This window comes from Motacilla alba, chromosome 2 (assembly GCF_015832195.1).
Source record: "Motacilla alba alba isolate MOTALB_02 chromosome 2, Motacilla_alba_V1.0_pri, whole genome shotgun sequence".
In the NCBI taxonomy this organism is placed as follows: Eukaryota; Metazoa; Chordata; class Aves; order Passeriformes; family Motacillidae; genus Motacilla; species Motacilla alba.
In genome coordinates, this window is record NC_052017.1 from 146,852,413 (window position 1) to 147,970,393 (window position 1,117,981).

General features: G+C 42.0%; 7 protein-coding genes and 1 long non-coding RNA gene across 36 annotated transcripts; 4 read left to right on the plus strand and 4 right to left on the minus strand.

The window, feature by feature from the left end:
• Positions 1 to 82,236: 82,236 nt before the first annotated feature.
• Positions 82,237 to 169,639, minus strand: KCNK9 (potassium two pore domain channel subfamily K member 9). Its single transcript, XM_038129206.1, has 2 exons — positions 169,032 to 169,639; positions 82,237 to 83,556 (listed from the first exon to the last, which is right to left on the minus strand). Exons 1-2 carry the CDS (start codon positions 169,612 to 169,614, stop codon positions 82,715 to 82,717), a joined length of 1,425 nt encoding a protein of 474 aa, XP_037985134.1. The 5' UTR covers positions 169,615 to 169,639; the 3' UTR covers positions 82,237 to 82,714.
• A 58,067-nt stretch (positions 169,640 to 227,706) lies between these two features.
• TRAPPC9 (trafficking protein particle complex 9) lies at positions 227,707 to 678,126 on the minus strand. 12 transcript variants are annotated; one of them, XM_038162115.1, is made up of 24 exons: positions 678,109 to 678,126; positions 674,878 to 675,478; positions 670,953 to 670,973; positions 665,106 to 665,251; positions 662,849 to 662,977; positions 658,935 to 658,961; positions 657,645 to 657,766; positions 655,838 to 655,963; positions 650,696 to 650,912; positions 648,026 to 648,169; positions 633,576 to 633,702; positions 629,887 to 630,032; positions 625,154 to 625,239; positions 617,775 to 617,901; positions 616,119 to 616,251; positions 614,273 to 614,436; positions 608,242 to 608,394; positions 598,454 to 598,578; positions 529,430 to 529,572; positions 518,477 to 518,587; positions 468,883 to 469,036; positions 460,046 to 460,136; positions 237,799 to 238,022; positions 227,707 to 230,786 (listed from the first exon to the last, which is right to left on the minus strand). In XM_038162115.1, exons 2-24 carry the CDS (start codon positions 675,459 to 675,461, stop codon positions 230,607 to 230,609), a joined length of 3,480 nt encoding a protein of 1,159 aa, XP_038018043.1. In that variant the 5' UTR covers positions 675,462 to 675,478; positions 678,109 to 678,126; the 3' UTR covers positions 227,707 to 230,606. The 12 variants fall into 12 exon arrangements, with proteins under 12 accessions (XP_038018043.1, XP_038017998.1, XP_038018015.1 ...); XM_038162070.1 differs by lacking the exon at positions 678,109 to 678,126 and adding an exon at positions 676,990 to 677,133; XM_038162087.1 differs by lacking the exon at positions 678,109 to 678,126 and adding an exon at positions 677,044 to 677,099.
• Positions 678,127 to 680,629: 2,503 nt separating this feature from the next.
• On the plus strand, positions 680,630 to 683,228 carry CHRAC1 (chromatin accessibility complex subunit 1). Its single transcript, XM_038129832.1, has 3 exons — positions 680,630 to 680,885; positions 681,505 to 681,631; positions 682,388 to 683,228. The coding sequence occupies exons 1-3, from the start codon at positions 680,748 to 680,750 to the stop codon at positions 682,531 to 682,533; spliced, it is 411 nt and encodes a 136-aa protein (XP_037985760.1). The 5' UTR covers positions 680,630 to 680,747; the 3' UTR covers positions 682,534 to 683,228.
• Positions 683,229 to 686,271: 3,043 nt separating this feature from the next.
• On the minus strand, positions 686,272 to 742,347 carry AGO2 (argonaute RISC catalytic component 2). 2 transcript variants are annotated; one of them, XM_038127313.1, is made up of 19 exons: positions 742,164 to 742,347; positions 724,928 to 725,123; positions 721,030 to 721,150; positions 715,140 to 715,321; positions 713,350 to 713,486; positions 713,082 to 713,216; positions 711,843 to 711,930; positions 710,987 to 711,134; positions 710,664 to 710,783; positions 710,411 to 710,533; positions 708,613 to 708,746; positions 706,128 to 706,312; positions 704,162 to 704,321; positions 701,422 to 701,512; positions 700,163 to 700,357; positions 698,875 to 699,009; positions 697,996 to 698,097; positions 697,440 to 697,639; positions 686,272 to 697,114 (listed from the first exon to the last, which is right to left on the minus strand). In XM_038127313.1, exons 1-19 carry the CDS (start codon positions 742,192 to 742,194, stop codon positions 697,006 to 697,008), a joined length of 2,592 nt encoding a protein of 863 aa, XP_037983241.1. In that variant the 5' UTR covers positions 742,195 to 742,347; the 3' UTR covers positions 686,272 to 697,005. The 2 variants fall into 2 exon arrangements, with proteins under 2 accessions (XP_037983241.1, XP_037983240.1); XM_038127312.1 differs by having other exon boundaries at positions 715,140 to 715,324.
• Positions 725,317 to 736,923, plus strand: LOC119697119. Its single transcript, XR_005255777.1, has 2 exons — positions 725,317 to 729,385; positions 730,744 to 736,923. It is a non-coding gene; the product is annotated as an uncharacterized LOC119697119 (long non-coding RNA).
• Positions 742,348 to 751,314: 8,967 nt separating the features above from the next.
• Positions 751,315 to 752,605, plus strand: RPLP1 (ribosomal protein lateral stalk subunit P1). The gene is made up of 4 exons (XM_038127566.1): positions 751,315 to 751,500; positions 751,605 to 751,679; positions 751,786 to 751,903; positions 752,485 to 752,605. The coding sequence occupies exons 1-4, from the start codon at positions 751,429 to 751,431 to the stop codon at positions 752,562 to 752,564; spliced, it is 345 nt and encodes a 114-aa protein (XP_037983494.1). The 5' UTR covers positions 751,315 to 751,428; the 3' UTR covers positions 752,565 to 752,605.
• A 784-nt stretch (positions 752,606 to 753,389) lies between these two features.
• PTK2 (protein tyrosine kinase 2) lies at positions 753,390 to 942,496 on the minus strand. 17 transcript variants are annotated; one of them, XM_038127548.1, is made up of 38 exons: positions 942,359 to 942,496; positions 928,063 to 928,121; positions 902,601 to 902,627; positions 884,527 to 890,068; positions 859,884 to 860,110; positions 847,592 to 847,758; positions 841,439 to 841,526; positions 828,159 to 828,238; positions 826,617 to 826,679; positions 821,950 to 822,004; positions 818,209 to 818,349; positions 817,413 to 817,490; positions 816,288 to 816,395; positions 815,227 to 815,344; positions 808,853 to 808,883; positions 808,044 to 808,096; positions 799,555 to 799,638; positions 798,378 to 798,395; positions 794,643 to 794,699; positions 793,263 to 793,283; positions 792,116 to 792,213; positions 789,276 to 789,360; positions 786,413 to 786,513; positions 785,011 to 785,126; positions 784,079 to 784,179; positions 783,097 to 783,186; positions 781,646 to 781,850; positions 775,452 to 775,563; positions 773,021 to 773,107; positions 771,703 to 771,840; positions 770,218 to 770,349; positions 763,356 to 763,418; positions 760,432 to 760,471; positions 759,666 to 759,772; positions 757,453 to 757,461; positions 756,024 to 756,179; positions 755,494 to 755,574; positions 753,390 to 754,650 (listed from the first exon to the last, which is right to left on the minus strand). In XM_038127548.1, the coding sequence occupies exons 4-38, from the start codon at positions 884,627 to 884,629 to the stop codon at positions 754,441 to 754,443; spliced, it is 3,423 nt and encodes a 1,140-aa protein (XP_037983476.1). In that variant the 5' UTR covers positions 884,630 to 890,068; positions 902,601 to 902,627; positions 928,063 to 928,121; positions 942,359 to 942,496; the 3' UTR covers positions 753,390 to 754,440. The 17 variants fall into 17 exon arrangements, with proteins under 17 accessions (XP_037983476.1, XP_037983477.1, XP_037983481.1 ...); XM_038127547.1 differs by lacking the exon at positions 942,359 to 942,496 and adding an exon at positions 941,372 to 941,453 and having other exon boundaries at positions 754,441 to 754,650; XM_038127549.1 differs by lacking the exon at positions 757,453 to 757,461.
• A 78,533-nt stretch (positions 942,497 to 1,021,029) lies between these two features.
• DENND3 (DENN domain containing 3) lies at positions 1,021,030 to 1,052,752 on the plus strand. Its single transcript, XM_038128387.1, has 23 exons — positions 1,021,030 to 1,021,215; positions 1,027,034 to 1,027,307; positions 1,027,853 to 1,027,968; positions 1,028,469 to 1,028,608; positions 1,033,956 to 1,034,067; positions 1,035,219 to 1,035,338; positions 1,036,228 to 1,036,446; positions 1,036,746 to 1,036,867; positions 1,037,324 to 1,037,479; positions 1,039,283 to 1,039,379; positions 1,040,669 to 1,040,772; positions 1,041,052 to 1,041,233; positions 1,041,808 to 1,042,329; positions 1,043,191 to 1,043,453; positions 1,043,928 to 1,044,098; positions 1,044,507 to 1,044,636; positions 1,045,125 to 1,045,232; positions 1,046,053 to 1,046,192; positions 1,047,380 to 1,047,540; positions 1,048,486 to 1,048,619; positions 1,048,785 to 1,048,900; positions 1,049,021 to 1,049,158; positions 1,051,272 to 1,052,752. The coding sequence occupies exons 1-23, from the start codon at positions 1,021,132 to 1,021,134 to the stop codon at positions 1,051,470 to 1,051,472; spliced, it is 3,810 nt and encodes a 1,269-aa protein (XP_037984315.1). The 5' UTR covers positions 1,021,030 to 1,021,131; the 3' UTR covers positions 1,051,473 to 1,052,752.
• The last annotated feature ends 65,229 nt before the right edge of the window (positions 1,052,753 to 1,117,981 follow it).

Below are 1,117,981 nucleotides of genomic sequence, written 5' to 3' on the forward strand. Positions count from 1 at the left end.
GGTGGATTGTAATACATCACCAAAATTTTAAGAACTTCAGAACTTTTTCTAACTTCAGATATCCAATTTTCATCATGTAAACCTCTCCTACCACAAAGTCCTCACCGAGTAGAATTTTCTCCTACTTGCTTTCCATTCCCCAATGTCCATCTTGGCTGTCCTTATCAAGGTCAACTTTAATTAGTGACTGAAGGTTGAGTCCTTTCATTAATCATCTAGAAAAGGGAGCAAACATCATATTAATGCAGTGGATTGTTGATACTAGGATGGAAGAGGTCACACCCAAGGGAGAAGGAGAATTAAATGCTAAGGAGAACAAAGAAATCATTTGTCTTCATGAAAAATATCCCTTTTTAACTCTTCTCCAACCTTTTCTACCTACTTTATTTCTTAGGTTTATTTTGTAAATCAAAAAGTCTTGTTAGGCATAGATCATGCTTTAATTTTATCCTGAAATACAATATTTATAATCCTAAACTCTAATCTGGATCCATTATGAGGTTTTTTGAGAACAGTGAAGCCACTGGTGTGGTACTTCATGTAACCAAGTAACCTCTCCTGAAGGGAGGTTAAGATTCAAATTGGTCTCATTTTACCCCACCTTTTATGCAAGGACAGATCAGGTCCATATGGAAAAACGGATTCAAACCAGAATGGCAAGATGAGTTGAAAGCAAAGCTTTTGGAGCCCATGTTTGTTTCCCTTATAGCGAACTCATTTATAGTATTTTAAACCAGAGGTAACATTTTATCACACCTCTTTGTAGCTTTTCACACAGACCTTACAGAGAAGAAGATACGAACTGGAGAACAAAGCATTGAGTCTAACATATTTCACATATCACCTATAAATACAACCAGTGTCCCCTTGGAATGAAAAACTGCATGGAAAGTACTGCTGCTACTACATTTATACCTGCCTGTATTGCAATTTCAGCACCCAATTTCTATGCAGACTATCATAACTATTTATATTGTATCAAGGCAAAGAGAAACAAGTAAATTACCTCGTTAGTCTTCGAAAGAGGGCATCTTTGGAGACCTCCTAGACAACAAAGCACAGAGGAAGATGAAAGGAGTGTTTTACATGTGTAAATGAATGTGCAAGAACAGGCCAGGTTTTTTTTAATGGTCTGCTTTGTACAGTTACTCTTCGATAATGTTTTCCAGGTCTCAGTTGAGAGTCAATGGGTAAACACAAAGTTATCATATCAGGGTACAAGTGAGACAAAAGGGAAACATTACCAGATAACTAATTGCCTAGTGGGTAGGAAATTCACTGTAAATGTGTATGAAGCTGCAATTTATTGCCGCAGCCAAGCTGATAATCTGAAGATGCATCTTTTTCATACATTCCTTTGAGGGAAACTTATAAAAGACTGGTTTTCAAAAGACAAGAGAAAAGAAAGACATGAGATCCTTGACACATTGTGACTCATGGTTTTTATTTTGCAGCCAGGCCTTCATTTTCCTTCTACCCTTCCCACACCACAGCACATGCATTTCAAAGGGGTCTCAGGGACAAGAGAGGAACAGATACTATGACAACTACTACATTTCAGCTTTATATTAATAAGATTGGAGATAAGCAGGTTTGCCATTCATCCATTCAAAAGGCTCCTTTTCATGTTAAAAGTAGACTGTGTATTACACTGCTAAGATCCATCACAGGTCCATCAAATACCCACAACAACCTTATGACTGATGCTGTCCCACTTTTTTCCCCTGTCCATCCCTGCTTGGCACAGTTAGAATTGCTTTCTGGAAGCACCATACCTAAGTATTTCAGAGGAGACCCAGTATTTCCATGGCATCTCCAGAGATCTTCCCTTTCGTGCTGAACTTAGGCTTCCCAGCAACTCCTCCTGGGAATGAATCCATGTATCTTACTTCCGTAAAAGCTCTTGTGTAACTTGATAGTTTGAAAGATCTTTTCATTGATCACAGGTACTCCTGTTTATCCAATTTTCTGGTCAATACACGACTGGAGTGTGCTCTATCAGACTGACTCTAGTGAGGTGCCTAAAGATTTGTTGACCCCTCCAGCACTCCCAGCTGGAGGTAAGTTTGGTTTGCAATGAAAGGCAATTAGTGAAGAGAGTTCCACCCAGCTTTACCACAGGTGATTAGGTAAAGAAAAACAAAAATGCCATTGCAAAAGTGTTGCTTGTTCGTGTTTTACTTTTTTGTCACATTAAACTCATGAAAGGAATGTAGATCCTCATCCTATTTACACAAAAATTATTTGTTTATTAATTAACAGCCCCCAGCAGAGTGGCTCATGACCTGTCATAGAGAGGATCTGGGCAGATAGAATCTGTTCCACCACAAACTGCTTAGGCAGCAATACAGCTGAAATCTCTGAGATGCAGCAACCCTGAGTATTTTTTTCAGAGAAGTACACCAAAAATCTATTGAGAGGATTTTCCTTCAATGCACAATTCCTAAACAAACACACTCCTTTTCCCACACCATTCTTCTCAACTGTTAGAAGTTTGGAATAAGCATTTCCAGTTTGATTTTTTTTTCCCTGTTTATGACAGTTTTGTTTTATTGCCATATGTCTTTGAAATGTCTTGGAACCTATGCTTATTCAATACATACTTTTGGCTGATGCCAGAAACGACATACCAGAAAATTCTGGAGAAAGTCCATGACCATGTGGTATCCTAATAGCGACCTGAAAATGTGAAGGCCAAGACTCATGTATGGCTCCAGAGGCATAAAGGAACTTTGTAATTCTTCTCCTGTCTTTTCTAATACCTTTTACAAGGTATAATACATTTAGCATTTGTAGCTAAAGGAGGCCTAGACATGATGTTTCAGTGTTATTTTAAGCCAGAACCATCCTGCCTGCAGCGGATCAGCTTTTGCTGGAGTGAAAACCAGAAAGGAATGTGTATCACAAGCTCAAAAGGGACAAGATGAACATCTAATATCAAGCTTGATAGATTCATCTCAGGCTTCACATGATTTATGGGGAATTTCAATAAATACTTTTATGGCCTTTTACTTTTAATTAGACACTTTTACTCGTAGAAGCTTTGAAAACCCCTGTGATTGAAGATGACAGTTTTCCAAATGACTTGTTTTTGAGAATTATCAGATACAATCAAGTCCTTAAAGCAAGAAGTGATATTGTCTGAAGTTTTAATTTGATCCTGTTGTCACTGCAGTTTAAAATAATAAACTCAGTGTAAATTAAAATAATTCCCTCTGTTTGCTGTCTGGCACAGGATAAAAGCCAAATGCTTTCCAGCATAAGTCTTCAGAGATTCTCTTTCTTTTTTTCCTAGTTTTTTTTTTTTTCCTGGATGCTAAAAATCTTTATTCCTATTTAATTTTTTTATTTTCACTGACAAGATTAAATACAAGTTTTGATAAGCAACTGGGCAGTACAGAGACCAAACACTTGTTGCTTTCCTGCCATAAAATAAGTTTGTGGCTCATTTCATGTTTGCTCTGTTGAGAAAGCACAACCTGGCAACTGAGGCACAGCCTTGGTAGCAACCAGATCTCCAGAACAGGCACCTGCACTTACCATAGTCCTAATGGCAATAAACAGGTTTCTGTATTTCCTATTCTATCCTCCTCACCTGTTTCAAACCCTATTGAAGGACTGATTTACACAAAAGTAAGAGAATATTATATCCACTTACTGCTCTCATTGTCTTGTATCTCTTGACCTTTGGAAATTTTTGGATGCTCTACTGACAGAAGAAAACTGCTTAGAATCAAGATATGCCAAAATGAAAGTGGAGTCCAGATACTCAAATTATCTTTTTTTTTTTTTTTTTAATTTGGTCATGAATTGTTGTAAATCTTAAACAGAATTCCTATGGGGAATCATAAAATCACAGAATGGTTTGGGTTAAAAGGCACCTTAAAGATCATCTCATTCCAGTCCCTTGCCATGGGCAGGGACACCTTCCACTAGACCAGGCTGTTCCAAACCCCATCCAGCCTGGCCTTGGACACTTCCAGGGATGCTGCAGCCAAAGCCTCTCTTGGCAACCTGTGCCAGGGCCTCCTCACCCTCACAGGGAAGAATTTAATCCAAATATCCAATCTAAACCTACTCTCAGTTTAAACCCATTCCCCTTTGTCCCATCACTCCATGCCCTTGTCAAAAGTCCCTCTCCACCCTTCAGGGGGGTCTCACCAGGGCAGAGCAGAGGGGCAGAATCCCCTCCCTCACCTGCTGCCCACAGTGCTTTGGATGCAGCTCAGGACATGGCTGGATTTATGGGCTGCAATAACATGGCTTACTTTGCTGACTATGACCTCAGTCTTGAAAATTATATGTTTGGAGCATTTAAAAGAACTTTCTGGGTTCTTTACCCTCTCACATAACCACTTCCAGACCTTTAGGCTACAGGACATAAGACTTCTTGCTTTAATTTTCCCATTTTTCAGCATCCCAATGGCTCTCTTCTACACTTTCTTCTCTCAAGAGGGGATGTATTCAACAGAAAAGTTCTTGTGTGTAGAAATCACTTAATTGCAGTTCCCAGTATTTAGGAAAATAGGCCAATTATAAGAGCATAACTGTCCTTTCTAGGCTGAAAAATTGAGAATGAAGACGTTTGTGAACACCTGGTAAAATTCATAGTTCTGGCTGCTTTGGGGAGTCACCGTACTTTCATTACAGTATTGGAATAAATGTTGTGCCTAATATTTCAAATATTCCTCTTCTCCAGTTGGGTATTAATCTTTCACACCTGTAATACTGTGTAGGAATTGAACATATTCATGGATAATGAGATCTTTGATCATGTAGGCAAATGTTATAAACTAAAATCTGCAGTTGGACAACCAAGCTAGGCTGAGATCCACAACTCAAGTACAGAAAGATTGGAATAGCAATTGCAGAGGATTCTAAAGCACTTACAGCAAAATCACAGTGATCTGGAAACTGTACTATCTCCTTCTAACAGATACATTCAGGGATGTCCATAGGTACTATATCATTCAGGTCAGGCCACCTGAATATAATGGTTCCTTTGGATGTTTTTATCCTGGCATCTGTCAGCCTGCAGTTGACCCTCATAATAATGTATAAATGCCTAAGTTTAGCTCCTTGTGCACTACAGTGCATGATTAAATCAGAAATGCCAGTTATGCTGCATGCAGCTGTGGTACTGGAACAGGAGAAAACTCAGCCTGTGAGATTAGAAGCATGGTAAAAGAAAGAGGAGATGTTCTCCTCTACCAGGAAAATCAATAATTGGAACTTTGAATTCTTCATTGGTTGCTACATAACTTAAATCATTTTTTAAGAACACAAATGTGAATGGGGAAAAATTAAGTTAGGACTCCTCTGGAAAGTGTCATGTTGCTCTGTTCCCCTGCATTGGTAAATGCATCCGATTCTATTTTGCACTTGTGTATTTGAAAACCCCTTTCTATCCTGAAGGATGAAAACAATCTGAATTACTACTTAGCAGAATTGCTACAAGAATGGCATGAATTTCTCTTCCACTGAGTATGAGAGACTTGTCACCGTGTCCTCTCAGTGTCCGTTCGGTCACTCCTGAGCAGCTCCGGCACGGCAGAAGGCGGGGGACACTCTCCCGTGCCCTGGGTACAGGAGGGCAGCCAGGGTTGTTAGGCCTAAGGCAAAGGAGATGCTAGCAGACAGTGGTGGAGGAAGAAGGAGCCGACCCTTGGCAGGGGTATAATCCAAGGTTTATTTTGGAACCCCAAGGAGCCATGCACCCCAGAGTGACCTGCTGCAAAGAACGCAGACTGAGCCCTTGCAACAGGTAATAAAGGGGGGTGAAACAAGGGAGGGATTCACAGAACAACCAATGGGGAGAACAGAGGGTGTGGAAACTGGGGAGACTGGCATGAAGAACCTCAAACTGGGAAGCACTTGAAGGAAGGGCCCTGGCCTTTGGCCAATCACTCGATGCCCTTGAGTGGACCTTCCGCCCTGGAAGGTTCTGGACAGAGGGGAGGGGATGCTGAGTGACTGACAGAGGTCCAGGGACGAGATTAGGGAATGATTCAGCAAAAACTCGGGGTGGTAGGTGGAGAATAAGGAGGATTGACATGGGGGAGGAGGGAAACAACTTGGGGAAAACCATTTAGGAGAGAACAGGGGTACAAAGATCGAACTATTACAACAGAAAGAGGGGTGATGTAAAAACACAATACAACAGAGACTGAAAAAATGAGCTGCCATTTATAGGAAGGATGTTGCTTTATTTGAAATATAAGTGATTATAATTGGTTAGACTATGATGTTATTACTTCTTTATAACAACCCTCTGAAGTGCCAAAGTTCCTTTTTTCATCCAGTCTGATGAATCTGGTGGAAGAGGAACTCCTAGGACACAGACTCATACAATTAATAACTCTGATGTACCATGTTTGGAGGAACTGCTCATTTGTACTACTCTCCAAGCATTTCTAGGCACTTCTTACCAACATGGTCCCATAAAGGACACAAAAATTCAAGTTGAAGGAAGTGTCACCTTCACCCCAGGTACTCAATCTCTCCAAAGAAAAATAATTCTATTATAACAATGCCAAGGAGGTTTCCACAATCAAACTGAAATCCCTTCAGGAAGGAGAACTAAATATTTTCCCTACCAATTGATTTGAAACCATCATGGTAGGAACATCCCTAAACGGTGTACACTGCTCTTCTTTCCAACAGTGAAAACAAGACAAGCACCAAGCAACATCAACACATTGTGTACTGTGCCTGACAGCTTTAAGGTCACATAGAGATGGTGACTCATTGGAAGCTCACCTATTAGTCCTCTTTAACTCTGTTTTTCAGCAAGTGCAAAGTCATTTACAGTGAGGAAAGAAAAAAAATCTCATTAGTGACAACCAAAGCAGGATAAGTGACCTTTCCTTGGCCTTTTGTCCTGGTAAGCATTGGTGCCCCAAACAGCTTCAAACTGTTTGCAAAATACTTGTGAACAAGTAACCATTCCAGAGTCTATTTTTGAAATCTCTGGCTCCATGAAAAAAATTAGCTGCATCCTGATTTCAGTGCCTTTGTAGCTGAGGCTTATGGTGTGTTATGAAATGAAGGTTATTGTCAGTTTTGGGGAACTTCCAGATGACAATCTCTCCAGTCAGTAAGGGGTATCAACAAGTTCCTTTCCAAACAGCATATTTTATGCTTTTTGGTTTCTGAATAGTTATAAAAGGCAAGAAGGAATTTTGTAGAATAAAAAAGATACCTCTATAAAATATTACTGGGTAGCTGATGTGCAAATTATTAATATAAAAATTACAGTAATAGGCATGTAAATCCTTTCAACTAGGATATGGATTATTGTCAGAGAGTAGGACAGCATTACAGAAAACTTCCCATCATCAAAAAAAAGCTATTATAGGTAAAACAGTATAGAATATTGTTTGGAATTACATTAAATTATACTGAAATCTTTAGATCACTTTCCTTTTGCATTAAATTTATTTCTTACACATTCCAATATGTAATTTTTGAAAGTACAGCTTTTTAGAAAAGAAGGTTTTGCAAACTGAACAGGACTAAAATTTAAAAGGCACAATATGTGCAGACATTTCATTTTAACTGGTGGCAGCTGTTTCACAAAGTGAAAGGCTGATCAAGCCTGTAATGGAAATAAAAGAGTCATGAAATGCACTTCAGTGCCATGGCAGGGAGAAGAACAAAGCAAGAGACTCTGAGTCGGATGAGCCTCAAGTAGTCCCTGCTGTAAACATAGATTTAACTAAGATGTATGAAATGGGGAGCTATTCACTCCTCTCACCAAAGCAAGAATTAAGTGACCCAAAAGTGTACTTGAGTTTACAGAATTTATCAGGGTCCCCATTGTGCCGGCCTGCATCTAATCAGTGTATTTTTTAACAGGACGTAAACCTGCAGTTTCTGCCTTATTCATACAGGACTCATTTCAGGAATCAGCAAGGACCTGGCGTGAGCAAACCTGAAGGTTTGTAATCTTCCTTTTCCATTTCCTCTGACTCCAATGTGCAAAACAAAGTTAGCAAAGCTCCAGGTCAGAACCCAGTGTGAAGCTTTCCTACACAACATACAGTACAGATTAAACCTAAAAACTAAGGTAGGGACCAGAACTGAAAACACTTGTAGCTTTTGTGTGGACCTGGATTCTGTTTCATTCAAGCCCTAATTGAAACATTAATCACAGTTCATTAAATGCCTGTGAACTGATATTTGTCAAACATTCCAGTTCCCTGAATTTTCCACGTGTCATTGTTTAAAAATTTAAATTTCTTTTTCGACTGGTTGCCACAGAGAAAGATAAATTATTAGCCCTGGAGAAGGATCCCATGGTACACTGCATGCTGGGACTTTCAGAGCAAGTTTCTGCTCCAGGGATCATGGCAGACACAGTGAGCTGTAGTTATTGATGGCATGTCTCTGCCTCCCCTTATGTGTTCCGTCTACAGAGTTATCGACAGATATTTGGCATTCTCCATCCCCCAACCTCCTTGTTCTGTACCAACAGAAAGGGCTTTCCACCCCCACAAAGATGATTGTCATGCTTGGCACCTGCTCCACACTGCCATGAACCAACCAGATTTACTCATTTTGAAATCTAATTAAATCTCTTACTGCCTTATTGGATGAATCATTTCATTTTTTAGTGACTTGTCCTAAGTTTCTTTCAGATCCTTCCAATCCAGAGAGAAAAATAAACCAACAAACAAAAAAGCTTGGAAACCAAAGTACTGGCACTGAAGTTTTGGGCTTGGTTTGAGCAAGTGTCTTGTAGTCTGACCTTGGGAACACGGTAAGAAGTCTGCCACTCCCTCAGCCTCGTTCCATGATCCAACAGTGAAGGTTGATCCCAAATCCCTTTTCTTTGAAGGTGCGACTTAAAATCTGTCAAATTCATAAAAATGTTCAATTTCACTTTTCATGCTTTGGGATTGGGCCCAAAGGCATTGTGGAACAACTAGATGAAGACCAACCAAGAAAAAAATCCCAAAGACAGTAACACAGTTCCAGTATAATTCCCACTGGAGGCTTGAAGCTGTTGGGGTTTTATTTTGTTCATCTTTTGCGCTTTTTTTTTTTGGTTTATTGGTTTGTTTTTTTTTTTTAATAAACTGAGTTAGAAGGCACCCACAAGATTCATCGAGTCCAAATCCTTGCCCTGCACAGCACCATTCCCAAGAATCCCACCATGTGCCTGAGAGCACTGTCCAAGCACTTGAACTCTGTCAGGATTGGTGCAGTGACCAATCCTGGGGAGCCTGTTCCACTGCCCATCCACCCTCTTGGTGAAAAATCTCTTCCTAATAACCAACCTAAACCTTCCTTGATGCTGCTTCTTGGCATTCCTTCATGTGTTGTCACTGGTCACCAGAGAGAAGATGTCAGTGCTGCCGCTCTGCTCCCCTAGTGAGGAGGTTGCAGCTGCAAAGAGGTATACCCTCAGTCTTCTCTTTTCCAGGCTGAACAGACCAAGTGACCTCAAGTGCTCCTCATTTGGCTCCTTTACCCTTCACCATAGTGCTTCTATGAGAAAAACATTGAATGAGACACCTGGGAACAGCTCACCTTGGAAGAGGCGACCTTTACTTGTAATTGTCACCTAGATGGGTTTTTTGGAAATTGCCAACCATTTTGTCTTAGTTAGCCATGTGCACAAAAAACCTACAGACAGACTAATTCCATACCATCCGTAATTATTACGGAATTTGCACTGTCTGCTCATACTGAGTCCTGGGCTGATACCTCCCTCCTCAAGGCCAGGCCCTTTGCCTGTGAGGAGATGAAAAATATCTGGAGTATTTCACTGACCTCCAAGGGGAATTTTCCAGAGGTACATTGCTTGCACTAACTCTTTATGCCTATGTGCATAAACTTGTGCATATATTATAGCAAATCTGGGAGAAATTCTGCTTTCTTAGATGTTTAAGTACCTTGGATATTGAAGTAAGTTAGGCCTGTAAGAAAGCATGTCACTTATGACTTAACTAAAATGCTGCTAAGTGTTGTTCTTTTGTTAAATACTAAGCTTGACTTTGAAGTCATAAGTGTTATTCATTTGTTACATTGTTAAGTCATAAGTTAAGTGCCGTTTCTTTTTTTAACTGTTAGGCTTAAGGTTTAAGTTAAGTTAAAGTACTGTTAAGTTTGGGTGCTGTTAAGCTTTTAGGATTTTATTTGGTTTTGTTGTTGCTTGTTTTTCCTTATTGTGCCTTAACTATCTTGTAAGTTGTTGAGTGAATCTTGTCAATGAACTTTGTTGTGCTGTCACTTAATATTAAATCTGGTTTTTGTTCATACCCTTGCCAACGCTTTTTTAAGTGATCTCAAACACTCAGTTGTAACACTCCCATTTCCATATAGACCTCCATGGGTCTCCTGTCACCTCTCACCTCAAATCTTAGCTACAAATACTTTCCAGCACTTCTCTAAATTTCCCTATTTTTAGCTTTTTTCTTTTTCAATACCAGGTGTCTTCCCTTAAAGCAGTAAAGCATTATGGAGTACCATTTGTATAAAAGCCAAAAATTTCTTTAAAGTTATGCCCAATTTTTGCTTTTTTGAGGATGGGGGTATTTTATGCCCAGAAGCTCATGATTTGAGGATGGATGTAGTTTAAAAGAGATAAAGAGAGCCAGGCACACAGCCAGTTTTAGCCTATTTTTGAGAGCTGACACCAGTACTTAATGCCAAGATTTTGCACTAAATAGGAACAGGATCAGACTTTTTAACCTAGTAAATTTCAATGAGATATATTTGCTACCAAATAATAAATACTTGCTGCACCTAATAGCTAAGTTAGTAATCATCTACTTTATCAAATTTTGAAGACTTTGCCTGAGCAGAGGATATTCAAATTATTTGATAGTATGTAATACTATAAAAAGGAGATTTTAAGGTGTGGGTAGAAGTTAGGCCATTTGTATAGAGGGCCTATATTTGGTAGGGCTCATGGGCAACACTGGGAGTTTTGATCAACAACCTGACAAAACCAGAAGAATTGGCAGAGGGAGAGTGGTCATGGGGGTGAGAAAGAGTTGAGTCCAGCAATGGGGGACTTGTAGGGAGGCAAAAAGTTCTGCAGACCTTTGGAGAGAATGACAAGAAGGTTTAACATGCTGGACTGCTGATTCTGGAGCTGACAGCCATCCTCTGTTGAACAGGGTTGTATCGTACTTTCTCTTCATTTTCAGCAACAATTGTCACAGTTCGTCCTTGCCACTGCAGTGCTATAAAAAGTTAAATATTGTTATTTAAACGCAGAGGGAGGGAGGGAAGTAAGACAGGTTTAGAAATCCACTGTTACAAAACCAGAAGAAACAGTGCTGGAGAGAGAGCCTAAAGGGAAGATTGTTCCTTACTGTACAAAAGGCTCCACCTGTGTCATCCCATCCCACTTGAATTCTTTCTCCTCAGCTGAAACAGAGCCATTATAGGGCTATATATAACCCCAGTGCCTGCATGAAAGGTTCATTTTGGTGGTGCTGCACCATCATCCTCAGAGCTGTTTAACAGCACAGGGTATCAGTCAAATATACCACAGGAAAGGAGATGATTTGAGGATAATGCATGAAATAGATAACACAATTGCAAAGCTGTTGGGACTTAATTATGGGATGCAAGCAACCGCTGCATCTCCACCACAGCCACCTGGGAACAAAGTGAAATGAATTATTTTCCATGTGCATGTCATACTGATGACTCTTTTCTATTGACACTCTTGATACTGGGAGCAAATTAGATTTTTCCCATTCCAGTACATGCTAACTGAAAGGTAATTTCAGCCTGTGCATATTCACAGACTAAACTAGAACCTGGCAGCTTTGAACAAAAGGAAGGAGAGAAGAACAAAGCTTTTGGCTTTTTTTTTAGATGCTACTGACTTCCTTGTGCAACAGACTGTTAAATCCTATTAGTAAAGTTTCCCCAGGAGTAGCTACAATAGTTGAGGAATGTGGCACTCTTGATTGCTGCAATGCTTAAATGTCCTAACATTTTGTTTGAGGACAATATTTTAACATTTTTTGATAAAATCAGTTGGAGGACAAAGTGTACCACCCTTGGGGCCTCTGAAGCCACCGAGTCAGACCAAACCCTTGAATGCTCTTGTTGTCACAGAGCCTGATCAGACATCAGAGGTGTCAACGGACAATGTCACCTGACAGGCTTTCAACAAAGCTTCTCCACATTTCAGTTCTCTAGTTATTTAACCTACTGGGAGACGGGAAGTTCCTGACAGAGGAGAAAAGAAAATCTCTCCTCACTGGTGATTGCTTTTGTAGAATTGACACATGCCTGTGTTTTGGAGGTCCTTTTAGTTGTAAAAAATGAATCACACAAGGAAACTCTTTATTCAGCTCTTAACTTGTTTCAACCATGACCTGAGCTGTTCTGTTTTAATACAAAAAAAAGTCAACATTTTTTTTTTAAAGAGTGGTTTGGCTTTAGGCAAAAGGAAAAAAAAATCACTTCATCTCCAGAAAAAAAAAAAACAAAGGCAAACAGAACAAAAGTGATCCATTAAAAAAATATTTCATACTGACCAATTCAGTTCTTCAGCACCAGTAAAGATATAGCTCTAAACCAGGTTTTCATATGTGTTCAAGCTGAAGTCAACTCTGTTTATGAATTCCATTTCTCTAAGAAGGGATATATTCATAAGGATTAAATAAGAGCTGGTACATAAAAATCACTGTAGGCATAAAAACCCACTTCAGCATCATAGTGACATTAACAACTACGCATTGGACTGGGGAAATTGAAGCAGCTCTTCATTTTCCTGAGCCTAAAAGTCTTACTTGTACAAAAATGAACACAAAATAAAGGCAACAAGAAATTGAGCATTATTATTTTCCAATAGCTATTCATTCAAAAAAGCATAACATCTAATGACATTGTGTTGGAAGAGCTGAACTAAATTTCTTGAAAAGATGAAGTGCTGCTTAGCAAGTCAAGGGTTTTTTGGTAGTCTATCACTTTGTACTAGTTTACCTTGCTTTGTTTAGAGACCTGCCAAAACTCAGTTTGGCAGTGATATTACCGTGTTTGACAAGTTCTTTTTACTCAGGCCTTTTGATTTTCTGTGACTCACTGATCATTTCTACCAATGTGGCAAGCTTAAAGACTAAATATTTTCTAGTGATGGATATGAAGGGGAAAAAAATCAAATACTGATTACTTGCAAATATAAAATAAAAAGTTGTCAGGCAAGGGCATAAGGAAGGAGACAGAGTTACTGTTCTGATGTATTAGAAGAAACCTATATAATTTACCTAAACTGTCTTTCGTGGAAATACAGAATGGCTTGGATTGGAAGGGATCTTTAAAGATCATCTCATTCCAGCTACCCTGGCATGGGCAGGGACATTTCTCATTTGATCAAGATGCTCAGAGCCCCATTCAATCTGGCCTTGACCACCTGCAGAGATGGGACACCCACACCTTCTCTGGGCAACCTGTGCCAGGGCCTCATCCACCTGATAGTAACAAAGTCTATCAAATATCACCTCTTTCAATATATTTAAAATATCATAGAACCCTATGGTATTATCTGAATTAGAAGTGACCCACAATAACCATCAAGTCCAACTTCTGGTACCACACAGAACACCCCAGGAATCCCAACATGTGCTGAGAGCGTTGTCCAAATGCTCTTTGAGCTCTGTCAGGCTTGGGGCTGTGACCATTCCCTGGGGAGCCTGTTCAGGGCCCAACCACCCTCTGGGTGAAGAACCTTTCTCTAATATCCAACCTAAACCCCTCCTGACACAACTGCAGACCAGTGAGTGTCTGTCCCTCTGCAAAGTTAAACTTAGTTTCTGTGGTGTATAGTTACAATCAAAATAACCTCTTGCAGACATTGTTTTCCTATGCATGCTTTTATAAGTGTGTTTTTCAGTCCATGTTTTCAACTTTTCAGCATTTTTTAGACGCTTTTCAGTATTTATAGACACCATTAGTGTGTCTGAACCTCACTGCACATTCTGAGTTTTCTTCACAAAGTATATTACTGTTAGCCGTAATTAGTAAACTTTGTTTAGTCTTCCAGAAGATCCATCTACTTGGATATCTATACCCAAAATACACCAGCACCTCTGACGGCAGGCATGTTCAGGAAAGACCCATCAGAAGGCAAGTGGATATGTACTATCTCCATTACATATTATTTGTATGAATGGTAGAAAGTGCTCAAGGGCCAAGGTTTGAACTTGAGCAGAATCCCAAGCACAAAATGAGTTTTTAAGGAAATGCTTTCCTCCAAAGACAAAAAAGATCAAGACCTCAATCAATGAAAGCAATTTGGAATACCCAGCCTTGCTGAGGGTTTTTATCACAGCTGGGAGAGCTGAGCAAGTGTCCTGAAACAGAGTGAATCTCTTCAAGGTGAATAAATATATGCACAGTCATAGGAGGACACCTTCCTTTCCTACCTTGTTACTGTGTAAATGATGAATTCCATCAGTACATATATCCTCAAATTTTACTGTAATAACTGTCTGGGTTTGAGGGTTTGCAAGAACCAAGCTAGCTAGAGAAAGATTTTCAAAGAGAATCTGCAAGAATAGAAATGGGAATGAATCCTTCACCCCATATTGGATCAAGAGATGTCAGAGGTGTGCTCCTCACCTGGTAGTGTAGGCTGGGTCCCAGTGAGACATTATTAGCCAGGGCATGGGACAACTGAATCCCCCTGAATGTTGTGACAGTCCCTTTGTTCAATCAGGTATCATTCAAATGTGTCTTTGTAAAGTCTTCAGCATAGCCTGGAGATGTTGCTCCTTTTTTTGTGTATGCCTCAGTTAAGTTTTGATACTAGAAGACTGCAATAGTGAGAAAGAAAAATATCTGCTTTTTAACCTGTCTGACAGCCCTCTGCCTTATTACAACCCTCAGGAATTTCTGATCATTGCAACAGATCATATTTGGGTAATTTTTTAACACTGATAAATGCTGATCAAAGACATGCTTCAGACAGTGAATGTCTAGTAAATGAAGGCAGATTTGAAATGTTCTCTAGAGCTCACAGGTTAGGACTTTTTATTTTAGAAGTACTATATGCTTCATTGCAGCCCTTCAATAACACACACACAAATAAATCAGGCAAATCAATCCCTAATGTGCTGGAATTATGCCAGTAATTAATCTGTTTAACTACTGGGACTGAAAGAACAGTTGAGAAAATACATCCCTTTTCACATGAAATATCAGTGTTGTATGTTAAGTTCACAAGGCTCTAACAGCTCTGTAAATATTTTGTAATTTAGTCTTGACAGCTGTAATTCTAGTCTCTGTACCTGACCTCTTCCATAACATGGGATGATTCATTGTGCTGAAGTCCTTCTGACACTTTTATCTGAAAAAAAGAAAAAGCAAAGGGAGAAAAGAGAAGAAGAGGCAACTGTGACTGTTTAACCTGGAGAAGAGAAGGCTTCCTAATAGTGTGTATAAATACCTGAAGGAAGGATGCTAAAAATTATTTAGACAGGCCCAGGTGTTGTAGTGTGTCATTTTTGTTGCAGATGATGTAAAGTTGGTATGTTCTGTTCACCCCTGTTCACTCCTGTTACATGGTTCTGCCCTGGTTCTCCCCTCCCCATCAGTTCATGCCAATCCCCTTATCTCCACCCCAATTGTCCTTATTTGTGATAATTCATTACTGTAACCCCTCCCCAGACCCCTATCCATCACTCAGCGTCCCCTCCCGTTGTTCCAGAATCTTCTGCTGTTCCCGTCGAGTGATTGGATTAGGAGCTGGTGTCCCGCCCCCAGTTCAAATGCATTTGTCACCCCAACTGTCATTCCTCTGTAGCCCCCCACCCCCCTGTTTCCTGATTGGACCTGGGTCCAGTTCCACCCCTGTTCTCCGCCCCCTTTATAACCCCGTGTAGCTAGCTGCCCGGGGTCCCCGGTCGGCTGGTTCCCCTGGTGTCCAATAAAATCGGATTTCTACCCCCGGACGGAGACCCTCTTTTCTTCACTTTGCCGCAGCTGCCTCTAACTATTCCAGCTAGGCGCTCTCTGGACACGGCAGTGCCTCCGGAGAGTGCCCCCCGGTGCTGGCTGTGTCGGAGCTAGCCGCCGTCGATCCTGCTCCCCCAGCCGGGAGCAGAGGGACACAGTGCAGCACCCAGGGTCAGACTCAGGGACAATGGGCACAAATTGAAACAGAGGAAGTTCTCTCTGAAAATAAGAATACATGGTTCTTACTGTGAGGGTGACCGAGCACTGGCGCCAGCTGCCCAGGCAGGCAGTGGAGTCCCCACCCTTGGAGATATTCAGAAGTTGATTGGACATTTGCCTTCTGGGCAACTCAATATTGGGGGACCTGTTTGAGCTGTTGAGTTGGACTATGTGATAGTCAAAGGCCCCTTCCAACATCACTGATTCTGTGTGAAAAGAGAGAATGGAAAAAAAAAAGGGGGCGGGGGGGAGGAGGGAGGGGAGGAGGAGGAGGAGGCGAAGGAGAAGGAGAAAGAAGAAGGAGAAGGAGAAAGAGAAGGAGAAGGAGAAGGAAGGAGAAGGAGAAGGAGAAGGAGAAGGAGAAGGAGAAGGAGAAGGAGAAGGAGAAGGAGAAGGAGAAGGAGAAGGAGAAGGAGAAGGAGAAGGAGAAGGAGAAGGAGAAGGAGAAGGAGAAGGAGAAGGAGAAGGAGGGCTGGTTTGTAAAGACACAATCAAGGGCAAATGCTCAGTTGGTCTAAATCAATCAGAGGAACTTGTCTAATAGTACCTATTTATTTTCTCTTCAACAAACACATTCCTGTCACATCATGTGGGAGCTCCCACGCAGTTCCACATTTCTCCTATTCTGATCAAGGATTTATCTCTCTTTGCTTATACAAGGCACTGACTGTCTTCAAGATACTAAGCAACCAAAGAGAAAACAAATGATTACATGGATCTGCTGAAGTAAAGAAAGAAATACTACATTTAGGAACATCCAACCCTCCATATCCTAGCAGTTAGAACACACAAACTATTAAAAACTCGGACTAGTGCCTAGGCCAGCTGATCTCTGTGCCCCATGTTCTCTCAGAAATTAAAGGGTACATCCTGCAAACTAGACATTCATCACCTACCATTTAAAACCCTATTACTTTATTCTGATTTATACTTGATCAATAAAATTAAAAGTACATTAACAATGGAAAAACATATAAATGTCTATTAATTTCCTATTAACCCATAACTTTAAGAAGGTACACCAAACTGCAGCCTATTCCTAATAAGCAAAGCATTAAGAATACAAGAGAAATATAGCAGAACACCTGATCATTAAACCATGATGATTACAAATTATCAATGCCATAATGACCCATCTTCCTTGGCATTAAAGAGTGATATGTTAATTCATCTATCCAAAGATTATACTCAAAGGCTTTGAATGGTCAAGTGTTTCATATACATAGAAGCATTATTGGTTTGGGTAGATTTTTGGAAGATGAGCTATGGAGTTAAAATATTTTCAATCTGTTTGTTCATATTCATTGCCTCCAACCTTCTTAAGAGAGATGTTTAGCCAAGCATTGTTCTATTTATTTTCAAAAGTATTTTAGAACACAGAGAAAATTCCAATGAACTCGAGTAAAATTCTTATGACCCAATATTTTAAAAGAAAAATGTGAGTAACAGCAATTGTAGCACTAATTTTTTTTCTGACATCTAGCCTGGGGGAGAAAAAAATAGCCTGAACAATGTATGAGTTGATTAATCAGGAATTTAAATGGCAATATGTAAATCAGAGTTCCATCATAGAATCATAGTATAATCTGAGCTGGAAGGGACCCACAAGGGTCATCAAGTCCAGCCCCTGGCCCTGCACAGGACAGCCCCAAGAGTCCCACAAGGTGCCTGAGTTGTCCAAACTCTTCTTGAACTCTGCCGGGCTTGGTGCTGTGAGCACTTCCCTGGGAAGCCTTTTCAGTGCCCAACCACCCTATTGAGGAAGAACCTTTTTCTAATAGTTATAATTGATCTTTTAAAAGAATATAGTGTATTTTTTTATTTAAGACAGCAGGCTCGGAAGAAAGACAATAATGTCAAAACAGTAGAAATCACTATGGCATTTGATTTTACACCAGAAACAACTTGTACAAGAACCAGGAGAATATGAAAACAATATGTAGATATTGAACTTTTTACAACCCGTTGACTGATAGTTTTTGACATGAAATTGCAAACAGAGTGTATATTTAGTTGGGTTTCTAAGCAGAAAATACTGAAAAGAGAGGTTACTGAGACACACAAAAAGAGTGCTTCTATCAACTGTCAAACTATTTATGCAAGAATAAAGAATAATGTATTGGCCCCTTTCCTCTTGGAAATTAGTGACTTTTGAAAAAATCATGACTTTTGAGTGTAACATAGACAGAAATGATAATAGGACTGTTAGATACACAAATTTAAGGATTTCTGAGTACGTGAACAGAAAATGCACAGGCTCTGGATTTGATAAAGTATCACAGCTACAGGATTGCTCCTTCTAGTTCAGGTCTGTACTCATCTGTTTCAGGGTGGTTATCAAAATTTTAGAAAGGTAACATGGGTAACTTACACTGCCCACCAGTTATCACATACAGATCTGAAAAATGATTTAAAGACTCCTCTATCTTTCAGGTAATCACACAGAAAGATCCATCCTAGACTAAAAACCTCAGACAAGAAATAAGCAATGAACTGTTAACAGGCAAGGTACTTAACCATCACAACAACTTATCAACAGTTATGATGGATTTTCTATCCCTGGAAAATTTTAAATAAATATTGAATGCTTTTCTGAAAGCTCCATCACAATTCAAGGAGAGTTAATGATCTTGGAAAAGGAATCACTTAAAGCATGTCCGATGGCTTGGTTAATGCATTTTACACTGGATAATTACTATAGTTTCTTCTGGCTTTAAAAGCTGCTACAGTAGGAAAAGTTAATATTCCAGAGTTCCAGAGTTGTAACCAGGGTTTGAGGGCCAGAATTTAGCATTTTCTTATTTACTTGAGAGGATGACTTGACTTGGGCGTCCATGATGAGACAGTGGCTTGTGAATTCTGTCATGGTTACTGGTTCTAGTATGCTTAGATAGGGAGATCTATCACTGCTCAAGCTTCTTTTACATTAGAAACCTGATGCTGAATTTTTTGAAGGCTGGAAAGTAGAATCCTTAGTTTCACAGAGAATCTTGACTTTAACATGAAGTCATGGTCCTTCAGCTTCTCTTTGGAAGTTCTGAAAATGGTCGAGGGAAATCTTAACCATCTGTTCAAGCTTTCTCTGTTACAGATATTGACATTTGTTAAAGGCAGCTCTGCTTTTCCAGAACAGCTCCCTGCTGTCCAGTCATTACTGCTCCAAGCCAACTAAACCTTATGAAACCTGGTTGTTTAACTCATCCTTACCATATAATTTGGATCTCTTTCCCAAGTAGCCACTTCTGGTTTCCACAAATATCCTCTGAGACCATGAGGAAAAAGTAATTGCATTTTCTCTGCTACAAATAACCAGCTGTTTATCCAAACTCGTTTCACACAGCTTCTACCTCCTTATCTTTACTTATCTTACCTGCCTATCTTATCTTTACATTGGAATGGTAAGTTCTTGGCTGTAAAGACAAATTAATCAATCAGCCAATGCAGGATATCTTCTTGTGAGGACCCTGATTTAATTCATAGACTCATAACATTGTTTAAGTTGGAGGGGATGTTAAAGATCATTTCATTCCAAGCCCTCTGCCATGGGCAGGGACACCTTCCACTAGACCAGGTTGCTTTAAGCTTCATCCAGCCTGGCCTTGAACTCTTCCAGGGATGGGGCATCCACAACTTCTGTGGACAACCTGTGCCAGTGCCTCACCACTCTCACAGGGAAGAATTTCTTCCTTATATCCAATCTAAGTCTATCCTTTTTCGGTTTAAAGCCATTCTCTCTTATCCTATCTTTACATTCCCTTGCCAAAAGTCTGTCCAGAAATCTTGTAGGCCCCCTTCATGTACTGGCAGGCCCCAAAAAGGTCTCCCTGGAGCCTTATTTTCTCCAGACTGAATAACCCCAGCTCTCTCAGCCTGTCTTTGCAGGAGAAGTTCTCCAGCCCTCTGATAATCTCATGGCCTCCTCTGGGCTCGCTCCAATGTCATTCCTATGCTGAGGACCCAGGTGGAATCTTACCAGGACAGAATACTGCGGGAGAATCAGTTCCCACAACCTGCTGGTCACCCTTCTTTTGCTGCAACTCAGGATTCAGTTGGTTTTTTGGGCTGCAAGTGCACATTGTTGTTTTGTTGTATTGCCAAGAGTCAGTAACTTAACAAAGTTCACGGAACTCACACTGTGAGAAATAATGCAGATCACATTAACATCTCTTTTTTTCCCTTAAGTATTCATTTAAATCAAATAAATCCACTCTGAAGCCTAATTTTGACTCTGTCAGAGATCTTTTATTATGTTATTATGATCACATGTAGCAGCATGAAATCAGTGATGTAAATCTATACGTAACACATGCTAGTTAATGGTTTTGTAAGTGTACTGAAAACTCAATCTGCTTCCAGAGGTTAACAATGCCTCAACATTTAAATCTATATCAAAGCATCCTTCCCACAAGCAGTTCCATGATGACCAGTTTAGTCAAACTTTGCTGTACATCTCATCTGCAGTGCTTAATGTATTCTAAAAAGCCAAGAATATGACAAACAGGAATTATTAAATATCACCAGCCTAGGTGCAAAAAGAGCTTTACAGAAATTACTGAAAGTACAAGAGTAATAAAGCCAAACCTCTCAACTCATGGGAAAATAATAATCCCTTTTATAACATTTCTGATATTTAGGGTTATTGGGGCTGGAATTACTTTGTCTTAGTTATTGATTTCCAAGCCTTCATGATCACTGTTCTTTAAACATTGCAGAGTCATACTGTGCTTTGCTGCAGACTCTAAACCAACAAGCAGCTGAAAGGCCACTGGAGTCCTGAAAACAAAACATTCCATGTGAGGTCTTTTTTCCATCTTCAACTGACACATGAAACTTCTGATTGAGCCCCCTTTCTTTATCAAAAGAAAAATTGCATCCCCCACCTACCTTTCTCCCTCTCTCCCTACCTCCAGCTTTCTGTTCAGTGGTTAACAGCAGTCTTTGTAGACATTTATTTGTTCCGTTATTAATCAGTAGGAGCAGAATGACTCACTCCACCAACAAACATGAAAGTCCTGCTAGGTCATCTGCCCTTCCCTCCACTAGAGCAGAAGGTATAAGCCTATGCTCAATTGGCCCAGTTCTTGATGCTCAAATCTCTCTATCTCCTCTTTTTTTCAGATTAATAGGCAAGTTATCCTGGAATTTTCTCCTTAACTGGTGATTTAGAAGCTCTCATTCTCACTTATAGAAATGGATAAATGAGCATTTCAGAGAATCATGATTTCAAGTAGGTGAAAACTGCACTGATGAAAGACCCTTCTATATTGCCAGGGTAGTCTCAAAGACAGTTTTGGGCTGTCTTTTTAGCACAATAAGAGTCAGTCTCAGAAATCTAAAACTGTCATAACATCCATTAGGACCTGGTACTCACAAAGCCAGAGGCTCCAGCCTGGTGTGTACTGGGACCATGATGCCCATTTGGAGCAGAGAGCTGCAACATCCTACACCCACAAGAGACATGGAGAACATGGCATAGCAAATAAAAGCTGCAGAAGAGCATCCAATATTTTCTTGTACAGAAAGCAAGAGTTTGCCATCTCTAAGGTGAGAATGCATGAAATTCCAGCTGTGCTGCACTCTGCACATCAATTCTTCCCATTGCCCTTCAAACTTCAGAAAAGGGAGATTTTTGTTTGTTCTCCTTCAAGAGCTATTCTCTTGATTAAGTGGCTCCTTCACATCCCCTGAATGAGGCTGCACTTGGACAGCAGGTGAGGGGAGACTGATTTTACATGAAGCCTGTGATGGGGAGATCCTTGACCATAAGGGGCATAGGAAGAGCATAATAATGATTATGGTCTTTTCAGTGGTCATTACACATATAGAAGAGAGGAAACTGTGGTATATCCAATGTGGTAGAAAGAAAACTGAAGCCATTACAGATATCTTAATTTCTGCTCAGTATTTAGCAGAAGTCTTACCACGCTTCAACCTCTCAGTCGGGTGAAATTACAATGCCCTATGAATAATAGATGAAGTGCTATTTTGATGATGTAAATTAGTATTAATGCAGAAGATTATTTTAATAGTGTGCATAAATGGAATTTTCAGTGCTGAAAGGAACCCTAATTAAATCTGATTCTTTCAACCATTCGCTGCTATGCCACTCAGCATTTTGGCAGGGGGGAGGCTGTTTGTTTTCTCTTAATACTTATTTCTGTCTCCTCTTTAAATCATTTATTGTTATATTTAGTCACTACAATCAAAAAGTAAAATAAAACCCTAATGATGAAGTCAAACAAGAAGCCTTTAATAATGCAGAGCACGCCGTACCAGAAGGAAAACATGACAGTACCTAGGGAGAGTCATACTGGGGACAGGCATGCTTTAATGCTAGGAAGCTGCAGAAACGACTTTCCATTCCTCTTGCTTGTTTGTAACAAAACTTTGGAATTTCATCAGCACAGAACAGCCAAGAGCTGTTCCTGCAGAAAGCCCAAGGGATTTTTCTGCCTTGACCTTCGCTTTGCCCGTTGCACACAACATATACAATGTGTACTGCTCAATGATATACATTCACCATTACCACATAATTGAAACACTGCATTAGGTCTGGCTTGGGAAAAACAGGCAGTCACATCACATCTTTCAAAGGTTTTTTGTCCCACAGGAATTTCTCATTCAGCAGGCATCTACCCAAAGCCTTGCTCACATAAGAGTGACTTCCCTATTTGTACTGACCTTCTGCAAGATCAAGTGCTTCTAAATAATATTTTCTAATCCATGTTCAGGAAAAGAATTATATCAATGAGATTACTGTACAACCTGTCACGTGCTGTGCTAGTCTTTTGAGCAATATTTATGACCATGTATTGTGGTATAAAACATAATGAACAATGACAAAATATCAAAGGCATATTCATCTGAAGAATCATTATTTATATGTTTTATGACAGGGGTGTTCCATAATTTATTGTAAAGCTGCTTGGTGTTGTAAATACATTGTGCAATAGTTTCTAATATATGTTCACAATACGTTATTGCAGCACTGAGATTAAAATCAGGTGTTTATTACTGAGGCATTTTTAATCTGGTACAAATCAAAAAGGAGAAGCCAGTAGTGACTCACCAGCTTGGTAGAAATTTGACTTAATGAAATACTTACATGAGAACAATAGTTGTTGTCAAACTGGAAGGCCATTGACAACAGACTGCAGAGCTTCAGCATTCAGGACACCATATGAGGCTTATTTCAAGTTCATTTCATTTTCTTTTGTTCTGATGATGTTGATACAGATATAAATGCCTGTTTACAGATAAAAATAGTTTTTTTAATCATTCCTCTGGATAAAGAAAGCCATGAGGAGTTTTTGTTGTTCTCCTGCGACCTTCAATGACATCTCTCTCAGGTAGGGAGAGAGGTTATCACCCCTGCATGTCCAGGCTGTCCTCCTCCATAGATGCCACTGGCTCCTCAAACCTGTCACCAGAGCAGGTGGCATCAGTGCACCTCAACCAGGTTCTGAAGAATTTTGAGAACTACACACAAGGCCATGGAAAACAGCAAAGAGGGGAAAAAACCCACTGTGATCAAGTCACAGGTATTTGTGCCATACACATCTATCCTCCAATCAAGTTATGCCTGTTTCTCCTCCTGAATCACATTTTTCTACTGAAGAGAACATCATTTTGAAGTGTGCTGCCTCCTCCAGATCCATCCCACCTTTTCAAGGATGCTCACAAAATTTGCCCCCGACCTCTTGATGGCCAGCTCAGCTTGCTCTGGGAAGGCAGCACTGCTCACTTGACTGACTTGCCACAGCACAAGTTTTTGGGGATTGCCCCCACCACCCCCTTAATGGCATCTAACCATTGAACTAGACTAGTAGAATAAGCAAATTAATGGAACAAGTGACACCTGGGTCAGACTTGGGTGTAAACACAGCATAAAGTGTATTGCAGAAAAAAGGTTCCCCAAGCAAACCAGTAAAATTCACAAGCCTCAGTGGGCTTGGGGAAATGTCAGTTCAGGTCCATCGCCAATAAATCTGTTTCAACACTAATATCTGTGGTCACATTTAATTTTCTTCTATGACTTGTGTTGTGTGACTGGGTTGTGCTTCCTCCGTGCTGTTCTTCAAGGGCCAGAACCAGGGTGAGATTTGTCAGTAAGACCTGCACCTTGCACAAAAATGGGAGGTTAAAATAATATGTGGCTAATAATTAACTCATCTTCTCATAATTTTAAACTCCTCATAACACTATATTAAAAAAGAAAGTGCAGTCATAGACCTAAAGGTATATCATTGCCATCAGTGTCATAAAATTGCCCTCAGAGAAGCAATGATGAGAACTCCAGCCTTGCATATTCTCAGCCAACTTTCAGGGTTTGTAATGTGTCACTGCTACTTGTATGCAGTCATTAAAGAGGTCATCTGACAAGACAGACCTGAACTTGGACTTCAATAATTTCATCATGGAAATTTAAGCTTCACTCAGATGCGTTGATCTGAAAGAGGCACTTAATCAAAAGGGATTTCTGCTCAGATAGAGAAAGCTGAGGTTATTCCAGTAATGGCTAAAAATATGGTTGTAGTGGCTGTGCATTTAATTGCACATCTGTTTGCAAGGTTATGATTTCCATTCCAGTTCACTGACATTTATTTTCAAGACACTTCCAATCTGATTAGAAATTCTGCATGTAAGTCTAGCAGCCACAAAACCCGGAAAGAGGTGTGTTGTAGCTGAAGATAAAAAGTGACATCTTAAAATGCTCCTTAACATTTTCCAAATACTCTGAGTACATCATCTCAGGAAACTTTGTTTCTTCTTTGACTTTCTTTTGAAATGTAGAGAAAATATTTTTTTGAACTAAACTGATTTTGATCTTCATTTCAAAAGTAGTTACTGATGAAATAATTTGTCTATTTTACTTTCACCTTGAATTTCACGATTAAGGTCTTTACATTTGGGTGTCAGCTCAAAAATTAAAGCCAAAAACCAGACACATGTGGAGGACAGCTGAGTCCTTTGTACTGCTCACCTCTCTCATCCAAGTAGTGGCATATTTTTGGAAGAAGATTTTGAAAACTTGTCGGTGTTTTTTATTGCAGTATTGTGTGGAGAAGGTGGGCAGATGTAATGTGCACTATTAAAAGATGATTTTGAAAATGTAAGGAATTAAATCTGACAAGGATGAAATTTTCTGTCCTTAGGATGGCCTGTGGTACCAAAGGAGTGCTGTCACCCTTAGCAGGGAATTAGGGGCCCTGGAAAGGTAACTCTTTCCAGTGCTCTATCCTCATCACTCAGGCAAGAGAAAGCCACCAGATGCTACTATTGAAACAAGCTGAAGAATGAGCATTTTCATGTCTTCCATTTACCTTGTGAATAGCAAGAAAATGTTTCCTTCCAATTTCTTTTGTTAGACTTTTAACCCATTTCCATGGGCATCATTCAAGTGAGTTCTGGGCTGTGTTGACAGCACCTGATGACTTGTCCAAGAGGAAGACAGCAAGTATGGGCCTTCCAACTTTTTTCAATTTCTCCTCAAATTTTCCTCCTACAGCTTCAATTTACATTGCTGTCATACTTCTAGAAATATGAATACCGTGCGTAAAAGTCACAATATATATTTATAGTTTTCAGACAATAAGTTTGCTGTTGCAAGGTGACCCTCTTCCACCAACTCAACATCTTCATTACATTTCCCTTTGGAGAAGCTTTCTGGTGGAAGGTTGCAGCTTCACGTTAGATTCACAAACATGAGTAGGACCAACACCAGCCTCAGATCTGGAGGTAAAGCAGTTCTTCCACACTGGCTGGTCTCCTGGCTAAAGAACCTTCCTTTCAACACGTTTTGGTCTTCCAAAGAGCTCAGAATGATGCTACCCGCTTCCTTTTACTCGTCATGCAAAGTGGCAAGGTAAAGGGCACAGATATCCAGTCTTTCCTCCCCTGACACCTAAATTGGAAATGCTTATTGTGTTCTTCCAGATCTCTTTCTTTGGCCTCATTAGTGGACCTTTTGTCAAAAGAATGCTGAACAAGCCTCTGGAAAATCAAAAGGCAGGTATCCTGAAGTAGGCACACTGATGGATACTTCAGAAATTACTTGTCCTTAGCTGTCTGCATTTCTAAAATTCAAATAATGATTGTTACTTACCTTAAGGGCATACTGGGAAGATAAATTCATTAACTGTGTTCAGAAACAGTATCTTTTGGCTCCTAATTTAAATTCAGTAGCCAATGCTAAGTTCCTAAATCAATATGTAGAGATGTGAACAAAAAAGATTTGTCTTTCAAAGGAGTTTGTGTCCATTCATCTCTCAGCAAGAACTCTCCTACTCTCTCTACTTTTAATTGACTCTGTTGAGAATTGGGAACCAAACCTCTGACCATTATTATCTAAATTTGTGTTTTTCAGAGGAAAAATTCAGCCTAAATAATGTGGCTATTATACTCTCCACAGCAGCAGCTATCCATGATTAAAGTGTTATTCTCATTAACTTTATTATAAGCCTCTGCAATCAGAAGATGCTTCACTAATGGGAACTTTCTGAGACTGCTTTTACTCTGATTAAATGTCTTTTGTGCATATTTGCAATTGCAAACATACATACATATATAGAAACATTTCAAATGTCCATGCCATGCTCTTACCACTGCAGAACCATGGAGTAATTTTATTTCCTTATTAAACAGACAGTACATTGTCTTTTCCTTTCTTTTATTTCCTCCCTATTTTCTGGCTCATCTGACCACAATATTTTCATATTATAGGAGGACTGGGGAGGATGTGACCTACATGTCAAATGCAGCTTTCCCCACTCCTCTTATTCTCACATTTCTGTTTGCATGTCAGCTTCATTCCTTTCAACTTCCTCTGAGATACCTGATGCTTTCAGGTGATGTCATTGGTTTGAGCATGAAGACTAAATTGTTAAATAAAGTATCACTATCATTCTTCAGGATTTCTGCCAGTTGCCTAGAGAGGTGATGAAAGAACTTCCTTCTTAGGTATAATTTGTCCCTTGGGATGTTTAGAAGAAGCTTTTGCCTCTCTCTGAATCACTCCAGATTGCTACAGGCAGACATAGGTGATAAGTGATCTCAGAATCACAGAATCAATTAGGTTGGAAAGGATCACTAAGATTAACAAGTCCAAACTTTGACTGAACACCACCATGTCACTAGACCATGGCACTGAGTGCCACATCCAGTGATGGAAACTCCACCACCTCTCTGAGCAGCCCGTTCTAATGTTTGACAGCCCTTTCTGTGAAGAAATCCCTCCTGATGTCCAACCTGAACCTCCCCAGGCACAGTTTTAGGCCATTTCCTCTGGTCCTGTCACTGGTTCCCTGAGAGAAGAGACTCACCCTGTCCCTCTCCTGTCAGGGAGTTGTAGAGAGCAATAAGGTCTCCCCTGATCATCCTTTTCTCCAGGCTGAGCCCTCCCAGCTCCCTCAGCTTCCCCTCATCAGACTTGTGTTCCAGCCCCTTCCCCAGCTCTGTTCCCTTCTCTGGACATGTTCCAGCACCTCAGTGCCCTTCGTGAATAGATGGACCCAGGACTGGACACAGGATTGGAGTTGTGGCCTCCCCAGTGTCCAGCACAGAGGGACAGTCACTGCCCTGGTCCTGCTGGCCACACTGGTGCTGTCACAGATGGCCAGGAGGCCACTGACCTTCTTGCCCACCTGAGCACACGCCGGCTCACATTCAGAATGCCCCATACATCAGCGTGGTGCAGAGTGCTGGAGTGGGGTTTTTGCTTTTGTCCATATAATTTTGCACTCCCTGCCCCCATAAGTACTGGAGGATGTCATGGCAAAGCCTTTGGTCTTCTTTGCATGCCATACTATAGCACTGGCAATTGATTTTTTATTATAAGTCTCATCACAGACTGTTATAAATGCTTTATTGGCCTGTGAAGGCATGTGGAATAAATTTTTATAGACTTTTCTGTACTACACATTTATTATATACTTGTTAATAACTGTAAGGAAATGAACTTGTTGAACCAACTAATCCAGTCCAGCATTTGCATGTTCACTTTGGTGTGACCAGTTCTTTAATCAGCCAAACACTTCCAATGGATTTTTCAATTCTCCTACAATTGATTTGTGTGCAAATACAACAATCTGGACAAGTCCAAGTGGTAACCACTTGGAAGTGGTGAACTTGCAGTACAGTCTGCACTTAGCTAAGCCACTTGAGTCCAGCTGTGGAAACAATCCCATTTCAGGGAGCATTTAAACACACAGAATAATTGCTTGAGAAGACTGGGATTATGATGGATTTGCAAGGATTTCCAGGACAAACAGGACACTGGGATAAGGCAGTCAGGGCTTCCCATGTTTACAGCTAATGGAGCACCAAGGAACTGTGTGACCAAAACTTGTCTTAAATGCATCAGAATGTAGGGAACTCATTAAGTAACCAGGCATAGATTTACTAGGTGGAAAAGGAAAAGCACTACCTTAGAAAGCATTCTACATTCCTGGCTGTGGTGTAACTCTAGCTGAATGTCTGAGTTGATGAATCAACAGCACAGATGGATCTGATCCCATCCCATGGTCACCTCCAGCTGTGTTGGGATTTTTCAGACTCATTCTGAAAGAAGATCTTTCAATTTCTATGGGTTCCATAATGCTAAAGTCCAGCAGCTTGGAGGATGGTCTTATTTTTTCCCCACTGTGTGACACCATGGCAAGTCTCTTTGTTTCTTTCAGTTCTATTTTTCTACACTATGAAATAGCACAAAACTCTACCCACCGCCAAGCTGTGGTAAAATCAAAGCAGTTTGTAAAATTCAGGTTTGTTTCTAAATACTCCCACACTTCATATATCATGGAGGGGAAATTGAAATTAATGTACCTGGCATTTTTCTTGGTTTCTGCTAAGATTTTTACCCTGGTTTTAACCCTTTAAGGTACTAGGTTAATACCTGGGCAACATCTGGCCAGTGGGAGGTTTGAATCCACAGCATTATTAGAATGAGGTGTAGCTCACTTTCTGATGAAAGAGGAATTATTAATGAGCAGACAGGGCACAAGCCAGACTAAACTTTTTATACTCCTTTACTGCCAAAATGTTGCTCTTGATAGCATCTTTCTCATGCTCCTCTTTATTTCCTCTTGGACGGTCAACAGCAGAAGCCCAGAGTGCAAGTCAGGTGATAAGAAGATTTCTCAGCAGGGTCTGAAGTCAAAAAAGATCCAGAATCACTGGAGCCAAAGCTGCAAAGATCTGCCAAATCTGTGCTTAGCCTAGCTCTCCTACAGGAAATTATTACCTGCCCTTACACCCTGCTTTCCATCTGGCTTCCCTTTGGTTCCCTAAGCAAAAAAAAAAAAAAAAAAAAAAAAAAAAAATTCTTCATTTATAATGGTATAAGCGAGGTGTCAATGACACTTTGAGAATTATTCTGTATTAAGTAGTCCACACACCCCTCAACAAAGTAGCTGAGAGAAAAGATCTTGAAAGGCTTTGAATTAAATAAGTGAAGACAAGGGGAACACGTCGCACTAGACGCTGATAAACAAACGAAGGCCAGATCTGAACATATGTCTATCACCATTGTCAAATGATTAAAGAATCACAATTTTTTCACTTTGGAAGAATGGATAAATAAGTGATGTTTAAAGCTTTAAACAGTGAGACCTGTGGTCTTACCTTTTATTGATTCAAGGGCTATTTATCTCCATGTATATTTCCCTGCAACTAAAAATGGTTCCTATTATATTCTATTCCTTTCAGAAAAAAAAAAAAAAATCAAACATATCCTGCCTGGGAGGAAAGCCAAAATGTTGAAAAGATATGATGAATGAGTGGAGACATTAGCTGAAGCACGAACACTGAACAAAAAATGCCAGGCATCGGCATGATACTGTTTTTATTGTCACTAGAGAATCTGAAGGCTAGCACTGGTTAAAAGACTTTTTTTTTTTACTTAATACTTAATTCTGTATAGACTGGGTGCTGGCTATTTTTAATTAGATGTCTATTGCTGTCACACCAGTCCCCAAACAAACAGGCTGGAAACCACAAAAGATACAGGGGATGTTATTAGCTGGTTCCTGGGATGCACAAAGGAGTTGCTCCATAGTGGCTCCAAAAACAGGAAGCCAACATTTTCTTCTTCCCCATGCAAGCTGAAATCTGCAGTCAAGAGAGGGTAATGGAAACCTTTTCCTTGCTGGACAATTTTCCTTGGTCACAAATCCCTTAGTCACTTGGCTCCAAAGCACAGCAAAGTTTTTTGGTGATGTTTCCATAGAACTTCAGGGTTTTTTTCAGTTGTGAAATACCCCACCATGTCTTTGACATTCAGAGATGATGTGGGTCCTGGGGGAGACTCACAACCCAGTAGAGACCGGGTGGGATGTGCCAGAAAGTCTAAGATGGAGCTGAGTACTGAAGTTTAAGCATGGGCATTAAATGAATTATGAGCAGAGTTTTGTCACTATCCCTTCATGCTGCGCATTCCAAATAAAAAGCAGCTCCTTCCATCCTACAGCAGTAAACAAAATTTGCTCTGTCCTGCTCATAGTTACCTTGATACAAATCTGTTGCCAGGAGAAGATGTGCAGCTGTGCTGGTACAGTGCTACAGCAGTCAGAAAATCAGTCTCCCACTAAATCCATTAAGATGCACATAGATCCTGGATCTGACACACATGTGGCCACTTTGATGCCCAGCCAGTGTCAGCTGGACTCTCCCTGTAAATCACTCCAGGTATTAACAGCAGACATTTTCTGTAAGAGCTGCCTGCCTGGAACAGAGAATAAATTCCTGCTCACCTTTAATCTCAGAACTTCAAGTCTGAGCTTGGGTGACACCTGTAAGTATCAAGGTTTCTGGAAGAACTTAGGTGGATCTGGAGGCACACAAATGTCTCAAGCTTGCTGGGTGCTCTTTCAGCAGCCTCTGTACCTCCATGTCAACTACAACTGTACCTGGGTGGCCTGGGAACTTTTCCTTGCTCTTGCCTTCCATCCTCACTCCTTTAACAAGTCACTCATTGTTATAATTTAATTTATCTGCTCTTTATGCAAATAAGAGATGTGTTTTACAGAAGGGTGAATTGTTCCCCTTTTTTGAGGAGTGCCTTAACAGCACTGTGTTTAGACAGGTTTCCCTAGGAAGGATGTCCACCCCAAGGAGTGTGAGAATAGAAAAGCTAGTGAGACTAACTACAGGGTTTTTAAAGCGTGCATCTCTGCTCAGAATGAAAGATGCATATAGATTATTGTCGGGTCTCCTGCCCACCCAGGGACGCCAGATGTGGAGTTTCACGTCCCGGATTGTGGTGACCCCAAAAGATGAAAAGTCTCCTCCAACCCGTGCCTTCAAAGAAAGACTCAGTAGTCTTCTGTTGTCTGTTCTTTAGGTAGTTTGTTGTTGGTTATCTAAAAGATTCTTCTCCTGAACTGCTGTGGCCCGTTCAGCAGGTCAGACAAAGGCACACTGCCCTCCCAGGAGGCTGGTGCCATCTTTTATATCATACATTACGTACTACATGTTTATACTTTTTCCCCAATGCCTACTATCTATATTGAATGGTGACTTTCTACTCTAAACCAATCTGTGAGTGCCAACATCACCAAAGACATGGAGGCTGGGAAGGAGAAAGAAAGAGGACAGGGCACACCCAAATCCCTCCATCTTAATAGTCCTTACCCCCATGTACAAAACTTGGACTCCTGCGTACAAGGCTTAAAACCCCCCTGTACAGCACTCAAAAATCCTTCCTTTCACTTCGTGATTATCTCTACTATGCTATCTAAACTTGTGTGTGTGGCTTGTAATTCTTCATACAGAGTTGGTAATTTGCTCCGTGGGCTAAGATCAAAACCCCACGTGTGTCTTTGGCTGCATGCCAGGGTCTCACAGCCCCCTGCCAGTGGCTCTGGCCATCCAGGGCACCCAGAGGGATGTCCTGGGTTCCCACAGATTATAACTAAAACCAGAGCTCTTTCTGAGCTTGTGCAGAGCTCAGGGCAGATCTGACTCCTCCGCAGTTCCTTCAAAAGACATGACAGCAGGTCTATCTGCTCAAAGTGCCCTATTCAATTAGAAAGGGGATAAATTCCAGCATCAAGGGGATAAATTATTTTCTATTGGTCTATATTTTGTTTTTATCAGCACTGTATCTGTATTTAGATATTCTCTGAATATCTAAACCAGTAATGCATGGAGCTCAACACAAGCCAGAAAGAAAAAAAATGGAGAGGTTTTAAGATCTGTGACTCTGTTGAAAGCCCAGGAGCTGCTCCTGCATACCTGTGCAGGGTTATTAATAAGGCCAAGATGTCCAGAGCCATTTTGGCTGGTGCCTGAGCTGCAGAATCACCACCTGTCAGCTCCGTGACCAATGTGGCCCCTGATAGCAGACTCAGCTCAGGCACACTTAGCTCACTGTCTGGGATGCATTTAGGCTCTTTGTTTTCTTTATGAGATGAGGATTTGCCAGCCCTAGTACTTCTATATACTGACAGCTTAACTGCTGATGTCAGATTTTGCTGAGAAATGAGTTAATTTATGATTGCATGAAATGTTTGTCAAAAAGACAAAACACTTGGATCTGTTGGCAGTATATAAAACTATAAATACTAGAGAACATAGTGACAGGAGCCAACATTTATTAAAATTATGGCCTGTAATGTTTTCAATAACCTCTTTCATTTGATTATTATTATTATTTCACATTGGGAGGTTTCTAAAACTGCATGATCCAGGCAGGCAGAGCATGCTTAGAATACAGGTGGGCAGCAAGTTCCAGCATGAAGGACTCAGAAAAGAAAGCAAGCAGAGATGGGAGAGAAGTCTGTGATCACACCTAGTCAGACTTCTCCACAGGAAAGTTCCACCACTCCTTCTGATAAAGGTGCTGCTCCTTATCCAGTGACTTTCTGATGTCTTTACTGCAGATTCTTGGATAGTAATCACATTTGAGTAACACTAGGAAAGTGAAGAGTAGGCTGATCTACTTCCTCCTGACCTTCTGAAACCACTCTGCAGAACTGAGCCCTTCTGGGTTTTTGCCAAGGGTCACAGATGCATTTGCCAGCCCCGGACAACTCCTGATCCATGAAGTCATAAGGGGTCTTGGTGCACTGAACAAGGTAGGGACTCTTTATAACAAGCTGTTCTTGTTCACTGCCGCCCTCCTCCTGCTTGTTTTGGATCCCAGATCACTCCAAGAAACAGGCTTCGCTTCAGCTGTGCTCTGTCCTTGCTATTTATGTCACTGATCAGGACTCTGATGGGCCACTCCTCAGACTGCTACACGAGTGGGGCTTTGCTGTAGTGAATCTCACACCGAAAGGCCCTTAAATAAAAAGCAGAAAAGGAATTAGATGTCCAGAGAAGGCAAGTAATTTACTTGAGAGGAAATTATGGCTGAACTGGTGACAGATCTTAGGTATCCTGACATAAAAATTGCTCCATATCTACTAATCCTGCAACTTAATGTTTTTCTCCCTGACCTCGTCTGTGTTCCATATTCATTCCTATTATATACTATTCCCTTTTTACCGGGGCCTTTCTCTCACTCCCAGGGAAATTTCCTGGACTTCATGCTCTTCTACCTCATTCTCTGCTTCACTAAAGTATTTTCCTGCTACTGGCCCCCAGTGAAAAAAACACTTTGGAATTAATTTCCTCACATTTTCATTAGAGTCTGCATGTCTCAAGCTGCTCTTGACCATTCTTGTCAAGAGCACAACCAAGGAACGAACCACCAGTATGAGACTGGCAAAATTCCAGACAGCACAGCATAGCACAGTCACTCCACTGTCAATACATGAGCCTTTCCACAGTATTGGCTCCAATTCTCTGTTTATATTTATTTCAAATAGATTGTCCAATCATTCCTTTGAGGGACTGTAGCATATTGCTCAGCACTAGACTTTTGTCATCTGTTGATACAATTCTCTTTCCATGAAATATGCAACTCCAGTCAGGCTCCTCTCAAATCCCATTCATGGCAATGTCATGAAGATATTTCAATTATTGAGATTGTTATGAATTTGTATATTGAACAATACTAAACTCTTCTGTTAATCTCAATATTAGCAAAAGCTTAGACAATTATTTCTTTTACACTAAAATTTTGAAGTGTGAAAGTGTCTGGGGAAAGCCTGGGTGAAAGATATATGTTTCTTTTTTACCTTTTGAATTGTTGGGCTCAATTTGGGCTCAATTTGGGCTCAATTCAGTTGCCCAAAAAGTGTGTAGTGGCTTTTAAGATGCCATTGACATCCAGGATTGCTGCACAGATATGCCCCAGGAGCTACAGGACAGGCAGGATGGGCTAGGAACTCTGAAGTGGTCGTAGATATTTTTCATCAGGCATGGTGGCCCCATTCCTTCTGAGCCTAAAACAGGAGTGTAACAGGGCACAATTTCAAGCTTAGCTTATCACATTTCCCAGTCTGTTATCTCCTGCATAGCTGGCAGGGAACAAACTGACATCACTGAGACCCCTCTGCCCCTTAGATCCTCAGCTGCCCTTCAATTCTGCTGCAGAAGAGAGCAACAACTCAGCATCTTAAAAAATCTTCTTTAATCCCTACAGCCAGCTGGGGTAGAGATCTGAGCAAGAAAAAAACTGTTCTGCCAGAATGTTTTCTAGGCTTTTCAGGAGAAATTGTGGCCATCACAGATCCTTTTCTGGCTTGTAGGGAGAAATTAATAAGATAAATGGCCAGTGTAATGATGTGGTCCCTTGATCTTGAAAGCATGAGCAGTCAGGTAAAGAAATTGCATTAGCATGAAACAGAGAGAGCTGCAGCAGTTAACCTCTTCCAGTCCTTAGAGGGTCACAGTAATGCTAAATCTGCTCTCCTTTTGGGAATATTGTCATGAAAGGGCACTATGAAGACATCACAGAGTTTCTAAGAGTTCCCAGAGACAGCCAGACCACTCAGGTCCTCAGGGGTGTGTCACTCACTCATGTTTTTAAAAGCGTTCATGATGCTAAACATTTCTCAAGAGGTCTGAGTGTCTCTCTACACAAGCTCCTTTACTAGCAAACTTTCACTTTTCCTGAGGCTTTTAGCTTAATACAGCAACAATCTTCAGTCATTCCATCTTACAGCACCAGAGAAATGGGGTTTTGTTGCCAACAGGAGAGCCAACACTGAGCAATTCTACTGGAGTTATGCAGATGCAATCATAATGAAAAATATTGCCTAACAAGCAAAGAAAATTAATAGGTGCTTTTAATTACACGATAGATTTGTCATGATGTGTCAGATTAGCCCTAACTAAAGGCTGAAATTCCATCCTGTTGCTCACTCCTGCTCTGCCTCGGCTGCCTTTGGCCCTTTCCAGAACCTCTTTTCCCCCCAGCACCCCCAGACGTGGAACCACTGGAGCCCTGTGGGACCATCAGTGTATGATACGGGGCAGCCCTGAACTCTCCTCACAGAGACCCCCTGCAGCCCCAGAGGCAGCACCAGGGCTTGTGCAGCTGGTACACATGAGAAGAAAAATCTTAAAATAGAGCTAAGCCATTTCGAGTTTAAGGAGAACTCTGGTTGAGCTTAAAAATCAATTATAAGAATATGATAGTAGCAGAACAAATTGATGGAAAATTACATAAGTAAAGGAAATTTACATTTTGTGGCTCTTACAGGATATTGATAACTTCCCTGTTTAAAGACAGGACTGTAAGGTAGGTTCAACTTCATCTCTTCAAACTGTGGTCTCACAGAGATGAACTCCAGATGTGCCTTGTTGAAGTGGCAGAGCTCTTATCATCTTCAGTGGGTGAAGGTCAGGAAAAATCCTTGAGAGCTTTAAGCAAACACAAATAAGTTTTCTTCTTAACTGGGCAATGATCCTGCTGCCCTTCACTAACCCCAGCCCAGTATCAGAGTATGGCAATGAGGCAAGGTAGACAACCACTGCACAGCAAGTCCTTCTCCTTGTGTGGACAAAGACTGCTTGAACCAAGCCACAAGGATCAGTCATAACCTCTCAGCTTGTTCCTCAGAGCAACTGTGAGTCAGACCCTAATTTGGTTTGCCCAGTGTTTGGTTCCTGCTGTGCTGCTGGGGCTCAGCAGAGTCGGATGCATGGCAAGTGGCTGAAGTAGTTCTCAAGTGGAGAAAAAGCAAGTTTAAAACACAGCAGACTGAAGAACACACTTTTGACAGTCAATCTGAGGTTCTCCTTGTGCCTGGAAGCCCTGTTTGGTGAGAAGTAATAGATTGGCAGAACACTTTAATATCACAGTTAGACAAGCTGGGCGTCATCAAGAAAGATTCCGGATGCTGAAAGCAGAGGGAAGGAAAACGTGGCAATGAAGTAAATAGCCCAGCAATGTCTCCTTCCTCCCTCAGTCCTGACAACAAGGAAATTAGCTTTGAAGGTTTTCAATACCACAATATGACTGAAACTCAAAGAAAACAATTCTCCTCTGAAATTGATCACAGTGCTTGCAAATTCCCCGCCCTGGATGGGGCAGGCTTCATCTGCCTGCTCTTTTATCTGTCTCCCGTGCAACTGTGGATATAAATTCTGCTTAAAAAAAAAAAAAAGAATAATAAGTGTTTTAGAACTTGTACTTCAGCCAAGATTCAATGTACTTTTCAACGTCAGCAAATTGGAAAATCTCAGTGTAAGTTGAAAGTTGAAATAAATGAGCTCTGAGATCTCTGCTTCAGTGGGAGGATTTGTTTTGTCTTTTCTTTTTCTTGGCTGGTTTTTTTTTTTTTTTTCTTTTCCCTGAGATGTCTTGCTTCTTTCCTTACCGTGTCATAAGCAAAAAAAATACCCAATACAACATTTGATGGTGTGGTCTGTTAAGGAAGATGAAGAAGAGGGCAAAATGACTGGCCAGGTAAAGGCATCACAGATAGGCACTTTCTAGTGAAAAAAGTGGGAAAGATCCAGCTGCTTCTGCAGGTGCCAGATCCAAAGACTCATTTCTAGACAGAGGAGCCTGGACTGGTTGCAGAGACTGCATTGTGAAGAGAAGGCATTAAATTCTATGAGGCAGCCCACAGGAAAAACAAATTACTCCCCCCACTCTCTGCACTGACCCTCTGTCTCCAGCCGAGACCTCCCAAAGGTTCATTCAGCCACTGTGAGATTCAGGATGGCAAATTCCATTTTGGTGGTTTTATAGTAGAAACCTTGCACTTGGGAAAATGCTCAGGGTGTCAGCACAGGGAAAGGATTTTCTGAAAGGGATTGATAAAAGCCACACATGAAAGCCAAGAGCACACATGCTAGGAGATGGGAAATGCCAAAGGCAGATTAATCCCTCTCATCTTCAGGATCTAAGTGTCTAAGTGCAATACTGACATAACCACCCTCCTTAAGATAGAAGCCACCTTTCAAAGAGACTGCTGGAAGTGCAAGGCTCAGCCTGGAATGCAGATGTGGAAGCCCATGTATGAAACCTCTGGGAATGCAAGCCAAGGTGGATCCCAATGATTTTATTTCCCTGGGAGCCATTTTTTCTCAGTATGATCTTGTCCCATACTGTTCCCCTCTTATGAAAGGTGAAGAGCCCTGACTGGGGCAGCAGCCAGGATTATGGAGTTAACACCAGGCTGAGCAATGCCAAAATATTATCAACTGTGCCAGCAATAAGAGGATGTTATTTTGAAGCTGTGGGGGGAAACACATATGGAAAAACAAGCAATGGTAATGAATTTCAAAAAGTAATTTAGTGCTACTTATAACAGGGGAGCACAATCACCCAGACTGACAAACAGTCTAATTGAGAGTAATTTATGAATAATAATTCCATCTAAATAGCCTGTGTGCATGTGTGTGTGAGTTTGTGCAAATACTGAATCTGCCTCGGCTCTTGGTAATCCTGTGAGTGCTTTGGCAAGGGGGCTAATGAACCATGAAGTACAGAGATCCAGTTGTCTGACAATGCTTCATAATAAGAACAGGAAACAAAGTGTAAAAAATGGGATGGGATATGAATGCAATAAATGTTGCTTGTTTTTCTACACTCAAATGAAAAGAGTGAGCCTCCAATGAGTGGAATTGTACCCGGCAGCACCGGAGGTGTTTCAGATGCATTCTTTGATCCGTCGTGCTCCTGAAGCAGAGAAGATTTTGTCTTGCCTCAGTTTTAAGGATCACACACCAAATTCCTTGTCGCAAGATTATTAAAAGTATTTTTATCTGTCATAGCAAAGTTATGAATTCTCTGAGAGGAGAAATACAGAAAAACAAACCCCTCCTATGATCTGTTGTAAAGCAGTGGTTGCACACCGAGCATCAAGTTTTTATATATTTTTGTCCCTGGCTCTTATCTCTTAAACAAGTGTTTCTAAGGACTATTAGATTTATAGTGCTGATAATGTGTAGAGCAATGCTTCTCAGAAAATTGCAGAAGGAAACAAAGGAAGAAAACATAGTTGGTTTCATTTTTTTCTTTCTTTGCAAGGAACACTCATTAAGAACTTTGCTGAGAGATTACAATGGTTTGGCTGGTGTATCATCTTTTTTTTTTTTTTCCCCCATTCAGATATGAGATGTACTCATATGAGAGCATAAATAGCACTAGAAGTGAAGAACTGCATATTTTTTACTAAATGTGGAAGAACCACTACTGCAGTGCTGAGTGCAGTTTTCTCATCTGCATTCTAGGATAACTAGAACAGGGCCTGACAGATATGACATGGAGAAACACCACGAGAGAACATCTAGGGTGGGCTTGGAAGCCAGGAGAGGCTTCTGTACAGGTTACATGAAGACTCATCCCACCTTCTTTTACCTCTGCTTCATATCAGTACCTCCCACTTTCTTTCTCTATAGTAACTTGGGAACATCCAGTTCCACTTTCTTTCACACAAGTAACTTGCACCCTCTGGTTGCTCCAGACCTTCTGTCCTTCAGCCGTTTATCTTCTTGTGACCATGGGATTTGTTTATTTCCTCCCCAAAAAGACTTTCAGCCCAGCTTCTTACAAAATAGCCTCTGCTAACATGCTGACAGCCACACTCAAGTTCCAGTGCAACATCCAGCAAGAATTCCTGTGGCCCTTCACTCCTCTTACAGCTGTCCAACCTTTCTTCACTTCCCACCTTCAGAGCCATCAGAGATCTTTTGCCAAGCTGAGCTTGCTCAGCTGTGCAGGGGTAAAAGAACATGGAAATGGCAAGAATATCTTACCTGAGCACCACAGAGACACTCAGCCTCTCCCTTCCAGTGGGATGGGGGAGGGAATTGGAAGGGTGAAAGAAAATTCATGGGTTGAGATAAAGAGATCTTGACAGACAAACAGGCAAAAACTGTGTGCACAAGAAGAGCAAAATAAGGAATTTGTTCCCTAAGACCCATCGGCAGGCAGATTTTTGAATTTCTGAATCACTTAATATTCTGAGTTGGCTGGTGCTCATAACACCAACCTTGGTGTTATGAGCACCAGGCTCTGGCCAGCTGAGCTCATCTCAGCCAGTTCTAGGAGAGCACAGCTTCATCTCACATGATGGTGGCTGAGGAAGACAAATGTCATCACTCCAAATGACCCTTTCTTCCTCCTTCTTCTTTCCTGCTTTATATGCTGAGCATGATGCCATATGGTATGGAATATTCCTTTGGACAATTCTTAAAATCATGGAATTGTGCAGGTTGGGGAAGATCTTCAAGGTCATCAAGTCCAAATACCACCTCATCAACCAGACCAGAGACTGAGCACCATATCCAGTCTTTCTTTACACACCTCTGGGGACAGTGACTCCACCACCTTCCTGGGCAACTCATTCCAATGTTTGACCACTCCTCCAGTGAAAAAATTTTTCCTGTCTAACCTGAACCTCTTCTGGTGCAGTTTGAGGCCATCTCCCCATTCTCTCACTTGCTGCCTGGTAAAGAGCCCACCCCTGCCCCTTTCAGGTGGTTGTACACAGTGATAGTTGGGTTAATCTGTCCTGGAAGTTCAATATCTTGTACATCACTGTGTAACCTACACTCTTGTCATCACAAATAAAAAACATGACACCAAACCAGCTACTGCGGAGCAAACTAACTCCAAAACAGCACCGAGCAGAATAATGAGGTTTCAGCCTATCTTCCCAATTAAGTGGCACTGATGTTACATGGGTGTGGAACAGGAAGAAGCTTTGAGGGAGGTAAACAGAAAAAAAAAGTGTTGTAAAAATGTAAAACCTGCAAAGACTTTCATCACCGAAGGTCTCCACACATTTTATAGAGACCAGTAGGAACCAGGTTCTTTACTTGTAACTTAATGCTTGAGAATCATTAGGCTAAAGAAGTATCTATTAGCCTTTATTTTCTTCAAAGGTGTAATTAGGTAGCTTCTCAGGACCTTTTTTTGGCGTTGTTTTCAATTATTTTGTTTGGGTTTGCTTTGGTTTTTTTTTTTGCAGTGTCTGAGACTCAGGCAGCTCCATAAAGAGATACAGACAAACACAGCAATAAATCTGACTTCCCTTCACTTAGTCCTCCATCTAGAGAGTTACTTTCTTGAATAAAATTAATCAAAACTTTTTTGGAAAACTGATTGGCTCTACCAAGTAATCATAATATGAGTAACTCAGATTTATTTCAAGCCACATTCTTCTTTACAGCTGCAGTAGAAGATGAGAAACAAGGAAAGGCAATATATATATATATATATATATATATCTACCTGTTCACATGCAGTAGCTCATGGTACTCAGCAGGAGCATCCAAAAATAGCCCACAGAATGGGGAAAGATATAAATATCTAGATATACAGATGCATATATACATCCAAAGCTTCAGAAAAAAAAAAATCTATTATTTCAAGTAATGCATCTAGGAGGGGGAAAAAAAGGATACACCTACATGATTTCTGGATTCAGACTTCTCAAAAGTAGAGAACAGCTGAGTTCTGAAGTGCACATTTTTTTAAGGGAAGTGAGGAATAGAAGTGGCATGATGAGAAGATGTTCTAGAAAGAGGCTTCAGTGGCTGGGTACCAGCTTGGAATTGTGTTGGATGAAGTGAGAGACAGCTCCTACCACACTGACCCCAAAACAGAACATACACAGGGAATGCTCAGTATTAGCAATGCCCTGGTGCTCTGCTTTCCCTAGAGGTCTGCTGGCATTAGTGGGATGATAAAGGAGTTTATGGAATGAAAATTCTTCTGGCAAAATATTGATCAAAAGCATCTCCTGTTCTCATTGCTTATTGCAGAAAATAACTGCCTGCTTGTAACCAAGCAAAGGAATTTGGTGAATACAGGACTGCATAAAGTCTAAAAAGGCATATTAGATGTGGGATGGGTACTCAGTATGAGCTCCAAACAAACCTAAAAAGAGAATTGTAAAGGATTAGGCACCCATCCTTCTTTGGTCCTTTTGCAAGTGCTGTGTGGCACCCTTACTCATGTCTGTATGCAGAAATCCATTAAGAAACACCCCAAGCTTTAATCACAATCTTTTAAATGACATTTGAACCTTGGATTTCAAGTTTGAAGCATGGAAATGAATCATGAGCAGAATTTTCCCTTCATTTCTCAGCTCCTCTACGAACCTTCCCTTCCCCCATCTCAACATCTTCAGTGAGACACAGGCTGTACTTGCAGAGCAGAAAAAGGCACCTTTTGATTTTTGGAGGAAAGCAAGCAAAAGTGAGCCATCAAGGCAGGACAGGACGTGTTCACTGATCTTGCACATTTTGACTGATCTCTTTGTCCCTTGTGTTTCTGCCTCAGCCTTCTCTCCTTGTCCTCAACTTTCACTGAAATCAACAGAAAGTCTCTTATCACACTCTGTTATTTGCAAACAGCAAGCTTGGAACATTTAAACATTTTCCCTTAAATGTATGTTCTGCTTGTGGAAAAGCAGGGTCCTTAGGAAATTTCAGCAAAATTGCTTCTGCTGTTTGAAGGAATAACACAAAGGGAAGAAGCAGATATTAAGTATTTTAAAGTAAATCTAGGGAAGTAAATCTTGCATAGACTTTAATTATTTCACTGTTTTCATGGCAATTCTCTAGCACCCTCATTCTCACCTCCACTCTTCACTTACCAGCAATGTCCTGTCCACTCTCCTTGTGCCTGATGAGCTGCAGTTTCAGCAGAGTATATTGCACAAAGTCTTTTGGTCCTTCTAGAACTTTCAGTCTAGCAAGGAAACTCCATCCCAGGTTTTGAGCCAAATTTTTCCTGAAGTTGCTTCTTTTGGCTGGAAGGGACAATTATGGGACTGAAAATAGGGACTTGGCATCCAGGTAGCCAAGAGGAGAAGAAGGGCCCAGAACCCAGCTAGGAGTGAAAATGTGATGAGGTGCCAGAGGACTGTAAGGAAGGAGAAGGGAAAAGCACTGGGATGAGCAAAGGATTGATTTCAGGCACTGCCACAGTCCCCAGAACAGCAAATACAATTCCCTGAGCCATAGGATTGCCCTGGGATCCTCCAGCTTGCTGTCATAGTCCCATTGAAAGTGGGACAGAAGGGAAAATATGCAGCCCACCTACCACATCATCACCAGCCCCTGCAGAACCCTCAAAGGAGGATGCAGGCTGGTTCTCTGCCATCCCACACAGCCAAAGGTGAATCTCTCTCTTCTCCTGCGAGACAGAGACGAGACTACTGCAAGAAATATGCCCTGAGGGCTTCTGGCAAATTACAAATGAAGTTTTCAGATTGACAAGTCTGTAAGAGACATAGACACAATCTTGTGCTGGGAGAGAATGGCAATAAAAAGCAATCGTGCTTTTATACTGCTGAGGAGAGGCAGTAGGCATTAAAAAATGCTCAGCCAGCAAACTGAAATAGAAACAGCAAAACACTTTTTTTTTTTCAAAATTCAAACCACCTCAAAGAATAAATTAACACTAGCCAGTCCTGAGATCCTCACCCCATCAGAAATGGCAGTGTTGCCATATTTGTTATTTCAGTAAGCTTCAAATGTTGGAATGGGGACCCTTAAAAGAAACCAGAGAATTTCAAGATGTGGTGGTTGTAAGTGCATTAGTTGTATAGATGGGGAGTTTTTTGCCTGAGATATTTTTAAAGACCATCAGAATTACACATCTATAGTTAGCACTGCTAGAAAAATTATCTGTCCAGTATATTTCAGACATCAAGTCTAAAAAGGAAACTGAGCGCCATGGAGAAAGTAATGAGTGCTATTTTGTACTCCATTCTGTATTTCAATCTAATATTTGATCCCACCTAGTTCAGTGACCAGTGAGAATAAAGATTTCTTAGTTACACTTTGAAATCTCAAGACCTGAGATGGGTAAGTTATGATTGCACTCACCGTGGAGAAAGGTAAAAAGAAGCCCTGAAGAACCACATTGCCAATGCCAGACTTGAGAATAAAGATTGCCAGAATTGAGGATAAAGATTGATGCCCAAGTGTTCTGCCTGTGGGTGAAGCTCAATAGCTCTGCCTTCAATATCCACTTCAATAAGCCAGAAGAAGTGGTTTACTCTTATTATCCCAAGAAGCACAAGCTTGACCAAGTGCAGGTTTTGTGAAAGCACATTATGTTGAAAACTAATATCACCAAGCAGTAAGAGCTACTTCAGGAAGAGCAAGTGTGTGCCAAAGTCTTCCTTTCACCTTCTTTTTTGACCTGAATGGAGGTTCCTGCTTCCTTCCTTGAAACACATCAACTTAGCATTCCTGCTTTTCTTACTTCTTATGGATCATTTTTGACTACCAGTGTAGAAAGAGATCTGGGACATGTTTTAGTCAACACACAAAATTCAAGTTCCTTAATGATTACATTGATTCAGGCTAGGATAGAGTTAATTTTTTTCATAGTAGCTCATGTGGTGACATATTTATGATGAAAATAATGTCAACAACACAGAGATATTTTAGCTATTGCTATTACACAACATCAAGGATTTTTCTGCTTCTCCTGTTGTCCTGCCATTGAGTAGGCTGGAGTGCACAGGAAACTGGGATGGGACAAGGGCAGGACAGTGGATAACAGCTGACCAAAGGAGTGTCCCACACCACACAGCTTCATGCTCAGCAAGCAGCAGCAGACAGAAGAAGAATCTTGGAGCCATGGAATCACAGAATATGCTGAGCTGGAAGGGACCCATCAGGATCATCAAGTCCAACTCCTGTCCCTATGCAGGACAGCCTGAGGGTCACACCATGTGCCTGAGAGCACTGTCCAAAAACTTCTCAAATTCTGTCAGGCTTGGGGCTGGCACTTCTCTGGGGAGCTTTTTTCCGTTCCCAACCCTCTGGGTGAAAACTTTCCTGCCATCCAACCTAAATTCCCCTGACTCAGCTTCATGCTGTTCCCTCCAGCCTTGTCACTTCTTGTCAAGAGAACGAGGTAATCAGTCCCTGCCCCTCATCACATACCCTTGTGAGAGTGTTTAGGACCATAATGAGGTCTCCCCTCAGTCTCCTCTTCTCCAGACTGAACAGACCAAGGAGCCCCAACCACTCCTCATACAGCTTCTCTTCCAGACACTTCATCATCCTTGTTGCTCTCCTTTGGACACTCTCTAACAGTTTAATGTCTTTTTTATATTGTGATGCCTAAAAACTGCACACAGGACTTGAGGTGAGGCCACACCAATGCAGAAGGAGGAAGAGAAATTGGCCATCAGGTTAAAATTTATAGGGGTTAGGGGACACTGACTAACAGTCAGTGTGCCCACAAAGCCATCTTTCATACTCATTTCAGTATAAATTCAGACTAAAAATTTAAAAAAAGAAGGTGTCACAATTTCTACCCATTTTCCTCATTTTAATTTAGAGAAACTATTTTTTGTCAGGACACAGAAGTTATCATCACTAATATCCAAGATCCCCAGGGCGTCTTTTAGAGAAGAGTGACTGCAAACATCTGTATTTGGCATCCCTGGAGGCTTAGAGTTCCACGAAAGTCAATACCTATCTCTCAATCTGTGATCATATTACTCATTAGAAGTCAACCAAAAAGGCAAGCCATGGGCCTAATGAGCCATGAATACTGTTCCAAATTGTGTGGGAAGAACAGTCATGGGACAGATCCTTCTGGTTTTGTTTACAAACTTCTAACTTAGATGCATTTTGCCTTGTACCTAAAAAAAAAAAAAAAAAAAAAAAAAAGAAAAAAAAAAGAAAACTAAAAAAAATCCTCAAAGAAAACAAAACATCAGAAAATTTGGTTTACTTTGTATACATAGGGCAGTGGAATAAGGAAGACATTAGGACTCAAATATCTACCCTACCAGCAGTGCTGCTTACAAAGAAATTATTCTGTTCTCACAAGATTATGAGCTTGGCTTTTAATAACATCTTTTATGAAGTACTGGCCCCTCTTCCCACAGGAAGGGACCTCCATTCATGTAAACTTTCCTTCACAACAGCATGTGCTAGGAGTATTTGATCTCATCTTCTCTTTTGCCGTTTCAATTGAAGGCTGAGGATGTCAAGGTTTTTGTTGTTGATTCTGTCAGCTGGGACTTGCTCTAAGAAAAGTCAGCTAATATGTGACTCACAACTGTGTGACAAACTTCTCAGGAATACCAGTGCTGCCCTTCCAGCCTGCTTTGTTCTAGTAGACAGGCCTTTTTTGAAGACATTGGGAAGATGTGTTTTCTTCCTGTGCCTCCATGTACCCTAAATTAGACCAGACAAGGACCAGATCATGGCATTCTGCATCCAGTCTTTACAATTTGGTCACTTGGTTACCCCCTGCCTGAAGCACATTTTTATTACCAAGGAAGACACAGCTCCTCAACCCAAATACAGAAAATATTCAAGAAGTGACTGCATATTAGCTCTGCTGAAGCTTTTGATTAGGCAATTCATGATCTTAGCAAAAAGACCCATCAGTTTGTTCTTGTCAAAGAGCTGCCAGTCCAAATCCTTGCTTTCATAGTCCTCTTGTATTATGGAGGTCTTGAAAGCTTTCTGTCATATCACAGCATTAGAATTCGCAAGACCTTTCCAGATTTAAAAAATGTATTAGTACTAAGCTCTCTCTCCCCCTTCCAGCCTCTCTCTTTCCCCTCACCTGTGCAGTTAGCCAGATGGTAACTAGGGCAACCTGGATTTATAGTGGGATGTGCAGACCATAAAGTCTTTTATAACTCTCTAACTCATAATATTTCTGTAAGTACCTGTACATAAACAAAACAGAAGGATAAGTGCTAGTCATGAATAATACAGCTATTCTCCAAGAAACCTTTACTGCGTTAAATGGAATATCCAAATCTTCCTCCAGATACAGACTTCACATCTCCCATCTCCAGAGACAGCTTTACTTCACGTTGGATATTTTCACCTCGTTCTGCCTTTAAACAATGAGTTAATCTTCAGGTAATTTATTTCCAAAATTCTATTTTATCATGGCCAAGCAAATATCTTCGGGGGAATCAAATCTGCTTGCTATAAAAATTAAACCCCATAAAATTTGGGATTTCATCCCTTGTTTCCTATTACTGGACAAGACTTTCTGCAAGAGGTAGTTTGAAGTCTAATGTCTCACACAGAACTAACACCAGAAGACAGAGGTGGGATCTGCAGGAGGTAGGGAAGTCATCCTTGCATGGATTCATACAGTTGTGGATAATATGAATAAATTTGGTCTCATATTCAAGTAGAATATGTCATTCTCATGTCCTGAAGCAGTGGAGTATTAATGCCCCACGAATGCCACAAGGGCAGTGCCCAAAGCAAAGGAAGATAAATTCATGTCAGGAGTGCACTTGAGGCAAAAAAAAATATTCATTCTGTTCTTCTCCTCCTCAATGCAGCTTTTTTGAGACCTGTTTCAATACATCTTATGGGTCACAACCAGAGTAGCAGAAACAAAGCACGTGGTTTCCATTATGCATCTGGACAGCATCAGCCTAGAACTAGAAACACTTGTCTTCTTTTCAGATTGCAAAATGAAAAGGCTCAAAAGAGGCAGAGAGCAGCCTGGGAAAGGTTATTCAAGGTTGTCCAGCTTTGGAGAAGCAGGTTGTTTATGCAAAATATTGCAATATGTCCTCAGCAGCTAATTCAGTGTCAACCTGAAGCCAAGGCAGTTGCTGAACTCAGCTCAGCAGTGTCTGCAGGTGACTGCATTCAGTAATGTGAGGGGCTCTGAACTCCTGCAGGGACTCACACAGTCCCAGGACTCCTGGGTGCAGCAAAACTCGCATTCAACCCAAATCTCCAGAGCAGCCTCAGTCACTCTTCATCTGTCCGCTCCTGCCTCATGTTGCTCTCCCCCTGCTTTATAGTCACAAGGTCTTTATAGCCAAATACATTTGGTACTGCCTTGCAGTGCTAAGCATTGCTTTGTGTATATACAATACAGATTTTGCATTTCCTTGCCCTGGAGAAAACTCCTTTGAGAACTGAAAGATGTGTGCAGTACCAGGGCATGTCTGTGTAGACAGACTTAGCCACAATTTGTCTGCTGCCCTTCCAGATTGTTCCCAGGGTCGCTGTTACCGCAGGAGCTTGTAGAGCACCAAGGGTCATAGAACCATAGAATGATTTAGGTTGGAAAGGGCCTTAAGGATCATCTCATTCCAGCCCTCTGGCGGGGGCAGGAACCCTTGCCACTAGACGAGGTTGCCTAGGCCTTCATCCAGCCTGGTCTTGTTTCTCAGTTATCAGAAACTCTCCACCAGCCACACATTCCCTCCCAGGCACTGCATCATCCACCTGCTGACAGCAAGAGACAGTGCAGGTCATCACCGGCACACTGAGGCTGTCTTCCAGATATTTGACCTCTGTACTAATAAAAGTGTGCCTATGGATGCCTGAATGATTCCCATTAATGAATGGGAATGCCACTTTGCAGAAAATACTGAAACAAAAACCCTGAAGCCTCCTGTTTTTATGAATGTGACAATATCCTTCCTATTCAAAATACCCTCGGCTGAATTTTGTTTGCAGAGACACCAGGGCTGGACAGAGCTCTGAACTCTGAGATGTCGATCAACGTCAGCAGTGGTTTGATGACGAAGTCTGCAGCTGTGATGCTCTGTGAACCAGGGAAATAAACCTCCTGGGATCAGGCACAGAAATGAAGCTGAGAAGTTGCTTGAGAAGCAGAGCAGTCAGTAGTGTAATGGCTTGATAGCCTGGGGATCATGCAAACGATGATGTCTGTGCTACACACAAGGAATCCCTTATCCCTTCTCCCAAATAAGGGCCTTTGACAGACTGTAACACTACATTATAAACAGAGATATTGTGCATCTGATGCCTTCTCTTTTATTGAAGCCCAGGATTATGAATGGTAAGTCATTTAGCCCACTTTAGATAAGCATCGCTTTCAAATCGGATTATAATTTGCAGAGACACAACATGTTCAGGGCAAAACCATGTCAGACACCAAGATAAGTACTGCAGGAGGCTCTGCTGCATGGTAGCTTTGCAGGCAAAAAAACCAGGGTACTGGGAACATTGTAGTAACACAGGAACTGACAAAAGAGGCCCTTTGTAAATCAACTTGAGACAAAGGTGAGCTATTAGACCTCCCAAGGCAATTGCCACAGAAAACTGGGGAAAGCTGTGCAACATGCAGGTCTTCATGGTTGCTTATGCTGCTTTGGCACACATATACATTATTAATGCTGCTGTTTTTAAGGTTTATTTTCCCTTGTGCTGTGTGGAAAGCTACGCCATTCTCCACTGTGCTGGTGACTGTCCTTTGAACATATTTTCATTTCCCATTTTCCCACAGGAAGCATTTGCCTATGTCCAGAGAACAAATAAAGTGAAGAGCTGCCAGCTCTGACTCAGAGGGGTGGGGGATGCCACAGGCAGCTTACCACAGGAAGCAAAGGTGAGTGTTTCTCTTGCACGGCATGCAGGCGGTCTCAGGCATTCCTCACAGCTTCACAGAAATTCTGGAATATTAATGAAAGAAATGCAGGTCTCCCTCCTGCCCCTGCTTCTCTCAGAGACGTTGATGAATGAGTCAGTGATGAGCTGCTGCTGCTGCTGCGTCATCACTGTAACCACTGGGGAGAATCCCCAGCCACAGGGAGAAGCTTAAGCCATGGAGTTACTCCGCAGCAGAGTGCTGAGGTGAGCAGGGCAGGATGACATTCAGCACTGGGCTCAGAAGCAATTCCCTGCTAGGATTAAGCTGCTTTGAAGAAGAGGTCTCCCCTTCCCCTGTAGGCCCTTCCTTGCCAAGCTTTGCATCCACAGCCTGATAGGAGAGTTTTGACTGTGGCATTTGAGCCTCTGATGCCATTGAAAAAGAAGGATGAAGGTGCACAGATTCACAACCCTGGTTCAGTTTATGTCCAGCCAGATGTGCAAAAACAGGAAGATATTGGGAGATTTGGATCCAGTTATTGGCTCTGCCAGAGCTTTGATTGACTTGATTAAACCAATGGTGCTCATTTCTTCTTAGAATGAGAATCACAGAATCACTAAAATTTAAAAAGACCTTGTCAACAAAACTATGGCATGAAGTACCACATTCAGTCTTTTCTTGAACACCTGCAGGGTTGGTGACTTCACCACCACCCTGGGCAGCCCATTCCAATGCTTGACAACTCTTTCCATAAAGAAATTCTTCCTGATGTTCAACATGAAGCTCTCCTGGTGCAGCTTGAGGCCATGTCCTCTTGTCCTGTCATTAATTTTCTGGGAGAAGAGGCCAACACCACATGGCTACAACCTCCTTTCTGGAGGTTGTAGAGTGATAAGGTCTCTCCTGAGCCTCCTTTTCTCCAGGCCATGGAATGTGGTTACAGAGGTCTGCCTGACTCCCATTAATGGATGAGAGCACCATTTTGCAGAAAATACTGAAAAAAAACCCCTGTAATAGAGAAGCCTCCTGTTTTTATGACTGTGACAATATCCTCCCTATTCAAAAAGCCCCATGGCTGAATGTTGTTTGCAGAGACACCAGAGCTGGGTAGAGCTTTGAACTCTGAGATGTCGATGTCAGCAATGATTTGATGATGAAGACTGCAGCTGTGATGCTCTGTGAACCAGGGAAATAAACCTCCTGGGATCAGGCACAGAAACAAAGCTGTAGGAGATATTTCCCTCTATCCTTGCAGGCACTTTTAACTATTGTTTAATCACCAACATACTGAAAACCACTGCTCAGGTGTCACCTAAACCTATGTGCCTTGGGAAGATAAGTTTCTTCCTGAGACATGGTCCAAAAAAACCCAATATTTGTCCATCATCTTCAGCTGGTGAACCATCCACAGAGCCAGGCCAAAGCAAGGCTATGGAATTGGTGTCTGAACCAGATTTGTCCTGTTCATCTTATTAGTAGGTTTGAAGTCTGGGTATGGTATTATCTTTTTGAAAGTCTTATGGCACAGGAACACTGGTGAATGTTTAGGGCTTTTTGTAGATACGAAGGGGAAAAGGAACATCATTGGCACCATCTGCATCTTTCTGAACTCCATGGAGTTATTCTGGGGAGTAGGAGACTCCTGCTTCTGGTAGTCTGTTGTCTTGCATTCCCAAGAAGAAATGCTAAAGGGCTTATTATCTATGTTTTTTATTATTATTAATATTTGAGCCAGGATTCTTTTCCTTGACCCGAGTCCTATTTCACTTTGGCACCTGCACTTGACTATTGAATTTTTCAAGGATTCTCCATTTCTCTATTGATTTATGAGATGAGAGGGAGTGACAAGCCTGACTAATCACTGTGTATCTCAGTCTGTAACATCAAACTTTCAGAAAGGTCAAGGAGGCCATGAGAGTCATGGTCCCTTAAGAATAATTTTGACATGGAAACTGAATTTATATTAGCCAATCCCACTTGCAGCAGCTTGAATTCCTGCCTGTTTTGGTTTCTGGCCTTCTGGTCCACCAGCATGCACAGAGTCCAGAAGTACAGATCCACTGTACTCAGTGTTTCTTCATATTGTCCCTGAATGAAAAAACCTCCTGTTTCAGTTCATTGCCTACAGCCAGTTTCTTCTACAGGGACATCAGAGTCCTGAAGTTTCGTGGGCCATCATAAGCAGAAAAGAAGACACAAAGGGGTTTGCTGAGCCCAGTCTCCCACTCCATGTGAGGGAAATGCTAATCCTTAGCCCTAGGGTAGTGTGAGGGTTCATTAGCTCATGTTTACATAGTGCTAGGCATTAATTATTAAGTCAAGCTACCATTGAAGGGAACAAAAGGCCTTGGCTTTCTGAATAATAGGGCAAGCATTTCTTGGAAGACTCCCACTGCCTCTTTGACAGATGCACAGTGTGACATGGCATGTGGGAAACTGCAACCGTGTTTTCCTTTAAGTCACATAACTAATTAAACTCATGAGATAGCTCAGGCTTCACTGACTAGTCTGGTGTTTTGGAAGTAATAGTGCAAAGCTTTGTGAATAGCTGAAACTCTGAATGTGAGGATTGACTGATGAAGAGTAGAAAGACAATATCACTAGGAAGCAAATGATGAGTATTTTTCTTCCAGCAATTTTTTGTGTGTGTCAAAAAGAGGAGACACAAAGAAATCAACATTTTCCTTTCATGGAGAAAACCCTGCACAAAGTTAGGGCTCCACTGAAGAATTTACTAAGCAATAAAAAAATCCAGCCCCTTTTCAGTAGAAAGTCAGTACTTTCACTCTGCAGCTGAGGAGAACATGGCTGCAGGTTTCTATTTGCTTCACAGATCCCTGGTAACTTCACTGGTGGATGAAACATTCTCATGACCAAGAGCACCTCATTAGCCTAAAATTTTCTGAAGACTTTCCTAAGTAACAGAAACAGCTGGGACTGTGCCATACCACTAGCTACCATTACTGCCCAGTTCTGGGGTTATCTCCTTTAAAGTGAAAAAAATCAGTGTCAGGGGTCAGAAAAGATCCTGACCTGGCTGTTCTAAGTATGCAGCATGTCTCAGCACAGGAGGTGACTCAGAATACTGTAAAGGGCAATGTTTTACAAAACAGGAGTATATTTCAACTTGGAAACACAAGGAGCTACCAAGTAATTGCCTACATGGGCATAGTTTCTGCTCTGAAAATCTTAAGTGATCTTCAGAGACATATTCAACATCTTTGTGAATATGGCTATGGTCACAATTTTATCACAAACTCTAATGCTTTGATGCAATTGCTTACAGCCCCAGCACCACCTGTCCTGCCAGATGATTTATCTTCACACACCTCTCCCTCTCCACCCTCTTCAACCTCATTTGAAAGGCAACCCCACAGCAAAACTCCAAAGTGACACCCTCAGAAACACCTGCATGGATAAACCACAGCCATCAAAGGTGGTGGGTAGTCCTCACCACCAAAGATGGTGCTGGCAGCCAGTACCATTTTTTTTTTTATTCTTGCCAGGGGAGTTCTAGTGCTCAGGAAGAATGTGGGAAATGTCCTTACTGTGATTATTCCTTGTTGCTTTTACCACTAGCACTACTGGCTATGCTGTATCACCTGCAGTAGTGGTAGTATTGGCAGAAGTAGTAATAGTAAAAAGAGCATTAAAAATAGTAAAAGGAGCATTATTCTTAGCAGGCAGAGCCACGACTTCAGCTTTTATCTGAAAAATAAATCTCTTAAGGGATCTCAGTTTAGTTGCACTGGCAAAGCCAGTTCAGTCTGGGGAGGGGGGACTTGCTAGTGATGCATGTGTGCTGGAAACTGTGGCATCCCTGGCACATTTCTCACAGGTACCAGCACGGTATCAAACAGCAACAGCACTTAGTCAGAGCTAACCCAGCAACATCAGAGATGGAAAACCAAAATGCACTCCAATGAGTAAGGCAGGAGCACCAGGAGACCCTCATTTGAAGCGTGCAGGCTCTGCTCAGATTTACTGCCACCAGTTAACTGGTTCTGTAAGGCAACCACTTATGTGTAACTGATAGGTAGTAAAAAGAATTATTTGATGATTATCCCATTGCCTTTCCATTACTGGCCTGACCTGATAAGAAGCAGCTCCCCTATCCATCACAGCTGTGACCATTCTAACTGAACTCATTTTTCAGACCACTATCAGTCGGCCTCAGCTATTTTTACTCCTAGATTTATGGGGCAAATTCATCCCCCAAATTCAATTTTCTTTGATGAAAGCTCTTCAGAATTTTTCTTTTCATCCTTTCTCCATTGTCTGTGAGTTATGCTTTACCTTCTCTGTCCCAGGTGTAAGTCCCAGAAGGTTATCTGCACCTGCAGGGATATTGCATTGCCTTCCTATATTTCTTTTTAACTACTGGAGTTATTATTTTCAGAAATAATATTTTTCATTCAAATGTCACTGTAAGCTGCAGGAAGCCCTAAAACAAGGAGGAATCTATGTTTGTGTATGTAGGTGGGTTTTCCTCCTCCCCAGTAGACCTTGGACCAGCTGGTGATCTGTGAATTTCTGCAGAATTGAGGACATCAGTCAATTACCTGCTGGAGGATGCTCCCATTCACTTGCATTACTGCTTCAATTATCCATTAATACTTGCAGCAGGCTTGGATACTGATATCTATGTTATGCACTTTGCATCAGTTTAAATAGCAAGGGAAAAAATAACTTCCACAGAAAGGAAGGGAGTGCTTAGGGAAAAGAAATTAAATTCCCCAATAACTCAAACACCTACTCAGTCAGAAAGGTCCCATCCTCCCCACCCCTGTCAGCCCTATGCAGGGATGTTGCTGCAAGCCCATTTCCCAGAGCTAAGTTTGGCTCTCTGGGGAAAATTTATCCACCTACTAATGCAAAAGCTGATGATTTATCTTGCAGAAGGGAGATAAACAAGGTAAAAATGCACAAGTCTGAGTAAGGCACATGTACTCCTTGGACAGCCTGGATTGCACTTAACAAACTAGACCAAATTCTGGCTGACCAAAAAAAAAAAAATAATTTTGAGGCAGAAAATTCAGCCCTACCCATAAAATACCTGCTGAGGGAGCAAAATCCAACATAGTCCAGAATTCTAAGTGCCCAGACACCAAAATTTGGGTTTGGCTATGATGTCTTGGCTTTAGCTCCCCTCTGCTTACAGTGCTGCTTGAATTATTAAGTTAGAGTGCTTTAATAATTTTGAGTGTTGCACTTTCCTCCTCAGGCAGCTCAACCTCAGCTGCTTCTGTAGTTTAACAAGCATTGAAGGTAAAACACCTCTCTAAACCCCCTTTGCAGTGCATAGTAAAGTGGGGAAACTGAGGAGGGATGGTATCCAGTGCTGCCAACCCTGGCAGTCAATGGTTTGGAGCCAGACCCAACTCCAGGGAACAGGCTGCTGAATCTCCTCTGCTCTTTGCATGGGTACAGGTGACTTAAAGCATAGGGACAGATCAGGAGGCATTAGTCCTTGTAGAGACCTACAAAAATCGTGTCAGGCCTGGAATTTGTGACTTGGAAGTTCCCTGACACCAAGGAATGCCTCTGTCCATTGAATCTGCAGCTGGGGTGGATGGAGACCCTCAGACCGGCAGTGCTGGGTTATGAGAGCATTGCCTGAACCCCAGGAGATCTGGCTCTGGCTTTTGTCTTCAGGACCAAAGGACCAGGGTCCCATGTGGTTTCAGGGGAAGCCTGTAAGGTATAGATATATCCCCTCAGTTGTGAGTTTTAAACGAGTTTATTTAATCTAGCCTTTTTTTTTTCTTCCACGAAGGAGTAGCTTTTGTCTTGATTTTAAACACCACAACTGCTTTTAAAGGAACAAATCTCAAAAAAACCCCACAGAGAAATATTTCTCTACAGTGACCAGATACTTCCTACTTCCACAGCAGATCTTAATTCTTTATGAAACTCATTTTCCTGCCCTGAGTGGTGGCAGAAGACAGCAGTAGAGCATCACCCCAAGCAGTCACTCATGATAATGTGTCATTATAAGGTACTGCTGTGCTGAAACAAAATAACCCCCCCAAATCCTCCCTTGCCCAATAAGATGTGGCCACAAGATAGACTTGTTTTAAAACATTTACAAAAGTTACTTGTGTTATGCTGATTCCCCTCCTCCACATAGCAGCAATTTGGTAGGAAAAGCAGTGACTTTGAAAGCAGCTGGTGGGTGTGGGATGTGGGGAGAAGAACAGGAGCCGTTTTGCTAGAGGGCAAGTAACTGTAAGTGTTAATTGATACCACACACAAAGATAAAGGCTTTTCTGCATGGATCCAGCCCTTGCACAAAGGGCCCTCTCTCCTTTCCCCTCTCTCCTTCCATCCCAGCAGTGCAGAGCAAGGCTGAGTTGTCCACCAAGGAGCTTCCTGAGCAGAGCCCACCCAGCTGCACTGGCAGTGAGCTGTTCCCCACCCAGAAAGGGGATGCTCTTGGATCTGGTACATCCCTCCCTTGTCCCACTGCTACTCCCACTCATCACCATGTGTGCTGAGTCCCACCCTCCCTGCCCTGTGTGAGGAGACAGACATGGAACCAGCTCATAACCTCTTCAGTGCTCCATTTCCCTGGGGAATACTGCTCAAGGGAATTATTCTCTGTGCCAGCACATTTGGTTCACTCCAGGGACAGTTATCTGCACATCTCCTGACAACCATGGGAGCTGGTTTCTCTATTCTCTGTGCTGTGGACCTTTGCTAGGACTAATCCTCTTCACTGCACTGATCTATTTTTCACTGAATTGGCTTTGACTGATTAAGGATGTAACTATTTCTCACACTGTCCTCAACCTTCTTAGCCTTGGCATCAAGAAATGTACAGAGACACTCAGGGAAAGAGCTGAAAGTCTCACAGCATATGCATCCATAATCAGGCCTGATACATCCAACTCCTTTTGTTTAATGATAACAGAATCAGCTCCAAAACTGCCTTATGGAAAAGCAGGACGGTCTCTGTGGCAGGTGCTGCACTCACTGATATTTTTTCTCAGGCAAATTGAAATAAATGAACTGCAGCCTCCCTAAACCCAGACAATTCATGGGCTGCTCCTGCTCCTTGGGCTCTGGGCCAAGCTACTCTTCCCAGGAGAGGACCATGTTCTCAGGACACTGTCTTAGTGGAGTGAGTCTCTTCCTGCTGTATCAGCTGTTTTCTGTGTTTCTGCAGTGATACCTTAGAATTCTTGCAGACTCAGTGGTCCCAACACAAAGCTCCTGGGTCTGCTGCACATCAAAGACCTTCTGGCTCACTGGTGGCCTTGAGAAGATTCTCCTTTCTCCCATGTACAATGCTGCCAGGCAGCCTGTGGCAGGTGAGGGGGTTACATTACCATTTTCTTGGGATTTTCCATGAATTGAGTACTGTTAGATCATCTCAGTATCTTCATTTTAAGGCCTGGCATGACAAAAGGATGGGAAGTCTTGGTATTAGCCCATTATCTCTAAATCTCTTCATTTCAAGCTGCACTAAGGTAAGAACAAATAGTAGTAATACCAGACATAGTGTGCAGTGCAGGAATAGATAATGCAGTTCACAGAGACATTTCTATAAATATGCTACTTTCTAGTCTAGCAGGTTTCAAAGTTTCTTTCACACTCTGTGATTCAGCTAATAAGCTGAAAGATGCTTCTCAGGCTTCTTATTCAAGGACTTGCACAACCCATTCACCATCTGGCTGCCTCACAAAAGGCAACCCAAGCATAGATCCCTTTGCTCTTTCATAATTTAAGTTTCAGATTCTTCAGATCCAACAATTTCTTACTCAATCAAGAAGAGTGCTGCAGCATCCCATCCCCACACCATGGCCTGACCCCACTAGCATTTGGCAGAGTAATGTCTTTTGGATGTAGCCTGGTGTGACTTCTGTTTGCTCAGATGGACAACACAGTTATTTAATGAATACTTCTTTGGTCAGGGGATAAATTATTAAGTCACTGTAGAAGAAAATTATCTCCCCCTCACAACAGCTATAGTCAAATGCCAGAGTGAAGCCTCGTCATTCCTCTCTAGACCCCACAGGGCCATGTAAATTGATGACCACATTTTATCCAGCTAAATAAATGTTACTGATGTGCGTGGCCTACGGTTGCATTCTGATCAAGACTGCAGTGAGCTGTTAGGGAATTTGTGATTAAATGATCCATGAATTCTAGTTTTGAGGGAAATCAGCAGAACCATTCCAGTCCCACTCTATCCACTCCCCCAACCACATGATAGCCTAGCTAGGCACATTCTTTATGGCAAATATGAGAATGCCATCAGAAAATACTGCCTGCAGAGAAACTCTGACCAGGACTCACACTGGACAGACATTCAGTTCTTTGAACATTGAGTGCAGAGTAGCTCATTACTGTCTCTGTGGGCATTACTTCTTTTTTTTTGGTATGTAATTTGCAAATGGACAGTTTATATCTCACCTCTTTCAAAGTGTATTTATTCTCTCAAATCTTGGACTTTATTGTCCATTTGCATTTTCAAAAGCTCGTTTCTCTAAGTCCATAAGATTGTGCATCATGATGCTAAAGGACTTTGCTCAGGGCCATGTCCCTTCAGATTTTGAATACCTCCAAGGATGGAGACTCCACAGACTCACTGGGTGACTTGTTCCAGAGTCTTGCTCCCTCAATCTCACTTCTTCCAAGAGAAATGTTTTATCTTATATTTAAATGGAATTTCCTCTATTTCAGTTTCTGTCATCTCCATTTTTCCTGTCACTAGACACCACTGAGGACATCTTGGACACTGAAAGATGCCTCCATTTTTTTTTTACTTCATCTCATCAAACATTTATACACATGGGCAAGGTTCCCCTGAATCTCCTTTTCTCAAGGATGAATATTTCTCTCGGTTTCTGCTCATATGTCAGGTGCTCCATCACCTGACCCATCACTGGGGCCCTTTACTGGACTCACTCCAGCATGTTCATGTCTCTGCTCTGCTGAGGAGCCCAGCACTGACACAGCACTCCTGTGGTTCCCATCAGTGCTGGAAGGAGGTGAAGAACCACCTGCCTTGATCTGCTGGCAGCACCCTGCCTAATGCAGCACTGGAGGCTGGTGGCCTTTTCTTTTTGCTTAAGGGCACTTTTCCAGCTCCTGTGCAACTTGTGCACCAGGACCCCAAGGGGTAGAACTTGGTGTTCCCTTCATTGAAATTCATGAAGCTCTGTCAGCCCATTTCTTCAGCCTGCTGGGGTTACTCTAAAAGGCAGCAGAACCCTCTGTTCTCTCAAATTTAACTCACAATTTTGTGTATATAATGTGGAACACCTGTATATCTCAAGCAGGACTTCTCAGTTCTACTCCTAGAGCCAGAAGAGTGAAAATTAGATATCCCACAATGTAACTTCAGGGGTCTAAATTCCTTATTAGTTGTGGTTCTGAGAACTGCTCTCCCTGTCATATCTCATTATCCTCCACTGCTCACTGAAAAGACCATATTTAAATATCAAAGCCCTGGTGAATACATTTTATTTCAGCCTCTGTATGTGTTAATATTATTAATGTTGAAATTCTGAGATTTCAGAAGAGATGGCAAAGGTGTCTCTCTGCCTCACACTCTCTGCACAGCCCTCCACTCACATGTCATTGGTTCTGCAAATATGAAAGCTCCATCCCAGTCCTCCACATGCCACAAAAGTATATCAACAATGAACTTTGAAAACAAGCCACCTTGCAGCTCATGTCATTTTAAAAAACTCTGTTTGGTTTTGCAATTTTCTGATTGGCTTGGCTCACTGAATGAGATTAATCTCTGTAAGGAGGAAGTGAGATTCTACTTCTCCCTTTACAGCTGGAGGACAGCATGAGGGCAGATGAGCACTTTTGTGAATCTAGGACAAATTTCTCTCCCTCCTCTGCCCTTTTCAGGAGCTCCTCTGGAAGGACCTCATTAGGAATTCTTACTCGTGGCAGCTTCAAGCCATCTGTTGCTACAGAAGAAAGTGTTTGCTGCAAGCATTTCTTTTCCTAAATAGTTACAGAACAGTTGGTGCTGTCTGGTGTTTGGGGTACTCCTGGAGGGTGGTCAGGTTCAAACACGACCTGTCTAGCCAGATACTTCCAGTCTTTTTTGCTAAAACACACACAGCCTCCAGATCTGGATGGATCACAGTGAATGCCAAATGAATCTACAAATGCCTTTCCTGAAATCAGAACAAACTTGGGCTCTTTCTAAATTTCTTCTCAACAACTAAAGTGGTCTCAACCAAATCATTTGCAGAACTCAGCTATTGCCAGTGATGTAGATTGCTGCCCACTTCAAAAGCTGTGGGTTTTTTTCTGCACTAGAGATGAAGACACAGCTTCCTTATCATGAGATGGAGCTGTGCCAAGTGTGTTTCAGTCTCACTTTTCTGATGGGTCATTCTGCAGACCAAGAATTTGTTTTGCCCTCCCTGAGCTTTAGACCCATGGGGATCATTTTGTGATGGGTTAAAAGGCTTAGCAGGACCTCAGACCCCAGCTAGTGCCTCCCTCTCTGGAAAAGTAAGTTCAGATTATACTTAAACTACTCACTATAATGAATGCCATCATTTGTTTTAGGAACCCCTCACAAAAGGAAGCATTCCCAGAGTGTGTCACCCTATAGGTAGAAGCACAGGGAAGGTGGGAGCATCACAACCAGCCTCTACCAGGAGTAACTAAAGAAGGAAACAAGCTCAGTGACCAGAGTCACTGTCCGAAGCACAAAGCAGTGGCTGTTCCAGGAGGCACTGATGGGAACACAGCTATGAAAACATGAAAGTGATAAATTAAGTACAGTAAGAACAAGAACAAAGGGAATGCTCCAGACTTCTTGGGACCCATAGCAGGACAGACTTTGACTTGTAGAATTCAGAAAATCAGCTACTTTTCCTCTTGGTAGCCAGTTCAGAGTTAACTACAATAGGTGGCCTATCACTATGGGTGATCTTGTAAGGGCTGATCCAAGGATGTTACTGTGAGGAGAGAGCTACAGATGGCTTCACATTGTGCTGTGAAGATTTTCATTCATTCATTTGCTCCCACATTAACAGCAGGGACAGTGTTACTGAAGTCTTGGCCACTTGAAATCTTGGCCCAACTTGAAAGTTCAGAAAAAAAAAATGTATTCATGGGTTTGACCCACTTAAAGAATAACCTTCATGTTTCCCACCTGCACAAGTTAAAGAGAGATCTTGTAGTGTTTTGCCCGGGGGGTTTCGAGCCAATCTGATGAGCTCTCAACACCCCAACACTACACCCCAGAATAGCTCAGCTTTCATTAGGAGGCATAAAAGGAGCAGGAGGCTGATATGACAGCATCAGGAACAAAAAAGGTTTGATAAAGGCAAAATAACAAACTCAAAGTGATCCAGGTGCCACAAGCTTGTGCTCCTGGTAAAGACACCTAACAAAAGCGATTTGGCTTCTTTGTTCTGTGCTTTTCTACTAAATGGCCCAGGTGGGACCTTTTGGCTTATGGCCAATTACCTGTCCCCAAACTTGAGGTGAAGTCCCCAAGGTCCTATCAGTGACTTTTCTACCTGATCACCGCGGGAAACTTCTGGGCTCTTTCCTTTTTGGGGGACAGAGGAAGGTTCTGTCACTCTGTCCATAGGGGGCACATTCCTACAAGATCTCAATTTCTTTCCCAAGTCACAGGCAAAATCCTCTTTTTATCATCTTCCCCAGTGAAGGATCCTAAGGTTCTGTGAAAGCTGCTGGGGCAAACCTTCCCCTCAGGGAACAAAAATTATAGTTTGAGAGAGGAGTGGTCTTAGCTGTAAGGAACTGGTCTGGGATTGAGGGCAATGTGAATGTTTCTCAGCTGTGTGATAGAGATGCATCTTTCAGAAATGTCATGTAATTTGTGATTTTATAAAATTATTATTCCAATATACTTATTTAATGTCCATTTTGTTTATTTCCCCACCTAGATCATTACAAGGAAATATTTTTCTATCTAAAGGCTTAGGACTTCAATGCATACTACTGCTACTACCACCAGCACCACCACCAGATCACTACATCTATTTTCACTGTTATTAGAGAAAACAATCCAATGCCTGTTATAACTCTGATCCTCTGATTTGTTGATTCTGTTCTACACCCCTCCCTGAATCAGAGAGTCTGTATAAATCAGCTTTCACCATGTCCTGTTCCAGGCACAAGGCTGGACTGGATGATCTCCTAAAGTCCCTTCCAAAGTGAATTATCATGTGGTCCTGTTATATTGCTCATCTGGCTAATGATGCTTGGATGACACATTTTATCTGAAGAGGTGACATATTTCTGGTTGTTGTGGTATCAAAGGCCTCCAATTACTGAAGTAAACAGTAAATACAGAGCTCAATCAGGGGCATTCTGATGTGTCAGCCAAGGGCAACGTTAAATCTGAGGAGCAGGGAGCAGTGGAGAAATTTGGCTTTCCCTACTCATTATAAACAAAATCTGTGAAACAGAATGATCTGCAAAAGGATGCAACAAAAGTAGCATCATTTGATTTGCCTTTCCCACAGACTAGGCAAAATAAAGAGTGTGAAAGGAAAAAGGAAGCTTTTTGAAGTGTCCATGACAGGGATACATAAAATAATGGAACAATTTAGAGTGGAAATGGAACTTGATCGTCCAACCTCTGAATAAAGCAGAGCCAACTTCAAAATTAGATCAAGCTGCTGAAGAGCTTTTCCAGTCAGACTTTGATTATTTCAAGGTTAGCACTGGGGCAACCTGTTCCAGGACTTGGCCATTCTCCTTGTGATGCCTTTTTCCCTGGATTTCACTTTCTGCTGTTCATGTCTGTTGTTGCTCATCCTTTTGCTGTACAGCTCCAGCTGGAGTCTGGCTCCATCCAACCACCCATTCCACGTGGGAATGGTCCCATCTTTTTAGTGCTGGTACAGCTCTACTGAAAATCAGTTGAAATGCCCTGGGCTAAAACAAAGGGATAAATCTACCTTTTCCTTCTGTGGATTCACAGGGTGTTGAAATTTTCTCCTCCTCTGTGTAATAATTCTACAGTGTCCCCATGTCATTCCCAGCTCGCTTTTCTTTACGCATGGATCTCAGCATTGCCTTTCATGATGCAGAGAGAAAGAACTGTTTAATACCTCATATCCCAGCATCTACTCTTGGTACCTCACTGGGATATTGCCATGGAAACAGGGGAAGTTTGAAATAAAAGCAAATACACTCACTTTTCTTATTTTTCAGTAGGGACTTCAAAATTTACTGCAGTATAAAAAAAGCCATGTGCCATCTGCTTATTGAAAATTGAATGCAAATATTTCTTTTCTTTCTTCTAGGGCAATAAATCACTGCCACAGTGTATCCCCTCAGAAGTATCCCTAGAGGTGGTGATGAGTTTTTGGGTAACTTCCTGTCCAGAAGTTAAGGTGATAAGGAACATCCTTGTCCTTCAGCCAGGGATGGAACAGATAAAGAACAGACTGAACCCAAATGGAAGGCAACATGTACTGGAGACAAGCAGAACAGCTGCTGGAACAGAATTTAGGCTCTGTAAGTCACACAACCTCCCAGCTATTTTGGGGGAAAGGTAATTTTATACTTATGATAGGACTATGCAGGAGAGTCTTCACAAACACACCAGTATCATTTTCCCCTCTGTGGTCAATTTTTTCTGTGGATCAATTGAAACATGCAACACTGAACTGGAGGGCTGAGTCCTCTGTTTGCAGCAGCATGAGGCTCTCAGCTCTTGTGATTGTGACTTTTTCACACTGCCTTCTAATAAGGGGCACCGGAGTATGGTTCTTGATAAAGTCAATGGAGATAAGAAGTTATAACATCTAACTCAGCTGGCTGGAGAAGATGATGAGTCTGTGTAAGGCAGATCTTCCTGCTGCGATCTGTACAGGATCTCAGATTCCCTTCATGTTATGTGCCACAGCAGAGACCTAAGTCCATGTTAGGAGGTAGCTAGAAGGAAGATCATCTCTTTTCTCATTCTTGATCTCTCTCCTTGTATTGAGATTTCTGCTGAAGATAACTTTTTTCGTAATTTTGCGTGTTGGTTCTATGACCCAGACACTTGCCTGTCAACAACCTGTCTCTCTGAGGTGGGGTTTTGCTCTCTGCACTGGCATCAGTGTTTTGCTACACAAGGAAATTTCCTGTCACTGGGAGAGATAGTCCAGACACACCACTGAACCTCTGACAGCTTTCCAGGGGAGAGAAAAGATGTGGCAATGCTGATGAGTGCAGTTGTTTCTTTGCCCCTGATCTCAACAGTCCTTTCCCCAATCAGTGGTTGAAGATATAAACATATAAAGTTATAAGTGGTTAAAGATATAAAGCTTATATCTCCTTATGAATTTCGACTGGCTCGAAAGTCAGGAGGGGCTGACTTACAACTTTTCTTTGGGTACAGGGTCACCACTTCCTCTAGAAGCAGAGGGAGCAGCACAGCCTCCTAGGTCTTGCACTCTGCACATAACTCTGCTTCACAAGCAGCTCACGGGGCTGCAGCCTTTGCAGGGCCATCCATCTCCTGCCTGACTTTGCCTCTCCCAGAGCTGTTTCGGGGAAAAAGAAGCAGTTGCAACCAGACTGTGTCTTCTGTTGCTGTTTCTCTGGTAATCAGACAGCTACACCAATAATCATGTCCTTACAACCCTGGCTCCTGCTTATCACAGGCTTGTCTGGGAAGGAAAGCCTGCTGTGCCCTGCTCACTCAGCCATCCATCACCTGGACGTCCTCAATGATTAATGTCTCCCTACCTGAGCCTGCACAGCTCTCCCTGCAAGGCACTGAAGCTGCTGCATGTGCAATGTTTTGGGCCCACTGGAGGATGGGTATGAATGATCATTACTAGCTAAGTCCAGGGTGCTATGAAAATGTCCATAAATGACTGAGATTTACACAAGATTTATTTTAACTGTGCTTTGGTTATGCTTTGTTTAAGCTTCCTCCTCATTCCCAGACACCAGGTCAAATCTTCCACTGTGTCCATTTGGAGAGATAGATCCATTGTGTCTGGAGAAGTGTTGTTGATACTGAGGGACTGTATTTAAGTCACTGCTATTATATCTATGGGGTAAGTCTTAAATGCAGGTGTCTGTTTTGTGTTACACTGATTCAAACACAGTCACAGTCTTGTTCAGGCTGGGAAGTACATCAAGATGTCTCTAGCCCAGACTTCTGCTTAAAATAGGAACAACGCTAAAGTCAGACCAAGTTGTTTACAGCTGTTCCTACATGGGTGCTGTGGTGGGTTAACCTTGGCTAAGAGACAACCTCCCACTCAGCTGCTCTTGCACTTCTCAACATGACACAATGAGGGGAAAGAAAGCCAAAACCAAGGGCCAGAAATATTGGGGACTGAGATAAAGACAGGGTGATCACTTATCTTTTACTGTCATGGGCAAAGTAGACTGAAACCAAGGTAACTAATTTATTGCAAGTTAAAGTAAATTTGGATTATGAGAAACAAACTGAAATAGCACATTACCCCCATACCTTTCCCAGCCCTGCCTTCACCTCTTCATTCCCAGTTTCTGAGGAGAGGAATGGGAATGAGGCTGAGGTCAGTCCTCCACAGCCTCTTTTAGTCACCCTTCACTCCTCACATCTCCCTGCTAGGAACCTGCTGGGTTGGCTAAACTCTCTTTGGGTTTTCAACCTGTGTAAGGATGGACCCTGTGAAAAGGTCTTGGAAGGAATATAATTTCTTATACACCAATTTCCCACAGAGCTGGAGTAGAGCAGGCCGTGTAGCTCCCCAGAAAATCTGAGGTAGAATAAATGCCTCTGTGTATTTGTCCAGAAACACACACTCAATCAGAACTGACTGGAAACTCCATACAGCATGGCCATGGGCTGAGGAGGGGACTGAGTCCCAGTTTTACAGCTCAGCTGCTACACAACAGCTCAGTAGGACCTTGACCTCCTGGTGGATGTGAACCTTCGTGCTGTCTCTCTGGCTGTGGGACATCTGGAGGGAGCTCGGGAACATCTCCAGATCATCACTTCCTTCAGCTGTTCCACTAAAAGCCAAGATATGCAAAATATGATGATTTTTTACAGCAAGATGACTGAATCCTTCTGTTTCTACAGCTCAATTAGCCCTGGACTATGTCAGGTTATCTAATGAAGCATAGGGAAGAAATGGCAAATTTGAAAATTCATCTGCTAAAAGAAACCACATGGTCACTCAATTGAGAGACCTTTGCTCCCACTATCAACATGGAATGAATTTAAATGATCAAAGGCAGGCTAAAAGGCAGGCTAAAATCGTCTTGAAATTATCCAAGTGCAATCAGTTGTGTTTGGGGTGCCACTGCCCAAGGGGCCTCCCAGAGCTCCCTCTTTAACTTAAACAGCATCTGGAACCTATTGTTCCTCTTGTTAGCAGGTCTGCCAGACTTGATGGACTTGTTTGCATTAGGGCTCCTGACAAGACGAAGTCTGGCAAAGCCCTTTTGGCCTACAGGCCATTGCAAGGAGGTGAAGAACATCCAAAGGACAACAAACACTCCATGATTTGTGTTCTAGATTCTTCCCTCTCTCTCTCTCCATCCCTCTCCCTTGGGGGAGCAGACACTAATCATTGCCTGCAGCTCTGGGTGATTAATTTAAATGATTTAGCACCTGGGGATTAACCTTCACACAGAGATCGATGTTTTGGCTGTTTCCTACATTATTACCCTTACAGCAATTACCTCCCACAGATACTTGCTCTTGTGCTAATGAGCCAGAAGCTATTAGCATCCACATCCTCTATCTACATGTTTTAATGTTGCAGGAAGGTTCTTTCATGGTGACCACAACTTCTGGACAGGTGAATTTATAATATGAGTAGAAAAGACTTTTCTGAAGACATTTCTGGAAGGAAAAAAAAAATAGAGATAGGGAAAATTGTATTAGCATAATGAAGAGAAGTGTGTTGTAAGCATAAACTCAGAGCAAAGAAGAGAATCAGACTTTGTTAATTGCTGCCTACCTCCCCCTTCTTTTTTACCACATCTGTATTGAGCTGAGTCCTATCTTAGTGGTGTTGGCTCTTACACTACCACCCATCTGTTTGTCCCATAGCCCCACAGGCTCTTGCATCAAAATATGGATTATCTTAACCCATCAGTCCAAATATTCTTCTTGTTCCCAGTAATATAAATTCAGTGAGTTGCTATCAGAATAGTTGTGAAATGCAGAGCCTGTACCATGTTAGTCAGAGCCCATGCACAGCACAGAGACAGACTAACAGACAAATACAAACTGGGATCACTTCTTCTGTGCAGTGCTTCACAATGGCAACATGAATCTAGAATTGAGGGACATTGTCTTCCTGCTTCAGCTCTGCTCCTTGTCTCCTTTTATCTCTTGGTAAAATTATTTCAACTGTCTTAGCAGCTCCCTTTTTATGCATGGAATTTCTTACATTTTATGAAGTAGAAATAACAAAAGAAAAGCACAGCAATAGTTGTGCTTGCTAAATATGACCCATCAAGAGGCATAACTCATAGTTTGAGATCAAAGTCACTCAGGTTGTGAGTTGGACTTTTCCCCTCTCATTTCTGTGTATAACACAGCAAACCTCTGTCCTAAAACTCCACAGATGTCAGCGTCTTGCTGTTTGCCTCTGCATCCAACTATTCAAAATGCAGCTGGTAACACTCATCAGACACTACAACAGTGAAAGAGATAAAAACTGTTGCTTCTAATCCACTGGGCAGCGCAGGACACCAGAGTATGGAAAGGACTCTTCTTCCTTGAAAAATCAGCTGGTGGCTTTTGTGGAGAGAAGAACCATCACATACCATATGTTCTCGTTTTGCTCAAAACTAAGCTTGAATATCACAGCTGTTGGTTGCTCCCTTTGGAAATACCAAGTTCATTCATGTGACCTGAATTTCCAGAGTGAAATTGGGGTCTATTGTGACACAAGACCATTACTGTAGGAAGTATGTAGGGGCAAAATTGATATTAAAGTAGGTTTTTTGCTGCCTCTTAACCTTGACTAGAAGGTAGAAGGGAAACATTAACTCAGTATAGACTGGGGTGGTATAGGTTAGTTGTTTCTATCGCTAGCATTTACACCTTAGAAACCAAATGACACATTCCTACCTTAGCCAGACCTGGGAGAAAAACGCTAGACCTAAGTCAGGACAAGTCATCTGAATGCATGACAAGTGTTAAAGCCAAGAGTTTTCATCAACAGCCACTATGAAAGTGGCACAGTGCATTGGCTTCATCTACAAGGACATTTGCTTCCTTTTCTTCAACAGTCAGCATTTCCCAGCAGTAAAATGCTGGAAGCCAGGATAGTCTGACTATAAAGTCATGAAATGGTGGTGTTTGAAGGCACCCTAAAGATCATCTAATTCCAGCCCCCCGACATGGGCGGGGACACCTTCCACTAGAGCAGGTTCCTCCAAGACCCATCCACCCTTGTCTTGAACACTTCCAGTGATAGGACATCCAGACCTTCTCTGGCCAACCTGTTATGAACCAATTTAAACCCAGAAGACAAAAGAAAGCTAAGCCTCTGTGAATAAAATGGATCAGACCCAGAAAAGTTTGAAATATACCCAAAAAATGTGATTAAAACCAAATGAGGTTAGATGTTGGTGCCAAAAAAATGATGTATTTGATTTAATAGTAAAAGAGGCAAAGAGAAAGAAAGAGAAAAGAAAGAAAGAAAGAAAGAAAGAAAGAAAGAAAGAAAGAAAGAAAGAAAGAAAGAAAGAAAGAAAGAAAGAAAGAAAGAAAGAAAGAAAGAAAGAAAGAAAGAAAGAAAGAAAGAAAGAAAGAAAGAAAGAAAGAAAGAAAGAAAGAAAGAAAGAAAGAAAGAAAGAAATAGGGAAAGAAGTGTGCATGGGGGGTGTGGGGATGAGGAGAGAGTGGCAGGGCTTAGGTGGAAGCATGCCACCCATCAGAGGGTCCCAGCAACCTCTCGTTGCTCCTCTCCATCTATTCTTCTTGGTGGTGAGGGTCTCCTGTCGCTGCTGCTGCACCACACTGTGAAGTATAGAATACCATGGATTAATATTAATTTTGGGCAGCTAGGAACAACCAGGTGCCTCCCTTAAGGGGGCTGAGTTTGACACTGTCCCTTGCAATGCTGAGGGGCTGTTTCATCATCTGCAGTGCTCTGGTGCAGGGTCTGGGGACCCCTTTGGAGGGGCCTTCAATGGGCCATGACAGCCCCTCTGCCTTGGATAAGCTTTTCCCTGGGAGGAAGGGACCCCTGCAGCTGAGCTGGTCTGCACAGCAGAGGATGAGAGGTCACTGCCAGAGGCTTTTCCACCACACTCCCCAAACCTTTTCCCCCCACCCTTTGGTGGGTCTGTTCGAGCCTGGCAGCTGATAACCCCAGGGCTGTGGTCTCCACCCCAAAGTGTTAAGACTGTGCTCAGTGAATGCATTCTTCTCCCCCAGCCCTGAGTTGTTGCTTTATCTTATCTCCATCAACCAGCATCTCTCAGTCAGAAGGCCTGTTCAGGGTGTGGTGGTCTTCTCTGCAGCTTTTGTAATACAGTTTTGCTGTAATATGCAAAGGTCCTTCATGAAGATATTTAAAGCATAAATTATAACATTCAGTCTCTGACAGAACCTCTGCTAGGGCCTCACCACCCTCACGATAAAAAATTTCTTCCTGATATCAGTTTAAATCTCTTTCAGTTTAAAGCCATTCCTCCTTGTCCTATCACCCCCTTGTTCCTCTCCAGCTCTCATGGTAGCCCCTTTAGTTCTGGAAGAGGCACTAAAGTCTCCTGGCAGCCTTTTCTTCTCCAGCTGAACCACCCCAAGTCCTTAACCTGAATTCACACCAGAAGTGTTCCAGCTCTTTTATCATCTTTGTGTCCTCCTCTTGACTCACTCCAGCATGTCCTTCTTATGCTGGGGGCTCCAACATAAGAGCTGGACACAGTGCTGTAGGTGGGGTCCAGAAGAGCAAAGTACAGGGGCAGAATCATGTCCCAGCAGCAAAATAGTCTTTTATACCTCTTTCAGTGGCTGAATTCAGACTGACACATTGATTCCAGGTCTTCCAGAGCTTTTGTTTTCTGCCCTTTAATCAAAAAACAGGTGTTTTCCTGGCTCTGAAAATCCTAGAAATATGATTGGTTTTGATTTTGGTTTTTTTTTTTTTAATTCCTCAACTCATTTTTTTAATAACAGAAATAAAAATATTTTCTTCTCTCAGTTCTAAATGTTTTATTTTCTGTTCAATTGGATATTGCTTTGTCCTGGGAGAGTGAGAGAGCACAACAGGGAAGAGCTCATTTATCTCTTCTGTACTACTCATTATTTTGTATACTTCCAGCACAATTCCCTCATTTGTTCCATCTCAAAAGTCACTGTTTTTACAATGGACAAGCTGAACTAAAGATATTGCCTTAGGTGAGAAAGATGCATAGATTTGGTCACAGCATGATTACAGACACAAACCTGTTTTCAGTGACTGAAATGTGTGGTTTGCTGTCAACCAAGCAAAATATGTACTGAGCAGGCTCTTGCATTTTTCTGCAGGATGCTTAATTCCTTTCCTCCTCTGAGACAGGACCCATGCACATGGCAGCAGCCAAACCCTAAAAAATCAGACTTTTATTCAAATTTATAAAGATATCTATAGCCTATAGATGAAAAATTGAAGTTTTTTTTCCCTTCATTTTTACTCCCATCCCCTGAAGTCTGACATTCCTGTGGTTGTTAAGCTCAAAATGCAAACTCTTCAAATTCTCCTGCACTACCTGGAGCCCTTTAAAATGTCTACTGGTCTATATTATTGATTGCTTAATTAATTACTCTGAAATGTTTTTGGAAAAGGAGCAAATAGGGTTCAACAACACTTCAGCTTTTCTGTGCGTGATAAAATATGCTTTCAAATACCACTCCAAAAAGAAAGAAATAGTTGATCTTAACTGCTAGAGATGTTCATAGAAATCATAGAATCATTTGGTTTTAAAAGGACCTTAAAGGTCACCAAGTTCCAACCCCTTGCCATGGGCAGGGATGCCACTGTCTGGACCAGGTTGCTCAGAGCCCCATCCAATCTGGCCTTGAACATTTCCAGGGATGGGGCATCCACAGCCTCTCTGGGCAATCTGTGCCACTCACTACTCTCCCAGTAAAGAATGTTATCTGATGCAGCCCAAAGCACAAGTGAGATTTCTCTGGTATCCTTTTCTCTGTGGTTACTGCTGGTTTTCTCCTTTCTGTACCGTAAGTAGTCCTGTCTTCACCAGAAGAACATGTCACATGCATCTTTTTTATTGTTTTAATGTAGGCCAAGCACTAAATAAAGATGTGTTGAACACTGACTGTGTACCAACACACAGGACTTCTTGGCTCTTCACCCATTTGTAAGTGAGACTCATAAACAGCAGGAGCAGGGGAAGGCTATGACAACAAACTCATCTCACTGTTGCCATAATGTCTCAATGTAGTTGGTGGTGAGGCCCTGCCAGAGGTGCCCAGAGAATCTGTGGCTGCCCCATCCCTGGAAGTGTCCAAGGCCAGGCTGGATGAGTCTTGGAACAACCTGATCAAGTGGAAGGTGTCCCTGCCCATGGCAGGGGACTGGAATGAGATGATCTTTAACATCCCTTCCAATCCAAACAATTCCATGATTATATGGTAACACATAGTTGGTCTGTGTTTTATCACTGCATGTTGTGGTAAATTTGCTGCAACCAGCTTTTTATTCTAATGATTATCTATTCTCACTGTACATGTAGATGTTTCCTTTCATTAAGGCTGCTGGAAGGAAATACGAAACCTCTCACTCTTTGTCACTGTGCAGCTGGGATCAGCCTCTGGACACAGCATCACCAAGAAGGAAAAACAAGGGGATTCTTCCCATTAGTGAGATGTTTTTTAAAAGTGAAATATTAACTCTGGCAACTTTCCCAGTCCTTGCATTTTAGCAGGGTGTGGTGAAGTGTGTGTAGGAGCCATTGTGGTGGTGCCTTCTCCCCCTGGGTGTATTATAATCTGAGAAAAACTCATTAGGTCTCAGTATTGATGAACAGCACCTGGGATGAGCCCCTCTTGAGTTTATCAGGAACACTGTGTGCTCCCAGGAACTTGTGCTGTCTAATGACTCCCTGCTTTTTTCTTTTTTCTTAATGAACAGCCTTGGAAACTTCTTTTTTTTTGCCTGAATAACAACCCAAGTGAGATGATATTTTTGTTCTCAAAATTTCAAAGAAAGCCACTGACCTGAATTGCAGCCAGGATGAAACATTGTTGTGACCAAAGCCCAGGACTTTCTTGTGGCCCAATAAACAGCAGCCCAAAGTGAGACCCTTTGAGCTCTCCTGGACCAGCAGCTCTCTCTGAGTGGACACCTCTCTGAAACAGAGACCTCTCAAGTTTCCTGTACTTAGGCGACTACAGAACAATGTCAAATCCCGGCCTGATACCCCAGTTCCTCAGCCCTTTACCTGCTGAGAACATACAAAGGCATCTGAAGTGAGGATTTTGCTCCCTTCAAGTGGAATTTTTCACAGGTACCTTGTACAGGCTCTCCATGTCTGTCTGCATGCAAGTGTGCATATGCCATAGCAAATATGGGAGAAATGCTGCTCTCCTGGATTCTTAGACACTTTGGATTTGTAGGTGAGGCCTGTAAATAAGTTGCTGTTGTGGCACAGTAAATCCTATGTGAATCCTTTGCTGAGTTGTTTAACTTAAGGTGTTAAGGTGCTGTTAAGTTTCATTTAAGTACTGTTAAGCTTAAATCCTGTTAGGTGCTGTTGGGCCTTCAGGCATATTCCTTTTAACCCTTACCCTTTACACCCTTTTGTGTCATCCCCACCCCACCTCTACATGGATAGTTTTGGGTTTATTTTGGTTTGCGTTGATTAACTCTGGATTTTTTTGTTTGCTTTCCCTTGGTGTGCCTTAACCATCTAGGAAGTGGTAGAGCGAATCTTGCCAATGATCATTGTAGTGCTGTCATTTCATATCAATCCTGTCTTCACTGATAGCTTTGATGGTGGTTCTTTAGGTGATCTTCAAAAATGCCTTCGCGACAAAATCACATAATTTAGGACAAAGTGAGGGCCTGTCCCTGGCTTCCCGCGTGACTTACCTGGATGGCAACAACAGCACAAGCTGCCCAACACTCCATCCCAAACAAGGAATCACCCTTGTTCCTCAAGGCAATGCCAGATAAAATTAGCATTGAGACCCACTTCCCCTCTTTCATTAGTCAGCACAGGATTAATCGTTTTGCGAGTGGAACATTGATCTCCTCAAGTCAGAAGTCACGCTTTTCAGTTTGATATCCTAAGATCCTGCCCTTTAGCTCCACAAAGTTTTAGATGGGGGGAGTCTCAACAGCTGACTCCAGCCCACCATGCACTGCCCATGACTCTGTCCTTATGCCTCCTCTAAGCCATTTGTTTTTGCTTATTCTGAACTGCAGTCATTTGGTAACAGCATTGTTGGGTGTTTGATGAAGGTTCATACTTCACTCTGCACGTACTTTTGTCAAAAAAGCTTTTATTGCAATGCAAAATATCTTCTGTATATGACATCTTTCTGCCCCCCAACCCCCTTAAATTTAATGAGTAATCCTTTCTGGGTTTGTACATTGTGATTCTTGTGTGTATGTATGAATATATATACATATCTATATATCTATCAATCTATAGATATTATATTAATACAATCATATATAAATCTGGACCTATATCATTTTATATATACACATATCACTGGATATATGTGTGTGTGTGCATATACATATACATACATTACATATACACTATATACACATATATGCACACACATACATATTGTATAATCATAAACATCTGTTGGTTGTCAAGGGACTTTTCTTTAACAAAATAAGTTCCATCAGTGGATTTTACTTCTGTAGTGCAATTTTACAGGAAGTTAACATTTCCACATTCAATATAAAAGAAACAATATACATTTGAAAACGTGCCATAGGATTTTTAATGAAAAAATTAGAAAAGTGCATTATTTTACAACACTACAGTAAATGATTCTTTTTTTTTTTCTCTGTAAAGACATTGTAAAATATATACAGGGTTGCGTAGTGCATTCATTACAAAAAAAAGATGCAATCCCTTGCATAAATTACATATTGTACAGGGGTTCGCTGTCTACTTGGACTTGTAAACATTTGTGTGATACAGTTTTCATTCTTTAAGTAAGCTGCAATACATCTTATTTTCATTTGACTGTTGTTGCATTCTGACTCCAGTACGGCATTCTAAGGCCATGTGTGAAGGCATCCTCTCCCATGACGGAGAAGGCCAGGAAAAGAAATGAAAACACAAAAGAGTCTTTAATTTGGTTCTTTGTAATCAAGTTATCAGTGTTTAACAAATCACATCTTGATGCTTATGACCTGATCACTCTCATTTGCTAGGACCAGCTCAACAACTATATTGAAGTTTAGAGGTCTGAAATGAGCAGAGAAAACAGCTTCCAGGAGGTAAATTCCAAGTGCAGTCTCCACAGCCAAGCAGCTCCTCTTTCTAGATGACCATACCCCTAATGCTCTGTGTGCTGCACAGAAAATGTATCAACCAGGGTAGAAATTTAGATTTTTGCTCTATCTCAGGCTGTTGAGGGCCTTTAGAATGCCGTCGATACACCGTCGGTAAGTCCGCATATGCACATTCAAAGAAGTACAAAAATGCACCAAAAAGTGTCAAGAGATCCAAAAGAGACACAGCATCACCACACACTCACAAACACACGCATACACGCACGCTTCTGTCTGAGCAGGAAGGCTCAGTCTCCAAAGTAGGATTCACAATTTAATTTCAACATGTATGTGTGTTTGGAAGAAATCCCAGAATTTCCATATAAACTCCTTAGGTCCCGAATTGAACACTTTTATCCCTGTTTCTCATAGATGAACAGTTTGTTGAAGTAAGAAATTGCACCTTGAAGAGACAGTATCCACATTCTTTTGGCCTACTGGAAACAACTGTTAAGCCCCCACCCCCCCTTTCCCCATTGACCTATCCAGCTCCAATTAATTTCCTTTGCCATCATGTCACTAGGATCAAAAGTTTTACTTGATATTCCTCAATGGCAACAAACAACCACACAAATCTTAACAAGTCAAGGGAAGAGGAAAAATAAATCATTTTTTTTTTCTTCCACAGTTCACTCCTGACCTTGCCAAAAAAAAAAAAGAAGAAAAAGAACAGATGGATTATTGGTTGTATTACAGGCAATATGCATTCTGTAAAAGAAAGACAGATTAGGTTTGCTTTTTAAAGAAAAAGCCATTGCCTCATATTTTCTGCTTATTTCTTAATTGTCAAAGGTTTGTAGTAGACAGGATTCTTTCTGAAGCATATATTAGCTTTTTTTTTTTTTCAGACAAGGTCAACCCAACAGTACTTACACTCAAACTAGCTTTGTGTGCATTAACAAAATTTGTGAAATTCCAAAAAAAAGCAGTGTTCAGAGTGGTACCCAAGAAATTATTTAATAAACCCAACTGCTAGATTAACTGTCTTAAACCTCTTGTGGCCTGGACACTGGGATCCTTCTCTTGTTATGCAGGTATTATGCTTGTCCTTCAATTAGCTGAATAATATTCCTGCACGAAGAATTTACACAGAAAGTATCTGCCACAGTGTAAATGCTGCTGAACAGTTGAAAAGGAGGAAAAGTGCCATGAAAAGATCATTAAGTTGTGTTGAGCAAAGCAGTTGTGTTGGCCAATGGTGACCACACAGGATTCTGCTCTTCCCAAGAGAATAAAAAGGGCACAATATCAACAATCAAGAGGAATCTCCCACTGCTGCCTCTGACTGCAGTGTCTCTCCATGTTGAGAAAATAGGCTAAGAAGGATCTTTTCTGGTAAACACATGGCAGTAATGAATTCTTCAAAGAAAAGAGAAGTCGCATGGGGATATCAGTCACCAAAGAGCAGCTGGAGCTTCAATGCTGAAGAACTTGAAAGGAATGTACAGTGAAGATAAAAAACCCAACTAATGACATTGCTAGGAGGATCTCACATACGTCTTTTGCCCCACTTGGCCAACCTTTTGGGAAGACAGCAGCTGCTAGAGAAATTGGAAGAATTTGGCAAAGTTTTGGTGGCCACAACCACAATGAATTGCTGTGACCTGGTCCCCAGATCCATTTGGATGACTGGCATAATGAAGACAATGGAATGTGCCCACTGCTGCATGCTGAACAAGAAACGTCAAACCACCCACTTCACCATTCAGAACGGGTTCTGAGAAGAGCTTCAGATCAGAAAGGTGAGGTTAAGGTGGTGGATACTTCACAGGAAGCATTGAAAGAAACAGCTGTAGATCTATCTGAAGGCACTGCCACCCAAGTTCCATGTCTGGGTTTCTAAGGAGAAACCTTAAAGAGAAATCAGCCCTCAGCTCTTGCCCAGTGTGCAAGTCAGATATCAGCCCTGAATTCAGTGGGAATTAAGAGCCTCACTGCACTGGTGCTCAGCTAAAATCCCTTCCCCAGATTCTTCCAACACGAGCTCCAGTCAAGATGCCAAGATGATGCTTGTCAGTAGGGCAGCTGAGGCATGACCCCCATGTCAGAAGTGATGTTATCAAATAAGCATTTTGGAAATCATTTTGTAGAGTTGCAGTTTCAGACTCTGGGAGGCCAAAATCATTCACACAGTCTACTTCAGATAATCTAATTAAATACTTTTATCAGATTAATTATCCTCTGAATGATAATTATGATTAAGGAGCTTCATACCCCCTCTGCAGGGAGAGCCAGCAATAATGAATAAATGTTACTTCTCTGAAGGTCAATTTTGATGACATTTTGACATGTAGAAACTGTCCAAACACAGTCAATACAGAGAGGTTTCTTTGCTATATTGTGACCTCCTGAACTCACTTAGAGAAGATCAGAATTTCCCACATATTCCTATGGCTCTGGGAAGGTGCTGCCAAAGATGGACAAGGATCCCACAGTTCAGGCCTTTAGGATTTGCTGCAGGCAGCAGGAAGGTTGGTGTAACTGATCTCTTCCTTGGAATAGGAGAGGGAAGGTGCTCTAGGAGACACAATTTTCCCTACTTTCCCTTTGACACTGGTGCTGATAAGGTGGTCTCACCACAACAATCCACTGCTCTATGAACCAGCCCTGGTCCATCCTTCCCACACCTCCTGCCACTCCTGCAGATGACAGGAAAATAAACTAAAGCCAGAAGGCTATGACGCTTTCTTAATGTGAAACTATGCCATGGACCTCACCAGTGACCTACAGACAATGAGCCAAACCACTGTGGCTTTTTACCTGCTTATTTAATTTGTGCTGGCCATTCTCCTGATGGCCTTCTCCCAAACCAACACTCTCCAAAGTTCTCCTCGTAGGATAATGCATTGCATCCCAGCCAGGGAAGAAACAGATCTCTCCCATTCAAGGTTATCCACGTTGTGTTTCCTACTTAATTCCCTACATATTGCTTTTAATCAATCTGTAGATTTCTTTTGTCAGTGGTAATTAGAGAGGAACATTTCCTTCCCCAGGGTGTAGTTGTGTAGCATAATGCTTTTCATTAATAGATGAGGGGGCAGAGTACAGAATGTGGTGATCTTGGGCCTGAACATACGTCCATGAAATGGCAAGCTAATGAGTTAATGTCTGAGTGGGAAAGGGGGGAGAGGGCGTAGAGAAAGCCAGAGGGTGGCTGTCTGTGAAATGGATCTCTCTTCTAGCCTCAAGTGTAGTGCTCTGGATACAGCAATTACTGCAAGCTGTTCCACAGGCCAGATAAACAATGAATCAAAGCCAGGATGGTGGTATCAGAACTCATGCATGAGGAAGATGCATTATGGAGCATAGTTTCAATTATTATATTTGCCAGCTCCACTTGTGAATTTGCCAGCTATGATAAATGTTATCATCCTGTTGTTTGCTCTGCATTTCTCAAAGTGAACTAAAAGACAACGCAGCTTGGAACTGTGAATATTAATTACCAATAAAACTGCAGCATTAATCTTTCCCCCACTACCCCTCCTTTTTTCCCAATATGTTGTGGGTGTTAATACATGGCAGCATTCCTTACCCTGTCAGAAAGCAAGGTGAAGGAGGACTTTGGGGTATTTATTAATTACAAAATTCAAGGAAGGAGAGACAAATGAAGGCTGAAGGCTCTAGGGGTAGTATTTCCAGCCTAAAATTAGCAGGAAGCTTTGAATTACTGGATTCCATAAAGCAAAATAAAGCTGCATAAATTATACAGGATGAGTGTTGGTTTTAGGTCTTACTACTTTCCCTTAGGTTTAGGAAAGACTGTTCATGGTGAGCAGTATTTGGAGGCACTGTATCTAGCAGTAAATAGAAAAAAAGTCTCAGGAAAAGGATACAAATAAAATTCCAGTCTCAGGAAAAGGGTATAAATCAGGACTCATTGCATGGCACCCAAATCAGCTGGCTTCAGAGGAAAGCCCTGCCTACCCAGGCTTTAGACAAGGAGAGAATTTGCTCATGTCCTCTTGTACTTGGGAGCACCAGGAGGAGGAAATAGCATCACTAACACAACATATCCCAGAAACCAGCACAGCTTAGGATGGGCTGGCTGAATAAAATCTTGTTTTAAATGGAGACAGCTGTAAAAACCTGACTGGAGAGACAGGACCTCCATGAATCTCCCATTAGCAGTTTTCAGTGGAACACTGGCGTAGGCCTTGACTGAGCAGAGGACAGTCAGTCTCCCAGACTGATTCTATGCAGATGAAAGCTCCACAGTCCTTCAGCACCACCTCACAGCCATTTCAACTGGAAATAACAGAACTACTCCTGCTTCTGAGAACAATTTCTTGTTTTCCTGACTTTCTTTTTGCCTTCCTACTACTTTTATGGGGGTGAAATTTGCTTTGCCATATTCATAATATGCATCAATAAAGAACTGAAAAATGCATTTTGGCAAAGGGTTTCCTCAGTTTTTCATGGTTTTCATTCAGCCTCTAGGCTCAGACTAACTGGCATAAAAGTCCCAGGGCACCTTCCATCCATAATCAATTTCTCTGTGTCCAATGCCATTATTCCATTTGTTTCAATTTTGGTGCAGTGTTATGATAGCCAATCCGTTTTCTACAATTTATCTTGCTGAAGTTCCCAAAATAAAGTTTTATTTAAAAACTTAGATGACAGCAGGCTGGTCAGAAAGGCATGATTTTCTTTTTCAGTTCCATGAGTGTAACACATCTCTGGCTGATGAGAGTAGCAGTGGTGTGATTCTCATTGTAATTTGTGCAATATTCCAGTCAGTAATAGTGTCTTGTTGAAATATGCATGAAAAAGTCCATAACATTAGTGTAATGGACACACTCCAACACATCTTTCTCATCCAGCTTCCTCATAAAGATTTTAAATGACTGTCTTAATTAGATCTTAATATTAACGGGAATATTACATAAAGCTAAATGAGGACATAAACTTCAGCTGAAAGCTACTTCTACCCAAACCCCTACCCTCTGCTCTGCACACACCAAATAGTTTTGGAACATTTTCATGCTCCATCTTGGTTCTACTGACTGCTCCTTTTTAAGCTTTTAGCAACAAATCAGCTTTATTTTTTCCTTAACAAAAACTTCCAAATCCATCAGAGAAAACAAGGAATTACCTTGCTTAAGGTCAGATTCACAATAATCTTGATTACTGCCCTGGCATTTCATTGATCAAAGCACTAGGGAACTAATGAGAAAATGTACAATAGAGTATATTAACTTGGTCACTTCCCTCTTTTCTTTTTCTTTTTCTTTTTCTTTTTCTTTTTCTTTTTCTTTTTCTTTTTCTTTTTCTTTTTCTTTTTCTTTTTCTTTTTCTTTTTCTTTTTCTTTTTCTTTTTCTTTTTCTTTTTTTTTAAAATAATGTCTGTTTGATCCTAATGAGCTGTTACAGAGAGTTCAAACAGAAGTTTATTGCTGAAGGTCATCTTCTCCATTCACTAACAACCAAGAAGCTATTTTGGACTCTTCTAGGAACATCCAAGGACCCCTTCTGGGGCTGCCCCACTACAGGTATCCCTGTAAAGCAGGTGCATGTACAAAGTTCTGGCAAAGCAGTGCCTGTTAGATCAGTCAGGATATTCCTTACACAGTAATGAAGACCAAGTGGAGACTTGTGCCTGCATTGTTCTATTAAGTTTCCTCTTGTTTCCATATCACAGCATGCTCAGTCAAAGCTATTTTGGTGCTTCACTGATCAAACTGATTTTTCCCTTTGATGATAATATGAAATATTATAGGATAATAGGGTTGTTATATAATCAAAGTCGACAGCAGGGAGCTAAATTTGTGTTGTTTTGATGAAGAGCACATTAGTGTGACATAAATAGACTAATCTGATTTATTATTATTATTTCTAACGCTTAATAATAGGGAATGGTAGGGGAAATGAGACTCTGGGGAATGAGAGTGCATCACAAAGTGATAGCAGACATTAGGATGTCTAGTCATAAGCAGCACCACTACTACCTGCTCGTAGCTGAATTTCAAAAGAGCGGGTAGCGAGCAAGAGAAGTTGTTCTGAAAGAGATTATATCCTAAATGGAATAAACCCAATAATGTACTAGCCTAAATATTCTGTGAAAAGCTGTGTTGTGAGAAGAAAACATGTAGGGCAATAAGAAGTCAGAGACAGAACTGACAAAAGTCAGTTCACCTTTCACAGACTGGTTTTTCATGTTTAACTGAAAAGCTGGGATTAACCTTGGCCAAAAGTTTCCCTTTCATGATTCAGTCTGTTCCAGTTCCAGACAGCCCAAGCCATTATTCACACATCAGTCAAGAACCATGAAAACAACTAAAGAGAGAGGCAGATTTTGCCTTGTGTTCTGATGTGCACATGTGAGAGTTCTTGTGTGTGGCTGCTCACAAAGCCAAGTCCTGCAAGACTTTCCTTGCAAATGACACATCCTGCAACTTCAAAATCCCATGTGTGGCAAAAATATATGTTGGACAGAATTGTGGGCTCTTCAGCCAGAAAACAAAATAAATAAGCATACTTGAAAATCCCAAGGAATGCAGATACATTCAAGCAAAACACTTTCAAACATACACACTCATTATAGCTTTTAAATTTAAAAGTATGGCTACAGACATCTACTCTGTCTCCTTCATATCAACGTACACAGATTTCTTCAGCTACATCTACAAACTTCAACTAAGCTAAAGCAGAGCTGTTGTAAAGCCACTGAGTTTTAATGCAGAGACTCTAAGTGGCAGATAACCCATGATATGCTGAGGTAAGTTTCTCCCCTGGTTAAACACCCCGTGTATTAAAATTGCCTCTTCATTTATGGTTCCAGAGGGAATATTTAGTAACAAATCAGCTAGAGTATATAAAGTTTTCAACCTCTCCAGTTGAACATGTTTTATAAGACATTTAAAGATGATTTTTTACATGCAGCAGAAATAATATTTTCTTCCTTTCTTAAAAAAAAAAGAAAAAAATCTATGCAATGTTTTATAAGATGCAACTGCTTTTTTTTCTTTTAAAAGATTTTTCTAAATGTCCTGTTAACAAAATTCTTCTTTGCCAGGCACAGAATTCAACTCAAATTCTGCAAAACCCCAAAATTTTCCTGCTTCTCTCCAGTGTCAAATACACCCAGCAGCTGTACATGATATAGAGGTGTATATTCCAGGCATATTTCTTATCTCCATAACAGGAAAAGAGACATACATTTATTTTCACTTCTGGGATAACAAACAAAGATGAAAAAAACTGAATTTTGAGAGCACTGTGAACCCTATGGGCTGTCAGGGGAAGCAGCTTCTTGGTGTGAAACACTGAGGTGGTTAACACATCCTGAAACTGCTTTTTTAGGTATTCTTGCTTTGATCCTTCTGCCATCAGCATTTGCCCTAGGACATGGCAGCACAGCATTGATACACCCAGCTTGCCCCACACATTACTCTGAAAAAGTCCATCCTCATCCATCCTCATTAAGAATCCTGTTAGTTCTTCACCAATCTTAATGGAGGATTTCATGCCACAGAGATTTCTACACCCAAAGGAAGCTGCATAACGGAGTCAAAGTCATGGATAACTTGCTTATCATTTACTTATTGAAAGACAGATGTGGAGAACATGAGCATATTTGATAGTTAATAATTTAAAGTCAAAGAGAAGACAACAGAGGAGGAATGACACTCCTTATTTCTCCCTATTAATGCTCTTTATAAATGCCTTTTTGAGAAGGTATCAACATCCATCAGCACACAGAGCTCAGAGCTGGGCACACACCATCTAAGGGTAAAAAAAGGATTATTGCTTTTGCACTGAGAGCACAGAATGGTAGAATCAGCAGGAGGTGATTAGTGCCAAAAAGAAATGGGTTTTATATGGCAAATTAACATGGAAAGTGATTTAACAGATAGAATTAAATCAGAGACAAAGGTGCAGGTTCATAAAACTCCCAGTCCTACCCTTGTAAAATCAAAGATAAATCTCCAAAAACACTAAATCCCATGTAATCACTGAAAATTCCTATTCTCTTAAAAGGGAGCTGGATTAGGCCTCTAATTAAGTTCTGTAAAGTCTGTTTGGTCCAGATGAACAACTGAGAGATGGACAATGTCCAAGGAACAACTCTATGACATGGTCTCAACATCCTCCACTACAACTTGCCAACACAACTGCTCCTGCTGTTACCCTTCAAACACTGGAGTAAAGCTATTTTTGCCTGTTACTGCTAAATGCATTTTGCCTTTGCCTAGCAAAAAAAAGCAATATCACATCTAATCTCACAAGTTCCCAGTGAGCCAAACACAAGATACTGTCCCTTGAATTCTTCCTGAGACCAACAAGGGCTTTCCATTATTTACAAATCAAAAGCATTTAGAGACAATCATCTTTATTTTTTTTTTATTTAAAAGAAGGAATGCCCTGTCACTATTATGTAAGAAAAAATATACATCCTCCTATTTATACCCATCTTTACCAAGCATTCCAAAAAATAGAAAATCCTATTCATGCAGGTAATTGCTGCACAAAATAATAATAATAATAATAATAATAATAATAATAATAATAATAATAATAATAATAATAATAATAATAATAATAATAATAAATAAATAAAATTAAAATAACAAAATACACTCTCCTATTCCAACAATTTTTTCCAATTTATCCTAGGAATTCTGCTTGCAAATTGTTGGAACAGTTGAAAATTATTAAATTAAATACAGTTAAATTAATATGATTATTTGCTTTTGATTATTAATTCCATTGCTAGTTTTTCTTGTGTTTTTATTATGCATACCAGTTTTACAAAGTGCATGCTTTTTTTTTTTTTGAAATTTTGAACTGGCAAGCTAAAATGATCCATCTTCTCCTGCCTTTTTTTTTTTTTTAATGTTAATACAATCTAAAATCTAGCATTAAAAAATTTACCATGATACACCTGGTATATTGACTGCTTATGGCGCATGCTTCTCTTGGCAAAAAAAAAAAAAAACAAACCAAAACAAATTGGCTCCCCTCCCACCCTCCCCGTTCCTTTTGGAAGCAATCTAAAAAAGCAGGCTGGAACACAACTGCTTCAAGGGCAAAAGAAAAAATAATACCTGATGCTTTAATTTTTGTCACATGGCACTGGTTGTGGAATTGCACACACACACACGCACACGCACCCGGCACTCACACAGGCACACGCACACACACTGCAACCTGCTCGTGAGGAAAGAAGTTTGTTAGGTCAGGAGTGCCAGTGGCACATGAAGGCTCCCAGCTGTGTGTGCAACTTTGGATTTGGTACCCACTTCACGTCACCTTGAATCCTCTGACATCCACCAAGGGGGTAATGTAAGGCATACTTTGCTGGAACAGTAATAATCCATGCTTCATGCTCAAGAGCTGAGTCTCAGAGGAGGACTGGCTTGCTCTACTCCCTTTGGCCTCGCTCCGTCTCACTCAAGGAACAAAAAACCCAAAACAACAGAGAACTGGGAAAAACAAGGAAAGCAAAATGAGACAAATCCCTTTAAATGGACTTTCGCCGTTTCATCAGCCTGTGGTTATCTGTAAAGCTGTGCAACCCAGGTGAGATGGAGCTGACAGGAGATGGGAAAAGGCTGTTTTTCAATGTGCTTGGCGAGATCTCCTCTATCTTGTAAGAGATGGAGTGAAAGTACTGGGGGTTCAGCTTCGAGCTGAACGAATTTTGGTGGGACACCACCCGGCTGGTGTACTCATGGGACCTGTAACACATGCAGGAACAAACTGACTGAAGGTCTGTTACTTCGGCCTTGTACCGTGGCCGACCATGCTGGGAGTCCTCTTGGATGTGGATAATCATGCTGTTGCGGTTCCCTGCCAGGGACGCCCGTTCCTCGGCATCCCTCCTCTCATCCTCACTGTTCATGGTCAAGAACCTGAGAACAACCAGATTTAGAAATGCCCCAATGACTGTCAACCCCACTAGAATGTACATAAAGCTAAAAGCCACGTAGAGAGGCTTCTTTTGAAGGGCCCCTTTGGTCTGCAGGGCCACATAGTCTCCAAACCCTATCGTAGTCAATGTTATAAAGCAGTAATAGTAAGCATGGAAAAAGCTCCATTCCTCGTACTGGGAAAAGGCTGCTGCTCCAATGCAGAGTGTCCCCATGCAGGAGAAGAAACCCACAGTGACCATGTTTTCCATGGAGACCTCGGTGCTCCTCATGCCACAGCACTTTTTGATGCGTTTCAAGAGGTACTTGACGAAGGTGTTCATGCGCTCGCCCAGGCTCTGGAACATGACGAGTGTCAGTGGGATCCCCAGCACTGCGTAGAACATGCAGAACGCCTTCCCCGCATCCGTCCCTGGGGCAGCATGTCCGTAACCTGGGAGGGGGGATGGAAACACACCACAGTCAGCAGGGCAGGGGATGGCCACGGTTCCCCCGCCACACGAGCCATGCATATCGCTCTAACGCCACAGCCAGATCCAAAGCTGAGGGGACACTGCAGTCACACCATCTTCCCATGTCTCCTCACCCACGCCCCGTGTCTGAAGTAAACAAGGCACAGAACAACAACGTTCATGCAGGAGTGGGAAAGGTGAAAGAATGAGCAACCCATTCTGCCTCAATATTCTACCTCAACAATGTAGAGTCTCCTAAACAAGGTTATATCACATTGATTACCTGAAGAAATTTCAGGTCTGTTCAGTGTCACAGGCAAAAGTGGAAACTTTGGAAATAGGTGGACTTTCCCAGTGTTTTTGAGAGTAGTTGGTGTTGCTCTGTCCCAAAACCAGAGTATAGTGATGGTATCCAAATTTTGTGTCTGCTGACAGCATGGAGTTAACAACATCCACAGGCCCACCAGCCAAAGAAATTCCTTTTAAACGCTCCCATATTGAATAAGCCTTTCTCCTAGACACCTTATGAAAGTTACTCATTGCTGGAACACCACAGGAATTTAGGGATTTAGTGCCCATTCTACCTTTACTTACTGGAAGAATAAACAACTTACCAGCTTGTGCCATAGTTTTACAGCTTTGACAGTTAGTATGGAAAAGGCAGTTTCATCAGGATGTTAATCTAATCCAAGAATAGAGGATGTACCACATTTCATAGCATAGTTTTCAGATGGTAAAATCATGGCTAAGCCTTTATTCTAAATCAAACCATAAGTGGGGGGCTGTTTGGGTTTTAAAATTATACCTTCTCAGACTACATTGCTTTAAAAATCTACATTTCTTACTGAGAAATTAAGAATTAATTAAAATTCTACTTCTTACTTAGCTGAGATTTTAAGAGACTGTACCAAAGTCTCCAAAATAAGATGGCTGGGACCCACTTGGCCTTTGTGTCCATTCACCATGCAGGTACCACTATCTAGAGTCCCTTTACAGTCAGTGAACAGAACTGTGTACTTCACAAGGGCAGTTCCTGTTGTGTACACAGAGATGTCTAAAACAGGTCAGCAAGTTATTCTCAGGAGACAACTATTTCTCTAAAATGATTATAATAGAAATCTTGGGACAGAACTCTGTTCAAGATTAATATACCTACATTTATGTATCTGCATGTGTTCTATGTGTCCAAACTCCTGTTACTATCAACAAAAATTCTATGAAAACAGGCAATAGTGAGTAATTTCACTGACCATCCCAAGTCTGGCAAGAAGAAATGACAGTTCTGACTGCTCATTGATCATGTTCATTAGGTCCCCATTAGACTGACTAGACATCTGTTGACCACAGAAGAATTTAGACACCCACAGCACTGGCAGACAACTACCTGTAAACAGCCAAATGAAGATATCCTAATCATGACAGTCACCTTGAGTGACTGCCTCCAGTGCAGCTGCCTGTATTGGAGACATGGAGGGTTTAAATCAGTTTTCCAGAAAGAATCATCTGGCTTTATACCAGACCCCTGAGATATCAGAATACCTCTGGCTGGCAGATAAAACACAGGGCATTCAGCAGACCCACACTCATACAGATCTGAAGCTGGAGGACAGACCTGACATGAGATACCACTGAGGCAGGACCACTGAGGAGCCCTGCCCATCACCTTCAGACTCAGGTCATGGACGTACTTCTCTGAGTTTTTCTAGTTATTTTTCGAAAATGTTGACACTGCACACCTCCTCAATCTCCTCTGGCAAAAAATTCCAGAAGTTCACTATCTGCTATGTAAAAAAGGTACATTTTAATTTCAAGGATATCTCCTTGTTTCAGCTAGAACACCTTAGTGGCAGAATTGAAGTTCTAAATCTTTCTTATCTACCACCTTCATGTTTTCAGCTAAACTCAGCTTTATCTCTGCTCTCAGCTTTTTCCTGTCTAAACTGAAGCCACAGCCTTTTTAACTCATATAGTAGAAGTCACATTTCATTGACAATTTCTGTGTCCTTCTCTGGATCTTCTGTAAATCTGCCACACCAGTGTTGAGGTGCAGAACCCAGAATTCTGCCTTCCTCTCAGGATGGGGCTGCATCTCAGAGTCTGCCCTTTTACTAGAACTACAACACAAACACCAGGTAACCTTAAAAATGTAAAGCAAGACTAGACAAGGAAAATAAAACAGGAAAACCAGCAAGAATCCCCTTCAAAAAGCAACAGGTTCATTCTTAGGTCAGTTGGTATTTGTTGATGGATGGGTTGTAAAAACCACTTTACAAAAGAAGCACAAGACTCAAAATAGGAGATTCTTTTCCAGGTTATAGAGGAAAGAGATTCACCTGGTGTATTAAGCCAGGTAGTCTGTTCATCATAAAAAGCAGTTTCCAAGGAAAAGGAAGTATCTTCACCAGATTGATGCTGGGTTAGTTCCACCTGACTGTCCCTCAATAAAGGCTATAATTGCCTCTCATTACTAAGATCAGCTTTTGAACTACAGGGGTGTTAATTAAACCAGGGACGCCTTCTTATTTTATAAGTTTAGTTACAGATTATAAAGAGAAGGAAAACTTCAGAAAATGTGATTTTCCAGATGGTTGCAGAGATGGCAGTTGGTGAAAACAACTTATACTTTGGGTTCTAAAAAAATATTTGGGGTAAAAAAGATATCTTTTGATCTCACCATATCCTTCTCATTAAATATATCCTCAAGAAACAGTTTAAGGACATAATAAAACATTAATGTTATGTGCTTGTATGTTTTCTCACAGTTGAATTTCTAAGATCTGTCACAGACTTTGTAATTATTTATCCTATAAGATACAAATATATCCATATCCCTGTTTTACAGGTAGGGAAGCACAGACACCAGCAGGCTTTAGTTTCCCTCCAATTCACATACATAGACAGAAAATCCAGAAATTCTGACTTCTACTCCTCCCCAAGTCATACTCATGTTCCCCAATATCAGAAAAATGTTTCTTATTGTATTTTCACCATGAATCTGGGGTAAAGAAAGGACTTAATTCATGAAGCTGGAATATGACTCTACAAATAGATTAATGTATAGAGGATTAGAGACACATATTTATCCTATGCAACATGGCTTTAAGGCACAGACACCCGAGCCATTGCCTTAAACACTCTGAAATGAGGGGTGTGAAAATACACCAAACACCAACCTAACTCTCCATTACTTAATCATTGCAGAACCTACCCAGCACTGTACAGAGTAATACATGGAAAGCAAACTGCAGCAGTGCATGATCTCTGAAAGTCAGTATTTTTCAAATCTAACACAAACCATTGCCTTCTTAACATCAGAAACTGCCTCTGGGAAAAAGGGGAAGGTGAATTATGGCCAGAGAAAGAGGGGCACAAAGGAGCAATAATGCTGGGAAAGGACACAGGTCACAGAGTCAGTCTCCAGGTGGTTGGGTTTTACTTGCATCAAGTAGAGGCAGAAGCAGAAGCAACTGCCTTGGCAGAAGATTCCAGCTACCAAAATTCTTCCTGATTTCCTCTACACAAATGTCACTGCCCTTTAGCAGAGTACAAAGAGATGACTTTGTGCTATCATTAAGAAATTTAAAGAAAAACAGAAACATTAATGATGACATCAGGGCTTCTCTCTCTACGGTGGTGAAGAAGAAAGGTCAAAAAGAAGACCTTAGTACTGGGTAGAGGAAATGCATCCCTTGACAAGCCACAGAGCTGAGGTAAGAGTGAGAAAGGTAAAGATGGAGCTCTATACTGGATCACACCTGAACAAACACTGCCCATCCTACTCTAGTATAGTAACTGGTTTGCTGCGGTGCCACAATGCAGCAAAGTGACCATAGCAGGCAGCTTTGTCTGATGTTTAATGAGATATCATTTGAATGATCAAGGAAAGTCTAAATAACTCTCATTCTGATTGGAAGCAATGTCATTAGTACTCTCCCTCACTTTCAAAACCCCTCCCAGCTGCTTAGGCTTTCAAGACAGAGGATCTGGGCTGGCACCCAGAAGTAAAGCTTGGCACGAAGAAATGTCATGTTTCAGTGTTACTTCTGGACTGTGAAGCACCAATATACCACAAAATCCATCTCCTCCCAGTCATGGAACAGCTGGGCTACAGACACCAAGCAGAACTGCAGGAAGGTGTAGGCAAAGGAAGAAAAGAATCGCACTGTAAGGGGTAGCTCCAAATCAGTACTCTTTTGGGGTTTTCCCTGCCTTTGGTTTTTCCAGACCTTGTCCATTCTCTGATGAAAAACTCTCAAAGAACATGTGCACCTACATGTAATTCTAGAAGAAAAAAAAAAGAATTCTATTTTTGTTGTTTGCCAGAGTGTAGCTATAAAGGTCTGAATAAAAAACACTTAGAGCCTTCTTCAACACTTATTTTCCTATGGTGTCTTTCAGATGAGACACAGAGAGAAAATACTCATTACAATCTCTATGAGGTCCAGCTGGGGAACACCCCAGTACATTTCTATGAGCTGTAAAGAGACATTGTCCTGGTGTACCAGCCCACAAGCAAAATGTGCAGAGGAACTCCGTGCACAGCTACCCTGAACCGACAGCAACCACAAGGACATGGCTGAGGAAGAGCAGCACAGGAATGCTATAATTACATTTGAGTTTTCCCCCAAGAATTCACATACTCAGCTTCATTATTTGGTGCTCAGGGATTTCTTAAGCCAGTTTTTGCTGGGCTTAGTACCACAAAATGGATTTCTCTTCCATGAGCTTGGGCATTGTCCCTTCCATGTCTTTGACATCCTGTGGCAAGAAGGTTCATAGAACAACCATCTGTTCTCTAAAAAAACTGCCATTGCTCCTTTACTTCCCTTTCATTACTATCATTTGATGGCAATGGGATCTCCTCCTATTTGGAAGAGACCAGAAACAACTATTCCCCATTCCCCTTCTTTGTGTCATTCATGATTTTATAGGCCTTTTATCCCCAAAAGTGCCAAGTTTCATTCAGGCCCCAAGCAAGTACCTCTGACACTTTGCAGCCTCATGTGGACAGAGCAGCTTGCTTAGATCTACATCAGTGATTTCTGCACCACACTCAGCTGCAGGGTACAGACAGGTCTCTAACATCTGTCCTGTCCTCCAACACAAATTCCCTGAAATAACACTTTGCTTCTAGGGCAAAAAGAATTTTAAACAAATTCATGCTATTGTAATGATACAGACTCCTCAGAATAAGAAAATCTATAACAAAAAGAAAACATTATGGGAAAAAAAGATCCTGCATATACTCGGTGTGTTGCATCTACATAGTAGCCATCTCCAACACTGCAAGGCAGTATCTACTCTAGCAGACTAAACTGGGCTCAAGTTCTGCCAGGGGAGCTTTAGGTTAGATATTAGAGAAAAAAAAAATAATGAAAAGGAATGTAAAGCATTGTAACAGATTGCCCAGGGATGCAGTGGAGTGTTCAGAAAACCTGGGAATTTGGCACTTGGACATGGTTTAATGGTAAACATGGTACTGGTGCTGGGTTGACCATTGGACTTGATCTTAAATGTCTTTTACAACCTTAACAATTCTGTGATTCTGAGGATGAATTCCACCACCAGCCCATGATGTCCACACTCTGTCATCAGCCCAGCCCATTATGGCTTCCCCTGGAATAACCAGCACTGTCCTAGGCAAAGTCCATGCCTGCTCCACACATGGAGGGTAACACTGGCCAGATTCCACTGGAAGAAGCACCCTCCTGGTGCAGTACATGTGTTTACCTATTTCTGGCACTCGGTGTAACATCTCTGTTGTCCTCTGTGTCCTATAAAACACAGGTCCTGCTTCACTTAGCAGCACAGATAGAGCCTGCATGGGTTTTCTGAGTGTTCCTCTGCATTGGGCTCTGTCAGAGATTGAGAGAGGTTTGTCTCTAGATGTGCATTTGTACCAGGCTAATGTTAAAAAATAAATAAAAATTAAAAAAAAAAAATAAAACCTGTGGCAGTAAAGAGTTAGTTATAGGTCATGCTCAGGCCAGAGTGTATCTGCAGAGCAGCTGGGCCTGATTCATATTCACATTCAATGTGTAACAAGTCTTGGATGTCTTGAATCTCAAAGCAATGCTCTACATTATTCATGAGGAATGCTTTATTTCTCTTAGGAGGAGGTTTCTCCCCTCATTCATCTACACATCATTCATCCCCATGATGGGCATTTGGGCCAGGAAAGGAATTAACTTCTCCATCCCTGTGACTCAAACCCTTCTTACTCATGCTGGCAGCAGCCCAGGCCAGGAGATAATGAAGAGAGGATAATGGCACCTGTTCTTCAGATGGGCAAGTGTAATTCAGATTAAAACATCTTCCTGATGTCACACACTTCACATCAGAGGTTCATCTACGTCAGAGAAACCGCCACAAGGATCAGGCTGTGTCTCTGCTGGATTTGCTGCTTGCGCTTTCAGCTTTCAGCAGAGAGAAGAAACAACGTGGCCTTTGTGGTGCAGATGAAAAAGATTTTCAGGAGGGATCAGAGAGACACTTCATCTAAATAACTGGTAGTAGTAACTCATTCACCAGGACAAAGACTTTCTCCTGTAAGGTAATCGAGAGCTGCTGTTACCTGGATGAGAGCTGCTGTGTAGCTACACCATCCTCCTGGCACATGGGCACTGCTGACTGCACCCTCTTCTCTCTTCCATGTATCCTGCTGCTTTTCTCTTCAAACATCTCCAGGACCTCTTTGTTCTTTTAATCCCTTGTTGGTTATCTCACTGTAGACTTCTGCTGAACAATCTCTCTTAGTTTTGCACATCCCACTCCATCCTCAAAGACAGCCTCCCCTTCCATGCTCAAAAGACAGTCTCTAATGTCAGGATAAAGCATGGCACATGTCTCCCTACAGGAACACATAGCAATACATGATACTATCATCTCCTGTTGTGAAGACAGGGACATCACAGGAGAGGAAAAAGAATCTGACATGCCCAGATGCAACCTCAAATCCTAAATCCTTCAACAAGCTTGGCAGGGCCTCTCATCCTGGCTCATCCCTGGTCTGTTACAATTGGTTCCATGTCTTGGCTGCTGAAGTAAGGTCATACAACCTTGGAGATGGCACTCACTGCTTTGTTTTACATCAAACCTGCAGAAGATCTCCTATTTTGGTTGGCAGGGATGCAACAGGCTTCCACTGATTATTTTTCTCCCCACCACAAGGAAAGACTTCTTTGCTTCTTGATCTTGAAACTTCCCAGATGTTCAGGGAAAACAGCTTCAAAATCACTCTGATAGGAGAGGCAGGCGCAGGCAACACGCAGCAAGAAAACGAGGAGGAAAAGGAAGAAACAGGTTCTCTCTGTGATCTCTGGGATCTGCTAAGAAGCGGGTGAAGACACTGCCAAAGCCAGCCTTGCAGGTGGAAGGCCACTCATGCACATTGTGAGGTGGGACAGACAAGAGTTTGACCTCAGGAGCTGCTTCTGCAGCAGTGGTTCCTGTGAGCTCACCAGGGGTGCTGAATGTGCTGCCTGTCAGCACAGCCAGCAGCAGACCTGAAGGGCTCATCCAAAACTGATGAGACTGGTAACTACTGACTCATTCCTCTGCCACATTTCCTCACTCCCTCTACTATCCTGGTCTGCAGCCATCCCACATTATCTCCTTCCTGAACCTGAACCTCCTGCTCTGGAGCATTAGTGGTAGCATTTTTTTTCCCATAGCTTCTCTTCCAGCCACACCAAGTTGCAGTAAATATTGGTATGGTGGATGCTCTGCATCACCCCAAATGCCTTTTGGCATCAGTTCCCAGCCTTGACCATTACCAGATGTGGCTAAACCATGTTCCACTGGAAGATTCAACTGGTGGAAAAGTACCGAGAGTGCTTGGGCAACTGCTAAAGAAGATAGCCCTGAGTTCTTACAGCCTCGATGGAGCAGGAACTGAAGCTATCAACTGTAACAGCATTCTGGGCAGTCCTCTTGAGGGTGGAACATGGGAAAACACGTTATGTTTCTCACACTGACTGGAATTATAGGGATCCAAAGGCAGAAATTTAGTGACACACAGCCATGCTCATTTCTGATTTAGGGTAGGACTTCTGGTTTGGCTGGTTTCAGCTGGAGATCACATGCAATACAGTCAGGTGTTCTCTGTAAGAAGTCGACCCTCTTGAAGAGATTTCTTTTGGATTCTCAAAGGATCAAGGCAAATAATGTGTCCCAGTCCCTGCAAGGCTCTCAGTAAGGTCATGTTCGTGAGACACTTTGGATAATTGTGTTTCAAAGGTTCTCAGACTGCTTAGACTGCATTTCCCTCCTCGTTCCCTGCCTGGACTCCACCAGTAGCATGCACAAGGGATGGCCTCTCCTCTTCCCTGCTGGATGCGTCCCTGGGGAGGTGAGGACACAAATCCATTCAGTTCCTTGGGGCAGAGCAGTTGGAGGTGCTGCTTATTCAGCACCCCTCCTGTCAGAGACTTGTGCCCAGGTAGTTTCAACATTCCCCCAGGTAGAAAGACCTGGGGACTTCTTTGCTTCCCCTGGAAAAGGTCTTGTATTCCTCCTGGACTTAGACCCCAGCAGGACACAGCTCCTCTCCTTTGAGACCAATTGTTTCTGCAAAATGCAAAAACATTGATTTGGTCACATTTGGGCCTTTCAAACACCCACTGGGTTATGGCAGTAAGGAATAGGTTTATGGGTTTAAACCAAGGCTTTAAAAAACTTTCCTTTTTCTAATTAGTTCAGTGTTTTTCTCATTTCTTGGTATGGGTGAGCCATCTATATCCATATCTCTGCCCATCTGGTTTTCCTCCACGATAACTTTGAAGCTGCTCACCAATTTCCACCACTTAGAAGAAACTGTAATGTGAACTTGATAGTGATCTGTTCTGCTGGGCCTGCCATCTGGTCAATCTGTGAATACACATAAAAGGGCCTAAAAATCAACACACACATAGTGCAGTCTCAGCTGCAGCTGGGATCAGCTCCTTCTCTAGCCAGTTACTGCAAAGAAACAGGAGCTGGAGGTCCTGCAAGTTGGGGTGAAGTGTAGAGGCATGGGAGAGAACTGCAGGAATAAGATGTCTCCATCACCTTATAAAACAGCCTGTGATAGAAATCTGCCTCCAAGGATGAAGATGCAAGTCAGGGTTTAAAGAGAACTGGGAATGTTTCTGAGTTCACAGGAAACCAGGCTTGACTACTGCTGCTCATCAAGGAACATCCTGTTTCTAGCAAAAGACAAAATTTGGAAGATGTTGCTTTAAATTAAAAAAAACCAAATATTTGAGACATCTGTGTTTGCTTGTGTTTGTTATTGTTTTACTTTTAAATGTGAATATTTCCCCTTTTTTCTGTTTAAAATTTACACTATAAAGTGTTTTACTAAAAAAGTAAACAAGAGAAAGTGGAAAACTTCAAATGGCCCCATGAAATCACAACCTTCTTGCTCATCTATCTGACACAGAAGATCTGATTATCTCAAACCTCCTCTTGTTGAACTTACCCTCTATTTTGACTGCTTAGATAGGAGATGTCTGCAGTCCCTGGCAATTCTTTTGAATAAGTTAACAGAAGAGCTGAGGTAATTTCCACCTGGTTTACCACCTCCCAAGAAATCAAGGATGCCAGCACTCACCAGTTCATTTTGTACAGATAGAACAGTATCTCAGCTCATCCTTAAAATTTCCACTGCTTCAGAAAAGAGGCTGGAAAGAGAGGAGAGGTTCCTCTCCAGCTCTGTGAGGAGACAACCATTTAAGCAGCAGTGATTCTGGTGTACCAGATTTGTGTCTGGTGTACCATTCCTGACTCCTCCCAAAACCAACAGCAGCTCTCTGCTGGATTTCCAGCTGGGCAGCAGTTGACAGCTGACTTCTGAGTCAATATTTTCCCACGAGCTCTATTTTTGACTGTCCCTGCACTCTTTTCCTCCCCTTTCTCCTCTCTGCTTGGTTCTCTGAATCAATCAGAGAACTGACCTGAGGCTCACATCATATCTAGTCCCAAGACAAATCATGCCCAGAACAAGTTCTCAATCTGAAGAGAATCATTGCAACCACTAGGAAAAGACTTTATCAGGTCATGTTATCCATTCCCAGGGGATAGCATATGATTGTTCCTTACAATATATTCTCCAGGGCTTTGTCCAGTTTTGTTTAAATGATTGAAATAACAGGGTTTCTGCTCTCTCCCTTAGGAAATTGTTGCGCTGTCCAGTAGATCCAGCTATTAGGAAGTTCTTTTTTGATACACAGCCTGTACTTTTCTTGTTCTATGCTGCCTTTTATGACGTTGTTCTTTTGTAGCCCTCAATCCAACACCCCCATAGCTCTCCATCACGGCTCACTCCTTTATACTTCTTGGAGGTAGTCACAGTCATTCCTCAGTTAATACTTAGTTATGAACAGAGCTCTTGGAGGCAGAGTCCTGCAGCAAGAAATACAAGAGGCATTCTACAACACATGCACACTTATATATACGATTCAGATTTTTTCTGTTTAGAAGCAGCTCCTTATATGATCACTTTTATTGCACTTGTCTGTGACCACTCTTGCTCTTCAAAAACTTTCAAGAGCTTTGCTAGAGCTGTGTGCATCCTTTCTAGCTGCAGAACTGTGGTATCAGGGTTATCAGCTCCCTGGACTGCAAAATATTTTCCTTTTTGCATAAGTTGATGTGACTGACCATCACTGTAACATTATGTCCTCACTGCATAGCAAACTTTACTTGGTGCTGTCATTTCTTTTCATCACAAAGGCTTTTTGCACTCCATGGATGTGATTGCAATAAACATTTTTTCCTTATTCACCTACATAAATTGACTACTTGGGCACTTTTAATGGTTTTCTGTAACTGATTTTGGTTGCTCACAGTTTATTGGCAATGACCTGAGTCTTCTCCATGAGGGGGGAAGATGAAAGACTCACCACCTGCAGAGCTGGGAGGATGATCCAAACAGCACTCCAAGGGATCAGGGGGAAATACATCAAGAAGAAGCACAGGAAATCATATCTTAACAAAAGACCAAAAATTAATGGGTTTCTTCTATGTTGTGATGATAAAAAAGAAGCATGAGAAACTTCTGATTCCACTTTATTTAAAGAACTAGTTCTTTTCAAACTACCAGGTCTGAGTCTTTGCAGGGTTAACAGGATCCTGCTCTCAGCTCTCAGTGTGACACTGCCAGGGCTTGAGAAGCTGTATCTGAACAAAAATCCTATTTAACAAATATTACCAAAGGCCAGCACAGAGCAGTGACTGAGATCATTAATGACGTAGCACCCACGTCCTCTGAAGCTGTGATGTCACTGTCCAGTGCAGTTCACAGAGTAATGTTCATAAATCCATGTGACATCAGGTGCTGCCAGGTCTGATAAAACACAGCACACCCAGCAAGAGACAGGGGGTGACACTCAGGAAAGTGGTTCAGATGTGTTTGCACTGAAGTAAAAACTTGCATTTTTCCTTCCACAACTTTCCTCTTTGTGCAGCTAAGAGACACACAAGAGCACAGACAACTTGCCAGGAATGTGTTGCTTGCTCATGGATCTGTTTCAATTTTGTGCTATTTCTACGGCAGATTTTTCCTATGTGGAAGATAAAAAAAGAGTATTTTCCCAACTTTTAAAAAAATATTAATAGGTCCATGGTATTTTAAGCAGATTCTCCTTTCTGCTGTTGAGAAACCAGGAATGTCCCCATCCTAAAAAGAAGCTATAGGGAGGATTACTTATTCCCACTGTGCTTTGGTTCAGTCCCTGCTAGAAAAACATGCCAGCAAATCAATTTAGAGACACAACTGTGTCTAGATAGAGCTTTCTCTGTTTTAGTCAAAGTTATACAGATACAAAACAGCTTCTTCCAGGGAAGTCTCTGTGTCAGCAGGTGAACTGCCAAGTCTGAAAGAATCAAAAATTCCTCTTCCCTCTCCTTTGTTTGTGATTCTCTATTGTGACCACAATAAGAAATTAGCCAGAATGACACAAGTTTTCCTGCTTCTAGAACTTTGCAATCACAGACTTCTTTATATCAGTTACAGCATTTATTGTACCCTTCTCTGAAGAAAAGCATCCCCAAACAGTATCTTCTGAATCTGGCTGGCTGCAGTTTTGGCCAAGGTTATCTTCCCTGCAGACACTCTAATTTTGCAGCAGTTTTATTAATTGAAACCTGGCTTTAATGATCTAACAGCAAAGTCAGTGGAATCTGTTGTAATTTCTACCATTACATCACATACAGGCTGAGCAGTGATTCAATTGGATTTCTAGATAGATTTAATTGAAAGCAATACATAGATTTCATTAAAAATAAAGAAAAAATAATGCTCAAATGCTTTGGGTTCAGTTTCTTTTATCAAGGTACATGTTTTGTTTTGTTTTGTTTTTTTTTCTCTTGCTATTGTTCCCCACAAAAAAACTTTATGCTTGAAAATACAAGCAAAGAGAGATGCCTCAATTATCCCCTCCAAATTTTAAAGTCTGTTCTGTCAGTTATCTTTGAAAAACTGAAATCATTCAATTAAAACTTCTGTGAAGGAAGAAGTTCAATTCTGATTGAGAAAGCATTTTTTTAAGCTGAAACCAAGCAAGATAATGGAAATATATTGCCCAATGGTCCTGGCCTGTCCAGCTTTCCACTGAACCAGTACTAACTTTGAGACACATCTGTCCTTGTACTTTAAAGACAGAAGAGCTGAGCTGAAACATGAAGGTCAAAGTTTTGCAACGTTGTTCAGCTTTGGATATGGGAAGATTTGCTGGAATTGCTGTATCAGGGTAATTACACCAGCCTAACTCACTGGGCTGGCACTTTCAAATGAAGCAACCTCGTACATTTTTCTGATAGCAACTTTGATCTCACAGAAGCAAGGACACACCAGGAGCATAGAGACCTTGGTACCTTTCCCCAAAAAGACAAAGCCAAAAGCAGTTCTCATGGGATGCTGTTCCAGGCATCAGAAACTACCCAACTAAAGTCAGGAAACTGAGCCTAAGAGATATTAAACCCAGAACTAGAACTCATTATGCATTGAAAATCTCCTTTCTAAAAAGACAGAGGTACACCTCAGTTAGGGCTCCCATCTCCATTAATCAAGTTGTAAGGCTGTCCCTAAACTCACTGCTCTTACAGCTAAAAGTTTTCCTGTTTTCAATCCAAACTTGTTCAAGATCTGATTCTTCTCATGAAAGTTTTCAGCTCAAACAGCAACCTATCCAATCTGCCTTTCCTACAGACTAATACAGATGAGCCATATCTCACCAGCCTAGTTTGTTTGTTTGTTTTTTCCAAGGAGGAATAAACCAGTCACAGCTAGTCTGTTGCATTAGACAGGGTCACTTTGATAGCATTTTGCACCTTTCCAGCTTGAATTCAATTTTCTTGGACATCAACAACCCAAATTTAGATACAGAGCCACAGAAATTCAATGCTGCATTTGTACAGACTTCAAATTGTATTTCATACAACTTTAGACAGCTCTGGTATACAGCACTGACACAAAACCTGAAATGAAGTACTGCATCTCAAACCTACCCGTCCTTGGTTCGTAGCTAAAAATCCATAGGATCTTATTTTGTCTTACAGTGATGAAAATAGAGTAATTTTTCTCGGTGTCTGTGAACTCACAGCACTGTAACTCAAGTACACATGACTTCATGATTTAACCAGAGGCAAGCATGAGCTAAGTGAGCTAAGCTCCATGTAGCATTAAACAGATGGATGCTAAAAAGAAACTTTCCATATACTGCAAGCATCTCTCCCTTGAAATGACCCATGAAAAGCAGGATGGGGTTCATGTGCGATACTCAGTCCTGAAGCTGACAGACATATCCCAATTAGTTCCTCTAAAAGTGGATCTGTTCAAACTCCTCAACACATTTCCAGTGCCCAGAAAATCCTTTTGCTGAGACCAGTCTGAGCTCTTTCACCTCCCCTTTTACTTCTTTCTTGTTTGCAGACCTTTACCTTTTCCCCACCAGCCCTGATAAGCACAGCAAGCGGCGAGATGGTGGGAGGCAGTAGAGTGAGACACCATTTAATGCACCTGACTAGGCATAATCAGAGCCATCCATCACTTCAGTTTTCTATTTCCAGCCAACAGGAACAGTCAAACTGAGTGGGAAGAAATGGGAAGTCATTTAGAAAAACTTCGTCAAACCCCTCACTATTTATTTTCTACTGGGTGGAAAACAATGACCTACTATATTATTTTAATATCATAACCAGCGTTTTTCATTTCATTTCATCGCTGAACTCCTCCATACAAGGTGGCTCCATAAATCAGACTGACAAAGTACTTCATGGAAGATTTCTGAGCAGTCATAAACATCATTTGCACAGCTTTTATACCTGAGAACCTCCACTGTGATCCAAGACCCTGCAGTGGCAGGAGCTATATAAATGACACATGAGATGGCCCCTAACTATTCACAATTCTGCTCTGACACACGGAATTACCATCTGCACTTTCCAAGCATGGATACCAGAGTGGGAGAAGGCCTAGTCATGAAGAATACATATCAGTCTGAGAGTTTAATATCCCTGTCCAAAAAGGGCTTTGCAATGACAGAAGTTATTGGTCTCTTCAACATGAGAGAAAAACCACTTAGAAGGGTTATTTCATAAAATCACACAATGGTTTGGGTGGGAAGGGACCTTAAAGGTCATCTCATTCCAATCCCCTCCCATAGTCATGGACACCTTCCACTTGATCAGGTTGGACAGGACACCATCAAACCTTCGACACTTCCAGGGATGGGGATCCACAGCTTGTCTGGGCAACCTCTTCCAGTGCCTTACCACTCTAACAGTGAAAACTTTCTTACTAATATGTAATCTGAATCTAAGTTTAAAGCCATTCCCTCTTGTCCTATTTTAAACTTCTTTGAGTAAAATATCCTCCAGAATTATTCCTGTTGAGATTTAAGTCTCTATTTCAGCTTCACTTGCAGGCTTTGAAGCTTTTATAAATAAGGAGCAGCACTGCTGAGGGTCTACTGGAGACCTAAAAGACATAGTGTGCCTCCACATGTCCCGTGCATCTCCAAGGGGCCTGAATTTACAGTGGGATTTATTTATCATCTCATGCTTGTCAGTCTGGGATTTGAGCTGCAAACACATGCTCTATTTTGGACTATCTGTAAGTTTATTAGAACAGTCTTGTGAAAGCCAAGTTTCCTCAGCTGCACATTTCTGGGAAACAATATATATTATCATAATAATGGTGGTGGGTTGACTTTGGCTGGCCACAAAGTTGCTTTCTTATTGTCCTCAACAGAATAGGGGGAAAAAGTAGGATTGAAAAATCTGTACCTTGTGAGGACGAATTGATTGATCAACAGTTGCATTCATGAGCAAAACATGCTCAGCTTGGGGAAGAGTGATTTCATTTGTTGACATTTACTCTCTGACAAGGTCAGTGAGAAAAAAGGCAAATCAAAAAACCCCTTATCCCTCCTTCTTCCTTCTTCCCATTCTCAACTTCAGTTCTTCATTCTCAACTCTTCTCTCTCCTCCTCTTCCTCTCCCAATTTGACATGAGGGATGGGGATTGGGGGTCGTGGTCAGTCCATAACACTTCATCCCTGCCACTCCTTGTTTGCACTCTTGCCCTTGCCCCAGCACAGGGTCCCTCCCATGGGATGTGGTCCTTACCAAAGTGCTCCAGCGTGGGGCCTTTCTCTGGGCTGCAGCTCCTCAGGAACTGCTACAATGTGGGTGCTTCCCACAGGGAAGCACCCGTCCTTCAGGAACAGACTGCTCCAATGTGGGTCCCTTATGGGCCACAGCTCCTGCCAGCAAACCTGCTCCAGCATGGGCTCCTTTCCATGACATTCCTGCCAGGAATTCCTGCTCCTGTGTGTGCCTGCCAAGGGCTAAAACTTCCTTCAGGGCAAATCCTTCTGCTCCAGCACTGAGTCCTCCAAAGTCTTCAGGGTGGGTTATCTGCTCTGGGGTGATTCTCCAAGGGTTGCAGGTGGATCTCTGGTCCTCCATGGACATCCATGGTCTGCACCAGAGGGATCTCAGCTCTGGGACCTGGAGCACCTCCTCTCCATCCTTCTGCACTGACTTTGGTGTCTGCAGAGTTGTTCCTCTCTCATTCCTCTCTCACAGATGCTCTCACTCCTCTCTCACAGATGCTGTCTGGCATTTTTTGCCCTTTCTTATATCAAGGAGGTGTCACCAGCATTGCTGACAGGCTCAGCTTTGGCCATGGTGGGTTCCATGTTGGAGCTGGCTGGAGCAGACTCTGTCCAACATGGGGACAGCTTCCCGTGTTTTCTCACAGAAGCCACCCCTGCAGCCAAAACCTTTCCACATAAACCAAATACAGACTAATAGCTGTTTTATATTTGCTTGGTTGCTTGCTTGCAACTCTTGGAAGTAACAACTTCACTTTCAGACTTGCTACCTCATTCATTGGTAGGTCTCAATTTGCCTTGCAAAGCCATAAACAGTTTGATAGAGCTCTTGTCAGCAGCTTCAAGTGCTCACACTGAGTCTGAAGCTGTTCCTGAGTCTTGAAGACCTCTGATTCCCCGGCTGTGTAGCAGCAGCAGCAGCAGCAGCATTATAAACCTGGCAAGGTTTCATTTATCTCTGCAGAGGACCAGCTCTCAGCTTCAAAGAACCTGTCTCAGGGAGAAGACTCCAGTAAGCACCAGAACAGCTACTGGGTAACCAAGCTGCTTTTCTTGGCATGGCCTAAAGACAGAAGCTCAAAATTTCCTTCAAAACAACAACATCAAAAAAGTATTTGACTACACTGAATCTCAGACTTCTGTACTCATTGGCCTGATTCTCCCATCAGTTCCTTTCAATTTCATTTCCACTCTTCACCCATTTTGTTGGTCATATCCATTCCTCTTCCTTGCCTGCTCCACCTATAGATCACTCCACTGCTGTTCTCGTGCCTTCACCCTACTTGTTTTCATTTGCTGTTATCACCTTCTTTGGTTCTGTTTTCCTTCTCTCTGTCACCCACTTTCTTTCATTCCCATCTGCCCCTTCTTCATTCTCCTCTGTCCAACTACAGCAAATACTTGCCTCCAAAGGCAATGCAGAATATTTAAGAGAACTCCATAACTTGTAACCATCCTATGCAACAGTTCTCCTGTGATGATAATTGCCAACTATAAACCATCAGCCTTATCTCAGCCGTCAAGTTAATTCTGGCGTGGGGCATTATGAAATTAGCCCTTCTTGGCAAAGCTGCTGGCCTTTAGCTTCCACAAGAACACAATTAAATGGTATTTGTGCAGTCAAGCTACAGCAAAGCTAAGAGGAGACAGACATCAGGAAGTTATTAGATTAGGAAGTAAAACAACTACTCCTTAGTTAGATCAAGCATTCAAACACATTATATAATATTTCAAAGGCAAAACAGGCAAAACAAAACCTCTCAGGCACTTTGCCTCCTTCCCTCCCTCCTTATCTAGGCTGTGAGGAAGCACATATCATAATAGAAAATGAGGAAAGTCATTACCAGACCTCCAGATTTTGGGTTTGTTCACAAGGTTACTTGTGCCACGCTGGGTTAACTCAGTGGGGACTCCAGAGCACAGACACAGCTTGAAGTCCTTCCTAATTAAATACACACACATACACCATAATCAGAGCTCTTTCTTCACCCCAGGGCAGGATCTTTGGCTCATATAAGTCAGCAGAATGCCCTGAGGAGCTACTTTGATTTATATTGGCTAAAAATCCAGTCCCAGAGCCTCTGTGCATAAGAGCATGTTTTAGAATAACTGGTGAGTATCTGAGCTTAAAGAAGCCTTCTCACACACAGATTTACGCCCTGCAGACTGGCACTTGTATGTGCATCAGTGGTAGCTCACGTTTTACCCCTTCTTCATATCAGCTTTTGATTAGATGGGCAATGCTCTGAAGCTGGTGCCCACAAGCTCCATCCTGCTGGGGCAATCACTCCCTCATGCAGTGATACAGTCCAAAAGAAATAAAATCAAGCAAATTTGCTGGGCATGCCCTTATTTTGTCTTCACAGATTTCCCCCTAATCATTGCATTTGGCATGATTTTGGAGAAAAGCTATAAAACATAAACCAGTTTACTTCTGGTTGGTTTGTTGTTTTTTTTTTCCTTCCGGAATCTGCGATGAGGTTTGCTCATACAAATTAGAAAAGTTAAACAATTGCTCAGCACCTACTAAACACCTGTGCCATGTCAAAAGTTAAGCAGTAATATCACCATCAGGGAAACAGGGATCCTAATGAGGTTCTTTAGAGCAAAGGAGGTGAGAGACATCAGCTTTAGGGTAGGATCTGCAGTCCTTTGGAGTCTGTCAAGGCCAAGTGTCCCAGGCACTCAAATCATTACACAGTAAAAACACATCCTCTGGGAACTGGGTTCAACTTCTGACAACCCACACAAGGTTTACATGTGAATCCTGATCAGCACAGCTCTGTTTCTCCACCCACCCACGGCCAAAGGAGCAGACAGGCTTAATTTACTGCTCTTTAAAAACAGATGCTGGCCTTCAATTCATCTCCATCAAGGGAAAAAAGTACCCAAGCTCCTCAAATGAAATGCCCTGCAGGATTTTGCCTGAGCAAATGTGAGATGGAGATTTGACAATAAAAAAGACATTTCATTTGTCTTATTAGTGGCTGACTACTGTGGAAGGTGTTCAATCAATTAGACTGATCTTGGTCTCCTGAATTATTGATACAGAGAGCTGGATTACACTCTAAAATGCTTTTAGTTTAATTGCCCAACCCATCATTGCTTCATTTTCCTTTTCTTATGTATATAAATTTATTTTTGTTGTTGTTTTGTTATTTAACCAAAGCAGTTTGCCAGCAGCTGACTCTGGCACTTTGCTGCTGTTGGAGGGAGCGAGCGCCGAGGGTGCAGCGGGCAGGGAACGGTGCCAGCATCCCCAGAGACCAGGTGGCACCTGGGGGGAGAACAGTGGCTTCCCATGATGAGAGAGACATGCAGAGGAGTCAGGGGGGCTCCTCCTTCACCTCATGCCCATTCTGTGCGTATTATAACTCTTGGTCCTTTTCCCTTACTTTAACTTCGTACACCGGCTCCTCTTCACTTTCTGCCCACTTTCCTCCCCTTGCCTTGCATGTAAAGTCATGGAATCACTGATCTTGGAAAGGATCAAATCCAACTTTCAACTAAATACCATGGTGCCCAGTAAACCCTATCACAAAGTGATGCATCTATTTGGTTTTTCAACACTTTCAGGAATGGTGACTCTACCACTTCCCTGGGGAGCCTGTTCAAGTGCTTAACCACTCTTTCAGTGAAGAAAATTTTATAAAAATTTTATAAAAATATCCAACTTGAACCTCCCCCTGGTGCAACTTGAAGCAACTTCCCCTCATCCTATCGCTGGCTGTGTGGGAAAAGAGTCCAACTCCACCAATTCCCATCAGGAATGCGACAGAGCACAGGACTGTCTTGGCCATGGCATTATCCCCAGCACCATCATGGTTCCCCCCAAAATTTCTTAACTTTCTTTGCTCATTATCCCTTTCCAACCTCAATGTCCTTCAGCCTCTTCTTGTGCCCCATTCTTCATCAGCTCTTAGACACTGTCCTCCATTTCCCAGGCTGTGCACATCATCTCTTGCTGAGGCACCAGGACATGAACAGAGACAGAATCACTGTGTTCAAGAGTGCTCCATATTTTATAGATTAAGAACAGGTTAAATGCCCTTAAAGCATGATTTCCTGCTACTCTTTTACAGGCCAACATAAAGTAGCAAGAGAAGCACAAATGGAGTTCTAAAAACATGGAAGTTTTTTCACAGTGAGAGAGGAAAAAGGGAAAGGAGGATGGGGAAAGAGCAAAATAAGATGGGAAAGGACATTAAAAAAGAGATTAAATGGGCAGAGCAAAGAGGGGAGAAAGAGAAAGAAGGATATGAAGAAAGAGGGAAAAAAAAAGGGAAAGCAAGAAGGAAATAAAAAGATGAGGGAACCTGGCCCACTAAAAATGGCAGATATGCAATGTGGATACTTGGAAGAACAAGAATTGTGGGTACCAGATGTGAAAGAGTGTTTTTGTGATAACAGGAACATGATATGGTCAGTATGCAGGGCTGAGGGATATGATCAGGGAGGGAAATTAAGGCACTAACCACAAAGCTGCAGAGCAGGTGAATGACACAGGTGAATAAACCTCATATGGGTTTAAAAGATGAGACCATGCACATAACAGGATCCATCTGAATATAATTCCTTTTCCAGGAAGTCATTGCAGATCTCTGCCACTGGATCCAGACATGACATGAGTTCTCTTGGAAACCATTTGGAAGATAAATTCTGGGAAATGTGTCATTTTGTGTTTTTCTAGATGGCAGGTGAAGAATTACTGTTATAAGTGATACTTTAGCTCAGCCCTTCCTAGATGTAATAGGCAATACATATTTTCCTCCTAAATCGGCATCAGAACCAGCAAAAAGGAATTTTATTTTAGACTTGGTTTAGATCAACAGTGAGGACACTATGGAAAAGTGTTTGATCAGATGTTCACTGCTATTGTTGAAATTAAAGGAAGGATAGGCAAAAACAAGTATCAAAGTCCTTAACTTCTGAAGCACAAGGGTGAAGAATTAAAAGGATTAGTAACTGAGTCATTGGAATTAAGAATGCAGAGATGGTAACAAAGGAGCTTGAGATTTCTCCATGACAAATTCACAAAGAATACCAAGATTAGAGTATAATAATGCTTATTGCAATACATCTTGCAACTTATTGCAAGATTACAGTAATACTTATTGCAAGGGAAGAATTGTCAGGGACATTTAAGAGGAGTAGGAAAAGGATAAATCAACAAATCCATGTCCAAGTCTTTATATGTAGGAATAATATGGCAATGGTCCAAGAAACATTGAAGCAAGAGAAGAGAGCTCTTTAGATATGTAAGGAAAGAAAGCATCTGGGTGACAAGGGTAGGATGAGTATGAGCTATACATTAGAATAAAGTGTTGTTTTGTTTCCAGCAGAAAGAAATTTAATTATTACTGGAAACTGGTAACAAGTCCTGAAAAACTCCCCATGTTCTGAAATGTATAACCTAAATATCCCTAGAAAGAAAGAAAGAAAGAAAGAAAGAAAGAAAGAAAGAAAGAAAGAAAGAAAGAAAGAAAGAAAGAAAGAAAGAAAGAAAGAAAGAAAGAAGGAAGAGAAAAAGAAAATTGCAGGTGTGTTTCTTATTGTACTTCAGTGAGATTAATTAATATGCTCCACAGGGAATCCCTCATGAAAATGAGGAATCTCAGATCTCAGCAGGCTGCAGACAAGGGACAGTGGTTGGGCAACTGGCAGAAGTGCCAAAGCCTTGCAGGAAAGAGGTCCCATCCCTGCAAGCACATGTGGAGTTACTCACAGTGGGGCTGATTTTAATTAATATTTCCATTACCTGGACAGAAGCAGGATGCCAGGGATGAGATGAACCAGATAGCAAGCCATGAATACTTGTGCAGTAAAGGAGAGGTCTTGTGGCTGATACCACCAAAAAGGGAAGCTGGAGCACTGGGGAAGTTTGCCTGATCACCAAGCACCCCTGAGCATACAGAAGGTGTCTTTGGGGGGCTGCCAGCTCCTTTCCAGGGGGTTCCCACAAAGAGACAAATTGTGTGGAAACAAGGAGATGCTTTGCTTACATCAAAGCATCCCAGAGAAGGATTTCATTCACAGTAAATCTCCTTTCTCAGCACTGGCAATTGCAAGGGCCTGGGCTGTTCTTGCATTTAATCCCCCTGATTGCCATTAGTCCCATTTTCCCATGTTTTAAGCACAGAACTGAGCTCAAATATCCTTTGAAACTACTGCAGTGTCTCCTCCTGTCTAAATTTGTTTCTGCCTGAGTTTGATCAGTGCCAGGACACATCCTGAGAGACTCAGTCTCACACTGCACTGACCTTGGCCATGCCTTGGGCCAAGGAACATGCACCCTGGCCACACCACCAGACTTAGGTTAGCCTCAGTCTTTGTGGCCCTGTTATCCCAAAAAGGCTGGTGCATGTTCAGGTCTCAGATCCTGGTGTATTCCCAATTCTGTACATTCTTCATGGCAGAAGTGCAGAGATGACAATTGCCTTGTCATGATGAAACTTTCTGGAAGCAGAAAGTTCTGCATTCTGAATTTGAGAGGGGAGTGCAGGTATCTGTGGGACTAAAGCCATTTGAAATTTTTCAGGAATATGGCATTATAGTAGATCAGATATACAATATACATATAATACACAGCATATCACATCAATTAAATATAATAGATAATATATTATATATATTTGGGCATAGTATATCACAGCTTGGACAGGTGTGCTCTTTCCTGGGAAGAAAAATTGACCAGATGGCCCAGCCCAGATAGTGGTGGTGAATGGAATCACATCCAGCTGGAATATGGTCACTAGTGGGGTTCCTCGAGGCTCAGTCCTGTTTAATATCTTCATCAATGATCTGGACAAGGAGATGAAGTTCTGAAAACCTACCCTCAGTAGGTTTGCAGATGAAACCCCATTGGGCAGGAGTGTTGATGTGCTGGAGGGTAGGAAGGACCTGCAGAGGGATCTGGACAGGCTGGATCAATGGGTTGGGCCCAAGAGGATGAGGTTCTGACCTTGTTTCAGCTGGGATAGAGTTAATTTTCTTTCTAAAAGCTGGGACAGTGCTGTGGTTTGTATTTAGTATGAGAATAATGTTTATAACATGCTGATGTTTCAGTTGTTGTCAAACAGTGTTTGTCCCAAGTCAAGGACTTTTCACTGTGTCTTGCTCTGCCAGGAGCAGGTGCACAAGAAGCTGGGAGGGAGCAGAATCAGGACAGGTAACCTGAATTGGCCAGAGGAATATTCCACACCATAGAACATCATGCCCAGTTTATTAACTGGGGGGGATTGGCTGTGAGGCACTGGTTGCTGCTCAGGCACTGCCTGGGCATCACTCAGTGGGTGGTGAGCAATGTTGTGGTGCATCACTTATTTTTATTGAGTGCGATTTCTCCCTTCTCTCCATTCCATTTCAATTACAATTGTAATAATTGCGACTTCATTACAATTTTGATCAGTATTATAGTTGTTCTTATGATTTGTGCTATTATGATGTTTTATTTTGTTTCTATTACTAAAGTGTTCTCATCTCAGCCCATGAGGTTTACCTTTTTTCTTTGATTCTCCTCCCCACCTGGGTGGCAGGAGCAGGGGTAATGAGCAGCTGTGTGGTACCTAGTTGCCAGATGGGGTTGAACCATGACAAGGTTCAACAAGGCCAATGCCAGGTCCTTCCCTTCAGTTACAAGAAGCCCTAGCACTGCCCCAGGCTGGGGACAGAGTGGCTGGAAATCTGCCCAGCAGGAAAGGCCCCAGCGGTGCTGGCTGACAGTGGCCAAACGTGAGCCGGCATGTGCCTGAGTCAGCAAGGAGGAGGGTGGCCTCCTGGCCTTCTGTGTCAGCACTGGTGTGGCCAGCAGGACCAGGGCAGTGACTGTCCCTCTGTGCAGGGCACTGGGGAGGCCACACCTCGAATTCTTGGTTCAGTTTTGGGCACCTCACAACAAGAAAGACACGGAGGGGCTGGAGCATGTCCAGAGAAGGGAACAGAGCTGGGAAGGGTCTGGAGCACAAGTCTGATGAGAAGCAGCTGAAGGAGATAGGGTTGTTCCACCTGGAGTAAAGGAGGCTCAGAAAAGACCTTCTGACTCTCTACAACTCCCTGACAGCAGGTTGGAGCTGCAGATTTGTCTCTCCTTCCACCTAACAAGTGTCAGAACAAGAGGACATAGTCTCAAGCTGTGCCAGAGAAGGTTTAGGTTGGGTATTAGGACACATTTCTTCACTGAAAGGGTGGTCAGGCATTGGAAAAGGCTGCCCAGGGCAGTGGTTGAGTCACCATGCCTGGAGGTATTTAAAAGATGTGTAGATGTGTCACTTGGGGACATGGTTTGCTTGGGACTTGTTGGGACTTGGCAGTTGGGTTAACAGACTGGATAATTGTAGAGGTCTTTTCCAACTTAATTGACCCTATGATTCTATTAATCTAGTGATAAAGAAGAACCTGAATGAATAAGTGCATGTTTGGTTAAAAATTACAGAAATATATTTTTTTAAATTGAGCGTTAAAGAAAATGAACCACATTCCCCCGAGCATCTTTCAAAATCAAGTATGACTCCCTTCTTACTGGGTTGGGGTTGAATCATTTTGTATCATGGGGGAATCCACACACAAATGTAAATTCTTTTTTGGAATTTAATTTGCAAATTGAAACCCTGATCTTGGCACAACACTCCAGCAGAGTTCAATAAAGGATCCCTCTGCAAAGCCAGGTACAATGAATGCAGCTTGATGTCACCACATGGCAGTGCAGCCCTGTCACTGTGACACCCCCGTACAATGGAACTCCCCAAACATCCAAATCCACACTCTTAGCCTGAGAGCACACAAAGAAGCCTGACCCAGACCTAAACTCCTCCTTGTGCTTGAAATATCAGGGTAGACATGCAGGAGAGGTTTTCTCACACAGAGCTACTGCCAAGCGTTTTCCAACACACATCTTCATATTACTTTAACTATTATGGCCACGACCCAAGGCATTTCCTGGGGATCAGAGAACAGCTGCATGTACTGAGCACACAGACCATTAATCCCAGACTGATAATGGTCAGTTTGAGCATCACAGCATACAAGATTCCCTACATCCTTGGCCAGGGTCTCCAGCTGCTACCACAGTATATATAAATACTACAAAAGCTCCTTTTGCATGAGCAAGCACAGAAGAAAAAAAAAAAAAAAAGGGGAAAAAAACAAACAAATGAGCACCCTCTATTCCTTGTGGGGAAAATGAAGGATACACAATGGATTGGCACTGGGGAAATGGTGCAAAGAGACGTCAGGACTCTAGGGAAGGCCCAGGATTTTTTTCAACATCCATCCTCTGCTCTCTCACAGCTTTGTGCATCACCCTCCCGGGATGCTGAGGGAAGCAGGTGTGTGCCATGAATGGGAGCCACCTGGGACCACACTGGGCTGTGCTCCTTCAGCTTAATAGTCCCTGTCACTGCACTGTGTGGATGGGAAAGCTGAGACTGATAAAAGTCCCAGTGGCTGAGATGAAGTCTTCTCCTGCCAGCCTTGGATTTTTCACTCACCTTCAAAGTGGATGAGTGAAAATATCAGAGAAGTGAATCTCTTACCGGCACTGCTCAATGAGGCTTTTATGATATTCCCTGTTCCCCTTGGAGAGATGCTTAGTACACTCTAGGGTGTTGAGGTACATTCATTTCCATTTCCAATTCTCTTTTATTTCCCATCTATCTCCTGGCTGCAATAAGCACACTCCTCTTTCTGCAAACAAAAAACCTTCCTCCCCAGCCATTTCCTCACAAAATGCCTTCCGGTGACCCCTAGCTGGCTGCTCCAAGTTTCATCAACACACCTGGGGTAGGAATGTAACTTTTCAGATTCCTCTTCCTCTCCTCCATCACCTCGAACAACCTTGCACCTACTTGTACTCGAGCACCTCGTGTCTCCAGAAAACTCTGCCTCCAGCCCCCTTTTCAACAGAGACGTGGTTTATTGTCCCCTAAGTAGCCCTTCACAGTTACTCTTCTCAATCAGCACTGGGTAATGGTTTCCAAGGGATCATAATACTTAGCAGCACAGTAATTGAATGATATTATTAACAGCAGTAGCATCTGTGTTGTCTGTTTAATTAACTGGAGAGCAAATGAGGCCCTAAGAGTCATTACTCTGATCCTTTATTGTTTTTCTAATGATGTGCTGCTTCTTACTTGATTATTGGCTAAGGATCCCCTTTACCAAAAAATTCACTTTTAATAAAATAATAACAAAAGAACTCTCTGCATACACTTCTGAATGACATATAACATTTATTACTTCTCTCAAGCTACAGATTAAATAACTGTAAACTTCTGCTCTAAATACTCCAAGTCCACCACCTCTACTACTCCCTGAGCGGCAGAAAGGAAAGGGGAGACACCATCCCGTGTTTCAAGGAATGAAAGAACAAAGCTCTAAAACATATTTTACTGCTGAGAAGCTGATAAAAAAAGCAAAGCTCACCCTGTGGTCATGCCTGGGGACTCTGTAGGGGCTGAAGGAAAGACCAGCTTTGGAGACTGCTGGACACAAAAAAACCAAAAAAAAACCCAAAAAAAAACCCCTCAAAAAAACCCTCTATATCCCAAAACTGTTCACAACATTTCATTCCACCTCTGCACTGAAAGGGATGAGGACCAAAGGAAACAGACATCCTCTCTATCCACAATTGGGCTGAATTAATGGGCAGTCTGACAGCAGCAGGTCCCATTTCTCCACTCAGAAACTCCTTGCATAGGTGGGGCAGCCATTCCACAGCAGCCCCAGCACTCATGCAGCCCTGCAACCCTGTCACCACACAGAGCCATCACTCCCTCCACACCCATTTAGCAGCCATCCTGGTCGGATGTTTGGGCTGAGGTTCACTGCTTGACAGCTGGTTATTGGCTTCTCTGCAAGGGGCATATGGAAATTTCCATGGAGATGATCCCAAATGCAGTTATTCAGCTTATCAGGAAGCACGGGCAGCTGGCATTAACCAAATTAGGAAAAAAAATCCCATCTCAGACAGGAAGGAGATCCTGCTCCTTTCATGCCTAAGATATTTGCTCCTGCAAAGTCTGTAGGTTAAGCTGAGCAGTGAAGGATGTCAGATTCAGCCATATACAGGTCTGGGGACACACAGATGTGTGTTACAGATCCTCTTCAACACCCAGGTGTGAGAGTCTTAACACTGTGGTAGCTTTCCTTTAACTTTACCTCGTGTAGCTGCTAAGCCCTGCTCTGGTGGCCACCACACCAACCACCCAGCCCCCTCTGCAGCAGGTGGCTCATGGAGGCTGCAGCTGAATGTCTGCCAGAGCCTATCTTCACACCAGCATCACACTAGCACTTTTGTATCCTCATGGACTTGGAGCCCTGGCTCTCCAGCTGCTAATTTGGAGACTTTGTGCTCAAACATGGGCCTTAGGGAAGACAGATACTGCCTCCTTTGATGTCATCAGTCAGCTCCACTGATGGAGAGGGAGGACTTGGCTCTGTGGTTCAGTTCAGGTTTTGGTGTGGTGCTTGGGAGATACTTTTCTACTGACATTTGTGGGACTGGGAACCAACACGGGATCTCTGAACATCAACTCTGTGCTTGGTTCCAAGTCCCAAGTGCACAATCTCAATGCACAACACCATCAGAACCAAGAGGACAAAGCTCATGAATGTCACACACCAGTGTCCTTCACCATGCAAAGTGCTCCAAGAAGACCCCACTTGAGCAGGGAGGATGGACTGGATGATACCACTGGGGTTCCTTTCAACATCAATCACTCTGCAATTCTATGTTTAGGACCAAGGATGAGGCTTTGAGTGCAGCCATAGAAGGAGAACTGCCTGTAACTCCATGATCTCAATGCAAAATCCTCCAAGAGTCATTGCCTACTTATCTGAATTGTCATTAAGGAGAAAAATAAACCCATTTTCTCCTCTGATGGTCTCATTCAGTTTAGCAGTATGTTTCATCAACCAACTTTTTCTTGCATGTATTAAATAAATACAGAATGAAGAATGAGCAGAAATGGATCCTGGGGCGTTAGAGAGATTGGGAAAATGACTGTGGCTAAGAATAAACAGGCACATCAAATGAGTGAGGAAAGAAAAGAAAATGTAATGTCTCTTGTCACCACTGGACCGATCCATCTCAGGACAAATTCACAGCTACTCCAAGATTTGCAGATTTAAAATGTTTGGTTTTTTTTTTTTTTATTAGGAAATTTCTCTGGAGCTCCAGGCTGACTCTTCATGAAACCAACTTCTTAGTAAGGGACTACTTTTTTAAACAGTTACAGATATTTCTGTCTCTGACTTGTTCACCTGGAAATTTTGATTCTTGTTCACAAGGGACTTATTTGTAATCACTGATTTGCTGCCATTCTCTCACTCCCTGAATCCTGGTGCAACAGCTGTTGGCTGACTCCTGCTCAGTGCATGAATGAAAAATAAATGAATGAACACATGAACTTGTGGTTTGCTGTAAATTTAGAATACAGCAACTCCTTCATACTGATTTAAACAACAGGCAGCACAAGAAACCAAGAAAGCTGCTCTTTGGTTGGAGTTGCTGAAGTGACTGCGGAAGAGACCTCAGACATTTCTTCATTTGGGTCTGAAGAAACATTATAATGTCAAATATTTTTGAAAAAGTGTGAAAAATCTCCAAAGCTGTGAAATAAATTTGACAGGTACAATATCTCTTGTGATTCAGATGGAGATAGAGACCCCCAACCATGAAACAGCTTCCCAGCAACACTTTGGGTACAGCAGGTTCCAGTATTCATTGGAAAAGGATAAAACGGAAAAGAATATGAATTGCATATGTATATATGAGCTTCAGAGACGGTACACTTCCAACAAAAGCCTAAATTATTAGAATAATTTATTTCAAGTCAGTCACTAACCGAGTGACTACAGAGAGTCTTGCCTTTCCAAATCTTCTCTTTATTGTCTCCATAAATTAGGAAGAGTGGTGTCTGTCCATCAGTAAGTAGAAATAGTTGTGGGATCTCTGAACAGCAAGCACTAGACATAAAAATGCTCAGATAAACCCTGCTGATTTGTGATCTTTCTCCTAAGAATCTTCCTTGTGATAGCTGCTTGGAAAGCCATCCCACTGGATTCTCCCAGCTCTTCTGTCCAGATTATTTGTGGACAAAGTACCCAGGGGTCCACACAACACATTTTCACATGCATTCCTATCCCATCAGCCTTGCTCACACAGATTTCTTTCTCCAGATGTCCATTTGTCCTTATCCCTTCTGTGCACTTATCCAGTCACAAACTGCCAACCAAGGGCCACATATTTCCAAGGGAGCTTATTCTCCCAAGTAACACATCTGACTGCAGATTTCTCCGTGCTCAGCCTGGTTTTGTTTGAAACCTTCCATGACTCTCCCTCCCTGCCCCATTACTGCTAAGCCAAATCATTTCCCCCTTTCTTTGGTTTTTTACACTCATTAAATTTTTGTAGCTAGATAGCACAAGCCCTTTAACTCATCCTTTGGACGTGCTCTCCAGATTTAATCCCTAACTAGTGTTTTACAGCGCCTTCCCACTGGGTTTTTTGTGCATTTCCTGGTATTTCCCTCCATTTCCAGGGGTTTTTTTATGGTAATGACAAAAGAAGGTCCAAATATCTGCCCTTACTAAAACTATAAGTAAGGAACTCCCTTTCTTAATAGGGTACAACACCTTCAGTCTCATCCTTTTTTCTTCCCAGTGCCTGTACTGGTGGTTTCTTCTCCCCACTCTGCTTGTGCCTGCAGGGAGTGTAGCACATTTTATATCCTGGTCTGAAGCCATCTACTTTCCCAGCACCTACAGCAATGCTGGAAGTCATGCCAAGAGTCCAGGGGGATTCACACACAAGCTGAAACCTCTAAATTTATCTATGTATCACCTTTCCAGTTGCATTCTGCAGAATTTAAGACTAAAGCATATAATGAAAACAGGAAAGGAATAAACAGGAAATAATCCAGCTCTGTGGGAGGGATCCAGGACAGTCCCCAAGGAAGGTGCATTCAAAGGAAGTCCCAGCTTCCTACCAAATAATGAAACAGGTGGCCATGCCACACACTGTGGAAGAGCCCAGCCATTGCCAACAGGCAGTGCAGGGAACCAGAAATCCTGGCTCACAGTCTCTGCTCTCCACGTGAAGCCACTGAGCAAAACTACATAATCCACTTAAGCACAAGTCTCATTTTATGATCTCTGGATGTAACAAGGTAGAGATCAGCAGCCTCATTGCCCATTTTTGAAAGGTGCATGGGGAAGAGCTGACTGACAGGGTTTTAAAGGGTGTTCCTCGCTGCATTTGTTGAAAGTGGTCATAATAAAAATGAGGAGAGAGCAATTCGCAACACAAGGAATACATTAGGCACCATAAACACTACACTGGAATCTGTAGGACTTTACCCAGCTGGAGATTGAATTTTAGGTAATTGATTTCCTGAAAACCCGGTCTTTGCCAAAATTACTATTTCACTGGCTGTTATAGGCAAACAGATAATTCAGCATATTTAGCAGATCTACTCAGGTACATCTGTGGGCAAGGGGAGCAGTAGGAAATAACCACCCACTGACACAGATCAGGGCTGAGCCCCTAACAGTGGCTGTGCCACAGGGTGTCCCCTCCCATTCCTCACGTCACCAGAGCTCTTCCCGAGTGACAAATTAGAGAGGGACAGCGCTCTCGCATTTTCTTGTGTTCCAGCTGGAGGGCCGTGTCACGTTCCTTGTTGCTCCTGGCCATGCAGGACATGGCCATCACAGCCTGTCGAGCCCTTCACCCCCTGGCTCCTGGCACTCTTATCTTCTCTGGCCTATCTCAGAGAGGGGCTCCAAACCAAGCGAGGACAAAGTCTGACTCAGGGCAGGGAAGGTCAGCCTCTGTCATGCCATGCTGATGATGCTGCACTGAAGGCTCCTGGGATGACATTAAATCAGTCAGCTTCCTATTTGTCTTTCCAGGGAGAAATGTCAAGCAAGGGATAGCAAGGATGTTTTGATGGCTGGGCATGATCTCTGCTTCCTCCTGGCATGTTCTGGCTAACAGGTTTGGCCACCACTGATTCCAAGTCTGGCCTGCATTTGCCCTATCCATTTTCTCCCTCCTGTCTCTTTCTTCCCATCTGTCCCTCCGTTTCCCTTCCCCTTTTCACAACAAGCTGCTCCTAGAGAGCTTTCCATGCACACAAGACAAGCACAAGTGCCTTTGAGCTTCCTGAGGGCATTGTCCAAAAGGTTTCAGCCCCTCCAAGATGCTGCAGGAAAACTGGCCACTTCCAAAGATAAGTAGCTAGCTCCTGTGCCCCTGAGCTGTACCAGCCCCTGGGCTTGCATGGGCAAACCCTCAATCTCCTCACATGCAGAACACTGACTGAGATACTTTGGCATAAAACCTTGAGGCCAATACTGCCTTTTGAGTAGATGATTGATATATTTCCCCAGTAGGGGTGTGTCAGATTCCAGGCAATTTCAAAAGGACCTCCATTCTGCTAGATGAGCTGATTCCTCTACCCAAAAGATCAGCAGCTCCTTGTTTACAACAGTTTGCTTTTACAGAGCAGGCACTCTCAGCTTTTGATTTAGCCTGTTGGAGACCCTGGTGCAGCTTCTCCCATGCTCTCTCCATGGCCAGCCAAAGACACCAGGAGACATCACGGTGAAGAAGATGAGGCTACAGCTACATTCCTATTCCTGCCTCCTCTACCACCTCAAAAAAAGCACTTCCTGTGGTAACCAGAAACAAAGATGACAACCTTACAGCTACACATACATACATACATACATACCTACATTCATAGCAATATAAATACATATATACACATATATATGCATAAATAGCTATAGATACTGTAGGAACCAGCCTTGCCACCAGCATCCTTCTCTCAACAAAGACATGACTGGTGTTGCAATCAGCTCAAAGTCTACAGTAAAACATTTTGCTGCCCATACAGCCACCCCTGCATCTCAGCAGCTCTGAAACAGGAACAAGGCTGTGTAGGTAGGAGCACTGCCAGTGAATGAAGGAGTCTGAGAGCCTGTGGCAGAGTCAGGAGCAGAACCCAAATCTGACAATTTTGCTGACATTTAAATCATACAAGCATTTCCTTCTGTTCAGCCACAGCCTAATTGTCTACTAAGCTGGTTAGCCCTGCTTTTTGCCCATGTCCTGACTCCAGATGACTGTCTCTTGCACAAAGCAACAGCATCTATCCAGCTTGCACTCAGCTTGCCTCCTCTGTGCTCTTCTTTAGGCTGCTCTCAGTGACTGCTGATCTCACTCAGATTTACCAAATCATTTTGAAATGCTGGGTGCTCTTTGCTTGGTAACCTCACAGCTGTCTCAGTGGGAACAGATTCAGGCCCTTAATCTTTGCTGATATACAAGCAGTATTTTTCTAAGCCCAATGCAATGAACCCTGTAGTCAAGTACCAGTCACCAGGTTCTTTATAACAGAAGAAATGTCTCTCCAGTGAAAAACAATCACTTTACACATTAAGACCTCCAAAAAATTTAGCTGTGTGTTACCATAAGGTAGATTTGGATTTCTACTCTGCCTCTACACAGGAAAAGCTGTAGTCACCCCTCTCCAGCTCTACCTGCTTAGGTACCTGTTAGCGCTATCTGTGCCACTTACATCAAGGGTGACCATAAGACAAAACCCTCAATGTTCAGCATTCTTGCCAAAATCTGCCAAATTCTGGCATCAACAGCCACGGAGGGCCATGGCATACATGCTGTCACTTTTAGTAATTTGTTTAGCAATGGTGTCTAAAAGCCACAGGCATAAGCCAAGCCCCTTTAGGCCTGGGGTTTGGTGGGTGCTAGAGCATGGCATGCTTTGGATTAAAACACATAAACTATGACTGGCACACTCTGACAGATGTTGGCAGATGAGTAAAGAAATTACTACTGTTTTCAGAGGAGGAAATACATTTTCATGCTTTTAGAGAACTTGGGCCAGCTAAAACAGTCACCAACAGCACTGACTGTGTGTGAACTCTCATCACAGAATCTCAGATTCACAGAATTATTTGGGTTGGAAAGGGCCTTAAAGATCATCTTGTTCCAACTCCCATGCCACGGGCAGGGACAGCTTCCACTAGACCAAGGTGGTTCACTCCTCATTAGCCTGGCCCTGAGCAGCTCCATCATTAAAGAAAAAAGAAGGGTTTGGGGAGCAGTATTGCTGACTGAATGTTAAGCACAGGACTTTACCTGCCTGGGCTAACACATTCCCATCACATTTTTTGACTTTGATAAATCTTGTCACATTTTCACAGGGAAGTAGAGACACAGTATTCACATATTGGCACAGAAGTAAATGACATGTAAACAGGATAAGCCCCACCAGGCTGTAAACTGGGTGATCTCTCCTGAAACCTATGGAAGTCAAAGTTTTGCAAAAAACAGGAAAAAAAAAAAAAAAAGCAGGTCTGCTTCATTAACATGCTTCTAGTAGCACCATTATCTGATAGTACTGAGGAGCTGTCTTTATGTAAAAACACTTCCATAATGGGTAATCAATATTCTATCTGGTAAGCTGTTTTTCTTTATCTATGGAGAAAGCATTTTGTGCTCCAAAATTGAGTTGTGGATGCCCCATACCTTGAAGTGTTCAAGGGCCAGGTTGAATAGGGCTCTGGGAAACCTGGTCTAGTGGAAGGTGTCCTGGCCCATGGCAGAGGGTTGGAACTAGATAATCCTTAAGGTCCTTTCCAACCCAAATTATTCTATGATTTCATGATCGATTCATAACCAGAAGTGTTATTGCTCACCTAGAAATTAGTCAGCTATAACTCTAAAACCTGACCACATCCACCGAGCAACAAGCTGTTCTGCATGCCCATCAAAAGACGTAACAGGAGGTAACAGATCGATTTCAGCACCTACCATGACAAGAGGACAACATTTAATTTCCCTGACCTCTGATGAGCCAGATTTCTTTCCCTGTCACATAATCTGCAATAAATAACCCATCAATCCTTTCGCTGCGTTGCTGCTGCAGAGCTGCTCAGTTTAACATATGCACTTTACTGTCCCTGTTGTATCATTTCACATTAGTCCACATTTAAAACCATATTTTCCATTGAAAATCTTGCTTGGAAAAAAATCCCTCACATCTCAAAATCTACATTAGCCACCGTCACCACTGACTCATCCCCCTGCGGCAAACACAAACTTGTCCTGGATAATCCTGTCTCATCTCCCTTTCATCTCCATCACTGTACTCCACTGCCCTTCTTGTTAACCCCTTCTTTGCTGCCCTCAGAGTTAATTTTTGAGTGTTAGATTGAATGGACTCTCGAAACTGTTTGAAGGGTGGCATGAGTCAAAAAAAAAGTCAAAATTTAATATTTCAGCAGAGGAAAGGAAAATCACCACCATACATTCACCAGCCCACTGTAGAACTATGGAATGGTTTGGAGTTGGAAGGGTCATTAAAGATGATTTAGTTCCAACACACCTGCTGAGGGCAGGGACACCTTCCAATAAACCAGGTTGCTCAGAGCCCCATCCAGCCTGGCCTTGAACACTTCCAGGGATGTCACCAAAGTAAAAACCAGAAGCAGCTGCTCTAAGCACTGCTCTAGGCAGTGCACAAGGAGAGCTGTGCTTGGCTTTCACCAGGGAAAAGAAATAGTCCTTTTTTTTTGCCACCTTTGAGCAGCTTTCAGGACACAAACATATCAGCATTTGGGAATCCAAAACTCATTGTTGCATTTCTATCACCTTTGATATTATCAAATATTATTGTTTTATTAGAAGTATAGAATGAAATTGATAAATTATCAGCAATAGAGATATTTAACTTTTGAAACAGAGAAGGTACTATTTTATAACTTGCACTTAGCAATTTCAACTTATCAGTGCTGAGAGTAATCCAGGTTCTCTGCCAGGCAACCCACTGATTTTGCCTCTAAACACAATCTAATTTCATACCAAAATTAAATATGATTTGACCCCTTCCATGCCTGCAACAGATGAGGAGTGGATGAGCAGCTCTACCTTCCCTAGACCCCTTCAACAGATCACTTACCTCGCACTGCATGGAAGACAAAGATGGCAAAGTACCCAAATTTCCCTGCAGGCATCAGATGCCTCCTCCAGCCCCCAGAGTCCTCCCTGGGCAGAGCAGGGAGGTGGGGAGGAGTGGGGAGATTTGCTCTCCTTTTTGTAATGGGCATAAACTGAAAAAGCCTCCTGGCAGATGAGTACATTAGTGAAGCACAACTTAGCAAACAGGGGAAATGCTTCACTGAGACAAATACAACATCCCTGAACCCTCCCTGAGAGTAAAGCAGCCAGCACCAGGAACAGCTGTTCACACCAAAATGTTTTTCACCTTTACCCTGGGTAACCTCTGGGTGATCACTGAATCTTGCCTTGGTGCTGAGAGAGGATGTCAAGGCCAGGTCCAGTACATCGTGCTCTACATGACTGATAAGAGACTTCCAAATTGTCTAAAGTAGTAATGTGATGATAAAAATCCTAATAATATCCTGCTCCCTTCAACCTCAATACACTATAATCTTATTTAACACATTGGGGGGAGAGAAAAAAAGAAAGAAATCTCGTAGTGAGCAGGCACCAGCGGGAATGTGGGCTAGGAAAGGATATTACAGTATCACTTCGGAGAGCACCATAAATAAATCTTCACCCGAGATGGGTGGGCAGATCAGCACAGTGCTCCACACAATATTGCACTGCTCTACACGACAGTGACTCATCAACTTCTCCACTTCTGATAATCATTCCAACCAGGCTTTCACTGCAGGAAGGAAGAGAAGCCAGAGAAGGGAACCATCTCCAAGCCTGGCTAGAAAGCATGGTCTGGCTGTCAGAGCCGAGAGCTGGGACACACAGGTCTGGATCCTGCCTCCTGTGATCATTTTCTGATGCACAGTGTGGATGGTGTCCAAGGGACAATGCCTGTGGCCAAACTCTCCAAGGCTGGGCTCCACAATACGAGAGAGACATGGAAATACTGGAGTGAGTCCAGCAAAGGGCCATAAAGGATGGGAGTATCTGACGCAGAAGAGGTTTGGAGAGCTGGGACTGTTCAGCTTTCAAGAAGAGAAGGGTCAGGGAGAATCTTATCTATATGTATCAATACTTGACAGGAGAATGTAAAGAAGACAAAGACAGACTCTTCTCAGTGGTGCCCACTCAGAGGGCAATGGGCACAAAGTGGCATCCAGGAAATGCCATTTTAACATGAAGAACATATCTACTATGAGAGTGGTCACTCCTAGAACAAGTTGCTCTGAGATTTTCCTTCCTTGGAGATATTTAACTTCCATCTGGATGTGGCCCTCAGGAACCACTGTCTAGCTGGCTCTGCTTGAGCTGGAGACGAGGTGATCTCCCAAGATCCCTTCAAACCTCCATGACTCTGATTTCACAAGTCTCACCCCACTTCATTGGCTGTTCAAGATTCTTAATATCACCTACAGATGGAATTAGCTGCTTAAAAGCAGATACAAGTTCAAATACCTGGTAGGCCTCACTGAATGCAAAACCCAGTATATTCACACATTCGTCTATAAGTTTCTGAGTCAACGTCTAGCCAGAAAAGCTACAGATGTTTGGCGTGTAAAGCTCATTTTATTTCTCTCAAAATATATTAATTCAGTCTATGAATCAAAGGTTTCCAGTGAGGACCCATTAGTCCCTGTAGGGGTGTTCTCTGGAGGCTCTCCATCTGGCAGAGACACCCTCTCACACCATCACTCTCCCCACTGGATTACAAATTGTCAAGGATTCCATATGAACACTTTCTATAGTGCCTATCACCATAGTAACCAGGCATTGTTCAGGAATACATATGCAAAGCAACACCCTCATGTACATCATGGACCACTCTGATTTTCTACTGTAGTTATAGAGTGCACCTGGTATAAGATACATTCACAGAGAACCAGATAGATTGAGAGCTCCCAAGATAACCTGTTGGTTTTTAATTTGTTGCCAACTTGGGTTTTCTCCCTTCTATACAGCTCTAACAGATCTCAGTTCTTTGACTCTACACTAGGAAGTTTTTAGGTATTTTTTTTTCTATTTATTCTCCTTTACCTTATGGCTAATGAATCTAGCATCTCCTTGTAGAACTGGGGCTGCCTCCTCTGCTCCTTGTACTTTTTCACATTGCTTTTAAACTCAGGTTTGGGTAGGACTGCAGCAGGCAGAACCAAGCCTTTAATCCTCCTCCTTTGCAGACTCCTCCATGCAATTCCCCTGAATGCATTATTTGGGTTGGTTTGTTTGTCTGTTTAAGTCATTTCCCTTAAGAGAAACATCACTGTTTTGTCTGTCCACAAGCCTAGACAGGTAATTGCATCTCCACAGAGCCCAGGATAAATGTGCATTCTGCAGGTTTGCTATCATTTTGTTTTCCTATTTCCACAATCTTCTGTTTGCTTAGAACAAAGAGACACTGAAGCCAGTTGGAGGCTTCCTATTGATTGCCAAAGCCACTGGGTTAGGCCTCCATTTCCCAACAAACTACACACTCCAACTATGCACCTCCTCAAGCTGAGAGCAAAATCCAACCAGCCTTTCCCCGCTTGTCTTTTCCACCTTTTTCTCCCCCAAGATGACAACTTTACAATTAGCCTGCCAACACATAAGCCAGAAAAGGGCATCAGGCAGCCAGCCCCTTAATTGGCAGCTTTCCTTCCCCAGAAGCAGCATTGACCCCAAGGCTCAGGAGGCTCCTGGGAGGAGCTGTGATGTGTGGATTAAGGGGACAGCTACAACTAGGGCCAGCCACCCTGTTTATAGGCATCTGCTGGCTAAATCCCAGCACCGTAGCAGAGTGAGCGAGTTTTTTGTTATCCATGCTTCCTTTAAAACGTCTCTTTGGATGCAGCACCCTGTACTCACCACCTAGAAGCAACCTGTGGGGTGTTTTATGGCAGTAGGACCATGAACCAGGACCTTGGCTGCAGTGAATCCTCTGAGCTCAGCTGAGGTCATGCAGTTACACCATCCCACGCCAGCTGAAAACAGAGCTTGGATTTTAGGGTGGCCTTAAAAATAATTGCTCTACTCCACACTGAGGAAATTATTTCTCTGTTATGAGAGTTGCTAGGATAACCCTGAGAACATAGATACATTGTGATGTTACCCCTCCATAACCTTATCTGGACTCCTCCAGTGACTACCTCTGATTATAGTTTTTTTCTATTTTCCACACAGTTTCCTTCCTTTTTGCTGCCTCACAGCATTTCTTCTCTCTTGCCCACGTGCACCTTCTACTAAATGGAGAAGGGGAATTTGACCAGACAGAAGTATGTAACACAAACCCTGCCACTCCTGCTGCCGTGCTCTTCAGCAGAAGAATGGGGTAATTAATACCCAGGGAAAGAGAGAGCTAGGCACAGCAATACATATCACTTCCTCTGGAAATTAGGAGCAGCATTTATACATTCAGAACAGCTATTTAAGGATGTTCACAGAAGCTTTATGGTTGTCTCCAAGCTCTGGAGAGCTCAAGTCATGATAAGAAAAGCACCTGGATTTCCAGGTGGGAGGATGCTAACCGAAATCCAATTTTAATACCGTACAGCTCTCTACAGTGTTTGCAGAACAATTTCTCTGCAAGAAAGCACGTACGAAACGAAATTTAGATGATGAGATACAAAGAATTTCTCAGCAGACCTTCACCTTCTGCAACTCTAAGCCCCATACAACAACAAACAGCATCACTGTCTCTTTCATTCTGTAGAAATACCTTGGATCTTGCATGACATCCAAATCAGGATTATCAAAGGATAATTTTCAGTCAAATTACTCCACCAACTCAAAGAGAAAGGTTCTCTTCTTCACAGGCAGGGAGAAACAGGTAGAGAGAAGACCCAGGCAGGGAACCCACATAAACCCCAGGGACAGCAATACCAGGCAAGGGGAACTGAGCCACAAGAGGACAGAGACAAGAACATGGCACTGCCCAGGAATGATCTCCAGGCTCTGTGCAGCATGAAGCAGCACATGGAAAGCCAAGGAGCAGCTGCTGTTTAACTGCAGCAAACCACTGCAATATCAGCTGGCTTGTCCCAAGGGATATGGGGAAGGAGGATGACCATCCTGGAACACTGATGTTGAAGGAGGCAGTTTCATGTCACATCTCCAGAGATAAATCCAGTTTACAAGATTTCCATGCCTCCATCACATATTTCTGCCTGCCTGCCTGCCTCCATCCCTTTCCCTGCTACAAGATACACCACACTTCCTCTGTTCTAGCACCCACGCTTTTAGGAGGATAAGTAAACAAACATGTTTATAAAAACAAGTCAATCATACCACATGATTTCACCATAACCTACTTACCTTTCCCTCACCTTTAAGCACAGGCATATGCATTTTTTAAGCTAGCTTTAGTTGAAAGCTAAAGCTATAAAAAGCTATGTATTAAAAGCTAAAGCTACGTAACTTTCCTATATCTTATTTATTAAAAACTACCAGTTCCAGTGATCCAAGCACTGAGACCACATCCAACCAACACTGGACAGGATAAAAGAGCAGTAAATTTCCAAATTCAGCTCTTGTTTTGGATGTTCACTTGTCTCACACCCCTTGGTTTTGAACGGTGTCTATCTAGATCTTCAGCTCTTAGACAAGGAGCTTTCTCTTCACATGACCACAAAACTTGCTTGCCCTTCAGCAGGGGCACAAAGGGGAGCTCTAACTCAAAGTTATGGGTCTGCAACACGAGGCCATGTCCCCCTTGTTGACATTCTTGTAAATGCAAGAGAGAACTGTACATTATCACAGAGCAGGAGTTTCACCCTAATGCTGCATTGCCTTGCAGGGATCTTGCTTCTGTCTGTGGGACAACCTTGAAAACTGAAGGAAAAGCCAGAATCAGCTGCTTACCCTGGATATTTAGTGTAATCATGCTGCAGGATCAAGAAGTTTTGAATCCTTGGCCCTGGCTCTTGGGCACTGCACACTGGGAGAAGCTCCCAATTCCTGGTGAAACACATTCCAAGAAGGAATAAAGGTTTTCTCTTGGTAACTCCACACCTTCCTACTTCTGACTTACCAAACATAAAACAAACATGTTTTAGCAAACATAAGTTGGTAAAATAACTACTGCACAGGTGGTCAGGACATCCTATGGGAGAAATATGAATCAAAGTGCCAGGAACTCCTGAGGGTAACTGTGCCTCCTTGAAATAGAACTGAGCACTCACAATGTCAGCACTCTAAGGAAACAATCTATGTTTTTTTGTTTTTTTTTTATCTCTAGATTGGCAGAATGAAAGACTAGGAAATATTAAGGCAAGACCAATATTAGTTGAAAATTTTACATTCCTGGCAGTGAGGGCTTTTGCTCATGTGTCACATGTGTGACTGCTCTTGTCTCTGGTCTGGCTCAGTTTTGCCCCCTCTCAGAGTCCAAGCACTTCAAGGCAAACACCTCCAGCCAGATATTTCCTGGATCCCTCTGCTGACTCTACACAGTGCCTCTAGGACAGACTATGCTCCTCCTTTTTCTTCTCGGCTTATTCAGTAGGCCCACAGCAGCTTTATGCCCAATTAGTAAAGCAATACCTCTGCAAGGCAATGTGGTCCAGCACAACCTCCCCTGGCTTTCTGGTTTTGCACAATTTCCTGCAGTTTAGAGTTGTCCTTCAGAGTAGTTCAAAGGCCAGGGCCATGCTGAAAGCCCCTGCCCAAGGTGTTTCCAGGGTGCTCTGTGGTGGGAACAAAATCACTGCTTCCTGGCCAGCTCCTGTGGCTGCCCCAGAAACCCCCCGAAGGTGCAGCAGAGTGGATGGGGAGGTGCAGTTTCAAAATGCCCAAAATCTCCCAGTGGCCCATCATCCATGGGTCACTGACATGGTTATTACAGCTTATCAAGTCATTAAACTTTATCATGCATGCCTAAAGAAAGGTCTGAGCTACACATCCACACACACCAGTGAAATCTGCAGACAAAAACCATCTTGATGTGATTAAGGCTGAAGAGCAATGACTGCCTTCAACCAGACTCTCCTTTTTTCCTAAGGTTTTCAAATTACGCACAATATTTCCAAGGGGGTTTTATTAAAAGGAGAGACTGATGCCTTTTAAAAACATATTTAGGGACATTAGAAAGTCCTTATCATTATTAAGAGAATCGTTCATTGGAAAAGAATGTGCTTGATTCATTTTAGAAATTATCCATGATGAAGGATTACTATTTTTGGATCATTGCTGGTATGAATTTGCATAAAAGCCCTGAAGTAAGGCTTATCCCCCACAGAGCACCCCAGAAACACCTGACCTGTCCACAGCACGTGTGGATGTTAATTCTAAGCACGACACAATGAGACACAGGGACAAACAGGCAGGGGAGGATAAAAAAGCCTCTTTGAAGGGTCAGGCATCTGCTTTACAGCCAGGCTGGACTCCCGGAAAGCTGGAATCGGTTGCTGCCATTGAATTTCTTCATGGTGTGACCAGAAAATTTTCTGTGCCTCAGCTCCCCAGTGATAATTGAAGGCTGGAGCATTTCCCTGCCTTCTCAAGCAAAGGGGACATGTGATCCCTGTGTCACATTTGATCAGTGTCCTAAGTGCTTATTTAGCATCCAGATAGCTCTTCCTTGTCCTGTTTGCTGCCTCTGCCATTAAGAGTACTGTGGAAAAAGGAGGTAAGGCAAGAAGACAGCAGGTGACTTCTCAGCACCAGCTGGAGGACTCCAATTAGTGTAGGGCTGGCCAGCAAGCACCATCATGGAAAAAAAGGCAGATCAGGTGCCTCAGGTGGTCACATCTTAACATGCACATCAAGCGACTTCAGCAAAAAAGAGAAATATAGAGAGCACATGTTCAGTTCTCCAGCAAGTGATCCCCACTGATGGTACAGAGCCCTGACATCTCACTCACAGCAGCATCACCATCAGCAAGCACCTTACAGCTCCCTGGAGCTTGCTGTTTCTCCCAGACCAGCGCACATGTGTGCACAGCAACATCCCAGCCTGTGGCATCACACCCAGGAGTGTCAGCTCATAGGCAATTTCTCATGGCATTCTTTAGCTTTGCAGGGATTTCACTTTGCAATTCTTAAAAAAAAAATAGATCTGGAGTTTTGCTGCCCAAGAGCTGGGATGAACAGACCTGCCCATGTTTCATTCTCAGTTTCAAACACTTCAGACTGAATGAAAACTGCAGTCACAGACGAGCAAAGCCTCACACCCCTGCCCAAGCATTTCAGATTGGTCTGGGACACCACACTGGGTAACTTCAAGATAGCCTGACCTAGAGCCCCAAACTGCCAACAAATCTGAACCCTGTGCAGTTTGGAAGGAGAAAACCCATGTTACAATCACTGCAGAGTGAAAATGATTTTGTGCAGAGCAGCACTCGTAAGCAGAGTGGTATTTCCATGGCATGACCTCCCTTTCCACTCCCAGTCTGAGATCAGTATGCACCTTGAATGTTCACAGCCCAAGAATTTCCCTTCCTTTAGAGTACTAAAGTTCTAGATCCTGAAACTACTAAATCCTTAATTAAAAAAATATAAAAAATATTACTATATAATATATACATTTTATTATACATATAGGCATACATTACAAAAGTATACATCTGCCACCAAGAAATACTTCCCCCAATGAGGTCCACAAATTTAAAATACAGCCTTTGTCATGCAGCTTCTGAACAGTTCTGTGAAACAAACTGCCTTTTACTGTCTTTGTAGTTTTCTGTACTCATTACTTCATAAAAAGGATTAAAACACAAAAAGCAAAACCAGAAAGGGGCAGACAAGCTCTTCCCTTTGAGTATTAATCCTATAAAATACGTCAGTTCTAACTTATCTTCTTTCCCTATGGATTCATTTGCAACATTTTCCCTCAAGCCTGTAAAGAAAAACTACATGCTGCTGATCATTGTCATTTTTTTCCTATTTTCACCACCAATCACTTTTAATCATTTACCAGCAATCCTGGCTAACTGGAGAGATCCCAGTTTGCTAGAGGTTAACACATGTTGTGTCCATTTACAAGAAGGGGCAGAAGCAGGAACCAGGGAACATGAGGCCTATCAACTTGACTTCAGTGCCAGGGAAGGTTATGGAGAAGTCCATCTGGAGTGCCACCATGTGACATGTACAGGACAACCAGGCCCATGTGACATGCACAGGACAACCAGGTGATCAGGCCCAGACAGCACGAGTTTATGAAAGGCAGGTCCTGCCTGACCAACATGATCTCCTTCTATGATCAAGTGACCACCTGGTGGCTGAGGGAAGGGCTGTGGATGTGTCTACCTGGACTTCAGTAAAGCCTTTGACGCCGTTTCCCAGCCCAGTCCTGCAGAAACTGAATTCCCATGGCTTGGATGGACATGGTCTTCACTGGGTAAAAAACTGGCTGGGTGGTCAAACCCAGAGAAGGGTGAACAGGGCTACTACACCCAGTTGGCAGCCACTCGCTCTTGGCTCCTGGTCCCCAGGGCTCAGTGCTGGGGCCAGTCTTGTTTAATATCTTTACTGGTGATCTGGACTAGGGGATCAAGGGCACCTTCAGTAAGTTCACAGATGGCACCCAGCTGGACAGGAGTGCCGATGTGCTGGAGGGTAGGAAGGCTCTGCAGGGGCATGGGGACAGGCTGGATGGATGGTGTGAGGCCAGCAGGATGAGATTCAAGAAGATCCAGGCCTGGGTCCTGCCCTTGTGTCCCAAGAAGCCCCTGTAGTGCCCCAGGCTGGGGACAGAGTGGCTGGAATCTGCCCAGCAGGAAAGGCCTTGGCGGTGCTGGCTGACAGTGGCCAAATGTGAGCTGGCATGTGCCCGAGTCGACAAGGAGGAGGGTGGCCTCCTGGCCTTCTGTGTCAGCACTGGTGTGGCCAGCAGGACCAGGGCAGTGACTGTCCCTCTGTGCAGGGCACTGGGGAGGCCACACCTCGAATTCTTGGTTCAGTTTTGGGCACCTCACAACAAGAAAGACACGGAGAGGCTGGAGCATGTCTAGAGCAGGGAATAGAGCTGGGAAGGGTCTGGAGCACAAGTCTGATGAGAAGCAACTGAAGGAGATAGGGTTGTTCCACCTGGAGTAAAGGAGGCTCAGGAAAGACCTTCTGACTCTCTACAACTCCCTGACAGCAGGTTGGAGCTGCAGATTTGTCTCTCCTTCCACCTAACAAGTGTCAGAACAAGAGGACATAGTCTCAAGCTGTGCCAGGGAAGGTTTAGGTTGGGTATTGGACACATTTCTTCACTGAAAGGGTGGTCAGGCATTGGAAGAGGCTGCCCAGAGCAACGACTGAGTCAACACCCCTGGAGGTATTTAAAAGACTGTAGATGTGGCACCTGGGGACATTTGCTGTTGGGACTTCGTTTGCTGTTGGGACTTGGCAGTTCTGGGTTAACGGCTGGATTCGGCGCTCTCAAAGGTCTTTTCCAGCCTTAACAATTTCATGGTTCTTTGATTCTACCATTCTTTTTCTCAACAAAAGGGTGATCAGACTCGATACAGCAGGTGGCACAGATGAAGCATTACTTCATCAGATTATTATTAGACACATCATTATTATTGGACACAGCTTCCTCCACCCATTCCTTAACTCAGCTGAGAAGGCTTTTCACTGTTGCAAGCCCTGCTGTGTGCTGCCTGAATCCCTTCTTTCAGTTGCCAGCAATTATGACCCTATGTCTAGAGGGTTAAATTGAATGCAGAAATCATCAGTGTGTATGGAACCTTTACATCAGTCCTTTTGAGCAGCACTGCCTTCTGCTTGGTTATACTGAAATTCATATTGGCAATTTTAATGGTTTATTAGGCTTTTATGGAGTTGCTTTTATTCCTCACAAATTTTCATGAACCTGATTCTGGGTGGAACTTGTTATTAACCTCTTCCCATGCAGAGAATTGAACTCTTGGCCCTTGTGTTTCTGTCCCTCCTCTTCACCATTGCTGAAGCTATGCCTCTACCTTCCTTCTTCCTCTATACTCACCAAATTCCATTAATAGCTTCTCGTAATGCATTTTTTTTTAAAAAGCGCCTTGAAAATCTAAATTAACTGTATTTGCCAGTCATCCATTATCTGCTCTGCTCTTAATCTTCCCAAAGAAATTGAGGGGTTATAAACAGCAGACACATAACATTATTTGCATTCAGGTGCTGCAGCCTTCTAAGACATCACCCAAGATTAGGTGGCAATGTGCTAAGCCTACATCTCTGTTCATGATCTTAGCAGATACAGAAATGCCAGTGAAAGGAGTTATCCCGACCAGGAAATGTGAATGAAAGAATGCGTGATTTTACCCTTAAAATCCACAGAGTTTTGCTACTTTCAACTTAAATTTGCCCTGGTGTTTTACTGCCTGTTCTTTAATTAATTTCTCAGTTATTCTTTCAGCAACTGAAATAAGACTGAGAAGCCTATGATTCTTTGGATCACCCATAGTTCATATTAAATAGATGGATACATTGGCCTCTCTCCAGTTCTTCCCAGTCAAATTATTCATCATAAATAGTATTTATTATGAATAAAGCCCCATTTTGGTTAGCAGAATGTTTGGGAACCATCCTGATTTTCTTTAAATGTATTGATTTTTTTATAAGCACTTGGCAAATAGAGATATTTGCAAATAATTTCCTGTTACTCTTTTCTTTTAATGGTTGGTTCCTGGTTGGTTCCCAGCATCCACAATCTTTTGTAACAATTTTATCAGAGAAGCAACAAACTACAGTGGAAAATCCTTGATCAATGATAAATTGATTGAAAATCATTGAAATTGATAAATTGAAGACTGGAAGATATCTTCCCAAGCCCTTTGGGGCTCTCAGCATACTTGCAAACAACATTAAGTGAACTAAGCAAAGCACAGTGAAATCAAGAGCTGTCACAAAAACCCAAGCTAAATATTTTAACTGCAGCATTATTCTGTTTCTCCAGCTGCCTTTGATGCATGGTTGTGCATTTTCCATGTGATACTGAACTGCTCAGCTCTTTCAGAACACCTCCATTTTCCTCACTGCCCTGATCTGTGCCTTTTGCCTCCTAAGGACCTGGTCCTTAGGAGCCAAAGCTGCACCCAGCCAACTTCACCAGGGTACAAGAAAGAAGTGCCCATGATGTGTTCCCTACTGAGCAGCAGCCTTAAAATCCCAATTTGTTCCAGTGCCATATTGATTTTGGCTCCCTTTCTCAATCTCTCTGTTGCCCTCCCCCTCTAATTATCCTACTGGCAAAGCATGAGCAAAGAAGGAAAAATTCTCCAAAATGGGATCCTGGATTACCTGCAGCCCCAGTGTCAGGAAAGTCTTTTAGTTGCTCTGATGTGATGCACTCACAGGGGAGACACTGTGTCAGAAACACTCTGCCTCACAGAGGGAATAGTTCAATGACACTCAGAAATTAAAACTCAGAAGAGGAAAGGGATTCCCTCCCACACATTTCTTCTCACCCTGTCACCCAAACCCTTTCCAATATGAACACAGCTTTGGAGTGAAGATTGATGCAAACAAGTGATTAAGCTCCTCTGCAGTCTGTGTATTACCATGGTCACCTCCCTTTCACCTTGACTGTCTGGTATTTAGTGTCACCACAGCCAGTCTGTAACTGGGAAGAAGGAGATGAATCAAGTGTTTATTAACCCAAACAGGAAATTAATTTGAAAATGGTGCATTTCTTAGAGGCCTGCAACGCTTTATGAGAAGCCTGATCATCTCTGCATGAATGAAGCATGTAGAAGGGGTTCCCACTGCAATGGAAAAGGGATCTGTAGTTTCTGGCTGCCTTGCCACAACACTCCAAGTCAGCAGCAGGAAGGTTGTATTTCACATTCATTTTTATATAAGAATTCACCGATAAATTGGGGAGCACATTACCACCTTCGATTTATTGTTACCATAAATTTTGTGGCTGCAGAATGGAACAAAACACAACAGTTAGGGACTTCATCTTAGGAAAAGTGATGTTGTGCAGCCTCCCTCAGTACTCCCTTATGGCAAAGCACAAAAGCTGAAGGGAGAAGGGGAGAGAAAGAAATATGGAAGAAGGGGAAATACTTGGTCCTGTTTGCATGCTGTTCACTGCCCCATTAAATCTAAAAACCTTCCTGGCTCTGATTTATTGCCATTTTATGGACCCAAGTTTTCCCCTGACTTCTAGCAGTAAAGTCTTTGAGGTTTCTGGTTGCACAGTTCAACAAGAGCCAGACAATTCAGGCTTTTATTAGCCAGTACTCAATCAGCATGTGTTAGGAGAATTTTCAGCTGGATATCTCACAGCTACTTGTCTGATTTACCCTGCAAGCAGATGTTCCGTCTTTCACAAGACAAACAGCTGCCTGACCATTCTGAGGGCTGGAGACCACTAATCAGACCCCAGCCGGCTTGGGCTGTGTCATTTTCACCCATTTACCCTTCTGTCAGGCAGCATGGCCCAAATCTCCAGTGCTAGTGCCTTGTGCACAGTTGAAGGACACCAAATTTTCAGCACTGACAAGTTTAAGTTGCCAGCTTTGGCCCCAGAACATTGTCTGGATTTGGCTTTTTGTGTCCCAGCTTGGTGATGCACAGCTGAGACAGCACATGGTGGAGAGGGCTGGATCTCAGAGAGATGGAAACAACCTGTGTCTCCAAGAGCACAGGAAGAGGTGGGCCCAGAGATGTGGGACAAGGAACTCCCATTGCTGCTACTTTCATTTTATCAGGGAGAAAGGGGCTGCCCAGGGGCCATGCTCTGAAGACCCTGCTCAGGTTTTACTCTTTACTTACTTACACTGTCTTAGAACTGGAAATCTAAGTAGGTATGTGGAAGGGTCAGCTCTCCTCATGTCTCTCTCTCTGTTTCTGTATAAGAAAATTCATATCAGATTAGATTTAACATCAGACTGACACATGGTTATCATGGGGGTTACAGCTCACACAGGGTGGTGGGTTGTTAAAGGAGTGAAATAGCACTCAGCCTTTTCCTGGAGGGCTTCCAATTTCTACAAACACCAGGCAACCAGACCTTCTGACACCAGGGAGGCAGTGAGTTGCTTTGGAGTGGAAGAAAAGCACCTCTACAACCATCAGGGCAAGTCAGGATCAGAAGTGAGAGGAAGATACAGCTGAGCTAATTTTTAGCCTGGTGCTTCAACCAGTCCTTCCTCTTTGCGACTGAGGAGACTCAAAGTTTTCCATTGGGCACATCACCCAGGGCTAAGAGAAGACACATGCTATAAAACCTGTATCCTCACAGGAATTTTTGAACTCTTTAGGTTAGTATTCACCTAATCTAGAAGAGCTAGAATATTCCCTTCCTTCAAACAAAAAGAAGCAAACTCAGCAATTTTATGAAGATGGAAAAGCATCAGTGAAGAGAATGAAATGCTGAACAGTTATGTGGGCATTGCTATGCCAAAGAGACCCCTACCTGATGTGACATTGCATTCTTCATGTTTCCAGTGAAGCCCACAGCTCAGCACAGAGACCAGCCAGCCCCCAGCCTCCTGCCAACCCTCCAGTGGGGCCTCAGCTCTGCATTTTCAGAGCAGACAGATCCCACACCCAGCCATATTCGGGATGACACCAGGTGTGTGCAGAGATCAGCAGATCCTAAAAGAAGACTGCAGGGAAAGCTGACTGGCCATCAGCACACAGTCTCATCTTCTGCAGAGACTCAGTGTCCCCTGCCTGGCGATGGCATGCCAGGCCTAGAGGACTGAGGTCAATGTTTTGCAGTCTGACAGTGGCTCAGGATCTCAGCTTGTAAATTTTCCATGGCCTATCAGCACCTCCACCAGCAACACTTCACTGGCCTGGCTGCATTAACCTCTTGACCTAGAAGGGACTTTTGTCTTTACTATTGCCCTGCCTCCCATCAAAACTCATCTCCCATTATTCCACTGCACTACATGGTGTCAGTAGTTCAGATCTCTCCAGGAGACATCTCTGGAATTGCAGATATTATTAAGCCACTGCTGGGTCAACTGCAACGCTGCACAGGGTTTCAGTGGTGCAGCAAATGAGTCAGAGTCAAACATGTCGTGCAGCTATTTTGGGTACACTGCAAAGCTCCAAGCGAGTCCACATGGGATGGAGGTGGAGAGTCTGTCCCTTGGATAAGGACATTGCCACTACCCAACCTGAGGAGCTGCCAGGTTCCCTCACTGCAGGGAACTTCCTCTGTCAAAGCCCATTTACAGGAGCAAAGCACAGTGAAACATCACTTCAGAGAGCCTGTAGCTCCTCTCCAGCCTGCACATGCCCATCTTGTAGTCTGAACTTGTAGCTACATGTTTCCATGTGGAGCTCTGGAACCCGAGAAATCCTCTACCAGAGACTTATTGTACAGAAAAATATTGGCGTGGTCATACACACCTGTAGTTAGATGGATGTAATTCCTTTTTGTAAACTGAACCCTTAGTTTTACAAAGAATCATAGGATGGTGGAGGTGGGAAGGGACCTCTTCAGGTCATCCTGTGTCCTTCCCTCACAGGACCACCCAGAGCCAGCTGCCAAGTCCAGTGGCTTTTGAACATCTCCAAGGAAGGAGACTCCACAACCACCCAGGCAGCACTTTGTCAGCATCACAGTAAAAAAGCATTTCCTGATGTTAAGATAGACCCTCCTATGGTCCTGTCACTGGGCACCACTGAAGAGAGCATGGCTCTATCCTCTCTCTATCCTCCCTTCTGGTATTTATACACCCTGGTGAGATTCTCCCTGAGCTCACAGCTTTCTCAGTCTCCTCATAGGAGAGAAGCTCCAGTCCCTTAATCACAATTCTGGTCCTTCTCTGGACTCTCTCCAGTATGTCTGCAGTTCTCTTGTACCAGGGAGACAAAAAAATAGACACAGGAGCCATGAAATTACCCACGATTCAAGATCAACCCCTTGAAATTACCTAGCAGGGCCAAATGAGCAACTGACCCTTAAGAAATCACCATCATCCCCCACTGTAAACTATTCCTAAATCTTCCCATCCCTTCATCTCTTAGAGATAATGTTACATCCTGTGGGTCACAGGCTTTGTGGAATACTTTGGAATGTGAGTCAGAGGATTTGAAATTCTCTTGCCCCCATCCTGCAGCTTCAAGAGAAGTTGAAGTTTCTGAGGCACGTTCAGGCATCTTTGTGCTTTGCATTTACCAGTTTCTTAGAGTCACTTTAATTTTGCTGGCTGAGACCTTGGCTTTGTTGTGGATATCAATTCTTGCACAGATGCTTCTTTTAAATAAAAGGGCACCCAAGACGTTGGCAAGTCTATAATTCTGTCATCTGACATTTAAATCAAAATCAATCTTTCTCTTTGCTCGTTAAACAAAGATAAACAGAAAAGTCCTGAGGTTCTCCAAGTCTCTAACCTAGGTGGGAGGAGGAAAAACGATAACTGTCCTTGCTTTCAGGAGTATCAGCTAACATTTCCCCCTCCAGCCCTGGCAAGCTTCCCTCTACCCGAGGAGGCAGAGGTATGGCTTTAATACTGCACCCACCCGAGGCACTGCCCAGAGCCAAGGGCAAGGCTGAACACATGGACTGGATGCTGTTCCCACGTAAGCACACATGAGGATTAACCTCACCAAGGTCACAGAGAGCCTTAGCTCCAGCAGTCATCTCCATGCAGAGTTACTTGATGGGATACCCAAAGCACCAGGAGGAATTACAGCACAACAGGATGCTGGGTCTCCTATGGGAGAGGCAAACCCTTCCCAGAGCTGTTTCAGCATAAGAAGGGGTGAAGCATCCACAAGCCTCAGTCACAGATACCAGTCAGTCCATTTTTGCACTGGATTTGGTTCAAGTTTTGGTATGGATGAAGCTATGTCTGGTTTTGACTCCTCTAATTTTGTTATGTCAGAGAAAGGCAAAATAATTAAGACCTAAGACTGTGCAATGAAATCCCAGTCAGAGGACCAAAACCAGAATAGCTGCCATGGTGGCTGCTTTAACTTTTTCCTTTACAGAACATTGGTAAAATGCTATTAAAACAAATCAGTTCTGTGATTTACACCAGGTAAGAACCAGGTTACCATGCACTGACTCAGAAAGAATTCTCCCTTGATTGCACAAAAGATGGGAATCTGCTCACAAACATTGCACAAATCAACCCCCATCAGATTTATTAGTGTCTCTGAAGGGTCTCTCATTTTGCCTCACCATGCATTTCACATTTCCCTTTTTTCTGGGATCCTAAAACCTCCAAGAATATTGCCTGTCACTCACCTCACATCTATTTCCCCATAATTCTTGGCTTGTTCTGTCCTTTCCTGTAACCCCAGGCAGTTCAAGGTTGAATTCTGTAATAACTCTCCTCTAGTTTAAACATGTTTGACACCTTTATGTTGGTCCCAGGTTGGTTACATTTGAATAAAAATGTGTTCAGGCACATTACAAACAGGGAGGATTTGTGAAAAAAACATGAAGTCTAGAACAATGACTTTTGGGCTATGTTAATTAACTGATCTGATAGCGGGAGACCTCTCTGAATTCTTGTGAAATCCATGAAAATAATTGTGTTATTGCAGAAATATTTTCTCAGCAAGCACCTCTCTATTTTAAGAAATAAAATGTGACACTTTACATATTCTCAGAACTTTAAGGGACACCAATATTTTGTGGTTCTACCCCTTACCCAGACATCTGACTCTCCTGGGGTTTTAAGAGACTTTCAGTGTTTCTTTTTTTCAAGTGAAAAACATTACAGATCCTAAACGAAAACACTGCTTCACAAAACAATCCAAATTCTCCTGTCCAAAAAGCACAGACAAACCCAAGGCAGCAGATGACAGTCAGCACAAATATTTCCTTCCATGGAAGCACTTTTTGACATATTCTCCAAGATATTGTGGGGTCTCTGAGGCTCAGGACTAAATCTGGCTATCTCCAGAGGATCCCACAGCAGACTCCTGGCTGCTGAGGATGTTTTTGTCAGACCTACCAACAGAAACACAGTGCTGAAGGTGTTTTTTAAAAGTCATTTTAAGAAGTGTTTACTGAGCAGAAATCCAGGGGAATTGACTCCATGCAACTGGCACAAGATTTGTACCTTAGGATCTCCAAGTGTAGTCCTTACAGAGATGGACTAACCAGATACCTCTGGCAGTAAGAAGGCTGAAAAAATGGCCTGAGACCCATAATGTGCTGGAACTTGAGTATTTATTTATCCAAGAGTAAAATCCAGGAAGAAAAAATGTAGGGTCCTACTACAGATCTCCACAGTCTGCTCCAAAATTAATACATGTGTCATACTTACATTATTAAGGAAAACAGATAAACTATTCTCTCCTGGTCTGTCTCCTCTCACGTATGCTATTTCTTCTTACACGATTACAGGGAATAATCTTATTATGACATTTCGACTGAGAGCCTGCAAATCTCTCAAATCTCTAGTTACAGAATGTCAGCAATTAAAAAAATGGCATTCAGTTACTCTGAATATCTTTTACACATGTTGAACAGAGAATAAAATAATTTATTTGGTTGTAGGAAGCAACTCTATGATAGTAAACAGCCCCTTTCTCAGCACCACCTCTGCTCTGGACTGTCTCAGAGCTGGTCCTGGGTCGGTATGGCAGCACCCAGGGGAGACAAGGATCAGGAGAATTTCTTTATGGCAGACCTTGCTCTCCATCAGCAAAAGATTTAATTCAGCTTCAAGCCTTCCCTTGGAGCTCAATTAAATCTTCACAGCCTGAAGCAGATGAACTGCTCCATTTGCCCGCGACTGTAGCTGTGACAACATCCCTAAAATCTTTACAGCAACTGTTCTTGAATGAACAGACCATGTTCCTCAGATTACCAGGGGGGATCAGCTGTGGGCCTAATCCCTCTTTTGTACCAGCAGGCAGAGGGCTGAGACTGCAGAAGCCCCATCACAGGGGTCACCTCACAGTGGCTGGAAAAGGCTGGTACAGAGAAACCCGACGGCGCAGGGTCCTTTGGTCAGGAACCAAGCTGGAACTCTTCCAAAGAGCACTGTGCAGAAAACTGAGGCAAGATGGGAGTAAGAAGGACAATTTTGGGGGAAGGGGCAGCAGACCAACCTTTCTACTCTTACCCCACACAAATGAAAAAGATGGCTGGTGCTGCTGAGTACAGCTAAACCCATGAATACAGCCAAAACCCCAAATCCAAACCTCTGTCCTGTCTTCAAAGGACAATTAATCCCACCTTCAAGCTGGAACAACCTCTGCCCGTGCCTGACACTGCTTACAGCCATGCAGCCAGAGGAATGGGAGCTGGAGACATGATGGCAAAGCCACTTAAATAGAATAAATATTGTTAATATGCAAAGGAAATGGTTGGCAGGCTCCGAACAGGAGAGGCGTTCTCGCGTGGTAATTGGGCTTGGCTGCAGCTCACAGCATCACACCCAGCCTGCCTTGCTAACAGAGGCTTTGCTGGTGCAGATATAATACCTTCACTGTGCAACACATAACAATACCCCAGGCTCATAATTCAATGGCTGATACACCCAGCTAAGCAGGGCCTTGGAGTGAATTCTTCTGAACATCAGCTGATTTTGCCACTGGCCAATTCATCCAAATGCAAAATTGTTGTGCCCAATCATTGTACACACGACAGCATTTCATCACTTGAGTTAACAACTAGCACTTCTGGAGGTATTTCTTCCCTCCCACCATTAACAATCCTCAGCAAGGATTCAGGAAGGCAGGCAGTGGGTACTGTCACAATTAGAGAGGGAAACAGGCAGCAGTTTTAAGCCAGTTGTCTGGAATGACCCAACAAAACAAAGGAAAGAAGGAGCTAAACTAAAAGGATATCCATCCCAAATGTACCCATTGAACCAGACTGTCAGGTCAGAGTCTGACCTTTCAGCAAGGTTTGTCTGTCCCTCTAAATGTTTATAGAGAGAAAGATAAAGACAGGACAACACCAGTGTGGCTACTCTGGCAGTTCTGACTTCTCACATGGCTTCCAGGAGAAACCTCCTCCTTTCAGCTTTTCAGAACAAGTTTTAATTTTGCTTCAAGTGCAGGAGGCTCTTTTTGTAGGGAGGGACAGATTTACTGGAGCACAGAGGTGCTCTGGCTGCCCCCACTCTCCTTTCCAAGTCCTGCAGTCCTGAGAGAGAACTCCATGAGATGCAGCTGTAGGGCCTGCAAGGCTTCCTGAGCTTGGCAGGCAGTGCCAAAAATGAAGATGATAAGGTAACAATGCATTAGTCACCCATTTGTGTAAGAAGTCATTATTATTGTAAATATAAATTGGGGAGCTGGGGAGCTGCTCTGCAGAAAGAGATTTGGGCTGGTGGCAAATGGAATGTGAGTCAGCAGTGAGTCCTGGCAGCCAAAAGGTTCTTCGTGGGCAGGGTGGTCAGTCATGGAACAGGTTTCCCAGGGAAGTGGTCATGGCACCAACCTGTCAGAGTTCAAAGAGTGTCTGGACAATGATCTTTCCTCCCATGGTTCAGTATTTGATAGTTCTGAGAGGAGCACGGGGTTGGAATCAATGATCTTTATAAGTCCTTTCATAACTGAGAGTCTTGAGTTTATTCCAAGATTCTGTGTCAGTGCAGGTCCTTCTAGGACTACTGATCCCATGTGTGGGACTGATTCCTACTGAGAACTTGGGGTGGGAGTTAGAACATGACTCACTGATACTCCTAATTGAAAAAGCAAACTGCAAGATTGGTTTCAATTTCAAACATATCATAATTTTCACCTAACATTGTAGTAGCACCCTTACTAGAAGAAAAAAAAAAAAAAGAAAAAAAATATCAAACCTCTTTGTTTGTCTTTGCTAGGATTCACTATTTAATTTCCTCTTCCCACCAAACATCATTCTGCTGAAGATACTAAAAATGGTCTCTTATGATTATGATAAAGTAGTGGCACTTCTGAATAGTCAAATCAAAGGAGAAAAAGAAGAGAAATGAATCTGTTGATGAAAAACTGAATGATTCAGGCAAGGGAATTGATTATTTAAGTCAATTCCATCAGAATGTGAATGTCACTGTTGTTCTTCAATTTTGCTTTCCTTTATTGAAACCTTATTGTCTGTAAAGTAAAAAAATCATTATCTTAACAAAATATCAATAGATTCTGCATCATTCCTGTGGAATTCTTTGGTCATTTTGAACACATTTTTTTACTACATACCTAAAAGAAGTACTTCAACATATATTTTCTCATGATTCTTATACTAAAACCTCCTTCAATTAGAAGCAGTGTATCTATCTGAAACATGTATTTTTCACAGTGTTCTATGCTTTTTACAGTCTTTGAGATGAAATGTATTAAAACAACATTTTCTTACTGTTTTATTAAACATCTTTTAACCAGAACAAAATATGATTTGTACTTACACATTAAATGAGGTACAGGAGTTGGGTTTTTTTTTCATAGTCATTACACAGGTCAAGTTTAACTAGATACTGGCTAATAAACAGCACTTTTGGAAGCTAATATATTATCATGAATGAGGTCCATGCATACTGAAAAGGTTTTATTTGGTATCATTGTCCTTTTAATCTAACACAGGATTGCTGATTATGATATTTGGATGTCATCACCACAACCTATTTATTTCTTGTTCACACATCACTGCCTGAAAGTCTGTTAATTTTTTATCATTTACCAAAAAATTTAGAAAATATACTTTAAAAAAGAAAAAGCAAGGCACTTCAACTCCATCCCCACTGAGCTCCATGGTTACAGAGAAGGAGGTGGGTAAGAAATGCCAGACCAGCCAATTTCAGATCAGTTCTGCTCCAGTAGATATTTTCCTGCAACAGATGTCAAAGCCTCTCTGATGTCCACCAGAATTATTCTGCTGTCCAGTAGCTGCAGTGACCCCAGGGCACAGCCTTCAGGGGGCTGAACTGACATCAAAAGTCGTGGCTGAAGAACATGCTCCAGCACTCCAAATTCCTACATAACTCCCACTGATTGGAAAAACATAATGTGCCTACCCTTTCCTCTCATGCTGATGGAGAACCTCCTGAGAGCATCTTGGAGATTTGCCTTGGGTGGCACACACAGCATGGAGCTCCACCAGAAAATATCTGCTTGCCACATGGAACATGCAAGTGTCCTGACAACATTTTCACTGACAGGGTTACTCATCATCTGAGCTTGAACTCAGACTCCCCAGATGGTCTCACACTGGCTCCCACTCTGCCTCAAATTGAGAGTAAATAAATTTACTATCAAGCGAAGAAACTCCTCACTGGACAAGAGGAAACCACCCCAAATGCCACTGCCTGCCCATTAAAAGCATTTAAGTGACTTAAATCCCATTGGGTGAGAGATTTCAAGCCTTTGCTCAAGCAGGACAGGTACAGTCAGACTGCATAAAATGGAGAGGGAAATACCAGAAAATAAACCTTGGTAAGTACACAGTCCATTGTAAAACTCTAGCCCAGGTGCCAAAAACAACTCCAATAGAGAATCCATCAGTCTGTGCATGTCCCAGCTGAATACATTAAAAAAAGAGGAAAGACTGTGTCTACGGCAAAGCAAATAGAAGCTGAGAAAGGAAAATGCCACCATTCTGAAATGGGAGCTCTTTACAAACAAATTGACACCCCCACAGCTCCCCAGCTGCACTTTGCTGTCTGTTCACTGACTTACCAGGGCTTGGCCAAGGCCTTGCTGACAACACAGAGACTTCTGCCTTCTCCTTCATCTCAGCAAGGCCAATGACACCATCTAAATGTCACTCTAATGTTAACCAAACACAGTGACACAGGCTTGGGAGATGAGTTCTGGCAATAGATTAGCTCCTGCTCCTATAATCCTTCACATGAAACATGTAATTTGAAGACCCCCTACAAAACAGAACACCAGTTTAGTGGCTGTATCATCCCTCTCTCCACAGCATCCAGTGGGTTGCCCAAAAAACCTCTTAAGGCTGACCCCACAGTCCCCACACTGCAGCGTAATTGATGTTGCTATTCTCTGCAGCTCGTTTTTCTTTGTCAAAATAACCCACCCTTTTGGGGAAGAAGGGAAGAGGAGTGGGATGGTAGGACGAATTGATCCAAAATTCCCCAGCAAAACCAGAAGAAAAACACAGGCTTAATCAATCACATCCCTCAAACCTGCAGAAATCCTGACAACCCAGCCAGAAATAAGCGTTACCTAGAAACATGAGAATGCACTCCCAAGAAGTGGGAGTTTGGTTTGGCCAGGAATCCAGAGTTAATAGGAACATCCAGCAGGAGGATGCACAAAAGGACTAAGCACAAGTGTCCCTCCTGCCTTCTATACCCTCCCTCCAGTGATGGCTTGCACTGAACCAGGCAGCCTAGATGACAAGTGTCTGTACACTCTCAGCCACTGGCAAATCTCTTTTAACCTGAAGCTTCTCCTAAAAAAGCCGACACCAAAAATAAAGTAGATAAAATTATTTAAGATACAGTTTGAGGCATTTTGTTTCCTTTCCTGTTTTGTGTTTTTGTTTGTTTGGGGTTTTTTTCCTCTTATCCCAAAGCCCACAACAGGTTTAACAACTGGTTGACCAGAGAGTACCTGGCACTGCAGTTTTTTGGTGTTTTTTTGTTTGTTTTTTTTTTTTATTGTAGGTGCTAATGGACACCTTATTCTGCAAATAAAACCCAAAATAATCTCCCCCAAAAAATTCTACAAAGCACCCATGGAGAGGGGAAACGGAGGAGGGGGCGCATTTTTGCTGATGATCAGAGAATCTTTCCTTACCTATGGCTTTATTGGGGAGGGAAAGAGAGGGAGAAGAGGTGGAAAGAACAAGAAAAGAGGCTTCGGGAGGCTGCCGGCGCGGGCAGGAGCGGATGAGCGGGATGAGCGGGATGAGTGGGATGAGCGGGATGCCGGCGAGCCTCTGGGGGGAGCTCGGGAACCGCGGTTCCCCCCCCACGGGGCCGTCTCTGCCGTGAAATTGGGAAAGGAGGGGAACCTTCTGCCCCTTTCCCTCTTGCTCGATTAAAAAAAAAAAAAAGGAAAAAAAAAGGGCCTTCTTCCCCAGGAAATTCAGTTTGCGAACGCAGGTATCTGCTTGACAGCGTTTTTTTCAGCTTGCTTGAATAAATAGTAAAAGGAGGGCTAAGCCAACTCCATTCAGCCCCTACAATGTTGCTCTCAACAACAGGGTCTCTTTTGGGTCATACCAGTTGTGCCTGTGATTGAGATCATGCACACGAGGACTAAGGCAGCCCACGGCATCCCAAGGCACCCCAAGCACTGCCATGAGTACCAGCAGTGATGCTGAAGTTGGTGGCACATTATCCATCAGCTCCCATGTCATGTCTCAGAGCCTCAGGAATTTTAAACGGCTTCTGAATTAATCAGTCTCAAAATCTTCTTCCCTCATCACTCGGCACCCATCCCATCTAATTCCATCAGTATTGTCAGTATTGAGGACCAGAGGAGTGTGTTCCTTTTTCTCAGTGGCACAAAGTTCTTTGAACAGCTCTTGCTCAGAAAAATCTACAGGGAATATGCATTAAGCATCCCCTCAGAGAAGGGGGGAAGTAAATCTGTGACCCTCCTATCCCCAAAGTCCTTGCCAGTCTGTGGGATTTAACTCTTCTGGTCCTTGATGATGGGAAAAGCCATGCTTCCCAAAAGCAGAGGAAAACAGGATGCCAGTATGTTCGTCCTCCACTTCAGTGGCTTTTGCTTCCAGAAGCCCTCCATTCATTGTGGCACTTTCTGATATAATTGCACCACTCTTACACTCTCATCAGCAAAGGCAAAATTAAAAACTTAAATCACTGATGAAATATAACCAGCATGAATATCCTGGTGAAAAAAAATGAGAGGCGAAATGCACACTTGTGATTGTTTTTCCAGAGTACTCCCTGGCCCAGAAAGGGAGGATAACAAATTGAATGAGATAAGGAACTCCAAAGAAAGGCATGAGAAATTATTTCTGTGTTGGAAAGAACTGGCTAACAAGGGGAGATTAAATCAGCCAATTACACATATTCTTGGACTAAATATAACCTATGCTGAGGACTTTGCAGCAGCCTCTAAATATTGGAAAGATGCAAACACTTTACTAGAGACAGTAAAACTACCAAGAACTGATGGAATTTATGAAATGCAAAAGGCCAGCTAAAAATTAGGAGCTGCCTCTAAACTCTGGGTTTATGCATCAGTGGAACAGTCTGTCGAGGAAAGCGATCTTTCCCAGCAGAAGCAAAGATTGAATTTAATGAAAACGTCTCTGAGAACAGTCTGACATCTGCGAGGATTCAGCCGGAATCAGCGGAGGAACCTTCAGACTCCGGCGTGCAGCTCCACACTCACTGCTTAGCATAGCATGTTTGCAAATTGTAATGCTGCTGGTACAACTGATACTGTGTAATTTTTCAGCAGCTCTGCACTAAGGGAGGGAAAAAACATCGCTCCAGCTACAAAAGGAAGCATCAGTGACAGATCCCTCGCTGAAGGCTTTTCATTCTTTTTTTCTAATATTCAGCCAGATGGATTATCAGCCCCTTTCTCTTGCCCCTGTGATCCTCTGGAAGGAAAAGGGCTGGAGACAGTCATTAGGGGTCTGGAAACTATCATGGCTGGCTAGGAGGCAGCTTTGCAGAAGAGGAACTGGGGTCCTGGTGATCAGCAAGTTGAAGAGGAGCCAGCAGCGTGCCCTTGCAGCAACTGGGGTTGACCACACCAGTTGCATTAGTGAGAGCATAAGGGGCAGGTCAGGAGAAGGGGAAGCCGTGTACCCAGAGGTGCACTGCAAAACAGGAGGCAATGGTGACAAGTTGCAGACAGAGAAACTCAAGTTTAAGGATCAAAATCTTTACAACAAACAGTTGACAGAGCTGTGCCATCTCAGCTGGGTAAAAGTCTGCCTTGGAGATGATCAAAATACAACCAGATAAGGCCCCAACCTAACTCAGGACTTGGGCTAATTGGAGGAGAGGCTTGGACTGATGCCCAACAGAGGGACCTTTCATCTTAAGCCATTCTGTGGTTCTACATAAGGAGCTTACTCAAACCCAAACAGAGCAAAATCAGGAGCAAATGCACTCAGAAGCACAAAATGGATTTAGAACTGCATCAGAAACAACCCTAAGAAATCCTTCTCCTTCCCCTCCCCATGAGACTGTTAAAGACCCCAATATCCACCCAAAATCTCAGAGGCACAAATGGAAATCTAATGCCACCTTTGTATGCTCACCTTTGAGAATCACTCTCTGAGCTGCTGCCTTCAGGACACAGCACTTCCCAGCCTTAAGATTCTGTATCATACAAGTGGGAATTCCATACAACCCTCCAAAAAGAGGAATAATACCTACAGACATACATAGAGGAGTTTGCCTCCTTCTTCACCACAAAATAGGCACAGATGCATCAGCATCGATGACCCACCACAGTGATCTTTAAATATGAGTGCAGGAACCAGGAAAAAGCTAGTAAGTCAACAGTTACCAACGTGTCAAAGTAAAAAACAATCCCTTTCTCAAGGTGGCATGTGCCCAAATTAATTCTTCTGGTTTTGTTCAGAGGGACAGGTTTTTTCTATCCTTAGCAGACTAAGGTCACTAGGTAGGGGGGAGAGATGAACTGTGATCTAAGCAGGCTCACATATCACCAATAAAGATGTTTCCCATGTGCTGATTGCAGGATATAACTGGGGGCAACAGTTGTGAGGGAGAAAGCACTGCTTTATTTCCAGAAGCCAGCTAAGTTTATGTGGTTGGCAGTAGGGAAAAATAGCATCACCCCTGTTGACTTGAAAACAGAGCAAACCCAGCCTCTAGAAGTCATTGAGGGGGAATAAACTTGGAGTCCCAAGATGCCTTTTGTAGAAGCACTTTATCATGGATAAACACACTTTGGAATGAGGCACTTCTCCCATCCCACCTTCTTTGAGTCAATGTTTTGTTTCTAGCAGAATAAGGAGCTTCTCGTGGTTTTTTGTTTGGTTTTTTGGGGTTTTTTTGGTGTTTTTTTTGGTTTTTTGTTTTTTTGGGTTGGTTTTTTTTTTTTGGTCTGTTAGAGAAGAACCAGCTTTTACTGAGTGCCCTCATTCCTACCTCACCAGGGACAATTCTGGAGTCCTTATGGCTTGAAAGCCAACTAAGAGTAAATGACTCCATATCATAACCTGGTCCCAAACCCATCACAGAGACGAACTGTCAGGCTCGTTCAACTTGGCTGAGTCACAACATCATTGCTTTCATCTTCATGATGAATCTCAGGGATAAAAGAAAAAGCACTACAGTTACATTATTCCTGCTCACAGAATATTGGAAAATGTATTAAATTACTTCACACTGGCTGAAGCAGAGTACTTGGCTCCCTGAAGTTTTTTGTAATGAAGTTCCTACTTCAATAGCTGTGGGTATGTTCTGGGGGAGTCCTCATCTGCTCATCAGGTCCCACCTGCCAGCTGCCTCCCCCCATATCCAGGATCCCTGCCACTGATCCAGCTTTTAAAACAATTTCTTAGGCTCCTTTCAGGGCTACTCTGGCATACAAGAGGCCATAAAAGGTAACTTCCTCGAGCAGATGTAATAATGAAACATATTCAGATTACCTTCTGGGGCTGCCCAGCAGTAACAACTCTTCCAGGAGCAGTCATTGTCCTGCCTACACACATCTAAGGCAGATTTGTGAGGACAGACCTGTTTCCATCACTTGAGCTGTACAAGGCATTCACTCTTTCCTCTTTCTCTCTGCCTGCTTAGATTTTACCAAAGAATGCAGAACTCAGGGTGCACTTCTGCATTCCTATTGCATTTTCAAGGGGCATATTAAGGTGCCTTCACTCATTTTGGGAACAAAATTGACTGCACTGGGTTTGTACTTAACTTTATCTCTACAAAGAGTTGCTGCTTCTGCTGGGAGACACACAGGACACACAGCTGGATTCCCTTGCAGCAGCAAGGACAGATATTGAATATACAGGCATTTGACAGTATTTTTTAGTTGAACTCTCAGTTCAGTTCTTTGCCTCCTCCCACTCAGGAACACACCACTTTTGTCATAGAGCATTCCTTCGGACCAGGATGAAATGTCAGGCTGAAAAGCACCATCATTAGATTGAATTCCATTCACAAAGGACTTGATCTCACCATCAAGCTTCCAAATATACCATTTCCTTCCCTATCCATTGAACTTGTTCCTCACTTTGCATCTTACTGAGCCATTTTCAGAGGAATAACATGAATCTCACCCAAACCTGTCTCTGCTACCAGACTGGTCCATCCACTCTTGTTCTCTTTGGAGCAATGACAGGTACAAAGAAGGACCACGCCAGAAAAAAGAGACTGACACAAAAACCAAGAGAAACTCATGCAAACACCATCACAACTGTGAACTGTTAAACCCAAGCAGCCACATTCTGCCACAGTCCTATTAAAGCACTGCTTTAGAAAAATAGGTCTTCATCACTCAGAAATAAAAAATCACAGGGCAGGAAAAGCATTCTCTTATGCTAGGCTTTAATACTCTCAGTTGTCTGTGAAACCTGAAGCCCAAGTTTTTCTGGGAATATTATGAATGTCTCAGGCTAGTGGCCAATTTTAGAGGCTATTGAATAGTTTAAGCAAGCATTAAGTGGCACTTATTTACAGCCACCACTGTTCACCTACTGTGTGCTGTATTAACCCTTTAGCATCAGACCCCAGGTAGAAATTCTATTAAATTCATGCAGCATAGGCTAAGGATCAAAAAGGCAGACTGGGACGGTGGAGGGTTTGGAGGATTAGAAGGGGAGCAGTTAGCTTGAGATATAATTTAAGAAAAAGAGTTATGCATGGGGAATGAGTCTGTTAGTGAGTGCTACAGCAAGAAAAAAACAGCCTGCAGACCACAAGGCTACGTTTTTTTCCAAGATTAGATCAGACCACTCTATCTCCTACTCTACCAACTACAGATTCTTTCATGCTTTGTTAAGTAGGATGATTTTTATGCTGTTTTATTCCTGAGCCACAAGCCAGCATAAAGAATAACTGATAATAAGCTATCTTTTTGATTATTCTGTTGTATGAGCTGGAGATACTATGAAATAAATGCCACTTATAACCTGATTGTGGCCACGTGAGACACCAGGCATTTCTCTGATGCAAGAGGACTTCCACCATGCTCTCATGAAGAAGACCCCCATTACTGCTAGCACATAATGGGGCATTTCTGGCTCTACCTGATACCAATCAGCTGCACTATTCCAGACCAGCTGCTTCCTCACAGCTCAAAGCACTTTGTAGTGTAAGCACTAACACAGTAGAGCAATAACTTGAGATGATAATTTAGGTTGCTGCTCTTTCTTAAGTGTCTGGATTTTTACGGGCTGTCTACCTTAATTCTCTGTTTCCCATTAAAACCTCTTTGGGGAGAATGAGCATGAATTTGTAAAAGAAAAAAAATCCAGGAATTTGGAGAACAGTAACAGGTGCATACAGAAATTGAAATAACACATTAGTTCACTGGATTTGAGTTGGGCTTCCAAATCCCCAGCCAAGCATCTATATATTATGTGCTCCAAAAATGCAGCAAAAGACAAGGAAAGGATTCATTCTGCAGACTGCACATGCAGGGGAAGAAAGAGGAACAAATAACTATATCACTTGTAGGAAACTGAGACACAGTCAAGTTTAAGGTAGAAGCAGAATGGTCCCGGGGCATCTGGTACAGAAATGTACATATTTTTGTCAAGTTAACAGAGTAAAACTCAAAACCTTTTCTCAGGGGCTTGAAAGATATGGTTGCCATGACTGTCACAGTTTTTTAATTCAAATTAAAAAATTGAGAATCAGTTCAGGGAACAAAAACCATCAAAAGCTTCCTCCTCATCTGATCACCATTCTACAGCATCCCTGCTCTCTCCCTTCTCCTCTCTCTTGTTGGATCCTTGCTGATAGAATGGCTCATTTTTAACAGCAAACAGAGAAAGTGCTCCTTCCCCACCTTCTCTTGCTCCAAGAAACCTCTGTTTATGATCCGGGGGATGTCTAATGTGTGTTAAGTGTTGAGTTGAAAAAAGAGTGTTGGCTTGGCTCTGCCCACATGCCAAAGTGCAGCTGTTGTGACTGGAAGAGCACAAAAATCCAAGGAAAAAGAAATGAAACAGCAGAAGCACCAGAAGAGTGTAGGCAAGTTTACCTGAGCACCAAAGACAGCCAGCTCCAAACATGGAGACACATCACCTACAACCCAAACCAGCAACTGCAAGGACATGTTGATTTGTCTTTATGGCAGATGGGAGCTGGGAAAGGGAACTTATTGGGACACCCTCATTTTCCTGGGGTATTATACCCCAGTTCTAGACCCAGGCTCCCAGAGGGTTGTGCCACCTGTTCCAGATCTACTCAACCCCCAGGGCTGAATGAATATTGAATTTGACTGTGCTGTTCCACCCACAGCCTCTCCAAGTCCAGGAGAAAAGCAAGCACACACCTTGCCCATGTTCTCGATGAGTCCTGTAACTAATGTGTTCCCTAAAAAGTCTCTTTTCCCCTTTCCCTTCACATTTCCATTGCAGCTGGCCTTGTGCCACAGCAGGGAAAAGCAGCACAGGCAGCAGCACAGAGCCTGTGACAAATCACTGCAGAAGCCAGGCAGCCCTGAGATGCCAGTCAGCTCTGCCATCTCCAGACAAAAGCAACAAGGAAGACAAGCGCTGAGATATTTCTATTCCACTATTGAGTTTGCCCTGGGCACTGCAGACTTTTTGTGGACTCCCATAGATTGTTCTCTCCCTTACCAGCAGCAGGACTCATCTTTCCAAGCTAGTGAGCCTGGTGTGCTTTCTGCAACAATAACACCACTGAAGCAATTAACATTTCCTCTTTAAGTTTTTGAGTCAAGGTAAAAGCACTCAGCCTGAAGAGTGTGGCTGCCATCAGAAAGGGCTGTTGTGCTTTTCAAGGGGCAAAGAGAATCCTTCAAATAGCTGAATACACGCAGGCATAGCAAAAGCTTTGAAATTAACTCACACAGTGAGGTTTGGAAGGCAGCACATAAACAGGACCAGATTAAGGATCCTGGCAATGCGCATCCTAAAAACAGGTGAAGGGGGCCAGCAGCAAGCCATGGATTTTCCACTCAGGAGCTGAAAAGGAAATTGTAAAGTCCAGGCAGTACAAATTAACCATCTATTTTTGAGCTGCTAAATTTGTTGCAAGCCCTGAAGCTTTTTGCTGTAACAAAACAGAGCCAGGTACAGAAAAGGTGAAGAAGCACTGTGCTACAACACCCCAGATGAATTCCAGGGTCCTGACACAGTTGGCAGAGCAGCCCCAGGAGAGGCGTGTGTCAGCACATCCAGGACAGCAGCCGTGCCATGGTCCTGTCAGGAGACACTGCTGTGCCTTCTAGCTGGCCTCTTTTCAGCACGATGAAAAGATGATGCCACATGCCAGGCAAAACCAGTCATGTGGATGGCTAAAAGTGTCTAACACATGGGGATCACGTGGAGTGAGATGCAAAGGAGCAGCTACACTGGGAAGAATCAAGAGCACAGCCAACCCTACCGTCCATGTGCAGGGCTGACAGTGCCCCAGCCCAGAAGGCACACAATGGAACATGAGGAACTCTCCATCTCTGCAGAAGGTGCTAAGGCAGGTGGGATCATATGAGGAGTAGATAAAGAGCCCTTGGCACGAGCCCTGGAGGGGGGCTGGGTGAGAGGGTGACTTTGAGCAATGTGAAAACCTGTCTGCCAGAAGTTGGACTGAAATCCACCAACTCATTCCACACAGCTCCCCAAACAGACACACTTCCTTTTCTTAGAAGCACAGATGCCTATATGTATTTAAATCACTGCTCTAGTCAGGGGTTGTACTAGCTGTAAATTTTGAAATTGGGGGTAGGGGAAAGGCACTGAAGATTCCAGCATGCAATTTTCTTTTTTTCCCTCTTATTAGATTATACCCTTGTTTAAGAACTAACTGTTCTTTTACTTGGTGTCCTTTTGGCAACCATCTCTACCTAGCAAGACGTGGGTGTGTGCACTCCCCCAAGTTCGCCTGTACTTGCATAGCAAGTTCAGATGAAATACAGCACAGAAATTGTACTCCTGCAGTCCAGGAGCAGGAGTATTTAGAGCAATTAATCACTAAAATGAAGAAAAGGCAATGACTGGCACTGTAGAGGAAGAGAAAAAAAAATGTTAACTTGGAGCACTACTGAAACGTGCTCAAAATACACAATCCAGGGAGGAAGCAGCACGTCTGCCTCAGCACTGCACTGATGGCAGCTGAACATCACAGGCACTTTGGAGTCGTGTGCTCACCATCAAAATTCTTCTCCGGGGCGGTGCGGCCACGAGAGCGGATTTGGCCGGTTCCTTCCTCCCCAAGGTAATTCAGCTCTCTGCGGCCACACAAGAAATAGTGACAATATTTAGTGCTCTCTGAGTGAGGTTTGACCTAAAGAACAGCTCCAGAAAGGTTTGTGGGGCCCTGCCCCAGGCTGAAGACAGAAGTATCAGCATGTCTGCCACACATTGCAGCAGCAGCTTCCCTCCTTAGAGGTCTGCTTCCAAACACCCAGAGCTGGAAGATGGCCACAAATTCAGCTGAAGTCATTAAGAAACCTCTGAGGTTGGAAAATTAGGATTGCAGATTATTGATCAAAGGCTTTAATGGCATAGGCCTAGTATTTCTATATTATCTAATCCTGCTGAGGCATTACTGTTCCCAAAGGCAAATACCTCTACAGGTCAGAACAGCACAAAGAGTTTTATGACTCTCTCATCAGAGTTTTAACCCCAAAGTTTGCTAAAGTGTCGGTAATCATTAAAAAGAGCTCTGCTACTAATGAGGCTGATGTGCAGAGAGCACACAAAACCTGTAGGTTCAGGCAAAACACTGCTGGGATGCTTTGACCCTGCCTGTATTGGAACTTTTTGAGCTGTGTCAACCTCTTATGTTGTATAAGACCATAATACAGATAGCTGTGCAGTGCAAATAGCCTGGGGACTTATGGTAGTGCTTATCTCTGGAGGCTTAAAAAATAAAATACATAGCTTCAGACTCTTTCAGAAAGGACAGTGCATCTTGAATCCAGATCCCTAGAATCATACATGGCATAAAGAAAACCCTCAGCAATGTCCAATTACCACCACCAGGGAAGGTCAGTCAAGTTGTGACTGTTCTAAACTGCACTTGTATAAGCTGGGATGTTCTATACCTGCAGGCTACTCTGTTCAGGGGGGATATCTTGGAAAAAAAAATTACAGCAAACCAAGGCCAGGACTTCAATTCTGAGCAGCACAAAACCTCAAGAAATTTTCCCTTTCTTCTCTACTAACTTTTCCTTTACCCACATCTCCAAGCTTTTCATGACCACACAACCCTGTCCCATCTTTTCCAGTTCTCTCTTCTCATCACCCACTTTCCCATCTGCAATGACATTTGTGCCAGCTGTGACTACAATTTTTTGGTTTCTTCAAATCACGTCTCCAGGCATTTTTCCTCACAGCATCTTGGATGCAAAACATGTCCCTGAACTAACCCACAAGCCCAGTATCTTTCCTGGGATAACTTCTTCATCTGATCAGTCATGGTGGCAACTAAGAGCAATTAGCAGAATATAACTGTTACTATTTTCCTCTCCCTTCATTCTACAACTTGTTACACTCATTTGCGACCTGTTTCAAAGCAACAGAAATTTCTCTAAAGCACAGACTTACTCCTGTGTTTTACAGGTATTCATCAAGTGAAAATCAACATGAGTTGGTACCTCATGAGTCAGCAGGCAGAAAAAGCAGTTTTAATGTACAAGAGACAGTAGCTTTCAATAATACTCCACATGGTGACTTCCCTACTCAGGTGTAACAGGAGAGAAAAATCTTCCCAGGCATGTTTCTGTGACAGCTGAAGAAGTGGATTACCAAAAGATTTGGAATTACCAGGCACCTGTACTCCTTTTTTTTAATAAACTGTCCTGAAAGGCATATTTTTCTCATGTTCTTCAATGACTTCACACTCCAACCAACCTGTTTTCTGAACCCATATTTGGCAGGTATGAGGTTCCTTGGCTTGGAAAGCAGCCTCCTAAGTGCAAGAGCTACTTTTGAAAATGGAGCTTTAGTTCTGTGGTCTTCTAGACACTTTTTTGAAATTACTCTGAATTTTGTGCTGGTAGGGAGCCCAGTGCAGCAGGGCTTGAATCCAAGGACAGGACCAATCATCCTGACTGGCTCTCAGTTTCAATGAGTGGCAAATCAGAAGAAAACTGACATCAAATCCAATTGCACATATAGCTGTGCTATTGTCACTGCCAAGTGGTGAGGCACATGATTCAGCACATAGAAGTTCACCTTCTTCCCAGGTGGGTCTTACAGTCTGTGCTGAATGTGAACCCCACCAGTAGCAACCCACTTCAGAGGGCAACATCTTAGCAGAGGGATGGTTGCAGCAGGTTGTGATTTCGGAGTGCAGATGCACTCTGGCACCTGGAAGGCTTCAGAAGAGAGCACACAGACACGGTTGCATGTAAGGTGGGTGCCTCCACTGAGTTCCCCATGTCAGTACCCCCCCAAACTTTTTGAAGGAACCATCAGTGATGCCAGATTTCATGTCACTGTCTCACCTCTGCCAACCCATGCTGAACTCCAGTCCATTGCACCACTGCCCCCCTACCCTTTCCTGAAACTACTGTGTTGAAGGGGTCACACAGCTCAAGCTCAGATGAAAGGAGGGGTGGGTGAGAAAGAGGTGGTACAACACCCAGAGCAGGGTGACAGCTTCTGCCCTGGCACACCCTGCCATTATTGCTGTCACGGTCGTGGCCACCAGCCAAACTGCAACAGCTGGCCCCCAACTCCAATTCCTGTTGCACTGGGGCCAAAGGAGAGCCAGCAGCCAAAACTGCACCACCTCCATGTCCTGAGTGCTGTCAGCCCTCTGCCAGGCCCTTGTGCCCAACACAGCCCCCAGACACCTGGAGGCCTGAGCCTTGTGACTGTGCTCAGCTCCAGTCCTCCCAAATCCATGCCAAGTCCCTCATCCACTAGCCATGACTACCTCCTTACCCCCAAACTTAGGAAACGTTCTCAACAAATTTTCCCAAATTAATGTCTTGCAGTCTCAGTGAAGTGGCATCTTCTAACAAAAATACTTCATCCCCAGACCTCCATCCAGCTCCGAAAAGCAGCAACTGGTTTCATGTACTGTTGTCCAGCTGGATATATAGAGCAGGTTGATCTTGGCACATGATTTTCACCTTTGCTAGGACACATGTTTCAGACTGGGAAGTAGACTCAGTCATCAGTCCATTCTCCTTGGCCCCTGCTTTGGTTTTTTTTAGTTATTTTAATCCTCTGCTTCAGTACAACAAAGGAAGAGAGTGGAAATTTTCCACTACCCCAGTGCCTGGTCCTGAGCTTGAAGTCTTCACAGTGACATGAAGATGGGAGGATGCTCTGCAGCTGAACAGAGATCTCTGTTCAAGCAAAGGTTGGTCCTTCATTAGATCAGCCCACGGGTGAAATGAAAGTGTGGTGACATTAGTGAGCACCCTACTAGAAGCAAAGAAAAGACTGCAGACCCACAGATGAGTCACAAAATCTGTCTGTTCCAGTGCTCTAATTACATTGCTCATCCAAGAAAAGCCTCTTTTGGAGCCATTAGGTCAGAATCTGTTCTCCCCTAGCTGTAAATCCCTCATAACTCAGTGAAGTCAATCGATTTGTATTGGTGTAAGCAAAATCAAGCACAGTGCACTTGCACAGCCTTTGATCTTTCTGTCTCTCTCTCTGAACACAAGCTCATAGAATGCCACTAAAGAGACAAGAAACCCAGGCCCCTGGGTCTCGTGCATGCTGCAGGCACTCTGAGCAGTGAGATCAATGCCAAGAACTGCAGGGAGGTGAAATAGAAGGCAGAGGAGAGACAAGAACCCTCTGTATCACCCTTCAGGATGAAAGGCTGTGGACCTCCCAGAGGGCCTATGGACACTTAAAGGGTTAAAGGGTTGGAGCACATCACATTAAAAGAAAATAAATTATCTATCTATCTATCTATCTATCTATCTATCTATCTATCTATCTATCAATCTATATTTCAAGTATTATTTTTCTAGTGGAAAAGCAAACACAGGGAGGCACAGCTCCTGTGGGTCTCCAGCACACTCAGCACAGCTTTGCTGATACATGGCACTAAAACTCCAGAAGACCAAAGACCATCAAGACCAAACATTTCTCTTTCAGGAAATCACCTGAGTGTAGGATTCCAAGCAATGGTCCATTTTGTCCTAATAGTTGTTTCCAGCTTCTTCCTCTTCTTCAAAGTCTCTACCAATGTCCTGTGCAGGAAATCTTGCCAGCCCCTCCTTGCCAAAGAGCTCTGCACTGTGAATGGAAGCAAAAGTCACCATCCAAAAGACACAGGAGGTTCCCTCAATATTAAGTGTATTAGACAGGCAACCAAAGAATGACACTGGGTCACAGGAGCATTTCCTCCTGTTAAATCTCACACAGCTTCTACTGAGATGTGCTCTTCTGGTTAGGTAGAGCATCAACCACCTCCTTGGTCTGCACCTCGACTCTTGCTTCCTGGATAAATAAGAGCATCAAGTTCTCAAGGGAACAGGAGAATAGGGAATGCTTACAGCACCCAAGAGCAGCTTGGCTTGAAGGAATTCAATAGGAAAGCCCACAAGAATAGCTTGAATACCACTGATTGTGTTGGAAGACATGAAGAGTAAAGGAAGGCCATGAGGCAAAGGCTGGAAAGCATTAGGATACTTCTCTCTCTCGGATTCCCTCCAAGCAGAAGAGCAGCTAAGGAAGACAAAGTTTTCAGAATGCAGAAAGCTGAAAGGCTGTCCCCTCCTCTTGGACATCCTGAACATAACATTAGTTCTCACACAGTGATTTCTTTAAGTTAGTGGAGATGACTCAAAAAAAATGGAGTTTTCAAGGAGTTTTTTTCTATTAATGTTGTAACACCACTAAATGTATATTGGTTTTGTATATATATTTACATTTCTTTGACTCAGTTAATGCTCTTTTGCAGGGTTCAAGGGGAAAATATCTTCTGTAATTTAACATAAATCTCTTCCAGGCCTTCTATGTCAGGCCTTGCGTTCAATACGCCATCTCCAAGTTCTGAAATTAGGTCCCCTGGGTTCTACATTTTCCACAGCACTGAAATGTGCACAGTATGATGTAGACAAAGACAGAGATATCTGTAATGGCTAATATGGAGCTGTATTGATTTTGTTGGTTATATGATGTTTGTTTACTTTTTTAAGCCCTGTTTGAGAACATTTTCTATTCCTTTCAGGCTCCTGACATATTTTCCATTTGCTACAGGAGCTAATATCGATGCTACACCATGTGTGTGTAAATTTGTTGGGTGAGTAGGAGGAGACGCTTCCTTCAAAATACAGGCTCTCCAGACCACATTCTGCACACATTTATCTTAGTTTAAAGTCAACAAATACACCGAAACAACCAAGTTTTGCAGCATTTACAGAGAAAAACTGATCAGAATCTGTTCCAGTCTGTCAGGATCCACCATTTTTGTCTGTTGGGAAAGCTGTGGGTGCTCTCTCCCACTCCCTGTTGTTGGGAGGGGGTGGGAACACAATACCACATGGGAATAAAAAAGCAGCTTTACGGTGAACTGATATATGAACAGGAATTAACAGGGTGGTGGGAAGGGGATGAATCAGCCAGTCCCAGGGAAGACAAAGAAATTTTTCAGACACTACCCTGGATGTCACCCACTCAGACACAGCATCTTTTCTTGGCCCCTGTGATACATCACTTCTTCCTCTCACAAAAAGCTAGTATTGCAGGATCAAGAAAACCTATGAAAATGGCCCTGCTAGGAGCAAATCAACTGATCCTACACCTAGCCAGTGGTGCACAGTCAGTTCATGAGTGCCAAGTCAGCCCAAGGAGTCCAGAACTCCTTCTGTGTAAATGAAGTTCAGTTCAGTGCTGAAGTCTAGAAAATATGGAACCCAACAAAAGTTTGGGCATCTACACTTCCAGAATTAGGGAAGCATTCATTCCAAGCTATGGAAGATAGAAGAAATACGTGGTCATTATCTCTGAGGTATCTATGTCACTCTTATGGTAAAAGACCCAGACTTGAAGGCCATGGAGGGGGAAAACACATTTTGAAATGCAAAAATGGAGGATGAACAAAGGCTTAGAGAGTTCTTTTGGGAAAAAAAGTGCATTTGGGCTTAAATCTGTGTGGTAAATTATCTGTTCTCCCCCTGGTGCAGGCAAGTAATTCCTCTCACTTTAATGGACAATTTTATGGCTGCTAATAACATTTGTAGCTTAGATAATGACAAGGATAATCAAATCTCATGCTTGAGGGCATAAACTGATTGCTGCGGGGGTTAGCAACAAAATCGCCATTGCCATATATTGCACAGGTGTATTATGGGATAGATTTCCTTCCTCCAAAGTAGAAAGGCATTGGTGTCTGCCAAGATAACAGATTGGATGATTGTCTGTGGTATGGAAATTGCTGGTTTGTATGCATGGGATTTAGGGAAAGAGGAGGAACCTCTTTGTTTCAGCATTACAGAATATGCAACCCAAAATGCCAAGTGAGCAGAGGCTGCAAGATGAATATTGATGCCTGTCCTAGCAGAACAGCTCTCTTAAAGCGAAATTCAGCCTTGACCATCACAAAGTCCACTGTCAGACAGCAAAGGTTGCTGTACATTCAGCACAGCATTTAGAAACATCCATTGAGTGCATAATCCCAGAAGTTGAGGGTTGGGAAAAACCCCAATAAACCATTTGACCTGTTGCAGGATGTTCAGATCCTCAGTCCATTACTTAGGGGTTACTCAGCTCAGCAGGCAGCTCCTGTAGAGCAGCTCTCAGCCCCCCATTCCTAGGAACACATGGCTGGAGGAGCCTCAAAAGGTAACTGAGCCCTTTCAAAACTGAGCATAACAAACCCGTGTGTTTTGGACAATTGTTAAACCACTGCAGACAAATATCCCACTACTGGCACTCTGGAGGTTCCTTACAGATCATGTTATAGCTTTTCTCACAGCTGATGATCAACCTACATCTGGGTATGTATGCAGAAAAAACTTATCAATGTCCTCTTTACAACAACCTTTCCCATGTTTGAAGCAGTTATTATTCCCCCCTTCACATATTTCATATAGACTAAACAATATCTGTCCACTTCACACTGAATACAGGTTAATTTTTCTTTCAGCATTTTGATTTTTCTCATCCTTCCACAAAACACTGTGTGCCTAAAACTACACTCAGTTTCCAGGCTGAAGCCTTACCACTTTATCAGCATGATGTCGTAGTACTTGCATCTACTAGTCAGTTTATAATTTTTTATATGTCTTTGATATTTTCTTCTTCAGTGTAATTCTGTGCACTTGACTTTATTGTATTTCATCATATTGATTCCAGACCATTTCTCCAATCTAACAAAATAGTTTTGTATTCTGCTCCTGTCCTCGCAGTGCTGGCCACCCCTCACAATTAATGTGTGTACTCTCTGTTCTACCAGGCAAGCCATTAATGGGAAACTTGAATAGTACCAGCCACAGGACAGACTCCTGTATGACTGCATATGTTATGTTATGTCCATCCAATTTGACAGAAAACCAGTGATAAATATTTCTGCATTTTTTTAATCATAGTGTGAAATTATCTGGTGGCAGATTTAGCAGAAGTGTGGGTTTGTATTTTCTGCCCCATTTACACCTGCACAGTGTATGTTTTTCACACATGTGACAAGCCCAGTCACTGTCCAGCCTCTGGTCCACAGTGTGTGTCCATCTAGATTTTACAGCCACCTCGCAGTTTAACCCAGTCTAGGATTTTCTACTGCAATTATGAGAGCTCTCTGCTATTATCATGCCACATATGTAATAAATGTCACAACCAACTGATTCCCCTTCCATCAGCTATCTGCTGGAATAAAAACAACCCAGAGAAGTCCAGCATGAGTTACTCAAGAAAAACTCAGGGTTGTTGCAGCTTGTCCCTAGGTACTTTCACGCCGATTAACAGCTTGGTCAAATATCTTTCTGAAGATCAAATTTAGGTTGACTGAGCATTAACTGCCCATGTTCTCTCCTGTCCCTTTTTTAAAGATAGGCAGCATGTTTGTTTTTCCCTGCAGCAGCCACTGGTAGGGCTGTTCAAACAGCAGCCATAAAAAGCTGGTGACACTGCTAACACCGAACAGTTGCTGCTAGAGAAGAGGTTTGATTCTTATCCTGATATTCAGCTGGAGACAGAATTGTAGAATGCACTGCTAGTCCCCCAGGGAAGTCCAAACCTTCAAAAAAAAAAAAAAAAAAAGACAAGATAAACGTACATAGATCCCAAGCAAGATCCAAGGCAAACTTCAAACAGCCCGTGTGTGTAGGGAACCATTAAAAATACAGGACAAGGAGGCCAGTCCATACCTTGCCGCAAGGCAGGACAGAATGCGTGGGTCATTCCTGACAGATGCTTGTCCATCCTGTTCTGCAAGACCTAGCAAAGAAGAGCCCAGGGCAGCCCCCACCAACACATTTCTGTTTCAAGTATCACTGCTAGAAAGGTCTTCTTTCTCTGTTGCCACACTAATACTTCCTCGCTGTTAATATTTCTCCTTATTCACTGTGCCACTCTCAAGGTCTTCAGGAACAGACCTGGAGTTTTGGTCACATTTGAAATGCTCCACAGGCTGGATTCTTGTCAAGGAGACCACAGAAATAGTTTTTAACTCCTCATCACCCAGCCTGGAGTCAGGCTCCATCTAGTTATCAAGATCAGGACCACACATCCCCGAGAGCCAGCAACTTTCACCATGACAGCTATTGCTGGACACTCAGAGCCAAGCTTGCATCCTGTGCCTCTTCCTCTTCAACACCACCAGCCTTTACCGTGTGTGATCCATCTTGGGAAAACAAAAACCTCCTGAAACCTTTAAAAAGAAATCTATGTTATACTGAAACGCCAGCAGCATACCTACATCATAAAGACGCTGATTTCAAACATCAGACAGCAACAGCAATGAAGCAAGTCTGAAACTTTATGAAAAATTGTCTCTGGTGCCAGTCCAGCAAGTCAAATCAGACCTGAATGCAACCCACACAGCATAAACTATCACAAGTACAAGAGTGGTACAAGGCCTTCTGAAAGAAGATATAAAAGGGGGTGGGTATCTGGGGAGAAAAAAAAATTAAGCCATTCTGAATCATACCTAGTGCTTTTCACTCATTAAAATAAACCTCTTGGATGTGCAATATGTTCAGTAACTGACTTGTAGCACTGCTAATTTGCCTATGTTAGCCTACATCTCTAGGTATCAACTCATGCTCTTTCCCCTGACTGCCAGAGTGCACTCATTAAGGCAAACACATTGCTGCTGAAGTACTAATTGTTTTGAAAAGTGCCCTTTAAATAAGAGGCCTTTTACCACTAGGCAGGATGTGTTTTAAGAGCTTAAGCCTTTGTTGCCAAAAGACTGGATGATAATTTTTTTGTTTGTCAGAGAAAAATACCAGAAATGAACTAAAGAGCTGACAGGGCATCAGTACAGACTAAACAGCAACCACCTCCTTCCTCATCCTGGGATCTTCATTCCCACATGGAACGGCAAAAAAGGGGAGAAACTCCAAAGTAGAGAGATTGGGAAGATCATTTAATTGTCAATTTATCAGTTGAAAGGTCAACTGAAGGGTTCAGGTTGAATCACTGGGATTTCCTGGTGCTTCCAATGGCACAGATCCAATGTTGCTGTTCTAACTATCAGTTGCCTAGAGCCAGTCCTATGTCATTCTAACACATCTAAGTAATACTAAAAAAAACAAAAAAAACCAAAAAAAAACAAAAACAGAAAGAAAAGAAAAGAAAAGAAAAGAAAAGAAAAGAAAAGAAAAGAAAAGAAAAGAAAAGAAAAGAAAAGAAAAGAAAAGAAAAGAAAAGAAAAGAAAAGAAAAGAAAAGAAAAGAAAAGAAAAGAAAAAAGAAAAGAAAGAACCCCACACAAACCAAAACCAAAGACATAGTTGGTGTCCACAAGCAAACAAACAGTAGATCAGGAACATTTTTAGAGGACATGTCAAAGTGATGGTGGGTGGATAAGTTTAAATGTTGGAAGAGACTTTCACTCCCCAAATGGTGGTCTCCAGATTACCACATCCCAAAATACAGAGGTTTTTTTTGCTCTTTGGCAGTCTGGGGCAATCCAGTTTTTTTGAAAGCCTAGTTTATGTGATGATCCTGAATAATGCTGAAAGAGCATCCTTCTACTGTTTCTAGTTCTCAGCAGAAAATACAATATGTTTTATTCTGTAAGGAACTCTTCTAAAATTCATGGTTTACTCTGGAAGCCCAAGAAGTCCCCAAAGGCCAGAAAAAATGTGAGCAAGCATTGAAACTTGAAGTCACATCTACAAGTATGAGATGTTTTTCTGATGCAAGATTGTAATGGAGAGTTCAATCATCTATATTTCATGAACTGTTTTTAAATATTCTTGATGCAGTATCTTACATGACACAGCCTGCATGCAGAGCCTTATGGTCAGGGCTCCACATCCTTCCTGGTGCTGGAATTCATTTTATTGCAGTACAGTATTTTATATGTATCCAGAGCAAAGTTAAATTGAGCACCAAACTGCAGATTTTTTAGAAATTATTACTGCTGCAAACACTGCTTGCACTGAGTGAAGTCAGCCTTGTTTCACCATAACAGTTCAAACTACTAACAACTAACAGCAACAGTTCATTAGTTCAAGTAATGGAGATATATCCCTTTGAAATAGGAATATTTGACACCTTTTCCTGCTGTGTCTGGTCCTGAGAAATACCATGTGGGTGTGAAATGCAGCAGAGTGACAAATCAAAACTCAAGTGGCTTAGGTTTGTTACAACATTTAATTTCTGACACAGTTCCCATAGCCCGTGTTGGTTTAAACACAGGAGGAGGACATCCTCTCCAGAGGACATCCTTTCCAGAGGACATCCTCTCCAGAGGATATCAAAAGAAAAGAGGGTGGAAGAAATAAAATATTCTATCTCCACCCAAAACACCCCTGTAATGAGTTAATGGTAGCACACATCTGAAATTGCTGACATTGTCAATTGCCTTGGGAGTGGATCTCCTTATTTCTATCTTCCCTTCAATATGTCAAGAATATCCCTAAATTGAGAGTCTGTGAGCATTTCCTTAGAGCTAATCTCCTGCACTACACAATTTGAGAGAGCTGCAGCAGGTTTCATTCATCAATCTGTGCCCTCAAGCTCTCTGTGAAATTTTTCTGCCTGAGAAGGAAGGTCCTCTTCTCTGATGGGAAAGCAAGGAGACAATCAGCTTCCCATCAGATGCATTTTAACCCCACTACTTGCCTGCTTTTCTCTGAAGCTCTTTTTTTTCTTCTGATGCAGGGAATTGAAAGGACAAAGCAGTCTGCTCCCTCCTAATCATCCTAATAAGTAACAAATACAGGAGCCCTTAATAGAGAGATTCCTTTCACTGGCATGCCCTAATCACCTCCATAATGAAAGCAGTTAAAGAGGATATTGAACCCTTTAACCAACTGATAACTGCCTAAGCCTCTTGCGGAAATTGGACAGGTATTAATAAAAAAAGTCATTGAACTCCTTAAAAAGAAAAAAAATTGCTAAGAAACTTCAGGGATTTTTTCCCTGAAACAGAAAAAATATAAGTGCACATTACACTTGAGAAAAAAGAAAAGGATCTCAGTCGATCAGAAAGTGATAGATCAGAAGAGATTGTTAACTGTCTGGGAGTCATGAAAGTAAGGACAACTGACAAACAACAAGAAAAGAACCACACACCACCAAAAAAATAGACTAAAACATCAACACTCTTCCTCAAGGTTTCTCTTTGCTCAAGTTTGAGCCATGTAAGTTTAGCCTTTCTCTTTCAATTAAAAAGATACAAATCAGCATAAATGTCAAAGTCCACTTCATTACTAAAAATAAATAAATCTGAAAATGCTTTTAAAGATATTTTCCATTAGTTGGTTTGCTGTACAATATAGCTCCTGGCATTGGAGTATTCTTGTCAAATAATGGCCTGATCCAAAACAACTGTGACTCAAAATATTTTCTCTGTTACTTATATAATCCTTGGATCAGGCCTTTATTTCTGGGTTTGGGGTTTTCGGTTTTGGGGATTTTTTCATTTTTTTGCCAAATATTATTTTATAGAGGAGGTGTCCATAGACACTCTCACTTTAATCAAAGGAAATGCTGCAGCTACAACACCAGCAATATCAATTTTAGTTGTAGCTAATCAAGTGAGAGATACCTGGTGGATATCGATAGCATGGTAATCTACCTAAAATCAGAAGATTCCATGGACTACAATCCTGAGAAAATAACAAATTATAATTGATTTGCATTGCAGCAATGTCCATGGGTGAAATTCCTGAAGGAGTCTATGGCTTCATCCAAAACTATCCAAAAAGAGGAGAACAGGCCTGCCACACACAGTAAACATCTGTTGCAAGTCCACAGTAACCTCTTAGCTCCACTTACAGGCATCAAGGACTCATTAGTTCTGCATCACCAGTAAGTGTCCTTGCTAGTATCTGTTAGAGGGGAAGGGGATCTTTCATGTGGCCTCTAACTATATCCAGCCCAGGACCTTCAGTAAAATCCCTAGCAAGTGGATATCTGATAGCCTAAAGAGCCTTTGACAGCAGACACAAAGTAATAACAGAGATTGGCCAGATAATTAGCCAGAACAGAACATGAACCTTCATGAAATAAAGCTCCAGGTTCTGCTATTACTGCATGTCTGGCTGCAGGAGTTCGCCAGTATCACCTTGAACTCCTTATGGATCTCTGACTTTGGTTCATCTCCACAGCTCAATCTGGCTGTAAACTTGTGCCATGTCATCCAAAAGAGAAAGAAGTGAGCACTTTGGCAATTAGAAATAGCTCCCAACCTGAGTCTTCAGAAAGTCATTTTCTCTTCTTGTTTCTAAACTGAGGATAATTTTTACACAGAATTGTTGTGAAGATGATTTACCTAATGTCAGTACAGCATTCTGAATATAAAGTTCTGTGCAGCTCCAGCTCAAAGCCATGAGAAAGGATTCAGCATTTATGGGGGAATATGCTCCGACACTGAAGGAACTGAACACCTCAGCTCACATGGCATTCGAGGAAACACAACAGCATTCTCGGCTGTCCTTCGTGCCAGATCAGCAGCATCTGTCCCAAAACTCATGGTGTCCAACAGGGAAGCTCTCCATTAATCAGTTTTCCTTTGGTCAAGCCTCATAGTTGTGAAGCTGTCCCAAGAAAAAGCAAAAGGGTTTTATTATTTTTATTTGAAGCAGGCATAAGCCTACTGCCAATAGCTACATTTCTTTCCTTATTCTTAGTCAAAAACACCTTCATTTGCTCCCAGTTCTGCCCTGTGAACCTCAGCTTGATATCCTTGTATCAGCAGGATTGTCTTCTTCAGCTAGCTTCTTTCCCAAAACACCAACACCTCTAGCTTCTAACCTTGACTGTGGGTAAGCACAGATATTACTATTCTTGCAAGGGTCCATAAATGGGTCTACAGGCTAGAAAAATAGTCAATAAGCAAAGACCATAAAGTGGAGAAAACAGAATTTCAAATACCTTTGTGGTTTTTTCTCTCAAGAAAAACAAGTTAACCCAAGAACTACTAGGTCTCAAGAAGTAGAGGGGGGAAAAAGGAAGATTCAGAAAATCATAGAACATACAGCTGATAAAGACTTCAAGAGGTCAGCCAGTCCATTTTCCTTCCCAAAGGCAAAAGCAGCTGCAGCTTATTCATTCCTGGGAAATTTTTTGTCTTATCTCTTTTTAAAGCAGCCTCCTTAGGGCAGTCTCTACCTGCACACAACCATCCTGACGGCAGGGAAGAGTTTTCTTCATGGTTAATCTAAATCTCACTTGCTTCAGATAAAGAAAGAAGTTATGAATAGTTAGGAGGAAGTGAAAGAGCACCAAATCCTAAAAAAACTACAAGACACTAATCTCTCCAGTTGTTAAATTAAGGGAATCTTCAGACACCTGCACCTAGCTCAGTGGCCAGATGTTTCTCAATATTTCTCCCAAACTGTTTTCCAACTCTTACTATTATGTTTGCACTGCCAAAAAGCCATACTGTGGGAAGTTGCAGCTCAACATCATTCTGAGCTGTAATTTTTACTTGTTTATTGGTGATTTTTAAAAAGCTTTTGCTGTAGCGCCTCTGGCAGTAATCTGAGGTATCATTGCAAAACCAGTTTTCAAGAACTCAAGAACTTTATCCAAAAACGTGAGCAAAGTAGCCTCAAAGTCTCCTTTGTTGGCAGAATACTATTCTGGTTTTGGTTTGTTTTTTTTTTTTTCCTAATTTTCATCAGACAAAGAATAGAGTGTGAAACAATCTTCCGGACTGTTCTAGTTTTGCAGGGGAGAAAAATCCCACACACAGTCCATCTTCACAGGGATCGCTGCAGCAGACCTCCTTCTTTGGAGATACCACCAGCAGATATTCAGGTCCTCAGCATCCAGTATTCTCCACTAAAGTTTCAGATGGCAAGAATGAAGAGATTTGTTACTTCAGTGCATCTACAAGCATTTGTCTCAGCAGAAAATCTTGCTCTCTGATTTCACCTAAATTTATTAATAATTGATTGGCTTAATCTACTCTGTGCTTGTTTGGTTTTTTAACAAGATATGACCTTCATGGTCCTAGCAAGTCATGAATGCCACAGTTAATTGACCAAAGCATTTGTGTCTTTACTCATAATCTCTTCCCTTACTTGTCTTGTTTTCTTCATTTTCTTTCTTTCCATTGCAGGTTGTCCATCTGCCACGATTCCCTACTCAAACCTTTTCAATGTGTTGGTTCTAAATATTACCATCCATCAAAAACCAAGAGCAGACTCAAAACACCAGAGGCTAGTCTTAAAAGAGGAGGAACAGACAAAATAATTCACTTGTGAGAACACTTCAGACTTTTCCTTACCCAAATTAGAGACATCACTGCATTACCAAGTTGGTGTTTTTACACCCATTTTATGAAAGGGTAAAACGATGCAGAGAAAGAACATGGAGACTCAACCGCTATCCCAAAATGGATTGAAGCATGTGTTTGCTTAGTTCATTAATGCAGGTTCAAACTCCCTGTCAGGACACCATCTGCCAGAAGTATGAAATGTCCTCATCTGGATGCAGACAGCTCCTGAGTGTTTGGCTACTCAGCAGCCAACCAGCTGTCAATAGGTGGATGTTCCGTTCACCATTACAGGTATTGCATGACATTCTTTTAAAAAAGTATTTTATCTGAATAGTTCACTCACTGCTTACAGTAGGCTGAAAACTGAAAACAGAGTCCTAAAAGCTACAAAAAGAGGCTCATAATTCACAGCACAGACTGACTTAATTTTGCTCCCCTTACAGTCACTTCTCAGGGAAAAATAAATTAATAACAATTTTCAATCTGTTTGTTGTTTCAGTTCATTTTAGGGTGTCACAAGCAGCTTTCGGTTCTTTACATTCTGCACAAGCCTCCGGAAATATTCAGTGTTTACTAGAGTTTGGTGGTGTTAAATCAAGTACAACTATCACCCTTTAAGGCCTAAATGATACAGCGATATCCGTACCAATAACACATTTTGACAGTGTTGACACCTGCTTACAGAGAAGCAGTTTAATGACCTATAGAAAAGGGCATTAAAACGTGCTAGAAATCCTAGAAATAACCCTTTGTTTTTGGAAGGTGGTGTTTTCATTCATAGTATCAAGCCTTTAGATGAACTCTGTGGCATATTCTACAGCATATCTCATAAAAGACAAATAGCTGGATGAAGAACTTCATTAAACCACTCTTTTTCATCATTTTGACTGTGCAAGTAGAAATGGATAGGAATTCATACTAGCTCACGCTGAAACAAGAACAGTCCTGAAATGAATGCAGCACCTGGTGAGAGCCAAAAAAAGCTTATTAACTCTTTTTGATCCCCTAAAAACTTTTACACAATTCAAACACAGCCAAAACTTTGTAGAAGCTGGGGGAGAAGAAGGGAAGGGAGAGAGGATTTTCTGCTAACTGATTTTAAGAGCAGACTCATCGAGTGTTGTAGCACCTGCTGTTGTCAACCTTTTCATTGTTGTGTTGGTTTAAAAGAAAAATTAAAAAAAAAAAAAAAAGGAAAGGAAAGGAAAGAAAGAGCAAGATCATTGCACCTGAGGAATAGAAACACGTGTTTTGCCCCAGGTTTAAAAAAAAACCCCTGTTTTCATATACTTGATTAGCTCTCGCTTTTTAATTTAATACTCAGCTTAACAAGTGAGCAGCAACCCCCAACCATCCGCCAATAAAAGCCAAATGCCATAGATTAGAGGAAATGAGAGACTTGACCAAATCTCAGTGCTTTGCCTTTTTCAGGTTTTCACGGTCCATTCCAAAGAGGTCTTTAATGATGCGTTTCCACGGGAAGCAACAAGCTGCAGAGCTTGCCCGAGGAAGACGGACGGGAGCCGAACCCGAGCCCCACAGCCTGAGGGCTCTGCCGGAGTTGTCCCTGTCCCTTCAGCCCCACAGCCAGAGGGCTCTGCCGGAGCTGTCCCTGTCCCTTCAGCCCCAGAGCCCGAGGGCTCTGCCGGAACTGTCCCTGCAGAACCACGGACTGGGGACACTGCCGGAGCTGTCCCTTCAGCACCATGGAGAGTAGACACTGCCGGAGCTGTCCCTGTCCCTCCAAAACCACGGACTGGGGACACTGCCGGAGCTGTCCTTTCAGCACCACAGACCGGGGACACTGCCGGAGCTGTCCCTTCAGCACCATGGAGAGTAGACACTGCCGGAGCTGTCCCTGTCCCTCCAGTACCATGGACTGGGGACACTGCTCGAGCTGTCCCTTCAGCACCACGAACTGGGGACACTGCCGGAGCTATCTCTCCAATACCATGGAGTGGGGACACATGCGGAGCTGTCCCTCCAGAACCATGGACTAGAGACACTGCCAGAGCTGTCCCTCCAGAACCATGGACTGGAGACACTGCCAGAGCTGTCCTCTAGTACTATGGAGAGTGGAGTCTGCCGGAGCTGTCCCTCCAGTATCACACACTGGGGACACTGCCGGATTTAGACCTTGAGTACCATGGACACTGCCGTGGGTGTCCTTTCAGCACCACAGACTGGGGACACTGCCAGAGGTGTCCCGTCAACACGGCAGCCTGGGGGCATTGCCGGAGTTGTCCCTTCTGCACCAGAGTTGCCAGAGCTGTCCCTTCAACCCCATGTCTCAGGGGCAATGGGCCACCTGTTCCATGATCTGGGGACACTGTTGGACCTGTCCCCTGGCACTGGAAGAGAAGCACCGGCTTCTTCCTGGCTACTGATGGGCCATGGCCAACCATAAACACCTTTGATTAAATTAAAGCCACAGCAGTTGAAATCAGCACAGCAAAGAGGTAATCGCTCCAGACATGTTGCTAGCATGGCAATATCACAGAGTACAATTAAGTTAGACATAAATTAGTCTGCAAGCATATGCATCTTGCTCGACTTCGTGGTCCGCCAATTTCTATCACTGTTTTGTCTGAAGGGACGTTTTGTGGAGATAGAGGTACCCTTCCAGATTAGGCAAGGTCTTTGTTCATTCTCTTTTAAAGGTCAGCCTGCAATGATATTTAAGACACACTTTTGCTGGAGTACCTACTGAGTAAAGCAGGTTCACCAAGGCACACCCCACTGTATGTGCTTCTGGAAGTCTGTCCAGAAGGTTTTAGAGGGAGAAAGATGTATATGAGAGCATACGCACAGATTTGAAAAAAAATAACCAGCACAAAATATTAATATGAACATTTTAGATCACTTCCCTGGACAACAAACATAAATAACAACTCTTTTCTTTCTAAGAACTGAAACAAAATAGGTTTTTGGGGTTTTTTTCCCCATCCGTGAGACAAATTAGTTTAGGATAAATAAGAAATTAAAAAAAAATCTTCCATGCTTACTTTTACAGACTAGCAGTAGATCAGATAACATAATGAAGCCACTTTAGTACTGAAGAGATGGTACAAAAAATAGAATTGCATTTGGCAAGATGCAGAGAGCAACTATTAATAAACTTTTGAAAGACGGATCAGATATCCTCCCAGAGCACAGCTTCCCAAGTGAACAATTGTTACAGAATGTCTGTAACTTTCTGCACCATTCTTTATTATCAGTCTTCCTCCCAGTGGTTCCCTGTTGCTATACACATTTTTAAATTTAAACAATTACACATCCCCAAGCACCTCTGCCTACAGAAATGCATTCTATCCTCTGCTGAGGTACTCCGAGCTTCCTAAACAAATCCCAGCCCTCTGAAGGAAAAAATGCTACAACTTCCCATGCAGGTTGTACTTGTTTATGGACAAAATACCATCCAAGCAGCAAACCACTGTTCAAACAGCCCTTTCTACCTGTCACCAACAGAGCTTAAGAACGCAGCAAGTATTGCAGGCAGCTCCTGGGCAGGAGTACAGGGCACCGTGAGTACACATGCGTGTGTGTGGAAGGCTTGTTGTAACACAGAGGAGCACGACAGAGCAGCATTCACTTAGCACACACAAGTGGCAAGAGACAGGCTGAGGAAGAGGCTCAGTGGTCAAAGGAGGAAAGAGAGTTCTGACATTGTAACCAATAGCAGGAAATACAAATCATCAGCCAAAGTTGCATTCTACTTTATATCCTATAACCTGATAATATTTGCATTTGTATTAATGATATTAATGATTAATAACAGAAAGGCAGAGGAAATTAACCCTTAAACATCTTATCCTTGTACGGGCAAATAGGCTTTATATTGTCAGATGATCTTTCAAAAGAAAATTTTTACTGCCTCAGGTAGAATTTAGTAAAATACAAACACAAGCAGACACTTTTCAAAGGGCAGTGGACAGCATGTTCTGCTGAAAACTCAGTATCTTCTGGTGGCAGTGTGAAAATTTCTTGTAACAGTCCCTACGTGGTAAAAAGACCAAGTCCTTCTTTATTAATAAGAGAGCTAATTTCATGTCCTGTTACGTATAATGCACTATCAAACAGAGTTAGAGGGGTCTTTTCAGACCTCCACAGATGTTAGAAGTTCTGGGAGAAAAACATTATTAACTGCCTTAGTAAATCCACCTTAAGGAACACAAAACCAGCATGAGTAAACCTGCAGATTCAGCCAAAGCCAGAGTTGTAGCACAGTTCTGAGTGCACTCCGCAGCCTCTAGTCACCGTGGTATTTATTTTTATGGCAAAGAAGCAAACTTTGTGACAAATTCTCAGTTTCATCTGTGGGAAGGAGGGAAGTACAAAGTGACAGCCTGTGGCTGCGTCCACTGACTGCCCCTTGACTGTCCTGGGAAGCTGGGCAGCATGGATGTGACAGAGGGCATAATTTTGCCTGGCAGACTATGTGCCCACAAAGGCAAATGTGACCTGTTGTCACACCAGATGCTCCAGTTGCAATAAAAACTCCAGGAACACATTGTCAATGCCCAGGGTTTGAGCGCAGCTGTAGGAACCACCACCACTGCCCTTGCCAACTCCAAAACAAAGTTTGCAAAAGCAGGTCTATCCATGCCTGGCTACATTTAGGGCTTTCCCACCTGATCCAGTTCCCATGCCGTCATCATTTTCATTCTCCTCCAGCTGCCTTTTGCCTAAGTTTTCCCTATGTCTCTTAAGGTGGAAGAAGGAGTGTGACAACAGGGCCTTCTTCCTGAGGGGAACCCCAGGAGTGTCACTCTGCCTCTTCCCTCTTCCTCCCTCTTCCTCTCCACCCAAGCCACAGCACCATGGTAGCCACCTGGCCAGTGCCAATGCCCCTAGCCAGACCAGCCCCACTCTTCTCCAGACACACAAGCGACAGAGGATCCATCTCCAGGAGAAGAGATGTGGGACACCCTCAAGTCCAACAAGTGCCTAAGAAGAGCATTAAATTATGCAACACGGGAGGGAAGCAAAAAGACTCATCCAGCACAGCTTGCATGCCACAGCCTCCCTGCCCCTCTCCCTTTTTTCCAGCCCGGGAAGTTTTTGCCCCAGCCCCGGCCATGGCCCCACAGGGTCTCCCCGAGGGGAGTCACTCACCGATGGTCGTGATGACCGTGATGGCAAAGTAGAAGGAGCCGGCGAATTTCCACTGGACTCCTGCGCGGTGCGGCTCGGACTGCATGATCACCAACTCCAGCTGCCGGTAGTCCTCGCTGGTGATGTTGTACTTTCCTTTGAGCCGGATCTCCTCGGCTTTGAGTTTCTCCTCCTCCCGCATCTCGTTGTCGGACTCCAGGGCATCAAAGACGGCAGCCCCGACCAGCAGGTAGGTGAACGTGCAGATGATGAGGGACAGGGTCCGCACGTTCTGCCTCTTCATGGCCGCCAGCAAGGGGCGAGTGAGGGGACCATGTCCCCCCCTGGCCGCCCGGGGTTCCGACAGGCCGCAGCAGCTACAGCAGGGGAGCAGCTGCCGGGGGGGCCGGCGGCGCCCGCCGCCGCTGCCGCTGCTCCGGGGCAGCTTGTGCTGCGGCGGCGGTCGCTCCCCGCCCGCCTGCTCGGGCTCCTGCGAAGAAGAGAGGCACAGGAGGCTGCTGGAGCGCCGGGACCAGGTGCCCTGAAGCCGGGAAACTCTGCGCAGGACCTGCCCAAACCAAGCCGTCCCAGTGCGCAGGGCCATCCAGGGCACCCCCCGCTCCTCCCCAGCACCGAGGCCAGGGGCAGGGGGTCCCCGCCGAGGGGCCGACAGCCCCGGCACGGAGTCCTGCGGCGGGCGGGTGCCCCCGCGAAGTTGGCGCGGCGGCGCGGGGAAGGGTCGCCCGCAGCCCGGGCGGGGCGCGGCGGGGAGGCGGAGGCCGCCGCCGTCCCAAGTTTCTTCAGGCGGAGCGGCGGGGCCGGGGGCAGCCGGGCGGCGGCAGCGCGCCCATCCGCGGAGAAGGAGCGGGGCGAGGGGAGGAGGGCTCCCGGGCTCCGGCCGTCGGGGACCCGACCCGCCCCGGCCCCGGCTGCCTGCGGGAGCGCCGGCCGGGAGGGTCGGGACGGGCTGGGCGCTCTATTCCTTCCGCCGCGATGCGCGGAGGGCGGCGGGGAGCCGGGCAGCTGCTGCCTCTGCTGCTGCTGATGCCTCTGCTGCTGCTGCTGCAGGTGGCCGCGGCGTGGGCAGCGGAGCGGCGTCCGGCGCGGCGAGGGCGGCGGCGGCGGTGTCAGGCGGCGGGCGCGGGGCCGGGGGCAGCATCCCCGGGCGCGCCGGGCCGCGCCGCCGCTCGGGCGGGAGGCGGGGGCGCCGGGCCGGCGGCGTGGCCCTGGCGGCGGGGAGCCGGCGCTCCGCGAGCGGGAGGAGCGGCGCGGAGCCGCCCCGGCCGGCGGGCGGGGAGGCGGCGGCGGCGGCCGCGGACCGAGCACCTGCCCGGGGCAGCGGCGGGGCGGGACGGCGGCGGGCGCTGGCTCCGGCCGCGGGCTGCCGGGAGGAGCGGAGAATCGCCGGCGGCTTCCCCGGAGAGCGCGTGAGGGCAGCTCGGCCCCAGACGGACACAAAGACGGAGGCGAGAAGAAAAATAAGATATATTAAAAAAAAAAAAAAAAAAAAGAAAAAAAAAAAGAAAAAGAGGCTAAAAGGAGGGAAAAATGAAAGGGTACTTTCACGGCTTCTACCCCGGCGGTCGGTACCGGGGCTGCTTTATTTAGGATGATTTTAGAACAAAGCCGTTAAGAAAAAGAGCAACCGTCCTCCTCCTCCTTCTCCCGGGCTCTTGACATCATCTCGGGGAGAAGCGAGCCCGCGCCCCGCAGCCATCGCCTGCGCCTGTGTGTGCGGGCGTGTGTGCGGGTGTGTGTGAGTGTGTGTGAGTGTGTGTGTGTGTGTGTGCCCGTGCCCGTGCCCGTGCCCGCTCCGGCGCGGGAGGCGGAATGCGGGATGCGGGAGGCGGGATGCGGAGTCCGCCCCGGCCCGCCGCGGGGAGCGCCTTAACCCCCTCGGCGCCGCCCCGGCAGGGAGCGGCCGCGGAGCTCCCCCGGCGCGGCTGCGGCTCCCGCCCCCCTTCCCCGGGCTCGGCCACGCCCCGGCCGCCGAGCGGGGCCGGGTGGCGGGCGGGGCGGGCTGTGCCGTCCCGGCAAGGACTGCCCGGAGCCGCGGCCGCCCTGGAGCCGAGCCGCCCGTAGAGGCCGGGACAGGTTTGTGCCACCTCCGCCGCCCCGGGGGACAGCGGCTCCGCGGCCCCACGCGCAGCTCTACCGCTCCGCGCACCGCGCCCCTCCACACACCGCCACGAACCGACACGCACAGGCAGAGCCCTGCACACCCCGAGCTTCACACGCCATCCCCTGCGCGCCCCGCGAAGCGCACCGCCGAACACGCACACACACAGCCCCACACACCCTCAGCGTCACACACCATGGCCCCCGTGCACACACCTGCACAGCCCTACACACCTCAAGCATCACACCCCGCAGTCACGCACCCCACAGTCACTCTCCACACCTGCACGTCGTGTGCTGATACTCCATGCTCACAGAAATCTACACATCGAAGTTCCACTCAGACACCCCACACACACACGCTGACCTCGACACGCTAAGTCACACATACCACAGCCCCACACACCAAAATTCCCTCGTGTCCCCAGCCAAATGTGCCACAGCATCACGCACTCCAAAACCTGCCCACACCACCACCCTCCACACAGCAAAGCCCCTTCTCCAGGCTCAGCGTCTCCCCCGAAGCACAGGCAGGCACTCTGACCCATGTCATGGGGGTGGAACTGGATGATGTTTAATGTTCCTTCCAACTGAAACCGTTCTGTGATTCTTTACTCGTTGCATACAACCTACATACACACAACAAAGTGTTCCCAATGGTTCAGAGGAGCCAGCCTGGTTCCAGATGGTCCATCCCCTGCCCCATGGCTCCTGAGCCACCACCCTGTGGAAGCTGCAATCCCTCATGTCCTCTAGCCACATCCTACCTCTCATTCACCATCAGGTTTCCAACGGCAGGTGTTACCACAGGAGCCTGAGGCTGCTTTTTTGTACTCCCTGAGACAAGGCTGACCATCCTGGTGTTGCCTTGCTCATAATTGCAGACACTCTCCTGCATAAGAGCTGGGATTTTCAACCTTACCCAGTGAAGGCTGAGCTGGTCCTGATTTCTCTGAGCCTCAGATTACATTCCCTTGGTTTAAGTCTTTCTCAAATCTTAGGACCACAGGGCTCATTACTGTAATTCTCCATCCATAAAAGCAACTCTGTCTGTCTCACTCGTAGTCTAAAGCCTTTGGAGACCCTTCCTGAGATATGAAGGGGCAAAGGGAGCCCAGTGCCTTGTAGGTGGATCAGATCAGAAGTCAATCTCCAAGACTGAAGCCCTCTGAAAGGTCCACCCTAAGGTGAGTGGATGAAGTTGGTCACAATGCCCTTTGGGAAACTCGTGGACGCAGGGAGGAGGAAAAATTAATTTCATCAATTCAGCAAACAACAGTTCCCCCAGGGCAAATTCTGAATCACATCACCTGAGAGTTACCAGAATTGTTACAGCACGACATGGAGCAAGGTCTCACCTGCCAAAAGAAGTGTGTACAGATCAGCAACAAAGGGAAGAAGGGGAAAGGTGGAGAAAAGAGGAAATATCTGGTTTCGATCAACTCCTTAAATATAAAAGTCTGATTACCTTTGCCCGTTTCTGATTCCTCAAGGGAGAGCAGGAGAAGAGGAATCTATAAATAGTTTGCAACACACAGAATCCTATAGCAAAGTTGCTGGGAAAGATCAATAGCATGATTCAAGGAGGGCTCCAAATTACATCTCAGGGGAGGGAGGTGCTGAACAGAATTGATAAATGAGTTGCAAATGCTGTGTGTGTTGTGTGTATCTAATTAACAGAGGGTGACTGGGATCAATAGCAAGGAAGGAGATGGTCTAAAAATAGGACTCAGGCAGGGACTGCAACCTGCGGGCAGCAGCTTGGATGGAAATGTCCCCTGGAGTAATTAACCTTTAGCTGAAAGTGATGGTTAACATGAGGCCAAAATGGGGCCTGTGGGCAGCTGGGAAGGGATGAGAGCTCTGTGGGACTTAGGGCACAGAGCAGTGTGACATTGTGGGGGTACAGGCACGGCCATGAGCTCAGAGCCTTCCTTTGGTCAGGCGACAGTGACAAGATGCTGATTGGTGTGGTGCTTTCTGGAGAAATATCTGAATATTGACATTTTACTGGGTTTTTGGAACAGAAAATACATGCTGTTCTGTGTACTCACAAACGTTTCAACATTGCTCAGGGAAAAGTAACAGTCATTATTTTAAACATCTATTTACTTCCATAAGAATCTGCAGTTTTCTTCTTTTTTGCTGACCCTGTTGCCAAGGAAGTACCCACCACTCTGAGGACCAGTCTTTGCTCATCCAGACTCAACACCATATACATATTTGAGCCTCAAAGAAAATAACTTGCAAAGCGGAGTGTCCTTCAACCCTTCCATCTACAACAGAGCTGTCAGGCAAACTCCTAGGGAGAAAGATTGATGTTGGGCAGGATGGTCTGTGGCTCAGCTTACGGGCTCTGCTGAAGTGGCAGGCTTCAGCCGAGTGAGGGGCAGAGACACTCCCAGGAACAGAAAGTTCATTTGCAGACTGAGTGCAGGATTTGGACCTGGGGTGTACAGCATGAATGAAAGGAAAGGAAACTGTCAAGAAGAATCTAGAAAATATCTCTGTCAGGAAAAGATTTGGAGGGGTAAGTGATGAGTGAAGAGCTTGTCTTTAATATAGACAGAAGTGACTAAAAATTCCTGGGCAATAGTTTTCTCCATAAGATTAAAATAATAATAATAAAAAAGATCTTTTATTCTGCTGCAGATGGAGCTACCAAACGAGCAAACTGTGTTTCCACCAAAAGGAATGTTAAGTCAAAGGGACAGCACATAACTTAGCTCCTCTTGGGTTAGTCTAATTTGTGGGAGAGAACACAGGCTGGAAGACAGCTCTGAGATGTGCAGTGGGTGCCCTGGCTGCGGACAGCTCTGCTAACCCAAAGTTGCGCCTACTGTCTCCACAAAAAGCCAAGTGGAATTTGAAATTTCCCATATTTTAAGTAAGAGGATATGGGTACTGTTGTATCACAGCAGCTCTCCTGTTTTACCTTGAGTTCACTCTGCAACAGAGGCAAGAGCCAGCCTCAAGGCACTTGGGCTGGGAGTTGTTCTCCTGTCCATCCTTTGGACTGTACAGAGGTTCTCCTCGAGAGAAATCTCATGTCTCTGTCTGTGCAAGAATGGACTGAGAGCTGCCAATCCATGAGCCATCTTCCAGATGAATCACAGGAATCACAACAAACCAGAAAAGGAAAAAAGCCCCCAAAACAAGAAAAATAACAGAAAAATATGATCAGTACTAGAAAGAAGACCTAACATGTTTATTTTTCAACACAGGTTATTAAGAAAGCATTTTCTTTCTCTGAAAGTGGTGGCATGAAGATGACCAGAACAGCAGTTCTGAGTCAGTCCAAGGTTCATTGAGCCCAGAAGCTCCTCATCCACAGAGGCTATACAGGCAAAAGGGAGAAATGCCAATGGAGCAAGTATGTGTAGTTCTTTTTCATCTCCTTAAGTACTCTCCCAACCTCAGACTACCTTAAATCAGTGGATTTTCTGAGTTCTCACTTAGTTGTTCTGTCCAGTGACTCACGACAGCGCTTTCTCCCAAGCACTTGTCCTCCCTCTTCCTGAACCCAGCTGAAACTATTTGCCTCCTCAGCAAAAATTCAAGCTGAGGACTGGTTGGATCGAGCTCTGAGCAACCTGGTCTCATTGCAGATGTCCTTGCCCATGTCAAGAGGGTTGGAATGAGATGATCTTCAAGGTCGCCTTCCAACCCAAACCATTCCATTATTCTTTGAAAAATTCTCATCCTTCCCGAAGATGAATGGATCAATGGATCTGTTATTCAGAGCAGGAAAAGTGCTCCCTTTTATCTGTTTTGTCCAAGCTTCCTTCAGTGGTCCCCAGGCCCTGGGCTGGAACAGAGAACACACTGCAATTTCTCCATGCCATCATGGCTTGGTGAAGATTTTGAAGTTCAAGGTAGCCCTGTTTTTAGTCACTCTTCCCAGTGCAGGGCCATAAAACGACATCTGCCTGTGGGTCTCCCATCTCTATTGTGTAAGAGGGAGAGAGTCCATGTGTACAGGTGAGCAAGGCAGAGGTGTAGCCCTGGCTCACTTTGCCCTATAAAACGTTTCTGGCCCTTTGGGGGATTTCTTTTAGTTACTACTATAAAAGAGTCACTGTGTTGGATTTTGCTGTGGATGTTCTTTAAAGTGACAATTCACAGAAGGTGGTCACGCACAAGGAGTAGTTGTTGTCATGCTGTTCACATGAGAGGAGGGCTGCAAAACTGTAGCAATTCCAAGACCTAATGAGTCTAGCAAAATATAAGAAAGACACTGCAATTTCAGTCATTAAGAATCACCAGAGGTCCCCCATAAAAATTCTTCCCTGCAATCTACAAAATTCATTCATTAAATGATCTGGCCATGAATGAAGTCTGTCCTTTACAATGCAGCTGCAGCAGTGAAGTAAACTTTGCAATTTTAAGAACTGGGAAGTGGCTCAGTTAAAGATGCAGTGCCTGACTCAAAGCCTGTCGCAGCCATATCTATCAGTTCTGGTGGCCTTTGGATCAGGCTGTTATCAGGAACACAAAGATTATGATGACAAGTATTAGTGACTGGATTGTGAGGAGTCAGAGTTCCCTTTAGTTTCACAGGCTCTCTTCATGTCCTTTGCTTCCGGCAGCTGTGTGCATTTGCACAGTCACTGAAGTGTTTGTGGACCATGGACTCAGTCAGCTGAGTGCAAGAGGAAGCTGAGCTCGGGTTACTGGGTGAATGCACCTGTGTCCTTAGAGCAGTAGCTCGGGAAAATGATGGAGGAGGGAACCTTCCCTGTGCAGCTCTCATTTTACTCTTTGTACCTTGCTCCCATTGATGTTCAAAGGAGTGCAACCTCTGTTGGATACACTCGGGCAGGACTCACATGATTCAAGATCCTTCCTTTCGCCAGGCAGTGTTTGTGCAGAGGCAGGTGGAACAGGGGACTGGTGCTTTAATTCTTGCCTCCATCCCCCCTGTGCCTGCAACATGACAGTCCTCTTGAAAATAATCAGCAGTGACAGAAAACATGCACGAAGAGCCTCATTGACTTAGGGAGAGGGTGCTTGTGTGAAGCAACTTCACATGTGGGAGAAAAAAAAAGAACAGAATCAGACCTACGCTTCATATTTTTCCCACACTCGTTTCTTTTCGCAGGGAATTCGCTCGTACTAAATCCACCTAGGTGGCAGGAATGTGAGCATCTGGTCCAACCTAAATAGTCTCTTCTGTTCTATTTTTATCCTCATGTATCATTTTTATTCTGCAGAGCCTGTGCGTGGCAGAAAGGGTGAGTTCACTTCTCAGTGTACAAGCCAAAGGTCTCTTCCAGAACTGCTGTGAGGGATTTGGAAGATATTTCACTCCAGCACAGAATTTATATATAGGCACAAAGCTTTCATTAAACATGAGCAGCCACGGGGACAGCATCAGTCTCTGACTGTAATGTATGCGTGTCTTGTAGGCACACTATAGAGGAGTGAGATGCTTGGGGGAATTAATGCAGCAAAGGTGTTGGATATGGATGCATTTCTTACTGAATCTACTCCATCTAAGTTTCCTGAGCCACTGTGACTTCCAGGTCTATTTGTAGATTGCCAAATGCTCATAGTGTGACTGTCACTTTTGCATTTACTGCAGCTGATGCCTCAATGTGGTATTTAATACATATTTTAAATTAATGATTCCCACACCAAACCTGCCCCTGCCTTGAGGCAAACCCTGGCAAGGTAAAAAGGAAGATCCCTGAACAGGTACAGCCCTTACCATTGTCACCAGAGGCAACTGAGCTACAAAGATGCAGAGCTCTGGGAGAGACATCTTCCTGCAGCAACGGGTACTGTATTTTGGTGCAACAATTTCTGAATGAAGTGGTGGAAAATGTGCATTTCATTAAAATCACCACTGTAGAAGGAAAGCAGTTGCTGAGGGGGCTTGCTAGCTAGTGCAGTAAGCTGCAACTGTTACTAATGGAATGCCACAGTAAAAGCAAAATAGGAGCTGTCATGTGTATTTACTGTGGAATTGTCCTTTTCTGTCCAGAAAAAAAAAAAAGCTTACAATATTTAGAATAATGCTGAATGAAATATGAATGAAATTTTCTGGTTTATTTTACTTCTCTCTTTTGATTGCTTGAACAGCAGGATCCAGCTTTTATCTCCTTGAAATAAATAGTTAACATATACTCATCCTTTTTATTTGGAAAAGATTGAATGGGGTCTCCCACTCCTCCCTCTAATTTTTTTTTTTTTCCTATTTGAGGACACATGAATACACTCACCCTCCAGTTTCCTCCATTATTTTTACAGTACATTTTGTTTTAAGATATTTTTTCTGGCCTCTTCTCCCATCGTTTATGACCTGACTGCCTCCCAGTAATGGAAACATTTCCATTACTGGGAAGAATTGGGTACCCAGCTGCAACCTTAGCCTAGATCTGACAAACTTCAATGGCACCTGGTGGGGTGTCCCCACTGCCTCCACTTGCAGCTCTTGCCAAGCTGCCTCAGTGGTCTATAGCCTGAATATTCCAACATAATCCCTGAATATTCCAGTTGTGGATGCTGCTTTGAACTCTACCTTAAGGCAAACCAAGCCAATCTGTTGTAGATCAAGTGGAAGAAAACTTCTTCCCTCATCTCCAGACATGCTGGAAGCGTCAGCTTTATCCCTTCAAATTCAGACAGTGGTTGGACTGACTAGCAATTAAAAAGCTGGTGCTAAACATTGTTATAACTGTATCTGACTGTGTTGAAATGGAAGCAAGACCATAGCAGCAGCTTAAACCTCAGCTAATTCGATTACATTTAGCTGTGCCAGGGTCTCTTACAGGTATTTTCCAAAATAAATTCCAACCTGTATGTACACAAAAAGCTGAACTGTTTCTTTGAAAAGAAGATTATAGGGTTACTGGTAGAGATCAGGCAGGATATTTACTGCAGTGGAAAACTTTCCTGAGAAACTCACTCAGGGCAAAGGCAGTACCAGCTCATGGAGACAATTTCCCACCACCTCATATTATCACTTAGCTTGAAACTAGAGGAGGGAAGGGAACCTTTAATAACTGCCCAGATCTAAAACCAATTTCAGTGCTCAAGACAGCTTGTAAACACACAATATGCTTTAAAAAGGATTGATGCTGAGCAAAGTGAGGTGCACATTTTCCTGCTGTTGAAGTCAAACAAAGCTCTTAAACAGCTTCCATTTTTGAAGGTGTGTAAATGACTATGTTGTTAAGAGCCTTCCTCTGTCTGAAGATGAGAGATTTGCTTCTTAGCTCTCTTACACACATTTAAATCAGGAATAACCCACTGAGAATTGACCTGGTATACATTTGTTATGAGAAAAGAATAGAAAAAAGAAATCCAGTGTAAAAAAAAATTCTAACAAGGATATAAATTATGATGACTTACACTTTTGGGCCAGGAGTTGAGATTCCTTTTAAAACCACAATTGATTGATGAAGCCTCACAACATGCCTGTGATTCAGTAAGTACTACACTCAGTTTGCAGATGGTTGCTCTGAAGCACAGCATTGTTATATGGTTACAAGCCCAGCGAATGAATTAGTGGCAGAGCATGAACCAAATGCAGATTGCTATATCCTGGTTATTACACAGCAGTGCTTTGGGACAGCATTTCTTCCTTGTGGCTGCTCCCCACACAGCAAGAATTTCTGTGGTTTTGTGTCTCTTTGCTACAAAAGTTGACAACTTAGCATGGTACTGCTGCTTTTATATCTTCATGGTGTCACATCTCATCATCCTGAGACTTTTCTTGACAATCCACAATAGCCCCAGGGTCTAATACTGGGCCTGGTATTTTTTAACTTAAACCTAAAATACTTGGATAAGGGGCAGATGCCTCCCCAGCAAGTTTGCTGATGACACAAAGCTGGGAGGAGTAGCCAATACCCCAGAGAGCTGTGCAGCCATGCAGAAGGACCTCATCAGGTGGGAGAGATGGCAGGGAAAAGCTGTCTGAAATTCAACAGAGGTAAATGGATCCTGCACCTGGGAAGGAATAATCAGGCACCAGCACAGGCTGAGAGCTGATCTGATGGAAAGCCACTCTGCAGAGAAGGACCTGGGGGTCCTGGTGGACAGCAGACTGTCCCTGAGCCAGCAGGGCCCTTTGGCCAAGAAGGCCCATGGGATCCTGGGGTGCATTGGGAAGAGCATTGCCAGCAGATCAAGGGAGGTGGTCCTGTCCCTCTACCCAGCCCTAGTGAGACACATTCAGAGGGCTGTGTCCAGTTCTGGGCTACTCAGGATGAGAGAGATATGGAGCTCCTGGATCTGGGCCACTGGAGGACAATAAAATATGATTAAAGGACTGGAGCATCTCTTACAAGGAAAGGCTGGGAGAACTGGGGCTGTTCAGCCTCGAGAAGATACAACTGAGAGGGGACCTCATCCCTGTCTGTCAGTGTCTGCAAGGAGGGGTCAGAGCATGGACCAGGCTCTGCTTGGTGTGCCCAACAATGGGACAAGGGGAGTGGGCAGGAACTGATGCCCGGGAAGTTCCACCTGGACATGAGGAATAATTTCTTTCCTGTGCAGTGACCGAGCACTGAACAGATTGCCCAGAGAGGGTGTGGGGTCTCCCTCAGAGGATATTCCAGAACTCTCTGGACACAATCCTGTGCCTGTGCTCTGGGGTGGCCTTGCTTGAGCAGGGAGGTTAGACCAGATGAGCCACTGTGAGCCACCCACCCATTCTGTGATTCTGTGATTCTGTGATTCTGTGATTCTGTGTAATGCATCTAAGTCACTGAAATAGAAGTTTAAAAACTGTGCTTACTAGAAGGTTTAGAGATGCTCAACTGCCAACCAGGCTCTGTAAGTCCATCCTGAAGGACCAGTCAAAAAAAGGGATGGCTGCCACTGATGGCTCACACTATAGATGTGCAAGACAAAAAAGATCAGTGGTAAGGGCAGAATGCACAAAGAGAGTGAAAAAAATGACAGCAAAGGTCATCATGCAGAGGATCTAACCTAGATGGGGGAAAAAGCTGACTGGAATGAAGATGTAGGAGACTGAGGAAGGAAGTGAACAGAGAAATTGGATGCTGAGGATGTGGGGCTAGGAGGGAGATGGTACAATCAGTCATTTGACACTGGGCAGAAAAAAACTGCGGTCAGAACTCAGAAAATGTTTATCAATGTCCACTTCAGCTGTGTCTGCAGCTTTTCCAGCTGTCTGGAGACTCTGGATGAATCCTCTTGGCATTTTTTCTTGAAGGCAACAAAGTAGAGGAGGGAACAGATAGCACCCACATTTTATTTTCCTCAAGGGGACAGGCAGTCTGTCATGCAGTGTTCCAATCCCAGGGTATTTTTGGGAAAGACACATTATGTCCAGTGAAGTTATCACTGGCCTGATACTGGCATAATAAAGTGGACTCTCAGACCTGAACTCTGTCCTGAACTGTGTGCCTTGAAGACTTCTGAGCACATCTCTTGCTAAGGCTTTTTTCTTGCATGGACATCACACTGCAGAGACTTTTGCCTTTGCTTTCATGTCAAGAGAAGACATGTGAGAAGAAAAAAAAGAGCCAAATCTCCACCAGCTCTTCAGTTTTCTGTTTCCAGTCTGCCTTAGTGCAGCTGAAGAACCCTTGTGTGTTCCAATATCTGAGGGGCATTAAAGCTAAAACACCTCTCAGCCATTCTCCTGAAAAGACAGTTTAGGAGGGAAACTTGATGTTTAAACAGACATTCCCTGAGATTAATTTTATGTCTGCAGTGGGTTCATTTCTCTACTGCTAAACTATAGTGGAAAGGCATCTTTGCAAGTGTCTGCAGACGCCTGCCTGCAAAGCAGAGCTTTGCATAAGCTTAGTAGCTTTTCCCCACCAGCAAAGCAAGCTGTCTGACTGCAGCAGGCAGCTTCTGCTGGGTAGCCACGCTGCTTTTAGGATTTGGTGCCAGCTTAGCTAGACAGTGGCTGCTCACACCTCCTCACACCCCGGGGCAATGTTGCTTGGCCAGTGAAAAGCTTGTGGTTAGTGGTGGCCAAGCTGCGTGACTGGTGCTGGCCCTGGTTCTCCAGTGTGTGCTCAGGGCACTGCTGGGCTCTTCCTCGCTGAACCTGCTCTAAAGCCACATTAAATAACCCACAAGGGTTGTAGGTCAAAAGTTTATGAGACAATGGCAAATGTTATTTCTGGCCTGCTGAGTCATGAAAAGGAGATGGGGAAGGAGGGGCTAGGGACTTTTTGGTTTTCTCTGAAGATCATGACTTGGCAAGGTTAAATAATTTCTGGCAGATTGAAAATACCCATTGGGCAGATCGGAAAGTCTTGCAAAAGCCTTTTTTGAGCAGACTGAAAAGGCAGAAATCTGAGCTCTGAATATGAAGCTGCTTGATAGCTTCATAAGACCACTTACTATCAATCTCATCCTCTTAGCACAGCAGAGGATGAGACAGCAGGGCACATGATTGAATGTTTTCCATATATTGTGAAATAAACTGCACTCCACTTCCTACTGCAGCAAGTGTCAGGTGTGCAAGATAAAACTGGGGCTGAGGTACACTCCAGACCGTGGCACATTCTGCATTTCAAGTATACACAGCACCATCCCTCCACAGGCTACACAGGACTGAATTCATCACACTTTCCAGCACACTGCTAAGTAAAACAGAAGACTGATACACTACTAATAGTTAAGGCTTCTTATAGCAGCCTCATCTGTTATCACATCCTCCGCCATCGTTCAACTTCTCCTCCCACCTCGCAGTTACTCTGGCCCTCGTACTCTGTTTATCTTGCTCTTCCTCTCCTGACTCCAAGCCTCTTTCCATGCTTCTCACTTTCCTGGATTCAGTTTGCCTGCTGACTCCTGATGCCACCAGCTCACACAAATCCTCAGGGAAAATCACTTCTGTCATGACACAGGACAACAGCTTGGGACGACCTTCATGGGGTGCCAGCAGAGGTCTGTGCTCCTGGCTCTGTGACATGGGACAGCTCTGCACTCCTCTGGGCTACAGCTTCTTCACTTATGGGAAGAAGAATCTTACAACCTTACTCAGGGCTTGATTCTCTGTGTGTTTTGAAGTCTGGAAAATCAAAGCTTGGTTTTGATGGAAATGACTGGTTTCACTGGCAGTTTGCATGAGCAGAGACTGAGAATGAACGAAAAGACATTTAGGATTTAGCCCAAAGCATCTATTATGAATATGTCATTAAATCCGTCCTAGCACAACTTCTGCAGTTAAGGAATAGAGTAGGAGCTCCAGGCCTCACCTGGAGCTGAATCTAGGGGATCTGAGGGGAGAGGGAGAATTTAATTCTATGTAAGATCACTATTAACTGACACACTGTCATGATGCTTTGGAGAAGAGAGAGGGGATGATTACAGAGGGAGAGCAGGAGCCACAAAATAGCACTTTTATTTTTCAAAACTCTCACATAGCTTGGCAGAACAAATGACAACAGAAGTTAAAACAGCACTTTTCAATTTTCCATTCTTTATTTCCACATGATGCTCCTGTGGAACTGCAATTAGGATATTTATTTCCCTGTCTTGTGCTTTTTCAACACAGAATGTCAAATGGTTCAGTAACAGATAGAAAAGCATGGCTCTTATCTCCCTATAAATGTAAAAGTGCATCTCTGTAGGACTAAATCCAGGTATTCATGATGCTCATAGTCACCATTACCCTATTACCCAATTGCCTTGCATTAATGGATTTCTCCTTGCATCACTCGACTGAGGAGAAATTCAGTGCATCTTCCAGACAGGAAACTGCATCTTAGAGAAATTACAGCATTGCCCACAGGAAACGTGTGCAGATCAGAAACCTCAACCAAAAGCAATGCAGACACAAAGGCCAAATCTGCTCCCCCAAGTACCTGTCCAGCACTTATGGGAACCAGATATCCTTGTGACTGTTCCCCAGTCAGGCCCACACAAACAAGATTTCAAACCACCATATGATAAACTCAAAGCCAAACCAAAATCTTTAGCTGACAGAAACTGGAGAAAATGCAGCTTCAAAGCTGCCAACAGTGTCATTTACACCTGCTGGGAATTTGACCCAATCCATTCTCTGCATCCAGTTATACAAACAATAAACCACTGAAATTGTCAGATATTATATACTTTAATGGGAGATCAAAGCAGTCCTCTAGCATGTAAGATCTTGGGGAATTTCTCCCTGCTGGATTGGGAAGAACAAAAATTCTTAATGTGAGGCAACCATTCTCTTTGTGCGATATTGCTAATAAGTTTATTAGAAACAGGGAATTTCTTTTGTAAGGAAACATGTTCTCATGAGAAATTTCTGATGAAGAAACTTTCCTCCAGCTCTGAATTCCCATCAGATACCATTCAGGATCTCCTGGTGAAGGTGCTGATTAACAGATGCTTTCCCAGACCCATGTTAAGTCTGCCTAGGGAATGGCAGCACCAGGCCCCAGCTCTTGTGGTGATTGCACCTCTCAGCTTTTGGGTAGAGGTGTTGACACAGCTCACTGCAGTTAACTTACTTCATGATAAAGACCAAAAATGGTTGAAAATAAAAAAAAATATTGGAAAATCTGGCTCTGCCATAAGGTTTGCAAAGCAGAAGTTCATCCACCTTCAAACATAGCCAGGCTTCTCACAGCCCCATGTCCATCCAAGCTCTAAATGAGCACCAAACAGGGAGTGACTGACACCCCTGCCAAGTCTGGGCACCAACATTTTGGCCTTCAGTGAGACCAGTGTTAAAATTTCTATGCCACAAGTTCGCTTAGGGAATTTAGATGATTCATATAAAGTCCATACACCTCATAAAGGGCTAGAGCAGACAAAGAACTCAGCCTGTGGCGGAGGAGGTACTTTGGTGCCACAATGGTTTACAATTGCAGTGCTTTGGTAATTCTGCTTCTGGTATTGAAGGAATTGTGTCATCCCATTTTCCTTTCTCTCTTAGAAACCTGTTCTCTGCTGACATTGTTGGAAGCCTGTTGTAGCTGTTAGCCTGTCACAGTGAAAGTATGGCTTTATTTATTTAAACAAACACACAAAAAGACAATCTGCATGCCTGCTTCTCTTCCTGTAGGAATTTGATCAAATTTAGCTTTACAAATGCAGAAATAATTCCATTCAGAAGAGAATCCAGAGATATTGTTGTCTGTATGATATCCAATGCTTTGTTTCAGAACTGCAGGAAACAGAGGCTCCATTTTTCAGCACCAAGATTCTTCCTGACTAAAAAAGAACCTGGAACCTTTTCACTAAACTTCTCCTGTTCTCCCAGCCTGAAGGTTTTTTCAGCCCTCTCTAGCTCCAGGTCATGTCTTTCTAGTGTCTTGTCAGCTTTCAGATTGTCTCACCTTTTCATTCCTATTTTCCTTTGCATTTGCTCATTATCTCTCCCTTCATTCTCAGCAACCTAGTCCTTAGTTAAAGTAAATGTCAACTTTTCTCTCTACTGGCATGAAATGATATTTTAACATTTATGATCTTGCTTTTCCTCAACTCATAATTAAAATGATCAAATTAGCTATTTCATTAAAGTCAATGGCCAGACTGCTAACAGAGCCCCTCTTTTAGTATAATTTAACATCAGCATACAGTGCAATGAAGGTGCCTAGCACTTAACATGTGCCAGCTGGAATAGTTACCAGTTAGCTCTGAACCTAACTGAAATAATTTGTCACTACTGAGCCAGCAAAGAGTGCTTTACACTGGTTGCTGCAGTTTAGTATCTGGGACCAAGTGTTCCAGGGCCTCCATTCAACAACACCACACATTAATTTGTCTTAGCTCCTGTTCCAGATGCCTGAATTCATCACAACAACTGATATGAACCAAGATTGCTTTAACCCACCTTCCTGCCCTCCTGCTCCATGTGGTGGCCCTTTGTCTGCTAATAGTAGTGGTTAAAAGAGATTCAAGGTCAATAATGGAGATCCCACTGTCCATGAAGGGACCCAGCACTGCTCTGCCTGTGGCCTCCTTAACTGTGAGACCCATCACAGACCCCTAATGCATGATCTGGAGAGAGCAGTTCATTTAAAATCACTTATTGACTCAGTGCCTTGGAGAGATCCATGAGGGTTACAGAAAGATGCTAAAACAGCTGTACTCTAATGAGAATGGGTCTGATTAGTGACACACATGTGCCAAAAATTTCCTTGAAGGGCTAGGTTAGCACACACAGGAGAATAAGGGCTTTGGTATTTAACAGGGTTTTCTAATCTTTGCCTATGCAGAAATGAATCACTTGATGCTTCTTTCTTCAGAAATTAACATCTCAGTACTGATAGCAACAACTGAACTGAGTGTGCTTTCTGAGACATTCAGTGTCCTTTTCTGAGTGTACCCCACAAAGGGTAAAACTAATTTTACACCAACAAGTCTGAATATTAATGACCATACTGAGGTTTTGCTGTTCCCAGTGTGGGAAAGGGGAGCAGGGACAGAGAGCTGAGAAGTCCCTTGAACAGCTAAACTCGGTGTTCAGCTGCCTTCAGGAGGATGGAAAACTACCACCCCAGTGCCCTACAGCAGCATTAGCAAACCCTGTCCCTCAGGGCTCCAGTGTCAGCCAGCAGGCAGAGTGCTCTGCACCACTGGCACCATTAAAGCCCATGACTCTGTAACTGTATATCCCCAAAGTCTATGCTAATCTCATCTGAAAAATCCTCCTTGGCAATTACGAGCATTGTAGAGACTACAGTAAACCACTCTGAAATTATTCTGCTATCACATTGCCTGTGCTATGGCCTGTGGAGAAGATTTCCCACAGAACAAAGGCACTGCAGTTTCAGTGGGACAGGGTGGGTTTTTGCTTCTTTGTCTGTGATGGTCTATATGGGAATCTTTTAATGCCATGGAAGTATTGGAAATTGCAGAAAGTCAAGGATATTTGAGACAGGATCTGTGAGGATTGCATGTGCACACAGTAGTGGCATTGGGGTATTCTGGAGAGGAGAAGCACTTAGCTGCAACAAGAAGCTTTAGAGACGTAGAAACTATACCATGCATTAAGTATGTCTGTTTACTCTCTTTACTTTTATGTTTTCATGTGTCCTGTCACAATGACATCTGTGCTGATGAATTTTGCCACTGGAAGCTAGGATAATATCCCATTGAACAATTTTATAAGTAGCTCTCATTCTGAAATAATTTTATCCAGACAGGTATTGCTTCCAATATTTCATATTTGCTGTTATTGAGGCCAAAGACTTCATTAACTCCTGGTGTGTGCTTATAGAAATGATACGGACAGATTCTTTTCAGGAGTGCAGAGTGAAAAGATGAGAAGAATCAGGCACAGGTAGCAGTAAGGAAAAAAATCTGCTATTTGCAAGGAAGCATTTTTCACAATGTTCCGGCTAAACACTGGAATGGGTTGTCCAGGCAGGCTGTGATTTGTCCATTCTTAGAGAAAAACCTCAAGGAAACTGACTCAGATATGGATTGAGTTTTGCATAGAGCAGGAGGTTGAACTAGAGGCCTCCAAAGGTACTTCCTAATCTACAGTAATCCCTGATTCTAAAATATATTTATAGGGAAAATGCATTGTCCAGAGTGTTTAGGCAAAGAGCAATACTAATTTTAAATGGCATGGAAGATGGATCTGAAGGCTTCTATACTTGAGCTCATGATTTTCTTCAGCCTTTGAGATGAAGAGTTACCAGGTTCCTTGTAAATGATGTCTTTTGGAAGGCAACATGTAATGCACTTCAAGAAGCTTAGACAACAAAATATAATTGAATCAATCAGCAGACAGACTCAGAATTTGGTTTCAGAGCTGTTTTTCCAGAACACTTTACTCTTAGATTTCCTGCCAACCAATGATGGAAAAGAAACAATGCACATAACATATGTGTGTAGGCAAAGCTGCTTGACCTTAGTCAATCATACATTCATAGAAAAGAGTTCATGATAGACAGTGGCAGAAATTGTTCAGCTTCAGCACATAATTTTAGCCATAACCTATTAATTGAAAATTAGTGCAGAAAAGAAAAAGAAAGAAAAAAAAGAAGAAAAAGGAACATTTATCAGAGAAATTATTGATGGCAATTTACTCTCCCAAAACTGCCTGTTCTATATCCTCCATTAATGTTACCCCACCTCAGAGCTTGGAGAAAGGAAGGCTGATGTGTATTAGCCAGGCTTCTATGTTAGCTGTCACTCAACAGATGAGGAACTCATTGTATTTGCAAACTCTGCAAGCAGATCACTGTAAGCAATCTTCAAGAACATGCACTTTGAATTCACTCTCAAGTAACTGTTGGCATGTTGGCAAATAGAACTGGCATGGTTTAATTTAAAGTTTGATTTATCATTGCTTTGATTGTGGACATGCGTGTTTGCCTTTTATTTATTCTAAATAAAAAGCTAAATTATTTGCTTTTCACTTAAGTCTGCACTAATATTTATAATGGCATCATTAGGTCATTAAGGCCTAAATAACAACTAAGTTCAGACAAAAACTATAAACAAGTTTGGATTTGCATTTTAAAAGCACCTGCTCTATCTAAGCCGTGATACATGAGGACTCTGCCTCACTCTGCCTTCCTCCAAAACTTGATTCTATGATTCTAAGGTTGGCAAAAAATGAAGTTTTACTCTAGGACACATAGGTTTTTGCACTGTGATTTAAAGGAGAGCTGAAAACACAATTAAAAAAAGAAGACACTCAATAAAATCTCTTCATTGGATAGATGGATCAGACAAACATATGGATGTGAACTCCTTTCAACAGAATTTCTTCACAAGATCCTGGTTATTCCTGAGCTTCATGACATCATTGAACAGGGATGAGACTACTCACAATTTGAACATCAGGGTCTTCGAATATGCCTCTAGCTGAGCTCCAAAAATTGCAGCAAAACATTAATCTATTGGATTGTGTATTCACAATTCTGCCAAGAATCCTGAAGGGCTCACAGTGCAGTTTCTATGATTTCCAACCCAAGCAGAAGTCAGCAGTGCTCTGAGAGCTGATCTGGTACTTCTGAACTGCATTTCTCATCAGTGGATCATTGTTATCCTGTGTTAGCACCTCCTGCTCCACATTTCATGTTCAGCCTGTCTCTCTCACAGCTATATCCCTGCACAAGTCCACTTCTTTTCAGGTGGCAGCAGCTTTTTCAGGAGGGACCCAAATTTTCTTCTGCTCATTATACCATCCCAGACATTGGCCAGAAGAGGATTCCTAAGAAAGAGAAAGAACTGAGTCAGCATGTGCTGACATTTGCCCATCTTCTGTGACTTTTCATCCAGAAATTCCTCAGGCAGGCATTGTGTGTATGCATGTAATAGTCCTCAGCACGTCTTCTTCTATGAATCTGCCTAATCACTTCTTGAACCCACATAAACTTATAACAGCATCCCATGGGAAGAAATTTCACAGCCTAATTCTGCATTACACAAGGGACAGTATCCTCTTGGTTTTGGCTCTGAACCTGTAGCCTGGTAGTTTCATTATTATCCCCTACTTCTGGTATTGAAAGAGAACATGAAGTAAACTATAATTTTCTCCATACCACTCAGGTTTTAAAAGGCCTCTTTAAAATTCCTCCTCTGCTATTCACTTTTAAGGGAGAAGATTCTTAGTCTTTGAATCATCCCTTACACAGTTATCCCTTGCTGTGTCACCTTTTCCAAGAAATTCAGGCCTACTGCACCTTTTTGAGATAGATGGGACACAACTCCATACAGTCATCATGATGTAAGTAATGTGGGGTCACAAATGTACAATGAAGTTCTTTTTTATGATGTCAACTCCTTTTTCCAACACCTGACTTGTATTTTTGACCTCTGTGGAGCAGCACAATTATGTTTTCTTGCAAAATGTTGCTTCTAAGTGAAATAACCAACTGCTCTGCACACACTCAAACACTTCTGTATCTCCTTTTGTCCAAGCCCTGCAAACCTGCCTTCACTTAGTTATCCTAATCCTGACCCAGTGGTTATTCCTGCATGTTGATCCCCCATAATCATAGAATCACTGAATGGTTTGGGTTAGAAAGGATGTTAAAAATCATCCAGTTCCAACCCCCTGCCATGGGCAGGGACACCTTCCACTATCCCAGGTTTCTCAGACTCCCATCTATTCTGGCCTTGAACACTTCCAGGAATGGGGCGGCCACAGCTTCTCTGTGGCTGTGCCAGGGCCTCACCACCTTCACAGTAAAGAATTTCTTCCTAATCGAAACCTTCACTCTGTTAGTTTAAAGCCATTCCCCCTTGTCCTAGCACTGCAAGCCCTTGTCAAAAACCCCTCTCCAGCTTTCCTGCAAGTCCTCTTTAGCTACCGAAGGAGGTAAATTGTGTCTTCTGTTCATAATGGTGGAGGATTGCTGCCTTTTTGCATCTACAGAACTCTGATATATCTCTAGTTAGTGGAATATTTTCTTTGCATAGTAAGAAAAAGTGAGAGTTTCTAGAGAGATTTCAAACTTACTGGCATCTTATAATTGAAAGGATGAAGCACCACCTGTAAAACACACAGAGAAATGTTCAACTGTGTGAACTAGAAACCCACATTATTTCTTTCTACTAAACATGTGTATAAATCAGGTTATTGCACACCATCCACCACATGGACATGCATTTCTGAGAAGTGCACGTGCAAGACCTGAAATGAAATTAAACTCAATTAAATAAATGAAATATGGATTAATGATTCAGTTGCCAGAATTTTGCATGGTACATAACAGAGAGGGCACAGACCAACACCATCCCTGAAAGAATCAGAGAAAAAGCAGATGTGCAAGCAACCAAGCAGAAGTTTAACAAGGTCAAGTTTGTTTCTCTGTCTCCCTGTCCAATGGCAGCAGTGGGAATGAAAACATATGGGAAAATTCAAAAATGTAGAATTTTTCTGAGGAAAAAAAACAACAGTAAGGCTACCCAGGCAGAGTGAGCAGAATGGAGCTCTGGATGCTCTTCAGCTGAGCTACGTCTTCTGTTATTTTCTTCAGCTGCTTTGTTTAGTTCAGTGCCCTGTTGTTTTTTGGGGTTTTTGTTGGGGTTTTTTTTGTGTGAAATATTGTTAAAAAGAAGTTGTGCTATAAGCAGTGATGGATTCACTGAAGCACAAAGCAAGGTGACCACCTGAGAGCCCCTTCAGTTACATGACCACTATAAATGTGGTTAATTTTGATCTTTCTTTAAATGCATGTCACCCATCTCTTCAGAGCATCTCTGAGCCTTTCAGTCTATGGAAAACAATTTTTTTATCACATTATAAAGACAGAATCCTTGAAAGGTTACATCTTAAGCTTATTATCCAGGCAGACATTTCAAAGTTTTGCAGAAGTGTGTTATGTGTAAGACTTACCTAACCTTAATCCTATATACAAAACAGAGTATTGCTTGACCCAAAATTCATCTAAACTGGCAGATCAAAAGTGGAACTAGAATTCTTCCTGATCTCCTTCATTATCTTTGTGTACTGTTCTTCAAATCCAGTTTATGCTGGAATATGCAGAGGTTATGACATGGCAGCCATTATGGATAAGAATTTGCCACCCACCACGGGGAGTGTGGCCATTCTGCAGATGGCTCCAGCCTAGACCATGCTGGCGCTGCTAGTTCTGTGATCAGGAAATGGGCAAAGTCCTCTAAATGCACATTTTCTAAGTGAAAGGATGATTTTTCTGCTAATAATTTTTCAATACTTCATTTAAATCATGATTTTGGATAACTTTGGGGAGTCATGAACCTCAGTGTCACAGAGATTGCAGACCAGCCTTCTAGATGTTACAACAGAAAGGCTTATCTTCTTTCAAAATACCTCCGATCCACAAAATATTTCTATTTTGTGGGGTTTGTCTATTTCTAAAAGTGGAGTTTTCTGTCCACATCTGATGAATGGAGAAATTAATTTGGTGAGCTCAGAGAATACTGGCAAAAAAAAATCTGTGTCTGCCAAACCCCTGAGCTGGCAAAGAATTTGCTGAGGACTTCAGCATGTTGCAGCTGGCCAAAGGCCTGTTATTTATCTAATTTATTGACAACAGTAATATTTTCCTTCTTTAGCACCAAGCTGAAAGATATCATAATGTACTTGGGCTGTGGCCCTGTGAAAGAGAGCAAAGATTGGATTTGCTCATCCTATGTCTTCCACAAAACTCTTGTCAGATTTTTTCACTCATCCTAAAAGCAAATAGTTCTGGTAGATATAAATCCTTGGTTATCTGGTTTAATGTAAGTTCCTTCACAGGTGATATCAGACTTTGTGTCCTTGGAATTTCCACTGGGATCTGACAAGTGAAAGTATTGCAGAAATTCTGAATACTGTGAAATGAGCTTAGGTGGATATTAGCCAGTCATCAAGAAGAAACTGAAGTCCTGGAAAGCTCAGGCAACTATCTCATCCAGCTATCCAGAGAGCTTACTGAATGCTGGAAGTCTGTGTTCACTTCTCTCTTCTGACTGAGAAGAGAAGCAGACTGGAGGTCATGTCTGCTGTCCATAAATGCACCTTCATGACTTCCAGTCTTTGGCTAAGGCGAGGGAGCAGCTCCATCCATTAGCTCTGTTGTAGTTTTTGGTATTGTAATTAAAAAAAAAAATACACTCAGTACAGGGACAAGAATGAAAATGAATCACCATTGAGTGATGAGTGTATTCTACTGGGAGGGAAAGAGTTTGAAGCTCCAGCTCTTCTTCAGAAGGCTGTGTGTTTTATCTGTTTGTGTGATGGACACTTCATCTCACATCCCAAGGCTTCCCCACTCCAGCACTGCACCAATTACCTGCCAATCAGACTATCAGTGTGTTAGTACACACACTTTTTTTGGATGCCACCTCTGGTTTCCATAGAAACTGTTTTAAGCCTCATCCTCTCTCTCAATTAGAACTTTTTATAATTTCTCCACCCTTATGAAATCATTTGTGGTTCCCATGGTAATCACTGAAAATTTGTTATCTCTCAAGTACTGCTTCTTAATCAGAGGCTTCACCAATGGCAATGTCCTGCTGGAGAAGTAGAAGGCACAAGAAGGTTCTAATCCTCTTTTGGAGTGAGTAGTGTGTCCTTTGCTCATTCTTAAGGCCAAGCACCATAAATCCCTTCTGAGCCTCCTAACTCTGACATCAAGGTTCTGGTCACAGTGGAGTTCACTGAGTGTGCTGCTCTGTCCCCATTTATTGATTGCAAAGATGATAGGCGCAGGCTTGCACTCACTTTGTCCAAAGTGTTTCCATAGGCCAGGTTGTCTCAACAAAGCTTGTAGGAGAATTCAGGTCTCCTGTGCTGAGTTTACCTCCAATCTAATTCCCTTTTCCCTGGAGCACCATACACTCTCCTATAAGACAGGTGTCAAAAGTCCAAATGCCCCGTGTACATTCATTTCATGTTCAGGTGTTTAACACACCATGCAGTCAATACAAACCAAATTTTATAAATTTATATATAAATATATATACACACATACACAGACTACATTTGTAGCACATTTTATTCACTCTCCTTCAAGCCTACAGCAATTTCCATGACTGTAAATATGCCAATGCATGATAATGTCCTACCACAGTCCCAGACTGAGGTTTGCTTTGACACTAAAAGCAGAGGTGCAGCTGATCTCAGCCCATTTTTTTCAAAAATCAGCCCACATTAGTCCTCCTCTACAACAGCCCTTGGAGTCCTGTTCTTACCCTGTTATCAATATTCAGAAGCAAGTCCCGTGGATGTTATCCTCTGGCCTTTCTGACTCAACTCCAGCATTTCAAGAACTTCTATCTTTATCCATCTGGGATGATAGCAGACAACTTTCCATCAAATACTGGTTGTACTTGCCTCTTACAGCTGATTCTGGACTTCTCCCTGCACTGAGTCATAAGAACCAAATTAACTGTGTTTCAAATTTTGGTTTAATCTAAAATACAGATACGTGTGTATTCATCTTCTGGATGTACAAGGCATAACTTGATGTGGTAAAATCCCATCTCCATCTGTTCTAGAGAAACCAGGACCTCACCCAGGAGTTTCAAGTTGAGAGGGCTGTAACCCTCTCAACTCAAGTTGAGGGTTAGTCACTCAAGTTGAGGGACTGTAACCAGCTATTATAATTTCCATCCAGCAAAAGCTGCATTGAATTTCTCCTTCCTCTTTAAAATAAGCAATACTTTTTGGAAAGATAGCCACTCTTGACTGAAAAAATTAAAGTGAAAGGACACCATTTTTCCTCTACAGAATTGTCCCAGGAGTTACTTGCTGGAGATTAATTTTTTGTTTGCGGTAAAATATGCCACATGTCACACATCCATCTTGCAGAAATTGTTGTCCTGTGTGTCCCTGTGTATTCAATTCCTTTTTGGTCCTGCTCCCTCAGCACAGTATAACATCCCACAGAGACACATATGACTTTTGGGGTTTTTTTTGGGGTTTTTTTGTTTTTTTTTTTTAGGAAGAATCTTATTGAGTACTTCAGATGTGGAATTTCTTTCTCAACTGACATTAATCAAGGATCTGAGCTGGTGGGATGTGATCTTGATGTGACTGTGTGAATACCACCATGCACTGGAGATAGTGCTTGTATTAGGACCTCGCCTCTGAAAGGGGGATCATCTGCGGCACTGTAGAAAGGGTTCATTGATGGACAAGGTGATAAATAACAGCAACCTCATGGAGAATTGCTCAATTTTGTTCATCAGATCAGGTTATTTCCTGCGCCCATAGAAACCCAAGGTTCCTAGTCTGTTCATGCCCCATGTCAGGACATGGAGATGTTGGAGCAAGCCCAGAGGAGGCCACCAGGATGATCAGAGGGATGGAGCAGCTCTGCCATGAAGAGTTGGGATTGTTCAGCCTGGAACAGAGAAGGCTTCAGGGTGACTCAATTTCAGGCTTCCAGTACATGAAGGGAGCTGACAGAAAAGATGGAGAGGGACTTTTTACCAGGGCATGCAGTGACAGGACAAGGGGGAATGGCTTCAAACTGAAAGACAGTAGGTTTAGATTAGGTTTCAGGAAGAAATTCTTTACCCAGAGGATGGTGAGGCCCTTGCACAGGGCGCCCCATCCCTGGAAGTGTTCAAGGCCAGGTTGGATGGGGCTCTGAGCAACCTGGTCTAGTGGAAGGTGTCCTGTAGCAGGGGGGTAGGAAATGGATGATCATTAAGGTCCCTAGCAACCCAAACAATTCAATGATTATCTGATTCTATGACTAGTACTAAGCAGGGTAGGATTTCATTTTAAAGCCATATGCACTATTCCAAACAACAGAAACTCAGAGTTGTTAAGACACATCAGAATTCAGAAGAAACTTCTGTAGCCTTTTGTATTCAAAAAGGCATTTGTGAAGCATTTGACATTTTGGTGTGTCAAAAAGGTTAAATGAATACCTGATAATCATGTAGCTGAACACTGGCATGCATTTGGAGGCATTTGGAAGCTATAGCAGATCAAAGAGCACCAAAAAACATTTCATTTATATGTTGAAAAGCCAGTGTGATGTCACACTTTTCAAAGGCCTTGCAAACAAGGCCTCAGAAGGAAAAAATTGTTGCAAAGGCTTATTAGCAGCTTTAGTAGACACTGACAGTAACTCCAGCTTGGAAAGAAAATGAGAATAATAAATAAAATAGAATTTTGTTGGCACTGACGGAGAAAGTCAGTAACTCATCAGAAAGAAAATTATTTTTCCAAAAATATCAGAGTTGCGTGTGGTTTCAGCTGATCTACTGTCTTCCCCTAAACAACACATTTTACTGAAAGAGCACATGTCTAAAAAAAAAGAATTAAGTCTCAAAAATCTTTCCCAAGTGCTTTGGAGGCTCCCGAGAAAGACTGGAATGCTGATGGCTCAAACAATTAGGGGGAACAAAGTAATGACCCAGGTGCAGAGGACACAGCCCCACCTCAGGCTACAGCTGGGTGTTGAGCAAGGTAAGGGAAGAGGCTGATAAGAGGCAGATCCTTTGAGGTAGGCATGCTTTTTGTCATGCCAAATTCCTTACACAAATGGCTCAGCTGAGAAAACTCTCCTCCAGGAAAGTGCTGGGATGGGCACACATAGCCTGGAGGTTCTCCTCCCTTCTGATGGGCCCCCATTGACCCAAACTCTGCTGGCTTGAGAGGCAGCTGTGGCACCTTGGGGGGGTGTCATGGACCATCAAAGACTCACAGATTGTTCCCTGATCCACAGCATTACATCATCCAGTTGGCACTCCACTCCTGGGTGTTCACCTGAACCTGAGTGTTTATAACCCATGGAAATTCGGTGTTCCCTTGGTTAATCCACCCCTGACAGATTGAGACTGGGACCATCACTTGTACCAACAGGCACGGAAACTGCACCAACCAAATCTCCTTGCGAGGTCCATGGGTAGTGAGATCCTCCTACTCCTTCTCTTTCTTTTCTTTATACATTTCTTAAAAGATAATTTTATGCTTTTATATTGCTATATTGCTATAGATAATAATAACCAAAATGGCTACATAACTGATTTTCATTGCAACCAAAGTGTTCTAAAATAAAACCTACATATCTATACTTACAAGCACCAATCATTCAGTGTTGTTTCACTCTAATCCACCTCAAGGGATCTATTAGCAGGAACCCGGTTTGCCCTTGCCTTCAGGGGTGGGTCACAACAGCTCTCAAGGCCAAGCTCTCAGAAACAGAAAGTTTAATGCATTTATCAGTATTCTGGCCCTGGGAGATGGGGAAGGGCTCTGTATACATGCTGTTTGTGTGAGGATACGTTTCACAGACAGTGATATAAAAACAGAAATACTTTTGTAATGGAAAACCTTGAAGAGGATCAAAGCTTTGCCATGTTTCTACATCTTCTCTTTTCCACTTTCCATGTCCATCTCTTTGAAAATCATTGTCAAAATTGACCTGTTGATACAAAGGGAGCTGATTTGGGCCCACCACAGTGTGATGTGTGTAGCACAGCCATCCTGCTTCCATCCCACTCTGCACTGCTTATTTCCACCTCACCCAGCCTCAGCTTTACCCCCTCAGAAGTACAGCCCAGACTGATGCAAAAAGAAGACAAAAAAAACCCTAGAGATTGCAAAATCAAACTTTTAATTAACATCTCAAATTCTAGTGGAGTGCTAGCATCTTAAATTGCTGGTGCTTAACAGCATAAGCAATTTCTGGTGCCTCAGCAAGGTTTGGAAATAAGAACTGGCAGAGGCAAATGGTGCAGATGAATATGCACCTCATTGACATGAAAAAAGGATATTACAGCTATTTCTTACCTAGAGGTAAGTTTCTCCAAGGCTGAATTAACAAAATGACAGTGCTCTGATTAGATTGCCCTGTTAGTTTTGCACTAAGGTCACTTATGAATCTCAGGATTTTTCATGAAAGATTCAGGCAACAAAACACCTGCCTGGTTTTCAGGATCCCAGATCCAAGAGCCAGCACTGATTCCTTGTTTTCATTGGTTCTTTACTCAGCACTGGGTGGTGGAGGGGTCTTCTGTCTTCTCAGAACTGAAAGCCTTGAAACCCCCCAACCCTCCCTGAAGAAGCAACATAGTCCATCATCCAAAAGCCATGGACAGGGGCTCTTTCCATTTTAGAGCAAAGCTGGAGCTCTTACAGATGTCAAGCTCTTTAACAGAGGTGTTTGGATCAGTGTTTTCCTCAAAGCAAGATGTATCTTGCCCTTTGTGTTATGTCTGTAATTACAGGCTTCAGAAGGAGAAGTCTTCACCCCTATTGTCAAAAGAAGAGGGGGCACAATCTTCATTGGTCTGCTGTAAAAGCACAAGCGGGCTGGTCTGCCCTGATTTCATGAGGAAAGGCGGGGGGGTCTGGGTTCCTCTCACTGCCTCTGTGCCTATTAAATGTAAAGTGTGTGATAAGCCCTTGGAGGAAGATCACAATCTGATCTGGATCCCAGATGGACCTCGGTGCTGATTCCAGCAGCAGAGCAGAACCTGGAAGACACTGCTCTAAAATAGTCACTGATAGATGTGTGTGCTTCTAGGGTGAGTTGAACACGGGATTTGAAGCTCATAATTCTGGGCTTGGAATCTTGCCTTCCGTGTTTAGATACTTACTGCAAGAGTCAACTCCAACTCCTCACCTTCCAATGGTACCTTTCTGAAGTCAGTGATTCTGCTGAGAAAGCAGATAACCTTTTATTCAGATCAACTTCTGAACTGAATCACCAGGCAGCAGCCATGGAAGAGGTGAAGCAGGATTCCAGCCAACAGCCTTAAGTCAGCTTGGGCTTCACAGGTTTGATGAGTTTCCCTGTAGGAAAACCCATCTCCACTGGACTCTGCATTGTCCCAGCTGTAGCTAAAATCCCAGTATTGCAAAGCCTGCAGTAAAATTCCAGTTGCAAGAATAAGTGTGCATTTACTTCTATAGAGCATGAGAGATTCTGCTGAAGATTTTACAGGTGGTTTTATTTACATCTGTGTCAGAGAGGTCAGAATCTCATCCAAAACATTCTGGTTTTTGTGTTGGCTAGCAAAAATGTTCACACTAACTAAATCTGTCCTATAAATCACCTTGACAGTCCTCATAATTCAACATAATAGGGTTCTTTGCAGAAAAAATTGTGTCTCAGCTGATGCAAGAGGATGGACAAGATAACCTAAGTGAGTTCAATGTCTATGAAAAATTAAATTCTCAACCTTATTCTTATTCCATTGAATTCCACCCATTCAGGAGCAGTTATATCCCAATCATTAAGGAGATTTCCCTCCATTAGATCTTCCAATCTCTTTGCTAGTCAGTAAGGTGCTGCAATCTCCTCCTCAACATTTTCTCTGTCTTTATTTTCTTTGCTCCAAGAGTCATTATTCTACATTTATCTGCACTGAACTGGATTTGTCACCTTTTTGCCCAATTACTTAAATGATCTAACACCTTCTATGTCTGACTGCATTGTTCCTCATGTTTACCTCTTCTCGCCCACTCCTGTCACCTAGAAGTCTTGCTTTCAATAATTTCCAAGTCATGTCTGCAAATAATAAAGCATTTAAAGAGCCATGGTATAACACTCATAGTGAAATGCCTTCTCACTTGAAACACAGAAAATACACACAATTTCAGTATGTTTTACACATCTTAGTCTGATGCCTTCCTGTCACTCTCTGCTACCCACAGCCTTCAGATGCAAAAGGCATCTTGAAGCTGCCAATGCAAACATTAATTTATGAGCTGACTACCTCAGGGTCATAAATCAAAGGAATATCTTCCACCTAACTGGACTTCCTAGGTTGTAAAATAACCCTATGGGTACATTGGTGGCTGTGAGGTTTAGTAATTATGCAGATCTTTTCTGCCAACTTGAAGTGGCAGGGAAAAGTGATGCAGTGACTTCCTTCAGAGCTGCAGCTTCCCACCCAGCTAGAGAGAACCCCTTCTCCTCACTGGTATGGCACATTCTAGGATAAAGCCAAGCTGGTCAGGTCAAGCTCTTCCTCATTCTCAAGGTAACATCTCTGCAAATCTTCTGAGAGAGATGTTTTTGACTGCAGAAAAAAATTGTTCTGATTTTTTTCCAAAAAAATGCATCAATATCATTGGCCCAGGAAAACTCATAGGAATTACATTTAGCCACCCACCAGCAACAGATTGGTGCAGAATTACCGTGCTGCTCTTTAAGAGTTTAAACAGACTAGGACAAACTTTGGACAAACAGCAATAAGCTATTAGAAAAGCTAATAAAACAAAAAGTAAAACATTTGCCATTATAGTATCATTGCTTCTAAGGTGTTTTTCTCCCCTGTCCTATAGATATTTAGTACAGAAAATCCTATAACATCCTAATTTCTAATTTTCTGCTCCAAAAATTCCCTTTCACACATGGGTCAGTGGTGGGTGGATGAGCCATCAGAAGATAACTTAGCTCCCAGTTTTCTTCTGGATCCTGGTCTTTAGACCGTTCACGAGGCAGAGCTTACCAAGATGAGAGACAGAGGAGGACCACTAGGTTGTGTCCCCCCACCAGAGTAAGGGTAGGCAGCTAAAGAGAAGCTGAGAGCTCAGCAAATTTCCTCGGTAGCTCTGTTTGGCTGCTTCTGCCCTAAAAACCAAGGAACCAGGATGAACAGCCCATCTCTGAAAAGCTATCTGGCTGCAGGTTTGAAAAGTTTGGAGTGTCTCCTGAGTATCAAATCTCATTAAAATGTGACCAATCACAAGAAGCTTATCCAAGTGGGAAACATCAGGGCACAAGGCATCTGAATTTGAAAACAGAAGAGGTACCTTCCTGATGTATTACCAAGGGAACCTTTTTCATAGTTTTAAAAGACATACTCCAGCAATTACAGTTCCTTGAAGGCTTCAGGACTGACCCATAACACATTTTACAATGCCTTTTATAATAAAATAACTGAAGACTATCACCTTTCTACTAGAGTAGTTAAGATGGACATCCTGGATTTGTGTTACAGATTTGTCCACATTAGAGTTGTAGTGAAGACCAGGATTTGCCTTGGAAGTGAATTTCTCAGTCACATTTGATGCACTTCCCTACACAGAATGGAAATGCACCTGAAATTTATTTCATTTTACATTAAACTGAACAAAATGAACTGAACCACCTCAGGCACTTGAGCAACAAATGGTAATAGATGAGATCAGATGCATTGTACTGTGTGGATGTCATGTATCCAGGTAGGGTTTCTTATTATTTTCTTGCTATGCTGGCAGTTTGGATCTGAGTTACATTTCCCCAGAAAAACACATCTGCTAGCACCTATAAGATCATTGCCACCTCCTGATGGAGGTGACATGCAAAAATATACTGACATGCAAAAAATCCCTGTCAGAAAAGACCAGTGAGGACATGATGGTGTGAGGACTCTGGAGTCTTGTGAACTCTGAAAAACATGTGAGAGGAGCTAGGCAAGGACGTTGCTGCTGGGGGAAAAATAAAAGGATAAAGGAGATATAGGGAAATCAGAAGGACACTGAAGTAATGAAGAAAAGTTTAGAGCGTGAAAGTGAGGTAAACAGTAGGAAGAGCTACAGGAAAGATCACATGGCAGATAAAGGATAAAAGATCACATGGCAGATAAAAGTTCTAGGCTGCTAGAGAAGAGGATACACTTTAAGGTAATTTCTGTTCCCTGTGGATGGACAAAACCAGTTATTTTTACTTTCAAATTAAATATCTTGCTCTGGACATGGACAACACTGTCTTCAATTTCAAAAGGCATGAAGAGTACAGCCTGGGTTAGCCCAACTCATTTGTTTTGGATGCCTGTTTAATGGATGGAAAGGAAGGAGTAGCACAAACACACAAACACCAAACTAACTCACCACAAATTCTGAGCACATCTCCTCCTATTCTTCACTTTGATCACTGAGCATTGTATTTAAATCAGATTGCAAAGTCTTCCAGTGTAGAAATCATGCCAAAACTATTACTTTTCTTCCCCTGAAATCCCTCAGCATATAATTTTCAGCTTTAAAAATGAACAATCTTTACCTCTACCTGTGAACCTGAGAGCAGGCAAGTGTAGCAGAGAAGAGCAGAAATCTGTGACACATCCTTCACTTGTGGTGATCAATAAATGAGATCTTTCAGCAGTTCATTTCAGTCTTAATTCTTCCTCAAGCTTCCAAACTTACAATGCCATGGATGAAAGGACCTCGAAACAAAATGAGTGAGCAGATATTTTCCCTTCCTTCCTTGACACCCTGCACAAACTCTCAAAGCCATGATGATTGTTTGCATCGTTAAGAGCAGCAATATTCAAATGACAAACATTATAAAGCTACCAATGAACTTGTTGAGGCTGCTGGAAATGCCTAGAACTGGCCAGTGCTACCGAACCCTAAGTCAAGCCTTTTCATATGTGTTTTTTAGAGCAAACTGTGGAGATATTGAAGGCATTGGCAAAGCCCGGCATTCATTCACAAATGAAGACCATTTCCCTCCTTCCCTCTGTCCTAATGGGAAAAGGAAGCAGGAGCAAAGCCCTTGGTTGGTTCCCCTGCTCCCTTTTGCAGTCAGGGCTGGTAGAACACGCAGTGGAGCCATGCTGCATCCCATTAAGGGTTGTAGCAGGAAACAGACTCTCCAGCAGCACCAGGGATTGTTCTCAAGTGCAGTAGCTAACAAACAGCTGAGAAGTTTCTGGATGAGCAGTTCACAGAGGCTGCAGCAGAGGTTACCAATTTGGTCAGCACCACTGTCTGTCAGCAGAGTTCTCTCCTCCCAGGCTCTCACTGCCCTGCAGATGCTGCTCATGGAGAGCCCAGGTCCCCCAGCACTGAAAACCAAGAGAACGGGGGAGCACAAGCCATGTGTCAGGAGACCAGGGAATTTGCTGGCTGTCCTCAGACTCTCACAAATTCACAGAACTGCCCATTTTTTTATTGTCGTCCTTAACAAATCTTTAGGAAGTATCTCTGTGGATTAGCTGTCCTTTGTTCTTTCATTGGATTTTGGAGTGGAATATCCCATAACTGTTGTTTCTTGTGCTGAGTATGTGCACCTCTAAAGAAACAGCACTTAGCAGTTCTTGCTTTCCCTGCCTGTTGGAGAAGAGAGGATCATCCTCATGCTTAACTCTTTCTGGAGCTCACATAGAAACTGGGGAAGGAACTGAATTTAATTTAGCAGGCTTGGGAGAAAGGATAATGTCGAGTCTTGAGGCACAGTTGGTGCTTCACCAGTTACCTCTGGAGGGCCATTTCAGCCTTCTGAGCACTGGGTAATGGCCATCTTGAAAGCAGATGGGGAAGGAGAGGTTAGGACATATGCAGAGAATGACTACCTGCAGGCTTGCCTGCTGTTAGTAAGGCACATCCAAGTTAAATTAACAGGCCTATTTGTTCAGAGCATCAGCAGAATTTGAATCTAGGAAGTCCAGAGTAACAATATAAACTAATACTCGAATTTGGTTGTCATATTCCATTTAGACATGTATTTTAACAGTAGGTAATTTCACCTAAGTTTATGTGAGTCCAAGTCTTATATTTCCCTGTAGAAATAATTTCCATGAGTATTCTCAAAATATTTTAACTCTTAGCTTTTTTAAAAAAATACTTTCTTTTTTTTGAGAGAGATATTTTTATCTCACAGAAATTTTTTTTCTATCACAAAATATGTGTCTTTGTTTAAAGGTTTAAGTTTATATAGCATTGTACATTTTTCTCCTAATCCTTGCACAATAAAAATTTTCCACTGGCACTTCACTGCATCTGGCTAGCTTGATGCTTTTGGAGGTTTGCAGTTTCTGTCTTCTTTTGCTTATTCCATTAAAAAAGTTGGAATTGGCCTGAAGTCCCTAGTAGCTTGAGTTAATTTGGGAAGAAATAGTGTCAAAAATTCCACCCAGAAATGATGCTAAACAAATGTTCAGGCAAGAAATTTTTCCTCTAAATATTTCATCATGACAGATTCCCAGGACACATTCCTGCTCAATCCCTCCAGTACTGGACTAATCAGTTACAAAATTCAGGCAAAATTAATTTCTAGTAACTTTTCCAGTTCACAGTGTAGATGTTTGCACCCAAGTGTTTGAACTCCCATGAAGGGCTCGGGGTTCAGGGTAACTCTGACCAAAAATGATCATTGCACCAAGGATAGTGAAATTTACCATGTCCTGATCTCCACTGGCCATATGGGACAGCTCTGCACTACCTTGAGAGGTTGTGGGGCTTGCTCAGGTGGGGATGGAATGGCTGAAATGCAGATTAACATATTTAGCCACATGTATTTTAGGGAATTTTACACCCAGTGTGAGAGAGGAACATGCTCAGGGTGGGTGGCATCATAGCAGGCAGACTCCAACACATCCCTCCTGAGGATGTGCAAACACATTTCAGCAGCTAATAATTAAAATTAATGGAGATGAATTTTAATAGCAGTAGCAGAAGGCACATTCCAGGCTCAAGGGGGATATCATGTCTGCTGTGGAACATCTGGATGCTCCACTTCCCAACAAATTGCAGGAAACTGGGCAAAAGAGCCCAGTTTTTTTCCATTTCCTTCTTATATCTTAGAGACAAATATTTTTTGCTAAAATTAAGGAAGAGGTTTTTGGGGAAAGAAATAATATTAAAAAAACCCCTCCAACTAACAAAAGACTAATTAAAAACAACAACAACAACAAAAAAAAAAAAAAAAACCAAAACAGAAAGACATTTCTTATAAATAGGCAGACAGAATATTTCAGTCAAGGCAATTAAAGCTATTCCATGGTTGTATGAAAATCTGGCAAAACTTTCAAAAAGAGGGGTCACACAGAAGTGGCAGTGTTGGGAAGCCTTATGGGCTGCACTGTGTGCTCTGACTGTTCTTGTTCCCAAATAGAGGCCCAGCTAAGATTTAAAGCCTCCCATTAAAATTGCTCCCATTTGCTCCTTAATTTTGAGAGGGGCTTTTCCATAGACAAGAGGTTAATAATAAGATACTGGAAAGGGTTCAGAAGGTGATTGCATGGCTTAGGTTAAACAAAGGTTTACTGTACACAATCATTTGCTGCTCTAATTGCATCCCAGTGTATCTATGTTTGATTACCCGGGTTTTCTTTCACAGCACCTTTAAATTGTTGTTCCACTACATGTGAAATGAATGGTACTTGGTATTTAAAATCACTGTATGCTGTGCAAACCACTAACAAGGGAGATATTCTTATTATGTATTTAATGGGATAAAGATCACCGTAGGTTATTGCATAAGAACCTTCCTTAGTCTGAAAGAAAAAAAGCTTTAAAAAATAAACAAATAGATTTTTTTTTGTGGAAAAGCCAGCTTCTTGAAAGTTTGTGGGATGCTTTATTTATGAATTGAACCCACCTAGGGAACCACTGTCTTTAGTTTTATTTAGCCCTGAAAGATCTTCTCATTCCAGGATGCGTAGGCAGGGCCTGACATCAAAACATGTGGGACTGCAGGGATACTGAGTCCCCTGTGTCAGTTTGTGTGGCATTTGATTGCACAGATCCATCCCTCTTCATTGCACAGAAGTCATGAGGGCAGATGCATCTGATTTACTTGCTTTCCCTCCAGAAGGGCATGTCTTGGTGTGGAATATTGTCCTTTTTTTTGGCATCAGTCAGGATGTTGCTGTAAGAAACACGCAAGGACCTTGAGACAGTTACTAACTGAGCCTGGGAAGCTGTTATGTGTCCCATAATGTTGTACCTAATGATGTTCTCCATGGTAATTAATGAATATAACAACTTATTTCTTTTTTTTTATTTTTTCAAAAAGCTACTATTTTCAGAGCTGAGGGACCCAAAGCTTGATATCTACTTACCAACATTTAGCCTGTACCTGAATGGAAGTGGACAGAGGTGCAGGGCAAACAGGGCTGACAGACACATTCAGCACACTGACCACTACCTGGCTGAGCTGAGTGTACCAGGAATGCCAAGAGGAGCTGCAGCATGAAACCAAATGGTTTCTTTTCAATTTTGGAAAAAAAAAAAACACCCAATGTAATTATGGAGCTCCACAAGCTCTAGATGAGGTCTTGCCTTTTTAAAGAACTCTGTGATGGGGAAAGCTACAGAGGGAGCAACAGGTTAAATGAACGGGCAACAGCAGCTAAAATGCAGCCTGAATAGATAAAAAGTAACACATGATGGAGGTGAATCGCCACTTTAAAAAGTTTAGCCCTAAATATGTCCTTGACTGTGTCAAATACCTTCAAAGGGCCAGAAGTTTTCCCCTTCAACATTTTTCTTTTTAGCTAAAATTATACCAGTACTGCATTATTATATTATCACAATGGCGTATTTTTTCTTTCCCTTTCTCTTCTCTCCCATACACAAAATCAATAGAAAGAAATATTGAAAATGCCCTATTTTCCCTCTTTTATTATAAAAAGACTTTTGCAGCAGCCAGAGGTTGTGGGGTTTATGATTAAGCAACACTGTTAACAGGGCCTAGACAGATAGGAACATGAAATACAACAGAAGGTTGAAAATTATAACTGAATTTAGGGCTGTCTGAGCCTTGATATTTCAATGCTGAATCCTTTTTTGAGTCTCTCATGGCCAGTGAAACAAGTTAATGGTGCTAGAAAGTGAAAAGTCCCTTTTCTGTTTTGTCTTTCAATAATTTAAGGGCATCTCCAGCAACCAAAACAAATATATTTATCATTGCACACAAAGCCTTTAGGCATGAACTTTAAAGAGGCACATTAGTGTCAATGCATCTGGTACACTGTCACTTTTCAGTTTAGTTTAACTCTTGCTTCTCCTTTTTTCCTGACACTTGTGTCTGAAGAGACATTACTTGATGCTGGAGTTTTTTTTCAGAAAAGAAAAGCAAGTTAAATACATATTATTTATATAAAAATACACAAGTGTGCAAAAATCTCTTGGCAAAATTCAACAGTTTGACTATGCAGAAGATTATATTCAACAGTAATAATGGATGCACTTGATCTAAGACCTGTGCAATAACATTGTCTCTTCCCTCCTCATCAGTCTGTTTGCATGTGGGCAGGGTGGTTTTATTCACTATAAAGAAAAAGATTGTGCAGATGAACAACAAAATAATTCCTGGAAGGAATTTTCTCAGATTAAGTAATACATGAAGGATTTGAGCAGCAGCTGTTTGTAGACAACAAGACAGCAAGCTTAAATCTGGAAGGAGTGAAAAGATATAACCATGCATAAGAATCCTTGTGTTTGATATCTTTTCAGAAGCCACATTTCATGGTGGAATTATATTATGGGGATCAGCTTGGGGCAACATTTGTTTTGCATCATTACATCCAGCAACCCACCCTAGATCATGAAGCGAGTCAAGCCAGCAGTAAATGGGAAATATTACTGCTCTGCATGTTAGCAAACAGTCCTGCAAAGGTGGATCCCAAAGTTCACAAACCCTTTTCTACAGAAGGAAAAATCAAGCAGAACATCTGAGACAAGGTCATGCAGTAAAGTCATTGCTCAAGGCAGACTGAGATGTCAGCACTTTTGGCTCTCAGAGTCGTGCTCTGAGTAGTGAACCAAACCCTCCCATTCAGCAAGAAGTGAAATGTTGGTGTCTGAGGAGCAGGGAGAGTTTGCCTTGGCACATCAGCAGCCCTGCAGGTTAATCAGGGTAACACCAGCACCAGTGGTGCTCCCAGAACCAAGAGATGCTGAACTGCAGCTGCAGTCTTGTGACAGCCTGCAAGGGTCACAGAGCCCCCAGACTCTGGGAGCCAGCCTGACCCTAAGTGGGTGGCCCACAGGGGAAGAGCACATCAGCATCCATAAGGAGTGCCTCCCAAAAACCAGGCTGATCTGTGGGGCAGCACAATCACCCCAAGCACATCCTCACTTCCATCCAGCAGACATTGGTGAGCAAACCCAGCGCAGCCAGTCCTGGAGCCAGGACGTGCCTGGCAGGACTGATTTTGCTGTCTTTAGCCCTAGTTTCAGTAATCAGTTCCCTTGGCTTCAGTGGCATCAGCCATTATTTACCTTACTGTGAAAGAAGCAGCAACACAGAGGAGGTTTTCAGTTTCCCACTGGAGTTTCTGTCTTGGACACTGTCTCGCAGCCAGGCAGAATTATCAATCTCTTCTCCCGAAAGCTCTCCTCTCAGGGCTGGAAATCTTGAGATGCTGAAGGTCAGGAGATTTAAGGTACATTGGCAGAGCTCTATATCTCCAGCTTGCATTATTCTGGGTGCTGGCCAATGCTATCAGTCTCTTGCCAAAAAGGAATAGCTATTATGGCATTGATTTTCTGCCACATAAAAAAACAGACAGAGTGACTTCTAGTTACATGCAACAGTAGAAAATGCTCCAGCCTTTTACTGCAAAAAAAGACTGTGTCTTGGTCTGTGTGTCTTGATCTGTGATGGCTGAGTCTAGACTAAAATGCTTTCAAGACCAGTTCTGCACAGAGGAATTAGAAAGTGTCAGTAGAAACAAATGGTATGCAAAGAGCAGATTTTAGAAGTTGTTACAGATTGATCCCAAATATCAGAGGTTCCCAGTGACAGCAAGAAAAATTGTTATAAAGCTAATAATTGTGCTGGAATGGTAACATTCCACAGCAGGTTCAGATCGGTAGGCTGTATCCATCATAGATGGATAGAGCTACCCCACAGCAGTGGGTTTTTTTCAGTGTTTCTCTGTTGAAAATTTTATCTGCTTATTAACAAACACAAGCCCAGTCCAGGCAGCACCAAACACTTCAGCTTTAAACAAACAAACAAAATCCATAGTGACAATAAACATTAGTCACTAAGTAATTCCTAAGCTTTGTTGACTATCCAGATCACTTGGCCTCTGAGAATATCTTTTCCTGCTGAATTTCAGGTATGTTCACCCTGTTTTGGATAAGAACCTATATAACCCAAGTTTTTTGTTTTATTTTTGGCATGTCTTTTTTTTTTTTTTTCCAGGACTTGGCCAGAGTGCAGAGGAAGAAAAAGTACAAAAGAGATGGAAAGAGAGAGAGAGAGACTTGACAGTAAAACACAGGAGATATCTAACCTGCTCTGAACCTTAAATAATCATCTACTTCAATTCAGTTTGAGCCATTGAGGACATGAAGGGTCATGTTTTATTCTTATTTCTACAGATTCAAAAAAGTCAGTGATAGCTTAAGCTCCCATTATACAAGCTGAAAATGAACCTGAATTCATTGTATCCAAAAGCAGCCTAATCCATTAAAAAAAAAAAAAAAAAGAGGAGCTAATTCATTTAGAAATTCACAGTGACTTCTGCTGCTTGTGGTTTGCAAATAATGTTGGACCTGTGTCAAAGAATAGAGAAAACATGAATACAACCAGCACTTTAACTCACGGCAGCCCCAGTTTAGGGGTGTGCTTCTGGCTTCACCCAGGGTAAGTGAAATAACCTCTTAATTTCTTTAGTTAATCTCAGATCATGACAAACTCTGTTTCCCAGCTCTTTTACTTTCAAAGGAAATTCAATTTCATGCACTTGATGCAATTTTTGGAGTTGTCTTCTGCAGGATCAGGGTCTGGAATTTATGGTCTTTGTGGGTCCCTTCCAATTCAGCACATAGTATGATTCTGTGGTTGGTTTGGCCCTGTATTTTCACACAGATCTGGTTCTCACCATCTCCCTGGTGGTAGCCACAGCAGCACAGACTGGGAGATGAATTCAGGTGGAGATAAACCTTCACGAATGACTATGAGCAGCTACAGATACTCCTTCAAACATTTCCATGCATCGAATCTCAAATGTATTTATCCTTTCCAGAAAGCTGGGCAGAGGATGCAAGGAGTCAGTATTCCCAGCCCCAGCATCTCCTCATGCTTGGACTCTCAGTCCCATGGATGTGCCAGTGTTGAGCCAGTAGCTCCTCTTTGCAATGCAAAAATGGGGAGAGGCTGAGGTCACCTCCCAGCTCTGTGCAGAGCCTCACACCTCCTTCATCCACAGGAGCTGTTTCTCAACCACAGCTCCAAAGGTTGGCTCCCAGCTCAGCCTGTATCTGTGACTCATGCTTTCAGCCCCAGCAGCTTTTAATTCAATCCCAGGTGTGCTGAGCACTGGCCATCATCACCAATATATGTGAAATGGTTGCATTAATCTAGTTACAACATGGGAAGGTAGAACAGAGTCATTTCTCAGTAATGAATCACAGTCATGGGGATTTGAACATGGGGATTGAAAGGAAATTAAAGTCAAGTTTCGTCTATGGCTCATTCTCTGGCCCAGCATCGCCTCAGACAGGAGAGGGATTTCTTTTTGTTCATTAATAGCAGGGGCAGATCCAGCACTGCTTCCTGTGGACTGCACCCTGTCCTGGACAGCAGTGACCACACGATGCCACTCAGGATTGGTGTTGGAAGTTCCTCAGCTGCTGCCCTGCAGTGCTGTGGCACCAGCGTGTCCTCTGTAACACAGAGAAAGCATCAGCTTCTGACTTCAGATGTAACAAGCCACAAACCTTGGATGAACCATGTTTCATTATAAAATCTCCATGAGAAAGAATCCTGAATTAAACCCCATGGTCCCTATCTGGTCATGACAGAGAGGGCTCTTCAGGGGTCCTGGTGCAGAAAGAATAAGGACATACCTGAGCAGCTACTTACCCTTGTAAGAACATAACAATTTTTGCTTTTTCTAGACCTCTGAATAATGAGCAACACAGTAATCATATTAAAAAGGACTTTAAGGGCATGACCAGCTGCATTCAGTGTCAAGCATAACAGCCCTTGGAAGTGCTTAGTCACACTTTAACTCCTGTTATTATTTTCCAAGCCTGTGTTTAACTCAGACAGAAATGTGGCTTTTTCTCACCCAGTGCAATATTTCCATGTTTAACCGTAACCTCCCACTACAGCAGAAGGGCAGGTGTTGCACCTTCTTTCATTAAGGCAAAAGACACAGGCTGATAAAATTGTCTCAAGGTTTCACATGATTGCTGCCTTCAAAACACCTATGCCCAGGGCTAACTTTTGCACTGATGTCCCTCTGATACTTTAGGTGGAGACCTATCCTGAAAAAATTTGCTTTACTAACTACTAGAGGACTCAGGAGCTCTAGGGACCGATAAAGCAGAGAGATCTCTGGAGGGTAAACACAGGATAAAGAAAGAAATACAACAGGAAGAGGAGAGAGATACTCTTGCACACGCCACTGAAGGGTGACAGCTCCTTTCCTAGATAATGTCTCTCAGTCCTAGCCAAGGGCTATTCTTTTGATCTTACAAGGCTGAAGATGTAGAATGAAGCCAACAGATCTGGGAAATCACAGTCCTAGAAAGGGGGAAGACAATATTAGATTAACAAATGGGTGATTGGCATCCATAAGAGTTCATATTATATTCATAAATAACAGGCAAAACTTTAGTGTCACCAAATGTTTACAGTCTTTACTGTGTAAATCCCCTCTGCTCTGAAGGTTTTTGTTGCTCTAGCAACAAAAGGGAGAGAAAGGAGAAAAAAGAGAAGGGGGAATAAAAGGAAGGACCAAAAAAAGATAGTCTAATTGATAGGAAAGTTCAGAAAATCAGAAAAGAGGAAAAATAAACTGAAAGGACTTGTGAAGATTTTTGATAAAAATACAAATATATATGTAAAAAATATAGCTGCAAATTCTCAAAAATATAAAACAGAATAGCTTTCAAATTAGTGTTTTCACAGCTGCAGGCTACAGAGTTTATTGCTTGCAGTATGAAACATAATGATGTGATGAGAAAAAAAATCTGAAAACTCTTCCATCCAGCCCTAGACAGACTGACAGCCCTGGAGATCAATGTCCATTAGTAAGTTGCTGACTTCATGCACAGCAAGGCAGAGCATGAAGTTCTCTGGTTCTCTTCAAATTTGGCTTAATTGGATCACCTACAGGATGAGAGGATAATTTAGCATGCATGGCCAGCCACATCTTCATTGCACCCCTGAGCCTAGAACAAAGGCTCTGGCTGGGAGGGTGTGGACATCCAAGCAGTCAGATGCCCTGGGACTATCTGTCCCTGTCTTGAGTCCCTCTGATCACACAGGAGAGGGCAACTGATCCACTCACTGTTGTTCTGAACTGTCTCCAGTCCTGTGGCTTAGAAGAAATGCCCTTGTCAGACTCCTTTCAATGGAATCCTAATGAGACTTCAAAGGGAAAGGACCAAGCTTCTACCTCCAAACCATTCTCCTTAGGGATTTAACCTAACCCAGCTGAAAGTAATGGGAGTTTTCTATCGTTTCAGTTGGTGCAGTACCAAATCTACATGGTCAGAGATGGGTTAGGGTCATAGAACACAGGTTTTGTGTTTTCTTCCCCTTGTCACTCAGGAACCTTGTCCTTACACAGAAACATCCTCCATCAGAGTCTCTTACTGGAGTTTGCTTCTAGAAAATTAAGAGGCCTTGGTTTTCTTAACAAATCATGCTTAAAAAAAAATAAATTGAGCCATCATGTGAAATTTCACAGATTTTCATTCACTAAAGTAACAACAAGAGCTACAAAGAGTTTCAGTTATCATTTAGAGGGGATAAGAAAATTAATGGTTTAGAAACTGGTTTCTCAAAGGAGGAAAGAAGCAGATCTATCATCTCATCAGAGAGAGACCCAGGGTCACTTCTATCCCCCAACAGGGTCACTTTTATCCCCCACCGCCACCCACCCCTGCCATGGTTTTGGTCTCTGGCTGCCCAAACAGATCTGCTGGCAGAAGTTTCCAGCCCAGCTTTGTCTGGGTGGCCCCTGTGCCTCAGTCAGTCCCTGCAGACCCTCTGGTCCCACCTCCATCAGCTGCTTCTTTGAATCTATTGACCATGGTGTCAGAGTAATGAGGCAGGAGTTGTCTGTGCAGCCACTGACTCCATTATCTCACACAATATCAGGAGTGAAAAAATGGCTGCTGGGTTTTTAATGGTCTGCCAGAAGAGCCTTGTCGATAATAATTCTTTAGTTGGGTTTCCTGGAAATTGCAGCCGTCTCCTCCGCTGCAGCATCTTGCAGTTCTGCGGGAAATAGTTCTGAAACAGCTTCTCCAGCCTTAGAAAAAGAAATAATGGAAGAAAAAGCAAATTTGTCCATGTTGAGCATGTCTTCCTCTCTCTTAAGCAACAATAAACGAGACTCTCTGGTTTCCTATCTCTCACTCCTGCCTTATTATTTAGGAGTCAGTACTAGCAAGACTCTCTCTGGTTCTCAGTTATAATTTTGGTTTTATTTGACTGATCCCAGCACACTCCTGGATCCCTGACTGCAGCTCGCTGATGCCCATCTCAGCAGCACCCTGTGACATGGGCCAGTCTCAAAGGGATGAGCAGCTGAAAATCCTGCTTCTGTCACCTTCCCTCTGAGCCCAAGTCAGCACAGCATCAGCACGTCCTGCTCCCCACAGAACCTTCCCCAGGTCCCATGCAATGCTGCCCGAGCAATAATTGCCTAAAAATCCCCACCCCTGCTGTAACTGAGCCTGTGCTGGGTTCTGTTATGAGAACTTGCTGTGACACTGTTAGCAGCTTTTTTCCCCCCTATGTTATTTTCTAAAAAAAAAAAAAAAAAAAAAAAAAAAAAAATAAATAAATAAATAAAAAGAGACCCTGGGTCTCTCTGCTGGCTTGTTCAGTGCAAAAGCAGTCTCATCTAAAGCTTGTATGAAATTTCTTGGGGGGGCAGAGACTCAGCTACTCAGCTGGTTTGAATCTGAGCTCTTCCTTTGACTACAGTGGACTCATGGCACATTACACCAAGTGCAGCTCTGATTTGAGGTATTTAACTCATTTCTTCTCTGGACGTCGTGCTGTCCATCTCCTGAGATATTTCTTGCAAGTTGTCCTTTAGTTTGGGTTCCAGGGGGACAAAAACTCTGCCTTCCATTATTTTAATGACAGGCAAAACTCTTCTAGGCATTTCTCACCACTAATCAAAAGAGACAGACTCTCTTACCTCAAAATCTTCAGTAAAAAAGCCTGTCAGGTAAAGCTGGAACTGCAAACAGTGTGTCACTGTGATTGCCTGGCCATTTGGCAAGGGCAGGGTCTGAGGGGTGAGGGTGGCCAAACTCAAACGTGGCACCTGTGTTTTGGGTCTCAGTGGTGGGAAAACAGGGCTGCTTTAGACCAGACAGACAGCAGACAAAAAGTCCTGCATCACCCTGCACAGCCAGCTGTGCAGCATGATATATTCTATTCAAGAAGCAGCTGTGAACCAGGAGGAGCAGTCTGAGGGGGGAGCACCTACAAAATTTCCAGACAGAAATGTTAATATCATCTATAGGATCCAGGGATTGGACATAGTGTGAGAATCCACTGATTGGACATACTGTGAGAAAAGAAAGGATTTATGTATGGCTTGAGTTAAAAAGATGGGAAATGGAGGACAGAAAGCATGCCAGGAATCATGGAATCATAGAACAGTCTGAATGGAAGGGACCCACAAGAATCCTTGAGTGGCTTTACAAAGGAAAACCCCAAGAATATCGCCATGTACCTGAGAGTGTCATCCAAACACTCCTTGAGCTCTGTTAGGCTTGGTGCTGTGGCCACTGCCCTGGGGAACCTGTTCCAGTGCCCAACCACCCTTTGGATTTTCAAATATCCAACCTAAACTACCCCTGACACAGCTCCAGCTGTGTCCTCGAGTCCTGGCACTGGTCACCACAGTGGGGAGATCGACATCTGTCCCTCCTCTTCCCCTCACAAGGAGGTTGTAATTGCAGTGAGGTCTCCCCTCAGTCTCCTGTTCTCCAGACTGATCAAACCAAGTGTCCTCAGCTTCTCCTCACACAAATTCTCCTCAAGGTCCTTCACCATCTTCATTACCCTCCCTTGGACACTCTTTAATGGCTTTGTGTCTTTCTTATACTGTGGTGTCCAAAACTGCACACAGGACCTGAGGGGAGGCAGGAGAAGACTGGGATAGTGGTTTTTGGGGGATGCTTGAGGGAAAGGAGTGTGGGACACATAGGAGAGCTACAGGAGGGAAGCAATGCTGGGTTCTTAGCTGGTGTCATGTGTCTGCCAAAGCAGGGAAAGGCATCCAAAAAATGGCAAGTAGTGGAAGGTAGGAGGAGCCACAAAAGGAGGCAAGGAAGAGGTGATGGGGAAGGGATTCAAGGTGGCAAAAGCAGATGGAGACATTTGTTCAGAAAGGAAATCTCCACCAATGCTCAGGAAGACAAGAGGAACCACTTCCAGAAGAAACAAATTAGAAAACAACACAATAACTTCCTCTGAATCAAAGAGCTTTTAGAGAAACTATGAATGACAGGACTCAATACGAGGTTGATTTTTGTGTGAATAAGTTCACCTTCTTTTAAGCTCTCAGGCTAAAACACCAGCTACTTGCAAGGCCTGTCAACCCCTCTCTCCTGTCCCCCAGCCAGCAGGCCAAACACATCATGTTTGATGTCATCTCTGTGCATGCAAAGCCAGAAAGGGCTAAAGATCTACTGTGTAGATCTCTAAACATTGACCATCTTTTAAACTTTACAGTCAGTCTGTTTTAAAACTGGTTACCACACAGCAAAGCTGGGAATTCTTTGCCTTGTCTTTTATTCTTCATTTCTTCCTGTTTTTTCTCAGATGGGGACAGACCCCTCACTGCTGAAGTCTCCCATTTACTTCCAGGCCTTCTGTCCTGGATCACAGTCCTTTAACAGGGTTAAACTCAAACCATTATAAAGCAAACTGAATTCAACATGCACATATTTGCCAGACAAATTTAATTTGCTTTCACTCAGTTAATTAGGATAAGCATCAATTCTCACATCAACTGTTTTGCATTCGTACACAGACACGGCCTCCTCTTCTTCTCCCTGCAATTGCCAGCAGAAGGCCAGCAGATTTGCAGCCATGCACCTCGTGGCTCCTCTGTGGCTCAGTCAAAACCATCTTCTGGTTCTCACAAGACTCTTCCTAGACTTTTATATCCAATACCTCCTGGAGAAGGCATCTCAGTTTTCATGGTCACATCTCAGGGCTTCAAAAAAAAAACCTACCAAAAAAAACCCCACAAACAAACAAAAAAAACCAAAAAAAAAAACCAAAACAAAACAAAAAAAAAAAACCAACAAAAACAAACAAACAAAAAAAAAAGCCAACCAAAAAAAAAAAGCTGACCAAAAATTGCTCAAGAAAGAAAGTTGTTAAAAAAGAAAATGTCATTCTTTTTTTTTTTTTTCCACCTTGCCCCAGACAGATAGCTTCAACCCTCTTGTAGGCCAGCACAGATTAGTTTAGAAAATCAGAAACAAGAAGTGGCCTAGAAAACATCCATCCCAGGACTTGGTAGTGCTGTTGTTGTTACCTCATCTCAGTGGCAGGGATAGTCACATGTACCTGTATTCCAGTGTCCTTCATTATGTGCCAAAGCACAGAGCCACAGGACACTCTTAATTTATTACAGTATTAATTTATCATTGTTATCATCCAAAGTTTCCTGTTTGCTGTATCTTAAGGCACTCCCAAAGAGTGGTTAATTCGAAGAGGGGAGCTCAGCTCACAATGAACATCTTTCTTTTTCAAAGTTTAAACATTATATAAAATCTTCACCTTTTCTCCCCCTTCTCCCCCACATGTTCCAGAGGCCTGAAGTGCAATATTATTGCTTTTAGCTGCACTAAGATCTGCAGAATAAGGCCAAATTCACTCATCTACCCTCATCAACTTAGCCCAGTTCTTCTAAGATAGATGCAAGCACACAGGAGCCTAAAGCACTGCAAAAGCTGAATCTTAATCAGAGATATTTGGTTATAGCAAGGTCCCAAGAACATCCTTACCTAGCGGCAACCTTTGTCTTTCAACCCTTCTTCCATGTGTTTTCCTTTGAATCTAAGTCCATACAGCTCCTTAATCAAATCACAAAATAATCAGCTCCTGATCACATTTTATGGGATAAATAGCACATGACCAGCATTAATCACTGATTAACCCCATGTGGGTGGCTAATTCCCAAGGACTTTCAATAAAATCTAGAAAGTGCTGTGTTTTCCCTTGAACACAGTAGCCTTCATCCAAATCAAATGGAATTTTTTTTATCACATCTAATTTGTTAACACTGCAGATCTCAGAATAGATATTGGCAATGCTGCTAATAAAAACATTTTAAAGTTATTACCCTCATTGAAGTCCTATAGGATTTTATTGTAGCTAATGCAATTCCCCCAGACTCTAATGGTTAAACCACACTTTTCAAATCATCTTACAGGCGTATCATTGCCATTATTGTACTTATTGGTTTCCTTAAATACCAAAACGTATCAAAGAGGAAAAAGGTTTTGTTTAAGCAGGTACATTTCCCACAAAACATTGTATTAACCACGCTCTAGCATAGCTCTAAAATCAATAGATTTATATCTGGGAGACAAAAGCAGGAAAGGTCAGGGCGTGGGTTATTGTGAACTGGTTGGTGATCAATCCTGGCTGAAGACATGACTTTCCAATTACCATACTACAGAAAACCCCAGCCCCCACTGCATTTTGTTGTGCTATGCTTTTCCCATTATGCAATGTAGTTTTAAGAAGTGCACCCTACAGATTTTGACTGCTTTGCTAATATTCTCATCAAGCCAAAGTGTTCAGTTGTTGCAGCACAGTGGGTGGAGGGGGGGAATATAATCTTCAAAAATAGATCCTAAAGTCTTTACTTAGATTGCAAAAAAAAAAATTCTTAAAAAAATTAAAAGAAATCCAAGCTACCACATACTCCCCCATTCATCTGAAAGTGATTTGTTGGCAAGAATAGAAATTTGGTTTCCAAGGTACAGTGAAAGAGCATAGAGACAGCCTGAGGAATGGGATAAATATGCCATATTTCTCAGTTACACAAGGTGCTGTAGCTAAGGGGAGAGGCAAAGGGGGTACCAGTATGAAGCTGCTTGCCTAAAACGTCCCAGAACATTTGCATGTAATGCCTTGTGTTGGAAAATGGAGTACAGGTGTGACTCACTGCTGAGGCAGCCGTGCCAGGCTCTGCACAGGCCCTGCAGGGCTCAGAGATCCTTTACAGCTTGCTCAGACAAATTCCATGTGCCAGCTGCTCCTTGGATGGGGACAGGCTCCCTCCAGCTTTCACAGAAGTGACACTTGCATTGCTTGTGATCCTTCAATGGGTCTGAATCCTGTAGGAATTTCTGGCAGAGCTGGTGCCTTTGCTGCAAAAGTCAGTATTTAGAGAGATGCAGCCCGGCATGGCCCTTTCACAGGCTGCCAGCTCTCCTTGCCTGCAGAAACACAGCCAGACCTTCCAGATGTGCCAAGGGACAGGGAGGGTTTCCTTATGCACCTGAGGCCAGGAGAGGGATGGTGAAAAGTTGGGTGTGAGGGGCATGAAACCCAAATCCTTGGGGTGGCTGCTCCCTACAGAGCCCCTTGCAAGAGGAGGGGGATTTAATTCCACCTGAATTTGCACAGGGCTCTGAGGCTCCTGCTGAGCCTGGGGCAAAGCAGCAGAGGCTGTGGGAGGGGGGTTTGGGTGAGCAGCCACTTCACATGCTGAGCTGCCTTGCTGCAGTCACAGCCTGTGGTGGGATGAGTTTCACTGGGACAGGAGCGTTCTCAGTGCTGCTTTCCATTGAGATGTCTGTTCCCATGCTCAGCCTGCAGACCAGAGGCTCTCCGGTGGATGCCCACCCATTGTTCAGCCTGCCTGGGCTCCTGCTGCAGCTTGGCCCTTGCCATTTCTCTTCACAGGGCCCCTTTTGCTCCTGTGCACCCAGAGGCTCCTGGAACCCAGCTGCAAAGGGGACACTGCCACCTCAGATGGCAAAGTGAGGCTAAACTGGACTGTGAGTGAGTCAGAAATGAGCAATAAGAAAACAACAGCAATGCTGGAGAGGAGAGAGCTATGTGCTTCAGGCTGCCATGGCTGGAGTAGCCGTGGGAAGGATCCAGGATGTGAAGTAAAAACCAGGCTAACTGTGCTGATCACTTTTTCATGCCCCATTGTGAGAATCACTTTGTGACCCAGCTTTCTTTGCAAAGTTCCTTCTCCAGACACCATTTTTAGCATAAAAAATTGCTTTAGCTGTCAATCAGTCAGTCAATCAATCAGCCTCATTGATGTTAAACCCTTACTCATACTGGGATATTACCTGGAAAATGATACAAAACAATGGATAGTGGCCATTCACCTTCTTCCCTTGAGGAATAAGAGATCTCAGCTCTTTCCTGTGCAGAGATGTCCCTCAACCCATAGTCCCCAGTCCACAACCCCTGTGAGCTTCTCCTCAAGCTTGTGGTGAAGATCAACCAAGGACAAGGAGATGCCCTGGATTCACTGCAGACATAACACCCAAAGACACTCATAGACACATATTTTCATCTCCTGTGAAGTATTTTTGCATTCCTGGTTTATCCCATAAAAACTCCCAGCCCTGGACCCTTTGGTTTTTGCAAGTGGGCCCAGCTGGAAGCACCTACACACTCCTGTGGTGGGGTGGGAAAAGATACCAACTTTCTGCGTGTCCTTCCAGCCTGTGGGAATGCTGGGGGGAAGAATGAAGAGTTTGAAAGGCATCAAGACCCAGACTTATGCTTCTGTGAACTGCCTACAGTGTAGCCAAAGCTTCTTGCTTTGGATTTGCAATTTTTTTGAATTGCATCCTGTAAGTCAGTAAAAGGAAAAAGAGACAGACATGAGACACTAAGCACATTTCTTGTGCCTCCACCTAAAACCATAGCACAGAAATGCCCCAGCTCAGTGATGCCCTGGATCCTGCATGGCAGTGGGCTGCACAGCACTGATCTTCCCCTTGGGCAGAGATATTTCTCAGGATTAATTTTGGGGCTGAGAGACCCCTTACCCAGCACCTGATGTCTAGAAAGAGATAAGAAATATTTCACATTTGGCTTACAAGTATATTGTATGCTGGCACCATATATAGAGCCATAGGTTAAGTATTTGAAGTGAAGTAAGTAGCAGAGTATTTGACCACTTTTTAAATCACTTTTGGAATCATTGTCAAATCACTGTCTAAACTATGGCCCAAATCATCACCAAAATCACCATTAAATATTTGCCAAATCATTGTCAACTCATTGTTAAATCACTGTTTCACTAACATTCAATTATTACTTAATCACCAATTGATTTTCACTCGTTCACCAATTAATTTCCATCTGATCATCATTTGATCATTAATAAAAACTTTAAGTTAACCCCATAGCTATGCCTTCTCATAATTCTCCTCTGATAGAAGTCTCAAGGGGACATGGTAAAGTAAAGCAATTTTGGCACATTTAGCCCCAAACCCCCCAGCTGTGCTCAAAGGTCACCTCACTGAAACACCACACTCTCTGTGGAGCTCTATTGAAGCTGAGCTGGAAATGCATATGATTCATAATACAGATAGCATCTAATGGTTGGGTTATTTTCCTTTAATAAACCTTTCCTGATCCAAACAATTTTTCCTTTCTGTGTCCCCACCCCTTATCCTGCTTCCGCCAATAAAGGCATTTCCTATTGCAGCTGCAGGAATGCTCCATCACTGCACCCAAATTTCCTACAGCCTCCCAACATTTGTCCTCTGAATCTGCATGAAGGCTTTCACACAGCTGAACAGTTCACAGAACAACTGGAGGAGAGCTCAGCAAGATGTTGAAAAGTCAACCAGCGGTAGCTGGGTCAGCTCTGCTCCTCCTTCCCTGGCAGCAGTGGTGTAAACCTCTGCAGGGAGTGGAGGAGGGAATAGGGCATCCCTAAGATGGAGCAATGCTCTGTCTCCCCTGGACTCAGCCATCACAAGTTTCATCTCCAAGCTTTCGTTTTGAAGCCCCTAATTTTCAGGGTGTGTTTATTGATTTGAGTCGATAAAGCATTGGGCAGGTCAAACAGCTTATTAACTTACAGGAGAGTTACATTGCATCCTGATTCCATAATTTAGATATTTTTTTGCAGAGCTATACTAGGTTTGGGTATTCAACCACCTTTTTAATTTCTTTTTTTTTTTCAGTGAGTGTGAACATGGGTTATTCCTGGGTGGAGGAACATTGTTGTTGCAAGCCTGGACTGTGCCCAGTCTCACCTGAAACATGGGGGAAAGGTGTAGCTCCAGTGACGTGGTGGGTGCTGTCATTTGTGTTTTGCTCACTGGAAAGGTCCCACCCAAGCCCTGTTTGCACTCAGTGAGCATGGGTGTCCCTCCTGTAGAGATAAGGGGGAGTGGGTGACACTGGGGTGGCACTGCAGGACTGGCAGTGCTCGTGTGGCCCAGGCTGCAGGATCTGGTTGGAGGGATCAGTGCAGGTGATTTCAGGCTGTGCTGTGCAACTCCTAGGGGAAACAGCAGCGCTGCTTTTCAGAAAGATTATTTTTCATTTGATTTCACTTTTTCTTGCCAGTAAAAGATTCCTGCTAACACTGAGCTTTTAAATTAAAGGGAGTTAATGAAAGTGTACCTGTGGTAACTATTACCAGGTCCCTTGTACATTCAACAGTCGCATTAAGATGATTTCTTATTATCTCTAAATCCATTCCAGAGGTATGTTCTTGCTGTTACAGCCCTCCTGTGCACCATTGCAGGTGGAGGTTTGCTGCCCAGCATGGCAGATAAAATACAGTCCAACTGTGTTGCTACAGCCCTGACATGGTTTTTTAATATTTTTTTTCTGAGACAGAGGAGCTGGGGCTTACCAAGAGTCCTGCTCAACCTTGCCTCTGGATAAAGCATATTCTTGTATCCACATCCCCTGGACATTCCTAATGCAAATAGATATTTCACCTAAAAGGAGAGATCTTTGTTCTAAGAACAGCAATGCAGTTTTCAGCTGAGACTGAAAGTGCTGTGTTGTATGAAACGATATCAAACAAGACAGAAATGGAATATTATTTTGGTATAGACAAGGCTGTCACAGCCTCTCCAGTCCCCTGAATGGACTAGGCAGGGTTTACTAGCAAGGCAGACTGTCCAAAATATACTTGGTGCATTGTCAGACACAGGCAGCCCATGAGAGTCACATTTTCACACAGCAGTTGCTTCATTTTGATGGAACCAGGCTTTTGTCCCTGGGCTCTTCTCTCTGATACAGATGGGGAGTTTTGCCGCTCTTTTAGTTTTGGTCCAATTCTGAGTAATTGATTGTTCCTAATTCACAATGCCTTTGGTTTCTTGGGAGGGATATTTCTTTACTGAGAGGTCAGGTCAAGCACAAGAAGCAGCTTCCTAGGGAACTGGTCAGTTCCCCAGCTTGTCAGTGCTTAGGAGTCATTTGGATAACGACCTTAATAACTTGCTTTAATTTTTGATCAGCCCTGAAGTGGTCAGGCAGTTGGACTGGATGATGGTCAGGCAGAAAGACAGGATGTTCCTTCCAATGGAAACAGCCTTCTTCTCTTCTCTTCTCTTCTCTTCTCTTCTCTTCTCTTCTCTTCTCTTCTCTTCTCTTCTCTTCTCTTCTCTTCTCTTCTCTTCTCTTCTCTTCTCTTCTCTTCTCTTCTCTTCTCTTCTCTTCTCTTCCCTATTGCTGTTGTTGGACCCACAAGCACAAGGTGCTCCACAAGCACAAGCTGAGGGTGCCTGGTCCATCTTCTCCCTTGCTCCTGTCATTGGGGCTGTTACCCACTCTGGCTGTCACTGCCTGCAGCTCCAGAGCCTCCTTTCTTAATGTGAATTACAGTATCCACAAGACAGAGGCTTGAAAACAGTTAGGAGTTGCCTTTTTATCTTCAGGTGGAAGTGAGAAAAAGAGCTGCTGAAGTGTTTCCTCCTGGGAAAAACTGTGGAACAAAAATAAACTTTAGGTCAAAGTAAGAAAAACCATTTCTACACATGTGTGAGACAGTTGTCTTTCACTCCTGAGCTCTGTGGGCTGGTCTGAGGAACTCTGTTCTTCTAGGCAGCAAGAATCTTCTTCCAGATCCCATCCCACCCTCCCTTGGACACAACCAATATTTGGGAGGTTCTGAATATGACAGAGAGCCACCACTGCTTTGGAGTGCCATGGAGCTGGGTGGGTGGCTGTGCCCATTCGCAGTGCCAGGGCCTGATGTGCCCTTCAGTGTTTGGAAGAGGAGCTGGAAACCCATCAGCAGTGCTGAGTGAGATGTGGCACTTATCTGAGCTAAACTTGCTGCATGGCAGCTTCACATTCAGCATGTCACATGTGGCACGGGGACCGAGTACAAAGATGTTGTCACTAAGCAACAAAACATGGATTTTGCAGGAGATAGTGAGGTGATACTAAACCTCCTCTCCTTCTGCCTCCTCTCCACTGCACCAAGGCCGCCAGAACCAGCCTTACCTGTGGGGAGCCAGCAGTGGACAAGAGTGTTGTGGATTAATTCAAACCAAATGTGCCAGGTGTGAAGGGAGAGGCCAGACAAGCAGGAGTCCGTCTTACTGTTCTCTCAGTGCCTGACCTTGGAATCAGGCAGGCAGCAGAGCAAGGCAGGAACTGGACACCATGATATGCATTAGAACATAGAGAGGGAAGATTCCATCCATGGCACAGGACTCTGAAGGACTATGAAGGACTCTGAGCATTCCAAACCCAGAAACCCAGGGATGAATGAATAGGAAAAATGGTATGGTCTACTTGCAGAAAAGAGACACTGAGAAGAGTGAGGAGCTATGAAATAAATAGATCTGATGTCAGAAAAAAAAATACCTTTAAACTAAAAATCTAAAGAAACTAGGGGAGAAAGAGGTTTGGAACCTAGCAAGAGAGCAGTGAACAAGACTGGTGCAGGGGCTTTTTTGGTATTGAAAGCTACATCTGCCGGGTCTGTCTGTCCCCAGCATTGCTGCCCTTTGCATTGCCACCAAAACAACCAGCCAATGTCCCCAGCACGACGAGCAGAGACAAACTGACCCCAGTGATGGTGATGGGTGGCACATTTCCATTAGTGTCCTGCATGTGCAAATAAGATTGAGCGTCACCTCCCAGCTGCCAAAACACTGCTGCCTTATCTACAGCACAGCCAGGGGGGCAGGGAACAGAGAGAGGGAAAATATGACCATGTTCATTCAGGAACAGCTCAAAAGGCCTCTCTGCTGAAGGTTTCATCAGGGCAGGTTTGCACAAAGCTGAGATAAAGCTGCAGCAGGTTTTCCTCTTCCCCTGGACATTTCACAAGGGTGCTCCCCAGGAGAGCTGCATTTCCCCATCATGTGGCTCCTTGCTGACAGGCTGCCTGGTGCCCTGCTCGCCCAGAAGGTCACCCTGCACCTGGCCCATGGTGGGTGTAGTGAAAAGGAAAAGTACTGGGAATGAGACACAGTCCTCATGTTTGTACCACAGCACCTGAAGTACAAACCTGAACCCCATGGAACTGTATCCTGGATGGGGAGGGAAAGGGGTTTGCTCTGTCTGATCTCCTAAGAAATGAGTCTCCTGTGCTTAGAATTGGGGTTCAGAGGTGTATCCCTGGGTCCTTTGAAACTTTTAAACATATTTGCTAACTTCATCCATGTTTGATGGAACAGGACATGGGGATTTATAGGACAAAGGGGAATGGTTTTAAACTGACAGGAAACAGGTTTAGATTGCTCATTAGGAAAAAATTCTTTACTGTGATGTGGTGAGGCCTTGGCAGAGGTTTCCCAGAGAAGCTGTGGATGCTGTATCCTTGGAAAAGTTGAAGGCCAGGCTGGATGGGGCTTTGAGCAATCTGGTCAAGTGAGAGGTATCTCTGCCCATGGCAGGGTGGTTGGAACGAGATCCTTAAGGTTCCTTCCAACCCAGTTCAATCTGTGGTTCTGATTTATCTCATCTGAATACACTGGTTGGATAAGTGAATGTCTCCATGTCAATTTATCACCCTGGCCTCTCTTTACAGCCACTGGCAAAAACCAGGCATTTCAGGATGGAAAGTTTTCTGATGCAGGGTGGGTGCCTCCTTACAGAGCCCCCTTGCCCAGTGGATTTTTTGGGAAGCACAGATTCTGTGGGTCCTGTTCATATCCACTGTTTTTTAATAAAGCGGTTTGTGGTAAGAGCATCACTGATCCCTCCTGTTGTTTCTCTCAACAGAGCTTGTGTGACCCCGAGCCCCCAGCATGGACAAGCTTTAGAGGATGTGATTTTATATTGAAACCAACAGCAGCAACACGAAAGGGAAAATCTGGTAGATTTACCCAATACTTGTGTTGAAAATAATATTCCAAAGCATTTGCACCTATTTTGTCTTATTTTATTGTGACATTTAAATGCACATTATCCATGGGCTTTGTTCTGACACCACATGCAAGAGGCTAATATTGATACTCAGTTAAAATACTACAGAGCTGGGCCAGGTCCCAGGGCCTTCCTCAAGAGACTTGTGAAGACTCAGCCCTGGCCAGGACTTCAGCCAAGAGAGGAAAGACAGGAGCATCTCCTTTCTCTTCCACTTGTGAAATGAGTCTTGTGACACTCAGCTCTGCACAGGAATGAGAGATGATGGATGGGATGGGATGGGATGGGATGGGATGGGATGGGATGGGATGGGATGGGATGGGATGGGATGGGATGGGATGGGATGAGCAGGCTTTATGCCTTCCTCCAGGATTATGGAGGATACCATGCTAGGGAAGGACAATTCTTACCTGGCCTGCCTTGTGCTGAGGGTCTGCAATCTTCTCTGGTGACATATTCCATGTAAGCAAATGGCCAGAGCTGGATGTAGGGTTCATTTTAATAAATTAAATTACCATGTTCAAGTCTTATTTCATGGCTCTTCTGTTCTTCTCTTTACTTAGTTTACATTTACATTACTTTTGCACTTGTGCTTTCTCCAGGGACCTGCAGGCATCCTGGCTGGCAAGGTGACATCCTGCTGGAGTGACATTCTTCTGCATCCCTGGAGTCCACACCCTCAAAACACACTAAACACATTTGCAGCAGATGGGAGCACATCCAAATACTGTATGTGTTCCATAAAACCTTTTAATTTTCAGGAGCCTGTGGCCTTTCTCAAGCCAGAGGTGAGGAAAAACACAATCATTATTAAACTGGTGAATTGAGAGTTGAGAGTGGGGGGGTGGGGGAATTGGTGTTGGTTTTTGTTGGTTCAGGGTTTTTTTAGGAACAAAAAAAAAAGGATGAAAGGGGCAAAAGTTCCCTGTTTCACAGTTCCTAAGGTCACACTTCATATTAAGGCTCCATTTATAAAGAGCACGTAATTCCTTGATACATGTTGAGGTGATTGATGAATCATTTATTGTGCATTGCTATTGAACTGTTGGTCTCCAGAGCTGTGATTTAACCATCTGTAATACCTGCAGCTGCCGTGGACACGGTCATCGATAACGCTGGAACACAAAGTATTTGTGTGCATAACGTGCTTACCACATCTAACATTTATGAATGCTTTATAAACAATTTATAAATGAAATCTTAATATACAGCATAACCTACTTTTAATGTTGTGGCAGTTACATAACCTGTTTCACCTTGATTCATCTCAGTTAACTTCGGGCACCTTGTGAAGGTGTCTCTCTTTATAGCCCTGTACCATTTCCTTCTGCATTTTTTTCCTTCCCTTCCTCCCACTGCTCCTTTACCCCTGTTCTGCCCCAAAGGTTCTGGTCTGGGGTGCTGCAACCTCACAGGCCCCTGTGTGATGATGCAGCTTCACATCAGCAACTCACTCACATGTGCACACACCAAAGGAAAACACTCCCCTGCCTTTTCTTTGCCCTTTTCAACCCAAACCCACTGCATGGGTTCAGTCTTGTGTGGCCACACAAAGAGGTGAATCAGGCAAAGGAATGGGCAGGGAATGGCACCTCTGCTCTGGATCTCAGCTGTTGGGAAAGGAGGTGGAAAGCAGATGCCTGAATCAGACCATGGCATCACTTCAGCCACTGGCCTGGACCAGTTTGTAAGGACATGGGCAGACTTTGGAGAGCAGAAGGGCCCAATTTCTGACACAGATTAGTGGTGACATCCTCACAGTCATTAACAAGATGCTCATTGTTACACTGTTTCAAAAGTTGGCCTGATTTCTCTCTGGCAGTGTCTACATTATCTTTTTCAAGCTGAATCCAGGCTGAAGAGGGGCTGAAGTTGCCCTTCTCCAGCCATGGCACCAGAGAATGCTGGGCTGTGACAAATTCTCTGCAGAGGATCCATCCCAGAAATGGTGCTGAGCTGCCTCGTTGTTAACAGATGCCTTCCCTTATGCCAAGTGGTCCCTGAGCAGCTCCTGAGGAGTTTTCCTGTGGCTGTGAAGATGGAGAGGCTGGGAGGATGGGCAGGCACCAGCTCTTGGAGGAGAAACACTTGGAAGAGCAACTGCAAGCAGGAGGTGGCTGAGCATTGCTTTGCCTGGTGCACAGTGCCGGGGACAACGTGGCTCGCCAGGCAAGTCTGTGCATCTGATTTACACCTCCAGGGTGCATTTCTGTGGTTGGTATAGCCACACACTGAGCACATCTTGGCCTGGAAGGATCTTCTGCACAGCCAGACTTGTATAAATGCAGTGCCAGATTTTGGTGAGATGCCTTCTCCCTGTGCCAGGGTTCCAGGGAGCCAGTGGTGATGGCCCAGGCCACACAATGGCATGTCAAATATCAAATATCAAATTTGCAGGTTTAGATGAAGATTGCACATCTGGGCACAGGGTCAGCAAATTTCCCAGGGAGTGTGTGACTGAATTAGCTGTCAAAAGAAGGCCTATTAATGTGTTATTAATGTGTTTCTATTGGTGTGTTTAACATTAGGCACATGCTTGGCTATCTGCTGAATCAGGAACACAGGGACAGGAAGGGAGCAGTGTATGTTGAATGGCATGTCACCTACACACAAAGTCCCACTGGTGTTATGGAGTTGATGCATTGTGAACACAGTGGCCTAAAGCATCCTTCCAACAAGAAACATCAGATTGTAACAAAACAGACAAGAACCTGTTCAACTGAAATAGCTCAAGATGCTTCAAGGAGAGCATCAAACTCCAGTTTAGCAGCTAAAATTGGTTTGAAGCATTTTTTCCCCAACGTGAACAAAGCATTAGGTAGGGGTCTAACAGAGATGCAGAGGAAGGAAAAAAAGAAAGGGACAAGTTGATCCTTTCTGTTGGGACCAAACAAAGAAAAGCAGAAAAGTGCAGTGAGTGGAAGAGTCAGTGGGAGGGATGAGGTGAGAAAGAGCAAGATGAGAAGCTGAGAGCTAAAGAGATGCTGAACAACCCAAGAACCCTGATCTAACCCCAGAAGGAAACAGTTGTCATGGAACACTTGACACAAAAATTTTATTCAGATCTTTTGCATCTTCTGTATTAAGAAAAGAGCATGAGTGTTTCCAAAGCTCTGTAAAGCAGCCACCTGTAGGAAAGCCTTCAAATCCCCCCTGTGCCCACACAGCTGAGCTGCACGCCCAGAGCTGCAGAAGGCTTGGTTCCATCGCAGGAGCTGGCAGCCAGCACTGCTCTGGGGTGTGCAGTGCCAGCAGGATGGATGCACAGCCCCACTGCAGGGGCAAAGTGCTCACACCCAGGAAGGGAGCCAGAGGACTCAAGGAAGGGAGGGTGCAGCTGGCCCTCACTGAGGAAACCTTAAGAGCTTCTAGATTTGGAATCCAAACACAGGAGCCCCAGGACTGACAGAAGGAGCTCAGGCAAGGCTTGGCATCAAATGGTTTTTAAGTGCTTACAGTCAGTCTTCTAAGACGGTCCTTCCAGCCTTTGAGCTTTTTCTTAAAGGATGGAAAGGACGAAAGAATCATGGAATGCTCTGGGTTGCAAGGAACATTTACAGGTCTAGTTCCAATCCTCCAGCAATGAGCAGGGATATCCTCAGCTGGATCAGGTTGTTCAGAGCCCTGTCCAACCAACCTTGAATGTTTCCAGGGGTGGGGCAGCCATCACTTCTCTGGGCAACCTGTGCCAGGGCTTCACCACCCCCAACATCAGTATTGGGACACATTGAGGCATTTCATAAAGTCACAGATTAAGCCAAGTTGGAAGGGAATCCAAAAGAATCAGCAAACTCCCACCCCTTCACAGGACCATCCCCAAGAGTCCCACCATGTGCCTGAGAGCATTGTCCAAACACTTCTTGAGCTCTGTCAGGCTCTGGGCTGCGACCCCTTCCCTGGGGAGCCTGTTCCAACACCCAGACAAAGGGTGAAAAACCTTTTCCTAATATCCAACCTAAACTTCCCTGGACACAACTTCTGGCCATTTGTTGCCTTTAACGTGAATGCCTCTCCCTCTCCTCAGCTGACAGGGAACAGGCACTGACACAGGAGCCACACTACAGAGCAGACAGGGTTCACCACCTCTGAGTTCATCTAGGAAGAGAAAGTCTGAGTGAGGCTGAAATTTCAGTTCCAGGGTCCAACACAGTCTTTCAGAGACACAATACAGAATCAAGAGATGCACATTATTATCAGCAAAAACACACAGCACAACCAAGAGCTACAGACTAAAGAGACTGGCAGAGGTGTAAATAACAAGCCACAAGTATTTATTCAGGTAAAGTTACATAACTTATGCTTCTCCAGTGCATTCATATATGGGATCGACATCTGCTCTCAGCAATGGCCATTTAAATTAGGAATAATTTATTGCAACCACTGGTTTGTATCAGATTTACAATAAACAGTTCAGCTCATCATGTTCAAAATAATTGCTGGGTGTTTCAGAGAAAGAAAATGAAGTTTTCAGTACCAAGAAAGGAAAGCAGATAAGAAAAGTATCATCCTTCTTTCAAGCAGTACAAGGACCTATCCTGACAGCAACCCCAGTGATTTTAAGCACCTTTCCCTCAACCCCTCTCCAAATTACACTAACACTTAACTATCTTCCTTCTGGACAAGTTAAAAATGATCCCCAGAAGGAAGAACTTCTTGTGTTTCATGTCCCTCACCCAAACAAGTAGAAGTCTGAGAAAATTGGGGAAGATATCATAAATGCCAAAAGCAACTAAGTGTCCAAGTTGACAAGGGACAGAGTAGTCTGCTATACAATGAACAGATAGACCTTTAAGGGTCAGCTCACACATAAGAACTTATATTTATGTGCACATATGGCAGATTTATAATGGCATATTGGATAACAAGAAAATATGCTGCCTGCTTTTCTTATAGTAAAACCTGTTCCCATTCCAACAGCTTCAGTGGGGTGTAGGTAAGGATCCTTCATACATAAAAGGCACAGCAATGTTGCATCCCAGGATAGGCTTCACAGGATAATAGCCTCTCTTCTCAGAGAATGCTGGCAAAAATTAATTAGAGAACAGTCCCTTAGCTGGGTAAATTGAAGCATCCTGACTACAACAGCATCTACTTTTCAATATTTTTTATTTCAATGTTGTCCTTTTAAAGCCTTAGCTGTATTCCTAGAATCTGCAGATTATCTTCTGAATAAAACCCAATTTGAATTTTACTCCAACAGTGCTGTGCAACATAGCACAGACATTCATGTCAAAACCAAGCTTTTAGAGAAGATGTACTGGTTTAGCTCCTGCTCTCCTTGGATCTCGTTTTTCTGGGTGTTGCCTATCCTGTGACAGAGAATTCAGCCTCATGGCACAATCTGGTCAGCCAAGCTCCACCAACACAGAAAAGCAGGCCCAACTCAGCTGTTGGACCCTCTTTCCAGGGGAGTCTCAGGCCTAGAGCCAGTCTAAGGAATAGTTTTGTTACTGGACCTCACTGGCACCTGACAGAGCAGGGAATCATTGCAAACAAATCCTCAGCAGGGCTCAGATTTTTATCAGGTCAAGACTGAAAACTTCCAATTTCAGGGCTGAGTCCAGAGCCACAGCTCAAGCACAAACATTGATAACACTGCCACAAGACAGGTTTTTAGAGATAATACCCTGCAGACACTGGAAATGCAGCTACCATGCTACAGCCACAGTTCCCTCCGGTTGGGAATATATTTAGGATGAACAGTCACTCGCAAGCATGCAATGAACGGGGTTTGGAGCACTATGGGAAACACCAATCACATGTAAAAGTACCCCTGGGCATGATGCAGAGAGCCAGAACTGAGCAGGAGGGGTCAGGCCAGGCATTCATGGGGGGCCATGTTTGCACGAATTCTAAAGAAACAAAGAATCTGCAAAGAGATTGTGCATGTAGATTTAAATCATGTAGAGCTAACTGGAGTGTCCCTGCCACATCTTGGTGTATCCACCCCCAAAAGCATACTACCACCAAATTTAACTGTGCATTTAAGAAAAGACTGGGATAGGTTTTAAACATATGGTCCACGAAATAGTGTATTAATCATACAGCTAAAACATCTCCCTGCTTTACATGGGGTAAAAACATGTCTCACTATACAGAAACATTATTCTGAAAAATAGGCTAAATTATCAGTATATTCAACAACTATTTTCACACTCAGGAATTCCATGGCCTTAACTGCCTAATAATTAAACTTAAAAAACCCCCAAACTTTAGGAAAAAAAAAAAAAAAGGGAAAAAACAGACACACTTAAAAAGTGGTGTATTAGTATGAAAAATCTGGTGAGAAGAATTTGCAAAAACTCATGAAAAGTTATATTAATGATCATCTGATTAATTCTGGTGGATCTTTAAGAGTCTGCAAATGTTTCAAGTGACTATGACTGTGTAGAACAGAACTGTGAAAGCCTAAATTCACAGCCAAGCCTTAGGCAGCCCAAAAGTTGCCTTATTTATTCTCTCAAGGACAAAACTCTTTTGCTCTTCTCTCTCCTTTCTAGTTCAGAGATCTGCCAAACTAAAGGCAGTGACTTTACCAGGAGCAAGTGGCACTGGGCTCAGGGGAGGGGGAGAATAACTGGAGGCTATTCTTACTTTCAGTAACACACTGAAAAGCACCACCGCTGCTATTTACTACCAAAGACACCAAATTCTCAGCAAACAAATGAACAAGAGCAAGCCAATGAACAAATCTAACAGAGATCTATATCCCAAGGGAACATGCCATGAGTCCAGCATAAACCAGGAGGAATTTCATACAGATACACAGATCTTACTGAAAAATGATCAAACAGGATTATTCAAACAGGATTTAAGACCTTCAAACACATTGCGAAATTCAGCCCTCAAGACTCTTTCAAACCACTGATATCAATGGAATATATTGAAGTATAATGCAAATAGTTTTAAAGGCTTTCTGAAAACAGAGGAAAACTTCAGCATGGTTATAATCTCTCTCTCTCTCTCCCTCTGAAATTAGCAAAAGCAGCTGTCCAAATGACTATCAGCCAATTCAGAAAGTGTTCAGCTGTTCCTCCAAAGTAGAGACTGTGTCCTGGGGTTGGACAGAAACAAGCTGGGGTCAAGCAGAGGATGTGCCAAGCATTGCTGTGTGCTGTGGGTAATCAAGTAGCACACAGTGCATTCACAGCTTAGCTGGGGCCACGGGCTCTGTGGCACGGATGTGGACACTGGGAAGGCAGAGCCAGGACAGAGGCAGCTCCCTGCTGCAGTTGTCTTCATGGAATTTGATATTCAGGTAGAAATCACCCGTGTAGAGGAAGAGAAGTGCTCCAAAGTACACAGAGTCTTTGGTGGGCTTTACCTGGCAAAGAGAATACAAAAATCAGTACAAATAAACCATCAACAAAGCAAATTAATTGCAGTTTGCAATTCATTAGCTCCTTCAAAGGGTCTCAGAGTACTCCCAATTCACATCTTAATAATGCTTTCATACAAAAAGGAGTAAACATCTCATCCCTATTCTAGTAAAAATGTTACTTTAAAAAATTAATCCTGTTATTCACTCATGCAGTAAATCTGTGCCACAGCTCAAAACAGAACATGAACCTTTAGGAGTAACTGATTCCAAAACAGAATTTGTTTAAGGTAGACATCACCCTAAATCTCTCCTTAGACTGTATTTACCAACATCTCTATTAAAGTTCTAAATCACATCTCTGAATTAATGTTAAAGACATGATTTAAACACCATTTCACAGCTTAGCAATAAGTTCATTCTGCCTTATTGCTGAGACACAGTCTGACTGCAAATTCAAATAATGAAGTTTAGCAAGAAACTTCCCAAAAACAGTAGCCGTCCTGATTTTACTTGTCCAAATCAAATATACAGAGTTCACACTGTTTCTACATTTATGTATCTTCCTTCACCACAAATCCATCTACAATCCATATCTTCACAACAAATAATATATCTCAGTCCATCATTTCAGCAAGACACTTCGGTAATTTCTAACTTTAACACTCCCACCACTGTTCAGCATGTGATAATGTTTGAATTAGTATCTGCTTCCACAAGATGTTAAATCCAGTTTCAGGATGCCTAGAACTGAGTTACAGCGAATGCAAAACACCAAACCAACACAGAGCCACTCCACTGGATGGAATTTTTCAAAAAATTGTGAAAAGGCAGCTTCATCCCAGGAGAAAAGTCCCAATAAAGGCTGAGGCTCTGAGACAGGTGATCATGGCTGTTCCCCACTACAAACAATTTCATGATATGGTAAACTGGGACCTGAACAATGGGGTGTGAACTGGGGAAGTACTCATGGACACCCTTTGCTGAAGGACAACTTGCCACTGCTCGGGAAGACCAGAACAGGGATGATGGGAAGGTCATGGTGGGGAAGAGGGGGAAGGCAAATGATCAACAGAAGAATTCAGGGGTGCAGGAAACTCAAGAATATTCCAGAGAGCTGAAAACTTCCAGCCACTACCTTCCATGAGGCAGATTCTCTGTAGCTTTCAGGAGTGAAGGGAATGAGCTGTTTCCATTTTCTCCAGTTCTAGCTTTTTTTTGGACTTTCACTACCGAGTTCTTTAGCCAGGAGACATCATCCTGTGCTATCCAGGAGCTAGCAGGAGACATCCCCTGGGCTACCAGTCTGCTTTGTTGGACCTCTCTAAACTGGAAGAAGTCCAGAGAGGGGCCACAAAGTTGCTGAAGCTACTGGAGCAGCTTTTGTACAAAGACAGGCTGAGAAAGTTGGGGTTGTTCAGCCTGGAGAAGAGAAGGTTGAGTGGAGACCTCACAGCACCTTCCAGTACTTGAAGGAGCAACAGAGAAGCTGGAAAAGGCTCTCTGTCAGGATCTGTAGTGATAGGACAAAGAGTAAGGGGATCAAATTTAAAGAGGGGAAATTTAGGAGATATATATGTATATATATATATATATATATATGGAAAAAATTCTTTACTGTGAGGGTGGTGAGGCCCTGGCACAGGCTGCCCAGGGAATCTGTGAATGCCCCATCCCTGGGAGTGTTCAAGGCCAGGTTGGGTGGGGTTTGCAGCAACCTGCTGGAATGAGATGAGCTTTAATTTCCCTTCCAACCCAAACTATTCTGTGTTTCTATGACTCTAAATTGCAGCTCCTGCACAAGGGCCTGTCTGTTCACAAGCAGCCACATCCTCAGAGCCAGGAGAGCCCTGGCTGCCTTTAGTTTTGGTGCTGAGCACTTCTGCTGACCTACAGCAAACTTGTATCGGCATCGTGTCATCCACATGAGGGATCAGAGCAGGCACAGATGTTCCCCTGACCCCGTCCTTGGCATCTCCCCTCCGCTCTGGGTACAAGTTCCTGCCCTCTGGCACTGCGTCTGGCCACACAGAACAACATCCAGTCATGTCCCCTCTTGCTCCCCTGTCCTTCTCCCAGGGCTGCCTGCCTGATTTCTGCCTCACTGAACTGATGTGGCCTTTCCTCCAGAGGAGAGCAGAGGCAGGCACTAATGCCAGCAGTGGGTGCAGGCAAACAGCAAATGAAGCCTCCTCAGCACCCTTAGCTGTTCCAAGCTCCCGGTCCATTTCTCCTAATCTGGCTGCACCATGAAGGAATGTCTGTAACAGCACAGCTCAGAGCCCTTGGCAAGCAGGAAGGTGGCTCCAGGCTCATCAGCATCAACACCAGACATCACATTCATGGTTTGGGCTCTACCCACATCTGTTGTGTCACCACCACTGTATCAACACTTGTGGATTGGAGAAGAAACAAGGGGAAGCAAAATGAGCTTGAAACCTTCGCTTTGCTCAAGTGCAGGTGGCTCTGCAGAAGTTACAAGATGTTTCCTTCAAAACAGGAACCAACTTTGGAAAGAAAGGCTGTGTCTCCAGTGGGGCTGCCTACAAACATTCCCAAAGATCAGACATTCCATTGCAGCAGTCAGGTCACTAGAGGGTCATATCCAGCCCAGCTGCTACACTAGGCACAGGACTAATTTTGAGGTTAAACCTACATTTAGGAGTCCAAGGTCCTACTACAAAAGGAAGATACCTGGTCAATGAGACAGTGGAGCAGACACAGAATGGTCTCCCTAGGCAGCCTGCAGAGCCAGAATAGAGTTGCCTAAACACAGGTTATGGGATGGCCTAAGGCCCTGAGACACCTCCACAGGACTGGGAAGATGCCCAGGATATCTTACAAGATTTCTGGCAGCATCTGGTGGCTGGTGGGATACCCACAGCACCTGTATGATAGCAAACATCTACTTTTAGGCAACTGAATCTCAGCCCTGTGTTAATGAGCCAGGTTCTACCTGCTGCAGACCACATCTCCATGGACTCATGGGAGCTTAGTGGGCCAGCACCCCGGGTAACCCCTCCTCATTCAGGTGTCTCACTCCGGAACTGAATCCACCCAAGTGTCTGTAAAGTGGATGTCCACATCTAAGCCAGCTGTTCAACACAAGGATTCACCTGATCAAATGCAGAATGAGGCAAATTGTCCTCTAAACTGCATAAGTCTGATGACTTGCTCAGCCACTCAGAGTGGCTTGTTCAGGTGGTCACCTCCATGGCTGGCAGGACAGTGCAGCCCACAGCCTGCAGTGCCTGACCCAGATCAGCTCCGAGGAACACAACTCGTGCTTGACCCAGACCAAATTCATGTTATCCTCCAGTCCAGCAGCACACAGCTCTGGTGGTGCCACAGTCCAGACCTGCGCCTGTGTATCTGTTGAATCATTCATCAGGATGCTGACATTCCTGAGCCAGGGCAGAGTTAAAACAGGCTTTATTAAAATTCCACCATTCATGGAAACAAAGATGAGCAGCTTGTACCTCAGAAAATAATGATCGAAAATCAAGGAAAAAAAAGTCCACATTACTCCTTTGTTCCACCAAGATAGAAGAAAAATTAAGTTTCTAGATGCATCCTAATCCTTCCCTGATTCAGGCTACCATGTGGGACTGCGATTGCTTAGAACTAATTACTACTTATTTATACTGCTGTAGTACTTAGGGAGCTCAGTTGGAGATTAGGGCTGGTGCCAGCTACTGCTCGCTGCCCCAAAGAGTTTACAGTGTGAATAAAGCAGTGCCAAGAAAAATAATTTGTTCCAGATGGGCCACAGAGGACCTGCCAGAAGTGAGCAAATGTTCACCATGGCTTCTGAGCTGATTCAAAATGACCATCTACTAATGAATTTCTCCTCATCTCCCACTACCAATCGCGTGATAACACACAGAGGAAAAAATCCTGCTTGAGGATAAGTAATGGCACAAGCAGGGACAACAAGAAAGGATGAGTGGCTGGGAGTTACAGGATTCTCCACAGAAGGCAATATTTTTTTCTTTTAATTTGGCATAAAAGCAACTCTGTCTGATCAACTAGGTATTCAACAAAAAATAGAGGTAATAATTAAGAAAATTTAATAATAGGGCAAAAGATAAACTTTATGTTGTAAAGCAACATAAAAAAAATCCTCTGTATTTTAATGGATAAGTTCCACCATGTTAACTCATGTTTAAAAAACACCCACTGAATAAAAAATGTCAAATATTTAAGTCATAATGGAGAAAGTCACTTTTTCTGTCAAATACAGAGAAAAGTAAGGTTAGCCAAATTAGAAGTTGAGCTTAAAAATGCAGACTTTACTTAATTTAAAATTCATAGAAATAACTCAATATCCTTCAAAATTTTCCAGAAAAGGCTTTGCTTTTTGAAGTATCATATCCAGCAGAGACTTTGTGACACAAACCCAGGCTGCTGCATCGAACTGAGGTAAAAGCACAAAGAGGTTAATAAGCATCATTACATTAAGTCCAAGATAAATCTTCTAACTTGGACTTCAAGCCACAAGAAAGGGAAATACAAAATTGTGTGACTTTTACCCTTTCAACAATTTATATTCACACTGCAAAGCAGCATGTGCATCCTCAAAATTGCCATATATGTCCCTTGTCTTTCAGGTAGCAGCAGAAACAGCTTTGAGACTTTTTAGTCTGGAATCAAAAATAACAGTGAATTTTTGAGCATGAGACTTAATATGAAACTAACATTTAGGAAGGCAGAGGGACCTGTTGGGGGTTTTTTATACCAATAATGAAGTTTCTGCATGACAAAAGAGTGAATTTTCAGGGTGTGAGGAGTATCTGCCCTTGCTGCAATACCTGATGCTCCCACTCGTTCTTGATCACGCACCAGTGATACGCCAAACCAGACTTGATTCTCCATCCTTCCTCCCACCCAGCTCAGCCCTGCAATAAATCATGTCAGCATCCTTGTGCCAGTGTCAGTGTGAAGTCAGCCCAATTAACTTAAACTGCTGACCAACGTGGTTTTTGCTAAACTGGACAACTTTGCACAAAAACAAGTTCTCTCAGGGTCTGTCCTGATGGGCCTGCAGGGGGAGAGGGGAGCATCTTTCACAAGCAGCTGGGAAAGGGCAGCACCTCAAGCCACTTCCACTAAACAAGAAAAATAGTCAAGTGCCCATGACCTCAGGTTAAAAAAATGATGGGGATATTTTTTACAACTTCCATACAGCAGCACTGAGTTGAAAAACAGCAGGGAATCTGGTCCAGTATCTCAACTTTTGTTAATAAAACAGAGAAACTCTGGTTGTTTTTCATCTCACACAGCCATGAGCTTCTTTGGTTTTTTAACCAGCTCCTATCTGACTCTTGGCCAAACTCAGAGCACAAGCACAATTCTGAGCATGGTGGTTCTTCCCCAAAGCATAAAATGCACAAACCAGGGCTTCCCCTCATCCCCCCCAAACAGGTGGAACTTCCTGAAATCTATTTTCTATTCCTAAATTAGTTATTCTGAGGGAAGAAAGGGCCTCTGGCAGACATAAAGGATTTTCTTCCACAATCAGGGCTCCACACCCCAAAGAACGCGACCAAGCACTTTCCCTAGGAGCCTGTGTAGTGTCAACAACACGCAGTGAATTGTAACACTTCTTGTCTAAGAGTCGACATTTTGTCCATTTCACCTTTTTGTATGGAAAGGAGGACAAGCAGCAGAAAACAATTCTATTTTTAACTTCTTGGGGATTGTGTTTACAGGAGAAATGTCAAACTACTGAGCAATGGGGCAAAGGCAGGGACCGTAAGGTATGAGAAGGCTGCCTGGGCAGGCACTAGAGATGTGACCTCCTGACTTTTTGCCCCATAGGAGACTCAATCAGAAGGTAAGAATACATCACACTGACATCTCCCTTTTCCCTCATTAGCCTGGAGGGTCAGGCCCTTTGGCAGCTGTGTATCCAAACACCACCACTCTGATTAAAAACTCCACATTGTCAGAACCAGAGTCAAAGAAAGCCATCCCTGGATGATTTCTGTTGGCATATTTAAATTATTCAGCTACAAGAATGTAGTTAGCCCCCATTAAAAATCAAGTTGATGGTATATTTCATGCTCATTAGCTTTTAGAAATATTTTCTTCTGTGATGCGTAATTGAAAAATATGCATCGTGACTGTCTCTGTGATTAACCTTTAATTTCTCTCTAACTAAAGTTCACTTATATATTTAATTTTGACAGGTACATTTGATTACCAATCTGAAGAGCTGACCTAAACAAAGGTCCTAAGCACAATCCCAAACACTCACCCCATTCTTCATGTTTATTTCATGAGAATAATTTTCATGCCAGGTGTTTTGTTGTTGTATTTTTGGGAGGGAAGGATGTGGGAGAGAGTAGTGTTATCTATATTTTCAGTGTCTTGCTTTAGGAGAAAAAACCTCCTAGGCTTGAATTTTCTAGAGAAATTGAAAGAAAAATCATAATCTCAATTGTTTTAAAAAGAGGCTCTTTTTTTGCCTCATTTTATGCATTTCTTTATGGTTTTATAACAGTATGCTAAGCATCCAGGAAATGAACCAGCTCATCAGATTGGCCATTAATGCTTAGCATTTTCTTTTTGCAGTCTGTTGTGTTTCCTCAGGACCTGACTAAAACTGATTTGCTGAGTTCCTTGGCTCAGCCTGGGGAATGTTTCTTATGGACTAAAGAAAAAAAAAAAGTTATTTAAAATCTATTACTGCAGGCTGTGCTAGGAGACTCAAGGGACTGGCAATATGGTATTGAACATTCAATCTAGGGTTACCCGTTCACATTCAGCCAGATCTGGAGTGACCAGAAATTGCTGCCTCTGATAATTCACTAGTGGTATACATGGTAGGAAATTGCAGTCTTAAACCATTTCTGAGAGACCATTCCAGATGAATGCAGCAGCACTGTTAGCAATAGCTGCCATAATCATGGGGCTTTCCAAAAATTAATCTGCTTTAAAATGCACAATAGAGTAACGAAGCCCCTTTCAAATGCACATCACTCCAAATCCTGATACTTGTGACCAAACAACTCACTGTATCGATGTGGAAGGTGTTGGACCCCACGAAGGTGATGGCATCCTGCAGCTCGTAGTTGTGCACCCCATTCTGGTAATCCTGGTAGGGCATCATGGTCAGAGCAAAAGGCCCCACGCTGTGCTTGCTCCAGTTGGTCAACTTCACCTGCAAGGGGACAGGGTCCCCCACCTGGCAGGTCACCACCACGTCGCAGTCACAGACCTTGCCATCAACCAGGATGTCTGCAAATCAAGGAGACACATCCTCATTAGGCTGGACACCTGCTTCAGAAACAGCATTAGTCTTGACAGCAGGCTCAACAAGGAAAAAGTAACCTCAATGAAACCAAGAGTGTGGGACTGTTAATTCTGGGAGAGAAAACCCAGTGCTGTGCTGTTGTGCAGGGCACCTACTTGGGAAAAAAACAGCTCATGAGGGTCTGATGTCTGTCCACAGCTGTTGAAAGAGCTATGAAAAAAACACAATTATGATCTATACACAGGCACCAGAAGATATCTTTTTAACCTCCTCACTTGAAGGCCAAAGCTACAGACCATTCCTCATGGTTCTGCAAATCAACAGCACTAGGTGAAGGGAAATACAAACAGGAACCATCAATACAAACAACAGCTAGAGAGATCCAGGGCTGGAGGCTCATGTTCATCTGTTACAGCCAGAATAAATCCTTCTGTGTGGAGGTGAGCTTTTGGAGCAGGACAGACATTGGCAGAATTTGCAATGTAATACATAAATTAAAATACTGATTATAAGGAAAAGAGGGATTTGAAAATTATACTGGAGTACTACAAGCTTATTCACTCCTTGCACTTTAAATCACTCTGGGATTTCTATTTTTAATTTTCTACTTTTCTTTCCCTTACTGGGACAGCAGAAAATATAAAGCCTCTAAATTGGTTACTGCTGGGACAATGACAGCTGGAGTAATGTGTCCATTAACCTTGCCCATTTGCTTATACAGAACCAAAATGTTTCATTATCAACACACTATGAAATTGCCAGTCCAATTCCCTGCTCTGAAAGGGATCCCAGTTGGGCAGCATTACTGTATTTTTCAGACGAGGGTTATCTCCAATGCACTATTAATACAGGAACATTTCTATTTCACTATGGGTTCATGTTCAGAGATAAGAGAAAGCCCTGGGCACATGTAAGAAAGCATCCTTTGTGTGAATACCTATCCCCACAATCTCATATGCCCATGAGGCATTTCCATCACTCCTGCTCCTCCTTAGATGCTTGCCTTTTGACATATATCATATTATTCCTCTGCATTGGATTTACATTAGTAATATCCTCTCTTCAAGGAAAGATACTATTTTTATGCTTCAGGAGTTTTCACAGGAAAAAAAAAATACACCAAAGGGATATTTTTTAACTTAGTTTTGTTTTGTTGCCTTGGACAAAAAGTGCAAAATGATGCATGTTCTTGTGATGCCCTTTAGCCTGGCAAACTGAACAAGCCTCAACGCGGCCACTGGATAAAAAATAAACTAAAGTTATTGCCAAAGAAGAAAAAAGTTCAGAAAGGAACATTTATTCCAGAGGTCAGGCCAGCAAAGCTGAGGTACCGAGATGAAAACCTCTCCTTGACCAAAGCTGCCCAAATGCAGCAGTATCAGACATGAGAGGTTTGGCAAAAAGAGCACAAAAAACCCTTCAGTGTTCAAGCTGAAGCTATCCAAAACCAGTGTTGGTGTCCCAGTTGGAACAGCCCCTGTTCCAAAATCTTTTTTTTTTTTTTTTTTTTTTTTTTTTTACAATTAGAACAGTGTTGAGAAGTCCTGGAGTGCTGTGTCCAGTTCTGGGCTCCTCATTGCAAGAGAGACGGGGACACACTGGAGAGACTCCAATGCAGGGTCATGAGGAGGATTAAGGGACTGGAGCATCTCTCCCATGAGGACAGGATGTGAGCACTGGCACTGCTCAGGCTGGGGAAGACTCCAGGGGATTTCAGCAACACAGATGAACACCTGGAGGGAGGGTGCAAAGAGGACAGAGCCAGGCTCTTTGACTCAGTGCTGCCCAGTGGCAGGATCAATGTGCACACACTGAAACACAGGAGTTTCCCTCTGACCATCAGAGGGAAATTTCTTTACTGTGAAGGTGGCCCAGCACTGGCACAGGTTGCCCAGGGAGGTTATGGAGTCTCCATCCCTGGAGATACTCAAAAGCCATCTGCACATGGTCCAAGTGGCTTTAGGTGGCCCTGTTTGAACAGGGACGGGACCATGTGATTTCCAGAGGTCCCTGCCCATCTCTGTGATTCTCTGAAAGGAAGTGACAATCACCACTGTATCTTAGGGAAAGGCTAGAAAGCCTTTATGGCATTGGATTTCTCCTGCAGCAGCACACTCCAATGCCATGGGCTGTCCTGCCCAACATGATCAATCTGCTTCTTGCAGTATTGCCCTAAGATCATGGAGGTGAAGTTGGGGTTATAATGGTATCCCATTATCAGGGATTAACTGACTTGGGTTTCCCAAAACACAAAGAATGTGTGTCTGTGGATAACCTTTATGCTTCCCCCATCTCCTGGAACAAAGCTGAAGTCCAGTTGCTTCCCTCAAAAGCAGCGCATTTATATCAACTCATTGCTTTACATCAGTTCATGTTTCCAAGCTTCTCCCTGCAAGGTGACTCCTTTCATTAACCAAAAAAAACCCAACAAAACAAAACCAACACATTTGTTTTCAGCTTCCTCCACCCAGTGGGTTTTACTGCTGTGCAAAGGGTTAGATCCTCAGTCCAGCACAAACCTTTGGAAATACTCCCTAAGCTTAGTGGATGAATCTATATTTTCAAGCTGCTCATCAATTGCCTTTTAACTTCAATGGTCTGCTGTAGGAATTGTAAATGAACCCTTTGCCCTCTATCTCTACCTTTGTATCTAATAATAGCTCAGAGCATTTCTTTCTAATATCTTCATGAGAAAATAGAAAATCCAAACAAAAGGGAAGCATTGAAGTCTGGCTCAACCAGATTAATTTTTTTTCTCATTCAAAAAAAAAAAATTCTTTTAGATTGATTTAAAAGTGTGTGCGTGTGTGTGTGTGTGTGTGTGTGCACATGTTTGTGTACATATTGAGAGATAATTTCCTTCCTTCCCAGAACACACTTCCCTCCTGCAGTACCAGAGCCAAGGATCTCAATGAGATGTCAGATGAGAGAGCACACATGGCTGGCGTGCAAAATACTATGGAAAGGAGTGTTTAAAAACAGCCCCCTTTCATCAGGGAGAACAGCTTGGTTTGACAGGCAGCTTTACTCCCTTCCTGACACAGAAAACATCTCATGGACCATACGGATTTGCTTTAATATTTTCATCCATGAGCAGAGGAAAAGCCATGTGCACAGGGTCCCGTTTCTGCAGATTCAGCTCCCTCACACAGATGGCATATAAAAGCTGAGACTGCTCACACCACTGCTGTGAGAGTGAATCATTACTGGCTTCAGAGTACAGGAGCTCTGAATCAGAAGATGCAGTCAGTAGCACAGAAATCAGTCGTGGCTGTATCTCCATCCTACAAAGATTCAGATACGAGAGAAACACCACTTGAGAAAATTAGAAGGACCAAGTTTAATTCCAACTGCATATATAAATTGTATTTTAAAAGTGGCAGCATAAAATCTGGATGACACAAGGGGGGGGGAGCATAAAGACCTAGCAATCTCCCAGACTCCTTTAATTAAATGTTAAATCATTTTTGAAATAATGCAACAAGCCAATAGAATACTGTCCTCCCCACCCCTTTTCTTGTTCATTTACCTACAATGCCCACTTGTGTTGGCATCCTTGGGTGCCAAAATTACCCTGCAATGCCTGACAGCCATGAAAAAAGGACAGACATTGTCTCTGCCACACAATAATGAACAGGCACCGGGCCTGTTTTTCCTCTAGGACCTTCCCTAAGTGATTATTGTATCAAGGGAGAAAATGTTATCCAACACATTTTGGAAGGGGGAGGATGAGGCTGCTACAACCACTGAGAAGGGTGATTGGAAAGCCTTGCTTTTTCATTGACAGCCTTTGCCAAGCCTTTTAGGATCTCCATGAATTAATCTTTAAGATGGAAAAACTGCTTCATGGCCCAGCTGATGGGTGATGCTTATTGCCAGCACAGGAAGTCTGTGAAAGACCATTATGTAAAAATAATATATCAGTATTCTTATAATGTCTTTCTTTCAGGACCTCAGAACTCTCAAGAAAAAGGAATTAATGTTACTATCAGGAAGACAGTGACTCTTCCACAAGAAAACATCATTTACCATCACCTGCCAGGTGCACTTCTGTCTACATCACCCAAAGGATCTGCTTGGAAATGAACCCCAAACATTAATAACATTTTGTGTTATTTACTCTGCTCATATTAACACACAGTAAGTTGTTCTTGCCACTTTGTCAAGTTCCCATGCAAGAACTCATTGGTCTCCCTGTATATCAAGAGTCCTGAGTCATGGCTAATTGCATTTTCACACCAAAGTCCCTCTTTGCCTCTGTCCAACTTTAATTTTGGAAAGCCACACACAAATACATTTAATCCCAGTGGAAATGCATATTCCAGCAATGTTTTCTCCCCTCACTCATTTTTTAGTTGATTTAAAAAAAAAAAAAAAGGCTGCAGAGAAAGGCAGGGTGGTTTTGCTGATCTTTACAGGGCATGGATGGAGAAATTTCCCTTTGGATATTTCCCTTTAAACTGGACGTTGAGTCCCCAGCTGATGCACTTGCACTGGCCTCTGCCATTCTCTGCAGCTGGGAACTTGGCCCAGGACTCTGAGCAAACACCTCACAGAGGAATGGCTTTGCACAAACAAGGTGGCCAACAAAACTCAAGGCATGAGATGCCCAGATGAGTAAATACTGCTCACATAAAAGAAAAAGCAGAAAATCAAGAAAATCAAGTCTTGCCTAGCTTTGCTGCTATAGTTAGGTGTACTCTGTCAATCAACCATTGCAATGGTTAATTAAAAAATACTAATTTTTTAATCATCTTGGTCTGTGAACCAGGAGAGCCATGGACTGGGGAGGGGAGAGGAGCAGCAGTATCCCTGACATCTCTGGATAATGTCCATCAGGTACTCTGATGGAGGAAAGCCAAAGACCCACAGCCCATGATGGAGTTGCTACAATAAAAATCTCATGGAATGATTCAGTTTTTGTGTGCTCAAAAAATTTAAAATGCTGATTAAAATGTCTGCCCAGGCCAGCTTTCCTTCTAAATGCCTTAAAATAACACAGAAAGGCCAGCCATGATGTCTGGAAAAACTTCTCTATATTTCTTATTTTTTCCTTAACCTTTTTTGCAAGAGTATTTGTTCAGGATTTTGCAAGGAACTTAACAATGAAAAGGGAATTATTTTGGAAATATTTTATTTGGAAACAGGTTAAATCAATTCTCTCAATTTCTGATCTTACATTTTATGCAGGTGCAGGAAAAGATCAGAAAGGAGGAAAAAATCTGTACTACAGGCAAACTCTCCGTACAGAGCAGTCTCCACACAAGCAAGTTTCCCATCCCTGCCCTCATGCTCTGTGTCAGGTCAGCAACAGATTTATCAGCCTGGTTTTTGGGGCAGCTCAGAGGAGCAGGTGACATGTGGCATTCTATTGAGACAACAGGACCCCTGGATTTTCCTGTGTTCCTCTAAAGTATGAAGGTAAACACTGTTTCTGTTTTCCCTCTTTGCACTTGTTCTCTCTAATGTAGACCAGTTTCCTTTCATTTTCCAAACCATTCCTGCAAATGATTTGCACACAGAGAGGCAGATTTGGTTACATTCACTTGTGCATGATGAGGTCCTGCAGCCCTGTCAGAGCTGAATACATCCATACAAAAGATATTTCTATGAATATAGAAACTGTGCTCCCTGTCACTTTCATCAGGAAAATGCTGAATGGTTATTGAATAACACAAGATCCTCTTAGCTACTTGCATTAAACCTTCTGTCTATGATTTGGACCTGCTCCCTGCACCAAACCTGAACATCTTAATTTGGAATAACATCCTCATATTCATTCACTGTTATACTGACACAATAGTGAGGCAAATCCAGCCCCTGCTGAACTCCCCTGCAGTCAGCAGTTCCAGAGCACAGAGGTATACAGATGTTTGTGTTGTAACAGCTTCAAACTACACAGATATCTCACCTTGTCAACCACTGCTAGTCCTGTCCTAAAAACTGCCTTTATACTCAGAGCCTGCTTCTCCAAACCCCCTGTGGACCTGAAGAGTTCAGCTCCTCTTTGGGTCAAGGCCTTTGGACAGTGATGAATGAAAAATACAGAAAAGGATATGAACAAACTATTGCAGCTTCCTGCAAGTACCAACAACCCAGAGACCTTCAGCCAACATCGGGGCATGAACCAGAAAACAGGAAAGTTGGCAGAGGATGGGATAACTGGACATGAATATAGGCTGGTGAAAGAGGCAATTGCTTTCACAAGACCTCTGAGCTGCCCCGTTCCTGGCAGACTTCCCATTCCCAAACATTTTAGAATTAAATTAAGGACTTTTTTTTTTTTTTTGCAACAAAAGCAATTAAAAACAAAAACACATTTAAAATATAGCTCTAGCAACAATAAGCAATTAGTGTTTGATAATTGTCCGTGTCTTCCTATTTAATCACTCTTTTGCAGTGCCCAGTATGCTGATGACAGATCCCAACTGGTCCCATTATCTTCCTTGCCAAATTGCTCCCAGTTTGTGTCTGCTCTTAACTCTGTGATGGCAAGGGGCTGAAGATGCTGCAGCATCCCCTGGGACGTGCTTGCAAAAGGATTCCTCAACCTTGTCATTTGCCCTGAGTAAGATTTCTTCCTCCAAATCAGAGCAATGTTTATGTCCAATTTTAAACTCCAAGACACGTGAGCAGCATTCAGTTTTAGCACTACTTGATCTTGGCCATGAACATCTAAATGTGGTACAACCTTCTTCCATTAACTCCAAAAAAGAGGGTCACGCTGGCTGAGGAGGGAAGCATGAACGTGACTCTGGGGTTTGACTGCCTCCAGCTTCTACTTGGGATCTTAAAACCTGAATGCACTTTAACCACAGATTTATTTCAGAAATGTGTCAGTTCAGTTTAACCTCCCTGATTTTGGTGGGAGTTATTTTACTTCACACATGCCTTTTATGACAGACATTTCTCCTTCCTTAAGAAACTGCTGGCACATGGATGGCACCTGCTTGTCTCATCCTCTGGCAGCCAAGATAACCTGTGATTTGGTGCTTTGCCCAATTTGCTATCAAGTGAAAAATCACTTCAGAGTTTATTCTGCTTGTGCCCAGTCCTAATCTAAATGCACAAGGGCAGAACCCTAAGATTTTAAGATGCTCAAAGCTCTGTGTTTTCCAGTAAGCCTGAGCTCCTTTTGACTTATTTTAAAATATTCCATGACATGGCCCCAGCTTGCTGAAATAGTCTCATTTATGAACATGGGCCAACCCTTTTTTGTCTGTTAATCACAAGCAGGTTTGACAAAATTTCTTTTTATTATATGCTACACAGACTGGAGGTCAGGCTGGCATACAGCGGGTGCTTTGTGTTTGAAATTTCACAAGCCTGGGATTTGCATGTTATTTTAAGTTATTGAAAACTTCATTTCTATAGCTTGTCTGTGTCAGGACTACTTTCAGAGCATTATAATCCAGCCCTGTTGGGGGAAAAAAAAAGGAGAGGGAAAAAAGCCCTATAACACATTTAAACAAAACTAAAACCTATCAGGAAGAACAATATAACACTGGTTTTGGTATATTGGCAGTTTTGTGCAAAACCTCTGCAGGAACTGAACTGAATCATAGAATACCCTGAATTAGAAGGGAACACACAAGGATCATTGATTCCAACTTCAGGGTCTGCACAGGACAAACCTAAAAATCACACCATGACATAACTTAACCTATAGTTCACTGAAAGAAAATCACCTCTTTCCTCACTGGTTGCTTAATGAGACTTTAAATTTTCTCCTTTTTTTCCTGCCATTCTGCAGTGATGGATGTTGGACAAACCTCTCCTTCAGTAGAAGAGATCGTGAAAAGCCTCATTCCAACTTTGTCAGAGTGTCTGACTTGTGGCTGCAAAAGTTAATGGTAAAAAAGGAGCCTATAGCACTTTGTGCTGTTTTGGGAGCATGTCTCAACCTCAAAGCAGGTTTAGTCTAGACAATGGATGGATTGCAGACCTCCAGGGAGTGTTACCTGCTCTAAAATCAGTGACAAGGGTGGTGATTGTGGCACGTTTGCCATGGAGATGGCAGTGAACTACAACTGCTCACAAGAGAAGTAATGCCTATTTAACAGCAGAGACAGAAAACTAGGCTGCTGTACTCAATTTTGAGCATGCGAAGCCCAATATGTGAGTTCAGTTACACAGCTTACTTATCCAAAATATCATGGAATTAGGCAATATAGAAGTGGATTTTTTTTCCCTGCATTTTCTACCATTTCAAGTGAAAACAGTATTTCCTGTGTTACCCAAACAACAAGCACACAGTAGTGCTCTGGATTCTCACAGAGGGAACACCTTACACCTCCCCCAGAGGGAGTTGGGTTTTTTTTTTTAAGTTGCTGGTTAAACTAATCCTATGTGCAGTATAATTGTCTTGTTTGAAGCCTGTAGGAAGAGATCTCTGAGGTAATGTCCAAAGCAGAAGGAACTCAAATGCAGGTGAGAAGAGAGATGAGACAGCAGTATCTCCATGCCCAGATGTACAAAGACACCAGTGCAAGATGCTTTAAGTAAAAAAAAAAAAGTTATACTGACTATTTGAAGAAAAAATTGTGGGTCTGTGACTCATTTTCCATACCTGTCTTTTAAAAAACCCATGAGACACTGCATGAGATGTCCAGGCCATAAGAATTTTTGTGTCTTCACAGATCAGTCACAGCCTGGTACGAGATAATGTATAACCCCCCATTAACAGGCAGGTAGATGATTTACCACATTTCAGTGGCTGTGTAAACATGAGCAGGAGGACACTAAGCCTCACAGGCCTCCTTTAGCCCAGCCATGACTGAAATGCACCGAGCTGAGCTAAATGAGGGCATCAAACAAGGCCAGGCACAGACACAGCCATCGTGGTGCTCTGTGCAGGACAGGGGTCACCTGTGGGTACCAGACCACCTGTGCCCAATGTCCACACCCTGAGGGTGCCCATTAAAATGAACATATTCTCCATGAAGTTTCTTTGAATTTCACTCACAGTGTATCTCAGTCTGATGACTCTTAATTGTTTCACTCGCCAATGGATTGTCTTATATTTTTCCCATTTTCCCTGTGTATGATTAGTTGTATGTATGAAATGTATGTATGTATGAAAAGTTCACTTTTGCATTAAGGCATGAGACAATAATCCAGGCAGGTGCAAGCTGGAAGCTCTCAAATCCTTCTATAACTTCTTTATTCTGGTTGCATCCTGCTTCTATATCATGACCTGTCTCAAGATCCAATTTGAATGCACAGAAGAACTGCAGTAATAGATATGTGTAGATGGAAGTTTCCAGTCATCCTCTGTGACACAAATCCATATTTTTCCTTGCTAGATTGGATATGAACACTCAAATAACAATCAAGCTTAGAGAAAACAAGAAATCTTTAAACCTAGAGTCATCAAACCAAACTACTTTTGGCTTTTCTCGGAGATATTTCTGTTAATAATTTACTACTTCTAAAACTGAACATGCTCAAAACCTAGCTCCTGAATTTTTCATGAAGTCCTTTTCTCCCCATACCTGTCTTAATTTCAGAAATAAAATCAGATTCCTTCCTGCCAATCTCAGCTTTCACTTTGACTTGATATCCTCTCATGACTCATACCTCCACAGCCTGTGATTAAATCCTGATGCCAGTTTCTAGAGAACTCCAAAACTGACCTTTTTGCTCTGCCTACACTGCCAAGCCCTCCTCTGAGATCTAACTGGATTATACACCTTAAAAATTAAAGTCACTTCATCTCTGCTTTTGAGACCTTCAAACTTTCTATTCTCCTGAAGCCCTTGCACCAAATATCATCCTCTAGGTTCATGACCTGGCTGTGTGCACGTGGCACCTTGCATGGATCTCATTCCCAGCTTTCCAGATATGGCAGTAAAGCTCAGCCCAGGCTAAATTCCCACATAATGACCCCATCTCTTCCTGTGCCAGCAGAAACCCATTGCTGAGGTCACACAGCTCTAACCACAGAAACCTGGTGATTGCTGCAGAGGTGGCAAATTGTGCTCACTGCTACCTGTGGGCTGCAAGCTGTGTGCAAAACTTCTTCTCTCTCATCACTCTGTTATATAATTTTTTCCTATTCCTCCTCCCTGCTCACCTTTTTTTTTTACATATACCATATATTTATTTATAGCATACAACAAAGACATACACAAATTTACATGTGTGTGTATATTTCTATATCTATATATATCTATATCTATATAAATATTAATATAAATATTATAACTATAACTATAACTATAACTATAACTATAACTATAACTAACTACAACTATAACTAAATATAAATATAAATATAAATATAAATATAAATATAAATATAAATATAAATATAAATATAAATATAAATATAAATATAAATATAAATATGTGATATAGATATAGATATACATAGATTATATAGATGCTATAGATATAGATATAGATTAGAAATAGATATGAATATAGATGATATAGATATAAAATGCTGGACTATAAGCACTCAGGGACAAAGACTATAATCTCTTAGGGACCACAATACTCATGCCCCTAAGAGCTTAGCAGAACAATTCGTATGGCACCTAGATACAGACCTATTTTCCTTGGATGTGAAGAGGCACTGCTAGAGAATCAGAAACAATTAAGTAAAAAAAACCCACCCAAACCTAATCCTAAATAAATAAAAAAAATTCTGTATTGATGTATTTCAGATCTCAGATCTGGTGGGGCAAGGAAGTGAGCACTGCACCAGCTTTCCATGTGGGGATACTGAAACATTTTAGAGAGAAGTTAACCTGGCCTGGGAAGTGAAGTAAGGAATTCTCACTAAGCAGAAATGAACTAATAAACTACCAAAAAGAACTAAGAGGAAGGTGACTTCCAGAAGATAGAGAAAAACATATTAGTTGTAAGTTTTCAAAATCCCCATGCTGGCTCACTGAGGTACCTGCTTCTTACAGGAATAACTCTTACACTAAACCAAAGGTAAAGCCTGAGGATTTACAGGACATGCAGGAAGAGTGTAAAGGGAATAAAAGAAAACCCAAGCACAAGGAAAAGTAAATTGAAATAAAAATAATGCTGTTTAAAAGAGAATTCTCTGAGAAAGGTCTTAAAGTAAGAGCCAAGAAATCCTTTCTTTCCCATCCCTGCATTTTGAGTGAAAGGAAACCTCAAATATCAGCACAACAGAGTGCACAGAGGATGAAAATTTTGTGTTTAAATAAAACTGCAAATATGACATTGTGGAAAGAGAAGAAAAGAAACACTGAGTTCAGCTAGACAGAGTAAAAAATTAAATCCTCTCCATAACCAAGACTGCAAGGCATGCCTTGGGCTTCATCTGTCAAGGGCTGCAAAGCATTCCTGCAAACCCCTCTCCTTTCCATTGACAACCCGGGTGCCAAAACCTTTTTCCATGCTCAAACCCTGCAACTGTGCTCCAGCCTGGAGAGCTGCTGGGGAAATGAGCAATGAGCAGGTGTCAAATTCCGTCCTTTTATCTCTGGCTTTAAAAGACAGACACAATTATGTGCAAATCAGCGTAGTGCGCCAGCTGATTAATTCCCTTTTCTAAGAATTATTTTCCCAAGGCTCTGTGCATAGGCCAGCCAGAGTTATCAGCTCATCTGCAGACACAGTATGGTGGCTGCTCCACCTTCTAGACCCATGGACGTAGAAAGAGAGATGAGAAATTACTAATTCCTCACCCTCCATGTCAGGCAAAGAGCCCTGCATCGTCTGACAAGGCCTCTCCGGTACAATCTTTGCCTGGTTTCTGTATTTTGAGATTATGCGGGTACATTTGATACACGTTAGTAGAATGCCTGGGAAATGAAATGAGATTGTAAAGTACAGGAAGTTGAGAAAGTTGAAAAAACTAAAGGTGAAAGTCTTCAAAATTCAGTGTATGGAAAGACTTTATGGCTTCTTCACTCTACCTCTGAAGTCACGTATCGTTCTGTGATTTTACACATGAAGTGCAAAGAACTGCATCGTGTTTCAACCTCCAAAACAGGAACAGAAAATCCTCCCAAGCCCTATCACCTGCAGAGACCAGATTTTTAACTTTATAAAAAATCCATGGATTTACATTAGCTAGGGGTCTGGCAAGTGATTTTTACTTAGCCATGCTGGAAAATAGAGTTGGGGGTTTTAAATTAAAAGAAAAAAAAGAAAGAAAAACAAAAAACAAATATAAAAGAAAAATAGCTTTTGATGGTTTGAACTGACCTAAGAAAGGAAGTTAGCCATATCATATCAAAAGGAAATTTTCCTTGCAGTCTTAATACAAAGCCTGAGTATATTTCCAGGGATCCTGGTTGCCAGCCCAGCCCCAGAAGTTGTGCCCCTGGGAGGGCAGTATTAAATAAAGCTCCTGATGCCATCTACATCAGTGCTGCTGTCTGCATGAGCACAGCTCCAAACTGTGCATGTGGGATACCCCTCAGTGCTAACTTATCACCCTTACATCCAAACCAAGAGAGGCTTTATATGCATCCTCATTATGCAAAGAGGCAAAGAGGACATGAGAGAGGATCATTTTGTCCTGATCCTTTCTAAACAAAAGTAGAAGTTTTCCGTGCCCGGAAAGTATTTTCCAGATTTTTTCAGGTCTCTAGCAACAGTTTAGCCTATGATTTTCCAAAAATATCTTTGAAGTAAGAGAGTGGAGAGAAGCTCATGAGTTGCTTGGAAAGTATATAAAGCAAACAGTGACATGCAATGGAAACTGTTCCCAAGAGCATTTGGACTTCAGCAAGTACACGGCGCTGGGAGTTAACCACTCTATTATGTGGGTTGTCTTTTCCAGCATTAATTTGTGAAAAAGTCCATCTTTTACACACTTGCAATCCAAACAAAAGAACAAATTAAGAGAACCAAGCACAGAAACCATGCTGGGCAATGGAGCGCTGCAGACAAACGCTGCCAGTAATCTATATTCACATTGTATTGCTTGAACTGACCCAGAATTAACTATGGCTGCCCTCTCCTGGAAAACTCTCAGGAACAAATGAAGTTCTCTCATCCATTTCCATTAATGGCATTAGCATGCTTGGTGGCAAGACCACAGCAGAACAACTGGATAATCAGCTACAAGGAAGCAGAAACAAGCAACAATGGAATGGAACTGTTTCTCCACAGAGGTCCTGAACAGATATTCCAGTCCCTCTTGTAAACCAGGGATACAACTGAGCTCACCAGAGAATGCAAACTGTGTTTCCTGGCTTTAGGTTTTAAAATGGATGTCAAATTTCAGGATGGGAGTAGGAAGAAAACAACTTGCAGTCAATTTATAGAAGTTCTTCATATTCAGACATCTGAGAGCTTTAGGAAACTTCATTGGAAATCTTGATCTCCTTGAGGTTCACTGATCAAATACAACATGAACCCACGAGCTCCAAGGGACTAAGTGCTGGCACCAGGCTCAGCAGATCATCCTGCTGGTATGTCTTTGTGCACATCTAGAGAGCTCCTGCTTCACTCTTCAAATAAAGATGGAATTTCCAGAACAAATGAGGATGGGCAAGGATGTTACTATGAGTCAGCAAAATATCCTGACCCATAGTCTCATTCCTGCTAGAATGCAGGAAGGGTGCAGGTGGTTTCAGCCTCCTACCCACAGCTACATAATCACCAATTAGGAAACCATTCACAGACCTTTCCTCTGAAGGCATTTTTTGGTTGACCTCATTCAGTAAGAATCTCTTAAAATCCCTTCTGAGAAACAATGGCATAGGATGATAATTTTGGAAGACCACTGGCCAAATCCAAGTTATTACTTCTTCCATAAAGGTATCACTGAGTCATATCTCATGTTAAGAGCACAGAATTACATGTTAATATTCTAGAAACATGGTGAGATTTCATTAGATTTAGTTATCAAATTGATACTATACTCAATAGAGTATAACTGATCAAAACAAATGAAAGGAAAGGAAAACCAGAGGTAAAGAATTAATAACCTTCATGAGAGGTTTGACTTTGAAAGTATTTTAAAAATTGCATCAATCTTAAACATCCATCAGAGTAGAATAATCTGTTAAATGAAGCATTTCAAAACTACAAAGTTCAATTCAAGCATTTTAGAAGCTCAGTAGTAAATGTTTACAAATGTAGGGTTTTGCTAAATTTTCTTCATTATTTTCCTCTTTATCCACGTTGTTCCTTCTGCATTTGCCTCTGACAGCATCTACAGTGCACCAGGCCCTACATGAAAACAGGCAAAATCTGTGCCCTTAAATAATCACTGTGTCCATAATGACCAGAGAAATCTCCATGTATGCAATGAGGCTTTTCAATTGCTGCATTCAATCTCCCTCAACGAAAAGTAGCTGTAATAGGAGGCAGATGCTCCCCAACAAGTCTGCCAGCTGTTGAAGCCATATCCAGATGTTGTGCCCACTGAACTCCAAACACACGACCTTTCAGGAAAGCAGGAACTTGTTCCCTGTCTTAAAAATGCTGAGCCTACATCTTTATCACTATAAAATGCAATAAAGTAACTCTGCTCCTGGGATTCCTTCACAAGTTCAGAACCACAAACCCACAAAACAAAGCACCAAAAATTACAGAAAAATAGAGGAGAATTGTGTTTGACAGGAAAGATCAATTCCAGTTGTCTTTAATAGCCTGAATGATATAAAACTCAGCTGTAGCATCCACCCTCTTGTTTTCCCAATTCTATTTGTTCCTGGGCTCCATTTTTACCTTCCAGAGCATGGCAGCCTCAAGGAAAAAAAAATGCTTTGTATGAGCAAAGGTTTATTTCCTCTGACACTTTTCTTTGAAATCTAATATAAATAAATATCACTATCTTCTCTGTATAAAAGACTAATAAAATTGTTAAATTGCTTGAAAATCAGGCAAGCTTGAGCTACTCTTAAACTAATCTAAGTATTTCTCTAAGAAAAGAAACCCATTTTTGCCACAATGTGCCAATGCTTGTTATTAACAACAATTTGAAAATGAATTATTCTTGAAGGTGTGGCACTAACAGGAACTGAATATTGTCTCACATCAAAGAACAACTACCAGTAAAGACCAGCAGGAGGTCCGCTGGTATTCATAAGTTTTATTTAATTTTTAACATCTCAAAGTCATTCAGCAGAATGGATTGCTGTCTTTACCATCCCAAAGCACCTCATTAAACAAGTCAGTTAATCAAGTATATTCTGCTAATGAGAAAACATGATTAAAAAAAATCCAGAGCAGTGGGAATGAGGAACAAAATTCAGGAGAAGGAAACATCCTTTCAACCCAGAAAAATGCCTGTGGTTCATAAAATGTAAGCTGCAGTTTGGTTAACAAAATATAAGTGATAATTATGTCTTCTGTGAGTAAACAGTAAATAACCTGGTCAAAAATACAGGGGGATACTTTCTGATAGGAGTCATGGGGATAATTTCTGTCCTGCCCACGGTTTGATGGTCCAGACAGGAAGAGTCTTCCAGCTTTATGATAAGATTCTGTAATTAATATACAGGACTGTACACCCTGTATGGCTTTGGAATTTGGGCTATTTGCATTTATTGAAAATTAATATTAGGACATTGCTGAACTCCTGATAGGTATAATTATCCATGTATGCATCCACTAGTTTTACAGGTAATCACACATTCCAGGTATCTGGTTCATTTTTAAGATAGCTAATTGATTACCTATTAGTAATAATTAATAATTGATTAACAGCTGGGAGCTATCTATACATAACAGCTACATCAGACACATTTAACCACAGCAACTTCCTTTGCCCTTTGACTGCACATTTGAGAGTCACTGTAGCATTTCAGATCTTGGGACTTCTCATGCATTCCTTACCCAGCCCTGTCCATAGCTCACTAAATATAGAATTTTCTTCTGAATTATGCCTGTCCAGAAGGACTCCTTCCTATTCCAGTAACAGCTTTTCTGTGCCTAAAAGTAAAAGGTCTGGTAATACCTGGAATATTTCTACCTGATACCAAGATGGAAAAAGGGCTTCATTTGCTCAGTCAGCCTTTCCCCTGCAAATGCAGGAGTATTCCGTGCACATATTTACTCATGCATTGTGAATTCATGGACTCACAATAACCCCAGCAATATATCTAAATATTTGAAAGCAACTGTGGCAGAATCACTTTGGAAAATCCTTCTGAGAATGGTGTGATGTTCATTTTCTTGCAGCCTGCTGAAATATTTACACAAATCTTTGTTCTGTGATGCAATTTGCCTGTTAATAATACTGAGCAGCAATCTACCTTTCCTAGACTTATCAAAATGATCCTAAATACTTGAATCCTGTAATGAGAATATGCATTGTCTGGAACTTTGGACTGTAATGTTCTCTTGGATCATTTGCAAGCGTGGCTCTTTATTGCTTGGCCATGGCATGAAATGCCATCAAAGCCAGCAAACATCATTTTCCTGACTGCCCACTCACCAAGTCCTGGGTAGAACAAAAATATGACACAGGCTTTACTGAGAGCCCTGGAAAACCACCTGCCATCTTTGGCTCTGGGAGCTGAGAAATTTGTCCTTTGCAGTCACAGGAATGGCCTTTCTGTTGAGATTTCCAGGAGAGAAAAATGCAGCTGTTAATTAATAAAACAGCCAAAGTTTATCTGCAAGTTGTTGCACTAATAAGCAGAGCCAGTATTATGATTGCAGCTTTTCCAGCTTCTCTGCTGCCTTGCAGAAAGAGACCTGGAGCAATGAAGGTAACAGTGATTATATGAAGTGTGTCCTAATACTCCTGAAAGAGTTATTATTCAGAAAGATCACTCAGGTTAAGGGGAGATAAAAATTCCTTTCTTCTCCAAAGACTAAAAATTTGTTTACTTGTCTAGTTGCTTTCTCTTACATTTCTCTCCTTTATCTTCACTGCATTGCTGTCATGGGTTTGTTAAATTGGCAGCACCCAAAAGATGCCTCAGGAATAAATGAGTCCCTACTGAAAGCTGGTGTCACACGTCTAACACACCAAAAAGTGGTGATCATGACACAAGACTGTTGATGGGTTCAAAGACAAAGTCTCAAAAGTGGCAAAATAGCCTGGCTTTATGTTCTGGCCCATCACTCTGGTCATATGACCCTGTCTTTGGATCCTGGCCCTGACTGCCTATGTTTCACTGCAAAAAAAAAATCACAGTTGCTACTTAGAATCACAGAATTGTTTTGGTCTGTAAGGCTGTGCCCCAATCTCCATCCATGACCATGGCCTTGGTTTTCCTCACACTCTGCCCTGCTACCAATTGGTCTCAAATGCTCTCCAGCTTCTCCTAAAATACCTGTTACCAAACCCAGCTCTCCAGAAAAGCACATATCTCAAACCAAGAATGAAAATTCAATTTTATCGTATAACTGCTGTCAACACAGCCACACAAAAAAATCTCTTATTCTGCATTCTGCATATTTTGTCTCAGAAAATTTTGTTAACAATAGAAACAACCAGTCTTATTAGTTCTTTAGGGAGCAAGGCAGGGAACAGGCATAGCACTGCTCTCCCCAGCAGGTAAAATTGGAGGACAATCAGAGCTCTGGTGCCTCTCGAGTCTTCTGGAAAAAGCTACAGATGTCTTTTGCTGTGTAGATTTCTCAGGTAATCCTCTACATAAACACAGCAAACTCTCTTCTCTGTAAATTATTTCCAGTCCCACAGAATGAGCTCGATAAAGCAAAGGAGGAGAAACAGCCAAATTTGAGATTGAAAAGACAGGTAATCTCCAACTGTAAGAGGACTATGATTGCTCCATGTAGAGTAATTCTTCTGAATTATCCAGTCTAGTTTCAACCTAAAAATGATGAGACTTCCACCATATCCTGCAGGAAATACCTCCACAGTTCAATAGATCTTACTGTCAAGGCTCCTTCAGTCTCAGTCTAAATGTTCCCATTCTAATTTTACACCATTACTCTTAGTTATAGCCCATATTCTGGCCTCAAAGTAATTCTACTCTCACATGGCGTTGGTGTCCTAATATTTCTATCCTCCTCTACCCTCTGGCAAAGGAAGACATTAGAAAAATACACTAGAATAAATTAAAATTGTCAGAAAAACCAATGAATGCCAGATAATTTTAAGATAAATACAATTAGGGCAGTTAAAAATGGAGGAGAACTATTAGATTACCGAATGCATCCCTGAATACAAGATACCTTAAATTAATCCAATATTAAATGTGATCTAAGACAAAAGGTCAAGAAGAATCTTGCATATCTTCTTTAATTTAGAACTTCCTGGCCTTTATACAATATCTAGAAATGCCAGCAGCACCCGAAGGTGTGTTAATTTATTTCTCAGAAACCCACTTAACTTCTTTCTAAAAAAAATGATGCACTTTGTCTTTCAGCAAACTTATCTCCAGTGGGAAGACCTTGGACAGGACTTAAGTTGCCTGTCAAGCCTGTGCTTTCTCCAAGCTGAGTGGGAAATATTTCTGTGCCTGTCTGCAGTCAGGTACAACTGCTGCATCCAACCTCATTTCAGCTGCAGTTTCAACAAACACACATGGGAATGCAGTACTGGAAGAATATTTGATTGTGTTTGTTTACCAACAGTGTTGATGCCAAGCAGCTCTGCCTGGCAAAAAAAAAAAAAAAAAAGAAAAAAAAAAAGAATTAAATTTGATTTTTAATAATTCCACAGCTGTGATAGGAACTGTGCTACAAGAAATACCATTTCATCATGAGAAGACAGATGGTCTTAATGAAACAGAGACACATCAAAATCTCAAACCTGTAATTCTTGTGAAAGTTATTTTAAAGGGAATAATAAATTTAAATACACATTCCCAAAGTCAGACCATGTACCATGACTGTGATCACCAGCAGTCTCACTTCAGTTTGATGTGGGTTTTTTTGTTGTTGTTTAGCTTTCTTTCTACCTGCATTAGTTCAAGATACAAGGAATTTCACTTTTTTTTCAACATAGCACCCTCAGAGAAGAACAGTAAAGTTGTTCCTAAACTTTTAAACTAATAAATCCCAGTCAATTTCCAAAATATCTAGCAGGCTTCAGTGTGTTCCAGTCTGCATTTACTTTTAAACATTTTTCTGAAAGACTCAAAAATTACTTTGAAAACATCAGACAGCTCAGTCCAGAATGAACTCTGTTCCTTTGAATGACATTGATTCAAATATCTAGACTCAAGAAAGCATTTTCATGTAACAAAACTCTTCATTTTGGGGTCAATTAAAAATAGATTCAGGAGCAAATAAGGTTCTTTAGCAACTTAAACAAAGCAGCAAAAAGCAGACATTGCTAACCACCGAGGGGAAACCAAAGTGTCTCATCTCTTTGCTAAATTACCTTCTCTTATTTCATTAGCAGCCTCTTCAGGCCTGTTGTGTGAGGGACATTTGCTGCCATGTGTAGTGATTTCAGAAAGGATATTTTCACTCTGCTAACCAGGCATGAGGAAGCCAGGCTGTGTTCAGGTGTCCCTTTTTTTGTCACTGGGGTGACTCTGCCCTTTGCTCTGTGAGACCTCACCTTGAGCTCTGGGCTTCCCAGCACGGGAAGGACCCTGCTGGAATGAGCCACCAAGTTGAGGGAGGGATGGAGCACCTCTGCTATGAGGACAGGCTGAGAGAATTGGGATCGCTCAGCCTGGAAAAGAGAAGGATTTGGGGTGATCTAATAGTGGCCCTTTGGTACCTGAAAGGACCTTGCGAGAAAAATGGAGACTTTTTCCAAGGTGATGGAGTAACAGGACAAGGGGGGATGGCTTCAAACTGAAGGAGAGTAGGTTTAGATTAGATATAGAAAGAAATTCTTTCCTGTGAGGGTAGTGAGGCCCTGGCACAGGCTGTCCAAAAAAAAAAAAATGCCCCATCCTGGGAAGTGTTCAAGGCCAGGGAGAGAGCTCTGAGTAACGTGGTCTCATGGAAGGTGTCCCTGCCAATGTCAGGGGATTGGAATGAGGCGATCTTTCAGGTCCCTTCCAATTCAAACCATTTTGTGATTCTGTGTTTTGCTTTGTGCTTCTTTGGCATCTCATTTAAGAGGTCATTGCTTTGCTATTTTGACTTTCAGGCACTATGAACAGCAAGCACTTCAATAACAATACTCTGGTTTTTATGGAAAAAGTAGTGTATACAGAAACAATGATGACACCCTCTACTTGGAAACTGCAGGGAAAGAGATCTGATAGATTATGAATAAGTGAAAAAAAAAGCTTTTATTCATGATGATAAAAGCCTGCAGAGTCCAGAACATCTTTTTCAAAAATTTCTTTTTTCTCAAGATATGTCTGGCAGACTGGAATAGCTGGAACCATATGCCCCAAACAGTATTTGGATTCTCACCAATCTTTGGAAGGTCAAAGGGATCAATTAAGATTTTCAGAATTTTAATCCAGGGCCAATTAAGTTTTGCAGCAAACTCTTAAACCAGGTCTGACCAGCATAATTTGGATATCAATTACAACTCTTTTGATTTGGATTTTGCAAATAGCCTCCTGAGTCATGGGCTGTGTTTAAGAAGCTGCACTCACTGTGTTGCCACACACTGCAGGAAAACACATGACTTTTTTGGTCATTAATTACTAGCCAAGTGATTGCTATTTCATATCAAAGTGAGAATTTAAAAGTCTCTAATATGTGTATGACCTTACAGACTTAGACTTCAAGGAGAATAACTGGCAAAGCCAGATGAGAATGGCAAAGAGAACACAAAGCACTGGGAAGAAACCAGCCACAACTCCATATTTATGACAATATATTTTAGAATCTCAAAAATATTTATTTTCTCTTCAGCTGGAAAGCCAGGTTGAATCCGGTCAAGGGTTTATTATTTATGTTAATAATATGAAAAAAAAAAAAAAAAAGCCCTGCTAATACGCCTCAGCTCTTCCATCCTATATGTCACAGTGACTTCTGTCTGTGAGAAAGAGAATTTTCCTTGAATTTCTTCCTGATCTTTCTTCAGAGAGAAAGGTGCCTGAGCCACTGCCAGCAGACCAAAGCAGAGCTGTGCTGCTGATGTTTGACTCTTCCTCAAGCAGTGTGCACCAGCTTCCCTCCACTCCTGTCTTGCACACAGGCTGAGATTTTGGGGAGCAGAGGAAATCCACTGGGCCCTGGAAATGAGAACAATGTTTTCCATCACCTGCTGGATAAAGGAAAGGCTGCATTGCCTTGGTGTCCTTCTGCAGCATTCTGTATCATTAAATGTTACACCACAAGGACTGGTAAGGGAGAAGCAGATGGCTCATGCCCTTCTGTCTTTTTACCTGTTTTCCAGGGGATGGTTCCCTTTTTATCCTCCTCCTTAGCAAAATAACTGTGTTCTGTCTGTGCCTCAGGATTCAAGTAATTTTTAGATGCTACATCAAGGCACTTACACTAAGTAGCTCATCAAATAAAGGGTTTAACAACTGGTATGAAAAAGGTACCTAAGTATCACTCCAGACTTAGAAGACCAGACTTTGTTTGGTTTTTTTTAATCTTCATAGCAGAAAAGTATCATCTGCTATAATAACAATTATTATTAAGCACAGCTATTAACATTAAAGTAAATTATTTCCTTTGCCTGACTAACCTATGGCTTCCTTTTCTCCAGCATTTTACCTGCCAACACAAAAAGACCACACACACTTCACAATCCTTTTTAAACTGATACTTTCATTTTTTTACTGTATTTTAAGGATCATATTAATTTTTAGCCATGTAAAGGTGAAAGCTCAATAAAAGTCATAAGTTGCACAGGGTCTGACCATGACATAATGGGGAGCTCAGGGAAACATTGTGCTGCAAAAATGTGTCTTTTTTCCCCAAAAAAGGCCTGGGCACTGTTGTTGCAGGTTTTACATGGAAGACATGAAGCCAAGAAGCTGCAACTTATTTTAGAAAATCATAGAATATCCTGACGTGGAAGAGACCCACAAGGATTATAGAGTTTAGCTCCTGGCCCTGAACAGGGCAACCCCAAGAACCACCAAGAATCTACAATTAAAATTACAATTTTCAAGGGAGCAACAGAGTTGGGGGGTGGAAGAAACCCTTTAGTTTACCTCAGATTCAAGCTGGATAAAGCAAGCTTTTCCTCCCTCTTAATCTGTCTTGTAATGATGCTTGCACAGTGCAGAGAATTATTTAATCCTGCCCCAGCAGCCACGGGGCTGGACTGGCACAGGAAATGCACATCAGCGGCCAAAGGGAGGATCAGATCACATCCCCCAGGTGCCTGGGGGTTTATCCCTGGACAAGCACCCCAATTCCTACCTCCAGAGAAACATCCCACCCCTATCCATAAAACAAAAAAGTTGGAAGGGAGGTGCTCCTACCACAAATAGCAGGGCTAAGGCAACATTCCCCCCCACCACAGTGTTAGATGAAGGGCAATTTTCCCATTTCTCCCATTGCTTCCAACATTTGCCATGAGCACTAATCCTGAGGGTGGAACATCCTAGCTCTTAGGGCTCTCAAATGCTGACTACCCTGCTCATTTTGACTAATAAAAATGAAAGCAAGCAGCACATTGAATGTATCCAGCCATTCTATATTGCTCACAAATTCCCCTGTATTAACATCTCATCTACAGTGCAATGATCTACAATTTTACAGCTTTCCAGCAGCAAAATAAGGCACTATTTGGAACATTCTGCAGAGTTATTTCACATCAAAATAATGGTACATTTGCAAACGGTTTTTCAATCCCTGGATAAGTTTTATCCATCTGCCCCCAAAACCAATCTGTCTTCAATTTTTTTAGCTGATCCTCGCCTATACAGCAGTATAACAAGCTCCAGTCTTCTACCTGCAAAATGAGCCTGTGATGAGGTACAAAGTTACAAAGGTACAGAAGAGATTTCCACGCAGTAGCGTACGTAAAGAATAGGGAGGAAAAAAAAATCCCATTACTTCTCATATTAAGCTGTTTTGCTCTTTCTTTTAAAATATCCCCTGATGTGCCTCAGGAGTTGCAGGGAGAAACTCAGGTTGCACAAGCATGGGCTGTACAACTCAATTACCAAGATCTGAAGGAAACTCGTGTCCTCAGACAGCATCTCTGAGGTTTCACCATGAACACTGCCTGATCTAATTAGGAAACACTCAGCATCTTCGTGGCAATTACTAAAGAAAATAATTATGACATGATATGACCACTGTCTTCTTTCAGCTGGAAAAGCAGCATAAAATGACAGGAAATGGAAGTCGGACAGGAATTAATAAAACAGCCTTGGGCAGGAGAGCAGAGAAGAGATGATTCCATGAGAACGCACAGGGTTTTTTTGACTGGAAAATGAGGAAAAAGTAGCACATTGCAAGCTAAGGACCAACAGAAAAAGAGTCCATTTAGTCATAAATGAGCCACAGACTCAACATAATAAAGCAGGTTATGCTTGCAGACAGATGCCTATCACAGCTTATTATAAGAAAAGACCCTTTATGGTGCCACGGTTCAGTTCATGGCTGTCCTACTGTCACATGCCTGCCCTCAAGAGATACCAGGTGACAATGCACTGACAATCCTACACTCATTAATGGCATGAATCAAATCTTTTCCAACACAGAAACTGATCTGAATCATTGAAAACACTTTGGAGTCCCCACAAGAGTTAATTTGGGGGTTACAACAGAGAACTGGAAAACAAGATGCTTTTAAGTGCAGCCCCAACCTTAATTACTGATCTACAGGAATTTTATCATGTGAACTTAACTGCCCTGCCTCAGTTTACTGATGAGTACAATATTAACAGGTGGCTCTAGGGTAATCAAAATATGGCAAAAACAATGCAGGTGATCAGTGCAGCGCTCATGCAATGCAGAGGTGTGAGTCTTAATTAATGTTTATAAAGAGCCTGAAGAACCTGAGAGAGCTGGCGCCAAGGGAATAGAAAGTATCATTACACTTATTTTGCAAAGAGGCATGAATATGTGATTATAATTTTATTACCCACGCAGATTTATAAGGAGGGTTTGAGCACAAAAGAAATTAAACTTTTTTGACACTTTCTCTGCAGCGCAGGTTCATTATCAGAGCCATGTATCAAATGAAAAATGTAAATTTAACAACTCACTCTTAAGATCAACTGTGAAATCATACCCAAACCCTCACTATCTTCAAGCAATGTATAAGCAAAACACTGTGTGACAAGAGTGTTTTAAAAGTCAGGATTGTTATGTGGTTACAGCATGACACAATCTCAGTACTTTCAGAGCATTCATTTACTGTAGCAGCTGTATTTTCCCCTATATTTTGATTATCTTGACATTTTCTAATCATGAGAGTTATAAAATTTAAAATTATATGGCAGGCTTGATAGGCTGCAGATTCACCACCTCAAGTGAAGTTACTTTTTTTATTAAATGTTAAATTACATTTCTACAGAAGCAGAGTTGTGGTTTGGTTAATTTTTGCTTTTTGAATGCTACCACAAATTTCTTCTGATAATACAGTGGTCTGAGTGACAGCAGAGAGATTTTTCTTTTCAATAATCCTTGTTAAATATTGACCAAAGATGCCAGTTCTGTCTTTCACCATTGAGATGAATTCATTTTGGCACAATAACAGCAGGGTGTTTTTTTTAGTATGGTTCCTAGTATGACTCAAAAGTTTCTAATCTGATCTTAGAATTTGCACAGATTTCTTTTTCCTCAGCAGCTCTATCAGTTTCAGGCATTTTAGGCAGGGTCTGAAATTTGGCTGGGGAGGTACAGCTGCTTTCATGTAAAGCACGATGCTTTTCCTTCTCAACCCAAATTCCTATAAACAATACTCTCTGTAAAATACTGTCCTCTGTATTTTTAATCAAGAATTTTTATCCAGACACCCTCCACGTTCCCTTTGCTGAGCAGTCCCATTTCCAGTACCAGGTTTACCTCCCAAGCTCCGTGTTCAGCTCAATCTCTAAAAGCTGTGAATCAACTCAGAGACAATTCTACCACTTTGCTTTCAGACAGATTTATGGCCCATCTGAAAACAATTCTCTAGCATGACCAGATTACCTACATCCTACCCTCTCTTCCTTTTCCGAAATTATTTGGCTAATAATAATGGTCTATCCCATGGTTTCAGTTAAGAATTTAAACTTTTAGTTTAACTTTTGAAGAGAGAACACTATCAAGCCTCACTTCTTTACAGATACCATTTGAAGTAGTCACTTTTTAAAATATATTTATTTAACTGCTTAATAAATAGACATAAAGGATTAAAAAATTATTAAAAAAAAACCAAAAAATTTGCATATCCTGACAAAGAAGCATCCCAATGTGGGATTACAGTCCTCCGTCCTGAATCTACAGCTCACACATTGGACAACGGTGTAAAAGACTTCTGTGTTTTGACAGATGAAATGTAAGAATGAAAACATATTTGAAGGCAGAAGGATTTGTAGGTTTTCAAACTGTAAATGAGCTCTGGCTTTGAACCCCCCTAACATCCCAGGGAGGAATGTGACCGCTATTAGACCTAGAAGCAGGACATGAATTTGGACATGAAGTTCAGCTCTCAAAAGGGGGTGTTTGTGTACAATGAAGTCTTCTTCTCTCTGCTTAAACAGCAAATAAAGTAGGTGCAGACATCAGGTGGATAAAAAGGACTAAGAACTTCAACCATTTCTCAGAAAACAACTCTTAGCAAATCTGCACTGAATACCAACAGAGAGCTTAAGCTGAGATTAACACACTGATTTCAGTGCTGAGAGTCATGCCAACCCTTGCAGCAAACACGTCTGAAATATTATTCCTTAGTCATATTTTTCAAGAGATCACAGGTTTAGTCAGGCTGACCTAAAGCCCCTCCAGAAAGACAATGTACTGAGAAGTCTTTTGCTTTTACTCATCCATATCTCTCCCCATGGATCAGCTCAGAAAAAGAAGTCGCAACGCAAAGTCTGCCTTGTTTGCAGAACTCATTCTTCCTGCATATATTTACAGTGACCAAACTCTTTGTTTAGACACAGAGTTTCACTCAAAATACAGCTACCTCAGAAGGCAAAAAGCAAGGCAGAAAGGGAAAGCAGATTATTAATGCTGTCTCTGAAGCAGAGCAGAATGAACTCCCTAAAATACTTAACCCATGAATAAGAGTTCTGATGGAAACATCATTACCCAAGACCTTCAGAGAGACCAACGTGGGATGGCCAAACGGTTACAGACACAAGGAGCTCAAAGTTAGATTGCCTTTGAAGTAATCAGATCACATCATTCTGTACTGTAATAAAAATACAATGCCTTGGAGAAATAAAGGAAGGAAAGGACTATTTTTCATTCTTTTTTGTTAGATCCTGTGGTGTCCTAGTAACAGAACCACAGCCCTTAAACTAACTGTAAAGCTTATGGCACTGAAGCCTCTCAAAGCCACTGCAACTACACATGTTTTATAGCATAGCAGAAATAACCTCATTTTACATTCTGTAAGGAGAGGAAGGTGGTTTAGAAATACATCCATTTATGTACTCATTTCTATTCTTGGCAATTTAAAAAGATCTACACAGTCAAAAGAGGATGGTGGGTAAGAGAAGAAATATCCTCTTCTACATATGAACAACCAGCCACATAAAGCATAAAAATGTGGATTGGGCACCAACTCTTCTTTATTTGGATTCTTAGGTCTTAATATTCCAGCTGCAACGCTTCAGGCTGACTTTGGATATACATAGTTGTGTCCTCTCCTAAATTTTAAAAGAAGCATTCAAAATATTTTGCTGTGTAATAGCAGCAGGATATGTACATTTCATAGCTTGGATCTCCAATCAGACTGAAAAAGCTTTATGAAGGAAAGATCATTAGCCCTACTTGATCATAAGAAACAGGTACAGAGGGGGCAATTTGCTTACATTTACATCACCACCAAATCCATGGGTGGGAATAGGACCCCCAAATTCCTCTGTCCCCTCTGATACTGCCTCTAACAACAAATTTGTTTTCAACACACATAAGAAATAATTGCTCGAAACTTCACGAAAGTAAAGAACTTAAAGCTAGGTAAAAATAATTTTATTCCTTTTTCTGCAGAAGAATGTCACCTTTTGAGGTTTGTTTTTATTTCATTTGTAGTTTATTCCCTTTCAGCATAGCAACCAACAGACTCATCACTCCTTTGAAGTCACTTTCTTTTTCCCACACTGGCATTAGCTACATAGACAATTCTTTTCTCCCCTTCAACAGGGAAGGGTGAGCTGTAGTAGAGCTGTGTGGCATAGATTTAGGATATTATTTGCTATGTCTCTGTAAATACTGTAGTATATCTACTGTCGCAGCTAACTTTCAAAGCAACACAATGATAAATAATAATGGATTTTCTAGGAATCATCAAAGTAGAGACAAGGAAGTACAGCCCTGCACAAAGCAGACTTCATTAAATGAAGCTGACAAGAAAAAAGGTAGAAATAAGTGAAATTTTTATGTCAAGGTGAAGAGAAGTAACAGAGAAGCTGCAAGAGTGGAGACCCTGAAATGTTCAATCTTCCAGTTGAAGATCAAAAAGGCAGGTTCCAGAGAGAAAGTGGTCAGTCTGTCAGCAACAGAGTAATGGGACAATGAAAAATAAGCAAGGTAAGAAGGAAACCTTGCTGGTCATCACATCAACATTGGTCAGATGTCACAACTGGAGATACCGGAGGTAGGAGGGAGACTGTGGGGATGAGCCACCATTCACCCTTGAGGCATTTGCACTCTGGGCAGGAAGAGGGAACAGACCAGACCTTTACTGTAGGTTTGCTGCAAACTGGCAGAACATAAATGGCATGTGCCAAAACCCAGCACACAAATTCTTATCACTCCATCGCTGGTGATCCTGCACCCCAGAGGCACATCCTGGACAGCAGGAAAGAACTGATCCCATTTGTCTGCAAGGCAGCTCTGCAGCACTTGGCCAACATTTCTGTTCATTACAGCTGCTCTGGTCAGGTCTCTGGCCATCTCATCTACCATCCAACCTGCTCTGACTGACTGCTGGTAACTTGAATGAATTTTCAAACTTTGTTTCTGCAGCTGCCTTCAGGCAAAAAAATGTTTTTCTTCAGTTAAACAAGTTTACCATGACACTGACTTTTCCTTTGCTACCATTTCTGACTTAACCAAATAGCATTTTTCTATGTTACTTGAATGGTCCTTAAAACATTCCCACAGGTGTTAAACCTACCTCTCTTAAAATATGTTTAATTGAATACAATGTAAGAATGACTGGAATTGAGCACTTGGAAAATGAACTACATCAAACACAATTTGTTACTGAAATACATGAATTTGTTACTCATTGCTACTCTTTTCAGAATAAATGTTAAAGATCTTTTCAAAATATTGGTTTAAGAATAAAACCAGCTATTGTCTGACAATGAGCCTGTGAAGTCTTTTCTTGATCTTTTCAAAATATTGGTTTAAGAATAAAATCAGCTATTGCCTGACAATGAGCCTGTGAAGTCTTTTCTTCTGTCCAGTTTGAGCTGAAATCCAGATATTTACCATCCAGCATCAGCCTGGTCATTCTCTTCTTGCTTTCCTTCCTCCACCTGCAAGGGCATCACATCACTTAATCTTTACCAACTGTACCAAAATGCTGTGGCCTATTCTGTCTCTGGAACATTTCCAATACTTTCAGAAAGCAGATTGCAGTGTACCAGTAATTGCAGTTAAAAAGAGTACATAGCTCCAGTAGCTGTTATTTATCCATTTGACATTCTTAAACATACACTTGGAATACCTACAGAGTTTCAACAAAGCTTCAGTGAAGTCTACACCTGCACTTAGTTTTTCATCCCTGTAATTTGCAGGTCAGTCTTGTGGTTTCTTTTATTGCCAATAATTAAGTGATTCAAGGTAGATTATTTCACTCATGAAAATTTACATTTTTTTCCAAGGAAACATGCCCTGGGAAAGTTGTGCTGCAAATCCTTCCCACTTGTTGTCTCTACATGGAAACTCCAAGCACATCCCCAGAAATCAAGCACCTTGCTCCTCACGGCTGTGTGCTGCATCACTGATGTAAAGGAAAAGAAGAAATGTGTTTTTTCACAGAGCTGTGGAGTCACTGAGGCTGGTAGGGACCTCCGAGCATCATCCAGTCCAACCTGTGCTCAAAGCAGGGTCAGCCACAGCAGCTTCCCAGGTTTGAACAGCTGCAAGGATGGAAAGTCCACAAACTCTCTGGACACCCAGTGTCAGCTTTCAGACACTCTCATTTTAGAAAAAAAGGCTTATTATGTTTAAATGGCATTTCCTGAATTTCCATGTGTGCCCATCACCTCTTGTCCTCTCACTGGATACCACTGAGAACCTGGCTCTCTCTCTACATCCTCCCATCAGATATTTATACACATGAATAAAATCCCCTTCTCTGGGGCGGCTTCTTCCTGCTGTCCAAAGAAGGCCTCATCTCCTTCTTCCTTCACTGTCATTCTGGGGTAATGTTCACCACTGCATTGCTCTGCTCTCTGAGAGTGACCCAGCAGCTCCCAGCTGATCCATCATCCATCTCAAGGCAGAGTTCCATTCTCATGCCAAATGCAAAACCTGCTGTGAATCCTCACTACCCTCCCTGTCATTCCTGTTCCTATTTTTTGCCCCACTTGGCCAGGAAGATCCTGTCTCTCTGTAGCCACCTTTGAGTCCCAAAGAAGATCCCATTTTCATGGAAGCTAGATCCTCATGGCTGACAACAGGGCTTACCTCCAGAATCTGTCCACTCCTTCTCTGGTCCTCCCCACTTAAGGAGAAAACAGAAAACAAAAATCTGGGCTGCATATTCTCAATCACAACCTGTGAAACCATCTGGAAATACCTGCTACGCTCCAGGTTTCCTTGACTGGATCACTGGAGCCCACTTAGAAGTGGACGTTTGCCCAGTGGCTGGACAGGCCTCAGCAGTCTACAGCACCCTAGAACTGAGCCCCTGGTCAGCAGAAAGCATCCCCAGAGTGGTCAGGCTGAGATGGGGGTTACAGCCCCCATGGGAAGGAGTCACCTGCTGCTATCAGCCACCCTGCTCTGGCTCAGATGCTTCACTGGGCAGAGCTCCCAGCCCCTCATCCACACCCAGAAGCTGCTCTGGAGCTGCAGGTGGAGCAGGAGCCTTCCTCCAGAGGCCAGAAGCCACAAGTTTCTGAGTTTGCCATCACAGAAATCTTCATTTCCCACTCTGATTAGCACAGACTCCCAGCACATCCTTCAGTACAGTTGGGAGTCCAAGTCTTTTGTATCTTCCGCATCTTGGAGAAGAACCAGTCACTCCAGAGAGATCTGGACCACTTCTGAACCAGCTGCTGCATCTGGGAGCTGTGCTTTAAGGCCCACAGCTAAATAGGCTTCTCCACAGCACCTGCTGAAAGATGCTTGATTTTCCCCAACTCTGATCAGGAATAGGTGGAAGAAGCTGTTAGAGCCTGCTGGAGGTTATCCTTTCCAACCAAAGCCAGCACCATGAAAATCCTTGAAGAGCTCCCAGGAGACCTCTGACAGCCCTAGAGGTTCCCAGGAGACCTCAAAGGAAAGCACAGAAACTGTTCATCTGTTGGCTGCTTCTTCCAGCTGCACTCACCTCCTGAATTTACTGCTGAAAGTGCCCTTTTTTTAATTTGGAAATAGAGGGAAGAGTACAACTTTAAAGATAAACAATACAAAAGCCATCAAGTGGAACCTTCTTAGTTCGTAGTGAAATAGAGTTGCTAAATCCTATCCCATCGCTGGCCCAGACAGTGAAAATTGACATTTACTCAGAAATACTGCAAATTTCTACATTGCTTTGACATTATCCATTTTTCTTGGTGCCTTTATTTTCCTGCGCAACCAACAGCTGTTACAAATCTCCGTGTGAAAAATAAAATGGAAATACTTGAATGATTTTTTAAAAGTGATGGGGGAAACAGAGAAACAATTAAGTTTGCAATGTTGCAATTATTTAAAACCCATCTACTGAAACTCAAACTTCCAAACATTAAGGGGCTGCTATGGTGGATCAATGAGGCATTACATAAACTCTACAAATGAGGTGCTGATTAGAAACTGCACTAGAGAGAACAGTATCTGAACTTCCCATGGAATAGAAAATGTTGGCAGACAGATGACTGATTTCCGTTCTATAATGCTGACATCACTAGTCCAGAAAGAAAGCATTTGTAGTTGTTCTGGCAGCAGTGGTTGTTACTCTTCTAGGACTCCAGGTGAAAGTAGAGATCAATCTACTGCAGTGCTGTATTTATGCCTTTTTGCAGTAAGTGAAGAAATATCCTATTCTCATCCTTCTGTCTTTCACATTTTTAAAATAAAAAGTAATTCCAAGTGTACCAATAACCTACAGCTGCTTCTTCTTCTTCTTCTTCTGGTTGATTGACTCAACATCAGCTTCTTTTGTGAAGAGGAGGCTGAGGGGGCCATAATCTCAGCCTACCACTATTCCAAGGGATTGTAAAGATGACAGAGACAAGTGCTTCTCAGTCATGAGCAGAAGATCACAATGGGGAGGTTCAGACTGGATATCAGGATATGATTCTTCACTTGCAGAGTAGTGAAGTGCTGGAAATGGTCATGGAGGGACCAAATCTCTGCCCCCTGGTCAAATCTCCAGCCTTAGAGGTATTTGAGACACATCACAGGCAAAGTTGGCTTGATACACTTTGGACTGCAGGACTTCCAGCAGCCTTGTCCAAGGGACATTTTCACCCCCTATGAGAGGGGCTTTGTGGTGCCTGCAAGGATTTCTGCCCAAACTGCAACCTGATCACTAGTGCCTTTCCCTCATTCTCTCAAGTCTGTCTCCTTTCCTCCAGATTTCACAAATTTGCAGGAATTTCATTGTCACTGAACTCTCTACCTCTCTATCAATTGCATGAAAAAATGCAAATTCAAAATACATTTGGGGAGACTGAAGGAGAAAAGAAATTCAGAAATGCAAACACGCTTTCTCTTTTTTTCCAGACAGGAATGATCATAGTTTTCGTTTTTCTCCCACAAAATGGTTCCAGGGGGCAGTGCCTGTGGTAATTCCTGTCCTTTCCAGGATGTCCTGAACAGAGATGTATAAAGGCACAGAACCACCATTCATCTTCCCAACACATGTACAGTCCTCCTCTCCAGAACACTTCTTTCTCTGAGACCTGTGGTGCCAACTCTACCAGACAGGATCCCAGACAGGGCAGACAACTGCTCTGACCTGCTATTGTAATTCCTATGTTCTGGCTCCCATGTGACATCTATTCCCATGACCTGATCTGCAAATCCAGATGAGGATATAGGGCAGGACAAAGCAGTTGGAACAGCACGTTATGACCTGCTGGTGGTATTTCTCCTCATGTAATGACTGAGTCGAGAAAAAAGTTACAGTGTCAGACTCTCCAAAATGCTAAAGCTGAGATCAAAGTCAGCAAATAAAAATGTCAAGTGAAAGATGTTCCTGTGCATCACAAATAGCAGCACTGTCAGGCAGTGAGTCCAGTGGGACAGATCTAGCTGCCCACGTTGGGAAGTTGTGAGGACAGAAGCTGGAACACTTCATGCTTCATGTATTTACCTGGTCATTTCCACACTTAATGATTAACACAACATGCACCCACACAGTGCATGAACGATGCCTGAAATACCAGCCATCACCTCAACTGGGTTGAGAAAAGAGAATTTTGGCTCACTTGGAAGAGATTAATTGTCCATTATACACTCCCAGACAGAGCTGCTGGCCCAATTGCTATGGGAAAGAAGACAGACAGAACTCCAGTGAGTCTTTTGAGCTCTGACTCCATTATAAAATGTCTTTTATTTATCACCACCTTTCACCAAAACCTCCTCAAACCTTCCATGCAAAAAAAAAAAAAAAAAAACAACCAAAAGTCCTTTGGGTTTCTTGACAGCAACCTGTCTTGATAACAACTCTAAGTGAGAGAGAACTGTTTGATCTCTTTTTGTTTCACTATTTGACAAGGTTGGCTTCTGCCTGGCAAGTGAGAGCAGCAGCACTGTGAATGCCATTCATTAATTTTCTCTTTTGGAAAGAAGTTGAGGCCAATTTCTGAGTGATGGTTAAGGCTTGTATGGGCACCATCTGTCCACAGGCACATCCCAGAGGAAGATCTCTGTTGTCACAAACTCCTCACCGACAGCTGAACATGTCCAGAGTTTTCTGACCCACCTTACTCTTTCCATTTACAGAGGGGGAAATCAGAAGTCTTGTTATGTTGAACCATTCAAAACCAGGCAGATCTTTTTGTGCCCATCTGAGACAGTGAAGTTTCAAGAGACTGACAGCATTCATCAGCTTCACCTCAGGGGTCCTGCTACAAAAAAATATCTAATGGGGTTTCCCCCTGGATTTGGGACTGTATATTGTGCATCACTCATCTTCTCTGCATCTTATTCCTCTCTCATTTTCATCGTTCTAATTATTCCTGGTTTTGTTGGTGGGATTGCTATTTCTATTATCATATTTTACTTTATTTCAATTATTAAACTGCTTTCATCTCAACCTATCCATCTCACCTTTCCTACTCTCCTCCCCATCCCCCTGGGGAGCGGGGAGTGCTACACGGTTAAACCGCAACAGAGATAACAACAGTACTTTGCTCATATTCTTTAAGACTCAGAGTCTTAGTCAGCTAAAACCCATTAGAAAACCACCCACGAACTTCCAATTCTTTTTTCTTTCTTTTTTTTTTTTTTTAAATCAAGAGACTAAAATCATCTTTGTCAGAGATATGCAAGAGAATTGTGTAATGCACGTTTTATTCTGGTTTTCTTAGCTTTTCCTACGCTTCTGAGCTCAAGCATCCCCATTTTCTCTATTCTTTGTCTCCTATTTGCACAAGTTTTTTTTATTCACCCATGAAATTCATTAGACATTATTGAACACAACTCTAAGCAAAACACACACCAAATAACGAACAGAGAAAAAACCCAAACAAGGATGAGTGAGCATAATGACTCACATGGGACAATTAAAACGTGTCTGTAATTATTATTAGTGCTAAAATTTTACAGCATGGCAATGAGTTAAAACCAACATACAACTAAAAAAAGCAAAGCAATGCAAAACCACCTTGACAACAAGCAACCATACAAAAAAGATAAAGAGCAACAGTGAATAAGTGAGTTGTGCTAAATATGTTCATTGGCTTCGCCATTATCAGCTAAACAAAATCCTATTTGCAATACAAGGCCTTTTTTCTGCAGTTCATTTCACTTCTGTTTTACAGGTTCCTGACTGAACACTTGGGATTTTCCCTTTGTGCATGACTCAATCCTTGCCCAAAAATATGCATGGGCACTGGGGAAAGCACTATTACTTCCTACATTCTCCTTATTATTTTTCCCCTAAATTTTACCTTGAAGTTAACCAGATTTTCATGTTCCTCCACAGTTATTAAATTAGGAAATCAGAGCAATGTGCATGCTTCCATCCTTTTGGGTCTCCAGCTGTTTCAACAACCTTTTTTTGTTAAACCATACAAGAACTTTCCTTCCATTCCTAAATTCAGGGCTTTATTCAGAATAATCTGCTCCCAGTAGCTAATTTAGGTATCACGACTGCTCTTCTGCACTGACAGCACAGCCAGCCTGGTCTGGCAGCGCTGGATTGTAGGTGGCCTGAATCACTGATCACTTTCCCAAATTCGGATGCTAAAGATAGGCTCCTGTAGAAAAACAGTCTGAATATGGCCCCACATCTCTGCCAGTTTTTCTCTCATGATTTGTGTTTGCCCAGTCCTGAGCCTCTCAACATCTCATCAAGGATGCTGCAAGAAATACTCATGACTTCAGTGTCTCTTTCCTGGAACTTGCACCGTAACCATGTCTCTGCTTCACAGTGTCTATCTCTCCTTCTTAATGCTTCCCTTGATTTAAATTATGCAATCCCTATTCGCAAATAATTTTTAGATCCTGTTTATATTCTATTTAATAAAATTTACAGAGTGTTGCTTAGAATGGGGCTGGTGCTTCACAAAGCATTACTGACCATGTAATCCAAATGCCCTCCCAGCAGGACAGAAATGCTCTCTCATTCAAGCCATCATCTCTGTTTGCCTAAGACTTTTTTCCCCCCTTTACATCTCTTCAAACTTTTCTGGTTTAGTTGAGCTGACTGTTAATTCATCTACTTTCTATTTGCCAGGCTTCGTTGCAGTCAAAGCAAACACAGTCAGGTGACTGACGTGAAATTTGGTCTGAAATACAAATGGCTGTGAGAATTTTAGTGCTTGATTCTGCCAGCCTTCATTCTAAGAAGAAATCCTGATTTATAAAAAAGGTCACCTTTGAATGAGCAGCAGCAATGCTGATAAAAATCTGCAGGACTGAGCCTTATAAATGCAATTTTTTTGCAGGTTATTTAGAGAGAACAAAACAAGCAGACAATCAGATTTAGACATCTGTTTTAAAGACAACTCTGCAAATTGTCTAGAGACCAAAATAGATTATTAGCAGGAAATGGAGTTTTCTTAATATTGAATTTGATCCTGCCCTACTGAAAATCAGTGGAATTTTGTCGCAGATTTTCATGTGAAAGGGACTTAACAAGCAACATATAGAAAAGCAGAGTTATAGGAACTGTCAAGGAGAAAGCTCAGTTAGGATAAACCTTCAATTTCAATATAAAAGCATTCTTGCCTGCGAATAAAAGAGAAACAGGGGAAGAGATAAATGTCTGAGTTGAGTGGAATTGCTGAATGCAGTAGTGGAACCATTCAGCTTTCTGCATAATCCATGAAGTACAAAAACTGAGGGAAAGCAAAGAAAACCCAAAAGACTTAGGTCCACAAGGGTGTGGTTCCATGCAGAAGTGTTCACATGGAAAGCACTGGTGCTTCCCTTAGTGATGCTATTTTCATTTTTGTATCGTCAAACAAAAATATCAGAATATTTTACCCATGTCAATTAATCCAGAATCCTTCTGGGACACATATCTTTATTACACCCATTTTTGCAGACTACAACGACACAGAGTTTGACTCATTAAAGGCCAGAAAATGAGTCAGCAAAGAAAAAGAACCCCAAAGCCCAAATCATCCACTGTCTGCGATAACCACTGAATAACCCCTCTCTTCATCACTATTCAGCCTTGGGAATAAAGTCACTTATCTGAGAAATAAAACTATTCCTTACTTGATGTTTGCCTTTTTCCTATGTTTGTTTTCCACTATGATTGCCTCCCAACATTTCCCAGCCTTGCACACAGACTGATGCACTTAATTTTGACAGATACAAAATCCGTCTTAAATCTGCTGCAGTGTTTATACTGGGATGCATAAAAATGACTTTGTGAAACAGAGTCTCGGAATAGAAAATGAGATTAAAAATATTTTGCACATGAAGATTTCTCTAGGCTATGAGAGAATAAGGCCATACAAACCTTATTCTCCTTCTCCAGATCGCCTAAAGGGGCCCCTACAGCAGAACTATTATCTTTTATCTTATTTTCTCCTTTCAGCATGTATTTTATTTTCTTCTGTCTGCTGACAATACCCCAGCCTCTTAATAGCTCCTGAGTTAACCTCCTAAAAAGATATTCTAGGGTAAGCCTTGTCAGTATTAGATTTGCAAAGGTTTAGAAACAGCTTGGGTTCTCTCTGTGCTAACAAACACTTAGTGATAAATGCCTTCTCGAGGAGTGTATTGCAGAAGTGATTTGGTCAGCGTATGAGCCAGTTTGCTTTACAAGCATGAACTTCCCTGGCCTGCCAGTATTACTGCAAAATAGAATCATTTTCCTAAATGGTTTCATTAAAGGGACATTGTGAGGCTGAATAGGAGCTATTGGATGAAAATGGACAGAGTGAATTTTTAGTCATGCCAAACCAGTCTGTGGCATCAGTCACAGAGGTTTCACTGAAAAAAAAAATAAAAAAAAAGAAGAAAAAAAGTCTCCATCGCTTTATTTGGAGTTGAACTCATTTGCAATGATTCTGAAAGATTCACTGCCACTGTGGCTACAGAGCCCTCATCAGCCATCATCGAGCCAATCTGTCAGAAGAACCCAGGATGAGTTATTGTCTGACAATGCCAAGACTTTCATTTGCTGTGGAAAATCATAATCTTCCCTCTGAACAATTCCCATCCAATTGCCCCCCCCAACTTATTCAACCCATACAAAGCCATGAAGGGAATATCAAGAAGGAAGAGCAAGCCACACAGAGCAACCACAGCCTCTCCTCGAAGGGGTGTCACACTGACCAGCAACAAATTCTGCATTTTAATGAAAACCAGAAAGATGAGGGCCAGGAGAGCATCATGTGAGACAGCTGTTGCTATTTTTAATGTACAGCAATGCTGGAGCACAGACTGTGCCTCCCATGCCTTGGGATTTTTCAACTTTCTCTGGAAGATGGGAGGATGGGATATCCTGAAGGAATTCCACCTACACAGTAATTTAACATGGCCCATGGGCATGGGCACTGGGATTTTTCTTGCTTTTTCTTTTTTTTTTTTTTTTTGTGCCTGAAGCCCACATTTAAATTTCTGGAAGACTGAAACATATATCCCTAATGTCTTCAGGCTGATAATATTGTGGTTGAGTGACACTTAGTGGGCTGTGACAAAAAGAGTTGATGATCTGTCCTTCATTTCTGCTGAATCTCTGTGTGCACTTCCACAGAGGAGGGTTTTTTGGTCTGGTACAATACACTTTTTCCTCAGACCTGTCCCATAACACAAGTGCAATTGCAAAGTCTTCCACATAGAAGCCTTATAAACAAATACAACCATTCACATCAATAGGATTCATCTCCTCAAACTGCAGCCATGCAAAAGAAAGATCCTCTCTAATTTCATGGAGATAAATATACTTGCAAATGTATTTCCACTCCTCTGTCCTGGGCAGCTCTTGTAGGATGGGAAGAACTGGCCTGGGACTGTATATCTCACTCCACTGACAGTGGACAGAGCCTTCAAATTAAAGGAGATTAATATCTATATCTATACCTACAGTCCACAAGTGAGCTAATTATGCACAAACTCCTACAGTCACAACCTTAACAGTAATTCAGTGGGCTGCTTTTTTTATTGTTATCAATATTTTGAAGGCACATTTCTAACACCAAATCCATTTTCAGATAGCATGGGCATAATAACAGTTCAGAAATATGTAGGTGTCACAAGTGTAGGTGGGGTTTCTGTAATTCATCTTGCTTCATATCCACTGTAAAGATAAATATCAATGCATGGCAATACTCTTGGAATTTGTTTATCTTGCTGCTGATTCATGGCTTATTGGTCATTAAAGGGAAATCAGTGGCATGAAGTTATATTTCTGTGTAAGTAGCAAGCAATGCCAAAATATAATGAGGACAAGCAGATATAAACTTTCCGTGGCCTAGGGAAAACACATGATTTAGCAAATGCGTGGTGTTATGCACAAACTCCCATAAAATAAAAGAAAGAAGAGAAAGAAAAAAGAAAAGGGAAAGAAAAAAGAAAAGGCTGCCTTATTTCCCTGGACTCTCAGCCACCTCTCCTTCCAGCTTGCTCTACATTACAGATCCCACATGCATCTCTGTCAAGACAGCCTATGTGGGCTCACTGAGAGCTCCTGTCATCCAGGCTGGGGACTGAAACAAAACTGAGAGACCAATAAATCATGCTACAAAAGAGAAACTCACACACCACATAGTGGGCTTTTTTCTCCTTCCTCTTTTGATTTCCCAATGCCTTTTTTTGGTCTTATGTGATGCATCTTGCAAAGGCATTTGGCAGATCAACAAAGCTCCTGCAGCAATACAATTAATCCTCATCATCCTTAGTGTGACTTGTGCTAGCCAACTAAATCTAAGATCATTTTCTTTGTGAAACGGGATTGGATCAAAACCCTGATATCAGAAAGTGACGGAACTTTCCAGAAGTTCACCAGAGTGAATTTTCTTGATATTAGGAGTTCCAGAATATGACCTCAAATATCTATTGATGGAACCTATCCATTCCATAGATTGATTGAACCTTCCAAGTACTGTGGGATGGCTTTTTTTTTTAGACTTAATTCTGGTGTTACCTGCAATAATAATATATTTGTGCAACAGCTGTACATCTGTGTAGTTAATGAATTATCAGAGTTGAATCAGGCCAGTCATTCACTGTGTCTGCTTGTCTAGATACTGAATTTGATAATAGACTGTGCTCTTAGCAACAGGATGAGTATTTCAGGATGGATATATTATGGGGGGAAAAAAACCTAAATGAGATGACTACTGACTACAGCACAGTCGGGGATGGGAGAAGGACTGATCCTTGGAGAGGGCTTTAACTGAGCTAAGCAGGAAGCTTTAGCCACACACAGGGTATATTCATAAAGTATAAAATAAAAACAAATTGGCACATCCTACCCAGTGTTTCAGTCCTGTTCTTAACAGATAATGATCAGTGCTAAAAATACATCCCGAAAAAAGACAGTCTGGGTACCAAAAGGTTTCTTACTTCCACGGAAAGCCTTTCAGAGGAGCCTCTTGCTGTGATGACAATCTCCAAGGAGGAGTTAAATCTCCAGCATTTTCAAGGGAACAATCTTAACCAATCTTAACAGTCATAAATTTTCTCCTCCCATGCAAAGCATCACTACCATGGCAAAACCCAAATTCATCTCTGGGCAATTATTCAAACCATTTTGCAGTGCTGGTTTTTTGGGGGGGTTGTTTGTTGGGTTTGGTTTGGGTTGGGTTTGGGTTTTTTTTTTGTGGTGGTGGTTTGTTATTTTTCTTCCTCTGTACTTCAAATGAGTTGCCCCACCCAGAGGCTGTTCAGAGCAGAGTACCACACTCCTTACTCCAAGTCCTGTGCTCTCAAATTTCAGATGCAATCACTCCACTCTGACCCCTGGAAGTGAGAGGAGTTGGACAGAAAAATCTCAGTGAAAAACAACTCAGAAGTGGGTGATATTTACAGGCAAACAGTAATTTGCCAAACCTGTGGTTGGGAGGCAATTTCACACATTGCTGTCCAGGATCCAAGGGCCTCTGTACCATGTTTTATGCAACTGCAGCTGAAAGCCTTTTGCACAGTGTGAACTGCCCAATTTAGTGCAAATAAGTTACTTTTCGTCCTATATCAATACCTGCCAATGTTTTAGCATAAAACGAAATGAGGATATTAAAGCTATTTCTTTTTCAGACAGCATCTGGTTGGCTATTGTGAAAATGCGAGGGTAGTTGTTCACATCCATTTTCCATTTAGCCTAAATTAGCCTTTTAAATTTAAAAATACCCTAGATTTCCTCAGTTTATAGTTTTTGCCTTTGATACTATTTCTGAACTGATGGAAACTTCAATCAGAATGTTCTTAACCTCTGACAAATTGAATATTGGGAGAGTATATTAAGCAGAACACAAAAACTAAATAGATTTTTGGAAGGGTTGTAAAAGGCAATAAACAAGCTAAAATAAAAGATAGTTGGAAGAAAAAGTAAGATTGATTTGTAAGAGATCTGATTTAGGGCCAGCACTCATTGAGAAGGAGTATCTTGTGTTATAACAAAAAAAAAAAAAAAGAGGTAATGATTAATGTTAAAATAATAGTTTCCATTTCAATTTGTGTGGGTACAAGTAAGTTTAAAAAATGTTATGCCTTCACAGTGGTAAATTAGTGCATTTTGCCCACACACATCTTTAAAAAAGAAAAAAAGATAAAGTCATAAAAAACACAATTTCCCTTTTGCAGTGTCTAGTCACCGAGCCAGGTGCAAAGTTTTAAGGCTTGGGATTCTCAGTGTTGTGTTCAGATCCCAGAATTAAATGACATCATCTCTTCTTTCATTTTCTTGAACCTAGATTCAAAAATACCTACTACCTCAGGGTGCCTGCTTCATACTGTCACACACATAACATTTTTACAGGTTACCTGCTTTTAAATCCTCACTCTGGCTGAGGCAGGGCTACAAAATTGAGCTGACCCAGACAATAATTATTGATAATCAGAGAGTTTCCTGCTTTCAGATGGGATGGAAGAACAGCAGTGACAGCCTGTGCCATGGCACTTCACTGTCTGCCTTTCCATTTGTGATCTGAATCTGTGTGCAATGCATGTGATTTAAAGATAATGGAAAATCTGGCTTCAGAGAGAGATGACTGAAAATATTTCTTTTTCCAAAAATATTTCAAAGAGATGAAACCCAGGAGGGTGAGCCCTGAGATCTAGCCAATATTTTCATTGAGAATTTAGGTTTGAGGAGGAGGGGAAAAATAATCTAAAAAATAAAGGTAAACTAATTCAACTTAGAAGATGCTACTGATGATTTGGAACAAACAATAAAATTCAACAGGATTTTGATGACAGCCCAAAAATCAGCAAAATGCAATTCACTGAAGAGGAGGACAAAATACCAACACACAAATCTTCAGCAAGAGAATGCAAATGTAAATATCTAGCTGCTAAAAAAAGAAACCTACCCAAAAACCTGGCTAGGGGATCAGCAGCTCTGGTTCAGACTGGGTAACCAGGCACAAGTGGCTTGTAAAGCAAAATACCAGAGGCTCCTCTGGGCTGTGCTGATGTTCAGGAGAGTCTGGGAGAGCATCACTCCATCCCAGGCAGTGCTGCTGGAGTTCCAGCACCAGCACAGCTTTGGGTTTGGCCCACACTGTGAGACTCAGAAGAGGTCAGTGGGAGAAGAGGTCAGAAATATGGTAACAGGAGAGGTAAGAGGCTTTCACTTCACCCATAGGGGGTGTGTTTAGTTATGCTAGAGAACAGGGAAAAGCTGTGAGGGAGAAGCCAGCTTCTACCAGAAAGGCTTTTAAACAGGATGGGAATGGAGACCACAATAGGGCTCAAATGTCCAGTGGGAATCTGGTGTTTATTACATCTTGAAAGTCTGTTTCAGGTAAGATTGTATTTAAATCTCAGCTCCTAGAGAGACATAAATTCCCGCTTCTCATATAAATTTTTAATGCACTTCCATTATTAAAGCAAATTTTATTCCAAGGAGCTTTGCCTCTAAAATTAATCAAAAGATTTTTGTTGTACTCCAGATGAAGCAAACGCAGAATTCCAGGAGCCTAACACAGAAACCAGACTTCTATAAATAGACCGTGTGGAGCCTGATTTGCTGCAAGTCAAGGGGGTAGGTCACATATCACATCATTCCAGTCTGATCAGCATTGGTCAGGTATTGCTTGAGAGGCAGCCCAAGATGGAAAGCAAATAGATTGATTCAGCACCGAGCTCAGAAACACACACTGCTATGAAATGAGAGCTGAAACGACATGAAATGCACTGATTTCTCTAGACATTTGAAAACAGAGTTTGAGGTGTCTTTTTTTCCTCCCCTCTCTGTTTATCATTCTGCATGCAAATGCTGAAAATAAAGCATGTTGGTTATGAATAGGTGGAAGTTATATCTCCATCCCAAACAGAATTATACCCTAAAGCATCTCTCCTGGTTCTTCCCAGTTTGGGCAAATTAATTCCTGTCAACAGCAGAGGTGTTTTGCATGACCAAAAACAACAGGAGCTCCAGCTGGGAGCACCAAACCTAATGGGCCATGCCCATGGTCTACCCTCTGTGCTAAGGCAAAGCCCAGCAAAGACCATGGAAGGGGTTTTCTGATTCTGCACCCAGTGTCAAGGCAGAGATGTTCAGCACAGCAGCACTCAGACATGAGCCAGTGAAGGGATGAAGATCTAAGGGAGGCAACAGCGAGGTGCAAAAAAAGTGTTTGCAGGTACAGAGAGGTCTTCTGCCTGCCCCTCCCAACTGTTGTGGGGTTACACACAGCCATGCTCACACTCATGAATTTCATGCTATGGATTTTGTTGAAAACAGGCTTAAAAATGCCATCCCAATCCTCTTTCCTTTTATTTGGTATGTGACAAATAGTCACATACCTAAATACAGAGCAAGATACCTTTAGTGAGAAAATCTTTCTCCTTGAGAGAAGGATTTTTGTCCAAAAATCAATTTTCTCATTAATTATTTGTATCAACAGAAATGCTGACACATCAAACAATTTACTTGGCTTCTTGTATATTAGCCTCAGGTGACAGCCTTTTGCTCAGTGCCCAGAAAAATATTTCAAAGATTTCAAAGCTGCTACTTTTGGGGACTTCTCCCCGAGACTGCAGAGATGAAGCAATTCCAGGCACCTGGCATTCAAACCACTGAGCTTCACTCACTGCTTTCACATCCTTTTCTTTCAACCCCACACTCAGAAAGGGCAGAGTCATTTTCTAACCCGCTGCCTCACAAACGGAGAGGAGAAAAAAGAACAATCATAACCTTTGCTTGAAGGTTTGTCCCACAAAATTTCTTTTGTGAGACTGAGAGAAAACAGAAGAGTAAAAACCTCCATGGATGCTACTTTGATCTTACATAGGAACCCATACACCCTCTGTCTGACTCCATTTTGGCCAGACAGGACTGCCTTTCCTCAATGTAGGAGACAGTAGAGAAGTTAGGTCACGTGCCTGGTTCAATTCCAGCTTCAATCCAAAGTTGCTCTTGACACAAAACCAGAGAAAACTTGGCAGCATCATCTCCCAACCTTGGGTTGAGTCCCGAGCAAAATTCCAAATGAAACACAAGGTCCCAGATCTGCACGGAGCCAACGAGAGAAAATGCTGGCTCTGATGCTGGCAAGACAAGCAGCCAAGTTTTGCTGATATCTACGTGGTGCTTCTCTTTCAGCTGCCCACAAAGAACTAATATTGCTTTTTGTGGGCTATTTGCCCTGTAAATTGGGATCTAAAGCCAATGAGAGGGAAGCAAAACTGGTGTCAAGCCTTGTGGCAGGGTCACCATCTCCCAAGTCACCAAGAGATCACAGCCAGCCTGCACTGGGCAGTGTTGGAAATCCCAACAAAGAGAACCAAAAGGAGAATTTCAAGAATGACTAAATAGTTGATCACATCAAAGAAAACAGCTTCATTTTAGCTCATGAGGATGGATGGATGGATGGATGGATGGATGGATGGATGGATGGATGGATGGATGGATGGATGGATGGATGACTATTCAAATTGTCTCTGTGTAAGACAGAGTATTGGGGGCTGATCGTTCCAGAACATTTCCGGCATGATTAGGCCAAAATCACCAGAACTGTGACATCTTTGCTCACATCAAGCAGGATATTTATACAGGGGTTGAAACAGTGCTCAGAATGAGTAAGGATGCCACATTACCACTTGATGCTTACCATGATTCAGCCCTGGCTGCTCCCTGAGATGCAAGGCAGGACTGGTAACCACCCAAAGTCAAAGCAGCCCCTCACAGGCCTAAGTGCCATGAAATCATAGCACAGATTACATTGCACAGACACTGAACAAGCCTGTGACCAGCTTCTTCTTCAAACACACACACTTTTTCATTAGCCTAAACTAAATGATGCCCACAGAATGGAGTCAGACCTCCATGGACAAGCGCTCAGGAGGACGATGTTCTCAGTGCATTACAGACTGGGAGGAAATTTTTCATTCCCTGGAAGTGGGCAGAGAATCAATAGCTCATTTTTCATGTTATGGTTATTATGCCCAGTGCTTCACAGGCATTGTGTCATATACAGCCTCTATAGCAACAGCTCAGATTCCTCACTCCTGTTTGCTCTATCAGTGGCAGTAATTGCAAAAAATCCCCAGGGTTCAGGAGTATTTAACTCCAGCTGGGAAATACAATAGTGGACCCAGTAAAAGTAAAGTAATAAAGAGAGGCCACACAAATATGAAAACAACTGCAGCATGACACCTTTCCAGTTCCATTAGAGTGACTACTCAGTGGCAACCTAGGTCCTCAAAGAAAGCATGTGGTAAATGGTTGGGGTTTTATTGAAAGTGCCTTTCACCATTCTCTGAGAATTGCTCCTGAGCACTGCAGAAACATCACAACACTGCATACACACTGCTTGTAGACATCCCCTGCATTCCTTGAGCAGCAGGAGGGCTGGGAAGCTGATAATAACTTAGAGCATGACTGTCCCCTCCCAGGCCTTCAGGCCAGGGCAGGGTAACCTCACCTCTGTATTCAACTTCAATCAACCTGTGAGTGCAAAATGGACATGCCGTGAGTATAGAGCTGAGAGCTGAGGGGAGGAAACTAATAGTGCCTGGTGAAACACACCAAGCTATGAATTATGAATCCCCCAGACCACAGCACAGAACTGAACTTTTTTTTTTTTTTTTTTGTCTTGCAAAAGAGCCTGAGACCTGACAGCTATGATAAACATTAAGACAGCAGACAGCAACAGTAGAAACAAAAGCAAGCAGGTTGCTAAATACCCCTGCAACGGGCTTGTCTTTCAGGTAAGAGAAACAGGCTATTGACTATAAAATGGCTCCTTGGTGGCAAAGACTTCCAAGCCACTTTAAAAATTATTGCATTGTTTGGGCTAGAAGGGACCATTCAAGGTTACCCAGTCCAACCCCCCTGCAATGATCAGGGACATCTTCTACTAGATCAGGGTGCTCATAGTCCCATCCAACCTGATCTTGAATTTTTCCAGGGATGGAGCATCCACCACCTCTAGACAACCTGTGAAAAATTCCACAAGCTTGTGGGTCAAGGGCTGATTCCAAGAGTACAGACCAGGGACTGGACCTGCAGCTCCCCCTGCACTGAGCAGGATTGAGATTGCAACAATGCATCATCAGTAGGTAAAACCACCCTGTCTTACAAAGATCTAATCCCAGCTCACATTCCCTATCACAGGTGAGCAATCCAGTGCTTGGTGAACTCTGCTTCCCAATGGTAGGGAGAGCCCAGATGAAAGGATCAAAAAGCAACGTTGCTATGAGCACTTGGCTGCCACAAGCCAGTCCCCCCTGTGGTCACTTTTCTGACACCTCCTGCTTAAAACCAAAAGGCAGAAGAATCACAAGGCCTGGCTTTCATGGGCTGTATTTGTACTGAAAATGGACATGGAGTGAGCTTCTGCCCTTGTGCTCCAGGGGAGGTTTCTGTCCCCACTGAGCTCCTTCAGGACACCCACGTCAGGCTGTGACAGCTGTACCACCCCAGTCACACCCCATCCTGCTCTGTCCCTGCAGCAGGTCCCTCCTGCACGTGCCAGGCTCTTGGTGCCAGGGAGGAGCAGGAGACAGCAACTTCTCTCACTTCACTGGGAAGTGAAAAAAACAATCAGAATGAAGAAGGCATTGAAGAAAGACCCCCCACCTGGCTTTCTCCACGTTCCACTGACTGCCAACTTCTGTTCAGGGCTGCTTTTCATTCAGTGCAGACTTGGGGATCTATAGAGGAGAATCCTTTTTTAAGAGCTGCCCTGGAGAGACAATGACAGGATACACTGCCACTGTTACCCCTCTACCTTCCATTCCTAACCTCTATAAAAGTTCCTCTGACACTCTGACAGCTTGTGTAGCAAATAGAAGTCATTTGCTACACCTTCAATTCACAACTATAAAATCCTAACATTTCTTATCTCTGCAAAACATACATATTCATATATATATATATATATATATATATATATATATATATATATATTCATTCTTATAAATATCCTTAAGTGTAGAGAAAACAAGAATATTTTATTTTCACCCAGATATACAGTAGGGAGGTTGAAGCTAGACCTAACAAACCTTTGCAGCTTAAATGGAAGTTGCCTGGTCGCATTTACAGGAATGTAGAAAACATTTTCATCAAATTCCTTATAGACCAGAAATGAAAAGCACTGATGATTGAACAGCAGCAAAAGAATGAGAAAGCTGGTTAGACTCTCATTTTCTCCTGACTACACAAGCAAATGATCTATCAATAAAACTAAAAGATAAAAATTGATAGGATGAAGCAGCACACACAGACCCTAATTCAATTAACCTGCAGAAATCTCTGCCAAGAGTTTCAAACCAGAGCTGATTTTCATGTGTATTAATACAGTTTTCACAGACTAGATTTGAAATGTCAGAATAATTTATAGCACCAGAGAGCAAACTGATGGTTGTCTCTGATCAAAAACCTGCAGCAATGTTCCAGCACTGTTTACAGTATTTACAATTGCTGATACACGTTTGTCTTCTGGTACAAATATTTAGCTTTGGCCACTGCCGGAGAAAAACAAATTTGGTCCTGAAAAGATGTTCTACTATTTGCTTTATTCAGTGTCTTTAAAAGGGCTATCTATGCATATAAATAAAGGATATTTGATGAAGGTTTTGCAGGCTCAGGAGAGGCCAGTTTTACCATCAGCCTGTGCTGAAGTGGTGATACATGTGCTCGACCCAGGTTGTGTTGGGCACTGTATTTCCAGGCAATGAAAGGGGCTGGAATGCCAAATTTCATTAATTCACTTTCTCCAGCAACTGCTTTAAAAGGATTTAGCGTGAGAAGCAGAGCACAAAGCTATCAGAAGACCACTGCACGAGTGAATAGAAATTGAAGACAAATGAGTTTCTTGTGAAATACTGCAATCACTTCTTTAAGCAATAAAGAGGTGGTTTGTTAAATAATAGACTAGAACAAGTCCAATAAAATGAAAACTGTCAAAGTACCCTTTTCAAAGTTGCTACATAATCTTCCAATTTTGCTTTCATTAGTAAACAGTAACAGATGATCAGATTCTATCGTCATCTTGTCTGGACAATATCTTAGCAGCATTTGAATACATTACAAAATGAAAGAATACCAGAAGAAGAAAATTTAATGTAATTACCACTTTCTGAAAATAGATTGTGCATAACATTCACTTAATATAGCTCAAATAAAGTGAGAAAGAAATCAAGGATGGAGAAACTGTTTCCCATTTAAGACCAGATACAAACAGCTTGTCCTAACCATCTCTTCAGCATCTACGTCCCTTCCCTGTCTCTTAGACCAAAAACTATAGCAAAATATAGCAAAACTATTTCTGCCAAAAGTAGCAGCATGTTATTGCCTGACCAGCAGCCTCAGCCTCAATCACCCAAGGATACTCTGGCTTCACTGGCTGCAGACCTTGAGTCAGATGAATCCTCTCCCTCAAATACTTTTTTTCCTTCACAAAAAGAGAATGAAAGGACAGAAAGTGAGAAATTTGCAGTAAATTGTGCTCCAGGGCAGCAGCAGCTCTGCCCTCGCACAATGCCCTGTGCACACAGAGAATATGTTTTCCTGCAAGCAGGAGAATAAAAAATGCCCAATTTCCCTCAAAAGCTTATGATTACTGTCCCATGTCCTGTCCCTGGCTCCCGCCCAGTCTCTTGTGACCCCCATCAAGGGTACAAGAAACCCTCTCTGTCCCACTGAGATCTCCACCTCTGCCAACTTGTACAACATAATTATTTCCTGAGGTTTCTGTCCTATTTCAAATACTGTTGAAATCAATCACTAACTTGAAAAATTACTGGGGACAGGCATACAGACAGCATTGCAGATACCAATTTCCTTAGGAAATAAAGCTAAAGACCAGCTTCCTGCCTGTATTGCCAGTTAGAAATCCCCCTTCCTTAACCCACGTGTCTCTAGCTCTACCTACAGCCATCCTAACTTACAGCCAAGCTAAAGAAACAAGGCACAGCCTTAGTAACATCAATCATTAACACAAGAGCAGCTGATAACGAAAGTGCACAATGTCCACGTATCTGTTTATCATTAGAACTGCAAATATCCTTTGGCCTTTTCTTTAAAATCCTTAACCAGCAGAGAAAAAAGGCACAGTTTTGGGGGAAGAAATACTGCATTGAGGCCTTTCTCAAAGCCCTCCACCCCTGATTGCAGAGAATGGTTTTTTGTCAATTTCTCAACTAGTCTTCACCTGTTGATCACAAACTGAAAGGCAGAATGGAAAAAAATGAACCATCACCTGGGTCACCATTATCTGCTCAGGGAAGTGATATTAGAGTCTGCTTTCATTTAGTTGACATTGAAAAGGTGCTCCACTCTAGCAAAATCAGCATGACATCCACTGGCAGAGGCTAAACCTGGAGGAATTAGAATGGGAAATTAAAGATGAATCATAGGGATGGCTGACGTTTAAAGGACATGGAAAATTCAAAGCTAAATATGGTATTTGTCTGAAAATCCTGTGGCACATCAACCAGAATTTAGTGGGTCCAGTGCAGAAAGGAAGTTGTTAAGCAGTAGCATGTGTGATATTTAGGAACAGAATGACCACAGCAATTCTCCTTCAGACCCAGTCACCAGATCTGTGAAAAGGAGAGAGAGAAGAGAAGCAGGATGCCTTAAAGGAGAAGAATACACTGGTCAAAACTCTATACCAGATTTTTGCAAAGAGATTTCACGCACAGTTTGCAATTCCGATATTTCCTTGATGTTTCTTGAACAGGAGATGGGCCATTGCTGACCTCCCTGTGCCTCAGTGCATGATGCCCGTGGCACTTAGAGCACCCAGTGGCACAGCAGAATTCTGAAATCCTGCATTTGGGGCACAGCCAAATGCACACCACACTGGTGTGCTGGGCAAACTGGTGGCTCACTGGGATCTTTGTTTTTACCACCTGTCAAGTGTGAAGGATGCCCTTGGGGGTTTTCTGTTTACTGCTTCAAGGTCTACTGCTGAACAATATTTCAGTAAAGTCATGTTACTGTTAACTCAGGAAACTTTTTCAGGGGTTAATTGTAAATCTTCAATACAAAAGATAAGACTGTCATTTTTTTTTCTAAAATAATAGGCTCACACTCTAGCAGGCATCTGCTTTGGAAATTAAACACCTTACTCAAAGTGAAGGCAAAACCCTTTGAGAAGAGAACAAAAAGCTTACTTTTTTTTCTTTTTTTTTACTGCTAAATTCTTTCAATGCTTTTCTTTTACTTCTCTGTTGAAATCCAGAATTAAAACAAAATTCTATATTATGTATCTCCAGTTTTATCAATGGACACCTTTAATTTTTGTTTGAAAGGTTGCTTACTTGCCACCCCGGATCTGAAAAGAATATACAAGATTTCTGCTGCATTGATAATCTACATGTCTATTGTTAGGGATAAATTTCAGGAAAGGTTAGATGACACATAACTTACTGGGAACCACTCTGTAGGATTGCAGGCAAGGTTACAGTAATGTCCTTTCAACAGGATAAATAACATATCCATTCACTACGAGCCAACCCTGTCATGTTACCTCATTTTAATCAGCCCTTTTATGATACAATATTCATGTGGAAATTGGGCTAAAAATACCCCCTGCCAAGGTGATTGAAGAAATAAAACTGAGAACTTTATTTTGCATATTTTAAGATCAGGTTTTGTCCAGAAATAATGTGGCATATTAATTTGAGATTCATGTGGGGAAGAGAGGGAATGAAAGCAAGGGGAGGGAAGGAGGAGACGGGCCAGGAGCTGTTGCCCATCCATCAATGATTAACCAGCCCGGGCTAAAGCTAACACCATCTTCTTGCACTCCTCAGAAGCAGTCATTCAGCACCTGTGATTGCATTCAAACAATCAAAATTAAAAAGCCAAATGCTGGGTTTGAAGGCTGGACAGTGACCACTCAGCAGCATCCACAGAAACCCAGGTGGCCAAGTCAGCCCTCGAGCTGGTCCTGGGTGTGTCGGTGGACAGACCTGGCACACATGCGCTTTCCTGGGAGAGGAAATATTGCTCCTGGGGATGTGTAAGGGGAGGAGGATTTCCTCTAACTCTAATCCAGACCAAACAGCAAAAGTCAGCTGCCAAGGGAGTCATTAAGAAGGAGAAAATAATCATCTTGGTCTATTTGAAGAGGTTTATAAAGGAAAGGAAGAAGCACTGGCTTTGTGCATGAAATCCACGCACAGCCATGGCATTACGTGGTCTCAGAGCAACTCCCCCAACGGGTCTCATTCTCTGCTTGCTCGGTTTACAAATCAAAACAAGATATTTCCTGTTGTTCATTCTGCAAGCCCAGCCTGGTGCACTGAAAGATCAGCCAGTGACCTTTTCCCCCCAGTATTCCATCCTCATCCCTGCACCGAGGAGTCCAGAGACACAACCAAGCTCTGCTTGATCCTTCCCTCTCATATTGGCTGTGCCACGCTGACAGCAAAGAAATTTGTATCTGTCAGGTTATTAAATTGATCTAAGTGAAAAGAATCACAGGGGACTGAGGCTGTGATGAGGTAGTTCTCTCCACAGCCACATGCTGAACACCTCCTCCTCCTTTTTCCCCAAATCCTTCAACCAAGCACACACAACCTCCTGTCAATCAAACTCATCTGAGGCTCAGTGTATTCATCTTCCACAGGCATAAGGACACATCAATATAATGGAGACCAGGACCAGTCCTGGCAGTTCCATACCAGAGGTTCTGTGAAGCTTTAAGCTGGTTTTTGAAAAGGCATTTTGTCAAGAATAACTGCAGCAGTACTTTTGACTTTTTGAAGCTGAACTGAAATACATGAGAGGTAATAGTAAACCAATTAGAACAAAATTGACTATCACACTGCATACAAAAATTACAAGATGATCCTTTTCTGCTTTTTTATGTAATAAATTCCACTCCACGACATTGTCATAGTACTCAGCAAAGAAAATTCTCATTCAGAAAGCCCCCATCGGACATTAAGAATTGGACTTTCCCACTTCAAGTAAACAGCCTCTATTTCCTCTATTATTTTCTTTTTCCTTGCATAGAAAGAAACTGAGCATCAGCAGAGTGGTGCTTCTGAGCATGAACTTATACAGAGATCCAAGGGATGTTTCTCAGGTCTCAGTTCTACAGCTGACACCATTTCCCATCTACACTTGGCTGATCAGATGCAATGAGCTCTCAGCAGGTTTGCAGATGGCCCCAAACTGGGGAGGAAACTGGGCAGGAAGAGCTGTCAAGGTGCTGGAGGATTTTGCTGTTCATAGAGACATCCAAAAGCTGGAAGAATGGGCTTCCAGAAACTGCACAAGGCCAGTTCTGCATTTGGGAAGGAACAATCTCAGGACAGGTGTCCAGGCAGCTAAATGCACACTGGATTGCTGCCCTGAGAGCCCAGTCTGCAAATTCTCTACTCAGCTGCTTCACCTGGGATACAATGTCCAATTCTGGAATGCTCCCAGCACAAGAGAGATGTTGACAAAATGGAACAAACTCACGTGGCCAGGGGCTGGAGCACACAATGGATGTGGAAAAACTCAACAAACTGGGAGAGGAGGCTCGGGGCTGCTCACCATCAGTGTCCTGACAATAAGGGGAGCTTACCCAGAAGACAGGCTAAGATTTTCTCAGAGGTGCAGAGAAGGAAAAGGGGCAATGGTTAAAAGTTTAAATGAAGGAAATCTTGATCAGAGATATGGAAAAAAAAATATGCACACCAGCAGAAATCTCCCTATCCATGGAGATTTGCTAAACGTGCTGGTGCTATCCAAGCAATATGACCTAGCCTTGGAGGCTAGAGCTCCTTTGAGCAGTTGGCTTCCAGAGTGCCCTTCCAAACAAAAGTTTTATATGATGCTCAATACCTAGATCTCCATTCCTGAACTTCTTTTTTTTTTTTTTTTTTTATGATGGCTGCTGCAGGAAAAGGCAGGCAAAGGAGTCAGCATTCCACCACTGCTTTTCAAAAAGAGAGAAGTAAGGGTACAACTTAGACTTGGCACAACTTATCTTTAAGGACTCCAGAAACAGAGAGACAGAAATAAAGCCAAAACCTACTGCTCATTAGAGATGAGGCAACCTCCCTATTTCTTCTGGTGTTAAGAGAAAGAGCACCTTCAGCTTCCACGCCACCAGAGTATCTCAGTCTGACCAAAAGCAGCTGATCTGCTGTGATTCAGTTCCCAGTTTTCCATCTGAGGGAATGAAGAAATAAAATCCAGAGGGCAACAGCAAGCCCAGAGACAATTATTATTTTCTTCACAACAGCAGCTGTGTCTCTATTTCATTGTGTCATGCTTAGATCATTTTGAAAACCAGCACCCCTGCTATGCACCCTGCTGCACACGGGGAGCTCATCCTGCAGCAGCACGACTTCAGCAGCCAAACAGTGGCAGAAAATCACTCCTGCTTTTCAAGTTAAAAAATTAGAGATCAAAGAACAGGGTGTTTTATAGGTCATGGTGTCAGATTCCAGGGCTCACAGTTATCAACAGGCTTTCTGAAGAACAGCACAAAGACACAAACCTGCACAGTGGTTTTATCTGGTTAGTCCAGAGAATAATTTCACTACAGGCTGGGCTGGGGAACCACAGCTCTAACTGTGCTGAAAACTTCCTATCTTGTACTTTTAATCTTTAGTAATTAAGCATCTGCACATTTTGCAACTACCTTTTGACAAAAGAGATAGATTTACTTTAAGAGCAATAGAGCATAAAAAGAAAAAATGTTCTTGGGATAGTATCCTACTTTTAGTATTTTCCCTCAAAAACACTTGTGTTTTAATGACCTCAACAAAGGTTTAAAAGAGAATTTACACCTAGCAAAATTATTTTTATAATTCCTGAATTTAGACTATATAGAGATAGATTAATGCCATTAAAATATTCAAGAGGAATGTAAAATCCTTGTAGAAATAGTCCCTGATGGAGCTCTGATGATCAGGACAGTAAAAAATGAAAAGCAGCTATTTGAGTATCTGTACCCCTTCTCATATGACTACTGACTGAAATAGTTATTGGGTAGCAAAAGTAGAATTACTTTTTCTTTTTATTCATAATAAAGTCACTCATATACTGGTGTAACAACACTTATTTTGTTCAGGGCTTTTAAGAAGTTTCCAGGGCATTAACATGATATATGAAACACAAATTCTTCTTAGAGGGAAATTTTAAAAAAATAAATAAAGAAAATTAAAAACCCAACAAAGCAAAACAAAACACCTACAGTTTTAGTGCCTTGTGGCATCCATCCCCAAAACTTGAACTTAAGGAAGCAGCAGCTGAACTAAAAGTTGGCCATTTCTTTGCAAAATTTTTCAGGCTGGGATCATAGATCGCGTTTCATTTTTATGGAAGATACACCCTTAGCAAAGAGGCATACCTAAATGTCTATAGGCTTTGATCCAAATTTAGCAACTGGAATAGCTGTGTTCTATAAAGCACAATATACACAGGCCTTCCACGTGGGATCTCTAGTAAATAACTTCTAAAGAGGCAGTCTGGAAACAGTAGGAAGGAAACAAACTCAGCTTCTTTGTAATAACAGAGCACCCCAAGGAAAGGTATTTCTGTACAGGTAGCAGAAAATTCAAGGAACAAGGAAAGCATAAAAATGAAATGGAAAGTTTCTGGTTAATCTAGCAGAACTACTTTACTAATTTTAACTCGTGAGTCAGAGAAATGTCATTTCTCTATTGACTAATCTGTTTGGAGCATCAAAACAGCTTTGGTTCTGTTATCAATTTACTTTGTTAAGTGATTAATTAGTTGGGGTATTGCATTCCTCTCTTTTCTTCATGCTTTATAATTTTAATAAGGTATCCAGGGGTGCAAAACTTCACAGAATCCCAGAATATTCTGAGTTTGAAGTCACTCTGCACAGGGCACCCCAACAATCCCACCCTGTACCTCAGAGTGTTGTCCAAACACTCCTTGAGCTCTGTCAGGCTTGGGGCTGTGACCACTTCCCTGGGGAGCCTGTTCCAGTGCCCAACCACCCTCTGGGTGAAAACCAGATAACCTTTTTCTAATATCTAACCTAAATTAAACCAAGGAAAAATCTTTGGGTTTTATCTGTGGAAAGACAGATTTCTGATAACTCATTGCCCTAACAGTAATATCTAAGTGAACTAGAAATTTAGGAAGGAAGATAACATGAACATTTTCAATTACTTCCTTTAAAACGTTGAGACTAGAACTAGACATGCAGTTCTCAACAAATGATGTTCTATAAAAAGTAACAATAAAAACTATAAAAAGTAACAATATTTTAAGAAAATAGCGGGCTATTAATTTTTCTACAAGCCAAACCAGGCCTTTGAAGCACAACCCAAAATTAGATGCACTAGGTACAACTTTTAATCTGTAGCACTCTGGGCCCCCTACAAAATATCCAGAATATTAAGAAAAGTATCCTAAAAATTCAAAAGAGGGAAGTTGCCAGTCATGCAGGGGGAAAACTGGAAATTCTGGGTTCAAAAGGGGCAAGTGGGGAAGAGAAGAAAACCTGTTATTCCTGAAATGAAACTTTAGAAAGAAATTCTTTCTCTTCCCTATTTCCTGCAGAAATAGCTCTTCAAAGGCCATCTTCATGCTCTTTGGGTGACCTTTCTGCCATTACATTTCACTGCCTGCCCTGAAGGATATCTTTTTAATATCTTGTTAAACGGGGAGGGAAACGTGCAACGAGCAAAACACTCTGAAATGGAGGCACTTCTGCTTCAGTAAATACTTCGAGGATATATAAAGTGCAAAAAAGGGTCTCTTATTTCCAAAGGCCAGAGATATTTATAGAGTGCTTTTTATCAGTGTGTAGGAAAAGTGGTTCCTATACAGTAAAAGAAAATGAAACAAGTGAGGGTTTTATTGACTGCTGCACATACTGTCAATGAGAATATCATTATTAATGCAACTAAACCCATGATTTTAAAATAAACCAATAGTGGCCAATTCCCTAAAGTCTTTGGACACAGCCTGACATTTTATTAGGGATTCCAGAATGCAGGAGGAGAGGCACTGCCCTGATCAAGCATTAAATGAGATATTTGGTTGGGAACATCTTTCAGTATCACTGTGAAATAACACACCGATCCCATTCACCTATAATGAACAGAAAAACAGCTTTTTCAAAAACTTAAAGATGATATTTTCTTTCTCACCCTCATTTGTCCTGCAGTGAGAATTTGGTTAAGCTTTTGTCACCTAACAATGCTTCCCCCGGTTCCTCCCCTTCCGTGGGACACAGAAAACTTGAAAGTCTCTTTTGTCTAGAAACTTTGTGCTACATTTTTTGCAAGACACCAAATTACCTGTATTCAGATAGCCTGCATTTCATATGTATCTTTTCTTTGGAAGAAAACCCTGACTAAGATTAACAGGCAAGCAGAACACTGGTTACTATTTTAAGGGCATTTTAAGGGGACAGAAATCAGGCTTTGACATTAGAACACCACTCGAGTCAGAAAGTTTATTTAAAAAATAAAATGTTGGGAGAAACAACAATGCAAAACCCCAAGGTCTATAACAGAAAAGATTTCTAACTCTCCACTTTCATCCCTTCTCATCTCCTCAGCAGCAGCAAATGCCTTGTGTGGTCCCTTCTGCCCAAGTGTGCTTGACAGGAAGGCTCTCAAGTTAAAAATTACTTTTTTTTAAATGGTAACTTTAAAAATAATTCATTCCCACAAATCTTTGGGACAGCCAGGGAAGAGAAGCAGAAAAGCAAAGAGGGAAAATTTACCACCCTCTGCATTCATAAAATGGATACTTAGAAACAGCAGGACAGTAAATTTCTCCAATTTCTCCACTTTGTAGCCTGGGGGCTCCAAGCCCATGAAGCAACCCAGAGTTGTGAAGCCCAAGACCTCTGCAATTCCTCTCCAGCATGGCATTTCTGGCCATGTGTCCCTTATAATCCAAGGCACAGCTCAGCCCAAGCCCAGCGTGGTGCCCCAGGCAGTTCCCAGCCAATTTGCTGATACAAACCTATGTTTCTCAGGATAGTGCCAAGGAGGTGCCTGAGGTGAGACACTGCTGTTAGAAAAAGCAAATTCTCCTCTTGCTCATGATCCTCCACACCTGGTGATCATTCAGTGATCAGCCTTGACTCCCTAGATCTTACCAGAAACATTTTGGGCTTAAAACAATGCTTCATTTCCCTTTTTTAGATATGTCTATCAAGTAAAGCTTTATATTCCACCCAATGCCTTCATTCCCTTGGACATTATAAATTTAAGGTTTAGCTCTCAACCTTAGACCAGACTGTAAAATAAACTTGTAAAAGGTTATTTCACTCCCCTCTAAATCAGCACTGGAATAAGAGGTAGAAGAATGCAGCTGACAGGAACTGCCCAGGACATCTCATCAAGTAATTGAACAGAGATGCAGTGATAATCACTGAAAAAGTCATGTACTAAGTTATTCAATCAATATTATGCTATTTATGAGTTACTGCTCAAGTATTTACAAATACTGAGGATAGTTCATCAAAAGACATTAAAATCCATGAGATTCATTGTTTCCTTAAGCAAAATACCTGTTCTACATACTTTAATATCTTTACGCTGGAATTGTCACTGAATCTATATATCCTTTTGAAAATAAAAATATCTTCTGCTTTCAAATTACAGCTCTCCCCACCTACGTGATTTTATGCTTTCAATAGTATAAATTACAACTTTCAATAGTCTGAACTTAGACTACAGATTTATTTTAGGGTTTTCAACATATGCTCTGACACACAATTAATTAAATTGACATTCTTTGCTATTATCCTTGTACTGATGTGCTAGCAAGTAAAAGCAAAACTTTTAGCACTTAGGAGAATATACTACAGGTATAAAGAGACATTTGCTTGGACTAAGAAATTATATAATTTAAATTAAATGGTTTTGAAGTGTTTTGAAGTGAGAATTTAGGTTTCTAGCAAAACATAAGGCTCAGGTTTGCTCTCTGAGAGAGACATGCTATTTTACTAGATTTTACTGCTGAATTATATTATAATGGGAAGATCATCCTGCACCCAAAAAGTGAATTATCTTATCTATAAGCCTAGACTTTGGATTTATGTCTTGAATTATGTCATGACTGATGGACACAGGTGCTCAGCTCCAGAATCCTGGTTCCCCAAAACCCAAACCAGGGTCCTCTTGGAGTGCACCGTGGCTTCCTTGCACCACTCTATGAAAATCATGAGATTTTAAATTTTTATTAGTCAGAAAGCATTTTTGAAGGTGACATTTGAAAACACCATTAAAGCCTAGATATGCATGAGATTGTCAAAGCAGAGTTGGGCATTTGGAGATTTTGTAGTGACAGTACAATGACTTGGACCTCTAAATAACCCAATTAAAATCACTGTCAAACAACTGCAATATGAAAGTGTTGAGATGTTTCCATGCAGTTCTGTGTGAAGGATCATAAAAACTGTTTCACAGACTCCCCTCCAGCAGCACCTCAGCAGATGTTCCAGGCCAGGTTGGATGGGGCTTTGAACAACCTGGTCTAGTGGAAGGTGTCCCTGCTCCGGCAGGGATTTGGAATGAGATGAGCTTTTATGTCCCTTCCAACTCAAACCATTCTGTGATTCTGTTGAAGGAATCACAAAAAAGTGCAGCTTACAATGCTGCAGGACCATCAGAAACCACTCACGGTGTGTGTAGATGGAACATCTCCCCACTCCATATCTTTAAAGTCCCATCTGGACAGTTTATTTAATCTTCACTTTTAGTGCAGCATAAAACCCTGTAAAAAGCAATGCCCAGAATGGGGGCCCTGAGGAAGCAGCACAAACTGCCTGTGGCTAGAACGACTCATTGTTTAGACTGTGGAGGGAGGACAGAGATGGAAAGCCATAAAAGTGATCCATGAGACTGAGTCTCTGGAAAACAATGTGTTCCTACAGCAAATCAGGCTTTTATCACACAAGATGTATTTCAGTGTGTGTAAAGCCATTCTGAAAAAAATTGCTTATGCTATTGAGCAATCAAGGGGATTTTTTTGGGTGCAGTTGCTCATCATTTCTGTTCATTGTACAGAGGGTGGAAGCACAAGCAGACCCTACCCCTTTGTTAAGTGTCAGCTTTACTTTGGCAATCCTCCCCATCAAACACTGGCAGCCACACAAATGTACCTCACCAGGACATGAGGCTGGAAAAGTGAAACCAGAGGTTTTAGAAAGCCCTCACCAATACCCTAATGACCTCTTCCCTCCCTAAAGGACCAATCCTCTATCAGAAAAAGGAGACCTAATATTGTGGCAGACCTGAAGAAAGAAAAATTCTCTCTTGTTTTTATCATCTGTGACTTACAGATTAACATTTGGTTGGTCAAGGGAAATGCAACACACTGGAGGATCTAGCTGTACATGCAAAATAAGCTCCCATCATTTAGAGTAAAAAAATTGCCTTCCTTAACCCAAAGTGGTACCCACTATTTAAAAAAAAAATATAGCTATGCATCTATATCTACATCTAGATCTATATCTTTATAATCTTTCAACCTGGGGATATCCAAAACCTCATTTAAATTACTGGGGTTATGTCCAGAATGCCAGAATGCACAAAAGTTTGCAGATCCCAGTTCAGAAATGAATAAGGGAGATTGCTGCAGTCCTCATTAACATGCTGCATTTCAGTTGGTGTCTTTCCCTTCAGGTAGTCACAGGCACAGCATTTTCTTCTGACTTCATTAATTTTTGCTGCTATCAGGTTTTGATTACTTTCCTCTGAGATATGCTCTTAAAGCCAACCAGTACAGTCACATTCTAGCAAAATCAGACCAACATCAAAGAAGCCTGTGTTTATGCCATAAAAGTCCACACAGTCCAAAATTATCCCCTCAGTGACAGCACCAAATCATCACACAGGGAGACAAGAGTTTCTCAGGAGCACGAGATGTCACAGCAGGGTTTTAATTTGTCCACTGGAAAATCCATTCTCAAGTCTTTACAGAAAAGTGATAGAAAGATAATAGATGTGAGACACTGGAGACAGATTGTATCATCTTTTCATGAAATTCATTCACATTCCAGTTCCTCCTTGTCACCCTGATTTTCTAAGACTTTGCTAAGCCTTCTGATGTTTGCGTTCTTGTAACAAACTCTCTCACACACAGTTCTGTAAACAACTTATGTTTTGCATTCTTTCATGGAGGAGGAGAGAATTGATGGACTCTTGGTCTGTCCAGTGTCATTGGAGAGGTGGCACTGTCACCCTCCAATCCACTGTCACTTTTGGAAAACTATAAATGTTGGAGTCAGAAAATAAAGGTCCCTCTTTTTTGTTCACCTGGAGAGCAGCAGTGTCCGTGTCGTCTTTTCGTGTCGTATTATGACACCTCCTTGCATTCAAACTAAACAGCCTTGCAAACCTGTGCTGTGCCAGCTGTCCCTGCTCACAGCAGCAGCTCCATGGATGTCTCACCCAAGTGCCCGTGCCAGGCCGTGTGCACTCAAAAAAAAAAGCAGTTATGCTCATCTTTGTCATCTCCCTGCTCTCTTTACTGTCAACAGCTGGAGTCTCTGTTTTGGTGTTTCGATGATAAATTCAGCTATCTTCTCTGCATGCCATGTCTACTGCAATAAGTCTGGGAGCTGTACAATAACAGCAACACCAAAAAAAAAAAAACAACAGACCAAAACCCAAAACCCAAAATATGTTTGCCATATAACCCATAATTACTGCTAGCATAGGACTACATACGTGTTTGTTAGGTAGACACATTTCCACTATGTGTTTTAACAAAGTTCAGATAGGTATAGATGAGTATTCCAAGAGAGAAACAAGTAACCACATAACTGATTTATTTAGGAAGTGAACAAATTCCCAGAGCACTGGGCAGAAGTTAGTTCATCCCCTGAGATGAATTCAGCTTCCTGAACTATGTAGTTGTCTTTATTTGTCACCATAGAAGTCTTATTAAAATTCAATTCAAACTTCTATTAAAATTCAACCAATCATGACATCAAACACCACTGTCTGAATTTATACAGATGCCTAAAGGAAAGATAAAGGCTGAAAAGCCTTATCTCCTTCAGTGTTAGACAACAGCCTGTCAGTCAGTTCACAAGTTTCTCTCAAAAGAAGTTCATCCCCTTGAAAAGGGCAGTTTAGTATGTGAAGGGAGCAGAGAATGAGAAACAACTCAATGTAAGAAGTCACAATAATTGACTGGGAAGTTCTGAAGAGAAAAAAAAAAAAAAAAAAGCAAGCAGATTTTTCTTGTTCCCTCCACTGACTAAGCAACAGAAATGCTGTCACAAATTACTGGTGCAGCAGGGATTTACAGGAAGAGGAATCCTTCCAGGTCAGACACTATCCATGCAAGAAGGTAGAAAAAGGAGCAAAGTCTATCACAGTTCAACCCAGCACTCCCATTTCCACATCTTCTCCTTTAAGACATTTTACCTCTTCAGGACAATGAAAAAAAACCAAAAAAACCAAACAAAACTGTAAGCCTTCTGGAAATCCAGAAGTTAATTTGTCCTTCAGTAAGAATTTATATAGTTCCTCTATTTTATATTATATTAAGTTCCTCTATTTTATATTATATTAGATATTCCATCACGCAGTTCCTCTCACCCATCCACAAAACACCACCCCAAAATCTAGCTGCTCTTTATAAAATGTGCTTGTGGCTACTGTTTCTTGAAGTCCTGATGAAGACAAGAGGTTTAATAGACAGCATTGCAGAGGAATTGTAGAGGTATCAGGAAAAAGTCTGTCTCTCAGCCTGTCAGAATACAGTTATACTGGATTTAAAGACAGCAAGGTCAGAGGCTGTAGCTGTACAGAGAAATTACTACATATTTTGCAAAATTAAACAGAATTCTGATTAGTAAGGAGAGGGAGATAGGGCTAAAAATGTTTCTTTAATGTCAGCTACTGAGAGATGGAAATGAGCAGGTCTCTGAGCATGCAGAGACACAGATCTCCTTGCACAAAGTCCATCATTTGGAAATGTGCACCCATCAAACCTCCAGCACTGGGGAGCAGAGAGCAGCATTCCCCTCAAGGCTGCCTTTGAAAGGCATCTTCCTACAAGCAGAAAAGAGCAGAAATACCATCAACTATCTACAGTTTACAGACTTTCAGTACAAAAACTGAAAGGGACTTTTTGTTCTGGGACTTTTAACTAGATCTCAGTATTTTCCACACGCTTGAGGGCAATTGCCCAAGTAAGGTCCACAAAGAACAACCAGAAGCCCCCTAGAGATGGAGAGCTTGGAGAAACTCCAAAGACAAAACTGTTCTTCAAAATGGTGAGTAATCCAGAACCATATGGATGATAGTCTGGATTAGCTGGACCCAAACATGCTACTGAAAGGGCCCACCATGATGTACAATTACCATGTTACAGATTCATACCTGAACTTAAAGGAAGCAGCCTCTGAAGCTGACGTAACCCAGGGAAAATGGGAAGAACAGGAGGGCTGAAGCTCCCTGAGAAATATGTCAGCGAAATATATTGATAATATCTTACTCTACTGGAGGTGCAAAAGCCTGAGATACAGTAGAGCTCTCAAAGTGCCCTTTTTATCCTCCTTGTGCATCCTTCAGGGTAGAGACTCTCTGCACAGTAATGGAAGGAGAGGCACGGCATAAGGAATTCCAGATGAGATCCTGGATGGGTAGATTTGCTATATAAATCCAAATCCTGCCACTGCCTTGTTCTGACAGGACACCCAGAGTGAGGCGAGAGGGAATCTTTCAGCTTGGACATCTTCCAGTCAGTTGGAAGATATTGCAGGGCCAGATCGTTTTCCCAGCACAGCCCAGAGCAGCCACATCTGGGGCTTTTCCTCCATCCAATCTACTGGGATTTGAGAAACCCCAGTTGCCTTCCTAGAGCTGAATGCAAACAACAGACAGCATAAAACAGAGAGGCCAACTTGTCCATGGAAAAAGTGCAGCCTGGCAGGAAGAAACCCTGGAGAACCAATGCCCTTCCCTGCTGTTTTGGAAGCAGCAGCACAGGAAAACCCTTTGGCCAAGATGATAAAAGTAAATTAGAACTAAAAGGGCATCGCCTACTTCTTTTTTCCTCAGCTGGACACCTTTCCACCACAGGCACAGAGTATTGGAAGGTTATTTTGTCTTGCCACTGAAAGCTTCTACCTCTTCAAGAGCCCATGCACAGCCTGGCAAGCAGACCATGCAGACTCCTGACATTACAGATTATTGGGTTTCCCACTGTTTGTTTTCCATCTCAGCCCTTCACAACGCCATCAATTAAAGGCTAAATTTATAACTGGTGTGTTCTTTGTAAAAGAAATTTACTCAACACTTCTCACTTGTAATGTGATTATTTTTTCTTATGGTCTCCTAAAGTGTTTCATGAAATTAAAAATTGCAGTTAGCTCCAAGACAGGAAAGAAATACTGGAGCTTATTCTAAGCAGCATGGCATCAACCTCCAATTACCGTAAAAAACTCCTTATTTAATATGTCAAGGCTAATTGTGGCAGCCCACCCAACACTTCCAAATAAATAATTAACAGCTGAATTTAGGAGCATGAGGTAATCAAGTTATCCACGGCGTATGACATGTTAAAAAAATGTATTGGTTTTATTTGAAAAGAGAGGAACCTTTTCATGAAGAGTATGCTATTTCTGCATGTGAATGTATATGTATGAGACCAGGAGAGGGGAAAGCTGGAGGAAGAGCCATTACTCACTTATAGCCCTAATTCATAGACATTTCAATGGAGAATTTATAGAGCAAGTAATCTACTTTTCCTCTCCTCCTGGTAAACTAGAAGTTAGGAAACTAAGAGGAAAGTGGGAGAGCATGTCAGAGTCTCTGTTTCTACTCTGATATGCATTTCGTTGCACCTAGGAAAGTTTAAATCAGTCCCAGTGAGGTCCTGTGTGGGAAATAGTTTCTAGTTATCTCTGGATTTCTCACAGCATCTATTTTTTTCTGTGAAGTAACACCCAAGCCTATTCTCACTCCCAAACTGGCTTATGATTTTGGATCACCAGACTAATTGGTTATTCCAACAATTCAATTTTCTACAAGAAAAGTGAAGTGCTGCTTTGATGCGCCTTCTAAAAATCCCAAAGTTACTACTTGGGACAATGTTGATATTGAGACCTACAATCCTTCTGGATTACCAAAAATTACTTCTTTATGAGAAGTCACATTAATCAAAAAAACAAATACAAAAAACAGGGGAGGTTCATAGGACACTGCTGCTGTGTCTCATGATGCTTTAAAAAGTTGTGCAGATCTGAGAGGGTCCATTGAAATACTGAACTTTGTGGTTTCACACACAAGTCCTCAAGTCAAGCTTCCATTCTGTCACCCTTGCTAGAACTGGTGAACCTTTACCTTCCCCAAATACCAGCCACAAGATTCATCTTCCCTCTGACAGAGAGCCGTGGTCAGGCTCTAGACATGTTTTTCAGTGTATTGCAGGGGTTGTTCCAAGTTTCTACATGAGATTATTCCAGGTTTTGTACAAGTTCTCATTAAAGGGACCTAGCCCTGTTTGTATCAGGTTCATAAGAGGCAAACACAGCAGAGAACATGGATTATTTATATGGAAATGTCCCCGTTCTACTCACATGTGCTGGAATCAAAAGTCTGTATAACACAAATCCTGCAGGTGTCCCAGGAAGCACTGAGTGACCCAGGTGAGGATATCCCCTCTTCAAGACTGCAAAAAACTGCTTCTCTCCAAGCCTTTTGCCCGATTTCTTTTTGGAATTCCTTGGGAAGAGCATTCAGCACTACACTCTGAATACTTTTAACAGACCAGTGCCAAGCCATTGCCCGTTACTTCCTGTGTTCCTATTTTGAGTACATTTATCTTTGTCGTAATAGTAGAATACAGAACTGAAATAACTCGATTTTCACTCTAAGATTTTTTTATGAAATATTTTGCAGGTTGTTTTTTTCAAATTATCACCAGCATCATGTTAAAAACCACTCCACCACTGAAACCCTTTTATGTAATGCTGTTGCCTTAGGAGACCGAACACATGGAGCAGGCTACTCATTCAGAAGGTGACTTTGTGCCAGTGTGTCACACAGCCAAGAAAGGACAAGATTTGCTTTTAATTTTTTCTAATGCAAAGTTTGTAATTGATCCTCTCCACATCAGCCAGTGTTTGAAGAGCTGATCTTTCCACGTTGAATTGAACCCTTGATATTTTATACAGATGAGAAGGTATTTTAACTATGCAAAATAAAAATATTTCAGCAACAGCAGATCAGGGGGTTAAATTCACCAAAAGTTATGATGCTTTCCTAATCTGCCTCCCTACAAGAGAAGAATTCATAGAGTTTTTTGTAAGTATTAGGTATAGCAAACCTTTACATTAGAGGATGGTGTATGTTGCCCTATCCTTGGAAGTGTTCAAGGCCAGGCTGGATGGGGCTTGGAGCAACCTGGGATAGGGGAAGTGTCCCTGCCCATGGCAGAGGGGTGGAATGAGATGATCTTTCAGGTCCCATTCAATCTAAACCATTTTATCAAATTTTTTTTGTCAAACTTTTCCTTCTAATGCCACACTGCATTAAAAAAAAAGTGAAATACATAAACAAGTGATAAGCAGAAATAAATAATTTACTTTTGCATTTGCCATTGGTAACAGTAAACCTATAACCACAATGCTGTTCTGATGTCAGAACAGAATGCAGGGCAGTAGGAGGCAGAAAAGAGGGGGGAAAAAAACCCTGGAGGCTGGTCCATTTTTAGTAAAAGGCTTTAAAAGCCCAATCTGTTTAGTTTATCAGAAAGATTGTAAAAATTACTTGATTAGTGAGTATCTCTATGGAAAGAAAATTAAGAGCAATAAAGGACTCTCTAGTGGAGAAAACTGTTACTAAAAGTAAGGGCTGGAAGATGGAGCAGAAATTGAAATTAGGCAGGGAAGAGGAGGATTATTCCTATCCTGACCTCTTCTGAAGACCAGGGCATTTCTACAACCAAACCTGAGCTTCTGAGCACAATGTATTAGCAAGGAGGGCCAGATAAGCTCCCAGAACAAGGAGGAGATCAGATTGAATGGCACCTTCTCACTGAACATGTTTATAAATCCCACGGAGCCAAGGAGACCCATTTGCAGGGGTGAGTGGGAAAGGAAGGAATAGCAGCAATAAGCTGGGGCTTAGAATGGGATATCAGAAAGTCTCTTGTCAAAACTGGGGAAAGAATCTGCCAGAAAGTGCACGCAGCAGCTGTGAAGGGCAAGGCTGGGAAGGCTGGGTGGGAGGACCAGGAGTGAAGGATGTGAAGGGTGAATGCAAATAACTGCAGCTCAAGCAATTACTGAAGGGACACCGGCAGGGAATGACAAGAGCAAGGTGGCTTCTTAAAGCAGGGAATATGGGGAATGAGCCCCTCCCCTGAGACAGGGATTCAATCCCTCATGGTTTTGTTTGTGTTCCTGCTCCTTAGTCACCTTCTGGGGGTGAGCAATGAGGGAGGGCAGGATCATAGAGATGGAGACAGAGCAGACAGAGACAAAGAAATAAGCCTAAAACACAAATACAAATTACAGCTTTTCTAGATATCATAGATATGAAATAAATGATATCTGAGTTGGTTTTGGAAAAGCAGGGAGTGTCTGACAGGGATCTAATTTTATTGGGTCAAAATAGCCATTAACAAAGAGTTCTCTACAGAAAAGGAGATAATTTCCAAAGATCTTCTTAAATGCAATGCTTTATAAAGAGACATCAGGTCCATATCAGCTTGTGTTAAATGTAAAAGGGAGGAAAGATCCAGTCAGAGGGCTGCGAGAACTAGGAGTTTTTCCATCTTCTTGGACTCAGAGCTTTTCATAAAACTGATTGACTGTTCACCCTCTCACATATATATTCATTTGGCAGCCTGGTTTTCCCAGAAAGCTATCTCAATTCAACAATGCCTGTGGAGCAGAGACAAAACCTGGAAACAGGGAATGATGGATGGTTTGCTGGTATGGCAGTGTAAGAATGGAATGGCAAGGGCCTCATCCAGACATCCTCACAACAAATAGAAGAGCATAAAAATATTCATTGCCAGCTAAGAAAGAAGGCAGCATCACAAAGCAAATGGGAGCTAAAGGAAGCCAGGCAGAGCAGTTTGAAGACAGAGGGGATGTGGAAGCAGGAATGGGAATGTCTGAACTGGTGCTACAACACAAAGGTGTCATCCCTCAGAAGACAAAAGCAGCATGTTAATCTTTGTATCAGGCAAGAGGCAGAAGCCAAAAGCAGTCTGCAGCTCCTGTGAGCAGAGCAGGGGCCTGAAGGCATTGCTGCTGCCCCTGCTAAGTGGAACTCAAGGTGCAGCCTCTGATTCCATTTCTGTGTTGTGCTTCCTATATTGTTTTATGTCTTTATGTCACCCAGCGGGTCTCAGTGCAAGCTGGTCTGTGGACCAAGAGATTTCACTAACAGCTGTTCCCTTCATTTTCCTTTTCCACATGAAATCATGTTGTGTGAAGTTATAGTTCCCCATGCAACTCTGAAGAATTTCTGGGAGCAACTCAGCAGTGGAAAGGGGTGAATTAGTTAACATAGACAACTTTCTCCAAATTTCTTCTTGGACAGTGAGCAGTACCCAAAAATTCACATGGGAAAGACAGGACCATTAGGCTTTCTGAAGCTTTGTTGTGTGAACTGGAGACTGTCAGACCCTACATCCCAGTCCACCTCACAGCCCAGTTCTGTAGTCCAGTTTGTCGGTGCAGATGTTATGGGAAACTTTGTCAAAAACTGCTCTCCTGAAATCCAGGGCAGTGAAACCACCATTCTTCTCATCTCCTCAGGATCCTGAACTCCACCATCCCATATCAACTGTAGCCAAGGCTTCCCTTGACTTTCACAGCCCTGACCATTTCTTCTTTGTATAAAGGGTCAGGCCCAGGCAGATCATGCCCACCCACCAGCTCCTCAATCACCTGGGTCTGGAAGCTGGCACCAATGTGCTCCATGAGCCTCCTGAATTACTTTTGTCCTGCTCTGATATCCCTCCAGCAGTTTTTGGGATGGTTAAGGTCCCCTGTGAGGACCAGTGCCAGTTTAGGTGAGGCTTCCTCCAGCTCCTTGCATAGGGACCCAGCACAGCATCTGCCCTCTGAACACATCCCAGCAGCTGCCAGCTGTCTCTTCACCAGTTTATGTTTACATCCTCCTGTCTAAACATACTGCACTACTTACAGCTTTGTTTTCTGTTTGGTATTAAAACCAGAGAGTGACAAAGTGCTCTGGTTTATCTTTCCTGTTAGCGACACTGGCGCTTCCCAGGTGCACTTGCAGGGATCTTCCTTAACCTCAGCTCCACATGGAGAATACAACTAGAAAAGGCTGTAGAAAAAAATATTAGGAAAATATTTACAAAGGAATCACAGAAGGAGATGTTTCTTGGCCATTGGTATTGTGGAGTGTCCTTGCCTCAGTAATGTTCCTTCCTTTTTTCCAGGACCATTCACCGTGAAATTAGCACATGCTTAGATTTGCATCTCTGTAGCCAAAAGCATGCTCTTTAATGTCTTTATTTTCCTTTGCTTTGAGAAATTCTGCAAATAAAGTGTTGTTTTAACAGTTTGCATGAAAACACAGCAGTGACTAAGATCCATTACACTACAGTTTGAGCCCAGACACCTAGAGAATTAGCTAAATGTGCACAATCTACCTCCTACGTAAGGGAAGATTATGGTTAACTCTCCTGAAGTCAATGCAGTTAAGTCAGTGTAAGGTAAGATAAACAGGAGTAAAGTCTACAGCATTATTTTTAAAAGGAGGAAATACAAAAAATAGAAGTAAACAGACCACAGTCTTTCTGCAAGAAAGCACAAACATCCACCTACATGAAGAAAAGTGCTGTAGGTGTGTGTTGGCCATTATTGATATAATTAGGAACTGTTTTTAAAAAATATGTTTTTACAGAGGAAAAGTTACATAGTAAAAATATGTGTCAGCAAGTTATGTCATTTTAGTTATGTAATTGAAAATTAAGCTTACATACATGACATTTTTTCTGTAGATAAATCTCACAGGATGCAGAAGATGAATATTACAGAATTTAATGTTGCTCTTAAAGCTATAATTTCAACATTTGATATCCTAAAAGTTGCAAAACTATTAGAGCTTTGTTTGAAAGAAGACACTGGTGGACCTTGCACACCTTTTTTAAGGTGTTTTCACCAAAACAAGGTAAACTGAATTAAATAAGCCATTTCTTTCATAGATAGCTGTGTACATGAAGAAGACTGGGATGAGCCCTGGAAGTTTTGTACTGGCAGCAGAGAGCAGAGCTGGTGGGATGGAGTGGGAAGGGCTGAAGGAGAGAAAGGTGGGGATCAATGGAGGTTAACAGATGAGCTCTGGCTGCAGTGGCCAGCCATTACTGAAGTGCAGGAGCAAAATGTGACCAGAGTGGCCAATTAAAAGAGATGAAAAACTGCTGAGGAAAGAACCAGACATTAATTTAAGAAGCCTGACTGTGAAGCAAACATATTCCAAGCTAGGAATGAAACTAAGTTTGTGGATAATAAAAAACACTGTAAATCTTATTAAGCAGGAAGTCTAAAGAGGCTTTTCTCTCGTTTTGTACCTAAGAGTCTGAAAATCATTGCATTATTAGATTAGCTTACAGAAAGGTAGTCATTCAATATCCCAATCTTATCCATGGGGAAAAATTTTTTGAAGAAGAAGATTTATAAAAACCACTGATGCCAGGGCCTATAATTGGAGAAGAAGGATGGTTTAGACCAGAGCTGGGATAACAAATGCTAGCCCAGGGAACTCAGACATTGAGTTCAATGGGGATTATAAAGCTTAATAAAAGGCAATACTAGTCAGCTCTGGCTCATTTTTTTCCCAGCATTGAGACAAGAAGGAGTTGCAAGTGCTGGCTGCAATTGTTCACACTCGCTGAACAGTTTCTCTCTGGCCTAATCAGAGTCAATGTCCATACCTAAAATGAGTTCTCACTCCTCGGTCCAAGTGGGACTGAAAGGCTGCATGAAAAGAAACAAATCAAGAAGGCAGTTCACAAGTGCAAGATAGAGTCACATTGCTCTGGTCAAGGACTTGGGGGACCCAGGCTTCTTTCCCTGCTCTGCCACAGTGTTCTTGCACACCTTGAGGCACGCCATGAATTCTCTCCCCTTGCTTCTCAGCTGCACAGCAGAGATAAAAGTTCCTCCCTAATTTAGGAGAGTGCTGTCAGCCAAACAAAAAACAAATAGGGGGTGCTGAGACATAACCACACTGTAAAACGTCAAAACTTAAAATTAAAAAATCAGGAAAGGACTTGTATTCAAAACAATGTTAAAGTACAAGCTAAATATACAGGTTTATTTAAACCACTGTGGAATAATTAAAAATTTAAGGGCACTTCAGTTTCAGCACATTTTCATTCACTGTCCTAAACAACATTTTGAATACAGCCAAAGCATGTTCATTAATTCCTAAAGATGCACATAAAATCCTGAAACTGTCAAAAGAGAAATTAGCTGAAAGGAGTCCAGGAATTGAACTTCCAAACTAGTCTGGCGTAGTTAGCACAGCAGAAACAAGACTCTACCAGGGGGTAAAAAGAACTTTTGATTTCATACCATTTTGTACCAAAATTCTCTTAACTATAAACGAATTTACCAGCTCAGTGTAATGCAAGCTACAAGCTTTGTCAAGTATTAATTATTCCTAAGTATTTAATACTTAAAGCAAACCAAGCATAGTCTCGACTACTGTGACTCACTCAGATGAAACAGAAAAAATTAAATTTTCCAAACCATCACTATACTATAACCAACCACCTTTTTTCAGGTGTTGAAGGATAGTCTTTGCAACCAGATACCAACATGGAGAGACAGTTAAATATTTTTCTATCTGCTCTTCACTGCTGAAATTTAATCTCATATGCTACATGCCAGCCATGAAGGTATTAGAGAGCTTCATGCCCATCACTTTTTAATCATATGTCTCTTGTACTTTCAACCTCTCCTAGTAAAAAAACCCTTGACATTGGATTTATCTTGGCAGCATTTCGGAGTTCTTTTTGGTTATTTCCTATATATCAGCAAACATTGCCTGCCAGGTTGTTTGTCTGATAGCCTCAATAATCTTAACAGTTGTTTTATTCTTTCTAATGTTATGCTTTGGTTTTGGTTTGCAGAGCTGTTTTCTAAAACTCTCTGTAGCATCAAACATGAGCAAAGCAGGGAAAAACACATAGACTTTAAGCTACTAAAGAAGCCTTAACCAAACTGATAAGCTGGCTTCCATCTGAAGGGTTCACAGATTTTTTAACTGATTGTCACAGCATAGGCTCTACCCAATATCCCACAAACATTCACCACCTACTAGCAGAGACAAACAACATTTTACCCTGCATTTACAGGACAGTATTTTGAATGGACCAGAAAAGATGCAGATTCAAGCACAGGATGTCTGGACCAGTCTCAGTGGGGTGTTCTCTTGAAGAGAAGTTGGTACAAGGCATTAATAAAGGCAGAGGGCACCTCTGTGTCCCCATTTCTGATGCTGCATTGTTGGCCCTGGCTGAACAACCTCCTGTAGTGTCAAGATATGAAACAATTCTGTATTTCTAGAATTTAAATGTAAAACATCCTTTTTTATCTACATAAAAAATAGAGGAAGAGAGGATAATATGCAGTTTCCTTCAGTAACAAGATCCTTTTTAAGCAAAGTTAATATATTCTAGTTAAGAAGTAATTACAAATTTTTGCTGTTTCCAGTTTTACTTCACGTTCCTCTTATTTCTCATTACCCAATCTTTGCATATATCACACTTATTGTCATTGATACCTCTCCAGAGGTTTTCTGTCATTTTCTGGTGAATCACTAACACAATGAACAATTTCTCTGTACCATCAATATTACAGAACACAGAATGGTTTGGGTTGGAAGGAACCTCACAGATCATCCTGTTCCAACCACCGTTCTATGGGCAGGAACGCTTTCCACTAGACCAGGATGGTCAGAGACTCTTTATTACAATTATATTTTAAAGGAAGCACAGAATCCACACACTGCATAACTTCACATTGTAGAAAATACTGAGGGGTTTTTTTCTGGTTGCTTTCTATATGCTGCAAAAGGCTGATTTTCCTCTGCTGTGTCATTCTCATTAATTTGCCTTCCAGGTTTTCCCATTTATTAACAAAAGGTCGAAATCACCTGAATGTGAACAGTCAGAATCCCTACAAGAGGTTTTGTAGGGATCCACCAAATCTCCATTCCTAAACCACACGACTTCAAAGAATTTTTTCCAGAGATAACGACAGTTACAAAATTAATTTTAATGAACTATCTTGGGATAAGTGGGAAACGTTCTGGCACCCCCTAAAAATACATTTTTTAATCAAGAATGGTAATGTCCTGGTAACAGCAGCTGTAAAACTTTTTTCCAAATGAATCTCCATCTTCCTTCATCCATTGTTTATGTCTTTGTAGTGCCTATGTTGCATCCTTTGTTATGTTTATATTCCTTGTAGACATTGATGGAGATCATAACTGTTAAAGGTATGAAGTAAGGAGTTATTTTCCTATAAGAGTTTTAAAATGGAAAAAGTTGTTGAGAGCCTCAGATCCCCTTCTGGCCCCAATGGTTCTTGGGTTTGTACTTTTTGCTTCAAATGTGCAGCCTAACATTGAACCCTAAGCTGATCAGAGATTTAAATCAACATATTCTCCTGAAATTCTCTTAAATTCACAGAAGTCTTCATTCAAAATTGGAGAAAAATATCCTAGCACTGACTGCAAGCAACTTCCTGGTGTGGTCACTTGCACATTAGTGCATCTCAAGGCATTGTATCAAGAGAACATTTCTTCCATAATTTTATTTCTGTGACTACCAAGTCTGCTCCAAGCTGTTCTGAGTGATTATCTAGCACTCATTTTCACTTTCTTAATAATAAGTTGACAGCATGCAGCAGATAAATTGATTCACACAGCCACAAAATTGATAAATTCTGAACTGGAAGGAGATTGCTGTTGCCATGCAAGTCAGCAGGAATCCTGAGTTTGCTTTCCTCCTCCTCTCTTCTCCACAAGCTCAGGCAGAAGGGACTTTGTCAAGAAAACTTTGGGAGGGATAAGAACAATTAGCAGAGGCACAAAACGCTTTCACAGAACAAATAAAAGAACAACTGTGCATGTATACACAGGGAAGAAAAAAGCTGTAAAAAGCTTTATCATCTAAAGCTCTCTTAAGGACCACATCTGTAGCGTGCCCATTCCAGAAAGGAAAAGTCTTAGCAATGGCAGGAGTGGGAATAAAGCAGGATGGCTGTCAAGCACCCACTGACTCCAGCAGCAAACCGGCTTTGGGGTGTCTCATAACCAACATGTTTTGATGATGAATCACAGAAAAGCTGACCAAGAACCTCACTGCTGAGATCTACAGCCACATAAATCATGGCCTCACCTTGAAACTGTCTTGAATAAAAAAACTGAAATTTTCCTTCCCTCTGCAGAGCCTGATATTGTTGCGTTACAGCTGAGGAGCCTGTGCCCCACTTTGTGGAATAAAGACTGTTTTTAAGCAAAATGCAGCTTTAGACTACTGTGGTATTTTTAGTGACTAAGAAAAACTACCAAAGGGAATTCCCAAGCAGTAATGCAATTTAGCAGGCTAATACTCACTTGTACTTAGAAAGAAAGCCATTAAATTATGTCAGCATAAAATATGCTGAAGAAATACTTGTAATGTAGGTACAAAAAACACCTGACACAAACATATTTAAGGAAAGCTGCCACCCAAGGAGACAGTGTTAGGGTTTAAGTTTGAATAAAAGCAATTTAAGGTACTTGATGTGTCCATACAAAGGCAGAGGCTTTTGGTAGTGAGAACAGAAGGCAAAGTATTGGGAAGAAACTATTCACTGTGAGGGTGCTGAAGCCCCGGCACAGGTTACCCAGAGAAGCTGCGGCTGCCTCTGGATCCCTGGAAGAGTCCAAGGCCAGGCTGGATGGGGCTTGGAGCAACCTGGGATAGTGGAAGGTGTCCTTGCTCATGGCAGGGGTTGGAACTGGATGATCTTTATGGTCCCTTCCAACCTAAACCATTCCATCAATCTCTTTCTGTACAGCCACTCTCAAGGAGCTGATGCACCTAAGGAGTCCATCCATACTTTCTAATACTTCCCTCACCTCTCAGACTTGAAGTGATTCTAAACTGCTTTCTAATTAAATCAGGATGTTATTTTTTCCTACATTTGCCCTGATTTAAATATTTGGTTAAATACTTTCTAATTAAGACAGGATAATATTTATATGAGAAGTCTGATACTTCATTGATGATATAAAGCGGTGAGATGCAGTTCTTTCCCATGGAACAGTCTCAGATCACAAGATTTTCAAAATTATAACTTAAAACCTGAAAGCCTGAGATTTATTCCCTCCCTGTTGACCTTAATAAATAAAATCTAAGAATTTCAAAACTTGGTGTCTGGAGTGAAGGAGCCTTTCTTCTTCAGAATATTCCCTCTAAAGATTACTTTTTCGAGGAAAAGCTGAAACAATTTCTGAAACTGTGATGGGTTAATTTTTCAGAAATGAAGCTGCACTGAAAACAGCAATGAAAATTGACATTTGACAACAGTATTACATTATTTAGTGCTGACATTAAACAAGTAATATCTTTTGCTGCCACTGCAAAGCTTTATATTGCATCTATCAAGCACTTTTCAGATTTCCAATGCAGTCAAAATGCTAATCAAGTTAAATAGTTACTGGGCACATCCTGATTTAACGTTTGCTTTGATTTCAGTACTGGCGAACTTCATATTTCTTTACTGGGCCTGAAGTTCAAAATACTGTATGGTGTCAGAGAGGAGGAGAAGGACCATAAGAACCCAGTTATCAGAAACATGAAGAATCAGCAATCAAGGGTCTAGAAATCAGCCTATTTGGACCCAAGTTTAACAAAAAGCCAGAGGTAGGGAGATGAATGTTAAACCACACAGACTTCTCATTTGCAAGATTAAATAAAGATAATGAAATAATGATTCTTTTTCCTTCTGCACAAACTAAGTCAGCCTCTGATCTCTGAATACTAGAATACTATCATTATTATGCTGCATTAATATGCAATATAATACTTTTCCACTATTTTGAACACTCTGCAGGAGTCTGGTGGTTAATATTCCATTTTAGAGAAGGCAACACTGTGAAAGGGATGGCAAGTAGCAGCCTCTAGACCACACAATAAGACAGAAGCATCTATTAAGGTAATTGCTTCATCCTCAGGATATTACAGCATGCTAATATTTCCCAGAGAAAATTCAAAGTCTCAGCCCCAACGCAGCATGAAAACACAGTGCCCAGCCCTAGCTCCTGGACAAACATCACAAACAGCATTTTGCTTAGGTACATGCAGAAACCACACAGACTCTGAGTGGCCAGCAGTGCCTGCCTGGTGAATCATCCCATTTCTGCAAGCTCTCCAGCTACAACAGCCAGAGCCTGAACCCCCTGTTTGCAGTATAATGAGCTATTAGCACCTTTGCTTCAGCGACTCACTGATAAGAGGTGTCCCAGCACAGCTCTTTGGGGTTGTAAATGAAATTCCTGCAGTTGACAGATGTAACCACGACAGGGCTGTCTGCTCCCACCGGCAAATATGTTGTTGCCCTGATTATTAAACTCTATAAACCCCACTGGGGAGAGTCATGGCCATCTAAGCAACTCCTATAAGGATCATCATCTATTTTACAGCTGATTTATGTGTTCCCTGTTGAGAAGTAACACCGTGTTTTTAACTGCAGCAGTTTGCTTGTTGATCTCACCACACTCAGAGCGTGGGTGTAAGAGGAGGACTGGGATGAGCCAGAGACCCTGGTGGGAGGAGGACACTGCACTTGACCTGACCACCCTTTTATTTTGTTTCTCTAATCAGTAGAATCACAGAATCATTAAGGGTGAAAAAGACCTCCAAGATCATTGAGCCCAACTTTTGACCAAACACAACCATGTCGACTAAACCAGAGCACTGAGTGCCACCTCCAGTCATTCCTTGAACACCTCCAGGGATGGTGACACCACCACCTCCCCGGGCAGAACCTTCCAAAGCCTGACAAACCTTTCAGTCAACAAATTCTTCCTGATTTCCAACCTGAATCTCCCCTGGTGCAGCTTGAGGCCATCCTGCCACTGGTCACCTGGGAGAAGAGGCTGATCCCAACCTGGTACAACCTCCTGCCAGGGAGCTGTAAAGAGCAATGAGATCTCCAATGTTCACATAAAGAAAAGAGTCAAATGTTGAAGACAAATGTATCTAAATATTTGAGATAATCTGACACAGAAAGTATTACCAGGAGTTTCTGCAGTAGTTCCTTCCATTAAGAAAAGGCAGCCTGAAGGCAAAGACATGCTAATTAAGGTATTAAATGAAAACTGAAGAAGGGGAAAGGCTACTACGGAGCACCTCTCACTGCCACACAGCAATCCACTGTCCAGCCACAAGAAAGAAGGAAATAAAATCTCAGTATTGCCCAAAGGATGAAGATAAGGCTCTGCTTGAGGGTGGGATAAAGGCAAGTCGTATTTTGGGAAAAGGTGGAGAAGGGAGACAAAATCCATCCTGAAGTGGGTAAAGGAGATGCCACTTAAAACCTATTAGAAATAGTGAAAAACAGTGACTATAAAAATTTCTCTGATATTTGGCAGCGCAGAAGAGCTCCCCATGAGATCTTATAACAGTTGAGAAACACAAACATGCCTACATTTGATAAGATAAAAAGTTTGAGTCCAAGCGATTAAACTGATTTGCCTCAGGCTGTTTGAAAGTTTCACAACCCCGGGGTGTCCACACAGAAACCTCCACCAAAAGCCAACCTCTGCAGGGTAAACTTCTCTGGCTGTCAGACTTGGTCTGCAAGATCAATGTAGCAACACAAACTTTTTCTGATCCTCATCCAGATCATCACACTACCCAAAAGAATAACTCCCTCTGAAAGAGCTGGTACCTTCACTTATATTTTTTGGAGCTAATCTGCACTCCACTGGTCTTCTTACTTCTTCTTCAGTAGGAAAAAATCAGCAATGAAAAGAAAATGCAAAGAATTTGTAAGCTTTATGTCACCATTTTTTTTTGATCCCTTTCACTTAGATTATGATTTTGTCTATGACCCAACCCCTAAATATTATATTCTAAATAACCTCTAAATTTTTCCTGGAATATGTGAGGTCATACTGTCCTCTTAATAACTATAAAATAAAACGTATCAAATACAAGAGCAAATACCAAAAAAATCCTTTTCTTTTACCAGATTCATTCTCATCTTTCATAGATATAAACAGAGAAGAGATTTATGTTTTCTTAGATTAAAAAAAAAAAGAAAACCACAAACCAAAACCAAAGAATAAAGTATTTTTAGGATATATTTTGGAAAGAATTGAAAATCACAAATCAGTGGTTCATTTTTTAATTGTACATCTTTTCCTGATACTTTGAGAATACATTAGCTCAGCAGTATCTGTAGTTTACAGTAGCAATTAGCATCCTGGGGAGTCAGCTGCAAATAACAAATTCATAAACAAAATAGAATTAATCAAGGGAAAAATTAAAATAAGGAGGAGCTTGCATAATCTTAGGATGACAGAACAACTAAGAGAAGCCCTTGCTCCAGGCAAGGATTAGTCTGTCAAAATTATAGTCAAATATTTAAACACACTTCTTTTTCTTTAATGGTTTCTGAAGTTAATGCAAGGTAATTATCTAATTAAATAATAACTATATTATGGTCTGTCTAACAATTAAATTCAAACCATAATCACCTTGCTAAACTTCAAGATGTCCTTGCAAATTTTTCATTTCAGTAAGAGAAGGTACAGAGGAGAGGCTCTTACCCATCAATTCATAGGCAGACAAAATAATGGAGAGAAGTGAACAAAATCCCAAAGCTGAACTGTTCCTAAATGTAAAGATGTGGAAGAAATGTCTTCTGCCATTACATGGCTAAATTATCAACTGCAAGTAAAAATCAGCCCATGCATTATTTTAGGTACACGAGATGGAAAGGGGTGGGGAGAGCACAGAGCTGCAATCTCACCTCTGCCAGCTGAAACCTACCCTTCCTAAAAGGAACCAGGCTGGCTTTGGTTAAGCCAGGCTTTTCTCAGGCAGTGCCCCCTCACTATCATGTGCAGGATATCAGGCTACAGCAACAGAAACAAATCCCACATGGATTTCTTTAAGCAGTGAGGGAAGAGGGTGGACAGAGAGAAGGCAAAGAGGTCACTTGGCTCATTTACCTTTTCTTACAGTAACAACTCACAACAGAAACTAGAGCCACAATTCTGAAATCCCAGAATTGTCACCCCTTTCATGCTGCTGCATGAAGGGACCACACACGTCCCAGTCTGCTAAAATGTCTGCCAAATCAGGCCAAGACCACTGGCCAGTCCTTTACCTGGCTCTGAGCTGGAATCTCAGACTGGGCAGCAATGCATTTCCACTGATTCCTCTATTCAACTATTCATATTATCAGGGCTATAATTTCACTGGCAATATATTGGGGTTTTTCGTTGTTCCCAATCCATGACAGTCTGGAAAATGCATTCCTTAAGGAGGATATTTTTAACAAAGCTCAGCATAAAACAGAGAAGAGATGGGGCTACAGCACTTCTGACCAGCAGACAACTCCCCCAAGAACACCAAGCTCAGAGATGTTTTACCAGCAACACACAACTTTTAGTTTGGTTTTTATTGGTTTTTTGGGGTTTTTTTTTTGTGAAGCTTACCCATTCTTTGTGTAGCAGTATTTACCAAGCATATTTATAAGGAGAAAACCACTTGGAAGAAGAGTACATGCAGTCTTCTGGAAGCTTGCTATGGTAAATTTAATTTACTTAGAAGTGCTGAAGTACTGACAAAGACAGAAATTGTAAAAAATAACCAAAAAACCAAACCAAAACCAGAAAGAACAAAGATGGAACAGAGATAGAATCATCTAAGCTTGTCAGAAAAGCAGGAAACACTGTCTTGGACACACTTTACTTGAGTATACCTTGCAAACTTACAGGAAAATTCACAAGTGCAAAGTTACATCCTTAAACAACAAGATGAGGCTGTTATTGAAGTGCTATGATTTGTTTTGCATCTCTATCAAAAACAGTTTCCCTTTAGAACATCCTATTGAAAGGCAGAGAAGGGCTCTGAAGTATTATTTTCCTTACATTTGTGAGAAAAAGCCTTTGTACTTATTATTTGTTGAGACCCACAGTATTTTAGGACTGCAAAGCTCACTTAGACTGCCGTTCTCGGACATGAAAGCCCTGAGAACAATTCCAAAACAGCAGAATTAATACAGTCTTAAAAGAGAAAAATCAATGCAGCATTTGTACTTCTTTTTTTTCCTTTTTTTTTTTTGCCCCCATGAGCACCAAAACATTCCCTAATTAGACTTCATAACACTGCTCTTGGCTAGGTAACAATTATCACTTCCATTTTACAGTGTGCTAACGAAGGAGTTTTGCTCAATTAGAAGTGAAAGGATCAATATCAGGCCATACCACATCTCAAAAGGACAGAGGCCACTGCAGCCTGAAGTGCCTCAATCCACTGGGTGACAAGATAAGGTGCAATTAGTTTTGCTTTTTCTCTGATCAAAGAGAGAAATTTCTAATGGACTGCCCTGCTCTGGCAGAATGTGCCACTATCTTTCCTCTTCGTAACAGCAAAATTACAGTCAAAAGAAACAATTTTCTACAAAGCAAGTCCTAAAGACAACAGTGCAGAAGCTATTTTGGCAGCTAATGCTCAATGTTTTGTGCTCCCTTTATTCTTACAGCAAAGGGTACACATTTCATCTGAGAAGTGGATGTGTACACAAAATGAAGATATCCCATGCCTTAGCAGAAAGGAAAGCAGATGAACCACTTTAAATTATAATCAATGGGAACAATAATCCTACAGCTAAGTCTTGATACTTCTCAAGTACTTTCATAAATTTTCAGAAGGGGCATTTCTACCACTTAAACTAATACAAAGCAAGGGATCAATACTACAAGGGTTTCTGTATTGCACCAGAGACTTGAAAAAATTCAACTTGCTTCTGTGCTTCAGCTCTTCCTATCTAAATTCTCTCTGCTCTCACTGGCCTTCAGTGACACACAGTAATTAAACGCACAAACTCAAATTTTTCAAAATATTTAAAATATTTTATTATTTGCACCATTTTATGCAAGGTATGTATCTTAAGAGTGTTTCAAGGATATTTATGAGCTCAGACAGAATGGATGGAGGCCTATAAATCCATGCTAGCCATGAGGAGCTATTTTAATTTCCCAGAGCCTTGTACTAACTGGGGCTGGCTTGCCAGGAAAACTCAGTACTGGGCAGGTGTTTCAATTCTTGGCTACAAAAATACTTCATCTTCCTTCTCCTCCCATTTCTTTCAGTCTCTAGCCTTCATTATAAATCTCTGCAAGGTCTTCAGAAAGCAGAGTTGGTCTGACAGTCAAACTGAAAGCCTGGAACTCTGTGGAATGTCCTGCACGGTAAAACCTCCTGAGCATTGTTACAAGAACCACCCTGCCCCACAGACTGCTCCATCAGTGTGTCTCACTCACCACTTGGGACAAGACCCAAAAAGGCAGCTGGGCCATCCTGGCTCCAGCAGGGAGCTTGTCAGTGCTGTCAGCTCAGGAGTTGTGCTCCACTCCATCATCTTCTGGCCGACTGTGATGCTCTTATAAACAAGGAGACAGATTATAAACTGACTTGATGGATTGTAATGATGGAAGTGACACACATGGAAACAACACTTTCTTCTAGCTGTGTCTCATAATCTCTCTCTGCCTTCCCCCATGACTTGATTTTTTTTCTATTTATTCTCTTCCATATGTTTCTGTGTAATGGAGAAAGCACAAATAAACTGCAAAGTACAAAAAGGAGAAGAGACATCTCTCTATAATTATAAATCTTGTTGTGTGATGCTTTGTATCTGTTGAGCATTTGGGGAAACAGATTTTAAGAACAGGTTCCATTAACAATAATGGGACAAGTTTTCAAAGTAATACAAGCTGGTGCACTTTGCAGGAGCAAAGGCTTCCATTACAGGCTTCAGGCAGTTTTTCCCTTTGCTCTGCTAAACCACTAAGCCTAAGGAGTAAAATCTTCAGTTTTTGCCAACTTCCACAGTGACAAAAGCTACAGAGTAAAACTCTGCCCAGGCACACCAATGACACAGTGTTGCAGTGAAAGAATAAACTGTGCTGCTTCCCAAGCAGGGTCAAATTCTGATCTCTAACACTGCTGGCTCACTACCTCTATATGGTGTCCACTAAAGTGCTCAAAATAGGCAGAACTACCCAAGAGAAGTTAATGGATGTCCAAAAGCATATTTAATTTGGCACAAGCAGCATGACAGAGGAGCATGTGAACCATCAGCAGACCCAGCTTTGTTATTTCCATGAAACAACAGATTCACAGTAATGGGTTTTAGCTTCCTTCTCATGAAGGAATTCTTTTGGACCGCATGAAGGAACAGGTGTGCACCTGTGTTCATGGAGATCTCTGAAGCCAATGGAAAAGATAACCCTGAGGTGTGAGGGTGAATGTGAAAAGATAATGTGAAAAGATAACCAGGTGACCCACTGTGGTCCCCTCACACCTCACCCATCCTGTGATTCTGTGATTATGCACTTTCCCCCTCTATCCTATTAACCTGGTGATCATTTTCATCTAAGAATTTGCAACCAGGCTCTACTTTTAATACGCAGAGTGCTAGAAAACACTTGTGGTAAGTCACTTTGCTTGAAATATTTCTAGTTATGCATGCAAATCTACTGAATTTCACAGAAGCTGGTGTACCATACCTCATCTTTACCAACATACATCTCCAATGCCCTTTTTTCCCTTAGTTCTTTAAATAATTTAACATATGAAATTGGAAGGTGCAGATATTTTTTAGTAAGTCAGAATTTCTTCACAAAACTCAAAGATGCTCTGATGACATTGGACGGGACAACTGGAAGCCAGCAACAAGCATTGCTGCAGCTCTCTCTTAGCAGGCACAGAGAAATTTTCAAATACATACCGAGGATGAAGCAGATACTGCTGTTGAAAAGTAAGTGCTTTGCTTAAGTTTGCTTGGTAAATTTCAGAAATGTTATCATTAAAAATTGAAATTAACTTTCAGTTGCTTGGGCTCTATATTCTGTTTCAAGTGTTTTAGATGCAGTGGTCTGGTTTTCATAAAAAATTCTAAATTTTTGCTTAAGGATGTTTCTGTATGATTGCCAAGTCTCCCTTTAAACTAATCTCCCCTCCCTTCCCATCAACTGTGGGATTTATCATTACTGCACTTATTAATTTTTAAAGGCTACCCTTCTTCACAGGAGCTAAATAGGAAAAAATGGGAAGGTGGAACCATGACAGATAATATAAATCTGGAAAACAATTTCCTTCTCCATTCACAGCTGCCAAAACTCAAAATACCCCCCTCTTTATGACTTCATGCACTGCTGGTGACTTACAAGCAAAGGAAGAATTCGTTCCCTTGCATTTCAACAAATATGAGGAACAGCAAATTGGCATGGATGCTTCTTTTCAGTAGCAGTCATCTTGTCTGGCCAAATTCACTTTTTCCTCCTTCTGTGGAGACAGAGAGATCTCCTGGCTGGCCCCTTTCCTACAGAGCAGAGCAATACAAATCCAGATGAGTCCTGTAACTTCCAAGCATTTTGTCAATTCTGAGCATCCTGCCAGTGATCAAACCCAAAAGGTTTCCTGCTGGAAATATCACCTGCACTGAGCTAGGGACAGTTCCTTTCCAAGTTCTGCCCCAGTTCTTTTCCATGACAAAACTGTTGCCATTTATTGTTATGGCATTTAGCAAAAGAAATTCCTGGACCAAACCCCTCTCGGTGCTCCCCTAAGGTGGTACTTTAATACAGATAAAAAAGGCAGAATAGTCTCAACAGAAATTAGAGATTGGTTTGCTTTTATGCAAACCACTGTCTTTGAGATCACGTTGTGGCCTACAGGACATTTGATGCCATTTTTTGATCCAAAGCAGTCGCTAAATTGCCGAATTTCTACCCAAAAGTCTTTTGTTTTGTTTTGGTTTGGTTTGGTTTGGTTTGGTTTTTTTTGTTATTTTCCGTCACATTTGAAATAATAGCTTAAAACCCTATGTGTTTTCTCTTTAGCCATAAGAAAACTTTCTTTAAATGAACCACAAAGTCCAAAGCAAGAAAAAAACTATTACAGAATCAGAGAATCACAGAATGGATAAGATTGGAATGGACCACAGTGGGGGCATCTGGTCCAGACTCAAATACTACAAATTCTGTTTAACCCTTTAAGGGTTAAATTATCCTGTTAAGTTCCCTTAAAAATAATTATAAATTATTAAAGCCTCTAAGTACATTTAAGCCGTGGCTGATGGTGCTCTATAACCAAAGGTATAACCTGAGCTGCAAGATCTATTTGCTTGTGCTTATTTAATAATAAGAAAAATACTATTTCTGTCTCCCATTCTGTTCAAAAGTAGAGGAACAAGTTTTACTCAAAGTTGAAAAGCCATGTATTAGCCTTCAGGCAGATATGAGGATGGGAAAACTTCTCCTCAGAGGAAAAATTCAGAATGGTTTAATGTCACAGTCAAAGAATTAGGATGGAAATATTCATGCAACCCTAAACATGAAGATTTTTGCAGTGCTTTTTGTAATCAGTATGGATGTATTTAGGTAAAATTTAATTTTCCAGGGCAATCATAAATGCCTCATTTTCCCAAGAAGCCTGAGGGAGACTGTATGTACCAGAGATAACAGAGAGATTGTATCAGAAGGCAATATCTTTGGATATAAATTACATGAGGAAGCACAGATGCAATTTCATCAAATATCACCTCCCCGGAGTACAGACAAGACTCGACCTCTTTCCTGGTGCACACTGAGCATCATCCTGGTGAATTTAGAGGGCTCTGGATAGCAGGACTCACAACTGCCCTGTTGCCCTGTTTCAAAATGTGCCCCTTACCTGCCAGGTGGTGTTGGGATTTCTCTGGGTAGGCTCAGCCAGGGCTAAAAGCTGCTGTGCAAAATAGGAAATGGTGCTGGTTTCAAAGTGTTTTACAGCACAGGTTGTATCCATATCTTGCAGCCCAGTTCACCCCTCTAGCTACGAGGCTGGATGCTTTAGCTCTTGGCTAGGAAGAACAACAATATCTGCAGCTTTTCCTAATATGGTTTTATTTCTCTCAAGAGAGGACAGAAAAAAAAAAATTGCCGTCATTTGGCAATTGTAAAATGATGTTTGGCCCAAAAATTACAAGAGAAATGCAAATATTTCCATGTTTTATGAATACTAAAATAACAGCCATTAACCAAGTAAAAAAAATGCTCTTTTATCCATCATCAACAGGGATACTCTCATTACTTGAAATAAAATACTGATGCCTCCTCATTCTCCTATTTCAGAGAAAGGCTGCAGTGCAGCAGTTCTAAAAATACTCTTTCTTTTTAATTTTTTTTTTCAGAATCTTCATGAGCACCTTTGAAATTTCTAGCTATACCTTCAATTTAGTATGTGGAAGAACAGGACAGTTCTGAGTACTGTTTCAGATCCTGGCAAACATCTTGGAAAGAATAGATGAGCATCCAAAATCACCAGCTGAGGAAGTGGGAGAAATCCCATGGCTAGATCTCAAGAGCAGATTAAAAATAAATACAAAGATAGAAGTCAGCTTTCCACAGAGGTGCTGGAGTAGGCCAGGTTTTGTTTCAGAGTCTCAAAAGTTTAGGTCTCAAAAACAGATAGAACTCCAAATTTAATTCCTTTCATTAATATCCACTCTTCAGACACACAGAGCTGGATGCCCATTGGTGTCCCACTCCTCAGGACTGGTAATGTTTTTGTGAACCAAACCACATCTACTCCAGGCCCCCCTGATGATGCACTCATCCAGGAAAAGAAATCCTTATTTAGCCCCTTTTGCCACTGAGTGTTTCTTTAACACAAGCAAATCTTGTTTTCATCTGCACAACATTTTAAAGACCAAATTTTCTTTTCATTGTTCTGCTGAAGAACATTCAAATCATGTCAACAATTTGTGTCTTTCTTTTTTCTGCTTTCCCCATCACTATGTTTCTCTTTTTAAAATCATCTTTAGTTGGATTAAAATAGAGTTTTTCTTCTTGTAAGATCAGCTTTTCACAGGGAACTCCCCAGCTTTAGAGTTTGGTCAGGCTGGCTCTTTCTACCTTTCTTTCCTGTCCAATGGAGACTCAAGAAAAGAACAGCAGGAAGTCGAAACACAAATGGAATAATGTCCTCTTCTGGCCAGTTGTGCTGGGCTGATCCAGTCTCATCCACACATAAGGTACCTCCAAAAGCAACTTCAGACAAATTTAGAGGAGACTGAACAGAAATTCCACCCCAGTCTTCTCAGACCTGTGGAGATGGCCATCCTTCACTGCTGCCAGGTTTAATGACTGAAACACAGCCCAACAAGCAGTAATCCATCACAGGATTAGAGAGGGAGATGGAAGAGAGCACCAGGATCGATGTTGAGAGGAGATCAGTTTCACCAACACTAGAGTGATGAGCCACCACAGCACCCAGAAGGTAAAAAGTTGTCAGAAGAACTGGATTACCTTTTAATTGTGGCCCTTGCAAGCATCTATCTGCAGACAAAGATGCAAAGTCATGGCAGTTTGCAGCAGTGGTTTCTAAACATTTCCAGCCACAAATTCTCCTCCCTGAGCAGTGAACTCATTTTCATTTACTCTGCCAGGGTCTTTCCCCCATTCTGAGGAATGCTGGTCTAGTGGGGATGCACAACACAACCCATCACACTCACAACTCATTTCTGGGATGCTGTATGACCTAAAGGCTTCCACCAGGCACAGGATGGTTTGACCTCATCTCTTCTGTGGAGATCAGAACCGTAACTTAAATCAAATTCTGATGACAAGGTTTTGACCCAGGGTAGAACACATGAGTGTGTGTGGGAGAGCAGCACAAATACTCATTGGAACATGGTTTCTCTTCTGAAGATTTTATAATTTTTAGTGGATTTTTGCTTTCCCTCAGCAACTGACTTGCCATTAAATAAAGTCCAATATTAGTACCCTCCACTCAAAATAAGGACTTCAACTGTTTGCTGGGCACTGTAATTAAAGCAAGTCTAAGCAGTCAGAGCAGCTCACAGTGCTCTGCCTTCCCTGCAGCCATTTGTTAACTGTGTCTGATCTAAAAAAAAAGATAAATAAACCCCCAAATGCAAATTTTACACATGTGAAAACAACCCCACATTGACGCCAACTAGCTGATTAGTATTTTAGATGCAGTAAAATAGAAAGGCAACTTCCTACAAGAGCCTTTCAAACCTATTTCACCAAAGTAAATCCAAGTCAGTCAGACTTTATAAACGTTCCATCCTCTTCCAAAGGAATGGGTTATTATTTCAATTCATAAAGAACATGTGGTGGAGATGCACATTTTGACCTTCAGAGAAGCAGGTGAGACTGTGGGAGGGCTGTGGAGCCACTTTATCTCTTGTCAAGTATTTTGAAAGATGCTTGAGCCCAGGTGTGTTCAGCTTTGCTCAGAAGACCCAGAAGAGCCTGGTCTGGGAAAAGTGAGTGGCAGGAACCATGGGCAAGCTGGTAGGACAAATTTTATGTTCCTATTTCATTTTACATCTACTTTCAATGAGAAGACAGAAAAAAATGGAGGAGCCAACAACCAAATTTTATGAAAGTTTATTCCTTAAATATTACTTTTGAGTTTTGTACTCACAGACGACACAATAATGGGGTGTGTCTATTGATGGGGGGAGACTACACTCAGTTTAGCACTATAACAGACTGAGAGACATTGCAGTGATATGTCAGGAAGGCTTGGTAGAGACTAAAATTAAAAGCAAGCCTCAGTAAATCTTAAAAATGGGATTGCTACATCAACAGCTTGATGTATAGCTTCTATTGTTGTTCACAGATAATAGTTATTTTCTGTACCTATGAAGTGCTTTCTGTATTAAAGTACTCCTGCCATCATAAAACACTTGTGAAAATTAACAGCCAACTTCTCTTCTGCACTGAATATTAATTACTGTATGAACATTTCTTGCCACACAGCTTTCAAAACATCTTCTCTCCTAGGATATTTAATTTCATGTGGAAAGCAATTTTTCATCAGCCTCCACAAATTAGGGAATGGAGAGGACATGGTGCATCTGACTGCCTGCCTGAACTCCGAGCAAGTGCTCTCCCCACTGTGAGTTACAGGGCTTGAAATGAAACATTAATTATGCTTTTTATTTATAAACAGGAATTGATCAAAGGACAGATATGGAACGGTAATGGTGGATGTCAGTGGTAGATGTCAGTTATTTATTTATTAATAAATGTTAGAGCTGTGAGGCAAAAGATGGAGCTGAGTTTAGTTAAAATGAAATGTTTCATATATGTCACTGGAGTGAGCATTGCCAATGCTGTCAAGATGGAAAAGGTTAAAATACAGGTATGAATGAATGTAGAGTGATCAGAATTAGAGTTACAGCAAGCATTGTAGGTGAGGGGGATTAATATCAAAAAGATGTTCAGGAGGAGAGAAAACTCTTGAAAGCAGCAACCTCAGAGCCCCCAGAGAACCAGCAGACAGTAACTCAAACATAGCCTTAAACTGGCCGAGACAGCAAGACCACTGGCTGCTTATGGAATACATATATTAACCCAAATTAGTTATTCTTGTTTGTCACAGAGGACTTCACATCAAAACCAGCTCATGCACTTCAACACATCTCAGGGCTGGAGAGGTTCAATGAGATTTCTGAGCACAGTCAACATTAATCATTCAAGAGATGAAGTGCCTAAATTAGTATGAAAGATACTGCAGTAAGTGCAGCTTGGCCAAATAATAATTAAATTACTACTGTGAGGAAAAGAAAAAAGACAGAACAACTGCACTGTACAAGTCCTTGGTTTGAGGAAGGGGGGAAGGATCCAGCAGAGTTGCCTCTCGCTGCTGCATCTCCTTCTGAACATTTCTCTATAGGATACAAGGTGAATTAAAACCTCCACTAGCTATTTTCTTTTTTTAGTCTTAGCCCTAGAAACATGTATAAACAACACTAAATCTTTGCTTCTACACATCCAAGTTGAGGTCGCTGAAAAATGTTTCCGAGATCAGCTTTCTCCACCCCTACTGAAACTTTACAAGGAATTTTTAAAGCTGTTCATAAAACACAATCTTAAAGTTCATACCTTATTTCCCTAGGAAAAGCAATTGAAATGATGCTCCATGCTATAAACTAATTAAGTTGCTGCTTCCTTTTACTTGAGTCAAATACGCAAACCTCTCATATTATTCTCATTTTCTTCCTGCTTTGAACTGCTATCAGATAGCCCAAATAAAACATTTTGCTGGTGAAAGCCTTAAAGAAAGAAAAGGAAAAAATGTATCAGCTTTTAAAATTGTTTTTATACAAAGACCCTTTCTTGTTCTTGATAGTATGTCTATAAATAATTAAAATACATGAACAGCAATAATAGCAAAATACTTTTCTTATAAGGCTTGAACTCAACTTTCTATCACCATGATGAGCCTCTATTTATCTTGCCTGTGGTAATACTTTATAATCATTACATAAAGAGGTCTATTTTAGGGAGGTTATATCTTTGATCTCTCATTATATACATAGAAATCACTTGCATCTGACAGATCCATTACACTTACACATGATACTCTTTGTCTGCAAACAAAATACTTATGGAATCATTTTGTTTCCTGTAGAAAAGTGCTTTCCCGCTTCTCTCAGCACATATCATGGAATCACAGAATGCTTTGGATCATTAAATTCCTTCCTTAAAGATCATTAAATTCCATCCACCAGCCATAGACAGGGACATCTTCCACTATCCCAGGGTGCTCCAAACCCCATCCAACCTGGTCTGGAACACTTCCAGGGATGGGGCAGCCACAGCTTCTCTGGGAAATCTGTGCCAGGGCCTCACCACCCTCTGGGTAATGAATTTCTTCCCAATATCCCAACTAACCCTGTCCTCTGTCATTGTGGAGACATTCCCCCATGTCCTGTCACTCCATCCCTTTTCCAAAGTCCCTCTCCACCTCTCCTGCATGCACTGGAATGGGCTCTAAGGTCTCCCCAGAGCCTTTCCTTCTCCAGGCTGAACAACCCAAACTCTCTCAGACTGATTCAGAAATAATTGAAAACACACCGTGAAAATCAAAGAGGGCACTGATTCCTCAGGCAAGCACGTAGAATCCATCACATAAATGTTTGTTATTTGTATTTTTTTTTCTATCAACTGACCCATAAATACATCAATTTAAAAAAACCCTGTCTTCAAACAAGGCATTCTAAGGCTGGTACAGTTTGTTGGAATTTTCTAGAAAGCAGAGAAAGTGAGAAAGGTGAAGGAGGATTTTTAGTTTGTCTTATGGAGGAAGCACACAGCCAAGCCCTTTGAAGCACAGGACTTGTTCCCAATACTGCTGAACCCATCTTGCCTCCAACACCACCTTTCCCATCATGTGCTTTACCCCCTCTTTCTGAGGCCTTGCCTTATGTAAGATCATTAAATTCTTCATGTATTCTCAGTCAACTGAAGAATTCTGGGAATTATTGACAGAATAAATTTCCAGTTGCTTTTCCCTCAATGTCTTCAGTAAATACCTTTAAATAGTTTGTGTTCATTATGTGCTTCACCTGAAAATAGCTACAGTGATAGTTACTAGACCACAAGGAAGACACATAGGGATAAAGCCAAGATGCCTTGATATCTTCTATCAAAATCTATCAAATTTTAACTACATATTCCAAAGGAAGAATGAGGTCAAGACCACTGGGAAAAGGACTTTCACAGGACCCATGCACCAAGGAAGAAGTATCATCTCAGTTTCTCATCAACCTGTCCATATTGAAGTGTCAAATTAAAAAAAAAATAAAATTCCTCTGCCTTGAACTTTGATTCCTGAACAAGAACAGCTCATGGGTTCCTCATGTTTCAATGGGTCCTGGAAATGCTGTGCTGTTTTATCTTTATTTATCCCACACAAAAGACATCCCCTGATTTAAGTCAGATTTAAACATGGTATTAAATGGGGAGAACTGCTGTTAGGATGACACAGGCTTATTTACATTAGTCCCAGATTGATCCCAATGATCTGCAAGCAGTTTCCTCTGATATGATGAACCATACTGACAAGATAGAATGAATGCTGCAAAGCACTTATTTACGTGCAAATAAATATGCATTTGCCACCAAGACTTTGTATAATATAAGCTCTAAACTCCAGAGACAGGGAAAATATGGGCCCCACTGGGGTACATGCTCTCTGCTAGAGTGTGACTAAATCTACTCTGCTGGCAGAGTAGATTTAATAACGTTCTTCTCCCTCCCAAGAACGTTATAAAGCTGCATTAACATCTTCAGGCAAAAGTCTCTACAAAAATGAAAAGGAATATTGTTTCTATTTTAGAGATGTCATAAAACCCTACAGCCAGCCACCTACATAGTAAGTACTTCCATTCATCTTGGTAGCTGAAACCCCAACATTCAGATCACTTCTAAGTTTAGAATAAAGTAGTATGGAAAGTTAAACACTTGAGGAAATTCAGGATTGCAATTACCTTAGTTAAAGTGCAATCCTGATTTATCACCCGATTCTTACCAGGAATCTTCCTGTCATCTTTCCAGAATGAATACAGATGACTGCACAGAAGGCTCAAGGCATATAGCAAATAATATGCACTACATGGATTTTGGAGAAGACATCCTTTCATGAATATATCAAAACCTAAACACTTCATTGAGAGACAAATTCATGTCTAGTAGAAGGGAAAGTAGAATGGAAAAGAAATCACCAGAAAAAGAAAGGTAAAAAATCTTTTCAGCACAAGGAATCAAACAAGCAGACCCAAGGAATCAAACCCAAGGAATCAAACAAGCAGACTGCACTTCCCAAAATAATTTAAATTCATATTTATGTTGCTGTTTTAGGTCTTTTTGCTAAACTACCTGAAAAATAGTTTTCAGGTAGTTTAGAGAACAGAGTTCATGCACAGAAACTTTAGGCAAAGCTCTGGTTTTATTGTTAATGTGGAATATGAAACAACAACTCATTGTTCATGACCAGACACTATGACAATGAGCAAATTTAAAATAGGCTCAGCACTGGTATCTACAGCAGCAAGAACTGGGCACGTTACCAGCACTTGCTGTACAACTGCTGCCTTACAGTTGTACTAACACTTAATCCTTACCTCTTTCAGTTCTCTTTTACAAAGCCTAAGTGTAAAATGGCACTAAATGCAGTGTGAAAACACAATAATTCCCTGTTGCCTTATTAAAACATTGACAAGGTTGCAGTGAGATGTGCTGGAGAGGCAGCTCTACAATGTTATTACCATGCGGTGGAAGGAAACCTTGTCTAGAAAGTGAGTTCATTGAGATGATATCTTCATATTTCTTCTGACTGATTACCTGTTCAATAAATAAATATATTCCTATTTTAAATAAACATGAAATTTGTAGATTCCTTCATTATTACTTAATCTCCATCAATAAAAGCTTTTCTGTAAAGGAAGGGCACAGTACCGGGCAGAGACTCACCAAAATCTTTCCAAATGCTGTAATGTCATAGTGGCAGCACAAACTACCCATAAAAGCACTTAAGCTGCCAGTACCCAGAACAGCACATAAAATCTAGGAAACTTATGGGAATTACACTGGTACTTACAGAAAAGCTTAGTACACTGACAAATTCCTAACAACATCAGAAAGCTCCATCACTGTCACCAAGCTGGACACATCATGGGCAAGGCCAGTGTTTAGGTGACACTGTACAAGCAGGAATAATCCACTTGAGTGACATCTTAATTAATGGCTCTTGAATTGCTGGGGAATACATGCATTATGCATTTCTCAGATACTTCAGAATTGTTAAATAATGTGGTGAATCCATTACAAAACCTGCCTGAAGTTCCTGCAAGTCTTTGAAAAGTTCCTGTAAGTCTTTCTGGTTACTGCTGTGATCTTTGATGCTGCACTGTCCCCTACACCCTAGGCATACAGCAGTATGTAGGCAGGGGCATGGCATTGCTGGGAAGCTGGAGGATGCTGTTAGCAGAAAAGGAACATGGTGAAATGGGTGAAATCAGTAAAAATGCTGGAGCTGATTTCAAGCTGCAGCTGCATCTGGTCTCCTGTCTCCTCCATCCAGACCTGGACCTGACCCCTGGGCTTCGTGCCTTGGCCCTGGAGCTGTCTCCAGGCTATGGATTTCCTGGGCTGCATGTGATGCTGAGCAGAGCCTCTGGACCCACTCCTGGCTCAGTCTCTGTGTGCTTTGCCATCACCCGTTCCAGGTGGAGCCGCTGGCCACCACGGCACCCTCTCGCCTTTGGAGCATCACTCCTCAACAAGAGGCACCTGAAATCCTCACAAATATTCCTGAAATGCTGCTGAGGACAAAGCAAACCTAGGGAAGGGCTGGATCCCATGTTGGGATCATGATGTGACACAGCAGTTGGTGCCTTGTTCCATGACTAAGGGCTGACAGATGCTGTCTGCTCCTTCAAAGTGATTTCATTGGAGTAACACTGCAAACCTGGAGGAGACATTAAACACTACCTGAGCCTGCTTTTGGAACAAAGAGCCATTAACTGGAATTCTCATTCTTATTAACCAGCAGCATGATTCTAATGTGAGGATGAAGAGGTCCCTGTTCCTGGCAGTCCTCAGGTTTGTGTGAGAGGCAAAGACCATCATTTCCCAAAACACTTACAGTGACAAAACTACCAAGTATGTAGAAATTAAAAAAGGCTTTTATCATAACTGACTATCATTTTGTTGTTTTAATTCTTCAGACAAATTTGGAAGACAAGTTCTGCTCTGTTAATATTTGTATAATCCTTTTTGCTCCTGGCCTTGTCATCCATCCTGATTCAACCAGCTTTCCAGGAAAGAAAGAGATTTACAGTAGGGACATCTTTCCATGAGAACAGGGGTGGTGGAACCTTAAACTGTGAAGTTTTTTAAGAAGCAGCACCAACATGGGCACATGTTATCAAGTTATTGATGTGCCAATACCAAGATGAATCCACTTTTTTTTATCTTTTTATTTTACACGTGGTGCCTGGCAACAAAGATGGAGATTCTGCTGCAAAGTTGTACTCCAAAATGGATTTTGAGTTGTAAAGCACACTTGGACAGTGGGAAAACTTGGTGAGAATTGTGATTCCTTCAGACTGTTTTTGCTTCTAGCTCAAATGTTTAACCCTTTCCTGTGACCAAAAGGGACAGTAGAATGCCCTTGCCTAGACAAACATAGTCTACATATAGAACATTAAAAATTCAGATGCGCCTCTGAGATAAGATTAAATCCACAAATTTATTTGAAAACTAGATTCTTTATTCAAAGGATAATTCATAAATGCCTTCAAGAATAATCATTCAATGCAATGAATATGGAATTAACAACACAAATCCATTGCTCATTTGTGACAATTTCACGGTGAACAGAGATGAAATGTCTTCCAAACCAAAGAGAGGATTTTTCTAAGATTAAAAGTAATATGTAGCTTTAAGTGAGTTAATATTTATGTTAGACCAGTGTAGCAAATCTAAATACACAAAGAAATGTAATTCAAGCTTTAGAGAAAACTGCAATTAAAAAATGAATTAAAATCAAATTAATCTTTGCCCTGTCCCAGTGTAATGATTTAATTGCAATTATGAAATCTGTAGCAGAAAATAATTCAAATGAAGAATAAATTATACATATAACTGAACAAAGGCAGAGAAAGCTGAAGGAGAAGTACAGCAACTCAACAATAAAAGGGCTTTGCTTGAGGTCAGTGCTTATTATTTGCCTTAGAGGTACTTGGGAGTCATCTGCACAGCAGAAGAAAACAATTTTATAGCAAACTTGTGAAGTTTTGAATGAAGTAGACTGGCATCTGGGAAAGGATATTTCCATAAACAAATGTTGACACGTGACAGATGGATAGAAGGGCTATTTGAGGACTACTGTATGCATTCATGCTTTTCATACCACATTTTTCTTTACAGGCTTCCTAGCAACAGAATTTCTAACTAAATCCCTCAGAAGCCACATGTTCTCTAAAGGACTCACTACCCTCCCCCTGAAAGAGCATTTGTGGGGGGAATTCAAGAAAGTCATTCAAGAAAAGTGAAAAATGCTCCTCCTGGTTAGCAGAGAAGTACATGAGCCATCTGAGCTGGTTGAGACGGAAAATTTTTTAAAATATCTTCCAGACAGGATTTGTTCCAATTGTGCCCCATTTTTTTTATTGATGCTGAGCCCTGAAAACATTTCCATTACCCAGGAGAGGACAAACCACGCATGGTGAAGGTGTGATTCCTGGAAGGTTCACACATGGTGAAGGTGTGATTCCTCAGAGGTTTCACAGGTTTTACTCTCAGGGCATGAGCCAGGTAAGCGCTGGCAGCAATGCTGAAAGCTGTGAGCACCTGTAGCTGTAAGCTCCTTGTTGGCCTCTATTTTGGCTTTTACATTTCCTCTGTCTGTCAACGGTGCTGGAGATATTGTCTGAGAATATTGGCTCAAACATGGCGAGGTTCAAGACCTGAAAGTGACATGAAGCAGCCCTGGAGGAAAGGGCATAAGGGAATGCCCAGGGAGTTGACTATGGAGCAGTAAATTTAAAATAATCAAACCACACAAGGTCTTCAAGGCATTAGACTACACATTTCCCCAAATGACAAGCACGCATTGCTTCCCTGCAACTGAAAAATAAAATGCTGCAGAAAAATCACTGGAGGAGGACGGTTACTTCCTTCATTTGCCAAAGGAACAGTGAAAAATAAAAAGCCAAACTATTCTGCTACAATCTGGTATTTCTGCAATTTTTTTCTAAATTTCAGAATGAAAGATGTCAGAATTGCACCACAGACTGGTCCTAGTAAGGTTTGACCCTGACTCCATCTCACATTTTTAACACATTGCAGCAGATATACCACTTGAAGCCATTAATTCAACCTGGAAAGAATATTTTGGAGTATCCAGGAAAATGAAAACAAGATGGGAAAAAAAGGGGATTATCATTAAATGCATTTTTATTTGTAGCCATGAAAACACTGGGTTGTTGCCTTGGAGTATGTTTATTAATATATTAATCCTTTTTTTTTCTTTTTTTTTTCAATTGAAGCCGCATAGGTTTTTATGGCGTCTCAACACACACAGCTCAAATAAGGAGACATTGGATATGAAAGGCATCCAAGTTAAAATCATGGTCTGCCATTAATTCACTAACAGAGAGCTACATGATTTTCCAAAGATCAAAGCATGCATTTTTAAGCCACGGAGTGTGAATTTATCAAGAATTACTCTTCATTCAGTGACACATCACAAGGATCCTTTCATGATTTAACCATGCACTGCATATGTGAACTTGCTCAAGTGCCAAATACTCTTATTACCTCAGCATGTACTTCCCTTAAAATCTTGAAGACACAAAGATGTTCCTCATAATCTCCTCACATGTGTGTTACAGGCATCTCTTCACCTTCCATTTTAACAAAGACATTATTTTAGAAGGCTCAAATGCCTTATTAGATTGTCCAATTTACACTGAAAACTTCTTATTTGCCACACAGCAATTTGTCTGGGGATTAAAACCCTTCAAATGGATAATTAGTCCTGTGCTTGCTCTTATTTCCACTCTGGACATGTTTTCTACAGAGTCAGGGCAATGCTTCATCCCACTGCCAGTTCCAGAGCCCTTTCTTGGCACGTTCCTGTTATTTTAATGCATACACCAAGAATGCACAGGCTGTCAATTTCTCTCAGAAGACACAGGGATCAAAGAGAATACTCTTCTCCTTCTAATCAAAACTAACACAGAGAAAGTACTATGCTGAAGCCTATATTGACTGTAGTCTTTTTTGAGTATTGTCAGCAAAATGTGGAAACAGAAATCCCTGGAAGCAGTGTGGGCACCCATGGATGTGGCAGCACAGCACAGTACACCTTGGACCATTCATTTACCCAAGTCCTTGCCATTGCCTCAAACACCCATTTACTTACATTAGAGCCAGCTCAGGTTTTTTTGCTCTAGTTTTGATAATTCATGTACTGGTTTTGATATATTATTGGGCATGTTTTCTTTTTCCTTTTTTGCCATGGATTTGGCCATGTCCTTTTATTGCCGTGGGACTTTCTGCCATATATTCATTACTATATGGGTCGTAATTTTTAGAGAATCTATTACTCTGTAGTTCACTGAGATATTTCTTAATGCCTGTCACAAGCAAAACTGTAAGTTTTAGCATTTAAAAGATGCAAGAAACCTCACAAACTTCTGGAATAATTTCTTGGATTTATGCCACTTGGTGCTTTTAAATCAGAGTGCTGATGACGGATGCATTCCCTCCCAAATGCTGACTGGGCTCATGACAGAGGTTTTTCATCTCAGGCTTCCAACATCACAGCATTTACAAAGCTAAAGACATCTCTCCATCCATGGTCACTCTCCTGGCAGACACCTCCAGCTATGTCAAGTCTCTCTACAACGATGTTTAACTTTTCCTTGGGTTTTTATTATCTAAAAACAACTTTTAGTGAAGATGCATTTGGCTACTTTACCACTGGGAAAGGAAAGCAATAAGGAATGGTGCATTCTTGACTGCTGCATACCTTCAGGGATCAGGTTTATAAGAACCACAAATTAAATGGAACAGATAAATGAAAATCCATCCGCTGTTGGGAAAACCAAGCCTCATAGCCCTGAATCCCCCAAAAGAAACTGTACAAATTTGTCTTCTGAATTAACATCAAAGGTTATGTGGAACAGACACCTATGATACCAAAATATGAGTGTATCACTGACTTTACCATGGTTCCAGCTGGTAAACTTTTGGGGGAAAGGAACTGTGACTTATTTTGGTGAATAGTAGAGCATAAAGTGATGCTGTTTGGGTTTTGCCTTTTTTTCTTTTCTATGTTCTCTGTATCATGACACCTATATTTGTAGCTCTGTAGCCTATTGTATTAGTGACTAGTCTTCCTGTACTTATCCTTGGTCTTTCCCTAGGCAGAAAGACAAAACAAATTCCAGATCTCCAAGCCCAAGGGGGTAGAAGGCCCTCTACTATCTTGGTTCTTCCTGGGAACCAAGGCTGAGAACAACTCATGGACTTCAAGATCCATTATCATGGACAAAGTCCAGCTAGTGCTGAAGGGGTCTCCAGAGAAGGGGCTTGACCTGGGGGGAATTGCATCACCACTTGTCGTCCTAATTGGTGCTTTTTATCAATTATGCTAATTTCCTAAAACCTATAAAAATGTACTCACCCCTGGGGGTGTGGGCTTTTGTGGACATCTTCCATAACTGCTCCTGAAGGCCTTCATTAAAGATCCATTTTTATATTACCTCCTCACTAAAACTATCTCAAGTTTCATTTTCAGGTTGGGCAAAAGGCAACAATAGCAATCAAAAAAAAAAAAACCCAGTATGTCCCCAAGTAGGACTTCAAAGACATTATATCAGTGGTTTTGTTTCAAATTAGTAAAGGAAAACACATGAAATAAAATGTATTTGATGTAATACTAATAACAGCTGAAAGTACCTGGACGGTGAAATTTAGCTTACCAGCAAACATATTTGAAAAACTATTCAAATTTACTCACTTATGTTTATCACAACATTCTGAACAAAAAAAATCAATCCCCAATTTAATTTTGCTGAGGAAGAAATCAAGTCACAGTTCAATGGCTCTTTCAAGGCCCACAAAGGCCTCAGTGAGAAGCTCCTCTTTAATCTCCCATCACTGGATAACCCATCTTCCTTAGTACACAGCTCAGTAAAGTGCTGTATTTAATCCCCTTCTCATTCAAAATATCAGAAGCTGGAACTTTGCTCTTTGTTTTGTGTTACAGATTTGCACCTTTGGTTTTGCTCTGAGAGAAATCCCAATTATGCTGTATTTGCCAACATCACACATAAAACTACAGTCTCTTACTGTATTCCTTTACTAATTTCCTTTAAGCTGAGCTTGAAGTTTACAGCTTGGCTGTGAAAAATGTAACTGGAATAATTTCTTCCTGAGGTGACAATTGGAAAAGAAGAAAAAATTACAGAGGAGGCACATGAACTTTTAATTGACTATCATGACAATTGTATTACCCCAGAGATACTCATTTGAAGAAAGAGTCCTGGCAATAAGACATTAAAACAACTATATTTTCTATGTCTTGGGGTATCTTTCATCAGAGGTTCTCAGTGCGTCTACAGTCATTCATTAATTAAACTGTAAGAGCTCCCAGTGTCATCAAGCAATTACTGCTTATCTCCCCTTAGTAAATACCAAATCAGGGACAGGGACAGTTAATTTCTAGGAAGACTTTCAATATGTCCTTCCCAACTGCCACTACTTTTATAAATGAATTAGGTTTCCTAGGTGGGTATTTGAGGCACTGATGAGTTGTATGTGAGGCAGAGAGAGACGTGAGGCACAAGCTGGTGCACACAAATGACTGAACATCCGAGGCAGCTCAGAGCCAAAGGAACTGCACAGAAGTGAACCAAAGGAGTCCCAAGATAACTCCAGCCCTCCCTATCTCATAAAATGCACAACAGCCCCAAGGTCCAAGGAAAGCTGCAATAATGGTTGAAACTCATAATTTCATTGATTTACACAACAGGTTACATCCTTATTCACCTTTTTTGGCTTCTGTGAACAATGCTTTCCTCAGGTTTTTCATTTTTTTTGGACCCAGATGCAAGCCTGTCATAAGATATTCTAGTAGCAGCAATGTCACACCCATCTCTGTTGTAGGATCCATATGCACTTCTAATACCAAAAACACGAAGTCCCCCCTCCTTCAAACAAGCCCAGAACGTGAATTCTCCTCCTGTCTGCTAACATTCAGCTTTGCAAAGTATTTTAGATGCAGTTTTTATGCTGGACTCATTATGTTTTTAATGTCCAAGAATTCTGAAGCCCTTGTAAACACCTTATGGTTTAAATAAGAATGTGTTTATTACTTCAGTTTAACTTTATTTAGACCTTTGCCACAAGTCAGAATTAAAAAGAGAAGACTGCTTTCCTCTGTCAAGTAGGTGTTTTAATCACCCTGAATGAGCAGAAGTATTTCTTTGGGGCAGATAAGTACTATAAGCATTGAGAGGTTCCAGGGCACAATGGTTTGCATATAATGTAACAGCCTTTTCAATTCAGGAAGCTGAGATTCGTATCTACATAGGACAGCAAAATTAATTTGGTGGCTTCAGTATAGACCTCTTGGACCTAATCAACATTCCAAACCTCTCTCAGAAACAATACTTGAGTAGTTTCTTAAATGAGAACCCAAATGAAATAACTCTGTAAAGCCTGAGGTGACAAAGCTCAAAGGGAACAGTCATTTCAGTTCATGATTATGTTTTCTATAGAAGAGGGAACAGAAATGCATATTAATGAGAATGAAGGGTTTGCAGAGAGATAACCTCTTCTTACAAACTTTATTTCATTTATATCATTAGATATCAAAAAGAGTCAGGCCATCCCTTTTGCACTGTTGTACTAGTTGCTCCAACTTTTCATCACCTGCTTCCAGACAACAGTGAAGATAGAGAAACTCAAATTCTGTTTCATCTTCACTGCTTAAAAGATACTGTGGATTAAGATCTTTTACCAGCACTAAGCAATGCATGACTCAAAAATGAGTTCCATAAACATTATCCCTCAGCAGGCTCCAGAGCAGATCTAAAGCCATTGGGACAATATGATACCTCAGCCTCCACCTGCCCCTTTATGGAGCCCTTTGAGTGGTACAGATAAAGAAAAAAAAAGTATAAAACATGTTCCTACTCACAATTTTAATCAAATGAAAATATTAAACTGGGGAGATCATTTCCCTTGTTTAAGGCCAAGAGAAATCATGGTCAGTGTAAGACTTAATGAAAATGAAGTTCTTAGAAACATAAAGAAACCTAACCAAATCCCATGTTAATTCTAATTCTCCTTACAGTTTTCAAAAAGGACAACTGAGAAATTTCACTTGTGTAAGTATGATGCCAAGCAATCATCAGCTGTGCAATAAATGGAGCAAGAGTGATAACTTAGCAGAGCCCAAGTGGATCAGCGAGGTGATCTTGTCTTACCCTTTAGCCTTAAGCAGTCACTTGGCACATGCATGGGATGTTTCCCATTTTTCATACAGAGCAGAATTTCCTCCTATCAGCAGAAACGAACATTTCTCCATCCTTTAAAAGCACTTTCCTTCATGTCTCTGTATTCTGTGTCAACACACTAAAAACTCCAACAGCAAGACAACAATCTCTGCTTCTGTAAAATAAACAGCAGGAAGCTTCCTAGCTTCTCCCATTCAACAGCAACAAATTAATTTTAGTCCCGCAGACCAAAGACACATTCCTGCTAAAGCGACCCTCGCTCGATGAAACAGCAAAGCCATTTTCAACACTGCTGACTCCTGGTTTGAGCTGCATTGCATCAAACTGCATTCTGTGGGGAAGCAGCCTACAGAAAGCACGATAGCAAGCTGGTCTCTAGGGCATCAACACCTGCCTTTTCATGGACCTCCCTAATGAAGAGTGTGGGCACATATGTGAAGGCAGCGTGAGAACTCATTGTGTCACAGAGGCGTGCTGTAAGCCAGACGTCTGAGCTACTTGAAAGTCCCAGCAAGTCTTTGTCTGAGAAAACAAGTAAATAGCTCTTTTTATTTGGCCTTTATTGGAATAATTGATGTTGCTATAGAGAACACAGTCATAAATTCGATCATCATTCTCTCAGAAAACCAAAACAATCTTTCTAAGGAACAATCTGAAAGCAAGCATAGTAATTTAGCAGATAGACTGAACATGACCATAACTGCAGAGAGAATTTACCTTGCAAAGAGCCTACAGGTCTAAATATATACATTTAAAATGGTACACAAAGCTACCATTCCCCAAAGGCAGTTCCAAATATCAAGTGAAAACAGAATTTTCAGATATCATACACTTCAAACATTGACTTTTGACAGTTTGTACTTACACAGGAGAAAATCATCCCAAAGAGCCGAGGTTCCAATTAAATCTCAAACTTTTTTATCTGAGAATCTGGTGGCCAAAGATCTCTTTCAACTATGGGCACAGTAACAGAAATGATTCAGGATACTTTTTTTTTTCCTACCCAAAATAACTTTCAGCAGATTTTCACAAAACTCTCTTGTTATCCACCCTTTTGAGCACAGATGCCAGTGACTCTTGGGGGGGAGTTGGTAAAACACCCTTAGACGCCCTTCTTGCCCTTTTCTTGCCCTTGCTTGCTTGAGTTCTGTCTTGGCAATCACTTGCTGCTTTTGAGTGGTGGATGAAGTTCACAGTTCAGACAAAGGCAGCTTGCTCAAGGCATTCTCCATTGGGGAAACCATCCACAAGGCCACTTAGACTCTCTTTTCCCCTCCTGATAGCAATTCATTTAAAGAAAAAAATTTAAAGGACTCCAGACTGCAAGGTGGATTTGAACCCATTATTATCCAGACAAAACCACCTCAACTGGAGCTTTCAGCTGGTTCTTTATAATCCCTTCTCTCAAGATGGGAAGATGTAACAATTTTCCTACCAGTATGTCTCAGAAACATGAAATTTCACTCATCTTTACATCCTCTGTCAGAAGGAATCTGTGGCTTCAGTACAAAAAACATCAGCAATGTAATTTTATGGAAGTAACATTTGTGGAAATCAGATGCTGAATTGCACACAAGACTCATTCAGACCAGCACTGCCTCTGTACCAGGTACTCCAGGAGGAAAGGAAAGAGCTTCATCCTCTGGTGCAGTGGAAGGGGGAGAGACAAAAACTGAGCAACAAACTTTTCATTCTTCTGCCATGGTCCCAAAAAACCTAGCATTTAAAAAAAACCTTGAATTTTCCAACAGAGACTGGAATGGTACTGAACTTTTTTTGAAAGTTTCTTCATAAAATACCAATGAAATAGAAAGTGAGTACCAGTTTTTTAATAAAAGTAACTTTACCCATTTCCCAAAAGTTTCTCAGTTTTCTGAAATACCACTCAGGTCAGCATAAAGTGATTTAATGAAGGTTCCTCTGCACCAAGCATTCCTTCCCAAACAGCAGGGAGAAGCTGGCAATCACCCCCTCAGCATGCCAGTGGCACAAAACTGGATTTTTATGGGTCTGCAGACAGGATCAGACAGAAAGAAACAAATTCTCCCTGGATGAGCCAATGGGAATTGCGTGTCAGCACTTCATGAGGAATCAAATTTCCTTCATTTACTACAAATCACATTATATTCTAGGAATTCCTGCATGAAATAGTCATTCCTCAGGCAAGGTCTCCATTTAGTCTTGCCTGAGGTAGACTCTGAGTCAGATCTTCAGAGCTGGGCTCCTGGGTGTTGGTGACACACTCGTAGGGGGAAAAGCCACTCCTAGCCACAATGTCACATGCTGATGAAGGGCAAAGCCCCTTAATTTCAACAGGAACATGGCTTGGGCACATCACTTCTGCCTTTTAGAACCAAAATGCATAAATAAGTATCTCAGGGAGTTCTTTAATTGGCAGTTCTTTCTCTGAAGAGAAGACTCGATCTGTTAGTAAAGCATTCTTGGTAAAAACTCTCAAATTTCTTTGCTCTAAAAGGGTAGAAAATCGAGTTTGTAGCTCTAGTCTGGCCTGCTTCCAAAACCTGAACATCTGCAAACTTTAAATCCCCTTTTTACTATAAACTCAAAACAGGCTTAACCAGGAAAGAGTTTGTACTGATTATTGAAGCCAAACAGTACTGGAAAAAAAATTAAAACCTGAAATACTAATTATTAGTGCACCCTTTCCTGAGACAAGAGTGCTTTGTAAGAACATGAGCAAAAATAAGAGTAATATCCAAAACATTACAATTCTGCTTCACATTTTGGGATTTTGATTTGTCAACAAGGGCTTGTGACTTTAACAGATGATTCAAAACCCAGGAAAAAACCAAAACAATAACTGTATTTCCTGAGGAACTTGCCCAAAGTTAAGACATTTATAATTTCTGCATATTAATGAAACAAACAAGACAACCTCATCTATTTTTCAGCATGTTAGAAAGAAAACAAACAAAAATTCTCCACTGCCTTTAGCTTTCCTTAGTCTGTCCAACAATTATGTTAGATAACTTTTCACTTCACAGTTAACCCTTGAAAGGGAACACTATTGATAACAACTATGAATATTCAAGATTTTTCCTTTCCTTTCCTTTCCTTTCCTTTCCTTTCCTTTCCTTTCCTTTCCTTTCCTTTCCTTTCCTTTCCTTTCCTTTCCTTTCCTTTCCTTTCCTTTCCTTTCCTTTCCTTTCCTTTCCTTTCCCTTCCCTTCCCTTCCCTTCCCTTCCCTTCCCTTCCCTTCCCTTCCCTTCCCTTCCCTTCCCTTCCCTTCCCTTCCCTTCCCTTCCCTTCCCTTCCCTTCCCTTCCCTTCCCTTCCCTTCCCTTCCCTTCCCTTCCCTTCCCTTCCCTTCCCTTCCCCCTTCCCTTCCCTTCCCTTCCCTTCCCTTCCCTTCCCTTCCCTTCCCTTCCCTTCCCTTCCCTTCCCTTTCCTTTCCTTTCCTTGTCCTTCGGAGTCAAAATCAAACAGATGCTGAGGATTATCAATGAAATCATAATCTGAATCACCACCACTGTGGAATCAAAGGACATGCCCCAATCTTGTCAAAGTGAGGTGTTTTATGCCATGTTCTGATATTTATACCCTTAAAAAGCAAACCTGAAGAGTGATGGAGTATGAAGGCTCGAGGGGAAAACGGACATCTACTCTTTTTCACACAAGTATTAATGGTCAAAATGTTTGGGGCTGTGTGCAGGAAGTGTTCATACAGAATGTCCAAGGCTTAGAAAGAGCATTACCTGGCACAGAAACACACTTCTGGTAACAGAAACCCAAATTTTACTAGCAAAAGCCCCCTCAAGAGAACCCTAAATATAATGTAGTGGAAGGCAAAGATAATTTCTGAGAAATTATTTCCCAATGGCTTCCACCAGAGAAAGAAAAGCAAGAGAACTGAAAACAGAGCATGCAGACCGGTCTTTGCTCTAGTCCTGTGGCAGAAAGACACACATTATTCTCAAATTCAGTTTCATTTATTTTCTGTAAGTTCTAATTACCACCAGTACTTTAATTACTGCATTTTGCAGAAGACCCATACAATAACCATTGAAAAAAGTCATTAAAGCTAATGAAAAATTCAATTCCAATGACTTCACTAGGTTGGCTTCCAAATTCAGCTTTTAGAGGCTTGGAATAAAAAACTTTGACAGTTTACATCATTAAATAATTGAATGTCATATAAATGTCCTCTTTTAGTCATCATTCATTTAATTATCTCCACTGTTGAAATAATGCAATAAGCCCATGCTGATCAGTATGACTTAGCACTTCCAAGTCCACATCTAAGAATACAAAACCAGTTATAGTATTTTTCCTCCAGAAAGTTCAATTTCAATTTCAGGAGTGCATATCTTCAATATACATGATTATTAGCTCCTACTGTTGGGTTCACCATTCAACTCAGACTATAGGAGAAATATATATTTACATATATAAAAAAATTTGAAGAGGGTAAGAACTGCTGACTTCAACTAGGGATTGAAATAAAGAAGGAGATGGTAAAAGCCAGATCAAACATTACTTTTTTTTTTCCTCTGTATCTCTACAAAGAGATTATTTTCCCTTTTCCAGTAACTTGTCAACCTTTTGTCCCTGGAGTGTTGTTGGTATTTCTTGTTTAAAACTCCATGGTAGCAAATTGATCACGGTTAGCCCAGATGTGGGATTTGAAGGTAGAAATACTGCTATAATTTTTTTTTTTAAAGTGTATGTGTATTAAAAGTTCATTCTGGAGTTTGTAAGATAGTGGTATCTGAGGTATTCTTGGAATGGATGACACAATACAAAGAAAACACAGTATTTTGTGTTCTACTGATTAGTACAGCCCAGTAAATGTGTATTTTATTATGATTTATTGGTCAGTAGTAATTTTCCCATTTATTATGATTTCAAGTAGCAGTATCTCTATATTACATCCATATACCAAAATATTTCAAACTACATTTACAGGAATTCCCAAATATGGATATATTTACATGTGTGTGCCACTGCCACAGGTTTCTGTCTGCAAAAGAGAGATGCTGTATGTGAAACAGATGTACTGCTCCTCAAAGCAGTAAAGTCACTTTTATTCACATTGAAAATAATCAAGCACGTGCTGGCTACCAGGAAGAATCCTCAAGCTTTTCCTATCCAAAAGGGACTTTTCTGCTTCTTACAGGTTGTCCACTTGCAACAAAAGAAACCTGGGACCTAAATCACCACCACTTCCTTTCAAGTATTTAATATTACAGCTTCATTCATCCCATTCTCTGAATTGTTTTCAGCAACTATAAAATGCAGAGTAACGACAATTTTTTAAGGAGATCAGGTTCACTGGTAGCATGGAATCAATAACCAACCAAGAGTCTGAGCCTTTGTGACATTCTTCCAATATTGTACTACCTCCAGTGAGGGATGAATGAAAAAAAAGTCTAAAGAAATCCTACATCCTTCTCTTTGATCACTGCAGACTTGTATCGAAGGACATCTCAATTTAGAAAGAAAATAAAACAGAACAAACAAACCAAATCTGTACAAAAGGTCTTGAAATATAACAGGCACAATTCCTGCCATCAATAAGTGTGGACTTCTTTAACCTCTGGAGAACTCAGCCTGTGGCATTAAGCTTGCACTGGGAAAAAAAATGCAAACTGTAGCATTGTTATTTTCAATCTAAGTCATGCAATGGGATGAATCATGTGCCTGAGAGTGGAGCAGAAAAACGTGTCACTTTCAGAAATCATTACCTAGGTATGATGGCTACAATGATTTCCCTCCAACATTACTGAGTAGTGAGGAGAACAACTGAACTTCACCTTCTTCTCATGATGGAGCAGCAAGTGCTCCTGCCAGTCTGCCTACTACACATAAAGTACTTAGGGCATGAGGAGTATTACCAAATTCAAGAATTCAGAGAGCAATCCCAGCCCTGAGAAGACCTGACACCAAGGATGGGTGAGCTTATCCAAAGATCATGCTGTCACTTCCACAGGTTGCACCATCTCTAACACACCCACCTGGCCCCAGCCCAGGGAGAAAATAGAATTTCTCAGAACTTGCAGTGGGACCTCTACAACACATGCCACCAGAATCCTCCAGTTCATCTGTGCTCACATGGGAACAACTTCTAGAAAAACATCAGGTGCTGAGTGCTGGTAATGGCAAACTCTTCATATGAGCGCCCCTGTGATTACTGAGTTGTTCTCTCATTTCAGAAAAGCAACCTGGTCCAAATCTGATGTCCAGCTTTAGACTCCAGTTTGGTGGATGGTTTCTTTGTCACCACCAGATTTTTTTCTCCAATTTTCCAATTCCATTCCTTGAAAAAGTTATGCACAGATTGTAATCAACAGCCCAGATCCTTGTCTTCCTACAACGAAATACACTGAGCTCCCTCCCAATCCTTTTAACACATTTTTCTAGTCATCTGAGCATTTCTGAATCTCATTCAATTTTTCAAAACTATTTATATTTTTCTTTATATCAACAGGCTAGATGTGACTATGATGGTCTAAAGATGTAAGTGCATCAACATCAGCTCACGTGTTGGGAACCCATACAGATTTAACAGAACATTTTAAAATCTTTATTTTAGAAGTATTACTTGACAAAAAAGGAAACATAAAAATCACCCACAACTGAAAATGTGCAAAGAGTATATATAAAATGGATATATATAGATAGATATATATATTTGGATTACCATATTCAGGTTTTATCCAGATTCCCATAATGCTGTTACATAAGTTAACTGGGAAAAGACTGAATTTAATGCACTGTGCATGATGTCTGCTGCCTTTAACAATGAAATCTTGCTGGTTAACGTTTTCTCAAAGGTTTCTTTGTAAGGAACGGGACCAGGTCAGAGAAGAGAATGGGCATAGACAACCTCAGCCTGGGAAACTGAAAACATGGACAGTGAGGTAAACCTCTAAGAAATAACAAGTCTTCCTTTGCATGCAAACACCTAAGAAAAATAAAAATGTCCACAGTCTATCACGACAAATTTATAAATAATTCTTATTCTGGGCTGGCAAGGGATAGCTGGTTAAAAGACACACATCAAACACATGCAACTGAGGCACTGTGACACACCATATGGGTGTAGACAGCCTGCCAAACCTGCATTATTCCATGATGCAAATTTCTTTCAAATCTAAAACATTTCTGACATCGAAGTATTTGTCCTGCCTTAATGGTAATTTCAAGTGATGAGCTTCTAACATGACTACAACAGCACAGTAGGAAACAATTGGAACCTTTTAACTTCACATTTTGCAGGAGTCATGTAAATTAAGTAACTCTGGTTATCACTCTCATAAGCAGCTCTAAATTCACTGATACCTGAAAAATTCTTCAAGTAATCAACAAGCTAAGTGAAAATATTTCTGTCTGATAGAGTTAGTTGCTCCCAGATTTGAAAATAATCATTTGGGTGCAGTGAAATGAAAGAGGCAATTGGAAACCAATTAGCTGAACTGAAAATGGAAATGGTTTCAGCCCCAGATCTGCAATCTTCACTGAGACTTGCATCAGTGTTCTTATTATATCTTATGCTTTGAATTGGGCTTCACGTGATGAAGAGCTGCAAACACTCCCTGGTTTAATAGAACTGGAGTATTTTATCAACAATGGCAGCAACACAACCACCACCGATGTTTTGGGTTATTTGCATTCCTGAGTTTACAGCTGTTTAGGCAAGTGGGATTTTGTCTATTTAGAGATATTAAATTCAGACTGGGCGTTTTCACCCAAGGCTGCTCCTGCACACTGTTAGAAGTTAATTCACCAATGGGATTTACCATACCTAATACAGCCAGAGTCAGGACACTAAAGAAAGCCTTCCTGGGCTTCCCACTTCCCTGGAATGGGCATTTGAAAAGCAGATATTTGGTCACAGTTAGGCTTAATATATTGTGTTAAGCAGCAGCACATGAAACACAATTATTTTTTGGAGCTGCAGAGATCTGTTAATGAGACATGGAAACATGGCCTGCTTGCCTTCACTTAATGAACTTTGCTGTAATGGTAACTGGTGAGTGATCTCCCATTCTTATTTCACCTCATGAGCTTTATCTCTTACTCTCTTCTATCTTGTTGAGGTAGAGGAGCAATTCAGAGGCTGAGGGGACATCTGGCAGCTGGTTAAGGTCGACCCACTACACACCTCCCCCAGGAAATGACTGCTCGTGTGCTAGATAAATTTAGTTCTGTGTGTGCATCCCTTCCACACACATCTAGAGTTCCAGTGTCACAGACTTCATCCTGAATGCACATGGTATTCCTCAGAGACTATCATGTGGCTACAGCCAGACAGAAATACTCCATATGGTGTTGCTACCGTACCTATAAAAAGGCTTTAACAAATTCTGACTTCATCCTGCCACAGAAGAAGTATGGAAATGTAATGCCTGCCACATTTTGTTGCTCTCAGCCTCTCCTGCAGTCTGTCCTCCTGTGTCTTTTCCTCTCTCATTCTGCACTAGGAGGCTGTGCTCACCTCTAGCAGGCATCTAAGAACATCCATCGCCCATCTGTTTGAGTTTAAAACAAGCTTTTTCTTCAATCTGTTGCTCATGCTGCCCATTGGCTCTTGGAAGAATTTTTCTGCTTTATCCCCTCCTTGAAGCATTTCCTTGGCTTCACAAGGGTGGTGCTGTTGACATGTTAGAGATCACTGCCTATTGTGGTGAGCCACAGCATCTCCTGGTTTTCTTGTGTCCTCCCCAGCTCATTCAGTAAATTCCTTTCATTTTTCACACAGATGGTTATTTCTGGACACAATCTCCTTTTTTTGTCTCTTTGCTTGCAGGGCACCAGTTATTCAGCAGGATTAGCAGGATTTCTAGGTTCCATGCTTGTACAAATAAGAAATAATAATTAATTGATTAGGAGTTTGGGAAAATAAATAAGCAATTTTTCCTTTTTAATGGGTATTTTTATGGTATTTTCTGTGGCATTTTCTTTTTTATGGTATTTTCTAATTTGTTTTCCCACTTTAGCACTTATTAATGCTTTCAAAAAAGATATTTTATTTTAGGTTTCTCCTTATTTTTCCTTTTTTTTTTAAAGAAAAATTATCCTAATACTAGCACTAAAACTATTTCTAAACATTAGAAAACTCTTCCTATACCTTAGACACAGACATGTGGAAATACAGTCTAGCTTGTAGATACCAATGGGATTTTCATTGTCAAACAGGAACAATTTATATCTGTGGCTAGTGGCTGGCTTTCCAAAATCCTCCCCAGGATTCATAGACATGGACAGAAAAAGCAGAACTATTTTAGGTTGCTGGAAGAAGGCCATTAGTCACCATGAGCACTTTACAGCTGGTGTACATTGCAGGGGCTGTAGACCAAATGAACCTTTAAAGGAGAGCAATTTTAAGCCTACTAAACTCAGACACATGCCAACTCATGAGGAAAAAAAAAATCTTGGAAATTAAGGAGAAAAAAGCTCTGTTAAATCACACAGCTTCTTGCTCAACATGTGCAAGAACCTCTCCTACAGCCATAAGAATATGGAGAATCCCATGGAAGGGCAAGTTAAATATTGTCCATTTAGAAGGTGCTAATGAGCTCAGTCAGTTCTAAATACATAGAATAAAGGGGGTTAGGGTTGTTGATTTTATGTTTGGGGGTTTTTCTAAGTTTCTGGATGCATAATTTCAGGTGGTATTTTACCTGAATTGTTGGTCGGCCAAATCTGTCATGAAAGATATTCAAGCTTAGTCAGAGGAGTAAAGGAATTCCAGGCTAAGCAGTCAATGGGAAACAAGAGAAGGAAGGTATGAGGCTGAGGCAGTATCAGCTGGATATTTCATTTTGGGGCAGGAAATACACTGAGGAGTTCAAGCTTATGAAACAGAAAAGGATTGGTCCATATATTCCCATGGTTTTTTTCTTAAATAGTGACAAAGGCCCTGCAGTGATGGGACAACCACAACTTTTCTTACAAGAGGGCCTAACATACAAAATTTTCCTTTTTTCTTTGGCTTTAAATTATATTCCTTTGCATCACATAAAAATTCATGGTCTACACTGCTGAAGAGCAAAACTGTAACAATAGAAAATAGGTATTGCAGGGGAAACAAAGGAAAATTGCTACTATATTTACAGAAATTCAGTATAATGCATTACAGCTACCTTTGGCAATGCTCTAGAGAGAGCCCTACAGAGCTGTCAACAGAGGCTTCAGCTTAGGAGATCTCATTTGTTTCGAAAATGATCTCTCTTTATCTGAGTAGCATCTGATTTCTGGGCTACAATTTAAAATAAAATATAATAAGGAAAGTTGCTCAACTCCAACACCTCCAAAGATCAAGGGAACAGAGAAAAGCAAACAAACAAGAACAGTTTAGCAGCCAGTTTCATTTACTTTCACATTTTCAGAAAACAAATTAGTGTTTTAATATTCCAGGGGCAAACTACAGTAGTTGAGCTGTCAGATTTCAAGACACACTCCGAAGCTGTTCCTCCTCTCAATTTTGTGTATTAAACATCCCATCTGGTTTGGGTCTGATCCAGCAAAACTAACCTGCATCCTTCAAATGTCCTTTAAAGGCTGCATGCTGGAGTTTTAATAACTTTATGAATATAATGTGTATTCTGCTCTTCCTACTCAAGGAATCGAGGGCTTGCTCATATTTCAGTGTTTAGCAGTTTGTGTGCCCCTTAAATCCTGCCCTCAGACACATTTAGGAATATTACAGAGCATTCCAGGTTTCCCAGAAGCAAATTCCATTCTGAAATTTTTATCCGAGACAATAAACATTCCCTAAATTACTTTAGTGCACAAAGCAACTATTTAAGTAGAGTTCTTCAAATGGTATCACCTTTTGGTATTACCAGTATAATCTCATTTATAGTTTATATGCACAGTGCTTGCACATTCCCTTCAACATTTAAATATTTATATACCAGCACTGCTCTGGGAGGGAACACATGCCAGTGGCTGTTAGCAGGATGTAAAGCAACATTTGGATTGGTAGCTAGTGCAAACCTTGCTTGACTTCTTAATAACCACCAAGATTTCATCACCATGCCACCCTAAAGCACGCTGCATGGCTGGAGTTGTTCCAGTGCCGTGTGCTGAAACTCACAGAACTGGGGGGGGGGAAACAAACTTAGTTCCTTAATACAGGAAGTAATTAAGGCAGAATTCAGCTGAGCAGATGTAGCTGGGTTTCAGCAGTTTTCAACCTCCCTCTGCTCCCCTCAAGGCTGGTGGGGGACACAGACATCCTGACCCAGACAACACAACAACTGCAACCTTGCCAGTGACTCCTTGCTACACTCCCAGTATTAAAGGCAGCCTCATACAACAGGATAACTCATGGACACAGGGTAACATGAATCTTTTCCTTCCTGATTCTGTTTGAATACATCTTCCTGTCACCAAATATCACCTGATATAATTTTAAAAATACATATAATTTTTTTCTTGGATGTTTATGCAAACAAATGAAGAGCCTCTCTAGTGATGCAGGGTTGCTACTTACTTTCTCCTTAACTACTCAAATCACAGACCCTGCTTTGAATGGAATAGATTTGTTGATTTGTTGGTTCTCTTCCACAGCCTATAGCAGCCTTTCTTCCAATAACCCTGCTTTGCACCTCTGATGCCAAATGGTGGATTGGTTTTGAGGGGTTTTTTTGGTGGTTTTTTGCTGTTGGCTAGAAATGGAAAGGGAAATAGTAATGTGTCATAATATACCTTCATCAAACAGTAAAATGTGATGTTAACCCTTCATATAAACTTTGGGCAGACCAGGAAGTAGGAAATTACAGGCATCGTCTTCCCTCTTTTATGGATTTCATGGAGCCATGCAGATCAGTGGGAAAATATCAGGCAGGAACATTTATAATTTCTGCAAAGATAATCTGAGATTTCAGGTTCTTATATACCAAGTGAAGTGACTTTGCTGCTACTCATGGTGCAGAGAGGCCAAACACCAAACCAGCAGTTTGGTTTAGAATAAATTCAACAGGAAAGTTGCTCAGATTTATGACTGTTTCCTTGGGGAGTTTGCTCCTGATTCACAGACATTACCATCAACAGGTAATATTATATCTTCTTCTCTTACCTCTTGTATGTCCCAGGACATTTAATTTCATTTCTTCCTCCTACTGAAACTCCAGTCCCTTGAGTTTGGACACAAATCTCCCCCACAGGTTTTCAGGAGATAAAGTTTATGGTTCTCCCTTTCCAAGGGTCACAGATGAATCTCTTCTGAGAGATGCTGGAAATTCAGCCTTCTAAAGGAGCTCCAATGGCCTCAAACACTAAATTGGTATCAAGAAATAAAGCCTGACCAGGCAGGTAAGAGCCATGGCAAGTCTCACAGGGTTAAACTCTCTTCCTCCCCAAAAGAGTTCATCCTCACAGCTCCTATTATTCCCTTCAAGGCTGACAAATTGTATGATTTGTGATTGCAGAGCTAGAACTGCTGGAGAGATCTTTACATATATAGATACTCTATTCCATATTGTCATTCTCCTTTTCTCCTGAAGGAGATGGAAGACAGGGATGGAAGGTGTGATACCTCAGCAGGAGCCAGCCACTCTGGGTCTCTTATTTGCCTCTTGCATCAGCAAAAAGCTAAAACAAGCCCCTGTGGGACAGGGTTAATGGCTCAAAATGGACTCATGCCTTTGATTTTCTGGCTTTGCTTCCTGAAACATTGGCTGGCAAAAACACGTTCCTGAGAGAGCTCAGCAAAAGGACAGCTTTTCCCCCAAAGTAAGTGCAATTCCAGATATAATTCAGAGCTAGAAAAACACACTGCAGAGACAAATCATTATCTAGAAATAGTGATTTAACTGCTTCAGGGACAGGAATTTCCCTCTAAATGAGAAGAACTAGCAATCAGGAGTGCCAGGAAAACTAATGGAGGCTCTAAAGACCCAAAGCTGAATGGTAGAAGCAACAAAACTTCCTCCACCAAGGTCCCTGAAAGAGTTGATTTACCCTTTTAAGGACCTATGAGCAACATGTAGAAGGCTACAAATGAAGTTATATGCTGCAGTTAATATCATTAATAATAAAACTCAATAGATTATATACTATGCTATAATAAACAAAGCACAAATCAAGAGGGTGGAAAACCATTTGACAAACTGAGTAACATCCTTGCTTGGTTCAGAGTAGTGTGAGGAAGAACCACACTGTGGTCACTTCCACAGGGAAATTTCCTGCATGGCAAAATACCAAAGCAGAACCTAACAGGGGAATGTCTACTTTGGGACCCTGTGGGAACAGGAAGAAAAAACCCCAGAATCTTTACCTCTATATTAATTATTTCTTAGTTTTCCTTCCCCTCAGTCCTAATATTGTTTTTATGCAACTATTTGCATTTATTAAATTATAATTTATTTCAGATCAAAAGGAAAATAAACATCTGAACGCCTTGTACTGGAAGAGAAAACCAATATGACAAAGAAAATTACTAATATGATAAAAAATTTATATCTAACCAAGGCAGAATATCAATCCTGCTGCTTCTGGCTCACATTCAATCTCATGAAGAGGCGGAATGAAAAAATTTAAAAATATATTAATAAGTAAAACCACCCCTGTTAAAAGCAGGATGCCAGGGCAAAAGGAGCCTAAGCAAAAGCACACTCTGAAAAATTTGTAGAAGCAGAAAGGGTAAGCAGGGTAAATATCAATTTTTTTTCCCTATCTATTTTTACCAATGAAAGTACTAATGGACCAAAAGGAGTCAAGAATAGCAAGTCCTTGGATATTTACTTCTTGCATTCATAGCCAGTGACAATCAGGTGCCTTAACTTGGTCTCATCGTGACTGGCAAATGGTCACAACCAGCTGAGAAGAAAAGCAGAGAGAGAGCCGGGAGAAATCTCTCACCTCCCCAGATTTCAGCAGCTCCAGAATCACTCCCATGGCTGGAGATCACTGATGTGACTTGGGAATGTTCACAGCTCTGCTCCACCCACCCAGCACAGCTACAGGCACGACACGAGCGCTCCATTCTCAGAGCCAGCTCTGCAATGTGCACAGAACTTCCAGGGCAATTATGTTACACGATGCTCTCAAATAAATTCAATTATTAAACAACACCATATGTCACTCCCCTCCAGCTGGAAGCACAGCATAGACTTATTTTGGTAAAAAGTCAAAACCTGCTGGAGGAAGTAGTATTGGGTGTGACTGAGAAACCTCACTCTCTGCTGAGGGATGGGGTGATTGTGTGGTTATAAATTTGGGTAAACTTTCACCTCCTCTCTGAGCACTTGCTCAATTTCTCTTTCATTTAACTCTCCCACCTGCAAAATGTTTGCCTATGTAAGTTCACACCTCTGTTCTTAAAATTACCTTCCTAGCCTGATAGTCTGGAAATATCCTTCCCTTCCTCCCAAGCTACCTAAGCTATTACTGCACAGAGTCATCCCCGCCACCCAACATGTCACCTCTAAAAACAGCACGTGCACGTTCTTGGCTCTTGATATTTGCTTTGTATCTTGGATTTTATTCCTTCTTGTGGCCCTTTGCTCCTTCTTGAAGCCACCAAGCCCACAGCCTTTCTTTTCTCCTCACTTTTGTTCTTATTGTTTCTCTTTTATCCTCCCTCAGTTTTCCACAAATGGAGCTGAAGAGTATCTACTGCTGCAAGGTTTTCCATTAAAAGACTTTTCATTACAGGAAAAGCTCAACAATTTGTATTGTATATAAACAAATTGTATATAAACAACTTTTAAAATGTCAAACACTTAACATGTTATAATCTTGAAACCAGTGCTTTATAACAAGAACAAATTTTGGATTCTTAAAACTATATTTTCCTCCTGTGCAGAAATCATTACCTGCAGAAGTTTTACAATTTCCTTTGGGGTTTATAAGGATACATATTATGATAATAAGGATCGCTGGCAGCATGGATTGGCAATTCAAAAGCAAGTTCAGATACTTTAAAGTCTGTATGACAAACACACTCTGGTATTAATCTTTTACAACCACCTGTTAGTTGCATCCAAATAGGTTTTTTTTTTTTTTTTTAATTTCTGAATTTGCCTTTATGTTTAAATTGTTAAAAATATAAAAAGGAAGAGGAACACTAAAGGGACCAGGAGCCTAAAGCACCACTACTTGATGCCAGAGTTTGAAGGTGGAGAAGTCAAAAATTTTCAAAAAATACTAGTCCCTGTTCACTCCCTACCTGTACTCCTCTGGTTATGAAACAGATACTCCATAGAAGGGGGGAATTACCTGTGCTATTCCCAACAGAAATTCCCAGGAAGGTTCACAACTCTGGATACCACATGGGATTTGGCAAATAAAATAAGGTGGAGAGAAAATAAAATAATAAAATAAATAAAATAAGAGGAGACAAAAAAGAGCCTTTCCAAGGGGAAGGCTCCTGATGAGCTGAGATCAGAAATCCAATTTCCAAAACTGAATCAAAGAGGCACTGCAAGTACAGGCTCTAAGCCAGAGATAAATGAATTTTACAAGCTACACCTAAGACAAGACCAGTAAAGTAAAGATTATTGTAAAAAAAAAAATTAAAAAAAAAAGAAAAGAGAAAAAAAGTTCTCTACAGAGAACATGGAGAAGAAAAGCTGTGAGTTATAAGGCTTCCAGAAGAGATATCTTATTAAATATTAAAGCAAGCCCATTATTCCCTTCTCCCTGCTAAGAAGTTCACTGAACACTGTAGATACAAGATCACCCATGAATTTAGGGTGAAGAGGCTGGAAATAAAAAACAAGCAATACCCTTAGAGATTCAGCCCCTTAAAATTATGAAAGATTTCTCAGAACTGGAAGAAAAAGATAAAGAACTGGCTACCAGCATGGCTATATGAAAAGAACCCTTAATTGATAACACTTCCAATCCTAAAACCCAGGCGCTGAATGCTATCTGACAAAAATGTCATTAGCCCTGGAATTTAAACACAAGGAGGTCTAAAACTTTACAAAGAAAATAGGGGAACGAGAAACAGCAAAAGACAAGGTAAAGAAAACAGTAGGATGCTAAGTTTAAGGCAAAAAATGAACAATGAGGCCATTCAGTTCATTAGGAATAGCAAGAAATATCTGATAACTAGTACAGAACAAACAGTAAAAGTTTTTGGACAGGTTTTTAAAGGATTATGTGGAACAGATACATCTTCACATAAAAGACAACCAACCCTGCTACGGATTGACACCAGTTTCAGTAAACACAAGAAGGTGAGAGGATAAGGCTGGATAATCCAGTTATACATGAGTTCATATCTGAATTTTACATGCTTTAAAAGAGCTTAAAACATTTATTAGTAGGTCTCTTTTATAAAATCTAGCAAGTAAAAACATTTCCTTCTCCCACGACTAAGGAGAGCTGTACACAGGAACTGGAACAACAGCTTGTTATATAAATCTGTTGATAAAAAATGTTGCTGCAGAAATGCTTACTAAAATGCCAACAGATAGAATAAAAGCTATACTAATTGGATTTATGCACTTAGAAAAGGATTTATGGTAAACAAAAAAACCCACAACTGCAGGTAATCGTAGGAGCTCCTTTAGGCTGCCTTAAAATATGCATTAAAAAAATCACTCCCTGTGATACAGGCACTGAAAAGTACAAGTGGTTTGAAAGACTAATTAGATAAATCCATCTGAGAAAGTTCAGCATGACCTAATAAACACAAAGCTGTGGATCCAACCTCTGGCTCAAAAAGTGCCCAGCATGCAGCTTTCCAAAAGTAGAAGGGCACTCATTTGGTAAAGTGTTGCTTTAGACCTGACATTTTATTCCCTAAAAAACCCTTAATGCTACTGGTCACTGTCAGAAGAGGGATACTGGGTTGGGGGACACCCCTGGTCTCAGTAAAACAGCTTTTGGCGTGGCTGCTCTTTCTACAACCCAAAAAGATGAAGAGAAGAATTGAAGTGCTCTAAAAAAATGTTTATTTTGCAGTGTAAATTTTGGGCACTTGTTTTTGGTTTGTATGAAGGCCTTACACCTGCTGAATGGAAACACAGGAGGGTCAGGGTGGGACTTCCTGATATGTGACATCCCAGAAGCCCAGACACAGAGGATGCTACTGAGAAGTTCAGCAGTAAAATGCAGGAAAAGGCTTGTTATTTATAGGTAGGCACCAGACAGAGAACAAAAGGGGCAAAAGGGCATCTCAGGTCTGAAAAATTCAGATCACTCTGTCTAGAAAATAAATGAAACCCCAGTTATTTTTCAATATGCCTTCACTTCCTTGCCTAAATATGAGAAATTGTGATCTCCTACTAAATAAGAGCTTTAAAGGTGGTATGATCTGACACTTTGGGGTTCCAAACCTCCCTGGTAAATTATAAGAAATCTTACTAAGAAAAATATCCAATATCCCAATTTTCCAGTGTTCTCCAAAGAAAAATGAGAAATAAATATGAAAGAGACCTCTGCTGACCCCCTTTTGAGGGACTGACATGCACAGACCAATAGTTATTTTTACTTGCTTCTAGACTAGAAACTTTTCAAACGTAGAAGGGATGAGCTTCTTCCCTTTCTGAAAACTTTCTGTGTTCTCAGAAATCCTCAGAGCTAAAACAGACCTCAGTTCCACCTCTCAGAGTAGCCAACTTCCCAGACTCTGTGTTGCAAAGGCTGAAATGCAGCCCTGCTCTGTGTTTTAAGGCGCTTCAGAAAACATCCAAACATGCTCAGGGTTTCAGTGTGTTTGTCACCTAACAAAAAAGTATCAACAGTAAAACAATGCAGAAAAGCAATCATTTGTCCTCTCACACAAACACTTGCTTCTAACCATGTGACCTTGCAATTTGCCCTGTTCAGCCTCAAATTGTCTACACTGAAAAACATGGAAGTTTTCTATTTCTTCCCCAAAATGCACTATTATGTTAAATATATCTGCAGATGAAGAACTCCATATTTTTCCTTTTTGCATTTTTTCCTGCTGAATTTACAGCATCAGGTGACAGCTTCCAACAACAGCTGGGCCTCTGAACTTCGGGAATAAATAATTTCTTTGGTGTGACTTCATTTTTAGAAGAGATAATCCTTTTGGGTTAGACCAGCTACCATGGCTACCACAGGTGTTTAGAGTTCTTCCCCACATCCTAAAGTAAAGCAGAGCAGTGATAATGATCCCATGAGTTAAAGATTGGCTTCATATTGAAAGGCATTGAGAAAGCAGATTCTACCAGGGCTCCAGAAAGTGATGAACCCTCTGTAAGGACATTTTCACCATTGCATTGGGAAGGTCTCAGTGAAGCCAAAGAGGTGATTCTGTATAGAGTGCAGCAGACATTTTCTTAAGCTGATGACTTGCCATGATGCAAATCTAGGACCTGTGTTTCTCAAGAAAACAACTGAAAGGGCTTTTTTGGCCTAAAAGAAAAGAGTAAATCTATCAGAATTTCTATTTTGTGTCCCAATGAGGAATAACTGAGAGACTTCCAAATCACTGCTGCCAAAATAGGAAACCATTTGAGATGGCCTGATGAGAAAGAGGCCACTGAGTGACCATTAGCCCCTGACATAAAGGATGTACATCAGAAAGAAGTGGGGACAATGACACACAAGATCAACTTGCAGCGTAGCTCATCCAACTATGCTATTTCCTTTTTGCTCTTATTTGTGCTGCAGACAATCTTTATTTTACTCAAATCTGCCACATGCCACCAGGCAGTGGCTTACCCAAGAAATGTGCAGTACTCACTGCTTAACACTACAGGACATTTTCATGAGAGCCACAAACACATTTCTATACAGGACTGACACACTCCACTCTAAAGATTGTCCTGGGCTCTTCCAATCCTATCCCACAGCCATGTTCTGAAGCACAACCTAAATTCACCCCAGCTTGGTACCTCTACTGTGAGAGCCAAGATCTGGAAGTTACTGCACTGCCTATGGCAAAGCAGAGCCCTCTGCTAAGGCACCCAAGCAGGAATCTTGTCCAAACAGAAAACCCACATCCCAACATTTTGACAAACACCATTTACACAGCACAAATGTGTGATTTTAGGGGTTTCCTCCAGGCATTGGATGAGTCAGCTAACAGAGGGGATTCTTTTCTGGTGGGAACTTAATTCTGTCCAAAGCCCTCTATACCAGACACCACAGCCAGTGTCCATAACCACTGGGTGCTGGCAAATGTGCTCAGTCTAGACTTACATACAAAAATCTGCCTGCAGAGGGATAAAAACATATTGCTGTTAATCAAGACAATGAAAACAGGACAAATTTCGTATATAAATAAATTATTGGAAATTTAAAAATAGGGGTAAGGGATATTCTAACTTTTCTGCATTTTCTAGTCATTACCATTTATTCAGTGACAAAAAAAAGCTTGACTTCTACACCTGGATATTCATAAAGCAGTGGAAGGAGTCACCACCAGGGACTTCCTAATTGCAATGAGAATTTCTCAACCTGTAGAATAGAAGGGACCATTTCAGAGCCACACCTCACCTTCTCCCAGTCCAGGAGTTCCACTAATAATTCCCATTGCCAGACATATTTTGCTGTCATGAATGAAGCAAGGTCTAAATGAACCCCTTGAATGTGGGTTTCCTCAGGAATAGGTATCCAAACTGATGGCATACACAAGTAGAAGAAAAGGAATAGCAAGGATGCAACATCATTAAACAGTGTCCTTCAAGGCATGACACTGACACCAAAATCGCTCCTGAAAATTGAATTCTCTCACTAATGTGCAAAACAGAGCACTCCATTTGGTAAAAGGGTGCTCAGAAATATTTAACATTTAAAACAGTTTGACTGCAGCACACACAAGACTGGACACACCAACCACACAAGATGTCACCCAATGAGGGCAGCTTTGGAAAGCTGAACCTGCTTGCCAAGTTTGATAGGGAGGACTTGAATCCTGGCCAACATGTTCTCTTCTCTCATCAGAAAAGTTTCAAGAGTCTCTCTGTATGCCCAGTGCAGCAGTGCTTTGTTTTCACATCAAACCCATAAAAGGGTGTAAGAGTTGTGGTGCTCGAAGCTCGTTTTGAGCTAATTCAAAGGACACAAGAGAAAAGGCTGCAGAGATGAAAAAAACTCTGCTGGTCATTTTCAACCAGCTGTGAGATCTGGCAATTGATTAGAAACCTTAGCTGAATATCGATGACTGACACAGGAAACAAAAGAAGGAGACAACTTTAAAGAAATGGAATTTCACAACATATTCAAAAATCCCTTTTCCTTCTACTTGTAAGTTTGAGGCCTGGAGGTGACCCTTCAGAACAACACGCTGTACTTACAGAAAAATAAATTTTTATATTTTTATATGAGGCTAAAACAGATCTAAGATTGAAAGTCTACAAAATTGAAAGGAAACATATGGCTGTTTCAAACTGTTATTAGCCTCATTCAACTTTATCATTAGCTCAACTCAGAGGTTAACACGTTACATATTTCAACTTAGCCAGTCATATCTGCTACAGGCATGCTGAATAAATATCATATAAATCACAGAGCCTGACAAGACTTAATAGAAAAAGCTGCTAAATTGACCTATAAATATAATGTATTACAATGCATCACCTGGTGTTGCCAGTTACTTGGAAACAGTGGAAGAATTGGGATGGTTGTCTAATACCCTCTTACGAGTTTTTTTACATGACTGTGGGGTGAATATTCAAAAACTTGAACCCAGGGAAGTAATCCCACAATCAATGTTTTACACCTGAGTTATCCTTCAATAATATGTTGAAATTTACAGCAAGACTCCAACACCTTTCCCTATTCTAATCTTCTCTGATCTGTCTTAAGCAACACTTCACCTCTTTGACAAGTGCATTTACAGTTATTTTAAAATCACTTTTTTGAAATCCAGCAGTTCTGCAAACCCAATTTGCTTTGAATCTCATTCCCTCTTTGCTGGGGTGGGGGAGTCAGAATTTAATATTCATGATGTGTGCTCCTGTAAGGGAGTATTTGCAATTCTTCTGATACATGTTACTGGGTTAATCATATTTTCTTTCTTGAAATGTATCTTTTGTTCCTACAAAGGTAATGAAGGAGAGTTACTCATCTCCATAATGAATCTTGAATTTTAATTAAACCTATTAGCTGAACATGTCAAATGTTTGTCACTTTCAAAGCAGCATAAAAATTACTCTTAGTAATAAATGTTACTTATTCCCATATTGCCCTGGATTATATTGCAGACACAATATCTATAACAAGATCCTTATGCTATTTTATTCTATATTAATATGATTTATTATGTTAGAACAATGTATTTTATTCACTCCTCTGCTCCACCAGCAGCACAAGGATAAATTGTGTTGTAGAACATGCTGGCATGTTCTGTACAGTACAGCCTGAAATAAATGAGTCTGCAATGACACAGACACACTTTCCCTTATCTCCCTTAACTTTGCATAACACACTCCAAATGCACTACTTATGCATCTCCTACTCTGCAACAAGTCTAGTCAAATGAACAATCCACATGAATAAACATAAGGATGTAAGAAAGCATTTGAAAGATCAGAGAACAAATTAGCAGGCCTTTGCCATGGTACCTGAATATCTGATAAAAGTACACAGTTTGAAGGACACTGTAGAGGAGAAGCAGACTCTACTTGGAAAAGTATTCCTAGACTAACAGCCTTACAGATTTCCATGCTATGCCATGCTTAGCACAACAGTTCTGATCTCCTCGAAAAGCTGCTGCTCCATGATCAACCCAGGATCTAAAGCTGATCTGAAACTGAACCTGTGTTACCATCTCCTTACAGAGCATCACCAACAGCAAAGAACCCACCAGTGCCATCAACACCAGTTAATTAACACAGCCCTACAGTTCTTAATGCCTCCAAGGGATCTGCAGACACCCAAACTATCTCCAAAGAGTCACTTTGGGGATAAGAAATCCATTCCTCAGATACAACAGCATCTGAAGGCTGAGGAATCACTGGCCGTGCCCTCACATCCCAAACAGCTTTGCCTTTGCTAAAAGAAATATATAGTGTTAATGAATTATTCCCTTAACTAGCTCCTGTATCTCCGGACATCCATTTTTTCCTTGGAAACATGGCAAGAGCACCAACAGTGTTTATAAAGTGAGATGTCATGATGGATGCAGTACAGGTAACTGCATCAAAGGGAACAGAAGAGTGTGTTTCCAACAATCCAGCACAGCCCTTTCAGGAAGGCTTTAAAGCCTCATGATGATGATGCACAGGCATTAGTTGGCTGTCTTTAGTGAACTGCCTTCTAGGGTCCCAAGGAATAAAAGCAGAAAAAACACTTTGCCACACAACTCATCATAAAAAAACTACATAGATAACAGAGCCATGAACAAGCTTTGAAGAGTGGCATAAAGCTCCTTTCTAGATAACTCCTTTCTAAGTAAAACTGGGAAAAATCCGGTTGTTTTTTTATTATTATTACTGTTGTTGTTGTAGTTATCATTATTATTATTATTATCTGATTGCTCCAGCTGACATAAACACAGTCAGCTTTCTGCATATTAATATGCAAGTGTGACAATGTCATTTTAGTTTTCATTACTATTAGTCTGTAGGGCAGGAGAAAAAAGCACATTAGCATTGAGATATTTGGCTGTTAGAAATCAGTGCTTTCACTCCTGTTTTGATGTGTTTGGTGTAAATGTAAATACAGAAGTGTTTTAATCAAGGAGGGGGATGATATGGAGTATTCCCTGTAGGTACAAGATAAATAAAAACTAACTGCCTTCACTGTGGGCTTTAGATTGTAACATAAAATACCCTGCTTTACTCTGTTAAAACATAACACAAACAATAAACAGGACTCTTTGCCTGGACTCCCAGGCAAGAAAATGTCACATGAACCATCTCTTTTATACAATTTTTGTCAGTCAACATCATCCCAGCTTTCTGAAAGGCTGGAATACAGAAACTCTAAAAAACATCAGAGACACTACCATAATTCACAATCTTCATGGATATATTCTTGTTCCATTACACCAAATATTGATTTGCTCTGTATTATTACAAATATTATGGAAGCTGCTTGACACTGATCTGCTTTGCATGCTGGCAATCAAAGAGAAGGAAGTGTATTGACCAAATCTATAAAGAGAAACATTTTTTTGCATTCAGATAATTTCCAGAGCAAAGTACGACGATGCTAAAGTTATAGAGATAAGGACAATCATGGATCTTCATATGGAAAAAAAAATCCATCTAAACTTCTTCCTCTTCTGATTAACTAAGTGCTAAAGCCAAGGTGGCCACATGGAAACTCTTGGAATGATTTGGAACTTCAGTGACACCCATAACATGCAGAATTACAATAATATGCAAAAATAGCCCTTAGAATGTGACTGAAACAGTAGAATTAGGAAAAAAATACACAGGAAATGTCTTATATCTAAATGAGATTACAGTAAATGAAAAGAGAACAAGAGTGGTATTTAACACTAAAACCAGATAAACATTGATGGGGACAGAAATAACAAGTTTTGGCCAAAGGGAGAATCAACCTCAGGCTGGCAGAACCGAGATTTCCTCTGCATTTTCAAATGCACCATGAACTCCCTGGTTCAGGCTCCAAGGAGTGGAAATGACAGAGGACAGACCTGCAGCTGTTATGGCAAAATACCCTGAAGGAACTCCAACAGGAGACACTGCTGGAGACCAGGGGAAGTGGGAGGGAGAGGAGGAACCAGACAACTTCTGCCAGATGCCTTGGGGAGACTTTCTCGCTTGCTCCAAGTGACAGTCACACATCCTCAGCTGAGTGCAGAGGCACATTACACATCTATTTCCATGGATCTCAAAATGATTAACTCCAACTTCCATCTTTACATAAGGCCTTTGCCTCTTTGCTCTCCAACATTTCCAAAACTTCTAGGAGGTTGTGTGAATTGGTCAGGAGACACCTCAAACAATTTTTTCTCAGTTATTTAATCAAGCTGACCATGGTCTTCTGTGGCCAACCCAGCATACACGTAATTTCACAGAACCATAAAATGGTTTGCGTTGGAAGGGACCTTCAAGATCATCAAGTTCTAACCCCCTGCTATGGGCAGGGACACCTTCCACTAGCCAAGGTTGCTCCAAGCCCAGTCCAACCTAGCCTTGACCACTCTCAGGGATGGAGCCTCCACAGCTTCCCTGGGTAGCCTGTGCCAGGGCCTCTCCACTCTCACAGGGAAGAATTTCTTCCTAATATCCTGCCCTCTGTCAGTTTGAAACCATTCCCTTTGTCCTATCACTCCATGCCCTTGTCTCCTGTTGCTTCTTTAGGTACTGGAAGGTATCCAAAGGTGTCCTCAGAGCCTCCTCCAGGCTAAGCCCCAACTCTCCGAGTCTGTCTCACAGCAGAGCTGCTCCAGCCCTCTGAGCATCCTCGTGGCCTCCTGTGGACCTGCTTCCACAGGTCAATGTCCTTTCCATGACGGAGGCTCTTGAGCTGGATGCCGTGCTCCAGGCAGGGTCCATTGATATACAATAGATACAAAGCATCTTTCCAACATCTTAACACACAAAACACTGCTCCACATAATCATTACGTGGGTAAGCTTCTATTGACTTTTAATAAACATCTTATGTACAATTTGATCACTTCTACAGCAGTAACAACCCAGGACAGACTTTGGAAACTCCTTCCAGGCTGCCAATCAATGCTGCTGGGCACTCAATTCAGACTAGACAAAGCAGGATAATCCTCCAATGGAAAAAAAAAGGCCAAAATTTGGCTACATTTTTGTTACAGCTATTAGACAGTCAACGTGCAACAGTTGTTGCAACGTCTTGCAGCTGATAGGTTTAATTAGCCATTGTCTGATACAGAGCCAAAACTATTTTAATCATCTGTCTTAAATAATTATTGACAAAATTTAAAAAGTACTCTGATCACAGAAAAAAAAAAAAGAAGGTAACAAGTAGCACTCATTCTCAATGCAACTCAAGTGGTGAAGGAAAAGCCCTCAACTCCTGCAGGAAGAATGATTTTTTTGAGGCAAGGACAATAGTTTAGACATGGAAATAGATCAGAGAAACTTCCCAGGACTTGCTCTGTGTGTCCAAATATAGACTGCCTTGAAATTCGTCATGATACTTTATAGCCACACAACTGATTTAGGAAATTCAGACCAGTCTGTCTGGAAACATTTGGAGAAAGGAAGATAAAGACATAAAATCTACAGTTACAGCCAAAAAGGAATAAATTATTTTCTGATCACCATGCTCATGAAGTTATCAACTGAAATATCTGCAATTAAATGAAACTCATTCATATTAAAAAAAAAACAACCAAAAAAAACCCAAAAAAAAAACCCCCAAAAACCCACCACTAAACCAAAAAAAAAAAAAAAAACCAACAAAACCTAGAAATATTAGAATGACTGGAGTCTCTCACTAAAGATACAAGTTCAGAGCAATATAAAACTTTTAGGAACAGAGATTTCAAGATTTCACACGTCCATGCAAGCCAATGTGTGGAGACGCAGTTCTGTTTCGGATGGACTGATAGAAAGGATGTAGAGAAAATGTTACAGATCCTCCAGCCTTATACAAATACAAACCTGCACTGCATTGCTTCTCTTCTTTTCCCTCTCCTCTTAAATATTCATTTACAGTAGGGAAGCAAACACTCTGTAGGCTAAAAGATGCTTGTTTCATTTTTCTTCTACAGAAGACACTGAGGAAGGATGCTACAATGATGATTCACTTCAAGAGAGGCAGATGGATGTTTTTGGTCTGATGATCTGATGTTGCACCACATACCAATGTTGATTAACTATTACTGCTTAGCATATGAAAAGACAGAGTCCAGAAGCACAGCCCATTCATTACTTTGCTAGTTCACATGTACTTTAAATAAAATGCTGCATCCTATCAGTGATGGATACAAAAAAAGTGATCAATGTACAGGCCTAATTATGCTTAATTTTCTAGAAATTATATGAGGGTTAGAATTAGGGAAATATTTTTCCTCCATGCACCAAACCATGCAGAAGCCCAAAGACAGCTGCCCTTTACTGACCTACCTTGTAAGAAAACAGGCAATACATGCATACATACGTACACCAGAAATGATCCTGAAAACTGTTTCTCCTCTCCCATTTCTTTGTCTTCCACAATGAAACTTTTCTGTTCTACACAAATATCAAAAGGTTTGGGTTGGAAATGGACCTTAAAGGTCAACCTGATCCAAGGTTACTGCCATGGGCATGGAAACATCTGTTCTGATAGAACTTCCCCAGATTCCACAGAATTCCCTGTGTGTACTTCACACCTCAGCTCAGGCAGGGCTCACACCAGGGATGTACAGACATGTGGAGCTTTTTTTGCTGGTTATGTCAGTCTGAATTTCTGCAGTATGCACGTGCATTCCACTGGCTGACAGGAAACAGAGTAAACGTGGGGGGTCTACCTGCACACTCAGGGGCTTCTCTTTCTGGCAATGAAGGCAGAGATGAGACAGAAGTGGGAATTTTATGTAACACAATGGTAAAAGAAAAGCCTTTTGGTAAGAATATAATCAGATGAGCTATATTCCTCAGGAAACTCTTAAACCTGAAGGATTAAGAAGTGTAAAATATGGATATATTTCTTTGGGAGGAAACAAATCACGCTTTGCTGTAGCTGTATGTTAATGCACTGCCTCACTTTCAATTTAACCCATTCCACTCAGACAAGCTCATGTACCTTTTGAGCTTCAGTAGGTGTGGAGGAGAGCCACAGAGTGTTAACATGTTAATATGCCCCCCCTTTAAAGGGGACAAAGGGAAAGCCACATTCAGGAAGCCACAGAAACACAGAATGGCTTGGGTCAGAAGGGACCTTCAAGATCATCGAGTTCCAACCTCCTGCCATGGGCAGGGACACCTTCCACTAGACCAGGCTGCCCAAAGCCCCATCCAGACTGGCCCTGAACACTTCCAGGGATGGGACAGCCACAGCTTGCCTGGGAAATATGTGTTGGTGCCTCACTACTCTCACAACAAAGAATTTCTTCCTAATATCCAATCATCTCTTGACTGAATATTGGATATTGATTGGTACCCTCTGTCATTTAAAGCCACTCCCCCTTGCCCTATCACTCCATGCCCTTGTCCAAAGTCCCTCTCCAGCTCTCTTGGAGCCATTTTAGGGACTGCAATGGGGCTCCAAGGTCTCCCTGGAGCCTTCTGTTCCTCAGACTGAACAGACCAAACTCTCTCAGCCTGTCTCCATAGCAGAAGTGCTCCAACCCTCTCATAAACTTTGTGGTCTCCTCTGGGCCTGCACCAGCATTTTGGGAGCCCCAGAGTTGGATGGTATCTATGTTAACAGAGCACAGGTATCACAGTCCTGCCTCCAGAGGTACTTTATTTTATAAATTTTTATGGCTTCTGCCTCATGAGCTCACCAACGTTTTAAATCTGTGCCTTGTGGTCTGGGAGTCTTGAACAAGACAACTTCCACAGACCTTGAAAATACAGGATCAGCCCTGAAGGGCCAAGTGCTGTCCACTCAATTGTGGCCCCTACATAAATGGTATTTTGAATACCTAATTCCTTGCATACCAAGCTGATATGGGGAGCTGGAGCACCTTCTGAAGATGACTCAGCACTGACTTTCCAGGGAAAGGTGTTCTGATATTGTATAGTGATGACAGCAGCACCAAGGGTGGGCACAGATATATTCACATCACATACAAGGGAAAAAAAGTGAAGCATCAAGAACACGATTAAATGAATAGATCAGACAGCAGAGGCTATTTTTAAAGTTCCAATAATAACCACCTATGAGAAAACAAAATAAAAGTGCTTTAGGAGATCAGCCCTAATATCAGCTGCCCAGCGTGCTCCTCAGCTTTAGGGACACAGACAACATAGAATGAGAATAAAAAAGCTATTTTGGTCATAGTTTTATGTACTTTAAGTTCTTGCCTTCTTGACACAATATAAACCATCCATTGACAAGGTAATTCTGCTGCCATACCTTTCCCTACCAGAAAACATTTGCTTGATATTTTTTAATTGATTATCCCGAGAAAATTCCAGGACTGTCTGCCTGATTTGGGATGAGTTTGCAATGCACTGAGATGTAGCAGTTTGATTATTAGGAGACCACATCAAACTAAGAGGTGCAATCACTGAGCACACAGCAGTTACTCTTCCCATGGAGCAGGGCTATGAATGTTATCCAGCTGCAAGTACAATCTAACACATGTACTCTACTAGTTGTAGAGTCTGCAAGCCTAAAGGAGGGTCAAAACAAAAGATTAAAAAAAAAAAAAAAAAGTCTTTCCACCCTAACTGCCAAATCCTGAACTTCTGTTTCTGTTCCTTGGAGACAAGCAGTAGTATTTCTGGGTTTGCAGAAGCAGCTCAGGAATGTGTGAAATATAAAACATGACTGGACAACATCCATGCAGCTCCATGCTGTACTTCAGTCTGCTGCCTCTTCCATGCAGAGCAGAAGGGCTTTTGCAGAGCTCCAGGGCAGGTGATCCGTGCCAGGCCAAGTGCAAACCTCTCCCAGACCGTGACACGAGCTGAACACATCACTGGCAGAGCTGCAGCCCGAGCACCGAGTGCTGAGTGCTGCCTAAAGCTCTCTCCTCCTTTTCCAAATGGATTAATTTTTAAAGATAACTTGCTTTTCTCTTCCAGCAGGGAAAGAGTGGGGACAGACTTCCAAAAATAGGCTAGCCTGTCACAACTGCTAACTGTCACACAATGCTGAGATTGGAGCTGATCTCTTGGGGAGGCGGCTGAGAACAGAGGGGAGTAAGGAAGCAAAGAGAAAGAGTAATTTCTCTTTCCATAGCCCAGCCAGAATGAAAATGAATAGGCAACCTGTAATCAATCACAAATAATACATAAGCCAAAAATCAGTCATTCTGAGTAAAAATACATAAACCTATCAGTTTAGCAGCATTTATTAGCACAAGTGCTATATTCTGCAGCATCAAAAATGATGCCTAAATGTACTCTCTGATTAAGGTCTCACCAGGAAAAATACAAGATTATTGCCCATTTAAACAAATTGATCCAGCAAATTAAACCAAAATGCTCTCTTTAAATTCAATTTTCAAAATCCTGTCCTAAAAAGGGTCCTGTCCACATGGCCTCTGCAGTACATAGACACTGAAGTCACAAGATGACTAGAAAAAATGTTTCAGCTTTTGTGAGATGAAGCTCCATTCAGATTACACAAATTGAAAGCTTATTTTAAAAAAATTATAATAAACCCACTTAAACCCAGGCAAAATTTGCCCAGTACCAAATATTTAAACTTAAAAGAGAAGGTAGGAAAAAAACTACAACTGCATCATTATTAAATGGATGAGAACATAATCTCATTCAACAGTGATCTTAGCTCTGTGCATTCACTTTATTAAGAGGTCTGAAAAGGAATATTTAAAAACAAAATCTTATTAGGAAAGTCTTCATCATCCTTGCTCATGTTTTTTCCTTCCCGCTGCATGCAGGAAATGTATTTTTTTCCTGTACAATCTTTGCCAATAAAATACAATTTTTTTTTTCATTGCCTGCCTTCGTCACATGTTGCTGTGGAACATTAAGCATGCACTTAGTTGAGCTGCAACACCAGGTGTTTTCTGATGCATCTGTGTAAGATGCTAATCTCAGCATCAGGACAAAAAAGTAAAAGATGACATAAAATTGGATATCATCACTAATTCATTAATTTAATCTCCCTTTTTAGGTTTAAAACATAGCGCACTTGTCTGCAGACAATAATAGGCTTTTGTTGTGTAGAGTCATGAAACACTGATTTAATAAGACAGAGATAGTGACCAAGGAAAATTATTTGATTTTTTTGAATGATGAGCATACCTAGAGGCCCCAGAAATGACATAGCCATGATTTTAGGGTCTGGGTACAAACTGTGCCAGTGTGGGCTCTGCCTGACAGCCCCTTCCTTTTGTGTGCTCACTTTTTTATTTGTATTTCTGAATACCACTCTCCCAAAACAGAACAGGCATGGGAGCTACTGTCACCCTGATTTTTTAAGACTTTGCTAAGCCTTCTGATGTTTGCGTTCTTGTAACAAACTCTCTCACACACAGTTCTGTAAACAACTTATGTTTTGCATTCTTTCATGGAGGAGGAGAGAATTGATGGACTCTTGGTCTGTCCAGTGTCATTGGAGAGGTGGCACTGTCACCCTCCAATCCACTGTCACTTTTGGAAAACTATAAATGTTGGAGTCAGAAAATAAAGGTCCCTCTTTTTTGTTCACCTGGAGAGCAGCAGTGTCCGTGTCGTCTTTTCGTGTCGTATTACGACAAGCTATATTTTATTATTATAATAATTCTTGAATCCTATATAAAGCATTGCTCTGCTCCAGACATGAATGTGCAGTACAAACACCAAATATTATCACTTTCCATGGATAAACACTGTAGTGCTCCCCCAGAGCTGCACACCAAGGGGCAGATCCCACACCTGGAGTCTGGGAAGGGACAAGAGAACAACAGCTTCAATTCCTGCTCCTCAACAGAAAGTTCTACTAAAGGTCTATGATAACCCATTAAAACAAGGTTGATTTGATAGGGAACACGGATGAGTAAGGCCTCTGGCAATGCACACCATCATTACAGTCATTGTAGATAACTGAGGGCTCTTACACAGGTGTATCACAGCTTTGTCCTCCCCTCCAAACTCCAATCATCAAAATAAAAGCCTACTTAAAGAAATAATAACCAGTGGCAATTTTTTTTCCCTTAATGTCAGATATAAAATAAAATAAATTCCAGTAAACAACTCTTGGACTGAAGGTCTGAAGAACAGCACATAAAAAACACAAGACACCTTTTCAACAAGCCCTCGCCGGGAGCTCTTTATTCTCACCCAGTGTTTATGGGAGCTTTTTATGAGAGCTTTTGTGGGGCTCATCCCTATCAGAGCAGACACAGCGATTACTGTCGGGGAGAGTGATCTAATAACACACATGGCACCTCGCTGGGAGCCAAAACACCCAAATATCAGCAGCAAAATATCAGCCAGATCACAAAACAGCCAGATGGGAACAAAACAGCAGCTCCCTCTGGGTACAGCAGGAGAAATCTTCTGCCATGAGGAGGTGACTGAAGTCCCAAGGCAACTATTTTGTTATCTAAAAGTGGCTTTCAAATTCAGACATTCTGCCCCAAGACCTGAGCAAAGCAGTGTTGAGGTGGCTGCATGGAGGTTTGTCACAACAGTTTTCAGATATTAACTCTCTTCTAGTACAAGTAGCTGAGGGAGAAAAAACAGATTTTACATGTATCACTGGCTCTTTGATAATCTCCTAATGGAAAATTAGACCTCACTTGGATCTTCTCTTTTTGTGTTAGGGATACCCATGCATTATTGGTGGGTTAATAGAAAGAAGAGGAAAGAAAAGCCAAATATCTCTGATAAAGTTATAAAAGACCATGGCTTTAAAACAACTGATTCTGCACAGAATAAGGCATCTAGAAACAATTACTGCAATTTCTTCCCTGATCTGAATCTCCTCAAAGGTACTTTTTCAGGCAGATGGCAAAGAAAAAAAATACTGAATGTACAACATGGCCATTACTTATCTCCTGAAACACCTTGGCAGCCTCAAAAATTGGCACATCCCATGGCTCCAGCTCAGGGACTGACCCTCACTGAGAACATCCATCTTATGCAGTCATCCTAATGAAGGAGCCAGCGTCAAGAAGCAAACTTTGCACTGGTGGAGAAAAACCTCTCAATTCCACATTTCTGGATGGAAGGGCAACTGGATTTCTGGATGGGAAAGACAACTCTTGGGGGCACACAAAAAAATGCTCTTCCACTTATTTTCTCAAGTCAAATCTAAAGGCTTGCCAAATTGCTTGGACACTAACATGCATTTACCAAAGCAAAATACTGATTCACTGCCCTCACTGGAACAGAATGATGGTTAATACTTTTTGCCAATTAGCTGCTCCTACCTTTCCATTACTGAGATAGCAGTACATGTATCACAAAGGGGTTTTGAGTGTATGACAAAGAGTTTTGGCTACTGAAAAATAGTGCTGCACAATTTGCAAACCCAGAAGGTTATTTCAAAACAAAATTGCCATGAAACACTGTCATTTAAATAATGAATGGCTATGCTTGCTTGCTTGATTTCTTTCTTCTAAAATAATTTTTCTTGCTTTCTGTCAGTTGGCAACAAATTCATCTTAACATTTGCATTTCAAGCAAGAAGAGAAATCCAGACAGTTGCCCCAAAAGGACTGGAAAATGTACTCTGAACTCTGCTATGTACAAAGCTACCAGAGCCATCCAAACTTAGCCATTAGTAGTTCACCAGGAATTCAGAAGGAACCCCAACTTTGCTTAGAGGATTTGAAAGTTGCTCTTCCCTCCCGTTTGAAAATGCTTTTCAGCCTCGTCCCAGTCTGCAATATCCATTCATCCAGATGAAAAAGGACACCTCATTCTGCTCTCTCCTCATATCCACACAAAGAGACACAAAATGTCCTTTGCATAATTTATGAGCAAAATGGCTCACATGGGGTCAAGTTTGTAGTTGCTGCACTGGGATTTTTTTGGTGGTGCTGTTTTATCACCAATAGTCACCATGGGAATCACAGGTCAAGTATTCAAGAAAAAAATGCCCATCCAAGAATCATCAAATAGGTCCAACTCTCATTATTTTTCAGCAATAAACCAAAAAATGGGCTCCACTGCTACCAGAGTTCTGTTTGCAACAGTCTACATTAAGTAAAAGAGAGATGTGGAAAGAAACCCTATTTCAATTGCTTGCACCACTACAGAGAGCAGGGCAATTTTGGGCAACAGATTTTAACCCTGCTAGTATGAAAGAACACAAAACTAGAGCATTTGTTTGGGCAGAAGGGAAAATAAAATTAACAACCCCCCCCCCCCCCACCGGGTTTTGTACAAATATTTGGCTATGAGATGCCTATGAAGCCAACTGGTCAAGCATTTTGTCTGATAATTTGAGTTTGCAGGCTCATGGACTCAAAGAATCTCCTTTAGAAACCATTTCAGCTGATTTCTTTGTGCACTGTGGGCATTTGTCAGAGGTCCCAGGCTGAAAGGCTGCAGCCTTGGCACATTCTCCTCCCTCCTCAAGTGGAAAGGAGCACAGAACAAGTCTTACTAACCCTAAATTCCACCCCAAAGGCAGCCTCATCATCCTGTTGCTGTTAACAGTAAAAGAAAACACAGTGCACAGACAACACTGCTCAGGAATAGCCTTGGATTTTTTTTAATCTAAGGTAATAATGATGTTAAATGTGATTACTTCACTGATTTATTACCACATTAGAGTTCACCATATATAATTTGCTGTGCACATTGGCACTTAACTAATGGTGTGTGACATAAAGAATCTGATTGGGAACTGGACACAAGAGTTATACAACTTCAGACACACACACGGGTATGAAGGCATTTAGAGAGACAATGAAGATCTCCACACACATTTCTACTCTTGACTCTCAGCTTACTGGGTGGGATGCCTTTAAAAACTGTGTCATTTAATCTCTGCCTCTAAGACAGCTTCCTTGTGAAAAGAGAGAAAATATTCAAAGGTTTTAATTATTTTTTATCATTCCCTGAGCATTCAGCGATCCCTCAGTGAATTATTTTCACTGCCTTCAAACAGGCAAAATAAATCCACCACAGGCTAACTCCTAACTCCCTCCCACCCACAAATAAATCCTAACTGTTGCCCACTTCCAAACACAAAAGAATAATAAACAGCAACACCACAGACTTTTAGGTTAAGCTGAAATGAAGAGAGATGTAACATTCAAAACTACTTTAAAATACGGGCAACATAAAAACCACAGAAAAAAAGACACAAGTTACAGAGCCACTTGTTGAAAAATATCTCATTGAGAAGTTCTATTAAAGATTAGCATGGAGGAAATGCAGATGTGAGAAAACAAGAGAATTCTTATCCACATTATTTAAAATGGCACAATACTTTTGTTATACACAAATATATACAAATATATTAAGACTGGTGAACTTGTACAGGCAGAGGGTGGGTGAGATGATCTCTAGAAATTGTCATCTTTGGAACTGAAATTATTCTATGGAAAGGAAGCAATGACTTTACGGGATGAACTGAGGGTGGTAAATCCCTGTGGAGAAAACATCCTCCGAGGTACTTGAATAATTTATAGCAGCATGGTGCAATGGTCACTCCTGGTAAAACTCTGCTGTATTCAAAGATTCCACCAATTCAGAAGTTTTAATCATTTTATATATTAAACTCACGTCTCTGCATTAACACAGCTTTTCAGAATTAAAAAGGTTTTCACAGTAGCATATCAAGTGGATGATTTTAATGGTCTTTCAAACACAGTGCCAGGCAGAGACTCAAGTGACATAGCTTTGAGGAGAGAAAGTGAATTTAGAGGCAGCTATTTATGTCTTTCTTATATTCCACTTTATTTCAAAATATAACACTAGTTCTAAGGGATTATAAATGCAACAATCTAACATTAATGCCTATTGTTTGAGTCTCTAATGAAGAAATTAAGCCCCAAATCCATCTGCAGCTTCATACACAATTGTCCTTTGCAATTTTTATCCATAAAGATGCTCTAACTAAGAATGACTTTTGGTTACATTTTTTCTCACAAACTAAAATAAATACCAAGAGAAGCTGGCAACATTCAAAACAATCATCCCTGAGCTCAAAACACAAAGATAACAGCCCCAAACAACAGTTATTAAAGAAAATAGGCAGAAAGCAGTTCTGTCATCAAAACCTGGAGGCCCAAGGCCATCATCACAGACAGCTACAGCACCCAGGAGGTGACAAAGGTGTGTATAAAACCTCTCACAGCTCTGAGTGTACCCAGCACCTCCAGCTGCTCAGAGCCAAGCAGGAAATAAACCAAAGCTAGGTAATAAACCCTGCCTTAGGGTACAAAATGTGGTGCAATTTTGTTCATGAGCATATTTAAACATGCACACCCCATCAGGTAAAAAATCCTTCCAGTTTCCAAGATGTGCTCTACAACCATTGCTCACTGTCACAATTGCTGCTCCTTTCTGACACGCTGCATTTTTTAACTCCTGTGAAATAAACTTATGGGCAATGACAGTCAAGATGAAAAACCAGTTTTTACCTGACTAATGAGAAGTCTGGTAGGAGCTCAGCCTGAAACCAGAACCTTCTCTGAGATGTTCTGCACACAGGTACAGTGTTCAGCACCTTCTATGTCAATGCATCAGGGCCCATTTTAGCTTAAAATAAACAGCTGCAGGCTCCCAAATCAACAATTCCAGCACAGCCTGGTAAACCTGGCAGTCAGATTTCAGTGATCTTGTTCCCATCTTAAAATACTCATCTCTGCTATGTTATACTATTTGCAAGGATACTCCTAAGACTGAATACTTGGTAAACCAAGTATTTAATATAGTATTGGTTTATAGTATTTACTATAAACCAATAGAATTTTCTTCCTTGGATTTTTCTCTGTGTGTTCACAGATTATTCTGCACACTGTGTGTAAGGATGCCTTTAAGCTCAGCAGCAGAAGGGCTCATCTCTCATGCACCACACTGCTCTGAGGAGACACAGCTTTTTTGTCTTCATGTTCATAGGACCTCTGGTCCTACTGGCCTCAGAAGAACAACTTAGGCACAGACATTAAATGTGCCTTTTATTACCTCACAAGAACGTGGCCAGTGATCAGGACCTTGCAGCACGCAAAGCAATTTTCTCTATTTTGTTACCCAGAAAGTCAATCAGTGAATGTAGTGACTTTCCTCTCAGGATTTGCATTTGTTTTTAAAAAACATGATTAATGGGTCTTAATGTAGCAGCAGCTCTTACACTTGACAGAAAATAAAAACTCAACCCAACACGCTCAACTTTAAAAAATGCATAAGGGTAACTAGAGCAAAAACAAAGCAGTTATCTTCTACAATGCCATCTCAGGTCTGCTCCCAGAAAGCATTAGCAAACTAAGATATATTTAGTAAAAATTAAGGTGGCACTATATGTCTGATTTATTCAAAAATCTCAGAGGAACTGGGGAAAAAAAAAAAGAAAAAAAAGAAGACTTTTACTTTCATCCCTGCTTTTGTGCTTCCTGAAATGTTAGCAACCATGGCTACCAGACGTCAGTGTGCTCTCATTTTCATCACCATGAGCTACCAAAAAGCAATGCATTCCCACTAAAATTTCTTCCCCTCTCTCTCTTTTTCTAAAATAGAAGCTTCACATAGTTCAGTTCAATCAGCACAATGGCGAGGTGACCCCACATATCCTGCCCTTTTTGCCTAAGAACTTGTGAAATCAGCACTCCTTAACCTGCAGGGTAGATTAAAATCAGGAACTACAATGGTAAAAATTCACAGAAACATAAAACAATAGAATGTCCTGAGTTGGAAGAGATCCACAAGGATCATCAAGTCCAACTCCTGGTATTGCACAGGACACCCCAACATTCCCATCATGCGACCAAGAGTGATGTCCAAACACTTTGTGGGCTCTCTCAGGCTTGGGGCTGTGACCACTGCCCTGGGGAGCCTGTTCCAGTGCCCAACAACCCTCTGGGTGAAGAACATTTTTCTAACACTCAACCTAAACTTCCCCTGACACAGCTCCAGCCATCCCTTGGGTCCTGTCACTGATCAGCACAGAGATCAGGGCCTGCCCCTCCTCTTCCCCTCGTGAGGAAGCTGCAGACCAGAACTGGGCAGCATCAGTCTTAAATAACCTTAGGACATTGGTCTTCAGTGACACCTGGACCAGCATAATCTACAAAAATAACAATGAAGCCCCTTTTCTTCAGTGTTCACTTACTTTGGAGACAAGAAAATTAATAAACAAATCACATAACCCCCTGGGAGATATGAACAGGGGTTGTACTTGCTGGGAGGTGAATTTTGATCACCTTCAAACACATCCTGGTTCTCCCATCCCAAGCCAGAGCAGCATTTGTGGGATAAGAGGCTGCCTGTCTCCTCTCCTCCCAGAATAAGCATCTGCAGCAGCTTAATTATCAAGTTACAAATAAACATATTCAGCTTGGTGCATACATTCAATTACAGATAATGAGCTCTAGACAAAAGCTATTGAACTATAACTGAAATTCTATGAGCCGGTACACAACAAACCAAGATTAAATGATATAGACTAAGGACAAGGAAAAAATATTCTTCCCTTGGAAAGCATGCAAAGTAAGGAGATTTTCTGGGGAAAATCTGACAAAGAGGTGATTGTCAATACCTATTATTTTCTCTAGTCTCATCCATTTTTCATAATGTTCCAGCAAAAGTTCAAGTGGTACTCAAATTGTTTCACTCTGACTGTTGCTGTTAAAATAAGATGTTTACAAATAAAAGCTTAGTGTTTGCTCAAAGTCCAACTTTATAGTACCATCAGGATGAACCATAATGTGCCACATGCCTGCAAATAAAAGCTAAGACAAAGTGAAGCCTGAAGGCACATTTTGGAAATTTCTGTAATTTTAAACTCTGCAGTGATACACCAAATAAACTCCAAGTATTAGAAAGTTGGGAAATTCAGACATACAGTTTACTTTAAAGGAAATGAAAACATCAAGGGTTCAGACAGGGAGAGATGAAGTCAGTGGAAAACCCTGACGTCTGTCCAATGCGTCAGGCACGGTCAGGAGCTGCACAGATTAATTTTCTCCAGCTTCAAGACAATTTACAAATGTACATAGAGTTCTTTGAACACATTATGACTAATGAATGGTCATGAAAATGTTTTGCTCTCTCAGTTTCCTGACATATGGGAATGTTCTTTACACAGGCTTTTTTCTTTATAAACTGAGTTTTCATTTGCAATGGAATGAAGATTCCAGGATTCTGCATGCAAACCTTATCAGAAATACAGTTTCTTTATCTCTTCAAAAAGGGCCTGTTGTAGTGTTCCATCTGAAAGGTTTGCTGTAATCCTTCATCCTGGATTTAGTTTATTTAGATTCTAAATATAAAATAATCTGGAAATGCTAACAGTTGCTTCTGCTCAGTATCTGCCCCGTGGCTGCAAGTTCATCATAATTGTTTATTTCGGACACGTCAGTTCAGACTGCACTCTCCTGATAGCACAAAATTAAAAACTCAAGTGCTGCCTCCTACTTCCAGCATAGCAAAACCCAGACACAGACAAGCAGGATGATTACAGATCACAAAGGGCTTTTGGAAGAGGTATTTCTCTTTGTTACTTATTGCTAGAGAAAATTGATTTTTCTAACCACAACCTGTAGCAAGCTTTCACAAGACTGAAGCTATGACCTTACAAGCACCCCAGTCAGCCCCTGGATAACCAGGGAGGGAGAGCGGGCAACACTGAACAAGTTCCAAAGTTGACTTCTTCCACATCAACAGGATGCTGAGAACTTGCTGCACAGCAAGAAGAGACAGGTTTTCCTCCTTTCCAGGGTAACTGCAAATTAGTGCAATCTGCCAACAGCCAAGGAAAGTTCACCTCATACAAAAGAACATCTTCCAGTAGACCTGGAGCATGTTACCCTGACAAAACCCAGCTGCTTTCTCATAACTCAGTTGTCAGATGGCCACTGTCTTGGAAAATATTGCTCTGTGAAAATACCTGCCTCCATCACCCACTGTCAGAATATTCCATATACAATGTTTCTGCATCTCCTCTTGGCGCCACCACACTATGCTGTTAGGGCTCTGGGGTCACTTTCTTCCCCTCTTTAGTGTTACAGCTGAGGACTGGAGCTGTATCTGGAAGCGGCCACAAGCCTGGCAGAGTTCAGGGAGTGCCTGGATGAGGCTTTAAGTCAAGTCATATGTTTTAGTTTTAGGTAGCTCTGAAAGGAGCAGGACTTGGACTCCATGATCTCTATGGATCCCTTCCAACTTGAGATTTTCTATGATTTTATTATTCTATATAACCCTTTTTCTGTTATGCAAACTCCAAAACTGTCAACTGACTCCTGTCATCCAGGACTTATTGAAGGGATGAAGAAATTTTTCTCAGAAGGTTTAGTCTGAATGATTACACAGAGTGAGAAAAACTTGGCTGGACAGCAAAAACAGAGCAAAAGAACACAGAGTTTTGGGTGAAAAGGAGTTGAATTTTCTTCATGTTCCTGTAGTAGCCATTGGCTGCTGCATGGCAGTACCCAGTGAATCAGACTTCCTAATGAGGTGGGAGTCAATCTTTTGCAAGGATAAGCTTTGGATTTATTTTTTCAGGTATTTTTACAGCATAGGGCATGGCTTGTCATTTCAAATGATCTGGTTTTCTCTCAGCTGTATCAATTCTTCTGCTCCAATCTTGGCACTGAGGCACTTGATGTTTATTACTCTGTGCCTGGCACAAACTGTGTGTTGTGTCCTGGGAGGTGAAACAGCCACACTCAGAGGGTGCAGCTGGCCTCACACAGGCTGAGGTTAAACTCAGCAATCAGTGTCAGCAGCTGAAGAACAGATCATCCAACAGCTCTTCTACAAGGTCAGGGATGAGTGATTGGAAGGATGGAGATAAATGTGCAGGAACTTCTGAGGCAACTGAGCCCCCTGATGGACAAGTGACATCTGACCTGACCCACTGCTGGCAGCACCTCTCTCTGAATGGGAGACCACCATGGGGTCACCAAAGGGTCTGCAGCTCAGAGGAAGCTGAAATTATATGAACATTTCATAAATACCCAGAGAAAAAAAAAATGTCTTCCAGCCCCATACAAAAGGCTGCTCTGAACAATGTAATATTGAAGGTCAGGGGGACAAAGCAATCAGTATAACCACAGAAGGGATTAACCAAACAGATCCTCAGGATCTATTATTGTTGTTCCCAAAAATACCTTCTGTCCCATGTTGATGCCTAAATCTTATCACCAGGCTGATTTAAAGCCATACTTTTCGGTCAGCCACATTTAAATCTGTTTTATACATCAAGTTAATTGTGGTGTATTCATGTCTCTATGGTATATTTCATATTTCTGAAAACTATCTTCTACTTATGACTATCCTGTTAGAAGACTCAAAAAAAAAAAAAAAAGGACTGAAAAAAAAAAAACCAAACCAAACCAAAAATACCCAAAAAGAAACAAACCACACACTTGCTACTCTAAATAATGTGCAAGCATCAATACCTAGTCATGTCTTGGTCCCATTACAATTGACATGCCCTTTTAAATAAACTATTATTAAGGCATAAATCTAGGAGTACTTGTGCTTCTAACAATCTCTGCTCCCAAAAAGGCTGCACTGCTTTTTCCTTCCTCAAATCTTTCACATAACTTAAATAAAACAGAAAAGCAATATATCTGCCGAATGAAACTACAGGGTAAATTCCATTAATTCACCCAAAAGCAAGACAACAGATGAGCACATGAAAGCTCTGAAGTAGGAAGACATTTCCTGAGACATGGGCAATGGGAAGAAATTGCAAAGATTCTTGTTAAAATTATTTTTCTTGAACTTAAATCTAGTTGTCACCAGTGATCCAAGCCTTGAGAATGCTGAAAACTCTTCCTCTAGTCCCACCAATTATCGTCACTTCATTCTATTTATAAACTGTGCTCATTTGTGCATTGCTTGTACAGAAGTGGAAAGGAACTTGAAGAAGCCAGAGATGGTCAGAACCAGGGCAAACCAATGTGGCATTTATTCTGCTATGAATAATATGCAGTGATGAACAGAGACAATGAGTGCCAAAGTGCCACGTCTTTGTCAAGAACTGAACTTCCAGCTCCTGATCCCTGTCACATTTTCAGGATGCAAATTTAGAAAGAATTTTGTGTTATACTTGTAAAGAGTTTGAGAAAAATCACAGTGCACTTTTAGAATGAATTCCCAGTAGTAACATCCCCATTTAACTAAAAAAAAAAAATCTACAAGATTAAGTCTTCTGCCACTGGAATGTGACAATGTCTGATGCAAACACTTTAAGGATGAAGCAAATTTATAAATGAGCTTCAAAACCTCTGAAACTCTCTGGAACAAAAAGCAGAACTGAAACACAAAAGGCTGAGGGCCAAGGTCCACAAACTAAAGTGAGGTGCAAGCCAAAAAGGTTTGATATAGGATTTTCATGGCGTTACATTCTGGTCAACAGAGGTTCAGGTAAGGAAAATCACCCTTTTAATACGAATTTAAACAAACCAGTTCTGATCAGGAATCTACATGATCTTAAAAGTGAGCTAAAGGTGCCACAAAGTATGTTAGAGGCTACATAGAGGGGAAAAAGAAGGCAATTTGCTTAAAAGCTGAAAAAATTAAAGCAAAGCAGAGAACGTGGGACTTGATTTGAGAGATGAGAGCCACACAGTTTTGGAAGTGAAGCCAAAGCTCTTGTCACCTGATCAAATGATGAGCTGGAAGCCATGTGTGAAGTGTTTGGTACAGTCAAACACAGGAGTGAGGATGTTCACTGCAGTGATTTCAGTTCCCACGGTGGCAGAAGGGTACAAAGAGTGCCAAGAGGGTCAATTAAGAACATTTATGAGCAGCTGAAGGACATTGCCACAAATCTCTCCAACAACCTGAATTCCCCAATGTCTTTTGCATCCTGTATCCAATGCCTGGGCACTACAGCAGCTGAAATAACACTGGGTAAAATAACACACAAGGGCACCTTAACATAAAAACAAAGGCCCAAGTCAAAATGCACACGTGAAAGAAGCTAATGTTACTCCCCTTGAACTGGATTTGGGGGATGCTTGCTCTGCTGTGGGGAAGAAGTGAAATTCAGACAGCCCAGCTACTGCACCCACAGCTTCTGTCATTAATATACACTACAGTAAAATTCTTAATTAAGGAACCTTAAATGCATTTTCTGCCTTTTCTCTAAGAGTTAGGTAAGTCAAAAAGAGATACAGCAAGTAAACCACAATAGAATCATACCCCCAACGTCTTAGAATAATTGGTTTTGAAGACTATTTCACTGTCCACATTTAATTTTTTTTAAAAGTCCAAACAAGTTAAAAATAGAAGAGCCAGCACAGTGCTGTTGTTTGATGTAATATTTGAAGGCAACTATAAACAGATCCACATTAGAGTATTTCCTCTCATCATCTAATTTCAGACTGGCTGGAGTCACACACCTGGATGGGAGGTGTGAAGGACACCTGGGCTGATGAGTTGCTGCTGCTGCATGGACCCCACAGATCCAGGGAAGCTCCAGAGGGGGGTCTGAGCTCAGCTGGGGGAATGTGTAGAGGTGACAGGTGCATATTTACATCCTACCCCTGACTGAGAGCAAAATCCTTTCAAACAGCAGGGAAGCAGTTTTGTTTCACTGGAAGTCACAATCCTAATTTGTCTCTGAGTGAAATGGAAGTGTCAGCCTTCCTGAGGAAACAATCACAGGGTAAAGTACTGGTTCTGCCTTTCTTGGATACTCCTAAAATGTGGGAATGTGCTTCTCCCACTGCCCCCAGCATGACAAATCTTAATCAGGAGCACCACACTTCTCCCACTGTTACATCTTTGGGACAAAAAAGGAACAATTACTCAAGAAAAAAGGGAAGGACAATGAAAGTGGTTGGGAGGTTCTGCATTACCTTCCAGGTAAGATCCCCAAAGCCTGGTATGTTGAAGAACCTCTACACTGTGGCTCATGACAACAATTTTGCTTTCAAACACACATGGCCCTTCTTCCAAAAAATCATGCAACTGGTGTGGTTAACCACTCCTGTAACAAATCACTCCTGCTCCCATCATTCAACAGCTTTGTCCAATCTTCTCTTCATCACTTCTGCTGATAATAAATCCTCTGCGTATTTCACAAGTAGTTTGGCCACAAAAATATTCACTTAAATTATCAGCAGTGTGATCTCGCCACTGGTACACATGTATTATTCATTACTACGCAATCTCAACAGCTTGCTCAACATGCCTGGGGCTTCTTTAACTTCCCACAAAAAGGCTGACAGAGAACTTTTTTCCCATTTTTAAGCACCCACAAATTCAGCTTAGTCTATATGCTAAAGATTTTCTGCTTCCTCTTCCCCCAGCTCCTGAGCAAAACAAATCACTGGAAAATCCATCAGGAAAAAGTTTGACTAAATGATTTCTAAATTCATCACCAGACTACAGTTTCAGTCTGTTGTTGGGATATGAGTAAACCTGACTGTGTTTGCACTCTTCTCTTTCTATGTGAATAAAGGACAAAGAAACAAAAATAAAATTTTGACCTGCTTTCTGCACAGGAATTAAAAATCCCCCCTGTATGATAGCAAAACCACTTTTGCTTCAAGAAGCAGAAATTTATAATGGGCAAAATTCTTACACAAGTACTTAGAAAGTGAGTACCACCACAGGAGAAGGGGAAGGACAGAGAAACATGAGAAACTTCATCCTGTTCAGGACAATCAGGCATGGACATCTTTTTCGAGGAAAAAATCTCTTGAGTAAAAACAAATCAGTATGACTCACTAGATCTCACTCACCTTGTAGTCACCAGATGCCTTCTCACTGCTGAACTTTGGAGCTCTCAAATGTAGATTCAAGCAGGGTAATGAGTGTTGCCAGGCTCAGAACAGCTTATTTCTACTTGCCACTCATTCCTGCAATTGTTTCTTCCTGAGGTGAACTCATCATATGAGCCACACTGAAACAACTCACCAGAATACCTTCCCCAAAGCTCTGCAGTAACTGATTCCTCCTGTTGCAAAGGAAACCAGGCTGCAAAGCAAGGCTCTTCTTGAGAATGAAAGCCATTTTTTCCCTCCTTTCATTACTTTAACTGCATCTTTGTCTTCCCCAGCTAGGACCTGTGAGTGCTGGCCTTCAGCTCCATGACCTTGCCATTCCAGTGTGCCAAGTTATTTCCCCAGGGATAACATGCTTTCTTCTAAGCCCTATGGGATGAAGGATTCTGGGCTGCCACCTCAAAAAAAATTCTTTTCTTTCCTATCCCTTTTCATCATTGTCCAGTAGCTCAGATAGAAGCCAAAACAGTATTTCCAAATAACTTTGCACACGCTGCCAATCTGTCGTGTCCCAGCGTGGCTGAGCAAGTGTGTGAGGATTGACTCTGTACCTCTAAACTCCATTTAGTGTTCTCATACACCAGTCAATAAGCAATTCACTCACAAGCACATACTAAAATGACATTGATAAAAAGCTCATGAATGTGATTCAAAAGCAATTGAACAGGTGAACAGCCAGGTGCCAGCTGTGTGCAGCCCATGGGAAGAAACATGAAGCATCTTCTCAAAAGCCTAAGTCTGGATTCTACTGGCAAATGGATTTACAGGAGGTTTTTTGCCTTATGAGTTTATTTCTAAATTCAAAATAGCTATTTTTGATTAGCCATCAATAATGCAGGATGCCGCTGAAATAACAGTTATTCTTTCTATTCCACTATGAAAAGTGCCAAGAATAAATCCTTCCATTTTTTATGATAACCGAGTAATGGAAAAATTCTACTAACCCAAAAGATATTACACTGAATCTCACTAACTCACTGATTCCAGCAAAGAAGCCTTTCAATGACAGCTCAAAGTCATATGGCCAATCAGGCAAAAAAACCAAAGTACTTCTAAAAATCAGAGCCTGTGTTTGTGGTCTGTCAATTAACAGATGACCAGGTTTTTGAACAGGTATTCAGTAAGTATTCTGACTTGCTTTTAAAACTAAAAAGAGCTCTTGTTGATTATATTAGCATCCCCCACTATTTGACATACAGGCTTGAACATTGTTTCAGCACATATGACAGTTCAGGTCAGGTCTGAAGAAGCAGGTTGTGAAATTCACATCAGTGACAAAAATAACTGGGTCTGTAACACACCTTGAGAACTGCCAGAAATGCCTGATTCTTATGAAGAAGCGTGATCTTTTTAAGCATGACTTTTGATGTCGTACAGCACTGCCCCATATGTCCAACCAAATGCCATTTTTAAACCCTGAGGATATATTTAGCACCACATACATCATCCTACTGTCGTCATTTCACTGAACAAAGCAAAAGACAGGATCATGCTAAATGATGCAGCCTCAGCTTGTGTCAGGAGCACAGCAGTGAAAGGACTGCAATACCAACAATGGCTAAAACGCAGCCAAGTAAGCTGAGGAAATAAGATGGCATGGTAGATATCAATGGATTTGAATTGTGAAGTCAAGAATAAAGAATGGAAACATAAAACACGCTGACATACGAACTGTATCTGCTCCTGACTAATCTCTGCTCCCCTGCCATTCGCATAAGGCACCATCTGATCTTTCAAGTTCCTGCATGCATGATGAGCTCTTGGCTACAGCCTGGGCTGGTACAGCCAAATCTTTGTGATTCCACCTGGGCAGGACAGAATGCAAGTTATCACTTCCGACTGGCACCATTTCCTACGCCCAGAGTGACCCTGCATGACAACTCTATGCCTCATTACACCAGCCAAGAAATTAATGTACATCACCAGCCCTGTAAAGCTTCCTGTCATCTCAGCAGAAGCTTGAATTATTTACCACAATTCAGAACAACTGATGAGTTGTTTTTTTTTTATTTTTGAGAGCAACATTTACTAAAGAATACAACTTAACTGTTTTGGAAAAAAAAACAGATCTCTTTTGTTATTCTTTACTCAATGTCCATCACAGCAAATCATTTTTTCATCTCACCTTCCTGCTAATAAACTGCCTTTCTGATGACTTTGGAGCCTCGTCCATCACTTCGTACCGGTTTGTAAAGGATGAGACCCCCTTTCCCCAACAAACTGGAGTGCACAATCCTTTACTGCACAAAAGGAGAATCAAAAGGTAAAGTCAAAAAATTCAGCCTACACTGAAGGACAGAAGCAAGCAAAACAGCTCTTGGCATCTACCCGAGTTCTAAAGCAGGCTTTAGAATGTGAGTTTTGTTCAGTTTTTAGGGAGGTATAGAAGGTACTTAGACACACTTCAGAGAGATACTTCACCATCAGATACTGCTGATCAATCCTAAGGGAATCATTTTGTTTTTACCTTTTACCCACAACAAAAACCAGTCTCTGTGTTGAGCAGTGTAAACAAAAATATCATCTAGTAAAGAACCAGCAGAGTGAACCGGTTTTAAAACCAGGAGCTTGAGAGGAAAGCAAAGCACAGCCAGGGCCTTGTGCAAGGAGTCCTTGATGCACTTGAGGTGTCCACACCAGACAGCTGCTATTTCCTATGGCTTCTGTTCAGAGCTTCCCCTAAGACACAAAATAACTTGTCCAAGCTGCTAAAAACCACCAGAGCAAAAAGGAGAAATGCCAAAGGATGTGTGTGCTCTGCCCCTCCATCCTCTCCGTCACAAGGTCACCTTCACTAAGCAAAAGCAGTTAAGCACTGGGGTTAACTTTGGACCTACAAATAGCTGCTTCCAAACACAAAATCATTAAGGTTGGAAAAGACCTCTAAGATCATTGAGCCCAAACATCAGCCTAGCAATTTCAGGTCCACCACTAAACCATGTCCCTAAGCACCACATCCACAACAACCAGACAAATTCTTCAGATTCTTCCCAAGTTCAATAGCATTTGGGGTCCTTTTCTTCAAATTTTTGTAAAACTGATAGATCTTTAAATGACATTTGAATCCTTCTCTGCTATTTTTAAACTTGGGGCTGGTTACCTGACAGGTTAAAACATAGTGAGAGTGAACAGAGAGTAGTAAAAGCCTAATTTCACAGGGATCAGTCAAAACAGACTAATAAATGCAGGGAATAACAAGTGAATTCATAGTACAGGTGTGCAAGAATGGGACTCTGCTCTCAGCTGCAATGATTGCCTAAAGACTTGACATTAAATGAAATTCCTTCTCATATAAATCACTTCAGTCAGAAAACATGTGCACCTTTCAAGTATTTGGAAAGAAAGCATGTAATTTTGTTTTATTCCTTGAATGTCCCAATTAAGACATTTCTACTAAATTAGCAAGGCATTTTCAGTATTGATTTGGGGGATTATTGTTAGCATTAGCTTGATACACACTTCATCCAGTTCTTCAAATCCAACATTAGCAAGGTTAGACTAAAAACAAAATCCATAGGTAGACTTTCTTGAATTTTTACTGTATCAAGGAAGGAGAAACACTACTCTTTTTTCTCCCCACGAGAGGTACTTTATTTCCCTTGTGCATTTTCAGAGAAAAAAAAAAGGAAAAAAAAAAAGGCTATTTTCATAGAATTGTCTAACAGAGCAAGCTCATTTTTGGAGCCCTAAAGGACAAGCCAAAGTTCTGCCCAAAGGACAAGGCAAGCCAAGCCACTCACCTGCTTCTCTGGATAAATCTGTTCTCATCACCAAGAATTTTCTGGTCCATAACAGGTCATTATGTTGTGTCAGTCTGGGAGATCATGGACTCACAGACCTTAAATGGTTTGGGTTGGAAGGGACCTTCAAGGTCACCTCATTCCAGCCCCCTTGCCATGGGCAGGGACACCTTCCACTATCCCAGGGTGCTCCAAGCCCTGTCCAACCTGGCCTTGGACTCTTTGAGGGATGGGGCAGCCACAGCTCCTCTGGGCAACCTGTGCCAGTGCTAAATCACAGGACATCAGATAATTCAGGGAACTTCATGATTTCACTTGTGTCTGCAGTGAAATATCCCCCCTGCTGGCTTTCTGGCCTGGGAGTTTCTCTTTGCAAATGCTAGGCCTGCGTTTGATTTTTATGAAGATTTAGTGCTCAACTCTCCCACAGTTTGCTCAGAGTTCATGAATCTTCAAACTTTTGACATGCATGGAAGATCACCTCTGAGGGACACGTTACCCACTACATCCTGTGCTACCTGCTGCTATAATTAGACGAAACTTCAGTTTCTCCTTCTCAGGACATGTCCTGCAGAATTTCCTGGGCAGTGGCATCCCCAGAGCTCCCATAGCTGCTTATTCTCTGCCTACACCTCTGACACACCTCAGGGGACTTTAAACTCTGCTCTTCCTGTAAGTGAGAGAAAATCCCAACTACAAAAAAACCCTTCATACTAATACAGAAAAAAATTTAAAAAGCCAGAGTGTGAAGATAGATTAATCCAGGTCCTCAACCACAGAGGGAGATGACTGAGAACTGCCACCAGCGCCCAGGTCCCAGCACACCTGAAGTTCACATGAAGGTCTCTTATCTCAATTCACACTTACCATCATCTTGGCAATCTCTTTGCAATATCTTCAAGGTTTCAGGGGTGAAACATCCAAATTTCAATTGGAAGAAGAACCACAGAGCAAATATGAAAGCAGGGCAAATCAAGGAAAATCTCTAATAGTAGTGGGAATGAGAGGATAGTCAATTTAGAGATAGGCAACACTGGGTACCAGGTACATTGTCAGAAAAACCACCAGTGATAGCAGCAATTGCCAAATATTCCAATTATTTCTGCCACCAGACAGCACAAATAACAAATGACTGAACACAAGTAAAGAACCTAACCACAGGAATCATCTTCTGGTCGTGACTGCCAGTTCCTTCAGATAACAAGGCTGAAAATTTCAGGACACGAGAATAATTTCTAGGGAGTCAGACAGACACCTGGGGCTTCAGATAGAGAATATATTCACAGCAGGAAGGGTGGAAGGGCAGAGCACAGCTGACAGTTTAAGGCACACAATCTTTTTCCTGTAGCACAAATATTTAGATATGCTACCCAGAATGCCCAGAAAAACATTCTTTATTAAGTGTGGCTTGATTTACTCTGAATTCAAATACATTTTCTCTTGTTATGCTATAAAACTGAATACTAAGAATACAAAATCACTGCAAGCCAAAAGCACAAGTACTGCATGTACCATTTACCTTGTGTATATACATTGCCTGTGTGTCAAGATGACATCTAATTTTTCATCTCATTTTTGGAAATATGAAATATTTAAAGCATAATCAACCCTTCCATCCTAACTACAGCAAAGTCAGGTGTCCCATGATGGACTTTGTCCTCCTCCTATCAGTTCTTTTGTTACATCTTTGCTGAAGAATCTTCCAAGTCCTTAACAACATCCTTTCTGAAGAACGCACTCCTGTTTGGAGAAGTTCCAGGATTCAGGGTAGCATTTTACAAACATGGAACATCACTGCTTTGAGAGTAACATGCTGAGATGAAACACTTCACCTGTGTTTGGACAACACTTTTATTTAATCACAGTAACTCAGAGCTGCCTGTGCCGCAGCAGAGTGAAAAGTATCACACCACTGATCCCAATTTTTAACTATGACAATATGTTTAGCAAAAAAATGTGTGAGGAAATGTTTAGGCTGGATATTAGGAATAGGTTCTTCACCCAGAGGATATCTGAGCATTGAACAGGCTTCCTAGGGCAGTGGTCACAGCACAAAGACTGACAGAGCTCAAGGAGCATTTGGGCAACTCTCTTGGGCACATGGTGTGACACTTGGGGTGTCCTGTGCAGGGCCAGGAGTTGGACTCAATGGTCCCTGTGTGTCCCCTCCAACTCAGGAGGAATGATGATCCTATATATACCAGTCTTGCTTCATTCTACATTTGTCTGCTGGTCAGACTTTGCTGGCTTCCAAGTCTTGTTCCATGCCTTCAGAAGCTTTTTTTTTTTTTCCCCAGTGGAACACATTAAAGTTTTCCTCTTGCCCCTCCAAATGTACATGCCATCAGACAAGGACTCTACCATCTTCTCAGGCCATTGACGAAGAAATTAATGCCAAAATTCTAAAATTTTATATGAACTTTTACTGGAAACAGGTTCTGAAGCACTTTAAACACTTCAAAATTATTGCATAATCTATACAACAAATTCTGCCCTTCCCTTCATACGTAAAAAGTTCTGTTTCTATAATAAGAGCCAGGGCATAAACCATGGTGATTTGGTGAATTTCAAGGCATAGATGCAACATGTAGACTATAGTTAGATATCAGTGCAGAAAACACACCCTCATTTTGTCTTGGGAGCTCTGCTGTGTCCCCAAAGGACACTTTGTTAAAACAAAGACTGCTTACTTCATTCAGCCATTGCTGAATAGTGGACCTTGTGAAGAGGTCCCTGGATAAATTCTAAAGAGAAAGCCCCATTCCTCTAGATTTTTAAGGACCTTTCAACTGTTTTGTTTTGGGTTCCTGACTTTAATATGTTAAAAAAAAAAATAAAAATCTTTAAAATAAAATTCAAATGAAAAATTAAAAGGCTTTGGTTTCATTTTTAAGGATTAGATAAATTGCCTGATAGTCTGAAGTGTGGAACATCCAGCAAGTCCCAAAATATTGTTTGGCACTGGACTGACCATAATTTCTACATGAATTTAGGAACAGAAGTGCATGGGGTCGGATTTTGGGTGAGTTTTGTTCAAATCCCTGGGCAACTTCACGGTACAAAAGATTTTACCATTCATAATTCAGCACTACAATATTTGTAAAATTGATTTACATTAATCTATTTGTAAACCTAAAAAATCCAATGCTACCAATGGAGTCCTTATGATTAACACAGTTGTGTCATACTTATGGGATTGCTGCCTTCCATACTTGAAAACCATTCAGGCAAAGCCAAATAACACAGTAAGATCAACGTTACAACTGAAAAAAAACCCCAGCCCAAACTGAAACAAACACCAAACCAGAAATAAAATGCACATGACCACAAAAAACCAGTAAATAGCCCATAGAGATGGAGGCTCCAGGGGATGCTGCCATCTACAAATTGCCTTATTTAAGATCAGCTGGTCCACAAAAATGACTGAAAACTTGCATGAAGAAAGGATATTTTAAATGGTTTTAACTAGCCATGTGAACACATTTTGAAAAGCACCAGCTTGTGTAGGAGTACACATGAGCAATATGGCAATTTTATGGTTGGACTCAATGATCTCAAGGGTCTTTTCCAACCTGAATGATTCCATGATCCTGTGATTGGTGGTGTGCAGCTACGGTGCTTCTCCTCAGCACCTGGCAAAGACACAGGACCAAAACAGTCCTTGGCATCAGGACTGTTGGGAATGACATCAAAGCACAGCGAAGACAGAGACACAACCCTTAATTAGCTCTGTCTTACTTAACAAAGGTGATAAAACCCAACAGAGAGGAGAAAGGAGCTGGTTCATATAGGTACACACAAAACCTCTTTGGCTCCTCACCTGGCACCTTGAGGCTCTAGGCTTGTCCCACATTTAAAACACAAATTTCACAATTCTGTAGAGAGCACCGAGGATGGTTTTTAAGAAGTACCAATGAGCTGTACTCAGTCCTTAATTTTTGGCACTGATGTGAAGGCTCCATTTGGTGATGCATCTGCAGTGCCGGGGAGGTGTTTGAAAGGTGGGAGAGAGGGTGATTTCCCTCCTCCAGCATATGCTGTGATTATTTGGTGATTTCAATACACATTCCAAACACCAGCTGTGGTCAACGGGACCTTCTGTTTCTGAGGTGTGTTGTGCTTCTGTGTGAATTGCTGCAGCTCAGGAAAAATCAAAGAATGGTTTGGGTTCAGAAAGGATCTTAAAGATCATTAAATTACATCCACCAGCCATAGACAGGGACATCTTCCACTATCCCAGGCTGCTCCAAGCCCCATCCAGCCTGGCCTTGGACACTTCCAGGGATGGGGCAGCCACAGCTTCTCTGGGCAACCTGTGTCACGGCCTCACCACCCTCACAGGGAAGAATTTCTCCTTAATATCTCATCTCAATCTCTTCTCTTTTAGTCTGAAGTCGTTCCTCTTGTCCAGCCACTCCAGGACTTATCCAAAGTCCCTCTCCAGCTCCCCTGGAGCCCCTTTTAGGCACTGGAAGCAGTTGTAAGGTCTCCCTGGAGCCTTTTCTTCTCCAGGCTGAACAGCCCCAGCTCTCTCAGCCTGAATTCCTAGTGGAGGTTCCCTACAGACACCTGATGGTCTTTGTAGTCTGTGCCACAAAATGCAGCTGATTTCTGTGTTGGAGCATTGTCAATGGGTGGAATTCATGCTCAGATGCACAGATTTTTGCAAAGCATGTATTTTTTTATCATCCGCTGCACTTTATGGAACTGTTGAGTATAAAACATAGCTACAAATGCTCCTTTCTATTATTAAATATTCTTTGTGGTCTGACTATGGTAATTACCACTGAACAGCATAGCAGCTATGTCCTAGAAAAAAAAAAGGTAAACTTTTTAAAATCTTTAGGTCCAATTTGCTTTACATGCTTTTGCTTCACTTTGTTTCTAAATAGGCAAAAACAAAACTTGTCTTTTCCTTTTTTTTTCCTGGAAATTCTGGTAGAAACTTTATTCTGTTTCCCTTTGTACTAAATACTGTAGATAAATAGCCTGAGAACAAATAAAAAGAAAAGAAATAATTCATCCTGTGATCCTGGATTCTGCTGACACCAAACTTTTTCCAAGAATATGCATTCCTACTTACAGTACTGTTAATTCCTGCAGCACTCTCATGTTTTGTTCATTAAGTTCCTTTTAGCACTGCTGTAGAGTTGGGGAAAAATGTATGCAAATGGAGCAGAAAACAGAGCAGGGACTACAGAAGTTTGCTAGTTTAACATGAAGCTCCAGGAGCAATAACATTTTCAAACAAATGCAACACAAAATCCTCCCACACCGCAGTGTAACAATCAATTTGTTTGCCCAGAGAACTTCTAAAGCTCTCATAAGGGAAGGAAAATCTAAGACAGACACCTCAACAATATCATGTGATGGAAATCCGTAGCAAAAGCTCCCTACAGCAAACTGTAGGCAAAAAAAAAGAAAGCTTCCAATGAATAGACACAAATTAATTCAAAAACAATAATTAGCAGTCCTGTCCTTATTTCAGTAACACTGACCCCTTTCACATGAGTTTTCATGCAAGGAATGCTCAAAATAAAGTACCAAAGTTGGGGTTTTTTTGCAAAGGGAAAAAATACTCAAAAGGGAAGATTTCTGAGAAAAACTGGGAAGCTGAACGAACATGGAATGCTCCAACAGTACCTTATTTAAGAAGAAATCTTCCCAATCTCATCCCCAATGCATGAACTGCACCATAAAACTGTGAATAAGGCCATGCTTCTATGCATGTGCCTACAAATTTAGCCATTTTCACAGAATAAATGAGAACATGGACACATTTGAGAGGAGGGAGAGCAGTTCATAGAGATACAGAAATAAAGTACATATAAAGCCACGAAGGGTGAAAATACTACCTCTGATACTAGAACCTGTACCCTGTTTCCCTTAAATAAAACTCCCTGAAAAGATGTATTTCATTATAAATTCTGTAAGTTTAAAAATAAATGGCTTCCCTGAAAGAGAAATCTTTAATAAAGACAGATGCTCTGCAGATGCATCAGTGCCTGTTCATTTTTCGTTCTTCTAATTAAAAGACCATTCTAACTCCTCGTTGAATTTTTCCCATCCCAGTGCAGTGTATTCCAGAGGAATGCAATAACACAACTTCACACACCCATCCAAACAGGATTTCACATCTGCCCAACAGGAACTTTGCCTCAGATTCCAATTTACTCCATAATGGATTACATGGCAGAGATTCATTCAGCTGATTTCCATAATGACAACAGTAGCTGAAAATAAGTACTTGCCTACTAAATGGAAATGTGACATCAATATTAAGGTAAACATGCGAGTCTGTTGAATACTTTATTGGCAACCACACTATTTTAGCTTCAAAATAAATTTTCCCTAATAGCAGCTTTTATTTCATTTCAAATCCATCAGCTCTTCTGGCTGCTAATTCCCAGAGCTGCCCCTTCAAGTTTTTAATCTTATCTTCATAGTGTGAAAGTGCTATGGACCAGCACTTTTAAACACAATGCAACAGTTTTTGAAAGCTATATAAATCGTGTGAAAGACTATCCTATTAATTCCCTTTCTTATTACCAATTTTTCTTTTTTATTTCCAGGTCTTGGAGACTTGAAAATTCAGTTACTCTGAGGGAAGGAAGAACTTCAATTTCACTGGGACCTCCCCTCTGGCTCTTGACATTTTCAGAGACCTGTGGGACAATACCATTCAGGTCAGCCCAGACATGGAAATTATGCTAAGCCTAAACCAGATCAATTTTAGTTTGTAGCTCTCAGATAAGGACTTTGTGCTCAAGGCATTTTACAGAGACATCAGCAAAACAAGATATCTACCTTCAGAGTATCAGACTGGTAGTACTAAGAAAACCCTGGCTGGAAAAAAGGTTGGTAAACTGATTAAAGAGCACCAGAGGGTAGAGAGGCAACTGGTTATTTTATTCTGCTCACAAGGACCAGTATCTTTGTGCCAGGTAGGAAAGAAATTATCCTGTGAGCTGTAAATAGACAACTTTCCTGGTTTAGATGCAAACATCTGCAAGTAGCAGACACAGAGGAACTGAAAACAAATATTTATTAGATAATTCCCAGAGTGCAAGCCTAATGTTTTATGGGACTTTTGTTTTTTAAACAATAATTCTCCAAGGAGAGAAAGGATTAAGATGATGCCAAATGCCACTAATAAGCCACTGCTGAAATGTTTTATTTATCTTCTCTGAGTTAGATGGATTGATCTAAGTATCTGGAAGTTATGAATATTAAAGATAAGCTAAAAAGCTTGTCTCTAAGGCAGCAAGTTCTTGCTGATAATGTAACCTTTGGCACCACTCTAATCTGGGCCATAAAATTGCACCAGCCATCTGGATCAGGATCTCCCTAGACCAGCCTCCTTTTCCCTCTAGTGGTGCAGTGGCAGCATCTCTCCAAGCCCCCTTAAAGGAGATGCCACACATGAAAACTCTTGCTTGCCCACTCCAGATAAAAAATTGAGTTTGTTGCAATAGATGATCTTACAAACATCTGCAACAGCTGCCTGGTCAACTCACACCACCAAATGACCTCCACCAGCTCATCCAACCCCCTGAACACCCATTTGAGACAGTGTCCCCGTCCCATCCATCTCCCCGAGCTCAGACATCGATGGCATTTGGTGCCACCGAGACACTTCTGGTATTTCACAGGCTCAAAAGTTTCTTGCCTGCATCCCATCCAAAAATAAACCTTCAAAGATATGAGTACCCTTGAGCTGTGCTCAATTCCTCCTTGTCACACATTTGGTTTGCTCAGAGAATTAATTGGCTTTGTGGAGCATGAAGAAACAGAAATGGCAATATGTACCTCAATTAGACTCTATTTTTAAAATAATTTTTAAACTTCATAAATTATGAGACTTTAAGGACTTTAACAAGTTTGCTCGATTCACTTTGATCAAACAAGGTTAGGGACTCATTATACCATACATGCAGCTGTTTAACAACATTCAAATACACCATCAAGTCAATCTTTCTCTAAGTGACTTCGCATCACACAGCAAGCAAATCTAAAAAGCCCTGTCATTTGCAACTGGCAGTCATCATTCTGGCAGCACTGTAAGAGGCTTTCTTAATTCCACTGGTGTTTAAATTCATGAGCCAAAACTCATCATAAATTGTCTTTTATGGCTGTCAAGAACAATGATGGATATTCTCTTATTTAGCCTTTTGTGACTTATTGGGAGCCTCTGAGTGCCTGAGAAGAGTTTGCTGCACTGAACAGTAGATTGAGACTCTCCTATTTTTATGCTGGAAAGACACAGCACATAAAGTAACAACCTTAGAGCCTGCAGTCAGAACCCACTGGCTCTTTAAAAGCAGACTTACATCAGCTCTTAAATCTTCTTATTGAAATTCTATTTATTAGAAATTCTTAGCATGGTGAAAATAGAGGGTGAATGCTCCAACTCTGAGAGAAAATGCCACCTTCTGCCAGAAAACTGAGGCTGCTTTGCCATGCTCTGCCAGAGCCTAAGGGGAATATAAATGGACTGAGGAGGAAACACATGATGTGTCACTGATAAAATAATCTGGCATTACAAAAGGACCAGCAGCTATGGCTCCACCAAGAGATCAATAAAAGTGCAAATAGCAGCCTCTTTAGAAATCATTGCTTTCCCTCCGATATGTGGTGACAAACTCTGTGACAGCATTTACTTCATGCTATCAGCCTCATTAAATAAAGCAGCCTGTCCCCATCCACCCACAAGGCTAACTCCAGAAGTCTATGGAAAATATTGATTTTTCTTGACTATGTTCAGGTCAACGATGCCATGCAATAAAACAGCTTAGGAAAACTATTCCCTTTCCAGCTCGTAATTAGAGCCTTGAAACCCTGTTTCTAGGTCTTGGTCTGAGATCTCTTGTCAATTCACTTTGACCTTAGGCAAGCAAATTTCAACACTGGGGAATGTGCTGCTTGCTGTAAAATGAGCAGAGTTAACTTCTCTCAGAAGGCTGCTTTGCTGGCTTTGAGACTTTTTGATCCTTTAAGTTTTAATGATGTGATAAAATGCATTTCAGTTTGAGTTTGTTAGATAAAACACATCCTCAAGTGAAATCATTACATGTGAATGATTATGCACCTGAGGATCTGTGCCAGGAATTGAGCCTCCCTGTATGTCAAGGAAGAGAAACAGGCTCTCCAGAGACACCCTGCACCATCAGTGAAACGAGTTTTTCCTGAATTGCCACTCCTGGGATGACCCACATATTTTCCTGGAAAGGATGAAGTTTAGAACAGCAAAGAGACACAGTTGAGAGAGTTAAATCTAGAAAACAAGAAAAAGCAATTTCAATTTCTAGGTTTAGGTAAGACACAGAACAATTTCCCTGCTATTGCAAGGACCAAAATCAGCCTTTTCCTGCTATCTGCTCTGTATAGATTCTTCATATACTGCACAAAGGATGGAGCCCTGAGGAACCAGCAGAGATATCAAAGCCCATCTTGCCACACTTTCCAAACAGACCCATCCCTAAGGAACGGATGTAGAACTTCATAAATTTTTTTCTGATTGGATTATCTGAGCCTTCTTTGATTATTTTTACCATTAATAGTGAGCATGTATAAACACCACTTTTTCTTCACTCCATACAGCAGCTGAAAGCTGGGGTAGGTGCACCCCACAACAACTACAAGAAGAACCCTTGAGTCACTCTACATTTACAGAAGGAAAAAAAAAAAATCTTCAGGTTCTGAAATATATTAATATGGAAACAGTTCAATGTTTTAAGAGAAGAAGTAGAAAAAAAAATGCTGGCCTCTTCAGCAGTTATTTAGTCTTTTATTGCTCTGCAAATTTAGACAGTGACCCATGGGTGTTTCCTGTGTGATTCCAAAATTAGGAGGAGAATCCTCTCCATCCTGAAGTGCTCAGACAAGCCTCAACAATAGAATCAAGGGTTCTGGTCTTTCCAGACTAGGACCATGCAAACATTGGTAATCCACATTATAAATTCAACCTGTTTCCCTCTCTTTCCTAATGCTGTCTGCTTCAATTTTTGAAGTAGACAGCATGAGAAGAACCTGAGTTTTGTGGCATTCCATGAGGTTATAACTTCTTTCTAGTTTAGGAGCTGAATATCGAAGGCTGTTACAAACATCAAGCATCCTTAACTACCTTGCACACAAAAAGATACACAAAGTCATGCAAAGTCATTGAGACATTTGGAGTTTGAGGATCAGCTCTGAAACAAGAAGAGCTATTATCTTGTTTCCCATTTCTGAGAATACAGCCTGTGACAGCAGTGTGTTGTGTTCTCTGTGATTTCAAGGTGATTTACTTTTCTTGGGCACTGCACACCCACCTGCTGAGAGTTAAACATTTCCATCTTTCTTTACCATTTGGGTGATCACATAGCTCTCAAAGGAGCTATGGTTTACATGTACCAAAAATATCCATCCAATTACTTGAAAGTAAATCTTGTTCCTTCTCTTCCTTATGGAAAACAGAGTAATAAAGGGGCAGTTTTTGAGTCCAAATGTTGGTGAAAACTCTATGTACTTTTTCAGGTTTGGCTTAATATTTTCCCAGCAGCTGCATCCCAAAAATTGTGTGCATGAGCTACACAGAGTCTCAAAAATATTTTGAAGACAAAAATACTATTTAGTAGTGAAGTACCAAAAATACCAAAATTTAAATCTTTAGATCTGATTTTTGCTAGATGGCATACAAGATGCACATTCAGGTTGTTAAACTGCCTCTTCAGGATATATTTATAGGATTTGTATCAGCAAAGAGCTCCACAGAGGCAGGGAGCTTGATTCCCATGGAAAAACACCTGCTCCTCCAGCCAGCAGAGCAAGGCACTCACTTGGGGTCTTATGAAACCTCCTGGTCAACACTGGGCTGACACCAACTCATTTCATACTTTAGGTCAATGCCACCATCCAAAAAGTGACAGGAATCCAATACAGAGACAAAAATAATAGAGTGGTTTGGATTGGAAGTGACCATAAAGATCATCTCATTCCACGCCCCCCACAATCAGGGACACCTTCCCCTATCCCAGGGTGCTCCAAGCCCAGTCCAACCTGGCCTTGAACACTTCCAGGGATGGGGCATCCATAGTTTCTCTGGGCAGCCTGTGCCAGGGCCTCCCCACCCTCACAGGGAAGAATTTCTTCCTAATATCCCATCTAAACCCTCCCTCTGTCATTTGAAGCCATTCCTCCTTGCCCTATCACTTCATGTATTTTTCCAAAGTCCTCTCCAGCTCCCTTGGAGTCCCTTTATGCACTGGAAGGGGCTCTAAGGTCTCCCCAGAGCTTTCTCATCCTCAGGCTGGGCATTCCCAGCTCTCTCAGCCTGTCTGAGCCCCAAAGACAGCTTTAACCTTGTCACCAGTAGCCATGCTGCCCACAGTGATGTCGGACCATGGGCTGATTCACCTCGCTCTCCTGGAATGATTCAATCACAGCATCAGCAAGAGCACAAAGACAAGAACTCTTTTTCCATCTCCAAACCACAAGTGCTGTCTGAGTGTGGCCTTTAGTACCATTGGAAGAGCTCTGAGTGATCCACCAGAACTGCTTTTTCTCCAGCAGTGAGAAGACAGTGTTGGCAACACAAAATCCCATTGCAAAGGCAGGATTTTTTTGGCTTCTCACCCCACAGGTACTCGACACCCCCAGCTGTGCAAAATCTTTATGTCCTGGTGTAAACAAAACCATTTCAACTAACAAAGTTCATGAGATTTAAAATATAGGACTAAGAATTTTTTTTTTACTGTTACAAGGTGCAGCTCTCAAAGCTGTTCAGAACAGCAAATGGCCACCAGCAAAAAGAAAGCAGAGAGAGATAAATAAAACTGCATCACCAAATGAAAGAGCAGCTCCTGAGTCTCTCCTTTTTGGGGTGCTTTCACCATAACTTGTTGCCATGAGCACACTAAGCCTAGAATATTTTTTTCATATTGATATGGAAAAAACCTGCATAAAGCACTACTCATAATGTAATGACAATGTACCTAGCTCATGAAAACTGTCCTTTCATTTAGCTTTATGAAATTGCAGGAAAATTAAGAGGTCTTGAATACAAACACAGTTCCAATATACTACACTGCAAGCAGGAGAAGAGCAGAAGCAAAAACATGAACATGCTGAAACATGAACAAGCTGAACATTTTTTTTTTTTTAAGCCATCAGGATTTGAAACTGATCCAAAAGAAAGTTAGTATTTGGTGAAATTTGAAATCAAAAGTAGAACTTTTAAAAAAGGCTGGTATATAGAATCTCTTCATTATTTGCCTGCAAAAAGCAATAGGATTTTGTGAAGGGCCTCTGGCACACAGTGCTGGAGGGATTTTTATCACCATCCTTTTCCTTCTAGTTTGTTGTGTGTTATCACACCTAGTGATGTTAAATGGCAGTATAAAAGCCATAAAGTCTGGTATATGGGGTGCAAAAGTAGACATGAAAAATGAGGAAAATAAGAATGTGATGGTTCAGCTCAGGTCCTTCCTATCAAGGCAAAGTATCAGCTAAATATAATAATAACAGCAGCCTTAATTACAACAGTCATCTTCAAATATTAGACAGCTTGACAAAGGGACAATCTAAAGGGGGTCAGCATCAGAGCAAAAAACAACTCACTGACTTTTAGGAAAGAAAAAAAAGTAAATGTTAACATGTAAACACAACTAAGACTATTAAACACTTCAAGATCTTCTGTATTGTCATTTGTCACTCAAATGCAAGCTGTGCTTGCTCTCAGCAAATCTTAAGCCATTATTTGAAGGAACTTTTAAAACAGCCTTTGAAACATCTCTCAGGTTGTTAAATTCCAACCTGATGAGGCTTTGGAGTTCTTTGTTTTCCTGTTCTCCCATTTATCCTTAGATACTTCCCTGTTTCTCAGCGTGTGCTTTCTGAAGAAAGGGTAAAAAATGAAAACTTTCTATTGCTCCTTTCTCTATATTCTGCAGAACCTTAAACATAACTTCACCATTTTAAAATTAGATGTCGTACTTGTAAAGCTTACTACACATTCCTGCTTCCACTGCTAATTAACAGCTTAAAATAAAGACATTCATGTTCTTCAACTCTGCTGGAACACAATTATAGAACAAAACGCCGTAGAAAAGTCGAAGTTACTGAGACAGGCTGTTACTAAAATGCAAAACCAAGCAGGAGAGTAACCAGCAATGTCAACTTGTCTATGAAGAAAATACTGGATAATGAAACTTAGAAGATATTTTGGGGACCAAAAGAGGATATCTATTGGAAGGAGAGTAAAAAATAATTGGAAATTGGTAGCAAAATGAGTCAATGCAAAGGAACAGCTCCTAACAGCACTGAATTCTTGTACTTTACTTTAGTCCTACTGAACATAACAGCTACAAAAAGCAGACTGAATATTTATAAGTGAACTGGCAAAGCAGCAGTTTTGCTTTGTCTTTTTCACTTAAAATCATCACAGTTCAAGAAGTGGTTCAAGGATGGAAGAAGTCTCATGAAAAGACCTAAAATCTTAAAAAAGAGGAAAGAATCAATCCGGTCATCCTAATGGAAAATGTCAAACCCAACAACTTTCAGGTTGATAGTTCTGCCAAATATTATTTATGTGCATAAAAGTAAAAGCTGTATCCTTTTCTGGAAGCAGCAACCTCAGAAACAAGTTAGCACTACTGACTTTGGGCCAGGGTGTTATACACTCAAGGATTTAAGGATGAAGCAGTTCAGATCAAAGACAGCACCTGGTAGCCCAGGGTGCAGTTGAAGTGTGGAGGTGCCTCAGACAGGAGGAAAAGCTACTGATATTTAGCTGCATCCATCCAGTGAGGGCTCAATTCCAATTTTTCAGCTAACAGGACAATAATCAGATGTTACCATCCAGGGCAACTTAAAATTTAGCAGAATGTTTTGAATAGTACGACTATTTAGGAAGCAAATCTCTTTCTGAATGGTAATGTGCAACACATGGTCAGGTTGTGAAAACAGCTCTTAAATCCCCATATTCTTCCTCTTTCCTAAGTGACCTTTTTTTTTTATTTCCCCTGTTTAAAAAATCCTTCCTGAGGCCTGGTGTCCTATGTCATTTCCCTGACCTTTTCCTTAATTCCCTGACAAATTTTCCTGGTGAAATCTGTTACTTCTAGGAAAGAATGAGAACAGAAGAGAGAGATGCAGTGCTGAGGTCTAACACAGAGAAGCACAGCCCGCACTCTGTGGCTGAGGCAGCCACTGCCAAGGAGTGAAGGAGCAGAACTCGAGTGGTGGAAGGTTTTGCTTTGTGCTTTATTTCCTCCTCTCAAGTAATGCAAGACAAGTTCTCAGAACACCACTGAAGTGGGGCTTCATTCACCCAGCACTGCTGTGTGTCCTTCTGGAGCCTCTTGGTTGTGAAGAAGCTGATGAAAATGAGGGAGCTCAGAGTTAGGGTTGACAGGGCCCTAAAGAACCAATTTCTTTCTGCTTTCTGCAGCTCCCACCTGACAGTGGGAATGGAGAATTAAACAGAAACAGATTTCTCCATTTCTTGAAGCTCAAGTCAGAACAAGTGCAACTCAGGAATCTAATTTAACACAATATTACATCTCCTAAAGAAGTGACCTGGGAGAAGTCTACTCCAACTTCCCATTTACACAGAAGAACTGCTGTACTTTGCAATGCTTGAACCACAAGCCTACAGAACATTAGCATTAAGAGAGAGCTCCAGTATTTTTCATAGAATGAAAAAATGGTTTGGGTTGGAAAGTACCTCCCATGGGCAGGGACACCTTCCACTACCCCAGGTTGCTCCAAGCCCTGCCCAGCTTGGCTTTGGACACTTCCAGGGATGAGGCCCTGCCACAGCTTCTCTGGGCACTTTCCAGTTTAGTCCACAGGTTTGAAAATCCATCAGCTCCTCTGCCATAGAAATAAAACATGAGGAATAGATAATCTCTAAGCACAGTGAAAGGCAAGAGTTTATTTTGGTAATTGATGCTTCATACAAGAGCTGGGCAAAAGAAACCCTCTAAGACCAAGCTCAGTGTTTCAATAGAGACTTTTTATTTTTAGTTTTACCTGATTTGAATGCTTAAGTGCAGCAGGGCAAAGGTGATGCTGTTGGATTGCCTGTACAGGCAACTGCCTCATTTCTGGAAAGCTGTAAGACAACACTGGGCTACTTTAATACAAATTCAAAGAAAGAATTATGTTATTTTTTCTGAAAGTACTGCAGCATGTACCCAGGTACAAAAATATCTGCTGCTTGGCTTCTTACATAAATTGAATGATAACAGCTAAATTATTTCTAAATATTCTATGAAAACTTTCCATTGTCATTCAAGACAGTTTCTTTAAGATGTCTGAACATTATTAAATGTCTTAGCATCTGTTTTTTTCTTTGGATTTTTTGATTTAAAAGCAAGCTTCTGGTAATGTTATATTCACACGTCAAACAGGTCTATGTGTTGTTCTGTAATTAAGCAAAATTTAATACCAGATAATTAAAATATCAGATTGCTAAGAACTGAGCTTCTTGAATATCTTATTTGCAAATAAAATGAAATTCTAAATAAATTCTTAATTGAAAAACAAGCAGCAAAGAAAGCAAATTTTCACTAAGCACTTATTCCAAAGTTTTGCTAAAACAATGCCAATCTGATTCTGAGGCTGATATGCTTCCAGTATGAACACTGCATCCTCTCTTATGGTTTTCAGATGTTAAAAATTACATATAATGATTAAAAAGCAGATCACTGAAGCTGAGTGCAACACAGGCCCTTGATAGATCAGTAGTTTTTCATATTTCTGCCAATTGCAACCACTCAATCACACACAAAAACGCCAAATCCGGCCAAAAAGAGAAATGTGTGTTTTCCATTTTACCTACTATTACAAACTTTTGCTTCTAGTAGGAAGAAAGGTAAACATGGGAATAAAAAAAAAAAAGAATCAGTAAGTATTCAAAATGTTTGTGTACATGAGAAGCCATTGTTTTAGATTTTTTTCTTGAAGTACTGTTTCTCAACTCTGCTGATGGAATCAATAGCAACTTCTCAAAATTGTGACAGATTTTTAAATAAGTAAGTAATGACAAGGTTTTTATGTTTTTTCTTCTACATGCAGAAGATAAGATGAAGGAATCCTAAAATTCAAAAACAAATACACTATTATGAAAGTAACCATTGATTTGAGAGTGAGCTATTAAACATACAGGAAGTCAAGGAAGAAATTCTGTTTATTAACAAAATAAAATAATAAAAGAAATAACCATATTATCCTCTGTTCCACCCTAGAATAATACTTTATCAGCAGTAAATAAAAAGGGAACTGAGAAATTTTCAGCCTTCTGCTTGCACAGCTTTAGTTAGACACAGAAATCAAGGTGTGGGCTGAATTTCACTGAATCAGTGAATTTATACTGACATAAAACTGCAATGAGACAGAGCTGAATGGGAACTATATTCCTGCAGGCTCAGCTATTTCACCTTCTCTAATAATACCTGTAGACCACTGAGCTGTTGACATATTTTTTCCCACTGGTAAGAAATGCTGATGGTAAGTATAAATATGTGTATACACATAGAGATTATAAAAATTTTAATTAATTCCACCTATAGCATCTTATTACATTTTTCTCTTACATTATGACACCTCTCCTGCAATTTTAATTCTGTTTTTAAAAGCTTATTTTTTATTCAGGCTGTACCCCTTCTCAAAGTTGTTTTGTTGTTGTTTTTTTAGTTTTGGTTTGTTTTGTTTTGCAAGAGGAAATCTGCAGCATGAATATTGTTCGGGCTTGGGCCCACTGAGCTATCTAACTTTTTATATTCATAGGGTACACACAGGACTAGGAGATGATCCATTCTTGGCAGCACACTCTCTGTATCACACACTAACATAGCATCAGAATATGGAATAACAACAACCTCAACCACAGTTCTTCATTGTTATTCACTACACGTGCAGAGAATCCATTTATTTCAAATTCTTTATGAATTCAACTCAATATGTTGCAAAACAGCCCTGAAAAAGCCTCAAGTCAAATTGCCTAAAGTAAATAAAGAAAAGCAAATTACTTTCAATTCTTTAAATTCTTCACCTTTACACTTCCTGCAAAAACACAAGGTTGTGCATATTGCCAAGCATCTTTTCACAATAATCAGTTTCAGTGAAATTGGAGATAAAACAAGATTAGCAGACTCTTCCATCCACTCCCCTGAAATATTAACAACTTCTGCGCATTTTCCAGTGTTTTCAAGCAGAGGAGAGAGTCCCACAAGCTTGGGCAGAGAGACCACTGCTAAGGTGACTTTTCGTGGGCTAAAGGTGACTTTTCGTGGGCTAAAGGTGACTTTTCAGTGCCTTCCTGTCAAAGTGCTAAATGAAAATCCTGCCTGGGAGTAGGATCCAGCTCAAGAGCAAGACATCTAAATTTAGTCAGCTGCAGGAAGGTTTGTCCACGTGCAGTTGGTGTTTCCAGCCCCATGGAATGGAGATGGAGCTACCAAAGCTGGTGATGTGCAGGAGGAGGAGGACAAAAACTCCTGGGAACTGCTCTAACACCTCCAACGTGTCACTGTTTAATATTCATCAGGCACCCAATCACACTGAAAAATCCCTTTAAAACATATCATAACATACCTATCATGCAAATTTTTGCACACATAACAGCATAATCTATCATATGCATTTGAAATTTGTTTGGTAAGTTTTAAGACATTTTCAAGTGCTGCAGAAGTATTTTATTTCTGGCAACTTCTCCCACTGTTAAGTCTGTAGATTGATCAACATCAGGCAATAAATTTGGACAGTGCCCATCAAACATAAGAAAAAGTCCGACCTGTTTGGATTTTCACCTCGTTATTCTCTTGTTGCTAAATGTAATGCTCATGAACATACCCCCTGCATTTCACATGCCAGGTTTGATAAAACCCCCTCCCTTCCCACTCTTCCACTTGCATAAGAAGCCACAATTTAATACCTTCAAAGAACAGCTGGCACCTTGTGGAAAACTTAAATAAAACATTCAGTTTTGAAGGAGTTTTCATCATGTTTGGTATGGGTTTTTTTATGGGCTTGTTCACGATGTATAACATCAAACTACTTGTTCAGGCAACACCTCTTTTAAAGGTCCTGCTCTCAAAGAGAACAGTGGTTTCTACAGCAACCAGATGTGAAGTCTTAAGTCCAAGATTAGCACACAAATAAAGCGAAGTGTGAAGGAAAAGGTTCCTTTCTACTATAAAGAACCAGAAAAAAAACATCCTCAATGAGGTATGGTGAAAGAGCTATACATAAAGTTTCAGGAACTTTATCAGCCACACCAATTTACCAAAAATTTCTTCAGCAGTTATATTGAATCATAAACATCCTCATCCTGTGTGCAACAAAAATTCTCAAAGTCAGCTCGTGTATCACATTTATTCCATGGATCTTCATAACTCAATATCTTAATGTATTTTTTTCCTGATTCTCTCCTTTTTTGGCATAACCAAGCAGAGTCAAATCTTTCTGGTGGCTCCAGTGTATGAGCAGTGTGCCACATGGAAAAAAAAAATCATATTTGGAGGAAGACCCAACCTAAGGAGCATCACTGGGGCTAGAGAGATGGCTTTATCAGAGGGACAGACATAAACTAAAGAGGTCCATGTGTCTGGACAATAATTGGAGCATCAAGATGTGGATGAGATGACAGCACTGAATGAGAAGAGAGCAGGGAAGGGTGCTAGAACATTTGCAAGGCAGTCATGGGGTTATACTTTTAAGCAGAGATTAAGCAGCTAATTAATTGATTAATCAAAACAATTAGCTAGATGTCAAATCACCACAGTGGCAAATTTAAAGTCAATTAATTCAAATATTCAAAAGAACAGCAAATAATTAATAAGGAATTAAAGAGTTTGTTAATTATGTGGCAGTAGATTAGTTATGCAGAAAACTAAGTGAGAAGCAATTAATTAATTATGCAGAGAATCAAATGAACCACAAAATATTTATGCAAAGAATCCCCACAAATGGGCAGTTTAAAAGCAGATGGTGGGAAAATGCTGGGGTATGTTTAAAAAAAAAAAAGTTTAATAAGTTTCAATTGCTGGCAACTGTAGTTAGCTGAGCTATTAAGAAAACCATTTGAAACAAGAATGGAAGTCAGGTCAGAAAGCAATTGACTGAGGAGAATCAGGCTATGGCAAAGACTCATGGAGGCTCTGGTTATTGACATCTCCAAGGGGCAGGTCTGCTTTAGAAACACAGGACAGTGAAACTCAAATGGATACTGCAGTAGACCTTTGTCACATTATTTTATTATCATAATGTCACCATATGCTTTGCCTCTCCCCTTTGCTCACTGCCCCAGTGCTGCACCCTGCACTGCTTCAGTTTGGACTAGAAGTTAATTAGGATTCATGTCTTACATTCATGTGCAAATTGTCGCGCATACAGCTGTAGTTTCAGACAAAAATAACACTCTGCACCAACATTATCTCCAAAATTTAACTCCCCCAACATGCTTTGGTTAAAATTGTAAATGAGCTGCATAAGGGAGCTGAGAAAAAGGCTCTGTTTACATCAGTAAAAGGCAGTGAGATTCACATTGTGGTGTCGGTGGAGCTGGAATGGAACTCACACAGATGTGATGCTACAAACTTCTCTGAGTGGTGCCTTCACGTTCAACCACAGATAATACTAGGCCTCAGTAAGATGAAATGTGTTGTCTACTGAGAAGAGATATTTCATTTCAAATGCCTGATTTATTTCTCAGAAGACTGAGATGAATTTTTAATGCTTCAGCTAATGCTGACTTATCAGGAAAATAGTTCCACTCAGATGGAAATGATCACAGGGCCGGAGCAGCTTCCTTATGGAGCCAGGCTGGGAGAGCTGGGAGTGCTCACCTGGAGAACAGAAGGCTCCAGGGAGACCTGAGACCCCTTTCCAGTGCCTAAAGGGGCTCCAGGAGAGCTGGAGAGGAACTTGGGACAAGGGATGGAGTGACAGGACAAGGGGAAATGGCCTCAAACTGAAAGAGGGCAGGGTATTAGGTATTAGGTATTAAGTAAAGAATTTCTTTACTGTGAGAATGGTGAGGCCTTGGCACCACTGACCCAGAGAAGCTGTGGCTGCCCCATCCTTCCCAGACAGCAAGATACAAGCTTTTCAAATGGAAAAAGAACTGCTAATATTTTTCCATACTTAAAAAATCTAGCCTGAAAATTTTCGTTCAGAATTTTAAATTGAAGAAATCTTTTCAGGAAAAACATTCACCCCGTTCCCCTCACACCCACAGACATTTAGAGAGGACACCATAAAAGCCTGACCTGATGTCTGGAGCTCCAACATGAAACACTTCAACAGTTGTGTGAAATTTGGGATAGAAGCACCATTTATCAAAGAAACATTTCACATGTTCAGGAACATGGTCAGAAACAATGCAGAGTTTTGCAAATCTGTACAGAGCAAAAGTGGAATAAATAAATGGTGACATAAAGCACCATATTAACCTCTCCTTGATTTAAAACTGACCCTCCACTATCATTTCAAGACAAGTCTCAACAGAAAGAGACAATCACCATAACTGAAAAGGCCTTTGTGCTCCCTTAATAGCTGCAATGAAAATCACTTTTAGGAGCCACAGCTTCATCACCTGGATGTTTTCTAGAAGTGTATTTGTCATTTAGGGTGACTCCCTGACAGGTTATATGCACTGCAGTGAAAAGCAAAGTAATTTTTATTTTTCTGACACACACCAGCCACTGAATGATGTCATAGGAATATAATCTGTAAACTCATCTTGGTATATAAAGGCATTTAGCAGAATTAGAAGGTATATTCTTATAAATGCCCTCACCCAGACTTCTCTCCAGGCACTGTGGTAGCCCCTTGCTCTGTTAGATGCTCAGTCATAAATAAGAAAGAAAATAAAACCAGTAAATGATACTTAAAATAGTATTTGAGATAGAGTGGAATGAGATTCTTGCCTCGTGGGGGGGAAAAAAAAAAATCAATATTATTTAACACATTTCTAGATTGCCAACCACCACAGCACATAGGAGCTTACAACAATAAAAATACATTTCAATACAGTACCAACAGCGAGCAGCAACAGAATCGATCAAAAGCTAAGTGAAATTCATGAGGCTTTGGTTTCAGCTTAGAAAGATCTCCTGTCCTCCCAGAGCAGCCTGCACAAAGGACAGTGGGCTCTGCCTAGAAACTCTCATGGTTACAGCAAAACTAAGGAAAGCCAGGCTACAACCAAGATTTAGTATCGAGAAAAAAATGTTATTAAGTGGAAGGTAAATAACTGAATGCACAGTACTTCCAAGTGACTCAAAGGTAACAAGAGATGGAAATGCCCCCCAGGTATTATTTTTCTAAAAATAATTCTGGATTCATCACAAGACTCCACATTTAGAGCTAGAAAAACATATACTACTCAGGGACAGTCACAAGAGATTTTTTTTTCAGGAAGATAAACCAAAGACATTCAATAAAAAAGCCTACTGACATCAAAGATCTTAATATCCCACTCTACTCTGCCTAAGGACTCACTTAGAGCAATGAGCATTTCCTAGATTTACAACTGAATTTTAAGTGAAAAATTACTTTCTTCCAAGTGCTCATTCATTAGTAGATGAGAAATAAGAAAAAAAAAAGTCATTGAATACCTTCTCATACCATGCTTTATCTGACTGGGAAACTACTTCTGTTTTCAGGGCATTTTATGGATGCATTAGTAGCATTTTACACATACCCTTAGTAATCCCCCCACAAAATACATGTCCACACTGCCGTGACTCTTAGCAGCTCTGAGCATATGAGGAAAAGGGGAAGACAGCCTCAACCTTCTGATTTAGATAAGGGCTGATGAAGTTTTCCCAGATATCTCTGCCCGGAAATGATGTTCAGATAAATTCTGAGGTAATTTTCCGTATACTGAGAGGCAAGTCTGAGCTACTGAGTCAATTTGGGTGTCCAGAAATTCAACCCCCAGTGCACAAGGACAACTCCATGGGCAGCAATTCCACATAACAGCAAACAACATCCAAAAGTGTGTGCTGACATTGCCGTGAGCCCAGAGACCTGTGAGGGAACATGCAAATACTACCTAATGCACAATGCAATTTCTCTCCCAAAAAATCCTGTAGAGGAACATGGAGACATGTTCACACCTTGAGTATTGTGTCCAGTTCTGGGCCCCTCAGTTTAGGAGGGACGTTGAGATGCTTGAGCGTGTCCAAAGGAGAGCAACGAGGCTGGTGAGGGGCTTGGAACACAAGCCCTATGAGGAACGACTGAGGGAGCTGAGGGTGTTCAGCCTGGAGAAAAGGAGACTCAGAGGTGACCTTATCACTCTCTTCAACTTCCTGAAGGGTGGCTGTGGTGAGCTGGGGGTCGGTCTCTTTCTCCAGGCTACAACAGACAGAACAAGAGGACACAGTCTCAAGCTGCGCCAAGGGAGATACAAGCTAGAATTAAGGAGGAAGTTTTTCACAGGAAGAGTGGTCAAATACTGGAATCATCTGCCCAGGGAGGTGGTGGAGTCACCATCCCTGGATGTGTTTAAAAAAAGACTGGATGTGGCACTTGGTGCCATGATCTAGTTGAGGTCTTGGAACATGGGTTGGACTCGATGATCTTAAAGGTCTCTTCCAACCTAGAAATTCTGTGATTCTGTGATTCTGTGACATGTGCTATGCACCTAATACATACACTGCAGCTGTTCCCCACCTCCTACGCCGCCAGAGGCTCTGCTGCTCTCCCCTCTGGCTCTTGATGGTTGCAGGACAAGCAGATCTCCCAATGAGCAAAGCCACATGGTACAGAGAATTGCAGGAGTGCTCCAGCCTCACCCCAGAACAGCCAAGGCAAAGCACAAGACTGGTGCCACCAGGAGGAGTAAGGACAGAGGCAGGGGAGGAAGGCTTTTAGCCTGCGGAATCTGCAGCTGGAGGTTCACAAACCAGAAAACTGAAACCAGGCAAAAATGTCCTCTATCCCATTTTACCCAGTCATAAAAGTGTTTAAATCAAAGTCAAGCTCCTCAGCCCAGTGTCTGATTCAATGCATGAAATGAGGTGCTTTTAGCCCTCAAGTTAAACAAAAAAATGATGAATTTTAGTATTAGACCTGGCAGTATGACACCACCCAGGGCAGTGACATCTTCTCACAACCCAAAACTTGGCTTTGCAATATGCAGAAGCAGAACACCTCACATTCTAGACCTCCAACTGGCCTCATGCCTTTTCCAGTTCGGCAGTCTTTATTAATATTATTAATACAAAGAAACATATGAGCCAAATGCTTTTATTGCTTTCCTAATCACCTTTATTGATATTTGCATGGAACCTGACTATTTTCTCAGTCCATCTGTTCCTGCTGCTCATTTATAATGTGAACTCTTAATTCTGCCTTGTTAGAACTGGCTCATATGGAGGTAATTACGTCAGCAAAAACAAAGGATTGTGATTTCTAGAGGAGAATGGGAAGCAGAAGCTACTATAGGCTTGCTATTAATGGCATTTCTAATAATCCTTAAATAGAACTGCTTGTACATACAGACCTTTTCAGGATGTATCGACTGCATTAAAAAGTCAAATAAATGTTAAACTAAAAAGCCAATCTTTTTTAAAAAAAGAGTAAAAATATTATCTCTTTTGACCTTTCTTGAATGCAGCCAGAGAAATAAGCAATAAGATCTGTGGTGTTTAGAAGACACCAAGCTAGTTTCACTACCTATGAAATGTTTAATTACACTCGCCAAGAAAGAATAATTTTTGACAGGATAAATTATATCTCCCCTATACCACCATGGGAGCAGCCCACTTAAACATTTGTATGTAGACTATTGATCGTGTGCTTCGTTGTGCCACGGTAAATCTGAGATTCAAGCCTGCTTCACACATCCTAATCCATATGTCCAATTTTATTTTTGAAATAAATATATATGAGAAGGACCTGAAAATTCCCTGAGCTCACATCAGGCCTATTCAAGAATCTATTTAATTAATTGTAGTTCATTTTTCACTGGGAAAATAAAATGGTATGTGTAAGACATTCACTACTTCATTAGCAACTTTCACATATTTCTAGTTTGAAACTTATTTCAATTTGCCAAGATAAATGCCTTGATTTTTCCTCTCTGCTTAGTAACAGCATGCAGGGTAATAGAAGCTGGGAAAGGCAGCATTTTTCTTTGAGCAAATTTTACTCAGCAGGATCCAAAACCTTAACTGGAGAAAATCACCATAATTTGTTGAACATGAAATGCTCAAGAAACACTGAGCCCCACCTTTCTGAGAAGTTCTAAAAAAAACCCCAAAAACCCAAACAAAGAAAACCTGTACTTTTTTTATTAGTGTGTTAGCCTGCAGAAGTTAAATTTGATTAGGGTAGTCAATAATGCTTGGAAATGGTGATACATAACCCCAAAGAGCTCTTTCCTAGAAAACTGAGCTGTAATGAATGAACCAGGCACAGCCGCAATGCAGAGCTCTCCCAACAGCCAGAGCTGAGAACTTCCCCACCAATCCTCTACACAGCAGCTGTGATTTCTTTTTCTAATTACAATTCACTCCCATCTCCCCCCCCCCCCAGCCCAAACTAATTTTAACCTAGCTTCTTGTTAATTAACTACGTTAATTGCTAATGCTTCTTGGCAAATTTAGCAGGTTTCTGCAAGCACTGGCTCTAATATCTGTGTCTAAATGCACAGTCATCCTGATAAAATTCATAAAAATCCCTCCCTCCAGCCTTTACGTACTTCTAATTCAAAAATCTATCTTCTCTTTACCTGAAACCTGGCTGTGAAGTCCCAGAAAATTCGCAGAAAATCACTGCTGAATACACTATAAGCCAGAAATTAATTGAGCACACCTCATGCTATAAAACTCTGGGATATTTTCTCCTCAGGGTCTCTGGATACGCCGTAGTCACTAATTTCTGAATTTATTAGGGGAAGAAAAATAACATGCAAGCGCAAACTAATTTTATCCAGCCCTGAAAATACATTATTAAGTACCGAATCTTCTCTGAGATTTGGAATTTAATGAATTAAGGTGTCCAAGTCACCTGTAATGGCATGGAGCTGAATTTAGCCACAACTATTATTGACTCAATGGAAGCCACTGGGATTTAGCTTCATTGAAAGCTGTTTGTTTATTTACTTAGGCTTTCAATTATTTATTAACCCAGCACTGAGCTAACTATAGATTTCAAAATGCTGCCTTTTATGATTTTAAATTAGCTTTTAAACACTTATCTGTGCATTACAGCAATGCAACCATAGAATGTCATCACCATGATGTTTTAGCAGGATTTTAGGGAAGGGAATCTTGCATCATCTCCCCTTTGATTAGCCAGGATCTCCCACCCCAAGAACTCAACATCTTGCACTGAGTAAGTGCTGTGGATACCCTTTCTTAACAAATACTTATTGAAAATAGTTGCAGAATGCTACTGCACAACTCAATATTCAAGTTTTGTGCTTTGAATGAAGGTCAAGAAAATAAAATCAGTAGACAGCAGCATCCCCCCTACTCTTGTCTTGCCCTCCTTCCTTGTGCACTTTGCACAAATCCGGAGCAGGACAAAGGGCTTTTAGGATATTTCTTTCTAGAGAAGCACATGCTTTCCTGCCATACTGTTCACTGCAGGGATGATCCTGCAGTACCTAGAAACAAGTGACCTCCCCGAGAAGTGTGGAAATCACTCCAAGCTGTGATTCCAATTTGTGCTAATAGGTATATCCAGGGGAAGCCATTCTCCCTTGCCTCCTTGCTGCTGTTCTCAGCACAGGACCACTTCCAGCATGTTCTGCCACGGGCTTTGTTAACCACAGCCCTGCACCAAGACTGGTGAGAAGGGGAAAAAATACTTGAAAGCATTTGAAAGCAACTTTAGAATGAATTCTTCAGCCACATAATAACAGCACTGGACCCTGGGAAACAGGAGCTGCCAACTCAACTAACAGGTAACTGAGTAAACAAGAGAGTGGAACTGCTGGAAAATAACTGCTAATAGGACTGAGAAGAAAAGTGACAACTTCATCTGCACCAGGACTCACATCCACAGCAACATGTTCTTGCAGCAGAACAAGCAGCTCACAAGTCTTAGCCCATAGGGTAATTAAAAGCTCTAAAAGCTACAAAATTTTCACTCACTCATTACAAAGTGACAACCATTACAGTATCAGAAAGGTGTCATCACTAATTTGTCTCTGCACCTCTTTGATAAGATAGGTTGTGATTTTAATGTATGTCTAAAAATACACTGTGTTTGCCCTCTCTATTCAATCTTTAGAACCAGTTTTCATGATTTTGTGTACTGTTTAAGTTTTTCCTGGTGGAGTTCAGAAATACTACTGAAACGTTTCCCCCTCAAATCCAGCATAAACCCTTCTTTCAGAAGGTTCCTTCAAAGCTGAGAGACCTCAACTTCCAGCAGAGAAAGGACTGGACTAGCATTAACACAAGAATTAACTGGGGAATAAAACCCACCCTAATTCAAAGCTGTCTTCTGAAAAATCTTCTTCACAGCTCATCAGTCCAGAACCCTGCCAAGCTTCTTCATTTTCTCGGACCTTAATCCGAGAAGAATAGCCAAATATATCAGCTGACCAAAATTAAGTGTGAGTTAAAGTAGCAACTAGACAGAAGCAGCTCACAGAATGCATCCTCACCACAAACATGAACAGCAGCAGTTGGCATTTGCCAGAATTGTCACAGCATGTGACTCCTGCCAGATTCCCTGAACAATTTTAATGTATAGCCATAGACAATTCCATGCCATTTCACAGTATAGGAGAGCTCTCAGTTTTTAGGTACAATAATAAATTAATAAACTTCAATATATGTATTTCACAAGTAGAGTTTCCCTTGTACCAAATCTCTAATAAATGTTCCAGTGTTTAAAACCCAGGTGGATTTTGGTCTAATTACCATTTATACTGAACTTTTTTTTTCCATAAAATATTTTGTGCACCCATTTTATTATTTTTCCTTTTAGCTACTTCCAAGAAGATATAAATTCAACCCCTAACACTAATAGGCAGAGTCTCCAAGGGTTCCACTTAACACCTGCACAAAAAGTACCAAATTAAAGTCATTGCATCCAGCTAAACTTCACAGCTTGTGTGAGATTCCTTGAACTTAACTACACATGGTTAAGTATCTGATATGTAATAAAATATCTTAGCTTACAAATAATGTGCAGATTTACTACTAGCCTGCCCAATATTTAGTTGCAGGAATACCTTAATTTATTACAGAATCACAGAAAGATTTGGGTTGGAAGGGACCTTCAAGATCATCTCATTCCAACCCCTGCCATCACTTCTGCAGGAACTTTCCTCAGATTGACAGAATTTGGCTTTCTCTTAAAAAAAAAAAAAAAAAAAAGGCAGGACAACAAAACCAAGAAAAAATCCTGTAATCTAAATATATCAATGCATCTAGTAAATAGCTCACATGATGACCATTAAAATCTATCACTGGAATATTACTAAAAACTATTGCAATATAAACTTTTGATGGATTATGCTGTCTAGAGTTTTATTCCACCATGGCAGCATACACTATCATACAATTTAAGAAAATACAGCAAAGGATATTAAATACAGCAGCATTGATCAGACAGTTCTGCCTTAGAAAAAAAAAGACCATAAAACTGAAATATGTAAACATTACTTCATTGTGATGGCCAGCCTAGGGCTGTAGAGCAAACCAACAAAGGGAAATTTTACTTATGTGCATCTAAATATGGGGACTATCAGATGATCAATAGTTACTTGCTTGCTATTTTTCTGTCTAAAGAATCATAACACAGTAATGGCTGCAGAAAAAAAAAAAAATCACTGCACAGGTTCATAAATTTCCCTAAAAAAAAAAAAAAGAAAAAAAAAGGAGGCACTTTATGCCTCAAGGCTGATGGTGATTCATCCTTAAATGTCCATCTAATCCCAAAAGGGGCTGAATCTCTCCCAGCCAAGGCAGTCATGAGCCTCCCTCCAAACCCAACAAGGTGAAGGGAGGTCCCTTCAAGGTCCCTTCAGCACCTGCTCAAGCCCCCGGCTCAGGTGTAACTTGGTGGTGCTGAGAGCCATGTGCAGAAGACCAAGGATCACCAAATTCTTTACATACAGTTCACTGGAAAGCTTCAGAAAGAAAAATGTTTGGATATTGCAGGAAAAAAAATCTACAGCTTTCTAAAATTATAGCTTGCTTATCAGTTCTCCACAGCAGGGAAACACACAGGGGACCTGTGGATTTGAAAAGATTAACACATGATCTGGGAAATGATTGAGTAGCATAGTTATGAAGTTTGCTGACAACAGAATATCATTTGGAATAATCAAAATCAAAAGTTTGCTGCAGCCTTGCACAAGGCACCCACGTGATGGGGAGATAAAATGGGAGCCCCCAAATGCACTGCTGGGGAGGAGATAAAGGATATGAGAGTGAACTTAAGCCCATGAAGAAGGGAGGGATGGGGGAAGGTCTTTTAAGATTTATTATTTTCTTTCTCATTATCCTACTCTGATTTCATTGGTCATAAATTACATTTTTCCCCCTGTTTCGCCCATGACAGTACCTGGTGAGTGATCCTCCCTTGCCCTTTTCTCATCTCATGAGCCTTTCATTATATTTTCTCTCCCTGTCCAGCTCAGGAGAGCAGTGACAAAATGGCTTTGTGGGCACCTGATGTCCAGCCAAAGTCAATCCCCCCTGGATAAAGCACCTGAGGGATGGGGTGATGAAAGAGCAGCTGGAATGCAAAGGGAAGCAGACAGCTCTGGACTGTGAGGGAAGCACTGACAGCCTCTAACTCATCACCACTCTGTGAAGCAGTCTCAGCTACATGGCCAACAGCTCTGTGAGAGCCACAGCACACAACACAAACCAATTATTATCGTGAGACAATAATAAAGGGAGCAGAAAAACAAACAAAAAAAAAAACTCCAAAAGGTATGACAAAAAAAAAAAAAAAATCAAAACCAACAGTACTTTCAACATGAGAAAAAAGCCAAGCATTTCCATTTTATAGCTGGTAAAACAGGAACTGATACAGTTGTATAAAATCAGGAATTATAAAATAAAGATGACAAGGGACTAATTCTTCCACAGTTCCACATGACACAACTGGGACACGAATACAGTTATCAAGTGACAAATGTAAAGCAAACCCTTGAAAATACATTTCAGACAGCACAGATGAGCTGTGGGACTTTACCACCACCAAATGCTATAGGGGCCATGAGTCCAGAAGCCCACAGAGACATCAATCTCACTTCTGGAGCATCACACCATTAGCAGCTATTAATTCACTGTAGCTGCAGATGAGAAAGTCCTGAACGTGTTGTTCCCAGAAGCTGGGAATGTAAATCCTGGCCATGTATTTATGGGAAAGGATCATGTGGCATTGTCCCTGCTCCTTCCACTCCCTTCTGAGCCACCAGCTGGGATTGGAAGCCAACTTGTGCCATGAGAAGAAATAAATCTGTGTCCTCCTCCTGCAGGGCTGCTCCTGTGTGCAGGTGAACAAAAACCTGCTGAAAGGCCCAGAAGGTGGACTGGAGTATCCCAAGGGGAACACAACTTAACTGGGAAGTTGAAAGGACACATTACACAACCCCATCCTCCTCCTCCCTGCTTCTGTCTGCAAAGGAGAGTCTGATTTTGATGGACTGAGCAGCCACCTCACTGATCCTCCCAGTTTAATACTCCAGTGCTGTGGGATCCTTTCCTATTCAATGGAAATTGGGTACTGAACCTCTAATATCACAGATCTATCTTCCTGCTCCTGGGGAACTTCAGGCAGTCTTTTTTTCCCCAAGAGAATATTTAAGGGCAGAAATGTGGTTTATGATACCAAATTGTCTGATGTTTACAATCTGTTTCCGTGTAAAGCTGATCATTTTTCCAAGCAATACTAAAGGAGAAATACAACAGATAGCAAGGGCTGGATAAATAGTCTCCTCTTCCAATTTAAAATCTATAGTATTTTACACAAAAGTAATTTTAACTGAAAGGAAAATCTAAGTGGTCATTCATCATTGGGCAGAAATGCTGTTATGAGTCTCCAAGTCTAAGAGCTGAAGCTGTGAGAGGCTGAGATCACTTTTCCCAACAAGTAAAAAATGCTTTCTTTAAGTACTGATATAAAATTCTGCTGCTTGGTACTTCCATTGCAACAACTTCCAAGAAAATTTTAAACCTGTGATAGATATTTAATAACATGGATACCTTACACATCATTAACTTCTGCTGACACTTTATCTTTTCCCCTCTTTTCCTTTAATAATATTTAAATTACAGAGAAGGATTTTAAAGTATCATTTCCCAGATCTTAGAGTACTACTGTTAATGTCTAATAGGTTTGCCAGCACTATTCTAATGAGATTTTGGGGATGATTCCTACTGTTGTAGTTGAGTTTAGACAGTTGAACAATCTGTAGGTAATTTGTAGGCAACTACTTCAGAAAGATGACAATTAAAAGACAGTTACTTGGAGAATGCTCAAATTCCCATTATTTTCTTTTTTTTTTTCCTCTTTGTAATCAATATGCAAATTTGGGCATTTAAAACCAGATGAGAATTAGAGAAAAATGGTACATGCATAAATAAAACAGGCACTGTGATTACACTCCCCTTTTAGTAAATGGCTTTTAAAGAATAAAATGCCTATAAAATGCACTGTTATAGTTTGTCTACAGTTTTGTCAGCATCATAATGGAAATAAATCTTCTGAGGGGATCTGAATTTTACAAGGAGAGTAGGCATGGGGCTGGTAAGAGATGAAATAAAGACAAGGGCAGATGGTTAGGCACAGAAAAAAGGCAAGAAGCTTGATGTAACAGAAGTGATGGACATTGCCTAAAAAACTAGAAACAAAGGGACTGTGAAAAAAATCAAAGTATATGTAGAATAGTCTGTTCCAAACAAGATGAGGAAAAAAAAAAAAAAGAAAGCCAAGAGAATATAATTTATATGGCAATAAAATGAAAATGAGGACCATCAGAGGCAGAGCTAAAGCCTCCATCTGATGATTCAAGCTGACATCGTGTTTGTGTGTCCAAGACCACTATAAAAGAATTCCACTAAGTGTTTAAGAGATGGATTAGAAATATTTCCATCTAGTAACACAGAAAACTTATTTCTAATCACATAAATCACTCTATTGTTCAACACATTAACACATTCAGTACCAGCTTATTTTTATAATAAGGTTGACCATCCTATAACATGGATAAGAAAAAAGACATTTTTGAAGCATATATTATCCATTACTACAATAACTCTGAGTACAGCTTCCAAGCTGAACGGTTACTTGTTTCAACACTCTTTATCATACAATTTCAGGATTCATTTTATCAGCAGTCTTCAATATGAGAACATCAATCAAGCTGCAATTTCCACTGGAACTCATTAGGAATTATGTACTAAAGGACTTGAGGAAGAGGCACACCAGTGCACCACACAAGACAAAGGTATTGTCCCTCAGAAAACTTAAAAAGCACCTAAAGGTCTATAATAAAATTGATGACTTCAAGAGTTTTTATACTGCTAAAAGATTTTCAAACCACAAGTCTTAAAGTTTTATGCACACAGTGAATGGCAGGAGGTTAAAAGCTCTTGTGACTCTCATGGATTTATAGTCTCACAAATGCAAAACAACCAGCTACAAAGAGACTGCTTGGAAGGACTGATACCAAACAACTACATCCTAATAAAAAGGGGAAGATCTCTTACATGTGATTATCAAAAGTAATGAGCTAAAACAAAAATAAAATCTAAAAAAATAGGCTGTCATATCACCTCCAGGTGCAGTTTTATCTAGGTGCATATTCTGACCATAGGGACCAAGCCAGTTCTCAGTAACAAAGGTGAAGAAAAGCTCTGATGTAGAAGAAGAGATTAAGAGATTGATTGATTGATTAATTGATTGATTTGAGTTCATGCTATTCAAAAAGGGACATTTGTAAGTAATGTCCCTGCTGCTTGGAAAATGTTGGAAATTGCAAATTTTCCATTTCAAAACAGCTGTAACGATGCACATGTAAAAAGTCAAATCTTCTCTCAAGAGAGAGTGCACAGACACATTTTAATCATTTACAGAGAAAGCAGAGCTTTCCACAGCAACCAAACAGTGCCTGTTAATGAAGAAATTCTCAAAATCCCAAAGATTATTTGAAAAGAGTGTAGTTTACAGAATAATCAAGTTATAGCTTGAAGTTGCTTTGAATCAATGTTTATATGTCATTCTGGAATTGCATAATTTCAGAGAAAACAGTGTAAGACTGTAATAATTTTAAATTTTAATTTTAATTAAGAAAAAATACTAAACATACCTTTTTCTCTAAATCCAGAAAACTTTCATTACATGGCCTGATGGGCAGGCCATCTTAGCATATGACATTAGAGGTGAAATCCTTGCTGTCAGTCACCCAAAAAATCAAATTCTTAAGAACTGAAGTAAAACCAGGATTTATCTCTGAGAACTTAAAACCACACCCATGGGATGGGTGATGTGTTCCAGTCAGGGAATATTCAGCACCTGTGGAAGCACCTAGAAATACACTGTCCAAAATTCAAATGGAAATTAAAATTGCTTCAGGAAAAGAATTCCTGGGTTTTATTCACATGGAGGAGAGAAGACTGAAAGCTCAGCAGCACCAGTTGCTGTATTTTGCAAAGATAAAAAGAAGCAGCAAAGTTCCCCTTCACCACAGCTACAGCTGAGTGACTCCCAGGAGTACAAATATTCAGTAATTAAGAGGGTCTAATCAGCTCCCAGGACCCACCTCACCATGTCATTTTCTTCAGACTGCCAATAAAGATGCCAATTACAGCTAAATATAACAGAACAAGATACGCTCTTGTGAAGTACAAAGAAAGATCACATCTCATTTCAAATTGGTCATCAAATAGCTAATAAATTCTAATGGGCTTTCATTGCTTTGATTTTGAATACAAGAGAATAAACTGCAGAAAAAAAGCTTTCAGATCAGTTGTACCACAACTCAGCCAACTCTGCCAGGTCTGGGAATGTGATAAATACATTATTTTTTCATAGAATCAGAGAATTCATGAAGGCTGGAAAAGACCCCTAAGATCAACTATTAACATAACACCGCCAGGTTCACCACTAAACCACGTCCTAAACACCATAAGGTAATTTACATTTAAAAAAATACATATGTTGAATTTCCTAACTTTCCCCAAAATAGCAATAGTAGGGTTGATAACCTACACCATCCTAAATGAAAGTGTGAAGATTGAAGTAAAATGCACAGCATTTCACTTTTTCTCCTTCAATCATCATGGTTCGTCCTGAAACTAAATTTAACAAATAAATAACACCCCACACACATTTTACCTGCTCTACTTATTGCCAAAAGTAATCCATCTTTACACACTGGGCAATTAAATATTGAACATAAAAGGTACTGACACTATTAGAGCTTCCTCCCCCTGGCTGAGTAGTAATGTGCAGAGCCTGCAATTTTATTTTTACTGAAGGAAGTCATATACCCCTTAAGGCTGCCACAGCACAGCTGCTAATCTTGAATACCTCTCTTACATCTGGATCAGTAAACTCCAAATGGGGATGAACAAACAAGGTAGGTGGTGGATTTTTAAAAGGCAAGTGAAACAAAAATAGAAGGATCTTTTTATAGTAAGAAAAGCCTGGGGGAGATCTCACCACCTCTTCTCTCTGCTGAAAAATGCTATTTGCTTTTTAATTAAAGCTTCTTCAGTCTCTTTTTGCAGCCCAATTTTCTCTGAGCGCCAGCATGTCTGAGGAGATGAAAAATGCACTGAGTAATGAATTTTAGATTTGAAGAAGTCAGCTCTAGAAATAAAAAAGGCCTCCACACATAGCCAAGATTTGAAGGTGAAGTGATTTAATGGCTGACTTGACTTATTATAATTATCATTATTCATGTTGTGGTGCCACCCAGAGGCTTTGTGTTAGGTACCATACCAATAATACAATTTCAACAATAAATCTGTTTGCAGAACTGTGCAGGGGTTGAAGAGCCCAGGCAGACTTCAAGCAAGAGGAAGAGCAGGGGAGTGGCAAGAGGTGGGAAGTGAAGCTCCAGCAGCTACCAGCACTTTATCCAGTATGGGTTTGCTTCTTAACAGGAAAGCAAACACTTCTAGGGAAAATAAAATAACTTGGCACAGGTGACTGTCCGTGGGAGCAAGGGAGAGAGGACACCAAGAGTGACACTAGGAGCAAGGGAGGTGGCTGTGGAGCAAACGTGAAGGGTTGGTATTATGTGGATAATTCATAATGAGTCAAAACAAAATGCAATGCATGGCAATGTTGGTATAATGGAATAGCAAAAGGCAATTTGATGCTTCAAGTGATTATCTTTAGGCTTTTTAATTTTAGGTTATTCCTTGCCCGGTGATAATGCTACACTTTCTTTGTAGTGAATTTAGCAAAACTCTTTGTGGGCAGCTGCCCACCACCTTTCTTACCCGAGAAAATCCACTCTTTATATAACTCTCCAAATAAATAATTAAAAATAATTATGTCAACATTCTGATTAGACATACCCAAACAAGATCAGAGTTGTAGGATGGGGAACAGCTTGAAAATGCATGTATAGAGGAGAGGGAGGAGTCAAGTTACTCTCATTAAGAAGGGTTTTTTCTGATATCTCAAATTATTCAGGCCATATCCTTCACTCTGCCAATCACAGAGCTTGTGCAAGCTTCTCACCAAAATTTAAATGCAATACAACTGATATGAAATTCAACTTTGCTAAATTGATAGAAATCTGACCTTAATTGTAGCCACAGCAAAAAATAAGCCAGTAACTTTCTAAGATGCTGTGGCTATGCCCTGGGAGCTCTGCAAGGTTTACTTATGTTTAGTACTAAGCCTCAGACTCTCTTCAAAGGCTATTCACATCTGTGATGAGAACAACTATTAAGATGCTTTGACCTGTGTGTTCATCAGATGCAACTAAAGAAAATGATAATATCACTAAAATAATTCCAATTATTATATCCAAAATCATGCTGTTCCACAAGTCCCTTGGAACTTGGCTGTGGGACTGTAAAGCAAAATGTTCTGTATTTGCCATGAGAGCCTAAACTCAGCAGCAGTTATATTTGTGTACATTTTCTGCTTCACTTCCTTTGACTTTATCACTGCTCATCATTCACAAGGTTTTTTCAGTCCACACTTGTGCAATCAGACGGTTATCAAGCACAAAAAATATTTAGCCACTTAACCAGCCCATCCTCTGTGTTTATTAAAAACAGGTGTCCATTTATTCTCACAGGCACTACTGGCTAAATAAAACATAACTGCAGCCACTAATTCCCAGATAGCCCTGTAAGGACATAAAGTCAATCATTTCATCCTTGTAAATTAAAGACTGGAAACAGCATACCAAACAACTAAAAGCCTAACAAACAGGCTGCTTTCATTACACTTCATATCAATAGCAGTTGTCAAAATGAAAAGAACCAAATTCAAGCTTCATTTGCTTCCCACAAGCCATTAGGAAATGTGTAAGTTTCTGTTTTGATATGCAAAGGAAGCCTTTATAGTCTCATAAATGTAAAAATAAAAGAGCTAATTTATGCACCCATCAACAATGGAGGATACATCTTGACAAGTTTATATGCCTGAACACACACCCACCAATTAAAATGGTGAGGATGGGTGATCACAGAGATTTCTGGTGTACCACACAGGGCAACCTCATGAGGCTGTCATGAAAATCAGATGGTCTTGCTCCTGGAGAAGACATCTGCTCCATCTCCTTTTCCCACATGAGTGTCTTGCTACACCTAATCATTTCTGAGACATTTCTGTCTTGTTGGACCTCAGAGGTTTCCACGGTGAAGCCACCACAGCCTCCCAAGACAACCTCTTCCCATAACTTTGTGGTTTTGTGGTTTTTTTCTGAATACACTGTATAAAAATACACTTTTCATAGAACTTTATTTCAAACTTTTTTTAACCAGAAAAACAGGAAATGTGTTATTTTTGTGCTGAGGTTAACCCCAGACAGCAAGCAGCCCTGCACAGCTGCTCGCTCACTCCCCTCACTGGGATGTGGGGACACCTGGATGGGCAGAACTGAGAAAACTCATGGGTTGAGACAAAGACAGATTAAGAGAGAAAGAAGAAGCTGTGAACACAAGCAAAGCAAACCAAGGAATTCATTCACCCCTCCCCATGGGCAAGCAGGTGTTCAGGAAAGCCAAGCTCCATCCAGAATGGGGACTTGGGCAGACAAACATCACCCCTTCCTCCTTCTTCCCCCAGACTCTACTGCTGTGCCTAACCTGACAGGGTTTATGGAATATCCCTTGGGTCAGCTGTCCTGGCTGTCCCCTCCCAAATCCTGTTGCATTCTCAGTCTCCACTGGCGGGGCAGAGAGAGGAACAGAAAAGGCCTTGATGCTCTCTAAGATATACCTAAAACATCCTCATGTTATCAACACTGCTTTCAGCACAAATACAAACCACCTTACAAGCCACTGTGAAGAAAATTAACTATCCCAGCCAAAATCAGTACAAGAAGTAACATGTTAGAGGGCTGTCATGTACCTCCTGGTCTTCTGTCAAGCCAAAAAAAGATTTTCTCATTCTGCTCTCAGATCCCACTGTGCAGATGTCTAATCAAAACCACAACTGAACTCTGAATTCTCTGCCTGCTAGAAAGGCACACCAGACAATCAACAAAGGCTTCTCTCCTTAACTCAGGAGATTTTCCTTGTTCCTATAAAAAACCCTTACATTTTTCACTCCAGTTTTTCAAGTAATTTCTCTCCCAGCTTTCCTGTATATTTAATGTCTTCTAGTCCACCAACAGGGTAGGTAATGAAAATACTCAGCAATACTTTGCTAAGCTCCATTCCATAAATCCTGCCAGTGTCAATGAACCACTCATAATTTGTCTACAGGTGGTTTTCCAAGGAATTCCACATTCCTGTACAGAAGAGTAATCCAAACCATGTTGTCTTCAGCTTCAAGTGTTATGAGAAGGAATGTCAAAAAGCTTGCTAAGCTCCCCAAAATACACAACCTCGTTCTTCTCTTTCCTTAGAGACTGTCACTTCCTCCTGCCAAACCAGATTTTTTTTTTTCTTGATCATTAATTTTTTTCTTGACCATTATTTTTTTTTCCAGCTCATTAATTTTATTCTCTTGTTTGAGGGTATTAATGCCTTTGACTGGTCTTCCACTCAAAAGGATAACAACAATTTTAATCTGTGTAAAAGTTCCAAATAATGAGGTGGACACACCAACACATCAGAACCTGTGTTACTGTCAGTTTGATGAGCAGCACCCATACAAAATTCACCAGAAGTGCCAAAAATTAACTCCAAGTAGAAAATTCAGCCGTTGGAAAGGGCAGAAACATGGTACATATAATAATCTTTACATCCCAGCCACTGCAAATAGGTTGTTGGCCACTTTAAAGTGTGAGTGCAGGGCTCATTCTTGGGGCACTCCTGGGTTATGCCTCCTTTTGCACAGAGCACTGTGGCTCTGCCACAAGAGACTATTTCAGAAAGACAGTAATAAGTGGCTTTGTAGGAACATAGATATTTTTGTGACTCAAGGTTTCTTGTCTGGCAATCATTGCAGATTAAACTGGCTGAGTGTGCACTTAGCAGGCCACTTTTTCAATTCTGTACCGTCACAAACCCTCAGGTTGATACAGGTGTCATAAAGAATGAACACAATATACCAAACCTAAACAAAGCATTACTTTAAAACATACAGATTTATGTTCCTGAACGAACACTAGCAAAAACCAGCTGCCTTATCTGAAAACAAATGTGCACCAGGACAGCTGCAAATTATTCCTGAAATATTATTTCTTTTTAATGCCATATTTTAATCAGATTCTTAGCAAGAAGTTCCAAGTGTCTTTAAGCTGGTTGTTTTGAAACAGAAAATCAAAGGGAATGAGAAGCACGAGTAGCACCAACAGACACATTCCAGTTCAAAAATTGGGATTTCCCAGGTGAGTGCAGCACTACACTACATAAATTAGCATGAGAATATGAAGGAGAAATAAGGAATGTTCTTGCAGAACTATTTAAAAACTTGGTTGTACACCCATCATCTCTGTGAGCAGAGCTTTGAAGAAGTGCAGGGATTTTAGAAAGCTGAGAGATTTTAGAAAATGCAGACTCCTTCCTGATGGAAAAAGAATTCCTTTTTGCAGAAATTCAGATGAGAGTGAGAAGAAAAGCATTTTTGTCCTGCATTTGTAAATTAGAATTCACACCAGTAAGAACTGAGCAAACAGGAATTTTTATGCTCTCACATCACAAGCACAGGTCTCCTTTAACACAGCTCACTCACTGGAGTTCTCACAGTGAAAAGGAGAGGAAATTTTGGGGTTTTGTTCATGAATGCTGAGTGAGGTGCTAAGAAAGTGTATCTTCAAGACAAGAGTTTTTGACAGAAAGCTGCTCAGCACACACTTCCCACTGCCTGGGAAGGACAGAGGGAGGCTGGGAAAAGCAGTGAATATTGGTTGGTCCCCAGTTCTGGTTTTTTCATGCTTATTCCAGAGTGCTGAAGAGTCCAGTGGTATCTCTTAAAAACTTCACCTTACAACGGTAAGAAGTTATAAATATTCAAGTTAAATTTACTATTTGCTGGTGAACACAACAAAATGCCAAATGCATTAGCCAGAATTTCAGAGGTTAAAATTTTATCAGGTAAACTTGACAGGTTTGATACAAAATTCAGAGATAACCATAGTGACCCATCTTGACACATCCTTCTGCTCCCAATTCTCTCCTAATCCCACGGCAAAAATTGCAGCAAAATAGATGTAGCAACAGTTTAACACTGCAAGACACCAATCCTTCCTTGGATTAATAAGAAGGAAACAATTTTATGAATCAGTACTTGCTTAAGAAAACCTGTGATAGAGATGTGATTCTCATGTGTGATGATTAATCTCATCAGGATGGATGAGAAGAAAGCCTTTATTGATAAACAATCATTTTTTTCATCAAAAGTTTTCTGTTGAAAGAAAGCAGACCTGAAAAAAATAACTTACATCCCATCTGGTTTAAAGCATATGGTTCTAATGCTACTGTAACAAATCTCGCTCAGATCCAAAACATTGCACACTTCAATACTTCTCCCTGTGCCATAGAAATTAGTTCCAGGGGAAAATCAACTGACACAAAGTGATTTTAGAGCAGGATGACATTTATAAAAGATTAATGTTCTGATAATTGATTGGCTGGGGCAAAACACAGAGCAACTCAGCTAAGTTTGAGTTTGATGACAATGCTTGCAGAGTGGAAAAGGCAAAACTCTTTGTGTATCTGACTCAGATTTGGTCAAGTGTATCACATTCCATAATAAAACAAGGTTTAGTCAATCACACCATCTCCAAATTAAGCTGTCCCTTTCCAGTAACTTTTTTTTTAAATACATTTTATTACTTCAGCCAAATTTGACAAAATGAGCAGAGTTCCTAAAGTATAATATTCTGAAGGGCTTCTCAAAAAATTAATGTTATAGAGGTGAGGAACTTCACCAGTTCTCAAATTAAGCTACATGAAAGAAGAAAGCAAATACCTTTTAGCTATTACATCCAAGACTTTCATTTTCAAGTATCCTCCTTCATCCCTGCCTACAAAGGAAAAAAGACATCAACCTCCCTGCATCTCCAAAATGTCACCTTCCAAAATCAGGCACACCACAGTTTTGCTCTCCCAGGATGTTCCAACGTGGGCCTGGGGAGACACCTCAGCATCATTTGTGCAGAACACTCTGGCAAGGTAAAGCAAAGATAACATTAATGCACATAAAAGCTGTTACTTGCTTTTTGTTTTGTTTTCTAAAGTGGCTGAAACGGAAATGGGAGAGGATCAGAGTTGGTTCAGGTCTGAAAAAAACACCTCAGAGTCCACAGCAACTTTTGTGTTCAGTTTCATTCTTCCATTCAGGGCACAAATGCAAAAGAAAGATAGTATTATTTTTAATTAAAGGGAAAAAAATGCCTGTGTCATTTTAAAAGCAGCATCTCAACAACACAAAAAAAAAAAAAAAAGTCTCTATTGAATCTTCCCCTTTATAACCAACAGAAAAACTAGAGACAAGATGTGGGACTTAAAACTTTTCCTCTGCTGGTTTCCAGCCAGCTGTCACCTCCTGTGCTGAAATTAGAAGTAACAAATACCTTCTATTAGTTATTAATTTTAAATCTTGTCCAGTCATTTGGAGAGTTGTTTCTAAAGTATTTATTAATACATTTTACTGCAACTCTCTCTTTCATTTTTTTTAAAGATCCAATTTGCATTTCCTTTGTCATTTCACCATGACAAAATCCCATTTATTTAGACCCTTATTGCCATGAAAATGACAAATACTTCAAAATAAATTTACTCAGCTAAGTTATTTTAATTAATGAACACAATTTGGACAGTTTTTTTAAGCAGTCCTAAAGAAAATACGTCAACTGCTCATTCTAGCAGCAGCCTGCAATAAGCAGCCACATTTTCCTAAAAGCAGAGCTCCAGAGTGAGGTCATATTTGCCAATATTCTGCCTCAGTCTGGGAAAGAAACCTTGCAGAACTTTTGACTGATAATTTCCCTTCCAAGGTGATTGATGCTGACCTTTCTGCCAAAGTCTGAGGTGCCATTTTCAGACCAGAGACTCCTTCCCTCAACATCCAGCAGTTAAGTTAATAATAATATTTTCCTGAGAACTAAACAGAGCACCCACAGCATCCTGTAATAGTTCACATTTGCAGCTCCAACTCTTTTTCCGCCTTGTGACATAGTCTCAAGTCAACACTTTCTGTTTTCCCTTTTCTTTTTTCCCCAAGAGGAATTCATGATGCTAATGAACACTTGGAAAATAAAACCCACTAATTAAGTGCTCTCTCATGCCACCTATAAAATGACAGCTCAGAGTCACTGGTTCAGCATCCTGGAAATCACTGAGGGATTATTCCACTTGGCACTCTGGGGGTGTATTACACATTATTAGACTTCAAGCAATACAAATAATAGATTTAAATACAACAGAATGTAATTTTTATCTTTGATTTGTCTACACATGCCAGGGACAACTGATGACTTCCAAACCTGCAGAGCAGAAAGGGCACTCTTATTTCAGGAGCTGAGATTACCAAAATGAACTTAAAAATTTGCAGAACTATGTGTTTCCCCAGGAAAAAATAAAAAATTATTACCAGCAAAGCATCCACCAGCATTGTTTCACCACCTCTTGAAATTTCTCATGACTAAAAAGAATGTTAAAAATTCCTATTTCAGAAAACAAGGTAAAATTATACTTTCTTCTTTTAGTTCTTGGGAAAACTGATTTTCAAATAAGGAAGTAAATACTGTTTTCTCTAAGCCCGTGTCACCCCTCACACAAATAACACAATTTGCAACAGGTCTGCAAGGCTGGAGCACTGCAATAAAACTCTCCTCAGCCTTCCCTAAAAATCTGGGGTTTATTAGAAGAGTTAAGAACTGGACTGCTTCCTGAAGAAAACAGGATTTCTTTATCTTGTCCCTTCCTGACAATTTAGGATGCAAAGAACACAGTGGCCTCTGCAATAATCCCTTTTTCCGTGCTATGCAAACCTGCCAAGGCAAATGCAGTCACTGCTTTCCCTCTGACACCCCAAACTGAGACATGGGTAGGATTTTTTTCTGCAATTTTTTAAAACTGTGGATGCATTTGACATTTATTTCAAAACCAGGAGCACTCACACAGGCACCCTCTTCCCCCTTAGCTCCCGAGAAAGCCCCAAAGAGAAGGAGCCGACAGTGGAGCTGAGGAAAAACTGAATTAATGCTTACAAGAACCACCTGCTTTGTGTCTCCAATTCTCTCAGCTTAATCAGAGCCTAGGGCAACGCTGCTTAATGTCAAAATAACCCACTCCCTTTGCTACCAAAATACATCAGTGGTCTGAAACCAGTGAATAAAACCCATTTCTATTATTAATGTTTATCTCATTCATTTCTATTGCCATCAACATTTGAAAACTTTTTCCTTTTTACTTTTTTCTCCTTGTAGGAGTACGCATTTCCTAGGAGTGCAAACACTGACAAATTGAAGGTAAAAAAAAGAAAAATAGATGAACACATAATACAATGGAACATCCACTGAGATGAGTACAAAAATATATATATAATTTATTTATATTTTATGAGAAAGAAGATTTTGTTATTTGCTTTGGGAATCAGGAGAAGCACTTACAAGGCCTCCTAAAACCTGCCCAAATGAAACAGCAAGAACCTGAAGCAGCTCCCACATCCCTACTCCATCCCCTGACTTTACAGCATATTGTTTTTACTTCTACTGATGCCTATTCCAGCAAACCTCACTTTAAGCACCTAAAACAAAATACCACACACATGTTAACAAACCATGCACCTTCCAGTGTAATTATGAAGGATTTCTCAGACTCTCAATCCAAAGTGATTATTTTATTACTATGGCTTCATAAAAATGAATGTTAAAAAAAAAGACAACATTAACATGAAAAAATAGTTGTAAAATACAAAAATACATACTATAATTTACTTTGTTTCAATTTCCTCTTGATAGGCAGTGCTGCAGGGACACAGTTTGATGTGTGAAGAGGAGAACAGGGAGAGGAGCATCCCAACTCTCTGCAGTTGCCACTTGCAGGCGTGAGGATCACGCAGCATTGTGGGGAACCCATCCAGCTGCACTGAGAGAAGTGCCAGGGTGTCACCTGTCACTGAGCTCAAACCTCTTCTACATAAAATAAATAAATAAATAAATTCAGGAATAGGGAAAGTAACCAGTACAGTAAAATAATCCAAAGCTGATTTTGTCGATATTTGGGCAATTTTGGATTTTTTAGAAAGCTTTAAACTACTTTGCAGACATTGACAGAGAACTTAGTACATGTGTTGTGTTTTGGTGTCCCTAACACTAGAATGAATCTGGGACAGATCCTGTGCCTTCTGACAGTGGTGAAACTTTAAACCTGAAAAGAAGAAAAAACACTTTTTTTAGTGGTTGAAGAACCCCCAATTTTCTACATTGCCTGTTGAAGAAAGGCCAGACTTTGTGCCAAGCTTTCTGAGCAGGGCATAAAAACCCAGTAAAACTCAGATGTACAGGGATAAACCCCCTTCAGGAGAGCAATCTCAGAATGCTGTCATGGGAAACCTTTGGTTGAATGTGAATCCACCACAGATACCCCTGGCAAGACCAAATTCCAAAGCTTCAGCTGTGCATGGGGGCTGCTAACCTCCAGTTCTGCAGGGAAACTCTGCCATGAGAACCATTCCATTTTTCCACACTGTCAAGAAGACACAGACTACACCCACAAGGTTTAAAATATTGACAGTTTTATAAAGGTTTCCAGTATTTAAAAAAAATAAATCCTGAGTACAGGCTAGGGTGGTTACTTGACTTCAAAACAAAATCATCTCTTATTTATTTCCCTTGTTGCACTGCACATCAACAAGAACCTCAAAATTCGGCATTATCCACCTAACATTCTGACCAAAACAAAGCAACATCAGCCACTGCCCGAGATATTGTTGAAAGAAGTTAAAAAGTACCTCAAAAAACAATTGATGGATGGCTTTGTGAACTTCCATGATACTTAAACAAGGATAGATCTTGCTGGAATTCTTCTCTAAAGTGAGAGTTGCTTTGTACAAGGGGATGAACTGATCGCTGGCCATAACAGAGAGGAGAATCCTTTTATTTTAAATTTATTTTTGCCTCCTGAAAGCTTCCTTGTTAATTCCTTGTCTTGGATGAAATATTACTGTAGCAAATTCTGAAATTGCAATAACATGCTGCAGTAGTAAAAGCCCAGTTTGCTGCAGGAGCTAGCAGGGAAAGAAAGGACAAATACAATTGCAAAGGCTGAACTGAGACAGGGCACAGCCCTCAGAACTTCTGGTGGAATAATTACAAATTTTCCTACAATAGGAGCCAGAAATTTTCTTTGAACAGAACTTAGATTTAATTTAAGGTCCTTTTCTGGCTGCAGATTCAGGTGACCAAAGGAGGTTATCGCTCACTAAGATTCTGAATGAAATTAAGACTTTTCCATACAATTTTAAATGAGAGCAGGGAGCCTGTTGGTTTAACACCAGCATGTTCTGACTGTGAAACAACTGCCCTTTGCTTAACTTTAAAAATAAGGGAGAAATGGAATGTTGAATTGAGCACTTTATATAAGAAATATTATTTTTATAAAATAAATATTATTTTGCTCACTCCAGCTTCCTGAAGTTAGGCAGGTGCCTAGATTTATGCCCTGGACTAAACTACTACATTGAACTTCATTTGATAAATTTAGTAAACTTGGTAAGTTTGATGGAAAAAATAGAAAAAAAAAAAGCCAAATGAGGAGACGATTAGCCAAAAGCTGAAGTTTGTATGTAATCAGCTGCTGTTAAACTCCACAGGCAATGCAAACCATGGTACAGCAGGAACTTTTTGTGCCCTTTTCACCCTTATATCCCTTGCATGGTCAGTCATGTGTGGTTTGTAAAATATGTAGTATGGTACGACTCTTGATACTACTACACATATTTCCACTTTCAGTTTCTATTCTGTCAATTCAGCTCCTAAAAGAGGAAGAATGGGGGAAAAAAAAAAAAAAAAAAAAAAAAAAAAAGCAGGCATGGAAATTATTTTTAGTCTAGCCAAAGAAAGCAGTAGTGCAGAGAAGATAAGCTCTCCTGGTATGTCATGTAAGAATTGGGTGCAGACAGAAAAAGCAAAATAAGCAGCCTATAGAAATACCTTTTTGATAGCTTTGCTGCAGTTACAGCCTGCCCAGAGCCCACAAAAAAGCCCAAGACAACTCAAGTCAGAGCAGCTCAGTGTGCACCAGGAGAAGATGGCTGAATGAGCATCCCTAAGAAAGAAGAGTTCACTCAAGTGTGAGACTGCTTCTGGTTTTAATTCTGATTTTATTACAGGTCCCCTTTAGGATCTGTCTCTACAGATCTGTGTCCCATTTATGCACAGGGTAAAAGGAACTGCACTGTCAAACAGGGATTTAGAAATTAGGGAAGAAGTGGGAGGTTTTCTAAAGGTCGATTTTCCTGCAAGAAATATTAAGGCAAAAGCAATTCTTAAATTAAATGAGAGAAGGGCTGGTCTTGCAGGATGAAGGGTTGAATGGGGAGCTGGCAGATAAGGGCTCTACTGCTCTGCTTCTGATTTCTTGGAGCAGAATTTGGGAAATTTTTGACACACTGTCAGAATTTTCCCTTCGAAATATCAGCAGAACCCCAAAAGGACTCAACGTCTGGATATTTTTAGTTTATCAAGGTTGATGGAGACATTGTGTGACCTAAAGGCTGTCTGGTGATATTGGATTGATGCTGTACAATTATTAAATGAAAACTGCTGCATCGTCAAGACCTCTGTCAATATGAAGCATTTTTAAATTAAACACGTATAATTTTAATTCACTTTCCATTTCCATGGTATGGCTTGCACTAATATCTGCCAGGTGTGCTTTTCAGCCAGAGTGGGTAAACAACTGAAATTCAGTAAAATAAACCTAAATTGAGTCTATCCTGTGGTATATTTTATAGGGAAAATTGTCACCCTGATTTTCTAAGACTTTGCTAAGCCTTCTGATGTTTGCATTCTTGTAACAAACTCTCTCACACACAGTTCTGTAAACAACTTATGTTTTGCATTCTTTCATGGAGGAGGAGAGAATTGATGGACTCTTGGTCTGTCCAGTGTCATTGGAGAGGTGGCACTGTCACCCTCCAATCCACTGTCACTTTTGGAAAACTATAAATGTTGGAGTCAGAAAATAAAGGTCCTCTTTTTTTGTTCACCTGGAGAGCAGCAGTGTCCGTATCGTCTTTTCATGTCGTATTACGACAGAAAATGGCTTTATTTCACTTGCTTTCTTAGGCAGAACAGGAACTATGTAAAATTAGAGGGATGTAACTATAAAAAACCCACAGGGGAACTTGGCTCAGTGTGCGTATCACTTTACACTTGGTTTTAAATAATTATTTAGAAAAATATGTTCTCACTGAAAATGATTTTTCTGAATACAGTTTTACATTTCTTACTTTCCTGTAATCACACAAGGAACTTCAACAAATACTGGTGCCCACTCACTCAGCCAGAATTGGTGGAAAGTTAAATATAAAGTACGCAGTGAGCAGGGGAAAATGCAGCCAATCTCCTCTTCTGCAACAAGGCTCAATGACTCTAAATTGGAATGTACGAGCAGAAATAGTGGAAAATAAAATTGTTTAGAAAATAATCAAAATAAGTCATAACTATAAATGCATTGTATTTGTTTGTTTTTTTAAAGGTATTGCAAGTTTTTTTAGTTCTATATGAACATAAACATGCATGATATCTCATTAAAGAGAGCAGTTTTAAAAATATTTATAACAATTACTGGAGGGAAAAAAAAGTCTTCAGAAAAAAGTCTCCTTGACTTTTGAATGCTTGTTAATCAATTTGATTTGTATTTTCAAAAGCACTTGTGCTAGCCATCATATACAGATGCATTGCCAAATTGAAATAAGAAGTTGGTTAAATTCAAATGGATTTTTGCAATTAAGAGCAAAGAAAATTAATCAATCCAATTCATACACTCCTCAATATTGTTCCAAAATACAGAGATACAGCTAATAAATTTCCACATTCTCCTCTTCCAAACATTTTTTAACTCATGGAGCTGTAATCCACAATTGAAAGTGGCCCATAAGGGAAACTGTGTCAAGACATGAAAACTGATTTTCCATAATCTCATCAGCAGGCAAATGCCACATCATCTAACACAGGAATAACTGGACATTCCTGAACTAAAATCAGATCTCTGCTTGTTTTCCACCATCATCATCCCCACTGAGTTCCTGAGCAGAGGAGATGAGCTACACAGGATATTCTTCAGGCATCAAACCAAGTTAAAACCAACCTGAAAGGTTACAGCCAAGAAAGCCACTCTCTTCCTAAGCACAAACTTCTTTTCAGGCTTCTGTGCATCACAGGAAAAATGAAAGTAATTTTTGCAGCTAGTCTCACTCTGAAAATCTTAACATTTATCATTTGAAACTGGTTCTTATGGCAGGATTTGGTTAAGGCTGGTGAGTATAGTTTCAAAATCCTCCTTGTAAGCCTGAAAGGTCTTGGATGTTCCCCTGCTTAGAGATCAAAGGAATGGGCCAACCTTACCAGCTGCTGCAGAATTTTACATTTCTGTTGAAATAAGCAACTGTTATGCTCCTCCAGAGCAGAAAGAAATCTCTTAGAAATCTGCATCATAACTCAAGTTCTGGATCTGCTGCTGGTCACACTTGGGCTCAAAAGGAGAACTGTGCATTAAATTATATTGAGAGGGTGATATCTGGGGCTTCCAAGCTTTATTTGGAAGAGATGTTAAAGATCATCTCATTCCAACCCCTGCCATGGCAGGGACACCTTCCACTGTCCCAGGTTGCTGCAATCCCCATCCAGCCTGGCCTTGGACACTCCCAGGGTGTCACCAAAACAAAAACCAGAAGCAGCTGCTCCAAATGCTGCACTGGGCAGTGCACAAGGACAGCTGTGATTGGCTTTGATCAGAGAAAATAAATGACTTTTTTAAATTTCTTTCCTTTTTTTTTTTTTTTGCCCCTTCAAAGCAGCTTTCAGGCCACAAGCATAACAGCATGTGGGAATCCAAAGCTCATTGAGGCATTTCTATCACACCTGATTTTATCAAATACAGTGATTTTACTAAAATAAAAATACTGAATGAGAAATACTGAATGCCCTGACTTAACTACAAGGATTTTCAGAAACATCTAGAATATCATTTTAATTTGTCTCAAGTTCATATCTTTCACTCTAACTTTTTAAATTTAATCTGAAATGAAAGCAGAATTATCTTTATTTTATTTGCCACTTTCTCTGTATAAATCAACCTCTTCTATTGTAATTATTTACCCTCTCCTTAAAATAGAACTACAACTTGTGATTTTTTTCCTGCATTACATATGATTTCAGATTTCTGAATGGAATCATTCAACAGATTTTTCTTTCCCTCCAATTGTAACATCATACATTGTTGTCCATGCAACTTTCCTGTTTTTCTGCTCAGTATTTTTCCTTGCTAAACCTTGTGGAGCTGATTTTTGAGATTAGGCCTATCCTGAGATGAGCTGGTTTATCTAACAGCCTTTGTCACTGAAGAGAACAGAAAAAAATTTCACCTCAGAGTAATTTCAAACAACGGAATTAAAGAGCTACAAAACAATTTCAAGGGACACAGGTCAGCACAAATACCAGTATTATGAATGGCCAAGAAAAATAGAATGGGGAGAGTGAGATAGGAAAGAACAGGACCTTAATTCTGGATTGCAATGAAACATTAAAATTCTTTCTGTGGTGAAGAGTGATCCCTGCTTGTTCACTGGGGCTGATGAATGCCACCAATTTTGGTTCAGCTTCACTTTGCTGAAGGGCTTGGAGAAAATTTCAGTAACAAAAGGCAGAGCAATAATGTCATTATGGCTCTTTTCTCTTTCTGAGCTGGAAAATCACAAGTGTGTATAATAAAATTCAGCAAAGAGGGAAGAAGGGTACTTCAGGTGACCTGGGGATGATCATTCAAGAAACAGGTTATTGGAAAGCATTGTACTAGCAGCCTTTGCAGTGCATGCATTATTTAGATAAACTCACTTTATTTACCACTAAATGTTATGCAATTCCTGTGTGCAGCACAAGAATTTATAAGCTAATTTGCTGACCTTATTTGTCCCTGTTTGCACTGAAAGGACCACATCAGTTTGCTAATCCACAGATTCAGAGTTTGGGAAGAAAATGGTTTCAGGAAAAGACAGTAAATTATCCTAATTATTCTATTTTTAAAATACTAAAACAAATCAAGTAGAAATCCCTTCAGCAGCCTGTTGCCAGTTTAGAACTCAGGGTCCATGTTTCTGCCCTTTTCAGCATTGCTTTCCCATTTATCCTTTGTCACGCATTTTTGGCATGCTTAAGAATATGGAAATGCCATAAATACAAGACAATTCTAACCAAAAATATGAAGCCCCAACACTGCCCAAGGTCCCAATCATACAAAGAGCTGTTTCTTTACAGTGTTTCTGACTTCCTATTTAGGTTTGAACATTTTTATTAATTCTCAACAGCCATACATCTGACTTTTACAAAGATGGCACGTGTGTGTGTACCTTACAAGACTCATGAATTACTCTTATGAAATGTTTGTAGAATTAGTACAAAGCTTAATTAAGAAATACAGAAGTTTTAATCAAACATATTATGAATTTTATACATTTGCAAAACAGCTAGTTAGAGCATATTTTTCTCCCTTGAGGATTTGCTTATTGCAGAGTAACCAAAATGTTAACGATACCTAATTATTGTTAAAAAAAAAGAAAGCCAAAAAATTGTCCTTCATTTGAAATATTCATTAGTTTCAATATTTCTTTATGGCTTTTTTACCTCTTTCTGATACTCTAGATTGTTCCATTTAGTGAAAAGCCAAAATGCAACAGCAGCCAGTATATATCCTATTTTCAGCTTGGGAAGGAGCAGAGGTGGGCATTGGGTCATAGGAATGAGGGAAACTGTTGCAGGCTAGAGCCCACCTAAAGCAGTATCAGCCATACTCTCTTATTCCATCTGTACTCTCACATCTACTTTATGTTTGGCCATTTACACTTAAACACACAAGATATGAACTGAAAGAACTACTCCCTCCTAACATGACTCAGAATTTTGGTTTCCACACAAGGTCCTGAGGCTGGAGATGCTTCACAAACCCAGCAAGTTAAAACTACAGTGAATTTAAAAAAAATAAATTTCTTTCTTATATTTTTCCTCCTTTTTTTTTTTTTTAATATATGGCTTTAATATAACCATATTCAAACTTTAATTTGGTCTGCCTGGGATGGTAAATAGCAATGCACCATGCTCAGCTGTTATTATGAAGAATGAGTTGCCCATAATCTGTGTAATAGAATAACTCTCTTGCTAATCCATCAAGCACTTTGCCAAGGACACTGCAGGGACACCACAAGCACCAGTCCCAGGATTTCTGCTCAAGATGGAAGAACTTGCTGGGATAAGGGACAATATAATTTGTTGTGACTAACAGATTTCAAATAAAATAAAAGTGACTCCAGAGCAAAGTTCTTTTCTGCTGATCCATTTTTTTGCCACTGTTAACATTTGAAAGCTGTGAGGTCTGCTGGGCACCAGCATAAGTTTCTCCCTGAACTTCAGTTCTTGACAGGCAAATCAAGAATGGATGATTTGACTGGAATGTGACATTGCACACAGATCTGAGTGGAAGCCACAGAAGTGCACAGTCCACTGAAACCACACCTTGTCAATCAACTTCTCAGATTGTTCTGAAAATCTTTTGATTAGCCAGCACCAAATTCTTTCAGAAATTTATTGAGAATTCACATTTTTTTCCCTCTTTGAACTCTGCAGGAATTATCTTCAAGCAATAAAATCATATTGCCTGCCAGAAAGGCAAAAAAACAAAAACAAAAACAAAACAACAACAAAAAAATCCCAACAACCCGGTATTTCTATACTGCTCATAGCACTGCAACATTTATGAACCAGTGAGTTTTAATGAAAGCTGCAGCATTCAGCTTTCCCATGAAGCACGATGAGTTTTCCATAAATTGCAGCCACGTTTCTCCTAGAGGGATATGAATAAATTCTATTTACAGAATTTTCAGCAAGTGGTTGCAGGGTGAAAATATCACTTGTTTCTTCAAAAAACTAAATTACCAAGTTTCTGTACCCTGGATTCCACAATCTTTTCTTCCCCTCCAAATGTGAACTTCTTTTGCACAAATACACACTAACCATAAAAACGAAGCTGACCCACATACAGCCTTAGTGCATTTTTTGTACACGTAAACATGCAAAAGAAACACTATAAATACAAACACATAAAACTGTGTCTATAAATAGAAAAAGCAGCAAAAACATTTTATGGAAAAATGTGAAAGCAGAGGCAGAAAATATGGACATCCTTGAACGAATACCAGGATGATTAGGGTAAAGGAACAAAGACCATTAAATCTTGAAAACTCCAATTTACCTTGGCCAATTTGATTTAGGTGGCAGGTATATGTGCCATAGTGTGACAACCACAGGTAATAATTATTCACCCAGAATTCATCATGTGGTAAAATGCCATTTCCAAGGAAATCAAATATCCATTAGTCTCATGTTTTGCTTTAACTTGATATATGCAAAAGTTGTATGTTCCTGGACAAGGAGGGCATAATTCCAAAATTACTTTTCCACAAAATATACAAAAGAATGTGCATAATTAGGAGCCAAAAGCCCCTTCCTATAACATCAGGCACTTGAATCTAGCTAAAAGGTAAGAACAATAGTCAGCAGTGTATTTAAGTCAGGGATACAAATATTGCTAATCCTGAAACAAATTAATGACTGCCTTCAACAGATAATTAAAATTTTAAAAATCAATTGTTTTGAATAGGCCTGAGGCTGTTAAAATTCCATGTGCCTTTTCTCTCTTGGAATGAAAAATGCAGCCAACAGCTGATAGGATGTTCTACCATAGGTTCTATTATTAAGCCATGTGAAGAGGCATTGGCAATTATTACTAATTTTATTTTAGGCATCAGCACAGAAAAGTAGCTGGAAGAAGTTCTTTTCAAGAAGTTCTCTCAGTCTGTCCAGACAGATAAAATGCCATCTTCCCAAAGAAAATGTGTGGGGTTTCAATACCTTGAAAGGTCAACCATTCTCACAAAATTAAGTTCTTAGAAGTTCTGGTGTTATTTCATGGAAGGAAAACCGAAATATAATAATAGCATAATGAAGTTAACTTGGCAACAAGCTTCCAGGAAAGAACCAACTCTCTAAAGAAAATATTAGAGAAAAATTATTAAAATCTCTGAGATGAAGATTTCATAGAAAGCATTCTCAGGGTGCCCAGGAAAAAAAAAATGGGAGTTAAAATACATAAAAAGCTATTACATGTACTGCACGACTTATTTATATGTATTAATAGACTCTGTAGCCGTACACACCTCAAATCTCAGGGACAATGAAAAATACAAACATGTAACTGTAAATACCACAAATTTCCCCAATGGGTTCAAGCAAATCTGGATTGTTTTCAGTATATGTGCTGATCAGTAGGATAAGCATTGAACACAAACACATGCTGCAAATACATACAAGCTTATTTTATGGTTTTTTTAAAATAAAAATCATGTTGTCACACTTCCAAGATGATGCCATATACTTTAGCAGATGAAATTACACAAGGAGAAAACAGTTGTCTATCAACAAGTTTTCCTGTGTTAACCTTGCACCTTTTTAACACCTTAAACTAAGGCAACAGATTCCGAGCTCCCATTCTAGAAAAGCTTTTAAACCCTCACAACTTGTTTTTCCCTTTCCTTCCATAGCCCTAAGTCCTTCCTCTCACCTTAAATTCTAAATATAAATAATGTAACTACTGAAGAAAAGCTTCAGTGCATGCAAGAGACCTCAGCAAGAGATCTGTGAGGAAATTAACTGGGAGTGTTGGGGTGGAAACACGGAATCAAACCTGGCTCTAGTGCACATGTTGGGGTTGGGAAATAACAAAACAAGGATGATACCACTCCTTTCCAAAGCCTGACTTGGCCTTTCCTATTAATAATAGGACTGGCCCTTCTCTGAGTGGGGTCTGGAATGGATAATGTGACTGGGCACAGCTCCAGTCCATCTACATTCTTTAAAACTTCAGTAGCTCGCTCACAATACCCCTTCAACAAAATTAAACCAAACCAACCTCTCCAAAGCATCACAACAGATCTATAATAAAGGTGGAAGACAAAACCAGGAATTCTGAGAGTTGAAATTTCAGGATTTTTCAGGAATTTATTCTTTTCACTCCTTTTTATTTAACTGCCTCCATCTTTAATCTAAATGCTATATTCTGAAACTCTGGGTTTATGGTATTTGGGTGTGCTTGCAAAGCACTTCAAAACTGGAATGTAACTACTAGGAGTGATTTTATAACTATAAACTATCAATGCAATACATGGCATTTTTCATTTGTCTTTATTCCTGCTCCAAAACATGCAGTGAGAGTGTTGAATGAAAGATGTTACAGCACAGTCTCTACACAACACAGGGAAGAAAGTTTAGATTAGATTTTGGGAAGAAATTCTTTACTGTGAGGGTGGGGAGGCCCTGGCACAGGTTGCCCAGAGAAGCTGTGGATGCCCCATCCCTGGAAGTTTTCAGGGCCAAACTGGTCAGGGCTTGGAGCAACCTGGTCATGGGGAAGAGGTCCTTGCCTCTGGCAGGGGGAGTGGAATGAGATGAGTCGTAAAGTCCCATCCAACCAAAACCATTCTATGGTTCTATGATTCTACAACTCCAGGAAACTAGAAACAGTATAGATACTAAATAAAGTGCTTCCATCTGCGATTCAAAGCAAACTTCATACACAAATAACAACTATACAAACCTCCATAGCCTCCCACATCATTATGTGGGTATCAAATTTAATTCCAATTCTGTATTTCCAACCCTCTGGGACAAAGCAGAAACATCTGTCTTTATTTCAGCTGCCAGTCTAACAGTATGTTTTAAGATAAATCACCCTCTATGAATAATTAATACTGCTTTCTCAGTCAGATTTGTGATTATTAAGTCATTATTTGTTTGTTTTCAGTGATGATTAATCTGTTTTCCCTTCTCATGCTTAGTCATACAACTCTGGAGGAAAACAAAACCCTCAGATAACTTGCAAATTCTGGTTAGAACTGAGCAGTCAGAAGAGCTTTGTATTTCAAAATATCCAGCTGAAAAGGTGCACAGACCAAAGGAATATTCTGCAGTGGGGTTTCCTGTGCACAGAAAAAACCCTGGGTGATAAATTATTCCAACACTGGAAGGTGTTGAGGTTGGCACACTGCAGCCCAGGAACACAGGCATTGACCATAAAACACAATTTTAATGAGGATCACATAAAGAAGGGTTGGGATGGGAATGAAGGAAGTTTCATATCCTCAGCAATCTATTTCCTCTCTCTTTTTGGGAACAGAGGATCTGAGTCTGCAATTCTCAAAGCAATCAAAGCAATCATCCCAGCCTTTCCAATCACTGATGCCACAGAAAACTACTGGCATTTCTCACTGGGTTTTTCTACTGTCAGACTTGTCTGGTAAATCAGCACTGAGAACCTGCAACAAATTAGGTAGTGAAAATACACAAAGTAATTGAGGAAATAATTGGGATGAAGATGGGTGAAAACTCCTCACCTTGCCTTGCCCAGCAGCGACACCAACACCAGAGCCAAAACCCAGTACACAACTGGAAAGTGGGGGATGCACAAAGACTGTAGCAGCTCTCATCCTAGGTTAATAAAAACATCCTCCTCAAACTACACTTGAGGAAGGAGAAGGAAAGCAGCAGGTTGCAGAGTCAGAAAGACACTGGGTATTTGACATCCCATCTGAAGTTCCTCTGAGCCTTGAAAATGGGCTTGGGATAAACTGAGCAGAGATTTGTGGATCCTTTACCTGCAATTAAGAATCAAACCTCTTCCTAGAGGTGGCTTCTTGCTATTCCAAGATCAGGAAGGTCTCTGGATATAAATATTGCTGTGATGCTGAGGGGGATATTCATATTGCCCCTCTCAATTGGAAGGACAGAAGCCTAATGCCACCTCATTGCCAAGCCAGTGACAGGCAAACGGAGCAACAATATAAGATCTGCCAAAAAGGCAAACCACAACTGAAAGGACTGCTCTTATGCTCTGAACTAAAGATACTGACAGCAAGTCAGTGCAAAAAACATTTGCTTTGCTTATTAACCAGGGATGTTGCCAAAAGCAAAATACAGTCACATAGTTTTAGTTTAATCTCAAAATGGGTGTGAAAGTCCCAGGTTATTAAAAACCCTGAACAGGACACTCAGTTCTGACCAATCATCTCCCAAGCTTTATTCACCACCATTCATTCCCAGTGCTTTTTTCAGCCAGTATAATGAGTCATTCACTGGTTAAACCAGGAGGCTGAGAGACTCAGCTTCCCACTATATTACTGTCTTATTTTGTAGCCTGAGGCAAAGTAATGATCTTTTCTCAGTCTGTCTATATGTAATATGCACATTATGCTTCTCACAGGGATATGATTTGTTCACTGATGATAAAAAACATCTCGGTGTTCTCAGAAAAACAGCATCATAAATCCACAAGAGGGAAGCAACAGGGGGAAAACAACTGTCTTCCCACACCAGTGCAGCTGGACAGTTTAGAAGTTGCAACAAACTTTTTTACCTAGAATGATACCATTCTCCAATATCAAGTTCTTCAATTTATTTATTTTTAAAGTAATATATATTTTTTTAAATCTTCTCAAGAGAGCTTCCAGCCTGACAAAACATAATGTTGGCCACAAGAAGAAAGTCAGAAGTTCATCCTGCCCTCAGAGAAAGGTACCCATTTGACAATTCCAGGACTTCTAATCCGGAGCCAGAAAGGATGAGATCTTCCACATCATCCCACAAATCCTGAGTGAAGGGAAACAGCAAGACTTGAGCTCTGTCAGCTTGGGAGAACCACACAAGCCCAAAAAAATGACGGAGATGCTGTAGAGCATCTCCAACAAGCTGAGCTGGAAAGCTGGTGTGGGAGAAGCAGTTCAGGAAAGCAACCAGATAAAATGGAGATGATGGAATTTGCTTCTGCAGTTAAACAGACTTGCTAATTTGTTTTATCAAAATTCCACTGGAGCCTCGGTCAGCAATGCAGTAGCAGAGCCTGATAATGACATTTCTTCAGAAAGGCATAGCATGAAGGAGGAGTTCCAGCAGTTCTGTAGGAGAATTTTGTAACTTTTTTTTGGGGAACTTGTTGGACACTTGACCTATCAAATATGCTATTTGCTCAGAGTCATGTTTCATGTTTCTAGCTCATTTTTCACTTTGTTCTTAGATGCAAAACATGATGTCCAAATTAGACATCTTCATAGGCTGTGCTTCCCCACACCACACCAACGTTCTCCTTCCATGTTTTTAAAAACCTGAATTTTTCACTGTACAGTTCTGAGGCTCAGAGTTATTGGGTGAAAAGGCAAAATTATCCTTTAATCTTCAACTTTTACTACCTAGGAACAGATTGATTATGTTAGAAGTCACAGATATTCCCTTCAGAAGCATCAAGGAATGCTTTGAAATAAATTTTTTTTGGCCTACTGAAACACAACTTGGCAGAAACAGAGTTCTCCCTAATGAAGTCTTGGCTTATTTATCTATATTTGTCTTGAACACGACACAGAAGAATTCTGTGAATTAACAAAATCAGTGTATGTTTCCATGTAGCTGCTCAGGCCTCTGCATGGAACAAGCCTGTAGGTGTATTCGTGCAGCAAACAAATTCCATATGTGGGCAGGCAATAGTAACAGCACCTTTTATCACATCTTATCTGCATTTGCAGCATGTCAATGGCACACAAGTGAGAATCCTAAACAAAGAGGAAGAATTTACACTGAGACTTACTCATCTACCTGACAACAAAAACAACGTCAATTTCCAGAATGCTTTACCCTTTTAGCATCCCAATTTAGATTTTGTCAATGTGAATTGCATTGGATCCCAAACGCTGAAATGCCACAGAGAGAGATGCAGTCAGACAAGGCAACCTTACAGCTCTTAATTCCTTACAAATCTTGAATGACACCCAACCACAAGCAGGAAACCACAGCAAAAATGAATCTAAAGACTCTTCCAGAGATTCATGAGAGCTTTAAACAGATAATAAAACACATCAGCACTTACCATCCACCAGCAGCAAGTCATTAGCTGCAAATGAAATACATTCACTTAACAAATAGCACTGGAATCACAAGTCATCCTGGCTTTGCATGAGGGAGACAGCATTAGCATTGACAAGACTCCCAAAATGAGCAAATTTAAAGGACAGGACAATTAAAATGTTAACCACTGCCTGCAGCCTTCTTTGCAAAAGTGTTCCCAACATTGCCACCAACTGCTGCTTCAGATGAGAGTGAAGTGCCAAGACCTTGCACTTTGTTTTAATTTGAACTGGATCTGCAGCATAGGCTGGGTATATACAATAAACTGAAGTCACAGATTAACTCAGATAGATAAACTGAACTCTCCAGACACTGCTCTGTAACAGCCAATAAAGTGAAGTGAAAGGATGACACCCTCAAATGTACACACACTGCTTTGCACTGGTCTCCCCACACCTCCTGAAACAACTCAATCTGTCCCTAATAACAATCCTTGATGTTTCAGATGTTGCAACGAGACTTAAACTTAGAAGCCTAAACTGGAACTTCAGCTGTGTCAGGAATCATTAATCCTTTTATAGAGTAACCAGGAGCCAAATCCATTTTGTGATGACAGACTGCAAATAAAGGGACTTGCAGGGCCATCAAACATGCCAAGAGCATCGCTGCAAGATGCAAGGTAGGTATATCAGGTCAGAACTAGTCAGAACTATATAATTTCCATATTTCATAGGGTTTGCCAAGTTCCAAATTAGAGGCAATCACATAAATCTCAAAACATGACAGTAAGAAGATAAAAATTCCCCTTGGTTAACAAACAAATGAAGACAAGAGTATACAAGTCTCAGATAAAACAGAAAGGAGAACAGATAAGACCTCCCCCACAAAAAGAAAGTAATTCAGGGAACACTAATTATAGGCAAGTATTCTTGTTTTCACTACAGACACAGCTTTGACATTTCCACTCTCTCACAAAAAATTATGTATTTAAAGTATGAAACCAGTAAAAGACCACTGTCAACTGCTGCATGTCCATTGACTCTCTGCCAATATGGGCTGGAATGTCTTTACTCTGTGATTATTTTCAACCTATCTCTGCACAAGGAAGAAACTCAAGGGAGAATTTAATGATTATGAAGTGTTTTAGCAACTGACTTGCATTGAACTTTTCAAATTTACAGCAAATTTGAGTGTCAGTGGATACCAAATTTACCAGCTTTCAGTTTCAGGCCAAGGCACAACCAAGCAGGAACATTTGCCCATTGGATGCCAAAAGATCTTTCTTTGGTTTTACTAACCAAAACCACCAATGGTTAAAACAAAACAAAACAAAACAAAACAACACAAAGAAACGAAAATTTTTAAAAACCCCTTTATCTCAGAAATGTTTGTCTAATAAAGCAAATTGGGTGGTATGTGAACAGGTACAAACATATGAAGCTGTAATAGATGTAAAAGCCATAAACAAATAATTTATTAATCTGCAGTTAAGATCATGGATTATGAGTTTATGTCATTTTTATCACGTTCTCTGCTGATTCCTTTTGTAGTCCAAATAAGCCTCTCTCCACCTATGGTCCCTCTGAGTGGCTCCTGTTTCACAAGATGGTAAAGCTGAATTAAGAGCTGCCTCCTGCCCTCCCCTGTGTCCACCCCAGGGGGTGCAGGACACACTGGCTCAACCTCCCAGCTTCATCCCACCCAAAACCAGAAGCTATTCTTTTTTTCTGGCTTGGGTTTAATTTGTTTTTTCCTGCTGTTTTAGTGAGTTGAATTGAGTCACTGTGCCACGAAGTGACACAGACAGAAATACCTGAGTTTCTTTCACATAAGAGTGAGAAATGAGAGATAATGTGACTAAGCAACATCTGGCAGTTTTGATAGGAACAACCAATTACTGCCTCGTCTTTTCACAAAGCCATACCCTCCTTCCTCTGTCTTTCTCTTCAGCCAATGCCTACTTACCTAAATCTCATTCATTTATGAAAAAAAGAATAATTGTAGAATTGAAATCCCTTCAGTTTCCCCAATTCTTTTTTGACAATCTTTCAATTTTTTGGTTTATTTATGTAGTGAGGACAGGAGCTGTTAATGTGTGCTCACCCTGTGCTGCTACCTGGCACAATTCTTGTAGAGGGAACAATTTATCACTTACAACCACATGGATTTAGCCAAATACTGCATATACAGAAAGCTTGGGAAAGATGGTGTTAAAAACTGGTTTAGGTATAAAGAAAGAGTAGAATTAAAATAATTTCCTGATATGAAAGAAACTGTTTTAAAAGGTATGGGATAATGGACTCCATGTGTCAGAAGATAGAAACCTTCAGCAGTAAGACCTTGAATAATTTCTTGGAGAAGTACAATTAATTTCATTATACCCTGAGAAGAAAGTGTACCCATCAGTGTATTATTGTACTCATACTTTTTCCTATGCTACATGTTTGGTGAATAAAAAGGGTTACATAGCAGCTTATTATTATTAAAATATGATTACAGTGCCTGTGTCTCCCCAAGCAGCAAAAAACTCCAAACTCATATCCTCAGAAAAATCTTTTCATTTTTATAAGCCATCTGTCAACAGGCCATTTCTTCTCTGCCTTGCCTTTGATCATACAACCCTAATTTTCTCAATGTGGCAATTAATCTCTTTTCCCCCTGATTTTTATATAAAGATATTAGAAAACCTCTGAAGCCTCCACACTGTAGACTTAGCTAATATATGCAGACTTTATTCCTATAATTATGCTTTTTTTCCCCCCTCCTTTCTCCCTTTCACATATCATCTATCATATCTTGTTTCAATAGGATCACATGATCTTTTTGTGCTCACTGAGTACCTACCCAGCGTGCTACAAGCTGTCCTGTGCCAGTTATAATCACCCACCACCCACAACTCTGCACCTCAAATTACCAACAGAAATGTCCAGGCTCTTTTTCCTTTGGCAAACTCCCCACTGATTTTATGCCTCCCGTTCATGCACTGCACTGCTAAAAAAATGAATGGTGTAGCTGTCAGGCAGAAAAGTGTGTGCCTGAAATCCTTCACTACTCCAGGAGATTGTCTTTTGCTCACATTAGGTCTTATCTCCTTTAATAAAAAAAAAAAAAAAATTAAAAAACCCAACTTTCCTAGAATGAATCTTTTGAAGAATGGGTATTGAGACAGTCTTTGAGAAAATAAAATCATCCTCCTAAGAAGCAGAACATTTAATGTGATTGGATACATCACTCCCCAAGCCTTCATTTCATGCACAAAATCCTTTTGATGCTTTATACCTTTGGTGTCACAATAAAAATATCTTCTTATTACTGAGGCACGATAAGAGAGTAAACAGCAGCTGTGTGATAGCTCTGATGTAGCAGAACAAATCCCCCTGAGGATTCTTGACCTTTCAGCCTTGGTTTTCAATGCTGCACCTAAAAATAGCTTTTCTCCGCTGACAAACATTACAGCTCCATGCTGCAGAATAGCAATGAGGAGCTTTATGCTCTAATGGCTTTGCTATAAATAGAATCTCTTCAATGCTAAAAGCTCTTCATTAAAAGGATTAGTGACTACAACACACAACAGGAGCAGCCAATACCAAACCTCAGGCTTTGCAGCACAAGCTGATTTTAAATTTACTCGACTTTAAGGTTTATGAAGTAACTGGAATTTGGTGAGTAAAACATAATGAAAAAGAACCCACTCCCCCCTTCCAGGCAACGTTTTGGAGGGCTGATTTTGATATAAAATTAATAGTTTGAGGAATCAGCTTTCTACTATGCTCATTTTCTCCAGTTCGATGCCAAACTGACTGTATAATGCAATGTCAAAATGGAGCACAAAGCTACAACAAAGCTGATGTCAGTGCCTGAGCATAACAAATGATCAGTTCTCTGCTAGAGCAGAAAAATTCCCATTCCTGCCTGGCTTCAAACAGGGACACAAATTCTCCTAGGGTTGGGCTGTGGCTGGTCTGTGCTGCAGCAGGTGCCACATTTGGGGACTGAAGCAGGAGGGCGACACAGGCAGGGATGACAAGGTGAGCAGCAGAATGGGAATCCCACTTCCCATGTCAGGGTAAATACTTAATAAAGCCAGCATCAGGGGGTTACTTTGAGATACGCTGGCAAATACCATTAGTGATGCCTCACAAATACCCAGCCATGGCAAGAAGACTGGAAACAAAATGTAATTAAAGCAGAAATAAGGCACATTTTTTAACAGTTATTCCAAGATGGCAACAGTAAAATGCTGACCAGCAAGTCTGAAACTTACAGGAAAAAGATAAACATTACTTGCCAAATGTGAGATAAATTGACCATCTACAAATATTAGAAGACAAACTTGTCAAATATTCTGTTAACAAAAATGTGTCTGAAGCATTAAGAGATTTTTAAACTTCACTGATACAAATGGTGAATGTGCAGTAAATCAAGGAAATTCAACCCTTCTGAGACTGATTGTATTTGAAGATATGCAGTAACTTTGCATATCCACTGGAAAAAAGAATCTATCCCATTCCCAGGTGCAGTTTAGTTGCTCCCATCTTAGCCTGGCCTGCAGAGCCACCTCTCTCTGAGCCACACCAGCCAATGCTCCCAATTAACCTCACAAATGGGCTACTGCATGTTCCAGGCACTGGCCAGTCCTGGGTCCATACAAGCAAGACTTCATACTCAAATAAAAGGCTATTTATTGGAGCACCTCCATGTACATGTGAATATCTTATCCCAAAACATCCACCAGATAGAAGGTGATTGGAAGATATATACTGAATATCAAGCCTTCAACCCACTGAGGTTCTTAAGGACAGGAACATCTGTCTGTGGAGCCATTCTATATTTTTAATTGACAGACTAGTGCACCATCTGATTGCCCATCAATGAATTCCACTCATGGGTCTTTGATTCTTTTTTCAAAGGTTCTGCAAATATAGTCTTGCTTCAGTACTTTTGTTTGAATTAAAGCAGATGTGGTTATGTTATTCCATTTTTTTTTTAATAAAAGTCACAGATCTGAGTATTTGAAAGCAATGGCACCTTTAACTCTATTCTGGGTTTTCCTCTTTTATATTTGTTTACTTTTAGAGAACAGAAATTTTATCAAACATAAACCAAATTTAGATTACCAAAATAACTAAGGACGGTTTTTCCCCCCTCTGACATTTAGACAAATGGGAAATTTTGATTGCCTGCAAAAATTGCTAATAGGCAGAACTGCATCCTTTTTTTCATTTTAAATTAGAGGATTTGCTACTAACATGCCATATGCTGTGTGATATGTTTAACAGAATGTTACACTTCTAATTGCATACCAATCAAGGCCTCATATTTTTCAACAATTAGCAGAGTAAAGTATAAATTTCCTCGTGCCGTTGGTGCTCTCAGGGATCCAACAGTGCCTACAATATTTTAATCCACACTCCTTCCAAATCACAAACATGATTTCTCTTCAGTGAGAGACCTCCAGATACAGGAGACTGAAAAGGAGAGAATGGGGGCAGAGGAGAAAGAAAAACATATTTCTACAGACAGCACCATCCTCCTGACTTCCCAGGATTTCGCACAAAAAGTCTAAGCTATTCAACCCCAAAAATGGGAAGGGTATCTGAGCTGGGGTTTTATGTGAATCTCTTCATAATGTCTTGACTGGATGATGTTATATATATATATATACACACACACACATATATATATATATATATATATATATACACACACACACACATATATATATATATATATATATATATATATATATATATATATATATATACACACACACATAAAAGAAGAAAGAAGTCTGCAGCTATTTTTGTCATTTAAGGACCTTACAGAATGAATTTTTCTGTACATTCAAAAATCACCCATTTCCAGGGCTGAAGAAAAGAGATGTTCTCTAGTCTTGGCAATTACACCTAGTTTGAATGGAGTATGGGAATGGGAAAATCAGGAAACAGCTCTCCAGGTAGATCTTGGTAAATTTCATTTTTAGGCAGCAGAAGGTATCCAATCGTGATTTTCACCATACAGTTTTCAAAATTTTCAAAAAATTTGATGCTGATTATAGCTCATTTTTTTATTTGTATCTATTAACTCGCTTGCTGATATTCAAATTTCACTAACAATGAGTTTTCCCATAATATAATTTATTATTTGTAATGGAGCATGAGCGAGCCACCTAATGAATAGCAAGATGACCTGGATTCATTTTAATCTCTGTTTCAAAACAGAAAGAATCCCCAATGCCTTTTCTCTTAGACATTATCACAGATAAGAGAAATTTTACAGAGTAAAATACTTTACTATGTAAAATATTTACTTTTGTTTATTCCTGTGTCTGCAAACTTTAATAAATTCAGTTTGTCATCAGAATATGAAGTAATAAAATTAAAGACTTGATAATCACAGCTTATAAAGGTGGTTGCAATGTGCTATTAATTGGCACATACCATGTACTCCAATTTAATTTCTAGTGAAATGCTCAGGGCCAGTGGAAACTTTAGCACTCGAAACATTTGAGGCTGCACATGAATCTCCTGTTTCATCAGTGTTATCTCAGAAAACCTCTTCACACAGCCTCTTCTCTAGATTTTTCACCTGTCTGGAAAGGCACAGGAGTCATCACAATATTATTTCAGTTTAAAGCTTCTTCTCAAAGATGGTTCAAAACCTCAATTACTGCAAGTTTATGTACAAATAGCACCATCCAATAGTATTACTTAATGGTATACTGGGAGTAAAATGAATGGTCTTAGCATGAACTTCTGGGAATAAAGACAATAACTGAACAGTTGAGGGTCACATTTGGAACCTGTGCCACTGAGAAATGTCCCCAGTCCATACAGAAAACAGTGAGGTTCTAATCAGAGGAGTAAACTATAATGTGAGATAACTGATGACACAGCCAGCCTGCTTCAAAAGCCCAAAGGAGCAATGTTTAAGAACCTACAGGACACTAAATCTGAATAAAATGTAGTTCCTGGGCTAAATGGCATCTCTGGTTTTCTGCAATTTTTTGGTCCCTTCACTTTTAAATTTAGACATGTAACAATTTTCTGCTGAGTTCATACCATCAAAATGTCCAACTGAACTTAAGGTTTGCTGATTATTATTGCACTTTGGCGAACAAACAGCTCCACAGTCTGAAACTCCAGCTGAATGACAGAAGTAAAGGCCACGTGTGGTATTTTACATAAATTCGGTAAAATGACTGGATTATTACCAAGTTGCCAGCACAAGAGGAATACAAAAGACATTTTAAAGGAGAGTGAGAAGGATTAAGAATGATGCCATACCATATATCAGAGTTGCTGGTGATTTCACTCAATACATAGCCTAAGAAATGATTTATTACAATAACAGAAGGGTTTGTGAAGGTTAATTCTGCATGATGAACAAGTGGCTGGATTTGTTTTATTCTCTCAAAATAGCAGAAGAATTTCATTGTCTGCCACTGTGCCTTTTGAAGAACAGCTTCCAGATTATCAGCGCCAACCTCTATTACGAGCTGCCTCCCCTATCAGATGTGTATCACTTCATGTCACACTCCTGCTCCCTTCTGCTCATTTTTACTTGTCTGATTCATGCACAGCATTCTCAGAGGTAAAAAACCGGGTACTGTGACAGCCACAAAGCCAAAACAATTCCTCACAAGCAAACAATCCTGTATTGCCTCTTTGTCATTCCTTGTCTTGTGTCATTCCAGATTTTTTCTTACCTTTGTGTAGCATCTATTTGTTCTGCAGGGATTTCTGAGTACTACTGACTCCAAACAACTGCACTACAACCTTCCCAAAAATGCAGTTATTGTGTAAGGAAAACTAACATAAACTTGAAATTCACTTGCACATCTGGGATTGCTAACACAACTGTTGAATTTCCAGCCTGTAAGGCTGACACTGCTTCATTACACTATTGGTCATGGTGCTGAGTACTTGAAACTTGAAATTTATTCAAAATTAACTTCTAATGATTTTGGTGTTTTAATTATTCTGTATTTAATCAAAGTGACTACATTATTATCCACCTTTAACATTCAAGGCAAGATCCTACTAGAGATACACTAGAGAGACACAGCAGCAACTTGTCAAACACTGTGTTGTAGCCAGGCACCAACAACTGTCACATTGGTCTTAATTCATAAACTTTGGTAGGAGCCAGAAGGTTTAACAAGCTGGATTTACTCCATCATGGCCAGTTTCAAACTTCTGCTTGTGAGACAGGCAGCGCTGCTTTCAACAGCTTACCTCATGTTCTGTGAAATGCTAAAATATTCACTATAGCTTCGTAGTTAGAGAAGGACAACAGAGAGCCTTGGAAATGATAGCACAGATTCACTTTAAGGTGGATCATTAAGGATCCATGTCAGGAATAATGCTACCGAAGATCTAAGCTTGTCAAGCAGATCTAAGAAGACAAAAAACACACTTTACACCAGACACAGACAAAGGCTACTAAGATAATTGTGGGGTGAGAAATAAAAAAAAAAACAACCAAAAACCAAACCCTCTGTTATCAAAGAGACTGGGAGAGTTAGTCCTGACTGCTGTCTCAGGATGCACAAAAGAAAGAGCAAGAGTGATAAAAGGCAAACATAAGAGACTGAGAAAAGCTATTTCAACTAAAGAACAATATTGACATGAGAACAAAAGAGCTGGAAATGAGTCACAAATAAATTTAATCTCGAAATTCCTATTTGCAGTAAGGATCTCAGACAGAGCTCAATAAGTTTACAAAAGGCTGTCCAAACAAAATCATATTGAGACACCTTCTGCAGTCTACTGAATTAAATAACATGAAGATGTATATTTCATGTTATGAGATTAATTTAAAGCAATATGCAGACAAAGCACAATCTATTAAGTACCCATGAGCAGAAATCATCTCCTTCAAACACAGCCGAAATGTTTGACAAAAACAGTTCATAATTAGTGAATGGTGAGCGCATTGCTGATTAATACCTTCATCAGGAACAGATGTTCAGAAACTCGCTCGTTGATCCAGCAAAAATACATACAAAATTATAGTTGCTAGGAAAACAGAAGAGGTCATTTTCACTCTAACAGGCAAAAGTTCAGGTTGTTCACTCCAACTGACAGCTGCTCACTGACCTTATTTCCATCCCAGCTTCAGATCTGAGATTACACTTCTCACTGGCTTTTATTTTCTGTGCTTCACAACTGCTTTTTGGCTATTTGGTTAGCGAGGTAAACCAGGCTGTTTTCTTCCTGGAAGCGAAGCATGCATGGGAAAAGAGAGGTGATGCACTTGTTGGGAGTTAAGCACCACGAAGGAGCTCAGTGGGCTGACCAGTGTGGCCACCCAACGCTGTGGGGTCAGCTCCTCTTTTGGGGGATTTATGCCTGGGCCTCAGTTACTGGGCACAATGAAGGAGCTATAAATATGTCTCATTTCAGAGAAAGGTTTCAAGTGGCCCAATGCAGAGGTGCAAAGCTCTGTTTTACCCAGCCTGAGCTCTGAGCAAGGCCAAGCCCCAGCCAAGAAGCCCTGCCAGGTCTGGGCTGCTGATTACACCCAGCAGGTGAAATCTCCAGCTGAAATCTGCAGCTTGTGAGCAGCCTCAAAGCAGCTGAGGCTTCATGTCCCGCTAAAACAAATTTACCAAACGCTCCCGCAGCTGGGAGCACTGATGGAAGGCTTCCCACCAGAACCATCCGAGGCTGGTGGCACCTGATTCTGCTCTCAGATTTCTGATTTATGGTCTCCAATGCTTTTAATACCTGGGTTTTTCCTTTGACTTGAACAACTCAACCCCATCTTTCACTCAGAAAACTGACAGCTGACTCTTTATCAAAGCACAGAAATGTAATTATCCTCTGACACTTCTTTTAATTATTGAGGATTGCTCCTGCTGCCTTTTTTTCTTTCCTGAAGTTTTCACATGAGGCAACCAATTACATCGCCACGTAATTCCAAATACTGTCGAGATATTTTACCCTTTCCATATCCTACTAACATTTTTAATTGACTCTTCCTTATTTCATCTCACATGTCTGGCCTTGATATAGAAATTCTGTAACAGTTCTGCATGTGTCTGGTATTATTGAGCCACAACTTCATAGGACACTATGCAAAATGCAATGAATAATAAAAAACCAACTCAAGTATCATTTGACAAAAGTTCTTTTGTACAAAGCCATCCTACAGAATGCATTTGCTCAGCTTCCCTTTTATATTCTAAGATGGAAAAAATGTCTCTTCTTCTCTTGTAACTTTTTCTAATGTGCCCACAGGTAATGAGAAATGTTACTAAAGTGACCCAAAATTTATGCTTAGTAAGGAAACAGACATTATATAAAAAGTCCAAGTTCCCTATTGAGTATACATTATGAAAAAATACACAAAATTACAGCTCAGAAAAGATTTTCTGTTTCACTGGCTTCTTTTGTAAAATCAAATAATTATTCAAATCAAACAAATGAAATTAAGTTTTATTATTTTAATTAAATTTATTAAGTTTCTTTATCCACAGGTCAGAGACAGAAAATAAAAACCAAAAGCAATATTTAGTTTTGATATTGTTTTACTACAGGGACGACAGGGAGATGCCATAGGCTAAGAAAAATCACAAAATGGAGGGGAAAAAATCTCATATGCTAAAAAATAGACAGCTAGATGTCAAACTTGAGAGAGACTGAAAAGGAGAAAATGAGAGGACATGAAAGAGAGCACTTCAGTCAAAGCATATGTTTCTTCATACAAATCTGTCTGCTCTGATCTCTGTTTGTGCTGCTGAGGTTTTGACAGTTGGAAGCCATTAATTTCAGAATTACAAGGCTTATTGAGCTGGATTTATGGCCTTTGCAGTTGGTAATTCACTTCTGCTTCCTTGATGAAGTAAAGGACTACTTCAGAATGAACAATGAAAATGAAACCGACTTCCCTATCCTCAAAACATCTGGAGAACTTCTGCTGATGGAAGGTCACGCTGGCCTTAACCAACGAGTCAAAATACATTAGGTGTGGGAAGAACTTGTGGAAATACTTGGAAAATTTTGCTTTTAGTAGAACAAAATAAAAGGGAAATGTTCAATTTATCTTGATTAAGTACAAACTTCAAACAACAATAGAGTACATGAGCACTTCTATTGAGAAGATGTCACGGTCCAGTCAAATGACAAATTTTCTTGGGGGCCTGATCCCAAGCACAGCATGGCCAGTGAGGCAGCTGCTTTCATTTACAGCATTCCTGGCTTTCAGTCCCAATATTGTGCATTTTTTTTTTTAAGTGAAATAAAACAAAAGCTGAGAAGTGTCAGCACCCAGAGAAGGAAAGCTCAGTGTCAGCCTCTGGACTCAGGCCTCCCCTCCTGTTTGTTGCCCCAAATCAATCTCATGTAAATCCCGACCTACCCAGGCTGTTCAGAGTAGTCCTCCACTACAATTAGCATATTTTCCATTTCTCATTCTCTACACACTTAACTGTACTATTCGTTTAATTGTTGGGCAATTAAAATCTTGCCTGATCAAAGCATTTTTCTTGCTTGTCTTGTTAATGCATACATCTTCTGATCTAATTTCCATTTTTTAAGTTGTCCACAAGCTGAAACATTTTTTTCTAGATTTTTATTCAAATGGTATCTTCTATGATCATTAAAGTAATAGAAATCTATTTCCCTGCAGATTCACTGATATTTTTTCACCAACTACCTTACAAGACAGCTTTTTTGTCTTTTCAATCTTCTTCCTTACAATTATCTTCACACAGTTCTTTTTCAACACGTAACCCATTGTCATAATTATTACAGTAGATTTTCATTTTTTAATTTGGATGTTCATTTAATCTATTATTCAATTTACTTCTAACAATACCTAGAAAATGAAGTACCTTGCATAACTGCATGACAATTTATCATCATTATGGTGTTTCTCAATCACCTATTATGGCTTAACTGAAATGTCATAAGGGATACTCCTATAAAGAAGTAAATAAGGCATGGGCTGCTCTTTTTTTCTTTCCTTTAAAAATATAATGGTTTTCTAAATTAAATATTGAACATAGTCACTCAACACAAAAAAAAATGTATTAGGCACATTAGGCCTGATCCAGCTTGAATGAGTTAGTTTTTCTTCTTCCACAATGTCCTGTTTCTTTTTCTGGTTTTTGTATCTGATTAAACACCATTTTCTGGTACTTTCCTCTCCACCAGTATCTCTACTGGAACGTTATTCTAAAACCCTTAACGTTGTGCTGAAAACCATCTATGCTCCCATGCCAAAAGTTGCCCTACTTCAGCAGTTTTTCTGCTCTCCTGGTCTTCTGATGGATTCCTGGAGAATAGTCAACTTTTGATTTTGCTAATTAAAAAAAAAAACTGCATCTCAGAGATACTGCAACTCAAAGCAAGCAGACTGTAGATCTTCCAAATAGCGATCACAGAACTCACTCGCCAGATTTGCTGAACTTTGGAGAATTGATCAAATTTTATTCAGTGTAATATCTTTAGAGTATAAAGCTGCTAATAGTCTTCATTCCTAGATCACCTCTGAAACTTTACATTTTCTTGATCTGGTTTGATTTGAGCTCTTCTGGTAAGAAGTTTCATTAGAGGTTCAGACAAATGTCACATCCACCTTTCCTCACAGCTGAATTACTCTGGTAGCTCAGAGTAACACCTAATTAAATAATTTTCAACCACTTCAGACAGCTGAACTTGTAGCAGATTTCTGTGTTACTTGTCTCAAAACAGACACACACCTTTTTTGACTACATTTCACCCATTTCATTTATGGCATTTGGTTTTTGAGATTACTGACTTATCGTAGAAATACAGAGGGAGACTTTTGGCCAAGACCTGCAGTGACAGGATGAGAGGAAAGGATTTTAAACTGAAGATGGCAGGTTTAGATTGGACTTAAGGAAACAATTCTTTACAATGAGGGTGGTGAGACAGTGGAACAGGTTGCCTAGAATATCTGTGGATGACCCTAGACCAGTTCCCCATTGGCATTTAGTACCCCATTTTCCCTCCCAGTCTTCTCATTGCTTTGCAAGAAGTGGTGGACCTGAAGATCCAGCTGCCAGTTCCTTCAGAACTCTGATATGAAGTAACCACTGGCACTCACACAGCCTCTCTCAGCCCATTCCATAAGAGGTTTTGCTGATTTATTTTCACTTCAGGGTGCTCTCTTTATTCTTAGCATCTTTCCTTTGAAATCACTACTGATCTGGTTATATCGGAAACCTTTTCTGTGTGAGTTTTTCTTTTCAGTTTTGAGTAACCAAGGCTTGGGTAGGAATCAGAAACAACAGCTGCTTCAAAACACATCACACAACAGTGTGTTTTGACATGAGAGACCATTATTCCTGTGCCAGATGCCCCAGTTTCATCAAGTCAGTCCATTTTTTCTGAGTACTACCCCAGTCCCTCAACACTTCCCAGGAACTAAAGCATGTTGCTTGCTTGACATTGCCAAAATATCCTCCAAAACAGCCTGCACACAAGCTGCTAAAATATGGAAGTGTTCCCACCTCTCTTGGATCTTAAAAATAAAAATGAAAAACCTGAAGATTTTTCTAAATGGATGAGAAAGGTCAGTTACCTTGCAAAATCCATTTATCACCAGATTGTTTTGCAGTTTTGGTTGTCCTGTGAATCAGACTGTGATTTTCTACCTTACAGACAGCTTACTCTTGAGATTTCCTGGCTAATGCTCTTGGGTGCATCTTTCCAATTATGACACTGGCCAGACTACTGTAATGCTAAAATAGAAATAATTGTAGAATATTTTAGTTTGGTGAACAAACATAGTAACATCCACCATTTTTCTCAAGGGCAGGCCCTTATATATCCTGCTGATTTGTTTGCATTTCCCAGCCTGTACCTATATAATATAAATTATCCTGTCTAGGGCCTAGGAGGGTTTTTTTATTAAAAGAGAAAGTAGAACTATTTCCTTACAGTTCCCTATTAAGTTCAGTCTTTGAAAACAGCTTTGGAATTTCAAATATGGGGGAGCAGCAACATTGTAGGACTGCCCTGGCTAAAATCAAACTCTGAATAATGGTCTTGTGTGCAGAGATCTAGCTCATTTTAACTAAGCCCATGGGACAAGATTGTCCAGGGGACATCCAAAACACAGCTTAGAGGTGCATCATTTATTCACTGGTAGACACTACAAAATATTTTCCTGTGTATTTGGGATGCAGTGATCTCACACTGCTGAAATCCCTTAATCACATGAATTATGGAAAGCAAGATTTAATTATTGTCTAAGGTGAGTCTGGAAACTACAAAATAAAATCAGTGTGCAGCTTCAGTAATTAATGTTAATATCCCCAAAACATAAAGCTGTGAATACTGATTATGATTTGGTGCTCTCTAAAACATACAGTTAATTATTAAGATAATTTATTTTTAAAGTATGCTTCTGTAAGATGCTTCGTAAAACTTAACCAGGCTGAACTTCCAAACAAGCTGTCATGAACCATATGTTCATAAAACATTTCAAAAGACTTTAAAATCAACATCTTCTATTGATTCCAGCTACCTCTAAGGAACAATTTAACACCACCTTCACTTCTGAGTTTTTTTGTTTCCTCTAAGTACAATATCCTTACATGCTGCAGGTAGGCACAGAATTTATTGCGGGCCCACAACAAGGAGTGCAGCATTTCCTACCAATAAGTAAATAATCAAGACTTTGTCTACTGCCCATCCCTTTTCTTATTTATGACCTGAGCAGCATCCAACAGCAGTGATTTCAGTTCTCCTGTAATCACATACTAGGAAATAAAATGCACTGTATTGTGCACAGGCATCCAAGTACACTTAAACGTAAAAACTATACTGAAATTCACTTTTTTTTTTTTTTTTTTGTATGAAGAAGGGAAGACTAAGTTAAATAAGTGAATGAAATAAAAGAGTGAATGGAAGCAAAATCTATTTCTGGACTTTTTCCATGGCGAAGCTTGACAAATGCATGTTTCTTGGAATATTACTGTTAGTAATATTAGAGTTCATGTATGATCATTGATTTTCAGTTATTCAGTTAGCTGCTATGGAGAAAGAAAAGCATTTGTTTGATATATTAAAACCTCTAGCACTTTTCACTGTCTACAGTTCTAAATTCCTAAACCAATTTTCTCCAATAAATCTTTCCTCTTATACACATGAGGGTTATCAGGAAAACATTTCTATACCTGGTGCTTGCAGGCAGTGAAGGAAGTTAAGTTTATTTCCCTTTATGTAGGAGAACTCAAAATAAGTTGCTGTCGTAAAAATTATTTACAGCATTCAAAGTGTCAGGAGCCTCTTGTTTCAGAGGAATTTCTCACTGGATGCAGGAATATCCCAAGCCCAGCCTGCTCCAGGGTCAATCAGGAGCCGATTTCACTCAGTTCAAGTTCAAACTCTACTTTAAGTTCAATAAAACCTGGTGCACACATTTGTACCTAGGATAATTTTGCTATGGAAATCAGCAGAGCACCATCAAAACTGAGAAGCGTTCGGTCCAGGGATTTTGCTTGCTTGCAAAGTCAGTGGCATAAATCAAATAAAGATTGAAAAAGTCCTGCACAGGCAGCAGCTACAGATGACTCCATCGGATCATTTCCAACCATGGCACATGCCTTTGAGGAGGTTTGGTTCTCCTCGTTACACTCTGCAGGCTCTGTTTCCTTGATTTGATGGTATTAATGTATTCACCTCAAAACCACATCTATGCCTACATTTGGTTTGGTGCCCAGCTGTAAAAAGAAAATATGTCATAAATTTTAGAGAACATTGAACCTGCTGGTGTTGAGCAAGATGATGCTTTTCAATTACATGTGATTTACTCACCTGCCTCACAGACAACTTCATTTTACAGAGATGTCCTAAATCTTAAAATCAATTCTAACTACGCATTAAGAACTCTCACTCCAGCCTTTGAAGTATTTTTTTTTTTATTATTCCTCTTGTCTTAAATACTTTTCCCTTCCCCAGTCATTAAATTATATGAAATCAAAACAAACTATGCACTACAGATCACTTTTTCCCCCCCTCTGTGACAAATTTCAAAGGTAACTTCTTACCCTCAGACCAAAATTTCAATGTCACCAACTTTTGATTCTACTCTTTGCCTTCTATTTAATGAAAAAGGATAGGATTGTCAAATTTACATGAAAAATTATTTCAATATGCTTTCATAATTCTAGAGATGTAATATTAACTCTTATATGAATTAAATATGCCAATTTTAAAAGGAGTGTTGGAGCACAGCTTCTACAAATTTGAGTAAGAGCCAGTCATTTTTTTAATCAAAACCATGTTAAATATTCATTCATGTTTCACTGTGAGCACTTATAATAAAGTAAACTCTTCCATGTGACCAGCAGTGTAGCAAACTCCTTGAATAATCATAGAATCAATTTTATTGCATAAAACTAAGCCAAATTTTTTGCCAATTTATGCAAAGGCTATGTCACAATGATGGCCAGTAGTAATGAGTTCATATTAAAACGCAGTTATTGTTAACATACAGAAAAACAAAACTCAAAGCAAAGCCAGGTTGTAAATACAAGCAGTGTAATGATTAAAAAAAAAATCAGCTGATACTACAATACTAGAGTATCTTAAACTCTTCATATGTTTCCACGCCTTTAAGAATTGAATAGGAAATATATTCTGGCCCTGAAAGAGAATTTAAGTCCAAAAGACAGTGTGTCAAATTGTCTAAGTGCATGTACAAGGCACACACACACCCTGGCTGTCCAAACATTTCAACAGCTCCTTATGACTCCCACCTACCAAACAATAATAACAATCTCTTAATTTCTCCTGCATCACACACATTATTGAAGAAAAAGTCATCCTGTATTGCCATGGTACAGAGTCTGGAGGGACTGCAGGAGCTGCAGGTAGGGTTACCTGCCTACAGCACCACCAAAGATTTAACTGCTGACTATTCTTAATTATGGTGAACTAAAAGAAGCTAAAATGTCTCCATCGTCTTTAAGTTTTAATTTTTGCTCTTGTTTTCAAGTAAAATCAGGCATTTAACCAAGATGTCCTTTTCAATAATCTCATCAGTAAACTACAGCTTCCACATGGACATACTTTGTGTGTTATACAAAATAGATAATATTCATTAGCAATTACGAACTGGGGAAAACTAAACTAAGAAAGTTAGGTAGACTTCTGCAAAACTGAACTTTCTACTAGCAAATATGATATGTAAGTAGTGGCAAACCAAGCACTCAATATCCCATAGGATCTCCCGTTCCCTGCTTTGCTCAGTGTAGAAAATTAAAATGTTCAACACCATCAGTCAACAGACTGTGCTTCAAAAGATTTTGCAGCTATGAAGCAAAAGAATATCACAGAGTTTTGGCTGAAAACTCAAGTAACTGAGACTCTATAAGTGAATTAATCAGCAGCATGAGAAATAACCAATTCCACAGGAGATTTTGTTGTAAATCAGTGTTATGTTCATGTTTTTCAACCAGTGCATCAAAGATCACTATTCAGGCAGGAGTGCCAGGCCCAATTCTATGATTCAAAAAGCCTCTTTTCCTAAGAAAACAGTAGAATTTGGCATAAAGAGAACTGAAAGGAGCAAACCAAGGGTACAGGAAAAGAAGAAAAACATGTTTTTCATCCTTTAGGTGATGTCTTTTGCAGAAGTGCCGAAGGAAGGATTTCCACCACAGAGCCCAGGTTACAAACCTATTGATGGTCAAAGCCACTCTGCAGAGCCAAGAAGTGACCACTGAGCTCAGAACACACACGTGACACAAACCACTGGTTTTACTGGTGAGGCCCAGGGCAATCATGGCCAAATCCCATCAATCATACCAAAAAATGCTGCCAAATCTTTGAATCCTCTGAAGAACTGAGGCCAGGTAAGCTTGGTTTCAGAGGTTGCTGATTATGGCTAAAATTGGACATACTAACAAACTACTTTAAACCATTTTTAATCTTCTCATCTATAAACAAAGTGCTCACAGGTTTTTATAGATGAGTTGAGGGTGGTAAACACGCTTGAAAAAGACCAAACAATTCAAAGAGTACACAAATAATGGAGTTTGGGGTCATTTCAATTTTAAAAATTAACACAGGCAATAGTGATGGATCATTGTTCCTTAAAGTTGCTCCTCATTAGGTCATTAAAGTATTAAAATATGGAGCATAGAGTTAAATTTGCTTGAAAAGCAAAAGCTTTGGCAACAATTACCTCTTGACCTGGGGACTTTATCTGAAACTTGCAACTCACACGGAAGTGTTGGGGATGAAACATCCCATGTTCCAAAGCCTCTGAACAAGCATTGTTGAGAACCTCAGACAGAAGTCACAATGTTATGACTCTTCAAAATTAAATTAATTCAGTTTTTCATTGTGGGAACATCATTCTAAATGGAAAATTAAGGCAAGTAATTCTTCCCTGCTACCCAGAGTAAAAACATTTTCTGCTCCTCAAAAGTTAGTAATGCAATTGTCTGGACCATAATAAGAAATATATCACAAGGACATTACCATTCATATGAAAAAAAAATCAGAGAAATTACTCTAAAAACACACACTGTAAGAAAAAGGGGAAATTTAAGTAGCAGCCACATCTCATACAAGACAACTAGAACTGAAAATTACAGGAAAAAGTGCACAGTCAGGTTTCATATTTACTATCAACAAACAGTGGTACTTAAAATAAAACAGATATCAATTCCACATTTATCTTCAGCTAAGTAAAACAGCTAAAGGAAAATAAAATTCCTATCAAATTCTCCGCTATCAGGGATTGTCAGTAAATGAAAACATTATCATTCTCATGCTGCTGAAAATTACAAGCCAGTAGATTCTCTTTAAAAGATCATCAATCCATTTTGACACCACTCACCCCACTGGAGAGGAGCCAACTGCAGATGCTCCAGGACCAGCTGATTAAGAACCCCTTCCACACTTGCTTCCCCTTCACGCTTCAAGGAAGGGTAAATTGGAATTAAGGAAAATTTTGTTTCAGAGAGGAAAAGGGTATGTGATATGCACAACTTTTATTACTGCAAATCAAAACTGCAATCTACAGATTCATTAATATGGTTTATTAACCTATAAATTGACTGACAGTAAAAGTACAGCAGTTGATATCTTCTGAAAATAAAAAATTAATTCCACTGAGGATGGTTAAAGCAAAGGTAAAATATACTTGAACCATAATAAAACACGAGGGTAAAAAAGTCTGGGAGCTGCAAAAATGCAAAACCTTTAAGTATGTGGTGCAGGATGAGAATTCAGAACGATAAATCAGGAACAATCTGAAAACAAAGAGGTTAAAATTTGATAGGGCAATAGAAAACAGAACAAAATTTAACAGGGCAACAGAAATCAGAACAAATGTCTGCTAGGACAGCCCTGACTGCAGACTTGGTGCCAGTTCCATAGGATGTTGCACAGTGACAATGTCATTACTGAGGGCAAACATCAGACCAGAACCACAGGCACAGAACCTGCAAGCTCCCCTCTCTACTCTGCATGAGCTCAGAAACAGGCCCAGATTGAAAAGAGAACAAATTAGGAAATTGTTCTTACTCCAAGGACAGCAGAGCATTGAAATAAACTGTTGAGAACAGAAGAATCTCTTTTGAAAGGGCTTCAAAACAGGTTACACAAGAGCTCAAATAAAAGTATAGACAATATCCAATGTCATGCAAAGCCAGTATTATCCACTTAAACAAATTATTATTAATTTTGTGTGATGAGTCAATCAAGATAACATTTCTTTGTAACAGGAAGAGCACTGGATTTCTGTTTTCTAATTCCCTGGCTGCAGAATGGCACTGGATTCACAGGGCTTGGAAGCAGATGCAGATGTCAGCACCATCTTGTGTCCAGGCATGTGTCCCACCATAATTAAGGAATAAGCTCCTAGTGAGATTCATCAAGATTTCAACCAACTACTCCAAAAGTACCTGAACCCTGGTCCTCAAAAATACATCAAAAAATAAAAGAATATCTGAGCTGTTATCAACAGCTTCTAAATGTGATCAGTCCCTTTTCTGTAAACTCTGGAGATGGACACACAGCATCTGACTGCTGCAGTTTAGGTTCACCTGTGTCAGTTAAAAGAAAATTAACAAACACTGCAGATCACTAATTTCTACCACAGGACATAATCTTGCAGTCTCCAGGAGATTTTTAGAAAAGTCTTGAAAGCTCAGAACAAAAGAAAATCTAACAGTGATTGAGACTCAAGAGCTCAGAGATGATAGAAGAGGAAAATCAATACCAAGTACAGGATTCTTGCCATTATTTTTAAAAATATTCTCATTATGCCCTGAAAAATGTCATAAATACCACCTTCTTTTTTTTCTCCTAAAGAGACCACAAATAAAGAATTCACAAACCCCAAAGAGTCTGAAAGCTGTAAACATCATTAAAGAAAAGCATCTATTTGGAAAACTGAAGGCAGCAGAATATCACCTTAGAATAGTGCTGCTGCTGAAAAATGAGACTCAGAACACCAGCACAACTCAATAATTTCCATAAAACACACTAGAGGGTAGAGAATAATTTGAATTACTTCACAGATACAGCAGATAAATAATTATGTTATCACATCTTTAATCTAAGGACTGTAAGTGAGAGAAAACACTAATAAAAAGGCAGTATTTAAAAGATGCTTTAAAACAGAGTGGCTGCCATTAACTGTAACATTAAACTAACTTTAATGTAATTTACTTACAACAGACTCACAGTGGTGCCTGGAATATCACAAATTTTCACTGTTTAGAGCTTCATGGAAAGCTTAATGCCTCAAATAACACTATAAAATTACTATAAAACAGGTGATTCTCCCTTCTTTATCACTGGTAAATCCCACCAAAGCAGACCCATGTATTCAGAGGTAGAATATTCCTCCTGGAACATAAAACCACAGGAGGCAGTGAGGCACATCTGGGGTGCTGTGTCCATTCAGGGCACCTCAGGACAGGAGAGATGTGGAGCTCCTGGAGCAGGGCCAGTGCAGGACAACAAAATGAAAGGACTGGAGCATTTCTCTTGCAGGGAAAGGCTGAGGGAGCTGGGGATGTTCACCCTTAAAAAGAGAAAACTGAGGGGGGACCGCATCCCTGTCTGTCACTGTCTGCAGGGAGGGCTCAGAGCAGGGACCAGGCTCTGCTTGGCGTGCCCAGCAAAGGGACAAGAGGAACGGGCAGGATCTGATGCCCACGAAGTTCCTGGACATCAGGAATAATTTCTCTCCTGTGCACTGAACAGACTGTCCAGAGAGGCTGTGGGGTCTCCTCTCAGTGGAGATATTCCAGCACTGTCTGGACACAATCCTGTGCCTGTGGTCTGGGATGGCCCTGCTGGAGCAGGGAGGTGGCACAAGGTGACCCCACTGAGGTCCTTTCCAGCCTGAACCATTCTCCGATGCTTTTGGTGGTTTTCTGGTCACACATTTCAGAAAAAAAGTTAGAAATCAAACTGAATGGCTCTTTGCAAAAGCTAAAAAAATGTTTAAAAAACCCCAAAAACAAACCACAAACAAACAAGAAAAAAAAAAGGGGGGGGGGGGGGGGGGGGGAACAAAAACAAAACAACCGAAAAAAACCCCACAAAACCAACAAGCAACAAAAAGAAAAAAGAAACCCACCAGAAATACTCACAAACTGATAAACAGAGAAAACAATTATGTACTAACCCAAAAGCAGTTTAAGCTTTCACAGCCCAAATTTTCAGATAAATAAATTTCCTTATTCCATCACAAGCACTGAGCTCATTTTCAGCACACTGCTTATTGTCATCTAGTGGCAAAATGAATTCTATAGACAAGAAATAGCTCAGTGAGAGTTCTTGTAGATTAATCCAGAGGTTCAGGGTCTTATTTGCTCATTTGTCAAACAAACTGATGTATTAGTTTATCTTAGATACATGGCCATGGATTGTAGAACTGATGAAGAATTTCAACTTTCACAATTCTCTGTGAAAGAAAAATGTAGTATTTAAATCGTTAGGCCATGAACAGATTATTTGACTCATGAAATAAATTGAATTTGTCTAATGAGAGGATTGAATGAAGTAAGGAGTCTGGGGGCAAGGGAGGGAAAGGTGAGGCTGAGATGCAACCACAGAAGTGGACTTGTTAAAACAGAAAGGAATAAACACCTAAAGGAATTATGTGTTCACATGGACCTACAGAGGGATCTGGAACATGGAATTCCATCTCACTGATATCTGTCTCCTGACTATACTATCAGGCAATTACAATAAATTGTTCATTATAGGACAGATACAAAACCGAAAATTGCAACAAACTCATTACCTTGGAGATAAAAAGCGACCAAAATATGCAATAAGAAAATATAAAAGGAACAAGAGAGAAAAGCTTAACTCCAGAGTTTGCCTAAGACAAAGCCTTTAGAAGTCAATGAAAGCAAAGGAGTTGAAAGGGGTTGCCAAATTACCCTTTTATTCTTAGCTCAAAGTCAAAGCTGATAAAAGACACAAGTGTAAGATCCAGGATTTAAAATTCATTGAAAAAGACTGCCCAGATAAACACAAGTACAGACTGCCAAGGTTAAGTCTGACCTTGCAGAATTTATCTACTTAACCAAATCTCCACACATTTTGCTGAGGTCTCACTGCCATCACAAACCTGCTCTTCTGTTGGAGCCACATTGCTGACCTAGGCCTCATTTTCTAAAGTTAAATCTTTGTTATTAACAACACAGGCATTTGCCAGGATTCAAAAAGTTGACTTCCAGCTTCCAGCACAACAGTTCATATTTAACAGCTCAAGATATTTTCATCTGCACAATCAAATCAGCCCCAGTGGGGGCCTCAGAGCTAACAAACACACAACCACCAGATGCTGTTTAAAAAAAAAATAAAACAAAACAAACCTAAAAACCTAATTTTTCACAGTTGACACCCTTATTTCACGTTTCTGTAGCAACAGATTGAATATGATATAAACTGTTTCATACCAAAAACCTAAATGACAGTCAAATGAACCAGTTATTTCCCCAAGGAAAACTTTGGTCTTTTACACTCTCTGGATTGCCTCATGTGGAGCTGGGTACTCACAATTAGAACACAGTCTGTTACCTAAAGCCTACTGCTTAAAAAGACAATTGGTTTTAAAAAATGGCTTCTATCTGGAAGTTACTCATGTTTTTTCTCCCTACAGCACTCCACATCTTGCATCCTAAAATAAATTATTTTCAACACATATGTCCTTTGCAAATAAATGCAGGTGGGAGAATGCACATAATCATAAAAACCAGCAAATGCTCATAAATAAGAATCATACTAATTAAAAATAAATCTGCATGAATTGCACATTTTACTTACAGCAGTTGCCTCATTCATATTTTAAGGTTCCTGCTTGATTATTATTGTCGAATTTTAATATTAAAACTAGTTATAAGCAGTAATTTAGGGTCTGAAATAATAGTTATTTCTGCAAACAATAAGAAGCAGCATAGAAATTTAAAGAAACCTTTACTGATGTACAGAAGTTCCACAAGATGTAATACTCTCATAGCTGATGATTCATATTTATGATCAAGATAAAGTCATCAAAAGTGGAATAGCCACAAAAAAAGTGAATTTCAATAAGAGTTATCAGTAATTTGCTGTCAAGCAAATGAGATGACTCAAGGCTCTGTCTGATAGATAATCATTTCAAAATCCTGATTGGCTGCTTTGATGATGAAATACAAAAACATTCATAATTTTAATGTATTTGGGAAAAATAGCAGTGTTCACAAACCTAATAAATGAGTGGAATTTATGAAGATCATTGAGATGAAATGACAAAAAGTTCCAAGTACCACTCTAGAAGAAACCAACAAATCTATAAATAAAAGTTGGGAATAATAATTCAGTCAGTTATGCTGGACCACATGCAAAAAAAAAAAAAAAAGCAATCAATCAGACAATAGAATTTAAGAATAGTTCTCAGAGGTAACATCATCTCTGAAACCTGGAAGGTACAATTTTATTCTGTGAGAAATCTCACCTGGAGTATTGCCTCCAGCTTTGGACCCCACATATTGAGAAAAATAGACCTGTAGTGCAGGACAAAATCAGCAATATGACTGAAAGAAAATGTGCTTTGAAAGAAATTTTGGCAATTACATTTAAATATGGGAAACAAACTGAGGAAGGAGCACAAAATACAACTCAAAAAATGTAAGGAAACATTGCAAATAGGACAGACTTCCTATACATCACAGATATTAAGGCTGAAGAAAAAAAAAAAAGTCTCACTATTAGAAAAGTTAAATAGGGAACACAATATTTAAGGTGGCACTGGAAGTCTGTCTCACTTTTTTAAAGGCTGTTAGGGCCAGGTTTAGAATATTTTCAAGAAAATGACCCCAAAATGTTATAGTCTCATTTCACTGAAATAGCAATTCCTTCACAGTACATTAGAAAATTTCTCTGGCTGCAATCAAACCTGGGGATAGCAGAAGATGGATGAAGGAAAGAGTTTAGTTTTCAGAAGTCATTCTCTGACCCAGCCCTCTGCTCAGTTGCACAAATCACAGAATAATTTATATTGAAAGGCAATTCCAGTCACTGTCCAGCCCTGTGCTCAAAGCATGGAAAATACTGAAATTGCACCAGGCTGTTCAAGGCATTATCCAGAATTTTTCAACATCTTCAAAGACAGCAATTTTACAGCACTTTTGGACAACCTGTTCCAATATCTGAGCAGCCTCATTGTGAAAAGAATTTTGCTAGTACCTAATTGAAATTTAGAAGTCTCCTCATGACACACCTTGCTCCAAGGGTCAGATGAACTTTGTTGACTGCTGTAACTCTAAGGCTTTGAGGAGGCTGCTCCTGGAAGCCCAGAAACTTCACTGGGACTAGATCCAGCATTCCTTCCAATCCTACCTTCCCCAAAACCTCCTCTGCTCAAGTCCAGAGCCATGTGCCTTCCTCACTTCCCTCAGGATATTGAGCTCCATCGTCTCCAGACAGCTGCAGCCAAACTTCAAACACTCCAGCTGGATCATTTGTTCAGGGAGCAGATCTCACACATCACCTACCAAATCAAACTATCCAACACCTGTACACAAAAACTGCCCTTATTTCTGAAATTTCAGAAATAAGCTCACCTGCAACTGCAAGACTTCTTCTAGTCCTTAAAGACAAGTTCATCCAGCTTTGTGTCTGGTTTGGGTGGTCTGTAACAAACACAGAGCACCTCACTCTGTTGGACAACTCTGTCCTTGATGAAAAAGCTTTCAATTGTCTCATCCCTCCTTTCCTAATAATTCCCTGTGCACACTCTAATTTCTCCTCCACACACTTTTGCAAGTCCTGGTACAAGCATCTGGCGTGAGCCTTGGGTCACACCTCAGGGCAGATTCTGTGACATTAACTCACCTCAGCCCATCACCTTCCCATGCCATGCACACAGTCAGGACAGAAAAGTTATCTGGGGAGCTCCAAGTATTTCAGAGATGATGGATAACAAATAGATCACTTGGCATTACCATTCAAGAGACTTCCGAAAATGTCTCCTCTAGGAGGAAATATCAGTAATTCTGCCCCTTTGCCATTTTGCAAATACTTCTCCTCTCTTGGCTGCACTGAAGCTGACTCCTGAAGGAAAACAAGGCTAAAGCAGCTGAACTATCCATCCATTTCTCTGCCTGTCTGTCCATCAGTATAAACTCTCCTGACCTGTGTCCAATTACTCTGATGGGAGAAAAATATCTTATACTTAGCAGAATGGAAAGAAGAATATTTTTTTATTGACTGGTTCACATCTAAGTATTGGTGCAAGAAATAAAAGGATGAAGCCAGAGAGGTTCAGGTAGGACATAAGGAAGAATTTCTTTATGGAAAGGGTTGTCAAGCATTGGAAGGGACTGCCCAAGGAAGTGGTGGGGTCACCATTCCTGGAGGTGTTCAAGAAAGGACTCAGTCTGGCACTCAGTGCTGTGGTTTAGTTGGTGGTATTTGGTCCAAGTTTGGACTTGATGATTTTGGAGGTATTTTGAGGTCTTTTCCAACATTAGTGATTCTACAATGCTATGAGAAAGACTAGCTGGGACATGACACCTGGAAAACAATGGTCACATGTCTTCAAGGGTTTTCAAGCACATGTGAAACTTGTTGCCTTTCATTAATTAGATGAGTTTTATTTCCTGGAACAGAGAGAAAAATCATAAGTATTAAAAATACAGAAACTAGTGGTTGAACTGAATTTAACACATAGAACCCACACAGTGTTCTACTGGTGTCTAAAGTATCGACTTTCATGTCAACCACAATGGTTCTAGGATCTAACCTGGGGTTAAATCCAGAACACAGGATGGATGTACCCAGTGTTGCTCAGCAACTGGAATGAGTGAGGATGAATCTTTACACCTTGACAAAATGATAACAACTGTGCACTCAATTCCAGTGTAAGAATTCATCTGTGCTATCACAGAATATTTATATCTTCCCATAACACACACGTTTTCTAAGTGAGTTCTGGTTAAATATTGACATTTTTTGCATAAAAGGACTTCTCTGAAATGTTGTTTGGGGAGTCTGGACTGAACCAGGCATTAGGAATCTCATTTATGTCTCAAGCCTTGCCTTTGACAAATCCTGATCTGATTTAATCATCACAGGATGGTTAAGGTTGGAAGGAACCACTGGAGGTCATCTTGTCTACCGCCTGTTCAAGCAGGATCCAAAGAGCACAGGCTTGTGTATCTCCAGGGAAGGAGACTCCAGAGCCTCTCTGGGCAACCTGTGCCAGTGCTCAGCCACCCTCACAGTACAGAAGCTCTTCCTCACAATAATTAGTAATGAAACATCATTTCAGATCACTGTAAAAAAGTACAACTAAAAGTACAAACAGATCAAGCATGGTTTGATTGCCATTCTTCTCTCATCTTCTGCCACCCCCTATCATGTGAATTCAGGGATGATCTGAGTGAAAAATATAAATCTCCAGGGAAGTGCTGAGTACCATCACATGGCTTGGGGGACTGTTTACTGTACAGAATGTTTCCTGAAGAAAATCATGAGAAAGTGTATTTTTACAAGCCAAGGACAAGATTTTTTTATAGAAATCACAACATTTATAGCAACACCATTGGTTTATTTTAACTCTAAACTGAATGCTATTTCTTATTAATAATCATAAGGCAATATTTTACTGCATTTAGAATTATTGTGGGGATTTTATGTTTAGAATGACTAAGTCATCACACAAGTCCTATCTAAGCCTTAAAAAGCTACCTAAGATTAGATACATTGCTAAATCTATAGAGAGGACTTGGAAATAAATTATTCTAATATGTTCTAATTTACCCAAATTTAATTAAATATATGCAAACTCTCTAAATCCAGCTTCATTAATTTCTTCATGATTCAGTTACTCAGTGTGAGGGAGAACAGAAAAATCTGACCCCATGAATCTACTACTCAGCAATCCTAACTACACTTCCTCAGTCCCGTAAAAGCTGGGAAAAACACACAGGATTTATGACATGCCCAGTGACTCAGAAAAAGCCATTATGGGATGACCCAAGCATTGCCTAAATAATATACAGCACAATTAACCTTAAACAGTCTATAATTATGATAAGCTTCACAGTTCTAATTATTTTTCTTTTCAGTAACACTGCCACGAAGTGAGTTGAATTATAAAATAAAATGTATCAGAGGGCATCTATTTATATAGTTTTAAAGCAAGTATTTATGAAAGGATATAATTTTCCAGCAAATATCCAGCTTGCTGTTAATCTCCAGGCCTCTTGCTTGTTGCCTTTCTTCTTCCAGCTGCTTTGCATTCGCCAACTGTGCCCCATCAGTTGGGGATTCTGGGAAGCTCTCAAAATTGAACTTGTCCACTTGGATAGCCATGCTGCAGCAAAGAAAAAGAAAGAGAAATGTCAACAACATCATTCTTGTGATATTATTTCTGCAGAAACTACAGACCAGACCACTGTGAACACAGGCACTGCAATATCAATATATTGGTTTCAGTGGCAGCCAGTCTGTAATTAATGATCTATAAACCATATGGTTTATGCTACTGAAAACAGAAGTCTAAGCCTGTTGATGGTAAAAAATGTTTTCAAAATCATCAATCGACATCTTAATGACTTTGTGAGTGGTGCGTAAGACATTTATTTCGCAGTTGCAAGCAGATGACCTCACTGTGGTTCTGCAGAGGTTTACCTGCCTCCACTCTTGGTAGGTGCTCAAGACTTGCTGAAAAAAGCCACAAGACTGGGCCAAAAGCTGAAGAATATTCTATTTAAAGTTATTTATTTATACCAACCCATACTAAAGGAAAACAAAATATTATATATGAAAGCGTCTCCTGAAGTGAACTGTAACACATTTGGAGAGCCCATTGGTTTCACAAGGCAACTTCCTCACTTTTCCTTGCAAAACTCAGGAAGAAAAAGTAAAATAACCACAGAAGCAAGTCCTTAATGTGGCCCTTGATTTTTTTTTTTCTTAAGAAGACACTTCTCTCCTGCTTTGTGCATCTTCATGAATTACAGCCCATATTAATTTTTCAATATCACAGTAAAATTCATTGGTAGCAAATGGTTAAATAATTGCTTTATTAAATGTACGGTAAGGCATAAAAGGTAATCAAATTAAATATAGTACACTATAATGCATACTAAATACTGATATGTTAAATTAGAATCACTAATCTAATATAAAAGGGAATTTAGACCAGCTCACATCACATGAAATGTGGTTATGGAAGATCTAATGTACTGTGCTGCCAAAACAGCTTTAATTTCCTGAATTGTCTGAAATAGAAAAATAATTAGGGGAGAATTAAAATATATTGCTCTTGAGATGACTTTGCACTTAAGGAGACCAAACAACAGCTTTGAAAACCATTCAGGATGAAGTGCAACTGCAATCTGAGAAGCAGTCTGGGAAGGGCATTTCACAAAACACAGGATTACTATTATCCTTTTATCTATTTCTCCATATAAAGAGGAAAAAATATTCCATGAATGTTGCCAAAAGGAAAACACCAGTCACAAATTTCAACAAGAAAGAGCTTTGAAATCTCTCCAGACCATAGAGTATTTTCTATAATTCTCATCAATTCAAAAGAATCTTGCCCCCAAAATAAACTGGGTGAAAATAGATGGCAATTACAAGGAATTATGTAGAGCTTGTGAAGTTTGCAGTGGGAAGATGAATTCAAACAGGCTTTATCAACACTAAGCAAAAACTGACATCTCAGGAGAAGTCTGAAATTTCCCCTTCACTATTCTAGTGGAAGCCATCCATGCCCACGGCAGAGGGGTGGAACTAAATGGCCTTTAAGTTCCCTTCCAACCCAAAGCATTCTATGATTTTATGATAAAAAAAGTTCAAATACAGCACTCAGGCATAGGTTTCTATAAGCTCCCACTTCTGCAGCCTGCACCATTGCTGATCCTCACATCCCAAAGGTGGAGGAATTAATCTGTTCCTCTCTAAGGGGGGGTTTGTTTTGGCTATTTTTAATGCAGTAAGAGCTCATTAGAAGTTCTTCATTTGCATGCAGAATCCATCAAGTGCTGGGCATATTCAAAAGCTAAAGATGAGTTATAAAAGTGGAACACAGTAACTGCCAGAACCAAGCCAGAAATAAAGACCATAATGAAAAACACCCAGATACAATCTAAAGAGTGGATTCTGAAAAAAAATTACCAGGCCTGAAACTACGACTAACAACATCAATTCTTACTGGCATTGAAGTATGATTTGATTCTGCAATGGCAGGATGCGTTTCCTGGATTTTGCACAGACGATGCACGTGGAAGACACAACTGGAATATTTTGAATTTCACAGTCTTTGTTTCTGAGACCACTCCACCCCTCTGTGGTACATGAGCAGATGCAAACCCAGTACTTGATTTCTATGATATACACAATAATGCTGATATTCTCACAGAAATATAGTTTATTTCCTATAGCCATATTCTAACAAATTGCCTTTGCTTTTGGACAGTCAGAAGTATTTAGAATCCATCTCTGAAGGGACCAGGAAAACAGCTCCCATCTAATTAGTGTTGCACTTTTCTAAGTGATTGATATCTGAGAAATATATTCCTGCCTAACAATATTTAATATGCAACTCCAGCATTCCGATTGCATTCCTCTGTTGAAGGATCATTGCTGGCATTATGGTCAGTATAGTAATTTTTGTCTGGAAATTAAATATGCATGTAAGCACTTTGTACCCCAACAGCCTCCAATAAATCGACATCAGCTTTAGGAACACAGCCTAGATTGCTCTTAACTCTCCATTGTGCATTTCTGCTTGAAGTAACTTTTATTATGCTCTGAGTTATGGAAAACTTTAGTAAACAGGGCTCTCAGTACTCAGAGATTCTACTAAGTTTTCAAATCTTCTAACCATGTTTTTATTTATAATGTTTATACTGTATTTAGCACAGTGGCACCTCATGTCACATGAGAAGTTACAAAACACCCCCATCAACTCACTTGCCAGCTAGAAAGTGAAGAGTCTGAGTAAAAGAGAACTACAGAGAGAAAAATATCCCACAAAACAGTACTATGAACACAGCTCTAGGTAGGATATATGAAAGCAATAAACAGAGATAAAATAAAATGTTTCAAGACTATAATTCCTCTCAAAGCAAAGCACAACAGAATTAAATCCTTGCTTTTTTTTTCTAAAAGGTATCTGCCTTTTATCATGCGTGTTCTGCTTCCTCTTGTGCTAAAAATATTCATTTTAAGTTTTGTCTCTGCATTTTTTATCTGCAATGTTGCTTCAGTATTTTTTCCTCAGCCTATGGAACATGGGAAGCCTATGGGAAGGCTTTGCACAAGAATCAAAACAAAAAATAAATACCATAACCTAAATCAGTCATTCATCCTGAAAAATGTACCCCTACTCAAACCCAGACTCTTCACTTTCTTTTTAAATATGAAGATTTCTCCCATCTCAAGAGATGCATTTCACCAGGGAGATGTTAACAAGTGGACAAACAATTCCCAGAGTCAGCTGATGGAATGAGAAAATGGATAAGCTGGACAATGAATTACCACCAGCAGCTGAAAAAAGGATCTTTCTCAACTTTTAAGTGATCTCTAGAGATCACATGGACCTCACCCTGAGGAAGGAGAGGGACACACTTTTGGACATCACCAACTTTGTCACTGGGCTGAGCATCAGAATAATGAGACTGAAATCTATTTTAGCCAAAGAAGTCATTCTCTGCTGTCTTCTGCAGTAACTTTGCAACCTTTTTCCTGTCAAGAGCTCTCTGCACCTCTCCCCAGATTTGTCCTTGCCTGTTGTGATATACAAGAATCTATGGATATGTAAAGAAAAAGGTAAAAATAGACAATTCAGTCTGAAACAGGCATTCAATTTGTTGCAAACAGCCAGGATAATGACGGCTCACATTGTGCAAGGGCACCTGTTCCTTGCCCTTCACAGTAATTACATATCAGGGAAAACAGAGAAGATCTTAAAACTCAAAAGTTCAGAAATAGACTTGTTCCAGGAAAAGGGACTAGAATTCCATATTAACTTCTTTGCCTCATGTGGAGCTATCCAAATTTCCTACTAGATGAGTTTTCAATAAATAATGAGATATTTGTATAAAAACACCGCATTATGAAAAAAAAAATTAAATATCCAATCCTGCAAATGCAAAACAGGTTTTGTTTCTCTCTGGCCAAACTTGTCTGAGCAGGAGGAGGAATAAAGCTACAACAGTTTTCATGAATAATGAAACAAGCATGTTTTGAAACTGCTGGGTTTTGTCACGAAACCAGCCCAAGCCGTTGTGACAGCTCCTCAGACAACTGAGCATCATTACAGGGATGCAAATTATTCAAATACAAATGAAATGGATGAAGAGGAGAAGGTCAGCTCATTGGCAATGCTGATGATGTGTCTGCAAGGTATCATCTCACGTCATCTGTCAGGATGGCTTACAGGGAAAAAAGTGACAAACCTCCTGATGGCACAGCCAACATCTCAATGACAGTCACCTAAAGTCCCATTAAAGTCACAGTGCAGAGCTGCTAAAGGCACTGGACAGCTCATTTCACCTCTTCTCAGAAAAAGAGCTGCAACTTTACTGGAAATCTTACTCTTCTCTGACAACAAAACACTCAGCAGAAAGGATTTGCAGGGAGGAAAACAACTTCCTGCAAATGACATCATGACTGCTCTCAAGCCTGTGGCTTCCAAATCCCCCTTTCCCAAAGCAGTGCCACTTAAAACCAAGCAGCACTGACAGCTTCACAGAAATGGCAACTGGCACAGAAAATTCATAGGTGAAAAACTAAGGGAGCATCACTGGGTGTGCTGCAAACTCCTGCCTTTGCTCCTGGGAGGACAGTGGGCAGGTCCCAGGCACATCCCATCCTCTAGTGACGCACCTCAGATCTTTCCATGTCCTCCTCTGAATCTATAAAGTGAAATTAATTATGTGATACTCTCCAAATGAAATGAGGTTAAGAGCAGGCATGGTATTAAAAGAAAAGCAGCAATCTGGTCAACATAAGTAGATTTAATCTTTCATTAAGTAAATAAAACACTGCTGCTTAGCTTGGAAGAATAAAATATAGAGATAGTCCTTATTTAATTATCCTAAGGAAAAAACAATATAACAGGAACCCAAAAACTCTTCCTCATGGCTAACTACCTATTTAAATACTATCATCCACAGAGGAGTTTGCAAGCTGCTTCCAAAATGAAGCTGACAGGAGGCAGTTGGAGACTTTATTCAATATTATGTTTCCTGTTCATCCTCCTTTCTTATATAAAGTAGACAGTAGGGACACTATGCCAGACCATGTTACTGCCACTTATGCAGAATGCTTATGTGCATGAAGTGTCCCTGCACCCTCAGTGACTTTAAATTTCAGGAAAACTTGAAGTGATGATGATACTCTTGTTCTCACATTCAAGAGGAAAAAAAAATGCATAAGGCAAGTTTCCTTTTAGAATTTTGCCTGATTCTTTCATTGTGTAATCTCACTTGTAATGTATAACCTCATGTTTCAGGTGCACATAATTCCACCCTAAATACAAGTCCTGCATTTGATACCAAACTGGACATGATGCCCCAGTATATAATAATTTACAGGCAAAGAGGGACCTCAAGAATCAAATCTCTTGTGAGGAGAACACATATATATAACTGGCTGGAAATAATAATGTAAAGTAATGCAAATCAACATATTCCTTGTGTTTATTTGTAATTACTTCACAGATTTAGAACTACAATCTGTATTCCATTCACTACTATAAAATACAACTGTAAAATTCAGTAGCTCAAGTGACCCACAAGTAATGATCTCTCCTCCTGGCCTAAAAGTGACTGCAGAAAGAAAAATGATGGCTTTAATATCTGAACCCTGCAGAGCAGAAGATAAATTTTTCTATTAATCTCAAGAAAGGTCAATTAAATTTAAAAAATTTGCATTTAGAACATAATTATTTATTTAAAATAACTGAAGAGGAGATAAAAGTCAAAATATAGTGCTGAATATTCAACAGCTTCGACTTATCTCAGTGACAACATTAAAGACAATAAAAAGTTAAACCAGGAAAGAATTGTTCCACTGGATATAATGTAATATTTGAAAAGAGAGCTATGCTAAGAGATAGTTGGCTACATAAATCTTCTGCTTAAATGTGATTATACTATGCGTGCTGGGCATATAGCTTCTTAATTCCTAACTCCAAATCTAAAAGCCATAAACTGCAAATGAAGAGGCAGAACAATTAACTTCAACTTGCCTCTTTTTTTACTTGTCCATTTAAATAATTTGGACTCCCATGGCAATCACCATGCAGCAAAGCTGTTAGCTACCTAAAGAAATAGGAAATTTAAAATAATAATAATTGTGGTTATAGCCTACTTTATGAATACACCAATTTCCATAGAGGGCATAAAGACCACTAATCAATAGCCTTTCATTCTAGGAAATTTGGAAAATCCTAAGTACGGTAATACTTGAAGATTGAGTTAAATATCCTCTCTTTATTACAGCTGAACTACACAAGGATTTCAAAATTCTCTTTATCCAAAATAATGCCATACTGTACCTCCTACCTCTCTCTCAGTGGAGTACCAATAATCAGAGAAATAAATGTCAAAATATATATGTTCATATTCAGCTGCTCATTTGTGTAATTCATTATTGCCTTCATATGGCAGGAAGTTCAGAAGAAAACATATGCAAATTAAAAACATGGAATTTTGTGCCAGATATAACAAACAAGACCAAAAACCCTCAATTCTACACTCATGCAGTTATCACTTCAGCTGTCCGAATCTCCTCAGAAAAAGACTGAGAAGATTGCCCACCCCAAAATACAAACAGCAAAAATAAGAGTGGAATGAGGTCAGTACTTCTGTTCAAAGCATCTACCAGGGAGCCTCAAAAGAAGGAACCAGGTGCTCACCTGGTGCAAATCTGATTTCCATTCTGAATCTGCTCACACTGAGCACTGAGGGACAAAACCACCACATGTCTCTGCTCCTGGAATGTCACAAAGAAACCAGAAATGCTGGTCATGAATCACCCCTGGATCATTTCCCAGCCTGAGCTCTGTCCTGACCCAGCACTGATGGTTTTTGCTAGCCCCAGAGCCCCGCAGGATGATGCAAAGGAGTGGAGCTGGGTGTGTGCAGCACCCCAAAACCCCCAAAGGGATCTCACAGCCTCCTCCACATGATAAACCTGGAGCACCAATTCACTTTCACCTATGAGAAAAAAGAAAAAATTCCCAGTGCTCCTCTTTTAAAGGAATATGACTGTGACATGTGGCACACAACTGGAAGGTTACTTCAGAGAAGATGCTGAGATCCTACTCAAAAACCAAACTAGGGGGCAAAAACCCCCAGGACAGCCTGTACATCTGGGAAATTATTCACATGAGAGGAGTCCATCTCAGTGACTACTCCAGGGAAAATGCAGAGATACAGAGCTTTACACACAACATAAGGAAAATTTAAGTTTTTCACAAAGGAAATGATTCAAGCATTTTTTGGGTAGACTCACAGGATGCATGAATGCTCAGTGTGCAAGAATACACATTTCACCATGGACTGTCACTTCAAGATACAATTAGACTTTACATTCATAATGAATTATTAATTTACCATCTACTTGCTTGTCTTCTCTTTTTATACACAAAGGTAACATTTTCCCTTTTCCCAAAGCACTGCAGCAGAAGTTCACCTCAAGATGATTTAGTGTAACAAACAAACAAATTCTTTTTCAAGTCCCTGTTTTCCCAGCATAACCTGTATAATTTTATCACACATTCAACCTTCACATTTTCTGTTCAGAGCACTCACTCTTTGGTGAGTCTCTTCAAGAGTCTTTTATTTCAAGCTAACCCAGTCCATTGACTTTAAAATATTTATTTTGCCACAGACATTGATTCTTTTCACCTCTAGAGTTGCACAGATTCTATTACAGATTCTCAAGTAATAGATGCAAGTTTTGTGAGTGATGCCATACTTAAAAAAGGAAATCTAGAATCTCAAGTAATAGGTGCAAGTTTTGTGAGTGATGCCATACTTAAAAAAGGAAATCTAGAATCTCTGTCAAAGAGCAAAGCTGGAGGAACAGCCAGGACACCCTCAGTTTAAGAAACCAAAGCACCAGAACAGCGGTGAACATCTTCCAGCAAAGCAATGTGGTCCATGAGGTTCAACCTACAGAACTTACTCTTTAACTAGTGACAGGAATAATGTTCACAGACATGAGTGGGAGCACAAAGGCTTTAATCATGCTCCAGAAAGCTCAGCTCACAGTGAGTGTGTGTCACAGGTTCCAGAGCAGTCAACTGTTCAGCACTAATTACAGAAATGATACACATCTCACTCACCCACATACAATTTCACCTAAACCATTTTTTTTTCCAGAAAAATCACTGTACATATTATAAGTTTATTTATTGCTTTCACCAGCAGTGACACCTGTACGTGTATTTAGAAGCATGCTCAGAAACAAGCTATTTTCAGAAGACAAACCAGCATGGATTGTTCACCCTGAAGAGGAAAATGCACTGAGGGGATCTCAAAGCAACCTTCAGTACTTAAAAGAGGGTTATGAGAAAGATGGGGACAGATTTTTCATCAGGACTTGTAATGACAGAACAAGGGATAATGGTTTTAAACTGAAGACAATAATGGGTAATAAACCAAGGTGCTGCTTTTACTGCTTCTGTTGCTCATTATACTCAGCTTTGGCAGCCCCGGGTGCAGCTTCAGCCAAATGCAGAGCTGGGGTTGCCTTCACTTTCATTCCATCACATTTATATTGATTTACCCTCGCACACTTTGCCCCACAATATTGCTGAGCTCTGTTAATTGTCTTATGTGCTTTACCAGTTTATCAGAAAATGAACACAGCTCTAAAAAACCTTTTCATTTTAGCCAAAACTCCCCATGTGGAAATCACCCTCCCAAATAACTTCTCTGCCAGGTGCCCTCCTACTCAGTGAGCCTTGAGCTTGAGCTCCCCTGGGAAAGGGCAGCAAAGCCAAACATCCACCAGACTCAAAGCTGAACACTACAGCTAGAAATTCAGTATTTATTTAATTATTGTGATGGAATGATACTCATTTAGGAGCAGTTTCCTGCCACATAAACCTCCCTTGGTCAATTAGGGTGGTATTGAGCACATATTATATATGGACAGTGGATCCTGCTCATGCGTGGACTGATGTTCAGGCAGTGACCAAGCCACCTTCAAAGAACAAAAACAAATTAAACAAACCACTAAAGTCAAATGGGATCAAGGGGATTTTTACTCCTGCTTCCTATGGTTCAGAAATAGTTTGAACATAGTAATCTAAATTTTGGCCAGGGAAATTTCACCTGTCAGCAAAGTCATGCTTGGGAAGCCTTCACAGAATATGCAGCTGTGTGAAGGATCTCAGAAGTAAACCCAGGATTTTTGGTACCACTCATGAAGCAACTTTTCTTGTCAACTTCATATACACAAATCTCTTACATGGATTTTTTCACTACATTTGGAGGAAGTGATGGAAAAGGAACTATAAATACTACAAGTTATGAGCAGTCAGCTCATGGTGACTCTTTGAAACAGTCACCTCGGTTTTAAAAATCATCTTGTCCCAGCATCCTTTCTTATCATGGCTAGCACAAAGCCTCCAGCTGTGGAACGATTTCAAACAAAACCCCCAAAATATGACCTTTCCATTACAAGTTTACACTGAAGGTATAATTTGAAGTCTGCTGCTAAACTTCTTCAGAATTTTCGTGATTTCTAGGAGAAAGTATTATTCTTAAAATGGGGCATACAGTAACATGATGAAGAAGTGACAAAACTTTTTATTTAAGTATTTAGTTAATATCTACTTGAAATAACTCTTTGGAAATGTCTAGGTTTAAAAATATGGAGATTTTAGACTAATCTTTATAATCCTTCATAAACTAAGAAGGGATTATTTCAAGTAAAACATTAACGTGTTATTATTTAGAAGCTTTGGCAATGTTTTAAAATATTTAAATATTGAAGGTGGGTTTTGTCATCATTTATGTTTACCATAGAAATTTTAAAAGTCTTTTCAATCACCTAAATCTATATTTTATTAACTAAGAAACAATTTTAATCACTATACTGTTATTCTCTGTTTATTTGTAATATTCCTTTACATATAATAAAAGTCCAGAAGATGATGGTATCTAAACATCTGCCATACAAATTTTCCTTTAGAAAAAAGGGAAACTGTGAGGTAAAATTCAAAGATATTAAAATAGAAAACAGTGGTTTGCCATCTCTTTATGAAAATTACATCTACTTTTCACTCATTGACTAGATTTTTCTGACTATAAAAAACACAGGCATATCTAGATTTAGGCATCTTTTTTAAACTGAATTCCTGTTTAGGAATCAGATTTATTCTCTGCCTTTAAAGAATGGCAAAATTATCATAGTTTCACTTCCAGCTTATGGAAGAGTTGAAATCCATTTTTATATAGATCACCAACATGATTTATCTTCAAATCATGCTGTGCCATCAGACTGCCAGTTCCTGCAAAGAAGACAGAACCCCCCAAAAACCACAGATAGCACAGACATTAACATACACAGACACACAGAGCTTTGGGCTGATTTGACAGTTCAAAGAAAAAAATATTTTTTGTTATTTTCCACCTACAAAGAGCAATTTAACATCGAAATTCCCGACCCAGATTATCCCAAAAGGACCGACTACTACTACCAGAAAAATTTTACCCCAAAATTGTGTAGCAGTTTTACAAACTCCCCATTCACAGCTGAGAAGTCACCATGGTTCTGATGCACTGATTTGCCCTGAGTTACTCAATTAAACAGTTATAAATGGATTAGAGGGTTAATACTAAAACTGAAAGTACATTATTATTAAAATTGGTTGTATCTACCCTGTGCTCAGCAAATAATGCTATAAATACACAAAGCAAAGATTATACTATCTGCTTTGTTGTCAATATAAGCCTTTCACACAAAATATTTCCTTTTATTACTTACTATTCTCCATTTCTCTTCTTCCATACAACTACAAAAGAGATGCCATCAAGCAAGTAAATCAAGGAGTAAAGCTGCAGAGATTTTTTTTACTCCCATTTATTCCCATTGAGCCTCCCTAAGGGATATACAAATTGGAAATTGCTAAATTGTCATCTAATAGGCAGAAACAATGTAGGCGAGACCAATTAAGTAAAAGGCAGAAAGTTGTATTACACATGTAATTAAATTAAATTCTTTGACTAGACTACATTAGAATCATTCCCAAAAAGGACAAAACTCGACTTTAATCAGCACATGACACATTGTAGGACACGTCACTAAAATAGTGCATTAGGAGTTTGGATATTACCAAAAAGAACACTTTTCTTAATTGTAAATCAAGTTACTTCCAGGTGGTAGGAAATTGGCTAAACAGCAGCATTCCCTCCCAGATATACAAGACTTTAATGATACATAATTGAGTACAAAGTCATAAAAAGTAGGTTGCTTCTCTTTTTTTAACTGTAATATCCTTCAGCTGGGTACCTACACACAATTTTTCAGTGGGACTGTTCTCTTACAGAGATCCCCAGAACGCAGGAAACCACCAGATCAAATCACCACCCCGGCTGCCAAATGTGAGTGACAATAACTGGGGATGATTTGGCTTGGATTCACAAACGTCATCAAAAGGAACAATGTAGTAGGAAAGAAAAAAATTGCAGTGCAAACAATTCTGACCTACAAGGTTTTGGGTTCTTCACCTCTTGCCATTGTCAGCACTGAGCCCAAAACCTGCTCGTTGTAGGCACCAGTGCAGCCTTCTCCTTGTGCCACTGCACAGCCCCTGGAGCTGGAGCCCAGGCTGAGATGGAAATAAATTCCAAAATACTGGAGCTGGAGCCCAGGCTGAGGTGAAAATAATTCCAAAATGCAGATACAAGGGACTCTCCTGGACTACAGGAAGCAGAGGAGGAGGAGAAGCAACATTTACCTCTGCCCATGGTGCTTTTCCACACTTTTCCTTTCTGGAAATTGGCTAAAGCAGGCAAAAAGCCATCAGCACCCCATTTTGAGAAGAGTACTATTTAGTAAAACTATTAATTGTTCATCTAGATGATAATCAGAACATCAAAAGTGGATTGACAGCTCTAAGCATAAACTGCCTTTTGGAATTAAATCAGTTCTGTGATTGTGCAGCAAACAAGGGGGGCAAACGTTTTCACAACCTCTGTGCCCTAAGACAAATGGGTATTTTCCTCCCAGTAATACCCAATAACTCACTTTTTATCTATCTCTTTTTTTGTTATGTTTCTTAGATAGTACCATTTCAATGGCAGATCTGTGATTTTCTGTCCAAAGGAAGTTCCTATCCTATAGGAGCACATTTGCAGGGGAGCTGAGAAATCGTGGTTAAAGCACTATCATTATTTCAATATTGGAAAAATCAGTTTATTGTTTATGTCATACACCTACACAAATTGAGATGGAAACTAGGAAAGGAAAAAAAGTGATCTGCTTTCTTGATTGAATAGCATGGAAATGCAGAAAATTAAAAAACCACATGGCTTAAATTGCCTCAGGAAAAAATTAACCCATTTATACGAAAAGAACAAACAGCTTTTAAAAATTATAGATATTTTTAAATGCTAATTATTTGTATAAACCAGTTCCTGTGCACAAGGGATCAAATATAAGTGAGTTAGAGTAGCTGACAGCAGCAGTGAGAAAAGCAAGAGGCCAGGAGAAAGACAAAAACCAGGACTTGTTTTGGTGAGCCTGTTCTGAGGACAAGTAGTACAGACATAACCCACTGTCTAATGTCACCATGTGCTTGCAAATATCACTGTACAGGAGTCCAGCCTGCACAGCCTCTCAGATAATGCCAGATAAATGGCAAGAAGCTCTCCTTCAAATTACAGATGGATGCTTCTTACCAGAAAGGGAGACATAATGTCAAAATGCAAGAGAGAACACAACAAAGAAGCTGCTCTGAACCCACATGGAATGGCCCCAGAAACAATGAGCACTGACATAAAAATATTCCTCATGTAAATTCAAATTCCATCATTAGAGCCTGTTTACATGTATTTATTGCCTGATGTCACCATGTAATCAGCAGTCACTTATCACTCCATAGCTTACTCACATAAAATTCTCCATTTCATACTGGAGATCATGACTGAACATTCCAAAGTCCCATCCTATTCAAGTCCTTGTGATTCAGAAAGAAAATAAGTGACAGCTTGAAATAAGCTGCTAGTGATGCCCATCTTAAGAGATGCTTCCCATCAATATATCAAGAGGGAAAAAGGAAATATTGGCGAAGTGTGATGTGTGATGTGGATTCATTGTGCCTGACATTGTAGGGCTCGGCAGAGTTGCTGGAGGAAGAGGTGGGGTAAAGGCTGCTCATGAGTTACACAAAAGACAATAATAAGTAGCAGGTTACAGCATTATTTAAAGAACGCAGCACAGCTCAGTATTTTATGTCTTATTATTATTGATATTTTAAAAAACATCTCAATGACTTTTGACAGATTTCCCTTTCCAAATTTACTACTTAATGAGTCTAGACCCGAATGAAAAATAGGACTTCACTCAATTTTCATCATGATGCCTACGCTCTTCTACCTTAAAATTAATGGTTTTGAATTTCTTAATGTTCACCTTTCATTTCATTTTACATAGATACTGTGTTTTTCCCTCCAGTGGATAATAAATAATATAGAATATAGAGTGTAATGCCTGGGAATAAATCCAAACTGAATTCAGGGAGGAAAATGAAACAGAGTTGTTACATTCATGTCAGGATCCAAAACAGTAAGGTCTGATCAAGCAGCTAAAAAGACAACGCTTGTAACAATAATGGGTATCAAATATGTAAGAAGAGAAAAAACCCACCAAACCCTAAAGATTTCCAAGTGCATGGACTTAAAAATGGTGAAATGTTTACTTAGTCTATGTCTACATAGTCTGCAATGTCACTGCATTCTTTTACTCACAGTTCCGCCAAAGGCCAGTAGACTTCATAATGCAGTTTCTTCTCTAAGGGTGAATACTCTGATTGTTCCATGATTTTTATTGTCATAAGCCTTTCTACAACAATAAATTGCCCTTTGTTGAGACAGCTTTAGAAGGCATGTAGATTTCATGATGTGAAGGTACAAAAAACATTTTGTGTTTTGATGTACCCTTTTTATTACAGTGGAGAAATCATCTATTCTCAATCTCAGCTCTATGAATAATTAAAAAGGGGTTTTTGCAGCACAAAAGCTTTTTCAAAATATCGACAAGTCTTTAGACAACACTTTTGCCCTGCCCATAAGTGCTCATTGCTTAAAGTGAGTTAACTTGAGGCATAATAACACTTCATTTAATATACATTTACATTCTAAAAAACTACCCTACAGTTTATTGGGTCACTGACTCCAAATCAAATTTCTTTTGTTTATCATTTAATTCCTTCCTTCCAGTCTTCTAATCCCCACACTCAGATTATTAATGCTTTTTTTTCTATTAATCACTATCAATAACAAACTTTTCCAAAGTCACTGTTCCCAGAAGTGGAAGAAATGCAAAGAAAGGACAAAATTTGGCCAAGGAACAAGAAGTCAGTTGAAAGTTCTGTAGATAATACATGGCCCAGGCTATAGTGACTCTCCATATCACACTCCTGCACCCTAGTAGGTAATCAATTTTTAGCATTTATAAATATGGAAATTTATTTACCAAAAATTGGAAGTTCTTTTAAGATGCCCATGTCCACTTCAGAGTTTATGTTCTGCTTACACTCACCTCTGATTTAAGTCACCTTTTTAGCCTCAGCCCTATAACCTCACTCAACAGCTCACGCAAACTCTGACCCTTCCACATCCTGCTGGAAAATGACCCAAAAAAGGACATTGTAACTCCCTGGCCCCCTCCAGCTTCTCTCAATGTTCAAACTGAATTCTATATTTTAAAAAATGAGACAGATAAAGGGAAAAAATCAGCTGAGTATTGCAGGTCTTACAGAGTTTGTCATCAACTCCATCAAGCTGGGTGTTAAATCATCTCTGGCCTCTCCACCACCATTAAGAGAGGAGTTGCATCTTTCCCTGCTGTCAGTGCCTGTCTGGCTGATTTGGGGTAAATTCACCACTCAGTTAAGTGCAGAGAGGCTCCCAGACCATGCACTTCCATCCTGAACTTCAGGGCATTTTCATAAATCAAGAGATCAAGCAGCTGCTGGAAACTCATTTATGGTAATATGAACATAATTACTGCAGCTTCAGTGAGTTCTTCCTAAGGTATTTTCACTAGGAGCTGGAACTGAGGTAAAGCATCCATCATTAATCACAACCAGTGAATCAGACACACAGCTGGGCTGGGCCAGGAAAGCACCCACAGCAGAATCCAAGCTTTGCTTGGCATCCCCCACACATGAAATTCCAGGTGTGCTCAGTGCTTAAAATTAAGTAAAGGACATTATTTTTCATGTTACCTCTTTTGTTTGGAATCCAGAAATGGCTCAAGCACATCAAGATGCTTTGGGCTTCACTTGGCACTGTGAAGACCCACCAGGACCTGGAACACGATGGAGCCCAGAGCTCCAAAGCACTTCCATGGAACACAGATCCTGTCTCCTAACCAGGGAAAAGCCTAAACAGGGTAAGGGCTGAAGATGAAAGGCTCCTTTTTGCAGATGCTGGCCATGACTCATCATCAAACAAAAAGCATGGCTCAAATTACCTCCAGAAAGTGAAACAGCTGCACAATCATCTCCAGAAATCTTTGGACCTGTTTGAAGTAATGACAAAAAAACCCTTTACTTAACCTGAAGTGCCCATATCCACTGCTGCACTGCCCATATCCACTGACTCCACATGCAGCTCTGGAGTTACAGAGAACCCAACTACACATCCCAGTACAGACAGGGCTTCTAACCTACGAGAAACTGATTCTATTTACACAAGAAGATGCAAAATATGAAAAGCACACTAACCCCCAAGCCCCCCAAAGATGAATAAATACAAATCAGTTTTCCCTATGAAGAGATATAATTTTATTTCAACCTCAATCACAATACATAACTTGAACCACCATTTTCTGAAATTCAGAGTAAGTCTCTGTACTTTTTTTCTCTTTGTTGTCACAAAACAGCTGCTGTAAAACTCTGTTCTTCTCAAGTGAGAGGAAACCTTGTGAGGAAGACACTGAGTAGTGTTTCCTTGCAGCTTTCACAAGCCTCTTCCTAAGGATGGAGGAAAAACTGGCAGGCAAAGCAGTTGCTCTCACCAGCAAAGTCCACCTGTCTACACTGGTGTTGAGACACTCATGAACCTGAAGGAAGGTGACCAAGAGGATGGTTCCTGCAAGATCTGGGATGCCACCATTCCTGCTGTGTTTCAACAACTGCCCCCAAGGCAGAGGAGGAGGAAAGGCAATCTCCTTGTGAAGCTGAAGATCCTTGCAGGAGCTCCATCACAGGGTCAGAGAACTGATGGCAGCTTCTGCAAAGCCAGGTCAATTCTCAGAGACTCTCATAAGGCACAAGGAACTGCATCTTCCTCTTCTCCAGCTCATTACACAATTAAACAACTGGATTTCTTAATGACAGAGTGTTTTGTCTCTTTGTCACTTCTGAGAAAACAAGATTTAAGCTGCAGGACGTGCCCACTGCACCCACCTGTGACACAGCAGTGACACAGACCTGCCTCAATTCAGCACATTGGCTTTAACAGGCATGTTGGGAATAATGCTGCGGATGGGAAGAATTCCAGGTATCTCAAGGATGCAGAGAGATTATACACATCCATTAACATAATTGTGTCACCAAGAAAAGGCTTGCAAGGTGTTCTTGGGGAGTTCTGTGGAAGCTTCATGGAAAGACTGAGATTTCCCTGGAATTACTGAGGAACAGTGGAGGCTGCAGGGGGGGCATCGATGGCAGGAATGCTCTCAGGCACAATCAAAGCTGAGGAAGACAATTCTCCTCTTTGGCTGGGGCTGCTAAATGCAGCTTGACTGAAGTCGGCTCCACCTCTCCCTGTGAACACTGAGACCTTCCTCAAGACTGGGTGTTCTGAGACTTTTTTTATTTTCATTTGAATAGAGGAAACCAAGGAAAGATCAAACATCAAAAATCGAGTGAGGCCATCAAAGCCCAACAGCTTCAAAGCCTACACCCACAAATTCAAATCCCCTGTAAATATTTTTTTTGTCAAAGTTCTCAGAACACAAGCAAAGCAATATTCTAGAAGAGACATTAAGGAAAATAAATGCAGCTGCAATGTCATGTTAAGAATGACGCAGGTAGATTAATCTCCTCCTGCAGATACACACAGATTTTAAGGGCATTAATTAATTGAGGAGAAGTTGAGGTATTTGGTGACAAGCAGAAGAAAATACATCCCTGTTAGAAAGCATACATGGGGTAATCACTGAAAGAGGGGAAAAAAGCCCATCTGTATCTATTTTAACAACAGAAAAATGTGTCAAAAGCCAACTACACAAAGAGAACTGACGTAGTTGCTATAAAGCATTTTTTCCACAGCCAGTTTTCATTAACAGAAAATACCTACAGATCCTAGACTTTGATCAAATAACGTGTGAAGAAGCAGCAAGGTATTTTATGAGATTCCAAGACAAGCTTCTCTCGATCCCATCAGGGAAAAAAAAAAACAGAAAGACAAAATGCAAGTCATTGCTGGAGAATCTGCCACTCTACCAGTACCTCACACATCAGTCTTTCTCTGGGCAGTTTCAATTGTAAATTTATTGAAAATTTAATGATTAATGTGCAGGTAGTTATGGTGCCTATTTTTTTCTTCCAGTTTAAATTGCTGATTACAACCTAAGGCTAGTTCAGGCAAAGCTGGGGCTTGGGGTTTACCATGAAAATACACTGGTTTTCAAAAATGTCTACAAATATAGCATAAAGATGATACACAGTACAAACTATACCTGTTTGGGGTTTTTTAAGGCAGAAAACCACACAACCAGACCAAAGCAGCCAGAAGCTGCTTCCCAGCAAACATACAGTTGCACTGAATCATTAAACCAGCACAAGGCTTAAAAGGATAAATCTCAGCTTTTAAGTGCAAAATAGAATTCAGTTTTAACCACTGAGCCATGACCACTGCCTCTTTAACAATGCTATAAAAAGCTACTTGGCTTTTCAAATTTAAAAAAGTCAGTGCCACATAAATACGCTCACAAAAGATCTAAAAATAACTTTAAGCTGCCCACCCTCAAGGTCAGAAGGAGCAGATGCAAAGAAATAAAGCTCTACAAAGAGCTTCCAAAAAGAAAATACTACTGACAAAAGTGAAGGTGTTGCCACTGGTCCACAGCTATTTCTTTACAGTTCTTCTGTGTCAACTTCTGCTGAGTTCTGCCCAAGCAGTTCTCATCAGTGAAGAACTTCGCTGGTGTTGAGAGAACACTTATTCAAACTTACTGACTGAAAACAAGCTTTGGTGCGAGTCCTTTTCACTCTTTACAAATGATGCACTGAAGGAGAATAAAGATGGATATATTTGAGGTGTTTGAAGGCAGAAACGAGCAATTTTCAGCATTTCAGGATAGTACAGAATGCCTTATTACCACAAACGCAGAAGTCACAAACAATGCTGATCCTGCTACATCAAGAAACTTCTCCATGTGGATCTGCTAATGGATTCCTCTCCAGCTCCTGATGGAAACCAGATCATCACAGCCCAACCATCCATTTAACACACTTCACATTTCTCAGAGTAGAAAAACAGAGTGGAAATAGTGGCAGAGATGGGGGCTCAAACTGCCTTGAGAATTTCCTTTTTTTGGCTGAAGCAGGTCCACACTTGGCAGAATGTCCTATCCCAAGGGAGAAAGCTGCTCTTTGTGGACCTTGAAAAACAATCTAACAAGACCATCAATAAGTGTGCTCTGAACACCAGTAAAGTGATTCCCTGATACAACGGTTTAGGGATTTCAATGATTCTGCACTGAGCTGAGTTTATGTGGCTTGTAAAAGATGAAGGACTGAGCCTACTCTCCTGTGATTTGCAAGTCTGATTAAAGGAATCTAAATATTTCAAATCTGGTGTTTCAAGCATGCTCCCATCCCCTGAAGCTACACCTTTTTTTGGTTTAATTACCATTATGCCTTTTTTAAGCTTTAATGTTTTCCTTAAGAATGGGCACAGAAAGTATTCAATTACTGAAGTAAGAAGTCACAGGCTGAAACAAAGCTGTAAGAAATACTGCAGCCTGTCAAAGGTGATAAGGGCCTCTGATTATCCTTGACTGCATTCCCTGGGCTCAGCATTTCATTAAATTGCAATGCCCTTTTTTAAAAATAGATTTACCACCATATCCAGAGGGTCTTTCCTATTTTTAGCTGAAGCTATGCACAAAAATACCACTTTCCTCATTAATTGTATTTGATTTTCATTTTCAGTGTTACTGGTAAGATTTGTTAAGTTTGGGTAATGCAACCTGAAACAAGTCATGAACATTAAAACAGTTTTTAAATTCATTTTTATGAATTTTCCTTCAACTGGATGAATGAATAACTTCCTAGGAGAAACTACAAAATGCTTTAAAAATTAGGTATTAAATTAAATTAGGTGAATTTGGCTGTTACAGCCTTGAAGAAGAGCAATACAGTCAACTGTGGATCAATGCCAAAATAAATTAGCTGAAAGATGAAGAAACAAAGTAGAAAGGGTGGTCAGGCACTGAAGCAGACATAGCCAGGGAAGTGGTGGAATCAACATCCCTGAGGTGCTCAAAAGACAGACAAATGTTGTGCTTAAGGACAAGATTCAGTGGTGGATCTGGCAGTGCTGGATTAACATTTGGACTCACTGATCTTAGAGGTCTTTTCCACCCTTAAAGATGATGTAATTCTATGAATGAATGAAGTTTTTTCACCGTGTGTTAACAAAATTCTTCTAGCACGTACCAGGATAAAAAGTGTTTGCAGCAACTGTTTAATAATGCCTGATGAAAAGCTGTAGGGTTGGGGATTTTTGTTTGGTTTTTTTGGTTTTTTTTACTGAATACGATATTAAGTAAAATAGCTTAATATGTAGTAAAATATTGTGTATTTATGTGGGTGGAAATCTTAATGGAACATTGAAAAGAGCAGGTCTATTTTCAAATAAACATTTTTCTTGATGGAATGGGCATAAATGGTTCTGCTCCACAGAATAATTATCTAACTAGGGAGACCAACAGGAAAGCTGAATTAAGTGTTAATTGAAACTGAGAAAACAACATTTTCTACAAGATGTCAAATATCCATTTCCATTCTTCACTGGCAGAAGCTTCATCAAACATCAGTCAGAACAGAAAAAAAATTGAAACAAATATTGTGTCTGAGGAGAAAGATTGTGAAATTCCACAGATAAGCTTTAAAGTGTAACACAGCTTTAGAATAATTACTTCTAGGAAAAACACAGCATTATCTCATGCTTCCACAAGTCAAGATGTTCTTCTAAATGAAAAACCTAACTCAAATATTGGTAACTTTTTAATAGTTTTGAAATGGTTTTAAGCTGAAAGAGGAGAGATTTAGATGAGGTATCAGGAAGAAATTCTTAAAAGGGTGTTGAGGCCCTGGCACAGGTTGTCCAGAGAATTTGTGGATGATCCATCCCTGAAAGTGTCCAAGGCCAGGTTGGATGGGGATTGGAGCAACCTGGGATGGTGGGAAGTATCCCTGCCCATGGCAGGGGGTGGAACTGGATGATCTTTAAGGTCCCTTCCCACCCAAACCATTCCAGGATTCTGTGATCCTTTGAAGACTAAGCACAATCAATGAAAAAGATGAAGATGTGAAAGGAGAGTAATAAGGTTTGATCCGGTGTCCCAAATCAACAACTGACTGAAAATAAAGCTAAGGCCACAAGTAAAAGGAAAATATGTGGCAAAAATATTATGTGTTTTGTATTCCCTCTTTAAAATAAATACAGCAATGTTTTCACATAAAGACAAGTCAGCCCAGGGTCATGAAGATGATTAATGGATACAAATATTTGTCATACAAGGAGAAGCTGAGAGAGTTGGGAGAGAGCCCAGAGAAAAGAAGGCTCAGGAGGATTTTATCCATAAATTCTTGATGGGAGCAAGGAGTAAAGAAGCCAGACCCTGGCTCTTCTCTGTGGTGCCCAGTGTCAGAATGAGAGGCAATGGACACCAATCAAAATTTAGGAAAATTCATCTGGACACAGTATAAACCCTTATTCTTGTGAGGGTGCTCTGACACTGGAACAGCTCAGAGAGGCTCTGCAGTCCATGACTGTGGCTGTGATTCTGTGACCTTGCTCATAAAATTATCAGTTCTGTCTTCAAACTATTTAGGAAGACTGAGAAGGAAAAACCAGTCTGAAGGTTATTCCAGAATGTCCACCCTCTAATATGTCCCAAGTCCAGATTTTGCCTACTAATAAATAATTAGAAAGTAATGGGGGAAAATCTTCAATAGAAAAAATAAATAAAATATTCCCAATTATTAAAGAGGCTGAAAAACACAGAATAAAACATTTAGGAGATTGCTCTAGATGAATAAATATGCAGAAGAACTCCATTTCTATTTATCAGGTGGAGTTATGCAGAGTTGGGTTTGATTTTTTTTTTTTACATTCAGTACTTGAAGGATTGCTTGCATAAGGCACAGTTAGCTCAGAAAACATGTTTAACACAGTGGAAGAGAAATGTACACAAGAACTTCTGGGATCATCTCCTGCTCATTATCCCTGCCCTCACAAAAAAATGGAAGTTTTCTTTTACACTCATTTTCTACTGCTGTTTCAATTAATTTCACCAAAATGAATTCTCTGGAAGGAAATCTCCTACCTTCAGCTACTCCCAATGTCTAAACAAAATATTGCAAAAAGGGAGAGGGGGGAAAAAAAAGGAAAATTTTCTTTTGCTTCCAAAATACATTTACTTGAGATAGGGAGCAGCTCAAGGTGAAGGGATGAGAGAAAAACAGAGACTAAACCAGGAAATGAGTGAGAGAGAGAAGAGGAGCGAGCTGCAAAAGAAGCCCTGAGGAATTTTGTAATTCTGGGGTTTATATGTGGCTACTTAATGCACCCAGAATTGATACAAGGCAGACAAAATATACATTCCAGCTCAACACCTGAGGGACACAGCCTGCAGAACTTGGAACCTTAGCACCCAGGGGAAAAATGGAGAGAACACAAACCCAAGTGAACCCACAGAGTTCCTCGGAACCAGCAAACAGCTCACAAAGTGAGGTCTGAACTTTATAAAAGAGTTTTTTATGTTGAAGCCCAACCATCACAACAATTGCAGAACTGCATTTTACTAAGATTTTTATTTACTACAGTGTTTATGGCTGCCAGTTCACTCAAGAACAACATTCTGTATCAATAAATCACTTTGTTTAAGGAGTTCTTGATGAACAGGGAACTGGGTGCTAATCTCAAGTGCGAAGTTCTGTCCCAGAAGGAGGAGGCTGCTGGGTCAGAGAGTTTTAAGGAATATCAACCATAACACACCAGGACAGCTCAGACGAAACATCACTGAACTTCAGACAGATGAAGAATTTGCTGCAACAGTAGAAGTTTTATTCTCTTTCCATCTAGGAAGGTCAAAGTTAGTGTAGATAAGCTCAGTACCATTTATCTTCTAGCGGCATCCTGAATCACTAGCAATTGGTATGCAACATAGTCCTTCCTAAATTGCATTTCAGGGATGACTTTCTGTTAGATTCAGGGGGGAGAAAAATTCTCCTTGATTGCTTTCTCAGATTTCTGATTATCTTGCAACAGATTAATATGTAGGGCTTACGTGGTTCCCTGCCCATGGCAGGGGGGTTGGAATACATGATCTTTGAGGTCCCTTCCAAGTCAAAGCATTCTGTTATTCCATGGCTTTATAAAACACTTAAAGGGACTCAAAATAGTATGTTCATTATGTGACATTGATTCACTCTTCATGAACAGACAGCTCTCCTCCACCAGAACTATAAACCTTCTTATTCTCATGCTCATTCTCTAGCTCATCAAAATGTTCCAAATGTTCCATAATCTCTCTAGCAAATACCTGACTAAAGGATCACAAAAATACTGACAACAGCCAGTTCAGTAACACAGAAATAGCAATAACAAAAAAATTACCAAGTAAAGCACTGTTCCAACTTTATGTCAGTATGTTCAAAACAAGTTATTTTAAATTAATTACTGCTGGTGAGTACAAGCAGAAAAGAGAGCTAATATCCCAACATTAAATCACGCCAAATCACCTAATTTGGGTACTTTTTTTAAATTTACTTTGTGTAACTTTTACTTCCTATACTTGCATTTTCATTCCACTAGCTAGGGAAAAAAAAAAAGATACAAAATTGCAATAAAACTCTCCATCATTATTAGACCTTTTCTGACTCCTGACTGTTTAATTCCTTATTGATTCTTTCTTTTTTTAATCATATCCAAAATGAAACTGATTCTTTGTCTGTTGAGGATAAATCTGGAAAGAAAACCATGAATTTGCTGAGCAGCATAATAAAGACCATCCTGTCTCATAGACAATACTCTCTGTAGGAGCAAACCTTTCCTTTACCTTGACAGAGGCAATTCAAAATGGGGCTCGGTGTGAAATCAAAATATTGAAACTGTCAAATATAATCACTCTTCTGGCACATCATGCAAAATTGAACCTTTGTTTTATAGACAAGAAAGATGGTTTATTTCGTTAGCAGACCAAGGTCTCAAGAGATGATTCAGACTCCTGCTAGGGAATGCAGAGCCCAAGGTGGAAGATGTGCACAAAGAAGAGACCAAGCCCAGGGTCCCAGAGCAGAAGGGAGGAGTTTGCACCTGAGAGGGGACAACTGTCCTGCTGGGCACTGGACAGGTTACAGGCACAAGTCTCCTCTTGGTGCTCTTGTAACAAGCACTACAAAAGGAGTATGTTGTGCTTTTTAAGCTCTCAGTGAGATCAACCCATCTGTCCTGAACTGATGTTTTCTGCTGTTTCGCTGATCCTCCTGTAGCACAGGAACCCAGGTTCCTATATTCTCCTTTCTTTCACTTGATTTTTCTTTCCACATTTTCACTTCATTAGACTGTGACCCTAAAATGCAAATTTCTTTCCAGCTAAGAATTCCCAGCATTGTCTTCTCCATCCCTGGCCACAATATGTGTGTGTAAATCTGAAATCACTTAATGCAGCATACAAATTTCGAAATTCATTTTCCTAAATCAGTTTTTCACGTTCTCCAATCACCACCATGGTCCTGCAGGCCCCACTAGTGCTGACACAGAAGCCCAGAATGCCACCCTCCTCCTTGCCCACTTGGGCATGTGCTGGCTCACATTTTGCCACTATCAGCCAGCATCCCAGGGCCTTTCCTGCTGCTGGGTACACTTCCAGCCACTCTGCCCCCAGCCTGGAGCTCTGGAGATGCTTCTTGGGACACAAGGGCAGGACCTAGGCCTCGCTCCTCTTCAGCCTCACCCCGCTGGCCTCACAGATTCCAGCCAGCCTGTAGAGCCTACCGACGATCCAGCATATCAACACTCCCGCCCACCTTGGTGTCATCACAAATTTACTACTGAGGGTACCCTCTATGATCTTGTCCACACCCGCAGGACAGACACCAAACATGACTGGGCCCTGGGACACAGCTAGTGACCAGACAACACTGGATGCGACACCATTCCCCACCACTCTCTGGACCCAGCCATCCTGACAGTTCTTAACCCAGCAAAGAGTGTGCCTGCACAAGCCCTGGGCTGAGGGCTTTTCCAGGACTGTGCCGTGGGAGACAAAGTCAAAGGTTTTGCTCAAGTTCAGGGAGACTCCATGCCTCGCTTTTCCCTCAGGCTTGAGGTGGAGGCGCCTCCTCCTCAGCCCAAGGGACACAGGGTTTGTGAGGCAGGACCGGCCTTTCCTAACCCCACGCTCGCTGGGCCTGATCCCTCAGCTGTCCTCTCTGGGCCCTGTGATCCCCCTCACAATGATCTGCTCCAGAACCTTGCTGGGCCCCAAGGTCAGGCTGACAGGCCTGCACTTCCCTACAGCCCCACTGTGGCCCTTCTTGGGCCTGGATGTCACACTGCCACCTCCAGTCAGCAGGGACCGCCCCAACAGGCAGGGAATGATGACAAAGAAGGATGGCAGAGTGGCTTAGCCAGCTCTTCCATGGTGTCCCTCAGCACCCCTGGAGGACTCTGGGCCAGGCCTACAGATTTGGCAGTGTCTAAGTGGCTGTGCAGGTCACTGATGACTTCCTCCGGGATTGCAGGGAGTCTGCTCTGCTCCCTGTCCCTGTGTGCCAGCTCAGGGGACTGCTTGTCCTCCAGATAACCCACCTGACTGTTGAAGGTCGAGGCAAAAAAGGCATTTCGCACCTCAGCCTCTTCCTTGTCCCTTGCGATCATAGTCCCCTCATCCCCACTTCCATTATAGAAGGGTGATTTTCCTCAGAACTCTGGTGTTCCTAATGTTTTTAATAAAGACTTGTTATTGTCTTTTACAGTAATGCCAAGATTAAATTCCAAAATTTTTTTTGCCTTTCTGATGATCTTTCTACCTGGCGTCAGGGTAGCGACACAGGGGAACTGGGTGGGAGTCACACTTTGGCACAGCACAGGGCTTCCTTGGGAATGTTTAGGGGAGGAATACACAAGGTGGAACAACAGAAAGCTGCAGGTGTTTGGGGAAAGAAAAAGCGTAGGCAAAGACAACGGGCAGAGGACTAAAAAAGGTTTTTCTGACCAGGGACATCTGCATGGAAGCCACCAGGTCTCTGGGACCTCACGCGGCCATGCCCACCAGGCCTTTGTGACCCGCGGTGACATCATGCCCGGAGACCATTGTGACGCAGGCCCATATTATGGCCCTTGGGGCTATAAATACCCTGCAGTGGCCAGTCCCAGGAGAGCAGCTCTCTGAGGAGGCAGCAGCTTCTCAGGACGCAGCAGCTCACCTTGGTAATTCCGGCCAGTGTCCAGTACAGAACTCTGAAGATGTGGAAGCAGCAGGAGGCGAATGCCCATGGCCAGCACGGGCAGGGACAGCCACTGCTGTACAAACGGCATGGGCCAGCAGCAAGGCAGGGCCATGGCCTGCCACCCGTGCAAGCCGCAGGTGGTGTGCCGCTCTGCACTGCGACCCAGCCGTCTTGCAAGCACCTGGGGCACTCTGAGACAGAGGAGCTCATCAAGGTGCAGGTAGGGCATGGGGGCAACACCTGCAGTGACCTGTTCTCAGGCCTGGTCCCATATCTGTGGGAGAACAGGTCCGTCAAGTCAAATTTGAGAAGCCCCAAGTGGTTAAGTGAACGCCAAGGGGGGGAGGGAATTTGTCAGCCAGCCAAGCAAACTGTGTGGCATAAGCAGCTGTGCCCAGAGGATGATGAGGCTCTGGTGCATCATCTGCATAAAAAGAGAGAGGAACTGGAGGAGATGGAAGTCAAAGTCTATGAAGAGATGTTTAGAGCCATCTTCTCCTCCCTGGATGACAAAGAAAGACCCATGAGGTCCAGGAACATCCCCAGTGATGCATCAAGCCTCTCCCTGGAGCCAGCTGCAAACCACTTGGTCCTGCACAGCACATGCAGCGTGACCAATGATGCCACAGATGAGATACAAACCTGCTCAGAACTTGTGTCTCTTGAGCACCTGTTGGCTGAACTGTGCCCTGTCACGGACAACATGCTGACTTGCGATGCTCTGGTCAAGGACTCCACAGGAGAGGCAGAAAACCATGCAGAGATTGCACATCCTGACCTGTTGGCAGGCCTGTGCCCTGTCTCTGGTGACTCGCCCTCCTGCGCCTTTCTCAAAGAGCTCCTAGAAATGTGGGAGGAAGAAGAGCTCTTTGACAGAGCAGAGGCAGGAGAGAGTGACAGTGAGCCAGAGAGCCTGTTGTCTCTCTCACTGCAGGAGGAGGAAGCAGAACCACCAGCTTCTCCCGTGGACAGCGAACCCAGCATCGAGCACCACAGCCAGCCTCTCCCCACGGCATTGCTCGAAGACCCAAACATGTCAGTGGGTTGTGCATTGCCTGCTGACCCTGCAGATGAGTCCGACACAGCAGGCATGGAGACTGGCTCTGCCCAGGCCACCCCTCTCCAAGAAAAGCCCTGCGGGGATGAGCCGCCGGCAGGAGCTTGCCCCGTACCTGCCCAGCCCCTGGCACGCAGGGTTCCTGCTTGCCCCGCTGGCAGCGCAGCTGTCCCACAGCCCCTGGCCACACGGCCATGGCGCTCCCTGGCCAAGATGGCCCAGTGTACTCTGTGCAGCCTTTTCTCCTTCAGCTGCCTCAGGGGGCAGCCAGAGGAGTGAGCCCGGGACCAGCAGCAGGACGATGCGCAAAGATGCTGGCTCACCCGGACGACGCCCAGCTCCCAGGGGCAGTGGCAGGTCTAGGAGGCAATGGCACGAGACAGAGAAAAACACTCGACACAACAATATGTGAGAAATAAAACTCTGGAAACAGGAGCTCTTTTTCAGGGTGGTAGTTGCTAGTTGACGTTGATGAAGTTGATGGGGTCTTTATTTGAAGTGTTGGTCTGTTGTTAAATATTGAATGTTAGAGTTCTGGGACTTGCCTTTGGTTGCCATTGTTAAGTGTTACCATCTTACCCTGTATTCGTATCCCTTTCCGTTGGGAACCACTTCCCCTGCTCCCAGAAGGACTTGCACCCAGACTGAATTTAAATGAGGGACTGTTGGTACTCTATGGACCATCTCAAAAACAACAAACCAGCACCTAAACTATGACTTTAACCAGCAGAACCACAGGAAATCACTCACCATTCACCAGAGCTGGATTCCATCCTGTCACCATAACTTTAATAGTACTCAATCTGGATGACACCCCTAAACCATGAGCCAACATCATCTTTCTAAGGACTCTGGTGAGGATAGCAGCCCCAGCTCTGCTGAAAGACTAAGCTGTACTCCTCCTCCTCAACATTATCCAGTGGGACCAGCAGTGGTGTGTGGCACCCCTTGGGTTCCCCACTCAGAGCTGTCTTTAATAAAGGCCTTTTCAAAGGAGCTGGTCTCCTGGCCCTGTTCTTTTACAAATGGATGAGTGGGGGCCAAGGCAAGCACTTGCCAAAGGTAGATCCTTCTGCCATCCCCTGTCCTTCACCCCCAAGCCAACAGCATGGCAGCCTGGTCAGGGAGAGCTGGCTGAGGAAGGATGACAGCACTGCCTTGTGCACTCCACACAAGCTGAATTTAGGCCTGGGCTGCATTTTCAGGGGGCATCCCCACACTGTCCCAGCCTGGATTCAGAGCTCAGAAATGCTCCTTGGGCCTCAGCATTGCAGGGAAATGAAGGTAAATCCATCCTCTCTTCACACGGCAAATAGGAAAACACTCTCCAATCTAATTACTGCTTCTTGCATTTCACAGTCTCAACAAAAATTATAAACACCTCATCAATACCAAATATGTCTGTCTGCATCATTATTTCCAGAAATATTTAATCTTTATTTCCAGATCACAGACATGCTGAATTGGAAGGGCATATTACTGCTTCTTTATCTAGCGCATGTTATTAATGTTCTCTAAAACTGCTTCTGGAAAGTCAAGTTTTGTTTCCCTCAGGTTATATAATGTATTTCTTTATCATGTTCTGTACATTATTCAAGACCTTTGACAATAATTAGTTTTGCTTGAAACACTAAGAGAACAGCACTGGGTTTGGAAAATTGACAGACTTATTTCTGAACTGAAGCAAGGAAAACTGTTTAAAAAACAATGAAATACATGTGTAACAGTGAAGGATGGTTATTAAGAAAAAAAAGCAATCCCAGCCAAGCAGCAGAATATTGCCATAATATGTATTATTTACATTAAATTATTTTAAACCTCTGTAGGTTATTATTTCTGTGTAACTTCTGTGTAAACGTATTAGACACCACACTTAGCAGTGAATAAGTTTAATTTGCATGATCTGAACCAGACTTGAAAATTGATGAATTTCCCGATCAGCTCTCAGAACGTTTGTTTTTCAGTGGGTTCAGAAAAGCAAATTCGGTTCACTGTTAGTTTTTAATGCAACAATTTACAACCAAGGAATTGCAATTGCACACTTCTCGTGGAATCAGGAGTGTTGATAACCAATAAGAAGCTAAAATAAAACATGCAACACACCCAGAGGTACCTGTAAGGCATCACTGATGGACTTGCCAGGTACTGACAGAACTTTTGGGAGCCTAAATTAAAACGACACTTTTTTCAGTCCAACCATTCAAGGAACTCAATCAGAGTAAAAGGTGTTAATAGAAAATAATAATAGAAAATCAGATTTGGTGTATGCTCCTTAGGCACCAACTTCTACTGAAATAACTTCCTACTGCCTTGTTGCATGCAGTATTGTGACTAAATCAGTATTTAATTGTATCCAACATGCAGTGAAGGTACCAAGGCTAAAAACTTCCACCAAATTTCAGTATGGAAATCAGAAATGCAGGACCTGTTCTTCTTCCAAGCAAGAACTGAGAGCCCAGAACTCATTAAATTCCTAATGGCGCCCAAGCACTGGCACTGGGGGATATTCCACACCTAAGAGATGGCAAGGAATTATATTCTATCTTCTTCAGTTTCACTTTTCATTCCATTTGCAATTATTTGAAGAGAAGTACAGCACAGAGGACTCCATTGGCTTAAATCTTCTACTGTGAGGAATAGAATCTCATGCCCACAAAGTAATGCCTGCAATTTCTACCATTTCTATTTAAACAATTTCACAGTACTCCATTTTTTTTCTTTAAAAATCTAGTCTAATGTTTTATTTCTGTAATTCCTGTATACATTTCTCTGTCATGAGGTTTCTAATTCCCTATCTGAATCAGCCTAAATAATCAAAATGTTCCAAATAAAGCAAAGCAAATAATCCCTCAGGTAGTCTGTAACACTACAGTTGGAGGTTATTATCTCACCTTCACTAAAGAAAAAGACATCTGCACTGCTTGTGTTTTCTCAAGCATCCTGCCTGTGAGGCTTAGCTGTAATTTGGATGCCACACAAATATGTTCTTGTAAATAAAGTAATTTTGAAAACCTGCTAATTTCTTTAAGATCCAAGTAATTCATTCTTGATGAGCATCTATTCAGTCTTCATGCACAGATGGACACAACCTATTTGTAGTTTTTCTTCAACAAAACAAATTAAAATATTTTGCCAGAAAAGAGGGTACAAAAAACCTTAAACCAAACCAATTTTTTCTTTTAAGAGTTTTGAGATACTGAGATATCTCTCAGAAGTAAAAAATAAAGTTAAAACCCTAATAATTTTTGATCTAAGAGATCAGACACCTACCACAAGCACTGCCATAATTTTAAAGTGACAAATTCACTTACACTTCATAAATTAACCTTCAAGTTATGAAACTCCGATTATTTTTTTAATTACTATATGACACTAAAAGAAAATTCTGAATGGGAAAAGCAGCTTCTGGTTTTCTAATATTCTTTCAACACTCCTCAAATAAAGGATAGGAAAGGTAAGGAATACCAAAGATAAAATTCAAAAGCTTTCAGCATGAAAATGTAACTGTGAATATATATACATACATCTGTCTCTACATATATCTGTATATCTATATATATATATATCTATAACAGTCTGCAAAAGAGTGAGGCACCAGTCTCTGCCATGGGTCATGTCTGGATTAAAGGGAACTGCAGGAAGCTCACCAATAAATGGAGACAGAACTTTATTTTAAGATCTGATGATGAAAATTTGCCCTTAAGATACATAAAACCAGTGTATTTGCTAGGGAAGAGAAAACTCATGAAAGAGGAAGAATGATACAAGGGAAAGAATCTCCAGATTTTCTGGACCTAGGCAAAAGGCAAGGCAGACTTCATATCTAATCAACAAAACTACCTTTAAAAGGGATAAGGAAAAGGTCAAAGAAACTGAATGTGATATTGGAACTATTTTTTTATCTTGGAAAGAAAAAAAAATGTAAAACCATCAAACAACACAAACCCTTTTTAAAAGTGACAGATCTGAAAAGGGGGAGAAGTCATCAGGCTGGACCCCAGAAGGGCCAGTTTTTCTGGGGCACCACATTCCTTGATCATTGTCATTTCAGGGAGGACTTCCAGCATCTCCATAAGTCACTCATCAACTGCTCTGTGGGGACCCTTCCTCCCCCTTTCATCATCCAGGACCAAGTCCCATCAGAGGCAGAGATAAATGCCTGGACTTCTAAAAGTATTCTTCAAAGGTGTGGGAGCAGAGAGAAACAGCAGCTTAAAAGGAATCATGTCTGAGGAAACTCAGTCCTTAAGAGAAACAGTACACTTAATACTGGGATTCTGTTCTTTGTGCAGTTACTGTGCTCCTTACGGTCAATATAACAACTTGTCTCAGGTGCAGATAAAACCTCAGAATCTTTTCTTGAAAAAAATCCATTAAGAAAAAAGTAGAGGAAAGCACAGGAAGTATTTGGTCAAAATCCTTCCCCTCTGAGGAATTTTAGCAACCACTGCATTCTGTACAGCACTGCAGCAGATTACACCTGTGCTAGATGACCCTTCTCAAGTAGGGGCATGGCACTATCTGACCTCAAAAGGTCCACTCCAACCTAAAAGACCCTGAATGATACTGTGACAACACATTTCATTGATATTTTTGATGGAGCATTCACATCCAAACCAAAATGGTCTTAAAGTTCCTAAGTATTTAAACTACATTTACTGTCACTAATGATAGATGAAGAAAAAACTTTGAATGGCTCAAGCTGTCAGGAGCATATGTTTCATACTTTAATACATGAGGACAGAATTTAATGCCATTTTAAACAAGTGCAATTTTGCTGCAGATTTTATTAGAAAATTACCCTCCATGAGCTTTCACAAGCCTCTTACTGTGAGCCATTCATAAACTGGATTCACACTGCAAGAAAGCACAGAATTGTGTCAACAGCATGAGCATTTCATTCAGTTTCTAATTCTGCTTAGTTCTCCTGAAATATCCAGGCCTAGAATTTAACACAAACTGCAAAGCAAAACCTGAAAAAAACACACTGAACACTTTCGGTAGGTAAACTGAAATTCCTTTGGAATCAGGTGTATGACTAACTTCCATTGAAACTTTTTCTAGTTCCTCCAACATTAACAAAACCATTAATTATGCCTTATTAAATACTTTCTGTACACTTAAGTGAAATACATGAGAAAACATTTGCTGCTACAACTTAAATTACTATTTTCCTCTTTTCCATAATTTTGTATTACCCCTTAATCTTTTGTAATTCCTGCAACAGCAAGTGTTCAAACCTAAGTACTGATCAGAATCACTTTGTGTCAGAGAGAAAACGCACGCAGGAAAAAGGCATCCCACTGCCAATGCATCTTTGATCAAAATGAAGATATAAAACTGCTGAGAAGAACAAAAACCATAGTCAAAATGTCCTAGTCAACACAATATAAATTCAACAAAATAAGAAAAAAATCTTCAGTAGGTGTTCAGCTACAAATTCTAAGCAGCAAATGAGTACATTTTGCTACATAAAATTAAAGTTTAAATGCCTCTAAAGCTTGAGAAGTTATCACAGCATGTGAACGCTGTTTTATTCAACACACATTTAATTTCAGATTTCCAACAGGGCTCAGGTATTTCCAGGACTGACCACTGGAAGAAATTGTCTTGAACAACATTGCAAATTTCTACATGACTGCAAGTCATGGTTTTCATTTCAGATCACCATTGCTGATGCATTTCAGATAAAAACTTCTGGAAACCTTGAAGATGCTCAATCCAACACCCAGCTCTGGTATTTCCACCTCCACTCGGGCAGTGCAGGTTCAGCTGTTGCCAGGGCAGTGAATTCAGCACTCACCACAAACCGAGGAGCAGATTGTGCTCCTGTCCTTGGCCCTTTCCTGCCCAGAGTATCACTCCCCACTTGGTCTCTCCAGCTCCAAATCACACCTTGCATCTCTTTAATAACATACTCACAGCATATGGGTAAAAAAAACACGTGAGAGGGACTTTGTTATCCCAGGCCACCCGCTAGATGAAATTATCAAAGTTTCCAAAAAATGAGCAAAATGCCAGTTCTGAATTCTGCTCCTGTTCAGACATTCCAAGTGAAGAATACAGGAAAATCTGGAAAGCTCAACAGTGAGGCAGGAATTGTAGCATCCAATACCTCAGGGAAGAGAGTGAGGGCTCTAAAGTCCATTGAACTGGCTTCACAGTGACAAAATACCAATTTTGGATGCCACAAAGCTCTGCTAACTTCGTTCTAAATTACATGAAAGGCAGACTTACTGTCAATAAGATATAAATCCTGTCCATCTACTCAGCACAGAGAAATCCTTCATGCTAAAGAAGAATTAAAATTGCTGAAAGCCAATGACAGTCTTCCAGATTTTGGGGTTGTTTTGGTTTATATTGTAAAAGAGGCTTCTACTCAAAGTTATATACAGGAAAAGAAAAACAATGGCAAATGAAACACAGCCCTTGAGGATGTCTGTAATTCCTAGGTCTCCATTATTTAATTATTTTTAAAATTTCTAGCTTTGTAGCAAATTCCCATTCCCAGGCATGAAATGACAGTTCTTGTAAATTTCTGCTGAGGAAGCATAGGAAGAAAATGAAATTGTTCTAAGCATGGGAAGAAAATGAAATTGTTTTAACCAGTTCTAGTGCACAGTTCTTGGACTTCAAAGCAATGGAATGCATCATCCTTGGTACTTCAGAGTCAACACTGAATAAACATCTCTTATATCTTCTGAGCTTGCCCTGTGCTAAACTTAAGTGCTGATCTACACCAGGACTGAATTGATATTACAGTGAGAAAGCTCAGTGTTTAGAAGTTGGGAAGTTTTAAGAGTTTTTCTCTTAAATTTCAAAAAGAAGGAAAAGGTCAAGTGACTGCTGGCTGCACCTCTGGGTGAACTCTGCCACACAGAGATGGGCTGAGTGCAGAACAGTGGCTGAACACACATCTGTGTTCTGCTGAAAAGGACCTCACTGAAAAGCTGAGAATCCTTTACTTTCCCTTTCCCTTCCCTTTCCCTTTCTCCTTTTTCCTTTCCCTTTCTCCTTTTTCCTTTCCTCCCCCTGCCCTTGCCCTCCTCTTTCCCCTTTCCTCTTCCCTCACTGCCATGTTCTGATGTCCTCTGACTTTGTTGCCTTCTTTAAGGCCACATTTTGTGCCCATATCTGCAATCCCATTTTCCTGCTCAGCAGAACTGAGCTATTCCCTCCCCACACCAGCAGTTGCCAGCCCCACTCCAGCTCGAATTTCTCCTCTCTGCTGCCCTGTGCCCATGGGATGAGCATCCTGGGAGGGCTCATCAGGTCACTGCTCCCTCCATCCTGGGCCTGGAAAATGGAGCTGCAGTCAATCTAGCAATTAAATTTGTGACTTCTCAGCCACTGGAAGTGCAGCAGTCATCCTCCAATACACCTACAGGAAATTAAACAATGATATCATCAGCCTATGAATAACTTTTAATTCAACCTGCTGCACCAGCAGATGCCAGGTGGCTGCATCTGTACCAATATAGCACCTGGCCCAGGTACCAATATAGCTCAGCACAAGGCAACTCTTCTGTGTATTACAGGCTTACTTTAAATTAGCTTTTCAGCTCTTCAGGATATGGCTTGTTTCCCTCTATCTCTGCTGGTAGTAATATCTGCTAATAAACAACATGACTAATATTTGATAATAAACAATAGTAGAAGTCTGCAGGAACCAAACCCATGTCTCAAGAGCACTGATACTGTTTCATATCAAAACATTTGGAGGACAAATCTGATAACCTTTTAGTTACCACTGGAACTAGTGGTAACTAGTGGATTTAGATTTTTTTTCCACACTGAGGAGCAAAACACAGCGTTTAGCTGCCAATTAGTCCTACCCTGTAAAGCATTTTCTCACTAATTCTGCTAATTCATTCCACTTAGGATCTGGAACTTAAATGGAGAAGGAGGGGATGAGCTAAAAATAGCAGCAGCAAAAAAAAAAAAAAATTAAAAAAAGCCAATTAGTAGGAATTGAGGAATTGCCACAGTAACCTTTGTCAGGATAAATTTAAGGTATAATGCTCCAAGATAGTTACTATGGTGACCATGGGCCCTTGCAAGGTACCTCTAATGAGAAATGCAGTATCTGTCACACAAGCAAGCAGATGCAGCAGCAGCAGCCCAACAGGCTATTTAAAGACACTTTTCTCCCCTGCCCCCCTTTTTCAAAGAGCAGCAGGAAAATAAACTGCTACTAAAGTAGCTTTAGTATGTGCATTTTTTCAATTTTTTTTTTCCCACTCCTTCAGTCACTGAACTGTTAAGATCTCAGTGTAAGATTTATCCAAATTGAACAGGTTAGATTTACAAACATTACCCACTCTTTGCCTACTCTTTGCAAAATAAATTCAACTCACAAGTCATCCAAAAAGTCCAAGGAGTGAAAGGTTTTTACTTAGAAAAATGATATAGACACAGGTTTAGAGTAAGAAAACAAGAAAAATGTTTGTGAAAAATCTTGCATAAATTCTCTTATTTGCCAATGCAATGTGCAGCTGTTATTAAAAAATGTATTTTACTAGATGGGAACTATCTCAGATTTATGTTTGGTATTTTCTCCAAATACATACAGACAAGTACTCAAGAGTGAACAGCTCAAAAAAAAATAAGGTTTCTCCTTTTTCTATACAAAGTCCACTTCATTTCCAGTGTTTACAAACAAAGTCTTTCTCAAATCTGGGCTGTCACTGCCACCACAAGCACCCTCATTAAGGGCAAACTTGGATTAACTTGTTAAAGTACACACAAAATGACACAGCTCCCATCAGGACTCTCAATAACATACTTCAGAACCATGAGAAAAATAATAAAATGTGTGTTGCTTCAACTCCTTGGTACTTTTCAGAGTGCTGCAGCCAGCTTTGGGCTCCCCAGCACAGCAGGGACCTGAGACCTGCCCAAAGGGCTCCCAAGGAGAGCCATGGAGATGCTCCCAGGGCTGGAGCCCCTCTGCTCTGGAGCCAGGCTGGGAGAGCTGGGGGCTCAGCCTGCGTAGGAGAAGGCTCCTTAGGGTGTCCTTTAGGGAGAGCTCAGAGCACCTTCCAGTGCCTGAAAGGGAGTGAGAAAACCTGAGAGAGACTTTTTACCAAGGCCTGCAGTGACAGGCCAGTGGTTTTAAGTGGAAAGAGGGCAGATTTAAATTGGATGTAAGGAAGGTGGGTTTTATGACGAGGGTGGTTCTGGAACAGGCTGCCCAGAGAAGCTGGGGATGCCCCATCCCATCAAGGCTGGATAGGGCTTGGAGCCACCTGAGGTGGTGGAAGGTGTCCTTGACCAGGGATTGGCAGTGGATGATCCTGAAGGTCCCTTCCTACCCAAACCATTCCATGTTTCTACAATTTCAAGCTACACACTGAATGGAAAGGTTTGTCCAACACCACCCCCGGCCTCAAACCGGGGCACCATCACCCTTCCCAAAGCCTGGGCCAGCTGCCAGTGGTAACTCAGCTGTGCTGGGAGCACAGGAACAGCCCTGGTTCACACACAGGGTCAGCCCCTGCTCCCACCCTCACTCTTCACACAGACACACTTCACTGCAGCTTGCCACTTGTAGTTTTTTTTCTTGATCAAGTCTGGTTTTCTTCATACCAAATGAATTTTCATGCAGTAAAAGAATCCTATTCATGCCTCTTCTTAATTAGCAATAAATTACTAAACTGCATTTTTTTGCCTTTCTCAATGCTAAAGAGGCAGCTTCTTTCCTTTTAAACACTGCAAATTAAATACTAAAATCTTTCTTTAAGTAATACATCTAAGCCCAAAGCACTCAGGAGAACACACTGTGAAAACCAGATCAATGGTAGCTTGTGATTTAAATAGGTTAAATGTGGGTTTGGCAACTTTGCAGCCAAGCTTTTGCATTGATATTAGCAGGTGTTAGATCTCCTTGAAGCTGCAAAAGCTCTGCCAACTCATCAGGAGATGCACAACTCATTAACTCAATTTTTATATAAAAGATAGGGCTGAGAAGCTTCCCTGATGAAGTAACCCTGGAAGGAAACTTTGGTGGTGAGTGTAATTTATATGTTAGGCCCTCACTTGTCAAAGGAAAAGGTTTTAGCTGAAATAATCCCCTGGCTGGGATTTTACCACACATTTCACAGCCTACTACTAACAGAATTAATATTCGGCCATGTGTTCTGCAGAGCTGACATACATTTCAGGTTCAACTTTTTTTAAAAAAGACAATGAATAAATACTTCAGGAAAAATCCTCCTGACCTAGTAAACTGTCAGAGCAAGAGTCAGAGAGAAAAATTCCCTCACGCAAGCAATGACTCAGTAGACTCTTTCCAAAAGAAGCTTTGTTTATAGAGACTTATACAGATAAGAAGAAAAAAAAAATAATTCTATGAAAGGCACACTAAATCTCTGGCCCAACCCTGTTCTGCTACACTGAGTTTATCTAGTTGCAACAAATACCCGAATTTATCCAGATTATAACTGTTTTGTTGTGTAGTTTATAACTCTTTCACCTGACTAAAAATATTAAAGCAAATGTTGCTCTCCTGCTTGTCCTGCTTTCCCTTCTCAGTTACAGCACAGACCTAAACCCACCTGCTTGGCATCAGCACAATCCAAGGGAAAGAAGACTCTGAAGAGGAGAATAAGCCACAGGGGAGAGGAGAAATAGAGTATTTGAAGCACCCAGAAGAGCACCTGCCATTGGTGAGGAAAATCTCTATTCCATCCCAAAATAATCTTCTATAAACAGCCTCCAACCAGCTCCTCTCCTCAGCAGTGCAAATCCTGCAAAAACTGCATGTGTGGGAACACTCCAGAAACCTTCAGGTTAGGATTCAGGAAAAAATATGTGGACAACAGCAAAACCTTCACCAAGAAGTAAAAAATTCAGTTTGTGAAGATAAGAATTAATAAACCACTTTCCATTTAACCACCTTAACAACAGTTACACCAACTAGCAAAGTTTTATCCTGTAACTGGGTGAGGGAAAAAGAATATACTATCAATCATCTCAGACTATTACACCTGAAATACTTTCATACTTCACTCTTCTATTCACAATGAGTGCTTACTTTTATTTTCTCTTTTTTCCCCTCAAGTGTAACATTGGATTCCTCTCTCATATCAGGTTCCCTTTTGCAAATATTTTTTCCTAGCACTTCTTTTCAACTTAAATAGTTTTCAAGTATTATCTTCGCATTTGGTGAGATCATTCCAAAGAAGTGAAAACACAAAAACATCCTGCCCTGTGCTGATACAAAACATTCTGCTCAAAAAAATGCTTGTTTAGTATTCAACCACTACTGAGAGCCATAGGGAGGATTTTCACAGATGTATTAAAACCTGGATACAGCTCCTAAGAGGTAAAAGGCAGCCCTGAGCTCATCATCCACTATTTAAAGCTCAGATTTTTTTTCCACCCTGTTCATCACTTTGGATTTATTAAGACTGAAGTTCACCTGACAATTCATCATCTTGTTCTATCTAACTGCTCACATCAGCTCCCTCCTTCACAGTCCAGTACCAGGGACCTTCCCAACCCTCTGCTCACCCCTCCAGTACCAGGGACCTTCCCAACCCTCTGCTCACCCCTCCAGTACCAGGGACCTTCCCAACCCTCTGCTCACCCCTCCAGTACCAGGGACCTTCCCAACCCTCTGCTCACTCCTCTTCCAACACAGTTCCACACACAGCTGAGCAGTTCAGGGCCCAGCCCGCATTCCAGAGGGGCTCCAATGAGAACGTGAGCTCTACAAGTTATTACTCCCTTTCTTAACTAATTAACGACTTACTCTTAACTAATTTCCCTTCCCATCCCAGAGCAGCTTGGTTTCTCTATCAGCTTCTGGTGGGGAACTCCTTCCCATGTCAAGAATGACGTTAATTAGACCGTTCTCACCCTTGTTCATTCCTGACCAGAACTCCAATGGATACTTAGGTAGTTATTATTTGACATATCAAATCTGCAATGTTTCCATGATGTCAGGATCTTTCATAGCCTGAAAGCACCATATAAGATAAGGAGTAATTTGATAAGTGTATATAGGAAGGTTTTAAACACATCTCCTGCACTAGGCAGAAATCAAGGTACTACACAACCGAGACTGAGAGTTGCTCTCCCATTGAGGGCCAGGAAATCAAACAATTCCCAGTGATCTCATGTCAGAATTGTCAATTATACTTCAAAAATCCAAGGCTAGAGCAGAATCCTTCCTTGTTATGAAGAATTAGAAAGAATGTGCATTTTTGAAAACCTCAAACATGGCAAAGCTCTCAGTGGGAGAACCACTGAAAGAGTTGGCTGGAGTGGACAGAAAAAGAGGTTAAAGAAGAAAGATTACAGATTCAACATCCACCCATTCCCTGCCAAGATTCCATTGCTACTTTTATAGGGCAAATCACAAATTGTAGTCAAACTTAGCAGAATACTGGTTTGGTTTTTTATTTTAATTCAGGACCTACAAATCTTTCCATTATTTCAAAGAAGACTTTAACTTTTTGCCTGTGATCCCAGTTATTATGGTGGCATTGGTGAGGGGGGAAGAAAACATAATTTCCAAATCAGCATCTGGAGACACATTTGTAACTGCAAACTGAAAATGTCACAAAAGGTTGGCTTTATATACTACAGCATTTACTTAACATCTTTCAGTAGTGATCTTTTCAAATCAATGTTGTTTTAGCTTTTGTTTCCAGTTAATGAAGGCAGAATTAAATGGATGTCAAGAGTAAGGAATAAATTCAAGCTGATGAAGCACTAATTTTAAATGAGTGTTCTCTTTGAAGGAAATACTCACAAACCAGCTATTTTAATTATACTTTTGATCATCTAAAACAAATTAATAGAAATTGGATATTTTAATTTCCAACTTCAGGAAATCCATGCTGCACCCTCGTGATCTTTTACAGAACATCAGAGAGCAGGCAGGAAGCCAAATCTGGGCAACATCCGAGTGTAACTTTCATAAATCCTTTGGCCATTAAGGCAGACATAACTGGCAGCCACTCAAGACAATCTTCTTTCATCCCATTAACGCAGCCACCGTGTCACCACAGCCACAAAACACAGCCAAGTGCTCCTCAATACAGGGAGGGCTGTGCTCTAAATTAATCTGTTTATCTACAGATATCAATCAAACCAGGTGTGACCTGGAGCTGCACCTGCACCCAAAAGCTCAGTCTCTCACTGGCAGCATAAACAAAAACGACCTGAAATGTGTTAGGGAGGTTTTCCACAAAAACTAAAAATGATGGTTAATTGGGAGATGGACTAAAACTATTCAGTTACCTTCACCACTTTGTCCTGCAATCTCTAAAGAGTCTAAGTGCACCCAGCTACCATTCACTCCTTATATCCAAGTGTCCAAATATCATAATAGAGCAATTTATTAGGCAAATTAATTCCACACAGTTCTTTCATCTGTTAGATGAACATACAAGGCACCATGTTTAGGTGACAGTGAGCAGAAAAAGTATTGCACCTAACTGAACCTATGGAGGAGAACTGTGCAAATTCACATTGCTCATAATAATACACTACTTAAAGTAAGACATGAGTTAGAGGTCAAAGCCAAAAAGTGGCACTATGCCATCTGTAACAGCAAAAAAAAAAAAAACAAATAAAAAAGGCTAAGGAAAAAAAAAAATGTCCTTCAGAGAAGGGTAAAAAAATAACCCCAAGATTAGGACAAATTTTGGAAAGACAAAGTCTTGGAGGACAAAAGAAAACAACAGAGGAACCAGTTCCTATGGACACATGCCCATAACTGCTGGCTTTGGGAAGAAGGAGCAAGTTTACCCACAAGTAAATAGATTTTCAAACCAAGGAATGGTGTATGTTGGGAGGTCCCTCTGGAAGTATCCACTCAAACCAAGGAAGTTGGCCAAGAAAGTTGGCCATCAAGCCCCATGTTGGCAGCACAGCACCAGGCACGTAAATTACTCTTTGCATTGCTGCTCCCATCCAGGCACAGAGCTCAGGGCAGCTCCCCCTGCCTGCCCTGCCTTGGGCACTGTTGCATCCCACTGGGTAAGAAAGAATTCTGCAACAACCTCTGCAGCAACAATCTCTGCAGCCTGCCTTGAATTCACACTGCAAAGGAAGTCGGACAGAAATTTGGGCTGTGCCAGCTGTGCTGCAGCTGCACAAACTCACTCCCCAACTTGTCTGAGCTCCTGTGGAGGGCACCTCTTTTCTGCCACCGTTTCACTCAGAACTCCCAAATTTTGGACATGGATTTTACGAGGAGAGACAGCCAACAAAATATCTCAGGTGTGATGACCACAGGGCAGGTTTGAGACAAAACAGAAATTTTGATTAAGTATCAGTCTCACAGAAATACAGACAAACCATGAGAGAGAAAAAACCATGTTGATCACTACAACTTTCCTTTCTCCTTCAGTGTTCAGAAAACGTACTGGAAAAAGGACAAACCCCAAAGTTCCATGAAATCTTTTCTTCCTGAGAATATTGGTATTTTTGTATTTCATTCTTGCAGGGAGATTAATTAATAGTGAAAGGTTGGTAATGTTCACCTTCATCCCCCACTTTTTTCCATCACCCATCAATGTTGAAACATGATTTTCTAAAACTACAGTCTGAATTAATTGGTTTGAATATGTGTAAATTAGGGGAAGCACAATTCATTTCAACCCTGACTTCCTTCAGGAAGAGGTATTTCTTCCTGTTAAGCTTGTTGTTCCATTGTTATCTAAAAAAAGAAACAATTATAATTTTTCTTACATTCTTACTTTTTCTTCCACATTCCTTGCACAAAAATGAAAACCCAATTAAAAAGTATTAGCACTTCAGTCAATTTTTTTTAACAGGCCTGCACTTTGTCAAATGCTTCCACAACAGTGCTTAGCACCCAAAAATTTCAATACAGAAATATTTTTTTTTTAAGTATTGAGGAAATAAGGAAGGAAAAGTCTGACTTCTTCTACAAGAAAAAAAAAAAAATCTAAATCTGAATCCTGAAATCAATTACTCTGACTTTTTAAAAGAGACAGCTTTGAACCCTGCAAGTCGTACAACCTGTAATCTACTTAGGATTTAAGGGGAAAATGAAGATGACTGGTCTGGATTTTGAGTGATTTATAGCTCATTTAAAACTGGAACAGCAAACTCGTGCTACATCCGTGGGATATTTTGTGTAAGGGCCAAACTACCCAGCCATGTTTATGTTGTACCCTATTAAAGTTAATAAATCCTGTCAGAGACAAACTTGGCCTGCGCTCACAAAGCTCCCGTTTCCCCAGCTGCATGCACAAAATATTATAAATAGTGCAAATTGGGTCTTCTGAGGCCAAGGCAATGTTCAGAGAGGTCACAAAAACTGCCATGCAGGCTAGATGCAGTGAGTTAGTCACCCCTGATTTAGGAAAAGGCAACGGAAGAAGTGGGAAAAGAAAAAGAATCTTAGGGAAAGTCGTATGTGGTACCAGAAGAGGTGCCTAAGCAGTGCAGGGATTGCACCCCGGGATTGATGTAATCCATACATTGAGTTTTGGGGAAGGGAGGGAAGGGAAGGGGAGAAATAACCCCCTTTTCTCATCTCAGACAAGTCTGAGAAAGCTGACCCAAAGGAAGCTCTTCATACCAGCAGCTGGAGAAGGAAAGTTCCCCTCAAATTCACATTTCTTGACAGAAACAAATGCTAAATTCAAAAGCAAACCATAGGAATATATTGTCTGCACACTCCCTATGGAAACACGCCCTAACTGTTCAGAAGAAAAGGATGATATTGCACTGGGGACAGGACAGGGAGAAGAACAGGAACATACTGCTATAAAACCTACAAGGGAATTTGTTTTCATCATCATTACAGGGATAGAACACTGGAAAAGGCCTTCTATTTGGGAAATGTGGCAACTGCAGGCAGATCTTTGGCAATTCCATAGAGATCACCTCAGTACCAGCCTTTGTGAAGATCTTTTCCTCCACTTCTCCGTGAGAGAGACAGTCTGATGATGCCTGAGGCCTTGAAATCTCTTCATTTCTAGATGCATTCATACACAGCTTGAAGTTCATTTGTTATTCCCATGTTCACTTCCCTTAACCTTTCCAGGAGAGCCCTCCTCTGTCCCCACCTCATACAATGCATTAAATTACCTTTAAATTTTACTGCACTTGCCAAACCAAAGAAAAAGTCTTTTATTTTCACCTCTCACCTGCATCTTCAGCCATTTGATCTCCTCTTTGGCCTGTGTGTGTGACCAGAGCTGAATGTCAAAATTCCCTTCCATCATTCCCTCTTTCTGTTGGCCTCTCCTGCTCTCAGATCACATTTGGGTTTTGCAGTGCAGTCACACTGAGGATCCCTGTGATCAACCCCCAGTTGGGGTGGGACACTTCACCTCTTACAAAAGAACCAGGGCCAGGCAGGGACAAGCTTGGAAGGGACCTCAGAAGAGCATCTGGTTTTCATGGGATGCAAATGGATACCTTGAATACTTCTGCTACAAAGCAGTCCAGAACTGAAATTTCTCTTTATTACTTCTTCTATTGCTCTTTCCTTTTTATTATTGTTATTTTCCCATTCTATAGTTTTTTGCAGAATCCTCCTGTAGCATTTCCAGATTTTGCAAAGTGCTTTGAAATAAATATGAACATCGTAACTGGTTCATATTAGGGACCTGACCAGTGCTAGATGTATCACCCTTTCCTACCCAAACAATTCCTTTAATTTTTTTGTTGAAAATAACTAATTATTCACTCAAAATTATGTACTGTGTTTAAAGATTGATTTGGCTATTAGTAGAAAAAGGCAAGCCTTAAAAATCTAAAAGCGTATTTAACAACTGTCAAATAAGAGACAAAATAAAAACTATTGCCCTGACAACAAAGGGTGATTTTCATGTTTTAGTTAATATTATTTGACTTGAAGGTATCTCAGAAATATCCAGCTGGCCATAGATTTAACATGAAGACCAAGGGCAACTGCTGTGAAATTTTATTTTCTTTTGACAGCAGGCAAAGCCTTAATCATAGCAGCTTTGTCTTTAAAGCATAAACTGTAACAGCAATGTATGGAAAAAAATCATTAATCTCTCATACAGACAACATGCCCTGTCATAAACAGACACACAAATTAAACAATAACTTGGCAGCTGTGAAAAATAACAATCATCATTTACTTACATACGGGCAATAAATTTATTGGGGGAACTTTTGGTTCAAAATGGGGCAGAATTTTTAGTTCTTGCTCCCTTTGAAAGAGGGCTTATTTCAAAGTGTTTTCAAAATGTGCATTGTTAACTAATACTGCAGACATTGCAGTGTACCACTGCACAGACTTCACAGCTCAATTAATCAACGCATTCACATCAAATAATTAAGCAGCAGAAATGGCACTCATAATTAGTATGCACACAAAGGACTTTTAAAGAATTCTTTCATTTCCATGGATTAAAAAAACCCACCAGACTATGGGATAAAAGGTATAAAAGTGAAAATAATAATTTGTTTCTTTAATTATTCTTGTCTCATTAAAATGTAACAAAAAAAATCAAACTGGGTGAAGTCAATACACACGAAAGTTCACTTAGCAAAACTGATCAAAATACCTATAATTCTGCTGACCATAAAAAAAAGAACAAAACTTACTGTAGAGTACATGTGTAAGCAAACACACTCATTTTAGCCCTGTAACCCTGCTAAAAGGCAGGGTAAAACTGCTGACCCAGAAAGGGATCCTGAAGTTGAGTGTTGACTTTGCTACTGCAGTATTTCTTCAGATTATTTTTAGTTAGGCAACTTCCAATTAAAAAAAAATGAAAAGGCCAAAATTCCATCATGTGCTTTCACATCAGCATCCTCTAGGTCACCAGCACTTGCCAGAACTTGTAAATTTTGCACAAAAGCCTCTCTGATTTGAATTACCAACAGAACTATTTCCTCATTTACCACAGCCTGTCCTGCTTGCTCTTCGTCTCTCAGCTCCTCACACCAGTCCTGTCCTGGGCATCCCAAGCTTTAATCCCCATGGTCCTCACACCAAGGCCAGAACAGGCTGAAAAATCCAATGTGTGAATGTGCAGAGCCCAGCTGTGCAGTGTCACACAGGGGGAAGGCTTCAGCAGCCCAGCTGTGCTGTCCCACAAGGACAGAGGAGAGAATTGATCTGATTGATCTGCTCAGACCCTCCCAACCATCAATCTTCCCCCAGTGCCTCAGACACACCGTGCACAGAATGGGGATGGAAAGGCAAGGCAGGGTGTGTGGTACAAAATGAGATATCCTGGGGCACACAACGAGATTACATCTATTACCATAAATTATGAAGTGATTTAGGCATAAATGAGGGCTGTCATGAAATTTAATTTTAATGGTTTGATAATCAAGTAAGAAACACAATAATTACCGTACCTACGGTTTTTCAATAAATTCAGATCACTGCTAGTGGCAACACTTTTTTATTCAAAAACATTAATATAATTCCCTCCAAGAGCTGTCTGCTATATTTTTCCATGTCAGAACAACCTGTTGATTACCTCGTTGCTGGGATAAACAAGCTCAGATTTCCCACTGATTACTTTCAAAACACTTGCACTTTGCTCACTGCAAAACTCCTTTAACAGTGCAGCTGACTGCTGCAAGAAACAGGTTTTTTTCTTCTAAAAGAAACTGGAGACTCAGTCCAGAAAAAGTCTCTGGAGGCTGAGCTTTCCAATAGCAGGCATGGGAGAATTTGCTTCCCTCATCATCATCAGATGTCATACATTCAAGTGGAGAGGTGAACAAAACATGTTGATACCACTGGGTGAATATTTGAAATTAGCTGAAGACATTGTGAACACCTCAGCATCACTCACTGCAGCCAGAACTTCCACAGAGTATCTTGGCTGACATCTTTCCATCAGGACCAGGTCTCCAGTGCATTTCCCTGTGGACACAGAAGTTTAAAAAAAAAACTCCTGCAGATGTAAAGCAGTAAAAATTAATTCGAGTTGGAATTGAGCTTTGCAATGAACCCTACAATTATTTTCAGGAGTTCAACAATGGAACATACAAAACTCTTGCTCCTCTGTTTTCTTCAACCAACCTCACAGGAGAGGGAGGACAAATCTCCTGTTTTTTCCTTCTCTACTCCAAAGGAATCTTGGTTCTCTTGGTTCTCTTGTCTCCCCATCATAATCTTGTGGGGAAAAAAAGACCTCAGACTAAAACATGTCACTAATTGTCCCACAATGGGATACGAAGGAACATTTCAAGTCATGTGGAAAGCAGAGATATGAAGACTCTAATTAACATCTTGGGATATAGGAGGAAAAAAAAAAGCTGATCCTTTCATTTGTTTGTCTGCAAAACAAGCAATGATGAAAGACAGAAAGATGAGTGAACAAAATAACCACTGAGCCCAAATAATCGTTTCTGACTATAAAATGACAGGGAGCAAAATGTTTCTCCATCCTAAAATAGAGGGAGAAGAGTGTCACTTCTCAGAAACACTGCTTATATATATATATATATATATATATATATATATATATATATATATATCCAAGAACAGCTACAATGCACACAGTAAATAATCCCAATTATTGGCTTTAAAAGTACATCAAATTGTAAGTTTAAGCTTTTCTGGAAGCTAAAATGATAAATTTCACTAGTCAGCAGAATAATCTTACTGTAGAAAAAGGCATCTATTTTCCAGATAGCCTTTTAATGGCCTAAAGGATGTCTCTTTTCCTAAGCAGTATAATACCAGTTTTTCCCAACATATGCAGTGTTATTGTAGCAGCTATTATTGCCCTGTCTCTAAGTTAATTGAAGCAAACTGCCTTTCAGGCCTTAAAATAAAAATATTGTGCAGTATTCTACACATTTGATCCATTGTACATGAATACAAATAAGAAAGAGAACAGGACAGGGTTGGAATGCACCAAATAATGTGGATACTACAAATTAGATACCAGGGACTGCCCTTCATGGGCCCAGAAAGGTTTGGCAGTGCCAGCACTGATCTGCTGACAATCCCAGAGTTTTTACTGCATTTCTGTTTTCATCTCCTCATCCTTCCCATTGCCAGCACCATGGTCAATCGTGGAGCTTCATTATAAATCAAATTATATTACAGAGAGTGTTCTAATAAGTGCAGCACCCATCAGCATTCCTCATTTTCCATGGGAGCAATGCATGAATCCCCTGCAAATTCCCTCTCAGGAGGGAAAAAACTTACATTCTACAGTGACCACTCTGCAATGTAGAGAAGAGAAGCAACACATCAAAATTTCCAAGTCATTTTACTTTCTAAACTTCCCAAGTGGGAAGCAAAAGAGGCCAGAGTAAGCAGGATGCAGCATTATCCTTTGCAGGTCTGGAGGCAGAGAATATGAAAACACTTGGAGTCCCCAGCAATAACAAAAGGGACAAAGAAAGCAATTTCCTGCTCCCTCCACCCTGTCAGGATGGGAGATTTCAAAGTGAGGGTGATGAATGGAGACAGAGTAAATTACAAAAGGAAGAGAAAGTGACCAAAGCTGGCAAAAAGTCTCCATTTAAATAAAGGTAGAATGAGGCAAACATTAAGAATTAGGGCAGCATCAAAAAAGGTACAGGGGAAATGAAAGAAATGATGAACTTGATCGAAGAGCCTCTCTTGAAATATTAATCAGGTATTAATAACAATCAATATCCAAATAAAAAAAAATCCTAAAAGGAGATTCTAAAAGAGAGATGTGTTGTACATTTGGGTTGAAAACCTTGGTTCAAAAGCAGATTCCAGGGAATGCCTGCCCTGTATTAAAAAACAAAGATCTAGAGCCATTGCTTAAAAAAGGAAAATATTTTTCCTTCTTTTTTTTTCCCTAAAAGAGCAACAAAAGCTTTTTCCGAGGAGCAAGAAGCTAATTTTAAAGCCCAGTTTATGTTTCACCTGCTTTTTTGTAGTGAAATAAAAACTAAAGCTCATGGCAACATAGGAGCCATATACACAGTTTTACAATGAAAATCACTTACCTGCAAGAAATAGATAATAAATGAGTTTAGAACCAATGCAAAACTGTGCAATTTCTAACCAACATGAAAAACGTATTTTGCAATAAGAATAAAAATAACTTTAAAGGTTTAAATATCTGCAACACATATACAATCTCCTTTGATAAATGACTGTTTCAAAAGACTTATTGAAAGGGTTTATATCCATTACAATGTAATGATTTAAAGATATTTAAATTTAAATCCATAGGAAATAAAATTCAATCAAAGAGATGCAAAGAAATTTTATAACCTGATTTGTAGCTTAATTTCTACCTGTTATATATTGTCCCAAAAACTGAGAATGAAAATTTCTAGGGGTTTGAAAACTACAAAAACAATGCAAAAAAGCAAGAGTCATAAAAATAAAATTATAGAACAATATAGATAGGAACAAGAATATTTTGGTGACTTTTTAGACTGCTTTTTAAAAAAGAAAAAAGCCAATTCTTTCCAAATAAAAGGAAGAAGCACTGTATGTTACTGATGGTTTGGTCCATTGCTTGGTAAAGTAAAATTCAACCTGAGTTTGAGTCAACACATTTCCACTTGGTTGTGCTTTGGGAGTCAGCAAGGCAAAAAGCATTCCAAATGTACTGCTATTTCACCTATTCTGGAATTCTTTTTGACAGCTGCATTCCTTGCAATTAACGTGGTTTGACTTTGAATTTAATATTCATCCAGGGATTTGCAGACATGAAAACATCTCTCTTTAACCAAGCGTCTCAGCTGCAGGCCTTAAACTCTCCCAGAGAAGAGAGCAGTGCAGGGAGCCCAAAAGCAAGATGCCCTTTTTCACATTATCACCTTTCCAGGATGAAACTAGAATTCAAATGCAATGATCATCTCAAGGAGATTAACGAGGCAGCCCTGGGCTACAGCCAGCAGCAGGAATCTGAGGCAGGTGTGTAATGGCAAATAATGGTTAATAATGAGCTGTACATCCCTCTTGTAGGGTTGTAAGAATCAATACCCACAACAGCCTGCTTGATCTGAAATATATTTTCCCACAGAGATTGGAATTGCTTTTTCTTCAATTCTATTTTTCTTTCCTGGAGTTTTCTTTGTAAGAAAGTGAGAAAATGGCTGGGAAACCACATAAGAAAAACTTAAAACTGGGAAAGGATAACAAACTACTGAGATCAGGTTTTAACACCAGGATTACATTCAGAGCACATGGAAATTACATTCAAACACCCTACAAAAGTTAAATGAGCTGTATACCTCAGAACTAACTGCTTCATATTTCATTGTTTCCAGGATCGCTACATGCAGAGCCCAAACAAATTTACTTGAGATATTGCTAAAACTTAGTGATGCACCTCTGTAGCATTTGCATTCTCTGAAAAAATCCCTTCACCCAGGATTTTTCTCCTGGGAAGCTGAGAAGCCTCAGAGAAAAGGAAAACAATTCTTATCTCATTTGCTTCTCTCCTGTTTTGCTCATGTGGAATGTGTTTGGAGATTGTTGACCAACAGGTGATTGTTTCATTGGATTCTGGTGAGAGTTGTTGTGACTCTTTGGCCAATCCAGGGCCAAGCTGTGTTGAGACTCTGAAAAGAGTCATGAGTTTTCATTATTATTATCTTTTTAGCATTGAGTAAGTATCCTTTCTGTATTCTTTAGTATAGTATAGGATAGTATTCTTTAATATAATACAGTATCATAAAGTAATAAATTAGCCTTCTGAGCAAATGGAGTGAGATTCATCATTCCTCCCTGCCATGGGGGTCCCTGTGAATACAATACACCTCCAAGGAAAAAAACATTTATATTCTTTGACAATGTTTAAAAAGAACAACAGGCACCTAAATGTCATCAATTACATCTGGGCCCTTTTGGCCGTGCCAGCACTCACCGCTGGCACTCCCCGGCGTGCAGAATTAAATCCTCATTGTTCCTGGCACTGATGGTCAGCTCATGCTCTGTGGAATTGAAGACATCAAGAAGGAGGTGGCACTGCCGGGTGCTGTTCAGATGGAGGGAAAAAAACACCATTTCAGTGATGATATTATTGTCTGTTTATCAAAATTAGTTTTTATACATGGATATAAATATATATACAAAGAATACATACATTCACATGGAGGTTTTATCTCCTCCTTCAATTGTACAAATATCTTTATCCTTACAAAAACAACCTTTCTAAAAATAGATTTATAGTTTTGTTGTTTTTTTTGCTAAAACTAAGCAGAAAGGTACATCCCAAAGAGAAGCAGTCCCATGACAATTCTGTCCTGCACAGTATCAAGACCCACAGCATTTGTACACCTCTCTATATTCTCACTTTGCAGCTTTCACATTCACTTCTGTGGAGAAAGCCACAGACATTTTTCAGCTCTTTAAGCCTTCACACACACAAAAAAAAAGAAAAAAAAAAAAAAAAAGAGCTGCATTATTTTAAATTACCTTGACATTACTCTTTAAGACACAAATTTGCAAGCAAAAATTTTAATTGGCTTAAGTTCATTATAAAGGAGAAATTCCATTTCCATGGCTTGTCTACAGACCAAAACAAGCTGGCAATTGGAGCACTTAACCTTGAGAAGAACTTCTCTGAGAGGGAGAATTCTCTCCCCCATGTCAGACAGGGAAACACAGGCACTTCTCACAGAAAAAAAACTTAATATTTGTTGGCTACTATCCTGCAAATCCAAATTTCCCCAGATGCATTTGAGAGAAGTACACCAATTGCACTTCTGGCAACCTCAGAAAATAATAGTGACAAAGTTGCAGAATAGAAACCTTACTGCAGAAGTTAATTCCAATAAACCTTTTAATTATAATTAATATTTTTATAATAGTCACCATTCTTATTATGTTAATACTAATAAAATAATAATTTACTAACTTTTTTTGCAATTTAATACAATTAAGTGTTACTATTTTCAATTATTTTATTCAAAGTAAGATTCTGGAAAATTTTATTCTAATTTACAACCTTTTCTTCCTTGTGAGAATAAGCAGAAATAGCAGCATTGATAATAAAAATACAATACCCATGAAAATTTATTGGAACCAGGTACCAAAATGCCAAATCCTATCAGACAGCTGCAATAACACTTTATCAATCTATCTAAAATTCCAAACTTCCCAAGAGGCTACTGAACAACCCAGAAATAGCCCCAAAAGGGAAGAAAGAGGATTATTGGTGAAAGTTGTCAGAGCCATCCTTCATTGTGCATGAACAAGCTACAGCTGTGTGTCTGGAGCAACCACAAATATTTATATTTATATTATTTATATTTATATTTATATTTATATTTATTTACTGCACAGTACCTTACAATTGAACTGAAATGCCATTCCAAAGGCAATTAAACTCAGAGGTACAAGAGTTTAAGAACTGTTCTACTCTGAAATAGGTTCTCTGGTCCATAATGCAACTCTGCTCTGAAAATCAAAGGAGTCCCTTGCAGAGCACACACAGGAGGAAATGTTTTGCCAACCCTTGGGTCGGGAACACTCTCAGGACAAGCCCAGGAGGTCGAGGTTGAGGTCACCAAGTGACAATAATGTCATCTGCAGCAAGGCACTGCAGGACAAGCAAGCACTGCTGGGGTCAGGACTAAATCTCTTAGCAAAAATAAAGCAAAAGTGGGGGTGGAGGCTTTTTTAATATATATTTTAAGAGATTTCTCTCTCTTTGTAAAACCCCAATGACTACTGAGTATAGAGGGGGATGCAGGGAGGCAGCTGAGTGCCTGAAGCAAACTTGTCAAAACTCAAGAATTTAGAACAGATAAGGAGATGTGGCTCTTGTTAGAAACTACCTTCCTCAGAAGTCACAAGAAAGAAATAACTGGAAGGGCAGTGCTTGAGTCAGTTACCAGGAAGGAATGGAAAAGAAAAGAGGGAACAGCTTTTATCAACTTCTACCTCATCTTTGGCAGAGTGGGACGAGACCTGTGAAGTCTCAGACAACCTCTGCATCTCCAGCAGATACAAGGTGATGGTCTGGAAGAGCAACTTCCAGTGTAGATTAGTTTTAAAAACTTAACACGGAAGGAATTTGTTATTTCTGCTACAGCAAACCCAAACAAAAAACATTCAAACCTCCTTCAGTATCTTCTGGCAGCAGAGCCAAAGTTTTGCAAATAAAACAATTCATGCTACAAAGGACCTACACAAGCAGCTGCCCTTCAGGATGAAACAACATGGATTTAAAAAAATTCCCAAATATGAACTCCTGAAAATTATTCATCACCACAGTATTTATTTCCTCCTCTTCCAACACTACACAAAATAAACATATAGGGAAAAATCATTATTTACTTGTAATTTTAAATTAATTCTTAAGGGAAATCTTTAGGTTAAAAAAAATATAAAACTTGGAGTTACAAAATTATTACAGTAATTTGAAAGCTTGGAAGATTAAGATATTAGTGTGAAAGAATTGAAAGTAACATAAAGACTGTAGAAAAAGGTAGCACTAGATCTTCAGAATAAATACAGGACAGTATCAGAGACTTTTGCAGCAACTAAAAGCAAACACAATTAAAGGTTAATTTTAATTTTTTAATTTTTTTTTTTTATTAAAACAGGAAGCTTCAAACAGAAGCTGCATCCATGTAAGGAAACCAAGAAAGCATAAGCTCTGGAAAATCAGATGTAATGCCAAAAAAAAAGTTTAAAAAAAAGGAAAAAAAAGAAACCCTGAAGTTGTTAAAGAACAATTTGCTGAAGATCTGAGAACTAGCAGAAAGTTTTTTTTTTCTTTTTTTTTTCTTTAACTTTCTGCAATCAGTAGGACTGTGTAGAACTCATGATGCTGAGTTAGCAAAGTTCCAGGAAAACAAAGAATTAACAAGAAAGCCAAAAATTAATATCAATTTTCCCTCCAGCAGAACATACAGAAGGCCATCCTTTGCAAGACAAGAATTAAAGAACTTATTTCAGTGTCAGTATAGGAGATTTGAGAGGCAAATCATATTCATGCAAGTGTGATGAAGGAACTCCAGTAAGATTCTGCTGAACTCCTATATTTAAGTGCAGTCAGAAATGTGTTGCTTAAACCAAGCTCTTTACCAGAAAATTTCAAACATCAAATTGTTTTAAGGATTTGAAGGCAACTGACCAAATCTTTAACCACCAGTGCTGACCTCAACACTATGTAAATCAATTTGTTTTTTTCAATCTGCCAGCTTACAAAAAAACCCTTAAACCACTCAAAATAATAAATGGATCTAAAGTTGATTACATTATACACCATAATGGCCTACTGACATGTTTGGCAGAGAAACCCCAGTCAAAAGCCACAGACTTCTGGAACTGGGAAAGACTTGCCCATATATACAAAATTTATTCTCCCTTACCCAAACTATCCACCAGCATGTAATAGTTTACACTAAATATTTAATTGGTGGAGGATGGTGGATTTTGAGTCCTCTAATTTCAGTTAAGTGTTAGTTACCATTCATCCCAGAGGAGGCAGAGAACACCACGCCCCACACTTCACACATTCTGAAGGGTCACCAGTGGCTTCCCAATGTTTTTAGGGGTCATTATTTGTTACCAGCTCCTTTTGGAGGTTTGGGATGAACACATGCAGAATAAATCAGATTCTGTTTGGGTGGGGTGGGTTTGTGGTTTAGGATGGAGTCAGACACACAACATGAAACCATCACCAGCTGTGCTGGACCAGGAACAGACACCAGGATACAGAACAAAAGTTCATGAGAGGGTTTGACTCATCTTCCCATCTAATGGGAAGGAAAGAAGTCTGGTCCAATAAACTCAGCCTCCCAGAAAATCACAGCACCCAACATTTTTTTCCATTTTGATAGCCTTCCTGATTTGTTCATGATGCTTGCTTTTGAAAAATCTTCCATAAATGTCTTCTTCAAGATTTTCTTTCACAAGTGACACAAAACTGCAGAAGGTTGTCGAGGTAAAAACTGGAATTAGAAGGAAATACTTTTAATAGATTGATTTATCATGTGAACATCTCAGAATTACAAATTTTAGCCAATGCTGATCTCAAAAAACAATTATGCAATCTTTTTTTTCAATTGAAAATTGAGTTAAATCAACAATGTCTCAGAAATTTAGTGTATAAATGAATTTATGTTATCATCTACTGTAGAATTGAGAACACAGCACAAGCAAAAGTTAGCAGCACAATGAATCATGCTGTATTTTTAAAATCTTACAATGCCAGTTATGGTTCCAAAAACAGTCACAAAACTGGGGCCATGGGAACTTCAGGCAAGTGACAATGACACTGTGATCTAAAAATCTCTTTCAGGAGGATTGTGATTACTTGAAATGACAGCTGAGGATACTCTTCAGTAACACTGAACACAGAATTAAACCCCAAATGCAGCTGCAATGATGGCTCACTTCAGTGAACAATCTCTGCAGTTCTGTCCCCAGCTTAGTTTAAAAGTCACTTTAAACAAGAAATTCTCAGGAGAGTTGGCAAGTTTTCTGCATCCTGACTCATCTCGCTTCCCCATCAACTGAAATCATGGAGTATTTTCAGATCCACTTTTAAATTTTCTTTTCTTTTCTTCTGTTTTTTTGGGTTTTTTTGGTTTTTTTTTTTTGAGCAGCCATTGCTCCACAGAATGGGACAGACAGGGAAGAGAAGCTTTGGCTCTGGTGACAACGGCGTGACAGATGACAGCCTTGTCCTCCAAAATCCACTGACCAACACAAAGAGCAGCACAGCAGAACAAGGATCTACACCACCTTTGTTGATTGATGCTCTTGTGTCTTCAGTAGGGTCTCTTTAATTTAATTTCAATAAGTTATCTAAAAATTGAGTTCTCAGTACTAACTTCAGATGATTAAGTCAGTTTCTCCACCTTACTGGCAAAAGGTCTTTTCACAAATTCCAAGAAGAGTCCTCATCTGACTTCTGCCAGTTGCAAACCTTTTCACTTATGCTAAATATTCCCAGCACATCTATAAATATTTGCAGATTTATGTTCTGACAGCCTCATGTGTCAAACCACACGTATTTAACATCTGGATCTCAAAAATCAATTCTCCCAATCTGCAAGCTACTTTCTGCTGCTCTTTCATGAACCCACTGCAATGTTACACCATTAGCAGAAGTTAAATACCTCTGATCACCAAGATAATTTAACTATTGGGTGTAACCTCCCACATGCCATGAGCTACCACTCAGTACAATCTATATAGAGCTCAATGGTGTATAAATAAGGAATATATTTTAGAATGACATCCACTTTGGAGAACATTAATATAAATCCATCGCTTGACAGATTTTCCTAATGATCTGTCAGTTTAATTGCACCAAATGAGAGCTTTATTTGTTGTATTTAGTTGAATTTGCCTGGTTCCCAATTTGACTGACTTTTATTATTAATATTTTTCATTAACAAAACGATGAATTTAATACAAATTACTTTCTCCATGTAAAAACATCCGATCAATTTAAACAGGTCATATCTTAGTCCTCCTCCAAACCAAACATCTTGCTCTTCAAGCACCCAAACATGAGAGGTTTTCCTCCACCTTTCAAAGCTCTATGACATTCTGAACACCAAAACATTAAGAAAGAGAAGACTATAAGCAGCTGCCTATCAGTAGGTGGCTGATTCTCCTTCTGAATGTAGCAAATGTGAACATTTAATTTAAAAATCTGGCTATATAAAACTAACAAGGGTTTAAGAAACTGCTACATAACTTCTCATCATATAACAAAAACGTCTGTCAGAGCACAGCTGAAAAAACAAGGCTGTTTACTCTTTACCTTGTATAACTTGTAAATATACAGTAATCAGGATTTCTGATCCAAACCTCACATGTTGCAATTTATAGTCGTGAAAATAAGTGAAAATAATTTATAGTAGTGAAAATAAGGGCAACCTTGGAAACTGGAATGGAAATGTTAAAAATTATGTATGATTTTATTAAGCCTCAAAGTTCTACCCACACAACTGAGGACCTCCTGAGAGCCCTCACCACAGCCAAGACTTCTCTGTCTCCAAACCCTCAGTGAAACCAAGCTGGAAAAACTCATCCTAACTTTAAATACAGAACCTGAGAAGTCTCAGACTAGGGAGCACCCTGCAGACTCTGCTGAGAACTGATGTCCTCTGGATGAAACCAAATCTTTTTACCTAAAGATGTCCATTAATGACACAAAGGACAATTACCTTGAACCTACAGTTAGATGAACTGGCACTTTGAATTTAACAGTGTCAGACCCGCTACCATTCTTTTTATTTTTTCCCTCTGATTTAAACACAAGAAAAGAGTCTAAGGCTCAGCACTAGCCAGAAGAGATCTGCAGCTGATGTCTCAGCAGCTGTATGGTGACTTTAAGATAGAAAAAAAAGTATTCTGCACCAAAAAAAAAATATTTAAAAATTACCTTATCATCTTGAATTTGTAGAATTTACAGGTAAGAATATTATTATGTATCTGGATTCCTAACTTTGCTTTAAAGTAAAGGCACCATCCCTGAGGATTGACTTCATCTACAAATTCAGACTGTCTCACCACATTTGTAGTATGCAAGATCAACATTTTCTGGCCTTTGTAGGCTCTAGTTTTAAGGCATTTTTGTACTGATGGCACAGTGGCAAGGGACACAAGGGGATCAGCAGGTCCCTCACAGTGGGCAGAGAATGTTACTTGAATTCTTGTCAGAGCTGCAGTATTTTTTCTGGCATTTTTTCATGCTCTTTTATAAAGGCAATAAGGAAGGACATTCAGTGCCCATGAAAACTGGCAGATAACACACCTGAGAGAAACAACAGGTATAAAGAAGATTGTTCAAGACAACCTAGATAAGTTTCAACAGCAGACTTGCTTAGAGCTAACAGGATATCAAAATGAGGAGGAGAGTCATACAAAACTATCAACAGAATGTTTCCTTACACTGAACCACCTGCAATCCATCTCCACTGGCACTTTAGGGTCAGATCATGGGATCCCCAGTGGCAGCCTGGAACCTGCTGGGAACTGCACTGCCTGGAGGCCTGGGAGCACAGCAGGGTTTGGGGCAGAGCCCTGGTATGGAATCAATTCACGTGGTAAGACAATTACAGGAGACAATTAGGACAATTTTACTTTATTTACCATTTTCTGGTAAATAAGTGCCCTGAAGTCCTTCAAGATTTCCTTGAGCTGCAGGACAGAACGGGAGAACTTTCAGCATTAATTCTTTATCCCTTATACCCCATTCCAGGGCATTCTTGATGATGCCTCTTGGGACAGCCCCCTCCCTGTTCACACCAGCAAGCAGAGCCAAGGACCACAGGGAACCTGCTCAGAGGGAATATCTCCCAGCACAAGGGCTGCTCTGCCAGCCCCTTTGGGTGCAGGCAGCTGAAGGAGCACGGGGTGACACCCAGGGAAGGACCTGGGAGCAGATGAGGGGTTCTTCAGGGATGTTCTGTCAGTTCTTCACTGTCAGTACCAACAGGAGGGCTGAGATCTGAACCAGAATTAGGTGTTGGAAGAGCAGAGATCTGAACCAGAATTCGGTTTGGGCAGAGCAGAGATCTGACCCAGAATTGGGTGTTGGAAGAGCAGAGATCTGGACCAGAATCAGGCAGCAGATCGGGCACTGCAGCGTGGCAAGGGCTGCATCCACCCCATCTTAACCCCTCAAGGCAGCACAGACAAAGGTTAAAAGAATTTGTTGTCATGACTAAGTAACTGAAGATATATTTGAGGTGTGGTTAATGAAGCTTCTCCTCATGAGGCAGAACTTGTGCATGAGTGGAAGATAATCATTTTGCTTAAATATTTAAAAAAACAAAAGCCAAGCCCAAATCCCCAGTTGTTTCAGTGATATTTCCCATGCATTTCTGCTCCAGCAGCTAAATAGAAGAAATACCAATTAAGTTTGGAAGACTTCTACATAAACCATAATCTTAATGTTACAATGGGGGAAGAAGTGTTTTCATTAACATTTTTCCTGAGGTTTTTTTCACTAAAGGCCTAAGGGAAGAATCAATGCTCAGAATCTTTTCAGTTTGCTTTGACTTTTTAAGCCCAGGAATTAGTAAGCTAATGTTTCTTACTTTTGTGGAGGCAATAGCGTAAAATAAAAACAATAAAATGAAAACGAAAAGGAAAAAAATTAATCCAGATAATAAAAGCAATGAGAACTTCCATTCTGAAATGACAGCTAAAGAGGTAAATTATAAAATACAATTTCTTGTAATGACTAAACAAAAATAGCTCAGCACCTCAGACAGTACTTAAGCAATGAAGTCTCAGTTATAAACCAAAAGGAAATCAGATTTGAGTTTCTACCAGAGCAAGTAAAAGTAAAAAAAAAACCCAAAGTTATAATTTGCTGTCGCCGTGTCTCAGATATTGGCAGAGATCATCAACAGTAAAAAACAAATTTTGTTTCGTCTAATGATGAATAGTTATCCTTAGCAGATTGAAATACACATTTCTGCCATCTTTCACTCTAAATTGTAATATCAAACACCATGACTTCCCCTTCTGATGGAGAACCTGCACAGGGATGCACAAGAGCAAAGGAACAGTGTTACAGATCACTAAAGCCAATAACATGGAACAAGCAGTAGGAGATAAGAACACAAAATCCATTCACGGCTTAGCAAACAGTATATACCTAAAGTAACAACCAAAATAGAAAAAGCTTTTTGACAGGTCGGGTAAGAAAACATTTCTGAGAGAAATGTAAATATTGCAGCCTTCTTCTCCAACTCAGTAAAGCTTTTAGGCACCCTTAAAAGCAGCCACATCTTTAACTACATCTGAAATCATCAAACCACTGAAAGTTTCCACTGACTTAACTGATCTGAGTGGTGAACAGGCAAAGGATGAAGCAAACACACACAAGGTGAGATGAACTAGAGCCCCTAAACACAGCACCAGCTGCCACATGATGTGGGAAACTGTGCCCTGCAAGCACAGAAACTCTGCCTCTGAATTAGCACCTCCATCTATGTGTAAGGATTTCAGGATTAAATGCCTGCCCCACATCAAGAACTCCAGAGAGCAGATTGACAAGGCAGGGCTGGGATAACCTTGGCCTACACAAAACACAGCTGGGGAATTCAAACACAAAAAGCCAAAATCCCAACAAGGGAGAGTCAAATAAAAGCATCAGGTTGCATTTGAAGCTTTGCAGCTTTACTCCTAATCCACCCTGTAAGGAATTGCAGTGAACCTCACAGCAGTCTGTCCATTAAATATATGCATTTTGAGAGTATGGAGAGCTTTTTTGACACTGAATGGAGGGAACTAGGCATTCAAATAATAAATGAAATATGGCTATTTTAAACTCTCTAATGAGTCTTTTTGAAAACTATATTTAGCTGATGCTGTGGTACTTCCAGGTTGTTCAAGAGAGATCACTTATTCAGTCTTGAAAACCTTTCAAAGGCTGAAGAATGTGCCATTGCAGGGATGAAACTGAACATCATTTAAAAGGGCCCAGAATTTTGCAAACAGTTGTTCTGGATACCATGTTCTGACTTTGCCAAGCAGCATCAGATTTGCTTTACTTGAGCAATTCCTAAAATAATAAAACCACGTTATGTTACACTTTCAAGCAGCAAAATGCTCAAGAAACTTGCTTACTAATAGAACCATATGGTTTCATAAGAATTGGACACAAATGACTCATTAAAAATAATCTTGTTTGTCTCATTTTTGAACATTTTCTTAAAAAAAAAACTATTGCAGAGTTTCAATATCTTTGCCTAACATAAAATTCCCTTGCTATTTGCAAAGGTCATTATTTGCTGTATCCCCTGTGGGGAAGAACAGAATCCTATCCCTCTTGGCAGTGTCATGATTAAAAATTCCACTCCCTTGTCAGTCATCTTCCCTTCAGCAAGAGCAGAAGCTGCTTTAAACATATGTTTTAGCAACAATCCCATCTTATCATTCTTCTTGCTCTAGACTCTCCAACTTTTCTTCATGTTCAAGTCTAAAGCTTTCCTTGATGCTTTAATTCTTGTGCTCACAGCCCTATTTTTCAGGCTGTGTTGCTGCCACAGGCTGTCCATCTATTCTTGGACATTTCTGCCATGGTTTGATACTGGGGACTCAATTCTTTCCTTTGAAAATTAAATATTCACCCAGTGTCTCCTAGACTGGCATTTCCTTCTTGCCCATCTTTAAATTTCTGAACTCTGTCATGAAAGGGTCTCAGGCCCAGCAGGAATCTCTTGGATCAATTAACTTCCCTCTCAACTATTATTATTGGTGTTGCACACATAACTGCACTGAAATAATCTCAGAATTTAATCAAACCAAATTCTTGCTCTCACTGTGCATAGAAGGTTTTTTACAATTCTTAAAACTGATTGCATTCAGTGGCTGATAAATTTTATTCAAACAGGTTTTCATTATCACAGCATTTGACCACCATCAAGTGTTGCCTTGATTTTAATGTTCACTATGGCATGTAAAACTGCTCCGTGGTTTACAAGAGAAAACAAACACCAAAGGAGAGTCTGGTCACAATTTATTTGCCACATCATTCACATGTGCATTTTCAGTAAGGTTCTGTTACAAAAACTCCAAACTCTGTAATACACAACACACCACAACTGCTAAGAGATACACAAGAAAAGTCATCAAATTGTACAATAAGCATGAGATTTCCAGTCCCTGCTAAAATGCATCATCACGAGAAAACATCTGAACTTGAGAAGCTGCTGAATGCACATTAATTGCTCCAATAAACTCCTAAATGAGCAATTTTGAAAATTTCTTCACATAATTCTTTACCTGCGTGTTGCTGATGATATTAAAAATGTTTCCAGTATGAACTTTAAGTTCTATTCAATGGAACAGAGACAATGAGTGAGATTTCAAGAGTCAGGGCAAGGCTCACCTTGTTGCTGGCAGGGTACTGATGCGAGTGAAGAAAACAGAGGGCTCCACCTCCACATGGAGGCCCAGGGCAAGGTTCCTGTAGTATCCTTCAGCATGTCCTGGTCCACCAGAGTACTTGAAGTTCAAAATGGCTTCCAGTGTCTAGAGGAATAAAAGTCAATACCGTGTTAGCTATTTTTCACTACTGTGCATTTCACAAGTTCAATTAAATTAGGCCACAGAAGTGATTTGCAAATTTGCTTTCCTAACCCATCCATTCTGTTATCTCAGGAAAAAAGGCAATCTAACAAATAACTGCAGCTTAGGCAAACAGTTGCCTAATCCTTTGGAAAACTGAAGAGTGCAGCACAAAGACAGCTGGACCTCCCTTTACATAATTCCTCCCCATATCACATTCAACATCCAAAAAAAAAAAAAAAGAAAAAAAAAAAGAAAAAAGTTGCTTAAAAGAGTTCAGGTATATTCAATGCTGCAGTCCTTCATACTCTTGAAAAATATTCACCACTTCACTATCTAATCAAATAGAAAAGTTTGGGGGCAGATAAAGATTACACAAAGCTAAAAGAATCTGGTCTCTCAACAAGTCACTGCAAACTTACTCTCATGTCCGTGAACTGTCAACACCTTGTCTTTGTGTTCATTTTCTAGGAACTGGCTGGCTAGTAAATATTGAACCTGTGGATGATTTTCTAGCATGAGCCTTCTGCACTCATTGCTCTCAGCAGCCCTGAGCCTTTGCTTCTGTGAGGAAATTTGGGGTTTTGTGCCTTTCCCCTGGATGAGCAGCATGGGAGCAGCTTCCCAGCACAGTCCCCACATCATTGTCATGTTCAAGCCCAGAACAACCCTTTGATTGAGCCAAAGAGATTATTCATCACCTCCTCTTTCACTATGTTCCTGAAATATGATTTGCTGGAAGCAAGGTGAGAATTTAGGAAATGTCACTGGACTTTTTTTTATTTTCTCAGTTTTTATTTTGGTTCTTGGGCAGCTGCTAGTGCCACACCTCAGAGCAAGGACAGAGGCAGTGCCAGCCCTCCAGCCTGAGATGGGCATCACATAATATGCTGAAACCTGTATCTGGAAGGACAGACAGTTCTTAAAAGGCTTTAGAAATAACACAAATTTTGCCTTTGTTTGGCTTTTAGCTCATTCTTTATAAAAAAAAAAGGCAAAAAAATGCCAAACCTCAAGTCAACAACTTACCCAGGAAAGCAAATCTATTTATCAGACACCATCAAGCCTCAGACAGGTAAAAAGCACTCTGCCTTTCAACAGAAGTTTCACAAAAATATTTATGAGAACTGTTATTTTTATCATGAGCTGTAAGGAACAATCTAAGGATTTTCCAAGTTACAAAAAAACTCCATTTCTGTTTGCTACCCTTCTGTTTATAAGCCTGGCTGAAGGAAAAGAAACCGAGAGAGAATCATTTTCTTAAAATAACCACAATCCAGTGATTTAAAGAACACCAAAATCAAGAGTTTAATGTTCTGCTGCATGTGTGCACTTAACTGTTCTGCCTATTTCCAACTTGCTTTTAAGTGGAATAATTTTTATTCTTAATTTAGTTTCATTAAAATTCATGAGAGTCACCTTACAATACAAATAAAACCCTTCACTGGGCACTCTGGACATACCCATCTACTCTGTTTATGTCAATTCCTAATTTGTACTTAATGAACTCAAGTTTATGTTATGTCAGAAGAGCTAATCAATATTAAACACAAAAATAAAAAAGCACAAACCCATTCAAAACATACTTCGTCCTAATTAACCAGCTGGACCATTTCATAAAAATCAGAGCCAAGCTCTGTGAGTACAGGGATCTGACACTACTCGTGTTGTAATGTGAGAATGGACTTCAATTTCAATTAGGGCATGGTGAAAATTCCGTGCATGCTCTGCATTATTGCTGGAATGCTCACAGAGTCCTGCTGGGAAAAGCTCCATGGTTTCCTCTGCACAGGACCATGGAACACAAGCTGCTTTAGCAGGACCAGCCCTGTGTCATTACAGGTAAACACATAGCAGATTTCAGCTTGAAAGGTCATAGAGCATCACTATTCCAGATTCAAACTCCTTTTCATCCTAGACCAAGTGAAAAACCTCCAGAAAAAAAAAGGCTAAAAACACAACCATTATGTGCCACTGATGAGCAGGAAAGTTTAAGGGCACCATCACAATCTTGGTCCCTGTTGCAGTGAGGAATTTGTGGAGGAAATCCCCCTGATGATGCTGTGACTCCTGAAATCCCACTGGAGACAACGGGGAAAAGGAAACCAAACCATCCTCTGTTAATCCAGACAGCAGCAGGACATCCTTTCCCACCCAAAATCTAAGATCTAACTGGGCACAGTAAACACTGAGGAGATAAGAGATTCTGACCACTGCAGAACACCCAAACCCCTGTTCTTCCTCTGGCCATGATGGTTTGCAGGAGTCTATGAATGTGCATAAGCACACAAAGGAAAAACAGCAGGCAGACTTTTTATCAGGACTGTAGATGGATGTGCAGGGGAGGAGCACGACTGAAGGATTTATTTTTTTTTTCAGGAGCCTTCAGGTGGTTAGTGAAAGTTGCATTGCTTAGGATTTATGTAATATGAACAGAAAAAATATTTTTAAAACCCCACAACAACAAAATTCAATCTCCTTTAAAACCTCAAAAATTACTTCACCTTTAACATGAAAGATTGATTTTCTATCTCTGTGATAGAAAAAAAAAAATCCTACACTTTCATAAACCTACAAATTTCAAAAATTTACCACTCTCTCCCACAGCACCTGCAGAGAATGGCCCAAATGCTACAGTCCCCAATTTAAATAATGTTGTACCCTGACTCCTTGTGAAACCTACAGAAATCACAGTCTGAGCTGCAGATTCTCTTCATCCTTAAAAATCCAAATAGCATCACTTAGAATTCTCCAAATTGCACCACTGCAGACTGAAAATGAGATGGGATGGCAGGGTGGCCCTGTGAACACCATTCTTCCTGCAGATGATCCATAAAAAACAAAGGGAAGGAAGGAGGGAGTGCACCAGGCTTTCAGGGCAGACAGGAAAAGAATACTGATAACTGCTGAACGCATCTGAAATTCAGAAACCTGTGGACTTTAGGGGAATTCTTGTTTTTAAGGCAGAGCTCCATTCTGGAGACTCAACAGTAAATATTTACTGTGATAGCTTTGGCTTGATAAATTTTTTATGATTTCATTTGTCCTTCCTTCTATTGATGAAGAAAAGGAAACAAAAATGTTTCTGCATCTAAATTCCAAATGAGAGATTCTTAACCAACAGCACCCACTATCAATGACACCTACCAGAAATATTCTGCAGATAAACTATCAAAAATTGCTGGTTTGGTTTTTCATGCTTTTTTTTCCTCAAAGTATTTTCAGCATAGAGCTGGCACCAGTTTGTTGACTCATAATAAAATTTAAAGCCAAGTTAGAAAGGAACTGAGGTTTGATGCCACAAATGAAAAGCAACCTTTGGGCGCTGAAGTTTCCTCACTCACGGGCACCAGTCAGCACCCACCTGCCAACACCTCAGTGGTGACTCTGAGCAGCAACACCTCTAATCATGATTTTTAATTGCCAATTCAATTGCAATCCAAGCTCAGAGCATTTCTACTGAACTACTACCACAGTACTTCCCCACAGAAACAGAGAGTCAAACCTAAAGAGAATTTCCACCTCATTCTACAGATTATTGCTGCTCATGCAGAAGCTGGAACATTACTGAGAACAGAAAAGTCCAAAACAGGCAATGACAAAAGAAATAGAGGAATGAATGGGAGAAAAGCTGTGCGAAGGGCATTTCTTGTGCTGGCAAGTGAAATATGGTGCTGAGCCCTTTCTCTCAACTGAGGGATGGCTGTCTGAATACCAGACTCAAGAAAATTTGCCCCTCAAAAAAAGTGCTCAAAGTTCTGTGTGGCAATTAACAGTATTTTAGCTCAAGAATTTTCTTAGACCAAGAGCATTTTAGGGACGTATAAATCAAGGATACAAGGGCCCACCTGCAGAGATGCAATCATTACATGCTCTATGTAAAGGAAAATAAAACTTCCATAGAAGAACACAAAGCATCATCATCATTTGTGAGCAAGGCTCACATACACTGTGTTTCCAGGTCTTCTCTAAATTCCCTTAGTACAGTAAAAATGGCACTAAGTAGATCTCAGCACTTAATGGAAGATGAAATGTCAGTGCTACAGGCAGTTTGCTCCCAAGGAACTGCAGATGCTGACTGCAATGACTGAAGAAATACCAGACTGAAGAAATACAGACTCTTCCTTAAATCCACAACACTTAAAAACTAAAAATTAAGGGAAAAAAAAAATAGCATGAAGACCAGACTCAAAAAATTTACAAATTCAGAATATAATCTTTCCATTTTAGCTTCTGAATGGCTTCTAAAACACAATTCTCATTAATGAGTATAATTTCTTATGCAATTAGGGCTTGAAATTTGAAAAATAATTTCTTCTAGGTGTGTAACCTTCCAATACACCTTCCTTTGGAAAAAAAAATACAGATTACTTGCCCAGCTGTAAACATGATTTATTCCCACATCCTATCCTACTCCTGATCTGCTTCTCCCCCAAATTCCCATTAGCAGCACTAGCTCCACACACTCCTGAGTGTTCACCAATTTTTTTCTGACTTTAGCCCCTTTTCTCACCTGTTGCCTTGTGTTTTCTGGTTTGGGTATGGGATTTTTTTCCTTAAACTTACCCTAAACCCCAATTTTGTTAAGTTCTCTCTGCCTCCCTCCCTCATTCCTCTTCTTCTCTGACCATTCCACTCTAATACTCAACTCCGAGCAACAATCAGTAAAATCTTCATCAGTAAAAAAAGAGACATAAAAATTTGCTACTTCATCAGTTCCATCTCACAAAAGGCACCAGAGGATCTGTCTCAACAAAATGAATTCCTCCATTTCTTCTCCTGGGTGGAATGCTCAAAATCTTGAAAGAGTTTTCTGTAAATAAACCATGGATCAGGAATTTCAGCTGCCTAGCTGGAACTAATTAAATAATCTGGCAGTAACAAGGAGGAAGTGAGTTTCTCTAATTAACCACTCTCTTTTCAAGGGCAGCAGGTGACCCTGGCAATGCTCAAGCTCCTGACAACAGCAGAGATGTCCCCAAAAATGTGCAGAACAGGATCAACCTCACAAAGTCCTGCAAGCTTTTAATCCAAGCACGTGGGATATGCTGGTCCAGGAACACATTTCAGATACAAATACAGGGCATGGGACACAGCTGAATCTTTTTTTATTTTAAGGAAAAGGCCAAAAAGTGAGCATTGGGAAGAAAATGGAGCTGCCTAAATAGCTGAAACCAAGGAAGATGAGACTCAAATACATCAAGCTTCCACTTTGGAGCAATTTGTGAATCCAAGGACTGTGTCTATGTTTAGCACTGAGCTCCAAACTCTCCTGGCATTTGGAAATGCACACAGCTCTGCCTGTGTATTCATCTGGCTATCAAAATTAATATAGATTAGCAGTTTCTTGAGCTTTATTTACAATGGTCTAACAAAATGATTCCTGTCATTTTTGCTTCTTCCTCTCATCATTGAATCTACAGCCCATGGTTCCACATGGAAACCTGACAAAGAAGAAAGCCTGTATAACAAAAAAAAGAGGCTTAAAGGATGATTTTGTGTAAAAAGAATGAGGCTTAATAGCAGTGCTGGGAGAAGCAATTGGTGCATCTATGTCCATGGGCTGAATGTCCTCCTGCCCACTTGTTCCCAGGAGGATAAAAGGAAAAAAAAAAAAAAAACAAAAAGAAAAAAAAACAAAACAAAAAAAAAAACCAACACTCCCACACTGCTAAAGAGGAAAAGCAGAGACACTTTTGGATACCTTCAAATCCTATAATTCTACTTGGGAAGACAAAAATTTCCAATGTAATAGGAAAAAAAACCTGGCAGTTAAATGACAGAAGCATTTATTCCTGTCTTTATTCATCCCCAAGGAAAGAACAGCATTTCTGGAATCTGAGGTTTTAAGATCTGCATAACTCCTTAGCATGGAGTCTCTGGACTCAACTCTTGCTGCTGAACTCAGTCCTGAAGGACTTGGATCTTAATATCCTCCAAGGGTTAATTCAAGGTGAGTATTATTCCAAAATGGAAAACAAATTGTTTCTCTCTGATGTCTTTAGTGTCTGGCACAATCTTAGGCTGCCCAAGAAAGGTCCATGTTAAGAAATGAAGGTAAGAATTTGATCATGTCAACAAACATTTATGAAGTTTTCTGCCTGTAGGAAACACTAGCTCATTATTATTATTATTTAAAAATAATAATAAATTGAATTTTTACATGAAAATAATTGGTGGGATAAAGTACACAGCAATATCACAGAATCATAGATTCACTAAGGTTATAAAAGACTTCCAAGACCATCAAGTCCAACCATGGACTTGAGATAGACAGGGAGAGATCCATTTGCTTTGCAGAAAGAGATTTATTCATGGCACTCTCACTGGACAGTATCAATCTCTTCACTCATGGCTAACCTGTCTTATTTTCTGATACACAAAATGTCCTTTAGAATTTTTGCATTTTCAGAGACAACATGACTGTCCTCTTTTTGTTGTTTTTGGGGTTGTTTTTTTTTTGCTAAAACATAAATCCTATACTGTTGTCTGCCAATCCTGAAGGAAATCTAAATCCACTGGAATACTTCATTGATCAAGGTAGAATTCCTAATTTGGCCCAAGTAAGAAAAGGAGACTCTCCCTGAAGATATTGTTCCTCAGAGCACCAAACAGTGCAGTAATTGATAGCAGGAGCCCTGATACATGCATTATAAAAAGGATATGCATATGTAATGATCTTGTAGTGCATATGTAATCATCCTCCTGGACCCAACTGCAGCACACACTCTCCATGCTAATTTTTCTCTTCTGTATTCCACTGAAAATACACTTGGCAACTACAAAAGCCAGGATAAAGTTCTTAACAACTGATTAAGCAATGAAATAAATTGTGCCTCTGCAGCAAGTCCGACCTTTTTTACATGTACAAATACAAACAAAGCCCACATTGCCACTCCTGTTCAGCTTCTCTATCAGTCTACCACACAATTCCATGTAATTTTGAGCACCTGTGTTATCAGGTGACTTTACACACCCAGTTTCATGAACAAGGTGCCTGCTGCGTGCAGCTCTGGTGCAGTGTTACTCAAGTGACTTTCAGCAGCAATTCTTGCACCACACCAGAGTTTATGGAGCTCATCCATCCACTTTTCTGTCTAGTTAAACCCCTGAACAATGAAAGTGCTGCATCTCTCAGCAAAAATAGCACAATGGCAAGCAGCTAAAGCTAAATATAGCTCCTGCAGGCATATACTGGGAATTAAATAGTACATTTTACCCCTCCCCAATCCTAAATCAGTAAGCTTCAACAAGGAATCTCTAGTGAATACACACAGGAGCTCAATAAATCCCCCTTAAGCTTACAAGGCATATTCTGAATCTGTGCAGGCTAAAAATAGCCATGTTTATAATGAGAATGGAGATGTGAGCAGAATAATATCAAGTTTAAAGGCAGGGCTGGTGTAGTCATTCTGCATTAACAAATAGGGTGAATCAAAGGTCGCTCTGACAAACAGATACACAGGCTGACAGATAAAATATAATATCCAGCAATCTTGTACTGAAGAGCATTCATCTCTCATTAAACTCTGCATTTCCTAATTGACTACTGCAGCCACACATGCACAAGTGATTTTGTACACATTTTTAGTTGGAATACAAGTTGTTAGTTCCTAAAGACAGAAGGTAGGAATACACAGCATAATTCCCCTGGACAATATTCCCTCCTAGAGTTTCAATCCCCTCTGGAAATATTCAGGAAATACATAATTATTTTTGTTGTATTAATCACAGAATTCTGCCTTCTTTAATTAAAGGCAAACTGCATCCAGGCCTCCTGGGTCCCACTATTGCAGCTGGATGCCCAAGGGGCTGATGCCCATTCTCAGCTGCCTCAGAGGTTTTACCTCCCTCAGCCTGGGTCCCAGCACTGCTGACCACAGCTATCACAGCATCTCATTCATGGCTGAAATACAGATGAGAGATTAAAAATAATTTAAAAGCAAGTAACTTTTATGTGGAACATTCCCATGGAGAGTTTTCTGTCTGCTGACACTAAACTGCAAAATGTGTTAGAAAAACATGCTGGGGAACAAGCCCTGCATGCTGGTCTTGGAAGATGAGAAGAAATGGAGGGGCAAGTCAGAACACATGTTCCCTAACAGCTTCTCTGATTCAGATCAAAGAATGGCATCAGTTGGAAGGAACCTTAAAGACCATCACATTCCAACCCCCCTGGCATGGGGACACCTTCCATTAAACCAAGTTGCTCAGAGCCCCATCCAGTTTGGCCTAGAGCACTTCTGGAAATGGGGCAGCCACAGCTTCTCTGGGCAACCTGTGCTAGGGTCTCCTCATCCTCACAGTAAACAATGTTTTTGCTTTTATCTAAACCAAGCCTACTCTCTTTCAGCTGGAAGCCATTCCTCCTTGTCCTGTCACTCCAGCCATTGCAGTCTCTGTCCATCTTTCCTGTTGGCTCCCTGCAGGTACTAGAATGCCACAATGAGGTCATCCCAAAGCCATCTCTTCTCCAGGCTGAATAATCCCAATTCTCTCAGTCTTTCCTCACAGCAGAGCTGCTCCATCCCTCCAATCATCTAGGTGGCCTCCTCTGGACTTGCTGCAACTACTACATGTCCTTCCAGTGCTGGGACCCCAGAGCTGGACACAGCACTGCAGGTGGGGTCTGACCAGAGCAGAGGGGCAGAATCCCCTCCCTTGATCAGCTGCCCACAGTGCTTGGGATAAATCCTGCCCTGACTCTGAAGCAGGAAGGTAGAAAGAGAGAATAAATACAGGGACACATGTTAATGAAGAAATCACAGACATACACACACCCTTCCAAGGGGAAATTCCTCTATGTGGAGACCACCTGGCTCTCCCAGAAACAGCTAGGAACGTGCTGGGTGCTGTAAAGCAACATCACTGCACCTATTTCCTCACTGAAACCTGTTCTTTTCACCCTCCAGGCAGAGTTCCCAAGAGTAAAGGCACAGATGCTGGCAGATCCCTTCTCACTAAAGGCACACCCCAGTGAGAAGCGGATAAAACCAAGATGTGGGCATAACAAAGAAACGCCTCCAGCATAAAAACGCCACATGCCATGAAACCCTAAATGAAATAACATATAAACCCAGCCACAATTCAGAAAGAACTTCAGTAAAAACCAGAAACAAGTGCTGAAGAAGTGACTCCCAGCTGGGACTGACACCTCTGCTCAGTGCTGCTGCTCTTTCACAGGCAGGTCACCTCTCACTTTGGAGAGGGCAAGCACAGGACTTTCTTTAATGGCTCCACAGCACATCTGGCTGCTCCAGACTCAGCAAACAAGCATTGCCTCCCAGAACATATTCCCAGCTTACCAAGTGAGACTTTTGCAAAGCTCTACAACACTACTAAGGACTGCAGTTGTGACATTACAAGTGTGATGTCCTCCAACCTCCCCACAAAAGCAACACCACCAAGCCTGAATAGGCTGATATGCAACAACCTCAAGTCCCTGGGTAACACCAAAAAGTTATTCAGTTTTGGTTTTTTATGCCAAACATTTCTACAATGTTTTGCTCTTCCTCAACCCCTTCCCTGTTCCTTCTGTTTCCACCAGGTCCTTTGTGAGAAAAGAGGGTAAGATTGCACACAAAGAGAGGGAAAGAAAAAACTTCTTGGTTTGTTCTCTATTCCTTTGCTTTCTAATATTCTATTCCTAACATTCTGTTTGCTGTTTTAGAGCATCTCATGCTTCCAATTCCATGTATTTGGAACTAAGACTCCACTCATGTGCATTAACTTCACCATGCCCATGTGGATCAGTGCTCATCTTCACCTCAAACTTTAACCCCCCACCCCTATTGCAGGATAAGCCTGTAATCCCTAAGAGCTGGTTTCCATGTGTCCTACCTTTGCTGATCTTTGTCACATTCCTAATCACCCCAACACCCAAATCCTTTAAGAGCATGCAAAGGCACAACACAACCCCAAGGAATTAGGCAGGAGACCACCCTGCAGTGTGCAAAGGAGCCCCTTATCCTACCTTGAACCAGCTCAACTCATGATGGGACCTTCAGTTTCATCTCACAGCACACTTGCCTCTGTCAAAGAGCTTTTTGTCAGAATCTTTGGGAGTGTTTTAGCAATCAAGGGAGCAGTATCAATTATTTTCTCTGTTCAGGAGCTCTGAACATGCTTCCAAGAACTCAGGCAGATTTGCTTACCATGATGCTGCCCAGAACAAAAACAAAACCCATTCCAGCCATACCCCAACAAATCTATCCTATAATACCCTCTACTCCTAAGAACATCTGTACCCTATAACCCAACATAATAACCCTGAAATTACACAGTTTCATTTCTGGTTTTACCATATTTACCAACAGTAAGTGTAAAGTAACTATTTTAATTGCTCTGATTCCCCAATGGCAACATACAACTTAACTTGTCAAAGTTACAAACTTTTGAACCACCAGAGAATATGCAAATAATATTCCAGACTAAGAAGGAAGAATCACATGCACACCCCCTATGGGCACAAGGTCTTACGGAGGGCCAGAGTTTCTATTTTACATCGTAGGGATCCATCCCATACAAATGGTTTCATGAAGGTATCAAATCCACTTACTGTTCAAAACACTCTGCTGAAGAAGCCAGCTCCCTTCACTATGTGTATAATTTTTATTTATAATATTATTGTACTACACTCTGAAGAAAAAATATACTCGCACCCTAAGATAAAAATCCTCCTCTTCAATAACTGAAGTACAGCAAACCAGAAAACCAGAAAAAAGTCAAATCTATAAAAGATTCTTGGAACTGATCAGATTTTTATAGGAGAGCTCTTTGGAATTCTTGAGTTAAACAATCCTCATTTTTTCAGGAATTCCTCTGATTAGAAGAAATAAGCCCAATTAGTGAATTTTCAAAAGAAGAAGCAAATGAAGAAAGGGGCTTTAAAAGATGAATGCTTTAACAACTTTATGTATAGATCTGTTTATTCAGCACAGACATTAACACATAAATATGAGAGACTGAGCACTTCAGATTTTTCAGCTGCTGCTTGGGTTGGAAAAAATTGCTCCAGTAGCACAATCAGTTTTAAAATCAGTAAAGTTACTGAGCTAAATTTATCACTGATTTAATGAATCTAATGTGGAATGAATAGTGCAAATTCTTTCTCCTTAATATGATGATCAGAACTAACAGAATAAGAAAATAGTGAAATTAGTTTTCAAGAACTAAGACTTCAGAAATTAAATCTGTCCTCTATTCTGGCTAGAAATGGGTTCTTTGAGTTGCAGAAAAGCAACACTTCCCATTCTGATACATCTTTCTTCTTTCCCTGAGCAGGCTCTTTGAAAGTCAATCTGCCAAGCAACCAAGTCACACCATTGAAGCCCACAGTCAGTGCTCCTATAAACTCTCTGTATGTGATTCCCTCAAAAGTTTCCCCTCAGGACAGGGAATCTGGACTTAGCTCTTCAGCAAACATATGAAAAATAATTGCAGACATGAGTGAGACATAGAGATGACATGAAAATTAATTTCCACTCTTTGCTGCCCCCCTATTGGCACAATTCAGCCAGGTGGACACAGGCTCCGCTGGCTGGCTCCAGTCCCACCTGCACTGAGGAGTCCTGAAGGCTGAGAATACACTTTAAACTCTGTGATGTTCCCAAAAAAACAGACAAATTTTCCAGAGACAAAGGTCACAAAGCAAATGAGAGCTGTAACACAGTGCTCTCTCAGAAACATAGATTTATAAAAGACTTGTCAGTGACAATTTGACCAGTCTGCAGCAAGTGTTTGGGGCTGATTTCTGAGCATGAGCTCAGACAATACTTCAACCATTCCTGTTTTCAAGCTGCCAATACTGACACATCTGCATTCTTCACTAAGAGCAAAAATGCTCTAAAAATTACAGATCATCCTACAGAAATGGAAGGACAGAAGGAAGGGCCTGGTACCTGATGTTTAAACCACTACTTTGATTTTATTTAGGACGCCAACTTGATTCCCAGCCTAAGTGGTTAGCACACACTTAAAATGATTACAAATGCTTACTTAAAAAACACACTGAGTCTTCTCTGAGCACTTCATAAATATGCAGCAGGAAACTCCCAAACAGTGACTCATAACCTCAGAGGTTTAAAACATAATCATGCATTTTCCAACTGTTACTCATACTCAATTAAATCCTAAGCAAAACCCATCCTTGCTCTGTGAATTCCACTTGACCACCCATTAAGCCTGGCAGAAAAAAAGAGCACAATGGGAAAATACAACCAAATGCAGAAAACTTGGAAGCGTGTTGATTCTTAACTGCTCCTGTGGAAACACTATTTCCTTTAAACAAACATTGAATATTCTTTACCTTGCCACTTCTGCCATGAGCGGCTTTTGTCTTTACCTTATTTTGAATGAATGAGGAAAACAAACAAACAAAAAATAAACACATTTGACAAACTGTTTAATCTAGAAAAAAAAAACCAACATGCAACAATCTCCAAGTTTCTTCTCCATAAAATTCTATTTGTGCACAACTATTTAGAGTTGCAACTCAAGAATCCTGACTCACTCCTGGTCAGACAATGCACTGAGATGCTCTAGCTACCTATTCCAACAGCACTATGATGCTAAGAATACATGCTTAATGGGTTACTCTGATGAACATCATCATAATACTTCTATTTCATCCTGAAATTCATTTTTTTTTAATTTAACATAACTAAAAATGTTATTACTGTGAACATTATGATTTCTGTAAAATTAACAAGAACTCCTTATAAATTAATTTTCCTAAATCTTAGTAAAATACTGGCTTTGTTAGAAATCATTTCACCCAAAGGCAAGTTAATGTATCCACATTGTAAAAACACAGAGGTGTTATTGCTTCCCATTTATGGCAGCAACACCAGCTAAAAAACAGGTATAATTTTGGGTATGATCCCAGGCAATTACACAATAGTCAGTAGTCAAAAGAGCCTCCTATTCTTGAAATATTTGCACAGAGTGCTAAATTTTCAGACAGTAAAAGAGAGAAGGGAAAAAAAGACAATCCAAATAATTATGATAGAACAGCAATTTTATTTTCTAATTCAATTTTATTTAACCAGAATGATGGGTCTTTGCTTTATTTAAAACCTTTTTTTTTTTTGTCCTTAACTTGTTTGGGAGATATCAGGTGTTTTGAGGTTTCTTGGGTGGCTTTTTTGGGTTTTGGTGTTTTTTTGGGTTTTTTTTGACAGGAGTAATTACATTAAAATTAGATTTTTTTAGAAATCAGATTTGTTTATAAATTGTCAAAGTATACTCTATGCCCACTCCCCTTTTTTTAAGCTCAATGACAGAACACGGTCAGGAATTGTATCATTTAAAGGTCAGGAACTGTTTGGCAATAAATTTGTTTGACATCCTCATTAACAGAAGAAAAACAGTAGCCAAAAGTTGCTTTTAAAAGTCAAGCAACACCGAAGCATCAATACTTGACTCCATGTTCCTGCATCTACATGACAAGTGTCACACCCTGCTTTAAAAAAATATAATAAGATTATAAAGAATCAAGTTGTTCTTGTCCATCTCTAAGATTTTAATTTTGTCACACCAAATGGTAAACAATCTGTTTGGCAACTTATGATCTATTTTTACCAGGTAGCAGGAGTGTAACTTTTTCCTATTGAAATAAAGACACACAAGAAATCAGTTTAAATATACCATCACCACAGCTTTAACATAGGCAAAGTGTAAATTACTCCGAACGTCTCTGCTTGAGGGTTGATTGGTAATTGTTTGCCTAAGGCAAGCCACCTGCATTCAACCCAGGTCAGAAAGAAAAAGAAGCTAAATGATTTCAAAAAAAGGAAAGTAACTTTCCAAAGCAGAGAAGAAATCCTAATGAGTTCTGAAAAATCAAATTTATTAGACTCACATGTAATATTACAAATATTTGATAATACGCTTGTGCCAAGGTAACTGCATTAAGCTCAAAATGTTAAAAAGAAACATCCAAGTTTAAAATACCACAGGATAATAAGAACCACAACATTATGATGGGACCTGAAGTCAGCCCAGTTTTGGAATAGAATCATCTAGACTTCTGTCTCCTGCCGTCCTCTCTTTCCATCCACTAGATGTTATAATATTCTGAGAACTGGTGCCATTTAAAAACAAATAAATAGAAAATTGAACAGAATTTTTAAAGTTTTGTAAGTAAGTTTCCCTTGCCCACTATACTCTTACACTTTTTTAATCAGTTCATCTTGGTGATAATCCACCATGGGACTTTATGGGGACACTCTCAGGACTTGGCTTGTCTGGATCAGGAAGATGCTTTTGTGGTCAGTCTCCTCCTCACTCTTATTTCTTGACAATGTTCTTGAAGAATGAAACTGGATCATTTCTGGGTGAATTACAAGGGTTGCATCAGGAGAATCACCAGCAGGTCAGGCTAGGGGTGATCCTTCCCCTCTGCTCAGCCCTGCTGAGACCCTTCAGGAGAGCTGTGCCCAGTGCTGGGCTCCCCAGCCCAGGAGAGACAAGGACACTGGAGTAAGTCCAGCCCAGGGTCACCAAAGGCTGAGGAATTTGACCACCTGAGGAGAGACTGGAACATTCAGCCTAGATGAAAGAAGGCTCAGAGATCACACCCATGCATATGAACAACCAGTGTGAGGGCCTAAAGAAGATGGAGCCAACTGGGCTCCAGCAGAAAGATAAGGAGCAATGAAATACAGAAAATCCCTTTTAATCACAAGGAAGAGCTTTATTACTGTTAGCATAGAGAAATGATAGAACAGGTTGCCCAAAGAGCTTATAAAGTGTCCATTCTTGGACATATCCAAAATCTAAGTGGACGTGGCTATGAGAAACCTGCTGTAGCTGACCAGGTGTGCTGGGCCAGACCATCTTGAGACATCCTTTCCTAAAGAAATAATACTGTGATAGCAAACTGGAAGATGCACTCCATGCACTACCATACATTCAAGTCCATAAGGTCAGATTAGAGACAGTCTGAAATAAAATCCACCCCTCCTCAAAAGCATTGGCAGCTCAGACATCCTACCCTCAGCACTCCCTGCCCTGCTTCACTTTAAAACTCTGCAGGCTCTTTTGCCACATTTCTTACAAATGTAAATCCATTTTGTCACCAGAGAGAGATTATGATTCAGCTTTTGCAGTTCCTATGAGTGTCCCTGGCTGCTGAGGTCTAACATCCTGATGGCAGAGCTTCCATCCTTTCAGCCAATCCTTTCTCCCCCTTCTCAGTACTCACTTCCTAAGCCTCCCTTGGTGAGCCTTCTAATCTGCTTCCACAAATGAAAAATTCTCTCCTTCTCCAAAAGGGTCAGGTGGACTTTCTGCTTCCTTTTTCTACCTCTATCAGGGTGGGATTGAAGGCACTTGAGACAATAGTTCATGTTCCGACTCAGGTGTTTATTGTTTCTTATCAATGTTACAGCTCACAGCCCTGAGTTCTGCAGTCTTTCATTAGCAAGGCACAAAATGGCTAACTATCTCTTGTTACTAGGTCTTCTAAGGCTAAACTATCCAATTAAGAAATGACACCAAAATTATTTTCCCTTTTAACCCAATAACTGATCACCCAAAGCCTGCAATGTGGAATTTTCTGTCCAATTACAAAATACCACCAAACCCATGAAGAAGAAGGAAGAAGAATAACAACCTAACTCCGCCCTAAAACCTCCATCTTGCTTCATATTTATTACTACATTCCAAAACCCCAAAATCTTAAATTTTCCACCCTGTGTTATTACACACTTCTAACAACTACACACTCATAATCCCAGTGCTATTAATCAATTTTGGAAGCCTTTTCCACAGCCTCAGGACAAATGCAGTGTTCACTTGTGGGACTGTGCCTTTCAGCACAGAAAGCTTAAAATTCTCAGCATCCAGGGTTCCAACACCTCAGAACAGGCAGCAGCCAGGACACAGGAGGCAGGAATCTTCCTGCCACCTTCTCTGCCACTCAGGGAAGCCCTTGGAAGGAGCACAGCCCACAGCTCCTCTTTAGCTGAAGGCCTCTGAGTTGAGCTGTGTAACACAGGCGAGTGACTGAGCATTTTTAAGGGTTACAATCAACTTCACCACTTTCAGAAGTGCTGTGGACAACACTCTGCACCATTCCAAGTAGACCCCAAATTCATAAAAGTAACTTGCTCATGCTCTCAGGCACTTAAATGCTACTTTTGTGCTTGACTGATGGAATCCATGTCCATCACTAGCTTGAGCTTCTCTCCAGCTTTTCTGTGCTCTTCATTGAGCACAAGTAGAAGAACTCCGAAGCTCTTCTCAGCAGGGTTCAGCCACAGCTTCATTGAGCTCTGATGTGTTAAGGGAAATATACAAGGTTTCTTTTAAGTTTATTTCCTAATTTTGCTCTAGTTTAATCTTTCCAACTACATGACATAAAGAGATCCAAGGGTAGGACAAGCAAGTGTTCATGTAAGGTTTTATAAAAACATGGTACAGCTAGACAGCATTTCAGCCTGTTTCCCATTTAATATTTCAAAGCATATAGATAGAAAAATGAGAAGGAAAAGTGAGAAGACAACTCTTACAAATTTAAATAAAAATGGGGTTGCTTTTGACATACATAAATTCCACCTTTTCCATTTACAGGATTGCCAGTTGTCTTGAATTTTGTCACAGGAGACTCCGAGTTTTGATAGACCTGTCATGTGCCCTGTCAAACAAACTTACAAGACATTGTAAAATGTGTAGAGGGAAGTATCTTTCTACTGTGGTGTGGGGATGACAGCTTTATGAATGATGTCAAGGAAAAATGTTGTTCTACAGAGCAAATATCTGGCAAGTTATTATACACTGCTCACCCACTGCCCACATTACACAAATGTATCAGGTCTTGCTCTCCCTTTCTTCCTGCTTCAAATTCAAATATTTTGCTTTTTCATAGGCTATTTAAAAAATACAAAGACCAACACAATGATCAACTTAAGTTTGGTAATTGGAGAGAGAATAATTAGGGGGTTTAGCCATATAATGGAGATTATAATAGAAACTTAAACTACAAACATCCTGTTAAGTGGCTGCACGTTTTCACTGATTCTCTTAAAGCAATAACACCACGTTATGTCTACTCTCATATTTTGAAGTGCTTCTTTGAAACATCTGATGCAATAATCAATGCATGAACATACAAATATAAGTCAAAAATATATCCTGGCTTGCACTAAGAGTTCTAATACAAATCCACACCTTAAAAAGTTACAAATCAGGACAATAATGTAAAGAATAGATGGTGTATGCTCCAGATTTCTTGTATCTCACAGCTCTTAGTAATTGCTAGGATGCATCTTCAAAAATATTTAAGGCAGCATGTTTTAAATACTCATTTGCTGTTCTGTCTTTCAGAAAGAAAGTGAAAAAAGTACTATACAACATGTCTGAAGTTTTCCATAGCTGGACACCTGCTCACCTGCATTTACTGAGATTCGCTGCTATAATGTAAAAGAAAAGAGTCTTTATCCTCACTAAGATAAAATTCACCAATGGCACAGTCTGCAGAGAAAATTTCTCAGTTCATACTTCTAAGAAATGGCCACATACAGCAACCAAAACAGGATATCTAAAGAACAGTGCCTGAACACAAAATACCTCTCAACCCACTCTCCCAGTCACAAATAGTATGAGATTCCTTGGAAATGATAGGAGAAATGGGTGTGAATGTCTTTTTCTGCACAAAATAAAGCTGAATTCTATGTATTCAGTAACCCTCACTAATCCTCTCTTCTCTGATCCTGCTGAAAGTTTCTCTGAAGCCAGAAGAACTTTCACCCTCTCCCTCCTTCAAGTGTTTCTTCACATCTTCAAAGACCTCCAGTATGTCAAGCATATGGACTGTGAAGCACTGACTTCAAAAGCAAAACAAAAGCCTGGTCCCCAGTCTATGGGACACACTTATGTGTCCACTAATTCTTCATCACAGTTTCTGTCAGTGTCCAACAGAGCCATCAGGCTCAGCAGTACACTGTGTCCCAGATCTGGAATTGTAACAAAGTACTGGCATCTTGTTTGCCATCTGTCAATCAGTGCACAGGCACAGAGATGGCTGAAAGCAGGAGGTGACAAACTGCAACTGGCATCTTAAACCATCACAGCATTTCCCAGAGGTGCTCGGTGTGCAGCAACAGTGATTTTATTTTTATTTTTTTGTTTATTCATTCCCACCACATTATTCTCCACATAAAATTTTTCTGCCTGGAAAAGGAAAGGCCTCAGGGGGACTTAATTGCAGCCTTCCAGCACCTGAAAGGAGCCCACAAGAAAGATGGAGACAGACTCTTTACAATGGCATTTAGTGACAAGACAAAGGGGATGGCTTCAAATTGAAAGAGAGTAGGTTTAGGTTAGACATTAGGAATAAATTCTTTACTGTGAGGGTGGCAAGACAGTGGAACAGGTTGCATGCATTCCATGATTTTATGAAATACTGTGTTACTCAGTGATATGTTTGATCTAGTAATCCATTTTGCCTTAAATCTTCCCTGATTTGCAGCAATGTGCCACCTTAAAAAAGATCACTGTGAATTCACTGAAATGCCCATCATTGTAATGCAGAGGAAATTATCAAACACCTTGAATTATGTGAACAGAATTTGTAAAATTATGTTCTGCAGTTTGTCATTCTGCTAAGGTATGGCTGAGGTATGGCACTGACTTCAAAGCTCAAATATCCACAGCCTTGTCTAAAAGATCTCCTTTCATCCCACAGCACGATGAGTCTTCCTCACTTCTGGAATACCTGTCCTGCACTCATCTCTAAGCCTGGGACTATGTGACAGGTAATAAATTCAGGATTAATCTAATATATTTTAAGTCATTATTAATGGAATCCACTAATCTGCCTGTGCTTTTAAGTGGTTGTATCACTCAAAACATTAGGAGATGTGACAGACAATTCCTGCATGCAAAGTTCCGGGTTGCTGATTTATCCACGCATGTGGAATGTTTACTTCAATCAAGCTAAGAAGTTGGTGTCAAATGTTTCAATGTATAGAAAAGCTACTCAGAAATTCAGCTTTGTGCTGCTGCAGATACACAGCACCACATGGAGGAGAGCACAAGGAACAGGAGAAAGTATTGTAGTTTGATTTCCTGCACGATACCTAAAAACCATTATCTCTGAAGAAACCTCTTCTTTGTAAAAAAGCCCAATGCTTCAAATATGCCTGAAAATGTTCTCACTTCAAATTTTCTGAGTATTTTAGCAGCAAATTACTCATTAAATTCACAGCTAAACAAACTAAAATTTGGTTCTGCTCTTAAAACAGCAGTTCCTTTGAATGATCCTGATGGATGGTGTAATAAGTGTTTTGCACAGCAATATTTTCCTGTTTTAATCACACACACACTCAGCAGAGCTCCCAGGTGTCTTTTCCCACATCATCTCACAAAGGATCCCTTTATCCACTGTTACTTTGTCCACAACCTGAGAGTCTAAAGAATTTTATCAGGAAGATCTGACAAGCAAAAAGCCAACAAGGAGGGCAAAAGGATCCTCTCACTTTTGGGTGGAGGTTATTTCCACACCTCGAAGGCTGCAGGAGGAGGAGAAGGGCAGCAGGGGCAGCCAGCCCAGAGCAGGTTCCCCCCCCTGCAGCCCAGGGATATTTCCAGGGGGATTCTGCCCCTCTGCTCTGGGATTCCCACCTGAAATGCTGTGTCCAGCTCTGGGGCTCCCAGCATCAGAAGGAAGGGGAGCTACCAGAGAGAGTCCAGAAGGGGCCACAAAGATGCTCCAAAGGCTGGGACACCTCTGCTCTGGAGACAGGGTGGGAGAGCTGGGGCTGTTAAGCCTGGAGAAGGCTCCAGAGAGACCTTAGAGCCCCTTGCAGTGCCTGAAGGGGCTACAGGAGAGCTGGAGAGGGACTTTGGACAGGGGCTGGAATGACAGGACAGGGGGAATGGCTTTTAACTGAAAGAGAATAGGTTTAGATTAGATACAGGAAGAAATTCTGGGCTGTGAGAGTGGTGAGGCCCTGGCACAGGTTTCCCAGAGAAATCCTGAATGCCCCATCCCTGTCCAAGGCCAGGTTGGATGGAGCTCCGGGTTAAGGGGAAGTTGTCTCTGCTCATTGGAATGAGCCAAAATCAACACCACCAACACAGGTGGACAGTTTAGCCACACAAACACCAACCGTTGGCCCTTCACAACAAAAGATTCCCCACAATCATTCCACTTTCTGGCAACGTGCAGTCTTGACTCTTGCCTGTTTCTGTCCTTATTACCATCTATCAGCTTTTACATGTTACTCTACCCCCATCCTACTGCTGGAAGGAAGCCAGGAGGGTGCCTGGCAGGCAGCCAAGGTCATCCCACAATACTGGAATTGTCTATAAAAACATAGTTTTGATTTCAATTTTCTTCTTGCTAAACCTCAAATGGGTCATTTTCTTCTCTCTTAAAATGGCCTCAGAAAACAACGGCATTCAGTCACTCAGTAGCATTCTAACATGAAATCACTTCTCTCCTGATTTCTTTTTTGATATCATTTAATGTCAAAAATTTAAGCAATTCTTGATAGGAGTCTAGTGTACTTGTTAGCAATAAAGTATATACTGGAAATAACCAGAAACACACCTGAAGTTCTGATTCAGGATCATAATAGGAACTCAAAAAGGCTGATCAATGAAATACAGCAAGTAGAAACTTAATATGTTCTTGTACTTTTAAAGACTGTGAAGAACCAAATCTTTCTGGGTCTTCAACCCTATGGCTCATTCCAGTTATTATATTCGTATAACCCAAAAAATAAAGCACTCAGCACTTCATGGATGTCAAACTGACAGATTAAAATTAACAATAATAATTGCTCTCAGTATTTACTTTAAATTGTCTTTTCTAACATATTGCCATTGAATCCTTTATTTTCTGTCATTTTCAGATGATTAGTTCTCCTGTTCCAGCCCATGTGTCATCATGGGGAACTGCTGACTTGGTCTAAATGCAAGCAGCTTGTCAGAAACATCACCAAATCTGAGTTAAATATAGGTGGTAAACCATAGTAAATGTGTCACTTACATTGCACTGCACCCTTACCAGTTCCAAATCCAAAAGGAACTATTCACTTTTTATATTTTTATAAAGTAGAAAACAAAATGTACAGGGGGTCAAGTTACAGAAGATTTCAGAAGTGCATTTGAGCTGTGGAAAGAGAGAAAATATAGTTTAAAAGTCAATAACATGGTCTAAAGAATGGAAATCCTTCATCTTTTAGAAGGCAGCACTCTTACTCTGGGGAAAAGCAGTAATTTTACATCCTAGTATTTAAATATATTGCTGAAAGAATTCTATTTCTGCTGAGGCATAAAACCCGATTGTTTTCACATGCAGAAAAGTGTTAACCTTCATGTTTTGGACAAATTTCATTTGGACAATTACATTCCAACTAACTACTCCTGTGATTTCAAATGTCTAAGAGTCACCAGAACAAATGACACCACCTCAGCTCTTAGACCAGAACATGAGGAACTAGAAGGTCACTGAGATAAACATCAGTGTATGGGTAGACAGTTTTAAATGTCAGCAAGGCAATTTGTGTAGGATATAAAATGCAACTGAGAATTAAGCAGCATTTTTGAAAATTATGCTGAAAAGTTTATGGGATCTTTGGTTAAGTCACAGCCACAGGTTAGGGGCTGATTCATTAAACCAAGAAACCAAATTCATTAAACAGTGAGTCCTTTATTTATTAGTAAAAGATACTTCTGTGTTAAATGGAATTGCTTTCTATAAGTTGGCCAAAGAAAACCCTGCTTTATGTGCATAACCTCTGCTTTCAGACACCAGAGATTGGAGTAAGGATAATTCTACACACAGGAAATACCAGATCAGAGGGAAACAGGTAAATAAGTCAAGGAGTTACTAAAAAATTCATACAAAATAATAACTGTGCAAGAATGAAACCATTACCTAAACCACTACCTAAAATAGCCTTGAAAATGGGTAAAGCCAAAGCAACACATTGCTAAGAACTGTTTAGGCAAGATTAAAAAAATACAATTTCCTTGATTTGTTTGAAGACTTAGGACTATGGTATCAAAGGTAGAATTTTATAAAAGCTTGAGAAGGGTCAGAGTAGAAAGTGGGTTTTTCAAACCTTTTATATTCTTTCATATAGGAACTTTCTATGTTTCAATCAACTCCATGCATCAAGCACTGGAATGGAACCAAGGTGTTTCAATTGTTTAAAAAATGGGGCAAAACAAAGACTTTGGAATAAAGGAAGAAATAGACAAGAAGAAAATAAAATAACTAAATCCTCATTTTGAAATATGACAGGAAAGTTTAGCACTTACACGACAGTTTTTTAAGATAGCAGCCATTCAATAGACTACATCTGATAAAAAGAAGTATAAAAGTACTTCTTTTATGGTATAAAGAAGTACACCAGGAAAAGAATACAGTATTTTCTAACTAGATTTATTTACTTGAGATAACTTTCAAGACCTTGCACTGGCATTGGTGAGATAAATTATCTTGCTAAAATAAGCTATCACTCATCTGAAAAATAGATAGAAGCACTAAAACAACACTTGACTACTTGACATCCAACTGCATCCATCCAGCAAACCATAATCACCTTGCTGAAAAAGTTTCTGAAGCCCTCTCTGAGGAGTTTATGCACTTATCCCAGAGTAGATTTATAAATATTTGGTATATTCTATAGTAGTAAGCGTGTATCATGTTTATCTTTTGGAATAAATTGGCACCTAATGTAGTAATCCAAAAGGTTGGTTTCCTTTAGAAGGGAAGAGATTATCAGTCTGGTTCTTGATGCACCTCAAGTTTACACTCTACCACTTCCATTTGATATCATGGACATAAAAGCCAGCCTTTCGATGACTCCACTAAAATTACCCTACTTTTTAACCTTTGATGGTAAATTCACTCTTATTTAAACATGAGATCCACCTTTTCCTTTAGTTAAGAATATTTTCCATAACACTTCATTCTCTTGAACACTTCAGTAACATGTAAATAAATGCACAACCCATCTTAATCCTAAAATACCAAACCACCTTGTAAAGAAGCAGCTAAAGACAGTAAGCAAATGTTGAGCTATTTGTTAGCTCACCCTTAACACTTCTGAAAAAATTATATTAGACATTTGCAGCATGACAGTGATTTGCTCTGCAATATGGTATCTCCTCATGAAGACATTTTATATTTTTATTATAGACATTTTTAAAAAGCTCATTAGTACTTTACTTGTAGTGAATCCAATTAATTGGTCTGAAACTCATAAAACACACCTATGCACTGCTTAGGAAAGATGAATTTCCCAGCGCTTTCCCACAGTCCTCTGTCCAAATCCACTTAACATGAGGAGAAGCAAGTTTTGCTTTGATCCACAGTTGCAGGAAGGAATTACCTTCTAAACACACCCCAACGCGAGATTAAAACACAAACAACATTAAATGTTGGCATCCAAAGCAATAATTCAACTTTATTTTTTTCCCCATAAAGGAGGAAAGAAAGACAAAAAACAGGAAAGTAGGAGAATGGCAGCAATGATGATAAGAATAGGAAAGGGTTATCCCCACCATGGCTCCAGCACTGCTCACAGAGTGCCATGGGAGATCTCCCTGGGTGCCATGGAGTGTTCCCCGGGGTCCCTCCCAGAGCCCCCAGGAGCCAGGGCAGCAGCACCAGCAGGGTGGAGCAGCCTTACAGGAGCAGCCAGGACAGCAAGGCCAGCAAAGACTCGAGCACTTTGTAGATTTTCCAATGCCTGTGGCTGTGGAATCCTCTGAATCCTCCCCATCAGGGAAATCCCCAGGGCCTTGCCTTGGAAGAATGGATCATAGAGTTTTCCCCACCTAGGCTGATAGAGAGGACTCAGCCCATGGTGCTCTGCAGCACCACTGCCAATCTACACTAGATTACTTCTCCCATTGGCCAGCTGGCACTGCCCATCCCAATTATTCATCCCTCATCCCTCCCTAAAGGTTGCTGCCCTTTGCCCTGCCCTTTGCCCTCTGCCCTCGGGTCATTGGTCACTGACCCCATACTTAAGCCTGTGCACAGCACATGGTTTTGTCTTTGTCCCTTTGGCATGCTTTGGAATAAACCTTTGTTGGAATACGTCATACAAAGACCCTTCCTGTCTTTCTTCTGCTGAACTATCTGTGGCACGTGTGTGTACAAGGACTTGAAATAGCTGTTCTTGTGGCCTTACTCTGAGCAGCTGCTGAAGGAGATGCTTTGAAGAAGGCTGCAGCATTTCTACCACCCTGCCGCACCGCAACACGTGGCTGGTTGGGCACTTGCTTATTTTGAGGCCTTTGAGAGTGGCAATGTCACATCCGCCCCACAGCAGCAGCACATCCATGCAGAACTTCATCTCTGCTCCCCAGAAATTCATTGCCTACCCCTTGGTATCCAGGCTGAGTTTGCCTGATGGATCAGGAAGTTCACTGCTTGCTCACATGATGGATCAACTACAGGCTCTTTTAATGACCTTCAAACAGCCTGCCTCATTTTCTAAAATAAAGCAGTTTCTAAGGTCTTTGTTAGAGGCAGTTCAAAACTTTAACTTTCAAAGACGAAGCAATGGAGAAATGTTCCTTCCTTTTTACTCGTTCACCACATCCCCAAAAGTCTGACAGGTTATTTACAGGAAAGCACAATCACTGATTTTGAGGTCCTCATCTGGATACCAAGAAAATTACTTTAAAATCAGACATTCAGTCTTACAGAACTTTAGACATTGTAAAATAGCTCTGTGTTTGTCAGTGAACTTAAAGGAACAAGAGAACAGAAGAGCCCTATTCTCTGACAGATCCTCATTCATAAGATCTTTTTGACCCATTCCCTTAGTAGTTCAAGGCAAGGGCATTTAAAATTCAGGCAATGGAAACAATATGTGGAGTGTTATAAATGCAATAATCAGTTAATTCAGACTAATAATTAAGCAGGCTAGTGAAAATGTGTCTAATTACATCACTCATGAAATTAATGTTCTGATACTGTCATGCTATTTAAAAACTACTTTTCTTCAAAGCAACAGCTTGATGAGTTTTTTCACAACCAAGCCAGTACTTTGGACCTGGTGTTTGCTTGAGCTTTCACATCTACAAAATCCTAAGATCTTGGTGTAGGATCAGCAAGTCCAAACATATTTAAGCTGGCTGAATTAGGATGTGGCCCTGACTGGAGAAATCGCAGCTCGATACAATATTGCACAGGTCAACACCAAGCAACCTTACAGGATGTTAATGTTCAGTTTAAAAAAAACAAAAGCAACTCAGCAGAAAAGAACACAGGCTCAATGAATTGCCCAGAATATTGGTTTTGAAGCATTACACCTGTCTCCCATTCTCTGGAGAGATATCATATTATTATACATGGCATAGTCAATGTGCATCTTAAAGGATTAAGAGGCAAAATACAATACTGAGACAAAAACAGGATCTGGAAATTGGGGGTTTTAATGGTTTTGTTAAGCAAGATCATAGCCAATAAACACCGTTTCCAATAACTGTAGTGACTGAAATATAATTGAACATCTGTATAACTCCCAATTAGTCCTCTTTCAAAAAAAACTACTAGCACAAACTGTCAAAGGGACAACAAAATTGAGAGAAAAATAAATTAGAAGGCAGTAAGTGTACCCATTGACAGGAAGTTCCTTCAGAGTTATAGCCCAGAGACAGCTACCACAGTAGAGAAAAGGAGAGCAGTGAAAGCCACTAAGCCAGAACAGACAAAGAATAATATATAAATAAAAGGACTCAAAGTTCCCGAGGAAAATCATATCTGGATAGCCAAGAAACAGACTTTTTGCAGATCAACTGAATCCTCCATCCCGAGTCAACATCATTCAAGAGGTACTAAATCCAGCACAAAAACAGCTGCAAGCATATCTGGGGATTCCCCATGCCTGGAAGTGTTCCAGGCCAGGCTGGTTGGGGTTCTGAGCAACCTGGGATAGTGGAAGGTGTCCCTGCCCAGGGCAGGGGGTTGGAACTGGATGATCTTGAAGGTCCCTTCCAACCCAAACCACTCTGTGATTCTGTGATTTTAAGTACACACCCTAGACAGAAAAAAAAAGGCTCCAGCCTTGAGCATTTCATGGTGCAGAAAAATGTACATTATAAATGCACATTAAAGTGCTTTCTGTTCAAAGCCTGCTTAATCAAAATTTCAATTTTTCCATATTATAGCTGGAATCTCCAGAGAGTTTTTATTTGTTATTTTTACAAGTAATTTAACTGCTTTTTGCTCCTTTATGGTAATTCCTATCTACTTGACTATTTCAGCAACAAGAAAAAAAAAATCTAATCAGAAGTGTCAACTGTAAGCACAATATTATAGCTGAGTCCGCTAAACCAAACTAAATATGACCTTAGAACCAACAAGCTCTCACCATTTTATAGCTGGAAATCAAATGAAAGATACATTAATATTACTGTGCACACACTGCAAACACATGGTTACACAGGAAAAAGTGATCTGTTTTTCTAGGTTATTTTGAGTAATTATGTACAGGAATATCAAGAACTGACAAGCAAATCAGGTGACTGCTGAAATTTGGGACAGTAACTTCAAATAATGCTGAAGACTTAACAAAAAATCAGCCTTCATATAAACCAAGACTAACTGAAAAACATTTAACAACATGCGGAAGGATTGGACCTAAAAACATTACACTAAAACATAGACTGCCTCAAAACTCTGCAGAAATACTCACTGGCTACACCTAGACAAGTTGAACATCACTAAAACATGCATGGTAATAAGTCTTTCCTCCCTACCAGAAAACATTGAAAAGACAAAACCATCACAAAAAAGCCAACATTTTCCTTCATATATTATCAAATGATTGAGACTTTTCATGCTTAAGAAGGTTTTATGTAATATTTCATCCTCAATAAAAATTTCCACTGTTACTATAAAAACCTCTGAAACTTCCAAATTAATGACTTAGGAAGGCAATTTTGGTTCAGAGTGTATCAGTTATAGTGTCTTCTAAAATATTTATAACTAATAGTAATTAGAAAGAAATGGTTTCATGTGTAGTAAATCACTTAATATATTCTGTGCAAGGTTAAAACTTACTAAAATACCTGCTCTGGCAAACTGAATTATCACCTCCATGTAGATCACTCTGCTACTTCAAATTAACAAAAAAGAAAAATCAGTCTTATTTGAATTAAAATGTCTTCATCAATAGGCTGATTTCTACAAAAGGTAACAGAACTAATGCTCAGTGCAATTAAATGTTTCACAAGTAGTAAAAATAAACTTCATAAACATATATACCATGTATAAATAAAATAAATCCTGCATCTTTCCACACTTCGGGTATACACTGCTTAACTTGGCCATGTTCAAATTATCCATAGCCAAAAAAACCAAAATACATCTCTATAGGCAACAAATACATTCCTTTAACCATTTCCTTTCTGCAAGGAACTGCTCTATATAATTTAACATTTCATTTCAACACTTTCTAGGACCTTGATAAGGAAAAATAAAGAAAGGAAATGGGATAATGTATTGTTCAATTTCATATCCCTGTTTAGTTGTGAAGTTTTAGAAATTGTAATCAGTTAATACAGTTGAAACTGATCATGGAAATTTAAAAAAAGAAAACAAAATACCGGAATGAAATAGAAATTATGAATAATTAATACATATACTAAAGGCCAAACTATTTCTTTAAGGGACTCTGTGCTGAACTGAATTTCCATGATCAATAAAGTTACTGGTTGTCTTGGCTCACACATGTCCACTTGCATTTCTGTCCCTCCTGTGTCTGTTAGCATTCTGGACTGCTCAGCCACGTAATTAACTGCAGCTGTTGTTAATTTGTCCTACTTTTTAATTCAGAGTCTTCCACAGACTTCCTACCTTTGGCAGTTTAGTGAAAACACTTTTAAAAATGTAAGAGAGATGTTTTTTTTTCTCAATCTCAAATACTACAACATACATTTATTTTTTCAATTATTTTATTGCTTGGTGACCCATCTGCCATATGGTACTTCAGTCTGCAACAACCCAAAGAAAAAAATAAATGCCCTGTTGAATAAAGCCTTAAAATAAATTATAACTGCATGAAAGCACCCAAGAAAGCAAAGGCATTCTAAACTCTGTACCACAGATGAACAAAGAATTCACTCCTACTTTCTCCAGTTGTATGCTAATAGTGCTCACTGGCCTTTTTTATTTACCATACCTCTTAAAATCCTTTTCTAGAAGAAATATCACAATTGCAGAAATTTTAACAATTCTGCTGTTACTATAATCAGTTTTAGTTTCATGGACTAGTTCATTAAAAGCACAAAACATTAAGATACTATTCAATTTATAATCAAAGTCATTCTGATATTAGAGATTTGCTAAGTCAACCCAAACATTACAGAATGCCAGAAGCTTGTTTAAAGTTTTTTAATCCATGAAAGTTGTCTACTTCTTATATGGACCACTGTTTTTAATTACGGCATTGTTTTTTAAAATTCAGTTTTGTGTTCCATCTGAAACAGCTTCGTGACTATAAATGAAACACTCTCCACCCCAGGAAATTAATTTAGCTGTGCTCAGCCAGACAAAGCAGATCTTCATCTTCAATCAGGTTTTCCCTGGAATGACTGTATTACTTGTCTCTCCCAAAGCCAACAAATGAACTAGTGATGCAGATTTGGATTAAAATTTGGTTGTTTCCTATTTAGTCCTTTCTCCTAACTTGTAAAACTCAGAGAGTCTCAATAGAAAACATCAAATAACAGCTGTTAAGTCATCAGAAGTTCAATGTGCAAAGGACAGGAACAGTTTCCACTGGGGACCGGAAAAACATGAAGAGGAAGAACTTGCAGAGAAAAGAGTAAAAGCTGTCTGTAGTTTCCTGCAATACCAAGGGCTGGAGATGATTAAAGGCAGACTGTGGAACTTCTATCACCAGATCTTCTTCCAGAAGGTCCAAGGCATTGCTTCTCTTCAAGGGAAGCTTTCAAGGGAGCATGATAGAGACTGGATGTCCTATCGAAGCCCCTCCCAACTCTACTTTCTGCGGTTTTTTTAGCATCTCTCATGTAAACATGGGCAGGAAAATTCATTAATGGCAGCAGGAATAGTTGTTTAATAAGTCAGTATTGAAAGTGAGAACAAACTAACTGAAATCCTGCTTTTCTCAGGGAAAGCTGCTTTCCCATTAGGCCAAATAGGTAGCTTTCTAAAAATATTATGCTACAAAAGCTTATCATAAAGCAGTATTATTAACTGAAGCTACCTTATCTTAATGGCATACACATAAAAGAACCTAACATTTGGTTTTGGTTAACCAGGAATTTGAAAATAATTTAGGTTTTACTGACTTAGGCCTCAGCTGCAAAAAGGACATCAATGTGGCAGCTACAGACCACATAATCTCACCTCTCAATGAAGAAAGATGACAGAGTAAAGTATAATGAAAAATATAAGGTATAATTTTGTAGTAATGCTTTGTCACATCAGCAATCTTCTGTCTGTGACAGAATCTGCAATTTTTCAAGTTCTAAACTTTGTCTGTATTACTCTGTTAACCATTCACAAGATCAAGCAAAGGTCAAGTACCAGAAAGCACTTCATGAATCTAAAATATTAAAAGAAAATTCTAGTGTTTGTGGTAACATTTAATACCACTCCTAAAACTTTCAACAGGTGAATGACTAATACAACCACCAGGACTAGCATGCAGATTTTTCTCATCAAATATTTAAAAAGTAGTATTATTTTATTTTTTAAGGAGTAGTGATCTAGTACTCAAAATAGTCTGGAGGTATAAATGCTTCTAAGAGACTGTCTTTTCTTACATATGGATTTATTACCAAAATCTCTTGGTGCAAAAATGCTTACACAATTTTTAAAACATTCCAGTCTAATAATGCTGTTAATAGATACATACAGATATAGCAAATATTTGTCTAAAAATTCCTAAGCAAAAAGTTCTGAAATGTCACAAAAGATAATACTCTTTATAAAAAAGATAGCACAGCTTTTCAAATACAGAACATTAACCACAGCCCTGCTATCTTCTTAGTCTAAAAGTGCATTTTCACTGTTTCTTTCAGCATTCCAGGTCAACTCTGATCCTGCTTCAAAAGTTAAGTCTTCACAGTGCATTCATCTGTGCTTTCAGTTATTTTGTGAATCACAAAGTAATTAACCTTTATTCAGTACATTTCTCGTTCTGTGACAGGCATGGCATTTCTCCTTCAAGCATTTCCTCAAAAAAATCCATTTCTACTCTTCTGTTCCCAAAAATGTATAAAAAGACATGCTGCTAAAAGTATAGCAAAGGACAAAAATGTAAGAACGGTCAAGAAAAAACTCATCTCTGCTAAATCCCTGTAATATTGCTTATTGATAATTAGGTCAGAAAATATCAACAGAACATTCTGGTAACTGCCAGGAGGCTCTTGGGAAACAGCTCCTCTGAACGCCCACCAAGAGCAACAAAAGCCAATGCCAGGAGGGAGAACAGAGGTCCCAGCCTAAGGGTACTGCCAAGCCTGTCCAGGGGCTTTGCCTGTACCATGAGCAGGACAAAGGCAAGGACATCGCCACCTTTTCCACCAGGCCTCTGTGACCCATGGAGGCATGGTGCCCAGAGGCCATTGTGACGCTGGTCCGCACGGTGACCCACAGGACAACAAATCCCTGCAGTGGCCACTCCGAGGAGAGCAGCTCTCTGAGGAGGCAGCAGCTTCTCTGGAGGCAGCAGCTCACCTGGGTGATTGTGGCCAGTGCTCATCAGAGCAATCCCACAATGTTAAAGAAGAAGGAGGCGAATGCCAGTGGCAAGCCCCATGAGGGGCAGCCACTCATGTCAAAAGAGCAAAGAAGCACAAGATGAAGGGCAGGGAAGGAGGGACAGCCTGCAGTGGGACCTGGGGGAAGCCCTGGGGCAGAGACAGCCAGGCCTGGCTCCAGGCCACGCTCTGTGGAGGGCCCAGCACTGGGATGGCCCAGGCACAGCAATGGCCCAGAGTCAGCGAGCCCAGCTGGGAACCCGGCCCAGCCTGGCTGCTGTGGCCAGCACCTGCCTTGGGGCCAGGCCCGGGCTTGCAGGCACGTGGGGAACACTGCGCTCACACAACTGCCTCCATCCTCCTGCTTCCCACAGGTGACCCACAGGCAGTCACAGGCAGCACCTCAGGTCACCTGGACAAACAATATGCCACACAGCAATGTCACATGGCCACAGAGACTGTCCGTGTCGGACTTAGCGCCTCTCCAAGGCCCTCAGATGCCACTTGAAACTCCCTGCCAGCTCAGCCCTCAAATGCAAAGTGCAGCCTCTGTGATGGACAAGATGCCCCATTTGCGAGCAGCAGCAGCACCAGCAGCCCCCAGGTCTTCTACCAGAGGCAGAGAACCTGCTGCGGGCCCCATAGCCAGAGGCCACCAAGAGCTTCTCCCACCTTCAACAAGGGGCGCTTTAGCTATTGACGGGGCATGCGAAACACCTTCCCAGGCAAAGAGAAGAAAAGGGCTCTGGAATGGGCCAGCAGCAAGGCAGGGCCATAGCCTGCCACCCATGGTGTGCCGCTCTGCACTGCGACCCAGCTGTCTTAGAAGCACCTGGGGCACTCTGACTCAAAGGTGTTCATCACGGTGCAGGTAGGGCATGGGGGCAACACCTGCAGTGACCTGTTCTCGGGCCTGGCCCCATATCTCTGGGAGAACAGGTCTATCATGTCAAATTTGAGAAGCCCCAAGGGGTTAAGTGAACGCCAAGGGGGGGAAGGAATTCATTGGCCAGCCAAGCAAACTGTGTGGCATAAGCAGCTGTGCCGAGAGAATGATGAGGCTCTGGTGCATCACCTGCATAAAAAGAGAGAGGAGCTGGAGGAGATGGAAAACAAAGTCTATGAAGAGATGTTTAGAGCCATCTTCTCCTCCCTGGATGACAAAGAAAGATCCATGAGGTCCAGGAGCATACTCAGCGATGCATCCAGCCTCCCCCTGGAGCCAGCTGCAGACCATTTGGTCCTGCACAGCATGTGCAGCGTGACCAATGAGACCACAGATGAGACACAAACCTGCTCAGAACTTGTGTCTCTTGACCACCTGTTGGCTGAACTGTGCCCTGTCATGGACAACACGCTGATTTACAATGCTCTAGTCAAGGATTTCACAGGAGAGGCAAAAAACTATGCAGAGATTGCACATCCTGACCTGCTGGCAGGGCTGTGCCCTGTCTCTGGTGACTTGCCCTCCTGCATCTTTCTCGACGAGCTTCTGGAAATGTGGGAGGAAGAAGAGCTCCATGACAGAGCAGAGGCAGAAGAGAGTGGCAGCGAGCCAGACGGCCTGTTGTCTCTTCCACTGCAGAAGGAGGAAGCAGAACCACCAGCTTCTCCCGTGGACAGCAATCCCAGCATCGAGCACCACAGCCAGCCTCACCCCACAGCATTGCTCGAAGACCCAAACATGTCAGTGGGTTGTGCCTTGCCTGCTAACCCTGCGGACGAGGCCGATGCAGAAGGCATGGAGGCTGGCTCTGCCCAGGCCGCCCCTCCTCAGGAAAAGCCCTGTGGGGATGAGCCGCCGGCAGGAGCTTGTCCTGTGCCTGCCCAGCCCCTGGCACGCAGGGTTCCTGCTTGCCCCGCTGGCAGCACAGCCGTCCCGCAGCCCCCGGCCCCACGTCCATGGCAGTCTGTTGTGGTTTGCTTTTGAGTTTCAATGGTTTGATTTGTAATATGTTAGATTTTCCTATGTTAGGAAATAGTTTGTTCCATAACCCCCTATTCCGTTTCCAAAATGGTTCTTCACAGAGTTATTTACCCCATATTTTCCCGCCCTTCCTTATGTCAATCCCCGTGTCAATTCTCCTCCACCCCTCCCACGCTTCCAAATTCTCCCTTGTCAGTCCTCTAAACCGAGCCCCTGCAGCTTGTCAATTATAGTTTGCCACACCCTTTTAGCCAGAAAGTTCTATGTCAGTTATGCTGTTTTCCTTCACCCATTTGGCAGTTTTGTATTCACCCCTCCCTCCTTCTTTCTCATTGGTGTTAAATTAATGTAAACCCACCCCACACTCCTCATCACTAACCCCTGATTGGTTTGTAGGCAGTGTCCTCCCTTGAGACTGCCCCCCTTTATAAAAACTGTTGTTATCCCGTTGTCATTGGTCTCCTATGTGTGCTCCCTCGGAGTTTGTTTCATTGTAACATCCTGGCACTTCTCCCTGGGGGGAAGAATAAACATATTGGAACTCTGCCACCAGGGAGCCCCTCTCTGTCTTTGCACCACTCCGCCACAAGGAGGAACCTCTCTGGGTGCCCACCTTTGGCCAAGCCAAGTTGAAGGAGAGGTTCCAAGCTGAAAGGCCAAACCGCTACCCTCAGCCCCGTCTAAGGAGCTCAAGGCGGGGAGCAGCCACTCGGTGAGGCTGTTTGGAAGAAATGGGCCGAACAGCCATCCAGTTACAAGGCTCACCCTTTGTCTCAGGATCCAGGTGCGCAGTGTCAGCACTCCATGGCCAAGATGGCCCGGCGGGCTCTGCACCGCCTTTTCTCCTTCAGCTGCCTCAATGCAGCCAGAGGAGTGAGACCGGGGCCAGCAGCTGGATGGTCACCAAAGACACTGAGTCACCCAGACGACACCCAGCTCCCAGGGGCACTGGTAGATCCCAGAGTCAAGGGCACCAGGCAGAGAAAAACACTCAAGGCTTCAATGAATGGGACAATGGTGGCCAAGGCAAACACTTGCCAAAGGTAGGCCCTGCTGCCGGCCCCAGCCCTTCACCCTCTATCCAACAGCAAGGCAGCCTGGTCAGGGAGAGTCGGCTGAGGAAGGATGACAGCATTGCCTTGTAGAATCCCTGAGGAGCTGAATTCAGGCCCGGGCTGCATTTTCAGGGGGCATCCCTGCCCTCCCCCAGCCTGGATTTGAAGTTGGGAAATGCTCCTTGGGCCTCAGCAGTGCAGGTAAATGAAGGCAATCCCATCCTCTCTTCACACGGCAAATAGGAAAACACCTTCCTGGATACCAACAACATAGACAGCAGAAAGGTTTTAACCCCAGACGAACAACCGGGGGTCCTCAACTGCAGAGGAAATAGCAGGACCCCCTGTGCAAAAGCACAGCATGAGGAAGGACCAATGAGACCCTGCTGAAGCCAAGCTTCTAGGATGGACTACTATTTTACCCCTTCCCATCCCAGCCCTGCTCTTCCCCATGCATCAGCACCAACCAGTCTTCCCCATCCCACTCCCACTATTCACCCTCTTTCCTTCTTGCCCTTCTCTGTCCCATTCCTGTCTCTCTACCCCACATTCCTTGCTAAATAAAATCCCCATTGCTAACTTTGGTAGATGGTCTTATTGGCACCATAATTCACACACAGGAATCATTCCCTTATCCCATCTCAACAGGGCCACACATCTGCACACAGCACACAAAGTGTGGCCTCTCCAGTGCCCAGCACAGAAGGGCAGTCACTGCCACAGTCCTGCTGGCCACACTAGTGCTGACACAGAAGCCCAGGATGCCCCCTCCTCCTTGCCCACTTGGGCACATGCCAGCACACATTTGGCCTCTATCAGCCATCACCGCAGGGCCTTTGCTGCTGGGCAGATTTCCAGCCACTCTGCCCCCAGCCTGGGGCACTGCAGATGCTTTTTGGGACACAAGGGCAGGACCCAGGCCTTGTTCCTCTTAAACATCACCCCACTTGCCTCACAGCATCCATCCAGCCTGTAGAGCCTACCTACCACCATCCAGCATATCAACACTCATGCCCACCTAGGTGTCATCACAAATTTACCACTGAGGGTACCTTTTATGGCTGTCGGAACCCAGGATGTTCCTCTGACTGCTCAGGATGGCTTGAGCCCCGAGCAGGGGCCTCTGAGACCCTGGCATGCAGCCAAAGGCACCTCTGACTTTGATTTTGATCCATGGAACAAACTACCAACTCTGTATGAAGAATTACAAGACACAAAAGTTTAAGTAGCATAATAGTAGCTGTCACAGGGTGAAAAGTGGAACTTTGGGGATTTTTAGAATGGAGGTTTGGGGTCCCAAGGTGGAGGGAATTAGGCATGCCCTGTCCTTCTTTCTCCTTTCTAACATCCATTATTTGGGTTATGTTGGCACTTTGAGATTGGTTCAGAGTAGAAGCTGAGTGTCTAACATAGGTAATAGGTATTGGAACATAAGTATAAATATAGTGCACGTAGTTTTTAGTATAAAAGACAACACCAGCCCGGGAGGCGGGCAGTGTGCCTTGGACAGACCTGCTGAACAGATCTGTGGCAGGCCAGAAAACAAATGTAAGGGACAAGAAATAATAAACAATCTCGAGAACTGCAGCCGAAGAGTCCTGACTCATTCTTCAACAGCTGGCCTGGTAAAAAGACTTTCTAACACATCTCATAGTCATCCTGATAGCGGAGACTCCCAGATATGACCTTATCCACATCTGCAGGACAGACACCGAACAGGACTGGGCCCTGGGACACAGCTAGTGACCAGACAACACTGGATGCGGCACCATTCCCCACCACTCTTTGAACCCGGCAATCCTGACAATTCTTAACCCAGCAAGGAGTGCTGCTGCCCAAGCCCTGGGCTGAATGCTTTTCCAGCACTGTGCTGTGGGAGATGGAGTCAAAGGTTTTGCTCAAGTCCAGGGAGACTCCACGCCCCGCTTTTCCCTCAGGCCAGAGCTGGGTCATCCACAGCTCAAAAGACATCACGTCTCTGAGGCAGAACCTGCCTTTCCTAACCCCACGCTCACTGGGCCTGATCCCTCAGCTGTCCTCTCTGGGCCCTGTGATCCCCCTCACAATGATCTGCTCCAGACCCTTGCTGGGCCCCAAGGTCAGGCTGACAGGCCTGCAGTTCCCCGCAGCCCCCCTGTGTCTCTTCTTGGGACTGGATGTCACACTGTCACCTCCAGTCAGCAGGGACCTCCCCAACTGACCAGGAATAATGACAATAAAGGATGGGAGAGAGGCTTAGTGAGCCAGCTCTTCCATGGTGTCCCTCGTCACCCCTGGGGGACCCGTGCCAGGCCTACAGACTTGGGAGTGTCTAAGCGGCTGCACAGGTCACTGACGACTTCCTCTGGAATTGCAGGGGATCTGCTCTGCTCCCTGTCCCTGTGTGCCAGCTCAGGGGACTGCTTGTCCTCCAGATAACCCACCTGATTGTTGAAGGCTGAGGCAAAAAAGGCATTTAGTTCCTCAGCCTTTTCCTCGTCCCTTGCGATCATAGTCCCCTCATCCCCGCTTCCATTATAAAAGGGTGATTTTTCTCGGAGCTCCAGTGTTTCTAATGGTTTTTAATAAAGACTTTTTATTGTCTTTTGCAGTAGTGGCAAGATTAAATTCCAACAGGTTTTTGCCTTTCTGATGATCTTTTTACCTGGGCTGAGGGAAGGGACACATGGTTGGATGGCTGGGAATAACACTTTGGCACGGCACAGGGCTTCCTTGGGGATGTTTAGGGGAGGAATACACAAGGTGGAACAAGAGGGAGCTGCAGGCCTTTGGGGGAAGAATAAGGGGAGGCAAAGACAATGGGCAAGGGACTAAAAAAGGCTTTTAGAGCCAAAGCATATACATGGAAGCGCCAGGCCTCTGGGACCTCACGCGGCCATGCCCACCAGGCCTTTGTGACCCGCGGTGACATCATGCCCAGAGACCATTGTGACGCAGGCCCGTGTTGTGGCCCTTGGGGCTATAAATACCCTGCAGTGGCCAGTGCCAGGAGAGCAGCTCTCTGAGGAGGCAGCAGCTTCTCCGGAGGCAGCAGCAGCTTCTCAGGACGCAGCAGCTCACCTTGGTGATTCCGGCCAGTGTCTGGCACAGAACACTCAGGATGTGGAAGCAGCAGGAGGCGAATGCCCATGGCCAGCACGGTCAGGGGCAGCCACTGCTGCACAAACGGCATGGGCCAGCAGCAAGGCAGGGCCATGGCCTGCCACCTGTGCAAGCCGCACGTGTTGTGCTGCCCTGCACTGCGACCCAGCCATCTTGCAAGCACCTGGGGCACTCTGAGACAGAGGTGCTCACGAAGGTGCAAGTAGAGCATGGGGGCAACATGGGTAGTGACCTGTTCTCGGGCCTGGGCCCATATCTGCAGGAGAGCAGGTCCACCCAGAGAAGCCCCAAGTGGTTAAGTGACCGCCACGGGGGGGAGGGAATTTGGTGGCCAGCCAAGCAAACTGCACGGCGCAAGTGGCTGTGCCCAGAGGATGATGAGGCTCTGGTGCGTTGTTTGCACAAAAAGAGGGAGGAGCTAGAGGAGGTGGAAGATAAAGTCTATGAAGAGATGTTTAGAGCTATCTTCACCTCCCTGGGTGACAAAGAAAGACCCATGATGTCCAAGTGCATCCTCAGCAATGCATCAAGCCTCTCCCTGGAGGCGGTTGAAGGTCCCTCTGTCCCATCTAGTATTTGTAGCGTGACTGATGATGCTGCAGATGAGACACAAACATCCACAGAACACGTGTCTCTTGACCAGCTGTTGGCTGAACTATGCCCTGTCATCAAGGACTCCACAGGAGAGGCAGAAAACCATGCAGAGATTGCACATCCTGACCTGTTGGCAGGCCTGTGCAATATCTCTGAAGACTCGCCCTCCTGTGCCTTTCTTGATGAGCTTCTGGAAATGTGGGAGGAAGAAGAGCTCCGTGACAGAGCAGAGGCAGGAGAGAGTGACAGCAAGCCAGAGAGCCTGTTGTCTCTCTCACTGCAGGAGGAGGAAGCAGAACCACCAGCTTCTCCTCTGGGCAGCGATCCTAGTATCAAGCACCACAGCCAGCCTCTCCCCACAGCATTGCTCAAAGACCCAAACATGTCAGTGGGTTGTGCCTTGCCTGCTGACCCCACAGACGAGGCATATGCAGCAGGCATGGAGGCTGGCTCTGCCCTGGCTGCCCCTCCCCTGGAAAAGCCCTGCAGGGATGAGCTGCCAGCAGCAGCTTGCCCCGTGCCTGCCCAGCCCCTGGCACGCAGGGTTCCTGCTTTTCCCGCTGGCAGCGCAGCCGTCCCGCAGCCCCCGGCCCCACGGCCATGGCGCTCCCTGGCCAAGAGGGCCCGGCGGGTTCTGCGCCGCCTTTTCTCCTTCAGCTGCCTCAGGGGGCAGCCAGAGGAGTGAGACCGGGGCCAGCAGTGGGACAGTCACCCAGACAACACCCAGCTCCCAGGGGCACTGGCAGATCCCAGAGTCAAAGGCACCAGGCAGAGAAAAACACTCAAGGCTTCAATGGGTGGGACAATGGTGGCCAAGGCAAACACTTGCCAAAGGTAGGCCCTGCTGCCGGCCCCAGCCCTTCACCCTCTAGCCGACAGCATGGCAGCCTGGTCAGGGAGAGCTGGCTGAGGAAGGATGACAACAGTGCCTTGTAGAATCCCTGAGGAGCTGAATTTAGGCCTGGGCTGCATTTTCAGGGGGCATCCCCGTCATGCCCCAACCTGCATTTGGAGTTGAGAAATGTTCCTTGGGCTTCAGCAGTCCTATTTGCCTCTCTTCACATGGCAAATAGGAAAACACCTTCCTGGATACCAAGAACAACATAGACAGCAGAAAGGTGTTAACCCCAGACAAATGACTCGGGCTCCTCACCTGCACAGGAATTACCAGGAACCCCAGTGCAGAAGCACAGCATGAGGGAGGACCAATGAGACCCTGCTGAAGCCAAGCTTCTAGGATGGACCTCTGTTTGATCCCTTCCCCATATCAGCCCTGCTCTTCCCCCTTCCCCACACACCAACACCACCAGTCTTCACCCTCTCTCCTTCTCACCCTCCTCTTTCCCATCCCTATCTGTCTACCCCACATTTCTTGTTAAATAAAATCCCCATTGTTAACTTTGGTAGATGGTCTCATTGGCACCATAATTCACAAAAAGGGATCATTCCCTAATCACATCTCAACAGGGCCACACATCTGCACACAGCACAAGAGGTGTGGCCTCTCCAGTGCCCAGCACAGAGGGACAGTCACTGCCAAAGTCCTGCTGGCCACACTATTGCCTCTGGCCTCCTTGCCCACTTGGCAACACACCACCTAATATTTGGCCACTGTTGGCCAGCACGTGCAGGGCCTTTGCTGCTGGACCAGCAGTGCCCTTGTGGCTACAAAGGCTGCCAATGTGATCCTGGGGTGCATTAGGAAGAGCTTTGCCAGCAGGTCAAGTGAGGTGAGCCTGTCCCTCTACTCAGCCCTACAAAGGGGCATCTGGAGTGCTGTGTCCAATTATGGGCTACTCAGAACAAGAGAGACTTGGAGCTCCTGCAGTGGAGCAACACTGCACTGGAGAACAACAAATATGATTAAGGGACTGGAGCATCTCTCTTAGAAAGATAAGCTCTGAAACCTATGCCTGTTCAGCTTCAAGAACCCCATCTGAGAGGGGGCTTTTATCACTGTCTCTCAGGAGCGTGTCAGAGGATGGACTGTCTCAGTGGTGCCTAATAACAGGACAAGAGGCAACAGGCAGAAACTGATGCAAAGAAGTTCCACCTCAATATGACAAATAATTTTTTTCACTCTGCAATGACCGACCACTAAGTTTATCAAGAAAGGGTGTGGAGTCTCCCTCACTGGAGATATTCCAGCACTGTTGGGACACAATCCTGTGCCATATGCTCTATGATGACCCTGCTTAAGCAGGGAGGTTGGACCAGACAATCCAACTTATTCCCTTCTACCTTGAAACATTCCTTGATTCGGTGACATTTAAACACAGACTGGCTCACCCTGAAGTGGACAAAGTCTTATTTAAACAAATCTTTAATCTTTTGGAAACTTCCATCTGCCTAAACAAGCACTGTTGCTACATGTCAAATTACTTCTACCTTGGTAAAACATATACTTTTTGTACTGATCTGCTTACCCAGCACTTTAAAGTAACTAGAGTATTCTTGGCTGCTCTTTTATCAAGAAGAAAGATGGATGCCCTTTCGTCAAGGCTATAAAAATTAGTTCCTTGTACTTATGAGTCAGAGCTTTCTGAAGCAGCTTACTCCTTCTTCTCATAATGGAGCATTCAGCTCTCATCAGCAGTGCTTCCACTAACAATCCTAAAACCAAGAGCCTAAAAAAACCATGATGAGTCCTTACAAGGAGTCTGGCAGTAATAATCTTCTCTTAAATACAGACAGACCAGATAAATGCTGAGCTGGCCACAAATTTTTAGACAAACAAGAACTTGCTAATGATGGATTTTGAAACTAAGAGGAATGGGGCAGTTGGACAAGCAATCATTTGCAGGATTTCTCTTACAAAGTAACAGTGCCAAGCTGTGCTAGAAAAAAATGTAGCACGGAACTCAAGGTTCCTGGAAGAGTGGATGTGGATGCCAGAATTTGCATGTCACTACCAGAGGATGTTCAGAAAAAAGTTTTGAGAACCCCATTCAACTAACTCATGACCTCAAAGAAATCTGACCAAGTCCATCAGTCTTCTTTAGAAGACCAGGATGAAGAGAAAGGCCTTTGTGATGTTAGGCAGAACATCCGAAAACATAGCCCATATCTACATGGTGAGAATAACATTCCTCCTCTTTTCCAAAAACCAAGTTTCAGAGGTTTTAACTTGCACCACAGCATTCAGGAATTACAAGACTTAATCCCTTGTATCCCCTCATAATTGTCAATGTTTCCATACCAGTTTTTAAAGTGATTAAAAAAAAAATCACCACACAAACCAGACATGGCCTGTCAAGGAAAGTTTTGCAAAATAAATTTCCACTTTGTCTAAGTACTTTAAAAATTTCATCCACAGTTGCCTAAAAATCAATGATTTCTATGCACACATGGAACTCGATGCGTGGCTCCAATACACAGAACTGGTTACCCTTTTATGAAGTCAGTAACTTTCAAAGATTAAGTAATATTTTAGGCTTACTGAGTTTTTTATATAACTTCATATCTCTTTTAAATCTGAGTTCAAATACAGGCTATTTGCTTGAGACTTTTTGGCATTTATGTGCTACCAAAAACACGTCATGCAGAACATCTCGGTACAAGGGGATATGAACTGTTGTTGGCCATGCACACTTGTTGATAAGTGAGTGATGGAAATTATTATTATTTCTTAAATGGAAAGCAACAAATATGCCAAGCAGAAGATGAATGACAGCAACTCTCTACAAACCATATCTTCAGACTTCTGTCTGTTCTCAGTCAAGAGAACAGGAAACTGAGATACACAAATGCAAACAAAGTTTGTTTTAGGGCTCCAAGCAGAAATAAAATCCATTCTGAGAGGTGATGCTCTTTGCAAAAGGCTGCATAAGGTCTTATTTGCAAAACACCAGAGGAAGGTACGTGCTGTATCACAGATACTATCAGTAACTGGAATTCAATACACCCAAAGGCAAAGCCACAGAAATGACATTTGATGCCACCACCTAAAACCAGTATCTCATCAGTAAAATAAAAGGTGAAAGTTGCATTTAAAATTAACATTAGGAAATATGACTGTATGCCTCTTCCTCTTCATATCTGAAAAACAAAAGCAATGTGACCTAAGCCAAGCACCCTATGTCTCAACAACTATACAGCTGCACACCTTCCTGAAGAAACAAATTCCTACCTTTTCATCTTTTCCCCTTAGTCAACCAGTGTCATCTGCTTCAGTTAGGATGAGTTTCAGCCAACACTCTTAGCCAAAACCCAATTTCAGTGGCACACTAATCATCTAAAAAACCTGACCATCTGTGTTTCATGAAAGAGAGACGTAAAAATGAGTATTAGCAGCATATTGATGAAACTGCAAACCAATCTGTCACAACCTCCTTTGCAGTCTCACATAAAAAGCACAGTTGGCAGGAATCTAAAAAATTCCATGAGAAAGCTTCTGGAAGAGAAGAAACAACTGCTTCAAATAACTCAGTTGTCTGGAAGAGAATAAAAAAGGGAGTAATTAAAGCATGCAACTGCCAAACACTAAGATAACATGGAGACCGGGCAACCATCTCTCATGGCCACCGAAACCAAACACAGCACTTGTCCTTCCCCTGTTGGCAATATAATACTATTAAACAATAAAGCCAGTGTGATTTCTGCATGTTTGAAGGAAGTAGATGAAATGTACTTGAGAACTTGACAATGATCAAACTTTTTTACCTTCACAAAAGACTCCATAACACTCTATAATATAAAGAAGCAGGAACAGCTGTCCTTTATTCCTAGTGAGAATGCTCTCCTGGCTCGTATTAAACTTGGCATTCATTGTGACTACAAAGACCATTTCATCAGAGCTTTGAATTTCTCCTTGCAGAACTTCTGAAATTCCTATTGGTGCCAGCCTCAAATTTTCCAGGATACTTTTACACTCAATCTCTGCCACTTACAATGTTTACTCAACACTCAAGTCTCATCCAGGAATTTGCTGAGGACACATTCTGTTTCACCATCTGGATTTTTTATATATTGGATGGTATCAGCCTCAGCATCATCAAAGAATCAGCCATTTCTGCCAAGAAGACAAAGAGGTCAGTCAAGCTTGAGCTGAGGTTGGTAATTCCACACTGGTTGTGCTCAACCATGTTCTTCTCTTTCACATGTATGGAAAAGCTCCATCATCTTATCAGAAACTCAGCTAGGCTGAGCAACTTTTACAACCCCAAATCTGCCTCCTTATCTTTCCTTTAGATAAAATACTAACTTTGTTTCAGTCATCAGGAGCCTTCCTGAGTTACCAATCTCAAATCTTTTGTCCCTTCAATGTGAAAAAAAACCCTGTCCTTCACCAGACTCCAAAAAAAAAATGATTGCATCACTTCAAAAATCACACCTGGATGCCATCTATGGAATGCTACAAAACAATAAACTAACACCTTCCTTCAGAATTCCCCTCTCTACCACGACACTTTTTCATGCCCTCCAGCATCATCTTTACAAATTTTTAGAGTTTTACTGTAACTTCAGATATTTTTTCTTCCTCTTTCCATACATTCTCAGGACTAAACACCAAGTTCTCCCACAAGAAGCTGGGTATCTGCTTCATTTCGAGACACAATCAGGCACATCACAATTCTAGTACTGAACAAGAAAGATAAACTGCAGCATGATTCACATTTCAGGTGCAAAATTTAAGCAAACCCATGAAAAGAATCTGGATTTGTGTTTGTCCACTCCTTACCATCTTCACTATTAGAAAACACAGACCATGTGCCTTCACTGACTACAACAAAAGTTACTGCCAGGAACACCAGTTAAACCTGTAATTGCTATCAGCTACGTAAAAACACCTGCATTACTTGAACATTTTTGAGGGTTTTTTTGATAACTGGGCATAAAGCAAAATTATTAACGAACAAGCCATTGTATTATCTTCTTTTTAAAAAAATAAACTGCTAAGCAAATTCATGAGATTTTATAAAACCCACTTAACAGAACAGCAAGAAGCATAAAAAATACTAAAAAAAAATTCCTCTCAGCAGTCCAACCAAACACACTTGGTTTTTGAATTATGTAGCTCTGGGTCGTAATACAGAGCTTTTGTTACTGGAACAAACCAGACATTTCCATAGCTCTGCATCCTACACTGGACAGCAGTACCTGTCTGAGGAGAAATATGACAAGGCATGAAACAATCATCACTCTCATCTATACTCAGTATCAAACAAGTTTTTAGCACAGACACTGCCTTTGGGCCATCTGGACAGCAGGCTATCTAGCAAATCCAGTTTTCTATTTCCCTTGTTCCATGTTGAACCTGTCTTTTGTCTTGGCCTTCCTAACATTTAGCAGCAATGAATTTTACAATTTGCATTATGCACATTGTGAAAACAAACTTCCTTTGGATTATATTAAAATTTCACCACAGCTGAAGAAATCTATTAATACTGTCACTGTCTTCTTCTAAATATTTATCTTACTACAAATCTTCCTACAAAAACAAAGTTAATTTTAGTTTCCATTTTTCAGGCAGGTGTGATGTGTATTCCATGTCCAACATATAGCAGAAAATGGATACATTCAATGACAATGATGATGCACTAAAAAAGCACACTGATATTTTTATGATTACAGTCATTGTATAAAAATCAATATAGCTTTTTTAAAAATCTGTAATCAAACAAACAAATTTAATGGCAAATAAAAATCTACCACTGCTGTCTATGAATCACAGAAGCCCCTTCTCCAGCTCCACAGCAGTAAAAGCAGACTGAGTCCTCTTTTTCAGCATGGTGGATGATAACAAATCATCCCAAGCCCTGTTCAACCATTGTTCAGAGCCTGTTACTGCTGCTCATGGCCCCACAATGCAATTCCCTGCAAACCTGACAGCACAAGCAGAACAAAAATAAACCAAAGATCTCCAAAGCCCTGAAAGCTCCGCTACCATGCAGGTCTACGCTCTCTTCTCTGGTGTCTTTTTCAGTCATGCCACAGTGCTGCAGTTGCAAGTTCCTTACAGGAAAGGCACTAAAACCAGAGTCTGTTCAAAGGTGGGACCTGATGGCCTCACTCCAGTCGCACCTTCAGCCTCCTCCATGCTCAGACAGAGCAAACAAAGCAGCCTAGTCCAGGCTCTGCATTAATGCTACCCCAAAGCGTCACAGAGTCATGGAACACTCCCAGGGACGAGGAATGGGACTAAGAAAGCTGCAGAGGACCTTGGATCATGTGGGGTTTAGGCCCAAATGAAGGTGTATCTGAGGCTTCCACAGGACACCCAGCCTCAGCCAAGCTGTGGTGCCAGGCAGCCACGGCTGAGGCTCCGCAGCAAAGAGCGTCTCACAAACACACAGCCGGAGCACAACACACAAATGTCCAGCCATGGGAAACCTTTCACATCAAACTTCACCAGGACACAGATGAATCACTGAGTACAATTCTGTTATTTCTCCAAAGGCCCAACACTAACCTCATCAGCATAATGACTTTCTACAGTACCGAGTGCGTGCCCACACACACTCCTGCTGTACTTGGTGGCAATCCATTACCAATCCAACATGAAATAAACCCCACTGAAATCAAACTGCTTAACAATAAACACCAATAAAATGCAGAAAGAAACCCTCTTACAGTTTGTTTCACACCCAGACTTCAGAATATGTAAGACTCAAGAAGTTATTGTATTTTTTTTCTGATTTTAATTTTCATGTGCTTTTCTGCATGTGTCATTTCTCTGATTATCATGTCTAGCTTTGTTCGTTCTTGCAGTGTAAAAATGTGTTGGGATATTAAAATGTTACTAAGTGTGTACAGATGTATAGCTTCTATTTGAGCAGCTTGGGGACTGGTAACCATGGCACTGCTTCCAAGAATAGAATTATCATCTGTAACAGCACTCATGCTGTGGCAGTTGACAGAATGGTTATAAATATATCTATTAGCAGCCTGAGCTGAATCTTTAAACAGCACTATAGGGACAGCAGTTGGCTAAAAATAGCTTGACAATATTGCATTTGAACACTTGTCCTCAGAAACACTTTGTCACATCCACAGAGCGAATTTCAATTTTTTTTTTCCTGCATGAAGCTGAAAATGAACTTCTGTGGCACACAGGAGACAGACGGTGTGACATTTTTTGACCTCCCTCCTCCCTAGAACACTACAAATAAAAGCACAACAGCAACAATCTTGAAAAGGCTGCTATAAAACATGAAGTGATGCTTAGAATTCAAAGTACATAAAGCAAGAGCAGAATCAAAAGTCGTTTTTCAAGGAGGCAAAATAACCACATGGCAATCAAGAGCACACACATAATCTGTGTGAGCTGCTGGAGTTCAGCTTCATTCTAACACACGTCCATATAACTGGAACAGGGAAATGATGGCTGCACAGTTGTTACTAACAACTGTATGAGCCACCACTCAATATGAAGAAAGGAAAATTGTCTAAAAACAGGATTCTAAATACAGAAGGTTTCACAAATTCAGACATACATTCTCAAAAAATAGCTTTTGCTTGCCACTTTTAATATTTTCTTCATCTCTTTAATCCCAGTTGATACCAGTGCAGTAATATCCCTGTGACCAGTTCAGCCAGCTGATGAAAAACAAACCACTGCCCTTTATTACTCAGGGAAATGCCTGCATTTATTAAAATTATCAAATACAATTGCTAATTGCCTAATAGTCATCTGTACACTGGGAAATGTGACTCACAAAAAAAAAAAATAAGTATGAATGATGAAGGTCTCTACAAAGAAAAAGAAGTGCTCACAGAGTACATCATGTCACATAGCATAAAGTACTTTAGCTGAGAAGAAATCTCTGGAGGTTCTCTCATCAGCCCCACTCAATGCAGGGCTAAATTACAGCAGGTTGTTTCATTGAGCCAAATTCTAAAAATGGAGATTCTGCAACAAATCTGAGCAGCCATTTTGTGTCTGAGTGAACAAGAAACTCCTTAATATGTGACTTCATCTTATGTTCGAGTTTGTTTCTACTGCTTGGAATTTGGGTGGTGCCCAGTGACAGACAGTGGGCATGGAATGAAACACAGGAGGTTCCCTCTGAACGTCAGGAAACATCCCTCAATTATCAACATGTTTCCAGCACAAACCCAAACCATAGCCCCACACCTGCCACGATGAACAAAGTTAACTTTACTGCAGCCAAAACCAGCTCAGGGTGACAGCACTGGAACGGTTTCCCAGGAGGCTGTAGAATCTCCCACCTTAAATATACTCAGAAGTCAACTGGACACCATCCTGGACACCTGACGGCCTGAGCAGGGTAGAACAAAGATGTTGTCCAGGTGTGCCTTCCAGTCTCAGCCACTCTGCAACAGTGTTATTGTTTTTTCACTGCTCGTTTCCCAGATGAGCCCAGCTGCCTTCACTCTACACTCTGCCACCAGGTAACACCCTCAGCCTCCTCACCTGGGGCTGCAGAAACCTCAGATCCCGCCACATCCATCACAGACCCCACTGCCCTCACTCCAGCATCTCCTTGTCCATCTTACACCGAGAACCCAAAACTGGGCACAGCACTCCCAAGTGTTGACCAGAAGGGAAGAATCCCTGAGCCTGCTGACCACACATCCAACTGGTACATCCAGTTGGAGTTGGCCTTCGCTGAAAAGGCACACAGACACTTCTGACTGTTCCTCCATCAACGTCCATCCAGGTTTTTTCTGCCATGACTCTCTATCCAGTCAGCATCCAGCCTATGCCATTGGTAGGGCAAGAGAAGTATCCAATTTTATTTTATTTTATAAGCATATATATATATATATATATGTGTGTGTGTGTGTGTGTGTATAAAGTTTCATTAACAGTGGTTTTGAAGGGTATTATCTATATTAAAAATAAGAAATTAAACACAGCTTAAAATGGACTGAATTTGTGTTCTTCAGCAGTAAAGGTAAGACCCTTGATATATACTTCCAAATGCAAGTGAAAACAACACCCTAGGAAAAGAAAAAAATATCTCCCAGCCAAAATTAAATACAGCTTCTAAAATAAGTTTGAATCACACCTTCCACCTTTCTTGATGATTAAAGATGAACTACAACTTTAACAGAACAAGTTCCACGTGTTGTATCCTTCTTAAAGCTTGGTTTTGGTAAGGGAATGTAATCTGACATTTAAAACTTAGATAATGAAAGTCAACTCCATTGTAGTATGAGACTTGAATATTCAGGCAAGAAAATTAAGCTCTTGGGATAATTAGAATTGCTGTTTTCATAAGGCATATGGATCAACTTGACCGTGGCAGTGAACTCAGGCTGCAAGGCAAAAAGAATTAACGCTTCTACTCAAATTTGCCCATTATCAACTACACTTTCTTTAAAGTTTAAACACTTCCAATCTTTTTTCTAGATTTATCCCAGGGGAATTAGAACATAGAGCACATACTACAACTGTGAACTTCTGAAAATCTACTGACAGTACTACTCCATATCTCTCTAGGATTTCTGCATATCTGCCAAGTGATATTACTACCATGAAGACTTTACTCAACCAAAGTGTGATGCTGAGGGCTAAAGAAAAATAATGTCAGATCTGGTAAGATACTTCATCAAACAGGAAAGTTAATGAGAGAACAAGCCTTCAGAATGAGCAATAGCTTGATTGATACCATTCCTTTAAAACATCATCTAGGCAGCTGACTTTACAAATAAAACAAAAGCTAGGTTAAACCTCTGTGCAAAGGAAATTAATTTTTGTTCAACCTAATTTCAATGTCAGCTACAAAAGTGCTGTTATTCCAAGGATGTAAAAGCTTTACTAAGATCTCCAATTAAACCTATACCACAAATTTAAACAGAATAATATCTCACTATTACTTTACGACTCTGTCCTGGTATAAATATTTTGGTTAAGTAGCATTTCACAAGATTACAGAATGAGTGAAAGAGACCCAGAAGAATCATCTAGTCCAACTCCTGGCCCTGCAGAGCATCATTCCCAACATTCCCATGTGCTCTGAGAGTGTTGTCCAAACACTTCTTGACTTCTGTCAGGCTTGGTGCTGTGAGCACTGCCCTGGGGAGCCTGTTCCAGTGCCCAACCACTCTCTGGGCAAAGAATCTTTTCCTGATATCCAACCTAAACTTTCCCCAACACAACTTCAGACCATTCCCTTGGGTCCTATCACTCACTGGTCACCACAGAGCAAAGATCAGTGCCTGCCCCTCCTCTTCCCCTCACAAAGAAGCTGTAACTGAAGTGAGGTCTCACCTCAGTCTCCTCCAGGCTGAACAGAACAGTTGTCCGCAGCCACTCATGTGGCTTCACCTCCAGAACCTTCACCATCTTCTTTACCCTCCTTTGGATGCTCTCTAACAGCTTTACATCTTTCTTTTATTGAGGGACCGAAACCCACACACAATACTCAAGGTGAGGCCACCCCAGTGCAGAGCAGAGCAGAGCAGAGCAGAACAATTCCCTCCCTTGCCCAGCTGGTGATGTTGTGCCTGATAGCCCCAGGACAGGGTTGGTCCTTCTGGCTGCCAGGGCACTGCTGACTCACATTCAGTTTTCCACTGACCCAGGTCCCATCCCCCAGCTGCTTTCCAGCCTCATTCCCCAGTCTGTACATGCAGGGCTGCCCATCCCAGGTGCAGAATCTGGCACTTGTCCTTGTTGAGCTTCAGTGGCTGTTGATTGCTCAGTCCATTTGTTCAGGTCTCTCTGAGGCCTCCCTGCCTTCGAGGGCGTCAGCTCCCCCCAGTTTTGTACCATCTGTCAACTTGCTCAGTGTCCCTTCCAGTCATGTGTCCAAGTCATTTATGAGATGCTGAAGAGTACAGGGCCGAAGATGGAGCCCTGCAGAAGCCTACCAGTGACAGGTCACTAGTCTGATGCCATCAGTGTCATTGTCACCCTTTGTGCCCGACCCCTGAGCCAGTTGCTCACCCATCCCATGACGTGCTTGCCCAGCTGGGGGCTGAACATTTTGTCCAGAGGAACACCATGAGAGGCAGTATGGAAAGCTCTACTGAGATCCAACAAGATGACATCAGCTGGCTTCCCCTGCCCAGCTGGGTGGCTGACCTGCTCATGAAAGGCAACCAAGTTTGACAAGCAGGACTTTGCTCTCCTGAAGCCAAGGAGACTGGCTGTGACCAATGACCATTGTCTTCCAGGTGGTTTTCAGTACCTCCCAAAATAATCTTCTCCATAACTTTACCAGACACTGAAGTGAGACTCTCATCAAAATGACTTTTTCTCCTCAAGTAATTTGTTGCATATATTCCCTTAGAAGTAAAAGAAGAATACCAAAAGTTGCCCAGATTTATTATAATTTTTTTGGATAGTCTAAAATTAATCATTAGCAAGTATCAATTGGCTGGCTCCACTGACACAAATGGTCTTGATTGGATAAAGCACAAGCTACTGAAGCCAACAGAGCTACTGAAGTTCAAGACAGACAGAAAAAATAAAAATAAAGCAATTTTTAAAATCCTACCACTGTTTGATATAACAACTTCAGAGCAAACTAACATTTATTCCGAGCTGTAGCTGACTATATTTATGGGTGCTGTGTTTTATCTCAGTCACAGTGCCATCTGGTGACTATTTATACCCTTATACATTTTAAATAGATGGTATCTTTTAGGCACATCCAACCACCTCATGTCATCCATTAACCTCCTCCTAAGTCTGATCTGAAAGTGAGGACAGGAACAGTTCTCTAGGAAATGGAATTACTCCAGATTTCCATTTTGCATGTTCTTCTTGTGAACTTAGAAGTTCATTAGGAAAGAGTGGTCTTTAAGCACTAAGGTATATGAAATGAATATTGCCATAAAAGAATAAAATTTCTATTGCTGGAAAGGAAGAGCATGGTCTTAAGAAAGAGGTGAATGGCAGGGTTTGCTTTGCTTTTTTTTTTTTTTTTTTTTACTTTTCCCTGGAAATTGGCCTCTAAAAGCCAGCTGTGCAAGGACAAAGAGCACAAACTGCCTTTCAAGTCCTGCTGCTAAAGTTACCACAGCTTTCACTGAAAAAGTGGTGGCAGATACATACACTCAGTGAAGATAAATCAGTATTGATTAGCTTACTGCATCCACATATGAAAAATTCAAATAGACTTCCCAGACTTGTTATATATTTTATCTCTTTCAACAATTTACAGCAGTTATGAGCCAGTTCTGACACTCTGATGGAAGCAACAACATGGGAGAAAGATTTATGGTGGTGTTAATGTCTATTTTTACCCCTTCTCCAAACATACAACAAATATTCCCGTTATTATTCACCCTTCAACCCTTCCCACAACAAAATAAGTGACAAGACTGTAATACATGACATATCTATAAAAGAGGAACACATATTATACCTGGCACTGTTTTTCCATAATAATAAAAAAAATTGCTGTATGAAAAATACCTGAGTAGAAGTTAAGGCAATATAGACAATTCCCCCAAATCCCCATGGCAGAGAGACTGAACTAGAGGATTTTCATGGTCCCTTCCAACCCCAAACAGGCTATGATTCTATACAGCCAGAAACTGTTAAAGTAAGAAAGAGGCAGCTATTGGACACAAATTTTAAATAGACTGCTGTCTCTCCTTCTTTCTGGAAAAAAAGGATTTTATGTAATATTACACTTATTTCAGGCTTTCAACACGCATAACCAACTTCATATAAAATAAATGTGCATACCTGATGAGTTAGAAAATTAATTCATATTGTTGTTTCTTATGCTGATACTACCTCAATTTCCAGTCCAATATCTGTTTTGTTATTAAGCATTTTCACATGGAATCGAGTTTATAAAACATTACATATTACTTCAGCTGCTCCCAGTACCAGTAGGAACAAAATGCTTCAACCACCCCATAATTAAACAGTTGGGATGCTCAGAGAGAATCATTATTTCCTATTTTTCTGTGGAAGACAGTGTCACATTCCATTTAGGGAAGAACTTTCAGCAGGCCTACTATTCACTGCATCAAATAGGAAAGGCTGTTGTTCAAAACCCCAAATCTGCTGTTTCTGATACTTTCACTGGAAGAAACTGCTCTGATTCCACACTCAGTAAAGCAGAACTGTTCTGAACATATTATGCAGATCAACAATTTCTGATTTTTTTTCCATAAACCATGTTAGTAATAATTTTCCCATTATCCACTATTTTCTAGAAAGCACTTCACCCCCCAAAAGCCAACAGTTTTGGTTTTCAAGGGTAATGCAACCTACTTCTGACAACAATGAACATACACAACTATTTGATAAACTGGAGGGGAAAAAAGACCAAATCTTTCCCAAGTAATTGTAATTAAACTCATCTATTCTCTTTCATTAATATTCCAGAGTGCCACAGAATCATTTTCTATTTACTTGAATGAATATTCATTAGAGAACTGACTGGAACTCGTGTCCACTTCCCCCATGTTCTCATAATTTCAAACCAACCCTCGTCCAGGCTGGGCAGTCTTGTAATACTGCAGTGTCCTAGCCAGGAAAGGGCCTGAATTTGTATTTCTGCTGCATTGTATTGACCTCACAAAGCCTCAGGACTGAGATTTGTTCATTTTGCTCTGATTGACCTGCCTGCAACTTTATTTTATGAGCTTTAGCTGCCACAAGTATTTGTCCACCTGACCAGGATTCTGTGTCTCCTTTGTTTTAGTTGTGTGGGCCAACCACAGCTTTACACACAGAGTTGCAAGAGGCAGTTACTCTATGGAGAATGAGATATTCAGGAACAAGATAATCATGTAGTGTAAATAAATAAAGGCCCTGATGTAAATAAGTAAAAGCCCTGATGACAGACACTTTGAGAGGTGGTTGCAGCACAGCTGTACAAGCAAAACCCCACAGGCTGTAAATCACTCACCAAGAATCAGATAAAGAAATGCAGGTACACAGCTGGACAAAACCCTGCTCAGGGCTAACAAGAACAAATAACATCTAACATATGCTGATGTGGGATGTAACAAGGAATCACAGACCAATGAAGAAAAAACACATTAGAAAAAATTAAAAACACATCAAAAAGTGCATCCTAGGAAAGAAACCACCTGTGGCATGTTCCACCCAGTGAGGGACACCTCACCAGAGGTGAGACCAACCTCACAGCACTGGGAGGGTGGCCATAGCTCCTGCCCCTCTTCCTCTGCTAAGAATTTGATGTGAAGTAATTCCAACTGTATTATTGTTCTTCCTGTAATGATTAAATCTGGACTAATAATGACTAAAAGTTTACAATTTCAATACTGAATACTGTACTAATACTGAACTGGCTTAGCCATCTAAGGTGTTACTTTCTTGTTGGCTGTAAAACAATAACATGGCATCAGGTGTTTTCCAGAGGTGCCTCCCAACCTCAACTGTTCTGAGTCTGATTCTGTGATTGATGCCTTATCAATAAATCAGGATAAATAAGCAGATGAGATTGGAATGTTTCCTTGAACTCTCTGTGCTGTGTTCTTCTATCTGACCTTAGACCTACAGTTCTGCTATGTTTGGGACAGGTATTGTTGTGATTTTTACTGTACAGCTCCTAGCCAGTGAACACAACTCTGTAATGCAACTATTAATTTTCCTTAATGGATTAGAACCTAAAGGTTAAAAATAATTTTGTCATTTTACTTATGTTTTTCACCCAGCAGTGATGACTGATGTTCAATATACCTTGCACTACATATTCTCAAGACTTTTCTGTGTACTGGTAAAAAACGCCACAGGAATGCTGCACTTCACTCAGGAAAAACAGAAAGATGACAACACAGCTAAAAGAAGACAGTTCGATGCTGAAAAATGTCTTCCCATTTTATTATTCAGAACTTTAACCCTGAAATTCTTGGATGAAAAATGGCACGGGGCAACCCACAATAAAATGCAAAAGTAGTCTCTAAAAAGAGTGCACTGCCCTGAATTGGGCTAAGGTCTTGAAAAGGAGACTTTTGATCCAAAATTACTGTGTTAAGATTCTGTCTCTTCTGCAGTTCTCAGAAATATTCATGTCAAGAAAGAACAGTTGACAAAAGTCAACCCTTAAAATGCACTTTTATAATAAGTGAAAAATCTATTCAAAATGCCTTTCCTGCTCGATTCAAGCTGAAGCACTCCAAGCAAGTGCCCTATCACCAGCCTATTCATCTGCCTGGCATTAACAGCTTGTTGTAACAAGAAATCTCCTCTTGACAAGAGGAAGTTACAAAATGTAATTCCAACTGTGACATCCCAACCACTACCTATCACGTCCCCTTTCATGATTAAAACATTCAGCACAGAACCTCGGGGTAAAAATTCAGTTCACAGAACTCCAACAGGGTGAGGTTTCATTGAGGTTTTCAGAACTTAGCAGGAGAAAGTGAGAAGAATCTTTCTACATTTATAGACATCCATGCAATCTCTTACTCAGTGGAAATAAAACAGCCCCACATTCGTATTAAACAAATAATGGTGGTTGGTTTTAATTCCATTATTAAGTTAAAATCAAGCAGAAACACTGGAAGATGCAGTCAGGTAGCAAATGAAACAGATTTCTGAAAGTAAACAGGCTTAAATGCTTGACTTCAGCTTTCACCTAAAGAAGCATCTTCAAAAGTAGCACATTTTCAAGCATGTGTTAAACAGAAACAGCAGCAGTCAACTTTCCATTTTAAATGAATAAATTTGTAAACTTGTTTGGAAAGAAGTAAATTAAGAACTGACAAAAATGACAGCTGAAAGCAGTAGAACAGTCACGGTATTTTTTTCTAAATATAAATCAAGTAAGACTGAAATATCTTCAGTTTCATTTATAAAAGCAAGTTCTATTTTTCTTTTTTTAAATCTACCTACTTGTGTACAATTTTAACTGGCATTATTCAGTTTAAAATTGTTTTTCATACTGCTGAAGTTATAGTTCTCTTTTTTTAAATTTCCATGTTTATATACTATCTTAACTGGCATTAATCTGTTTAAATTGTGTTTCATAATGCTGAATGAATTAATTTTATCCTGCAGTTTCCAAGTTACTTGTAGCTTATGCAGCTCAAAACCTGAGCCACAGATCAGAATACTAAAAGCACTGATGCATATATTTAATGAAATTATACAATTTTCCAGGGAATACAGGATGGAATTATATAGAAAAAAAAAAGAAAAAAAAAAGAAAAAAAAAAAGAAGGGACACAACAGGAGAATGTGAAGGCTACATCAAGCACTCAGCTTAGTAACCAGGCAGCCTTCAGTAATATTCCTCAAAAATGAGCAGCTCCATGTCCCTCTGCTCCAAACCTAAACATTTGTACTCACTCAAGTCTCTTTCCTGTGTGCTCACAAAGCCTTGCTTGCTTTGGGGTTTTCTTCCTGCAAACTCTGTGTTTACATCACAGATCTTCAAACCTTTGAGTAACTGAGGGGTATCACTAAGTGCAGACTACTTAGGCTTACAGACTTAGCCTGGCTGCTGAATAAATGGGGATATTTCAATTCTTTTATGTAATGGAATCTAAGAAAAATGATCTTTCATATTATGCAGTCTGAATATTCCCAAATTGGTTTAGTGCTTTATATTCTTCAGTTTTTTGAAATCTTAAAAATGCAGAAACTCATAAAGGCCCTAAAACTGGTAATTTCAGTCTTTTGCATTAATGGCATTCAAGACCCAAGAGATCAAGTACTTTCCATAGAAACATAAATGTGTCTGCTGAAGAAGATATCTCTTCACTGTTATTTCTGGAGTTTTTCCCACCATATCATGGTACAAACCTCCAACACACACACACACACAAAAGCCATTTTATTTAAAATACACACTCCAGTATGTGGGATATGAAAATAAACTACTTTCCACAGAATATGAATCCACAAATAAAACATTTGCATGCATTTATAACACAGGTTTACCATTCACAGTACAATCCACCTTGTGGTATTTAATTAATAGGAGGGAATCGTATTTGCACCATGTCTAAATTTCATTCTTGAAATATTAAATTTGTATCAGGAATTCCTGCTTAGATTACACTTCAGTTTTTTAACTTAAATAATGGCCAGTTCCATGTAGGCAACAAATCTTTTCAATTTCCAACAGTCATTTTTCTAGTGTCTCTTCAAAATCAATCAAGTTGGTGGCAGGACAGGCAAACTCCAGGTTATAAATCACAGGAAATTTAAATATCCTGCAAGATTTTATTTTTGCAAATATAATGAACTCTGAGTCATGCATAATCTACAAGCAAAATGATAAGCTAATTCACACATGCATTCTCTAGCAGTCACTAATTATTTAATTCAGCTTTATCTTAAACCATATATTAAGGGAAAATAAAAAATCTATTTAAAATTAAATTCTCTGCGAGGAAATGTGGGGAAATTTCATTTCAGTGGCATATTAAATAAAAGGCTTAACTTTCAATCAGATTCCTTTTTAAAAAGGTTCAGATTTCAGTTAAAAAAAAAAAAAAAAGAAGAAGGAAAAGGAAAAGAGAAACCACCAGAAGTTGCTGGGATGCTGTGATAATTTAAGCTGAATTTTATCCAAATAGCACACAAGTTTGGGTAGGACATAAGGATTAACACACTCAACACTTGCCAAGACTGCCACAACAGTGAAATGTCCTCTTGAATTCATTTCAGAACAGGTGCATCCCTACATTTCCAAGAACGATTCCAGCAAGATCCAGCTTGGAGAGGTCCCGTGGCAGGGACGGGCAGAGTCCCCCACGGGGATGGGGACACTGCTGACATTCTCACAGTGCAACCACAGCAGCCATGAAGAACTACAGAAGTTTCAGAGCCTTAACTCCTTCTTCTAACTCCCCACGTGAAAAAGTAAAGGAAAAGTGAAAACCTTCTCAGGAGGAAGCAAGGGAAGCGATGCAATCAAAAGGGGGAACGGTGACAATTCCCTTCTCTTTATTTGCTGCTAAATTATTTTGTTTATATTACTGCTTAAAACCTCTAGCTGCAGAAAAAAACGAATCTTAATTCCTTCTAGGAGGTCATAGATTTGTTTTCACTCTGTGCCCTGAATATTCATTAAAGATGCAGGGTAGCAATTTGTAATAAATTATATGATCATAAGCTGATAGGAAGACCTGAAGAAGTGGCACTGGCAGGCAATTAGGGAAATTCCTGAGACAGGAGGGGAAAAAACAACAACAACAACAAAAAAAAAAAAAAAAAAAAAAAAAAAACAAAAAAAAAAAAAAAAAAACAAAACAAAAAAAAAAAAAAAACCAGCAGCAGCCATCACAAATATTTTAAAGAACTTAGACATTGTCATAGAATGTAAAGGAAAATGCAAGGAATACTCAGATTTCAGATTTTTTTCTGGTTCTTTTCCTTGCAGCCTTAGTTATTCCCACTGATTGCTACTGAGCTAAAGCAAGGATAGGCACACAGGAAAACAGGACCTGAGCTGAATACAAAGAGGAGATGAAAAACATCATCCTGATACTGTTAGTTCACAAAAAAGGTGCATCCTTGCTTCATCACAGATAAAGCATTACTCAATTGGGAGCTGTATATGCCCTGGAGGCATATATGGAGAAGAACCTCAGCTATTGCCAAATTTGTGTGACAATAACCAAAAAAAGCTTTTCTTTTTTTTTCCTGTCTTGACAATTTTGTCATTCTGTCTCTCAATAAAAAGTATTTGGATATAAACAAATGTATTACAGAAAAAGAGACATACAGATATTCATCATCACTTCACATTAAAATTAATTTAACAGTAGGCATGACTCAACCAATCTTTCTTTCCATTTAGAATTCCCTAGAAAAAGCTCAGAACCTGGTGTTTAGGTTAAAAATTGAAATACTGAAACTCCACATTTGATGATCTTCATCATCTCAGAGCAGCCACTCCAGACCTGAACCTACTCCCCAGGTATTAAATGCTGCAGAGAAACTAAACCTGTAGTGTCTGTTTTTCATTTAATTGCTTTCAAATCAAACAGAGCCTGAGCAAAACCCACAGACAAACCTGCAAGGAAATGCATTGCACTACATGGAACATAATGTGGAAAACCTACAGATTCTTTAAGATTTTCCCAATTCATAAAAACAGCAGGAAAATGTAAACCAGAGAGCTGGTGATGCAGAGAGAGAAGTATGGAAAATTTCATTTTATACTGGGTGATGAGCTAAAACTCAAGGCTTAATTTTAAGGGTCGGAAAAATAAAATGCCCACCACAACTCCAAACAGGTAACCAGGCAAATGTAAAGGAATAAATCTTTAAAACACAGGAACTAAATGATCAAAATAATCTATGCCTTCCCTCAAAGGAATGCAGCAATGCGGGGGGAAAAAAAGGAGGGGAAATAAAAGATGTCAGTGAAGCTGAGAACCTGTGCTGTGATGCAAAACTCCACACTGCTCCAGAGCCAGTCCTGCCTATTTCTTTAGGTTAGTCCAAGGCCAGCTCTTTGGTCTGGCTGTAAAAATTTTAATGAAGAGTTTCACTGGTCTGCAGATTTTAACCATTTGAGCACTAAGGATGAACAGCTCCTCACTTTGTTTGCAGCATTCTGAATTTTTCAACTCCTTAAAAAAAAAAAAAAAAAGTTTTTCTTGTCTTAGAGACCAAGTTTACAAAGGACATTTTCCATTGTTTTCCTAATCCTGGAACCTGCAGGTTTTGGTGTCCAAAAGCAAGTTCCACTTCTAGAAAATTCAGACTCTGCTGGGAAAGCAGAGGGAGCAGTGGCCAACCAGTTTCCTCTCTTTGCTGAGATACACAGAAAGACTTTCTGACTCTTCTGAAGGCAATTAAACCTTCAGTCACTGGGACAACTGCACAAAGTTCTTACTTTTTTAGTTCTTTTTAGCAGGGACATGAGCCAGATAAGAACCATAGATCAGTCCAAGATCATCAAGTCCAACCTTGACCAAATATCACCATGTCCACTGAACAGCAGCACAAAATGCCACATCCAGTTGTTTTTTTGAACACTTCCAGGGATGATGACTCCCCCAACTCCCTGGGCAGCCTCTTCCAGTGCTTAACAACACTTTCAGTGAAGACATTTTTCCTAATACACACTGTAAGTGTTTTGAAATAGGGAGATTTTGTTGCTCTGAGGAAGGAAGGTAAAAATTAAGACGCAAAATGAAAATGTCCTAGAGCCAGAATGACGGACAGACTTCTATCCCCATTTGATGTTCTACATATCCCTAAAAAGTCTGATGGTCATAGTTTGATTTTTTTTTTTTTTCTCTGAGTAAGATGCAAGCCTGTGAGCTGAACAAATGAGGCAAAGAGAGCATGAGCTGAGCCTTCCAGACTCTCACACATTAGGCTGCTACAAGGTACTCAACAGATGGCAAGATTCCTGAAAAACTCAGCCAGGATTTTGTACATGGCAAAGCAACAGTGAGTAGAAAATACTATGAGAGATGAGAAGAGACAAAAACAAAAACCAAAACCAAAGTAAAAAAGGCAGAAAAGCTTCAAAGAGCTCATTATATCATATCAACAAAAGACATTTCTAGACAAAGGCAGAAATATGTCAGTGTTCCAGAGGAAGAAAATCAATGACACAGACTTAGCTCTTCTGATGTTCTTTGTGCATGGGAGACCCTCTGCAGGTGTCAGAACTGATCTGGGTCCTCTCTCCTGTCTCTGGACAGCAGCAATCAGAATTTATGGGCAAGCAGAGCTATTTGAGATTCCTGCTCTCAGGTTCTCCTTCTGGTATTATTTTCCATACATTACTCACTGGAGAGAGCTGGATTATTATGAGAATGGACATTAGAGAAACATCTATGAATTTTGTCCAAAATGCAGAATGTGTTGTTTTTGTGGTTTTTTTTCTCAAAGCAAAATTATTAAGTTGATTAAGTTAACCTGAATTCCTCCTCCCTTTCTCTTCCAGCCAGTATTCCCTAAATATTTGTTCCTGGAGTATAAAGACCCCTATTTATGCCTTCCTGATCCTTGAGAGATTCAACACACACATCTAGGAGAGCCTGGTGTGATGAACAGACAGCTCAGGAACACTTAGCCTGGCACTGCAGAGTGCAGAAAACATCTTGTTTTGCACACAGTTATGTCACAAATTCTGATTTTCAGGGGGAAACTAGGTCCCCTGTATACAGTAAATAAAGAGAGAATGTCCACAGGCTCATTGTGTTGCCTTTTCCATCAGGGACTTCTCAAAGCAAGTGGCTTTCACAAAGGAGGTGAGGTGAGGAGAGCTGCCACTACACAAACATCTGAGGATTGGATTGTTTGGGTTTTGTGGGGGTTGAGTATTTTTACTCCACAGAAATCAAAGTTACTATTCAAAGTTGTTAGTAAAATACAGGGTTATAATTGCTCAGTTCTGGGGACAGCTTTTACTTTTCCACAACTCACCTCCCTTAATTTGAACATCACTCCCAGGAATATTCACTGAAGTGGTATAGAAGATGATAATAAAATTATTTCTACTTTTATTAATTTTTCAGTTAAAAATCTAATAATCATCCACAATTTCAACTCTATTCCATCCAGACTTGGAGATCATAACCCACACTTGGATACCAAGTACAAAGAACAGTTACAATTCAAACTATTTTACTTCTTTTGTGGTAGAAAATTTGCCATGGTGAAGTTGTGCATTATAGTTGCATGACAGTACCACCACAAAGGAAACCCAAAAGGTCAGTTTCAAAACTGAAACATTAAAAAAATGTTCATTATAATTCATGAAACTTTCAAACTTTACAGAAATACAGCTTCAAGAGCAAAAGCAGCACTTTGGGGGCAATCATCACTGAGCTACATAATAGTGAAGGAAAAGCAGTGTCCTCCTTCCTTCAGAATTTGACATTTCTGTCATACACAAAAGTTCAGAATAAAATTCTAAAAATAATTGGTCCCACATTATCTCATTTACAACAAGTAGAGAAAAAAGATACCTAGGGCAGAAGGCCCTTTATTTGCTTCAAAATCCAGTGGTGGAAATTGAAGGTAAGACAAATTAGAGATAATGGTAAAATGCACTTTTAAAAGCCTATTTCACCATTACAGGAACTGCTCTAAGGATGGAGAAAGTTTTCTGCCACTGAAATATTTCCATAAAATTGGCTAACTTCCAAAAATGCCTGCTTCAGCTCAGAGTTCTTGGCTTGATGCTGAAACCTCAGAGGTAAATTTATCAGAATCATATTAGATGGATGATCAGCAGAAAGTTTTCCACCAAGGCTACAAGAATAGATTCCCAGCATCTGGATAACATTCCAATTTTTTTATAATTCAGATATTTTGCTCTCCATTTGTAGCTATTCTCCTCATTATTCTAGCCTGGAGCACCTCTAGTCTACAGGTGATTACCAAGCAAGCAGATAAACTCAGGGAGAGGATTTGGACTGCCAACAGCATTGCACTGACCAACAAGAGGTAGAAAAACAAATGAAGAATAACATGGAAGAATTAAAACAAAGAGACACAGACAGCTCCCCATAGGGAACAAGCACCATGCAAGGGGAACGATCCAGAAATGACTTTCAGTAAAGGATTAAGGTTCTAGGCAAAGAAAACCTAATGCTGAATTTCTCCAGCAGTGAAGAATGCAGGATTTCAGATGATTTTCTCATATGCTTAAGAAACAAGATTACATCACCTGTTTCTCACCCTCTTCATGGGATGGAGCATTTGGTGCTGATTTTGACAATATTCCCAACTCTACATCTTGTGTGATCTTGGGCAAGTCATTTATTCCTTGTTCTGGACTGTCAGCTGTTGTATTAAATGGCAGCAACAGTAATAATTGTTTATGACTTGCATTTAATAATAATAAAAATATTACTTGCATTTGCACAGTGTCTAACGAACAATAAGAGAGTTTCATGTAATTACTCAAGAAAGTTACTGAAATGGACTGCTCACCTTGCTGGGCATTTGATACAAAGATATAACCTAGCTGAAAGCAAACTTGATAAAATTTAGACACATTAGTTACTGCCATGATGCAATCTAGACGCTTCCTTGCTCCAGAGATTTACTTTATTACAGAATATGTATTTTAATTGCTTCTTGTCATTTGTCTTTTTCTCTTCTCAGACCTATTGCAGCTAAACCAATAATGTTTTAAGAGCCCCAGGTTTAAAATTAGCAAGTCATTCTGAGTTCTCCACTCTTACCAATCTGCAAAGTGCGATGTATTATGCTCACTGTATTTAATAACAACAGACAGCTGAAGCACATCCAAGTCACTTAACAGTAATATTTATACTAATTTATCATCAAACTACACATCTCTAAGTGGTACAGCAAATACTCCATACAAAAACAACATGTACCAGTTTAAAGGATAAATTTCCCAATGTAATATTCATAGTACTTTTGATCTTCTACTACCAGAGAACATGCTTTTTATTCTATTTAAACAAAAGAACATTAGGAATTTAATTTACTCTAAGATTACACCTACAGAAAATCAGGTCTAATGAATCATAGAGAAACATCTAAGAAATGAACACTCTATTTGATCAACACCCTCAAATTCCTACACTTTTCCCTCTTCACATAACATTTTTTTCATCACCTGCTTTTCCCTCTCTCACATCATCAGTCACTGCAATTCACAGCAAGATCAGCAATTTATGACAACACAGAGAAACCAATTTCACAAAATGACCAACAAAAAATGAGCTGGATCTGTTCTATCTAACACAATATTAAAAGCTGCATTTATTTCAGTCTCAAGGTTTTTTCCTCTTGGTCTTACAAAGAATTTCCTTTCCTCTCCTTTTGATAGTTTTAGATAATTTTCATTGCTTGGAAATTTCAGTATTTTGAAGTCAATTTTGTCCTACACCCCCTAACAAAGACTTAGCTTCTGACTGATCAATGATAAATTTAGCACATCATCATTATTAGTACTAAATTTAAAAGCTTGAAACACACTTGTAAATAAATTGAAGTTCTCTTAAGCAATCCCTCTTGCAGACCATCTTACTGAAAACTTGCAATCTGTCACATTTAAAAACTGGTTTACCCATAAACAGAAGATGTGGAGCTTGCTGGGATGATTCTCCAGTCACCTCCCTCAGTGAAACAAAGTTGGTAAAGCAGATTCTGAGGTGCCCTTTCAAAAGTGCCTTGGCATCAATTACAGCCACCACAGTCTGCACTTCCCATTTCTTCTGAGCAAAACTGCCACACCTGACCGACCCTTCTGGAGTCTCCACAGTGATAGATTACTAAAGTTCATCCTTTTTCTCACGCTCCTGGGGAAGGCAGCTATTAAAAATGCCACTTCTAGCTAAACAGACCATTCAGAGTCTAAAGATTCTACTTTTATCAAGATGCTCTTTATCTCTTTGGCCAGCTGCCCAAAAATCAGAACAAAACCCCAAGCCTTACTATGATCTGCCTCTGTGATTGAGGAACTGAAAATATTTCAAAAAAAAAAGTTATTTGAAATATTAAGAAACAGAACTTGCCTGCAGACTTATTTATTTATTCTCAAATGGAGAGAAAAAACTATGGCACAGCGTTTGTCACAGCCTGCAGTACAGCTATTCTTCATAACTTGTCAATGCACTGAGTTTTGTGGTAAAAGATCACAAAAAATTACTGAATCAATAAAATTCATGGCATTTCAAAAAAGTTCCATCAAACATTTGGAAAGAAAACATTATCATATGCAGGATGAGCAATATTCAAGTAAAAATGCAGCACGAGGCTGAAACCAACTTCAGCAGCAAATGTCTGGATCTACAGCACAAGCACTGTAAATGTACACAGGAAAAAACCAAGTAAATAAGGCACCTGAAATAAAGAGTGGTCTTTGATCCAAACCCTGTCTGACCTACCTCATCTGTTCTCATTAAAAGAGGAAAACTAAACATGCAAGAACTTGCAAGTGCAAAATGAATGTGCAAAACCCCAAAGAGATTCTGAATTTGTGACACCTGACCGTGGAGCACACAGCAGGTCACATTCTCAGAGCTCCAGGCTGCAGGGCCTCTGTGACCTCTGAAAGAACATTTTGAAGAAATTTATCATTTAATACAAGAGCATTCACACAAACATCTCAGTTTCTCATTATTCTTAAAATTTCTTACAGAGCTGACTGGACTTTCACCATCCTGTTCCAGATGTTTGTTCCAAACCTCCCTCCCTCCACTCAAGTTTCCAGCTCAGCACATGAGCCCATCTTTATTATTTCTCCATTACTCTAACCCAGTCAACTTCTCCTCTTTTCTCCCCTCACTTTCTGTTCAGCCAACACCCTCCTACAAAAGCCAACCTCCGTATTGAGATTTCTTCCTCAATTATCACAATGCCATTATGGATGTGACCACCTCCAGCTGTTCCCGTAAGCTCTGTTTATTGTGTTGGTGTCAACTTTGATTTTGTCCATCTTTAGACAAGAAAGAGATGAAGTGTGGTTTATACAGGAGGTTGCACCTGCAGCTACTCCTGATGAGAGATTTGTTTGGGTATAAACTGGGTATCATCACTTGTTTTCTGAGTGACAATGAAGAAAGTCCAAAAAAAAGTGCTTTTGACAGGCAGACAGTGAATCCATCCAAAATTTTTTCTACTAGTACTTTATAAATGTTTTAATCCTCCTTTCATGTCAAATAAAATGGGGAAAATAGCAAGTTCTAAACCATAATGCATTGAAATTGCAGATGCTACTGTGCTAATATTGAATGTAAAATACAAGACAAGCTGAATGAATTGAATTTATCTAAATCCAAGGGGCAGTAGGTTTTTTTCTCACCCCTGGCTCTAGGGAATAGATTTAGTCAAGTATTTTCTTAGTGTTCTGAATTACAGTCCTCTCTAGGGCACAACAGACTGTTCCTTTCTTGACAGAAGAAGAGAGGAAGAGGAGTGGAGAGCAGAAATTGTGTGGAATACTCAACTATTTATAGAACTCCAGGGAAGATAAGCAATGCTGAACTGGGCAGGGAAGGAAAGCTAAAAGCATTTAGACCCAGACTGCTCAAAAATTGCCAGCTTTCATCCAGATCCAGATCATAATCAAATTTTGCCAGACAGGTACCAACTGCCAAAAACCCATTTCTCCCTTGTTTTTGCAGAATGACTCTATTTTTATAATCCACTTTATCTCAAAGAAAACTGCACATCTTGGCCAGGAAGGCCAGAAAAAAACACCTTGCTGACCTGGCAAAGGTTGATGTGGCTCACAGCTCCAATCTGAGCAGGCTTCAGGAGATATGAGTGGCCTTCTGGCACTCACACCCCAATTTGTCAATTATAAAAAAAAAAAAAAAAAAAGATGTGTATTTCTTTGATAAAAATCAGATTTGGAAGAGAAAAAGCTTTGTTTATTTTTTATCTTCTACCATCTTGAAAATTATTAGGGAAACAAGAGATAGAAACATAAAACTTGACATGTTTAATACTGAGGGAGAACTCAGGATCTCAGAATTTACTAGCATAGTAATGAACTCCAAAATAGGACAGCGTGAAAGTACAACATGTAAACTGAACTATATATTTGTGCCTGAGATCTCATTCCTATATTCACATTTCTTCAATGAAAAAGAATCCAAATTTCAGTTGCGTTCTATAGACTCAACATCTACTCTAAATTCAGCAGCACCCAAAATTATTTGAAAATTCAAACAAAAAATCCCACTTGTTCTGTTTAAGGGCTTAAACTTAAAATAGATATAAGATTTATGAATAAAAGGAGTTAGAACTCAAAGTATCAACAATATAAAGTTTATCCCTATTAGCAGCACACTTTCACATAGAAGAGTAAAGCCTGAGAACTGAATAGAAAAAAATCCAATTAAGGCCTGCATCTCATCTTAATACACTGCTGAGTAAATCAGAAAAGATACATTAAAGACAGTGTGTTAAATTAAATTAGCTCTACATACTGTATTTTAACACTTCCTACCATTTACTGAGAGTGCAGGAACAGAGCAGTTTTATGACAGTACTTAAACCCCTCCAGCTTCTGCAGCTGAATCTCCAGAATTACAGCTCACATTCAGGATGCAGAGGGAAATTCTCCTGAACAAACAAGTCTCAAAACAAATAAAGAAGTCAGCCAAATCCCTTATAAATTATAAACCAGCCCTGTCTGCCAAACAACTGCCCAGTAAGCACTGGGAATGTTTAACAGCTTAAACCAAGGTTTTGAAAAACTCACAATATGCTTTCAAAGTTTTCATCACCTAGCTAAAAGAGTTCTCCATTTCAGCTCTTCATTTGGGTTGGACTGATCTCTAAAGCTCAAGTCCATATGGAATAAGGATTGAAGTGCCAGTTTGTTTCTTCCATCTGACAAGGACTAGACTACACCACATAATCTCAGCTTCCAAGCATGAAAAGCAGAGCAGAATCCCCCAGGTTCAAACTGACACTGTGTTTGCTGAGAGATTATGGCATCTGGTTAAATTTCTCTCTGCAGCTCTTGCATGAAGGCACAGAATAGTTGAATATCTGAACACACTGCAGTGTTACTCAAAAAGTAACAGATTCAGCCTCAAACCTGACATTCACACACCACAGCAATGGGGAAAGGCTGAGTTACCCTAAGCAGAGTAATTCATCCTTTCGTGCAGATGCACCCTGGAACAACCAAGGAGTTTAGACAAGGCTCAGCACAACAACCCAGCGCTGAACAGCAAAGAATATCTGAACATAATATTACAGCCTGAGATTCTATTCAGCTTGAGGGTATAAGCAAGCTTTATGATGAGGTCATAAAGCAATTTTTACACTGAATTTATGAGCTCATTGTAACAGTCATTTCCAGAAGCCAGTGACTGGTTTATTAGGAGACAGCCTACAGCAAAATTGGAAACAGAGATTGCAGAGAAGCTCGACTGCAATATCCAAGACTGAAGCACAAAATCTGTAAGGCAAACAAGTAGGGAGGGAATGTTTAAGCATGAGGCTTATAAATATCTGAACAAGGACATTTCAAATCAGCAACACAAGAAGCATTGATTTACACTCACTTTCATTTGCAGAAATTCACTTTTATTTGAAGATGAGCTTACGCACAGCATGCAGGATTGAAAAATAACCACTACCCCGAATATTCACACCAGACACCTATTGTTAAATCATGAATAAGTGACAGCAGAGTGTTTTCACCACACATACAAATTGTTTAAGATCCATCATTCTTCTTAACTTAAAAACTCCCACTTGCTTCTTACATTAGTCCTTGTCAAACCGCTCTAATTGGCACAGCAATAAGTCAAATGTAACCCAGAGCTCATCCCAAACTGCACTGTGAGGGACAAACAGCCCACAAACCCACATTTGTCCTGCTGCCACAGGGAGAAACTCAAGGATCTTTTAAGGAGGTTCTAGAACTAAGAAAGGTTCATAAATATCAAACATTTTGAGACTCAGCATCAAAGGGAACCTTGGATCCTCTCTCCTGGGCAGATCCCAGCTTGTTTCATTTCAGACAGCAATGTCTGGAGCAAAATAATTTGACAATGAACATAACTCATATACTCAAAGACACCCAGTCTAAACCAGAGAGACTCAAATCCAAAACTACAGCAAATTCCTCAAAACTCAGCCAAGAAAACTGGACCACAGCACATTCTAATTATATCTAGAGATTCTTAATTGACTGGATTGTTTACAGTAACTCCCTGTATCTATGGTTTGGAATTTATCTGGCTTTCATTTTAAGCTATTGGTGGTTCCTATGCTGCTTCCTACTAAAGAGCAGTGTTAAAACAGAAGTCACAAGCAGAAATCCACTTTATTACAGAATGACTGCCTAAAGAGACAAATACATCTCCTCAGTTATAACAGGTAATTTTTTTCCTGGTCATTTACCCACTACCCACTATGTCTGTCCATGTACACAGGGACTTAATTATGTGCATAGTCCAGTGAATCAAAAAACATTTTTAGCATAGTTCTAAATAGTTTTGAGCTCCATAGGCATTTTTAATCCAAGCAGATCCAATTAATGGTTTATAGTAGCTTAATTGGAACAATCTCCAGGCATGCTACCAGGTGCTGTACAGCAGTGATGCTCATCAGGCTCAGGACACAGAGACATTTACTCAGCAAAGAACCCTTTGATGCTGTTGGAATGTGTATTCTCTACTCAACATAGTTTTGATCATCTGAATGTTTCTTCCATTACAAAATAGCAATTAAATCAAAATTTATTCCATAAACCTAGCAACAGGATCCAGCATGTGCCTTCCCACCACAGTTTTGCTACACATGTTAAAAACCAAGTTTCTGCTTTACAGCCCTTCAATATCCTTCTAATACTATCACACAGATCACTGGGAACCTGCAACTTCTTGGTTGCCAGGACAACTGACTGACAAGCAAAAAGTGCACCAAAATGCTTTTTTCTTTGTGTCCTTGGTGCAAAGTTCTGCATTTCTAGATTTTTTAGTCCTATCTTGAAGTAACACTCCCATTGCCACCATGATTGAGAAGTGTCTACAGGTCAGACATTCTACACAAAGCTCTGAACTTAAAAATTAATGCTGGACGTTTTGTTCACTAAATAGCAAATCATTTCCTCAATCATGCTCATTTATATTTATAAACAATTTGGAAACACCTTACTATGCCATAAAACACAAAGGCTTTAGTAATTTGCTAAGACCTTTCCTATGCTGCAGTCATGTTTTCTGTGCTGCAGAATCAATTGATGATGAATTAGCAGGGCTAATGGTCCAAAAGGAACACACAGATTAACAGCTTCACCTGTTTATTGCTCAGATAGAATTGTGAATATTCTCACTGTGATGGAAGCAAATTCACAGGCAAAGCAAGCCACTGAGAAAAGCAGAGCCTGTGTTTGCTTCTCAGCCAAAAACACGTGAAGCCAATTTTGCCAGGTACAACACTCACTCTAATTCCTGACAGGATGAGCTGATGCAGAACATGGATCTGTGCAGGGAATGTGTCAAATACTGCACACAACACAACACTCACCAAAAGCTGGGAAGAGACCGATGAAGGGCTGCAGTCCATTATTTACAAACTTTGTTATTTTCATCTCAAATTGTATCTTCTTCAAATGTGGCCACTAGGAAGCTAAATTTATTTCATGCTCTAAACAACAACTTTACACCTTCAACAGGTAAGATCTGCCACAGAAAAGCAAAGAGCAGCTTAGGCCAGGGCAGACTCTTGGTAAGCACAGTGCAGCTTCCACCTACACAACTCTTCTTCCACCCTGCTTTTATTCACTTTTCCTTTGACTCTCTCAACTATTCTGTTTTATTACTTGTACGAACACCACTAAAAAAAAACTCACGGCAAGAAAGCCAAGAATTCACAGAGAAGCACCTTCCTACAGAGTAAATAGCATGAGAAAGCACCATGAGGTGAGCTGACAGCTCCCCCAGTACACCACAGGGACAGCCAACTCTGCAATTTCCACTCTTAGCCTGATCTTTCTTCACCTTTTTTGTTTGTTGGCTCTAATATAACAATCCAAACACAGAACATCAAGCTGTGCTAAAGGAAACCAAAGGGAAATATTTATGAGACAAGGAAACCTTTGTTTTTTAATCACACAACAAACCATAGCACAGTACAACTAAAAAACCACGGGGTTTACTTATTTTGATGTCATTCCCCTACCTTGACGTGACTGAAATCACCAACTTTGCTGCTTTCCTGGGGATTAAGAGGTTTGGTCTCCACTCTTGGTTTGACAACCTGCCTGAAAGGACTGGAGAGTGGCAGTCCACTGACACTGATTCCATCTGGAAAACAGAACAAAGAGAATTACTTTTGCTTGTCTAATGCTATGTTTTGTTCCAATTAATTTTTATCTTATTATCAAAGGGAGAGAAAAGACACAAAAAATGATATTAACCTTTTACACAAAAAAAAAGACAAAACAAAAGACAAAGATTATTTGCCTGTTTCTCCCAGGACAAAAATAATTAAACTTGAACACACCAAAAACTTGGTGAATATCAGGGGGAAGGATTGAAACTGCATTTGAAATATCATAACAGAGATGTCAGAGTTAATAACATAAAATTATTTTTAACATTTACAGTATTAAAATAAAAATCAAAGTTTGTGGTTTTCCATGACAGTGTGATCCTATCAGCTCCTTAGCATCCTTAAATTAATTTCTGGTACAAGGATTTCTTTTTAAAGTATATATTGTGGAAAATGACAGAAAATAGAGATACCATGTTTTGTACATCTGCTAATGCAAAAATAGATAAAATAGTTCTCATTTATAAAGGAGGCAGAATGGAAACTTAAGGTTTCCATTGTAAGAGTCAACAAAAATCTTAAAAATACCCTGAGAGGAATGTCCCCAGTTTGGTGCTTACTCCTAGCCTGGATACTGGCACACACAGGATGACAGATACAAACACAACAAGCTTCTGTTACTGCCAACAAGGTGTAACTTGAAGGTAAATAAATGCACTGCAGCACATTTGGGGTTCTCAACCCAACCAGGGCTACACTCTAAGCACAAACTTAAAATGTTTGAAAATTACTGCTAAATCAAAAGAATTAGAAGAACAAGAGAAATAAAACAAGGAAGCTCTCACAAACAGTAAAACTACATGCACTATTTGTTATTATTTAGATTTACATCCAAAGAAGAGATAGACTTTGTTCCTTGATGCTGTGCAGAGCAACTGCAATCCACAAACGCCGGCTAAATAGAGGCAAAATCTCATGTACAGCAGCAGAGACATACAGCTGAACACAGAGGAAACACCAAATTGTTACACAAAATCCAAACATATTTCCTAAATTGCTCCTATGAAATCTGGACATGTTGAGGATACATTCCTCAAAAGAAGAAGCCATAAGAACAAGATGGACCATGAAAGGGGTTTTGCTTCATTCAAGTTCACAGATATCCAAATGAGAAAACAAAGGGAGTATTCCCATATTCCCTTACTTGCAATTTCCTTCACTAGGTAATTCCAAAATGCACGTGAGCACTGAATAAATATCCTGTTCTATCAGGTCCTGGGGGAGAGCAGGACAGGAGGTGAGAGCACCCTGCCCATGCAATGCAGCAGAACCATGAACAAGACAAAACACAGGAATAAATACAGAACTACATTTAATCACAGGCTTTGAAAGTTGCTCTTTCAATGGAAAATTAGAAGTTTTAATTGAGGAAAAATATCCTTCTCCAACTGATGAATGATTTTCACTAGTTCTATATTTAGAACAAAAACTGACACTGACTGGTGCATAAAATTGCAAATTAAAACATGAAAAGAACCAAGTATGAGAACCTGCATGGCATTAGTCAGATTTTCCACTTTTTATATGGCATGAGCTTTATTTCTTTGAGAGAAGAATAGATAATACCTAAAACAACATCACAGAGATACAGCTAATGCCCTTCTTAATTACTTTATCCTTTAAAATCCCATTTTATTTTTAATTTCTATGGGGTGGGGGGGGGAAGAAAAGACAATAGCTTAAGCATTTTCTCTGGAAAGAAGAAATTTTTAACTCTCTAATTTATATGTGAAAAAGGAGGTTTTCTAGCAAAGGAGACACTAGGATGAAAGGGAAGTCCAAGGTAACTTGGTAGTGGTTGAACTTTCTGTCTCCAGTCTGTGGCACACTCACAGAGCCAGTGCCAGGCACTTTGTTATGCTGCAAATGACTCAGCCCTTCTCAGCCTGGACTGCTCAAGGCAACTTCCCTGCCAGAGGACCAAAAAAAAAAAATTTCTACCACAAACAACTATTTTTGTAAATTATTTTGTTTCTTCCATTCTTTGATCAGGTAGCAACGGGAGAAAAGACCTTGCATTAAACAGTCAGAATGGGGGAAATCCTGTTAAAAACCCTGCTAGACTGCAGAACTTGATGATGGCAGGAGAAAATATTGAGCACCAGTGAAGCAGTTCTCCAGAAGCTTTCCATTATTGATACTTTTATTTTTTGAGATTTCATACATTTTATTTTCTCTCCTGAAGTTTAGAGAGATGAAGATGCCAAATCCTCCATAGTTTTCTTTTGTCAATCCCTACTGTCAAACATCCTGAGCAGCCTTGTACTATATAAAAAGTATAATTATCTTTCTACTCTGTCCAGAAATTTTCCTGATTTCAACAATCCACACTGAATATTTCCATGGTAACATCATATGACCAACACTTTTCCCATGGTAACTGCAAAAACACAGCTTGCCTTTCCAACATCCCAGTCACTGCTGTCACAACAGAGCAAAATCTCTTACCAGCACTTCCTCTCTCCTATCAAATGTTAAGTAAATTGTCAATTTAACTTCATTAGCCACTTTCCCAGCACACTGCACAGAAGAATCCCACAAAATTTCTTGAATGAGGGAAGTGCATTCAGGGAGTTGAACCTGTGGAATTACAATGCAGTAACTGAGCACAGAAGGAAGAGGTGGCATGGGACAGCTCCTGGCCCGTGTCACACTGTGCTGTGCAAGTGACCCAGGGGACAAAAATGGATCCACTTTTCAACAGGCACATCACAGCTGTGGAAGTCTCAAACTCCACAGCAAGGAAACACTTTAAAACTGTTCCACTGGCACCACAGAGTTGGGATTCTGAGGCAGTGCCCAGGCAATTCCACGTCACACAAAAGGGAAACAGGGGAAGGTTTTAGGCTGAAGTGCTGCTTCTTTTCAGGAGAATTTTATACAGTCCAACAGCAGTGCAGACCTGCTTCCTGCAGCTTCCTGAGCAGCAGCACAGGGACCCTGAGAGGGGCAAGAAGAGGAGGAATCCCAGAATCAGCCAGGTTGGAAAAGGCCTCAGAGATCACTGAGTCCAGGCTGTGACTGGACATCACCACATCAACCACACCAGAGCCCGAGTGCCACATCCAGGCTTTCCTGAAACACCTCCAGGGATGGAAGCTCCACCACCACCCTGGGCAGCCCATTCCAGGGGGGGCAGGAGGGGCTGCCAGCCTGGAGCAGGATCCCCTCCTGCAGCCCAGGGATGTTTCTGAGGGGATTCTGCCCCTCTGCTCTGCTCTGCTCTGGGGAGATCCTCTCCAGAGTGTTTTGTCCCGCTCTGGGGCTCCCAACATCAAAAGGATGTGGAGCTGCTGGACCAATTCTAAAGGAGGCATCAAAGATGCTCTAAGGGCTGAGATGCCTCTGCTCTGGAGACAGGCTGGGAGAGCTGGAGCTCTGCAGCCTGGAGAAGAGAAGGCCCTGGAGAAAACTCAGAGCCCCCTCCCGGGCCTGAAAGGGATCCAAGAGAACTGGAGAGGGACTTTTTACAAGGCCATGAAGTGACAAGACAAGGAGGGTGGCCTCAGACTGACAAGGAGAAATTCTTTCTCCAGAGCATGATGAGGCACAGGTTGCCCAGAGAATTTGCGCATGTCCCATCCCTGGAAGTGTTCAAAGCCAGGCTGGACAGGGCTTGGAGCAACTTGGGATAGTGGAAGGTGTCCCTGCCCATGGCAGGGAGGTGGAATGTGATGATCTTTAAGGTCCCTTCCAATCCAAACTATTCTATGACACACTATGTCACAGAATCACAGTTTTAGAAAGTACACAGCTTGATCATAACATATGAAAACTAAATGCCACCTCAACCCATTTGTTTATTTTGTCAATTCTTGCCTGATTGAAATCTGAAAACAAAAACCTCTTGGTAGGCAACATCTCATAAGAACACTGTAACAGCTTTGAAGTACTTTAAACATGCAGGAAAAAAAAAAAACAAAAAAAAACAAAACCTCCAGACAGGAGACAGACTCTGCTTGCTGAACTTGAATGTCTTTTATTTTTTTCCCCTAGAGAAAGAGAGCTGTATTCTCATGATGTGTGCAGAATTCTAGAAACTTGCTGTATGCAGCAACAAGGAGCAGAACAGCACCAGAACACACTGAGTTTGAGGCAATATAATCCACCCTTCACACTTCAGGTGGGCACTGAGATGCTGCTCCTTCCCTGTCTCAAAATGTGCTCAGGACCATCACAGGAGGGAGCCCAGGCAGCAGCACTCCAGGCAAAGTTCCTGGGAATGCAGCAGCTCTGTGGCTCCCAGGAGCAGGGCACAGCCAACATGAACCAGACTTGAGCTCTTCCTTGAAACCCCATTACCTTTGAAGACAATAATTAACAATTACAAATGCACTGTAAGCAAGGATTTATGTCCTGAGGTTGTTGAAATGTACTAAAATTGGAAGATAAATTTACAATAAGGGTGAATGCAATGAAAGAGAACAAATGAAGCGTAAAGAAGTTCATAATAAACACTAGAGATTATGTATGCAGATTACATTAGATGCTAAAATAAAGTGCCTCAGCAAAGGAACAGCATAACAGGATGGCAGGTTTATTGGCCTGTATGTGCCAATAATCAATTTATTGTTATTTGCCTCATGTTTGTCTTAGTTATTTACATTGTAAAGATTTGGGGTCTGAAACACGAGCTCTCTGTGTATTTGTGGAGTGGCTGGTAGAGCTGATATAGGCTGAAGTACTATGGCACTTACATACTGTTAAAAAATCCCACCCTGTATTAGTCAAATCATGAGACAAGATGATTTATTTGGCTTAAAGTGCAGTGGGAAGAGAAGAGGGCACCTTATCTTCCATAAGTACTAAAGCTGGAATTCAAGAAGAATTCTGTAGTTCTCAAAAAAATTAGGAATAATTTTTTAAAGTTACACAGTGATGAATTTATGGAGGACACAGAAGCATCTGTATTTAAAAAAAAATAGAAAAAAAGGAGAAAAAAACCTTCATTTACTCATTTTAACAGTACAACCAAACTGGCATCTTCAAACTGCAGAGGAAAAAAAAAATAACTACTTAGAAATGAAGTCACTTGAAAAGGATACTCAGAAAAATTAAATGTAATAAAGCTACCAAGCAGAGTAACATGGAAATGATAATACTGCAAGATCTCTGAGGACCCCATCATCATCATCAGTGATACCATTATACTAATAGAGTCCTCCAGGCTACTTAGTTTTTTGGAAGAACTGTCAAGAGAACACTTAAATTCCAAACCAGGTATCATTCAAAAAAAAAATAAAAAGCTTTGTCTGTACACTGTGTAAGTGCAGGGATATTTTAAAGTAGATAAAATCTGGCCATTAAAGCAGAAAAAAAACAAAGGGAGTATGAAAAGTACACTGGCCTTGCATAGCAATGTTAAAAAATATACAAGATTAGTGCTTCTATAAATATGCTATCATTGCTCTGCAACCCTTTCCCCCCCTAGAGTGATGCTTTAAGTTTTAGCTTTCATATTTTCCAGATTCTGTACTGCATTAGTGTATAACTCTGAACTTCATATAAAATTTTAGCAAGTTCTCCTCACAGGTTAGTCAGACAAAACAATCCTTTTCTAGCCCCAGAACCAAGGACACCATTGCAGCTCCAGGCCCAAAAAGTCCAAACAACAGAGAACTGAGGAGAGCAAACTGGGAGGATGGGACTCCATAACCTGAAGCTGTAACTGGACAATTAACCCAATATGTAAATGGGCCAAAACTTTAAAAAAGTGTGAAAACTTGTGATCCTGAATCCATCTTGGGTGGAGCCATGGCCATGCTCTTGTACTGCCCAAGGTGTATCCATTAAAGGCCTTTCAATGAATACCTGCTTTATTCCTTCAACACTGTCTAGCCTCTGTTCTAGGCAGCCTCTCCAGGCATCAAGAGAAGGGAAGGAGAGACTTAAGGCATAGACTTGCTTCTCTCTCAATGTGTAATTAATTAGTTCCTTTGATGAGTTTATGAATTTAAATATTCTCACACTTGTCTTTAGGTTCCCTACACAGGGAATAAATGAACATTAACATTCCACATAATGAAGTACTCATTGCAAATTAATTCATTAACTTTGCAAAACTCTGTCCCCGTGTAACAGGAGCTTTGTTAAAAGCCTCAAACGAGTCACCGTGTACAACAGAGCAGCTATTGTTCTCACCCCATTTTTAGTGTCAGGGAAATGCTGAATTTCAGAAACTGCAGTATAATGGCTGGAAAGGGGAAGTCATTATGCTCATAATGTGAATATCCTGTTGACCTTTTCAGTCACCTTAACAGGTGACAGAGGTCTCACTGCTACTGCTCCTTGTAACTGGCTGTACCAAGCAGATTAAGGGCTTCCCCCTGCCTCACCCAGTGTAGCAACCTCAGAATCAAATTAAACACCCAGAGTGACCTTCTCAGCCAGAGGAGGAACCCTGAACCATCCAGCAGAGGGACAAGAGATCCAAAATTTCACTAAGATTTGTAAGAAACATGGATCTCCCTGCATGGATCTCCCAAATCTTGGTCAACTGGCTATAAGATATGGAATCACAGAATTGTTAAGGTTGGAAAAAAACCTCGAAGATCATCCTTGTTCAACTCAGCCCAACACCTCCATCATGTTCACCACTAAACCATGACCCCCAAGAGCCACATCCACACATTTTTTGGAACGCTTTCAGGACTGGTGATTCCAGGGCTGGTGAACAGGGCAGCTTGTTCCAAGGTTTTCCAACAATTCCAGTCAAGAAATGTTTTCTAACATCCAATCTAAACATCCCCTGGTGCAACTTGAGCCCATTTCCTCTCGTCTTTTGTTACCTGGGAGAAAAGACCAACGCCCAATAAGATGTCAAAATTCAGCATAAATAAAGGGGGGGGGGGAAACAATCCTAAACCTATACATGCAGCAAGAGGCTCTCAGCATATCATTTCTGTTGAGAAGCAAGATCATGGAGTTGTGGTTCACACATTCATGAATCTCCCAAATCAATGTTCAGTCAAAAAAGCAAATCATAAATTGTGCAGTACCCCATGACTGTAAGGAAAGTAATATAAAACAAAATAAAGAGCACCATTAGGTCACTACATGAACACATAGATCAGCTTTCAAATAGTCTGTACAGCCTCCCTCAAACAGACAGAACTGAGAGTTCAAAAGGGAGAAGGCTGACATTGGAACAGTTCCCAAAACAGGGACAACTAAGCCCTCAACAGTTAAAAGTCCCCATTCTGCTGTGACAATACCCTGGGAAAATGCATCAAATCACTGCAGGAACCATGTTTAGAAGATGTCCTGTTACCTCTCTCATGCAATTAAAAACCTGGGAACACAAGGCCACCACTAAGTGCAAAGCTGCTAAAAAGTAATTTAGCTGTGACTCTTCCTGCCACAGCATGTTGTGAAGTGCTGACAGGAAGAATGAAGAATTTTAGGAAGCAGAAACCCACTAAGGATGAGTAAAAGTGCCTAGAACCAGAGAATCCATATTCAGCCGTGGAAGCTCCTGAGCTAACAAGAGTTAGAGGCCTAGAGGGAAACAGAAGTGCACAATTTTTCCTGTATTTTCCCACTGGAATCTGCTCTTAGCCACTGTCACAGTCAGGATATTGGCTGGACGGTCACTGATCTGATCCTGTACAGCCACTCATGGTTTTGCCTCCTTTAATCTGGAAAAACACCCAACATTTTTCTCTGTGAGGCAGCACACCATCAACACACCTCAGCAATTCAGATTGATAACTTGGATTACTTTCCAATTATCCAATGGATAAATGTGTATCATCCAAAACAAATTTATCCCTTCTGCACCATGTCCTGATTACAAATAGCACAAAAGGAAACAATTCCAGCAGCAAATGAAAAGACATGGAAGTAAAAATTGCCCTACTAAAGATATTGCTTTTAAGAGACAAAAGTGTTTTGATCATCATTGTAAATGCGGTTGGTCTTCAAAAGAAAAAGGTACCACAGTACCCTATGGTTAAAAGTCATGTCATAGTTGCCATTGATTTTTCCAGCTCTTCCCATCAGGCTCTTACCTCCTCTTTGGAAAGTTTAGCATTTGTAAAGTTAAAAGCAATACATAAAAAATAAAGTAGCAACTAAATTTTCATATACTTAACATCCCTAATAACACTTTGAAAGGACAGAGAGTACACAGCACCCACAGATACCAAAGTTCCAATGAAGCAGTAATGGATCCTACTCCTTTATCATCACTAAATGAGGAAAGGCTGAATTGCTTCAGCTACACAACCTTTCAGAGAAGCAAGTAGGATAAAAATGGTGTTCAAAGATTTTGTTCATCTGTGGTCCCATAAGAGCTGGACGCAGGTAAACAGAGGCTAAAATCCAAATCCCAGATCCCTCAAGTGTTCAGTGTCCATACCAAGAAGTATGTTATCTTCACCTCCTACAGAATACTTGGGGTTTATGTTATTTCATCAGAAAAGCTCCTAGACAAGTGCAGCTTCAGAGCATTTTGGACACTGGGCAAATGAAGGAAACTTTCCATATATATGTGTGCATATATATCTATACACACATATTTACTATGACATTTCACTTGCTATCAAGGGGAATTTCTCAAAGTCTCAATTCCCTGGCGCCTGTGTCTTCACAATGTCAGGGTGTGCTCTTCCTTCACTATCAGCATTTTCCAAAAGCTCTAAATTGAACTGTAGTGTAGCAACACTGTAGGGTTTGTGCAGTAAAGTTCTAAAATATTTTTTAAGTATCTTTATATTTTACATTACGGGGATTTCAAAACCAAAATCTTTCAATCATTGCTAACTACTATAATTTTTGTCTAAATGCATTTGCAAGGTAACTCACAGAAATCATTCCTATTCAAACTGAATAAGCTCTGCATGTAATTTTGTTGTATTCTTCTGTACTGAAACATTACTTATAAAGGTAATGCATATCTGCAAGTGGATCCTGGGAAAAAATCCAAATATCAGAGAGTTTTTAATACAGGACCATCTTGTTTTATCAAGGTAATTTAATCAGCACAAACATATCAGACAAACGAAAAAATACAGAGTAGAGTAATTACTCCAGAAAGACTGTGTGTTTATTATAAAAAGGAAATCCTTATTACAAGTATCTGGTACTTGCAATTCCAAATAATTCTAACAGAAGCAAACACTGTGGCTTCCTTTTATTCAAAATAAGTTTAAACACATGGCAGTTTCTCTGCAGTACAAATATTAGGGGGATTCTGCCTTAAATCTCAATCTGTCACTTTAGGCAAAATTCACTCAGCAATTATTCAGAATTCTGCAATCCTGGAAAATTAAATTATCAACTCAATGCTATTATTCTTTAAACCCTACTAATATTTGTGAATTCTTTTTCTTTACCCTCATAAGGTACGGATATAAAACGATACCTCAAAACCATGGTCAAAAATATTTTAAAAGACAACAGGGCAAGGTCTCATGATGGGGAAGCTGGGCCAGACTCTCATGCCCACAACTCTCTCAAAAATTCACCCTTCAATCTGCAGAGCTCAGCCAAGGGTTAACTTTGCTTTACAAGACACAAATACCCAAACATGCAGCCACATCACAAATCAGTTTAACACAAAGGGCACAGCAATTAGCAAAGTGTTTCCAGCAGCACATGCAATCCTCCTAAGCAAGGAGAAATGAAAAACTCACCATCACTGAGATCCTGCAGAAGGTTTTCTTGGCAAGAAAAGTCCAGCTTCACTTTAATGTTTACAACAAATGTTGCAATCTTTCCAGGTTTTAGAGGAAACTGGCAGAGGGTGTCTTCTAGATTCCAACTCAAGAAATCTCCATACAGCTTCTCTGTATCAAAATAAGTAAATATTTCATAAGCATAAGCCCTGCATTAAGGAAGTTTCAGTTTTGAACTGCTGTAGAGAGTACTAACCAATCTGTCAGGTCCTGTTTAAAATCTAAAATATTCAGAATTAATGTATTAAAATTAATGTAGCACTAGAAAGATAGAGAAGTTACTGGGTACTGACACTGACCTGGAATCACACAGATCACAGAGATCAAAATATGAATTTAAGTGAAGATGATCACTACCAGGAAAAAAAAAACAAACCCTGCACAATAGGCAGCATTAAATATAAACTTTAAATATAGCCTGCAGGGGTTCTAAATGTTCATACAGTTTTGAATCCTACACAGTTCAGCTCAGGAGGTGTCACATGAACGCAGAGCACTTTTCATCAAAATAACCCAAACTTAATCAGCTGAAATTCTGAAACAGCTGTAACATCATTCTTCAGTTATTTACTGAGCAATAGAGAAGGCTAAGAAGAGTACTGGCTTTCATCATTTTATAAAGTCCTTTCTTAGAGCTGAGAAGCAGCTTTTTAAAAGATCCAATCATTAAGGATGCCAGACAGGATTAGTTGATGACCAAAGAAAATTTGTTTAATAAATTATTTGTCATTTGTCCACTTGATATAAGGGATCTGTAATTATTAAGTCCTCCCTCATAAGCCTGACATGCCAGAAAATTATACAAGGGGGGGTAAAACCCCAGAATTTACTGTTCATCTACACTGGGTCTTCAGTTCTGGCCAGGGTCAACCCGCCCCATCCATAAATTCATTCCCATATGCAAGACCAGACAGTGCTAAATACTACAAGAAAGTCTATTGGTACAATAAATAAGCATGATGGTTTGGCTGGGAGAGCCCTAAAGATATATTTATTGATTTATTAAGCAATGAATGTTATCTCCAAAGTATATTGGAGCCTTCTTCTAAAAGCTCATTTAAAGGCCTTTTGAGCACAGCTTTGCGTAACAGGGACCCCTGAAAGTCCCACAGCTCATCTCTGCATCCTCCCAGGCGACTTGGCAAGAGCAAGGTAATTAAAACCTGCTGTGATTTCAGAACCCTCACAAAACCACCCTCTAAGATCCACATGTGAGGGAACAGGGTGGGCAGACTGCCTCAACTACTACAACCTGGAATAAAGGATCTTTCCAAAGCAGCAATCAGAATTCCAGATTATGTCCAAATCATGTTGATTTGAACAGGAACCTTTGCTTTCCCTTTCTAGGAAAAAAAAGAAAACAAAGAGAATATTTTTTTCCATTAACTTTCACCTAAACAATAAAAGCTTTGCCTGAAAGATATTCTTCTCACAGAGCACCAGATGTTGTCTTGTGTATTTCCCCATCAAATCAATAGTACAGATTTCTTTATAAAAAAAAAAATGACAAGGTAAAAATAAAAAAATCCTCCCAAAAATTATTTCCTTAAACTCACTTCCACCTCACCTAATAATTTAGCTGGAACCATATCACAATTCTGATCATTTTCTTCTACTTTCAAGAGAAAAGGGAAGTTAATAAGTATGGCAATCTCTTTCCCCTTTTCCTTTTAAGTAAAAATCCAATATGCTCAAGGAGTGTTTTCCCTCAGTGTAAGCAAAGAAGGACACATCTCAAGCAGTGAAGCACCAAACTTTTTCCAAAATGTGTTTTCATTAAGAGATCTATTTGAAGACATTACAAGTGAAAAGACTTTTGAAGTGAGAACAGCCCTTGCAGATACTCTCTAATTAACACCAGTAATCACAACACAAGATCTAAATGCTTGAGCTAAAAGTTAAGCTGTAGATGGGGAGAAACAGCTAATTTATATTTATCTGACACTTGGTTAGAGTTTAACCATGTTGACCTTGTTCAGTAATCAGTATTACAGTGAATTACACTCTGGCTTCAGACCTCTCAAGTTCAGTGGAAGGCTGAACTGGGGCAAATCTGCATTCAGCTCTTTCTCAAGGCCAAAATCTGTGTTTAGCAAACGTCTTAAGTTACAAGCAACTGTTGTCAGGAGTTGCAAATAGCAACCTGTTTTATTGTACTGGGTACTAAATCACTAAAATCCTGACAAATAACATGTAAAAGCTTACCCAGAAACTAACTTTGGGTCATCCTAGGCCACTCTAACTTTTAACAGATTTTAAGGTCTGCCAAAGAAAAAGTCCACACTGACATTTTGCATAAAGAAAAGACAGAAAAGTCTTCTGACAATACAAGAACCTCAATTCTTTTAAATCTTAAATCTTCTGGTAAATCTGTCTTTTTGCTATAGTTTATTTTATATACTCAAAATAACTATCAGTTCTAAATGCACAGGCATTGGCATTCATACATTTTAACTTCTCCTAGACCTGGTGGATAGAAATGAACCTGCAGGACTTGTTATGCTCTTTCAAATGGCATAACACATTTAGGAAGGAACGAAGTTATTGAACAGGACCAATTGTGTTCAGAGCAGAGTGAGAATATGTGAGAGGAACAACTCTGCAGACACCAGAGGTCAGTGCAGAAGGAGGGGCAGGAGATGCTCCAGGTGCCAGAGCTGAGATTCCCCTGCAGCCCAGGGGAGCCAGAGGAAGGGCTCCTCTCCCTGAACAACAGCAAGACCAATGCAACCCCCATCTCCCTCCCTGTGCCACTGTGGGAGAGGGTGGAAAACCTGGGAAAGAGGGAGGAGTGGGGGGGAGGTGTTTTCAAGATATATTTTATTTCTTATTATCCTGTCCAATTTTGTTAGCAATAAAATTCAATTAATATCCCCAAGGTGAGTCTGTTTTGCCTGTGACAGTGATCAGTGAGTGATCTCTCCTGGTCCTTAACCCATGAGACTTTCATTGCATTTTCTTCTCTCTGGCCATTTGTGGAGGGGAGTGACAGAGCAGCTTTGACGGTGTCTGGCATCCAGCCAGGGTCAACCCACTACAATAACTCAACTCCAATTTGAAAGAATTTACCAAGTTTTCTTTAGCAAAATAGCTAAATAGATTTAGTCCTGGATATTCACAGTTCTTCCTGAACCGCAGGAGATTCTTCATTTGTGGTCTGGCAGATGTGTTCAAAGGCCAGGGGAAGAATGCAGCTGGACAGGTGAACCTGTTTCTCTACATTTAAATTCCTGAGGTCTTTCATTTCTAGGAAAGATAAGTGAGGATTTTGCTTCATCCAGGTTCATTTCATGTGTGTAGCTGGGCTCACCACTCATGCTAAGATTGCCAAGTGTGCTCTTCTCAAGTCTTCAACCCTGGTGAAAACACCAGGGTTGTATTTTCCCCCACAGTGGATCAAAATAGTTGGTTCATCAAAGCCTTTGGACTGCACTCCCTTATCTGAGACACAGCAAGCCTTTAAAAAAAGCTGACTGGAGCCAAAGGGAAAGCATCCAGCTCTGCACAGGTCATCTTTCCAAAAAAAGGATTAAACTGTCTGACCCGGTGAGGGACAGTGTAAGGTGACACGGAGCTGACCCTGACAGCATGGACCATGTGATGTCCAACCTACAGATGCCCCAGCCTGGCTCAGGGGTGCAGTGAGACACTGAAAGCCATGACAGGCACGTCTGTTGTGGCAGCATGACAAGTCCCTCTTGCTGATCTGCCTCGGGAGCTGTTCCATAACACAGGGCTGCTGAAGGACTCAGAACCCTGGGATGTCCTTCATGAATTGCACAGGAGGAGCTGCAAGCTCTTATTTATCTGAGGGCCAGAGCAGAAAACCCAAAGAGCTGCACCTGATGGCGACAGAAGAGAAGTAAGGGAAAGCAAGTATGAAATTCTTACCTCCAGAGGTTCTCATTAACATGACACCACTCACAGCAATGCCAGAGGAGCTGGCTTCCTCAAGGACAGTGACTGGCTATAAATCCAACAACAGTAAAAAAGAGAATGTTTGCCATTTGCAGCACTCATCTGTGCTAAAAGCTGTGGCTCCAGAAATAGAAAGTAGGGAAATGGGTCAGGCAGGCAGCAGCTGCAAGAGATTCACAAGCAACTTCCAAGACAAAAAGAACCAAAGGAAATTTGGTTTAACAAAAGATGACTGAAAGCTCTTTGTGTTTGGCTGTAATTGGCCAAAGCTTCTCATGGGCTCCTGAGCTGACTGGCAAGCTGTGGTCAGGCACATGAAGGTGATGACCACCAGCTCTCAAAGAGACTTTTTGAGCAGTTTGAACAGGCACATTTCAGTGAGGAGTAGTACAGAACAACCACGGGACAACTTCTTAACACACTATGGACACCTGCATATGCTCTCAGCTTGTAAGACCAAGAGTTTGTGTGGCTGTTAGAGATGGTTTAATGTCCTAGCCCCATGAGTTCCATGCATGTATTCACTGACCAAAAGGAGCTGCTGACATTACAAATGTCAGTGTTGACATTACAAAGTCCAGTGAGATGGGATTCTGGCGGTCAGAATGGTTCCCTATTGGTCACCAGAATCCCATCTCACTGAACTGTCAGCCCAGGCTCATGCATTTGCATCAATTTAGGGTCATAACTAAAATGGAAGAGAGCCCATGAAAAAAAGGCCAAAGGTCCACCTCCAACACAAGAAAGAACTGTTGGAAAAAGTCCAGAGGAAGCCACTAAGTTGATCATAGCACCTCTGCTATGAAGACTGAGAGAGCTGGGGCTGTTCATCCTGGGGAAGAGAAGGCTCTGGGTGGATCTTAAAGCCCTGTCCAGTGCCTAAAGGAGCTCCAAGAGAGCTGGAGAGGGACTTTGGACATGGCATGTAGTGACAGAACAAGAGGGAATGGCTTCAAACTGACAGAAGATAAGTTTAGCTTAAGTATTGGGAAGAAATTCTTTACTGTGAGGGTGGTGAGGCCCTGGCAGATGTTTCCCAGAGAAGCTGTGACTGCCCCATACCTGGAAGTGCTCAAGGCCAGGCTGGATGGGGTTCTGAGTATGTCATCATAAGTTTCAGCTCCTAAAATTATTCCTGGTAACAAATCTCAGACCAAAAATCTATTTTGAGATGATTGGCAGCTCCTATTCTCTGAGGTTGTGGAGAAGGGGATACTCTGTTATAAAAAATCACGAGCTTGAGTACTGAAATGAACAGAAATCACAAGGTATCACACTGCATTTTAATGCTCTGGCACTGACAGAATAAAACCTGCAATAAAATAAGGTATTTCTGCTGTCTGTAAAGATTATGTGCTTGTCACCTGCAGTGCTTCTGTTAAGATAATTTTCATAACAATCCCTCAGAGGACAAACCAAAAAAAAAAATCACAAAACAAAATCAGGATTCACCTATCAGACCACTTTTTAATACTAACATGGACAGAGCATTTCAAGAGAATTAAGTGCACACAGGGGATGTGCTGTATTTCATCCAGAGCTTCAATTATTCTTGTAACTCACAATAGCTTATTTTATTTATTGCCTTGTCTTCGAAAGTCTTCTCACCATTTTTTTTCTTACTGCTCACTGAGTAAGATAGAAACAGGCTTATTTACTTCCACTCCCTCAAGTAGGACAACATTACTGCTAATAGTAATTTATTTAATGAACTAATCAGCATATTTAGACACAAGGAGAAAATAATTTAGACCCAAGATTCTTCCTCTTTACCAGTAATTGCCTCGGGATTTTTTCCCCAAGTAACACTGAAATTGAATCTAAATTTTTAAAATGCAGGTGACCCTTTAACACAGAAATGGTTCTACAATTTCCTTCATCTTTCTACATTTCCTCACATTCTCTTTCATTTCTATATTCCTACAATAAAATCAAACTGAATCATTTCAGCTCTGTAATGGGGACTGTGATATTTATTCTAAACTGATCTAAAAGAAGTATAACACAAATAATCTCCCTTTCAACAGAGAAGTCAGCATGATTATTACCAAATATAAATCAGCATACACACCCTTGGTGTTGACTGTTTTTGCTGTCACCTCCAGTTTCTCCAAAGGTTCTGTTCCAATATTTTCTAATTTAATGATGAGCTGCTGGGTCTCTCCATTGTACAGCTGGACAGACACATTAGTGGAGATTTCATCCCCTGAAGAAGGCTGAAGTGTATGAGCAGACCTACAAAATGTGACAAACAAATTATTATGATGAAAATGTTAAAAACCTGTCCTGGTTACTCTATTCACTATTTTTGGAAGACTCAGAAACTACTCAGAAGACACTAAATAACATTCTCCATTCCCATTTTTAGAACCATTGAGCACCAAAATTAATAATTTATACATAAGACAAGTCAGATTTCAAGCAATATGGAATGCATATTCTAACTGAAAACTTGTTAAACTACCTGCAAAAACTGTAAGGAAGGGGAAAGGAAAAAGAAAAGATCCAGAGCAGGTTGTCATATTTGTGGAGTTGCCAGACAAAGGAAGGAATGATGAATCTGACTCCATGTTCTTAGAAGGCTAATTTATCACTTATGATACTATATTATATTACAGAAAACTAAACTAAACTATACTAAAGAATACAGAAAGGATACAGACAGAAGGCTAAAAAGATAATAAAGAAGATAATAAAGAAGACTCGTGACTCTCTCCAGAGCCTCGACACAGCTTGGCCGTGATTGGCGATTAAGTTAAAACAATTCACATGAAACCAATGAAACAAGCAGCTGTTGGTAAACGATGTCCAAACACATTCCAGAGCAGCAAAACACAGGAGAAGCAAATCAGATCATTATTGTTTTCATTTTTCTCTGAGGTTTCTCAGCTTCCCAGGAGCAAAATCTTGGGCAAGGGATTTTTCCAGAAGATATGACGGTGACAGCAGGTCACTACAAGGAGCAGGTTTAATGGACAGTGCAGGGCATAAACCTCACAGCAGTGGATCCAGGGAAAAAATTCCCAGTGTAAGAGGTGAAACAATGCGTAGAGATGAACTCTTTGGAGCATGAATGAGGGAAGGAGGTTGCAGACCAAGACAGATGGGCAGAGGTTCCATTCCCAACTGCACTCTCTGTGCTAATGCAGAGTAGTCAGAAGGCATCAAGGATACAAGGACAGAAGTTACTGAGATTAATGATCAATAATTCCACTTCTTTTTGCAGGTATTCCTGCCATCCTTCCCTTTGATCCTGTCCTTCCTTACCACAAGACAAGCAGCCTCCACAAACAGGAGCAGATTTCAGTCTTTCAGAACAGATCTGTGACGAGGACTTTGAGTATTTTTTGTTCATTCAGAATGTGCTGCCATGTACTGTTAGCATTTCAGGGCTCTGAAATTTGAGCATGTGGAGTGAAAGGGAAGAAGGAATTTCTTTTTCCCCCTCATATTGAGACAAAAGTATAATGGAATAGCATTCTAAAAAGCAAAACAAATTATGTTTTCAGTTACTGTATAAATGTACTATTAGTAATTCTTCTTCTGTATATTTTTCTCTCTTATTTTTTTTCTTTCTTCTGTGATAATTGATCTGAGTTGACAGTCATACCTGGACTTGACTGTTAAGATATAAACAGTGAATTCTTGGCTTGATACATCCCTCTTTGCCCAAAACCAAAGTTTTGAGCACAAAAAATATTGCAATATTATTTCTGCACGTTTCTGTGAAATTCCATGGTTTCAAGCAGTAAAGCAAGAATCTCAGGTTTGTATTCTAAAGTAAATAATGCAGATTTAGGATATGTCCTGTTTTACTCAAGCATTGATTATACACTCAGGTGGAAAGGCTTTTATTCAGCATGTGACTAACATTTGTATATGACCGAGTAAAATCATAACTTAATTTAATTTTTCACCTTGGAAGGGAGGTGCTGATCTGCAGCCTTGGCAAAGCTGGAATGACTTCAACAGTGCAGCCACTGGTCTTCACACCTGGCAGACTGTCTAGAAGGCAATCACTGAAGACTCCAAAAACGGAAGTATGATAACCTGAGTTTTAGATGAAAACACCAGTTATGTTGTGAATTGTACTGTTTTCTGGCAGGTCTAAAAGTATCCAAACCACCACCTTCTCTACAGGAGAATCTTCTCAGGACACATAATATGTACAGGACTTTGAAACCCCTGAAATAACAACATTTATAACTACCTGACAATGTACAATGTTCACCTCTGCATCTGTGGCATGTAAAATAAAAGAAATTGTAAAGAGCTTCTGATTTCTACAATGCATTACAGTAACTTCTGCAGAATTCCTTACAAGATCAACATCACAAGTCATAGCATGGACATCATTTTATACCTGTCACCAAATTCCCTGGGACACGTAAAACATGTCAACCTTCAACATGCATTCCCTATTTCCTCAGAAAAATGTTTACAGAAAGAATCTCAACTACATCCAGAAGGATAAAAGAATCCTAAAGGAAATTATTAATGGAAAAAATATGCATGCATAAACACAAACAGCTGCCATGAAAGACTACAACTTCTGAAAGTTCAATTTAGTAGAAAAATACCTCTCCACTGATTCCTTACCAGGCAATATCTATAACTGAAGGAAAATTTGATACATTGACACACAGAAAACTGCCAAGTACAGAAATCAACTCCTCTACTTGCAATACATTTTTAGTATGTGGAACTCAAAAGGAGACAACTACAGTACAAATGTTCTGAATGCTCTGATGCTATTCTGTATTTACTGAAATAGTTTCTGAGAAAAAAAAAAATCACATGAAAAATTGTTTTATGAGCAGACACAAAAGCACTTAAGAAAAACTCAGCAAGAACAATTTCTTCAAGTTCAAAACCATCTTCTTTTAGAGCTTAGCTTTATCGAAATGGTTCTTACCCTGTATCCTAACTTTGCATTCCAGGAAGACATAGTTAAAAATGTGATTTGGTAAGATGATTCACTCCTACTACATGTTGAATCCATATTTTCCACATATGCCTCCTTTTCTAGGTCTGCTAGCCTTTTGTAAAAGCTCTTTAATTTTCTTCCTTACTACAAACACAGTTTTATTTAGGCTTATTAATGAAATGATATCTTGACTGCAACAGGCCATACACCCTGGCTAAATTGTTTCCACGGAAGCAATCTGCAAAAATTTCTGTAATCTTACATGAACACGATTAATTAAGGGGGAAAAAAAGCCTGCAAGATTATCTTCTGCATTTTTAAGAAAAAAAGTTCAAGTAATCCTCCTCAGAAGCTTTCCAAATGAAAGCATTAATAAAGGGGAGCTGGAGTTCATTATCCTCTTCCTCTCACACATGAGATACTCCAAGAATGTGCTCGTTACTGCTGCTGCAGCCAAGTGATTCATCAGGCTGTTTTTAATGAAGCCTGGTGCAGGGAACAGATTCCCTGTGTTCCTTTTTACTTTTACTTACCGAGGAGAATTCAGAATTGTGAGCACACACGTGGCAAACAAAGCCATGCAACCCACAGGGGTGTAAAACTCAGGTTGTTCTGCCAACAAGGAGTGAGTGGAGCCATCCCTTACCATTGACAGTGATCTGCCCTGTGGTTTGGGGAACACCAACCAGAGTCACGGGATAGAGCCCAGATTCTGCAGGGAGGGAAAGGGCAGCAGGGAGAGATTCAAACTCTACTCCAGTTGTCAAGAGACCCTGAAAAAACACATTATACAGATAAATACATTTATGATATACACTTACACTTTGATGCTACATACTTATATTTTAATTCCATGCATTACATCAGCCAAACTTTTATGATTTATTCCAATTTACTCATGGCAGTTATTCTGGGGTTTGAGTTGCAGTGTGCATCCACACTTACAGCAGGATTTGTATTCAACATGGAAATGTGTTCCAGGAACTAAGCTGGGAATGATGTATGAAAAACTAATAAAAATTTATACCCAAGCACAGTAAAAAAAAATCACAGATCTCATCAGCATGGTGCTGTTTTGTACCTACATTTAATTGTACCTGTGACTTTAATGTGAATATTTGATAGATAGTGGAAATCAAACATCAATCACAGATCTTGCTTACCTTTAATTACCTGACCAAAATATGTTTTCTAAGAGGAAAAAAAAAATTTTGTATTTGCAGATAACAGGGCAAGTCTAGCTTAACCATCCAACCTAAATATTTCAGTGAGTTGGAATAATGCATTCATTTTGCTGAACTGATCCTCTCAAGCCTAAATGCCTGCAGTTACTCCCTTAGTGTCAGAGAAATCTTTTAGCATTCTAAATTTAAAACATGGAACAAAATGAGAAGTGAAGCAGAAAAAAAAAATCATTGAAGAAATTTCTGAGTATGGCATTACTGTTCTTAGTAGACTGGGGGTTTTCTTTAAGCTTGGTTAATGAATTGAAGATGCTTGAGCATAGAATGTGCTGTTAAAAGTAAACTTGATTTTGGAAAGCATATAAATCCAAGCTGCCCGTTGTTTTTCTATACACATATTTACTTTTATTTTTGAATAAAGATGCTACAAAGACCTCCATCAATGAAAGCACAAGTGGATTAAATCTTAACTCTGTGTGGATGCTTAAAGAGAACTGAGAAGCCTGTTGAAGAGGAACACACTTTTGTGAAGAGAGATGAAAATTGTGAAGAGAGATGAAAAAACTCACAGTTTGAGCCACAGAAAAACACATAACATATCCAAAATCTGTAAAATCTCTGTTCTAGGAATTACTTCTTTGTAGACTTGACACTCTTGAGACAACACCTAATTCACCCAAAGCTGCATTAGAGAACTCTGTCCTTGAGACTGCACAAAATTCCATTTCACCATTGTACTTGAGTTGTAAGTAAATACTCTGTCACACCCTCATTTCTACTGAATTTTTGTTTTCCTCCCATTTCACATGCAGACTTCAGCTGTTAAGAAACCATCCACAAAAACACAAGTAAAACCTAACTTTGTCTCTCTGTATATTCGCCACCCAGTGTATCAGAGCACTGAGACTCTTTGATTCCCACATTAATCCTTCCAGTGGGATTCACCCCACAGAAATGGGATGAACGTTCTCTCTTTAACACTGATGTAGCCTCAGTTTTCACCACAATTCTGCTACTTTTGCTTTGGCTGAAGCAAACCTTAGAACACAAACAAAAGCTGACCCCATACACTCTCCAGAACTCACTTTTAAAACTGGTACAGAAGGCTTTTAAACTTTATTTTAGTCTCAAAATCACTGATCCATCACTTGGCCTAATATTCAAATACATTTGAATTATTCAGGATTCATCTCAACTAAAAACTTTCATCCAAGGACTTCCAAGTCCTGCAAAATCAGTGATAAAAACCCCACAAACCCTCCAGTGTCTTGTTTACTATCAGCTGTAGCAAATGTAAATAAAAAAAACATTTTTTGTTTATTTATTAGGGACAGGGACCGCTAAATATTCTCTAATATGTAATGCAAACCTTGAAAACAGAGGGATTTTTTAGAGAAAAAGCACAACTTAAATGCCAGAACACCTGCACTAAGCACACACTGTGCCTGGACTAGAAATTGAAGTGCTTCGAGTGCACAAATACAAAACCAAGAAAGCAGCAGTCAATTCCCTCCCCTTCAGAGTTCTACTGTTCAGTAAAACTTCCAAGTTTTGAAAAGTAAAGACATTAAGCAAACATTAAAACTCATCAAAATGGGGAAAAAAAAATCAATATAAAAATCAACTAGACTTCAGATTTCCAGACATAAATTGAAATCAAGATACTTACCCTTAAAACTTAGGCCACACAAGTGAGTTTTAAAAGACACTGACATATCTTAGAATGTCTGAAAGACGATTCCAAGAGCACAATTTGCTGAATTGCACAGTTCTGCAATATTTGCCCAACATTGCCCTCTGGTGCCTGAAGATTTGCAGTTTTACAGTGAAAACCTAACCAAGGCTGAAGTACTCTCACATTAACTAAAAAATTTCAGCCACACCACCAAAAGTAGGGAAATGTGTTAGATTTCTTTTCTTGAGAGTTATTATTACTTTATTTCAAGCAGTAATATTTAGTAATCATTTAGTCACCGCTTGGTAATCATTTCTCTTTCTGAACCTACAGGAACACATCATCCAAATCCAAGGTTTCCTCCAGGGAATTTATGAGTCATGCACACACAAAAAAAGTTTACATTTCTTTGTATTCTTCTAAAACAATTTAAATTGTCTTAGAGAGGATGTATGTATGCTTTTATCACAGCATGTCTTTCAATCACTTCAAATCTCATTTTAGTTTTAGAGGAACAAAACAACTTGCATGTAAATGGCAGCATTTGGGGATGCTGTTAAAATAACAGGAGTATGTAACTGCTTTTTTTAGGCTTTACTTACCAATCCCAAACTGCAATCATTCTTTTTTTAAAGTAACATGACCTTCAAAGTTACTTTCCATGCTGAACATACTTGTATACCATGTTGTCAAATACCTTACACAAAAACTGTCAAATATTTATTTTAAAGGAAATTTTCCCTACTATTTCTAATGTTATTATTTCAGGCAGACCTACAAAAACACCAAACACAATCATTTTTATTCTTTTTCCCCTTCACCTTTCTGTGTATATTCTTGACTAAAACATTCTCCACTAAAGGTAGTGTAGCAGTAATTAAATATTCTCTCAAGACAGCAGAAACAGCAAAAGATGTGACCTCAGGAAAGAGAAGTTCATGGAAACACCTTAAACCATCATAAGCAAAGCTGTGGGACTGATCATACATTCAGATTTATCAAAATTTTAGATGCTGTTTCTAAACATCAACAGAGAGCTCTTGACTAATAGCACAATTTTCAAGTTAAAAAAAAAAAGAAAATAAAAGCAATGACCATTCTTAAAGCATCATTAATCAAAATACCACACCTGATTGCATTCAAATAAATACAGGTCCCAAACAGAAGGAGAACCACAGAACAAATACTTAATTTAATGACTAAGTATTATAAATTATAATATTCTCATGGGTTAGGGGGTAGCATTTTTTTGTTTCTTGATATTTATTTATTAAATGCAGTTTACACTGTCTGTAGATCTTGTAGCTTTCTTGGAATCATGGCTGTATTTTCCACAGTAAGAGAAGAGAAAATGCTTTCCCTCAATATATAACATGACCTCAGAATTTCTCAGCTTTTTTTTTTTTTTTTTTTTGCTTTTATTAGGAAACTTGATAAGAAAAGAGGAAAAACTAGTTAAAATCTTAGAGAACTTAACATTTTGTGCTGCTTCTTCATATGTATTTTAGTAGTAAATCTCCCCAGACTGTACTGTGGTTTGCTGCTTTGAGCGTTTGTCTTAAGATACAAAATAAATCCACTGGAGATTTCCCAGAATTTCTGGATCATTTTGGAAGGCCTGAAAGGTGAAGATCATTTTTTCCTGCACAGAAAACTTCAGTAACAGCAGTAACATCAGAACAAACTGCAAAAGGGCTGGAGGCCATCACTCACAGACCTGAACAATGCTGTACAGAAATCAACATTCCTGGCAGAAAAGGTGAAGTGGTGGCACAGTTGTGCAGCTGAACACCCCATCTCCAGGTGACCTGCACCCCAGCAGCAGCATGGCAAGAATATTCTGTCTAACCATCCCAGCCTGGTTCTGGTTAGGCTGATTTTTGTCTCTCATTCTGCTGGTTTAAGGTACCTGCTGAGTTTTATTAAAGCATTTGTTCTGATCAACCCCAAGATCTCTCCTATTTCACTTTATTGACTCACACAATTGTGGAAGCTAAACACTTCCATGCTCCATTATTGAACATTTTCATCTGTCGTTTTACAAACACTGCTGCACTTTTCATTGGACCAGCCTTCTAACTGTATGGACAAAACAGAACCATGAAATAGAAAAAGACAGAAAATGAACACAGAAATGGGGCAGGAATGAAGAATAGGTACCTATTCAGACTCCCAAATCAGGAATATTCATTACAGGAAATTAACAATAAAAACAACAAAAATGGGCTAACATCCTTGAGAACAATAAAATAAAATAACAAAGAAAATCAATAGTTCCGAGTTTATCATCAGAGCAACACTAATCAAAGTCTTGTGTCCACAGTCTCACATCAAGTCTAGAAATTCAATGCCTTTTACTTAAGCACACCTCAATTAACCTACATGGACTCAGCATTAACACTTCAATTAATGAAAAAGCTCAGGAAGCCTTTCCATGGGGAATCATTCTCCTTAACAACCTGTGCTCAATGCTAACTTGTTTACCATCACAACAGAAATTCAACAAACAGAAAGACACAGTAGGAAAAGTACCACGGCAAAAGCTTGGGTTTCATTTAACGTGAAATGAGGAATATAACAGAACAATAAATCTAAATTGAGGGAAAGGGAAAAATTAAAAAAAAAAAAAAAATAAGACTGTAGATTTCAGTACAGTTATATAGTGGTTAATGGTGGAGCAGGGAAAGGACAAAGGAAAATTAAACCAAGCAATGGAGAACTCAAAAGATGACTGGCAGTAAGCCTGAATGATCTTGAAAAGGTGAGGTGCTGAGTCAGGCAGGAGGAAAAAAGTTGTGGGAAAAACAAGTTGAAACTGCCACTAAATGACAGAAAAGGATACACTTGCTATGAAACTGAGTCACTGAGAGTAAATAATCTGAAAGGATGTGATACGTGATGAGAAATCAGCCAAGGAAAGGGTATGGGGACTGCAGGCATGAGTACATGTTAATAATAAAACACACCATTTTAAAATATTAACCAGCACTCTGAATTATTAAAATGAAAACAGAGGAGTTTATTCTTATGATAAAGTAATGCCTATTCCCACATTCCAGAAAGTTCACAGATGAGACTGGAAAATCAACAACTTCGGTTGGAAAGAAATTGTGGAGGTCATCTTGTTCAGCCCCGTGCTCAAAGCAGGGCTAGCTTTGGTGGTAGTTTAGGTTTCTCACATCCTGTTCACTCCAGTTTTAAAGATTTCTAAAGATGAGAATCTCAGGTTCTTTCTGGACAAGCATTCCCAGTGTATGCTCCCCCTCCTGCCTGGGAAAAGGGAGTTTTTATTAAGGAGGGAAGTTTCCCAAGGCTGCAGCTCATTCCCTGACTCTCTCTTAGCTGGGCACCTCTGGGATGAGCCCAGCTGTGGTTTTGCTGCACTTTCCCATTTTGGGATTGAGCAGCGCAGGAGGAATCATCCCAATATTCTTCTCCTCTACAAGCTGAACAGATGTCAGTGTTTTTATCATTTGGGGAGCTCCAAACTGGCCTCAGTTCCAAAGAAATTGTCTCTAAAATTCCAAATCAAGGGGAACAAGCACTTTCCTCAACTTGCTGCAGTCTTGATAAAGATACAAATCTACCAAAATCAACCAATTTCTCCAAGTGAGGCCACATTAGTGAGGAGCAGAATTTCTCACAGCACTGACTAAAGAGCTGTATTAATCTCTTCAATGATTTGCATCTGGTTGGCAAATTAATTCCTCTCGTGCTTTCCACTGGAACTGGAATTCAGTGGTAATTCCAAGACAGAACTTTATCACAACAACAGTAAAGAGAAGTATTGGTGCTACTACAATTAATTTGCTCAGGGAATGGATGTTGGGCAGATCTACACAAATAACTGCATTCTGAATTCTTGAGTGCATGTAAGCACTCAGAAGGAATTTCCTCATTAAGAAATTTTCCAAGTTTTTTATATATAAAATGACATCCTTACTTACACAATACAAATTAGACCGTAAATCAAAATGTTCTTAATCAATTGATTCCCACAGAGACCCTTCTGATGTGCAGCTTTACAACTACTTTTTCTGTCAATCCCTAAAAAATTTGAATACTTCTGTGAGGGTGAGAGAAAATGCTGCTGGAGAAAGCAGCATGTTAGCTTCCAAGAATTAATTTTATTGTGCTATAAAAACAAAATCTTTGGGCACGTTCACTTCCCATGGAAAAGCACTTTATTATATGTGGTTTATTATCAGTAATTTAGGTCAACTTGCTTGACTAGACATTGCAGTAGACATATCAATAAAAACAAAACCCAAACAAAAATCATGAGCAAATAGATGTACACTGATTCAATTAGCTTGACAGAACAAAGGGCACTAAGAGATGTGATTTATATTTAAAGCAATACTAAAGGTAAAAAATATTGAACATAAAGAAAAATGCTTGATTAGGACTGGGTGTACATTAAGTTGGCCTGGTAGTTACAGATCTTTTAACCTTTAAATGGATAACAATTTTTAAAAATCCTGTTAGCTGGAATACAGAAAGAAAAAAAAAAAAAACACAATTTCCTTTTTTTCAGAATACACTGCAAACAGCCAGCTGAAATAGTAGAGAGCTTGGGCTTGATCCTTCTAACCTCACATTTTTCTCCAGTGGTTTGGCCTTTTTTTTCACTCCCTTCTGATCATCTGACATTAGAGTGTTTTTAAATAACATAAATCACTGGGAACAACAAATCCGTGAGCTGAAGCTTTTATTAAAACCCAAAGCTTCTCAGATCTAACTATTTTAGTTCATCAGGTTTTTAAATTGTGGTCAGAATGGGAATTTGAAAAGCAAGGATGAATACAGACTTTTAAACAACATTAGCAAAGGTACAATAATTATTAGGTTTTGGGTATAATTATTACGTGAAAACCAGTCTATGTACATCATGTAGCAGGAGTTTTACTCCATGCAGAAATGTACAGAATGATTTATGGGTCAGTGCCAGTAAAGCATTTAAACACTCTGAGTTGCAGAGATTTTTCTTTTCAATACCTCATCACCAAAAATATGAGAAAATTGATAACACCACACCGTTAAACTGAGGTTATGCTGGCTTAAACCATCTTTAAAGAATATTTATTAAAAAAAAGTATTTGAAAGTCCAAATGTGATTTTTCTTCAAAAAAATAGCAGAAAGAGAAGATTTGGAAAGATGCATACCATGTTTTCTACTCGGAGCTCAAAAGGCATAGGGTTGTACACCATCAACTGAACTTCACACACATCTCCCTGGACCCACTGGAAGTCTGCAAGGAATAATCACAAAATTAAGGCAGGAATTACCTAATCATAGGGTTATAAAAAAACTCCTAGCAGTTGAGCTGTCAGATTGCTATAATACCTAATATATCTCTATAATCTTCACAGCCCAAGTACTGCACAAGAGCATTGTGTGACAGAAGCTGTAAATCCCAGGCAAAGCAATAGGTGAAGGGACTGGAAATGTTCATTAACACAGCAAGAGTGCTCTAAAGACCCAGTGCTTCACTGGCAAAATTAACTCAGGCAGCAATTCAAAACACGACTTCAACACATCCTTCATGTTCAACACTTAAAGCTTTCCATACTTGGAGTTATGTAGAGCACACATGGCCTTGATATTGGAGACCTGGAGAAGAATCAACCAGGTAAGAAATGAACACAACAGCAAGAAGGAAATCACAAGTCCTCATTCAGACACAGCTGATTAAATTGAGTACGTAAAGAGACAGTGAAGTAAAGTGGGCCAGGTAAAAAGATGTACTTGCAGTTTCTATCTTAGCACAAGAGACGGGTCAACTTTAAAGATATTTCACTCTGCCAATTTTAATTTTTTTTTTTTGAGTTTTATAATTTAGGGAGATGAGGCTGGACTAGTGGAAGGTGTTTCTGCCCATGGAAGGCGAGGCTGGAACTGGATGAGCTTCAAGGTCCCTTCCAGCCCAAACCATTCTGGAATTCTATGGTTCTGTGGGAGATTATGGAGGTCAGCAGCAGAGATGCAAATTTTGAGCAATTGTTCAATGCAAAAAGATTATTTTATATCACCACTTCATAACCTTTTCAGCCCTCAAGTTTGTACCTTCCAAATTTCTCACAGTGAACCACATGCACCTGGAGTGCAGACTTTAAACTAATGTGGCAAGATTCTCCCTGCAAGCTGAGGATCTGTAGTCCAAGTAAACAAAAGGTGGTTTAATTACATTTGTTAAATAAATCATTATTATAAGCTAAATTATAGCATACATAGGTTAGTTCTTCCTAGTTTACCCAATGATTTTAACATACATTGCTAACAATTTTTTTACTGGGATATTAGGACATGTCCAGTAAAAAACCTAGATAATCAATATTAAGACTTTAATGCACAGTTGAAGCAATCTGTACTCTAATTGTACATTCACAATCATTTACTTTCTGATTACATTTTGCAGGCAATATTAGAGAGCTCAAGGGAGATTTACTTAATGCAAATGTTTAACTCAAATTAATGCTAGTGGAAATTAAACACATACATCCACAGATGTTAATGGGTGATATTACTGTGAAACCTGAAAAGCAAAACTGTTGATTAAAACAAAACATTCACGTTCACAGTGGTATGAGATGTTCTCTACATCCCATATTTAATTGCTTATTAGTGTCCATGATGGCTTGTGCATTCTGCAGCCCCCAAACCAGCCAGTGACTGCTCTGCACAGGTACAGAGTTAACCATTGTGGTTTGCTACAGCAGCAGAGGCACCTGCAGTAGCACAGCAGCACTGCAGTCCTGAATCTCCACATTCTAACAATCACCACACTGAGGAATGTCTGTTCTGAAAGCACAACCACCCAACAGGGCTCCTCAACAGGCCCAGGACTCATCCCACCACGTTTCACTTATGCCAATGATGTCAAACCTCAGGGACTGGGCCAAAGCTTCCAGCTGGTGTTTGTTCCTCATGCTGTGGGCATCGGGGTAGAAACATTTCAGGTGTGGTATCTTGTGGCCAACACCTGGTAAAGCAGATTGTGGGATCTCATCGGGATCCTCAAGGTTTGGCACAAAATCCCACTGTTCATCACTGGAGAGCCTACTTTTCTCCCTTTCCCCCTTCCAAGCTAGTTCAAAGCTCTGTCAGCAAGCCCCATTGCTCCTGTGCTAGAACTTCTTTTCCATCTGAGAAAGGCTCATCCCATCAGGTCAGCCAAGTGTTGACAGATGGTCAAAAAACCCACATTTTTTCCATTGACAACAACCTCGAAGCCACGCATCCACAGAGCTCCTCCTGGTACGTGCAGGTTCCATCCGTCACCTGTAACACACCCCTGACTGACAATCCCTCCACTCATCACTCTGCTGGGCTCTGAGTCCATCTGCTTTGGGTTCTGAGTCCATCTGCTTCTCCACTGCAGAGACAGGGAGATGACCACTCTACTCCACCCTGGGCTTCTCAGGCACAGCTGTGCCCAGCTGTGGTCCCCACAGCTGGGAGGGACACAGACAGACTGGAGAGGATCCCAAGGAGCACCACAAAGGTGGTGAAGGACTGGAGAACCTCCCTGATGAGGAAGGAGTACAGAGTGAGATGTCCTCTCTGGGGTGAAGAGAAGGCTCAGGGGCAAGATCATCACAGTATTCCAGAACTTCAAGGGCTGCATAAAGACAACAGAAGCTCTTTCCTCACAAGGAGCACAGCAAGAGGACCAAGAGTAACAGACACCAGTTGTACTGAAACAGGTTTTATTTTCTTACTAATTTTTTTTTTTTTGTTTCAGTAAGAACAGTGATTCAGTGGAACAAACCTCCCCAGGGACATGGTGGAGTCTGAATCAATGGAGGTTTTTTGAGATGAGATTGAAATCCCCTGTGAAAAATGTGCCAGGGCAGTGCTACAGAATTGTTCCTTGGGGGAAAAGGTTTTGAAAGGAAAGGTAAAATGAGCTATATTTGTATCAGCTAATAGAGGTATGACAGAGCTGGTGGATTTACTAACAGAACTATGGTATATATTCTTGCTGCTTTAGACTATCAGCACTCAAAACCAACAAAACACTTCATGTCAAAAATCAGGAGGTTTATTTTTTATGACTAGCACGCTATTAAAGCAATTTAACTACAATGTAATTATCCCTGTTATTGTTTCCAATCAGAAAAGCTTATCAAGTTGAAAGCTGAAAACATTTCAAGACTTTCTAAAAGGGTTTTGTTTCCCTTTGGTTTGTCAGCAGTGCTTCATTTCCTTTGCTGTAAAACAATAATTTAACCAAAATATGGAGTACTATCTCCATGTAAGAAAAACAGTTCATTTGTTATTGTTGTTTTTAATTAATGTTAAATACATGCAATTAAAATACTCTCATTAATTTCGAAGTTAATAAATTTCTCAGCTTCTTTCAAAAGAAGTATCTGCTTTTATTTTGTATTTTCTTTTGTTTGCTAAACTTTGAAACATTAGAGGCTTTTAGCAGTGACTGCAATGTTTATATACTTCAAAAGACAAATGTTGTACAGGATCAGAAGTAATCAGACATCTCCTTAGGCTAAATAAAAACCTAAAAGAAGAATGTTCACTGTAAAATGTAAATCTCCTACGGTACACAAAGCACTGAAACAAATCCTAACCAGTTCAAAAATGCAAGTTCCTTTTGTATCCATCAAGGAATGAGAATACTGCTTTATACAATTATGTGACAAAACTGGGAATAAGGTTTTATTTAAATTTAAAAAAAAAAGACACAGTACAGCTAAGAGATTAAATGTTGAAAATTTAACAGTAATTAAACTTTCAATGAATTATTAAGAAAAATCAAGAGAGCACTTTAAGATGTTCCCCTACGTGCACATTTTTTCAATTTGTCCTTTAACTAATTCTTCTTAATCTTTTTTTCATTTCTTATCCTTTCTCTTTGGAAATCAAAGTAGTGCTGCAGCAAAGTCACACTGAGCCAAGTGCATCCAAACTGCCAGATCATCATCCCTGCTCTGCACATCCCAACTGTTCCTGTTTCAGCTGTTCATTGAAAATACACATCACCATAAACCCAACTGGAAAATGTGCATGTTCTTCTCAGGGTGAGGGATTTCACCTTAGTCATAACCAGGTCTTGTTTTTGTTGGAAAGAGGAAACCACAGTTTTTGTTGGAAAGTTTTTGTTGGAAAGAGGAAACCACAAAGATTCTCGGAGAACTGCCTGCAGGCAGGCACAGTCCAGATGAACAAGGAGCCAAGTTAAGATAAAATATCCTGCAAATTTCTGAAGCTTTTACAATCAGTTCTGTTCCACAGTCGCACAAATCTTTTTTTATGCTGACACTGATGCCTCTGGTAAAAATTATCACGCACGTGAAAGGCACAAAAGCCACAAAAAGAACTACCACTATTTGTAACTTAATCCAGGATTTAAACTTCTAATCTTTTTCCAATGGCATAATTACTGCACAGAAAGGCTTTATAATCTTTATAAAAGGAAAATTACTGATATTCCTAATAGGGTTTAAAAACTTTTTCTTGGCTGACCTGTCCTTGAGTAAAAGGGACCAATCAGACAGTTCATCACTCTGAGTTTATGTTAAATCAGAATAGGAAATGGAAAAACCACAACAGTGCATTTTCCTCAGGGCACTGAAACTGTGGTGGCTGCCAAGCAGAGCATGTCAGAACTAATTTTTCCCTCAATTCTCTTTTGTTTGAGAAGGAAATAAAACTAGTTTATCTCTTCTTGAAAAATCAGTATTACCATCTATGAGACTTTATTCCTCTTTTGAATATGAAACTGTGCCCCAGAGAAAAAAATATTTGCTCCTTCAGGACTTCAGAGTAAAAAACTGATTATCTCAAATGAAAGACAGCAATGTTCAGGTTTGCTTTCCTTGACCACAGAAGACTCTAATTTAATAAAATAACAGAAAATACTGTAAATTATCCTTACCTATTTTCTTGTTTCTTTCTTCCCCACGACTGTGTGCAATAATTGGAGAATATATGAATGGGCTTTTGGTTGACACATTCTGACCAAGTAAACTTTTCATTTTGTGAGGTCGGAGACTGGTTGGGAGGTTCAAGAGCTTCACAGATCTGTTGAGTAAAAGTAATCTCTAATTATTTCATTTATTCTATTTTGTAACAGGTGACTGTGTTAAAAAAAGAACTGATAAACATGAAATATCAGTCTGAGAATAAAATACCTGAAATGGAACACTTGAAGCAAACATTTACAATAAAAAAAGGAAATAACACAAACCCAAGGAAACAGCAGTTTCAGAAAGCTCTCAGAACACAAATAACAAAAGGAAAAAATCTTCTTTAGAAATCAACAAAACCAAAACTAGCCAGAACAGTGATTTGAAATCCAGCTATTAATTTTTGAGTACAGACTGAACCACAACTCCAGTGCAGAGAGCAGCCAAATATTTAACTTAAACCCAAACTAGAATCCCAAACCAGAAACCCAAACTAGACAAGATTTCACTGGGCAACACAAAGAAAGAAACTTCTCCACAGTGAATAAAGCTGATTTCAATACAGTGAATATGCAGAGTTGCTGCTGGAAAGAAGAAAATGTCCCAGAACGTTGAGTGGGCTTGTTAAACAATCAGAAAGCAATTAAAAATAGAAAACAAATGATTTATTAGATTGCATCCCTGCTAGACCCAATTCCCTACAATGCCATGCAGGGAAATCAGTGCTCTTCCAATGCTCAGGGGAAAGTAAAGACTACATTTTGGGCAGAAGAACAAGCAATAAATTGGTGGATATTCAGTAAAATCAACAGCATTCTGTAAACCTGTAGGACACCTAATTACTTCAAATCAGGAACTCGGCACAGTAAAGAACAGATATATCAGTATCACACTAATAGAAAGTAGACACACACAAGAAACCAAGATAATGTGTTTCTGCTGAAAAATAATGAAGCTGTAAGAGTAACACTACACAGACAGGTTCTCTCTGTGAAACAAAACATCTGATAAGAAATTACTAAATAACACTAAAAGTAGGTTGAACAAGAAATAGATCATATCTATATGTTACATATTGGTGATACTTAGTGTCAGCACCAAAATCATATGTAAAATCATAAACAATGAGCCTGAGGAATAAGGAGGAAACTGTAAGAGACCCCTGATATTTCATACTTTAAAACCTCTTCTGATAGAATTTTTCTACAAATAGGAATGCAACTTAAAGCAAAAATGTAAATTATACTTATCTGAGGAAGCAAACACTAAATTTGATATAGAGGTAACAAAAAGGAATTTTATTTGATATACAGAGGAAAGTGCTTTGGCTCCTTCATGGTTATTATGTAAATACTAGTGGATAACCTGATTTACCTAAATGCATGACAGTGGAAGGAATATTCCTCAAAACATTTCAGAGAGCTCATTTCAGAGTACCCTCACAGGTCAGAAATAGAGGAGAGCAGATTTTAATTCCTTTGTGTGAAAAGCTTCAGTCATATCCCTTGGTCTGACACCACTGAATGCAAATGAGTGACAATTATGAACTACTAACTGATTTCACTAGCTACCCAGAAGACCAAAATCCTGTATTTGGAAAATGTTAATTAAAACCAACCTTGCTTAGATGGGAAAGGAAACAGTTTTGTTGTTTTTAAGAAATCCCACTACACTAAGTAAACAGAGGGAAGGGAAAAAATGGCACTGAGTCAATTTGAAGTAGTAAGGAAAGTATGTAAGGACAACTAAAAGCAGCAGTGATGAAAAGAAAGACATTTTTCTGCTTTTAAATATATTAGTCAGACAATTACCTTTAACATAGGTAAATTATAAAAATGGGAATAGTTCATTTTTTATCTGAGAAAATACCAGATGATGATTTTATATTGAACATGAGTAACGGAATATCAAGATTTTGCCTTGCCAAATCTCTTCTATTGCTTTCAAAGTACTGGGGAGAAAAGGTAACATTGCCACTGTGTTCCTATTTCACTGTGGCATTTCCATGTCTGACAGTATTTTGATTAAGAAATCCACATCCAAAATAAGCACCCCACATTAAATGGATTAAAACTCGTAGACCATGAAATGCCAACAGTAAATAGAAGTCATCCCCATCAGTAAATGTGTGTTTCTAGAGGGCTCTAACATGGATTGAATCGTAAGCTGAGGTTATTCAACATTCATCAAAATGACATTTCCACACATTTATAATTGATGTCACAAAAATTAGCATGATTTAGCTCAGAGAGCTCTGCAGTCCAGAAGCACAGCTGGCCCCCAATGGGCTGGGCAGCTCTACAGCACCAGATCTGCTGGGCAGATGTAACCAGAGCCTTTTTATCTAAATTCAACTAACATTTTATTGGAGCACAAATTTTTATTATTATGGCTTTAATAGAAATTTTAACAGACAAGAAGGAAAAGGAGAGGAGCAGCAATTCTTAAATGTTAAATAAAGCTGATGCTGGGTTCCTCGCCCCATGGTAAAACAGAAGGAACTATTCCCAACATTCCAAGCACAGCCAGGTCCAGACAAGTTGATAATGTAAGTGGATATGTTTTTTCCCTTCTCTCAGAGTACAAAACATTGTAATTGACATGAAGTCTTTCCCACTGACATCTTGGGAATCTCTTGCCAGAGTTCTGACTGGCCTCTTCTTCCAGTATGTTCTCCCAGGTAACAAGTGTCTGGATAAGAGGAAATGGCCTCAAATTGCATCAAGGGGGTTTAAATTTCATCTTTGAAGAATTTTCTTCATGGAAAGGTTGTCAAGGATTGGAAGGGGCTGCCCAGGGAGGTGGTGGAGTCACCATCCCTGAAAGTGTTCAAAAAATGTGTGGATGTGGCATCTGAGGACATGGTTGAATGGTGAACATGGTGGTGGTGCTGGGTTGATGGCTGGACTTGATCACCTCAAAGTCTTCTCCAGTTTTAGCTATACCATGGTTCTATGATGCTATGACTAAATTCATGACTCCCATGAAGGAGGATTCAATCAGCATTTGCCCCATTTTCTTCACTATTCAGCATATTTCTTCTGAATAGGAATTATCTTTCCTTCAATAAGAAAATATTTTCTTTTAGTCATCTATTATTGATACTCAGTGGCTACCTTCTCTCTGACTCTCTCTAATGTCTCATGCCAGGCTTCAACCTGAACAAGCTATTATTCATTGGCCTGACTGCATGATGTGCCTGAATGGAACTGAGATTTAAAAGAGGCCAGTGCCAGCTTGGAAATGCAGCATCTGGAAAGGGAGAGGTACAAAAAGCACCATTTCCAGCTGAGTTCCAAGCTCTGTGGATGGAGACTGCATCCAACTCGTGGACCTTCAGTATTGAAATGATCAAGTATTCAACTAAAAATCTCAGCTGCAGCAAAATAGCTTCCTTCAATTGAACAAGGAACTGTTGAAGGACAGTTCTTACAAAAAAAACCCAAAACTTCTCTCTTTCTGAAACTAAAGGCCACAAAGTATTTTCTGGTCAAAGGCTCTATTTTTGATCAAGAGCTTCTCAAAACAATTTGACATTCTGACATTCTTCCGTGTTTGTGTGATCCACATGCATAAAGTGAGATGACTGCATCCTTTCAGTGTCCTTTAAAATTTGACAGGTACTGTGAAAAATTTAAAGATTGTGTTTTGGTCTTACTTCACAATAGGCAATTTGGTGAAGGGAACAGGAGGTAGCTTCAAACCATCTGGAAGAGTGATGACTTCCATTGTCCCAGGGCATTTTGCCGTGTAGCTTTCCAAGCTCTGCGTGACATCTTTCTTTTCTAGAAAATAAAATTGAAAAACAATTTCAAACTCACATTTAACTGAGACTATAGCCTTTTTTTGTACAAAATAACTCAACTGGCATGCCAACTAATTTCTGCATTCAGCATTTGGAGTTAAGTTCAAACTTGACAGATGGTTCAAATATAATTAAGTGACCTTAAGCAAAAGAGTTTTCTAGATTTCTCAGAATTTTTCAAGTGCCAGTCTATACCCATTTTTTTGTTAGGATTTTTTATTGTCAAAATACAATTTTTTACCATTCCATCAATAAATCTATATATCCAAACAAAACAATCAGCCTCACACATACTAAGGTTATTAATTATAGCATTGTATGGGAACAAGGACTGCTCTGAAACATTAAATTAACTAATATCAAAAGCAATGAAGAGAAACAAATTACTTTTGATGTTAACTTGTGTGAAAACTATCTAATACTCAAAATAATTGCACTGTGTTATGCTACTAAATCACAACAACAGGAAAGAAAGATTTTCTTTGGTTTTGCTTAAAAATACAAGAACATTCAAATATATATTATTTGGGTTGTCTTCAAGAATGTACAATGATTGCATATTAGTTTTATCCAGCAATTATTTTCAACGATACATAAAATTGTGTCTCCAGAAAAAAAATTAGTCTATTCGGAAATATAAAGCCTCAACACAAAATTGTATTTGATCTTTATGGTGCCTTCCAACCCAAACCTTTCTACAATTTTATGATTCCCTATTTCTCTGATGAAATGGAAGTCTGCAAACAGAGAAAAGCCTGGCAGTGTTTGTTTAGAGGGGAGAATGAGGCAGCTGAAAAGACCTATATTGTGTTGAAGTGAATATTCAAAAAGTGTTGGGAGGAACCTTAAGATCCAACCCCCTGCCATGGACAGAGACACCTTCCACTGGACCAGGCTGTTCCATGTACTACCAATAAAAATAATTATTCAATATCCAAACTGTATCTAGAAAATTAACTTAAAATATCTAAATACTCAATGATAAAACTAAATAGGAGAGGGGAGGGTGTTAACAATTAGCTGTCAGAAGTAGTGCTACCAGAAAAACATGAGGTGTACTGGATTATGCAGCAAGGTTTTGGTAGCAAGGAGGGGCCTTTGGGAGAAGGCACCAGGGTATCTCCATTCCAGACAACCCCAAAACAAACCCCGCTGCTGCCTAGAGCTGGGCCAGTCAGTTATGCTGGCGGCACCTCTGAGAGAACATATCCAAGAAAGGGTAAAAAATGCTGCATAGCATCTGTGAGAGGGAGGAGTGAGAAAAATGTGAAGGAAACATATCCTGTAAACCATGCCAAAAGTACCAAAACCTGCCCAAAACACCATCTTGGGCCTTGAAAAGCACAAACATCCAGCAATGCTTGTGCTGCCCACACCAATCCAGCTCAGTTTGTGAATTCTACAGCCACAAGGAGTACACGCTCCTTCAGAGCAAATCAACATTGATTGTAATCCCCTTCACTATGGAATTAATGGCACGTAACTGACAAATTGCCTTGCTCGTGTCTGTGTTTCACTGAACAGTCTCTTGAGCCATTCTCCACATCTTAACTGACTGTTGGGAATGATCCCAAAACCACATTAATTAGACATCCATATAGACTCAGAGCAGCACAGCACAGCCAGAAGCTGTAGTGGTTCAAGGCTGAGTATTACCATCAAAATTTCAGGTTATTTGCCATATTATGAGCAAGCAGAATCCACCGAGATGGAAATCTTCACAGCTACCAGGAATGATGAAGGTAATGCTACAGCATCTGCTAAATTGTGCTTGAAACCAAAAGTCTGCCATCCCAGAGCACTGCCTTTCATTCCCTAGTGTGAAACACTCAGTTATTGTTCTCAAAGAAAGCAGGCTGCCATTTGCAAGAATAATTTGTTTACAGACTTTTGAGTAACGTGGTTATTTCCTGGTAGCAGCTCCCCATGCTTTCCATTAGAAAAAAGCCAAACCAAACCATTTTTCTATGTTGATGTAGTGTGAAATATAGCTTTAAACATGCTGCTGCCAGGCCAGCAGCTCAGTTCCTTTTTTTTAGCACCACATCTCAGCCAAGATGCTGAAGGAATCCACATCAGCAGGACACGATGGGAAGCATTCACAAAGCAAAAGAGCTGCCGAATCCTGCCCAAGAGCCACTTCTGAAATCCAGCACTGGAACCTTCTCCCTCAAGGAGCACCTCAGCTCACTGACCTCTGTGGCTTAATGGTTGCCAAAAACCTGCTACAGCCAATGCAGCTCTGAATTCTCACAGCTTCTGGCTGCCTGACATCCTGTTCTGACAGAACCTCCTGGGAGGAGCCACTGAACTCCTCAGCCTCCCTCCTGACCCACAGTTAGGAGATTTCTGTGATTGTTATCACCAGCACTTACCTTTTTGAAAAGAAGAGACAAAAACCAGCTGCTCTTGGAGGTCTTTACCCACCTGGTGCCTTCCTGCTCGTACAGGTCAGCAGGAAGGCAATCACCACTTGATCCTGTGACCTGTGAATTCACCTCAACAGCTTTAAAAGCCTGTCCTGCAGCTGGGAGCACTACTGGATACCCTTGTGTAGGTATTAGAGACTCATTTATTGAGTGAGGAGTGACAGCTTATTTTCTCATCTGGATTAACTATGTTCACAATTTTTTCCCCTCACTTTCTCCCCAGACTCACTGAAAGACCAGGATCACAGAATGGCTGTAACCAAATAAAGCTGAGCAAAGCCTCTGGCAGCACTGGCACGTCAGCACATTCCACTCAGCTTGTTCAGTATAACCTCACAGTATTTTGCCCATTTCATACCAAATTGGTCCTGACAACCAAAAATTTTGCAAGTCCACCCATACTCTTAGAATTTCATTGCTCAACTACTTCACCTCAACATAACGAGCACTGGTTTTGTGTCCAAGCTGTTTCAAACCTTCTTCTAATATTAGAACATAAAAATCTGAGAGCTTCAGATGCACAGTCAGAAACCATTAGTGATTGAAAGCTACTAAATGTGAAAAAGACGAGACTTTCTGCTCATTTCACAGTCCTGTGGAGCAGTATTTCACAATAATGGAGCCATTGAAAAATCAGACCAGGACAGGACAGAAGGTCAGTTATAGAATAACATTTTTAAGCACTTTAGTAACTGTGATTTAACAGTGTAACACAAACAGCAGTTCATGTCTTGGCAGATAACACAGAAAATGAGAAGAACGCAATTGCTGTAACTGTGCTCTTGAATATTTGAAGAAATTTAAAATAGCTGTACTTGGGTTCAGTCACTACCCACTGAACACTCAGGCAAAGAATAAAAACACAACATTTATTCTTTGGCAACAATAGGTTGATGTTGTGTTGATCAAGTCACAGTGTCCCCTGCAGGACAATCTACAGCCAGGTGAAATAAAGAAAGAGAACATTTCCTGTCTGATCCACTAATCCCACTGGAACAACTTCATTTCCTTATGGAGCTCAATAAAATATTGAAAACAAATAGCTCAACACCTTCTGACTCCAATTTTACCTCAGTGATAGGCCCAGAATCAACATTCTAACAAAACCCCTCATTGCCCAGGGTGCTTTGTGCTGGCTGAGCTTTCTCCTTCTCCCTTGAAGACATCAAATAATGGTGACAAAGGAGAAGTCTGAGGAGAGCTCCTGCAGCAGTCCTGACCCAACTCTCTCAGGACAGATTCAAACATCTCCTTAATGAGTTAACAGTAACATATAACAAGACAGAAAAGTCAGTCTGATGACAGGAAAAAAACAAGAGAAAAAGCAGTGTTTGCACCCATAGATATGACCTTCCAGTGCCTGGAGGGAGCGTACAGGAAAGATGGAGAGAGACTTCTTACAGGAGCATGGAGTGACTAAGGGTAAGGGGAAATGGATTCAGACTACAGGAGGGCATGTTTATATTAGATATTAGAAAAAAAAACAACCCTATTTTCTGAGGCTGGTAAGGCTCTGGCACAGGTTGCCCAGAGAAGCTGTGGCTGGCCCATCCCTGGATGTGTTCAAGGCCAGGCTGAATGGGACTTGGAACAACCTGGGATAGTGGAAGGTGTCCCTGCCCTAAGCAGAGATGATAACTTTAAGGTTGCTTCCAACTCAGACTATTCTGTGATATTTCCTTCACACACCCACACAAAATGAGAATTGCTTGGTGAGCCCTAGAGAAGAGAAAGTTCATGTCTGCATCCAGGGGAATCTTCAGTCTCACTCTGCCATGAAAATTCAGTGTACTCTTTAAACTAAAGAATTTCATAAAGGCCACAAAATACATTAAGACCCTCACAAAAGCTGCAGTAGGAATTGATTATTCACAGACAGCAACAACCACACACCTTTTACTCTGCAGCTAACCACAGACTGCAGGGGGTGTGCAAAGCTCCTTTCAGGCGGTGCCTGAGCTGTGGTTTGTGCAGGGAGCACCACATTTGTGTATCCAGGGCATCCCCCTTTCCCAAGCACAGCCAGGCCACAGGGGTGAGCAAAGCACCTGGGCAGGACCTGCAGGATCAATCCACTCCTGCATCACCAGGGCTGGAACTCAGCAGACAGAGCAGCTCCTCTCCCTGCAGGCAGCACCCTCTGCTTCTCCAATCCATTAACTCTGACAGGGACTGGGCGATGGCACTTTCTAGTTTCAGTAGCAAACCATTAATATTTTTCTGAAAAATACATGGAGCAGGTAAACACAACTTCAAACTGCTCAGAAATCTCTTACTTGAACAAGCTGCTTTGGCAGCAACACAGGAACCCTGAGTGTTCATCCCACTACTGCAATAAATGTGTGTGCTCCCTCCAGACTCCAAAGCTGTTCTTAGGGAGAAAGGCACTGGCAGTCAGAGAGTATGAATCCCATTTTTTTAAGAAATCAAGCAACATAAATCTCTAAATAAACACAGCAGAGACTAATAAAATTCACTGTTTGACTTAGAGAAGAGCAGAAATGAGAAGAAAATAATTGATGTATGCTACCAGAGAGTTAGACCTGTTTTCATGACCAGAGCATCTTGAACTGTATCAGAGACTGACTCCACCCACACAAAGGATTCAGTTATTTGCTGTGTAATAGCTCATCTTTGAAAAATAAGTTCTCAATTTACTACTAACTTTGCAGGAAAGGGGAGGAAAATAATATTTTAGACACAAAAATAGCTGTCTTTTAGAAGCAGAATGTCTTCCACTTCTAAAAAGACTGTCATGGAGACAAAGAATAGGAAGAGACTACTAAACACATCACAGTCTTCCATTACAAGAGTTTTAATAATTGTATAAAATGTATACACATGAAGTCCCAGCAAGTTTGCACCAAAATATTTCTACTCAAAACCTGACTTAAAAAAATCAACATAGCTAAAGACAGTTCATAAAGACACCATTAAAATTTCAGTTTCTGGTTCTCCACCATATCTCAGAACTTCAGATGTCTGCATACTTTCAGTACTAAAAAAAAATGCATTTTGTACATGCAAAATCAGTATATCAAACACTGAAATCAATATTAATTTTTTCAGGTTAAGGAATACCAGGAGTCCTACCTTTACAAAAAGTGGAGTAAATTAGACGTAGATAACTTCTGTAACAATAAATGAAGTTCAGGACTGCTGTAAAGCTGCTTATGGGCAAGGCAGGTTTTGTAATTATTCCCAGATACAATGGTGTAACTGTTAAACACATCTGATTCTGGATTTTATGTGGAAGAAGAAGAGGCAGAGGATGGAAAGAACACCACATTGATTTCTGCAGAACATTTTCCCCAATATACTGTTATGCACAGAAATTTGGCCAGAAAGGTTTATCACAATTCAAAATTTCTATGCCTCCACCAGTGATCTAAACTTGCTTCAGAAAAAGGATTATTTAATCACTGAAAAAACTGGGAAACTGTCTGAAAAACTTAAAATGAAGACATGTCAGCTCTCTCTCCTAATGTAGAGTTGAGTTTTCCCATTCCTCTGTAAAAACATCTCTTCAGCATCACTCCTACCCCACTCATCTTCCCTTGGCACATCCATTCCCGCTCACTGGACATCATATGGGCAGTTCACTAAGGCACATGGATGATCCATTTTTAAACATGGATATTTCTTTTTCCATATATACTGCCAATTTCAACAACAGCCTTGACTCCAGTGCTTTAATTTGAATTTAGGGTGAGAGAGCAGTATTGAGTCTGTTAAATGTCATATAAAATATATTTGAATTTTAGCAATATAGCACCTCCTAAAATAGCTTCCTTTGGTACAAAAAAAATTAGCACTTAATAATAATACAGCACAAATTCTTCATGTCTTCATCTGTCCAACTGAAGTAGCTCATCCCCAAAGGAATTTTTTCTCCTGGAATAAAAATCTTGCAATGTGCTTCCCTTTACACACTTGTATTTTTTCCTTCAGTTACCTGAGGGAAGTCACACTTCTTCAAGATCAGAGGTACCTACATGAAGACAGCAATTTTGGGCTAAAGCTCAAAGACTTCATTTTGTTCATGAGTGACCTTAAGAAATTAATAGGAAATTTCTGCCATAAAAAGCATTATTTTACTGTAACAACTGAACTGCTGATCATAGCCTAAGCATCTGGCTATGGCACTGGCTGGAGTTTTTGTCTGTACCTCACTGACACACAAGTCTAAGCAAAGATAAATCATGTGTGAGACTTTCAGGCTGGTCTGTAATGTTAAATATTTGATTCAGAGTACATTATTTTTGTCATATAATACATGAATTAAAAATTTGTTGTGTTTCATATTTAGTGCTATGCAAATGAATTTAAACCTTTTATTCCTGTTGCTAGTTTGCTCCAATTCATTCAAACTTCCAAAAAAAAAATCAAAGTCTAAAAGACATGTAATTCAGGTAAATAAACTACACCCTCTTAATAAAGCAGTTTGAGCAAAGTTATTTAATGAGTTGGCTTGTCTCTACAAGACACAAATTCCAGGGAGATATTCTAAAAGTGGGGGGGGTTAAAAAAAGCAGGAAGAAGTGTAGCAGGAACACAACAGTGCTAAAGTTTGATAGCACAGAACTGATGAAAACACAGAAGCAGATGAAAAGCAGCAGAAGTCACAGCACCATCATGAATAAGACTTAACTGGCTTCTAAGAAATCTCCTTCTACTTCAAAGAAAATCTCCCAAGTCTTTTATTCCAAGCCACCAGAAAGCATTTCCATTCAGGCTTTTTTAATATATTCATTCTTAGACCACACTGTGCCACTGCTATACATCAAACACACCAGGTGACAAGTCTGTTTAATTACATTTTTATAAATATATATACACACATACACTTATTTATATATAAGTACACAGGCAAGATATGGCATTAAGCTGAAGCTGTGAAATATTTCAAAGTAATGGCTAAGAACTACCTAGGCTGCTATAAATATTGCCTGGTAATTATACTGTAGATTTCCATCTTCATCCTGAAATCAGTTAATCTGAATATTACAAGACCAACCCAAGTAGCTCCCTTTTGAAAGGTTTATTGGTTGGGCAATACCAACTTGCAGGTACTTTGTCAGCTGAAATACAACACAGTGCATTAAAACCAGTTCATCAGTGTCAGTTAAGTAAACTTCACTCCAACTCTGAAGTTTACATCAAGTTTTAATTTGCACTAAATTCTCTGTTCAGTCTGATTAAAACATCACTCTTTTTAACTCTTGCAGTCAGTAACATTTACCTTTCCAAAAAATGAATTTACACACTACAGATGATCTATGCTGTCCTAATTTAAATGCAATTTAAAGTATTTTAGGCATTGCAGCCCAAAAGAGAAGCTGCAGAGCAAAGCAGTTGTGCCTTCATTGCACAGCTTTGGGGATTACCTGTGACAGCACCAGCAGGCTCTGGAAGAGCAGGATTCCAACACAGGATCTCTTATCCTCCACTCTCAAGTAACATGATCACAATCAAGTCTACTCTAGAAATTCTTCCAAATAACCTCAGCTTGGCAACAAATTGTGATATTGTCACTTTTGCAGTTTCCTAATAGCTGACATCTGTTTTGACAAGTGCTGCTTTGGGCTGGGTGGAGTTAATTTCCTTGACAGTAGCTGGGCTGGGGCTGTGTTTTGGGATTTGTGCTGAAGGCAGCATTGATAATACAGGGATGATTTGGTTACTGCTGAGTTCATGACTGGGAATCTCTTTCCTCAACACCCTAAACTCATTCACTTATTGTTTCTATCTCTTCTAATCATTAATGAACCAACATACCCATAGATGGTTTTGGGTTTTTTGGGGGGATTTTTTGTTTGTTTTTTTAATTCAGGAATACTATATCAATTAAATCACACTTATTTAAATGCTCCATCATTCCTTGAAAATAAATCATGCTTCAAATATGCTCCAACCTCTTCCTATTAAATCACAATTATCTACACACCTACTATTATTTGCTAGAGCTTCTTATAATGCACCCAGTACTGAGGCCAAACTTCTTGAACTCCAGAGGGGTTCAAAGGATGGAATTTGGTTTAACTCACTTCAAGAGAAGCATCCATGACCAGGGTCACTTAGTCAGTACTGAGACAGCCATAGATGTGTAAGGGGAGTGATGAATCTTGTAAAAAGAATCACTGCTGTGGCCAGGGTCAGTAGGAAGACTATGACATAGATATATCAGCTGGAAGAACTTCCATTCCTCTTGAACTCTTAAAAAAATACAGCAACGCACTTGCCATTTGTAATTTTAAAGTGAGGATAAAAACACTTTAAGAAATTAACTGCAACTGTAATTCAGCTGTTTAAAATTAAAATGCTTTTAGTGCCTTTGAACCTTATCTGGTACCTGAAATTTATTACTGTTCATTTTACAGTTCAGATCACTCCCCACCATAAACCACCTCTAATTACATTTCAAAATAATTTCACAGATTTATTCTCTGTAGAGGAAGGACCAGACTTGGAATCTTCTTTCTTAAACAGAAAACCTTGATCGAAATGTTCTGATACAGCTCAATCTTCCCTGAGTGTCTCTTTCCATGCCTCAATTATCTTTCAGTTCTGGCAGGCTTCCTGCTTCTGAGTGAAGTTTCTTTTTTTTTTTTTCATGAGTTGAGCAAGTTACACCTCAAAATCTTTTCTGGGCTTATGTCTTTATTTGTAATATTTATAATCTTGTTTCCTCTAACCTAAATATGAAAAACAGGAGAAAAAAAAGAAGAGCAGCATTATGAGAATAGGCAGGAGAGATGGCAAACAGAGGGGAGAAATGGTGAGCAATCAGCTCAAACTGAAATGAGCTGAAACTCTCAACAACTCTGACTACAGCTCTGAAAACATGGGCAAATCAGAAACTCACAGCAAGATTTGAACCAGAGAACAGGAGGCAGTGAGGTGAACAGAGTCACAAGCTGCTCCAGCAGCCCCTCAGAAAAAGATGCCGTTTTAAATTATTCCAAGCCCAAAAGTTCTTTATAGGCTCACAGGTTATTCTTATCCCCTGCTCCAGTGAAATTCATCTAGCCCAATCTCTGTGGGGAGGTATAACCCACCAAATCCCTGTGCAGCTTCACTTCATTTTCCCAGGTTTGGATGGAAATTCAGGACAATGTTACAATTTTAAGAAAAGATTCTCAGAAACCAAGTCTGGTCCTTACTGCTGCTTGGCAGGAGGGCTACAACGGGTTAAAGTCATTTCCACATTCACTTGTGGCCTAGCTGTCAATTTTCAGGAGCCCATTTTAATATTCTTCCTTATTTTCCATACTTCCACATAGCAATTTGAAATTTAAATGACACTGAAGGAATGCATATGCAATCTGTTCTATAAATAAAAATGTCTAAAATACTGCATAATTCCCTCTTTCAAAATGCAAGATGGAAAGGCATATTTTAAGAGTTGTAAGACACCACGTCTGACATCACCAAATTACACTCAGTCCAGGCTCATCCATAATTTCTGAAGATTAACAAGGTTTGGGGTTTCTTTCTTAGATCAAGCTCATCACTTCTTGGCAGAAGGCACAACCACACCCTGCCAGCTGACATCTCACCTGAGCACGGCAGGCGTGAAAGGAAAAGGTTCCAGAAGTGCTCTCAGATTAATGCTGTGAAGACCCTCAGCTACCAACAAGTGTCCAAGGTGGCCTTCCCAGCCAACACTGACAAGTCCATCCCAACAGGATGAGGGGAACTGAAAAAGCATTCAGCAGAAATTGTGGCAGAAATTCTTCACTAGTTACAATGATCTCAGTACAGGCTGAAAATAAACATCTTTAGTGGCATCCATTGATTTAAGAAACAACCACACAGAGGAAGGACAGACACACCAGGATATTCTGGGAAGTTCTCTCAAGAACAAAGACCTCCAAGCCCCTGGTCAACAAATGGAAAAGTACCTCTGCATGTTTAATGCAGAATCATCATGGAGTCAGTAGTTTTAATTCATTAAGAACATGACAGAGCAGTTGAGAGCTCAGATGTGAAGGCTGTCACCTCACCAGAAGACTGGAAAGAACTCGAGCACAGCAACAATAACCACAGTACATGAAGATCTTGGCAGGACTACACTGAAAAGTGCACATTATTTCCCAAACATCAAAATAGATGAGCCTTGAGGATCTTTAAGGAATTAGCCCACCAAAAGAAAAAAAAAAAAAAAAAAAAGAATGGAATACTCCTAGCTCCATCCCATCCTATGCATGGTGAGTGAGAAAATGCAGCAGGAATCCTGAAATCCTGGAAACCTGCTGAATGTCTGAAAGAACATGAACTTGCAGGGGTGAGGGACTGTTCTGATCTGCTCAAGCTGAAGAGAGACAAATTTTGCCTTGATCCACAAATGCAGGAAGGAATTAGGTTCTGAACGTACCCAAAAGAAGATTAAAACACAAACGAGGTTAAACGTTGGGATCTAAAGCTAAAACTCAACTTCATTTTTTTGTAGTGGAGGAAAGAAGGAGGAAACAGGAAAGCAGGAGAATGCCAGCAGTGATGATGAGAAGCACAGGAAAGGGCTACCCCCACCACCATGGCTCCAGCACTGCTCACAGAGTGCCATGGGAGATCTCCCTGGGTGCCACGGGGCCTCCTCAGGGACCCTCCCAGATCTTCCCAGCCAGGGAGCAGAGCCAGGGCAGCAGCACCAGCAGGGTGGAGCAGCCAGGACAGCAAAGACTCCAACATTTTGTAGACCTCACAGATTTTTGGCAGGTTGGGCCCTTGCTTAGAGAGGATTTTGTGAGTGGCAACCTCACATCCACCTCCCAGAACAGCACATGACTGGTGACCTTCATCTCTGCTCTCAGAAAATCCATTGGCTGCTCCACAGTACCCAGGCCAAGTTCATCTGATGTTCCCCAAGTTCATTGCTCCCTTCCCTAAAATATCAACTGCAAGGTCTTTCAGTGGTCTTCAAACAGGTGTTTCTAAAAGAAAGCAGTTCAAAGCTCTCACTTTCAAACCCAAAATCTTCCAAGAGGCAATGGAGAAGCATTCCCAACTCTGTACTCGTTCACCACAGGACTGCCTGGTGAGTGGACAGTCCCATTTCCTTAGTAGCTCTTTCCATATAATTCTGTGTTTAGAGAGGCCCTAACAGATGAGCCAACTCAGAATTATTTGCACTCAATGCAAGCCACAGCCCTTTAAAGAAGTATTAATATTATAAATGAAGAGCCACAGTAAAATAATGGCATTTTTCCCAAATATCTGACATTACTCAATTTAAATTCACTGAGCTGTACAGACAGTTTTGTTTCAAAAAGCATTATGCAAAAGATAGATTCAATTCCAAGCAACTTTGCAACTGCACATTTTAATTCTTATTTAAAGAAAGTGATTCTTAAGGGCTTGTTACCATTAAAACATAATAGCTTCAGATTAGAGGTTTTACACAGAATTTAGCACCTCTTTTTGCTTAGCAGTAGACTGCATTTTACATATTTATGCAACTAAATAGCTTAATTTTAAATCAAACTTTTAGCTTCCATGTTGTTAAAATAGTGACTGACATCTCCCATTTACTTGATGATACACTATTTAGATTTGCCAGTCTGCATGGTTGGAGATTCAAGTACATTCAAGTAAACACAGACAAGCTGTATTTTAAAATGTGTGATTCAATTCAAACATTAAATTTTGTTTTAAACACAAACGAGTTTTGACTAAGCATTTGTGTTCCATTAATAGAAGCAAGAGTTTCTAATTAATAGATCTAGATTTCATAGGAACAAATAAATCTCAGCAGCTGAACTTCTAAATGGAGAATAAATCAGTATCCCAGCTTCAACTGAACTCGTAAATGAACAGAATTAAATTTAAAAATGAGAAAATGTTCTTTTTTTGTGTCTAGAGGCAGCTAATCCTGAGAGAAAAAGGGTTAGAAGGTCAAGTTCCAGAGCCAAATGTTTAGCCGGTAACTCTCTCCCTCTCAGCTTAAGAGTTTTGACTTTTATTTATTCTAATTTTAAAAATTATCTGCAAACTACCCAAACTTTAAATACAAGAATAGGATTTAGCAGATAATCAGTAATAAGCTTGAATAAAAATATGAAGTTTATTTAGGAAAGAACACATTCAAGTGAAAACTATCTTTTCAAAAGAGTGAGTTTTCCTCCACCCTGAGGAACTGGGACTTTCTATGCAGCATAGGAAAATAGTAAACTCTGAGCACTCTTGAACTCCAATACCACTGCATTATTTCTGTTTTCTAATTAAACCTTCAATTGATTGACAAAACCTGGAAATTTCAGTCATGTGGCATCAAAGAATTCTAATGACACCGTTTTACCAGTTTATAAGGGAACAGTTCACAGTAAGTAAAACTGTAACTAATCCTCTGCCTTCAATTGTCTTGCTTTTGTCCTTTACTACAATTCAAAATTGAAGGTTTGTTGGTTTATTTTTTCCTAATATTCCGATATTTTTAGAAGAATTATAAATTTAAAGTAGTTTTCTATGCTAAATGGACCCTTGCACAACATCAGTTTGGACTTGATGATCTTGGAGGCCTTTTGCAACCTTAATGATTGTATGGTCACACAATATCAATCTCAGCAGAGTTACCAAAAAAAAAATACAGGCCAGATATAAAAATACATTTCTGGAATTTCTTATCAATAAAAGACACCAAACTCAAGAGCAGGTTCTATTTTGGATGTATTCAGGAAAGAAGGAAAAAAAAAATTCAACCGTTTTTCAAACACATGGAAGAATATTTAGTTTGATTTTTTCAAAGGCACTAAATATCACAGTTATCCTAGGCCCAATGAAACTGGAAGCTTTACTCAGACATACAATGTCTGGAGGCAAAGAACACAGAAGATTCTTGTCTTTAGGAGTTCAAACCTTTTTAGGATTAGGGATTAACAACATCACATGTGGAAATGCAGCGTGGAGGAGTTTAAAACCTTGTCTTCGGCACAACTTTCCATACATATATCAACAAAGCTCCACTGTAAGTCCTGGAAAATCCAAGGACCTTTTGACAGCAAGTAAGATCTACAGGCAAAAAGCAAATTTATTCCAGTTTATAGTTCCTCTCCTTCCTCCAGCACTGATTTGAGCCACTAAACAGAGGCAATAAAGCAGGCAAATACCTAAAGTTTGCCAACAAAGTTCTTTGCTGCAGGAGTCACTAAGGGGAGAGATTTGGCCATAACTGAAGGAGAAAAGAAAAAAACTCTATACCTTTTACTTCCATCCTCTTTATTGTAAAAGAAGGATTAATAACTGGAAAATAAATGCATTTTTTTACCTGGCTTACTGAGAAGCAAAACCAATCTTTAAAAATCTTTTAGCACTCATTAAGATCATTGGTCACATTAGCTGGGTGATAAACAAGTCACTGTGGAATATTTTTTTCCTAAGAAGCACAATACAGAATAACACTTGTCACTTCTGGCTTTTCCAGGTGATTCTGTAAATGCTACATGGTCCTATCCCACAGAAGGGTCCTCACACACATCATTCCCATTCCAAATCATCCACAGACACGTTCATTGCATTGTCAACCTCTGACAAATCAAATCCTGTTAAAATATATTGCTGAATAAAATAAAAAAGGAAACTGAAGAAATGTAGAGGAACTTAAGGCCACTGTCCCAGTTAAACACTGCTTAACTCAGCTCCATCACACTCAGCTTCTAAAAGGTAGAAACACAGAATGGTTTGGGTTGCAAAGGACCTTAAAGATCATCTAATTTCAACTCCCTGTTGACTGGCTACCATCAACAACCCATACACAGAACTCCCCAACCTCCCTGCTCTCCATTCCTTCCCAAATTAATTATATTTCAAAAGAGAGTTACATTATTTGACTGTGGGTCAGAAGAAAGTGCAAACATCTGCTTTTTTAACAAGTCCTACCTTGGTCAGAAAGGAAATCCAGCATGGTCTGGAGCAGGAAGGAGAGATGCCTGACACACAGGGCAGGATTGCCCATCCTCCTGGAAGCATAGACCAGCTCATGGAGCAGACGCATCTGCACTGCAGCCCATCCCCTGTGAGTTCCTGGCAAAAATGCAGGTAATATATAATCATCATATTTAATATAGTGTAAAGGTGAAAATCATCACAAACACATTGGTTATTGTATTTGCAGGAAATGCCCCGACAAAGGCAGGAATGATGCATCTGACTCCATCTTATCAGAAGGCTTTATTTATTACTTTATAATGCTATGTTATATTAAAGAATACTATCCTATACTATACTAAAGAAAACAGAAAGGATACTTACTCAATGCTAAAAAGATAATAATGAAAACTCGTGACTCTTCCCAAAGTCCCAACACAGCTTGGCCCTGGATTGGCCAAGGAGTCAAACAACTCACACCAGAATCCAATGAAACAATCACCTGTGGGTCAACAATCTCCAAACACATTCCACACAGGAGAAGCAAATGAGATAAGAATTGTTTTCCTTTCTCCTGAGAAGCTGAGAAGCCTCAGAGAAAAAATCCTGGGCAAAGGAATTTTTTTCAGAGAACGTGAATGCCACAATTGGTTTTGGTTTTCTTCACATGCTAAGCAGTAATTTTATGGCACTTATACCAATATCACCCAATGGTTGTTACAAAATCCAACCCTTGTACTCAACACAAAAAATGGGATTGTTGTATTTACTTGGATATCTAAACATGAAATCAAGTTTTGTTTTACATGCTTGTCTATCGAATAATAAATGTACAATTAAAATTCTGAAGATGAAGTTAACACTTCCCAAAAACCAAAATGACACACAAAACCTTTGAAGTTTTATATTTGTTTAAATTCTCTGGACAATGCACATGAGATTTCATACAGAAATTGAAATCATAGAATCACAGAATGGTTTGGATTGGAAAGGACCTTAAAGAACATCTATTTCCAACGCCCTGCCATAGACAGGGACACCTTCCCCCAGATCAGGTGGCATAAAGCCCCATCCAACCTGGCCTCGGATGCTTCCAGGAATGGGGTAGCCACAGTTTCTCTGGGCAACCTCTGCCAGGGCCTCACCACCCTCAGAGTAAAGAATTTCTTCCTGATATCCAGTTTAAATCTACTCTTTCAGTTTGAAGACATTTCCCCTTGTCTTGTCGCTCCATGCCCTTGTAAAGAAAAAAAAACTACCCAGTAATTCTTAACTCTCTTTAAAGATCAAGCAAGAGATACTTATTTCTAAATGCTTTCCCAGCCAATAAAAGCAATGAAACTTTAGAACACAAGGCACATATCCTGATTTTCAGTCTTTAAGTTTCAGACTCTGAATTACTTCATAGTTGTACAGTTATCTATGGGAAGAATAAATAGATGATCTTAACATAACCTTCCTTTCAGAACCATAATATGCAGCACTCTTCATGAAGTTTAACCTGCTTTTAGTAGTAAGCAACAGCAATAATTTTTAAGTAACAGATATTTCGAGATGTTCAATACTTCATAAACTTCAACAGCCTTCCTTGCAATATCACCCATCAGCATTTGGCAAACTGTTTTAGGAATATTTACTGCAACCGAACCTTAAGAGTTTATATTTTGAGAGTCTCATTATTTTTCATGTGTGAAATGTCATTTCTATCTTAGAATTTGCAGTGATCTTTCCATATGTCTCTAAAAGAGCCATTTTGGGGATAAAAAACGAGATAACGCACTTCAGTGCAGCATGAAGGTAAGATAAAAATGAAAGATAAATACCAGTCATGTCCTTTCTTTGCTATTTTAATTATAATTTCTTGCAGAACTTCTACAACTACTTCTCCCAACACAGTTCTATCCCAGGTCACAGCATATTTTTCCCAGCACATTCCCTCTTCCTAGCCTCTTAGTATCTTTCCACCCAGTCCACTTGGCATTTGCTACCTCCTCTCACATATAAATTGACTGCTAAATCACAACCGTTTCAAAAAACCCCAACACTAACCATCCACAAACACAGCTCAGCCCATCACTTCCTGCTTCTCCCCTGCAGCCACAACATTTAGGGAATGGCCCCCAAAACTGCTGCTGTATAACACAATGCAAGGTAGTGGTTTACTCAAAAGGAGTTGCCAAGCAGCAATTTAGCTGTTTCTGATCTCATTTGTGGGAAAATGTGACATATTTGACCCTATTAATTACATTATATGTATCTATATATAAAAATATGTCACAGGATTTTTACTCTTTCCTTATAAGATCAAACAGCCACAAAACCAAAAGAAATACAATTTCTGATGAGACAGCTGAGGGCACTTTAATTGAAAAAAATAATCCAAAATAATATATGACCTTTTTATGTACTGAGAAGCATATTTTTCAAAAACATAAGAAACTAAGGTTTCATAAATAACCCATAATTACTTCCTGCAACCAGGGAACCACAACACCACCACATTCAGCAGTGGCTTGCAGAAATTTGAAATTACTGGAACAACACTAAGAGAAAGTGAGGGTACAGTGTTAAACAACTGCTTATCTGCTGCCATAGTCTCAGATTAGCAAACAATTTAGGTCCAGCATGAAATCTCTCAAGGAAATGACTATGGAAAGCCAGCTAAGTGGCAATCCCACTGACCTTTGCTGAAGTCCTGAGGGTCCAGGGAGAGGCTGTAGCCAGGCAGGGTCTCCAGCAGCAGTTTGTAGCAGGCCCTCCAGCCGGGCTCGGGGATGCTGGGCGCCGCGCACTGCATGGCCGCGATGCGCTTGAAGAACGCCGATTTGCGGTGGAAACCGATGCGCTCGTACAGCTCCGACAGGATGCTGTAGCGCTGGATCTTCTCCTCTTCTGAGAGCTGCAGTTGGAAGGGAAGGGAGGAAAGGACTGGTTTTTATCAAGATTTAAAGTGCTGAGTTTTAATAAACAAGCAGGAGGAAAGACACAGTAGCAGACACTGGCGCTGCAGAAGGCCAGGGATTTGCACACAGCCAGGCATGACAGCTTCTGCAGCCAGGAAAAGTTAAGCTTGGTGCAACTGTTAATAAAAACTGCAAAGATGGAATTCTGCAGCTTCAACTTTATTTGTAAGTGGTACTAACAAGTAAACAGTCGAAACAGTCAGTAACAGCTAAACAGCTCCATACTGTATGGAAGATACTTAATATGATATTCATGTGAATGAAAGGAGTGCAAAAATACACCACTTCAAAGATTTATTGATTCACTAAGATTTTCATCCCTTGAAGATTGAATCTAATCTTGAAATCTCAGGCTATGAAAGCAAGAAACTACTGTCTCAAATTTTATGTCTCTAATCTTGTAAACCACAAATTTTTCATTCCATGACACTGTACTGTGATTTATACACCGTGAGATTGAATCACAGAATCATAAAATGGTTTGGGTTGGAAGGGACCTTAAACATCATTTTGTTCCAACTTCCTGCTATGGGCTGGAATGTCTTTTTCTAGACCAGCTGGCTCCAAGCCGCATCCAACCTGGCCTTGAACACCCCCAGGGATGGGACATCCACAGCTCCTCAGCCAAACCTGTGCCAGGGCCTCACTGCCTTGCACAAAGCAGATTTTGGAGAGCAGCAGTGAGTTCAAGGGGAGCTTTTCCCAACAAGGTAAAAAATAATGTTAAAGTAGCAAAATATCATAGAAAGACACAGACCCAGAATTCTTCACTGAGTCAAGTATTGGAACAGCCTGCCCAGGGACGTGGTGGAGTCATCATCACTGAAGGGCTTTAAAAGATGTGTAGATGTGACACTTGGGGACAAGGTTTAGTGTTGGGCTTGCCAGTGCTGAGTTAATGGTTGGTCTTGAGCTCTATTCCAACCTAAACAATTCCATGATACATTTGCACACTGCCAACAAGTGAGGTGGAATTTAGTTAAAGTCCAGTTAGGCTTAAAGCTGAAACCAACTCGATAAGGAACTACCACCATGTGCTTCTTTAGCTTATCAGTGTATTGGCCTAAGTCTCAGGTAACTTAATTCCTTTTGCCTCTGGCTGGAATGATAATCTTGCTTTGCAGTCAGCCAGCCATGAAGAGGCTGCCACAGAAACTCGATGATTCCTGCTCTGTGTCCCAGGAACCAGCAAGGCAGAGTAATGCTGACACCTAGTGCATAGGATCTGGCACAATCAAAAGCAGTAAAACGTTCTTGAAATTACTCTAAAGCTGCCAACACGTTTTGCAAAGTGTTTCAAGTGACAAACTTCACCCAAAAATAGCCCTAAAGGACAGAAACAGCAACTCATTCTTCAAAACTGGAAGTATCAATCAGTGTGCTTAACTTCAGGCACGGAAAGGCTTGGACAGTCAAAGGGAAGCTGCTCACCACACTGGCTGGTTTTTACAGAAAGGATTAGGTCTTGTAAGCAGAGCTTCAAAATGTCTTTTAGCCACTCAAATCCTGATATAATTACAAAAAGCAGTCTGTTCTCAAAAGTCACTTCTAATTTTGGACATAGGGATATGAGACACATCAAAGAGGAGTTATCAGAGGGCACCGTGACCTTATCTGACAGTTCAAATTTTCATACTTCAGGATATGAAGAAACACAGAGTAGCAAAGCATTTTAGAGAGTTCCAGACAATTTTTGAAGCTGAAATTCCTATTTTTTTCAGAACTGACAACACAAGACAGTGCCTGACACAAATGTACCACACATCCCTAAGACAAAGTCCTGTATCACGAGTTGTGAAAAAAGGTAATTGCACCAGGGTGAAAACTTTCATAAATCAGTGCAGCTGGAAAAACCAAAAAATACAAAAGGAAAACACATAAAAAATTTGGAGAAGTTAGCATAGTTCCCAAAAGCAATCACTCAGCAAGAACACAAGGTATCATACTGAAATCACCTATTTATGCCATTTTTGACAGCTTAGAACAATGAAAAATATGGCAGCAAAGTTGAAAAGGGCACAAGCACATGATCAGGAAATAAAGCAAAAAAAAAAAAAAAAAACTTTAAAAAACCCTATCAAAAGCTAATCCTTAAATACAAATACTGACAATGTTCACTAAATTCTTTAAGATGATAAAAGACAGGACAATGCTATTTATGTAGACAGAACAACTATGAGAGAGGCAGCAGATTCCAAGAAAGTTTTATTCTCATCATATCTGTGTTTTTACCACTGTTACATTATTTGTTGCTTAATGGTTGTCCCCAGTGTTAATCAAGTATTTTTCTCAGCTGCAGAAAACCCTTTTTTCATCATCACAAAGACAGCAAAATTGCATTTTCCTAAGCACAGACAGTTATGTGGTACCATCCAGGAATTTAAAAGAAGAAAAAATGAGAAAAAACCCACACAGATGCTCCAAGTAATTAATTCTGGGAAGATTGCAGCAGGCATTCTGGAGGCCATTAGTGCAGCACCTACAAACATCTTTCCTGACTCACAAATTTATAAACGCTTAATGCCTGTGAAGTGGTTGCAAAACAGCCACCACCTGAAGCACAGCATCATTTCCACCTGGTTAATTTTTATTTGACTGCTCTACCAGACAAAGCTACCTGGAAAGGCTGTAGGTCACTCTCCAAGTAATAGAGGCAGTTTTTTTCTCAGGTTTGTTTCAAATCAGGCTTTCAAAGCATGCAGCTTTTTATTTGTTTTTTAATTATTCCTTACTACATTAAAATTTTATAATCTCGCTTTCTCTGTAATTATATTTTACAATTTATTCCTCATAACTGGATGCAAAGTTAAGTCTTATTGCCCTGCAGCTCATCAGAAAATACCAATTACATGATATTACTAGACTGAGTATGAAATTAAATTTATGGATAGGAACTAGTTTTCCTGTTTATAAGTCTTACACTTTAACCTGCGAGGTGTTTTTTCTGCTGCAGAATATTGGTTGTGCTGAAGTCTTATTTACCTACAAATGAAAAGCACTGTCCTACAGTCTATTCTCTCAGCTATCCCAGGATGACTCCTCCTTGTGAGTTAGTCCAAATTATAAATACAACTTTTATTTGTTTCCATGCTTCATACATTAAATCTTAAAAAGCTGTAAATACAATTCCCAGCCATACCTCTGTTTATGGAAAACACATTTCCCAGCCCTGGGGAAAGCCCTGGAAAGATTATCCTACAGTTATTTCACACAATAATGCCAACACAATCTCTGCTCCCCAGCCCTGCAGAGATCCCAGTCTCTGGTTTGGGCTGGACTGGTTACAGGTTCACTGGCAGCTCAGATCAGGGTGTTTTTCATGTTGCCAAGCTTTGTGCTTGTGTATTATTAGGCAATACATATCAACTTTGCCATTCACTGTGTTTTGGGGGTTAGGATTTTTCCTTTTGGTTCTTTCTCTCATGGAATTTTGTCCCATTTGTTGGTAAAAGACAATAAGGATCAGTACTTAAGAGTGACCAAAAAAATGGCCAAGGTGGGGAAGGGTGCAGCTAGCTCCCTTCTCAGCTGGGGGTTTTCTCTTTGGGAAGGGCAAAAACACCTAGATATTTTGGCCAGGGGCTGAGGATACACACACCAGTAAAGAACTGTGATTCCTTTTCCCAGATCTTTGCCTGAAAGCCCCAGATTTTCAGAGTTATAATAATTAGGAGGGAAGGGGGTCACATTTTCTACTGCAAGGGAGGTTCCTGCACTCCTTGTCAGACACCTGTCTTTCAAACCAAGATGCTGGGTCTTACAGGTTTCCTCTGAGAAGAAGTGAAAGTTGCAGTATCAGTGGCGTCAGGGAGAACTGGGTATTCTCTTAATGGCACTAATTCCTTCCAGAAAAAGAAACAACAATGTTGGAGTTCGCAGGCAACAAGAATAAAAGCACCAGAACAAGAGTTTGGGTGAATAAAGAGGGTGCAGAACTGCCAGCAAAAAAACAGATTATAGAATTAAAGAAAAGGCCTTTAGCACTACAAGGATCATGGCAATTAAGGCACTCTCTAACAAGACTGATGATTTTCATGACAGCTTATCAATTAATTATTGTCTCATTAACACTTTGTTAGAAAATTTATTCCAGAGAAAGGATTCTTAGCAAATGAAAGAAAGTATTCTACCTCCCTCATAAATCTGCTGTCCCTGTCTGGGCCCAATAAGGTCACTGGTGTGGGCTTAAACTGCTCATCTTACCAAGATGTAATGAGCAAAAACCAAAAACCATTATGAAACCTAACAGCTTTTTATTAATCCTTTCAACCACAGCAATCTCTCTGTGAGCAGTGACACCAAGCTTGAGACACTGCTCAAGTGTTAATGTTGTTTTGTGGTGACACTGAGCACTTTCAACACAGTTCCAAACACTGATTTCCCCCCTGAATTCCTTTCTGATTTGGCTTAATTAAGACTTTGCACTACACACCAAAAATTCAGTTGATTAAGACCACTAATCAGACCCTTCAGCTCACTCTGCAACAGGCCATTCCTGATTTGCTCAATTTCATTGAATGAGATGCAATCAAGGAAATTTTAGAAATCCACTGCAGAGCAGTCCCAGGCAGCTGTTTTTCCCTAGTACAACATCACAAGAGAACAACAATAGGATTTTTTTTAACCTTCATGAGGGAGAAGAAGCAACAGAGTTTAATCTCAGACTAAGTCCTCATGTTTTTAGATGAACTCTCAACACCTTGTAACCCAGACTCACAGATGTGAAAATCCTCAGAAGTCAAGCTCTTGTCAGAAGGCAGGCAGTGGTACAGAAAATAACCTGGAGTCTCCTGAATCTAAGTAACTTTCAGTATATTCTGTCAAATGACAAGAGAAAAAAAAAACAGACTTTCCAACTGACCTGCCGAAGGTTGATATAAACTGCATTTTGCAGAAACTCAGAGGCTTCCATGCTCCTCTTCTGCATTGCCAGGACTCTCACAGCCTTCACACAAGCTTCCAGTTCAATCACCCCAGCGTTCTTGTACTTGGAGAGGGAGAAAATTAAAATAATATTGAAGTATTGCACCTGTTAGATTATATGAGCATTTCTGCTCAGCACATAAATCAGCTGTCACATCCTCCAAACCCAGCAATTCCTTCATGCTAATGACTACACTGTTAAATTATCAACATATGCCCAAGTGAAAGTTAAGGTGTCATCTAAAAGATTATTGTGCAAAACAGCTGTTTTCAGCCTCTGCACCCACTGCTCTCATTTTGAGACAGAGCACAGCTTCAGTCTGAGAGTGCAGGGGAGGAGAAAAGCTGGGAATATTAGAACCATTTGGGGTAACCTCAAATAAATGGTTGGTTGTGGGTGCTGTGTCTGCAAATAAATTCTACCTTTACAATGCAAATATTTTTATTGCTGCATCCATTTTCTCTTTAGTTAAAACAATATTCCTGATGACAAGAGAATTGGAAACCAATCTGACTGTTCCAATATTTGTTTGCAAAACATTTGCTGTAAATGACTGTTTAGTGATTTAGCTTGCTTAAGGAAGCTAAGGAGACAACGCAGATGTGCATTCAACTGTTTGTGGTCATATAACAAACAGGCAATTTTGGTCTGGTGATTTCCCCAAATACTGGGTATTTGATGTGGGCCACCTTCTCCTGAAGTTAAGCTCTCTTCAAGTATTTATATTTGAAAGCTAATGGGGCAAAGAAAGCTCAATAATAAATGCAAGAGTTACACCAGCAAAGCTGCCCCATATTCCTCTCTCGTGCATTTATATTAGCAAAAGCAAATCAGTGGAGATTGAATCTATTTTAGAAGGTGCTACAAAAGTTGTTTCAGCTGAGTGAGAACATAAAAAGTATGCAGAAAGTGCTGCTTCCTCAGCATTACAGCAAGGAGTTACTCTGTGGGTCTGGAACAGACAGGAGGTAACTGTGCTTGTCTTGAAGGGTTATAAATCAGTCCTGACACAAATTTCTTTGTTATTTCAAGTGTAGCTGCAGTGAAGCACAGTTATTACTTGCTGAGAGCACAGTGCATATTATAAATAATCAAAATATAAATATCCTGCCTTAAGCCCAACTAAGTCAAATAATTTTATACTCCTAGAGACATCACACCTTTTCTAGATGAGCAATGTACCCTTAAGGTAACATTAAAAAGCTGAACGCATCCTTGACAGTTATTGTTTTACTGATGGATTCTAATTTATCTGACGCTGTGCCCAGAACTATCACCTTTCATTGCTCCTGATCATAAATTAACTCATGCACACAATTGAACTTGTTTCACTTGGAGAGTCTCCCTTCAACATGGACATGAAAATGCCTGTAATAAATATTTATAAGCTTAGTCTGAAGATACATTATCAAACAAGAGAAACACCTGAAATTAAAAAGTGATTAAATAACTCCACTGCAATACAATTAAACTTATCTTTAGTGTTGATGTGGACACTGAGCCGCTATTTTCACTGTAAAAAACAATTCTTTTTCTTTTCTTATTATGATTGCAGACATTAAGCTCCTTTTCCATCTCAGGCTCTGAGCATTTGCACAGAAAACCTAAAAAAGTGCTCCAGTAGAGCTGGAAGCTGTTTTACAAACCTCACTGCCATGCTTTAAAAGATCCCCCAAAACCAAAGCCTCAGCAGTTCACAGTTGAAAAGAACTTAAAGTGTTCACTTATAAATAACAAAGATTACCTTGCCATAGTAAGAAATAGCTTCTTTATATTTTTCTATGATGTCCTCAGGACTCAGGCAGTTCTTGGCACGTCCTATCTCAGCACTGGTATCTGCATTGATCCCGTTGGAAGTCAGAGCACCTAGAACAGAACAGGGTGAGAAATGAGCACAGGGACTCTTGGCAAATGCTAAATATCTAAAAAGCAAGCTGGGGTATGCTGTAGGTTTCACAGAATACACAAGTACGCTTGCCCTACCTAGAAAGAAAGGAAATAATCTTTCACTTAGTAAATATATATATATTCATGATTTTTAGCCCTTATCTGAATGTTTTGACTATGAATAAAATATAGATTGCTAAAATTACATTATGGCCACATCTGAATAGCCAGTTTTAATCTTTGAACTATTCCTTCTACTTTAAAACTGTGTTTCTAAAGCACACCTTAGGGGAAAAAAAGGCTCAGACAAAAGAGTAAGAAATTGGTTTTCTTATATAAGAAAGAAGGCAAGAGACAGAAAGGGTCTATATCAGGGACAAGAATTTGAAATAGATGCCAAGGAAATCTGGGGTATTAGAAAGAACATGACAATTTTATTTTTAGAATTTGATTTTATTGGAATAAACATCATAAAAGTGGAAACATATCAAAGGTTTGGCAAGGCTCGATACCTTCTTACATATTACTTAATCTGTAGCATTATACTGTAATTTATTTAGGATTATACACTAATTGATTTCTCCAAGAGGTTTCTCTGCAAAAATGGCAAAAAAAAAAATCTCTGTGTTTCAGAGCTGGCCCTAACTGTCAATAGACAGTTAAGAACTACTGTGAAAGGTATTTCTGAATTTACTCAGAGAGCAGAAAGAATGTTTCTTTACATAATTAAATGCTAAGGCAACTTTTTTAATATGTTTATTAACTTTAAGGAATCAAGCACATCTGAAGATTAAGAGTATTTTTATGGAAGTGAAAAATGTTTGTTCATGATGACTGAGGGAGCACCATGATTGTACAGAACCACATATGACCATTCAGGTTGGTCACTTCAAAAATATTTTAAAATCCTCACTACTCATGGAAAGAAATCCTGTTGATTAGAATTTATTGAGACACGATCACAGAACTACAGGATTTATTTTGTGCCAGTTACCCTTCAGTCTCTAGAATTTCTCAAGATTTAGAGCCAAAAACTGAAGCATCAGGGATCACTACTAGTTTTGGCAAGTGGCAATAACTATACAATTGCAAAACACATCAAGTAATACAAGAAAATACTTTGGAAGCATGCAGGAAAATAATGTACCTGGATCAATGAGAACTTCTTGTGCCCCTAAAAGGAGGAACAAAAATGATTTTTTTCAGCCTTAAATAGAGCCAGCAAAGTAAGTTCTTATAATGTTTTATAACATCAGCCTTGAACAAAATCATCAGATTCATCAGGATTATCACTGCTGTTGTGAAGGACTACTAATTATAATTCAAGTAGTCCCCACATGTTAAATCTCATTTGTTAATAAATAAATGTAAAAGTCTATACATTCTCAATGAGTTCTAAGACACACTAAGAAGAATTACAGAATTTTCAGTGTATAATTTAAAGCCATATCTTTTTTCCTTTATCTTTATTGTTTTGGCTAACAAGTTTCCATTACAGTCCACTTAGTATTAATGCCAGGACCTACAGCACTTAAATCTTCTTGTGGGAGCTCATTTAAGCTGCACAATACTCCAGAATAAAATTTCCAAGTAATTTTATCCCTTTTAATTGTCATTAATTTCTCTCCATCTAAATTTTCTGAATAATTGAGTCATGTCAATCCAATAAGCCAGACTGTCCATGTAAGAGCTGCCAAGAGTACGGCAGAGCTGGATTACCAATGTGGAACACTTTGTTGCCCTAAACTTTGGTTGAACATGGCAATAAAATTGTTCATCTCAAGGGTTAAGCAGTCAAAAACAATTATTTTATCAGCAAGAAAGACCCTCCCTTCAGTTGACTTGCTCAGATTCCAGACAAGTGAAGCAGAGATTTAGATCTAGACTCAAATATACACCAACACTTCACTGTGGTGTCATAATTCTGCCTGGGGAAAGAGCAACAAAGTCAAGATCTTAGAACTCCCAACAAATAAAATCCAGTGGATAAACCCAGAACAGCCAGTGACCTAAAGCAATAAAGCATAAAGCAATCCAGACTCATCCTGTTTGACATACAAATCCCACAACTGACAGACCACATCCAGATTTCCTGGCCAGAAGGAACTGAGCTACTCAGAATCTTCCTTTACACTGAAGGCTGCAGAGACACATCCAGGAATGCCAGGGGACACAACCTAAACCTGTCCCCATACAAACAAAAGGGTTTAGATAGCTGAGAAGTTAAAGCACCCTTTTCACAGAATGGTTTGGGAAGTGACCTTAAAGACCATCAAGTTCCAGCCCCCTGTCCAAGGGCAGGGGCACCTTCCACTGGAGCAGATGGCTCAAAAACCCCAATCTGATCCTGAGCACTTCCAGGGATGGGCAGCTACAGCACAGAGCAGAAGTTCATTTGTATTTTGGAACTTTCTCTCCAAAGTTGTTTCTGCAGCCCCATCTGCTGAGCAGCCAGGTCCTGTGCTGTAGCCTAAAAATGCCAAATGATGGAAATCACAAGGGATTCTAGGGGAAGATGTTTCTACTGGCTGGAGCTGGGCAGGAAACTTCATCCTGTGAAGGCTGAAGTACAGGCACAAGAAGAGGTGCAATTCCAGGTACAAGAGAAAGCACTAAAGGTAACTCTCACATCTACATGCCCCGAAATGAGGCAAAAATTTCAGTTCCAAGTGTGGCATTTCTTGATTTGTGCAGAATTTGGAAACCCCTTTTTTTTTTCTGGGTTTATCCCACAGAAAGATACAGTGGAATTTGTTCCCCAGATTGAGCAGAGAAAGTGACTATAATTACAGTGAAAGTGACTATAACCAAAGGTGCAGTTTGAAAGGATTTCAAATGAAAGGCACTGCAGAGTCAGGAATAGGTAATAAAAATAAATTTTCAGAAAACTTAATAGGAAAATGACATCACAGCAACAGCTGTTTGGCCAGAGGGAGCTCAGCAGTTCACACCTCCAAACACAGAGATCATAAAGGGACTTAGGGAACAGTATCTCATGGGCCACAAAGTAATATTTTCGTCTGCAAAGGATGACAAAAAAACTGTAATCAATTTTTCTTCACAGAAAAGTCCTTTGACAAATCTTGTCATATGAAACCAAAACATTTTTAAGATACAACTACACTTACGAGTTTGCAAACTGGACTTTGAAATACAAGACAACTTAAATAGAAACCAGCAATAATACACCCAAAATAGATTAAATTATTCTGATAGCTGTGCCTTGTTACGTTCTTTAGTAACCAGGAGTACCCATGACAAACAAACAGACTGCAAGATCTCCTGATAAATATTCATTGAAAAGTAGACAAAGGTCACTAACCAGGTGAAATTGTAACAGCCAATGTGAAATACATTAATAGGTTATGGGACCAAATGCACAGATTTTAATGAGTAGATATTGTATAAAAATTAGTATTCTGTCCTGAAATAAGGTAATTTTACTATCACAATTATCTGATTTCAATACACACAGTTCATAATAAAGGTAAGACAAAGCAAGTGTTTACTAGATAAACATTTGTGACTTATAAAAGAATAAAGATGGTTGGTTGCTTCTTTTAGATTAAGGAATTAATTCTGACCACATTACACACAAGAGAACTTAACACCAGCACTTAAACCCAGCTATGATTCAGTCCTGAGTGAATGCATACACAGCAGCAGCTGAGCTGGGTTAGCCCAAAGGCCTGTGTAGCTCACATTAATCAATGTATTTCCATTTTCCTGCCCCAGCCCAGCCTCTCCTGAAAGCCACAGAACCTTTCAGGAGCTGTAACACCACGTGGCAAGTGTCAGGTCATGTGGCAGGCTCATCTGCACAACCACAGAGGAGTGGAGAGGATCAGTGACCATCAGCTGAACCCCAACAACCAAACCAGAGCCAACAGAGCTGTGGGGGGTGAAGCCCAGCTCAGTTACACCAGCAGCTGTCTGGATCCCCTTACAGACAGACTGGGGCGTCACTTCCTACAGGGATATGGGGCTCACTGCAGGGAAAGAACATCCTGGGATTGTACAAGATTCCTTCTGGGGTGTAGGGGACGAGCCAAAGACAAGGAGCAGGAGGGACTGAGGCAGTTTAGGGAACAAGCTTGGAAAAGCAGAGGGGAGTGCATGTGTGGGTGCTGGTCTAAGCACCCATAACTGGAATGGGCTCTGGCTCTCAGCCTTGTGGGTTGAGGTGCCAGCAACTGGTGCAGTGCAGTGCCAGCTGCTGGACAGACTGAGGCTGTTTGTGTTCCCTGTGTGTTCTCCAGGCCTGCTGGGAATTCCTGCCCAGCCTCCTGTCTGCCTGGACCTGGGGCCATGAAGCTGCAGCAGCCTTGCCTCTCTCACACACACCACCAGATCTGGTGACTCTGAATGACAAGGAGTTCCATGTCATACCTGTAGGCTGGATAAAGAGTAACTCCTTTCATCTGCTTCTCCATCTGCTAAGCTCTGTTTGATGTCCTCCAGTTCTTCTCGTGAAACAAACACTGAAGCAGTGATCCCTACCCATCCTTTTCCACAATGTTCACTGTATTACAGATTGCTCTCATATTTCTCTTCAGCCATCTCTTTTGCAGTCCAAGAGTTTAAAAAACTATACTAAACCTTAAAAATTATGTTGGTTTATTGCCATTTCATTTAAAAAAATCTATTTGTTACTCATTGACATTAGAATAGCAAAAAAAAAAACTCTGAATAAAATGTACCCATGTACCCAACTTAATTCTTTTTAATACATGCAGCCCTGTGAGATCCTATTTTATGAAAACTGTCTGCATCTCCTCCAGCAAAATTCAAAGTAACACAGACACTACTAACAATCAGGTGAAGAAATCAAAAGCTTTGCAATTCTATGCAAAGCATATGTGTTGACATTAACACCAAAACGGAAAAATAATTGCAAAAATCTAAAAAAAAAAAAAAAAAAAAAAAAAAAAACTTATTCCCCAAGCCTCCCTCCTCTGATTAATGCTGTCCTCTGTATAACTTTACAGAGTTAGGATGTAGGGAGGAGTTTTCACATGTTTAGTGGTGGCAAACAGAATAAAACAGAAATGCCATCCTTACCTGGCCTGTGCCTGTTGCCTGCCTCAGCAGAAAGAGAACCTCCTTGAGCCCTGCGAGACCCAACTTTACCCCCAGTGCCACCTGGGTAGTGATAGATGACAGATGCTGAGCACAGCCCCTCAAGGGCAGCTGCAGAGAAAAGAAAAAAAAAAAAAGCCAACAGGTTAGTAGAGACATTTGCAAGAAGTGAAGTATCCTGTGGTAAAGTCCATTCACACAATCAAAATGTGCCTGAAATTAGATGTCTAATAGCAAAAACCATGGAAAATTCTGATTTACTCAATGTGCTTTTCTCATCTGTGTTCACCCTTAGAGCCCTCATTGCCCCAACCCACTGAAAGAACATGCAGGAGTAAGAACTTGTCACAGTAGAGGAAGCTCACATGAAAAGCTCTTAATCCAACTGGATGCAATTCTAAAAAACCAGGTAAGAAGCCAAGAAAGCTGACCAAGGTAGGACCACTCATCACCTCCAACAGGTTCATGCTCATTGGGGGAGGTTTCTAGTGGCTGGGAAAATGGAAAAGTCATCTTCTTTGAGAAGGAAGTACCAGCACAGATAGATCAACATCAGCTCCCAGGAGAGGCTACACAGAAATCCTGCTGGAAGCACATAAAGTGAAAGAAGGTGTCTGTGAACAGCTCACATCGATTTATTGAGGATAAATCAGCCTTTGGCAACCTCACTGCCCCCTCTGAGGAGATGCTAAGCTCAGTGGACAAAGGAACAGCAGTGGATGTTGTGTATTTTGGCTTTCAAAACATTTTTGGACACAGTCTCCCACAGAATGCTTGCAGCCAAATTTAGGAAGATTGGGATAGCTGGCCTATAAAGCAGGTGGGAAATCAGCTGGACAGCCAGACTCAAAGGCTTGTGATCAGCCAAATGGCTGCCTGTGACCAGGGGTGTCCTCAGGGGGACAATACTCATGCCTCCACTAACTGCCTGGGGAATTGCATAGAGCACATCCAGAAACTTCCTGGGTGACACCAGACTGGGGGGAAGAGCAGGGCAGGCCTTCAACACAGACAGAACTTGCCAGGCTGCAGGCAGGGGCTGGCAGGAGCCTCAGCCCAAAGCAAGGCTGGCGGGAGGCCATCAGAAGGGCCAGGGGACTGGAGCTGCTGGCATAAGAGACACAGGGACAACTGGGGTTGCTCAGCCTTACAGAGCAAGAGGCTGAAGGTTGGTGTTTCTGCCGCCTTTAAAACACCCAGTAGGAAGAGACAGAGGCAAGAGCTTCTCAGAGGTGCAGTGACCAGATAAGAGGCTACACAAGTGGACACAAAAAATTCTGCTTTAAGCTAAGACCAATTTATGTTTTGTTGTTGGGTTTTTTCAAACTATAATCAGCAAAATGTTAGAACAGGTTGCTCAAAGACTGTAAAACTTCCATCGTTAAATATACCTGAAATTCAACTGGAGAGGTCCCTGAACAACCTGATGTAACTGGACATGATAAAAGCAGGAGATCAGACTTACAGACTTATCAAACTATTTGAAGAGTCCTCTGGAGGTTTCTAAGTAGAATTTGAGGAATCTTGAGCCAATTAAGTTTTTGGAATTGCAGAAGAAAAGAAGGGGGAGGTCAGAAGATGTTAAGGTTTTCATGGTATGTAATCTACAGGGCCATTAGGAAGATAAATGGTTTCCTTGTGGAATGGGAAAGCTAAAAGCAGAACTGGAGACAGTGATTGTCCTGGAAGGGTATGAAACCAAGAAGCAGAAATGGTGCTCAAAGATCATTTGTATGGCAAATAAATAACAAAAAGCAGGCATGGAAAAAAAAAAAAAGGAAAGGATGGAGGAAAGGCAGGGAAAAAAAGCAAATCCTATGACCTAATATGAAAGGAAATTATGCCATTGGAAGTTTAACACTTGCAGCTTTAGGAGATGTAAAGGCAAAAATATTTTCCTAACAGTCCACAGTGGACACCCATAGGAAATATTTTTAAAACATCTACACAACCCAGTGAATAAAAATCAAGTACTTTCCAAAGAATCGTGAAAAAATGAGACACAACTTTTTTTTAAGTACATGCTTTACTACAGTAACACAATTTATCCTGTTTAGGTTTTCCTGAACACATTCCTTTCTCATGTCTTATTGACCAACTTCTTCTTCAACTTCATTTACTCACACCTGATATCCAGATTTTTGTGACTAAAATCATCACTATTTTTCACAACGCCTAAGGAAATTAGAAAGGATCGTTTAATTTACTTGGGATTACAACTGCCAGCACCCAGTCCTACCTCCAAGCCAGAGGAAGTCGTTGACAGAGCGCAGCAGCTCCACTGCCATGTGATAGTGCACCAGGGAATCCTGCAGCATGCCAGCCTGCAGGCACAGATCTCCCACGTGCTTCCGCATCCGGCCCTGGCAGCGCTTCTTGTAGTGTCTGCAAAACCAGAGGTGCACTTCAGTTACTGCCAGGGAATGCTGCTCTGGGCTAACAAACACCTCAAGTCAGTTTTCTTCCCTCCTTAATAGCAGATTGTGAAAAATGCGTATTTTATGATTGGCTTTTTTCGGATATTAGGATGAATATTATATGTGTTATGTTAGGAAGTTATGCTGTATTAATTTTCTCAAGTAGCGTGTTAAATATAGTTTTAGGTTATAACATAATGTTAAAACAGAAACTATGTATGTGGGATATTTTTTAAAACAAAGGAATGAGGTACTTGCACCAGATAGCAGCCACAGGACACCTAAATCTTTCAGAGAAAGAGGATTTATTGCTCCATTGTCAGAAGAAATTTTTTCCTGCCTCACTCAGCCCCGAAGATGCCGTCAGGATTAAGAGGAAGAAGTTGATGCTGACCAGACAGAATCCTTTGTTTGAATGGAATTTATGCATCATGTAAGAGGTGTATTAATATGTAACAGACTATTGTTTTTAAGGGTTAATCCTCTGCTAATGTGTGTCCTTTTTTGGGCTTATTTTGCCCAGAAAAAGGTACCCAGACCGTCCGTAACTCTTTGTTCTTATTGTCTCGTATTGTCCTAATCTCAACTGTTCAAATTTTTATTACTCTGATTATATTACTATTTTTATAACCATTTTATTACTGTTAAACTGTCAAAATTTTAAAAACAAGTGATTGGCATTTTTCACACAGATCAGCATTGATTTACTCTCTGCATATAAGCAAATATGAATGCTAACTAATGTAATATGCAAAAGGAGCAACAATTTGAGGATATATTGGAAAAAGCAAGGCATCACATGGTTTGGCTACACAGCATTTACACAGCTGAGTCACACGCCCTGAAAACCTCCAAAGCAAGGTTCCTGCAGACTACAGTGAGTATTTGGCTGTCTGTCCATAGCTGATATGCTGCTTTTTTGCTCTTCCAGTACCCCCAAAAGCTCAATGCTAAGTCAGGGTGGTCTCTTGTTCTGCCTTTTCCCTTTCTCTCAGCAGGGGATGGATTGTTCCTGTGCTTCCAGGAAGCTGTTCTTGAATAAATCCCACAACCCCATGGATGCTTCCCATGGAATCCTTCACATTTTGGCTCTGAGCATATTAAAGGCGACTCTTCCAAAATCCTACTCTGGGGCTCTGTCTCCTCTGCTGGGCCCCTCTCCACACACAGCCCAAAGGTATCGGGGGCCCAAAACCCCCTCAGACTCCCCCAGACCTCACAAATCTCCCCCTGCTTTTAGAGGGATGATGAGTGAAAAAGCACCATCACTTCAAGCAACTGACAGGGTTTCTCCTCTGACTGTTTTTGTATATGTTAAAATAAATGGTGATGTTCTTCCCAAATGAACAGACAAAGCCTACTGAATATATTCAACAGACACCTTGGAACAGCTAAAAAGGCAACTTGAACATGAATCTGTGTGACAAAGGCACTAATCCTACTATTTTGTTTGGTTTTTTAGTTCATTTCAGCTAAAGAAAAGTTTAAAAAGTAACAGATGCAAAGCAAGACACGCTGGACTTGGAGAACACCTCGTGGTTGAAGTGACAGTTCAGAACAACTCTGCTCTCCCAAATCCATGAACAATCCTCCTGTTCTCCCTCCTGCATAAGTATTCCCTGGCAAGAATGTCCTTGCACTATAATTATAAAATTGTTTTATGAGGAAGAAATTTAAATGTCAACTGAGATCTTTTATTAATTTATCTACATTACTTTCAACAGTATATCCTGTTGTTCTAACAGTGTCTTCTAAGTACATCCAGAGAGATATGAAAGTTCACTTTACAAACATCACACCAAGGAAAAATACACTCTTATTTCTTTGGATAGTTTAAACTAAAATAGAAGTCAATAAAAAATTAAAATTTAATTAGAAGAATTGCTGCAGATGTCATTCTTTATTGTATACATTAAATCCAAGGAATTTGGTAAACATACAAAGAACCATCTTGGATTTACACAGTTCTAAACTTTGAGGTTTTAGGAGATGTAGTGATACTTTTTCAATTTAATTACTTTAAATTAAATTAAGTTGAACAGGTTGCCCAGAGAAGCTGTGGATGCTCCATCCCTGGCAGTGTTCCAGACCAGGCTGGATGGGGCTTGAAGCAACCTAACCTAGTGGAAGATGTCCTTGCCCATGGCAGAGGGGCTGGAAGGAGATGATCTTTAAGGTTTGTTCCAGCCCAAACCAGTGATTTTGTTAAAAGTTACCAAGACTATTTGAACTTAACAACTTTAAATAAAAAAGAACCCCAAAAAAAAAACCCTAAGGTTACAGCCACTCTGCAGATGCTCAACTCTTATTCCCTGGAGTGAGACCAGAATGTAAGAGGAATGCCAGTGTTATGGAATGAAACCAGGTTTGGGGCAGTGGAGTTTTTCCCCAAGAGTTGAACTGAAATGTCACTGAAACAATCTCCGTAAGGCATCTGAACAAACTGTCCTCACGAAGTCAGTAATGTAGAAATGACAAAAGGAGAAGAGGCACAGAGCATATGAAATGTAAGGGTAGGAATAAGGACATTCATTTATTTCCTTTAGATGTAAAGGCAGAAAGGCCAGGAGGAATGGCAAGAATCCAAACAATTCCACGTCACTGGTTATTTGCTTTCTAGGCTATCAGTCTGGCTTGGGTAGTTTACACCACAGAGAAGCATCTTTTCAGCCACCAAATAATGTCTCATTCCTTGCAGTTGGTTTGGAAAAAGGAGATGAAGAGAAAGTAACTGATTTATATGGATAGGGGACAGAAATCAAAAAAGAGAGAATATATAGGAGTACAGACTATGCAGACTATAGGAGTACAGACAATAGCCTTATAAAAACTGAAGAGAGAAGCTATCAGAACCAGTGTTATTGTCTACAAAAAAACCCCAAGGAAATAATAAAAGGAGACAAGCAATAGGTCTCCTATTGCTTCTCTCCATCTAAAAAGCTAGAAATAATTCCTATATAAATGTTTGCACTTTTCTGATCTATCACACCATATTCACAATTCATGTGAGGGTGTTGCCATTAAATGAAGCTCAATACAACTATTGTTCTTCATCTTTCAGATGTGTCAGGAATTGAAATATTTGTCCTTTATTTTTCAACAAGTATGTATTTTATAGATCTTTTAAGAACAAAAATGCAAAAAAATTCAAAGTCAGAGCTAAAGCTGCACTGTGTGAACTATGGAAGGGCACCAAATCTTACCAAGATTTCAGGCTGAGCTTTGAGTTAAAGAAAAATAACTCCATCAAAAAGTTCCTTCATAATCTGGAACTAGCATTACACAGGAGAGTTTAAATTGATTATAAGTCAGATTTTCCTACTCTCTGCACTCTAGAATGAAAATAGCATTGTAAATGGTAAATTGCTTAAACTTCTTTTTGTTTTTTACATAAGTAATGGAATTGGAGAATCACTGTTTCCTTACCCAGCTATAATTCCTCTCAATGATGCCACTGCTTCCAACTCTGTCTCTACGCTTTCAAGCAATCTTCGTGTTGATGAACAAATTAAAGTTCTTATTCTCTCAAAACTGTACTTTATAAACATTCTTCCCGATTTTCCAGCTAGCAGATGATTAGGTTCATAAGTATGAGTCATACGGCAAAGGAAAAGAGATGATGCCTGACTCCTAAATCAGGACCTGATACCAGAATAGTTTCGATCACACAGCCTCACCACCAGCTCTTCCCAACCTAATTCTGCTGCTGATTTATGCCCAGTCAATATATCTGAAGTTTGAAGGGATTCATTCACCCAGACATCAATAAATATTGCTCATAAAACCACTGTTCTTTGAGAAACTCTCCTTTATTTATAGAAAAACAGATAATTTATTCCTGGTGATGAAGAAATTTACTATTAATTATTCAAAAACTGAATTCACTCCACCTATTTTTAGGCTTTTCAAGGTATTGCCAAGACAGGATTCATCTCCTGCAGTCCCTGCAAGTCATTGCCATCCTCTTGGAAAATATTTTCTCACTAATTATAAAGTTTGTACCAAACAAATGTATAAACTGTCTCAATTAGGCAGACACAATTAAGTACAGTGAATTCAATTACTTCAAGTATGTCCAAAAAGACAAAAGGCAAAGACTTCATAGAAACAAAACCCACTGTCCACAGACAGCAAAACTTAATTCACTTCACATTTGGGAAGCCCCTTTTTAAAAAAATCCAGTATCTACAATAGCAGGTCCTTAAAATCATATCCAAGGGACTCACTGTTTCTTCTATGCATCCTGGGGTGCAAAGTTAATGGGAAAAATGTCCTATTGCCTATATATTCATATATATATAAATATATGTCTCAGCATAAAATGATGATTGCTCATTTTAATACCGAGATAGTTTTGCTTCACAGTTTTAACTGAAGAACCTGAAAGTGAGAAGCTTACAGACATCTTCTCTCTAAATTATTTTGTATTAAAACACTGTTTAAATATTTCAGCTGTCTCCTGCTTAATCCTAATCTATTTAGGGACAGGAAGCCCACATAAATTATCAATTACTTCCTCTAGGATAAGAGGACAACCTTTCTCTAGGCCAGTTTCTTGCAGCACCCTACTGCCAAGAGCAGCTCCTATTAATCTTTCCTCTAGAAGATCATTTACAACATTAAATTTCAAAGAAGCACCCAAAGCCTCCCCCTACAAACCCCTTCCTGAGTGTGATGGACTCAGAAACATCCCCAGGGAAGGCAGTGCCACCTCAGGCAGGACCACCCATGGAATGCTCCTTGGTGTCAGTCACCCAAACTCCTCTTCTGAAGGTCCTCGCCACACAGAAAAATTCCATTGGCTACAAAACTACTTTAAAATCTTATTTTCTAAAGTTAGTTGGGTTAATGCTCTACCAAACACACTCTTATATTCACAGGAACCACCACAATAATGACCAGTGACCACTGCTACCACTTCAAAGTGGAGGACAATATATCTATTCCAGGAACTACAAAGAACTATTTGATTTCCATTTCTGCCTTCTTTGCTCTATAGGATATGTGCTTTATTCTTTCATCTCCAGCTCTTTTCTAGGATCCCAGAATAATTTTATGGAAAATTTACTGCAACAGTGTTATATTTCAAGACAGAATTTATTTTCACTACAAACCATCCAGAAACAAGTTTGACGGAATTTCTGGATCCTCAAAATTTGGCTAAATTTACAAACAAGAAGCATGCAAAATCAATTCTCAAAAGTGGATTCATGCAAAATGCTCCAACGAAAATTTCCATCAAGTTCTACTAATTCCAGTTAGCATGCAGAGCTACAGATATCACCAATCATAACATTATCCAGACTTCAAGAGACACAGCTACGGCATTGGATCAACTGCCAGAACTTTTGAATTTGGAAATCAAACACAGGCAGCAACAGCTTCATGGCTTTGGAGTTTAAAAAATAAAGCAAATTCCAGAGGCCAGCAGCCACCTAAGCAGACTATGTGTGTCCTACAAAAAAACTCAGCATCGCTACCAAATATAATTGCCAAATGCGCCAAAAGGGGGCAACTGCAGTGGTGAGGCTCCAGGCAGCAATTATTTTTGTGTGTACTGAAAAAATAAAGATAAAAAGCAACACTAAAATATGCAATGAAGGCGAAGTGAAGAGGCAGGACATGGGAAAAAAGCTAACTATTTTCAAAGATACACAATCACATCCTACCTTTTTAGACCCAACAACAAACTCACAGGGCAGTATGAGAGAAGAAGGGGGGGAAAAAAAACAGAAAGGAACAAAACAGAAATTAGAAAGACAGAGAACAGAAAGAAAATTAACAGCCACATACACATACTGAGATCATCAACTCTGATAAATCAGTGCACAAATCCCAGCTATGACACTTCTATAAACAGGGCCCTACATCCTCATCCCTCCACAGCATTAAAGGTTGCCAGTATTAAAAAAAAGAAAGAACCTAAGACACAAACTGATGTAAAAAACATTAAAATGAGCTTATCCAAGTAGATTTACAATCATACTTAAGTATGTTTATTTTTAGCTGAAAACAGAAATAAAATAGAAAACTTAAAACAAATGGGATTTTCAGTATTTCTGGCACATATATTTCCTAGTTTTCAGTTTGCAGGATGCTTTTATCACCATGAGAACATGTGTTTCCATTGTTCTCCATCAATCTCCCAGCCTCTACAAATAGCTATCAAGTATAACTGATTTCAGAAACTTTTTCAACTATCCTTAGCAGCCCTGTGACCACATAAATATTTTATCCAATTTACACATGAAGAAACAGAAAGAAAAAATAAATCAATTTGCCAAAATCCCCACTTGGCTGAATGCTCCAGGAATTAACCCAAGGTCAGCCTCTCAAGTCCTACAATTTCTGTTTAACAGGACAACATTTCTTCAAAACATTTTAGGACTAAACCCACTATTTTTCATACATAAAATTCCCTACCAGCCAAAAAAAAGTTCTTCTACACACAAAATTCAAAGAGTTTGTGTGTGTTGTCATCTCAGTCAGCTCTGGGAATGTGTCCCTCCTGCTCATTACACAAGCAACTTGCAAAAGACAAAGATCATCCTTACTTTTCCCATGAATTACCCTATTTGAAATAATAATTCATCTTCCTAATTTATGAACTTTCCATCTTAAAGAGAGCCAATCAGTTGACTTCAATGGCAATTATCATGCAACCAAGCTAATGAAAGTCTTCGAACTGGGTGAGGGAGAAGATCAGGTTTATATAAAAAGCCCTGATCATCACATAAATATTAACCTTAATATTTGACCATAAAATACTTGGAGAAGAGTATCTTTTACGATACAAACTATATTCAGTAGTTTTAATTAGTCTCCACATCATGTGATCGGAATTATGTGGCCCATTATGTAAATTCTCAATATATTTTCCCTCAATCTATCGTCCCAAGAGCTCCAGGTTACAGCTGCACCACACCATGTAATTACACGTTTGCTACACACTGCCATTTAACTTCAATTTTAGAAGTTACAAGAAAATATATGTTTATTTATCCTAAGTAGATATCCACAATTACAGTAGCAGAGACACATCCTCTGTTACAAGAACAGTGGGTCTTCTCTGACAGCTATTTAATGGAGAACATTTGTGGTTTTAAGTAATTGGTTACACACTGACTGGGAGGTCAGGATACATTATATACACAAATTGAAAATAAATAGAAAGTGTATCGAAAAGATCAAGGGACTTTCTTTGCCTTTAACTCTTCAGAAATTTCCACCTGTTCTAGAAAAAGCTGCTTCATTTGCCTCAATAACTCAATATCATCATGTTTTTATTTCTTTCTGTGAAATCATTATACTGACAGACTCAAAACCAACAAAGTAGCAAAAGTTGTTCTACCACATGTACCCACTTCCTGCATTCAAACAACCTCGAGCCCTCTCTGAAGAGAATTACACATCCAATCTTGGAAAAACAGAAGAAGGTCCTTCCTAGCCCTGTCTCTCCCTGGTATGCAGTGCTTTCCCTTAATCAGTCAATCTGTCACTACAGAAGGGAATGTGCTAAAACAAAATCCTGTGAACTGCAATCCAAGCACCAAAAAACTAACAAGTAATAAAATGCAATGTTACTATCACTGGCTCACATCCAAAGGCTGTGGCTTGAAAGTGTAAATTAGTTTAATAAACTGATCTGAATTCAACCTTATTCCATGGATCTGAGTTTCTCCTTTAGAACAGAGGGCAGAGATGCATCAGGCTACACGAAAGCTGCCTAGAAAGGCTCCTGTGCAGAGAAGCTAGAAATATATTTTCATTCAGCTGTCTGAACTTTTAATGTATAAATCCTAAGTTTTATAACAATCAGAAGTACTAACTCCACAGCAAAATAGAACTGGAGAACTTTCTCACTACTGAACTGAAAAATTAGAATATTTAACACCTTTTCCTTGAGCAGTTTGGTGCAGCACACATTTCAAGTATATCCATTGATCCAGACTCACTGAGATCCTGTTTGGTATTCAGACCTCCCAGCAAGGTGTGTGCAGAGCTGAGGCAGAGATTAACTCTGGATAAACCCCTGTGTCTACACACGGGGTCACACACCTTCCATTCTGCAAAGAACTGAAGCATCACACTGCATCTATTTGAACTCCTCACTGCAACAGCATCAAATACCTGCTTGGAGATGTGTGGGCACACGTTCTGCTCTCACTCCAGCTCCCCACCACCTCAGAACTTCACAAGGAGTATTTCCCTCTAGTAACAAAGCCACTGCTCAGAAATTAGTCATTCATCCAAGAAACCATTTCCAAATCACAATTTTTAGAAGACTCAACTGAACAGCAGAACTCATTCTGATTTTGAGATTCTTGGCCAACAATTATCATTTTCTACCTATTTGGAACAGGAAATTTTGATTGCATTCAGCCAAATTTCATTCAAACGGAGTAATTAAAGACAAGATTCTAAAAAGGCTTGTCCAAACTTCTCAATTTTACCACCCACGTGCAAAAAGCAGTAACATAGTAATTCATCCTGATAACTGAAGAATAGGGCAGGGACAAACAGGGACCAACAAGACAGAGCCAGTTCAAGAGCTCACCAAAGAAAAGCAGGGCACTGGGGTGCTGATGGTCCTTCAAGCCACTAGATAATTTAACAAAAGGCTTCAAATTAATTAAAAACCTGGAATGCATTCTTCCTGTTTCCAAGGCCAGGACCAACTACGCAGGCAGAGCTGATTAATTTGATCTAAAAGCTTCACAAACCTCTGAGCTTTTACACACAACAAAAACCTCTGCTGGCATCCCTAGAGTACAACACAGATATGAACACCACTATTTCCACACACAGCCTGAGTTTTCATAGGGCTTCCCCACCTCTGGGAACAAAAGGTGGTTGCTTCCAACCCCTGGATTTGACTGCAAAGAGCAGAGTCAAACAGATTTTGCACCTGCCTGTAGCTGTCAAGCCAGAATTACTTATCCCTTGCAAAGGAACTATGCAACACTCAAACCTGACAGATGAGTATGCAAATGAGGAGGAAGGAAAAATGGGGGCAGAAAACTCTAACATACAAAAAACCAAACAGCTAGCAAAATGAGACAGGTAAAAAGTGGTAACAAATAATTACATAAAACAAAGAAGGACAGGGAAAGATGCTGGACTTCATCATCAAAATAAACAGTCATTGTCTCACAGAATGAAAAAGTAGACAGAGGTTTAAAGAGAAAAAAATACAGTAAGTAGGATAGTCAAATACTCAACATGATATAAAAATAGTTTCATTGATGCTAACTGAATTTTATTGATACTGTATATCTATAAAACAGTGGAAGTTTTCCAGCAAAAAGTCTCATTACAGCAGAATCTGTCAAACCACTCCTGTGACCTCTTCCTACTATTTGATGAGCTTTATCAATTAAATGTATATATAAAAACAAGCTCACAACATCAAATACAATGAGACTACACGTTAAATTCTCTTAAAACTACAGGAAGCAGACACAGAAAGATCAGGGCACAGCTCTGTTGGAACAAGGCTCACCCTGTCCTTTCTAATAGGCTTATCCTAAAGGCTGGCAAGTGCCACAGAAGTGTTTTTTTAAGACCTGTGAGCTGACAAAAGTAGCTGCTTACCTACTATCGGTGTCCAGACCTACAAAATCCTTCTTCTCAAAAGGAACACAGAGCAGGGGGATCTTGTCTCCAGACTTATCAGTGGCTCTGTCAAGACGTTTGGACTCCAGCACTATGAAGAGAGACTCGATAAAATCTTCTATTCTCTTCTCCACAGTTTCACACTCATCATAACTGGGATAAAACGCCACATCTGTGCGGGGCTGCTCCGCAATCTCTCCTTGAAGCCCAAAGACAAACAACCGGGAATCATAGAGAGTAGAGCCATACATTTCCTTCTGAAGATGGAATTTCTCAAAAGTCTGAGGCCATTCCTTTGCTGAAGAGCACTCTGTGATAGTGATGAGCCCCACGACTTTGCGGTGTGTCTGAAAATCCCCCCACTCGTTGTTCTCTGGGGGATAATGGTGCCTGTAGCGGATGTAGAGCACTCGCTGCGAGTCGCGCACGTTAACCTGGCTCACGGCTGAAATCCTCTTGTAGATCCTGAAAAAGCTCTCTTCAGGGACAATGCCAATGGGCTGAACCACCACCAGGAGGGTCTGATGATCCTCAGCACACTGCATGTAGTCAGGAACACTCATTTTGCATCAACTGCAGGCTAGTGAAAGAAAAATATTATTTTTTAACGTTCAGAAGTACACAGGGCTGCTGAATCAAACCATGGCTTCGATGCTAAACACTTCTGCAGCCTGAATTTATGTGCTACAATACCACTGTTTGTTTCATTATTTTACTAAATCTTCAACCACGCAACCTACTGATGTTACACTGTGCACAAGGAGTACTTTCAGTCACTTATCAAACAAAACTCTGTAAATAAGGGCTTTCCAAGTGAATCTCACTCCCTGTGCAGCTACACAAGCCAGCTCACACAAGTCTCTACCACAGCCACTGGGCAGAAATACCAGCTCAGGAGAGCCTCTCAGACTCAGGCTCTTCAGTCCCGTTTTATTGAGGAAATATGCAAAATTGTGTGGGATGAGATGTAAACAGGCACCAAATCAGGATCGCCAAACTTTACACAGCTGTCAGTGCTCGCACATGGCCAAGCAGAGGAAAATCAGAACCAGAACACCTATTTTTGAGGAAAAGCAAAGTCTTGCTTTCTCAAAACACACACAGGTAAGGACCAGGCAATGTTTTCTGCTTTTACATTTAAGTATTTAGAATCTCTTTTCTCTTGAACTCTCTAAAACCAATTACTGCACTGCAGCTGAGTCTTGAATGAAGATGCACATCCCTGAGTCCTTTCATGTCTGAGACCTCCTGGACCACACAGATCCCTTAATCAATTTCACCTCCAAAGCCCTGAACTGTAAATACCACCAAAAAAAACACAAACAAAACCCCAAACCGCCACAAAAACAAACATACGGACAAAACAAAACAAAACAAAAACTCAGCCCAGCTTTAGACTTGACACCATTGGTTTTACAAGCGGAACGACGAGTTCCGAGCCCACGGGGACACAGGCGACAGAGAAACAGCTGCCTTGAGGAAACGGGCTCCTCAGAACTATGGACTGTGGCTCCCTTGTCCCACCGCACTGCCCGGGGCCCGCCCAGCAGCCCCATTCCCAGGGTGCAGCCCCATTCCCAGAGTGCAGCCCCATTCCCAGGGCAGCAGCACCGTCCTGACACTTCCCCCAGCAGAGGCCGCAGCGGTTGGGAGCTCCCACCTTTCCCTGTCCCCCGGCATACGCCGCTTTGGGGCGGCCAAGTTTAGCAGGGAAAACGAATAAACTGCAGAAGAGCCAAGCGCAGCGGAGGCGCACACCCCCCCTGAGCCCCGTCAGGGACAGCGAAAAAGCGGGGGAGCTGCTCTGGAGGAGCGGCTGCCGGGTGGTAACCGGGGAAGCGGCACTGACAGCCCGGCAGGCGCCGGTCTTTGGGCAGCGAGGGAGGGCGGTAACCGGGGAAGGGACACTGACAGCCCGGGCGGGAACCGCTCTAGGACGGGGGGACGCGGCTACCGGGCGGTAAGCGGGGAAGCGGCACTCACAGCCGGGACGGGGGGACGCGGCTACCGGGCGGTAAGCGGGGAAGCGGCACTCACAGCCGGGACGGGGGGACGCGGCTGCCGGGCGGTAAGCGGGGAAGCGGCACTCACAGCCGGGACGGGGGGACGCGGTTGCCGGGCGGTAAGCGGGGAAGCGGCACTCACAGCCGGGACGGGAGCCGCCCCGCTGCCGCCGGAACTGACGGCAATGGCCGCTCCGCCCCGCATGCGCGGCGGGCCATGGCGGGAGAGTCGTGAGGGGAGCGGGGCGATTGTCCGCCGTCGTCCGCGGTGCTGCTCCCGGGGCTTCCACGGGGACTGCAGGTCTCTGCCTGTGAACACGAGGCATTGCTCCAAGAGGAACGCAAAACAAGAGTGGACGAATGACTGATTCACCTGGTGGATTTCAGCCGACTGTGTATGAAAACGCAAAGGGTTCTAGCTAGCCTTTAGAACGAAGTGAGCTTTCCTGGCATTCCCAAAATCCCGAACTTGGTCTGGTGTCATAGAACCATCCAGTCCAACTGTCATCCCAGAAGTGCCACTCTAACCCCTAAACCACATCACCAGACTCATATGCTTCTGAAACCCTCCCAGGAATGGTGATTCTACCCCCGCCCTGGGCAGTGTATTCCAATGCCCGACTACCCAAACAATAATTTAATTTTTTTTCCTAATGTCTAACCAGCATCTCCCCTCTCTCAGCTTAAGTCCATTTCCACTGGTCCTCACACCGATGGCACAACAAAAGAGGCCAGCCCCACCTCACTACAAGCTCCTTTGAGGTAGTTGTAGAGAGCGATGAGGTCCCCCCACTGAGCCTCCTCAAGAAGAGAGAGATCTTCCTCTGAAAGGATTTCTCAGTCATGCAGCTTAAATGGCAAAATCTTGAAAACTCTGGAAGTACAAAAGTTCCAAAAGTATGAGACTTGTATGAGAGTTCAGGTGAATTTCTGGTGGAGGATGTGAGAACCTTAATGATGTTCAGCGAGGCCAAGTGCAAGATGCTGCATGTGGATGACCAAACCCTGGTATCAACACAGGCTGGGGAATAAGTGGGTTGAGAGCAGCCCCACCAAGAAGGACTTGGGGGTGCTGGTGGATGAGAGGCTGGATGTGAGCTGGCCATGTGTGCACTTGCATCCAGAAAGCCAAACATGTCCTGGGTTGATCCCACAGTGCGGGCAGCAGGTGAGGGAGGGGATTCTGCCCCTCTGCTCCACTCCTCACCTGCAGCGCTTCATCCAGGTCTGGAATCCCCAAACACAAGAAACTTCTTAGAGCAGGTCCAGAGGAAGCCATGGAAATCAGAAGGCTGAAGTGCCTGTCCTGTGGAGACAGCCTGAGAGAGTTTGAGTTGCTCAGACTAGAGAAGGGTCCAGGGACACCTTATTGCAGCCTTTCATAAGGGGTGATATCATGAGTTAAAGTCGTGGTACTCCGCCAAAATAACTTCAACAGAACTCACAGTGTTTGAAAAATTTGGATCAACAATTGCATTTAGGTAGAATCATAGAATCATTTAGGTTGGAAAAGACCCTTAATATCATCAAGTTTAACCTAGTACTGCCAAGGCCACTTCTAAACCATGTCCCTAAGAGCTCCATCTACATGGCTTTTATATCCCTCATGGGATGGCAACTAAACCACTTCCCTTGGCAGATGGTAGCAATTCCTGATGACCCTTATGGTGAAGAAATTTTTCCTAATATCCAATCTAAACCTCCTCTGGCACAACTTGAGACCATTTCCTCTTGTACTGTCACTTGGTACTTGGAAGAAGAGATTAACCCTCACCTGGCCACAACCTCTTTCCAGGTCTCCTCAGCCACTGTGGCACAAGCTGTGGGCTCCAGGCAGGTCTCTCTGCTCCTCTTGGGTTTTCCCAATTTGGGAGACATGAGGAAAAACAGCAGCATAAAAGGAACTGAACAAGCTTTAGCCTTGACCTTCAGTAATCTTCCAAAAAATGGACCAAATTTCCCAGAGGGAAAGGAGCTGGAGAGGTGGCGGCACAAGCTGGCCTCAGAGCCTCAGAGAGAGCCCAAGATCAAGCCCAACAGCAGCACAGCTTTAGGGCCAGAGAGGGATGGGGAGTGCTCAGCCCAGTCACTCACAGCCTCCCTTCTCCTGCCAGGGGCAGCACCTGCTCCCTTTGTCCCTTCTCTGGGAGACAGTGACTCACAGAGGCACCTACACCTGGCCAAGCTCTCAGCTGGCAGAGGGGAAAAAAGCAGCTCTGAGGAGTTCAGAGGGTCCTTCACCTGTGCCTTCCCACCACCAAGCTCAATACCCTCAGAAATCCTGGCAGTTTGATGAGGGTTTATTTGTATATTGAAATCATTAAAGACCCTGGTAGTATTTTTAAGAAATTCACTGCTGGAGTAATGTCAGCTGTGTCCACAAGATGTCACAAGACAGTAAGGATCAAAAAAGAAACCAATCCTTCCAGATATCCAGGCAGCATCCCAGGATATTTGTGCTTCCTTTCACATATAACATACACACAGTGGTTTGACATAAAATGTAGTCTAAAGAGGAATATACAGCCTAAGAGATACAGATTATCTGCAATAGCTAACTATAAATGATGTCCTCAAATGCAGTAATTTTGGAATATATCATATACTGTTGTTATCCTTGCACTTCCAACTGCTCATGGTGCGATATTTTATTAATAAATCAGTATAATCTGTAGCCTTGGCCTTATATACTGGGCAAATTCTGTATAAGATAGTAACATTCAGTCAATAAACTCCCAGTGTTTTCCATGGAATGATTCTTCATGGGGCAGCAGGAATCCACCCAGGTGGTAAGTGACTGGAAAGCTGCTCAGCACATAATGACCTGGTGGAAAAGGACCTGGAAGTGATGGCTGACAGCGGCTGAATGTGAGACAGTGTGTGCCCAGCTGGCCAAGGCCTCCTGGCCTTTTGTGTCAGCACTGGTGTGGCCAGCAGGACCAGGGCTGTGACTGTCCCTCTGTGCTGGGCACTGGGGAGGCCACACCCCGAGTGCTGTCTCCAGTTCTGGGCCCATCAATTTCAGAAGGACATTGAGGTGCTGGAGCATGTCCAGAGATGGGACACAAAGCTGGTGAAGGGGCTGGAGCACAAGTCTGGAGAGGTGCAGCTGAGGGAGCTGGGGCTATTTAGCCTGGAGAAAAGGAGGCTCAGGAGTGTGAGAGGCTCAGACCTTATCACTCTACAGCCACCTGGTGATCGGTCACAGGTTGGACTCGATGATCTCAGAGATCTTTTCCAGCCTGTTTGATTCTGTGATTCTGTGAATGGACTCGCAGCCGCCGGAGCCTCAGCTCGCCCGGTTGCCTCCGGGCCCGCTGTCCGCCCGCGGCGGGGAGGAGAGAGGAGAGAGCCGGCGGGGCCGGGGCGCTGCGGCGGGCGCGTCCCCCTGTGGGCCCCTGTATTGCAGGGAGATGTAGGGAGCTGTAGTCCCGGCTGGAGGCGGCTCCCGGTGCTCTAGGGAGCTGTAGTTCGGGCAGGAGGCGGGTCCCAGTGCGGGCTCCGGTGCTGTAGGGAGCTGCAGGGAGCTGTAGGGAGCTGTAGGGAGCTGTAGTCCCGGCTGCGGGCGGGTCCCGGTGCTGTGGGGAGCTGTAGGGAGCTGTAGTCCCGGTGCTGTAGGGAGCTGTAGTCCCGCTGTTGTGGGGAGATGTAGGGAGCTGTAGTCCCGGTACTGTGCGGAGCTGTAGGGAGCTGTAGTCCCGGCTGCGGGCGGGTCCCGGTGCTGTGGGGAGCTGTAGGGAGCTGTAGTCCCGCTGCTGTGGGGAGCTGTAGGGAGCTGTAGTCCCGGCAGCCGCCGCCTACAGCTCCCGGCGGGCCGTGCCCTCGCTGCCGCTGGGACGGGCCGAGATGGCGGCGGCGCGGCTGAGCGGCACCGAGAACCGTCTGGTGTCGCTGCCCCTGTCGCGGATCCGCGTCATCATGAAGAGCTCCCCGGAGGTCTCCAGCATCAACCAGGACGCGCTGTTCCTCACCGCCAAGGCCACGGTACCGGCTCGCCCTGCCCTGCCCTCGGGTCCCCCGCGCCTCCCCGTCCCCGGCTGAGGGGCCTCTGCCTTCGGAGCGCTGCCGCCGCCCCGGGCCGGGCTCCCGCTTCCCTTCTCTGTCCGCATCCCGAGACGGAGCTGACCTTAAAGCTGCCCCGAGTCTAGAATCATAGAATGGTTTGTGTTGGAAGGAACCTTAAAGAAGATTTATTTCCAAACCCCTGCCATGGGCAGGGACACCTTCCACTGTCCCAGGTTGCTCCAAGCTCCGTCCAACCCGGCCTTGGACGCTTCCAGGGATGGGGCGGGCACAGCTGCTCTGGGCAACCTGTGCCAGGGCCTCACCACCCTCAGCGGGAAGAATTTCTTCCTAACATGTGATATAAACTTACTGTGTGTCATGTTTGAAGCCATTACCCCTTGTCTTGTCACTATATCCCCGTGTAAATAGTCTCCATCTTTCCTGTAGACTCCCTTCAGGTACTGAAATGTAAAGAGTCTCTGCACTGAGTGCCCAGTGTATGTGCAGTTAAATATGGTACTTCTGCCTTTAGATAGGGATCAAGGATATGTATGAATTCTAAGTCTGACTACTACTAATTTCTGTTTTAATTTTTTAGGAGCTTTTTGTTCAATATTTGGCTACATACTCCTACAAACACGGCAGAGGGAAGGAGAAGAACGCTCTGACATACTCTGACCTGTCTCATACAGCAGAAGAGTGTGAGACCTTTCAGTTCCTTGCAGGTATTGCTAACACAAGGGTAAATCCAGTGTCTGCTTTGGAAAATGAAATCTTGCTCTTAATGCTCTGCTTTGTGAGGACCCAGTTCTCCTACTGGTCACTGATCTCCTGCTTAGCATTCAACTGGAGCTCATAAACTACTTCCCTAGAAACATTTCGTTGTGAATGGGTATTTTTCTGCTGCCTCTAAATTATACAGTCACACTGTATACAGTTCTCAGGATATTGCCTTAAGCATTTCCTAAATTCCAGCAGTTCCATCTGAAAGCTTTCAGCCTGTGAAAGATCATTGCACATGTTTAGGTGAGAAGTTATGTGGACCAAAAATGACACAGAGGAATCTATAAGTTTTAAGAAAAGAAGCTTCATCATATGGTCCCTCTATGCTTCTAGATACACACACACACAAACACATTTTACTAATACTTGGATTTTATATTAATGGCTCATTGGATCTAAGGCAGTTGAGCACTCTGTTTTTCATCTAATAATTTACATCAGCAGACAGTAAAAGTTGCCAGTAATCAGTCATGAAATAGAGTCCTTATCTTTGGTTACTTGTACCATAAGTGGGTAACTCCCTCCTGCTCTTACAGCAGCGTGTGAGTCAGGCTGACTTACCTGGTTATTCACCTAAGGTTTGTTAAAAATAATAATAATATTTCTTTTTGACTTAATTTCTTTCGTGGTTTGGATGCAACAGTATTAACAAGGCAAGTATTCAAATTGACAATAAAAGCAACAATTCTGCCTTTCAGATATCTTGCCAAAGAAGATCCTAGCTAGCAAATACCTGAAAATGCTTGAAAAAGAGAAGCGAGATGGAGAAGTGAGGGAAGACGATGATGGGGCAGAGGAGGAAGAGAATGAAGACGAAGCTGTTGGTGGCAGTGTTGGATCTTAAGGCCAATGGAGAATTGTTTCATAGTTGATCCATTTTCTATTGTATAAAGGATGTTATTTTTGTGACTGAGAATCCAGATGCTGGATGTATTTTTACACTGAGCCATCTGCTTTTGCTTTAAGAAGTTTAGAAATTGAACTTTATACTCGTTGGAGAATGGAATTCTTCCCTCAGAAACATGGCGGGGTAGGAAGAGACAGTGCAAACCTGACAGCAGAGCTTGGTCAGATGGTTTGAAATGACTTTGTCAGACAATCATTACCCAAATTTAAAATTTCTTACAGGCAGCTTTCAGTTCAAAAGCTCCAAAAGTGGACCAAGTCCATTCAAAAAGTCTGTAAAAGCAGCCATGTGGGCCCCCAAACGGGAGAGGAGGAGATCCATCCCAAGAGCTAATGGTGGTTCTGTAGCTGTGGTGGTAAATGGGGTAGAAAATTATGTAAATATGTGCATCTAGAACCCTTTTCTTGAATGAACTCCACTTCTGCAGTTTCTCTTGCCAAAATGCACATTGAAGTCTGTTAATTGTGGGTTCTTGAGAAAGAGCAGCTCCTTTACCATGTGAGTGACAGAGATGGATTTTTCATTTGGTTTGCTTTTCTTTTTTTTACTACAGAAATGGCAACCTGTGTAGAAGTCCTGTGTAGAACTTTACATGCAACTTTTTAAAATAAATGTTTTGTATGAAAACTTGACAACGGATGCAGAAACTTCCTGTAGTTCTTTCCAGTTTCAGTCACATGCATGGTCAGTGTGGCAATGTCTGAGAGAGAGAGGTGACCAACATCTGTCCCCAGGGGTGAAAAATGCCCCAGGTAATCATGGAAATGTTAACGGGTAATAAGAACCTCCCACTCCAAAAAGCTGGGCAGCAAATCAGCCAGGAATTTGTGTCAAGCAACAGCCTAATATGGTTAAGAGTTACCAGAAATGAACAGCTGAACAGCTCCTCTTGGGTTGAAGGAGAGGACTCAACTTCTCTTAAAACAGCAGGGAGCTCCAGCATATCCACAATCCAGCTCATTCCATATTCTAAGAAAGCCAAGTGGAGCTTAGGCAGGTTGGGTCAGGGACTGGCAGAGCTACTGAGCCACACCAGAAGTGCTCCTGCTGTTTTAACAGATCAGAGGATGCTGCACTGTAAGAATTTTTCCTGAAGTTGCCATAAATGAAAATCATATTGTACCAGGAATGCTGCAGTGAGTGCTGAGTGGGACTGGATCCCTGGGGAGATTCCCAAGTGGGTAAAGGCAGAACTAGACCATTGTTCTAAGAGTTGGTTTGTTCTTTTTTTTTTTTTTAATATTATTAAAAGTGCATGGAGATGGGTGGAAAACTGAGCGTGGAATGCTGTTTGTGGGGAGGGGCTGCCAGTTTTTTGGGAAATTAAAAAAGATCCACCAGCACAAAATTGCACAGTGAATCTCTAGCAGAAACAGGGATGAGGGCAACAGGCAAATGCCTGAACCATGGATGGGTCACAACCAGAGAGGAACATCCTCAGACAGCCCTGGCAGGGGTCTGACCACAGCCCCATCCCCACCCCTGCACCCTGGGGACAGGAGGCAAGAGGGAGAGGGGAAAAGGGACTGGGAAAGGGGTGGAAGATGTTTTAATTCCACCTAATTTGTCAGTTAATTATATCATTTTCCCTCCAGTCACATCTGTTTTGCCCATTTCAGCAACTTTTCAGTGACCTTGCTGTCTGTACCTCAACCCTTGAGCTTTTCAATCCTATTTTCTCCCTCTGTGCCAACTGCATCATTTAACAGGAGCTTTCTCAGAAGTGACCAAGTATCTTGACCTGTTTAAGATGTTGTGGGATTTTAGGCAGTGGAACACAGGCCAAGGGGCGCTTTTGGATTAATTATTATTATTACAATCAGGTTTCGATCGTTTCTGCCCCCCACAACACCAGCTTGTGAGACCCATCCCCACCCCAGCCAATGCTGCTCAAAGGACAAAGTTTCCTAAACTTGCCGAAATGACAAAAGAACTGTGGTTACCAAGTATAAATCACCACACTGCATCCCTCTTGGAAGTTTCCTGTGGGATGATGAACATATTCTGTGAATTCCTGAGCCCAGAAGAATGTGCACACCCTTCTGGAATCATTCAGCCAGAATCCTCAATGGAGACTTCAGAGCTGCCAAGATTTGCCACAGCCCTCTCCAAGGCCCAGCAGCTGCCAAAGCTCATTGCCATCAAACCAGTGAAGGGTTATTTGTTTCCCCCAAGAGCCTGACACAGAGCAAAACCTCATCCAATTCCAAGTGGTGTTTCAAAAAACAATGGAAAATAAAGGGAAGAGACAGCTCTGACATTATTTCATATTACTGAGTAAAACCCATCTGTGTTTGCAGGGTTGGGCTCCCAAAGGAAGCTCCTTGGCATCCTTGCAATTCTGTCGGATGCTTTATAGTCACCACCAGGTGCTACATTTTCTTCATTTAAAAACTGATCACTGTAGGGATTCACTCATAAAGAAAAAAAAAAAATTAAAAAAAATTAAAAAATAATTTCAGGCATGTGGTTTCCAAAATGTTCATCTTCCCAGAATAATTCCAGGACTACATACGCAGTTTAAGCAGCACAGATTGTGTCTGGCTGGGCACAGAGAGGGTGGAAGCAAAGGGAAACATCCAAACACAAACAAGGGGAGAAATGCCAGGGAGGGCAATGGACCAGAGATTTTGGCAGAGTCTCACAGTGCACAAGCAACTGCAGAAAATACCCAAATGTTAAATGAGAAGACATCAAACAATTTCTTGTAAAGATGAGGAATTTTATTTTATTGACATACTATGAGGCAAAACAAAATCGACACCATACAAAATAACTTTATAAAATATCATTCACATCATTATTTTGTCAGGAATTACAGCATTCTGAGCTTGTTACAAGTCTTATGTTTTGAGGTGAAAAACACTATGCTAAATCTTTAGTATTAGTTGTATATATACAGTAAGAAACCAGAACAGAACCTGTTAGGTTTTTCATGAGTTTATTGCAAAAGTAGTGCAAACTATTTTACCTTGCAAGCTGTAAAACAAACTTGGAAAAGGACCCACCTACGCTTAAAAACATGACAATAAATGCTCAATTTCACAGCCTTTGAAGCTTCCTTCAACAGTTCTCAACAAAAATTTCCCATCTCTCTGCACATTTTTAGATTTTCACTGACTCGGAAATGAAGGAGTAGAGGGTGGACCTGCAGTAGGGAGCACGCAGAGAGCAGGAGGCTCCTGCTCCAACCTGGGGCACTGCTCTTACCCATGGATTTGGGGAATCACCCCCAAACACCACCAGTGGGGCAGGTTTGGTCACCGTGTGCCCCCATGAATCAACTGCTCCTTTCCACACTCGTATTTGAGAAAAGAGTCAAGAAAGTAGAACGAGCCAAAAGAAACTCCACAAACCATAATTAAGAATTAGGAACATGTATTGTCTGTTTTAGGAATATAGTATCCTTTTCTGAAGTCTAGAAAGCAAATTTCCATGGTCCCCCTCCCCGTGTGTACACACTGCACGGCACATCCCACCCCAAACTCCTGCATGATCCCAAGGCAGGATACTACATTCTGCGAGATCCAGAGAAAACAACGGCCTAAAACACTACTGGGGTCCCCCAAAGCAAACAGGTAGCTAAGTCATCTCCTAAAAAACCAGAAAAGCAAACAAATGCTACATGAAAAATGTTAAAGAAACAAAATGCAGCATATTCAGGCTCTTTTTTATTTTTTTTTATCTTGAGGTACCTATATAAATATTACCTTCTGCCCAAAGTACGATTGGTTTTTGTTAAAAAACTAAAGTCCTTATCACGAGCCAATTGCAGGGCAAACATTATTACTGAGAAAGTGCAACCATGCTGATCATTTATCTGCAGCATATTAAAGGATGATTAGGCTTTAGAAAATATAGCTTAAGTCTAGACCTGATGGAGCAGTTTTATAAAAACACTGAACAGAGGCATTTTCCTTTTGCTCGAGTCTCTCTGCAACAGAAAGCCTTAGGAAACAGCTGGGAAGTCCTGCCTTGATGGAATGCACTTTTACAATCCCATATACATTTTTTTTTTCTTTTAATATTTAAACTAAATACAATTTTACAGCAAAGATTCCCCCTCTGTAGTAGGTACTGGTAAATAGTGGATTTTTAAAAAATTGTTTAAACTTCAAAAAATGATAGCATATCACAACTTAAAGCTTTCCAAAAAGGAATTCTTTTTGAGTAAAAAAGATTTGACATAGTAGAAAAAACTTACACGTAGTTGTAAACTGTTACATACAAAACTGTGGAAAGGTCAATGATGTTTTATTCCCTCACCCTTACACATGTATCCCTTCATTTTATATTTATATATACACACATACACACCAAAGTCTTGTGCTATGTGCATATATAGAGACACAGAGATGTAGAGATCTGGGGTAGGATTAAACATTTCCAAAACCTTCTTTATTGGGTACTTCTCTTTGCCTAGGTCAGCTGTGATACTTGATTTTACAACTTGCTACACCAAAAATATTTTCAAATTCAGTTTTTTGTGGCGCAGTTAAAAACCATCTGCTGTTTCTAATCAGGAAGATGAGTTTTGATTGTTGTGCACTAGGGGAAAAAAACAGAAAGGCACAAAGAATAGAACTCAAATCCAAGATTGTTGTCTCAGAACAAGAAACCCGAGGGTTTGGGCCACGGATGGGGTCGGTTTGGTCGCCTTTGCCAAATCTCCTTGACAATTTGATTAACTAGCACCCAACTGGTTACATGAGGTAGATCCAAATTGGAAAAAAAATAAAAGCAAGCTGGGTCCCCAACACTTTTTTTTTTGCCTCTATTTAAAATGTTTTAAGGATCCTATGTCAGTCATAAGAAGTGGAAGCAATGGCACCTACCCAAATGCAAGCACGGAATTCAAGAATGGCTTTTTCTGGGATGTAAAATTTGAAGTATTGAATCACAATCCTCCTTCAGGCAGAGATTTGCTGGCAGGGGGAGGGAGGAGAATAGGTCTGACAACAAGGGCAACAAAAAGCTGGGATTTGGGAAAGCCTGTTTGGGGTCAGCTGCCAGAGGAATGCCCGAGAGCCAGCACCCAAAGAGGCATCACAGTACAGACAGCTACAGGTGTCCCTTGTTTTGCACGTCAGGAGGCTGCCTTGACTAACACTGAAGCTCTACAGGAACATCCTCCTGTAGTTAAACAGTATTCTTGCATACTCTGAGAGAGGAATCTGACACATTTACCATTTAGTTAAGGCTTAGTTTAAAGTGGCCTGGCCACACAGCATCGCACAAGTGCTCACCTACGGCAAAAAGCGAGAGAAGCAATGGGTGAATTCCACCCCCTGTGACCCCCCCAGCACTGCCAAGTGATGCCACAACCTCCACGGCAAAGCCTGCAGTGCCAGGGATGCCCTGCAGAGTCAGCTGAGGGTCATTCTGGGCCTGGTTTTGCATTACAAGTGCTACTCTCACCCAGCCAGCACCAATCATTTCTACACTGCAAGCACGAGACAGTTCCACAGAGAGGCAACACATACACAACACTACTCAACAAACATTTAGTACCACTTGGAACAACCTTAACATCATCTTTCTTTTTTTCTCAAAAAAAAAAAAAACAACAAAAAAAACCAAAAAACAAAAACCAAAAACCAAACAAACTTTAAATGGTCACAGAAACATTTTGATTGGAGGGAACATTTACAATATGAAGCTTCTGGATTGATTTTTGGTTCTTTTTTTTTTCAGTTATTTTATAAAAAATAATTTTTAAAGAATTTTTGAAACTATTGAAAGATTAAAACCTTAACAGATAAAGTCAGTTAATTTTGCAATGTACCAAAATTAAAGCAAAAAAAAAAAAAAAAAAAGATTTAATCAATACATTCTGTTTTCCATCTTGCTCCCAAGATCAAGTCAACCACTCCGCTGCACAGAAAACTGAGGCTGGATCTTTGCTTACCAGCTGCCCTAAATGTTGAAATCTTTGTGATTGTACAATAAAATACTGCAAAAGCCAGGGAAATTGTGCTTGTTATTTCCAGCCAAATACTGCTTTTGTATCTTTTACAGACAGCCTATACACTGTCCCCTGTCCTGTCACACGTGTGTGCACACACACAGAAAGGGACACACACAGATCCAAAAAAATCTAAACTTTACCAACAAATTACAAAAAGGAAGTGGCAACATTCTTTGGGATGGCACAGAATTTTGCCAGATACAATTCCTCATTGCACCTCACTGAAAATTTAATTTTCCAAGATAAATCTAAAACTTACTCCTTAATGGCTTTTGATGGTTTTTTGGTTTTTTTTTTCTCTTATTTTCTTTAAAATGCAATGATGAAGTTGTCATTTATAAATGAGATGAGCAATTGAAGGGCTCAGTCTTTAAGTTTCACAAGAAAATCTCTCAGGAATGACAGACTTTGGGTCAAATCCTTGGTTTTTAATAGCACAGAAACAGTGCTATAAAACAGTGAGGTTTGAGCATCTCATAGTTGATGCAGAACTAACTTTGGTGAAATCTAGAAACAAAATGCAGTGCATGTCATGTTGGTATGTGAGAGGTCTGACCCAACCCCCAGCAGCTGAGCTTTTGGGGTGCCATAAAGCCCAGACAGGATCTGCTTTGAGTCAAGTACATATCAGGCAAAAATGTGCAATTTCACAAAAAACAGCATGACTGAAGCTTCCTCTATTCATGGCTTTAAAACCAGGAAAAGCTGATAAATACAGAAAAGAGTCCACATTATTTTGGGGTTTTTTTCTGACAGGAAATCTAAGCTGACAAAGCAAACACAAACAGCACCAGTCAGGGGATTAGAGACTCCCAAGCTTGCCTGTTGACCTGTTCACCATTTATGCTTGCCAAGCACACTCAAAAAAACCCCAATGAAATGACCAGAAAAGTTTAAATTTCTATTTTGGGGACAACTCCTAGGCTAGTTCCCAGGTCAGACAGCCTCTGCAATCCCTGCTGATGAGCAGAGAGCAGCTGCTCCAGCAAGCAGTTTAGTTGTGCTTAAAGAAGAAAGGAAAAAAAAAAAAAACAAAGTTAAAGTCCACGGTTCAACAGCACATCCAAAATGTGGGGAAAAAAATACAACTAAAACCTGTGCACTCCTGAGAATCCTGTGGAAAGAATTATTCCCTTTGATACAGCACTGCCATGCAGCCCAAGGCTCCTCAGGGAGCCTCGGGGAGGTTGGCTGTGGAAGAGCAGCCTCAGGCAGGTTTACAATGGATCTGCTGAGGCAGTGCATGGACAAATCCAAAGGAATTGCATTTGGGGGAATATTTAGGTGGGAGGAGGGGGAAGCCACAGCCTGCATCTGGTGCTGTGGGTTTGCAGGGCTGCCACTTGCAGAACTCCCACAATGAACTCCTGCCAACCTCTCTCCTTCCAGATGCAGCAGGGGCCCTGGCCCAGCCCCAGCCAAGTCAGAGCTCCCCAACAGCACAAATCGGCTCAGGGAGCTCCCTGCCAGCCTTGCCCTTCTGGGATGGGGCCAGCAGATGGGTGCAGGGTGCAGGATCTCTGAAGGGCACTTGCAGAGAAGCCAGAAGGAAAACTAAATTTAAACTGTCACCTTAACAAGTGCTTAAATTGGCAATTTTGAAGGAAATGTCTCCCCTGGCTTCCTCTCTCATTTCCCCAAGGCTTGGGGAACCCAGGGTTTCTCTTCTCTAGGGCATGAGCAGCACCCAGCATGGAGCTCCTTCACTCCCCAAACTTCCTGGTGATCCTGGGTCTGCCTTGTCTGGAAAACACAAAACTCTGCTCCCATCAATGGCAGAGGAGCTGGTCAGCATCTCTGCACAGGGCAAGCCCTGCCAGCAGTAGTGTCCACGATCTGCAGTGCACAATGTAGTGAAACACCTTCCCCAAAGCAGCCATTTACCCTGCACTTCACACTTTTGGGGGGGCTTGGTAAATCATGACTGAGAACTGAACCAAACTGACAGGATTTTACCCTGTTGGTAAATTCAGTTATTAATGAGCTGGTTCAGAATGGTTCATTCAGTCACTTGCAAAATCTGAGTTCCAGAAAGTCAGGACACAAGCAATCCTCCTGCCATGGACGAGCTTCATTAGTGTCTAAACCCAGAGATTAAGGGAAGGAAATTACAGGGAGCACAGAATCCCAGGAATCTCACTCTGACAGGCCAAAATCCACAGCAGAAAGCCCAGTTACTTGTAAATAAAAATCAACTTTAACACTGCTATGAAACCACACCAGCACACTGTGCTCCCAACAGCTATTTCTGTCAGCAGAGTGGTTTGTTCTGAGATGAGAAAGCTTGTTTGGAATAACTGTAAACAAAATCTGATGTTTACAAACAAAACAAAATTAACAGAGTTTTCTACAGTTTCATTTCAGGTCACCTAAAGTACCCTCAGTCCACGTGCACTGAGGACGATGTCAAGGTTGAGTTTTGGCCAAGGCTTTGCACAGAAACAGTCCCAAGATGAACACACTCAGGTTTGGGGTTGTTTTTTGGTGTTTTGGTTTGGTTTTTTTCCCCCATATTTTAAAGTTTATAATTTTCTGAGCAGGGAATAAAGTATTTTCATTCTTACAGTCGCATGTCACCTTACCTAAAAAACACATCCAAAGAAAATAACCCAATACATATTTTTGCCTCAGACTCAAAATATATTTCAAGCACCTTCATGTCATTTGCAGAGAAAACCTGACATTTTCTGGCCGACAGGTAAAGTACAGAAACATTTTTCATTTGGAAAACGACAGTACAGAAACTCAAGTGAAGGGACAGGTCACAGAGAGAGCTGCTGCTAGGGAGTGACCCTGACCAGAAGCAGCTGTGCCAGATGTGCCACTTGCCGGGTCTGGTACCCTCTCAGTACACAGGGATGCCTCTGGAAGACAGAGGCTGAGCAGCCTCCCAGGATCACAGTATGGCACTGCCCAGTAAGGAACAGCCCGGGACAAATCTAGTCCCTCTGAGAGCATTTTGGCTGCTTAGTGGGAGGTTCACTTCAATGAATTCTTCCATGAAGGAATCCAGGAGGTAGCCTTGAACTGCACCTGCTTTGAAACTCAAGATTCCCACAAACCCACTTTTGTAGTGATTTGGCCAAGCAAATGCATTCAAATTAACACTTCAAAGAAACTACTCTGACAAAGCAACTGAAACACTAAATGGGATTAAACAGCTTCTGTGCCACACCAAGCACACACAGCACCCCCTTCCCATACAATTTGGATTAAACCCTCTCAGAAATGCATCTTTCCAGTCATTAACCCTCAGAAACAGAAGGCAGAACTTGCTGGTTTGCATCCTAACATCAGACAATGGGGCTAGAGTTGGGGTCTGTCCTGTCCCTGAGGGTTCTGGAAGCAAAAGGCAATGGCTGATGGATGGATGGGAGATCCACGGGCAGCTCAGCACACTGAAACATCCTCTGCACTGCCCAATCCCACACCATGCAGGGACAGACAGCAAGACATCATAACTGGATCCCAAATCCCTGTCATTCCACTAATTCTGCCATATCCACAGGTTCTGCTTCTATAACACAAGAATCATACAAGCAAGGAAAACCTGAGAGAGCTACATCTGATAATCCAAATACTACATTAATGCCATCAGTCATCAAACTGATACCAAAACTGGCATTTGAACCTTGCACAATGAGCACAGTGAGAGCTGAAACACTGCATCTCTGTGGTCTGGGAGAAATGTGCACAGAGGAGAGAAAGAAGAAATGTTTTATAAATTCACACAAACCCTAAGTATTTCCACTGAGATACAGCTACTGTGCCCTTCTTGGATTGATGCCATAATGCACACGAAGTATAACAGCATTTAACACCAAAGCTCCTACCTCAACACTGGAAAACATGGCAGTATTCTGGAAAATAGAACAAGGAATGGTATCCCCAGCATTTCAGTACTTGCTGTGCAGAGCACTATTTACAGTATCTTCAAACAGCTACAGCAGATGCAAAAAAAAAAAAAAAATTCTTACAGTAAAAAAGGAGTTTAAAAAACCCAATAATCAGTGCAATTACCTTCTACTTGAAGTTTTCCTTAAGAAAGATGGCATGTGTGCATCAAGAAGCATGTGACCAAATGGAATACAAAAGTAAAAAACAAAGGAGTGCCCTGCATTAGGAATGGGGAAGCCACACAAAGAGAGATACTATGGTAGAAGAGTATTAAAGAAACAGGAAAACAAGTGAGTTTAATTACACTGGTCTCAAGTGTGAAAAATACTGAGAACTCTTCTTACATTCCTTTAGTTAATGAGTAAAAGATACATTAAAAAAAAAAAAAGTCCCTTATGGGTTATTTATGCCACCAGAGGTGCTTATTTGACTGAGTCTGCTATTTAATCAAAAGCCTTCGGGCACATATATGAACAAATTTAGCCAGAAAGAAAAACTTGGAAGCATCTTAGAAACTTCAATCTTTTCAGGAAAAAAAAAAAAAAACCCTAAACTCCTCACACCTCCTCTCCAGAAGTTTTAATTTGATAATCCTTGTGGAAAAACCTCCTGTCTTATGTTATAAAAGTGATCCAACAAGAACAAGACTCTATTACAACAAAGGCTGCAGGAGTTATTAAAAGAGGCAGAATTAAAGCCAAACCTTCACAACCTTTTTGCTTTTACAATCAGGGAACGCTGCCTGGGGGCCTGGATGGAGATCAAAGGTATTTGCTACCTGAGAGATCAAGAAACAAGGGAATTCCTGTGCCAAAGCCTCTGGAACATGGAAGATCATTGATTGTAATTCACAAAGTCAAATATTCTAAAAGCAAGCCCAGCCAAACTAAGGAGCTCTAATAAAACAAGTGACCTCACTCTGTACATCAGTGCATACACACACACGTGTTAAATTGCATAGGGCTGTCTGAAATGCCACATAAAGGCAGAGACAAACCCACCTCCTTCCAGCATTTCCCAACAGGACATTTGCTCCTAAGGATCAGCTCAGCTGTTTCCTGGGGGCTGGAACAGATGGGGTGGACTGGTTGCTCTGTTCAGCCACCGCAGCAGAAATTTCCACCACCAAGCAAACCTCATTATTGCATTAGATTTTGCGCATCAAGGGAAAAAAAGACAAACTTTTAAGTATTTTGTGTCTTCTGATAGTACTTGTCACCTCCCAAGAGGAGCATTTCACACTTGATGCTGTTTTGGGGGAGTTGTGCCATGGGACTCCTTTGCACAGGCTGGAAAATGCCCCAAGTGCCCAAGGGTGGCACAAATCTGGTTATTGCTGGCCTGACCTGCACAGTGAGCCAGACTCAGAGCTGTGACCTCAGCTGGCACTTCTCCACCAGCAGCCTGGGGGAGACTGAGACTTCTTGAGCTTTGTGCTGACCTGAGATGTTCCTGTTCTATACCAGACATGTAGGAGGTACAGAATAAAAAAAAATAATTCTAGGATTTTATGTGTATGTGGCAGGTGTTTTTGGGCAGGAGACATTCTTGAATACGTAATTTATGTTTAAAATATTCCCAGAAAGAGAGGTGCTGGACTGCCAGCGTGGTGTACTCTACAAAGCATATCCCTAATCAGTTGTTGGTTTTTTTTTTTTAATGCTTTAAATTATTCACTAATTCACCATTAGTGGGAGGGAAAAGGAGGGAGACACAAGTGAAACATGAGGGTTAAAAATTAATTTGACCATCATCAAATAAATGCAGATCTACTTTACAACTTTACCAGTTGTGGAGTCTTCCTGTGAATCACAAGGCATAAAGAATTAGCAGTATTAGAGGCTTAGAAAGGTCTGTAAAAGGTAAAAATGTCCTGAAATGCACATAAACACCCGAAGTTCTTCATACTTAGGGAAGGAAAATTACATCATTTCTGCTCATTCCAAGAGGATGCACAAACAGCTACTCTCAGATTAAGGGCCTGCCTAAAACTCCTTTTCTCACAAAGGAAATATCTTAAATAGGATGCAGTGCAGTCCCAGGCTGCTTCAGAAATGAGATTTGAGGTCAAGACAGATCCTGCCCTCCTCACCCCATCTGACCACCTGTACAATTCCACTGTCCCAGATCTGCATGGAAAGAGGGGGATGAATTTCACATCCAAGAGGTCTTTGCATAACAGACAGCAAATAAGTTAAATGATGTCTTAAAATGGATGATCTTTATCCTATTTGATAAGAAGAATTCATATAAAAATAATTCTTATATAAAACTCTGCCAAATGAATATCTTCACTGAAATAGGAAAGCTCTGAAGGAAACACAGAGAAGTGCAACACACCCACCACGGGGAGGATCTGCAGCTTAGGGGTGCTTGAGGGGAGGTAGGTACAACCTCGCTGGCACACAGCAAGACAGACAATGCTACCTAGGATTTGCTTCAAATTTACAGAAATCTGAATTTCTAGAACTACGACCAAGAAGACACTCTGAGCCAGCAGCCTAATCACCCAATCAGAATAGTACAAATATGATTATTCTGTTAACAGGTTTTACATTTCACCTACAAAACACCGACAACTGACACACTGCTACGAGGTGAAGATCTGAACTGGAATTATGTACCTAAAAGTCTTTATGCAGCAAAGGTTGGGCATTTTCTAGCTTATCCAACACCACCTGGTTGCAGCTGACCTGCTCTGGGGCCCAGAGCTCTGCATGGGTTAAAGCTACTCGCCCATCCCAGTGGCCAGAGGTAAAAGTGTCCACACAGAGACTGAGCAGCTGCTCGGAGAAAAGGGAAAAGACAAAGCAAAATCCATCAGTGGAGGAGAATGAAGGTTTTCCAACCTGCCTCTCAGCATCTTGTTTCACTTATCCCACGGAAAAACAAACAAGATCAAGTCAGCATAAAAAACTTTCCTGGGCTTTTCCCATTTCCTCCTAAACCTGCTTGTGGCATCGTCATTAGTGCAATGGTTTACATGTGTGTTATGGTTTTTATGAATCCAGTGTGCAAACTAACAGAAGCATCTGAGTCACAATTATCAGTTTTAATTAATGCTTCTCCTAAGAGAATGGCAAAACTCTCACGTTTCCTACGGCTCTTATGCATAATGAAGAGAGCTTCACCTCCCTCCCTAAGTAAACTTCAGTTTCCTAATTTTTATCTTTACTGCATAGATTCTCTGACTCCTGCCTAACTTCCAGCCACTCTCCTCTAGCAGAGCTCCTGCTTCACCACTACTCAACATATAAATAAAATACAATTGTTTTGTGCTTGAATGAATGTAGGATGTTGGTCTTGTGTGCGTCTGAACCGCAGAGGTAAAACCTGCTGTGTTGTGTGCACTTTGAAAAAGCCTTTCTGCAAATCCCAAGCTACAACAGACACTGGCTGCATCTCTCTCCTCTCACCACACTGATTGCATATTTTTTTTTTTTGCATTTGAAGAGTAATGTCCCCACAAAAAGGATTTTACTTTCTAAGTTCAAAGCATTCTTGATATGTTAACAGAAGTATAATGAGCACTCCTTAGTAAATAAAAATAAATAATAGCATCTAGTCTATCACATTAATACTGTGAAACATATATAAAATTTACATTAACTCAAACAACAGTGAAAAAGGATTGTACTGTATTTATCACCACAGACCCGTATTCTTTAGAGACTTTGGAAAGTAAGTGTCACAGTCCGGTATGACAAATCCTAAAGTTAGCTGTCAGTATGATTTTTAAAAAATCTTTACAATTTTTTAAAATGGCACATTTTCTTCTGCCAATCTAACTGGAGCTATTAAAAGCTTAGGTACAAGATTTACTCTTTTTCTTTTTTTTTTTTTAAATTCATCTTTAGTCTATGAAAAACATTTTAAAATGCAGCACAATAAAAAACATTCAAGAACAAGCTTCAGAAAATACATTTGTCCTTAGACACACAGAGAATAATCTGAGAATAATCTTTATAAGACAATTAGAAACCAGAATTTTGTCAAGCTCTTATTTTGAAAATAAAAATTTTGTAAATGCATCTAGAATAATCAAGGCTTCATAAATACTCAAAACATGCTTTGCTTTCCTTTGTACTAAAAGCTGATTCACAGCCTTTTAGCTCATCAAACCTTAGTATGAACTAGATCTTTCCAAATTATCAAAAGCAACTCAATGAACAGCAAACTGAATGAGGAGTTTTGTGGGTTGGGTTGTTGGTTTGGTTTTTTTTTTGTTTCTCTTCCCTAAGCCCTGAGATTGCAGCTCTTGATTTAATTATAAAACCTGGGTCTGTTTTATACCAAGCAGCTCAGAGATTTTTTGGCAAACCACATTTCCGACAACAGTGGGGTTTGGTACAAGAATGCAGTTTGTGATCAAGTCTGAAATTCTGGACGGAAGGCTTCCTTGCAAATGGGAAAGAAAGGAATAAAGATGCATCACTCATTGCTGGCTGTCCCTGGGCTGGGGCATCTGTTGGTCTAAGTGCAGCTGGTCTGGTGTGAATCCAACTCTGCCTTATCCGGAGCCGCTGAGCTTTAATTAAACCATGTCAAGCAAAGTACATGGTGCGCAGCGTGTCCTGGTGCACCTGGACTGCCTTAGCAAGTGCTTGGTGGTCTCTGCCATTGCTCTGGCCAGAAGTGTGGCTTCCTTCAGCACTGAAAGAGAAAGGGGGGTGGGGGGAAAACAAAAACCAACAGGTTGGGGGGGGAAGAGAAACCCTATTTAATCTGCCTCTCCTGGCACATGCTTCTGTATCGTTAGTTTCTTCTGAACAGAATGGTCAAACGTTAATTACCCTTAAAGCACCACTGAGGTTCTGAAACAGAAAACAGCACCTGCAGGAACATCTTCTGCTTTGTTTCAGCATAATTCAGCGGTGAGAGCAAATCCACCCTCAAACTGCAGAGCACACCACTGATCCCGGAATTAACAAGCCCCACTGCCTTCCAATTCTGCAAAACTGCAAAACCCTGCACTCACCTATCGTGTTCCTTGTCCACCAGATGGTACCTGGCTCTGAAGGCCACCAGGTGTGCATAGTAGGCCGGGGCAGGGATGGAGACAGAGCGCGTGCAGCGCACGTACGTGTGGCACAGCTGGTAGGTGAGGATCTGCAGCTCGTCCGACGAGAAGCGATTGTCATCCCAGAGCACGTGGTAGTGAGAAGGTCTGCTTGTTCCCTGGAGCCAGAGCACACAGCTCATCAGCACTCCCAAACATCTCCCGAGCTTCCACCTCTGCTGGGAACTGCAGTGAAATGGCCGCTTCCTCAAAACCCACGGGCAGCAGTTCTACACATTCCAGCCAGCTTTTCCTTTAAAAGGCAAACCACCTCCTTCCTTGCTGCCTATCAAACTAATCCCTGCCCCTTTATTGACAGGGCTGTGTTTCTCAAAATTTCACCTCCAAAATGAAACAATGATATTGAAATGCACTTTCATCTTGAAAACCTCAGATCTGACAAAAAGCCATGAGATGAAGTAGCTTTCTACAAACATTAACAGGTAAAGTTACCATGCCACACAAAACGTCTTACCTGAATCCCAGCATGACTACACAGGTAGAAGTCAAACTCTGAGGGGTGGGTGATTTTTGTGTCCACTGTGGTACCAGCTGGAATGTTTCCACTTTTTCCAACCTGTGTAAACAGAAAATGCAAAGACACTGAGGCACAACACAAAGGGTTTTTTTATTTTCAACTGTATAGCCAGGAAAACAAACACAAGAAAAAGATCTATAAAAAGCAGAAAGCGAAGAAGGATGTGCAAAACTGAAATTTAGTTCCAACTGAAAATCTGCAGTGTCTCTACTATGGAGAAAGAAAAAAAGACAAGAGCTGCAAAATCTTCTTAGAAATTAACTAAAAAAGATTTGCTTTTCTGAACAATGTAAAAAGAATTTCCTGCAACTGAGTTGTCAAATTCTTTTCACCTTCCCAGTCCAGAACAGGAGTAACTTTTCCTGTTTATACCTGCAAGGGGACAATCCTTCCTTGTCAGACAGGCCACCTCTTCCCTCAAAATCTCTTCAAAGCAGAATGTCAAAATAGTCTTTACTTTCAAACAATTTAACATCTGTAACCACAGCATTTATTAAAATAACAACCACCTTCATGTCAGCTTTAGGAGTTACTGATTATTGCCTTGAAGCCTAGTGGGGTCCAAGGGCTCCCACAGAGAAGCCTGACAGAAGGAAAAAGAACACAGAAAGCCCAATCTGTGAGTAGAGCTTTGCCATGAGGAACTCTCCATTCTCAGCAACAGCTCCATTCCTGCTCTTGGGGAGACTCCTCTTCACACAAAGGATCAAAAATCAACTTGGGGGAGTCTGATCTCCACCCAGAAAATACCACAAATGAACAGGAATTGGTGACTTGGCTGCCTGCTGGAGCTTTGGGGTCCCAAGCAGAACGTACCCGCTCGTTTTTATCCGTGCAGAAGAGTCTGGTGTGGTGCCTTTTCTGCACCACTATAAATGTGATGCCAGGCTGATAATCCTTCTCCAGTTTAATGCAAGCCTCCCTGATAGCCAGCAGCTCGTGGTGGAGAACCTGGGCCACACACAGAGAGAGGTGGGATCAACATGAACCACTGCCATCATACAAATTCCTCTTCTTTATCTACAGATTTCTTTTATTTATCCACAGATAATTTATCATGTTCCTTCTTGCACTGTCACTCAAGAGTAATGAGATGTCAAATCTTAATTTCTTCCCCTGATGAGGGCAAATTACAACAGCAGTTTCCTGAGCCAGAATAGAGCTGCTTCCATATTTGTTCAGCTCCAAGCACGAGGCTCAGACTAATAACCTGCATGTCAAAATCTCTTTAACTACCAAATACAAATGAACATTTAATTAGGCTGCTGAATACAACAGACTAATTATTTTTCAGACTGGAACAAGGGATAAAATCCAGAAGTGCTCAGCTGCTCTTCCCCAGCTTTGTGCAGTCCTATGCAGGACTACAGACATCAATAATAAGGAAAGTGGAACAAACCAAAAAGCAATTATTTAAACTGTGGGTTAATTGTACATGAAAAATTCAGTGAAAACCAATGATAATTGAAAAGAGAATATATCAAAAGTTCATACAAAGATTATTTTATCAATTCAATTCTAGCAAGTGACCTTTCCTCTCTTCCCCCTGGATTTTGACAAGCTGATTGAATTCTGTATCTTTTATTTACATACATAAATACTGGAAGGAAAAGTGTATATAAATGTCTTTAAAATATATAGAAAAGTATTTAATAAAATATGGTACTAGCAAGCAAACAAAATAAATATGACAAAGGATCTGAAGAGTTTTATCAGAATAAAAATGACTGAAAATCCAATATTTATTAATCCTCTTAAAAAAAAAATGTAATTTTTCTTTACTGTCCAAGATCTATGGGATACAGCCTGACTAATATATCCTAAAGAAGAAAGAGACGTGGAACATAACTTGAGTGCTAAAACTACATTTTTCACTTACAATTCTGTCAGGGAAAATATTTTTAAGGGGAAAAGTACTTTCAAAAGCACATGAAAAATATGCAAACACTCCTCCTGCTTGCTTGGTTAGAATCCAACAAATTTGTTGAGGGAAGATTTGTTGAGGTTATACTTCTTGTAACTCCAACCACATAGAGGTGGAATTTTAAAATTCCATTACTACCACAAAACTACACTATGAGAATTTCAAGAAGACAAGTATCACCTGTTGGAACTGCCCCTCAGAAACACCATCCCTGTAGAAGATGATCCGAGTTGGTTTGAACCTGGTTGATTTGTAGAACTGGATCAGCAGCTCCCTGACCATGGCAGCCAAGTCCTGGATGATTTCCTGGCGGTGCTGCTGCACCCGCACGGTGGCACAGTAACGGTTGGGATGAGCATCCATGCTTCCTACAACCTGGGAAAAAATGCTTGCCATCAAACCAGAGAGCACTAAAATAAAGGTTATTTCATGGGATAACTGCACTGTCTTGAACACTGAGTGGTTGGCATGGCAAAGATGCATTCGAAATGAAAATGCGCTTGGAAACAGCTCTGGGTTTAGTTCACCTGTGGCAGCACACCCTGCTGAAAGAGAAAACTTGTTTTAAATCTAAAAGAGTCATTTCCTGTTTGCACCCACAGGCACTTAAAAACTCAAATACAGTTTGGAGCACTGATGCCATGAAGCCATTAAGATAGTTCAGACTATAGGAGTTTGAACTCTGGGACACCAAGCCCGTTTTTTGGATCTATCAAACTGAAATGGTGATGGACCACAGAAATATCTACACCCTTTATCAAGGGAAGGGATTTTTCTGTTAATGAAATGTTAGCATCCATATCCTGTAAAAGTGGCATGTGACTTAAAAATAAACAAACAAAAAAAACTAAAGAAGTGAGCACATCTCCACCTGGTTTTCCCTGGACACACGGGTGTAACTTTTTAAAACAGATACATAACACCACCAAAGAACTTCATTATTAAACAATCCTGAGCAACCACTACAGGTGTTTGACATAACACAAAGCTAAAGACCATTCCCTGTATTTAAGAAGTACATTTCTAAGAGATTACTGCACATTTTGTGTTTTCTGGAAGCTTGAGTTCCCAGAAACCACAGCTGAGCCAGTTTAGCTCCCTATCAGCAATGAAGAAATTCTGAACATTTCTGAGTGCTGAAGAAGCAGATTTAAACATGCACCAGCTCATTATCAGGCTGCTAATAAATATCAGCTCCCAGAAAAGCTCCTCTGTGTAACAGCAACTCAGGCATTTTACAAGCTAATACACACATTTAAGTAATTAGCATCAGAGCAAGCTCTCTGAAGTTTCAATAAATTCCTGCAGAAAAATAATTTATAATGCTATAATTAGGCAATCAGAAGCAATGGCCCACAAAAGGACTGAAAGCAATAAAATGCATTAGAGCTGAGCAGCAGGAGGGAGCTGGGGGAAAGAGCAGGACACCATTTACTCACTGCAGCAATGGAAGGCTTCTTCCCATCCCCAGCTGGTGGGTGAGTTACATCTGCACCAAGGAATATGACAGGCTGTTGGAATACTGGGGGTCTGGCAAAGAGAAGGGAAATTTGTAAAAGCAGCAAGATTTATGCTTAATAAAGCACATTAAAACTCAAATAAACAGCACTCTGTACTCCTGCAGTGAATTCATCAACAACTGGCACTTGATCAGAGTTGGTCACTTGTTCTGTGGCAGTAATTAAAAATCCTGATTAAGGTTCTCATGCTAAATACTTAGGCAGATTTTTAAAGCACAGCTAATTGTTGCTCTTAATTAAAAATTAGTTTTAAAATATATCTTGTTTTTTCCAACTTGAAGAATTGCAGTTTTTATCAACTGCATCAAATAAAGGAGTAAAAGTTGATCCCTCAGTAACAAATGGCATCTGAGAAAATTTAATAACTGTGTACACATACAGATGCTCTGACAAAATATATTTTTCCTAACAAAAATCTGTCTTGGTAAGGAAGTCCAAAAATAGTAGGCATCAAAGTTATTACTTGCAAAGTAGATTTTTTTTTTAAACTGAGCTTGAAAGTTTTAAACAAATCTTTAAGTTAAGATATTAAACCACTGCCCCTAGAGAGGAACACCAAGGCACTACAACACAGGTTTTAAACTTCAATTCTATTCCTTAATAAAACAATTTCAAACAGGAAATCTTGGGCCACCATAATTTCTTTGTGGAGGAATGGTTAAGAAGATTAATTTATCTGTTTGCAGACCTCCTTTAAAATAAATGGGAAGGTAATGTTGGGGATTAGGCTTTTATTGTTTTGGGGTTTTTTTTTTTGGGTTTTTTTCTCTCTCAGGGAATTTTCTTCCCATTTATTGCCTAAGAAATGATGAATGGACAGTACTTAAGAGCCAAAAGCATAGCTGGGTGTTTTGGAATTCTGTTGATTTTTTGCCGACGTTTGGGTTTTGTTATTGCTGCTATTGTTGCTTTTTTTGTCTACTTTTTTTTTTTCCTAGTAAAAAACTGTTATTCCTTTACCCACATCTTTGCCTGAAAGCCCCCAAAGTTACAATAATTTGGAGGGAGGGGGTCATCTTTTCCATTCCAGGAAGATTCCCACCTTCCTTGGCACTCACCTGTCTCCTAACCCAGCACGGTTTTTGGTGCCCACTGTTGGGCTCCAGGGCATTAAGAGGAAATGATGAAAAAGGAATGATATCTTCTGGGTAACCTAATTTTGTGTGCTGAACACAGAAACCTCCTTAGGCGGTCTAACCTCCCCTGGTTTGGTTGGCACATGTTTGTGGCTACATTTTGTGCTCCCATTTGCAGCTCCTTGTCTAAACACGGATCTTACCACTAAGGCTACTGTGGCTGTCACCCAGTTTGCATGACAGGTCAATAAGGTGAGCAATTCCTGGATTTTAAGCTTCCTCTGGAATGTGGACACATGGCTGTACAACTATCACAGGCTCAGCTCATGTCTGTGGGGTTTCATTAAGAATGGTGCCCATTGTGAGGAAGCACTACAGGGGTCAGTTTTTTCCCCAGTCCTTCATCCATTTCTTTGGATGTACCCCAGCACCTTTCAAAGGGTTCCTATTTTTTTTTTTTTCTAGATGCTGATATCATACAATGGCTGCTGTTGCTGATAGGCCTAATCTATTTAGCATTTAGAGATAAGGTGGGACTGCCTGGGTAACCACCCTGATATCTACCCCAGAGAACAGGGATGCTGCCCTGGGGGGACACTGCCCCACAGCCTGACCCTGCCCCACTGCCCATCTCAGGAATGAAGCACCCAGACTGGATGGGGGTCTGGGAGGAGACAGGCTGGGTGCTGAGGGAATACTGCTCCCCAGCTGGTGGGAAGCCCTCTCTCTCCCTGCCTCGAAGAGGGAAAGCCTGATGGTGCAGCTGTGCAACCCAGAGACGTTCCAGCTGTCCAGGCTCCAGCTGAACCATCCCTGACCCAGGACACAGGTATTGATCAGGTGTTTGTGAGGGAGCCAGGGTCCCTTCTTGTCTGGGAGCAGCTTTTAATGAGTGTAAGAGAGAGGATTGTTCAGAGACAGAATGCAGGATCACCATCACAGAATGGCCTGGCAGACCACTGAGGATGGGATTCAACAACCCAGAGAAGTGCCAGTACTGGAGCTACTTTTTTGGGAGGGATGGACAGCACAGTAACAACCCTGACCTGGCAGGTGCACAGGGCAAATGTTGTGAGCCTGGCACATCCAGGGCCACCCCAGTACTCCACCTTCATGGCAACACTGAATGTGGAGAGACAGTGGGTTCCACAGCCAGAAAACTCAGGAATTTTGAGTCCATGGCCCAATGCAGGCTCATGTCTCCACTGTGGGTAAGAGTCCCAAAAAGAAGAATGTTGACCAAAAGAAAAGGCCCTACTGTTCTAGGTGGTCTCTATTTATTTTTAAAAACTCAGGGCAAATAGAATATTAGAGATTTTTCATTCTAGTGACAGTTGCGTACTTCAGTGGTCAAATCATTAAAACAATACTTTTATTATAAATTTCAACAGAAACAAGTATTCCTCTCCCGTTTTCATAACCTAACTTTTGCAGGACTATTTATTAAAAGCCAAAAGAGTTTGTCTGAAGAGTCACTTAAACCACAGTGCTATGGCTGCAGATAAAAGCTCCCAGTTATCTCAGCATGTCTCGCATTCTCTTTGCAATACAAAAACCTCTTCCCCTTTGAAAGATGAACTTACCTTCCCTGCGGCAGTAGAATGTTATTTACACCTCCTAATTTGACATTTATTTTTAAGCAAAGGTTGGACAGAGTTTGTGGTGTTGTTCTTTGGACGTTTTTCATCTGCACACACTGAGTGGCCATTCCCAGCACCGTGTCGCCAACGCGCTTCACCTCCGCTGCAGAATGAGAAAAACAAAACAAAAAAATTGCAAATTGCAAATCCAGCCATGGAGGAGACTTTAATTCAGTGCCAATTAACTACACCTGGAGTTTTAGTGAAGTGATGCTGAAGCTTAAAAGAACACAATGAAACTTACCCCCAAACCCATCCCCAGTTCTGCTCCGCTTCATCTAACCAGGTCCTAACTGCAATAACTAAAGGCACTGTTGGCTTATATTAACTGAGATGTTTTAAATTAATTCTTATTTTACAATTGTAGCATCATATCATCAGCTCTGGCTAATGATGTGGGCAGTGTGGATAATATTAGGATATCGAGCACTTGTTGCATTATTAAACACTGGAATAGTAACACAAACCTAGCAGCAAAGTGCTGAGCAATATTCGACCAAGCAGTTTGTCAGTTCTTCACTGCAAGTTTTATCACTTGCATAGAAAAGTGGCCAGCTTAGCAGGCAATTGTCCATAAAAAAACTCCAAGAAACTCATTAAGTACTGTACAATTCCAAAGGTTAAATCAAATCCTATTGTTAACAACAAAATTGAGACGTCAAGGCTTTTAGAGACCCACATGCTCTTACACTCAGGGAAGAAATTTAGGCTCCAAGACTGGCTCAGAGAAGATGAACCCCCCCCTTTTTGGCAACAGGAGAGGGAAAGAGCAGGGTGGGAAGAAAAGACAAGACTGTGGGTATAGGAAGTGCAGGGTATGGAAGAGCGTAGGGAGAAAACAAGGAGAGATGATTAGAGGGGGCAGAAATAACTATAATTAAAGATAATGACAAAGAAAGAAGATCAGAGTGGTACCACATCCTCTCAGTGGTTAAGTAGAGGAAAAGAATTCCCTTTTAATGCCAAACAGGAATAGTAAAAATGTCATTTTGCACTGAATTTCCATCGTACAAATTAGAGGTGAGCCACTTCCTTTGCAGGCTGAATTCAAGGGAGGAAAAAAAGCACTATTTCCTTAAGGTTCCTTGCTTAATCTCTTTTCATCTTGTAAGAGATTAATATTAAAGTTGGAAAATTATTTTGTGCTATATTAAAATGGTGAGAGATGGGATAAAACAAATCTGCAGCTGCTTGCTAGATCTGATCCACCAGAGAAGAGTCCACGTAGCTATGGGAGAAAAACAGTGGCTGCTGCTGCAGCTGGGCAAGGTAAGTGAAAAAGGAGGGAGGCAGGACAGGAAAAAAGCAGTCCTGCCTATAGGAAGAGCTGGAAAATGCATGGTTTATGTAAAACATACTAAAACCCATGTGTGTATGCCATGTAAAATGCACCAATTGTCATTGTTTCCAAAAAAATGCTTAGCTTGCTGAATTTTCACTTTCTGTGCACCTGTATCCTTGCAACCCGACTTAAAAAATTGAAATTATAAGAAAAATAGACAGAAATCTCCTTCACTCAATATTTTTTGCCAAAGGCAGATTGTTTGAGTAAGCAAATGTGTTCTAAAAGCTAAAAGAGTTCTTAAAGTCATTACTTCTTCGGTCACTTGGAATGTTCAGCACACAAGTTTTATTAAGCACATTATAATCCACTGCCTATCCATGCCAATCTCACCAAAGCCCTGTGTTGGCTTTCTCAAATGCAACCAGCGAGGAGAGTGGGGAAAAACAAAAGCATAGAAGACATACTGAAAATATGTTTTAAAATAGGTCTTAATATAAAACATCACACAGCACAGTCCTTAACTGGAATTTACAGAGTTAAACCAGCATTAAACCTCTCTCATTTGGACAGCTCACAAAAAACACACAAAACTGTGACTGAAGTGCACCATTTCCACTCACTGACCATAGACTGGTGTTTTTCCTGGCAAAATGACCACGACAAGCTGCAGCCCTGTGTAAGTGTTCTTGAGGTGTCTGAACATGGGCTCCACGCTGTCGGCTCCCTGGGCGTATTTACAGAAGCAGGGCTGCCCCTGGATTGGCATTCCAGCATCCCTGGAAATCTTCCTCAGCTGTTCTGTGAAGGACCTGGACAAGGCACATAAATACATTACATTATCAGACAGTCAGAACCCATCTTGATTTTTGATCTTATTTTTAATGGAACAATCCTGTTAAACTTGCAGAGTTGTGCTGCCCAAAAACCTGGGAATTTTGCCCCAAGTGCCTCTTTAATTGACAATGCCTGTGTAGTCACTGAAGACAAGACAAATATGCTATAAAAATAACAACATCAATGAAAAAAACTCATTTCCAAAGCAAATTCTACCTTATTTCTATGGGAAATAGAGGATAAAATACTTTTTGCAATAATAACAATTTGGCATAGCCTGCTCTAATATAATTCCATCTGTTACCACCAGAGAAAGGGCTGGAATTATTCTTTTTTCTCCTCATGATGAAAACAACCAACAGAAATTACCAGCAATTGTCTCAGTGAATTGCTTTAGCATCCATAATAATGCACAATTTCATAGATAACAGAGAAAATGTGTATGCTGGTGGTGAAGGCAAACCTCCTCCTAGGCTGGTGGAAAAAAAGTCACCCTTTGATGGAAGTGGTCGGATATGGAGACAGCCAAATTTCTTCAGAGGCTTCCACCTGAGAGCCTTTTTAGCTCACTGATAAAAGCCCTTTTTATTAACTTGGAGTGGGTACCCCTCCACAATTGTCTAAAATATTGCTCATCTCCACCACAGGGTGCCAGGGTATCACTGACTGAGAGGGTCTGAAGATTTAGCTTCTTCCAAACCTGTTGTTAACTTGCATGAATCATAAAAGCCTGTGAGCTTCAGCCCTGCAGCCTGAGGCTCCTTGCAAAAAATGGGTGTTTCCTCTGGAAAAAGAAGTACTCACTAGAGCAGAGTCAGTGGCAGAACATCTCCCCATCCCTGGGAGTGTTCAAGGCCAGGCTGGATGAATCATGGAGCAACCTGGTCTAGGGGAAGGTGTCCTTGCCTGTGGCAGAGGGTTTGGAACAAGATGATCTTTAAGGTCCCTTCCAACCCAAACCCTTCTGTGATTTCAACATTCAAGTCTGAAACAAGTCAGGGTTTGAGCCTTTTAAAGCCCATCTGGAGTACAGTGCCTACTGTAGGAAAGAAAGGTTCTCTCTCTGTCCCCAAGAGGTAAAGCAGGATGATTTTGAAGACTTCTTGAGCATTTGGAAGTGTTTACTCTGATGAATCAGCAGCATTCGAGTTCCAACTTGATCAACAAGATGTAACAAGAGGCCACAAGATGGAACAGGATGCAGACATTTTCCTGGCTTGAAGCAATGTCCTTTCATGGTAAATACAAACTCATCCTTTACCATCCAAATAATTTTATTTTGGCTCATTATGTTGAAGACTTCTGACCGTTTCTCAAACTGAGTAACCTGGCTTACACAGCATTTCCACTAGAAGAAACATCATGGAAGGGAAAAGTTCTCTGGCAGCCCAGTTCTTGACGTGTGCCTGGAGAGAAGTTCCTCCCTTCCTCTTACAATGGGCAGTAAAAAGATTCCCACTGTTTGTTCATCACTTGTAAGGGAAAAATTCCCAAGCTGTTTAGCAAAGTATGTGAAGGAACAGTGCCATGGCAATGCCACGGGTGTGAGCAATCCCTGCCTTGCATTCACCTCCCCGAGAGCAGCTGAGTCACTGCCAGGGCAGCTCCACAGGCTGCACTCGTCCATGCATGAAGGGAAAGCAGCTGCACATGGAAGGAGGGATCAGACATGGATCTGGGCCTGCACACCTTCCCTGAGCCAATGGCAGATGTCACTGTAACAACAGTCTTGGAACAATCCTGTCCCATCCAAATATAAAAACCCAATCTGGAAGTTTCATTCAAACACTTAAAGCAATAGAATAACCAGTCCTACCCATCTGGCAAATACAGCAACTTGCACATTCCAGAAACTCGGAAGAGGAAAAGGTTTTGGACAAAAAAAATTTCCTTTCAAAGAAATTCTACATGAATAAATCTACTCCATATAACCAGGAAAGGAACCTAAGAGAGCACACATGTTAGCTGTCACTCTTGAGAAACACTCAGTGATAAACACCCATCATTGCATCATTTCTGTTATCTTAAACCCTGTCCTAAGGCCTCACAGGTCAGAAACCTGCCATAAAGCAGAAATGGCTTTTGTTGAGTCTTATTTGGAGGATTTCCTGATGCTGGCATTGAAATCAGACTGGCATCATTCAAAACACAAAGACAGAAGATGCATTGCTGTATGTTAAACAATTTAATCAAAAAATATGTTCTCAATAACAGTGAAATCATGACATTTGCATCCTTAATAAATGATAAAATCACCACCTTACACAACACTTACTTAAGATGAACTTCAGTGCACTGGCGCTGGGGAGCAAAGCAGGCAATTGCCCAAACCTTTATTTCAATTCCAGTGTGAAATTGTTTATTCCTCATGTCCCAGACACCTTGCACTGGTGTAGCAATTGCTTTATTCTGGAAGTGGAAGGTAAAAATTAAACATTAATGCAAAACTTGAATGATGCTAAACAAAAATTAGCTTTGCTTCTACTTCCCTCCAAGTGGCAGGTGATTTATACTCTCAGGTTGCTCTCTCCCCTGTACAAACATCCATCCATCTTATAATAATCATTTTATCACTGTAGCCAGACAGCTCCTTAGCCAGGTGAAAAATAAAACTCACATTGTTCATTTTTATTGCTGATCATTGCCTTTGGTAGCATTTATCAGCAGCAAATAAAAGTTATATATGGAAAGTAAGATTCATGCTTGGTATGGAATGTTAAAAGAATCTACTTTTTTACAGTGATTTTACAACTGCTCAGTGAACTTCCCAAGGGAAAGTTAATTTAAGTACTATGAATATTTTACACATCACTAAGTGGAGACAAATAGTGGTTCAATGTCACTCACACTACTCCAGTAAACATGTGAACAAGCTGAGAAAGGTGATCAATTATTCAACTTGGACCTGCCCAACACTTTTATTTCTCCCACCAAGCAGATATTACTGGGATGGATTATCTAGAGGACAAGGGATGTGATAAAGCAGCTAAAGTAATTCTGGTGATGTTAATTACCTTAATAAATACTGATAGATGCTTTAAGCAAGTTACTGTGATGTCTTCCTTCTCACCTAGCAACAACAACTAAAGCTTCTGGGCATTTTTCAGGACACACCCTTGAATCTGATAATGGATTTTGCAAAGAGTTGAGTGTGCTGAAGGCAGTGCCTCCCCCAATATGACTTTCAAACCTTCATCTGCCATTAAGTTCCCCCAGCCTGCTGGTGCCAGAATAGCTCATGAAAGCAGTCCCCTAATCAGGGGTACCTTAACCTGCCAGGGAAGGGAGGTTTGAGCTAATTTGCCTGAGTCGCCTGAAGAATTTTAGGCAGGAAACTCAAGATTCTCTCCCATTATGGGTTTGGAGGCACCAGTCTGCTGTGCACAGGGACAGGATTATATTCAGCTGGCAATGCGTGATCTGAAGAGATTCATCAAAAGCCTCCACAAATGAAATTATCCCAGTTCTTAAAGCCTTCATCTTGCAAAAAGTCACAGTATATAACTGATGGAAAATCCTGTTTCTCAAGCTTTTTTACAAAGATATCACAGGAGAAAGATTCACAGAAAAGCCATCTGAAAAGCTATTGTAAAATAAAAACCTGTGGGCAAATATTCCAAACAGGAACAGACAGCTCTGGGGAAAGACTGATAGAGAAGATACCTGAAGACAGCTGCCTTAAGCACAGTTGCTCCACCCAGCATATTCAAAACCAGCCAGAAGTTCACAAATATTTCAGCATATTTTCAAATATATACAATGATAATTGAAATAGTCTTTGTTCTTCTTCATACAGATTGATTTGAACCACTATTTGAAGGCTGCTTCTTACGACACACAATGAATGAGTGTTTGAGGCAAAAAAGGCATTTCTAACCCAGCTTTACTTTCCAAAATAAACCAGCAATTGAAAGAGATGCAAATCGGCCAATATATTTAAGAACTTTGAGAACCTGAATTTAAATTTTGAACAACACACCCATGCCAGCCCTCTGATTGCATACAACACAATTAATTTAAAATAACCACATTACAGAGGCCATCACAGACTGCAGAGAACCCACTGGACATACCCTGCCTCCATAGAGGATGGAGGGAGGCTGAAGGACTCTGCCAGTCACATCTGTCATTTCATCCTTGACCATGATCCCAAACTCCCGGACGTAAGGGTCTGTGTTGAAACTGGCACTCCGCATCTGAAATGATCAAAATGGACAAAACCAACCTCATAACCTGCGTGCAGTGCACGAGCACATCAGCACCTGCTAAAGGTGAGCAAAATCAAGCCCATTCCTACACCTGCCTCGTGTCTGGCACAACACTCACCAATTTGCTGATCTCTTCCTGCCGGTCCGGGGCTGATCTGGCAGTGGCTCGAATCATAGTGGAAGTCTGATTGTCAGTCAGTTTCTTTATGCATCTTTGTCCTGCCACTATGTTGCACACCTGAAATATCCCCACAGAAAGAAAATTAAACACAGTCCAATTTATTTTTTTTTTAGGCTCGTGGCTTCTCTTTCACTGATGCACCACAGAATTTCTCAACATTTGGCTGCTCAAAAAACAGTCTGCCAACATTTGAACCCTTTTTCCCCTCTGACCCCCTTCCCCCAGCCCCAAAATACAGAATTCCCTATGAGTTTACTTGCCTCCAGAGGAAGGTATGTGTGTTTCTGCTCCTGTCCAACTTGTAAACATGGAAGGTGAGGGTAGCGTAAAACTAATTTATGCCTGTCCTTAAAATACTGAGCTACAGTGCATTCAACTGTCTGTCCATTCTCCTGCTGAAGTGGGAATCTGTTGGAATGCAAACATGGAAAGCAGCTATTACTTCATGCAAAATGCTTCCCCCACAGCTCCTCAGTACATTTCTTGGCACAAGTTAAGCTTATTGAAGGAGGATGAAACAAAGCCCAAACAATTAAAAACCAGATTCAGATACTGATCAGTTATCTTCTTGTAAAAAGCTGATATCAGTTTTGTTATATTGCTTCCTTAAAAATGGGAACCACTGTCTCCATATTCAAGTTATCTGCAAATCTCTGGTTGGTAGTTAAACTTTTTTTCCAGAGGAAAAAGAGATTACAAATAAGCAACATCAGGAGGCTGATCCCAACTGGCACTACTTTTCTATTCCAGTTGTGAGAAACATCAGGCTACAAACAGGACACCCTGTCCTTCCAATTAAAAAAAAATCCATAAATGACAGAAAAAACCCCAACCAACCAAAAAAGCCTCCCAGATCTAAAACAGAGCAATTGGTTCAAATGCCATGATACTCATTACAGTATAAAAATAGAACAAAAAGAACAGCAAAATTGGGAAAATACTTTGAGGTATATTTAAGGAATTAACCAAACAAAGCATCATTTTTCAAGGTAACTTTTCCCACCTCAGTAAGGCAGGCAAGGAATTTTTCCAGCCTGAGACCAAATATATACTTAAAAAGGAGGAAAATACTACCTGAGACCAAACATATGCTTAATAAGCAGAAATATACTTTACGTTTGGTGACTTGCTGGTCGTCTGGTGACATTGCACACTCTGTACTTCCTTTTCATTTGTCCACAGTGTGTTATCTCCACCTTCAGACCTAAAAATTGGAAAGCACAAATCACTGTTTCTCCAAAATCATGGTGTCAGCCCTAAACTGCTACACAAGACCAGTTAAGCAGAGTAATAAAGCCATTCTATTTAGCCCCGAAGGGTAGCCCAGACAGAACTCAAAAAGCAACTTACAGTCTTAAAATTCAAAACTCCTGAGCTTCAGCCAAAGTTCAACACAGAATTTCAGAGGCAAGATGAAATCCCAAAGGCCCCAGAGGACACAGATGACGCTGAGCACATTCTGCAAATTCCAGTGCTGTACCTCTAAGGAAGCCCAGGATGGGGAAAGGACAGAAAGGGCACACAAGCTCCTTGAAACAAAACCCCTTATTTATACTTTCTGTCTAAACATATGGGGTCTGTAAGAGCTCCAACTCTTGCAGCCCTGCCTGAGCTAATGAACTGGGGATGTGGGTGGAGTGGAATCCCCAAACAGCCTCTCTAGGAGCTCATGGGAATGAGGCCACAGGCAAGCAATTTGGTGCCTGATTATCCTTTCAAAACACAACCAATGCAAACTCAGGATTTATTCATACTTTCCTTGCTAATTTCTAGTCGGGTAAAGATAATTTTGTTGATTTTTTTTTTTTTTGGAAACATGAAAGGAAGATGCAGGATGGATTCATGGATTTATTCTTTTTAAACTTGCTTGCTTTCTGCCAAGAGTATCAGGAAGGAAGGATCTCCATTTTTGCAGAGGAAGCCTCCAGTGAACAAAACCAGTAAGATTTCTTCCTCCTGTTTCCTTTGATTCAGACACTACACACTAGAATAATTTGTTATTTATTCCAGGAGAGTATATGCAGGACAGATGCCCAAGTATGCAAAAACACACTGCTAAATTATTAGTAAAATCTGAAATATGAAAAAGCTGGTATCAATAATTGGAAAAATTTAAGATTGGCTAATTAAAAAAAACATGAAATCCCAGTCTTTGTAAACATTTAGAAATCATCAGATCAGGAACTGGAACATTTTTTGTCATGAAACTGGGATTGGTACTACTGATATGTTTCAAAAGCAAAAAATATTATTTTTTTTGTCTCCCCATAAGGCAACTGCTGTAGAAAATATTTAGAACACATAGTGGTAACATATCAGACAGAATAAAGCAGCTGTATATAATTTCCTCATTACCTTTTATTTCTTTGGTAAACTTTACCCTTTGGGAATCTGTCAGAGGTTTTTGTTGTTCTTCAATACTTTTGAAGTCCAGAACTTCACAGACAAACTCAATAACTGGCTGTGCTTTGTAAAATGCAGTTGCAGACACTGCAGACAAAAACATTAACTGTGTGTTACAACAATACAGAGGAAATTCTTAGGAAATTCAACAAATGGAATTAAAATTGTGCCTTTCCATTAAGGAGCAAGAAGAAACAAGAAAATACTTCCTAGTACCTACCATCAATATTTAGCATCATTTTCCATAATGAAGGTCTGACTGACTGATGGAAGCCAAACCAAACTTCTCTGCCACCACCCAAAGGATTTGAGCACCCCTCTGATGCTGTAAAGAAAGATCTCCCCACAGGAGTATACCTGCAAGAAAACAAATAAATTCACATCAGAAAACTAAAGCAAAAATTGCAAGAAATCCATAACTAATGTTTTCACAAAAGCACAGAAATGTCAGTGTTTAAAATTACCAGTAATCTGAGATTCCTGGCAAGACTCAGGTTACACCTGTCAAAACCCAGCTTGTCACAGTAAGAAACTGGCTATTACTCAGGTTTAAATTTAATATATCTACTAATTCCAACAAAAAAGCATCAATAGCTTTTTATTTGTATCCTATTAAAGCTTCAGCTGTGCCTACATAAAAAAATTAATTAGAAGTCTCTGCTATTAAAACACCAAGGTAACAATCTCTCCTCATACTCTGAATTGCAGACTTTATGTGAGGGTAAATCAGTGATCTAACAAATATTCCTGATCCATCTTTCATCTTGATAATTAAGCACTGCAAACTTAATAGCAAACAAATAATATCCAGAGCCAATGTGCTCCTCTGAACAAAGCTGTGTGACATTCTGGGCTGTTTCTGTGCTGTAAAACCTGATTAAAGTAATTTTATGGGTTTTTATCCTAAATTTGAGGATAAAGTCAACATAAGGCTATTTTAAAACACTGACATATATTTAACTCATATTGCCTGTTTAGAGCTTGGATATGGGAAAGTTCAGCCCTACTAAACTTTGTTCTTTGCTTTCTAATTAAATATAATTTGCACAGTGATCTTAAGTGACTTGTGTCATGGCAGCAGAATTAAGCCCAGTATCTCTTGGGTGAGACTGAAAATGCTGTAGGTCCCACTTGAAAAACAAACAAATAACTTCCAAGTTTTTCTATCCTATCAAAATAGCCACACAGGGTGACATTCATGTCCCCCAGCACTGCAACCTTTACACAAAATTGGCAATAAACATCCAAGGACACACAGGAACAGAGTAAGAAGTTGTTTTAAATCCACCTTTCCACATCTACCGTGGCATTCACATTCTCTGATAAAATCCCTTCACCCGGGAGTTTTCTCCTGGGAAGCTGAGAAGCCTCAGAGAAAAGGAAAACAACTCTTATCTCATTTGCTTCTCCTCTGTTTTGTTCCTGTGGAATGTGTTTGGAGATTGTTTCATTGGATTCTCGTGTGAGTTGTTTTGACTCTTTGGCCAATCCAGGGCCAAGCTGTGTTGAGACTCTGAGAAGGAGTCACGAGTTTTCATTATTATCTTTTTAGCATTTAGTAAGTATCCTTTCTGTATTCTTTAGTATAGTATTCTTTAATATAATATAGTATTAAAAAGTAATAAATTAGCCTTCTGAGAAAATGGAGTCAGATTCATCATTCCTGCCTTCGTTGGGGCGTTATTTCCCAACAAATACAATAATCTACCAACTTCCAAGCACTTCCCACTTGGGGAGAGCCTCCTTCTCCAAGGCTAGAGAGGGAAGAGGGAGATGGCAGAGCCCCCCGGACCTGGGAGCACACAACCATGGGGCCAGCCTGACAGCTCTGGGGAAAGGTTCTCGTGCCCAAGCTGGAGGCTCCTGATCCCACCAGGTGACCAGGGAAACACCGACAGCCTCTTGCCTGAGCCTGCCATTGCCACACAGCCACAACTGCCACACAGACTGCCCAAAGAGCCACCAAAACACCCAAGTCACACCTAAAGCACCTCAAGGGCTTTCTCTCACCTCATGGAAGGCAAGTGCCTCATGACCACATCCAGGGCCTGGATGGTCTCGAACGGGACGCTCGGCAGCCGGCCAGAGAGAGCATCATGTAAAGCCTGCAAGCTCACACAGGACATCCACTTGATGGCCACCTTAAATATTCTGTCCTTTCCCTCTCCTGGCAGCGTGACCTCCAGCTCCACCTGCAACAATGCCAAACAACAAACCAAGATGATTCTTTCCATTGGAAGGAGGGAAATCAGAAGGGACAATGGATTCCTCAGGACAACGCCGGGAAGCAGGTGAGGAGACAAAAAGCAAGGATGAAGCAACACCACGCATTAGGCACAGCCTCCTTTTACAGCTCCATCTTCCCCCAGGGGTATTTCAGAAGCCTGGAGGGCTTCCCAGCTGGCAGCTATCTCCTCTGTGAGGCAACACTGGAACTTGGAGGTGCTCGTATCAACGGGGAGGTCTTGGTGAAGATCCCATAACCAGATTTCAGATCCCCAACGCGCCCCAGCGCGTCGCTGCTCGTGTCAGTTCCTGCATGCCCAAAATAAAGCATGGGGTGTCACCACCCGCCAAGACTCATGAATTTCTGGTATTTGCTCTCGAGAGCACTAGAGTGCTTTACATACTGTTGCTGCAGACACAGCTCAAACAAGAGAAGAAAGGAGCTTGAAAAGAGAAAAAAAAACATTATCAATCACCCAAACAAAACAGAAAACCCACAAAAGCCACCAAGCCAAAACTGTTACTTTTAAAGTAAGAAAAGAAAGAATAAACTACAACCCCCCATGCCAGCAATGGTATCAGGTAGGAAATAGGGGCACTTCTTTGCCATGGTATGCCCTACTTTAATTTTTTGTCTAAAAAACTGTGGCAAACATTGTGGTAAATTACTTCAGCCAATTACTTGTAATTATTTGTAATGCTGATTTCTTCTCTTTCTTAAAACAAAGGAAGTCTGAGCACCAAAGTTTTTAAGCCGACTAAAATTAAGGCTTGTCTGAAATGATCAGGAGGTCTGGAAGTGACTACAAGAAATAACAAAATCAGAGTATCCTTTGTGCTGGATACAAACAGAAACGTTGCATTTTCCCTGCTAGGGAGCTTGCAATTTAAATCTAAAAGGCATTCACTTAAGAGGCAAGGTGTAATTAGCAAAAATAATAGATGGCTAACAGCAAACTAATATCTGCCAGCATTTCGTCTCTTGCAACAATTTGCTTCTTTGGTCCAAAAATAGGAAGGAAATATAAAACACAAATAAGAAGTCCTCCTATGTGCCCCCAAAAATGAGTAGACCATCTCTAGCAGGCACTCAAAATTATTATTACAGCTGAATCCCTCCTCCAGCACAAACACCATTCCCCAGGGAGACTGGAGCAGAGGAAGGAGCTGCACAGCTGTGGGAGGGCAGTGGGAACTGAGTCTAATCCTGGGGTCACTGCTGTGAGTCTGGCCCAGGTCAGCCCTGCTCAAAAAAGCTGTGCAAAGAAACTTTGCTGTGATCTTCAGCTCACACAGGCTGAAAACTTTCCATGAAGCCTTTTTTCCACCACACCATCAAAAAGTTCTCAACTTGCATCTCGTTTACAGCAGATGGAAGATGTTTGCCACACCTGACCTGCATTTTCCTTTAAATCTCTCCTCCAAATCAAGTTTCACCATTCCTGCTTGAGCAACCTGGTCCAGTGGAAGGTGTCCCAGCCCATGGCAGGGCTAGGAGCAGGGTGGCCTTAAAGGTCCCTTCCCACCCCAACCACTCTATACTTATTCCCAATACTGCAAACACACAACTCATCTGATTATTGAATGCTTTGGTGCCCTAATCTAAAAAAAAAAATACTTAATTTTACTTTTTTTCCTCTCCTCGTATCAATTTACAAAACTCCTTCACCATGATGGAATGGGAGATGAAGAGAAACCTGTGCTGCAGTACCCTTGTCCCTGGTGGAAATAAAAGGCCCAGGATTGAAGAATTTCTATTCCAGGTGCCCAACTGCAAATACCAGTAAAAGTTAACAGAGCTGTGACTGCTGAATTTGGCCCCAAACAGTTTTTGCTGCGGGGTCTAATTCCAAATTAGTTGAATTAGGAGTCACTGCTAAAATAAGTAAGGTTTCAATAAAACTTACCCGTGTTTCTTTTTTTTTTTTTTTTAATTAAATATCTCACCCTATTAAAAAAAATCATGAAAATATTAAAAAAAAAAGTCCCTTATCCACATCCCACATCCAAAAGCTCACTTTTAGGCACTGCTAATCAGAATTTTTCCTCTCTCAGTAATATTTTATTTATCCCACTCTGTACTTCTGAGGACAAATGAACACTCTCATGTTTGGCAAAGTAAGCAAAATATGAAAAAATTAGGACAAAGTAGTCTCAGATGGTAATTTTACCATGTCCTTTACTATTAGGGATAAATCCTAAAGCAAAATACAAGATCTGTTTTCTTGTATTCTCTATTCCCAAATAAATGTCAGGATGCTACCTGGTCAACCCACTGCTAAACTGCAACAGAGTTGACAATTTTGCAGCTAAGGGAGCTGAATGAAAGGGATTTTACTGTCAGGATGTGAAAAAATCATTAAGCCTGTAGAAAAATTTCAAAGTTATTCTTAAAAAGAATCATTCTTGAAGCTGATGTGGTCTGAATGACTCACACAAATCAGCATTTTCACTGTTAAAAAAAAAATTTAAACCTGACCATGTGTTTCTGAGGAATTCTTAGTATTTCTTCTTCTCCATAAAATAAATGCAACATCACATGATTATTTTATCATGCTCAGAGCACACAATGTACCTTTTCTCCATTAATCCAAGAGCTTTTCCTTCCCAGGGATTCAGAGGAAAACAGATTAACAACAAGCTATGGATGTAGGCAAGAGCTCTACCTCTGTCATGTGCAGAGTCTTTAGCAATACTTCAGAAAGACAAACTCAGAGAGGCAAGTTTGTGGCCACAGTCAGGATTAACATTTTCCTTCTGGAAAAGGGAATAGCAGCAGGATTTCTGTACCAAACTGCTGCTCTGTTCATTCCTAATTACTGTTTTTCTAATAAAAGACTAATGAAGATGTAGCTTAAGACAGATCAGTTGCTCTTGAATCTCACTAGGTGAGAAAACTTCAGAGTTCAGGTAAAATTAAATTCCAGCTTTTAATGCAGAAGGATAATTTAGGGAAATACACAAGCAAAGCAGGAATTGAATACAAGGCTGCAGTTAGAGGTGACCTGGGTTTGCTGTGTAGAACCTACAAGGAAAGAGGAGATTTTTAATATCTTCCTACCTTGTCAGTGTGCTAAACACTTCCTTCTTCTCAATAAGTACAAGTAAAAACTAAGAAAATATCATGTGAATATTTACATATTCCATATTTGTTCTAAAAGGTCTAAACAAATAAAGAAATGAAAGAGTGAAAATAAGGTACACTAAGGGAGGAATGAAAACAGATTTGATAACCATGAAAGCCAAGCAGAAAAGCATACAGAAGAAAATGTTATAAAAGAAGCAGAGCTGTCAGCAAGTACAAAAAAACTAAGCCCAGAACAACCACTACAACAAGAGATGAGGACAGAGTGCATTAATTAACTTAAAAGAGTAACAGGAGGGGAAAAAACCTTGGCAATTGGTGTCAGCCCTCTGTTTAGCATCAGTTTTTCTACTACCAGTGCATACTGCAAGTCAATTAAGATCTTCCACATAGATTAATCATTGTATGTTCATTTATCTTTTCAATATGATCCTAAATGTAATCAGATGTGCAGTAAACTTGCTATATTTGCTATGTACAGAGCAGTCAAAAAAACAAAAGCCCCACCAAAGAAAGCTAATCTAATTATGCTGGAGGAAAGTCCTAATACCTACAAGCTTTATAGTGGTTTAAATCATGCTTAAACCAATTTAGCACTATGTAAAAATTTCCTTCATTAAGCTAAATTTCCCCACATCTCATTTAAAACAGCTTGAGATTTATCTCTGTTAGCTCTTTCCTCCAGGGTAACGGTGGAGCAGAACAATATATAACAATATATTCCCTATAACCATGGGAAACAGGGGAAAAATAGGAGTTTATTGAAAGTGAGCCTAGATGTGAGCCACAGATGAAACCACCTGAAACTACCTTGTGCTAAACTCCACTGCAAACACTCTCCCCAGTGAGCACCCACTCCAAACGATGACTGCTCTGGCAAGATTGGGAATGGATGAGATGATTTCTTGGGTGAGATGTTCTGCCTGTGCCTGCTGACCACACAGGACTCTACTCCTGATGCTGTGGATGTTAAAGCCCACACACACTGAAATACACATGGTAAAACTGAAATCTAGGGACAGTGTGGCAGCAGGAAATGCTCCTGGTGCCCGACTCCTTTGTGTCAGTGCAAACCAACAGTGTAACCTACAGCTGGGAAAAGGCTGATTTGGAAGATTTTGTTAACTCTGTCCCATCCAAAATGGTTATCAGAGCAAGGAGGGCCAACTTGTATCTCATGAAGTCTCATTAGAGATGAGGATTAATCTGAGCTCTGTTTATCATGTATAAATAAACCATTTCTCATTTACCTTTACTTATTAAATGCAGAACTTCATACTTGTCATAAGGTAACCTGTTATTCATCCATCATTTGTAAAATATTATAAGGCTACTCTGCATATATCCAGAGTTGTTCAAACTCTTAAGAGACTCTCATCAAGTATCCTTCCACCTTTGCAAATACTTTGCAGTCTTGTGTGTCAAACCTGCAGGAACTGAAATATTTTATGTGAAATCAAGGGGAAAAAACCACTAAGACTTTTAGTGATTCCTTATGGTTTTCCCAGACATTGCTTTATCAGTTAATGAAAAGTGATTAACACTGGAGTAGAGTCTGACCTTTACTGCATGGCATTCACTTAAACAGATTGGGAGGAAATAAAAATTACACATATGAGATTAAGGGCTTGATTCAGGCAGAACTATTAACTACAAGCACTGCACAGGCACCCAATATGAGACAGCAAACAACAGCCTGAACTGTTCTATAGCTGCTGAATTTCAGAGGGCCTGAGAGGTTCCCAGTTTCCACATTTCTCTGTATTTCTCTCCCTCCTTGTGTTTTATTTTTAACTCCCAGGAGATGAAAGAGGCCTCCCTGTAACTGTGCACCCCCAGCAGAAGGGGACTACAGCAGTACCAGCAAGAATGACTGTGCCCTCCCTCAGGGACTCACCTGAATGAAAAAAGGCACAGAAAATTCAATCTGGGGTTAGATCACAGATGCATAGGCTCAATTATTTACTAGGGCTTGTGTGTTTGCATGTTCAGAGTCCCTTCCACTCCAGCAGACAATGGGCACAGGAGCAGCCACAACCAGAGCCCAAAGAAGTCACTGCCACACCAGGAGCTGGCAAACACAACCCCAGTCCTCTCCAGCTGCCCCAGGGCAAAGACTGCAGGTCTTAACCTGTGCAGTGTAAATTAATTTGGCTCTCAGTCATCAAGGATTAGGGAGGAGAGGTTCCAATACAGGCAACAGAGAGATGGAGGAGCTTCTTTCAGCTACTGATAGTGAGAATAAGCTTAGAGTGGGCCTTGATGAGATTAGTGAGGTGACACAACAGCTTCTTGCTGCCCAGAGCAGTATTTTCCCTCCTCTCCCCCACACTCAACTGTGCTCTCCCTTTTTCCCTAGTGCCACTCTGGAAACTGTCTTCTGTCTGGGGATGAAGGGATATAGAACATGGAGTGACCACTGGGATAGCAGCAAGTTCACACTTGTGTCCTGGCAAAGCACACCCTGAGCAAAGTGGCAACAACAGACAAATCTATTGCAGAAACAGAAAAGCAGTTTCTATTAGTAATTTAAAATATTCTGAAAACACCACATTAAAATCTCTAGAATTTTTTCTATTTAAAACTTACTTTATCTCTCCCAATGGGAAGTGGCATAGCTGTATAAAGGTTTTTTCTTCCATCAAACACTGGTTTGCGATCCCCAAAAATCTGGGTTTTAAAGTGCTGAACCATATGCTCCACTATTTCTCTGAAAATGCAAAAAGATTAAGTTAATCCAACTTTTTACTTTGAATGTTAAGAGGCAGACAAGTACGATATTTACCAACAGAAGCATTAGGTAAATGAAAGGGCTGTCCACTCCTGTCTATTAAAGGCAAGATTTGTCCGACTGATCTGAACTGAAAGCAACCTTTTCACAGACTAAACTGTTCTCTTAAAACTGCTATTTTTAGGGTTTTTTTCAGATTTAAACTTTCCTTCCTCTTTTGTGTGACCTACTGGAAGTGGTGAAGTGAAAGCTCATGCTCTCTCAAGCTCAAAACAAGAAGTGCCTGGTAGATGTGGGGCTTCAGCTCCTCTGCCCTACAGCCCTTTCTGCAGAGGACCCTGGACCAAAAGCTCATCAGAAGCTCAGAAGCTTTGAAAAATCATCATCCCAGCTTAGAGCCCCAATGTCAGGACAGCAGTTTATGCCAACAATGACAGCAAAATGTTTTGCAGCTCCCTGGGAAAAATAATTTTGAAATGCATTTTTTTTCATACACACAACAAAACTGGAATCCATCCAACAAAACTGGGTATGTGCACTCAGTGGAGCTGTGAATATTAACAGTATGCCTTCATTTAAAAGTAGCTGGAATTAGGTTCCATTTTTGTATGAATGGGGAAACCACTCACACAGCTCCTGTCAAACCACAGTGTTTACACACTGGTAATCCAAAGCAGCTCAGCAGTCAGTGAGAGCTCAGCTGGAATAATATCACTTTTTGATGCCAAAGGTCTTTTGGTTCCAATGTCCCAGAGAGACATCCTTCAGTCTACCTGTACTTCCCAAAATCCATCAGCAGGCTGCAATCTTAACACACAATCAGGGACAAAAGGGCATTAAGAGGTTAAAGTGGCACAGAAAGGAAACCACTGCTCCTCCAGCACTGCTGACAACACCAGCTCACAGATGCTGCAGGTGACTGTTCATGCACCCTGACCTGGCAAGGTAATTAGCCCCCTCAGGTAGGTATTACAGTGCTGCAAAATCTGAGACAAAACTAAACTCACTCAAGGAAAAAATTGAGACTGTTTTAATTGGCCATTTCTTTGCTGTGTCCCAAGGTTTATTTTAAAATAAGATGTGGCCACTGAAAGAATCTCTGACTTCCTGCAAAGCATGAATCAAACCTGAGCCAGTAATATCTGCCTCAGGTCTGCAGGGTCTGGCTGAATAAGTACATAACTGGGAGTGTGGGAGGAAGGAGGTATTTTGAACCTTGAGTTTAAGATTGAGCATGGAAACCCCACTCTCTTCCTGAGCAAGTTCTTCCATTTGTAAACTGCTTTATATAAAAAATGAACATTTCCACTTGATTTATGTTTTCAAGCTTCAAACCACATCCACAATTAGCAATGGTGCTTCTCAGCTGTGGGCGGAGATATTTTTAAGAAAAGTAAGTTATTTTCTCCATGCAGAGTTAAAAGAAGAGTTATTTACCACTTCATTAACTTCAGCCCTTTGGGACGACTGTACTACCAAACTCATGCAAGCTCACCAAGAACCCTGGGCTGGCAACTGCAGGCAGAGTTCACCTTGCACAAATCTTCAAAAATTAAATTGAGAGCACCCAGAGCGCAGAACTAAACTCACATTGCCCACTCTGCCTGTCCAGCTACCCAAACAGATGTGGCCTTTCTGCCACATGTACACAATTGTAGCCAGACTGTATTGATTCAGGAGCATGTTGTCCCTGCTGTGTTTTCCAGCCCTGCTCCAGCTCATGGCTCAGTGTGGAACTTGCATCTACAGTGGATATGGATACACCCTGCAGTGGGGTCCGCAGGGTCACAGCACAACTGCAGTAAAACTAAAGAACTCTTTGCTCTACACACATGAAGGAGTAGAGCAAAAAATAAAACCTCCCTCTCTCCTTTCTAGAGGCTATATCATATAAAGCAATGATAAAAACTACTTACTATATACGTGTGAATTATATAACCAAAATACTAGAAACCTGTAAGCCAGCTGTAAAAAAAATCATTCAGAATTGGATTACATGTGCATCCTGCATAATCCTACACACACACATATGTATATATATTTGCACACACAGAAATACAGATATAGACATAGGTCACAGCTCACGAAAACCCAGGTGCAGTTGAGTACAGGTACATCTACAGAATAGAGCAGTAAGCACTCAAAAGAAATAGACACACTTCAGTACGTGAATCCAAACTGTATCCTTACCACACTGCCCTGAGAAACATCCACCACACCACTGCTGAAAGCATCTGTGGCATCTCTGCTTACTGCAAAAGGCATTTCATCTGTGCAGACCTGAACCTGCTGTTGTCACTACAGAAGAGGAGTGACTGACCTGACCAAGCAGAGCAGGTCATTAGCAGGCACTGGAGGAAGAACTTGCTACTGAACAGAATCTGCCTTTCCAGTGAGAAAAACTGCTTTAGGTTTTGTGGCAAGTACCCCCACACTGTCAGGGAGGTGCTCACACAGAAAACACACATGAGCTGCGCAGCACTTGGCCCTCAGAGGAGCTGCACAGGCAATGTGGATCAGCCAGCAGCAGCTGGCACAGCTGGAGCAGTGGCAGGGACAGCAGTTCAGGAAAGCAAAGTTATCACAGCTCCCCTTACCAAAAAAGTGACTGCTCCAATTGCTTTGCAGTGCTCCCATGCAGGAAAAGCATCTCAGTGAAATCAGCAGTTGCCCTTGGGCAAGAAGAGAGTTCAGCTCCAAGCACTTAACAATAGTGTTTGCTTTTAAAATTAACCTCAGCTCTTGACTAGCTGAAAAATTAAACTAATAATAGATCACCACAGGAAGTAAAAAAAAAAAAAAAAACAGGGCAGCAAAGCACAGTGATGCTATGCTGCTTTGTGAAAACACTATCATTACCAACTCCTCTGTGTAACAATGGAGAATGCCCTCAGGTTTATTAACTCACATTAGGAAAACCCTGGCTTTCAGGTGGCTTTTTTGACTCCACGCTGTTTATTCTCATGACAGCTGGCTCCACCCATGTCACCTTTTTTAACAAAGAAAGGCTTTGCTCTTAAGTATATAAACAGGCCATTCCAATCCTCTACAGACAAGGTGTAGTTATGATGATGACACTTGTGGTTTCCAGTCGGTGCCAAGTCTCATTCTCAAGTTTCACTTCTGGCAACGCCGCTTCTTTTTCAAGTCAATGAAGTTGCACACTCCAACAGGGCACAGATGCCAAAAGCAAGACCTGGCTGCTTGTTTCCCTGGACAGCTGATCCATGTTTTCACCTTGCTATCTGTTTCAGGAGCATACTTTTCCCTTATATAGAATCTACTGATGGAGGATAATTTCTTACCTGCTTCAGGAACTCCATAATCCTCTCCCACAAACAAATGGGTTTCACCTCCTCTTGTCAGCAGGGAGAGGTGGGAAAACAAGCTGGTACTACCAGCTTCCTGCTAAAGGACTTCAACCAATTACACCCCAATATTTAACCAGGTAATAAGAAATCATTTTTATCAAGTTGGCTTATACTGACCCAGCTTCAATAGACCTAACACAGCTTATCCATCTGCCACCAGTGGTTTCAATCAGCAGCATCTTAAGATTCTGACAAAATCAATCCAAGTCACAATTTGGAAGGGAAAAAAAAAAAGGATAGGCATATCCTATTAACTGAAGGGATCAGTACAATCACTGATTAAAGCCAGACATCTTTCCAGATATCAGTGAGAGCACCTGGCTCCAGCTTTTTAAAGAAAAACAAGACTGCAAATAAACTGAGCAAAGGCAAAGCGCAGTGTTACCTGTTAACTCTTCTAGGACATTTTTCTGGCTTTATATCCAATTCATAATGGTAGATATCTATTTTAGGAATGTCCATTTCAAAGAAGTTGGCCTGCAGTTTGATTGTTCTCCCAGAAGTGCCAAAATCTGGTCGAGGAGGAGGTTTAAAGGCATATCCCTGTATTGGTGGTGGCAATGGGGGAGGAGGTGTGAGCACTGCAAAAGAGAGAAAACACAACTTAGCCATCAGCTGTCTCAAATTGACATTTCAGCAAATTTACAGGCTATTGGACCAGTGAAGCCCAGCACATTTTAAACCATGACTCTTTTTAAACAACCTAAAACTGAAAAAAAAAAAAAAAAAGGCCAAACCCTGCTTTCAGGCGACCATGAATCCTGTTTCCTCTTTCTTTCTCATGCTGGTTCACAATTGGTTTTATTTCCTAGCCCCAATTACAAAAAATCTTAAAATCAGTTGCATTTTCCTATACAAGTCAGCTGGGCCACAGACCAAGCAGGAAAGCAAGAACCAAGCTCTTACTTGCAGGGAAGAATCTTCATTTTAAAACAGATCTACCCACATTCATTTGAGCAAACACATATATAATGGAGTTTCCACCACTTCCCTCCGTGCTGCAGCTCTCTGCAAAATCCTGTATTAGAACTAAACTATATCCTACTGCTTCCTTCACACAGAAAACAGCTCAAATACTCCACTGCTGCTCTGCTCAATTCTTGAGGTCAAACATCTGCTGTTGCTCAGACAGCAAGAAGCAGAAGCACAATGGCTGCTTGCTGTTGTTTCAATCCAGGAAAGTCCATTCAAAATCCACAGAGAAGTGTGTAAGGTACCAACTTGAGTACTCAAAACTTCTGCAGCCTCAGTGCTCAGATGTTCTGTGCTCTGGAGCAGCAACAACTTGCAGCAAAATCTTCACACGTGAAACAACCCAGGAGGTTTCTCGTTGCTTATGTAAGAATCCAGGTGTGGTTTCTTAAGATTATCAAATTCAGTTCCCTGCTAGCACCAGAAACAATTCACATCCCTTTATTAACAAATCTGTCACCACTTTTTCACCCTGGCTTTCTCTAATGCTCAGAAAACATCCTTCCATTATTATTTCTTTTTTGGCAGGTTACAGTCAGTGGCCTTCATATTGACTGTACTTCTAGACTTAAACCAAATACCCATTTAATACTAAATCCTAGGCTGTACTCCTTCTGTTACTCCCTGCTCATAAATCAGGCTTCATCATTCTCATCCTTCCAGTCATTTTTCCTGGGGAAGACTAAGTGATAACCACACTGGTACTTCCACCTCTCAGCTGGAAAAGGCAGATTAGTGAGCCCTAAACTGCTTTTGCCTGCTGTACCACTGCCTTGCAAAGGCCATCCAGTGACCACTCAGGGCACGTGCACCCATTTCAGTTGCTTATGATCATCTCCCAATTCCCTATGAACTCCCAGCTATATTGTCTTGAATAAATCTACTTTTCTAATCCATATCTATTAACCTGCTGCTTTCTGATCGATGCTCAGATTCTCCTTTTCCTGACAATGCCTCCTATACCTCTTGAATAAATTGCACTTACGTATCCCTAACATTTATGCAATGTGTGCTAATGAACATTTCATAATAAACATTTCATTTCAATGCTAATGAAATAATAAGACCATTCCCAACATTAGTAGCATCAATTCCTCACTTTACCCCTCAACACTTCCCATGGCCAGTTTCCCACTCATGAGTATCTCCCTATTTTTACCACCCTCCTAACAGTCAGCACCAATTTCCCCATGCACCACATACTTAATCAGATTTGACACTGGGAAAATGATAGAGGGGTTTGTTATTATTTTTTGAAAATTTTGTTTCTGATCTTGTCTCCTAAACATATTCTATGGCATCCACCCTTTTAATTCAGCCTACTGAAACCCAATTTCCTTATTTTCGCTCCCTTTTATAAACATTGCCTTCAAAGACTGTGGTTCTCCTACACTAACACAATCAACACATTAAAGTCACTTCTTAATGAAGATCTGCATTTCCATAACCTAAAACTTCATGTTTCAGTAGTTCTGTTTTGCCTCCAATGGCAATACAGCAAATTTTATTGAGTATTATTCATCCACATTGCTCTTGCAGTGTCCACAGCTGCCCTGAGAAATGGAGCAAATATCACCTTAGCTCTTATCTGTAAGCCAGCCTTGCCAGGAGCAGCCCATCTGCCTCTGCATCTGACCTTACCCACCTCCATTCCTCAAGGCAGGACAAAACACAGCTCACTGATTCTGCTCAACCTTTGGCTTTTTATTTTTTCTCATTTCCCACACATCCTGACTTCTAAGACATCAATTTTAATCTTTTCCCAACACTTCCAGGCCCTCTGGTGACATCACGTTTTTCTGATGGTGATTAACTCGCCCAGGTGGCCCTGCAGTCACCATATCCCCTGTTTGGTGTGACAAATTCCCACTGGCTGTGTCATTCAGGGGAAGGAATCTTCTGCTGTGGACAGGACACCTAACAGAGTTATTGATAGCATTGCCACTACAGCTGGGAAGGAGCAGAAAAAATACTCCCACAAGTATTTGTACTTGCAATACACCAAAGGTTTCTGTGATCCACCTCCAAATCTGATCAAGAGGATGTGCACAAAGCAGCCACCTCTACTCCTCCAGAATCCTGTTTGCCATCACTTCCACCCCCTTCCCCCAAATTTTAAAATGATCTGTCTCCCACATGCGTTTTCAGTCACTCTGCTGCTGAATCCTTTAGAGATCACCACTGCACACGTTTTTATTTTCATCTTTCTGTAACAGAACATTCCCATTTGAAAATTATGTCCTAGTCATCAACTTTATTCTGTGATTTTTGTGTATTTCCGTGATTCCCATAATACCACCCATTATAAAATATTTTTAATTTTTGTCCAGGCTCTTGTATGCTAACATTTCCGTTTCTTGTTATCCACACTCAGCATTCCACATTGCCTTACCACTATTACCTGGCCAACTGTTATCAGTATACTGATTTCCCTCCTCTTTCACAATGATTTTTATACCTTCTAACTACTTCTGTATCTACTGCCACATCCTAACTCCACTGCCCTTCCTTTTCTGGGCCATATTTCACACATCATGACTAATTTTCAAAATGAGAAAAAAATATTCAACTTAAAAATTGGAAGTACAAAGAGAAGGATGATGGAAGGGGACACACATCCCCACAAGCTATTTATGTTGCCAAATGAAGAAATTCTGTAATTAAGGAATACATCCTCCCTCTGTTTTAAAATGGGATTGTTTAATGCTTCACAGGGGCATAACAAAGCCAGATCTGTAAGTGTGCAGGGATCAACATGGACACACGTTGCCCAACAACCCCACTGCATTCCTCCACTGGAGCTTTAGTGACAAACAGTGAATAAAAGTGAGGGTTCAGCCCCATTTTTGAGACTAGGATGAAATGCTGGGAGAAGCACAGATTCCCGGGGAAAGATGTAAAGGCAGTTTTATAACCTGCATGACTCACAGAGATAAAAAAGCACCAAGCTGCCCAGAAAGCAGGACCCACTGCCACCCTCTATTTTCATCCTAAACAGTTTTTTCAATTATTTGGGTTTTACAATCCAATTAAAGGGAAAGAAAAAAAAATAAAGGGGGGGAAGCTATTTCTGGCTCAACTCCCAAGGCAAAACTTATTTAGGGCAGGGTGTTGCTTCAAGGAGATAAGTACTGTTTATTAAACAGCAGCAGTGACCCGATAAGCGCTCAACCTACATTTCTGCTGCCTGAAACAGACAAGTATGTGTCAACTACAGTACCAGGGATGGGAACTGAGCTCCAGGGGACAAACACTAAATATTGCAAGCACCGAGCTGCATTCACTTTTTGGACTACTGCCTCAAATTAAGAAAGCAAAAATCAAACTATCTGGTGGGGAACTTATTGCAGCAGGTAGCTATGAAGGGTAGAATCACAAAATACTGGATTTGGTGTTGACAGAACAGAGAAATAAGGCTTGATCTTCTATCAAAGCATGATAGAAGCCTTCAGCCTTGATCAGGAGGCACAATTGCTGCATTCAAAGTGATTCAGCTGCCCCATCTCCCTGTTCAAACACTCCTGCAGAATTCCCATCCCTCACTCACTTTTAAATGTGACAGAAGCTGTAACAATACAGGAATATTCTCCTTAGTGCCAAGGCTCCTACTAGGAAGCTTTTGCAGCTGGATGAGGTGTGCTACAGAGGACAGCATTGGACATCTGAGCTGGAAGTGATGCCCTGCCCAGGGAAACCTGCCAAAATTCATGCAGAGACACTTTCATGAACACAGATGCTGCTTCTGGAGACAGTTTCCAAAGCACTGGAAAATAAATCTACATGCACCCCTGGATTTCAGTTTTAAAGTGCTGTCAAGGAAAGAAGGGACTAGAAAAAAGATGAAAGACTAATAAACTGGAGCATCCATGGGGTAAGTATTGGAAGCTCCTCACTCATTTGCCAGATGATAAAATGAATAAGGAGGGCATTTCAGCCTTGATATGATGATTGAGACCATCAAGAGCCCCATTTTCAAGGTGTGAATTAAGGTGAGCTGGGTGTGGAATAATGAGGTCCCCACATACTGTCTTTAGGCTTACTTTTATCAGGAAAGAAACCAGACTTTCTATTACAATTCATCCCATTTACATAAACAAAATGTTCATAGCTATCAATCTTAAAAGCAGCAATTTCCACCAAAAGAAAAATCTGGAAAAGACAGCTATCAGAAAAAGAACAGTCTTGTGGCAGTTTTGTGAAATAAAATTAGCAATAAAGCAAAATTACTCTGTCAAAAGATGGGGGGGGGGGGGGGGGAAAGGTGGCAGTAGAGGAAACCTGGATAGTGACAGAAATGCTGTGTTAGTAAAAATCATTTTTGCAAATTGAAAACTATTGTGTGCACAGTGCTGGCTGCTCTTACTCCTGCACATCACTGAGGATCAAAATCAGAGATAAAAGTGACTCAGGGTGTGAGCAGGCCAAGACACTCCTAGTCTATAAAAGGTGTGAATGAGCCACACACTTCGACAAGCTTCCACTCTAAAATCCACACAATTATGAAATTATGGTTTTCCAGATGCTCCATTAACCACTTCCCAGACTTGGAGCATTCATTTCTTTTGTCCTTCACCATTTTTTAAAGCTTAACTGCTGGCCTGCTCAGCATGCTGGAAGTGCTGCCAGTCAGCATGAAACTTGCACACTGGAGATTTTTTAGCAAAGAATTATGCAATTTTAATGTGCAGTCAGAGGCCTAACGAGTTACTAAATAAGAAGGGGCCAAACAAGTTGCATGGAAGGGCTTGTCGACACAGGAAATCATCTGAGCATAATTACTCCAGTGCAATTATATCAATAAGTTTCCTTGTGTGGCAAGTCCTAACTCATATTTAATAACCAGGTGATGTTTTCACAACTCTCAGTAGGTTTTAGCATTGGGCTCATGCAATCTACATTTGCCAAGGGGAAGGCTCTCTAAAACCATTTTTCTAAAATCTCCAAATGAAACTAAGGTGAAGGAAGCCTTATTTGAAAGCATCACTTTGGGTTAAGGTTTCCAATATCAGATAATGGAGCTGCTCCTCCAGATCATCATTAAAGGTGTTTTAGGTACAAAAAACTGCCTCCAGGTCAGTCTCTGATGCCATCACACAGACACAGAGAGGATGCATCGCTCCTTGGGCAAAAAAAGGGATTTAATAACTTGTCCTCAACTACTGAGCAGCTATTTTGCCTCCAGAACTGCAAGAAAAAAAATAACATGACAAATGTGTTCATCATGACCAGGTTAAAAAGAACCAAGACTGGCAAAGGAACACCCTCCAGCAGCTGCTGCAGGGGAGCAGAGGATCCTGAACACAGAGCAACACAGGTGGGAAGAGACCAGGGTGACTTGTCAAGTTTTGAATATCTTAAAGAACAGAGTTTCCACAACACCTCTTACAATCTGTTCCACCCCCACGGTAAAATAAATTCGCCTTCTACTCAACTGGTGCTTCCTGTGCTCCAGCTTCTGCCCTGTTCTGGTGCACCTGCCACCACACGGGCTCCATCTGCTCCAAAGGTTCCCCTCAGCCCATTGGAGAAGCTGAAGATCACCAAGATCACCCCTTCTCCTCCTCTTCCTAAGGCTGAACACACCTGATTCCCTTCACCTCTCCTGGTGTGCCACATGCTCCTTCCCCCAGTGCCCTGTCACAGGGCTCGCAAAAGGGTCATGTCCCCTCCTGGAAGTGCTCTTTGAAGTGGCAGAAAGGGAGACTTGGAAAGGGGACACCTCACACCAGGGGAAACAGGATTTCCACAAATAGTTATTCAAGTACCAGTAACAGAAGGAATTCAGAAAGAATGTGGAAAACACCCAGTACAGCTCCTTGACAGGATCTGCACAGAGTTTTCTTCATGTATTCTAGTCACACATATATAGTTAGAGGAAGTAAAAAAAAATACAGGGAGTTCAGCCTTTTCTTTTTAGGACCCAACTAAAGAAAAACTTGGGGCTCTTCAAGTTTTCTGACTGTCTGGGTTTCATAAAGAAGTTTAACTCCTGGCTTTCTGTTAAGAACCGTTAGGGAACGATAGGAGAGAGGCTGGCAGTGTTTTCTGTGAGATAAGGGAAACTCAAAGCTGCAGCTTATAGTCCCTTGATATTTTGGGGGCAGAGGAATCTACATGGGACCCATAAGTCTGTCTGCTGCTCATTAAGGATGTTTTAGAGCCTGGAAACCAGAAGCTCTTCAGTAAAGCTATAACAGTCTTGATTAGATAATGCACAACAAAAAATGTTACAGATGTATCTAATAATCTCCAAGAACTCCACAAGCCTCAAGGAGAGCAGGGGAGATGATGTAATCAGATTTTCAGTTGTCATTTTTGTCAAGACCCCACTCAAAAGGTTCTTCTGGTCTCTCAGTGAGCAGCTACCACACTTTCTAAGCACAGCACATTGCATGTGCCAAAGTGGGCTACAAGCAAAAGAGCTGGCTTAATATTGATTAGCAAAAATGAAGGAGCTATCCTCACATTTGGTCATATTTTAAGGCCCTTTCATGACTACTGAGATGTTGGATGCTACTCTGACAGATTGCTTCCAGTTTCTTAGAGCTGTGGTATGAAACTAAATACCTTAACAAAGAGTGAAAGTATTGGACAAACAGCACTGTCTTCATAACTGTAATCTCATTATGTTCAGTAGAATACTCCAGACATCATTTCATTGAAGAATGGGCACTTCCTGTGGAAGAATTCACACAAGATTAACTTTCAAGTCAACCCTTTTACCTACTGAAAAATGTCCCTGCCCATGGCAGGCAGGTTGGACAGGATGATCTTTAGAGGTCCAGCCCAACCCATTCTATGATGATTTTGTCTGGAATAAAGCACCAGTTACAGATCTGCAGCTCCCTTGGCTACCCTGATGCCTTTTTGACCTCTGTAGGATACAGACACGACCTTTTACAGTGCCAGAAGTGATGTGATCACTGAGAGCAGAATCACTCCCAGACACCAAAGGTGTGAGCTGCAGTCACAGATCAAAGGGAAAAGCGAGACATCAATCCAGCCTGCTTTTAAGTCAGGACCCCATTTCAAAGAGGAATATGTAAGAACAAAAGAACTGAAGAGGAAGAGATCAAGGCTCCAGCAGAAAGCAGAATGGTTCTTTCCAGCCCACAAGCTGCTTCTGGACAATGTCAACTAGCAAAAGGCATCAAGCGTTAGTATTCTGCTTTCCTCCCACATTCTCCTTGCAGCCTTGACCTTCAAAGTCAGCCTCCAAAGTTTTGAATACCAACAAGCTGCTTCTCACCACCTACAAGTGGGGTGAGCAGTGGCAGAGCACCAGAGCACCCAAAGTGCAGAACTTCCATCCTCACTGCTCACAAACCAGGTGCCTTACCCGATCCCTGCGCGTGGAATTTGACCAAGTCCCACCACAACCCTTCTTAAGGGCCACAGAGAAATGCTTTTAATTACGTGCTGCAGCTTGAATTAAGTCATCCAAACACAGAGCCTCAGCCAAACAATGGAGGGATGCTTACAGCTTACCCACAAGTCAGCAGCCCAGTTTGAAGTTAAATGTGAATTCAAAGTACAAAACAACTCCATCTTCAGACAAATTTCTACTCAATGAAGGGGGAAATGGAGAACATTCTTAGTGCTATTTATCACATCTGACCATCATGATTCATTCCCTTTTCCATGCCTTAGAAAATGATGCTGAACTAACTCCAGATGTCTTTCCTAACAATTTACAATAATACAGAATGTAATGGTATTTTCTGCATTCATAAAAAGCAATGCCTCCATTCAATACAATCCTGTTCTTCTCCATTTCAAAAGACCCAAAGGGAATAGACACATATTTTAAGAGGGAACACAAAAACCCCAACCCACCTACTAGCACCTATTGCTCCCTTCAGGCTGCTTCTCCTTCAAAGAAGGTAAGACCAGAAATTCCATATTCATCATCCCACATCATGCTTCCCTTACCCCTTGTTTGCATTTAGGTTAGGAAAGAAATGTGGCTCCCCCTCCTTCTGTGCTACCTGACACTTGGAACTGCACGGGTGTGTAGGAAACAGCCTAACCCACCCTTCACTGGGTTTACTTGGTTTTGTTTTGAGTCACTACAAGGCTGGTAAAGCATGACTTCATAGATCAGGATTGACCCTTCCAAAAAATTTAACACACAGACTGAGGCTTCCATCACTGCTTGGTGTGAACATGAGACAGACAAGCAATTCCATTCAGTCCCCAGGAGCCACAGTAAATCCAGCTGCTGCCAGGTGCAGAGCTGAGCTCGGTGAGGGGTACACGGCCCCAGCCCCATCATTAGGAACTCCCACACCTGCACACCCCAGCTGCCATCACACAGCACCACGAGAGCTGCACAGCTCACCCTGACACTCCATCACCTCCACACCTCAGGCTTTCCAAGATGATTCTTCTCCTCCTCAGAAACAGTAAGAACCGGTCTCTGCACTACAGCCCACGAGAGGATGCTGGAGAGATCAAATCCCCTGAAGCAGAGGCAGAGTTCTCAGCAGTGCTGCTCCCCCAATACTTTTCCTTCCCCTACCATCACACCCCATCCTCTCCCCCTGCATTTCTAGAGCCATCAGTGCCCACAGGCACACCAGCTCTGCTGAATTCCTGAGTTCTAATGGCTCAGGCTCTATTCCATGGCCACTGGCATGGTTTTCCATGTGCTGTGCCTCACCAGCTGGGAGCTGGTGCCACAGAGGCCCCAGATCCACATTCCCTGTGGGATCTGCATTGTGCACAACTTAATGAAACACAGAAGTGATTTGTCCTCAGCTAACTAAAGAAAGAAGTTAGCATGGTTCTGCTTAGAGTTGTACCTTTGCAAGCACATTTCATACCCACGCAGACTTTGGCTGGCAGTGTTTTTGTGCAAAATTTAAATATAAAAATTAAATTGTCTTCATTCCTTAACAGTTTTTAATATACAAAACTCAACTGTAGAGCTGTAACTCCGAAGTAGTCATGTCTTCCTTGGGGAAAAAAACAATCTTTTCCCATACCCACACTGGATTAATCTACAAACACATGAACACTCTCGTGGTTTAGGTTCAGAATAGAAAAACTCCCAGCTAAGATCCGAGGTTATGCTTTATTTTATCATTTTAGATAGTGAAAGCAGTTGTAGCAGCATCTTCAACATGCACTAGTATCTCCTGTGGTTTCCAGAGATAGGGCTGTGGTTTTCAGCATCACTGCAAAGAGGGTAAAACGAGGGATCCTAATAGTGGAATAACTGAGATATTACAGAATGTAGGCTGGCAGCAGAAGTTCCATATCAGAATCTTTTTTTCCATTACACCTCAGGGCTTTTTCCTCCACCTGGCTCTTGTAAGCAGCTGATGTTGTCATATTACCTGATACAAACTAAAACTCAGCTATGAAAGGTAAAAAAAGTGACATAAAAGTTTGCTACAGAGGCCCCCCTGAAATTTGACATTAAAGGGAATTTGCAAGTCAAACAATTAGGAAAAAACCACCACTACTGTGTTCTTATCACATAACAAGACCCAGACAACAAAGCTTTATTTCCCTGCCCTGGCAGGAAGTTTCCTCCTTCTGAAAGAAGCTCTGACTTTTAAACAACACAAATGCAAATATTCTGAATCCCTATGAGTTATTCCTAAGAATTCCCTCATTAAACACTGAAGCTCTTCCCAAAATGAAATGCACTGGGAATTCACCGAGAAATTGATTCTTCTGCATTGTCATTTCTACATGAACCTGGATTTCTGCTCTATTTCATTTTTTGTTTTGCTTATGGTTTGGAGGGTTGGTGGTTTTTGGGGTTTTCTTTTTAAAGCTGTGTCTCTCAGTAGAGAGAGTTCTGTTTCACAACAGAAACATGTAAGCCAGCACAGCTGAAGTTGACAAGTAGTATTATTTGAGAAACCTTAGGTTTCACTGGCAATAAAATACCACAAACAAGAGAAACCCCCTGCTCTCCCAAAGCCCTGTCCTCCATGAGGATTTCGGATATGATGAAGGAGTATGATGGGGCAAGAGTTTAAAACCAACAGAGAAATTGATTTAAAAAGCCCACAAAAACCAGCAGAAAGGGAGCATTCAGTGCAAACCACAAGCTGTATGAAAGGACAAAGAAAGAAGTTCATTGTCAAAGTCAAGAACACAGCAACATTTAGACAGGAATTCACCCTCTCTATGAAGAGATGCTTGTCCTTTAATAGCAAACACTTGCTAAACAAGTTTCAGAAGGTATATAATGAGGCCTCAGTAATAATTATGTTTTAAAGTTTTATTCATCTACATGACAGGTTTAACTTCAAACAATTTTTTTGATTGATCTAGCTAAGCCAGTGAAACCTCCACTCTTGGGAATTCTCCTAAAATTGGCTTATTTAAAATAAATCTAAATTAGCACATCCACACACACTTCCTACTACTAAATTAAAATTAAAATGTCATTATTTTCTCACATTAATAAGCTCTTGTGTAAATTTCATGACTAAACTAGGAACATAAAAAAAGCATTGCTGAGACAAAAAGTTGCAATTCTCTGACATGAGCAGCTCAAACAGAGCCACCCACGGTGTCCAACGCTGCCAAGGCAGCTCCTCAGTGGCCCCAAAAGAGTTACTTTTTTCCTAGATGATATACAAAATCATAAATATCACTTGATACACTTGATAAGTTTCAGAAGTGTATTTTCAAGCTTCCCAAGATAACACGCTGAGATTAGTTTACTTCTCAAAAAAATGAAAACGTCAGTTTTGCTCTGCATCTCCTCTTGTCACACCCAACACAGGCTGGAAGTGACACAATGAGACAGTAAATTCACGTACTGTTTAAACACAGAGTCTCCAGACTTACACATATTTTACTAAAAGTATTCTCCACCTTCTGATTGTAAACCAGCTTGTACAAGGGAATTCAATCAGGTTGTGCCAGGAGAGCTTTTGGGAAAAAGTGTGGAGCCCAAAACTGCAGATGTAGAGCCCATAACTGGAGTTATTCTGCATCTCTGCATTAAAAGTTAAATATTTTAATGCTTCTCCCAAAGACAGAGACTTGCATGACTCCAGACTTATTAATGCTGGGACCTGGTCCCCAACAACTTCACCGCAGATGGCAATAAGCTCCCATACAAGACAGAACACAACTGAGCAGCAGCACAAAAAATAGAACAGGACAAACAAATTACAACAGGAGAGAACAAATCACTCACCACACCTGTGAGTAAAAAAAATAAATAAATATCTTTCACAACCCAGACAGTAAAAAAAAATTGGTAGCACTGTGGACAGCTCAATGAATACCCAATTCAAAAGAAAAACCTCAAAGCAAGCTTTGGACTGATTTGATTATGCCTGCATCCACAGTGCTTTCCCATCTAAATCAATGGTTTGATTCCACCTTGGCTGGGTCCAGTTTTGTGAAGTCATACAGTAAAAAAAAAAATAAAAAGCCCAAACAAAACTTTCCTTCCTAGAAAGCCTGGACACCAGGTGCCACGTGGCTTCACAGCTGCAGCACAGCTACAAAGAAGGGTATTTAGGAGAAGCAATTTTGCTTAATGTGAAATGTAAAGACAGACTACAGAAACAGATGAAATAATACTCACACAAAAACTTTTTATTTGAAAGCAGCAAATATTGTTCTGAAAAAAGAACAACAAAAGCAAAACAATTAAAACTGAGAGGTTAAAATGAATTGCACTAATCTGTGGTGCTCACTAAACAGACTAAAAGGCACCACTGATTAAAACAGTCCTGAGCAAATAAAAATACAGGCATCACCTCAGTCTCGAGGAGTTAAAAAAACTCCACTTCCTGGACAGTACTAGAAAGTCTCTTCAAAGCACAACTTCTTAGAAATGGCTACCACAGGGACTCACAAATTACAGCTCTGGTGTAAAACATGAGAGACACCACACAAATTCAGTCTACCTGGGGTCCAATTCCCAATTTCTGCAGTATAAAATGTATAAGGAAATTTTTAAGTTCAAATTTCTGTATTACAATATACGTGAGGGGAAAAAAAAAAAAACCCCACCAAAAATCCCTTTGCACTGAATTCAAAGGGCTGTGCTTGCCCAGTCAATAGGATAAGAGACATTTTACATTCTAGTGGGCAGCTTTGTGAGTACATCAGAGAGGAAGCAAGATACTAAAACAAATTAATTGGACAATGCATGGAACAGATCCCTACCCACAGCCACTACAGTCAAAATTATGTAATATTTTCCACCAGCTTTTTTTTTTCTTCTCTAGTTCATAACTTACCAAAAATAAGATACTGGAGGCTGACTTTTCTTCATTTAGAGATTTAGATATAATTTCTGGTAGGTCGAATATTAGAAACTTCATCACCAAAAACAGGATCAAGTATTTTGCACAAATATGAAGTAAGGGAAGCAAAATACCAAAATTCTGACAGCTCTTACAAGTTCTGTGAAGCTGCTGTCAGGACAGGCTTAGCCAACACGAACAGGACTTTCAGCAGACATGTAAAGTTCCTAATTAGTTAAAACTACCTGTGTTTGCAGAGCCAATTTAGCAGAAGTTTACTGTGTTCGTTTGCTGATCCCTGCAATTTCTGGAAGGCCAGAAGTGTTCAGAAGGGCTGCCTTCTGAAATGGAAAAATCTCTCCCTCCTATACAGTTCTAAGGGGTACAAGAACATCAGATGATCATCTAAGGGATTTTTTCTTACTGAATTAAAGCATTTATATCCCTTTTCCACCTTTCTGTGAAAGAGGGGCAGATTGGGGGTGACAGCAGTGAAGGAAGGGCTATAAATTGTGAAAAAAAAGAACTTTCCTGGAAGTCAGGAAGGTTTGGGTGTTCTCTGCACTGCTTCTGTACATTCCAATGCACCACTGAGTACATACGAGCACACAACAATTCTGCAAAAGTGAAAAACTTCAAGATGAAGTGAAAATAAGTGCACAAAATCCCATGCAACTGCAAAGTCAGCAAGAGAATCACTGCTGAAAAAGATGTTTCACTTTTCAATAGCAAATAGCACCATTCAGTTCACCGAGGAAAGGAGAAAGTTTGGTGTCACATCTGACACCACCAATTATCTTCCCATCAAACCACCTCCTCTTTAAGCTACCTGAAGACAACACAGTTATCTGAGGGAACATAATGATATAGAATTTTTCTTTCCTTAGGAAAATATATTGGTCATGACAACAACACATTTGAAAAAGTCATGCTGTGTTTTGTAGGCTGTTAACTTTGTCAAATGCAATTTCAATTTTAGCAAACATGAGGAGAGCTGAGGCTGCATACGAAGCTTTCACTCCCTCCTCTTTTGTGTGGCAGCTTACAAGGAGTTTCAGCATTAATTTATGGCCTAAAATTATGCCAAAGAAACTGGATGACTCTGTGATACCAGCAGCAGAGTGAGACCAGGTCCACATCCACCCCCAAGAGAACAGAAAAAGATTTTTTTTAAGAAGAGAAAGACAGACCCTTAACAGGATGTACAGGGAATGTACAGGATGTACATTTCCACTGCCACTGAAATACAAGCTAAGAGGACACTGGTGGATTAAATTCAAGCAGATGAAGATATTGCCATTTCTACTACCCCAGTTAAGGCATGAGCACACCCTTCCCTGCATCACATTTTAAGACTGAAGACTTCCAAAGAGAATCCACATCTAACATCCAAATTCATCAAGAAAATATATGGAAGGCAAAAACAAGTACCTGCACTGAAAACTAAAAGAGACTTATAAGTCTCAACAGTCTATTCACAATTTTTAAAGGGTAACTTAAAACTAAATTACAAGAAAATAACTTTAGTTCCACTAATTTAATAAAGTTAGTTTTTGTGCTAGGGAAAAAAAGTTGGTATTTCACATGCAAAGCTATTATCAACTTTACACTCTTCTTCAGACCACTGCTGCTTCAACAATAACTAAGGACCCTCAACATCAGGCAAAAGCAAATATCCTTTCAAAGAATAAAAGAGAAATCTGTGGTGCGCAAAGTTTAGAATTAATAAATACATTAAGACCCAGAAGGGCAAGTTCCAGAAGTTTATGAAGCTTTTAATCAACTCTTTTAACTGAATGACAGTACTTTTATTATGACATTTTTCTGTCCTTCTAAAAAAACGTACACCAAAAAGCAGCAGTATCAAGATTTTTCTGCAAAAAAGAATTCCTTCTCAGATTTTCAGACTCGACTTTTCACACTTTCTTGAAGCTAAAAAAAGGGCATGGACACAATGTCACATCAAATTCAACGCCACGTCAAGAACTCAGACAATATTTGAGAAAAAGCAAAAAGGGGATCATTAATGTCCTAATTATGGAAACAGTGATTTCATGACAACCCCTTCGTTCACAAAAACCCTCCTCACTCCTGACACAACAGCACGTTTGAACAAACTTTGCACGTTCAGCGTCAATGTTTTCAAATCAGTCAGATATGGCCTCCTAACTTGCTTGATACTGTTTCCAGAAAAAGAATAAAGACTAAAATAGCAAACCCTGTGGCAAATTGAGCGGATCCTCTGGCAGGAGGCCAGCACCAGGGACACCCTCCGAGCAGAGCCCGGTTTGGACACGAACTGGGAGAGCAAAGCAGCTCCTGAGCATCAGCAGCGTCCAGACAGGGCAGCGGGATCCGGAGAGAGCAGAGATGAATGGAGCCTTTCCTTGGTGTCAAGGATGTGCTGACAGACCTGGAGAGGCTGCAGCTCTCTGCTGTGTTCACAGCAGCTCTGGCTCGGTGAGGGGTTGTAAACCACACTTGTGCTCTCTCCTCCGAGCGGGATTTCACACACAGTGGGTTTGTAGTTTTCAGATTAACATGTGGCAGGGGACTTCACAGTCCCTGCTTCCAGGCTGGCTCACAGAACAGCCAAGCCCGAATAAAAATCTCCAAGATGCCTCGCCTGGTGTGTGGAGCGGAGCAGGAAGCTGCCCGGGCTGCCAGAAGCCACTGAGCTGCTGAGGCTGTCCGTGGATGATTTCACAGGAAGGAAGCAGAGCCTCGCTCACCATGCGAGGAGAACAACTCGCAGCTCGCACCCCGGCACAGGCACGGCCGCTGCCCAGCGCCGCGCAGGGCGAAAGGGCTGAGCCACCCTGATAAACTCGGAAGTAAACAAGACACAGATGAGCTCAGAACAGCAGGAGCCCGAGACACACACCGGCGACAACACACAGCCACCCAGAACTTGGTGAAAGTACAGCAGTGTCAGGAGCACGAGGTTAAGAGGCTGTTGTTCAAGGAAGAGGAAAACATTCCTTCACACCAAACGAGGGTCCCTGATGGCAAACAGCAGCCACCAGCTGGGAGATCATTCCAAGTGAAAGGGAAACTGGTAGGATCGGATAGAGAGTAAATAAAGAGACTCCCACACGTGAAACTACTCTCAGCCCATAAGCTGGTAATATTTTTAATTATCTGTCTCCTTAAGCACAATTTCGAACAAGATCTATCACCAGGAGGTGCACACAGCAACAGCCCGATGTGAGCCACCACAAGCACCTGTAAACTGAAAGCGAACCTGTGCCTGAGCAAGGGAACCCGACACCAAAACCCACCGAAGGATTACACCTCTAGTTCTACAGTTATTGGTGCTGAAATGTGCAAATGATGTTACGCATGAAAGCGAGATCTTGACCATCAGTCTGGGGACACAGAGCTGCAGAGACCTGTCTGCCTGCTGCGCCAGCAAGAGCCCGGTGAGAGAGTAAAAACAGAGGAGCTGTATTTCAAGAGGAAAATAGTCATCCTGATTGTCTTTTCTGATTATTGCCCCTTCAGGAGAACTAAGTCAAAGGAAAAAAAAAAAAAAGAAAAAAAAAAAGCCAGCACCTAACTGTGGATCCCAAGATATGAATGCTCTTACAGAAGTATCTGTAAGAGGAGCACTAAAAGACATCTCAGGTACTCTATTTCTCTACATCAGTCCTTGCTAGATTATCCCTCCAAGGAAAAAAAAATGCAAAACAATTAAGAACAGTAGCACAAAATAGAGTTCCATTTATTTTGAAACTTTTCTAGAGGAAAACTAGGTAGGTGCCAGTCACCCCAACACTGTTGTTTCTACATAAAAATTCTCACCGCAGAAAAAGCCTAACACCAAAAAGGAGAAAACAATGTCTCGTATGAACTGCACAAACTCGCACAGTATTAGCCCGTATTTCCCCAAAGTGATACAAAACCTTCCTAAGAGAGTTGCTAACCCTTCTTTGCACGTCCACCTTTCCTTTGCTCCCAGATTTGCTCCCACACGGAGCGAGCCTGAGGACACCTAACGCTGCCCCTCACCTCTCCCAGCCCTCCCGACATGCGGACGCTTCCCCAGCACAACTACCGCGGCGCGGCCGCCGACGAACACGCGGCCAGCCGGGAATCACAGGATGGAGCCGGGAGAGAGGAAATGGAGACCCCGGTCCGCAGCGGGAGCCGCGCCGGCCTCAGGGCTCGGCAGAGGGAGGGGGGAGCGGGGCAGAGAAGGCGACCCTCCCCTCAGAGGGGCCTCCGGACACGCGGCCCTGCCCGAGGTGGCGGCGGCGCCCTGACCCTCCTTCCTCCCCCGGCCAGCGCGGCCGCCGCTCCAGCCAGGCCCGAGCCGGGGGGGACGAAGCGCTCCCGGGGCTCCCCACGGACACGGACCGGGAAAGCCGCTCCGGGGGGAGCGGAGGAGGGAAACAAACCCGGGCGAAAGCTCACCGGGTCCGGCGGAGGGGGCTCCCGGGTACATGTCTCCGTGTGTGCGGCGGCGGAGGCGGCGGCGGCTCCAGGGGAGGGCACGGGGGAGGGAGCGAGCCCGAGCCCCGGCTACGCTGTCGGGGGAAGGGGAGGAGGAGGAGGAAGGAAAGGGGAGGGGGAAGGAAAAGAAAAGGGGAGAGGAGAAAAAAAAAAAAAAAAAAAAGAAAAGAAAAAGAAAGAGGGAGGAGGAGGAGGGCCGGGAATCCAGGTTACTCGTCGGCACTGAGGAGCGGGGAGGGGAGGAGGAGGAGCCGCGGGGTCACGGGGAAGGGGCGCTCCGCCCTCCGGCCAGGCGGGCGGGAAGCGGCCGCGGCGGCAGCAGCGGGACCGGGATCAGCAGCGCTGCCGAGCCGAGGGGCCCCGCTCCCAGCCTGCAGCCCCCGCTCTCTGCCTGCAGCCCCCTCTCCCCGCCTGCAGCCCCCTCTCCCCGCCTGCAGCCCCCGCCTGAGCTCTGCCCGCGGAGACACAGAATCAGCCAGTTGGAAAAGTCCTCGGAGATCACCGAGTCCAGCCGATGACCGGACATCACCGCGTCAACCGGACCAGAGCACGGAGAGCCATGTCCAGTCTTTATCCCTAAACACCTCCATGGATGGTGACTCCACCACCACCCTGGGCAGTCCATTCCAATGTTTAATCACCCTTGCTGTGAAGAAACTCCTCTTAATGTCCAGCATAAACATCCCCTGGTGCAGTTTAAGACTATGTCCTGATGTCCTGTGGCTTGGAAAATGACTTAGTGCCTCTAGCACTTTCTCCACTACCTCTCCCTGTTACATGTTTGAAAGGTATGCTGGAATCAGTATTACACATACTGCTGGATCTTGAATTAAATTTGGATTTGTTTGTTTATATTGTTTTATTCCTCCTGTTGCTCTGAAAACCTCAGCTTAGTTACCTCATGGATTCCCATATCCACTTTTAGTCACATCTATGAAACCCAGCCGTGGTGGGGTTGCCTTATTGTCCTTGTCAACCAGCTGTCTGGTACTGTACACATGTAAAGTTTAGTACAACCAGATAATGTACTGGGGAAAACAAACTACAAACGATGTGAAAGAGGCAGAGTACTGATCAGTGTGATGCACTGAGACCGTGGAGATATCCCTGTAGGAATTTAAAAGACATGGATGTGGCATGTGGGGACATGGTAAGTGATGGGCTTGGCAGGGTTGGGTTAATGGTTGGACTTGATGATCATAAACATATTTTCCAACTTAAACAATTCTATTATTCCACATCAGAGATGATAATTCCTGCAGGAACTGTCATCCTTTTGTAGTCACCTAATTAGTACCTCTTCCTTTCAGAAGTAGGAAAAATAAAGTTAAACTTGCTAAGGAGGCAAAAAGCAAGTTAATGATGCTCACTTCCACTGGAGTTACCTACAGAGTTCCAGCACAGCCACGGTCTATACTTTCAATCACCTCCTCCATGTTGATGTGGAAGCCTTTAAAAAAATTCATGCAGTTTTTAACCCAGAACAGTCAAGCCCCATCAAAGTCAACTGAATTCCTTCACCAAGTATTATCTGCCAAAGAGCAAGGCAAACATACAGCTTGTAGTGTTCATCAAGCCAATTAATATCCTTCTTCATCAGTTCATATCTCAAGTGATACAGAAGCATCTCACTGTTCCAAAGTATTTACTCTCCCCTTTGGGTCATACTTGCAGATATTCAAGGGCTGCTATTAACAGCTCAGCTTTCACTTCAAGTGAACTGTTCCTGAAACCATTGTCACCACTGGAGTTTCCACTGGAGTGATTTCGGATTTGTCTTCATTCCAGGCTTCTCAAATTGCTGGAAAGTAAAGATTTACCCGCAACTATAAACAAATAAAGGACAAAATTATGGGTCAACTTTAGTTTTAAAGTAAAGCCAAGCAGCTCTAGCAAAAAGATAAACAAAGGAGCTGGCAATGGGGTTGCTGTTTTCCTCCCTGAGAGGAGCTGGGTAACATTTTTTCACAACCACCAATAATTTCTGGTATATAACCTTACTAGAGGCTGAAAAAGAGGTTGGATGGGGGAAAATCCCCAAAAATGAGAGCCAGAAGAGAATTATCTGAGGCACATTTGGCCTTTATGCTGAGGTGGCAGGAGAAAAAACATCCAGTTTCTGTATCAACATCTAATTTTTTGATGCTATATTTAAAACAATCTCTTCAGCCTGGTTAGGCATATAACTTTAAGATCAGACATACTATTGTGCCTGTTAGACCTGCATTTAAGAAAGAAAGGGGCATAAAATACACTGACAACTTTCTGGAAATCTTCACTGGACTAATTTGGTCACCCTGGCTATCAGCACTGACTTATGCTGAACCTACAGGTCCACTCTGGTACTGTGGTAGCAGTTTGAAAATAATAAGCTAACAAGCATCACAAGACAGGTGAAATATAAGGGGAGGTTTTACAAAATACTAAACACTCATCCCACACTTCTTTCTGGCTCCACAGGATCCTCTGCAATTGATTTTAGAAGTTCCCTGAAAAACAGAGATCCTGAAAATGGCAATTAATTCCTCAAACATCCTGCAGTGCAACATTCTTGTACTGATTTAAAGCTGATTTGTCTGGATTTAGCACTTAATAAGCAAAAGCATTTGTCACTGTTTATACAAGACTGTGGAACTGCACAGTCAGCTAAATAATAAATTAAATTGTTTTATTTAAGCACAGTTTTCCCATGTGGAAGTGCTGCTGTTCCGCAGGTATATTTTCATGGTACTGAGCACTTCCAGCAGCATTTCTGTGCAGCTGAGGAAAAAGAGTTCAAGCTCTCGTCTGCCTCTGTTCACACACTCATTTTGGGCCATGTCACTTGCTTCATTTCCAATGCTTTCTGTCACTCACAACTGCTGTTTTGGAGCACAGCGAAACCTAATTATGTCTTACTGGGCCATTTCACCCAAAAAAAGGCTTCAGTTCTTGAAAAGGTTTGTTCTGAAAGAGAGGTCTGAAAGCTCTATAACAGCATTCTTTTAAGCAAGGTCTTTATATGCTGTATTAACAATTATATGGTAGTGTAAGAACAGCTGCTTAAACGCTTAAAATTAGGTTTTTCTAAAGAAAAAAAAAAGAGTGACTGTTGGGCACAATGCCTGTCTTAACTGCTGGATTTCAAGATGACATTTCCCAGAACTGATACCTGTCACAGAAGAAATTATTAATTTTGGAAAAAAGCATGTTCTAATAATTCTGGAAGCAAAGATGGCATTTAGGAGCAGCATTTAAAAATCATTTATAGCAGCAGCAAAAATCTAGGGAAAATATTTTATATACAAATAGGCCAATGACAAATGATACAGCTTTTCTTTTGATGAGAAAACATACCTCAATCTCCCTAAGTAACAACCATTCCCATTTTAAATGGAATTAATTTTAAAAGCCCGCCAGAGTTTATAAAGGTCTGACAGTCATTGCTTACAATGATACAGTAGCAAAAATTTTCACTCACAGCTGGAAGATGTAAATTTTATTCTTGACTTGGAGGGGATTTAGGCTTATATTTGCCATTTCTCAACGGGCCTAACTTTTAAGATGTTAACCTGGAGTACATGCATTAGACCTGTCACATATTCTGCATTCTGCTTTACATAAGAATTTAAAATCAGAACCAAAGTGAAGAATTCCATGGCTCTATGCCCTAAAGTGTTCACATTTTACAAAGACTTTGAGGGTTCTGGTCCCCTGCTCAGGAATTGTTTGTTATTTGAACAATTAAATATTTAACCACAATTAATCCACAGTAGAGAGACCAAAACATGATTTTTGAGTTTCTATAATCAGATAACTGTCCCAACTACCAAGCTACAAAGCTGCATTTGATTGATTTTGTCAAATGAATTGCAATAATAATTTATAAAAAAAAAAAAAAACAAAAAACAAACAGAACAAAACAAAACAACTAATTATCATCAGATTACTAACTTCAGTTCTCTTAAAAAGACAACTCTTCCAGGTGATCAGGGCCAGCAATGCAAGAATTCAACTTGACAGAAAAGATGCAGCACCACCTATTGGGGATGTGTTACACACACTGGTTGTTACAGTTTCGAGAAGTACCAGAGTTTTGTTCCTCATTGTAATAACTTTATTACAAGGCGGAAAAAACCCCAAAACTAAAACCAAAACAAAAAACAACAAAACAAAAAATCCCTCAAAAAACAACAAAACAAAACAAACAAAAAAACCCCAAAAAAACCCCAAAAAAACCCCCAAAAAAAACCCCAAAAAACAACAACCACAAACCCCCAACTAGGAACAAAAGGACTTTCCAAAAAGAACATAAAAGAAGTAAATATTGTACCTGAGACTGTTCACCAAGAAAAAAGCATGTCCCTAAGTGCCACATCTAGATGTCTTTTAAATACCTCTAAGGCTCTTGGCTCAATCCCTTCCCTCGGCAGCCTGTTCCAAAGCTTGACCATCCTTTCCATGCAGAATTTTTTTCTAAATAGTGAAATCTAAACTTCCCTGAGCACAGCTTGAGGTAATTTTCTCTCATCCTAGCATTATCACCTGGCAGAAGAGACCATCCCCCACCTGGCTTCACCTCCTGTCAGGCAGCTCCTTCCCTCCCCAGCTTTGTTCCTTTTCTTCAGACAGGCTCCAATGTCCTTCTTGTAGAAAAGAACCCAAATCTGAGCACAGGACTCGAGGCGTGGCCTCACCAGTACAGGGGGGCAGTCACTGCCCTGGTCCTGCTGGCCACACTTTGCTCACTGAGAAACTGCAGCCTTGAGAGCTGGAGAGAGGCAGCTTCAGGAGAGAAGAATCACCTCAGGAAGGTTAAAAGCAGCAACAAAATAGTAAAGCAAGAACAAGAAAAGAGTAAGGAACTATTAACTTCACGTCTCCTTGGTAAAGTCCTCTTGAGCCTGACCACGTTGATGGCCACCAGTGGCCTTGGTCACGCTCTAACACTCAGCACCAGCTCTGCGTGAACACCAACAGCTAATTCAGGGTGAGGTGCTAAGGGCTGACTGCTTTGTGTATGACAATGACAGATCCTGCTGACGTTTTCATCTTCCTTGGCAATGCACAGGCACATCCAGCCAGATCTCTGCCACTGCTCTTCACCATCCATCCTCCACGTGTCAAATATCCACCTCAGGGAAGTTTCATAGCCAAGTTTTTGTTTTGTTTATCATGAAGACAGCCCTGTGTGATCCTGCACCAGCCTGCTAGTACATAGTTGTATCATCATCCTAAACCTCACCAGCCTGGGAATAACTCACTACCCTGGAATAGCAGAATACACAGAAGAATGTAAGTTTGTTTGTTGTTTTGTTTTTTTTTTTTCTTTTAAAGTCTCCATCTATTTGCTGTAAATTCATCCAGAACAGACTTCTGCTCCAAAAGGATGGTGATGTGTTAGTAAAAGTACAGAAAATGACAGGATCAGAGGTGAAAAATTTCCACTGCAAATTTCTAGACCCTTGGTCTGCTTTATTGTCCAGCTTTATTATTAAGCTTTATTAACTAGCAATCCTGATCACATACCCAGGCTTCCAAAAGCTCTAGAAAGCAGCAAAACTGGGGTTTCTTTTGGTTTTTTGCTTTCTTTTACACAGTGATTTGTTTTCATCAGAACTTGTTTCTAGGCTCCTCCAGAGCAGCTTTATCAGTGTCACTCCATAGATGCAGCAAGACAGCCACGAAGCAAAGATGCAGGCAAATCTCATTTAATTAACATCTTTGCCAACCAAAGCCTAAGCTTATGTCACATTTAAATTTTAGGTCTTCATATTTTATTTTTTAACAACCCATCAGCATTTCTAATGGTTTTTAGCTTAAGGACTGTTATATCAGAGCTGTTACAAAACCATGTCTATTAAACATGTCATTTCGTTGACTGCCTTGCACACTTCCAGTACTCATCTCCCAGGCCAGCAACATTTGCAAATTTATTTGACTGAAAAGGAATCTCATTTCTCTGCTGCTTCTTTTCAGTCAGATCATCATCTCATGGACCTCTGCAACAGCTCTGAGGGCTTTTGCACAGGAGACCTTGGCAGCCCTGGAGTGAGGCTCACACAAGTCCCTGTGAAATCCCATCCTCAAGCACCCAGCAATGACGGAGGTTCCTGGATATTTAATCCCCCTGGAAAGGTGCATTTATTTGCTGCTTTGAGTTAGGTATAAAAATGGAGACAATTGTTCTGTGCCTTGAATAGCAAGTTTAAGTAAATGCTTAAATTCAGAGCTGTTGACTCCACTAATAGGGATAAGCTGCCACAAATTCTGCACTGCATCACTGTGCATTCATCATCTCCAGCAGTGAGTAGTGTTAGATCTTTGTTTAGTGAAATTCTCAGTTGTCTGTGATCCTTAGGAAGGGATGGATACAAGAGGTAAAGTCCCTCTTGCCTACCTCAGTTTTCATTTGTAATGGTCTAATAACTCCAGAGATTTCTTTAAAGGAGCACTACAAAAGCAAGTTGGATACTTTGCTGGTAATAGAAAGCTGTCATTTTAGGATTCTAAAATGTCAAGCTTTTTGCATTTTTTTGAATAATTTTGTTTAAGCTTAATTAGTTTGACTGATTTGATTTGGGTTGGAAGGGACCTTTGAAGGTGAGATAGCCCAGCCCCACTGCAGTGCACAGGAATATCTTCACCTAGATCAGGTTGTCCAGAGCCCCATCCAGCCTGGATGGAATCCCATCCCTCAGGCATGTCAGCCACACTGCTCAGCTTGGAGTTAGCTGCAAATCTGCTGAGGGTGCACCCGATGCCCTTGTTCATGTCTTTGATGAAGACTTTAAATCATAATGGTGCCAAACAGACCTGGGGGACACATCGCTCATCTCCATCTGGACATTGAGTCAATCACTGCACTGTGGGTGTGACCATCCAGCCAATTCCTTATCCAGCAAATAGTCCATCCATAAAACCCATCTCTCTCCAATTAGACAGAAGGATGGTGTGTGGGGCTGTGTTGAAGGCTTTATAGAAGTCCAGACAGGTGGCATCCATAGACCTTCCCTTGTCCACTCCATGTGGTCACTCCATCATAGAACGTCCCTTGGTTGATCAAGCAGGACTTGACCTTGATGGAGCCTTGGCTGTCCCAAATCACTTCCATGTCCTCCAGGACAGCTTCTAGGAAATCTGTTCCATGATTTGCCCAGCCACTGAGCGGAGGCTCATCAGGTGCACATCTGTCAAGAAGACAAAAACCCAGAGAACATTAATTTTTTACAATCAATGATGCCATTGGAGCAAAACTCTGGAATTTGCTCAGGCTCATCAGAATCCCAGAATCCCGGAACCACAGAACAGGTGAGGCTGGAAGGAACCACAGTGGGGTCAGCTGGTGCCACCTCTCTGCTCCAGCAGAGGCTCAGGATTGTGTGCAGACAGTGCTGGAATATCTCCAGTGAGGGAGCCTCCACAACCTCTCTGGGCAATCTGTTCAGTGCTTGGTCACTGCAGGGGAAAGAAGTTCTTGTTTGGGTGTGTGGAGGATTTTGTGAACAGCTGGCTAGCTGAGAAAGGTCACACAGACACAATACCGTTGGTTAAACAAGAAGGAGATAAGCATGGGAACTAGCAATTAGTGTAAGACAGGGATGTTGTGCCCTTGTGTGAGATACAAAGCTGTGTTTCGTGTCAGGTACATACAGGCAGCATGTGTGCTTGTGATTGTGATATGTGTGGAAACTGATCATAGGACAATTAAAGGATGAATTAAAAAAAAAAACAAAACTGAGGGAGTAAAGCATGGAAGAAGGCCTTTGAACCTATCCTTTATTTGCAATTAACTTTTATAGCATCTGAAATAAAGCTTTAAGGATGTTGCTACTGGACAAGAACTTTTTGCACGTAGCTAAGGATTAAACAGCTTTGCAATAATAACGTTTTGAAGTATAATTTTAGAATATTACTTGTAGTAAGGAACTTTGAAAATATAAGTTTAGAATATATGTAAAGGAAATATGCTTATCTCAACACCTTAGCAAAACAGTAAAAAGCAGCTTGAGAAAGGAAGATGAACATCAACCCAAGGATTGATAGCTTCGACCAAGGAAAGCTGGACATCACTCTTATGAGATTTATAGTCTTTGCAATTAAAAGGTGGGCCCACATCTGGAGTCTGGACCGCACCAGCTGGGAGACCTCTTTCTTCTTTCGGAAGTCGGACCCCCCCATCTGGGAATACTCCTTTCTGGGGTACATCCTGAGAAAACTAACTCACAATAGTGTATAGAATTGTGACATAAAAATTAGGAATAGAAACTGCTGAAAAAAGCTTATGTGTGCCCCTATAAATATCTGTACGCCCCAACTATCGGTGTGCAGCTGGAGGGAAAACTTCCCCCACTGTACCCAGTGCTGTTTTGCTCATACTTTACCACCTTAATTAATAAATTGATTGCTGCTTGAATATTGGCCTAGTCAAGCTTCTTATTTATAACACTTGGTACAATAGCAGGATAAGGAGGATGATCTTAGGTTAGAAATATGAAGAAACACAGAAAAGCTGTAACAGTATAATCACAAGAATGCAAAAGTAGGTGCAGCTGGCTGACAAGCAACTAACCAATAATGAGCTCGCTTTTTGCAATACGTATTAGTCTCATTAACACCAATATAAGTATGTGTGGCTATCAATAAAGTTTGGGATTTGCTGATCACTTCTGTTAAGTGCCACTTTTCTCCCGCCGACTCCAACATGGGTGGAAAAAATCAGGTCACACAATTCTGTACCAGGGGCTCATTCTGCACCTTTTCTTCCCGTTTTATTACCTACAGAAAACGGAATATTTTAGCGAGGCACTGATACTTGAAGCAGTTGTGGGGGAAGAGGGCCTGGCTCCCTCAAGCTGTGCCAGGGAGGTTTAGTTTGGATCCTGGGAAAATGGCCTCAGCAGAGTTTTCGCCCAGGGCAGCGGTGGAGTCCGCATCCCTGCAGGGATACAGAAGCCGTGGGGACGCGGCACTTGGGGCACGGCTGGGGCTGGCAGCGCTCGGGGCTGTTCCCGTTTCCAGGGGGGAAAGATTCCCCGTGAGGGCGGCGACGGACGGGGAAGGAGCGCGCGGCCACCGGCCATGCGCAGAGGGTCGCGGCGTGACGTCATGGGTGACGCAACGCGCAGCGCCATTATAAATCCGCGCCGCGGCGCCCGGCCCCTTTCGCTTCGCGGCGGCCCAAGGTGCTGAGTCCTTCGTACGAAGCTAAGGCCGAACCACCCGGCGACCAGCACCGCGCCCCGCCATGGCCTCCGTCTCCGAGCTCGCCTGCATCTACTCCGCCCTCATCCTGCACGACGACGAGGTCACCGTGACGGTGAGTGCGGCCGCACAAGATGGCGGCGGCCGCGCGGCATGGCCGCCTGAGGGGCCGCGCCGGGCCGCGCCGGGCGGGCTCTGAGCGCCGCTGTCTCGTTGCAGGAGGACAAGATCAACGCGCTCATCAAGGCCGCCGGAGTGAACGTGGAGCCTTTCTGGCCGGGGCTCTTCGCCAAGGTGGGCGAGAGGGGCCGCGGGCCGGGCAGGGGCGGTATGTGGGGCTCCCCAGCGCACCTCCCGCCCGTGTTAACGAGGCTTCGCTGCCGCTTGTCGTTCTCCTCAGGCGCTGGCGAACATTGACATCGGGAGCCTGATCTGTAACGTGGGAGCGGGCGGTGGAGGGGCTCCAGCTGCCGCCGCTCCCGCGGGTGGTGCCGCGCCCGCCGGCGGAGCCGCCCCCGGTAAGTGGCGGCCGTGTCCGACCGAGGCGCGGGATGGATCCGTGGGATAGCTGGAGTTGGGAGGTCTTTAAAGCCATCTCCTTCCAACCTCCTGCCGTGGGCAGGGACACCGTCCTCTAGACTGGGCTGTTCAGAGCCCGATCCAGCACTTGCAGGGATGGGGCAGCCGCAGTTTTGCAAGCACCACTTAGAGGAGCTGTTCGCATGTGCTTTCTGCCATGCAGCGTGTGTGAGTGTTCTTGAGCAAAGCACGCCCTCCCCTTGAGAGAGGCTGGCGTTGCACATGAAGTCAGTGTACAGAATTAGTGTTCCCTCAGAATTAAGACCTCTTCCTGTGTGTCATCAAGATCATACAGAGCATCAGCATCTCCTCTTAAAGTTTTTCAGGTTTGATAGGAATTATTTCTGAATGTACAAAACTACTTTGCTAATTGTATAAACACTACTCCTGGCCTGCTGGCTTAGGTTTTAGGACTGCTCAGGGATTCATGCTTGATGTTAGTCATTGCATGTGACACCTTTTGTGACAAGTGACTTCTTTGAGCTGATAAATTGGAAAATAAATCCTGTCTCTTTTCCAGCTGAAGAGAAGAAAGAAGAGGAAAAGAAGGAAGAATCAGAGGAATCTGATGATGACATGGGCTTTGGTCTTTTTGACTAATTAGTTTTGTACCAGCCTGTAATAAAAAACATCTCCTTGTATTTGTGTCTCTGAGGTGGATGTTGTGAAGGGGAGAGGGTGGAGGATGGCCAAGTCACCTGCAGCTCCTGACACTGCTGTCATGAGTGCTCAGCTGGGGCATTACAACTTCCCCTGTCAGTTTTTTGGTCAGTTAAAGTTAAAGCTCTACAGTTAAAGCTCTAAAAGGCATCTCAGCCTCTGGACAGAGCAGGGAATGAAATCCCAGTGAGCAGGGGCCGTGGTGACAGCCTGGAGCTGCAGGGCTGAGGCTGGGCTGCTGCTGCAGCCTCTGGTGCTGTGACACCTCTGGTTACAGCAGCAATGCAGCTCCCGTGGCAGCTGTGGCACAGCAAGGCTTTTCACAGCGGGGAAAAGGCTGCAATTCTCAGGTGAAGGGCTGAGGTTGTGTCAGATACAGAATGTATTTACCTGGCCACAAGACAGGTGTGGAGGGTGGGTGTGGGAGGTGATGTCACACTAGAGCTACTTAAACATCAATTTCATGAAGAGCTTTTGAACAGGACTTCTCCAGAGCAGCTGAACAAGGTAAGGGCTGTGTTGCAAGTGGGTATTCCAAAGCATTTGAGGCATTACAGAATTCCAGGTGCATAAGAGGGTGTCCCAAAGTTGTGGAGGGGAATTGTTCCACATCTGGACCAAACACTGATGGACTCTGCGCTTATATAAAAAGTTTAAGATAGGATGGTAGGTGTTTGTATTATCAGCTCATTTATATTTAAAACAACCCAGGTACCTAGGGGAGAATTCTATTGCAGTGCACACACATGAAATAAAGAGTCAGAGTTTCACTGGTAACACCTTTTTAATAGGTCAAAGTAACTGTACAGTTCATTATATTCTTCCTGAGAATAATTTATATCCCTCAACAGCAAAAAGGGAGTGTGGTTTTTATTTTAACAGAACAGATGGCATAACTGGAAAACCAAGGAAAATCTAATTACACTGCTCTACTGTAACTCCTCCCAGGCAAGATAGACAAAAGGATGGGTTAGTTAACTACAGTGGGTTTAAAATAGTCATCATGGCTTTAATCTGTCTTTATAAATTATATAAAAATGGGGGACATGAATGGTTACGGATCTCCTCTAAATGCAGCTCTGAATTGCTCTGGTACAAAGCAGCATTTTCACTTCCAAGGAAAACAACATTGCTACAAAAGAACTGGCACGTTATCCTGGTGAAAAAGACGAGTGTTCAGTCGTGTCCTACAGCTAGTTCCAAACAAATGCTCCACACAGTCACGTAAAAGTAAAAGGCGGGAAGATGAAGAGGGCTTTAGTTTGTCTTGAAATGACTGAAGTCTTGAAAATATAGCTTTTTATTCTTTCTCTGTAAATCGTGATTAGCATATTGCGACATAAGTGTTCTAATAAAAAAAATTCCAGTCTGGATAGTTCATATACTGTGGGCAAGAATTCTCAGCCCTGAGGTTTCCCCGAATTCTTCACAATATCTTTCTCCCATCTGCTGCTCCAACAGTTTTGGCTCCGAGGCCGTGCCCCGGCGGCAGCTCAAGGGTGGCAGCTCAGTGCGAAGCGTGTCCCATGCGATGGAGTGACCTGCCCTGCGCCCAGCTCTGAGCGCCTGAGGGCTCCTGTACAAACCTCATCTGCTGACAATGCCCCGGCCTGAATCCCAGCCCGGCTCGGCTCTGCCAGAGAGACTTGGTGAAACTGTTGCAATGAGAGAACCCCAGGGGTCGGTCAGGTCTGCTGAAGCCCGAGGCGCTGGAAGGCCAGGACTGCACTGGGTTAATCCTCACTGCTGGTGGAAGGTGAAGGAACATCCTGTCGCAAGCAGAATTCCGAGGCTGATGATGCTCTTCCCTCAGTGCTTAGTGCGGTCTGGACTGGCTGATTTTCAGTCTGGCTTGATCGATAACATCCAGCAGGTTTTTGGCATCCACAGCCAGGGCGTGAGCGGCCGTCAGCATTTGCTTCTTGTACTCCTGCTGCAGGCTGGTCATGACGTACTGCTGGGCCAGCTTCATCTTGTTGATGAGCTCGGCCAGGTCCGAGTTCAGCAGCTTCTGTGCCATCTCAATCTGCAACGAGACAACCCTGTCAGTCCTGGGGGTTTGAAACACTGCACTCACAGCAATGCCCCAGAGCCACAGCCCCTGCCTGATTCCTGACTGCAGCTGGCCTGCTTCTGAGGGCACCACGTGGAGCAGCAGATGGAACCTGGCACCTGCTGAGCCACCGCTGTTAAACAGCACCAAGACCCAAGAAGTGGATTTTAAACCACAACTTAGCATTAACAGCTTGTAATGGGTTTTCAGGTTCTTGCTAGCTTTACTCTTTTTACTACTGAAGCAGTTCTAAAGCACAGAAGCAGCTCTAAAAAATGAAAGAAGAAGGCAGATATAGGTTACTTAAGCACACGGCTAAGTCAGCATGAACCTCTGAGATGGCACTAACAGAACCATTGTACCACACTCATTCAAGGTTTTGGAGGAAAACTGTTTTAATTATGAACTTCATTGAAAGCTCTCAGCCACTCCTCATCCAGAACTGCAGATGACCTTCCAGCTGTACCAAGCTCTCCTCAATTACCTGTTCAATGACTTGATGTGCAAGCAAATGACAGGTGACATCTGCACTAAGAATTAACCCTCAGCTGATTCCCTGCTGTGGAATACTGGGGTTTATGTCACCTTCCTATGGATGACACCTATATCCAGTTTAAAAATCCTCACTAATACCAAGCCTAAGTTCATGCAGCAATTTTAATGAAATTCATTCAATGCAGAATTATAACCCAGGAGTTCAGACTGCTCACGGAGCCAAAAGGTGTGCCTGTGCCATGAAGGAAGCACCAAAACCTGTCCCAATGAGCTGAGACTGACTGGGAAGGCAGTGCAGCAGGTAAGCAGAGCTCCACATACCTCTCTGTGGGTGCTTGCAGGGAGCACTGGGAGGGTCTCATCTACTGTTGCCAGTAAAGTTCTTAGTGCCAAACCAACCTCCTAAGAAAAAAAGATTAAAGAAATAAACTTCAAAGACTTGGAAAAAATGGATGAGAGAATTTTAGGAGTGCAAAAGGCAGTGGATACATTTAATTGCTCATCTGGATAAGGAGAGGGCTGGAACGTGCCTAAGGCACTTCAAAATCCCACCTGCAATTGTATCTATCACCATCAAAACAAGATGCCAAAGGCTTAATAACAAGTTTTTCTCATAAAAAGTGAAAATGTGGAGAAGACAGGACATTACTCAGGACCCTGGATAAGCAGAGGCAAGCTGGGCATGAAGCAGTGCTGTCCACAATACTGGGCATGGAATCCAAAGCTCCAGCCTCTGACCACAAACCACCCACCCCATGAACACAAACAGCTTTTCTACTTCCAGCTTTCCAGAAAATTTCTCCTACACCACTTGAAGACCTCGTTCAGGGTAGAAATACAGCCCTTCATACCTTCACCATGGGCACGTACTCCTCGGGCGGGGCCGGCTGGATTTTACTGGACATTTCTATCACCGCCTTCACCAGCCCCGTGACGTTCTCGTAGACTTTGTCATTGGAGCGGTCCAGGTTGGCCGTGGGAGGAGGGCTGATCTCCTGCGGCTGAATCTGCAAGCAGAGAGGGGCTGCTGGACCTCCCGTCCCCAGCAGATGGGGCTCGGCCACTTCCCAGCCGGGAAGGGCTCGGGTTCCCCAGCTCCCACTGCCCCCACGCGCCCCGCTGCTGCCCTGAGCCGGCCGAGCACGCTGGCTCCGGGGATGAAGGAAGTTTCTTTTAGTTCTTCTGAGAGAACCTGATCTCTGAAATGACACTGGGCAACTTTTACCAGGGTTTCCCTGAAGAGCTTCCAGTGTAACACTCAACAGAGAAGGGAATAATTTGAGGCATGAGAGTACTGAGTACTTTAGATGTCTCAGTGGTTCAAGTTCCACTGTGAGGGCAACAGGTATCAGTCCCTCATTCCAGAAGGGCTTCTTGTGCTCCAAAATAATGTCAGAGCACACAGTAACATACTGATATGTTAAAGAGAGAACTTGAATGAGCTCATCCTTCCAAGCCAAACTATTCCATGATTCTGTGACATTATTCTTTTGTTAGTGAAAATCTAACAGCAGGTTAAAACAAAAATGGTGCCACCAATACAGGTGGGAAATATGGAATTTTTTAGACAGTTGATTTCCAAGAGATCACAAAAAAACCCTCGTAAATTAAAAATCCTGTGGTCTTTACTCAAGTGAAACTTCCAACAAGTCAGATATGTCTGGAGTTAAATCCGAGACAGACTGAAATAATCCTGGGTCCAAAATGAGAGAAACTTTGCAAACACCCTTTGTAAGGTCCTCAGTATCTCAGAACTGTAAAACTACAAAGCATCCCAGTTTTCCTGCAGCTATTCCCTACTATGGGATGCCCAAGCAACAACTCAATGTGAGCAGAAAGTTAAAAAATTCCTGATTTCCTTCTGCATCTGAGATGGCTCATGGCGCTTCAGCTCCCTACACTGGGTTACTGCTGGCTCTCAGGACTGGTCCCAGCTCCAGAGAAGTTTCACTGCAAGCCCCTGATCCACTGCCCTGAGGAAACTATGGAATGCTTTGATGAGACTTCCACTAAGGAAGGAGTGCAGGATTCAGTTCACGGTGATTCCATTTTGTAGCGTTTCATTAAGTGGATACCAACAGCTATTACAGAGATTCAAGCTAGTGCATTGATCAGAAAATACCTTAGGAAAAAGAACACTGCAATTGCCTCAATCAGCAGGGAAAGGCTGTGATTCGAATCAGTTTCAGCAATCAAGAAGTTAAAACAGTCATTGGGCAAAGTCACATGCAAAGACATTTTGGAATAGGGCACGTACACACACGCTCACGCACTGCTTACCCTCCATGGCTATGGTTGAGCAGAATGTGGGGGGAGGTTAAAGAAATTTACCAAAAGAAGGGAAAAAAAGAAAAACAATATTAATAAAACTCAGCAGGAAAAAAAAAATAAATAAAACCAAACAAACCCAAAACATGTGTAGCAATCAGAGACCAGTTAAAAAGCCTGCAACGAAAAGGCATCCTCACCAGAACCGGCAGCCACTCGTGTTAGCTCTGGGCCCTGTGTGACAGAACAGCTGCTGTGCACCCCTGTGGGCAGTGGAAGGGTTTGCCATGCACCCCATGCTTCCTCCTGACTCAACACACGGGCAGGAGATCATGCAAAGCTGGACAGGAGCAAGCCAGTCTGGCGAGCGGCAGAGTGGCGAGTGGAGCGAGGGCCTGGAAAGCTGTCCTGGGAACACTGCTGGTCCCTCTGCACAAACAGTCCAGGACTCAATGCATTTAAGAAAATGTTGTATTCATCTTTCTGAAACTTTTTTTTTAGCTAAGTGATGATGGGAAATACATGGTCATTTAACTGTGCAGGACTTGTTCACAAGAACTCATCACAGCCACGGCCAGGAATTACCAAGAACCCGTTCCAGATGATTCCCAACCCTTGGAACTCCAGACCCGAACCTTTCAAGACTATGGACATTGTGTTTCTCAGCCCCTGGTTTCTCTTTGTTTATCCCCAATATCAACACCACTAGTCTGCAGAATTTTGAGTTTCTCTGTGGAACTGGCTGACTCTGCCTCACCCAGGAGCTCTCTGGAGCCTGCCCTGAAGGCTCCCAAGGGCAGGAAATTCCAATCCTCTTCATCTGTGCTCTACATGCAAAGGGAGTCTGAACTGGGTCTACAGAAAAGGGAGTCTGAAATGAACCCTAGAAGCATCTTCAGTTTAGGACCGCAACCATTAACAAAGCTATGCCAAAAAGTAATGGGCTGTTTTCTTCAAGGGGCATAAAACAATCCAATTCCAAGAAAATTTTGACAGAAGAAAACAAGATTAGCCTTTCTTTCCTACTAAAAGAGCTATTTAGTACACAAATCCTGTTCACTTGTCATTACTGATGTCTCTGACTGCTCAGGTTTGTTTGTTGTCAGAAGTCTGTATTTCAAAAACATTTTTTCATGTTCCAGCATCAGCATTTAGAAAGGACATTTTAGAGAAGCTGAGTTTAGTAACACATCTGTTACTGCTTTTTGACATCTTCTGAGGCTTGGCAGCTCGTAAAGCACTGGCATCAGTTTATAATAAATAATCCTGCTCAAATTCACCACTGCTGGCTATTTACACTGATTCTTAAACATTCCAATAATCCCAGAACACGAGCAGGAGTGAGACAGGCTGGCAGTGGCTGGGATCAAGTTGTGCTGAACACACTGCTCTGATGGCAGGTTCAGAATTTCATGTTCAGATGAACTGGGCTTTTTCTGTATTTCCTTAAATCACCTAAAATAAGGGTCACTTATCCCAACTGCTGTGGCCACCACACCATGGATTGCTGGCCAGGCAGGGCTATTTCCTGGACACTGCAAAGATGGCAGAGTCCCACAGGCAGGAAACAGCACACAAAGGGATGATTTTGGGAGTGCCTGACATCCTTAGGAGCAGTTCTGTGGACACCAATTGCAGCAGGGGCAGGACACCGCACCCTGCAGCAGCACCTCTGCTACAAAACCACTGTCAAGTTTCAGTTTTGGCTTTATTGCTATTTATGGGAAAGGAAACAACACATCAGGAAGTATCTCACTCCCAGGTCAGACAGCCCATTTCCCCTCTTCCCTTGTTCCCCAGAGCTGGTAGGATTTGAGGAGCCCTGGTGCTGCAGCTAGAGCTTTTTGAGCACTGCAGGAGAGGTCTCACCTCCTGTGACCAAGGACAGGAGACTTTGGTACCATCTGAGTAACTGGGATCCCTGGGCATGCTCCATCCTGCTCAAGAGGGAGCTGGGTCCATTTGGGACACCTCATCATTTCAAACTAGAAATAAGCTCACCTGGGCAGGTTGTAGATGACCTGAGTTCCCTCCCCACTCCCCTGGAGAGCTGCCAGGGCATGTTTGCCCCATGACATTATTTACTCATGAAGTTTGGTCACCTTTGCTTTCCATGGTCTCTACATCAGGAACACCAGACTACCTCAGAGCTGTCATGTTTGATTTGCTGGGGGTATTTCACGTGGCCCTGATAATGTTCCATTTTCTGGGGGGGTTTCCCCTACCTTCACACCCTCGTTGTAGCTGTCCACGGGGCTGTTGAGGCTGGCGAGGCTGCCCAGGTGCCCGGGGGCTCCGGGGCGTGGAGGCTTCTTTGGCGGAGCTGCGTGATCTGCGAGACAAAAACATTGTGGTTTTAGAGCAGCAACGTGTCAGATGCACCTGGCACCCTTCTGCTCTGCACTGCACAGGCTGCATGTGCTCTTCTCTGCCACAGATGGGACATCTTTAGGTGTCCTGCAGTAAATGCACTGTTTGTGGGAGCTGCGCTTTATGAGAGCAGGGTTGTTTCAGTTAAATATTTGAAACTCCTTTTGTGGGGCAACTGCTACTGCTCTGGGCACAGCTACCCCAGTCCCGAGATGGTGTCATCCCTGGTACCAAATGAGTGCCAACATGCTGTGTGAATCTGGGAAACTGGATTTCTTCCCAGCAGCAAATTGTGTGATTCACTTTTGAGACAGAGAAACCCCATTTTAGGTGTCTAGTGCTGTTTTACATGTCTGAACTCCACCCTGGGTGAATTCCCACTCTGACTCAGCTTCCTCTAGACATTTCCTGCTTGTTGATCTAAACACTTCCTTGGCTCTGCTGACTGCATGTCTGGGGCCTGCATGGAGAACCTGAACACAGCACACAAACATCAATGTGTAGTACCTGGAACTGAATCCACTCTGTATGGAAATACTGCCATGAACTTTTGTTGACTACTGCTGCTGCAAGACTTGTAATCAAATACTTAGAATGTCAGTATCTGCATTTACTGCTTACCTGGTTTTCCCACAGGCTGATATATGTGCTGGTTACCAGCCTATAAAAGAAAAGAAAATAAACATATAAAGTAGTTATTGCGGTGCTTGCAGCTTTCAGCAGCACTATCTCAATCTCAAACACCAAGAGCAGCCAGCTCTCAGCACATTTCCCACCAGCTGAAAATACATCCCAATTCACCATCATCAGTCCCTCACTACAGTTCTATTACTTACAGAGCAATAAAAGAATTTGCATGTATTTTTTACTGCTCACAATAGCCCTGGCCTCCACATTACAGTTCATCCTTCCTTACTACTCAAAGGTGGTGAGACAGTCACAGGCACTTTCAGTCTGTGTCCACAGATCCAACTGTAGAGGTCATGGTGGTGAAGGAGAAATGACAACACAACAAAGAAACTCCAGAACTTCCTGCTGAATGCTTCTGTAATGCGAACACACTTCGATGCTGGTTTGCTTTTTGGTTTTGTTGCAAAGCTCTTACTCAAGGTCCATTTGCTCATCCACTTGGAAGAATTTAGTAACAGATTGAAGTGACTTTCCCTGGTAATTGCATTCATCCAATCCTTCACACCAGCCTCATCACCCCTGTGAGCAGCCCAAGTGTCAGCACAGTATCAAGGAATATCTCTGTGTCAACTGCCCCGGCCCTTAGGGGTGATTTTAACTTCCCAAAATTCAACTGTGAATATCATACAGTGGACACAAAGAGGTCCAGGAAATTCCTGTGAAAGTAACTTCTTGGTGCAGGTATTAAGGAAGCTGACTGGGAAAGGTGATTCCTGGAACTGTTGTTTGTAAACAGAGGGCCAGGTGCTGAGCGGTGCCTGCCTCAGTCATGGCCACCACAAAGGAGTTGAGCTTCAAATTGTTGGAGGTAGGAGAAGAAATTCCAGCAAAACATTGGCTATCGAGAGAGTGGACTTTGGGTGCTTTCCAGGAAACAGTGAGGTCCCCTGGGAATCTGCTTTTGAAAGAACTGGAGTCCATGGATGTCAGGTGATTTCTAAGAGCAATCTTTAAAGAGCACAGAGGCAGACAATTCCAGAGTGCTGGAAATCAAGCAAGCAGGGCAAAACAGGGCCTGGCAGAGCAGGGATCTTCTAGAACTTAGGTGGACAAAGGAAGCGTACAGACTTTGGAAACAGGGACAGGTGGCATCCCTACATAGATGCTGTTTGCCACTGCAGGGAGAGAATTTGTGCTGACAAAGCTTGACTGCACTTTCAGCTGGACAGCACCACAAAAAGGGCTTTTTAAAAATGTCAACAACAGGAGAACCAGAAATGACACTGGTCTGTTGCTCTGTGAGGCTGGTCACCTCAAAAACAGGGCCATGAAATAGAGGCATTCAATCATGTCATTATCTTTGATTTGTGCTGTTAACCTAAATATTTCAAATCTGATAACGCCAGGGGAAAAGAAAGAGAGCAAGAGAGAGGCAGAAGAATAGTATTCCACTAAAACAATTCTTGCATTTTTACTTCCACAAAATTGCGTATTGAAAGTATAGGTCAAAAGAATGTCATCAGACAGGAACTGCCAAAATGTGGGTGGTAACTTCTCATTTGTATCACTGCCCAGTTTCTCATCCTCTCAGTCAGAAACTCAAACTGACTCACAGCAGCATTAAGCATTACCCACTGCAAATGAAGTCAGAGCTCTGTTCTGAATCTACTGAGAACTACAAGATCAAATTCTGTGACTAGAAATGTAGTTACCATGGATTAGAGTCTCCTTTAAAACCCATTTTGTCCATGAGCATGAAATGTTTTCTTCACACTCTTTCAGATGGGGTGTGATACTGGACCACCTCATCTGGGCAGACAGGACTATCCCTGGAAACAGTTTGGAATCTGTAACCCGTGGCATGACCTGAAAATCTCCTGGGCATCTCAAAGCATCTTCACAAGCAGCACAAAATGCAGCAACACTTTTTTTGCTCTTTCATAAAGATACAACAACAGCCAAGGCCTAACAGTCACTAAGAATCTTCTCCAAATTCATGGAAAAAATCCTAGGAGCTTCCAGACATGAATGTCCCCAGAGACCGTGCTGCAGTGTGTCACTGATACACTCAGTCATGACTGTCTTGGCTGCAAATGCAGGAAGAATCCCTGAATTCTTAAAAAGTGAAGAAATGCATAAGCCAGAGCAGGAATTTACAGTCACATCTCAAATGAAACAGGAGGGTGGATTTAAAATATCCACTGCTTTCCTGGGGAGAAACAGTGGATGAAACACCAGGTTTGTGTCATTAGCAGTGCCGAGCCTAATCCCTCTTTTCCAACAGTATGATCCAGAGATTCCAATGGCAATTCAACAACTGAAGAGATGGTTTTAGTTCAACAGACAGGAGTTAAGCCACTAAGAAAGAACACCCAAGCTGCAGCTGCTGTCTGGGAATAAAGGAATGGCTGTGGGGTTTACTGCAATTGTTTCATAGTGGATCATTTACCCCAAACAGATTTCTGGGTAATATAACAGCAACATTTACATTCCTTGCGAGAAAACCCTTCAGATATTTAAACAACTGCAAAAGTTTCTTTAATCCTGCTTCCTGTTGACAGAACTTGCAGAAACAATCCCCATTTTTAAATAAAAGGCCGAATTCTACAGCACATGAGCACTTGGAAATTATTGTAACGTATTTGTGGAAACATTTGTTTCAAGAACAGCCTCAAAGGGAAAAAACAAAAACAACCAACAAACCCCAAATCCCCCAAACTGCTGCATGAAGCACTTTGCTGCGGCTGCAGTTCCACAGAAGCTGAGCCTCTTGGAAAGCTGTACCACCATGTAATAATAGTGGAAACATTTAGCAAAACCTTTAAATCATCTCCCACCCCCAAGACAGTGTACAGCATGTTCTACCAGGAAACTGGAGGAAGAGCTGGGAGAGGAAAAGATCCCCCCACACTTACAGGGCCCTGGAGACCTCCGTCCTCGCGGTCAATGCTGCCTCTGGAGTGCCTCATGTCGGGTTTCTGAAACAAAAATCCAAGGATTCACTCTGTGCTCTGCTTACCCAGCGATGTGCCCTTGGCTTAGAGGCAGCGTAAAGACAGGAAAATCCTGTTAAAAATGCACCCTGACAAATCCAGATGTCATTTCACTCCAGCCCCTGCGCCCCCGCTGCCGCCACCGGAGCCTCGGCCGCTCCTCCAGCAGCCGCCCCCAGCACAGGAATAAAATGCTCTAATAAATATCCAAAGTACCACTGTCCTGACACAACACTGGAAAATCTGCATTTTAGTTTTCTCAAAGGCAGCAAAAGTTGGGTTTTTTTTTTCTGAAAAAAAAAAAAAAAGCTTGCTTCCCAACAGCAAAATTCCAACCACAGGATGAGAAACGCTGCACATTAATTCCCACTTCCTGCCCCAGGATGGCTTAAATGTACTTGGCTCCCTCTCCAAGCAAATGGGGCCAATTACTGGAGCTCTCTAAACACTCCTTGTGGATACAGCCAGCCAACAAAGCCATCCAGATGCCCTTTTCTTCCCATACAAGCAACAAACAAATTTATATTTCATGTGTTTTCAGCACCATACAGGAATCCAGGGCAAGGTTGTTTCTAAAGGCAGAAATAAAGCCACACCGATTTTGATTTTTTTTTTTTTTCACACATAAACCAGTCATTTTTCTCACAGAATATCCTAAGTTGGAAGGGACTCATAAAAACCACTAAGTCTAGCTTCTGACCCTGCACAGGAAAACCCCACTTACCTCCCCAGCAAATTCAGGTATGTTATATTTATTCTTCAAGGACAACATTGATTACATGGAAAGACAAAGGAATAGTGGATGTGAAGCCAAAGTCAACACTGATCTGAAGACACAAGCTCAGAAAAATTTCAGTGTGTTTCTTGTGCACCTATTCTGGCACTTAAAAACAGGATTTATCTGACTCTCTCCTATCAGAGTGGATGAGGAGTCACTGGTAACTCAAGGGATAAAATGGTCGTGCACAACATGAAAATAACATTTTTTTTATTTAGAGAAATGTAGATGTAACTAAACAAGTGCCACTAAACTGACCACATGTTCTTTCAGGGTTAATTTCAGGGGACAAATACATCCTTTTCTTGTTTTAAGGCTATTTGAGATTCCTTCCTCCTGTAAGAATACTAAAGAATAATTCCAACTCACAAATCCTACTAAATGACCCCGAAAACCAGCAGGGCAGAAGGAACCTGCAAAAACACACTAATATTGATGTTCTGTCATTAAAAGTAGTCCAGTTGTGCTGCCAGTCTGTCAGAAGGGCTCACATTTGGGATTTTCATTCAGTATTCTGCAGACTGAGTGAGGCACAGCCGAGACAGTCACTGCCCGAAAGAACTTGCAGATTAAAAATAGAAAATCATATCAGACAGGGAAACATTTAACCCCCTCTTAAATGTGAAGAACTAAAACTGACACAAGTGGTCTCATGTTTTTCCAGGAATTTGTGCCAAATTTCAAGATGAAACCTACCACTGATGTATCTCCAGTTTATTTCCTTATTACGATAAAGGAATTTTTTCTAATTAAAGTCTCATTTGATATGACTGTGTCTGATACTTCACTAGACAGGTAAAGTCATTATTCTCATCATATTCTTCAGCTAAATCAAATAGCTATCCTTGTTAAATATCCATATAAAGCATATGACAAACTACATTTTCTATTACACTGAAGCTCACAATTTGCCATCGTTTCATGTTCATTTCTAGCCAGGAAAGCGCCCAAACTCTTTGGAAATAACCAAAGACTATTTTATCACAGGGGTCTTTAATGCTCTTTGCACTTATAGCAATTTATTACTCAAAAAATGCACCTTAAACCATTGAATGGTTTGGGCTGGGACCTTAAAGATCATCTCATTCCAACCCCCTGCCATGGGCAGGGACACCTTCCCCTGGACCATCTAGACCACGTCCCTCAGACCAGACTCCAGAGACAACGAAATATTGAGCATTTTAAAAGAGTCACAAGTACAAAAATACACACGAGTCCAAGTAACAGTAGTTGCTAGTAATATAAGCAAAAACAGTTTAGTAATAGTAATATAAGCAAAAACAATAACAGTTTTTTGCTAGTAATATAAGCAAAACCTGAAATGAGCAGACACAAAACCAATCTCCTCTCCTTGTCTCGCTAAGAAGGTCCCTCCTTCCAGCATCCAAAGGCTCCACATCACAGCAACAATTCCATTCCCCAAGTCTCCCCCAGCAGCCAACGTGCAGCACGTTGAATTCCCTCCAGGACGTCCCATCTTGGACAGCACAAAACCCACAGCCCAGGAATTGCTGCACAGAAAAGCTGCAAATGCTCACCAAATATGACAAAAATGGTGATTATTAATTTGGCCCCCACACTAACAAGGCTGTGAGGGCAGTGGTGCCGCCCTGGCATCTCCAAGAACCCGATCCCAAACTGCAGATCCCAAGTGCCAGGGGGTGATGGCAAAGCTGAGGGACCCTGAGCAGCTGCACCCCTGTGACCTGCACAGCTACACCTTAGAAATAAAGAAAAAATCATTTAGCAGGACATACATTTCTTTCAACTTCCACAAACATTCTCTTCTCTGCCTCATCAAAACCTGGGTAGTCAGGAACACATGGAACAAAAGAGAAATGTTCAACTTTTGTGTCCAATGACTGAGAAACGTCTCAATTATATATTTACTGCTTTTTATGTTCTAATAAATTCTAACAACTCCCATTTGCCTAAATGATTTTTTAATTTATTCTTCTGTGTAGATGTGGAAATGTCAGAAGGCACATTATTTTACAGTAAAGGTGATTTTGATGATCAAACTGCCATTGTATTTTAAAGTATTATTCAGCAGCAATTCTTCCACTTCTGCAGTTGCAAGAGCTTTGAGCCCCTCATGCTGCTATGCCAGCAATGCATTGCTGAATTTTTAATACTGATTAATGCAACATTCTCTCAATCAGCCTCACACCAAACCTGTTCTGTACTTCACACACCATTTCACAGCCCCAGAGAACACCCTGCCATCTTCCCAGTCCCTGCCATGGCTCTGGACCTCCCAAAAACCACAGAGAGAAAGAACTGTATGTTGTTAAAATCTTGCAGAAGAACAAAGTCCTTCAAAAGTAAATGGATTTTTTTTTTAATAAATAAGCCTACTATCTGAAATCTTTGGAAATGTCAAGAGGAATTTGCAGACAGGATGTGTATGTTGACAAAACGGGACATAATCCACTTTATTTCCAGTATTTCTGGTTACTTGCTAATAAAAGAATATGTAAGCCTTGGAGTTCTCAGGACATGCTGAATTGTAATGTCTTGGTGGGATTTTCTCAGGCTTAAAATTAGAATCTTATTTTAGCAACAGTTCACATCAATTAGACTTGAATTGCAGTTCTCAGTGTCAAAATAGGACAAAAACCACAACTATGTGGGAATTTGAGAAAAAAACCCCAACGAACCCAAGCATGATAAGGAAAATATGTGAGTTATTTCTTCTTAAGCTATCCCAGAAGGCACTATAAATTTCTTAGTACAAAACTGTTCTGTCTGCTGAAGAGTTACTAACAGGCATGCACATATATATCTTTATTTATCTGATTAAAAATAATGTACATGACATCAGCACAGCCAGAAGGAAAGGTTCAAAGTGGAAATTCCAAATAAAGGAAAGAGCAGGCAATTAAATAGGCCTAAAAGAAGAGATGTATAAAATGTTCAGAGATAATTTTTTATTGTTTTAGATTGTCTGCAGTGCAGCCATTTCATCTTCTACCTGAATGTGCCCTGGACAGAGACTGTGTCCTGTAGTGATCTGCATCAAACTTTAGGTGCTTTGTGTCTCCAGTTTTCTCAAAAATAATTCACCTATTTCTGTTCTTCCTGGAGATGCTCCTCTCCACAGCACATTTATCAATAGAGCATGAAAATTTAATCATCACAAGTTTTAATCAGTGTCCATTAAAGCTGGCAGACCTCAAGTGCTGACTCCCCTCCCTGTCAGGAGCTGGGAGGGAGTGTCAGTTCTGGACCCCCCAAAATCAACCCCTTCACCAATTCTCTCCCCACTCTCCAATGAATGTATTTAGTACAATTTAAAATAAAACACTTTTTTACTCCTCAGGTTTTACACAATGGATTTATTTTCATTCAGGAGCTCCCCATGAGTAGAGTCCTGTTTGCTTTCTCTTTTTACAGCAGAATTTCCAGAATTCTGGATTCTGTTAAGGCTGCAGCTTGAAAACAACATTTTCATCCTTTCAAGTACTAACTAGTCCCATGTTCTCCAAGGACCAGTTTCAGGCAAACTGCTTACACTGATAACAACCTCCCCAAAGACCAGCACATTTCCATTTCAATGCCACTGCACTGAATTCCCCATCTGGGGAGTCCCCTCCAGCAGCATCAGTGCTGTTTATCCCTGTACCAATGTGCTGTGAGTTGTGTTTTCTCCCTGCAGAAGCAGCAATAAATTTCAAGTCATGAGCAAGTTGGCGTTACTCTTGGGAAACAAAAATTGTACTAACAGAAACCCACAGAGGATTTTCCATCTTGTTGCAGCGTCTTACAATAAATCATTTGCAGTTGCTCCCCTGTGAGTCCAACTCTCAGTAGTACAAGTGGGATGTGCTGTAGAGCCTGAGGACTGGGTAAATAGAGCTGTTTTTGGAAGCAGACAGTTTACACTGAGAACACTACACTTGGTTACAAAAGTTAAATATTATAGTTAAGTAAGTTAAATATTAAAATCTGACTCTACTCTGTTGTTCTCTGTACTGAAAAGGACAAATATTATTTGAAACCTGCCTAAAGCAGGCAAGGGAGGGCCAGATTTCTTCCCCCTAAATCACCTGGAATGAAAATAGGGGAGGCCCTTCTCCCCAGAGCAGAAATGTTGTCACTCACTAGAGGACACTGGCCAAGGAGCATGTGTTTAATACCTGGCTTATTTCCATGCTGGACATCATTATATGGCCTTAATGGCTCAATAAATGATTTATTTTCACACGTTTGGACTCTCATGTCTGAACTGTGGATATCCTTCAGGAGACCTGCAAGGCTTCCAAGAGTGACTCCCCACATCTTCACCTCCTCAGGGCTAAACCTAGAAACTCACCCACATTCCTTTTCCCAGAAACACCCATCTATAAACTGAGCATTCTCCTGACACACATCCTGCTATGGGCTCTAAGGCACCCTGTGGCTCCCAGCAGCTCATTTAGCTCCAAACATGGGGTATAAATTTGTAATAGGCACCCAAGGGTGAACCTCAAATTCTGTACAGTCAAAATGTTAATGTGGAAAGAAAAAGAATTGAAATCTCTTATGGATTTCAATTCCTCAACAGAACAGATGCAAGAGAGATGGTGTTCCCTCACAATGAAACTAACACAAAATGGAAACACAGCAAATCTCTCCCATACAGATGCTATGAGTGTATTACAGATAAAAGAAAAATCAGCAAGCTCCTTCTCAATGTCAGTTTGGGGGATGAAAAACACCTTAATGGTCCAGAGACTGAATCAACAAACATTATAAATAATCATCATTTATTCTACACAAAAAATCAGAAAGTTTTCTGCAGAAAGCTCCCACACAACCTACTGCCACCACCTGCAATGCCAATGCCTCATTCCCAAGAAAGCTGATTTCACAAAAAGTTCTTTACCATCTTTAAAGTTTTAACTGTCAGTGGGATGAGTTTGACCTCCTGGGCTATGTAGGTCACAAGCAACTAGTGCCACTCAAGACTGGAAAAGCTAATGCCTAAATTAGGGAAGAAACTTTCCTTTCCCCTCCCTCTCTTCAGACCAAGCAATCTGGGCACAGGGGTTTGTTTGCTGTCATCCCAGTGGGAAACTGCAAATTCCCAAATGGACTTAGAAGGAAACCAGTTTCAACACCCATTAATCAAAAGTCACTTCTTAGCTCAGGCACAATGTGGATCTCAGCTAGAACACGTCCTGGACATGGGAGCATCTACCAGCAACTCCAACACAGGAGATTTCCAAACTGAAACATTCCTTGAAATATGCCTAAGGTCAAGCACAGGGCTGCTGTCTGTCACAACCCACACACAGCACTGTAAATTATCCCCTGTCCTGTGAGCCTCAGGCACCCACAGGCTCCTGGTGACATTTTACTCCCACCTTCTACTCCATCTGTAGCCATCAGCCTCAAGCAGGAGAAATTTAACACTCAACTTGAATTCTGACAACTGGGAAGCCAGAGCTGAAGCAAAAAAACATACACCAGTGGAACTGACAACAATCCTCTGTGGAATTGCAGAGAAACACCATCAGAACATCCCATTACCAATGATTTCTTCTTCCTGCTCGTGGTGAAGTTCAGAGCTCTCCCCTCCTCACAGAGCTCTCCTTTACACTATTTCTTCCCACTAACATGTGCCATTATTCCTCCAGGGCAAGGCTGGGTACAACTCTTAGCACAGCCACAACCTTTAGATGTCTGATGGCTACATCCTTTTTAGGGGTAGAGTTCTGTGTAAGAACAAACAGGCAACCTCCAGTTGGGCACAAAATCACAAAATTATACCCACAACTTCCCCCACACAAACACTCAACTGGATAAAATGAGATTCACCAAAAGCCACAGCTGTGCAAGATGTATGAAATACAGTTCTCACTAGCCGAACACTTATTTTAAAACCTGTTTCCCAACCCACATTTTGGGGGTCCTGTATCCTGTAGATTTTCTCATTTCACAGAAGTGACCAGTTTTAACCAGCTGCAATACAAAACCCAAGAATCAGAAGTAATTAAGAAGCTCTGTGAAACAAAGAATTACCAGGAATCGTTCTTCTTTTTCGAGCCAGCGCTGATCTTCCTCCATCTCCTGCTGCTGTCGTATCAACCTCTCCTCCATGAGGTGTGTGGGCAGAACCTGGCTCATCCCCCGGATGTCCAAAGTGCCTGAATCCTGCAATCCACAGGAAGTTTACTCAGTCTCACAATTTAAAATTCCTATGAACAGGTGCAAGAATTTAAGAGATTTTAAAAGGAAAGTTTTTTAGAAGTCAATTCTCAGCAGCAGTCAAGCAGAGTTTCTTCAGCCCCTCAAAAGCTGAAGCAGAGCAGTGGAAGAAACTCCTTCCAACCCTCAAGTTTTGATCTGCCTTGCTCTTAGTCACTGCAACCAAAAAAAGATTTGAAAGATTCTGTTCTGTATTTCAGCAACATTGTCACTTCCTGTGTTGCACTTCATTTAAGCTGGACAACAAAACCAGACTTATCAATTTTGTTTTCTTGGTCTTGAGCAATAATGTAACCATCCAGTTGTTAAAAGCTGCAAGATACATTTTTTAAAATCAAAACAAATATACTATTCAGTGTTAGCCAACAGCGGCAAAGCATGTCACAAAAACATTTTAAATGATTTTTTGTCCAAATATTTATGGCTGTCTAAAGCTTACAAAGCATGTCACAAAAACATTTTTTAATGAATTTTTGGACCAAATATTTACGCCTGTCTTAAGCTTGCAAATACTCCACACGCCATACCCCAATGCTGCCTGGAAATCATTAGGAAATAGTGTATAAATTAGTATTTTTTAAAAAGCCAAGGGAAATTTGGTAACAAAGTTCCCTGTATTTCAGAGACCACTTAAATGTTTATCAGGAACACAGGGAATAGAGCTGGTTAGAGAAGAAAAAAAAATTAAGACAGAAGCTGCACAAACTGAATCTTTGTGGAAGGAAAAAATGGAATTAAAAAGTGTACAGTAGTGGAGAACAGGAAAAAAAAAGACAGAAGGTTAAAGGGGAAATTAATTTGATGTTCCTCAGCAGTTCAGTGCAATCATGACAAGCTGGAGGGCACCCAGAAGGAATTCAGCTCAGGAACAGTCTTTCAGACCCTTTCATTTTCTCTTCTGGGTAAGTCACAAAGAAGCCTCAATCCTTCAACTGTGCTGGGTATCTCCCAGGAGGTTTTTTTATGAGTGTTCCCATCTCTGTGAACAGCAGTAAGTTCCAGTAAAGCCTTCTCTTAATAAACACCAAATATTTGCTATCACTCAGACAAGTAGTAACAACTTCATCAAGAATTCATGTGAAGTGACACTTCATGCCCAGCCTCACATAGAAGGATTTGTTTAAAAAACAATTCAGTGCTGACTCCCAGTCCACTGCAGTGAGGCACTTTTAAAAGCGCCAGAAAAACTCAGTTCTCCTGTAACAGATCTACCTAAGTAATAGAAGTAATACAATTTATAATAATAAAAAGTGCATTGAACTGTACAGAACACAGTAGCAGATGTGTCACATTTCCTACCTCCATGTTTGGTTGCCACACTGATATTTCCTGAGGCCGATGGTTCCAGGAATCTGCTTGATCCAGGAGAGAAGCCTGCCCAGGATAAATGCTGCCTGCCATGGCTGGTATCCCATGAGAACCAGGGTAGCCAGATACCTTTAGGTGGCAAAAAAACCCCACAGGGGCAAAAACAAAGAGAAAACCAGAGATATTAGTAAGACCCGTGCTTCCCCATAATGGAAACATCCCCTCCAAGACATGAAAGCAGAGAAATGACTCAATTCAAGCAGTCACTGAGAGGAAGAAGGGGAAGCAACATCAGAAGAAGGAAGCTGAGCCAAAATATGACACCTCTGTTTAAAATCGTTGAGGATGCTCATCATAACACAACTATCTTAGAATAACTGCAACAGTACAGAAATACAGCTTTTGAGGATAAGTATTTAATGGTGCCCATCAAACCAGCAGCATCAGAGCATGCTCTTAACCTCTGCAGGGAAGGAGAACCAAGTCCTCTGAGGACAAAACTCAACCTATAGATACATATGTAAGAGCTACACATGCAGAGCTCATGTTCCAGGTAATAGGAGCCTGCAAACATCACCCTACAGAGCCCCATAAAAATGTACCCCCTGCTGTATCTTAGAGGCTCAAGGCTTCAGTGGCAGCATGTAATTAGTGTGCTGAGCTGAGTGGCCTGGGAACTTCACAGGAAAATCCAAGCAGTTTTAATGAACCTGAAGTACTTATTAAATCAATGAAAACCTCCCTCTCTTCATGGAAAAAAAATTCCCTTGACTGAGACAGTTGTAATATGGCTGTAGCCTTGAACAAATCTTAAAATTGCTCAAAGTCCTTTAAAGACAAACTTTTGTTCTGAATTTGTTCAGCAGTTTTAGGAAGAAAAGCAAAACCTGTGAGTAAAGAACGTGGTAGAGCTAAAGGCAGCAGCTATCAGGACACAGAAAATAAAATACCAATGACCCCAAGGAAAGGCCCCCAGTTAATGGCATTTTATCAAGCCAGTGATTTCACAGCTCAGCACAAATGTCAATATGAACACCACATTCCCTCAATAAATATGGAAAGGTCTGATGTGTTTCACTGCAGTTTCAGGAATTTGAGCACCACATCAGATGTGGAAATATTTACCATCTGGAGTAAACCTACCAGGCTCAGTTTGGTTTTTTTTTTTTTTTTCCTATGTAAAACAAAACTCAGAACTGAATTAAAATAAACCATGTGAGAAGGGCATCAATCCCACCAGCTGCATCTAGGATGGAGAGCCCACATTTGTAAAAGAAAACAAAAACATGCATGGTATTAAATGTAATACCTGGTAATGATTTGGCTGTACCATATGCTGTGGGCTTGGATAAAACCCTTCACTGGATCTGGGGCTGGGGTAACCAGGTCTACTGGGCTGTAAAGAAAAAGGAATTCTTAGAATCATTAAACATATACAACTAAACACAGAAAATTATGTTTCAGTGAGACAAACATTTACAGGTTTGGCAAACTTCAAAATAACCCCAAAACAGATTTTCAGTAATTACAAACACTTTTTTTAAACAACTAAAATTAAGTTTTCCTCCATTTTTGCTTGGCAGCGGATGCAGCTGAATTGTTTGCTTGGTATGTCAATAAATAATTCTTGCTCTGTGAATTCTTTGTATTTATTTAATTGCTTGCACTCAATGACCTGCTCTGTTCTGTTCAACTCTAGAGAGACCATCTTTTAAGAACCTAAGTCTTAAATCAAATTTCCAGGTGCAATACAGCCTTGTTTCCAATTTTTGCTGTTAATTTGTTGCTTTTGTGACTGTTCTCAAAAGTAAATTCTTTTCTTTCAGTAAGAATAACACAAACCAAATGTATTTAATTTGCATGGCTATTTCCATGTGGTATTCTGAGGTATAAAGTTAGTTCTGATGATTAACTTCTGTGTAGCTAATTACCTCAATGTGGAATGTGCTTTTGATCATATTCTGAATCTCCAAAGGTACAGTTGAGGGTTTCTTTTTGAATAAGGCACTGCATTGCTGACTATTTCAGGAGGAGAAAAATTAACCAAAGAAGGAAAAAAAACCCCAAACTTCATCATTCTGCAAAGGACCTTCTCAGTCCTTCTGGCAGTTAAAGGCAACCACATTAATTGGAGACTGCAGAATTTATCACTGCTTGATGAAAAAATTCCTTCTCATTCTGGACTAGGATGTTTTCTGTCTTAGGGTTCTAACAGAAATATCACTGTGAGATACAAGTGATCTCATAGTATGGGTTGAGAGACCTGGGAATTGTCTGAGGATGTGCAGGAGTTGTAAGACCTGCAACAATCTGCAACACTTACAATGAATCAGCAGAAGAATAAAAAAAATCAGTTGTTACATTGAAAATTAGAAAATAATTAAAGAGACACTTAAAACCTCATACCTACAAGATTGCACTCGTTCCAATGTCATTATTAAGCACATCCAGATTTTACACAAAAGAAATGTATTAAAAACATAACCAACAACAGCATCAGAAATACAGTGTATTTCTACAAGGACACAGCAACCCCCTCAAAACAGATTCTCTCCAGTGGCAGAATTAACTGCATTTTTAACATACCTTTGGTCAAGTGTTTCAGTTCATACATCACACACAAAGGTGCTCATTTCAAATTGAGCATTATACTGGTTCAATTTATGCAGTTTATCTGCTTCTGTAACTTAGAACATTGTCTTTTTAGATAAACACCAAATCCTGCTAATTCATCTCAGTTGACTAAACAGGTTGATGGATTGTTTGCCGTTTCCAACTCTGAAATGAAAGCAGCAATTCCACTGCCCACATTTTCTATTTGCCATCAAGGTACCAAAATGCAGAACTATGCTCAGAAATCTGATCAGGCAACCACCTGGAAATAGAGAGAAAAACACCCCAAAATCCCCAAACAAACACTAACCCTCCCCGTCCCCTCAAACCAAAACAAAAAGTTGCCTTTCTATGAGTGCTGGGGAATGTGTGCAGCAAAAGGTGCCACACAAGTACTCCTGGAATTATGATCAGAATTATTAATAATTAATTATTATTCCAGAACCTGGGAGCTCCAGGAATTCACCACAACCTATCAGGACACAGACAATATGCTGATGACTGCACAAAACCTAAATTCTTCAAAATACAAGCTTGAACTTTCAAGCAACAACTTGCAAAAATAACTCTGAGGGGAAGCAGACTGAGAGGGAACTGGTGAGGTTGGACTCCCACAGCTGCAGAAGCCATCAGTGACATCCAAACAGGACAGAAATGAAAATGAAGTGGAAACTAAACCACGTACGTTCCTTGGAAACAAACCCCTAATTTTCTGTCCAGAAGAAGGAAAATGCAATTAGCTGACTCCTGTCCTGTCACTAATGTGTTATAAATAAACTTCACGCTGGCCTGAGAGCTCATTAGCCAACAATTTACAGGAGTGCTACAAGCAAGAAGGAAAAGGAAAAGCCAGGAGACAGTTTTGTGGCAGCCATGGGGTTTTTTTTTACAATTTCAAGCAGAAACAGAAAATCTTTAAAGCAGTATCACAACACAGATCAGTTCTAAGCACAGTTCAAGCAGAGCTGGGTCATTTCAGGCAAAGATTCCCAGATGGGGACAGAACTGGCCAAAATGCTGTGGTTTGAACCAACCCATCAGGGCAGGCTCTGAAGAAATAAACGGAATAAAAAGAAAGTTTACGTTTGTTTTTTTGTTAAACACATGTAATTCGCAGTCTTAGCTACCTTGGGAGGAGCTTCATCTGATCCTCCTGAGTCCCAGGACACCGTGACTTGTCGCCTGGATTCCATTCTCATTCGTTCTTCTTGCTGCAGCTTCTCTTCCTCCAGTATTGTACTAAGGAAAACACATTGCAATCAAGCAAAACTCCAGTTTCAGTGACTAACAAACCTCTCCCCACAGCTCTTGCATTTTCCAGACTAATAAACAGTACTTAAATTGAAATGCTATAAAATTACTGAGAGCCAAACTTATTTTACATACACTGGTTTTGTGTCTGAAAACCAGTATCAGGAAGAAATATTTTTGTAGGATTACCAGGGTGCTTTTAACAATGAAAACACCATCAAATTTTCAGAAAGCTGTGGTTGATCTCATACACAATTTTTTTTCCATAACAGTTCTTTTAATGTGCTATTACACAGAGAAGTCCTCAAAGACAATCAATCAAGCACTTACTTGCATGAAAGCTTAATCTTCACAAGAAAATATTCTACTGAACTGCTGCAAAGGTTCAAAACAAACTGAAAATGTTCTTTACTGAAACTCAAGAGCTTCAGATCACTGGGATTTTTTTTTTCTTCTTTTTTAAAAGAAAGCAGTCAAAAATACTTCAGCTCTTACGTTTTAGCCTAACCAGGAACACATTCAGCAAAGCAATTTAGCAAAACAGAAAGATCTGACAGTATTCACTCAGCTTCTAAGCATTCAGGTCAAAAGGCTGCATTTTCACAAAGTACAAGACAGTAGTAAAACCAGTTTGCTACTTACCACTGTTCTGACTATTAAAAAGCCTGTTTGAAGCTGAACGTGCTCCTGCTGCCCCCACAGCCAGCCTCCTCCCAGCTCTGCTATGTGGCTTATTAATGTTGGATATTTGCCATTTGAAAAAGACTCAGAGAGAAGCTTTGAAAGAGGGAGCTGCCAATTCCTTGGAGCCGCACGCTACGCGGACAGTCTGGAGATGTGAGCAGGGCAGATTATTTCCATATCACTGTCCCCAGGGACAATCCTGTGGAGGAGCTACTCCAGCTCCTTTATCACTCAGGAGTTTCCAGAAACAAAGCTAAGTTCTGAGTTTATAATCTCCTGTTCAGTCTGCTAAACAACCACCCAGAATTACTCATTCAGGGGATGAGATCAACTCCAGCAGTCTATTCTCACAGTGGAACTTCACTGCTTATTTCAAGAATAAATTCCTGCTGGAGACAAGAACTTTGCTTTTCCTTACTCAGCCAAAAAAACCCCAAACTATGCCACTTCTAAAAAGCAGAGAGGCTTGTCTCGCTGCAGCTAAATCAAGTTTATAACTATTGCTGCAATTTCAATCCATCATTGCTGAAGCAACACAAGAATGTGGAACAAAAGCAAAATCAGACAAGTTGTTTGCAGAAGTCACCCGGCTAAAACTACCACGGATACACAGCTACAGCCTAACAGAGGCAATGAAAAGAGAATCCTTCTATTTTACCTCTTTCTTCCTTCAGAAAAAGGAAAATGCAAGATTTCCTACTTGAACCCATGAAGAACTGGCACAAAACCCCTGCTTTAAAGCAATCTCACACCTCAGGTATCCTGTGTTTTTATGCAGCATGAGAAAGCAGCCAACAGCCATGAACCATGACTATCAACTTTCAAGACAACATCTCAGGATTAAAAAACCCCTCAACAAAACAGGACCAAAAAAAAAAAAAGTGTGCCCAGATTAATGAAAGCGAAATTAATAAAATGTAGGTTTTTAACCAAGCTGTTGATACAGCAGTTGCTCTAATCTGAGCAAAAGAACAGAAAGGAGTTGGCAGGTAGTAGCTGGCTAAATTTAGAGATGGCTTATTGACAATTTGGGGCCATGTGTGGAATTTGTCACAGCACAGTCCTGGTTTTCCATAAAAAGGAATGAAACCCCAATACCTCTGCTTTGCTATCAAAGCCATTTTATTGGTGGTGCCCCAACATGCAACACCATCAGCTTGTATCACCAGAAATGACAAATTCCTTTTGAAATTACTTATTTTTCTTAACGCAGGCTCAGCTTTTTGCCTTACAACTGCAGTTCATCTTCCCTGCTCTCCCACTGCCCATGCCATCAGGAGGTTCTTTCCTAGCAGCCCAGAGCAGCCTGGCCAGAGGCTGATGGGCTGCAGCAGCATCTGTACTTGGATGCCCTTGATTCTGCTGACAAGAATATAAAATAGAAATGCCTCAGAGAAGCTCTACTCGAAAAAACCACAAGGAATAGAAATGACTCACAGAAAGGTCTTTGTTTTCACAAAGGGAAGACCGGTCTGTGGATGAAGGAAGAGTGTGCCAAGAGATATTTTTGACGTTTCCTCAGTGCAGCTGCTCAAGTTCTCTGAACAGTTTATTAGAATTTGCAGAAGGTCAGGAGAAGTCAGATCTAGGCATATTTTCCCAAACTGCACATATTTTTAGCAGCAAAGAGGAGCAAGCAGAGAATTCTATCCCTGTGGTTCTCCTAGCAAACCCTGAGGTAGCACAGACAAACTATTTCAACTTCTCTGCGAGGTGAAGGCTCAAGAAAAAGCTCAACTATTAAAAGTTTGCATAATTGACAAACTTTCTTAATTTACAAAGAACTTCTTTGAACTTACAAAGACCTTCTTACTGAAATTGGCCTGTGACAGCAAAAAGGAAACATTTATGGGGACCTTCAGTGTAGGAATATTTAAAATACTAAACTGCATCCTCACATTCCAAAAGGCACAGCAGCAGCAGTGTCTCCTGCTACAGTGGTGTGGGAACCTACATTAAGTGCTGACCCCTAAAAAGCAGCTTCTTTCTTTTCCTCTGCCACTAGAAATATAAGGTTGGATTTTAGGAACATACTTGCACATATTGTTCTAATATGAAAGCATTTTATATGGATTATGGACTATTCCTAGTGTTCACAGGCAAAGAACAGAAGAATAGCAAAGCATTTTGCAGCCTCCATCATGTATCTGAAGTATGTGTTACAGTCTTTTTTTTTTGGTCAGAATGCCATAAAAGAAGACTCAAACTGCCCTCACCCTTACCAGTTTTCATTTATAAGCAACATTTCAGGATCTACATCATATGCAGTGACAAAAAGGCTCAAGTCCAGCTCTCATCAGTTAATTATCTCACTGTTCTCATAAAACCAGACTTTAAAAGCATAGTATCTGTCTCTTTATTCCCCCCATTTGTTTCAGAGCTCTTTCCATGTGACCTGCAGGCCCAGGATGCCAGCGGGGTGAATCAAATCTGGTAAAACCTGTGACCAACAATGGGCCACAGGGACGCTGTCACCTCTGCAATGACACAACTGCTCCTTGTTTTGCTATTTGTAGCAGAGCAGGTTCGGTGAAAAATGTCATGAAATGACATTAATTTGAAAGTTTAAAGTTAAAATCCTTTTATATTATTTACCATATACTGCAAAACAAACAAACAAAAAAATCTCTTCTACACAAAACCAGCAAGGCAACACACACTTCCCAATTTAAAAAAATCCTATATTCTAATTCTGACCAAGTCAGAATTGCAGGAGTAGCAGGGTAGCACCTCACTGCCCTGACCTAATGTGACTTTTAACCCCCCCTCCACCACTTGAAAAAGGGACTTGGAATGCGAGGATAAATTACATTTGGAAATCCACAATCCACCCATTTGTTTCTGTGTTTGCTGGGAAGACTGACTCAACCACATCCACTTCAGACAGATCAAATGCTATAAAATTACTACCCCTAATAACAGTACTTAAATTCATATGTAGCAACAAATAACAGTGCATAAATTGTGCAGAAATCAGCACCTTTGCCTTGCACAATCAGCTGCAAATTCAGTTTGGGTAAAGCAGCTGTTACTATGAAACAGAAGAAGCACCAAATAACAGAGAGCACACGAAATGCTCATGCTCCCATCAATGCTATTCCAGATGCAAGAAGATTTTTCCCAAAGCCATGGAGTTTTTTTTCATTAAACCAGAGAGGAATGAATGCTGCAGTGCTGTATCTGGCTCCAAGCAAACATCCAGTCTGCTCTCAGCTTGAAGAGACTGCTCTGGACAGCATCCAGAATGAGCAGCAGCAACACCACAGGGAAAGGCCACCAGGGAAACAGCTTGTTTTTGCAAGTTCATGGGAATTTGAGTTCTGAAACCCAATTCTCCCTAGCTGCCTGAAACTGCCTCATCATCAGGGAATTGGCAACCTTTCCAGTGAGAGGCTGGCTCTGTCTGGAGCAGCAAAAAGCAGCCCTAAGGACAATCATGCTGCCTAAATTTGGGAGATAAAGGTCACCAGTTTGGTGTGGCAGAAAAGTTCCCTGCTTTGGTGGGAACAGAGAGAAAACTGGATTTTAGGGCTGCAGTGGCCCCAGGAGAGAGGTTGCCCCATAAACAATGCTTCAAATCTCCCAGCATGACCAGAGGAGCAAAGACCCCTCCACACTGGGTGCACTTTTCATGCAGAGTGAGATGGAAGGGGTGCCTGGAGGTCCCAAGTCTGATCTGCTGCTGAAGCTGGGCTCCCTGCACAGCAAGGGCCAGGTGCTCTGAGCCTTTTCCAATCAAAATCTGAACGGCTGCCAGCATGGAAATTCCAGAGTCTTTCTGGGTGACCTGTTTCAGAGCTCACCCAAGCACACTGGGAAACATTTTGATGTGTAAGCAACGAGACCCTGCCTGGCTGCATGCCCTGAGTGCTGGCTCTGAGGAGAGCCAGGCTCTTGGGCACACTCTGGATTTACTCATCCTCTTTCCTTCCTGGTGAGATACTCTCCCCGCTTGGGCTTACACATCACAGCCATCTTCCAGTCACTCTTTAAAGGGCTTCATTCTCATCTGTGCCAACCAGCTTTAACAGTACAACATGGCTGCAAGTTATCAATCATCCTGTACTTTCAGAGCCAAAAAGAGACAAAAAGCAAGTGAATTGCCAATTTCCACCTATTACCCAAATCACACAACTATGTCACATCTTTTTCTTGCAATCCCTACCCAGCCCTGACATTCCTCCCTTCGTGTTAACTCCACACAGTCAAGAGGATGAGAAGTTATCTGTGAGAAGGGTCAAGTCTTAGTTCTGCAAATTATTAGCCTACACAGGATTTCCCAGAGTAACAGATGGATGGTATGAAATGTTAAGAATTAGGAAAAAACTTTAAGATCTTCCAGTTCTCTATACAGCAGCTCTGAGACAGCATCATAATTACATTCAAATTGTCTCTCATTTTAACCACCAGTGAATTATCTTAAACCATGAACATTCAGTGACAGCAAAAAACATAAAACTATGAAAATCAAACATGCCACAAAGCACAGCTTTGAAACAAAACCTGAAGTAAAACTGAAGAATTCAACAATGAATTACAAAAATTCCCAGTGGGGATTGTCAGTGAGCAAAACCTAAGTGTTACTCAAAGCTTGTACTGATTTACACAAAATAAATCCTGAGCAGTCATGAAATCCAAAAGTCACAATATTTGTGACCCAATTTGGTCACAAATATCAAATGTGCCTGCACATTATCTCAGTGATGTTTCAAAGCTTAAATACCCCTCCCACTTTGGGGCTGGTGAAACGGTGATACAGACACTGGAATATACTACTGCAGAATAAACTAAGGTGTGAATTTAGACTGGTCTGCAAGGTGTGTTTCACAATAATCCCAAGATAAACACAAAGGTAGTTTATATCCTGGTTTACAAAGGACAAAGGAATTTCTGTTTATGATGCTGCATTTACTGCAGGCTCTGCAATTGCCCTGTGACAGCTGTGACTGTGCAACTACTGTGCCACATGTCATGAAAGTAACTTCCAACAGCACTCACATGATGCTTCATTTATTTAAGATACACCTCCACCCCAGAAGCCCACACCATGTTTGTTTAGATAATGACTCTAAATTCTTTTTACCTCCTTCCCCAAGGATTGTAACTAAAATTATAAACAAATTGCTAGTAAAACGTGGAGTTTTTCTTGGGAGAGAAAGGAGGTGATTCATATTTCCAGTTATTTGAATTTACTGCCTAATCTCATTTTTTCTACCAGATAAAGCCCAGTTTTCCTAAAGACCAGCAACAACCTGGCCATGTGAAGATAAAAACTCCAAGCACCATGCCTCGTATTTTCCACAGAACCAAAACACTGCAACAGAAGATTAAGCGAAAAGAAACATTTCTGAACAAAGGAAATGACCTCTCAGAAGTCAAACCCTACCTGAGTTGTGCTTTAAGTTCAGTAAACCTGGGTCTCCTGCTGGGGTCGTAGGCCCAGCACTTGGTCATAAGGCTGTAGAGGGTGGGAGGGCAGTTTGGAGGCATTGGGAGCCGCTCACCGTTCTCGATCCGCCCAATCACATCATTGTTCTTCACTCCCTGGAAGGGCTTTATCCCATGCATGAGGATCTCCCACATACACACACCTGAGGAACACACACAGAACCACATTTTCTTCACTGTGAGCAAACAATGAGAGCTGTCAAAAGAGAAACAAACCCCAGTTTTGTACTAGCAATGCGATTTCTTCCAAAATATATAACCAGGGACTTGGTTTGGACTTACCTGCAGCAGAGGAGTGACTGCAGCAGGATCACACACACAGCACCAGCCTCACTACTGATGAGGCAGAGTGACCCACAGCTGGCTCACACAGTCTTTTACCTGCCCTAAACCACTGCTTGCTCATATTCAAATCTCCTCTCTCATGAGGTAGAATGTGTTTGCTTTTCCCTCTGACTCCTTCTTCCAACTGGCTTGTTCTGACATGTAGAGCGCATTTTCACTTTGAGGGTTTTTAGGGTTGGCATTGATCCACATTTTTTGTGCTGAAAACGTGTAATAAACCAGTTTCTATTGAAACTGCATTAAAAGAACATGGTCTGTCTCTTTAGAATTGGCCAAAATGTTCCATAGGCTTCGTTTTTCCAACTCTGACAGTACTGGAGTTTTATTCAAACTATTATAAACCCTTCACTTAAAAAAAACCCAAATTTTAAATTGTAAAGAAGGTGACCTCTTACTTCACTGTAGTGCTCTTATTTCAAGTCTCATCACTTTTGTTCTGTCCAGCAGTCAGCACCAGCTGGACACCAAAGAACATCAGATTCATATAAAATGTTGTATATTTGGGAAAAAAGATCGAAGTTTCACCTTATGTGCATTTACCCTTATATTCAATGAGCTTCTGGTTGTATTTTGTAGGAGGCCAGCAGCTAGAAAAGACAAGTTAAGTGGGAATCTAGCATTAAGCATCTGGAAATTGGGTATCTCATGGGATGATTGCACATTAAGCAAGGAAATGTATATCAACATAAAGAAAAAGTCAAAATACAACAGAGAAACAGCAAATGACAATGGTATAACACGAAAAAAACCAAACCAAAACCAACAAGCAAAAATAATCTCTGTCATAACTATGAGCTAATTTCCTTGCACTTTTATTTCTGTCAGCTTCTTACCAGAGGTAAAAAGGCCCATGAAAATTTTGGCTTATTGGAAAAGGAAAGAAAAAAACAGAGGTGGAAAACACACTGGAAGAAACTGGATTTTCAGAAAGCACAGTAAAAACTGTGACAAATATTTGGAAATTATTCATTTATAGCAATCAAAATCAACCTTGGGCTTGTCCAAGAGGACACAAAGAACCCTCCCCACTTGGTTTTCACTTACCAAACATCCACACATCACTAGCTGAGGTAAACCGTCGGAAATTGATGGACTCTGGAGCCATCCATTTGATGGGTAATTTTCCTTTGGAAGCTACGGGGAAGGCAAGAGAGGGCAGGCTGTTATTCCACTACAGAGCTCAAAAATAGATTCTGTTCCCAGTGAAATAATTCACAGGCAAAACCAATCTCCAGTGAAGTACTTCAAATATCGATATATAAGCTGTTTGGCTATACATGAAATAGAAAATGAAGCAACAAAACCCAAAATAATAATAAAAATCCTCCAAACCTCCCTTAAAGACCCCAATAACAAACCCCAAAACACACCAAGAAATGATCACATCAAAATTATTTCCCATCTTAGCAATTAAAAAGATAAAATGTGATGTAAAAGCTCAGGAAAGTGAGACTAATAAAAAGAGGAAACACAACAGAGTGTAAGGGGACAGATAATGGATAATTTAAAACATATGAAACCAGAAAAATATTAAAGATGAGCTTTATGTAGTCATGGTTTAATAATATACACCAGCTTTGGAATGCCACTGTTTGGTACCCAACATGCAATTTTTATTTTCCTGCTGCATTTCCCATTTCCCATCTTTCAGGTACTGCAGGACATCTCTCAGCTGCTGAAGACACCAAAGCTCAGTATTCCATCCAAAATGGGGCAAAAGTAGCCTTTAAAGGCAGTTTTGTACTGAATCTCCCAATGGCATCTGAAGTATGCAGCATGCAGTGACACAAACTCAGCGTTCATCTGAACCTGCACGTGAATTTGCTGCTTTCTGCACCTTAAATCACACCTTGCGATCCTTCTTAAGCACACGTAGGAATTTATTGCCATTTAATTAAGTGTTGAATAACTTGCCTTTTTATACAAATGCACCAGCTAGACCAAGGAAATCTGGTTAATTCCTCAACAGTGTGAGAAGCAACTGTGTTCTCAATGGCCTGCAAGAAGGATCCAGAGGTCCCCTCACCTTTGTAGTAAGTACTGTCTTCCATGTATCGGGACAAACCAAAGTCACCCAATTTCACACAGTCAGTGGTAGACACCAGCACATTTCTAGCAGCAATATCCCTGCCAAACAGAAGAAACAGTATTTCTAGTAATTTCAAAACATGAAGTGGTAAAGTATCATCACCTGAAGAAAATTTATCTCCTGCCCTGCAAAGGTGAGGAACTGGTTTAGGATTGCAGTCCTGCAGGAGGTTTCCTAGTGAGGAGCTCAAGTTCTCATTGCAGAGAACAAGATCCCCCCTGAGCCTCCTTTTCTCCCCCATTGTTATTTACATGTTTTAACATAAATATCTACATATCTATGCATAGCTATTACTTTACATGCAAGTGTTTGCTTATACATTACCACAACACATACATAGAATTACACAGTCAGTATTTAAACACAAGTGAATTGCTTAAGTATAAAATGAATTCTACTTCATAACTGGAGTTTTGTGAACTCTTAGTTGCACACAATAAGAGGCTGAAGCCAGTCTCTTCTCTCTAGAAACTCATGTTCACATTCAAGGGAGTAAAATTCAAACCACACCGTGAAGGAAGTTTAGGTTCATTTTCTGGTTAAGCAAGTACTTGTATTTTATAAATATTTTATTTCCCCTCCTCTTTACTTAAGAAGCCATCTGCCCTTGTTTTGCTTTTCTATATTTGAATGATTACAGTTGAGTCACAGCTTGAAAAAATGCTGTAACCACAAAGCAACAACTGAAAATGATTCCGATTGAAATCTGGCACCAGCTCCAAGTCAATCCAGGAGTGAACCAGCAGGTGTCACCCTTGAAAAGGGTGTCATTTTAGTGGAAACCTCTGCAAAAATGTCACTCCCTAAATTCTTAAGAGCAGTGACATATAGAAAGAGACAGGTACAGATAAATATGTATGAAATCTTACCTATGTACAAATCTTTTGCTCTCTAAGTAGGCAAGAGCTGTGCTAAGCTGGTAAGCATAGAGTATCAGAGAGGCCAGGTCCAAGCTGTACTTCCTTACTTGCAAAAACGACCTCAGCTTTTTGCACCAAGGAGGAAAAAAGAGAAAGAAATTAGGACAAGAAAACAACAAAGCTGAAAAAGGCATATTTCAAACTGTGAAGTTTACATGAGTATCAATGAGCATGACTTCCTTGCCTTAAAGGCTGGATGAGGAAAAGAAATTCACTTCCCATGAAGAATTGTGACTGCAGTAGAATTCAAGCAGTTTTTCTATATGAAAACTGTTAAACTAAAAAAATAAAATGAATTTTGTGCATTCCTTTCAGTCTCCTTTTGAAAAGCATCTGCTGTTGCTGTTCCAGAGTGAAACACTCTTGGACTTTTTGGTTTTTTCTATCCTTGAGTGCAGCTTCCATTTATGGCCTAAATCACTTCAGAACCTAACAGGACTTGGCCAACCCAAACACAGATGGATCAGTTTTGTTTTAGAAGCATTAATTTTAATGATTAGTTTTAACCTACATGGGCTAAAACAACTGTATTTAGCTCAGAGTGGCCAATATCAGTGCAGAATATTTGTCAGCTCTATTCCCAGTATAGGGCAGGCAGGACCTACTGGAAGGTGGCACTAGTGTGTCTCTATACATCAATATAAATGACTGAAAAGTGATTTGGGCACTGGAAGGGAAATCTATTGACAGAAAATGGCTTCTCCATTACAGGGTTTTCTATCCATCCCTCCTATTTTATTTTGGAAAATGTACTGCAGTTTGATAATTGCAATGACAATCAAATAATGTTGTATGAAATATCACTGCAGCTCACATTTTCACAAACATGGCTCAAAGAAAACGAATCGATTAGAAAAAGTGAGATCTAGTTTTCTTTAAAGCATTCATCCAAAAAACATAATAATGAGGGAAGTCATCTTATCTAGGGCCCCTGCTGCAGATATTCTACAGGGGGAAAAAAAACCAATGTAAGAAATTCAATGTTTCAAGGGAAAATGCAGCATTACTCAGGAAGAATAAAAGATGCACAGTTCACTTCTGCAAGGTATGTTTGCAAATGCTGTTTAACTGATTATCACATTATCATCATCTTGACAGAGGTCATGCTCTCACTCTGAGACTGCAATTCAATGCTCTGAAAACTCTGACTAAATCACTCTGGAATGAGGTGATGCAGTTTCCCTGGTGGAGGAGAAGGTCAAAAGCTGCCACTCCTGTTTCTGAGTCCATAACTCTGCAAAGGAGTATGATATCATGCTTGATAGCATGTGTTAGTATTGTGAAGTGTTTTTTCAGCCTTTGCTGTGAGCTAAAAGAGAGGAGAGCAGAGCTGCACGAGGATTTCTCATACCTCTCCAAGTGTACAGAGCTCCATGATTATCCAGACTGGGTTTTCTGTAATAACCCCAATGAGCTTCACAATGTGGGGGTGATCAAACTGACGCATTGTTACTGAAAGGAAATCAAAAGAATTCAGTGCATTACATAAAAACTCTTTTAAAAATAAAAAAAACCCCAACTGTTGGTTAAGCATTTAGCCCATGAGCAGAGAAGATAATCACAGGACTTCAAACAACTGTTGCAAGCAGTAATTTCTGGTCATTCCATGTGCTGAGGGCAGGTAGAAACCGTGAGCTGCGCTGTTCTCCACTCATAAAAATGCAAACTGCTCTGGAAGGTGGCAGTCAGGTCAGGCTCTGCCTCTCAGCCCTGGCTCTGGTTATGAACATAACCTAAATTAATAAAATTACCTGTCAAACCAGTGCACAACCAGTTAATCTGTGCCTCTCTAGTGGAAGAGGAGGTAAAAACAGTCTGTATAATTCAGTTACTGGAAAAAATATGTTTGCCAGATTATGGTATAGACAAAAATTTAATTGAATCATTACATCATTTTATTTTCCATGGAGGTAATTTCAGTCCTGGCAGCACAGCCACAGTATGTTTTATGTAGCATGAATCACAGAATCACAGAATGGTTTGGGTTGGAAGGAACCATCAAGACCAGCCAATTCCAATCCCCCTGCCTTGGGCAGAGACACCTTCCAGTTTGCTGGCCCCAAGCCCCATCCATCTTGTTGTTGAACACCTCCAAGGATGGGGCAGCCACAGCTTCTCTAGGCAACCTGTGCCAGAGCCTCACCACCCTCACCAAAGAATTTATCCTAAAATCAAATGTAACCTGCCCTCTTTTCAGGTGAACCCATCACCCTTGGTCCTATCCCTGCCTTCCCTGCTAAAGAGCTCTTCCCCACCTTTCCTGCAGGCATCCTTTAGGCACTGGAAGGTGCTCCAGAGTCTCCCCAAAGCCTTCCCTCCTGCAGATGTGACAACCTCAAGTCCCCCAGCCTGGCTCAGAGCAGAGATGCTCTGGCCCTTGCAGCATCTCTGTGGCCTCCTCTGGTCTTGCTCCAACAGCACCAGGTCCCTCCTGTGTGGGGACCCCAGAGCTGGGAGCAGCTCTGCAGGGGGAGGTCTCACCAAAGAGGAGCAGAATTTCTCCCAAAACAGGCATGGCAAAACCACCCTTTCTGTATCCTTGACAAATATCCCTCAGGTGACCCTCCAGCAGCATCTCCTCCACACTTGCAGTCGGTGGTGCCAGCAGAAATACACAGGAATTACCAAACTGCAAATCTGATTCAGTCTGCCTCAAGTTAGGTAAGAATAAAACCCATTTTCTTCTGCGTTACACTAACTACAAGCTAAAACCAGGAGGTGTTTTGGATTTCTATTCTGATGAGCTCTGAATTACCTACTTCTGGATACACAGCAACTCCCAAAAAATCCTTGGACAATTGTGTTTATAAGACCAAAAATTGTAATAGTTTAGTAGCATTTCTGCCTGAAAAGAAACTTTGTGGGAGATAACATATTCTTTAAAATATTACTGTTATGAATAATACAGGGAAAATTGCAATAAAGCAAACATCCCTGTCATTGACACAGCTTAGGGAATAAATAACATGAAATGTCATGCAGGCAATAACAGCTGCTAAATCTTTTCAGCATTGAAAACTCCACCATAGCCAAGCCTCAAAATATCTTAATATTCCTAATATTAAAATATTAGGAAATAAATGTATTAATTCAGTGAAGTAAGCTACTGTTCTGAGCAAATTTGCAATCTGAACACAAGACAAAGGCAACAGATGGGAATTAGAATGAAAAAGAGGAAGAAGAAATGGCAAAACTATTAAATCAAAATTGAAAAGTACTATTTATGTGTCGACTACAGCAGCATTTCCTAATCTGTCAAACTTGAAGCATAATAAGGAGCATTCAATGAGCAATTATTTTCTACATTGCCAGGAGACAGCAGCCTACCTTGTGACTGCTGAGTTATTACTGTAAGCAATAGTATTTACTGTTCCAACTGATAGAAATGCAATGGAAAAAATTACAGTAATTTACAAAAAATATGACATTCAAAAATGAGAATCCATTAGCTATTAACACAGGTCTTCTGAAGGAGTTGAAAAGAACTCCTTGAATAAAGGAATAGTGAATAAAATATACTGTAACATCTGACCACAAAAATTACTTTACTGATAAAATACAATACCTTTACATCATTTAGAGGTATACAACAGCAGGGGATATTAGGCAAAAATTAAGGCCTAAGTGCTATATTTAATTTGCTTGCAAAACCAAACAATAGAGGAATCAGTAACTTTAATGTTCTTTAAGAAGTTTCTGTTCCTATTCACCCCAACAAAAAGTCTTCCTCCACACATGAAATGTGATACTTGGGGAATGCAACATTTGTGGGCAATTATTTAGAAAAATGGCCTATTCTAGCTTAGATTTTAATTCTGAATTTTCAAAGCAGATCTCTCTTAGACACACCCTTTCCTGACCTTCCAAAGCAATAAACTGGAGAAAGTACTCTGGTTTTTGTTTTTTTTTCTTTTAATTCATTAAGGAAAAAGAAAGGAACTACAGGATCAGATCTAATGTTCCAAAATTGATTCTAAAGCTCTACAGGAGCCAGACATCACCACTCAATTTGGAAAATCAAAGAACCCACATCCAATCACACACATGCAAGGATGCAGAGCAGTCCCCTGGCACATGCCATAGGAGGGGAAAACATCAGGCTAAATATTAATAAAATATTTACAGCAGTGTAAGAATTTTCTGGCACAGGTGGCCACAGTCTTTGCAAGGAGAAGTTACAGAAATGATCCCAAAAGAAGTAGCTTAATACTCACAGGCTTCTTGTAAGAATTTTTCTCTAACACTGTCTGAAGTGCAGTTTTTACAAGTTTTGATTGCAACAGCCATAGCTGGATTTTCCTGAAAAATATTATTGAGAAATAGCTGAAATACAAACCACCAATAACAGCCCAACAAAAGCTGGCCCTTAGAATTCTGGTGAAACTACTTCGGAAAAAATTATTATTAAATAAAATACCTTTAGTTGAGAAATTACATGCTGAAAGCTCCAGTGTTAAAATACCATTATAATCAAGACACCTTGCATCCAACATCTACATCTAATGTGTCTTGAAAATATTTAATCTGTTTTAAACCATGTTAAATTGTGGAAAAATTATGACAAAAGATGGTAAGTTTAACTGAATAGTACTGTATACTTTTTGTGCTATTGAGGAAGGTAAACTCTTAACAATATTTAGCAAAAATAGAGGAAAGAAAGAGATATGTGCCTAAAAACCACACTTGGCTTATACAAACAAACAACCCAGAAAGCCAAATTAAGGACTTTCTGTGGCTCTTTCACAGGAAAGACTGGCTGTAACTGTGAACCCAGACTACAAAGGAAAGTAAAACAAAGATTTTTACATATTATCTTCACAATCAGTCAGATCAAGGCTTTAACACCAGGTTCAAGAGAATCACATGTATTTAAAATCAAATGGACTTTCCCATCTGATTTCTCATCCTTTGAATACCCCAAAATGAGAAGTTCTTGATGGCTTGAGAGCAGCTGAAATGTTTTAAAACTAAGCTTCTACATTAGGAATGGGCTTGTTCAAGGACTTGCATGTCCTCCTTCCAAGTGGGAAACTGGGAATTGTCCATTGTTTAATGAGCAGTTTACAAATGAACCTTTCCTCAAAATGCTACAGCACTGACGAATATCCTCATCCAATTTTTAAGGCCAGTAGGAAATGAAGATTCAGAATTATGTTCCATCTCTGCTCACGCTTGGTCTATTTTAAATCTATTTACAGACAAAAATTACCAGAATTGGAATAGAATTTATATTTTGCAGGATGAAGTGTCTTATTTTCAAAGTTGCTCACAAAAGAGATGTTCAAGTTGACTTTGCAGGAAAATATTGATCTAATCCTTTTCTCACACATCAAATGCCCATAAACTAACTGAAAGAGCTGATGGTAAACCATGATTTTATTCCCTTATGAAACCACCAGGATTGAATAATCAGCCTGGGGATGAGATCTCTGGATGCCTGCCAGACCCATCCCTCTCTTGGTGTTAAACATCAAGTTTTTGAAATATCCTTTAACCAACAGGGGCATTAAAAGGAAGAACCTGCAAACAGTAAAGAGATTCTGAAGAATCAATGTTGGAAAAGGCCTGATATTGGGGTTTTGTTGATATTTTGGTTTTGGAAAAGGAGACAAACCAGTGAGAATGTATCAGTCTGGACACATTTTCTGTACTGAGCAGGAAATGTTTTTTTTAAATGACACTTTGGAATTAATTCCACAGTAAATCAGCCTTTAAAGACAATCTGGGATTCCTGGGATTGTCACAGCTGAGCAATAGGATGCTGTCTCTATAAACCCATTTTCCATTCAGTACCCTACACTTGAGGCTGGCTGTGACCCTTCAGGGATACCTGGAGGGGTGGATGCTGAATCAGGACTTTACAAGTGCAATGAACAGGGATAAATGGAATTTCTGAGATTCAGCTTTGAGCTAGCAGAACAAAAGGCAAGGAACAGCCCCTATATTTCTGCACTCAAGCTGAGCATATAAAGGGTACACTACCATGTTATTAGAACTAATCTTACACTGATTTTAAGATTTCTTCTCAGAGTGTAAGTTACACTCTGTGACCAGAACATTAAAGTTTAATGACATCACTGTTCTGTTTTGCCTTCACATATCCCAGTGTCTTAAATTAAGCAAATTCTTATTTATAAAATAAATCCACAGGTGGTTGTTCAAACATCTCAACAAAGAAAGCCTGAGTAAAATCCATTTTCCAATTCACAAAAAAAAAATAATGGAGATAGCTAACATTTTCAAAACAACAGCCCATAAGAAAAGGGTCTTTAATTAGTTTTACAGAGCTCTGGACTTATCCACCATTCGCCAAGTGAGTGAACCATTACTCCTTGGTACTCCTGTTAACTTGGACAGAATTAAATGAAAAAAAAAAGAATCTCTCTCAATGCAAATTATATCAGATGTGCTTTCTAAATAAGGGTATCAGACCAGACTTCAAACTTGCCTGAAACAGAACATTTATCCTTATTTACTTAAATATTGCACTGAAGATTTCTTTAACCCACCAAGCCCAGGACCCTAACCAGCTGAAGATTCTGAAGTTCAGACTAGGTTATTGTCCTCAAGAATTCTTGTATAATCTATCAAAAATTCCAACAATTTCTTCTAATATGAAATATCTATTAGGGGCCTTTGTTGAAATTAATTATTTTCATATAAAAAAAAAACTATTTTCATATATAAAATAGCAGCTTTCTCTTGCTATTTAACACCATTTTTTTGATCTATTTAAACTGAAATCTTAAGTCGTTCTAGAAAAACTCATGAGCACCATCCTAAATTACAGAAGTCCTGCCAACCTGCCTGGTTTCACTGAGGTGACTCTTGTGCATTGGGATTTTGCTGGATCAGTGTCCAATTATTTTGTATTTTATTTCATGAAAACAGAGGAACTTTATTAGGCTTTGTTGTGAGAGAGACAGCGAGACTGTCACCGGACCAAATTTTTATTTGTTCTGGAAGACTCAGACCAAGACCTCTAAGGAATACCCTTATTTGTTTTACCTAGCAGAGTTTTATTGGTAATTTTTGTTTGAGAAGTGAGGCTTACCGGGCTCATGTAAACTCCTTGGTGCACATCTCCAAACTGTCCTTCCCCAATGCAGCGCCCCAGCTCAATCCTCTCCCTTTGAATTTCATAATCTCTGGCTACAAGAATATAATGCACTTGAAATATTAAGTTTCTGCTGAAGGGCAAGGAAATAATCCACAAGACACAAAACTCAAAGTAAGTCACTCAAATGTCTCACATATGAAAAACTAAGATTAACATTTGCTGCACACCAACCTATAGAGATGCTGCACACACACAGTGGAGACCTCTCAAACCTCTCAGATGTTTGAACCAAAGCAACAGGAAAAGAACTGTGAGATTGTTAAATTAATTACAATGCACTTATTTTGGTGCAATAAACACAATTCAATCCTTTTTAATTACAGCTGGTGAAAGACAAAGCACACAAACAGTTTAAGGCAACACCAATGATGTTAAACTCAGCACACATCCCTTTGGCTGTTTAAGAGGACTCCACCATGTGCTGGTTTAGATTTTGGAACCATCAAAAAAGCCCAGAGAACTTTTAAAGAGGTAACTGCAAGAAAAAAAATACAGGAACAAGAGCATGGCAAATAAAGACAAAATGAAAGAGCAAAATTTTGAGTGCACTACACCTCTGCCAGTGTGTAACTGAAGTAAAATTGAGATGTTTGGTGGCCTTATGCAATTTTGTTAATGTCACAGTTTAACAGGCTGAGAATATTACTGATAAAAATGTCTCAGCGCTTTTAGCAAAACATGTAATCAATTGCAATTGAATTATTTCATTTGCAATTTAATTTCTAGCAGACACGGAAAAATATTTCAGGAATAGCAGAAAAGCATGCACAGTATATGTTTTCACCTCTACTCGTATTATTCAGAGAAAAAAATATAACCAACCAGCTTAGAACTTCATAACCTTGACTTTGACATCATTAACACTACAGAAGTAATGTCATGTAGAGCTGGCTCACAAGGTGATAAATGCCTTTTTCATCTCTTTTTTTAAGTACTGCATTTTCCTCTTTAAAATCCCAAAGCTAACTGGTTTAACTATAAATAAATAATGTTTATTAAATGAAAGTGAATAGTAAGCTTTAAAATTCCACATCATTCCAAACTGCAAGCATACAGGGATGGGTAAAGGGTCTCCTGTTACCTTCATCTATTCCATAGCTTTCTGCAGTGCAATTAAGAGAAAAATCAAATGCTTACTTAGATAGAGCTTCTTAAAATCAAAACAGGACAAACATTTTTCAACATTAAAAAAAAAAAGGAAGAAATATACAGATGCAATTTAAAGTTTACATTAGCAGAAGTCACAGGCCCATTCTTGTGATCTTTACTGACTCAGTCCTTTGGGAGCTGAACACTAGAGTCCCCTTCAATCCAGCAAAGCACTTAATGAATTTCCCTCCACAGCCCATCTCATGGGTTTTGCATTGAAGTCATATTCAAGTGTTCAGCACATCCAGGGCTGGGCCCACAAGTAATTACTTCCAAGAGAATTTAAATAAAAAGGTTGGAGGGAGGGGGAATAAATTACACAAAGTTAATCTGTTAACAAAAATAAAGGATATCATTTATCATTGTATGTTTTGATCCTGAAACTATGTTAAAACAGTATGTAGTCACTTAACTGCAAGACATTAAGAATGCTCAGATTATTCCTTGAAAACATATATTCTTGCTTTTCAAATACTGATGTTCAAATATATATATATCTATATATGTTTCGCAAAACATATATTCTTGATTTTCCAAGGTTTTCCACAGCTGTGGAAATAATGCTGTGAACACTGAAGTGACCATGAAACATTCTGCCCCATGGTGAGCTCAGAAATCTACACAAGTTCATGGTCTTTCAGCAGAATGTGGCCCCAGCTCAGCACCATCCTCTCCTCTCACACTCACCAAACCAGATGCTTCTGGCAAGATTCAACAGATTGTCTGCTTCCAGAGAAATCCCAAATGCAACTGGAATTTCCCAGATGCAGCTTTTAAAATCAGAATATTGGACTTCCATGTTAAATGAATTGGCCTTGACCGTTTAGGATTATATCATAATTCAAACAGGCTGTAACACAAAATCCTTGTGGTGGCTACAGCACCACTGTTTTTATTTCAAAGATGAAGACTCGGCAGAACTTCGAATTTCTCTATTTGTTTCTGCAGTCTTTCATCTTTAACAAAATTGCATGTGATACAGTTGAGTGTTCCTTTCTCATGGAACTGGAGCACCACATCTGTCACAGAGCAAGGTGAGATACTGACAGACAGCAATCCACAGAGCTTGCCACACTGTTTGCTCTCATCACAGAGATCTTAACCAATCTTTAAGTGTTATGATCAGCATCACAATAAAAAAAAAACATTTTGAGACCAAAAAAAAAGAATTTCACTGTGAAATCACAGATAGCAGGAAAGCAGAATATTTTCTTTGCATACATATTCTTAAATAAGGCTGAAATATTTCAGTTCCTGCTAAACCAAGGAAGCTTTTGGATAGAAGAGTTCCCAAGTTAACCATGGCACTTACTTGAGGGCATTGTGTAAGTGTCTTCTTCATCTATAATCTCTGCATAGTCATCAGTCTCTGCAAAGGGAGGAATTGAAGAGTTTCGGGAAAAGCAGATGAAAACAATTCCAGAACAACAACTCCAATGTGTCAAGGCTGGTATGTCCCAAACCCCAAGCTCAGCATTGCTGGGTCACATTTAATACAGCATGACTAAAACTTGCTCATGCATAATTCATGATATGATAATGACCTCAGTGCCAACTGCATTACATCACATAAATGCACTCAACAAAGAAGAAAAGGAAGCTTCGTTTGTATTCAAAAAAGTTCAAGTTTTGCAATTGGGACCCATTTAAACTGTTGATTTAAAATCTTTTTAACAGCAAATTCCATTGCAGTAAAGAGAAAAAATTATGAATGAGTTAAATTGCTTTACCTTCAATAAAGTGTGAATAACAGTTTGCTACTTTTTATGTCAAACAAGCAGAAGACACCAATGATGTTCCAGGGCAGCTTCCCCCTAAAGTCAGTGTGGCCAGCTGAATCTTCTAGAGCACAAAGACCTTTTTAAGCCACACTCTCTTCCCCATTTTTCTTACAATTTTCCTTGTTTAGTGGAAATTCACCACTAGTTCTGCTGTCAAGACTCAAGATTTCATGGACAGGTTTTGGAAGCAACTTCCCAAAATTTTCAGAAAAATGACAGTGCACTTCTTCCTCTGTTTTAAAATTGCAACTTTTACATCATCTGTTCTCAAAATGGTTTAAATGGTGTCAAGTCATATCAGAAAGTCCTTCCCTTGCCCTAAAGAACTTCCAGTGTGTGGAGGTCATTTCCTAAAGGTCAGACGAATTCATCCAGGGGTTGTAAAGCCAGTCCACAACAGTGGGTTAATTTTTTTACTTCAAGGCTGTCAAATTCTACTCACCAACTTTAAACACAAAGAGAGATTCTCAAAACTGAGTAATTTCCAAACCCACTGTGCAGTTGTTGTGGTTGATTTCAGGTGATCACACACTGGAAAGCCTCTGGAAGTGAAGATTTCCTCCCCCTTTTCCCCCATCTGCCCTGGAGCACATGGATACCTCCCTACAGCTCCCTGGCATCATTTCCAGAGCCACGGCTTGGACTGGGACAAAGCCACAGTGAGTGAGAAGAAGGATGGGATGGACCCTGAGCTCAACCCAGCCCTGAAACCAGAGCAAGGCTCATCAATATTACACACACAGACAAGCAAGAGGCTCAGTTTTCAGGCAAACTGAATATTTAACAATTAGGAAACTACAGGTTGCCTATAGCCTTTGAAGTTCAACACACTTCAGGGATTAAGTGTAATTTTATGATCCTAATTTCTTACTACTTAAATAAAATTAAAGCTGTTTTTTTCCTTTTGAACTTCTGTAGGAATATGCCAGGTAAAAGCAGAATAGGGAAATTCCATGTAATTTCAAATTTTGCTAGGCAATTTCTATTTGGGACATAGCAAAGCACAGTCACCTAATGAAAATCCAATAAATTCTAAAGACAGTGCACAATTCTGAACAGGCAGAACACTCCAGAAGCACTTATCTCTTCCTTGGTATTTTATTTTCTTCCCTACATTATAAGCTAATGCTTTTATAAGCCTCAGTTTCATTAAAAAAAAAAAGCTAAAAAAAATCCCTAACATGATGGAGATAAATCACTCTGTTTCCCTCCAATATTGTGATAGGAATTTTTTTTGAAAATATCAGAAAGTTCTTTATGTTAAAAAATGGACTGGATGAAAAATATTGTAAACATACCTAAGAAAAAAATTTTGAAGTCTGGAAACCAAACTGGTGCCACTTAACTGATGCCACTTTAAGGATCCCAAACACTTTTCACACTAGGTTACAGAACAGTGCTTTCAGAATGTGATCAATGGCAGGGCTTGTTCATCTCTCTATTTTAAATTAATGACTTAATTCATACTAAAAGCATTCTCAGAACAGCACAGAGCTCTTTACATGCTTTTGATACATTGCCCAAAACCATCATGAAACCAGAAGTTTTCATAATCAATCCAAATAAATTACATGTACACAATTAACTACACAAATATTTCTCGTTCCACTTTTAACAATCTGGAGAGGAATTTATAAAAAAAAATAATTCCTATGTATGTCTGGCCTTGTTTCTGAGAATTAGAGGAAAATTCAATTCAGGCATCAACACTGATGGGCTCAAAGTGGTTTGGAACAAAGAGAACTGACCTCCTCACAGAGGGGCTTGAGCCCAGTATTAATGACAGACTGAGACTGTCACCAAATCCCCCAGAACTGTGCCTGCTAAGAGATATTCCAGAACCTACATGGAGCCTAAAGCAAACCTGAGCTGGGCAGGGCTCTCCAGGCTGCTCCACAAAGGAGGATGTGTTACAGCACCCTCAAGAGCTTAACGCATTCAGGGATTCCAGATATCCTTGGTAAGTCCAGAAAAACTCAGATTTAATAAAGGGGCTCATCATGCTGCCCTCCTGCACTTTTTAAACCCAGCAGCATCACTTGCTATGATTCTTGGAGATGGCAAAATGAACAAGGTGCTTTCAGGAAAAGGCAGTGGTGGTCACACACATGAATGAGCCAATCTGAGCTTTACTAAATCTGAATTCATTTATTAAATGTAGGGAGAAACATCCCAGGGTATTAAATCCATAACAGCTAATCCATGACCTTAGGCACACATTTGAACTTCCCTTTTTCATAATTTCCCCATTTATCAGAGCCTGTAATTTATAAAAGAAGGTAAGTTTCAACAAAAAAACCTATGTAGGGGCAGTATCTGAAATATAATTTTTAAATTTATGACAGAAAAAATGTCCTTTTGATGTTCAAAAAAAGGAAGAAAATTGCGTGGTATTATCTTTAGCTTTTATCTGAAGGGAAGAGATCAAAAGTTAATACAACCCCTTCACATTTTACTGAAAGGAAGGTCACAAGACGTGGTCTCTATTTCCTCTTATGACCCTCCTTTGCATATTGCTTTTATACCCTTTTAGTGCCTCCTACTTAGAAGAATAAAGGTACACATACTATCAGTAGCAGCAGTTTGATTCTTTCCCAACATCAGATGGAATTCTTTAGAAATACAGCCAAAAATCTCTTTAAAAAAACCAAACCCCAACTTCTCATCAGAGGAAAAAAGACTTTAAAATTCTGCAGAAGTTAAATATTTTGTAGCAACTTTCGAAGTTTTTAAAAGGAAACCCCAAACATTAAACTCTGTCTTTAAAATTTTTAGTTTGAATAGCTGAAACCTGGTTAATATTCATGTATTCAATCTGCATTAATCTATTTTGTACAGCTTCTTTTAATGCAAGGAGCACTTTGATGCCTTTAAAGCATTACTCAGTAGACTCATTTCTCAGGTGTTACATCCACTGATCTCACCCACTGACCAAATTCATGATGATGTAACCATTTCAATCAAACTGGACACTTGCAAACCTCTAAACCTTCTTTGCATCATGCCACAAGTCTCATTGCAAACACATGCACCACCACATCCCTGTGTGTCTGAAATAGAATTTTTCCTTTTCCAATTCCAGTTCAGCAGAAAGCATTAGTTGCACAGCCTGTAAAGTAGAGTATTTATCAGCTAATACCCAAAGCAGACCACTTTTAACACTAAAAGCTGTATAAAATGTATTACTGAAATGTGCATTAAGTGGTATATGGAGATAAGAGTTGCATATTGCACGTTAGTAACACACAGACTAGAAAACATATTACCGTCCCCACTAATTTCATCTGCAGATCCAGGTGGCATGCAAGGAGAGAGAAAAAAGAGGGGGAGAGAGAGGGGACAGAGAAGGGGGAGGGGAAAATATACTATTAAATTCATGAGTAATCCAAAAGTATTCAGACTGTAGTTATCTTATATACCTGACTCAAGAGAAACCAGAAAAGCAGCAGAAATTAAGACTTCTCACCTAAAACCCAAGGGACAGAGATATGCTCTAAGAAGCTTTTATGATGAAACAGAGTTAATGACTTTCAAACACAAAGGTACACAAAAATTAAATTTGGAACTGGAACCAGTTCTTTTAATGCATTGTTAAAAATAGTCAATTTCTGGGTTTATTCAATACTTTAAAGCAGTTCTCCTAGAGCCAGCTGAGGTGGCTCAACTTGACTCTGCACATACACTGAGGACTTTGGATAAGCAGAGTTGGTGCTGACCCTTCCAGAAGAAATGCACTCCTGAGCTATCACCAAGACATGAGTAAGAAATGGAACCATCTACGTTTTAATGACACAGAGCATTGTGCACTTGTACAAGGCTGAAATTTAAACAAGTGGCAAAGAGAGTGACTCTACAGGGAAGATTTCAAACAAACACCAGATTCCACGTGTACTGCAGCAGCCCTACTGCACACCAAACCCCAGAGCACAAGCTAAGGCAAATATTTTAGACAGTTTCTATAGATAACAGGAAATTGTTCTTACCCCTAATAAAGCCAAACTGGTCTAGATCAGTGCTGGACCAGTACGCAGCCAAAAGCATCGCTGTAGTCAGTGTTTAATTCAAAGTGATCTCAGCTGATGCTTATTGTTGCTATTCTGTTTCATCCATAAGCATGCTGTGTCAGGGGTCCAAGAATGAAGTCAAAATATATTTACAAAAAAAAAGAAGATGGCAGTCAAGGGCTGCATGACTGTATAAATAAAATAATTTAATATATTTGTCATTGTAGCATATGGCGCTCAAAAACACATTCCCCATAAAAATGGGGACCAGCAAGCTGGTGATGCTGCACGAAAATCCAATTCAACAGCAGGAAAACATAACAAAATTATTCTTGGAACTCTGTTTACCTGAGGCTAAAGTAGTTTACAAACAGTAACTGAGTTAGTATATTCAGCTTTTGGGTTAATAAGGCAGCCTAGACAAAGAGCAGAGCAGTACCCTTGGGCGGCGACTCATGGGCACAGAAGACGAAAGGCAGAAAGCGTCTAGCTTTCTTTACTTTATGCTGACAGTGATTGACTCCTTTACAAAGAGGCAAGAAAAGGAAAGAGAAAAAAAAAAACAGAAACAAATTATTTGGAAATAAAAGAAAAGAGACTGAAGAGAACATCTACAACGACGAACATAAAAGTAAAGGTTTACATTAAAATTCTGTATACCCAAATGAAAATACAAATGTCTCTGAAACTCTAAAGCATTTTTGGTGTTTTCTTTCAAATTCCTTTCTACAGTAATTCATATTTCAGTTTTTAGAAGTAAGACTAGAACCCATTAAAAAGTCAGATTATGCCAGCTACGTACACCATCCATTAACAACATAAAGAACATTTATCCCAGAAGTGCAACCTGCTTTCCAAGTTTGCCATCTAAGTTCTGTCAGACTTGTGTGCCAGCTGTATTCCAGCTAAAGTAGCAGTCACCAGACTTAAACATGTATGTATTGACTCTCTGAACTCTTAAAACAACACAGAAGGAGTATTTCACACACCAGGGTTACAGAGAACAAGGGAAAACATGGTTTCCCTGTCTCCTCAAATACAGCACTGACAGATTTTATGATCTCAAATCTGCCACCAGAGTCTTATTCCCAGTGCAGACCTGCCTTGCCAATGGATATTCCAGCTCTGCAAGGACTTTTGGGTGAACAGCCTATGGCACCCTCACTACCCCCTTTCCCAGTCAACCCACTGCATGTTTTAGCAAAGTGCTTATCAGGACAAGGGAAATTTAGGAGTAGGAAAAAATACAAAGAAGCCACACAAGGTGAGAAAGAAGGACAAATGCAGCACCTGAGGATACCTACTCCTTTTATTTCTCTTGTTACCTGCTTGCTCCTCTCTGCTTTCCCATTTCTCCTCTCCCCAAAGAAACATGAGAAGTGGTTTAAAAAGCCAATTAAATAAAAAACCTGCATCTTGCTGCTGGTAGCTCTTCACAGCCAAAACTCAGGAGTGAGATCCAGCCACCTGGAGTTACACAGGCTGGGGATGCAGTGTTAAAAGAGAAGCCCAGTCCCACAGCAGCAGCTACTGGGACAGTGAATCAGTCAGTGGTGGGAGGAGTGCAAAAAGGATAGAAAAGGAAAATTATATTTTAATAAAAGTAACTTCTACAATCAACAAAAAACTACCATCATAAGAACTGCTGGGTGACTGAGCAAACAGGAATCATTAATCTCGTGGGAAAATGCACATATCAGAGAGAAAGACAGAACACTAATCAGATTCAATGCTAAAAACTAAAAGAGGTGCAAGGAGAGGGGAAAATTCTTGGCTAAGTCAGTGTATCAGTATTTCCATTTGTCTTGGTTTAAGACAGTTTAAAGGGGAACACTCTAGAATTCTTCCCTTTGATAGTCCCAAGGGACTTCTCTTCCTAACATCACATGGCAGACAATTTTCAGCACTGTCATTCTAGCACAAACCTCAGGTAACACTCATAAAAAGCTTCAGAGACACTAGGAAAGAAAAGGAAAAAATAATGCAGCTGGTTTAAGCAACCACTGAAAGGGTGTTGACATGAGAATGAGGGAACCCAACACTCTGTACTGAAAGAGAAGAACAGGTATAGAGTCACTGCAGGCAATGCAAGCTCTAAAGGGGAAGAGATGCTTCAATCCTGACCTGCCTGCTCAGGCTACAGAGCTAATTTAAGCCTGAAGTGCTGAAATGCTGCTCACCCTCACACTGATAGGTGGGTGGCACAAGCTGCTGAAACCTGAGCAAACCTCTTTCCAATGAAGGACACCTTGCAAAGGTAAAAGTGCTTTTTAATTCATGTGCAAGCCCTGATGTCCTGTGATGGTCCAATTCTGCCCTTGCATTTCAAACTGTACCTTTATGATTTGCTGTCTGGAGTTTGTTCAGCTGTTCTGCCACACTGAATGGAAGATGCTTTGTCTTAAACTTGCCACATCTGCAAGTCTAGCTACAAAAGGAAGTTGATTCTAATGAGTTGGTTTGAAATATTAAAAAATAGAAGTTCCAATACTTTCCCAGGAGTCTAGAGAATACCATAACAAAATGAATGGAAGGATTTCCAGCATTCCAAAGCAGCTTCCAGCCAGGATATCACTGGTGCTCAAGAATGCTGCTGAAAGTTGCATGGGATTTCTTTATTTATTTAGTTCCTCTACACAGTATTCACTAAAATTACTGTGAAAAAAATTTAAAAGGCAAAAATAAGGAAAAAAAATCACTTGCTGTGCAATAACTATGTTAGAAAGAGGCCAGGTTTTTATTGCCTTTTTTTACAGGGCAGTTACTACTGGAGCTCCTTGTAAGGGCAGAGAGGAAATACTAGAAGGCTGAACCTGAAAATATCCCATTCTATTTAACTGTACATTCTTGAACCAGTCTGAGGAAAAGCCCTGAAACAAAAACCTGTAGAAAGAATAAATCTATTGATTTTTGAGCTTTTGAACTCAAATGAGCACTGTGGGGATGAAACATCAAATATGTTTCTACATGAACAACAAACCCCCAAACCTGCATGGAATATTTCTCCTGTCACACCACACTGTTACTATTTGCACAGCAGAAGTGTCTGCTCAAATCCAGTGAGAGGCTCACAAAGGAGGAGCACAGGAGAATAAAAACTCCTTAACCAGCACCACAGGCTGATGGAATCATTGCAGGAACTTCTTGGACACTGATATGGAAGAAATCTCTTCAGACTGTCATCATAATTCATTCTGGTCTTTTTATGCATGAAAAGAAGCCTTTCAGTCAGTCAGGCTAAAATAGGAAAAGATAACAGCCCCAGTCTATTCAACTGTGATGGGAATCTGAAATACTGCAATTTATTAGCATTGAGGGCATTTTCAACTATATTATCTTATTAATCAGTGAAATAGCTGGGTGAGTTAAGAAGCAACTCCCTCCTCCATGAACCTGGAGATTAATGACTTGCTCAAGGTTTGTAAAATTAATCTGCAGTAAACTTTAAGCTTGAATGTCTCCCAGTGCTGTGACCATATGGCAGAGCTACAGCGCTAACAAAGTCTTTATATTCCTCAAATTACTTAATAATTACTTAATTTGAATTTATAACTATGCCATTGATGGCAAGACTCTTAGTCTTTCTTTTCAGAAGTGAGCTGTGCAGTGCAACAAAGCCTGAGCTGTGACACAGTCCTAAGTGCTCAAGATACAAATTTTCGTCTAAAAACTTACTTACATTTTTCAGCTTTGTCTTTTTGGAGTGTCTTGACAAAATGGATGTTAAAAAACTGCCAATAATTTTTCAACCTCAAGCAAAGGCTGCCTTTTCCCCCACCAACTAACTCAAAAGGAGCTAAGAAATACAAGTCCTGCACAAGAAACTCTTTCAGACCTGGGCGCAGGGCAGACCTTCATGTGGAGCACAGGAATGGTGTCACAGAGCCTGCACTGTGCTCTGCAAGCAGAAGTGATTCAATAAAATTGAATTTGTTTTTCCATCCTGCTCACAGCTTTGCTGGTGATCAGCCTCAACCCAGGGCACACAGGTCCTTTCACAAGCCAACATCTACTTCATTTAGAGCACTCTGAAGTGCTGCAACACTGACATCAGGGTTTGTTTTTTTTTTCCCCTCTCCTGTTTGTTGTGTTTTCACATTCGGCTTCTGCTCTATAGGAAACCTGCTGAAAGTCTCTTTTACTCACAAACTATACCATAGAGGTTTTCTTTCCTTCATGGTAAAATCTCACTTAAATCAGGCTTACTTCCTTCAAAACAAGGGCTTTTTTTCCATTGAAACTGAAATTTCAGCTGAATGCCAGGACTAGACTGGCAGCTCCCTCAAACAGGATCTGCTCCTAAGCAGCACAACTCATTTCACTGCCATGATCAGGAGTTAACCACAGTGATGAAAATTTAACATTGTAATGTTACAAAGTTGTGATTTTAAAGCAGAACCTGGAAAGTTGCTGACAAGCCTCTCTTTCAGGATACTAAAATCCTTCAGCTCCAATATAGATATTTGCTCCAAGAGATCAAATCCTCCACGGGGCATGTTACTGAACATACTTAAACCATGGGATAGAGAGGCAATGACACAACCAGAATTATTAGGAACTCCTGCCATCATTTCATGATGCACTTACAGCTGCATCCCTTTGAGTTTAAAATGCTGCCTGTGTTACTGACAGGAGCTGCACCAGCTGGGGAACAGGATAACAAACCAGTTTCTCTTTAATATACTTACTTCCCTCTTAAAGGTTTGCGTCCTGGGGTTTGCTGCTCAGGTGCCTTGAACACTTTGCTTTATCAGCTGAAACAGGGACTGTATTTTCAGAGACCTTTTAATTGCCTTCACCAAATAAGCTCATACTAAAGCTGCAAAACCAGCACCTGCTTTAAGCAAGACCAACCCTGTGGGACATCCTAAAATCCCCTTCAGACACATCCCTTGTGCTGGCTACCGCAGGACAGCTCATCTCTCCCTTCCTGTCATCTTCCCACTCACAGCTCCCTCCCCACAAAAACATCATTTTACAACAGTACCTGAACATCCAAATGCCAGGAGGGACTGCCTGGAATCACAGGAGCCTTTAGGTTGAAAAAGACCCTTAAGAATCCAACCATTAACCCAACACTGCCAAGAACTCACTAAGATTTGTTCAAACTGTTCAGGGCTCACTGAAACAAACAGGCTTGAAATGTCATATTCTGTGGCACAGCATGGAAAGCAGCATTTGAGCTAGGATTAAAAAAAATCATGAATTCTCCCGGGCAAAGGAGGCACAGTGATTAGCCAAGGGATGCAAAAGCATATTTATTCTTCCTAGTCATATTTACATAAGCAAGGAAGGGACAGAAGAAACCAAAGAACTCTGTGTCAGGAGGAATTCATGTAAAAAGGGAGCAAGCAGCTACTGCTGTACTGACTTCATTTTATGAAAAACTTTTTGTAATACAGAATGGACCAGGTAAGTTATTATTTTTGGAAATATGTGTACCTGGAAATACAAGATCACCTTACCAAGGCTAATGTTTGCTATTTAAAAACAAAATGCTGGCCAAAGTAAGTTCCTTTAGACTAGAGCAGAGCATTTTAACAACGTGCCTCCAAGCCAAACAGTGGAAATATAGTCAATAAAATTAGTGTGCTGCTTCTTACATATTTGATATATTCTTTGCACAGAGCAAATAGTTTAGCCTTACCATTTCCTGAGTGTACACCCTTGGCTAAGTACAAAGAAGTCTTTTTTTAATGCAGATGCAGAGGGAGAAGGAGGTAAAAGCTGCAATTCCCTATTAGCTAAAACACTCATTGTTTCTGGTGAATCACAGCAACATCAGCCAAAACATCAGATGACTACCAAAGAAATCTAAAATCCAACTGATTTGGTTTAGCTTATTTACAGTAATTTATAATCTTACACACATACAAATGTGTTGAGGCATAAAATCACTATACTTTTTAAAAAGAGGGGAATCTGGCAGGCATCTTGGTTACACACAAAGACAGTGTCCACTGCAAGGAACAGAGAGAGGAATCAAGGTAGACAACACCAGAAGAAAGACAAGAAGCAAGAAGTTTGTGGTGCAACCTGGTTCAGTGACTCCCAGATCCAGCAATTTGCTGCTTTGGATTCCTGAAACCAGCTTCATCCCTCACTAGCTTGAAAGGACCTTTATTTAGAGGAGGAAAAAAAATCAAGAGGATTTACAAACATTCTATCTTTGTGTGCTTTGGAGTATTGGAGCACTTGGAAAAGACCAAGTTTTCAGTTCACTAGACAAGAAATATTCCAATGTTAGTAAGTACTTAAAAAAGACAAGGTGTCTTTCATTAACAGGTTCCTTTCTAAATCTGCAAAGCTTCAGACAAATAGCTGAAGTTTCAAACCACCAAATCGTGTTTCACACTGGGTTTGGATATTGCTGGTTTATCCCACTTGTGGTGGGGAACTTACTGTGAAACTTCTCTTTTGACCTAAGCATGTTAACACTATAAATGTATCTGACTTCTGAATTTTTTTGCTGTATCTCTGTTTCAGATTTTTGCTATTTATCTTTAGCATTGGGAGAGGTCTATACAAAGGGGAGCAGGGTCAGTGAAATCAAACAGCAGAGTTAATTTATTGTTTAAACCATCAAAGGTGAGGAGCAGCTACAGATGTCACTGAGCTACAAAAAAACTCATCCGAAACCTCTGGCTCTGAGCCACAGCAATGTCAGCAGAGAAAAGCTCCTGTTCTGCACCCCACAGCAGCACCCCCAGAGCTGCCTCTGCTCTGCCCTGGCTGCTGGCAGGCCCTGCTGAGCTGCACTGGGCTGGGCTGAGCATCGTGCACAGCTGGTGCCTCCCCTGTCCCACTGATGGATGGGTTCCATGTGACAGCAGGAGTGACACTTCTCCACATCCAAACCAAGCATCACTTCATTTACAGCAAACTGATTCCTTGGGGGATTCAAGACATTCTTACAGAAAGCAGCTTCTGAGAATAACCCCTGTCATGTGGGTTTGTCTCAGCAATCTGCCTCTGGTTTAAATTTAATATGATAACACACTCAGTGCATTTTAACTAACTTTGGGGGGAAAACACAACAACAACAACAACAACAACAAAGTATTTATGTGTTCTGTGTCATTATATTACAAGAACAAACCCTTGAGACTAAATATTAAATGCATTTGCTTAAACCATTCCAGCATTTCCAGTGGTTTGTAACATGGTATAAAAACAAGCATCAAGCACAATAATTTTATTGTGGAAAGATTTAAAACATTCCTACAATACAGGAATAATACCTAATTGGGTTTTTTTTGTATTGGCAGGAATGAGGATGATATTTGCTGGTTTAATTTTATTGCACTGCTCACAGGAACCAGCTTTGCAGTGTCCCTGACAATCACCTGAACAAGCAGCCCACCTCCAGCACTGCTCTCATTTCCCCCTCATCCACCTTCATGTGATGCCCTCAATGCCAGAGCTGGGGGTATTACAACTCACTTCCTACACCAATTTCAAAATGCTACTTTAAAAATAAGTGTCTGTGCTCTGAAACACCTAAGAACTTCAGAAGATACTTAAATTTGCACAGTCAGAGCAACAGTAAGAAAAGATCATCAAGTCAGCATTTATTATTGTTTTTATTATTAAAAGTATTATTGGCATGCTCAGAAAAACTGAAGGAGTGAACATCTGAGGCTGCAGACAGCCTTTTTTTGTCCTGAAGATCAGCCTTTTTGAGGGTGAGTGGAATAATTACAAAAGCACAGAGCTAATCACTTCAGAAATTTCAACTTTTTTTTAACAGCTAAAATGAGCCATACAGGTAAGAATCAGAAGAGAACATGCTGACCATGCTTCATGCTTATCTACCTGATCTAGCATGCTTGCTTGCCAGGCACTGAAGGAACAAGAGCTGCTGTTTGACTCTTGAGAGGCCACAGCAACTGCTGAAGCTCTATTACTCCACTGCAGCTTTATCCTCACTTTAACTCAGATCCTCTCCTTCGTGTCTATTGCAGTGTCTATTTGGGTTTCCTATGCCAAGCAGTGAATCTTAAATATCTTTTAGAAGTGGGTAAGGGTGGGGAAAGGAATCTGAGAAGGAGTAGATTAATTAAATGTCTACGTATCTTTCCTCCTTATTGCATGAAATATGCTGGGGTTTTGAGTATTTGCCACTAAGAGCTCACATAAATGTAAAAGTGGGGCTGAAGCCTCCCTCTAAGGGGAGGGAAATCCACTGAGTCACAGTATTGGTTCTTCAAGTTTGTCACCAAATACCAGAAACCTATTGAAACATAATATAATCATAATATAAATCTTAATAATATAGATCATACTGTAAATACTTTTTTGCATTAAAATCCCCTTAATAAATATTATGCATACTGATTTAGAAAGACATTTTCTACTACGACTCAATCCTTCAAAATTATTTAAGATTCTGTAACAGGAACATTCTGTAATATTCTCTCTGAAGTATAAAAACTCCATGTTAACCTGGAGAATTCTTAGAAGCCTATAAAGAACAGAAACAACATGCATTACCTCCCATAACCCATCCTTCAATTTACTTGTCATTTTCAATAGCAAAAATTAAATGCTTTTATCTAAACAGCTACAGAAAAACAGCTATTAGGTTTCTCCTTTCTGTAAAGCAATGATTAATATTTAATTGCCTACTTTCCCTTTTCAAAGCTGCTCCCTCACAATTAGCACATACTCAGGTAATTTCAGTTCTAGCCAAGACATTCTACTTCATCCCTAAGTTAAGTGGAAATTCTGACAAGCAGCCTGGCTTTGAAGTAACTGCACAGATGTGGCTGTTGCATAAAAGTTTCTCTTTAGAAACTTCTCTCCAAAGGCAGCACAGCTCCAGTTTGGGGCAGTCAGCAGCCCTGGAGCAGCAGAGAGTGGAAAAGCTGTCTGCACCTCTGCCAGCTCCAGAAATAAACTCAGCTGCTGGCTTTGGATGAGCCTTACCTGACACAGAGACTGTGTGAGACCTCACTCCTTGCTTCTCATTGTTGGCCAGCCTGGAAAACAGAAGTTGGAAGTGCTGAATGCTGTACATTCTTCACAAGCACTGGGAACTCATCCCAACAGGCACCTACTGTAATGAGCAGGGCTGAGCCACCTCCCCAGCCACAGGATGAGCAGGGGGGAGAAGGCAGAAAGGAATCTACCACTTCATCCTGTCTGGGGGAGTGAGAGTGGCTTTGAATCAGCACAAGGAGTCACAGAAACCTGGTGAGTTTGAAGGAAACCACAAAACCTGAACTGTGCACACTTTTAAGTTGTGTGTAACCTGACTGTGCTTATACTTTGTGTGTGATCTGTGGGAAATGGAGTATGAATTGAGTTTCTGTCGGTAAAAAGACTTATCCTGTACTATTTTGAATTAATTTACATGTCAAACATAGAAAACCAGTTGCATTTAAATGTAATTATTTATAAATAGACAGCGCAAACTGTTTAGCATCACCCCTATAATCAAATTTACTGATGGACTCAAAAGAAACAGCCTGAACCCCAGTCAAGGCTTTTCCAAAACATCCTGCTTTTGTTATTGTCAAATATGATGGATGCATTATGCACTTTTGCTCTCTGATTTTCTTTCTGGTATCTTTGTAGTTTAATACTACTGTGAGCTTTTTATGCCCTACCTGCTATTTGTCCTGGAATCCAAAAGCAACAATAAAAATTATTGTTATAAAGAAGTTCTGAAAGCATTACTATTTTTCAAAACCTTTTTTTTTTTAATATATGAGAAAAGAAAGCACAAAACTTACTTTGGTATGGATGGTAAAGCTCTTTCACCTTCTGTGTAAACAAAAAGAAAACAGGATTAAGGCTTTTGCACGTTTTCAAATAACCTCTCTCAAAGTGAAATATATACATGCCTGAAACAATAATCATCACAATCTCTCAGGAAAACTGAGAGAGCTCAAAGAATGTTCTATACATATATAAACAGCAGCATTATCAACAACTCCTTCTACCCACTCACACAGACCTTTAGGCAAACTCTCATCTGAGGAAACAACGTACACGGAATATAAAAGCTGGTTTTTATTCTTAACAAATAACTCCAATAAATCACTTGCAGAAGGTGTGACACTATCTCATCTCTCTAGTAAGAAATGCTTTTCTTTTATCTCCAAGATGTCCTAAGTTCTAACATATAAATAAAACAATTCAATCCAACTTGGATTTCCAAGTAAGACAACTGAAATAAATCATTAAAGCACATATTATCATATTGATTTCACACTGGCTTGAGACTATACAATAATAATGGTTTGTGCCAGAGAGTAAGTCAGCTTTTTCTACACTATATTCAAATCCTTCCCAGTCTTTCTTTGAAAATGGCAATGTGTGTGAGAGCTTGGATTTACATACTCAAGGTTTTTTTCCTATTGGATTTGATGAAACCCTTGGCAGTCCTGTGGGGAAGTTACTAATCCTTTAGCAAAACACCTTTTCAGTGGATTGGAGTAGGCAGGGGAGGAGAGAAGATGGGTAATAAAGTGTGTTTCATTCTCTAAATCAATGTAGCTGTGAGAGGAAGGCCACGCTTGCAGAAAATGGTGATGCATATTGTTCAACAAAATAATGTAAATTCTCATTTCTTTTTCTCCCATGCTAAAATTTCCAGGAATTACAGGTGTAAACAACAGTCTCACCTTTGTGTATTAAGGGACTAAGCAGAAAAATGCCTGGTACCCCAAAGCCACACTCAACATGGCAAAATACAATATTTTGGTTCATTTTTTTCTGCTGTCTACAGGTAGAAAAGCATCATTTGGCTCAGCAGCATCAGTCTGTTTTGATCTGTCTAAAGGAGGGTGTTGAAAAAGAAGTTGCAGCAAAGAAGGGAAACCAGAAGCTGCAATTTCAAAGCCCTGGAGCAGCTCAGCAAGATGACAAGAACAAGCACCTGGAACTGGGGGGCAGAGGGAGGCCAGTAAGATTACATAAGCAGGTGGGAGATAAAAGTACTGTGATATGTTAGGATAAGTGATACCTTTTGGGAAGGAAACAAAAGGCACAGATCCTCAGAGATAGTGCGGAGTAACAAATATGAGACCAATGGTGTGGAGGTGCAGCCTGGCAGTAAAAGACTGGGGGACAGATACCCAAAAAAGAGACTGTCATAGGCACAAGGGGCTCAACCTGGATGAAACTGGGCAAAAGACACCAAGCTGGAAGGAAAAGGCACAAGAGTTCTGCCCACTGCTATGGGAACTCCAGGGCTGTAAAGAAAACTCAAAAGAACCTTAATTTTTACATGACACCTACAGCTGTCAGCATTAGTTGTGAAATCATCCTGGGTTCTGGTTTACACCAATTTATGCTGCTGCTGCTGGTTGTTCCAATGCTGCTCTTAGACTTGACAACAGATTTAAGCTTAGATGGTGCTGATTAATCACACGTTACTGGTGGAACACAGAGTCTTCCTCTGCTTTAAAAGAACTTCACCAAATTGCATGGTGAACCTTATTATTCTGTGTTTTTAAATCAAGGTAATGGATGCACAATTAATAAGCAAAATAATTCTCCTTGCTCTTTAATATGTAGCTCCATTGCATGTTAACTGCATCCTATTCAAACTGCATACTAAAGATGGAATTTTAATTTCCCCTAAGGCTTCTTTTTGGTAGAATATCATATTTGGGGACTTCAGAAAGATCAGTGAATGATTTCATTAGACTTGATAGGAATGATTGCATAGCATTTGCAGGGCCACAATGCTTCATATGTTCAAGATGCTGAGATCAGATCAGATCTTTTTCCCTCCTCCAATCTCCTAAGAAAGTGAGAAATACCACAGGTGGCAACTACTAGTGTGTGCTGAAGTCAAACACTACCTATCAAAGAGGATCTAAAGGAGATAAAGAGAGAATCTGACTTTCCACTGTGGTATTAAATTTCCTTAGAGAATCTCATTCTGTTCCCAAAAGGCTCCATTCCACTTTCTGAACAGCTTCCTATCAGAGCAAAGTGCAAAGCAAGGGTCATAATAAAATGTAATAAATCATAACAAAACAAAATCTTGATTCCATTGTAATCGCAAATCCTTTCTCAGCCCTTTGTGAGATAAGAAGAATGTGAATAGAAGTGGTCTTACACAGTGAGTGTATGATATAGTCAATGAGTTTGAAGAACAAGAAAAGAAGTGAAGGAAAGGTGAAAGAATTGAAGGGAAAGTGAAGGAAAGATGAGAAGAATAGAAGCAGTCTGGAAAACTGTGAGGAAAAGATGGGGATAGACAAAGAAAAGCAGAGACTGACCTAAGTGAAATGAGTATTTTATTCCAGATTCACTGGGAAATCAAGCAGCACACATGGGCCCACCATACCCAAAACGGCTCCATCTGATCATCCCCCTTCTCACTGTCCCCTGCTGAATTCCACAGGACATAACTGGCTTTGTGCTCATTTGCATCAGAGCAAGAGATCTGGACCCTTGTCCTCTGCTGATGGAGCTGGGAGATGTGGACGAGGCAGGCTCAGCCCTGGGAAGAAGGAAGGAGCACCCAGAACTGCCTGGAAGCCACAGCCTGGTGCCTGCAGGGACTGGCTACAGGGACACCACACCCCACCTGTGTGCTGGAGATATGTGTCAAGTGCAGGGCTGTAAACAGACACGGGAAGCTGGAAAAGTAAGTAGATGTTTAAAAAAAAAAAACAAAAAAAACACACAAAGGTATCCAGGCATCAAAAAAACCTCATCCACTATTAATAGTACCAGAGGTGCACAGGGGTTGTACTCCTGGGAGGTTGGAAGTGGATGATTTTTAAAGGTATCAGCAAACCTGAACTATTCTGTGATTTTTCTATGATTCTAGGCCTCCTCTATCACTGAATATAATTAAAGAAAAAAATAATCAGCATGGAACTCCTGATCCTGCAGACGCCTACATGCTCTGGATACAAACTGCTCACTTCAGGCACTGGGGTCCAAGCTGGTGCTCATCCTTTTACAGCTTATATCCCAAATAAAATACCAAATATTCATTAGTACCCCTGCAGGTCTGAAGTCAAAATTTCTTACTAACAGCATCCCAGTTAAGGCATATGTTGTTTTTCACAAGAAACCCACAACATTTTTGCCTAATTCTGTATTTTTTAAAGGAATGGGATATGCATGCCTCTGCTGGGCTTTCCACTGGATTGTCCAGGTGGTTCCACTCTGAGCAGGGCTGCATGCTGGACACAGCAGAACCCAGGCAGCTCCAGGGCTCCCAGCCAGGCTGGGGGAGCCTGGGGAAATGTAAATTGTCCCCACTTCACTGAAATTACAGTGAAAGCAAAATCAGCGAGGGGCCAAACTACAGAGGTAACAGTAGCTTAAAATGGGAACACATGTTACCAATCCATTAAAATGAAAATCATGCCCAGGGTAAATTTGGGTGAAAACAAAAAGCACTTAAGTGGAGAACTTCACCAACTATTTAGATTTGGTATTTTTGAACACTTCCCTGGGCAGCTTGTTCCAATGCCTAACCAACTTTTTGGGGAAAAAATTTTCCCAACATCCAATTTAAAGCTCCTCTGGAGCAACTTGGGACTGTTTGTTCATGTCCTGTAACTTGTTACCTGGGAGAACAGACCCACCCTCATCTGGCCACAACTTCCTTTCAAGCGGTTGTAGAGAGAGATAAACACCCCACAATCTAAAATCTGATTATCAGTTCAACTGTTTATGAATTTTTGTCATTTGTGCTCTTGGCCTGTAAGAGGTAAGTGTGATAATGGAAATACAAATATTAAGTGTAACATTCCCACATTAGTCTAAAGGGACCTGAACATCAAAATATTTATGAAAAATAAAACAAACTGAATGGAAAAATGCCAAATACTGTCCACATCTTAAAACACTACCAAGTGCTCTCCCCAAATTAAGAAGAACTGGATCATTAATGGATAGCATGACAGATATCACAAAACCATGCTCTGTTAGTAATCAAAAAGGACAATTTACGAGGACACTTGCAATAAATGTAAATTTACAAAAAGAAGGGATGGGAAAGCTCAAAAGTGGGATAAAAATATCTGTGGGATCAAGAGTTGCTCTATGATTTGTTTCTGATGTGTCTTACACAACCAAAGCTCATTGTGGAGGGATCTGGGAATGCAGGTCATGATAGGGACAGTTCTCCTATGAAATGTTGAATAAATATGTTGGATATTGCTATGAACTTCAAAAAAAAGAAACTTCAGACACAAGAAACCCAGAATTTATTTTAACTAGAGGGGTTTTCTTCATGCATGCATAAAGAGGAGTGTTCCTAAAGTGCTACCTGATGTTCCTGTTCAATCACTGCTCATTTGCTCCGTGTTAAAATTCTGTGTTATAAGAATAGCACACAAATAAACACCCTGAATCAGAAGCACTGATTTATCCTGCATTCACACCCACCAGAAACCTCAGTTAAAACCTCAGTTTTCTGTTCAGGGCACAGGAAAATCAGAGATATTGTCCCTCAGAGAGCTCAGTCAGCCTAGAAGATGTAGCAGCTGCTGCTAAGAAAGTCAGGTAGGAGCAAGACAGGAAAGAAAAATTGCAAATAGAACAGATCAGTTTTGATGGGCAGCACCACCACCGTGGAAGTGGCAAGGACTGGACAAAGTCCACATGTGCCCCTAAAGGAAAAGCAGAGAGAGAGTCAGAGCCATCCATTAATTCAGGGAAGAGGTCATGTATAGACATGAAAACTTTTATAAGATTAATTGTGGCTACAGCAGTTCAGGCTGGGCAACAGCCAATCCACTGGCACTAGAAAGAAAGTTTTGGGAGTGAATAATAAGGATTGTAGCAGACCCCAAACCATGATTTCTCAGAAAAGAAGAGGCACAAAAGACCTCCACTCATGAGCACACACTAGTCTAGAGACATGGAAATCTTGGACTGTGATGTCTATTTTTAGAACAATAAACTCTCTCTGATGCTAGCTTATCATTTTGGTATCTGATTTTGGGGCCAGTGGTTCATCATCTCCAAGCTGTGCACCAGGTTGGCCTGGAGAGCTGAGTTTGTGTTGAGGGAAGATTTTCATTTGTGTGGAGATAAGGCTGCACAACTCACACAGCTTCTAAGAAAACTGCTTGTGTTGGAGCTAAAGGTCACTCACACACACTAAAGGTCAGAAACAACAAAAACCATGCAAATTCAAGAATAATTTGAACTATTACCATGTGCTGTCAAAACACCTAACACCCTAAGATCACATTTCTTTATTAGTGAACGTCCAAGTTTAAGTCTGGGGTCTTTTTGAGCCACAAACAGGGAGGATGTTATAGACAGACTTGGAAAAGACCTGAATTATGTTAACAACATCACCCCAGGGAAAACCTGTGGCAGAAAAAAGCAAGACTGTGGCTAAAAGAGACTCAGTTTCACATTGGAGAGATGCTGGGATAGTTTGTGTGCTTTCCTGTATTACAAATACAGAAGAAGGAAATAATTTACTGTTTTAGAAAGCAGAAAAGTTGGATGAATTCCCATGGGCAAAGATGAGAACAACATGAAAGAAGACAATTTCATTCTTAAGCAGCTTTGCTTGAATGTTTTTCAATAATTAAAGCTGTCTGAAACTAGAAAAAATTCTAATGAAATGTTATCAAATTCTCTTTAAAACAAGGGGTACCTGCAACCTCATCTCACTTCTTGAGAGACGTTACAAAAACAACTGATAGCCACTATAAAATGTACCTCTGCTTTAGTTCTATTTTATGAGAGAAACTCATGAGACCCCTGAAGGTTTTTATTTTTTAAATGGAGATATTTGAGTATCTAGAAAAAGGCAGAAACTAAAAAATTACCACTTATCCAAATGCACCCTAACCAACCTCACTAAATTTCCCGTTGTATATCAGGAATCATGTTATAAGATAACACACCCTTGTTAAGAGTGCCTTTAATAATTACAATTCACTTGTCCCAGTTAAGTTTGGAATTAGTGTAAAGCAGTGATGCTGACATCAGCCTAAATTCTCATCCACTAAGCAATTTTTGATGCAGTGACAATTTACTATCAGTGTTTCTCACGGCTCCTCCCTGAAAGAAAAGAGCTTACGAGTGAGGGTTTTTCTGCTACCTCTGTCTTGCATTCAGATGCAGAATGACCTGTGAGCAGCTCTGAGCAAGAGGGTGTCCTTACCTTTCTGAGGCCTGATGATGAAGGACTGCGTGGCGCCGTTGACCAGCCGGCAGTAGCCGTCGATCAGGTCTGCCATGTTCTCTGCAATGGTTAAGGATGGTGCTGTCACTGTCAGAGGCTACAGAAGGGAAAAAAAAACAAGGCACCAACAAAGAGGAATTATTGCAGTTGCAGACACTGAGTGGAACAGCTGTGTCATTGCATCAGAACTTTACACACGCCTGCAAAGCGTAAACAGAAGGATGTGGGTGAGGAGGGAGATTCCTGCTTTAACTTTGGTGCAGCAAATTTCAAACAGGAGGTTCAGAAAGCACAGCTGGCAAAACCCTCCACCTAATGTAGTGTTCATTTGGGCTTATGAAGTGTAAACAACTGTTGAATACAACTGCTGTGACTTTCAGCGTTGTAATTAAGACAATTCTGAAGAAGTTGCTTATTTCTTAAAGCTCTCACAGGTGGTATCTTTTTTCCCCACCCAACCAATTTGTTCATTGCCGAAAAACAGCCCTACCCAATTTCAAGAAAGATTTAAAAAAAATAAAACACGTACAGTGGAAAAAGAGAAGAGAGACATACAGGCAAGTTATTAATTTCAATACCACCAACATTCATCATTCTCTGCACAGATTTGCCACCCTCTCTCAGTCCTGCTCTTCCACTGTATTCTGGTGCACCAGACCAAGGGAAAGATTTGATTTCACTTCCAGCACTGCTTCCATGTAATAAAAGGGAACAAATTTTCCTTCTTTCATATTTCCTCCTTACATAAAAGTGGAATTGCTCTGTTTCCTCTCTAGGATGTAATACATATGCACAGGCTGCTATTTAATTGCATTTAAGAGCTACTGTTTTCATATTAAGCCACTTCTATGAATATCAAAGTCTACAAGCACCAGATCCAAAAGGTAAAACATGAATGAACTTTAAATTTATTTTAAAATCAAACACAGAACCAAAGTCCATGATAGAGAATATCCACATTAGGAGTATGCTACACCCCACTCCTTGCAAGGAAAAACGAAGGAGCAAGTTTATCAGCACATACAATATCAATAACATACCTCAGGTGCACCTGCTATCTTGAGTTGCAACATCCCTTTTCTGTCCTTATCTTCACTGTTTGAATACTGAATGGTTTGCACTTGATTGAAATCTGCTAGATGGGTTGGCTGCAGAAAGACAACACCAAAAAAATGAGGAAAAACAAAATAAAAATTACAGCAAAATAGCCTGCCTTGATCCCTGGTGTTCCAAAAGCACAGGGATACTTTGATCCTCAAACTACATGAGCAGAAATCTGTTCTCTGTCTCTTTCTAGAGTTTCATTGCCACTCACTCCCAACACACAGAAATAAATATCCAGAGTGGCTGGAAAGGGAACCCGGCTCCACTGTGCCCACAGAGGTCACTGTTGAGCAGCGCCAGGCACACACTGAAGTGGGAACAACCTCTTGGGAGTCAACAGAGAAAACTCAACAGGTTAAAACCACATGGAACCCGCACTGACACATTCCCAGCATCCCTCCAGACTGCTGGAAAAGGTTTGATCTTAGCTCTGTGTTCCTGATTCCCCCACCTTTTCACTGCTTTTGAATTTATTTCAATAGAAAGCTGGACATAGGCTCAGCTTAAGTTGTGATTGTAAAGTTCCCAAACATTTTGCTGAAGGATCTGTCTGGACAGAGCTCCCTTGCACCACTGGGGTGCACAGGAAATACTGAAATACAGCTGGAATCAAGTAAGGAAAAGGCTGTGACGGATATGAAGAAAGTAAATAAGCAGTGCCTGCACAGATGTGCTCACCAACAGGTTAAAGAAGCTCTGCATTTACACATCCCTAAGAAAGAGACCAACTCAGAATAATTCACGTTTCATTGATAAAAAGACCCAACCATTGCTTCAAATTCTGCAAGTGAGCACTTCACTGGGTAGAAAAGCCAACAAATTCAGTGCTAAAGCTGACACAGTCTTTGTACCTAACACCAGAGCCTTTCCTCTGATCCCAAATCCCAAATTAATATCTGACTAGGAGCTGTACATGTACATGCTGAGAGCTCCCAGCTCTGCTGTGTTTAACCCAGAGATCAGACAGGTCACTCCCCTTTCTGTGACATCCAGTTCACATAAGATCATGGCTGTTAACACAGTGACTGAGGAAAAACCCCACAAAACAAAAGCAGACTTACATTTGCACCCTTGTCTGTCAGGTAACTGATTCCTTCTTCTGGGCCAATTGCCAGTTCCACTGAAATAATCCAGCTTGACTTGGGAATCAAAGGAAAAAGGGCAGAATTTCAGTAGTAAGACAAGGCTTTGCTATGGAACACTGTCATCCAATGTGGTAATTACAGGTTTTAGTAATTAATATCTAGAAGTTTTTCAATTCTTCAAACAAAATTATAATAAAATCAAGTAATTCTGTAAGTGGCAAAACCCCTCATGACAGGTTTCCTGGGGATCTTTGCTACTCAAGCTGCATTTCCATGTAGTTTATCTTAGGTCTACATGAGAACTATGGATTTCCTGTATTTCCTCTTCTTATGAACATTGATATTCAAGTCCTAATTTCTGCTTGAGTCTCCATTTTCACAAACCTTCCAAACTTGGGGCCCTTCTTCAAAATTTTCTTGAAATAGGTAGAGATTAACAGGTATTAGGTGAAAATTTACTAACAGAAGTAGAGAAGTTTCATTTCCTTGTGGAAACAGCCAAAAAAGTGCTTGACTTCCACAAACAAGCACCTATAAAAAATATTTTATTTTACATACAATTCTTACCCAAGTAATGAATGATGATTCATTTTAAACAGTCAATGGAGAAAGTTCTAAATAAAATCAATAAATACCACTTGTGGCTAATGAAATCCAATTGCCTCTACATGAAAAAAGGACGTAAGCAAAAAATTATTGCAGAACCAAGCAAAAGCAATTGCACTTAAAGCTCCAGAATGGATTCTAATGACTGTCACATTCCTCTACTTACACCAAGAGCACATTTGAAGCATTCCTTGTCAAATCTGTACACTGGAGAGAGGATCTCAAAGAACTTCAAAATACTTTCTTCTCTATTGAGGTTGGCAAATTGTCGAAATGTTTGTTGGATTAATTTCCGTAGTGTTTTGGCCTGTGTATTAAAACATTTGGAGAATAATTATTTTAAATCTACTAGCTGAGGGATATTTTAAGAGTTTTGGTCACTTAGCAGTACTAACAGTGTCTTTATCAATGAAATGCAGACAATTCTCAAGGAATAAAAAAAGCTTCAAAATGTGAGCAGTAGTTCTGCCTTTTAACTTCTGCTTATGATCAACATTATTTCTGCTATATTACAGAGAGGATATCTAACTAATAACATTTTAAATAAGTTAAAATAGAAGACCTCATGTTAACCCTTCCAGGAATATTTGTTCTAAGCTCCTCATTTCTCTCAACTTCTGAACTGTGTCCCAATACAAAAAAAAAAAAACAAAACAATTTATACCTTCATATGAGCTTCTAAACCTAAACCACCATTCTCTCTCTTACCTGGCAATAACAAGCCATCTGTAGCTGTATCCTAAACTCTGCACACAATAACTTAGACTATCCATAATAAAGGAGATGCATTCAATCTGATAATCAACAAAAAAAACTTCAATATAAAAAGATGACATTTAAATAATAGACTGAATGTAAAAAGTAAACCAAACATTTGAACTTAACTATATTAATTATGTTGTCTAGCACTTTATTACCTTTTTTCAGGATACAAAGAACCACTTAGAGCAGCACATCAGATAGCTAAACTAGCACTTTAAAAAACTGAATTATCTGCCTGTACGTAATATATAATCCCTTAAAGACAGCCACTCATATGAAAATAAAAACAGGGCCTGAGAAGCAATATCTCTAAGATGTCCCCAATCTGAACAAACCATCAAGAATTGTGAATAAAAACATCTGTCTAAAGTGACTGAATGGCCTTAAAAAAATCCAGTTCTAATTCATCTTCCAACAAACAACAATGACAGAAAGCAAAACCATGCCTATCTTCGCAATACGTCAAGGTTAAGACAGGAATTACCACTGCTCCTCCATGCAAACATATCTGAATGTCCCATTTTAACAGCAGTAAAACTCTTTATTCTCCCACACTGCCTGTTAACAGCCCCAGGCACCACACAAATACCAACTTCCTTTTGTCGTTAGCACTTCCAGGCAGATTAGACACTCATTTTTAGAGAGCCTTTACAGAACATTCAGAAGTCAAAATAGCCAGAAATGTTTCTGTGGAGTGTTTAGGAGTTACTCCAGTAGCAATAATCCAAGGCTGTTGCATATTCACAAATGATCAGTTTTGCAATGATGAATACATAGGTTGGGAAAAAAGCCCTCTCAGCACACACTATACTGCCAAATTAACAAAGAAATCTGTAACTTTGGTGTAATTTCAAATTCTTTTGTCAGTTTAGCAGAACTAACTCTCAGGTGGATCATTAAGGAGGCTGCAGAGCCTGTGGCAATCAGGAAACTTCCCTTGTGCACCCAGAGCTGTCTCAGGCTTTGTAAGGACTCAGACACTCTGCCCTGGACCTCCCTGTTATCTTTATTTTTTACACAGAAAACCAACTTCAAGGCAAGTGCAAACCTCAGCCTTACCTTATCACTGGCAAATACCAGGAGCAAGACACAACAAAATAAAAAAAGTATTTGCCAGCTCAAGGTGGCCCAAGTATTTCAGCCACTCAGCAGATGAAAGATTCTGCCCATGGGTTCTTTTCCTGACCAATTTCAGCATCACATTTCCTGACAGGAATACTGGCATATGTTATCTGGCTCTTTTCAGTCCACCAAGAAGAATTGGGCACTTCAAATTTTAAGATCATGAGCAAGGAGTAGAGATAGAAAGTCCATTAGAGTCACAGGCTGGTTTGGGTTGGAAGTGACTTTAAAGCCCATCTTGTTCCACACCCCTGCCATGGGCAGGGACAGCTTCCACTGTCCCAGGGTGCTCCAAGCCCCATCCAGCCTGGCCTTGGACACTTCCAGGGACGGAGCAGCCTCAACTTCTCTGGGCAACCTGTGCCAGGGCCTCACCACTCCCACAGGGAAGAATTTCCTCCCAATATCCCATCCAGCCCCTCTCTGTCAGTGTGAAGCATCCTCTGTGTCTTGTCACTCCATCCCTTGTCCCAAGTCCCTCCCCAGCTCTCTTCCAGCCCCTTCAGGCACTGGAAGGAGCTCTCAGGTTTCCCCAGAGCCTTCTCTTCTCCAAGCTGAACAGCCCCCAAAACCACACCTCTTCCATAACAGAAGCATCTGTGAGAAATATCTGCAAATAGCAACTTTAAGCAAAATACACTGAGAACTTGCTCTTAAAAGTATTCCTAAGAACCATTGTTTTGTTCCCCCTCTGTGTTTGTTCAAAGCAGAGAGAATTGAGAGAAATAATTAATTTTATATTTCACAGCTATTGGGAACCCTCCTTTGTCTGCCATTTCACAAAGTGGAAGAGCAATTTAGGGATTTGGACTGATCCTGTACTATTTTGAATAGGGATTTCATTTCCACTGAAAAGCAGACACACTTCTCCTTCCCTTGTTTTTCTTTCTCTTATGTCCAACATTTTTCTCCATGTCTTTACAAGGTTCCCACTCAGCTTCACCTTCTGGCAACTCTTGCTACTTCTTTCTGCTATTCTCCCACTTCAGGATTTCTAAAGTGCAGTTTTCTTGGTCAGTCAGTTTTCTGGCTCCATAATATTATTTTTGAGACAGTTATTCATACTTTTACGTCTGGAGCCTTTCACCACAATTTTTCCCGTTAGCAGAAAATACAGTTTCAGATAATTGCTTAAATTAAAATGCAGAGGGGATTACTTAAATCCACTTGACTTCATTAGCTTCTGATTTTCAAAAGTCTTTTGAAACAAAACCTTGTCATGACAGACCTTTTGTGTTTACCCATTTAAATTACAATGCAGATTCTTTCCAAATCTCAAGTTGAATTCTATTCTTTCTATAAAGCTCCACTGCTCACCAAAACCAACTCCAAGATAGCAATTTACGATTCATACTTTCATGTATGAATTGTAAGAGACATTTTACTAGGACATTCATATTGAGGTGGCTATAAATGTAAAATACTTGGTGACCATTCTTAATCCCCCTTTTCAACACACGTTGAGAAAAATTTGCATTTTTTACTCTGAGAACATATGGACTTCAATAGGAGCGAGATTCAAGGAACGTTTATAGTCTTAGCTAGGATTAACCTAAGCAGAAATTACTGGAAATCTTCCTTGAATAAGCTGAACACAGTCTTGAGCAAGGAAGGCATCAAGTTTATCACGTTCGCAGTAAAATATTCTTTTTTCTTACATGTTCCCTTCCTCTTTCTCCAGAAGTCTCATTTTTCTTTTAGGGAAGGAAAAGGAAAAAAAAAAAAGTGATTTGATAGAAGAGGCTCCAAGGATTTGTTTTGCACTTTTACCCCCAAGGTTTGAGAGGCAGAGCTGTGTCCCTCTCACAGCAGCTCAGCAAGGCCATGTGAATCGCTTCATCCTTGTCCTGCCAGCTGCACGACTGGGATCCAGATCCCACCAATCCCACAGACAGCTTGGATGTTTTTCCACAAAGCAAAACTGCACAGCAATTCCCTCAGGACAGTACAGTGAAAACTATAATGCAATTTTCAGATTTTTGACACTTTACAGCAGTACAGGATTGATGTGGACTGCAATTACCTTCACTGAATCTAGTAAACTCTTCGGGAAAAACCGTCTCAAACCAACATCTTTCCTGAAAGAAAAAATACACACAGCATTAGTATCAAAAACATTGTGCAGTATCATATTTCTCTTTTCAAGGTGGTGCTTTGGGTCTATTTTTTGTTTTGTTTTTTAACTAGTATATACAATTACCAAACCATTTACCCAACAAGGTCCTTGAAAACCTCAGAGTAACAAACAGACTACCATTAAAATTCTAACTAGAGCCACTCCACATCAAGTGTGGCCCAGCAGCATCTTCTGGTTTAAACCCCAAAGCATATTAAGGATATTGTTGAAATTGTAGAAATATTGTTATATTCCTACTATTATTTAACCAGGTACCTGTGTGGAAAGGCTGTTATTTGAAATGGTGGCATGGGAACAGAAGAATTTTGAGAATAAAAACTGTTATTTGTACAGGTTTTAATAATTTCAAGCATATAGACAAAATATTCTTAGTGCATGTAGTCAGGTGAGAAGGGTACAACATGGAAGTGGAATATCCTGATAAACCTCTATTAGAATGGGGTAGAAAATATAAAAAGAATCATAGAATGGTTTGGTTTGAAGGGACCTTAATGACTATCCAGCTGCTATGGACAAGGACACGTTCCACTAGACCACGTAGCTCAGAGCCCCACCTTGACCTAAGGAATCAAAGAATCCATAAAGGAATACTCATGATATCACCTCACCTCACTAAGCATGCAGAGTGCAATTCCACTACTGTTTTACCCTTTGAAGCACTGTAATTAAGGGGTTGCTTAAATTTCTACTATTATTTTTTCCTCATACTAAGCAAATTAAAATTACCAACTTTTTCTTGCAAGCAGTCTCACTTTTTGCCACTGTAAATCGGGTGACTGTGAACTCAGATTTTGCAAACTGAATTTATCAAGCTCATATTCACACCTATAAATTGGGTTGTAGCCCTGGTTTGAAAACCAGAGCCAGTAAATATTTCTATGCTCTGATGTGCTGCACATAGCTTATGTCTGACATGTGTTTGTGTCACTACTACTGAAAATCAGCTCCAAAAAAGGGTGCTCGAGAAGTTGCCAATGACATCAGTGCAGAAGACACCACTGAACAACCAAGTGCAAAAAACTCACGTGTAAAAAAGGAAAAACCAAGAGAAAAATATAAATAGGAAAAGATTTATAGCTCAAAGGCGTTACTGACTTTTTTCCTTTAAATTTAGGATGTTACCATCTCTTTCAAACATTCTTATCTGCTTCTGGAACAAGTAGGAAAGCAAGCTTTCCATGAGTGCATGCTTTGAACATCCACAGAAATACATCTGGAATTCTTACACTTGGCAAAGCAAGGAGAAGCCGTTGGCAGGCAGAGATATTCAGGATTTATTTACTGCTACCTAACAGCACAAGAACAAAGCCAACACTAAAGTCAATATAAAAAGCTCACTCAGAAGAATAAACCAGGGTATTTTAAAAGCTCTCTGAAGATGAGTAGCATATAATTTCATACTAAAAACATCCTCAACCAGGAGGAGCAGAATGCTCATGTGCAGCACTGGCATCTGTGCAATGACAGTAAGCTGCAGGATTATAAAACTTCATAAATGTTAATTCCTTCCATACATTTCTTCTCAAATGCAAATGATACTTGGTTTATCATCCCACACAGTTAAATGAATCTAACACACTATTACCATCTAAATAATATGCAAAGACATTTTGACAGGGATATATTAGTTTAACATTAAGCATTTCAGAGAGAGCTGGTGCTTCTGAAATGAAGCACCTCCCATCACCCTGGTACCCCTCATTTGAACAGTCCTGCAGCACAGGGCTCTGCCACAGCCTCATTTGATTCATTACTAGGACAAGCAGTAGAGCAGCCTTTTGTACAGATCTGGGTGCAACAAACTGAGAAGAAATTCTTATGCAGAGTACAACAGAGCACAACTCTTAACAAAACTTGTTAATAAAGCACTTCCTGTGTTTAGCTGAGACAGCAAATTTATTTACTGGAGGAGAATTTAACAAAAGAACCACACAGATTTAATGCCCTGGCCAGCAACAACTTATAGATACCTATAAATAAGAGATTAAGCACTGAAAATTGGAACATACTAACAGTTTTACACACACAACCCTACAAACTCCTTCCCAGCTGTGTTGTGAGGGGGTGGGATGACCAACAAGGGAGACACCAGCTCAGGGCTCTGGATGAAGGACTCAGCCATCTGGTTTCTGATTGCCAAAAACAGATAACCAGCACTGAGAGCCTGCTTCATACAGTTCTACTACAGCTTTGCACTTAACCTCATCTACCCCAGCCTACAGGGCTTAAATCTGAATTGAAATTTTGGATGCAGAAACTTCAACTGGATTAATAAAACACCAACTACAGATAGGTGATACTGCTTGTCTTAACAAGATAAGCAGTTTTAGGCAGCATATATCATGTATTTTTCACCTCAATTCAAGTTGCAACCAAAAAAGTAACATTAGATTAACATAATAGACTTTAACATGCCTTTCACCAAATTGTGGCTGCACCTGTTCCTTCCTACAGCTCCCATTTCTGTACTTGTAATTATCCCTGTTCTCACTAACAGGCTTCACATTTATTATGAAGAAATTCTTCTTTCACTCCATGAAGGCCCAACTATTAAAGGCTACTTAAAAATTTGATCCCATCTACCATTTCCCATCCAGATCTGTTCTCATATGACAATCTGATCAAAGACAAATATACATCAAATAGACATCTGACAAAGGCAGGCAAGGAGCAATCACCCCTAATGCAAAAAAGGCCCATTTAAAAATTGCTCTCAGCTGGTTAAGTGCCTCATGATGTACTAAAACCAGCAATCCCCCCCACAAAAAACACCAAAAAGCATCACTTGAGCAATAAATATTACTTGTGCACTTAAACATTTATGGGCTATTAAGGAAGTAAGATCAAATTAATGCATTTTGGGGATCACTGGCCATTTTTGCAGACCCTTTCCAGCTTGTAATTATCAGTAGTATAGTCAGTTTAAGGTGGTTTTATCCTTCATCTCTCCCAGCTAAATCCCATACAAATGACATCTTGGTTCTCAAAAAAGAAAGAACTTTTGAAATGCACAATTCTCCACATCCAATTCCACATGGCATGAAGCTGTTACATTTTGCATATCAGGGTTTTACTTCACTATGCCTTTCACAGCAGCAATTTCTTATTTCCTACCAAAGCAGTCACTGTTTGGAAAACACAGACTGAAGGAAAGAAATCACTGTTAAACTGGAAGCAGCACCACACTGAATCCTGCTGGAACTCTCACCTGTTACATTATTATTTATACTTTGTGTGACCTGTTATGACCCTGCTTTCCTTTGTCTCATTGTTTCTGAAGTCATTAAACTAATTGCTCATGCTTGTGGCTTCTGACTTGCTAAAAAACTGACTTTAAAACACTTTACTCAAGTTCTTACTTGAACATTTGTACGTAAAGTACACCAACCATAACTCACATACTTTCAAATCTTTTTTTTTCCCCTTTTAGTCTTGCCTATCTGCTCGTCCCCTTCATTTTTATTAGTCTTTTCTCATTTTGTGATGTCTTTCCTCAACCAGGATATTTCTATTAACGTTTCTACAGACCAAAACCTGTCTTTAAAAAAAAATTAAAAATCCCTAATTTAAACAAAACCACAGTTTTAAAAAATCTGAATAAATATAGCAGCACTACAGAAATACCAAATAAGCAGGCTATTCATCAAAGTTATCTTTACCTAATAATACCATAGATCCCTCGAAAATCCTTGTAAACTTATTCATTGTTGTATAAAATCTTACCTTCCTCCTCCAAATGCTCTAATTTCCCACCTCTAAAAGTTAGCACCCATTTGTCATTAAAAATAAGATTAAAAAATCAAGACTTCACTGCCGCAACAACCTTTTATCCCAATTTCGTGTTGAACTGTACAGGATCTTTTCAAAAGGGTAATTAGTAGAGATGAGCATATCATTGGTGCATGTATGTCTGAAACTCTATCCTCTATATAAATACAAATAAAACCAGTTTTCGGGTTTTTGCTAAAAAGCTGAAGGACTTTGGCTTGTTTGAACTGAAGCCATCTCCTGTACAACATGAATAATTAAACAAAATATTTCATTACAAGGATGCTCCTTGGTCTTCTTAAAATTTGGGACACTTAGATAAACAATAACCTTGTTAATTGCAAGGTCACCTCTCAGAAAATGCCCACAGTGAGCAAACAGAAACAAAAACAATACCACAAACATTTTCAAGTAACTCAAACTTTACCACAAATGAGTCACAGCTGAAGAATGCAACTGGGCACAGAAAAACACTGAAGAATAAAATCACCTCACAACCAGAGCTGGTGAATCCCATAAATATTTGCAAAATTGCTGAAAACCACAGTGAACCTCCTGATCAAGTTTAAACTACTCCAAACCTGTTTCTCTGGACCAGAGTTAAAGGCACTTTTCCTACTTCTACATCCCAATGGGTTTCATCACCCTTTTCTTACATTAAAGCATCTCAACAACCTTGATGGAATAGAAAACTTACAACGAGATGTTCTGTCATAGAACTGAATTTACTGTTCCTGCTGCAGAGAAGGGACAGTTCAAACCTCCAGCTAGAACACAATACTTACTCTAACACTTCATAGTTGGACTTCTTTTCTAATGCATTGCCTCTCATCTCTCCGTAGGATCTCCTGAAGTCAGGAAAAATATTTGAAAGCAACAATTATTGGATAATTCAGCCTAAAACTACAACATCAACATAATCAAAACTTCCACTCAGCATCAGAAAACATTGGCAGAATGAATTCAAAGGTAAGTATGAAGTACATTATTACTCTACCTCGACAGATCAGATTTTTAATTTAAAAATTAACTGCATTTTCAGATCCACTTTAAACCCCTGCTGCCTAACCTAAGTGACCTAACCTGGCCTTCAGCAGCTCCTTTCTACCCACACTGCTCTTCCTCCTGAGAGCCCTCTGTGCATGGAACAGGGAGAACCAGGGCAAGCAGGGAATGATGAAAAGTGCTTCAGTCCAGCCATGCTCACATTAACAAGTAAATGAACAAACAGGGAAGCTTTGTTGGGAGAGGGCTGAGATCATCGTTGTCACAGAAAAAAATGGACCAGAAATGTTCATTCTATGAGTTTCACAAGTTCATCTGTGAGAAATGTCTCATCAAAATGCTCTGAAGAGCCACAGCTTGAGAAGCAGGGAAGGCAGGACCTGGCTGACAACATAATCACAGATTATTACATTCATCACATGTTTTGAAGAAAGGCACAATGACTTTGTAAGTGCATAAGGAGTTTGCAGTTACACAAAGAATTTTTGTTTTCTCTGGGGCTATCAGCAAAACTTACAACAAAGACAGCAGGTTCTCCTGTGATACCTGGGAAATTTCATAAAACTAAATTTTGATTTAATTGGGAAAGTACTGTTCAAAGGACACTTTCATTCTCTCCAAACAAGTTTACATTTGTCATTAATTTCTTATCAATTTTACTTCTTCCCTAATCTCCCTGTGCGAGACATCAGCACAACTAAAGCAAATGTTTCAGGCTGGAAATTCTCCATAAATTAGCAAAACCCAACACATGCATTTCAAAGCTGGGAACTCTCTCAAGGATCTGTTAATCTGATATATTTATCTTTATTTTCCAGCTGTCTATACAGTTGACAAGAACACCAAAAAAATCCAAAAGGATCCTTAAGATTTAATCATTTCAAAACAGCACATTAAAAACTGAGTAAATACAGAGAGGAAAGGTAGCAGCATTTATCTATAATTACATTCTTTAGCTGCAGGATTTATATATGCAGAATCATAAGACTATTTACTAAATAACACCACAGATTTTTTTTTTAAACATACTTCAATGTACTCTACAGGCCTTTGAATTATTCAGATGAAGAATTTACCCAAAAGGCAGTATCAGGATGTAATTAATTAAAATTTTAAAATAATGTTAATTTAAAAATCACTAGAAATGAGTTACAATACAGTCTATTCAGTTTTTCTTCAAACTGCTTTGTAGCAAAAAAAAGGTCTTATGATGTTTTATTCAACTCTACTGGTCAGAAATTGATGAACTTGAAGCAGTTTCGAAATTAATGTATATATTCTGTCAGAAAAATGTTGAATAATAAATTAAATTATCAGCTTACCGGATTTCAAGGCAACCTAGTTTCAAAGCAATTTCCTGGTCCACTTGATCTGCTATTTCTAACATATAGTCATTTTTCACCTACAGCAAAAGAAGCAGGTAGGCATCACAGAAAGATCAGTTCAGTGCCAACACAGATTAAAAGATTCCCCAACAACTTTCAAATTGATACATCTTAATTTTCTGGAATGACAATTCACAGTCCAGGAAGAGAAAAAAAATAATTGTGTTCATATTCTCCACAAATGAGCTGCACTTTGGTAAGAAACACATTTAGACCACAATGAACTTGATTGAAAAATTTCTTGTGTATATCAATATTACCTACGTTTTATTAAATATAATCAAAATTTAGAGGGACTGAGCAGATGGTTACACCTGCATTCCAGCTGGGAGAAGGCAGGCTGTGTTCTTGAACCATCCTGGTCAACAGGATTTAATTGTCTAGGCAGATCTAATCATGCAAGTAAAACTGACAAATGCCTAGGAATTACAGTGAAAATAAAAATAGAAGAGAGGAGAATGTACAAACTGTACTGCACACTGGCATAAAATAATGCTGAACTAGCAAGAAGAACCAAGAGTGAAACTGGGTGGTGACCATCTGGAGTAGGAAACACTTCAAATCTTCATCTTATTTTATTTACCAGCATGGATGTGGGCAGAATCCTGTTTTTTAGGTAATACTTTCACCACACTGGAGTGAGAAATTTATACAGTACTAACACCAAAAAACTCAGGCAGAAAGAGAGAACAGAACCAGCACCCAAGAACTTCACTCTGCAAATCTTGCACCAGTAACAAATCTCAACAGCTTTTCCCTAACAGCTCCTGTTTTCCTCTTATGAACACATGAAGTTGCTATTGAGATCCTAAAGTTGCAGCAAGTCCTGAAATCCCACAAAAATCCTGACTGACTTGTGGATCAAAGAGGAGATGATGCACTATGAAAGCAGCACACTTCATCAAGTGGGTTTGGTGAGTGACGAAAAGTTGTAAGAACAACTAGTTCAAACTACTACTGCTATGAAATGCATAATTTAGGAGGTAAGGAAGTACAGCAGTGGATCCAACAGCTGGAGGTGTTCTCCACTCTGCATTCTCCTTGGAACATGTGAGCATCCACCTCAGCATTCCCTCAGCACCACTGTGGCAGCTGCTCCTGCTCAAAAAACACAAAAAATCCCTACACAAAAATCCCTAAAAATGTCCTGGACCTGAATTGCATGAAGTGTTTTAATTTGTTATTTAAAGACATGAAAGAAGAAATATGATAAACTGCAAGAATAAGAAAATCAATTATTACAATAGCTGAAACATGAGAAAAAAGCTTCTTACATTTGAATTCATACAGGCACTCAATATGACAAAAGAATGAGCTTTTAACTCTTCTCAATTCAATTCCTACAAATACTAATGAGACAGGAGAATAACTGCCCTTCGGCATCATGTAGTGTGCTATTTGTACACACATATGGAAATAATAATTTTATATTCCCACAGTAATAGTAAACACAATATGAATTAATAATTCTCCTCTTCATTATGCTCACAACTTTAAATAATTGGATTTAGATTGGATATTAGGATGATTTCTCCACTGAAAGGGTGGTCAGGGATTGGAAACAGACTGTGCAGGAAAGTGGTGGAATCACCATCTCTGGAGCCATTCAAAGTGTGGCTGCAGCCCTTGGGGACATGGTTCAGCTGTGCATGTGGCAGTGCTGGGCTATATTGATATATAGTGGTTGATATTCCAGGTCTTTCACAACCTCAATGGTTCTGTGATCCTATAAACAGCAAATGCATTAAATTACACCAGGATCTCTAGTCATGAGAAAGGACTTTGAACTGGTCCTGCACTAAAACTGTCAGACAGGAGCTCAGGGCAGGTAAATCAGGAATGGAGTTTCAGGCTCCATGAACTTCCATAAATGACCTCTGCAAACACACGTGGGTGGAGACCAACAGCACAGCCCTCCTCACCCTCAGGTCTATGTGGGATACCTCAAAATGAAAAAAAAGTGTTGAACATGGGGTCAGATCATACATGGATACCCAAATTCCAGAAATTTCCATGTCCTTTTTCTGCGAATTTACCTTCATGTACAGCCTAAACTACTTCACCTACCAAGGGAATCTGTTCACGAAGTCCCTTGGCTGACCTGCCCTGCATCCACCCAAATGAAATACCCAGTGGCTGATCACTTCTATTTATTTAATTTTTTCCCCTGAAACTACAGATTCAATTTTTTGAACCACTTCAACAACTTTGCATCACCAGGAAATTTCAAAGCCAGTATCCTCCTATTACTTGAGGTATTCAGACACCAAGAAGAACTGGCTACAGCAAAGTGGTTTTCAGTCCTGACACACAAAACCTCCACTCACAGGAACGATGCTAATTTAAGGCCCAGTGTATTATAATCAAATGTGGATTCATTTATCTTCACAGCTCTTTGCCTTGTGGATCCCAGTGCTTGATTTGTTAAACTAAACAGCTTAAGAGCATCTCCACTTTCATGCAAACATGATTTTAAAATGCTGCTAGCCTCCTATTCCATAAATAAATAAACAACATTACCCAAATATTTAAAGTTTGGGGTTTATTGCCTCTTGCCCTGCAGCTTGTGAGCTTTCACAAATTCCAGTCATGTTCCCAGTTTGACTCTGCAACTACAGACATCATATACTGACTAAGAAAATGTAAAACACCATCCCCCATTCCAACAAAATGGAAGGGGAAGAATAAGTATTTTACATTATGTATACCTGCTTATTTTAGTGTTTAAACTTTGTGAGTTATAAAAAGATTATAAGCTTCAGGAAACCTGTGGTGATAATCCAGTGGTCTGGATTTAACAGTGTCCTACTATGGATAGCCAAAGGTGCTTGGATCTTCCCTTTTTTCATAAACCTGCCTGCACTCATTCTTCTTTCAATTTCAGCAAGGGAAAAAAAAAAAAAAAAAAAAAAAAAAAAAAAAAAAAAAAAAAAAAAAAAAAAAAAAAGAGCAGATTCAATTTCTACTCCAGAATACCAATGAGAACCTCCCTTATCACCTTTAATTTTGCTTGACTATTCTCTTTGAGATGGCATCAGATCAATGCATGAACTAATGCCTGTGCAGAGATTAGATAAGAATTTCACAGGAGGTTCAGCACAACCTCCTAAGGAAAAAGCCTGAGCAAATATTAAGTGGAAGAGACATAAGAGATAATTTAATGGTAATTAAATGCACTGTCACAAGGCAATTGAATAGTTTTCCAAGAAGCCTTTTGTGTTTGCTCAATTATAACTTTTATTATTATTGGTATTATTATTATTGTTAATATAATTAAATGAGAGAAATGAGAATATTTTCTGGGTTAGACAAACAAAGGCTCCATCTTCAAGAGCACAAAGCCTATATACATACAAAGGCACAAAAACTGAACTCTTAGAAATCTAACAAAGCCTATCAGGTTTTTTTCTGCTGACTGCAAATTCAGAAGTATGTTAAGAGAGAGGATGAATCCTTCCCTGTAGGGTTTGGAGATCCTGTTATCTGTGAGCTTGTCACACTCCCTGGCAGTGGGTGCAGACCTTTGGCTGCACCTCCTATGGCTTGGAAATCTAAGTAACTGTGCAATACCTGGAGAAGCTGAAGAATACATCTATCTATATATACACAGATATATAAATACACACATCCTTTTTTTCAAGCAGTTCAGGCATCACTGCCATAATCTCTTCTCCAATTTATTTGTTCAGAATGGGATCTCTCCGAAGGCCAAGCCAGTAAAAAACCCATTAGGGTGCTATTTAATACACCTTAATTTTATCCAGTTTTTAAGACAAAACTGATTAATATAAACTTGTCACACAAATCTGGTTTCAAAAAAGCCACCCCAAAAACCCAAGTGGCCAAACAAGAAATCCAAACAAGAGCCCCTGATCTCTTTCTCAAGCTGAGCAAAGTCTTCAAGGTGCTCCTGCTAAACCTGTGTGCCACTACATCATTTACACCCCATACTGGAGACCAGATGCTCTGGCAATGATACAATTTCATGAAGTCCCTATTTATCTCCAATACTTTATGGTCACAATGTTACAGCAATAAAAATGCAGAAAGATCAACAAGGCAAACACTTGGATTGACACCAGAATTAAGAATTCAAGTGTCAACACTGCTAAAATCCTATATACTTTTTATTTGGTAACAATCCAAACCCATAATATGATAACTGAAGTGAGTCACTTTGGTGTATGTTGCTTGTAACATATTTGCTTCCACTGAGTTACTAATTTTATATTCCCACATAATGTGCTTATCTCAACTCCCTGAGAAAAATACATTGGAGAACAGTTTAAAGGAGGATAAGGGACAAAAGTAATTTATTGCTGCACTGCTGTGCTGATTTCAAGAACCTTTTCCCTTGGATTTTTTTTTTTTTTAGTATATTCTAACAAGTTTAAGTCAGATTTACAGTCAAGCAGGTGCATGCTTTGGGGGCAAAGGATTGGTCTACTTAAGTTCCATTAAACATGGAATAATAGAAATAAAAACTGCTTCAGGCTTCCAGGCAAGTACTACTGCAGTGCCAGTGCCACAGGAAGCCACTCTACTGAAATCTGCTCATTCACAGGGTGGCAAATCAGAATTAAAGTGTGACCTAAACTTCACATTTGGAGTTGACTTCTTGGCCACCACAGCTACGAACAGTCTGATACAAAAAAGGGCTGCAGTGAGGAAAATAGGAATGCCAAGCATAAAGGCACCTCTCAGAGGCAGGAAAAAGAAGTCTTTCACATGTTGTGATAAAATTAAAAATGAAACAAAATTGTCATTGCCCCCACATACAGAATACACATCACCCACCATCAGTGAAGAAATGCTTAGAAAGGGCAGTAATAGCCAAAGAAAAAAGGATTTTGAAATCCAACACAATCCTACAACATACTTCCTGATTTATTACTGCCCTGATATTCAGCAACAATTCACTTTATTTAAAACACTTTTTATTCTTAACAATATTAATTTTTTTATCACTCTTCTTTTTTTAGCCAGAACAGAAATCTCTCTTCTGTCTCCAGTATTTTGGGCATTAAAAGTTTAAAGATATTCCTAAATCACAAGAAAAGAAAGGAGGTGAGCACTATGTGAACTAAAAGACTTCTCCCACATGGAAGATGGGCACATAAACACAAGCCCAGTTTTATTTATGATGTCAAGACTTATAAAATATTTGTTCTTTTACTTGAATGGGGAAATTACCAATGGTGTCACTTCTAACTTCTCAAAATTTACTCGAAAATAATGGGCAGTTTCCCAGCTACAGAAATGGACAGCCAATTCCAGATGGAACAATTTAAAATAAAAATTGAAAACAGAGGAAAGCCCATGTTTGTGAAGATGAAGAAATTAGAGAACAGCCCTATGCTATGATTCAAGAAGAAATCTATCACTGGCCTCGTATTTTCTATACCAGCTGCTACTTTCAAAAGCCATCTGCTTCATTTTCCTGCACATGAGTCTTTTATGCAGCTGCAGTATTTCAGAAGAAGGTTCACCCAGGCTGACAAGCAGTTCATAAAAACACCATGCTGGATTTAGATTTCTTTATTAAGAACAACAGTAAAATAATTCTGAACTTGGCAAATGCTTTCTCGTATAGGGATTTTTTCTTTAAAGCTATTAGATACTGTGTCTTAAAAAGATATTTTAGGTTTAAACTTGTTTATAGCCTTATAAATTATTACATTAAATTATCAAACTTGACATTGAATTTTCAAGCATAAATACTGTGGAAATTCTTTAGCAACAGAACTATCAAATGGTGTCTCATAAAGGGCAAATACCAATAATTAGCCACTACTGGCTTTCCCAGCTTAAGGTTACCAAGAAATTTCCCACAGGATAAACTCCAATTTTTTAGGAGGACAGTTTAAAAATAAGCAATCCATTTCTCTTGCTTTTCTTTCAATCTCTATGACCTACTTACACAACTTATTTTTTTTAATTTCTATTTTTTTCCAAATTTGCACTGCTTTGAACACTGCATTTAAACAATCCTTCAGTGACTAAGTTCTCACTGAAGAGTTAAGACCATACCCAAAAAGAATCATCCCAGCATATCAGATATTTAGATAAGCAACCAAACAAAGAAAATGTCTTCTGTACTCCATTCAGTACATAGAACACAAACAGTAAAATTACAATCATTTAATGAAGCATGAAAACAAAGATTTATATTACATAATTTTTTCTTACCCATTTGTTCTACACATTTATTTTTAGCTGGTGCTTTTATATATTGGGAAATTATGTACTTTCACTTAGTTGGTGAAATTTGTATTAAAAAGTACAACCTGTCTCTTAATTCTCCTATATATGCATAAATTTATTTATTCTCAGTAATTTATCTGGATTTATTTTTAACAGCTCAGGTGTGTTGTAGCACCTGCTTTTAAACATACAAGCTTCTAACTCTGGAAGGTAATTTGGTGTTAGGTTTTGTATGTTATAGTTCACCCTCAGCCACCACAGAATTCAACCAGGATCTACCTCTGTTTTACACCAACACACAACACTTCTGGTGACACCCATCCCACCAAAACCCAGAGAAATTATTCCTGCAATTTACCAGTTCCAGCTTCTGTCATGAAAGACTAGAATATCTCAATGTATGCGTGGGAAAAGCTGATCTTCAGCAACCACTTTTGTGACCAAGACAAAAATCCAAGTATACAGCTCATTTGTTTTCCCCACAATTTCCCATTCAAAATGAAGGACATTGCTCTGCTCTGCACCTGCAGCAGGTACAACACACAATTCCACCCCAGTCCATGACACAACTCTTCTGTGCATCCCACCAAAAAGAATGATCTCAGATATTCTCTCCTTTCAGCTGTATTGCTCCTTGCAGTGTCAAACACACCCCAGAATCACTGTAGGACAGACACATGATTGGGTTAATGTGGAACAGTCACCCAGCATAAATTCTTATATCTGTAAGGACCAAACTTCTCGTCCATCCTGGTTTTCCAGGTTTATATAGGACACCAAACTTTCATCGCTACAAAATCAGCTTGGAAGAACAGGGTCCCAGCCCTCACTACTACAGCCTCAGAAATCTGATTCAGCATTAACCCTGAAAGATTTGTGCCTCATCTGCTCTGAATGAAGCCCCATATGCACAAAAGCCCAATGTCTGCTTTTAATGTCATCAGTATTTTTAGGAGCCACCTTAATGATCATAATGGTAGTTTTTAAAACACTCACAGGAGGGAAACACATATGTGTTCCCACCCCTATTTACCCATCTGATAGTATTAAATTTGCTATAGGAGATAAGTCAATATTAGGGAAAATTAGGGCTTTGGCCTCATCTAGGGGAGTTAAAAGCCCAGATCCAGTATCAGGATAACATTCATCTGCCATCTGCCCTCAGCTGCTCCTCCTCTTCGTGTCCCAAGGTCACAGTCTCTATATTATCTAGGGCTGATCTTTGACATCTCTAACTAATTTTGGAAGCTCCTCTGTTAATAATAAGGGCATTAGAGATGGGCTGGAGGGAAACCAACTTCTGACAAGGCATTGTTAGGGGCAGAGCATCTAAAAATGGTGCCGTCTGTCCGGGCGGGCTGAGCTCCAGATGTCACTGCAAGAGACGCTGCTGCCTCGCAGCCCTTGCACAAAGTAGGACTGGACTCTTGGGAGCCATGCAGAACTCAACCTACTGAGCAAGCCTTGCTCCCAGCTCATTTTATACCTCCCCTTTCCAACACACAATGCTGAGTTTTCAGATTAAGTGAGTCCGAGCATCAAGGTAAATCAACTTTTCTGTGGGTTTCTGTTCGTTGTTACACACAACTTAATCTGCTAATTGCAGTCACATTTTTGTTCCAGATTACTAAAGAGACATTTCCACACATCAGTCCACGGAAACCTGGCTCTAGCATTTGAAATTTAACAGGCTGAATTATCAGCTATTTGAGAAAAGCCCACAAGGAGGATTTTCACTACTCTGGCTGACAGGTGGAAATTTTAAATCAAAGCAACCCCTTCCCTTTGGCCTGAAACTGGCTGACCAGTTAGGAGGTGTTAAGGAGTACAAGGAAGTTTCACATTGCTACCACACAGCACTAAGGGAAAGCACACACTGGGCACACAACATTTGTAGCCAAAGCAGCTCCACAACTATACAAACAGCAGAGCCTAAAACAACCATGCCGGCATAGTTTGGAGGGTGTAAATCAAGTTTTACAGGAGAAAAAAAGTACTCTATGGGATACTGAGAATTTCAGCAACTTCAGAAACCTACCCTGTAAAGGAAACCTCACTTTTGATTGTCTTTTCAAGCTGTAAAGAGCAGACAGGAGAGGTTCAGATTAATTTATATTTTTCATATAAAATATATTTTTAGTATCTTTTTAATCAGCTACAGTTCTTATATTGCCACCTCCCTGTAAGGCACAATTTATGCCTCAGCCTTTAACTCTTCATGAAAGATCTGTTGGGTTTGGGGTGTGGTTTTTTGTTTTGTTGAGGGTTTGTTGTTTTAAATAGGCTGCCAACATCGGGAACAATGCCAGCTTTTCTCCCAATGTCCTTCATCTCCTTCAAAGCTTTTCCTGTCAAAGTCATTTGCTTTAGGTCTCCTATTTTTATTAGGGTATAAGAGATGTTGTTATTTAATTAGGTTAAAGAGTCTAATTCCCAGCCTGCATTTCAAATTACATCTCATGCACCTAAGCCTTATAAAACTTTAATCATTAAGTTATTACAATAATTGCCTGGACTTAAAATTTCCTACATGTCAGGGACAGAGCTATAAAAATAATTTAATTTGCATGATGTATTTATCTGCCACAATATAAAGAGATATTTCATTTAATGAAATACCTTTTGAGCGTGAACATAATCTTTACAGACAGTACAGAGACAGAGAAAAGAAGTGCCAATTTTCCACAAAAAACTTTTTCTCCACTTTTCCTGAGGATGTTTTTGCCTTTTTTTAAAATAAGAAAATGTGTAATTGTTTTTTCTTTTTAAAAAGAGTTTTCTTATGAAAACGAATCTGCAGTGTACTTGTCTGATGAGGCAGAGCCCTCATGGCACAGAATTCAGCTCAGTTTTTTTAGGGCATCACTGACCTGCCCTAACTTCGAGATCATCCCCTGCTTGCTATTCCTTCTTACACAAACTTGGGTTAATTTTAAAAAGCAAATTCAAAACACTGTTCAGTCCTGTGGTCTCCTTTATTATATATCTTAATATCTCCAGGGTAGCTCCACACTGTAGGCTAAACAAGGCAGCAGAGAAAAATTCAACACTGATAAAAACAACCTTTTCTTGCTCACTGGGATCTAAAAAAAACCCCCAAAAAGTTACTTTAAAAGTGTTCTGTTTGAAGCACAAGGACAGCAACAATGGAACAGCTGATGCCCAAGAGCTGCCCCCACCCCCCCATACAGATGCTTACTCCCTTTTCATCAAGGGATAAACCATCTCCAATTACTGCAGGCTAACATGTTATTCAAGGATAAATGTGTGCAGGCTCTTGTCCCACAATAAAAGGAAGGCAATTCAAGAAGCTTACGTCTGATTCTCATTACAGGAATGTTTTTAAAAGCTGTATTCTATCTTCATTGGAGATATGGCTTTCATTGCTCACTCAGCCACTAAGGCAAAAAAGAGGAGCCTGTCCCCTTTATTTCCACTTCCCAACTGCCATGTCACTGTAACACAGGGAAAGGAGGGCACTCACTAGGAATTTCACCAACACTTATTTAAAGCAACTCAAAATACTCCCAAAAAGGACAGGAAAATGGTAAAATCTTATCTCATTACCAAAAACTTGAGATTTTTAATTCTTCTTTTGTACCTTTATGTTTGTTTTCTCTGAAAAATGTAAAAAAAACCATACCAAAATGTAGATATCTTTATTAGAGATTTACAAAACAGTCAACAGAACACACACACACACACAAAGAATGCCACTTTTTAATAAATCTTAACTTACAGTATTTTTATTCACGGTACTTCACGTTTAAGGTTTTGTGGGTACGATTAGAGCTCACTTTGGATTTGGGTGTTCAATACCACAGGACACAACTGAAGGCTGGCACATAAAACCTGTGCAGTGAGCATCTGCCAACTGTGGAGACAACCATAAATCTGGCTTTTCCTGATTTTTGAATACTTCAGCCTCACAATTCCAACAGCACTGGGTGGGATCCAATTTGCCTAATTTGGCTGAAACTGTAAGCAGTTGGGCCCAAGGGAGCAATGCAGTCCATGCAGAATCACCACCTAAATGCTCCACAGATTGAAAAAAGAGAAGACACCCCCGAAGTCCTGTCACCCACTACCTGTGACACCTGCCAAAGAGAGCAGTAACAAAACAAAAAGGCACAGTTCCAGCATTAGTTTGTTGATCAGAGCTCTCAAATGGGATGTGAAATGACATGACTGGAACACACAGCTCCTCCAGTGAAGGGGAATGACCTAAAGATCAGCCTCGCCCCATCTCTGGCCTCAAAGCTGAGGCACAGCCTGAGCACAAGAGGCACCGCACGGCATCGTTACTGGGACTGATTCTGATGTTATTAACGAGTTGTGTGGTTTCCCCCCTGCTCCCACACACTAATTTTAATCCCTTGCTGTACAGCTTGCAGAATGAAAGGTCTCATTAAGTGCCCTGCTTTACACTCCCAATTAAGAGCAGCTCACGCCCACCGCAGATGGCAGAACGAGCGCCACGACCACAGCACGTCAAGCCACCAGCAGTTCTGGGCACAGGTTCTTCATTCGTTTGAGACTCTTGAGGATGAAGAATATTCAAAACCAAAGAAAGGTCACAGCATCCTTAAAACAGTCAAAAAATCAAGGAGAACATAGTGATTTCACCTATCAGGCCCAAGCTGAGAAGCCTGAAATGTGCTGATTTGACAGGGCAGCGCACTCGCTGCACTGAATGGAAGCAGTCATGCATGTGCAGGCACAAACGTGTGCCAGCTTTGGGTTTAACAGCCTGGTAATTGGGTTTTGGGTGAGCTGGATGAATAAACCCTGTCTGTTGACAGTGACTAAAATAACATTTTGTTATCTTTACAAAATGCTATGTACTTTTCCAGAAGATGAAGAGCACTTGAGGATTTAAACTTTCTTTTTCAATAATACTGTGGGGCTTGCAACTCAGATTCAAGAAAATCATAAAAAATTCAAATTCCATGGGTGACAGAGGTAACCATGTTTCTTCTCCTTCTCTATGAACTTTTAAATTTGTTGCTATACATTTTTAGTAAGACAAACAATGTGTTTGGATATTACCAAGTTAGCAAAAGGGTTCCCAGTCTCATTCTGACAAGAAAATCACAGGCATCTGGTCCTCACAAAAATCTTTTTTACTCATTTGTAACATACAAGACAGCAATGTCTTTGAGTTTTACATTGAGAAAAGCCAATTTGACAACAGAAGCGTTGTTTCTGTCAGATTTTTAAAAAAATTTAACTGGGTTCTACACTCCTTATCTCTGACAGTTGCTTCTGTGCAGAAAGCTCAGGATATCTATGTATGCATGTATGAATTCTGTACATTCTGTTGTTCTTGCCTACACACAACATGATGCATCTGACTGAGAGCAGTGGTTAGCAAAAGAAGATGTTAAAATGTTGCAGGAATGACACTGAGATAGGAACAGAATGTGAAAAATCATCTTTCCCTGTTTCTTTATCCACCCCTTTGCTGTAGGCCTGGTTTATGATGCAGTGTTACTGCTTAAATTCTTCTCTTGCCTTCTTTTCATACGTCACTGCTGCTGCCTTAACACTTTACCACATAAAAGTTATTGCCCTAGTTTATCCAAGAGGACAAGTGAAATTTATGGAGCAAAGCAGAATTATGGATAGAGAATGACAGCTCTGGAAGGTTCTGCACCTGATTTCCATGACAACGGAGACCCAAATACCTTACAGCACCCCAAAACAAAGAGCAGTGACTTTTAAAGAACTAGATTCAGAAATACCTCACTATAAGGTGAAAAAGAAAGGGGAAGAGAAAATAAATGGGATTTTGTGAAGAGCAAGGAGACAAGAACCTCTGATTTTCATTTTATAACAGCACTGGGATTCAGAGCACTGTCAGATATAGGCAGCTGTCAGCTTTGCCTATCAGTCCCAATGACCTTCCAAAACCTTCTATTCAGAGCCATTTGTACCCTTCGTAATGATTTCTCCAAATTTAGTTAGAAGTTAACAAATATTCCCCTGGCATTTCAAACTCCTTGCTTTAAAGAAACAGTTCCCTGAGGCAGAAACAAGAGGACACTGCAGGCTTGCCAGGTGATGAACAGGAAAGTGATGAAGTTCAGGAAATTATTTTGGAGCTCATCACCCACTTTTGCATCATGGGAAACACAAATCTCCAGTGTTTAAAGCCAGTATGAAGGAAGTTCCTTGCTGCTAAAGGAAAAAGGAACATGATTTTGTTGTAAAACAACCCCTGGCAGTACTACACTAAAAACTCACCAAAATTCACACAAAATTTTTAGCTGAATCCAGCATATCACTCAAACTAGAATGTGAAGTCCAAGGAAGCACTGCAGGAGAAGTGTCTTTTCAGAAGTCAACTTCATTGTAGATCAATACAAAAATTGCATCACACAGCAAAAAACTTTGAAAGTAACTCACTTAAGACAAGAATATTGTGTGCACAATTGTGCTTGCTGGAGTTAGGGTAATCATTTTAGTCCTGACTCCCCTAAAAACACCCCCAGGAGGTTTTATTGTGAGCTTGTCGGTGTAAAAGCAGATTAAAATCATTTACCTATTAAAATTAGAATTTAGTGTTTAATTTATAGAAACTTTGACTATTATGCAGTTTTAGTAATCCAGAAGAGATTTTAAACCCAAGAAAATAACCTAAGAATGGGAGTGGAAAAAGTGTTTGACGGATTCTAGTGAAATTGTCACTTACTTCTGCTTGCAAAAATAAAGAAATTCATCCGTTTAATCAAGTGTGAATGAACTGTAAGAAGCCAGTGGAACAACAGTCAATTTTATCTGAGTTAGGACAATTATTACGTGCAGAATCACCTTGGATTTGGAACATATTCCTCACCACTTCTCAAGCAGAAAGATGCCATGGGCTTTGTGCCCTTTCTCTTTATATATGCAACCTGAAGGTTTTTTCCATTTTTCTGTTTCTGCAGTAATATGCTACCCACATAAACAAACCCAGAATTTTCTAAATTCAGCAAAATCAACAAAAGACAAAGCAGAAGAACTGAACATACCTGCTGATAGAAAAAATTTAGAGTTGGTTTGTCCTCAGTGAACTGGTTTAGAAATCCTTTTGGCAAATACCGAATTCTCAGTTCATATCTGAAAAGCAAGAAAAAGAGACTGCTGAGCAGAATTAAAATTAAGATTTCCTCCCAACATTCTTAAAAATACAAATAAACTCAAAATAAACTTGGAAAACTAATGGAAAACTTCCTTTTTGATTACTCAAGAGAACTAAACTGGAATTTATGTGTAACAGACATTTTGCAGAGATGTTTACAAAGGACCTATGTAACAGAAGCAAACTTAGAGCCTTGCTGCCTTCTCAGAGCTTCAGAGAGGACTGAAGCATCAAGACTTGGGAGCAGATAAGCTGCAGATCCATGGGAAGGGAGGCCCCACTTAGGTGACAACAGATGAGCTGCCAGAAGCACTGACATGACCCCTGGCAACAGCTTTTATCTCTGCTTCTCACAAGCAGGGACTTAAAACGCTGATCCTGCTGCTCCAGGAGTGACAAACAGTGTCACTCACCAGGGAGCCACATCCGACAGCAGAGCAAGGAACAGGACTCTGCTCCTTCTCTGATCTATGCTCCAATATTCACCTCTAGATTTTCCATAGGTTTTGAAGGGATTTTCCATAGGTTTTGAAGGGATTTCTCTGCTCCCTTATGCATCATCAAGACATACACAAAAGCCAAACAGTTTTGAACCTGGCAGTCATATTTTTTAAGGTGATTCTGCACCACAAGTGAGGGAAAATCAGAATGAGCCTTGACCCACGACCTACATCAAATCTGTATCACTTCTCAAACCTTAACTTCAGCTTTCAGCCCCTACATTTAGTAATATTTCTTGTCATAAACTTCTGCTTTCAATCCCTAAGTTTAGTATTATTGCTTGACCTGTGGTAACAGCCTACGTTGTTTGACACAGACTGCTGCCTCCTCTGACACATTCCTTCAATGAGTCTGATAATGAATGTCTCCATCCCTTGGGCTGTGCCAACACAGCATATCCTAACACACACTCTTGACAGTACTTCCCAAAGTAAGTATATTTAACAATCTGCTCATGATAAGAGCAAATATTACAACATTTCAATCAGTTGGTTTCAGCAGGACAAGAACTTCTTTTCAGCAAGTGATTTGGCTGCGTGTAATCAAGATTTATGTGAGGATTTGGTAAAAATTTACTAGGGTAAGTGCTGCCTAGGTTTCCACGGCAAGCAGAAGTCACAACATCTTTATTTACTTAGAATTCATTGAAAATTCACTGTCCTGTTAGAAACCATTAAAATAAGGAAAAAAAATTGGAAATTGTAAATACACACACTGTATACAAACAAAGAATACTAGAATGATGTCTTGTAGTATGGCAATGTATTTCATAATTCCTGTGCACAGAAAACATGTTAAATTAAAGAGTGAAATGCAGGAGGCTGAGAACACCTGACAGAGAGTAGATTCACAGTGGATACAAGGGAGAAATGTTTTACTCTGAGTGTGGTGAGGCCCTGGCAGAAAAGCTGAGGCTGCCCCATCCCTGTAAGTGTTCAAGGCCAGGTTGGATGGGGCTTGGAGCAACCTGGGACAGTGGAAGGTGTCCCTGTTCATGGCAGGGGGTTGGACTCAGTGATCCTTAAATGTACTTCTTAATCCAAACCATTCTGTGACACAGGACACAGACACAGATAAACAAAAAAAAAGACTCCAAGTCACAGTTCACAGTTAAGACAAACTCTCACAGATTTCTCACAGATTTCTCTCATACATAAGGGAACACAGAATCATCTATTGCTGATCAGCCTTTACATTTCATGATCCCCAGCAGATAACTGGTTACTGACTAAAATTTAGGTGTCAGCCAAATTGTACCTCCAGGTATTTATGTGTCAGGGAGAGAAGGCAGCACAAGCACACTGTCCAGAAAAGCAGAGCCTCTCCTGTTTTTTATTCTGCCAAATCCACTAAAATCTACTGCTGAACACAACTGCAGAGACCGACATGGAATACAGTAAGTCTGTGTAAAAGACTTCCTTCCTTTTTGAGGGCTCTATAATCCAGTGCACTTTAGAATGACAGAATCATTAAGGTTGGAAAAGACCTTTAAGATCTTCAAGTCCAACCATCAACCCAGCACCACCACCACGTTCACCACTAAACAGGGTCCTCAAGTGCCAAATCCACACTTTCTTTGGAACACTTTCAGGGATGGTTACTCCATTGCTTCCCTGGGCAGCCTGTTCCAGTGCTTAACAATCCTTTCCATTAAGAATTTTTTTTCTAATATCCAACCTAAATCTCTCCTGGAACACAAATAGGGTGAGAAGCAGCTGAGGAAGCAAAGGAGGCTCAGTGGAGACTGTATCACTCTGTACAACTCCCTGACAGGAGAATGTAGCTAGGTAGGGGTCAGGCTCTTCTCCTAAGTAACAAGTGATAGGATGAGAGGAAACCATCTCAAGTTGCACCAGGAGAGGTTTAGACTGAATTATAGATCAGAAAATTGGATATTCAATATCAGAACAAATTTCTTCATGGGCTGTCAAAGACTGGAAGAGGCTGCTCAGGAAAGTGGTGGCATTACATCCCAGGAGGGATTTAAAGGTAGCTGTGGCACTTGGGGACATGGTTTAGTAGTGGCCTTGGCAGAGTTGGGTTAACTGCAGGGCTTGATGACCTTAGAGGTCTCTTCCAGCCCAAATGATTCTGTGATTCTAGGATGCAGAATGCCATTACTGTCTGGGATTAAAAAAAAAAACCAAAAATAAACACAAAAACCCAAACAAACAAACCCCAAAACAAACAAACAAACCCCACAAAACAAAACCCAAAAAACCCAAACCAACAAAGAGAGGAGAATCAATCTCTCTCCTTTACAGGGACGTGTCTCCTTAACTGATCAGCCATGAAAGTGCTGCTTCTTGCAACACGATCTCATGAGAAAATCAGGTAAGGCAAAGCAGCTCAGCTGGGACAGTCACCCTGAGTGACCTTCATTAGCTATTTATAACCTCATCTCAAGCCTGTGGGAATGAAGGAGCTGACTTCCAAAGGCCAATGCAAGGATGGGCTCAATTTTTAATATCCTCTACATTTACTGGCTTTGAAATGAAGCCAGCTGACAAGGATGACACGTCCCTTTCTCACAAACCAGGTCTGCTTTTGGAGCAAGCGTCTCAGCTGATGATCACTCCCTTTATGTTTGATAGATTATTCCTGGAAGATCACCATTCTGCTTCTGCTCTGCATCTCCACTGGGGCTCAGAAGCACTGACACACCTCACAAAGGTGGGCATCAATAGAGCTCACAAGTTGTGCAGTGAAGTCACCCACTCACAGCAGAGTGAACACCACTGAGCTGTTCTGGAGCTTCCCTGTCAGTAACAAGCACTACCAGGGCAGCTGGTGGAGCCAAAAGTGAAAGGATGATCCAACTCTTTATAACTCGTGCCACTGAAAGAAATAATCTTGCCAATCCCAACCCTGCCTCCAGCAGGTTCTGATTCAGTTCACATCAACAGAAAAGTAACCAGAACAGGGAAGATGAGAACCAAACGGGCAGACAAAGGGGAAGTCTTGTGTGAGTTTAATGAACTGAATCAGCTCACTGTAGGCTTATAGAAGTATTAAGGCTCACAGAAGGAAAGGAAAAGGACTGGATAACTGGAAATCAGAGAAGAGAGAAGACAGAGTGTAGCAAGGAGAAGGACAGATCTGTTATATCAACTTGGTCAACTCATTAAACGATCCCACAGGTGATGTGGCCTTCTATCTGTGCCAGGGCTTTTGTATTACAGCTACCAAAACCCACAGTCTAAGACTGCTGAGCACTGGGGTGGCTCCTACCTGTCAGAGCCACAGCATGGATGTCACCTGGTTAAAGGGACCCGCTTTACAAACCCCAACTACAGAGCTAGGAGGTGTCTGCCCTGTGGGGAACAGGGTGCTCCCACACACACAACTTGTTACAACTTGAACCTCTTGATATTCCTTTTGTGTGACACAAAACACCAGTGAAAGCAGCAGGGCTCTGGCACAGAGCAGCTTTGTCAGAGACATGAAGGACAGCAGCTGTGCCTGCTGTTCAAGGCTCAGTATTACACACCACGATGAGGGTTGCTGTTATCTGTGATTTAAGAGCCCCACATCCTCCTAACCCTGGCTCTCCCAGCTGGGTGATGGATTTTACCCTGGTAACTTTTGTGTGCAACCTACTGACAATTCATGTAACTTCTAGTACCTGGATTAGTCCAGAAGGATACCAAGACGTAATTTCTGAACACTGTGAATACACAAACCCTTAATTTGGCTGATAGAAACAAAATAATCATGTGAGGTATTTAGTGGTTTACTATCACTATAGGAAGCTTTTAATTTAAGAACCATTCCAAGACTACTTCCCCTTTAGTAATCTAAATATTTCTACAAGTACTGTCATATGATCTCAGACACTTTGTGTTTTGGCATTACAAATATGACAGCAGCATTTTCATTATGCACAGCAAATCTCTCTGGGTTTAAAAGGTATGTCAGGCTGCATGTATTTGATAACATACTAAATGACACTTGGAAAGGTATTGAATAATTTACACCTTATCATAGCTCTTTCATGAGCATTTTACACAATTCTTTTCCACAAGCTTCAATACAATATCTAACTTTGTTTTTAAAACCAATTAAATGTGCTCTGCAATGTGTACCATGCAAGTTGCATTGCCTTGTAAAAATGGAATTGACACTGGTACACTAGGTAACAAATTTCCACAGCATAAATTATTCACATCTCACCCACCACTTGATAACACCAGTAATCACAGAAAGGATTCAAGAATCTCCTCCTTTCTAAGGTGTGATTTCACAATATTATCAATGAAAAACTTCTTGTGAGGGGAAAATACCTGTGTAGATCACAGAAGCAATAAAATATAACATGCATGAAAGAGAATATGCAACATTCCTGAAACACAGCTTTTAAATATTCCTAATTTCTTTGAATTTGTGGAATTTGTTAAAATTGGGACCCTAAAGAGAATTTACAAACTAAATATCATCAATTGTGACATCTGCTAGAATACAATACCTCCACTTGTGAGAAATTATGTATAGACTATTTACAATACTTTACAGAAAGTATGTACATCCTTTAAGACAACAAGCAACTTCAGCACAATTGTGGTTATGAACATAAACCACAGAAACAGATGCACAACACCCCTGTAGTGAACAAGTAACCACAGTAATCTATCCTTTGGTTTAATCTCTGTTTGGTTTATTGGTATTCTACAACTCTGAGCTCCCCATTTTCTCTAGTAGATGACTTTCTGCAAATAAATTTAAAGTTTCCTATTGTCTTTCTATCAGGAAAGTGGAGAGTTTCCTTCCTTCCTGTCCTGAGTGGGTATCACCAGCTTACCCTCCTAAAAAGCTAAAGAAACTAACGTTATGCCACTTCTTTTAATCAACTAACCAGCACCATGAAAAACCTCAGCAAATGTGCCCAGGCTATGAAAAACCCCAAAATTCTGCAGTTATCCTTCTACTGTTCACTGTTCCTGGTATAACTTGAGAAAATCACAGTCAGAAGGAAGGCAGATGTCACTTACTGCTCTGGGTCTCAAATATAAGGAAGTTTAACAACTGAGGAGTTTTCCAAAAGCAGAGGGATAAAGTGATTTTTGACTGCATTTCACTCTTTTCAAATCACATTTCTCCTGCTCAGTCTATAAATAAGTACAACCAGTATTTAACAATATCCTTCTGGCTTTATTTAAATAACAAGATTTATCCTTTTAAAACTGCAGCCATGTGCTTATACCACAACTAGGAATACCATTCTTGTCCTAAAACTTTTAAGTATGACAAAACTTGCAGATTTCAGCACAAAGGACTAGGAGATTTCTGTTCCTATTTCATGCTTCCTCTAAATCCCAGGTTTCTCTTCAGTTTGCAGGAAACTCCTTACAACAACAAAAACCCCTTAAAGCAAACAAAACATTGCTCACAGCTTTTAGTGAGGAATTTGGTGGGTTTATTTCCCCCCATTCCACCAGCTCTATTCCACTACAAGATCTTTCTTAGTAAATCAAAGTACAGAGTATTTTTTATGACAAAGCAGGAAGACTTATATGACTGACATTGAACAGACTTATATTCTTACTTCCATTCTTCTGGAGGGTGAGCTAGTTCAAACTTCTCTCTCACATTGGACACCCCCATGTCCAGGTGTAGCCAGTGAACTTCCTCAGACTGCAGGTGACTGAGCCGTAACCCATAGCAGGCCACATTCTTCACTTTGTGAGAGTCCACAATCTTCTGAATTATGCCCTAAAACAGAGAAATACACACTCCTTACAAGCTGTAAAATACAATAAATATATATTTTTGAAATCTTAAATATTACCATGTAATACCCTACAAAAAATACTAAGCAGCACATAGATAGCGACGTTATTAAAAATACTAAATATATTTTATTGCAAGGTACTCTTTCACACAACCAATTACAATTGCTGAAGTTTTACCAGCATGACTTCAGAAAACATCAGTAAATATGTTCCATGCATTTTATCAGATTCAGGCCAGCATTCCCTCTATGTAAAACAGAGTAACATAAAAGCCAAAATTTCAAAAGCAGGTTTGTGAATGAAAGCAAGATGTATTAGTTCAAAAAAACCCACCAGCAGTCTTTAAAAGTCACTCTCCATCAAGAACCAGAAAATCATCTTGGACTTTCATCCTCTTCAGTGCCCCGACAGCCAGGATTTCATAGGTCACAACACAGGCCCTTGGTTTCCTTCCCCCTCCTCCCCTGACTCATTTGAGATTCAGCAGAGATCCCTTATAAAACCAGGCAAGAGACAATTATTTAGGAACATTCTCAAACACAACAAATGTTGTTTGCCCTAAGGTAATTTGATGATCTCTTGCCCAAGAAAGGAACCTTACCCACAGCAGATTGCCATGTCAGCCACCAGCAAGGTCTGACATGCAGTAACTAAAAATCACATGTGTTAGTGGAACAGGGATGAGCAACCTTTCAGGTGCAGCATGCCAGGCTGTCCTGCTCTCATCCTGATCCAGGAGCCAACAGGAGCTCTGCTGCCTCCTCACAACCCTGTCCAATGGAAGCCATGTCTCTCTGCAAGGCAGCAGATCCCTGCTGCAGGAGCTCAGAGCTCAGCAGGAGCCTGGGCTATGGCTGCTCCCTCACTCTTCTCTCAGGCATTCACAGGCCTTTGCTTCTGTGCCTGGAATGGTCTGAAAATTTCCTACTGAAAGCACTCATACTGGTACACACACACACAGAGATGCATGCAGAGATGCACAAGTGATTCTTGCTCAGAATTCCAACAAAACATCAGCACATAACCAGTGAAAGGTCTACAGGAGCCAGAGGTGGCCTTCTGGAGTGGGTGAGGTGAGAGGGTTTTCTATAGGATGGATGCCAGCCTGGAGACAACAAGGATCAGGGGAGCATTAATGCTCTCCTCAAGTCCCTGACAGGAAGGTGAAGCCAGGAGAGGGTCAGACTTCTCCCAGGGAACAAGGGGGGGCAGGATGAGAGGAAACGGCCCCAAGCTGCACCAAGGAAGGTTTAGATTAGGTAACAGGAACAATTTCTTCACTGAAAGGGTAAAAGCCTTGGAACTGGCTGGCCTGTGGAAGTGGTGGAGTCATCATGCCTTGAAGTGTTCAAAAAGCCTGTGCATGTGGCACTTGAGGACATTGTTTAGTGGTGAACTTGGTCATGGTGCTGGGCTCATAGCTGGATCTGATGACCTAAGCAATCTTCCCCAGCCTAAATGAGTCTGTGATTGCTTCCCAAAATTTATTGTTTTATACCCTAAAGAAAATGTTTAAAACCCTGATTCTGCAAATTAAGCAAGCAGAAAACTAACTGCAAAAAGAGAATTAAGAAAGCACTAAATCTGAATAGAGGGGGAAGATGACACATGTAGGAGTGGAATCATGCTGTTGGTGAGGTGATATCAAGCTGTTAAATCAGCTCACACATCTCCTCAAACTGCAACCTTTAAATAATCTCTCAGAAGCAACACAGTGCACAGAGAAATGTAAAACAAAATTCTTTCAAGCCTACAGGAAGGAAACACAAGCCATGTTCAGTAAGTTCATGAAGACTGAGTTAGAAGAGGTTCCATCAAGCTCAGCAGGACCCTGTGTCCGAGAGCAGCAATGTCAGCACCCTCAGAAGCATCTTTTTGTTCAGAGCCTGCAGTGTCCCAAATTTCCCTTGTCTCCCATGCCCTGGGGCTGGACATCCAGTGCAAAGTGGATGGCGAGCCCAGACCTGAAGGAAGATGGACAGCAGCAAAGCAAGGAGGCTTGCAGAGGCTGGTATTGTGTGGGAGGGAAACTTCACAACACTGTGGGCAAATCCAAGCTTTCAAGCAGCTGGCAGCACCACAGACTCACCAGCCACAGCCTGTCCCGACAGCCAGAAGGTGCCTGAGCTGCTGGGAACAAAGGTCTGATGCAAACAAGCAGCTCCCTGCAGGCACCTCGGTAAAACAACTCAAGGAGGAAGCAGAGAGGCCACAGATGGGTGCCAGGGGATGAGGCAACACCAGGCAAGCACAAGGGAACACTTCCCCCAAGTGCTCTCCTAACCTCAGCCTATTTTTATCCCAGTGGATTTCCCAAGCCAAGCATTGTTTCTGTCATTCATCAGCTTCCAGTGAAACTCTTCCAATTACTCATCCTGTCTCCTCTTAAAGCAGTTCGCTTTCTGCAACCTTCCCCAGCAATTCCAAAGGTCTATTATCAGGTCAGTGAACAGGTTTTAAATCTGCATTTAATGTAAATTGTTTAAGTTTGTTTCTTCCCTGCATTTGAGGCTCTTTGTATCACAAACTACAAAAGAGAGCAGTTGCCTGTATCCCTGGAAACACTCACCACCACCAAGTACTCTCAGAAGAGACAGAGGCATTTTTAACCTCTTCTTCACCCAAAGGACAAGCTCTGCTTAGTTAGTAAAGCCTAACATTTTGGCAGGCGAGCTCTCTCTCATCCAAAGGGAACGGTGCCAGCTTTTCTCTATGCAAACAGAAGAGATTCACTCATTTTCATCCGTTCCTGCACCCTGCACAGAGCACGGAGCATGCAGCACTACATTTTTGAAATCCATGCCTCCCCCCATCCCTGACACTGTCAGCTGATAATGAAAATGGAGGTACGTGTTCTCAGATGATAGCTACGCCTGCTGTGATAAGAAATGGCTTTGGAAAGGAAAAAATTATGGTAAAATTATCTATGACCATGGAACTACTGAGACAACTGATGCATAAGGCTCAGCTGAAACCATTAGTACTTCCTCAGGAAAGAATCAAGATGGACATCTCAGACCCTCTCTAGTCTTCAGGCTGGGATTTCAAAAGGACTGAAGAAGTCAGGTGTCCTAATTCCCACCAAAACAGAGCAAGATTTTAAGCCTTTTTTGTATCATCAACCAAGTCTAAAGCCATCACAGAATCTAAAATCGAAAAATATACGTATTTTCTGATTTATGTAAGAAGGGTGAGGTACGTGGTGAGGTAGTTGTTGTCTTCCCAAGAAAATAATTAGCAACAATTAGTACATGCTGCAACTCAAGAAAAAGCACAAACACCAAGGAGACAGCAGAACGGGTACACAGGAGGTCAAGTGCAAGTGTTGGAAAATATATTCTAAAAAGCCATGTATTGTCAGGAAGGAAGAAATGGTGCTTTATATGAAACAAACACATCAAGTGCTTCTCTTTGCTGTTGTTTAGGAAAGCTGCAGAGCTCATTCCAGGTGCTATCAACTCACAGTCAGAACCAAAAACTGGAGAAATAAGGAAACATGGTGATTTAGACAGTCAAAACGGCTGGTTTGCAGCCTCTAGTAAAACATCTATTTGCTTATATACTTTTTTTTTAATTAATAAACCAGAGGATTTGCATTTTAAAACATTTAGAACCACACATTTAGTCCCATCAGGAGAACCCAGTACAGAACAGGGAGGCTCATCCACCCCAGGGACTTGTCCAGCCCTGGCTGCTCTTTATAAACATTCCAAGATTAATCCCCAAGGCTTGCACTGGCACTGCAGCCAGCATCAGATCAGTGCATTTAACTCCCATAAGTAGTAAATAATATGTTCAGTCTCCTCAGGTCCTGGACAACTTCCACAGACCCAGTGGAGATGCCTGGAGTGTCCAACAAAGCCACTGCCATCACTCCAGGATGGGTGACAGCCTCTGTGCTTTCCACAGTGGCTCTATAGCCCTGCCAAAGCAGCCTGATGTTCTGTGGCAGTGATGAGAATGTTTAATCAGAGGTTTCCAGACAAACAACTTAACTGCTTAACCACTGCACAATAGCAACTACAGCATCCTGCTGAGACATGTCACCACAATCCTTTAGCTGGAAGCACGGCCAAAGAAATCTGAAATCTCTCCAGCCTCTGCTGCAACCAGCCTTTCAGCTCAGGAAACTCCTCAGATGGATGGCTGAGTGGAAAAAAACAGGTAAGGACCATCAGTTTCAACCTGGACCACAAACTCCTGACCTCAAATCAATCACAGCTAGAAATACTTGTTGGAGAGCTCGACTCTAGCAGAAACCTACTCCAGAATGAGATTTCACTTTGGGTACAGGGGATCCCTCCATGAATATAAATTCCTATGAGGAGTTTTCATGCGTCTGTGAGCAGCTCCCTACAACTGCAAGGCAGGCACACAATCATCTGCCACTTGAATGAGGGTTACCATAATCACATTGATTTTAATTAAGTTTCTGAAGCTGACATTTACATTCTGAACATAAAATAGACTAATACAGCTGAGCAAGAGACCGTGAGAAGCCTTCAGAGCAATTTTTTATCAATAACAGGCAAGGGATAGGTGACCTTTCACTCCCTTTACCCCAGAAAGAAGAAAAAGCTTTTTCTACAGGTAGAAAACTGGGTAACACTCATTTTTACTCATTTGTCTAAAAAAACACAGATATGCATCACAGCTAATTTAAAAAGTAGATTAATATTTGCCCAAAATTAGGTGAATGTGCCCAAAATTAGAATTTACAGTACAGTACATTTAGGAGAATGTTGAAAAATCAAGACAGACCAGAGAAAGGCCGAAAGGCACACAGTACCCTTGGCTCTCCCAGTATGTATCAATAATACTTTGCTTCCGTAAATGAGTGAAAATGAATTGATTGCTTGTAAATTAACAAGACTGATGTGCTACTATGAATAAATTGAAGACAGAATAATATACTCCCAGTGTGACTACAAACCTAATTTCCTTATTTAGTTGGAAGGAAAAAGTTTCTTGCACCAGAAAAAGTCTAAGTAGCAACTCTGACATAGGCACAGCATGCTAATGTTTGTGCAGCACTTCAAATATGTCAAACACTGTTTATATATCAAGTATTGCAACTCCTGATGACAGATTTATATGGGGGGCTTAAATGAAAAGCTGAACAAAAGTAAACGGCAAAGGTCTGATGAAAATTAGTTTATTATTTCCATACAGGAGAACCCTAGAATGTGCCCACTACACCAAAATCTGGGCTGTCCTCTGATAACACTATGTCTGTCAGTCAGAGCACAAAGCCCACGTTCCTCTTTTTTCTCATCACTGTGCTTATCCAGCAAGCACATTTGTGTATCATATGATAAACAAGACTGGGAAACTGATGAGGCTGCACAAGAACTCTGCCCCTGAAGCCCAACAAGTCCATACTGAAAACACAGCCTGAAGACAGAGGCTGTCCTGCTGTTCAGGATCCTGTCACCATTCCAGCACAGAGACACCTCAGCTCAAGCAACACATCCACCCAAGTGCCTCAGAGTCTTTCATATTCAACCATACTCTGATCTGTCATCCCAAATACCTCTCCACACCCACACAGAATTCCACAAGGAACCTTCCAAGCACACACTGACAGTGCGGAGCTGGTACAGCCCTGCTTTCCAGTCTTCTTGGATTAATCAGCACTTTTCTGACCCTACTGCACACTTCTCAAATTAATGCAATGATGTTTTAAAAACTGACAATAAATTCAGCTTTCCAGAAGCTTAACATTCAAAGCAGTGTGGGCAGCAGGGCAAGGGAGGGGATTGCCCCTCTGTTCCCTTTAGCAAGACCCCACCTGCAGAGTTGCATCCAACTCTGGGGGCCCAGCACAGGAAGGACATGGAGCTCTTGGAGCAGGTCCAGAGGAGGCCACCAAGACTATCAGAGAGATGGAGCAGCTCCCCCATGGAGCCAGGCTGAGAGAGCTGGGGCTGCTAAGCCTGGAGAAGAGAAGCTCCAGGGAGAACTTAGAGCCCCTCCCAGTGCCTAAAGGGGCTCCAAGAGAGCTGAAGGGGGACTTTTTGCAAGGGTATGAAGTGACAGGATACATGTCAGCCAGGCAAATGGCTTTAAATAGAAAGAGAGTAGGTTTGGGCTAGATATTATGAAGAAGTTTTTTTTCTTTTTACAATGAGGGGGTAAAACACTGCACCAGGCTGCCCAGAGATGTGGTGGATGTTCCATCCCCAGAAACACTCAAGGCCAGGTTAGACTGAGCTCTGAGCAACCTGATCTAGTTGAGAATGTCCCTGCTCACTGCAGCAGGGCTGGAATAGACAACCTTTAAATGTCCTTTCTAACCCAGATTTTCCTGAGATTCTATATTTCACTACTCCCTATCCTCAGATGCTCTTGCAAAGTCTAAGAGCTCCCTTGGATCCAGTTTTCGTACAGTTAAACACTGATGCAGAACACTGACTTGAAGCCATCTACAGATCTAGATGTTTTCAGAAAAATGTCAAAGGGCTATTGAGATTAGGTTTAAAATGTTATTTTACATGTGTGTCTCATCTAAGGGTATCAAGACTATTTTGCACAAGTAAAACAGGCACTCGTAAGCCCAAGGGTACTTTTGTCTTAGTATACTGATTATCACTATACCATACAACTTTTTGTTCATGTTTCAAGATCCATAATTTTGAAGTCTTGCTACCTTTCTCAGGTTCTTGGAAGGGAGGCACCCACAAAATAACAATACAACCATGCTTTGTTATCTGGTACAATTCATGCAGGCACATAGCAGAAAAAAGGAAGGAAAAAAAATAAATCACACCAATTTTCTAGCTCTTATACTAGACCAGGAGTGATTTTATACATTTTTACACACATCTATTTGATGTTTGAATCGCTGCACTCCAGTCTGCTTCTATACATCAAATAATTTCACTGCCTCAAAGTACATATATCACGGTACACACATAGAAATGTGATTTGAATATGCAACATTGCTGTAAAGAGCTGACTTCACCAAAAATACTAATCCAGCTTTGACTCTTGCCAGCACTCACAGCCTCTTTCCACAGAGCTTTGTGTGACCAAGCTACTCCCCCGTGACAAAATCTAGTAAGAATCTATTTTAAATCTATTAGGAATCTGTTTTAAAAAAGAAACCCAGTAGATAAAATCATCCAATTAATAGATTTGCATCTCCTTTACAGATTGCAGTAGATACACCAGAGCAGCTCCACCCCATGCCCATTCTCCTACATCTCTTCAAGCTTCTGGCTTGGGAGGAACTGAGCAGCAACAAAGCACATCTGGCCATTCCACAGCTGGGTAGCAGTGAGTTCAACTACTGGCTACCTGTCAGTAGGCAGGATCAGTATTGTGTAGCCCAGATCTGCTTCAGAGTAGCCACAGTAGATATCTGGCACCTTCTGTCCAGATATTGGCTCTAAATAACATGGATTTGAAAAAGAGGGAGAGACTTGGAGGTGAGCAGGTGGAATCACATCAGGAACTGAGGCTGGACTGGCAAGCCTCTTGCCCTTTTTCAGAACAGGCAATATCCTTCTTGGGAAATGTTTGGAAACCAGGACTGCTGCTGAGGATGACAAGGGATGTCCATCAATAAGGCTTTAATACTCTGTCCCCTCGTGGTGCAGTAGCAGCCTGGTGCCAGCATAAACAGGCACTTCCTTTCTCCCCCCAGCCTTCTCAGCTGTGTCAGTCTGCAAGACAATGCAGCTAACAAGATTACAGAACTGATCTGGATTTAAAGCAACAGCAAAACAATCATTCATTTTAACTTGGATCGAGTTTGCCAAAACAGTCACAGCACCTATGCCAGCACAGCTACGGTGGCAGCATGAGAAAACAAACAGCAAGAAGGAAGCTGGCACAGCTGCCAGATGAAACACGTGTCTTAACCAGAACAGCATTTGAATTGCAGACCTTTGCACTACAGGATCTTTCCATTCCTCCACCACAAACGGGATCTCCCATCAAACATTCTGCTCTCTTGCACCAATCGGTGAAAGTACAGCATGGATTGAATGGGAGAGGCAAACAGGAAAGAACATGCAACACATAGGAACACAGTAACAACAGCTCAATTACCTGTTTTAGTGAAGACCCAGCTGAATGCGCTTCAGCCCCTCCTCTAAGCATTCAGCTTAGAGAACAGACCAGAACACACAACCTTCCAACCTGCACACATGCCTTCTACCTGTGAGGAGGGTTTTGCAGGTGGGCAGGGAAGCTGATGAATTTGCTCTGGTCTTTTTGCAACTGGCATGGGATGTAGCCGATGCTCCTTGCATTTAGTTCGTTTGTTTTTCAATTTAGATAATATCCTTCCCCTTAGCTAAGGATGTACTTTTTAAATTCAGCTTTTTGAGTTCTTATTCTTAGTCAACATTAAGGACGCTGACATTTCAAGGTGGTATTGCACAAAAAAGGAAGGACACTTGAATTGTGAACAGGTTAAGAGAACCCCAAACATTATCTTTACTTGTTCAAGAGCTCTAACCATGCTTCTCTCCAACTACAAAAATAAGAACTAATCTGACAGGTTAAAAGTTTTAATGCTATCTCTATCCAGCTTAGGTTTTAGACAGTATAACAAAATTGGAAGGGAAAAAACCTTTCTGATAATCAAGGTACAACACATTTCTGGCAATAACCTGGTTTGAGATTTGTGGTCATTATTTCCACATAAATAAAGTCTTTACTTCTCATGACTACTAGTTAAGAATCAAGGACAAGCTTAAAAGTCTAGAAGTTTTAAAAAAGGTGCAATTGAAGCAAGCTGGGCATCTCTGGGGTGGAAAAGGAGACTGCACAGAAGATCTGCACTTCATCAAAAGTCACCTGTAAGGACACACAAAAGGTTTCCCAATGCCTGCTTTCTAAAAATCCCAGATCTTCTCTATCCATTCAATCTGCTACATGCATTCAGTTTTCTATTTATTTTTCCTTAATTATGGTTACAATTCTGCTCCAACCACATCTGAAAACAGAGGAGATTTTCTCCTAAGAGCTGATCAAGACCCAGTGGCAGTGTTTACTTTCAGGGCGCACTTGAGACCAAAAAATTCCATCTTAGCAACACCCACCTCCTCACATGCCACACCTGAGGCTGTGAGCAGGGCAGAGAATGTCCTGCATTCTCTCCAAGCCTGAAGCCTGGAAATCCCTTTGTGCACAAGCACCTAGACACTACATCCAAACAAGCCATACCAAGATAAACAAGGAAGATAAAACAACTTTTCTTCCCCTGGCAAATGTTTGGCTGTGTCTACATACACATTCACAAGAGGAGACCACTGTTTGCACATTCATAAAAGCCTTTTCTTTCTTTTGGAAATGAAGCATGTCTTTAGTATAACACCAAAGAAAAAGAGGGTAATGAGAGCATGCCAGTTCTTTGAAATCCAAGAAAGCAGTTCCCAGAATTGAGAAGCTGCTCTTGCATCCACGGCAGAGCAGTCTTCATCCCTCTGAGGAAACAGCAGTCTTTGAGGGACTAAATCCATCCAGAATAAGCAGAGGTCCACAGCCCAAAGTTCTCCTCAAAGCAAAGCCTACGTGTACCCACAGTGCTGTCTTGGTGAAAGGTATTTCAAAACAAATGGCAAGGAAATCACAGTCCAGCCTTTTAAAGGACTCTCTACAGAAAGCTGAGTTCTGTTCATATGAGCTTAACCACCTGATTTTTAATGAAAAGTGTTTCCCTTCATGACCAAGGAATTTTGTCCTTCATTCACAAAGGCAAACTGCACTTTGTTTGAAACAGAAGATGTGTGGAACCACAAATCAGAAAAGAAAATTCCAACTTTACTTTCCCTGAGTAGATTCTGTAAAGTCCTCTGGCTTTAGCAGCAGAAACACCTTTAATTGGCTCATCTGGAGATTTCTGACCAAGTCTGATTTCTAACACTGGGAATGTACCCCAAATACTGGAAATGTTCCCCAGCCATCACCCCAGCGGCTGTGCTGACCAGGGAGTAGTCTTGGAAGACCTTATTTCTTTTCCTTTTAATTGCAGAACTGTCTCAAAGACATTCACCTTTGAATATTCCTTCAGAGCTCCTTGGAAACAAACCCAGCTCCAGTCTCCTCCCTCAGGCTGTAATTCAGAAGAAATGGCAGACGTCTCCTCCACAAAAGGAGGCATAAAAACCTTACAGGCTATTTTAATCTTAAATTATTCAGCTTGGTCGAACAGCAGTCATTCCAATGGAATGTAGGCTTGTACTCCAACAAGGGTTTACTGTTTCTAAAATAAATGTCATGGTAATACATCAGTGCTAGACCTTTACTACCTGCACATTCACATTCAACAGTCACTGTCCCAGCTGAACAAAATAACAAAAGAAGGACATTTGCTAAAAGAAGGAAGTTTAACAGCTTCCCATCACAACAATACAAAAACCCCATTCTTTTGAAAACATCCATCCAATTAAAAGTGCATGTAAAAATTAAAAACTAAGGCAAGCCTCAAGTAACTGCTACATGCCTGTTCTTTTGATCCTGCTTTTAATAAAAAATGGCATATTCTTGCTTTCAAAAACAATATATAACTGCCAAATGAACTCAACACTGAATTTCTTAGCAACTCCAAGTTTTGTATCCTTAAATTCCATAACCACAGGTATTCCTGAGCTGGAAAAAAAACAGATTTAATCTCTGCTTCTGTTTTCCAGGGTTTTACATACTTCTCTAGAAAGACAGCCTCCATTTCAAGTACCACATTAAGAGCCCTAGACATTTATTCACAGGAGGGATTTGCAAGGTTAAAAATGTACTGAGACATAGTTTTCCTCCTCTTGTACCAAGTAATGCACTTCATGAAACAAATCAATCATATTAGAGATAGCAAACCATTAATACTTAAGTCAGGGAGCAAAAACATTTCAAGTGGCACCCAAAAAAACTTTACTCCATGTAAAAAAAATGTAAGCAATTGATGATAATCATTCCTGTTGTTGAACCTCTGATCTGTCCACTCACCACATTATCCCCAAACACAGACAGGAGCTTATTGAACTGACAAGAGACAGATTTTCTGATCATCAGCAATGAAAATCCCTGGATTTCACAGGTCTGTGTTCAAGATCACAAGACCTCCTCCACTGAGGAATGCTCTTGGGCCTTTGCACATGCAGCCATGCTAGGAAATAAACAGTGGGAAAGGGAGATAAACACTCAAAACTCTTCATGATTTTTTATTAATTTCATTTTCTCTCGCACAAAGGAAACTTAATGGAGGACAGAAGGAGAAAACAAGTCTCCTTCACTCCATGACAACTCTCTCTCCAGCAGAATCACATCTTTGCAGTGGAATTTAAAGAACTGTTGGAAGGAAGGAGCAGATGGGGACCTGCTTCCACAGCAGTACCTCACAGCAGAAAACAACCCCACACACCACCTACCACCTTGCAAGATTCTGCTCTTGGAGGATAATTAAAAAACAAGCAAACCACAAAAGCATTTGACATGCTAAACTAGGTTTAGTTACAGTTTAGATACCACAACACCTCAAAAATTTAAAGGATAAATGCAGAAAAGGTAAAATCTCAGCATTAGAGAGGATGTAAGTTCACAATAAAGTGTTCTCATGCATATATAACTTTTCCACAGAACTCTTAAGATTACAGATACTAATTCTTTAAAAAGTCACAACTTTTGCTTTTCTCCATAGATGAACTGAAGGACAATATTGTAAAAATACAAGCAGAGGTGACTAGCAGGGGGAGAGGATGGACAGAATGTCTGGGGGGGAAAAAGGGTCTTTTCAGAGCTCCATTTTCCCACACTGTAGGGGAATAAGTTTCCAACCAGTATTTCTTTCCCTAGGTGATGTACACATTATAATTAAACACTCTAAGCACATAAATACACACATCTTACAATTAAACACATTTATTTCTTTAAAACATGCAAAATGCCATTTAATGTCACCTTCATCCCTGCCCTCATTCCTGCCTCGAGGTGTCACACAGGTTGGTCCCATTTAAAGATACAGTCAAGATATACAACAGGTCAAGATTCTTTTAAAATAACCCATGAAACTTTTGTGTTCGTTTGCTTCCAGATTTTTACCTCCCAATCTTTAAGATAACACTCAACCTAAGGATGACATAAGAATGCTGAAAAGGGACTTACTCGGACATCAGTAGCATCTCCATGCCGGATATTGCTGGCCCACGTGGTCGGCTCACTGTTGTTTTCAAAGTAGTGGAAAACCCTCAGGACTCGTTCCATGGCCCCTGGGGAACGTTCCATCCCAGTACTGAGGTGAGTCTTTGCACCTGAACTTGGGGTGTGATTCAAGTTTGGGTCAAGGTAAGCTGCTGCCATGGTTTTGCTAGATGCTAGGTATCTGTCATATTCTAGGGAAAGGGAAACAAGAAAGAAATTCATTTTAGTTATGCATGAATTTTATACTTCTTCATACAAAGCATTTACCAGAAAACCATGAAGATTCACTTCCTTTTTGGAAAGCAACTAAAATATTTATGTATCTACAAACATAAAAACCTACCCAGATGATTACCAGAGAAACTGAAAGCCCCTTGGAGCAAATCATCTGAACTTGAACACCACAATTATTTACAGAAGCGGCATCTTTAGCAAAACCTCTTCCATTTGTTTCTCAGTGACTTAACCCAGGTTCCTGACAAAGCCTTCAACACCAAATACCAGCTTTCAGTTCAAACAGCTTTCATGCCTAGAATCTGCCAAGTCTGATCCTACAACAAGCCTCTGAAGAGGCATAAGGAAACCCCAGCACTGAACTGGAGGCACTCCATTAAGAAGCCACATACCAACACCAGGTTCTCCTTTTTCAAGGCTAAAACAATGAAATCTTCACTCCTTTTGTGCTAGTTAGGGAAGCAGTGGGACACAAACCCATCCAGATCCAGTTCATTATTCAGTGAGGAACCATTTAGATCACAGCTATCCCCCCTCACGGCAATTCCTGAACAAGTGCCTAAGTTTTATCTTCCACCAGCCTGATATCAAAGTCTGATGGCAAAAGGCACAGACTGGTATGAGTCTGCATGTCAGAGGAGAAAGAAGAAAATTGCCGCTTGGCTACTGCTCCTAATTAGTCAGCCACAAGCAGATGGTGTCTGAGAAATCAATGCAGTCCAAGAGAAAAAGAGCAAAGAGCACCTCCTCCCTTCCTGCCAGGCTGGAGCATCATTCCAGTCTGCTGGCTGCAGAGAGCAAAGGACTGCAGGACTCTGCTCCAGGTCTTGGACAAGTGCACAGAGCTTTCCCTACCTCCTCCTCACAGTGAGCAGTCAGTAGGGAGGCAGTTTTGAAAATGTGAAGTTAAAAATAAACTAAACTTGATCTTTTTGGCAAAGTGGTCTGAATGCCTTGCTGGTAGTAAAGCTGAATGCCTGAGCCCTGGTTTTACCTCACTGAGAGGCACAAGGGAGACCCCTGCTTCCAGCCATCACCCTGCCAACCTGCCACGGTGCTCTGCTGACCCCCCCAAACGCTGGCTCAGAAAACTATTGGGGGGGAAATCAAAACCAAAACCCAGGTGATTTGGTTTTCAGGACTGGCTTAGTTCCATGCCTGGAGCTGCCAAGGAGGAAGAGAAGCAGCAGCGATCAGGGTGAGGGAGAGCATCTCCCCTCCAGCAGCAGCTGTGGTAACACCAGCCACGGTCAAAGGACACCATGAGCTCAGCTAACAGGAATTAGCACCAGCAGTATCAAGGCTTGAAATCTTCAGATTGCAGATAACATTTGGGAGGCTAAAACCTGACTGGAAGTCTTAAGCATCTACCTAATTCAGACCCACCAGCTAAAGAAGAAACAACAGCCCATCTGGGGAGGATGTCTTTATCTCTGGAATAAATGGTTGAATTTCAATAATCTAAGGGAAAGGTAGGAACTTACACTGGACAGACAAAAGGCCTCTAATGTCCTGCCCTCAGGGAAGATGGTAAGAGAAGCCAAGGAGAAGCTTCTCCCAACACTCCCTCAGTGTCTCACCCTTGAGGGACTTCCCCCACCTGCCAGAGTTTCCTATCTCTGTGAAAACTCAAGAAACCACTACAGCTTCATTGTTCCTCTTTTCTGGCCATCAATACAAATGAATTAAGCCAACCTTAGACCCGCATTAAATCCTCTCCTCCTCTTCACCTCTCACAAACAGACCCACATCTGAAAACGACAGGAGCCCCTCAGCAACTCTTTTGACTTCTCCTCACCAAAGGAGCCCATGAGCTGTTTTTACACAAACATTGACTTTAAAGCTGAAACAGGCACCAAAATCTTCCCTCTGGCACACTAAGACAAGATTGTACAAGCTCCAAACGGCAGGACTCCTTTCCTGTAAGGTTAAAATAGCCATTGCTAAACCCCAAAGGTCCGCAGGGTAGGGAGTTTCACCGGGACAAATTCAGGCCAATGAAGCCCAACTTCCAACTGTTTGGAATGAAACTGCAGTTTTCAGGCTCAGACAAGGCCGCTGCCTTTTGCAGGATGCTCTGTATCCTTCAGAACAACCCACCCTACCTCAAGGTCACTGGTGAAACCGCTGAGCTTTATTTAAAGTTTACATAAGCAGACACCAGGGAGAATCGCTACGACGCAAAGCAAAAATGAGTCATTTCTTCACAGAGAACCCAAAAGAATGCCTGCTTTAGTATTAATTCACTATACTCCATCCACTTAATACAGGCATTCATCAGGTTTTATGTGGCTGAAGAACAGCTATCGAGGGAGAAAAGCTATCGGGGAAACACCAAACCAAGCATTTAGATGTCTAGCCATAGGCTTAAATATGGACAATCTCCACCCCTTGGGAGCAGCAAACAGGAAAGCAATGCAAGACTCCAGTACTTCCACACTGAAGTGCTCTTACAAGGTGTCATTTCAATGGACTGGCAAAACACTATTATAATGTTTCCATATTCATCAAAATGTGGAATTAGGCATCAGACTGACAGTACTGGGTACGGGGTCAGTTTTCACAAGGTTGTATTTCACAGAGGTTTTTCAAAGTAAAACAAACCCCTCCACAAAATAAAATAGCAGTTTTCCTTCAGAATCTGATCATCACTGGTTCCTCACAACTTCTTTTAAAAAGCCCAACGTTTACTTTATGAAGCACCAAAGCAGCAATAAATCTGATAGCTCCAGGTACAGAAACACATGCCATATCTCTGGTTATGGACCTATTAACATTCCCATTAAAACCAGCCCCTGGGTTTAAGCTTGTAATGTGACTGTAAAACTCTGCCCCAGGCCAAAACTTTGTAAAACACAGCTGCTGTTAAACAACTATTTTACAAGAGCTGACGGGTTGTTTTATGGTACAAAGAAAGCTCAGATAACAACACCAAGATGCTTATTTGGGCTGTTCTAAATTCAAACCAGACTGGTGTGTAATGCTGCAATTACACATCTTGGTTTAAATGAGCAGCTTTAATCCTCTTGGTATTAAATAGACAGGTAGCGTGGGCTACCATGGGCCAGAAACAAGCTACAGTCAACTAAAAGAAGGCAGATTTCGATTGCATATAAATCAGAAATTTTGGACAGAGCAACCTGGTCTAGTGGAAGGAGCTCTTGCTCATGGCAGGGAAGCTGGAACTAGATAATCTTCAAGGTCTCTCCCAACCAAAACCATTCCATGATTCTATGACTTAATTCTACTGTATTTTATTGGGTCCTGTGGTGTAAAAAGCTAATGGTCTAAAGTCAAGCATGGTCAAATTTCTTTGTATTCAAGGCTCTGTGCCAGCATCCCTTAGAGCTTCCAAGAGGAAAGACCATTGTTCTTCCAGTGCTTGCACTTCTGAGAAATCCCTGTGATTTCTCAGCCATGTCAAGGACCATTCCAAGACTGGGGGAGGAGCAAAGCAAACCAGCCCTGGCTGGTGATACTGAGAGGGTCTGCTGAGATGCTGCAGTTGTACCCAGACTACAACACAAGATGTATTATTGCTCAGATGGTTTCCTTTACTGTGGTGGGAGTACCTGAGATTTAGGCAAGTTGAATCTGTCTAGAAGTCGTTTCCTCTCAATGTGACTCCTCCTGACACATTCCCACATTTGCTGACTATATCAGAAATAAAGTCAATGTTATGACTTCCAGCAGCACAATCAAAGTTCTAAGTCACGTTTCACTATGAGCTTCGAGTACTCAGAAATTAAATAATTTCCACTAATGAGACAGTCAAAAGTCATTAAAAAATATTTAAATCAATTAACCGCAAATTGCTTAATAAAGTGATAGTAGAGTCATCTCATAAGGAAAATGGTTTCAATGCAAATAATGTCTTCAACATCAGCAGTTTGATAATAAAAAATAATTAAAAAAATAAACAACACTTTCTCTTATTAGTGTTGGCTGATGGCCAACAATGCAGTGCTAACAAGTTCATGTTACAGGGAACCAAGCTGTAATAATTCACATTATTCACACTGTGACTCCACGTTGTCCTTTGTAGACACCATGAAATCTTATTATTCTTTAACCTCCACATTCTGATCCCCATCTAAGGCTTGAAGGCATCGACACCTATGAGCTAAAGCCCCTTCCAGGTGGCATTTCTGCAAAATAACTTGGCCCATCTAAATTCAAACCTATACAAATCTGAAAGAATCTATAAAATCTATTAGAAAAGTTAAGAATCTATAAAAATACAGTAAAAATTCAGACTTCATTTCGTACTCTGGTCCTGGTGTAATAATCCTCCTGCAAGACTTAAAATACTTTCAAATATTACTTAATTATTAAAGTAAATAAAAGATTAGATTTAGATTGCTTGCACCTTTGACAAACAATACTTCTTTACTGGACAGAGTGACTGGAAAGCAGCTTTCCAGAGGACCTGGATGTCTTGGTGGACAACAAGCCAACCATGAGCCAGCAAAGTGTCCTTGCAACCACCAGACTCCCGGGCTTTGTTACCATCCTGACAAGAGAGACATGGACATTATGGAGACAGTCCAATGAAGGATCACAAAAACAGGTCAGGAATTTGAGTGTTTGTCATACAAGGAAAGGCTCAGAGAAATGGGATGGTTTGGCCTGGGGAAAAAAAGCTCAAGGGGATCTTCCAAATGTGTATAAACACCAGTAAAGCTGGAGCCAGACTGCTCCCAGTGGTGCCCAGTGAGGACATGAAGCAATGGGCATGAAAGGACAAAACAAGAATTCCCATTTAAAGTACTAGGAGAAAATTTCTGCACTACACAGGTGGCTGAACACTGCAACAGGTTGCCCAGAGGTTGTGGAATCTCCATCTGTGGGTATTCAAATCACAGCTGGACACAGTCCTGAGCAAGCTGCTGCCTGCAGACCCTGCTCTGAGCAGAGGCAGAGGAGGATAAATCTCTGCAGGTGCCTTGCAACCTCTGAAATTTTGTTATTTGGAGATAAAAACTAAATTAAGGATTTATTTCACACTCTAAAATCATACATTATCCAGAATACATCTCACATCAGAGAGTAAACATCTCGTGCATTTCAAGCTCAATCCATTTTCACAGCTTGTATTAAATCCTGCTGTAACTCACCTTGCAAATATTAACTTGACTATCTCAACCTCACAGACAGGAAAGGTGTTAAGTACAATTTTAACTACGATCCCCATGACAAAGCCTGTATTTTTGGGGCCTGTGTTGAGAGTCAGCACATTGCTGACTTTTAGTATTCCATCACCTGATACAAACACATCTACACCACAGCAGAGAAGCAGCAAACTGCCAGGTGTGTGACAAGTCCTTTTTGCATTTCCTTGATGTCAACATCTTGTTACACATTTAAGGATGAAACCTGGAGAAAACTATTAGGTTTGTGATTTCAAATTAGGGATGGATGCAGGAAGAAAGGAGAAGGGCTATTTTTTCCTTTTATCATCACTTTAGCCTTCAAAGACATTCAGTAATTTCAGCTATTTCCATAAGTCACGTTGGAATGTCCCTGTTTGTTCCCTGCTGAGTTTATTTTTCTTGCACTTCTTCTTTCAGCTAAAGCTGATGTTCAAAAGCAGAAGAAAAAAGGAGCAATCCTTTGTTCCACTTTACCCTGCCTTTCAGCTATGTTCACTGTTTTTGGTAATATTTGCAATGACTACATCCAAGAACACATTTATTTATTAATTTCTCTTGCTGCCTCTTTTTATTCCCTTCCTGGTCACTGCTTTCTCCCTAATCCTCCAAATATATGTATTTTTAAATGCAGTATTTGTAGCCAAAAGCATTTATCAAGGCTCTCAGGTCAAAGTATAAAGTCAGACACATTAAAACAATTTTAAAATCAAGTTCTTAGTACCTATTTTAGCCTAAATAATCTCACCAAGTACTTCACTGTATCAGTATGAAACAGAAAACCAGTACTGGCAACTCCATTTTTTTCCCCTCAGGGAATATTGCGTGAACAGTTACTAAATCTATGTCTCAATACAGTTCAAAGATAATACAGACCAAAGTCAAAACAAGTTTAGCAATACGAATTGCCAATATGGGAACATTTATTTCAATTATAACAATGTTTTAGGAGATTAAATGTTCAAGGAAGCATGAAGGAGGAATTCAGACACAGCGTGAACTACAAGACCCACATCAAGTGAAGCAATATGACAATCCTGGGCCCATAAATGTAAGACAAGTACAACTCATTAAAAATCAATAATAAATAAAAATATAAATAAATGTATCACCTAAATCAAATGAAACAATGGCATATTCCCTGTATAGCTGCTATGGACGAAGGCTGCTGAAGAACTCAGAGTGGATTTTGCTGAGTGCTGTTACTGGGGTACTTGCACCTGGAGATGAAGGGACTGAGAAAGTTTCAGTTTCAAACGTTAACCAATGGTTAAACATTTGTCCTGTCAAGCAAAAATTTTCCAAATGTCCCAAGATGTCTTGTACTCATCCACTCTGCATTCAAAACACCGCCCCATCTTTCCCACTAGAAATCCCACAGGATTAAGTCCTAATGTACCTTTAAATACTCAGTTTAACCCAATTTTATTTTAACATTACATAATCTGCACTATCAGCAATTCCCTTTGGAGTTAGCACCGTTTTCTATTTTTAATATTAAAAAATTAAATAGTGAGGAAACATCAGTTGTGTTGGGAATACAAGAAAATCAATGTCTGTACAAGCTTTAATTAGAACACAGTATCCAGTTAGATACTTGCCTAATTTCTCAACAGCACTCTGAACTTTCACTGTGGTCCCTTGGCACCACTGAAATTCAAATAAACACTAATCTACCCTTGCGTTTTCTGTTGCTTGCTTCTAGCAAGCTCTAGAGAATTAGAGGGGTGCAGTTTTATTTCAAAAGGCACTAGAGAAATGAGTAAGCAATAACTGTGCAATTTTAAAATAAAGATTTAAATTAATTTCTGTGTATTTTGAAGCTGCACTGCTTGTTGGCAGCAGCCCTTCTTACAAAAACTGAAATAAGAGACTGAAGGAAGCTGTGTGAATTCATAGAATCTTTTTTAACACTCCTGTCTGAAGTACTGCTCCAAGGAGGACCCACATAACCCCGCCCTTCTTCCAAACAGCTTTAGAAGCAAGAACGAGCAGGAGAGTTTATTGTCCTTCTTGAATGGTAAAAACTAATGAGAATTGGGGATGATGCAAGTGTGCTTCTCCAAAATTAAAAACCAGAAGTGCCTGGAACTAGAGGCAGGAAAGGAGAGCAGGGAGGTATCCCAGCTATGCACTACCAAGGCTTAACACCTTTGGCTTTGGCCAAATTTTACCTGGGATTTCCTGACTTCATATTGACATATTGTCATACGAATGACACCATCCCAGTCTATAATTCAAAATGTTCCAACTGTCTTTTAATGTTTAACCCCCTTTAATAATTTTACCAGATAAAAGGCACTTAAGTGCTCAGGAGGAACAGCATGACAACTGCCTCGCTGTTGCTTGCAGGGCAATGGCCGATTAGAAAATTCAATGACCTGTAAAAAGTTTTCCTTAGGCCTATTCTGGCTCAGGTATTTGTCAAAGCCAGTAACAACAGCCTCTGGTATACAGGGAGAAATGAAGAAAAACGTGATTCTTTACTCTCTACTCCGGCTAAGTCAAGCTAGAAGCAGATAAACATACACTGTACGGACTATTTCAAGATTTTTATTAAAAACAAAACAAAAACCAACATAACATAATAAAGCTTTAAAAAGGCAATTTAAAAAGCAATTTAAAACACCTCCTCCACACTCCAGATCATCAGGGTCCTCTTCAGACTTCTGGAGTCAGCACCAATGATTCCATACTGCTTTGTATCAGAACACAATTTATGGATTCCCCACCAGTGCTTTCATCCCAGGTGGATGCTCCTGACATGCTGTGCAGGGCTGAATCCAAACCCAGGACTCACCACCTTGCTGCAGCTGGAATTCTCCCTTGGACATGGTCCCTTATTCCAAACTCTCTCCAGAAAAATAGGGACTTCTGTGCTGTGCACTGCACAGCTAATGGGAAGGGCATTCAGTGCTTTTGCTCTTTTTAATCCCGATGAAGCCCTGAGGTTTCTGGTGGGGTTTTCCAGTGAATGTGTCATTAAATCTCTGAATAGAACCACCACCACTGAAAAGTTCTGAAAACTGACATCATCCAAGAAAACATCTTTGGTGTCCACCCAAAGCATTTTTCAGTCTTTTACCTTTAATCTACTAACACAGGGCTACTGAACCTTTCTTGAGTTTAGATTAAATAAAGCATGTCTAATATACCACAGGCCCCGAAGTTCAACATTGATGCTGTAATGAGAAATAAGGAATTCACAATTTTCAAGGAAAGCTCTCACTTAAATAACAGGATTACAATATAAAGTGGGTTCAGAATGTGTGTCTTGGGGGTTTCCTCAACCTGCAGTAAACAGAGAGGAGTCAGACAACAGCTTACCAAAGAATTTATGTTAGAAAAACTAATTCATTTTTCCTAGAACCATCTCCAATATGTATGTCTAAAAATTTGGCTTTACATTGAGACACAAATGACGAAAAGGGTTAAAAAGTTCTGAGCTGCAATTAGACCATTCTACTTCCAACTAAGTCACTACTTCCTGAAGTTTGTAAACTGGGGAAAGAAAGCCATTCCAACTGGTATTAACCAGTCAAAATACATTTAATTTAGGGCTTTCTTCAAGAGAGTTTTCTGAAAGTGGAATTTAGTATTTAAAATAATAAAATATTGGGTCTGTGGTAGAAAAATTAATTGGAACCTGGAAGAGGTGGGTTCAATCCCCTAAAGCAAGACAAGCTTCGGTACAATTAAGCTTCATCAGTTTTGTCACTTCCAATTGTGGAAGGAATCATGCAGGAACACCACAAGAATAATCAATCACAGTACATGTGGCACTATTTTCATCTCCTCTCCAACTTCCCCTGACAGGAGACATGCTGGATCAAAACCTCATCATGCTTTGCAACACATGAGCCATAAATACAACACAGCCTGTGCCAAAAACCACATCAGCCTCTTCCACTAAAGCAACTGCTTGGGTTTCTCCATCTAGTCCATCTCATCCCACCCATGATAACCCAGGTATTTATTTGTTACTGGCAGATATATAATTTCAAACAACAGGGAGTGGGGTCAGAAATATCAGAAATATCTAATTCAATTGCTACACATTTCAAAACCAGAAGTAAAATTGAGTCTTAGCAGGTTCTGTGACAGCCCATTCGTGGTCAATTAGCACAGACACAAGCACAGACCCAGCAGCACTGAGGTCCCAAACACCAGCATGAGCATATCCTCCTCATGGCAGGGAAGCAAAGGAGACAGGGGGTGACTGATTTAACATCTCGGTGGAGAAATTCAGGCACTAGTGAAGGCATCAAGTCAGCAGGTTTCGCTGGCCCCATAAGAATTTACTGCACCTTGTTAGAATATATTTGACCATGGACAGGTATTAAGTAAGAAGCTCATAAAGATGCAACTTACTTTACAGTGCATTTTTCTTCTATTCAATTATTTCCCTGGAAACAATAAATCAATTCCCACCATCACAGTGATGAAATATGCAATTTGTGTGCGACAATCTCACCATTTGCAGAAACAGCAGGTGGTAATAAATTAAGCTGGTGTTACACAAACAAGACACCTCCATAAGCTAACACCACACACAGAGAGGTATCAATCCATCCCCCTTCAAGTCTGTATTAGAACATACAGGAATATTAACTGGAGAGGGGGGATGCCCTCGAACACATGCAGTTTTTTAAATGCTGAATTGACTTGGCCCGAGAACACAATCCAAAAAGATCTGGCAATTAAAACACATGAGCTTCAGGAAGCAGAGCTCTTACATATTTGCAATCTGTGCTCTTAACATGCTTGAATTTATTTTCAAATAAATACTTCACCATAGCTAGAGAGAAAATAGAAGACCAATCTCCTTCAGCAAGGAGTGTGTGTGCTTTAACGTGTATGAAAATATTTCTGCACAAAACCTGAATGTTGCTGTGACAATACAACTTCCACACCACAAACATGCAGCAAGTCAAGAGATACCTGAGTCAAAATTACCTAGAAGCACTTAAATCCCTACACAAACTGAACAGGAGCTAGCATTAGGAAAAACTGCACAAATGGATAAAATTATTAAATATTCCAAACAGAGATGACCGTATTTAATTAGATTACTAATTTTAGCCTAATATCGGGTCTTTGGGATTTTTGTGACTTGGAAGTGATCCTGTCCATGCTTACAAAGGCAAGGGGTGGGTGTCTTCAGCATCACACCACGCCTTGCCAGCAGGGAATTATGGATTAAGTTTTTTCTATTTTAGCCCAAGGTTCAACAGACAAGTCAATGGAATTTCCAGAACATCTTCTGCACTGTCCAAAAGTCTAGAGAAGCACAACCAAAATAATGAAGAGGCAGAGCAGGAGCCTTGTGAAGGGAACCTAAAAAAGGTAGGACTCCAGATGGGAGCTTGATCAATATTTACAAGATCCACGAGGATGGATAAACTGATATTAAAAGATTCTCTAAAAGTCTCTAATGCAGTGGATACTGAATAAATATAAGAACAGGCTGTAGACAACAGCCATGCTCACACATTCTCCTGAGAGTCACAAGTAGGAGATGCTGTCCAGAGAGACTGAATCATTGATAGGTTTAAATTTTTTACATTAAGAACATCCATAAAAGCTTCATTTTTTTTTTGGTTCTGTTATTGAAGCTGAAATACAGAATTATGGAATGGTTTGGGTTGGAAGAGAGCTTCATCTCATTTCAACCCCTGCCATGGACAGGGACACCTCCCACTGTCCCAGGTTGCTCCAACCCCCATCCAACCTGGCCTTGGACACTTCCAGGGATGGGACATCCACAACTTCTCTGGACAAGCTGTACCAGGGCCTCACCACCCTCACAGAGAAGAATTTCTTTCTCACATCTAATCTAAACCTCCTGTCCTTCATCTTAAGGTGGCTCCCCCTCATGCTGTCACTCCAGGCCCTTGTCCCAAATCCTTCTCCAACTCTCTTGTAGCCCCTTCAGGCACTGGAAGGGGCTCCAAGGTCTCCCTGGAGCCTTTTCTTCTCCAGGTTGAACAGCCCCAACTCTCCTGGTCTGTCTCCACAGCCAAGGTGCTCCAGCCCCATGATCAGCTTAATGACCTCCCCTGGGCTTGTTCCAAAGGTCAAATATAACCCTTGGGGCTTCCAAAAAGTTCAGATGAAAATACAGATACACAGCTTTGGCAGCTTTCTCATAGACTACATTAATCAAGTCAATAGATGCCAGTGCAAGATGATGATTTCCATGCACAGAAAAGCCTGAAATCAAGTCAGAAAACTGACTTGAAAAAAGAAGTCAAATAACATTTTTATTATAGAACAAATCAGAAAAATAAACACCCCTATGAAAAAAAGCCCATCTATGAACACATCCAAAAAGCCTACACTGTATATATTCTGATCCTTTTAAGGGTTCATATAAGTATGTTTTAAAAAAACCAACAAAAACTAAGAAAATTAAAGATTTCCCATCACTCAGGCCTTATTTTTCAAGTTTTTTTGAAAAATATTTTCTTGCACACAGTTTAAGTTCTCATGTATAGTTTAACATCCAAATATCATTAAAGGAATTTGTCTGGTTTCTCCGACATGTCTGTGTTAGAAGCTAGGAAATTTATATATGATCATTTCTGAAGAGTGCATTTGTACAGAGGTTTGAGTTAATTTTTCAAAGACAAGTAAGTTGTCACCAGAGGCTGCTTCAGCAGCTTAATAATTTGTCCTTGCTGCTGCCAAAGCTGCAGAACTTGCTACCCCTCACCTCACTGCCAAGCATTTCCTCATCCACTCTTTGCAACCGTGGAACCCCTGCTTCCCTCTGAGTCCTCCTGCTACTGCTGCTGAAATGATTTTTGAGTTGCTTTTACACATTAAGACAGAATAAATCAATCTGGGCTTTTTTTTTTTTTTTTTTTTTTTTTTTTTTTTTTTTTTTTTTGGTGGGGGTTTAGTTTTTCTTGGGGTTCACAGACTAAAACTGACACTTCTAAGGCTCTGCTGCTGAACTATTCAATAACATTTACTGATTTTCAATACCTGGTCAAGAGAGAGGTGAAGAGGAAAGACAAAGGAGGGCAGAGAACAGGTAGGAGATGAAGAAGAACTATTCCATTGCAATTATTAAAGAAGGCAAAAATAATTTGGTGAAAATACCAGTTTTACAAATTCAAGTGTAATTTCCAACTTTAACCTACTCTTTTTCCTCTTTCTTTAGAGCCATTTATCAACTCTTAGCTGGTACTCAGACAAGTTTGACCAACTAAATGGACAGATGTGAATAAAAAGACCAAAAATCTTAAACAGGGGCAGAAGTTGATGGAATTCTCTGGGAACGGGATAGACAAGTAAGGTTTGTTTGCATCTGATATAAGGAAGCTGCTGAGCACCTGTAATTTGCACCAAAAATCAACAAAGCAGCTGATCACTGACTATCATGGCACCATCCACAGGTCTCCAGCCAGGCACTGGAATTTTAAAGAGGTGACAGGAATTTTTAACAGGTAATGAGGTGCTTCTTTTCCACCAGAGACCAATTGAACACCTGACAGAACAAGTAAGGACAGTGAAATGTAAAGGAAAAGGTTAATTTGAGATATGGTGCAGTCAACAGCACCATAATCACAACTAACCTCTAATTATTTCCCATTATTTTGCAAATGTCAAAGTATGGTCTTTAAAGATGCTCAGCATTTGTCAGAAACATGATTTCATTACATTTTAATCAGCTGCAGAATATTTAACTTAGAGAGTGAGTTGCATGGCTGACAGGAATTCGACGAGAAAAGCTCACTTAAAACGCAGTTATGTTCTTCTGTCAAAGACAACACCACTCAGAGGAAAATCTGAGACATCAAGAGTTAATACGATTTGCTCTGAAGAAATGAGCTGCAAATGATTTTCACACTCCAGAAGGAAATTAGTTTTCCCACTTTAAGAGGTGAACAGAAAAATACTTTGCTAATACAAAGAAGAGTAGAGAGCAGCATACTTGATGAGACTTCATGGTTTACTCTACCCCTTTAGGCAAAATTTTAAAAAATTAAAAATAAATAAATAAAGATAAAGCCCCTAAACGAACAGCCCCAAGCCACTATTTTCCACTTACTGCAATCCTACCCATTTAAAAAGTTTTAAGAAAGAGCAAATTCGGATTCATTAATGGGTAACACTAATTCCTTATTTAAGATGTCACTTAACAGCGACTGAAAACATCCCTGTTCCACCCTTCTTAGTGGAAAATGTATTTTTCACAGCAAGAGCTTGAGCTGCACAGACTGTGACACTTTGAGCAGAAGTGAGAAAGGCACCGAAAGGGTGAAGCTGTAAGAAAAATCCCTCCAGGAACAGATCCCGGCGGGTTCTCCAGCGCAGAAGCGGCAGCACAGCCCAGCCCCATTTCCCCACTCACTGCAATGATCCCCTACCATGCTCAAGGTCAGAAAGCTCCACTTCTTTCAGGACTTCTTCATCTGACTTGAGGCTTCTGGGGCCAACTCGAACTGTGGAACACTTTTTTCAACACCAAGGCATGCTCATTTTCTTTTTTTTTTAACTAGACAACTCAAGATTCTTGATTGTTTTAATTAATCAAAAGAAACTCAGAGCATAAAGATTTTGGAGATGTAGACAACTAATACCAAAACTAAACACAACCCTGGTTCAGTTTCTATTTACTTCACTTTTATGATATACAAGGTAATTTATTAAAAACATCTCTTATCCATCCTCCCTTGAATTGCAATTCAATCATAGTATTTAAAAGAATAGGACTTGAAAAAAGTTAAATTATTTCCCTGGTGTGTCTGCCTTCATATTTAAGTTCTGTCACCTGCAATATATCTGATATTTAAAAAACCAACCAAAATTAGAGCTGCTGCTTTTAGAAACTGGACAAATGTCCAGAAAAAATGCTAAATACTTTTTTTCCTCATTTTTTAGATGCAAGACATAAATTTAAAACTGGATTCGTTATTTCAGAGTCTAATTTAAAAAAGACAATATATTGCTGTACAGCATATATTAAACATACATATTGATCTCAATGTTTTAAAAGGCACTTAGCAAAGATGTATACCAATATAAGGTATTTACAAAGAAATTATTTGGATAGAATTTGTCAATTTTTATAGGACATCTTGCAGGAAAGGCTTAAATAACATGTTTGCTTGTTTCAATGCAACAAAATTAAGATTAAAGGGAGTGAACAAATTAGGCTGGGAGTATGACTATAAACATGTTTTGACAGAAAGCTCTGAACTTATAAATCAAGTTATTATAACATTTATATAATCTTGTCTTACATGCTAAACAAAACAGTTCAGAGTGACAAAACAAACAGCACCTCTCTGGTCTGAAACGAAAGAGAAAAAAAGAAAAAAACATGAAGTAATAATTAAAGCAAAAAACAATAGTCCATCTAAAAATTTAGTGCCAAATTACACTGTACCACCAATATCAAAGAAAATACAGGCCAGAATTAACAAATCCACAACCTAAAGTGTTCCAGATGCACCTTCCTTCTTCAGTAGGGCCTTAATTCTGCAAAGCAATGCCCATGCCTATGGATTTCCAGCAGACTGGAATACACCAATGTGCTGGTGGTGGTGAGTGCTGGAATAGCTGAGTGCACTGGATGAGGAAGGAGGAAGCATTCAGCACCTGAAAGGACCCAGGCCAATAAAATCTGCCCAGTCAGTCACAAAGGACACATTTTATGAGCAACTTTATTGCAGTGAAGGAGGCTGTCCTTGGGAGAACGGAAGGGCACAGCTCAGGTCCTACCGACTGCCTGATCTGAGAGATACTTTTCCTAGTAGAGAAAAGAAATAAAGCAGCACATTTTTATTCCCATTTGCAACAACACTGGAGCAACATTAATAATGTAAGGGCAGACTGGATATACGGAGCAAGGAAAGTCCTAAAAAGAGAAGGGAAAATATTCAAGAGTTTTATGGTAATAACCTACAAAATGTTATAGATTAACCATTGTTTTGTACAATTATTGTAGGGCTGAAGCATCACGTGTACCACAGACAGAAACAAAACTGAAATTCATGATAATTCCCACATGAGGGAATGACTTTTACTTCCCAAAATGTAGCGTTATTCCAAAAAATCACAACCTCTTGTTTATGTTCCTACCACTGAACAGGAAAATACTCACTGGATTGAGACATCAGTGACTGATTCATAAAATAAAATTATTATTATTCTTGGCAGACATAAAAAACTATTTTAAGTTGAGGTTTGGTGCTCTCCCTCTTGATTTTATGTCTCCAAATACTGTGCTCATACTAAACTTTCCTGAATTTCCCAATACCATGCTGAAGAAAGACAGAAGATTTGTGACTGCAAGTTTCAAAGCTGTCTTCATTTCTCTTTCTCCTGAAGATGCGCAAGCCTTTGCAACCACACAAGAAACTTGAGACACCTGGATGTAAAAATCCTTCAGCCAGTATTTTTGACCTCTGTGAACTCATAAATACAGACCCAAGTATGATCCCATCTTACAGCCAGTTTCAAGTATGAAGAGTTTTTCCCCCATTTTGATGTTTTTTTCCTTGTTCCTGATGTATTTACACCCAAACCCTCCCACTGTGGTTTATTTTACTTTGGCTTGACTGTGATTTTAACATTAAAAAAACAAACTAGAGATAAATCTGGATTAAACAAAAGTGACTGGTTGCCACTGCTTTTCTCTACTGGATAAACATTAAGTGTGTTTTAACTTGCCTGGCTTTTCCTACAGGATGGAACAGGAACTGTGAATATGACCTTGCTGTGTATCCAGGAGTACCCAGGGCGTGCTTGTTCCTGATTGCAGATAATTCCCATTTCCAGCTCGTTCCCACTCCCATCTCCAACAGTCACTGCTCCCTCCCAGAATAGACCAGACACAGAGAAAGCACAACTATTATCCTTCCAAATTTTAGGAATTAACAATTTCAAAGATTCCAGACTGATTTCAGCAGAAGCAATTAAAGACTTGGATAATTCTGAGTAGAAGACTACCTGAAGAAGGGTTTATCACAGAAATTATTTGGCAGCCACAGCAAGTGCCCCTGTTCCTACTGCAACAGTTTGGTTTTCATCAGTGTGGGACACCACTTAAACTGCCCAAATGTATCACAGCCAGAGCTGGGAAGAGAAGTGAAATGTGGCAGATAAGAGCATTATTCCAGAACTATTTTTATTGCACCTCTAGACAGACAAAAGATATTTAAATTATATTTAGATGTGCATGTTTCCAAACATGAAGTCCAACACTACTGGTCAATACAGGTCACACAGCTTGTTCCAGGAAAACTAAATTAATGCAACCAACACCAGCAAAAAGTTTGTTTAGTATCACATAAAACCAAAACCTGTACAAACACCAAAATTACCCTGGAAAGAAGAAAAGTAATAGATATTTTCCTACCATAGACCTGATGATGCCTTGTATTCATATATTCAGTTTATATATCCTGTATCCATAAAACAGCATATGATATGCTTTATATTTTATATTAGATACTCTATGAAATACTATGTGTATGTATATAAAAAAATATAAAAATACAAGCAAAAGATTGAAGGGGCAAATCTTTCATTTCAAGGACAGAACAGGAACACGGAAGAAATTCTCTAGTGTGAGGGTGGTGAAGCCCTGGCACAGATTTCCCAGAGAAGCTGTGGCTGCCTCATCCCTGGAAGTGTTCAAGGCCAGGCTGGACAGGGCTTGGAGCAACCTGGGATAGTGGAAGGTGTCCCTGCTCATGGCTGAGGGGGTTGGAATGAAATAATCTTGGAGATTCCTTCCAACCCAAAGCTTCTGGGGTTCTATGGCATCCTCCCAACTCTGTGTAAGAAAACCACAAGCATTAAGTCCTTACAAATGTAACCAGAACAAAATCCCCTTAAGTTTAGGTTCAGAAACACATGCAGAAAAACCCACCTTCTGCTAAACCTGGCTAGCTGCTAAAACATTAACTTACTGACCTGACAGGCATCACCCTTATGTGCCCATCCCACTTCCCTGCCAGAGGACACTGATTGGAACAGCTTGGGGTGAAAAATCTTAATTTCTTTGCTGCTCTTGTGATAAACATGACACAGGAATCAGCCCTTAACTGGGAACAGATACACAGCTCCCTGTCACCAGAGCAGTGCCTTTTCCCTCTGGGAAGGGGCTGGGATGGATATCTGCAGCACACACATGCTCCTATTTGACAGGTACAGCTATATACAACCATAAATCAGAGACCTTTTAATTCTGCCAGCATGAGTCAAGACTGCTGCAATCAAACACCTGAATGGACAAAAAGCTGCTGTTCAAGTACCTAGCAATGCAATTTGTTGCATGGGAATCATTTGTTAGGATCAAATTGAAAAGGCTGCTCTACTCCAAAGTATCTTTGTTGCAATTCTTCAGATTATCTTGACCAACCATCGTGACACAGCCGAGACAAAACCCCCTTTGAGCTGAACACACTGAGATTTCAGGAACATGATTCCTACTATCTCCCCATACCAGCAAGAACAGATCATTGCTGAGTTGCAAACATATTAGCAGAAAGGTTGTGAGAAGAGTTTCAATCCTATTGCCCCTTATCTTCCAAAACCAGCTAAGAAGCTACAGAACACACCCAGTTCCTTTCCACTCTCCTTCCCAGAAATAAGGATGTAACAGGACTGCAGACCATTACTCACCCTGCAACCACTTATGATGAAAATGTTTCTTGCTCCGATGACCTCCCATGGATGTTAAAGGAGAAAACTCAAACAGTACAGGAATCCATGACCAAATACTGGCAATTCAGTGATTAATTTTTCTTCATCAAAAGGTATTGTTCAAGTGAGGAAAGTCTGGTTTTACTTTTAGTTCTACAGCACAGTCAACTAAAGTAAAAAGTTCAGCTTTGAGTCTCAAAATGCCACTCTTCAGTTCATTACCCTCATCCCCTGCTGATGTGACCCTGCACAGGACATCACTGAAGAGCTCAGTTGCTGAGAGCTGCTGTCCCAAGTCACAGAAGAACTGAAGCACACACTGATTTTACTCCTGTATTTACTCATGATGAGGAGACTTAGGCCATGGAAAAAGCTGTTTCTCCTTAGACATTTCCTTGATAAACAAGGGACAACACTTCATTTGCAGATTCCAATTTAAATAGAAAGTACAAACCCCTAGTGCTTGCTGTTATGGATCTGAACTCATTGGCAGGAGAAACACTACTTCAGAAAGCAGGGACAGTGCTTGGGGAGAGGATTAGGCAATCTCCCTTCTGGCAAAGTAACAAACCTTGGTTATCAAATCAATAAACGAAAAAAGAGAGTTTGTTTACAGGTTATTTTTAAAAAAATGACTCAGCAGGATTAAATACACACAGAAATGCTTTTCTTAGTATCTATGCTAAGCTACATTAAATATCAGAAGAGGACAATCCTACCCTCTTTCCATATGCCAATAAATACAGAATCACCCAGTGCTGGGCAACCACCAGCTGCCTCTAGACCTCAGCAAATCCTCAATCACCTGCACAGCTCAGCAAGCCCTGTCTTCGACAACCCACCAGGGAAAACTGGCACTGGCAGCTCTCAACATGGGTTCAACAGGAGATACTGCAGGGATATCACTGCTTTTGCATGATGATGAAATCTTCATGAATGATACAATACTTCTGTAACTCCTCTTATCAAACACATTCATGATGTCCTGTATTTAAGCTTCTTTTAATATAATATTCACCAAGATACTTCCTTATGTCTGGCTTTTGTTTGTTGTGCTGGGTTATAGAATTCAGCAGCTTGTACAGGTTTCCCTACTATATTGTTATAGCGTTTATTAATCTATAATGTCTCCAGTTTTTAATAATTCCATGAACAAATCCATATCAGGTCATGAATTCAGGAATACTAGTGAGGGGTTTTTTTCCAGACAGTTAATGAAAAGTACATACTCTTTGCTGGCACATCAACCTTTTTACAAGACATAAATTTGCAACTATTCAATTTCAGCAACACTACAGCAATTGAAGGATTGAGACAACCTAATACATTTCTTACAAATACAACACCAGTCACAAAAGCTCATTTCAGCACCATAGTCCTACCAATAAAAGCTTCCAAAAGAGACACTGCCCAATGAATTGCATTTGCTAAAAACACAAAAACAGGTAAGAGATCATCTTTGGTATCTAATGTTGAAATACTGCAAGTGTTGCCAGGCTAACTGGGCAAACCAAATTATGCACATGTCTGTAGATGTATTTTACATACAGAAAATAAATATACACAAACACACAATGGGACTTGTGATAAAGAAATTTCAGATACAAACTGAATAAAAAAGCAATTAGGGCTATAAACTCTTGGTTAACTTTTCTGCTTAATGCATCATTTCCAACAATGAAACACTCACTTGGGTTCCAACTTCCACACTTTGCTGTTAGACTTGTTTTCCAATGCTTCTTTAAAAGGATATTTCCAACATTTTATTTTCCTTACTGAAGTTTTAGGTTTTTTCCAGGCAACTCAGAATTTAATTCCAAGCTGCTTCACTGGCTCATTACCAGGTGCTACAATTGATAAGATCACACATCTCCATTACCCGGGGAACACCAAATGCTCCCCCAGCCCTTAAAACAATCACTTTCCTTTCTTGTGAAAATATCTCAAGCTCCATCTTCCATTCCAGTCGTCTTTGAATAAGGAACAATCACCCCAGTGGGAATGCAGCAGACTCCCTGAGCTGCATAGTTCCTGCACTTTTAAGAATATTGAGCTACCACACGCTGGCTGTAACACTGAAAGGGAACCCCCCTTGCTTTTCCAGATTATTTTCCACCTTTAAATATATACAGGCATATCAGGAATATGATACTCTGAGCAATCCAGTCTAGTGCTAGGTGCCCCGGCCCATGGCAGGGAAACTGGAACTAGACAGATATTTAAGGTCCCCTCCAGCCCAAACCATTTTGTGATTCTATGAACTTTTTGACTTTAAAAATTAGTGGTTTGGTGAGATTAAGTTATTTTTCTTCTTTCTACAAAAACCTCCCAAAAAACCCAAGAACTGAAGAGATGTTTTTTATGGTTTGCAAGTCTCATAGCTCAAGAAGCTACAAAGTTATTATTAAGTTTAACAAAAGTTTAGGCAAGATTACCATTCAGAAGGAAATGGCCAATGTAGCTCATGTGGTTAGCCAACAACAGACTGTCAAATGACAGACCGGACTTTTCCCAGTTGTTTTCCCCTCAGACACCAAGGCAAAAACACCTAATGTTGCTCCTAAACCACACCTATAGAGCAAAGAAAAAATGCCAGAGCAGGTGCTTGTCTCCAGTCAGTTCAACTGAAGCTCACTGAGAAGATGCTGCAGAACATACAAACAGAATGGCTTTCTTCCTTTCTATACACAAGAACAATTATATTCCCATGCTAGATATACAACGTCTAAGTCAAAGAAGCAGGATAGCTTGCTTCAGAGATTTTTTTACCTGCCTACATAGCAACTACATACCTACCTTCATAGCAGCTTCCCTTACTCCATTTTCTATGACTGTTGCTCTTAGTGATCACCTGTCACATAAAAACCTAAGGGCCTGTTGGACTGAATGCTATCACTCTGTCAGCAACACAGCAGAGATTTATGGCATGGAGATGAAGGAGAAACAGCTCTGACCTCCTCTCTTATGCATCCAACTGTCTTGCTGATATTCAACACATGAAGCAGGTCCCATCTGAACACAGCCCCTCAATCAGCAGGGCTCAGCAAAAAACAAACCCACGACATTTAACTTGGAACTGCTTCTCTCTTTAAAAAAAAAGATTGCAACATTTGCAATAGGGCAAAACTCTTTCCTAGCAGATAAAATACATTTCAGAACACAGGTTACATTTTTTAATATTTCTTTTAATCAAGACCAAGTTTTTGACTGAATTTGGCTCAATTATTTTAAGCCAGTATAGACTTTCCATGTTTGTTTGATTGGCTGAGTTCAAGGACTGTGATCACCCTGCAGTAACAACTCACATGGCACACACTGAATTACATCAATTAATTGATCATATATGACTAAACAGAGCTCTTCTGGAAGATAGTCAAGAAACTTCCTCCTCCTTGGGGTGGATAATTCACAGACCTATAGCAGAGCTGCCCAACTACCCTTGGCTGTCACGTTTACACTGCTTTCACCCAGTTATTGTGTAAGGTTAAAATGGCAGGAATTCACAGGAAACACAAGAAAAAAGTTCACCAGCAAAAGTATCTAGGTCGAAGTGTAATACATTCTACTATTTATGATCTTAACAAATTTCAGAGATGTTAGTGAGAAGTCTTTAATGATCCATGACCACTTTCTAGTCTACTGTTACAGGCAGAAAGGAAACATCCCTGTATGATACCAGCACAAAGTTTCAGCACTTAGCTAGGAAAGGAGTGCTGACTGCTCAGGGATCAAGACAGCCACTTCAGCATCCCCCCAAATTGTAGCTGAGCTTCAGGATGATTAGTCCATGAGACCTGACATCAAATTAATTAATGAGAGGGAGGAATCAGCCAAATACGTCTTACTCCTATCCTGACTAAACACACAATTACTGAGAAGAAATATGCCAGCAACAAAATACACACTTTCTCTTGATTCACCCATCAGAATACCCTCAAATCTGGAGAGTGCAGATCCAGACTAATTATTCAATTCAGTAACACTACTTAGATTAGATTTAGATGTGGAGAGGAGGCATAAAAAAACAACACCACAGATTTCCACAAGTACTTTCTAAAGCAAGCAAATAACTTATTCTCTGCAGCAGTCCTACAGACAGAGCCACAGAATTGGCTGCAATTAGGTCATCCCACGCTATCGCTAAGAAGATTTGACGATTTCAGATTTAAGAATGCTAAAAAAAGTGGAACCTCTGTATGAACACAGACTCAGTGAAATATTTCAAAGCCTTTTCAAAGAACAAACATTTGCTGAGATCACACCTGGTACAATGAAAGCTCAATCTGTCCCATTCAAAAGAGAACAGAGCACTTAGAAAGTAAGTTATGGATAATAAAACATACACATCAAGATCCCATTTTAAGACATTATAAAATACTTAAAAGTTTTATCAGTTTTTGCTACAGGTAATCTGACACGTTAACTGAAAAGCCAAAGAGGCAGAATAAAGAAATCAGAACTAAATGGTTCTCTCATTAATATATTACCTTTCTTGGACTGCAGATATCTCACAGCCCTTATCAAAGTAGGCCAGATCCGTCTCATTTCCCTAAGGTTAAGCCGGTGAACAGTACACAAAGTAATCATCGACTAAAGCATGGCCACCATTCAATGACAAATATAGCTCAAGCTATTTCTCATCTGTCCTATTTTTTTGGGAGGCTGTGTGAAGCTTTTTCTAGAAATCATCACAACTGGCAGCTGTGAAGATCCTGGTGCCTTTGTCCTCTTATGCAACCCCTGGTGTTCCCCTTCTCCCCGCAACAGGAATAACAAGAGATTACAGGGCCGCTCTCCAGATTTTGGGGCAGAGGGGATGGACAAGCAATCTTCCCTGAAGTCATGTTCTGAGAACACAGGCGACCAGAGGAAGAGGTGGGATCATTTTTCAATCATTTCACTTGCTGGAATAGGTGGGGGGGGAATCAATACCTTTTATCATGGCCCAATGCAGCCAGATCCAGCCCTGCTGGGGCATCCTCTGGGACTGGAGTAGGGGGGAGAAACTGATACCTTAATACTAAGCAGCCTGAACAGCAGATGGCAAAAGCTTGCTTTTGCTTTCAGTAGATTCTTCTTCCCTACTTTTCTAAAAGTTACTTTCTGGGAGGTACCTTCATCCTGACCCTCACAATAGTCCAAGGAGATGAATCCCAATTTCATCTAATACTTCTGTTACCCAATTTATGACACACAGATGTGGCATTGCTATTATTCCCTTCACGGTAAACAAGTCTTACTAAAAGCAAAGGACACTCTGTATTAGCTTTGTTTCCAGCTACCGTTACTCATTGTTTACTAAATATTATTCCCCAGTGAGCTGACAGGTTCTGTACTTCATGAAATCAGGGTGTGGTGCTCCACTTCTCCCATTTCTAAGTCGATTCTACTATATGTGGTACAACATGTCCATGTGTGGCAAGGACTAGTTTAGCCTGAATATTTCTGAAAGGTGCAGAAAGCAGGGCAAGACAAAGTGTTAAAAGCTTCTTCGTGTGCCCTCCTAATTACCAGATAATAAAAACTGTAAATAAATTTAATGTTTTTTTCAAACAACTAAGCAGCTATGCCTATCGAATCCTTAGTTCAGATACGTTTGCCCTGCACTTCTGAAGTAACTGGCTGTCCGTGATCCAAGATTACGGTGACGCAATACTTCACTGCCAGTTTCTCTTCCAAAAAAGAAAGTACATTGAAATGAAAGCAAGCACGAGGAAGGTTATGCTTACAACCAGCAACATTCAACTTTTTCCAGTTGTTTTCCATCTAAGGAAGATTTGATTCTTTAGATACTAACAGAATTTCGACCTTAATCCCTGTACAGTCACATCCACAACTCCAATATACAAATAACGTCCAGATGATAATACGGTAAATATTAATGTCTTGGGGTGCAAATTAAGATTATCACGTGAATGACTTTCCCATGTCCATCTAACTATTGTTAAGCTTCAATTCCAAGTCCAACTGTCTCATTGTAATAAATTCATGCTCTGTGGCTACTTATTGTCTCAGTTTTGGGGTGGATAATAGGGGTGGCAAATTCAGAGACATCAAGGAAAAACATGTGAGCCTTTCCTACGCTCCCTATGATCAGGATCAGACACTTGAAAACTACTTCTTCTTCTAAAAGGTGAGTGAAAGCAGAATCACCCTCGCAGTGGCTTCAAACATACAAAGATCACAAACAAAGCCGTCAGATCCTTACATCAGTGCAAGTACAAACCAAACAGCTCAAGCACTCTTTTCATTTCAAATCATTCTTAAAGGCAGAGGGAGGAAAAAAAAAAAAACCAACCAAAAACACAAACCACAAAACCTGAAGCATCCCAGCTGTCAGGTGAAGCAGCTCCTGCGGAGGGGCAGCTCCGCACTGCAAGCGCATGACCAGAATATTTATTTTCTAGCTTGGCTTTGATAGGAAAAAAACTATAGAACCACAGGTGGTAAAACATTAAATTAAGAGGGAGAAATGCATACATACATACATACATACATATACATATATATATATACACACACACACACACTTTTATATAAATGAAAGGTCGGAGTACCTTTAGCCCAGCACATGGGGAATGGGCTGCAGCCGCTTTTCTCCATGCAGCCCGCACCTGCCCGCCTCGGGGGCTGCTGCCCGGCCACCTCCAGCAGCCACATACACAGAGCGTGCTCGATGCCGGCCAGCTCCGGCACACAATGTCCCGATTCAGCGCTCCGGGCTCCTGCGGGGGGAGGCTGGAGCCGCCTGGACGTGCCGGAGCCCGGGGAGAGGAGGGAGCCCCGGCCCTCCCCGGGGCGGTGCGCCTTCACCTGGCTGCGGGGGGAGCGCGGTCCCCCGGCCCGCCCGGGGCTCCAGCGCGCTCCGCTGCGGGGAAGCCGCGCCGCTGCCTCATCTCCCCCCGCCCGCGAGCATCATCCACCTCCTCGTCCTCCTCCTCCCCGGGAGCGGTGCCGAGGCGGAGTGAGCCCTGCGGAGGAGGGCGGGCAGGGGCGGGAGGCGATTACCCGGCTCCCATTAATATGCTAATCCCCGTCTGCTGCCCGCGCCCGGCCGTCTCCGGTTCACCCTCTGCGCAAAGACAGAGCGCTGGAAACGCCGCCCGGCCCGGCTGCGGACCGGCCTCGCTTCGCCGCCGCTGATGTTGCTGCTCCCGGCTGCCCCGCACCGCCCCTTCCCTGCCGCACCCGCCTTTTGCCACCGCTTTTACACATTCGCTGTGTCCGCTTACCGACACAAGCGCCAGGCATCCTAAAAGCAAAACTTCGCTCTAAGCGCACGGGAACTTCCCTAGAAGCGCTGGAGAACTTCCCCAAACTTCAGCAGGAATTGGGGTCACGCTCTCCATCAGCACTTGCCTCGCTCCACGAGATTACGGATGGAAGAAGCCTGACAGTGTTGCTCGGCCCTAAAGGATGAATATCGCACCCCACACCAGTCCTTAGTGCCACATCCAGCCCCCTGTAAACCCGAGGCTTCCTTATTGACTTCTCATCTGAAGGCAAAGGTCACCTCAAACATTCACCCCAGATGGTGAACGGCCTTTGTTTTTTCTTAACTTTGTAGCACCTAACATCCAAACCGCTTACAAACAGTTGTTTTTTCAAGTGGTGAGTATAAATACTGCAAAAGCTGATGTTTATAATAATCACACAACCAGGCAGAATGTGTGTATGGAAATAAAACAAATATCCATTTTACAGCAAAGTATTTCACAAAAAATTATAAATAACTGATTCAGCCAGAACACGTATTAAAATCAACAGGAACAAGATTCACACTTATCATTAAAGCTGTTTATATATTCCACGGTAATCTCTTCTCACTCCCAGCCCTCAGCAGTAAGGCGTAAGGCTTATCCAAGACTAGAACCAAAAGGGAATTAATCTAAAGCCAGCAGCCTTCAACTTAACCTATCTGCCTACTTGTAGCAGCATGCACTCGTCTACAGCATATGTTTAATTACTGTTCTTTACTGCCATCTCATTTCTCAATATACTGACTGGCCTTGCAGAATTAGTGGTGTATGTCCAAACTCTTGATAAAAAAAAAAAAAAAAGAAGAAAGGAAGCAGCAACTGCATTTAACTATTGTCTGCTTCTCTGTTTAAATGAGAAAAAATATTCACTGGAAAAAAAAAAGAGAGAGAGAGAGATTAGGCCACAACCAGGCCCATCAGATGTTCTGCATCACTGCTCAGGCACAAAGCTCTTTCTGGGACTGAAGAAAGCCAAAGGGAACTGAAGACATGCCTGGGTGCCTTCCTCCCCCCACCACAAAGTTTTCCAAGCCCTTCAGTGTTACACAGACAGACAAACACTTCTGGTGACAAGGTCGATTATATTTACCTTCAATAATGAAGCAAAACATGCTACAGTAAATACTTAAACCCCCAATTGTTGTAGTTGTGTGGGTGCAGAAGGGGCACAGACGGCTCAGTGCCCCTCTGGTTCACGCTGCAGCTGGCAGGGCAGGAAATCTGCTGCTACAGATCCAGCTCTGCCATGGGCTTCCTTGGTGACCTTGAGCAAGTCAGACTTGTTTCCTTCAAAAAAAGGAAACTGCAAATACTTCTTCAGTTTTCCTTAAATTGGTTTGATCTGTGCTCTAGGGTGTAAAATATATTTTTTTAATGTGTTTCTTCCATAAAAAGAAAATGTTTTCCAGAAAAGCAGATTAAAAAAATGTCAAGTAAAAAGGGGAAGGTCTAAATAAAATTTATTTATGAAAACAAAACCCTTTAAATATCAACTGGTAAGTGCATTGCCAAGGAGAGTTTTAATAAACAGAATGTGTGGACTCTCTGTATTCTTTACACTTTTAACAGATGAGGCTAATACAATTTATCAATCCAAGTGTCAAGAGATACTGCCTGTTCGTATAATACCAGTATTATATTCATTCTTCTCAAGGACATACCTTGTTTTTGTAGTAGAGTACAAAATGAAGGTGAAAACTACTTCATAACATGAGAATTTTTTAAAATTCAATTTTAGAAGCTGTCCAACATTTTAGACCCTCAATATGTATTTTTTTCACTTAAACCAAGTGCTTCCTTGATGCTTTTAAAAAATATTTAATATCTATTTGTTATGATAAGAAGTACACAGTGGACATATGCTCATTCTCTTCTTTCAAATAACATGATAATCTTTTTCTGCACAAAAAAAACCCCAAAAAAAACCCCAATAAAACCCCACCAAAACAAACAAACAAAAAAAACCCCCAAAAAACCAAAACAAAACAAAGGCCAAAAGCATAAAATTTATGTTCTGGAGATGTTCAGAAATCCCAAAAATTCCAAGTTGCAGGGAGGAAGACAGGCAGGGATGAAGCAGCAGCAGACCAGGCACAGGCACAAAGTAAAAACAAAAAACTTGAGAAGTTACATACATCTCCAGTATACAGAGTATACTGAGTATTTACAACATTTTATAAATACTGCTCATCAAGTAGGTATCTGAGCAGCATTTATGTAAAGTAATCTGTTTTAAGTAATGCCAATCAGATTACACCATTACTGAGGTAAGAAACATCTGTCAGAAATTAGGGCTGTGGAACAGGAGCGTTGGTTCTTCTTGTGCAAGATGCATTTGCTGACACACACTGAGAGCATGTGTGTAATAGTCTCTGTGTAAGCAATGATGGTAACAGCTATCAAAGAAAAACCTAAAAAAGTATTTCTACAAAAAGAAGAATTCCTAAGTTTTTACTAAGAATATAGTAAAAGCACTGGCCATTTTCCTTAGCACACATTCTAACCAGAAAAAAAAGCTCAGACTACCCCAATAACAACAGACAGGCCAAGGTCAGCTAAGAAATGGCATTCTGCCCCAAGGAAATTCAAGTTAAGACTTTTCTGCTATGACTATGATTTTGGTTGCTCAATTTCAGCCTGCTTTAAAAGACTACTGATTATATGCATCAGCTTTTGGAAAGCAAGAGGGGACGAAAAAAGTCGGAAGCACTTTGTAAAATTGTATCAAGGTTTTAAGTTTTTAAAATTTTCTTTGTGGTGCTGAGCCTGTCTCCTATTGATCTCACCTTCAAAAATCAAAAAGCTCTGAGGAACAAAGGGTTAAACAGCAGGGTTTTGTTTTTTATGATTGTGAGACATATAAAAGGTTGTCTAATTTTTCTCCACTCAAGCTTATCCAAACAAAAACAAAGATCAAGCCCATCAGACAAACTGGCAAACCTTGGCTTTCTCCATGGTCATGTCCAGAGCTGGAGATCCTGGAGGTGTCCCAGAGATCTCATCAGCACAGAACTGACCCCAGTTTCTTCCTCAGTAAATGGCATCATTAGGAACTCTCTACTATTAAACTAATATTTTTCACATCAGTTAGTATCTCTATCCATCAAATTTTCATCAGACTGGCTGGCAAGTTGGAGCATTGTTAGGAAGGGGACCAGGACAGATCCAAACAGGGAATACTTGTCCAGGTTCCACTGCACTGAGAAATCAAAGTGAACTCAGGATTTGGAAACTGTGAAGAAAACAGACAGATCTGTACCAGGGCAGTGCTGGAGAGCAGAACAGAAACAGAGATCTCCTCCAAGGGAGAAAAGAGCAGCCCATTCACTTGTTAGAACAAAAATGAAGAGCTGCAGCCCAGAGCACAACCATGACATCAGCATTAGGGCTGGAGGCACCTCTGCTCTGGAGACAGGATGAGAGAGTGGGGAATGTTCAGCCTGGAGAAGGCTGCAGGGGGACCTTGGAGCCCCTTCCAGTGCCTGGAGAGGGACTTCTGACAAGGGCATATGGTGAGAGGACAAGGAGGAATGGCTTTGAACTGAAAGAATATGTGTTTAGATTAAGTATTAGGAACATATTCTTCACTATGAGGATGGTGAGACACATCCAGAGAAATCATGGATGTCCCATCCCTGTAAGTGTTCAAGGCCAGCTTTGAGCAAACTGGTCTGGTATAAGGTGATTGTGTCCATAACAGGAGGGGTGGGAAGTAGATGATCTTAAAGGTCTCTTCCAACCTAAACTGTTCTGGGATGCTTATTATTATTTTGGATTCAATAATTCATAGTCTTAGCCACTTCATGGGCTACTGCTTACCACTCTAGTAATTACTAGAAGCTGAAGAACAAAGGCAATGTTTTGAAGGAGATCTGCAAATTCCTGTAGGAGATGGAAGAAGAGTTCATTGCATTCATCTAGCTGATAAAGAAAGTTTTCAAACAAAGTTTACCCTCAGAACAAGTGCAGGATATTTTTGGTAAAGCCACAAATGCTTTCTACCGTGACAATTGCAGCCCGTAAAGCTGAGAGTGCCTGATGAATGTTGTAAAAATTAAAATATATTTATTGATCAAGTGACAGTCTTCTGCATGCAAATGAATTTGCTTTTCCATGTTATTATCCAGAATTCCCCAAACATGCTGTCCGGACACTGTAACTGCACTGTAATCTTCATTCATCTTCATTTCCTCAAGTTAGTTCTTTGTGTGAGTTTTTTCTAAATATACTAATTATTCTTGGGGTATATGCATTATTTAAAAGTGGAAAATATTATCTACCCTAAGCTTCCTCTTAGCCAAAGTCAAACAAACATCATCTCTGTTCACAGGAACTACTGAAAGATGGTGCACTGTAATTATAACAAATCCAAAATGACAACTCCTGACCTCTGTCTTACTCTAAACTCAAGTTTGCTAAGGCTGTTTTGGAAATCTGCCTTGGATTACCTGATACATAAATTTATCATCCTTGCCCCCAAGCAGCCCTTTCTGCTCCACTCACACCTTCTCTAGCTCAGCTTCCTCCTTTGCCAAAGGGAACAGAGGATAACAGGGTGATGGGCTCCAGGACCTCCAAGGGTCTCTGCTGACTGAGAAGCTCTGTCATCATTATCCTGCCACCAGAGATGGTCTTTCTTATTTAACTCTGAGCATCCTGACAGGCAGAACAGAAAGAAAAATGATATTTTATTTTAAGTGTCAAAATCCAAGCCCAGTTTTTCAACAGAAATGATTCAGCACAACAGAGAAGCAGCATCACCTCCGTGAATTCATTTTAGACCTTGCAATATGAGCAAACTCTAATTCCATGCTCCAGACTACATTAGGCCATTTTTCTCCTGAAAAAGAAAGATAGAGAGCACTTAGATAAACTCCTTCTAGAATATAAACTGCTAAGGATCTCTGCTTAAGACATTCTGCTGGCAAAAAGTCAGTCCAATATTGAATTTATTGTTATATTTCTCCATTTGGTGAGGTTAATAGTAGGATAATCTTGGGTATTCCCAAAAAGTACAGAGTTTTTGAACAACGCCTGGTGACCTTCTGAACCATGGTCACCTGTTAGCCTTTGGATCATTTGAGCTACATTTTAAAATAGTAGCTGATAGAATTCACTGGTTTTCTTTTCAAATCTTAACCTATTGGTAGTAGTGAGGTGGGGAGCAAGACACATCAGGGTGTTGGGAGAGAGCAGGAGGAATTCAGTGTTAATGAGGTTTCCCACACCTCCCCTTCCCAAGGGATCCTGTGATGTTGTGCAGCAGAGCAGGCAGCAGCGCAGCCTCCCAGCCTATGTTGTTAAAACAGATGTTAAAAGGGACACTAAGTTAACTTTAATTTTATTATTCCATAAATAAAGACTAGCCATTTTTTAAACCCATATGGGTTGTATTAGTTTTCAGGCATGAAAGTTGTAGCAGATTTCCCTGTGGGTGGACTAAGCTGCTCATCTTCTCCCACTCCCTTCCATTTACTTTTTGAAGACTTTACTGTAGAGAAGGGTAAAGTCAATGCCATGAAAGCTTTAAAGGGTTTAAAATTACTCCCTCCTTAGGACACTGATTCAAAATGTCTGTTTCTTCTTGTTCTAGGCTATTTACAAAAAAATCCACCCAACAAAACCATTTCTATCCTCAGGACATCTTTGAGAAGTTCATTCACTATTGCATTGCTTAAAGCTAAAATCTGCTTCATAGACACCTGGAGAGAAGAAGTGAAAAAAAAAAAAAAAAAGAAAAAGTGAATCCTACACAAGCTATTCCTTATTTTACTGCAAAATAAAATCTGATCATTTTGGTCTGTGACAGATTCACTGTGCTTATCAGTTTGCATTGTGTATCTTCAGCCTCCAGTGAGGGGTGACTGGAGAAGGAGTCCAGAGGCGCTGTACAAATGGTCACCAGAACCTTTCTTGACCTTATAAAACTTCACTTTTTATGGCAAAAGCCTTCCATTTATGAGGTAAACACAGCAGAAGGTATCTGAAGGGGAAGGACCCCAGCCCTTTGATGCTGTTTAAAGGAATTGCATTCTGTGAGGATTACTTTTGTTCAGTGGAGGGGATCCAGGAGTGGATCAGTTGACCTTACAGATTCTTCAAATCCACCTTTAATCAATTCAAGGGTAACCTAGAAATAATTAGCCACATCTTCTAAGAGGGATACAGGAAAATGAAGTTGCTTCTGGGTCAGCAAATCTCTTCAGTGTCTTGTCATATCTGGGCTGCCTTCTCTCTCATCTATCTAAGAATCAATTAAACAAAAGAAAGTAAGAAAGTTGTGCAGCCATGTAGGGTCAGTTATTTACCAGAAATGGTGTCACCTGGACGTGTCCTCCTTGTCCTGCTTCTCCTCCAGATGCCAAATACAAAGCTAAAACAACAGTTCATCAAACCCCTTTTAGTTGCAAACATCTTTTTAGGAAAAAGTTGAACCTGACTCCCAGTGTTACATAAACCACAGATATTATATCACCAACTCCTCAGACTCCCAAGCTATTAAGTGCAATTACAAACTGAATAAAACAGTAATCCGTGACCTCACAATAATGCAGTATTTTTCCATTTATGTATGAAAACACACTGGTGGAACAGTTCATATTGTATTTCTTAGTGAAGGATGAGCATAGCATAAATCCCTTATATATAAACAAACTCTTATAGGCTAAAACAAAGAGCTACATAAGTTTAAAATTCTAGAGTAACAGAATAAATCAACAAGCCAATGCTGATACTGAGTGCCTAAGAAGGCAGAAAATTAAAAATTAATTTTTAATTCTTACAGAACATATTTTTAAAGTTTTATAACACAAACATTAATGCTGCAATATTACCAAGCAAATTCAGCGCCTGAGCTATCAAGCAAAGAAAAGCATATTTTAAAAAAATAAGAAAATATTGTTAAATAGGCACAAATCCCCCTTTCCCTCTATAATTAGCAAAATTTGGATTGAAAAATTCCAAAAATTAGTTTGATGCTTTGTTTAGGAGAACCTCTAGTAGAGGCCAGGTGTAGCTGAGCCTCTAAGCCACAGAAAATTCAATTCCTATTCACTTTAATCAACTCCTCTTCCTATTTTGTACCAAGAAGGGATATTCACTTTTCAGGAACTTTCAGCTACATTGCTGCTTTATGAGACCAGCAATAAACTTCCACGGAACAGCTCCTCAGGCAGTCATTTTATTCTGCTACAGGGAATCAAAGGTCATCCTCAGCTAACACAAAATCTTTTATTCAATGCAAAATCCACCACCTTAAATAGCCTCATTTGCTCCTCCAATTACACAAGACTGCACAGTTCTGCTGAACAAGTTCTGTTTACCTAGGAAAAGGCCTGCAGAGTGGTGTCAAAGAGCTCAGAAACACAAGAACTTGTTGCTTCATTGTAAGAAAGGCTTCCAGGAGCTCACCACCAAATGCAGCTCAAGTTAGTGAAGGTAACCAGCTGTTACAGGATGGAGCAGCATTCAGTGTGTCAAAGGCAGCACATATCCCCTCTCTGCATCCTTTCACAGCAGTAAATTGGTGAGCAGACCCAATGCAACCTCTGCTCTGTAGCTCCAAACTCTGCTGAACTTTAAGAGTAGTAAGCTTTACCCAGGGACTTGACAACTCCAGCACAAAAGGCTTTGATGAAGCTGGAAACAGATGTGCAAGAATGCTAATATAAAAATGAAAATAGGCAAGACCAAGATGTACAAACTAAGTGATACAGCTGGGAAAGATGTTTGGGCACAGTCCTTCTTCAGATCTGAAGAAGGGATGTTAAATAAGTATCCTGTGTCCTCAGATGATAAACAAAACATCAAAAAGCCAAAAAAACTCCTTTCTGATGGCAGCCTGAATGACCTACTTTACTAAACATCACAGGGCCAGCACTGTCAGCATGTAACAGCATCTGACAGGGCCAAGAGCTCATCTCGTGCACAGTTCTGAGCTGCAGAGCACAGCTTCCAGAAAACCCCTGGTACTGCTCTCCACAATCCCATTTGATGCATTTCAAGACCCAGTACTTAAGCTTTAAGTGAACATGAGACCAGGACAAAGAAATATCAGTGCCTGCATAAACAGAGGAAGAATATAAACCTTGTCCTGCCACACAGACATGAAGAAACATCATAAACTTAAACTGGGAGTAGGAAAGTTCAAGGACCCTGAAATAAATGCCTAATGAAATTTTTTAAATTGCAGAAGAAGATGTGAAACTGTCACCTTAATAGGTTAAATATCTTCAAGGAATGACTTAAATCACATCTGCCTTGGGGTAGGACAGAATTCCTTCACCTCTCAAGTTCTGAAGTCATTAGACAAAGCCTGATCACTGTCCTTAAAACTTCTACTTAATACTCTGTTTTTAGAAGTTCTATATAAAAATCTCAGTAATTATGTTACTGATGTTTCCAGAAGATCAGTGGTAGTAACTACCCCTAACATGTCACTGAATCACTTGGCTCCCTCACCCTTCTCTATTGCAAAGCCTCAAGTTTCAATATTACCTTTTACTCCACCTCTTGGAGGGCACGTAGATGACCAGGGAACAGTCGGCAGGAATTTCAGTGCGAATCACTTTTTTTTTTACTGGGACTAAAAGCCTTAGTAGCAGCCGAACCTTTCCTCAGTACCATGAAATACCCTGAGTTGGAAAGGACCCACAAGGACCATCGAGTCCAACTCCTGGCCCAGCACAGGACAACCCAGACAATCCTACCACATGCCTGAGAGTGTTGTCCAAACACTCCTGGAGTGGTGCTGTGACCATTTCCCTGGGGAATCTGTTCCAGTCCCCAGCCATCCTCTGGGTGAAGCACCTTTTCCTAATATCCAACCTAAACCTCCCCTGACACAGTTTCAGGCCATTCCCTCGGGTCCTGGTCACCACAGAGAAGAGATCTGTAGTGGAGATCAGAGATACTAGTTCAGCTGCTCTTCAAATCCATCAAAATTGGTTTCACTAAGACATCTGAAGACAATATGAATCACAACATAAAGTCTATTAATCCTGGAAACACAGTTCCAGTATTTCTCTGCATTAAGCCTTTCACAAAAAGAGTTATCACAGATAATTCTCCCCGATTGTCATGGGGAAAAAAAAGAAATCAAACCATATGAAACCATTCCAGTAAGTCATCTGAATGGGCAATAACTAGAAACTTTAAAAATCTTTTTAAAGAAATAATTAGTGCACAAAGATATAATCTGGAAAATATCGTTGTGCCAGAGTTAAACAACGTAAGAATTTCTTAAGAAGTTTCTCATCCATCTCAAGTGTAATTCCAGCCCACTAATGGAAGCACAGGCATTCAACAGCCCTCTTCTGTTATCCTGACCCTTCCTCAGAGTAAAGTCCTGAGGAAAAATGTACTTGCTACAAGAACAGACTTAGCCGCTGTTAAGTTTGATCCATCCATATGAAAACTTGAAGAACATCAGCTTTATACCTGAAAAAAAAAAATTTGCAGTTTTTCATGTTCAAATTAGTAGTTCCCAGAGAAAAGACCTGCATGACACACCACAGCTATCATAAGGTGATGGGATATTTTCCTAAATATGTTCTTATTTTAAATATTAAATTTCATATTTTCTTCTGAAAATAAAAAAGGGAAGGGGGGGAGCCATAAGTATCAATTTTTGTTCTTACTTCCTTTTCCCAGTCTTCCACTACGCAAACAAAGCCAGTACAAACAAGCTAAGAGCACAAGGAGACGGTTCAAACTATACATTAAGGATGTAAAAATAAACTTAAAGAAAGATCATATAATCCTTTATTTATGGTCTTTTTAGGTGTAACTTACAACAAAACAGTTGATTAAAGTTCACCATGCAGTGTTTTTCCTCTTGGTTCACTGTAGTCACTGATGTTCCTCTCCAAACAAGCTCGTGTGTATTTTGGGAGAAGATCCCAAGGCACTCCCAGCCCAGGTCTTGCAGAAAAAAACACACACTAAGAACTAACATTATGTATAAGCCAACTACACAAGATCCAGCTTGATACTGAGATTCTTTCTTTCAGTCACAGTGTTATCCCCACCCTTCCTGTACTCCATAGCTGTTGCTGTGAAGACCCTGGGTAGTAACACACTCCAACACTACAGCAAGGGGTTACAGAAATTCACAGAAGCTGCACTTTCTGTGGAACAGTTGTATAAAAACAGCAAATGCATTGTGAGCATCAGCAGAACAGACTAAAGAACACATATTTAGGAACCATGACTATTGGTCTCTTCAGTTTGCCAAATTTCATCTTCTCCTAAAGTAATTCTGCACCAGAACAAGACACTTTGAGTGACTGCCACTGAAGGTTTTGTGCTGTAAAGGAGCAGCAGAAGCTCATGCCCAGTATCCTGATGCCCTGATTACAGCACACTGCTCTCCATGTGCTAGGCTGGCTCTGTTCTTGGATTTGTTTTTCTCCTGTAAAAGAAGACAGATGAATTCTCCAATCACTCTAAGCAGATACACATCCTCTACCTTGCCTATACAAAACCTTTTACAAACAAAAAAAAAACCTGCTATGACAAAAGTAAAAAACAATCCTGAAACCCCTAACCACTTATCAAAAACCATTTAAAAATCCTTTTAAAATGTGCAACCACCCAATGTCCCATTTTTGTAACTTTTGAAAGAGTCCAGACAAAATTTTAATTCAGATCTCCAAGTACATCATTAGAATAACCCTTGCCAACATCCTTCCAGCTGTTTCTGCACAACCACCACCAGCCAGTTTGCCAGCAAGAACATCCATGTGGCTGAACAGAGTGCAAAGAACCTTCCTCACTCAGGGAATGCCTCAGCCTCAGCTGAGTGTGAACTGCCAAGTCCTGGATATCCACCCATACTTAATGGCACAGGACCCACAAGGAACCACTTTTGCTCTGTATTCCTTTGACACCAAAACAGGTAAACGTCTTCTCAGAGTACACAAGATCCTGTTCCAAGCAAAACATTACTACAAGTTATTTATTTTTTGACAGCATGTAGTACAGAGCTCGAAGTTCCGCTGCAATTCCTCTGATATCGTACCAACAAAAATCTGTAGTTCAGATTCAACAGTTTCTGTCCAAGGTGTCCCTTCACCCCCACAAAAAAATAAACCCCTAAGAATTGTCAAGGTTTTCTTCTTTTATATTTTGTCCAAAAGCTCTATAACTTGCCTTAAAAAAAAAAATAATGCCAACTGTTAATATGTTTAAAACAAAGCACTGAATGATCCCCACTCCTTGCACCCTTAACTACACAAGACAAATTAGCCACCTCTCAGATAGAAGACTGACAAATCTGTCCCTGGTAAACCTGGCTGAGGACTGTCACCAGGTGCCCATATGACACCAGGCTCAAGTTTCTTGTCCATCCTCAGCAACAAAATAAATATTACCTCATTATTTCTAAAACAAACTTTCCAAAATAGGAATAAAATCACACACACTATCTAAAAGAATGAAGACTGTGCAGCTGATTTCAGTCAAAGCTGAACTGCATAACTGTAATTCAGGATATTTCAGGTTATCCAGGGTGGAGCAGCCACACCTTTTTCTGCCACTTGCAAAAGAACAATTTTCCCTAGGAAAAGTATCCTTATCCCTCCAAACAGCATAATTCCTAAAGATGTCATTTGAAATATCAATTTCTAAGGAAGCATATAAAAACTTGCAATTTGTTCTAAATGAGAAATTAATTAAAACAAAGAAAAATATCTTAGATACTATACATTCAAGTGGTACATTTGCATATGATGCACCCTTGATTGCTGGAGTTCTTCCACTTTTGAGATTATTGCCCAGGAATAAGGCAAGAACAATCCTCACAGCAGTGTGGATGTCTCCAAAACCATGGGAGCCAGAACTACAGGAAATGATAGGGGAATGTGCTGAACTGCTGATTTTTTTGTTTATTTTAAAAGTGTCAGACTTTATTGATCCAGCTTGTTAAGATTCATAGGGACACAGGACAGAGGACCTGAAGGACCTTTCATGTCATCAAATCTTACTCCCTGCCTCCTTATGCAATCATGTCATAGTCCCAATTAAGTGCCCAATATATCAAATTTCACTTTCTTTGAGCATAAAATCAGTCTAGAGCAGGTACCAGGGGTGCCACATCATTCCCAATAAACCTGGTTTATGTCCTGATTTTTATTTTTTTAATACATACTCTCACTTCTCTATATTGAAACTTCTTTTCTTCCACCCCCTCTCTTCCTTTTTCCTCTATCCCTATACACAATCCCAGAAAAACAATGTTCTGCAGCCAGGGCAAGTTTCTTAACTAGAAATCATTTCACACACTGCCCCGGCAAAGGGGGGAGGATCCTGACAGCTGGAAGAAAGCAAATGGAACCTGAAGAGGGGAGGGTGTGGATGACTAAGGCTGGTCACCCTTTCCTCCATTACTGACAAAGTGATGGGAGTAACAACACTGGAAGCCATTTCTAAACAAATGAGGACAATAAGGTGATTAGAAATAGTCAGCAAGGATCTATGAAAGGGAAAGCGTGCCTGATCAACCTAATGAACGTCTTAGATTAAAATGCAAGCTTGGCAGATGAAGAGTTGTCATTTCTCTTAATTTCAGCAAGACTTTCAACACTGCCTCCCATGACAGCACCGTAACAGACAAACTGATGAAGTTATGGACTGAATAAATGGACAGAGAGATGGCCTGGAAACTGTCTGGACTGTCAGGCTCAAATTTCTAAATGAAAACCACTACAATTTAGCTGACTTGCATGTTCTTGAGGGGTTTAATATATCTCATCACCTCAGTATTACTACACAGGTCAGCCTCACTAATATAAATGGGGGTTTTTTCCCAAATCATGCTGTTGCTCTTGCCCTGTGTGAGCAATTAGCTATAAAATATAGATGGGAATGCAGGGAAGAGGGCAGTGTCAAAAGCACAGCCCAAATAAGCCAAGAAAGTTTCATTGCAAAGGTTGGCAAATACACAGATTTCATGTCAAGCTCTAAAAAAAAAAAAAAAAGAAAAAAAGAAAAAATATATATTCAACAGTGATTGTTTACAAAGGATAAATACATTGCTTCTCCTAGTATCAGGAAGATGTGTTTTATGAGGTATAGATGATTAACCTTTTAAAATTACTCAACAAAATTCTAAAATAGGAAGATTTAATGCACAAATAACAAGAGAAACTTCTTCCAAGTGACATTTAAGCTTTGTCAGCAATAACCTCATCCAGTAGTAACAGTAGTTTCGTGACAGGGAATTTGGAAATCTAACAATAACACTTGCCCTGCTGGTAATGAAAAGAATTCAAGCTACAGGCCATATCTGCATCAAAAAAAAAGTCCTCTCACATTTTCAGAGCTGTACAGGGCATGCAGGCAGCTATTCCACCTTGACAGCACTAATATTTCATAAACTGTTTTCAGTTCCATACTCATCACACAAATAAAATCATTCCAACCCAAGCCATTACAAATATATGAAAACCAAGTTTGCCGTTGCTAAAAACCCAGAATTTTTAGCAACACTCGCAAAGATTCCTAGAAAAAATAAAATCCTGATTTTTGAAGGGATTACTGAAAGTACAGCTTTTAGAGAAGAAGTAAAGGTTTCCTTGTGCAATCCCTTCAGCACCATGCCAGGGATTCTAAAATGAGAGCAACTGTTCAGTCTTAGTGCAGCTTGTATTTAATTCTTACTTAAAACTGAAGTGACAAATCAAAAAGCCACTATTTTGTACTTTCTTTACTTCTGCCTACACAGTTGGTTACCTTTTCCCCCCCTTTAAGCAGGGATATTAACAACAGCTCTCTGCTCATGCTACTGAGTTTATTCTCAGCTGCATGAATAATCGTTGCATAATTTATTACCCTCTGTAATACATGTGAACATTTATTTTAAGAATTCTGCATAACCTCAATTCTGTCAATTCTTGCCTACTGCAACTCTGGCAATAACTCAACCACTTTAATTTTCTGTCTTTTAGCATTGTAGGAAGAACCCAACCCTTTGGGGCTTTTGAAACTCTGGTTGCTGTATTTAAGTTTATCACCCAGGCAGGTGTAGGTTTAGGATAAGGAAGATCTTTTGCACAGCACAACACTAAACACTCCATCTCCTGCCCAGTGGGTAAGAGGAAAGGGAAGCAGGAGATTGTTCCAAGGCTGTGGAAAGTGCCAGGAGCTGAATCTGATTTCCTTAAGTGGATCATGAGGAGGCCCTGCGTAAGCAGCGAAGCCAAACAAACCAACAGACTGAATGAGGACATGCCTTTAATTCAGAAACATCTTTTGGCTGAGCTGAAATTGTGTAACTTTTTCTTTTTCTTTTTTTTTGTCCTAAATGAGGACTTGGAAGTAAAAATAGTTACAAAACCATTTAATATTTCAAGATAACAATGACAGTGTACAAACGGTGCTTACCTAAATTGTACATTATACAGCAAAAAGTGAACACAAACCAATCAGACTTAAAATATGCTGCATATCTGAAATAAGACCTAAGCAAAAGATGTGTATTTCCTATTAATTTTTTGATACTTTATGTCTGGAGTCAGCAAGGTTTTATTTGACTCACCAGATATTATCTGAAGGAGTCATCAAGAACAAACAACTGTACCTGAGATTCAATTCTGGCATAATGTTTTATTGAATTTTAAACCAAAAATCCAGTGTATGTTTGTTTCTTATATTTGTCTTTATTTTCCTCTAGTTCTTCATACAGTTTCTTGCTTCCTTACTATTTGCTCATTCGGGTAATGAAGACATATTTGCACTGCAGGATTGGGAACAAAGGACCAGCTCTTAGGAAAAGTCACCTACCTCACACAGATGCTAGAGCTGTTTTAAATTCAGAGCGAGAGAAAATCCGGGAGGGATTGCTTTTAATCCCAACAGTGTCAACAGAGAAAGTTTAACTGCATTTACCAGAGGAAACCAGTCTTTCATGCCCCCAGGCATGCTGTGAACACACTTGTGTTGCAAGAGAACTTCATTTATAGACAGAAGAACTGTGTTCTCTACCCACCTTCAAAATTATAATATTTTAGCAAATTGTTCTCCAAACCCCTCCTGGTTGACATTCCAAAAATTCTCTATGCTCATCTCCACAGCCTCAATTACAAGGCAGTAAAAACCCAAATTACCCATGAACTTTAAAGCAGTGATACAGATTAATTCAGGATAACTCCCCTGAGTAATGATTTAACTAACGACCTCATCAACTAATGCATTCTCCAGCACAGAAACAATCCTTCCTTACAAGATTTTGCTAGGAAATAAGCGTTCTGGATGACCTTGATATACCACTGCCTATATCAAATTTATGTATAACCCAACCTCAAACAAGACATTACAATAAAGACACCACCTGAAGTAGTCTCCTTACTGCAAAATCTTCACACACTGCAAAAGCACCCCCCTCACCATATTGTGATGAAAATTTAGAGCACTAAAACCAGGTGGCAAAAGTGAGAACATTTCTAGTGACATCTATTGTCCACTGCTGAAAGTGGCACTCAGTAGAAAAAAAGTTCTTTAAAACTTTAAATAAGAAAATACCATTATTTATTGTAAAGATGAGTTTTGATGACTAAAACTTCCTATCTGAATGCAGAACCTCATCTTTATTCAATTATATCTCTTATCCAGGCTGTTTTTCCAATGTATCAAAATTCTTTTGAATTTTAATCACATCATCCAGTGTGCTCGTAACTCTTTTTGTGTTGATGCTACTGGCAGATAAAGACAAATCAAGTCCATTTTCATGGTCATTAATAAAAACACTGTAATACCACAGGACCTCTGTGAGACTCCAGCCTTCCCTTCTGACAATATTTTCAGCATGTTTTAAAAACAACTTTCTTAGTTCCCTTACCAGGAGGTGATGCCAAATCTCTGCTACAGGTAAGCCACAGTGTGTAGTTTTCATATCCTCTCTAAAGTCTTCTTGCCATGGGAAAAGCTCATCCTTTGAAAATCCTGGGAAAACTTCTGCCCTCTATGAGTACTTGCAAGACACAGTCTTGGAGTACAATTAGGACACTCCCACACACAGACTCAAATTGAAAAGAATAATCTCATTGTGACTCAGATTCACACCAGCCAAATTCTTCAAGTCCCAAATATAAACTCAGAAAAAGTTTCATCACAGATCCTTGCCCTTGAAGCTGCAGAAAAAAAACCTAACAATAATCTTTATCTTCCTGTCAGCCTGACCTAAATACCAGGTATTTATTTTTCCAATATTTTCCATAAGTGCCTGCTTCACAACCACTCTCAGCATTCAAAATAATTTTAAAGATGTCATCCTTAAAAGAAGACTTCCATATTTAAACTTCTCTTCACGGCTTCAAGAAAACATGACTTTTTCACAGAAGAGCTGCTCTGAAGTTCTTGTGGAAAAGACTGTAACATGTCAGCTATCAAGCTTTTAACTGAAATTGCCATTTGATTCCAACAGGAAAGAGCAGCTACCTTCACAGCAGGCGTTAATATCAGCAAGAACAAATGAAAGAATGAATACATAACCAAAATCATCAAGGCAGAGGGCAAGGATAAAAGGCAGCAGGCCTAACATCAAATATCCAATCCCTTGATCAATCAGGAGTAGAAGGGTACTTCAGTCAGGATTCCAGAATTCACATGACAAACAGGGAATAGATGGACAAATTCTACCTGCCATGGATCAGCAGACATCCTCACTCTGAGCTCTGCATCACCACTCCAGCCCCCAGCAGAAATGAATGCATGAATTTTAAAACTTTGTTAAAGGCCAAATGTAACAAACAATAAACAGAAAATGCTATTTAAAAAAAAAATCAGACCAGCAGGGTTGGGTTTTTTTGGTGGGGTCCATGTTTTTTGGGGGTTTTGTTGTATATTTTTAGGTTTAGGGTTTTTTTTTTTAATTTTTAAACATCACTGATAGAAGAGTCCAACAGACCAGCTCAGCCACAAGTCACCTGTGACTCCAGCCAAGTGAACACTGAGTCACCTTCTCTGCTATGACCTGGGGAGATTCCTTCCACCCATAAACCTCCCAAGCCCACTTCCCTGCACTCTGCCCCTCTGAACCACCACTAATACCATTTGTGGCTGCTCCTAATCTGCCAGCTGTATCCCACGTTCTGCTGAGTTGCTTTAAGCATTAACTGTCTCACACACATATTTAACAACTGCCTATAAATACACCTCAGTTACCTCTTCCCCTTGTCAAATACACCATTTAAATGGAAAAAAAATCTGTATCTCAACGGGTTTTCTTTTGACCTCAGATCCCCACATGACTAAGTACCATGACAGCGCCAGTAAGAACCCATATTCTATTATATAAAAGCATGACTGTATTGTAAGCAAGCCCTTAAAAGCTGCCTGCTGTCACATCAAGACATAACAGAAAAAAGAGAACTTACCTGCTGGCAAGGGAAGTCTTGAAATATCTGCAACAATAAAGAAATACATTTAGAAACAGAAGAAAAAAATAGCTCTACAACTGCAGTGACCTCATAATTTTTCTGCAAGGCCACACTTGTTTAATAAAGCACATTATCTGAAGCAATTTGCTGGCTGCTATGAATGCCACATGCAAATCAAAAGCATTTTCCTTGTCTCACCCTGTTCATTAACAGGATTATGCTTTGCTCACCTAACTGAAGGACAACGATTATACTGAAGGCAATGAGTGCAATTACTGCAGCAAAATACAGGTCACTATGCACAAATGAACTGTTACGTACAAAATTCACCATCACCTACAGAACTTCAGAGCTCAAAGTGTCAGGGATAGTCTTTGCAAATGAAGAGGATTCTACAGATTGTTTTCTTTATTCTTAAATCTTTAGAGAAGAAGTAGCCAAGCTTGCGAGCAGATAAGCACAGAACACAAGAAATAATATTAAAAGAAAGGATTTTTATTACCAAGGCACATTAGACACAGTTGCTGAACAGTTTTATAGTAAATGCTAAGGCTGTCTTGAGCTGCAAACTATGACCACTGTCTCAGAGTCTAAACAGAACATATAAAAATTATACACTAAAAAAATAGACATTATATTAAACTGTAAGTCGTTATATTGTTCCTGCCTGCTTTTCTATTGTCATCTCAGCACACATCATCATGACTGGGACCTGGGGTGCCCATCAGAGTCCAAAACAGAAACTAGACTCCACAAAGAACTAGAAAGAAAGAATTACTCAAGTCTCTAAGGACATGGACTGGGGACACACATCACAGGGTTAATGAAAACCGAAATAAATACAAGTGGAGGGGGTGAGGGGGGTGGGGGGTGAGGGGGTGAGAAAGGGAAACCAGTAAAATAAACAAGAGAAAAACTGAACTGAACCCAAGAAAAAGGTCTGCACAGTTATTTGGTTAAAGGAAGCAGCAAAGTTGAATAATAAATTGTCACACTGGGTACAAAATCCACATGGAAACTGAACTTTAACCACAGGTGTAGCAGCTGAAACAGATGCCGAGATTATAGGGGCAGATGGTCACTGCTCTGCTACCTATTAGAAGAAATAATGAGGCTTAATAAATTTATTAGCCCTGCTTTCACCAACAGATTGTTACAATTCATGTCTGTGGCCAGAAAACATGATGAAACTTGAATAACAAAGAGAATTACACCTAAAATTTAAAGGCAGCCCACGAAAAAATTTAAAAAATTAACTGCACTACTATGAGGAGATGATGAAAGAGCAACACAGAAAGTTGAAACACACTTAAAGTGGGAAATTAAAGGCAAACAAGACACCACAAAAAACCCGGAGAAAATATTGAATGCCTTAGTCTGGTAGAACACAATATTTAAAAATCTAGTAAATTGCATTTAAAAGATGCTCATCATACTGTCTGCTTTGGAACAAAACCATCTTACATGTAAGATATGCCTTGAGACAGGTGATGCAGCTAAGGAGACACAGGAACTGCAAGAAGCAAAAAATCCAACAGCTCCTGCACAGAATCCAAATCAGCACATATGGAATGGAGCTTTCATCCATCAGAAAGAGACTTGCAGTGGCAATTAATTTGGAAAGTTACATGAAGATAAATGTTGCATCATTTTTTGTTTGTGTATGTTTAATTGTTTCCATGCTCTTTTTTTTTTATGATGTCACAGAAGAATTCCTGCTTGCCACTAGGCTATACAATACAACTGCAGCCACATGAGTAAAGCATTTAAAATTGTGCATTAGAAAATACCGGTTTTGATTTTAATTTTTCTACAGTGACAGAAACATATGTTTAAATTCCATTTTTAATTAACAGCTATTGAAATATTTAAGTTACTACAAACACTTTAAAGTGCATTAAAATATTTTAATTTTTGTGTATTGGGGATGTTTTATCACAGCATTTATTACTTTTGAAGCAGACTCTTAGGTTAAATGTGCCTACACAACAGATGTCAGGAAAATAATGACAAACATAACCCCCAGAAAAATATGTTATTACTGTTATTATATACACACAGGCAGAAAACAATCACTTACATCTCAGAATTTAAACAGGGAAAAGCTCTGCAGCTAAGACACACACAGAGATTTTTCACTTCAAGAAAGACCTGATCATATCCCAGTGTTTGTCCCTAACACCTGAGCTGCTGTTTCCGCTGTCACCTCTCCCTGCCAGCGCTCACCCAGATCCTGTTACTGCACCAGGACCTTCCCAAATGGGGCACTGACACCATCAGCACTGCTGCTATATTTAATTCAAACACTGTGGAGATTTCTTACTTCCATGTTCCACTGCAAATTAGTCTCACAAGTGCATTAACAGAAGAGATGCTGCACCCCTGGGACAAGTTTACTGAACGGCTTCCTGCAACTGCACCTTCTTCTATTACAGTGTAGTGCAAGAGACTGTTTTCTACCATTAATTGACATACATTAGATCTAAAAACAAGCTGGGCAGAAGAAATTGAAGCCTGAAGGTTGTATCAGTATACTCAAAAGTGCCTATGAGCACTTAGCAGGTTACTTGTATGGCATTACTCAATTATTTCCATTAGGCACAAAGTCCTCTACAGGCTGATGTATCTTAATTTTAGCAAACACCGGCCACTACAGAAATGTCAATTCATCAATGAAACAAATATTTCACAATTTCAAAGATAACAGTAACAATTCTACTCCTTTGTGTATCCAGACACCACAACAATAAGTGAAACGCTCATTACCTTCAGGTGTTCCTGTAAGTGTGGAGTCACTTTATGAACTTTTTTATCATTGAGTTTGTCCCATCTCTCCAGCTCAATCTCATATTTTCTGGCTTGAAACCTCTTAGCTTTATTCGCAAATACGGTTTTTCATTTAAAATCTAACACTGAAAAACATGAGTGGATTCTGGCTACACTTTACAAACTTCCTTCACAGAGAGGTAAACTGAGAGTACACACTCAGGTAGCCACTCATTTCAGGTTGCATTTACAAACTTGCCTCCCCTGCTGTGTAAAACTTCCCCCTTTCTGAAGCACACTACAGCATTTCAATCTCCAGAGAGGAGAAATTCAACCAGTGCTGAGATTTGAAGAGGAAAAACGTAAAATTAGGGTTTTAATCTGGTTTGGGACTAAAATGAGAGGCTTGAGAGCATTTTGGAGAGCTGTCCTGTTGGGAAGGATTCCCTCACATCACGGAGGCCGGGACTGACTTTTCTCTTACAACTCAGTTTCTGAGTGCTTGGAGTGCTGTCACACAAACCACATTTACAGCAGCTGTACAACAGGAACCAATCTTACTTTTTCATCTGTTCCAAAGTAGTTCTTCAAAGTGAAATCTAAAATGAATCATATTTCAAGTGCTGCTGCTCCTACTGATCCTTTCAAGGGATCATTCATGTTCTGCATTTATATTCCTAAGTATCTCCCTGTGCTACTTGGCAGGGAGCAAACTGCCAGTTTGAACAGGCAGAAAGAAAAATTACTTTCACATCATATTCTTTATGATACCCAAAACTTGTACATACTTTGTAAAGGCTAATCAGTTCTCAGAGAAAACTGATTTTATCCCATGCAGATATTGGAAGGATGGAGCAGATGGCCTCAAGAGCTCCTTTCCAAGCAAGGTTTCTGTAATATTGGACACAGATGATTGTAACAGACCAGGAACAAGCTGAAATGACATTAGAGGTGCTACAAAATAAGAAAGATCCTCATCCAAAGAAAACTTGCCAAGTAAATCAATCATGTACATTAATTCATCAAGGAACAGAAAGGACAATATTTTAAAGAAAGAATACTATTATTGCTTCTATATGCACTGAGATGGCTTTAGGCACCACACTCACCAAATAGGCTTTGTGGATCCCAGCACCAATAGTTTTTTCTAATTTATGGATGCCCTGAGGATAAGATCTCTCTACCACTCTATTTGCTTTTATAAAACTGCATTTTACATTGCAGAGTTTCAATGAATGTTTTCTTAAAAATGGAGCTGCAACTTTAAATCTTCCTTCCAAGAGTAACATCTAACCATCAAAAACAGGAATGTTTTGTGAGCTTCCTATTCCTGCCTCAAGGTAAAACGAGAATATGGCTCAGTGGACAACTCCAGAGGCTCAGACTCTGCCCCATCTGCAGCACTGATCTCTTTCCAGAGCTGTGGTAAGCAGCCGACCACAAGAAATTTAATCCTGTTCTCCTGTAGCAAGAGCTGGCTGACTCCAGCCTAACAGCACTCCCTTGAAATTAATTCAGATATTCTATTCACAAACCAATCTCTCCTTCCAGGGAAGAGTGAAGGCTCGCAGCACACAGGGAACCACAGACCACAGCCTCCAAGAAGCCAAGCAGCACATGTCACAGGACAACAATCCTTGCAACTAGATGAGGAGTATCACAGACTCAACATAAAATGCAATTTTCCTATTTAGCCACGGTACCAAAATTTAGGAATACAGATGCACATTCAGCTTTTAGCCTTTGTGTGGCTGGTCCTGAAGGATGTTGTCTTAGAGGCTGGATCCAACCACCTGGAAGTCTCCTTTCCTATAATCTCTGGCAGGCTAAAAAGGATGTTCCTCTGGTCATTAATGAAATTGAGATCTCGTCATCTATGTAAAAATATTTTTATTTTTTTAAAGAGCAAATTAGTACTCACAAAACACAAGTCATCTTTCAAAAAAAAAAAAAAAACAACAAAAAAGAAAAACAAAGGCTTTGTATAATTACATTTGTTGAGAAACCAAGGATTTATCCATGACCATCTGATCTACCGAACAAAGACCTTGAAGACACAATGAATTCATCCTGACAGCACACCTATTAAGGAAAAGCTATTAAAAAGTTTTACAGTATGATTAAAAGATTGTATAAACCACCAGTTGCATTGTTCCATATATGTATTTTTTTCCCCTTCATCATTAAAACTGCATCTCATTTGTAACCTACATCTAACCTACTTCTAATTTAGCAATCTGCCGGGCTGAATGCTAACAACCTTTTATTATATCATTTCACATTAAGGCAGTTTTTTAGGGCAATTTTCAATGCAAGTCAATAAAACCTTTTCATTTACTAGCTGTGTAGAATTAAAGACAGAAGTGCCTCACTGTAAAGGACCATTTTTTCCTAAACATTTTATTATACTTGCAAGTCTTTAAATGCTCCAACTGTTTTGGCTTTCAGTAGCAGCCCCATTTTGCAAACACCAATACCTGACACAGTATTTGAATGTCAATCATAACAGCACTAAAATCACCATTTGCTTACTCAGATTAGAGTTTTTCCCCCTATTGACATATTTATTGCATTTGCCTTAGGCACAGCAGCAGCTGAATATCCAGCTTAGCTGCAAATCTTCATCTGTTCCCCTGGGGAGAGATGGAGGGGGCACAGTTACAGGACAGACACCTCCACCCACTAAACCTGGCAGCAGTTCTTTTGTGCTTTAGCCAGATCAGAAGAAATTCAGCATACAAAACCACACATCTTGTGTTTACAGCCCTGCTTCACAGGAGATCCACGTTGCACCGTCCCTTATTATCTTGGTTTAAATCTTTGCTTCAGCTGTGAGTACCAGCAGTAATGATTTAATGCTCTCATTTCTGTCTGCTGAAAAGGTTAACGAGCAAGCAGCCGACAATGAACCGCTGTGACACCCTGCAACGTGCACAGCCTGCGCTGTGCTTCTGAGAAGTTCTCTTTAACCACTCACTAGTTCCAAGGCAAGCTGCTGCCTCTGAAACACAAAAGCCACAGAAAATTTAGCAAGGAAAAATGAGAGAACCAACTGAAATACTGCACAGGACATGAAGGGTTTTTTCGAATTAAGTGTTAGGTTGATCATCACACTACAGATGTACCTTGTACCTTGAACAGGTACAAGGACATCTATGGTGTGATGATCACCACGTCTGACATACCTCAGGTGCCTTTCAATATGCAAAAGCTTTGTGGTGTTACACCAGTACAAACATCAGCCGATTCATCCCACACCTCAGGAACACCTTCAGTTCCTATCTGCTTCCATAATTTCTCCATTTGTTGTCAGTTCACTGTCACATTCCTCTCACTACCCCACTCTTCTCTATGTACCTGCTTTCCTCTTCCTATTTGAAAACAAAATTGGTATCCTTAGCTTACAGCATCTACACCAAAAAAATAATTAAAGAGTTTCAAATCTCAATTTCCCCTCTCCTACTGATACTCCTCCAAAATCATTCTGTTTATGCTTCTTAAATACCAGTTTTTGAAATTGAAAAAATACAAACTCTGATGAAGACCATCTGAATAATCCACCTGTTTTTTCCTCCATCTCAGCTGAACTCTGCCCTGAACTCTCTATGCACCTTGACACTTCAAATTCATTTACACCACATCACTGAGCATGACCACCGAGTTATCTATGCAGCCACCAGGAGCCAAATTTTCAACCAGGCACACTGAACAGTGGGATATTAAATGAAAAGGTTCTGGTGGAAGTTACATTTAAGGAGATTAGGAAGAGCAAGAGAAATCACTCAGTCATTACTCAGGGCAGGTGGGATCAATCTCATTACATACTGAGTTACAGAACACACAGTATCTAAGCAACTCAGATAAAGAATTTAGTCTCAGTATCTACACAAGTACTATATGCACCTTTTGCCTATGGGGAAGAGACATTTGGATGGAGAAGAGAATGGAGTAGTTCCCCAATAATTGGTTTTATTCAGCATCACGAAATTGGTAAGTGAACTCTGCAAGTCTGCAGGTCATATTAAGCTCTTATGGGTCAGCGAAAGTCGGATCAATGGGGGGGGGGGAAAGCCAACAAGAATCTCACAAAATTAAGCAAGTTGCTAAGACAGCAGCTGCACTTCAACACAGGGCTGTGATGTAATGCATCTAGGGAAAAACTTCTGAGCAATACCTCCTTAACCAAGTAACACTTGCACTTTCTCCAGTTCCAACTGCGGGAGGAAGGCTGAGTCACTGTTTTCTCTGAAATCATCAGCTCCAACTGGAGTAGCTGGCCAAAGGCAATAAAACATTGTGTCTCATTAGGAAGGGCACTGAAAACATGGCATTTAAATGGATTACTGTGCAAAACAAAAAAGCATCAACATGTTGTGTCCACTTCTTGTCTCTGCACCAGAAGGAGGCAAAGATGCCTAGAGCTGGACAGCTGAAGCGATTGAGGGATGGAGCAGCTGCCAAGAAAGGCCAGATTACCAAATCTGGGCCCCCCTCAGCAGAGAGGACATGAGGCTCAGGGTGAACGTGATCACAGAACAAGTGAAGGGGGTAAGGGAAGAAGAAAGGAAAAAAATAGAAAAACAAAAAGCAAATCAATGCAGCACCACAATTCAACAAATCCTGCCAGTCTGAGCATTAGGGAGCATTTGAGGAAATTACTGGAAATTAGGTTCAAACCAGTAAGAGCGCCTTCCCCACAGCAGACACTGAGCTCCCTGCAATTCCTGCAAGACAAAAGCGTGAAGAGAGGTGCCACCAGCCGCTGGGCCAGGCACACAAACTCCATGTAAATAATATTTTCTGCTGCCCTCGAGGGCCAGTGCTGGGCTGGGCAGTCCTTGCTGTCATTTAGCAGCACAGCCTCTATCAGCAACACTGTGGCCAGTGATTGTCCCCCTGTGCTGGGCACTGCGGAGGCCACACCTCAAATCCTGTGCTCAGATTTGGGCCTCTCATGACAAGACAGACACTGAGGGGCTGGAGCATGTCCAGAGAAGGGAATGGAGCTGGGGAAGGGCTGGAGCACAAGAAGTCTGATAAGGAGCAGCTGAGGGAGCTGTGGGGCTCAGTCTGGAGAAAAGGAGGCTCAGAAGGGATCTTCTCTCTCTTTACAACTCCCTGACAGAAGGTTGGAGGCAGGTGGGGGGGTCAGGCTCTTTCCTAGTAACAAACAATAGGACAAGGGGAAACGGCCTCAAGTTGTGTCGGGGCAGGTTTAGCGTGGTTTGGAAGAACTCTTTCACAGAAAGGGCAGTCAAACACTGGAAGAGGCTGCAGGGACATGGTTGAATGGTGGCCTTAGCACTCCTGGGTTAACAGCTGGAAATACCAATTTTAAAGGTCTTTTCACACTAAAATGATTTTGTGATTCTCGTGGCCCTAAACTCCCTGTCGTGGCTCTGTGAAGTCACGAGCTGAAACATCACCTATAAGAACACCTACTCAAAAGTACCGTTCTAAGAAAGTCAGCCACATTACAGGAATATTCTTACCATCTAATGGTTTATCACAAAAGGAGTGTGTTTAAACAATCCCAGAAAACTTTAAAAGCATTTAAGATGTTTAAGGAGGGACAAGTGTGTGCTGGCAGTAGTTCAGATATATCAGAAATATCTCCAGCACTATGATCTGTGATCACATAATCCTGATGGAAATATTGTGACATTTTATGAACATAACAGTTCAGGCCCTGAGGCAGGCTTAGGGAAAGCTGCAGACATGTATTCTATATGTGTGTAGCTACCCCCTATTTGTACTACAGAGCTCGTTCTTCCAAGTGATAGCTTTAGTGGATGTTTTTCTTTCAAGAAACATTGTCTTGACATTGCTTGCTATGATTGAAGCTCCCTTGTCATTTTCCGTGAAGGACTTGTGACACACAATGTGCCACCACAAGTCACCCACGTCTTCAAAAGGTGACAGGATTGTGTAGTTCCTGCACTGAAATACAAATTAGCTCTACATGTCAGTGAAGGCTGGTTTGTGCTTTGGTATGACAGGAACTTAGCACAGAGCACGGAGGTGTTCCGGAATGTAAAATAAATGTGTTTCCAGGTACAGAAATGAGCTGTGCCAAGGGCACAACCAGAAGGGGAGAGAATGAGGAGGAATTACTTCAGGCAAAATATTCAAAAGTCCAAAACAAAGCTGCATATCCTAGACCACAATGTAAGACAAAACTGTTTTCTTGAGTGGTTTTTTTTGGAGGGGGTCAAGTGGGAGATTTGTTTTGGTTTTAAAACGGTAACTAGTTAGGAGAATTTAGAGTAAGAGATTAATGATGTAACAAAAAACCCACCCAAAGCTTCTTTTTCAGAATATTAGAACAGCATTTTGCAAGTTTTGGGTGGTTTTATTGTTAAAACACAAATTCTTAGAAAGCTGGACGAGTCACTTCCTTTCATGTTTCACCACTGTAAAATTATGCTGTTTCCATGGTTCTGGCCCACACATGGATTCCATTGTTACAGCAGTTTTTCAGGAGCTGGAATTAAAGTTTTATATTTTTCTTATTTGAAGTTACAGATGGGTAAAAGAAGGTTGAAAATAATCAATGCAGCCAGCACTGAGCAGGGAGAAAATATTTAAGAGTTATCCAGTAAAGAACACACAGGAAGTAGTTTGTCAGAAGTCCAACAGAAGATTATCACCTTTGCACACACGTTGTTCTAACCTAAAACAAAAAAAACCCCAAAACAACAGCAATAAAAAAACCCAAAAAACAAAACCAAACAAAAAAACCCCCCAAAAAACAAACAAAAAACCCCAACAACAAAAAAAAACCTACCAAAAAAAAGTGGGGGGGCCCTTAACACTTCCAACACTTATTAGGCACTGACATAGTGCCTAAGAAATAAGATGTTTTATTGCTCACAATGGGATTACTCCCAAGTGTTCAGAGAGAGTTTGACAGCAGCTGTAAAAGTTTTGCTCTGTCCAGAAACCTGCCTCAAGAAATAAGATGAAATTTATTTGTAATGAGAATACTGGGGTTTTCTTAGCCCAACTGTGACACACTGGATGGAGAAAGCATTTGCTTCAGCTGGAGCTCGTTCTCAAAGTGAAGCACAACATCCCTTGACAACAAATGGGCATTTACAGCCACAGCTACAGAGGCTGAAATCAGTTCTGCAGGGAAGACAAGACAGTTTTGGATCTTAACCACATAAGAGATTAGAGAATTAAGGACACTGACTGTGATAGAAAAATTCCAATAAATTCCCCACCGTAAGCATGAGAACAACTTCTTTAGTGTCATCTGGGTGTTTCCACAAGTCTTACACATCCTCCCAGGGACACAGATTACACCACTTCCAACTACTGTAGCGTTTGGAGACACAACATGCTGCCAAGTGTCATTCTGCTGCGGGGAGGTTTTAGTAAAAAGTCAAAAAATATTTCCAAAACCTTTGGATTGCAAGGGAACATTGATTCTTGAATTACTGACAAATAATTTACTTGACCTAAACCTTGATCTAGGTCAAGTAAATTATTTGTCAAACACCAGAGCACACACAAGGCAATGAGAATTAGCAAGGAAATAAAATCAAATGTTATTTCCGTCAATTCACAAGGAGACACAGTTCTTCATAAGCCAAAAAGAAACGGAGCCTACCTCTGAGGGTAAACAGGAGTTTAGGGGCAACAGAAGACAACACATCAGGAAAGAGCAGAAGAGACATAACAGAGCAATATATTATGCATTCATCTAAACTGACAAAATTCTCTTAATATGTTGCATGTTAGCAGTAGTTGTGTTAGGCTGGTTCCCTCCTCAGACCATAACACTGATGCACTAGCAGAAATAGAGAAAAAACTTTTCCCTACCTTCTCCTCTGCTTTCTCCATCCCCTTTTATAAAGTTTTCCAGATGGAAAATTAGAATGAATTAAGACAGCAAAAAACAATGACAAGAGAGGCAGAGAGGAACCATGGGCAGAATAAAAAAAAAAATAAAATCAGGAAAAGAAAAATACATACATCAGGACAAAGAAACCCAAAGAGATGACTGACAACACTAGATTATGAAGGTAAAGAGGGGGCAGTGGGGGAACAAGAGTGCAGACAGAAGAACTGCAGCACACAACGTGAGACAAGCTTTCTTCTCCTAATTGGTTCTGTCGTGTCGCCGTCGGAGAGCGGCTCAAAGACAGCGGCACTGGCGTAACGGGAAACCCCCAACACGTCTGTTCTCTGCAGAACCTGATCAACAGGAGACCCAGGTGGTTTGACAGAACACAGCACACGCACAGCTCCCAAATCCTGTTGGCTGCACCTTCCCAGCTCGGCCATCACTCATCTGGGCAAAGGCAACAAGGCAAAGAGTTTGTTTCCAACTCGGCACGGCGCGAAGTCAAGCGTGTATGATTCATGGATTCTCATTTCCACAAACCCACTGAAAAATTTCAGCTTGGCATCATTAAGATTCTATCAGCCCTGAATTGCAATTTAAGATAGCATTTTTCGCCTTAATCTGCTGCTCTATTTAATCAATTTAATGCACAGTAAAAACTTAATTTGACAAAATTGAAAGCATTATTTCTCCCTGCCTCTGGCATGAAATAGATTAAGACCACCAGAAATACTTGCAGAAAGATTTAAGATTCATTACATATTGGGTGCCAGATAAATATTAGATATGCTATAAACTAAGTCTAAAAGCTGTGGGTTTTAGTTCACGCTGCAATTACCCCCCAGCAGCTAACCCGAGTCACGCTACCTACACAAGGCATGACTGTGATTTTTGAAGTCAGATCTCCTAAAATACTATTTTGTACAATGCTGGCAAACTCAACAGACAGTAGGGCAGGAGGAATAAGGACAGCAAAGACAACTACTTCTGTGTAGGTTTCTGGCCAAATCCAGGCTGGATAAAGGCACAGGTTAAAATAGAACATATTCTAGGTCCAGGATGAAATAAACAGCTTACATCCCTACCCAAAATTCAATTTCATCTAGTTAGATTATCCACAGGAGGTGAAAAGACAGTGACAGAAAGATGCCACATAAATATGTCTGGAGGTCTCTAAAGACAGTCTGAAGCTCTAACATAACTCAAGGTACAAGAGACACATCCACAGTTCAGTCCCAGAGCTGGAGGTGCACAAATGGTCCCAGGGTTGGAGCTGATTCTCCAAGAAACAGCTGCTCTCATCCCATGGCCAGGGCTACAGCACCATGGCACAACTTGTACTGTGAATGGAACACTTCTGCCTTCAGGGCTGTCAAACCAATTTTCCTCATAAATAACTAACAAGCCAATTTTACAGGCAGTGGCAGGGAGAAGAATCCTGACGGCGTGCTGCTCACAAAGCACACTCATTACTTTCTTAGCTAAGAATCACTAAGTCCCTTAGAAACTCTGACTTGCCTTGTAAGTATTTAAGTAGAGTATTACAAGTTTATTTGAAATGGATTTTAAAGCTATGATTTTGTACCTAGACATGACTTCTTAGAAAAGAAAAATCAAATACAAAATGCATCTACTGTTAAAACAGTCTGAAATGTATTACTCCTGCTGATGTTAAGAAACAGTGCTGCTTTACTTGAAAAGTACAAATATTTCAGTAACAGCTTTTTCCATTTATGTCAGGGGATTACATAGTGTATACACTTGTACAATTACGTCTTACTTCAACTTGCTTTGTTGATATATATAACGTAATACTAATGGTGAATACCTACCCTGCTGATGTGTAACAATTCCTTATCAGCAAACCAAGCCAGCTGAAGCATAAAGGAAATCATGATGCAGTCCTTTAAGAATAAACAGAAAAGAGCCACAAATATCCTAATTATATAAGGGTATTTGGCACAGTCCTGTGTAGGCTGGACTCGGTGAACAAATATTTTCTGCACAAAGATAAGAATTCAAGAACTCTTATCACACAAAGAAGTGTACAGTATAAATGTGCCTTTTGCCTCAGCAATGAGTGCTGGGGGGCAGAAAAACTTAAATCTTTTGGACCACAATATAATCCATAAGAAAGGACAGCAAGAATAATAAAGCCTAAACCAAGAAAAACATTGTTAAGCTTTTAAAATTCTTCACTGATACTGCAGTGTATTCCTTGCCCCACCATTTCACATGAATGGAATACATCAGCTCACCTCTTTTATTATTTCAAACAAGGGTATATTATCTGACACTTGTTCTCGAAAAAGCTTTTCCATTTCTGATCATTCATTAGGCATGAAAACAGGGAAGATGAGCAAAAAGAAACTCATCCAGCTTTCTCAGCTTCTGATCCAATTTGGACAGTCAGATGCCACTGAATCCTACCAGAGTGAGAACAAAGAACTGAACTTGGTCACAGTGACGATCCAGAGCAGACCTGACAGTTGTTTCATGCACTTCTAACCTCAGTAACAGGAAGAAGGTGAACATTTTTTTAATTACTCTATAATCTAGTTTTCAATTTATCATGTATGAAGTGTCAGGTACCCCAGCACACTAAATTATTTAGCATACATTGTAACTGTATCTTCTGCCTCTCATAATGTGCAGAATACATATGCAGTGATTAAAAAATGTAAATTAAAATATTGAAAAAAACATTTAGTTCATCAAGGTCTCCAGTTCCCCAGTCTTCTCTCTCCAAATTGCTCCTGAACGTATCATAAGACTCACCCTGTGAGTTCAAGCTTGAGGCACAAATGAGAAAGAAAATCGTCCAAATTAAAAACCTTATCCAAATTTCCAGTAATTATTAAAGAGACTCATTTTCAATCCCTTCAAGATCTAATCAGGTTCAGAATGGACGTGAACCTAAATTTGCTTGAATACATTAAAATAATTCTGGCACAAAATCAGGCAGGTTCTGCACAAGGATGCCTGTATTTCAGGAACTTCTGAACAAATCTTTTTCACTGATCTGAAGAAAGAGATCAAATTAGAGAACTGCAGTGTGTACTTACACCAGTGTCAACTCTGGTACAGTTAATATTATTTCCTCATCCTGCAAACTAAGCATTTGTGACAGTACAAAGGAATTTCAGGCTGCATATGCAAAAAACTTGTCACAGAATTGAAGCTGGAATAACTCCTACTTGTATTTGTCTGCTGCAGCCCCACAGAAGAAGAAATGCACAAGTTCTTAGTAACAGGACACTGAAAGCTCAGAGCAAACCACAGGAAGCTCAAAGGACCAAAAAGAATTTTTTTCACCAAAGTGACGGGGATGTTAACTCTGCTGCCACCTCAATGCAATTTAACTAAATCCATTTATCTCCCTTTTCCCCAATTCCTGAATCACAGAGTAACAAAAGTCATGAGGCCCAAAGGAAACCTATGAAGTGTGTCTCCATAGTCAAGAGAAAAACCACAGAAATCCTCTAGAAGAATTTGGGGTAAACTGGGCAACTCTGACCTCTGAACTCCTCAGGTCCCTGGAGCAGATCTGGCTGGATTAGGTCTGTTAGATGCCTAAAGCATTCCCCAGTAACCCAGCAAGGCTGGAATCACAGTGGTTTGGGCTGGAAGGAACCCTTAAAGGTCACCTGAACTCCAACCTGTCCACCACAGGCAGGGACACCTTCCCCTAGACCAGGCTGCTCCAAGCCCCATCCAACATGGCCTTGAACACTTCCAGGGACGGGGCAGCCACAGCTTCTCTGAGCAACCTCTGCCAGTGCCTCACCACCAACAAAATTTTACCTAAAAATATTATTAAGAAACACCAAACTTTAATGTGAGAAACTTTTCTGAGTAGATTAAGAAAGCATTATTTACCACACCCCCTTATATTCAACACCATGGCAGTGTTGAGAACACCCCTGAGCAAGGTGAAGGCACCCCCAGCATCACTGTGGCCCCTTGAGCCAAAACCAGCACAGTTCTGAAACTCACCTGACCCCCAACCCCCTCCTTCACAGTGCTCTGCATGGTTCAATGTTCCAAATGTCCCAGGTTTGGGAGATACCCAAGGGGAAATCACAGAATCATCTAGGCTGGAAAGGACCCCTGCAACTGATAATCTCAGAGGTCTTTTCCAACCTAAATTATTCCATGATCCTGGGTGTGAACACTGCTGTTGGCAGCCTGAAATCAGCAGCTCTGTTCAGCTGTGGTTTGAAGCTTCTGCCTCTTGCAGTTTGGTAGGAACCAGTTCATGGCCAAAAACTACATGGGGGAGAGGATAACAGAGAGATGGCAAGCAGCACAAACTTTGTTATTTAGGAAACCGAGGTAAGAGCAGACAATATTGTCATTAATAACACAACCACAGAGAGATGTCAGGGGTTGTGACTGGCAGTGGTTTCATTCTGTCCAAGGGAGTTTCTGTGCTGGGAACAAGAGCATCATCTGGTCCAAATTACCTGGGACAGAACACAGACACTAAAAGGCTCAGTGATGTATGATTACAATGTGCCAGCTAACTCTCATTTAGTTCACCTCACAAACAGCAAAACCAAAAAGGATTTTGGGTATTCTGCACACAGACTTTTCTAATAGACTTGTCCCATCTGTCTGTAGACATTAGACAATGTCAACAGGTTGGTAATTACCTACAGCTCTAAAATTTAAAGTCTACAAATTAATTAGACACTGTTCCAAAAATCACCAAGTGTGGGCTTTGAGGTTGGGCAATGACTGCTGTAACTCAACTCAAAAGCTCTTGCCAAAACACTTGAAGGCAAGACTGCTCAGCTTCACCTTCCTGAATGTCTATTCCTGAGAAGTCTGGCTGTTGTAGAATTTAATACTAATATAATAAAATTCTAACTCCTCCATATTTCCTCCAAGTACAAAAACACCAAGATATATTGAGAAACAAAGGACTGACTTTATTCTTCCAGGACCTAAAGTTCCAGAGGATTTGACTCCCTATTGTTTCCCTGGCCTCTATTCCAAACCCTAAAACACAGTCATTCAAAATGCAAATATGTTGGGTTTTGCAGTGGGGATAAGGAAATACAGACTTTTTTCCACAAAAGTTTCAATGATGCTCCCTTTCATACAGATCATTAATGGATACATTTGTCTCCTTATAAACTGCTGGTGGATGGAGCTACATCTGTTGTCCTCCGGCCAACTCTAACATTATTAAGAACCAAATGAACACAAATCCAAACACTTTTAAGTAGCATAAAATATTAAAAACAACTCATGCGGCCTCAGACAGCAGCCACAAAAATTTATTTTTAGGGACAAAATCCTCTCATTCAAGAAAAACATGACAGATGATGAAATTTATTTAATTCCTGTGCATTAAGTTGTGAGACTAAGTGAGCAGAAACCTATTTGGGGAACACTCCTGGGCTGGATTTGCAGCCCTGATTAATGCATAAATACTGATATTTGTGACTGAAAGCTCCAGAAAAATCTAGGTCTTTTAGGGTCTTTGGGAAACTGACTGACACCAGAGGGACAACACCAGTGGTAAGAGTGTAGAATTTTCAAAGATTTTACATGCAACTCAAATTACCTTTGCATTAGAAAACTTGCTAGCAGTAGTTTGTTTCTCATTTTGTTCTATCCTTATTTTTATTTCACATTTACAGGCAATCCGAAGAGCAAATTGCACACAAAACCTAGTTAATATTAAGTTTGTGAAACTGGTTAAGCACATGAACCATGTGTGTAGAACATACAGTAATTTATAATTCAGATGCCTTGGTCTCAGAACCTCCATGTGTTAGTTTGGAGTTGGAGATCAATTAACCACAACTCAAAAGTGTTTTGAAGCTCAAAACCCAGCAATGCACAAATCGATATTTAATTTGCAGTCTGTGTAAGAGTTCAAAATGTATCAGAAGCTATGTACAAAGTATATATTATCAACCACAAAATGAAATAAATTCTAACATGCACTACACCAACAGCCTCAGCAATTAGAAATGAGTGTTTCAATGTAATTTCTATTAATGCCCCCTGAATTTAACAAAACTTTGTGAACAACTAGCCCATGGTTACAAATGGTTCCTGTGTATCATTATTTGCATCATCCAAGACCATATTTTTCCTGCCTATTTCTCCTTCTACTAAAAGGAGTATCGTAGTACTGCAGAGGTTTTCTTCTTGGGCTGTTCACATCCCTGACTCCATCCCTCCTTCAAATTTCTGCATCCTTGAGAAATCTGCGATTCAGTGGGCAGATCAAAACATGTCCTTGCTTCAAAACACATTTTAGGCAATTTTAATGATATGAAAGAACTGTAAAATAAGAAAATGCAAAGTTACCAGGATTTCCTGAACAGACTGGCTGTGATGTCAGTTAGCCCTGAGATCAGCTACACAGAAAAACACGGATGATTTCAAACATGAAAAACAGGATTAACTGAATTGGGCCAATGTGCAGAAATTCTACATTGCTGCTACTTAACAGGCCTGAGAAAAATAATAACTCTACCACCCCAAAAGCAACCAGCCTTTTGTTCAGTTTCTGTAATCTTCTAGAATGAACTAGAAAAATTTTAGCCCAGAGGCCAAACTTTCTGTCCTTCCTACAAACTGCTTTTCAAATGTCCACAGGTTCACAGTCATTTATCTTGAAAATTATTTCAAAAAACAGGAAAAAAGAGGTGCATACTAAAGCAACAACATCTAACTCACTAAAATTATACAGAAATTGGGGCTTTTTCTGACAGTATTTCACAGTTCAGATGCAAGTTGAGGAATTAAATGTTTTCTTTAAAAATATAAACCAGGTGAGGCATTTGAATGAAGTGACTTTGTAGAGCCATCCAGTTGAGTGCAACACTGTTTCCCCACCTTGGTGCTTCCACACCAAACCCACTAAAAATTAGGAAATGCAGAACTTACATCAGAAAAGCATTAGATGCCAACAAAAAATAAACTCTGTATTAACATTGCAGCTACTTTTTCAACGTGTGAAGCTACCCTGAATGTAACAATCACAAATTTTCTTTGATTCTTTAGTGGGAGTTTTAGTCAGAAAAGCTAAACTGGCATCTTCTGACCCCTGTTTCTCACACTCCTGCTACACAGATAACGCAGGGATGGCAGCAGCATTCTCTGGACATATGGATATATGAATACAGAAACCATCAGGATATTAAGCAATGTGAATTACTGTTTCCCTTATGTCCTTTTTTCTCCTTTATGGGGAGAGAGGTGCATTAGGTTATGTCTTCAAAGCTAAGTGTTTACTATCAAAGGTAACACCAAAACCACTAATTCCTTATATTAATATCAAGATTCAATTATTTTTGTCACTCTAACTCTGGATTTATTGTGGAGTACTTACTTAACCCTTCCCTTCAAAAAGCTGAAGAGTAGCTGGTGGAAGTTTCACACCACATATGTTTATACACACACACCCCCCAAAGAAAATCTTCCAGGTAGCTTTGGCTTGGCTTCTCTTCAGACCTTATCAAGGGGAGCAGTCTGAACTGAAGCCCAAATTTCACCACCAACACCAAATGTTCTATTCTTCACTGAATACTTACATGACTACAAGATCTCCTGGAGAAAGAGGGCCTTAGATTAAAAACAAAATCACCAAAAAAAACTGTTCCAAAAGGATGCAGAAGTCACTGTTCATTTGCCACCTTCATTTAGGGCCACTCCTGTTTAGGATTTAGCATAGAGTAGAAGCACAGGGTTCAAACTGGATTCAAACACATCCTATGCCTAGGAATTTTTTTTTAAGTTATCAAAGAAGGATTCATACAGAGCCCCTAACACCACACAAAAAGGAGGTGCAAATTAACATCCTGCTTGCTTAGGATTTTTTCCAAACCAAAAATAATTATGCAGAGGCTTCTAAGGTAAATTATTCACCATATTAAGAGTCCAATGCAAATTTATATGGAGAGAGATTTATAAGAGTCAGTAACATCAGTAACATTAAAGGCATAGGATTACAGCCTGAATTCTTCTGTTTAAAATAACTATGATACAATACAGTTTAGACTACCAGGAATATTACTACTAGCAAAAAAAACACAAAAAGACTTTCAGAAATGGAAGGAAGTATAATACTCATTTATTTTTGCTACTAGAAAAAGCCTACCACTCCTTTTGGATATTGCTCTTAACAGAGATCATTTAGGAGTAGGCTAAAGGAAGAACTCCTGATTACAGCTGTCCCAATTCCTTTGGACCTTAAAACTCTCCACAGTTCTGTCAGGCTTTTACCATCCTCTCCTGAAAGTCCAGCTACGTAGACTGATCCTGAAAGAGGGAAATGACAACACAGCCACCTGCTTACAATACATACAAAAATAACCTGGAATGCCAAACTTGGAGTCCTGTTGACAACCGTGACTTTTTGTGTGCCCTTTGGCTCTGCACAATCTAAACCCTAAAATAAGAAATGACCTTTTTTTTAAATGGGAAACCTGGTTAGCAATTTAAAGACTGCACCTTCCACAACGCAGCTGGGAGTGCACTGCTAACAATAAACCTTTTACTTGTTGTTAAAGGGCAGCATTTCAGTGGCACCTGGAACAGTTATTAACTCCTGCCAGATGATCAAGGCTCCCTCTTGGTACAGAAGATTTCATCTCCTTTAATGCATTTATTTTCAGGTGCAGTTATAGACTCTTATTGCCTCTTTGTGTACTCTTCATCCTCCTTACTAAAAAAAAATGCTGCCCAAGTTGCATTTGTCTGGACTCTTGACAGAGAATTCAAGTTGTCTGCTTTATTTCTTGCCTGGAAAAGAGAGTACTGATACACAGCTACTGGTCAGAAAGAAATAAATTATATCACTTCTCACAGTCATCTAGCCTATACTTAAGACAGCAGTATGTGGGGGCAATGCACAAAAGCATAAAAAATAAGCCACTATTTTTACTAATTCTTGTAATTGAAAACAGATTTCATTAAACTCAAGTGCATGAAAACACTGCATTATTTCAAAAACTCAATAGTTGCAAAAGAAATTGGCATCTAGGGAATTGTGATGCATCAGGAAGACTGATGCAACATCTCAAAGGAACAGAGAACAACCAAACCAAATTATCTACAGGCATCCAGGCACAAAGGGGAGTCAGCCTGATTCAAAAGGTTTTACCCAGGGTGCTCGTATGTAACTGATGTGTCTTAGAAACACAGAGAAGGAAAAGGAGTCACATCAGAGGCTTCCAACATCGTCCCATGATTTCCCACCAGCTTTAAAACTAGGAAAGAATAACCAACCCTGCATCAACAAAATGAGATTACAAGCAAGACAGAAATACAAGAGAAAACAGGGAGGGTTTAGTAAATCAAAAGTGAACAGGGACTGCTGGCTCAGTTGGTCAGGGTTTGATGCTGATAAAACCAAGGTTGTGGGTTTGATCCCTGTATGGGACATTCACTTTAGAGTTGGACTCAACGATCCTCGTGGGTTTCTTCAAACTCAGAATATTTTGTGATTCTATCAAGACTACTGAGATAAGGGGGAAAATAAATAAAAAGCAGTATTTTGTTGGTACTTGTGAACAGGGTGTGCCAAAAATGAGGGAGACAAGTAATGGTTTCACTTTGTACAGTGCTGATACGGGTTAGGCTAAAACACCAGGCTTGAAATTCCCTGCCTCTCAGGCACTGCTAATTAAAACACGTGTCAGGAAGTGCACTTGAGCCCACTTCCCTTCAAAGGAAGTTCTCCATGAATGTCTGCCAGGAAATAACCCAGATCCTTCCCTTACCACAGCACACACAAACCAACCTTGGCAACCCCTGGGCTGGCACTTGCTGGTCCTGCTGCCTATCAAGCTGGCTTTTTTTTTCCAAATATTTTATGACATGTCAGTACATCTGTATCCCCTAATGTTCCTTCCCTTGTAAGGACACTCATTACAACCTGCCCCACACTGCAGCTCGAGATGCTACACCAGCAACAAACACTGCCATAAAAGAGAACAACAGGAAGCCTGGAAACCTTCACTCAGTTTTTAAGGTAAAAATGGAAATTTTCAAGCCTTGAAAAGACTTGAATCCATCTGGTTTGAATCTTGGTCTTCTTATGTTTTCAGAAAATTCTCTTCAGCTTTTCTTCTTACAACACCAAGGTACATTTGGACATGCAAGGTTGATAGGGAGTTGATTCACTAAGTATCTGAAACTTGGACATACTGGAAAGTTAAGAAATCTACCACCTAGCAGTGAGGAGCACTGACTATTTCATATGAGAGTGGTCTTGTTCAAAGATTCAGAATATCCTGCTGCTTTTAAAAACTTTCCTGGGCCAGCATTAAACATTTTTGTGCATCTCCAACAGTAAACAGCCAGAGCAGACCTTAACCCATTAACCAAGACAAAGGATCAAAGGCTAAATTATACATTACCACTAAGCAAGCTAAGTGTTCTCAAAGAAGCAGAGCTACAAACTTTACCCCAAATAATAACTAGAATATCATTACTTAAACCTGCCATTTAATCAGCCTGGAGGGGAGCACCAGCAGCACTGCATGGCTATCCCTGGCATCATCAGAATGTGCTGCTCCAGGCCCATCCAAGCTGCATTACAAAGCAGTACTATTTACAGAGTCAGACTGTTTTCTGCTTGATGTTTCCCTAGTCACATTTACAAGAGGGCTAACAACCAAAACAAATATTTTGTTTGGGATACAGAAGACCTTTGGCACCTCCAGAGGGGAAACTGGAGCTCTGCTTCATTCTATCTCACAACATATTCCAAGATAATCCAGACAGGCTGAAGTTTTATTGAACTCCATGGAGGGATGAGACAATGCAGGGCAATACCCCTCACTGAAATTTATTCCCCCAACCCCACTTAGTCCCCTGTAAGAAACAAGAGTTGCCCTAGGGACAGGAGAAGGAGTATCAGCTGTACCAAGCAAAGGCCAGGACAGAGCTCAGAAAGGCATCAGGCACCACAGGGTGGTTTGTGTTCCTTACATCCAAGCTCACTGCTTTGAAAACCCTGGAGGTGCCTGTCAGCACAGACAGAGCACAGAGCCCTTGGAAGGGCCCAGCCTGGGAGAAGAGGATGTTCTGTACTGAACTTGCACACGTGCAAGCCCAGCCTGCCTGGAAGAAGCTGAAGTTTATCCTAACCTTAGTGGCAAAGTAAATCCTTCTGCAATGACCCAGAAGTCCAGAATAAGAAACCAGTCAGGTTTCAACCCAGCAAAATTCCACTTCCAGAAGCCAGGAGGAGCTATAAGCATGTAGGTCTTCCTGGCAAGGAGCAACATCCATTAATTGTCTTTACATTTGAGAACAGAGTGGTTGTTCTTTACACCTTGAAGTGCCAACTGAAATCTTTTGAAACAAATTTTAGGTCAAGGGAAAAGCCCCGAATGTATTAAAACAAAATTAAATGCATAACATCCAAAATACACAAGAAACCAGACTCTGAGATTTCACTAGGGAAGTATTTCTAACCATAAGACATAAAAAGGGACATTAATTTCCCCATCTGCAGTACTGTATTTAAACAAATGTTATGCTGGATACAACAATGTTTCTCATCCAATACTAGTTTAATTCCACCTGAAATAAAACGTAATGTTGGAAAGCACCTGAAGTCACTTGCAGTAGAGATACAATCCAGAGAACATTTTTGGAAGCTGCTCCTTAGGTGGAAGGGCTGGCAGCACCTACTGTCAATGGCTGACCAGTATGTTTGAAATCACACAATAAATACATGTAAAATTACACATTTTTATCTACACAATGCCTGCACCAGTATCATACTCAAACACTGGCCTGAGAAGTCAGAATTATAAAGCTAAACAGAACTGCTGCTCATAATCCCTTTCTATTTTATGATTTGTGTCTTCTGCACTCATTATCTGAGAATCATAGTATTATTTTGGTTGGAAAAGACCTCCAAGACCATTGAGTCCAAGCATCAACCCAGCACTGCCAAGGCCACCATTAAACCATGTCACCAAGTGTCACATCTACATATCTTTTGAATATTTCCAGGGATGGGGACTCAAACAGTTTCCTGGGCAGCCTGTTCCAATCCTTAACCATCCTTTTGGTGAAGGCATTTTTCCTAATATCCAATCTAAATCTCCCTTGGAGCAACTGGAGGCTATTTCCTCTTGTCCTGTCCCTTGTTTCCTAGAAGAAGGGCCCGATCTCCACCTGTCTACAACCTCCTGTCAGGCAGTTGTAGAGAGCAATAAGGTTCCCTCAAGCCTCCTTTCCTCCAGGCATTCAAGGATTCAGGATGATGTCAGCAGAGTCATTTTGTCAAGTTTCCTGCTTTTCTTTCATGGCCTTGATACCTGGTGAGTTAAACACAGAACTGCCAAGTGATTTCAGAGCTGCTCAAATCAGCAAGAGATCTACTCTGAGTGCAAACTTTAAATGCTACAAGAAAAAGAGGCATGTCAGAGCCCAGACCCAAAATTGAAACCTTTCATCCTAAGTTCTGTGACTCCATCCAGTATAAAACTAATAAAACCACAGGATGAATAGGTGAAGGCAGCACTACCACAGCACACTTGAAAACTCCATCCTGTAAGAGGAGGGCTTGAATAATGTCGTGAACAGACAGTGGGAGCAAACAGGATTTCGTGGAACGAAGTTATGTGATCACATGATGAAAAGACTATCGTGGTACAAGTAACAGCTTGACTTTTTGCAATATGAATACAAAAAGTAACAGTTTATAAAGCAGCTGGATAAGTAAGAGATGCAGTACATTTTTTTGTTACTTCCACTGGAAATAAATGTCTTTGCAGTATTTGCATATACAATACCACTTTCAAAGAGCAAGTAGCACTAATGCCTTCCTCTTACCAAATCCCCAGCCAGAAATAAATAAAAAAAAAAATCAGACTTCAGTATAAACCTGACAGTCAGAAGTACCTGCAACTTACCTTCCTACATTTAAGGTTTTTCACTGTTTCCTCTTACTCTACATTAGATTTCACAGCCTTGTTATTCACTGGGCTGGTTTTCTATAAAGTCTTATCTAGGCAGGTACTGCAAGATATTTACCTAACAAACCAATAAATACTTTGTTGTCATGGTTTTACCAGGATATGACTCACTGGAACCATGTATTCCAGGGAGCAAATGGCTTCAGTTCACAAAACATACAAGTGCACTTTTTTCTTTGTGACATCACGACAGTCAGAGCTGTTCCTTTCAAAAGGTCAAACAAAATTAAGGGAAGCATTAAAACCCCCTGAAATCACAGATCTGATTTGCAGGCCTTTATATATGATAAAATGTTTTGCTCCCAACCCCCCTGCCCTTGATTTCTGGATTTACCACACTATCAGTTTTCCATGTCCAGGAAATATTTTTCAAGTTCCTGGGTTTCCATCTGAATCATAAGTCAGAATTAACATGAGACACAAGGCTACAGATTTTGAATTTAACTGATAAAATTATCAGTACTGGTTCCAACTGAAACACTTTGGGTTTTTTCCAACTTAAGTGACAAAACAGAAGACTACTGTTATTTAAGCCATTCAAACTTTTTCTTTGGAGTGGTATAAGTAGATTGAATTCCTTGGGAAAAACTAACTGCATAATATAAACAAACATCATCCCATACCAGAAAAGGAAAGAGAGAAAATTAGAGAGGAGAAGCAAATATTCATCATAAGCTTGAAAACTGAAGTTTAGGAAAGGCTGATGACATCCAGAAGTAAGCTCCTGAAGAATAAAGATTTCTATCCCTGCAAATTTAGATGGTCAGGAGACAATAAGTGACCCTCTGCTGACCCCTGAAGATGAAAATACATATATTATGGATATAAGATCACAGCCTGAAGCCCCATTAGGGGCCTGCTCCATGTGAAATGCAAGCAGCCACATCTCCTTTGTTCTCAGTTGTATCACAGTCCAGGCAAGAACATTAACAACTCTAAACCAGGTGATATCAAAGTTTTAAATAAGACTAACCACATCCACAAGTTAGATTTAAAAGCGCTCCTGAAGCTGCAGGAGATAAATTTTCTTACCTGCCAAAGCCTAAGAAATAGAAAAAAATAAATTTAATACAGGCTCTCAAACCACCAACCACAAGGAAGGTTGTAGAAAGGTGGGGGGGAACCAAACCACAAAGAAAAAATAAGGATCCAAGAAGTTATTCTAGCCACGCTCAAACATAAGAATATTCCAAACATCCATATATATGAGCAGCAGTAAAGGCAGAAGTTAGAAATACCAACTACACTGAGGAGTAAAACTGAAATTTTCAAATACAGCCATTCACCCTGAAGATGGGGGTGTCACAAGGAATCAAAAATATGCAGACCAGAAATAAATTCCTATAATACAAAGAATTCTGTGGCTGTAACTTCTCTACTCCTGCTTTCAGCTGAACTTCTTCAGATTAGGCCATGCACCATGCACCACAAGAGCAAAATCTTGTTTCATTAAGACCCACTTCTTCTGTAGTACTGAAATGCAGAACATGAGAATAGGGAATTATTAGTAGTATTTTGCTCCAAAAGGCAGCACATGGGACTGATCAGACAATTTTCAGTCAAGTGGCTTTGGTAGGTGAGAAAACACCTTGCAAACTCCTCCCATGTACAATAAATTAATTGCTGCACAAGTCTGGCCACCTCTGTACCCTCGGGCTGAATGGAAGGACCATAAACAGGCAGTCAGAGAAAAGCCAGTTCCAGAAGGCTCAGGAAAAGAAACAAACCGAGAAATTCTGTTTTAACACCCACTGTTTAACAATCAGGATTTTCAACAATAATTACAAGGAAACAACAACAACAAAATCTCATCTTGACCTGCTTTACCCAGAATAAAACTCAGTGTGAAATTGAAATCATTAGCTGCTGTACATACCCTAAGTAGACTTTCCAGCTCTCAGCAGCAGGTGCTCAATACAGGATGAAACATGAAATCTGAAACAAATATTTAGAATTCATTAGGGTATTTCCTTAACTAATGTCAAAATAGCCTAACATCCAAAAAACTTAAGAGCAAATTAACTGATATTCATGTTACGAAGACAAGATAACCACCTGCAGTATATATCCTATTTTACAAGTGCAGATTAATTAGCTGGAAGTCCTTAGGAAAAGGAAAAAAAAAACCCACACTAAAACAAAACACAGAAGTTTGTAGAAGAAGAAGCCAGAGACTTATATTTGAACTCAAAACAGACAAGTTGCCTGAAATCCTGTTTGTCCCATGAAAGCAAACTAAAACTTTTCCAAGTTATATGGATTTGTTCTTTTGAAGAAGGAGGGTTAAAGCATCACAAAATGAACCTTCATTACTGAAAATATATATTTAATAGCAAAAACAATTGAGTGCTGAAAACTATGATGAGTGACTCAAAACACTAGCAGCATCCAGATCTAGAATTAGAAAGTGCTTCCCTGGAAAATGAAAAGTGTGTGGGAGGAACCAGTGAAAAGCATTTATCTCCTCAGGGTGTGTGCACCACAGGGCAGCCGAGCCAGTTCTCAGCTGAAGTAACAAATGTATAGATATTGCTCAATACACACATAATACACAGAAAGGTGTGGGTTTGTTTCTTAAAGAAAGCAATTGATGTGTAAGAATTCCAGAGCCAAGTAATGTAGAGAGTGGAGTGTACTACTTTGCTAGTTGTTTTTCTCTTTTCCCTTTCAAACAAATATATACTATAGGGACAAAGACAGTACCAGTAGAAAGCTGAAGCTTATATATTATGCACTGAAAACTGGATTTCTAGGAACTGTTTGCCAAACTTTATTCACCTTAGATACTTAATTTTCCACACACATAAAGGCCACCAAAAGATTTCCACAAAAAAAAAAATCTCATGAGATAAAGTAATATAAAAAATTCAAATAACCTCTGCACAGTTTCTCCTAAGGTTTCATCTAAGCTGTAATAAACTGGGTATGTGGGGGGGAGAAAAGTAAAATACTTTAATTTTAACATAAAAAAAACCCAGAAAAAAGAGTCACAGCATTTACCTGAAACACACATCCATACCAAGGAGAGAAAAAATCAGCAAGAACTTGAACGGCTTTTATGGTGCTCCATAAGATGAATGGCACTGCCTCCCAACCCTGATTTTATGGTTAACACAGAATCTGCTAAGTCAGGCTGTCCCACCATCTCTGCCAGACCGAGTGGCAAACAACAGCTTTCCCCAGAATCACGCCTGCTCTGAACGTTTTGATGGAATTAGTCATGATTTGGGACAATTTGTAAAAACACTGATAATTAACACAATGGGAATGATATCATGGCAAGTCTTTGATGAAAACGCAAATTGCTCATTAGACTGTTTCTCAGACTGAGAAACCCGTGCACTGATTGATTTAACTGAAGATGTTTTCTGATAAAAAGTGACTTTTAATTTCCAAGGCCAGTAGTAATGACCTTTCCCTACTCTGGGAAGTTACATCATTAGCACCCTTAAAATACTTGTTAAAATAATTGTGTATGTAATACCATGGGACTTACATACAGCATCAAAAAAGCAGCAAGTGCTAGAAAAATATTATTTTAATTGCTGAGGCATCAATAATGCAAACACTTGCAGACACGTTAAATTTTCCACACAAGTTCTCTCACTGATTTTCAATGGAAGCACCCACGTGTGTAAAATTCAGTGTACAAATGCATGGCACTGTGGTTGGATTTGATGTTGGAAGGCAATCCCAGAGGACAGATAAAGGGCCTCTCGTTTGCTCATTAGCTGCTACAAATAATGCAGTCAGGACAATCCAAGCACGGGATCATTTCTTCTCCCTTACACCAAGAGCTTTTGCCAGGCACACCTTCCCAATATCTGTTTTCACAGGTTACTTACTGATTTACTTCATTCAACAACTACTTAGGAAGCAAGTGGTGACAAGAACTCTCCTATGCTAAACTCAAGTCCAAGCAGTTGTAACACTCCTGAAAAGACCAATTAGTCTCCATCTAATAGGGATAAAATGCTGAAAGCTTCTAAAGTGGTCAAAAGGAGATTAAACATAACAAATAGTTTGAAATGAAGATCTGTGCTTTTATTTTGACTTTTTGTTAAAAAAATAAATCTATGTATCTTAAAAAATGGTTTCTTTAAATAAAATAAACCCAAACAAGTACATCTGCTCAGGGGAAAAAAATAGAAGGGAGGGGGATTTTTCATAGCTTTTGAAAATTCTGTACCTTTTTCCACATGGGAAAGGTTTTCAGCAAAGTGACAATACCTATATTTTAAATTTAACATTTTTTTGTGGTGGAAAACTATTCTCTTCTAGACTTTTCCCAACCAGCTGCAAGTCATCCACTTGGTCCAGTTTTGCTTCCTTATTTTTCCTTATTGTATCTACCCCTGTAATACCTTACTCTCCTCCTAAAATCAACACAGAATTCTACCTAATTGTAATTAAAAGACAACTTATTTGTAGATCTAAATGTCCACATACGAGATCTGAAAGTTTAAGTTTTATCCTCCAGGATCATTCTCTTCCCTCTCTAATTTAACTCCTGCCCCAAGGACACCACTGAGCCATTAGACAATTACCAGTATCCCAGAGGAAAAATCTTAATTTATCTTCTAGGCATGGAGCTCCTTCTTCAGCTTCCTTAAGTTTCCAGCTACATTTAAAGCTCTTTGATTGTTCTCTTCAAGAAAATTTGTCCTCTTCACTCTTTTCACACACAAATACCTCTCCTTCCAACCCCTTCCCAGACTCTCCACTCCATTTCAACACAGCAGTGACCTCAATGACTTCAATCTCCACAAAGCCAAAGATGGACCACTAAAGACCAACATTATTTGTTTCACTTCCCTCTCCTAATCCTGTGTAGTGGTTCCACAAACTGATTCACAGCAACAAAGCAAATAAACAATTTTATGCACCGCAACATTTTTATCCTTACAGAACACTTAATCTGGTCTCTGATGATGCCCCTTTGGCTCTACAGTGAGTCAAAGGAAAACTCCACAAAGATCAGAGCAGACAGGAAAGACTTGAGGAGCTCTGTCAGTGCAGGGAAAGAACAGGAACAGCAACTGCTGGGCACAAGTAATATCTTCTTCAGGAGAGATCAGACAATTATAGCCAAGTTATCTGCAATGTTATTACTCCTGTAGCTGTACTCTCCTCTATCTTCCACAAACAACTGAATCAAGTGAACTTTGGTAGTCACTGAGCAACCACAAACAAATTCCCATCAGTGAACTGTACACTGTTCATAGGGTATTATTCTCCAGCCACTTGTTTTAAGGAGGCAGAAAGGATCTAAGATTTAACGTTTTAACAAGATAGGAAGTGAAGCATTCCACAGGTCTTTTGAAAAAATGTAGTCTGTATGAACATATTTACTTAGGACCCAAAAAAAAGGGGACTGAAGCTGCATCAGGGAGAATTCAGACTGAACATGAGGAAAGGTTCTTCACAGCAAAGGGTGTCAGTCACTGGAACAAGCTCCCCAAGGAAGCAGTCGTGGCACCAAGCCTTAGTTGGGACTCAGTGATCCTTTTGGGTCCCTTCCAACTTGTACATCCATGCAATCCTAGATTATCTCACCACTGCCCCACACCTCAAGCACTGAACTGGGCAGCAGACCTGTCTGGAGCACTTTGAGCAGCAGCACCAAAAACACACCCATGGAAAAGAATAATTACAACACAGCCCTGAGTGTAATCTATTAACAAATGAGTCTGGCCTCCAGGAGAAGCCCCAGAACAGTCAGGGCAGTTACTGAGTCCTAGACTGACTGAAAAGCACTGTTTGCACAGACAATGCTCTGAGGATTTAATAGTCTTGTTTCAGGATAATTAGCATGCAAGCACTAATTCCATCTCACCATTGCACAGTAATTTGGCCACCAGAAGAATCTGGTCCATGAAGCAGAATCAGGACACTGCACTGGACCCAAACATAGAGCCTCAGCACATCCACCCCAAAACACACCCCCTAGGGCACTCTCAGCTGCACCAGCAGTACTTCTGCAGAAATTTTTAACCAGGTTGTTATAACTTAATTGGGGAAAGAAGTACAAACCTCAGTAAGATCTCAATTCTATATCATACTAAAAACACACACACACACAAAAATGGAGTCCATACTTACTATCACCTCCTATTCTCATGAGCCATCAGATAAAATCATCTAAAAAGATAGATCTTTAACAACACAGAACACAAGTTCAACATAACACTTCAAACTGCTGTAACACAGACTCAGACCAAAAAACTATCATATTTCAAGCAACAGCTGTGCATTAAGTACTCACATTATATGCACATGGGCACCACTCTCCCACTCCCCACACCATTTTGACTGTGCTCCAAATCCTTTCTCAAACTCGCCACTTTCATCCTGCCTTTCCAAAACTAATCTCGACCCAGCTACCCACAAGGTCTTGCCTTGTTTTGTACTTCTATCAACTTCAAGAGTAAGGTATTCACAGAAATGTGTTTTATGTACATTGATTTTCACAACTTGTGCAGTCCTCCCCCTTTTTGTACTTTCACTCTATGATTTCTTCCTCAGTAAAACATGACCAATGTTCCTACTCCCACTTGAGAATACTGGTGCTCGGTATCTATTTCCACAGAGGTACCAATGGCTTTTGAAAGAGGGAACTTCAATTCAATCCCCATTTAACACCAAAAAGCCACACAGATAAATACATTATAGAACTCCGAAATCTGTTTCCTAGGAAGGGAAGCTCTGTTCAATACTCTCTTCAGATTGTGAAAAAGTTTAAAGGTTTTGTTTGCCTTTAAGAGAAGAAAAAGCTGATTCAGTTGTAAAATGAAGCCAATGTTACACACTCCTGCCTTGAAGAATTCCCTCTCCTCTTCTGATGAAAGGAGAGCAAGGCCCAACACTGGCTGCTGGAAGCCCTGGAACAGCGTGAGAGGAGCACAAAGAAACCCCCCCTTCACTGAGCTGAATCAGCAGGGGCTGGGGAGCCTGTGACACAACTCAACTCTGGCTTCATTCAAATCCCCATCTGAGGATTAATCGTGTGCTGCACACCAGCTTCCCCTAAAGAGGCCTAATCTTCCAAAAAATCACTTGGTTATTTAATAAATTCATGTAGGTAGCAAATTCCCAGAGTACCAAAGCTCAATTTCTTATACAAATGAAATACTGTCAGGAACTCCAGGCAGGAAATGGAACAGAAGTGAATTCAGCGTTACATCCCACTCGTCCTTTTGACTCCACTTTTTGACTAAGTTTTACAGAGGTTCTGACTGATATTTTTTTTTCTATCCACAACTCAAAAAACAGAGGGACTAAACTCAACCTAATATTCACGAAGCATTTGAGAAGAGATCAAGTCAGAATACTTCCACAAAACAACATCCCATACACTTTTTTCTACTATTTCTCTTAAAAATTTCAATCCTCAAATTTTACCATCAAAATACGTAGGCAAAATAAAAATAGTATTTTTCACCTATGGAAATGGATTGATTTTTCCTGATAACCATTGATTAATATGTATAAAATATATTGTATAAAACAAATGTCAGTACATATTCACTAGGGAGTATAGTAACTGCAATCCTCCTCCTCAGTAGAGATTCCCCTCAGCCACCAGTCAAAATCCCACAATTTACAAAGACAATCCTAAACAAGAAAACCAGTTTTTAGAACAGATTAAACAGGTTTTAATGCAGATGACAAGAAAAAGGCTTGCATGTTTTCCTCCTTGAAATTACATAAAACAGCAGCTAAATTGTTATAATATCAGTAACCAGTTTATAATGCTCTTTTCCAAGCCCACGTAGGTAACATCTGCAGAAGGACATGACAGCTTCATTTGAAGAAAAGTTCTTCTCCCCATGACCTTTCCAGCCTTCCACAAAGGAAACACAGCCTGCTTTGCCTGGGACAGATTCACATCAGAGCTGCACGGTCTCAGACAACTGCAGAGATAACAGAGAGCACAGGAGCTCAGAGAGATTCTCAGCTGCTGGGGTTACTGTCAGCTACCTTTTGATTATCACCATAATTCTGCAAAAAAACAACCCCACATTCTTTACCTGTTCTCATCACTAAAATCAGTGCTGGACAGGATTCAAGAGGTCACCTTGTCAGGCTGCCACTCCTCAGGTAGGAATGAACAGCATTCCCTTTCTGACGGACGCTTAATTTGTTCTTGAAGATTGTCAGGGATGAGTCCCTTCCCTAATCTATTCCATTGGTTTGTTATTCTTGGAATTAGAAGTCTTGCTCCCCAAGCAGCAACCCAAGTCTTTGGTCCTATTATTTAAGTCAACTAATTCTCACTTTATTCCCTGTAATCCTTTATCATCTTTATCCTTGTAGTAGCATAATGCATGGGAATAACTTAACTTCTTATCTCTTGTTAAGTCTTAGCATCTTAATTTGTTCCGTTCTTGGATGTCATATTCCCAGGCATCTGCTACTAAAAGCATCCAAAAAAAAGAAAACCTCTTCTTGAAGTCCAGTGCCCAAAACTGAACAGAATTCTAATTAAATCCTACTAGTGCTGAATCCAGCAGAAAAATTTTCATTTACCCCGCTGCTACACCACAGCAGAACATTTCTTTACTTGCACCAGCAGAGGTTAATCACAAACTGAGCACCCATCAATCAATAACCTGCACACCCCAGGTCACTCAGCTCTTGCAGGATTTTAAAAGCATATTTTGAGCAGAAAATTTGAAAAACAAAAATTCAAAATGCACTAAACATGGAGTAGTAACAGAGGCTGTAGAGCTGAACAAGTGCAGAAAACAGCCGGCTTTGTGATTTATACAAACTGAAGTGGAAATGACAAGATAATTAACAAACTAACTGAAATCTAGAAGCCTCTAGGATATAGTGCTTAAGCCTGAAATAGAAAATGAGAGCTGATAAAAATTCAGAATTACTTCTTTAGCCATTAATTAACAGTGTTCCCATAATGGAGCTGTTAACACCAGAGTAAGAACTGAAACTGTAATTTGTAATATTTGCAAAGAGCTTCACTGAGAGCGAGAGACCAACACATGTCAGCAGTCTGTGAAGGTTTCCTGGGTGAAAGCTGGCAATGGAAAACAAGTTAAAAATGTAACAATATTAAATAATTTTTGATACAATTAAAAATGGAACTCAAGAGATTTTTAAACTTTCCAACTCGTGGCTCATTAATTGGGAGGTACAAGTCTATATACATACTATCTATCAGCCCTTTTTCTGCCATACTTATAAAACGAAATGTATTTTATTTAGCAAAGAGCTCTGACACAGGCATGATGAGGGGTAAGGAGCACCCTGACAAACGTGAATTAACTGCTATGGCCATGGCAAGGTTCATTCCAAGCTGTAAGATGGCACCTTAAATTTACAGCTTGGAACCAACATCACAGTTTGTGCTTCACCTGGTGATGGGCACTTCAAAGCCTCCACAAGAAGCACCTCAGAACTGAGGTGGTTTTTTGTTGCCAGGGCTCACTGTCCTTATATTAAAGGGAAATAAACAACAAACACAGCAGCTGAATTAATCTGCCATTGAAAGGAAAAGAAGAAGCCACAAGAGGAGAAATAAAAGGAGTCCCAACTTCTGATACTGTGGCTGTGTCAGTGGTTCCCAGCTGCCTGCACCACCGGTTGACAAAACCAACGTCATCAGGCATGAAGGGTCCTAGACAGTGGCAAAAATACAACACCGCCTGCATCAAGTTCTGGAATTTGGGAGGGGAAAGGCTGAAGAAAGAGGGGTAGGGACTTACACCAAACTAAAGTATGACATTTACCTCTTTACAAAAAGTTAGTTCCAACAACTGAATGACAAAGGTACCTGTTGTACATCCCTTTTGTGCCTACACTGGGAAATCTATTATGAATCAACTCTGCCTGCAAAGAGCTTCCATTACAAGAGCATCAGTAAAGCAGCAAAGGGGATGGAGGAGGAGACTGAAAACCTGAGGTACACCCAGGCATAAAAGAACCACAAGAGCATTCAGCCACCAGCAAAAGGAATTTCTGCTTGAAAAGTGTATTAGAAACAGCAGGGGGAAAAACTGGTAAACAACTTGGTTGGTTAACCAAAAATAAAAAGGAATTGTACTCTTTTAAACACTAACTTTATTTTTCTTCTTTCTGTATTAACCTTTACATGAAAAAAGCAGGCAATAAAAATGCCAGCATACTAACCCAAAACACAGACTGTTTGCCCCTCTGAAGACAGAAATATTGGAACTGCCCAGTTCAAAAAAATCAAGAGCAGATACCTACGTGCAAGTAAGAAAATGGTGGCAGATTTTATGTTTTCACAACATCTTTCATAGAAAAAGAATTTAAAAGATTGCCTGAAATCAGTAAGAGAAAATTCTCTTTTGAAGATCACAGAATTTCTGAATCGCAAAGCTGCAGAGTATTACTGAGAACAAACTTGCCTCAGCATTCATGCTGAACATAAAACCTACAACAGACAGGATGAAACAGGTATTGATTGATGTAAATCTCCACCACTGGGTGTAACTCAGACATTGAGATTTCTAAGTCTCTCACTAGTACCTTCAATAGAGTAATCTTGGATGCACTGCTAGGAAATTACCTATCAAATGCTGATGGAGCAGAGACCTTACTGGCTGCTGTACAACTCATGGATTGCATCACTGAAGATTCCAGGCAGTGCTTAAGGCCTGGGCAAAGAAGTGGATTCCTGGTTAGAAAGGTGCATTCACAGCTGCAAAATACATAATTTAACTCATTCCAAGCCTCTGCTAAATTAAACTTCTAGTTTTGCCCTGAAACCTAATTATTTGCAGCAAGAAAACAGGAAACAAGATTAAAAAAAAAAGAAAGGAGAGAAAAAAAAAAAAAAGAAATAATCCGTTGTTTCAAATCCTTCCTACAAACTTCAATAGGACTACAGGAAAAATTATCTCTGCCTTCCAAAGACACTTTAGAGGCTCAGATAGTCTGCTCCCTCTCTCCTCCTCCAAACCAAAATAAAACAAAAGCAGGAATTGTGAATTTCTATGTGTGGGTAAACAATGCAAGGCCCAAGCATGGCAGCAGGAAGCAGGAGCAGTTCAGAGTCAGCAGAGCCCTCTGACCCCTTTCTCAGTGTCCCAAGCACTGGAACAGCTTCAGCTCAGCCACTTCTATCTCTGCAAAGGAAACAAGTGCCTCATTTAAGGACTCTTGACACATACACAGGCTAAATATTCCAAATTTATTGTTCAGCATAGCTGGATCGACAGCAGCGGCTGCAGGACACTGATGTAGATGTTTTGCTTCTACACTTCTGGGCAAAAGGAAGGAAATTATTCTGGGGTCTTGAAATTAGTTAAATTACAGTTCCACGAGCAGGGAAAGAGCCAACATTAGGGGGATTAACTCTGAACTGACCTATACTACACTGTCACCAAGATGGAACACTGCAGGAAAATGAAACAGAGTTGAGTGCTTGTCAGGTTGCCTTCCCAGAAGAAAAACAAAAAGCAATGCTTCCATGCAACAGGAAGCTAACAAAAACTACTTACAACTCCTTTCATGACAAAAAGGGGCAGAAGAGTAATGCAGAAAATCAGAGGGCAGGAAAAAAAAGTCCTGAAGTTATAGGCAAAAAAGGAAATCCAATCCAGGAGAGTTTTGCCAGTTCAGCCATGCACTGCTGCAGAGCTGAAGAACATTTAAATGCACCCAGAATTCAGAGTAACTCAAGTGAATCAGGCGTTCTCTAACAAAGCCTGCTGCCTTCAGCACTTGTTAATTGCCTCTTCCATTCTGATTTTTACTTGACAGAAGTTGCATTCAAACCCTGCACACCAGATTTCAGAAACTATCTTCCATTTTCTTCCTAATCCATGCACCACTGACACCACCACTGAGCTGCATCTTCATGTTTCAAGCACTGTCAGAGCCAGAGAAAAATCAGTTTCTGTGGTTCTCCTGCCACCTCAGAAACTTTTTCTTCCACACACGATTCCCCGAGTCAACTCCCTCCAAGAACACATCCCTCTGATGTGCTGAAAGGTGTTTGAACTGCTGAAATTTGCATGGAGATGCTTGGAAAGCTACCACACACCTGGGCAATCACAGCTGTCTCTCTTGTGTCTGCTTTGAAACAAATCCAGAAAACCAGATTAAGCCACACAAAGTTTTTTGTGCTTTTGGTTGTTGGATTATATTTTTGTGTTTGTTTTTGTTTTTTGTTTTTTTTTTAATAAAAGCCCTAACACTCAGAAGTCTGCCCAAATACAGGTTTTTTATCCCAGCATCAGGAGCACAAGCTGGACAAGCAATAAACTCCTATATGAGGAAGCTTACACACTGGAAAAAACACAATTTATACAGGAATGGGATAAGGAACATAAAAATTTAAGCCTACAACCCCAAACACACAGGTTTTTAAACTGTTCAGCCCCTAAATAACCACTTTTTTAAAAATAGTTTTTCTTACTAGCCATCAACCACTGCTTGAATACGGACAGCAGGACATGAGGAATGAAAGCATTCAGAAAGATCTACTCAATCATCTCCATAGAAGTCCTTCCTGACCTACACCCAAAACCCCCCTATTTAAACCCAGGTATCTATCTGGATCCTATGTTTTCCACTTAATTTCCCATTCTTGCAGCTTCCTGTCTTTGTGACAGACACAATAAACCACATTCACTTGACACTGGTAGAACATACAACTTTCAAGGCTTTTAAGTGGCATTGTATACAAACCAAGAGACTCACTTGAAATTGCTAACAATTTATAAACTCTTCTTGCATTAATCTGCATCATGGTTCTAGGTTTGTTTGGGTTTTTTTCCCCACTTAGAACAAGAAAAACCCCAGCTTTTAGCACATATGCATCCTGCAGGAGTTACCACTCAGGGAGACAAGGATCACTGTAGTTCAGGTGCTAAATAAACGCATTCTGAATTGACTTTTAGAGTGTTTTTTTCCATAATTTCTGCTCTTATTCCATACAGGAACTCAAAATGATGCAGTAAGGATTTCTTTGTTGCAGTTTTTTAAAATCCTGACCTGTAATTAAAACCTTTGGAAGAAATTAAGTCCAAATGTCCACGTTGTCCATGGTACTTGAAACTTTAGAATTACACTAACTTGAGAGGAGAGGAAACACACATTTAGTCTGGAAACCACATCTGATGGAGCTAAATATCAGTCACACCAGGAAATAGATCTGGAATATGAATTCCAGTACAAATTCCTTTTTAAGCACCTTCTGCCCAGTTACTGACATTTATCCAGAATGTGAAAACACCCTTTAGGCAGTAATCTACATAAAATGTAAAAGGTACAAAGGTCCAATTTAAGACAAATAAAACCACATGAGACTATTCAAATCTTGTGTGTTTTATAGAGATTTAACAGCAAAATTACAACCTATTTACAGCTACCAATTTTCTTCAAAACTACACTTTGAGAAATCAGAAAATATTTTTTCATAGGGAAAAGCACTTTTACATAAATTCTAAAAGATGTAAAATGAACAGGAAAAGCCTGTATAGTTATTATTAATATTATATCAAAATAAAGACCATACTACTGCACACAGCAGCACCTACCAGGGAAAAAAATTTTGTTATACAAATGGAAAGAAATAAATTATTAATTCTTTAGTTACTCTCCTAGCAGAGAAAAAACAACCCACTAAATTCATGGATGCATTAAAGAAACAGAACACAATCTCCTAAACCATCAAAGCCTACTCTTGTACTACTTAATCTCTAGAAAACACTCCTGCTTTTCTCTCCTCCTATCATCCTCCCCAAAATATCTATCAGTTCGGTGGAGTTCATAATACTGAGAGTTCCCATTCAATTATTACTCATATGGCAAACCATTACATTACCAAAAAAAAAAAAAAAAAAAAAAAAAAAAAAGAAAAAGCCCTTTCCACAACAGGTAACACACTCTGAAGCAGTCACATCAACAGATATATTGAAAGAATTTTTAAAGCTATTGCAGCAAATTACACATTCAAGACATGAGTGTTATTCTAAGAATACTCCTTTCTGGATGAAGTATTTCAATAAGCTACTAGTTGATTGCTGTGTCCCAATATATGCTTAGTACCTTTAAAACCCAAGGCTGAGGCCAAAAACAGCACAGAGCTTTTGACAAGTAAGCACTATGTCATTTTCCTTTCATGTATACATATTAGCCTTCCTGCAAAACAAAAGGTCAACCAACACAAACATCAATCCCAGCCATGTTCCACGAAAACTGCATTTAAGACATAGTAGCACAAAAGACAAATTAATTTCAGAACTGCTTTTCTCTTGTTGAGTTGCCTGCAGAGTTTTACAGTACTGTGAGAGACAATTTGTCCAGCAACCAGTGTCTCTTCCCTTTTTGTTCTGTTAACAGGATCCCAGATTTTAGGTCCATTAAATTTCCAGCACAGATTAATCTCAAAGATATAGACACACATTCTGTACAGAGTCTGAGCCACAAACCCTGCTTTAAGAAATCCAAGGGCTGTGTTCCCCATCCGTAAATCACACCACACAGGAAAAGGTGTTCCCACAAAAGGGACAGGGTAACAAAACCCCCGATTTCAGGGGTAACAAAAAAAGGGACAGGTGGAGAAAGGAAACAGTGGAATTTTGGACATGGGCAACATCAGCGAGACAACAAACTGTTCCAAATAACCATGGAACATTTAATATTTTCTGGCCCCAATCCAGCTGCACTCCTGACCTTACCCAGGTTTAACAGAACCAGAGACGATAAAGGCAGATTAGCTTCGAGGAATGCGGGACTTTTCCAATTAATCCAGGAGGGGGAAAAAATATATCAAACAACCTAATGCCAAAGGAGTGTGGATTTTAAAGGGACACTGCAATACCACTTCACTCTTACGCTAACGTTTGCATTAAATACTTCAGTATGAATTCCCAAATGCTTCTCCTTTGAAGTGAACTTTTTGTTTAATGCATTTACTACAGCACTGGTCCTATCCCAGTGAAACTGCCAAAAACTGGGCTCCAGGCTGAGGCTGCTCCAGTGCCAGGGCCTGCAGTGCTGCTCCCAGAGCACTGGAATAGGCTGACTGCGAGGCAGCTAACACAGAAACAACACGGCCAACACTGTTTCAGCCAGAAAACAACAAAAAAAGAACGGGAAAGCAAGAGTAAAGTCGACCCCTTGTCCCATAAAAGCATCATCAGAGCACAGGAGGTCTGGGAACAGAATAGATGTGAGAACTGGACACGTACAGCATATGCTTCACAATTAGTCGCGGGGATTTGAGGAGAACGATTCTCTGTTACAGCTGCAGTTCCCACTGTACTCCAAAATCTGGTTTACAACCGGAAAAAAAGAAAAAAAGATCACATTTCTCCAAGAAGTGCAAAGGCTCCTCTGTGCGATCCAACTTCGGTGGCAGCACCGGGCCGACACGAGCCGCGCTGAGGGGACGCCTCTCCCCTTCAGCCGCCGGGGGCTGTGCCCGGGTCAAGGGACCGGAGCGCTGCCTCGGTTCTCCTTGGATCACACGGTCCCAGCGAGCGCAGTACCGCAACAAACCAAAAATAAACCCCCAAAGCCCACACACCTAAAGGATACCCTAAAGAGAAGAAACCTCAACCACTTCCCCTGCGCTACCGCTCCGGCTCCGAGAGGCAGCCACGGGTTTACGCGCTCGCCTGAGGAGGGGAAGGGGCAAAGCCAGGCGGCCCGGCTCCGGCAGCGAGGGGACACCTCCTCCTCCTCCTCCCTTCCCTTTCCCTTTGTTTACTTTACGGACCGTCCCGCTCCACCTCGCCGCCTCCCGACACATCCGGTGGGACCGGCCGGGGCTGCGGGGCGGGCAGGGCGCAGGGGGCGGCCGGATGCCCCGGGGTGGAGGACGGGGCAGGCGGGGCACCAGATGACCTCTCCCCGCAGCCTCCTCCTCTGCCATCCTCTTCCCATCCTGCCTTCCCGCGGAGGGAAGCGGCTCTGCCCGGAGAGACCCCCAGCCCACGGCGCGGTGCCTCCTGCGCCCCGGTGTCCGCGGCAGCCCCTCCCCGGGGACACAGGAACGGGCGGCACCAGGGACAATCCTCCCTTCCCTGCGGAGCCGCCGCCGCTCCCCGAGCCGGGGGCTGGGGCGGGGGACACGGAAGGAGACGCCGCTGCCCCCCTACACCCCCTCCCCGTGATGTAAATCGGGGCCGCTTCGCCCGCCCCCTCCCCGGGCAGCGCTCGCCGCCGGCACTCACCGCGCTGCGGGCACGGCCGCCTCCGGCGCCGCGGCGAAGAGAAGCCGCGGTGGAGGAGAAGGAGAACGAAGAGGAGGAGAAGGCTCCGGAGGGTCTGCGCGGGCAGTGCCGCCTCCCTCCTCCTCCTCCCTCCCTCCCTCCGTCCCTGTCTCCCCGCCCTCCCGGCGCGCTGCACCATGGGATGCGGCGCTGCCTCCCCCAACATGGCTGTGGGGGGGTCACGGTGCCGCCCCTCAGGGAGCGAGGCGGGGGAGGTGGGGAAGGTGCGTCCCGTCCCTGCGCCCGCCTCAAGGGCTCTCCTCTTCTTCCCTCCCTCCCTGCTTCTCCTCTTCCTCGAGGCAGCGCAGATCCTGACGGGATCTGGCCGATTCGCTCGGGAAGGGGCGAAGTTGAACCCCTTGTCCTGGCTCGGCTGGCACAGCCGTTCTCCGTTCTAGCACTGGGATATTCCGGGTGTGGAGCCTCCCTCCCTGGAGCTGTCCCTGTCCCTGTGCTCTGGGGGGACCCTGCTTGAGCAGATGGCTCTGGGCAGAGCTTTGGCTGCTAACGCCAAGGTTGTGGCTTCGGTCCCCGTGTGGGCCATTACAAGTTGAACTCGGTGTTCCTTGTGGGTCTCTTCCAGCTCAGAATTTTCTGTGTTCTGTGACCCACTGTGATTCCTTCCAACCTTACCCAGCCCGTGGTTATGTGAGTCTGTGATAATCTTTTTCAAGGAATTTACTTCAAAATGGCCATAGTGTTTGAATTCCCATCAGTCATTGTGTATATTTAATTAAACATAGGTCTCATCACAGGATCATGGCATGGGGAAGGTTGGAAGGCATTAAAGTGGGGTCATCTGGTCCAACCTCCCTGCTCAAGCAGGGTCATCCCAGAGCACAGGCACAGGATTGTATCCAGACAGTTCTGGAATATCTCCAGTGAAAGAAATTCCACATCCTCTGGTGAAACTTCCCGGGCATCAGTTCCTGCCTATTCCCCTTGTCCCATTGCTGGACACACCGAGCAGAGCCTGGTCCAAGCTCTGACTCCTCCCTGCAGACACTGACAGACAGGGATGAGGTCCCTTCTCAGACATATCTTCTCGAGACTGAACAGCCCCAGCTCCCTCAGCTTTTCCTCATAAAAGAGAGATGTTCCAGTCCCTTCATCATCTCTGCTGAACCCACTCCAGGAGCTCCATGTCTTGTACCTAGGCACCCAGAGCTGGACATTCCAGATGAAAGGCGGGAGCTAGCCTCTTCTCCCAGGCAACTGGTGACAGGGCAAGAGGAAATGGCCTCAAGCTGCACCAAGAGAGGTTCATGTTGGACATCAGGAAGAATTTTTTCATGGAAAGGGTTGTCAAGCATTGGAACAGGCTGCCCAGGGAAGTGGTAGAGTCACCATCCCTGGAGATGTTCAAGAAATGATGACATGGCACTCTGTGCTGTGGTTTAGTTGACATGGTTGTGTTTGCTCAAAGGTTGGGTTCGATGATTTTGGAGGTCTCTTCCAACCCTAATGATTCTGTGATTCTGGGAAAGAGCCATTTTAAATGTCTCTATTAATCTTTCCCTTATCTCTCATGGCAGCTGAACTCAGTTTTCGCTTTCCTGCCTGCCCCAGGCAGCTGGAGCTTGAGCAGATCCCAGATTTCCACCTCTGGAAGTTACTGTGTGTCTGGAAACTGGAGGCAGGACCACAGAATCATCAAATATCCTGAGTTGGATGGGACTCACAAGGACCATCAAATCCAGCTCCTGGACTGCATCTAACAAGGGTTGATAGAGAACTACTCAATATCATCAATGGTATTTGGAATGTGAATTTCACTGATAAAATCTGAACAGTTTACTTCAGGGTAAGACAAGTCCCACTCTTAAACTTACCTACATTTATTAGTTTACCAGGCACCATAAGGAAACTCAAGGGGGACGTAGAACAAGTAAAGACCTAGATTGTAAATGCAGTTTTACAGGTGAATCCCACCTGAAATGTCCTAAACACCTCCAGGAGCCAATCCATTAGGTGAGCTCTGAGCATGATACGAATGCACTGAGCACCATATAAAAATGATTCCTAGAAACTCTCTTTTAAACAGCAGTCCAGTATTCCCATCCATCTTGTGCAGAAATGCTGGGACATAACCAGCAGGCTGTTGGACATCCTGGAGACAGAATACCACAACCACTTTCTACTGACTCTGGATCACTATGCAGAAATTAAGGAAGGAAGGACACGGGGAAGAATGATTTCAGTTATTTTATAATTATTGGTCTTGGGATCACTATTGGTGCTCTTGCCAGAAAGGGCAGAAAAGTGCTAATTAAAATTACTGGTGCCAGAAAGTTGGGAGACATCGATAAAGATGATGTTCATGGTAACACACAGGAAATATCAGATGCTCCTGAGGGCTGGAATGGTAGAAATGGAAGGAAATGACTGAGAGAAATAGGAGCATGTGTTCTGATTAATATACAGAGAAGGGGTGGTATGAATACTGGAAACAGAAAATGAAAGGGAAAATGGAGCTTCATAAATTTTTATGATACAGTTATTAACAACAGCAGGGAATTGCACTAAATGACCCTTCCCAGAATTTGATCCCAATTACTGATCATTTCTCCTCTGTCCCTGCTTTCACCCAAAGATGTCAGAGTGCTGTAGCCTCTGAGCAAACTTGTGAAGAAGATAGTTATCCCCATTTTTCACACTGAAAACCTGAAACAGTACTTGAGTTTCCAAAAACACAAATAATTCACTGGATGAACAGGCCTAAAAGCAAACAGCTCCTCTCCAGGGCTGTACCCTGTGCATTCAGGACAGCAGCAATGCCTACTTTCTGTCATGCATTGGATGTCCAATTGATTTCATATAAAGGTTTAATAAACATTCTTCATTTAGGCATTTTTTCAAATGTCCTTGCTTTAATAAACAGTCATTATTCCTCTATTTTTAGAACTTTATGCTCTGCAGATTCTCTGAACAACATCAGTGTACCAGTTCTCTCCAATTTACAGGTGGAAAAACTATTAAAGAGTTATTTAGGTGATTTATGGAGGAAAGAGAATAAATCCAGAGCAGTGGTAGAACTGTGAATCTGATTCTTACATTCTGTTCTATCTTCTAATAGTTTCACTTTTTCATATGGAAAAAAAAAAAAAAAGATGTTGTCTGAAGTCCCTGGGATATTTCCCATTGGTTCTAATGGGATGAAGGCAAGCCAAAAATAATCTATCAAACTGTTGGTTTGCAGTAAATCTTGAACTTTCTGTTTCAGGTCCTGGTGACATGTTTTTTGTTGGTTTCTTGTTGCTTTTCTTCATCAGAAAAAGCAGAAGTCTTCAGCAACGTACTGACTTTGATAAAAATGTGTGAGGGAACCTCCCTTGTGTTACAGAATCCAGGTTTTAGTCAAATGTAGAGAAAGCTCCATAAAAGCTGATGATTTGAGCTCTCAGCTGGGAGAGGGGAGCTGTGGTGATGTCCAGTGAAAAGTTTTTTCATTATCCAAACCGATAATCTCAGCAGAAACTCGTGAGGCACGAGCAGGTTATAGTCCGGGTTTCTGTCAGCGCTACAAGGCACCCACAAACAAATCTCTGCCATCCTTCCTTCCTTCCTTCCTTCCGCCACTTCCTTCCTTCCTTCCTTCCTTCCTTCCTTCCTTCCTTCCTTCCTTCCTTCCGCCACTTCCTTCCTTCCTTCCTTCCTTCCTTCCTTCCTTCCTTCCTTCCTTCCTTCCTTCCGCCACTTCCTTCCTTCCTTCCTTCCTTCTTCCTTCCTTCCTTCCTTCCTTCCTTCCTTCCTTCCTTCCTTCCTTCCTTCCTTCCTTCCTTCCTTCCTTCCTTCCTTCCTTCCTTCCTTCCTTCCTTCCTTCCTTCCTTCCGCCACTTCCTTCCTTCCGCCACTTCCTTCCTTCCGCCACTTCCTTCCTTCCGCCACTTCCTTCCTTCCGCCACTTCCTTCCTTCCTTCCTTCCGCCACTTCCTTCCGCCACTTCCTTCCGCCACTTCCTTCCGCCACTTCCGCCACTTCCTTCCTTCCGCCACTTCCTTCCTTCCTTCCTTCCTTCCTTCCTTCCTTCCTTCCTTCCTTCCTTCCTTCCTTCCTTCCTTCCTTCCTTCCTTCCTTCCTTCCTTCCTTCCTTCCTTCCTTCCTTCCTTCCTTCCTTCCTTCCTTCCTTCCTTCCTTCCTTCCTTCCTTCCTTCCTTCCTTCCTTCCTTCCTTCCTTCCTTCCTTCCTTCCGCCACTTCCTTCCGCCACTTCCTTCCGCCACTTCCTTCCGCCACTTCCTTCCTTCCTTCCGCCACTTCCTTCCTTCCTTCCTTCCGCCACTTCCTTCCTTCCGCCACTTCCTTCCTTCCTTCCTTCCGCCACTTCCTTCCTTCCGCCACTTCCTTCCTTCCGCCACTTCCTTCCTTCCTTCCGCCACTTCCTTCCGCCACTTCCTTCCTTCCTTCCTTCCTTCCTTCCTTCCTTCCTTCCTTCCTTCCTTCCTTCCTTCCTTCCTTCCTTCCTTCCGCCACTTCCGCCACTTCCGCCACTTCCGCCACTTCCGCCACTTCCTTCCGCCACTTCCTTCCGCCACTTCCTTCCGCCACTTCCTTCCGCCACTTCCTTCCTTCCTTCCTTCCTTCCTTCCTTCCTTCCTTCCTTCCTTCCTTCCTTCCTTCCTTCCTTCCTTCCTTCCTTCCTTCCTTCCTTCCTTCCTTCCTTCCTTCCTTCCTTCCTTCCTTCCGCCACTTCCTTCCGCCACTTCCTTCCGCCACTTCCTTCCGCCACTTCCTTCCTTCCTTCCTCCACTTCCTTCCGCCACTTCCTTCCGCCACTTCCTTCCTTCCTTCCTCCCTCCCTCCCTCCCTCCCTCCAAATCACTGTCTGATTACCCCGATTTTTCTCAATTAAGTGAGGGAGAGCCCTGGTAATTAGCCCAAATCTTTACTCAGCTAAACTTTTATAAGTTGTGATTTGCTCCTTTGTCTTCTAAGATCCTTGTTTTCTTCTGATTCTTGAGAACTTGTGTAGAAATGTAAAATTATTTTCAGATCTGCTCTGTCTACACAGAGGTTGTTGGTAGGTGGAAAAGGCAACTGTCCCCTATAATTTCTTATGGAATGATTAATACGGAGGGAAGACATTTAGTTTAATACTGCTGGTATTATTTGAGCAGTCCATGCCATTACCTCATTTAATTTACAGGGCTTATTAAACCTGGTATAAACAAAAAGGTAGGAAATTTCATTATAGTGTGGCATGTACTGTCTTTCCTTCTATTAAGTGACAGAGCTGGGGGTAATGGCTCTGAAGAGGAGGAGTTCTTTCCGGTGTTTAGGAGCAGAGCTGCAGCCAGGCATCCTCCACTTTTCTGCAGGATGGTAAATATTCATTAAAGGAACCAGAACGAGCAGGTAGCTCTGAACTGCAGGGTATTTCAAGCTGTGCTGATGAAATAGGGATTTGGGGAAAAAAGATAAGAGAAAAATGGCAAGATGCTAAATATTTCACATAATACACAGTAACATCCTTTATTGTAAGAGGATTTTTTAAAATCACCTAAATCAACCTCAGATGAAGAAGTCAATGCAAGTCCTGCATATGTAAGGAGTCTACATAGTACTCTGGCATTGGTGAAGGAAAAGTACATAGTAGATACATTAAAGGCACCAAAATATGAATGTTTATACATCTCTGCTTCTTTTTGGATTAAAAAAAAAGATCATTATATCAGCATTTCTGGGCAGTGCCTCGAGTAGGAGCTGAATGGAAAGTCACCAGTGGGGTTTTTCTAATTTTTTAAACAAAACAAAACACAAAGAAATTCTTAAGAAAAGCTCCAAGGGAAACTGACAAACCCAAATAAGATCAGGAAGGAAATTTCAGGTAAAAAATCTGGTGTGAAAAAAACAAATCAGCAGCTGGGGGACCCACTTGATGAGTTGCTGTTATTAACTGAGACCTCCAAAGCAAATGTTAATGTGTTAATTAGAGGCAGGGTAATAACCTCCTAGATTTCCCAGTGGGAAACAAAACAAAACAAAAACAAGACAATTTCTGTTCTGGATTTAACTGGCTGAAACCAAACATGGCATGAAGGGAACTCTCCCAGTACTGAGTCTGCATTTTCTGATCTGGGTTTGCAGCATCACTGCCCCAGTGGTACTGTATAACACTTACCTGACCCTGCAGCACGACCAGGTGCAGTCATGGGACACAGGAATTCATTTATCTTTCTAGAAAATCAAACAAAATCTCTCTCCTGACTGGTAGGAGAAAAAAAAAATAAGATCAAATCCTTTGATTCTAGAAAGGGCAAAGTCCCACATTGGCTTAGTGAGACTGCTTCCAAGGAAGGAGTGAAGTCAGGAGCCTCTCAGGTGGAGCCCTCGTGCAATAACAAGGGAAGTTAAATTCATGATCTATCCTGAAGGGCTGAACTTCCCATCACAGAGTCTTGTCTTTGCATTTTTTTGGCTTCCAAGACTGAAGTCAACTTCTTGGGTTTTTTTTTCCTCTCCCAACCAAGCCTCAGGCAAACTTGGTGCTGAGCCAAATCAAACCATGTATTTTAAAATTGCATTCTCTTGAGACCCAGAAGCACGAAGGAATGGAGGTCTTAAGGATATTTAGAAACATGTGAATGCTTTGACTCATATTCTGCTGTTTTCTATAATTTTGCTGCCTCAAGCTGTGGTGCCCACTGTTCCCAGGAAGGCTCAGGAGGGAAGGAGGGTGGGTGTTCAGCACTGTGCCCAGTCCGTGGAGCACACTCCTGGGACAGCCAGGATTGGAGCCCCAGGGCTTACATTCCAGGATTGCACTTGGTTGCTTTCCCAGTAAAGACACAGCCTTTCAGCTCCTTCAGTTCTGAGCCAACCCCAGATCCTTTTATTTTCACTTATTCAAACTGCTATCAAAAAAAATCTCTTTTTAAAAAATGTATTTTGTCCTTATGCAGTCCTGGTTCTTTGTCATTAAAACATCGAGTCAATTTTTTTGCAGGAGCTGTGACAGTTGCATCATACTCTGTCAAATCCCTCCCCAAATCCCTCCAGCTGCTCTGGAAGCTTACACTTTTCCTAGAGCCCCTTGATGTGTAAAATGTGTGCTATGTTTTGATCAAAGGGGTTCTTGTACTTAATGCAAATTTCAGCACACATACAGCAGTTGGATGGGAGTGTGTGGATCCAATCCTTCCATCTCCACTGGGCCCCTAGGACATCAATCCAGCAAGGAGAGCAGGGATGGCTGGTGCAGAACACTTCTGCTTCTTTATTTTTAAGTCTGTGTTAAGCTTGCTCCGTATATGATAATTTTAGCTAATATTCTGAATGCCCATCAGCTAAAAGGTTACAATGACCACATCTGAGAAAACTTGTCTTTTTTTCTCTCATATTTTTTTCTGATATCTGAGCAAACAACATAATGAAAGATATTTCTCCGATTCTCTTGGACACTTCAAATGATATTTTAGATACCAGAGAATTGTTTTCTGAAAATGAGTTTTCAAACACAGACCTAGGTACATTAAGTAGAGAGACTGTTTTCTGTGGCCATTAGTGGTCATTGCTGATCAACCTCACACTTACTGAATGATTTTGAAGGTATGTGAATATTGGTCCTTGTCGGAACCCAGGACATCCCTCTGGGTGCCCTGGATGGCCAGAGCCGCTGGCAGGGGGCTCTGAGACCCTGGCATGCAGCCAAAGACACACGTGGGGTTTTGATCTTAGCCCATGGAGCAAATTACCAACTCTGTATGAAGAATTACAAGCCACACACACAAGTTTAGCTATTGTAGTAGAAGTAGTCACAAAGTGAAAGGAAGGATTTTTGAGTGCTGTACAGGGGGGTTTAAGCCTTGTACGCAGGGGTCCAAGTTTTGTACATGGGGGTCAGGGGTTCTAAGATGGAGGGATTTGGGTGTGCCCTGTCCTCCTTCTTTCTCCTTCCTAGCCTCCATGTCTTTGGTGATGTTGGCACTCACAGATTGGATTAGAGTAGAAAGTCACCATTCAATATAGATAGTAGGCATTGGAGAAAGAGTATAAACATGTAACACGTAATATATGATATAAAAGATGGCACCAGCCCCCTGGGAGGGCAGTGTGCCTTTGTCTGAGCTGCTGAACGGGCCACAGCAGTTCAGGAAAAGAATCTTTTAGATAAACAACAATAAACAACCTTGAGACTGGACAACAGAGGACTACTGAGTCTTTCTTTGAAGGCACGGGTTGGATGAGAGACTTTTCCATCTTTCGGGGTCACCCCAATCCGGGGCTGAAACCCCACAGATCCTTACAACGTTTTCTTTATTTTCCAGTCTCTGTCTGTTCATCTGTGCCACCTACAAATTTCTTTGTCAGTTTGAAGCCAATCCCTCTCGTTCCTCCTAGTACATACCCTTGAAAAAAGTCCCTCTCCAGCTCTCAGGGGGTGAGTGTCCCTGTCCTCTATCCTGTTTCAGAGAAAATCCTCCTGCATTACATTTCCCTCTTGGTAAAAAGAGTTACCCTAAGTTATAGGTGAGATGCTGCTGACCTGTGTGAGTTCATTTTACAATGGTTGCATAGAGTCCCTGCTGTCCACATGAAATCATTACTTGGGAACCACTGAAACAGCGACCTCATAAATTTAAGTCAGCCAGGACGAAGAAAGATTTCTCTCATTCCTCTGATTTGTTCATCCTGTGCTGCTTTGACAGCTGGAATAAAAATGGAATAAAAGAGCACAGTAATTTTCTTGAGCTCTTTAGTTGCCTAATTAAAATTTGATCATTTATTCTCATTTAGAATTCTGTAGAAAAAGGATATTGCTCTTGCAGTAAAACAAAGTTTTTCAAGAGAGTCTCTGGATCAGATAAAGTATGGAGCTAAAAACCATATCAGGTGTGTTTAGAAGACATTTCTTTTCCATGTTACACACAGTTCTGCCCTGGGTCTCTCAGTACAGGCACAACAATTTTCCGAGGTGTTCTGTGAGGTGCCTTTGTGTCTGACTGCCTCAACATCTCACCTGAGTTTGTTTATTTTGTAGGAAGAATATTGCACACCAAAAAAAGGTGAGAGACAAGGGACCTGCAGGATCATCTCATCCTGCCAGGTGCATTTCAGCTTGCACTGAAATTTTGCTCTTTGGGGCAATCTGACATTCTTGCATTGACATCCCCATTAGGCATAGAAAAGTGAATTGATAGCAGGTGTATCTTCTACAATACAGCTTTTAATCAGAATTTGTTCCTGAAATGTTTCTCTGCCTCTGTTCTTGAAACGTTACCCTCTTTCTTTAGAAACATCACAATATTAACTTTTTCTTTTTTACACATCACAATATTAACTTTGTGAGAGTATTACTTCTCAGCATAACAGATATACAGGATTTTCACTGTCACATTGTTTACAAGTCAGAACCAGCAGTGCAGTGTTAGGTCTTTTTATCTGCTCTGAACTTCATGTAGTTTTTAATGTCAGTGTTTTGATGCCTCAGGTTCTAGTCCATAAAACTGGCATAGCAATGTGATCCTATGGGAAGATACCAGGGGTTACAATTAGGAGAGGTTCAGAAAAGAGGTTGAAGTTGCTGAACACTGAAAACAAAGTGTGCAAGCCAGATTTTTTTCCTCTTTCTTCCTACAGTTGTTGTTTTCCCAACCCTCTTATCTATATCTTGACAAAAACCCTCCTACAGTTTCAGTGAGGGACTGGAGCTGTGTGTAACAGAGAAGCAGAGATTTCCTTACTGTTTTGTTTTGATGTTGCCAGATCAGCTCCTGCGTCAGACTGTTTTAAAAATCTGTTTATGTTGAGTTAGCTACAGGCTGAGCTGCTTTGTTTATTTACCAAGCAGGTGCAGCAAGTGTGGAGATTTTTTCATGCTCCTGTTAAGTGTTGTCTTACACTATGATTTAAATCAGATCAATGTGACCAAAATGTAATAAAGAGAAGTAGTAAATATGTTAAAAAATATGTATAAATATGTCATAAAAAATCCTGTTAAGACATTTGGAAGATTTCATGCTTGAAATACAAATTCTTGTCCCTAGATGTACACATTCATAGAACCATGGAATCATGGAATGGTTTGGGTTGGAAGAGACCTTCAAGATCATCCAGTTCCAACTCCTCTCCTGTGGGCAGGGACACCTTCCACTCTCCCAGGTTGCTCCAAGCCCCATCTAACCTGGCCTTGAACACTTCCAGGGACGAGGCATCCACAGGCAACCTCTGCCAGGGCCTCACTACTCTCTGAGTGAAGAATTTCTTCCTAAAGTCCAATCTAAACCTGCTCTCTTTCAATTTAAAACCATTCATGGTATAAATTAGTACTCCTCTTTTGCAAAAATTAATGAATAAAAATGCTTACTGATTTTCCAGTTGTTGTTGCTATTTTCATCACAATTCACTCTTACTATTGGATTTCTCTTTGTGAATTGAAAAGTTTTAAAGCAATTATTTATGTTTATCTTAGGTAACTTTATCCCAAAAGAAGTCTAACTAATTTTGTGCAGAGGGTGGTTCTCTTACACAAGTTCCTTTAAAGTGGTACCTGAGAGATTTACCACTGAGCTATTTGAAAGCAGTGTGGTTGTGGAAAGGTGAAAAAAAGTGAATTTTACAGACATGAAGTTTGGCGGTGGAGCTTCTGGAATTTCAAGTTTATCTGTAATTTCCCTGCAGTGCAGACTACACCCTTTCTCTAGGGTTGGAGAAGAGTTGCAGCAGTTTTATTTACGTCCAGTAGAAATTAGGAGAAAATCCTCAGCATTTGTTCTTCTGTGGATAGATCCAGTCTCTGCCCCTCTTCAGTCAGTCTCTGCCTGAGAAATACTTCACAGGAAACAAAAATGGAAAAGAGCAAATTCAATAGAAATAGAAGTGTTATTTTTAAGCTACTGTGCTGAACAATGTCCCCTCAGAAAAATAACACAAATGTATAACTATTGACCACAAAAAATGAGGAATTTAGGCTTCTGTTGTCTTTCTTCTGCTGCAGCTGTAGCATGAATTATTAGAATTACCGGAAAGTCACCTGTGGAATATCTGACATCCTTAAATACAGGCTTGATGATGTTTATTTTTAAGCACACGGAGCAACAATCCTTCATTATTTTGCCTTTTCTCTCTGAATTTAAGTATTTGTCTTGAATTTCAAGAGACAACTTGATACATTCATGCATGAGCTAAAATAAACTGCAGTGAGCCCACAGAGGAAGAGATTCTATAGGAGAATGGCTTTTACTCTGTTAGACTGGCCAAATATTTGCAGCTTTGCAATGACTCATCCATTTTCCTCTCTTCTTCAGCAGAATTTTGGAAGAAAAGACTAAGGAAGGAGCTAATGATACTCCTAGAGGAAAAGAGGATCAAATCCTTTTTTTTGGTGCTTAATTTTATCTGAACCAAATCCTTTGTTGCCGTTGTGTGGCCACAGAAATGAGCAGAGTTCATCCCAACTGAGGAACAAGCCTTTAATCTTTTGCTTTTATTGATATTCATTATTTATTTTACAATAAATGCTATGATTTAACATCCATTAATTATTTTTATTCAAGGAAATACTCGGATTGGGGATGTATCCTGATAAAAATTTAGCAGCACATAGATTGGGTCATCCTGAATGTTAGGACTAAAGGGAAGCTCATAAATCATCAGTGCAGTGTCCTGCTGCCACCAACCACCTCATGGCATGAGCCTGATCCTGAATTGGAATTCAAACATAAACCAGTCTGTCTGTGGTGCTGTGTTTGTCTTTTCCCTCGGGTTAAACAGTTCTTTCTTCCCCTTCTCTTCTTTTCTCCTGTTCCTGCCCTCCTTGGATAGGGCCGGGGTCATTCGCCGTGGCAGATACATTTTGCACCCTTGGGATTCTCAGGCCTGCAGTTTCCTAATGGCACAGTCCTTTGGGACAGAGTTTGGAAATGTTAAATCCTCAAAAAGGAATAATCAATTAAAGTGATCTCATTTCTGGCTTTTCACTCCAGCCCTGTGCACTGTGACAATGTCAATAAAGATGCTTGAGGGACTGGGTTGGGAAGGGGGCTATGGAGCCTGTCTGGCAAAAAAACCATATTGGTTTCTCAACCTTATATGATTGTTAAATATAATTACAAATTGGAAGGTAAGTACCCACAAGTGTGCATATCAGTTGTGTAAACCAGAAGGGAGGAGAAAACCCTTAGGTTTACTTCCATATATTTAGTTTTTATCTTACTCATGGTTAAAGGGATGAACTGTTTTCTAACAAAATTAAGGAATACACACAGAATCATAGATTCATGGAATGCCTTGGTTTAGAAGGGACCTTCAAGATCATCCAGATCCAAATCCCCCTGCCAGGGGCAGGGACAGCCTGCATTAAACCAGGTTGCTCAAAGTCCCATCTAATCTGGCCTTGAACATTTCCAGGGCTGGGGCAGCCACAGCTTCTCTGTGCAACCTGTTCTGCTGTCTCAACACTCTCACAGTAAAGAATTTCTTCCTAATAGCCAATCTAAACCTGCCCTCTTTCAGTCTGAAGCTATTCCTCCTTGTCCTGCCACTCTGTGCACTTGTAAATAATCTCTCTCCATCTTTCCAGCAGGCTCCTTCCTGTGCTGGAAGGCCAGAATTAGGCCATCCCTAAGTCTTCTCCAGGCTGAACAATCCCAGTTCTCTCAGCCTTTCCTCACAGCAGAGCTGCTCCATCCCTCTGATCATCTCTGTGGCCTCCTCTGGACTGGCTCCAACAGCTCCATGTCCATCCTGTGCTGGGCTCCAGGGCTGGAGGCAGCTCTGCAGGTGGGATCTGAGCAGAGCAGCGCAGAGGGGCAGCAGAATCCCCTCTCTCATTCAGGCCATGCTGCTTTTGATGCAGCCCAGGACATGATTTGCTTTCTGGTTTATATTCACATTCCTGATCCCTTTCTTCATGCCTAAAAGAAAAATCCACAGTCAGACCTTTGTGTCCAGAATGTACCAAGGACAATTGCACGCAGGCAATGGAGGCAGTGAGAGTCATTTCCAGAAAGACTTTTTCAGTGCTTCTACCTGCATGTTTCAATAACACCTGCACCACTGTGATGTGTCATCTGAAGAGCTCAAAGCACATTATAGGTTCAGGTTGAGCTAATGGGTAGCAGTCACTGAAAGAAGGAAGGATTCCCATCTGCAGGCACATCAGGAGGTACCTGAATGGATTAAATGCCTCGCTCAAGGTCAGACAAAGAGTTGGTGGCAAAACTGAAGAACACTGAGAGGTGAATTAATATGTCCTGATGGCAGCCAGCTGCCTTCCTGCAGCTGTGCTCAGAACATTGATCTGATTCTTGTGGATACGAGGGAAATTCTCTGGACAAAGGATCTCACATAAAATCAAACCATTTATCAGCCCTTGAGAGGAGCAAACTGTGAAGTGTTGGGCTGTCACCTCTGTAATGCAGGCAGCAATTGCTGGGCACTAAAGTGGTCATGTTTTCCCTCTCCCTCCTTGATGCATGTTTCCATAAAGCCTTGGTCCTGTGGAAAAACTGTTTGCCAGACTTGTAGCTCAGAAAGCACATATTCTGGTCACAGAGTGCCTCAGCCTGCAAACCCTTCACTGCTCATGCTCTTTTAAAACGCAGTATTCAAGGACTTTGCATTTTGACTTGCAAGTCATGTTTCTGGAAGCAGAAGCACCTAAATTATAACTCAGTCCCCAAAGGCCTGAAAAGAAATGCACAGCTTCAATTCTCACAGCACAAGCGGTGCAAGAGGTGGCTCCAGAGGTAACCTACAAACTTGGCAAACTAAGGGTAAATTAAAAACCACTGAGTTAAAAAACTTCAGACAATGTTCTTAAGATAGGCTTTAACATTTGAACAACCCTGTATTGATCAGGTGGTTGTTCATTGTAGGTCCCCTCCAACTGAAGTATCCTATTCTATTCTATTAAAAATTTAAAAAAAAAAGCCCAAGGTGTGGATACATTACAGAATAGAAAATATTATAGAATATAGAATATTATAGATATTATAGAATAAATATATAGAATATAGAATATTGTAGATATTATAGAATAAATCCATACTCTTTTCCACCATCCATCTATTCCCACTGGAGTTGTACAGTAGCAGTAAAGGGAGAGTAAAAACCTCAGCAAGGTGCTGTGCACATCTCTGATTCTCCCAGCACTACCTCAGCTGGTGGCATTCAAAGGAGATAACAAAACAAATCACAGCTTCCTTCCCAGGTGGGTAAATATTAAAATAACTGCAGGAAGGGGTGAGCAGTAATTCGCTGCCCACAGCTCAAGCAGAGATACCCCAATCTCCTCTAGCTCCAGGTGAGTCTTCGTGGCAGAGCCAACAAACCCATGAGGTCACATAGGGGAATGTATCAAAATTAATAAATCAAGTCTGGTGAATATTTCAGAGAGTGAAAATTTATTTCCCCTTGGCTGATCCTTGCTTTTATGTCATCTTGAAGTGCCTTTTTTCCCTTATCCTTTCTTACAGAAGACCACAAGTACCTTTGTCTCCCCTGCAGGGACCTGAACATATTAAAAGGTCACTGCTGGATCAAAACGAATATGCTTTTAAAAAGAAGCATTTCCCTCAGTTCCCAATCATGCCACAGTAAAGCTGTAATAAAAACCATGCACGGTTTACCTGCATGATTTTTATCATTTATCAGAGCATATTGAAAGCCAGAGTCATTCTTCTTCCACCAGTCACTTGTTCTTGCTAGTTTTACACTCACTGAAGCAGTAATAGTGCCAGAGCTTGCAAGGAAATATTTAAACACTAATTAACTTGTTAATTCTGTGTGTGGGCAGGCCCCTTCTTCCCTCTGGAGCACAAGTGATTTTTGAGGTATTTGTTTGGGATTTCAGGGTGTTTGCATATTGTGTATGGCTCCCTGTGTATGTGCTGGTATGTGTGTGGGATGCCTCTGGCTGGGTTTGCCTGCAGCTGAGCCTGCACCACATTCCCCTTGGAACAGGCAAGTGTTCCAATATAAAAGTTTGAAACCCCCCCCAGTCCTCTCCTATTTTATTTCAGCCCCTAGATAAAAGGCAGCAGATCACATGGTTCTTCCATGGAGCTGTGTTATGGTGGCACAATAAAAGTGTGTCCCTGTGGGCTGTGGGGTGCTTGGGGAGATCAGTTTTCAGCATCTGTCCAACAGCAGTTCAGCCTGGAGCAGTCATGCACTGCAGAGATTTTCCTGTTCGATTTTTCCAATAAAAGCATGGTGCTGCTAACACCAATCTGATCTTCTCTGGGAGGTGGTTAAGCATGTGGCTAGAATTTGTATGAACGGTGAATAAATGTGCTTGTGTTTCCATGCTCCCTTCCCATCCTGCTGCCTCTTTGAAAGTCCTGGTCTAGTAGAAGGTGCCCTTGTCCATGGCAGAGGGTTGGAACTGGATGATTTTGAAGGTCCCTTCCAACCCAAACCATTTCATGATTCTGTAAGTCACCTCTGCTATGGCACATCAGAAATGGCTGGGAGAGCAATATTGAGACTCTGCACTGAACCTGCAAAGAAAATACATCCAGGCTGTGTGTTTCCCTGTGTTGCATGAGAAACCTTGCCAGAAAGTAAGTTCTTAATGCAAAATTCAGCCCTCAAAGCATTAAAAAATGTTGGTATTGTGAAAGCTTTTAAAAATGTTTTGAGCAACTGTGGCAATGGCTGTGTCTCAGTAATCCAGTTTATCATGTGGCCCTTCTTGTCCCAAAGCTGCCTGGACAGAACGGGGTGGGACACACCTTGTGCACACCCATTTGTAGTAGTTTCTTCTCGCCATTAAAGACCAAGGCACTTCCAGGGGGAAAAACAGCCCATGGTTTGTAGCCAGAAATCATGGAGGAGCCAGGGACACTCATGCACAGTTCAGGTGGAATTGCTCTCACTGAACTTTAGGTGGAATAGTTTTATTTCTTATTATTGGGGAAAGGACTTTAGATGCTTTAGGGACAAGAAGGCTTTAGGGACATGGGAGGCACATGTGGTGCAAAGAGCTGAAGCTGGGAGAGGTAAGTCCCATCCTTTGGGAATAAACCCCATTTCCAGCCCCAAGGAATGCTGAGGTAGCACTGAAGGACTTGTTGCTTCATGCCTGCCTGACAAGAGACTGGAGGCACGTGAAAATAGCTCAAAGCAGTCCAGCTGCTGTTATCTCCTTCAAGTATCCCCCAGAGCAAGAGCAAGGTGCTGCACGCAGCCGCCCGCTCTGCTCCTGCAGCCTCCTACAGACACTCACCCAGATGTTTCAAGGTACAGATGTGCCCTTTGCAGGGGAGAAAACACCCACCCAGGGTTTTAAAATCAGTTTTTCCTTTGATTTGCTTCCTTCTGGGGGATTTGTCATAACACTTCCAAAAGAACCACGTATGTAACATGGGTAAAGCCAAGCATTAACCTTAAATGATTTTTCTCCTCATTATATTGCCCTTAATAGTGCCCAGTTACATTCCCCATGTACTGAGAGCAGGAATTACCCAGTAAATGTCAGCAGAAGCCAATGTTTAGGCTTTTATTATCACTTGATAAACCCATGTAAACCCCATTAAGGCTGAGAGGAGTTCTATGTGTGTATCAGGGGGAAAAGGGACCATTCGCTCTCGAGTGCATGTAACTAATTAAAAATTTAAGAGCATATAGTACATAATTGTATTTGACTGTAGGTTAATGCTCCTCAATGAAAAAGGCAGATGAACTGAAAGGCAGATGAAATGCTTGTACAGAACAAGAATCCCTGGCTGCCTCTGTGCAGTGAGCCTGTGTGCTCTCTGTCAATGGCCCCAGTATTCCCTGCTCAGGCTGGCTCCAGGGTTGGGGGCTGATGGAAATGGGCAAATCCCTGGCTGTGACCTTGGTCAGGGTCTGCTGGGCAGGAAACAGTGCAGGGAAAGACAGGACAAACCTTGGCACCTCTGAGCCAGTTTCACATCCTCTGCTGAGCTGGTTTGTGGTGTGGTTTTACTCCCCAGGGCAAGCAGCACCAATGTCCTACTCCCACCTTTCACCACACAACAGCCTCTCACAGACATCAGAGAAGGTTTAAGGCAGCTGCTCTCCTGGGAAGATCCCAGTGGCAGCAGAGCCTGAATTCCTGTTGATATCAGCCTCCAGAGCAGTTCCAGAAGTGTGTGCCTGCAGGAAGGGTGTCACCTCCCTAAGAGCACAAAGCCATCAGTCACTGGAATGGTCCAGATAGGATGCTCACGGGGGCCTAACCTGGAACAGAAAACACAAATCCATTCCTTCTGCTTCCCATGTAATTGTGTTTCAATACACAAGACTGGTGTGGAGCTGTGTTAGAGTTAACATAACTGTTAAATACACAGTCATCTTCGACAAAGACACAGATAATTGAAATTACATAAAAATGTGGCTGTCCCTGCCCAAACAAAGGCATGTGCAGGAGACATGGATGGAAAACAGCTTCCATGGAGCTGAAAAAGATGTCCCAGACTCTGGCACAAAGATGGTAAACACAGTCCCAAGGAAAAGGACCTAGAATTAAATTTTTTTATTGATTCTTCTTCAGCTATCAAGGAAAAAAAAAATCTCCTGAGTTTTTGTAAATAAAGAGAATAGGACCAAAGAAATACCCAGCTCTGCTACAGGTTTGACATCAGCCTAGGAAAAAGGGAATTAAAACATCGTATTTCAGTTAATGTACATTTCTGACAATCATTACATTTTACAGCAAAATCCATGGGCAAGGGCACAGTCACACTTTTTAACGTGACTATCAGCTTATTCCCATTTCCTTACAATCCTTCTATGGTTTCAGAAAGCCCCAGCAACAAAAAACCCAACCTTTAAAGTTCTGTCATGTGATTTACACCCCTACAGCCACTGCTGGTTTAAATTTCACATCTATTCTGGAAGTGAAAGTTGAGCTGATCTTTTTTTTTTTTTTTTCTCTCTTTTATGATAAAAGAGCAGCCACTGAATTAATAGCAGGTCAGTATGAGATATATTAGAGTGTGGTTTGGCATTTCTGCTGAGAAGCTCCTGTCATCTCCACCACCACCCACAGACACCATAGCAACCACACTGCAGAGGGGCTCGAGCGCACACACTCCAACGTGCCGCTACATGAATGCACTTCTTGTTTTGCCATTGTGATGCTGAATTCATTTCAGCTGCAGTTGCTCCTCCCTGGAAAGCTTCGTTTTCCCGCTGAAGACAAAATAAACAAACAGCTCAAATTTTGCCCTTTTGGAATGTAGCAGTTGTGTAGGATTCAGCTGAGTGGGCAATTAAGGAAAAAGTCCTCAAATTATATCTTGCACTTGCTCAGAAGTTTTTAGCAGTGCCATAAGAAAGTTGTCTTTACAGTCAGCACCAGGTTCAACTAGAAGAAGCAACAATTTCTTGAGAAGTTACCACAGAACAATACTTGTTTATTCACCAGTGTATGAATATTTAAGTAGTTCATGCAATTATTCTGAAGTATAACAGCCTGAGTTTCAGCAGAGCTGGTAAAGCTTGTGCAAGTCAGTAATTTGCTGCAATTAAAAATATGCAGCTTGCAAAATACAGGAACACTGTTTTTAGCACATTCTTGTAATGTGTTAAAGACACTTTTAAAGTGTGCTAAAGCATCCAGCTTGTTCTTCAGCACGTACTTTCTTCACAGTTTGTTCTCCTATGAAAAGCTACCTCCAACGGTGTGGGCTTTTCTCAGCTACTGTTGTAATCCCACTCTGTTACACCCACTTCCAACTTCTCCATAACCCTGCATATCACTTCCAGGCATTAATTAATTATGCCGATCCTTGTAGGGTTCATTAGTCAAATATTTCACTTAAACACTGCCTTACATATTGTCCAAGCACAGCCCTAAATCCAAGAACAAATTGTTCCTGTTACGTATTCACCGTTTTTGTTATTTTCCCCTCATTGTGCTTCCAGCCATCTCCCAGCAGAGTTGAGAAGAAAACCCCCACACAAAGGGAGGGACTGCAGTGCAGGCAGGATCTGCAGCCAGATGGAGTCATCCTGATGTGAACCACCCGTCTGACCTTTGTGTAACTGTCGTGTTTGGCTACTGGCCTTTGAAGTGATGGGATAAGAGGTCTCCAAAAGGGGCAGGTAGGATGAGGGAAATAAATGCTGCTGAGATATGGGCCAGGAAAAAACTTATTTTTAATGTCTTTCTCATGTACAGTGTTCCGAAGTGTTGCTGCTGTCCAGCCTTTTCCCTTTTCTCTTGCTCAAGATGGTCGGTGCAATAATCCTTCCTGGATTTTGGGGGGAAAGGCACAGCAGTTCTCTGCCTGAGCCTGTGATCTCTGTCTTCTGGTTTAGCTTCTCTCTTGAGAGATCAGATGAGAGCTTTGGGAGTGCTTGTCCTGAGACCAGGCTGTGCCACCAGATTCACATCTCTCAAACAATGCAACATTTCTTTGGCACCAGGATCAGAACAGAGACAAAAACCACAGAATGAAAACAGAGCTGGAGGATCCCAGCCCCAAATTCTTTGGCCACATTCATGCTGAAAATCTGGTGTGCAACAGGCTCCTGGTCCCTGGCTGAACCAGCTGGGGGACCTGTCAGAGTGTGCCAGGCTTTGGTTGGAGCAGGCACCTGGACTCCTCTTTGAGAGAAAGGTCAGTGTGTCACCTGCTAGGGTGGCAGGACATGGCACCTGGTGTGGGAACTCCGAGCAAGGCTGGTGGCATGGGACATTCCTGTTAGCAAGACTAAAGACAACTGATTGTGAATTTCTCCCTGGAGGTTCTTGGATCAGTGTCCAGCCACCCTTTAGCTTTCTTTTGATGAGCTAAATGGACCAAGCTCCTTAAATCTCTCCCTGCAAGTCATCTTTCACAGACTTGTGTACATTCTTGTGCCTCTTTCTTGAACTGTCTCCAGCTTCTCAGCCTCTCACTTGCTTTGTGGATGCAAGAGCAGGGCACAATGGGTTGGCAGCAGTTTCAGGAGATGGGGAATACCCAGACAACATTATCACCCTCTTCTCCCTGGATTTCCTCTGCTTATACATACAAAGATTAGGTCAGTTCATGGACAGCTGATTACTCACCATGACTTGCTACCCTTTTTTGGTCATGACTTTCCAGTGTAGAACCACTGCAGCCCCACCAGGCAAATATCTTCTTTCTCCAATGTTGTGACTTAACTTGGTTGTACTTGCTTACCTTCTGATTGCCAATTACCCATTGGTATCAGTGACCTGGGTTCCTTCTTTTGACCATTTTCCCAGCCTTTTTCATCTGAAAAATTTGTTGATAATGATTTAAAGGGTTCTTTCCCTAAGTTGTTGATAAAATACAATAGTATAGAGCCAAGAAGTAGTCCCTATGGGATCTGTCCCAACCCACACCCACTCTAAGAAAATTTCTCTGGTTATAATAATATTTAAGACCTGAAGTTTGCCAATTCTTAATCCATTTAATGTGTTTCGCAGTGGTTTTGTATTGTTTTAGTTACTTCATCAACATTTTGTACTGTTACACGCCAAATTTCTTACAGAAGCCCAACATCAATTCCCTCATCAGCCAGACTTAAAATCTATCACAAAACTCCCCTGAGCTGCATTAGAACTGGGGTAATGGGAGACAACAGTGTTAAAATGCCCCATTTGGGTATCAGCAGCAAGGTGGGAACACCAGCACAGTGCTATAAAAGTTATCTTTGCCCCCACAGCCTTGCTCTTGGCAAGGTGAAAAGCTGCTGCAGACAGTGCTGGTGTTTCAGGCTCTCCCTTTGAGAGCTGGTTACATGATCCACTGAGCAAGGTCCTGGGAGAGAGTCTGATTTTCCAGGGCTAATGCCACCCCTTTGTAATCAGAGAACCTCTTATTTGTAATTCCTTAAATGATTTGTAAGCTGAAGATGTTAAAAAAAAATTCTGATGTGTTGGAGGTAACCTCAGCATTCCATTCAGATATGAACAAAGTGCAGCACCTCAGTGACTTCTCCAGCATTTGGAGGGCAACATGGGTGGAATGAAATTTTGAGACAGGATGTTTTTCCTCTTCCCCCAGGGTGTCTGGTGTGATTTTTATCAGGGAATTAGATTTATCAGATTGTCTTTCCTTTCTCCAACTCTAGCAGCATCTGACACGAAATGCTCCTAATGTATTTGCCCTGATAGAGAAGAAAGCAATGTGGTTTAGGTCATGGTACATACTTTAGTGACCTGTAAGTGGTATGGTCAGCACAAATTCATTCATTTCCTAAGGTGCAAAGAGAGTAATTTCAACAATTGTCCTTTTCAAAGACACTTTTTGAACCCACAGAAAGGACCTGTAGAATTTGCTCATCGGCTGCAGGGATGAAATTCATGTGTTTGCAGCAGCCTTGAATGTCTTGACTTCACATAAAGGTAGACAATGAAAAAATTATATATACACACACAAAATCAAAATTAAACAATTGTTATCTGGATTTAGATCTGAGAATGAATGGGATGCTAATGAGAAAATGTCTAGGCATCACATGGTCTCACTTCTTGGCACAAGAATGCATAATCAGGTCTTCTACACTGGCTGTACTACACTGAGGACAGACCCTAGAGATACCTTTTCAGTATTCCGTTCCTATTTATTTCTATGCATTTATTAGGATTAGATAATTTATCATTTCAATGTTTCTTAGTGTACCTAAATTCTGATTTCATGCTTGTATATGACTTAAAGTTCCAAAGACCATGAGAAAATAGGAAACACTGGCACGGGGAGCTTAACTCAGCAAGGGCAAGGCTGCTCCACTGGGAACTGGATCTGCTGCCTAAAACTGACTTGTTTGTGGTGAAGCCCAATAACACTTTCAGGTTCAGTTTGATTCCAAAGCAAGGATTTTTCAGCAGCAGCAGACAGAACAGAAACCATTACAGGGACAAAATAGGAAGGCAACATCTCTGCAGCCAGGCTTTGATTCATGCAATTCAGGGAGGCTGTGATTGCAGGACTGTGTGTCTGATCACATGCAAATCTCATTCCAACCACAGCAGCCACCCAACACAAGGTGGGTAATGGATGATCTGAGTTCTTATCACTCAGCAAACTCTTTGGGGAGGAGTTCATTCATATAAATAACAGAAAAGAAAAGGAAGGTCAGCTTGGAAGGGATGAGGAGGTGAGTTGGGAGATGGAGCAAATCCTCTCCGATGATCTTGCTACATCTGCAGCATCCAGTGGTGTTCCCGGAGGCCAGCCCCACTGAGAGCTGGAATCATGAGGCAGAGCTGCATTTTTTTTCTCCTCTCCTGATCTCCAGAAGGGATTGAAAAAAATTGTTGCTGCTGGTAATCATTAATCACTCTGAAACCAAACCTGGCCTTGCAGAACTAACTGTGCTGTCAGAGCACTGGGAAAACTAGGAGGGGGAAGAAAGTGGTCAGATGGTTTCTAGATTTCTCAAATTTGGGGGTTCCCATATTTCATTTGTGTGATTATTTTGTAGTCTCATAAACTACACTCTTGAGAAGCATTTATTTTTTGCATGACATGCATTTTTCTTTGGACAGTTACATCAAAATATTTAAATTTATTATTTCCCATTCACTTCTGAGTGGGAAATAATAAAGAAAGAATAATGGTGTCCTGCTAATCTCTCATCGGTCTGCTGATTCAGTCTGTTCCAGTTGAGAATGAATGAACCTGTGTTGTGCTACCTGAAACAGGGGTAAAATCCCAGTTGCAAAGCCTCTGTGCTCTGCTCACCACCAGCTCTGAAGCCTCTTGATCTTCACTGGGACAGACAAGAAGCTGTCTGAAAAGCAGAAAGTCCCAATATAAACTGGTGGATACAAACTAAAGGATACCAGTTGGATGCTGAAGTTTCTTTCTGAATCGTTGGCTTTTTACAAACTTTCTATCCTGTGGTTCCTTTGTAAAAATGTCACTTAATAGGAGCATGAGGTTCCTTTTGCTGATCCCTCTCCAGGCTCCTGAAGACAGATGGAGAAACACATGGGTGGTCAGTGATCCTGAGAAATGAGCACATTTCAGTGCCACATTTCAGGAGCCAGGTGCTGGATCCTCGGGACAAACGCAGCTTGAAGACCTTCCTTACCCACCCTTGGGGTCCACTCTTCACTTCCATGTTCAGGTTCGGGCTCTTTCCCTCTCTCAGGTTTTCAAAGGTGTAACAGCAACTTGTGGCAGCTGAATTTTCCTGACACACTCCCAGCTAAAATCCTGAGTCACCTTTTTTAAGATTCGTTTAGCTGTCAGTTTTATACATCTTTTATGCATGTTTTTAGTTTCTCCTTTGGGTCTTTGCACTGGTTAGAGTTGCAGCAACCAGCAGTCATTTGTGGCTGACACAAGCACGTGTCAGGGAAATGGAGAGGAACATTTGTTTGGAGAGGAAATAAAGGTGAACAATCATATGGACCTTACAGACATGTTGAAACACAATAAAACACAGATGGTTTCAACTTTGGCACAGAGGGAGTGGAATTGTTTAAACACAGGCATTTAAAGACCATACAGGTAATTTCCAGAGAGGAGAAAGGTGATGCTGTGGTCTACTTTGCAGCCTGGACATACCTCCAGTGCAGCAGCAGTTCTGTGTGTAGCACAGCCTTGCCCTTTGCTATCTGGCAGGTGGCTGTCTCCCTGCACTGGGCTGGCTGTGGGATTTTCCCAGCTGATACTTTGAAGTTGGCTGTTTCACCCAGTCTGTGATCTGGCAATGTATGCTTATAATTTGTGGAGCACCTCAGGGTGAAAGGCCTTCCGTAAATGCTGTTATTCATCAAGGAATAACTGGGTCTGTCCTTTAACTGTGAGCTGGAATCCTTCCCAAACCCCACTGCCACACTCAGCTGTTTATTATTTTTACTAGAGCAGCGCCCAAGGTTGAAATGGGGTGGGGGTGCCTTGTACTGAATGCTGTGTGAATATAAATGTCATCTTCTCACTGACAAGAGAGGAAAAGACTGTGGGAAGTGTTTAATGTTCTGTGTCTGAATCTTTCTTTCCCAGCTCGGCAAGGAAAATCAGAGGCCAGGTCCCTACATTTTTCCTCAGACCTAAAAGTGAGGCCTACAAGGAGAACAGCCCCATCTGAGCAGCTGGACTCCCCTTTTCACTGATGATGGCAAAGATTCATCCCAGGGACAGTTCACCCAAGCAGGTTCAGTGCCAAATTTAAGCTGAGATGAACCACGTCCTTCCTGAACCTGCTTCTTTCTGTGATTAAATCATAAACCAAATCCAGATGTAGACACTTATGGGAGAGTTGCAGGCTGGGATGAGAGGAGCACCCAGGGAGAGAGACTGGGTGCTCCCTGTGGGGAAACCCCACAATACCATTCTGTACAAACAGAAAGGCCCCTTAAGACATGTTGAGTCAGCCTTGGGGCTGAGCCACACACCAATCTCCAGCTCCATCCCCCTTTCATTTGCTTTACAGGAGATAAAGCAATCAAAGATCTGAACCCTCCCAGCTAGAAGGAGCAGTGTGATGGTGGGAGAATGTACATCCAACCAGAGCAGGACAAGTAGAAATACTGCAGTGAATTAGATGTTGTGTGTCTGACAAGAGACCAGTCAAAGCTGCAACAAACCTCCATTTATCCCCATGGGAATGTAGCATGTCTTATAGGATGCCAAGGACAGCATTCATGTTAAAAACAAACAAAAAAAGGTCTTCTGTGTGAATTAGTACCGAGTGTTAGTGCCTCTCAGAGGGATTTGGACTCTCTTAGGTTTTTTGGGCTGCAGCTCTCTCAGGGCAATTAGTAGCCTTGCTAAAAGTGCACCTGCTTAAAGCTGTGACGAACCATTATGGGTTTAATTCCATGATTAGCTAAAATGCAGCTTCTGGAGCCAGCACTTCAGGGCTGGAACTTGTGCCGGAACAGTAGTGCCTGTGGCTTCCCTTCTTCCTGGCTCCTACTGATTTAGAAAGGTTCCAGCAGAGCCTCTCCTCCTTTTGGCATTTTAGCATCTATTTTTGGCAGGGCTCCACCATATCAGCGGTGTATAAAAATACAGAATAAAACAAACATAACAGAAGGAAGTAATTGTGAACAGCACACAAGGCCCTCCTGATGCAAACACTGGGCCAGCTTATTTAAAGATTTCACCTCCAACACTCTTACCTGTTTCTGCTGCTCATTCATTTGGGTTTCACAATGTCCAAGCCTCTCCACTAAGTCGATGCCAATTTCTTTTGAGATGGGCCCAGGCTCTCGGAAGCTGGTTAGAAAAAATTGAGATATTAGTTATGAGGAAGAAATTCTTTGCTCAGAGGGAGATGAAACACAGGGAAATGTTTCCCAGAGAGATGATGGATCCCTCATCCATGGAAACATTCAAGGCTGGGTTAGGCAGGACTCTGAGGAACCTGATCTAGTTGATGTCCCTTCTCATTGCAGGTAGGTTGGCCTGGATGAACTTCAGAAGTCCATTTCAACCCAAACTGTTTTATGATTCTATTAATTCCAGTAACATTTTACAGAATCACAGAATGAACAAGGTTGGAAAAGACCTTTGAGATCATCAAGTCCAACCTATGACCAGACACCTCCTCATCAACTAAACCATGTCACTGAGTGCCACTTCCAGTCTTTTATTAAACTCATCTAGGGATGGTGACTCCACCACCTCCCTGGGCAGACGATTCCAGTGCTCAATCACTCTCCCAGTGAATAATTTTTTCCTGATGTCTAACTCCTCCTGGTCTGGTTGAGGATTTCAAAGATACTTTGCTCTGCCAAGAGAGAACTACTCTCCACCAGGGAGAGGGATACCAGTATCTGGTGTAGTGCTTGTTTGATCTGGTCCCATTCCCTTCTTGCTGTAGTTATGAAGAGTGTTTTCAGAGAAAAACTTTTTTGAGAAAATTTTGGTTATTTCAGGAATGGCTGCCTCCTATGCCTGGAACAATTATTGCTACACCTCCTCTCTGGCCTGTTTACATCTCTCTGGACCAAAAAGCTGTCATTAATAAGGTGGTGTTTGATACCACCATGTGTGTTTTTCTGCCCCTAAATCCCATGGACCTGCCAGGGCTCAGCTTTGAGAGCAAAACCTCTGCAGATACACTGCACCAGGTGTATCACCAATCACAGGCTTGTCCTGCTGCCCATCAGCTTTGCAGCACTAAAATTTGTCACATCAGTAGCAAGTTGCACTGCTTTATTTTCCCTTTATAGTATTTATTCTTTGGACTTTGTGCTGGTATTTAAAACACCCAACAACCAAATGTAAACACATGCTCTGACTCAGTCGTGGTGTACTTTAAAAGACACAGCCTATAAACATCCTTTCCTGCCGTGGCCCAAACAAAGGCAAAGGGTTTTCCTCCGAGCAGGATGCTCAGAAGGTTGGCTCTGAATGTCTTCTGCAGACACTGTAGCTCTGCAGCCCTGCAGCTCTCTACTTTTATCCTATTTCTTCTATGAATTTTATTTATTGTTCCCCAGATGTCTGACTGACAATATTTAATAGCACTCCTCAGTCATGCTGCCTGGTGCAGCAGGGCAGAGGCAGTGGTTTGCCTAAAAACAACTTCCAAAGTGCCCCTGGCAGATTTGTTTTATCCATCCAGGCAATTCACCTGCCCAAGCAAATTGTTTAATTTCCGGTGGCTGTATGAACACTTTGCTCCTTTATTATTCATGTTTCTGACAATGACAGGAATTGCAAGTGCTTGTTAATTAAAAGAAATTGGAGATAATTGCCAAAATGGAGTGAGAGGAGGCTGATTTGTATGACTGGAGCATTAAAACTGCTGACTACAACCTGTGTGTGAACAGCAGTGTGTGCCCAAGAGAAAAGGTGGAAAGAGAAAGGAAAAGAGACCGTGACCTGTTTAGTGTAAAATGCAGAGATATTAAAGCTGGAACTATCAAAGTTGGGAGGGATATAGTGAGAGGTGAGTGTGTGGTGCCTGTAAAGGGGATTACAGACCATGGGTTCACATTTAGAGGTGAGCTGCTCCCGGAGCTTTTATCCTTAATAAATGGAAAGAAATACCAGGTAATGGGAGATTTCAATCATAAAGATGTATGCTGGAAGTCTCATATAACCGGAAATAAATCTATTTGAAGTTCCTCAAATGATGTGTGATCATTTTCTAGCCCAGGAGATATTGCACCCAACACGAGATAACAGTATTTCAGATTCCATTCTGACAGATTGGTTGGAAGCTGACGGTATCTGAGGAACATATGGCTGGGACTGTGTTTCAATGGACCTGCACAGTAATGAATATATTGGGTAGCTCCAAAGGGATAATTTCCTAGGATTTAAGCAGCATAAAAAGAATGAAAGTTGGGCTTTCTGTAAGAGGATTTTACCAGCTGACCAGCCACCTTGAGTACACAGTGATGTGAGAGGGCAGTTTTGATTAAAATCCCATCCTGCTAAAAAGGCAGGATGTCACTCAGTGTGAGATAAATGACTTAATAAACTGATTGGGACAAATAAAATCTACATTAAAGTGGACTGGTGCAAAGCTACGTTATCCCCACACTGACAGGGAAAGCTGGGGGGCAGCTCAGGGGGAATTTTGGCCTTTGATGGCTGAAATGCTGCATCCCATTTGTATGTTCAGGTTTAGAAATGGTTGAAGACTGGGATGAGCTGATGTTGGTGGAAGGGAGAAGCTGGAGACAATCCCAAGGATCACCAGAAAGGCTTTGTAGCCAGATGTAGGAGCTCTGTGTGGTTAGTTTGTCCAAAAAAGGCCAAGGGTTGACATCCTATCTGTGCCTGTGTGCTTTGTGGGGAAGCACCAGGTTGGGAACGGGGCTAGAGGAGGAGATTCTACTGTGCACTCCTGGAATTGAGCTGATGGTTCTTCCTGCTTTTAAGAAATCTCTGAATCTGTGAGATGCTGGTAAGAACACTGGTGATATTTGATTTTGTAAAGTTTATTCAGTGTTCCATAATGTTTCCTGGAATGATGCAGCATTGTCTGCCACAGGGAGCAGACTCAGGAGGCTGCTGGGTGAGGCTGGTTCCAGCAAGATACACTTGAGGAACAGGCTCTCTGCTTTTGTATGGAGTCTCATGAGCTGTCAAACCCTATGTTAGAACCAGTAGATGAGAATTTTGGGCCCTGGAGTCCTGGCATGTTACTAGGAAATGGGAAAAATAAGTTCGAAATCAGAAATACTTTGAAATGGAAAAATATTGTGGAAAAGGCTGGAGGTTTTATGTAAAGCTGCCTTTAGCTAAGCCACTACATTCCCCTCAGGGAACCTGTATCCTCAGCTCTGCTGAATGGCAACAGGCAAGTTACTACCTTTCCATGTGTATACTGCCTGGCTGTAATGTGGTATTTTAAAGACCCAGTTGACATTTCCTGTGCACAATGGCTTTTTAAGTGCTTGCTGTTGTGGTTACATTATGATTCCAAAGCAGTAGAAAGTTTCTTTCCATTTGCACCCATAATTGAACTTACCTAGAATGCGACATTGATGGGCTCTGGAAAGGCAGAAGGAGTGATGTCTAAACTGGCCTGAAATTCAGTCAACAGCTTGTAGCATCTCTATGAGCCTCTGAGTACTTGTTACTATGGCTTCTGTCTTCAAAATCATGAAGGAAATCAAAGAGAGAAATCTGTGAAGTTTTTGCAAGGGGTCCCATGACTATTTCTTAGGAGTTCTCTGGTAAACAAAGCTTTCTTATATTTTTCCCCAAATTACTACTTGAACTCACATATAAATACTGGACAATCTGTCTCTTATTACAGTGCTTTCCCAGGAAAAGGAGGGATAAAAAGACATTTAGGATCTCTCTGGCATTTCAGAAGGGCTATTTCCCAGTAGGTCAATAGGTCTGTTTCAGAAAACTGGAAGAAAGAGCCTTGACTTTGCTGAAACTCATCCATCTGCAAAGCTCAGTTCCTACAGGTATAGAATTCAGACCTGCAGTAAGACCTTGTGTGCTCCCAAATCCCTCATGGTCCTCATGCAGAAGAGGCACTGTGCTGAGGGGCACTGAAATGCTTGTCCCCAGCCATTCTGCCCCGGATTTGAGAGAGAGAAGAGCCCTTAAAGACTGAAAACATCACAAAGTCCAGCATGGAAAAAACTTACACAAAAAGTTCAGCTGTGTGTGTGAGATTCAATTCATTTTAGTTGCCAGACATGGACAAACTCACTTACTCTGACCTAACGCCACTTCTTTTATTTCTAACATGAGGAGGGCATGGGGGCTCTTTGTCTGTAGTAAGTGTTATGAAAGTTGAAAGAAAAAGGGGAAGAATAAACCCCTCCAGCTCCCCAGGGCTAATCAGGTATTCACCTTGAATGAGTACTAATGAAAGCAGCACCACATCAAAGGGGAAGCTGGCTCCAGTTGAGAAGGTTATTAAGAAGTTTAGGAGTAACAGGAGGTCCCTGACCAGCAGAAGTGACTGCATTTCACGTTCTGTTCTGAAGAGGGAAATGAAGCCCTGTGCTTGTCTGCTCAGCTGTCACCTGCTTTGGGGCTGTCACCATCAAAAGAGGCACTGGAGGAGCTGTCCTTGCAAACAGGGATGGGTTTTTTTGCTCACGGACTCAATATTTCCCTTGCATTCTTCACACAGATGTGGGGTTTCACCCCCGGATTGGGATGACCCCGAAAGATGGAAAAGTCCCTCCTCCAACCCGTGCCTTCGAAGAAAGACTCAGTAGTCTTCTGTTGTCTGTTCTCAAGGTTGTTTATTGCTGGTTATCTACAAGATTCTTCTCCCTGAGCTGCTGTGGCCCGTTCAGCAGCTCAGACAAAGGCACTCTGCCCTCTCAGGGGGCTGGTGCTATCTTTTATATCATATATTACGTACTACATGTTTATGCTTTTTCTCCAATACCTACTATCTATATTGAATGGTGACTTTCTACTCTGTGCCAACATCACCAAAGACATGGAGGTTAGGAAGGAGAAAGAAAGAGGACAGGGCACACCCAAGTCCCTCCATCTTAGATCTCCTGACCCCCATGTACAAAACTTGGACCCCTGCGTACAAGACTTAAAACCCCCCTGCACAGCACTCAGAAATCCTACCCTTTACTTCGTGACTACTTCTACTATACTATTTAAACTTGTGTGTGTGTGGCTTGTAATTCTTCATACAGAGTTAGTAATTTGCTCCATGGGCTAAGATTGAAACCCCAAGAGTGTCTTTGGCTGCATGCCAGGGTCTCAGAGCCCCCTGCCAGCGGCTCTGGCCATCCAGGGCACCCAGAGGGATGTTCTGGATTCCGACACACAGACATTACCAGAAGGTGACCAACCCACCACTGCTGACTTGATTTTTGATGCATGCAGTGATAGCGAGCTCCTTTCGGTCACAGCAGTAAAATTATGTCAAATATACTGAAGAAAAAAACCAAAATGTCCCACTTGCAAACACAGTGGATGAAAAATAAACATGGTTTTGTGATAGCAGCTCACTGGGAATGGGATACTTCTATTATGGCTTCCAGCTGTACACAAATGTAAGAGGTGAGGAGGGAGTTCCAAGCTGGGATAGAGCAACTCCAGTGCTTGTAGGTTACTTCTGCTGCCACAAAATGGATGTTTGTATCAAACAGTGCTGCAGGTGAAAAGCTCAACCTCTTTGCCAGGGACAAAGACAGGGCATCTTCATATTCCTCCGTCCTGAGCTGCAGGATCATGCTCCAGAAACACTCTTTTAAAGTCAAGAGCACTGAGATTTCTTGGTGTATGAGCTTGAAGGAATCTCTATTTCTACCATCACTGGGGAATTTTCCCCTCAACTTCAATAGCATAAATGCATACCTGCAGGTTTGTACATTCAGAGACTGGGGTAAAAAGTCTTCTCCCTTTAAAGTCTTAAAATCCTTAATTTTTCTACTATTTTGGACTTCTGTTATCTGTCATGAGGCCCTTTAAGTGCAAGCTGAAAGCATCCAGGGTTTTATCGACAAATAATGGCACAGCCACCCCCAGCTAAGTGATGCCTAATGTTGGGCCATTCCTTTTGTCAAAAACTCCCCTGTAGGGCATCAACAATCCAGATTTCAGAATAAGCTGATGCCAGCTGAAGCCACAAGAATCTGCTCTGTTGCACACTTGAATCCCGTGATCTTAGAAAATGACAGAACTGTCTTCAACTCCTGCTGAATTCCCACTATGGAAGATTCCAGGGGTTGAAATGATTGTCCTGAAAGTGTAAGGTCCCTCCCAAGTTACACAGCAGAAGGAAATGCGTCTGCTTGTGGTGGCTGTTTTGGGCATTTTGCTCACTACTATTTTATGAAAATGTCTGTACCTGTGAAATTGAGGCAGGAAGGCTCCAGAGCAGCAGGAGGAGACACCAGGCACAACCATTTTGATGGAAGACACAGTGTTTCCAACAAAAAAAAAAGGCATTTTGGCCCTGAGTGACAGGGAGGAAATAAAAATAGAGAGAGCAATGACAGTCTCTGCCATTTGTGTCTTGCCTAGCCAGAGAAAATAGGAGTTTAACTACACAAATACACTGAAATGTGTCAATTTTACCTGGCTCTGTCATTGATTTCTTTTTCATGCTGAGTTTCAATAACCACGTGGTTTGTATGAACTGAGCATTAGCTCACTCCAGTCTCTCCAAGGTGCTGTGGTTTACGTGGTTCACTGATTTTCTGGAGCCTGGCTGAGGTGCAGATAGGCTGCTGCTCTGACTGGGAAAAAAAGAGGCCAATGTGCTTCTAAGTAGTTAATGTATTTATCCACTCAGTATCCACTGAGGTAGAAAAATGGGTTTTCCATGTTAAAGAGGGGCATGGAGTCCAAAGGGGAAAAAAAAAAGTGTTATTAAATGTTCCAGAGCTGCATACAAAATATATATTTGTGCATTTCTGTATGTGTATGTTTTCCTAAATGGGTGGATTTGGCTCAGAAAATGTTAAAAAATCCCAGCAGAACCAGGAAGTCTAAACTGTTGCTTAAAAATTACTTATACAGAGGAGTCAAATTAGAGTGATGGAGGCAGCCCCTCAGCCCGTGGCTGACCTTGGTGGAAGTGACCTCTCTGCAGCACAAGGGGCTGAACCCCACAGGTCTGAGAGCACCATGAACCCCATTTTGCAGGAGACCTTGGAATTCCCACCCTGGGGCTTGGTGAAGCAGCTCCCTCTGAAGTCTCACCCAGGAAAGCAGGACCGACACAGAGGTTAAGGGAGGAGCCCTGACCTCGAGCACCCTTTCCCCAGCTGTGGGAGCTGCCTTTGTGTGAGACCTTCATTGTTCAGGTCCTGGAGAAGAATAGGCTGTCCCTAGGAGCAAATCACAGGAAGAAAATTGCCACACAGGCAAAAACTGTCCTCATGTCCTGTTTCCAATAGAAATGGATTTTTTTTGAGTGCCTGGTTTCAATAAAAAGCCCAAAAAGAAAGAATTGGAGGAGGCATTGCTTTTCATGGAGTGCCAGCAAATAATTGCAAAAAGTTGCTTGTTTTTAAGGAGTTGCATGACCAGGGACAACGCAGGGTGCTCGGGGCTGTGCAGACCTGCCAGATTCTGCACCAGTTCCAGATTATTCTTCTCCTTGAAAACACCCTGACCTGGGCATTTTTCTTCATCTCCCAAAGCTTCCCCTGGTGTTGGACTAGAATGGAAGCATCAGCTACTTCTCAGCTGCCCAAAGGAGTGTTGAGCCACAGTGGTATTTCTGTGTGAAGGTATTGATGCTGGCACTTGGATCACACAGGCATTGGGGCCGCTGCTGATTCTCTTTGGCCACTGCAAGGGGACAGCATGGTCAGGGTGGAATTGCACCAGCAACCCTCCACTTCATCAAAGCTGGACACTCCCTGTCGCTAACAGCCACAAAATAACCCTGAGACAAAATACTGCCAGAATATTACAGAAAGCCTTGAATTTATGACTGTAAAAAGCCCAAGCATACAGATCTATGCTATATATAAATCACACTGTGGGTTTTTTTCCTCATAATTTACCCATTTTCCAGGGAGTACTGTTTGCTTTGAATTTATCTGTTTTATTTGTACAGAATTAAAGCCTTCTGGGTTCTGTAGTCACCGTCACTCAACTAGTAAGTCCCTCAAGCTTTTCTGCCTTGCACCCTGTAGTAGGTCCTGATAAATTCCATTTGCATGTCTACTCATGCCACAGAAAGTATCACCTGCTGGCATGTGGAGTGTTCATCGTGGGGTTAAGGAGCTTAGAAATGTAGGATTATTTTTGTGTTTCAAATGTCACTCTTATTTTGAAGCTTTTAGCCCAAACTTTACAAGCTGTTGACCATGTGCTAACACCAGAAGCATTGGTGGGGACATTTTTGCCACTGAAACTCTTGTGGCCGTTCACTGTCCCTGCTGGGTCCTCTCAAGACTCAGCAGGTCCCGTGACATCAACAGTGCCAGGACAAGGCAGGATGCTGTACCCTACAGGTACAGGATGCTCTTCCTCCGTATAAACACATGAGAAGACTTCAGAAGAAATTTCTATCAAATCTCTCTGTTTCACCCTAGAAGAGCTGGTTTGGGTTTTTGTGCTGTTCTGCCAATTTGCTGTAGAGACTTTGATGTGGAGTGATGATCTGAGCACCTTCTGCATCATATTCCTAGATGAATACAGTTCCTTCTCTGCAGGATCAGCTGAGAGGCTCCTGTAGGCAATGTCAGGAGAGCCTACAAATACCACAGGCATTTTGACCAGTTTGGGGTAAAGCAACCCCCCAGTGCCAGTGTGGCTCTTGTCCCTGTGAGTTCAAAAAAGCTTTGTCAAAAGAATTAGAAAAACTTTGCAGAAGTAGAAGGACAGTGGAGGGATTGCTGCTGGGGGTCTGCAAAACTATTGTTCCCAGTTGGTGGGGAATTGCAACAAAACATACCAAAGCCAGCTGTTTTGAGGAATCTATAGCCACAGGTGTTACTTGGGCTTTTCCACCCTTGAGCCCATCATGATCCACTCTAGAAAACAAACTCCCTCTTTACTATGTGGAACAGCATGGGGAGAACAGGAGGAAAACTCCTGCTGCACACCCCAGACCACAGAGAAATAGAGATGACAATAATAATGATAACTAGTGATAACTAGTGATAAATAGGAAAGAAACAGGGCCATGTGGCAAGCAGCAGCAGAAGACAGCTCTGTGCTTGGCCTTTCCCACCCAGGACACAAAGGAACATGGAGAACCTCAGAGGCAGCATTGCTTCATCTGCTGCTCACAATGGCCAGCCTCGGGGTGTTTTTAACCTCCCTGGTCAGGAAGAGGGGGCCTGAGTGTGGGAACTTGGGCAGAATATTCAGGGTGGCAAATTACTGAGCTTCTTAGAGGCAATCATAAGCCTTAGGGATGGTGAGGCTCTTAAAGGAAGAGGAGAAGAAGACTCACAAGGGACGTTGTGACTGGCTGGACCTCATCCTGCTATCTCCCAAAAACTATGACTTCAGAGAATGGCGTGGGAAGGTGTCCTGCCCTAATGGGAGAAATAAGACAGCTCTGCCTTGAAATGTCTGGGCAAAGATTAAATGTGACTTGCTGGAAGGAAAAACTGCTGTGATATTGTGCCAACGGGCTGCAGAGCTGTTCGTGTCAGGATGAATTCTCTCTGTGAGCAGCACGGGGGCCCCGTGCCTGCCAGTTACGGGGTTTGGGGAATGCATCCCGTGCTCCTCCCTGCTCCTGCAGCAATGCAGCCTGGTGGGGCTGGAGCATGTTCTTCTCTTCCAGAAGCCAGGACCTCTTTGCTCCAGTTTTTTTGTAACATGATTTTCGTAGTTCAAAGCAAGCAATGCTTGTTTTAATTAATGAATATGTTTCTCTTTTCTTGCTTCTTGGCTTTCTGCCTGGTCCCGCGTTTTCATGCCTTGAGAATAAAATGTTTCATTCAAAACAGAATCTTCTTTGTCCCTGTGTGGCTGCTGCTCAGAGAGGTGAAGGAGCTGGGGAGGTGGCAGTGGTTTCAGTTCTGGGAGTGGAGAAGCAGAGAGGGAGAAATGAGCTGGATTACAGAAGAACTGCAAAGAAAAGACAAATTTTGTAGCACTCACTGCACTTAACTCTTCCAATTTTCCAAAAGCCGTGGCAAATCCTGTTTATGCAAATCCTCACCTTAGCAGCTTTCAAATATTTTTAGAGCCACTGGTGTGAACAGAAGTGGAAATTGGAAGTATATAATCCCAGCAAAACTCTATGTACCTGTGGAGTTCACTGCAAAATGTGTGAGTAATGATGTGGCACATTTAACTGGTGTTTGGTGACCGCTGCCACCAGCATCAGCTGTTTTTTCACAGCTCTGCTTTTGCTTATCAGCCCTCCTTGATATTGGGCTAAATTCCAAATAAAGCAGGGAAATCAGCCGGCAATTCATTTGATGTGTTACTTTTTTTTTTTTTCTCCACACTTAATTGAGCATTCCACTTCGAGTAATCCTCAGCATTAGATTAAATCTCTATTGATCTCATTTTAATGAGCTCACCACTGTGACCAACAGCCCTTTCTCCCGTGGCAGATGGAGATGGGCCATCCGAACATGCAGCACAAGTACCTCGTTCCAGAGGGATGACTCCTCCTCCCCATGACCGTCCTCAGCACCCCATTACCCCAGAGTTTGTGCACCCAAAGCCAGCAGATATGTCCTGCCCTTTGCCCTGAGCTTTTGTGAGATTCCTACTGCAGGGAATTGCTGTATAAACACTGCCAAGAGCTTCCTGCTTAGAGATTTCATTGCTGAGCAGGCAATGTCCATGTTCATCACAGTGAAGGCAGGTAGCTGGAGGCTCTGTGTGAGCTTTCTCCTGTGCTGCAGGGAAACCAGGAGTGCTGGAGTGCTTGCAGCTCTGACTCCTGCTTAAGGGGAAATATTGCAAATTCAGGTCTGGGACAAATCAATCTTGTGAGCTACAGAATTGATTCCACGCTTGCATTTAAATTTTCACTTGAGATTAAACTATAAAATAAAGGAAATCTCCCTTTCCTTCCTTATAATGAAAAAAAGAAAGTGATTAATGATTGTTTCAATCCTAATGACAACACATCCTAATGACCCAGCACTTCATGATTTGCTGCACCATAGCATTTTGTAGACTTCATGGATCAAACAATCTGTAGGGTCAGCTAATCACACCTTCTACCTGGCAAAGGTCATGGGCACTTCCTCAGTGATTTCTGCATATAGTCCAACAGCTTGTATTGGAACTGAAGAGTTTAACCCTTTTTGAAAGACTTTGATGTAAAGATAACATTAGGGTGTTCTTAGGGAGGGAGTGGGGAGCAGTGTAGTGCTATAGATTACACAGTTTAATAGAAGTCTCATTCTGTCATGGTTCAAGAGCTTGTATCATCCAAAAAATGTCATATACTAAGTAATATATTAAACCTGTATGCCCAGTTTTCATGAGTTCCGGGCAAATGGCATTGCCCAAGCACAGCTGAGAGGCAGCAACCAGGGCAGGGACATTGTCTCATGTCATTTAGCATGAAGTGTGCAGTGTGAATTTGCCAGCACTGCCCATCATCATTTTCAAGTTTGGTTATTGCTCACTTGCTTTCTTTCTCTTCCTTATCTGCGAGAGACAATATGTCTTGCATCAGCAGATTGTGATTAATAGTCATGATGTGTAATGACATTAATTAGCAATATCAATTGCTAATGATTAATAACAGCAGCTAAGTGAAACCTTGGCTGCAATGATTTATTTTAGTACTTTTACTGAGCTGTGCATCTGGCAATACTGGGATGCTGCAGCAGCTTCAGGGAAGAATGTCAGTGTGGGGATGTGAAGAGCTGAGAAATGCATTGAGTGAAGCAGGTGTGTGGACTTGTTCCTCCATATTGCTGCACACAACGATCCACTGGGAAATTTGGGTGCTTTAGTGGGAGGGAAGATGGAAGCTCATAATGCATTGTGTTGTGAAGCTTCAACACAGGTCATAGGATCATCAAATGCTTTGGGTTGGAAGGGAACTTATAGATCATTTTTTTCCAACCCCACTGCCATGGGAATGGACACCTTCCACTGGACCAGGTTGCTCCAAACCCCGTCCAACCTGGCCTTGAACACTTCCAGGGATGGGGCATCCACGCCTTCTCTGAGCAACTTGTGCCAATGTCAGTAAAGAATTTCTTCCCAATATCCAATCTAAATATCTCCATTTTTCGTTTAAAGGCCTTCCCCATTATCCTATCATTATCTGCCTGTATAAAAAGTCTCTCCCTCTCTTTTATAAGTTCCCTTTAGGTACTGGAAGGGTCTAAGGTCACCCCAAACCATCTCTCTCTGGGCTGAACAACCCCCTCTCTCTCAGCCTGTCTCCGATCATTTTTGTGGCCCCTCTGGACTTGCTCCAACAGGTCAATATCTCCTTTGTTGGGGACCCCAGAGCTGGATGCAGTGCTCCAGGTGGGCTCTCACAAGGGCAGAGGAGAGGGGAAGAATCACTTCCCTTAGCCTGCTGAACACCTAGGTCCCCTATTAACCATGAATTCCAAAAGGATTTGGCCAAAATATAAGTTGTGTTGCACAGATTTTTTTTATAGCTCTTTCACAGAGAAATGTTGTTTTAATGCTTTAACTTGTTTTGACATTGGATGGGAGACAAGCCAGAAGCATAAACCAATAATCTCCACAGTTGCTAGGAAAGGCCTAAAAGAAATTCCAGCTTGAACATCCCTGCACTTTGCTGAAACAAATTGGAAATGAGAATTTTGCAATAGGGGCACATAATTGTTGCCCACTACCCAGCTGAACGAAATGGAAGGAACAGGCATATCTTCAGCATGGCCTTAGTGCTGATTCCACCTTCTGGGAGAACTGAACTTGCATTTGGATTAAATGCAATTATTCCTTTTTTCCTCCTGCTTCCTATTAATTATATGCAATTTACTCTGAAAAGATCTGTTACCGTGCTAATCTTAGCAATTGCCGTACTGCAGCGAAAACATTGCACAGCCCTCCATGTCTGCAAGCGCTTCCAACTATGAAATTTCAAATTAAAAAGCAGCAACAAAAATATCCTGGACCACTTTTACAATTTCCCTCTGTGGCACAAAGGTTTCTAAGAGAAACATTTTGATTTATTTATAGCCACTTCTGCTACCACTGCAGTTGTTTTTGTGGTCTATTCTTTCTAATTTAAGCTGCAGCATGAGGCAGTACCCGGTTATTTGATTTGTCTTGAACGAGCCACGTAAATGAATGATGCAGGCAGTGTAATAATAGTCTGTGCTGGGCAGGGACTTACAGTCTGGGTTGTACAGAAACATCCCACAAGCCTGAAGGAAATGTGGGGCATCAGAGAGCAGCATGGCATGAAACTTTCCAGTGACAAGCTGGTGGCTGGAATGCAACTCCAGGTAACTGTGGTGGAAAGATCATCCCAGCTCTGAGCCCCAGGAGATCCCCTGGGGTTTTACACCATGCAGATGAGAGCCTAGAAGATGTGAAGAGGTGAAAATCCCAGAGAGCACAACTGATAAACTTGGACAGAACTCTGAGTTTGAGTCAGAAGTGGTTCCTGCAGCACAGGCTGAGTTTCTCCGCAGGCTTTGCTGGAGTTCTCAGCCAAGGCTGTGTGAAGGAACCCTGATCACTTGTGGCCCACATCATAACAATTTTGGGAGCACTGGACTGGCAGTAGCTGGGTAACAGCCACCAACAGACTTAAACAAACAAGATGACCTTCTCCTCTGACATCCAAGGAGCAAAGGCCTCACTGGAACCAGTAACTTGCAAACCAGTTCAATCAACTGTTTAGAACAAGACACTGTCTTTGTATGAATTTTGCCAAGTGCTTTGAAGACACCCTACAAGACACATCCATTTTATTGCCATCACAGCTGGTGACAGTCTGTGTCCTTGAACCAAGAAGTTCAAAGGATCAAGTCAGCAAATTCTTCTTGGTTAAGGCAGTGATCCTGGTGGAGTTGCAGTCCAGCCAACCCTGCTTAAGCAGCTACCACATCCTGAAAACTCCTGAACATGAGATCATAAACTCAAGGAATTGTACAATATCCTGGACTGGAAGGGATCCGCAAGGATCGTTGAACTCCAAGTTCTGTCTCTGTACAGCCCCAAAAATCACACCTTGTGCCTGAAAGCATTGTCCAAACACTGCCTGAGCTCTGGCAGACTTGGTACTGTGTCCACTGCCCTGGAGGGCCTATTCCAGCGCCAGGATCCATCTGACTAAATGTGGATCTACAGGGTGGGTCCTGAGAGCTCACACCCTGGTCCCATTTGCGATCAGTAGGATGAGACGCACCTGTCAGTTAACACAGGGTGTAATTAGTGTCCTGAAGAAGACACCTGCATGGTTTGGGTGAAGAACACCCTGTACTTAATGCCAATGACTGGACCACTTGTATCTTTGATGAGCACCCAGACCATTAATTTAGTTTAGAGGTGGATGTCTTGAATGACTTAAAGTGCCTCAGCAAAGGTGGACAAAAGCTCTGCTGGCTGTCACTGCAGAACGTGCAGTTCTCCTGTGTGTTCAGTGTCACACCTGCCAGCCCTGGATAGAGGTCTGGGGTGACACAGAGTAATCCGTGTGGCACAGGGTGTCTGGTGGCACAGATGGTGTCAGATGGCCAGTTGTATCCAAGCTCTGCATTTCATGAGCTGCTAAAGTGAGGTCAGATGAATCATATCCCAAGATTCATTGCCTGATCCAAAAAGTCTTCTGCAAAATTCCTCTGAATGTACCTAACCAAAAGCAAAGAGGGCACTTAGGGTGCCAAACCAGCTGAGGAAGGCTTTGGTGAATATTGCACTCTTCCCCACAGTGCTGGGGCCCAGAAAGCATTTTTGAAAGCCAGGCTGACAGGAGGAGCCCATTTGGTAGCCCATGTGCTGCCCAGAGGTGAGGTCTTGGACTCATAAATGGGTTGGAAGGGACATTAATGATGTTCTGGTGCTGCCATGGGTTTTGTGTTTCCTGTTGGTTCATTCCACACAACCCCTGGGCTGGTGTTTGTGGTGTCATGTTGTCTATATAAAATGCCTTGCTCTCCCCAGGGGCTGCAGAAGGATTTCAGCATCTCTCACTGGGCTTTTGCTTCCACGGTGGGACCAATTTTGCTGGTGGTTTTGTGGCACATAAAAATAGTCTGTGCCTGGAACAGAGCTACAACCAGAGTGAAAGTTTGTGGGGCTGCAGATTGGTGGTAAAGGAAAACAGAAGACTGAACTGAATTTCCATACCACGATGTGGCTGTTTGACTCACTAAGGTAATTTGAAACCAACTTTCAGATTTATTCGCCTCTGCTCTTGATGCAGCCTGGTGTGCAATTTTTCAGTGACAGCCCCGAGCTAAGTAGAGTCAATGAGGGTTAAAAGGGCTTAAGAAAAAAAAGGGAGTCATGTTTGGTCAGGTTATTATTATCCCAGATCGATCCCTGTAGGATTTATTGGGCAGCCCATGGAATGTTGTACTGACACAACTGAGTGGGCAGCAGGAGGAGATGTTGGGATTGCTCAAATTGACATAGCAATGAAAGTGTTTGCCAGCCTATGGCATAAAGGGAAAGGAGTCTTTTAAAGTGAAACTCACTGGAGTGACTTATTTATACACTCACTTATCTAGTCACTAACTTATCTCCTACTGACTTATCCACCCAGATCTCCATCCCCAGTGCAGTAAAAACAGACTAAAAATAGTAGAAGACCGGGTCTTTTTTTGGTTTTGTTGAAAAGAACTTGATGCGCAGAGATGTTCATGAAAACGTGTTCAAGACTTCTTGGTAGATAGTATGGAAAATTCTTTGTAAACTCCTTAGTGCAGTTTGTCAGCACAGAGCTGCAAAATGAAAGCTAGAAATGAAAGAGAGGCAAAGCAAGACAAAAACATTAATGATTAGAAAAACTGAATATCAACCCAAACCATTCTATAAGACTATGATTCTATCTGAAATAGGTGATCCTCCATCTCTGGGGACTTTTGGAAACCTAGGAGCTCATGGTTGTAGCTCCCAAGAGAGCTAAGGTGACATGGCATCTCCTTTTACACTAAGCAAATTGCTGAGCCCCACTAACTGCAGTTAAAACCTCAGCCTGTGTTTCTTATTACCACTCTATATGGAGTCTAGCCCCAGTGTAAGTGTAATGCATTGAGCTTATTATCCTCATTTTCCAGCACAGCAGAACTGAATGCAATTACAAAGCCTCTTAGAGGTGATTTGACTATGCAGACACTCTGCAGCCTGCCGGTTTTTCAGACACATTTAGCCCCTGTTGAGGAACAGAAATCCTTCTAGGCTGATATTGGAGCCATCTGGTGATGTCTTTTTCAGTCCAGTAAACACTTCTGGGTTCAGTTTAGAGGATGTCAGTACATAACAGCTTATTTAAGAGCCAGAACTGGGTGACTATGAACAGCACATACACCTTGGGGATGATGCAAGTGTGCAGCAGAGATAATTCCTAAATCTAATGGTAAACAGGAGATACCCAAATAATTTATCTTTAAACATGGGTTAGGGGGTTGAGTAGGATTTTAGTGGCATGTCTGAAAATGACAGCAAGCCTCCTATTTTGTGGGATTTGAATGTCAAAGTGTTTCTGCATTGAGTGGTCTCCTGCTGTACTGCTTGGAGCAGAATAACACCATTGATCCGTTGGGCTGCATGTAAAGGATGCACAATGTCTCTTACACACAAGATTAGGCCATGTTTCTCCCCTGGAGGTGTTTCTTGGCACCACACAAAGACCCTGGCTCAGCACCATGCCCAAGGAAAGCAGGTCACCTGGTGCAACTTCTTCCCACACCCTGGCTTTTCTTTGGATCTTTCCTGTCCATGATGGGATCAGCTTAACTCCATGGGCCTGGCAAGCTGTTGTGAGCTCACACCTGTATCTGGCTTTGCCTTTAGCAGCTTCTGAACTTTCTGCTTCAGGCCAAGGTAATTTATGCAAACAACATGACTTGGTTTTGGCAGTGATTTAGAAAGAACCATCTTCTGATGGTATTTCCAAAGGTCTTTTTGTTACTGGGTTTTCTCTTCATTGAAGTGCCTCTCAGTAATTTGTGCTGCAGCTGTGACGGTTCCAGGAGCCCGTTCACTAATCGATATGAAACGTGCTCACATCCAGCTGCTCACATCCCTCCCTGTTCCTCCAGGTCAGCTTTTCAGGCAGCAGATGTGTCCCTGTCACCCCCTGGTTTGTGCACTGATTCGGCACGCTGTGCTTTCTGCATCAACGCCTGCAGCAGCACAAGGCGTTGCTGGGAGCCAGGAGAGCCCTGCAGACCCTTCTCCTTCAGATTCCTCCCTAACTACTGCCCTTTCTCCACTCGTCTCCATGGGCTGAAGCAATAGGAAAAGCTTCCAGAAAATTTTCAAGCAGATATACTCCTTGTCCCTTCATTTCCAGACATGGCAGGTTCTCCCTCCCTCCTGTCTAGCAAACTACTTCACTGTGCCCATGACTAAGCCACACGCTGGTACTTGTTGCCATCAGGAGCTTCACCTAGTGCCCCTCATTTTCTCTTTTCTCCATGGTGGTCCTTGTGCCCCCATGCCTTAATGGGATTGCAGGTTCCCCTGCTTGCAGCTCTGCCTGTCAGGCTGTGCAATGAGGCATTTGCCTGCTTTCAGGTGATGTCAAGCCATAACTAATACTTTTAAAATTAACTGCTAGAGGACAAGGTTGCGAGATGGTTCACAGACATTTCATATTATGAGCCGTATTTTATGGTGGAAATGAATTCTTACAGTCATTCATGAGTGCATGTTCCTTCCCTTTACAGCCCTTTGCTTCTTCCCTGGCATCCACTGCTGTTCTCTGCATGGCACAGTGGTATTAGGAGGCTGAGAGTGAGATTTAATCATATTTGTGATCCTAATTAGCAGGTAGGTGTTGTTGGAAAGCATGGTCAGGCTCACCAGACTGCATATTTCCACTAAGTCTTATGTGTTGATCTTGCTGCATGCTGGTGCTGGGAACTGCACCAGCGAAAAAACCTTCTGTGGCACAAAACCTGGAGGGCTCTGTGCTGGTTTAGCTCCCTGGACTGGCACAGTGTTGGTCAGGGATATAGGAGTGAGGTGAAAGGGAAGTTGTGGGATGTACGTTGGGGTCAGGGACAGCATCACGGAGCCGGACATCCTTCTTGGCAGGACATAAAAGTAGGTTGGCTCCAATGTTTAATAAAATCACAGTTACCCAGACCCCTATGGAGCTGTGTATCCTGTAGCAGCTGCCCTTCAGTTCCAGTGTGAGAAGTAAAGTATTGAAATTTGTTTCAAAAATATTTTGTTTCAACAAATGCAGTCTCTTTTCTTCTTCAGGAGATGGTACATCAGATGGTATTCAGGCTACCTCTGCCTTTCTTAAGGGAATGAGATAAGCAATAAAGTGAGTCCTGAGGTTTGCCAGCCTTCATATCCCATCTCCCATGTCTGCCCTGATCTCTTGAACCTTTGGGACAAACCAGAAGATTCTTGAAATAGTAATCACACCATCGCCAGGCTGGGAGAAAGAAAGAAGGAATGGCAGGCAAGGAGGGTGTGATTCCCTTGGTGCAGGCAGGTGGAAGCTCTTCTCCATGGCAGCAGACAGTGGTTCATAGTCTCAGGACTGGGCAGCCATAACACAGACCCCTGAGGTCCTTTCTCCAAGGTCACAGGGGTTGCACAGCCCTGTGCATCACACCCTGCACGTACGTGCCTTCAGGTGCTGTGTTTGTGCTCACCTGGATTACTCAGCCTGACCAAGGTTTGCTTCCTGCACATCTGTGTTCCTGCCAGCAGAGCTCTGTAGGGTGAGTCACTCTGCAGTGTGGCAGCTGGTTCCTGCTGGTGTCTGCTAAAATCTTTACACCTTTTCAAGCTTCCCTGGCAGGTCAGCTTTGTGATGGGGCTCAGTGCAATATATGGAATGGGGTTTGGGAAAAGACTCAAAGCAGTACATTCCTTGGACAGCTCAGGGGTCCAGAAAGATCTCTGCAGTCAATCTCAAAAGTGCTGGTATTTCCCTTCATTCAAAAATTGTTCAAACTTAAAGAGGGATGAGATGTACTCCTCATGGGAAGGGAGCATGCTTGTTTGCCTTTCTCTGGTTTATTTTTGAGGAAATGACCTTTTTGAGCTGTTTAGCATCTGCTCTTTCTCCACCATTTATTTTGCTTTCAATATTTTCCAAAATTTAAAGAAGTCATAACCACACCACCCCAAGAAGGAGGACAGTATGAGACTACTAAGATGGTTTAGCCAGGCAATCAGTGCAGATAAACTGATTGATGAATATGCACTCTCAAAACCAAAAATCATCACAGCTATGATCAGGAAATAATTCATGTTGGCTTATTTGATGACACCAGACTGTCACCTGCATGAAATTCCCTCTGAAAAGGGAGGGAGAGGTTTGTCTGTCTGGGAGCTGTGACCATGCTCCTGATTCACTGCACAGACTCATTCCAGCACACTCTAAATAATCTCATTCCCTGGGGACTGACTGCAACCAGCAGCTGCCAGCAACCAACTTGTCTGGTTTTTCCTCCTCTCAGTTGCAGGACTCCCCACCCACAGGTTTTTAGGGGACATGGTGAAAAAGAGGCATTTCCAGCCCCTCGGAGGTGCAAAGGAAGGGAATGAGTGCTCATCTTCCAGTTCTGACTGTGTGGAAAGGACTGACTACAGCAGGGAATTTTGCATATAAGATTTTGGGGTAGGTAGAGGAATCCTGACATGGAGAAACCATGCTGCCCTTTGGATGTCATGCACTCACTCCTATACCTGACCAAAACCAACAGTAAACACTAAGAGGAAACTCTGGAAAAAATATCCCTACTTCCGCACTTCCAGCACCTGGAAGTCAACGGTCTGGAAAATACAGATCCAGTGGGAGCACCTTAGTCCCAGCCCTTCAGCTTAACATGAGCTGTCAGCTCTTTAACAGCACAAGAAGCTGAAGAACATGTTGGTATTGTGCTGCTGCTTTTGTAGGAAGCAGAAAAAAAAAAAAAAAAAGAAAAAAAACCCAAAAAAAAAGAATTATTGGATGCAGAGGTAATTGTGATGTGCTGTGGAAGTTGGAATGGCTTTTGTAAAGGGAAGTCCTGCCATAGTCCCTGGAGTTCTCTGAAGGTGTCAACAAGCCTTTGGATAAAGGATATCCTGTTGATATAACCAGCTTGTATTTCCTGAGAGCTGCAGACAGCATCTCTCACCAAAGGCTTTTAAGGAAAGTCAAGGCATAAATGGAAAGGTCCCTGGATGAAAAAAAAAGGAATGAATTGAAAAAACAGGAAACAGAGAGTGGGAGCTCATGGTCGGGTCTTGTGGTAGAGGCTGAGCAGCAGTGGTGTCCCCTGGAGGTATGGGCTGTTTGCTTACAAACTCATTCATGAACTGGAAAGGTGTAAACAGTGAAGTGACAAGGTTTAGTCATGATACAAAAGTCCTCTGGGTAATAAAGGTGATTAAAATTTGTGAAGGATTGCAGAATCTCAGTGACTGGACAGAGAAATGATGCCCAAGGGGAAAAGCAGCCCTCAGCTCACACGTGGCTCTGAGCTGGCCAAGAGGGAAAAGCTGGGGCTGTAACAGATAGGTCCATGAAAATATCAGCTAAACATATTGTAGCAGTCAATAAAACAAATAAAATGTTGAGAATTTCCAGGAAATGGGACAGAGATCAAACCAGAAAATGTTGCTAAATAAATACATTTTTAAAAATTATATTATAAATTATTAGTAGTATTATATAAATACATAAATCTATGGCTCTTCTAGCTTGAATCCTGTGTGCAGCTCTGCTCCTCTCACTTGAAAAGGAAACCATAGGTGAAAAAAGATTCAGAGGACTAAAAGTCTGAGAAGAAGTATAGAACTACTCAATGTAAGGGGAAGCTAAATAAGTTATCTCTTCAATTTAAGAGATGACCAGGATAAATCTATAACATCATGAGCATCATGGAGAAGGTGAAGAGATTGATTTTTTCATTGCACTTTCCAATAAAAGAAGAAGGAAGCAGTGATTTTAAGTGGAAGAGGACAAGCTCAAAGGAAAAGGAAGGAAATGACTCTTCATGCCTGTAGTTAAACTTTGGAACTTCCTGCCACAGTGTTTTGTGGGAACTAAAAACTGATGTGGCTTTAAAAGCACCCCTTCAAGCAGGCTCTTTGAGGAAGAGAGAGATTGAGGGTTATTAATATACCAAGTCCACTTTTTCAGGAAGTCCCTGAACTGCACATGATTGCAAAATGGGAGTCTGCTTTTTACTCTCTTCCCAAAGCATCTGCTTTGGCTGATATCAGAGAAGGAGTCTTAGAGACAATTGGTTCTTGGGCTGCACGGAATCAGGGAATGCACTGACCATTAGCACCTTCACAGTGGTCAGAGTGTTGCACATTTTTCTCAGTGTTGCTGTGCATTTGAAACCTTGTCATGGTTTAATCCCAGCCAACAATTCAGCCCTACACAGCCTCTCACTCACTCCTCCCTGGTGGGATGGGGGAGAGAATTGAAAAAGTGAGTAAACTTGTGTGTTGAGACAGAGACAGTTTAATAGGGGAAGCAAAAGCTGTGCATGCAAGCAACAAGCAAAGAAAACAAAGACAAAAACAAAAACAAAACCCCAACGAATTAATTCCCCACTTCCTATGGGCAGGTGTTTGGCCATGCCCAGGAAAGCTGGGCTCCAGCACATGTAACAGTGACTTGGGAAATTAAACTCTACTGCTCTGAATGTCCCCCTGCTCTTTCTTCTCCCAACTTGCTGAGCATGATGTCCTATGGTATGGAATGTCCCTTGGGTCACTCAGGGCCAGCGGTCCCACCTGTGTCCCCTCCCAGCTCTGTGCACTCCCAGCCCACTCACTGGTGGGGTGAGGTAAGGAGCAGAAAAGGCCTTGACTCTGTGTAAGCTCTGCTCAGCAATAATGAAAACATCCCTCAATTGTCAGCTCTGTTTTCATCACAAATCCAAAACACAGCCCCATAATTGCTATTATGAAGAAAATTGCCCCAGGTAAAACCAGCACAGACCTCAAGGACCTGGCCTGGGAAGCAGATAAAGCAATGATCTCAGACATTCAGGTGCTATTTTCCTTTCAGCTCATTTCCATCAGCCTGTGCTCACCATTCCATCCTTTGGTCTATATTTCCAAATTTTCATTCCTCTTATGGGAACACCATTTGCAGTCATGAGAAGATTGAGGATTTTCCTCCTATCCACTGCATTAAAAAGGTACAATGATCACAAAAAATATAAATTCTTGGTATATTATTTCAAGTGCTATATTTAACTAAATTATCCCCTCTTCTGGAATTGTTTGTTATTCCTTTGGTGAAAGAACAGCATCCTGTTTGCCTGCACATACTGCAGCTGCAGATTTTTAGTGAAATCCTCATGGGTTTCTTGAAATAGCTTTAGAACTGAAAGCTCCCAAATACTGCAATGCACTTCCAATTTATTTAACCAGATTCTAGAGTGAACTGACTATTCCTATCACACTGTTGTTCTTTAGAGTGCATGACCACAGTGTTTGTTCAGTGCAAGGGCTTAAAAATACCCCTAAATGATGCAATTTCATCTTTACCAAACGATGTGACTCAGCTGGGCAAATTCCAGAAGGTGTGTTTGCTCCCATAACCTTAACTCAGTTATGCTGCACATCCTATGTGAATAATCTATTGTCAACCACAGGAAATGGGGATCTTCAACTACCACAACCTGATTACAGACAATGATCCATAAACTGCTGGTTCTGAGTAATGTTAATCACTTTCCTGAACACTTGAGTTTAGACACACGGATAAATAATTGATTAATTCAGCACTATAAATTTGGAGAGCTTGTGAGAGCTAGGTTGTGCTGCTGTTAGAGAAACAGCTACATGTCCTAGCAATATTCCTTGCTTTCCATATTCTACAAATATTTCTCTTCCTCACAGGGAGAGCCTAAGAGCTAGGATTGCTAATTGCTTTTTGAAGAGGTGATCTTCACATGAAGGTTTTATTTTGTAAACAGAATAGGACTGAGTCTGACCTAAAAGAGGCTTATGGATTAAGAATGTTGGTGTTAATTATACCTAAAAACAACTGGGTAGCTTTGGAAAATCAGAATCTGAACATCTGCTGCTAAATCACAGAAAAGCAGAGTTGAAGACCTGGCTGTTAAAACATCCAGGCAAAGTAGCCCCAAATTAATCCCTGGGAGATGAGAGACAGATTGGAAAAACTGCCAATGCCAGAGGTTTCAGTCTTCCCAGACACATATCCACTGTCCTCTCTAGCAAACAAGGTTCTGCCATCTCTAACTTAACCCTTTGGTTTCAGTTTAAACTCATCACACCTGACCCACTCCCAGGGAACATGAAGAGCAGTTTACAATCTCCCTTTCCACAGCCACCTTGTCCACTCTTATGTACAATTGTCTGAACAGCTCTGGGCAGGAGAACTTGCCTTCCTTACAAAAAGAAAAATTAGAATGAAAATATTGGCTTCTATGTACTGTCCAGCATGTTACAAAAATCTGCAGAATATCAGCTTCTTGCTCTTTGGTAGTGATGTAAGCCTAAAATTAAAAGCACAGGTATGGCATATCTTTAAACCTGCCTACTCTTCTCACCCAACATGATGTTTTTCAAAGATATCTGGACACTGCAATGATCTCAATGCAGAGGCTTAAAATTGCATCAAAAATAAAATTAATAAAATAGCAACATTCTCTACCTGAAGTCCAGAAAAAAATGACTAGGAGCACTTGAATTTGGACAGTCACCAAAGAGCTCATTCCATAATGGCACCATCATGGTAAATCAACACGTTGGGGTCAGTGACATTATATTTCACCTAGGAGAGCAGGAGGACTTCCTAGAAAGGGAACTAATGGTGGTGCCTTCTGCATGACAGATGATCTCGCATATGGAATCCATTTGGCCACAGGCAGAACCACCCATCGAGCAGATTACAATGATCCTCAGCTCTGCAGCTCTGAGCAGCTCCAGCCACTCTGCCAGCACAGACGGGTTTACACCGAGTACTTAAATATTCATTACCTCCATCCAGCAGATTAAAGAAAAAAAGAGCAAACTGGAGATACAAGTCTCTAAAGCAACAGCTGACAATATAGGAGATGCTTTGCTTGGTGCATCTGTTGCACAGATTATGGATAGGGAGTTGTCCTGCTGAGCCACAGCTTTTTTAGAAATTCTGTGTTGGAGGACACATTTCCCATGAGACAGGCTCCAATCCTGCATCTCTTTCAGGGTATGAGGGAGCTGCCTCTGCTCCTTCTGGCACCTTTTTTTCAGTGCTTAAAGATGTTGTTTGGGGAGTAACAGAGGAAACCAGAACGGCTGAGAAGGGTGTTAGGTTCCACTGTGTATGTGATTATGTGACCTGGGGCACTGTATATATGATACAATGTCTATGCAATCAGGGCACTGTATATATGATTATATATATATAAAATATATATATATGTGTGTGTGTGTGTGTGTATACACACACACAATCAGGACACTGTACCTATGATTAGGGCGTTGTACTCAGTGGAAATGGGCTTCACTGTGTTTTCATACATAAACCTCTTGACCTTATTGCTCATCTTATACTGCCCCTTGTTTTTCTCGTTTGTGTTGAACTTTGTGGTTTTTGTGCAGGTAATACTTGGGGTTTTCTCCCGTTTTAATGGGTATCACCACTGACACCAGAGTTGCAGAGCAGGAAAGCCCAGTGACTGCTGACTAATCAGGATTAGGTGGCATCTGTAAGTGGCTGGCAGAGACAAAGCTCAGACCAAACAATCTGCTCAACAATTCACCCTGCACACAAATGCTGCCCTTGCAGGCTGAACTTCTAATGAACTGCAAATTATAAACAAGGTTACCAGCAGCTTATCACTTGCTTCAAGTGCTGAGGATAAAGAAAGGTTGCAAGGAGTCGCTAAAAACACAGCAAGAGGCAGGAAAAGTGTTCCATTAAAACAAATTAAAGGCAAGGAGAGATTGGTGGTTTCTGGGCTTACACTAAAGGGCTTTGATGAACGGCAGCTCCCAAAGGATGGTATCAATTATCTGCTTCAAGCCTGGACAAACTGGTTGCTGTGTAAGCATCAATGCACAGACAGTCTTTCTGACATCATCTTAATTCACATTAGAACAGTCATCTATTCCTTCTCTCCTTCTCAGCCTCATTCCTCCTCTCCTTTCACCAGCACAAACCTTTATTTACACTCTGGTTTTTTGACTCATCTGAGACATTCTTCTCTTTTCTGACCCTCCCCTTCCATTACCTCTGAATACTCTCACTCCTTTCAACCATCTTCATCCTGTCCTCCTCTTTTAGTCATGCTGTCCCTGGAATCCTTCCACTGTCACAGGCAAGATCACAGCTATCCAAGGTATTTTTCCAGCTCTTTGGGTCTTTAAGACTGCATCACCTCAGGGAAATCTTCCATTTGTCAAAGAGGAAGAGGGCAGCAGGTGAAATTTAAGGGCTGTGCTATATAGGACATAAAATCCAGTGGTCAGTCACATTTGGCTCTATTTCTGGCACTTTTCTCCCTCCACCTTCTCAGAGGTCTTGTCCTCTTCATGTCACAATTTTTTCTCTTACAGAGTACTTCCTGCTGGCGCTTCCATATTGTATCAGAAAGAAAAATGTTGAATTTATTCTCCACCCGCTGCCTTGAACCCTCTTCTTTTGAACAGCTCCTTCCCTCATCTCTACTTCTACTGCTTATCTGTAACTGCCCAGCTTTCCTCCATCATCCTCATTTTATTTCAATTTATTTTCTTTCAATTTGATTTTGTTTTCAATTTTTTCCTTTTTTTTTTTTCTTCACCATCTCCCCACTTGGTTCTTAATCAGTTTGTTAATGTAGATGGGGGTTTTAGGACCAGATTTCTAGGGGTTCCAAAACCAGGACAGCCATAATCTATTTTTTCTTTTTCTGACCATTTGCAAAATAGATGTTCCGTTCACTGTTTCCTCATATTGATTTTCTCAGCAGCTATTCACAGGGTTTACTCTGTGAATTGATTCAACATTAGGGCTGTGTTATTTCCACCTAGTTGGAGAAGTAGTGTGATGCTGTTTTCATTCCCTGCATATTCAAGGGCATGAAAGATCAAGCATGAATATCTATCTGATCTTAGCCATTCATCCTGAATGTGGAATGTGCTCCCTATCAATGCTTTTACCTGAAAATAACTTTATAATTTGCAGAGTTATGAACATAGACATTAAATATAAACACCGACTTTTCCATTGTTATATGTAACACTGATTAAAATTGGAAAGAAATATTCAGAAGCAGTTAGTTTTCATACCATTCCCTTAACTGTAATTGCCTCTTTCTCTAGCCAAACAATAAATCCACAGCAGAGATGACAGTTTCATGATTTTTAGTCCACAGATACTTCCCCCCATGTATGTAAAAGAATTAATAGAAACTGAGAAAATTATGTGACTTTCTTGACTAAATGAGGTAGATATGGGCTACTGTTTGGATCTCTAGTTTTTTACCTCATATAGTAATCTCAACTATCCCGACATATGGACTGGTTACTTAGGGAACAACTGGGAAGCCCATGCTGGGTTGGATAGGTTGAGACAGCAAAAATCTAAACCAAAGCTTGTGTTTAGTCCTAATGACTGCTTGGTCTGAATGCATTTACCAGAAACACCTCTGTGAAAGCCTTGCCTGCAGACAGTCTCCAATTCCACTTTGCCTCTGGGTGGCCTCAGGATGGTGTGCCACCAGGGTGGCCTGACAGCAAATGAGGAGGACAAGCTTCTTACTCTGGTGCTTTCCTCTACCTCAATTTCCTCCACGATTCTCTTTACTTAGATACTGATATGGTCTACAGCTTCTTCTAAGCTGTACATCCCAAAATCTTGAATCCTCCTGCCAGTGAAGCAGGATGTTCTTATTAACCTCATTCTATCAATGTGGAAGTTAAAATGGCTCGCCATGGTCACAGGTATCAAGTACCTCACAGAGCAGGGCCATCACTTAAACCAGCAGAAAAACCTTTTGGAAATTCTGGAGTAAAAGGCCCTCCAGAGAGAAGAGTGATTATCATGGTGAATTAAGGTGGTCGTGTAGCAGGGTGCTGTGACTTTGTCAGCTTGACAGTGAACATCCCTGTGGGAGTGTACCTGGGTAGAGGGACACAAGCTAAGAATATAGATTGTGGCTGCATATTTGTCATTAGAATTTTGTGAAACCTTGGGAAGCCTTGTACAACCTTGGCCAGAAAGTATCTTCTAGAGCAGGATAAAAGAGGGTCCTGGTCCAAGAGACACTGAGAACACATAACTCCTAATGACATCTATGAATGCTGCAGTTTCTCAGCCTCATGTAGCACAGAGGTCAGGGGGCTGGGAAGATCAGGGGAAAACTGGCAATGGAGCTGAGCAGAGTCAGTCTGGCTCCATCTCCCAGTGTAACTGGAGAGCATCTGTGTTTTTGGTAGCAGACTGTGATACAGTGGCCAAACATATATTCACTGTCCACTTTCTTTGGGATGGGTTTGAACAGCCTGAGCTCCCTCTGCTGCTTTGTCAGGGCAAATAAGAGACACCCACCTTGGGGAATGAGGAATCCAAAGTCAGGTACAGCTGCCATATGGCACAGATGTGCATTGGAACTAAGAAAACTCAGCTCAAAAAGTCTGGGCTGGATATGAACCAGAATTAATTCCAGAGAGGAGCAATCTTACCCATCCTGCAGTTGCTGAGTCAAACTGAAGTCGATGTCCTGGAAAGTGCTGCAGAGGCTGAGAGGAACCTCGGCACTGAACACACCCCTTGCACAAAGCTGCCCTGAGATGAGGTGCCTTCAGCATCCCAGTGTTTCCAGGGCAACCAGAGCTGGAATTCAGTTCTGCTGAAAGTTCACCAAATACGAGCTTTTTCAGACAAAATGTTTTTCACTGGCTGAACTAGCACCTTTGGAAGTTGTTTCTGAAGAGTGGCTCTAGTGTGCATGGCCATGTCAAGCATCAGCAAGGGCATAAAAGGCAGACGTTACACATTTCTGGAAATGAGAGGCAGCTCCTTTGCCCTCAGTAGTGTTATTGTTCCTTGGGAACACAGACATCACTGTACTGTTGGGTCCATGGACATTTGGTGGGATCACTTATTTCTGAGAGTGTTTAGTAATGGAGACATCAGTAGAGGGTGGAAACAAGCCCTGATATCTCTTTTTTTCCTGATGGTGTAATATAATTCCCTATATAAAATGGATACCAAAGTATTTGTCTCCTTTCTAGCTTTTGGGGGTTAAGCTTTTAGTTTTCAGCATTGTAACTGCATATGTTCCTGTTACCGCATCAAGATTTCTCATGTTTTGGGTTTTGAGTGCTCTCTCATTTGTAACTATGTCGTGTTGTAAAATCATAATTTGCTATTTCTCATGTCTTTGAATGACACTTTGCTCTCTTATTATATGAAAGGGAAAATAGGCACTCTTAATCCATGTGTCCCAGACTGTTCATAATTTGATTTATTACATCCTATCCTTCCTTCCCAGATAAATGGTTCCAATCCTTTAGGTTTTTTGTTCATCGCTGTGAGAACGCTGCTTGTCCCTGAACTCCCCAATCCCATTATTTATTTTTGAAACAGACTAACAAGCACTGAAGACCGTCTTCTGATGACAGCAATCACATACATTGTGTAACTGAATTATATAACCCTTCATCCCATCCTTTATATAGATTCATCTATGTTTGCTTTTTGGATGTGGCCACACAGCGAACGCAATTCTCAACTGACCTTTCTCCAGTAATAGCCAAGGACTTTTCCTGAGCCGGTGCTTATCCTAATTTATCGTGGCACAAAGGCACACTGAACTGTGACAGCTCCATGGTATAACTCCCAGCTGTGCACACGTGTGCCACAGCAAGGCTTTCCACAGAGAGGAGTTATCCCAAAATCTCTGGAATGGACTCCCATGTAGATAAGTCCTAATTTAGGGCCACATTCCAGTCTCTAGAGTCAGTTTAGAAAGAACCACGAAGCTTCGTAAAGGAAAAAGAAATGTACAAGCCATGAATGTTGCCATGGATAGTGCAGCAGGGAGTGCACAAGGCTGGTGTGACAGGGTGGCTAAATAAAGTGGAAATGACACAGAGAAAGACCTTGAAACATGCAGCACAAAATAAAATATTTCCCCAAAAGACAGATCACTCAATTAAAAAAGAAAAAAAGCCCCATTTCTAGGCAGAATGAGCTGTAAATCTCTGTGAGAATAGAGACAGCAACGTTCGTCTCAAGTTACAGTGAAGGGCAGTAAATCTGCAGGTAATTCTCCGAGCGACCGTTCAGCACAATGATGGACAAAGGTCTGCAGGGCTCTGCAGCCTGGCTTGCAGCTCCTCATGCTCGTAGATTTAGCTTGGAGAATCATACACCAGGTCAGGCTACTGGGATTGCTTTTGGGTACTGCAGGCTGGAGTGTCCTCAGCAGGCAGGACCCGTGTACTGAGATACAGGTGTTGACAAAGATATGTGCCCTGCCAGTCCCAGCAGACCACATTCCAGAAATTTTAGAACTGAAGGCTTCAGCTGAAGCATCTCTGGTGAAACTCGGCAGAGCTGTGACAAGCACTGAAGCTGCTTTCACAGCATGTTTAATTATCAGATGTAATTTAAATGGCTGGGGAGCTGCAGTTAGAGAGGGAATCAGGGAATCTCAGGCAGACAATGGGGTGTTATTTGCTTCAGAGTTGCTCAGGGCTGAATTTTTCTTAATAATATTGTTAAATGTACCCAGGACTGCTGAAATTTTTTGTTACCATGCTCCTTTGTACTGCCCTAAGACTGACAGCCGGATAACTCTTTCCTTCTGCTGTAATTTGGAACCTGTGTGGAAATGCTGTTCTTTTGGGAAGGTGCAAATAGTGGGCTTGGTCTCTCACATTGCTGTACACTGGCAATAGTCTCTGTGGTTGGGAAAACCACATGTCTGAGTTCAGAGGCCAAACCAAAGAGAGAGGAGATGAACTGATGAACTGGAGGGTTTCTTTATGTGATGTCTAGCGCCTTGCTTGATGGGAAGCTCTGGATACAGCAGCACTTCCCTTAGCAGCTGCAGTTATCCCATCCCAGCCCGTATCTCCAACACAATCTGCTCCTAAAATAGCCTGTTCCTCTCCAGAGAAGAAGGAGATCTCATTTTCAAAGCATTTCCTCTGCTGGTAGCCTCCCAGCTTTTACTCATGGTGCTGCTATCCAACACTGCTGCTGTGAACGGGCAGCAACGCCCATGCAGAGGGAGGAAGAGAAAAGAGACCCAAGGAAAGGAAAAAATCACCTCCGTCCACAGTGCAGGAAGCAGGGAGAGGCCACGTGCCAAAGGGCCCACACACAATAGGCAAGGTCTGGTGCTGCCTGGAGAAAGATGGAGGTGGGGACAGGTGGTCTGGTAGGTGCCTCAACACAGTCCATACAAAGTGGTCCTGCAGTCATGTGGCAGTTCACAACCAGAAGCATCAAGCGCTGCATGTTGTCTGAAAGCCATGTGAGAGGTGATGCAGGATGCTACCAGCAGGAAATTGTTCATGGTGGGCAGAAAGAAACACATCTGTCACCAGGAATGATCCCCCATGCTTTCAGCAACAGCTCAGGTAGGAGACTGCCATCTCAGCTGCAATGGAAAGGACAGCCATGCTCAGAATCTCCCAGGTCCTGACCTCTTGTCCTGATCCAATGTCTTCTCAGGAACTCTTACTCAAATCCTTACTTTCAGTTATCTTACTCAAACCCTTTGGTCCAGAGTCATTCATCTCTGACCAGCCCATTTCCCTCACCTCGTATTTTCAGTGCACAACAAAATTTAAGCAATTTAAAGCTATTACAGACCATGCTTGCCATCTCTCCAAAGTGCAAACTATCTATCTATCTATCTATCTCTGAAGGCTCTCATATGTGTGAACACAGTGTTTCTGATTTCAGCCCTGTATTTCAGGAGCAAATTCCCCAGTACTGCATCTCAAACAGGATTTATCTCAAGCCCTTAAAGAGCACATGTACACAAATTAATATTCATTACTAAATTAATAGTCATATTCTGCCTCTGTGATGATTTATCTTCATGGACCTGGGTTTGGCACTGTCTGCTTCCTTCACGCTGGGATCTGTTCCTTTCTCTCCACCTGATTAATGTGTTGATATGAGGCTTCAGGTAAATGGCCAAACTTTAATTTATCTGTCCTTTAAACCAACTGTTCCTTCACAACTACAATTCTGTCTTTGTTAGGAAAGTCTTGTGGTTTTCTGTGCTCTTGGGACATCACTGCTGGCTAAGCATAGCCTCCATGTACCATAATACCAAAGAACTTCCTTCTGAATCTGAACTCTCATGTCCTGGTCCAGCAGGAGCTCATCTCTTCCCTTCCCATCCACCTGCATGGCATGTGATAGATAGTGATGGATTATGCATGGGAAAGACAGTGTGAAATTTTGAGCTTTCTCACTTTCTCTGCTAAAATGATAACTTGAAATATTTGTATAAAACCCAACTTATTTCCCCAGTGGGTTTGTTTTGGGGTTTTTTTGGTTGTGGTTTTTTTTTTTTTTTTTTTTTTTTTTTTGTAGCAGAAATCACTGTGCAGTAAAATGTATTTTTTTAAGCTAAGGTAAGGTTTTGCCAAGCTGTTTAAATGCAATCCAGCTGTCAGAAAACAAACTTCTCCCTTTTATAAAAGTATCAAATCCACCATTTCCTTTCCTCTTTCACCATCCCTCTCTGAGCAACATCTGGAAACAGTCTAATTAGTGGTCCTGAACATAACTCAGCAAAATCCTCTCTTGGCAGAGTGCTAGAGCTGGACCATAAACCAAAGGCCCTATGATCTCCTTATTGTAGCCAGATCCTTGCTCATCCCACATCTCCTGCTGCCTGGGCAGGGCTGAGAGAGCTGCCCAGCAGCCTCCTGCTCCCTGTAAAACCTGGGCAGCCTCAGCAGTGAGGTAGCAGCTCCTGCTGGTACAGGAGGGGGATGAGGAATTGCTTAGGAAGTGGTGGGGCTTTCTCATCACACCAGAGCCATCTGCATACCCAGCTGAAATCCCACCAGGGGTGGGGAGGTGATTTCCTTCCTGGCAAAATATCCTGCTCCAGCTGCAGCAGGGCAGCATGAGTGCTGAGAGGTGGTCACGTCTGGCCTTTGAGCATCTGTGGTTTGGCTTGGCTCACACGGGCTCCCCACAATCTGCAAAAGGGATATTCCCCTCCAGTTTTCCTTCTCTATTGTACCTTGGATGGTAGAAATTTCACAGCAAGGACTTTGTTGCAGGCCCCCACAGCAGGCAAATGTTTTAGTGATACAAAACTAGACAGATGCAAAAAGAATTCTTTCAGATCCTTGAAGATTCCATGCATTAGAGATAGACATGGGTTTGAAGTGAATTTTCCAGAACAGAAATGATTAGTGCAGAAATCATGGAAAACAACTCAAGAGCTCCTAGTTGAAGGGAATATCCAGCAACTCTGGCTTTCAAAATGTAAATAGGAAACAGCCACAAAATCTTATCTGTACTTTGCAGCTAATGAAAACACTAGTCTCTCCTGGGAGCCAAGTCTTTGCTCTAATTTTAATGCATTTTCTTAGGTTTTTCCTTAGCTGTGACTAATTTGTGCTGTCAGGTGTGCCTTTTTTGAAGTTAAAAAGCATATCTGAAGTGCTACAACCTCCAGCCAGACTATTTAAATTAGTGAGTATCCACATGTCAGAGCCTGTCAAGTGAGGGGATGGCACTCAGCCGCCCTCATGCTCTGCTGAGCCATGGGTACAAGCAACCTCTGCTCCCAGGGGAGCCTGTAGGGAATTCTTCCCAGGTGAAGTGCTGTGCTGGCCCCTGGCACTATGTGGGCTGTGCACAAACAGCACTTGGGCTGTCAAGCACAGAACATTCCAAATCCAGATCTCAGCAACCTACTAGGATGTGTCTAAATAGCTATAATTGTGTATATTTAGTTATAACTTCATTTTAATATATAACTTCAAAGACTTCACCCACCTGCTTGCTCTGGCTGTGTTCATGTCACAGATTAAACCTGGCCCTGTTGATCACACCATAAAGCCTCTATCCCCAGGGCCCAGAGCCTTTTATCCAAGGGTCAAAGGCTTTGGGAGACCCTGGGGTTAGAATTTGGTGGAGTGGGGTGGGCTAGAATGGCAGAACTGAATCGTTCCTGATTGCTGTTGAGCTGCTGCTTTCTCTGGTTCAGCTGAACCCTGTGCTCAGCCCTGCTCAGTGATCCCGGGGACAGAGAAGAGAGGGCTGGAGGAACCCATAAGCAGGCACCAGCTCCAGCTGGGCAGCTCACCCTGCATGGCAGGTGTAATATATAGCGTGGACTTATCTTATGGTGTCAGTGACAGATGGAATAACAGGGCACCCTGAGTTCAGGAGAGCAATTCAGGCCACCTGCTACTCACAACTACCAAGCCATGGGGGCCAGGCGCTGCCAAGGCTGTGTAGAAAGTCTCTGAACTCTTGTTAGAAGTAAAGATGGTGTAGTAATGAAATAAAATGTTTTTAAGTGCACTTCCTTCTGTGGGTAGTTTGGGATTCACATGGCTGTTCCCACCAGTGGGACTAGAAAGACCAAAGTTACTCCAGTAAAACCAAGGGGAGTTTCAGCTGAGGTGTTCTGTGCCACCTAATGCTGTACATTCAGAAATGGGAGGGTAGGCAGGGATTTGGACAAGGGCCAGAGATGAGATTGCACATGATTTACACTTAATGTCAGGCATGTGACTTGCTGCCTACAAGGCGAGGAGTTGTTTGCATATAACTGTGTCTGCATTGTCCCTGCAGCTGAGCAGAAACAAATGATTGTGCACTTGTCTGCAGACATTAACCCTGCAGAGTAGGGAGGCTTGTTCCCCCAGAGCTGTGTCTGCAACAGCCAGTATTAACTCCTGCAAAAGCACAAAAGGTGTGGATGTGTGTGACACAATTAATATCATGACAGTGAATGTTCTTCTACTGGGAATGCAGCCAAAGGAGGCTTTTGTGTGTCTTCACAAAGTTGTCAGCCCTTCTCTCCATGGCCCTTCAACAGAACTTATTTTCTCTAAACAGGGAAATAAAAAGCAGATTTTGCAAATTTACCTATCTATCCTTGCTTTTTGACATGAAGATCGGATAAAGACATAGGTGCTTCCCAAGCACAGCAACAACATATGCAAGCTGAGCAAAAAATCCATTCAGTGCTGGATTCCAGAGGAGAAGGTTTGGATATTCTGTGCTGCCTAGAAAAAAACCTGCACAGAGACTGAAACAGTTGTTATTTTTTACTATCAGAGTATTTTCATTCTGTCTAATGACAGCTGTGTCTTCCTGTCTTTCTCCGATGCTGGCTGGAGCTAAATTCCTTATTTTCTGATTGATTTTCTGTGGAGACTTGCAGAACCATGGCACCTGATGGATTTTCCCATCCTTCCTCTTCTTGCTAATAATATTTACATCTGTTTTCAGTCAAATAAGACAAAGGGCAAAATGCTGAAGAGAAGTTCATGCCACCTTTGTGATACAGGCAGAGAAAACAGGGTAGAAAAACAAAGAACCTGTAAGCATAGCTAGTAAAGTAAAGGCTGCAAACTCATGCATCCAGGTGGGAAGAATCCAGGTGGGAAGGACATCTTGTAGGTGCTGCTATTATGGGAAAACCTTCACTTGGTGATTTTGCTTGGAAGTCAGTCATCCAAGGCACAAATCTTAAGGAAACCAGGATTCACTGGTGCCGGTGCTCAAAAATTACTTGTGTGGGTGCAGGTACATTACAGGTTTTGCAGGTTGCTACGATGATTTTTCTTTGTAGCTGGTTTAGCAAAACTTGATGCACAGCTACGTCACTGCTTCCTTTCAGAAAAGGCCATCAGTGTGTCCACACCCTATGCTGCAAATGCAGTCTGATGGTTGAAATAATTCATGTGCTACTTAACAAAACATCCAAATTTACCTCTCTAATCAGAGGTTTGCAAAGCACTTCAATTCAAACCCACATCCAAACAGCACACAATGGTCACTCTCTTCCACATCCTTCACTAAAGATGCCTTCAGTGCTGCTTCTTCTCTTACCTGTGATATAGCAAGTGGTGTTTGGCTCATACCTGTTGAACTCTAAACCTCATGGGACCAAATTTCATCTGTAGGTTATTCAGGTGTTCATTGAGTGCTGCTTCTTTATGTGAGGACTGCACAGCTCTGCAACAGCTCCTGTTGCATCACATGGAAATTAAATATCCCATTATGTGTCAATTAATCAATCTTCCCTGTTCACATTTGTAGTAGTCTGGGAAATATGAGATGATGGGTTTCAGCTTCCAGGGAGGTGGTCAGTGTAGCCGAGGCTGTGGAATTTGCTGTGATAAATCATGCCCATCATATCTAAAAATCCGTATATTATTGACTCCATCAGATAGCAAAAAAAAATCCAACAAAAGTTTTGGCTTCTAAATAATTTTCTGATATTTTGAATTCTGTATCAGCTTGTGAATTGTCCTGCAGACTTGTGTGGGCGTAAATTGGTCACACTAGACAGAACTTGATTGAGGAAGGTGGCAGAGATCAGGATTTTTTTCATTAAACTTCTCATATTTTCAAGCCTGTTTTGTAACCAGGCAGTGGATAGAGAGATTCCAATCATTCTTCAGGTGACCTGGCATACTTTTCAAAAGTCATTTGTGATATCTGAGCTTTGAAATGGTGAATATCACGGGAGTGCAAAATCTCCCAAGGGGGAACATTCTGAGCTTTGCAAGAACAGGTATTGAAAATAATCAAATGCCAAATGTCTTTAGCTTTCCAGGCAAACAGAAGGAAAAACTTGCATATTAACCCACAGCAATTAACAATCCCAGCCAAGCCATGTTTGCCATCACTCCAGTGTTATGAAAAGAGGATGGGTGAAAGTGAAACTGGTTCTTTAGCTTAAGTGACATCCTGAATGGAGTTATGGCTACAAACCTCTCCAGAACCAGAAACGCCTACAACCCGCTTAAAAAATATTGCCTAAAGTTTTTGTGTAAGATTCAGCAGAACCACTTCTCCCTCCAGCTCTGCCACTACTGCCTGTCTGTGCTGGGTGTGATGGGATTGCACTGGGACAGCGAGGAAAGCCAAACTGGAAGTACAGCATAAGCTCTAGACTTAAACTGGTTGGGCTCAGTGATTTAGGAGGTCTTTTCCAATCTAAACGTTCTCTGATTCTACGATTACTCTTCCCCTGACCTAAATGATAAAATTTGCCAGATCCGTTGCAGGCGGGACATGGTCTGAATACGGCTCCTAGTGGTTAAAGACACCCATGACATGTTTTATATGAGCTTGGCTCATATTTATGAGCTCTTGGGAAATTGGATGAGTAACTCTTCCCTTTCCCTAGAATTATCCATTGTAATCTTCCTTCTTTTTTTTTTTTTTTAATTTGATTTTTCATCCTTGCTAGAATGCCTGGACTTCCTCTGTCGTGAGAAAGATGACAGCTGTGAGAAAAAGGATGCAAACACAGAACGATGAATAGTGCCCTGATTCCCAGCTTTCACAGGATATTTTAAGCAACTCGTTTTGCCTTTCCCTATCTGTCTTCCCCATTTGTTCACTGCTGTGCATGTTGCATTTTGGAATTTCTGTCACAGAATATGATCCCATTGTGACTGAAGCAATAAAAATCTGAAATGAAAAGCTAATCCTGTCCCAAATTGCTTTTGAGGTGTAAGACATGAAACAACAGATGGGTACAGTCACGGAGGGGAATTTAAGGCAATGGTGAAGCAATCCTGATGAGTGTGATAGGCATCCAGCACAGGGTATGAGCTGTTGCCAAGGCCTCTCTATTGTTGCAAAAGAAATTTTAATGAAGGATTTGAGAAAAGCTAATGAGAGAGCTCTGTAAATATTTTTGTAAGCCCAAAGCATGAGAGAAAGTGTGAAATTGATTGTTTGAACATCTAACGGTAACTAATTTGTGTGGTAAGTATGATACCCATGAATTCGTAATGGAGGTTATGAAGGTTAATTCATGACCATGTCTAAGTTGTTTAAATACCATTGAAGAGTATTGTTAAATGAATCAGGCCAGGAAGAAGTCTTAGAATAATTTTTTTTAAAGGCAGCATGATTTTAGCCAGGCAATGAGTGCAGAAATTGGAAGCTACTAGGCCATAACCTTTTGATATCAGCAAAGGAAATCATTAAGATGAAAATTGCTAAAGGGATTTTTTAGCAATTGCAGCCTCTGCTGTATCAGATTGGGTTTTATTTCATTTTCAGTGGCTAAAATACTGGTGGCTGCTCTGACTTCAGTACAGTATGTGTTGATTTCAAGAAATAAAAGACAGCTCTCTAGGGGTGACAGAACTATTTATGTGTGTTGGCATGGAAGAACAAAAATACACGGCAAGACTTAGAGCAAGCACTTTCCTGTCAATGCAGTAAGCCCATCTCAGCACAAGTGAGGAACTGTAATGAAGGAAGCATCATAGCTAAACCCACATAAAATTTGGGTTTGAAACTATTATTTGGAACAGAAAATAACTGTCAAAAAACTTTGACTTTTAATCTCATAAAACTCCTCAGAGGCAATTCCTGACATGGCCCACTGACCCTGAACACTCTTCATCTGCTGTAGTGAAGACAACTGGGAGCACCACTCTGAAAAAGGCTTTGTATGAAGTTACAGTTATTTGTGACATGGAACAGCATCTTTAATACATTTCCCAGAAAACAGAGCCTCCAGGTTTTGTATCCTTTTGAATTACTGCAAAGATTTGTCTACTACTATTTCTTAAACTTATGAGATTTTCTCTGTCCTAGTTTAAAGAGTTGAATTTGAGGTTGTCAAATCTTATCTCTTTCAAAAAGCCTGTAGAAAAATCTTTCTAGTGTGATTTGTGCAAGATAATTCAGGCCTGAGCAAATGTGACCCCTCTGTGCCCTATTCCTGCCTAGACAGAAGCAGTTGCCTGCAGCTGTGTCCATCTTGCCCTCAAAGGATTGTTAAAGTGCCACTTGACACACTAAATGTATTTGAATGAATATTTTCTGTCATTATCAATTGAAATGACTCCTGCCTTCTCCTCATGACCTTCAGAGCTGGAGCCCATAGAAGAACAGCATTCTTACTCTTCCAGACAATTATATGTCTGATCACCCTACACCAAAAGGGAAGTTTATAACATGGGAAGTATTTCCCTGCCCTTGAAGGGAGGTGGTGGGTTAGAGGATCTGTGTAGGCTGATGTTAAATTAATTTAACAAGTCCTGAGCACTGGTTTCAAGCAAGCTCAGACAGGAGCTCACTCTGTGGCTGTGGACACATATGCTGGGGTATTTTATCAAGTCAAATTTTTTTAAGTCCCTGTGAAACCTGAAATAGGATTGCTGAGTCTCAGTGAAAATTAAATAGGCAGTTTTCCAGGGGTATCTGAGACTAGGCCTACCAAGAGTTAAGTGGCCATAGACGAAAGGACCTGGGATTTTCTCAGCTGGAAGACACTGCACATAAAAAGGAAGATAAAAGGAGTACTTTGTGGTGGGGGAAACCCCTCAGTTACAGGAAACAGTTCATTCCAAGTAGATCCTTCTGAGAAAACAGGACTTTGATTTCACACACTAGCAGGAACGAATAATTATAGCTTTTTCTCCTCTGTTATCAGCAGCAGAAGAGAAGGGATGGGAAGTCCACAGTTCAACTGCATTTTATCTGATTTCTGTTTTTTAGAGAAAGGGTAAATCATTTTCCCTGAAGTTTCCTCAGAGATATCCTCAGCTGCCAAGAAGCCACATGGCCACACATGTCTAATTTATATTGACTGAAACCACAGTCACAGAGGTAGCCTTTCTGAAAATTTCTATTAAGCTACTCCAAACTCAATATATAAAAACATAGTCAAACCAGTACGTACTTTTGAAATTTCTTGCCTCCATTCAGGATGTGCTTACACTCCAAAGAAAGAATAGAAGAAGAAAGTACACTCTTCATCTGTGCCTGAAAGATCTCCTTGTTTATTAAATTTGAGGAGCACTAGCTGAATAAAATATAACAGAGGTAATTACCCCTGTACATCTAGTTCAGCCTTTTACCTGTTCACAGTGTTCCTTTGCTTTGAACAGATGGAGCAAGGTAAATAAGCTGGATAAAATAAATCCTGTGGAGCTACTGTATCTGTTTTATCTGCACAGATGTGAAACAAAGAGGAAGGCAGCTCAGGTCCTGAGTGTCAAGGCATGATGGCAACCAACACTGTTTGCCTGACAGAGAAGACAGCTGCTCACTGATTTTTCCCTTGTGATATTGCAGACATGAGACATGGTGAAGAGAGGTGCAGATAGAATTATTTTATTTCTAAACCAGAGGACACAAATAACAGCATTACTGTGCATCATACAGAAAATGCTGCTGGTACTACTGAACAGGAGTGGGCTGTCAAGGAAGGCAAATCCAGTTTGTTAGTTTTTGTTCATCTGAACTATAAACTTTGAGCTTACCTCCCAGGCAGAGTCATTTGCCAGGCTTAGTAATTGTTAGCAGTCAAAACAAAAAGGTGCAAAACCCCTCCATAATAATCTGCTTAGTCATTCCAATGACAGACTGAGCACTGAATGCCAGATGACTTCAAGCGTGGGATTTTTTTCCTCATCAGTTGTAGCTGGAAAGATGCAGACAATCAAATGTTCCTTGAGAAACTTGCAATTTTCCCAGATGTATGTTTTATTTATTCTTGCATTTCTGAACCCTTATTAGAACAACTAATCTGAGATTTATCACATCAATCTTTAGGTAACATCTGAAGTCTCCAAGCTGAAATCCTTCTGTGGACTCAGTGGTCTCATCTCAATGTCAGTTTGAATACTGGTCTAAGTTGCTCCACAGTTGTTACAAGAAGGAATTACACTTTCAAAACTTAGCAATCATCTTTGTATCCTGCTGGGTGTACCTAAAGGCCTGAAGCATGACAGGTTGGAGAGAACACTTGCTTTGGCCTGCTAACATTAAAAAACTACTTGGCAGTGAAGCTCAGAAACTCAAATGCTGTGGAACACTCTTACCTGTCACCAGCTTTTTTATAGTTGGTTACTTGTGGGTAGTCTTGGAAGATAGGTATTATCTGGTTACAGTAACAACTGTTCTCTTATACTACATTGGCCCACACCACCAGTCAAAAGTGGACCTTTGTTTACAATTCCGTGATTTGCATCCAGGATATTTGCACACCCTTACAAAGGCAGGCTCCTTCCAGGAAGAGCATGCATGTTTACAGGGGGCCACAAACAGCTGTCATATCTGTCATATAAATGCATCACTAGCATACAGCATTTCCCCTTTCTATCCCTGGAAAATCATTATCATAGAAGCACAGAAGAGTTTGGGTTGAAAGGGACTGTAAAGATCATTTTGTTCCAATCCCTGCCATGGACAGAGACACATTCCACTAGACCAGGTTGCTCAGAGCTCCATCCAGTGTGGCCTTGAACACTTCCAAGGATGGGGCATCCACAGCTTCTCTGGGCAACGAGTGCCAGTGCCTGACAACCCCCACAGTAAAGAATTTCCTCCTAATATCTAATTGCAAATCCACTGTGACATTCTTCACTTGGCATTGCTAATTCCTTAGCTGTCACTGGGCCTGTAACTGTTCTGCAGCTGCTGAGGTTTGGGAGCTTTGTTTCTGTTTGATCTGCAAGAACCCAGTTTGAAACATTCAAAGCAGGTTTCATCAACACATGCCAGATAAACACTGCACAGTACTCATCAGTAAATGTGTGCAGCCTTTTTCCAAGCTTGTACTTTGCTTATTCCTTTAAATGCTACCAGAAGTAACTTTTTTCTGCTTCTGGAAAAAAAGTGGACACTAGTGAGAGCAGAGAATTAAAACTTAAAAAGAAAATAGCTGCAGTGGAGGAAGGTAGATAGCAATGACTCCTGCTCACCTTTGGATGTGAAACCTATCAGTCCTTCAGTTTGCAGTAACTCTGGTTTGTCAGCCTTTATTACCGCCTTGTTACTGGGTTCTTGTTTTTCTTAATCTGTTGAGAAATCATCTGTGTTACATGTATCAAGCTTGTATTGATTTACCAAAAAATCAGCAATGAAAGTAAAGAACTTAAACTGACAATTCAAAGAATTTAAATTGACAACTGAAAGTCTTATTGTTTCAATCTCTGCAGTGGTGGATTTGACCTTGGCTGGCTGACAAACACCACCCAGCTGCTCTCCCTCTCCCTCCTCAACAGGATGGGGGCAGGAATGAGATGGAAAAGTTCACAGGTCAAGATAAAGACCGACAGATCCCTTACCAGTTACCATCACAGGCAAAACAGACTTGGGGAAACTATTTTAATATATTGCCAATTAAAGATAAAGCAGGATAGTGAGAAGGAAAGATACAGCTGAAAACACCTTGTTCCCACTCTCTCCTATTTCCTAGGCTCAACTTCACTTCTTTCTTCTGAACTCTGGTACACCCCTGCCTCTCTCTGTTCAATGCAGGGGGATGCAGAACAGGGGTTGTGGTCAGCCCATGGCACTTCCTCTCTGCTGCTCCTTCCTCCTCACATTCTTCCCCTGCTGCAGTGTGGAGTCCCTTTCATGTACTTCTCCAGGGTGGGTCCCTCCCATGGGCTGCAGCTCTTCAAGAACTGCTCCAGTGTGTGTCTTTTTCATGGGATACACACCTTAAGGAACAGACTGTTCCAACACAGGTCCCCCACAGGCCACAGGTCCTGCCAGAAAACTGCTCCTGAATGGGCTCCTCTGCACAGGCTGCAGAGTTCTCTGGTGTGGATTTCTTCACAGGCTGCAGCTTCCTTCAAGGTATATCCACCTGCTCCAGAGGTGTCTTCCATGGGCTGCAGGGAAACAACCTGCACAGTCTTCTCCATGAACTACAAGGGAATCTGCCCTGGTGCCTGGAACACCTCCTCCCCTCCTTCTTCACTGAACTTGCTGTCTACAGCATTGTTTCTGTCACATTTTTCTCACTCCTCTCAGCTGCTGTGCAGATTTTTTGTCCTTTCTAAACTGTTTTCCCAGAGGTGCCACCAGTGTAGCTGATTGTCCCAGATGTGTCCTGTGGTCGGTCCATTTTGGAGCTGGCTGGAGCTGGCTCTGACACAGGGGAATCCTTCACCTCTTCTCACAGACACCACCCCTGCAGCTTCTCCACTGACAACACCTGGACATGGTCACTCAATACACCATCTCTTATAAAATGTAGGATCAAAGAAAAACTCAAGTTGGAAGGGAACTCTGGAGGTGTCTAGCTTAATCCCCCTGCTTGAAGCAAGGCTAACCAGGAAATTAGACAGGGTGCTCAGGAATGGGAATTTCACCTCTCTATCAATTAGAAGAAATTAAAACTGGATGGGTAGATGATTTGCAGGAGGGGAGACCAGAGACAAATTTGCAATTCAGACTTAACCATTACTGAGGATGGCTAAATGCCACAAAATTCTAAATGCACAGAGAAATCAGTATTGGCATCCCCACAGTTTGCAGTGAGATGTGTTCACATGGCAGCAGTCATGTTACAGCTACCACTAACTGCTTCCATTCTGCCTTGGGGCAGAATATGCAATGAGGGTGAGGAAAGATAGAGAGAAAACATTCCCTAAGGGAAAGACTTCGAGTTCAGGCTGCATTTAACAAAATCTGGATCCTGATGGCTTTAGGCACCACTGGAGTACAAGTTCTAATGACTTCTGTAGGAACAGTTGAGAGCTCCATTTCCAAAGGTAAGGGTCAGGCAGTCTGTAAACTCCATAAAACTCTGTACAACTGAAAAACCCGATGATCTCAGCCTCCATCCTGACCCTTTGCTTTCACAAAAACCTTGCATGTTTCCCTGTGGCAAATCAGAAAAGGTCTTGTACATGACAAAGGACAAAATTATTCACTGGACATTTCCATTATACTTTTCAGTGGTGCTTTACCTACAGGGTGAAAACAGCCTTAACGAATGTTGAGCACAGAAACCAGAGGATACTTCAAAACCCCCTCTTTTTCTAGGGTGCATAGTTCAGGGTTACTGTGATCACAGGCAATTTGACCCCGTCATGCAAGAGAGGGAGAACAGATGCCTGGCTGAGACTCAGCACTCCCTGGCACAGGAAACAGGATGAATGAGATGTCCTGAGCTAGAAATCTCATGGGAGAGCTGTGAAGAGCTGGGCATGATCTTTCTACCTTGAACAGGATGGGGAAGCAGAAGTCAATATCTGTTGCTTATGCACTGGCAACCTTTGAATCTTCATCTCATTCACCTTCTCCTTTTCCTTGCTGGCAGCTGGAGGGGTAAGCACACCATGTCAGAGCTCTGCCATTAACTAGAGAGGTAGCCAAGGATGTTGTGCTCTCATAGAGTGGGAATGTGTTAGAGTTGGCTTTGCTGTCTGAAATGAGACAGGTAGTGAAAGATAATGAGGAGAAAACCGTGCCTGATGATGTAAGTGAGATGCAGTTAAAATTAATATGAAAGCAAGGCCACAGACTTTGCATATTTATGCAATCACTTGTCTGGAGGACATGGCTGTTATATTTAAATTCTGATATTTATTTTAACTAAGCAGAACTGAATGCCATCTGTACTCAGAGAATAAAGACACAACAAGCCCATGTTGCTTGGCTGTGGGTTCTGTAAGCTCTTCTGTGCCATGGGGCTGTGGGGCACCGAGCATCAGTGGTGTTATAAGCCCCATGGGGTTTTTAGGTGCTAGGAAAAATAAATTCAATAGTTGGCTTAGTGCTGAATTACAAATTCCACTCAGTGCCAAAGCTTTAATGCTGTTTATGTTTAAGGCTTGCTTTTTGGCTGTGCTGAAAAACAGAAGGCTTGGCTGTTGTTATTTGACAAGAATTAGAAAGGTCCAGATCACTTGGAAACTCGAGGGTTGCAATCTCACAAACCAAATTTGCTGCTTTTTAAGGATGTTAATATTGAAATAAATGCAGCCTTTATAGCATATTGTAACTCTACACTGCAGCATAGTGCCTTGTAGCACTTCTCCTGGCACTGCTTTAATAATAAAGTCTTTGATTCCTTCCTGGTTAGCTGACTGGTCTTGTTACAGTTACTCTAAAAACTTCCATATTGAGATTCAGGTTTTGCTCCACAAGAGACTGAATGTTTCTGGACAGTGCATAAATAAATTACCTTCTTTCCTTTGAAATCTTTATCATAATTGCATGATTTTCAGGGGTAATCATGCATGTCATTATAAAGAGGTGATTGTATCTTGTTCAAGTCAGTCAGCTCTCTACTGGTGCTGCAATATATTGGCAGCAAATCTCCGTAAGAAAGCTTCCATTAAAATCTTGTTAAATGAGGGAGAAAACCCAGAGAAACATGAATTAAAGAAGAGACTTTTCAGGAAAATATGTTTGTAGATTCATTTATGAACTCCACTAATGTGCTTTCTCAATTAAACAATGCTGCTTTTTTGTAATTGTAGCCATGGAAAGACAGGAAAGGCATCAGAAGTTTTGTTGAACCAGCTTTTATGCGCAGCATGTACTGTGGTCATCAAAGACACATGGATTCTATCAGTGTATGATTGGCTTTTTGACCTATGAGCAACTTGGAGTGCCTAAAAAAGTTCTGAAAGGGAATGCCTCACACGGCTGTGCCAAACTGCACATTCCTAACATGCTCTAAAAATCTCCTCTCCTTTGGTGCTACAGGGACAATGCAGAATGATGTATTTCACAATTTATATTTATGTCCCTTCCAGCCATGTTCGGTGAAGGGGCCAAACGAGGCAATCTGCTGAGAGACGTAAGCCAGCTTTCCTTTAAAACAATGGAGAACTTTAACAGAGATACCAGAAGGCAGTTGGTTATTGTTGTGCTGTTTCCGCAGCCTTGGACCCGTGCCCTGCTCTGCAGGATGACTGAGCTCCACTCGGAGAAACGCCTCCCGCCCTCAGGCATTTCCAGTCTCAGGTTGCAATGCGATAATGAGTTGTGTGGGATTGATCCTGAGGAATTAAAAAAAAAAAAAAAAAAAAAAAAGAGTGAGGTGAACGCTTAATTTTAGGAAAGAAGCAGCAAGTGAACTTGCCAATACAAAAAATGTAGTTTGGAACAGAACGAATAAGAAAACATTGTTTATGTGTCCAGTCTGCACAATGTGAAAACTCTAAACAACCTGGGTTTTTTTAGCCAGGACATAAAAGTAATTACCATTCTCTAGAAAAGTACTAATAACTTTATTTCAAAATCTAGCTTGGACTATACCTGGTTTTAGTTTTTCATACAAACTTACTTAATAAAAACTATAATTCTATATGTTTTATATTACATCACTTTACTCTCAATAGGTGAACAGCATTGGTGACACTATTACAGGAGCTATGAGTAGTGTTTTCTGAGTCACTGCTTCTCTTAGGAGGAAGCTTTCCCAAATCACATGACAAACTCCTTTTCCACCCCAGTAACTGTCTTTGCCCTCACAACAACTCTTAATAAAATAAAAGAGCTCTGTTTTTGTTTTTTTTTTTTCCCCACAGTCACCATGAACACTCCTGTAACATATTATAACTTGGCAGGTAAACAAGCTGGGCTCCTGGTGTTGTGTGTGCTCTGCAAACACAGAAAACTAAGAGCCACCCTTCAGGAGAATCATCCTGCACTAGGAAGGCCAGATGTCTTTAATGGTTTGCTCTTTCTGACACTTGAAAATTGGACATAAGGTTAATCTTTGTGGACTATGAACCCACTTTTATAATTTTCAGTCATTTCCATTTATGTCAGTTTATGTTATTTCCTCATGTAAAATGTTATATTTTACAGGTGAATTAACTCTTTTTCCAACCATCAGAGAACAATAAATTGAGACAAGGAAAATAACATTAGATTCAATTGTGCCAGAAAAGGAAGCCTAAATTGCTCTAAAAATTATTTAAATATTATTCAAAATATTTTTGATGAATAATTCACCCTGGTAGGTGCAATATTCTCTCTGCTCTTCAACTAACTGGATGACCCTACAGAAAACTGAAATAGCCATTATGGAGGAATAAACAAAAAATCACAGAAAACAAGACAGTGAGGACACACTGTCAGTTAAAGTTTCCAACCCAAAATTTGTTATTCTTTTAACTTTAGAAGTACAACATGGAAAGCAAGCACAGTCTGTTGGGTAGTGTTTGTACAAATGCCCTTTTCTCTATAAAGTCAGTTGTGCAGAATCCTCCTTGTTCTCACTGTAGAAGGTGACACATGATTAACTAGGAGTTAATTATTTATGAGGTTAGGTTCTGCCCAGTTTCAGTCATTCATGACACAGCAACACGTGCCCAATTCCTATATTTGATATGTCAGGCAATATTTAAATACACTCCCTTTATAGTGCTATACCAGTACACCTAAAAGTACATCATATGTTTAGCCATGCAAATAGTTGAACTTTGTTTTCTGTCTGCTGCACTGCTAAAGGAACCTGAGATGCAAAAAAAGCAATATGGGCTTAATTATAGAATCAAAGACAAATGTTGTTTAGAAGGGACCTTTGGAGGTCTCTAGTCCAACTCTTTGCTCAAAGCAGCAACAACTTCAAAGTTAGATCGGGTTGCTCTGCTTCTCATCCAGCCAAGTTTCAAAAATCTCTAAGGAAGGAGGTCACACTGGCTCCTTGGAGAACCTGCTGAAGTGCTTAATCATTCTCATGGTGAAAACTGTTTTCCTTGTATTCAACCAAAAATCCCTTGTTGCAACTTTCAACTGTTGTCTCTTGTGCTCCCACTGTGTGCCTCTGAGTTTGTGTTGCTCTTCTTTATGACCCCTCTTCAGGAGAATGGCACTTGGATTTTCCTTAACCTTCTCTTTTGGCCGCTCTGCCCTTCAGCCTTCACCCCCGGTGGCATCCACAGCTTGCTGTGACATCTTTCACCGCATGGTCCACATCCATGGGGAAGAAGCCAAGTATTTTTAGCCCTGTATCAAACGCTGAGGAATGCCATTCACTCAGGTCAGATTTCCAGCTGTTCACCCCAACCCTTCAAACGGATGGTCCAGCCAGTCCTCAACCACCTTTGTGGTCCATCTGTCTAGTCCACATCTTCCTAGCTTTGGATACAATGGTGAGATTGTTCTGCACCTTCTGTGCTTACAAAGGATTTTCATGAGGCTTTGCTCCACAACTTGGCACTGTCTGCTAGGAATGAGGAGTGGCAGCATGGAATGCTGACAAGATAGGATGGTCTCATATTACCCACAGCCACACTCCTTAATACCTGTGAATTCTCTGTGTTAGGCTGATCTAAAGGATACTTGGTCTGTGCTGCCTTTCTGTGGTTCTTCTTAAAGCATTTTTTATCTGGAGATAACCAGAGGTCACTTGGAAGCTGGTTATTTTACATGGAAAATAAGATGGCTGTTCTGGTTGGATCCAAGCTTGGATTAATCTTCTTCAACAGCCTTGTTATGTGGATATTTAAAAATGAAAAATCTTTTCATATATAAAGAGATCACCAGCTAAGAGAAGATTGTTTCTTATATAACAAAGATCATTTTGTTTACATGTGCTGTTTATTCATTACAAGAGTGATGTAAGGGCTGCTACAAAATATCAAAAGGGAAAGTGTTTGGCTTTTAATATGCATTGAACTAAGCTAAAATTAATTAAGGGTGAAGTTTACTATATGGTGATTTGTTGAGCTATGAAACTGCTGGAAGATCTTTTCTGAACACAGTGGAATATATCAAGAGATTCCCCAGATCCAGGGAGAAAAGCAAGCATACTTTATTGAATTTAAAAAAGCAAAAAGCAGTTTATAGTTATGAATGATGATATCTATGCTGATGTATTTTACGGTTTCTCATAGTGATGTACACACGAAGCTATTACACAAAACCTGGTCTATCTGAAATTTAATTTTCTGTATCTGACTGACAATCTTTGGGCACTAATTGACCTCTTGTCTCTCTTGTCCCACCACCAGGAATTCTGACTCTGCATTTCTCTTACAGCAATGCTGTAAAAGAACAAATGTTATGAAATCTTAATGCTACTTTTAAAAGCAGCTGCAAAATCTCCTTGGCTGCCTGAGATTGTGCCAGATGGTAAAGAACTGGAAGTATAATAAATGTCATATTAATCCAGTCAGATTTGAGGAACATTTTATGCATCCCACATAAAAAAAACACTGCTAAAACTGCCCCTGGAGTGATGAGATTCAGGAATAAGCTCTTCTGTAGCCTCGGGAATATCTCACAGTATCTACAATGCAAAGTGTTTCTAATATTCAGAGCACTCACATTAATCTGGTTCTTTGCCAAGGCCTGACAGCTCTGTGTTGCTACATCTCTCTAGATGCGGGGGCTGTGATAAAGCTAATCTCCTTTTTTTCCCTCCTAGGACTTTCACCATTTTTTTTTTGTTAAAAAATAAAATTACAGCCAGCTTCCTTATCAGAAATACAGAGGTGATGAGAAATAAGTGCTGCATTGACACCCAAAGCTATTTCCTTGGGACTCAGTTATCCCATCACAGAAAAATTGTGTCCATTTGAAAGGTCATTCATTGACTGTACAACTGGCTGAAGATTTTCCCTATTTTGTTTGCTGTAATTCTAACATCTTGTTTCCTTCATATACAAATTTTTAACCCTCCTGCTGTGTTAGCACAGAGCCCCTGAGAAGGGCAGAGTCATCCATGTGAGAGAGAACCTCAGGAGATCTGTCCAACCTCCTGCACGCAGCAGGGTCAGCTGTCAAGTCAGCCCAGTTTGCTCAGTATTCCTCAGTCTCTTCTTGAAAACATCTGAGGATGGAGACAGCACAGCTCCAGGCCTCTGCTGCCTGATTTTAGTACATGCTCTGCCTTTCTCAGAGGTGACAGAGAAACACAACAAAATCCTTCGGCACGTGGGGATAAATCACAGGGATCTGAGCTTTAAGGGGCGTTTCCCTAGAAAGGGTTGAATAGGGAGTACATTTCCATAGGTCGGGAGCTGAGGAAATAGGAGGCAGTAGGTGACTTCTCCAGCACCTAGGCAGGTTCAAGCTGAGAACACAAATCCCACATTGACATATTGTAAAACCTGCTCCATGCTGGCATTTTTCTGTAATGCCAGTGAAACACATCCATGTATTCTTAAAGAGATGCGTGACAAATGACAGGCAATGCTGCAGAAAATTTGTATCCTGTAATACCATAAATGGTGACAGCACAAACCAGACAAGCCAAGTAAAAAAGAAAGAGGATGCAAATAAAACTGTTAATAGGTGCAGAGATCTCTGAACTGTCCTCTTTCCCCTCTGACATGTCTACGCTCAATCTGGTGATCTCTTACAGAATAATCTTGAGGCCCAAAGTCATTGCACTCAGTTAGACAACACCTGAAACAGTAAAGAATTCTCATAGTAGGTTTTTGTAGCATTATTAAGAGTGGCAATAAGTCTCTGAGGCACTGAGAGAGGAATTTTAAGTCTGTGCAGAGCCCTAATTTGAAAATCCTGATTTGATTTGCATAGTCAGTAGTTGCTTGGTTGCTAATTTCAGTGTAAATTTAGAAAGTGAACTGTCCTGAATGAAAGAAATGTTAGGTCTGTCAGTAAAGATCTTTCACTGCAGATTCCCAGAAGTCTCCTGCTTCATTATTCTGGAAGAAGGAATATAAAATGAGAAATGCTAACATTAGAGAGAATATGTCAACCTGACTCCCTGAGTTTTGTTCAAAATAAATCCCTCACCCTATGAACGACCTTGATGATTAAGAACATAAGAACTGTATTTAGAGATAAGGAGTTTAAAATCCTGAGAGGTTTAAAATGGACTTCCAGACTGCAAAGAGTTGTGTGATATGTGTTAGAGCAGCACAGGTCAAGCTGTGTGTCCTGTCTTCTCTTTGGCTAGAACACACAGTTCTTACTGCACAGAATAAAGATTTCTTATTTATGCAGTCGTGCTTAGCATAGACACAGAAATCAGACTCATGGAATAGTCTAGGTTGGAAGTGACCTTTAAAGGTCACCAAGTGCAACCCCCCTGCAATGATCAGGGACATCTTCAACCAGGTCAGGTTGCTTAGAGCCCTGTTCAGCCTGACCTGAATGTTTCCACGGATGGGGCACCCATCACCTCTCTGGACAAAGTATCTTCAATGTATCTTCCTGCGAGCCAGGCAGTGGAAGGCAGCAGTGGTCTGAGTTGCAGCTCTCACCTACAGATACTGCTGTGCCACAAGCTTGATCATAAGCCCAAGAAAAGGATTTAACTATCAATAAACCTGCGGAACATGAGTGATGTCTGTATTCAGTTTCAAAGTGAAAATTCCTGCAGCCCTTACACCCATCATGGTGAAACTCTGCAGGATGCACAAGCCCTCAGTTAGTCACTGTGTAGTTTTCAGCACTGTCTGGAAAGGGGCACAAGCACGAGTGAAAATCAGACTTTTCCACGTTGGTTTTCTACAGTTATCCTGTCTTCCTTATCTGTGTGTGTCAGAGGGGGTTGTGGACTCTTTCTTTAATCTTCCAGTTTTGAGCAACATACCTGTAAAACCCCTCAACAAATTCAGCTTCAGTTGTGCCTTCGGCTTTCCTGATCCCATCTCTACACACTGGGCAGTGTCCCTATATTCTTCCCAGGATACCCATCTCTTGTTCTCCTGCTTGTGCATTTCCTTCTTACACTTCAGGTGGACCAGGAGGTCCTGACTGACCCATGCCATTCTCCTGCCTTCCTCACTTCATTTCTTACACATGAGAATTGAATGCTCTTGCACTCAAAGAATTTTGTCCTCAGAGAGCTGCCAGCTCTTTTCAGCTCCTTGAGAGCAGTTTCCCAGGGGGTGCCATTCACTGATTCTTTAGACAGCTGAAAATTTGCTCTCCTGAAATTCAGAGTCCAGACTCTTCGTCTGGCCCACATCCCTCGGGACTGAGGTGTTTGCAGTGGGGGTACAACTCAACAAGTCACTCAGTTATTTTATAAGCAAGCTCACATCAGGAAAAAACAACTGGTGAAATTATTTTCTCCCCTTAAGAGTCTGGCTAAAACAGAAACACTGTATTTGGAAGGTAAATTAGATTCTATGCCAAGAGAATCTTTAATTATTCAGACATGGCCCTGTAGGTCTGATAAAGCCTCTCCCATGTTGAAGACATACCAAGAACCTCAGTTTTTTCTGCATTAGGCAGCCAGTACACCTAGACAGTCAACAAACAAACATTTACTGTATTTGTCATCTTACCAAAAAAACCCCACTTATTAAAAGCTGGCGTTTCTTCCTCAGTTGACAATTTTTCTTAGGAAGAAAATTACTCAGCTACATGAATCTCTTTTAGCACAGAGGAATTCTTCTCCGTGTGAATGATTCTGTCTCTTACCAGTGACCCCATACGGCAGGCTTCCTGCTTGCAGGGTTCTTGAGATTTTACCAGATTCACATTAGTACCTTTCATCTTGGAGTTCTGTTTTGATAATAACCCCACTGTATCTTTGCTTTGAGTGCTACATTAATTATGAACAAGAATCATCCAGTATTTATCATTGCAGATAGCACAGAAATCAGAAGATGATCATGATACAGATTAATTAACTATGGGTGACCTGAATTGCTTAATAGCCTGGGTTCATTTGTAATTTTTTTTTTATAATATGGTCAATGTTTGCTCATACTCACAGGTCAAGCAATGTAAGATGTAGGATTGTCATGTTGGAAGTAACAACCCTAAGAAAACCATATCGAGTGGCAGTGGATAACTAATTAAACACTACACCCTTTCTGAATGATTCATGTATCTGTCTGTCTCTGTTTTAATTAGGTGGGGATATCCGTCAGAAACAGCAGTGTGATTTACCACTGAGCATTCAGCAATAACACAGCTTTGGTTTTGGTGTTCCAAATTCAAAAATAATACTGGAAAATTTTAAAATTTTGGAGAAAAGATGCCCAGAAGTTTTAAAAATATGAGTTGTGTAATCTCTTAGAAATAGAGATTAATAATCTTGAACTCCGCAGAGAGAAATCTTTTCATAGTAAAATGCCTGTTCAAGCAACAGCCAATGTATGTAACATCAAAGAGCTAAGCTAAAAAGTGAAACTAAAAATGAGATGCCCAACATTGAACAGTGACTGTTAACAATTCCTATGGCAAGCCAGAAGTTACAGCATTAATACAGGACTCACTCTGATTCTGTGACCTGGGCTACACAGGCTAAACAAGATTGTTTTACAAATACCTTATGACCTCAGAGTTCATGAATATAAATATTTGAGCCTTGAGTGTTCTTCTATCACTTTGGAGAAATGATCCCTGAAACTTCCAGGTTTTCAAGAATTTTCTTCTTTTAATCACTGCTATATGAACAGTTTCCTATATTCTGGATATGTGTCTTCCTCAAAATTTGAGACAACCAGAGGCTGTATAATCCTGAGCTTTAACACTACAAAAATTCAGATAATAAAACCCCCATGAAATAATAAAATCACCACGTCCTTTCCACTTTTTGAGACCTGATTTGACCCCTGAACTGACAAGAAGTTCATGAAATCCTGGAACCATTTAGACAGGGAATGTTTTTGCATTTAAAATACCGGAACACTTGTCCACAAAAAAAAAATGTTTGTGGTTGTGATGAAACTTTATCTCGTACCTCCAGTTTCAGAGAAACCGATCTCTGGTTTCGGGTACTTCATGCTCCGGTCCCAGAGGAATTACGTTCTCTTAGTGCAGATCTGCACAGAGCCAATACATACGGAGTGACTCATGGTGTATTTAGATTAAGCAGCTCAAGAAGAAACCTCGGAGTTCCCTGTGCTGTGCCTCTGCTGCTCCAGAGGGGAAACATGGTGCAGCCTGCACCGGCTCTGAGCCTACAGCCCGTGGAAACTGTGACCCGTGGTAATGCAAAGAGAAAACTCCCGTGCAGTGGCAGTGATACTGTCCTGATACAGTGACACTGTCCTGATGAAGTGACACAGTCCTGCTGAGTCACCTGCAGCAAACAGCAGGGAATGGCTGAGCTTCACAAGGAGCCAGACCATGACATCACCCACGCCTGACAGGGTGACAGGCAGCCCTGAGGCACCTCAGCCCCTGTTGGGCACAGCCCCAGGAGGAAAACAGCCCGTGGAGAAAAATTAACTCGACCTTGAGTCGGGAAGTGTCTTTCCCAGGGGCTGTCCCGGTGAGACAGGGAAACGAGGTGAGGAAAGAATCACGGAATGGTTTGGGTTTGAAGGGAACTTGAAGATCATCCAGTTGCAAGTTCCTGCCATGGGCAGGGAGCAGCTTCCCCTAGGTCAGGCTGCTCAGAACCCTATCCAGCCTGGTCTTGAACACTTCCAAGGGATGGAGCAACAAATGGGGACTCCTCTTGAGTTAGTTCCACACCTTGTTGCCTAAAACTAGCAAATATTACAGTCCTTGGTTATGTCAACGTGGAAATCGCGTGAATGTAAATCAGAGACCCCATCACTAGTTTTTCACGGGGCCAGCGGTATCTCAGCCCCTCAGCCCTGCACCCTAAGCCCTCAGTCTTCAGCCCTGAGCCCCTCAACTCCTCAGCTCTCAGTCCTTCAACCCTGAGCCACTCAGCCTAGAGCCCATCATCCTCCAGCACTTCAGCCTTCCAACTCTCAACTCCCAGCCCCTCAATTCCCACCTTTTATCTTCCATCTTCAATCCCGAGCCCTCAACACCTCAGACCAAAGCACCCCAGCTCCCCGCCCCCTCAGCGCGCTCGCGCCGAAGCCCCGCCCCCGTCCGGCCCACCGCACGTTCTACCGTTCTGATTGGTTACAGCTCCTTAGAGTGGCAGGGAAAAAGCCAATCAAAATGCTCAGAGTAGCGACCGGCGGGGAGGGTTCTCGTGTGTGGCGCGGGCGCTCCTCCCCACCCCGCGGGGCGGGACCGGGCGGCGCTGAGGGCGGGAAGGCGCCGCTGTCCCGAGGGAAGGAGCCGCTGCCCGCAGGGAAGGAGCCGCCCTGTCCCGGCTGTGCCATGGAGGACGTGCTGCCCTCGGGCCTGCTGGAGATCTGTCTGCTGGTCGGTGCGCCCACAGAGCGGGTGCGGGCGCTGCTCCAGGTGAGCGGGGTTCGGGCGGGCGGTGCCGGTGCGCGGGGCTGGGTTTGTCAGCGCCTGGAGCTGAAATGTCCCAACAGAAAGTTGTTTTGACAGGCGAACGTCAGCAAAACAGGGAGAATTTGGTAGCGGTGAGAGGTAGCTGCACTTTTCCAAAGGTCTGAGTTTAGATGGAGAACTCTCTGTAGGTTTATATAAGCAGGGACAGCAAAACGCTTGACGATGCGTTCTTTGCCGGGTGTTACTGCATGACCTGTCTCCCGCTGGAGAGAAAAGCAAAAGAATAAAGGCTGGTAACTCGTATCCTCAGGAAAACACGAGATCTAAATCCCCGTGAGCTCAAGTGCTCTGAGTTTGGCGTCACCTGAACCACTTGGATACGGCAGGAGCTGGTGGGTCAGTTACTGCTTTGAATATGTGGTTTAGAATTTGTTTCTGATTTTTGCATGTGGGCTCACAGTGACAGCCCTCTCCTCCTGGTTCTGCTCGGTTCAAGTGTGCTGATGGGTTTGTTCCATACCTGCTGCCCCGCAGTGGGAAGAGCACTGGTGCCAGCACGTGCAAAAAAGGCCAGTCAGCTCCCAGGGATCTCAGTTGCTCTGCTTGAACTTGAATTTGATTGCGCTCTAATAGCATTAGATAAAGAAGGCTTTGTTGGGCTCGTTGCTTTTTCACTCGCTCAGGAGACGGCTTTTGCTGATGTCAGCTTCTTAAGTGATAACAGCCAAGCAGAGGTTCACATTCCAGGATCTCATTCATATGTGTACCTTCAGAATGGGAAAATAGTTCCTAAATGTCAGCGCCAGACTTTTGAAATCCGTGTGTACATGGTGTTTTATCACAAGTGTGAGAAGTGAACCCAAAGGAAGGGGAATTTCTTATTCATTCCAGTTTGCTTAGTTCTCGCTGCTTTCTGAAAAAAGCCCTGTGGAACAACAAATAAGAAATTTGTTACAGAAAGCAGAAGCCATTCTGATATTCCAATCCCACTGCAGGTTCTGAATTGTTTCTTTGCTCAAGATACAAAAAGGTATCAGAAAAGAAAGTAGTCCCTTCTTTTGTCAATATGAACTTCAGTAAAGTCCCTGCAAACTGTTGCATCACGGGGATTTCAGTCACTGTCTTAGGGAAAGCTTAGAGATTTACTCCACTTCCTTTTCCTTCTGCAGCACTATCTACATGAGGAGAGCGGAATATGTTTTTATGGCTAATTTTAGTGATTGTAGAAAGAAAAGACTTGACTGAAAGAAGATAACATTCCAAATGAAAATAGTGGATCTCTGATGATATTTACAGATTAAACAGTGGGTAAAAATCCTGATAGTGCTTCAAATCGTGGTCTTCACAGTGTGTTGGTGCATTCTTAACTGTACTTAAACATGGAGTGATAAAGCAGATTAAGTCAATGGGACAATGATATAACCCACCCCCAAAGTAAGAAAAGTTTTCTATGACTGACCTGTTGTCAATGGGGACTCCAGGAAAAAAAAAAAAAAGTAGTTTTCCACTGAAGCTCCTGAAATAGAAGTTTCTGGGCTGTCATCCATTGCTTATCCTTATTGCCAAGAAAATTGTCACTCTGAGATTTCCATTTGAAAAGATCAAAGGCTGCTATTTTCAGCTAGAGATTTCTTTCTTAGCACTGGAAGTGTGCATTTTGTAAGAATGAAATGAACAGAAGAAATGCCTCTTTTCCCTAAGTTATCTACAGCTATGAAGCTGGGTTTTGGCAAGCGTGTGCAAGCTGTCTGTGACATGTCTCAGGTCTTTGACAGGTTCCATTGGTGGGTTCTGTATGTGCCCACCACAGTCAGTGGTACAGAGCTGTCTCGTGCTCTCTGGCCCTGCTGATGCAGACAATTTTTCACCAAAACAATTTTTCCTGCTACTGTAATGCCTCCCTGGCTGTCAAGGTGCCTGAAAGAAATGACCTGGGATCAGACTGAGCATCAGTCAGCAGTGTGTGCTTGTTGCAGTGAAAATCATCTGGAAAAGCTCTAGAAGTGAATCCATGAGAACCGTGGGAATCAACAAAGCCAAGTACAAGGTGCAGCCTCTAAGTCAAGGCAGTCCCTGCTATTGGTACAGACTGAGCGGTGCAGGGAGCCCTGCCAAGGAGGATTGGGAGTGCTGGTGGATGAGAGGCTGGACATGCCCTGGCCATGTGCACTTGCAGCCCAGAAATCCAAACATGTCCTGGGCTGCCTCCAAAGCAGTGTGGGCAGCAGGTGAGGGAGGAGATTCAACCCCTCTGCAGTACCTGGAGTGCTAATCCAGCTCTGGGGTTCTGAGCACAGGAAAGACATGGAGCTCTTGGGACTGGGTCCACTTCTCCTGTGAGGAAAGGCTGAGAGAGTTGAGGCTGTTTGGCCTGGAGAAGAAAAGGCTCTGGGGTCACCTTATTGTGGACTTTCAGTACATGAAGGGGCTCCAAGAGAGCTGGAGAGGGTCTTCTGACAAGGGCATGGAGTGATAGAACAAGGGGGAACAGCTTCAACTGACAGAGGGCAGGGTTAGATTAGATATTAGGGAGAATTTTACTGTGAGGGTGGTGAGGCCCTGGCACAGTTTACTCAGGAAAGCTTTGGGTGCACCATCCCTGGAAGTGTTCAAGGTCAAATTGGGTGGGTGGCTCAGTCTAGAGGAAGATGCCCCTGCCCATGGCAGGAGGATTCAAATGAGATGATAATTGAAGGTCCCTCCCAACCCGAGCTGTTGTGGATTGTTTGATAAGCAACTGTATAATGGCCTGCATCTTCAGTTCTGTGGCTCACAGGCGAAGGGGTTATTGCTATTATTGTTATTACTCAAAACCCTTGAGTTCACATCTGGAATATTGTCCCACATTTGGGTACCTTTATACTGGAGAGCTGCTGGCAAGCAAGAGTGAGACCAGAAGAAGCTGCGCTGAGGGCTGAGGCATAAGGGAGGAAGAATCTCCTTCCCAAGGCACTTCTGAAACTTGACTGGATGCAACCAGACCTAATATCAGCCTTTTCATTAGTTTGAGCAAAGTGTTGTACAAGAGTCTGCAGAGATCATCCTACAATTGTTTGGGTTGGAAGGGGCCTCAAAGATCACCCAGTTCCAATACCCCTGCTGTAGGGCAGGAACACCTTCCACTGAACCAGCTTGCTCAGAGCTCCATCCAGCCTGACTTTGGACACTTCCAGAGATGGAACATCCACAGCTTCTCTGGGCAACCTGTTCCAGTGCCTCGCCACCCTCACAATAAAGAATTTCTTCCTAATATCTAATCTAAACCTGCCCTCTGTTGGTTTAAAACCATTCCCTTTTATCTTATTACTACAACCTAATTGTCCTGCCCAATCTAATTTTTCTGAGGCTTCATACTTTCCCTGCCTAATTATTTGTCAAAGAAACCAGTTCTTTCATGACATTCAAAGTGAAATTAACTTCTTCAATGATGGGAAGAGGAGAATGAGGTCAAGGAAACACCAGACAGCTGAAGTCATGCTCTGATTTGTGGTTTCAACACACTGCTGTTTGAGTCTAAATAGTGCAGTCATTGTAAAAGTCTGTCTTGTATCAGTGTCCTTTACAGCAGTGCTGTTACAGGAACACCATCAAAAGGGGATGGAGTAAAATCCCCCAGCGCTGTTGGTAAGAATCTAGGTATGATGCAAGGAGATCTGGTAGTAAGAAGCTACAAAAGGGAAGTATTTCAAAGTAAAGAAGTAACAGTAGCAGCAGAAAAGATAATATGTTCAAAGAATAGCAGAAACAAGTGAACATTGTTCTGTTGCTGCCTATTCACTATCCCTGAACTCATGGAGTAAGAAAATGTCACTTTGGCCAAGACATTAATATGAGCTGACTCAAATGCTGGAGACTGAGTCAGTGGGTCAGTGACAGTGCTGACAGTGCTGTTCTGTGGGGGAAAATGGTGTTTAATGTCTCTGTAGTAGTTCAAGACATCAAGGATCTGCCATTTCAGGAGCTGTTAGGCTGTGAGGCCATTAAACTGCTGGCTGCCATCCAGCACTTTGGAGCACAGAGATGCCTCAGTGTAAGTCAGGGACTGCCCTGTCAAAGCAACTCTGTGTGAAAAACCTCAGCAGGGCAAATCTGCCAAGTTGAAAATGCTGCTGTTGGAGTACTGTCTGTGTTTTTCTTGCATAACAGCCTCAGGGCTGAGCCTTAATTCTTAATTTCCTCCTGGAATGTTTAGCTGCATGTTAGTTTGAGGGTGATCATGGTGAATTTATCTATGTTTCCAGTTTCTTCACTGCCTCTGTCAGCTGCCAACTAAGGAAATGACCCTTGAAGTTCTTAGCATGTGAGGATGTGGCACTCAGTACCCCAATTCATGATGTGCTTTTTAAAGTCATTGCTATCTTTTGACTATCCCACCTGGATACTTACCTGAACTTTTCCACTCCAATTTACTTCTAGTTCAGGCTCTTTGTTCATTAAAAGTGTGGTTTTCACTTCTTATTTCTAGTGAAGTAGTTTCTTTAGAATATCCTATTATAAATACAGTGTAGTTTATGAAATTTAAGATACCATAACTAACATGTCATGAAGCATTCCTTCACATTTTTCCTATGTTGCTCAGATGTGGAAAAGAAAACTATTAGTAGACGTATCTGCTGGGATGTAAGAGCTGAGACTTCTGTCTCAAAACCTGGACTGTGGAACGTTGGCAACAGAGCTTTCTATGTTGTAGCTATTTTTAAACAAATAGGGAAATGATGGGTGAGGCCAGCACTGGTTCTCAGGGACCATCTTGCATCATATCTGGTGATAAGAGCAGCATGTATGCTTCACCTCCTCTGACTTTGAAGATGTTTGCAAAAAGTTAAAAACAACAACTTTTTACCGCAGCGGGGCTCGCCTTTCCTGTTTGCAAATATCCGTTGGTTAAACAAAGCTTTTGCTTGTTTTTTTAACCTTGCAGGAAGAATTGAAATTGCAATGAAGTAATTGAAAATGCAGCTACTTGGCTCAACTGTATGGTCAAGAATACAAAAAGTGTTCCCCAGTATGAGGAAATCTCTCTGATCGCTTCCTCCACAGCTTTTCCTTGCAGGGCAGTGAGGGCTTTCAGGCCAGTCATACTTTCCAAAGCTGCCTGCAAAAAATGTTGTAATTTCATGTGTGCTCTTGGGGTGCCTGTTCCTGAGTCATCAGTATATGGAGGGATTCTCATGGCTTCAGTGTCTTAAAGTTGTATTTATTGTAACAATGATTGTAGTTTTTAATTGTGCTTTGTTGATTGCCTTATAAAGTTAAGTGTTGTCTTGTGAAAGTCTGTGTTTGTGTTGTTTAAGGTTTTGTTGTTTTTGGGGTTTTTTTGTACACGTTATTTGTTCTGAGTTGGAAGGAAGCTTTTCCTGAAGTCAAACAAAGACTTATCTAAGAGGCTCAGCTGTTTCTGTTTCTTTTCATTTATTTGTTACCTGTTTGTTTGGTTTTGGTTTTTTGGGGTGGTTTTTTTGTTGATTTTTTTTTTTTTTTGCTAGTGTTTATTTTAAATATAGTTTAAGTATATCTTAACACTGAAAAGGAGGAAATATGGTATTTGATATCTGTTAGTTTCTTTTGCCAAAGGCATAATACTGTTATGGGGCATTCTGAATGATGAAGGATTTCTTGCCTGCTAAAAATGCCCATTTTCCTTGTGTTAACATGCATAAAACAAAAAAAGAAAAATCAGTTATTTAGGAAGCAGAAAAATATATTTGAAACCCACAATTTTAGGGGGTAGAAGAAAACCAGGGTTAAAAATTATGTCAAAAACCCCACATATCAGGATGAGTGTTATCTAAGAGTTTGTTTTGTTTGTTTGTTTCTATAGGGCACTCAAAGAAAACTCAAAAATCTTCCTCCCCTTGATCCAGAAGTTCTTTCTGTATTTGTGCCTCCGTTTATCAGCAGAGATGATGTTCAGATGATTCATGCTGGTAATAACTTGAATAAAAGCAAGCGCCGCTCCTTCCGAAAGAAAAAAGAGAGACCCAAGGTTGAAAATGTCAAGAGCTTCAATGGGGAGCAGAAAGCACCCGACACAGAAGATGTGACAGTTCCAAAGGACATTGATCTTATTGCTTTGCCACAGCTCTGCTTCCCAGGTACGTGAGGGTTCACACTTCTTGTTGAGAATTGTTTTAATGTAAATATTTCTTGACCTGTAGTTCAGCCCTTATTTTTTAGCCCTTGTTGGTAAATCTTGGTTTGAGTGAAGTGCAAACATGCACACACTCAAAAAATTAATTTTCACCCCAAAATGTCTGCGTACTCTCTCACTTTTCATTTGGTGTTTTGATGTTCCTGAAGTAGTGAATATTTCCTCCAGGTTTAATTGGAAAAATTTTAATATGTGTGTCATTATTGCAGACCTTTTTTATATCTTGGGAAAAAAGTGATTTAAACCCATTTCTTGTATTTTGCCTCTGAAAATGCTGAATAATTTCATTTTTGCTTCTTCAGTAATGTGCAGCTTACAACCTCTGTAACAAACTTTGGTTCAAAAGGACTGTATATTACATTTTAATCCCTTAAAATGAAACATTTCTCTTGAAATGAAGTGGCAATGTGCAGTATTTGTCATGAATTATCTTTCATACAACTGTAGTTAAATATATAGTTAAAAATATGGTTGCTGCCTTCATTTCAGGAGGACTTTATGTAACTTCTGAATTAAAAGAGGACCACATCCATTTCCTGGTCTTCACTGACGTCTGTGGTAACAGAACTTACGGTGTTGTTGCACAGTACTACCACTCTATGCAAGTATGTTATTTAACTCATTCTTCTATTAAAACTTATTAAAAGATATAAAAGCAAAACACTTTGAAAATACTGTGAGATTTAATTTATCAAAATAGTTAACAGGTGTTAGGAAGAGTACAGGACAAATCATACTTTTATGTTGCCATTTTAAATGAAATACTTCGGAACACACTGCATTAGGAAAAGTGGCTATGGATTTCATTTAGGAAATTTGGATATTTAGGAGCAAACTTTATCCCCTGGATGTTTTTTTTTTTGTTGTAAAGATTGTTCTTTCCAAACAATGAATTTCTAAATACATTTTGTGCTGAAATTCTTTTTAATACATGTTGTTTAAGTCTTGTAGGCTGACATTTTTCTGAAGACCTAAAGGGAGATAGACATCAAAATCCCTTTGAAATATAGAGGGAATTGGATATCACATCTCTAAGGTTCTCAAGAAAATATCAGCCATAATTTGATGATTAACATAAAGTCATTAATGTGCAGTTTTCTTGCAGGATGGCTCCACCTCCTCAAACGGGCAGGGCCCTTGGGAATCTGCACAGACTGGGAAGGTGCCTGCCTGTTTTGTACCCTGTGCTGTTTGTGTTATATCCAGATACCCATATTTTAGTGCCCTCAAGGACTGTCTCTCTTGGTAAGATTTGCTCCCCTGTGTGTTTCTGTTGGAAATGACTGCAGGTTTTTAATACCTGAATTTGCTTGATGTGGTCAGGAGAGCTGTGTGTTGTTAAAGCAGTGGTTAGTTTTATGTTAAGGTATTGTGGGAGAGAAAAAGAAGAAATGCTATGTCATTGTTGCCCAGACAGTAAGTGCAAATTCTGAATACCAAGGGTATTAGTTACGATGTTTTCATTTTCTTTGGGGGTTTTTGCTAATGTGTAGGGAAAGGATATTTTACAGATATTACTGGCTTTTTTTGGAGTGGTTTTTTCCACTCTTATGGAAATTGCTTTCAAAGCACAAAAAGCTTTTTATAATGCACCAAATAAATGTCATAAGAACATGAATATATGTATTAATAAGCAGTTAATGACACATTAGGGAAATAATCCAAGTCACTTGAGGAAGTAGAGTGGTTGCTTGGATGTTGGAGAGCCAGGAGAGAAATTCTTAGGATACACTGGTTAGAAACAATCAAATACTCTCAGTGTAGATGATGTAAAAGGTAAGTGAACATGGATCTATCATGTTATTAAGTAATTTCTCTTATTTTGAGGTTACTTTATTGGTAAATTGTTAAGATCTATTTGCATCTATTTTGGATTAAAACCTTCTCCCATCAGGGAACATGCCTGGGTACATTGGCCATTACTGTGTGTCTTCACCTGCAGACCTGTTGTCCAAAGATAGAAGAGGTTTTCTTCACTAAATTTCAGTCAAGCTTTCTAGAGTCAAATCTGAACCCAGTTGCAGGTATTTTCTTCTTGTACATAAGGTGAAAGATGTTGGGGTTCTAGGTTGGAGCTTGAGCTTGAGCCCTTTGTTCAGCTGGTGCTCATATCCTGAGCAGATGAGCAAGGGAGCACGCCCTGGGTGCCAGCTGAGGTGCATCCCCAGCCCCTAACCTGGCTCCAGACCAAATGAGAGCTGAGCACTGGTTTCCCCAGCCCATGTACCTCATCTTCCCTGTGCTGTGGATTTGGATCTTCTTGGAGCACTGACTGGCTTTTCCTGGGTTGCATGAAGAGAGCCCTGGAGGAGCAAAGCAGTGCCTTCCTCCTGGGCATTTTAGACATTGACTGAAAAAGGCTGCGAGATCAGAAATTAGTTACTCTGGCAGCCCTTTTAAGGGCATGTGCCTCTGCTCTGTCATTTTTAAAGCATTAGTGAAGGGGTTTAATGTGGACAAGGCACTTCAACACGATGGAAACAGGGTGTGCACAGGTCAGTGTGAAATCAAAATAAATGTTCAGTGAAATAAAAAGGAAATGTTTGTTTTCCTTTCTCCTTTCCTGCCCAGATCACTTCCACCCCACCCCCCTCCCCCTTTATATTTAAGTGAATTACATCAGCTTTTGGCATTGCAGGAACTGATTCACTGCTGCCTTTTATCAGTCTCAAATCTCAAGTCTCTGCTAATCTGCATAGGGAACTTTTCCAGCTGTGACTACAGCTGTGGCTACTGTTTCTATCCAGCTTTTATAGTGGGATTCCTGCTGCTTTTCTACTGTGAGCTCAGCTCACCTCACACCAGCTTTCCACCGGGTGGGAAATGGATTCAGCTAGACAGTTACAGTACTCATCAGTGGTTTATGCAGAGTATTCATAAGTGAGTAATTTCTTTTCTGAAGTGAGACATATCTGAGCTGGGAGAAGCAGTCAATTAGCAAATGGATTTTAAAAGAGCCCACTGAGGGAGAAGTGGGAAAATCTTCAGGACAGCCATGGAAAATTCCAGATGTTGTAAAAGTGTTTCTAGTTCTTGTATCTGTTTAGAGGAGACAGTAACCAGATAGAATTAACCCTCTAGATCTGCTTCTGCCTCTGAGTGGGTATTTCAAACTTATTAACTATTTAAACATTATAATTAAACACCTCTGCCTCGATCACTCCTGATCAAGGTGTGATATAGTTCATACATATAGTAGGGTTTGGCACTTATTTACAGCATTAATGTTAACAGATGGCTTTTCTCTTTTGAGTCTGTACTGGTTTCTGACAGGAGTTCTGTTGATCAATACTGTACAATCTGAGCTTACAGTGATTTGTAAATATGTGAATAATTATAGGGAAGTTCAACAGGACAAAAACCTTCCATGTTAGTCTTGTGTGTGGTCTTGGTCTTTTAACTGAGGGATTTTTCACACAGCTGTACAGCTCTTCCCCTTTTTGCTGCTGCATCTGTGACATGGTAGTGTGTGTAACTGGAGGGGGGGTGAATGCCAGTGACAGAACTGAATTTGTTGTTGGCATTTCCCACGGTACTGGAAACTCAACTGATTAGGTTTCCATTACTTTTTTTTTTTTTAATTTCCTTTTTCTTGATAGTATTTAATGGCTCATTTCAGAATGTTTGCCCTTCTGGTTTTGGTGTCTTGGGTTTTGTTTTGTTTTTTTTTTTAGAAAAAGTGTTTCACTGTGCCAGGGTACACTAGGGTGGAGGGAAGGGAAGGGGTGGAGAGGTACTGGTTTTCCTTATTTTGGTTGTACTACTGAAATGTTTCTATGTGGCATGAAACAGCTGCTGGGGCGTGTGGCTGTTCTGAATGCAACATAAACAATTGCAGCCAAGACCTCTGTGAGATCTTCTAAGTGTAGTGCCCTGTACAGCTGCAGATGTTGTGACTTTTTGGAACATTACAAAGCACTGACATTGTGTTTTTGTAAACCAGAAAGGGGGTTACTGTGTGTCATCAGGTGACCAATGGGTTAATAATGTAATTAAGTGTTTTCAATGCTTGCATGTACTCAGGTAGCAGTGCCTCTTATACTTAACAAATAATAACACCTTCAACAGCACACTTGTATCCTTGGTATGTTGCAGAGCTGTTTTGCAGGATGCTTCAACTGATTAATCATTCTCCAGTCAGGAGTTCTGAAAGCACTTACTGGTGGACCTCAAACCACCTATTTCTAGTGTGTAGCCCTTTCATTGTGATACCTAGTGCAGGAATGCTGTTGCTCCTGAAGATCTGATGTTGAAGTAGCATCTAAAGGGGTTCTGCTTTCATCTAGGATGATTTTTTTTGCAGCAAAAGATTTATTTTTCCTCCAGAATTCTGTGCACAGATTATTTTCTCAGTACCTAAGTGCACAGAATTGCGTATAGGTGAGGTGGTATTTGTTTTCAGTCAGAACAATCATCAAAAGTATTTTTAATATAAGTATTCTTAGATAAAATCCAGGTTTCTAAACTTTTTCAAGTGGCAGAGTAGAAATCACAACTGAAAACTGAACCAAGCTGAGATGCACACGCAACATCAAGCTGTAAATCCAGGTAGGTGCTTTGAACTGCAAGGGAGTCTGCAAGCTGTCATCACAGTAATGAAGGTCTCTGTATTCTGTGCCATTAATTTTATAACTAATTTCCATATTGCTAGCACTCAGTGCTTCCAAATCCAGAACATTTTGTGTGGGGTGTGTCTGCCTTTCTCCAGAGCAAGCAGATGTGCACCTAAACGGTTTCACAGCATGGTGGCTGTTGGATTATTCTACATTTTTTTGAAAAGGTTCAGTTTAACTTGAGAGGTTTTGGCACTTTGCACATGTAGTATTACCTCAATCTGTTATACTGCATGAAAAGTGAAATATTCCTGGCAGTAATCTCCTGGATGAACTCCTGTCTTGGATGGATGAATAGGCTCCATTCAAACAGTAAATCTTCCAACCTGTGTATTCGTCCTTTCAGCTGCCTTGAGAAAAGGTGGGAGTGTGCAAATAGCTCCCAGCACTGAGGCAGTACAAAGGGCCTATTCTGAGCTGCTCTTGCTTTCTGAAACACCTGTCTGTGGACAGTTAATAGCAGTAATGAAAGGTTCATAAACTCCTTAGGTCTCCACTTGAGTGTTTCAGAGATTACTTCATTTATTTCTGCAGACGTTTGCGGTGCAGAGCTGTCAGCTGCTGTTAGGCTGCATTAATGGGGCACCATGTCCTGAATAGGGAGCTCTGACTGTCCTCTCTGTACATCTGCTGCTTTCTCTGTCATGTTGTGTCTGCTGTGGCATTTACTGTCTTGATAAGAGCTTTTTGTCTCAAAGGAAAGAAAAAAAAGGCAGGTCTGCTTACTCGGTTTGGCCAAATCTGAGGCATTACTAAGTGTGACAGAGCATTTGTTTAAATGGATAGTTCAACTGTCTGGTTATCTTTGATAATTCTTAAATTCCCCTTTCTCTGCACCCCTGAAGAGCTGATGGACTTTTTGGGAATATTTATGTAACAGCCCAGGGCTCTCTTCAAATAGGAAAATAATGAATTTAAATATTTCATTTGAAAGGGCTGTAATATGTGACAGAATATGGTTATTTTTTTTTCTAGAATCTAAATGCTGTATGCAAATAAGGTGTCTTGGATCCTTATATATCTCTTAACGTATTCAGTTGCTTCCTTCCTGAAGAGCAAGTGTTCTTCTGCAGGAAACCAGTAAAGCTGCAAACTGAAGTAAAACCTCCAGGGAGAAGGCAACTATATTCAGTTCCTAGTTTCTCTATATATAGATTTGCAGGCCTAGATTTCTGATTTTGTAAATATTTGGGGTTTTTGCTATAAACATGCAAGTGAATCTTCTATTGAACAAAACACCTTTTGTGACCACAAATACCTAACTTGGTAATTGTTACATTTCAGAAATGCTGTGGGAGTTAATAGTTTTCAGTCTTGATTGTGTGCATGTTTAAATGTAACAGAATTTATTTGGTATATAATATAAACCATGTGACCTTTGTTAGGGTAATACAGTTTAACAACAGAAACATTTAGCAGGTTTGCACAAATGTTCTTATTCTTTGTGTGGGCAGGAATGACAGCAAAGAGCAGTGTCCATCCAGGTCCAAGCCTTATGCTAAATATGGCTCTTGCTTCAAATGCCTCTGCAGTCAAACTCAGCTCTACAACCTCTCTTTTCCTCTGGTGCTGTTTTCCATCTCAGAGCTGGTGTCTGGTGCTTGGGATGGAGGAGCACCAAGTGTTGCAGCTGTGGGTGTTGGTTCCTCAAGCAGTCTCTAGAAGACACTTGCTGTAGCTGCACCTCACCATCTCACCTCGCACATGGTTTCCTTTGGCCATCAAACCACTGTGCTGTGTCCCCTGATGGATATAATGCAGCAGTATTTTATGCATGGGAGTACAAAAAGACTCTGCTTCTGACACAGAAGCATCATTAACATTTAATGAAGCTGCTCAAGTATCTAATAAATTAGAAATTAATTAGCTGAAATAATAGCTTCATTACTCCTAATAATTTTTTCTAGATTATCAGCAGAAAGAGTTTCTTGTGTTTGCATGTTACTATTGATAAGTAATTTCCTATCATTTAATTACAGCTTACTGGTGCAGCTACGACCTTTGAGGGGTTTAGATGTCGAGGAGTACATAAAAGAATTTGCAGCAAAGCTGTTTTTAATCCCCAGCCCCCCACCAGGATCACTCCACTTGGTAATTATTCCTCCTGAATTTCACAATGATTTTAACATTATGTTTTCTAAGATACTGAGATGCTGTTTTCAATAAACTGGGTGACATTCCTGAGTGTCAGGTCAGAGATTACTTGGGGATGTGAAACTGATGTCAATACCTGTGCTTTAAAAATCAGGCTATGCATTATTAGTAGAGAAAATAACAGTGTGACCAGGCTTCAGCTGGAGTGCTGGCATACCAGTCATGTTCTCTAGTTTTCAGTACTCCTCTGGAAAGGCTTTGGCTCATGCCAACTATTTGTGGTGTGTGATGATGCCTTTGCAGGTCTGGGGGCAGCAGAACAGTGTGCAGTGGATGAAATGTTGAGCTGCTGCCTGGATAAGACCAAGCTGAGAGGGGAAACTCACATCAACATTTGTATTCAGTGCTGTGTATTTGTTCCTTTCTGACCCTTCCCAAGTTCAGCCAGATGTCAGCTGGGTCAGTGATTTCAGCACACACTCTGTTATCTACTGCAGTGGCTTCTAGGGAAGCAGAACTTCAGCCAAGGGCTTCTCCTTAGCTGCTTTCCTTGACCCTGGGATGAGGGGTTAGGAGGGGAGGAAAAATAGCATAGCTGGAAAATATCTGAGTGATTGGCTAAACCAGCTGTGAGTGCTGAAATGTGCAGCACGTGCAGGACCTGACCCCCAGAGATTTGAGCTGAAGTATCTGAAACACTGAGAGACCTCATTCCTTTTGGCTTGTTTTATTTTCTTAGCATGACAATCTATGCTCATTTGTTTTGTTAATATTTCTTCTGTTTCCTGTATGAATTTTATCAGTAGTTTTGATTTTCTAGCTATATCTACAAATATAAATTCAATTATTTTGTTATGCTTATAATAAAGCAAGTTTAATTCTGTTGAAAGATGTTTTTTAAAAAAAATTTACTGACTAATCACTCTATGAGAATGAGAGGAGACGAGTTCATATTAATCTTTCAAAATACTTATTATGTCTTTTAATATTTCCCTCTCTTTTTATTTGACTTTTCTGCAGTATGCAAATACCTGTCTTCTTGCTCTTGATTAGAGTTAGTATTTTGTAGTTGGAACTAAAATCCTGAATTAAATGTGCTGTGGGAACCTTTTCATTAAGGAGTAAACAGAAACCATCTGTTATTACAGGTATTTCACATGAAACCGCTTCAAATAATAATTCCTTCACGAGAGGATCCGGACAGTCCAATTATTGATTTGGATCTCCATCTTCCATTGCTGTGTTTCAAGCCAGAGCAGGTGCTGCAGGTAAAACTAACTCATACTTTAAAATGTTTTAGAGATTGACAGTATTGGTAATTTGTAGCTTAGGGAAAAAATCAAGATGTTTATTTACTCAAAAAACTTTATAAACCCGGGAATTCAGAACAGGCTTAGTTCTAAATATTAGAGCTATGGCAAAATAAACTATACTTCTTCTTAAGATATTTTGTTATTAATAGACCTGATTAGATTTAGGGATATTACATTTCTGTGCCTGTGGTCTAGAATATAGGTGCTAAATTTCTTAAGAATATATTTTAAAATATAACCACCCAAGCCAATTGACAGATTTTATTTTGAATTTTCACTACATGCATTTCTACAACATTTATAATAATTTTTTTCATTAAGAAAAGGGGCCTGTGGGAAGGATTGATGACAACTGGCACTCTCATACAAATAAGGTGTAAATAGTGTGGAAATGCAAAATACAAAAAGCTATTTGCAAAATATTTTTTCAGTGCTTCACAGAATCTTACAATAATGTAAGCTGGAGTGTCCTAGTGTCCTTTGTAGGTTTCCTGATCCAATTCCCTGCTCAAAGGCCACCTGTGAAGTTAAGTTAGGTTGCTTAAAGTCATCAGTATTATCTGAGCCACTTTCTCTGAGAAACCTCCTCAATCATGAGAGCTGGCAGTTCTGCCTTATTTTTTTTGTGTTTTGCCCAAACATGTATGTTATGAATAAAAGTATCTCAAATCCTAAATGGTGCTGCATCTTGAAATGGATATCATTTCATCTTTTAACTCTGTAAGGTAGCTACTAAAAATGAGAATTTTGAGGTTGACTCTCTCAAACAGATGAAATACTTGTATTTCTAGTGTGTTCAAGATACCCTTTTGCAAACATTTAACATTCTGGCTTTGTTTTCCAGATTATGGCCTGTATTTTGACTGAGCAGAGAACAGTTTTCTTCTCTTCTGACTGGGCTCTGTTGACACTCATTGCTGAATGCTTTATGCTGTACCTTCATCCCCTTCAGTGGCAGCATACTTTTGTGCCCATTCTGTCCAGGCAAATGCTGGATTTTGTGATGGCTCCAACATCTTTCCTCATGGGATGTCATATTGATCATTTTGATGAAGTGAGCACGGTATGTTTTACACCATTACCGCTCCTGATATTTACTTGCAGTACATTTTCCCCCTTCCATATTAGGACATATTAGATTACTAAGTGTTTATGTACTGGGATTAACATCTGCTGGGGTAATTGCATTTATTTTTCTTGAATGTAATTGTTTACTTATCTGTACAATTTTCTACTTGTGGAAAAAATTTCAGTCCTTTTCTGGTTTACCTCCTTGATGAAATTAATTGTCTGAGAAATATGTAAATAAGAAGTATTTTTACAATAAATGTACAGTCATTCTATTTTTTTTTTTGTTAAAAGGAAGGTGAAGATTTAATTCTAATTAATATAGATAATGGAGATATTTCACATTCAAAAATGGTTGAAGAGGAACTTGAGATTCCAGATGTTCCAGCACAAGCAGCAGAAACTTTCATAAAAAGGTGACAAGATCTTGAAGATGTGTCTTGGTGCATAAACCATGCTTGACTGTCCAAGTTTTTCATTTTGTATCATTTATTATTATAATATTATTTCATTCATATAAACCCCACTGTATTTTAAAAAAAGGTGAATTGAAAATTTCAATTAATTAGTATAGAAGTGGCTTTAAGCAGTCATAATCACCAAATTATTTTGCAACAACTGGAATGCTTGTTTCTTTGTTGTTATTGATGCAGATTATACTCTGAACTTTACAAAGAAGACTGAGTGCACTGTGATTTAATTGAGTGGGGCTCCCTGGAATCTTGTTAGCTTGTCAGCACTTGTAAATCAATTTTGCACTTCTCTAGCTTGTAAGATGCATGGGCCTAAATTACTTTCTTTTTTTTTTTTTTTAAGGTATGAAAAAATTGTTGGTGTTAGGATGTAAGTTAATAGTTTTCTTCTGTGTGTAGAGTGGAGGGTCTGCAGCTGCACTTTGATCTGGAGCTCTGCCATCTCCGAGCCAGCACAGACCTTGGTGAGCTCCAAACCCGTAGGAGGGCTTGGCAGCAGAAACTGAACATGGATGTGCAGCAAACCATGCTGCAGTTAATTGTTAATATCTTCAGGTAAGTGGGTGTAGTAGTTTCTGTAATAAGAGAATGTGGTACTGGTTAAGGCACTTCAAGCATCAGTGAAAGTATTCTCATTTTGTCTTACTGTATAGATATTTTGTAGAGCTTAGGTTTTGGTAGGGAATATGAGAAGGAGATCCTGTAGCCTGATGGATTATGAGTCATTGATGTTTTGATGTATATATATGCATTACTAGAATATTTTAGATAAAACTCTTCTGATTCTGAGTTTGTCTTTTGAAGGAAGATTTCAGGAAGAGAGGTGTAGTCCTTGGAAAAGCTTAGGGCCCAGCAGGGATATCAGTCAAGTTTTGGTCCCTCTTGTTAGAGGCACATGAATTCAAACCAGGACAGGGTAGAAGAGCTGAAAGCAGCAGCAAGAGTTCAGAACACCTCGGGGTGTTTGGACTGAGAATGGATGAGATGCCTGAAGAGTGCAACACCTGAGAGTGAAGGAAGGAGAGGAGCTGTTGAAGCTCAAGGGCAAAGTATTGGCACAAGAAGGGACAATTGGCCAGGAGCTGGACTCAGTGATCCTTGTAGGTCCCTTTCCTACTCAGGGTAGTCCATAATTCTATGGCAAGAAACGTGGGGTACTTGTTGTGTTTGGGACTGGCATTTTAACAGTGATGTGGCCTCTTGCTGGAGGTAGTTCCTCCCTTAGGATCAGCTACTGAATTGCTCATGGGAATTCTCCTTGACACTTTCAGTCAGAAGAAGCTGGGCTAATTTAGAGTCCAAATACCAGGTGTCTGTTATTGGATCAGCTTAAGGAGTGTTCCTGCAGGTGGCTGGACCCTCCAAGAAGGACAGTAGCTGCTGGGTGTGAGGAATAGAACAGCCTTTACAGATAGCTGATTATGGAAACTGAAATGCATTTATTTCCACGGTGGGATTTTGTGGATTTCAGTGTTTGGCAACAATAATTCCAGACAAAGATGAGGAGAAATGCATTTTTCCTCATAACAGCTTGAACTCTTTAATGCACTAAACATTTGGCTGCAAAAAATGAACAGATGCTTTGCCCTCTAAGAGATAATATGTATCACAAAGGAGTTGATTCTTTTTCTTTCTTTCTCCTTTCCTTCAAACTTTTCTTTGTTCTTTTTTTCAGCCTTGTTTCTTCTATCTCCTAATTCTACCAGCATCCAGGAGTGAAGGAAAGTAACTTTCTGATGCAGTTGTTCTGTCTTCACCAAAGCATTGTAGTGATTTTGTGTGTGTGTGGAGATTCCATTTTTAAAGCAGACAGTGCTAAATTACACAGAATTACATGGAACTATGTACTTTTCCTGACCCCATATGATTGGATAAACTGTTAACAAGATGTAGTAAGAACCCTGTTTTTCATGTGCCTGTTACAGATGCAATGTGGTGGGGCAGTGTGAGGTCAGGTCACATCTTTCAAATTGCCCATGATAGGTGCACTTGTCTTTTGTGCTCCACTGGGCTGAGTGTGATTCAGGAACTGTGTATGTAAATGGAATTCCAGGATTGGAGCCTAAATCATGATTTACACAGATGGTTTACTAAGTCTAACAGAGTGTATGTGAGTTTGGCAGCAGATAGACTACCTTACTTGTAAGAATTTGAATTCTTTTTTCTATGATTCAGTAACATTTGCTCATTAAAACTGAGTTTGCCTTCTAATACTGCAGCACTCTTCTATTTTGTCTTCTGATGCTGCAGCATATTTCTAGTAGTACCACTGGGCTGCTGCTATTGCAGAAGTATGACTTGCTTACAAATCTGCAAGCAGATTTATCTTTTTTTTTTTTTTTTTTTTTTTGTCTCCAGGGAGGTAAAAGACCATCTAAATTATGAACACAGAGTGTTTAACAGTGAAGAATTTCTGAAAACAAGGGCAATCGGAGACCAGCCATTCTACAAAAAGGTAAATTCAGTGCTGTAATTATCTGCTATTAATAAATCTCTATTTTAGGATTAATGCCAGTATCTGGAAATTTAAAGGTAACAAATTGATGAATCCTACATGAGAAACAGTGATTGTTGGATAAAGCTTCCAATGGAACGTTGTTGCAATGTGCAAACTTTCTTGAAAACAAACTAAAAGGAAACTCTTAATATATCCTCTGGAGAGAAATTGATTGGAAATCTTTTGACCAGGATTTCAGATTAATAGAAATAATTAAAATATTTTCAGCAGCAATTTCTAATGCTATAAATGAAATGGTAGCAATTTTATGAATTTAAGTTTAATATTAGCTAAAAACTCAGATGTACATATTTAAGAAGAGCTTTGAGCAGCTGACTCACTTAAATACCAAATAGCAAAGTGGCAAGTTTGCTTTCAAGTGAATCTTAGAAAATAACAAACTATGGAGTAGTTACTAGTGGTGTCTGGAATTATATGAAGAAAACTCAAAAAAATCCACCAGAAAGGACTAAGATTTGGAATCTCCTGGACATACAATTGCTAGCAAACTGTGCCACCTACTGGAGGAATACTGGAAATTGGGAATCCTAATGCTTTTGGAGATCCTGTTTTACATTGTGCATTGCAAATGGATTAGTAAGAGGCGTTTGAACATTTGTATAATAGATATGTTGTATTGCCTCAAATCCCAGATTTCATCCTGTTAAACTGTGCACTGATGAGAGGTGGTGGCTTTCCCTCTTTATAAATCACACCTGGCATTTTTTGTTGTGTCCTCTATCCTAAAAATAGCAATTTGACCTTTTTAGAAAGTTATTTCTGGATGACACCACAATAATTACCTGAGTAGGAAACAATTTTGGGGATTACCAGAAGTAAAGATCATTCACTTGTCTTTTCAGTATGATGGCATAATGTTAATTTAGAGTGCCTCCAAATTCTTATTCCAAACCATAGACAGTATTATCAGCACTTGGTTTAAGTAGAAAAGATAATACTAAACTTGTAGCTCTGTTTTGCTCAGTATTTCTCATTTTTGTCTGGTTTCACCTCTTGGAAGGCAGTTTGAGATTACTGTTTGCCACTAAGCAAGTATCATCAAAGTCCAGAAGGTGAATGGAAACTTAATTAGTTTTCTCTTGAAGCTTTCAATCTTTTTATTTTTGTGATTGCTAAATTGGAATGTCTCAGTTTTGCATGGGTAAGGGAAGTAAAAATGAGCAACACATGCTAATAAAAATGTAAATTTAGAAATGATTTACAGTTAACTCTTTTGTGTCTCACAGGTTTTAGAGACCTACATGTTTCACTCTTTCCTTAAAGCTCGTCTGAACAGAAAGATGGATGCTTTTGCTCGGCTTGACTTGAGTACCCAGTCTGAAGAGGACAGGTAGAGATTTCTCATTCTTATTCTGGTTTTGAATCTTCTGTTGGTATCAGTAATAAAAGTCCTTTTGACTCTCTTGGTATGAGATCAGGTCATCTATAAATAAGATTATGATTAATTACTAACTCATTTAGTTATGATTATTGTAAAAGGGTTACATGAGCAGATGTTGAAATTGTAGATTTAATACTATTATACAAAAAAAGAAAAAAAAACAGGCAGTAATTTAGTGTCTATGTGTGAGTTCTGAAACTAGTGATGTGTTGTTTTTATTTCCCTCAGGTTGGATTTGATGTTTCCCACCCCCAGAAGGCTGACGATCGAGAAAATGGCTTCCAAGCGCACGAGCGCCGCGCGCAAGGCCAGCCGGCGCATGGTGATCAGCATGCCCAACCTGCAGGACATCCAGCTGCCAGAGGGCCCCACCAGAAACTCGTCACTTCGAAAAGTGGAAAGAGGTGTTGGTAAGGCAAGACTGGGATGGACAAAGACTCCTCTGTTGTCTTTTGGGGTGACATCACTGAGTAATTGTCACAGAAACGCTGTCAGCTGCTGGGAAGAAATGATGGGCTGAGTCACTGAGCTGGGGCCTGTCTGTGCCTCCCCTGGCTTGTGAGGTCAGTCTGTAGTCTGCTGGAAGTTTTGCTGGATCACAAAAGAATGATTGATCCCAGTGGGATTGGTATTGGAGAATTGATTTGAGTCCTCACCCACCTTATGTCCAGTTCTCTAATTTAATTTAATTTAAACACAGGCTTAGGTTTATCACTGTTTAGAAAGAACTCCATGAGGGTTTTTTTCCCTTTTTTTTAACTTTTCCAGAATTGATGTTATCTGATTAGGGAATATTCTCATAATAGGGGCGATAGATACAGAAATGTATTTGTGTCCCTAGTACATCTGTAATCCTTGTTTCTTGTAATTGCTTGTTGCTGTGGTGGGGATTCTGTTTGCTGTTTGTAGTACTGCTGGTTGTGAGGATATTTACACTTCTGCTCCTTTCTCTGATCAATGTACTCTCTTGGTGTTTGTTTCTAGCTATGAGAACACCCTCCAAATCCATCACCACGTTCAAAATCCCCGAAATTCACTTTCCTCTGATGTTCCAGTGTGTTCACTCCTACTACACAGACTTCTTCAACCACCTCAGCAAAGCTATCAGTACCTTACCCCCCGAGAACTCCGCGTTGCTGGCAAGGTACTTCTACCTCCGGGGCCTTGTTAGCTTGATGCAAGGGAAACTACTAAATGCACTTTCTGACTTTCAGAACCTAGAAAAAACAGACTTAAGAATTTTCCCTACTGATCTTGTAAGAAAAATAGTGGAGAACCTGCCTCGCTCGGAGCGCTTGCAGGCAGACCGCAAACCTGAGCTCAAGAGGCTGATAAGTCGAGTGATGGAAAAACAAAGGGAAGTTCTGAAAATAGATGACCATGTAAAAAATTTCGAATTGCCAAAAACACACATGCAGCTGGATGATTTTGTGAAGAGAATTCAGGAGTCTGGGATTGTCAGGGATATAGACACTATCCACCGGTTATTCGATGCCCTGACAGTAGGTGAGTATGAAGTTGTTGGGGTTTTTTTAATTATTATTTAGCATTTTAATTATTATTTAGCATTGTCACATGAAAAAGAGTCTGAATAAATCTCCCTTAGTGTTGGTTGGTCTGTCAGTGCCCTGGGAGAGCTGAGACCCTTGTGCCTGACCATGTCAATGTTCCATTGTGGAAACCCTTCACTGAGCAGCTGCTGCAGGGAGGAGGGTTCCACTGACTTGTGCAGGGTCCCCTGGCAAACAGAGACCCCTCCTGGGTGTCCTTTACCCACTGCCAGCACCCTTGCAGGACTCACATTAACAGCTTAAAGAAGGACACACTCTATTAATAAAATTATCAGAGGTTAAAGTTTGAGAATTGCTGGTTGCAATATTTGACTGCAAAAATACGTTTAAAGCAATAAAAATAATTCAAAGCCTTATATGGACAAGCTCTAATCCCCAGTAAGAGCCAGCTTGAAATAATGATTCAGTGTGCCTAGAGTATGATTGTTACCCAGTAGGTGATCCTATGGGGGACAAGACAGGTTCAGCCTGTTGACTGATACCAGAATTTGTACGGAGTCTTCTCTAACTTCTCCCCATTCTCAACTCACTTTTATACTATTCCTTTGTGTTTAGGTGGAGCTGGAGTGACTTCAGTCACACATTTTACTCAGTGAGGGATGGTTGTGCCTTGGTGGGGGATATCTCAGGATACTACCTGAGATAATCTTGGGATGGGGACATGTGCCTAGAATGTCTCTACTTATATGCACAATAAAGAGGCACAATTTGACAGTTGCTGTCTTTCTAAACCCATCTTCTGTACAAATCTTTGTAATAGTTTCTCACACTAAAGGGGTTTTAAATTTTTTTTTAGGACAGCAGAAACAAATTGATCCTGAAACATTCAGAGATTTCTACAACTACTGGAAAGAAACTGAAGCAGAAGCTCAAGAGGTGAATCTGCCACCAGCAGTAATTGAGCATCTAGATAAAAATGAATGTGTGTACAAGTTATCCTGCTCAGTTAAAACCAACTATGGTGTAGGGAAAATAGCTCTGACCCAGAAGCGCTTGTTCCTGCTGACTGAGGGAGGCCGTCCTGGCTACGTCCCAATTGCTGCTTTCAGGGATATAGAGGTGAGCATCAACTTCCTCTCCTCTGGCATGCCTGAGGATATAAGTTGTGTCCCATTCTGCAGAGTGAGCTGGCTCTCGACATAAAGTTTCAGTAAGGAGAGTAGGAAACAGTGCTGAAGTCACTGTGTGAGTGATTAGGCAAAATTCTGGGGGTTTGGACCCAAAATTTCATGACTGAAAACCAAGAGGTTATACCCTCAGAGAAATGGATATGGAGTAGATAAGTTTAATAACATGAGCATTAAATGTGCTCATGTGACTGAGATATCAGTGGGTCAGTTTATATCCACTGTGGAGCCAAGGCTGTATGATGATGTTTAAACTTATTTTCATAAATCCAGCTCTGTTTAATTGGGTGTATGGACAACTGAAATAATTAGCTGTAATTAGACAAAGCTGCCCTGTGGGCTGAGTGCTGAATCATCTGTTATTTGGGTACATTCTCTTTGTTTTCTCTTTCCTGTAACTTTCCAGGATGTTAAGAGCACAACTGTAGCTTTCCTTCTTTTGAGGATACCTACTCTGAGAATTAAAACATTATCTAAAAAAGAAGTCTTTGAAGCCAACCTTAAAACTGAGTGTGATCTCTGGTACCTGATAGTGAAAGAAATGTGGGCTGGAAAGAAAATGGCAGATGATCACAAGGTATAAATATGGGAATTTGTAACCGAATAATATGAACAATATGCTTTCTTGTCTCTCTTCTAAATAATTCATGCACTAATCTTAGAATTACATGGTGCTTCTCTCCCATGAAGAAAAATCCAGCTTGGAAATGGGTATCCATCCTATGTCTGCTGTATCTTTTCACGTGGTTTTGTGTCAGATCTGAAGTATTCCTGTAATAACACTGGCTTCTGAATCCCTGCTCCAAGACCTGGCTTGGAACATGGGATGTGAGAGTGGGGTCTGCCAGCAAGTGGCAGGAATTGTGCTGCAGGGCAGCAGCTGCCTGTTGCTTGTGCTAAGCATGGCACGTGTTGTGATTTTGAGCATGGTGTCTTGTAAGAATAATGAGCAACAGATAAACTACAGTAAGACTTCTGTCTTTAGGATCCTCAGTATATCCAGCAAGCACTGACAAATGTTCTCCTGATGGATGCTGTGGTTGGTGCCCTGCAGTCCTCCAAAAGCATCTATGCAGCCTCTAAACTGTCTTATTTTGACAGGATGAAAAATGAAGGTCAGTCACAGTAATGCTGCAAAGCCTGTTGGTGTTGCATCATCTCTTTCTGCTCTTTCAGTGTGTATTCTGTTTTTCAGACTGGTTATGTGTAGAAATACAAAAAGACATTAGCCTGATTGCACTTTCACAAATGCAGTTTATTTAATAGTAAGTTGAAAATTTAGAGTTTGGGTTTTTTTCCTTTTTATTCCCCCCCACTTTTTTTTTCTTTTCATTTGGTTTGGCTTTGGTTTTTGCTTCTGTCTCCATGCTTTTGCTTCTGTCTCCATCTTGGATGCTGTATTTTTGGTTTTTTAGACTCCTTGGGTGTTGGATGTCTCTGCTACCAGAATTCATACAAATGGTGTTTGGGCTCTCAGCTAAAGCTAGAGGGAAAGAAAAGTGAGAAATGTGAATGAATGGTGTAGAATTGCTATCTCGTAAGAATTGGAGTTCTGTTTCAGGCTTAAATGTGCACTTCATTACCTTCTAAAAATCTATTTCAGTGCCTATGATGGTCCCCAAAACAACCTCAGAGACACTAAAACACAAGATCAACCCCTCAGCTGGTGAGACATTTCCACAGGCAATAGATGTCTTGCTTTATACTCCAGGTAAGATGATGAGTTGCTCTCTTTAGGTTAGCCCAGCTTTAATTAGCCTATAAAGCACATTATCTTATAACACCTGCTATTATGCCTGCCTGATGTGTTCACATTCTGACATGGATTGGTTGTGTGTTGAATACTAAACCAGAAAAATAATTTAAAAAGAACAGTAATGTTGCATATTAAGATACTCCAAGGCATAGTTTTCACTGTCTTAATTTGCTTTTCTCTGCACATGTGCCTTATCACAGACTTAATTCTGTGTTAATGGGCTGATTTCTCATTAAGATTTCTGGCTCACTTACTGAGCCAGGTGGATGGATGGATGGATGATGCTTCCCCATTGATCAATATTCATTGTTAGGTTTTTATTTTTCAGTAGAGTCCTGGAGGGGAGTTAGTTTGAACCACAGTGCAAGGAACGTTTGGGAGGGTGTTGGATTCAGTGGTGCTTTTCTTTCTTTCTTCTTAGTATGAGAGGCTTTGGTGGAGTAGACAAGAGTAAGTGAATTTATTAGTTGTATTTATAGGGCTTAAAAGCCTTACTGCAATCTCAGTGAGCTCAGCTCTTAGTCATCAATGAAAGAGATTATCTCTGCTCTGAGTATCTTTGGAGTGTAAGATTAAATCATTGGGTGAAGTCAGCAAATAGATGAAAACAAGCACAAATACATTGTGAGAAGTGTGTCAGTCAATAACTGATGATGTAAACTCTAGAAGATGCATTTTATTACGAACCTGCTCTGCCTAATAATGGCTTTCCCACAGGTCTCCAAAAATATTATGTTTTCTTTGACTTCTCTCCTCTTCTCTGCTTTATTTCTAGGGCATCTTGACCCTTCAGAAAGACTGGACAATGCTCATCCAAAACTCTGGTGTGCTTTAAATGAGGGGAAGGTTGTGGTCTTTGATGCCTCCACCTGGTCTATCCAGCAACACTGCTTCAAAATGGGCCGCTCTAAACTGGTAAGACTGGCACAGGATCACAATTCCTGCTTCAGCTGGGTGTGCTTTTGTTGCTGTAGCCTGTCTGACCCCAAATCACACCATTCCTTAAAAGCTGTTGAGTTGTTTGGGCTTCAGTTAACCTGGAAAAGTGGAGATTTTTGATAAAAGCAGAAAGGAGGCTAAATGAATGAATAGTAAAACAAGTCAGTGTGGTGAGAAGTGATGGATTGGATTTGGGAGGGGTCTGATGGGTTCCTGGGGCAGGAAAGTGGGGTTGAAATAGTTGAGGAGAAAGAATAAGAGACAATTAACCCAAAGAGAAGGGGAATCCTAGGAACAGATAAAAATTCACCTATACTTAAGAACTGGAGATTGGGAAGAGGTGTAAGGAAACCAGGTAGATGCTATTGAAAGAGAGACAGAGCTCGAAAAGAAAGTGTCTCAACCAGCAGGTGAAAGGGAGTGGCTTGTCAAAGACCACCTGAAAGAGTAACTCTCTCTGTGAAAAGGGAATCTGAACCAGGCAGGCAACCTGGGTGAAAAACACACAGTAGAGAGAACACACAGGACAAGGGATTGGACATGTCACTTGTGTGAAAGATAAGAGATTGCTGTGGATGAGTGTGGGAGGGAGTCAAAAAGGGAGGGGTAAAGCTCATGGTGAAGAGCTGGGTGGAGGAAAGAGGGAATTCCAGAAGAGTCAGATACCTAAAAGAAGACAAAAAAAGTTGCAAGTGATGGCTGGAGGGAGGCAAATGAAGAATGTGTGATGGAGGGGCAGGACATGCCAGAGGCAGTAGAAGAGACAGTATTTTATTAAAGACTACTCTTAGCTGAACAAAGAAGTGTGGCTGTATTGGACAGTTTGATTAGCTTCCAATCCAGAGGAAAGGAGCGCACAAACCTCTCTAGTTCCCCTGATGCCCTCTGTAACTTCTACTTTGTTTGGGCCAGGAAGCACACCTTTAGTCAGTCCCTAAGATAAATTATTAATTCTATTTAGTGAAGGATAAACTTTGCAAAGAGATCTGTCCTCTCACTATTTATAGAGCAGAGCAAAGGATAGAACACTGGAGAGCCAAGTTTTCATCTCCTACAGTGATCACCAGCAAACTGCAGCATCTGAATACAGCCTTTTTTCCATGTTACATTAAAGACTGATTTCTCTCCTAGGCTTTATTTAACCCTGAGCTTTTTCTCCCCAGACTTGCATGGTCATGGTGGAACAGAGTCAAGTGTGGATTGGTTCTCAGGACTCCATTATTTACATCATCAACACCCACAGTATGTCTTGTAATAAGCAACTGAATGATCATCGCTCTGATGTTACAGACATCATTGTGGAGAAGAAGAATGGAACACCCAGGTAGATCTGATTTTCCTGGGTGTTGAAAGAATTTATTGTTTTAAATGGGAGGGTTTATCCTGCTAATAAAGTCTTCATTTAGCTCGTTTTTGTAGCTCCCATATTGTGTATGTCAACTAAGAATTTCCTTTTTAAATAAAGACTACTGTGTAGTTTGGAACAAAGAGGATAAAGGAATGTTCTTTTGGATGAGTGTGAGAACAGCCAGGAACTGGCAGCATCCAGTGAAGAACTGATACAGATGGAGTTTAAAGACCACTTCACTTTTGCTTTGAGCACATCATTGACTACATGTTTACAGCAAGCTTCTGGATTTTTCCTGCCTGTTTATAAAAAAAAATAATACATTTATTGTTCTGTTCAGGCAAAATGCTTTTGATATTTTGGTAACACTGGGAAGAGTGTTGGCTGAAGGTCTTAACCTGCAGTCTTCCCATGGAAAAAGCAGCTCCAGGGTCAATAGGTCTGCCAGTGGTGCAGCAGGTGTGACTGGGTTTCAGGAAGAATTTGTTTAAGTGTTGTTGGAACCTTCTGAAAAAGGCTTGCTCATTCTAAAACAACAAATGTTAAAGCTAAAAAGAAAAAGGGATAGTATAATTTGTTTTCTCAGGTGCAGTAACAAATAAGAACAGTTTGAGATATTTTTGTTCTAACTCAAGAGAAAATCCATCAGGCAACATTGTTCAGAGGAGTTATAGGGAATGTTTTGTTGTGCTCTGCTCCTCATGTGTGATGTAATGTGCTCTCATTCACTGAGCTCTGAGTTAGCCTGCAGTATTTCTAGTTGATACAGAGTTTTAAAGGATAATCTTGAAGATAATTTAAAAATGAACATTCATTTAACTTACTGCAAAATTGGTTATTTTGCAAGTCTCTTCTGTATGTGCACTCTTTTCTGGACATGAATGGACACTATACTTCTTAATTTTTAATCTCTGCCAACAGTGAAGCATATTCCAGCAGTATAGATGGAATGGTGATTGCGTGGAACATCAGCACTCTCAAAGTGAACCGTGTCTGTCAGCTGCCCTGCCAAAATCTCACCTCTGTGAAGCTTCATAATGACCAACTGTGGTGCTGTAAGGCCCTTCCTCAAATTGTAATAATTATAAAAATCATCTTCACATAAAGAAACAAGACAGTTGTTGGATGTTCCGTTTTATTTTGCTTTTTTTCATCCATGTTTTGTAGAGATGGAAGAAGTGGGCACCTCTGTTACTAACTCTGTATCTTTAATATTGAAGGTACCAGAAGTTGCATTCTTGTAGTGTCAACTCAGGAGTTTCGACCGCAGATGAAAATCGAGCACCACCTGAAGGATGTGTGTTCCTCTTTCCTTGGCTTCCAGCTCTTTCCAGAGGTATTGCACTTGCTCTGGTGATACAGTTTAATGGAGGCAGGGCCATGTGGCATTACAAGCCCTCGTTATTTTGATACATTTTCTGTCAGCAGTGCTTAAATGTATCTTTCTGTGCTTTAGAGAGATGAAGTGTGGGCCTCTTACTCGGGGAGTAGCGACCTGTATATTTGGAACACCAAAGACCTTTCAAGTACACCTCAAAAGATTCATCTTCAGGATTGCTCCGAGATTACTTGTATGATAAGAGTTAAAAATCAGGTGAGAGACATCTGGGCTGTTTTTTGCCTCTTGTGGATTTCTTTACTGAAGTTTTGTTTGTTTGCAGCTGCCATGGGCTGTCATTGCTTCCTCACTGGGTGGGTGCATAAGTACACAAGGTTTGGAATGTTGATTCCTCTTTAAAATCAGAGAAGCCAAAGACTGCTTAGCACAAATTGTTGCAGGTGTACCCCAAAATGCATGGCAAGCAAAACCCCTCATCAGTAGTTAAATGTCTGGTGACATTTATTAGCCATTGACATTTCCAGGGAACTGTAGAAATGGAAAGTTTAGGTCCTTTGATATTTTATCTCAGGGCTCCTCTGACTAAGCCTTGAAAAAAGGTTACCAGACAAACAACAAATGTCAATTAATTGGCCTGTTTTTGCAGATGACCTTTTCCTTGATTAGTTACCACATTCCTAATTCAGGACAGACCAAAGGAGCCAATGGATTCCTGCCTTGGCATCTTGTGTCCATATCACTATTGGCCTCTGTGTACCTGCTTTAATGTGGTATCAGGAGCTGTGCAAATGGTTGTAGTTGTGCTGCCACAGGGGCCCATTCAACATTACTTTGCAAATAAATAGCTAATGTATATCTACTGGGAAAGGAACTTTTGGAATCCTCTTCCCAGATTTTCCTTCCTTCCTTCCTCAAAAATTATTTTTTTTAATGGAATAGGGAGGTTTTCTCTGTATTCACCCTCTGGTTAGACTTTTGTACTAAAATGGAAAATCATTTTAGGATGTTCTTCCCCAAGGCAGAGAGTGATATATTTACCCTCTGTTTCAAGGGAGTGAAAGGATTGTTTGGAACCCCCCAAGGCATTAAGCTCTCTTTTGTTCTACTGAAGAATTTTGTTCCCTTCCCTTCTTTAAGTAATTTATGAATAAGTTAAACTATACTGAGCCCAGTACTGACCCCTGGGGGACACCACTAGTGACAGGCTTCCAAGCAGGCCCTGTGCCACCCCTCACACTCCTGTTCCCTCTACACAGCAATGAGTTATGGAGGGGGAACTTGCAGCCTGGTAAAGGCTGACAACAACATTGGTAGGGCTGTCAGTCACAGGCTTTAATTAAAAACAAGCCATTGTTTTTCTTTACAAAACTGGGGAGAAACTCAGCTGCATGCTGTGTCTATCTGAAATGGGATGTGTTCTGTCTGGAACCTTGGCCTATGTCTTTTATTACCTATTATCTGACCCAATCTCTATGGCTGTGATTTCATTTTGAACTTGCTGGTGCCGCAGTTCCCTGGAGAACAGCAGGTTCATGAATTTCACTGCCAGCCCTGTAGAGAGAAGTACTTTCTTCTCAGTGAAATGGAACTACTTCTAGTTCCCACATGTCCCTGACTTCCTTAATTTCAGGATGGAACAGTGGTTTTACATTCAACTTATCTGCTCTTCTGTTAGTTCATAAACCTTTTGTAAAGGCTCCTTAGCTGCCTTCTTTCCAACCTAAGGAGTCTTGGCTTTTCCATCTTCCCTGTGAGGGTGATGAGGCCCTGGCACAGATTGCCCAGAGAAGTTGTGGCTGCCCCATCCCATTCAAGGCCAGGTAGGATGGAGCCCTGAGCAGCCTGGTTTCATGGAAGCTGTCTCTGACCATGGCAGGTGATTGAAACGAGATCTTTAAAGTCCCCTTCAACCCAAGCCATTTTCTGATCTTTGCTCATATGACCCCAGGACACAGCTGTTCCTTTCTCTTGGCAGTTTTAGTTGCTCTTCCCTGGATTTTCTCTGCTCTTGTAGTTCAAGGGCACATTGTGAGGAAGAGCAGCCCCAGTGCTGGCACGATCAGCAGCTGAACATCCCATTGTGGGGCACAGGGGGTTTTCTGAACTGAGGGAACCAGAGGGGAGCAGAGACAACCACCAGGAGCCCTCAACTCATCCTACAACAGCTGGGGAGACTTGGAGGTGGTGAGGAGCAATGGTGGCCAAGCCCCTTATTTATACTGATGAGGAAATGTTCAGTGTTTCCCTTTTCCAGCCAAGCATGAGGGAACCCCCACTGTACCAATGTGCCACATAAACCTCCTTGACTGTGTCCTGGACTGAAATGTGAAATAGTGAAAATGGCTGTGGGTTTGTTTTGTTCCCCCAGCTGTGGGTTGGCAGCAGTGGGAAGCTGCAGGGCAAGAGCAAAGGGAAGATCTACGTGGTCAATGCTGAGAGGAAGAGTGTGGAGAAGGAGCTGGTTGGCCACAGCGACGCGGTGAAGGCGCTGTGCTCGGCAGAGGACAGGTACGTCCTCAGCGGCTCTGGCAAGGAAGAAGGGAAGATTGCCATTTGGAAGGCTGGATAGCCACGCTATTCCAGATGTGTCTGCCTCCTCTGGGGAAAGGCAAAGACCTGGGACTGTGTTTACTTCAGCATTTTGCATCTACTTCCACCACCTGCCAGTGTTATTGTCTTGTATTTACTGGGTTTCCGTCCCTGTGTTGTAGAAAATGGAAATGAAAGGAAATCTTCTCACACACCTTGCCCTGCTCCTGCACATTTGGTAAAGGAACAGAAATGGGAGAAGACAGATCACTGTCCTCCAACTGGACATGAGGTGGTGTGGAGGGTTGGGGTTACCCGCCTGGGGCAGGTCACACTGGCAACACCAGAGCCAGCTCAGTAATTCCATGGGAGCTCCCTCTCAGCAGTGCAAGGCTGCTTAAAAAAAGGATTTCATGGTATCTTTACAGCCTGTAATAGGTGGAAAAGGGCACTGAAAGGAAAAAACCCAAATGCACAGAGTTGTCACTGTGATCATCTTGTTGAGCTCAGAGCTGTAGGTGGGCAATGTCGCTTACCCTTGGTGGGATTTCTGGGGCTGTTTTGTTTAAAATGCAGGCACAGACAGGCTCTCCCCACAGCACTGAAAGCTCCTCCATCTGAAACTGTATTTCCAATGAATATTTTTTTAATGTATTCTTTGGAAACAATGCACAGCACTTGGCATTTGGGACAGTTTGTGAAACTGATTTTTTTTTTTGTTATCTGAAGCTTTAATTTATTTAATTCCTGTATATACTATACTTGCTTTTGGAAGTACCTCTCAGTCTCTTGTGCAGACCAACCTCTGCCCCTCCTCCCTTCAGTTGCTGTTCCTGCAATCAGAGGAACTGCTGTTAATTTGGGTAGAACCTGCCTAATTTTTAAGTTCTGCACAGTCCTGAAACCCATCCTGAAACCCTAGAGCAAGCACCAGCAGCTACAGCCTGGAGGAGTTTCCAGAGCAGCATTCCCTGATTGGTGCCTGATGCACAGTGGTTTTTCCACTGGTGACATTTATCTGCAGGAAAAACAATACAACTGTGCAGAATAGTTTTATCTGCATCAGTGCAGAGTGGAAAACAGTGTCTAAAAGACTGTAAATAGAAGGACAAAATGGGCTGCTACTTTTCTTAATAAATATAAACCAGTGTAGGGCTAAATAGAAGGGTATAAACAACTGGAAAATATTATGACTAGAAATTTTATGACTGTATAATATTTCTACTGATGAAAGTTTTTATCATAGCATGGTAACAAAAATTTTACTTTTTTAAGCTTTTATATCAATTTAAGAATATTAAACACTATATTGATACTCTGGCCTCTGTACTTTGTTTGTTCTCCTGTTGATAGTCAAGAATGACAATTTTAGCACTGACTTGCTCCTCTCTGTGTGAGGTAACAAATAATTGCCTGGGGTTTTCTCTCTGTATGTTCTCCTTTCTGAAACAGCTGCTGCTGTAACATGTCCCCTTTTGAGCCCCATATCTGTGACTTTCAGGTTCCTTCTTTCCTCCCCTGGCTTGCTCAGGCTGCTTGGGGTGACAGGAATTATTTACTGAATTCAAAGACGCACAAGGGTTGTTAATGAACTTCCCCTGGCTGCAGAAAGGAACCAGCCTGCTTACCACCTGTTGCTGTCTTTATTGATTTTCATTCCTGGCATACTTTTTAGACCTGGTTTTGTCTTAGCTGGTTTTTAGGTGCTTACTGGCCATCTCAGCTTTGCTCCAGGATTTTAGCTGTGGGAATGGACCTGCAGTCACAGCACTGTGAGGTTCTGTTCAGTTTTCAGTAGAGTTTCAGGTACTTCCTGTGGATCCATTGGTGGTGGGAAGGCACCTCTGAGCTTCTCAGAGCTGCTCTTTTCCCCTCTGCCAGCTGAGAGCTTGGCCAGGTGTAGGTGCCTCTGTGAGTCACTGTCTCCCAGAGAAGGGACAAAGGGAGCAGGAGCTGCCCCTGGCAGGAGAAGGGAGGCTGTGGGTGACTGGGCTGAGCATTCCCCATCCCTCTCTGGCCCTAAGGCCGTGCTGCTGTTGGGCTTGGTCAGCCTTTGTCTGAGACTCTGAGGCCAGCTGGTGCTGCCATCCCCTTCCCTTCTCTCTCAGGGGAATGTTGCCTGTTTCTTGGAAACCTCAAGGCTAATGTTTGTTCAGCTCCTTTTTGCTGCTGTTTTTTTTTTTTTTTTTTTCCTGGTCTCCCAACCTGAAAAACCTGAGAGGAGCAGAGAGACCTGCCAGGAGCCCACGGTGCTCTTGATCCTATGGTCCAGACTTTGGAGGCACTGTGTAGAGAAGGGAGTTGGACTCAATGATCCATATAAGTCACTTCCAAATCGAGCTGTTCTGTGATTCTTTGATTGAACCAAGGGATGGCAGTGTCTGCTTCCAGAAATAACCCAGCTGTGGAGATGGGAGCCTCTTGGAAATTCAGGCTGTTTGGTGCTGGCTGTGATCTCCCCTTTAGCACCATGAAGGGAGAGAGGAAACAGCCCCTTCCTCTGCCTCCCAGCCTGTGCTCACAGGCTGCTGGGGGTTTCATGGGACCAGGCCCCATTCTCCTTCAGTACCAGCTGAGTCTTTTTGGAGGCAAATGGAACTAAACCCCATCTTCACCCCCTGATGTGCATTTCTTACATGTCTGCATCCATTTCATCTGCCACTGTAACCTGCAGTTACAGTAACCTGCCTCCTGGCATCTTGCTTCCCTCTCCATGGTGAGTTCTCTGGTGTCTTGGCACAGGTCCCCTGCTCTTGGAGGCAGCGGGTGCCACCCCAGCTGTCAGGACAGGGACACTTGCTGCACAAATGCACAGAATGCTACCACCAGCCACCCTTGTCCCCAGGATTTGGGCCACTGTTCTGCTGAAACTCTCTGGCCCTGCTGGCTGGCTGCCCCTAGCCCCTTTTTGAGATATGAAGGGCTGCCCAGCACATTGGACTCCAGCGTGAGGGGGTGTGGGATGTCACCTGGAAGATGGTGAAATCCCACAGGCACAGCCCGTGTCTGCAGTGAGCTCTGTGTGCAATGAGGGTTCCACAGCCAGGCTGACGCTGCTGTGGGGTCTGCAAATGATGCATGACGTTTCGGCTGGGGATGGACATGGGGACTATGGGGATGTGGGGGACAATGTGCCACCCCTGCCCCCAGGATGGGAGATACCCTGGCTGCTGCAGAGCCTGGAGAATGCAGGGACTGGCCCCACTGGGCAGACTGGCCTGGCAGAGGTATAATACTGGTTTTTGGTTGTTCTTGGTCCAGACTGGGAAGTTGAGGCAGTGCTGGAGCAGCTCCTCTCCAGGCTGTTCCGAACCACTCCAGGGCCACTGTGGGTTATTCTGTAACAAGCAACAGCTCAGGGGATGACCCAGACCCACTGTCCTTACCCCCACCACAGCACACTCCAGCCAGCCCAGACCCAGCACCCTGCTCCCAGCCTAAGCAGGGACCTCCTTCTCTTGGACAAGGACCCAAGAGTCCCCCTCCCAGGGCCAGGGTTGAGTCACATATCCTGAGTAGAGCAGGGGGATCACCTTAAAGGAACAACAGATTGCAAGAGGTTTCTGCTTCTTGTCCCTCCTTCCAGGCCATGGTGCTGGAAGGGATCAAGAAGGTTTCCCCTCTTCCTACACATGGCACAGGGCCCCTTCACTTGTCATTGTGCCAGGAGAAGACAGGGATGCAGGAAATTCCCTGGCACCTAATCCCCCCTCACTTTGGGCTCTCCAGGCACAGGTGTCCCTCAAGGTGCAGATAAGTCCAAGACTCTACTGGGCAGAGTGGGGCCAGGAGGAGACGCTAGCAGCTACCAGGAAGTAACTCAGCTCCTATCCCACCCAAACCCAGCATGGCCCCTCTCTGGGTGTCCTGCAGGTATCTAGAGAGGCTCCTGCACCACTGACGAAGGTCCCCATTCTCTTCTCTGTACTGGTGAAAAAGCAACTGCATAGGCTGGGCCTGAGGTACAGTTTATTTTGTTTAAAGTTTTCACATCTTCTTTTAACTCATGTCTAGGGAAAAGTGTATGGATGAGCCTTGTTTGGCCAATAGAGGAATTAGTGCTGTCACCAGACTGCTCCATTAGCATGTGAGAGGTTGTAGCGTAGGTGGCTTTATTCTCCAGTGTTTTTAAGGCCAAGGGTGAAAACACCAGGTTGAATGGGGGTTCCGATGTGCTGGAGGGTAGGAAGTCAATGTGGATACGCTGGATAGATGGTGCAAGGCCAGTAGAATGACTTCAAGAACAGCAAGACTTGGGTCCTGTCCTTGTGTCCCAAGAAGCCCAGGCAGTGCTCCAGGCTGAGGGCAGAGTGGCAGGAAATGTGCCCAGCAGGAAAGGTCCTGGGCGTGCCATCTGCCAGCAGCCAAACATGAGCCAGTGTGTGCCCAGCTGGGTAGAACAGCCCTTGGTCTCCTGGCCTTCTGTGTCAGCACGGGTGTGGCCAGGAGGACCAGGGCAGTGACTGTCCCTCTGTGCAGGGCACTGGGGAGGCTACACTCACTTGAGCGCTGTGTGCAGATGTGTGGCCCTGTTGAGATGGGATTAGTGAGCGATTCCTCTGCATGAAGCAAGCTGCTAACAAGACCATCGATCAAAACCAACAACAGAGATTTATTCCACAGTAAATGTGGGGTAGAGAAATAAAAGGGGATAGGAGAGAAGAGGGTGAGAAGGAAAGAGGAAGAAGTTTAGGGTGTTTTCTTCTTCCGTGTGCCTTGGCCTCGGAGACCTGCCCCTGGGCATCCTCAGGGTGAGCCGCCATCTTTGGCCATCGTCCTGCTGCTGGTCCCGGGCTCACTCCTCTGGCTGCCCCCTGAGGCAGCTGAAGGAGAAAAGGCGGCGCAGAGCCCGCCGGGCCCTCTTGGCCATGGAGCGCCATGGCCGTGGGGCCGGGGGCCGCGGGACGGCTGCGCTGCCAGCGTGGCAAGCAGGAACGCTGCGTGCCAGGGGCTGGGCAGGCTCCGGGCAAGCTCCTGCTGGCGGCTCATCCCCGCAGGGCTTTCCCTGGAGAGGGGCGCCCGGGGCACGGCCAGCCTCCATGCCTGCTGCATCGGCCTCGTCCACGGCATCGGCAGGCGGGGCACAAACCGAAAACCCCTTTGCCTCCTGGGGCAGTGTCCTGGGTAGAGACTCGCTGTGCCCCTTGCTGCAGGGATGGCTGCCCGGATTGGAAGGGTCTGACTCTTCATTATCTTCTCCCGATGGGAGAGACAACTGGCTCTCTGTGTCGCTGTCCCCCTCTCCTGCTGCTGCTCTGCTAAGGACCCTTCCTCGCTCCCACTTTTCCAGGAGCTCGCTTAGAAGAGCATCGCAGGATGGCTCGTTGCCAGGGGAAGAACACAGGTGTGCCAACAGGTCAGGAGGTGCCATTTCTGTGTTGTTTTCTGTCTCTCCTGCTGAGTCCCTGGTCACACCCAAAGTGCTGCACAGCCCCTGGGAGCCTGCAGCAAGTTCCGGGGTGACACTTGATGCGTCCCTGAGGACACACTCTTCTTTGTCTTGCAGCAGGAGAAACGTGGCACTCTCTGGCTCCCTGTCCCTCTGTCCTGCCCCTTCTCTGGCTGGGAGCTCTTCCTGCTCCCAGTTTTCCAGGAGCTCCTTGACAGGAGCGTGGCAGGACAGAGAGTGATCAGAGACAGGGCACAGCTCGGCCAACAACTGGTCGAGAGACACAGGTTCTGAGTTCTTTGGTGTCTCTCCTGCGGCATCTGTGGCCATGCAGGATGCACTGTGCATCTCTGAATGGCCTGCAGCTGGCTCCAGGTTGGGGCTTGGTGGATCCCTGACAATGGTCCTGGACCTCATGGGGCATTCTTTGTGGTCCAGGGAGGAGGAGATGGCTCTAACCATCTCTGCATAGACTTTGTCTTCCATCTCCTCCAGCGCCCGCCTCATTTTGCGCAAACGACCAACCAATGCCTCCTCATCCTTTGAGCACAGCTGCTTGCGCCGCGCAGTTTGCTGGGCTGGCCGCCAAATTCCCTGTGCCTCCTGGCGGGGCCTTACCCACCTGGAGGTTCTCAGGGTGGACCTGTTCTCCCGCAGATGTGGGCCCAGGCCTGTGAACAGGTCACTGCAGGGCTTGCCGCCATGCCCTACTTGCACCTTAATGAGCTCCTCTATCTCAGAGTGCTCCAGGTGCTTGCAAGACGGCTGGGTCGCAGTGCAGAGCGGCACACCACCTGCGGCCTGCACGGGTGGCAGGCCGTGGCCCTGCTTTGCTGCTGGCCCATGCCGTTTGTACAGCAGTGGCTGCCCCTGCCCGCGCTGGCCATGGGCATTTGCCTCCTGCTGCTTCCACATCTTCAGGATTCTGTTCCAGACACTGGCCAGAATCCGCAAGGTGAGCTGCTGCGTTCTGAGAAGCTGCTGCTGCCACCAGAGAAGCTGCTGCCTCCTCAGAGAGCTGCTCTCCTGGCACTGGCCACTGCAGGGTATTTATAGCCCCAAGGGCCACAACATGGGCCTGCGTCACAATGGTCTCCGGACATGATGTCACCGCGGGTCACAAAGGCCTGGTGGGCATGGCCGCCTGTGGTCCCAGAGGCCTGGCGGTTTACAAGCAGATGTCCCTGGTCATAAAAGCCTTGTGTAGGCTGTTGCCCCTTGATTTGCCTACACTTGTTTTTCTCCAAATGTCCTGCAGCTCTTTCTTGTCCCACCTGGTGTTTTCCTCCCCTAAACAATCCCAAGGAAGCCCTGTGCTGTGCCAAAGTGTGATTCCCACCCCTCCAACTATGTGTCCCAGCCTTGATCCCAGGTAGAAAGGTCATCAGAATGGCAAGAACCTGTGTGAATTTCATCTTGCCACTACCTTCAAAGAGAACAATAGATCTTTGTTAGAAAAGATTGGGAACAGAGGAGCAGCAAGGGAAATCTCCCTTCTTTAATCAATGTGGGGATGAGGAGAACATGATTGCAAGGGACGAGGAAAAGGCTGAGGTATGGAATGTAATCTTTGCCTCAGCCTTCAGCAGTCAGATGGGTTGTCTTGAGGACAAGCAGTCCCCTGAGGTGGCACACAGGGACAGGGAGCAGAGCAGACTCCCTACAATCCCAGAGGAAGTCGTCAGTGACCTGCATAGCCACTTAGACACTGCCAAGTTTGTGGGCTGGGCCCAGAGTCTCCCCGGGGAGGCTGAGGAAGCCAAAGAAGAGCTGGCTAAGCCACTCTGCCCTCCTTCTTTGTCATCATTCCCTGCCTGTTGGGGAGGTCCCAGCTGACCGGAGGTGGCAGTGTGACATCCAGGCCCAAGAAGGGCCACAGGGGGGCTGTAGGGAACTGCAGGCCTGTCAGCCTGACCTTGGGGCCCAGCAAGGTTCTGGAGCAGATCATTGTGAGGGGGATCACAGGGCCCAGAGAGGACAGCTGAGGGATCAGGCCCAGCGAGCGTGGGGTTAGGAAAGGCAGGTCCAGCCTCAGAGAAGTGATGTCCTTTGGGCTTTGGGTGACCCAGCTCTGGCCTGAGGGAAAAGCGGGGCATGGCGTCTTCCCGGTTGTGAGCAAAACCTTTGACTCCATCTCCCACAGCACAGTCCTGGAAAAGCTGTCAGGCCAGGGCTTGCGCAGGGGCAAGCTGGGTTAAGAACTGTCAGGATGGCTGGATTCAGAGAGTGGTGGGGAATGGCGCCACATCCAGTGTTGTCTGGTCACTAGCTGTGTCTCCGGGGCCCAGTCCTGTTCCATGTCAGTCCTGCGCGTGTGGACAAGGGCATTGCGGGTACCCTCAGCAGTAAATTTGAGATGACACCTGTGCAGCATTGGTGTTCTGAGGAGGCCGTAATCTGAGTTTAAGACTCATCCCATGGGACGCCAGATAAAGCCCCGGGCCCAGGTCTGCTTATCTCTCTGCTCTCTGGCTCCCTGGAGCTCTGCTCAGGCTCCCCGGCCTCTTCCTCCCCTGCTTCCCTCACGGCAGGGGGTGGGCGGGAAATAAAATGGAGTCTCCTTCTAAACAACTCAGAGACTTGTCTCATCTGTTTTCCCTGCCCTCTGTTTGTGGCTTCCCAGGACACGATCCCATCATTGTAGCCACACGTTGCTACAGACACCAAAGTGGGTGGGAGTGGCCATGTGCTGGAGGGTAGGAAGGCTCTACAGGCTGGCTGGATTCTGTGAGGCCAGCAGGGTGATGTTGAAGAAGGGCAAGACCTGCGTCCTTCCCTCATGTCCTAAGAAGCCCAGGCAGTGCTCCAGGCTGGGGGCAGAATGGCTGGAAATGTGCGCAGCAGGAAAGGCCTTGGCGGTGCCCGTCCGCCAGAAGCCAAATATGAGCCAGTGTGTGCCCAGCTGGGTAGAGCGGCCCTTGGTCTCCTGGCCTTCTGTGTCAGCACGGGTGTGGCCAGCAGGATGAGAGTGGTGAATGTCCCTCTGTGCAGGGCACTGGGGAGGCCACACTCACTTGAGTGCTGTGTGCAGATGTGTGGCCCTGTTGAGATGCCATTGGTGAGAGATGCCTGAATTAGGTTGCCAACACGACCACCTATCAAAACCACCAACAGAGATTTATTTCACAGTAAATGTGGGGTACAGAGATAGACAGGGATAGGAAAGAGGAGGGTGAGAAGGAAAGAGGGGAATGCAGAGTGGTTTGGTGGGGCAGAATAGAGGGGTTGGGCTTGGGAAGATCTGGGGTGGGATGGGGAAGAGTTGGGATGGTCAGGCACGTGGAAGAGCAGGGCTAGGGTGAAGTGAGGAGGAGATGAAGCAGACAACAGTCCAAGAGGCTTGGCTCCAGCAGCATCCTCTCAGTCTTCCCTCACCCTGTGTTTCTCTGCACTGGGGTCCCGATGGCTCCTCTAGAGGTGAGGACGCCGGGTCCTTCATCCACGGTTAACACTCTTCTCCAGTCCTTGTTGCAGGTATCCAGGGAGGCATTTTCCTATTTGCCATGTGAGAAGAGACTAGGTTTGCCTTCATTTACCTGCAATGCTGAGACCCAAGGGGCATTTCTCAGCTCTGAAGCCAGCCGGTGGCAAAGTGCGGACATCCCATGAAAATGCAGCCTGGGCCTAAATTCAGCTCCTCAGGGATTCTACAAGGCACTGTTGTCATCCTTCCTCAGCCAGCTCTCCCTGACCAGGCTGCCACGCTGTCAGCTTGGTGCTGAAAGGCTGGGGCCGGCAGCAGGACCTACCTTTGGCAAGTGGTTGCCTTGGCCACCATCCATCCACCCATCCATCCATCCATCCATCCTGTCTTTTCATCTCCCTCCCACCTTTGCCTCTGGGACCGGCCACTGCCCCTGGGAGCTGAGTGTCCTCAGGGTGAGCCGCCATCTTTGGGCATCGTCCTGCTGCTGGTCCCGGACTCACTCCTCTGGCTGCCCCCTGAGGCAGCTGAAGGAGAAAAGGCGGCGCAGAGCCCGCTGGGCCCTCTTGGCCATGCAGCGCCATGGCCGTGGGGCTGGGGGCTGCGGGAGGGCTGCGCTGCCAGCGGGGCAAGCAGGAACGCTGCGTGCCAGGGGCTGGGCAGGCTCCGGGCAAGCTCTTGCCAGCGGCTCATCCCCGCAGGGCTTTCCCTGGAGAGGGGCGGCCTGGACACGGCCAGCCTCCAGGCCTGCTGCGTCAGCTTCCTCCGTGGCATTGGCAGGCGAGGTGCAACCCGCAAACCCCTTTGCCTCCTGGGGCAGTGTCCTGGGTAGAGGCTCGCCGTGCCCCTTGCCGCAGGGATCGCTGTCCGGAGTGGAAGGTTCTGACTCTTGATCTTCTTCCCCCAATGGGAGAGACAACGGGCTCTCTGTGTCGCTCTCCCCGCCCCTCCTGCTGCTTTGCCAAGGATCTTCCCTCACTCTGGCTTTTCTAGGAGCTCGTTTAGAAGAGTGTCACAAGATGGCTCGTCACTCGAGGCTGAGCACAGGTGTGCCAACCGGTCAGGAGGAGCCATCTCTGTGTTGTTTTCTGTCTCTCCTGCTGAGTCCCTGGTCACACCCAAAGTGCTGCACAGTCCCTGGGAGCCTGAAGCAAGTTCTGGGGTGACACTTGACACGTCCCTGAGGACACATCCTCCTTTATCTTGCAGCGGGAGAAACTCCCTGTCCCTCTGTCCTGCCCCTTCTCTGGCTGGGAGCTCTTCTTGCTCCCAGTTTTCCAGGAGCTCCTTGACAGTAGCGTGGCAGGACAGAGAGTGATCAGAGACAGGGCACAGCTCGGCCAACCACTGGTCGAGAGACACAAGTTCCGAGTACTTTGGTGTCTCTCCTGCGGCATCTTTGGCCATGCAGGATGCACTGTGCATCTCTGAATGGCCTGCGGCTGGCTCCAGGATGGGGCTTGGTGGATCCCTGACAATGGTCCTGGACCTCATGGGGCATTCTTTGTCATCCAGGGAAGAGGAGATGGCTCTAACCATCTCTGCATAGACTTTGTATTCCATCTCCTCCAGCTCCTGCCTTTTTTACGCAAATGACACGCCATAGCCTCCTCATCCTTTGAGCACAGCCGCTTGCGCCACACATTTTTCTCGGCTGGCTACCACATTCCCTGTGCCTCCTGATGGGCCCTTACCCACCTGGAGGTTCTCAGGGTGGACCTGTTCTCCCGCAGATGTGGGCCCAGGCCTGTGAACAGGTCACTGCAGGTGAACATGCCCTATTTGCATCTTGCTGAGCTCCTCTGTCTCAGAGTGCTCCAGGTGCTTGCAAGACGCCTGGGTCGCAGTGCAGAGCGGCACACCACCTGCGGCTTGCACGGGTGGCAGACCATGGCCCTGCTTTGCTGCTGGCCCATGCCGTTTGTACAGCAGTGGCTGCCCCTGCCCGCGCTGGCCATGGGCATTCGCCTCCTGCTGCTTCCACATCTTCAGGGTTCTGTGCCAGACACTGGCCTGAACCATCCATGGAAGCAGCTGCCCTCAGGGAAGCTGCTGCCTCCTCAGAGAGCTGCTCTCCTGGGACTGGCCACTGCAGCGTGACATAGCCCAAACTGTGAGAACATATGTGGCAGGGGCTCTCTGGTCACAGAGAGAACAGCACAGCTTTCCCAGGCATCGTGCTGGGGAAAGCCTGTGAGTAAGATCAGAGAAAAGAATGAGAATAATTTCTTATCTTAACCTGCTACACCTGACATGTGCAATGTGTTAAAGAGGTAATTTTTTATGACAGGGTGGTTTCTTAATTAGCCAAGGATAATGGGTATTGATTGAAGGACCAATCAAGTCCAGCTGTAGCATACCAGTCTAACAAAGCTATGGGTTTCTTAATAATAATATAAAAAAGGGATTGATCAGCCTTCTGTGAATCATGGTGTCAATGCTAATTATTACCTGGCTGGGGGTCGGCCTTGCGACAACAAACATGGACCTGCATCACATTGGTCTCTGGGCAGGATGTCACCGTGGGTCACAAAGGCCTGGTGGGCATGGCCGCCCATGGTCCCAGAGGCCTGGTGGTTTCCAAGCAGATGTCTCTGGTCACAAAGGCCGTTGTGTAGGCCGTTGCCCTTCGATTTGCCTACACTCGTTCTTCTCCAAATGTCCTGCAGCTCTTTCTTTTCAACCGTGTGTGTTCCTCCCCTAAACATCCCCAAGGAAGCCCTGTGCTGTGCCAAAATGTGATTCCCACCCCTCCAACCATGTGTCCCAGCCCTGATCCCATGCAGAAAGGTCATTTGAATGGTAAGAACCAGTGCGAATTCCATCCAGCTACTACCTTCAAAGAGAACAATAGATCTTTGTTCAAAAAGATTGGGAACCCAGGAGCAGCAAATGCCTGAGTCTTGCTGTTGTGTCCCAAGAAGCATCTGCAATGCTGCAGAGTGTGGGCAGAATGGCAGGGGTGCTGCCCAGCAGGAAAGACACTGAGGGTGCCAGCAGCCAAATATGAGGCGGTGAGTGCCCAGCTGGGTAGAGCAGCCCGTGGTCTCCTGGCCTTCTGTGTCAGCACTGGTGTGGCCAGGAAGACCAGGGCAGTGACTGTCCCTCTGTGCAGGGCACTGGGGAGGCCACATCTCAAGTGCTGTGTGCAGATGTGTGGCCCTGTTGAGATGGGATTAGTGAGAGATGCCGCTGCATGAACCAAGCTGCTAACAAGACCATCTATCAAAACTAACAACAGAGATTTATTCCACAGTAAATGTGGGGTAAAGAGATAGAAGGGGATAGGAGAGAAGAGGGTGAGAAGGAAAGAGGAAGAAGTTTAGGGTGTTTTCTTCTTCCGTGTGCCTTGGCCTCGGAGACCTGCCCCTGGGCATCCTCAGGGTGAGCCGGAATCTTTGGCCATCGTCCTGCTGCTGGTCCCGGGCTCACTCCTCTGGCTGCCCCCTGAGGCAGCTGAAGGAGAAAAGGCGGCGCAGAGCCCGCCGGGCCCTCTTGGCCATGGAGCGCCATGGCCGTGGGGCCGGGGGCCGCGGGACGGCTGCGCTGCCAGCGTGGCAAGCAGGAACGCTGCGTGCCAGGGGCTGGGCAGGCTCCGGGCAAGCTCCTGCTGGCGGCTCATCCCCGCAGGGCTTTCCCTGGAGAGGGGCGCCCGGGGCACGGCCAGCCTCCATGCCTGCTGCGTCAGCCTCGTCCACGGCATCGGCAGGCGGGGCACAAACCGCAAACCCCTTTGCCTCCTGGGGCAGTGTCCTGGGTAGAGACTCGCTGTGCCCCTTGCTGCAGGGATGGCTGCCCGGACTGGAAGGGTCTGACTCTTCATTATCTTCTCCCGATGGGAGAGACAACTGGCTCTCTGTGTCGCTGTCCCCCTCTCCTGCTGCTGCTCTGCTAAGGACCCTTCCTCGCTCCCACTTTTCCAGGAGCTCGCTTAGAAGAGCATCGCAGGATGGCTGGTTGCCAGGGGCAGAGCACAGGTGTGCCAACAGGTCAGGAGGTGCCATTTCTGTGTTGTTTTCTGTCTCTCCTGCTGAGTCCCTGGTCACACCCAAAGTGCTGCACAGCCCCTGGGAGCCTGCAGCAAGTTCCGGGGTGACACTTGATGCGTCCCTGAGGACACACTCTTCTTTGTCTTGCAGCAGGAGAAACATGGCACTCTCTGGCTCCCTGTCCCTCTGTCCTGCCCCTTCTCTGGCTGGGAGCTCTTCCTGCTCCCAGTTTTCCAGGAGCTCCTTGACAGGAGCGTGGCAGGACAGAGAGTGATCAGAGACAGGGCACAGCTCGGCCAACAACTGGTCGAGAGACACAGGTTCTGAGTTCTTTGGTGTCTCTCCTGCGGCATCTGTGGCCATGCAGGATGCACTGTGCATCTCTGAATGGCCTGCAGCTGGCTCCAGGTTGGGGCTTGGTGGATCCCTGACAATGGTCCTGGACCTCATGGGGCATTCTTTGTGGTCCAGGGAGGAGGAGATGGCTCTAACCATCTCTGCATAGACTTTGTCTTCCATCTCCTCCAGCGCCCGCCTCATTTTGCGCAAACGACCAACCAATGCCTCCTCATCCTTTGAGCACAGCTGCTTGCGCCGCGCAGTTTGCTGGGCTGGCCGCCAAATTCCCTGTGCCTCCTGGCGGGGCCTTACCCACCTGGAGGTTCTCAGGGTGGACCTGTTCTCCCGCAGATGTGGGCCCAGGCCTGTGAACAGGTCACTGCAGGGCTTGCCGCCATGCCCTACTTGCACCTTAATGAGCTCCTCTATCTCAGAGTGCTCCAGGTGCTTGCAAGACGGCTGGGTCGCAGTGCAGAGCGGCACACCACCTGCGGCCTGCACGGGTGGCAGGCCGTGGCCCTGCTTTGCTGCTGGCCCATGCCGTTTGTACAGCAGTGGCTGCCCCTGCCCGCGCTGGCCATGGGCATTTGCCTCCTGCTGCTTCCACATCTTCAGGATTCTGTTCCAGACACTGGCCAGAATCCGCAAGGTGAGCTGCTGCGTTCTGAGAAGCTGCTGCTGCCACCAGAGAAGCTGCTGCCTCCTCAGAGAGCTGCTCTCCTGGCACTGGCCACTGCAGGGTATTTATAGCCCCAAGGGCCACAACATGGGCCTGCGTCACAATGGTCTCTGGGCATGATGTCACCGCGGGTCACAAAGGCCTGGTGGGCATGGCCGCCCGTGGTCCCAGAGGCCTGGCGGTTTCCAAGCAGATGTCCCTGGTCATAAAAGCCTTGTGTAGGCTGTTGCCCCTTGATTTGCCTACACTTGTTTTTCTCCAAATGTCCTGCAGCTCTTTCTTGTCCCACCTGGTGTTTTCCTCCCCTAAACAATCCCAAGGAAGCCCTGTGCTGTGCCAAAGTGTGATTCCCACCCCTCCAACTATGTGTCCCAGCCTTGATCCCAGGTAGAAAGGTCATCAGAATGGCAAGAACCTGTGTGAATTTCATCTTGCCACTACCTTCAAAGAGAACAATAGATCTTTGTTAGAAAAGATTGGGAACAGAGGAGCAGCAAGGGAAATCTCCCTTCTTTAATCAATGTGGGGATGAGGAGAACATGATTGCAAGGGACGAGGAAAAGGCTGAGGTATGGAATGTAATCTTTGCCTCAGCCTTCAGCAGTCAGATGGGTTGTCTTGAGGACAAGCAGTCCCCTGAGGTGGCACACAGGGACAGGGAGCAGAGCAGACTCCCTACAATCCCAGAGGAAGTCGTCAGTGACCTGCATAGCCACTTAGACACTGCCAAGTTTGTGGGCTGGGCCCAGAGTCTCCCCGGGGAGGCTGAGGAAGCCAAAGAAGAGCTGGCTAAGCCACTCTGCCCTCCTTCTTTGTCATCATTCCCTGCCTGTTGGGGAGGTCCCAGCTGACCGGAGGTGGCAGTGTGACATCCAGGCCCAAGAAGGGCCACAGGGGGGCTGTAGGGAACTGCAGGCCTGTCAGCCTGACCTTGGGGCCCAGCAAGGTTCTGGAGCAGATCATTGTGAGGGGGATCACAGGGCCCAGAGAGGACAGCTGAGGGATCAGGCCCAGCGAGCGTGGGGTTAGGAAAGGCAGGTCCAGCCTCAGAGAAGTGATGTCCTTTGGGCTTTGGGTGACCCAGCTCTGGCCTGAGGGAAAAGCGGGGCATGGCGTCTTCCCGGTTGTGAGCAAAACCTTTGACTCCATCTCCCACAGCACAGTCCTGGAAAAGCTGTCAGGCCAGGGCTTGCGCAGGGGCAAGCTGGGTTAAGAACTGTCAGGATGGCTGGATTCAGAGAGTGGTGGGGAATGGCGCCACATCCAGTGTTGTCTGGTCACTAGCTGTGTCTCCGGGGCCCAGTCCTGTTCCATGTCAGTCCTGCGCGTGTGGACAAGGGCATTGCGGGTACCCTCAGCAGTAAATTTGAGATGACACCTGTGCAGCATTGGTGTTCTGAGGAGGCCGTAATCTGAGTTTAAGACTCATCCCATGGGACGCCAGATAAAGCCCCGGGCCCAGGTCTGCTTATCTCTCTGCTCTCTGGCTCCCTGGAGCTCTGCTCAGGCTCCCCGGCCTCTTCCTCCCCTGCTTCCCTCACGGCAGGGGGTGGGCGGGAAATAAAATGGAGTCTCCTTCTAAACAACTCAGAGACTTGTCTCATCTGTTTTCCCTGCCCTCTGTTTGTGGCTTCCCAGGACACGATCCCATCATTGTAGCCACACGTTGCTACAGACACCAAAGTGGGTGGGAGTGGCCATGTGCTGGAGGGTAGGAAGGCTCTACAGGCTGGCTGGATTCTGTGAGGCCAGCAGGGTGATGTTGAAGAAGGGCAAGACCTGCGTCCTTCCCTCATGTCCTAAGAAGCCCAGGCAGTGCTCCAGGCTGGGGGCAGAATGGCTGGAAATGTGCGCAGCAGGAAAGGCCTTGGCGGTGCCCGTCCGCCAGAAGCCAAATATGAGCCAGTGTGTGCCCAGCTGGGTAGAGCGGCCCTTGGTCTCCTGGCCTTCTGTGTCAGCACGGGTGTGGCCAGCAGGATGAGAGTGGTGAATGTCCCTCTGTGCAGGGCACTGGGGAGGCCACACTCACTTGAGTGCTGTGTGCAGATGTGTGGCCCTGTTGAGATGCCATTGGTGAGAGATGCCTGAATTAGGTTGCCAACACGACCACCTATCAAAACCACCAACAGAGATTTATTTCACAGTAAATGTGGGGTACAGAGATAGACAGGGATAGGAAAGAGGAGGGTGAGAAGGAAAGAGGGGAATGCAGAGTGGTTTGGTGGGGCAGAATAGAGGGGTTGGGCTTGGGAAGATCTGGGGTGGGATGGGGAAGAGTTGGGATGGTCAGGCACGTGGAAGAGCAGGGCTAGGGTGAAGTGAGGAGGAGATGAAGCAGACAACAGTCCAAGAGGCTTGGCTCCAGCAGCATCCTCTCAGTCTTCCCTCACCCTGTGTTTCTCTGCACTGGGGTCCCGATGGCTCCTCTAGAGGTGAGGACGCCGGGTCCTTCATCCACGGTTAACACTCTTCTCCAGTCCTTGTTGCAGGTATCCAGGGAGGCATTTTCCTATTTGCCATGTGAGAAGAGACTAGGTTTGCCTTCATTTACCTGCAATGCTGAGACCCAAGGGGCATTTCTCAGCTCTGAAGCCAGCCGGTGGCAAAGTGCGGACATCCCATGAAAATGCAGCCTGGGCCTAAATTCAGCTCCTCAGGGATTCTACAAGGCACTGTTGTCATCCTTCCTCAGCCAGCTCTCCCTGACCAGGCTGCCACGCTGTCAGCTTGGTGCTGAAAGGCTGGGGCCGGCAGCAGGACCTACCTTTGGCAAGTGGTTGCCTTGGCCACCATCCATCCACCCATCCATCCATCCATCCATCCTGTCTTTTCATCTCCCTCCCACCTTTGCCTCTGGGACCGGCCACTGCCCCTGGGAGCTGAGTGTCCTCAGGGTGAGCCGCCATCTTTGGGCATCGTCCTGCTGCTGGTCCCGGACTCACTCCTCTGGCTGCCCCCTGAGGCAGCTGAAGGAGAAAAGGCGGCGCAGAGCCCGCTGGGCCCTCTTGGCCATGCAGCGCCATGGCCGTGGGGCTGGGGGCTGCGGGAGGGCTGCGCTGCCAGCGGGGCAAGCAGGAACGCTGCGTGCCAGGGGCTGGGCAGGCTCCGGGCAAGCTCTTGCCAGCGGCTCATCCCTGCAGGGCTTTCCCTGGAGAGGGGCGGCCTGGACATGGCCAGCCTCCAGGCCTGCTGCGTCAGCTTCATCCGTGGCATTGGCAGGCGAGGTGCAACCCGCAAACCCCTTTGCCTCCTGGGGCAGTGTCCTGGGTAGAGGCTCGCCGTGCCCCTTGCCGCAGGGATCGCTGTCCGGAGTGGAAGGTTCTGACTCTTGATCTTCTTCCCCCAATGGGAGAGACAACGGGCTCTCTGTGTCGCTCTCCCCGCCCCTCCTGCTGCTTTGCCAAGGATCTTCCCTCACTCTGGCTTTTCTAGGAGCTCGTTTAGAAGAGTGTCACAAGATGGCTCGTCACTCGAGGCTGAGCACAGGTGTGCCAACCGGTCAGGAGGAGCCATCTCTGTGTTGTTTTCTGTCTCTCCTGCTGAGTCCCTGGTCACACCCAAAGTGCTGCACAGTCCCTGGGAGCCTGAAGCAAGTTCTGGGGTGACACTTGACACGTCCCTGAGGACACATCCTCCTTTATCTTGCAGCGGGAGAAACTCCCTGTCCCTCTGTCCTGCCCCTTCTCTGGCTGGGAGCTCTTCTTGCTCCCAGTTTTCCAGGAGCTCCTTGACAGTAGCGTGGCAGGACAGAGAGTGATCAGAGACAGGGCACAGCTCGGCCAACCACTGGTCGAGAGACACAAGTTCCGAGTACTTTGGTGTCTCTCCTGCGGCATCTTTGGCCATGCAGGATGCACTGTGCATCTCTGAATGGCCTGCGGCTGGCTCCAGGATGGGGCTTGGTGGATCCCTGACAATGGTCCTGGACCTCATGGGGCATTCTTTGTCATCCAGGGAAGAGGAGATGGCTCTAACCATCTCTGCATAGACTTTGTATTCCATCTCCTCCAGCTCCTGCCTTTTTTACGCAAATGACACGCCATAGCCTCCTCATCCTTTGAGCACAGCCGCTTGCGCCACACATTTTTCTCGGCTGGCTACCACATTCCCTGTGCCTCCTGATGGGCCCTTACCCACCTGGAGGTTCTCAGGGTGGACCTGTTCTCCCGCAGATGTGGGCCCAGGCCTGTGAACAGGTCACTGCAGGTGAACATGCCCTATTTGCATCTTGCTGAGCTCCTCTGTCTCAGAGTGCTCCAGGTGCTTGCAAGACGCCTGGGTCGCAGTGCAGAGCGGCACACCACCTGCGGCTTGCACGGGTGGCAGACCATGGCCCTGCTTTGCTGCTGGCCCATGCCGTTTGTACAGCAGTGGCTGCCCCTGCCCGCGCTGGCCATGGGCATTCGCCTCCTGCTGCTTCCACATCTTCAGGGTTCTGTGCCAGACACTGGCCTGAACCATCCATGGAAGCAGCTGCCCTCAGGGAAGCTGCTGCCTCCTCAGAGAGCTGCTCTCCTGGGACTGGCCACTGCAGCGTGACATAGCCCAAACTGTGAGAACATATGTGGCAGGGGCTCTCTGGTCACAGAGAGAACAGCACAGCTTTCCCAGGCATCGTGCTGGGGAAAGCCTGTGAGTAAGATCAGAGAAAAGAATGAGAATAATTTCTTATCTTAACCTGCTACACCTGACATGTGCAATGTGTTAAAGAGGTAATTTTTTATGACAGGGTGGTTTCTTAATTAGCCAAGGATAATGGGTATTGATTGAAGGACCAATCAAGTCCAGCTGTAGCATACCAGTCTAACAAAGCTATGGGTTTCTTAATAATAATATAAAAAAGGGATTGATCAGCCTTCTGTGAATCATGGTGTCAATGCTAATTATTACCTGGCTGGGGGTCGGCCTTGCGACAACAAACATGGACCTGCATCACATTGGTCTCTGGGCAGGATGTCACCGCGGGTCACAAAGGCCTGGTGGGCATGGCCGCCCATGGTCCCAGAGGCCTGGTGGTTTCCAAGCAGATGTCTCTGGTCACAAAGGCCGTTGTGTAGGCCGTTGCCCTTCGATTTGCCTACACTCGTTCTTCTCCAAATGTCCTGCAGCTCTTTCTTTTCAACTGTGTGTGTTCCTCCCCTAAACATCCCCAAGGAAGCCCTGTGCTGTGCCAAAATGTGATTCCCACCCCTCCAACCATGTGTCCCAGCCCTGATCCCATGCAGAAAGGTCATTTGAATGGTAAGAACCAGTGCGAATTCCATCCAGCTACTACCTTCAAAGAGAACAATAGATCTTTGTTCAAAAAGATTGGGAACCCAGGAGCAGCAAATGCCTGAGTCTTGCTGTTGTGTCCCAAGAAGCATCTGCAATGCTGCAGAGTGTGGGCAGAATGGCAGGGGTGCTGCCCAGCAGGAAAGACACTGAGGGTGCCAGCAGCCAAATATGAGGTGGTGAGTGCCCAGCTGGGTAGAGCAGCCCGTGGTCTCCTGGCCTTCTGTGTCAGCACTGGTGTGGCCAGGAAGACCAGGGCAGTGACTGTCCCTCTGTGCAGGGCACTGGGGAGGCCACATCTCAAGTGCTGTGTGCAGATGTGTGGCCCTGTTGAGATGGGATTAGTGAGAGATGCCGCTGCATGAACCAAGCTGCTAACAAGACCATCTATCAAAACTAACAACAGAGATTTATTCCACAGTAAATGTGGGGTAAAGAGATAGAAGGGGATAGGAGAGAAGAGGGTGAGAAGGAAAGAGGAAGAAGTTTAGGGTGTTTTCTTCTTCCGTGTGCCTTGGCCTCGGAGACCTGCCCCTGGGCATGTCACGATCCGCCCTTATGGACGAGATTGTGATGGTTCGTTATCTGATCTCAGGGTACAAAACACCAACACGGCAAGGGGGTTTGCAGCAACAAAATCAGTGTACTTTATTGAACAATCACAGCAAAATGCATTGGAGGGAATTGGAGAGAGAGAGAGAGAGAAAGAGAGAGAAAGAAGAACCCTATAGGAAAGGAAGGAAAGACAGAGTAGGTATATCTACCAACATAGAGGCGATGCAATTCTTCGAAGTCCAGTCGATGTCCAGTCGAGGAGTCGCCTTTACGTTGGGGAAGCTTCGAAAGGCTAGCTGACTTGAGGGGCCTTTTATGTTAAAAGTTGGGAAGGAGGGGGAGAAAGAGCACAATAGTCTTGTAATCTCAACAGTGGGGAGAGCTATTGTTTTCCTGGTTCACTGCCTGCAGGCAAACATGATCAGTCCAGTTAGCTGTTCTCCACACACACACACTGTCCTCCTCCCCCCAGATTACAGGTTTCAGTCCTTGAGGAGGAAAAAGAGTCTTGTCCACATAGGGATTTCATGTCTCAGTCTTAGAGGGAGTGGTTTCTCCCATCTCAGTCCATCTGCCACGGTGGTTGTAGAGTCTTCTGTGGAGACCACCAAAGGGTAATTCCAGAAGAGAGTCCAGCCAGGCTTGGGGGTGGAAAACTCCAGGCCATTGTTACAGAGCGGTGCAGGCGAAGGAAGGTCAAGATGCTCCTCGTCCTTTTCACTGGGAGCAGTGTAGCGTGAGGTACAATAACTCAAGTTCCAGTCCCAGGAACTTGGCGAACCCCCACCAAACCAGGATGTAGGATCCTCTTTCTTTCGGTGGTCTCAGTCTTCTTTCACGACGATCGTGAGGCAGATGAGAAAGCAATCTTGGGCAGAGTCTTACACCACCCCGTGACTCACGATTGTCTTCATCAGTGGGGCTCATATGTCGGTAGTATACCTCGGAAAACAGAGACAGTATGACAGAAGGGGGAAAGAGGGAGAGAGAGGAAAAGAAGAAAATGGAAAATAGGAAAAGAGAAAGAAAGAAAAAGAAGGGAAACAATTGTTCAACATGATTAATATCAATTCAAAACAATATTCTTAAACAATCACAATAAATCATAAACAATTAAAAAGCAAAAGCAAAATTAAATCACAATTGATTTAAAAAATAATCTCTAAAATGATTTTATCCAAAATAATTCACTATGAATCAGAATAATTCTTACAAAATCATTAAAAGATAACTAATGATTGTTCCAAAATACATGTTCTAGTTTATACCCATTTTGTGTCAACGGTCTTAGGAATGTCTACAGTATTGAAAACATCAGCCAAGTTGTGAGCATTGATTATAGCTGTCAGCCTAGTTAGCCGTTTCATCATCCTCCAATTCATTACAAACAAGATTATGGACAGAACAAAACCAATCAAAACTAGAATAAGAAGAACAACAATGGGATGACACATGGTATTCAGGACACTTGTGGCAGTTGGTGACCACCCGAAAAGAGTGTTCCACCACTGGTGCTCGGCATCTCTCTTTACTCTTTCTAGAACACGGTGTATCTGTTTTACATTGTGATGAACAGTCACCAGGGTTTTTTGTCCGTTTTTCTTGATCTTTTCCAAAATCTTGCTCAGGTCCTGGTGGAGCAACAGTTGTCTTACCAATGTGAGGTTCATCCCGATGGGAGTGGGTTCTAATTTGTGGATCAGCGTGTAATTGGATTGCAAAAGGTAGTGAGATGTAACCGGAGCTTCATAGGAAAAATCACATCCTGCAATCTTAGTAAAGTTACAAGCACAAAAATTTGAATGATTACTGGTATCTACGAATACATCTTCTACAAATACAATATCACAAGCAGTTCTAAAGCATGCACATCCGTTGCCTATGTATATTAAAACTGTTTTAGAAGTCTCGTTAGGATGAATTTCAAAATGACAGATGTTTTGCTCTGTGTCTAAACAAATATCCTGAGCGGTTATTGCATTGCTTTCACAGATGAACCTTTGTTGTTCTCGGACAATACAAGATTCCAGGTTAACAGTTTGCCATTTGTTACCAACGTGGCGGGCCCATTCCCTATGTCCAGAAGGATAGAGAATGGCTCCGTCGTGACTCAGCCCTAATGGGATAATAGGGAATATGAAATGTACAGAAGCATTGCGTATCGTTAACACAAAAGCTGTGGCTGTGTTTGTAATGGGGTCATAGGTAAAGTTCACCAGGTTCCACCAGGATTGGAATTCTCTTTCAAAATCAGTGGCACTTTCCCAAATTATTTTCCAAATCTCAGTAGGAAAGATGCATTCTTCCCCTTCTCTTATAATTGAGGCAGAAACGGACTGCATCCATGATTGTGCCTGGATACAGCTGAGAGCCAAAGAAACATTGTTTTGTGTAGCACTCAGTACATCAATCACCAATCTGTGGTCATCTATATTTACCTTTTCCCAATTCGGCAAAATGTTTGATAGCAGCCACTGATGCGTTCCCAGAGCCAATAAGGATGACTGCAGTGGTTGCTGAATTTTAGTCAAATCTTTGGTTGTGGCAGCCAATTTACTTAAGTTCAAATAATTTACACGTTATATGTAATATCATCACCTGGTGTTACCATAAAGGGAAGGGAAAACATTATTTTTGTTGTCCAGTGCCAGTGTTGTCATGGTTTATCAGGTCTTCATGTTGTCCCTCGGAGTTCTTCTGTAAAAGCAAACACAACAAGCTCTGCCACAAAGAGGCAGGAAAAGTTAGAACGATGGAATTGTCAGAAAGGTTTTTAATATCAGTGGTACTTCCCCTGTAGCAGGGGAGTCCACCCAAACAGGTTGTCCAGGGCAATGTGCTGGGTTCTTGAAGTCATCTGGTTCCTGTAGTGAAGGAATTATGCTTGGAGCTGTTGGGCAAAAAGCAGTGATTTTGGGACACCCATTAACCCCCCATCTATAGTAAGAGGTGTGAGAAATCCATTTAACCCCGTCACCTTTTGCCCAATCCTGCACATCTTGGACAGTAAAGTGAGAAACATTATCAGATTGAATTTCCTGTGGTTTTAGGAAAATTCCAAACCATCCCTGCAATGCTTTAACAGTATTATCTCCAGTAACTCCTTTTAAAGCATTGGTCTGGACCAACACAAATAAAAACACAGCATAGGACTCAGTATAAATACAGACAAGGAAATAATTTTGTCCCTCATGTTGGAAAGTAGTCCAAATAGTTAACAGTTTTTTCACTTGTGCACTGCTTTCTTCCTCTCTGTTAGCAGAAGCGGGGGAGAAAGGAGGGGTTGCTTTAATCACAGAGGCAAGTTTGTCTTGGCTACTACCCAGGCTCTCAGTTTTATATATTGCTAAGTTTTTATCCACTTCTATAAGAGTTAAGCTAACCACAGACAACCCTCCTTCCCAGGTAGAGTATCCTTTCTCAGCATCTTTGAAACCACGGGAATAGAAACAAACAGGTTTTGTCGGACCCTCAGAACCCCACTGCAAGATGTGTTCTGATAGTTGTGAAGAGGCAAGTTCCCACTCCACCTGGTAGGGATCTGGAGGATGGATAGGGTCCAGGGCTGCTATAGTTTTTTGAGGGAAAATTGCTATAGGTTCAAATGTTCCTGGAAGCCCTTGCATTAAAGAGGCCATAATTTCAGGCTTTACAGGTGATTGCATTGGTAACTCAGAACTAGGAATTAGTTTCTTTTCACGAATCATTTGCAGGCAGCCAGCTTTGTGAATGTTTTCCGGGAGTTGGTCAGGGGTATCAGGTATGGTTAAAAGGTCTCCCCTTTCCAAGGGGTTAAGCCCCTCTGCCCAATGAGCTGTGCACTGAGTCAGGGACTTTTGATTCCCCCCAGTGAGAGACACTTGACATATGTATTCTGTTTCTGATTTGTGGGAGAGAAGCTCATACTCCTTTGCAAGTTTTGTTAATTCAGTAGCAGTATACGGGTTTTCCTTGGTGGTTATGTGCGGGTCAAAATCCTCATCATTGATATAGTTATATTCTGTTGTAATTAGAGGTTCCATACTAGAACAGCAGTGATCCCCACAATTTTTCATCAGAGCTAATTCTTTTTTAGGGTAATTTTGATTACTGTGAGGAGTTTCCTTCTCCTCTGTCTCTTTTGAGGAATCAGCATTATGTGAGATTTTAACACGTTCCTCTCTCAAGGCAGCCCGTAATAAATTTTTTTCATTTCTTGCTTCATCTAACTGTTTTTGCAAAACTTCAACTAGATTTTGGAGGGATTCAATTATTGCATTTTCCTCACTTTTTCGCTTAAAGCGAGTATCTACAGCTGCTGTGAGGCAGGCTCCCAAAACTGAGCAGAGGATAGTCTTATTTTTGCCCAGTTTTAGCCTACTCTCATGTTGTAGTGAGCAGATCCTGTCTATTACATTTTCCAAATTATGCCAATTATTTTCTGCCCACACCTCTCCTCCAGGTGATGGTTTTGCATGGTGTTTGGCAAGTAATGCATAGAAATCAGCTTTTACCTTTGTGTTTAGATTCTCACTCATCGTGTGAAGGTGTTAGTGTCACAGTAAGAAAAATGTAGGTGTAAGCCCGTGCTTAACCTTTCTCTAGGTATTTGAAGAGACCAAAGTCTGTCTGAGAGGCCCTGCTTATTTACTTCAGAAAAGGTCTCTTCCTTCCCAGACAGCACACACACATGCACATGCACACAAAGCAGTTTTTTGTGAGAGGATCAAAACTACTGCGGGGAAAATCAAACACACAACCTCTGTCGTGTTTCCCCTCACTTCCCCGAGTAGGCGAAGGAGCTAACCTGTTTGGGAGGCTCTGCTTAGTTTCCTCAGACGCCCCTTCTCTCCCAAACAGTCCAAATACAGACAAGCACAACAACAAAAGCAGGTTTTTGTGAGAGGATCAAAACTACCACAGGAAAATCAAACACACAACCTCTGTCGTGTTTCCCCTCACTTCCCCGGGTAGGCGAAGGAGCTAACCTGTTTGGGAGGCTCTGCTTAGTTTCCTCAGACGCCCCTTCTCTCCCAAACAGTCCAAATACAGACAAACACAACAACAAAAGCAGGTTTTTGTGAGAGGATCAAAACTACTGCAGGGAAATTAAACACACAACCTCTGTCGTGTTTCCCCTCACTTCCCTGAGTAGGCAAAGGGGCTAACCTGTTTGGGAGGCCCTGTTTAGTTTCCTCAGATGCCCCTTTCTCTCCCAAACAGTCCAAATACAGACAAATACAACAACAACAGTTTTCCCCCTTTTGCACCGAGAGATCTTTTATGAAATCCCAGAGACAGAGTCCCAAGTGGAGTCTGTCAACCAGGATCCTGTCCGTGACGCCAATTTTATGTCACGATCCGCCCTTATGGACGAGATTGTGATGGTTCGTTATCTGATCTCAGGGTACAAAACACCAACACGGCAAGGGGGTTTGCAGCAACAAAATCAGTGTACTTTATTGAACAATCACAGCAAAATGCATTGGAGGGAATTGGAGAGAGAGAGAGAGAGAAAGAGAGAGAAAGAAGAACCCTATAGGAAAGGAAGGAAAGACAGAGTAGGTATATCTACCAACATAGAGGCGATGCAATTCTTCGAAGTCCAGTCGATGTCCAGTCGAGGAGTCGCCTTTACGTTGGGGAAGCTTCGAAAGGCTAGCTGACTTGAGGGGCCTTTTATGTTAAAAGTTGGGAAGGAGGGGGAGAAAGAGCACAATAGTCTTGTAATCTCAACAGTGGGGAGAGCTATTGTTTTCCTGGTTCACTGCCTGCAGGCAAACATGATCAGTCCAGTTAGCTGTTCTCCACACACACACACTGTCCTCCTCCCCCCAGATTACAGGTTTCAGTCCTTGAGGAGGAAAAAGAGTCTTGTCCACATAGGGATTTCATGTCTCAGTCTTAGAGGGAGTGGTTTCTCCCATCTCAGTCCATCTGCCACGGTGGTTGTAGAGTCTTCTGTGGAGACCACCAAAGGGTAATTCCAGAAGAGAGTCCAGCCAGGCTTGGGGGTGGAAAACTCCAGGCCATTGTTACAGAGCGGTGCAGGCGAAGGAAGGTCAAGATGCTCCTCGTCCTTTTCACTGGGAGCAGTGTAGCGTGAGGTACAATAACTCAAGTTCCAGTCCCAGGAACTTGGCGAACCCCCACCAAACCAGGATGTAGGATCCTCTTTCTTTCGGTGGTCTCAGTCTTCTTTCACGACGATCGTGAGGCAGATGAGAAAGCAATCTTGGGCAGAGTCTTACAGGGCATCCTCAGGGTGAGCCGGAATCTTTGGCCATCGTCCTGCTGCTGGTCCCGGGCTCACTCCTCTGGCTGCCCCCTGAGGCAGCTGAAGGAGAAAAGGCGGCGCAGAGCCCGCCGGGCCCTCTTGGCCATGGAGCGCCATGGCCGTGGGGCCGGGGGCCGCGGGATGGCTGCGCTGCCAGCGGGGCAAGCAGGAACGCTGTGTGCCAGGGGCTGGGCAGGCTCCGGGCAAGCTCCTGCTGGCGGCTCATCCCCGCAGGGCTTTTCCTGGGGAGGAGCGGCCTGGGCACGGCCAGCCTCCATGCCTGCTGCGTCAGCCTTGTCCATGGCATCGGCAGGGGAGGCACAAACCGCAAACCCCTTTGCCTCTTGGGGCGATGTCCTGGGTAGAGACTCGCTGTGCCCCTTGCCGCAGGGATGGCTGCCCGGACTGGAAGCCTCGGACTCTTCATCATCTTCTCCCGATGGGAGAGACAACTGGCTCTCTGTGTCGCTGTCCCCCTCTCCTGCTGCTGCTCTGCCAAGGACCCTTCCTCGCTCCCACTTTTCCCGGAGCTCGCTTAGAAGAGCATCGCAGGATGGCTCGTTGCCAGGGGAAGAACACAGGTGTGCCAACAGGTCAGGAGGTGCCATCTCTGTGTTGTTTTCTGTCTCTCCTGCTGAGTCCCTGGTCACACCCAAAGTGCTGCACAGCCCCTGGGAGCCTGCAGCAAGTTCCGGGGTGACACTTGGCACGTCCCTGAGGACACACTCTTCTTTGTCTTGCAGCAGGAGAAACGTGGCACTCTCTGGCTCCCTGTCCCTCTGTCCTGCGCCTTCTCTGGCTGGGAGCTCTTCTTGCTCCCAGTTTTCCAGGAGCTCCTTGACAGGAGCGTGGCAGGACAGAGAGTCATCAGAGGCAGGGCACAGCTCGGCCAACAACTGGTCGAGAGACACACGTTCCGAGTACGTTGGTGTCTCTCCTGCGGCATCTTTGGCCATGCAGGATGCACTGTGCATCTCTGAATGGCCTGCAGCTGGCTCCAGGATGGGCCTTGGTGGATCCCTGACAATGGTCCTGGACCTCATGGGGCATTCTTTGTGGTCCAGGGAGGAGGAGATGGCTCTAACCATCTCTGCATAGACTTTGTCTTCCATCTCCTCCAGCGCCCGCCTCATTTTGCGCAAACGACACACCAATGCCTCCTCATCCTTTGAGCACAGCTGCTTGCGCCGCGCAGTTTGCTAGGCTGGCCGCCAAATTCCCTGTGCCTCCTGGCGGGCCCTTACCCACCTGGAGGTTCTCAGGGTGGACCTGTTCTCCCGCAGATGTGGGCCCAAGCCTGTGAACAGGTCACTGCAGGGCTTGCCGCCATGCCCTACTTGGACCTTCATGAGCTCCTCTGTCTCAGAGTGCTCCAGGTGCTTGCAAGACGGCTGGGTCGCAGTGCAGAGCGGCACACCACCTGCGGCTTGCACGGGTGGCAGGCCGTGGCCCTGCTTTGCTGCTGGCCCATGCCGTTTGTACAGCAGTGGCTGACCCTGCCCGCGCTGGCCATGGGCATTTGCCTCCTGCTGCTTCCACATCTTCAGGATTCTGTGCCAGACACTGGCCAGAATCCGCAAGGTGAGCTGCTGCGTCCTGAGAAGCTGCTGCTGCCACCAGAGAAGCTGCTGCCTCCTCAGAGAGCTGCTCTCCTGGCACTGGCCACTGCAGGGTATTTATAGCCCCAAGGGCCACAACATGGGCCTGCGTCACAATGGTCTCTGGGCATGATGTCATCGGGGATCACAAGGGCATGGAGGGCATGGCGGCCTGTGGTCCCAGAGGCCTGGCGGTTTCCAAGCAGATGTCCCTGGCCATAAAATCCTTTTGTAGGCTGTTGCCCCATGATTTGCCTACACTTGTGTTTCTCCAAATGTCCTGCAGCTCTTTCTTGTCCCACCTGGTGTGTTCCTCCCCTAAACAATCCCAAGGAAGCCCTTCGCTGTGCCAAAGTGTGATTCCCACCCATCCAACCATGTGTCCCAGCCTTGATCCCAGGTAGAAAGGTCATCAGAATGGCAAGAACCTGTGCGAATTCCATCCGGCTACTACCTTCAAAGAGAACAATAGATCTTTGTTAGAAAAGATTGGGAACACAGTAGGAGGAAGGGAAATCTCCCTTCTTTAATCAATGTGGGGATGAGGGGAACATGATCGCAAGGGACGAGGAAAAGGCTGAGGTGTGGACTGCCTTCTTTGCTTCAGCCTTCAGCTGACAGATGGGTTGTCTTGAGGACAAGCAGTCCCCTGAGGTGGCACACAGGGACAGGGAGCAGAGCAGACTCCCTGCAGTCCTAGAGGAAGTCGTCAGTGACCTGCATAGCCACTTAGACACTGCCAAGTTTGTGGGCTGGGCCCAGAGTCTCCCCGGGGAGGCTGAGGAAGCCAAAGAAGAGCTGGCTAAGCCACTCTGCCCTCCTTCTTTGTCATCATTCCCTGCCTGTTGGGGAGGTCCCAGCTGACCGGAGGTGGCAGTGTGACATCCAGGCCCAAGAAGGGCCACAGGGGGGCTGTAGGGAACTGCAGGCCTGTCAGCCTGACCTTGGGGCCCAGCAAGGTTCTGGAGCAGATCATTGTGAGGGGGATCACAGGGCCCAGAGAGGACAGCTGAGGGATCAGGCCCAGCGAGCGTGGGGTTAGGAAAGGCAGGTCCAGCCTCAGAGAAGTGATGTCCTTTGGGCTTTGGGTGACCCAGCTCTGGCCTGAGGGAAAAGCGGGGCATGGCGTCTTCCCGGTTGTGAGCAAAACCTTTGACTCCATCTCCCACAGCACAGTCCTGGAAAAGCTGTCAGGCCAGGGCTTGCGCAGGGGCAAGCTGGGTTAAGAACTGTCAGGATGGCTGGATTCAGAGAGTGGTGGGGAATGGCGCCACATCCAGTGTTGTCTGGTCACTAGCTGTGTCTCCGGGGCCCAGTCCTGTTCCATGTCAGTCCTGCGCGTGTGGACAAGGGCATTGCGGGTACCCTCAGCAGTAAATTTGAGATGACACCTGTGCAGCATTGGTGTTCTGAGGAGGCCGTAATCTGAGTTTAAGACTCATCCCATGGGACGCCAGATAAAGCCCCGGGCCCAGGTCTGCTTATCTCTCTGCTCTCTGGCTCCCTGGAGCTCTGCTCAGGCTCCCCGGCCTCTTCCTCCCCTGCTTCCCTCACGGCAGGGGGTGGGCGGGAAATAAAATGGAGTCTCCTTCTAAACAACTCAGAGACTTGTCTCATCTGTTTTCCCTGCCCTCTGTTTGTGGCTTCCCAGGACACGATCCCATCATTGTAGCCACACGTTGCTACAGACACCAAAGTGGGTGGGAGTGGCCATGTGCTGGAGGGTAGGAAGGCTCTACAGGCTGGCTGGATTCTGTGAGGCCAGCAGGGTGATGTTGAAGAAGGGCAAGACCTGCGTCCTTCCCTCATGTCCTAAGAAGCCCAGGCAGTGCTCCAGGCTGGGGGCAGAATGGCTGGAAATGTGCGCAGCAGGAAAGGCCTTGGCGGTGCCCGTCCGCCAGAAGCCAAATATGAGCCAGTGTGTGCCCAGCTGGGTAGAGCGGCCCTTGGTCTCCTGGCCTTCTGTGTCAGCACGGGTGTGGCCAGCAGGATGAGAGTGGTGAATGTCCCTCTGTGCAGGGCACTGGGGAGGCCACACTCACTTGAGTGCTGTGTGCAGATGTGTGGCCCTGTTGAGATGCCATTGGTGAGAGATGCCTGAATTAGGTTGCCAACACGACCACCTATCAAAACCACCAACAGAGATTTATTTCACAGTAAATGTGGGGTACAGAGATAGACAGGGATAGGAAAGAGGAGGGTGAGAAGGAAAGAGGGGAATGCAGAGTGGTTTGGTGGGGCAGAATAGAGGGGTTGGGCTTGGGAAGATCTGGGGTGGGATGGGGAAGAGTTGGGATGGTCAGGCACGTGGAAGAGCAGGGCTAGGGTGAAGTGAGGAGGAGATGAAGCAGACAACAGTCCAAGAGGCTTGGCTCCAGCAGCATCCTCTCAGTCTTCCCTCACCCTGTGTTTCTCTGCACTGGGGTCCCGATGGCTCCTCTAGAGGTGAGGGCGCCGGGTCCTTCATCCACGGTTAACACTCTTCTCCAGTCCTTGTTGCAGGTATCCAGGGAGGCATTTTCCTATTTGCCATGTGAGAAGAGACTAGGTTTGCCTTCATTTACCTGCAATGCTGAGACCCAAGGGGCATTTCTCAGCTCTGAAGCCAGCCGGTGGCAAAGTGCGGACATCCCATGAAAATGCAGCCTGGGCCTAAATTCAGCTCCTCAGGGATTCTACAAGGCACTGTTGTCATCCTTCCTCAGCCAGCTCTCCCTGACCAGGCTGCCACGCTGTCAGCTTGGTGCTGAAAGGCTGGGGCCGGCAGCAGGACCTACCTTTGGCAAGTGGTTGCCTTGGCCACCATCCATCCACCCATCCATCCATCCATCCATCCTGTCTTTTCATCTCCCTCCCACCTTTGCCTCTGGGACCGGCCACTGCCCCTGGGAGCTGAGTGTCCTCAGGGTGAGCCGCCATCTTTGGGCATCGTCCTGCTGCTGGTCCCGGACTCACTCCTCTGGCTGCCCCCTGAGGCAGCTGAAGGAGAAAAGGCGGCGCAGAGCCCGCCGGGCCCTCTTGGCCATGGAGCGCCATGACTGTGTGGCCGGGGGCTGCGGGAGGGCTGCGCTGCCAGCGGGGCAAGCAGGAACGCTGCGTGCCAGGGGCTGGGCAGGCTCCGGGCAAGCTCTTGCCAGCGGCTCATCCCCGCAGGGCTTTCCCTGGAGAGGGGCGGCCTGGACACGGCCAGCCTCCAGGCCTGCTGCGTCAGCTTCATCCGTGGCATTGGCAGGCGAGGTGCAACCCGCAAACCGCTTTGCCTCCTGGGGCAGTGTCCTGGGTAGAGGCTCGCCGTGCCCCTTGCCGCAGGGATCGCTGTCCGGAGTGGAAGGTTCTGACTCTTGATCTTCTTCCCCCAATGGGAGAGACAACGGGCTCTCTGTGTCGCTCTCCCCGCCCCTCCTGCTGCTTTGCCAAGGATCTTCGCTCACTCTGGCTTTTCTAGGAACTCGTTTAGAAGAGTGTCACAAGATGGCTCGTCACTCGAGGCTGAGCACAGGTGTGCCAACCGGTCAGGAGGAGCCATTTCTGTGTTGTTTTCTGTCTCTCCTGCTGAGTCCCTGGTCACACCCAAAGTGCTGCACAGTCCCTGGGAGCCTGAAGCAAGTTCTGGGGTGACACTTGACACGTCCCTGAGGACACATCCTCTTTATCTTGCAGCGGGAGAAACTCCCTGTCCCTCTGTCCTGCCCCTTCTCTGGCTGGGAGCTCTTCTTGCTCCCAGTTTTCCAGGAGCTCCTTGACAGGAGCGTGGCAGGACAGAGAGTGATCAGAGACAGGGCACAGCTCGGCCAACAACTGGTCGAGGGACACAAGTTCCAAGTACTTTGGTGTCTCTCCTGCGGCATCTGTGGCCATGCAGGATGCACTGTGCATCTCTGAATGGCCTGCAGCTGGCTCCAGGATGGGGCTTGGTGGATCCCTGACAATGGTCCTGGACCTCATGGGGCATTCTTTGTCATCCAGGGAGGAGGAGATGGCTCTAACCATCTCTGCATAGACTTTGTCTTCCATCTCCTCCAGCTCCTGCCTTTTTTACGCAAATGACACACCAATGCCTCCTCATCCTTTGGGCACAGCTGCTTGCGCCACACATTTTTCTCGGCTGGCCAGCACATTCCCTGTGCCTCCTGGTGGGCCCTTACCCACCTGGAGGTTCTCAGGGTGGACCTGTTCTCCCGCAGATGTGGGCCCAAGCCTGTGAACAGGTCACTGCAGGTGAACATGCCCTATTTGCATCTTGATGAGCTCCTCTGTCTCAGAGTGCCCCAGGTGCTTGCAAGACGGCTGGGTCGCAGTGCAGAGCGGCACACCACCTGCGGCTTGCACGGGTGGCAGACCATGGCCCTGCTTTGCTGCTGGCCCATGCCGTTTGTACAGCAGTGGCTGCCCCTGCCCGCGCTGGCCATGGGCATTCGCCTCCTGCTGCTTCCACATCTTCAGGGTTCTGTGCCAGACACTGGCCTGAATCACCCATGGAAGCAGCTGCCCTCAGGGAAGCTGCTGCCTCCTCAGAGAGCTGCTCTCCTGGGACGGGCCACTGCAGCGTGACATAGTCCAAACAGTGACAACATATGTGGCAGGGGCACTCTGGTCACAGAGAGAACAGCACAGCTTTCCCAGGCATCGTGGTGGGGAAAGACTGTGAGTAAGATCAGAGAAAAGAATGAGAATCATTTCTTATCTTAACCTGCTACACCTGACATGTGCAATGTGTTAAGGAGATTTTTTTACGACAGGGTGGTTTCTTAATTAGCCAAGGATAATGGGTATTGATTGAAGGACCAATCAAGTCCAGCTGTAGCATACCAGTCTAACAAAGCTATGGGTTTCTTAATAATAATATAAAAAAGGGATTGATCAGCCTTCTGTGAATCATGGTGTCAATGCTAATTATTACCTGGCTGGGGGTCGGCCTCGCGACAACAAACATGGACCTGCATCACAATGGTCTCTGGGCATGATGTCACCGCGGGTCACAAAGGACTGGTGGGCATGGCCGCCCGTGGTCCCAGAGGCCTGGTGGTTTCCAAGCAGATGTCTCTGGTCACAAAGGCCGTTGTGTAGGCCGTTGCCCCTCGATTTGCCTACACTAGTTCGTCTCCAAATGTCCTGCAGCTCTTTCTTTTCCAACCGTGTGTGTTCCTCCCCTAAACAATCCCAAGGAAGCCCTGTGCTGTGCCAAAATGTGATTCCCACCCCTCCAACCATGTGTCCCAGCCCTGATCCCAGGTAGAAAGGTCATCAGAATGGCAAGAACCACTGCGAATTCCATCCGGCAACTACCTTCAAAGAGAACAATAGATCTTTGTTCAAAAAGATTGGGAACCCAGGAGCAGCAAATGCCTGAGTCCTGCTGTTGTGTCCCAAGAAGCATCTGCAATGCTCCAGAGTGTGGGCAGAATGGCTGGGGTGCTGCCCAGCAGGAAAGACACTGAGGGTGCCAGCAGCCAAATATGAGCCGTTGTGTGCCCAGCTGGGTAGAGCAGCCCTTGGTCTCCTGGCCTTCTTGTAGTAGGTAGGGAAAGGCGCTCGGAAGATTTCGGGCTGTTACGGAAAGTTACAGGAATGTCCCTTCCCTAATCCCCTAAGATAAGCCATCACCCTTGGAATGTGTAGCCCCCACTAACATGGCTAGTAACTTTCCACTCTACTAACCCAGGAAGTGTTGCAAGACCCCCTCCTGACGTAGTGAAGTACCCTAGAGTATATAACCCCACGAGATGAAGCAATAAATGCCTTTAACCGTCCACCATATTGGTGTTAGCGTCTTGTTAATGGCCCGAGCGACCATGAGGTGTAGGTCCTCGCGCTGATTCATCTGAAACAGGTCGCACGCCTTTGCAACCAGAAAGGCAACACCTTCTGTGTCAGCACTGGTGGGGCCAGGAGGACAAGGGCAGTGACTGTCCCTCTGTGCACTGGGGAGGCCACATCTTAAGTGCTGTGTGCAGATGTGTGGCCCTGTTGAGATGGGATTAGTGAGCGATTCCTCTGCATGAAGCAAGCTGCTAACAAGACCATCTATCAAAACCAACAACAGAGATTTATTCCACAGTAAATGTGGGGTAAAGAGATAGAAGGGGATAGGAAAGAGGAGGGTGAGAAGGAAAGAGGGGGAAGTTGAGGGTGTTTTCTTCTTCTGTGTGCCTTGGCTTCGGAGACCTGCCCCTGGGCATCCTCAGGGTGAGCCGCCATCTTTGGGCATCGTCCTGCTGCTGGTCCTGGACTCACTCCTCTGGCTGCCCCCTGAGGCAGCTGAAGGAGAAAAGGCGGCGCAGAGCCCGCCGGGCCCTCTTGGCCATGGAGCGCCATGGCCGTGGGGCCGGGGGCCGCGGGAGGGCTGCGCTGCCAGCGGGGCAAGCAGGAACGCTGCGTGCCAGGGGCTGGGCAGGCTCCGGGCAAGCTCCTGCTGGCGACGCATCCCAGCAGGGCTTTTCCTGCGGAGGAGCGGCCTGGGCACGGCCAACCTCAACACCTGCTGCGTCAGCCTCGTCCACGGCATCGGCAGGCGGGGCACAAACCGAAAACCCCTTTGCCTCCTCGGGCAGTGTCCTGGGTAGAGGCTCGCCGTGCCCCTTGCTGCAGGGATGGCTGCCCGGACTGGAAGGGTCTGACTCTTCATTATCTTCTCCCAATGGGAGAGACAACTGGCTCTCTGTGTCGCTGTCCCCCTCTCCTGCTGCTGCTCTGCTAAGGACCCTTCCTTGCTCCCACTTTTCCAGGAGCTCGCTTAGAAGAGCATCGCAGGATGGCTGGTTGCCAGGGGCAGAGCACAGATGTGCCAACAGGTCAGGAGGTGCCATTTCTGCGTTGTTTTCTGTCTCTCCTGCTGAGTCCCTGGTCACACCCAAAGTGCTGCACAGCCCCTGGGAGCCTGCAGCAAGTTCCGGGGTGACACTTGGCACGTCCCTGAGGACACACTCTTCTTTGTCTTGCAGCAGGAGAAACGTGGCACTCTCTGGCTCCCTGTCCCTCTGTCCTGCCCCTGCTCTCTCTGGGAGCTCTTCTTGCTCCCAGTTTTCCAGGAGCTCCTTGACAGGAGCGTGGCAGGACAGAGAGTCATCAGAGGCAGGGCACAGCTCAGCCAACAACTGGTCGAGAGACACACGTTCCGAGTACGTTGGTGTCTCTCCTGCGGCATCTTTGGCCATGCAGGATGCACTGTGCATCTCTGAATGGCCTGCAGCTGGCTCCAGGATGGGGCTTGGTGGATCGCTGAGGATGTTCCTGGACCTCATGGGGCATTCTTTGTGGTCCAGGGAGGAGGAGATGGCTCTAACCATCTCTGCATAGACTTTGTCTTCCATCTCCTCCAGCGCCCGCCTCATTTTGCGCAAACGACCAACCAATGCCTCCTCATCCTTTGAGCACAGCTGCTTGCGCCGCGCAGTTTGCTGGGCTGGCCGCCAAATTCCCTGTGCCTCCTGGCGGGGCCTTACCCACCTGGAGGTTCTCAGGGTGGACCTGTTCTCCCGCAGATGTGGGCCCAGGCCTGTGAACAGGTCACTGCAGGGCTTGCCGCCATGCCCTGCCTGCACCTTGCTGAGCTCCTCTGTCTCAGAGTGCTCCAGGTGCTTGCAAGACGGCTGGGTCGCAGTGCAGAGCGGCACACCACCTGCGGCTTGCACGGGTGGCAGGCCGTGGCCCTGCCTTGCTGCTGGCCCATGCCGTTTGTACAGCAGTGGCTGCCCCTGCCCGCGCTGGCCATAGGCATTCGCCTCCTGCTGCTTCCACATCTTCAGGATTCTTTGCCGGAGACTGGCCAGAATCCGCAAGGTGAGCTGCTGCGTCCTGAGAAGCTGCTGCTGCCTCCAGAGAAGCTGCTGCCTCCTCAGAGAGCTGCTCTCCTGGCACTGGCCACTGCAGGGTATTTATAGCCCCAAGGGCCACAACATGGGCCTGCGTCACAATGGTCTCTGGGCATGATGTCACCGCGGGTCACAAAGGCCTGGTGGGCATGGCCGCCTGTGGTCCCAGAGGCTTGGCGGTTTCCAAGCAGATGTCCCTGGTCATAAAAGCCTTGTGTAGGCTGTTAACCCTTGATTTGCCTACACTTGTTCTTCTCCAAATGTCCTGCAGCTTTTTCTTGTCCCACCTGGTGTGTTCCTCCCCTAAACAATCCCAAGGAAGCCCTTCGCTGTGCCAAAGTGTGATTCCCACCCATCCAACCATGTGTCCCAGCCTTGATCCCAGGTAGAAAGGTCATCAGAATGGCAAGAACCTGTGCGAATTCCATCCGGCTACTACCTTCAAAGAGAACAATAGATCTTTGTTAGAAAAGATTGGGAACACAGTAGGAGAATGGGAAATCTCCCTTCTTTAATCAGTGTGGGGATGAGGGGAACATGATTGCAAGGGACGAGGAAAAGGCTGAGGTGTGGACTGCCTTCTTTGCTTCAGCCTTCAGCAGTCAGATGGGTTGTCTTGAGGACAAGCAGTCCCCTGAGGTGGCACACAGGGACAGGGAGCAGAGCAGACTCCCTGCAATCCCAGAGGAAGTCGTCAGTGACCTGCGCAGCCACTTAGACACTGCCAAGTTTGTGGGCTGGGCCCAGAGTCTCCCCGGGGAGGCTGAGGAAGCCAAAGAAGAGCTGGCTAAGCCACTCTGCCATCCTTCTTTGTCATCATTCCCTGCCTGTTGGGGAGGTCCCAGCTGACCGGAGGTGGCAGTGTGACATCCAGGCCCAAGAAGGGCCACAGGGGGGCTGTAGGGAAGTGCAGGCCTGTCAGCCTCACCTTGGGGCCCCGCAAGGTTCTGGAGCAGATCATTGTGAGGGGGATCACAGGGCCCAGAGAGGACAGCTGAGGGATCAGGCCCAGCGAGCGTGGGGTTAGGAAAGGCAGGTCCTGCCTCAGAGAAGTGATGTCCTTTGGGCTTTGGGTGACCCAGCTCTGGCCTGAGGGAAAAGCGGGGCATGGCGTCTTCCCGGTTGTGAGCAAAACCTTTGACTCCATCTCCCACAGCACAGTCCTGGAAAAGCTGTCAGGCCAGGGCTTGCGCAGGGGCAAGCTGGGTTAAGAACTGTCAGGATGGCTGGATTCAGAGAGTGGTGGGGAATGTCGCCACATCCAGTGTTGTCTGGTCACTAGCTGTGTCCCCGGGGCCCAGTCCTGTTCGGTGTCAGTTCTGCGCGTGTGGACAAGGGCATCGCGGGTACCCTCAGCAGTAAATTTGAGATGACACCTGTGCAGCATTGGTGTTCTGAGGAGGCCGTAATCTGAGTTTAAGACTCATCCCATGGGACGCCAGATAAAGCCCCGGGCCCAGGTCTGCTTATCTCTCTGCTCTCTGGCTCCCTGGAGCTCTGCTCAGGCTCCCCGGCCTCTTCCTCCCCTGCTTCCCTCACGGCAGGGGGTGGGCGGGAAATAAAATGGAGTCTCCTTCTAAACAACTCAGAGACTTGTCTCATCTGTTTTCCCTGCCCTCCGTTTGTGGCTTTCCAGGAGACGATCCCATCATTGTAGCCACACATTGCTACAGACACCAAAGTGGGTGGGAGTGGCCATGTGCTGGAGGGTAGGAAGGCTCTACAGGCTGGCTGGATTCTGTGAGGCCAGCAGGGTGATGTTGAAGAAGGGCAAGACCTGCGTCCTTCCCTCGTGTCCTAAGAATCCCAGGCAGTGCTCCAGGCTGGGGGCAGAATGGCTGGAAATGTGCGCAGCAGGAAAGGCCTTGGCGGTGCCGTCCGCCAGCAGCCAAATATGAGCCAGTGTGTGCCCAGCTGGGTAGAGCGGCCCTTGGTCTCCTGGCCTTCTGTGTCAGCACGGGTGTGGCCAGCAGGATGAGAGTGGTGAATGTCCCTCTGTGCAGGGCACTGGGGAGGCCACACTCACTTGAGTGCTGTGTGCAGATGTGTGGCCCTGTTGAGATGCCATTGGTGAGAGATGCCTGAATTAGGTTGCCAACACGACCACCTATCAAAACCACCAACAGAGATTTATTTCACAGTAAATGTGGGGTACAGAGATAGAAAGGGATAGGAAAGAGGAGGGTGAGAAGGAAAGAGGGGAATGCAGAGTGGTTTGGTGGGGCAGAATAGAGGGGTTGGGCTTGGGAAGATCTGGGGTGGGATGGGGAAGAGTTGGGATGGTCAGGCACGTGGAAGAGCAGGGCTAGGGTGAAGTGAGGAGGAGATGAAGCAGACAACAGTCCAAGAGGCTTGGCTCCAGCAGCATCCTCTCAGTCTTCCCTCACCCTGTGTTTCTCTGCACTGGGGTGCCGATGGCTCCTCTAGAGGTGAGGGCGCCGGGTCCTTCATCCACGGTTAACACTCTTCTCCAGTCCTTGTTGCAGGTATCCAGGGAGGCATTTTCCTATTTGCCATGTGAGAAGAGACTAGGTTTGCCTTCATTTACCTGCAATGCTGAGACCCAAGGGGCATTTCTCAGCTCTGAAGCCAGCCGGTGGCAAAGTGCGGACATCCCATGAAAATGCAGCCTGGGCCTAAATTCAGCTCCTCAGGGATTCTACAAGGCACTGTTGTCATCCTTCCTCAGCCAGCTCTCCCTGACCAGGCTGCCACGCTGTCAGCTTGGTGCTGAAAGGCTGGGGCCGGCACTTACCTTTGGCAAGTGGTTGCCTTGGCCACCATCCATCCACCCATCCATCCATCCATCCATCCTGTCTTTTCATCTCCCTCCCACCTTTGCCTCTGGGACCGGCCACTGCCCCTGGGAGCTGAGTGTCCTCAGGGTGAGCCGCCATCTTTGGGCATCGTCCTGCTGCTGGTCCCGGACTCACTCCTCTGGCTGCCCCCTGAGGCAGCTGAAGGAGAAAAGGCGGCGCAGAGCCCGCTGGGCCCTCTTGGCCATGCAGCGCCATGGCCGTGGGGCTGGGGGCTGCGGGAGGGCTGCGCTGCCAGCGGGGCAAGCAGGAACGCTGCGTGCCAGGGGCTGGGCGGGCTCCGGGCAAGCTCTTGCCAGCGGCTCATCCCCGCAGGGCTTTCCCTGGAGAGGGGCGGCCTGGACACGGCCAGCCTCCAGGCCTGCTGCGTCAGCTTCATCCGTGGCATTGGCAGGCGAGGTGCAACCCGCAAACCGCTTTGCCTCCTGGGGCAGTGTCCTGGGTAGAGGCTCGCCGTGCCCCTTGCCGCAGGGATCGCTGTCCGGAGTGGAAGGTTCTGACTCTTGATCTTCTTCCCCCAATGGGAGAGACAACGGGCTCTCTGTGTCGCTCTCCCCGCCCCTCCTGCTGCTTTGCCAAGGATCTTCCCTCACTCTGGCTTTTCTAGGAGCTCGTTTAGAAGAGTGTCACAAGATGGCTCGTCACTCGAGGCTGAGCACAGGTGTGCCAACCGGTCAGGAGGAGCCATTTCTGTGTTGTTTTCTGTCTCTCCTGCTGAGTCCCTGGTCACACCCAAAGTGCTGCACAGTCCCTGGGAGCCTGAAGCAAGTTCTGGGGTGACACTTGACACGTCCCTGAGGACACATCCTCTTTATCTTGCAGCGGGAGAAACTCCCTGTCCCTCTGTCCTGCCCCTTCTCTGGCTGGGAGCTCTTCTTGCTCCCAGTTTTCCAGGAGCTCCTTGACAGGAGCGTGGCAGGACAGAGAGTGATCAGAGACAGGGCACAGCTCGGCCAACAACTGGTCGAGGGACACAAGTTCCAAGTACTTTGGTGTCTCTCCTGCGGCATCTGTGGCCATGCAGGATGCACTGTGCATCTCTGAATGGCCTGCAGCTGGCTCCAGGATGGGGCTTGGTGGATCCCTGACAATGGTCCTGGACCTCATGGGGCATTCTTTGTCATCCAGGGAGGAGGAGATGGCTCTAACCATCTCTGCATAGACTTTGTCTTCCATCTCCTCCAGCTCCTGCCTTTTTTACGCAAATGACACACCAATGCCTCCTCATCCTTTGGGCACAGCTGCTTGCGCCACACATTTTTCTCGGCTGGCCAGCACATTCCCTGTGCCTCCTGGTGGGCCCTTACCCACCTGGAGGTTCTCAGGGTGGACCTGTTCTCCCGCAGATGTGGGCCCAAGCCTGTGAACAGGTCACTGCAGGTGAACATGCCCTATTTGCATCTTGATGAGCTCCTCTGTCTCAGAGTGCCCCAGGTGCTTGCAAGACGGCTGGGTCGCAGTGCAGAGCGGCACACCACCTGCGGCTTGCACGGGTGGCAGACCATGGCCCTGCTTTGCTGCTGGCCCATGCCGTTTGTACAGCAGTGGCTGCCCCTGCCCGCGCTGGCCATGGGCATTCGCCTCCTGCTGCTTCCACATCTTCAGGGTTCTGTGCCAGACACTGGCCTGAATCACCCATGGAAGCAGCTGCCCTCAGGGAAGCTGCTGCCTCCTCAGAGAGCTGCTCTCCTGGGACGGGCCACTGCAGCGTGACATAGTCCAAACAGTGACAACATATGTGGCAGGGGCACTCTGGTCACAGAGAGAACAGCACAGCTTTCCCAGGCATCGTGGTGGGGAAAGACTGTGAGTAAGATCAGAGAAAAGAATGAGAATCATTTCTTATCTTAACCTGCTACACCTGACATGTGCAATGTGTTAAGGAGATTTTTTTACGACAGGGTGGTTTCTTAATTAGCCAAGGATAATGGGTATTGATTGAAGGACCAATCAAGTCCAGCTGTAGCATACCAGTCTAACAAAGCTATGGGTTTCTTAATAATAATATAAAAAAGGGATTGATCAGCCTTCTGTGAATCATGGTGTCAATGCTAATTATTACCTGGCTGGGGGTCGGCCTCGCGACAACAAACATGGACCTGCATCACAATGGTCTCTGGGCATGATGTCACCGCGGGTCACAAAGGACTGGTGGGCATGGCCGCCCGTGGTCCCAGAGGCCTGGTGGTTTCCAAGCAGATGTCTCTGGTCACAAAGGCCGTTGTGTAGGCCGTTGCCCCTCGATTTGCCTACACTAGTTCGTCTCCAAATGTCCTGCAGCTCTTTCTTTTCCAACCGTGTGTGTTCCTCCCCTAAACAATCCCAAGGAAGCCCTGTGCTGTGCCAAAATGTGATTCCCACCCCTCCAACCATGTGTCCCAGCCCTGATCCCAGGTAGAAAGGTCATCAGAATGGCAAGAACCACTGCGAATTCCATCCGGCAACTACCTTCAAAGAGAACAATAGATCTTTGTTCAAAAAGATTGGGAACCCAGGAGCAGCAAATGCCTGAGTCCTGCTGTTGTGTCCCAAGAAGCATCTGCAATGCTCCAGAGTGTGGGCAGAATGGCTGGGGTGCTGCCCAGCAGGAAAGACACTGAGGGTGCCAGCAGCCAAATATGAGCCGTTGTGTGCCCAGCTGGGTAGAGCAGCCCTTGGTCTCCTGGCCTTCTTGTAGTAGGTAGGGAAAGGCGCTCGGAAGATTTCGGGCTGTTACGGAAAGTTACAGGAATGTCCCTTCCCTAATCCCCTAAGATAAGCCATCACCCTTGGAATGTGTAGCCCCCACTAACATGGCTAGTAACTTTCCACTCTACTAACCCAGGAAGTGTTGCAAGACCCCCTCCTGACGTAGTGAAGTACCCTAGAGTATATAACCCCACGAGATGAAGCAATAAATGCCTTTAACCGTCCACCATATTGGTGTTAGCGTCTTGTTAATGGCCCGAGCGACCATGAGGTGTAGGTCCTCGCGCTGATTCATCTGAAACAGGTCGCACGCCTTTGCAACCAGAAAGGCAACACCTTCTGTGTCAGCACTGGTGGGGCCAGGAGGACAAGGGCAGTGACTGTCCCTCTGTGCACTGGGGAGGCCACATCTTAAGTGCTGTGTGCAGATGTGTGGCCCTGTTGAGATGGGATTAGTGAGCGATTCCTCTGCATGAAGCAAGCTGCTAACAAGACCATCTATCAAAACCAACAACAGAGATTTATTCCACAGTAAATGTGGGGTAAAGAGATAGAAGGGGATAGGAAAGAGGAGGGTGAGAAGGAAAGAGGGGGAAGTTGAGGGTGTTTTCTTCTTCTGTGTGCCTTGGCTTCGGAGACCTGCCCCTGGGCATCCTCAGGGTGAGCCGCCATCTTTGGGCATCGTCCTGCTGCTGGTCCTGGACTCACTCCTCTGGCTGCCCCCTGAGGCAGCTGAAGGAGAAAAGGCGGCGCAGAGCCCGCCGGGCCCTCTTGGCCATGGAGCGCCATGGCCGTGGGGCCGGGGGCCGCGGGAGGGCTGCGCTGCCAGCGGGGCAAGCAGGAACGCTGCGTGCCAGGGGCTGGGCAGGCTCCGGGCAAGCTCCTGCTGGCGACGCATCCCAGCAGGGCTTTTCCTGTGGAGGAGCGGCCTGGGCACGGCCAACCTCAACACCTGCTGCGTCAGCCTCGTCCACGGCATCGGCAGGCGGGGCACAAACCGAAAACCCCTTTGCCTCCTCGGGCAGTGTCCTGGGTAGAGGCTCGCCGTGCCCCTTGCTGCAGGGATGGCTGCCCGGACTGGAAGGGTCTGACTCTTCATTATCTTCTCCCAATGGGAGAGACAACTGGCTCTCTGTGTCGCTGTCCCCCTCTCCTGCTGCTGCTCTGCTAAGGACCCTTCCTTGCTCCCACTTTTCCAGGAGCTCGCTTAGAAGAGCATCGCAGGATGGCTGGTTGCCAGGGGCAGAGCACAGATGTGCCAACAGGTCAGGAGGTGCCATTTCTGCGTTGTTTTCTGTCTCTCCTGCTGAGTCCCTGGTCACACCCAAAGTGCTGCACAGCCCCTGGGAGCCTGCAGCAAGTTCCGGGGTGACACTTGGCACGTCCCTGAGGACACACTCTTCTTTGTCTTGCAGCAGGAGAAACGTGGCACTCTCTGGCTCCCTGTCCCTCTGTCCTGCCCCTGCTCTCTCTGGGAGCTCTTCTTGCTCCCAGTTTTCCAGGAGCTCCTTGACAGGAGCGTGGCAGGACAGAGAGTCATCAGAGGCAGGGCACAGCTCAGCCAACAACTGGTCGAGAGACACACGTTCCGAGTACGTTGGTGTCTCTCCTGCGGCATCTTTGGCCATGCAGGATGCACTGTGCATCTCTGAATGGCCTGCAGCTGGCTCCAGGATGGGGCTTGGTGGATCGCTGAGGATGTTCCTGGACCTCATGGGGCATTCTTTGTGGTCCAGGGAGGAGGAGATGGCTCTAACCATCTCTGCATAGACTTTGAATTCCATCTCCTCCAGCGCCCGCCTTATTTTGTGCAAACGACACACCAATGCCTCCTCATCCTTTGGGCACAGCTGCTTGCGCCGCGCAGTCTGCTGGGCTGGCCGCCAAATTCCCTGTGCCTCCTGGCGGGGCCTTACCCACCTGGAGGTTCTCAGGATGGACCTGTTCTCCCGCAGATGTGGGCCCAGGCCTGAGAACAGGTCACTGCAGGGCTTGCCGCCATGCCCTACTTGCACCTTGATGAGCTCCTCTGTCTCAGAGTGCTCCAGGTGCTTGCAAGACGGCTGGGTCGAAGTGCAGAGCGGCACACCACCTGCGGCTTGCACGGGTGGCAGGCCGTGGCCCTGCCTTGCTGCTGGCCCATGCCGTTTGTACAGCAGTGGCTGCCCCTGCCCGCGCTGGCCATGGGCATTCGCCTCCTGCTGCTTCCACATCTTCAGGATTCTTTGCCAGACAATGGCCAGAATCCGCAAGGTGAGCTGCTGCGTCCTGAGAAGCTGCTGCTGCCTCCAGAGAAGCTGCTGCCTCCTCAGAGAGCTGCTCTCCTGGCACTGGCCACTGCAGGGTATTTATAGCCCCAAGGGCCACAACATGGGCCTGCGTCACAATGGTCTCTGGGCATGATGTCACCGCAGGTCACAAAGGCCTGGTGGGCATGGCCACCTGTGGTCCCACAGGCCTGGCGGTTTCCAAGCAGATGTCCCTGGTCACAAAGGCTGTTGTGTAGGCTGTTGCCCCATGATTTGCCTACACTTGTTTTTCTCCAAATGTCCTGCAGCTCTTTCTTGTCCCACCGGGTGTGTTCCTCCCCTAAACAATCCCAAGGAAGCCCTGTGCTGTGCCTAAGTGTGATTCCCACCCCTCCAACCATGGGTCCCAGCCTTGATCCCAGGTAGAAAGGTCATCTGAATGGCAAGAACCTGTGCAAATTCCATCTGGCTACTACCTTCAAAGAGAACAATAGATCTTTGTTAGAAAAGATTGGGAACAGAGGAGCAGCAAGGGAAATCTCCCTTCTTTAATCAATGTGGGGATGAGGGGAACATGATTGCAAGGGACAAGGAAAAGGCTGAGGTATGGAATGCCTTCTTTGCTTCAGCCTTCAACAGTCAGATGGGATATCAGGAGCAGAAGCAGTCCCCTGAGGTGGCACACAAGGATAGGGAGCAGAGCAGACCCCCTGCAATCACAGAGAAAGTCGTCAGTGACCTGCACAGCCACTTAGACACAGCTAAGTTTCTGGGTTGGACCCAGGGTCTCCCCGGCTTAGCCGGGGAGCTGGCTAAGCCACTCTGCCATCCTTCTTTGTCATCATTCCCTGCCTGTTGGGGAGGTCCCAACTGACCGGAGGTGGCAGTGTGACATCCAGGCCCAAGAAGGGCCACAGGGGGGCTGTGGGGAACTGCAGGCCTGTCAGCCTGACCTTGGGGCCCAGCAAGGTTCTGGAGCAGATCATTGTGAGGGGGATCACAGGGCCCAGAGAGGACAGCTGAGGGATCAGGCCCAGCGAGCGTGGGGTTAGGAAATGCAGGTCCTGCCTCAGAGAAGTGATGTCCTTTGGGCTGTGGATGACCCACCTCCGGCCTGATGGAAAAGCGGGGCATGGCCTGTCCCTGGACTTGAGCAAAACCTTTGAGTCCATCTCCCACAGCACAGACCTGGAAAAGCTGTCAGGCCAGGGCTTGTGCAGGGGCACTCTTTGCTGAGTTAAGAACTGTCAGGATGGCTGGATTCAGAGAGTGGTGGGGAATGGCGCCACATCCAGTGTTGTCTGGTCACTAGCTGTGTCCTCGGGTCCAGTCCTGTTCGGTGTCAGTCCTGCGCGTGTGGACAAGGGCATCGCGGGTACCCTCAGCAGTAAATTTGAGATGACACCTGTGCAGCATTGGTGTTCTGAGGAGGCTGTAAGCTGAGTTTAAGACTCATCCCATGGGACGCCTGATAAAACCCCAGCCCCCGGTCTGCTTATCTCTCTGCTCTCTGGCTCCCTGAAGCTCTGCTCAGGCTCCCCGGCCTCTTCCTCCCCTGCTTAACTCACGGCAGGGGGTGGGCGGGAAATAAAATGGAGTCTCCTTCTAAACAGCTTAGAGACTTGTCTCATCTGTTTTCCCTGCCCTCTGTTTGTGGCTTCCCAGGACGCGATCTCATCATTGTAGCCACACGTTGCTACAGACACCAAAGTGGGTGGGAGTGGCCATGTGCTGGAGGGTAGGAAGGCTCTACAGGCTGGCTGGATTCTGTGAGGCCAGCAGGGTGATGTTGAAGAAGGGCAAGACCTGCGTCCTTCCCTCGTGTCCTAAGAAGCCCAGGCAGTGCTCCAGGCTGGGGGCAGAATGGCTGGAAATGTGCGCTGCAGGAAAGGCCTTGGCGGTGCTGTCCGCCAGCAATCAAATATGAGCTGGTGTGTGCCCAGCTGGGTAGAGCGGCCCTTGGTCTCCTGGCCTTCTGTGTCAGCACGGGTGTGGCCAGGAAGACCAGGGCAGTGACTGTCCCTCTGTGCAGGGCACTGGGGAGGCCACACTCACTTGAGTGCTGTGTGCAGATGTGTGGCCCTGTTGAGATGGGATTAGTGAGCGATTCCTCTGCATGAACCAAGCTGCAAACAAGACCATCTATCAAAACCAACAAGAGAGATTTATTCCACAGTAAATGTGGGGTAGAGAAATAAAAGGGCATAGGAAAGAGGAGGGTGAGAAGGAAAGAGGGGGAAGTTGAGGGTGTTTTCTTCTTCTGTGTGCCTTGGCCTCGGAGACCTGCCCCTGGGCATCCTCAGGGTGAGCCGGCATCTTTGGGCATCGTCCTGCGGCTGGTCTCGGGCTCACTCCTCTGGCTGCCCCCTGAGGCAGCTGAAGGAGAAAAGGCGGCGCAGAGCCCGCCGGGCCCTCTTGGCCATGGAGCACCGTGGCCGTGGGGCCGGGGGCCGCGGGATGGCTGCGCTGCCAGCGGGGCAAGCAGGAACGCTGTGTGCCAGGGGCTGGGCAGGCTCCGGGCAAGCTCCTGCTGGCGGCTCATCCCCGCAGGGCTTTTCCTGGGGAGGAGCGGCCTGGGCACGGCCAGCCTCCATGCCTGCTGCGTCAGCCTTGTCCATGGCATCGGCAGGGGAGGCACAAACCGCAAACCCCTTTGCCTCTTGGGGCGATGTCCTGGGTAGAGACTCGCTGTGCCCCTTGCTGCAGGGATGGCTGCCCGGACTGGAAGCCTCGGACTCTTCATCATCTTCTCCCGATGGGAGAGACAACTGGCTCTCTGTGTCGCTGTCCCCCTCTCCTGCTGCTGCTCTGCCAAGGACCCTTCCTCGCTCCCACTTTTCCCGGAGCTCGCTTAGAAGAGCATCGCAGGATGGCTCGTTGCCAGGGGAAGAACACAGGTGTGCCAACAGGTCAGGAGGTGCCATCTCTGTGTTGTTTTCTGTCTCTCCTGCTGAGTCCCTGGTCACACCCAAAGTGCTGCACAGCCCCTGGGAGCCTGCAGCAAGTTCCGGGGTGACACTTGGCACGTCCCTGAGGACACACTCTTCTTTGTCTTGCAGCAGGAGAAACGTGGCACTCTCTGGCTCCCTGTCCCTCTGTCCTGCGCCTTCTCTGGCTGGGAGCTCTTCTTGCTCCCAGTTTTCCAGGAGCTCCTTGACAGGAGCGTGGCAGGACAGAGAGTCATCAGAGGCAGGGCACAGCTCGGCCAACAACTGGTCGAGAGACACACGTTCCGAGTACGTTGGTGTCTCTCCTGCGGCATCTTTGGCCATGCAGGATGCACTGTGCATCTCTGAATGGCCTGCAGCTGGCTCCAGGATGGGGCTTGGTGGATCCCTGACAATGGTCCTGGACCTCATGGGGCATTCTTTGTCGTCCAGGGAGGAGGAGATGGCTCTAACCATCTCTGCATAGACTTTGTCTTCCATCTCCTCCAGCGCCCGCCTCATTTTGCGCAAACGACACACCAATGCCTCCTCATCCTTTGAGCACAGCTGCTTGCGCCGCGCAGTTTGCTAGGCTGGCCGCCAAATTCCCTGTGCCTCCTGGCGGGCCCTTACCCACCTGGAGGTTCTCAGGGTGGACCTGTTCTCCCGCAGATGTGGGCCCAAGCCTGTGAACAGGTCACTGCAGGGCTTGCCGCCATGCCCTACTTGGACCTTCATAAGCTCCTCTGTCTCAGAGTGCTCCAGGTGCTTGCAAGACGGCTGGGTCGCAGTGCAGAGCGGCACACCACCTGCGGCTTGCACGGGTGGCAGGCCGTGGCCCTGCTTTGCTGCTGGCCCATGCCGTTTGTACAGCAGTGGCTGACCCTGCCCGCGCTGGCCATGGGCATTTGCCTCCTGCTGCTTCCACATCTTCAGGATTCTGTGCCAGACACTGGCCAGAATCCGCAAGGTGAGCTGCTGCGTCCTGAGAAGCTGCTGCTGCCACCAGAGAAGCTGCTGCCTCCTCAGAGAGCTGCTCTCCTGGCACTGGCCACTGCAGGGTATTTATAGCCCCAAGGGCCACAACATGGGCCTGCGTCACAATGGTCTCTGGGCATGATGTCATCGGGGATCACAAGGGCATGGAGGGCATGGCGGCCTGTGGTCCCAGAGGCCTGGCGGTTTCCAAGCAGATGTCCCTGGCCATAAAATCCTTGTGTAGGCTGTTGCCCCTCGATTTGCCTACACTTGTGTTTCTCCAAATGTCCTGCAGCTCTTTCTTGTCCCACCTGGTGTGTTCCTCCCCTAAACAATCCCAAGGAAGCCCTTCGCTGTGCCAAAGTGTGATTCCCACCCATCCAACCATGTGTCCCAGCCTTGATCCCAGGTAGAAAGGTCATCAGAATGGCAAGAACCTGTGCGAATTCCATCCGGCTACTACCTTCAAAGAGAACAATAGATCTTTGTTAGAAAAGATTGGGAACACAGTAGGAGGAAGGGAAATCTCCCTTCTTTAATCAATGTGGGGATGAGGGGAACATGATCGCAAGGGACGAGGAAAAGGCTGAGGTGTGGACTGCCTTCTTTGCTTCAGCCTTCAGCTGACAGATGGGTTGTCTTGAGGACAAGCAGTCCCCTGAGGTGGCACACAGGGACAGGGAGCAGAGCAGACTCCCTGCAGTCCTAGAGGAAGTCGTCAGTGACCTGCGCAGCCACTTAGACACTGCCAAGTTTGTGGGCTGGGCCCAGAGTCTCCCCGGGGAGGCTGAGGAAGCCAAAGAAGAGCTGGCTAAGCCACTCTGCCATCCTTCTTTGTCATCATTCCCTGCCTGTTGGGGAGGTCCCAACTGACCGGAGGTGGCAGTGTGACATCCAGGCCCAAGAAGGGCCACAGGGGGGCTGTAGGGAAGTGCAGGCCTGTCAGCCTCACCTTGGGGCCCAGCAAGGTTCTGGAGCAGATCATTGTGAGGGGGATCACAGGGCCCAGAGAGGACAGCTGAGGGATCAGGCCCAGCGAGCGTGGGGTTAGGAAAGGCAGGTCCTGCCTCAGAGACATGATGTCCTTTGGGCTTTGGGTGACCCAGCTCTGGCCTGAGGGAAAAGCGGGGCATGGCGTCTTCCCGGTTGTGAGCAAAACCTTTGACTCCATCTCCCACAGCACAGTCCTGGAAAAGCTGTCAGGCCAGGGCTTGCGCAGGGGCAAGCTGGGTTAAGAACTGTCAGGATGGCTGGATTCAGAGAGTGGTGGGGAATGGCGCCACATCCAGTGTTGTCTGGTCACTAGCTGTGTCCACGGGTCCAGTCCTGTTCGGTGTCAGTTCTGCGCGTGTGGACAAGGGCATTGTGGGTACCCTCAGCAGTAAATTTGAGATGACACTTGTGCAGCATTGGTGTTCTGAGGAGGCCGTAATCTGAGTTTAAGACTCATCCCATGGGACGCCAGATAAAGCCCCGGGCCCAGGTCTGCTTATCTCTCTGCTCTCTGGCTCCCTGGAGCTCTGCTCAGGCTCCCCGGCCTCTTCCTCCCCTGCTTCCCTCACGGCAGGGGGTGGGCGGGAAATAAAATAGAGTCTCCTTCTAAACAACTCAGAGACTTGTCTCATCTGTTTTCCCTGCCCTCTGTTTGTGGCTTCCCAGGACACGATCTCATCATTGTAGCCACACGTTGCTACAGACACCAAAGTGGGTGGGAGTGGCTATGTGCTGGAGGGTAGGAAGGCTCTACAGGCTGGCTGGATTCTGTGAGGCCAACAGGGTGATGTTGAAGAAGGGCAAGACCTGCGTCCTTCCCTCGTGTCCTAAGAAGCCCAGGCAGTGCTCCAGGCTGGGGGCAGAATGGCTGGAAATGTGCGCAGCAGGAAAGGCCTTGGTGGTGCCGTCCGCCAGCAGCCAAATATGAGCCAGTGTGTGCCCAGCTGGGTAGAGCGGCCCTTGGTCTCCTGGCCTTCTGTGTCAGCACGGGTGTGGCCAGCAGGATGAGAGTGGTGAATGTCCCTCTGTGCAGGGCACTGGGGAGGCCACACTCACTTGAGTGCTGTGTGCAGATGTGTGGCCCTGTTGAGATGCCATTGGTGAGAGATGCCTGAATTAGGTTGCCAACACGACCACCTATCAAAACCACCAACAGAGATTTATTTCACAGTAAATGTGGGGTACAGAGATAGAAAGGGATAGGAAAGAGGAGGGTGAGAAGGAAAGAGGGGAATGCAGAGTGGTTTGGTGGGGCAGAATAGAGGGGTTGGGCTTGGGAAGATCTGGGGTGGGATGGGGAAGAGTTGGGATGGTCAGGCACGTGGAAGAGCAGGGCTAGGGTGAAGTGAGGAGGAGATGAAGCAGACAACAGTCCAAGAGGCTTGGCTCCAGCAGCATCCTCTCAGTCTTCCCTCACCCTGTGTTTCTCTGCACTGGGGTGCCGATGGCTCCTCTAGAGGTGAGGGCGCCGGGTCCTTCATCCACGGTTAACACTCTTCTCCAGTCCTTGTTGCAGGTATCCAGGGAGGCATTTTCCTATTTGCCATGTGAGAAGAGACTAGGTTTGCCTTCATTTACCTGCAATGCTGAGACCCAAGGGGCATTTCTCAGCTCTGAAGCCAGCCGGTGGCAAAGTGCGGACATCCCATGAAAATGCAGCCTGGGCCTAAATTCAGCTCCTCAGGGATTCTACAAGGCACTGTTGTCATCCTTCCTCAGCCAGCTCTCCCTGACCAGGCTGCCACGCTGTCAGCTTGGTGCTGAAAGGCTGGGGCCGGCAGCAGGACCTACCTTTGGCAAGTGGTTGCCTTGGCCACCATCCATCCACCCATCCATCCATCCATCCATCCTGTCTTTTCATCTCCCTCCCACCTTTGCCTCTGGGACCGGCCACTGCCCCTGGGAGCTGAGTGTCCTCAGGGTGAGCCGCCATCTTTGGGCATCGTCCTGCTGCTGGTCCCGGACTCACTCCTCTGGCTGCCCCCTGAGGCAGCTGAAGGAGAAAAGGCGGCGCAGAGCCCGCTGGGCTCTCTTGGCCATGCAGCGCCATGGCCGTGGGGCTGGGGGCTGCGGGAGGGCTGCGCTGCCAGCGGGGCAAGCAGGAACGCTGCGTGCCAGGGGCTGGGCGGGCTCCGGGCAAGCTCTTGCCGGCGGCTCATCCCCGCAGGGCTTTCCCGAGAGGGGCGGCCTGGACACGGCCAGCCTCCAGGCCTGCTGCGTCAGCTTCATCCGTGGCATTGGCAGGCGAGGTGCAACCCGCAAACCGCTTTGCCTCCTGGGGCAGTGTCCTGGGTAGAGGCTCGCCGTGCCCCTTGCCGCAGGGATCGCTGTCCGGAGTGGAAGGTTCTGACTCTTGATCTTCTTCCCCCAATGGGAGAGACAACGGGCTCTCTGTGTCGCTCTCCCCGCCCCTCCTGCTGCTTTGCCAAGGATCTTCGCTCACTCTGGCTTTTCTAGGAACTCGTTTAGAAGAGTGTCACAAGATGGCTCGTCACTCGAGGCTGAGCACAGGTGTGCCAACCGGTCAGGAGGAGCCATTTCTGTGTTGTTTTCTGTCTCTCCTGCTGAGTCCCTGGTCACACCCAAAGTGCTGCACAGCCCCTGGGAGCCTGCAGCAAGTTCTGGGGTGACACTTGACGCGTCCCTGAGGACACATCCTCCTTTATCTTGCGGCGGGAGAAACTCTCTGGCTCCCTGTCCTGCCCCTTCTCTGTCTGGGAGCTCTTCTTGCTCCCAGTTTTCCAGGAGCTCCTTGACAGGAGCGTGGCAGGACAGAGAGTGATCAGAGACAGGGCACAGCTCAGCCAACCACTGGTCGAGAGACACACGTTCCGAGTACTTTGGTGTCTCTCCTGCGGCATCTTTGGCCATGCAGGATGCACTGTGCATCTCTGAATGGCCTGCAGCTGGCTCCAGGATGGGGCTTGGTGGATCCCTGACAATGGTCCTGGACCTCATGGGGCATTCTTTGTCATCCAGGGAAGAGGAGATGGCTCTAACCATCTCTGCATAGACTTTGTATTCCATCTCCTCCAGCTCCTGCCTTTTTTACGCAAATGACACGCCATAGCCTCCTCATCCTTTGGGCACAGCCGCTTGCGCCACACATTTTTCTCGGCTGGCTACCACATTCCCTGTGCCTCCTGATGGGCCCTTACCCACCTGGAGGTTCTCAGGGTGGACCTGTTCTCCCGCAGATGTGGGCCCAGGCCTGTGAACAGGTCACTGCAGGTGAACATGCCCTATTTGCATCTTGCTGAGCTCCTCTGTCTCAGAGTGCTCCAGGTGCTTGCAAGACGGCTGGGTCGCAGTGCAGAGCGGCACACCACCTGCGGCTTGCACGGGTGGCAGACCATGGCCCTGCTTTGCTGCTGGCCCATGCCGTTTGTACAGCAGTGGCTGCCCCTGCCCGCGCTGGCCATGGGCATTCGCCTCCTGCTGCTTCCACATCTTCAGGGTTCTGTGCCAGACACTGGCCTGAATCATCCATGGAAGCAGCTGCCCTCAGGGAAGCTGCTGCCTCCTCAGAGAGCTGCTCTCCTGGGACTGGCCACTGCAGCGTGACATAGCCCAAACTGTGAGAACATATGTGGCAGGGGCTCTCTGGTCACAGAGAGAACAGCACAGCTTTCCCAGGCATCGTGCTGGGGAAAGCCTGTGAGTAAGATCAGAGAAAAGAATGAGAATCATTTCTTATCTTAACCTGCTACACCTGACATGTGCAATGTGTTAAAGAGGTATTTTTTTATGACAGGGTGGTTTCTTAATTAGCCAAGGATAATGGGTATTGATTGAAGCACCAATCAAGTCCAGCTGTAGCATACCAGTCTAACAAAGCTATGGGTTTCTTAATAATAATATAAAAAAGGGATTGATCAGCCTTCTGTGAATCATGGTGTCAATGCTAATTATTACCTGGCTGGGGGTCGGCCTTGCGACAACAAACATGGACCTGCATCACATTGGTCTCTGGGCATGATGTCACCGCGGGTCACAAAGGCCTGGTGGGCATGGCCGCCCATGGTCCCAGAGGCCTGGTGGTTTCCAAGCAGATGTCTCTGGTCACAAAGGCCGTTGTGTAGGCCATTGCCCCTCGATTTGCCTACACTAGTTCTTCTCCAAATGTCCTGCAGCTCTTTCTTTTCAACCGTGTGTGTTCCTCCCCTAAACATCCCCAAGGAAGCCCTGTGCTGTGCCAAAATGTGATTCCCACCCCTCCAACCATGTGTCCCAGCCCTGATCCCAGGTAGAAAGGTCATCTGAATGGCAAGAACCTGTGCGAATTCCATCCGGCTACTACCTTCAAAGAGAACAATAGATCTTTGTTAGAAAAGATTGGGAACCCAGGAGCAGCAAATGCCTGAGTCTTGCTGTTGTGTCCCAAGAAGCATCTGCAATGCTCCAGACTGTGGGCAGAATGGCAGGGGTGCTGCCCAGTAGGAAAGACACTGAGGGTGCCAGCAGCCAAATATGAGGCGGTGTGTGCCCAGCTGGGTAGAGCAGCCCGTGGTCTCCTGGCCTTCTGTGTCAGCACTGGTGTGGCCAGGAAGACCAGGGCAGTGACTGTCCCTCTGTGCAGGGCACTGGGGAGGCCACATCTCAAGTGCTGTGTGCAGATGTGTGGCCCTGTTGAGATGGGATTAGTGAGAGATGCCGCTGCATGAACCAAGCTGCTAACAAGACCATCTATCAAAACCAACAACAGAGATTTATTCCACAGAAAATGTGGGGTAAAGAGATAGAAGGGGATAGGAGAGAAGAGGGTGAGAAGGAAAGAGGAAGAAGTTTAGGGTGTTTTCTTCTTCCGTGTGCCTTGGCTTCGGAGACCTGCCCCTGGGCATCCTCAGGGTAAGCTGGCATCTTTGGCCATCGTCCTGCTGCTGGTCCCGGGCTCACTCCTCTGGCTGCCCCCTGAGGCAGCTGAAGGAGAAAAGGCGGCACAGAGCCCGCCGGGCCCTCTTGGCCATGGAGCGCCATGGGTGTGGGGCCGGGGGCTGTGGGACGGCTGCGCTGCCAGCGGGGCAAGCAGGAACGCTGCGTGCCAGGGGCTGGGCAGGCTCCGGGCAAGCTCCTGCTGGCGGCTCATCCCCGCAGGGCTTTCCCTGGAGAGGGGCGCCCAGGGCACGGCCAGCCTCCATGCCTGCTGCGTCGGCCTCGTCCACGGCATCGGCAGGCGGGGCACAAACCGCAAACCGCTTTGCCTCCTGGGGCAGTGTCCTGGGTAGAGACTCGCTGTGCCCCTTGCTGCAGGGATGGCTGCCCGGACTGGAAGGGTCTGACTCTTCATTATCTTCTCCCGATGGGAGAGACAACTGGCTCTCTGTGTCGCTGTCCCCCTCTCCTGCTGCTGCTCTGCTAAGGACCCTTCCTCGCTCCCACTTTTCCAGGAGCTCGCTTAGAAGAGCATCGCAGGATGGCTGGTTGCCAGGGGAAGAACACAGGTGTGCCAACAGGTCAGGAGGTGCCATTTCTGTGTTGTTTTCTGTCTCTCCTGCTGAGTCCCTGGTCACACCCAAAGTGCTGCACAGCCCCTGGGAGCCTGCAGCAAGTTCCGGGGTGACACTTGATGCGTCCCTGAGGACACACTCTTCTTTGTCTTGCAGCAGGAGAAACGTGGCACTCTCTGGCTCCCTGTCCCTCTGTCCTGCCCCTTCTCTGGCTGGGAGCTCTTCTTGCTCCCAGTTTTCCAGGAGCTCCTTGACAGGAGCGTGGCAGGACAGAGAGTCGTCAGAGACAGGGCACAGCTCGGCCAACAACTGGTCGAGAGACACAGGTTCTGAGTTCTTTGGTGTCTCTCCTGCGGCATCTTTGGCCATGCAGGATGCACTGTGCATCTCTGAATGGCCTGCAGCTGGCTCCAGGATGGGGCTTGGTGGATCCCTGACAATGGTCCTGGACCTCATGGGGCATTCTTTGTGGTCCAGGGAGGAGGAGATGGCTCTAACCATCTCTGCATAGACTTTGTCTTCCATCTCCTCCAGCGCCCGCCTCATTTTGCGCAAACGACCAACCAATGCCTCCTCATCCTTTGAGCACAGCTGCTTGCGCCGCGCAGTTTGCTGGGCTGGCCGCCAAATTCCCTGTGCCTCCTGGCGGGGCCTTACCCACCTGGAGGTTCTCAGGGTGGACCTGTTCTCCCGCAGATGTGGGCCCAGGCCTGTGAACAGGTCACTGCAGGGCTTGCCGCCATGCCCTGCCTGCACCTTGCTGAGCTCCTCTGTCTCAGAGTGCTCCAGGTGCTTGCAAGACGGCTGGGTCGCAGTGCAGAGCGGCACACCACCTGCGGCTTGCACGGGTGGCAGGCCGTGGCCCTGCCTTGCTGCTGGCCCATGCCGTTTGTACAGCAGTGGCTGCCCCTGCCCGCGCTGGCCATAGGCATTCGCCTCCTGCTGCTTCCACATCTTCAGGATTCTTTGCCGGAGACTGGCCAGAATCCGCAAGGTGAGCTGCTGCGTCCTGAGAAGCTGCTGCTGCCTCCAGAGAAGCTGCTGCCTCCTCAGAGAGCTGCTCTCCTGGCACTGGCCACTGCAGGGTATTTATAGCCCCAAGGGCCACAACATGGGCCTGCGTCACAATGGTCTCTGGGCATGATGTCACCGCGGGTCACAAAGGCCTGGTGGGCATGGCCGCCTGTGGTCCCAGAGGCCTGGCGGTTTCCAAGCAGATGTCCCTGGTCATAAAAGCCTTGTGTAGGCTGTTGCCCCTTGATTTGCCTACACTTGTTCTTCTCCAAATGTCCTGCAGCTCTTTCTTCTCCCACCTGGTGTGTTCCTCCCCTAAACAATCCCAAGGAAGCCCTTCGCTGTGCCAAAGTGTGATTCCCACCCATCCAACCATGTGTCCCAGCCTTGATCCCAGGTAGAAAGGTCATCAGAATGGCAAGAACCTGTGCGAATTCCATCCGGCTACTACCTTCAAAGAGAACAATAGATCTTTGTTAGAAAAGATTGGGAACACAGTAGGAGCAAGGGAAATCTCCCTTCTTTAATCAGTGTGGGGATGAGGGGAACATGATTGCAAGGGACGAGGAAAAGGCTGAGGTGTGGACTGCCTTCTTTGCTTCAGCCTTCAGCAGTCAGATGGGTTGTCTTGAGGACAAGCAGTCCCCTGAGGTGGCACACAGGGACAGGGAGCAGAGCAGACTCCCTGCAATCCCAGAGGAAGTCGTCAGTGACCTGCGCAGCCACTTAGACACTGCCAAGTTTGTGGGCTGGGCCCAGAGTCTCCCCGGGGAGGCTGAGGAAGCCAAAGAAGAGCTGGCTAAGCCACTCTGCCATCCTTCTTTGTCATCATTCCCTGCCTGTTGGGGAGGTCCCAGCTGACCGGAGGTGGCAGTGTGACATCCAGGCCCAAGAAGGGCCACAGTGGGGCTGTAGGGAAGTGCAGGCCTGTCAGCCTGACCTTGGGGCCCAGCAAGGTTCTGGAGCAGATCATTGTGAGGGGGATCACAGGGCCCAGAGAGGACAGCTGAGGGATCAGGCCCAGCGAGCGTGGGGTTAGGAAAGGCAGGTCCTGCCTCAGAGACGTGATGTCCTTTGGGCTTTGGGTGACCCAGCTCTGGCCTGAGGGAAAAGCGGGGCATGGCGTCTTCCCGGTTGTGAGCAAAACCTTTGACTCCATCTCCCACAGCACAGTCCTGGAAAAGCTGTCAGGCCAGGGCTTGCGCAGGGGCAAGCTGGGTTAAGAACTGTCAGGATGGCTGGATTCAGAGAGTGGTGGGGAATGTCGCCACATCCAGTGTTGTCTGGTCACTAGCTGTGTCCCCGGGGCCCAGTCCTGTTCGGTGTCAGTCCTGCGCGTGTGGACAAGGGCATCGCGGGTACCCTCAGCAGTAAATTTGAGATGACACCTGTGCAGCATTGGTGTTCTGAGGAGGCCGTAATCTGAGTTTAAGACTCATCCCATGGGACGCCAGATAAAGCCCCGGGCCCAGGTCTGCTTATCTCTCTGCTCTCTGGCTCCCTGGAGCTCTGCTCAGGCTCCCCGGCCTCTTCCTCCCCTGCTTCCCTCACGGCAGGGGGTGGGCGGGAAATAAAATGGAGTCTCCTTCTAAACAACTCAGAGACTTGTCTCATCTGTTTTCCCTGCCCTCTGTTTGTGGCTTCCCAGGAGACGATCCCATCATTGTAGCCACACGTTGCTACAGACACCAAAGTGGGTGGGAGTGGCCATGTGCTGGAGGGTAGGAAGGCTCTACAGGCTGGCTGGATTCTGTGAGGCCAGCAGGGTGATGTTGAAGAAGGGCAAGACCTGCGTCCTTCCCTCGTGTCCTAAGAATCCCAGGCAGTGCTCCAGGCTGGGGGCAGAATGGCTGGAAATGTGCGCAGCAGGAAAGGCCTTGGCGGTGCCGTCCGCCAGCAGCCAAATATGAGCCAGTGTGTGCCCAGCTGGGTAGAGCGGCCCTTGGTCTCCTGGCCTTCTGTGTCAGCACGGGTGTGGCCAGCAGGATGAGAGTGGTGAATGTCCCTCTGTGCAGGGCACTGGGGAGGCCACACTCACTTGAGTGCTGTGTGCAGATGTGTGGCCCTGTTGAGATGCCATTGGTGAGAGATGCCTGAATTAGGTTGCCAACACGACCACCTATCAAAACCACCAACAGAGATTTATTTCACAGTAAATGTGGGGTACAGAGATAGAAAGGGATAGGAAAGAGGAGGGTGAGAAGGAAAGAGGGGAATGCAGAGTGGTTTGGTGGGGCAGAATAGAGGGGTTGGGCTTGGGAAGATCTGGGGTGGGATGGGGAAGAGTTGGGATGGTCAGGCACGTGGAAGAGCAGGGCTAGGGTGAAGTGAGGAGGAGATGAAGCAGACAACAGTCCAAGAGGCTTGGCTCCAGCAGCATCCTCTCAGTCTTCCCTCACCCTGTGTTTCTCTGCACTGGGGTGCCGATGGCTCCTCTAGAGGTGAGGGCGCCGGGTCCTTCATCCACGGTTAACACTCTTCTCCAGTCCTTGTTGCAGGTATCCAGGGAGGCATTTTCCTATTTGCCATGTGAGAAGAGACTAGGTTTGCCTTCATTTACCTGCAATGCTGAGACCCAAGGGGCATTTCTCAGCTCTGAAGCCAGCCGGTGGCAAAGTGCGGACATCCCATGAAAATGCAGCCTGGGCCTAAATTCAGCTCCTCAGGGATTCTACAAGGCACTGTTGTCATCCTTCCTCAGCCAGCTCTCCCTGACCAGGCTGCCACGCTGTCAGCTTGGTGCTGAAAGGCTGGGGCCGGCAGCAGGACCTACCTTTGGCAAGTGGTTGCCTTGGCCACCATCCATCCACCCATCCATCCATCCATCCATCCTGTCTTTTCATCTCCCTCCCACCTTTGCCTCTGGGACCGGCCACTGCCCCTGGGAGCTGAGTGTCCTCAGGGTGAGCCGCCATCTTTGGGCATCGTCCTGCTGCTGGTCCCGGACTCACTCCTCTGGCTGCCCCCTGAGGCAGCTGAAGGAGAAAAGGCGGCGCAGAGCCCGCTGGGCTCTCTTGGCCATGCAGCGCCATGGCCGTGGGGCTGGGGGCTGCGGGAGGGCTGCGCTGCCAGCGGGGCAAGCAGGAACGCTGCGTGCCAGGGGCTGGGCGGGCTCCGGGCAAGCTCTTGCCGGCGGCTCATCCCCGCAGGGCTTTCCCGAGAGGGGCGGCCTGGACACGGCCAGCCTCCAGGCCTGCTGCGTCAGCTTCATCCGTGGCATTGGCAGGCGAGGTGCAACCCGCAAACCGCTTTGCCTCCTGGGGCAGTGTCCTGGGTAGAGGCTCGCCGTGCCCCTTGCCGCAGGGATCGCTGTCCGGAGTGGAAGGTTCTGACTCTTGATCTTCTTCCCCCAATGGGAGAGACAACGGGCTCTCTGTGTCGCTCTCCCCGCCCCTCCTGCTGCTTTGCCAAGGATCTTCGCTCACTCTGGCTTTTCTAGGAACTCGTTTAGAAGAGTGTCACAAGATGGCTCGTCACTCGAGGCTGAGCACAGGTGTGCCAACCGGTCAGGAGGAGCCATTTCTGTGTTGTTTTCTGTCTCTCCTGCTGAGTCCCTGGTCACACCCAAAGTGCTGCACAGCCCCTGGGAGCCTGAAGCAAGTTCTGGGGTGACACTTGACGCGTCCCTGAGGACACATCCTCCTTTATCTTGCGGCGGGAGAAACTCTCTGGCTCCCTGTCCTGCCCCTTCTCTGTCTGGGAGCTCTTCTTGCTCCCAGTTTTCCAGGAGCTCCTTGACAGGAGCGTGGCAGGACAGAGAGTGATCAGAGACAGGGCACAGCTCAGCCAACCACTGGTCGAGAGACACACGTTCCGAGTACTTTGGTGTCTCTCCTGCGGCATCTTTGGCCATGCAGGATGCACTGTGCATCTCTGAATGGCCTGCAGCTGGCTCCAGGATGGGGCTTGGTGGATCCCTGACAATGGTCCTGGACCTCATGGGGCATTCTTTGTCATCCAGGGAAGAGGAGATGGCTCTAACCATCTCTGCATAGACTTTGTATTCCATCTCCTCCAGCTCCTGCCTTTTTTACGCAAATGACACGCCATAGCCTCCTCATCCTTTGGGCACAGCCGCTTGCGCCACACATTTTTCTCGGCTGGCTACCACATTCCCTGTGCCTCCTGATGGGCCCTTACCCACCTGGAGGTTCTCAGGGTGGACCTGTTCTCCCGCAGATGTGGGCCCAGGCCTGTGAACAGGTCACTGCAGGTGAACATGCCCTATTTGCATCTTGCTGAGCTCCTCTGTCTCAGAGTGCTCCAGGTGCTTGCAAGACGGCTGGGTCGCAGTGCAGAGCGGCACACCACCTGCGGCTTGCACGGGTGGCAGACCATGGCCCTGCTTTGCTGCTGGCCCATGCCGTTTGTACAGCAGTGGCTGCCCCTGCCCGCGCTGGCCATGGGCATTCGCCTCCTGCTGCTTCCACATCTTCAGGGTTCTGTGCCAGACACTGGCCTGAATCATCCATGGAAGCAGCTGCCCTCAGGGAAGCTGCTGCCTCCTCAGAGAGCTGCTCTCCTGGGACTGGCCACTGCAGCGTGACATAGCCCAAACTGTGAGAACATATGTGGCAGGGGCTCTCTGGTCACAGAGAGAACAGCACAGCTTTCCCAGGCATCGTGCTGGGGAAAGCCTGTGAGTAAGATCAGAGAAAAGAATGAGAATCATTTCTTATCTTAACCTGCTACACCTGACATGTGCAATGTGTTAAAGAGGTATTTTTTTATGACAGGGTGGTTTCTTAATTAGCCAAGGATAATGGGTATTGATTGAGGGACCAATCAAGTCCAGCTGTAGCATACCAGTCTAACAAAGCTATGGGTTTCTTAATAATAATATAAAAAAGGGATTGATCAGCCTTCTGTGAATCATGGTGTCAATGCTAATTATTACCTGGCTGGGGGTCGGCCTTGCGACAACAAACATGGACCTGCATCACATTGGTCTCTGGGCATGATGTCACCGCGGGTCACAAAGGCCTGGTGGGCATGGCCGCCCATGGTCCCAGAGGCCTGGTGGTTTCCAAGCAGATGTCTCTGGTCACAAAGGCCGTTGTGTAGGCCATTGCCCCTCGATTTGCCTACACTAGTTCTTCTCCAAATGTCCTGCAGCTCTTTCTTTTCAACCGTGTGTGTTCCTCCCCTAAACATCCCCAAGGAAGCCCTGTGCTGTGCCAAAATGTGATTCCCACCCCTCCAACCATGTGTCCCAGCCCTGATCCCAGGTAGAAAGGTCATCTGAATGGCAAGAACCTGTGCGAATTCCATCCGGCTACTACCTTCAAAGAGAACAATAGATCTTTGTTAGAAAAGATTGGGAACCCAGGAGCAGCAAATGCCTGAGTCTTGCTGTTGTGTCCCAAGAAGCATCTGCAATGCTCCAGACTGTGGGCAGAATGGCAGGGGTGCTGCCCAGTAGGAAAGACACTGAGGGTGCCAGCAGCCAAATATGAGGCGGTGTGTGCCCAGCTGGGTAGAGCAGCCCGTGGTCTCCTGGCCTTCTGTGTCAGCACTGGTGTGGCCAGGAAGACCAGGGCAGTGACTGTCCCTCTGTGCAGGGCACTGGGGAGGCCACATCTCAAGTGCTGTGTGCAGATGTGTGGCCCTGTTGAGATGGGATTAGTGAGAGATGCCGCTGCATGAACCAAGCTGCTAACAAGACCATCTATCAAAACCAACAACAGAGATTTATTCCACAGTAAATGTGGGGTAAAGAGATAGAAGGGGATAGGAGAGAAGAGGGTGAGAAGGAAAGAGGAAGAAGTTTAGGGTGTTTTCTTCTTCCGTGTGCCTTGGCCTCGGAGACCTGCCCCTGGGCATCCTCAGGGTGAGCCGGCATCTTTGGCCATCGTCCTGCTGCTGGTCCCGGGCTCACTCCTCTGGCTGCCCCCTGAGGCAGCTGAAGGAGAAAAGGCGGCACAGAGCCCGCCGGGCCCTCTTGGCCATGGAGCGCCATGGGTGTGGGGCCGGGGGCTGTGGGACGGCTGCGCTGCCAGCGGGGCAAGCAGGAACGCTGCGTGCCAGGGGCTGGGCAGGCTCCGGGCAAGCTCCTGCTGGCGGCTCATCCCCGCAGGGCTTTCCCTGGAGAGGGGCGCCCAGGGCACGGCCAGCCTCCATGCCTGCTGCGTCGGCCTCGTCCACGGCATCGGCAGGCGGGGCACAAACCGCAAACCGCTTTGCCTCCTGGGGCAGTGTCCTGGGTAGAGACTCGCTGTGCCCCTTGCTGCAGGGATGGCTGCCCGGACTGGAAGGGTCTGACTCTTCATTATCTTCTCCCGATGGGAGAGACAACTGGCTCTCTGTGTCGCTGTCCCCCTCTCCTGCTGCTGCTCTGCTAAGGACCCTTCCTCGCTCCCACTTTTCCAGGAGCTCGCTTAGAAGAGCATCGCAGGATGGCTGGTTGCCAGGGGAAGAACACAGGTGTGCCAACAGGTCAGGAGGTGCCATTTCTGTGTTGTTTTCTGTCTCTCCTGCTGAGTCCCTGGTCACACCCAAAGTGCTGCACAGCCCCTGGGAGCCTGCAGCAAGTTCCGGGGTGACACTTGATGCGTCCCTGAGGACACACTCTTCTTTGTCTTGCAGCAGGAGAAACGTGGCACTCTCTGGCTCCCTGTCCCTCTGTCCTGCCCCTTCTCTGGCTGGGAGCTCTTCTTGCTCCCAGTTTTCCAGGAGCTCCTTGACAGGAGCGTGGCAGGACAGAGAGTCATCAGAAACAGGGCACAGCTCGGCCAACAACTGGTCGAGAGACACAGGTTCTGAGTTCTTTGGTGTCTCTCCTGCGGCATCTTTGGCCATGCAGGATGCACTGTGCATCTCTGAATGGCCTGCAGCTGGCTCCAGGATGGGGCTTGGTGGATCCCTGACAATGGTCCTGGACCTCATGGGGCATTCTTTGTGGTCCAGGGAGGAGGAGATGGCTCTAACCATCTCTGCATAGACTTTGTCTTCCATCTCCTCCAGCGCCCGCCTCATTTTGCGCAAACGACCAACCAATGCCTCCTCATCCTTTGAGCACAGCTGCTTGCGCCGCGCAGTTTGCTGGGCTGGCCGCCAAATTCCCTGTGCCTCCTGGCGGGGCCTTACCCACCTGGAGGTTCTCAGGGTGGACCTGTTCTTCCGCAGATGTGGGCCCAGGCCTGTGAACAGGTCACTGCAGGGCTTGCCGCCATGCCCTGCCTGCACCTTGCTGAGCTCCTCTGTCTCAGAGTGCTCCAGGTGCTTGCAAGACGGCTGGGTCGCAGTGCAGAGCGGCACACCACCTGCGGCTTGCACGGGTGGCAGGCCGTGGCCCTGCTTTGCTGCTGGCCCATGCCGTTTGTACAGCAGTGGCTGCCCCTGCCCGCGCTGGCCATGGGCATTCGCCTCCTGCTGCTTCCACATCTTCAGGATTCTTTGCCGGAGACTGGCCAGAATCCGCAAGGTGAGCTGCTGCGTCCTGAGAAGCTGCTGCTGCCTCCAGAGAAGCTGCTGCCTCCTCAGAGAGCTGCTCTCCTGGCACTGGCCACTGCAGGGTATTTATAGCCCCAAGGGCCACAACATGGGCCTGCGTCACAATGGTCTCTGGGTATGATGTCACCGCGGGTCACAAAGGCCTGGTGGGCATGGCCGCCTGTGGTCCCAGAGGCTTGGCGGTTTCCAAGCAGATGTCCCTGGTCATAAAAGCCTTGTGTAGGCTGTTAACCCTTGATTTGCCTACACTTGTTCTTCTCCAAATGTCCTGCAGCTCTTTCTTGTCCCACCTGGTGTGTTCCTCCCCTAAACAATCCCAAGGAAGCCCTTCGCTGTGCCAAAGTGTGATTCCCACCCATCCAACCATGTGTCCCAGCCTTGATCCCAGGTAGAAAGGTCATCAGAATGGCAAGAACCTGTGCGAATTCCATCCGGCTACTACCTTCAAAGAGAACAATAGATCTTTGTTAGAAAAGATTGGGAACACAGTAGGAGAATGGGAAATCTCCCTTCTTTAATCAGTGTGGGGATGAGGGGAACATGATTGCAAGGGACGAGGAAAAGGCTGAGGTGTGGACTGCCTTCTTTGCTTCAGCCTTCAGCAGTCAGATGGGTTGTCTTGAGGACAAGCAGTCCCCTGAGGTGGCACACAGGGACAGGGAGCAGAGCAGACTCCCTGCAATCCCAGAGGAAGTCGTCAGTGACCTGCGCAGCCACTTAGACACTGCCAAGTTTGTGGGCTGGGCCCAGAGTCTCCCCGGGGAGGCTGAGGAAGCCAAAGAAGAGCTGGCTAAGCCACTCTGCCATCCTTCTTTGTCATCATTCCCTGCCTGTTGGGGAGGTCCCAGCTGACCGGAGGTGGCAGTGTGACATCCAGGCCCAAGAAGGGCCACAGGGGGGCTGTAGGGAAGTGCAGGCCTGTCAGCCTGACCTTGGGGCCCCGCAAGGTTCTGGAGCAGATCATTGTGAGGGGGATCACAGGGCCCAGAGAGGACAGCTGAGGGATCAGGCCCAGCGAGCGTGGGGTTAGGAAAGGCAGGTCCTGCCTCAGAGAAGTGATGTCCTTTGGGCTTTGGGTGACCCAGCTCTGGCCTGAGGGAAAAGCGGGGCATGGCGTCTTCCCGGTTGTGAGCAAAACCTTTGACTCCATCTCCCACAGCACAGTCCTGGAAAAGCTGTCAGGCCAGGGCTTGCGCAGGGGCAAGCTGGGTTAAGAACTGTCAGGATGGCTGGATTCAGAGAGTGGTGGGGAATGTCGCCACATCCAGTGTTGTCTGGTCACTAGCTGTGTCCCCGGGGCCCAGTCCTGTTCGGTGTCAGTTCTGCGCGTGTGGACAAGGGCATCGCGGGTACCCTCAGCAGTAAATTTGAGATGACACCTGTGCAGCATTGGTGTTCTGAGGAGGCCGTAATCTGAGTTTAAGACTCATCCCATGGGACGCCAGATAAAGCCCCGGGCCCAGGTCTGCTTATCTCTCTGCTCTCTGGCTCCCTGGAGCTCTGCTCAGGCTCCCCGGCCTCTTCCTCCCCTGCTTCCCTCACGGCAGGGGGTGGGCGGGAAATAAAATGGAGTCTCCTTCTAAACAACTCAGAGACTTGTCTCATCTGTTTTCCCTGCCCTCCGTTTGTGGCTTTCCAGGAGACGATCCCATCATTGTAGCCACACATTGCTACAGACACCAAAGTGGGTGGGAGTGGCCATGTGCTGGAGGGTAGGAAGGCTCTACAGGCTGGCTGGATTCTGTGAGGCCAGCAGGGTGATGTTGAAGAAGGGCAAGACCTGCGTCCTTCCCTCGTGTCCTAAGAATCCCAGGCAGTGCTCCAGGCTGGGGGCAGAATGGCTGGAAATGTGCGCAGCAGGAAAGGCCTTGGCGGTGCCGTCCGCCAGCAGCCAAATATGAGCCAGTGTGTGCCCAGCTGGGTAGAGCGGCCCTTGGTCTCCTGGCCTTCTGTGTCAGCACGGGTGTGGCCAGCAGGATGAGAGTGGTGAATGTCCCTCTGTGCAGGGCACTGGGGAGGCCACACTCACTTGAGTGCTGTGTGCAGATGTGTGGCCCTGTTGAGATGCCATTGGTGAGAGATGCCTGAATTAGGTTGCCAACACGACCACCTATCAAAACCACCAACAGAGATTTATTTCACAGTAAATGTGGGGTACAGAGATAGAAAGGGATAGGAAAGAGGAGGGTGAGAAGGAAAGAGGGGAATGCAGAGTGGTTTGGTGGGGCAGAATAGAGGGGTTGGGCTTGGGAAGATCTGGGGTGGGATGGGGAAGAGTTGGGATGGTCAGGCACGTGGAAGAGCAGGGCTAGGGTGAAGTGAGGAGGAGATGAAGCAGACAACAGTCCAAGAGGCTTGGCTCCAGCAGCATCCTCTCAGTCTTCCCTCACCCTGTGTTTCTCTGCACTGGGGTGCCGATGGCTCCTCTAGAGGTGAGGGCGCCGGGTCCTTCATCCACGGTTAACACTCTTCTCCAGTCCTTGTTGCAGGTATCCAGGGAGGCATTTTCCTATTTGCCATGTGAGAAGAGACTAGGTTTGCCTTCATTTACCTGCAATGCTGAGACCCAAGGGGCATTTCTCAGCTCTGAAGCCAGCCGGTGGCAAAGTGCGGACATCCCATGAAAATGCAGCCTGGGCCTAAATTCAGCTCCTCAGGGATTCTACAAGGCACTGTTGTCATCCTTCCTCAGCCAGCTCTCCCTGACCAGGCTGCCACGCTGTCAGCTTGGTGCTGAAAGGCTGGGGCCGGCAGCAGGACCTACCTTTGGCAAGTGGTTGCCTTGGCCACCATCCATCCACCCATCCATCCATCCATCCATCCTGTCTTTTCATCTCCCTCCCACCTTTGCCTCTGGGACCGGCCACTGCCCCTGGGAGCTGAGTGTCCTCAGGGTGAGCCGCCATCTTTGGGCATCGTCCTGCTGCTGGTCCCGGACTCACTCCTCTGGCTGCCCCCTGAGGCAGCTGAAGGAGAAAAGGCGGCGCAGAGCCCGCTGGGCTCTCTTGGCCATGCAGCGCCATGGCCGTGGGGCCGGGGGCTGCGGGAGGGCTGCGCTGCCAGCGGGGCAAGCAGGAACGCTGCGTGCCAGGGGCTGGGCGGGCTCCGGGCAAGCTCTTGCCGGCGGCTCATCCCCGCAGGGCTTTCCCGAGAGGGGCGGCCTGGACACGGCCAGCCTCCAGGCCTGCTGCGTCAGCTTCCTCCGTGGCATTGGCAGGCGAGGTGCAACCCGCAAACCGCTTTGCCTCCTGGGGCAGTGTCCTGGGTAGAGGCTCGCCGTGCCCCTTGCCGCAGGGATCGCTGTCCGGAGTGGAAGGTTCTGACTCTTGATCTTCTTCCCCCAATGGGAGAGACAACGGGCTCTCTGTGTCGCTCTCCCCGCCCCTCCTGCTGCTTTGCCAAGGATCTTCGCTCACTCTGGCTTTTCTAGGAACTCGTTTAGAAGAGTGTCACAAGATGGCTCGTCACTCGAGGCTGAGCACAGGTGTGCCAACCGGTCAGGAGGTGCCATCTCTGTGTTGTTTTCTGTCTCTCCTGCTGAGTCCCTGGTCACACCCAAAGTGCTGCACAGCCCCTGGGAGCCTGAAGCAAGTTCTGGGGTGACACTTGACGCGTCCCTGAGGACACATCCTCCTTTATCTTGCGGCGGGAGAAACTCTCTGGCTCCCTGTCCTGCCCCTTCTCTGTCTGGGAGCTCTTCTTGCTCCCAGTTTTCCAGGAGCTCCTTGACAGGAGCGTGGCAGGACAGAGAGTGATCAGAGACAGGGCACAGCTCAGCCAACCACTGGTCGAGAGACACACGTTCCGAGTACGTTGGTGTCTCTCCTGCGGCATCTTTGGCCATGCAGGATGCACTGTGCATCTCTGAATGGCCTGCAGCTGGCTCCAGGATGGGGCTTGGTGGATCCCTGACAATGGTCCTGGACCTCATGGGGCATTCTTTGTCATCCAGGGAAGAGGAGATGGCTCTAACCATCTCTGCATAGACTTTGTATTCCATCTCCTCCAGCTCCTGCCTTTTTTACGCAAATGACACGCCATAGCCTCCTCATCCTTTGGGCACAGCTGCTTGCGCCACACATTTTTCTCGGCTGGCTACCACATTCCCTGTGCCTCCTGATGGGCCCTTACCCACCTGGAGGTTCTCAGGGTGGACCTGTTCTCCCGCAGATGTGGGCCCAGGCCTGTGAACAGGTCACTGCAGGTGAACATGCCCTATTTGCATCTTGCTGAGCTCCTCTGTCTCAGAGTGCCCCAGGTGCTTGCAAGACGGCTGGGTCGCAGTGCAGAGCGGCACACCACCTGCGGCTTGCACGGGTGGCAGACCATGGCCCTGCTTTGCTGCTGGCCCATGCCGTTTGTACAGCAGTGGCTGCCCCTGCCCGCGCTGGCCATGGGCATTCGCCTCCTGCTGCTTCCACATCTTCAGGGTTCTGTGCCAGACACTGGCCTGAATCATCCATGGAAGCAGCTGCCCTCAGGGAAGCTGCTGCCTCCTCAGAGAGCTGCTCTCCTGGGACTGGCCACTGCAGCGTGACATAGCCCAAACTGTGAGAACATATGTGGCAGGGGCTCTCTGGTCACAGAGAGAACAGCACAGCTTTCCCAGGCATCGTGCTGGGGAAAGCCTGTGAGTAAGATCAGAGAAAAGAATGAGAATCATTTCTTATC

Coding starts and splice junctions, on each gene's coding strand:
- KCNK9 (XM_038129206.1), bottom strand. CDS start 169,614: ATGGCCCTGCGCACTGGGACGGCTTGGTTTGGGCAGGTCCTGCGCAGA. Junction 83,557..169,031: donor CACGGTCATCACGACCATCG/GTGAGTGACTCC, acceptor CCCCCCTCCCAG/GTTACGGACATGCTGCCCCA.
- TRAPPC9 (XM_038162115.1), bottom strand. CDS start 675,461: ATGAGTGTTCCTGACTACATGCAGTGTGCTGAGGATCATCAGACCCTC. Junction 608,395..614,272: donor AAAAACAGTCAACACCAAGG/GTGTGTATGCTG, acceptor ATTTTGATACAG/AGAAGCTGTATGGAGATTTC. Junction 598,579..608,241: donor TCTGCAGGATCTCAGTGATG/GTGAGTTTTTCA, acceptor TCTGTTTTCCAG/ATGGAATCAGTGTCAGTGGA.
- CHRAC1 (XM_038129832.1), top strand. CDS start 680,748: ATGGCGGCGGCGCGGCTGAGCGGCACCGAGAACCGTCTGGTGTCGCTG. Junction 680,886..681,504: donor TCCTCACCGCCAAGGCCACG/GTACCGGCTCGC, acceptor TTAATTTTTTAG/GAGCTTTTTGTTCAATATTT. Junction 681,632..682,387: donor GACCTTTCAGTTCCTTGCAG/GTATTGCTAACA, acceptor TCTGCCTTTCAG/ATATCTTGCCAAAGAAGATC.
- AGO2 (XM_038127312.1), bottom strand. CDS start 742,194: ATGTACCCGGGAGCCCCCTCCGCCGGACCCG. Junction 715,325..721,029: donor TTCCCATTGGGAGAGATAAA/GTAAGTTTTAAA, acceptor TTGGCATTGTTG/CAGGTGGAGCTGGAGGTCAC. Junction 713,487..715,139: donor AGGCACTTGCCTTCCATGAG/GTGAGAGAAAGC, acceptor GTTTTCTTGCAG/GTATACTCCTGTGGGGAGAT.
- RPLP1 (XM_038127566.1), top strand. CDS start 751,429: ATGGCCTCCGTCTCCGAGCTCGCCTGCATCTACTCCGCCCTCATCCTG. Junction 751,501..751,604: donor ACGACGAGGTCACCGTGACG/GTGAGTGCGGCC, acceptor GTCTCGTTGCAG/GAGGACAAGATCAACGCGCT. Junction 751,680..751,785: donor GGCCGGGGCTCTTCGCCAAG/GTGGGCGAGAGG, acceptor CGTTCTCCTCAG/GCGCTGGCGAACATTGACAT.
- PTK2 (XM_038127548.1), bottom strand. CDS start 884,629: ATGTGGCTGCTGGAGGTGGCCGGGCAGCAGCCCCCGAGGCGGGCAGGT. Junction 847,759..859,883: donor GAGATGCTACTGATGTCCGA/GTAAGTCCCTTT, acceptor TCTCTGTTTTAG/GGCATAATTCAGAAGATTGT. Junction 754,651..755,493: donor CTGCAAGCACCCACAGAGAG/GTATGTGGAGCT, acceptor GTCTCGTTGCAG/ATTGAGATGGCACAGAAGCT.
- DENND3 (XM_038128387.1), top strand. CDS start 1,021,132: ATGGAGGACGTGCTGCCCTCGGGCCTGCTGGAGATCTGTCTGCTGGTC. Junction 1,048,620..1,048,784: donor TAATGACCAACTGTGGTGCT/GTAAGGCCCTTC, acceptor TTAATATTGAAG/GTACCAGAAGTTGCATTCTT. Junction 1,048,901..1,049,020: donor GCTTCCAGCTCTTTCCAGAG/GTATTGCACTTG, acceptor TCTGTGCTTTAG/AGAGATGAAGTGTGGGCCTC.